Source organism: Pseudophryne corroboree, chromosome 5, assembly GCF_028390025.1.
Source record: "Pseudophryne corroboree isolate aPseCor3 chromosome 5, aPseCor3.hap2, whole genome shotgun sequence".
Lineage (NCBI taxonomy): Eukaryota > Metazoa > Chordata > Amphibia > Anura > Myobatrachidae > Pseudophryne > Pseudophryne corroboree.
Window position 1 is genome coordinate 352341652 of NC_086448.1, and position 1153433 is coordinate 353495084.

General features: G+C 43.8%; 1 protein-coding gene and 5 pseudogenes across 2 annotated transcripts; 2 read left to right on the forward strand and 4 right to left on the reverse strand.

Moving 5' to 3' along the window:
- Positions 1–17902: 17902 nt before the first annotated feature.
- On the reverse strand, positions 17903–943712 carry VWC2 (von Willebrand factor C domain containing 2). Of its 2 annotated transcripts, none has more exons than XM_063924899.1 (4): positions 942983–943712; positions 907397–908158; positions 440534–440663; positions 17903–18308 (listed from the first exon to the last, which is right to left on the reverse strand). In XM_063924899.1, the coding sequence occupies exons 2-4, from the start codon at positions 908093–908095 to the stop codon at positions 18157–18159; spliced, it is 981 nt and encodes a 326-aa protein (XP_063780969.1). In that variant the 5' UTR covers positions 908096–908158; positions 942983–943712; the 3' UTR covers positions 17903–18156. The 2 variants fall into 2 exon arrangements, with proteins under 2 accessions (XP_063780969.1, XP_063780970.1); XM_063924900.1 differs by having other exon boundaries at positions 942814–943712.
- LOC134931630 (5S ribosomal RNA) lies at positions 377644–377763 on the reverse strand (annotated as a pseudogene).
- On the reverse strand, positions 378002–378121 carry LOC134930143 (5S ribosomal RNA; annotated as a pseudogene).
- Positions 384539–384658, forward strand: LOC134931631 (5S ribosomal RNA; annotated as a pseudogene).
- Positions 943713–1128679: 184967 nt separating the features above from the next.
- Positions 1128680–1128798, reverse strand: LOC134931435 (5S ribosomal RNA; annotated as a pseudogene).
- A 7670-nt stretch (positions 1128799–1136468) lies between these two features.
- On the forward strand, positions 1136469–1136586 carry LOC134930231 (5S ribosomal RNA; annotated as a pseudogene).
- Positions 1136587–1153433: the final 16847 nt, after the last annotated feature.

Here is a 1153433-nt window from a genome sequence, read left to right on the forward strand (position 1 = left end):
AAATATCACCATGATTTCTATAGAATAAACTGGCCATAAAATGGTTACTATAGTTCCAGTCTTCCTGGGACATCTCTTGTGCAATGTATCCATCAAATGTAAACTCAGATATTCTTAATTCGGGAGATAGACAATCTTTGGTTATGAATATAGGGCCAGTTATTTCCCCACATCACCTCTTTCTAGTGTATCTTTGTAAAAAGAATCTCAAATGACCTGGCCAAACAAAATTGCCATTGAACAATTGCCAAACTGCCAGTTCTAAGCAAGTGCAAGTTGCCATCTCATGTGAAATCACACACAACTCTACTGCCCTTTTAAAAGTAGGAATGATACTTGCTCTCCTTAAAGGAGATGCTTTAGTCAGGGCCAGGGCCGGCACTTCCATTAGGCAGCTTTAGGCAGCTGCCTATCGGCGCCAGGACCTGAAGGGCGGCCCGCTGAGGCTGCCTGGGGGAAAAATGAAGGTCTTCTTCCAGACACCCGGTGATGGCAGACTGCACTCAGTCTGACAAATGTGCGCCCGCCCATGTCTTTTCCTATTTGCCAGAGGTGGTCAGCGTGTGTAGGTCAGGTGGTCGTGTCACTCCCCCCCCCCCCTCCCCAAGTACCTGGTACTCCTCCACTTCTGAGGGCAGGCTGGACAGCCACTTCCACCGACATGCCCCCTGCATGATGACCGCGCTGATGGGTCCCTGCAGCTCTTCGGCCAGCACGGCAGCAGGGGCACCGACAGGAGACCCGTGGATACATGGTGAGTCAGAGTGTGATTATGGCAGCGCCGGCGTATCTTCCCTGGAGCCTGGCCTTGCTCTGTAGTGCCAGCTTGTTGTGTATGTATGCAGGCCAAATTATAGGAAAGACAGGTCGGGGCGGTCATCCAGGGGACCCCACAATATGGCAGCAGGGGAATGCACTGTCGTGATTCGCGGGTGGAAAGGGGGCGCGGCCTAATTCTGTGACTTGCCTGCCCCCATCAGAGACATCCCCTGATGCCTAGCAAGGCTGGAACAGGTAGTGTGTCTTCCCTTATCCCTCTCTCTCTCCCCTCTCTCTCTCTCTCTCTCTCTCTCTCCCCCCTCTCCCCCTCTCTCTCTCCCCCCCTCTCTCTCTCTCCCCCCTCTCTCTCTCTCTCCCCCCCCTCCCTCTATCCATCTCCCTATCGCTCCCCCTCTCTATCTCCCACCTCTCCCTCTATCTCTCCGCTCTCTCTCCCTCTATCTCTCCGCTCTCTCTCCCTCTATCTCTCCCCACTCTCCCTCTATCTCTCCCCACTCTCCCTCTATATCTCCCCACTCTCCCTTTATATCTCCCCTATATGGCTCCCCTCTCTCTCCCTCTATGGCTCCCCTCTCTCTCCCTCTATGGCTCCCCTCTCTCTCCCTCCATGGCTCCCCTCTCTCTCCCTCTCTATCACTCTCCATCCTCTCTCTCTCCATCTCTCCCCTCTCTCTCTCTCTCTCTCTCTCCCTCCCCCTCTCTCTCTCCCCTCCATCTCTCTCTCTCCCCCTCCATCTCTCTTTCTCTCTCTCCCATCCTGCTCTTTCTCTCCCTGATGCGCACTCTCTCTGCCACTCACTACCCCACCCATCTCTTTTGCTCCCCCCTCTCTGTCTCCCTCCTTTCCTGACACCCTCTCTCTCCCACTTGCTCCCCCCCCTCTTTGTCTCTTTCTCCCTCTTTCTCTCGCTGACATGCTCTCTCTCCTTGACACCCTCTGTCTCTCACTCTAGCTCACTCGCCCCTCCCTCTCACTGGCTCTCCCCTTTCTCCCTGACACACGCTCTCTCTTGCTCCCCTCTCTCTCTCCCTGACACCCTCTGTCTCTCTCCCACTCACTCCCCCTCCCTTTCCCTCTCTCCCTGACACTGTCTCTCTCCCTCCTTTCTCTCCCCCTCACTCTCACTTCCCTCTTATCCCTCTTTCTCCATCACTCTTTCCCCTCTTTCTTTCCTTCTCTCTTCTCTAACACCCTGTCTCTCTCCACTCTCTTTCTCTCATTCCCTCATTCCCTCTCTCTCTCGACAGAAAAAAAAAAAAGAGAAAGAAACTCTTGTTGGGGCACTCTTGTCTATGAAAAAATGGATTTAGTTAACACGTAACTTTTATTAGTTCTAATTAGAATAGATATACAATAGCCTCTGAGATACATTTTTCATGGGGCATAACTCTAGAAAGACATTTCTAGTGTTGGCGAAAATATCAGGAATAATTTTAAGAAATTTGAGTCCAATTACTCAATTCAAAACAGGGCACGCTGCTAACTCGACTGCTCTTCATAGCTGCCCACTCTTCCTTCCTTCTATCTGGTCACAGCTGCGGCAGGACCCGCACACTGCTGTCCACTGTGACTATACATCACACACAGCAGGCAGCAGCGGCTCTCCAGAACCTCACCGGAACTTTGTTCTACCCCTCTCCAGCTCTATTCCTCTCCTCTGCCCACACCTCATCTCATCTCTCTACCTCTCCAATCCAAATTGCTGTCATTGGATCATGTGTCAGCAGTGTCCCTGCACTGAATTTAATTAAATTCATCATGGACAATCTGACTCTATTTTTCTAATAGCAGACATTCTATATACCACCGTCTCCTCTCTAGAGTGCCGGCTCTGCGGACACGGTCACTCTGTCATCACTGCGACCCTTTGCATGTGACAGAGCCGCAGCTGCCCTACAGAGCTCATACACCGTGAGACCTTCTTTTCTATCACCCCTGAGTGTACCCATGCAGGGTTTTATTGTGGTAGATACTGTACATCACTGAATCTAAACTAATCACTAATATTTTCACTACACAACTTATACATTGTACCCATCTATGCGGCAGACTTATACATTGTACCCATCTATGCGGCAGACTTATACATTGTACCCATCTATGCGGCAGACTTATACATTGTACCCATCTATGTGGCAGACTTATACATTGTACCCATCTATGCGGCAGACTTATACATTGTACCCATCTATGCGGCAGACTTATTTTGAACTGTACTTTCATGATTCTGATTTGTTTCTTTCATTACCCTTACACAGCAGTATTGTATCACATTAAGTTTTACATTGACACATTGTTAGCCAGTTCAGCAACACACTATTGTTTGTTACCATATAGAGGGAATCTGTTAGCCATTAACATCCAGGGTATTGAGATGGACTGCATATGCCACTCATGTATTTTGTGGCGGCATGCATATGTTACTAATTTATTTTGTGTGTGTGTGTGTGTGTGTGTGTGTGTGTGTGTGTAAATAGCTTTGGCCTAATATAGTGTCAGTCTGACCTATAATTGATGAAACTCCTTATATCGAAGCATCCGGCTTTTTAATATCTATATTTCAGGTTCTGGACAATTTTATAACAGTATCAGACTGTTATTATATTTATATAGGACTGCCTATATGTTTTGAATTGAGTCATTGAACTTCAATTCCTTAATATTATTCCTGATATTTTCGCCAACCCTAGAAATTTCTTTCTTGTGTTATACCCGATGTGAAATTTATCTGAGAGCTATCATATATCTATTCTAATTCTAACTAATAAAAGTTAAGTTTTAACTAATTCCATTTTTTCATAGACAAGAGTGCACAACAAAAGAGTTTCCTGCTGTCATTTTTCTGTTAATACTATATTTATTCTCTGGGCATACCTCCACCTGCTATATGAAATATACGCTAGTTATTTGATGTCTTTTTGATGTGGACTGTTCTTTGACCCCTCTCTAACTACTTTGACTTAAATTGCTGTGCTCGCTGACTGTTTCCCAAAACCTCCCCTCTCCTTGGTTGACACCCTCTCTCTCCCTGATACCCTCTCTCTCTCGCTCTTCGTTTCTCTCTCTCTCTCTCTCTCTCTCTCTCTCTCTCTCTCTCCCTGACACCCTTTCTCTCTCTATCTCTGACACCCTCTTTCACTATCTCACTGTTCTCTTTCTCCCTGATACAGTCTCTCTCACTCATCCCCCCTCTCTCTCCCTTGCTCCCCCTCTTTTTCTCTCTCCCTGAAACCCTCTTTTTCTCTCTCTCTCATCCCCGTTCTGTCTTACAACCAACCCTCACACACCGTGACTCACCCCTCTCACCTTTCCTAGATGGAAAGAGGGTTTTGGGAGGGGAGGGGAGGAGGGGAGGGGGCAGTAGGCAGAAGTTTTGCCTAGGGTGTTGAGAAACCTTGCACCGGCCCTGGTCAGGGCAATCCTCTGCTTGGAACAAGAAAATCTTATTTTGAATCAATAACCCTGATTTGACTCCATCAATTATAGATTCCACATGTGGGTTGATGATACATATTGCTACACCACCTCCAGACGACATCTGGTGCAAATGTGGGCAGTACGGATGGTGTAATGGTTAGCATTACTGCCTCACAGCACTGAGGTCATGGGTTTGATTCCCACAATGGCCCTAACTGTGTGGAGTTTGTATATTCTCCCCGTACTTGCCTGGGTTTCCTACGGGTACTCCGGTTTCCTCCCACAATCCAGAAATATACTGGTAGGTAAATTGGATCCTAACAAATAAAATTAACCCTAGTGTGTAAGTGTGTGCATGTACGGTAGGGAATATAGATTGTAAACTCCACTGGGTCAGGGACTGATGTGAATGGCCAAATATTCTTTGTAAAGAGCTGCAGAATATGTGTGTGCTATATAAATAGATGGTAATAAATAAATAAATGTATGCACTTGAATGACTGGAAGTGTTGGCATTGATAGACTGTATATGCTATACTAAAATGATTACACTAATAGAGATGATATAGGGGGTCATTCTGAGAAATGACATGCGGGGGGACGCCCAGCACAGGGCTAGTCCACCCCGCATGTCAGTGCCGCCCCCCCACCCGCAGAAGTGCAAAGGCATCACACAGCGGCGATGCCTTTGCACTTCAAGAGTAGGTCCTGACCTGCGCAGCTTTAGCGTGCTGGCCGGGAATCAACTCATCGCTCCCCGGCCCACATCAGCTGCATGTGATGTCACGCAGCCGCTGTGGCCTGCCCCCCATTTGGTCCGGCCATGCCTGCATTGGAAGGACTGCGCCCACGAAATGGTGGCCAAACGCCGCCGTTCTGCCCCCCCCCGCCCAGCGACCACCTCTGCCTGTCAATCAGGCAGAAACGATCGTAGTGGCCCGACGGTATTCGGCTGTCTGGCATGTGCCGGCGCACTGCGGCGCCGGCACATGCGCAGTTCTGACCCGATCGCACCGCTGCGATAAACTGCAGCATGCGATTGGGTCAGAGTGACCCCCATTTTCCCCTAGCTACAGGAACCTATTTTCCTTTCTACAGAATTCCAATGTCCTTGTGGAGGAAGAACCTATGCAAATAGATGGTGTTTATGTACTATTGACAATTAAAACAGACTATGTGACAGAACAACCTTTATATGTATGGTTCGAGTGTTAAAAAAATTCTTTGTAAATCTCCCCTTTGCAGCAAGTGTGTAAATGGGGTGAAAAAAATCCTGATCAGGTATCATGTAGGGGTGATTCCTGGGTTCTGTGAAATCTTTTCTTGAGTTGAACACTAGTTAGCATTCCCAGAGCACTTTTCCATAATCATGTTTCAAATGATCATACAGGTTGAGTATCCTTTATCCAGAATTCAATCTCCCACATTTTTGGGTCCCCTAAATGATTTTGAATTTTGGATAAGCGATACTCAACCTGTATTTCGAATTATCATTTGAGTCAAGGTTCACAAACATAATACATTTTATACGGTACTGGCCATTATTGACTCTGGATCCACAGATTCAGCTGAGTCCTGATCATACAGTATCTCTAATTTAGTGCACTCACCATCTGGCCATTATTGACTCTGGATCCACAGATACAACTGAGGTCCGGTCATATCTCTAATTTATTGCACTCATCATCTATTGATTCTGGATCCACAGATACGACTGAGGCCCAATCATATCTCTAATTTAGTGCACACACCATATTTTCTTGTTGTCCTTAGGTTACCCCTGCTGTCTCTCCACAACAAGAGTAGTATCTGAGAAAACTAACACATTTTTCCTATCAATAGTGTATGAGGAAGTTTATATTTCAGAAATACCTCCAGGATCCTTGCTGCTGCTTATTACTCCATGCTGCTTCTTCATTGGAATGTGCCAGTAGCTTTTCATTACGTAAAAGAGATATTTTCAATAAAAGTGCTGTAGGTCCTAGCAGTCACCATCTCACAGACATACGATTGACCAACTGAATATCAAATACTGTACCATTTGCCTACATTTATACCTTATCCAAATCTGAATTAAAATTTTAAGAGAGTATTTGGATGATAATCTGAAAAGGGTGATAATCTGGTACTCTACTTCCCATGCAGGAAACTATTCATTGTTATCGGTAAAACAGATGGAAATTTAAGGCACTGCAAAAATTATTATGCATTAAACCAGATAACTATTCAGAACTGCTATTCTCTTTTCCGCCCAGAGATACTAAAGTGTATACAAGCAAAAATCTTCACTTGCCCAGATATTAGAGGAGTCTGTAATTTAATTCTAAAAAGTCCAAGAGATGAAAGAAATATGGTTTTCTCCGGCAGGGTCCACAGGTTATCCACAGGATAACAATGGTATATGATGGAGCGACAGCGGATTGGCACCAAACGATCAAAAGCTTTCAGCCTCCCAGGATGCAACGGGCCCGTCCATATATCCCCACCCACTGGCTCAGGCTAATCAGTTTTTTGTTTGGTGCGGCAGGAGCCGGACCATGGTCAAAGGGCTGCTGTTCCTTTTAGCAGCCCTAAGCTTTCTTATGTTATTTTTTAGTCTTACTAAGTTTTTGAGTGATCTCTTCTAAACGGCGTCTTATATGCTTAGAAAGAGTCTCAACTCTCCGCCAGGTCGCGACAAGGCTTACCCACGAGTACAGTGCTGTTTCGGAGGGCGTCTGTGTCGGATATACTAGCAGGTCCAGCAGACGTTACCAGGCTGTGGCCGGAGCACGGAGAAAAGGTAAGGCATCGATTCCGCTTAGTAGATGGAATACGGACACAACCGCACTGTATTGGGAGGAGACTACCAAACAGTAGCTGACGCAGCTGCCACCGTGGGTGCACCAGCACTAGGCCTTAGGGATCTTAGGCACCAGGAATAGTATGAGGCCGAGATCCCTAGGGTTGATGTCAGCAGGGGGCGTTAGACGCTCTCCTGGTCGCCCCTCCCCCGGTTCATGACCAGTTTCCGCCAAGTCTCCCACCATGAACTGTTTCCTCGCTTCAGTACCAGACGCTACCACAAGGGGACTTGGTCACAGCATAGGCCGCTGCGTCTGTGTTCACTAAGCGCTACCGTGAGGAGACCCGGTAACAGCATGGCTATGTGACCGGTGTGTCTGTGTTGACTGAGCGTCTATGTTCACTATAGGTTCCCGGAGCGACAGTGTATACTAGTAGCGTCTGGATCCACTCAGCGTTCGCTAACGTATTGATCGATCCTGGATGCAAGGTGAGTCTCCCTGTATCCCACTCTACTGAGTACGGGCTATACAGCACTAAATTTCTATCTACTTGTTTAGTGTGAATAGTTAAGTGCCTATTGCATATGAGTCTGTGTACATTTACTGTGGTTTTCTTCGCAATGCGTCTGAATACGTTACATCTCTGTAAAACAGGATTCAGTAATATGTACTCCTACATACTTTAAAATATGTTTGTAGTTGATAAAATGCTCATATGACTAATATATAACATGTGACTGCTAGTGTGATTGCTGACTTTAATATATGTTTGTCAGTTGTTTCTTCTGATCCTCAATGCCGGTGCATGGGTAGGGTCAGATTGATATCACTTTAGAAGATTAAAGTGATTACAGTCACAAATTGTGTAGTACACTGTGAAAGTGCTGATTATTAATCATGTCTAAGAGCGGCAAAAGTGACAAAGGTACACTTACAGTGTACACTCATATCATGTTTGTCTTGCAAAACTGTATTATCCTCTCAGGATCTGGTTCAGGATGGTTTATATGCATATTGTTTTGCTTTTCAGCAAAATACAAGACAGATCCTGGTGCATCATCAGGTACGGATGGATCCACCTTGGGCTATGTTTGCACAGACCTTATCCAGTATAGCTGAATGGGTAATTCCTACAGCTTCTTTACCAGGAATGGGGTACACTATTAACCCATACATGCAGCTCCCTACCTACGGTATATCATTTCCCCCAGCAGCTTCTCATATGAAACAAGCTGATAAACCGATGGTAAGTAAACCTTCACATTCACAGGCTACACAAGATGACTTATTGGAAGAAAAAAATTAAATTTACTCTACTTCGGCATATGAAGAGAAGGAAGAGGGTCTCAGCTCAGTGGATATAGCTGAATTAATTAGAGCTATGAAGGCCATTTTAACCTTAGAGGATTCAGCAGTGCCTGTGTTAAAAACCAAGGCACTTTTATTTAAACGTCCCAAAACAGTTAAGACTGATTTTCCAGCTCATCTGACGGAAGTCATGGAAGAGGCTTGGGCTACACCCAATAAAAAATATAGAATTCCCAAAAAGTGGGATTCCAATTATCCTTTTCCAGCAGGGGACTGTTTAAAAAGGGAGGTGGCTCCTAAAGTACAGTAGATACACATGTAATTCGATTAGTGCGAAAATCTATATTGCCTTTACCGTCAACATCATTAAATTATGTCACGGATAGGAGAGTGGATGGTTTTCTAAAAACCGTATTTTCTCTATCTGAGGCAGTCATAAGGCTAGCCATGGCTTCAGCTTGGATGGCAAAGGCAGCGGCTCTCTGGGCTGATGCACTGGAAGAGGATGGTTTCTCAGCTTCTAGAGAACAAAAATCCTAAATAGCTCATATTAAACAGGCTGCAGTATTATTGGAAGAAGCAGCAATAGACATGGGTACTATTGCTTCTAGGGCATCAGCCTCAACAATAGCTGCTCACAGAGCACTTTGGTTACGTACGTGGAAAGCTGATTCAGAATCCAAAAATGTTTTGGAATCTTTGCCTTTTACTGGAAATATTCTTTTTGGTAAAGAATTGACAGACATTCTGGAGTCAGAAGCAAACTCCAAGAAGGTCAAGTTTCCTTCCACATATAATCCTAAACCTAAAGGTCCAGTTTTTCGACCCTTTCGGTCGCAAGGAAAAGCGAAGGGAAAAAGTGTTCGTAAGCAGCCCCAATACAATAAGTTTGGTAAATCAAAGAAGCATTGGGCTACCAGAGGGCCAGCTTCCAAACCAGAAGATAAGCAATCAGCCTGATGGTGCGGGCCTCCCCCTGGGGGAGCCCAGGGTAGGGGGCCGGCTTCTTCAGTTTGCACAGATTTGGCAGCAGTCTTCAACAGATGCCTGGGTGCAAGAAGCGGTATCTCTCGGTTATGTTTTCCCCTTCAAGAAGCATCCTCCTTGAAGGTTCTTCTGCACCTGCACATCTCGGGTTGAGGCAAAGGCAAGGGCCTTGCAAGAAGCAGTTCAGAAATTGCGTCAGTCAGGAGTAGTCATTCCAGAACCCCCTGCACAATGGGGACAGGGTTTTTACTCCAATCTGTTTTTGGTTCAGAAGCCAAATGGGTCGTTTTGACCCATTCTCAATCTCAAAATGCAAAACAAACACATTTGGGTACCAAAGTTCCACATGGAGATATTATGCTCCATAGTTTTGGCCATGGAGCCAGGGGATTATATGGTATCCCTGGATATTCAGGATGCATACCTACATGTTCCTACAGCACTGTCCCATCAGTGCTATCTCAGGTTTGCCATTCTCCAGCAGCATTTTCAGTTCCAGGCCCAGAGTTTTTACCAAGATCATGGTGGTTATGGCAGCTTATCTCCGCAAGCAGGGGATAAGAATTTTTCCATACCTTGACGACCTTTTAATCCTGGCACAATCACAGGAACTGCTCCTGTGCCATCTCCTACAGACAATAACATGTCTGCAGAGGCACGGGTGGCTCATAAATTGGGCAAAGTTGTCTCTGGTGCCGTCACAACGGATGACTCACTTGAGGGCTATACTGGATTCAAGTCTGCAGAAGTTATTTCTACCTCGGAACAAGATATCCAAGGTACAGTCAAAGATTCAGGAGTTGTTACACAGCCAACAGTATCAATTCACGCAGCATTGCGTGTAATGGGTTTGATGGTGTCAACATTCGACATGGTGGAGTATGCACAATTCCACTCAAGACCTCTGCAGCATCTGATTCTGGCCAGATGGAATGGAGTACATCAGATAATGAAGAAATAGATGATGGTACTTCCAGTAAAGGTAAGAAAGTCATTAGCCTGGTGGCTACAGACATCCCATCTAGACAAGGGGAGACCCTTTTGGATATCAGATTGGGAGATCCTGACAACAGATGCCAGTCTTCAGGGCTGGGGAGCAGTGTTCGGAAAATTATGGTTCCAGGGACAATGGACCTCAGAAGAAAGTTGCCTGCCAATAAACCTGTTAGAACTTTGGGCTATATGCATGACACTGATTCAGGCAAAGGACACTCTTCAAGTAAAACCAGTCCAGATCCGCTCGGACAATGCAACGGCAGTAGTGTACCTCAACCATCAGGGAGGAACTTGCAGCCAAACAGGAATGAAGGAGGTAAGTCACATTCTAAAGTGGGCAGAACTCCATCTCCCAGCCTTGTCCGCAGTATTCGTTCTGGGAGTCCTAAACTGGGAAGCGGACTTTCTCAGTCGACACATCATTCAGGCAAGCGAATAGGCTCTACACCATGAGGTCTTTCAGACTCTAGTAGACAAGTGGGGATTGCCAGAGATAGATCTCATGGCGTCCCGTCTAAACAACAAAGTGCCCACATACAGGTCAAGAACAAAGGATCCAAAAGCGATCTTTGTGGATGCCTTGTCAGTGAAATGGGACTTTCATCTGGCATATCTGTTTCCCCCGATCACCCTGTTACCCAGGGTGGTGAGGAAAATAAAGCAAGCAAAGGGTGCCGTGATTCTAATAGCTCCGACATGGCCCAGAAGGCATTGGTACACAGATCTGCAGAGAATGTTGATGAATGCTCCAATTCCTCTCCCTCAACGTCCAGATCTACTAATGCAGGGTCCTTGTTATCACAGGCATCTGGATCGGCTGTCTTTGACGGTGTGGCTCTTGAAAGCTCTATCCTGAAGTCAAGAGGATTTTCACAACAGGTAATTCAAACAATGCTCAGAGCAAGGAAACCCTCCTCAGCTCTATCACAGAATATGGCAGGCCTATATTCATTGGTGCAGTGAGAGACGTATGGACCCAAAATCCTTCAGAGTTTCCAGGGTCTTAGCTTTCCTTCAGGCAGGAATGGATAAAGGTTTGAAGGTGGCTTCCTTGAGAGTTCAAGTATCAGCATTGACTGTATGGTTCCACAAGAAAATTGCCAATTTACAGGATGTGCGTACTTTTTTCCAGGGAATGCTGCGCATTCAACCTCCTTTTGTTCCTCCTACAGCATCTTGGGACTTAAGTCTAGTCCTCAAAGCTTTGCAAGTTGCTCCGTTTGAACCACTCAATAAAGTAGATCTAAAATGGTTGACAGCTAAAGTTCTCTTTCTACTGACTATGGCATCAGCTAGAAGAGTCAGATTTAGGAGTGCTGTCATGTCGTTCCCCTTTTCTGATTTTTTTATCTAGATTAAAGCAGTTCTTATAACTAAGTCTGGGTATCTTCCTAAGGTGGTGTCTAAATTCCACTTTAATGAGGAAATTGTAGTCTCGGCTTTTCAGGTATCAGGACTTTTTGCGGGAGATGCGTCGCTGGACGTGGTCCGGGCATTAAGGATCTACGTGGATCGTACCAGTGCCATCAGAAAGACAGATTCTCTCTTCATTCTCTAAGGATTTCACAAGAGAGGATGGACTGCTACTAAACAGATGCTGGCAAGATGGCTTCAAATGACAATTTCAGAAGCATACTCTCAAGCTGATCTCCCTGTTCTGGCTAATGTCTCTGCTCACTCTACTCGTAAGGTAGGTCCTTCATGGGCAGCACAACATGGTGCTTCAGCAGAACAGATATGTAAGGCAGCCACATGGTCTTCCGTTAACACACTCATTAGACATTATGTCTTGGATACTTTTGCCTCTCATGACGCTGAATTCGGGCATAAGGTTCTCCTGTCTAATCAGAGTTTCCCCACCACTAAAAATTGCTTTGGGAAATCCCATTGTTATCCTGTGGATAACCTGTGGACCCTGCCGAGAGATATACGTTATGGTAAGAACTTACCATTGATAACTGTATTTCTCCTAAGTCCACAAGTTCCACAGGGATCCCACCCTGACGCACCTGATTTGAGGAGCCTTCTACTCACTAGCCTCTTCCTTCTTGTATGGATGGGTGTGCATGTGTGTTCTTCTCGCCTGATTAGGGCTCTACATGATGCTCCTGCCTAGTGCTTTGGAATACAACTGATTTGCCTGAGCCAGTGGGCGGGAATATATGGACGGGCCTGTTGCATCCTGGGAGGCCTGAAAGCTTTTGATCGTTTGGTGTCAATCCGCTATCGCTCCATCATATCCCATTGTTATCCTGTGGAACCTAAGTTCTTACCATAACGTATATTTTCACACCCAATATAGGGGGTAATTCAGAGTTGATCGCAGCAGCAAATTTGTTAGCAGTTGGGCAAAACCATGTGCACCGCAGGGGAGCAGATATAACATGTGCAGAGAGAGATAGATTTGGGTGCGGTGTGTTCAAACTGAAATCTAAATTGCAGTGTAAAAATAAAGTATCCAGTATTTACCAACAAAATAACCCACCCAAATCTAACTCTCTCTGCAAATGTTATATCTGCCCCCCCCCCCCCCCCCTGCAATGCACATGGTTTTGCCTAACTGCTAGCAAATTTGCTACTGCGATCAACTCTGAATTAGGCCCATGGTCAACTAAAATAATGTTGTATGTTATTTGGTCTGCGTAATAAAATTGTAAGTAAAATAAATACCCAGGAACCATCACTAAAGTGAATAGATGTCTAAGAATAGACACTTCATTTACATCAGAAAAATGTATCTACAGTATGTCTATTGGTGCTTTCGTAATGCCCTAACAGCTGGGCACTTAGGAGTAAAATTCTTGAGATAAAATACCAAGATTATCGGTAGTCTACAATGCAATAAACAGTTGAACAGTATATCAGAACTTGTTATACCTGTGGAGAAAAGAGGGGGTATACTGACCGCATTGGTCTGAAAATGGTGTAGATATCATAGAATCAGGTATGATGCCACTAAATTTTGATGGATCTTATTTTGGTTGTATGATACTTGTTGATATGTTTAGTGGTGGTGCTCCCTGAGAGTGAAACAATGTATTTTAGAAAAGGAAACCATGATAGCACGGCAGAGGACTCTCTTAGATGGAAGCACGCTTGTTAACCTGAGTGGAAATATATGGATATGGTAAGCATCACATAATCACTCCTAGAAATAAAACTTAACTTTAAATATATATTGAGATAAAATAGGATTTTTGGAGTCAACAAACTCACAATGTTGGGGTTAAAAGGCGAAATATAGACACAAAGAATAACATAGAAACATCTATTTAAAAATTACACACAGGTTTTCCAGTGCTGAAAAGATAACTGAAGAGTAAATCTCTGGATTTTAGGCAGACGTATGGTATTATGGTGGCATTAATAAGAAGGAAGGCAGGCACGGCTATAATGGTGTTTTGGGGATTCTGCTGCCCCGTATTTGCAGAAGCATTGGATACGGGGTGAGAGATCCTTATTCACACCAGCCAATGGAAAGGCAGAAAGAGGTCAGATTTAGGGTGCGTAAATCAGTTTCTGCTTTCGGTTGATAGCCATGTGTCAGTGCAGCCGATGAGAGAACTATTAGCGCACCACTGCGTCTGACCAAGAGAATACAAAAGGTCAAAAAAAGTTAGTCAATAAATACAATCTCTCTATAGAATAACTTGCTATACACAGTAAAATAATAATAGTACATTAAATATAAAATCTGATTTTTAAGTTCAAACATATTTAATTTTGTATAATCTGTAAAAATTAAGTATTTTATTTTTGATATTCTTTTTTTGATTGTCATTATTTTTTATTACTTTTAGTAAAACACCAATTCTTTCCTAATAAAGATGTGGGGTCAAAATTCAATAAACACACTGCATTTTAATTGTATTATCTATATAAAACATTTCTTTTTATGATCTTTAAGGATGTATAGATACATAGAAGTAAATAGAGACATTTAGCTGTCAGAGCATGAGCAGAACCTGATATATGCATTTTGGGTATTTTTGGCCGATCCTGAGTCAGATGGATCTTGGTTGGATCTCTTCTTGTGTAAAATAGGCATTTTAGGGTGGGCAATGGGCAGCGACATTGTGTTTATACAGAATTGTTCTGTTTTGTGAAAGTGTGTGCATATACTGTAGCTAGAGTTATGTGCGTATAGAGAAGAGAAGCCTGTTCTAGAAGGATCTCTTGCACCTAGCATGAAGCTGTTTAAAATTCTGATACTAATTATGATGGAAAGGCCAGATTAAGGCCCTTATGGCAGAGCTGGCATTAGGGCCTTATGGGCAGAGCTGGCCCGAGAGCCTTATGGGCAGAGCCAATATTTGGGGCTTCTGGAATGCCTAGGGCCAGTAGTGGATTTAGGCACAGGACAGCAGCGACTACCACAAACGAAGTTCAGTTCTGATTGGTCAGCGCAGTGGTAAGGATCAGCTCTATCAGTATTGATTACATGTAAAACAGCCATGGGAGGGCTGCTGGGTATGCAAAGCCACAGCAGTTCCTCCTATCAGCCTTTGTGGAGCTCCACTAGTCTGAAGTGCAGCTACAGCGTCCAGATACCATGGAGCCAAGAATAGCAGGGGCAGTTATGACTGCCTCTACCTCAGGATCTCAACTTAATAGTGACCATGATAAGCCTGTACTGAGACTGTGAGTGAGGGATGTTGCCTGACACTGTGCTGTGATGGCTGTCGTGCTGGGGGATGGGTGCTGGTAGAGGGGTACTGTGCTTGGAGAGGGGTAATGGAAGTTTTGCTGGGTGAGGGCTGCTGTGCTGGGGGAGGGGTGCTGGTAGAGGAGTACTGTGCTGGGAGAGGGGTGCTAGTAGAGGGGTGCTGTAAGCTGTGCTGGGAGTGGGGTTACTGTAGTGGGAGATGGGTGCTGGGATCTGTGGTTGTAGAAGGGTGCTGTGCTGGGAGGGAGTGATGGATGCTGTGCTGGGAGAGGGGTGATGAGTTCTGTGCTGGGAGAATGATAGTGATCTATGTTGTGCTCGGAGAGATGTGCTGGTAGAGGGGGGCTGTACTGAGAGAGGTGCTGGGTGATGGGTGCTATGATGGGAGAGGGGTAATAGGGGCTGTGATCTGTGATGATCTGGGAGAGGGGTGATGAATTTTGTGCTGGGAGAATGGTGATGGGTGCTGTGATATTTGAAATGCTGGGAGAGGGGTGCTATTAGAGGGGTGCTGTACTGAGAAAGAGGTGATGGGTGATGTGCTGGGAGAGGATTGATGGGTGCTGTGAGCTGTGTTGGGTGAGGGGTGCTGTGCTGGGAGTGGGGTGCTATGAGCTGGGCTGGGATGGGAGAGGGGTGATGGGTGCTATGAAGTGCTGGGAAAGAGGTGCTGGACTAAGAGAGGTGTGCTGGTGTTGTGCTGGGAGAGGGGTGACAAGTTCTGTTCTCGGAGAATGGTGATGGGTGCTGTTATATGTGCTGTGCTGGTAGAGAAGTGATGGGTGATGTGTTAGGAGAGGGCTGATGGGTGCTGTGCTGGGAGAGGGGTGATGAGTGCTATAATATGTGCTAGAAGAGCGGTGCTGTGAGGGAAGAGGCTGGGGTGCAGTGTTGTGGGGGGAGAATGTGCCCTATAGAATGTCAAACGCATTATACTAATGAGAATATATAGCAGAACGCTGAACGATTTAAGAGGAACACAGAGAGAGAGGAACATCAATAACCTGAAAAGGAGTGCCCTGGAAAATCTGGAAGAAGCACACAGTATAAGAAAAAAGGTAAGTATGTTATTATAAGTATTTTTACACAAGAAAGAAGATGCTGGGCTGGATAGACAAGAGGTGAAATGAGGCTGCATAGGATGGGAGCACAGCACAATGAGGGAAGAGGAGCACAGCAAGAACATACCCCCTTCCATAATGTCACATCACATTTCAGGATCCCACATGGGGAGTGGGGGGGGGGGAGGGGCACACCAGCCAAAATCTTGCCTAGGGCACTAATTTGGCTAGGGCTGGCTCAGCTTATTGGTCTGGGGTTGAAAATGTTCAATGCACTAGTATGAGAAGTGGAAGAAGTGAGGCCAGTGCCATGTGGGCATGTAAACCCCTGTACACGATCAACCCCAGTGTCTCCCTCAATATGTAAACAAATTGCATCATTTAGTATGGTAAATAGAAATGCAATTTTAATACTTGATTTATTGCCGACCGTGTGGCCAACTGGGCAGTTTAACATCATCATGCTGTCATTATGATGGCCCTCTTTTTATGTGGAGGCCTGGATCTGTTGCTCCATCTACTCCATTGTTACTTTGGCCCAGGCTGATGGGCAGACCGGTTTACCATTTGTAGCCTCACAGATCCTGGCATTAGCCCTATGGAACCTGCATTAGCATAATGTAGTAAATCTGGCTTCTGCTGCATCACACAGAAACATCCACTGCATCTGAATCCGCTGTATATGGAGGATACATCCAGTATTCCATACATCTTTACTGAAGCAAGCCAATCCTCCAACAAGACTCACATAAATTCCACCGCACAGCTATAATACATTGTGGAAAAGTGTACAAGTCAAAAGAGCTTTATAGGGATCCTTGAAGAAGCAAGGTAGTGTCAAGGTCTCCTGCTAATTCAGCCAGTTTCTCCAGATTCCATCTAATACTTGCAGGATATGTTCCATATGACAAATGGTGACCCAGGCAATCAGTTCAAACCTGTCATTTTTTCTTCTTCAAACACATGACAGTTAGGAGCTGATTGTCCGGAGCACCATTAATCATATGGAACGCGTTTTAAATAAGTAAAACTCATTCATAAATGGGCCCCAGAGTTTATATTTTTTGCTTTCTTCAGATTGTATCCAATATAGATTTGCATACTTTTCCATCTGCTTAATACTATTTTTCAATAATGCTTTTATATAATAAAGGGACTATTCTGAACACTCACAAAATGAATGTATTTTTTCCAGCAGTATTATTGTTGCTATTGATAGTCATGAAAAAAGTTAGTCAATAAATAAATACAATCTCTCTATAGAATTAAGGTGTGTACACACGGTGAGATTTTTTCTTGAGATTTTGACTATATAGTCAAAATCGCAAGAAAAGTTAGTGCAAATCGCAAGGTGAAAGTCACTTTGCGATCCCGATGCGCGGCCCCGCCAGGTCGGCATCGCAAGAAAAGATAGACTGTGCAGGCAAGTCAATCCTTGCTAGATCGGTGTACTATCTAGTTCATCTCACATGTCAATGACATCTCACATAAGCCAAAATCTCACATAAGCCAAAATCGTAAGCACACATAGTACAGATCTCAAGAAAAGTCAAAATCTGTCCTATCTGGGATCCAGGGAGTTCAAGGGAAATCGCAAGTAAAAATCGAACATAGCAAGGATCTCACCGTGTGTACACACCCTAACTTGCTATACACAGAGTAAAATAATAGTAGTACATTAAGTATAAAATCTGATTTTTAAATTTAAACATATTTAATTTTGTACAATCTGTAAAAATTAAGTATTTTATTTTTGATATTCTTTTTTTGATTGTCATTTTTTTTTTATTACTTTTAGTAAAACACTAAGTCTTTCCTAATAAAGATGTGGAGTCAAAATTCAATAAACATACTGCATTTTAATTGTATTATCTATATAAAACATTTATTTTTATGATCTTTAAGGATGTATAGATACATAGAATATTTAGTGTAATTAAGTAATTACTGTGAAAAATACACATTTATTCAGACAGAAATCTATATCAGAAAATTTTCAAAATTCAGATATTGTACAGTTTTTGAAAAAGAAATATAGTGGCAGGAACTGTTTTTTTTATTTCAATCATAACAGTTTCCCACGTTTTCCTTTCAGATTGTCCATTGCCATAAGTCCATTTATACCACTGAGGTATTGTTTTATTTATTTTACATTTATATCTGTTTGCATTCATGTCTAGTGCACAATGCTTGTCGCTCAATCCTCCAGGTGCCTTCTTCATAGGTACAGTGACATATAGTGCAATCATCAGTCTTTATTTCCCTTCCTGCTGGGATAACAACAGTCTCTGCAAAGCAGTTTGGCCCTAAAACAAAGAAAAAACAAAGTAGTTAGCACCCTGTTTAATTTTCTCCTTGGACCCAATAATAATATTGTGATATTTTAAAATATTCAGTCATGAAGATTCAGTTTTTACATGCTGTACAATTTGAAATTACAATCATTAATTTAAATAGGCAAATTAATTCAATTAAGGAATTACTATGATAGAAAGCATTGGCAATTTTCTAGTTTATTAAACCTTAAATATTCCATAAAACATTAAATCTTGATGATGTTTTACCTTAAGGAACCATCTCAATGTTCAATATCGTAAAAGATAATAAATGGGTAGTTTAGAACATTCTAAACTGGACTGCATTTAGTACATGATAAAATGGCAGATTAACAGCTAGCAGTTTAATATAATATTGGTGGTCATTCCGAGTGGTTTGCTCACTGCCAATTTTCGCAGTGCAGCGTTTAAGTGAAAAAACTGCAAAAATGCGCATGCGCATGGTATGCAGCGCGCATGTGCTAAGTACTTTCACTCAAAACTTTGTAGATTTACACAAGCTCGAGCTACGTTTTTTCATCGCTCGAGTGATCGTAGTGTGATTGACAGGAAGTGGGTGTTTCTGTGTGGAAACTGGCCATTTTCAGGGAGTGTGCTAAAAAACGCAGGCGTGCCAGGTAAAAACGCAGGAGTGGCTGGAAAAACGGGGGAGTCGCTGGCCGAAAGCAGGGCGTGTTTGTGACGTCAAACCAGGAACTAAACGGACAGAGGTGATCGCAGTCTAGGAGTAGGTCTGGAGCTACTCAGAAACTGCAGGGAATTATTTAGTAGCAGTTCTGCTAATCTTTCGTTCTCTATTCTGCTAAACTAAGATACACTCCTGGAGGGTGGCGGCTTAGCGTGTGCAATGCTGCTAAAAGCAGCCAGCGAGCGATCAACTCGAAATGAGGGCCATTATAAGCAATACCAGCATCTGAAAAAAACATTATCAATCATTTGACCTCCATTTTTGAAACGTTATACTGAGTACAAATTAGAATATACTGAAATGTGTAATAAGAAGACCTGGTTCAGCAAATCTAATGAACTAATAGGTCAGTGGTTGCTTAAGCATTCAGGGCTTGAACCTTTTTAGCATTGAGTACACACAGATTTTACAGTAAAGTTTTTCTTTTCCATACTGTCTAGAATTACATGATATTTTTAGATGTTACTCTCCCATTAGAATGTAATTAAATATTAAGCAATTCTGAATCTTAGATAAAAATGCATGAATATATTTCATACTATAAAAGTGGCTTCAGCCAATATAAAACAGCATTTTATAATAGTTTGTTCAGACTTGCAGGAAAAATATGCCATTCATCTCTGTGAGGCGAGACTTGGAGAAGCTATATTCTTTACAAATATGAGATCCCATCTTTTTCAATCTGTAGTCTTATTTTTCAATCTGACTCATTTTATTCAATCTAAACATTTTATTTTTATTTCATTTTTATATACATTTAGTAAAATATTTGGATCAATGTTATATAAAGAACAGTATTTTTTTCTAAGTATTTGTGATAATAAATGTGTGCAGCTGCACAATCCTAGACATTCATGAAATGAATGTGATGTAACCCATAATGACCAATCAGATGATAGCTTGTGTTTTTCAATGAGCAATAGAGATAAAAAGTATGTGTATTATTTGGAGGCAATGAAATTCCTAGTGATGACTGCAAAATGCCTCCAGGTTAAGGCACGTTGTGAGCTGTATCCTGTGCAAGGGAAAACTAACTAAGATTGTCTATCATAATAAAGTATCGTCTTCAGATGGACATCATGGTGTCCAGTGAAGCGTGCTATGGGTTGGTGGACTTTGCTGCCTCACAGCACTGTTGCCATTGGCTAAATTGTGACCAGGGCACTACTGTATACAGTATATGTGGCATTTATATATTTGTATGCCTCATGGTTTTCTGCAGACCAAAAAGCATATTAGTAATATCAATACGTCAAGAGGCTACTGACAAAAATTGGACATGTGTGTTTTGTAGGGTGGTAGAGAATTTAGACTGTGAGATCCAGTGGTGCAGGAGCTGCTGTAGATTACTAAGTATATTAAGTACAGTTCTGTATAATATGGTACCGAATATAATTAATAATAGATGAAAAAAATATTAATAATAATAATAATAAAATAGAAACAAATGCTACCTTCCACATTGAACAATAAGTTGATTACATTTTGATGTGATAGACTGGACCAACAATATAGTAAATACGGTCATTGTTGGGTTTTCAAGCTAACCACTGGATGACCAACTGATAAAGTGTATTTTTAGGGCAAAATGCATCAATGACAAATTGCAGTCAATCCTAACAAAATGCAATTTTTTGAGATATCACCACATTCCCCTATGCACAAAGCTCCAAAAAGCAGCTTGGACCTGATAGGCAAATCTACCTATATATGGCATTGCATAATAGAAGACTATGGTCATCTTTCTGAATTATACCCTGAGAGGGATCATACAGGATCCCTCCCAGTGTCCACTGCAGCTCAGCACGCACTGTCCAATGGGCGTGCATGACAGAAGGGCTCCCAGGTTATAACCCCTGGAAGCCACCACACCACAAAGTCCGCTCTAATCAGGAGAGCTGTTCTTTGCTTGAATCTACATGCATATAGAATTAATAAACGCTCCTATGCATGTGATCAGTGGCGGGATGCATTACATTGAAAATGTAATTCGTGATGCATCCAGCTCTTAGCCTGAAAAGACAACTGTGCTTGTACAGATGTCATTTTACCTGCAATGCATACACACCACTGTAAGGTGCTTTTGAAGAAGACCATTTAAGGTTCGAAACGCATTAAAAAAGGTGAAAAGTCGCTGCCGTTCACTGAATACATATGATGTGCTAGGTAATTTTTATTCAAAGTGAGTGTGCCCTAACATAATTTTCTACTTATTGCTGAAAACGATGTTACACTTTATATATTCTTTCTTTTTTAAGATACAAGTTCCAGTTGGAGTATTATGCGCAGAGCCTTTCTTGATTGGAACTTGATGTTCTGGAATTGGTTTCCATCAAAACTGAGGACTTTTTAAGGTAGCTATTTATTTATTTTAAATTAAGGAGTGTGTAAATCTAATTCTAGCGCCATTGGGGTTTGAATTTGTTTATTTTTCTAGAAAGTATTTGGAGGATTAGTGGAACCTCTATTTTCAAGGAATGGGCTGCTTTGGGTGACTCATTGTACATTTTTAGGTCATCACTTTTTAATAGTATGATGACTTAGAAGCAAAAAACATACCCTGGTCCACTTAGCAGACATGTGAGTAGAGAGTCCCACAGGTGATGGAGGATTTCACCCAGAGAGAGTATCAGACATGAAAAGGGAGAGAGATTGGACATATTGTTACAGTGTGTCCATATGGCTGTGAAGTAGAGAATTAAGAAAGTGATACTGTTCCTATCTGTTTAATAAGGTGCTGTGCAAGTAGTGTGTGACACGTAATTGCATGTGAATAAGGAGTAACAACAACACATTGTTGGATAGAACTAGAAATGAGCGGGTTCGGTTCTCCGAGATCCGAACCCCCCGAACTTCACCTATTTTACACGGTTCCGAGGCAGCCTCGGATCTTCCCGCCTTGCTTGGTTAACCCGAATGCACCCGAACATCATCATCACGCTGTCGGATACTCGCGAGATTCGTATTCTATAAAAAGAGCCGTGCGTCACCGCCATTTTCACTCATGCATTGGAGATTGAACGGAGAGGATGTGGCTGCGTTCTCTCCCTGAAAAGCTCCGTAATCTGTGCTCAGTGTGCTGCAAATATCTGTGCTCAGTGTGCTGCAAATATCTGTGCTCAGTGTGCTGAAAATATCTACATTCTCTGCCTGAAAACGCTCCATATCTGGGCTCAGTGTGCTGCAAATATCTGTGCTCAGTGTGCTGCATTGTGGGGACTGGGGACCAGTATATAATTATAGTACAGTACAGTACAGTAGGCCATTGCTGTATCTTGCAGCTCTGTGTCAAGTATACTATCTCTGTGCTGCATTATTGTGAGCAGTATACAGTAGGACAGTGCAGCATTTTGGTGACCATCAGTATACATATAGTACAGTACAGTAGGCCATTGCTGTATCTTGCAGCTCTGTGTCAAGTATACTATCTCTGTGCTGCATTATTGTGAGCAGTATATAGTGGGATAGTGCAGCATTTTGGTGACCAGCAGTATACATATAGTACAGTACAGTAGGCCATTGCTGTATCTTGCAGCTCTGTGTCAAGTATACTATCTCTGTGCTGCATTATTGTGAGCAGTATATAGTAGGACAGTGCAGCATTTTGGTGACCGGCAGTATACATATAGTACAGTACAGTAGGCCATTGCTGTATCTTGCTGCTCTGTGTCAAGTATACTATCTCTGTGCTGCATAATTGTGAGTAGTATATAGTAGGACAGTGCAGTATTTTGGTGACCAGCAGTATACATATAGTACAGTACAGTAGGCCATTTCTGTATCTTGCAGCTCTGTGTCAAGTATACTATCTCTGTGATGCATTATTGTGAGCAGTATATAGTAGGACAGTGCAGCATTTTGGTGACCGGCAGTTTATATATAGTACAGTGCAGTAGGCCATTGCTGTATCTTGCAGCTCTGTGTCAATTCTAGTGTCCTGATCAGTGCTCAATATCTGCTGCATTGTTGTGACCAGTATGTATACTGTACTGTGCGACGTGTGTTATACACCTGGTGATTTTATACATCCTGTAATTTGTACTGAGCGATGTGTGAGATACACCTGGGGATTATACACCCTGTATACTGTACTGTGCAACGTTTGTGATACACCTGGTGATTATACACCCTGTATACTGTACTGAGCGATGTGTGAGATACACCTGGGGATTATACACCATATATACTGTACTGTGCGATGTGTGTTATACACCTGGTTATTATACATCCTGTAATCTGTACTGAGCGATGTGTGAGATAAACCTGGGGATTATATACCCTATATACTGTACTGTGTGATGTGTGAGATACACCTGGGGATTATACACTCTATATTATTATTATTATTATTATCCTTTATTTATATGGTCCCACAAGGGTTCCGCAGCTCCCAATTACAGAATACATAAATAATCAAACAGGAAAACAGCAACTTACAGTTGATGACAGTATAGGACAAGTACACGGTAAATAAACATAGTTACATCAGCAGATGACATTGGAATAAGTATCAGTTGGCAGAAAACTGCTGAATGTGGTACAGTTGAAGATTATTAAAGTAAGACAAAGGATAAGCACATGAGGGAAGAGGGCCCTGCTCGTAAGATCTTACAATCTAAAGGGGAGGGGTAGACAGACATGGGTGACACAGATGGGGTACATAGAGAATGTGGAACAGAGGGTTAGGATGAGATTTGGCTGGGTTTGGTGAAGCAGTGGACCTCCAGAAGGCACAAGTCAATACTTAACATTGCAACATTTTAATGGGCTATGCAGGAGAAAATTAAAAATAGTGGAAAATAAAAATAAAAAAAGAATCGATAACTTCTACCGCTTTCAAAAAGGTCAATGGAAGCTGAAATAATGGACAACTACCTCATGGAAGCCAGATACAGTATACCAAACAGTACTTAGCAGAGTTAGGAATGAGTGCGTATGAAATACAGTAACATTTTGTCATAATATTTAAGAAACTGCATTGCTGGTCTCTTGCACTCTTTTGCTCTAATACACCACCTGCTTTAGGATTTATATTCAAAAACATCATATCTCCATAATCCCAAAAACGTCAGTCTTCTTGGAAAGTGGTTTGTTCCTTTGTAAGGGAAAGAGAACAAATGTTCTCAAACAACGGTTTCTCAATTTCTTTTTCCTCTGGGAAGGGATTGTAGATTCGCAGGAATATCTGAGCATTTCTGTAATCAGAAAGCAGCGACTTTCTACAAATGTTTACGAATAATTCCAGTGATTTTGTCATTTTCTTCCAGTGATTTGGACCAATAATACCATTGATTAGAATGAATAATTCTAGTGATTTTGTCATTTTCTTCCAGTGATTTGGACCAATAATACCATTGATTAGAACAAATAATTCCTGTGCTATTGAGGTGTTTGTGTCGCTTAGCTTAGCCGTCCAGCGACCACAGTGCACCTCTTTTTCTCTTTTTTTTGCATTATGTGCTGTTTGGGGCCAATTGTTTTAAGTGCCATCCTGTCTGACACTACAGTGCCACTCCTAGATGGGCCAGGTGTTTGTGCCGCCCTCTTGGGTCACTTTGCTTAGTCATCCAGTGACCTCGGTGCAAATTTTAGGACTAAAAATAGTATTGTGTGAGGTGTTCAGAATAGACTGGAAATGAGTGGAAATTGTCGTTATTGAGGTTAATAATACTATAGGTTCAAAATTACCCCCAAATTCTATGATTTAAGCTGTTTTTGAGGGGTATTTGAAAAAAAACACCCGAATCCAAAACACACCCGAATCCAACAAAAAATTTTCAGGGAGGCTATGCCAAAATGCGTCCGAATCCAAAACATGGCAGCGGAACCGAATCCAAAACCAAAACACAAAACCCGAAAAATTTCCGGTGAACATCTCTATATAGAACATGTGCACAATACAGGATGTACAAACAACTGAAGACATGAAGCATAGATGTTGTACATTTGAACAATCTTATTATATTACAGAAAATTTGTAGTTTAGGACATTCATTAATTTCAGGGCAACATGAATGGTGTAATGGTTAGCATTACTGCCTCACGGCACTGAGGTCATGAGTTTGATTCCCAAGACGGCCCTAACTGTGTGGAGTTTGTATACTCTCCCCGTGCTTGTGTGGGTTTCCTCTGGGTACTCCATTTTCCTCCCACATTCCAAAAATGTACTGGTAGGTTAAGTATGTGTGTGTGTGCATTTACATATGGTAGGGAGTATAGATTGTAAGCTCCACTGGGGCAGGGACTGATGTGAATGGGCAAAATATTCTCTGTAAAGTGCTGCGGAACATGTGTGCCCTATATAAATAAATGGTAATAAATAATTATCAATTTTTGTAGAAATACAATATTGTAACTCATTTTGTGCTACATATATGTGGGGTATTTATAAGCACAACGGGGATATACTGTATGCATACAGTATATAGTGTTACGCTACCAGAACGCAATTAGTCTGTATATTTGTATTAGCTTCTACACCTAATGTAATTAATGCTGCTGAATATCAGTTGTACAAATTGTGAGATTGATCCAGCTCAACATATGCAAAATTTACTTTTTTACATTCATCTGTTCCCTATGTACATTCTGAGCACATGTGGGTAAATCTCTAAATGAGTTCCTTTATATTGCTTTTATTATGAGTAATCACAAGAGGCAGCAGTTTTACTCAAATAGGGAGATAGCAAAACAGTAGTGATAGTGAAGGATCATTACAAGTAGGAAATTAAATCTTGGCTGCAAACATCTACTTTCAGCGTAGTGACACAGAGCAAGATTCAGCCTCAGGGCTTCTCTGCTTTTCACAAACAATCCAAAAGTCTAACATAAATAAAATAGAAAGATACACACTGTTGACACAAAACTATTGGTAACACTGCACACTTTGTTCCAAATAAAAAAAATTCTATTTTAAGAATAACATTGTTTATTTTACTTGGTAAAGTGTTATTATGTATGCAGTAAATGTGGACTGACAAAAAAATCATATTTTACTCATTCAGAATTCACTTTTACTATTATTCATCTTTTAGTAATTATAAATTGGAAGCCATTTTTCTGTCCACGATATAACACTATAAATCATTGGACATAATCAAACACATCTGGCATATATTGCGTATTTCTATGTATACTTAATATACAAATCTGCACCCAGATCAATTAATATTTTACACATAGTTGAACATGTTTCTTGTGCAATTTGTCTATTTTATCAGATGCAATTGTATAATTTCCTTATTTATATAATACAGAAATACAGACGTCTCAGACGTCGTGCGTTCCACGCATTCAGCGACGCCCGATGAGGATTCCCAATTTCATGTGTGAAAGTACAGCAAACAGCGCCCTGCCCCCTCCCCATTGGTGTTGGTTTATGCCTTAGGGGACTCGGACGCTCGCATTTGTAAAGCACGGTATTTCCCATCGTCTCCCCCTACCCCCATCGCCCTTCCCCCCTGGGAGCCTGCACAGATCATGCAGTGGACAGGGAGGGAATTCAGGTCCTGTGCAATACACAAACGCCGAAGATCTACAGTACTGTTTTGCTCACTCAGAATACACTCATTTCTACTCATTGCCGCTGGGTAGGGGCATTTAGCGTAAAGAATCGCTCCTGCAGATCTACTCTGTTTTATGTGAAACTTGTGTGCATCCTTCCATTGGATGTACAGTATTAGAGAGAAAAAAAAAATATTAAAGTGAATGTCACGGGAACACATAAAATATCACTCAGAATACACTAATTTCTACTCATTGCCGCTGGGTAGTGGCATTTAGCGTAAAGAATCGCTCCTGCAGATGTACTCTGATTTATATGTAACTTGTGTGCACCCTTCCATTGACTGTCTTACAATGAAAATAACATAATACAGTATATTATTACAATATAAAAAAAAAACATCCGGTCTCGAACCCTGGACCACCAGCGTGGGAGGTGGGAGCCTTCATCGATAGCCCACGACGCCCGATGAGGATTCCCAACTTCATGTGTGAAAGTACAGCAAACAGCGCCCTGCCCCCTCCCCATTGGTGTTGGTTTATGCCTTAGGGGACTCGGACGCTCGCATTTGTAAAGCACGGTATTTCCCATCGTCTCCCCCTACCCCCATCGCCCTTCCCCCCTGGGAGCCTGCACAGATCATGCAGTGGACAGGGAGGGAAATCAGGTCCTGTGCAATACACAAACGCCAAAGATCTACAGTACTGTTTTGCTCACTCAGAATACACTCATTTCTACTCATTGCCGCTGTGTAGTGGCATTTAGCGTAAAGAATCGCTCCTGCCGATCTACTCTGATTTATGTGAAACTTGTGTGCATCCTTCCAATGGATGTACAGTATTAGAGAGAAAAAAAAAATATTAAAGTGAATGTCACGGGAACACATAAACAAAAAAAAAGGTTTGTACTTCCTTCCCATTGGTGATGGTTTATGCCATAGGTGACTCGGACGCTCATATAATTGCATTTCAAAGCCACAGTATTTCCCATCGTCTCCCCCTACCCCCATCGCCCTTCCCCCCTGGGAGCCTGCACAGATCATGCAGTGGACAGGGAGGGAATTCAGGTCCTGTGCAATACACAAACGCCGAAGATCTACAGTACTGTTTTACTCACTCAGAATACACTAATTTCTACTCATTGACGCTGGGTAGTGGCATTTAGCGTAAAGAATCGCTCCTGCAGATGTACTCTGATTTATATGTAACTTGTGTGCACCCTTCCATTGACTGTCTTACAATGAAAATAACATAATACAGTATATTATTACAATATAAAAAAAAAACATCCGGTCTCGAACCCTGGACCCCCAGCGTGGGAGGTGGGAGCCTTCATCGATAGCCCACGACGCCCGATGAGGATTCCCAACTTCATGTGTGAAAGTACAGCAAATAGCGCCCTGCCCCCTCCCCATTGGTGTTCGTTTATGCCTTAGGGGACTCGGACGCTCGCATTTGTAAAGCACGGTATTTCCCATCGTCTCCCCCTACCCCCATCACCCTTCCCCCCTGGGAGCCTGCACAGATCATGCAGTGGACAGGGAGGGAAATCAGGTCCTGTGCAATACACAAACGCTGAAGATCTACAGTACTGTTTTGCTCACTCAGAATACACTCATTTCTACTCATTGCCGCTGTGTAGTTGCATTTAGCGTAAAGAATCGCTCCTGCAGATCTACTCTGATTTATGTGAAACTTGTGTGCATCCTTCCATTGGATGTACAGTATTAGAGAGGAAAAAAAATATTAAAGTGAATGTCACGGGAACACATAAAATAAAAAAAAAGGTTGGCACTTCCTTCCCATTGGTGATGGTTTATGCCGTAGGGGACTCGGACGCTCATATAATTGCATTTCAAAGCCACTGTATTTCCCATCGTCTCCCCCTACCCCCATCGCCATTCTCCCCTGGGAGCCTGCACAGACCATGCAGTGGACAGGGAGGGAAATCAGGTCCTGTGCAATACACAAACGCTGAAAATCTACAGTACTGTTTTGCTCAATTCATTGCCGCTGTGTAGTTGCATTTAGCGTAAATAATCGCTCCTGCAGATGTACTCTGATTTATATGTAACTTGTGTGCACCCTTCCATTGACTGTCTTACAATGAAAATAACATAATACAGTATACTATTATAATATATAAAAAAAAACATCCGGTCTCGAACCCTGGACCCCCAGCGTGGGAGGTGGGAGCCTTCATCGCTAGCCCACGACGCCCGATGAGGATTCCCAATTTCATGTGTGAAAGTACAGCAAACAGCGCCCTGTCCCCTCCCCATTGGTGTTGGTTTATGCCTTAGGGGACTCGGACGCTCGCATTTGTAAAGCACGGTATTTCCCATCGTCTCCCGCTAGCCCATACCCATTATGCCTTAGGGAACTCAGACGCTCATTTACTGTACATGTATTTTAAAAGCACGGTGTTTATACATTGTATTGTGTGTTTATACATTGTATTGTACATTCTTCCTTTTACACAATTATTGTAGTTGCGTCTCCATACAGTAGGTCACCATCTTTTTCCACCGCCTCCCGTTACGCCTACAGTATTGACATTACAGTCGTCACTGACCAATTGCCAGAGCTGTAGATCAATCCGACGCTATACTGTACGATCGAAAGTACTGGATTAGTGGAGCATTAGCCACCCAGTGGTGGAGATGTGTAATGCATGCTGAGTATCTAGATCGCCTCAACGCGTCTGCCTGCGATTAAAATCAGCTATCGCCCTAGCGTGACTAAACGGCCGTCTAGGTGGAGAATCGGTCAAGATGAAGGTGGCTACATCTGTATATATGCAAAGAATGACTACACATGAAACATACAGTATATGATTTAACATCACCCGTCTGTTGTCCATGGATGGGCAACTATCATCTTAATCCCCCACGGCTGTGAAATTTGTAGCAGCCACATGAGAGAAGAATATGACAAAGGCTATAAGAATAGAGCTTTATAATACAATGAGCAATTGCAGGTCACAACTAATATTGCTTCCTACACTTGACTCTGAAAATTCAGTTACCAGTATTTATTACTGTATGATGCTCTGGATACACATAGTGTATTGTATGGTCAAAGTTACTCCAAATACTTAAAAATGCTTTCTCATGTATGATGAGGCTGAATGGCTGGGAGGATTCTATTTGTCAGACAGTGGTTGGAACTGGCATAAACTCTAATACAACTAGCTGGGAGGATATTAAAAAACGTGGTGTGTTTCTGGATCAGAGTACACAGAATAGTGAGGAACAGCAAAAGGCCAAGGTCACAGGCATAGATTCATAAATATTACAAAGTTAAAGTCAGGGTCACATGTACAGATTAAGAAATTTTAGTACAGACAATGGTCATTAATAGATAGGCAGGATCAGATACAATAACAAAGGAATGAGACCTAATATTCTGCCATGGAATAATGCTCAGAATGAATTGTACATGTACATTGGTCTGGTCAGGAGACCGCCGGTCACAACACCTCCCCCTACATTCCAAAGCCTTACAAACCCGACAGTGGGCATGCTGACTAAAAGGGACTATTCTCACTTGTGGGTGTTCACGACATCCATAGAGTGGGAATAGAACCTGTGGTGAGCGTAGGCTTCATTGCGCTCGACCCCCCTCCAGCCAGCATTCTGCGGCCGGGATCCAAGTGTTGGGATGCTGGCTGCCGTGATCCTGGCCTCCAGTAAAACATACCTAGCCCGTATTCACACACTGGCTTCTCACAAATAATTTTTCCTAATAACTCTACACATTTTGAAACTGTTTAGTATATACAATTTTACACAAAATCTCACACAATTTGAGGTCATCAGATCAATATTTAATTGAAAAATACAATAACTAGGAACATACAGTATAAAAACACATTAAAACCTTCACAGCTTGCGTGAATATAGAGAACATTACCTTATAGTTTTTTTTACTACACATTCTAATACAGTCTCCTCACAATAACAGCAACTCATATCTGAGTTTAAATGTTGATAACTCTTGCAGAAAATGTATTTTATTAAATCATGAAACTGGGGATATGATTGCTAAAGCTATATTTTCATCTAGAAGTGTGAGTGTGATAGATGTGAACTTTCCCTCTCTCCAAGCAACAATATATATTTCATCATGTGCAACGCCTGTCAAGAGTGTTACCATTTGTTTATATTTATATATATATATATATATATATATATATATTTTTTTTTTTTTTTTTTTCTGGATTGTTGTAAAACCAGGAAGATTTCTAGGGAATGCTGATATTTGTAGATCTATAGAGGGATGCTTGTGCACTTGTCTCTGTCCTGTTATCTTTCTGAGATATTCATTATTATTATAAATGCTGTCACTTGATGATTTGTCCAGCCACTCTTACCTGGCTTATGAAAATGTAATAAGAATTCCGTGGGAGCTCTGCAAGTGCCATCCTATGCAAGCAGTATATGGCAGACAGGGCTTGCTAGCACCAGTATAAACATGCAATTGTCTCACTGGGCTTGTTTTTACACACAGATGCCAGCATAGAGAATTGTAATTTAGAGTTAGGTGCTTTTTACCTTTATAAAAGGAATAGGATTTTTTATTCTGTTTGAAACCACGTCTGTTCTATTCATAGACGTGCTCAGTGTGCTGGAGTTCAGTTTCCAGCTCTCTATTAATTCATTAATTATTGATTAAATATACCCAGGCACCTACAGTATCTTTGTTATTACTATCCGTCTCAGTCACAAGCTCTGGCTGCAGAATCTGCTCTTTTCTCTTACGACAAGTCAGCATATATTACTTTTTTTTAATCACTTTCAAAATCAAGAATAGATTCCTCCTACCCAGTGTTTTAATATGATTGTATGTTTTTGCAGCCACTTTAAGATTAGTACAGTTACTGTTTTAATACATTTAGAAAGCTGTGGTGACACTGTATCTAGATTTACAGTTGATGGGAAAGATGTGTTGTGACCGAAACTGCATCAGTCCAATGTTGTTGTTTGCAACACTGTTGGAAACTATTGCAATATACATCTTATTACTACTCAGGAATACATATTATTACTACTCACAGACAATACTGTATGTATTAAAACAATTTCAATGTAACAAGTTGGATAGGCATACAGTAATAGTCTTGTTAAAATGCAAAAAAAAAAACCTGATCAGGGCATATGTCACAATAGAGCTGAACACCCAGTTAATATATCAGTATATGCATAGCACACTTAAAAGACATTACCCTCAACCGAAACCCTAGAACAGGCAGGTTCCTTCTCCCCATTGGCAGGCCATACTATAACTGACCAGTGTACATAAAGGTACTGTATTTACTTTAACATGATTAGGCCAATAGTTATTAGATTACATGGTTTGCTGGATTTAGTACAGTAGTTTCAGTCCAACTGGAGTTCAACAGGTTATATAATATTGGTTTGCCTATAGATAATATGCATTAACCCTAATAGAAGGAAAATGTGCTACATGTAGGACATATATTACATGTCCTACATGTAATGCAACATACTCTTCATGCACAGGTATCCAAAAGTATGTGTATACCCCTCCCAAAGACCTATATGTGCTTATGGAATATCATATACCAAAACCATGGGTATTAATATGGAGCTGATACCCCATTTGTTGTTATAATGATGGCCTCTACTCTTATGGGAAGGTCTTCCAGTAGATTTTGGATATAGGGATTTGCATCTATTCAACCACAAGAGCATTAGTGAGGTTGGGTATCAATATTAAGGTCTGCATTTGTTGTTTCAGTTTGTTCCAAAGGTGTTTGATGGGTTTGAGGTTAGGGCATTGTATTTTCCAGTCAAGGTCTTTTACACCAAACTTGAAACACTATATCTTTGGTGGACCTTGCTTTGTGCATGGGGTCATTGTCCTGCTGAAAGAGGAAATGACATGCCACAAAGTTGAAAGTACACTATTCTCTAGAATGTCAAGTCATGGGCCCCAGGCCAAAATCATTAGAACACCAAACGTAACAGTTTGTAGTATATATTCAGGCAAGGAGCATTCTTCTGGAATATACACCCATATCCATCACAAGTGTTTTCACTGCTCCAGATTCCAATTGTGGTGAGCTTCACAGTACTCCAGATCACTTTTGCATGGAGGGCTGAGACTTATTTGCAGTTGCTTGGCAATGGAAATCCAATCCATAAAGCTCCCGAAAAAGAGTTCTTGTGCTGATGTTGCTTCCAGAAGCAGTTTGGAGAACAGGATCCGTGTGAACACAAAGCCCCCCTCCCAGCCAAGTAGGTCCCATTAGGCGGGACCCGCTTGGCTGCTATGTGTGGCTGTAGCCTAATACAGTTGGTATTGGTGCAGAAGATGTTAAATAAAGTTTCAATTTGCAAACTTGCAGTAGTTTGAGGCTAGGGTGTAAGTGCCAACGGTCCAACCAACCAGCTCCTAACTGCCATGTTACAGTCTGGGTTTAAATAATGACAAGAGCTGTTTGGTTGGTGCTCTATCTCTCTCCAAGGCTTAGCACATAAACCCCTTGATTTTAAATTCTGAAAGGAGCAGCTATTTGCTATTTTCTGATGTTCGGTTTACAGTGGGATTTTGGTCAACATTTTTTGCCTTTCTACGCATCCAGGGAGTGTAATCCATTTTCTTATATTGTACTCTTAGCATAGAAGAGACTTAATTAAAGTAGCACCTTTTTTCTTTATGTTTGTTGTGCCCAGAATTGCCCAGAACAAAATACTAGCAGGATGCATTGGATTAAGAACAGTCAGAGGGCCTATGCCAGCAGCGGTGATAACACTAGGTTAGGATTTTGACAAATCTCAGAGTTTATGCACTAACTCTGGATGCTGTGATAGCAGGTAATCCTCATCATAGAATATATAGAATGTATATCTGTAATAAGCTCACAGCAGTGATGTCCGGTGGGGTGAGGCAGAGCCATTCCTGTTATGCTCCAGTATACCCCAATGTTTTGACTATATAAAGAACATGAAAAATGCAAAGAATATATTCTAAATATTTTTTTTCGTATTATTCTAATCATTTTATAGTCAAAACTCGGAGTAAAAAGTCTATGACAGGGAGACACCGCCTATCTTTTACGGACATCTCTGATCAAAACTCACCAAGTTTACAGCAGTATATACAGTACTGCTTCATTTGTGTATAATGCCCACATGTACCATTGGGCTCATATATTGTGTGTAACTCTGGCTCCGGTACTAGCCAGTGCCTCCTGAGTTATTTACCTCACCGCACATCCCTGGCCCACAGTACTGGTACACATGCATACGTTAGTGTTTTCTCTTTCTAGGGTGTTTGTGCATTTTTAAAATACTATTTTCTCTACTGCAGCTTCTACAGTATCACACTTAAAAACAACATATGTAGAGGTTTTATGGCATTAATGTGATGCTTGCCTGTATGGGATCACTGGGATGTTCAATGTACTATATGACGGTCATTGGGATGTGACCAGGGGACCTACTGGAGTGGGTACTACTGGAGGTAAAGTATTCTACTCTATGTTCTCTTTAAACTATGTTTATTTTTAGAAAAAATTGTACCGGTTCTCATAAAAAAAGGTGTTATCCTCACTTGAAGTTGCAACTTGAAACAAAGTTTATAGTAGCTTCCATATTCTAGACTGATCTTCAGACACATTTTTTCTGATATTATATCACTGATTTCTTCCTGTTTCTTGAACTAATTGTATTTTTTTAAAAACTTGTACCGGAATAAAGGGGGGTTGGAACTATGTGCCATTGTGGGGTGGTCTTCAGGTTGCTGGCTGTCGGGATCCCGGCGCACAGTATACCGGCGCCGGAATCCCGACAGCCAGCATACCGACACTTTTTCTCCCTCGTGGGGGTCCATGACCCCACTGGAGGGAGATTAAATAGCGCGGTGCGCATAGCGCACCACCGTGCCCGCAGCGTGGTGAGCGCAGCGAGCCCGCAAGGGGCTCATTTGCACTTGCCACGCTGTCGGTATGCCAGCGGTCGGGCTTCCGGCGCCGGTATGCTGGTCGCCGGGAGAACGGCCGCCGGCATACCATACTACACCCGCCATTGGGTACCATGACAAAAAGTACTTACCTTTATGAATTAAGGGGGTTATACAGGTTGGTTGTTTAGCAAACCAAAAAAGTTAGCAAATGGGCAAAACCATGTTGCATTGGGTGGGTTATATAGTTTCTGTGCAGGGTAAATACTGTCTGCTTCATTTCTGCACTGCAATTAGACTTCAGTTTGAACACAACCCACCCAAATCTAAATCTCTCTGCACATGTCACATCTGCCCCACCTGCAGTGCAACATGGTTTTGCTCAATTGCTAACTTTTTGGGTTTGCTAACCAACCTGAATAACCCCCTAAATGCTTTCATTATTTAATTTTATTAAACTGTCTAAATTGTTTTAAATGCCAGTGGATATATACAAATAAAAGACTGATAATAAATTGGTACAAATACTAAGATTACGCAGTAGTCGAATATAGTATTGCTGTTCTTGCAGTTGTCTTTATAAATTATCACGCCTTTTATTGTTATATTCTTTTGTGCTGTTTTGTTTGATTTTTTAGAAAGCCTGGACAAGCGTTTACTTAATGCATTTAAATGTTCAGAAAAATAATTACCTTGCACATTGTAAATTATCATTATTTATGTTTCTGTATTAATATTTGTGAAAAATTAAACAGTTTTTCCTTTAAGTTCTGTCACGGTTTGTAAAGCTGATATGAGTGTTGCATTATGTAAAATTTTGGATGAAGAGTATTTGACCTACATTTTTCCTTTTCAATAAATTATTTACTTTAAATTCTTAACTGTGCCAGTTTCCCAATACTGATAATGAGTAATTAAAATGGTCATCTGCTGTACAGAACAAAATGACAGCAACTTTTATGAATAATGAAAAGAGGACATAGCGTCCTACACCTGTTATACTTCTTGTCACCTTCACATCTTAAAAGTCAATTACTCTCTTAAACTACCCATTTTGTACCCCACAGGAATATTTGACTCTTGCTGTGTTTAAAAGGTTTTCGAGATACCTTCTGTATAAAACTCACAGAGGAAATACAAGTAAAGATTTATTGGTATACATTGAAATGCTTTGAAGGCTCAATTACATTTATCATGGAATACTGAGAACAAGACTCAGTTTAACCATTATCTTTTTTTGTTTTTGCTTGACTTGTTTAACGCCTAAACAGAACGTAAACAGACTATCTAAAAAGAGAGTCTGTAAGATAAAATAAGAATGTTTGTAATAATGACATCATATAGGTTTACTCGCAATGCATTATAATGTAGGATTTTTAAAATTGACATAGATATGTTCAAACACATTTAAATAGTAAAAGCCATTTACACATTAGGAAATGTGGTTTAAAAACTGTCTTGCCACCCCCTTTTTTATGGATGATAGCAGCCACAACAGGTAGCAACAGGTAGCACCCCTGGTGTGTATGACCCCCACTTAGAAGGATCCAATTTGCAGAACTGATTGCAGTCGTACATATGGGGGGGTCAATCCGAGTTGATTGCTAGCTGCTGTTGTTCGCAGCGTTCAGGCTAATAATCGGCATTTCTGTGCATGCGTATGCACCGCATTGCACACGCGAGACGTACGGGTACAGAGGCCTTTGTGGTTTTGCACAGATTCTAGCGACGTTTTCATTTGCACTGGCGACTGCAAGATGATTGACAGGAGGAAGGCGGAACCGGGAGGCAACTCACCGTTTTCGGCAAGTGGTGAGTCCAACGCAGGTGTGACCAGGCGTTTGGAGGGTGGATGTCTGACGTCAAATCCGGAACCTGCATCGTTGGATCAATCGCACAGGGTAAGTAACTCTTACCCTGGTTTTCTTTTACAGGAAACTTTTTTTGCATAACAGGACTGCACAAGCGTTTGCAGCCCTGCTATGCAGAAATACACTCCCCTATAGGCGGCGTCTAGTTGATCGCACGGGCAGCAAAAAGTTGCTACGTGCGATCAACTCGGATTGACCTCCATTGTCCTTAATACAAGAATAAAAGTAGTTATCATATCATTTCACTACTTCTTAAGGATCTTTTTTCATGAACAAGTCTTCAAAAGTAAAATCTTCAGTGCTAAACTGTGGATTCATTCCCAGTTGTCAATGGCTCATCTTTGTTGCATTTCCTTTGCAAAGAGAACAAAGAAAAGTTCTATTGTATAAAGAATGCTAATGATTTCAGAAAATGTAGGTAATGTATACATGAGTTACGATACTTTTGACTTGATACAGTGTCTGTACTTCACTTTTTTATAGAAAACTTTTCTTTATCCCACATGTAAAGTGAATTTATGCTGACTTACTTGTCAATCTGGCGTTAAGATGTTGGCTATGTTACCTGTGATGTATGGCCAGGGATAGCAGGGGAGGCAGAGCCTCAACTGTCCTACTCTAGTATACTCCAGAGCAGTGTCGGACTGGGCCACGAAGGGCCTACCAGGGGGTATGCAGTGGTAAGGGCCCATGTGTAGGGGTTTGGCCAGTCTCTAGAGGGGGTGTGGCAAGCTGCCACAGAGGATTGGCTGACCATCAGAGAGTACATGATCTGGGCCTCTTCATAAATATACACAGCATAGTAAATACTGATAGGTCATGCATGATACAGGTTGAGTATCCCATATCCAAATATTCCGAAATACGTAATATTCCGAAATACAGAATTTTTTGAGTGAGAGTGACATAGTGAAACCTTTGTTTTCTGATGACTCAATGTACACAAACTTTGTTTAATTCGCAAAGTTATTAAAAAATATTGTATTAAATTACCTTCAGGCTGTGTGTATAAGGTGTATATGAAACATAAATGTATTCTGTGCTTAGACTTAGGTCCCATCGCCATGATATCTAATTATGGTATGCGATTATTCCAAAATACGGAAAATTACGATATCCAAAATACTTCTGATCTGAAGCATTTTGGATAAGGGATACTCAACCGGTAATGTATCAGAATAAAAACACCAATGCACTGTATAGAATACACCACAGCCCTATGCAGTAGAAGGTATCACATGTATAATGTATAATTCAAGTGCACAGTCTGTAACCTGATCCCTAGTGGAGAAGGTGGGCCCCCAGGCAGTATGGCCCACTAGGGCTTTCTCATGTACTCCTGTGGGCCAGTCCATCCCTGTTCCAGAGTTTTGACTATAAAAATTATAAGAATAATATTAAGATATTTTTACCTTATAAATGTCATCTTTATGTCATTCATATCATCTTTGCATTACTTTTCATTTTTATAGTCAAAACTCACCACCAAATTATATATGTGTGTGCAAATCTGGCTCTGATACTAGCCAGTGTCTCCACAGCCATTGACCTCACCGCACCACACTGAATGTTACATATACTGTATTGTCAGGGAGAGTTGTACAACAGTATTTATATAACTTAAGCATGTTTGTAGCCCTGAACACATTATCACAAAACAGAGCATAATACAGGTTGAGTCTCCCTTATCCAAAATGCTTGGGACCAGAGGTATTTTGGATATGGGATTTTTCCGTATTTTGGAATAATTGCATACCATAATGAGATAGCATGGTGATGGGACCTTAATCTAAGCACAGAATGCATTTATGTTACATATACACCTTATACAGACAGCCTGAAGGTAATTTTAGCAAATATTTTTTTATAACTTTTTGCATTAAACAAAGTGTGTGTACATTCACACAATTCATTTATGTTTCATATACAGCTTTTATACACACAGCCTGAAGGTCATTTAATACAATATTTTTAATAACTTTGTGTATTAAACAAAGTTTGTGTACATTGAGCCATCAGAAAACAAAGGTTTCACTATCTCACTCTCACTCAAAAAAGTCCGTATTTCGGAATATTCCGTATTTCGGAATATTTGGATATGGGATACTCAACCTGTATATGCATATACAATGCTACACAGCCCTGAAATTCACATAAATACACAATCAACTGTATTGACTGAAGTGCCCCTGTGCATATCTGCCACATATAGAGTATAAGTAGAAATAATACTTATTATATAAACAGGGGCAGTGGTGCATGCGGAGGGAAGGTGGTGGTGGTGGAGTTGTTTGTTTTGTTTTTTTTAATACCTAGAAATTCCCCCTCAATGGGCCAGAGGATTTTTTTTTTCTACAGATGATAATCTTATAGTGTGTATCCATCTGAAGACTAAAATTACATTTAAAATCCTTGTCAAAATTAACACTGGAAGTAGGGTTTTAAATTTTTTAAGAACAATTATGTGCTCTAGATATTTGCAGAAAATAAATATGACCTGCTGTGCAGGAAATACGATTGTGTATTGCACTTGTTTGTTCTAACAAACTTAAGGCATTAATTTGTATATGACATACAGAAGCATGATAAGTCAGACTCAGTATGTAACACATTCTCAGCCTACTGAGCCTAGATTACTAAACATATAGTTAAGTATGCAGACTTCTCACGGCAGCACCCCACACCATTCATCAAAACAATGGGCATGTCACCCCCATTTTAAAGGTGAGATGGGTCCAGGGTCTGTGTCATCAGACATGTGATGTTATTACATTAGAATGCTTAATGTTTGTAGACACTCCCTTACTAATATGTGTAAACCTGAATCTTCATTGACGGTCCTAGGACCATGGGGAATGCTGGGAAGTGGGTGTAGTCCAATGTGCAGTGTGTCTACAGTTTACAAATGGAATAAAAGAGCACAGCAGTGAACTCACACGCCTTGGTGTCCTAATGATTGCTATTACAAGTATATTAACAAAACAAGACACAGACTTCCTGGACCCCGTGTCCGGCTCCTTCAGCTTCAGTTTACACAGGTTGGCCAGTGCCTGTAAAAATTATTGCAATGTTCATGATGTTGATTTGAGACTGTGTCCTCAGGTGCAGCACTCGGATCCTCACTAATGCTAACAGCAGGCGTCTATCTCTCACAGATGACTCATGCGGCATTAGAATTTGAATTAGATGGGATTGCACAACCACTTCCTTGTATCTGTGCAAATCCATACAAACATGAATCGGGCCGTATATGCAGTATAAATGACAAGTAGTATAGTACACCTAGGCACATGTGGCAGACATGAATAATATATGAATGGTGCTATTTATTTAAAAGAAAAATATGTGAAGCTGTCCTTATCTGCAAAGTTATCTAGTGTTTTATAGGAAATGTGTAGTGCTATTATTTTCAAAATGAGTGTTGAAGAGATCACTTGGGACATACAGCCAGGCTGAAGGAGGAGTAGCCCCAGTGAGGATTGCTTGCCACAGCTAACTGATTTTGTCTAATTTGGTCAATTAACATTGACCACTCACTCAGTATAAAGTATACTTTTTAATGCAATAACATCTGATGGTGCTTCACTAATGGAACTATTATTTCCTTCAGTCGTGGAACAAAAGATTTTCTCAATCATGGAGCTTTCGAGTTGGCTCTGTATACACTTTCTGAGACTGCAGGCAGATAAAATGGCAACCTGCTGGGATGTTCCCATAAAAGTATGTTTAAGGTGTTATTAATACCTGAATTACTGTAAACAGGAGTTCTCTACTGAAACCGCTATCTGCCCCTCCCGATTCCCCTATCATGGACACATATTAATGCACCTTTCATCTATGTTAATTATAATGCACACAGCAGAGTAAGGGGTTGATGTATCAAACAGAGAAAAGAGTGGAGTAGTGGACCAGTGGAGACATTAACCAATGCAACCAATCCATTATAAGTATTTATCAAGTACATTCTATAAAATGAAAGGTAATAGATGATTGGTTGCTATGAGCATCATCTCCACTGGTCCACTTCTCCATTATTTCACTTTTTACTGCTTGATACTGTGCACCAACCCCTATATGCCATGGGACAGCCTACTAGTGGAACACATGGGGTTGAAAGTGGAACAGGACTGACATCAAATGAACCTCCAGTTAACCTTAGAATACTCCAATTTACATAATTCTACATTTGGTTTGGTCAACAAAAAGATCATAAGTTTGTGAGTTTTTTAAGGGAATTAGAGACGGAGAAGTAGGCACCTTGGAGACATTGTTTGGGATACTGTAGTTTAATAAAAGGAAAAAATAATCCATTGAACTGAAGGATAAACAGCACACAAGCAATAATAATACAGATAATTGCTAAAGACTAGTACAATATGCTTAATAGAGAAATTAGCTTAACTATTCATAGCAGAGCACAGTGACGGAATAATTCTAAAAATAAATGTTTTTCTTAGATTAAGACGTTAGTAGAGACTGTTCTGGGTCCAGAGTTCATTTTATCAACCAACTACAATGACTTCATACTGTTTTAACTTCCTGATATTCTATTCTATTGTGCTGTGCCTTGGTGATATAAAGCTTCATGAAAAATCTCATTCAAGTTTGAAAACAATTCTAGTTTCCAGCAAAAATCATGTGTAATTGAAGTTTAAGTGGATGGGATCTAATCTTCTTCTTGTTCAATTTCCCCCACTAAGCACATGGCAGATGTGTTGCCTGCTGCTTCATTTCTCTATTGCCTTTTAGGAAATTATTGACAGCATCTTATTGGTTGGTATGGGCAACATCACCAATTCTCTGTTTTAGAAGCTTTAGTAAATTTACACCCAATATGGGCAAGGTGGCTAAAACAATATCTAAATGGAATGTAGCTGCCAAGGTAACATTCCTTTACATTTGCAGCACTTAAGAAATGTAAAGATGGTGAGATGATACAGTACACATGTTTAATGTTCATAGATATTATTGGATCCCCCAAAAATTTAGGGCAATTTGATAAATTTTATGCACTACCAAATTACTGAAAATTTCATAACTTGAATTTAGTGTTTACAAATAATTGCTGCTATAAATCAATATATACGATAGTTTAGAATGTTTTTAAACATACACTGCTTTAGCTACTAGCTGTAAAAGTTAATGAGGCATTGATGGCATCGTTGTTGATGATTTAGTGCGCTCTTATGCAGTGCTATACATATTGTAGCCCCAAAATCACATATTTTAATTTGCACCCTATGGGGAGATATAATATAATATTAAGGAGCATATGTATCAAAGATTGGCGAGAGATAAAGTGGAGATAGATAATGTACTACCAACCAATCAGCTCCTAACTGTCATTTTTCTACATTATATAATTTTTTTCTTATAAATGCCAGAGTGGGCACTAGTCAGAGATCTGAAGAAAACAGTCCCGCGGTCTAACAAAGAAAATCTGCAGCACCTTCCAACATACAAAAAAAGAGAATTAGACTGCGCAGCTGTTATCAAGTGTAATTCTGGTCTCAAATAGTCACATTAAAGGAAACTTTTACTTTCATACAAGGCATAAGTACACAATATAATAAATATAAATATAGAAAAGATTCATAATTGATATATTTGGCATCTAAGGATTTATTGTGCCACTTGCCCGCTGAATTTTAAACGCCACTGACAATTTGCGGCATTTGGTGAACTGTCGCTCAGTATCACTTGACAAGACAAACTCACAGCAGTAAACTTACAGCATCTGCTGCATTATAAATGACTGATCCTAACTATTGATTTTTATATGCATTGGTTTGTGGTACAAAGGAATTAATGATCGAAACAAATACTTTGGGCGGTACTCAAATGATATATCACGCCCAATCTTCTTTCTAAAGTGATCCCCGATATTGCACATATCATGCCTATAGTAATCAGGTTTAGCTGCGTAAAGGTTTGGGCGCCCTCGCTACCCCGGGGGTAGCAAACTGAAATGATTATACCATGCCCATTATACCGCCCATTGAGTCATATCTTCAAACATGCAACAATTTAAATTTGAGCAAATTTACACTTTTAACCTGCATGTATCTATTCTATATGTATTTATTATATAGTGTACTTATACCTTGCTTTAGATGTGCACTGTACTGTAGATCATTAAATTTTTCCCTTCATGCAACTATTTGAGACCATAATTACCATTGATAACAACTGTGCATCCTAAATTCTCTTTTCTTGTCATTTTTCAAACACAGCCTGCAAAGTGACTGTTAGGAGCTAATTGGTTGGTACTTTATCTAGCTCCACTTTATCACTCTCCAAGCTTTGATACATATGCCCCTAAGTATGTTACTTTATAAAACATCTTGAACATGTGATGAATGAAACATATTGGTGTTTATATTATAAAGACCTGTTATTAGATTATGCAGAGATATTGAACCATTTTCAAAGTGAATAAAAATGCTGTTAGTTGCTGATGCTATTATTTTAGTAAAAGTGAGGAGAACTTAAATTATTGCTCACATTACCAGATTATTAGGACAAGGAACTTGCAAATAAAATACAGCTGCCCTTTTGCTGTACACTATTAAATTGTATCATAAAACCTAATAACCCAGATTTATTGTCTTATATTTAAATTAATATTAATGGACACTACAAGGGGAATCATTTTTATTTTGATGATATAATATACAGCACACAGTATTCATTTCCAGGGCCACATGAAGATGGTTACAGATGGTATAAATTACTGTTCATGGTATGGTAATAAGTTAATGACAAAAATAGCAAGTGCCTTGATTTACATATTCATGATTTCATGCTCATAGCATTAACATCACATTTGCCACAAAGATTAAAAACTAGGTGATTCATCGCACCCTATGGGTGCTCTTCACACCGTCGCAAGAGTCTATGCCCCCTTAACCCTTGCACGCCCTTGGGGTGTGCCGAGGGTGGGGGAAGGGCAGGTGCATCAACTACTCACCAGAAAGTAAAAGGATCATGGCCTGCATCCAGCCACCTCTCCTATATATTTGGGCAGATCTGTGACTCTATGACTCTGACTCCGCCCAGCATTGTGACTCCACCCAGCATTAGGAAATGAGTCACAGAGTCACAGATCTGGGCTAATATATAGGAGATTACATTTATTGTCTGCTAAACACTAGCACTGTTGCTGCTTTCAGGAAGTTGCTAATTACTGTAGAATAAAAAAATAACACTGATGAGGAATCACAATACATTCTCCTATATAGTAAGTGCAAATTTGCTATGTCGTTTATCTAGTTATTGAATTATTTACACTGTCCTGTGCCATTTTTAGCAATAGATCTAATACATTATTTTACAGTAGATATAAAGTATGACTATGGTATATCTTATCAGTGTGCTGGTTAAGCATAGTACAGTGATCTATAATCTATTTGCCAGTTACAGTAACCCTGGAGATAGTTATGTTACGATATGAATAACATTGCATGGCATCAACAGTGCTTCACAAAGTTTGTCAAGTAGTATGAACAGTCAACATTACAGGCCTAATCCATGCAATGTCAATGTTCATGTAACGGAGCATATTTTTTCTGCGCATGCATGAAACTTCCTAAAAACTCCTACAGAGTGTACACAAAAAAATATTGTTGCGATCAAGACTTGAATCACACTCTGGAGCAATTGAGGTATACCATCTTGAACCATGTACTCACAATGAACAGAGGAGGTGACCAGTCGAGAATCCTTTTGCAAAAAGAAACAAAGTTGATATATCTACTAAATAAATATATATATATATATATATATATATATATACATGGATAGAGACGGTGCGGCACTCCAATGATTTTCACACGACCACTGATTTACATCATGTGATGTAAATCAGTGGTCGTGTAAAAATCATTGGAGTGCCGCACCGTCTCTATCCATGTGTTTATCTACCTCGTGAGGGCACCCAGTGTCATTCTGCATTCAGTGGCTGTGCCGGACCCCTGCTTTGTGTATATATATATATATATACACACACACACACACACACACACACACACACACACACACACACACACACACACACACACACACGTGTGCATACAGTATGTGTGTATGATGTGTGGCTATAGCACAACAAGACTGTTGCACCTTCAGGTCTGCCAAGTCTGCCAAAATAACGCCCTTGAAATCAAAGAAAACAACATGACTTTGTATTTGGATTTGAGGTACTTTCTTTATTCTTGGTGACGATGGTTGCATTCTATTAATAAACTATTAGAGATGTGCACCGGAAATTTTTCGGGTTTTGTGTTTTGGTTTTGGGTTCGGTTCCGCGGCCGTGTTTTGGGTTCGAACGCGTTTTGGCAAAACCTCACCGAATTTTTTTTGTCGGATTCGGGTGTGTTTTGGATTCGGGTGTTTTTTTCAAAAAACCCTAAAAAACAGCTTAAATCATAGAATTTGGGGGTCATTTTGATCCCAAAGTATTATTAACCTCAATAACCATAATTTCCACTCATTTTCGGTCTATTCTGAACACCTCACACCTCACAGTATTATTTTTAGTCCTAAAATTTGCTGGATGACTAAGCTCAGCGACCCAAGTGGCCGACACAAACACCTGGCCCATCTAGGAGTGGCACTGCAGTGTCACGCAGGATGGCCCTTCCAAAAAACACTCCCCAAACAGCACATGACGCAAAGAAAAAAAGAGGCGCAATGAGGTAGCTGTGTGACTAAGCTCAGCGACCCAAGTGACCGACACAAACACCTGGCCCATCTAGGAGTAGCACTGCAGTGTCAGGCAGGATGGCCCTTCCAAAAAATACTCCCCAAACAGCACATGACACAAAGAAGAAAAAAAAGAGGCGCAATGAGGTAGCTGTGTGAGTAAGCTAAGCGACCCTAGTGGCCGACACAAACACCTGGCCCATCTAGGAGTGGCACTGCAGTGTCACGCAGGATGGCCCTTCCAAAAAACACTCCCCAAACAGCACATGACGCAAAGAAAAAAAGAGGCGCAATGAGGTAGCTGTGTGACTAAGCTCAGCGACCCAAGTGGCCGACACAAACACCTGGCCCATCTAGGAGTGGCACTGCAGTGTCAGGCAGGATGGCCCTTCCAAAAAATACTCCCCAAACAGCACATGACGCAAAGAAAAAAAGAGGCGCAATGAGGTAGCCGTGTGAGTAAGCTAAGCGACCCTAGTGGCTGACACAAACACCTGGCCCATCTAGGAGTGGCACTGCAGTGTCACGCAGGCTGGCCCTTCCAAATAACACTCCCCAAACAGCACATGACGCAAAGAAAAATGAAAGAAAAAAGAGGTGCAAGATGGAATTGTCCTTGGGCCCTCCCACCCACCCTTATGTTGTATAAACAGGACATGCACACTTTAACCAACCCATCATTTCAGTGACAGGGTCTGCCACACGACTGTGACTGAAATGACGGGTTGGTTTGGACCCCCACCAAAAAAGAAGCAATTAATCTCTCCTTGCACAAACTGGCTCTACAGAGGCAAGATGTCCACCTCATCATCATCCTCCGATATATCACCGTGTACATCCCCCTCCTCACAGATTATCAATTCGTCCCCACTGGAATCCACCATCTCAGCTCCCTGTGTACTTTGTGGAGGCAATTGCTGCTGGTGAATGTCTCCACGGAGGAATTGATTATAATTCATTTTAATGAACATCATCTTCTCCACATTTTCTGGATGTAACCTCGTACGCCGATTGCTGACAAGGTGAGCGGCGGCACTAAACACTCTTTCGGAGTACACACTTGTGGGAGGGCAACTTAGGTAGAATAAAGCCAGTTTGTGCAAGGGCCTCCAAATTGCCTCTTTTTCCTGCCAGTATAAGTACGGACTGTCTGACGTGCCTACTTGGATGCGGTCACTCATATAATCCTCCACCATTCTTTCAATGGGGAGAGAATCATATGCAGTGACAGTAGACGACATGTCCGTAATCGTTGGCAGGTCCTTCAGTCCGGACCAGATGTCAGCATCAGCAGTCGCTCCAGACTGCCCTGCATCACCGCCAGCGGGTGGGCTCGGAATTCTGAGCCTTTACCTCGCACCCCCAGTTGCGGGAGAATGTGAAGGAGGAGATGTTGACAGGTCGCGTTCCGCTTGACTTGACAATTTTCTCACCAGCAGTTCTTTGAATCCCTGCAGACTTGTGTCTGCCGGAAGAGAGATCCAAGGTAGGTTTTAAATCTAGGATCGAGCACAGTGGCCAAAATGTAGTGCTCTGATTTCAACAGATTGACCACCCGTGAATCCTTGTTAAGCGAATTAAGGGCTCCATCCACAAGTCCCACATGCCTAGCGGAATCGCTCTGTGTTAGCTCCTCCTTCAATGTCTCCAGCTTCTTCTGCAAAAGCCTGATGAGGGGAATGACCTGACTCAGGCTGGCAGTGTCTGAACTGACTTCACGTGTGGCAAGTTCAAAAGGTTGCAGAACCTTGCACAACGTTGAAATCATTCTCCACTGCGCTTGAGACAGGTGCATTCCACCTCCTATATCGTGCTCAGTTGTATAGGCTTGAATGGCCTTTTGCTGCTCCTCCAACCTCTGAAGCATATAGAGGGTTGAATTCCACCTCGTTACCACTTCTTGCTTCAGATGATGGCAGGGCAGGTTCAGGCGTTTTTGGTGTTGCTCCAGTCTTCTGTACGTGGTGCCTGTACGCCGAAAGTGTGCCGCAATTCTTCTGGCCACCGACAGCATCTCTTGCACGCCCCTCTCGTTTTTTAAATAATTCTGTACCACCAAATTCAAGGTATGTGCAAAACATGGGACGTGCTGGAATTTGCCCATATTTAATGCACACACAATATTGCTGGCGTTGTCCGATGCCACAAATCCACAGGAGAGTCCAATTGGGGTAAGCCATTCTGCGATGATCTTCCTCAGTTGCCGTAAGAGGTTTTCAGCTGTGTGCGTATTCTGGAAAGCGGTGATACAAAGCGTAGCCTGCCTAGGAAAGAGTTGGCGTTTGCGAGATGCTGCTACTGGTGCCGCCGCTGCTGTTCTTGCGGCGGGAGTCCATACATCTACCCAGTGGGCTGTCACAGTCATATAGTCCTGAGTCTGCCCTGCTCCACTTGTCCACACGTCCGTGGTTAAGTGGACATTGGGTACAACTGCATTTTTTAGGACACTGGTGAGTCTTTTTCTGAGGTCTGTGTACATTTTCGGTATCGCCTGCCTAGAGAAATGGAACCTAGATGGTATTTGGTACCAGGGACACAGTACCTCAAACAAGTCTATAGTTGGCTCTGCAGTAATGATGGATACCAGAACCACGTTTCTCACCGCCCAGGATGCCAAGGCCTCAGTTATCCGCTTTGCAGCAGGATGACTGCTGTGATATTTCATCTTCCTCGCAAAGGACTGTTGGACAGTCAATTGCTTGGTGGAAGTAGTAAAAGTGGTCTTACGACTTCCCCTCTGGGATGACCATCGACTCCCAGCAGCAACAACAGCAGCGCCAGCAGCAGTAGGCGTTACACGCAAGGATGCATCGGAGGAATCCCAGGCAGGAGAGGACTCATCAGAATTGCCAGTGACATGGCCTGCAGGACTATTGGCATTCCTGGGGAAGGAGGAAATTGACACTGAGGGAGTTGGTAGGGTGGTTTGCATTGAGCTTGGTTACAAGAGGAAGGGATTTACTGGTCAGTGGACTGCTTCCGCTGCCGCCCAAAGTTTTTGAACTTGTCACTGACTTATGATGAATGCGTTGCAGGTGACGTATAAGGGAGGATGTTCCGAGGTGGTTAACGTCCTTACCCCTACTTATTACAGCTTGACAAAGGCAACACACGGCTTGACAAATGCTGTCCGCATTTCTGTTGAAATACTTCCACACCGAAGAGCTGATTTTTTTGGTATTTTCACCAGGCATGTCAATGGCCATATTCCTCCCACGGACAACAGGTGTCTCCCCGGGTGCCTGACTTAAACAAACCACCTCACCATCAGAATCCTCCTGGTCAGGCATCGCAACCAACACAATTGGACTCTCCTCGGGGATTTGTGATTTAGAATGCACAGTTCTTTGCTGTGCTTTTGCCAGCTTCACTCTTTTCATTTTTGTAGCGAGAGGCTGAGTGCTTCCATCCTCATGTGAAGCTGAACCACTAGCCATGAACATAGGCCAGGGCCTCAGCCGTTCCTTGCCACTCCGTGTGGTAAATGGCATATTGGCAAGTTTACGCTTCTCCTCCGACGATTTTATTTTAGATTTTTGAGTCCTTTTTTTACTGATATTTGGTGTTTTGGATTTTACATGCTCTGTACTATGACATTGGGCATCGGCCTTGGCAGACGACGTTGATGGCATTTCATCATCTCGGCCATGACTAGTGGCAGCAGCTTCAGCACGAGGTGGAAGTCGATCTTGATCTTTCCCTATTTTTGGAACCTCAACATTTTTGTTCTCCATATTTTAATAGGCACAACTAAAAGGCACCTCAGGTAAACAATGGAGATGGATGGATACTAGTATACTTATGGATGACGAGTGACTGCCGACACAGAGGTAGCTACAGCCGTGGACTACTGTACTGCGTCTGCTAGTATAGGCTGGATGATAATGATATAAAAAATATATATATATAACTACTGCAGGACAGGTATATATTATATAATGACGGACCTGCTGGACACTGTCAGCAGACTCCTAAACTACTAGTATGAAGAAGATAGAAAAAAAAACCACCACAGGTAGGTATACAATTATGGACGAGCACTGCCGACACAGAGGTAGCTACAGCCGTGGACTACCGTACTGCGTCTGCTAGTATAGACTGGATGATAATGATATAAAATATATATATATATATCACTACTGCAGGACAGGTATATATTTTATAATGACGGACCTGCTGGACACTGTCAGCAGACTCCTAAACTACTAGTATGAAGAAGATAGAAAAAAAAAACCCACCACAGGTAGGTATACAATTATGGACGAGCGACTGCCGACACAGAGGTAGCTACAGCCGTGGACTACCGTACTGCGTCTGCTAGTATAGACTGTATGATAATGATATAAAAAAAATATATATATCACTACTGCAGGACAGGTATATATTATATAATGACGGACCTGCTGGATACTGTCAGCAGACTCCTAAACTACTAGTATGAAGAAGATAGAAAAAAAAAACCACCACAGGTAGGTATACAATTATGGACGAGCACTGCCGACACAGAGGTAGCTACAGCCGTGGACTACCGTACTGCATCTGCTAGTATAGACTGGATGATAATGATATAAAATATATATATATATATATATATATATCACTACTGCAGGACAGGTATATATTATATAATGACGGACCTGCTGGACACTGTCAGCAGACTCCTAAACTACTAGTATGAAGAAGATAGAAAAAAAAAAACCCACCATAGTTAGGTATACAATTATGGACGAGCACTGCCGACACAGAGGTAGCTACAGCCGTGGACTACCGTACTGCGTCTGCTAGTATAGACTGGATGATAATGATATAAAAAATATATATATATCACTACTGCAGGACAGGTATATATTATATAATGACGGACCTGCTGGACACTGTCAGCAGACTCCTAAACTACTAGTATGAAGAAGATAGAAAAAAAAAACCCACCACAGGTAGGTATTCAATTATGGACGAGCACTGCCGACACAGAGGTAGCTACAGCCGTGGACTACCGTACTGCGTCTGCTAGTATAGACTGGATGATAATGATATAAAAAATATATATATCACTACTGCAGGACAGGTATATATTATATAATGACGGACCTGCTGGACACTGTCAGCAGACTCCTAAACTACTAGTATGAAGAAGATAGAAAAAAAAAACCCCACCACAGGTAGGTATACAATTATGGACGAGCACTGCCGACACAGAGGTAGCTACAGCCGTGGACTACCGTACTGCGTCTGCTAGTATAGACTGGATGATAATGATATAAAAATATATATATATATCACTACTGCAGGTATATATTATAATATAATGAATGACGGACCTACTGGACACTGTCTGTCAGCAGAATGCGTTTATAGAATAAAATAAAAAAACACCACACGAGTGTTTAACTTTTTCAGGCAGACAATATACTGGTGGTCACTGGTCAGTCACACTGGCAGCAAAAGTGTGCACTGTTATGTACTCCTGCTATAACTGCTCCCCAGTCTCCCCCACAATTAAGCTGTGTGAGCAGTGAGCACTCAGCACAGTCAGATATACATAGATGATATTATCATGCAGCACACTGAGGCTGAGCACAGATATGGTATGTGACTGTGTATCGTTTTTTTTTCAGGCAGAGAACGGATTATATTAAATAATAAATAAAACTGGTGGTCACTAGTATAACTATCAGCAAAACTCTGCACTCTCTGAGTACTCCAGTCCTAATGCTCCCCAAAATTACTAAAATTAAATTACTAGTAAATCAAGTGTCTCACTCTCTATCTAAACGGAGAGGACGCTAGCCACGTCCTCTCCCTATCAATCTCAATGCACGTGTGAAAATGGCGGCGACGCGCGGCTCCTTATATAGAATCCGAGTCTCGCGATAGAATACGAGCCTTGCGAGAATCCGACAGCGGGATGATGACGTTCGGGCGCGCTCGGGTTAACCGAGCAAAGCGGGAAGATCCGAGTCTGCCTCGGACCCGTGTAAAAAGGCTGAAGTTCGGGGGGGTTCGGATTCCGAGGAACCGAACCCGCTCATCTCTATAAACTATAGTTTGCGTTATTTTGAATGTATTTTTTTATTCAGTGGACAATATTATAACAGTTGGTGTATGCTTCATATAAGCAAAGAGGGGAGGAAGATTGAGGTGGTTGAAGGTAGGTGAGAAGCTATGCCCTACATGGTGCTAATCATGTCCCACAGCACAGACCACACCCCCACATCATTGGCCATACCCTTATGTTAGTAGTCACACACCAACCATGCTGTCACACATCCTGCGGCGCCACACAATAGGCCCTTCATAAAAGTCAGCTGCAGGCCCATAAGAACCTTAATCTGGCACTGGATGCACCAGTTAGCATTCTGCATCTATGGAAAGTTGGCATCTCAGTCCTTGCACATTCAGATGCATGGATGTACACAAGGTGAGAAGTTTGTAGCAGCATTTGCATAAAGTTGCAGATGGGCGACTGTTACCAGTCGCTGTTGCATGACCGTCTGTGTGCGAATCAGGCCAAACTTATCGTATTTAGTGAATGTAATGCAGTTAGGTTGATTTGTTGTATGTCTGTAAATAAAACAAATTCACCATTTTTGTCTTTTTATGAAGATATCTTGTCAGTTTTCTTGTCTGAACATTTTCTGAAGTCATTAAATGTATTATTCATACGTACTGCACACTAGAAATATATTTCAACCTTAGCTCAGAAATGAGTATAAATATGCTTAGCACAATCTGAGTTTCTATGAATGTAAATACAGTATTTCATCACATGGCTTTTTAAGTTGAACCATTTCTAAAACATTGTTTAAATCAATTTCCATTAAACATTTGGCCTAAAAGGCTAGCCTTTTGCTCATTCTAAGTATATTACACAGCCCATATAAAAAACAAACAAAAAAAAAAACCCTGATTGTTTATTTGCCACAGGTATTTGAACAAATTTAGGGTACTTAAGGGAAATTAATGTGCCGTCATTTTTATCAGTTAGCTCTAGTACTTCACATAATGAATACCCTCATTTAATAGGGAATTTAGCCATAACGTGTAAATATGGGATTCCGCCAGAACATTCTAAAAGGTTAGATACGCAAATATTCTAGGTGTTCACTCCACGATCATTCTAGACTATTCCTCCTCCATATATAAGTGATCGGCCATTGTCAGTTGACAGTTTTGCATTGTCTATTGTGTTTTTCTTGTTTTTCATCCATTTATCTAAAATATTAAGGGATGTGGTCAATTTACCTACAATCAAAATTCCGATGGTCAAAATCTCGACAACCATTGACCGATGGTCAAAATCCCGACAAGGTCTAAATCCCGACATGTTCAAAATACCGACATTTAAAATACAGAGAAGGTCAAAATACCGACATTTAAAATGTCAAAAAGTCGACATGAGTTTTTAATGATTTTTTTTAATTGAAACTGACTTGTTCATACTGCACCATCCAAGTGGACCTGGAGGGGAATATAATAGCGTGCCCGAAGCATTGACTTTTTGCCCTGTCCTAATTTTAAATGTCGTTATTTTGACCTTGTTGGTATTTTAAATGTTGGTATTTTGACCTTGTCAGTATTTTGACCTTGTCGGGATTTTGACTGTCGGTCAATTGCTGTCGTGATTTTGACCTTCGGGATTTTGACTGTAGGTATTTCATACTGATCCCAATATTAGAGCCAATCTAGCAAAACTGTTGTAATTTTTCGAAATCAGCATCACAAAATTACCTCAATAAAATGAGTGTTGATCACTGTTACAATTTCTTTTTTTATGTAGAAACTGATAAATGAATGAAGACTACTGTATAAATAAATTCAATATACAGTAATGAGCACATACTCAGTGGATCTTTAGTCAAGTTGCTCATTTGTTGTAAATCAGTTAAATTAAAAAAGATGAGACATTAGAATTGTGAAACCTTACCAGGTTGAGTATCCCTTATCCAAAATGCTTGGGACCAGAGGTATTTTGGATATCGTATTTTTCCGTATATTGGAATAATTGCATACCATAATGAGATATCATGGTGATGGGACCTAAATCTAAGCACAGAATGCACCTTATACACACAGCCGGAAGGTAATTTTAGCCAATATTTTTTATAACTTTGTGCATTAAACAAAGTGTGTCTACATTCACACAATTCATTTATGTTTCATATACACCTTATTCACACAGCCTGAAGGCCATTTAATACAATATTTTTAATAACTTTGTGTATTAAACAAAGTTTGTGTACATTAAGCCATCAAAAAACAAAGGTTTCACTATCTTACTCTCACTCAAAAAAGTTCGTATTTCGGAATATTCCGTATTTCGGAATATTTGGATATGGGATACTCAACCTGTATTTGGATATAAGTAAAGATTTTCATCAACAACCGAATAAGGTTTCAGAATATGTTTAAAGTGTATATAATAAATAGAAATACATTTAGGGTATATATATATATATATACATACATACACACATCTCTATCTATCTATCTATCTATCTATCTATGTGTGTATATATATATATATATATATATGTATGTGTATATATATACTGTATATATATATATATATATTTAATAAAGGTAGCCCTGGCCAAGTTTTAGCGGGGTTGGGGTCTGGGTTTGACTTCACGGCGGAACTTTGACCCAGTGAGTCTGGTCTGGGCCTTCCATTGGATGGATTTGGAAGAAACCTTCACAGAGTGGTACAACTGGATCCCAGAAGATATACAATACTAGGTGGTTGGGGTCCCAGTTGGACCTCTCTTTGGTGTGTACTGGCCAGAACTTTGACCCAGAGAGCGTGTTCTGGGCCTGCTACTGGATGGATTTGGAAGAAAACTTCACAGAGTGGTAACATTGCATCCCAGAAGACATACTAAGGGGTTAAGATCAGTCGGCTCTCATGGCAAAATGCACTGACAAGAACTGTGACCCAGGGAACCTATTCTGGGAATTCTATAGGATGGATTTGAAAGAAAACTTGGTAACATTGCATCCCAGAAGACATACTAGGGAATTGGTGTATGCTGGCCAGAACTTTGATTTAGGCTGTTCTGGGCCTTCCTACTGGATAGATTTCGATGAAAACTTTAATAAACTGTAATAACTGACAGAAATTACCATAATTGAATGAACTGAATTAACTGACCATAAATCAATTAACCAACATAATTGACATACAGTAAATGGAGGTGGAAAGACAAAAAATGTTGTGTACCTAAAAGCCTTGGAATAGCAACATTGATAACAGAAGGAAAACCTTAAACCTATATCGCAATGGAAAAGTGATTATAAAACTGAATAGAAACAAACGCTGGGGATCAAGGCTACTAGCGACACTCTAAAAACAAAAATCTTCTGATAAAAAATTGGTTTCCCTAAATATTAGTTTTTATCATTATCTGCAAACTACCTAAAATAAAGATACTGTTTTATTTATTTTTTATGCAACTGTGTTACAATTCACATCCAAAGACTTGACTAAAGAAATGTTGTGTTAAAATCAGTCAAACAGAGAATAGCTTCTAGCATTACCTAACAAGTACAATTTATTGGTCTGTCTTTCGGTGTAACTGATGCTTTCCTAAGTTTTGTACAGCCTAAATTGCCTACATTACTGAACACATGGCAAAGGGAGATTGGGAAGAGTTTTATGACACTTACTGTAGTTAGCCTAGAGCAGAAGTTCTCAAATGTGGTCCTCAAGGCACCCCAAGAGTCCAGTTCTTAGGTATATCCATGGCTCAGCACAGACGGTTAAATCAAATTGACTGAGGTGCTAATTAAGTCAACTGTGGCCAAGCATAGATAAACTTAAAACCTGGATCATTGGGGTGCCTTGAGGACAGCATTTGAGAATCTCTGGCCTAGAGTTTTGTTTATAACCTTATACACTGCTTGACTCGTTCTAAGGGACCAATCTGCAGTATATAATAATCAACAAAAGTATGTTACATCTCCAACATATGCAATGGGTGTCATGGCTTGCTCCTACTGCAGTTACGGGATTTGACTAACCACTGTGCTGGGAGTAGGACAACTAATTGCACTGGAAATGGGTAAGTGTAGTGGGGAGGAACGAGGAGGGCAGGGTGGGGTGATGAAGAAGCGGGATGGGTAGGAGCAAGGGGTGAACTAAGGTCACCCATTGTAAGCAGGTACATTCACTAGTTTAATAATAATTGGTGTATTTAACTGAAATATAACATTCCTTATCGCCACATATCACAGCATTATGGAATGACTTTGGGGACAGATTGCTAAAGTGCCATTTCAGAAACATGGGCTCTGATAAGACGCTATCCAGTTTTGAGTAAAAAGTAAAGTTAGAGATAGTGCTAGTCTAATGGACTCGGCCGTACACCAAAAAAAAATAGGATAACAAACTTTTGTGTAATTTTTAAGCAGCAGGAACAAGAGGTCTTCTTTGCAAGAATAATATTTTGTAGAACAGAGAGGGGGTATATAACAGGCAACAAGTAACACAACCCTAATATATGCTGCTTCACTCTTAATAATACCACACTATGGCCCTCATTCCGAGTTGATCGCTCGCAAGGCGAATTTAGCAGAGTTGCTCAGGCTAAGCCTACGCCTACTGGGAGTGTATCTTAGCTTCTTAAAATTGCGACCGATGTATTCGCAATATTGCGATTACAAACTACTTAGCAGTTTCAGAGTAGCTTCAGACTTACTCGGCATCTGCGATCAGTTCAGTGCTTTTCGTTCCTGGTTTGACGTCATAAACACACCCAGCGTTCGCCCAGACACTCCCCCGTTTCTCCGGCCACTCCTGCGTTTTTTCCGGAAACGGTAGCGTTTTTATCCAAACGCCCCGAAAACGCCGTGTTTCCGCCCAGTAACACCCATTTCCTGTCAATCACACTACGATCGCCGGAGCGAAGAAAAAGCCGTGAGTAAAAATACTATCTTCATTGTAAAATTACTTGGCGCAGTCGCAGTGCGATTATTGCGCATGCGTACTAAGCGGAATTTCACTGCGATGCGATGAAAATTACCGAGCGAACGACTCGGAATGAGGGCCAATATTAATTATTTAATTCAATTATATAAACAAAGATGGTGACAAGCTTTTATTTACATTTTTAAACAGCAGGAACAAGTCATTTTTTTATGTACAAGATAGCGGGTACATAACATGCACCAATAACACAACCCTAATATACAGGGGTTAGGTCGACACAACTTAGGTTGATAGTCATTAGGTCGACAACTGAAGGTCAACATGGTCAATAGGTCGACATGGTCATTGGGTCGCCGTGTACTAGGTCGACAGGTCAAAAGGTCAACATGAGTTTTTCACATTTTTATTTACATTTTTGGACTTTTTAATACTTTACGATCCACATGGACTACAATTGGGAACAGTAACTTGTGCCGAGCGCAGCGGTAGTGCGCGAGGCACCTTCCCTGAAGCATGGTGAGCGAAGCGAGCTATGCGAGGGGACACGGTGCACTAATTGGGGTTCCCCGTCACTTTACGAAGACAATGACACCAAAAAAATTCCAAGAACCCATGTTGACCTTTGACCTGCCGACCCAGTACATGTCGACCTAATGACCATGTCGACCTATTGCCCCTGTTGACCTAATGCATGTTGACCTTCAATGGTCGACCTAATGACTGTCGACCTAAGTTGAGTTGACCCAACAACCCATACCCAATATACAGTATGCTGCTGTTCAACATAACACACACTTCTTGATGAATATACAATTTTTACAACTGCAGTTTAAAAAAACAGATAATAAATGCATTTTCTTTAATTGCATATTTTTTAAAATAGTCCAGAAAACACTCAAAAGATGACTTCTTGGGCTGCAGCTCAGACACAGCAAAGTGTTTTTGCCAGATAATCTAAAATGAACATTGGGGGTTCCAAGTTGATCGCAGCAGGAAATTTTTTAGCAGTTGGGCAAAACCATGTGCAGGGGGGGGGCAGATATAACATTTGCAGAGAGAGTTAGATTTGGGTGGGTTATTTTGTTTCTGTGCAGGGTAAATACTGGCTGCTTTATTTTTACACTGAAATTTAGATTGCAGATTGAAAACACCACACCCAAATCTAACTCTCTCTGCACATGTTAAATCTGCCTCCCATGCAGTGCACATGGTTTTGCCCAACTGCTAAAAAATTTCCTGCTGCGATCAACTCAGAATTACCCCCATTGTCTCTGTCGAGGCTCATACACAAGTGGAAATCAATACTGCAGAATAATTTCCTTTTGGGAAAAGTAATAAATGTGCAGGCTCACTTTAACAAACAAGAACTTTTTAAACTTCTTTTTGCAGCACAACACACAGTGGCCCTCATTCCGAGTTGTTCGCTCGGTAATTTTCTTCGCATTGCAGCGATTTTCCGCTAATTGCGCATGCGCAATGTTCGCACTGCGACTGCGCCAAGTAAATTTGCTAAGAAGTTTGGCATTTTACTCACGGCATTACGAGGTTTTTTCTTCGTTCTGGTGATCGTAGTGTGATTGACAGGAAGTGGGTGTTTCTGGGCGGAAACTGGCCGTTTTATGGGTGTGTGTGAGAAAACGCTGCCGTTTCTGGGAAAAACGCGGGAGTGGCTGGAGAAACGGGGGAGTGTCTGGGCGAACGCTGGGTGTGTTTGTGACTTCAAACCAGGAACGAAACTGACTGAACTGATTGCAGTGGCAGAGTAAGCATACCTCCCAACTGTCCCGATTTTCGCGGGACAGTCCCGTTTTTTGGGGTCTGTCCCGCTGTCCCACCCGCGGGCCGCAGTGTCCCGCGGTGGGGGGGGACAGTTGGGAGGCTCAGTCTCTCGCTGCCCTGCTTAGCAGAGCAGCGGTGAATAGACGCTGTGCGCATGCGCACAGCGTCTATTCATTGTAGACAGAGGGAGAGGGGGCATGCCAGCGGCTCACGGAGCGCTGGGCATGCCCCCTCAGTGATGAAATCGGGGGCGTGGCTCGCGATCGCGGGTCTTCCCGCGAAACCACGCCCACTTTTCATAGGCCACGCCCCCTTTTCGGGAGCGCGCCACGTGTGTCCCTCTTTCAAGGCAGCCAAAGTTGGGAGGTATGGAGTAAGTATCGAGCTACTCAGAAACTGCAAAGAAATTTCTAATCGCAAATTAGAGAATCTTTCGTTCGCAATTTTGCTAAGCTAAGATTCACTCCCAGTAGGCGGCGGCTTAGCGTGTGCAATGCTGCTAAAAGCAGCTTGCGAGCGAACAACTCGGAATGAGGGCCAGTTTGCATGTGTTTGCACATTGCACTGCAGAGTGTGTGTGACAAACACACTGATAGTGATGCCTGCAGCCAGTCAAGGTATCTGCACCTCTTATTACAGAAATAGGTACCTGCACCTCCAAGGTACAGTACCTGCACATCTTATTATAGAAATAAAACTATAAAGCTAAACTAACTTCTGAGTCCAAATAGCACCCTAATTGTGCCCTGAAGGCAGTGGCTATCTATAATGGGTGTAGTGTGTGCGATGCACACGGGCCCCTGGGGTTCAGGGGGGCCCACATCACACACCCATTTTTTAAATACTCCCCTTTCCGGAGTCCCTCGCCAACGGTAGCATCTCTCCTCAAATCTCCAGTAAATAGCACTGCAGCTATTTTTCCGGAGATTTGCGCATGCGCAGTAAGAAAATCTTTGGGAAAATGGCCACCACGCCATTTACCTGAAGATTTGCACATACGCAATAGAGTCTGTGCACCCTGAAGTCCTCAGTCTCTATTACGCAGGCAGGCGCCGGCTGTAGAGGAGGGGGCCCCGAAGGAGGAGGTTGAACATGGGCCTCCTCCTCTGTTAAGACGCCCGTGTCTTAAGGTGTGCTAATGGTGCAGGTTCATTTTTACACAGTGCTCCAGCCTCATCCCATACCCTCCAATCACCAGTGTGAAAAGGTTCTTGACCATGAAAGAGGGACTTTTATATAAAAATCCAGAACGCAGGAGATCTGATTTTGGGAAAATCCAAAACATGCAAGAGCGGACTCCAGAAAAATTATGTTTTGCCTTGTTCTGGGTTTAGTAGGAGGACCCGAGCCAGGACTCTCCTTTCTACCTGGAACTAACTGCCATGGTGGCTTCTCCAGCAGCAGAGGGGAAATGATGCACACAGTGGGAGATGTCGGATGTGGTCACCCTGTGGTCTTTATGTGGCCATTGTGTGCAGGAAGATGCAGTTGAGCCCTGAAGTCACTTCCCAGCCGGCCTCTCCCTGTAGCTCCCGGCCACCTGCATTTGCACATTCTTCCCAGCAGTGCATTGCGAGAGGGGTCAGTGGTAGAGGCCATGCCCTGAATTACATCTGGGACTCTGGAGACGGCTATGTTGAGTGGCTGCTGAGTGACTGAGCAAGCCACCTCCTCTACGCACATCCTCCATGGTGGCCGGGATAATAAGTATACCGATGCCACCCACTGTGAATTCCTATTCCTACTGATGGGACAGGGAAGAATCTTGGGTTTTAATGACATTTCCCAGGGAGACACTTCAACGATGGGATAGGGCAGGGAAGTTTGGTGTGGGGCCCCTAATGTGTGGGGGCCTGGGATGGCCACCCCCTGTTTCCCCTCCCTTAACCCGGCCCTGGTATAGAACTTTGATTTCCTTACTGTAATAAAGAAAAAAATCACACATAAAGTTATGGTCATACTGTATTACTGGCAACAATATACATACAGTGGAATGAATCATAATAGAGATAAGTATGGATAGTTGATGCATTGTTTTGCAAAGATAATGAATAGTCTGAATAAGAATGTGAACACATGGATAAGAAAGTGAGCTCAAACGCAATCAGAACATGCATTTTGACTGGTCTTAGCACTAAGATCTGACTCAGCTGTATTATATCTTTGAGACGTATTACAGAGCCTGTCAAAAACAGGTGAATGGAGAGATTTTTGGCAGGGGAAGGGATACATTTGGTTATAGGTGATAGGTGTAGTATAGAAGACAGTATTTAGGTCAACAGTAAAGAGTTGACATACATTAGGTCGACAAGCATAGAAAGGTCGACAGGTACAAAAGTTTGACAGATAAAAGGTCGATAGAGGTTATGGTTAACTGGTACAAAAGGTCTATAGGACAAAAGGTGGACATTACAAGTTTTTGGGTGGAATCTTGTATGTTTCATCATATGTAACCACCATCAGTAGAAACATATATGCTCGGGGCTTGCTTTGCTCTCTATGTTTCAGGCAAGGGGACTCGCTCCGCTATCACTGTGCTTGCCACAGGTTATTATTCCCAATCATAGTCCATGTTGATAGTAAATCAAGCAAATGTTAGGAAAACATGTAAAAAGCCCTCAAAAATGTGTCGACCATTGTCATGTCGACCTTTTGAACATGCTGACCTTTTGTACCTGTCGACCTTTTGTGTCTGTCAACCTAATGCATGTTGACCATATGGAGCTGACACTGTCTATATATCTTCCGGATACAATAAGTGAATAAGGGATCTTTGTCAAATAACGCTGTTTGGTGTAAAACAGACTTTCCCTCTTTATTCTTAAAATTTGCATTTTGTTGGTACCACTAAAGTGACAAATATACATTGCAAGCATACACTGGGACTGGACGTCTGTGTGGAAGAGGTTCCGATACAAACGGTCATCACATTTCATTATGTTTAATCTGTAACTTTACACACATTTTATACAAATTCCTGTACGACAAAAATAGTAACCTAGCATCCCTGGAACACTGTCAGAGGCTTTGATGCAACTAAGACACAATACTTAGGAAAAAGTACACTGCTACTTGTGGCGCTGTGTCTACGTCTCACCAAGCATCATGCGCCATATGGCGAAAAGTAAGTTATTTTCTAATAATAGTTTCTTTGTTTTAAATATTTATTTATTCTTCCACTGTTCTGTTTTGCCAAGAGGTCAGATAAAGAAATATGTTTATTTACAGTGTAGTCACTACGTCACAAGAAGAAACCTGCTTATAGAGAACCAACATATTTTCTGTTTCATAAATAGGAATGACAATCCAGCAAGTCATGAAGAATGTTCAGTCATATTTGTTATTACTCTTGTAATACAGTACCCAGAGGACTGTATTACCCTTGGCTGATTCATATGATGTTGTATGTTTTCAAAGAAGTCCAATTGATTAAAAATATGTAAATCAAAAATTCTATCTGAATGCAAAGCAAAAATAGACTACAGTAAGTGAATAAAAACTGAAAAATGCAGTAAATGTGAAACAAATATTGCATGTTGGCTATGTATACTGTATACTGTACATAGACAGACAGAGAGACAGACAGACAGACAGACAGTCAGACAGACAGACAGACAGACAGACAGACAGACAGACAGACAGATAGATAGATAGATAGATAGATAGATAGATAGATAGATAGATAGATAGATAGACAGATTGCTTGTCTGTAAAATAAACTATATGTATATATATATATATATATATATATATATATATATAAATCTTTATCATACAGAGAAGTAATCTACATTCTCCTCTACACTGGGATTGTTCGCAAGAGCAGGCTACAATGCCAATTTTTTTCTTCCGGCACAGCTGGATGGTAATTCATTGCTGAAGAATAACCAAGCAGTTGTGTTGTTCTGGACATTTTATCCTTCACAATTTAACATTTCAGAGACAAACAGAACATATTGCTAGGGAAGAAGGCAAGTACAAAAAATATATGAAAACATAAACTCATTTCAAAGTGCATGCTTTAAAATGAATGCTTAGAATAGATAAAATATAAACGGTATAGATAAATAGATAATGAAGCTAAGATCACCCTTTAGTTTCAGACTCATACTAAATGTGTTCATATCAGATATTTATTCTTAGTGCCTTAGTGTCTGACAACGGGGAAAAAAACACACATAAAGCAGGAATACAGTAGATAAAGTTGATAAAATATATGCAGATATGAGAATAAAGGATAAGCATTTAGGGTTTAACCAAGGGTTAAAGTGGGGAGGAATGGGTTGGTACTGAGTTCTGTCACCTGTAATGGTTTGGTGGAACTACAGTACTTCCACCTCCACCACAGCCCTGCACAGTAATTCCAAAAGAAAAGCCTACCCTGCCAACTAGTCAACAGATGATGTGTACAGCACTAGTGTCACTTACGAGCTGCAGCAACCTCCCCCTTTCTCAGCCCTTGGTGACTCCATGATCCTCCACCTGCGGCCCTCTCCTCCTGGTACTCCTATATGCTGTGTCTGTTGGACAGCATTCATCCCCTCCTCAGGTCCCAGTGGCTTCCTTTTACGGCACGGAATATGTGATTTCATGCCATCATTGAAACTGAACTAAGGAAGAGCCATAAAGAGGAGCAGGCTCTGTGCATGCTGAAGAAAAGGTGAGTGGGGGCAGGGGGGACACAGAGAGGCGGGGAAGTGCCTGGAGGGACACAAGGCTGGGAGCTGCTGGAGGGACACAGGAAGGATTGCTGCTGGAGTGACAGAGATGTGTATTAGGGATACTACTGTGGACATTTTGTGTATAAGGGGCACTACTACTGTGGTATTATGTGTATACTTGGTATTTTTGTGGGCATTATGTATATAAGTGGCAATACTGTGGGTATTCTCTGTATGGAGCACTACTATTGTGGGCATTATGTATAAGGGGCACTAATATTGTGGGCATTATGTGTAAGGGACACTATAACTGTGGGCAATATGTGTATAAGTGGCACTACTGTGGGCATTATGTGTAAGAGTCATTAATATTATGGGCATTATGTGTAAGCGGCATTAATACTGTGGGCATTATGTGTATAAGTGGCACTACTACTGTGGGCATTATGTGAAAGGGGCACTACAAATGTGGTCATCATGTATAAGGGACACTACTCAGTGATGCAATGTGAATAAGGGGAACTACTGTGTGTCGTAATGTGAATAAGGGGCACTACTATGTTGCGTAATATGAATCAGGCACTACGTGCAGTGTAATGTGGATAAGATTTTTCTACTGTGTGGTATAATTTGAATTGGGGTTACTATTGTTTGACAATGCACCTTAATTGTGAGACCACACAACTTTTTGCATCCAGGGTGGTGCCAAAAACCCTAGCATTGACCCTGGCTCTGCCTAATGGGAGACGGTAGGTGTTGAGGAAAATGAGTTCCACCACCTCTCCAGGACCACTTTAAGCCCTGGGTTTAACAGTAATACCTGTAACACTAGTATCTGATTTATATTTGTGTAGTGGGAGTGTGGTAAGATTAGAGATGAGCAGGCTGGTTTTCTGAAAACTGAGCCCACCAAAATTTCCTGGATCTGAGCTAATCCAAGCTGCGTTTGGGTTTCCTCACCAGCGTCAAATTCTGAATCAAGGCAAATGTCATCATCCAGGCATGTGATCTTGCGTGTGTTGGATTCAGTATAAGTCCCTTAATTTGTAAGTAGATCACTGATGATGGGACAGCTGTGCTAGTATTAGATCTTCGACCAATATCCACTATTAATGCAGCGGGTTTTAGACAATTAATTGAAGTCCTGTGTCCCATACATGTGACAAGCCCAGTTCACTGCACATCTCCAGGTCAGATACCCCCAACACAATTTTTCCTACTCAAAGTTGCACCCGATGTTTTCTATTTTTTTGTTTTTGTGTGTTTCTCTCATCTCACCCATCACATTATCTCTCATATTAGTTACTGCTCTATTCCATCTAGCCAGTCACCCACACAAACTCTCTCTTCCTCCCTTTGTCTCTTTCTCTGTCTCTCTGATCCTATCTGTCTGGCTCATTTACTCTTTATGTCTGCCTCTCTCTCTCTTTCTTTGTCCAGTTCTTTGTCACCCTCTCTGTCTCTCTCTGTCTGTCTGTCTGTCTCTCTCTCTCTCTCTCTCTCTCCCACCATTCTTGACTCTCTTTCTCATTCTGGGGTCTATTCATTATCACTTAATTTAAACAAAATCAACTGAAAATTGTAATATTTACCTACTTTTGTACAAATTAAGTTAAAGAGCAATTTATTAAATGTGTAACACAGGAGATATCACTGATCTGGCTACAATTCTCGCCCGATAATTTCCACAGTCCCCATACATTGGTATCTAGAAATTCAGTCATAGGAATTATGTCAGAATTCATAAATTGCAATGATATGCAGATTGGACTGAATATATAACTATAGGAAATATGGCAGAGCCTATGAACTACAAGAAAATGAAAACTGGATCATTATGAGATTTTGAGTGTTTTTTTAATGTTTACAAGTTCTGTAATGTGTTTATGTAAACTGTTTATGTATTGATATGTCTGTTCTTGTTATAAGTATTTGTATTAAGCTAAAATATTAATCAGGAAACTGGGAATATGTTTAATACTGATCATCCAATCCGCGGAAGGATGAGGGTATTTAATGCGGTCACATGGGATAAGGCACCACCACCTGACAAAGTGTAAGGATGATGAAGTGCGTTCGGCATTCCTATGGCCAGTGGCATATGGACAGTACTCCTGATACCAAATCAATGATTGTATCAGGTTCAGCTACCGAAGCCTAGTGGGAATGGGAAATGGACATATACGCAGCACAAGTGTGCAGTAAGACACAAACTACCTGAAAAGCACACTTTTCAGCATATTTTATCAAGATATACACATTATATATATATATATATATATCTCCTATATAATTGACCAGATCTGTGACTCTGTGCCTGTGTGTATAACGCTGAGCGTGGCTAGGAGCTCACATTGGGTTAGCAGCAGGTCTATCACACCCAGTCCACAGCTGATTGGGCGAGAAACGCCCTACCACACAGCTTACATCCAATGGAAGGCTCTGCCCTTTGGCTGCTGTGTGTTCCCAGAGCAGGATTAACAATGGGGCTGATGGAGCTGCAGCTCCAGGTCCACACCCCAAAATAGGCCCACTGCATCTGCAGCAACATAACCTCTAACAATTTACACAGAAAAATCGCTACAAATTCAAAAAGGGGCATGGCCACGGGTAAAGTGGCGTGGTCATGCCACTTTTCCTATACTTTCAATGGAAGTTTGCAGAGCCAAAAATCGTTACAGACCATAAAAAAGGTCCTGTACTTGCCAAAAAGCTACTGCATCTGCAGCAAGGCTCTGTGCTGTAGATAGGGGAAAAAAATACTTTTACTGCACCGTCCTATGTCGTGCGGCCATTCTGTCTGCCCCGTCCGGCTTCAATAATCCCCACTTCCTAGCCGCAGCGCAGGTGGAAAAAAAGCTGCTGTGGCCACTGGCATAGATGTGTATGAAAGCGGCACAGCGGAAGGCTCTCTGAGCCCCGGAGCCTCCTCTGCACGTGATGTCACTGAAGTGCCTCCCCGCCACTGAAGTGACTCCGCAACACAGCACCTGGCCTGCCGGCCTAGAAGCCCCGAGATGGCTAATGTAACGGATAGAGTGGGTGATATCGCGGAGGGTAATGTCTGGACATTGAATCAATGTAAAAGGTGACAGTGCTGCACAGTGCAGTGGGTGTGCAGTGTCACTGACACCACACAGCACTCTCACCTTTTACATTGACTCAGCGAGTCAGTCAGTTCTGCCAGCCAGTCACTATTGTTAGCCCCGGTGTCCCAACATGCCGCATTACAGGGAAGTAGACGCACTAAATAAACTACAGCTTCCAGCAGCCCTTAGCGGCAAAGCATTCCAGCGCTAAGGGCTGCTGGGACCTGTAGTTTATTGAGTGCAACTTCTTCCCTGTAATGTGGCGCATTTTGACACCGGCGCTAACAATAGTGACTAGCTGCTTGGCTGCTGTGCGAGTCTCTGGGAGAGTCACTGCCAAAGGGAGGACAGCAGCTTAGCTGCTTCCAGGAGGAGAAGCATTACCCACCACCCACCCATTCGCAGTACCTCCAGGCCCCATCCGTGGCACCCCCACACAACCCCTCCAGCACCCGTGGTGGCTCCGGACCCCCTCCCCCACCTGCAGCACTCTCGCACCCACCCCTCCCCCACCCACCGCTTACCGCCCCCTCCCACGGCACCCTTGCAACTGCTCCTCTCCCACCCACGGTGGCTCTGGACCCTCACCCATGGCACCACTGCAGCAGCCCCTCCCGCGGCACCCTTGCAACCGCTCTTCCACCACCCACGGTGGCTCTGGACCCTCACCCATGGCACCACTGCAGCAGTCCCTCCCCCACCTGCGGCACCCCTGCAACCGCCCCTCCCAAACCCACGGCATCCCTGGACCTCATCCACGTCTTCCCTGCACCGGCCAACCCCCCAACCATACACCTACTAGGTCATTCATCAGGCCCTGCATGCGCTGTTCACGCCGTTGCAAGGGGCTTCGACCCCTTAACCAACGCACGCCCTTTGTCCGTGCAATATTTGACCAGTCACACAATTATGATTGGAGGTAATACTCTAGATAAAAAAATATTGCATACCACAAGGACGTGCAAGGGTTAAGGGGGCGTAGCCCCTTACGACGGTGTGAAGAGCGCCCGTAGGGTGCGATGAATCACCTAGGATATATATGGGGGCATGGCCCCTCAGTGACGGAAAACATGGCGTGGCTTGCGTTCGTAGCACTCCCGTGAATTCATGACCCCTTTTCAATATGCCCTTTCTGACACGATATATATATATATATATATATATATATATAAATCTTATGTTGTTATGTTAACATATCTTATGTTGTTCTGAGATGGCGCATTGACCACATGTTGCCCTGCTGCTGCTAAAGTTATGCTTGACAAAGTTCTTTCTATGACCGAAACATTGCCAAACAACAAAATTGGACATCCTTTAACAGTGACATATTTCTATGATGCCATTGTCTGAGCAGGGCACATGTACCACATGAAAGGTCTGTTGTAATTACATTTAGCAAAATCCAAATAGATCACAGAAACTATGCCAGGATACATTATACAAATTATATTATAATAAAAGCTCATATGATCAGTTTGCTATGACTGCTCATTTCTGAAAAGTATACTAACTCTGTTTTCAGTAAATTAATTTCTTCTGATCATTTTTGCTTGTGTCCCTTCAGCTATCCGTAACTGATGAGCAGACGTAAAATGGAGTATACAGGCCCTCATTCCGAGTTGATCGGTCGCAAGGCGAATTTAGCAGAGTTACACACGCTAAGCCTACGCCTACTGGGAGTGTATCTTAGCTTCTTAAAATTGCGACCGATGTATTCGCAATATTGCGATTACAAACTACTTTGCAGTTTCTGAGTAACTTCAACCTTACTCTGCCTGTGCGATCAGTTCAGTGCTTGTCGTTCCTGGTTTGACGTCACAAACACACCCAGCGTTCGCTCAGACACTCCCCCGTTTCTCCAGCCACTCCTGCGTTTTTTCCGGAAACGGTAGCGTTTTCATCCACACGCCCATAAAACGCCGTGTTTCCGCCCAGTAACACCCATTTCCTGTCAATCACATTACGATCGCCGGAGCGATGAAAAAGCCGTGAGTAAAAATACTATCTTCATTGTTAAATTACTTGGCGCAGTCGCAGTGCGAATATTGTGCATGCGTACTAAGCGGATTTTCATTGCGATGCGATGAAAAATACCGAGCGAACGACTCGGAATGAGGGCCACAGTACAATACAGTACAATCCCAAATGACCAGAATACAGTGCAGCCACATGTGGAGTATAAAATATACAGTAACATCAACTAGAGAGCATACAAAGGAGCCCCCTCTGATTGGTATACAATGAAGTCCATGACTAATATACATTGCAACCTCATATGGCCAGCAATTATTGCAAGTCTCTATGATTATTACAAACAGAATACCATGTACTGTAGTCCATGGGAAAATATTGGGCAACACCTATACTTAAACTACTGTCCACTAAATTTAGCACTTTGGTGGTGCTCACTGCCATGGGATACCCAAATCAGGTGTGTAGTTTGTTTACTTGAATATGCAGTATAATGGCACTATACAACATATTTATATAACATTCTATCTGATGAGCAGCATGTAATCTCAAAAACCTTATTGCTAAACTGACTGCAGTGCCATGCATTAACATACCAAGCAGTGTCCCATAACACACTCAGTATGCAAGTCTGCATTTCCACAATAACACAGCATGCCAATCTGTGCCTACAGTACTCCCTACACAAACAGTATCAATACCCCACACATACAGTGTGGCTTATGTAGATTTGCATGCATTTTGCACCAAAATCACAAGTGTAAAATGTGCTTAAAATAAACAAAACATCTTGAGATTCGTCTAGCTCTACAAGGATAGCATATGCGTTAGTCTTAATCCAAGAGTAAACAGTAGACTATACACCAGGTTGATGGCAGTAGGAAACTGTCACCATTAGTATACAGTAGGTGCCTCATTTACAACTGAAGATGTGTTTTTACAGTATTGCTAGTGAATATTAAAGTTAATCATTAATAATATGTCCCTTTTAGTAATATGACACTTTTTCTGTCTGGACAGTGGGCCTAATTCAGACCTGATTGCAACAGCAATTTTAATAATAATAATAATAATAATAATTTTATTTATATAGCGCTCTTTCTCCAATAGGACTCAAGGCGCTTAACAGATACATAGCATAATATAGTACAGAAAATAATGAAGTACATTTTCATAAAATACAGAAGCATGAAGATACTAAAAGGGACACTATGGAAATGCTTTAGTAAACAGAAAAGTCTTGAGTCTACTTTTGAAGGATTCTATAGTTGGGGCCTCTCGCACTGTGCGGGGAAGTGAGTTCCATAGAGTCGGAGCCGCATGACTAAAAGCTCGACCCCCAGATGAATTACGGTAGATTCTAGGTACTGCTAAATGTCCTTCATCTACAGATCGCAGTAATCGAGTGGGGCAGTATGGGGTCAGAAGCTGTTTCAGGTACCTTGGGCCTTGGTCATGTAATGCTTTGAAACTCAGTAAGCCAATCTTGAAGATGATTCGCCATCTTACAGGCAGCCAGTGAAGGGAGTAGAGGATGGGTGTTATGTGGCTAGAACGGGGCTGGTTGGTTAATAGCCTGGCAGCTGTGTTTTGCACCAGCTGTAAGCGTTGCAATTCTTTTGCTGGTAGACCAAGGTAAAGGGCATTACAGTAGTCTAAACGAGATGATACAAATGCATGTATGACTTTTGGCATGTCATCTGAGGGAATTAAGTGCTTGATTCTGGCTATGTTCCTCAGGTGAAAGAATGAGGATTTGATTGTGGCTGATATCTGATGTTTAAGTGTCAAGCTACCATCCAGGACAACGCCAAGATTCCGCACACGATCACTGGTCTGTAATTCTGAATCCCCCAGTGTAAGTCCAGTTGGTTGGCTATGCTGCAGTCTTGTCCTTTGATGTTGCGGTCGTATCAAAAGGACCTCTGTTTTATCCGGGTTCAGTCGCAGCCAACTGGCGCTCATCCACTCCTGTAGTTCAGCTAGACAGCCATTTAGGGTTGCTATTGGGTTATCAGTGCCCAGGGCAAAGGACAAGTACAGTTGTGTATCATCTGCATAGCAGTGGTAGACCAGGCCATGGCGCCTGATTATTTCACCCAATGGGAGCATGTATACTGCAAAAAGCATGGGGGATAGTATAGAACCTTGTGGGACACCACATGGCAATGGCACTGGTGGTGATGAGTATAATCCAGATGATACTCTCTGTGACCTGCCTGTGAGAAATGCTTTGAACCAGCTTAGGACTGTGCCATCCAGACCACAGAAATGTATCAGTCGCTCAATCAGAAGCCCATGGTCCACGGTATCAAATGCTGCCGAGAGATCCAGAAGGATTAATATTGAACAGTCACCTCTGTCTTTTGCCATCAGAAGATCATTTAACACACATACCAGGGCTGTTTTAATGCTATGTCTTCTCCTGAATCCTGATTGAAATGGATCATAAATATCATGGGTTGTCAGGCGGGTTTCCAGTTGATTTGCAACGACTTTCTCCATTACCTTTCCTAGGAAAGGAAGGTTTGATACCGGTCTGTAGTTGGTCATGCAGTCGGGATCTAAATTAGGTTTTTTAAGAAGCGGTCTAACAATTGCTTCCTTTAGGGGTCCAGGAAAAATGCCTGTCTGCAAAGAGCATTGAACAATTTTTGTAAAGACAGGACCAATTATATCCATACAACCTATTAGAAGCTTGGTTGAGGCTGGGTCCAGATCACAGGTGGTGGGACGCAAAATTCGAGCATTTTCAGCAGTGTCCTTTACATCCACTGGGTCAAAGCTGGTCCATGAAGGCAGGTAGCTTATATTGGCAGGCTTTGTAGTTTGGCACTCCTTTGATGGCACTGTGGAGATTCCAGCCCGGATGGTGGATATTTTATCTGCAAAGAAGTTTGCAAACTCGTTGCATCTTGCCTGGGAGAGGGTCTCATCAGTCTGCAGGCATGCTGGCTTGCAAAGCATCTCCACTGTGCGGAAAAGCTGAGCTGGCCTATTGTTTGCTGCTGTGATCTCATTTGACAGGAACTGTGCCTTCTTACGAGTGATTGTCGATTGATATTCTTCGTTATGCTTTATTAGTTTTATTTTGTCATCCACTAGGTTAGTCTTCCTCCATCGTCTTTCCCGTCTACGCCCCCTTTTCTTGAGCTCACTAACACTGTTGTCGAACCATGGAGCTTGACGTTGTGGTTTACGAGGTCTTAAACGCACAGGGGCGATAACATCAATTGCAGCCATAACATCCCTATTATAATAACGGACTAGGGAACAGGGATCTTCACAGGCACCCAGTATAGCAGAGAGATCCATATTTGCTGCAAGAGCCTGGGGAGTCATACCCCTCCTTGGACGATACCAGGTCAACTCCACGGGCAGAGATCTTATTTGAGGGGTTGCAACTGAGAACCAGAGGGAGTAGTGGTCTGACCAGATGACTGGGTTTATTTTTAGGTCAGTGACTTTTAATCCAATCTGAAAGACAAGGTCGAGAGTGTGACCACTATTATGTGTGGCAGAGGGAACGACCTGTGTGAAGCCCAGACCATTCATTGTGCACAGGAGGTCTTGGCCAAGGCGTGAGAGCTCATCATCCACCCATGCATTGAAATCCCTGAGGATGAGCCATCTTTGATGTTCCAGAACCAGGCCAGCAACAGTGTCTGCAATTTCTTGTAGAAATTTCTTTCCATCTCCAGGAATCCTGTCGAACTCCGGGCAGCAATGCACTCGAATGAGCGAGTAGTTTCAAAAGGGTGGACCCTAAGTTTAAGTTCTTTTTTGAAGCAGATAGCCACCCCGCCACCCCTGCGGTCCAGTCTTGGGTTGTGGATGACAGAGTAGTTTGTTGGTACTGCAGCCTCCAATATAGGTGCTGCATTTTCATCTAGCCAGGTCTCTGTAATACAGGCTAGATCTGCAGATTCAATAAGGTCAGCAATTGTTGCAGTCTTGTTTCTTATAGATCTGGCATTACAAAGGACTGACCTGATTGGGCATACCAGAGGGCCTTCAGTTTTCTTTATGTTAAGTGCAGGAGCTCTGGGTATGGGGGTCACAAAGTGAGAGTTGACAGTTCTGTCCTTCCAAACACAGGGTCGTATTTTGGGTATCACTTCTATTTGATTGTTCTTTGAGTATGAGGATGAGCAGGTGGGCAAAGGACTTAGATGGTTACCGGGGGAAATACATTTCCGGCCTGCTCGCTTCCCACGAATGCGCCAGTGTTTTCTTTTTAAAATGCCAAGGGATTGGAGAATAGAAGCCTGTGATGGTGTGATAGGAACTGCAGAACGTGGTGGGCGGAGTGAAAGAATGAAGCTGGAGCAATACGTATACATTTGGTCATCAATGACAGATTACTATAAGTTTGAGCTGCATATGATGATGAGAGAGGGAGAGAAAGCAGTGTTTTGTTTTTTGTTTTTTTTTCCTTTTTGTGTTTTGTTTTCCCCCAATTCGGTATGTGATCCAAAATTATAATGGCATATGAACAAAGTTATTGCTATAACCTATTGGGTGTGTTTGAAGCAAGTGATAAATAAAATAACTGCTGATTTAGTCAATTATCCTAGGATAGGCAGTCTTTTGGAAGGTGTTAGAAACCAATTGCTACTGTGTAGGTGTGAAAAGTCTCAGTGTGAGAGGCCTTTGAAGTAGATTTTTTTGTGGGGGTAGTAGTAATAACGTGTCCTGGAAATGGATCCTGATTTTAAACAGTGAGCCTTCAGCAATTCAGAGCCTGAATATACTGATATTAGTAGATTAATGCAATAAGTCAGTTATTTGTTGCTCAGAGAACAGAGGTGGATGATGTCTAAGTGAGGGGCTGGATGTAGCCAAAGATAGGTTGTAATCCACAGTACCTTATCTGGGTAATGTCCAATGCAGAGTACAGCAGCTGCTAAACTGAAGGATTTCTCAGTGGAGATATGCAGAGGATTCAGTCCAGGATTCAATCCAGTGTGTATCTCAGCGCAGGAATGCAATCCGTTGGTTTTGATGAAATGTCCGCATAGAGTAGTACAAGTTAAAGGTAAGTCCATGGATATTTATGATGATTCATAGGTCAGTTGTGGTGAATTTAAGCTGTTTTATGGAGATGATCAGGAGCATACAAAAGGTGAGGCAGCCATCTTGGGCGCCAGTCAAATTTTGGGGGCAGATGTAACATGTGCAAGGAGAGTTATATTTGGGTGGGGTGTGTTCAAACTGAAATCTAAATTGCAGTGTAAAAAGAAAGCAGACAGTATTTACCCAGGGCCGGTTCTAGATCTTGTGGCGCCCAGGACGAAAGATTCCTTTGGCACCTTCCCCCCACCGACAGCTAAAACAGGGTTAGTGTGCACTGTAGTCGCGCGTCAAAAAAAGGGTCATGGCTTCATAGGGAAGGGGCGTGGTCACAGTTATGCCCCCTGTAGCTGTGCCCTCAGTAGTTGTTCCCCCAGTAGCTGTGCCCTCAGTAGTTGTGCACCCAGTAGTTTTGCCCCCTGTAGCTGTGCCCCCATTAGTTTTGCCCCCTGTAGCTATGCTCTCAGTAGCTGTGCCCCCAGTAGTTTTGCCCCCAGTACTGTGCCCTCAGTAGTTGTGCCCCCTGTTGTTTTGCCCCTGTAGCTGTGCCCCCAATACTGTGCCCTCAGTAGTTGTGCCCCCTGTAGCTGTGCCTTCAGTAGTTATGCCCCCCAGTAGTTGTGCCCTCAGTAGCTGTGCCCCCAGTAGTTTTGCCCCTAGTAGTACTGTGCCCTTAGTAGTTGTGCCCCCAGTAGCTGTGCCCTCATTAGCTGTGCCCCCAGTAGCTGTGCCCCAGTAGTTGTGCCCCTGTAGTTGTGCCCCCAGTAGTTTTGCCCCTTGTAGCTGTGCCCCCATTAGTTTTGCCCCCTGTAGCTGTGCCCTCAGTAGAGTTGTGCCTCCTGTAGCTGTTCCCCTGTATTTATGCCCCTAGTAGCGCTGTTTACAAAAAATAAATAAATAAATACTCACCAGCCCCGTTCCTGCTTCCCGACTGCTGCTGCCCTCCGCCTCCGACCGCCGGCGCTGCTCCTCGGATCTATGGGAGAGACGTTATGACGTCTCTCCCATAGCACCGCACAGACACGAGAGGTAAATTTTGACCTATACCATCTGTGGCTGCTCCCACAATGCCGTGCGGTATGCGATGACATCAGGCGCACCGCATGGCACCAGTAGCGGCTCTTGCCACGGTGGCGGCGGCGCCCTCGGGACAGCCGCGACCCGGGCAAAAAGCCTGCTTGCCCGTGGCAAGAGCCGCTACTGTATTTACCCTACACAGAAACATTATAACCCACCCAAATCTAACTCTAACTGCACATGTTATATTTTCTCCACCTGCAGTGCAACATGGTTTTGCCCATTAGAGGAAGATTTTGCTTTTGCGATCAGGTCTGAATTAGGCGCAGTGTTATTAATAAGTTTCAGAAAGCAAACCATCCATCGTTTTCCCTTTTTAGAAAATAAAATGGTCTTCTGCTTTTATGCTGCAGACCAATTACAAATATCAATGAAATAGATTGCAGCAGCATCACTAATAATAGTAATATATCAGTGCAAATGATGAAGAAGCACTCAAAAGCAACTGCTGATCGTCATCATAAGCAGTACATAATTATCACCAGACCAGAGGTCATGCGGCCACAAGTTACATGCCTGCTAACGGATACATATACAGTATGTCCCTGTTGTGCTCTGTATGAAATGTTTTTGCATGAACAACAGTTTGACACCTCCTCATTAACTTAGAGATGTGTGCGGACCCCCGTACTTTCGTTCTAATTCATAATCGTGTTTTGTTTTTTGCAAAACCACCTTCCGAGTGTCTTCGGATTAGGTTTTTGGTAGAGATGAGCGCCGGAAATTTTTCGGGTTTTGTGTTTTGGTTTTGGGTTCGGTTCCGCGGCCGTGTTTTGGGTTCGACCGCGTTTTGGCAAAACCTCACCGAATTTTTTTTGTCGGATTCGGGTGTGTTTTGGATTCGGGTGTTTTTTTAAAAAAACCCTAAAAAACAGCTTAAATCATAGAATTTGGGGGTAATTTTGATCCCAAAGTATTATTAACCTCAAAAAACATAATTTACACTCATTTTCAGCCTATTCTGAACACATCACACCTCACAATATTATTTTTAGTCCTAAAATTTGCACCGAGGTCGCTGTGTGAGTAAGATAAGCGACCCTAGTGGCCGACACAAACACCGGGCCCATCTAGGAGTGGCACTGCAGTGTCACGCAGGATGGCCCTTCCAAAAAACCCTCCCCAAACAGCACATGACGCAAAGAAAAAAAGAGGCGCAATGAGGTAGCTGACTGTGTGAGTAAGATTAGCGACCCTAGTGGCCGACACAAACACCGGGCACATCTAGGAGTGGCACTGCAGTGTCACGCAGGATGTCCCTTCCAAAAAACCCTCCCCAAACAGCACATGACGCAAAGAAAAAAAGAGGCGCAATGAGGTAGCTGTGTGAGTAAGATTAGCGACCCTAGTGGCCGACACAAACACCGGGCCCATCTAGGAGTGGCACTGCAGTGTCACGCAGGATGTCCCTTCCAAAAAACCCTCCCCAATCAGCACATGATGCAAAGAAAAAGAAAAGAAAAAAGAGGTGCAAGATGGAATTATCCTTGGGCCCTCCCACCCACCCTTATGTTGTATAAACAAAACAGGACATGCACACTTTAACCAACCCATCATTTCAGTGACAGGGTCTGCCACACGACTGTGACTGATATGACGGGTTGGTTTGGACCCCCCCCAAAAAAGAAGCAATTAATCTCTCCTTGCACAAACTGGCTCTACAGAGGCAAGATGTCCACCTCATCTTCACCCTCCGATATATCACCGTGTACATCCCCCTCCTCACAGATTATCAATTCGTCCCCACTGGAATCCACCATCTCAGCTCCCTGTGTACTTTGTGGAGGCAATTGCTGCTGGTCAATGTCTCCGCGGAGGAATTGATTATAATTCATTTTAATGAACATCATCTTCTCCACATTTTCTGGATGTAACCTCGTACGCCGATTGCTGACAAGGTGAGCGGCGGCACTAAACACTCTTTCGGAGTACACACTTGTGGGAGGGCAACTTAGGTAGAATAAAGCCAGTTTGTGCAAGGGCCTCCAAATTGCCTCTTTTTCCTGCCAGTATAAGTACGGACTGTGTGACGTGCCTACTTGGATGCGGTCACTCATATAATCCTCCACCATTCTATCAATGTTGAGAGAATCATATGCAGTGACAGTAGACGACATGTCCGTAATCGTTGTCAGGTCCTTCAGTCCGGACCAGATGTCAGCATCAGCAGTCGCTCCAGACTGCCCTGCATCACCGCCAGCGGGTGGGCTCGGAATTCTGAGCCTTTTCCTCGCACCCCCAGTTGCGGGAGAATGTGAAGGAGGAGATGTTGACAGGTCGCGTTCCGCTTGACTTGACAATTTTGTCACCAGCAGGTCTTTCAACCCCAGCAGACCTGTGTCTGCCGGAAAGAGAGATCCAAGGTAGGCTTTAAATCTAGGATCGAGCACGGTGGCCAAAATGTAGTGCTCTGATTTCAACAGATTGACCACCCGTGAATCCTTGTTAAGCGAATTAAGGGCTGCATCCACAAGTCCCACATGCCTAGCGGAATCGCTCCGTGTTAGCTCCTTCTTCAATGCCTCCAGCTTCTTCTGCAAAAGCCTGATGAGGGGAATGACCTGACTCAGGCTGGCAGTGTCTGAACTGACTTCACGTGTGGCAAGTTCAAAGGGCATCAGAACCTTGCACAACGTTGAAATCATTCTCCACTGCACTTGAGACAGGTGCATTCCACCTACTATATCGTGCTCAATTGTATAGGCTTGAATGGCCTTTTGCTGCTCCTCCAACCTCTGAAGCATATAGAGGGTTGAATTCCACCTCGTTACCACTTCTTGCTTCAGATGATGGCAGGGCAGGTTCAGTAGTTTTTGGTGGTGCTCCAGTTTTCTGTACGTGGTGCCTGTACGCCGAAAGTGTCCCGCAATTCTTCTGGCCACCGACAGCATCTCTTGCACGCCCCTGTCGTTTTTTAAAAAATTCTGCACCACCAAATTCAAGGTATGTGCAAAACATGGGACGTGCTGGAATTGGCCCAGATTTAATGCACACACAATATTGCTGGCGTTGTCCGATGCCACAAATCCACAGGAGAGTCCAATTGGGGTAAGCCATTCCGCGATGATCTTCCTCAGTTGCCGTAAGAGGTTTTCAGCTGTGTGCGTATTCTGGAAAGCGGTGATACAAAGCGTAGCCTGCCTAGGAAAGAGTTGGCGTTTGCGAGATGCTGCTACTGGTGCCGCCGCTGCTGTTCTTGCGGCGGGAGTCCATACATCTACCCAGTGGGCTGTCACAGTCATATAGTCCTGACCCTGCCCTGCTCCACTTGTCCACATGTCCGTGGTTAAGTGGACATTGGGTACAGCTGCATTTTTTAGGACACTGGTGACTCTTTTTCTGAGGTCTGTGTACATTTTCGGTATCGCCTGCCTAGAGAAATGGAACCTAGATGGTATTTGGTACCGGGGACACAGTACCTCCAACAAGTCTCTAGTTGGCTCTGCAGTAATGATGGATACCGGAACCACGTTTCTCACCACCCAGGATGCCAAGGCCTCAGTTATCCGCTTTGCAGTAGGATGACTGCTGTGATATTTCATCTTCCTCGCAAAGGACTGTTGAACAGTCAATTGCTTACTGGAAGTAGTACAAGTGGGCTTACGACTTCCCCTCTGGGATGACCATCGACTCCCAGCGGCAACAACAGCAGCGCCAGCAGCAGTAGGCGTTACACGCAAGGATGCATCGGAGGAATCCCAGGCAGGAGAGGACTCGTCAGACTTGCCAGTGACATGGCCTGCAGGACTATTGGCATTCCTGGGGAAGGAGGAAATTGACACTGAGGGAGTTGGTGGGGTGGTTTGCGTGAGCTTGGTTACAAGAGGAAGGGATTTACTGGTCAGTGGACTGCTTCCGCTGTCACCCAAAGTTTTTGAACTTGTCACTGACTTATTATGAATGCGCTGCAGGTGACGTATAAGGGAGGATGTTCCGAGGTGGTTAACGTCCTTACCCCTACTTATTACAGCTTGACAAAGGGAACACACGGCTTGACACCTGTTGTCCGCATTTCTGGTGAAATACCTCCACACCGAAGAGCTGATTTTTTTGGTATTTTCACCTGGCATGTCAACGGCCATATTCCTCCCACGGACAACAGGTGTCTCCCCGGGTGCCTGACTTAAACAAACCACCTCACCATCAGAATCCTCCTGGTCAATTTCCTCCCCAGCGCCAGCAACACCCATATCCTCCTCATCCTGGTGTACTTCAACACTGACATCTTCAATCTGACTATCAGGAACTGGACTGCGGGTGGTCCTTCCAGCACTTGCAGGGGGCATGCAAATAGTGGAAGGCGCATGCTCTTCACGTCCAGTGTTGGGAAGGTCAGGCATCGCAAACGACACAATTGGACTCTCCTTGTGGATTTGGGATTTCAAAGAACGCACAGTTCTTTGCGGTGCTTTTGCCAGCTTGAGTCTTTTCAGTTTTCTAGCGAGAGGCTGAGTGCTTCCATCCTCATGTGAAGCTGAACCACTAGCCATGAACATAGGCCAGGGCCTCAGCCGTTCCTTGCCACTCCGTGTGGTAAATGGCATATTGGCAAGTTTACGCTTCTCCTCCGACAATTTTATTTTAGGTTTTGGAGTCCTTTTTTTTCTGATATTTGGTGTTTTGGATTTGACATGCTCTGTACTATGACATTGGGCATCGGCCTTGGCAGACGACGTTGCTGGCATTTCATCGTCTCGGCCATGACTAGTGGCAGCAGCTTCAGCACGAGGTGGAAGTGGATCTTGATCTTTCCCTAATTTTGGAACCTCAACTTTTTTGTTCTCCATATTTTATAGGCAGAACTAAAAGGCACCTCAGGTAAACAATGGAGATGGATGGATTGGATACTAGTATACAATTATGGACGGACTGCCACGGTTAGGTGGTATAAAAAAACCACGGTTAGGTGGTATATATTATAATAATAATACAATTATGGATGGACGGACTGCCTGCCGACTGCCGACACAGAGGTAGCCACAGCCGTGAACTACCGCACTGTACACTGGTTGATAAAGAGATAGTAGTATACTCGTAACAACTAGTATGACACTATGACGACGGTATAAAGAATGAAAAAAAAACCACGGTTAGGTGGTATATATTATAATAATAATACAATTATGGATGGACGGACTGCCTGCCGACTGCCGACACAGAGGTAGCCACAGCCGTGAACTACCGCACTGTACACTGGTTGATAAAGAGATAGTAGTATACTCGTAACAACTAGTATGACACTATGACGACGGTATAAAGAATGAAAAAAAAACCACGGTTAGGTGGTATATATTATAATAATAATACAATTATGGATGGACGGACTGCCTGCCGACTGCCGACACAGAGGTAGCCACAGCCGTGAACTACCGCACTGTACACTGGTTGATAAAGAGATAGTAGTATACTCGTAACAACTAGTATGACACTATGACGACGGTATAAAGAATGAAAAAAAAACCACGGTTAGGTGGTATATATTATAATAATAATACAATTATGGATGGACGGACTGCCTGCCGACTGCCGACACAGAGGTAGCCACAGCCGTGAACTACCGCACTGTACACTGGTTGATAAAGAGATAGTAGTATACTCGTAACAACTAGTATGACACTATGACGACGGTATAAAGAATGAAAAAAAAACCACGGTTAGGTGGTATATATTATAATAATAATACAATTATGGATGGACGGACTGCCTGCCGACTGCCGACACAGAGGTAGCCACAGCCGTGAACTACCGCACTGTACACTGGTTGATAAAGAGATAGTAGTATACTCGTAACAACTAGTATGACACTATGACGACGGTATAAAGAATGAAAAAAAAACCACGGTTAGGTGGTATATATTATAATAATAATACAATTATGGATGGACGGACTGCCTGCCGACTGCCGACACAGAGGTAGCCACAGCCGTGAACTACCGCACTGTACACTGGTTGATAAAGAGATAGTAGTATACTCGTAACAACTAGTATGACACTATGACGGTATAAAGAATGAAAAAAAAACCACGGTTAGGTGGTATATATTATAATAATAATACAATTATGGATGGACGGACTGCCTGCCGACTGCCGACACAGAGGTAGCCACAGCCGTGAACTACCGCACTGTACACTGGTTGATAAAGAGATAGTAGTATACTCGTAACAATTAGGATGACACTATGACGGTATAAAGAATGAAAAAAAAACCACGGTTAGGTGGTAGGTATATAATAATAAATAATACAATTCTGGTCGGACGGACTGCCTGCCGTGTGCCGACACAGAGGTAGCCACAGCCGTGAACTACCGCACTGTACACTGGTTGATAAAGAGATAGTAGTATACTCGTAACAATTAGGATGACACTATGACGGTATAAAGAATGAAAAAAAAACCACGGTTAGGTGGTAGGTATATAATAATAAATAATACAATTCTGGTCGGACGGACTGCCTGCCGTGTGCCGACACAGAGGTAGCCACAGCCGTGAACTACCGCACTGTACACTGGTTGATAAAGAGATAGTAGTATACTCGTAACAATTAGGATGACACTATGACGGTATAAAGAATGAAAAAAAAACCACGGTTAGGTGGTAGGTATATAATAATAAATAATACAATTCTGGTCGGACGGACTGCCTGCCGTGTGCCGACACAGAGGTAGCCACAGCCGTGAACTACCGCACTGTACACTGGTTGATAAAGAGATAGTAGTATACTCGTAACAATTAGGATGACACTATGACGGTATAAAGAATGAAAAAAAAACCACGGTTAGGTGGTAGGTATATAATAATAAATAATACAATTCTGGTCGGACGGACTGCCTGCCGTGTGCCGACACAGAGGTAGCCACAGCCGTGAACTACCGCACTGTACTGTGTCTGCTGCTAATATAGACTGGTTGATATTTAAAGAGATATTAGTAGTATACAACAATACTATACTGGTGGTCAGGCACTGGTCACCACTCCTGCAGCAAAAGTGTGCACTGTTAATTAATATAATTGTACTCCTGGCTCCTGCTAACAACCTGCAGTGCTCCCCAGTCTCCCCCACAATTAATTATAAGCTTTTAATTTATACATTGATGACTGTGCAGCACACTGGGCTGAGCTGAGTGCACACAGACTGAGTCACACTGTGTGACTGACTGTGCTGTGTATCGTTTTTTTTTTCAGGCAGAGAACGGATATAGCAGAGAGAAGTGAACGGATATATTATATTAAATAAAAGTTAACTAGCTGCTGCACTGGTCACTGACTGTGGTAAACTAACTCTGTCTGCGACTCTGCACAATCTCTCTCTATCTAATCTATCTATCTCTATTCTAATGGAGAGGACGCCAGACACGTCCTCTCCCTATCAATCTCAATGCACGAGTGAAAATGGCGGCGACGCGCGGCTCCTTATATAGAATCCGAGTCTCGCGATAGAATCCGAGCCTCGCGAGAATCCGACAGCGTCATGATGACGTTCGGGCGCGCTCGGGTTAACCGAGCAAGGCGGGAAGATCCGAGTCGCTCGGACCCGTGGAAAAAAAAGTGAAGTTCGTGCGGGTTCGGATTCAAAGAAACCGAACCCGCTCATCTCTAGTTTTTGGTTGGGTTAAAAATCAATAAAATATCAACAATCATTGACAAAAATCAATAAAAACAGCTAAAATCATGTAAGTTTTGCAATCCAAACCCAAAATGCAAATTTAATATTCAAATTCCAAACCGTGTGAAGACCTGAACCGGGACTCGGTTCATATCAGATCTCCTCAGGAGATCAGTACCAGGTCTTGGTTCAGTTCGGATCTAGAGATGAGCGGGTTCGGTTCCTCGGAATCCGAACCCGCCCGAACTTCAGCTTTTTTTACACGGATCCGAGCGACTCGGATCTTCCCGCCTTGCTCGGTTAACCCGAGCGCGCCCGAACGTCATCATGACGCTGTCGGATTCTCGCGAGGCTCGGATTCTATCGCGAGACTCGGATTCTATATAAGGAGCCGCGCGTCGCCGCCATTTTCACACGTGCATTGAGATTGATAGGGAGAGGACGTGGCTGGCGTCCTCTCCATTTAGATTAGAAGAGAGAGAGTGAGATTGAGACAGAGACACTTGATTTACTGGAGCTTAGGAGTACTAGAGAGTGCAGAGTTTACTAGTGACTGACCACTGACCAGTGACCACCAGTGCAGTTTTATTTAATATAATCCGTTCTCTGCCTGAAAAAAACGATACACAGTGACTCAGTCACATACCATATCTGTGCTCAGCCCAGTGTGCTGCATCATCTATGTATAATATCTGACTGTGCTCACACAGCTTAATTGTGGGGGAGACTGGGGAGCAGTTATAGGTTATAGCAGGAGCCAGGAGAACATATTATTAAAATTAAACAGTGCATACTTTTGCTGCAGGCAGGAGTGCCACTGCCAGTGTGACTGACCAGTGACCTGACCACACTGACCACCAGTATAGTATACTATATTGTGATTGCCTGAAAAAGTTAAACACTCGTCGTGTGACTTGTGTGGTGTTTTTTTATTCTATAAAAAACTCATTCTGCTGACAGTGTCCAGCAGGTCCGTCATTATATAATATATACCTGTCCGGCTGCAGTAGTGATATATATATATTTTTTATATCATTATTTATCATCCAGTCGCAGCAGACACAGTACGGTAGTTCACGGCTGTAGCTACCTCTGTGTCGGCACTCGGCAGTCCATCCATAATTGTATACCACCTACCCGTGGTTTTTTTTTTCTTTCTTCTTTATACATACTACATCTCATTATCATCCAGTCTATATTAGCAGCAGACACAGTACAGTACGGTAGTCCACGGCTGTAGCTACCTCTGTGTCGGCACTCGGCAGTCCATCCATAATTGTATACCACCTACCCGTGGTTTTTTTTTTCTTCTTTATACATACTACATCTCATTATCATCCAGTCTATATTAGCAGCAGACACAGTACAGTACGGTAGTCCACGGCTGTAGCTACCTCTGTGTCGGCACTCGGCAGTCCATCCATAATTGTATACCACCTACCCGTGGTTTTTTTTTCTTTCTTCTTTATACATACTACATCTCATTATCAACCAGTCTATATTAGCAGCAGACACAGTACAGTACGGTAGTCCACGGCTGTAGCTACCTCTGTGTCGGCACTCGGCAGTCCGTCCATAATTGTATACCACCTACCCGTGGTTTTTTTTTCTTTCTTCTTTATACATACTACATCTCATTATCATCCAGTCTATATTAGCAGCAGACACAGTACAGTACGGTAGTCCACGGCTGTAGCTACCTCTGTGTCGGCACTCGGCAGTCCATCCATAATTGTATACCACCTACCCGTGGTTTTTTTTTTCTTCTTTATACATACTACATCTCATTATCATCCAGTCTATATTAGCAGCAGACACAGTACAGTACGGTAGTCCACGGCTGTAGCTACCTCTGTGTCGGCACTCGGCAGTCCATCCATAATTGTATACCACCTACCCGTGGTTTTTTTTTCTTTCTTCTTTATACATACTACATCTCATTATCAACCAGTCTATATTAGCAGCAGACACAGTACAGTACGGTAGTCCACGGCTGTAGCTACCTCTGTGTCGGCACTCGGCAGTCCGTCCATAATTGTATACCACCTACCCGTGGTTTTTTTTCTTTCTTCTTTATACATACTACATCTCATTATCATCCAGTCTATATTAGCAGCAGACACAGTACAGTACGGTAGTCCACGGCTGTAGCTACCTCTGTGTCGGCACTCGGCAGTCCATCCATAATTGTATACCACCTACCCGTGGTTTTTTTTTTCTTCTTTATACATACTACATCTCATTATCATCCAGTCTATATTAGCAGCAGACACAGTACAGTACGGTAGTCCACGGCTGTAGCTACCTCTGTGTCGGCACTCGGCAGTCCGTCCATAATTGTATACCACCTACCCGTGGTTTTTTTTTCTTTCTTCTTTATACATACATACTACATCTCATTATCAACCAGTCTATATTAGCAGCAGACACAGTACAGTACGGTAGTCCACGGCTGTAGCTACCTCTGTGTCGGCACTCGGCAGTCCATCCATAATTGTATACTAGTATCCATCCATCTCCATTGTTTACCTGAGGTGCCTTTTTGTTGTGCCTATTAAAATATGGAGAACAAAAATGTTGAGGTTCCAAAATTAGGGAAAGATCAAGATCCACTTCCACCTCGTGCTGAAGCTGCTGCCACTAGTCATGGCCGAGACGATGAAATGCCAGCAACGTCGTCTGCCAAGGCCGATGCCCAATGTCATAGTACAGAGCATGTCAAATCCAAAACACCAAATATCAGTAAAAAAAGGACTCCAAAACCTAAAATAAAATTGTCGGAGGAGAAGCGTAAACTTGCCAATATGCCATTTACCACACGGAGTGGCAAGGAACGGCTGAGGCCCTGGCCTATGTTCATGGCTAGTGGTTCAGCTTCACATGAGGATGGAAGCACTCAGCCTCTCGCTAGAAAAATGAAAAGACTCAAGCTGGAAAAAGCACAGCAAAGAACTGTGCGTTCTTCGAAATCCCAAATCCACAAGGAGAGTCCAATTGTGTCGGTTGCGATGCCTGACCTTCCCAACACTGGACGTGAAGAGCATGTGCCTTCCACCATTTGCACGCCCCCTGCAAGTGCTGGAAGGAGCACCCGCAGTCCAGTTCCTGATAGTCAGATTGAAGATGTCAGTGTTGAAGTACACCAGGATGAGGAGGATATGGGTGTTGCTGGCGCTGGGGAGGAAATTGACCAGGAGGATTCTGATGGTGAGGTGGTTTGTTTAAGTCAGGCACCCGGGGAGTCACCTGTTGTCCGTGGGAGGAATATGGCCGTTGACATGCCTGGTGAAAATACCAAAAAAATCAGCTCTTCGGTGTGGAAGTATTTCACCAGAAATGCGGACAACATTTGTCAAGCCGTGTGTTCCCTTTGTCAAGCTGTAATAAGTAGGGGTAAGGACGTTAACCACCTCGGAACATCCTTCCTTATACGTCACCTGCAGCGCATTCATAATAAGTCAGTGACAAGTTCAAAAACTTTGGCCGACAGCGGAAGCAGTCCACTGACCAGTAAATCCCATCCTCTTGTAACCAAGCTCACGCAAACCACCCCACCAACTCCCTCAGTGTCAATTTCCTCCTTCCCCAGGAATGCCAATAGTCCTGCAGGCCATGTCACTGGCAATTCTGATGATTCCTCTCCTGCCTGGGATTCCTCCGATGCATCCTTGTGTGTAACGCCTACTGCTGCTGGCGCTGCTGTTGTTGCTGCTGGGAGTCGATGGTCATCCCAGAGGGGAAGTCGTAAGCCCACTTGTACTACTTCCAGTAAGCAATTGACTGTTCAACAGTCCTTTGCGAGGAAGATGAAATATCACAGCAGTCATCCTGCTGCAAAGCGGATAACTGAGGCCTTGACAACTATGTTGGTGTTAGATGTGCGTCCGGTATCCGCCGTTAGTTCACAGGGAACTAGACAATTTATTGAGGCAGTGTGCCCCCGTTACCAAATACCATCTAGGTTCCACTTCTCTAGGCAGGCGATACCGAGAATGTACACGGACGTCAGAAAAAGACTCACCAGTGTCCTAAAAAATGCAGTTGTACCCAATGTCCACTTAACCACGGACATGTGGACAAGTGGAGCAGGGCAGGGTCAGGACTATATGACTGTGACAGCCCACTGGGTAGATGTATGGACTCCCGCCGCAAGAACAGCAGCGGCGGCACCAGTAGCAGCATCTCACAAACGCCAACTCTTTCCTAGGCAGGCTACGCTTTGTATCACCGGTTTCCAGAATACGCACACAGCTGAAAACCTCTTACGGCAACTGAGGAAGATCATCGCGGAATGGCTTACCCCAATTGGACTCTCCTGTGGATTTGTGGCATCGGACAACGCCAGCAATATTGTGTGTGCATTAAATATGGGCAAATTCCAGCACGTCCCATGTTTTGCACATACCTTGAATTTGGTGGTGCAGAATTTTTTTAAAAACGACAGGGGCGTGCAAGAGATGCTGTCGGTGGCCAGAAGAATTGCGGGACACTTTCGGCGTACAGGCACCACGTACAGAAGACTGGAGCACCACCAAAAACTACTGAACCTGCCCTGCCATCATCTGAAGCAAGAAGTGGTAACGAGGTGGAATTCAACCCTCTATATGCTTCAGAGGTTGGAGGAGCAGCAAAAGGCCATTCAAGCCTATACAATTGAGCACGATATAGGAGGTGGAATGCACCTGTCTCAAGCGCAGTGGAGAATGATTTCAACGTTGTGCAAGGTTCTGATGCCCTTTGAACTTGCCACACGTGAAGTCAGTTCAGACACTGCCAGCCTGAGTCAGGTCATTCCCCTCATCAGGCTTTTGCAGAAGAAGCTGGAGACATTGAAGGAGGAGCTAACACGGAGCGATTCCGCTAGGCATGTGGGACTTGTGGATGGAGCCCTTAATTTGCTTAACAAGGATTCACGGGTGGTCAATCTGTTGAAATCAGAGCACTACATTTTGGCCACCGTGCTCGATCCTAGATTTAAAGCCTACCTTGGATCTCTCTTTCCGGCAGACACAAGTCTGCTGGGGTTGAAAGACCTGCTGGTGAGAAAATTGTCAAGTCAAGCGGAACGCGACCTGTCAACATCTACTCCTTCACATTCTCCCGCAACTGGGGGTGCGAGGAAAAGGCTCAGAATTCCGAGCCCACCCGCTGGCGGTGATGCAGGGCAGTCTGGAGCGACTGCTGATGCTGACATCTGGTCCGGACTGAAGGACCTGACAACGATTACGGATACGGACATGTCGTCTACTGGCACTGCATATGATTCTCTCCCCATTGAAAGAATGGTGGAGGATTATATGAGTGACCGCATCCAAGTAGGCACGTCACACAGTCCGTACTTATACTGGCAGGAAAAAGAGGCAATTTGGAGGCCCTTGCACAAACTGGCTTTATTCTACCTAAGTTGCCCTCTCACAAGTGTGTACTCCGAAAGAGTGTTTAGTGCCGCCGCTCACCTTGTCAGCAATCGGCGTACGAGGTTACATCCAGAAAATGTGGAGAAGATGATGTTCATTAAAATGAATTATAATCAATTCCTCCGCGGAGACATTGACCAGCAGCAATTGCCTCCACAAAGTACACAGGGAGCTGAGATGGTGGATTCCAGTGGGGACGAATTGATTATCTGTGAGGAGGGGGATGTACACGGTGATATATCGGAGGATGATGATGAGGTGGACATCTTGCCTCTGTAGAGCCAGTTTGTGCAAGGAGAGATTAATTGCTTCTTTTTTGGGGGGGGTCCAAACCAACCCGTCATATCAGTCACAGTCGTGTGGCAGACCCTGTCACTGAAATGATGGGTTGGTTAAAGTGTGCATGTCCTGTTTTGTTTATACAACATAAGGGTGGGTGGGAGGGCCCAAGGACAATTCCATCTTGCACCTCTTTTTTCTTTTTTTTTTCTTTGCGTCATGTGCTGTTTGGGGAGGGTTTTTTGGAAGGGCCATCCTGCGTGACACTGCAGTGCCACTCCTAGATGGGCCCGGTGTTTGTGTCGGCCACTAGGGTCGCTTATCTTACTCACACAGTCAGCTACATCATTGCGCCTCTTTTTTTCTTTGCGTCATGTGCTGTTTGGGGAGGGTTTTTTGGAAGGGACATCCTGCGTGACACTGCAGTGCCACTCCTAGATGGGCCCGGTCTTTGTGTCGGCCACTAGGGTCGCTTATCTTACTCACACAGTCAGCTACCTCATTGCGCCTCTTTTTTTCTTTGCGTCATGTGCTGTTTGGGGAGGGTTTTTTGGAAGGGACATCCTGCGTGACACTGCAGTGCCACTCCTAGATGGGCCCGGTGTTTGTGTCGGCCACTAGGGTCGCTTATCTTACTCACACAGTCAGCTACCTCATTGCGCCTCTTTTTTTCTTTGCGTCATGTGCTGTTTGGGGAGGGTTTTTTGGAAGGGACATCCTGCGTGACACTGCAGTGCCACTCCTAGATGGGCCCGGTGTTTGTGTCGGCCACTAGGGTCGCTTATCTTACTCACACAGTCAGCTACCTCATTGCGCCTCTTTTTTTCTTTGCGTCATGTGCTGTTTGGGGAGGGTTTTTTGGAAGGGACATCCTGCGTGACACTGCAGTGCCACTCCTAGATGGGCCCGGTGTTTGTGTCGGCCACTAGGGTCGCTTATCTTACTCACACAGTCAGCTACCTCATTGCGCCTCTTTTTTTCTTTGCGTCATGTGCTGTTTGGGGAGGGTTTTTTGGAAGGGACATCCTGCGTGACACTGCAGTGCCACTCCTAGATGGGCCCGGTGTTTGTGTCGGCCACTAGGGTCGCTTATCTTACTCACACAGTCAGCTACCTCATTGCGCCTCTTTTTTTCTTTGCGTCATGTGCTGTTTGGGGAGGGTTTTTTGGAAGGGACATCCTGCGTGACACTGCAGTGCCACTCCTAGATGGGCCCGGTGTTTGTGTCGGCCACTAGGGTCGCTTATCTTACTCACACAGTCAGCTACCTCATTGCGCCTCTTTTTTTCTTTGCGTCATGTGCTGTTTGGGGAGGGTTTTTTGGAAGGGACATCCTGCGTGACACTGCAGTGCCACTCCAAGATGGGCCCGGTGTTTGTGTCGGCCACTAGGGTCGCTTATCTTACTCACACAGCGACCTCGGTGCAAATTTTAGGACTAAAAATAATATTGTGAGGTGTGAGGTATTCAGAATAGACTGAAAATGAGTGGAAATTATGGTTTTTGAGGTTAATAATACTTTGGGATCAAAATGACCCCCAAATTCTATGATTTAAGCTGTTTTTTAGGGTTTTTTGAAAAAAACACCCGAATCCAAAACACACCCGAATCCGACAAAAAAAATTCGGTGAGGTTTTGCCAAAACGCGGTCGAACCCAAAACACGGCCGCGGAACCGAACCCAAAACCAAAACACAAAACCCGAAAAATTTCCGGCGCTCATCTCTATTCGGATCCACAAAATTTGTGTGGATTTCTAGAGAACTGAACTGCACATCTTTACTCTAAAGTTAGAATACACACTAGAATGATCCTCCGACTGATATGTAGTTTCTGGCCAAATCAGAAAGACATATTGGCCAGATCGTTCAGTGTGTATACCCTATGTGCATGCTCCTGCAGTCACATGCAGTATTTTCCAGTCGACTGTGCTGCACGGCCAATCGGAATATTTTGCATGCGACCCAGTGCAGTGTAATGAAGGACGGAGCAAGGGATTGGTCCGTTGTTCATTACAGTGTTCTGTGTACCGTGGTTATGATATGTTGCCCTGTCAACCGATGTATTGGCCGGGTACACATCGTTCTGATGTGTAGCCGGCATAAATGTGGGAGCTTCTGAGCAATTCATTTTCAGTTTTGATTAGTTGTGTAGATTGTACAGAAGTGGAAGCCATAGCAAACAGGTTTTGCATTTATTACCCAGAAGACTATAGCAATACAGGAGTTAATCACATTTGCCAAATAACAATGGGTGTTTTAGTAAAAGGATGTCCACTAATGTGCAATATTGATGGGAGGGCTGAAATCATATAACTGGGGTTTTCCAAGACTGGAAAACACTTTTTATGTATTTTATATTTAAACAGTAGTAATGTGATTTTTTATTATACGATGTGCAGTGCCGCCGAGATTGGGGTGAGGTGGGCAGGTACTAATTACATGGGTCAGGACTTGTCAGATGGGCACGGCGGGAGCTTGGCTTCATCCAGCATCCCAGAGTATACTTACCTAGCTCCAGCAAGCAGGACTCCTCTGCGGCTCCATCTCCCCAGCGACAAGTGTTCAAGCAAGACTCTGGCACTGTGGTAGTGAGTTTTCACTCTAGGAGGATGGCGCCACCAGGGAGGAGAATCCTGCTTGTTGGAACAAACTAAGAAACTGAAAATTCTGTCCCTGGCTGAGGGGCACATGGTGCCAACCCTCCCATATACATTTATATTTTTTTGAGGGGGAAGGTGGATTGTGGCCATATCTTAGATTATGCCATGCCCTCCAAGCACGCAGTACCTAGGCCCGGCAAACCTCTCTGTGGCCCCGACTATGATGTATATGGACGTATTTTTAAATATTTATACTGAATTCCATCCTTTCACTCAATTCCATAGAAACTCCCTGTTGTTTACTTTCTTATTTTTGCCCTTCTGTCCTGTTAACTCTCACATTGTAAGGCTCTTTATCAACTGGCATCACATTGCATGATTTTCAGTGGTATTTGTTAATGTAAAAGCACTTTTATTGTGTTCAGAAGCTAATTTTTGGAAATTGCTTGCTCTGTTCAGTTGCGTAAACAGTATATAAATGTATTGGGGTCAAGGGTCTAACACTGTAGTACAAGAGCATGTCTTTACAGGAAATTATAAATGGTTTCACTGTATTTACTCCTTCAAAATTAATGTAATCTCCACATTCAAACAATGCTCTAGCTACAAAGAGAACCGCATCAAGAAAGCTACTAACCAAGTGGAGAAAATTGATAGGAGACACCTTTTGACTAAGAAATCCAAGCAAAAAGATGATTTGTCAACCTACAACTGGGCGTTTACAACCACCTATAATAGCCAATATAAACAGTTAGAGACTATCTTATCCAAACATTGGAAGATCTTGAAGAGAGACCCCATTATAGGGGAATTATTACCTAATAGACCAAAATGCATCTATAGAAGAGCACCCACCATAGGTTCGAAGGTGGTTAAGAGCTTGCTCCCTTCAGACAAAATCAAACCAGGTACGATAAATTCAAAGGGCTTCTATAGATGTGGATCCTGTATCGGTTGTAAAGAAGTCAAAGGGGACAACAAAAAACTGACGGAAGTTCAAATTAATGGTAGAACAGAAAAAATTAATGAGTTCATAACCTGTAATGTTAAGAACGTGGTTTATGGGATTGAATGAACTTGTGGTCTTTATTATATAGGACGAACCTCCAGGCCACTCAAAATTAGACTGTGGGAACACCTACGAAATATAAAGAAGGGCCTGCAAACCCATTCTTTATCTGAACACTTCAGATTAATACATAATAGCAAAACATCAGAGATCAGAAGGTTCTTTGGCCTAAAACATATATCAGGTCATCGTAGGCAAAGAGACCGGGCCACCCAATTGGCCAATGCAGAAATGAAGCTAATTTTTGAACTAGGGACCCTAAAGCCAGGAGGCCTTAATTTGGACTTCGAAGTCAAGTGGTTTTTATTAGTGATGTGCACCGGAAATTTGTCGCGTTTTGTGTTTTGGTTTTGGGTTCGGTTCCGCGGCCGTGTTTTGGATTCGGACGCGTTTTGGCAAAACCTCACCGAAAATTTTTTGTCGGATTCGGGTGTGTTTTGGATTCGGGTGTTTTTTTCAAAAAACCCTAAAAAACAGCTTAAATCATAGAATTTGGGGATCATTTTGATCCCATAGTCTTATTAACCTCAATAACCATAATTTCCACTCATTTCCAGTCTATTCTGAACACCTCACAATATTATTTTTAGTCCTAAAATTTGCACCGAGGTCGCTGGATGGCTAAGCTAAGCGACACAAGTGGCCGACACAAACACCTGGCCCATCTAGGAGTGGCACTGCAGTGTCAGGCAGGATGGCCTTTCAAAAAAATAGTCCCCAAACAGCACATGATGCAAAGAAAAAAAGAGGCGCACCAAGGTGGCTGTGTGACTAAGCTAAGCGACACAAGTGGCCGGCACAAACACCTGGCCCATCTAGGAGTGGCACTGCAGTGTCAGGCAGGATGGCCCTTCAAAAAAATACTCCCCAAACAGCACATGATGCAAAGAAAAAAAGAGGCGCACCAAGGTCGCTGTGTGACTAAGCTAAGCGACACAAGTGGCCGACACAAACACCTGGCCCATCTAGGAGTGGCACTGCAGTGTCAATCAAGACAGGATGGCCCTTCCAAACATTGTCCCCAAACAGCACATGATGCAAAGAAAAAAAGAGGCGCACCAAGGTGGCTGTGTGACTAAGCTAAGCGACACAAGTGGCCGACACAAACACCTGGCCCATCTAGGAGTGGCACTGCAGTGTCAATCAAGACAGGATGGCCCTTCCAAACATTGTCCCCAAACAGCACATGATGCAAAGAAAAAAAGAGGTGCACCAAGGTGGCTGTGTGACTAAGCTAAGCGACACAAGTGGCCGACACAAACACCTGGCCCATCTAGGAGTGGCACTGCAGTGTCAGACAGGATGGCCCTTCAAAAAAATAGTCCCCAAACAGCACATGATGCAAAGAAAAAAAGAGGCGCACCAAGGTGGCTGTGTGACTAAGCTAAGCGACACAAGTGTCCGACACAAACACCTGGCCCATCTAGGAGTGGCACTGCAGTGTCAATCAAGACAGGATGGCCCTTCCAAAAAATTGTCCCCAAACAGCACATGATGCAAAGAAAAAAAGAGGCGCACCAAGGTCCCTGTGTGACTAAGCTAAGCGACACAAGTGGCTGACACAAACACCTGGCCCATCTAGGAGTGGCACTGCAGTGTCAATCAAGACAGGATGGCCCTTCCAAAAAATTGTCCCCAAACAGCACATGATGCAAAGAAAAAAAGAGGCGCACCAAGGTGGCTGTGTGACTAAGCTAAGCGACACAAGTGGCCGACACAAACACCTGGCCCATCTAGGAGTGGCACTGCAGTGTCAGGCAGGATGGCCCTTCAAAAAAATTGTCCCCAAACAGCACATGATGCAAAGAAAAATGAAAGAAAAAAGAGGTGCAAGATGGAATTGTCCTTGGGCCCTCCCACCCACCCTTATGTTGTATAAACAGGACATGCACACTTTAACGAACCCATCATTTCAGTGACAGGGTCTGCCACACGACTGTGACTGAAATGACGGGTTGGTTTGGGCCCCCACCAAAAAAGAAGCAATCAATCTCTCCTTGCACAAACTGGCTCTACAGAGGCAAGATGTCCACCTCATCATCATCCTCCGATTCCTCACCCCTTTCACTGTGCACATCCCCCTCCTCACAGATTATTAATTCGTCCCCACTGGAATCCACCATCTCAGGTCCCCGTGTACTTTCTGGAGGCAAATGCTGCTGGTGAATGTCTCCACGGAGGAATTGATTATAATTAATTTTAATGAATATCATCTTCTCCACATTTTCTGGAAGTAACCTCGTACGCCGATTGCTGACAAGGTGAGCGGCTGCACTAAACACTCTTTCGGAGTACACACTGGAGGGAGGGCAACTTAGGTAGAATAAAGCCAGTTTGTGCAAGGGCCTCCAAATTGCCTCTTTTTCCTGCCAGTATACGTACGGACTGTCTGACGTGCCTACTTGGATGCGGTCACTTATATAATCCTCCACCATTCTTTCAATGGTGAGAGAATCATATGCAGTGACAGTAGACGACATGTCAGTAATCGTTGGCAGGTCCTTCAGTCCGGACCAGATATCAGCACTCGCTCCAGACTGCCCTGCATCACTGCCAGCGGGTGGGCTCGGAATTCTTAGCCTTTTCCTCGCACCCCCAGTTGCGGGAGAATGTGAAGGAGGAGATGTTGACAGGTCGCGTTCTGCTTGACTTGACAATTTTGTCACCAGCAGTTCTTTGAACCCCAGCAGACTTGTGTCTGCCGGAAAGAGAGATCCAAGGTAAGTTTTAAATCTAGGATCGAGCACGGTGGCCAAAATGTAGTGCTCTGATTTCAACAGACTGACCACCCGTGAATCCTGGTTAAGCGAATTAAGGGCTCCATCCACAAGTCCCACATGCCTAGCGGAATCGCTCTGTTTTAGCTCCTCCTTCAATGTCTCCAGCTTCTTCTGCAAAAGCCTGATGAGGGGAATGACCTGACTCAGGCTGGCAGTGTATGAACTGACTTCACGTGTGGCAAGTTCAAAGGGTTGCAGAACCTTGCACAACGTTGAAATCATTCTCCACTGCGCTTGAGTCAAGTGCAATCCACCTCCTTTGCCTATATCGTGGCCAGATGTATAGGCTTGAATGGCCTTTTGCTGGTCCTCCATTCTCTGAAGCATATAGAGGGTTGAATTCCACCTCGTTACCACCTCTTGCTTCAGATGATGGCAGGGCAGGTTCAGGAATGTTTGGTGGTGCTCCAGTCTTCTGTACGCGGTGCCTGAATGCCGAAAGTGGCCCGCAATTCTTCGGGCCACCGACAGCATCTCTTGCACGCCCCTGTCGTTTTTTAAATAATTCTGCACCACCAAATTCAAGGTATGTGCAAAACATGGGACGTGATGGAATTTGCCCAGATGTAATGCACGCACAATATTGCTGGCGTTGTCCAATGTCACAAATCCCCAGGAGAGTCAAATTGGGGTAAGCCATTCTGCGATGATCTTCCTCAGTTGCCATAAGAGGTTTTCAGCTGTGTGCCTATTCTGGAAAGCGGTGATACAAAGCGTAGCCTGCCTAGGAACGAGTTGGCGTTTGCGAGATGCTGCTACTGGTGCCGCCGCTGCTGTTCTTGCTGCGGGAGGCAATACATCTACCCAGTGGGCTGTCACAGTCATATAGTCCTGAGTCTGCCCTGCTCCACTTGTCCACATGTCCGTGGTTAAGTGGACATTGGGTACAACTGCATTTTTTAGGACACTGGTTAGTCTTTTTCTGAGGTCTGTGTACATTTTCGGTATCGCCTGCCTAGAGAAATGGAACCTAGATGGTATTTGGTACCGGGGACACAGTACCTCAATCAAGTCTCTAGTTGGCTCTGAATTAACGATGGATACCGGAACCACGTTTCTCACCGCCCAGGCTGCCAAGGCCTCAGTTATCCGCTTTGCAGCAGGATGACTGCTGTGATATTTCATCTTCCTCGCAAAGGACTGTTGGACAGTCAATTGCTTACTGGAAGTAGTACAAGTGGTCTTCCGACTTCCTCTCTGGGATGACGATCGACTACCAGCAGCAACAACAGCAGCACCAGCAGCAGTAGGCGTTACACTCAAGGATGCATCGGAGGAATCCCAGGCAGGAGAGGACTCGTCAGACTTGACAGTGACATGGCCTGCAGGACTATTGGCTTTCCTGGGTAAGGAGGAAATTGACACTGAGGGAGTTGGTGGTGTGGTTTGCGTGAGCTTGGTTACAAGAGGAAGGGATTTAGTGGTCAGTGGACTGCTTCCGCTGTCACCCAAAGTTTTTGAACTTGTCACTGACTTATGATGAATGCGCTGCAGGTGACGTATAAGGGAGGATGTTCCGAGGTGGTTAACGTCCTTACCCCTACTCTAGTGATGAGCGGGTTCGGTTTTACTCGGTTTTACTCGGTTTTACTCGGTTCTCAAAACGGCATCTTATTGGCTCACGGATGTCACGTGTTTTGGATAGCCAATAAGATGCCGTTTTGAGAACCGAGTAAAACCGAGTAAAACCGAGTAAAACCGAGTAAAACCGAACCTCGCTCATCTCTACTTATTACAGCTTGACAATGGCAACACACGGCTTGACACCTGTTGTCCGCATTTGTGTTGAAATAATTCCACACCGAATAGCTGATTTTTTTTGTATTTTGACCAGGCATGTCAAGGGCCATATTCCTCCCACGGACAACAGGTGTCTCCCTGGGTGCCTGACTTAAACAAACCACCTCACCATCAGAATCCTCCTTGTCAATTTCCTCCCCAGCGCCAGCAACACCCATATCCTCATCCTGGTGTACTTCAACAGTGACATCTTCAATTTGACTATCAGGAACTGGACTGCGGGTGCTCCTTCCAGCACTTGCAGGGGGCGTGCAAATGGTGGAAGGCGCAAGCTCTTCCCGTCCAGTGTTGGGAAGGTCAGGCATCGCAACCGACACAATTGGACTCTCCTTGGGGATTTGTGATTTTGAAGAACGCACAGTTCTTTGCTGTGCTTTTTCCAGCTTAAGTCTTTTCTTTTTTCTAGCGAGAGGATGAGTGCTTCCATCCTCATTTGAAGCTGAACCACTAGCCATGAACATAGGCCAGGGCCTCAGCCGTTCCTTGCCACTCCGTGTCGTAAATGGCATATTGGCAAGTTTACGCTTCTCCTCAGACACTTTTAATTTTGATTTTTGGGTCATTTTACTGAACTTTTGTGTTTTGGATTTTACATGCTCTCTACTATGACATTGGGCATCGGCCTTGGCAGACGACGTTGATGGCATTTCATCGTCTCGGCCATGACTAGTGGCAGCAGCTTCAGCACGAGGTGGAAGTGGATCTTGATCTTTCCCTTTAACCTCCACATTTTTGTTCTCCATTTTTTAATGTGTGGAATTATATGCCAGTATCAATAGCAATGGCCTACTACTATATTTACTGTGCAAAACTAAAATGCACCACAGGTATACAATGTAGATGGATAGTATACTTAATGGATGACGAGTGACGACACAGAGGTAGGTACACAGCAGTGGCCTATCGTACTGCTATATATAGTATACTGGTGGACACTGTCAGCAAACTGCAAAACTAAAATGCACCACAGGTATAGAATGTAGATGGAAAGTATACTCAATGGATGATGAGTGACGACACAGAGGTAGGTACACAGCAGTGGCCTACCGTACTGCTATATATAGTATACTGGTGGACACTGTCAGCAAACTGCAAAACTGTCTAAAATGCACCACAGGTATAGAATGTAGATGGATAGTATACTTAATGGATGATGAGTGACGACACAGAGGTAGGTACACAGCAGTGGCCTACCGTACTGCTATATATAGTATACTGGTGGACACTGACAGCAAACTGCAAAACTGTCTAAAATGCACCACAGGTATAGAATGTAGATGGATAGTATACTTAATGGATGACGAGTGACGACACAGAGGTAGGTACACAGCAGTGGCCTACCGTACTGCTATATATAGTATACTGGTGGACACTGTCAGCAAACTGCAAAACTGTCTAAAATGCACCACAGGTATAGAATGTAGATGGATAGTATACTTAATGGATGACGAGTGACGACACAGAGGTAGGTACACAGCAGTGGCCTACCGTACTGCTATATATAGTATACTGGTGGACACTGTCAGCAAACTGCAAAACTGTCTAAAATGCACCACAGGTATACAATGTAGATGGATAGTATACTTAATGGATGACGAGTGACGACACAGAGGTAGGTACACAGCAGTGGCCTACCGTACTGCTATTTATAGTATACTGGTAGACACTGTCAGCAAACTGCTAAACTAGTCTAAAAAAATGCACCACAGGTATACAATGTAGATGGATAGTATACTTAATGGATGACGAGTGACGACACAGAGGTAGGTACAGCAGTGGCCTACCGTACTGCTATATATAGTATACTGGTGGACACTGTCAGCAAACTGCTAAACTAGTCTAAAAAAATGCACCACAGGTATACAATGTAGATGGATAGTATACTTAATGGATGACGAGTGACGACACAGAGGTAGGTACAGCAGTGGCCTACCGTACTGCTATATATAGTATACTGGTGGACACTGTCAGCAAACTGCTAAACTAGTCTAAAATGCACCACAGGTATACAATGCAGATGGATAGTATACTTAATGGATGACGAGTGACGACACAGAGGTAGGTACAGCAGTGCACTCTGCACTGTACTACTCCTATATAATATTAATTATACTGGTGGTCCCCAGTCCCCACAATAAAGCAGCACACTGTGAGCACAGATATGGAGTGTTTTTCAGGCAGACAACGTATACTGGTGGTCACTGTCAGCAAAACTCTGCACTGTACTCCTGCTATAGCTGCTCCCCAGTCCCCACAATTAAGCAGTGTGAGCACTCAGCACAGATATATCATGCAGCACACTGAGCACAGATATGGTATGGAGCGTTTTTTTCAGGCAGAGAACGGATAAAAAAACTGGTGGTCACTTATCAGCAAAACTCTACACTGTACTCCTAACAGCTGCTCCCCAATCCTCCCCACAATTAAGCAATAAAAAACAAACAAGAATCAACTGTCTTCTACAATAAACGGAGAGGACGCCAGCCACGTCCTCTCCCTATCATCTCCAATGCACGAGTGAAAATGGCGGCGACGCACGGCTGCTTATATAGAATCCGAATATCGCGAGAATCCGACAGCGGGATGATGACGTTCGGGCGCGCTCGGGTTAGCCGAGCAAGGCGGGAAGGTTCGAACCTGCCTCGGACCCGTGTAAAATGGGTGAAGTTCAGGGGGGTTCGGTTTCTCGGAAACCGAACCTGCTCATCACTAGTTTTTATAGGAATTCACTGTGGTTCTTTTAATCAATTATTGTGTCCTCGATCAACTAGTTCCATTATTTTATATGCCACTCTTTGTACTGGGGATCTATAATATGTGTCTCTCTCGGCCAAATATTAGAGATGAGCGCATGAAATTTTTCGGGTTTTGTGTTTTGGTTTTGGGTTCGGTTCCGCGGCCGTGTTTTGGGTTCGAACGCGTTTTGGCAAAACCTCACCGAATTATTTTTGTCGGATTCGGGTGTGTTTTGGATTTGGGTGTTTTTTTCCAAAAACACTAAAAAACAGCTTAAATCATAGAATTTGGGGGTCATTTTGATCCCAAAGTATTATTAACCTCAAAAACCATAATTTACACTCATTTTCAGTCTATTCTGAATACCTCACACCTCACAATATTATTTTTAGTCCTAAAATTTGCACCGAGGTCGCTGTGTGAGTAAGATAAGCGACCCTAGTGGCCGACACAAACACCGGGCCCATCTAGGAGTGGCACTGCAGTGTCACGCAGGATGTCCCTTCCAAAAAACCCTCCCCAAACAGCACATGACGCAAAGAAAAAAAGAGGCGCAATGAGGTAGCTGTGTGAGTAAGATTAGCGACCCTAGTGGCCGACACAAACACCGGGCCCATCTAGGAGTGGCACTGCAGTGTCACGCAGGATGGCCCTTCCAAAAAACCCTCCCCAAACAGCACATGACGCAAAGAAAAAAAGAGGCGCAATGAGGTAGCTGACTGTGTGAGTAAGATTAGCGACCCTAGTGGCCGACACAAACACCGGGCACATCTAGGAGTGGCACTGCAGTGTCACGCAGGATGTCCCTTCCAAAAAACCCTCCCCAAACAGCACATGACGCAAAGAAAAAAAGAGGCGCAATGAGGTAGCTGTGTGAGTAAGATTAGCGACCCTAGTGGCCGACACAAACACCGGGCACATCTAGGAGTGGCACTGCAGTGTCACGCAGGATGTCCCTTCCAAAAAACCCTCCCCAAACAGCACATGACGCAAAGAAAAAAAGAGGCGCAATGAGGTAGCTGTGTGAGTAAGATTAGCGACCCTAGTGGCCGACACAAACACCGAGCCCATCTAGGAGTGGCACTGCAGTGTCACGCAGGATGTCCCTTCCAAAAAACCCTCCCCAATCAGCACATGATGCAAAGAAAAAGAAAAGAAAAAAGAGGTGCAAGATGGAATTATCCTTGGGCCCTCCCACCCACCCTTATGTTGTATAAACAAAACAGGACATGCACACTTTAACCAACCCATCATTTCAGTGACAGGGTCTGCCACACGACTGTGACTGATATGATGGGTTGGTTTGGACCCCCCCCAAAAAAGAAGCAATTAATCTCTCCTTGCACAAACTGGCTCTACAGAGGCAAGATGTCCACCTCATCTTCACCCTCCGATATATCACCGTGTACATCCCCCTCCTCACAGATTATCAATTCGTCCCCACTGGAATCCACCATCTCAGCTCCCTGTGTACTTTGTGGAGGCAATTGCTGCTGGTCAATGTCTCCGCGGAGGAATTGATTATAATTCATTTTAATGAACATCATCTTCTCCACATTTTCTGGATGTAACCTCGTACGCCGATTGCTGACAAGGTGAGCGGCGGCACTAAACACTCTTTCGGAGTACACACTTGTGGGAGGGCAACTTAGGTAGAATAAAGCCAGTTTGTGCAAGGGCCTCCAAATTGCCTCTTTTTCCTGCCAGTATAAGTACGGACTGTGTGACGTGCCTACTTGGATGCGGTCACTCATATAATCCTCCACCATTCTATCAATGTTGAGAGAATCATATGCAGTGACAGTAGACGACATGTCCGTAATCGTTGTCAGGTCCTTCAGTCCGGACCAGATGTCAGCATCAGCAGTCGCTCTAGACTGCCCTGCATCACCGCCAGCGGGTGGGCTCGGAATTCTGAGCCTTTTCCTCGCACCCCCAGTTGCGGGAGAATGTGAAGGAGGAGATGTTGACAGGTCGCGTTCCGCTTGACTTGACAATTTTGTCACCAGCAGGTCTTTCAACCCCAGCAGACCTGTGTCTGCCGGAAAGAGAGATCCAAGGTAGGCTTTAAATCTAGGATCGAGCACGGTGGCCAAAATGTAGTGCTCTGATTTCAACAGATTGACCACCCGTGAATCCTTGTTAAGCGAATTAAGGGCTGCATCCACAAGTCCCACATGCCTAGCGGAATCGCTCCGTGTTAGCTCCTTCTTCAATGCCTCCAGCTTCTTCTGCAAAAGCCTGATGAGGGGAATGACCTGACTCAGGCTGGCAGTGTCTGAACTGACTTCACGTGTGGCAAGTTCAAAGGGCATCAGAACCTTGCACAACGTTGAAATCATTCTCCACTGCACTTGAGACAGGTGCATTCCATCTCCTATATCGTGCTCAATTGTATAGGCTTGAATGGCCTTTTGCTGCTCCTCCAACCTCTGAAGCATATAGAGGGTTGAATTCCACCTCGTTACCACTTCTTGCTTCAGATGATGGCAGGGCAGGTTCAGTAGTTTTTGGTGGTGCTCCAGTCTTCTGTACGTGGTGCCTGTACGCCGAAAGTGTCCCGCAATTTTTCTGGCCACCGACAGCATCTCTTGCACGCCCCTGTCGTTTTTTAAAAAATTCTGCACCACCAAATTCAAGGTATGTGCAAAACATGGGACGTGCTGGAATTTGCCCATATTTAATGCACACACAATATTGCTGGCGTTGTCCGATGCCACAAATCCACAGGAGAGTCCAATTGGGGTAAGCCATTCCGCGATGATCTTCCTCAGTTGCCGTAAGAGGTTTTCAGCTGTGTGCGTATTCTGGAAAGCGGTGATACAAAGCGTAGCCTGCCTAGGAAAGAGTTGGCGTTTGCGAGATGCTGCTACTGGTGCCGCCGCTGCTGTTCTTGCGGCGGGAGTCCATACATCTACCCAGTGGGCTGTCACAGTCATATAGTCCTGACCCTGCCCTGCTCCACTTGTCCACATGTCCGTGGTTAAGTGGACATTGGGTACAACTGCATTTTTTAGGACACTGGTGAGTCTTTTTCTGACGTCCGTGTACATTCTCGGTATCGCCTGCCTAGAGAAGTGGAACCTAGATGGTATTTGGTAACGGGGGCACACTGCCTCAATAAATTGTCTAGTTCCCTGTGAACTAACGGCGGATACCGGACGCACGTCTAACACCAACATAGTTGTCAAGGACTCAGTTATCCGCTTTGCAGTAGGATGACTGCTGTGATATTTCATCTTCCTCGCAAAGGACTGTTGAACAGTCAATTGCTTACTGGAAGTAGTACAAGTGGGCTTACGACTTCCCCTCTGGGATGACCATCGACTCCCAGCGGCAACAACAGCAGCGCCAGCAGCAGTAGGCGTTACACGCAAGGATGCATCGGAGGAATCCCAGGCAGGAGAGGACTCGTCAGACTTGCCAGTGACATGGCCTGCAGGACTATTGGCATTCCTGGGGAAGGAGGAAATTGACACTGAGGGAGTTGGTGGGGTGGTTTGCGTGAGCTTGGTTACAAGAGGAAGGGATTTACTGGTCAGTGGACTGCTTCCGCTGTCACCCAAAGTTTTTGAACTTGTCACTGACTTATTATGAATGCGCTGCAGGTGACGTATAAGGGAGGATGTTCCGAGGTGGTTAACGTCCTTACCCCTACTTATTACAGCTTGACAAAGGGAACACACGGCTTGACACCTGTTGTCCGCATTTCTGGTGAAATACCTCCACACCGAAGAGCTGATTTTTTTGGTATTTTCACCTGGCATGTCAACGGCCATATTCCTCCCACGGACAACAGGTGTCTCCCCGGGTGCCTGACTTAAACAAACCACCTCACCATCAGAATCCTCCTGGTCAATTTCCTCCCCAGCGCCAGCAACACCCATATCCTCCTCATCCTGGTGTACTTCAACACTGACATCTTCAATCTGACTATCAGGAACTGGACTGCGGGTGCTCCTTCCAGCACTTGCAGGGGGCGTGCAAATGGTGGAAGGCGCATGCTCTTCACGTCCAGTGTTGGGAAGGTCAGGCATCGCAACCGACACAATTGGACTCTCCTTGTGGATTTGGGATTTCAAAGAACGCACAGTTCTTTGCGGTGCTTTTGCCAGCTTGAGTCTTTTCAGTTTTCTAGCGAGAGGCTGAGTGCTTCCATCCTCATGTGAAGCTGAACCACTAGCCATGAACATAGGCCAGGGCCTCAGCCGTTCCTTGCCACTCCGTGTGGTAAATGGCATATTGGCAAGTTTACGCTTCTCCTCCGACAATTTTATTTTAGGTTTTGGAGTCCTTTTTTTTCTAATATTTGGTGTTTTGGATTTGACATGCTCTGTACTATGACATTGGGCATCGGCCTTGGCAGACGACGTTGCTGGCATTTCATCGTCTCGGCCATGACTAGTGGCAGCAGCTTCAGCACGAGGTGGAAGTGGATCTTGATCTTTCCCTAATTTTGGAACCTCAACTTTTTTGTTCTCCATATTTTATAGGCAGAACTAAAAGGCACCTCAGGTAAACAATGGAGATGGATGGATTGGATACTAGTATACAATTATGGACGGACTGCCACGGTTAGGTGGTATAAAAAAACCACGGTTAGGTGGTATATAATACAATTATGGATGGACGGACTGCCTGCCGAGTGCCGACACAGAGGTAGCCACAGCCGTGAACTACCGCACTGTACACTGGTTGATAAAGAGATAGTAGTATACTCGTAACAACTAGTATGACGACGGTATAAAGAATGAAAAAAAAACCACGGTTAGGTGGTATATATTATAATACAATTATGGTTGGACGGACTGCCTGCCGAGTGCCGACACAGAGGTAGCCACAGCCGTGAACTACCGCACTGTACACTGGTTGATAAAGAGATAGTAGTATACTCGTAACAACTAGTATGACGACGGTATAAAGAATGAAAAAAAAACCACGGTTAGGTGGTATATATTATAATACAATTATGGTTGGACGGACTGCCTGCCGAGTGCCGACACAGAGGTAGCCACAGCCGTGAACTACCGCACTGTACACTGGTTGATAAAGAGATAGTAGTATACTCGTAACAACTAGTATGACGACGGTATAAAGAATGAAAAAAAAACCACGGTTAGGTGGTATATATTATAATACAATTATGGATGGACGGACTGCCTGCCGAGTGCCGACACAGAGGTAGCCACAGCCGTGAACTACCGCACTGTACACTGGTTGATAAAGAGATAGTAGTATACTCGTAACAACTAGTATGACGACGGTATAAAGAATGAAAAAAAAACCACGGTTAGGTGGTATATATTATAATACAATTATGGTTGGACGGACTGCCTGCCGAGTGCCGACACAGAGGTAGCCACAGCCGTGAACTACCGCACTGTACACTGGTTGATAAAGAGATAGTAGTATACTCGTAACAACTAGTATGACGACGGTATAAAGAATGAAAAAAAAACCACGGTTAGGTGGTATATAATACAATTATGGTTGGACGGACTGCCTGCCGAGTGCCGACACAGAGGTAGCCACAGCCGTGAACTACCGCACTGTACACTGGTTGATAAAGAGATAGTAGTATACTCGTAACAACTAGTATGACGACGGTATAAAGAATGAAAAAAAAACCACGGTTAGGTGGTATATATTATAATACAATTATGGTTGGACGGACTGCCTGCCGAGTGCCGACACAGAGGTAGCCACAGCCGTGAACTACCGCACTGTACACTGGTTGATAAAGAGATAGTAGTATACTTGTAACAACTAGTATGACGACGGTATAAAGAATGAAAAAAAAACCACGGTTAGGTGGTATATATTATAATACAATTATGGATGGACGGACTGCCTGCCGAGTGCCGACACAGAGGTAGCCACAGTCGTGAACTACCGCACTGTACACTGGTTGATAAAGAGATAGTAGTATACTCGTAACAACTAGTATGACGACGGTATAAAGAATGAAAAAAAAACCACGGTTAGGTGGTATATATTATAATACAATTATGGTTGGACGGACTGCCTGCCGAGTGCCGACACAGAGGTAGCCACAGCCGTGAACTACCGCACTGTACACTGGTTGATAAAGAGATAGTAGTATACTCGTAACAACTAGTATGACGACGGTATAAAGAATGAAAAAAAACCACGGTTAGGTGGTATATATTATAATACAATTATGGATGGACGGACTGCCTGCCGAGTGCCGACACAGAGGTAGCCACAGCCGTGAACTACCGCACTGTACTGTGTCTGCTGCTAATATAGACTGGTTGATAAAGAGATAGTATACAATACTACTAATATACTGGTGGTCAGGCACTGGTCACCACTAGTCACACTGGCAGTGGCACTCCTGCAGCAAAAGTGTGCACTGTTTAATTTTAATATAATATTATTTATCATGTACTCCTGGCTCCTGCTATAACAACCTGCAGTGCTCCCCAGTCTCCCCCACAATTATAAGCTTTATATACAATACATTGATGTGCAGCACACTGGGCTGAGCAGTGCACACAGACTGAGTCACTGTGTGACTGTGTATCGTTTTTTTCAGGCAGAGAACGGATATATTAAATAAAACAAACAACTGCACTGTCTCTGGTGGTCACTGGTCACTGTGGTCGTCAGTCACTAAACTCTGTCTGCACTCTCTTCTAATCTACAGTATCACAGCAATCTCTCTCTCTTTCTCTCTTCTAAATCTAATCTAAATGGAGAGGACGCCAGCCACGTCCTCTCCCTATCAATCTCAATGCACGTGTGAAAATGGCGGCGACGCGCGGCTCCTTATACAGAATCCGAGTCTCGCGATAGAATCCGAGCCTCGCGAGAATCCGACAGCGTCATGATGACGTTCGGGCGCGCTCGGGTTAACCGAGCAAGGCGGGAAGATCCGAGTCGCTCGGACCCGTGAAAAAAAAAGTGAAGTTCGTGCGGGTTCGGATTCAAAGAAACCGAACCCGCTCATCTCTACCAAATATTAGCACTTTTCTAGCATGGGCACTTTATTCTAGTCACTGTATCTTTAAACTATTGATTGTTCTTAGCATGTGTCTCCAAAGCGTTTTTAGATGTATTTTTTAGAAGCTATATCTATTGCAAGTTTTAATCCTATTTTTGAAATGGTTTGTTTAATTGTTGGGCAGTATAGGACCGCATCTCCATAATAACTGACGGAGGCCGGACGCTGGGCGGAGCCGTCTCCGGGGCAACAAAAGACATACACTGTGGAAGCCCCGGATGGAAATGACGCACTTAGTCGTCATGGCACGGACTATGAGGAGCATGGGAAATGAAGTCCGTCCAGACCCGCCGGCGGAAGTGACGTTGCGGTACCATGGCAACCCGCTGCGGTACGCAGCTGATGGAGAGATTGTAAATAAACGAGGGGAATAAACCGGAAGGTTGCTATTGGATAAGGGACATTTAAATATCAATGTTTGGCAGCTCCACATACGGACTCCTTGAAAAAGACCCCAGAACAGGGGTGGAAACGCGTCGGAGGGAACAGCAGAAGCCGCCCAGGACAGACGAATGACTGTGACACCGGGAGACTTATTACAGCCTATTTGACACCAAGGGTGCATGAGAGTCACCTGCATTGTGCTGTTTTTGAACTGTTCACTCAGTTCATAGGATTCCGGTAATTACATTCATTAGATCTGTGCTGGACGTTATGCTGTTTATATGTTCCATGTGGAGCTAATTATTTCATGTATATTTCATGTGTATTATGTAATTAAAGGCATTTTTACTGTACTTCACTATATGAACCCTTTCTCTCATATGCATATACTATCTGGGTGCAATTGTCAATCGCCCTAAGAGAGAGCCAGACCAGAATTATCTCTGTAGACCATCCTGTAAACAACAGCGCCGGATAAGTGATACCTATCTTTTTTTCTCTTGAATGCTCTTTTATTACCAATAATATTTACATCTATTCTTTCTTGCAACCAGATATACTGTAATGTACTGTATCTTGTATGTAGTACATACTGTACAGTATGTTAATAGATCGGTCAACAGGCAGCAGAGAAATGTTTGTTTTCTTTACTTTTTTGCCTTTAACTCTTCCATACGGTTGTATTTGCCAGCCATCCATTTCTTAAATTATAACTATGTACAAAAGAAGCCCTTGAGACTTCAAGATAAAATTAATTTGGTCAAATGAGTTCACCTTAACCATGGAAACACAAACTCAGTACAGTACTGCTAAAAACCTAAACGAGAGGACTCATACTCCAAAATTATTTAGATCTTTATGATAAACCTCTCAGCAAAGGCATTCAATTATTTAAGTAAATAGGTCTATTTAAAAAAATGGAAGTAAATAGGCTTAGTAAGTAATTAAATAAATAAAAAATAAAGTGAACCAGAAAATAAACAAAATGTAAAACATAATCTGTATCTGTAGTTACTAATTTCTTACATGTAACTTTATCACTTTGGGCCTGATTCTGAGTTAGAACTAAAGCAAAAAAGAGCAAGTAACTGCACTTGGGCAAACCATGTTACAATACACATGGTATTGGCAGAACTTATAGGTGTTGATATAGATGGCAGTGGTGTGTGCTCTATGGGCCTAATTCAGAGTTGATCTCAGCAGCAAATTTGTTAGAGGTTGGGCAAAACCATGCTGCACTGCAGGGGGGGGGGGGAACATGTGCAGAGAGAGAGTTTTGGGTGGGGTGTGTTAAAACTGAAATCTAAATTGCAGTGTAAAAATAAAGCAGCAAGTATTTACCCTGCACAGAAACTATATAACCCACCCAAATCTAACTCTCTCTGCAAATGTTATATCTGCCACACCTGCAGTGCACATGGGCCCTCATTCCGAGTTGTTCGCTCGGTAAAAATCTTCGCATCGCAGCGATTTTCCGCTTAATGCGCATGCGCAATGTCCGCACTGCGACTGCGCCAAGTAAATTTGCTATGCACTTAGTAATTTTACTCACGGCTTTTTCATCGGTCTGGCGATCGTAATGTGATTGACAGGAAATGGGTGTTACTGGGCGGAAACAGGCCGTTTTATGGGCGTGTGGGAAAAAACGCTACCGTTTCCGGAAAAAACGCAGAGTGGCCGGAGAAACGGAGGAGTGTCTGGGCGAACGCTGGGAGTGTTTGTGACGTCAAACCTGGAACGACAAGCACTGAACTGATCGCAGATGCCGAGTAAGTCTGAAGCTACTCAGAAACTGCTACAAGGTGTGTAATCGCAATATTGCGAATACTTCGTTCGCAATTTTAAGATGCTAAGATTCACTCCCAGTAGGCGGCGGCTTAGCGTGAGCAACTCTGCTAAAATCGCCTTGCGAGCGAACAACTCGGAATGACCTCCATGGTTTTCCTTAGCTGCTAACAAATTTGCTGCTGCGATCAACTCTGAATTACCCCCTATGTCAGTTAACATAATAAATAACTTAACCAGAGATTGGTTTTATTAACTAAGCAAAATGGGGTGCAGAATAACACAGGATTAATGCAGCAGGGATACAATGTATTATGTATGTAGCAGGTTCAACAGATCTAGCCAGGAACATGTAGGAATTAATACAGGTGGCGTGTTCTATAATTATTTAGTGCAACTAGCGGTGGTGACACAGTGGCACTTGCAGGATCTCTGTCGTTACTCTCGTCGTACAGGAATGACACACAAGGGCACTTCCTTACACAATGGAGTTGGAAGACACGTGGACATACCATATATGCGCTGTAGCACATTTTCATACCTCCCAACTGTCCCGATTTTGGTGGGACAGTCCCGTTTTTCACAGTCTGTCCCGCTGTCCCACCCACAGGTCGCAGTGTTCCACGGGTGGGAGGGCAGATGGGAGATTACCTCCTGTCACTCGCTGCTCTGAGCATAGCAGTGGTGAATAGATGCTGTGTGCATGTTCACAGCGTCTATTCCTCGACTACATACCGATTAGGTAGTTAAAATCTTGTAGCTCTAAACATGTGGAAACTGCTCTTGCCACACTGTGATACACATCCAATAGTCACGAGAGAACAGGGTGCATATGAGATAATATTAAAAGGAGAGAGCTCTGGATGGTTAGCCCAGTCAGATGGGGAAAGAACTGGGAGATTTTTATTTTTTTGCTTCACTCCCAACTCATAATCAAGTGGTTGGTTTGCTCTATCCCCTGTGCATTGTAAATCGCAACTGTGAAAAATATTTTCATTGCATGAAGACAGTTACATTTCTTTTTTCCTTTAAAATATGTACTATGCAGTCTGGTGAGCAAACATCACTGGTCCCTAACTATAAATAATGAAGGGGCCCCTGCATGCTCCCTTTTAATTTTATTCCCTATTTCTGAGAATACAAAGCAATGCAAAAACAATACAATATGATCTGTATTAATTTAGACAAATACTTAAACTCTGCACAGGCCAAAATGCAAACAACCCCTTCTGATCATTTCCACTTTGCTCCCTCTCACTAGACTCAATTACCCCAGTGGTCACCATGGCTTTTCTGGAGACTGACAACAAAGGGGAGACCTCCTGGACTACAAGAGGGGCAATTCTCCAGAATAATTCTTACCTACTGCAAGGTGAGTGGCTACATAACAAGTTGTATCATCCAAGCTTATTGTGAGGAATCCAGTCTTATGTTTCTATCTTTTTGTCCACTCACTGCTGTCCAGTAACCCTGAGGTTCCTCATGTGCTGCCTAAGGGCACTTGGTACCTCCAACAGTTCAGATTCACTTCAACTAGAAAAGTAGAAGTGTAATACAGATTCTGTAGCATTAAAATTAGAGATGAGCGGGTTCGGTTTCTCTGAAACCGAACCCGCACGAACTTCATGTTTTTTTCACGGGTCCGAGCAGACTCGGATCCTCCCGCCTTGCTCGGTTAACCCGAGCGCGCCCGAACGTCATCATGACGCTGTCGGATTCTCGCGAGACTCGGATTCTATATAAGGAGCCGCGCGTCGCCGCCATTTTCACACGTGCATTGAGATTGATAGGGAGAGGACGTGGCTGGCGTCCTCTCCATTAGAAATTAGATTAGAAGAGAGAGAGAGATTGTGCAGAGTCAGACAGAGTTTACCACAGTGACCAGTGCAGTTGTTGTTAGTTAACTTTTATTTATTTTAATATAATATATCCGTTCTCTGCTATATCCGTTCTCTGCCTGAAAAAAAACGATACACAGCAGCAGCCAGTCACACAGTGTGACTCAGTCTGTGTGCACTCAGCTCAGCCCAGTGTGCTGCACATCAATGTATAAAAGGCAAAGCTTATAATAATTGTGGGGGAGACTGGGGAGCACTGCAGGTTGTTATAGCAGGAGCCCCCAGGAGTACATAATATTATATTAATTTAAAATTAAACAGTGCACACTTTTGCTGCAGGAGTGCCACTGCCAGTGTGACTAGTGGTGACCAGTGCCTGACCACCAGTATAGTAGTATATTGTTGTATGTATTGTATACTATCTCTTTATCAACCAGTCTATATTAGCAGCAGACACAGTACAGTGCGGTAGTTCACGGCTGTGGCTACCTCTGTGTCGGCAGTCGGAACTCGGCAGGCAGTCCGTCCATCCATAATTGTATTACAATATATACCACCTAACCGTGGTATTTTTTTTTCTTTCTTTATACCGTCGTCATAGTGTCATACTAGTTGTTACGAGTATACTACTATCTCTTTATCAACCAGTGTACAGTGCGGTAGTTCACGGCTGTGGCTACCTCTGTGTCGGCAGTCGGCAGGCAGTCCGTCCATCCATAATTGTATTATTATTATAATATATACCACCTAACCGTGGTTTTTTTTTCATTCTTTATACCGTCGTCATAGTGTCATACTAGTTGTTACGAGTATACTACTATCTCTTTATCAACCAGTGTACAGTGCGGTAGTTCACGGCTGTGGCTACCTCTGTGTCGGCAGTCGGCAGGCAGTCCGTCCATCCATAATTGTATTATTATTATAATATATACCACCTAACCGTGGTTTTTTTTTCATTCTTTATACCGTCGTCATAGTGTCATACTAGTTGTTACGAGTATACTACTATCTCTTTATCAACCAGTGTACAGTGCGGTAGTTCACGGCTGTGGCTACCTCTGTGTCGGCAGTCGGCAGGCAGTCCGTCCATCCATAATTGTATTATTATTATAATATATACCACCTAACCGTGGTTTTTTTTTCATTCTTTATACCGTCGTCATAGTGTCATAACTTGTTACGAGTATACTACTATCTCTTTATCAACCAGTGTACAGTGCGGTAGTTCACGGCTGTGGCTACCTCTGTGTCGGCAGTCGGCAGGCAGTCCGTCCATCCATAATTGTATTATTATTATAATATATACCACCTAACCGTGGTTTTTTTTTCATTCTTTATACCGTCGTCATAGTGTCATACTAGTTGTTACGAGTATACTACTATCTCTTTATCAACCAGTGTACAGTGCGGTAGTTCACGGCTGTGGCTACCTCTGTGTCGGCAGTCGGCAGGCAGTCCGTCCATCCATAATTGTATTATTATTATAATATATACCACCTAACTGTGGTATTTTTTTTTCTTTCTTTATACCGTCGTCATAGTGTCATACTAGTTGTTACGAGTATACTACTATCTCTTTATCAACCAGTGTACAGTGCGGTAGTTCACGGCTGTGGCTACCTCTGTGTCGGCAGTCGGCAGGCAGTCCGTCCATCCATAATTGTATTATTATTATAATATATACCACCTAACCGTGGTTTTTTTTTCATTCTTTATACCGTCGTCATAGTGTCATACTAGTTGTTACGAGTATACTACTATCTCTTTATCAACCAGTGTACAGTGCGGTAGTTCACGGCTGTGGCTACCTCTGTGTCGGCAGTCGGCAGGCAGTCCGTCCATCCATAATTGTATTATTATTATAATATATACCACCTAACCGTGGTTTTTTTTTCATTCTTTATACCGTCGTCATAGTGTCATACTAGTTGTTACGAGTATACTACTATCTCTTTATCAACCAGTGTACAGTGTGGTAGTTCACGGCTGTGGCTACCTCTGTGTCGGCAGTCGGCAGGCAGTCCGTCCATCCATAATTGTATTATTATTATAATATATACCACCTAACCGTGTTTTTTTTTTCATTCTTTATACCGTCGTCATAGTGTCATACTAGTTGTTACGAGTATACTACTATCTCTTTATCAACCAGTGTACAGTGCGGTAGTTCACGGCTGTGGCTACCTCTGTGTCGGCAGTCGGCAGGCAGTCCGTCCATCCATAATTGTATTATTATTATAATATATACCACCTAACTGTGGTTTTTTTTTCATTCTTTATACCGTCGTCATAGTGTCATACTAGTTGTTACGAGTATACTACTATCTCTTTATCAACCAGTGTACAGTGCGGTAGTTCACGGCTGTGGCTACCTCTGTGTCGGCAGTCGGCAGGCAGTCCGTCCATCCATAATTGTATTATTATTATAATATATACCACCTAACCGTGGTTTTTTTTTCATTCTTTATACCGTCGTCATAGTGTCATACTAGTTGTTACGAGTATACTACTATCTCTTTATCAACCAGTGTACAGTGCGGTAGTTCACGGCTGTGGCTACCTCTGTGTCGGCAGTCGGCAGGCAGTCCGTCCATCCATAATTGTATTATTATTATAATATATACCACCTAACTGTGGTATTTTTTTTTCTTTCTTTATACCGTCGTCATAGTGTCATACTAGTTGTTACGAGTATACTACTATCTCTTTATCAACCAGTGTACAGTGCGGTAGTTCACGGCTGTGGCTACCTCTGTGTCGGCAGTCGGCAGGCAGTCCGTCCATCCATAATTGTATTATTATTATAATATATACCACCTAACCGTGGTTTTTTTTTCATTCTTTATACCGTCGTCATAGTGTCATACTAGTTGTTACGAGTATACTACTATCTCTTTATCAACCAGTGTACAGTGCGGTAGTTCACGGCTGTGGCTACCTCTGTGTCGGCAGTCGGCAGGCAGTCCGTCCATCCATAATTGTATTATTATTATAATATATACCACCTAACCGTGGTTTTTTTTTCATTCTTTATACCGTCGTCATAGTGTCATACTAGTTGTTACGAGTATACTACTATCTCTTTATCAACCAGTGTACAGTGCGGTAGTTCACGGCTGTGGCTACCTCTGTGTCGGCAGTCGGCAGGCAGTCCGTCCATCCATAATTGTATTATTATTATAATATATACCACCTAACCGTGGTTTTTTTTTCATTCTTTATACCGTCGTCATAGTGTCATACTAGTTGTTACGAGTATACTACTATCTCTTTATCAACCAGTGTACAGTGCGGTAGTTCACGGCTGTGGCTACCTCTGTGTCGGCAGTCGGCAGGCAGTCCGTCCATCCATAATTGTATTATTATTATAATATATACCACCTAACTGTGGTATTTTTTTTTTCTTTCTTTATACCGTCGTCATAGTGTCATACTAGTTGTTACGAGTATACTACTATCTCTTTATCAACCAGTGTACAGTGCGGTAGTTCACGGCTGTGGCTACCTCTGTGTCGGCAGTCGGCAGGCAGTCCGTCCATCCATAATTGTATTATTATTATAATATATACCACCTAACCGTGGTTTTTTTTTCATTCTTTATACCGTCGTCATAGTGTCATACTAGTTGTTACGAGTATACTACTATCTCTTTATCAACCAGTGTACAGTGCGGTAGTTCACGGCTGTGGCTACCTCTGTGTCGGCAGTCGGCAGGCAGTCCGTCCATCCATAATTGTATTATTATTATAATATATACCACCTAACCGTGGTTTTTTTTTCATTCTTTATACCGTCGTCATAGTGTCATACTAGTTGTTACGAGTATACTACTATCTCTTTATCAACCAGTGTACAGTGCGGTAGTTCACGGCTGTGGCTACCTCTGTGTCGGCAGTCGGCAGGCAGTCCGTCCATCCATAATTGTATTATTATTATAATATATACCACCTAACCGTGGTTTTTTTTTCATTCTTTATACCGTCGTCATAGTGTCATACTAGTTGTTACGAGTATACTACTATCTCTTTATCAACCAGTGTACAGTGCGGTAGTTCACGGCTGTGGCTACCTCTGTGTCGGCAGTCGGCAGGCAGTCCGTCCATCCATAATTGTATTATTATTATAATATATACCACCTAACTGTGGTATTTTTTTTTCTTTCTTTATACCGTCGTCATAGTGTCATACTAGTTGTTACGAGTATACTACTATCTCTTTATCAACCAGTGTACAGTGCGGTAGTTCACGGCTGTGGCTACCTCTGTGTCGGCAGTCGGCAGGCAGTCCGTCCATCCATAATTGTATTATTATTATAATATATACCACCTAACCGTGGTTTTTTTATACCACCTAACCGTGGCAGTCCGTCCATAATTGTATACTAGTATCCAATCCATCCATCTCCATTGTTTACCTGAGGTGCCTTTTAGTTCTGCCTATAAAATATGGAGAACAAAAAAGTTGAGGTTCCAAAATTAGGGAAAGATCAAGATCCACTTCCACCTCGTGCTGAAGCTGCTGCCACTAGTCATGGCCGAGACGATGAAATGCCAGCAACGTCGTCTGCCAAGGCCAATGCCCAATGTCATAGTACAGAGCATGTCAAATCCAAAACACCAAATATCAGAAAAAAAAGGACTCCAAAACCTAAAATAAAATTGTCGGAGGAGAAGCGTAAACTTGCCAATATGCCATTTACCACACGGAGTGGCAAGGAACGGCTGAGGCCCTGGCCTATGTTCATGGCTAGTGGTTCAGCTTCACATGAGGATGGAAGCACTCAGCCTCTCGCTAGAAAACTGAAAAGACTCAAGCTGGCAAAAGCACCGCAAAGAACTGTGCGTTCTTTGAAATCCCAAATCCACAAGGAGAGTCCAATTGTGTCGTTTGCGATGCCTGACCTTCCCAACACTGGACGTGAAGAGCATGCGCCTTCCACTATTTGCATGCCCCCTGCAAGTGCTGGAAGGAGCACCCGCAGTCCAGTTCCTGATAGTCAGATTGAAGATGTCAGTGTTGAAGTACACCAGGATGAGGAGGATATGGGTGTTGCTGGCGCTGGGGAGGAAATTGACCAGGAGGATTCTGATGGTGAGGTGGTTTGTTTAAGTCAGGCACCCGGGGAGACACCTGTTGTCCGTGGGAGGAATATGGCCGTTGACATGCCAGGTGAAAATACCAAAAAAATCAGCTCTTCGGTGTGGAGGTATTTCACCAGAAATGCGGACAACAGGTGTCAAGCCGTGTGTTCCCTTTGTCAAGCTGTAATAAGTAGGGGTAAGGACGTTAACCACCTCGGAACATCCTCCCTTATACGTCACCTGCAGCGCATTCATAATAAGTCAGTGACAAGTTCAAAAACTTTGGGTGACAGCGGAAGCAGTCCACTGACCAGTAAATCCCTTCCTCTTGTAACCAAGCTCACGCAAACCACCCCACCAACTCCCTCAGTGTCAATTTCCTCCTTCCCCAGGAATGCCAATAGTCCTGCAGGCCATGTCACTGGCAAGTCTGACGAGTCCTCTCCTGCCTGGGATTCCTCCGATGCATCCTTGCGTGTAACGCCTACTGCTGCTGGCGCTGCTGTTGTTGCCGCTGGGAGTCGATGGTCATCCCAGAGGGGAAGTCGTAAGCCCACTTGTACTACTTCCAGTAAGCAATTGACTGTTCAACAGTCCTTTGCGAGGAAGATGAAATATCACAGCAGTCATCCTACTGCAAAGCGGATAACTGAGTCCTTGACAACTATGTTGGTGTTAGACGTGCGTCCGGTATCCGCCGTTAGTTCACAGGGAACTAGACAATTTATTGAGGCAGTGTGCCCCCGTTACCAAATACCATCTAGGTTCCACTTCTCTAGGCAGGCGATACCGAGAATGTACACGGACGTCAGAAAAAGACTCACCAGTGTCCTAAAAAATGCAGTTGTACCCAATGTCCACTTAACCACGGACATGTGGACAAGTGGAGCAGGGCAGGGTCAGGACTATATGACTGTGACAGCCCACTGGGTAGATGTATGGACTCCCGCCGCAAGAACAGCAGCGGCGGCACCAGTAGCAGCATCTCGCAAACGCCAACTCTTTCCTAGGCAGGCTACGCTTTGTATCACCGCTTTCCAGAATACGCACACAGCTGAAAACCTCTTACGGCAACTGAGGAAGATCATCGCGGAATGGCTTACCCCAATTGGACTCTCCTGTGGATTTGTGGCATCGGACAACGCCAGCAATATTGTGTGTGCATTAAATATGGGCAAATTCCAGCACGTCCCATGTTTTGCACATACCTTGAATTTGGTGGTGCAGAATTTTTTAAAAAACGACAGGGGCGTGCAAGAGATGCTGTCGGTGGCCAGAAAAATTGCGGGACACTTTCGGCGTACAGGCACCACGTACAGAAGACTGGAGCACCACCAAAAACTACTGAACCTGCCCTGCCATCATCTGAAGCAAGAAGTGGTAACGAGGTGGAATTCAACCCTCTATATGCTTCAGAGGTTGGAGGAGCAGCAAAAGGCCATTCAAGCCTATACAATTGAGCACGATATAGGAGATGGAATGCACCTGTCTCAAGTGCAGTGGAGAATGATTTCAACGTTGTGCAAGGTTCTGATGCCCTTTGAACTTGCCACACGTGAAGTCAGTTCAGACACTGCCAGCCTGAGTCAGGTCATTCCCCTCATCAGGCTTTTGCAGAAGAAGCTGGAGGCATTGAAGAAGGAGCTAACACGGAGCGATTCCGCTAGGCATGTGGGACTTGTGGATGCAGCCCTTAATTCGCTTAACAAGGATTCACGGGTGGTCAATCTGTTGAAATCAGAGCACTACATTTTGGCCACCGTGCTCGATCCTAGATTTAAAGCCTACCTTGGATCTCTCTTTCCGGCAGACACAGGTCTGCTGGGGTTGAAAGACCTGCTGGTGACAAAATTGTCAAGTCAAGCGGAACGCGACCTGTCAACATCTCCTCCTTCACATTCTCCCGCAACTGGGGGTGCGAGGAAAAGGCTCAGAATTCCGAGCCCACCCGCTGGCGGTGATGCAGGGCAGTCTGGAGCGACTGCTGATGCTGACATCTGGTCCGGACTGAAGGACCTGACAACGATTACGGACATGTCGTCTACTGTCACTGCATATGATTCTCTCAACATTGATAGAATGGTGGAGGATTATATGAGTGACCGCATCCAAGTAGGCACGTCACACAGTCCGTACTTATACTGGCAGGAAAAAGAGGCAATTTGGAGGCCCTTGCACAAACTGGCTTTATTCTACCTAAGTTGCCCTCCCACAAGTGTGTACTCCGAAAGAGTGTTTAGTGCCGCCGCTCACCTTGTCAGCAATCGGCGTACGAGGTTACATCCAGAAAATGTGGAGAAGATGATGTTCATTAAAATGAATTATAATCAATTCCTCCGCGGAGACATTGACCAGCAGCAATTGCCTCCACAAAGTACACAGGGAGCTGAGATGGTGGATTCCAGTGGGGACGAATTGATAATCTGTGAGGAGGGGGATGTACACGGTGATATATCGGAGGGTGAAGATGAGGTGGACATCTTGCCTCTGTAGAGCCAGTTTGTGCAAGGAGAGATTAATTGCTTCTTTTTTGGGGGGGGTCCAAACCAACCCGTCATATCAGTCACAGTCGTGTGGCAGACCCTGTCACTGAAATGATGGGTTGGTTAAAGTGTGCATGTCCTGTTTTGTTTATACAACATAAGGGTGGGTGGGAGGGCCCAAGGATAATTCCATCTTGCACCTCTTTTTTCTTTTCTTTTTCTTTGCATCATGTGCTGATTGGGGAGGGTTTTTTGGAAGGGACATCCTGCGTGACACTGCAGTGCCACTCCTAGATGGGCCCGGTGTTTGTGTCGGCCACTAGGGTCGCTAATCTTACTCACACAGCTACCTCATTGCGCCTCTTTTTTTCTTTGCGTCATGTGCTGTTTGGGGAGGGTTTTTTGGAAGGGACATCCTGCGTGACACTGCAGTGCCACTCCTAGATGTGCCCGGTGTTTGTGTCGGCCACTAGGGTCGCTAATCTTACTCACACAGCAACCTCATTGCGCCTCTTTTTTTCTTTGCGTCATGTGCTGTTTGGGGAGGGTTTTTTGGAAGGGCCATCCTGCGTGACACTGCAGTGCCACTCCTAGATGGGCCCGGTGTTTGTGTCGGCCACTAGGGTCGCTAATCTTACTCACACAGCTACCTCATTGCGCCTCTTTTTTTCTTTGCGTCATGTGCTGTTTGGGGAGGGTTTTTTGGAAGGGACATCCTGCGTGACACTGCAGTGCCACTCCTAGATGGGCCCGGTGTTTGTGTCGGCCACTAGGGTCGCTTATCTTTCTCACACAGCTACCTCATTGCGCCTCTTTTTTTCTTTGCGTCATGTGCTGTTTGGGGAGGGTTTTTTGGAAGGGACATCCTGCGTGACACTGCAGTGCCACTCCTAGATGGGCCCGGTGTTTGTGTCGGCCACTAGGGTCGCTTATCTTTCTCACACAGTCAGCTACCTCATTGCGCCTCTTTTTTTCTTTGCGTCATGTGCTGTTTGGGGAGGGTTTTTTGGAAGGGACATCCTGCGTGACACTGCAGTGCCACTCCTAGATGGGCCCGGTGTTTGTGTCGGCCACTAGGGTCGCTTATCTTTCTCACACAGTCAGCTACCTCATTGCGCCTCTTTTTTTCTTTGCGTCATGTGCTGTTTGGGGAGGGTTTTTTGGAAGGGACATCCTGCGTGACACTGCAGTGCCACTCCTAGATGGGCCCGGTGTTTGTGTCGGCCACTAGGGTCGCTTATCTTTCTCACACAGTCAGCTACCTCATTGCGCCTCTTTTTTTCTTTGCGTCATGTGCTGTTTGGGGAGGGTTTTTTGGAAGGGACATCCTGCGTGACACTGCAGTGCCACTCCTAGATGGGCCCGGTGTTTGTGTCGGCCACTAGGGTCGCTAATCTTACTCACACAGCTACCTCATTGCGCCTCTTTTTTTCTTTGCGTCATGTGCTGTTTGGGGAGGGTTTTTTGGAAGGGACATCCTGCGTGACACTGCAGTGCCACTCCTAGATGGGCCCGGTGTTTGTGTCGGCCACTAGGGTCGCTTATCTTACTCACACAGCGACCTCGGTGCAAATTTTAGGACTAAAAATAATATTGTGAGGTGTGATGTGTTCAGAATAGGCTGAAAATGAGTGTAAATTATGTTTTTTGAGGTTAATAATACTTTGGGATCAAAATTACCCCCAAATTCTATGATTTAAGCTGTTTTTTAGGGTTTTTTGAAAAAAACACCCGAATCCAAAACACACCCGAATCCGACAAAAAAAATTCGGTGAGGTTTTGCCAAAACGCGGTCGAACCCAAAACACGGCCGCGGAACCGAACCCAAAACCAAAACACAAAACCCGAAAAATTTCCGGCGCTCATCTCTAATTAAAATTATCATAGTCACTGCACACAGCGCCTGATAGACAACCCTACTCAGGTATTACAATCACTGTATTCCATGGAGCACTGTCCTCTGAACTGTATTGTTCAGCTACAAAGTATACACTCTACCAACAGGGCAAGAAACAATGTCCTTCTGCCTTTGGCCCAATAACAAAGTAGTAAAGTGAACAGATACTTTGACATCCAATCACAGACACCATCCTAGACCAGTCTAACATGCACTGTAACCCATGTGTGTTATCCTGAAAAGGCAACTGTCCTGATAGGTGTTTTGAGCAGTCAATCATTCTAGTAAAGCTGTTTACCTGCACTAAGCCATCCAGTCATCATGACCTGGCCAATGGTCAAAGGATTTATAAGCAGCTCCTGCTTATACTATATGTTTCATGGAGTTCAAAATAAACAGATATTTTACCCAATAAGCAGGCTTTCACCATATGAATTTTGCCTTTTACTGTTGAACATCAATGGATCATCAACAGTTCGGATTCAAACACAAACTACATTAATTTACAACAAATATACAGTAAACGCAATGGTATTTTAGGACTCATGTTTAGAGCCAGATAAACATATATGCTAGAGATGTGCGGCGGCCACTTTTCATGTTTTGGTGGTCATTCCGAGTTGTTCGCTAGCTGCATTTGTTCGCTGTGCAGCGATGAGGCCAAAAAACGGCACTTATGCGCATGCGTATGCGGCGGAATGCGCACGTGCGATGTATTATTACAGTGTATAGCGAAGCTTTTCAGTCGCACTGGTGGCCGCAGAGTGATTGACATGAAGTGGGCATTTCTGGGTGTCAACTGACCGTTTTCAGGGAGTGTTCGAAAAAACTCAGGCATGCCAGGAAAAACGCAGGCGTGACTGGGTGAACGCAGGGCGTTTGTGACGTCAAAACAGGAACTGAACAGTCTGAAGTCATCGCAAGCGCTGAGTAGGTATTGAGCTACTCTAAAACTGCACAAATAAACTTTGCCACCGCTCTGCGATCCTTTCGTTCGCACTTCTGCTAAGCTAAAATACACTCCCAGTGGGAGGCGGCATAGCGTTTGCATGGCTGCTAAAAACTGCTAGCGAGCGAACAACTCGGAATGACCACCTTTGTGTTTTCGTTTTGGATCTGGTTTCCCGCTCGTGTCTTGGATCTGGATTGGTTTTGACAAAACCACCCTTTCGGGTTTTGGTTGTGGCTCTGGATGATTTTTAAAAAAAACCCCATAAAAACAGCTAAAATCACAGAATTTCGGGTTAATTTGATCCTACAGTATTAGTAACCTCAATAACATTCATATCCACTCATGTTCAGTCTATTCTGAACACCTCACACCTCACAATATTGTTTTGAGGCCAAAAGGTTGCACCAAGGTCGCTGGATGACTAAGCAAAGTAACATAAGTGGGCGGCACAAACACCTGGCCCATCTAGTAGTGGTATTACAGTGGCAGACAGGATTGCAGTTTTTAAAAACTAGGCCCCAAAGAGCTCATAATGCAAAGAAAAAAGGGGTACACCGAGGTTGCTGGATGACTAAGCTAAGCGACACAGGTGGGCAGCACAAACACCTGGCCAATCTAGGAGTGGCACTGCAGTGGCAGACAGGATGGCAGTTTTATAAACTAGGCCCCAAAGAGCACATAATGCAAAGAAAAAATAAGAGGTACAAGATGGAATTGTCCTTGGGCCCTCCCACCCACCCTTATGTTGTATAAACAGGACATGCACCCGTTAACAAACCAATCATTTCAGCGACAGGCTCTGCCACACTGTGGGTGAGATGGTTGGTTTGTTTGGGCCCCCACAAAAAAAGAAGCAATTAATCCCCCAACCAAAAAAGAAGCAATTAATCTCTCCTTGCACAAACTGGCTCTACAGAGGCAAGATGTCAACCTTATCCTCATCCTCTGATACCTCATCCCTTTCAATGTGTACATCCTCCTCCTCACAGAGTATTAATTCATCCCCACTGGAATCCACCATCACAGGTCCCTGTGTACTTTCTGGAGGCAATTGCTGGTAAAGGTCTTCCCGGAGGAATTTCTAATTTACTTTGATGAACATCATCTTTTCCACATTTTGTGGAAGTAACCTCCTACACCGATAGCTGACAAGGTTATCGGCTGCACTAAACACTCTTTTGGTACACACTGGAGGGGGGGGGGGCAACTTAGGTAAAATAAAGCCAGTTTGTGCAAGGGCATCCAAATTGCCTCTTTTTCCTGCCAGTATACATACGGACTGTCTGACATGCCTACTCGGATGTTGTCACCCATAGAATCCTCCACAATTCTTTCAATGGTGACAGCATCATATGCAGTGACAGTAGACATGTCAGTAATTGTTGGCAGCTCATTCAGTCCGGACCAGATGTCAACCTTGCTCCTGACTGCCCTGCATCACTGCCAGTGGATGGGCTTGGCAATTTTAAACTTTTTCCAAGCAGCCCCAGTTGCGGGAGAAACTGAAGGAGGTGCCTTTGACGTGTCACGTCCCGCTTGAGTTGACAATTTTCTCACCAGCAGGATTTTGAACCTCTGCAGACTTGTGTCCACCAGAAAAAGAGATACAATTTGGCTTTAAACCTAGGATCGAGCACGGTGGCCAAAATGTAGTGCTGTGATTTCAACAGATTGACCACTCTTGAATCCTGGCAAAGTGAATGAAGGGCTCCATCCACAAGTCCCACATACTTAGCGGAATCGCTATGTCTTAGCTCCTCCTTTAATTTCTCCAGCTGCTTCTGCAAAAGCCTGATGAGGAGAATGACCTGACACAAGCTGGCAGTGTCTGAACTGACATCACGTGTGGCAAGTTCGAAGGGTTGATGAACCTTGTACAAGACAGAAATCATTCTCCATTTTGTTTGAGTCAGGTGCATTCCCCATCCTTTGCCTATATTGTAGGTGGATGTATAGGCTTGAATGGCCTTTTTGCTGCTCCTCCATCCTCTGAAGCATATAGAGTGTTGAATTCCACCTCGTTTCCACCTCTTGCTTCAGGGGATGGTAGGGCAGGTTCAGGAGTGTTTGCTGGTGCTCCAGTCTTCGGCATGCAGTGACTGAATGTCGAAAGTGACCCGCAATTTTTGGGGTCTCCGACAGAATCTCCTACACGACCCTGTCATTTTTCAAAAAATTCTGCACCACCGAATTAATTGTATGGGTAAAACATGGGACATGCTGGAATTTGCCCAGATGTAATGCACACACAAGATTGGTGGTGTTGTCCAATATCACAAATCCCCAGGAGATACAATTAAATAAAAAATGTGGGCGCTGTAGTACAGTATATCTATATTATAAAAAGAAAGTTCTCCACGTTAGTAGTGCCCTTTTTTCTTCTCTAAGCTGCTCCCAAATGACTTGGCAGTCATAAAGATAATTAACATAAAAAATCGAGTAGTACAGGTTACTCAATTAGAGAGCGCTCATCAATTTATTAGTTAACACAATGGTTTAAAATAAAAACATAACAATAAAATCAATGATATTCTGTAGGCATACTCTTACCATCGACATTTGTGTTTAATATGCTTCCATCTCATATAATTTGTTTAGTCTCACAGGTATAATTGGTGTAAATATCCTTATTGCACCAGAGAGTTCTGTTGCAATCCATCTAGACAGAGGACGGAGATGAGTATTAGCCCCGGTCTCCCTCCCACTTTCAGGTCTTTGACAACATTAAGGACGTCTGACAGCACTACATACTTCCAAGTTTTGGCTCCGCAGTCAATGCACAAGACAGATATGGTGAGCTGTTACAATCTGGCACCTGAAGTAAAAATGCTGTGATCTATACCTTCAGCCATCTAGCCATTTAGAGTCAAGAAAGCAATCATTCCAGCTGATGCGGCTGCCAGATGCTAAGCGCCATAGTATTATAAGTGGGAGGTGGTAGCATACCGCTGGTAACAGAACTCTCTGGTGCAATAAGGATATCTACACCAATTATACCTGTGATACTAAACAAATTATATGAGATGGAAGCATATTAAACACAAATGTGGATGGTGAGAGTATGCCTACAAAATCCCCAGGAGAGTCTAAGAGAGGTAATCCATTGTGCGATGATGTCCCTCAGTTTCTGTAAGAGGTTGTCAGCGGTGTGCCTCTTACGAAAACCGATGATACACAGCGTTGCCTGCCTAGGAACTAGTTGGCATTTGTGAGATGCTGCTACTGGTTCCGCTGCTGTTGTTGCTGCGGGAAGCAATACATCTACCCAGTGGACTGTCACAGTCATGTATTCTTTAGTTTGCTCTGCTACACTTGTCCACATGTCTGTGGTTAAGTGGACAGTGGGTACAACTGCATTTTTCAGGACACTGAGGACACTTTTCTTAGTACCGGATACTGGATGCACATCTTACACTAGCTTAGTTGTAAGGGTCTCATTAAGCTGCTTTGCAACAAAGTGACTGCTGTCATCTTTCATCTTCCTCGCAAAGGACTGTTGGACAGTCAATTGCTTAGTTGAAGTAGTACAAGTGGTCTTCCGACTTTCCCTCTGGGATGACAATCGACTCCCAGCAGAAACAACAGCAGCGGCAGCAGCAGTAAGCGTACCACTCAAAGATCCTCTGGGGGAATCCCAGTTAGGAGAGGACTCGTCAGTCATGCCAGTGACATGACCTGCAGGACTACTTACGTTCCTGACTGAGGAGGAATTTGACGTTGAGGGAGTTGGTGGTGTGGCTTGCAGGAGCTCGGGTACAACAGGAAGAAGGGATTTAGGTGTCAGTGGACTGCTTACGCTCTTACCCAAAGTTTCTGAACTTGACAATGACTTCTGATGAATGCGCTGCAGGTGACGTATAAGGGAGGATGTTCCTAGGTATCTAAAATCCTTACCCCTACTTATTACAGATTGACAGAGGCACTGTTGTCCGGGTTTGTGGAGAAATAATTCCATAGCGAAAAGGTGGCTTTTTGTGTATTTTGCCCAGGCATGACAATATGCTTTCTCATCCCACGGACAACAGCTGTCTCCACTGGTGCCTTATTCAAACAAACCACATCACCATCAGAATTCTCATCAACAACTTGCTCCTCAGCACCAGCTACACCCATATCCTCATCCTGGTATACTTCTACATTGACATCCTTAATCTCAATATCAGCAACTGGAGTGGCGGTGCTCTTCCCTGCACTTGCAGGGGGTGTGCAAATGGTGGTAGTAGCCTCCTTTTTCCATACAGTCTTGGGAAGGTCAGGCCTAGACGTCGCAACTGTGGACACACTTGGACTCTCCTTGGGGATTTGTGATATCTCTGAATGCACAGTAGTGTTTTCCTCTGCTTTAACAAGCTTAATTTTTTGAGAGGGAGGAGGGCTTTTATCCTCATGAGAAGCTGAGCCACCAGTCATGAACATAGGCCAAGGCCTTAGCCTTTCCTTGCCACTTCATGTCGTGAATTCATATTGGGGTAATTCCAAGTTGATCGCAGCAGGAATTTTGTTAGCAGTTGGGCAAAACCATGTGCACTGCAGGGGAGGCAGATATAACATGTGCAGAGAGAGTTAGATTTGGGTGTGGTGTGTTCAATCTGCAATCTAATTTGCAGTGTAAAAATAAAGCAGCCAGTATTTACCCTGCACAGAAACAAAATAACCCACCCAAATCTAACTCTTTCTGCACATGTTATATCTGCCTCCCCTGCACTGCATATGGTTTTGCCCAACTGCTAACAAAATTCCTGCTACGATCAACTTGGAATTAGCCCCATTGCCAATTTTATGTTTCTCGTCAGATAATTTCTTTTTTTCTTTTGCTTCTTGTATTTTACATGCCCTCTATGACATTGGGCATCAGCCTTAGCAGATGACTTTGATGGAATTGCATCGTCAGTGTCATGACTGGTGGCAGCAGCTTCTGCCCTAGTAATAGGTACTGGAAGTGGTTCCTGATCTTGCACGATTGTTTTCCTCCAAATTGTTGTTCTCCATTTCACAAGACAGCACCCCTTTATTATAACAGCACACAGAACAGTGTCCCTTTATTTTCACAGCACCCCTGTATTCTTACAGCATATAGGACCAGTGTAATGTTATTTGAACAGCAGCTCCCCTATATTTTACAGCATACAGGAGCAGTATGCTTGTAATTTTTAACAACTGCACCCCTTAATTTTTACAACATACAGGGCCAGTGAAATGTTATTTGACCAGCAACACCATTATATTTTATAGCATACATGAGCAGTGTGCTTTTAATTTTTTTTATTTAAAAAAAAAAAAAAAAAATATTTGAGTTTTAAACATGTTAATGTACAAAAGCAATATCACAATTGCAATGTTAAGGAGATGCAAGATATTACAATTCAAAAACATATGACATTTTGTTGCTTACCGTAATAATTACAAAACTATCAATATTTTACATAATATAATTATATATGTATGCAAATAGAGAAAGGGAAAAGAACCTTTAAAATAAAAATTTTGAATAATAAAATTAGAAATATTGTATTGTTTTTAACAATCTTTCACAAAGAACATAGCTAAAAATAGAAAAAGAGAGTAGAAAAGGAATAAAATAGAGAGAGGAGAAGAAGCAGAGAAGAAGAAAGAAAATAAAGAGAATCGCCTGTAGCCCCATGATCACCCATATACTCCTATATAACACTGAGTCTCAGGTAAATTGTATTGGAGGATCAGATAAAAATATTTTAGTCTCATACCACAAGGTCGCTTTGAAACAATTATGGATTTGTGTTTTTAAAGAAATGTCTAAGGTATCAATAAAAGATTCCCAAACCTCAAAGAATTTTTCAATTCGTTGTTCTTTATGTAAAGAAGTCTCCATCCAATCCATTTTGAATACATAAAGTAGCTTTTCTCTGACCATTTGTAGTGAGGGAGGGGAAGGGAGTATCCATTGCTGAAGGATACATTTTTTTGCCACAGCCGAGAGAATCAGGAGTAGTTTGCGACATCCAGGTGATATCCTAGAAGTTGTTGTCAATATGCCAAAAATGGCCCATTCTGGAGACAGCGGCAAAAAATTAACTAATTCTGAGAGAGCAAATTGTTTAACCTGCATCCAGAACTTTTTAATATGAATGCAGTCCCATAAACAATGATACAAAGTAGCATCAAGCCTAGCACATTTTAAACAAATGGATGTAGGCGATAATCCTATCAAATGTCAGCGGGAAGGCGACAAATATCCCCTATAAAAATAAAAATAAACATTTCTTGATACATAATGGATGATAAAACGCGATTAGAATATAAAAGTGCTTTTAGAATGGTTGCTTCATTAAGATTGGGGAAGTGTTTCTGCCTTCGAGTTATGCCAGTTTCATAATGTCCCTTATAATATGGGGTACGCAATATTTTATAAAACATAGAGATGGCTCCTCTAGTGTTATGTGAGGACTGAAAAGCCAAATCCAACTGGTTCACCCAGTCCACAGGAGAAAGATAAGATATCACCTTAGATACATAATGTTGAGCTTGAAGAAAGGCTAAATTGTGAATTTGTAAAAAAGAGAATTGAGAGTGTGCCTGAGAAAAAGTGAGGGTACGACGTTCTTTATAATTTGTGAGATGGCGGATCTTAGTAAGACCCTTCATTGCCCACATATTAAAAGGGGAAGAGGACAGTCCTCTTTGAAAATTTACATTGCCCAATAGAGGGAGAAATAAAGAATGGGAAGCATTAAGATTCCATTTATTGCGGACCGTATGCCACACCGACCGTGCTGACACTAATAAAGGATTGTCTAACATTTCACCTGGGATTTCAGTTTTATGAAGATGTAGAAAACAAACTAAGTCCATATTGGTAAGAAAGGATTTTTCTATAGCATAATTAGAATATATTTCAGAGTGAGAGATCCAATCCTTAATATGTCTACAGACCGCTGCATAGTTATAGATTTCCATATTCGGGAAATTAATACCACCTTCAGATCTATTTCGCTGCAGTATTCGAAGACTTAAGCAAGGTTTCTGTTTTTTCCAAATAAATTGCCTAAAGGCCGTATCAAGTCGTTTAATGTCTGCCTTGGTTAATACTACTGGTAAAACCTGAATTGAATACAACAATTTTGGAAAAGTAATCATTTTTATGAGGTTTGCTCTACCTAAATAGGATAGTTGTAAGTGCTGCCAAGCATCTAGTTCCTTAATAGCGTAATCTATTGTTTGTTTAATATTTATATTATATAAATCATGTAAGTTTTTAGGCAGATGAATTCCTAAATAGGAGATAGCAGTGGTCTCCCACTTTAAATCAGCCACGGCAAACCTAGATCTAAAAAGGGAAGGACTTAAAGCCATTACCGTAGACTTAGAACGGTTTATGGTAAAACCAGAAATTTTACCAAAGTCCTCCAATTTGGAAAAAAGAGGTGATAAACAAGTATAGGGATTAGAAATTAAAAAAAGAAGGTCATCAGCAAAGGCTGCTATTTTGATTTCTATGTCATCACAAAATATACCCTGAAAAATAGACAAGGACTGTAAGACTCTTAATAAGGGATCTAAAGCAAGATTAAAAAGTAAATAGGATAATGGGCATCCCTGTCGCGTCCCTCGGGACATCTGAATGGGATCCCCTAGAAGCCCATTAATTAATAATCTTGTATGAGGCTTATTATAAAAATATTTAATCATTTTAATAAAAAAAGGACCAAACCCCCTCCTTTGTAAAACAGCATATAAATGGGCCCACAGAATTTTATCGAACGCCTTTTCGGCGTCTAAATTTAGCAGCATGTTAGAAGAATATCTTTGGGTTTTTGAGGAGTATAGAGCTGCTACCGCTAAACGAACATTACAAACTATATGTCTCCCATGGGTAAAACCCGACTGATGGGATGTTAATAAGGAAGGAAGAATAACTTGCAGACGGGTGGCTAAGATTTTTGACAGAATTTTATAATCCTGATTTAGAAGTGTAATGGGCCTGTAAGAGGAGACCAAATCCAGATTTTTATCAGGTTTTAATAGTAGAACAGTATATGCATCATTAAATGTAGGATATTCAAGGGCACCTTCTTGAATTTTCTTAAAAATGTGAGTAAGAGATGGAACGATGTCATCCTTCAATATCTTATAATAGTTTCCGTTGAGTCCATCAGGACCTGGTGCTTTATTAAGGCGTAAACTCTCAATAGCAAATCTCACATCCTCTTCTGTTATATCAGAGGAAAGAAAATCTCTCTGCTGGGACGATAAAGTCGGCAAACTGGCTTCATTGAGAAATGAATCTGACAAATTTAGATCTATAGGAGAGTCCATATAAAGTGAAGTAAAATAGGAATGAAATACCCTACCAATATCAGCAGATTCGGTAAGCATCTCATTGGAATTAGGATCTAATAATCTCATAATGAAGAGTTTTTTCTGTTGTCTACTCGCCATATATGCCAGAACTTTGCCCGATTTACCTCCCCAGCGGTAGTATTTATTTTTGGTATAATCTAATTTGACCTGAGCTTCTTTCAAAAGAAAAGTTTCCAAAACTTGCTTGTGATGAAGATAAATATTTTTGTTATTAGCTGTTGAAAATCTTAGATAATGACGATAGACCTCTTTCAATCTATTCTGTAAAGAGTGTAAATTAGCTTTGTGAGTGCGATTACGTTTAGCTATATAAGAAATCACATGTCCCCTCATCACCGCCTTCGAGGTCTCCCAAAACAAAACTGGATCATTCCAGTAAAAAAAAAAAAAGCCAAGAGTAGAGGACTGCGCTCGTATGCTTCTCCTAATCAACTAAAGCTGCTAGGGAGTATAAATGAGGATATCCACTATCCCCACAAAAATACTGATAGAGAGAATAGAATGTCTCCCAGCGCTATTGTTATCAGGTATATAATAGTTATTTAGTGGTAATATTGACTCAAGAATTGAAAGTATTCATAAAATCAATGTTAGTTAAAAGTATATAATGTTTTATTAACACAAGAAAAAATACTTTTCCAAGAATATCTTGTTCCCTAAAAGTGATCCTAATACCGGTATACACAAAACAGTCACATACAACATTTAACATATATAGACATACCAGTGATACGCTAAAATAGCGGTTTATTCACTAGGTAGGAGTTTAGTTTTCCTCAGGTAAATGCAGGCATTTATATGTGGTGGTTATCACAGTCCCTTATCGTGTATGGAATTAGTCCAAAAAGGTCTTGATCAATGCCTGCTGTTTGTTATAGATCCTTTTCCAGAATGGAAATCAGCACATGCGACCAAAAATCCTCAACTCCTTAATAGGAAATGTCCAAAGTTATTTAAGACACTTACTTCAAGGTCGCAGGATGGTTACTGGAACAGGTGTCTGCCGGCAGACATATCAGATAGCTCCACAATCTACTAGTTTCGCCTGACACCGCAGGCTTCCTCAGGATGGCCGAGCTATACCAAAAACCCCGTTCTTATAACCCATCCATCGTGTCCATTGTCATGGTAGCTAATTCTCCTCTCTTGCGCATGTGTCCATTGCCGGGGCTCCGTCTACGTCCTCCGTCCATTTGTTTCTTGTTGCTATGGAGACCGGACGTGCTGACGTGTATCATTCCGTCTTCTTCAACTCCATGGTGCGCGTCCGTTGTCAAGGCAACTATGTCTCCGTCCTCCTCTTTTGTTTATTTGTCTTCATGGAGACCGGACGTGTTGGTGTATATTGTTTAATTCTCCCCGTGTCCGCTCCTCATACAGCGGCTCTATTATCATAGAAATAGACACTGCACTAGGTTTTTAGTACTCTCTTTTGTATGGATATCTATATATATATATTGCATAGTGGGATTTAGTTTATTTATTTAATATATATATAAAATATTCCATATTGATCTACCTTGATTCTTTTTGTTCATATTTCACTAAGAGAGCACTTGCACACAATAAACTGCAAGTGTATGGTATATTATTATGCACTAATTAAATAGAAAAAATTAAACACAAAACAGGACATACATACACAGACAGTGATTTAGACCCCTAGAATTTTAATTAAAAATAATAAAAATAAAAGATAAAAGTAAAAATATAATAATCCATATACAGTTAATATCACCCTACGTCCCATAAAAATCGTCCCTTTGGTCTTAGTTCATTCTTTTAGGAAGGGTATAAGGTCCCATTCTATATTCAGACCGTTGGGTATTAAGGTTTCCAATTCAAAGATGGTTCTGGCTTCTTCTCTCAAGAGTGCATTATCCCAATTCCCTCCTCTCCATGATTTTTCTATTAGTTTAATTCCAATAAACTCTAATCCTGTAGGGTCACTGTTATGTATTTTCGTGAAATGTTCAGGGATGCTATGGTTTTCCTTATTCGTCCTGATGTTATTTAGATGCTCATTGATCCTAATATACAGACTACGGTAAGTTTTTCCTATATTTTGTAGCCCGCATGGGCACATCACCAAGTAAATCACACCTGAATACAGCATAAGAGACAAAATCACATGTAATTCAAAAGGTGTGATTTACTTGGTGACGTGCCCATGCGGGCTACAAAATATAGGAAAAACTTACCGTAGTCTGTATATTAGGATCAATGAGCATCTAAATAACATCAGGACGAATAAGGAAAACCATAGCATCCCTGAACATTTCACGAAAATACATAACAGTGACCCTACAGGATTAGAGTTTATTGGAATTAAACTAATAGAAAAATCATGGAGAGGAGGGAATTGGGATAATGCACTCTTGAGAGAAGAAGCCAGAACCATCTTTGAATTGGAAACCTTAATACCCAACGGTCTGAATATAGAATGGGACCTTATACCCTTCCTAAAAGAATGAACTAAGACCAAAGGGACGATTTTTATGGGACGTAGGGTGATATTAACTGTATATGGATTATTATATTTTTACTTTTATCTTTTATTTTTATTATTTTTAATTAAAATTCTAGGGGTCTAAATCACTGTCTGTGTATGTATGTCCTGTTTTGTGTTTAATTTTTTCTATTTAATTAGTGCATAATAATATACCATACACTTGCAGTTTATTGTGTGCAAGTGCTCTCTTAGTGAAATATGAACAAAAAGAATCAAGGTAGATCAATATGGAATATTTTATATATATATTAAATAAATAAACTAAATCCCACTATGCAATATATATATATAGATATCCATACAAAAGAGAGTACTAAAAACCTAGTGCAGTGTCTATTTCTATGATAATAGAGCCGCTGTATGAGGAGCGGACACGGGGAGAATTAAACAATATACACCAACACGTCCGGTCTCCATGACGACAAATGAACAAAAGAGGAGGACGAAGACATAGTTGCCTTGACAACGGACGCGCACCATGGAGTTGAAGAAGACGGAATGATACACGTCAGCACGTCCGGTCTCCATAGCAACAAGAAACAAATGGACGGAGGACGTAGACGGAGCCCCGGCAATGGACACATGCGCAAGAGAGGAGAATTAGCTACCATGACAACGGACATGCTGTATGGGTTATAAGAACGGGGTTTTTGGTATAGCTCGGCCATCCTGAGGAAGCCTGCGGTGTCAGGCGAAACTAGTAGATTGTGGAGCTATCTGATATGTCTGCCGGCAGACACCTGTTCCAGTAACCATCCTGCGACCTTGAAGTAAGTGTCTTAAATAACTTTGGACATTTCCTATTAAGGAGTTGAGGATTTTTGGTCGCATGTGCTGATTTCCATTCTGGAAAAGGATCTATAACAAACAGCAGGCATTGATCAAGACCTTTTTGGACTAATTCCATACACGATAAGGGACTGTGATAACCACCACATATAAATGCCACCATTTACCTGAGGAAAACTAAACTCCTACCTAGTGAATAAACCGCTATTTTAGCGTATCACTGGTATGTCTATATATGTTAAATGTTGTATGTGACTGTTTTGTGTATACCGGTATTAGGATCACTTTTAGGGAACAAGATATTCTTGGAAAAGTAATTTTTCTTGTGTTAATAAAACATTATATACTTTTAACTAACATTGATTTTATGAATACTTTCAATTCTTGAGTCAATATTACCACTAAATAACTATTATATACCTGATAACAATAGCGCTGGGAGACATTCTATTCTCTGGATCATTCCAGTGTTCTAAGTTATCATCCACATATTCTCTCCATCTATCCCTCAAATACATTTGAAAACAATCATTTTGAGATAAATAGGAAGGGAAGCGCCAAATGCGGGACGAGTGCCAAGGGTCCATTCTAGACAAATCAAAAAGTATGGGGGCGTGATCTGAGATAACAATCGATTCGATAACGGTGTTATGGACACGTGAAAATAAAGTATCAGCTACTAAAGCATAATCTATTCTAGTAAAAACTTTGTGAACTCGGGAAAGGAATGTAAAATCCCTACAGGAAGGATTACGCATCCGCCATTGATCAACTACATCATGATTAGAACATAAAAAATCTATTCCATTCACCCCACTAGAAGAGGATGTGGAATGTTCTAGGTGAGGATTGTGTAAACAATTAAAATCGCCTCCAATTATTAAATTAGGAGTATCGTGTTTCATAAGAAGATTGGAGATCTTTTTGTAGAAAGCCAAATTAGGCGCATTAGGGGCATAAATATTTAGTATAGTAAATTTCTCACCATGGACCGAAAGATGAACCAGCAAGAACCGACCCCCTTTATCCGCCACCACATTATTAATAGTATATTGGAGATGTTTGTTAAACAAAATTGCCACTCCACGCTTTTTTTTCTCAAAGGAAGCAGAAACACACTCCCCAATCCATGCCGCTTTGAGAGTAGCCTGTGGACCACGCAACCAATGCATTTCCTGTAACAGAACAATATCAGGGGCCAATCTTTTAATATGAGATAAGACTCGGCGTCTTTTGATTGCTGTGTTTAACCCGGCCACATTCCACGACAAGAAACGCACAGAACTCGAGGTCAATTGGGAAGTTAAACTAATGGGTCTATCGTGGGCAGTCATTGGATGTTATATGCAGGGAGTTGAAGCATAGGCAACATATCTACATTCATAATGCCCATCCCATCCCAGCAAGTGAAACAGGCAATAACCTTAGCAAAAATAATAGAATAGGTTGTACCATAGGGAAAGATACAAAAAGGGCCACAGGCGATCCAGAAAAAAGGAAGGAAGAAACAGAAAGAAAAGAGAATAGAAACAAGTAAATTACCATATGAAAATCGAAACCAAAACACAGTCATCATGTATAAAGTGAAACTATCAATTTTAGTACTACAATTTTGATACATTCCAACTAATTCGTATGACAAATAAGTTGTCATTGAAAATTTAGCTCCCTGTCATCAACAGGATGAATAGGGATTAGCTAATCTTAGTTACAGTAAATTCACACCTAAGAATGATACCTTAATTCATCCATTTGGAGGTGGATTTGTCGAGGAACCGTCCACTGAAATGTTTAATTGAGCTCTAGCTTGTTCAGGACTATCTAACATTAGAGATTTCCCATTAAGGAAAACCCGCAATTTGGCTGGATATAGGAGAGCAAATTTAATGTTATTGGTAAAGAGGTATTTGCAGATCGGAGTTGCTTTTAATTTTTAACAACTGCAGCCCAGAATATTGAGAACATACAGGGCCAGTGTAATGTTATTTAAACAGCAGCACCCCTATATTTTACAGCATACGTGAGCAGTGTGCTTGTAATTTTTAACAACTGCACCCCTGAATTTTTACAACATACAAGGCCTGTGTAATGTTATTTGAACAGTAGCACCCCTATATTTTACAGCATACAGGAGCAGTGTGCTGCACCCGGCTGTAACAGTACATGACACATCAGTGACAGCCAGGACAGCCAGGACACAGGAAAGCACCCCTAACACAGCACAGGTACACTATAGTGACTTCAGCAGCGCCCCTACAGAGCACACACCAACCCCACCCAACGCCACCAACCACAGAGAGACAGATGTCTGCCTCCCTCACTCTCCAAGTCCAGAGTGAAAATGGCAGTGACGTGCGGCTGTTTATATGGAATCCAAAACCCGCAAGACTCTGACAGTGGGATGATGACGTTTTGCCTCGTTCTGGTTTCTGAGTCTGGTGGGAAGTCCCGAGCCGAACTCGGATCTTGGCTCAGAACGGGATGTTTGGGGGATTCAGCTCTCTGGGATTCGAACCCACTCATCTCTAATATATGCAATAGGTTTCCTGTTGTACCAGGAATACACTTACCAAGGTAATTTCTATCTCCCTAACCTTAGTTGAAGATGCTTATTTACATATGACTTCCTATGCAAACATCCTACTATTAAATGTAATAAAAATACTATCATAACTTATTATATTAATATGTACATATTTTATTGGTAATGTAAACAGCATATATTCACAGTGGTGTGAAAAAGTACAATTTAAAAAAGTAAATGGAATATAAAAACATAAATAAAAAATTGGGAAAGAACTAGAATATAAAGTGCTTATAATACTCCAACATGAAAATATTTTGGGTATATGAAACGTAATGTGTCCTGCTGTGGTGACACATGTCACTGACCTCATTTCTACTTTCTAAGGCTATTGTGAGGGTCAGCTTGTTGTGGATAGGAGATAACCATGAGATGGATAATATGTTTCAAGGGAAGGATACAGTGGAAAACCAAAAATTATTCAATTAATATAATTGCTGATTTGATGCTGGCAAGTGTATGCTCAGGGCGACTGTAAAAGTTGTAAATTTAGCGAATAGTGGTGAATGGGAATTTATGTGCGGTCACTGTAAAACAGATTTGTGTGGCAGCACATCACTGGTGTTTTAAACCATTGCTTCGAAGGGTGGTAGTTTAGAATACTGTATGCCATGTACACATAATTTTTTACAAGGAAGCATACAGTATTAGTTAAATAAGAAATAAACATCATGGAGGCATGAAGTACCCTGCATTGTTTTTAAAGATTATTTAATTTTAGTGGGAAAAGAGATATATTTAATGTTCACATTTTAAATGAATCATTAGTTTTCATTTACAGTGTACAGTAGGTTCGAGATTTAAAAACCTGGGAGATAGCTGTCTCTTTTGGCAGTTCTCATTATTAGAGATGAGCGGGTTCGGTTCCTCGGAATCCGAACCCCCCCGAACTTCACGCTTTTTACACGGGTCCGAGGCAGACTCGGATCTTCCCGCCTTGCTCGGCTAACCCGAGCGCGCCCGAACGTCATCATCCCGCTGTCGGATTCTCGCGAGGCTCGTATTCTATCGCGAGACTCGGATTCTATATAAGGAGCCGCGCGTCGCCGCCATTTTCACACGTGCATTGAGATTGATAGGGAGAGGACGTGGCTGGCGTCCTCTCCGTTTAGATAGAGAGTGAGACACTTGATTTACTGGAGCATTAGGAGTACTCAGAGAGTGCAGAGTTTTGCTGATAGTTATACTAGTGGTGACCACCAGTTTTATTTATTATTTAATATAATCCGTTCTCTGCCTGAAAAAAAACGATACACAGTCACATACCATATCTGTGCTCAGCCTCAGTGTGCTGCATGATAATATCATCTATGTATATCTGACTGTGCTGAGTAGTGCTCACTGCTCACACAGCTTAATTGTGGGGGAGACTGGGGAGCAGTTATAGCAGGAGTACATATTTAACAGTGCACACTTTTGCTGCCAGAGTGCCAGTGTGACTGACCAGCAGTTACCACCAGTATATTGTCTGCCTGAAAAAGTTAAACACTCGTGTGGTGTTTTTTTTATTTTATTCTATAAACGCATTCTGCTGACAGTGTCCAGCAGGTCCGTCATTCATTATATTTCTATCTTCTTCATACTAGTAGTTTAGGAGTCTGCAGTGCTGACAGTGTCCAGCAGGTCCGTCATTATACAATATATACCTGTCCTGCAGTAGTGATATATATATATTTTTTATATCATTATCATCCAGTCTATACTAGCAGACGCAGTACGGTAGTCCACGGCTGTAGCTACCTCTGTGTCGGCAGTCGCTCGTCCATAATTGTATACCTACCTGTGGTGGTTTTATTTTTTTCTATCTTCTTCATACTAGTAGTTTAGGAGTCTGCAGTGCTGACAGTGTCCAGCAGGTCCGTCATTATACAATATATACCTGTCCTGCAGTAGTGATATATATATATATTTTTTATATCATTATCATCCAGTCTATACTAGCAGATGCAGTACGGTAGTCCACGGCTGTAGCTACCTCTGTGTCGGCAGTCGCTCGTCCATAATTGTATACCTACCTGTGGTGGTTTTTTTTTTCTATCTTCTTCATACTAGTAGTTTAGGAGTCTGCAGTGCTGACAGTGTCAGCAGGTCCGTCATTATACAATATATACCTGTCCTGCAGTAGTGATATATATATATATTTTTTATATCATTATCATCCAGTCTATACTAGCAGACGCAGTACGGTAGTACACGGCTGTAGCTACCTCTGTGTCGGCAGTCGCTCGTCCATAATTGTATACCTACCTGTGGTGGTTTTTTTTTTCTATCTTCTTCATACTAGTAGTTTAGGAGTCTGCAGTGCTGACAGTGTCCAGCAGGTCCGTCATTATACAATATATACCTGTCCTGCAGTAGTGATATATATATATTTTTTATATCATTATCATCCAGTCTATACTAGCAGACGCAGTACGGTAGTCCACGGCTGTAGCTACCTCTGTGTCGGCAGTCGCTCGTCCATAATTGTATACCTACCTGTGGTGGGTTTTTTTTTTCTATCTTCTTCATACTAGTAGTTTAGGAGTCTGCAGTGCTGACAGTGTCCAGCAGGTCCGTCATTATACAATATATACCTGTCCTGCAGAAGTGATATATATATATTATTTATATCATTATCATCCAGTCTATACTAGCAGACGCAGTACGGTAGTCCACGGCTGTAGCTACCTCTGTGTCGGCAGTCGCTCGTCATCCATAAGTATACTAGTATCCATCCATCTCCATTGTTTACCTGAGGTGCCTTTTAGTTGTGCCTATTAAAATATGGAGAACAAAAATGTTGAGGTTCCAAAAATAGGGAAAGATCAAGATCCACTTCCACCTTGTGCTGAAGCTGCTGCCACTAGTCATGGCCGAGACGATAAAATGCCATCAACGTCGTCTGCCAAGGCCGATGCCCAATGTCATAGTACAGAGCATGTAAAATCCAAAACACCAAATATCAGTAAAAAAAGGACTCAAAAATCTAAAATAAAATCGTCGGAGGAGAAGTGTAAACTTGCCAATATGCCATTTACCACACGGAGTGGCAAGGAACGGCTGAGGCCCTGGCCTATGTTCATGGCTAGTGGTTCAGCTTCACATGAGGATGGAAGCACTCAGCCTCTCGCTAGAAAAATGAAAAGACTTAAGCTGGCAAAAGCACAGCAAAGAACTGTGCGTTCTTCGAAATCACAAATCCACAAGGAGAGTCCAATTGTGTCGGTTGCGATGCCTGACCTTCCCAACACTGGACGTGAAGAGCATGCGCCTTCCACCATTTGCACGCCCCCTGCAAGTGCTGGAAGGAGCACCCGCAGTCCAGTTCCTGATAGTCAGATTGAAGATGTCAGTGTTGAAGTACACCAGGATGAGGAGGATATGGGTGTTGCTGGCGCTGGGGAGGAAATTGACCAGGAGGATTCTGATGGTGAGGTGGTTTGTTTAAGTCAGGCACCCGGGGAGACACCTGTTGTCCGTGGGAGGAATATGGCCATTGACATGCCTGGTGAAAATACCAAAAAAATCAGCTCTTCAGTGTGGAAGTATTTCAACAGAAATGCGGACAACATTTGTCAAGCCGTGTGTTGCCTTTGTCAAGCTGTAATAAGTAGGGGTAAGGACGTTAACCACCTCGGAACATCCTCCCTTATACGTCACCTGCAGCGCATTCATCATAAGTCAGTGACAAGTTCAAAAACTTTGGGCGACAGCGGAAGCAGTCCACTGACCAGTAAATCCCTTCCTCTTGTAACCAAGCTCACGCAAACCACCCCACCAACTCCCTCAGTGTCAATTTCCTCCTTCCCCAGGAATGCCAATAGTCCTGCAGGCCATGTCACTGGCAATTCTGACGAGTCCTCTCCTGCCTGGGATTCCTCCGATGCATCCTTGCGTGTAACGCCTACTGCTGCTGGCGCTGCTGTTGTTGCTGCTGGGAGTCGATGGTCATCCCAGAGGGGAAGTCGTAAGACCACTTTTACTACTTCCACCAAGCAATTGACTGTCCAACAGTCCTTTGCGAGGAAGATGAAATATCACAGCAGTCATCCTGCTGCAAAGCGGATAACTGAGGCCTTGGCATCCTGGGCGGTGAGAAATGTGGTTCCGGTATCCATCATTACTGCAGAGCCAACTAGAGACTTGTTGGAGGTACTGTGTCCCCGGTACCAAATACCATCTAGGTTCCATTTCTCTAGGCAGGCGATACCGAAAATGTACACAGACCTCAGAAAAAGACTCACCAGTGTCCTAAAAAATGCAGTTGTACCCAATGTCCACTTAACCACGGACATGTGGACAAGTGGAGCAGGGCAGACTCAGGACTATATGACTGTGACAGCCCACTGGGTAGATGTATGGACTCCCGCCGCAAGAACAGCAGCGGCGGCACCAGTAGCAGCATCTCGCAAACGCCAACTCTTTCCTAGGCAGGCTACGCTTTGTATCACCGCTTTCCAGAATACGCACACAGCTAAAAACCTCTTACGGCAACTGAGGAAGATCATCGCAGAATGGCTTACCCCAATTGGACTCTCCTGTGGATTTGTGGCATCGGACAACGCCAGCAATATTGTGTGTGCATTAAATATGGGCAAATTCCAGCACGTCCCATGTTTTGCACATACCTTGAATTTGGTGGTGCAGAATTATTTAAAAACGAGAGGGGCGTGCAAGAGATGCTGTCGGTGGCCAGAAGAATTGCGGGACACTTTCGGCGTACAGGCACCACGTACAGAAGACTGGAGCAACACCAAACACGCCTGAACCTGCCCTGCCATCATCTGAAGCTAGAAATGGTAACGAGGTGGAATTCAACCCTCTATATGCTTCAGAGGTTGGAGGAGCAGCAAAAGGCCATTCAAGCCTATACAACTGAGCACGATATAGGAGGTGGAATGCACCTGTCTCAAGCGCAGTGGAGAATGATTTCAACGTTGTGCAAGGTTCTGCAACCTTTTGAACTTGCCACACGTGAAGTCAGTTCAGACACTGCCAGCCTGAGTCAGGTCATTCCCCTCATCAGGCTTTTGCAGAAGAAGCTGGAGACATTGAAGGAGGAGCTAACACAGAGCGATTCCGCTAGGCATGTGGGACTTGTGGATGGAGCCCTTAATTCGCTTAACAAGGATTCACGGGTGGTCAATCTGTTGAAATCAGAGCACTACATTTTGGCCACCGTGCTCGATCCTAGATTTAAAACCTACCTTGGATCTCTCTTTCCGGCAGACACAAGTCTGCAGGGGTTCAAAGAACTGCTGGTGAGAAAATTGTCAAGTCAAGCGGAACGCGACCTGTCAACATCTCCTCCTTCACATTCTCCCGCAACTGGGGGTGCGAGGAAAATGCTCAGAATTCCGAGCCCACCCGCTGGCGGTGATGCAGGGCAGTCTGGAGCGACTGCTGATGCTGACATCTGGTCCGGACTGAAGGACCTGCCAACGATTACGGACATGTCGTCTACTGTCACTGCATATGATTCTCTCCCCATTGAAAGAATGGTGGAGGATTATATGAGTGACCGCATCCAAGTAGGCACGTCAGACAGTCCGTACGTATACTGGCAGGAAAAAGAGGCAATTTGGAGGCCCTTGCACAAACTGGCTTTATTCTACCTAAGTTGCCCTCCCACAAGTGTGTACTCCGAAAGAGTGTTTAGTGCCGCCGCTCACCTTGTCAGCAATCGGCGTACGAGGTTACTTCCAGAAAATGTGGAGAAGATGATGTTCATTAAAATGAATTTAATCAATTCCTCCATGGAGACATTCACCAGCAGCAATTGTCTCCACAAAGTACACAGGGAGCTGTGATGGTGGATTCCAGTGGGGACGAATTGATAATCTGTGAGGAGGGGGATGTACACGGTGATGAATCGGAGGATGATGATGAGGTGGACATCTTGCCTCTGTAGAGCCAGTTTGTGCAAGGAGAGATTAATTGCTTCTTTTTTGGTGGGGGTCCAAACCAACCCGTCATTTCAGTCACAGTCGTGTGGCAGACCCTGTCACTGAAATGATGGGTTGGTTAAAGTGTGCATGTCCTGTTTATACAACATAAGGGTGGGTGGGAGGGCCCAAGGACAATTCCATCTTGCACCTCTTTTTTCTTTCATATTTCTTTGCGTCATGTGCTGTTTGGGGAGTGTTTTTTGGAAGGGCCATCCTGCCTGACACTGCAGTGCCACTCCTAGATGGGCCAGGTGTTTGTGTCAGCCACTAGGGTCGCTGAGCTTACTCACACAGCTACCTCATTGCGCCTCTTTTTTTCTTTGCATCATGTGCTGTTTGGGGAGTGTTTTTTGGAAGGGCCATCCTGCCTGACACTGCAGTGCCACTCCTAGATGGGCCAGGTGTTTGTGTCGGCCACTTGGGTCGCTGAGCTTAGTCACACAGCTACCTCATTGCGCCTCTTTTTTTTCTTCTTTGCGTCATGTGCTGTTTGGGGAGTATTTTTTGGAAGGGCCATCCTGCCTGACACTGCAGTGCCACTCCTAGATGGGCCAGGTGTTTGTGTCGGCCACTTGGGTCGCTGAGCTTAGTCACACAGCTACCTCATTGCGCCTCTTTTTTTCTTTGCGTCATGTGCGGTTTGGGGAGTGTTTTTTGGAAGGGCCATCCTGCGTGACACTGCAGTGCCACTCCTAGATGGGCCAGGTGTTTGTGTCGGCCACTTGGGTCGCTGAGCTTAGTCATCCAGCGACCTCGGTGCAAATTTTAGGACTAAAAATAATATTGTGAGGTGTGAGGTGTTCAGAATAGACTGAAAATGAGTGGAAATTATGGTTATTGAGGTTAATAATACTTGGGATCAAAATGACCCCCAAATTCTATGATTTAAGCTGTTTTTTAGGGTTTTTTGAAAAAAACACCCGAATCCAAAACACACCCAAATCCGACAAAAAAAATTCGGTGAGGTTTTGCCAAAACGCGTTCGAACCCAAAACACGGCCACGGAACCGAACCCAAAACCAAAACACAAAACCCAAAAAATTTCCGGTGCACATCTCTAAAAAGTATAGCAGGTGCTTTTTGTATTTTAGGCATTTTATTACATTATTGCTGTTAACAAAAGCTAAAGCATTAAACATTTTTACTGTGAAAACACCACATTACTATTATTATTATTATTATTATTATTATTATTATTTTGAGTCAATTTACAGTACACAGATTTAATTTCAGAGTAATGAAGAAGTACATGAAACTGTTAAAACCATGGAGGTCATTCCGAGTTGTTCGCTCGCAAGGAGATTTTAGCAGTATTGCACACGCTAAGCCGCCGCCTACTGGGAGTGAATCTTAGCTTCTTAAAATTGCGAACGATGTATTCGCAATATTGCGATTACAAACTTCTTAGCAGTTTCAGAGTAGCTTCAGACTTACTCGGCATCTGCGATCAGTTCAGTGCTTGTCGTTCCTGGTTTGACGTCACAAACACACCCAGCGTTCGCCCAGACACTCCCCCGTTTCTCCAGCCACTCCCGCGTTTTTTCCGGAAACGGTAGCGTTTTTTCCCACACGCACTTAAAACGGCCTGTTTCCGCCCAGTAACACCCATTTCCTGTCAATCACACTACGATCGCCGGAGCGAAGAAAAAGCCGTGAGTAAAAATACTATCTTCATAGCAAAATTACTTGGCGCAGTCGCAGTGCGGATATTGCGCATGCGCACTAAGCGGAAAATCACTGCGATGCGACGAAATTTACAGAGCGAACGACTCGGAATGAGGGCCAATGTTCAGCTACTTCTCCACTTACAATGCAAAACTGGCAATGTGAAAGAATTAGGGAATTAAGAGCAGAGTGGATAGCATTGCTGCCTTAAAGTTCTGCAGCCATGTATTTGATAAAGACCAATCTTAAGCTGTGGAATGTGTTTGTGCTGTATAATAATCTTAATAATAACAATATTTAACTATTGTTCACTAAATAGTAAACTCACTTAGGGGTATATGCAATTCTGGCCGAATTGCGTCTTTTTTTCGTCCGTTTTAGGATTCGACTGTACTCGACAGCCGAACCCCTCCGCCCGGGACCATGAATTCGACATATGCAATACAAAACGCATTCGACACTCCCCTTGTCGAATAGCGGACCAATCGTCGAGTAGTGGGCGTCCTGGATTCGACTTCCCGCTGTTTTGAGCCCTTTAATAGGGCTTGTTTGCTGCGTGCTCAGCAGCCATTTTGTGACCCTGCAGAGTGGAGGTGAGGTGCTGCAGAGCTAGCAAATTGGTGTTGTTTGCTGTGGTATCGTTTGGACACCCAGCAGGCTTTAATCCAGGACGGACAGGAGGATACCTGTTACCCCAGAGGAGAGTCGTTTTTGGAGCGATTTCTACATTTCTAGGTAAGTACACATGTGGTCTGGCGTTGCATGTATGTGTTTGTGTAGTGGGGGGGGTTTCATGAGGTGTACATGTGGTGTTGCTTTGGGGTGTTTGGGGTATGTATATGTGTGCAGGTATGTGTATATAGCTCCTGCTTGTATTGCAACATGTTTTTTTGGAAGTTGTTTGTTTGGGGGTAGTTTTTCACGTTTTTTTTTTCCATAAGTGTTTTTTGGGTCATGCTTTTGCATTGGTGTACCTCCAGCATGTGCAGGAATGCTTTTTGGCTTGTTTGGGGTGATTTTAGAGTGTGTCGGTATCCAACATGTGGTCGACATGTGATATCGTTTGTTCCCAAAACATGTTTTTTTGCTCATATTTTAGCACTGGTGTATGCCTGCACATGCTGGAGGTACTTTTTGGCTTGTTTGGGCTGACTTTGACCGTGTCGGTTTCTGCCATGTGGCTGACATGTTGTGTAGTTTGTTTCCAAAACATGTTTTTTGCTCCTAGTTTAGCACTGCTTGACCTCCAGCATGTGCAGGGATGCTTTTTGGCTTGTTTGGGGTGATTTTAGAGTGTGTCGGTATCCAACATGTCGTCGACATGTGATGTAGTTTTTTTCCCAAAACATGTTTTTTTGCTCATATCTTATCACTGGTGTATGCCTGCACATGCTGGAGGTACTTTTTGGCTTGTTTGGGCTGACTTTGACCGTGTCGGTTTCTGCCATGTGACCGACATGTTGTGTAGTTTGTTTCCAAAACATGTTTTTTGCTCCTAGTTTAGCACTGCTTGACCTCCAGCATGTGCAGGGATGCTTTTTGGCTTGTTTGGGGTGATTTTAGAGTGTGTCGGTATCAAACATGTGGTCGACATGTGATGTCGTTTGTTTCCAAAACATGTTTTTTTGCTCATATTTTAGCACTGGTGCATGCCTGCACATGCTGGAGGTACTTTTTGGCTTGTTTGGGCTGACTTTGACCGTGTCGGTTTCTGCCATGTGGCCGACATGTTGTGTAGTTTGTTTCCAAAACATGTTTTTTGCTCCTAGTTTAGCACTGCTTGACCTCCAGCATGTGCAGGGATGCTTGTACGGGGGTTTTGGCTTGCTTGGCTGTGGTTTTTTTTCTAATTTTCAATTTTTGTTGTTGTTTGGTCCTGCTTGAGCACTGGGGTACCAGCAGCATAAAGTGTGGTTGCATGTAATTTTGTAATATGTGTTAAATTTGTAAAAATATTTTTTTTCTTTTTACAACAGAGATGTCCAGGGAAAAGCGGCGCCGATCCCCCCCTTCCCCCCACCCCTCAGAAGAACTTTCCCTGCACAGCAATGAGGAGTGGGAGCCGACCCAGGAGGAGGATATGACCGACCAGGCATGCAGTGACCAGCCGCGGTCGTCAAGGGACCAAAGGAAGAAGCAAAAGAAAAAGAAAAAGCCTAGAAAGGTAAATACTGACAACACCTGCAGACACAATAGCATCCAACTTGACATACCCTAGTTTGCGCACTGCCATGCACACCTACAGTTATCTTTGTGCACTGCCAGGGATACTGACACTCACAGGTACATACCGATCTTATTAAATGCATGTTTTTTTTTAAATCCCTAAAGGCAAGAAGCCAGCCAGAGGATCAGTCGGAGGAGGAAGCCTCTGGTGAAGACGCAGGACAGAAGAAGCCGCGTGGACCCAGATACACTGAGGCGGAAAACTGTGCCCTAGTGGATGGCGTCGACAGGTCCTATGACGTTCTGTATGGACAAAGGGCACAGACCACAGCAGCTAAGACCAAGCAAAACATCTGGGATGCCATCGCGAGACAAGTCACTGCAGTATCTGGAAACCGCCGGAGCACCAGAAACTGCATGAAGCGGTACAGTGATTGCCGCAGACAGACCAAGAAGAAGATGGGTATTCAGCGCCGACATGAGACAGCTACGGGAGGTGGTCCGGTTCTCAATCTGAAGTGGCTACCCTGGGAGGACGTTATTAAAAGGCGCATGAACCCTGTCATGGTCCAAGGAGTTCGCGGAGGTGTGGACTCCAGCCGTCCTGCTGGCTTTCCTGAGGAGGAAGAACCGCCCAGAAGACGGAAGACGGCGGGAGACAAGCAGTCCAAAAGGAGGCCTGATGGTAAGAATACTTTCAGATGAGCTGCACTAATCTTTTTTTTATTTTTTATTTGCTAATGTGTTTGTTCTTTTTCCCCAGACACGCCTGCCCAGAGGACATCACCTGCGCGCAGGACATCGGCAGCAGCGCGTGGACCATCACCTGCGCAGCAGGCATCGGCAGCAGCGCGCGGACCATCACCTGCGCAGCAAGCATCAGCAGCACGCAGATCATCACCTGCGCACCACACATCATCAGCGGGCAGAAAGTCACCTGCACGCCAGACATCGTCAGCGCGCAGACCATCATCTGCGCGCCAGACATCAGCGCACAGAACGTCACCTGTGCGCCAGACACCGTCGGCGACCACACCACCAGCTGGGCGCCTAAGTACATCTCCTGCGCGCAGGCCATCACCAGCTCATCATCTCTCCAGGAGCTCTGGGACTGTGACCGAAGAGCCTCAACAAGACACTACCCTTGTGGACCCATCACCCGAACTGTTTGAGTCTACAGGGTAAACGGACGAGACTTTTCTTGGGTTTGAAGACAGCCGTGCAGAAGTATCCAGCCAGACCCTTGAAAAGTCTACAGAATTGAGGACAAGTGAAGCTCCTGGAGCAGTGGCACCACCGGATTGAGAAGGTTTGTATTTTTTTTTGGGGTGGGGGATGGGAGGGGTGGGGGGGCACCATTTTTGTATAGTTTATTAACTTTATTTTTATTTCTTTTGCAAACAGAGGTGCCACGGACCAGCAACAGACTTGTGTCGGGGATTGGTTCCTTCTTCAGGCCGGATCTCCTACAGAATTCGTCGGACGATGAGGTGGAAGTGCAGCAGCCTGCTGTTTCTACATCCCTGTGTGAGTAAATATCGAATTGTGAGCCTTCAAACAAATGTATGAATGTGTATACTAATTTCTAATTTTCTTTTCAGCTGCACAAATGCAATTGGTGGCAGACGTACAGGAAGGGCAGGATCCCTCAAATGTTCAGAGGGTACACACCCTGGCAGCAAAGATGAATGTCAGCCAGGATAGTTTTCGGGTTGTCATTGGAACCAGACTGGACGCCATTGAGAGGACAATGGATAAGATGGCAAACGGTCTGCTTGAAATGCAAAAGGCTCATGCTGACAGCACGGCAGAAACGCAAAAGACCAGACGAGAAGATCACAGGGAGACTATGGACATCCTTCATGTTCTGGCCACTTCCATCAACCGGCTGGTGGAGAACACATCATGCCTGGCACACAGCGTTGACAACATGTCGGAGAGCCATTGACATTCCGCATCCAGCCAACAGACCATCGCAACCACACTGCAGATGATGTACGATAAGCTCCCAGAGCCAGCTCATCAACACGCTGGTGAACCACCACTTCCGCCATCACAAGCCACATGGACGCCTCCTTCCCTTCCTCCACCACCATCCTCGTATAGACGGTCACAGCTGTACCCAGGATATACAGGGATGTACCCCACCCACCAGATGCCTCCACCACCAACACCGGCCGCATCATCTACACCCGCACGGCCACCGAGGCCAAGTCAACACACTCCCCAGCCGCCCAGGGCATCGACGCCCCATCAGGAGGAAGAAGAGGATCCGGACGGACAACCACCATAAGCCCGGTCGTATTGTTTTATTATTTACTCTTATGTTTTTCATGTATTCCTTTCTCCCCCTCCCATTAGTTTTTTTTTTCTTAATAATGTTATGTTTGTGTTGGGCTCCCCCACTCTCGACCGGATACTACCAAGGAGCTTTCTGTCTAGGCATACATGCGCGGGCATGTATGCGGGCGCGTGTGGTAACGGATGAAAGCTCCTTGTGGCTACATGTATGATGGGCCAAAGAACTATTCTGATACCACCTTTTTTTTTTTTTACAAAAAAACTCCTTTTTGTATTGGTGTACAATAGGCTTTCACTGTTGTGTAAATTTACTATTCACTAGTGTTTATTTTTGGCTTATTCATAGGATTGGGTGGAAAATTGAAGTGGACGGCATAGTTCGTGTTGTGCGTACCAAGGTGAGTAAAGCCATGTTTCAATGTATATATTCAAGAAACTTTGGACCGCCTGCCCTTGTGGAACCATACAGCCCAGCAATGGGTCATGCTGGGCTGTATGGTTCCACAAGTGCAGGCGTGTCAAAGTGCTGACCACTGACACCACTATTCCACTTTGGACCGCCTGCCCTTGTGGAACCACACAGCCTAGCGATGGGTCATGCTGGGCTGTGTGGTTCCACAAGTGCGGGCGTGTCAAAGTGCTGACCACTGACACCACTATTCCACTTTGGACCGCCTGCCCTTGTGGAACCACACAGCCCAGCAATGGGTCATGCTGGGCTGTGTGGTTCCACAAGTGCAGGCGTGTCAAAGTGCTGACCACTGACACCACTATTCCACTTTGGACCGCCTGTCCTTGTGGAACCACACAGCCCAGCAATGGGTTATGCTGGGCTGTGTGGTTCCACAAGTGCAGACGTGTCAAAGTGCTGACGACTGACACCACTATTCCACTTTGGACCGCCTGCCCTTGTAGAACCACACAGCCCAGCAATGGCTCATGCTGGGCCGTGTGGTTCCACAAATGTTCTTTGGAAAGGAATGAACATGACATCATTAGTGTCTTTACTTAATATGGATTTTTTTTCCACAGATATCTAAAAGAATGTAAAGAAGAACAAACACTACTTTTTTTTGGTTTATTACATTTTATTTTTTATTCCAAAATAAAATACAATTATATTTCTTTAATAAATTTTTAAAATGAGAAGTTTTGTGTTTTCCTTTAAATTATTAGTAAATAAAATGTAATATATGAGATGCAGTGGTATTAGGTCGCCCATGGTACTGTCGTGTCCCTTTTCATCCATGATGATCCACGCCACTTGGGAAGGATACTCCGCAAGACCTGTGGAAGAGAATAGTATGAGGTTGCAGCCTTTGTCCCAAATGCAACCCATCGGCACTTGAGAAACTACGCATCCAAACATTCCCTGACACAGCATAAGCATTGCTGTCAGGGCATGATTGGATGTGCAGTTTTGCAAATGCCGGAGGGCTACACTTTGGACATGCCGGGGTGACTTGGACAGGAGGGAGTTTTGGGCAATACATCTCACCTGAGGGGGGTTGTCTGCTACATGGCGGAGGTCCAGGTCCACATCACAAGTAGGTCACCCATGGTACATCAGTGGAACTGTCGTGTCTCTTCACATCCACGCCACTTGGGAAGGATACTCCGCAAGACCTGTGGAAGAGAATAGTATGAGGTTCCAGATATTGGTAATAGAGTCACCCTTCTATGGAAAAGACAAGGTACAAGCAACACTTTGACACAAGCAGGTTACAGCAGCCTTTGTCCCAAATGCAACCCTCCGGCACTTGAGAAACTACACATCCAAACATTCCCTGACACAGCGTAAGCATTGGTGTATCAGGGCATGATTGGATGTGTAGTTTTGCAAATGCCGGAGGGCTGCACTTTGGACATGCCGGGGTGACTTGGACAGGAGGGAGTTTTGGGCAATACATCTCACCTGAGGGGGGTTGTCTGTTACATGGCGGAGGTCCAGGTCCACATCCCAAGTAGGTTGCCCATGGTAGAGTTGGATAAATGGGCCCAATATTTGCGGCAACCCAACAACAGGAAAAAAAAAGGGGGTAACAGGTCGTCAACAGGACGAAACTTGGAAAACAGGCCTGGGAAGCTGCGTCAACAGGACGTAAAACTCTGAAATACATAAATAAAGATTTTTTATTAGAATATTACAATCTCAGTTTACACAATAATAAACATTTTTACAATTATACTCACAGGCAGTGGAAAAAAAGCTTTGGATCAATGTCCGTCGGGAATCATCTCCTTCGTCCATACCCACCGGTAGAGCAGAAGAACGGTTCTCGTGTCGGAAAGCACTGCGACGAAGAGTCACCGGCAAACGGTTTGCGACACATATGTTGTGTAAAATGCAACATGCATTTACCATGCTGCAAACCTTTGCCGGTGAGTACAAAAGAGCACCACCGGAAGTGTCTAAACATCTAAACTGGCTTTTAAGTACACCGAAGGCATGCTCAATTACTTGCCTCGATGCTTTGTGTGTCTCTTGGTAATGTTTTTCTGCTCTACCAACAGGATTAGACAATGGGGTCAAGAGCCAAGATTTGTTGGGATAACCCGCATCGCCTATGGAAATGAAAAAAAAAATGGTGGGTAATATACAAAATAAAAATAAAAAATAAAATAAAATAAAATCAATTAAAATAAATACCTAACAGCCAGCTACCCGGCATGTTTCCTGTTTCGAAATTGTCAAACAGCGATGACTGACTTAGGATGAAGGAGTCGTGAGACGATCCAGGAAATCCCACAAAAATATTCAAAAATTTCATGTTGACATCACAGACCGCCTGTATATTCATGGAATGGAAATGTTTTCGGTTCCGAAAACATTCTTCCGAATTCTTTGGCGGTCTGATCTGCACGTGGGTACAGTCAATCGCGCCCAGAACATTGGTAAAATTGTATTTGGTAAAAAAGCCTAATTTGATCTTACGATATCCGCTGTCCGTATCTGGAAATGTGATGAACTGGATCGTCAATTTGCGGAAAGCCCTAATGACAGTGTCGACTGTGAAAAACCGCATGTTTGAGACAGCGTAGGCTGGAATGTGCCTGACGCCAAAAAATTTAACATAGCCAGCAGTTCTGGAAACCGCTGACTGCGCGATTGGTCCGTGCCCGAGGTTCCAGGTCGGCCTCCAACAGAGCGTACAGCGAATATATGTTGCGAGTCGATAAGCGATAATTTTGAATCACCCCGAACTCGCTGAGATCCTCCAGTTCACACCTAGTGTGATACTGGCGTGGACGTGGAAATGAAACACGCACTACTGACTCACCCAATGCAGACATTTGCTGACTTTGATCCTGATGTTCACCAGCCCTTTCTTCCTCCATGCTTGCAGCCAGCATGAACATCACAATCTGGTCAGAAAAAGGCTCCATTATTGTAGTCAGCACAAAAATAGGATTGTGTTTTAAAACGCAGGGATTGTCCTTAAAAAACGATTCCACAAGAGAGCTGACTGTAATGGCTCCTCTCCCATGAGTCTCAAACCCGGGAGTGAGGATAGAGGAGGGGCTTTGCAGAAGTGTATCCTGGGTAAAACTGTGGAATCATGGGTACATTTCCCTCAGCAGAGTGAAGAAAAAAATATTCTTTTAAAAAATCAATAAAATAATACTTGTGAGTCAAAAACAGACAAACCAAGTAGATAATCCCTTCAAATATAAATAGATATGCTATTAGCAATCCAAAAAGCAAAAAAAAAATACATTTTAAATTTTTTTTTATTAGGTTTCGCCAGCAAAGTGAGGCGGAAGGAAATTGACGAAATTGCTGTCGAAAAGCACTGTTGTCGAATCGACATTCTTCAGCCGCATTTTGACCATTGCAGACATGTCGAATTTTGAAAATGTCGATTTGAAAAAAGTCGAATCTGAAACGGAAGGAATTTTGACGAAAAGTACTGTATTGCATTGACGAATCCAATTCGACATGTTTTTTTTGTCGAAAATGTCCCGTTTTTCGACTTTTGCGGCAATTCGACCGCAATTGCATATACCCCTTAATGTTTGGTACTAAGATTCAGTTATCCTGAATTAATACTTTGTGAACCTTTAGTGGCCATTTTGTTTATTTTCTCTTGAAATGTATTTCTTAACTACCGTTTGTCCTTTAAACTACATAGGTCAAAAACAGTTGTTTAAAACAGTTATTTTGGCTGATACTGTGTCTACTAGAGAAGCAAACTGACCTTAGCATTTTTACCTCCATTATAAGATAGATAGATAGATAGATAGATAGATAGATAGATAGACTGTATGCCATGATTTCTACTACTGTGTCTGAAAACAAGTTTTGAAGTGTGTTCGGTTCAACGAAAAAGGGAAGTAATGCAATGTCAACAAAGTATCCGGAAAAAAAACCCAAACCAATATTAAGGAGCATATTCAATTGGGGGTAAAATATAACCGCCGGCTTTTTCCTATTCATTTGAAGAAGAGAAAATGAGCTGCAGTGATTGCTATAGAAATCACACATCTTTTTCTTGCAGCTTCAGACCAAGTCTAATTTTTCCTTAAACTGTTATTTTAAGGAAAAATTGTAGGGGACTTGCTCCAGAACCCCTTGGGCACCCTCGTAATGACTAATTAAGCAATTGGAATTTTCCAGTGAACTTTATGTAATTAGTCTATAATTACTTACCTTTTGCAGTGCTGTTCTCATTCTCTGCTTCCCCAGAAATGCTGGTCTTCCTCCTCTTCAGCAGTGTGTTGTATGTGATATTCATGTCATGTGTGAGTGTGTGTGTGTGTGTGTGTGTGTGTGTGTGTGTGTGTGTGTGTGTGTGTTACTCCAGTGTGTATGTGACCCTCTGTTTGTGTGTGTAACCCTCCCCCCCAGGCAGTGTCAGCTGGTGAGACTGCCTGATGGCACTTCTTATGTGTGAAATTATTTTTTTCCCCAAATCCTGACAATTATCAAGCATTATGCAACACTTATTAAGCCAATTGGTAGCTTAGTTTTGGGGGGCCCAAACAAACCGAGCACTTCAGCCACAAAAGTAGCAGTCCCTGTTGATGAAATGCTTGGTTTGTTTAACTGTGCATGTCCTTTTTAATATCCAAAATAATGATACACAGCAGGGCCTAAGGACAATTCCATCTTGCACCACTTTTCATTTCTGCCACTGCTGTGTGGCAATGTTTCATAGATATGCAATAAATTGCTGTGTGTTTGTGCTGCTGCTCTGTCACTTAGTAACCAACCAGCTTGCTGCAGCCTTTGGCCTAAACTGGATGAAAACAATATTGTGAGTTGTGAGTGGGTCCAGATTGCCATATTTACTAGAAATGACTGAAAATTAATGTTATTGAGGTTATTAATATTGTAGGAACAAAAAAGGACCAAATTATGTAACTAGGTTTTTTTAGTGACTTTTTGAAAAATACAAAAAAAAAACAACAACAAAAAAAAGCAAAACCAATCACAATGTTTAGGCAAAACCTAAACAAATTAGAACAAGAAACAAAATCAGCATATATACAGTTGCAAGAAAAAGTATCTGAACCCTTTGGAATTTCCTGGATTTGTGCATAAATTGGTCATAAAATGTGTTCTGATCTTCATCTAAGTCACAACAATAGACACTGTCTGCTGAAACTAATACCACACAAACAATTATATGTTCTCATGTTTTTATTAAACACACCATGTAAACATTCACAGTGCAGGGTGGACAAATTATGTGAACCCTTGAATTTAATAACTGGTTGACCCTCCTTTGGCAACAATAACCTCAACCAAACATATCCTATAGTTGCATATCAGACCTGCACAATGGTCAGGGGGAATTTTGGACCATTCCTCTTTACAAAACTGTTTCAGTTCAGCAATATTCTTGGGTTGTCTTGTGTGAATCGCTCTCTTGAGGTCATGCCACAGCATCTCAATCGGGTTGAGATCAGGACTCTAACTGGGCCACTCCAGAAGGCGTATTTTCATCTGTTGAAGCCATTCTGTTGTTGATCTACTTCTGTACTTTGGGTAGTTGTCCTGTTGCATCACCTATCTTCTGTTGAGCTTCAATTGGTGGACAGATGGCCTTAAGTTCTCCTGCAAAATGTCTTGATAAACTTGGGAATTGATTTTTCCGTCGATTATAGCAATCTGTCTAGGCCCTGAGGCAGCAAAGCAGCCCCAAACCATGATGCCCCCTCCACCATGCTTCACAGTTGGGATGAGGTTTTGATTAGAGATGAGCGCCGGAAATTTTTCGGGTTTTGTGTTTTGGTTTTGGGTTCGGTTCCGCGGCCGTGTTTTGGGTTCGACGCCGTTTTGGCAAAACCTCACCGAATTTTTTTGGTCGGATTCAGGTGTGTTTTGGATTCGGGTGTTTTTTTTAAAAACACTAAAAAACAGCTTAAATCATAGAATTTGGGGGTCATTTTGATCCCAAAGTATTATTAACCTCAAAAACCATAATTTACACTCATTTTCAGTCTATTCTGAATACCTCACACCTCACAATATTATTTTTAGTCCTAAAATTTGCACCTAGGTAGCTGGGTGACTAAGCTAAGCGACCCTAGTGGCCGACACAAACACCGGGCCCATCTAGGAGTGGCGCTGCAGTGTCACGCAGGATGTCCCTTCCAAAAAACCCTCCCCAAACAGCACATGAAGCAAAGAAAAAAAGAGGCGCAATGAGGTAGCTGTGTGAGTAAGATAAGCGACCCTAGTGGCCGACACAAACACCGGGCCCATCTAGGAGTGTCACTGCAGTGTCACGCAGGATGTCCCTTCCAAAAAACCCTCCCCAAACAGCACATGACGCAAAGAAAAAAAGAGGCGCAATGAGGTAGCTGTGTGAGTAAGATAAGCGACCCTAGTGGCCGACACAAACACCGGGCCCATCTAGGAGTGTCACTGCAGTGTCACGCAGGATGTCCCTTCCAAAAAACCCTCCCCAAACAGCACATGACGCAAAGAAAAAAAGAGGCGCAATGAGGTAGCTGTGTGAGTAAGATAAGCGACCCTAGTGGCCGACACAAACACCGGGCCCATCTAGGAGTGGCACTGCAGTGTCACGCAGGATGGCCCTTCCAAAAAACCCTCCCCAAACAGCACATGACGCAAAGAAAAAAGAGGCGCAATGAGGTAGCTGTGTGAGTAAGATAAGCGACCCTAGTGGCCGACACAAACACCGGGCCCATCTAGGAGTGGCACTGCAGTGTCACGCAGGATGTCCCTTCCAAAAAACCCTCCCCAAACAGCACATGACGCAAAAAAAAAAAGAGGCGCAATGAGGTAGCTGTGTGAGTAAGATAAGCGACCCTATTGGCCGACACAAACACCGGGCCCATCTAGGAGTGTCACTGCAGTGTCACGCAGGATGTCCCTTCCAAAAAACCCTCCCCAAACAGCACATGACGCAAAGAAAAATTAAAGAAAAAAGAGGTGCAAGATGGAATTGTCCTTGGGCCCTCCCACCCACCCTTATGTTGTATAAACAGGACATGCACACTTTAACCAACCCATCATTTCAGTGACAGGGTCTGCCACACGACTGTGACTGAAATGACATGTTGGTTTGGACCCCCACCAAAAAAGAAGCAATTAATCTCTCCTTGCACAAACTGGCTCTACAGAGGCAAGATGTCCACCTCATCATCATCCTCCGATATATCACCGTGTACATCCCCCTCCTCACAGATTATCAATTCGTCCCCACTGGAATCCACCATCTCAGCTCCCTGTGTACTTTGTGGAGGCAATTGCTGCTGGTCAATGTCTCCACGGAGGAATTGATTATAATTCATTTTAATGAACATCATCTTCTCCACATTTTCTGGATGTAACCTCGTACGCCGATTGCTGACAAGGTGAGCGGCGGCACTAAACACTCTTTCGGAGTACACACTTGTGAGAGGGCAACTTAGGTAGAATAAAGCCAGTTTGTGCAAGGGCCTCCAAATTGCCTCTTTTTCCTGCCAGTATAAGTACGGACTGTGTGACGTGCCTACTTGGATGCGGTCACTCATATAATCCTCCACCATTCTTTCAATGGTGAGAGAATCATATGCAGTGACAGTAGACGACATGTCCGTAATCGTTGTCAGGTCCTTCAGTCCGGACCAGATGTCAGCATCAGCAGTCGCTCCAGACTGCCCTGCATCACCGCCAGCGGGTGGGCTCGGAATTCTGAGCCTTTTCCTTGCACCCCCAGTTGCGGGAGAATGTGAAGGAGTAGATGTTGACAGGTCGCGTTCCGCTTGACTTGACAATTTTCTCACCAGCAGGTCTTTCAACCCCAGCAGACTTGTGTCTGCCGGAAAGAGAGATCCAAGGTAGGTTTTAAATTTAGGATCGAGCACGGTGGCCAAAATGTAGTGCTCTGATTTCAACAGATTGACCACCCGTGAATCCTTGTTAAGCGAATTAAGGGCTCCATCCACAAGTCCCACATGCCTAGCGGAATCGCTCCATGTTAGCTCCTCCTTCAATGTCTCCAGCTTCTTCTGCAAAAGCCTGATGAGGGGAATGACCTGACTCAGGCTGGCAGTGTCTGAACTGACTTCACGTGTGGCAAGTTCAAAGGGCATCAGAACCTTGCACAACGTTGAAATCATTCTCCACTGCACTTGAGACAGGTGCATTCCACCTCCTATATCGTGCTCAATTGTATAGGCTTGAATGGCCTTTTGCTGCTCCTCCAACCTCTGAAGCATATAGAGGGTTGAATTCCACCTCGTTACCACTTCTTGCTTCAGATGATGGCAGGGCAGGTTCAGTAGTTTTTGGTGGTGCTCCAGTCTTCTGTACGTGGTGCCTGTACGCCAAAAGTGTCCCGCAATTCTTCTGGCCACCGACAGCATCTCTTGCACGCCCCTGTCGTTTTTAAAAAAATTCTGCACCACCAAATTCAAGGTATGTGCAAAACATGGGACGTGCTGGAATTTGCCCATATTTAATGCACACACAATATTGCTGGCGTTGTCCGATGCCACAAATCCACAGGAGAGTCCAATTGGGGTAAGCCATTCCGCGATGATCTTCCTCAGTTGCCGTAAGAGGTTTTCAGCTGTGTGCGTATTCTGGAAAGCGGTGATACAAAGCGTAGCCTGCCTAGGAAAGAGTTGGCGTTTGCGAGATGCTGCTACTGGTGCCGCCGCTGCTGTTCTTGCGGTGGGAGTCCATACATCTACCCAGTGGGCTGTCACAGTCATATAGTCCTGACCCTGCCCTGCTCCACTTGTCCACATGTCCGTGGTTAAGTGGACATTGGGTACAACTGCATTTTTTAGGACACTGGTGAGTTTTTTTCTGACGTCCGTGTACATTCTCGGTATTACCTGCCTAGAGAAGTGGAACCTAGATGGTATTTGGTAATGGGGGCACACTGCCTCAATAAATTGTCTAGTTCCCTGTGAACTAACGGCGGATACCGGACGCACGTCTAACACCAACATAGTTGTCAAGGCCTCAGTTATCCGCTTTGCAGCAGGATGACTGCTGTGATATTTCATCTTCCTCGCAAAGGACTGTTGGACAGTCAATTGCTTACTGGAAGTAGTACAAGTGGGCTTACGACTTCCCCTCTGGGATGACCATCGACTCCCAGCAGCAACAACAGCAGCGCCAGCAGCAGTAGGCGTTACACGCAAGGATGCATCGGAGGAATCCCAGGCAGGAGAGGACTCGTCAGAATTGCCAGTGACATGGCCTGCAGGACTATTGGCATTCCTGGGGAAGGAGGAAATTGACACTGAGGGAGTTGGTGGGGTGGTTTGCGTGAGCTTGGTTACAAGAGGAAGGGATTTACTGGTCAGTGGACTGCTTCCGCTGTCGCCCAAAGTTTTTGAACTTGTCACTGACTTATTATGAATGCGCTGCAGGTGACGTATAAGGGAGGATGTTCCGAGGTGGTTAACGTCCTTACCCCTACTTATTACAGCTTGACAAAGGCAACACACGGCTTGACACCTGTTGTCCGCTTTTCTGTTGAAATACCTCCACACTGAAGAGCTGATTTTTTTGGTATTTTCACCAGGCATGTCAACGGCCATATTCCTCCCACGGACAACAGGTGTCTCCCCGGGTGCCTGACTTAAACAAACCACCTCACCATCAGAATCCTCCTGGTCAATTTCCTCCCCAGCGCCAGCAACACCCATATCCTCCTCATCCTGGTGTACTTCAACACTGACATCTTCAATCTGACTATCAGGAACTGGACTGCGGGTGCTCCTTCCAGCACTTGCAGGGGGCGTGCAAATGGTGGAAGGCGCATGCTCTTCACGTCCAGTGTTGGGAAGGTCAGGCATCGCAACCGACACAATTGGACTCTCCTTGTGGATTTGGGATTTCGAAGAACGCACAGTTCTTTGCGGTGCTTTTGCCAGCTTGAGTCTTTTCAGTTTTCTAGTGAGAGGCTGAGTGCTTCCATCCTCATGTGAAGCTGAACCACTAGCCATGAACATAGGCCAGGGCCTCAGCCGTTCCTTGCCACTCCGTGTGGTAAATGGCATATTGGCAAGTTTACGCTTCTCCTCCGACAATTTTATTTTAGGTTTTGGAGTCCTTTTTTTACTGATATTTGGTGTTTTGGATTTGACATGCTCTGTTCTATGACATTGGGCATCGGCCTTGGCAGACGACGTTGCTGGCATTTCATCGTCTCGGCCATGACTAGTGGCAGCAGCTTCAGCACGAGGTGGAAGTGGATCTTGATCTTTCCCTAATTTTGGAACCTCAACATTTTTGTTCTCCATATTTTAATAGGCACAACTAAAAGGCACCTCAGGTAAACAATGGAGATGGATGGATACTAGTATACTTATGGATGGACTGCCGAGTGCTAACACAGAGGTAGCTACAGCCGTGGACTACCGTACTGTACTGTGTCTGCTGCTAATATAGACTGGATGATAATGAAATGTAGTATGTATAAAGAAGAAAGAAAAAAAAAACCACGGGTAGGTGGTATACAATTATGGATGGACTGCTGAGTGCCGACACAGAGGTAGCTACAGCCGTGGACTACCGTACTGTATTGTGTCTGCTGCTAATATAGACTGGATGATAATGAGATGTAGTATGTATGTATAAAGAAGAAAGAAAAAAAAAAACCACGGGTAGGTGGTATACAATTATGGATGGACTGCCGAGTGCCGACACAGAGGTAGCTACAGCAGTGGACTACCGTACTGTACTGTGTCTGCTGCTAATATAGACTGGTTGATAATGAGATGTAGTATGTATAAAGAAGAAAGAAAAAAAAAAACCACGGGTAGGTGGTATACAATTATGGATGGACTGCCGAGTGCCGACACAGAGGTAGCTACAGCCGTGGACTACCGTACTGTACTGTGTCTGCTGCTAATATAGACTGGATGATAATGAGATGTAGTATGTATAAAGAAGAAAGAAAAAAAAAACCACGGGTAGGTGGTATACAATTATGGATGGACTGCCGAGTGCCGACACAGAGGTAGCTACAGCCGTGGACTACCGTACTGTACTGTGTCTGCTGCTAATATAGACTGGATGATAATGAGATGTAGTATGTATAAAGAAGAAAGAAAAAAAAAACCACGGGTAGGTGGTATACAATTATGGATGGACTGCCGAGTGCCGACACAGAGGTAGCTACAGCCGTGGACTACCGTACTGTACTGTGTCTGCTGCTAATATAGACTGGATGATAATGAGATGTAGTATGTATAAAGAAGAAAGAAAAAAAAAAACACGGGTAGGTGGTATACAATTATGGATGGACTGCCGAGTGCCGACACAGAGGTAGCTACAGCCATGGACTACCGTACTGTACTGTGTCTGCTGCTAATATAGACTGGTTGATAATGAGATGTAGTATGTATAAAGAAGAAAGAAAAAAAAACCACGGGTAGGTGGTATACAATTATGGATGGACTGCCGAGTGCCGACACAGAGGTAGCTACAGCCGTGGACTACCGTACTGTACTGTGTCTGCTGCTAATATAGACTGGATGATAATGAGATGTAGTATGTATAAAGAAGAAAGAAAAAAAAAACCACGGGTAGGTGGTATACAATTATGGATGGACTGCCGAGTGCCGACACAGAGGTAGCTACAGCCGTGGACTACCGTACTGTACTGTGTCTGCTGCTAATATAGACTGGATGATAATGAGATGTAGTATGTATAAAGAAGAAAGAAAAAAAAAACCACGGGTAGGTGGTATACAATTATGGATGGACTGCCGAGTGCCGACACAGAGGTAGCTACAGCCGTGGACTACCGTACTGTACTTTGTCTGCTGCTAATATAGACTGGATGATAATGAGATGTAGTATGTATAAAGAAGAAAGAAAAAAAACCACGGGTAGGTGGTATACAATTATGGATGGACTGCCGAGTGCCGACACAGAGGTAGCTACAGCCGTGGACTACCGTACTGTACTGTGTCTGCTGCTAATATAGACTGGTTGATAATGAGATGTAGTATGTATAAAGAAGAAAGAAAAAAAAAACCACGGGTAGGTGGTATACAATTATGGATGGACTGCCGAGTGCCGAGTGCCGACACAGAGGTAGCTACAGCCGTGGACTACCGTAATGTACTGTGTCTGCTGCTAATATAGACTGGATGATAATGAGATGTAGTATGTATAAAGAAGAAAGAAAAAAAAAACCCACGGGTAGGTGGTATACAATTATGGATGGACTGCCGAGTGCCGACACAGAGGTAGCTACAGCCGTGGACTACCATACTGTACTGTGTCTGCTGCTAATATAGACTGGTTGATAATGAGATGTAGTATGTATAAAGAAGAAAGAAAAAAAAACCCACGGGTAGGTGGTATACAATTATGGATGGACTGCCGAGTGCCGAGTGCCGACACAGAGGTAGCTACAGCCGTGGACTACCGTACTGTACTGTGTCTGCTGCTAATATAGACTGGATGATAATGAGATGTAGTATGTATAAAGAAGAAAGAAAAAAAAAACCACGGGTAGGTGGTATACAATTATGGATGGACTGCCGAGTGCCGACACAGAGGTAGCTACAGCCGTGGACTACCGTACTGTACTGTGTCTGCTGCTAATATAGACTGGATGATAATGAGATGTAGTATGTATGTATAAAGAAGAAAGAAAAAAAAACCACGGATAGGTGGTATACAATTATGGATGGACTGCCGAGTGCCGACACAGAGGTAGCTACAGCCGTGGACTACCGTACTGTACTGTGTCTGCTGCTAATATAGACTGGTTGATAATGAGATGTAGTATGTATAAAGAAGAAAGAAAAAAAAACCACGGGTAGGTGGTATACAATTATGGATGGACTGCCGAGTGCCGACACAGAGGTAGCTACAGCCGTGGACTACCGTACTGTACTGTGTCTGCTGCTAATATAGACTGGATGATAATGAGATGTAGTATGTATAAAGAAGAAAGAAAAAAAAAACCACGGGTAGGTGGTATACAATTATGGATGGACTGCCGAGTGCCGACACAGAGGTAGCTACAGCCGTGGACTACCGTACTGTACTGTGTCTGCTGCTAATATAGACTGGATGATAATGAGATGTAGTATGTATAAAGAAGAAAGAAAAAAAAACCACGGGTAGGTGGTATACAATTATGGATGGACTGCCGAGTGCCGACACAGAGGTAGCTACAGCCGTGGACTACCGTACTGTACTGTGTCTGCTGCTAATATAGACTGGATGATAATGAGATGTAGTATGTATAAAGAAGAAAGAAAAAAAAAACCACGGGTAGGTGGTATACAATTATGGATGGACTGCCGAGTGCCGACACAGAGGTAGCTACAGCCGTGGACTACCGTACTGTACTGTGTCTGCTGCTAATATAGACTGGATGATAATGAGATGTAGTATGTATAAAGAAGAAAGAAAAAAAAAACCACGGGTAGGTGGTATACAATTATGGATGGACTGCCGAGTGCCGACACAGAGGTAGCTACAGCCGTGGACTACCGTACTGTACTTTGTCTGCTGCTAATATAGACTGGATGATAATGAGATGTAGTATGTATAAAGAAGAAAGAAAAAAAAACACGGGTAGGTGGTATACAATTATGGATGGACTGCCGAGTGCCGACACAGAGGTAGCTACAGCCGTGGACTACCGTACTGTACTGTGTCTGCTGCTAATATAGACTGGTTGATAATGAGATGTAGTATGTATAAAGAAGAAAGAAAAAAAAAACCACGGGTAGGTGGTATACAATTATGGATGGACTGCCGAGTGCCGAGTGCCGACACAGAGGTAGCTACAGCCGTGGACTACCGTAATGTACTGTGTCTGCTGCTAATATAGACTGGATGATAATGAGATGTAGTATGTATAAAGAAGAAAGAAAAAAAAAAACCACGGGTAGGTGGTATACAATTATGGATGGACTGCCGAGTGCCGACACAGAGGTAGCTACAGCCGTGGACTACCGTACTGTACTGTGTCTGCTGCTAATATAGACTGGTTGATAATGAGATGTAGTATGTATAAAGAAGAAAGAAAAAAAAACCACGGGTAGGTGGTATACAATTATGGATGGACTGCCGAGTGCCGACACAGAGGTAGCTACAGCCGTGGACTACCGTACTGTACTGTGTCTGCTGCTAATATAGACTGGATGATAATGAGATGTAGTATGTATAAAGAAGAAAGAAAAAAAAACCACGGGTAGGTGGTATACAATTATGGATGGACTGCCGAGTGCCAACACAGAGGTAGCTACAGCCGTGGACTACCGTACTGTACTGTGTCTGCTGCTAATATAGACTGGATGATAATGAGATGTAGTATGTATAAAGAAGAAAGAAAAAAAAACACGGGTAGGTGGTATACAATTATGGATGGACTGCTGAGTGCCGACACAGAGGTAGCTACAGCCGTGGACTACCGTACTGTACTGTGTCTGCTGCTAATATAGACTGGATGATAATGAGATGTAGTATGTATAAAGAAGAAAGAAAAAAAAAACCACGGGTAGGTGGTATACAATTATGGATGGACTGCCGAGTGCCGACACAGAGGTAGCTACAGCCGTGGACTACCATACTGTACTGTGTCTGCTGCTAATATAGACTGGTTGATAATGAGATGTAGTATGTTTAAAGAAGAAAGAAAAAAAAACCCACGGGTAGGTGGTATACAATTATGGATGGACTGCCGAGTGCCGAGTGCCGACACAGAGGTAGCTACAGCCGTGGACTACCGTACTGTACTGTGTCTGCTGCTAATATAGACTGGATGATAATGAGATGTAGTATGTATAAAGAAGAAAGAAAAAAAAAACCACGGGTAGGTGGTATACAATTATGGATGGACTGCCGAGTGCCGACACAGAGGTAGCTACAGCCGTGGAATACCGTACTGTACTGTGTCTGCTGCTAATATAGACTGGATGATAATGAGATGTAGTATGTATAAAGAAGAAAGAAAAAAAAACCACGGGTAGGTGGTATACAATTATGGATGGACTGCCGAGTGCCGACACAGAGGTAGCTACAGCCGTGGACTACCGTACTGTACTGTGTCTGCTGCTAATATAGACTGGATGATAATGAGATGTAGTATGTATAAAGAAGAAAGAAAAAAAAACCCACGGGTAGGTGGTATACAATTATGGATGGACTGCCGAGTGCCGACACAGAGGTAGCTACAGCCGTGGACTACCATACTGTACTGTGTCTGCTGCTAATATAGACTGGTTGATAATGAGATGTAGTATGTATAAAGAAGAAAGAAAAAAAAACCCACGGGTAGGTGGTATACAATTATGGATGGACTGCCGAGTGCCGACACAGAGGTAGCTACAGCCGTGGACTACCGTACTGTACTGTGTCTGCTGCTAATATAGACTGGATGATAATGAGATGTAGTATGTATAAAGAAGAAAGAAAAAAAAAACCACGGGTAGGTGGTATACAATTATGGATGGACTGCCGAGTGCCGACACAGAGGTAGCTACAGCCGTGGACTACCGTACTGTACTGTGTCTGCTGCTAATATAGACTGGATGATAATGAGATGTAGTATGTATGTATAAAGAAGAAAGAAAAAAAAACCACGGGTAGGTGGTATACAATTATGGATGGACTGCCGAGTGCCGACACAGAGGTAGCTACAGCCGTGGACTACCGTACTGTACTGTGTCTGCTGCTAATATAGACTGGTTGATAATGAGATGTAGTATGTATAAAGAAGAAAGAAAAAAAAACCACGGGTAGGTGGTATACAATTATGGATGGACTGCCGAGTGCCGACACAGAGGTAGCTACAGCCGTGGACTACCGTACTGTACTGTGTCTGCTGCTAATATAGACTGGATGATAATGAGATGTAGTATGTATAAAGAAGAAAGAAAAAAAAAAACCACGGGTAGGTGGTATACAATTATGGATGGACTGCCGAGTGCCGACACAGAGGTAGCTACAGCCGTGGACTACCGTACTGTACTGTGTCTGCTGCTAATATAGACTGGATGATAATGAGATGTAGTATGTATAAAGAAGAAAGAAGAAAAAACCACGGGTAGGTGGTATACAATTATGGATGGACTGCCGAGTGCCGACACAGAGGTAGCTACAGCCGTGGACTACCGTACTGTACTGTGTCTGCTGCTAATATAGACTGGATGATAATGAGATGTAGTATGTATAAAGAAGAAAGAAAAAAAAAACCACGGGTAGGTGGTATACAATTATGGATGGACTGCCGAGTGCCGACACAGAGGTAGCTACAGCCGTTGACTACCGTACTGTACTGTGTCTGCTGCTAATATAGACTGGTTGATAATGAGATGTAGTATGTATAAAGAAGAAAGAAAAAAAAAACCACGGGTAGGTGGTATACAATTATGGATGGACTGCCGAGTGCCGACACAGAGGTAGCTACAGCCGTGGACTACCGTACTGTACTGTGTCTGCTGCTAATATAGACTGGATGATAATGAGATGTAGTATGTATAAAGAAGAAAGAAAAAAAAAACCACGGGTAGGTGGTATACAATTATGGATGGACTGCCGAGTGCCGACACAGAGGTAGCTACAGCTGTGGACTACCGTACTGTACTGTGTCTGCTGCTAATATAGACTGGATGATAATGAGATGTAGTATGTATAAAGAAGAAAGAAAAAAAAAACCACGGGTAGGTGGTATACAATTATGGATGGACTGCCGAGTGCCGACACAGAGGTAGCTACAGCCGTGGACTACCGTACTGTACTGTGTCTGCTGCTAATATAGACTGGATGATAATGAGATGTAGTATGTATAAAGAAGAAAGAAAAAAAACCACGGGTAGGTGGTATACAATTATGGATGGACTGCCGAGTGCCGACACAGAGGTAGCTACAGCCGTGGACTACCGTACTGTACTGTGTCTGCTGCTAATATAGACTGGATGATAATGAGATGTAGTATGTATAAAGAAGAAAGAAAAAAAAAACCACGGGTAGGTGGTATACAATTATGGATGGACTGCCGAGTGCCGACACAGAGGTAGCTACAGCCGTGGACTACCGTACTGTACTGTGTCTGCTGCTAATATAGACTGGATGATAATGAGATGTAGTATGTATAAAGAAGAAAGAAAAAAAAAAACCACGGGTAGGTGGTATACAATTATGGATGGACTGCCGAGTGCCGACACAGAGGTAGCTACAGCCGTGGACTACTGTACTGTACTGTGTCTGCTGCTAATATAGACTGGTTGATAATGAGATGTAGTATGTATAAAGAAGAAAGAAAAAAAAAACCACAGGTAGGTGGTATACAATTATGGATGGACTGCCGAGTGCCGACACAGAGGTAGCTACAGCTGTGGACTACCGTACTGTACTGTGTCTGCTGCTAATATAGACTGGATGATAATGAGATGTAGTATGTATAAAGAAGAAAGAAAAAAAAACCACGGGTAGGTGGTATACAATTATGGATGGACTGCCGAGTGCCGACACAGAGGTAGCTACAGCCGTGGACTACCGTACTGTACTGTGTCTGCTGCTAATATAGACTGGATGATAATGAGATGTAGTATGTATAAAGAAGAAAGAAAAAAAAAACCACGGGTAGGTGGTATACAATTATGGATGGACTGCCGAGTGCCGACACAGAGGTAGCTACAGCCGTGGACTACCGTACTGTACTGTGTCTGCTGCTAATATAGACTGGATGATAATGAGATGTAGTATGTATGTATAAAGAAGAAAGAAAAAAAAACCACGGGTAGGTGGTATACAATTATGGATGGACTGCCGAGTGCCGACACAGAGGTAGCTACAGCCGTGGACTACCGTACTGTACTGTGTCTGCTGCTAATATAGACTGGTTGATAATGAGATGTAGTATGTATAAAGAAGAAAGAAAAAAAAACCACGGGTAGGTGGTATACAATTATGGATGGACTGCCGAGTGCCGACACAGAGGTAGCTACAGCCATGGACTACCGTACTGTACTGTGTCTGCTGCTAATATAGACTGGATGATAATGAGATGTAGTATGTATAAAGAAGAAAGAAAAAAAAACCACGGGTAGGTGGTATACAATTATGGATGGACTGCCGAGTGCCGACACAGAGGTAGCTACAGCCGTGGACTACCGTACTGTACTGTGTCTGCTGCTAATATAGACTGGATGATAATGAGATGTAGTATGTATAAAGAAGAAAGAAAAAAAAAAACACGGGTAGGTGGTATACAATTATGGATGGACTGCCGAGTGCCGACACAGAGGTAGCTACAGCCGTGGACTACCGTACTGTACTGTGTCTGCTGCTAATATAGACTGGATGATAATGAGATGTAGTATGTATAAAGAAGAAAGAAAAAAAAAACCACGGGTAGGTGGTATACAATTATGGATGGACTGCCGAGTGCCGACACAGAGGTAGCTACAGCCGTGGACTACTGTACTGTACTGTGTCTGCTGCTAATATAGACTGGTTGATAATGAGATGTAGTATGTATAAAGAAGAAAGAAAAAAAAAACCACGGGTAGGTGGTATACAATTATGGATGGACTGCCGAGTGCCGAGTGCCGACACAGAGGTAGCTACAGCCGTGGACTACCGTACTGTACTGTGTCTGATGCTAATATAGACTGGATGATAATGAGATGTAGTATGTATAAAGAAGAAAGAAAAAAAAAAACCACGGGTAGGTGGTATACAATTATGGATGGGCTGCCGAGTGCCGACACAGAGGTAGCTACAGCCGTGGACTACCGTACTGTACTGTGTCTGCTGCTAATATAGACTGGATGATAATGAGATGTAGTATGTATGTATAAAGAAGAAAGAAAAAAAAACCACGGGTAGGTGGTATACAATTATGGATGGACTGCCGAGTGCCGACACAGAGGTAGCTACAGCCGTGAACTACCGTACTGTGTCTGCTGCTAATATAGACTGGTTGATAATGAGATGTAGTATGTATAAAGAAGAAAGAAAAAAAAAACACGGGTAGGTGGTATACAATTATGGATGGACTGCCGAGTGCCGACACAGAGGTAGCTACAGCCGTGGACTACCATACTATACTGTGTCTGCTGCTAATATAGACTGGATGATAATGAGATGTAGTATGTATAAAGAAGAAAGAAAAAAAAAAACCACGGGTAGGTGGTATACAATTATGGATGGACTGCCGAGTGCCGACACAGAGGTAGCTACAGCCGTGAACTACCGTACTGTGTCTGCTGCTAGTAGACTGGATGATAAATAATGATATAAAAAATATATATATATCACTACTGCAGCCGGACAGGTATATATTATATAATGACGGACCTGCTGGAGTGGACACTGTCTGTCAGCAGAATGAGTTTTTTAATTTTTATAGAATAAAAAAACACCACACAAGTCACACGACGAGTGTACTTTTTCAGGCAGACATTCAATCACAATATACTATACTGGTGGTCAGTGTGGTCAGGTCACTGGTCACAGTGGTCAGTGGTCAGTCACACTGGCAGTGGCACTCTGGCAGCAAAAGTGTGCACTGTTTAATATGTACTCCTGGCTCCTGCTATAACCTATAACTGCTCCCCAGTCTCCTTCACAATTAAGCTGTGTGAGCACAGTCAGATATTATACATAGATGATGCAGCACACTGGGCTGAGCACAGATATGGTATGTGAGTGTGACTGAGTCACTGTGTATCGTTTTTTTCAGGCAGAGAACAAGAACAGAACGGATTATTAAATAATAATAAATTATAAAACTGCACTGGTGGTCAGGTCACTGGTCATCAGTCACTAGTATAACTCCTCCTAAGCTCCAGTAAGTAAATGAAGTGTCTCACTCTCACTCTCCTATCTATTTTAATTTCTAAACGGAGAGGACGCCAGCCACGTCCTCTCCCTATCAATCTCAATGCACGTGTGAAAATGGCCGCGACGCGCGGCTCCTTATATAGAATCCGAGTCTCGCGATAGAATCCGAGCCTCGCGAGAATCCGACAGCGTGATGATGACGTTCGGGCGCGCTCGGGTTAACCGAGCAAGGCAGGAAGATCCGAGTCGCTCGGACCCGTGTAAAAAAACATGAAGTTCGGGCGGGTTCGGATTCAGAGAAACCGAACCCGCTCATCTCTAGTTTTGATGTTGGTGTGCTGCGCCTTTTTTTCTCCACACATAGTGTAGTGTGTTCCTTCCAAACAACTCAACTTTGGTTTCATCTGTCCACAGAATATTTTGCCAGTAGTGCTGTGGAACATTCAGGTGTTCTTTTGAAAAGCTTCAAACGTGCAGCAATGTTTTTTCTGGACAGCAGTGGCTTCCTCCATGGTATCCTCCCATGAACTCCATTCTTGTTCAGTGTTTTATGTATGGTAGATTTGTCAACAGAGATGTTAGCATGTGCCAGAGATTTCTGTAAGTCTTAGCTGTCACTCTAGGATTCTCCTTCACCTCATTGAGCATTCTGTGCTGTGCTCTTGCAGTCATCTTTAGAGGACACCCACCCCTAGGGAGAGTAGCAACAGTGCTGAACTTTCTTCATTTATAGACAATTTGTCTTACCATGGACTGATGAACATCAAGGCTTTTAGAGATACTTTTGTAACCCTTTCCAGCTTTATGCATGTCAACAATTCTTAATCGTTTCTGAGAGGCATGGTTCAAATCAGGCAATGCTTCTTGAGAATTGCAAACTAAAACTGGTGTGTGTTTTTTATAGGGCAGGGCAGCTTTAACCAACACCTCCAATCTCGTCTCATTGATCGGACTCCAGGTTGGCTGACTCCTGACTCAAATTAGCTCTTGGAGAAGTCATAAGCCTAGGGGTTCACATACTTTGTACACCCTGCACTGTGAATGTTTACATGATGTGTTCAATAAAAACATGAGAACATATAATTGTTTGTGTGGTATTAGTTTCAGCAGACTGTGTTTCTCTATTGTGACTTAGATGAAGATCAGAACATATTTTATGACCAATTTATGCAAAAATCCAGGAAATCCAAAGGGTTCACATACTTTTTCTTGCAACTGTATATATATATATCTATAAAGTTCTGGAAAAAGACAGCACTCAAAGCTATTGTAGATCATTGGCAAGGTGGTGGTGCAGGGTAAAAGGTAATAATAATTACACTCACTTTTTCAGCAATTTAGAAAAATAAATTACCAGCACTCACGGTTTAGATGAACATGAAAAGAGTTTTGTTCTTCAAGAAAAATCCATGTGAAGCACAATCTGGTAGCCGTGGCCCAACAGTTGTTTCAACCAAAACAGTTTTCCTCTGAGGCTCAGCACATTTTTTTTTTACAATTTGGCTGTAAACGTCTTTAGTATTTTTCCTTATTAACGTAAACATTATGCAATTATATACATTTATAAAATACTTTCAGGCAATTTTTTGTGGGTCAAGTAGACTCGGTACCCATTTTTCTTTTAAAGTTAGGGCTTTTTGAAAATTATGTTAGGATTCTGTCGGAAGATACTTTCTAAAACCATATCTTTTTGAGGAGATACGAATGTTTGGTGATCCTATTTACTGATTTGTTTCTCTTGACAATTGTATCTAGTTACACAGGGTATATTAATATTGGATTCCAGCCAGGGGCATAAGTTAATACCAGGTGCCCGGAGGCGAAATAGAAGATGGTGCCGCCCCTGGCTCCGACTTGCACATGTGCTGATGTTCCAGTGACTTGGCAATGATACATCTGGAAGAATAAAGATATCTTATTGCAGCTAATTGTGGCGATAAAGACTTTTTATTTTCAGGTGCTGGCCTCAAATGATAATAAGCAGAGCCCTGATGGGGGTTTTATCATTGCTCAGAGAGACATAAAATTGTGAGAGATAAAGTAACAGCCAATAAGCTTCTGCTTTACATTTTACAGGCTTTGTTTGAAAATGGACAGGAGCGGATTTTGTTGGTAGATTATCTATCACAATTTTATCTCTTTCTGAGCTTTGATTAAAGCCCCCTTAAAAGTTTTATTATAATAATTAGTGCATTTCCTTAAAACAACTTCCAATCTTCTTTCATTCCTCATTAAAGACACAACAGCAGAACTGTTGCTCACTATGCAGTACACACAGTACATTTGTTATCACACACATTCCAGAACTCTTCAGCTGAAGGGGCTGCAAAGGGAGTTTGTGAACTTGGACAGCTGTTAGCAGTGACTGTAGCAAATCACTATGAAATAGGTGAAGAGAGATCTGTCATAGTTCAGCAGACCCCTTTGTCTTTCTTTCTTGGTACCCAAAGGCTCCAATGTCTCTGGAAGTTACGGCACTGATTCCATCTTGTCTTTAAATTCCAGTAATTGGGATTTATTTTCTCCTGTGCTTTCTTTATTGATTCTTTAATTTATCCAGGTAACCTATTTCTTTGAACTGATGTTTATATAAATTAACTTGCTCTGAAAATATCCTGTCCTGGCTGTCATTTCTTATAAGCCAGCAAAACTGAAATAATGTGATACTGTCTTTCAATTTGCAGAAATGTTCGCTTTGATAGTAGGTAACTATAACTATTTACCTTTTTGATGTTTGCGAAGGAACTAATTGAATCGTCTTTTGTTTATAACACCAAGGCATACGCGCACGCAGGGGGTGTTTCCGAGTACCTGGAAACCCCCCCTGCCCGCCGATCCATCGCGCCGCTGACCGATATTTATTTATTTATTTTGACACAGAGGAGCTCCGCAGACTTTTTCTATCATGCGGCAGCTACCTCCTCCAATACACTGAGACGCTGGCTGAATGGACACTAGAGGGAGCAGCAGCGCAGAGCTCCTGTCAGCCTCAGGAAGCTGCTGTACCAACATGGAGCTTTGATGCAGAGAGCTGGCCGGGTGAGGCTCAACGGACTTTGCAGCAAGCCACCAGGTGTGTGTCTCACAAGTTGGGGGGTGCTGATGGGTCCCGAGGAGGAGGAGTGGAAGAGGGTCTGATGCTGGCCGGGTCAGTGCTCAGACACTGTATTCCACTGTGCAAAAGAGTGTACAGTATATTTAGAATCACAGGCCTGGGGATGTGGGCAGAGGTTTTCTGGGGGGGGGGTTACTTTACTAAAAAATGGTGGTTTATTTTCTATAAATGATGGTGGCTTTGTTTTTTTTTTAACCTTAATGTGAAAGAGGTGTGTGTATGTCTGTGTGTGTATAAATGTATATTCACTGCATATACTGTAACTGTGTGTGTATTTATGACATCCAGGTGTGCTATATAAAGCTATATGTGAGTGTGTTTGTGACGTGTGCTATATGTGTGTGTATATATATATATATATATATATATACACACACACAGCACTGGCAGCACTCCTTGGTCTGGAATCGTGGGGACATACAATATATATATATATATATATATATATAATGTATTTATATAGGAAACAGGGCCGGTTCGAGCCCTCTTTGCGCCCCAAGCAGGACATAGGGGCGTGGCTACATCCAGGGGGCATGGTCAGTTATGCCCCCTCTACAGTAGTAGCGCCGCTGAAATGCTGAGCGGTGCACAATGACGTCATCGCGCACCGCACAGCAAAGGTCCTCTCCACGAAGGGAAACTAGACGCGTAGCGTCTAGTTCCCTTCACAGGGGGACACAGCCGGGGGACACAGCGGGCAGCGGAGGGCACAGCAGTGGCGAATCTTGCCATGGTGTGGTGCCCTCCGGATGGCGCCGGAGCCCTCCGGAAGGCGGCGCCCCGGGCAAAAGTCCTGCTTGCCCGTGGCAAGATCCGCTACTGATAGGAAACCCCCCTGTAAAAATCCTGCGTTTGCCCCTGCAAGGCCATAACTTCTTCTTTTTTTCATTAAAAACATGTGTGAATTTTTAATTGGCATTAGTTTATCACTCATAAATTTTTTTAAATTCTAGGGTTGACCACTTCCATCCAATTAAAATATATATTTTTTGCCTAAAAAATGATAATTTAAGTCTCTTATTTCTATGTTTGCACTGAAAAGCACCATATTTTAAACTTTTTCACTTCACATTTTTCCTGAGTTACAATCAGATTTTCTCCAGCAGTTGATAGTCACCTCTTTTATGTACAGTATGCGGGAGTGCTAAAGACTGTATGGATTATCATAGATTTTACACATAAATTGATAAATTATTTGATTGGTTTATGAAGTATTACTGGTTTTGAAGGATTTGATAGAGAGAGAGAGAGAGAGAGCTAGAGAGAGAGAGAGAGCGCACAAATGGAGACTCAACCTCTACAAATCCTGTGTTTATACCCGCAGTCATCATATTGCATATTGTATACCCAGTGATTGCATTGATTCATGGGTGCAATCCTAATGTAATATATATGGCAGCATGGACTGTTCATTTGATGGTGAGGGTTTTTTATTTAATGGTTGATAGTAGGTATTCATTTATTGGTTGGGGCTATTTAATAGATAGTGGGGTCAGTGAGGTACCTATTAATCTTCAGTTGGGTTATTGTAATAGAAATTTAATGGGGGAGCAAGAATCGGCAAGTGCATACACACTTGACGATGCCAAGAGCGATGGAGCCTCAGTGGTAGCCATGCTGCATTCAGGCCAACAGAGGATTTCTGTGATATGCGCAGGAGCGCGCATCTTCAGCGACATAGTGGGTACACATTAGATGGTAGGTCCAATATGTTGGTCCAGCCCGACATACCTTCTAGTGTGTACCCAGCTTTATACTGTTAAGACAGTTACAGTTTGCATGAGTTGGACCACTGTTTCCTTTACACACCCACTCTTAGTGACTTTTACTGTACCATCTAACAGGACATGGATAATAGTATCTAATGACATACAGTATTCACAATTTACTTTTATCTTAGAATTACAGAGTTAATCACTACTAGTTACTAGTACTGTATATACACAACCAATGAATTATTCAAGTAATACCAGATACGGGAATTAAAGGATCTGTTCAGCAAACAACCCAAACCGGTTGTTTTCTCATTCATAATTATGTGTGTTCCACCCTATTGTAATAGAAAATAATATGTCAATGTATAAACATGAATATTTCCATGATTTTTATGTTTTTGTTGGTAATTGTCAGGAGATTTCTGTTTTTAATTATTTAATTGACCATATGACTACCTCCTTATGCACATGAACTAACTAATTGTCTGACAAAGTAAGCAGGTAACTGCAAAATGTGTTACAAGTGGTGCATGCTACTGGGACTCATTTCTAGTTTCCCAATCTACCCTGACACTGACTGTAATCTTGTGCTGCAGATCAAATATTACCGTACGTGGTCTCTTGAGCTACTTACTTTTAATCATCTACCAAATGTGAGTGGATCCATATTTTTGTATTAGAAAGTACTTGGGGCCTAATTCAGAGGCGCACTGCAGTTCTTTATGGAGTGCGCATGTGCAGCGACAGCATCTCACTTGTGCAAACAGGCAGAGGTGGTCGCGGTGCAGGAGGGGACATGCCAATAGTGTTAGAATTCTGTTGGGGGGGGTCACGGTCCGGACAACGCAATTGTTTCCAGACTGTTGCTGGGGCTGGCCGCGGTGACTGCGTGACGTCACACGCAGCCGATGTAACCCAAAAAATGGCGGGTAGCTGCCTGTAGCTAAGCTGTGCAGGCAGGAAGCTACTCAGCGGGTGCAAAAGAATCTCTGCCATGCAATGCTTTTGCACCTGTGCGGGGAGGGTAGAGCCTGACATGCGGGGCAGACTAGCCCTGTGCTGGGCATCCCCCCACATGTTAGAGAATCTGATTGTAGATGTGCTCATTTTAGCACATCTACGATCAGCTCTGAATCACCCCCTCAGTCATTACCATCTATCACAGTCCACAGACTGATTTACAGCTGTCGAATCAAAAGCCAAGCAGAAAGATCATCTCTGCAAGACTATAACCAGCATCTATACCAGGTGAGCATTATTAATCCAATGTTTAAGGTGCAAAATACAGTATGTACTGTATTATTATATCTGATGTTTTTCTCTTTTATTATGTTTTCTTTCCAATAGAAAAGAATTATCATTATCTGTCCATCAACTGTTATCCTAAGGTTTCTGCTGCCAGATTAAATAGACAGCAGAAAGGTAATTCTTGCAATGCTTTGATGATCACCTCTCAGTCCGCCCCTCGAATGGCAGATGGAGACCCGTCCTGACCCCCCCTTGAGTGGCAGAGAAATTATGATCCTAAAGATGGTATTAAATCTCACCTTCAGTGTTCTGTCATTCGTTGGAGATATAGAGAATTGGATGTTTAAGTCACTAGTAGCTTTCCACACATAGTGCATTTATGAATGCCAATATCGTTTCTGCCTGTATTTGTCGAGCTTTTCCAAAGCTGTAAATGTTCAATTACTGTACTTTTTTTTAAACCTGCTACTTTACTTAAACTATTTCTCAAAATCCTTCAGCAATGGTTTTGCTAACACCAAAAATACAAAAACTTATTGAATATTATAGTACAGGTTGAGTATCCCATATCCAAATATTCCAAAATACGGAATATTCCGAAATACAGACTTTTTTGAGTGAGAGTGAGATAGTGAAACTTTTGGCCCTCATTCCGAGTTGTTCGCTCGGTTATTTTCTTCACATCGCAGCGTTTTTCTGCTTAGTACGCATGCGCAATGTTCGCACTGCGACTGCGCCAAGTAATTTTGCTATGAAGATAGTTTTTTTACTCACAGCTTTTTCTTCGCTCCGGCGATCGTAGTGTGATTGACAGGAAATGGGTGTTACTGGGCGGAAACACAGCGTTTTATGGGCGTGTGGATAAAAACGCTACAGTTTCCGGAAAAAACGCGGGAGTGGCTGGAGAAACGGAGGAGTGTCTGGGCGAACGCTGGGTGTGTTTATGATGTCAAACCAGGAACGACAAGCAGTGAACTGATCGCAGATGCCGAGTAAGTCTGAAGCTACTCTGAAACTGCTAAGTAGTTTGTAATCGCAATATTGCGAATACATCGTTCGCAATTTTAAGAAGCTAAGATTCACTCCCAGTAGGCGGCGGCTTAGCGTGTGTAACTCTGCTAAAATCGCCTTGCGAGCGAACAACTCGGAATGAGGGCCCTTGTTTTTTGATGGCTCAATGTACACAAACTTTGTTTAATACACAAATTTATTAAAAATATTGTATTAAATGACCTACAGGCTGCGTGTATAAGGTGTATATGAAACATAAATGAATTGTGTGAATGTACACACACTTTGTTTAATGCACAAAATTATAAAAAATATTGTATTGGCTAAAATTACCTTCAGGCTGTGTGTATAAGGTGTATATGAAACATAAATGCATTCTGTGCTTAGATTTAGGTCTCATCACCATGATATCTCATTATGGTATGCAATTATTCCAAAATACGGAAAAATCCCATATCCAAAATACCTCTGGTCCCAAGCATTTTGGATAAGGGATACTCAACCTGTATTAGGAACTAGGTACTAGTAAAGACATTCTATAACTCTGTTGGTAATAGTTTAACAGATTAGAAGATTGAAATAGATTTTCAAACTGATCTACCAATTGTTTGTCATTTATAGGATGCATTACATTTTTCCCTATGTTTCAGCTCATTACATTCCAATTTTGTTGCACAATATAATTTAAAGATGATACATAAAAATCTAATTAAAGGAAACGTTAATAGAGAAAATACATATTAGAAAATATAATAATTACATTTCCAGCTACAAATATTTAGATTAAAGTAAATAAAGTGTATATAAACATAGTAAATAATTAGTATAGTAAAAAACAAACAAAACACATCCTAATCATTCCCATTTTAATTCTGTCCTAATTGTGAAAGCAATTTTAGCTATACAAAGAAAGAAACTCTTAAATAAGACTTACATTTGTATCTAAATACAATTTGTAATATTATAAAGCAGCCAAAGTATTTTATTCAAACAATGTTAATTATGTGCCATATTGTACTGCATATTATAAGTAGTGAAAGATAATAAAATCAAAGAGTGTGAGTAGTTGTTAATGTTTCTAAAAGCTGAAGATCTGCACTAAAACAATAGGAATCAAACAAGTTTTAGTCAAATCATTTCAGTTTAATCCACTTACAATACTTTCATTTTTTGACTGATAATGGAGCTAATTGATGGACAAGTTCTGCAATGTTGTCACACTGTTTTTGACATCATGTGCTATACCATTTTGTTTATATGGAATGCAGTGGCAAATCAGCTCCAGAGCAGCCTACAAAAGGGCCTACAATGTGCTCATAGAATCTGGCTGACAGGCAAAAGCCATCTATTGATGTCATTGCCTATAGAAGTCTATGGACTGTTATTGCAAAAGCACGGATCTTGTTGTGCATGCACATTAGGATTCCCGGATCACAAAACTGGAACTCACTTTTCTACCAGAACACATCTATATCAGCACAGCTCTCCTATTAACTATTCATATGGGATGCAGTCAAACTGCCGACTGTCAGGATCCTGGCAGTCAGGAGACCAACGCTGGAATCTAGACAGCCGCCATTTTACCGGTGACCAGACTACCGATACCAGCCCATAACTCCCACTCAGTTGGTGGGTCCACTCCACCAACCGAGTGGGAATTGAACTTTTGGCCAGCAAAGCTCGCCACCTGGCCTGATGCATGGCGAGCGCAGTGAGCACAAGAGGGGGCTTGCTGACTCGCTGTTGGTATTCCGGCAGGTGGGATGCTGCTATCGGGATTCTGACAGCCGACATCCCATCAACCGGATCCATACTGGCCTTATAAAATCCTGTGATCGGGGACATGATAGAAACTTTCAAATATATCAAGGGTTTTACCAAAGTCCAGGAGGGAAACATTCTTTAAATGAAGAGAAGTAATAGGACATGAGGACATGCACTGAGACTGGAGGGGGGGAGGTTCAGGGGAAACTTGAGGAAAAAATTACTTCACAGAAAGGGTAGTGGACAAGTGGAATAGCCTCCCATCAGAGGTGGTAGAGGCTAAGACAGTCGAGCTTTTCAAACATGCATGGGATAGACATAAGGATATGTAAGGATATCCTTACAAAGAAATAAGGATCAAACAAGGTTAGAGATAAAAATAATGTAAAAAAAAAGGGGCAGACTAGATTGACCAAGTGGTTCTTATCTGCTGTCAAATTCTATGTTTCTATGTTTCTATATACAAACTCCGCACAGTTAGGGTGATGTTTGGAATCAAACCTATGACCTCAGTGTTGTGAAGCAGTAATGCTAACAATTACAACATCCATACTACCCAAATATGGGGTGAATGTATCTCAAAGTATTTTGATATTACTGAGGGAAATAATTAGGGGGTTACAGAGTTACATAGTTGTTGAGGTTGGAAAAAAAAACAAATGTTCATTGAGTTCAACCTGTATTATAAATTTTATATTAATTAAGTGCTGTAACCTTGGATATTTCTTTCAGCTAGGAATTTATCTAATCCATTTTTTAGACTTATTGATTGAATCCACCATTACTGCCTTCTCTGGCAGAGAATTCCAAATCCTTACTGCTCTTACTGTGAAGAACCCCTTTCTCTGTTGTGTATTAATTTTTTTTCTTCTAACTTCAGGGGGTGTCTTCTTGTCCTATGTTGCATTTTTCTGATAAACAAATCATTTGATAAATCCTTGTATTGTCACTTTATGTATTTATGAATATTACTAATGTCACCTCTCAATCGCCCCTTTTCCAGTGTAAACAATTCTAACCTTTTGAGTCTTTCCTCATAATTCAGTGCCTCTAACCCCTTAACCAGTTTGATGGCTCACCTCTGAACCCATTCGAGTACCATGATATCTTTTTTATAGTGAGGTGCCCAGAACTGTACACAATATTCCAGGTGTAGCCGCACCAAAGATTTATACAGTGGCAGGATTACACTCTCATCCCTTGTCTCCATTCCCCGTTTTATGCATGCTAACACCTTATTTGCTTCAGTTGCTGCATTTTGACATTGCATACTGCTGCTAAGTTTATTATCAATGAGCACCCCCAAATCTTTTTTAACTACCGTTATCCCTAAATTTTCCCCATTTAGTTTATATGCTGCCCAATTGTTCTTAGTCCCAAAGTGCATTACCTTACATTTGTCTATATTGAACCTCATTCTCCATTTATCCGCCCAGATCTCAAGTCTAGATAAGTCATTCTGTAGAGACTCAACATCTTTGTCTGAATTAATTACCCTACATAGTTTAATATCGTCTGCAAAAAATTGCTACTTTGCTTTCTAGGCCCACTCCTAGGTCTTTAATGAATATGTTAAACAGCAATGGCCCGAGTACTGAACCCTGTGGTATTCCACTGAGCACTGAGGCCCATTCAGAGAACATCCCATTAATCCCCACTCGCTGTTCCCTGTTGTACAGCCAATTACTCACACGAGTACAAATAGTGTTTCCTACCCCAAGCTATGTTAGTTTGAAAATTAGTCTCTTATGTGGGACCTTGTCAAAGGCCTTAGCAAAGTCCAAAAATACAATGGGGGTCATTCCGAGTTGTTCGCTCGCAAGCTGCTTTTAGCAGCTTTGCACACGCTAAGCCGCCGCCTACTGGGAGTGAATCTTAGCTTATCAAAATTGCGAACAAAAGATTCGCAATATTGCGATAATACATCTCTGTGCAGTTTCTGAGTAACTCGAGACTTACTCGGCATCTGCGATCAGTTCAGTGCTTGTCGTTCCTGGTTTGACGTCACAAACACACCCAGCGTTTTCCCAGACACTCCTCCGTTTCTCCAGCCACTCCCGCGTTTTTCCCAGAAACGGTAGCGTTTTTTCACACACTCCCATAAAACGGCCAGTTTCCGCCCAGAAACACCCACTTCCTGTCAATCACATTACGATCACCAGAACGAGGAAAAAACCGTGAGTAAAATTCCTAACTGCATAGCAAATTTACTTGGCGCAGTCGCAGTGCGGACATTGCGCATGCGCACTAAGCGGAAAATCGCTGCGATGCGAAGAAATTTACCGAGCGAACAACTCGGAATGACCCCCAATATCCACAGCTTTACCCTGATCAATATTATCGCTCACTTTCTCGTAAAAACGTATTAAGTTAGTTTGACATAACCTGTCCTTCACAAATCCATGCTGATTTTTAATAATAACCTTGGAGGTATCCAAGTGCTCTACTATGCTATTCCTTAATATACCTTCCAATAATTTCCCCACTATAGATGTCAAACTTACCGGTCTATAGTTGCTCGGATGAGTTTTAATACCCTTTTTAAATATTGGGACTACCTCTGCTATACACCAGTCCTTTGGTATCATTCCTGATGTAATTGACTTGCTGAAGATCAAATATAACAAATAGTTAATATAATATAGTTAATATACATAAGTGATAATATACATAAGTGAAATTAGTTGATGATGTTTGGGCTAATTACTGTACTACTGGGTATTATGTATGTAATTATTGTAAAGGGCAGTACGGATGGTGTAATGGTTAGCATTACTGCATCACAGCACTGAGGTCATGGGTTTGATTCCCACCATGGCCCTAACTGTGCGGCGTTTATATATTCTCCCCGTACTTGCGTGGGTTTCCTCCGGGTACTCTGGTTTTCTCCCACAATCCAAAAATATACTGGTATGTTAATTGGCTCCCAACAAAATTAACCTTAGCGTGAATGTGTCTGTGTGTACATGTGATAGGGAATATAGATTGTAAGCTCCACTGGGGCTGGGACTGATGTAGAACGACAAAGGACAGAAAAAGGATTGTCTCTTCGTTGGCGCACTTAGAGAGAGGAAGAATTATATATTTAAAATGTAACTTTTATTAGTATTTAATAAATAAAAATTGCCTAGCAATTGAGAAACATATTGGTGCAAAAATGTAAATAAATTGTGCACTGTAAGTGATTAAATTATGTGCTTGAAAAAATAATAATGAATAAAAGCTGATTCACTGTGCTCTAAAGATTACTTCACTCAATTTCTTGTTCTGAATAAATGTCACTGGTTTCGTACGCATTTATTTATTAACACTATTTAATTTGATTATTTACTGTTCTTGGTACTTGTTATGCATCAATATGAATCAAGACAGCATAACTTGCACGTATTATGTGAAGGTAAGTAGTCCCAGCATGAAACAGACCTTAAGGTAAGTATTGAAATCAAAAGTGCTAGGACAAAATTAGTCCCTTATTATGCATCCAGATGTCATGGTATGAATTATTCATTCTATGGGATGGGATTATTGGCAGGGAAAAAGCGTGTCATCTATAGTTCCTATTAAAGGAATTCCATTGGCGCAAGACCCTGGTGTAAACACTGTTAATTAATCTTCCACGCACAATAAGATCATGTGCTGCAAATGATCCTGACACCCACCCACAAAGATGTCAAGTAACAAAATGAGAAATGGATTTTACGCTCCTAAATTGGTTTAATGATGAGTCTTTATGTATTGTCTCTCATAAAATCTTGTGGTGGTAACCGTGGGAACTTTTCTTTTTATCCTCAGAATAACCTCAGATAAAGAATAACCTCAGAAAAAGACAAAAAAGGACAAAGAACACTTCTCATAGTGTACATCAGATAATCTTGATATGATGTGTGTAAAACACAAAAAGCAGAAACGGGATTCACTTCATACCCTTTTTAGGCCTCCACTAGGCCAAATTTCACATATAGGACACACAATTCATCACATGGCTCCTTTTGAATTCACACCTGGTGGCCTTCACACACTGTGATGGATCTTGATGCAACCAATGCGAATCTCCCTAACGTATCATCGTTTCTCCTCAGGCAGACGGTGACTAGTGATCGTATCGTATGGTATATGCTAGAAAGGCTTGCACAGGATACAGGAAAATTTAGGACCCTACTAAGCAATACATAAAGACTCATCATTATCCCAATTTAAGAGCGCATAATCCATTTCTCATTTTGTTATAAGACTAAAAAAGCCACCTCTTGGGTATGGGATTATTTTTGCTCAAATCCTGGCAATATTTGTGAAGGCATCAGTTCCATTTGTTAGGCTAATGTTAGTAGAGGTAGGGACGGTAACCATCTAGGCACCTCCGCCATGTTACTGACAATGCCGTTTTATATGCAGGAATGAAAAGCTATACCTTCTATACACTCTAAACACACTTTAAACCTTTAGCAGCTGCGGCCGCTATACTTGGTACACACGCTACGTACTTTTTACGCTATTAGCGTACAGAGTCCCGTACGATGTACGGACTCTGTGTACAAACGCAGCGCTGACGGTACAATGCACCCGCAGCGCGTACGCACCCAATGAATACGCTTTAAACCTTATACAGCAATGCAATGCGTTACTAATACACTTTTAAACCTTAGCTGGGAAAGGAAGACACAACACCGATTTGAAGTTAAATCACTAGGTGCCGACACCACAGCGTAATATTGCTGAAAGGGGGTTACAATATATACAATACAATATAAGACAATATAACAGAATAATGGCTACAGTCAATGGTACATATGTGAGTATATTCGCGTGCGCTTCCCGGTCCGGTCCTCCGTAATCTAATAGATAACGTTGTGAGTCTTGTGTCAGACCAGGCCTGCAGCAGCTCTCTTTATACACTTCTTCCAAAAAGCAATACAATAGATACTGTAATCTCTTTGTCCATTGGACACAGGAATGCACATTTACAGTACAGGAGAGGTCATAGGTCTGTTTGAATAGGTGGGCGATGTCTATTTTCACTGCTCTTGTGGGTGGTCTCCTCTGGATTCCCGCCGCATACATAATGTACAGTAAATACAGTTTATATCTATATTCTGCTCCTGCACATAACTATCCGCAGGAACATGCAATCTTCCTCAAACCAACACCGGAATGTTTCCCTTAAAATACCCTACAGCTGGATACCAAACACCACCTTGTAACCTTGTTCTGTCCCCTCCTATCCTGTAAAGGTGATCCCTTTGTTCTGCAACCATTTAAACTGATGTTAATTTCTGATGTGGTGCAAGGAGACTATGTGTACATTGTGCACTATTTGGATTAAATATGTAATGTATTTTGATAGCCTTCCATGCGTTCACAAACTCTACCATAAATACTCATACCACGCGCTAATGCGCAGGACCGCGGGTGCGACCATATGCAAATTGCAAATATGTGCACGCACAGCAGAGCAAGTACGCGCATGAAGGCCATCTGTGTGTAGTTTGTACATGATGTGTGTACTGCATTATTTTTCGACTTTGACATTACGTACATCATTTGAGGCGAGTTCATTAGTGATCGGAGGTAGTCCTTCCAAAATCTTGATTAAGTCACTCAAAGGAACTCATTAGTCCTACAATTATTCTGAGGAGGTACATACAGTGCATCCCACTCATTCATTGCCTGCAGTCTCCACCCATTACACATCTGGGAGACACAGGGGTGGAAAGACACAAGTGTGTCCACCTTCTTCTTCTATCTATGCTGCTGCTGTATGTACAGGCATGGGGGGATGCATCACAGCACAGTCACGGGGATCCTAACCACTGTACTAGGCTGCTGCTAATAGGGGATTGTAGACTGCTCCCCCAATTCTGGCAGGTATTTCTGATATTTAAAGCACCCCCTCAGCAATGTATCCTCCCCGGATGGTATACACTGCACGTGTCCGCACTCACCAGCTCCAGCTCCTCCAGACCACGGTGGCGGGATCCTTTTAACAGTGCAGAGTGAGGTTGGCCTGCTACACCCACCGTGCAACTCTGTGAATGGGGTCTTGCTGTCTGCTGCCTGGCTAAGTCCCACCCCCCTGCAGGGGAAACTACCAGGACCTACCAGTGAATCCCCCGGAGCCTCAGCAGGCCAGTACAAGCCTGGGTGTGAGGTGGACCAAATTGACTGAAAATTACTGAAAATGAATGTTGTCAATATGAATAATAGCATAGGAATATGAGCATGATTGTAGCATTTAAAAAAATATATAAGACTTAAAACCAAAACCTGATCACAAATTAGAAACAAATCATGGGGGACATCACACATTTCTAATAAATGTGCCCCTTAGAGAGGCAAATCACTACCACAGTCTGCCTGAAGTGAAGTCACTAAACTTGGGATGTATTGTACCTGCCCTGCTATAGTAGGGATAACTCAAAGTGACTATTCACCTTCAGAAATTTAGCAAAACTGACAAGTCTAAGCATGACCAAGTAGTTATTGAGATAAAGGGGATGTATCAAAACTTTGAGAGTGATACAGTACAGTGGAGAACTACCAGATAAACCAATCAGCTTCTAGCTATAATTTATTTAGCACAGTGTATAACATGACCATTAGAAGCTGTTTGGTTGCTATGGGAAACATTTCTACTTTATCTCTGTCATGGCAGGTATGTAATAAGCATCGCTTCCGGGATGCTGTACATACCATCACTTACTGTGTATATACTAATCACATATTTACTTACATATGCGATTAGTATCACAAAGGACAGCTTTCCGGATAAAAGCTGTCCTTTGCGATGGTGAGACTTCCGGGTTTAGGGCCGCAGCTGCAGGTGGTGCTGGGAAGTATCCGATTGGATCCCTCTCAGGAGAAAATGTAGAAAGAAGCTCTCAAGGCTTATCTAGGGTAACACCAGCAAAGCTGACATTACCCATTACATCCAAGCCCCAGAATGCATTGCAATAGTACATTTGGGAAATGCTTCCAAATAGGAAATATGTAAATTTTCAGGGTTTTGCCCACATTTTCCCTTTAGTACAGTACATCCCACCCTCATAGCTTTGATACATCTCCTCCAAAGAGAGGTTATAAATTGAGAATCTTTGAAGTGATAGTTGCAGTGTTAATTTATAACCAACACATTTTTGCCAGGTGGCTGTGACTGCTAACATGTTATTATCACATATTCCATCATTTAATGAGTAATGCGGATAAAGCAATAGGGAGGAAGGGATTGAGGCTGTTACGCAGAAGCTATGTGGTATCCAATAATTATAATGGTATAGACACTGCTTGACTTCAGTAGTGACAACAATAATGATTTGAAATCAACCCACTCTAACTATGCCATAAATAGCTTTTATAAGCAGAGGTGCACCTACAGTAAGTAATAAGTTATTTAGTGTGTGTGAGTATATGTGTTGAATGTGATGCATGTAAGCATACTGTATTGGATAATTTAATTTCTTTTGTACTCATAGCTGGTTATAGGGAAGGGAGGGAATTCTGTCTACCACACCTACTGTACACAATAAGCCATAGGGGTCTCCATGAGCCAAACCCTTGTAGACTTCCTCTATCAAGACAGAAGAAGAGACTCCGGTGATCTATAGTCAAGAGTCAATACGTTTGTGGAGAAAACCACAATGATAGTATATTGTGGCCCTGTCACCTATACACTCAATACAGGTGAGCAAATGTTACACAAATTATAATTGTAGTACATAACCAACATATCACTGTATGTCACAACTTTATAATGTTATCCACCCCCTTTACCAGTAGACATTCCTAGCCTGCCCCTCCATATACAGTTTGTCACATTATGGTAAATATCATGCAGTAACTGATTGGGCAGGTGGTGTGTCCATCAAATCAAGTACAGTCTGTTATTTCAATTTATGTGTTGGATCTTGTCTACAATTCTTCAGTTAGCAATGACCAGAAAAGTGGATTCAAAGGGGGAACCATATCACACCAATAATAATGTATCACATAATCCATGTTACATTTAATATATTAAATATTCATATATTAATAATTCACTCAATAGTTCTTTATAAACCTTTATTGTCCTATTAAACATTATTTTTCAAGTAGGAAATGTGACAGGATAAAATAATAAAATATGCTCAGGCCACCAAGATATCAGGCAGGCCCCAGTGCATGTGTAGGGATGTGGCACAAAGCGGCAGTGTTGGGGCATTGCTACCCTGACATTTCCCTAAGACGCGCATGAGCCCAGGAAACCTATACTCACCCCATCCTCCTCCCTGAACATCTGAGTATGCTTATGTAAGCTACAACCATTTACTGTATGCATGGTCCATTATGTAAGCTACAACCAATTACTGTATGCATGGTCCATTATGTAAGCTACAACCAATTACTGTATGCATGGTCCATTATGTAAGCTACAACCAATTACCATATGCATGGTCCATTATGTAAGATACAACCAATTACCATATGCATGGTCCATTATGTAAGATACAACCAATTACCGTATGCATGGTCCATTAAGTAAGCTACAACCAATTACCGTATGCATGGTCCATTATGTAAGCTACAACCAATTACTGTATGCATGGTCCATTATGTAAGCTACAACCAATTACTGTATGCATGGTCCATTATGTAAGCTACAACCAATTACTGTATGCTGGTCCATTATGTAAGCTACATTCAATTACTGTATGCATGGTCCATTATGTAAGCCTCAACCAATTACCAAAGAGAAAAGATTGGCTGCGCTTATAATGTAGTAAAAAAAACCTTTGTTAATGGAGAGCTGACAAACGTAATAATAATGAATAAAAAATTTTTATTAAAATATTAGTATACCAATGGAATTATGAACACAATATTTTTTAAGAACTTATGCATATAAATCTGCTCTGAGCTGACCCTATGTATTGAGCAGCAATTAACAATGTTCACACAATAGATTAGTAATTAGTAATAGCATTAAAAATAACATAACATATGTGACATTCATATAACTATTCACTGAAATTGTATCATTCACAAGAGTATAAGACTGCACACTATCTAAAAGTACAGAGGCAGCATGTACTTTAGAATTCAGAAAAGTCCCAGCAGCAGGTGTTTTAATAGAGGAAGATAATGTAATTACCTCTCCTGGGCTGTTAATACCGGGCGTCCCCGGTATCATCCACTATAGCCCTTTCTGTACCATTGTTGCTCAATATCTTTCTAAATCCAATACACTATCTAAAGACTTACAAGAATTCATTCTGGCTTCCATTAAATTTATTTTGTCGCATAATTATTTTTTATTTAATCACCAATTTTATTTACAAATCCTTGGGACGGCCATGGGTACGAGGTTCGCGCCCAGCTTCGCCAACCTATACATGGGAGCGTTTGAAGACGCGCATGTTTGGGGGCGGAGCTTTGGCGCGGACCTTGTATACTATGACCGCTACATAGATGACCTTTTTTTCATTTTTGATGGAGATATTGACCTTTTCTCGGATTTCACTTCACTTTTAAATAATAATGAATTTAATTTGTCCTTCACTTGCACTGCGGATAGGTCTTCCATCTCCTTCCTCGATATCTCCCTCACCATAGTTGATGGAGTTATTTCGACGAAAACCTTCAGAAAAGAAGTAGACAAATATAATTTTTTACCTTATGATAGCTCACACCATAAACCTTGGATTAGGAACATTCCATATGGCCAGCTACGACGCATTAGGCGTAATTGTAGTGAGTATCATAATTATACAGTTCAGGCTGACGAACTATCTCAATCACTATGTGAAAAAGGCTATCCTCCAGAGCTGATTCAAGAAGCTCGTACACGTGTGAATCAGATTGAGAGGGAAGACTTACTACATTACAAACAGGATGATTGTAAATTTAAACAGGATCAACCGCATTTTTTTTTCACAATATAATAATTCTTCTTTAAAAATCAGAAATATTATCTCTAGCAATTTTCCGATTCTGTTAACTGATCCAATCTTAAAGACAGAAATCGGTCATAAACCATCAATTATCTTTAAACGATCTGCTAGTTTGCAACAGCAACTTGCCCCCAGCTTTTTTGTGGATAAAAGAACTATGGGACAACAAAATATCTCCCTGAATTCATCACAGTGGTTAATAAAAGTAAAAGGGTGTTACAAATGTGGTTCTAATCATTGCATAACCTGTGATTTTATACAGAATAAAACTAAAACTTTTTTTTCAACAGATAATATTTCTTTCAGTATTAACTCTTATATCAACTGTAATAGCATTTTTGTTATATATTTACTAACTTGTAGCTGTCAACTCATATATGTGGGGCGTACAACTCGTAAATTAAAAATTAGATTTCTGGAGCATAGGCGTAACATACTCAAGGGGCATCTCTTTCATAGTGTCTTCAGACACTTTGCTGAATTTCATCATAAAAACCCAAAAGACATTGAAGCTATCCCATCTACTCCAAGAGGGGGTGATAGGTGCAGGAAACTTTGTCAACGTGAAAATTTCTGGATCCATAAATTAAGGACCCTTGTCCCTAATGGTCTTAACGAAACCATAGAGTTTGATCCTTAACGCTAGGGTAGATTTACAATTGTCTGGGGGGACCTTTGTCCTCTGACCCGATGGCTCTATTCTTCTTTCTCCTCATGGGCACATTACCATTTAGTCCTTTATGTAATTTATTAGGTAGGGATACAAAAATAAGCTACTAATCTACTAATGAAACTAGTAATACCAGAAAATTTGGGTTAATAATCTAAATTTATCCGGTCTCACTTTAATCTTTCGTTCCCTTTGGTTAATATCTAATTTTTCTTATATGTAAACTATCAGTAAGGACACATATATGAAAATAAATTAATAATGAATCGGTTGAATATTACAGATTCTTAGGATAGTAATTCAAATCTATTTGGTCCCATTGTAATCACTTGCTTCTTTAAGATAGTACCTTGCTTTTCTCAGATAGTACTTATATATATTACAGATCTTGTATTATGTAACACTAGTAACTAACTACTGTGATTAGTTTACCTGTCAATTTGATTTTGCAGCTGATTCCAGTCTGCACTTTTATTTGTTATAATCTGTTTTCTTTTTTGTACCATTTCTATTTATTTATTTATGTTTCATCATTATTATTATATCACAGTCTATTCACCCATGTATTAAATTCTTTTTCTTTTTATTGATCCAAAAGATCACTTTTGGTCTGCATTTAGGAATAGCTGTATGGTTTAAGTTATGGAGAGCTGACTTCTGTTTTTTAATTAACTAATTATATGTTTGTTGTATATGAACTACACCTGGTTGCATGACCACTATAAAGGTAGAGAGATGCTAAGGAGGGGATATTCCTTTGAGAAAGTCACGTGATCGTGACGAAACGCATTAGGCTCCTCCCATCACTTCTCTGTTTGCTGACCCGTCTATACAGGGACTGCACGTATCCGCCGCGAACTGCTCCGGCTAGCGCTTCTCACTGAGCGCCTTCATTCTGCTGCTAGCGGTGGTTACCGCTTCCGGACGCTCCGGTTCTAGCAAGAGGACTTGCTTCAACACACCTGGAAAGTTTGGCTCACGCCGATGCACGGCGCCTACAGGTATCTTGTCAGCAGCATCAATAACGGCACTGGACGGCATACTCCTCCTTGCATGTGAGTGGGCATCTTTAAAGGATTTTACCAGCCCCCGGGAGAACCCAGGAAAAAGCCGGTCAATATACAGATACCCTTTATTATATGGGAACAGCCCCCATTAGAGCAACTTGCTCAAATTTATCTTCCTTTCACAGAAAGGGCTATAGTGGATGATACCGGGGACGCCCGGCATTAACAGCCCAGGAGAGGTAATTACATTATCTTCCTCTATTAAAACACCTGCTGCTGGGACTTTTCTGAATTCTAAAGTACATGCTGCCTCTGTACTTTTAGATAGTGTGCAGTCTTATACTCTTGTGAATGATACAATTTCAGTGAATAGTTATATGAATGTCACATATGTTATGTTATTTTTAATGCTATTACTAATTACTAATCTATTGTGTGAACATTGTTAATTGCTGCTCAATACATAGGGTCAGCTCAGAGCAGATTTATATGCATAAGTTCTTAAAAAATATTGTGTTCATAATTCCATTGGTATACTAATATTTTAATAAAAAATTTTTATTCATTATTATTACGTTTGTCAGCTCTCCATTAACAAAGGTTTTTTTTACTACATTATAAGCGCAGCCAATCTTTTCTCTTTGTTTTTTGGCATTTCTAAAGCATATATACGGTGCTTTTTTGGCAGCGCTTGTGATGTCGTTTTGAAAACTTTCTGATTAGGCGCTTATAGCAGATCTTGTGTAGCTTTGGTTACAACCAATTACCGTATGCATGGTCCATTATGTAAGCTACAACCAATTACTGTATGCATGGTCCATACTGTTTTTTTTTTACAATTTCATTTATAAAACATTTTCAATGTATAACTTTTAATTTTTCATTATTTCAAGAAGCTGAATTTACTGTGATGGATCAAATGAAAAAGTAAAACTGTTTTAGTTTTATAACTTTGTCCTCTGCATCAGACTGGCTTTACTGGAGAGTTGGCAGATCTCCTATTCCTTTATGGCTTTTCTAATAGTGTTATGACTTTCTTTTCTACTTTCCCTTATTTTCTGTCTCTTCTTTTCCGTATATCTCATTTTTCCTCCCTAGGCTCACCTTATCTTTATTGTTTCACACATTCGGGTTCTATTAGAGCAACATCAATTCACCTTTTCGTTCTCTCTTAAGGCTCCTGTGAGGTGCAAGTTCACAGTACAATTAAAGCTCAGTTTGTGGTTTGTGTCTGTCAACAAAGTCTGGTAAATAAATCATGATCCCAGCAAGCCTTATTCCTTTAAAGGAGATGGTAGAGAAAGAACTGATTTGTTTTGTAGCTCTAGCTATCACATTAACTTTCCACATTTTAGCACACTAAATTAGGTAAAATTAGTTTATACACAATTTGAGATTAAGAAGTTTACAAGCATTGTTTTAATCAATTTAACCAATAGCACTGTGTACCAGAATTTATTTGAATGTATCTATAAATACAAATAAAACTGCAGTAATCTTGAATTCCCTTAAACCCAATGATCATTTATCAGGTGTGTTATTGATTCTTGGAAGCTACCAGAGACACATTTTAATAAGCACTAACACAGCGCTAGTACAATATTGTGTTTTTAGGAACCTAGCCTTAAATGTAGAATGTTGATTGTCTTTCTCGGAGCTGTTCAGGATTACTGTAGCTAATTTGGTGAAATGAATCTACTCTACATCAGTATATAAACAATCTAAAAGTTAATATGTACCTGTCATCCAGGGACCTGCGGTGACGTAAATGGCTCAGGAGGCCATGGCTAGTATCAGAGCCATATTTACACACAATAATGTGGGCATTATACACAGGTGCAGCAGTAAATACAACTGGAAATGTGGTGAGTTTTGATTAGACACAAGGGCATAGCTACCATAGGTGCAGACAGTGCAGCTGCTATGGGGCCCAGAGCTGAGAGGGGCCCACATTCCCTGTCACAGTTACATGTGTTATATACATTTTTCACCATTGGGTGGTACGTAGGGGTCCTTTCAAACTTTTTCCTTGGGACCTGCAATATATCTAGGTATGCCCCTGGTATAAAATGAACTGAAGGGCATTTTAATGTTATAGTATATGAACAGGGGCACTGTAATGAGGCACAATATGAAAGGGGAGCACTATATATCATAATATGAATTGGGGTACTGTGCGGTATAATGTGTACGAGCAGTCCAGAAATGTGAAAAAGGGTGAACTTAAGCACTACTACGATTAAATAAGGAACTATTATGGTTCAGAAAATGAACAAGGGCTCTATTATAGGGCATAAAATTAACAACTACTGCAGAGAAGTGTCTCGCATTGGGACGGGGGCCCTTCAAAATGTTGCTATGGGGCCCACCAAGTTCTGGCTACGCCCCTGATTAGATATGTGTGGAAAAGATAAGCGGGAAGGGGAGGCTGGGGGGGGGCACTGCCTCATTTGGCATAGACATTTTATTATTTTATTTATTAACAGTTTCTTATATTGAAATAACAATAACAAACTGGGTGATAACAGTCATAGAGGTAGGAAGGCCCTGCTCGCAAGCTTACAATCTATAGGGAAATAGCACCTTTCCTTGTGTACATATGCCTATATATTGCATAGAATGAGAAGACATGTGAGAATATGTGTGGACTGTACAGAGTGGATACAATTTGATAGGAAGGTTTAGGAAAGTTATCTGGGCGGTTCTGGAATTTGATACACTTGCCTAAAGAGATGAGTTTTCAGGGAACGCTTGAAGGTTTGGAGACTAGAGGAGAGTCTTATTGTGCGTGGTAGGGCATTCCACAGAGTGGGTGCAGCTCGATGAAAGTCCTGCAGTCGTGAGTGGGAGCGAGTAATGAGTGTGGATGAGAGACGCAGGTCTTGTGAAGAGCGAAGAGGTCGGGTTGAGAGATATTTTGTGATAAGCGAAGTGATGTACGTTGGTGTCGTTTGGTTAATGGCCTTGTGTGTGAGTAAAAGTATTTTATATTGAATGCGGTAGAGTACAGGTAACCAATGGAGGGACTGACAGAGTGGATCTGCAGACGATGAACATCTAGCGAGGAAGATAAGCCTCGCCGCTGCATTCAGAATGGATTGTAGTGGTGAGAGTCTCGTTTTGGGAAGGCCAGTTAGGAGACTATTGCAATATTCAATGCGGGAGATAATGAGAGCGTGGATTAGAGTTTTAGCAGTGTCTTGTGTAAGGTATGGTCGTATTTTGGATATGTTTTTTAGATGCATGTAACATGATCTTGAGACAGAACAAAGGACAGATCAGAGTCAAGGATGACACCTAGGCAGCGAGCTTGTGGGGTAGGGTAGATAGTCGAGTTTTCAACAGTGATAGAGATATCAGGTTGGCACCTACTATTGGCCGGTGGAAATATAATTAACTGTCTTTGAAATATTCAGTTTGAGGTGGCGAGATGTCATCCAGGATGAAATGGCAGAAAGGCATTCAGTGACACGGTCCAGTACAGATAGGGACAAGTCAGGGGAGGATAGGTAGATTTGAGTATCATCTGCGTACAGATAATACTGAAAACCAAAAGAGCTGATTAGTTTACCAAGAGATGAGGTATAGACAGAGAAAAGCAGAGGACCCAAGACTGAGCCTTGCGGTACTCCAACTGAAAGAGGTAGCGAAGAGGAGGTAGATTCAGAGAAGCGAACACTGAAGGAGCGATTAGATAGGTACGATAGGAACCAAGAAAGGGCTGTGTCTTTAAGACCTAGGGATTGTAGTGTCTGTATGAGAAGAGAGTGGGCTACAGTGTCAAATGCAGCAGATAGATCTAGAAGAATAAGTAGTGAGTAGTGGCCTTTAGACTTCGTAGTGACCAAATCATTAACCACTTTAGTCAGTGCTGTCTCTGTGGAATGTTGTGAACGGAAGCCCGACTGAAGTGGGTCCAACAAAGTGTATGAGTTAAGAAAGTGTGTGAGTCGAGAGTAGGCAAGTCTCTCAAGTAGCTTAGAGAGACAAGGGAGCTGAGAGATAGGGCGGTAGTTTGAGAGAGCATTAGGGTCAGAATTTTGTTTTTTTTAAATGGGAGTAATCACTGCATGCTTGAAGAGCGAAGGAAAAATACCAGTAGAGAGAGAGAGATTACAGATGTTAGTTAAGGTAGGGATGAGACATATACTCATATACTTTATATAGTAAAAACTCTGGAGTGTACGATAGTATGACAGGAAAGGCTCTGCCTCACCTGCCTCACCCCACCACGTGCCACTGCTGTCATCTACATGCGGTGAAGTTAGAACCAAAATTCATGAAAATACAGGCTGTCAATTCACTGGGAGTCTGTGACATTCTGAGCCACAAGGCAGAATGTCCTTACAATAGTTGTTACTGCAGTGCCAGGAATATTAAACTTGCTTCTTTGTACATTACAGATGGAGCTGTGCTCATCTGAGGTGTCTCAATCGCATACAAGTGCTCCCAGTGTCACTAGGTGATCTGTCCGCCTAGTCACGCCGGGAGTGCACTGAGACACTCCCATTCTAATGAATGGGGCACGTCCGCTTCATAGACGTGCACGCTCCCCAGACCCGGCGATAGGCATGCGACAGACGTAGCCACGATTAGCGTGGCTTAATCTGTACATTCAGAACAGGAGGAGGATCAATGCAATGCAAATTATACACACCAATGTAAACAGTTGTATCTGCACAATTAATTAAGTTGCTTGTGATGTCACAATTGCTAAGGAGCATTGAAATTAAAGTTTCTGCCTGCTCATTCTATTAGTTCTAAGGGCATGACAGGGGCAACTGCAAGATTTTTAGGGATGGTTTCCAGATATGTAATGAGGCATGGAGAGAGATTGGGGGGGTAAGTGGAGAGAGATAGAGGCATGGGGAGGGAGGGGCATGAGGAGGGAGAGGTGGGACATTGGGAAAGATTGGGGGGTCATGGAGGGAGAGAGGCATAGATAAAGAGAGGCGGGACATGGGGAGAGAGGGGGCATGGAGAGAGAGAGGCATGGGCAGAGAGAGGGGGCATTGGGAGACAGAGAGAGAAGGGGGGGCATGGGGAGAGAGAGGCATGGGGAGAAATAAGGGGCATGGATAGAGAGAGGCATGGAGAGAGAGAGAAAGAGAGAGGGGGAGGGGACAAGTGGGGAGAGAAAAAGGGAGAGAGGTAGAGAGATATCAGCAACAGCACGATGAGGAGAGGTGCAAGGAGAGTGAGTACCTAGAGGTAAGGAGGAGGCCCCATGTCTATACAGCCAGGCACTCTGGGATGTGCAGTGCAAACTAGCAGGCTTCCCACAGCCTGGCAAGACATCAATCATGGGGTGATATCAGAGACGCGGGAGGAGGGAGGATGGGGGTAGGAAGAGATGTGGGAGGCAGAGTGGGAGAAGCAGTCTCTCACAGTTTGTAAGGATCTCTAGACATAGGAATAGTTTATTCCCCCAGGCTATCACTTTGTTAAATACTTGAGATAGTTAGTAAGGTCAGGGTATGTGGAATTATATTGTTTTTGTACATTTTTAGTAGGTATGATGTTTTCTTTGGTGTTAATTGTTTTTATTCTGTTAATGTAGATATGTTTTTTGTGTTTTTATGTGCTTTCTTATTTGTTTCTTTTGGAGATGTGAACTATCGGAAATGAATTCCTTGTATATTTTTGTACACTTGGTCAATAAAGTAGATTCTGATTCTGATAGGGCCTGTATCAGAGATGGGTGTAATGTTGATGTTGTACACTGTAGAGGGAATTTTTTGCCACTGCAAATGTATATAAGACCCACTGCACATGAGTGACAGGCAGGGGGCAGTTTGTAGGAGGTAATGGGTTAGTGTCCAATGAAATGCAAACATGTCACAACTGTTTTGGGGTGTGTCACAGCTTGACACTGCATTCCCTTACACAGTTACAATGCCTCTGGTGTCATACTTACTGAGGACAAGCTGTGCGATCATATCTTTACTCTCAACTTTGATTACTAACCAATGTGCGTCTGATGTCTGCGTCTTTGTACACAAGTGGTGGATCTCAGACACCTACAGTGGGCTTCTCAATACAAATCCTGGCAGCTTAGACATTTGCATATTTACATACATCTGCTGCATACTAAAATGTAGCTGCAAAGGCATTTTGCGTACATATCTGAATCAGGTCCATAGTTTGGTAATAAAGCATAGGGCATCCAAGCAGTCTAAGTTCATAAATGTGTGCAGACAGCACATGTAATAGATGGCTAAAGAGATTGGATCCATTACTGGATACAGCAATCAGTTATTAGGGTATGTTTTAATCATGATATTTTAAATACATTTATCAATAGTGACTTGAAACCTTTTAGCACTTCAATATGTTTCCCCCCCCCCCATACCTTACACAGGATATATAATTTAGCATATCAGTGCCCCATCCTGTTTGGATGAATAGATAAGACACCACACAACCAAAAACAGAACTAATACAGAGTTGAACACAAGTCAGTTGGGCAAAAGTGTCTTGTAGGTTTGGCACTATGCATGCTCTGGACAATACCAAGTAATATGCAACTCATTTGCTACTCCACATGGATAGGGGAGTGTAATGGGTATGGATTGATAGATCAACCAACAGTAACATAGTTCCCATCAATATTTTGAGACTCACCCATAGTATAAACAACCCACCCCCCATTCCCCTGAGGCTGTAGCTCTCTCTCTCTCTCTCTCTCTCTCTCTGACACTGTCTCTCCACTCTCTTCCTGACACACTCCTTCTCTCTTTCCTCTCTCCCTGACACTGTCTCTTTCCCTGACACTGTCTCTCTCCTTCTCTCTGACACTGTCTCTCTCTCTGACACTGTCTCTCTCCCTGACACTGTCTCTCTCCTTCTCTCTGACTCTGACTCTCTCTCACCCTGACACTGTCTCTTTCCCTCCCTCCCTGACAGTTTCTCTCTCCCTCTCTCTGACACTGTCTCTCTCTCCCCGACAGTGTCTCTCCATTTTTCTCTCCCTGACACTCTCTCTCTCACTCTCTCTCACTGACACTGTCACTCTCTTTCCCTGAGACTGCATCTCTCCCTCTCTCTCCTTGGCACTGTCTCTATCTCCCTGACAAACTCTCCCTCTATCTTACACTGTCTCTCTCTCTCCCTGACACCATCTCTCTCTCCCTAACTCTATCTCTCCCTGATACTCTCTCTTACTCTCTTGATCCCCTCTTTCTCTCCCCCTCCCTTGAACTCTCTGTCTCTCTCTCACTCCCCTACCTCTCTTGCTCCTCCCCTTCCCTCTCTCTGCAACACTCTCCTTCTCACTTATGCTGTCTCACTCTCTCTCCCTGATGCTGTCTCGCTCCCTCCCTCCCTCCCTCCCTCCTGACACTGTCTCTCTCTTCCTGACAGTATCTCTCAATTTATCTCTCTCCTTGATGCTCTCTCACGCTATCTTTCTCCATGATAGTCACTCTCTCTCACAGAGACTGTCTCTCTCTCCCCATGACACCATCTCTCTCTCTCTGACTTTCTTTCCCTGATACTCTCTCTTACTCTCTTGCTCCCCTCTTTCTCTCCCCCTCCCAGACACTCTCTATCTCTCTCACATTCCCTCTCACTTCCCTCCCTCTCTTGCTCCTTCCATTCTCTCTCTCCCTGACACTATCCCTCTCCCTGATGCTTTGTCTCTCTCTATCTCCCCCTGACACTGTCTCTCTCTCCCTGGCTCTCTCTCCCTGACACCCTCTCCATTTCAATCTCTATCTCTCTCCCTCTCTGTCTCTCCCTCTTTCTCTCCCTAACACTCTCTCTCACTCTCTCTTGCTCCCTTCTTTCTCTCTCCATCCCTAACACATGTGCTCTCTCACATCCTCTCGCTCCCCTCCCTCTCTTGCTCCTACCCCTTCTCTCTCTCTCTTTAATAAGAAATGGCCCTAAAAATGCATTCATTATGACAAAATGATAAATTAAGATAATATATTTAACCTGTATTCCTTATTCAATTAAATGTGCAAAGTGATATAAAAATAAAACAAAAAGCTAACCACAAAATCAAACAAGTTGATAACATTACAAAGACAGATCAATAACACTGGGCAACCTTTTATTTATAAATTGCAGTTGTTTTTGCGATTTGTAATTCCTGATTTGTGTGAATATCAATTAAACAAGTAAATCTAAAATTTGCTTCCATGTTTATAGATGTTATTTTCAAAAACATGAAAACTAAAGTAAAAAATAACTTATAACAGACTTTTACATAAACAACACTCATGCATTTTTTCAAATGTCTGAAGTTTTGTAAAAATACACAATTATTTAGATAAATATCAGCATGATCTCCAAAAGATTATATAATCAATTTTAGAGTAAATAATATTTAAGCAGGCAGTATATGTTGAAAGGTTCTGAAATTAATAATATTACCAGACATTATATTTATATGGTAGAACAACATGATTAAATGAGGAAACAATCATAAAACAAATAAATAAAAAAATAAAAAAATAATAATAATATTAAATCTTTAAGTTTCACATTGGCTGCAAATGTATTGGTTTAAAGAAGGCCAAACAATAATCAGACAATGGAATTTGCCTAACACATTTTTCTGTATTAAAATTCTCTATGGGATATGGACTTAGAAAAAAAAATGAACACATTAAATAACCATTTTCTGTAAAACTAAAAATTATATCAGCCAAAATTAAAAGCTCAATTTATGGTAGTAATTACATTTTCACATAATGTGTTCTCCCAGAGGGTATTCTGTTGTCTGTGATGAAAAATAAATATATGCAAATAATTTCCTAGCCACTTTTCTTTGCATTTTGTACAAATTGGAAAAAAGCTATTACGTGTCGTGTTACAATGATGCAAAAATACTTAACTATGCTTTAACCTAAAAATCTTTTATTCAATAATGACCAATTGCTTTCTATTTTAGTAATACTGAACCTTCCTATAAATGGAAAAAAATAAACAATTTTTCTCTGCAATAATTTGTTGCATAGTTCCGTAACAGTACTATGGAAGAAAGGAAAACTATTACTCAGATACAATTTTAATATGTTGTGCAAAATTAAATGTAGTTAAACTTTGCTATTTAGCCAAATGCTGAGAATTTATTAAATTTGTATTTCTTATTAAAGAATTTTTTGGCTTTAGAATTCTGGTTAGTTGATTTTAGATTTATTTATTTAAAACAGATAAACCAGATTTCTAAAGCAATGACATGTAGAGAGACAGTAGTAGTAAAGGAATATACTGCAAGATAGAAATGTATTTACCTTTAAACAGTTAAGCTGACTGGACAAGGAAATTTTATTTCTCTGACTCAGTCCTAATAATAATATATTTATTTTTTTACATATGGTTAAAACATATTACTTTCACCTACATGTCTCCAACAAATAAAAAGAAATATTTAATGACAGTGGACATGAGATAAATAACAACATAAAACAATAGTAGTCATTCTCAATCATATTACTGACTATTCAAATTTAATATTCTATTCCTTTTAAATTATAAAATCCGATTATAATAACTCAATTAACAAAATGGCTACTACAGAAAATCAAACTTGATTTGCAGCTTGAGTTTCTTAAATAGCTTCCTTATATTTGGTGTAATCATAAATCTGTATTTTTTAGTGATGTGCACCAGAAATTTTTCGGGTTTTGTGTTTTGGTTTTGGATTCGATTCCACGGCTGTGTTTTGGATTCGGACGCGTTTTGGCAAAACCTCCCTGAAAATTTTTTGTCGGATTCGGGTGTTTTGGATTCTGTTTTTTTTTTTACAAAAAAACCTCAAAAACAGCTTAAATCATAGAATTTGGGAGTCATTTTGATCCCATAGTATTATTAACCTCAATAAGCACAATTTCCACTCATTTCCAGTCTATTCTGAACACCTCACAATATTATTTTTAGTCCTAAAATTTGCACCGAGGTCGCTGGATGACTAAGCTAAGCGACCCAAGTGGCCGACACAAACACCTGGCCCATCTAGGAGTGGCACTGCAGTGTCAGACAGGATGGCCGATTTAAAAAATAGTCCCCAAACAGCACATAGTGCAAAGAAAAAAAGAGGTGCACCAAGGTCGCTGGATGGCTAAGCTAAGCGACCCAAGTGGCCGACACAAACACCTGGCCCACCTAGGAGTGGCACTGCAGTTTTCTAGCGAGAGGATGAGTGCTTCCATCCTCATGTGAATCTGAACCACTAGCCATGAACCACTCAGCTGTTCCTTGCCACTCCGTGTCGTAAATGGCATATTGGCAAGTTTACGCTTCTTGTCAGATGCTTTTAATTTAGATTTTTGGGTCATTTTCCTGAACTTTTGTAGTATACTTGACGACACAGAGGTAGAGCAATGGACTACTGTACCGTACTGCTATATATACTGGTGGGTGGTCAGCAAAATTCTGCACTCTATATAAGGAGTAGTGATGAGCGGGTTCGGTTCCTCAAAATCTGAACCCCCCGAATGAATACGAATCTCGCGAGAATCCGACAGCGGGATGATGACGTTCGGATGTGCTCGGGTTAACCAAGCAAGGCGGGAAGATCCGAGTCTGCCTCGGACCCGTGTAAAATGGGTGAAGTTCGGGGGGGTTCGGATTTCGAGGAACCGAACCCGCTCATCACTAGTATTTTTAATTTAAAAAAATACAGTATATTGTATGGGACATTTTCCAAAGAGCAATATGGCAATTTTTGCATCATTTTTATGATGATTTTGAAACCAAATACCGATTTTTTCTTTAAGTCAATATAGCTACCCTAAGCTCGCTATTTTGAAAGTCACCACATGACAAATTATGGTCTTGATTTTTTTTTAACAATCTCAATGCGAATCTACACAATTTGAAGCTGCTGTTTCTTAAACAGCAATCTAAATTGCCGAAAAACAGGCAGAAAAAGTGTCTAAATATAAAAGCTGTCTGTTAGAGGTGAGATTAGTAAAGGGGAGCATATTGGACAGGAAGCTCTAGATGTAGCAACATGGTGATCAATGAAAGTGAGTGGATGTATTTGTCCAGCAATGTCTTTACTGGGATTTGGAGGATAAAGATGCATTACAGGCCAATTATCTATAGGTTGAAGTTAACATTAGACTACCTTTCCGATCAGATGATAGCAAATGTGTCAGTTGAACTGCCGAAACATTCTGAATTTGTATGAGCAAGTCTGAGGTGACTTGAAGCCCTTGACATAACACTCAGTGTCTGGGCTGCACAAATTAGTTTGTGTTGTACACTTTATGGCTACAGTCTCCATACAATCTAGATAGGCAGGCATTATGCAGTCAACATTTTCAAGACACTTTACTCAAGTGATAAGTACACTAAAAAATCTGCATATATTGCTTTCACCAATAACCTTTCTACTTGTACTGGTAGTCTGCATTGCAAACATACATATCATCATACTTGCTGACTAATTTGTGCAGCTGCAGATGACCACTCAGAGGGTGAGGGTAGGCTGTTCACATCGTTAGGTTCCACCTCCAATGCTGCAAAATGTCATATAATGCTGTTCCACGGGGAAGGGGTGGGACTAAAATGACATGAATTGTGCAGTATTGGTCCCACCCTCTCTCTACAGACCCATTTTTGCTAGTATTATTTCCCCATCCTTCCCACTGTTGGAGATCCACCCACTCTACCATAGATCCAGGGGATAGTGCCCCCCGACAATCAGGACAGTTGGGTGGTATGTATTCTGTTGCTCTTTTCCATTTGGGATTAATATATTGTTCTATGCTTCCATTCACAGCATTTTCTCAAAGGCAATTCAGACAAATGCATACAGTAGCCGACACCTGGATCTGAATAGCAAATAGAAGATGTGGAGGTAGTCCACCTAAAGAGAAACATTTCTATACTGTTATGTACCATTCTTAATTTCCACCAAACATGTAAAAAAAAATTACACATATTTTACTTCCAATGAAAATACTTACATGTATTTTTGTTTTACAAGACCAGCCCACCAAACAATAAGCCAGCCATCCCAGCAGCAACATTATGAATGATGTGTGACTGCGCCTGAAGCATTACTACAGTATCACATAATATTTTGTCACCATAACACCTTCTAGTTGTTATGTTAGATGCTTCATCTGAATTCCGTCAAATGCAACAAGAATCATGGCATGGGGTAAATTTACTAAGGTAGGTGTTTTTTTTAGAACTGATGATGTTGCCCATAGCAACTAATCAGATTATACTTAACATTTATCTAGCTGCTTCTAGAAGATAATAGAATCTGAATCGTTGCTATGGGCAACATCACCTATTCTAAAAACTCCCTTAGTAAATGTACCCTCTAAAGTCAGCAAATGATTCTGATAAATCAATAGGATGCTGGACACTTCTCAACATTTGTAACAACAGAATGACCAGAATTGATTCAACTTTAAATAAATGTCTGAATTCTATCAATTGTTTTTAATATCTGGAAAACCACCACCTAACAAATAAACCCCCTTAAACCCAAAGCTTTCTAGATAACAAGTGAACTACTAGTATTTAGCGACACTATGGGTTTTTTTCTATTACTTTTAATAAAAGTAGGGTAAAAGCAACACAATCTAGTAAGTTAAGTAAATTTTTAACTAATAAGCGACAACATTCCTGATTCATTCCTTTAACTACAGTATAAAGCTTCACTAAAGAATCTTAGAAATAAGCTCCTAATGGCTAAACAAACTGGTTTACTCATTGGAATTTAAGTAAGTATATTACATGTAGTAAACATGGTACTTTATACTTTTCATTTGCTTAAAAATGTTGTCCAATATTACATATAGTAGCTCACTTAGAGTTAAACACATTATACTGTATGTGGGAAAAAAAATGAAGCCACAAAATGCAGCCAAAAGGAGAAAACAGTAGCATAAGCACTTCGTTTATGCAAGAAGTGACAAAAGCTTATACAGTACGTTACTTAAGGGTGTGGTATCCCGTCAGTGGAATGCCGGCGGTGGGAGGACTGAGCACAACAAGCACCTTGCTGGCTTGCTGCACTCACCATGCTGCGGGCTCGGTGGTGACCGGTGTCGTGGACACGATTGATAATAGTTCTTGTTGGTCGGCATGCCAACCGTCAGAATTGTGAGGAGGCGGGATGTAGGGTGAGGTATTGTGACCGGCGGTCTCCTGACCACCGATCACATAACTACATCCCTTACTTAACAGTATTAATAGAAAGTGCTCAATTTATACACAATGTAATACTGTGAAAAACTGTCAAAGCAGTATCAAAATTAAGGAGCCTATTTCTGGCATCTGTGACTTAGGGATCTATTTACTAAGCATTGGATGGAGATAAAGTCAATGGAGATAAAGTACCAGATAATCAGCTCCTAACTGCCATTTTTCAAACACAGCCTCTGAAATGTTAGATAGGAGCGGATTGGCTGGTACTTTATCTCCATCCAAGGCTTAGTAAATAGACCCCTTAATTCAATTGCCACTACAAAGCCCTTCCTTAGTGTATTTCCATGCGTCTGCATGTGTAAGACTGAGATGCCCACTTTCAGCATTTATAGATGGTGAATTTCCATCTGGTGCATATGTATACACCACCATCATCATCTGCAGCAGCGAAACTTGCACCATCAGATGCAGATTATCTGTCTGAATATGGCTACCTATGTGAGCGATTAAGCACCTGTGTATACAAACACATCAGCAACACGCCCACTACCCTCACACAACATACAAATAAGATGGACCATCTGTGTGCATCTAATTGCTACCTCCCAGTCATCACCCAGAAACTCCCAATACATACAGTACAGGGTCAAATGCAGGTTTTCTAGAGTAGGGTTTCCACATGCCATTCACAATCTGCCACTCTGCAGAACATTGGAGCAAATATGGGAGTATAGGGGAGCAGTAGAAGAACCAAATACCAACCCTAGACATAAATGTACACCTTTATGTTTTTATACACTGGATAGTGTATGTAATACAGTATTAATTAACACTATAGATGCAGAGGCGTCACTGGGTCTGGTGACACCCAGTACGTGTGTGGACGAATAGGGGGCATGGCCTACATTACAGGGGCGTTATTAAGGTGGGAATCCTGGTGTCATCACTCCGGGGGCAGCCAACCTTTCCTGGAGATGCTGGGCTGCCCCAGAGACCAATACCTGCAGTGTCAGCACCTCCTCTATGACAGGAGCCAGGTGCTGCAGGAGATTGTCACACTGCAGCAGCAGCATCCTGACACTGTGAATAATCCGGTATTTTTGTGTCACTTGCCCTGAGGGTGACACTCGGGTGCGGGACACACCCCTCTTCTGATGCCACTGATAGTGGGTTTATAGTATATGCTGTATGAAACATATTAAACTAATATAAATACCATATGCATATGTGGTCAGGAAAAGCTCAAACATCCCATAATAAATAAATAAATACACAAATATAATAGAACTAGTTTGAGACAGAACTGCACTTTGTAAGCACAAATTCTCCCACCTCATGATAAGGTATCTGTTTCTTATTCTTGGCAGCTGGTCTCTGGTCCAGCGCACTGACTGAGTGTTCAGCAGATCCTCACATACAGCTAACTTGGTCAAAGAAGCTGCTACACTGGGTTTGTGCAGCTTTGTCCCTTAAATTGCATGTTGTGGCAGCAGCTCTAGTCGAATTACATACGACTGTTTAGACACCCTGCACAATTGTCTTTGCGGTGTAATATATTTTCAATACACTTGTATGCATCTGAAATCACTACTGCGACTTTGTACAAACACAATCAGGACGCATGCGTTGTGCAACTTAGATGGATGTACAGTAAAAAATAAATAAACTCAGCATTGCATCCAAGTTAGAATCAGGCCCTTAATGTGAAAGTCATTTGTACCTTGTAAAATACAATTAAAAAGAAACACAATTTAATTAAGCACAAACATCCATTTGTGTACCATATGGTGTCTTCCCCCCTCAAACTGGAATATTAATACCTGTCATGGTTAGAAAACATATATTAATTAAGTGATTTCATATAATATATTGATTATAGTGATCAAATACTTGTGAGAGGGGTCCAGACACAATCAGCCAATAGAAAGCACCTGTTAATTGTCATCATCAGTGTGTATTTTGCACTAGGGTCCAGTCCTGCAAGAGATCCTCTTCATGACATATGCATATGTGTGCAAGGTCTACCTCTGTGAAATATGTGTGAACCCACCATTTCAGTACTCCCCCTACACTTGCCCGCCCCTTCCCAACTCCATTCCTCCTCTCTAAATGTAAGGAGTTGTAATAATAAGTTGTGATTTAGGGGATAATTCAGACCTGATTGCTAGCAGGTGATTTTTGAACTGCTGCAATCAGATAGTGACCGCCTACAGGGGGAGTGTATTCTAGCTGTGCAAGTGTGCGAACGCATGTGTAGCAGAGCTGTACAAACAGATCTTGTGCAGTGTCTGAGTAGCCCAGTACTTACTCAGCTGCTGCGATCGCTTCAGCCTGTTCAGGACCGGAATTGACGTCAGACACCCGCCCTGTAAACGCTTGGACACGCCTGTGTTTTTCCAAACACTCCCAGAAAATGGTCAATTGACACCCACAAATGCATTCATCCTTTCAATCTCCTTGCGAATGCCCATGCGAATGGATCCTTCGCACAAACCCATCACTGAGTGGCGATCCGCTTTGTACCCGTGCGACACGCCTGCGCATTGCGGTGCATACGCATGTGCAGTTTAGACCTGATCGCCCACTGTACGAAAATACAGCCTAGCGATCAGCTCTGAATTAGCCCCCTAATTGCTTATATGTGCAAGCATAAGTGTCTTTGCAGTGAGGTATAGGAATTTGTATCACAATAAATAAAAAAATTAATGAATACATAAATAAATAAATGCATAATTAAACATGCATATAAGTACATCTAGCTTTTACTGACCCCACTCATGTGATAGTGTCTTGCATGACTGCATTACAAAATTGTACAATAAAATGATCATTATAATAACTTGTTACTTTGCAACAGTGGTGCTAGCAGAAATTTTTTCTTAGTGGTACTGATAGTAAATATGGGCGTGGTCATGTGTCATAAGGGGGCATGGTCACATAAAACTAGGGGAGTGGCTACATGATAATAGGGGCATGGCCAAATTATGCCACACACCATAATGCCCCTTACACATTATGCCAAACATCATAATGTACACTACACATTATGCCACACACTGTAATGCCCATTATACATTATGCCACACACCGTAATACCCATTACACATTATACCACACACCGTAATGCTTATTACACATTATGCCACACACTGTAATGCCCATTATACATTATGCCACACACCGTAATACCCATTACACATTATGCCACACACCGTAATGCTTATTACACATTATGCCACACACCGTAATGCCCATTACACACTATGCCACACACCGTAAAGCCTATTACATATTATACCACACATCATACTGCCTATTACATATTATGCCACAGTTATACCCCTGACACCATTTTACAAAAATGCTGCTTTTAAATTATGCCCCAGCAGTGGGCTGGTGGTACTGCATACCAACATCAAATGTCTTAATGGCACTCCGTACCAACCTCTACCACCCTACTTTCAGCACTGCTTTGCAAATACTGTAATTACTGAATGATGGTAAAAAAGTTAGTATCCAAGCAGCTGAAAGCACAAATACAGAGCATAAAAGGGGGACTGTACTAAGTGTTATGACTGGATAAAAGGCACAATAAAACTTTTTCTATGTAACGAAAGGAAATAATGATGGTAAACGGTACTTGATCCACTAAGAGCTTAAGCATAATGTAAGTGCACTATTCAGGAAGTCAGAATCGTTATTTACCTCTTATTTGTTATTTCATGATCTTTGTGCGTATGCTTTAATGACGACTAGACAGAGGAGAAAAAAAGAGTACATTTTGTTTCTTCCTGCATTTATTTACAAAGGTAGAAATAGCTTTTTTTTATATAATAATAATAATAATAATAATAATAATAATAAGAATTATTATTATTATTATTATTATTATTATTATATTACTACTACTACTGCTACTACTACTACAACTATTGCTGCTGCTACTACTACTACTACTACTACAGGTTGAGTATCCCATATCCAAATATTCCGAAATACGGAATATTCCGAAATACAGACTTTTTTGAGTGAGAGTGAGATAATGAAACTTTTGTTTTTTGAGGACTCAATGTACACAAACTTTGTTTAATACACAAAGTTATTAAAAATATTGTATTAAATGAGCTTCAGGCTGTGTGTATAAGGTGTATATGAAACATAAATAAATTGTGTGAATGTACACACACTTTGTTTAATGCACAAAGTTATAAAAAATATTGGCTAAAATGACCTTCAGGCTGTGTGTATAAGGTGCATATAAAACATAAATGCATTCTGTGCTTATATTTAGGTCCCATCGCCAAGATATATCATTATGGTATGCAATTATTCCAAAATACGGAAAAATCCGATATCCAAAATACCTCTGGTCCCAAGCATTTTGGATAAGGGAGACTCAACCTGTACTACTACAATTTTTATAATTTTTACTATAGTAGAAAGCACACCTCATTTATACAATGTGAGTAGTTATAAAATGCTTCATCAATTAGGATCTAGTCAAGTATGGGAAAAATGAGTTTCTAATGGTTCTGAAAAAAGTTAAGTTGATTATGTATATGGAGTGAACCACAGTGTATACAGTATTTAATCCAGTAAAAAAGCTAAATTTATCTTTCTATTGGTATATATTGTTCCTTAGGGATGGTATTGGGATCTCGGCGCTTGGTATGCCGGCAGTCTGAAAACAGACAGCTGCAATCCGATGCTCAGGTTCCCGACACCTACTAGGTAAGTATGCTACTACTAATCCCTAACCCTGACCATAACAATTCCCCCCACGCAGCCTAACCCTAACCCTTCCCGAAGTGCCTAACCCTAACTCCTCCTTTCCACAGCCTAAACCTAACCCTCCCTCCCTCCTCTGCAGCCTAAGCCTCCCCGGTGGTGCCCAAGCCTCCCTCCCTGCAGCCTAATCCTAACCTCCCCCCGTAGCCTAAGCCTACCCCCCCACCCCCACACACAGACTAAAACTAACCTCCCCTTCCCTGCAGCTTACTTTTCAGCAGTTCCGCCATACTTACATTTGGGATCCTGGCATTCAGGATCCCGGTGTCGGTAATCAAAGCAGTGTCGGGATTCCTGTGTCAGGATCACGAATGACGTGATCCTGACTGGATCCCTGTTGCTTATTGATTTAAGTTAAATTAATGTTTAATGGATAACAAATATGAAACTACCCTTCGGTTTCAAAGCATTTTCAGTATACTTATGTTATAGTGTCTATTTTTTATTTTATTGGAATGATTCCTTCAAATATTTTTTAAAAAGACTTGAGACACAAAAGGCATGTCACAAACTATAGATACTACTGCTTGCAGGGGCATCTGTTCATACCAGGTACACTGAGGCGAAGTAGAATGTGGCTGCCCCCCTTGCTCCGACTTGCACATGTGTTGATGTCCCAGTGACTAGCCAATGGTACATCTGGGAGAATAAAGATTCCTCATTGCAGCTAATTGTGGCAAAACGGAATCTTTATTTTGGGTGCAGGCAGCAAATGATAATAAATAAAGCCATGAGCAGGGTTTTATCAAAGCTCGGAGAGACATAAAATTGTGAAAGATAAAGTATCAGCCAATTAGCTTCTGCATTACATTTTACAGGTTCCGGTATGAATGGTCGACCATGTTATGGTCGACAGTCATTAGGTCGACACTGACATGGTCGACATGGACACATGGTCGACACAAGAAAATGGTCGACACATGAAAGGTCGGCACATGAAAAGGTCGACATGAGTTTTTTTAACTTTTCTTGGTGTCGTTTTTTGCGTGACTGGGAACCCCAATTAGTGCACAGCGTCCCCTCGCATGGCTCGCTTCGCTCGCCATGCTTCGGGCATGGTGCCTTCGCTTCGCTCGGCACAGATTACCATTCCAATCGTAGTCCACGTGGATCGTAAAGTATGGAAAAGTTCTCCAAAAGAAAATAAAGTAAAAAAACTCATGTCGACCTTTTCAGGTGTTGACCTTTCATGTGTCGACCATTTTCATGTGTCGACCATGTGTCCATGTCGACCATGTCAATGTCGACCAATAGTGGTCGACCTAATGACTGTCGACCATAACATGGTCGACCATGTGAACGGATACCCATTTTACAGGCTGTGTTTGAAAAATGACAGGAGACAAATGATTGGTGCTTTATCGCTTACAATTTTATCTCTCTCCCAACTTTGATACAAACCTACTCAAAAGTTTTCTTATAATAATTAGTGCATTTCATTAATACAACTTCTGCTCTCCTTTCTTTTGTCATATAAGACACAACAGCTGAGCTGTAGCTCACTATACAGTACACACTTTGATCTGTTATCACACATATTATTCCAGGACTCTTCAGCTGAAGGGAGCTGCAAAGGGGGTTTGTGACCTTGGACAGCGGTCAGCAGTAACTGTAGCAAATCACTATGAAATGAGTGGAGAGAGATCTGTCATAGTTCTGCAGACTACTCTATCTTTTTTTCTTGGTGACCCTTTGACTGGTGGAGCCCGGTGGCCAGTACATCCAATGTCTCTGGGAGTTACGCCACTGACTTCCTGCTAGAAATGAAAGATTTAAGTAAAAAAATATTAAACATGAAAAGAATAGACCCTTTCTGGCCTATTATTCATACCTGAGATAAATGCCCTGAAACGTAAGGTTCCTTGATGCCTTATTTCTTTTAGTGGCAATTTCAGAATGGGCATCCTGTAGGAGTGGTGCTCTGATAAGCAGCATTTTAGTATGTTTTTGGGAGCTTAATTATTAATGTAAGGACCCAATTATTCACAAGTGTTATTTTGTGCAGAATTATCTGTATAAAAACTGCCTTTTTAAAGAGGTCTCGGTATAGAGACCAGCAAGGTGCTTTTGGTATGTGCATTCAGTGCAGCATTTACGATATCTGCCAGTTTACAGTGCTTTGTTTGTTTTAAACATAAATGTGCAATATAAATATGTGTGATGATTAGTATCAAAAGGGATACTGTGTGTTTTCATACCGTATGTCTGACTCTGATTTAATATGTAACAAATTAATAATAGACACTCCATAGCACTCTTTTCAGATTGTACTGTATTTAGATGACTTCCAGTGCATGGACGAGCATACTTTATCGCTGAGTCGCTGAGGAATATAAGAAAATAAAAGACAAGGAAAATTGGTGGTAAGGATAGTTCAGTGGGGAAGTAATTCAATTTGCCAGTTGTCGGTATCCCGGCTGTCAGGAGATCAGCGCTGGAATCCCGACACCAGGTGAAATAGCGGCGGTCAGAAGCCCGACCACCATCCGAAATCCCCACTCGGGCGGTGGTCTACGCCACCACCCAAGGGGGAATATAACCCTTTGGCGACATAAGGTCACCACCAGTCCCGAAGCATGGCAAGTGTAGTGAGCTGCGCTCGCCACCGGTACTCCGGCTGTCGGAATTTCATACTGATCCCTGCAGTGGAATGTTTAACAGCTGTTATATTTTACAGTATAGCTGGCATATAATTAAAGTTTTAAGGTGTAATTATAGGGAACCTGTATTATTTTCTTTCCATACCTCACAATTGTTTTTAGGCAGATCAGTTTTTATTTAGGGATACTTTCTACTATCCCAACAGTCAGGAATTTTTCCAGAGAACCTAGAAAACATTGGAAGGCTTGCCCCACCCACAACAGAGCACTCTACAACGTAAGGTTGTTTTTTGGGGTTGGGTACGGGTTCCCAGCGCTTAGAAGCTGACAACGGCATCCCATTGGCCAGGATCCCAACACTTTTAGGTTACGAACCTAACCTTCCCTCCCCCTCCCTTCCCACAGTCTAACCCTCCCCTCCCCCACACAGCCTTACCATAATCCTCCCCACTGCAGCCTAACACTAACCTCCCCCTGATACTCATGGGCAGAATTTCAACTGTTGGGATTCCGGATTTGGCATTCTGACAGTTTTCAGGATTCCAGCACTGTCCTTCACCGCCGGGATCCCATTTTTATGATATGGAAAGAGAAGGGTGATGGTGTAAGACTCAGAAGTAATAATTTGCCTCGGAAACAAGAATGCCATATTTATTATGCCATCTACAGTGACTATGCTTTTATTGTCAGATTCTCTTATTTCAGGTGTTCAGTAACATGTTTCATTTATATATTGTATAAATAGGTCAAAAACTAAATGGCATTTTATTTTAAAGCTAGCAAATTGCTTTATGAAAGTGCACTATGAATGTCTCCTGCAACACATAGGTTAATACTTCCTATAGTTTAGCTTGCATTGCTGTTTTATTAAGAGAGTGCATGGATTTATAGGCCAGAAACACAGAGTCTTGCCAAGGTGCAAAATCAGGCATCATCTATAGCGTCAATGGATTGACTTTCATTTCATACCTTACAGGTGCATTTAATACTGGACACTTTGGCCAGTATTTACTAAAAATCCGAGTTTGGCCGATTTGTGGTTTTTTTTCTAAGTCCCAATTCGGGAATTCACTAAGCACCAATCTCGGCAGTGTCTGGTCTATTCGCAATGGTTTGAATGACAACGTTCCGAAATACGAATGAATAGACCATCTGTCAAACGCGGCTGTTATTTCATAGAATACGGGCATTCACTATTCATTCGTATTTGGGTGTTAGTTTCTGAGTGCTCAAGTGCGGGTCTGTTTTTTTTCCGATTCATTAAAAAAAGTAGCAAAAAAATAGACCTGCTTTTTCCAGTCGAGTTTGGATAACCATGCACGGATCAGTGAGATCTGTGCATGGTTATCTATGGGAAAGGGTCTGTTTAGTGTAAAATCTGAAAAAAAAATTGCGTGGGGTCCCCCCTCCTAAGCATAACCAGCCTCGGGTCCTGGTTGAAAAAATATGGGGGAAAAAATGACAGGGGTTCCCCCATATTTAATCAACCAGCACCGGGCTCTGCGCCTGGTCCTGGTTCCAAAAATACGGGGGACAAAAAGCGTAGGGGTCCCACGTATTTTTGAAACCAGCACCGGGCTCCACTAGCCAGGTACATAATGCCACAGCCGGGGGACACTTTTATACTGGTCCCTGCGGCCCTGGCATTACATACCAAACTAGTCACCCCTGGCCGGGGTACCCTGGAGGAGTGGGGACCCCTTTAATCAAGGGGTCCCCCACTCCAGCCACCCAAGGTCCAGGGGGAAGCCCGAGGTCAGAGTTTGACCGAAAGTAACCTCACCGCTTACCGCAAAGTTCCCACCATTGGCTACAATGGAGCGCATAGGCGCTACATTGTATCTGTGCCGTGTGCTGCCTGACAGACACTACAGGAGCACACAGCCAATCAGGAGAGTGCCACGACGTCGGATTCTACCCTGGATTATGTGAGTATAATTTTTAACACAGGTACCCCTAGGATTCTACGTGGAGAAGAGGACCGAGCCTCGTGGGAACATAGGTAAGTATGTATGTATGGAGGTGTGCATGTATGTAATAAACTTATACTGTCACGGTGTGTGTGTCCTGGTTTTTTTGGGGTATTTTTTTAGTAGTAGTACTACAGGTACCAGCGGGCCCGGTTTTCCACCACATGCTGGTACTTGTGGTTCTCCAAGTACCAGCTTGCGGGCGAGGCTTGCTGGGACTTGTAGTACTGCTACTAAAAACAATATTCACATTTTTTCACAAGGCTATCAGCCCCCCATCCGCCGCCATTGGATGGGGGGACAGCCTCGGGCTTCACCCTGGACCTTGGGTGGCTGGAGGGGGGGACCCCTTGATTTAAGGGGTTCCCACTCCTCCAGGGTACCCCGGCCAGGGGTGACTAGTTGGGTATGTAATGCCAGGGCCGCAGGGACCAGTATAAAAGTGTCCCCCGGCTGTGGCATTATGTACCTGGCTAGTGGAGCCCGGTGCTGGTTTCAAAAATACGTGGGACCCCTACGCTTTTTGTCCCCTGTATTTTTGGAACCAGGACCAGGCGCAGAGCCCGGTGCTGGTTGAAGAAATATAGGGGAACCCCTGTAATTTTTCCCCCCATATTTTTTCTACCAGGACCGGCTCAAAGAGCCCGAGACTGGTTGTGCTTAGGAGGGGGGACCCCACACAATTTTTTTCAGATTTTTTAAGACTTTAAACAACTTTTTAAGGTACACAATGAAGCCCTGCATGAATCTCACAGATCCGGCCAGGTTTCCTTGTGTTTTGTCAGGCAGTGTTTTACTCATCACTCCCGTAAAACACTGCCTGATGTTACGAATCACATCGACATCGGAAAAAACGATTGTGCAAAACTCGGCAGCTTAGTGAATAACCGTATCAGGATTCAAAAGGTTGCAGTAAAATGCACCCGATACCATTCGAGTTCAAACACCCTTAAAAACGGCAAAAACACGAATATTAATAAATAAACCCCTTTATTTCTACTGTAGGTGCATCATGACCCTTCTTTGTACAGGCAGCACACTTCTAAGGAGCCTAGGCTTCACAGGGGGGCCCAGCAGGGCCAATGATCCCAATCGTCAGGCTGCAATTTGTGTTTATTATTTTGCTGAGGTCTTCACTCATTTTGAGTGGAGAACCAGTTTTACAGTTGCAGGAAGAACTTTGCAGGACCGGTCTAGGAGAGCTCTGAAGGACCTAGCATTGCTGTGCTTGCTTCATGTTCACGGAGGCTGGCAACTTCTTTGGGACCAGCCAACAATCAGCAGTTGTCTCCCTTGCTATTTCCACTCCTCTCCTCTGCTTTCTCTGGCCATGCCCCTTTTTTATTACACGTACTTAGGTTGGTGCTGCCCATAACTGCCTTCTTCATGCCTGCTTTATTTATACTTACTGTACCAAGCTGTTAATTTATTAAAGGAATCACATTCATTCATTCATGTGGACATTTGCATTGCCTGGAATACAGAGGGTGAGTCTATGTGAACAGAACACTACAGAAAAGTAAAATAACTGCAATACCTAAAAATGATTAAAATAAATGCTTTCTTCTTTTTTTATAAAGCATTTAAGATAAATATTATTATTTTTTTAAATCTATTTAAATATTTGTCATATGTAATGTGGCAAAGGGCAGATGTGGGGGCACGTGGTGAGATCTGCAAGACACAGCTATTCTTTGGTGGTGCTTTGCATGTGTAGGTATCCATTCTAAAGATCTACACTAAAAAGGTCGACAGGGTAGAAAGGTCAACAGGGAAAACATTTCTACAGAGTCAAAAATCAAAAGGTCGACAGGGTCAAAAGGTCGACAGGGTCTAAAGGGTGACAGTCGAAAGGTCAACAGGGTCAAAGGGTCGACCCATTTTTTAAAGTTTTTTTTTTATTTTTACAACTTTTGCTGCATTTACTATCCATGTCACTAATTACTACCTGTAGTACCTGTAGAACCTTGAGGTGAGCAAAGCGAGCCACTGTGCCCGAAGTGAGGTGAGTGAAGCGTGGCAAGCGAAACGAGCCCACGAGGGGATGCATTTCAACAAATTGGGGTAAAAAATGTTTAAAAACACAAAACAACACCCAAAAAAAATTTGTGTCGACCTTTTGACCTGGTCAACAGTTTGACTGTCGAACCTTTACTGTCGACCTAATGACTGTCTATCTTTTTAATATCTATCTTCTGTATCACAACCATGGTTGAGCAGGTAGGATGACCCTGGCCTTTTCATTTGTACTGGCCCCACAAGTGGAGCCCTTGTTTACCATACCATTGCAAAGTTGTGATTTTGTTTTTTGTTTTTTTAGAGAATGAGAGAAACTAAACAGAACACAACTATGCCCATATATTCTGTGTTCAGTTCCCTTTTTGGAACTGTAAATATTTCCCCTAATAAGGTTAGTATTCCAGAATTGACACAGCACAGAAGTTGGCATTTACACGACTCCTGCCTTGGGCAAGTCGCTTGAGGTTAGTGTGCCCTGGTTTTCGGTGGAAAATTGCAGTTTTGCTAAGTAATTTTGTTTTACATATATCCAAACAGATTGCATTGTTCAGGGGAAATAGCTCAATGACAGATTGTTCAGTAACGGCCAGATACTGTACATCTTACAATTTGTGACAAACACTATAAAACCCTTAGCAAGTATATTTACAGCTAGAGGCTCTCCATATCCCAGCAACAATAGACATCTAGAAACACTGGCACTCATACAGCTAAAGCAACCTCTGTAGCTGCAAATTAACACACTGACTCATTTAGAATTATTACGCTAAACGTTTCTGACATGTTGTGTCATTTTCTTCAGACATGAAGTCTTGGCAAATAAAACAAACCTACATCTGTAATTAAAAATTCATTTTTTTGCTATTGACAGTAATTAAAATGTATTAATTTAGACTAAAAAATCTTTTATGTTGACATGTGATGATTGACTGCAAGCATCAGCTGTCACTGATGAAAATGAGCCTTAAAATAGACTGTTATGCTCCGTTAATTTTCAAAGCTATTTATTCTGTATGGTTTTTATTTCTAAAATATAGAAAATACTAACTTATATTTTAACCTTTATTTGACCTAAGTAATGTATTTTTACAAACTTTAAGTAATTTGCCATACTTATAAACCATTGAAAAACTTTATTTTTAAGATTTATTGTTTACTGCCCACAGAAGGGCTGACAAGGAATGCTGATGTCCACATAAATTAGCAATTGTTTGAAACTGTGTGTGCATTTAAAGGTCTAAATAGTCTACAGCACGTGCGTCCCATGGTGACTATTGTATGTAAAGATTCACAGGACTAATTCAGTTGCACTTACATTGAAATGTATTGGGCATTCCTAGGTGGTTAATGAGAAGGCGCTAAAAGATATTCCGTCTCATGGGCGTGATATTGGAATGTCGTTTGTGTTTCATAGGATTGGTCGCGAACTCAGACACGTACACTCAGGGGCGGATTGGAAAACCAGGACACCATGACAGATTCGGATGGGCCGATCCCAAATCCCCCTCAGCCAGGCTGATTCACACTCAGGCTGGGCTGGCTCACACTGCTTCCAGTACTTGTGGTTCATTGGAACGCAATCGGGAAGTTAGGCTAGCGGGCACTTCCAGGTGCCGCTAGCCATGACAAGTGGTGAAGCTGTTCTACCAACAGGGGATCTTGAGAAAGTTAACCATCCCAGCAGCATCCTCTCCCTGGCCCCGGCCAAAGGTCTATTCAACGAGCCCGGCCCAGGAGCAGTAGCATAGTGATGGTCGGAGCCGGGTTCACTACACTCGCCGCCACCTTAGCTCCTGCACTCTCACTGGACTAGCCAGAGCAGTGACTGAGCACTGAAGGGGACCCGGCAGAGAGGTTATTTTTAATTACACTACTTGCATTATCATGTTGGTGTAAGGGTTAGGGCGTCCCCGGTCACAGTGTATGGTCTGGGGACTGGACAGGAGCAGGATGTACTGTGTTCTCAGGATGTCAGCTGACCAGGCAGCACTCACAGCCAGCCCTGGGACAATCTCTAAGGCAAAGTCCTTCTTCCCTATAACTGCCCAATCTCTGTCTATGATGATGGGCCTATTTATGTAATGCGGTGTCTATGTATGTAATGCGGTGTCTATGTATGTAGGGCCTAATTCAGAGTTGATCACAGCAGCAAATTTGTTAGCAGTTGGGAAATACCATGTGCACTGCAGGTGGAGCAGATGTAAGATGTGCAGAGAGAGTTAGATTTGGGTGGGGCGTGTTCAAACTAAAATCTAAATTGCAGTGTAAAAATAAAGCAGCCAGTATTTACCCTGCACAGAAACAATATAACCCACCCAAATCTAACTCTCTCTGCAAATGTTATATCTGCCCCACCTGCAGTGCACATGGTTTTGCCTAACTGCTAACAAATTTGCTGCTGCGAACAACTCTGAATTACCCCCCAAATGCGGTGTATACGTATGCAATGTGGTGTCTACATATGTAATGCGGTGGCTACGTATGTAATGTGGTGGCTATGTATGCAATGTGGTGCTATTCGTATAATGCGGTGCTATACCTGTAATGTGGTGCTATTCGTATAATGCGGTGCTATACGTGTAGTGCGATGCTATACCTGTAATGTGGTGCTATACCTGTAATGTGGTGCTATTCGTGTAAATAATGTGGTGGCTATGTATGTAATCAGGGGTGGATTGGTCACTGGGACAGATTCCGCTGCGCTGGTCCACTGTGTCTGTATTTCACTACTTGTGTGTGCTTCCACCTTGTACTGTGCTGTATGTAGTGTGTGCTTCCTCCCTGTACTGTGCTGTATGTAGTGTGTGTTCCCTCCCTGTACTGTGCTGTATGTAGTGTGTGCTCCCTCCCTGTACTGTGCTGTATGTAGCGTGTGTGCTCCCTCCCTGTACTGTGCTGTATGTAGTGTGTGCTCCCTCCCTGTACTGTGCTGTATGTAGTGTGTGCTTCCACCCTGTACTGTGCTGTATGTAGTGTGTGCTCTCCCTCCCTGTACTGTGCTGTATATAGTGTGTGCTCCCTCCCTGTACTGTGCTGTATGTAGTGTGTGCTCCCTCCCTGTACTGTGCTGTATGTAGTATATGCTCCCTACCTGTACTGTGCTGTATGTAGTGTGTGCTACTCCTCCCTGTACTGTGCTGTATGTAGTGTGTGCTCCCCCCTGTACTGTGCTGTATGTAGTGTGTGCCTCCTCCCTGTACTGTACTGTATGTAGTGTGTGCTCTCCCTCCCTGTACTGTGCTGTATATAGTGTGTGCTCCCTCCCTGTACTGTGCTGTATGTAGTGTGTGCTCCCTCCCTGTACTGTGCTGTATGTAGTGAGTGCTCCCTCCCTGTACTATGCCGTATGTAGTGTGTGCTCCCTCCCTGTACTGTGCTGTATGTAGTGTGTGCTCCCTCCCTGTACTGTGCTGTATGTAGTGTGTGCTCTCCCTCCCTGTACTGTGCTGTATGTAGTGTGTGTTCCCTCCCTGTACTGTGCTGTATGTAGTGTGTGCTCCCTCCCTGTACTGTGCTGTATGTAGTGTGTGCTCCCTCCCTGTACTGTGCTGTATGTAGTGTGTGCTCCCTCCCTGTACTGTGCTGTATGTAGTGTGTGCTTCCACCCTGTACTGTGCTGTATGTAGTGTGTGTTCCCTCCCTGTACTGTGCTGTATGTAGTGTGTGCTCCCTCCCTGTACTGTGCTGTATGTAGTGTGTGCTCCCTCCCTGTACTGTGCTGTATGTAGTGTGTGCTCCCTCCCTGTACTGTGCTGTATGCAGTGTGTGCTCTCCCTCCCTGTACTGTGCTGTATGTAGTGTGTGCTCCCTGTCGAAGTCAGAAAAATGTCTCAATGCACGTTGCCATATTTGCACCGCACACTGGTCCGTGCTGCGCATGCGTGCGCTCTCCCGTGGAGGCGCATACCCGCAATAGCGTGCACTCGCAGGCGCGGTATGCGTATTTACGGTAGAGTTTACGTAGTCGTAGCGTGCGACCCATTCGTTACAACTGTTCACAATTAATGTAGTTTATAGATCATGGTCCCTTTGATAGATTCTGAAAGTTTGGTTAAAATAGAATGTCCCTGAGCTGAGGAGTCCCTCTTTGCATCGTACGAAGGGTCTAACAGGAATCATACAGCAGTGTTTGGTACCCATCGGAAGAGTATTTAATTAGCAATATTCCGGTGTTGGTTTGGAGCGTATTAATTGCTCGTGCGAATAGTTATGGACATAAGAAGTTATGTCCATTTATTTATTATTATTTGTTCTTACTTAGTCATGCATCTGAACAGTTGGAGACAGGCATCAGTAGGTCTCAAATGTCTCTTTGACCTCAGAGATCCCCCAAACAATAGTTTGCATGTTAAGAGGGCCTCATATCTACACATGCATAAGGTAAACACAGGAATAGTAATTGAAGATCAATTGTACTCCAAATCAGTATCTTTCCCGCAGACGGAGTACAATAGCCTTTAATTACACTGAGCTTTTGAGACTCAATAAGGAGGGCCAACACCTGTGTTTACAAATGGGGCTGGATTTGTATACAGGAGAATGAGGGCTGAGATGTCATTGTCTCAACTGAAAGTGGACATCATGAATATAGAACAAAACCCAGACAGGACTCTGTTTTGTATTCGCCAAACAATAGCTTCTCACTAGACAGGAATGTGTTGGTCATCACCCATTGTGTTACATAACCAAGGCCACTGATGCAGCTGGCTCACATGCTGGGAGGGACACACACTTCCTGTGGTTGACACACCCCCACAGCTGGAATGCAGGTATGATATACCCACTGGAGATCACAGGGCTGACGGTCACTCAGAACTAAGCTAGCATCAAGCAGCATGGCGGCTACATCCCCAGGACAGAATTCCTTCCCAAAGGCTAAGTATAGAATCACATGGCTATAGAAGGAAATATAGACATATTGCTTTCTGGTTTAAATAGGATATTGTAACTTGGCTGTGATGATTGTTGGGTGTTAGTGTTGGTGCCCTGTGGAATCTGTGATGGTAGCTGGGATCTTGTTAATCATAAATACCACCATGCAGTACTTTTGAATATGTGCTGGTAGCAATGGCAGGCTGATACTTGTGAGTACCTGGTGGTCTGGTCTTGTGATAACTCATATGCTCTGGTTATAGAGATACTGTGTTTGCTTGAAATTGTGAAAGGTGATTTAGATTGTTTGGAATTGTAAAATCAGAACATATGCATTGTTTTGAGGCTTGGACATTTTGGAATAAAATGGAGTCTAGCTTCTGCCCCATGCGGCATTGTAGGGACGATTGTGTAGCTGGGTGTTGTGTATATAGGGACAGGCAGCATGGGTAAGCTCAATTACTTTCTAAACAAAGATTCTCAGCATTGATTAACTGCGCAGCGATTGTTCCTCACATGTGTAAGCTTCGCTGCAACCATATTGTCTTTTAATGTTATTGTGAGCCAATCTCTCTCAAATCTCTCTCTCTCTCTTGTCTTCTCATCTTCTCTTATTTCTCCTTAAACTTAACTGTATTGTATTGTAGTGTGTTTCCTGTATAGTTATCTGGTTAGGTGGTTTATGTTATACTGTAGTGTATCATTTGTACTGTGATTCCTTTTTGCAAGTATATTAGTTATAATACATAGTTAATAGGCTTTGGAACCTAAACCAGTATCTGTGTATTTTCTATAGTGTTAAGTGTTCACTTGAGCGTCGGTGACGCTCAAGCAGCTTTGTAGTTAGTCAGGTTACACAAGGTTGCACTTACACCCTGTACTCACATTAAGGTATTCAGTGTATTTCATTGGTATAAGGTTTTAACATAAAGGTATAGTGTTGTGAGCGTCTGCATCGCTGGTGACCTCCTCATGGTCTCGAGCGTAGGCTACGCTACAGCGAATCATTCCCCTAGACATAACCAATAACGTGTCCTGTGATCACTGGGCCGTGAGCGAACGTGACGCTTGAGCGTCTCGCCTACGGCTTAGCGATCGTTACGCAGATAGCGTACCCATACGGTATTTCTTAAGCAAACAGCGTACAGTGTTCTTAGCTTCATAAAGGGTTGTTTATACGACAAGGGAATTTGGCATTGTCAATTGGGAACTCGTCCTATACTTCTCACATCTGCACTAGGTAGATCAGCAGACATTATCCCCCAGCAAAGGGTGGGAGATTGTCTCATAGTGCTGGCGGGATAAGCGTCTGCTTCGCTTAGATAAAGAGTGCTGAAGGAACCCGGTAACCGGAAGTAAGAACAAAACGCTTGTGTCCTTTTAAAACTGTTTATTTTTCTTTTGTCTTGCGTACGCACGCATATATCTGCATTTCTGTTTCATTTTCGTATATCACTATTCCTGTTTGCCAATTTTATAGTTGATGGAAAGTGCTAAAAAGAGATTTGCTGTTATTTCATAGTAGAGGTAATAGTTAAAGTATAGAACAACACACGGTTTGTCTGAGATACAAGGCAGTCAGTGTGGATTGCGGTAGATGATCAGGGATCATTTACATTGATAAAAATATATTGTGTTACGGTGGATCCTTTGCATTGCGTACACGTGTCGCTAACAAAGACTAGCGTACGCAATCCAAAAGGCAGACGCACGCAGTGTACATTACGCAACGTAGCGTCCGGTTACGCCCACGTAGCTCAAGTTGTGATAAAGTGAAGTAACGCAAAGGCGATAATTAACGCACAGCGGTAGATAACGCGAAGCGGTAAATAACGCAAATCTATTTTTGGAAAATCTGAAATTTAGTTTAACAGATCCTGCTCCTAATTGGTAACACTTTTGGCCTAAAGACAATTTCTGCGCAGAAATAGATATAGAAACAAAAGTGTACATGTGTTGAGTGAGTGTGTTTTGTATACAAAAGTTTATATAACTGTAAGGTGGAACCAAAAGGAAAGCCGGGTACTCGTCAAGGGACATACGTGTAAGTGACATATACGGTGGCTAGGGAGGCATCCCTGGTTAAATAATATTTGAGCATTAGAGTATAGCGGACCATAAGGTAACAAGACCAGGAGGTCATAAGGTAACAGACCAGGAGGTCATAAGGTAACAGACCAGGAGGTCATAAGGTAACAGGTAAAATAGACAAAGAGGTCCGCTATAAAAGTCCAGTGGCACAACGCCTGGGGTGTTGGTGCAGAACCCATATAGGCCATACAAGCTCTTGCTGAAGGAATCGCGGCCGGAAACATCGATTCCATTGATCTTTCAGTACATGACAAGTAGTGCTCGTGTACTGAACGATTGGACCGCACTTAATTGTGTGCAGTAGTTAGTAATCTGACCTAATACCATTAGAGTAAAGTGGTCACAAACGCTATTTGTACATTCTGACGTGATTTGTGTAATTTTTTATTTTTGGAAGGGAAGTTCGCTGGTCACTCAGGAACTATCCAACAACCGATACTTGCTGGGGAACGCGCCCCAGTAAATAAAGGTTCACAGGGGCCCTGGGTTGGGTACAGCAGCTCTGGTTACAGTGATTGCAGCACAGGCCAACGTGGGCGAGAAGTAAGTGGGGTACTTGATAAACCACCACCGCCGGCCTGCCCAAGGACATCTTGGTTTGTTTGTAAGGGTTCGCTGAAAACCTTGAGATAAAGATCCAAGGAGGAATAAGCAACGCCTGCAGATTATGGGGGCCATTTGTTCAGGTAGGGGGCGATCAACCTCGGTTCGGGTTGATTCAGAGAACCGACCAGTTGGGTCGGCACGATATGTAATGTGTGAAAAATACGGTAGTCACACAGAGGTTTTATGTGATGAATGGGAGAGAATGACTGTACAAGACAGGGACAAATTCCCAAGAATAGGTAGCTTCAGTCCAGTAGTGTTACAAAATTTAAGGAGGAGGATAAGTCTCATTGAACCAACGAAGAGACAAAATAAACATTATGAATATTTACAGTTATGGCAACAGGAAAGTGAATTACAAAAAGAGTCTATTGACTTTTCTGACTCTTATCTTGAGAGGAGAGACAGTGGCATCAGGAGAGGGGTTGATTGCGGAGAGAAAGACACAAGGGTGAACAATAAAAACGCTCTTAGCAACTGTAATATAGATTATAAGAATAAGTGTAATAAATGTAACAATGATTATTGTAATACTGTTGAATGTACAACTATTAACCTGTGCAAGCTGCACCCCATGTCAAACCTCCCTCAGGAATACAAACAAGAAAGTGAGCCCAGAACGATGTCGGCACCTCTTCCAGAAGCCATCCTACAAGACATCCAGGTGGACACGACCAAATTGGTAAAGGCAATAATCAAACCCCCTAACGGAGGGTCAGGTGAGGTCGTGTCCACAGGTACGTACAATGTTTTATATCACGCACAAACAAATGTACCCCATATTATAAGACCAAAACAAGGTGATGTAATTGAGTTTAGTCCTGTCAGGGTGATCACAGTCCCCAATGGGAAGACTGACGATCAGGGAACCATTCCCGTCAAGGACAGTGCAATGCGCCATCCCTGGTCCCGGACAGAATTGAGATCAATCATGTCTGATTACCCAGATCCTAGGAAAGATCTAACTGTATGATCAAAGATTCACAGAAGGTATATCAACTCCCTAGACAACGACATAATCATGGTATCCAAGGAATCAGGTAGGTACAGGGAAAGCGGTTGATGGTGATGAGCATCCAAGCGTTTGAGGAGGCATCAAATCAACCAAAACCCCAGGCCATTGGCACATGGAGGAACTTAAGGATTTGTGATCTGTGCAAAAGAGAAGGGCATTGTGCTAGCAACTGTAATAACCCACATAAAGTTAGACCCCCTAGACCAAGAAATGAGCAAAATTACAATACACACCATTATAATCAAGGATCACATAGGCAGGAAAGGTGATTATTAGGAATGGAGGCAAGCCTGAAGTAACGGTTAATGAAGTGGGAGGTCATTCACTAAAGACACAGGAATGACCAGGTGAAAAGTTGTAAATGTATTTGTGAAAAATGTTTTTCTCTCCCTCTCTCTATCCCCATCTCTGACTAGTAGTGGTAAGAATTCACACATTGCATACCCACTTGGTCCTTGCAGAAGTCTACCAAACCCCAGCATGACCTCCGCCACAATGTATTTCTGGCCAGATACAGACAGTGGAGTAATGCAGGTGCTGGTGGGGAGGGACTGCTCAAGGAGACCAGTAGACACATAGATATGACAGCCTAATAAGTCTGACAATGTTTTTCTAATGCTAACAATGTTTTCTTACAATGTTTAAAAATGCTTTGTTTCTCTTTTCTTATTGATGGTTATTGTCGAGTTATGTAATGTATATATGCACATGAATTGTTCTCTATCTCTTTTGTTTTTTTTTATTTTCTCTCTCTTCTCACTCATGTTTCCATGGTTTAAAGATGCTATGTCACCCCTCAGTTGGACCAATGGTAATGCCAGATTTTTGCTCCTTACAGAAAGATCGTCGGTTAGGAAGGAATATTGAATCACCAGAATGATCGTTTTTGAAGACTGAGAGACAACACCTTTGAGAGGACAGCAGAACAAGAAGAACAACAAGACGAGAGAACTTATTATCGTAACGAGTTCTCTCCCCCTCAAACTGATTTTCTTATACCCCATTTACAAATTTCTTCTTTTCTCCTCCTGTAAGATGGACTTGCCCCAAGAGACTGTGATATGGATTTTTCCCGTTAACCATGATGTTGACCAGAGCAGTCTGTTTCGGTGAGAGTACCAGTGAGGTCGAGAAAGGATCCAGAAAGGTCCTGATGACTGAGACGGAGGTGTAAATTTCCAATAGCAACCCAATCACCAAGCAAAGGCGAGTACCGGGCACGATCTAACAACCATGTTATTTGTAAACCACTGTGAAGGAATGTTAGTTCAAAAAGAAAGTTGTATCTGTAGGCTCTGTAACAAAGAAATGCCAATCCAGTTTTAATATCCATATGGACCGGCATCCATTGAGTGACTATCACTCTCTAGTGGGTAACGTGTTAAACCAAACAGATTGTTGGGTATGCTCTCAAGTACCTCAGGGTCACAGCAAATCAGGGCTAGTACCATTTCCTTTAACGTTAGGGGAGGTACTTGAGCTAAGTGGTGGGAGACCGGTGGACCGGAGGTTTAATATCTCCAGCCCTCCTAGTTTGAAGCTCCACCAATACCATGTGGATAGGTCCCTCATATGTTTTAACATCTCCAATCCCAGAAAACCGGGAAATTGGGAAGTGTCATGGAGCAACCTTACCATGACCTTTTCACACAGAGCAGATAGAATGCCTATAGATACAGAGCTGGTACGCCACATAGCCAGTAGAGGAAAATCTTTCCGGTATCGATATACCTTAGGAAATAGGATTACTAGAGTTGGAGAGGTATCACCAGGATACTGTGCACATATCATACAAACTGATACGTGCATTAGGCAGATGGAAGAATTAGGGTCAGGAGATTTCACCTGGAAGGTTTGTAACATGGTCATGTCCTTCTCCGTCCCATATGTTCTCCCCGATGATGCATATTTCATATGCGGGAGAAAGGCGTACAAGTGGCTTGCCCCAAACTCTGAAGGATTGTGTTATATTGGAAAAGTATTGCCTGAAGTGATGACTGTTACACATGACAAAATGAAGGACATACACCGTGGTGCCCAAGCTCCTTATACTCACACTCATTACGAGCACCGAGTTAAAAGACAACTGTCAGAAAGGTTAGAGCATCCGGCCTCTGATCTTATCCATGAATCCACCGGGATTCAGGTTCTGGTAGCGTTAGATTTCACTCGTACCGCTCGAGGAGTGATGAATTATAGATACATTTCCGCACTCGCCAATTTGTTAGATAATATCACTGAAATGTATGATGACACGTTTAGATACACTGGAAGAGAACTTCAAGCTTACAAAACAGAACTAGTTCAGCATAGGATGGTTCTTAATTATCTTACAGCAGTAACAGGCGGATATTGTGTTACATTGGCAACACAGTACGGCATAAAGTGTTGCACGTATATCACAAATAGCACCGAGGATCCGGTAGAGGTCATAGACCAAAAGATGGACGATATTCTCCAATTGAAGTGGGAATTTCGTCGAAAACACAATCTCACCCTTGCTGCTGTAGGTAATGAGCTGACTAGTTGGGTGTCATGGTTGAACCCGCGAAATTGGTTCTCCGGTTTGGGAGAATGGGCTCAAGGAGTCATAAAGGATGTTGGAAAGTTTCTACTATGTATCTTGGGTGTCGTTATATCAATTGGATTGATATTTAGATGCGGGCAGGCTTTAATGAGGTGCAAACAAAGTACAAAAGTGATGAGCTTGAGGAGTGAGGAAACTGTAATTAACCTGGATTTGATTTATGACCCAATGATAGAAACCAGAATGTGATGAAAAATGCGATTATACGGTCCGTTTCTTTCACCTGTTTTTCTGCTTTTCTCCAAGATGCAAAGACCCCCTTGGACGTGGAAGTTGACAAGACGCTATACAGACAACAGACAAGCACCAAAGATGAAGTTTTGACAACCTATGATATGGACACTTGATGAACTTTGCCATGGATCCCCAGTTTCCCTAGTACTTTTAAACTCACGCTAGCCCAACATTTTTTGTAAATCTGATGGCTCAGACAAAGCTATTTGCTCATGCCTAAGGAGCAATACAGCGCAAAGAAGACGACTCTCAACAGATACCGAACACAACCTCAACGACAGATGTACATTTCCCTGACATAGAATATCATTGCATTCTCCATAAGTGTTCTTTATCTTCATCTCTACAACCCTCAGGTAATAACACACATAGTCGACAGGGAATACAGGCACAGATATCAGCAACCACATACCTCCCCCATTCATGTATCATCAACTAAAATGTGCATCCCCATTTTGTTACAACCATAGCCGAAATGAGCTCGGTAGAGTTTGACAGCCCATCCACAGACCCTTAGTACGGGATAAGAAGGAATTCAAATGTATACTTCGCAATACCTCGAAGCTTGATTTACCACACGTACGGCACGATGATACATGACCCTCCAAACATGGACTCATACACACATGCTTCTACTCTCTCACTAGGTCATACCCTTTTCACACCTACTCCTCTCTTCTTCCTTACCCCACCATGGAAATCAATTAACCCCTGACTTACATTTTTCTCCTTAAACGTTTTGTGGCAGTTATTATTGACTGCCAAAGGGTGGACTGTCGAAGTCAGAAAAATGTCTCAATGCACGTTGCCATATTTGCACCGCACACTGGTCCGTGCTGCGCATGCGTGCGCTCTCCCGTGGAGGCGCATACCCGCAATAGCGTGCACTCGCAGGCGCGGTATGCGTATTTACGGTAGAGTTTACGTAGTCGTAGCGTGCGACCCATTCGTTACAACTGTTCACAATTAATGTAGTTTATAGATCATGGTCCCTTTGATAGATTCTGAAAGTTTGGTTAAAATAGAATGTCCCTGAGCTGAGGAGTCCCTCTTTGCATCGTACGAAGGGTCTAACAGGAATCATACAGCAGTGTTTGGTACCCATCGGAAGAGTATTTAATTAGCAATATTCCGGTGTTGGTTTGGAGCGTATTAATTGCTCGTGCGAATAGTTATGGACATAAGAAGTTATGTCCATTTATTTATTATTATTTGTTCTTACTTAGTCATGCATCTGAACAGTTGGAGACAGGCATCAGTAGGTCTCAAATGTCTCTTTGACCTCAGAGATCCCCCAAACAATAGTTTGCATGTTAAGAGGGCCTCATATCTACACATGCATAAGGTAAACACAGGAATAGTAATTGAAGATCAATTGTACTCCAAATCAGTATCTTTCCCGCAGACGGAGTACAATAGCCTTTAATTACACTGAGCTTTTGAGACTCAATAAGGAGGGCCAACACCTGTGTTTACAAATGGGGCTGGATTTGTATACAGGAGAATGAGGGCTGAGATGTCATTGTCTCAACTGAAAGTGGACATCATGAATATAGAACAAAACCCAGACAGGACTCTGTTTTGTATTCGCCAAACAATAGCTTCTCACTAGACAGGAATGTGTTGGTCATCACCCATTGTGTTACATAACCATGGCCACTGATGCAGCTGGCTCACATGCTGTGAGGGACACACACTTCCTGTGGTTGACACACCCCCACAGCTGGAATGCAGGTATGATATACCCACTGGAGATCACAGGGCTGACGGTCACTCAGAACTAAGCTAGCATCAAGCAGCATGGCGGCTACATCCCCAGGACAGAATTCCTTCCCAAAGGCTAAGTATAGAATCACATGGCTATAGAAGGAAATATAGACATATTGCTTTCTGGTTTAAATAGGATATTGTAACTTGGCTGTGATGATTGTTGGGTGTTAGTGTTGGTGCCCTGTGGAATCTGTGATGGTAGCTGGGATCTTGTTAATCATAAATACCACCATGCAGTACTTTTGAATATGTGCTGGTAGCAATGGCAGGCTGATACTTGTGAGTACCTGGTGGTCTGGTCTTGTGATAACTCATATGCTCTGGTTATAGAGATACTGTGTTTGCTTGAAATTGTGAAAGGTGATTTAGATTGTTTGGAATTGTAAAATCAGAACATATGCATTGTTTTGAGGCTTGGACATTTTGGAATAAAATGGAGTCTAGCTTCTGCCCCATGCGGCATTGTAGGGACGATTGTGTAGCTGGGTGTTGTGTATATAGGGACAGGCAGCATGGGTAAGCTCAAGTACTTTCTAAACAAAGATTCTCAGCATTGATTAACTGCGCAGCGATTGTTCCTCACATGTGTAAGCTTCGCTGCAACCATATTGTCTTTTAATGTTATTGTGAGCCAATCTCTCTCAAATCTCTCTCTCTCTCTCTTGTCTTCTCATCTTCTCTTATTTCTCCTTAAACTTAACTGTATTGTATTGTAGTGTGTTTCCTGTATAGTTATCTGGTTAGGTGGTTTATGTTATACTGTAGTGTATCATTTGTACTGTGATTCCTTTTTGCAAGTATATTAGTTATAATACATAGTTAATAGGCTTTGGAACCTAAACCAGTATCTGTGTATTTTCTATAGTGTTAAGTGTTCACTTGAGCGTCGGTGACGCTCAAGCAGCTTTGTAGTTAGTCAGGTTACACAAGGTTGCACTTACACCCTGTACTCACATTAAGGTATTCAGTGTATTTCATTGGTATAAGGTTTTAACATAAAGGTATAGTGTTGTGAGCGTCTGCATCGCTGGTGACCTCCTCGTGGTCTCGAGCGTAGGCTACGCTACAGCGAATCATTCCCCTAGACATAACCAATAACGTGTCCTGTGATCACTGGGCCGTGAGCGAACGTGACGCTTGAGCGTCTCGCCTACGGCTTAGCGATCGTTACGCAGATAGCGTACCCATACGGTATTTCTTAAGCAAACAGCGTACAGTGTTCTTAGCTTCATAAAGGGTTGTTTATACGACAAGGGAATTTGGCATTGTCATCCCCCTCCCTGTACTGTGCTGTATGTAGTGAGTGCTCCCTCCCTGTACTGTATGTAGTGTGTGCTCCCTCCCTGTACTGTGCTGTATGTAGTGTGTGCTCCCTCCCTGTACTGTGCTGTATGTAGTGTGTGCTCCTCCTCCCTGTACTTTGAAACATATAAGGTTAAAAAAAGGGGGCTTGTAGAATGAAAAATCAATAAAATCAGAAGTAGATTAAAGGCATGACAGCAGTGTCAGTAGACACTGAAAGTGGGCATATCAGTCCTTGTATATTCAGACGTACAGATGTACATCAGGGAGAGGCATTGTAGCTGCATATGCATAAAGGGGCTAATTCAGACCTGTTCGCTCACTAGGGTATTTTTGCAGTCCTGCGTTCTCATAGTCGCCATCCATAGGGGAGTGTATTTTTGCTTTGCAAGTGTGCGAACGCATGTGTATCAGAGCTGTACAAACAGATTTTGTGCAGTCTCTGAGTAGCCCAGGATTTACTCAGCTGCTGCGATCACTTCAGCATGTCCGGGGCCGGAATTGACGTCAGACACCCGCCCTGCAAACGCTTGGACACATCTGCATTTTTCCAAACACTCCCAGAAAACGGTCAGATGACACCCACAAACACATTCTTCCAGTCAATCTCCTTGCGAACGCCCAAACACGCACAAACCCATTGCTGAGCGGCGATCTGCTGTGTACATATACAACGCGCCTGCGCATTGTGGTGCATTCAAATGCGTAGTTTAGACCCGCAGTTTTAGTTCAGGTCTGAATTAGGCCCAAAGTCGCAGGTAAACATTAGCATAACGTAAAGCAAAGGAGGCCCAAACTGTGTCTATCTCAGAATCAGGACTTCTGAGGAGTGACCCCCGCCCTCTTGACAGACCCCTCCCACTCAAAAGACTCCGCTCCCATTAGGGCTGCTTCCATAAATTTCCTGGCTGGTGTTTGATCCCAATCCACCCCTGTGTACAATGGAGGCCATACTCAGATAGAGATTCAGGCACTAGCATAGGAGGATACTTCTTATGGTTGCAACTGCAAATGCACTACCGCAAAAGAAATTAAAGTGGCCGCAGCAGCATGTGACTCAGAATCTTCATTATATATATGCAAATATGCAGATATTCCTAATTGTCCAAATTGAACACATTCACCTCAGTTTGGGTAGTGCCGAATGCCAATAGCTGTCACCAGCACAACCATTCTCATGTTTGCATGTCAAAATGGAAATGTGTGTGTTGGTAAAAATGTTGCCTGCTACAGGCTAGGTTTATCCTCTTAATCATACTTGCTTACTTTCAAATCGTTCTCTCTGGGAGGATGGTGAGATAGAGGCTGGGGGTGCAGGGTGTGTGATGTAGAAAATCGCTACATTCGGGCCCTGTCATTTTTGTAGAATGACGCAATGTTTGACATTGGAGAGTGTAACTTGTATTCAAGACTAAAGGCACATTACTGGGAAATTGTACTGCATCTGGGTGGCTGATGTATTTTCTCTGGAGTTTAAGGAGAGCTTCCTAAAAATTGGGCTTCTCCTAGACAGTCTGGCTGAGCATGCAAACATGGTCTTCCATTTATAACATTCCAAGTTTCACTTAAATGAAACTAGGATGAGTAGGATGTTATGTTTTAAATAAATCAATAGAAAGTGGATGTTCGGACCACCATGTGTCTGTTTGGGCCACCTGCTTCTTTACTGGTGGCCAGCAGTGCAGATGGTTCCTGTAGCCTGCAGGAGGCAAAGCCTATCACATCAGGGGGCAGGGATTCAGAGAGAGAGAGTGACTGAATGTTTAGAGACTTGTCCTGGAGTGACATGAGATTGGGACTGTCACTGACCACCGGATTTGCCACTGGTATTGAGCAGCATGTTCAACCAAAAATGAGAAAAGCTTTGGAGGGATCGTAGGAGGATGTGAGGAGCAGGTTCCACCCTACAGCTGCCACCACACAATTGCCTGCACCAAGCTCATGTAGCCTGACAGCACATCCTGGCACCCAGGAGATCTGCCCTCAGTATACTCTCCTGTCACCCTGTGTTTCATTATTACTTTTGCAAAGCTGTCATTGGTGTCCCTACTACTACCAGCACAGTCCCTCATTATCTATATCCTTGCTACTACTACCTCCACCCACCTCGGCTCGCATGTGTACCGACGAGTCTCCCCCATTTATCATTATATCAGTTTTTTTTTCAATCAATGGTTTGCTTGTTTTTCTTTTTTTATTGAGTTATTCTTTATTAAATTATTCAAATTTGACACATTTACAAAATATAGCATTTTTGGTACAAAAGCAGCTTATACCATACATTTCATATAGATGTTTACCATACATATACCCCGCCCAGACACTAAAGAAGAAAAAACAAAAAAGTAACTTCTACATACATATAAAAAACATACACGTTATAGTTCATCTCACAGATACCTGAGGAAAGAAATTTTCTGTCTCTTATAATATAGTGAGGTTCAGTGGATTATTTTAATTGCTTCCTACTTACCCAAACCTTCCTCCTCCCATATCATATATCCCTTTACAACACAATAACATGTATATAAAATAAAACATTAATAAATTATACTGCGTTGCAAAATATATTATACATATTGGTGTAACAATTTATCATATATTAAGTGCGACCATGAAGGATTAAGGTATAAGCAACGTAATTATACTGGTGGAGATTCAAATGTTTGAAAAGTCAGTTGGGAGCCTGTTTTTTCCTATCTAATAGACAGGGAAAAACAGACACCCAACCGACTTTTCAAACATTTGAATCTCCCCCAATATGTTTATGAAAATTGTAAAAAAAATCTCTGTACAGTATATGTATGATGTACACAGTATATGTATGATGTACACACATATATGTATGATGTACACAGTATATGTATGATGTACACAGTGAAATGTGTGCTAATATTTACATTGAATCAATAAAGTGCGTAAGTAGAACAATACATCAATTGAATATAATGTGAATAAAATATGTGACATTGCATTGCAGAGTGAATAAAACAAAAACAAAACACACTAAAGTGTATATTATGTGGAACTGTGTAACAGTAGAATACATTTTTGTTTTAACTGGGACTATAAAAAACTAAACTAAATAAAACCATAAGACAATGTGGGACCATATAACCATAGTCCTGTTCAAATTCAGATTGTACAATATACACCATTAATAATATCATCATACTGTTCCTTGTTATTACCTGGGATATAAATATTAAAAAATAAAAATTGAATAAATAAGTAGATAAAAAAAGTATCAATCAATCAATCAATCAATCAATCAATCAATCAATCCCTTAAGCATCCTTTAGTTATACATTCCTCATTACATTGTTCTCTTCTCCTTCCTTTCTTTCCCATTTTCTCCTTCCCTTCCCCCCTCCTTCCCACATCCTTCCGTATTCCTCCTAAACCATATATTATTAATAATTTTCAGGCGGATCCATATTATCTTCCTGTGTTGTACCAAGACTCGAGCTTCTCCATCTATTCCATTTCTTATGAAATTTACCCAAAGCATCTCGAGATGCATACATTTCTCTCTCACGCCTAATTGTATCGTTTACCAGAGCCCTCCACTTAGCTGGTTCCAGGGGATTTCATGACATCCATCCATGGGCTATAATAACTTTAGCCACAGCAATCAAACTAATTACATAGCTGTATATTGCATATGAATCAATATCCTTCACACCAAAGCCAAATATACATATTTACGGATTTAGGCCCGGTAGTGATGGAACTGTATACACTACATCTGTTGATACTTGCTCCCAAAAAGAACAGACTAATGGGCACTCCAACAACAGGTGCCAGAATCCAGCATTGTCTAATTTACACCTAGAACATAGGGAATTATCTCGCAAGCCCGCTCTGTACATAGATGAAGGCGTATGGTATACCCTGTGTAGCACATGTAAATGTACCTGTTGATATCTGACACATGCCGTGGCCTCCTTTATTAAACTTAAAGCACATATCCATTGTTCATCTGGAATCCAGCCTAGATCCACTTCCCACTTCAATTTAAGATGTCCCAGTAGCTCTAGCGATACTCTATCATTAGGACAACATACACAGATGACATCAGGCTCTTAGATCTGACCTTGGTCAGTAATATTTTAACCGGAGAGTTTGATATGATGGGCATTCTTTCCAAAAACTGGGCCTGTATGGCAAGGCGTAATTGCAAGTATCAAAAAAATGCATTCCTTGGGACATTAAATTCCTCCTGCAATTGTTGAAATGTTTAAAAAATACCATCTTTATATAATTGTCGATAGTATGAACTCTCCTTAAGACCCATATGTTGTCATGTGATATCTAACCAACTCTGAAAAAGTGTTGTTAAACCATATCGGAGTTTGTTCGTCTATGTCTTGCCATTCAAAAAACATATGTACATACCGCCAGACCATCAGTACCTGTCTCAGTAAATGAGACAAATATTTTACCGCTATACCTGAGAGCAAAAATATAGTCGGGAAATGATCTTACTTGTTCAGTCTAGTGACCTTGCATCGCTGAGCCCTTTGGATCGGACATCCATCCAGACAATTAGGCCAACTGTGCTACCATGTAATAGATCCGTAAATTGGGCATGCTCAACCATCCCAAGTTCTTATTCCTATATAGAGTTTTTAGTGCTACTTTGGCCGGCCTGCCCCCCCCAAATAAAAGATGACGCTATGCTCTCAATCAATGAAAACACCTTCTTGGGTACATACACCAGAGAGTGCTGCAATATATACCAATACCAATACTCATTTTGAAGAGATTTATCTGCCCCATTACTGACAAGGGCAATTTCCTCCATACATGAGCCTTAATCTTAAAATTAGCTGTAACTGGATCGATGTTTTGAGTTACAAAGTCTGTAACCTGTGGCGTAATCCACATGCCCAGGTATTTGATGCTTGTTTTTGTTTTTAAGAAAACAGCTATCCTAGTAATATTTTATTGCGGAGGAACGGGATCTTTTTTATCACTGAAATGCGCAGTGACTGCACAAAATCAGTTTCTGCAGCTCTGCTACACATCGATCAGATCTGAATGACCCCCTATCTTCTTTTGCATGTATCCCACAACTGCTGGACAGCTTTATTTTTACTCTGCAATTTAGATTTGAGTTTGGACACACCCCTATCACATCTAAATCTCTATGCACATTTTAAATCTTCCCCACATGCAGTGCAACATGATTTTGCCAAGATTCACAATTGCTTGCTCTTTTATGATTTACTCCCATCTAAGAATCAGTCCCTTGTTCTCATTACATCAGTACATTTGGTTACAAACTATTATTAGCAGAACACCTTGACTTTGTAATAAAGTACTAAAGAATCCACCCTGTGAATATTAAAATATCAGCAAATAACCAGATATCTAAAGTAACAAACCAGTATTGTGCACGTCTGTCCTACTATTAATCAGTAGCTTTAGGTATTGATAAGGGATGTGAGCTGGCCCACGTCATGAGTTTCAGTTTTGGTTTTGGATCTGTATGTTTTTGATTTGGATTTGGTTTTGCCAAAACCGCCCTTGCGTGTTTTGGTTTTGGATCTGTATTTTTTTTTTAAATCATAAAAACAGCTAAAATTACATAACTTGGGCCTGTTTATGTTCCTACAGTACATTAACCTCAATAACATTAATGTCCAGTCATTTCCAGCCAATTTTGACCATCTCACAGCTCACAATATTGTTTTACTCAGTTTTACAGTAGGTCAAAGGCTGCAGCGAGCTGACTGGTTAATAACCGAGAGAACAGCAGCACAAACAAATGGCAGTTTATAGCACATCTATGAAACAATGCCGCACAGCAGTGCAGAAATGAAAAGTGGAGTGTGATGGAATTGTCCTTAGGCTCTCCCACTCACACTTATGTGGGATATTACAAAGGATGTGCACTTCAGTGACAGGGACTGACGTTTTTGTGGCTGAAGTGCTTGTTTTATTTGGGGCCCCACAAAACAATTTTTTGGAAAGACTACCTCCAATCACTAATGAGGAGGTTGATGATGAGAGTGTATAATATTTCTAACAAATTTAAAAAAACTCGCCACAACTGACGTAACATGGAGGCGGTGTCTGGATGGCTACTAACTTTGGCCTCACAAATGGAGCAGATGCCTTCACAAACATTGTCAGGTTTTGAGTAAAAATAATCCAAAACCAAAGAGGTAGCTTTTTTGGTCTTATGCCCAGGCATCACAATGGCTTTGCTTTTTGTCACTGGCAAGAACTGCACTTATACAAACAACATCATCAACATTTTCAGTGTCAGATAGTAGTAGTAGTACACACATATCCCCCTCATCTTGTTCCACATCCACACATGAATCCACAATTTCTATTATGCCCTCATTGCCATCTTTACTTACACTGTTCCCCACATGTGCAGCTGATGCAGAAATGGTGGAAGGAGGTGAAAGAAGCTTCTCTATGAGGGCAGTGGGAGAAATGTCTCACACATAACTAACATGGAAATGCCTAAATGTTCTTTGCCACTGTGTGGTGAATGGCATGATGGCAATTTTATGTTTCTCCGCAGCTAACTTTTCTTTTGATTTTTTTTTTCATTACCACTGTAAAATTAATTGCTTTTTTGATTTTACATGCCCTGACTTAAGCCCTTTATGCCCTTAGCATTGTCCCTAGTAGATGACGTTGACTGACTATTGTCATGACTGGTGGCTGCAGCTGCAGCATGAGTATGTGGATCCTGCTCTCTTCTCAAATGATCATCCTCCATATAAACAAACACAAATGTAGTGGGGTACAGCACACACCACAATTTGTACAAAAAAATTGTTTTCTTTAAACTTTGTTCACAAATGACACTGTGGAGTCACATCATTTTTGTGAATGCACGGCGGTGCGACCTACAGTATCACAATATGTGCATGAATATTACACTGCGGTATCACCAACAGTGTCACAATACGTGCATGAATATTAAACTGCGGTACCAACTAAAGCATCACAATATGTGTATGAATTTTATACTGTGGTACCACCTACAGCGTCACAATACATGCATAAATATTACACTGCAGTACCACCTACAGTGTCACAATACATATTACACTGCAGTACCACTTACAGTGTCACAATACGTGCATGAATATTAAACTGCAGTACTACCTACAGCGTCACAATATGTGTGTGAATATTACACTGCAGTACCACCTACGGTGTCACAATATTTGGAAGAAATTGGGGTACCACCTACAGTGTCACAATACATGTATGAATATTACACTGCGGTACCACCTACAGTTTCACAATATGTGTATGAATATTACTCTGTGGTGCCACCTACAGTGTCACAATACTTGGATGAAATTGGGGTACCACCTACAGTGTCACAATACATGTATGAATATTACGCTGCAGTACCACCGACAGTGCCACAATACTTGGATGAAATTGAGGTACAACCTGCAGCGTCACAATATTTGTATGACTATTACACTGCAGTCTGACCGGCAATGTCACACTACTTGTATACAGTATGAAAAATAATACAGTAGTATAGTACACTGGGGTACAGCACAATATATACAGTGCATCCGGAAAGTATTCACAGTGCTTCACTTTTTCCACATTTTGTTATGTTACAGCCTTATTCCAAAATGGAATAAATTCATTTTTTCCCTTAAAATTCTACACACAATACCACATAATGACAGGTTGCATGTCCAGTGTGTAGAATTTAATAAACTACACAAATGTGAAAACATTCACACACTCACTCACTTACTGACTGACTCATCACTAATTCTCTTACTTGACGATAAGTTAGGAAGATGAAATTGAACATACTGTAGATATTCTGCAGGTGGGAAATAGGAAAACTTCTTAATTAGAATTTAAAAAACCTCCCCTAAGGGAATGAAAAGGGTGTTGATATAATGACATCATTACCGATGCGTGGCTTGCGCTGCGGGAATGATAATGCCCAAATGGACAATCGAATCAAAATTTGTATTGCACCTCCAGTGTGTAGAATTTAATAAACTACAAAAATGGTCCTGTCACTATTTACCGTATCTGCTATGGGTGCTCCTCAGGTAACGCCAAGAACCATGGATTAATTTTTACTTACCTTAAGACATCTCAAATTTATAGCTCTATAGATTTACCAAATTTTTAACACTCATTTATATTTACAACTGTGAAAATCAGAAACTCTGGTGCAAAGAACGGGTAGAACAGCTAGTACAGGGTGATTTAAAAGTCGCAGTACACCCTTGTCAAAGTCGCAGTACACCCTTTTGTTTCAAAAACTGTGCTGGAAATGGGAAAACTGACTGAGATTCAAGATGGCCAATTTCAAGATGGTGCCCATGTTCAGTACATACCCGGTACATACCCTAAAAAATCCTTGGAGTGCCGCCCGTTCTCTGTTGTTGTTATATATATATATATATATATATATATAGAATTCCAAAAAACGACAGCGGCACTCGAGGAATTTGAAAATGGAAAAAGTGTATTCAAAAATAATTACATGAAGCCGACGTTTCGGGGCTCTCTTGCCCCTTTGTCAAGGTGTGTAACGTTACACACCTTGACAAAGGGGCAAGAGAGCCCCGAAACGTCGGCTTCATGTAATTATTTTTGAATACACTTTTTCCATTTTCAAATTCCTCGAGTGCCGCTGTCGTTTTTTGGAATTCTGCATCTTCATCACAGAGGGCACTGAGGTCAGTGATTTAAGTCAGGAGAGTGCCAGTCCGTTTGGGATATATATATATATATATATATAGGTCCAGAAAAGAACGGCACTGGAGACAGCAATATGCAACAAAGACTTGTATTCAAGGCAACAGCCTTTTCAGGGCATCAGCCCCTTCCTCAGGCCCAATACAAAGTAATATAAACAAACATACATAGAACACTTACCCCCTGGTCGTAAAGACAGATATTTCATGTATGAAGGGTCTGGATGAGGTAAAAATTCAGAAAAAACCCCCGGGGTGTTACCGCTGCCCTAAATGTGCCACATGCAAACACATGGTTGCATGTAAAGATTTTAAACATCTGTATCGGGATGTAAGGTTCACTATTAGACAAGTGATTACATGCAGCACGTCATATGTGGTTTATGCGATAGTCTGCCCGTGTGGGCTTTATTACATTGGGCAGACTACGCGCAAACTTAGTGAGCGTATGGCGGCCCACCGTTCAGCTATAAAACTAACTTTGGAGGGCAAACTGGTAGATCAACCGGTGGCCCGACACTTTCATTCAGCTAAACATACCATTAATTCTTTAAAATATTTTGGTATAGAACATGTGCCGGCTACTTTGAGGGGAGGTGACAGGGCCAAGATGCTATTAGGAAAAGAGACCCGGTTGTTCATGAGGCTAGATACCTTCTATGATAAAATTAATTGGAATGTGTTTATATAGTATTCTTACAACCAGCGATATTACGATATTGTGTTCACTGTTCCACACAATAGAGGATGTTGTAGGTGATGATCCTTTTTAAAATGACCCATCTGAGTGCAGTTAACTATCTATGACAAATTATCTATGACAAATGACCTGCAGTTCTGGGAGCATAGTCTGTTGTTTCCACCTTACTATGGGTATTGTTTTTAAATTACATGTCTTAATGTTACTGTGTTAATGTTAGCAGTTTTATGTATTTGTGCTTGTCTGTTTCTTTTGCACAGGGGGCGCTTGAGCAGCCCACCTCCACACAGCGCCTGACAGCGGGGCAAGCGGCCTCTGACACCCAACTGATGTGCGGCTGGGCCTGGCTGACACGCAAGCGCCGGGTCTCCATGGCAACAGTGACGTGCCGGGCGGAAGTGAGGTGGCGGCTCGACACCCGGAAGCAGGGACGCGAGGAGGAGATGCAGCAGCTGGCGTGCCCGGGAGGTATATAGGGGGGTAAGTGTTCTATGTATGTTTGTTTATATTACTTTGTATTGGGCCTGAGGAAGGGGCTGATGCCCTGAAACGGCTGTTGCCTTGAATACAAGTATTTGTTGCATATTGCTGTCTCCAGTGCCGTTCTTTTCTGGACCTATGTGAATACTTTGTCCTGGCACGGAGCAAGTTGCTGATAAGAGCTGTGGAGTGCTGACTGCTTTGCAAGTATATATATATATATATAAAAATGTAAAATTATAATTTTATTTTTTATTTCTTTTACACTGGGGCAGAGCCCCTGGATGGATGGACAGACAGAGCACCCTTTCACGGACAGAGCAGCCCTGGAGGACACAGCAGCCACTTAATGGATGGACAGAGCACCACTGGACGGACACAGCAGCCACTCCATGGACAACACAGCAGAACCCCTGGATGGACAGCACAGCACCCCTGGATGGACACAGCGCGGGCACAGCTTCACTATACAAGCTCCACAGCCAGAGTGATAATGGCGCCAGCACCGGGTACCTTTTATAAAATCCAAAACCCATGAGAATCCAACAGTGGGAGGATGACATATTGTCTCGTTTTGGGATCCGAATCAGGTGGGAAATCCAGAGCCGGACTTGGATCTCCCTTTGGATCACAATGTTCGGGAAGATACAGTCCTCAGAGAATCGTACCTGCTCATCTCTACTATTATTGTGAAGTTATTGAAGACTCTTACCAGTCCTTCACAAATTAGTTCCTTTTTAAGGATACTGTGTTTGTAAACTGTACAAGTTGTTTTTTGTTTTTGTGTTTTTAATAAGGAGCATATCACTTATACTCCATTAGGGATTTGTGGGATGATCAGCAAACATCAATGTTAGTGCAAATGCAATAAAGATTCCATGAGGAAAATGCATAGGTAATGCAATTCGCATTCTACACTAACAATGCCAAACACACCTAACATTGGATTATGTGTAGAAAGGTGGCTAAAAAGTCTTGGCAAAAATTATCAACAAAGGGACAGACTTACAATAGATGGAAAAAACCTGCTCCAGTCCTAACTGAGAAAATTTGGGGCATTTGGAAAGATCTGAGTTACACAATTTAAAAGGAGAAGGGGATGCTTGATGCACAAGAAAAGTTGTAACAGTTTGTTCCTCTGAACAGCAAGCTATGAAGATCTGTCACTATTGCAGACGGTATATGCCAAAGCACATAACAACTCCAGTTTCTCATTGTTCTCCATGGTAAATTAATTATGTGTATTCATTTTAGTGTTTGGATTACATTTTTATTTGTCTGTAAAATGCACTTTCCATTATAAAAGATTGAAAGTGGCTAAGTGTTTATCACTTACAGCAAAGGAAGATATCTGATGACTTAATTTAATACCTTGCACTGAAACATGAAATCTAATAAAAACAATCACCTAAAAGGGAACTGGAGGCTAAGTTGAATATCTATGCAATAAATTCCAGGAAAGCTGTGAAGAAACATAAATAAACAAACCGTAAATGTTATCACTATGGGAACGAATTAGTTCAGATATTAGTAGCACAGATATATTAGAGAAGTCTCCACAAAGTGGGAATTCCCACTAACTCCTGCAACTTCAATAGAAATAAGTGGGAATTCTACAAAGTATATAAATCACTTTATAGAGCAAGGGCCTTAGGGGGTCATTCCGAGTTGATTGCTAGCTGAAAATGTTTGCTGCGCAGCGATGAGGCAAAAAAAGGCACTTCTGCGCATGCGTATGTGGCACAATGCGCATGCGCAAAGTAATATTACAACGAACGATGTCGTTTCACACAAGGTCTAACGAAGCTTTTCAGTCGCACTGCTGGCCGCAGAGTGATCAACATGGAGTTTCTGGGTGTCAACTGACCGTTTACAGAAACATTCATCCAGCAATGCAATCCCCTCAGCCTGCCAGAAAAGAACTTCAAGAAGTTTAACAATAAGAGGACATGGATGACTGCAAGGTTTCAGTGTTTTGGGCAACAGCTGTAATAATGGAATGGAAATGTCTGTATTGAGAAATAGTCCTCTCCACCCACAGAATCATTTCATATGCATCAAATACTTTTGTTTAACTTTAGGTGTTGTATGGATAATATGTTCCTGGGTAAAACCATCATTAAGATCATTTGTGGCCTATCCCCATTAAGTTATCATATCTTATGTTTTTGTTTCTGTTTTATATTAGCAGTCCCACAGAGAAGTTTTATTTTTCTTCAATAAAGCAAATAAAGTACTCTGTATGTAAGCATAAATCTTAGGGGAAGTCAGGGAAAGTGGACACAGTAAACACCGTGTCAGACTGGGGCATGAAAGGCCCACCGGAAAAATTCAATGTAAGGGGCCCATATTTAGGGGTGTGGCCAGTCTTCAGAGAGGGTCGTCAGTCGCCTCAGAGCTCGGCTAGCCATCAGAGAGCGCATGGTCTGGGTCCCTTAATAAATAAATAAATATATATAGTAAGTACTGATAGTGCATGCATGATAATGTTCCAGATAATTAACAGCAATGCACTGTAGAAAATTTTGAATAGCCCTGTGCAGTATAAGGTAACATATGTTAAATGTATAAATCAAGTGCACAGTCTGGTACCTGATCCCCAAAGGAGTACTTGGGCCCCTAGCCAGTGGGGCCCATCGAGGGGTTTCCCCTGTGCCCCTGTGGGCCAGTCCAACACTCAGTACACATTGTTATGCACACCAGTGCCTGCAGGAAAGTACTGGTGTCAGGACTGTTATGCAAAACAAATGGACTCACAGACAGACTAGGGAATATGACATAACGTACACAGAAGGTGGTAGGGTAACAAAATACACACAACGTGAACAGAGAAGCCCAGAGGCTAAGGAACTGGGTATCTCCCTTGTATTAGAACTGCTCAGATGTGAAAAGCAAGATGTTGTGTTTTAATACATAGAAAACCCGAAATGCTGTTGCTAAGGGCAACAGCAAAACCCTAAAGGGTTACCAACGGGTGTGGCAGTAAACTCCTTGGTCAGAGATGGAATGATAGACACAAGGAGATTCTCCACAATCCTAATTCTCACTTGCAGTGCACAGGTTCGGTTTACTGCCACTAAACTGACCCCTGACACCTAGCACAGTGAGACAGGATTAGACAGGCAAGTCTTAGAATACAGCCGCAAACTTGCTAAGTTCACAGAGTAGTAACAGAACTCCAGCAAGCTAAACGACTGACTCCAGTCTTACTGCTAGGTCTGGATTGGCAGAGTGTAATACCAAATCCCCAGGCCTATTTGCAGTAAGCAACAAACAAATACAAAGCTACACAGTACTGGCTAACTTTCAGAAACTGACTAACCAACAAAGATTCAGCAGCATCTGCTTACCCTGAAAAGAGGCCTTATAAAGCAGGTGCTGTCCACGCCCCACTCAGACCTCACAGACTGTGAGCACAAAAACCAGCACCGGATCCCCTGCCATGCACAGAGCCTATAACCACTGCACAGCAAAAGACCCGAACCGGAGTATCAGCTGCGCTCAGGTTACTCCGCTAGCACTTGTCTCCCGGTTGCCATGACGACGTGGCAGCACAGGGCAGGAGACCCTAACAGTACCCCCCCTCTGACGAGGGGTCAAAGAACCCCTACCACCGGGTTTATTGGGGAACTGCGAGAAGAAAGAGCGTATCAGTCTGGGGGCATGAAGATCACAACTGCGCACCCACGACCGCTCCTCCGGGCCATACCCCTTCCAGTGCACCAAAAATGACAGCCGACCCCGAACCACCTTGGAGTCAAGAATCCTTTCAACAACAAACTCCCTCTGGCCACGTATCAGAAGAGGGGAAGGTCTTCCACTGGAAGAAGGATTACTAATCGCCCGTTTTAAAAGGGAACAATGAAATGTTTTATTGATACCCAAAGAACGGGGCAGATCTAACTGAAATGCCACCGGATTGATAACCCTGGTGATCTTATAAGGGCCGATGAACCGGGGCCCTAACTTATGAGATGGCTGTCTCAACTTCAAATTCTTGGTAGACAACCAGACGAAGTCTCCTAATTTGAAGCTGCAGGGTCTTTTCCGCTTATCAAAAACCCTTTTGGTCACTAATGACACAGACACAAGGGCTTTCTTCACTTTCCGCCAAATACCTCTAAGGACCGAAACCACAGAGGAACCACCAGGCGTGGAGTCCAGGGGGTCAAAAGAATTGGCCTTAGGATGATGCCCATACACACAAAGGAAGGGAGAGATCCCTGTAGCAGAGTGAGCCGCGTTGTTATAGGCAAACTCCGCCATGGACAGATGAGCAACCCAGTCAGTCTGACACTTGGAGACATAACACCTGAGGAACTGCTCCAAGGACTGGTTCACCCTTTCAGTCTGCCCATTAGACTGCGGATGGTAGCCCGACGACAAGCTGACAGAAATCTGGAGATCGGAACAAAATGCCCTCCAGAATTTGGCCACAAACTGGGATCCGCGGTCAGAGACCACATCAAGTGGCAACCCGTGGAGACGCACAACATGCAGCATAAATAATTCAGACAGGCGTCTGGCCGATGGCAGCCCAACCAGTGGAACGAAGTGCGCCATCTTCGAAAACCTGTCAACGACAACCCAGATGGCTGTCATCCCCGAGGATTTGGGCAAGTCCACCACAAAATCCATTGAAATGTGGGTCCATGGCTTAGATGGGATAGAGAGTGGATGTAGTGGGCCAACAGGAACCCCTCTAGGAGTCTTATTTCGGGCACAGATGTCACATGCCCGAACCCACTGATCCACATCCTTAGCCACCGAGGGCCACCCCACCGCCCTAGATAGCAACTCCCGAGTTCTGGCAATACCCGGGTGACCTGCAGACTTCTTGGCATGGAATTCCAGGAACACTCGCTGTCTTAACCTAGGAGGCACAAACAAAAGACCTACCGGAAGGTCTGGAGGAGCCTGCTCCTGTGCTCTAAGGACTAATGATAAGAGGTCCTGGGTAATGCCCACTTTAATACATGATGGGGAAACAATGGGCAACGGCTCCTCGGTGGTCTCCTGGATTGGAGCAAAACTCTGCGAGAGCGCATCAGCCTTGATGTTTTTTGACCCAGGGCGATATGTTATCAAAAAATTAAAGCGAGCAAAAAACAAAGCCCATCGTGCCTGCCTGGCATTGAGACGCTTCGCTGACTCTAAATATGCCAGATTCTTATGGTCAGTGAGAATTGAGACCACAAACTTAGCCCCCTCAAGCCAGTGTCTCCACTCCTCGAGTGCATCCTTAATAGCCAACAATTCCCGGTTACCCACGTCATAATTCATCTCGGCAGGCGAAAATTTACGGGAAAAGTAAGCACAGGGATGAAGGCGATTATCTGACACTCCCATCTGAGAAAGCACTGCCCCAATACCCATCTCAGAGGCATCCACCTCCACCACAAAAGGACGCTCTGGATCTGGGTGTCGCAGCACCTTGGCCGAAACAAATGCCCTTTTGAGACGGGCAAAAGCCGCTTTAGCCTCACAAGACCAGTGAGCAACATCCGCCCCTTTCTTAGTGAGTGCCACCAAGGGCGCCACTATAGACGAAAATCCAGCGATAAATCGTCTATAAAAATTCGCAAAGCCCAGGAAACGCTGAAGCGCCTTCAAACTAGTGGGCTGCACCCAATCCAGGACTGCCTGTACCTTGGAACCCTCCATTTGGAAACCTTCTGGGGAAATAATATATCCTAGAAATGCGATTTGCTGAACTTCAAATTCGCACTTCTCCAGCTTCGCCCCAAGCCGGTGGTCTCTGAGTTTCTGGAGGACTAAGCGTACATGCTTCCGATGTTCCTCCAGGGAATGGGAGAAGATTAGGATGTCATCTAAGTATACAACTAAGAATCTATCCAAATATTCCCTGAGCACATCATTCATGAAATCCTGGAAGACTGCCGGGGCATTACAGAGCCCAAAAGGCATCACCAAATATTCATAATGCCCCGAGTGGGTATTAAAGGCAGTCTTCCATTCATCCCCCTCTCTTATTCGGATTAGATTGTACGCACCGCGTAGGTCAATCTTAGAAAAAATGGTGGCAGTACGAAGCTGGTCAAACAAGACCGAAATGAGAGGCAGTGGGTATGAGTTTTTAATCATGATACGGTTCAATTCCCTGAAGTCGATGCAGGGTCGCAACGAACCGTCCTTTTTACCCACGAAGAAGAACCCCGACCCAACTGGAGACTGTGAAGGTCTGATAAATCCCTTAGCCAAGTTCTCCTGAATGTACTCTGCCATAGCCTGAGTCTCAGGACGTGACAGGGAGTACAACCTGCTCTTGGGAAGCTTAGCATTTGGCAACAAATCAATGGCACAGTCATAGGAGCGATGGGGAGGTAGTACCTCTGCAATTTTTTTGGAGAACACGTCCGCAAAATCTGCATAACACCCTGGCAATCCTGGCAAACTTAGCTGCGAGAACCTGATTGGAAGGCTCAAGCAACTCCTGAAACAATCAGTACTCCAACTAAGAATCTCCCCAGAGACCCAGTCAAATTGAGGATTGTGGGCCCTTAACCAGGGTAACCCCAACACCAATGGGGCAAAAGTACAGACAGTCACATAAAAGGACAATTTTTCAGAGTGTGTGGCTCCAATAAACAAAGAAATCTGGCTAGTGCAAGAGGTAATTTTACCTTGGGATAATGGTTCCCCGTTTAACCCACAAATCTCAATTTCCGATGCCAAGGGTACTAAGGGAACAGAGTGTTTCAGGGCGAATTGGCGGTCCATAAAAACCCCGTCGGCCCCACTGTCCACAAAGGCCTCAGTCTTGACAGTTTGACCGAGGATCTTCAAAGTCACCGGAATGATAAAAGTCTTCTTGGGAAATTCTGACTTCTGGCCAGACAGGATATTTCCCATCACCCTCAGGCCCTGAAGTTTTCCGGCTTTTCTGGGCATGATACTACCACATGACCTTTATTCCCACAGTACAAACACCACCCCTGCTGTCTCCTCCGCATCTTCTCACGCGAGGAGAGGCGGGTAGCCCCAATCTGCATAGGCTCCTCAGAAAATTCCTCAGAGTCTGAGGTTCCCTTGGGAAGGAAGGAAATCTCAGTCTCCCTTTCAAGCCTACGCTCTCTCAGCCGTCTATCCACCCGGATGGATAACTGCATGAGCTGATCCAAGCTATCAGGCAAGGGATGTTGTACCAGTTGGTCCTTTATCTGGTTAGAAAGACCTCTTCGGTACTGGTGTCTCAGGGCTGGGTCATTCCACTGGGTATCATGGGCCAACCTCCGAAACTCCGTACAGTAAACCTCAACTGGCCTTCTCCCTTGCTTAAGGATCGAAATCTGAGCCTCGGCTGAGGCCGTCTTGTCAGGGTCATCATACAACATGCCCAGTGCCGTAAAAAAAGCATCAACACTTTTAAGCGATGGACAGTCAGGCTGCAACCCATATGCCCAGACCTGTGGGTCTCCTTGTAGCAAGGAAATCACTATGCCCACCCGCTGAATCTCCGACCCAGAAGACTGAGGCCTAAGCCGGAAGTATAGCTTGCAGCTCTCCTTGAAACAAAAGAACTGCGAGCGATCTCCAGAAAAACGATCCGGGAGATTTACTTTCGGCTCCTTAACCCCTGCAGGTGCTGCTGCTGCGGGAGCTCCGCCAGCAGCCTGGGAGGTGTGCATTTTAATGGACAAATCATTACATTTTTGAGTCAGGACCTGCACCTGATCAACCACATGTTGCAACGTATTTTGAGGGGTATGCTCCATATTCCCACAAAATTTCAACAGGAGTATTGGGCTGCTGAATATGTTATGCACACCAGTGCCTGCAGGAAAGTACTGGTGTCAGGACTGTTATGCAAAACAAATGGACTCACAGACAGACTAGGGAATATGACATAACGTACACAGAAGGTGGTAGGGTAACAAAATACACACAACGTGAACAGAGAAGCCCAGAGGCTAAGGAACTGGGTATCTCCCTTGTATTAGAACTGCTCAGATGTGAAAAGCAAGATGTTGTGTTTAATACATAGAAAACCCGAAATGCTGTTGCTAAGGGCAACAGCAAAACCCTAAAGGGTTACCAACGGGTGTGGCAGTAAACTCCTTGGTCAGAGATGGAATGATAGACACAAGGAGATTCTCCACAATCCTAATTCTCACTTGCAGTGCACAGGTTCGGTTTACTGCCACTAAACTGACCCCTGACACCTAGCACAGTGAGACAGGATTAGACAGGCAAGTCTTAGAATACAGCCGCAAACTTGCTAAGTTCACAGAGTAGTAACAGAACTCCAGCAAGCTAAACGACTGACTCCAGTCTTACTGCTAGGTCTGGATTGGCAGAGTGTAATACCAAATCCCCAGGCCTATTTGCAGTAAGCAACAAACAAATACAAAGCTACACAGTACTGGCTAACTTTCAGAAACTGACTAACCAACAAAGATTCAGCAGCATCTGCTTACCCTGAAAAGAGGCCTTATAAAGCAGGTGCTGTCCACGCCCCACTCAGACCTCACAGACTGTGAGCACAAAAACCAGCACCGGATCCCCTGCCATGCACAGAGCCTATAACCACTGCACAGCAAAAGACCCGAACCGGAGTATCAGCTGCGCTCAGGTTACTCCGCTAGCACTTGTCTCCCGGTTGCCATGACGACGTGGCAGCACAGGGCAGGAGACCCTAACACACATACAGTCACAAAACCATTTGGGGCTGGTGCAGAGCTGACTGTAGGCCCATTTGCAGAGCATGTCTAGCATGAGTTTGCACTGCTGGCGTATTCATAATGGATGCAGTGTGTGTGGTGCACATGGGCCCCCAGGGTCCAGAGGGGCCCACACTGCATTCCCTGCACACATTATTTGTAATACTTACCCTCCGGAGTCCCGGGACAGTTATGATTGTCAACATTGTTAATATGTTAAAATGTGTCTCTTATTCCTACAACCAAACATGTCTATATTAGAGATGAGTGGGTTCGGTTCTCAGAGAACCGGACCCACCCAAAACATAGGGGATCTCCCTGCCTTCCCCAAATCACAAATCGAGGCAAAACCTCAGGATCCCACTGTCAGATCCTCAGGTTTTGGCTCGTGTGCCAGACCCATTGAATACAATGCGCTGACCGCTGAGTGGATGAGAGCCGTCTGTCACGGCTCTCAGCCAATCAGCACACCATATTGTATACTACACTGTATCCGACTTACACTGTAAACTGCGCTGTATCTGACGCGCACTGTATGCAACCTGCACTGTAACATACACTGTATCCAACCCACCCTGTATCCAACCCGCACTCTGATCTACACTGTATCTGACACAAACTACTGTATAACTCACACCCATACTGTAACCTGCACTGTATCGGACCCACAGCCACACTGTATCCAAACAACACTACAACCAGTACTTAAAGTGGCCCTAGAGAGGTGGTGGAACTCCTCCTCCCCTGGCGCCCATGAAATAAAGGTATTGCGCACTGCCCAAAAAAGGGTCTGTGGTCTCAAAAAAGGAGTGTGATCACACAATAGTAATAATGCCCACAATAGTAGCACCCCTAATACACATAATGCCCACAGTAGTAGCACCCCATAATACACATAATGCCCACAGCAGTAGCGCCCCTTATACAATGCCCACAGTAGTAGTACTCCTTATGCAATATCCACTGTACTGGTAGTGCCCACAGTAGTAGTGCCCCTTATATAGAGCCCATAGTAGTGGTGCCCCTTATGCATTGCCCGCAGTAGTAGTGCCCCTTATGTCCCCAGGAGTGATGTCCCTTATGAAGTGCCCCCTTTACAATGCCCTCATTAGTAGTGCCCCCATTAGTAATGTCCTTAATGGCAATGCCCCTGTGTAGTATTTCCCCCAGTAGTAATGTTGCCTGTAGTAATGCCCCTAGTCATTTAACCCCAGTAGTTATGCCTCTGAACTTATGCCCCCAGTAGTTTAGCCCCCAGTGGTAAAGCCCCTGCAGTTATGACCCTAGTAGTTTTCCCCCATTTAGTTTAGCCTCCAAGTGCTAATGCCCCTAGTAGTTAAGCCCCTGTAGTTTAGCCCTCATGTAGTTTGCCCCATGTAGTTTAGCCCCAGTAGTAATGCCCCCTGCAGTTATGCCCACAGTAGTTTAGCCCCCCAGTAGTAATGCCCCCAGTAGTTTTGCCCTTGTAGTTTAGCCCACCTAGTTTGCACCCAGTAGTTGCCACTGTTAGTAATGCCCCCAGTAGTTTAGCCCCAAGTAGTAATGCCCGCAGTAGTTTAGCCCCTGTAGTTATGCCCCTAGTAGTTTAGCCCCCAGTAGTAATGCCCCCTGTAGTTTGCCTCCTTGTAGTTTGCCCCCTTGTAGTAATGCCCCCAGTAGTAATGCCCCATGTAGTTTGCCCCCTTGTAGTTTAGCCCCCAAGTAGTAATGCCCCCAGTAGTTTAGCCCCTGTAGTTATGCCCCTAGTAATTTATCCCCCTTTTAGTTTGCCCCCCTTGTAGTAATGCCCCCAGTAGTAATTCCCCCATCGTTTAACCCTCAAGTTGTAATTCCCCCAGTAGTTTAGCCAATGTAGTTAGCCCCCCTGTAGTTTTCCCTGTTGTAGTTTAGCCCCCTTTTAGTTTGCTCCCTTGTAGTAATGCCCCCAGTAGTAATTCCCCCCTGAAGTTTGCCCCCTGTAGTTTAGCCCCTGTAGTTATGCACCCAGTAGTTTAGCCCGTGTAGTTATGCCCCCAGTAGTTTAGCCCCCCTGTAGTTTGCCGTGTTGTAGTTTGCCAAGTAGTAATGCCCCAAGTAGTAATGCCCCCAGTAGTAATGTCCCCTGTAGTTTGCCCCAGTAGTTAGCCCCCTTGTAGTTTGCCCCTTTTAGTTTGCCCCAGTAGCTTTCCCCCTTGTAGTTTTTCCCCCAGTAGTAATGTGCCCAAGTAGTATAGCCCCCAAGTAGTAATGTAGTAATGCTCCCCTGTAGTTTGCCCCCAGTAGTTAGCCCCCTTGTAGTTTGCTCCCATATAGTGTGCCCCCAGTAGTAAAGTCCCCAAGTAGTAATGCCCCCCAGGTAGTAATGCCCCTGTAGTTATGCCCCCTGTAGTAATGTCCCCCTGTGGTTTGTCCCCTGTAGTTAGCCACCTTGTAGTTTGCCCCCAGTAGTTAGCCCCCTTGTAGTTTGCCCCCAGTAGCTTGTCCCCTTGTAGTTTGCCCCCTTATAGCTTGCTCCCAGTAGTTTGCCCCTAATAGAAGCACTCACACATATTAAAAAAAACAACAACACACCATACTCACCAAGCCCCGCTCCGGCGTCTTCCTGGTGTCCGCTCCTCAGCACTATGAAAGAGACATCATGACATCTCTCCCATAGTGCACTCTGACAGAGCCGGGAGCCAGAAGCTGGTGCTCAGTAGTGAGCTCCTGCTGCCGGCTTCCGCTGTGGAGAGGGAGCCGGGCGCCCGCTGGTAACACAATCTCAGCGAGCGCCCGGCATCTCCCTGCAGCGCCGGGCACACATCGAGTTAGGTAAGCTGGAGGAGGCAGAACACCCCGTTTCGGCTCAATTTAACCCCTGACTATAACCCACACTGTATCTGACCCCACATTATATACAACCCGCAATGAATTGCACCTACACTACTTCTAACCGGCCCTGTAACCTGGTCAGTATTTAACTGTGTGTCCCAAAGTTTTCTGCACTGTACTACGCAGATACAGAATGCTGTTTGTTGTGATTGGGGAGATTTTTGCGAGATGCTCAACAAAAAGGCTGATTGATCAGGGGCTTTACATGGGCACAGAGTGCCAGTCAGCAATGACCCAGGACCCCCAGGAGAGAGGTACATACTGGGCGCATTGAGAATATGCATGACCTGGGGGCATGCGCTCTTGTGTACGGGGCATCAATGCCTGCTGTTGTTATTTTACACATGGTTTCGGGGTTTTATTCTTTGCTGTTTGTTAACTACTTTAGATTACATGATTCTCAGGAAGTTTCTGCGTTGTATTGTTTTCTATTGATAATACTTGCGAGTTGGTTTGATTGGTTATTGATAATACATTACTAATTTGTAAAACATGTTTAAAAAGAAATAACTGCCGTGTGTTTGTGCCGCTGCTCTGTTGCTTGGTTTAGCCAGCCAGGCTTTGGCCTATGTTGGTGAACAATATTGTGAGCAGAGAGATATTCAAAATTGTATGGAAATGAGTGGATATTTTATTGAGGTTTATAATACTGTAGGAACAAAAACAGGCACAAATTCTGTAATTTTAGCTGTTTTTATGATTTTCTGAAAAAATACAGATCCAAAACCAAAACCTGCAGGGACAGCTTTGGAAAAACCAGTACAGATCCAAAATATGAGGGAGATACAGATCCAAAACCTTAACCCAAAACCCATGATTTGGGCCGGCGCACATGCGTAGTCAATATTCCCAGAATGTCGGCATGTAAAGTGGCAATATTTTAAAAATATCAACATTACGGATAGGCTGTGGGACGGGAGGTTTAGGGCCAGGCCCTATGGAGCACTTGGAGTTAGACTACAGATGGGGGATTAGGATTTCGCACTAGAGGGAGGCTTAGGGCTATGAACTGTTCTTACTGGAATGCTGGCGCATCACATGACTCCGCCGAACGGTACTGAATACGTCGGGAGTGGGCAAGTCACTGCTGGGCCACCAGAGATGATATGTTGACATTCTATTATGTTGACATTTCATTAGTGTCTACATGATAAATGTTAACATGGTAAACCATGTCAACATTCTCATGTCAACGATATGAATGTTAACATATCTTACCTAACCTTAACACATCTCATTTTGTTCATGGGATTGCTGTAGTACCTACTGAAGAATAGGTAAGCTTTTATTGAAATGGAATAAAGACCTGGACCACAAGTTGAATTTAAATTCTGAGGTGGAACAGTATATGCTGATGCTATAAAAGTACAGTATGTGTTAATAATAATAATAATAATAATAATTAATAATAATGATGATAATCTAAATAATGGAACCATTGCTGTATGACTGCCGAAGTAGAGATACTAGGTAGAACTAATGGAAATATCAATAATGGACCAACAGTATAAAGAAGGGTTTCCCAAACTCAGCCCGAAAGGAGCACTAACAGCCCATGTTTTAAGGATATCCATGCTTGTGCACAGATGGTATAATCAAACTTGCTGAGGTACTAATTATATATATACAGTATATATATATATATATATATATATATATATTTATATATTTATTTATTTATTTTTTCTATTTTTAAAACTTGCAGCTAAGTTCAAACTGTGTGGACCACAGGGTTTATAGAAGCACATTAACAAAGTGCACCAACCAATATAAATATATATATTTTTTCAATTTTTAAATTTGCAGCTCGGTTCAAACTATGTGAACCACAAGGCTTATAGATGCACATGAACAAAGCGCACCAAACAGTACAAACAATAGATATATTTTCTTATTTTTAAAATTTGCAGCTCAGTTCAATCTGTGTAGCTCATAGGGCTTATAGATGCACGTGAACAAATTGCACCAACCAGTACAAATTTGTACTGATTATGATATATATATATTAGAGATGAGTGGGTTCGGTTTTCCGAGAACCGAATTCCCCCGAACTTCACGTGTCAAACACGGGTCCGAGCCAGGCTCGGTTGTTCCCGCCTGACTAGGAAAACCCGAACGAGGCAAAATGTCATCATCTCGCTGTCGGGTTATTGCGAGATTCAGATTCGATATAAAGAGCCGCGCGTCGCCGCCATTTTCACTCGTGCACTGTAGCAGGTACAGAGAGGATGTGGCTACGTTCTCTCAGTGTCAAATCTCAGTATCAGTGCTCAGTATCAGTGCTTATTGCTGCTCAGTAATACTAGTACAGTGTCTCTCTTGTGCTGCATCTTGCTACTACATTACTAATACTAGTACAGTGTCTTGTCCTAATCATGCTGCTCAGTGTCAGTTCTCCGTAGTATCATCAGTGCTCAGTATCATCAGTGCTCGGTATCACTGCTCACTGTCTTGTGGTGCTCAGTAATACTACATTACTAATACTAGTACAGTGTCTTGTGCTAATCGTGCTGCTCAGTGTCAGTTCTCAGTAGTATCATCAGTGCTCAGTATCATCAGTGCTCAGTATCATCAGTGCTCAGAATCACTGCTCATTGTCTTGTGGTGCTCAGTAATACTACATTACAAATACTAGTACAGTGTCTTGTGCTAATCGTGCTGCTCAGTGTCAGTTCATAGTATCATCAGTGCTCAGTATCATCAGTGCTCAGAATCACTGCTCATTGTCTTGTGGTGCTCAGTAATACTACATTACTAATACTAGTACAGTGTCTTGTGCTAATCGTGCTGCTCAGTGTCAGTTCTCAGTAGTATCATCAGTGCTCAGTATCATCAGTGCTCAGTATCACTGCTCACTGTCTTGTGGTGCTCAGTAATACTACATTACTAATACTAGTACAGTGTCTTGTGCTAATCGTGCTGCTCAGTGTCAGTTCTCAGTAGTATCATCAGTGCTCAGTATCATCAGTGCTCAGTATCATCAGTGCTCAGAATCACTGCTCATTGTCTTGTGGTGCTCAGTAATACTACATTACAAATACTAGTACAGTGTCTTGTGCTAATCGTGTTGCTCAGTGTCAGTTCATAGTATCATCAGTGCTCAGTATCATCAGTGCTCAGAATCACTGCTCATTGTCTTGTGGTGCTCAGTAATACTACATTACTAATACTAGTACAGTGTCTTGTGCTAATCGTGCTGCTCAGTGTCAGTTCTCAGTAGTATCATCAGTGCTCAGTATCATCAGTGCTCAGTATCACTGCTCACTGTCTTGTGGTGCTCAGTAATACTACATTACTAATACTAGTACAGTGTCTTGTGCTAATCGTGCTGCTCAGTGTCAGTTCTCAGTAGTATCATCAGTGCTCAGTATCATCAGTGCTCAGTATCATCAGTGCTCAGAATCACTGCTCATTGTCTTGTGGTGCTCAGTAATACTACATTACTAATACTAGTACAGTGTCTTGTGCTAATCGTGCTGCTCAGTGTCAGTGCTCCGTAGTATCATCAGTGCTCAGTATCATCAGTGCTCAGTATCACTGCTCACTGTCTTGTGGTGCTCAGTAATACTACATTACTAATACTAGTACAGTGTCTTGTGCTAATCGTGCTGCTCAGTGTCAGTTCTCAGTAGCATCATCAGTGCTCAGTATCATCAGTGCTCAGTATCATCAGTGCTCAGAATCACTGCTCATTGTCTTGTGGTGCTCAGTAATACTACATGACTAATACTAGTACAGTGTCTTGTGCTAATCGTGTTGCTCAGTGTCAGTTCTCAGTAGTATCATTAGTGCTCAGTATCACTGCTCATTGTCTTGTGGTGCTCAGTAATACTACATTACTAATACTAGTACAGTGTCTTGTGCTGCAACGTGCTGCTCAGTATCAGTGCTCAGTAGTATCATCAGTGCTCAGTAGTATCATCAGTGCTCAGTATCACTGGTCAGTACTCAGTGTCTTGTGCTGCATCGTGCTGCTCAGTGTCTGCCATTTGATATAGTTCCTGTGATACTGGCTTTTAATTCTAGTGATTTTGTCATTTTCTTCCAGTGATTTGGACCAATAATACCATTGATTAGAATGAGTAAATTCCTGTGATACTGGCTTTTAATTCTAGTGATTTTGTCATTTTCTTCCAGTGATTTGGACCAATAATAGCATTGATTAGAATGAATAATTAATGTGATACTGGCTTTTAATTCTAGTGAATAAGGGGTACAATTACTAAGCAGTGATAAGAGCGGAGAAGTGAGCCAGTGGAGAAATTTCCCCATCAACCAATCAGCAGCTCTGTATAATCTTATAGTATTCAAATTATAGATGTTACTTCAGTGCTGATTGGTTGCCATGGGCAACTTCTCCACTGGCTCACTTTGCCGCTCTTATCACTGCTTAGTAAATGTACCCCTATGTCATTTTCTTCCAGTGATTTGGACCAATTAGAACGAATAATTCCAGTGATATTGCCTTATAATTCACATGATACTGGAGTCTAATTCTAGATGGGCCAGGTGTTTGAGTTGCTTAGCTTAGCCATCCAGCTACCACACTCCAGCGACCTTGGTGCACCTCTTTTTTTCTATGCATCATGTGGTGTTTTGGGACTATATTTTAAGTGCCATCCTGTCTGACACTGCAGTGCCACTCCTAGATGGGCCAGGTATTTTTGTCACCCACTTGGGTCGCTTAGCTTAGTCATCCAGCGACCTCGGTACAAATTTTAGGGCTAAAAATAATATTGTGAGGTGTGAGGTGTTCAGAATAGACTGGAAATGAGTGGAAATTATTGTTATGGAGGTTAATAATACTATAGGATCAAAATCACCCTCAAATTCTATGATTTTAGCTGTTTTTGAGGTTTTTTTTAAAATCACCCGAATCCAAAATAGCATCCGAGTCCAAAACACGAAAGGGTGGTTTTGCCAAAATGCGTCCGAATCCAAAACACGACCGCGGACCTGAATCCCAAAATCAAAACACAAAACCCGAAAAATGTCCTCTGCACATCTCTAATAGAGATGTGCACCGGACCTTTTTCGGGTTTTATGTTTTGGTTTTGGATTCGGTTCCGCGGCCGTGTTTTGGATTCGGACGCGTTTTGGCAAAACCTCCCTGAAAATTTTTTGTCGGATTCGGGTGTGTTTTGGATTCGGGTGTTTTTTTTCAAAAAAACCTCAAAAACAGCTTAAATCATAGAATTTGGGGGTAATTTTGATCCCATAGTATTATTAACCTCAATAACCATAATTTCCACTCATTTCCAGTCTATTCTGAACACCTCACACCTCACAATATTATTTTTAGTCCTAAAATTTGCACCGAGGTCGCTGGATGACTAAGCTAAGCGACCCAAGTGCTTGGCACAAACACCTGGCCCATCTAGGAGTGGCACTGCAGTGTCAGACAGGATGGCACTTAAAAAAATGGGTGGTATTCATGTGACCGCCGGTCAGCTGACCGACAGTCACATGACCTCTTCCGTGAGCCCGACGGCTCACTATCCCGATGGTCGGCATGCCGACCAACAGGGACTATTTCCACTCGTGGGTATCCACGACACCCATAGAGTGGGAATAGAACCCGGTCACCAGTACTACACCCAAAAAAATTTGCCCCAAACATCACATGATGCAGAGATAAATAAAATAAAAAAAAGAGTTGCAAAATGGAATTGTCCTTGGGCCCTCCCACCCAACCTTATGTTGTATAAACAGGAAATGCACACTTTAACAAACCCATCATTTCAGTGACAGGATCTGCCACACGACTGTGGCTGAAATGACTGGTTGGTTTGGGCCCCCACCAAAAAAGAAGCAATCAATCTCTCCTTGCACAAACTGGCTCTACAGAGGCAAGATGTCCACCTCCTCCTCATCATCCGATTCCTCACCCTTTTCACTGTGTACATCCCCCTCCTCACAGATTATTAATTTGTCCCCACTGGAATCCACCATCTCAGGTCCCTGTGTACTTTCTGGAGGCAATTGCTGGTGAATGTCTCCACGGAGGAATTGATCATAATTCATTTTGATGAACATCATCTTCTCCACATTTTCTGGAAGTAACCTCGTACGCCGATTGCTGACAAGGTGAGCGGCTGCACTAAACACTCTTTCGGAGTACACACTGGAGGGGGGGAAACTTAGGTAAAATAAAGCCAGTTTGTGCAAGGGCCTCCAAATTGCCTCTTTTTCCTGCCAGTATACGTACGTACATACGTACGTACGTACGTACGGACTGTCTGCCATGCCTCTTGGATGGGGTCACTCATATAATCCTCCACCATTCTTTCAATGGTGACAGAATCATATGCAGTGACAGTAGACGACATGTCAGTAATCGTTGGCAGGTCCTTCAGTCCGGACCAGATGTCAGCACTCGCTCCAGACTGCCCTGCATCACCGCCAGCGGGTGGGCTCGGAATTCTTAGCCTTTTCCTCGCACCCCCAGTTGCGGGAGAATGTGAAGGAGCAGCTGTTGACGGGTCACGTTCCGCTTGACTTGACAATTTTCTCACCAGCAGGTCTTTGAACCTCTGCAGACTTGTGTCTGCCGGAAAGAGAGATACAACGTAGGTGTTAAATCTAGGATCGAGCATGGTGGCCAAAATGTAGTGCTCTGATTTCAACAGATTGACCATCCGTGAATCCTGGTTAAGCGAATTAAGGGTTCCATCCACAAGTCCCACATGCCTAGCGGAATCGTTCCATTTTAGCTCCTGCTTCAATCTCTCCAGCTTCTTCTGCAAAAGCCTGATGAGGGGAATGACCTGACTCAGGCTGGCAGTGTCTGAACTGACTTCACGTGTGGCAAGTTCAAAGGGTTGCAGAACCTTGCACAACGTTGAAATCATTCTCCACTGTGTGTTAGGGTCTCCTGCCCTGTGCTGCCACGTCGTCATGGCAACCGGGAGACAAGTGCTAGTGGAGTAACCTGAGCGCAGCTGATACTCCGGTTCGGGTCTTTTGCTGTGCAGTGGTTATAGGCTCTGTGCACGGCAGGGGATCCGGTGCTGGTTTTTGTGCTCACAGTCTGTGAGGTCTGAGTGGGGCGTGGACAGCACCTGCTTTATACGGCCTCTTTTCAGGGTAAGCAGATGCTGCTGAATCTCTGTTGGTTAGTCAGTTCATGAAAGTTAGCCAGTACTGTGTAGCTTTGTATTTGTTTGTTGCTTACTGCAAATAGGCCTGGGGATTTGGTATTACACTCTGCCAATCCAGACCTAGCAGTAAGACTGGAGTCAGTCGTTTAGCTTGCTGGGGTTCTGTTATTACTCTGTGAACTTAGCAAGTTTGCGGCTATATTCTAACACTTGCCTGTCTAATCCTGTCTCACTGTGCTAGGTGTCAGGGGTCAGTTTAGTGGCAGTAAGCTTAAACCTGTGCACTGCAAGTGAGAATCAGGATTGTGGAGGCTCTCCTTGTGTCTATCATTCCATCTCTGACCAAGGAGTTTACTGCCACACCCGTTGGTAACCCTTTAGGGTTTTGCTGTTGCCCTTAGCAACAGCATTTCGGGTTCTCTACGTATTAAAACACAACATCTTGCTTTTTACATCTGAGCAGTTCTAATACAAGGGAGATACCCAGTTCCTTAGCCTCTGGGCTTCTCTGTTCACTGTGTGTGTATTTTGTTACCCTATCACCTTCTGTGTATGTTATGTCATATTCCCCAGTTTGTCTGTGAGTCCATTTGTTTTTGCATAACAGTTCAAACACCAGTACATTCCTGCAGACACTGGAGTGCATAACAGTTCTGACACTAGTACTTTCCTGCAGGCACTGGTGTGCATAACATATTCAGCAGCCTAATACTCCTGTTGAAATTTTGTGGGAATATGGAGCATACCCCTCAAAATACGTTGCAACAGGTGGTCGATCAGGTGCAGGTCCTGACTCGACAATTTAATGATTTGTCCATTAAAATGCACACCTCCCAGGCTGCTGGCGGAGCTCCCGCAGCAGCAGCACCTGCAGGGGTTAAGGAGCCGAAAGTAAATCTCCTGGATCGTTTTTCTGGAGATCGCTCGCAGTTCTTTTGTTTCAAGGAGAGCTGCAAGCTATACTTCCGGCTTAGGCCTCAGTCTTCTTGGTCGGAGATTCAGCGGGTGGGCATAGTGATTTCCTTGCTACAAGGAGACCCACAGGTCTGGGCATATGGGTTGCAGCCTGACTGTCCGTCGCTTAAAAGTGTTGATGCTTTTTTTACGGCACTGGGCATGTTGTATGATGACCCTGACAAGACGGCCTCAGCCGAGGCTCAGATTTCGATCCTTAAGCAAGGGCGAAGGCCAGTTGAGGTTTACTGTACGGAGTTTCGGAGGTTGGCCCATGATACCCAGTGGAATGACCCAGCCCTGAGACACCAGTACCGAAGAGGTCTTTCTAACCAGATAAAGGACCAACTGGTACAATATCCCTTGCCTGATAGCTTGGATCAGCTCATGCAGTTATCCATCCGGGTGGATAGACGGCTGAGAGAGCGTAGGCTTGAAAGGGAGACTGAGATTTCCTTCCTTCCCAAGGGAACCTCAGACTCTGAGGAATTTTCTGAGGAGCCTATGCAGATTGGGGCTTCCCGCCTCTCCTCGCGTGAGAAGACGCGGAGGAGACAGCAGGGGTTGTGTTTGTACTGTGGGAATAAAGGTCATGTGGTAGTATCATGCCCAGAAAAGCCGGAAAACTTCAGGGCCTGAGGGTGATGGGAAATATCCTGTCAGGCCAGAAGTCAGAATTTCCCAAGAAGACTTTTATCATTCCGGTGACCTTGAAGATCCTCGGTCAAACTGTCAAGACTGAGGCCTTTGTGGACAGTGGGGCCGACGGGGTTTTTATGGACCGCCAATTCGCCCTAAAACACTCTGTTTCCTTAGTACCCTTGGCATCGGAAATTGAGATTTGTGGGTTAAACGGGGAACCATTATCCCAAGGTAAAATTACCTCTTGCACTAGCCAGATTTCTTTGTTTATTGGAGCCACACACTCTGAAAAATTGTCCTTTTATGTGACTGTCTGTACTTTTGCCCCATTGGTGTTGGGGTTACCCTGGTTAAGGGCCCACAATCCTCAATTTGACTGGGTCTCTGGGGAGATTCTTAGTTGGGGTACTGATTGTTTCAGGAGTTGCTTGAGCCTTCCAGTCAGGCTCTCGCAGCTAAGTTTGCCAGGATTGCCAGGGTGTTATGCAGATTTTGCGGACGTGTTCTCCAAAAAAGTTGCAGAGGTACTACCTCCCCATCGCCCCTATGACTGTGCCATTGATTTGTTGCCAAATGCTAAGCTTCCCAAGAGCAGGTTGTACTCCCTGTCACGTCCTGAGACTCAGGCTATGGCAGAGTACATTCAGGAGAACTTGGCTAAGGGATTTATCAGACCTTCACAGTCTCCAGTTGGGTCGGGGTTCTTCTTCGTGGGTAAAAAGGACGGTTCGTTGCGACCCTGCATCGACTTCAGGGAATTGAACCGTATCACGATTAAAAACTCATACCCACTGCCTCTCATTTCGGTCTTGTTTGACCAGCTTCGTACTGCCACCATTTTTTCTAAGATTGACCTACGCGGTGCGTACAATCTAATCCGAATAAGAGAGGGGGATGAATGGAAGACTGCCTTTAATACCCACTCAGGGCATTATGAATATTTGGTGATGCCTTTTGGGCTCTGTAATGCCCCGGCAGTCTTCCAGGATTTCATGAATGATGTGCTCAGGGAATATTTGGATAGATTCTTAGTTGTATACTTAGATGACATCCTAATCTTCTCCCATTCCCTGGAGGAACATCGGAATCATGTACGCTTAGTCCTCCAGAAACTCAGAGACCACCGGCTTGGGGCGAAGCTGGAGAAGTGCGAATTTGAAGTTCAGCAAATTGCATTTCTAGGATATATTATCTCCCCAGAAGGTTTCCAAATGGAGGGTTCCAAGGTACAGGCAGTCCTGGATTGGGTGCAGCCCACTAGTTTGAAGGCGCTTCAGCGTTTCCTGGGCTTTGCGAATTTTTATAGACGATTTATCGCTGGATTTTCGTCTATAGTGGCGCCCTTGGTGGCACTCACTAAGAAAGGGGCGGATGTTGCTCACTGGTCTTGTGAGGCTAAAGCGGCTTTTGCCCGTCTCAAAAGGGCATTTGTTTCGGCCAAGGTGCTGCGACACCCAGATCCAGAGCGTCCTTTTGTGGTGGAGGTGGATGCCTCTGAGATGGGTATTGGGGCAGTGCTTTCTCAGATGGGAGTGTCTGATAATCGCCTTCTTCCCTGTGCTTACTTTTCCCATAAATTTTCGCCTGCCGAGATGAATTATGACGTGGGTAACCGGGAATTGTTGGCTATTAAGGATGCACTCGAGGAGTGGAGACACTGGCTTGAGGGGGCTAAGTTTGTGGTCTCAATTCTCACTGACCATAAGAATCTGGCATATTTAGAGTCAGCGAAGCGTCTCAATGCCAGGCAGGCACGATGGGCTTTGTTTTTTGCTCGCTTTAATTTTTTGATAACATATCGCCCTGGGTCAAAAAACATCAAGGCTGATGCGCTCTCGCAGAGTTTTGCTCCAATCCAGGAGACCACCGAGGAGCCGTTGCCCATTGTTTCCCCATCATGTATTAAAGTGGGCATTACCCAGGACCTCTTATCATTAGTCCTTAGAGCACAGGAGCAGGCTCCTCCAGACCTTCCGGTAGGTCTTTTGTTTGTGCCTCCTAGGTTAAGACAGCGAGTGTTCCTGGAATTTCATGCCAAGAAGTCGGCAGGTCACCCGGGTATTGCCAGAACTCGGGAGTTGCTATCTAGGGCGGTGTGGTGGCCCTCGGTGGCTAAGGATGTGGATCAGTGGGTTCGGGCATGTGACATCTGTGCCCGAAATAAGACTCCTAGAGGGGTTCCTGTTGGCCCATTACATCCACTCTCTATCCCATCTAAGCCATGGACCCACATTTCAATGGATTTTGTGGTGGACTTGCCCAAATCCTCGGGGATGACAGCCATCTGGGTTGTCGTTGACAGGTTTTCGAAGATGGCGCACTTCGTTCCACTGGTTGGGCTGCCATCAGCCAGACGCCTGTCTGAATTATTTATGCTGCATGTTGTGCGTCTCCACGGGTTGCCACTTGATGTGGTCTCTGACCGCGGATCCCAGTTTGAGCCAAATTCTGGAGGGCATTTTGTTCCGATCTCCAGATTTCTGTCAGCTTGTCGTCAGGCTACCATCCGCAGTCTAATGGGCAGACTGAAAGGGTGAACCAGTCCTTGGAGCAGTTCCTCAGGTGTTATGTCTCCAAGTGTCAGACTGACTGGGTTGCTCATCTGTCCATGGCGGAGTTTGCCTACAACAACGCGGCTCACTCTGCTACAGGGATCTCTCCCTTCCTTTGTGTGTATGGGCATCATCCTAAGGCCAATTCTTTTGACCCCCTGGACTCCACGCCTGGTGGTTCCTCTGTGGTTTCGGTCCTTAGAGGTATTTGGCGGAAAGTGAAGAAAGCCCTTGTGTCTGTGTCATTAGTGACCAAAAGGGTTTTTGATAAGCGGAAAAGACCCTGCAGCTTCAAATTAGGAGACTTCGTCTGGTTGTCTACCAAGAATTTGAAGTTGAGACAGCCATCTCATAAGTTAGGGCCCCGGTTCATCGGCCCTTATAAGATCACCAGGGTTATCAATCCGGTGGCATTTCAGTTAGATCTGCCCCGTTCTTTGGGTATCAATAAAACATTTCATTGTTCCCTTTTAAAACGGGCGATTAGTAATCCTTCTTCCAGTGGAAGACCTTCCCCTCTTCTGATACGTGGCCAGAGGGAGTTTGTTGTTGAAAGGATTCTTGACTCCAAGGTGGTTCGGGGTCGGCTGTCATTTTTGGTGCACTGGAAGGGGTATGGCCCGGAGGAGCGGTCGTGGGTGCGCAGTTGTGATCTTCATGCCCCCAGACTGATACGCTCTTTCTTCTCGCAGTTCCCCGATAAACCCGGTGGTAGGGGTTCTTTGACCCCTCGTCAGAGGGGGGGTACTGTTAGGGTCTCCTGCCCTGTGCTGCCACGTCGTCATGGCAACCGGGAGACAAGTGCTAGTGGAGTAACCTGAGCGCAGCTGATACTCCGGTTCGGGTCTTTTGCTGTGCAGTGGTTATAGGCTCTGTGCACGGCAGGGGATCCGGTGCTGGTTTTTGTGCTCACAGTCTGTGAGGTCTGAGTGGGGCGTGGACAGCACCTGCTTTATAAGGCCTCTTTTCAGGGTAAGCAGATGCTGCTGAATCTCTGTTGGTTAGTCAGTTCATGAAAGTTAGCCAGTACTGTGTAGCTTTGTATTTGTTTGTTGCTTACTGCAAATAGGCCTGGGGATTTGGTATTACACTCTGCCAATCCAGACCTAGCAGTAAGACTGGAGTCAGTCGTTTAGCTTGCTGGGGTTCTGTTATTACTCTGTGAACTTAGCAAGTTTGCGGCTGTATTCTAACACTTGCCTGTCTAATCCTGTCTCACTGTGCTAGGTGTCAGGGGTCAGTTTAGTGGCAGTAAGCTTAAACCTGTGCACTGCAAGTGAGAATCAGGATTGTGGAGGCTCTCCTTGTGTCTATCATTCCATCTCTGACCAAGGAGTTTACTGCCACACCCGTTGGTAACCCTTTAGGGTTTTGCTGTTGCCCTTAGCAACAGCATTTCGGGTTCTCTACGTATTAAAACACAACATCTTGCTTTTTACATCTGAGCAGTTCTAATACAAGGGAGATACCCAGTTCCTTAGCCTCTGGGCTTCTCTGTTCACTGTGTGTGTATTTTGTTACCCTATCACCTTCTGTGTACGTTATGTCATATTCCCCAGTTTGTCTGTGAGTCCATTTGTTTTTGCATAACAGTTCAAACACCAGTACATTCCTGCAGACACTGGAGTGCATAACAGTTCTGACACTAGTACTTTCCTGCAGGCACTGGTGTGCATAACACTGTGCTTGAGTCAGGTGCATTCCCCCTCCTTTGCCTATATTGTAGGCAGATGTATAGGCTTGAATGGCCTTTTGCTGCTCCTCCATCCTCTGAAGCATATAGAGGGTTGAATTCCACCTCGTTACCACCTCTTGCTTCAGATGATGGCGGGGCAGGTTCAGGAGTGTTTGCTGGTGCTCCAGTCTTCGGCACGCGGTGGCTGAATGCCGAAAGTGGCCTCAATTCTTTGGACCACCGACAGCATCTCTTGCACGCCCCTGTCGTCTTTAAAAAAATTCTGCACCACCAAATTCAATGTGCAAAACATGGTATGTGCTGGAATTTGCCCACATGTAATGCACGCACAATATTGGTGGCGTTGTCCGATGTCACAAATCCCCAGGAGATTCCAATTGGGGTGAGCCATTCTGCAATGATGTTCCTCAGTTTCCGTAAGAGGTTGTCAGCTGTGTGCCTCTTCTGGAAAGCGGTGATACAAAGTGTAGCCTGCCTAGGAACGAGTTGGCATTTGTGAAATGCTGCTACTGGTGCCGCCGCTGCTGTTCTTGCTGCGGGAGGCAATACATCTACCCAGCGGGCTGTCACAGTCATATAGTCCTGAGTCTGCCCTGCTCCACTTGTCCACATGTCCGTGGTTAAGTGTACATTAGGTACAATTGCATTTTTTAAGACACTGGTGACTCTTTTTCTGACGTCTGTGTACATTCTCGGTATCGCCTGTCTAGAGAAATGGAACCTAGATGGTATTTGGTACCGGGGACACAGTACCTCAATCAATTCTCTAATTCCCTGCGAATTAATGGTGGATACCGGACACACATTTAACACCACCGCAGCTGCCAAGACCTGAGTTATCTGCTTTGCAGCAGGATGACTGCTGTGATATTTCGTCTTCCTCGCAAAGGACTGTTGTACAGTCAATTGCTTACTGGAAGTAGTACAAGTGGTCTTCTGACTTCCCCTCTGTGATGACGATCGACTCCCAGCAGCAACAACAGCAGCGCCAGAAGCAGTAGGCGTTACACTCACGGATCCATCGGAGGAATCCCAGTTAGTAGAGGACTCGTCAGACTTGCCAGTGACATGACTTCAGATATTACCTGCTGTAAACTGATTGAGAACAGCTAATTACATTGAGATCACTAGTGAGGATAAACACTGACTCATAGCTGTACAAGCATATGATTGCACATAAGTGAGGGGTCACAGCGCCCAAACTGAAGGGGAGCTTTCTATTGGAATATTGCACTTTACAGTACCCTCAGTAAGCCTATCTAGTACAACTGATCAGTGACTTCAAAGCGCCATTGGGCACTCAGCCTAACAACACATATAATTTGATTCAAGGGTCATAGTACCTATAATATATTATATATGTGTAGCACTACACAGTTAGCACAGTGTGTGTTTTTATTCACACATATCACACTTTGTTTTGTCAATGTATATGTTTTTGGTTTTAATATTTCACAGCTACAGGTCTTTTTAACAAATATACTCTAATAAAAGTTACATTTTATGTATCAATTTAACGTTTAAGTGCGCCACTTCAAGTCCAATCCTTCTCTGTTTCTTTTTGTGCATTGCCAGTGACATGGCCTGCAGGACTATTGGCGTTCCTGTCTAAGGAGGAAATTGACACTGAGGGAGTTGGTGGTGTGGTTTACAGGAGCTTGGGTACAAGAGGAAGGGATTTAGTTGTCAGTGGACTGCTTCTGCTGTCACCCAAAGTTTTTGAACTTGTCAATGACTTCTGATGAATGCGCTCCAGGTGACGTATAAGGGAGGATGTTCCTAGGTGGTTAACGTCCTTACCCCTACTTATTACAGCTTGACAAAGGCAACACATGGCTTGACACCTGTTGTCCGCATTTCTGTTAAAATAATTCCACATAGAAGAGATGATTTTTTTGGTAATTTGACCAGGCATGTCAATGGCCATATTCGTCCCACGGACAACAGGTGTCTCCCCGAGTGCCTGACTTAAACAAACCACCTCACCATCAGAATCCTCCTTGTCAATTTCCTCCTCAGCGCCAGCAACACCCATATCCTCATCCTGGTGTACTTCAACAGTGACATCTTCAATTTGACTATCAGGAACTGGACTGCGGGTGCTCCTTCCAGCACTTGCAGGGGGCATGCAAATGGTGCAAGGCGCCACCTCTTCCCGTCCAGTGTTGGGAAGGTCAGGCATCGCAACCGACACAATTGGACTCTCCTTGGGCATTTGTGATTTAGAAGAATGTACAGTTCTTTGCTGTGCTTTTGCCAGCTTAAGTCTTTTCATTTTTCTAGCGGGAGGATGAGTGCTTCCATCCTCATGTGAAGCTGAACCACTAGCCATTAACATAGGCCAGGGCTTCAGCCGTTCCTTGCCACTCCGTGTCGTAAATGGCATATTGGCAAGTTTACGCTTCTCATCAGACGCTTTTAATTTTGATTTTTGGGTCATTTTACGGAACTTTTTTATTTTTTTTATTTTACATGCTCTCTACTATGACATTGGGCATCAGCCTTGGCAGACGACGTTGATGGCATTTCATCGTCTCGGCCATGACTAGTGACAGCAGCTTCAGCATGAGGTGGAAGTGGCTTCAGCCGTTCCTTGCCACTCCGTGTCGTAAATGGCATATTGGCAAGTTTACGCTTTTCATCATACGCTTTTAATTTTGATTTTTGGGTCATTTTACTGAACTTTTTTATTTTTTTTATTTTACATGCTCTCTACTATGACATTGGGCATCGGCCTTGGCAGACGATGTTGATGGCATTTCATCGTCTCGGCCATGACTAGTGGCAGCAGCTGCAGCATGAGGTGGAAGTGGATCTTGATCTTACCCTATTTTACCCTCCACATTTTTGTTCTCCATTTTTTAATGTGTGGAATTATATGCCAGTAATATATCAATAGCAATGGCCTACTGTACTGTACTATATATGTATACTGTTGGTCACCAAAATGCTGCACTGTAATACTAGAAGCTATAGAAAAGTATATATATTATTGTATATATCAGTACAGAGCGGTGTAACTGTGACCCATGTGTCCTGACAAGCAGTATAGAAGCTATAGAAAAGTATATATAATTATTGTTGTATATATCAGTACAGAGCAGTGTAACTATGACACATGTGTCCTGACAAGCAGTATAGAAGTAAGCTATAGAAAAGTATATATATTATTGTATATATCAGTACAGGGCAGTGTAACTGTGACACATGTGTCCTGACAAGCAGTATAGAAGTTATAGAAAAGTATATATATTATTGTATATATCAGTACAGAGCAGTGTAACTGTGACACGTGTCCTGACAAGCAGTATAGAAGCTATAGAAAATAAGAAAAGTATATATATTATTGTATATATCAGTACAGAGCGGTGTAACTGTGACCCATGTGTACTGACAAGCAGTATAGAAGCTATAGAAAGTATATATATTATTGTATATATCAGTATAGAGCAGTGTAACTTAGACACATGTGTCCTGACAAGCAGTATAGAAGCTATAGAAAATAAGAAAAGTATATATATTATTGTATACATCAGTACAGAGCGGTGTAACTGTGACCCATGTGTCCTGACAAACAGTATAGAAGCTATAGAAAAGTATATATATTATTGTATATATTAGTACAGAGCAGTGTAACTGTGACCCATGTGTCCTGACAAGCAGTATAGAAGCTATAGAAAAGTATATATATTATTGTATATATCAGTACAGAGCAGTGTAACTGTGACCATGTGTCCTGACAAGCAGTATAGAAGTTATAGAAAAGTATATATATTATTGTATATATCAGTAGAGAGCAGTGTAACTGTAACTGTGTGTCCTGACAAGAAGTACAGAAGCTATAGAAACGTATATATATTATTGTATATATCAGTACAGAGCGGTGTAACTGTGACCCATGTGTGTCCTGACAAGCAGTATAGAAGCTATAGAAAAGTATTTAAAATTATTGTATATATCAGTACAGAGCAGTGTAACTGTGACCATGTGTCCTGACAAGCAGTATAGAGGCTATAGAAAAGTATATATATTATTGTATATATCAGTACAGAGCGGTGTATCTGTGACCATGTGTCCTGACAAGCAGTATAGAAGCTATAGAAAAGTATATATATTATTGAATATATCAGTACAGAGCAGTGTAACTGTGACCATGTGTCCTGACAAGCAGTATAGAAGCTATAGAAAAGTATATATATTATTGTATATATCAGTACAGAGCAGTGTAACTGTGACCATGTGTCCTGACAAGCAGTATAGAAGTTATAGAAAAGTATATATATTATTGTATATATCAGTAGAGAGCAGTGTAACTGTAACTATGTGTCCTGACAAGGTGTACAGAAGCTATAGAAACGTATATATATTATTGTATATATCAGTACAGAGCGGTGTAACTGTGACCCATGTGTGTCCTGACAAGCAGTATAGAAGCTATAGAAAAGTATTTAAAATTATTGTATATATCAGTACAGAGCAGTGTAACTGTGACCATGTGTCCTGACAAGCAGTATAGAAGCTATAGAAAAGTCTATATATTATTGTATATCTCAGTACAGAGCAGTGTAACTGTGACCATGTGTCCTGACAAGCAGTATAGAGGCTATAGAAAAGTATATATATTATTGTATATATCAGTACAGAGCGGTGTATCTGTGACCATGTGTCCTGACAAGCAGTATAGAAGCTATAGAAAAGTATATATATTACTGTATATCAGTACAGAGCGGTGTAACTGTGACACATGTGTCCTGACAAGCAGTATATAAGCTATAGAAAAGTATATATATTATTGAATATATCAGTACAGAGCGGTGTAACTGTGACCATGTGTCCTGACAAGCAGTATAGAAACTATAGAAAAGTATATATTAGATTCTGGTGGTCCCCAGTCCCCACAATGCAGCACACTGATCAGATATTTGCAGCACACTGAGCACAGATATGGAGCGTTTTCAGGCAGAGAACGTAGATATTTTCAGCACACTGAGCACAGATTATTTGCAGCACACTGAGCACAGATATTTTCAGCACACTGAGCACAGATTACGGAGCTTTTCAGGGAGAGAACGCAGCCACGTTCTCTCCGTTCAATCTCCAAAGCACGAGTGAAAATGGCGGTGACGCGCGGCTCCTTATATAGAATACGAATCTCGCGAGAATCCGACAGCGGGATGATGACTTTCGGGCGCGTTCTAATTAACCGAGCAAGGCGGGAAGATCCGAGGCTGCCTTGGAACCGTATGAAATAGGTGAAGTTCGGGGGGGTTCGGATCCCGAGGAACCGAACCCGCTCATCTCTAATCTCTAATATATATATATATGTACTGGTTGATATATATATATATATATATATGAAAAAAATGAAGTAAAACAAGCGCCTAATAGTGTCGGTGAAATAAAATCTGTGTAGTCAGGTGCAGTTATTAAATTAAATAGCAACTTAACTTCAAATACTTTCAGGCAGATGACATTTGGAATCCGAACATGTAAAGAGAAAATGAAAGCAACATAGTGTGTGCTGTTTTAAGACACAATATTTTGCAGTGATATCAATGAATGAAGTCCACCTAATAGGACGAAACGCGTTGGGCCAGGAACCTGCTACTTACCCCTTGGACTCCCCACATGCGGACAGATAAGTGGTTTTATTATTTCAATCCTGTACGTGTGCTACCTGCATTTATGGACAGATGAACTGCCTATTTGTTTTAATTGTCCTGGACGTTTGCTACTTTTAAGCATGGCGGGATTGTGCCTATTAAATTATTATATTTTTTACCATGTTTGCTTAACATTGATTGGAATGAGCCACATTCCTAGTCTCTAAGCTGTTGTGAAATCTTTGTCTTTTATATATTCTAGTTTCCATTATCAGTTCTGCTTACTATAATAATTGGAATGAGCCACATTCCTAATTCTTGATATCACTGCAAAATATTGTGTCTTAAAACAGCACACACTATGTTGCTTTCATTTTCTCTTTACATGTTCGGATTCCAAATGTCATCTGCCTGAAAGTATTTGAAGTTAAGTTGCTATTTATTTTAATAACTGCACCTGACTACACAGATTTTATTTCACCGACACTATTAGGCGCTTGTTTTACTTCATTTTTTTTTCATATTTTATTCACATACTGTATAAAAGCTGCCACTCATTTATAGATGAGGTGTGTTGTGTAAAAAAAGAAAAAATTTGTTCCTTGACCTTGGTCTCTATTAGATATACCCAGGCGCTGTTCTCCACTGCTCTCATATATATATATATATATATATATATATATATATATATATACATATATATATATATATATATATGTACTGGTTGATATATATATGTGTGTGTGTGTGTGTGTGTGTGTGTGTTTTTCTTCCTATTCTCAGGGCTTATAGATGCACATGAGCAAAGTACACTAGAGTAAAGCGCATAAACCAGTACAAACAGTAGATACTGTATATCATTTTTTATTGTTCTAGTTTCAAAACGTGCAGCTCGGTTCAAACTGCATGGATCACAGAGCTTTATAGATGCACGTGAACTAATCCCACTAGGGTAAAGTGCACCAAACAGTACAATTTACAGCAGAGTACAGTGCAGCATAGAGCAGCGTTTCCCTTTAACACACAGTCACTATACAGAGCACAGCCACTTGTTAGACTGGAGTCTATGGACACAGCACAGCCAATACAGCAGAGTACAGCAGAACACACAGCAGCATGCAGTGTGCCACTTATACACAGTCACTATACTGCACAGCTATAATTAGTCTGGAGTCTCTGGATGGACACAGCCAGCCAAAACAGCAGAGAATAGCGCAACGTGCCCCTATATACAGTCTGTCAGGAATCGGCGTTCAGCTGCGTCTCACTTACCAGCTCGCTGGTGTGCAGGCCTCCGGAGGTCATGGCCCCAGTTGTGTCTGCATGGATGCGCTGACCGCGAGCGTCATCTCCAGTGTTGCTGAGTACCCCTGAGTCTGGTCCTGTGTGTATTCTGCTGTGTGCCGGCGTCCGGCCTGTATGAACGCTGCCATGACATCTGCACTCAGCTGATTCCGGCATCCAATCCAGCGCTGTGTTTCCAGCCAGAGTTCAGTGACCAATCACTGCAGAGCAAGGGGTATAAGTTCCAGTCCGTGGCTCACTCACTTCGCCTCGGACAACGAGTCACATACCGTGTGCCTTGTTCTCCTGGTTCCTGTGTTCCTGTTTCCAGCATTCCCCCGTGGTTATCTTCATTGTTCCAGTTACCATTTCTACACTTTTCCTGTTACTCTGGATTCCAGCTACATCCAGCCACAAACCCATCAGCAGTAAGAGACTCTCCTCAGTTGTTCCTTTCTGTGCATCTCAGCAGTTATACCAACTATTTGCTTAGAGACTGTCTCCTGCTTAAGCCTAGTGTGGCTATATGGACTTGTGCTATATAGAGACTGTGTGTTTCTCAAGTATACCGGAGTTCTGCTTTTCCAACAGTTGTCAGTTTATCTCATCTTGTGTTATACAGAGACTGTGTGCTTTCAAGTATTATTGGAGTTCTGTTCATATCATCTGCATTCATTATCAAGTTGTTTTACAGTTTACTGCAAGAGACTTTCAGTTGTTTGGATTCAGTTACCTATCATTGTTTTCTGCATTACCGGTTTTCAGTTTATACAGTGTTATACCATCTGCTCTGTGCTAATAAACATCAGCGCATATGCGCAGGACTTTTATATTGCCTCCCCGCTTTATACATCGCACCAACACTGACCCACTAGTGCCTCCGCCGGGGACAGACAAAACCAGAGACCTGACAGTTTGTCTGAGGCCCATGGACCTGGACGGTGGTCAGAGTGTGGGGTCAGGGACACTCCAAGGTTTAGTGTCACGACTGGATGGTCAAGAGGCTGCGCAGCAGCAGATTATACAATTCCTGCAAGAAATGTCATCCCGTTTAGATACTCTGCAACAATCATTTCCAACTTCAGCTCCTTCAGTGTCCTCTTTAGCTTCTGCTCCTGTTCCTAGTTCCTCAGTTTCTAGTGATCCAGTTGTCTCGCATTCATCTTCCTACACCAAGTAAATTTGATGGTAATCCTAAAATGTGTCGTGGATTTCTGAATCAGTGCGAAGTCCACTTTGAATTGCAACCACAGAACTTTCCAACACCCAGAGCAAAGGTTGCATACATTGTTTCTCTTCTAGCTGGCTCTGCTCTGAACTGGGTCTCTCCGCTGTGGAGGCGAGCAGATGCATTGCTGAATAATTATACAGAGTTTGTTGCCACATTCCGACGCATCTTTGACGAACCTGGACGCACGACTTCTGCTTCTTCAGACCTCCTTCAGATCCACCAGGGAACACGTACTGTTGGTCAGTATGTTATTCAGTTCCAGGAATAACCAGGCATTGGTTGCCGCCTTCTGGCATGGTCTGTCTGACCGCATAAAGGATGAGTTGACTACCCGAGACTTACCAGAGCAACTGGAAGCCCTAATTTCCCTATGTGTCAAGTTGGATCTACGTTTACGCGAACGAGCCGGTGAATGCTCTCGAGGTGATCTTCGCAAGCACCGTGTTATGCCTCCTGTACAGTCTCTACCTATTACTGCTGATGAACCCATGCAGGTAAACAAGTTTCGTTTAACACCTGAGGAGCGGTCCAGAGGATTAAAGGAAAGACTGTGTCTCTACTGTGCTGCTGCTGGTCACCTGACTGGTTCCTGCCCTACTCGGTTGGGAAACGCCAGGTCCTAACTTGTAAAGGAGGAGTCAAGTTAGGGACCTTGAATAAAGCTCCTTCATCTCAAGACCTTATATTGCCTGTCACTTTGGAAATGCCAGATGGACTCCAGTCTCTGTCCGCTTTAGTGGATTGTGGTGCTGCTGGGAATTTTATCACACAAGCTGCAGTGGATAGACTTCATCTCCCAGTGTCAAAGCTGTCTCGTCCAGTTTATCTCACTGCCGTGGATGGAAGCCGTATTGCTGAAGGTTCCATCATTCAGCAAACCAAGCCGGTGGTTCTGGGAGTAGGCTTCCTGCACTCTGAGCTCATTGAGTTCCTGGTCATATCAAAGGCTACCTATGAGATTGTACTGGGTATGCCTTGGCTCCAATTTCACAATCCGCAATTTGACTGGTCTACATTACAGTTAACGGCATGGAGTTCCTCCTGTCTTCAGTCATGTCTAGCACAAGTATTTCCAATAAAATCTACAAGTGTAAAATCTCAGTCTGGCTTTCCGGAGGCCTATCAGGAATTCACTGACGTCTTCAGTGAGAAAGCTGCGGATGTCTTGCCTCCCCATCGAAAGTGGTATTTTCCCATCGATTTGGTTCCAGGGATCAAGCCACCTAGAGGGCGTACATACCCTCTTTTAGTTCCAGAGACCCAAGCAATGAGTGAATATATAAAAGAAAATTTACAGAAGGGGTTTATCCGTCCATCCTCTTCCCCGGCCGGTGCGGGATTCTTCTTCGTTAAGAAGAAAGATGGAGGACTACGCCCCTGTATCGATTATCGGGGTTTAAATGACATCACAATTAAAAATAGCTACCCGTTACCTCTTATCACGGAATTGTTCGACAGAGTTAGAGGTGCTTCCATCTTCACAAAACTGGATCTTCGCGGGGCTTACAATCTTATCAGGATACGAAGTGGTGATGAGTGGAAAACCGCCTTCAATACTCGTGACAGCCACTATGAATACCTAGTGATGCCCTTCGGTTTGAGTAAGGCCCCGGCCGTGTTTCAAAACTTTGTCAACTAAGTATTCAGAGATCTCCTGTATAAGTGTGTGGTAGTTTACCTCAATGACATCTTGATATTCTCCCGTGATTTAGTTTCTCATCGCCAACAGGTAAAAGAGGTTCTTCGACGTCTTCGACAGAATCATCTGTATGGCAAACTGTCTAAATGCACATTTGAAGCTTCTTCAATATCTTTCCTGGGTTACATCATTTATGGAACAGACCTTCAAATGGACCCAGCTAAATTAGAAGCTATGGAGAACTGGTCTCTTCCAACAACACTCAAGTCAGTTCAACGTTTTATTGGCTTCGCTGATTACTACAGAAAGTTTATTAAGGGCTTTTCCACATTAATAGCTCCAATCACCTGCCTTACTCGGAAAGGGAGAAATCCTTCCCAATGGTCTGACGAAGCACTGTCTGCTTTTCATAAAATAAATCAGGCTTTTATTTCAGCTCCCGTGTTACAACAGCCAGATGTCAAAAAGGCATTTGTTTTGGAAGTAGACACCTCAACAGTTGGCATGGGCGCAGTCCTGTCCCAGGTGGGCGTTGATGGTAAGACTCACCCCTGTGGGTTTTTCTCTCATAGGTTCTTGCCCGCTGAAATTAACTATACCATCGGTGACCAGGAGCTGTTGGCAATCAAATTGGCCCTTGAAGAATGGAGGTATCTGCTGGAGGGTGCGAGATTCCCTATTACCATCTACACGGATCACAAGAACCTCCTCTACTTGAAGGCGGCGCAGTGCCTGAATCCTCGGCAAGCAAGGTGGGCCCTATTCTTTTCTCGTTTTGACTTTAAGTTAATGTTTAGACCTGGCTCACAAAATGTTAAGGCAGATGCATTGTCTCACTCTATGAGCTCAAATGAAGAATCATCAGAACAAGTGGCTCGACCAGTACTAAATCCTGTGGTATTCGCAGCTACAGGGGTGTCACAAGTGCCACCTCCAGGCAAGATGTTTGTCTCTGCTGAGCTTCGTCCAAACCTTCTGTCCTGGGCTCATACCTCCAAATTTACTGGTCACCCTGGAGTCCTAAAGACTTTCAAGTTCCTATCTCAAACTTATTGGTGGCCGCATATGAAAGTAGATATCCAAGAGTTTATAGCTTCATGTCCCAAATGTGCTCAGCATAAAGTTCCTCATCAGGCTCCCATGGGCCAATTGCTACCAAATTCCATTCCCAGGCGCCCCTGGTCTCATTTATCGATGGATTTTATTTCAGATCTTCCTCCCTCCAAAGGGTATGATACCATCTGGGTAGTGGTTGATAGGTTTTCAAAAATGGCGCATTTCATTCCACTCATGGGATTACCCTCTGCTCCAAAGTTGGCACAGTTGTTTCTTCGTGAAATATTTAGGTTACATGGACTTCCAACAGAAATCATATCTGACCGAGGTGTACAGTTTGTGGCCAAGTTTTGGAGGGCTCTGTGTTCTGCGCTGCAAGTGAAACTTAAATTCTCTACGGCCTATCACCCTCAAACAAATGGGCAGACAGAGAGGGTAAATCAAAAGCTTGAGACCTATTTGAGACTGTGTATTTCCGCTTCACAGGATGACTGGGTAGATTTATTGCCTTGGGCGGAGTTTGCCCATAATTTCTGTTATCATACTTCCACAGATACTGCTCCTTTTTTCGCAGTTTACGGTCAGCATCCTAGAGTACCGGATTGCCAAGATTTACCCATCATAGATGTGCCTGTGGCTGCTTCCGCTCTTCAGCGGTTCTCTCAAATTTGGAAGAAGATCCATTCATCTTATAAAAAAGTTTCTCAACGGTATAAAATGTTTGCTGACCGAAAGAGACGAGCAGTCCTGTCAAAGTCAAAAAATATTGTAATGCATATACCCTGTACTAACCCCATGCACATGCCCGCTGCGTGTGCACTCAGTCCGCCGTACGTGCACATATCCGCAATTTGCGTAGGCTCGCTCCTGCGATCATGCGCGTGGTATGGGTATTTACGGCGGAGTTTGTGAGCGCATAGAGGGTTATTAGAACATTACATATTTAACCCAAATAGAGCATTTTGTACACATAGTTCCCCTACACCACATCAGCCAGTATCAATAGTTTAAACAGTTCCAGGACTAAGGGATTCGCCTTTGCATGATAGGAAGGGTCAGATAAAGGTTGGAAGGTGATGTCTAGTATCCATCTGAGGGTATTTTAAGGGTAACATTCCGGTATTGGTTAGAGAAAGATCGCATGTTCCAGCGTATAGTTATGTGCAGAAGTAGAATATAGATATTAACTGTATTTACTGTATATTATGTATGCGGCGGGAATCCAGAGGATACCACCCACAAGAGCAGTTGGGGAAAGACATCGCCCACCTTTTCAAATCAACCTATGACCTCTCCTGTAATGAAAAGACACATCTCTGTGTCCAATGGACAATGAGATTACAGTGACCATTGTATTGTGTATGTAAGTTGTGTATAAAAAGACCGTTGTTGCCTGGCCGGTCAGAAGACTCTGACCGCTTTCTATCTGACTAGCGGAGGACCGGCCGGGTTGCGCTTGCGAACATTCTCACGTATGTACATTCTCTGTAGCCATTACTCTGTGTTAGATTTATCTTGTTAGCCTGTAGTGTATGATTTGTACTATGTTACCTTTTGAAATAATCCACGGTGGCCTTAGAACCCTGTGGTTTCAACTACAAATCGGTGTTGTGTCTTCACTTTCCTGCAAGGGTTTAAGAGCATATTTATCTGTATAAGGTTTATAAACATTGATAAGGTGTACGCATTGCGAGTACTTTAACCCGTCAGTGCTACTTAAGGTTTAAGTTATAACATCGTTGCAGTACTTTGCTGCTAAAAGGTTTAAAGTGTATTCTTACCATTGCATTGTATCACTAACAAGGTTTAAAGGTTATCAATTGTGTGTGCGTGCGCAGTGTGTACTCTGTACACTCAGCGCGGCGTGTGTACGCCAAGTACGTACCACGTACGGGACTCTGTACGCAAATAGTGTACAAAGAGCGTAGCACGTGTATTCAGTCTAGCGGCCATAGCGGCTCCACGGTAAAAGTGTATGTAGAGGTATAGCTTTACGGTTTAAGATAATATCGACATTATCAGTCCCTAGTTTAAAGCCGGGCGACAAAGTCTGGTTATCTACCCGAAATCTCAATCTCAGAATTCCTTCAATGAAATTTGCTCCATGGTTTATTGGGTCATTTCCAGTAGAAAGTGTTATTAATCTGGTGGTTTATAAGTTAAAACTGCCTTCGTATTTGAAAGTTCCCAACTCATTCCATATTTCTCTCCTCAGACCACTAATTCTCAATCGTTTCCAGAGAACGCTTCCAGCAGCTTCAAAGGTACAAACTCATCGGGGCGTGGAATACAAGGTGGAAAATATATGAAATGGCACCGAGTCCTGGCCGTGGCACATTATATGGAATCCAAATCCCATGAGAAGCAGACGCCAGGAAGATTACATTCAGCTTTGATGAGGGATCCAAGTCTGGAGGGAACACCTGAGCTCAGGTGGACTTGATCCCCAATGTTCGGAGCCGGACCGCTTATCTCTAATTAGATTGTGCACCTGCATTTTCTTTCTTATTTTCTGTATGGTACTAATTATGTCACTTGTGCTTAAGCATGGATATAACTAAAACCTAACCTGTTAGTGCTCCTTGAGGACTGAGGGGCAGATTTATTAAGCCTGGTGAAGTGGATGGTGATAAAGCACCAGCCAGTAATCTTCTAACTGTCATTTTTAAAACCCAGCCTGTAACATGGTAGTTCGGAGCTGATTGGCTGGGACCTTATCATCTTCCACTTTATCACTTCACCAAGATTAATAAATCTGCCCCTCAGTTTGGAAACCACTGGCATAGAACATATGTAGTACTTCAATGGTTACTTAAACTACTCTTCTTTCATGCACAACTGACTAAATGGAATGATTACCAACATTTATGTATGGCAAGCAGACTCCATATTGTGGCTTTGTTCAGAGTTTCACAAACTCCGTCATTATAGTCCAGGTTTTAAGGCTATCCATACTTTCCATACTTGTGTCCAGATGGTTAAATCAAATTGACTGAGGTAATAATTAAGTCATCTGTACTCAAGCATGGGCTGTAATGACAGAGTTTGGGAAACTCTGGCCTAGATTATAAAAAATTAGGGCCCAGATTTATCAATCCCTGGAGAATGATAACTTGCACAATGATAAAGTACCAGCCAATCAGCTCCTAACTTCCATTTTACAGGCTGCGTTTGAAAAATGTCAGGAGCTGATTGGTTGGTACTTCATCACCATGTAATTTATCACTCTCAAAATCTTGATAAATCTGGGCCTAAGGGTATAATTCAGATCTGATCGCAGCAGCAAATTTGTTAGCAATTGGGCAAAACCATGGGGGTAATTCTGAGTTGATCGCATCAGCAAGTTTGTTAGCAATTGAACAAAACCATGTGCACTGCAGGGGGGGGGGGGGCAGATATAACATTTGCAGAGAGAGTTAGATTTGGGTGGATTATTTCGTTTCTGTGCAGGGTAAATACTGGCTGCTTTATTTTTACACTGCAATTTAGATTTCAGTTTGAATACACCCCACCCAAATCTAACTCTCTCTGCATATGTTAAATGTGCCTTCCCTGCAGTGCACATGGTTTTGCCCAACTGCTAACAAAATTCCTGCTGCGATCAATTTGGAATTACCCCCCATGTGCACTGCAGGGGGGCAGATATAACATGTGCAGAGAGTGTTAGATTTGGGTGGGGTGTGTTCAAACTGAAATCTAAATTGCAGTGTAAAAATAATGCAGCCAGTATTTACCCTGCACAGAAACAAATAACCCTCCCAAATCTGCACATGGTTTTGTCCATTATCTAACAAATTTACTGCAGCAATCAGATCTGAATTAAGCCCTAAGTGTTATTTGACAAACTCTTTCAGTCACGTACCATAATTCTACTTCATAAATTATTCTTCATGTTGTTCAGTTTGAAATGTTTTGGGAATCAATATCGGTGGTACATTGGACCAGGTGTAATAGTACATTTGTACCATGTGTAATGTCATAGGATAACTCCTCAGTCAGCTCTTCTCTAGCTAATGTTTTCTGTCCTAAAATGTAATATTAAAAAAAAAAACAACAAACAATACAAACACCTGAAATGAAGATATCTGTGATGTTCCGTTTATATCATGAGAGTACTGTAATCCATAATTATGATGTCAACACAAAGCTCCATGTATTATAATAATGTATCTTGAGTAGTTTGCCCAGAAAAAGAAGCAATTGGATATTTTCTTTCTTTTTGTATATTATGCTTCTTATTAACTGATTAATGCCTTTTAAAATATTATCATTCAAAATAACAGTAATCTGCCAAATTACTTGCAATCCTAATAATGTTGTAGCTGTGTTTGCCTGTACAACATCTGGAAATATATATATATATATATATATATATATATATATATATATATATATATATAAATAGGATAGCAATCTGTACTGTTTTTTTTTTCTGGAAATATTCCCTAAAGACCTTAACTGTCAGTTTCTTTAAAAATGAATGCAAGTGATTTTTCATTTTATCATCCATTGCAACTCTAGAAATACAGAGTACAAGGAATTATCATGAAATAAGTAGGACACTATTCTTGACACATCTCTTTTCAACTGCATTATATCTCGCTGTGATAAAATATATTGCTTTTGTTGGTTTGTTACTATCTTTGCTTGTATTTCAAATTAACTTGTTTTCCCACTTATCACTAATTTATAACCTTCTTTATACTGTATTTTTTAGAATGTATAGCATTTTATAAGATTTTATGAAACTAGTAATGCTGAACTTCCATATGGTGCAACAAATATGTGGCGGGATATAATGCAGTCCGAGATCGGACTTATTTAAAAAAGAAATTTACCACCATTTCCACCATAACTTGCAAACACTCAGGTTCGGACTGGCCCACATGTTTTCAGGGGAAATCCCTGGTGGACCCCACTGATTGGGGGCCCCACCTCTTCCTCTGATGTCAGGTTCCAAAATGTCTAGTCATATTATACATTATTACTCTAATAGAGGGTCAATTTCATGGTTTCTAAAATATATATTTATATACATATAGTCATTTTTGGCTAGAGGTGCCTTCACACAGCGCACATCGAGTGTCAAGCATCTGCTTTTTTTCTTGGTTGCTCATCTCCCTGATGTTACAGTACATTGAGATTATACATACAGATGTGTCCACAATTACCAATAGGAAAAAAAGTGTCATGGCCTGCCATTCATGGCCCTAGATAATCCTTTCTGCCAAGACATATATGGCAGGCCATGTGTAAAGTGTCTGAAATATAGGGGATAATTCCAAGTTGATCGCAGCAGGAAATTTTTTAGCAGTTGGGCAAAACCATGTGCACTGCAGGGGAGGCAGATATAACATTTGCAGAGAGAGTTAGATTTGGGTGGGTTATTTTGTTTCTGTGCAGGGTAAATACTGCCTGCTTTATTTTTACACTGCAATTTAGATTGCAGATTGAACACACCACACCCAAATCTAACTCTCTCTGCACATGTTATATCTGCCACCCCTGCAGTGCAAATGGCTTTTGCCAACTGCTAAAAAATTTCCTGCTGCGATCAACTTGGAATTACCCCCATAGTGCAGTACCACTTTTGAGAGAGCAGGTGTCATTTTCACAAACTGTGTAAGCAGAAAGTCTGAGAGGAATAATCTGTCCAGTGATACTGCAGGCAGGCATATAAAATGGTTTGCAGACTTTACCTACACATACTGTACAGAAAAAGGTCATACTGTAACTGCTATCACCATCTGATACTAGCTATTGTTGAAAACTGTTTTCAGATTTTTAAATCTAATTGGAAAATGGTGAAGTGTCAGTCCAGTTTTATTATGTAGGAATGAAAAGACAATGGTTTTTCACCTACAGTTATTTGGTGTAGTGGTAAAGTCACTGCATATCATAAAAGCTGCTTGGAGTTCAAATCCAAGTATCTGTGTGTATTTTTTTTAAATTCAAGAATAGATTTATACAGTATATATTAATAATATCATAATTTTCTTGTAAACCATTTATTTCATACAGAATCACATATACCAATACTCGATCTGCACCCACTTTCATCTCCTTTTACAAGTTGACCCATTGCTTGACTCAACACACAGGGGTAACAAGGAATTCATTTGCAGAGACTTAACTCTTTCCACAGAGAGACAACTAGATGTACAATGTATAGGAAGACAGGAGATAGGTCGACACCATATGGTCATTATTACACGTTATATGTTACATGCCTTTTTGTCATATGTGTTGAGTCTGTACTTGCTTTCTAGAACATATTTTTTTATTTTTAAAGAAACATGAGGCCCGGGGCCTGATCAACCAATAGGCTGATCAGGCTGCAGCCTGAAGGGCTAAATCCTGGGGAAGGGGGGGGTGCAGTACCGGCACAATATATGCTTAGGCTCTACCTACTATTGGAATCCACAGCAGTGAGAGGGGGGGGGGGGGGTCTCTGCAGATTCTATGCAGATGTCATGGAAGAAGGCCCTTCAAAATGGAAGCTGCCTTCTAGGAGACAGGTGCTAGAGTTATTACTAGACCATTACCCAGCGCTACCCAGTATTAGCATGTAACCCCCAGACACTGAGCATGTAACCCCTATGTCAATGAGCATATGTAACCCCTGACAACAAGCATATGTAACCCCTATCAATGAGCATGTAACCCCTTGCAATGAGCATGTAACCCTGGCAATCAGCACGTAACCCATGGCAATGAGCATGTAGGTAAGAAAATTATAGTTAATGTATATGGGGTGGGTGGGAAGGGCGGTCACTTCTGTATTAGCCTAGGGTGACTGAACCCCTTAATCAAGCTCTGATGAGACCCTATCTTGTAGCATAAGGAGTTACAGGTGTGATTAACAAACAGTACCATTAGGTACTAATTATTACATGTTATATGTTACATGTGCTTTTGTAATTTGTGTTGAGTTTGTACTTGTTTTTGACAATATATTTTTTTTTGAGAAAATTAATAAAAGTTACATTTTATGCACAGTTTCGTCTAAATCAACAGACGGTAAGTGCCCCATAAAGAAAGTACATTATTTCCCTCCTTTGCTTACAATTTACTCTATATACTCTCCTGGGAGTACCCCAATAATCCAGTAAATAACATATCCCACTATTAGGGAACACATTCGCCACATTTATTTGGAGTAACCTACCTACAGTATTTCTCTACCACTCACTTGAGTTTTTGTTACCAATGCTCCAGTCTTTCCCCCTCTCCCATTCCTCCATTTATAATAAATCAGCAAAGATCAGCACAATCAGGGACAGTGACATAGAGCTGTGGCAAGGAAAGGCTCACTATCAGACACTCACCTAAAGGTAAAAAACACAACTCTTGATCGGAATTGGGTTAGTTATTGTATCTGGCAGGTCAAGACTCTGGCCTCCCAGAACAAGACACCCAAGAAGAGTCCTGAAGAACTTTTACTACACCAGTGGTTCCCAAGCTGTGTGCCTAGGCACTCTGGGGTGCCATGAGACACTTGCAGGGGTGCCTCAGGTTGGTGGTCCAGAACCAAAACACATTATTTATTGTCAAAGTGATAGGCAAAACCAGTGCTACTGGCTGCCAATTATAAATTATTGGGCAATTAGAACCACAACTATGACCACCACCACATATCTGAATTTAAGGGTGACAATTAAGCACAATTTACGTAATCTAATATAATTATGGGGCCTACACACATGCTGTAGCGATGTGTGCCAGTGACCTGAGCGATGCTAGATCGCTCAGCAAGATTGCTCAGCACACAGCGATACACCAGTGATATGTCTGCGATGTGTGCTGAGCGATCTGGCAGGGCCAGATATAGCACGTACACACTGCACGTACACACTGACATCACTGCCTTCATTCCCTGACATGGAGCTCAGTCCGACATTGACAAGTCGAGCTGCATGTCAGCTCAATATTGGTGATCGCTGAACGACGTGCAGGAGCGCACATTGGGGGTAATTCCAAGTTGATCGTAGCAGGATTTTTGATAGCAACTGGGCAAAACCATGTGCACTGCAGGGGAGGCAGATATAACATGTGCAGAAAGAGTTAGATTTGGGTGGATTATTTTATTTCTGTGCAGGGTAAATACTGGCTGCTTTATTTTTACACTGCAAATTAGATTGCACATATTATATCTGCCTCCCCTGCAGTGCACATGGTTTTGCCCAGTTGCTATCAAAAATCCTGCTGCGATCAACTTGGAATTACCCCCATTATTCATCGTTCACCAATATTACCCCATACACACTGGATGATATAAGCCTAAAAAATAAACGATAACGACATTTATGTTGTTATCGTTTATTTTTTAGGCTGAAATTGCCCAGTATGTACTCTGTTTGAGTTTATATATAGACAGAAACACATTTTCTATTGCTATGATACACAGTGATGGCAAATCTCTTCTGTAACCAGTGTTGATAAATAGACCACTTACTGTACCCTCTTATTGGCAAACATCTAAAAAAAACCTCTCCATGAAAAACCCTAACCTTGATATTGAATATTGATGACTATGACTTTGTTGACTATTATATATAGAGTTATTTAAAATTTGCAGAGGGAAAGTCCTAAAATTTGTTACTGTCACCCCTGGGACTAGAGACACTAAAATTGTTAACATCACATTTGTCAAAAAATGTCTTGTTGTCATCATTCTCCTATGGGAAGTTATTGTAACAAGTTTGCCCAAAGGCAGTTTAAAACCCAAACCACACAGAATTAATGGGTTTATGCATCTTGTATAACAGCAAGCAGCTCTGCCTGTAGTTCATCTATGTGGAAGGTTTTTCAACCACAGACCAATGTTTTTTAGCTAGGTATATTAGTATGGGCTAATAACGTACAGGAATACTTTCCTTCAGAGAGGCACCTTAGTTTCTCATTGTTTCCCAAGTAGTCACATGTTGTAATAATTGTACTTCTGCTGACATTTTTCCTTACTCTGAGAATTTCCTACTGGTTTAACTATTGACAAAACCAAGATTCAGTTAATGGATTTTTTTATTCAGAAAATCTGTCATTAGTGACATCAAATACAGCAAAAAATATATTAATTTAATCTAATAAATACAAAAGGCACATCACCTTTAATATCTCACCTAAGATGTATCACATCTAAATGTGTTGTGCACTTACTGTGTCACATCCCATATGTGGTGCATTTAATGCATAATCGCCAACTTTCTGACCGGGGAGCAGCCATGTTGCCTCAGATGGGGCGTTGAGGCAAAGAGGGGGGCATGTCTTGGTGTAGGGGGGTGATTTGGGGTCGTTAAGATGCTAAGGCGGCGTGGCTGTGCAATTGCGTCATCATGGCCATACCCTTACTAAACAATGCTGAGATTGCCAACACTATAATACAGGGGAGTGGCTATAAAGACACAATTCAGTGCCAATCTTGTCACAGCCTACTTGCTCCACACACTTCACTCATTAAGTGGGCGGCTGGGCAGAGGCTAGCTCCAGGAGAATTGCCACCCAATTTGTTGGGAACCTCCAGTCCATTCTGGGAGACTAGGCAAGTATGATTTAATATCACACCCCATGTGTTGTGCATTTACTATGTCACACACAATGTGTTGTGCATTTACTGTCTCATACACTACAGTGGCGGATGTCACCCCTGGCTCTCTCTAATTCCCACTGCCTCTCACTGTCATCCTCTTTGCCACCCACCGCTTCTCCCTGATATCACCCACTTCCTCCCCTGTCACCTATTCCCTGGAATCACCTACTATCTCCCCATTACCCTTCCTCTGCTGTCACCATCTGCATCTCCAAAGCATCACCCTCCACATCATATGGATACAGCATTCCCATTGAGGCCATGACCCTTGTTGTTGGGCCATGCCCACTTTTCTGGCTAGCACAAATAAACACCCCTTTCCTTTCTGCCTGCCATGGTGCCCCCATCATTTTGCCCTGGATCCGCTCCTGACACCACATGTGTTGTGCATTTACTGTGTCACATCCTATGTGTTGTGCACTTTTTATCTCATGTGTGACCCCCACACTTGCAAGAATACTCATCTAAACATGATTATTTTAACTCAATCAGTAATGATTTCACATTGGGTTGTTTGTACAGTATGTACAGTATTAGATTTTGCACATTACCAGAAGAGTCCATTCACTGTCATATGGGTTTTAGTAACTCTACTATACAGCAAAACCTAATTAGGACTTTATAGTCATCATTGTGAAATGAATCAGAAAGTTCTGCAACCCTGAAGGAATACTAAGACATATAATATACTCTCAGGACTCATAAAAATCAAATTAATTATTAGTTCTCTGCCCAAGAACCCCCTACAGTTGTAAAGTCTGTTTATTTGCTTTGTCAGAACATTTCCAGGAAAAATGCAGCAATATTTTTTTTAAAGCTTGCATTCTGCACATTAGAGTTTATTTATTGATTTGTTTTTCCTAATCCTAATGTGAGTTAATAAATAAAAGTACATTTATTACAGCAACCACGGTATTGGTAATAGGTTTTATAAGAATACAGTAGTCACACAAATCAGTAATTATGAGAAAAAGGAACAATAGTATGATTTTTTTTTATCCATTGTTATTTGGGTTCATTCCTATACACACTAATTACAATACTCAAATTTGTGATAATTTAAAGTCTGATCTATCAAAGGGCTTTTACCGATTAATAAATTCCCCTCTTTGTGCAGGCAAAATATTCAATGAGAAATTCCTGACCAGCAGTGTCATAGAACAGCAGACAGGAATCATAAAAAAAACTTTTTTTTCCTTAAAGCAATAAATAGTGCTGAGTATTTGTATTTTTTTTTTGCACATTTCTTTAATGCTTATAGCCCCTACACACTGGCCGACATCAGTCAAAGATATGAACGATCATAAATGAACGAGATACCGTTCATATCTTTGAGTGTGGAGGCTCCAGCGATGAACGATGCGCGGCCCCACGCTCGTTCATCACTGGTCCCCCGTCGGCTTTACATGCAGGCCAATATGGACGATCTCGGCCAATGTGTAGGGCCCATTAGTTTGTGAGTGAAAACCTCAACTGTAAAGCTGGGTACACACTTGTCCAATCCTAAGCAGGTCAGACTTCCTACTTCAGACCTGCTTGCAGATTCTACATCCACTCCTAAGTTGCTACACACTTGTCCTATCTGTGTCTACTGAAACAGTCTGCTGGAAAATTAAAAGTCATCTGTGGAGGAAGGGAAATTCAATAACAATTGTGAAGAGGGGGAAGTTGACAAGTAATAACATCAAAGGGGATGGAGGACAGGATTTAAATCTGTCAACTGGGGAGGCGGCAGCCTTTAAGCTCTTTTGGATGGCCGCTGCCCAGCTTGGACTTCCTCAGCATCTTCTATCCACAGGAACTCTTCCTGGCTTCTCCTCTGCCATTGAACTGGCTACTGCTGTCTGGTGCTGGCTTGTATTAGCTGGTACAAGGGTGCAGGGCGATGATGCGGCACGCCGCAAATGGCTCACCATAGCGATCTTGTTTTTAAAAAATTCAGCACCATTTATAAAAAAGGTAAATGCCACCTGCTACCAAATTCTGCCAGTAAGAGCTTCAGTCCCACCGCCACCTCCTGCCGCTGACTTCCGCCACTATGCCTGCATTGTCTGGCTACTAAGCCCCTCTCCACCACTGCCATGCCTTTCACCACCGCCATACCTGACGTGTACTACAACAGTGGTGGACAGTGCAATGATCCATCCAGACCCTGCACAAGCACCATGCTGGTAGTGTGTTGGGCTGCTGGGACTGAAGATCGGTGGACTGCTGCGGGCTCAGCAGCCTACACACTGTAAAATCGGTCACCTAGTTGGCAGTCAGGTCTCCAGGGTTTTAAGCATGTTTAAAACCAGGAGATGCAACAGGTGACCAGGATCGGGGGAAGGAGTCAGCAAGTCAGGGGTCAGATCTGATGAGGATTGGAAAAGTACAGTAAGTACCCATCTTAAGTACTGCTTATGCTCATACTTGGACATCACGCTTACAGCATTTAAGTTGGATTTTTCATTTTTGTAGTGATAGTTTCACATTTAATGTACGATTTAAATTAAACCAGATGCTACTTAGCAAATTAGCATGATGTAAGAGTTCTGCCGTTCTTCCATATTGGTCAAATCTTTAAATATGATGTCTTTTGTTTAGTGGGTATATTTCCAAACCTTACCTTATGATTTCATTAGAAAACTTTATAAATAAAAATAAGGTTTTATTTTTGTATTTTACAGTATGAGGCTCATTCTTCATAGAACAAACTGATTTGCACATTTAAAGAGGTAATGACCAGAATTATTTTTCAAACAATGGACCTGATTCAAACTTGTACAATATTGCACAGCCACAATACCATGCAGCTAATATACTAATGCAAACAGGAGGCATTTGGTGTAAATAGACGCCACTTGCCTGTTTCAGTGATCCGCTGTTGTGTCTGAAGATGCACCATAGGTTCACACTGGTCACCATTGGTCATCTGAGTAACCTTCAGGTTGCTCAGATTTCTATCTCAGGTCCACAGCCAAGGTCAGTAAATCTGCATTATCCGACACAGACACTGACTTTGGCTCCCCTACAAATTGCCTCCATTTTGAGGAACCCCTTCACCACCCCTTCACCACCCCTTCACTGCCCCCAAACACAATCTTCCTGTCAGTCAGCCTGGGGTTCAGGGGGCACTGTGTGCGAGGAAGCATGACTCGTTCTGCACATGCACGGTGTTCCCACCATTGGACTTGTATGCTAATCCTTGGATTAGCATAAAAGTCTGAATCAGCCCAAAGTTATCTTGTTGCATTAACTGTGCATGTTTGCATTTTAGTAATGTTAAGGACCTAGATCTTCTACCTAGCATCACACATTTCGTTAATAATGACATCCAAGTTAATATTAAATGCTGTGGTGATTACACAATGTAGAAGTGTTGGATTGCTATAAAAAAGATCTTGTATCACTATCATACTGTATAGTGAAGACTAGAAAGGACAATTGTCACTACTTGCTAACTCTTACAGTTAGGTAAAGTATTTATGGTGTCATTCTTGTATTTAGTACATAGGAATGAAGAAATACTGGCTGCTAATATTTTTGATAATCAGGAAATACAGTTAATAGTCAGAATGTGAATAGTCAGGAAATTGCTGCGACCTACAGTATACTAGTAAACTGAATTGCATTACACGCATTGTGCTCTCCGTCAGTAGGCAGGCTGCTCTGAGATTATCATTATACATGAATTCTACTTGTTTCATGTATTGATCTGTCCAGAAAAGAAAAGCTCAAAGCATGTATATATATATATATATATATATATATATATATATATACATATATATATATATATATATATATATATATACATAAATGTGCGGTGAGCTAAATAGCTCAGGAGGCATTGGCTAGCACCAGAGCCAGATTTAAATGCAATATATGAGCCAAAGGGTACATCTGGGCATTATACACAGGTGCAGCAGTATAAACTCTTGGAAATTTGGTGAGATTTGATTAGATATGTGTGGAAAAGATTCACAGGTGAGGCACTACCTCACCTGTCATAGACTTTTAACTCCAGAGTTTTGGCTATAAAAATGATTAGAATAATGCAAAGAAGATATTTCAAACATATTCTTTGTATTTTTCATATAACGTACTTTATACAGTCAAAACTCTGGCACAAACATTAGTATGACAGGGAAGGCTCTGCCTCACCTGCCTCACCCCACCGCACATCACTGGTAAATATTCATGCACTCTTTATAGATGCATTAAATGTCAGGTCAGATTTGATTTAAAAAATGAAAATCCCTACAAATTATAGTGCAAAGAAATTCTAAATTATGATAACAAAATCACATAGTAGATGCATAAGCAATGACATACCTATCAGCAGTGGGGGACTGCGGGGACTGTAGTCCTGGGTCCTTACAGAGAAAGGGGCCCACCCCTGGCTCCTACTGATGAAATTTCTTTGGGACAGGTTGCTTTGCAGAGATGTGCGATTTTGCCAATATAATATTTCAATTCTGCTTTTCCATTTTGCAAAGTATTTGTAAATTGCATTTTATTGTGTCTATGAATAGATATAGGATAATGGCTATTGGTGCATTATTCTATGTAGACTGACAGGATTGAGAGCACTTAAGGCAAAGGGTCTTTTGAGGGTAAATCCTATGGGAGAAACATATTTTTAAGAACAGCTTAGAAAATCTCACTCACCTCTGGTAGACTAGATGGGACCATTAAGTTAAAGGAAAAGGACATTACACAAACCTTTAATTCCTCTGTAATCACAAAATGTAACAGCATACAGTCTCTGTCTAGCAAGTAAGACCTTTTTCACACCGCCAATGCCGGATCCCACCAGGGAATTGGAAACAGGTCCTTCCCAGGTGGGATCTGGAATTGGACCCTAACAGCTAGCTTCCCAGCAATATGCTGGGCCGGTTGCCATAGCGGTGGGGGACAGAGCCGGCAGAGGCAGCGCTGGGAGATGAGCTCATCTCCATGCCGCCTCTCCATACTGTAGTGAACGGGTCCCAGGTCGCATTGACCCGGGAACCCATTCACTCTGCCACTGACACTACTTTATTCCTGGGTTGAATTACTAGGTCAGGTGAATCGGGAATTCGACCATGGCCCTTTCGTACCGCACCCCGACCCGTGTTGATACCGGGTTATTTGTGTGGTGTGAAAGGGGTATAACAAAAATGAAGTCAAGATTTGGGATGACAGTAGACATGTTAGCAAAATCTTACAATTGCTCAAGATTCTATTAAAAATTCTATTAAAAATTGTAATATTTTATTTAAAACTATTTTTTTAAATGGCATTATATGACATTTAGACATCATCATTTACTGTAGGCCTCAGTTCATTTGGTGCAGCACAGTGGCATAGCAGTGAAATCATAAGTTCAATGCCAAAACAGGGCCCTACAGTATGTGTGTAGAAGTTCTGTTGTCCTTATAATTCCTGGTACTCCAATTTCCTCCCACACAAATCATACTAGTACAGTGGTGGCCAACCAGTTAGAGGCAAAGAGCCAATAAAGATCTGAAGTCAAGAGCAAGAGCCACTATCATGCGAGCCATAGGCGCGCACACGCAAAAATGGGAGCGTGGCCTAGTTGTCACAAAGCCACACCCCATTTTTGTGCTCGCACCTTTTGGTATGACGTTTGTAGGAGTATGACCTTGTGTCATAACCCCATTTTTAGTCAGGTTGTACAGTGCCACATACATATAATGCATCAGTACAGTGCCACATACATATAACAATGCCCAAAAATGGGTGCCTCCACAGTGCCAGAAACATATACAGTGCCAGATACACATATGTCCCCACAGTGCCAGATACATATATGTCCACAGTGCCAGATACACATGCCCCCACAGTGCCAGATACACATGCCCCCAGTGCCAGACACACATGTCCCCAATGCCAGATACATATATGCCCCCAGTGCCAGATACACATGTCCCCACAGTGCCAGATACATATATGCCCCCAGTGCCGGATACACATGTCCCCACAGTGCCAGATACATATATGCCCCACAGTGCCAGGTACACATGTCCCCACAGTGCCAGATACATCTATACCCCTCAGTGCCAGATACATATATGCTCCACAGTGCCAAATACATATATGCCCCAGAATGCCAGATACATATATGCCCCACAGTACCAGATATACATGTCCCCACAGTGCCAGATATACATGCCACCACAGTGCCAGATATGCCCCCCATTCTTTACACATGTCCCCACAGTTCCGGATATGCCACCAGTGACAGATACACATCTCCCCACAGTGCCAGATATGCCCCCCAGTGCCAGATACACATGTCACCAGTGCCAGATACAGATATGCTCCCAGTGCCAGATACACATGTCCCTACAGTGCTAGCTATTCCCCCAGTGCCAGATACACATGTCCCCACAGCACCAGCTATGCCCCCAGTGCCAGATACACATGTCCCTGCAGTGCCATCTATGCCCCCAGTGCCAGGTACACATGTCCCCACAGTGCCAGCTATGCTCCCAGTGCTAGATACATATCACCACAGTGCTCGCCCCCCACCCCAAGTGCTGCTTGCTGCGCTGCTGCTGTGTATGAGGGGAGGAGAGTACAGCATGCACCTCTACTGCCCCTCACTCTCCGGTGAAGTCTCTCTTCAATTAGGCACCTGTCCATGAGCCAATCAAAGTTTGTGGTCCAACAGCCAATCAGGAGCCTTAGCTACCGGTTCACGAGCTCTGATTGGCTCACGGGCCTACGCCAAATTGAAGAGAGACACCGCCGCTGGAGAGGCATGTGTCTGGGGCTGTGTCGGGCAACGGTGGCCAGGAGCCGACCAAGCTGCATGCGGTGGATGAAAGAGCCACATGCAGCTCAAGAGCCGCCAGTTGGCCATCGTTGCACTAGTAGGTTAATAAATCAGCCGATGACTAAAAATTAGAGATGGGCTGATTGGTTTTGTTGAAAACAGAACACACTCGTACTTTGGGGTTTTAATAGCATGTAAGTCACTCCCTCCCTTCAGAGTAAAGGTGCCATGTCACACTGGAAATGGCTGGAAATGAAAGCTATTGATGTTAAAAATACTGTAGGAACAGCAATGGTTCCAAAAATTTCATAGTTTTAGCAGGGTTTTTTTTAAATCAATTTTAAATGTATGTAAAACCTGAAACAAAACCAAAACCTAACCAAAACACTTAAGGGTGAATTTACCAAAATCAAAACACAGGGGTATGCATACACCTACTAAAAATGTGCCATATGTGCTTGTGTGTATGGAGGCAAATCCCGGGACCGGGATCATCAGGATTCAATGCCAGGATTGGAGCTTCCAATCCTGCACTGCCCCGCATCTCACCTCCTCCCATCCAGATTAAGGTGAATGAGCTGGTCTTGGCAGGCATGTGTGTTTGTGTTTGTGTGTGTGTGTGTGTGTGTGTGTGTGTGTGTGTGTGTGTGTGTGTGTGTGTGTGGGGGGGGGGAGGTACCCATTGAAAAAACAACAATCCTAGGTATCCTGGGAATCCCAGGATTGTTACATTTTCAATCCCGATTCCTAGGATTGGCCACCCTACTTGTGTGTTAGATAATTTATACAGCAAAATCCAGTGGGGCAGAGACTAATGTGAATGGCAAATGTACAGCAACCCATAATTAATATCACCATATAAATAAACTATAATAAAGAATTAATTTTGAGGTCGATGATTTCTATCTGAACCAAAGATCCCCAAAACTATAATTTGCATCACTCATTCTAGATTTCAATACTCTCCAACAGCAGTGCTCAATTCATAAATCCAGCATAAGTGTACATTGCATTCTATTAATTTCTATTCTGTTCAATTTTAATGCAAAATTAACAGAAATGGAAAAAAGGGATCCAAATGTCAGGACCTGAATGAGATTATTTTCACAAAACAACAAATGCACCAAAATGAGTCTACATGTGTTTTGTCTCCTTGACCAAGCTTGAAATGTCACCTTGTCTTTTGTATTAGATTTTAATGATGTCTGTGGAAAACATAGTTTCATCAAGTGAACATACTGTACAGTCTCAAATCTCAACTGTCTTTAAATTCCACATGTCATTTTGATCCACTTATCATCAACAACAAGAAAATACAAATAAAAGGTAGTTGTTTACTACACGTCCTGATCAGGGTTTATAGCAAAAGACATCAATGTGAAAAAGGAATAATGTCAAAGTTAAGAAAAACTGCATATACAAGATTAATTAGAAAATTAAATAATCTGGTTAATTAAATAATGAGAAATGCCCTGTGAACATTTTTAGACATTAAAACCTCTAAGTATAATTAGTTACCTTTGTAATAGTTTTATAATTATCTATGTTACAAGATTAAGAAATATTGTAGCAGTAAAAGAATAGTAATCGGCTACGCATTACTTTCCCTAATAAGTTGACAAAACCAAAATGTAATGTTTTTATTTTGTCTTTTTAACTTTTAACTATCATATAGGAAATGTTTATTGAATTTACTATAAAAAAGATGTTAGTGGGGGCTCAAATATAAAGGCTTGATAATATTAAAGTGAAAATAAATCTCCAAAAATGTTCTACTGTATACAGTTTATCAAAGAATAGGTGTTACATAACCTAGTCATACATTTCAGAACACTTCTGAATTTTCTAAATAATTTTGATGTAGCTCCCTATTGGGCATGTTTATCAAATATATTTGCAGGATAAGGTTATGCTACAATGTTGGCTGGTTTCCTAAACTTACAATATGTACTTATTTTGCTCAATTCCCTTTATTTTCCCTAAAATATATATGAATAAATATCAGACTATTATGTCCACTTATATTTCAACACATCGTCCTCCAAAAATAGTATACTCAAGGATGATCTTGGCTAAACAATGGGGAGGTTGGACACCTAAATCTCTCTGTCCTACTTTCTCCATGATTCTTTTATCTACAAAAGCCTTGTTGAAGGGTTGGGACAGGATGTTATCTCACTTAAAATTTGTATCTCTCCCTACTACAAACCTTTCCTTTCTAGCCCTTTCTAAATTGATTACCAATTCACATGTGTCTGTTGGGACCTCCTGTGGTGTTACAACTTTGGGTAACCTTATGGAAGGGGGCTTTTGTTACTTACATTCTCCCACTTACAGGACCATTATTCTCTCCCACATACAGTGTTGTTTTAGTATTATCAGACCTGTTAGTGGTTCAGGAGTGTTACTAAGTACCTTGGGTCAGCGAGTATACTTACCATAGATCTAGTTTCACTCCTCTAGTAGAGGTTGAGGTCGCATTTATATTGGTATAAGCTTCGACTTCAACAGACCCAGTGCATTAAGTCCTCTTCACAGGTTCAGTGGGAGCGTGACTTGGGTCAACCTATTTCTGATGCCCATTGGGAACTGATTTATATTTCATCCTATCATATGTCTAAATCAGGGGTGGGGAACCTCCGGCCCGCGGGCCGTATAAGGCCCGCGAAGCCATTTGCTCCGGCCCACCCGCTTCTGTCAGTGAGACACGCTGCCGCTCAGTCCGGCGGCAGCGTGTCTCAGCTGCCAGGACAGGGAGGAGAGCGCGGCTATGTCGGGTGGCGGCGGCGGCGTGTAGGACTTCAAACGAGCCACCGCTTCATGAGCCAATCAGAGCTCGGGGACCGGCAGCCAATCAGGAGCCGTGGCTGCAGGTCCGCGAGCTCTGATTGGCTCTCGAACCCGCGGCTGGTTTGAAGTCCTAAACGCCGCCGCCCGACACCCACGCTCTCCTCCCTGTCCTGGCACATGAGAAACGCCGCCGAATGGAGCGGTAAGCAGCGCGGGGGGAGGGAGGGGCGGGGGCATTTGTATACCTGGCACTGTGGAGGGCATTTGTATACCTGGTACTGTGGGGGCATCTGTATACCTGGCACTGTGGGGGCATCTGTATACCTGGCACTGTGGGGGGCATCTGTATACCTGGCACTGTGGGGGCATCTGTATACCTGGCACTGTGGGGGCATCTGCATACCTGGCACTGTGGGGGGCATCTGTATACCTGGCACTGTGGGGGCATCTGTATACCTGGCACTGTGGGGGCATTTGTATACCTGGCACTGTGGGGACATCTGTATACCTGGCACTGTGGGGACATCTGTATACCTGGCACTGTTGGGGGCATTTGTATACCTGGCACTGTGGGGGGCATCTGTATACCTGGCACTGTGGGGGCATCTGTATACCTGGCACTGTGGGGGCATCTGTATACCTGGCACTGTGGGGACATCTGTATACCTGGCACTGTGGGGACATCTGTATACCTGGCACTGTGGGGGGCATTTGTATACCTGGCACTGTGGGGGGCATCTGTATACCTGGCACTGTGGGGGCATCTGTATACCTGGCACTGTGGGGGGCATTTGTATACCTGGCACTGTGGGGGGCATTTGTATACCTGGAACTGTGGGGACATCTGTATACCTGGCACTGTGGGGGGCATTTGTATACCTGGCACTGTGGGGGGCATTTGTATACCTGGCACTGTGGGGGCAATTGTGGATCTGGCACTGGACTATTGGGGACATATATGTATGATGTCCCATTTTAACTGGCCACACCCATTTTTTGGGCGCGCGCGCCTCCGGCGCGAACACACAGTACCTCTAAGGGGCAGACCTACTGGGGGGGCAGGGTCATTTTTTAAGTTGAGAATTTTTGTATGGCCCCTGAAGGATTTTATAAATATCCAAATGGCCCTCGGTAGAAAAAAGGTTCCCCACCCCTGGTCTAAATGCTTGAATCAGTCAGAAATGCATAAAAGTTGTTAGACAGATTATACCTCACTCCTGACTGCTTTCATACTATCTGGTCAGCACAAATGAAATACTGCGATGAAATTGTGGAGAGGCTGGCCATATTTATCATATTTTCTTGACACGCCCTACACATAAAAGCTTTGGGGAGGAGGCATTTTCTTTGATATATAAAGTGTTAGGGATCACTCTAACTCCTTCCACTGACCTGTTACTTCTACATTTGTATACTGCAATGGTACAACTATCTCTAAGATATGTGGTAGGCCAAATATGTGTAGCAGGACATGTTGCTTTAGCCCTCTCTACCCTCTCTGCGTAAAGTAATAAAATAGGTTCACTTTCACTATAAGTTGGAAACGACTTCTGTGCTCTACTTGGCCCTGGTCTTCTCTCCCCTTATGAAGTTGTGGCCATGGAATGAGTACATCACAGAAGGCAAAGGTGTGCAACTTGTTTACAAATTTTCATTATCTGATTCACCACAAATCAGTTTAAATTAGAAATGAGTAGTTCAGAAAACTCAGAATCCAAACCTCTCCGAACACGGAGATTCGAGACCACCAGAGCTGCAGCTGTTTTAGCTGTGCTGTCTCCAGAGACTCCAGAATCAATAGTTGCTCTGCATATTGACAGTGCATATAGCGGCATGCTGCTGTATGCTGCGCTGTACTCTACTGTAAGTTGTACTCTTTGGTGTGCTTTCCCTAGTTCACTTTGTTCATGTACATCTGTAAGCCCTGTGATCCACGCAGTTTGAACTGAGCTGCAAGTTAAAAAAACTGAAAAATATTAAAAAAATATATATATTGTTTATACTGTTTGGTGCGCTTTGTTCATGTGTATCTATAAACCCTGTGACTCCACACAGTGGTCTGCGAATTGAAAAATGAGTAACAATCAGTTCAAAGAAGAGCAATCAAATATTAGTGCAGCAGCTGCTGCCACCAGTCGTTATGACGAAGCTAATCCATAAACACCAAACTAAAGCTGCTGCTCAAGAGTATAGCAGGTCTAAATCAGGGCATCTAAAATGAAAACACCAATATACAGTGGTAAAGGAAAAAAAAACTCCTGTTATAAAAAGAAGGTTTGGTGCAGAAAAGCGTAAAATTGGCAAGATACCATTCACCACATGCTGTGGCAAGGAAAGGCTCAGGCCTTGGCCTTTATAAGTGATGGTTCTGCAACTACAGTATAAGTGAGGCATCTTCTTCAGCCTCTCATGGTGATGTAAGACCTTTTCACTCATAGTCTCTAAGAGGTGTAAAAAAATTTAAACCACTAAGGCAGTGGAACTGTTAGGGTACTCCAGCACTATTTGTGTGTGACCCCTAGAGTCGGTGAGAGGGTCTTCTGCCAGTAACATCCCTCCACTGTTAACTTAGTGTATGCCACTTACACTGGTACTTTGATTGCCACCTGGACTTAAACCTCTAGCAGCAGGGGCTCACATGATAGGCTGGAGACCACAGAATAAGGAGCTAGAATATAAGGGTTAATATAAACAACACAGGAGCATGGAGGGTTAAGGTCAGGGCTGAGCCAGGATCTCAGTGAGGGCACAGGAGGCACTGCAAGATGAATGCAGGCACTGTGCAGATGGTATAACTTGCAAGCTGAGCACAAAGAACACTGAGTAGGCAGACAAAAAATAACACACTCTGGAGCAGCATGTGGGTAAAGACAGGGCAAAGGCTAGATTTCAAACAGGCAGAGAGTCCACAGGATCTGGAGACATGTACCAGCAACTTACACTGAAGGGTGTAAGTTATAACTGGCACTAAAGAGTTTGGCTGACTGCCATGAATCAATGAGGAGAGACAGACTGGGAGTGTCATAATAATCAAAGATACAGTACAGCTGCAGCACTGCACATACAGCCACAGCATCCTGGTTACTAAGAGACAGCGGACCCAGCATTCCCAGCAGCAGTCCAGTGTCCTAGCACTATGATGTCTCAGGTGCTTAGCAATGACCATCATCTGGGGAAATGAGCCTTGGCGGCTCGTAAAACAAGAACAAACTGTGTGTTCAGAGCCGTCACACATCCCTGAGGAGAGTGTATGGGTGTACATGTTACCTGTGTGTGAGTCTGACATTTCTCACAGTAACCTCAGAGAGGCCTCTTTCACCTCCTTCCACCATTTCTGTACCATCAGCAAATGTGGGGAATAGTACAAGTAAAGATGGTGATGAAGACATAATAGAAATGTTTGTGTGGAAGTGGAACAGGATGAGGGAGATATATGTGTACTACTACTATCTGACACTGAGAATGAGGATGTTGATGATATTGTTTGTGTAAGTCAGCCACCAGTGGCTGCAGTTCTTGCCCATAGTAAAAAGAAAGCAATTTTGATGCCTGGGATAAGACCAAAAAAGTTACCTCCTTGGTGGGGAATTACTTTTATCCAAATCCTGACAACATTTGTGAAGGCATCTGATCCATTTGTGAGGCTGAAGTTAGTAGAGGTAGGGACGTGAGACATCTAGACACCTCTGCCATGTTACGTCATTTGTAGCGAGTTCATGAAATGTATTTTACAATATTATAATGTAAGTAACACCGTCATCATGAACCTCCTCATGACTGATCAGAGGTAGACCTTCCAAAATAATTTCCGTGCAGGTCCAAACAAACCAAGCATGTTGGTCACAGAAGTGGCAGTCCCTGTTGCTGAAGTGCTTTGTTTTGTTAAACGGTGTATGTTCTTTTTAATATTCAACATATGGATGGGTGGAAAAGTCCAAGGACAATTCCTTCTTGCACCACTTTTCATTTCTGCCACGACTGTGTGGCAATGTTTTATTCAGTAGATGTGCTATAAACTGCTGTGTGTTTTCGCCTCTGCTCTGTTGATTAGTAACCATCTAGCTAACTGTAGCCTTTGTCCAATATTGGCGAAAACAATATTGTGAGCTGTGGGTTGGTCAAAATTGACTGGGAATGACTGAAAATGAATGTTATTGGTTAATAATGCTCTAGGGAAAAAAATCAAAATCCAAAACCAGTCATGCCAGTTTGGCAAATCCAAAGTCGGATGCCGAATCAGAGCCAAATAGAAATCCAACAAAATTGGTCTGGCGAACATCTTTAGTTTAAATGAAGATTCTCATTCTTTATGTAATAATGACTGGACCTTATTCAGGTTGGTTAGAAAACCAAGTTAGCAATTGGGAAAAACCATGTTGCACTGCAGATGGGGTAGATGTAACATGTGCAAAGAGATTTAGATTTTGGTGGGGTGTGTTCAAACTGAAATCTAAATTGCAGTATAAAAATATAGCAGCCAGTATTTACCCTGCACAGAAACAATATAACCCCTCCAAAATCTAAATCTCTCTGCACACGTTACATCTGCCCCACCTGCAGTGCAACATGGTTTTGCCCAGTTGCTAACTTTTTTGGTTTGCTAACCAACCTAAATAACCCCCTGTATCTGCCTTGTGTTTTATATTTAGTTTATTCATTCTTTTTACATGGTATTCCTTTTATTTATTGTGCTCTATGTGCAGATTTACTGTATGCCCCCATTGATCTTCCCCTCACCTTTTTTCTTTTCTGTACCCTGTCATTTCTTTAAAACTCCAGTAAAAACTATTGATGGCAAACTATTTGCAGGACATCCCCTGAAGATACTAAGAATCCCCCGATTGCATGTACAGGGGCTGCAGCTGATATTGGCTATATCTGCTGCCATCCCCCATTTTCTACAGCAAAAGCAGCCCCATAGGTTTCTCTGGGTGCTCCTAAAATGCTGAGCTTGACCCCAGTAGCTATTCCACGCTGGAATTCCCATTGTAAGCATCTGCGGAGGTTAGGGTTAGGTTGCAGGGGAGGGAAAGGGTTAGGCTGTGGGGTGAGGGATGGTTAGGCAGCAGGAAAGGAAGTTGGGGTTAGGCTCTGGGGCAGGGCTACTACTAGGGTGGGGGCTAGGGAGTTGCATGACTTGGGTGCTGGATGCAAAGGTGTTGCAGAGATGGTCCTGAGCTCATACGTGCAGGGGGAGACAGAGCAGTGCACAGGCAGATGAACTATAGAGGCAGCCTGAGTGTATGTTGGGGTGCTGGCGGGGAGGAGGTGTGGGGGCTGTTTTTGTTTGTCTGCATTAATTTTTTTAAATGACAGAGGTCGGTATGTGTATGTGTGTTGTGTGCTATGTATGTGTGTGCAATGTGTGCGTGGTGTGCAATGTGTGCATGTGTGATGTACTATGTATGTATGTGCAGGGGCATAGGGAGGGTGGAACAAGTGGAGCTCGAGCTCCAGGCGCCGCTGGGGGCTGAAGGCACTGGCTCACTGCACAGCTAAGAGCCGGGATCTCGGGCAGGGGTAGGAGGAGATGACTAGAAGAGAGGGAAGGGGTGGCCACCACACTGCCTTCATGTTGCATATCACTGATTGCACAGTACAGAGAGTCCAGTGCAGTGCAGTGTGGTGTGTTGTTAGGGAAGAGGGGAGGTTTGGAGGCTTGTCAGTAGAATCTTCCTGGCTGTCAGGGATCTGTATTCAGTGATCTGGAAAATGCAGGCAGTGTGGTGGCCACCCCTTCCCTTTCCTCAGTCCTTTCCTTCTACCCATGAGGCCCAGCCTGTCAATCACATAGAAGATCCGTCCCTCCAGGCTGGAATGAGGAGCTACTCTGCTGCTGCCATCTTGGTGAGAATTCATGTGTGTATACTGTGTGTTTATGTCTGTGTATACTGTGTGTTTATGTGTATATGTCTGTGTTTGTGTGTAAATGTGTGTATATGTCTGTGTGCTAATGTGTATACATGTACCTGTGTTTTTATGTGTATATATATCTTTGTTTACAGTATGTGTGAGTATATGTGTGTGTTTATGTATGTCTGTGTGTATATGTGTATGTCTGTGTATATATGTGTGTGTATATTTGTGTGTTTATGTATGTCTGTGCCTAAATGTGTGTGAATCTATGTATGTATGTATGTATGTATGTATGTATGGTGGTGGGTGGGGGCGCCGTGACATGACCCTGCTCCGGGTGTCATGTCTCCACGCTATGCGTCTGTATATGTGGTGAGCTGTGTGTGTGTGATGTGATGTGCTATGTAGATGTGTGTGTACGTGTGATATACTATGTATGTGTGTGGTAAGCTGTGTATGTGATGTGGTATGTATGTGTATGCAGTGTGTACGGTGTGCTATGTATGTGGGTGCAATGTGTATGTGTGTGCTGTGTTAAATTATGAGTGCAATATGGAAACCTCCCCTGCCCCCCCCCCCCCTCACGTAAATCCTGCATTTGCCCCTGGTACATACTACCCTCCACATGCTGATGTGTAGGGAACCTCGGCCAGATCGGCGCTACTTTGTATGCAGGAGGCCAGACAGAATCTGATTTGTGATCAAGGACCACACATGCTTCCACGGTTAGGACCGGGAAAGAAAGTTATCAAGAAATGCAACCACAAGCCAGGTGAGTAAAACGCTGGGAGGCATATCACCCATCTGCCTGCACATCCTCCAAGTTACCCATGCTGCAGGATTTCACAGCGCACAAACTCTCCCATATATAGGCAAGTGTGAACATTGAGTCCAAATAGGGTTACCTTTCTCTGGCAATCTTTATTATTTTATATGTATCAAAAATCCTAGTCTCGGCCCTGGTGATGGGAAGTTAGGGTAGGTAGCAAGGAGGGAGGTTAGGTTTAGACTGTGTGGGGAGGGTTAAGGTGCCCATACACTAGATGACCTGTAAGGGATGATTTATCTTTAACGATTTCCCTTGAACTCCCCCGGCAGCTCCCTGGGCAAATGATATAGTACAATGCACATAAGATATATCTGTAAGATATATATTAAGGCTACATACAGTAGCATACTGTCGTTGACTATAGCCTCAGATCTTCCCTGCAGCAGGGAAGATCAGAAGCTCCGACCAACGACCAGCGGGGCCGAGCATCGTGATCGTTATCGTTCATTGACACTGAACGATCTTCACTATTATGAACGATTTGTCGTTCTGATCCGTCGAAAATGGCCAAATCGTTCATAATATCGTCTAGTATATGGGCACCTTTAGGCTAAAGGAAGGCATGTTAGGGTTAGGTTGCAGAGAGGAGGTTAGAGTTAGGCTACAGGGAAGGAGGGTTAGGGGGAGGGTTAACTACCGTTCTCACGTCCAGGGCCGTAACTACCTATGGACAAACAGTGCGCTACACATTGCGCAAAAGCACAGCCACTGCCATCTCTCTTTGCCGGCACTCGCCACTAAGATGAATGGTCCAAGCTGCGCTCCTGGCTTCAATACATTCTATCTCCAGTAAGGCAGTTCTATCCCCAGTAAGGCAGCATCAGGTGGCCGGGGATAGTGCTACTGTGTGCCCTCCTTTGTGTTCCCAGGGATAGCTATGATTGTCTCTGTACTAGCCTGCAGGTAGCAGAGTCCCCTCTGATTGGTGCCCATGGTAAGTTTATTGTTGTCCTGCTGGGCTAGTTGTCGGGCTGATGTGCTGCTCGGGGCTCAAGGAGAAGAGGCATGGAGGAGAGAGTGGCATGTGTGTATAGTGCCTGCAGCTCTATGTATGGTGCTATGTATGTATTAGAGATGAGCGGGTTCAGTTTCCTGAGAACCAAACCCCCCCAAACTTTACGCTCGGAGTCCAGATCCAAATCCGGCTCGGGTCGCGAAGTTCTGAGGGTACAGTCTTGTGCTGCATGAGTCCAGTAGTGGTGTCTTGTGCTGCATCAGTCCAGTCCAGTGGTGTCCTGTGCTGCCATAAGTCCAGTGCTGCTGTATAAGTCCAGTCCAGTGGTGCTGTCTTGTGCTGCATCAGTCCAGTGGTTGTGTCCTGTGCTGCCATAAATCCAGTGGTGGTGTCTTGTGCTGCCATAAGTCCAGTGCTGCTGCATAAGTCCAGTCCAGTGGTGCTGTCTTGTGCTGCATCAGTCCAGTGGTGTTGTCCTGTGCTGCCATAAGTACAGTGGTGCTGCTGTACAAGTCCAGTCCAGTGTTGCAGCCGTATAAGTCCAGTCCAGTGGTGCTGCTGTATAAGTCCAGCAGTACAGCCGTGTAAGTCCAGCGGTACTACCGCATAAGTCCACGGTAACTGCCGTATAAGTCCAGGGGTACTGCCGTATAAGTCATGGGGTACTGCCGTATAAGTCCAGCGGTACCGCCGTATAACTCCAGCGATACTGGAGTATAAATCCAGTGGTGCTGTACTGTGCTGTATATTATTTACTCCAAATAAAGGGGTTTTTAATATTTAATCCAAATAATTTTTACAGGGTTTGCCCTGTATGGTGTAGGGGTACACTCTCCTGTGCTGCATATTATTATAATAACTCCAAATAAAGGGGTTATTATTATCCAAATAATTTTTACAGGCTTTGCCGTGTGTGTGTGGTTTAGGGGTATGCTCTCCTGTGCTGCATATTATTATAATAACTCCAAATAAAAGGGTTACTAACCAAGTAATTTTTACAGGGTTTGCCCTGTGTAGTGTAAGGGTACGCTCTCTTGTGCTGCATATCATTATAATAGCTCCAAATAAAAGGGTTATTATCCAAATAATTTTTACAGGGTTTGCCCTGTGTGATGTAGGGGTACGCTCTCCTGTGCTGCATATTATTATAATAACTCAACATAAAAGGATTATTAGCCAAATAATTTTTACAGGGTTTGCCCTGTGTGGTGTAAGGGTACGCTCTCCTGTGCCGCATATTGGGGGTCATTCTGAGTTGTTCGCTCGTTGCGGATTTTCGCTATGCTGCGATTTGTTGCTAACTGCGCATGCGCATGGTACGCAGAGCACATGCGCTAAGTTATTTAACACACGTGGGTGATAACTGAGCGTTTTCCGGGAGTGTGCTAAAAAACGCAGGCGTTTCAGGGAAAAACGCGGGAGTGTCTGAGGAAACGGGGGAGTGGCTGGCCGAACGCAGGGCGTGTTTGTGACGTCAAACCAGGAACTAAACGGACTGAGCTGATCGCAATCTAGGAGTAGGTCTGGAGCTACTCAGAAACTGCAAGAAAATATATAGTAGCAATTCTGCTAATCTTTTGTTCGCTATTCTGCTAAACTAAGATACACTCCCAGAGGGCGGCGGCCTAGCGTATGCAATGCTGCTAAAAGCATCTAGCAAGCGAACAACTCGGAATGAGGGCCATTTTGTTATATATCTCCAGAAAAATAATGGAGAACAAATATTTGGAGTATAAAATAGGGAAAGATAAGGAACCACTTCCTCCTAGTGCTGAAGCTGCTGCCACTAGTCATGACATAGATGATGAAATGCCATCAACGTCGTCTGACAAGGTTGATGCCCAATGTCATAGTAGAGGGTATGTAAAATTAAAAAAAAAAAGTTCAGTAAAATAACCCCAAAAAATAAATTTATATAATCTGAGGAGAAACGTAAACTTGCCAATATGCCATTTACAACACGGAGTGGAAAGGAATGGCTAAGGCCCTGGCCTATGTTCATGACTAGTGGTTCAGCTTCACATGACAAAGGAAGCCCTCATCCTCCCGCTAAAAAAATGAAAAGAGTTAAGCTGGCAAAAGCACAGTAAAAAAACTGTGTGTTTTAAGATGGTATCACAAATCCCCAAGGAGATTCCTAGTGTGTCGGCGGTTGCGATACCTGACCTTCCCAACACTGGACAGGAAGGGTTGGCTCCTTCCACCATTTGCACGTTCCCTGCAAGTGCTGGAAGGAGCACCCACAGTCCAGTTTCTGATATTCAAATTGAAGATGTCACTGTTGAACTATACCAGGATGAGGATATGGGTGTTGCTGGCGCCGAGGAGGAAGTTGACGAGGAGGATTCTGATGGTGATGTGGTTTGTTTAAATCAGGCTCTGGGGGAGGCAGTTGTTGTCCATGGGATGAATAAGCCCATTGTCATGCCTGGGCAAAATACCAAAAAAGCCACCTCTTCGGTGTGGAATAATTTCTCCACAAATCTGGACAACAGGTGTCAAGCCATCTGTTGCCTTTGTCAATCCATATTAAGTAGGGGTAAGAACGTTAACCACCTTGGAACATCCTCCCTTATACATCACCTGCAGCACATTCATCATAAGTAATTTTCAAGTTCAGAAACTTTGGGTAATAGCGTAAGCAGTACACTGTTACTTAAGTGATGTGGATTTGTTTGTTTGAATATTATTTCTCTGTGAGGATGAGGTTGTAAACACTGAGGATGGGGGCGTGGAATCTGCGGTTGAGGATGACATCTTGCCACCATAGAGCCAGTTTGTGCAAGGAGAGATTAATTGCTCCTTTTATGGTTGGGGCTCAAACAAAGCAATCATTTCAGCCACAGTGGTGTGGCATACCCTGTCGCTGAAATGATTGGTTTGTTAAAGTGTGCATGTCCTGTTTATACAACATAAGGGTGGGTGGGAGGGCCCAAGGACAATTCCATCTTGCACCTCTTTTTTCTTTGCATTATTTGCTCTTTGGGGCCTAGTTTTTAAAACTGCCATCCTGTCTGACACTGCAATGCCACTCCTAGGTGGGCCAGGTGTTTGAACAGCCCACTTGTGTCGCTTAGCTTAGTCATCCAGCTACCTCGTTGCACCTCTTTTTTTTCTTTGCATTATGTGCTTTTTGGGGCCTAGTTTTTAAAACTGCCATCATATCTGACACTGCAGTTCCACTCATAGATGGGCCAGGTGTTTGTGCCACCCACTTGTGTTGCTTAGCTTAGTCATACAGCGACCTCGGTGCACCTCTTTATTTTCTTTGCATTATGTGCTCAATGGGGCCTAGTTTTTAAAACTTCCATCCTAACACTGCAGTGCCACTCCTAGATGAACCAGGTGTTTGTGACGCACACTTGTGTCGCTTAGCTTAGTCATCCAGCTACCTCTGTGCAACCTTTTGGCCTAAAAACAATATTGTGAGGTGTGAGGTGTTCAGAAAAGACTGGAAATGAGTGGAAATGAATGTTATTGAAGTTAATAATACCGTAGGATCAAAATTACCCCCAAATTCCTTGATTTTAGCTATTTTTATGTGTGTTTTTTTTTTAAATCATCCAGTACCAAAACCGAAAGAGTGGTTTTGGCAAAACAAATTCAGATCCAAAACACGAGTTGGGATCCAGATCCAAAACTAAAGCACAAACACGAAAAGTGTCTGCCGTACATCTCTAGTATGTATGTATCTGTGTGTATGTAAGTACATTGTCTATATACTATATTTACAGTATATGTATATGTACAGTTTATATGAATGTGTGCACATTATGTATGAATGTGTGTATATGTATGTATGTACAGTGTATGTACATTTTATATGTATGTTTAGTGTAGTGTATATGTATGTTTTTATAGTGTATATGTATGTGTGTATAGTGTATATGTATGTATGTACAGTTTGTACAGTGTATATGTATGTATGTATGTATGTACAATGTATATGTATATATGTACAGTGTGTGTATGTATATACAGTTTATATGTATGTGTGCATAGTGCATGTGTATGTACAGTGTATATGTACCTGTATGTATGTACAGTGTATATGTAAGTGTGTACAGTGTATGTGTGTATAGTGTATTTGTGTAAGTACATTGTCTATGTATATATGTACGTACGTACGTACGTACGTACGTACGTACAGTGTATGTGTATGTACAGTTTATATGTATGTACCATTTATATGTAGGTTTTTATAGTGTATGCATATTAGTGTATATGTATGTGTGTATAGTGTATATGTGTATGAACAGTGTCTACGTAAGTACGTACGTACAGTGTATATGTATGTGTGTACAGTGTACAGTGTATATGTGTATGCACAGTGTATATGTATGTAAATACAGAATGTGTGTACAGTGTGTACGTACGTATATACTGTATGTATAGTGTATATGTATGTATGTATGTATGTACAGTGTATATGTATGTGTGTATAGTGTATATGTGTACGTATAATGTGTATGTATGTATGTATGTATGTATGTATGTACATACAGTGTATATGTATGTGTGTACATTGTATGTACGTACGTACGTACGTACGTACATACGTACGTACAGTGTGTATGTATGTGTGTATAGTGTATATGTGTATGTACATTGTATATGCATTTACAGTGTGTATATATGTGTGTACAGCTGGGACATAGTTGCCTACCCTCCCACCTTCTGCGGTAGACTCTCAATTCACAGTGGAGACTCCAGTTACCCCAGATTTTACATCAATTTGCACCATCCTGAATCCGGATTGCACAAATGTGAGTCCGCATAAGACAGGGTGGGTCCTGGATGAGAGGATTGGACCATAAACTTTGACACCAGAAGCAAATCCTATCCATGAGCCTGCTGGTTCCCCACCCACCTCCTGACCAGAAAGCATCTGATAAGAGCCGTCGAGGAAGGACCCATCTGCCCCATTTAGATCACTGTTGCACCGGTAAGTACTGCTTATCACCTACACTTCCCCAACTCTGTGGGTCCCCACCTGCTTTACCAACCCTCCAGACTTAAACTAATGTTTAAAAGGGAGCTCTGTCTGCCGTAATGTGTAAAAGGTGGCTCTACCTGCCGTTATGTGAAAAAGGGAGCTCTGCCTGCCGTAATGTGAAAAAGGGGACTCTGCCTGCCGTAATGTGTAAATGGTAGCTCTGCCTGCTGTAATGTGTAAAAGGGAGCTCTGCCTGCAGTAATGTGTAAAAGGGTGCTCTGCCTGCGATAATGTGTGACAGGGGCTTTAACTGGCGTAATGTGTGACAGGGGCTTTACCTGTGTGTAAGTGGCACTTCTGTGCAGCCTAATTTGAATAGTGGAGACTACTGTGCAGCATAATATGAATTGGTATTATTTGTGGCCACTCCCGTTCCCGTGAAGCCATGCCCTATATTTTAAGCACGCGCCTGCAGCGCGCACTGGCCCTGTTTTAAATATTATGGAGGGGGGCGTCAATGCTGTTTCTTGCACACATCACTAAAGTGTCTAGTTATGGCACTGCTCACCTCTGGGATTTTGAGAGTTGGGATGCTTGGTCAGTATTCTCTGGATGTGAAAATTGGTAAATATCAGTGATCTTTAATTTCTTAACTATCGGAGTAGTTTCCCAAAAATTTGTAAATATGTCTCTATATATATATTTCTGGGAGATTTCATCGCACATTTAAAATAATTGTGTGAATCAACTACTGAAAATTGGTCCAATTAGTGCTAAAGTAGTGCTATACAATTAGAGATTTATGCATTTTTAAATGAAAGAAATATCAGTCGAGCGTTGCCATAATCATACATTTGCAGTTTTACCAATGCTATCAGAGGTGAGAATGGCATCCTCTATTCAGGAAAAAAATAGTTTGTAAAACTAATAATACAAGAAATTCATCTATCAGATAACTGTGCTTTTTAATAGCTTTATGAAATCATGTAATGTTACTACAAGCATGGCTGCAAGAGTAAGACAGCAACCTTAGGCCCCTTGTGAATGGGGGTAATTCAGACCTGATCGCAGGGCTGCGTTTTTTGCTGCCCTGCAATCAGATAGTCACTGCCTACAGCAGGAGGGGAAAATGCTGTGCAAGTGTGCGTAGGCTTCCTGAGCAAAGCTGCACAAACATCATTTTGTGCAGTCTCTGCTCAGCCCAGGATTTACTCTTCCTCTGTGATGTAATCCTGCTGATAGGGGCCAAAGCTGATGTCAGACACCCTCCCTGAAAACGGCTGAGCCCGCCTGCGTTTTTCCGGACACTCCAGTAAAACAGTCAGTTACCACCCACAAACGGCCTCTTCCTGTCAATCACATTGTGATTGCCCATGCGATCGTTTTTTTCTCACCATCCCGTCGTTAGGCACCGATGCCCGGTGCAGTCGTCCGATGCGCCGGTGCATTGTGGTGCATACACATGCGCAGTTCAGATCTGATCGCCCAGTGTGGGAAAATGCACAGCAGCGATCAGGTTTGAATTACCCCTATGTACCTTGGAATTCTAGTACACAGAGTGTTACATGTGCAGCCAAGGATGGGTGACTCCACCAATAATCCAGCTCAGATGGGGCTAAGTGAGTGCATTTCCTTGTGGCACCTATGAATGCAGACAACACAGAATAGTTACTAAAGTTAAATGTGGTGCAGCATTATCAATTAATATGATTGCAAATTTGTCTGCTTACCTCTTTCAAATTTCATACCTGAAAAAGCTACCCACTTAGATTAAATCAGTCACAGTGATCATGGGGAATAAAATAGTTTTAGAATGCTGTTTGCAACTTTGCATGCATATGTAGCCATACTACAGGTTGAGTATCCCATATCCAAATATTCCAAAATACGGAATATTACGAAATACGGAATTTTTTGAGTGAGAGTGAGATAGTGAAACCTTTGTTTTCTGATGGCTCAGTGTACACAAACTTTGTTTAATAGTTATTAAAAATATTGTATTAAACGACCTTCAGGCTGTGTGTATAAGGTGTATATGAAACATAAATGAATTGTGTGAATGTAAAAACACTTTGTTTAATGCACAAAGTTATTACAAATATTGACTAAAATGACCTCCAGGCTGTGTATATAAGGTGTATATGAAACATAAGTGCATTCTGTGCTTAGACATAGGTCCCATCACCATGATATCTCATTATTGTATGCAATTATTCCAAAATACGGAAAATCCGATATCCAAAATACCTCTGGTCCCAAGCATTTTGGATATGGGATGCTGAACCTGTATAGTGTCTTGCCATGGTTACTTTAAATTATATATAATAATGTTGTCATTAGATAGACAATAACATGGTTGACATTCATAATGTTGACAAAATAAAGTTGACAGTTATGATGCTGACATTGTCAACATGTCAACATAACCTTATAGAAATAAATTATTGTCAGAATGTCGACATTATGGTTGGGCTGCAGAACAGGAAGGCAATGGTTAGGCACTATGGGAGGCTAGGGGTAGGGTTGGAGATAGGGCAAATATACTTACTGGAGAGCAGATGACTTTTGCTTGGAAGCGACAGTCATATGACCGCTGGGACCCAGAAGATGCCCCTGGAGGCACTGCAGCTATCGGGAGCAGTAAGTCACTACTGGGCCACCGGGGATGAAATGTCAACATTTCATCACTGTTTACGTGATGGATGTTGGCATAGTCAATGTCGACATTATGACCTTATCAGCAGTATCATGTCAATATTATAAAGGTTGACATTATGGATGTCGACATATCATAGCAGACCCACTTATGTAGTTATTTAGTCACAGTTAAGTAAAAGCAACAGATAAAGTGCATACCTTTTTCAGTTGTTTTGTATATTTTAAGTTGTTTTGTTTGCATTTGGAATTGAACATTGAAAGTGATTATACAATCCTGTCTTAATAAGGAACCATTGCAGACTACAGAAATAAGGTCACAATTGGGTGCTGCAGTGGCACTTTGCAAAAGAATAGCTAGATCTCTAAATGAAGCAGAAGTAGTTTGTTTTTATCTTTGCCATGTGTTCCAATGTGTGTGTAAAGGGAGAGCATGGAATGATTGGATTGAAACAATAGAACAGTATATAGATTAAGGGTGGAGGAGAGAGCAGAAACATCTTAGAATAAGGGGGTTAATAAGGTTAATATCGTCCATCAATTGGTCAGCTCAAAACATGATTTTAAGATGTAATGTGGAAAGTTTAAATGGATATGAAATAACTGGCAATTGAATAACATGAGGTAAGATAGAAGATAACATGACTGAAGGTCAGATAGTCACATTCCTCAAAATCAAAATACATGAAGTAAGAGATTAAAATTGACAAGCTGTTTGGTCTCTTGTTTTCCCAATTTGTAACCTATAAGAAAAGTACGATTCTTAAAATAGACATCAAGAAGCATTGTGGTTTGGCCATGCATGTACTGTGTTTTAAAAATATTTGGTATACTTTAAGTGGCCAACATAAATTATATCAAGATTCAACACACTCCATATAATTTATTGCTTTACTGTACTGTATGCTAATTACAATTTATTCTGTTATATAATTTTTTGGTGTCCATATAATCAGTTGCACAGTTATTACAAGATATCACTCATTTACAGATGAAACAAATCACATCCAATAATTTGTTTCCCAATTATTATTTTTTTACTATATCACATGCCAATGTAACATACAGACAACGCTTATTATTGCTTACAGGCCGACTTATCATATCCTGAATTGTGGTGTGGATATTATAATAATTAATATTAATAAAATCATGCAAGTTTAGTAAAAGCGCTTGCCTGGAAACAAGCCCCTCTCTGCGGAATGCTGAAAGCAGGGTTATAGCTTATGCTAGTGCTGTGATACCGATTTGGACAACATGAGCATAATACACATGCACGGCTGTTGACCTATGCATGTATCATCAGGGGTGGATGGAGTGGGATCCGCAAGATCCCTGTCTGAAAGAGTATGCAACATAACAGACAATAGGCTATGATAGGCTAATGCCAACATCAGATGGCATTAGCGTGTGGGGACAAGCACTGGAACACTTTGTATTCCAGAGCATAGCAAATCTGACATCATAACAACCCATAGTTGCTTTGCAGATGGAAATAGAGCAACTGCAGCAGATATCAGAAATATCTGCCGGTATTGTATCCCCTGAATATGGCATTTTTTTGGGAAATATTCCACAAATGTGCTTTAATAAATATGCCCTTAAAGAGTAACTTCTGAACTAATTGCAGTAAAGTACATACATATTTCCAAAACAACCATATACTGTATAGTGTGGTAGAGCATTTAAAGCTTAGCATATTAGTTATACATATACATATTGTATAATCAGTCTACTTCCAAAAATGTTATACTTTTCAAGATACATCAAAATGTTTATTTATGACTTATGTGGCCTACACAATATATATATATATATATATATATATATAGGGGGTTGGGGATTATATCTTGGCAGTTTTAATGCATGCTGTCAGTATACCAGCTTGTCGGTCTCTTGTATGCCGGGATCCCGACCGCCAGTATTACAACTACATCCCATAAGAGGCATAGGAGTAGAGTCCATTAGCAATTAATTGTGTCTCAAAGATGGTTTTCCCTGGTAAAGTGGCCAAAGCAATTCAATTAGAAACCCTTGATCAATGTGCAAACAGCTGTGGCAGCAGTTAATACTTCACTGGAGGATTGAGCATAAAGAAAAACATTTTGACAGTTGCATCATTGCTATTCATGCATTGATTGGGCTGTCTCTAATTGAATAGCGCTGGCCATTTTACCCAGACTGCGTGACTCAACCCATGGGCTAATTGAATATGCCCATATAATTGCTCATTCTGTTATTGAGTTATTTGCTTACTCAGCAAATAATTTAATAGTAGGTATATTGTATTTAATTTTTCATAAAAATAGCTCAGCCAAAATCTTAACTTGTACATTAGTTGATTATTTCTCAACTGCCCATGGTTCAAGTACAGCTAAAAAACAGGTCTATGGCTTGTCAATGGGGGTATTTAAGAACTGATCATTGCTGTGCGTTTTCACACAGCGGGTGATCAGGCACAAACTGCGCAGGTGCGTCACACGGGTACAAAGCGGATCACCATTCAGCGATGGGTTTGTGCGACGGATCCGTTCGTATGGGTGATCGCAAGGAGATTGAAAGGAAGAGGGCGTTTGTGGGTGTCAACTGACCATTTTCAGGGAGGGTCTGGAAAAACACAGGCGTGTCCATGCGTTAGCAGGGAGGGTTCCTGACGTCAATTCTGGTCAGGCTGGTGTGATCGCAGCGGCAGATTAAGTCCTGGGCTGCACAAAATCTGTTTGTACAGCTCTGCTACACATGCGTTCGCACACTTGCACAGCTAAAATACACTCCCCCTGTAGGCAGCGATCACAGCAGTGCAAAAATCTCTTGCTAGCGATCAGGTTTGAATTAGGCTCAATATCTGCTATAATATAGATACCAGGTGAGTAACCTTTTCTTAGTTTCAAAGCTAGAGTCTGTCACTTGGTACTGGGGACTGGTGTATCTGTGAGACAGCACAATGAGTTCATTTGGGGATTTTTAGTGTACCTTTCAGAAGTAATAGACCAAAATATATTTGAGACTGTGTTTGAGTTATCCATGTGCCATGTAAAAAGAAAACAATCTGAAAAATAGATAACTTCTTTAGAAAGATTTTAAAACATTGGGATACTAATAATCACAATATTTCTATAAGTATATTGTTTTTTTTAATTACCCCTTTTGTGTGTCTTCCTGTGCCTGATATTCGTGGATTATACTTAACATTTTGTTTACCTGCCAAGTTGAGCCATACCACATGGGACACTGTTCTGATTCAATTTTTTACATTAATTTGGTTAAAAAAAAAAGTCAAATAAAAAAAATCTAGACTTTAATAAAAAATTGATGTTAAAGACACCATCCAACAAGAAAGAGGGTAAAACAATAGTGGATCTATACATCTTTGGTAAAATGGGTCATGTTGACAGGTACTTTTCTTCAGATTTATGCTTGTAGATTTAATTCTATATTCTGGCAATCCAGAGCATAGTCTGTATGAATGTCAAGGTAAAAATGACAGAAGCACTCAACTGTACACTCTTCCATTGCAAACTGTCACTACAAATGATCAGTATCATGTTCATTGTACACATACTATAGTTCAAAGCTGGATACTGTGTGACTAAAATGGACATAGACAATTTTAAAAGGGCCCTTATAAAATCATGTGCTGTATCTTATATGCTGTATACTGTAAGACAGACCTATGGCCAAATAGGAGACAGAAACCACAAATCACATTCAAGGCATTTCTTAAAGATGCATGAAAAGTGCTATGTAAATTTCACTTATATAAATTAAAAAATAATAGCGCTGAAGAAAGGGAGACATAATAAAGTCTCTGGTGAATCCTAAAGGTTTTAAAACCATATAATAATTCAAACATTTAATTATGGCTTTATAGCTATCTCCTACTTGGACATATTGGCATCCATAGGCTTTGATGAAGAAGATAATTACATAAATTTTCTGGATTTCTACTATAACAGTTGAATTCAATTAATTAGGAGAATAATTAAGGAAAGGTATATTTTTGTGCTTTGGTCTTTTTTTCTTCCTACATCATGGCCATAGTTTCATTTGTTTTTCACTTCTATAGTTATTTATAGTTATATTTGTATATAGGTGTAATTTTTAGTTTACAGGGGCAAATACGGAAATAGTCCTTATTTTGATTAATGTCTTATGTGTCTAAACTGAATTACTTAATTCTTTTCCCTAATATGTAAATTCAGCCACATCAGTGTTGCTCCTTTTTCACATGTGATACATGTAGGTGGTTGGTCTAAACCCCCTTGTATGACCAACCAAATTTTTCAAAGTGAACCTGTGACAGGGAGTCAATGTGGTATAAATACAGGGTAAGAAGAAAGAAGCTGAGCTTCTCTTACAGTACATTCTCTATGTCAATAATTTGGTTATGTCCCCTCTCCCTTGTGTGTATCTACTGTATTATGTTTCCTCTCTGTGACTTGTCTATAGTTCCCTCATATTTTATATAATCTCCTGAGTCTTCTCTACACTACCTGTCAAATGTTTAGTACACCCCCCTTTTCCAGCATTTATTGACATTTAAACTTAAGTCCTCTCTTTTCCACTAACTAATGTCTTTTCTCTGGTTCCACTCTCTCCCCTAAAGTGTCATACCTATGATCCACTTCCCTCTGCTTCCAGTGTCTTTTGTATGGACTGGGCTCACGAATAACATTCAATAATGACAATGTGACTAGCTTCACAAGAAGAACTGGAAGCTTCATGGATGTTTATTAAACTGTTGTGACAGAAGTATAAAGTGCATAACTCCTAAAATGGTTGTTGCATAACCCTACAACAAGAAACAGAAGAAGAATCTGCACTCTTAAAGATTTTTTATATAAAGCAATAAATTGGAGAGACCCCGGATATTGTATCTGGAAGAATCCAATAATTTTGATCGGGGGTGCTACCTATGACAACCATGAACAACACCTAATACACAAGAAAAAAATGGGGTTGTACTGTTAGGTGCACAAAATATGAATTAAAATTGAACTTTTATTATTCTGTTAAGAGACCGATAATCGGACAACATGCAAAATATAAGGTTAAAATTGGATAGAAAGTCCAAGAATGTGCTCTAAGATAGAAATGTGAAAAAAATAAAAATATGTCCGCTCCTTATGATTGCACTGGCACTCTTATAATGTATGAATTATTGTGCATATAATATCATTATATGTATTGTGTGCCACTGTTGAGATTTGCCTACTGTATATTGTGCTACTCGCACTTTGGGTAATTCCTGAAGTCCTCAATTATACGAGAGTCATCACTCCCTGCTGTCAACTTAATAAAAGATCAATATATATTCTCATGGTAGCACCATGTCCCTCTGAGTAAGTATAATATACTGTTATGCTGTATTTAGCTGAGTGAATAATTACACTATGTGTATTGATTTTCCGTATGTCCGATTAGATACCGGTATTTGTTACTACACTCCGCAGATATTCTCCTTTATCATATGAGAGCCGTCACCCCCTGCTGCCAACCTGGCAGAAAGGGAGTGTTCGTGGTGATACTGTGTTCAGCTAAATAAATGTTTTGCACATGTGCAATATGTGCTTGTTCCCCGTGAATCAAATGTAATACACAATTCTTGATGCTTAGCCTATAATCTCAAAATAAATATGAAAAATACTGGAAACACATATCTGTTTACTGTGCAGATATTGAACCACTCTGGTGTGTGGCTAGTTCTCTTTGATTCACGGAACTAGAGTTCCCGTATTTTCTGCACAATGACTAATAACCCCATGCATGCATAGTGCCCATGGGATGAGGTTGATAATACTGCTGGTTAATTGTATCCAAAGTGCCTGGGATCGTGACGGCTTAAGTGTTAATATATTTTTCGGGTATTCCCCAAGTGGCCATACGATACCAGGACCACCCGTGTTATGCACTATACAGTATGATACTGTGTTCAATTAAATGAGTGTTTTACACATATATGTGCTAATTCCACATGAATCAAATTTGTACATAGGTCTCAGTGCTTTACGTATGTCATCAAAATGGACATGGGATGCCCTATAAATGCATAACTATTTGCTGTGCAGTTAACCAGAGCCACACTGGTGTGCGGCTAATCCTTATTAATTCAAGGAGCAGGTGTTCCCCTGTTCTCTTCACAGTAACTGACAATCCTATGCAGGCATGATTATACCTATGGGTAGGATTAATGACACTGCTGGTTAACTATATCCAAAGTGCCTGAGATCATAACGGCTTGAATATAAGTTTAATTTAGCAGGTATTCCTCAGATGGTCATGCATTACCGAGACCACCCTAATTAAACACTATACGGTTACACAGGTGATCCGCATTGCTGTGAGAATATACAGCGTGCATTCAATTCTTATGCACGCCTTAGTGCTTCGCATTCAGTGTCAAGATAACCATGCAATGCACTACAGATAAAATTATTTATTATGCAGATAATAACACCACATTAGTGTGCGGCTGATACTTGTTGATTCACGGGACCGGTGTTCACCCTATATGCTATGCAGTAGATGGCAATCCTATGTTATACCAAAGGTGTTTGGAGTTGTAACGGCTTGAATATTAATTTAATTTTTAGGGTATTCCCCAGGTAGCCATACGATGCCAGGACACCCTAGCTGTATTCTATACAGTTACACCAGTGACAGCGTTGCAACAGTGTTTTAACTAATCAGCATTTGTCCGATTAGCGGGTATTCCCGTGCTCACTGTGCAACACCTGTCAACTGTCAGCATGTCCTCAATCCACAGTATAAATATCAGAGTTACTAATAGTTAGACACTTCAGGGTATCTCAACTGTATCGGCTTTTGATCGGCATTTGTCCGACCCACGGGTGTTCCCGCGTTCACCGTGCAGTATTTTGATAACACCAAGGCACACACAAATACACAATAATGGTCAGTGCAAGAGCATCTGGAGCGGATCAAAATGCCGATGCGCGCATTTCGCAACAAGCTTTATCGAGGCAGTCTATAGTGTGTATAAATTATAACGACATGACCATCTTAAATAAACATAGAGAATAGCATCATAATACAATATAGTGCAAAACTGCAATATTACTAAATTATATTTTATATAAAATACATCTAAAAGAATTTGACTATTAAACCTATGTATGTGTAATGTTACGTTATTAAAGGAAGAAAAGGAGCTAAATGTCCATAAAATAATTTTTACATTTTTGTTAAAATCTCTAACTTTAAACTTGACTAAAATTTGAGTAAAGTAAATAATTTTGACCAAATTTAAGCTAGTGAAAAAAAACATATTAGCTGACATTTTAGAATCTTTTAAATAATTTTGAATATAAACCAGTACTGTTTGCTGTGTAAACAAAACCACAAAATGCAAGCTTGAGGTTCACAGTTTGAAAGCAGGATGGTCTTACATATCGAATAAGGTCAAACCTCAACATGGCCAAACTTGATGAAAAACCAAATTTTTTTAGTATTTCATGTGTATTGCTATCTTCAGTATCTTTCCAGCTGTATACCTCCGACCAATTAGGGACGATATTATTCTGAGTAGGCACACATTTTTTTATTAGTGGTCCATACCCATGAGGAGCATTTCAACTGATGCAAGCTGAGAAGAACACCAAGAAGTGATGAGTTGGTGCTCTGCTTGTGTTAAACGCCCATACACAATTGACAAGAAAGTAAAATATGTCGCTCAGAAGGGCCAATCTGAGCGAGATCTTTTACAATCTCGTGAAGTATGTACACTCAATGTCGTTAATGATGCGCGCTCCCTCAAATCATTAATGACCCCCTCCCTTGTCTGAACATGTACAGATGAGGGAGGTCCTCGTTAATGACAGTCATGCTGCAGATGCCGAATGGGCGTCATTCCCCCCTCTGCCCTCATTGCCCCTGCCATCGGTCCCTTACCCACTGGCATCGGCAAATGTGTATGAACTTGCTGATGCCGGCACCCCGCCGGGTCCCTGCCACCACCGTAAATGGGGCTTTAATGTGAGTATGGGGCTTTAATGTCTGTAGTATATTTGTTTTCATGTGCACTGCTTCTGTATGTCATTAGCTGAGGTCTTTTGAGTTGTGATTTGGACTTTGGCACTGAGCAGAATTTGTAAAAAAATCCTTTTATTTCTGCTTATAATACAGTACCTCTATTTTTCAGTCATCTAGGGATAGAGGGAGAAGCAGCTAAACGTTCTCTGTAAAGCGCTGTGTAATATTAAGTACAACATAAATCAAAAATCAAAAGATGAATAATAATTTACTGGGGAATCTAGATATCTGTTTATAAATATATGCTCAATGAGAATAATGGCATCTCTTAAAACCTCATAACAAATACAAAATACATATAGGAAACGAGTTTATGATAAATATAAACTGGAAAAATGCAAAGTAAAATGCTTCACAAGAAGAAGTTTTCTCAAAAATGAGAATATGATATTATGGGGGTAATTTGGTTAGCTGCGAGGTTCTAGCCCTTTTCTTGCTAATGCAATGTAGTTTATCTGGACAGGAAAAGCTTGCTTGTTTTTGTACCCAGCTTATTGCCCTTAATCACGCTTAGTATTTGCAGTATGATAGAACTGATCAAAAGTTACACCACGAATGTATTTGCTGTGTTTTTCACTGACCCCAAAGACTTCTTTTTATATCATTTTCAGTCTCATGCAGATGGCAATTACTATGGTGCATTCATGTACACTCTGTAAGCAAATACAGGGGCAAACACAGAATTCAGAAGAGTATTTAAATAAGCCTATGTAGTATGTACTAAGCCTTGGAGAGAGATAAAGTGGACAGAGGTAAAGTACCAGCTAATCAGCTCCTAACAAAATGTGTTTGAAAAATGACAGGAGCCATATTCTTTCTCTCCAAGGCTTTGTACATAGACCCCACAACACACAATAAACTAAACATGTTAGATAATATTAACATAATTATATTACAGTATACTGTACTTATTAAAAATATTCATTTGTGAGAATTATCTTTTGCCTCGATCAGGGCCGGATTAAGCCTTGGGGGTGCCCGGGACACTTTAGACAGGGGGGCCTCAGCAGAAGGGGGGCAGCTGTGTATAAGAGTGTGCATACATCCCAACATGACCCATTCCAGGAGGGATAACATGCTCTTTACATGGACTTCCCTCTAATATATGATTGTAGTCACCTGTGTTAAACTATTTAATTGATTGCAATCATAACTTAAGAAGGAAGTCCAAGTAGAGAGCACTTTGTCCCTCCTGGAATGGGTCATGTTGGGTTGTATGGATTGTGTATATTAAATTTAGCCCAATGGTGTATATTAGGTTTAAAATAATAGTTTAATAATGCCTGGGTACTGTTTATAGATTTACCTAATTGAAAGACAACTATTTTATAAAATGTTCTTATAGTGGAACAAAGACAACTTAAACAACCTTAAAATATAAATAGAAAAATAAAATTTGTAATTTATCTTGTCACATGCAAAAATAGCAGTAGCCTCTGTACTACTTACACAGTGGGACAGGATTTAGGAGGACTGTGTGTGTGTGTGTGTGTGTGTGTGTGTGTGTCTCTCTTTAGACCGTCATTAGATAACATGTTACACAGGGCCCCCACTCAGGTGTGGAGAGAGCTCCACCCTCCTACCTTTCCTCTGGTTGGGAAGCTCTGTTGATAGTTCATGAAATCTGATACTCCTGTGTCTCTGCCTGCACTGCATACTGCCCTGCTTGCATTCTGGCTGTCTGGTTCTGCTGCTGCATAAGTGGGAAAGCTAATGATGTCAGTGTGCTCTGGCCAGGGGGCCAACTGACAGAGGGGGGCTAGGGGTACAGTATGCCCTGCATCCCCCCCCTTAATCTGGCTATGGCTTCGATATGACTACTCTGAGGGAACATTCTGTATATTCCTTGGAATATCAGTAGTTAAGAAAACTGTACTGTTGCTCACACATCATGTAAAGGGGGTCCTGGTATTCACAAAAGTGTGTTGCTATGACCTATACTGTATTATCATGCCCCTAGCAATAACACTGCCAGCAACTAGTTTATTCACCGTGCTGTGGCCATTGACTTATATGTGCGAATAAATTAAAGCTAATGCTTCAAGTGGATCTTAGCTAAATCTTAGCTTCTACTGGTGGGGGGATCCAGATTCTGGATACATATACAGGTCTGTCCGGAAAGTAATGAGACTAAATCCGGGAAAATTTTTGCATTAAACTTTCAGAAACATACGGTTAATAATCTTCAAAGTATGACCCTTGGGCATCGATACACCGTTGTCAGCATGTTTGCCAAGCTTGGTAAGCCTCCTGAAAGGTATTAACCGGGACGTCCTTGAGTGCCCTTGTTGTGGCTGTTTCCACTTTGTCTACGGTCTGAAAACGGTGTCTTTTCAGGCCGCGTTTGCTCCGGGGGAACAAAAAGAAGCCAGCCAGGGCCAGATCTGTACTGTAGAGTGATTCAGGCAGCGCTGTCACGTTGTGCTTGGCCAAAAACTCCCTCACTTGCAACGATGTGTGACTTGGTGCATTGTCAGGATGGAGGAATCAGGTAGTGGCAATCTCCTTGCTGATGTGGAGAACCCTGTTTCTCAACCGATTGAGCACTCGTGTAAAATGCACTGTTGACAGTTTGGCCAGTAGGTAGAAATTCCTTGTGGACCACACCCTTCGAGTCGAAAATGACAATGAGCACAGATTTGGTCTTTAATTTGCTCATTCGGCCCTTTTTGGGGCGAGGTGATGATGGTGTGTGCCACTCTGTGCTTTGCCTTTTGGTCTCCGGATCATACTCAAAGATCCACGTTTCGTCACCTGTTATCACTCTGTCATAAAAATTAGGCTCACTTTGCACACGCTCCAAAAGTTTGTGGGAAATCACCACACACTTGTCTTTTTGATTATGAGTCAAAACCTTGGGAACCAACCGGGCACATACTTTTCGCATCGCTAATTCGCTTGGGCAATATCTCTTGCACAGTAGTTTTTAGAAGTCCCAACCTGTCTGCTACCATTCTAACAGTCAAACGACAGCTAGTGGTCAAAACATTGCGCACTTTGTCCACATTTTGCTTATTTCGGCTTGTTTATGGTCGTCCAGAGCGTGGTTCATCCTTAAAGTCTTCTCTGCCCTCCTCAAAGAATTTAAACCAGCTGTAAACTAGCGCTTTGGACAAGGAATCCTCCCCGAAGGCCTTTTGAAGCATGGCAAGCATCTTGGTACCCGTTTTCCAGAGTTTAACACAAAACTTGATTGCATATTGTTGCTCGATGGTACACTCTATCTTGAACCTTGACATAGGTAAAAAAGGAAACTTCGTTTGCACCTCGATTCGTACACTGTAAAGGTTTGCAGGCAACTGACGCTGTCAGGAATGTGTAGCTGAGACACCCCTTCACCCATCCCGCCCTACGGTGCCGCCATGCACCTGTTCTGCGTGGCGTGAAAAAAATCAGTCTGATTACTTTCCCAACAGACCCTGTAATTCCCTACCAAGTGTATATATTAGTACGCTTTCTGAGAAACACTGGCTTCACTCTCACCAGTTGCAATATTACCTTAGGCACCTGGCTTAATTCAATGCAATGTAATAATTTCCCATGGGAGAAAATGTAGGAAAAAAAGGAGGTGACCCTAGCCCTATCTATCTATCTATCTATCTATCTATCTATCTATCTATCCAAAATTATACAAATATATTCATGACAAAGGCATGATATTTAAGCAGCCAAATGTTATAAGCCACTGCTGTGCCTTGCCTCTGGGAAGGATCCCGGTTGTTTGTTGTAGATTTTTCCAGCCAAATCATCCTGCCATCCTGGCTCTACAGACCTTACAAAATTGTGCTGGAGTTTCATAGCATCAACACCATAAAAAAACATCCTGTTTTTGAAAGAGAAATCATATACAGTATATAGAGTTGAATAATATACTACAATGTAGAAATTGTAAATAGTTTAATCGTCTTAATATAAAATTACTGATAAGCTCTTTTTTAAATCTGGAATTCCAATAAAAGCACTGTAAAATGATTTAGTAAATGTAATATTCCTTTTGTACACCTTGGCATCCTTGTTGAAGATGATTAAAATGGCAATTAAGTGTGGTTTGACATTTATAAGTGAGCAAAGTTTAAAATTAAAAAAATAAAGGTCAGTTAGATGTTTTCCTGGGACTTTCTTCCTTTCACATTGAAATGAATGCCATTGCTGTTAATAAAATAATATTGAAACAGTTCTGTGTACAGTGCAGTCTTGAAATTCTTGATTCAAATAGGATGTTTTTATTTACAATCAGTAGAGGCTCTTGCCATGGGCAAGCAGGCTTTTTGGCCGCTACTCCTGATCCCCGCTCTCCCCGGCTGCAGCAGGCGCCGTGGGCTGTGTGGGTGCCCGATGCAGCCGGCTCCAGTGACAGACACTAGCGGTCATAATTGACCTCTAGTGTTTGTGCAGCGCTGCTATGGGAGAGATGTCATGACGTCTCTCCCATAGAGAGGATCCGGCGGCAGGAAACGGAGGACAGCGCAGCAGCGGTCCGGAAGCAGGAGCGGGGCTTTTTTTGGGGTTTGCAAGCGGCGCTACTACAGGGGTCACAACTACTGTGGGCACTACTACAGAGGGCACTGCTACAGGGGGCATTGCTACAGGCGGCACAGCTACCAGGGACAAATCAACTGGGGGCACAGCTACAAGGGGCACAGCTACTGGGGGCAAATCAACTGGGAGCACAGCTACAAGGGGCACAGCTACAGGAGGCACAACTACAGGGGTCACAACTACTGGGGGCACTGCTACAAGTGGCAAAGCTACTGGGGGAAAATCTACTGGGGGCACAGCTACAGGGCACAGCTACTGGGGCAAAGCTAAACGGGGCACAGCTACAGTGTGCACAGCTACAGGGTGCACAGCTGCTGGGGGCACAGCTACTGGGGCAAATCTACTGGGGGCACAGCTAGGGGGCACTGTTACAGGGGGCACAGCTACAGGGGGCACAGCTACTGGGGAAAAATCTACTGGGGGCACAGCTACAGGATGCACAGCTGCTGGGGCACAGCTGTTGGGGGTGTAGCTACTGAGGGCACAGCTACAGGGGGGCACAAGTACAGGGGGATAACTGTGGCCATACCCCTTCCCTATGAGGAAGCCATGCCACTATTTTTGGGCACGCGCCTTCGGCGTGCACCAACTCTATTTTGCCTGGGTGGGGACGCCACAGGGAACTTTTGCCCTGGGCGCCACAAGGTCTAGAACCAGCCCTGTTTACAATTTACTAGTTTCTCATTGTCTTATTGTTGATGGATTTATTTTATATAGAAGGTCAACTCACCTATAAAATCAGCATACCTATGGCGGAATCCCTGCAGTAGTATCCCGGTGTGGTTAGGGGCGAGCACAACAAGCTTCTTACGGGCTCAGTGGAGAGCTGCACTTGCCGCAGGTTCTATTCCCACTCTATGGGTGTCGTGGACACCCACGATTGGGAATAGTCCCTGCTAGTCAGGATTCATAAGTGGTGGAGTGTAGGGGGAGGTATTGTGACCTAACTACATCCTATATATAGAGAACAATTTAGAGGGGGCACTCTCCAGACTGCTTGATGCCTGGGACTGTATTTGTTCTATTCTGATTGTTGTGCTGCTGCTGTGTAGTGCCTCCTGAGGAAGGCCCATTGTGGTCCGAAAGGGCTTAAGGATAATACGAGGATAATACCTTTTGTCACCATGTGGATTATGTAACGTATATTACAAATAAATGAACTTTTGCATATTGAAAAGTTGGAGAGTGCCCCCCCTAAATTGTTCTCTATAATCACAATACCTTGGTATGTGAGTGGACACCCCAGCTCTTGCTTACTATGAGGATGTGAGTGCGACCTTTTTGTATCTACATCCTAGATAGATAGATAGATAGATATAGATAGATAGATAGATAGATAGATATGCAATTGGTGTATATCCAGGGGCACCTGTATTCTTATTTATCACTTTGAACCGTAGTTATATCCTAAACAAAGTTAGTGTTTCGAAGACAACCAAATAGATAGTTGGAATATAAACGTTCAATTTATTTAAAACACATTTTTTCAAAAACTTTGAAACGTTAAAAGCATTACATCAGACTAATACATAGCATTTCTCAATTTGTAAGTAACACCCCAATTTGGGCTGAATCTCTTTGCTAGCTTCTGTGTTCTCAAATTGCATATCACGGTGATAACAGGCACCCCTGGAGATACACCAATTACATTTCTAGCCTAATAAGGTCCACTCTGGCAGAGGACCATTTTCAGGAAATTAGTTGCACAAGCTCCATAGAGGCGTTGCCTGGATAACCATGTACAGATGGAGCCGCACTCATCTAGTGCTACGCTTAAACTGGAAATACAGATGTGTCCACTTACATCTTTGCTTTTTTACAAATTTGGCACAACATGTAAAACACGGCTAAGCTGTTTTTCAAGAGTAGCGAGTGGATTAATTTTTTTATTTTTGTTTTCCATAATCGAATATGTATTCAGTAACATATTAAAGAAGCAAATTAAGAAAAATCACAAGGCATGGCTAAATCTTTGAGTCTATACCATGCAAAACTGTGCCATACATGGTGGGATATAGCAAAGATGTAAGATATTGTGGAGAGAGATAAAGAAACTGTCAATCAACTCTTAACTGTAATTTTACAAGCTGTATTTGAAAAATGACAGTTAGGATCTAGTTAAGAGACAGAACTACCATTGATGCAGCAGGTGTACCTAACTCACTGTAAGTATACTGCCGGGCTCCGAACCCGGCGCAGCAGCAGTGATCACAAATAAATATAAATAATAAATTATAGAGGGTGTAATGGGATTGCCTTCAGGGCCCCCACAAACCACCATCCATCTGTCTATGCCCCCTACTGTCTGTCTATAGTTCTATATGGTGCTTTATTCATCCATTTGTCTGACTATGCCCCCTTCTGTCCATCCGTTTATACCCCCATTTGGTGCTCTAGTGAGTCCCCTCCTGCCTGTCCTTCTATACCCCCATATGGTGCTCTGTCCATCTGTCCACCCATGCCCCATCCGTCAACACCCCTGTCCATCTATGCCTCCACCACCATCCTGTGCTGTAGTCAAGTCTGTCTTGCTCACTCCTTCTCCCACTCTCTCCCCCATCTCTCTCCCTAACACCCTCTCTCCCTGACAGTGTCTCTCTCCTTCTCACTCTTCCTCTTTAACTTGCTCCCCTCTCTCTCTCTCTCTCGCTCTCTCTCTGACACCCTCTTTCTCTCTGATACCCTTCTCTCTCCTACCCCTAAGGGACATTGTAGTAACAAAGACTGGGGGAGTCGGGGGGGGGGGGGGGGCTCTTAAGGTTTTGCAATGGGGCCCAAAAGTTCTAGTAAACCCCTTACCTGTTTCATTCCTTGCTCCTAGTATTTAATAATCACAGGCGGGTAGGTTATGATCACAGGTACAGTATTTTTTTGTCCAGGCAGTAGCTAAATGCAGAAAAATCCAGAGAGATGTCAATTGCAGGTACAAAGGTAGTTTTGGGATCTGGGCAGTTGACAACTGCAGGCATCATCTAGAAATTGTTCACATGGACAAAATGTTGACATACTGTACTGTATGACAAATTGACCTAGTGAGAATTCAGACTTTAGCAGTATAGAGTTATATTTAGGTTTAGGGTTAGGGTTAGCATTTTGTCAGGCCCCAGGGACATCACTTGTACAAGATTAAAGCTTAGCAAGACTTATTCAGAGGTGAATGCTTGTTGCAAATTTATTCTAATAAGGCAGCTGATGGCTGTCTACTGAGATGATCACCAGCTGCAGCTCTAATCCACTGCGGTGTGCAAATAGGGAGCTGCTAAGTTATCAGCTCCCTCAGGCACTGCTCATTCTGGCTCCGGGTGTACCACAGGCAGCGTCCTGGCTGACATCCTGTCTGCCTCTGTGGTAATCGCGACACCCCAAGCTGCTTTATGAACTCCCCACAACCCTTACTGCCATCTCCCCATACTGGACACTGCCATGTTGCCGCAGGTCAGCTGACTTCTGACCCACCAATCGTGGTCCTCAGTACACTCAGCTGACTCCAACACTTAATCGTTGCACAGCAAGGCGTAGATAAGGATTCCCAGCAGACCTAGCAAATTGTCCAGAACAATGTTGCTGTTTCAGGAGCATCAATGCTCCAAAATTCTGTGGTTAGTTTTCTTTCTATTCTAACCTGTATTGCTGCATTCAGTATTCACTGCTGTCCTTCTGATTCCTGTTCCACCGGTTCCAGTCCGATCAGTGCAAGTTATGCAAGTCAGTGCAAGTCTGACTCCTGTTCCTGTTTCGCACCAGTTCCAGTCCAGTAAGTTATACATAGTAACATAGTAACATTGTTTATGAGGTTGAAAAAAGACAGTTTGTCCATCGGGTTCAACCTACTAGTGATCTCCGATGCTGTATTACTTTTAGGACTAATTTTGTCTGTTGCTAATGTAGGCCGTTGTGTTTATTCCTCTTTTTTTATAATTATAGTGCATGACTACGCACCATAACCCTGTATATCTTTATCCTTTAGGAATTTATCTAGCCCATTCTTAAAAGTGTTGACAGAGTCCGCCATTACTACTCTCTCAGGCAGGGAATTCCAAACAATGGGGCACATGTATTAACCTGGAGAAGGCATAAGGAAGTGATAAACCAGTGATATGTGCAATGTGATACATGCACCAGCCAATCAGCTCCAATATGTAAATTAACAGTTAGGATCTGATTGGCTGCTGCCTTTATCACCTTGCACATATCACTTGTTTATCACTTCCTTATGCCTTCTCCAGATTAATACATCTGCCCCAATATTTGTAAATGTTGATCATGTCCCCTCTTAGTCTCCTCTTTTCCAGTGTGAACATGCCTAGCCTTGCAAGCCTTTCCTCATATTCCAGCATCTCCATCCCCTTAATTAGATTGGTCTCCTGCCTCTGAACCTTTTCTAGTTCCAGGCATCATTTTTGTAGTATGGTGGCCAAAATTGTGCACAGAATGCAAGATGTGGCCTCACTAGGGATTTATATATTGGGAGTATAACACTCTCATCCCTTGCATCAATTCCCCGCTTTATACATGCTAATATCTTGTTAGTGTTCTTTGCTGCAATCCTAATTTGGGTACTGCTGCTGAGTTTGCTATCTATGTGAACACCTAAGTCATTTTCCGTTTCACAGAATCTCCTAATTTTACCCCATTTAGTATGTAGGTGTTATTTTTGTTCTTGCTACCGAAGTGCATTACCTTACACATGTCTGTATTGAAGCTCATACTCCATTTTGCTGCCCATGCTTCCAGTTTATTCTGAAGAGACTCAGAATCTGCCTCCATATTTATAACCTCACACAATTTGGTATCGTCCGCAAAAAATGACACCAATCTCTCTAGATCTACTGCTAGATCGTTAATGAAAATATTGAACAACAGTGGTCCAAGTACAGACCCTTGTGGCACACCAATTAGTACTTCAGTCCAATTTGAAAAAGTTCTACAGCATTTACCACAATGCGCTGCTCCCTATTATCTAACTGATTTCTGACCCAAGTACAAATTGTGCTCCTTAGCCCTTGTTCTTGTAACTTATAGATAAGTCTCATGTGCGGTACTGTGTCGAAAGCTTTAGTAAAGTCTAAAAAGATTACATACACCTTTTTACCCTGATCAAGGTTTGCACTGTTGCATAAAAACCTAGCAAGTTTGTTTGACCTGATCTATCCTTCACAAATCCATGTTGGTTTCTATTAATAACATTATTGGCTTCAAGGAACTTCTTTATACTACCCTTAGAATACCTTCCAGTACTTTCCCCACTATAGAATATCAGCACTACTTCCGCTATACAGTCTTTGGGAACCGTGTCTGATGTGAGTCATTGAAGATCAATAATAGCGGCCTTGCTAGTTCAGAGTGAAGCTCCATGAAAACCCTTGGGTGAATTCCATCGGGACCAGGTGACTTATTTTTTTTTAATTGGTCACAGACTACCTGCTTACTTAAATAAGCACTTAGTGGGACATTATCTTTCTTGAGATTGTGTGTTAATCCCTGCATCTGGTCCTCTCTAGTGAAGACCGATGAGAAAAACTCATTTAATTTGTCTGCTATGTCATTATCATTTTTATTAAGACTCCCAGCTTGTCCTTAAAGGGCCTATACTCTCCTTATTTAATCTTTTGCTGTTGATATATATTTAAAAAAAAAATTGGCATTTGATTTGCTTTCCTTTGCTACTAGCTTTTCAGTTTCTACTTTAGCCGCTCAAATTTCTTTTTTGCATTTTTTGTTACAATCCTTATAGTGCTGGAATGACTCCGCATTCCCGTCTGATTTGTATTTTGTGAATGCTTGCCTTTTTTTTGCCCATTAGTTCCTTAATCTTTTTGTTAAGCCACATTGGTTTGGAATTTTTAGTCCTTTGTTTGCTGCCCATGGGAATAAATTTGCGAGTATTATTAACAAGCAGTGATTTTAATTCCTCCCATTTCTCCATAGTATTTTCATCTTGAAACAAAATTTCCCATTCAATGTCCCTTAAAGCTTCCCTCATCATGTCAAAGTTGGCTTTGTAAAAGTTTAGAGTCCTAGTTGAGCCAATATACAGTAGGACTGCTTATGAAAACTGATATTGAATGTGATCATATTGTGGTCGCTGTTTCCCATGGGCTCCCCTACTATAATATTTTATATCAATTCCCCATTGTTAGTAAATACCAGGTCTAAGATTGCATTGTACATAGTTGGTTCCTTGATAAGTTGAAGTAAGTAGTTATCATTCAGTATATTTAAAAACATATTACCCCTACCAATATCATATGAATCATTTGTCCAATTTATCTCCGGATAGTTAATTTGCTTCAGTAACATTTCCTCATCAGACACATTAATACCAGGTGGCTTGTAGCATAACCCCAATACTATCTTTTTTGTTCCCTTTCCCCCGCATGCAATTTCTACCCATAACATCTCAATAGTATTTACAGTCCCCTCATGAATATCTTCCCGTATATCAGGTTTTCAAAACGTCTTTACGTAAAGACACACCTCTCCACCCCGTTTATTTAATCTCTTTCTCCTGAAGAGCGTATAACCCTCTAGATTGACTGTCCAATCATGAGATTTGTCCCTATAAGTTTCAGTAATGTCTATAATATCATAATGTTTGATTGCAGCAAGGACTTCTAGTTCCCTATTTTTACATGTAAGGCTTCTAGCGTTTACATGCATAAGTATTTCCCCTAGTGATAGGGACATAATTTTTTATATGCAATAATGATGACCCATGATCGTCGTTAGTTAGTGATTTGGCAATACCTTTGGTAATACCCTTGTTAGTACCGATGTTAATACCCTTGTCCTTGCTGGCTGCTCTTTCCCTACACCCCCATTTTGTTCACTACCTCCATCCTTACTATTCTCACTGTATGACCTGTAGTTTCCCCCCCAGGCTCCTAGTTTAAAAACTCCTCCGACCTTCTAACCATTTTCCCCCGCAGCACTGCTGCCCCCTCATTCAGGTGCAATCCATCATGACAAAAAAGATGGTGCCTGACTGAGAAGTCCACCCAATGTTCCATGAACACATACCCCTCTTTCCTATACCAGTCTCTAAGCCACACATTTACCTTCCTAATCTCCCTCTGCCTCCCTGGGCTAGAACGTGACATGGGTAATATTTCGGAGAATATTACCTTAGATGTCCTTGCCTTTAATTTCTGGCCTAAGTCCATATAATCTTTCTTAAGGACATCCCACCTACCACTAACTTTGTTGTTAGTGCCAACGTTCACCAAGACTGCTGGGTCTTATCCAGCCCCTCCCAACCATCTTTCTACCTGGCCCGCGATGTGCCATACCCGAACACCCGGGAGACAACAGTTGTACACAATCATGGTCCCGGTAGCAGATTGCCCTATCTGTCTTCCTGATAATAGAATCCCCTACCACCACAATCTGACTATGTACCTCACTTTCTTTTCTCCCATCTGTGCCGAAGGGACCGCTCCTCCGGTTGCTAGAGGGAACAGTCTCCTCCAGCTCTGTCATTTCCTCATTACCATCCTCCTAATCTTCACCCAATCAGGCAAATTTATTGCGGTTTGGTAGTTCAGAGATGTCGTGCCTCCCCTCTTTTTCTTTCTTCTAACTGTGACCCAGCTGGTTACCTGGTTGTCCTCGTCTACCGGTGTGTCCCCCTGCAACTCCTCCATCATTCTATTTAAGCTTTGCTTGAGATTGTGAATATTTCTCTGTCGCATAATGGCTTGCTCTAGATCAGTTACCTGGGCTTCCAGGGCAGGGGGCACTCTCCTGCAGCACCACTTCACTACCTCCCTTCACCTTTCACCAATATCCTCTCCACTTGTAGTTGCTCCATCTCCCTGCACCTCTGTCCCACTTGCTGATGTGCACCCGGCTTCCGGCACTGTCAGCATCTCTGTCCAGCCAGCTTCTCTCTGTTCGGCTCCCCGGCTCCTCACTGTCCAGCTCTAAACCCTGGCTCCTGGCACCAGGCTCCAACTCCCCCGCTTGCAGCCCCTCCGCTTCCTGACTCCCGGCTGCCTCCTACCTCCTAAGTGTGCACGCTCGTCGCACACTCGTCACTTCCGCTTCCGGTTAGCGGACTTCCGGAAACTCTGTCAGCATGTCTCCTCTCCTTTCTGTCAGCATGTACATGTGTAGACATTCATGAAGTGCAAGTCTTACTCCTGTTCCTGCTCCCACCAGTTCCAGTCCAGTTGGTGCAAGTTATACAAGTCAGTTGGAAGTCTGACTCCTGTTCCAACCAGTTCCAGTGCGGTCAGCAAAAGTTGTAAACGTCAGTGCAAGTCTGACTTCTGATCCTGTTAGCACTGGTTCCAGTCTATTCAGTACAAAGCTTATACCAGACAGAGCTAGTCTGACTTTTGTTCTAATTTCACTGATTCCAGTCTGGCCAGCTCAAACTCTGTTCCAGTTTCCATATGCCATTCAATTCAGTTCAACTCCATTAGTGTCAGTTCCAGTGAGTTCTCTTCAGAACTTCCTTGTACTCATTTCACTGAGGGCTTCCCAGGGTCAATCCATTAATTCCACTATATCATGTGTGCTATCTCCTAGGGCCTTGATTACCTGATACACATAGTTATCTATGCTCAGCTAGCTTCCTGCATAACATACCCTCTACTGAGCCTGTGCCAGTATCTAACTGAAGTTCACAAGAAATCACAGACCTGACACATTCAGGTTAGCATTAGGGTTAACATTAGGCTTACCTGAAAACTAGACTGTTGACAATGTGACCGTGTTGACATGCTGAATATCGTCATGGTGAACCACAATACTATGAGCAGTCAAACCTCTGGTCCCCACATCGGTTTTCTATGTCCTCAGGGCTGTTCAATTAAGCCTACTTAGATATGATAGATATGGAGGATACCATTGCTTTCAGGAAGATTGAAAGGACAACTCAAAATTTAATAGCTTTAGAAATTATGATTTTACCACATTTACCTGTTCAATTTTGTGAGTGCATTTAAAACAGTATAACCATTGGTGTTTGGGACTATTATTCCATTGACTCAATTGTGGCTGACAGGTCCAGCACCTTATGCTATAACACATACACCTGCTAAGGAATTGTATCAGGACTAGTATCATCTTAGTCCTATCTAATTAAGAGAACGAGGATACTTATTATTTCTTTATTTTATTATAATTGAATAGTTTTATATTATGTATATGTATGGGTCAATGCGATTAATTTATTAAAGAATAATATATTTCTTATATATGTGACTTCACTCATTTCAAAGCCTAAGTAAAAATAACAATAGCGCAGAGTGACTTTGAATTTATTGTACATTCCAAGAAAAAAAATCCCTTTTTTTATTTTGCATAATTGATGAAGCATTCATTTTGTCCAACGGCAATGGATGATTACTGAGACAAATTTCTAAATACATTGACATCAATTTATAAACATACTGTACAACAAAAGACTTATTGGTTAAGGTTTATAATCTAAAGTTGGTACAAGGAATCAAGCAAAATATATGTTTGTGTTTTTTACAATGAAGAAGTAACTTCATACTTACTAACTTTCCAAAAAACACCTCTGAGAGAGTCCCAGAAGGAGAAACCATAACTGAGGTGTACATGGGGGGCATGGTGCAGTGATTGCATTATCATGGCATTGTACAGCAGGAAACAGTACCATGCTGACGCAATTCAATACATAATTACATAGTTAGTGAGGTTGAAAAAAGACAAGTTTTCCATCAAGTTCAAACTTTGTTTTGATCTTATACTGTTACGAATTTAACCAAAGTGTACCTGTAGTAGCTCAATACAGTCTTTTTAAATGTTATATCCCTGGATATCTTTATCAGTTAGAAATTTATCCAACCCATTTTTATACTCAGTTACTGAGTCCATCATTACTACCTTCTTTAGCAAGGTATTTCAGATCCTTACTGCCCTTATTGTAAAGAACCCCCTCCTTCGTTGGGTATTAATTTTTTTCTCTTCTAACCTCAGAGAATGTCAGCGTGTCCTTTGTACAGTATGAGTCTCCTAATAAACAAATCGCCTGACAACTCCATGTATTGTCCCTTTATGTATTTATATATATTGATAATGTCTCCTCTTAGACGCCTTTTTTCAAGTGTGAACATATTTAACCTGGTAAGCCTCTCCTCGTATTCCAGCATCTCTAATCTAATATAAATCCTGTTATCTAACCCTTGGATCACTCATTTCACTCAGGAAGTAGGTGGCATGCAGGAGACCAGCACACTCTCTTGGGAGAGCCACACAAAATTCTGCACTCTCCCAGACATTCAAGGAGAGTTGGAACGTCACATGCAGTATGTCCATAAACACTGACTTTAACAAGCATATGGTAATACAATATTAAACAGTCAGTCGATTTCATTGTAAAAACAGATGTAAATTGCAATGAGCAAAAAACAACTTTTCCCCCCTTATTTGTTTCTATTAATACTGTAGTTATATGAGTATAAACATTCAGAGTACTAAGAAAAAAATAATAATAGATTTTTGTGATACTGAACCAACACAAAACTGCTTTGTCTGTCAAATACCTTTCACAGAGCAGTTGTTAATTTCTTTGTGGTGTATTATAAAAGGTTGCATGTAGAACCCACTGTACATAAGCAATCTGTTATTTAAATGCCATTTGGAGTTTATGGCTTATGCATTTAACCTTCCTTATTATTTCACCTTTCTGCAATCAAATGTTCTTACATGAGCTAAATTTATACTGGACAGCAGTTCCATAATGATATTAATTCAATGTGACTGTTGCACAGTTTAAATGTACTGTATATGTCATATGGTACTACTGTACATTCACTGAAACAAATTAAAATGTACATTAAAGTGAAAATGACTTCACAATATAAAAAAATAGAGAGAAACAGATGTTTATTAAAGTAATGTGGCAGGAAATACCCCCAAAAATGCTGTTTTGGGAAGATAACAACAAAATGTAATCATCCCTAAGATATATGAATGGTGTTTTGCAGCTGATTTTGGAGATATCTGTCACAGTTCCTACATATCTGCTGCAGTCCCTACATTTTTTTTTATCACAAGGGCAGCCCAAGTTAAGATCTTTGCCCCAGTAGCTAATGCCATATAAAGCCTATAAGATAGTTACTATATTAATTTTTTTATGGAGGGGATGCTTATGCTCTGTCTACCAATGCAGATCCAAAGGCCATGCATGCTCATTTGGCTAATTTGGTCCATATGTGGCAATCAAGTGTTAGCAATCGCTATCACTTTGCTTCAAACTCTTCACTAGGAGGGGCTCCTATTGTAGCCAGTGTCCCAGCAAGAGAACTTTGGTGAATTCTTGTGAAAACATTCATTTTTGTATGCGGACTTACGCAATAATATCTTATCACCACCACATAAAAAATTAATAACAGCTAATGAAATGAAGCCTATAATCTTATTAATCTTATTATATACTAGCTGTTCTACCAGTTCTTCGCACGGAAGTTTCTGATTTTCATGGTTGTAAATATAAATGAGTGTTAAAAAATTGGTAAATCTATAGAGCTATAAATTTGAGATGTCTTAATGTAAGTAATTATTAATCCATGGATCTTGGCGTTACCTGAGGAGCACCCATAGCAGATACAGTAAATAGTAACAGGACCATTTTTGTAGTTTATTAAATTCTACACACTGGAGATGCAATAAAAATTTTGATTCGATTGTCCGCTTGGGCGTTATCATTCACACAGTGCAAGCCACGCATCGGTAATTACGTCATTATGTCAACCTCCTGTTCATCCCCTTAGTGGAGGTTTATTAGAATTCTAATTATGCAGTTTTCCTATTTCCCACCTGAAGAATACCTATGTTAAATTTCATTTTCCTAACATACTAGGAAGTAAGAGAAGACTGATGAGTGAGTGAGTGAGTGAGTGAGTGAGTGAGTGAGTGTTTTGTATCTATACACATACATATATATATTGGCATCACCTTTGAACCTGATTAAATTAAGTTGACTCAACAAGTGATCTCAGAGACTGATTTCGGCGAGAGTGCACCTTCCACTTCGGTGGTAATTGCGGTATATATATATATATATATATATATATATATATATATATACACAGTGGAGATGAACCGGCACTCAGCCTTCAGAAGCTGCAGATACCTGGGTGCCCTCTGTGGTAATTGTGTACAGCGTTGCAAGAATCAGCGACACTCCAAACATTTTTTAAAGTAAGACAATTGTATTAAAGCATAATGGTACAAGTCCATGACTGCGTCCACCAACGTTTCAGGGCATGGTGTACCCTTTTGTCAAGGTGGCAGTTGGACTAGTGGAATAAACATAAAAAAGACATAAGGGTATGTTTATTCCACTGGTCCGACTGCCACCTTGACAAGAAGGTACACCATGTCCTGAATCGTTGGTGACTAGGCGGACGGATAACCTAGACACGCCCATGCCGGGAGCTCTTGTGTGCAACCGAGCCACCTCAGATGAGCGCGGCTCCATCTGTATGTATGTATATATATATATATATATATAAAATGCATACATATTATATGTACAGTACCTGCATAACTTCTGTACACACTTGCAGCTACCCAAAAATTGTATTTAATCTCCAGGACTTCCTAGAGAATCTGGCAATCTCATTTATGTCGGTCAAACAGAGGAGTAGTAGGTATGACTAGAGTCATCATTCCCCACACACCACAGAGAAAACACTAGGTAGCAGAATAAGTAATACCAAATGTATATGCTGGAGAGCAGTCCAATTTTGTAGCACACCTCCACCTGGCAGGTAAACTGCATACCAGGCTGATGTGTGTTACAAGAAAATGTCTGCAACTCTCCAGCACACGGAAGAAGTCATTACTTATTCTTCCTAGTGTTTTCACACAATATCTGTGAGATATCTGCAGGTCAATGAGATTGTCCAGCAGATAGAATATAACAGTGAGATTCAGATACAGACTGTCAAAGTCAGAAAAATATCTCTATGCACACTACCATATTTGCACCTCACACAGGTCCGTGCTGCGCATGCGTACGCTCTCCCGTACGTGCGCATACTCACAGTCGCGGGCACCCGCAGGCGCACGGTATGCGTATTTACGGTAGAGTTTATGTGATCGTAGCGTGCGACTCAATCATTACATATTTTCACTATATAATGTATTTTTTAGATCATGGTCCCTTTGATAGATTCTGAAAGTTTGGTTAATATAGAATGTTCATGAACAGAGAAATCCCTCTTTGTTTGATACGAAGGGTCAGACAGGAGTAATACAGTGGTGTTTAGTATCCATCGGAAGAATATTTAATTAGAAATATTCCGGTGTTGGTTTGAAGCAGATCAATCGCTCGTGCGAATAGTTATGGACATAAGAAGTTTATGAACATTTACTTTATTTGCACTTTATTACCCATGCGGCGGGAAACCCAGTTTCCCTCCCACCTGAGCTGTTGGAAATAGTCACAGCCCACCTGTATGAATCAACCTATGACCTTTTGTTATAAAGCGAAGCCGAATTCCTGTGTCCAATGAACAATGAGATTGTAGGGACCATTGAATTGCATTGTGTGTGGGGCATAAATAGAAAGGCCGATCACATCCAGCTCTCACTCTTCAACGGTTATCATTGCTGAAAATCGGGAGCTGGATGTCCAGAGGCGCATGCGATCGTTTCCTTTGTGCGTAAGTTTTTCTCCGTAATCATACTGTTTCTCTCTTGTTATTATGGGCCATATCTTTCTCTCTCTTCTCTTTCTCTCATTTTTCTCTTAAACTTAATTGTATTGTATTTACTGTATAGTTACCTGGTTAGTTAGTCTATGTTATATTGTAGTGTATGATTTGTATTTGTATTAATTCTTTTGCAAGTATATCATTCAAAATATATATATATTAGGCGTTGGACCCTAAGCCTAGGTATCTGTGTATTTCTTATAGAGTTAAGTATTCTCAGAGCGTCGGTGACGCTCAAACTGCTTTTAAGCTAGTAAGGTTATACTGTGTTGCATTTACACCATATCACTACACAAAGGGTTTACTGCATAATACACTGTTTATGGTTTAGATATAAAGGTTTTACATTGTGAGCGTATGCGCCGCTGGTGATCTCCTCGTGGTCTCGAGCGGTCGCATCGCTATAGCGAATCATTACGGTAGTCGGCAGCCAATAGCGTGCCGGCCAGTGATCTCTTGGCCGTGAGCGAACGTAACGCTTGAGCGTCTCGACCACGGCTAAGCGATCGTTACGCAACGTGCGTACTCTTGCGGTACTTCATACGTAGTTAGCGTACGGTGTTCTTAGACCTCATAAAGGGTATTATATACGATAAATATTTAGCTTTATCAATTGCGGGCTCGTCCTGTCCTTCACATATCTACACTAGAGATGAGCGCCGGAAATTTTTCGGGTTTTGTGTTTTGGTTTTGGGTTCGGTTCCGCGGCCGTGTTTTGGGTTCGACCGCGTTTTGGCAAAACCTCACCGTATTTTTTTTGTCGGATTCGGGTGTGTTTTGGATTCGGGTGTTTTTTTCAAAAAACCCTAAAAAACAGCTTAAATCATAGAATTTGGGGGTCATTTTGATCCCAAAGTATTATTAACCTCAAAAACCATAATTTACACTCATTTTCAGTCTATTCTGAATACCTCACACCTCACAATATTATTTTTAGTCCTAAAATTTGCACCGAGGTCGCTGTGTGAGTAAGATAAGCGACCCTAGTGGCCGACACAAACACCGGGCCCATCTAGGAGTGGCACTGCAGTGTCACGCAGGATGTCCCTTCCAAAAAACCCTCCCCAAACAGCACATGACGCAAAGAAAAAAAGAGGCGCAATGAGGTAGCTGTGTGAGTAAGATAAGCGACCCTAGTGGCCGACACAAACACCGGGCCCATCTAGGAGTGGCACTGCAGTGTCACGCAGGATGTCCCTTCCAAAAAACCCTCCCCAAACAGCACATGACGCAAAGAGAAAAAGAGGCGCAATGAGGTAGCTGACTGTGTGAGTAAGATAAGCGACCCTAGTGGCCGACACAAACACCGGGCCCATCTAGGAGTGGCACTGCAGTGTCACGCAGGATGGCCCTTCCAAAAAACCCTCCCCAAACAGCACATGACGCAAAGAAAAAAAGAGGCGCAATGAGGTAGCTGACTGTGTGAGTAAGATAAGCGACCCTAGTGGCCGACACAAACACCGGGCCCATCTAGGAGTGGCACTGCAGTGTCACGCAGGATGGCCCTTCCAAAAAACCCTCCCCAAACAGCACATGACGCAAAGAAAAATAAAAGAAAAAAGAGGTGCAAGATGGAATTGTCCTTGGGCCCTCCCACCCACCCTTATGTTGTATAAACAGGACATGCACACTTTAACCAACCCATCATTTCAGTGACAGGGTCTGCCACACGACTGTGACTGATATGACGGGTTGGTTTGGACCCCCCCCAAAAAAGAAGCAATTAATCTCTCCTTGCACAAACTGGCTCTACAGAGGCAAGATGTCCACCTCATCATCATCCTCCGATATATCACCGTGTACATCCCCCTCCTCACAGATTATCAATTCGTCCCCACTGGAATCCACCATCTCAGCTCCCTGTGTACTTTGTGGAGGCAATTGCTGCTGGTCAATGTCTCCGCGGAGGAATTGATTATAATTCATTTTAATGAACATCATCTTCTCCACATTTTCTGGATGTAACCTCGTACGCCGATTGCTGACAAGGTGAGCGGCGGCACTAAACACTCTTTCGGAGTACACACTTGTGGGAGGGCAATTTAGGTAGAATAAAGCCAGTTTGTGCAAGGGCCTCCAAATTGCCTCTTTTTCCTGCCAGTATAAGTACGGACTGTGTGACGTGCCTACTTGGATGCGGTCACTCATATAATCCTCCACCATTCTTTCAATGTTGAGAGAATCATATGCAGTGACAGTAGACGACATGTCCGTAATCGTTGTCAGGTCCTTCAGTCCGGACCAGATGTCAGCATCAGCAGTCGCTCCAGACTGCCCTGCATCACCGCCAGCGGGTGGGCTCGGAATTCTGAGCCTTTTCCTCGCACCCCCAGTTGCGGGAGAATGTGAAGGAGGAGATGTTGACAGGTCGCGTTCCGCTTGACTTGACAATTTTCTCACCAGCAGGTCTTTCAACCCCAGCAGACTTGTGTCTGCCGGAAAGAGAGATCCAAGGTAGGTTTTAAATCTAGGATCGAGCACGGTGGCCAAAATGTAGTGCTCTGATTTCAACAGATTGACCACCCGTGAATCCTTGTTAAGCGAATTAAGGGCTCCATCCACAAGTCCCACATGCCTAGCGGAATCGCTCCGTGTTAGCTCCTCCTTCAATGTCTCCAGCTTCTTCTGCAAAAGCCTGATGAGGGGAATGACCTGACTCAGGCTGGCAGTGTCTGAACTGACTTCACGTGTGGCAAGTTCAAAGGGCATCAGAACCTTGCACAACGTTGAAATCATTCTCCACTGCACTTGAGACAGGTGCATTCCACCTCCTATATCGTGCTCAATTGTATAGGCGTGAATGGCCTTTTGCTGCTCCTCCAACCTCTGAAGCATATAGAGGGTTGAATTCCACCTCGTTACCACTTCTTGCTTCAGATGATGGCAGGGCAGGTTCAGTAGTTTTTGGTGGTGCTCCAGTCTTCTGTACGTGGTGCCTGTACGCCGAAAGTGTCCCGCAATTCTTCTGGCCACCGACAGCATCTCTTGCACGCCCCTGTCGTTTTTTAAAAAATTCTGCACCACCAAATTCAAGGTATGTGCAAAACATGGGACGTGCTGGAATTTGCCCATATTTAATGCACACACAATATTGCTGGCGTTGTCCGATGCCACAAATCCACAGGAGAGTCCAATTGGGGTAAGCCATTCTGCGATGATCTTCCTCAGTTGCCGTAAGAGGTTTTTAGCTGTGTGCGTATTCTGGAAAGCGGTGATACAAAGCGTAGCCTGCCTAGGAAAGAGTTGGCGTTTGCGAGATGCTGCTACTGGTGCCGCCGCTGCTGTTCTTGCGTCGGGAGTCCATACATCTACCCAGTGGGCTGTCACAGTCATATAGTCCTGACCCTGCCCTGCTCCACTTGTCCACATGTCCGTGGTTAAGTGGACATTGGGTACAACTGCATTTTTTAGGACACTGGTGAGTCTTTTTCTGACGTCCGTGTACATTCTCGGTATCGCCTGCCTACAGAAGTGGAACCTAGATGGTATTTGGTAACGGGGGCACACTGCCTCAATAAATTGTCTAGTTCCCTGTGAACTAACGGCGGATACCGGACGCACGTCTAACACCAACATAGTTGTCAAGGCCTCAGTTATCCGCTTTGCAGCAGGATGACTGCTGTGATATTTCATCTTCCTCGCAAAGGACTGTTGGACAGTCAATTTCTTACTGGAAGTAGTACAAGTGGGCTTACGACTTCCCCTCTGGGATGACCATCGACTCCCAGCAGCAACAACAGCAGCGCCAGCAGCAGTAGGCGTTACACGCAAGGATGCATCGGAGGAATCCCAGGCAGGAGAGGACTCGTCAGAATTGCCAGTGACATGGCCTGCAGGACTATTGGCATTCCTGGGGAAGGAGGAAATTGACACTGAGGGAGTTGGTGGGGTGGTTTGCGTGAGCTTGGTTACAAGAGGAAGGGATTTACTGGTCAGTGGACTGCTTCCGCTGTCGCCCAAAGTTTTTGAACTTGTCACTGACTTATTATGAATGCGCTGCAGGTGACGTATAAGGGAGGATGTTCCGAGGTGGTTAACGTCCTTACCCCTACTTATTACAGCTTGACAAAGGGAACACACGGCTTGACAAATGTTGTCCGCATTTCTGGTGAAATACTTCCACACCGAAGAGCTGATTTTTTTGGTATTTTCACCAGGCATGTCAACGGCCATATTCCTCCCACGGACAACAGGTGTCTCCCCGGGTGCCTGACTTAAACAAACCACCTCACCATCAGAATCCTCCTGGTCAATTTCCTCCCCAGCGCCAGCAACACCCATATCCTCCTCATCCTGGTGTACTTCAACACTGACATCTTCAATCTGACTATCAGGAACTGGACTGCGGGTGCTCCTTCCAGCACTTGCAGGGGGCGTGCAAATGGTGGAAGGCGCATGCTCTTCACGTCCAGTGTTGGGAAGGTCAGGCATCGCAACCGACACAATTGGACTCTCCTTGTGGATTTGGGATTTCGAAGAACGCACAGTTCTTTGCGGTGCTTTTGCCAGCTTGAGTCTTTTCAGTTTTCTAGCGAGAGGCTGAGTGCTTCCATCCTCATGTGAAGCTGAACCACTAGCCATGAACATAGGCCAGGGCCTCAGCCGTTCCTTGCCACTCCGTGTGGTAAATGGCATATTGGCAAGTTTACGCTTCTCCTCCGACAATTTTATTTTAGGTTTTGGAGTCCTTTTTTTACTGATATTTGGTGTTTTGGATTTGACATGCTCTGTACTATGACATTGGGCATCGTCCTTGGCAGACGACGTTGCTGGCATTTCATCGTCTCGGCCATGACTAGTGGCAGCAGCTTCAGCACGAGGTGGAAGTGGATCTTGATCTTTCCCTAATTTTGGAACCTCAACATTTTTGTTCTCCATATTTTAATAGGCACAACTAAAAGGCACCTCAGGTAAACAATGGAGATGGATGGATACTAGTATACAATTATGGATGGACTGCCGAGTGCCGACACAGAGGTAGCTACAGCCGTGGACTATTGTACTGTACTGTGTCTGCTGCTAATATAGACTGGATGATAATGAGATGTAGTATGTATGTATAAAGAAGAAAGAAAAAAAAACCACGGGTAGGTGGTATACAATTATGGATGGACTGCCGAGTGCCGACACAGAGGTAGCTACAGCCGTGGACTACTGTACTGTGTCTGCTGCTAATATAGACTGGTTGATAAAGAGATGTAGTATGTATGTATAAAGAAGAAAGAAAAAAAAAACCACGGGTAGGTGGTATACAATTATGGATGGACTGCCGAGTGCCGACACAGAGGTAGCTACAGCCGTGGACTACTGTACTGTGTCTGCTGCTAATATAGACTGGTTGATAAAGAGATGTAGTATGTATGTATAAAGAAGAAAGAAAAAAAAACCACGGGTAGGTGGTATACAATTATGGACGGACTGCCGAGTGCCGACACAGAGGTAGCTACAGCCGTGGACTACCGTACTGTACTGTGTCTGCTGCTAATATAGACTGGTTGATAAAGAGATGTAGTATGTATGTATAAAGAAGAAAGAAAAAAAAACCACGGGTAGGTGGTATACAATTATGGATGGACTGCCGAGTGCCGACACAGAGGTAGCTACAGCCGTGGACTACTGTACTGTGTCTGCTGCTAATATAGACTGGTTGATAAAGAGATGTAGTATGTATGTATAAAGAAGAAAGAAAAAAAAACCACGGGTAGGTGGTATACAATTATGGATGGACTGCCGAGTGCCGACACAGAGGTAGCCACAGCCGTGAACTACCGTACTGTGTCTGCTGCGACTGGATGATAAATAATGATATAAAACATATATATATATCACTACTGCAGCCGGACAGGTATATATTATATAATGACGGACCTGCTGGACACTGTCTGTCAGCAGAATGAGTTTTTTATAGAATAAAAAAAAAAAACACCACACAAGTTACACGACGAGTGTTTAACTTTTTCAGGCAATCACAATATAGTATACTACTAACTATACTGGTGGTCAGTGTGGTCAGGTCACTGGTCAGTCACACTGGCAGTGGCACTCCTGCAGCAAAAGTGTGCACTGTTTAATTTTAATAATATGTACTCCTGGCTCCTGCTATAACCTATAACTGGCACTGCTCCCCAGTCTCCCCCACAATTATAAGCTGTGTGAGCACAGTCAGATATATACATAGATGATGCAGCACACTGGGCTGAGCAGTGCACACAGATATGGTATGTGACTGAGTCACTGTGTATCGTTTTTTTCAGGCAGAGAACGGATTATATTAAATAAAACTGCACTGTCTGGTGGTCACTGTGGTCAGTCACTACTAAACTCTGCACTCTCTACAGTACTCCTAAGCTCCAGTAAATCAAGTGTCTCTGTCTCAAATCAATCTCACTCTCTCTCTTCTAATCTAAATGGAGAGGACGCCAGCCACGTCCTCTCCCTATCAATCTCAATGCACGTGTGAAAATGGCGGCGACGCGCGGCTCCTTATATAGAATCCGAGCCTCGCGAGAATCCGACAGCGTCATGATGACGTTCGGGCGCGCTCGGGTTAACCGAGCAAGGCGGGAAGATCCGAGTCGCTCGGACCCGTGAAAAAAAACATGAAGTTCGGGCGGGTTCGGATTCCGAGGAACCGAACCCGCTCATCTCTAATCTACACTAGGTAATTTCAGCAGACATTATCCAGCAGCAAAGGGCGGGAGATCATATTCCTCGTAGTGCTGTTTTGATAAGCGTCTGCTTCTCTTAGTAAAGGGTGCTGAAGGAATCCGGGAACCGGAGGTAAGAACAAAACAATAGTGTCTTTTTAAAACTGTTTATTTTTCTGTCTTGCGTACACACGCACGCACACATATATATCTGCATTTCCTTTTCATTGGTGTATTTTTCGTATGTCACTCTCCTGTTTGCCAGTTCTATAGTTGATAAACGTGCTTAGAGAGATTTGTCACTATTTCACAGTTTAAGAGTAAAGGTAACATAGTTAAAATATAGACAAACACACAGTTTTGCCTGGGAGATAAGGCGAAGTCAGTGTGGTGTGCGGTAGATGATCAAGGATCATCTACATTGATAAACATATAAATTGTGTTACGGTGGATCTTTATTTTGCGTACACGTGTCTCTAACAAGGACTGAGATTTGTGCACGCAAACCAAAGGCCGACGCACGCAGCGTATATTACGCAACGGAGCGTACGGGTACGCCCACGTAACTCAAATCACAAGTTAAATAACGCCAGGCGATAAATCGCACAAATTTATTTTAAATTCGAAATTTAAATTAATAGATCCTTCTCCTAATTTGTAACACATCTGGTCTAAAGAGAAATTTCTGCGCAGAAATAGAAATAGAAACAAAAGTGTATATGCGGTGAATGAGTGTTTGTTTTTACAATTTTAAAGGTTGAACCACAAGAAAAGTCGAGTTCTCGTGAGGTACATGCGTGTAAGTGACGTACATGGTGGCTAGGGAGGCATCCCTGGTTAAAACATACAATTTGTAGCAGACCAGGAGGTCATACTGTAACAGACCAGGAGGTCATAGCAGACCAGCAGGTTCAGGTACAGCAGACAAGGAAGTCCGCTATACAGTCCACAGGCACAACACCAAGAAAGGGTTGGTGCAACACCCATATAGGCCATACAAGCTCTTGCTGAAGGAATTCGCAGCCGCAATTTTCGATTCCACTGGTCTCTCCGTACATAAGATTAGTTGCTTATGTGCTGAACGATTGTACCGCACGTAATTGTGTACATTAGTAAACCTGACCGGTACTATTTGTGTACGAAGGTCATAAACGCTATTTGTACATTCTAACGTGATTTGTGTAATTTTTTTTATTTTAAGGGAAGTTCGCTGCTCACTCAGGAACTATCCAGCAACCAATAGTTACTGGAAAGAGTAAGTGTTCTTCGGATCACCCTCACAGGTTCCAGTAAATAGAGGTTCAGGTCGCAGGGGCCCTAGGTCGAGTACGCCAGCACCATATCGGTGTGATCAGGTCGTATTGGTCGGCGTGGGCGAGTGAGTGGGGTACTCGGTAAACCGCCACCGTCAGCCTATTTTGGACATTTGGTTTGCGTAAGGGTTGGCTGGATAAAGCAACACTTTCGAACTATGGGGGCCACTTGTTCAGGTAGGGGGCGATCAACCTCGGTTCGGGTTGATTCAGTGAACCGACCAATTGGGTCGGCAAGGTATGTAATGTGTGAGAAATACGGAAGTCACACAGAAGCTTTATGTGATGAATGGGAGAGAATGACAGTACATGACGGGGAGAAATTCCCAAGAGTAGGTAGCTTCAGCGCAGAAGTGTTAACGAATTTAAGGAGAAGGATATGTCTCATTAAATCAGCAAAGAGACGAATCAAGCATTATGATTATTTGCAGTTGTGGCAACAGGAGGGTGACATACAGAGAGGATTGGCTCAGGCGGCGGGATCTGGCTCAATCAGAAAACTGATAGCCACGGCCCCACCGCCACCATACATATCAGGAGAGAAATTGGTTGCGGAGAATGACGCACTAAGGTGTAACACACAAACACTTAGCAACTGTGTAAATGTTAAAGATAATGTTAACCAATTAACCAATGCAAGTATTAACCCGTGCAAGTTGTACCCTGTTTTGAACTTTCCTCAGGAGTGTGATCAAGAAGACGAATCGGCAACAATTTCAGCGCTCTCTCTAGCAGCCACCATAGCAGAGACCACAGTAGGCACAGCTCCACCCACGAGATTAGTAACAAGGGCCCCTAGCGGAGGGATAGGTGAGGTCGTATCTACAGGTAAGTACGGCACCATACACTATGCTGAAGCCATTTCACCACAGGCTGTAGAACCCACACAGAGTGATGTTGTTAGAGTTAATCCTGTTAAGGTAATAGCTGTTCCAAATGGGAAAACTGACACATCAGGAGTCACCCCTGTGAGGAACATTGCCATGTATAGCCCATTTTCCAGAATGGAATTAAGGACCATAGTGTCTGAATTCCCTGACCCTAGAAAAGACTTAGTTGCCAGTCAAAAATACATCAGAGACTTAGGTAACACTGTAGAGCCCAACAATAAAGACTGGCAGATATTGCTGAGAGCATGTTTACCCTCCAATGTTGACGCAACTCAATTTTTAGCTGATTGCGGATTAGATCAGGATGTACCTCTTACAGATGTGTACAACAAAGATAATGTAAAAAGAATAAGCTTACAGTTAAAGGAGTATTTCCCAGCCGTAGTTAAATGGAACAAAATATTCTCCATTAAACAGAAGGAGTCAGAGACAGCTGCAGAGTATTTTCACAGAGCATTATCAGAAATGGCAAAATACACAGGCATAGAGGACATTAAAACAAACATAAACCATCGAGAAGTAGCAGTATCGGTACTGATGGATGGTTTAAAAGAATCATTAAAGACTAGGGTACAGACCACACAACCATGTTGGCGAGGTCTGTCTGTGGCTACTTTGAGAGAGGCTGCTATTGATCACGATAGGAACATCACCAGACACAGGGAACAACAAAGTGATAAGTTAATGGCAGTAAGTATACAGGCCCTGACCACAAAACAGCCTGTGTTAACATCACCAAACCCTGTGGGTAAGTCAAATGTGGTAACATGTTATTTTTGTCACAAACAGGGACACTTTGCACGAGACTGTAGATCGAGAAATGTACAAAAATCTTATCAACCCCCTAGACAACGACACGACACACGACATTGGGAGCAGGGTCCGCAGAAACGGAGTTATGAGCCACATGCAGGGGAAACAAAAAGATACCCCCCAAACAGAGATTGGCAAGCCTCTGGTAGTTCCCAGCTAACTCCCTCACAAGTAGTTGCTGCCAGCGGGATTCAGGGAGGTCACCATACCCAATAGGGGTGTGGCCATACCTGTAATCTGCAGCCAGTAAAATTGATTGCAAGCCTTGGAAGTGAACCAGAAATTGCAATCAATGTAGCTGGTAAATCATTAAACTTTCTTGTAGACACAGGGGCGGCCAAATCAGTGATAAATTCGACAGTGGGCATGAGAACCACTGGTAAGACAATTCCAGCCATAGGGGTAACGGGAGTAGTCCAGCACTACCCTGTTAGCAAACCAGCCGAGATTACAGTAGGGCCGTTACATACCAAGCATTCCTTTTTGCTGGCTGCATCGGCACCGACCAATCTCCTGGGTAGAGACTTATTGTGTAAAATGGGGTGCGTCATTTATTGTACTCCTGAAGGTGTATTCTTGGACATACCTGAGAATCACGCTCAGGAAGTACGAGACATGTTAGACTCCCCGTCAAAATTAATGTCACATACCATTATGACAAATAGGACTCCCTCCCAAGTAGAAGAAATGACATCTCAGATACCAGAGTCACTTTGGACAAAAGATGGACAGGACACTGGATTAATGGCAAACGTAGCTCCGGTAGTTGTACAAGTAAAAGATGGTAGGATAGCTCCAAAAATCCCACAGTACCCTCTGAAGCCAGAGGTGGAGTTAGGAGTTTACCCAGTAATAGAGCGCTTGCTACAACAGGGCATTCTGGTAAGAACGTCCAGCACTGCTAATAGTCCCATCTTCCCTGTGAAAAAGAGTGGGGGGAGGGGTTACAGGCTAGTGCAGGATCTAAGGGGGGTTAACAAAATAGTTGAGAGTCAGTTCCCCATAGTGCCAAATCCAGCTGTCATCCTAATGCAAATCCCTCCCACTGCGAAATTTTTCACTGTTATTGACCTCTGCTCCGCTTTCTTTTCGGTACCTCTGCACCCTGACAGTCAATATTTGTTTGCATTTACATACAGAGGAGTCCAATACACATGGACTCGATTACCACAAGGATTCATAGATAGCCCAAGTATATTTTCTCAGGCTTTGCATGATTGTTTACAGTCTTTCCAACCAGTGAGTGGATCAGTATTAATACAGTACGTGGATGATCTACTACTGTGTTCTGATTCATTGGAAGCATCCCTGAAGGATACGAAACAGCTCCTGTTTCATCTTTCAGACACAGGACACAAGGTTTCCAAAGACAAGTTGCAATTATGCCAAACTAAGGTAAAATATTTGGGACACTGTTTAACACAAGGACTGAGACACCTGACCGCTGATAGAATTCAAGCAATTAGAGACATGACTCTGCCACAAACCCAGCAACAGATCAGAACATTTTTAGGAATGTGTGGGTATTGCCGTAACTGGATCCCAGGGTTTTCCATCTTAGCGTTACCCTTGCAGGAAATGGTCTCCTCAAACAAACCTGATCGGATTTCGCATACAGACGAGTCTGAGACAGCATTTGAGAGACTTAAACAGTGCCTAACGCAGGCACCAGCATTAGGTATGCCGGACTATGGGAAACCCTTTGAACTATACGGAACAGAAAGTGCTGGTTGCGCGGCAGGCGTACTAACCCAAAAGCACGGTGATGCCAGCAGGCCAGTAGCATATTACAGCGCTCAGCTAGACACGGTAGCGCGATCCCTCCCCACATGCTTGCGAAGCGTTGCTGCGATAGCATTGCTAGTAACGAAAAGCGAAGACGTCGTGCTAGGTCACAACCTCACAATTCATACACCACATGCAGTGTCAGCCTTGTTAAATTCTGCCCAAACCAGGCACGTCTCATCAGCGCGGTTTACAAGATGGGAATTGGCACTAATGGCCCCCGTAAACATCACCATAAGGAGATGCAGTGCATTAAATCCTGCAACATATCTCCCAGGTGTGTCTGGACAGGCACAAAGGGTGGAGGATGAGAGTGGTGGGGAAGGAGGATTTAATACAAAGGAAGACACTCATGATTGTATGGAATATTTGACCCAAAATTTTACCGCAAGGCCTGACATCAGTGACAACCCACTGGAAGACGTAGAACTTACGTTCTACACGGACGGTAGTTGTCATAGACAGTCAGACTCGGGAGACTTGTGTACTGGATACGCAGTCGTAGATGACCAAGGCACCATAGAAGCGGAACCGCTAGGCCCACCTCACTCAGCCCAGGTTGCTGAACTGGTTGCCCTAACCAGAGCATTCGAATTGGCTAAGGGAAAATCAGCTAATATCTACACCGATTCTAGATACGCATTCGGGGTAGTCCATGATTTCGGAGCCCTATGGCGCCTCTGAAATTTCATGACGGCAGCTGGTACACCGGTAGCGCATGCAGCTCACATAAAAAGGCTTCTAACAGCGATACAGGAACCCGACAGAGTGGCTGTTATCAAATGTAAAGCACATACATATAGCCAAGACCCAGTATCGCTTGGTAACAGCCGAGCAGACGAAGCTGCTAAATTAGCAGCTGCTACCCCCAGACAGACAGACACCACACAATTGATGGTATTTAATACCATCAACACACAGAAGTTGTGTGAAATGCAAAATTTGTGTTCCACACAGGAAAAGGCAGTCTGGAAGGCAAAGGGATATGGCCAGGAGTCCTCAGGACTCTGGACGGATGGACATGGTAAACCAGTGGCCCCCAGAGCATATCTTCCATGTTTGGCTGAAGCAGCTCACGGGCTGACTCATCTAGGCAAGGAAGGGATGTGCAAGTTGGTAAGAGCATATTGGTGTGCCCCAGGATTCTCCTCTCATGCGAGTAAAAGAGCCATGTCATGCCTTACCTGTTTGAGAAAGAATATTGGAAAGGCAATACCTACAGAACCATCCCATATCCCACCTGCCGGCGGCCCTTTCCAGGTAATACAGATTGACTTCATTCAATTACCCCCTTGTCGAAATTTGAAATATGTACTTGTTTGTATAGATGTTTTCTCAAATTGGGTCGAAGCATTTCCGGCGGCCACAAATACCGCTATGTTTACTGCTAAGAAAATTGTGCAGGAATTTGTATGTAGATATGGTATCCCTAGAATTATCGAAAGTGATAGGGGTACCCATTTTACAGGTGATGTCTTTCAAGGAATGTGTAAATTGATGGGAATTGATAGCAAGCTGCACACTCCATACCGTCCACAGGCGAGTGCGAAAGTGGAAAGAGTGAACAGCACTATTAAAAATAAACTGAGTAAAGTGATGGCAGAGACAGGATTGACATGGCCAGAAGCTTTACCCATTGTACTGTACAGCATCAGAACCACTCCCAGGTCCCCTCTTAATCTGTCTCCCTTTGAAATCTTGTTTGGTCGACAACCGCATGTCATGATTAACCCTCAGGATGATTTGAAATGTAACAATGAAGTGACTGTAAAATACTTGATTAACATGAGTAAACAGTTAAGGAATCAAAATGATAATCTGAAGTTAGTGATTCCTGATTTACCAGATAGTAATTGTCATGACATTGAACCTGGGGATTATGTAATGATACGGAATTTTCTACGCTCAGGTTGCCTTATTGACAGATGGGAAGGACCATACCAGGTCTTATTGACTAGCACTACAGCATTGAAGGTTGCTGAGAGAGAGACTTGGGTTCATTCGTCCCACTGTAAAAAGGTTGCTGATCCAGAGAGGTCCCGTGATAAGGAACAGACGGTAGAGGTTGTATCACTGGAGTGTCTGTTCCAGGAAGATTGAGGCGGCACCTGAGCATCGAGAACCACAAGATCAAAAGCAGTTGTCGATCCCCTGTTCCCTTTTATTGTTTTTCTCCACTTCCCATCCCCTCTCCCTCAAATTATTTTTCCCCCCTTCTCATTCTTCTTCGTCTCCTCCTAAGATGGACTTGCCTCAAGAGACTGTGATCCGGATTTTCCTGTTGACCATGATGTTGACCAGAGCAGTCTGTTCCGGCGAGAGTACCATGGAGGTCGAGAGAGGTTCTGGAATGGGTTCTGATGATAAAGATGGAGGCGTAGTTTTCCAAGAACAACATAATCAACAAGCAAAGGCGAGTATCAGAAAACGATCCGATAGCATTGACCATAGAAGGAATTGTGAAGGATTGTTAGCTGAAGAAAACTGTATCTGTCGGCTCTGTAACAATGTCATTGAGGATGGGTGCATTAAGAAATGCCAATCCAGTTTTAATATCCAAATGGACCGGCATCCATTGAGTGACTATCACTCTTTAGTGGGTAGTGTGTTAAATAAAACAGATTGTTGGGTATGCTCTCAAGTACCTCAAGGTCATAGCAAATCAGGGCTAGTACCATTTCCTTTAACGTTAGGGGAGGTACTTGAGTTAAGTGGTGGGAGACCGGTGGACAGGAGGTTTAATATCTCCAGCCCTCCTAGTTTGAAGCTCCACCAATACCATGTGGATAGGTCCCTATTATGTTTTAACATCTCCAATCCGCGAAAGCCGGGAAATTGGGAAGTGTCATGGAGTAACCAAACCATGACCTTTTCGCATAGAGCAGATAGAATGCCTACAGATACAGAGCTTGTACGCCACATAGCCAGTAGAGGAAAATCTTTCCGGTATAGGTATACCTTAGGAAATAGGATTACTAGAGTTGGAGAGGTATCACCAGGATACTGTGCACATATCATACAACCTGATACGTGTACTAAGCAGATGGAAGAATTAGGGTTAGGAGATTTCACATGGAAGGTGTGTAATATGGTTATGTCCTACTCCGTCCCATATGTTCTCCCCGATGATGCATATTTCATATGCGGGAGAAAGGCGTATAAGTGGCTTGCCCCAAACTCTGAAGGATTGTGTTATATTGGAAAAGTACTGCCTGAAGTAATGACTGTATCACATGACAAAATGAAAGACATACACCGTGGTGCCCAAGCTCCTTATACTCACACCCATTACGAGCACGTTGTTAAAAGGCACCTGATAGAGAAGACAGAGCATCCGGCCTCTGATCTGATAAGTGAATCCACCGGGATTCAATTCTTAATCGCGTTAGATTTCACCCGCACCGCTAGAGGAGTGCTGAATTATAAATACATTTCTGCGCTCGCTAATTTGTTAGATAATATCACTGAAATGTATGATGACACGTTTAGGTATACTGGAAGGGAACTTCAGGCTTACAAAACAGAACTAGTCCAGCATAGAATGGTTCTTAATTACCTCACAGCAGTGACAGGCGGATATTGTGTCACACTGGCAACACAATACGGCGTGAAATGTTGCACATATATTACGAATAGCACCGAGGACCCGGTCGAGGTCATAGACCAAAAGATGGACGATATTCTCCAACTGAAGTGGGAATTTCGCAGAAGACACAATCTCACCCTTGCTGCTGTGAGTAATGAGCTGACTGGTTGGGTGTCATGGTTGAACCCGCGAAATTGGTTCTCCGGTTTAGGAGAATGGGCCCAAGGAGTTATAATGGATGTTGGGAAGTTTCTCCTATGTATCTTAGGTGTTATCATAACGATTGGTTTGATATTTAGATGCGGTCAGGCTTTAATGAGGTGCAATCATCGTACTAGGGTAATGAGTTTGGGGAGTGAGGAAACTGTAATTCCAATGGACTTGATTTATGACCCAAATGTAGAAACAATGATGTGATGAAAATGCGATTTCTATGGTCCGTTTCTTTCACCTGTTTTTCCGTTTCCTCCAAGGTAAAAAGACCCACTTGGACGAGGAATTTGATGAGCCGATATACAGACAACAGGTGGATTAAAGAAGAAGTTTTGACAACCTGAAACACAGATTTTGATGAACTATGCCATGGATCCCCAGTTTCCCTAGAAATTTTAAAATTACGCTAGCCCAACACTTTTGTAAATCTATGGACATTGACAGCTTTTGCTCGCACCTTATGGGCAAAAGCACAAAGAAGACTGCATTCAACAGACACCAAACAAGACCTCAATCGACGAATGTACATTTACCTGACATAGAATACCACCGCATTTACCGTAATTATGTCTTTTCTTCATTTCTACAACCCTCAGGTAATGACACACATAGTCGATAGGGAATACAGGCACAGATATCAGCAATCACATATCTCCCCCATTCATGTATCATCAACTAAAATGTGCTCCCCCATTTTGTTACAACCAAAGCCGAAAAGAGCTCGGTAAAGTTTGACAGCCCATCCACAGACCCGTACCACGGGATAAGAAGGAATTCAAATGTATACTTCGCAATACCTCGAAGCTTGATTTAAAACACGTACGGCACGATGATACATGACCCCCAAGCACGGATTCATACACACATGCTTCTGCTATCTCACTAGGTCATACCCTTTTCCTACCATCTCCTCTCCTCCCTTACCCAACCATGTAAATGTATTAACCCCTAACATATATTTTTCTCTTTTTGAAATGTTTTCAGGAAGTGGCAGTTATTGTTGACTGCCAAAGGGTGGACTGTCAAAGTCAGAAAAATATCTCTATGCACACTACCATATTTGCACCTCACACAGGTCCGTGCTGCGCATGCGTACGCTCTCCCGTACGTGCGCATACTCACAGTCGCGGGCACCCGCAGGCGCACGGTATGCGTATTTACGGTAGAGTTTATGTGATCGTAGCGTGCGACTCAATCATTACATATTTTCACTATATAATGTATTTTTTAGATCATGGTCCCTTTGATAGATTCTGAAAGTTTGGTTAATATAGAATGTTCATGAACAGAGAAATCCCTCTTTGTTTGATACGAAGGGTCAGACAGGAGTAATACAGTGGTGTTTAGTATCCATCGGAAGAATATTTAATTAGAAATATTCCGGTGTTGGTTTGAAGCAGATCAATCGCTCGTGCGAATAGTTATGGACATAAGAAGTTTATGAACATTTACTTTATTTGCACTTTATTACCCATGCGGCGGGAAACCCAGTTTCCCTCCCACCTGAGCTGTTGGAAATAGTCACAGCCCACCTGTATGAATCAACCTATGACCTTTTGTTATAAAGCGAAGCCGAATTCCTGTGTCCAATGAACAATGAGATTGTAGGGACCATTGAACTGCATTGTGTGTGGGGCATAAATAGAAAGGCCGATCACATCCAGCTCTCACTCTTCAACGGTTATCATTGCTGAAAATCGGGAGCTGGATGTCCAGAGGCGCATGCGATCGTTTCCTTTGTGCGTAAGTTTTTCTCCGTAATCATACTGTTTCTCTCTTGTTATTATGGGCCATATCTTTCTCTCTCTTCTCTTTCTCTCATTTTTCTCTTAAACTTAATTGTATTGTATTTACTGTATAGTTACCTGGTTAGTTAGTCTATGTTATATTGTAGTGTATGATTTGTATTTGTATTAATTCTTTTGCAAGTATATCATTCAAAATATATATATATTAGGCGTTGGACCCTAAGCCTAGGTATCTGTGTATTTCTTATAGAGTTAAGTATTCTCAGAGCGTCGGTGACGCTCAAACTGCTTTTAAGCTAGTAAGCTTATACTGTGTTGCATTTACACCATATCACTACACAAAGGGTTTACTGCATAATACACTGTTTATGGTTTAGATATAAAGGTTTTACATTGTGAGCGTATGCGCCGCTGGTGATCTCCTCGTGGTCTCGAGCGGTCGCATCGCTATAGCGAATCATTACGGTAGTCGGCAGCCAATAGCGTGCCGGCCAGTGATCTCTTGGCCTTGAGCGAACGTAACGCTTGAGCGTCTCGACCACGGCTAAGCGATCGTTACGCAACGTGCGTACTCTTGCGGTACTTCATACGTAGTTAGCGTACGGTGTTCTTAGACCTCATAAAGGGTATTATATACGATAAATATTTAGCTTTATCAAGATCTACTTTATGCTGTATAAATGATATTCCCTTTCTAGATCTATTGATCTGGAACTGATTAACATTGTTATATTCTGTGTCATAGACAATTTCACTAGAGAGTTATCCTGAGGAGACCTACTTGACTTGTTAGAAGGCAATCTATACTCCCAAATTTAGGCTATGCCTCCCATAGTTATCTAAGTGTAGGGGAGTGTAAGCTAGAAAGAGAGACAAATGGGAAAGATGGGCTGAGAAATAGAAAGATGGGATGTGAGAAAGAGATTGGTGGAAGAGGGTGGGTAGGAAAGAAGGGAGGCAGTGGAGATAAAGGTTTTAAGAAAGAAGACGATAAAGAAAAGGGGTAGGGGTTCCTTGAAATGGTTTTTCAGAAGTAGTCAAGCACAATTTTTTTAATTAAGTACTCTTTATACATTTTTTCATATCATCAGAACACATTACATAACAAATACAATCACATAAAAACAAAACATTCACAAATAAGAAAGAGAAAAAAAAGAAAATGATAACACAAATATCACAAATATCTCCCATTGTGTAACATATTCTAGCTATACCACAAATATGTATCTGCATGAGCTGTATTTACATGTCACATACTAAACTAGCATTTCTCCAATAAATACCTGTACAACTCATCTAATGAGTGTGTGACAACTCAGAATCTATTTCCATAGCCCCTATGAAATACTCAGAAGCAAGCCATTTGGCTCATACTTTGTTGAATTTATTGTTCAGCTGTCTGGCTATGTATGCATATTTCTCATGAGCCACCGTGACATTAACAAGAGAAAACCACTGATTCATTATTGGACCCTTCAGGGCCAGCCACGTTTGAGCTATAAACATTTTTGCCAGACTACACATATCGAGGACATAATGTTTGATATACTGTATTTATGTAGTGCATACCGTATGTTTCAACTATTCCAAATAAAGTTATTGGTGTAAGTATACCTCTTGAAACACCTGTAGCCTATATAACCCTATTCACTAATTTCCAAAACATTAATACCTGGGGATACTCCCATAGCAAATGTAAAAAAGTTCCTTGAACACTACCACATTTGGGGCACTGTGATGTTGCCCTACTCCCAAAACTAAGTATATTGGCGTAAGGTATACTCTATGTAATAAAAATAACTATTTGTTGATAGCGAATAGAAATAGTTAAATCACAAAGACATTTTAATGCTAAACTCCACTCCTTGTCCCGTATGGGCCCAAAGTCTGCCTCACATTTAAGTCTAAGAGCTGTTCATTTTCCATGTCATAAGCTCCTTATAAAAATAGATACAATTTAGACAAATAGCAACATATCATCGGTATATAATGCCACTTTATCTATCCTAGGGCTCAACTCAAACCCCCTAATGCCTTAGTGCAGTGGTTTCCAAACTTTTTTGAATCACGGCGCCCTAGAATATCAGAATTTATTTCACAGCACCCCTAGGCCAAAAATTTCTTATTGAGAAATTTAGAAATAAATATTACATTAAGTAGATCGCATTTATATGTCATCCTTAGGGTCAGTTGTGTGGTGAGGGACAAGATTTGCTTCTGTTTGGCCACATATTTTATGACTGGCAGCCAACAGCACTGGTTTTGCCTTTTATATTGACCATGCATAATTTGAATTGGTCCTGGACCAGCAACCCAGGGCACCCCTGCAAGTGTCCCGAGGCACCCCAGGGAGCCACGGCACACAGTTTGGGAACCTCTGCCTTAGTGCAAATGTAATATACATGCCAAAGGCTGAATTACTAAGGCAAATAATGCTGGAGAGAGGGGACAACCTTGTTTTGTACCACGTAATAGAGGAAATGGAGAGGATATATATCCATTCACAGAAATCCGAGCAGAAATAACACTCTAAATAGAGTCTTAGCTAGGAGAGGATTATTCCACTCTTTTTGTGAGGCGAGCCTAGCTAACGTTGATGACTCATTCTTATATACTCCAATTCCAATTGTCTACAAGAAGTTTCAAGATCTAACTACTGATGCTTATGGAAATATTTAAGCTCCACTAATTGTTCTATCAGGGTTCCCCGTAGAAATTATTTAAAACCATCCGACACTAACTCCACCTCAGCCAATCCATTTTTAGAAGCAAAGTATCCCTACCACACCATTTCCAAATCTGAACAATCTCCAATTCATGTTAACCAAAATGGACATCAACTTACCACCTAATAAATGTGTTTCAGAGAGGCATACTATACCTGCTTTATATTGTTGAGCCTGCCAGAAGACCAATGACCCCTTGACATAGTCACTAAGCCCCCTGACATTCCAGCTCAGCACCTTAATCTGTGAAATAGCCATTCTGGATTAGACAAACAAATACTAGACCCAACATTCCCATACAGACACACATGTTTCATATATTCCAAACCAACAGAGGAAAACCAAGTAAAAAAAACGGATAGACAATCCCACCTCACAATAAAAATACATAAAATCCAAACACATACAACCTTCCCATACCCCCCTCCCTGTATACTTAACTACAACTTTGTCATACTGTACCTGGTTCTACCTATACACCTATAATCCTAACCTAAATATAATAGTAAGAAACAAACCATAAAAGGAAGAGATAATCTCCCTTTTCTCAGCTACAAAAAGGGGGAGCAAAAGGAATAAAGCGGCCACTAGGCAGGAGACACTGCCCATCCAAATTTACCCCCAAGGGCTACATACTAAAAATAAAACACACATCGGGGTCTATTCATGAAGCAGTGAAAAGAGTGGAGACATAAGCCAGTGGATAAGCTGCCCATGGCAACCAATCAGCATGGAAGTAACATTTATAATTTGCATACTATACAATTGTACGGAGCAGCTGATTGGTTGCCATGGGCAACTTCTCCACAGGCTCACTTCTCCACTCTTTTCACTGCTTCATGAATAGACCCCACAGTGTTTTATAACCCAACATCACAGGGATATTAAACAGTAAAACTCCCATCAAAATTGTAAATGTAACTAAATCTATGAAATCTTTAAACCAATGTTCTTCCATAGCAACTCCATATTAATGTATAATTACTGTCCTATAAATGTACTACAGCACACATGAATGTAAATAAAATAGTGCATAGTGCTACAGTGCTATCATATTAAAATAATATACTTTAAAAAATCCATACCTGGGTGTTTTTACACCATAAAATTGTAATCCAGTACGCATTAATATAGATGTGGTAGTGCATATTACTAAAGTACTTTCATAACTATTTCTCTACTTTATACACTTAAATTACTAAACCTGTATAGTGTTACAATTTATGTGATAACTTCTTTTTAACAATAAAAAAATAGTAAACAAAAGACTATAAACTGTGTAAAGTGATACCTTAAATACAACTAAGCATTGCGAGCGATGTTAGGAATAAATAATGTTAAAAGCAATGATCCTCAATTTAGATGAAATGAGCATAGCATATGGAATATTTAAGTCCCTCAACCGTTTACTGACCGGTAGTAAATGCGCTCTTTCTTTCTGTACCTCAATGACGAAGTTAGGAAACACAGAAACTCGACTACCACCTTGTTCCAGTAGGCCCTTGGTACAAGCTAGGTGAAGAAGTACAACACGATCACAATAATAAAGACATTTAGTGATGAGTGGCTGAGGAAGTGACCCTGGTGGCGCTGTTCTAGTAGGTATATGATGAGCTCTCTCTATAGAAAAATGTGAAGAAAAGGCATCACAGTCATAAATCTCCACCAGCCATTTTTTGAAAAACTCCTCTGGGCGAGTGCCTTCCTCTCTCTCTGGCAATCCTTTAAAACATACATTAGTGCGACGAAGGTGACCCTCCATATCAGTTAACTTCATCTGAACAACACCCATTTTAGAGTACAGAGCATCAATCTGTATTTTCATACGTACAACAGAGTTCTCTAATTTGGAGAGAGGTGTTTCTGTTTCACAAAAAGAGAACGTAGTGCTGGAAGCATACAGTGTTGGCTGATTAATGCAATTTACCAATCAAGAGTCCAGGGCTTATGGTTCAATACATGTGGCTGGCTTTTATCTTCACTTGCAGCACCTGGCATTAACTAGTGATCTCTCATCCAAGTACAAACCAAGCCAACACTGCACAGCAACCAAGATCACACACAATTGGACATATTCAGTTTGGTATAGCTTGATGCAAACTAGAATGTTTGGTGCCAGATTTCAAACAGACTGAGGCTAGTGGTACTCGGGCAGGCAACTGAGGCAAGTTTCCAAAAGTATACAAAACTATGTGTCAGACACTAATACCTATGAATATAGCTAATTGCAATATATGTCTGCTATTGTCCCAGATACATAGTCATTAGGCAGCAAATACAGAAACTGCTGGCAGTCTGCTCACCTTGACACAGGTGAAAGGAAAACACAGTGCTTTTTTTCAGTATACAGTATCTGCAAGTCACTGCATCAAAGCCCACGGAGGCTTACAAAGTTAGCCAATTAATGAAGTTCGCTCATAAAAAATCTCCCCTATCATCATGTCCCGACATAGCCAAATATATGGTTCAGTGCCCTGGGGTACTCTGCTGGGTGTTACAGAAGGATTGTTTTTAGCTGGAGAACTTAGATGGAGCACACTACTATATGCCTTCCTCCACACCTGCTTTGGCCATGCCCCCATCAAGTACAGTTTGTATCCACACTTGCAGTGAATATACAGGGTTCCAAGTCACTCAGGCATGGTGGTAGATGAAAAACCAACAGTGATTTATTGAACAGAATGGGTTACAAACAGTTCAGCACATATCTGTAATCCAATTCCACATGACAATTCCCACCACAAACTCTTGATCACTTCTTAGCCTAGAAGCAGAAAATCTTTTTCAGCAATACAGAGTCCCAGATAAATCCAATATGTATTAGGTTTTCCCTAGCAGAATATTACTTCTTAGCCTAGGGTTAAATAAATCTGCCTTCAGCTCTCTGGGTAGCTCTACTTAAACCCCAGAAGCTTCATATTGCAGGGGTGTGTTTTTCTTTCTTATTTGTATTAGGATCTTAAGGCATTGGAATATAATATACATTCTAAACAAGGTTAGGGACAATAGGGAGTACACAAAATGGACAATTGTCCCTTGAGTATCCACAGTGGTTTAAGTAAACAATAGAAAACTATAGCTACCATGAATATATTAGTACACAAGTGCATATATTACCAATATTAAGGCTGATTCAAACACAGTATGGGGGTGAACAGGGAAATGCTATGGGGAATGAATGAACGAACAAACAAACAAACAAACAAACAAACAGTATGTACAGTATAGGGCATGAAAAGTATATATTTGATGTGTGAAATGTGGCATAACTATATTAATTTAATTGTTACAGATCTCTCATTTCCTCACATTTACCTACTCTCCCGGAATAGCAGGGAGGCTCCCAAAACTCAGGTGGCACTCCCAATCACCCGGAAAAATGGGCAAATCTCCCACATCCTGCTCAACCCTGCCGGAACCTCTCTCCCCATTCACCCCCCACACCCTACACTCACAGTGGAAAATTGGGAGGATCAGTGATGTGATTCACGCTGAATGCATCATTGTATCCATGCCCCCACTCTTTACAGTGCCAGTAATGTGGGCTTTGTAAAGCAGGGGGTGGGGTCGCAATGATGCAATCACATATCCACGCACCTGGACCGCCCCCTATTCTGCAACCACGACCCCTGTTGTGCGACCTGGCTGCTCCCTCCCAGTGGGAGCAGCCATAAAGTCGGCAAGTATGTTTTTAACATGAGGTGCACTTGTCCAATGCAAAGAAAAAATATATTGGTACATAATAAATATGAGCATTTGCGATCTGAGGCTTACTATTTTGGTAAGGACACTTTAATATCCACCTAGTACATTCATAGGTGCATACCTACAGTACATTCAGTTAATGGAATCAATCTGTGTCTTCTTTTCATAGATTGTGGGTCTCACTGACACTGTTCATGGTGAAAAGAGTGACAACGATACTCCATAGGCCTACTGGTATCTTCATTAATTCCGACTTGTCACCTCTCCTAGAATGTTCAGTTTAGCCTGATTTATGTTTCAAATAAACATACAGTATATGCATTTTAATGATTTTATTACATTGTAATAAAAAATGTTCTCTTGCATCTAAAGTATATAAAGTGCAACTCCTCATTTTACTTTTGCATAGAGAATAATGTTCTGTGACAGTTTACTAAAATCACCTTCTTGACCCTTGGATCCCTCAAAACTATGGGCCTTATTCAGACCTGATCGTAGGAGCAAATTTGTTAGCAGATGGGCAAACCATGGTGGTCATTCCGAGTTGATCGCATGTAGCAACTTTTTGCTGCTCGTGCGATCAACTAGAGGCCGCCTATGGGGGAGTGTATTTTAGCATAGTAGGGCTGCGATCACTTGTGCAGCACTGCTATGCTGAAAAAGTTTCATGCAAAACAAGACCAGCCCTGCACCTACTTACCCAGTGCGACGGATCCAGCGATGAAGGTCCTGGCTGTGACATCAGACATCCGCCCTCCAAATGCCTGGACACACCTGTGTTCGCCTTATCATGCCTGGGAAACGGTGAGTAGATGTCTCGATCCTACTTCCCGCTGTCAATTCTCTTGCGATCGGGCCTGCGATCGCTTTCTTCGGTCCTGGCATCATTGCCTGGCGACTGCCATTGCTGGGCAATGACGCACGTGCGCAATGCGGGCGCCACGCAGCCGCAGTTATGACCCGTTCGCACCGCAGCGAAGAACCGCTGCATGCGAACGGGTCGGAATGACCCCCCCCCCATCTGCACTGCAGGGGGGGCAGATATAACATGTGCCGAAAGAGTTAGATTTAGGTGGGGTGTGTTAAAACTGAAATTTAAATTGCCATGTAAAAATATAGCAGCCAGTATTTACCCTGCACAGAAACAATATAACCCACGCAAATCTAAATCTCTCTGCACGTGTTATACCTGCCCCCCCTTGCAGTGCACATGGGGGGTAATTCCAAGTTGATCGCAGCAGGAATTTTTTTAGCAGTTGGGCAAAACCATGTGCACTGCAGGGGAGGCAGATTTAACATGTGCAGAGAGAGTTAGATTTGGGTGTGGTGTGTTCAATCTGCAATCTAATTTGCAGTGTAAAAATAAAGCAGCCAGTATTTACCCTGCACAGAAATAAAATAACCCACCCAAATCTAACTCTCTCTGCACATGTTATATCTGCCTCCCCTGCAGTACACATGGTTTTGCCCAACTGCTAAAAGAATTCCTGCTGCGATCAACTTGGAATTACCCCCATGGTTTTGCCCATCTGCTAACAAATTTGCTACTACGATCAGGTCTGAATTAGGCTCTATATCTCAGCAGGGGAGCAGTCAGTTTGTCAGCTGAATATATGTTGTCAAATTATATGTGGACAGGAGAATGCTGACATCATAATGCTGAATAGTTGAAATGTCAGTTAAAGCATTGTAACCATGCTAGCAGTACAATTTTAAACATGATGCTTTATGATCATGTTTAAGGTTGTACTGCCTGCACAGTTACAATGGTTTAACCAATGTTACAAACATGCTGACATTATGTTGTTGGAATTCTTCTGTCTGTAAACATATTGACTGTTGACCCACCATATGTATACCCACGGTAAGTGTATCAAAAAAGTTTTCACTCTTCAAAGGGTCGTTCCTGTTTACCTAATTCCTCCAATCAGAAGATGCAAAAAATGTGCACTATTGTGACCTACTGTAGACATCCGATTGGTGCTTTTACTCAAAAACATAGAGCAATGTGACAAAATGGCATATGTTCTGCACCCTACACTTTCCTAAATTATATTTATTGTCCTTTAAAACTAATAATTATTGTTCAAATGCCCTTACAGTATAAGCTCATGTGGTAGAAACAGTTCCACCTTAATGTTGACACAATTTCTATACAGAAAGATTCCTTTCATTTGAGTAACCGTATATGCTGCATTTCATAACATTGATGACTTGGACAGCATTTATCGTGACCTCCCTTTATCATGCTCTGAGAAGACCTGCTAATGTCACAGCAGCAGGGATTTGTACAGAGATGCCCACTTACAGCATATCTAATACGCTGCTTATATACAAAGACACAAAATTGGACACACATCTGTCGCACCATCAATCATCGGGATGTAGTTATGTGACCGGCGGTCAGGAGACCACCGGTCACAATACTGGCACCTACATCCCGCCCGCTCACAATCCTGCTGGTCGGCTTGCCGACCAACAGGGACTATTCCCACTCGTAGGTGTACAAGAGTGGGAATAGAACCTGTGGCGGGCACAGTGAACCACGGAGCCCGATACATGGCAATCGCAGTGAGCCCGCAAGTGGCTTCGTTACGCTCACACCTCCCCCCCCCGCCAGCAATCTCTCAACTGGGATCCCGCCGTTGGTATTGTGACCGGCGGTCTCCTGACCGTCAGTCACACAAACCCAACCCCAATCATCTGACCACAAATGCTCACTGACTATCACTAACTCTTTGTCCAAATCCTTACTGCTACCGCCATTAGTAATCAAACTTGGAACCTGCGTAGTGTGACTCTGATGCATACGTGATGCAGAAAAATTATTAAAGTCAGCAAAAATCAGCATATTCTCCACCTCAGAATCAGGCTTTTGCTTACAGTCTATACAAGAAATTCTGCACTATCTTTAATCTGCTGCATACATTTCTGTAAACTGCTAAATGGGTAGAAAGCCAAACTTGTGCATTTTCCAGAGTAATGAGCTATGTCCAGTAATGAGTTCTTTCTTGTAATCACTGTTCAGAGCAGCATCTAAATCTACAAGCTGCCACATAAATCACACAGCTTCTCAATTCTCTTCTCAAACACTAATTAATGAGTTTAAATTGACATTTTACAATGCAGCATACTGATAGGTTCTGGACTGATCACATGTCAGATCTTTCTATTAAGAAAAAAAAATGGTGATGGGAATAGCTAAGAGGGATAAGTAATTAGTCTAGTATTAAAATCAGTATATTAACCGTACTGAGTTGTCACTTTTAAGTTACACAAAACGCAGCTAATTATTTGATCAGCAAAACATAACATCTAACATTTCAAATCCTCGAACTGGAACAAGAAACATCCAGATGGTAACATGACTTTGTGCTGCTGGGAGAGTGACTTCCTGTGGTGGGTGTGGCCATGTTCCCAAGACATACTTTACACTCTTGACACGCCTTATAACTTTTCTACCACATTTAGGGGCAAATTCAGTAAGAATCGCAAGTAGCGATTCGTACGGAATTTTTGCTGCGGCGGTGTGGGCCCTACTGCGCATGCGCTCGCATTTTCTGCAGGGGGTTGCAGAAAATGCGATCGCCTTTGCCTGTCAATCAGGCAGAAGCGGTCGCGGGGCGGGAGGGGGGCGGCAACGCTACGTTTTCTGGGAGGAAACGGAGCGTTGCGGAGGTGTGCCAGCCGAAACGGTGGGCTGGTACGCGTGAATGGGGGCATGTCGAGGGTGCAGTCGCGGCAGCTGCGTGACATCACACGCAGCCGCTAGGACAGGAAAAATGGCGCCGGGACTCCTGCGGCCGCAGCTAAGCTGCGCCGGCAGGAGTCATCCTTAATTTCTGCTAACAAGCAGAAATTGCGTGCTGTTAGCAATTTCTGCTTGTTGAAGGGGGGAGGCGCCGTTCAGCATGATGGGCGGCCTTGCCCAGCGCTGGGCGGCCCCCAGCGTGCGTGCTAAAGGTTAGCAAGTTCTGCTGATTAGCAGAATTTGCTAACTTTACTGAATTGGCCCCTTAAACAGATGGTACTAGATGAATGGCACTAGGTATACAAAAGAAATTACAATACACCCCTGTCAGTTTCTGTAGATGGTTCTCCCAATAAGTAGTGACTTAGCAGTACATAAAAGGGGAAAAAAATAAACACAACACAAAATCGTGCAATACTGTTTGAACAATGTAAAAGACAATTTCCCAGTGTGTACAGATGTCGCCAAGCTCATGGTTGCTGCTGCTGCTGCTGCACCACACAGGTGTCCTAGTCGCACCATAGAAATAGTGTAGGTAGGCGAAGTAAGGCGTGATAAGGCACAAGAGCATCCACAGCATGCAATACACAGTTTCACCACTGGAGGGTGATTGTTCCACTAGTGAAAACTACAGTACAGTGCTGAGTAGCAGCGGATGGATATGACACTATGGAATACTGAACAATATGGTAAGCCCTGACAAGCGGGCCAGTGCACATTACATATAGTAGTTCTGTTTTAATACATTAATATTGTATGGTGGAGTACGAGATTATCAGTATGTCAGGCACCCAGGGACAAAATGTCTGACAACTGAAAGTTCCCCTAGTGCACTGTATAAAATGATCCCTACATTAAATAGAAATTTGAACACCGAAAAAAAATTGCTCAACGTCTCCAACGCACATAAAGAAAAGCACTTGTATTGTAGATTTGAGTAATAAATAGCACCTACTGTTTTTTTTCTAATTTTGACTGTATACCTGTGTGCATGTCTGAGACTGTATACAAGGTATGACAGGACTTGTTTTGGCAAAATTAGAAGAAAAAAATGTGGATGCCAATTTTTACTGATATACAATACAAGTGTGCCCTTTGCGGGATCGAACCCTAGCTCATGGGCATGGTAACCAATGGTGATACCACTATGCCAAGAGAGCTATGGAGCTATACAGATGACTGACACCTGAAGTGGTGTTGGGTATGCGTGACCATCGGCCGGGATCTCGGTGGTCAGCATACCAACGCTAGGACCACAGCTGCCAGAATGCCGGCAAGGGGGTAAGTGCAATGCTGCACTTGCCACAGGCTCTATTAACACTCTGAGTGTTGTGGATAACCATGAGTGGGAATAGTCCTGGGCCCTCTGTCGGCATTCAGGTGTATGGGATCCTGGCGTCCTGACCACCAGGATCCCGACCGCCGGGATGGTGACTACATCCCCTGCACTGACATAGTGATGTTGCTCAATGTCATTTTTTGTCACAGCAAGTTTCTGTTCATGTATGTGTATAAGGCAAACACTTATTGTACAGTATCTGAACACATCGCAGGCAAAGATGTATGAGGACACATCTGTTCTCTTAGTTAGTAATAATTTAGTGTTCAGTGTGAGATCTTTCCCTATACCGTCACGTGACATACAGATTACAGTATTGGCCTAATTTAGAGATGTATGATAATCACATAGCTGCTGCATCTTTGTATGCAGCAGATGTGCGATATGGGTATGGGTCGTTGGGTCGACTCAACTTACTGTAGGTCGACAGTCATTAGGTTGACCACTGAAGGTCGACATGCATTAGGTCGACATGGACACTAGGTCAACATGGTCATTAAGTCGACATGTACTAGTTTGACAGGTCAAAATGTCGACATGGGTTTTTGGACATTTTTGGTGTTGTTTTCTTCGTAAAGTGACGGGGAACCCCAATTAGTGCACCGTGTCCCCTCGCATGGCTCACTTCGCTAACCATGCTTCGGGCAAGGTGCTTCGCTCTGCTACCGCTGCACTTGGCACAGGTTACCGTTCCCAATTGTAGTCCACGTGGATCGTAAAGTATGTAAAAGACCAAAAATTTTAAAAAATATGAAAAATTCATGTCAACCTTTTGACATGTCGGCCTAGTACATGTCGACCCAATGACCATGTCGACCTAGAGTCCCTGTTGACCTAATGCATGTTGACCTTTAGTGGTCGACATAAGTTGTGTCGACCTAACAACCGTATCCTATGTGATATTATGCTAATACTACAGGAGACGTCTTCTGTAAATAGACACCTCCTTCCTTTATTCTCTGACCTGTTGGCTTCTCCGGAGATGCAGCATTGGATTATCTCAGTGAACATTGAGCATTTGAGTAAAAAAACCTACTGTAGGTCCAGTGGCGGAACTAGCGAGCGGTGGGCCCAGGTGCGACAAAATGCTTTGCCCCCCCCCCCACATCCCATCCAAGTCCACCCCCTCACCCCTGGAGAGGATCTGGTGAGGGGGACCTGCTCAGGGCCAGAGAAATGGATACCTACCAACAGTGCCGTAACTAGACATTTTAGCACTGTGTGCAAGAAACGTCATCCGAGCCCCACCCCTGCATGCAAAACAGGGGCAGTGCGAGATCTTTCCCTATACCGTCACGTGACATACAGATTACAGTATTGGCCTAATTTAGAGATGTATGATAATCACATAGCTGCTGCATCTTTGTATGCAGCAGATGTGCGATATGGGTATGGGTCGTTGGGTCGACTCAACTTACTGTAGGTCGACAGTCATTAGGTTGACCACTGAAGGTCGACATGCATTAGGTCGACATGGACACTAGGTCAACATGGTCATTAAGTCGACATGTACTAGTTTGACAGGTCAAAATGTCGACATGGGTTTTTGGACATTTTTGGTGTTGTTTTCTTCGTAAAGTGACGGGGAACCCCAATTAGTGCACCGTGTCCCCTCGCATGGCTCACTTCGCTAACCATGCTTCGGGCAAGGTGCTTCGCTCTGCTACCGCTGCACTTGGCACAGGTTACCGTTCCCAATTGTAGTCCACGTGGATCGTAAAGTATGTAAAAGACCAAAAATTTTAAAAAATATGAAAAATTCATGTCAACCTTTTGACATGTCGGCCTAGTACATGTCGACCCAATGACCATGTCGACCTAGAGTCCCTGTTGACCTAATGCATGTTGACCTTTAGTGGTCGACATAAGTTGTGTCGACCTAACAACCGTATCCTATGTGATATTATGCTAATACTACAGGAGACGTCTTCTGTAAATAGACACCTCCTTCCTTTATTCTCTGACCTGTTGGCTTCTCCGGAGATGCAGCATTGGATTATCTCAGTGAACATTGAGCATTTGAGTAAAAAGACCTACTGTAGGTCCAGTGGCGGAACTAGCGAGCGGTGGGCCCAGGTGCGACAAAATGCTTTGCCCCCCCCCCCACATCCCATCCAAGTCCACCCCCTCACCCCTGGAGAGGATCTGGTGAGGGGGACCTGCTCAGGGCCAGGGAAATGGATACCTACCAACAGTGCCGTAACTAGACATTTTAGCACTGTGTGCAAGAAACGTCATCCGAGCCCCACCCCTGCATGCAAAACAGGGGCAGTGCGCGCCGTAGGCGTGCGCAAAAATACATAGTGGTGTGGCTTCGTGGGGAAGGGGTGTGGCCACAAAATAATACCAATTCATAAAACGGTGCACAGTAGTCTCCATTCTTCAAATTACGCCGCACAGTAGCACCACTACACCAGATAGAGACCCTTTTACACCTTACAGCGGACAGATTCCTCTTTTTACACATTACGGCAGACAGCGTCCCCTTTTTACACATTACAGCAGACAGCTTCCCCCTTTTTACACATAACGGCAGATAGCGTCCCCCTTTTTACACATTACGACAGACAGCGTGCACTTTTTACACATAACGGCAGACAGCGTCCCCTTTTTACACATAACGGCAGACAGCGTGCCCTTGTTACACATAGCGGCAGACAGCGTACACTTTTTCCACATAACTGCAGACAGCGTGCCCTTGTTAAACATAGCGACAGACAGCGTACACTTTTTACACATAACGGCAGACAGCGTCCCCCTTTTTACACATTACGGCAGACAGCGTGCCCTTGTTAAACATAGCAGCAGACAGCGTACACTTTTTACACATAACGGCAGACAGCGTCCCCCTTTTTACACATTACGGCAGACAGCGTGCCCTTGTTACACATTACGGCAGACAGCGCCCCCCTTTTTACACATTACGGCAGGCAGATTCCCCCTTTTTACACATAGCGGCAGGCAGATTCGCCATTTTTACACATAGCGGCAGGCAGTCCCCCCTTTTTACACATTGCGGCAGGCAGTCCCCCGTTTTTATGCATTGCGGCAGGCAGATTCCCCATTTTTACACATTGCGGCAGGCAGTCCCCCATTTTTACACATTGCGGCAGGCAGATTCCCCATTTTTACACATTGCGGCAGGCAGATTCCCCCTTTTTACACATAGCGGCAGGCAGTCCCCCATTTTTACACATAGCGGCAGGCAGTCCCAACAAAGAAAGAAAGAAAGAAAGAAAGAAAGAAAGAGACAGAAAGAAAGAATAATTATACTTACCCTCTCCGCTGGCTCAGTCTCCTCGGTGCAGCGTCAGACAATTCCCGGGCTGGAGATAAGGAGGAGGAGGAGGGAGCCACAGCAGCGCTGTGTTATTGGTGGAGGCGCTGCTGCTGCTGCCCCTCTGCTTCACTATAGGCTGTTCTCGGAAGACAGCCTATAGTGAAGCAGAGGGGCAGCAGCGCCTCCACCAGTAGTAAAGCGCTGCTGCGGCTCCCTCCTTCACCTCCCTCCTCCTCCTTCCCCCGTACCGCTGCTCCTCTCCTCTCTCCGGGCGGCTGTGCGCTGCGGGCAGCGGTTGCCCGCAGCGCACAGCGGCATGTAATGAGCCAGTTTGACTCATTACATGCTTTGGGCCCCTGGACAGAAGCGGGCCCCAGTGCAACGCACTGGTTGCACTGGCGGTAGTTCCGCCTCTGTGTAGGTCATGCTTTGATAAATAATACACAGCTCAACTAATGACCAGTGGAGGCTGCTTAACTGTCTGACTGGGGAGCTGACCTCCCAGCTGCTGCAGTCCCTGGTGATTGATGATTGATTTCACCAGGAGGCAGGGCTTAGGTCCAATGAGAGCAGTGTGCGGTGCTTAGGGCATGATGGGACTTAGGATCCAAGCTGCTGAATAGGCTGGTTTCTATGGGCTACATCAACTGAAGCATATAGAAGCCAGAAAGTGCTGATAAATTAGCAGGGATGTGGCTTGGGAAGGGGTCCCTCTGCAATCACAGTCTGGTCTGGCAGTCTGCTCTTTAACTGCCTTATAGACGAAACGTTTTGGTTGATACGCTATTGGAGAACACAGAAACTAATAAAGAACTTGGGCCTAATTTGGGCACTATCTGTATATTAATGTGCAGTTTAAAAAAAAAAAGTCTAAATCATTTTAAAAGGATGTGTTTTAAATAAATTTAATTTATCTTTTCAATGTTATCTAGTTGTACTCGAGACCATTAGTCTATGTTAAGGCTGTCAAAGTCAGAAAAATATCACGCTACACATTGCCATATTTGCACCTCATGCGTGTCCCCGCTGCGAGTGCATGGGCTCTCCCGTGCGTGCGCATACTCGCTGTTGCGTGCACCCGCAGGCGCACGGTATGCGCATTTACGGTAGAGTTTATGTGCGTCTAGCGGGCGACTCAACCGTTACATATTTTAACCATATAATGTATTTTGTAGATTATGGTCCCTTTGATAGAATCTGAAAGTTTAGTTAATGTAGCATGTTCATAGACAAAGAGATCCCTCTTTGTTTGATACGAAGGGTCAGAAAGGGGTTATACAGTGGTGTTTGGTATCCATCGGAAGAGTATTTAATTAGCAATATTCCGGTGTTGGTTTGAAGTGGATTAAACGCTCGTGCGAATAGTTATGGACATAAGTTTATGGACATTTACTATTATTTGCACTTTATTATCCATGCGGCGGGAAACCTAGTTTCCCACCCACCTGAGCAGTTGGAAATAGTCACAGCCCACCTGTATGAATCAACCTATGACCTTTTGTTATAATGCGAAGACGAATTCCTGTGTCCAATGAACAATAAGAATATAGGGACCATTGTACTGTATTGTGTGTAGTGTATAAAAGGACAAGCCGATCTGGGCCAGCTCTCTATTCTCTTCAACGGTTCTCATTGCTGATAATCGGGAGCTGGATATCCAGAAGGCGCATGCGATTGTTTCCCTTTGTGCGTAAGCTTCTCTGCAAACATATTGTCTTTATTGTTATAAGCCATTCTCTCTCATTCTCTCTCGTTCTCTCTCACTCTCTCTCTCTCTCTCTCCTTCCCCCTTTAATAGTAATTGTACCTTTATTGTATTTTATGTGTAGTTACTTGGTTAGATATTCTATGTTATTTTGGTAGTGTATAACTTGTATTGTATTATTCTTTTTGAATGTTCATTCATTTCCTTAAAAGGCGTTAGACCCTTAGACCGGTATTTGACTGTTTATTATATTGCTAAGGGGTTCTCTGAGCGTCACATACGCTCATACTAACAAGGTTACACTGTGTTGCATTTACATCTTATCACTGCACAAGGGTTTACAGTATATGTGCATTGTTTATGGTATAGTTAAAAAGGTTTAACACTGTGAGCGTCAGCGCCGCTTGTGATCTCCTCGTGGTCCCAAGCATCCGCTACGCTGATAGCGTATCATTACGTTAGTCGGCAGCCTATAGCGTGCTTGCCTGTACGCTCTAAGCCGTGAGCGAACGTGCCGCTTGTGCGTCTCGACCACGGCTAAGCGTTAGATACGCAACGTGCGTACCCCTAAGGTATTCCATACGCCAATAGCGTACTGTGTTCTTTAACCTTTTAGAGGGTTTTCAGTAAGATAAATATTTGGCTTTATCAAGGCTTATTTGTCAACTGGTTTAATATTTGTACTAATTGTACTAACAACTAAAACTCAATACTACAGGCGCCCCTGTTGATACACCATTTCCATTTTGTTTAAGTCCACTCTGGCAGAGGACTATCTTCAGGGTTTTAGCGACCGAAGATTTTCTTATGTAGAAGTGTCCACCTAGGTGGAAATACATTGTGCCACATTAAGATTAAATATTAAAGTGCAGTATCGGTAACAAAACATTCATTTTATATATATATATATATATATATATATATATGAGAGCAGTGGAGAACAGCGCCTGGGTATATCTAATAGAGACCAAGGCCAAGAAAATAATTTTTTCTTTTTTACACAACACGGAGTGGCAGCTTTTATACAGTATGTGAATAAAATATGAAAAAAATTAAGTAAAACAAGCGCCTAATAGTGTCGGTGGAATAAAATCTGTGCAGTCAGGTGCAGTTATTAAAATAAATAACAACTTAACTTCAAATACTTTCAGGCAGATGACATTTGGAAGCCGAACATGTAAAGAGAAAATAGAAGCAACATAGTGTGTACTGTTTTAAGACACAATATTTTACGGTGATATCAAGAATTAGGAATGTGGCTCATTCCAATTATTAAAGTAAGCAGAACTGATAATGGAAACTAGAATATATAAAAGACAAAGATTTCACAACAGCTTAAAAACTAGGAATGTGGCTCATTCCAATCAATGTTAAGCAAACATGATAAAAAAAAAAAATTTAATAGGCACAATCCTGCCACGCTTAAAAGTAGCAAACGTACAGGACAATTAAAACATATAGGCAGTTCATCTGTCCATAAATGCAGGTAACACACGTACAGGATTGAAAAAATAAAACAGCTTATCTGTCCGCATGTAGGGAGTCCAAGGGGTAAGTAGCAGGTTCCTGTCCCAACGCGTTTCATCCTATTAGGTGAACTTCATCAAGGGGATAGTCATTATGGGCACAAACAGGATATCTATAGTGCTAGTGAGAGGTCACATGTTGAACATGTCACACCACATGACTATCCCCTTGATCTCTCTCTCTCTCTCTCTCTCTCTCTCTATAGATAGATATAGATACTGTAACAACTTTAGTCACATTGAGAAAGGCTAAAAGTCTACAGCACAGCTTAAACAGTGACTACCAGCACTTATAACAGGAATAAATCTCCTACACCACATGCTGCCCGAAACACTACTGTGTTTCACTAAAGCTAGGAAAAGTTACAATTAAGTTGTGCAATGAATGCTAACAATCAACAAACAAATATATAAAACCACTGTTTACTATGCTACATGGTAATTCATTAGGTGTGAATAAAATTAAATCAAACTGTTCTTATTAGTATGAATAAAATTAAATAAACCATTTGTATCACAAACAGCTTGTGTAGCTGAACTACTGTATACCTTATATACAATAGTATACAGTAGTAGTATTCCCTTTCAGAATCCAATTCAAACTTCTCACACTCACTTACAAAGCACTCACCCACTCCTCCCACATTTACATATCTGACCTTATCTCCCTTTATTCTCCCACCCATCCTCTTCGCTCTGCTAATGCACGCCGACTCTCCTGTCTTCTGATTACTTCCTGCCAGTCCTATCTCCTAAATTTTTCACGTGCTGCTCCCTTTCTCTGGAATTCTTTACCTCTCCCCCTCAGACTCTCCACCTCTTTACAGAACTTCAACGGGCTCTTAAGACCCACTTCTTTACCAAACCAACCCAAATCTCATCCTAACCCTCTGTGCTATGCTCGGTCTACCCCTGTCTGTCTGCCCCTCCCCTTTAGAATGTAAGCTCTCACGAGAAGGGCCTTCTTCCCTCATGCGCTTATCCTTTTCCATTGGTGTAAGTAAAAAAAATGTCTTATAGGTACTGTGTGCACAAAAATGGGTGTGGCCAAATGCCACATGGGGTGTGGCCAATGAAAATGCGGGCATGATACAGACATGGGCGGCCAGATACACAAATGCCCCCAATAGTGCCAGATACATAAATGCCCCCACTGTGCCAGATACACAAATGCCCCCACTGTGCCAGATACACAAATGCCCTCACTATGCCAAATGTACATTGCCCCCACTGTGCCAGATGTACATTGCCCCCACTGTGCCAGATATACATTGCCCCTCTGTGCCAGATATACATTGCCCCCACTGTGCCAGATATACATTGCCCCCACTGTGCCAGATTGCCCCCACTGTGCCCCCACTCACCGGTGCCTGTTATGCTGCTGTGTGAGGGGAGGATAGCGCAGCGCATGCCTCTCTTGCCCCTCAATGCTCGTGAAGTCCGGTGAGGTCTCCGGCGGTGGGTATCTCAAATGAGGCACCATTTTATTAGTCAATCAGGAGCCGCGGCTGCCAGTCAGCGAGCTCTGATTGGGTAGCAAACCGGTGCCTTATTGAGATCACCCCCCACCACCACAGCCGCCAGAGCGGAGGCCAACATCACAGAGAATTGAGAGGTAGGAGAGGCTGCGCTCTCCTCCCCTCACACAGACGCCAGCGGGATGCAGGTATGGTGGACGGCCCGGCGGTATGGCGCACCGGCTGGGAATTTCTTACCGGTACGCTGTATCGCCCCATACCATCATACTTGCAGCACTGTCCTTTTCTTACTTTAATAATCCTCAACTGCCCAATTCCTGCAGTTTTTGGTCACCTTGGAACTTATCTCTATGTCGTTTACTGGTGTAGTTACCCTGTACTTGTCCTATATTGTCTTCAACTGTAGTCACTGTTTTCCTGTTTTGATTATGTGCATATGTACTCTGTAACTGGCTGCTGCGGAACCCTGTTGGTGCCATATAAATAAAGAAGAAGAAGAATATTAATAATAATAATAATAATAAAATATGTTTTTTTCACAATAATAAGTCATTCTGTGAAATAAGTGCCGTACAACATACATAGTGACCCGGGATACATATAATTAGAATTAAGCTGTCACACTACATACTGTATTGCTTGCTTTACTACACTTAATTTTATTTTCTCTGAAACAATAAAACTATTATCTCATACTATACACAACATTGTACTGTATGTAATGTTTTGTCAACGCTCTGCCACAGGGGCATAAGTTAAACCCAGTCGCCTAGAGGAAAGTCTAAGTTTGGCAACTCTCCCTTTTCATTATGTGACAAATAGTCAAACAGCAAAATGGACAACACAATTTGTGTAGAAAGATTTAGGCTGGTATACAATTAGCCCCGATCATTTTTCTCCCCAGAAATATTGGTGCATTTTTGACCAATGGTCATTATGGGGCTACCTACTTAAAGCCTATTTTCTTTGGGAGAAAAATGTCCCATTTTCCTGCGATAACACATGGGTTACGGGATAAGTAACTGGACCCATGTGTTATTATGGCAATGAGGGCTGCTTATCAGGGATTATGCTTTGCGTTCCTGAGGCACAAGAAGCACAATCCCCAATAAGTGGTGGGTGTCAAACATTTTGGATAAAAGAATCCAAAGGAGGAATAATTAATGAAGTGACACTGGCAGACAACTTATTACATTTATTTTATAATCACTCAGTTGCACTCCTACTGAAAAAATGACATCTGTATATAGAGATAAAAAAGCAAACACATTGGAAGTCCTTAAAACCACCTATTAGAAGCATAAGTAACTCAATAAAGTGAGGTTTGATACAGGAACTAACACCCCCCTGCCCCCCTCCCCCCCCCCCACACACACACACAGACACAGGGAACTGTGAGCAAAGTTACAGAATGAGATCTGCACATGCATTGTGTGGCATCTGCAAATGCACATATCTCATACCATCAAAGATGTATAAAGACATTGGGTTTGTGTACATCTCTGCATTAGGCCCTATGGCAAATGTAAGCAAATATTTGTTGATACGTATGTCTACTCTTTTGTTTACAATATTACACCTTGCATGCATGATTGTGTAACTTCAATTTATTTAGCATTTATTACAGAACATACTTTGAAAATGCAAGAAATGAATAGTAAATCCGTTATGAGCCAGTGTGACACATAGTATCACATGCACCAGACAATATTTTCCATGTGTGCGGCTTCTCATTTCAGTATTCTAGTAATTGATATTATTAACTACACATGATTTAATTACTAGCTGACACATTGTAATAATGTAAAATTCCCTTCTATTAAATCATTGACCAAATTACATGCTGTTAAACTGCACTAATTGACACAAAACTTGGTCTGTGAACACTTACTACACAATTTTGTTCAGCGACTTTCCTCATGTTAAAATTAAGTGAATTGTCAACTTACCCCCCATTGTACATTTTATTTACTTCACAAATATTATTAATGAATATTTTTTATGCACTTTGATAATAGTCATTTAGAATTTTAATAACTACCTATACTGCAAAGTAACTGTTTCTAGGTAATTTACTGATTACATGCTTATATCTTTATTCTCAACACAGTTCTGATTTATACACTGTAAAACATTATGGTGAGAGCTATCCTTATATATTTTATTATTTAAAGTAAAAGGCCAAATGTTTCTATTGACTGGTCCATAAAACTCTGTGAATTTATGTCCTGTGGGTTTTTTTTCTTACCACTAGAGAATAGAAGATTAATTTATCCTTCTTTTACTAGGATACTCAATCTAATTAAAATTGGTCAATAAAAAATACTTGTTTAAATACCTTTTATTTATTTGTAAATAAAACTATTTAGTAATACTGAGCAACACAAACACCCCTACACTGGTGCAAGGTAAATATTAACAAAATATATCCGTTAAAAGTATTGTTAAAATGATTGCAAAGAAGGATAGAGATAGATAGACACAGAGGGGCTAATTCAGACCTGATAGAAGATGTTCTAAATTTAGCATAGCTATGATCAGTCACACTGACATGCGGGGGGGACGCCCAACACAGGTCTAGTCTGCCCCGCATGTCAGTCCCTGTCCCGTCATACAAGTACAAAAGCATCGTACAGCTGCTATGTTTTTGTACTTCAGGAGTAGCTCCCAGCCAGTGCAGCTCAAGCGCGCTGGCAGGGAGCTACTCATCGCTGCCCGGGTCACAGCAGCTGCTTGTGACGTCACGCAGCTGCCATGGCCCCCCCAATTGTTCGGACATGCCTGCATTGCCCGGACCATGCCCCCTAAACGGCGGCTAAATGCCGCCACCAGCGACCGCCTCTACCTGTCAATCAGGCAGAGGCAATTGCAGGGCTATGACAGATGTCGGCTGTCTGCCATGCCCCGGCGCACTGCGGTGCCGGCGCATGCACAGTTCAAATCTTATCGACAGCACCGATCAGGTCTGAATCAGCACCAGAGATAAAAGAGGAGTAAAAAAAATGAGCACAGAAAAGACACCTTAATCAAGCAAAAACAGATAAAGCAAAAAATTAATATATCCATGTATCTAGAATATCTATAATAAACCAATCAGAACTAATAAATCAAAACCACCTATGAAATCATATGCATATATAGATAAAAATTAACAGATAATGTGAAAAGCAAAATAATTAAAAACTATAGAATATTCAGACTCATTATAAAACTCTACTGGACATCCTCTGTAAAAGTAACCATTTTCCTCATGTGGTAAGTATTGGGCATAATTCAATCCGGCTTTACGCCTTTACTCTTTTATACCACACACCAATATAAACAACTCATCCAGGCTTGGCTGAATTGTGTTGGCCAGGACACTTGACCACTGCCATTGCAACTCTGGTCACCACTGCATACAGAAAAGCGACAAGATGTCCCCCGGGCTCACAGGGACCCTGGCATCTATTCAAGATCAGAACAGAATACAGGGCAAAGACAGAACGGAAGAGCTGGCTCAACATAGAACACCTGACCATCAGCGCAGGTGTAGTCAGTGCCACAAACAACATACTGGTAAGTGCACAAATGCAGGATACTGCTTTTTTGTACACACACCATTAGCTTTTCATATCTACCCTGACAACCACTGTGTCAAGGTGGGAAAAGATGTTTGACCCTGCTAGTCAGATGGATAGTAGCCCCATAGCAGGGGTCAGCTAAACTCCCAGCGTGGTCACCAACCACAGCTGCCATACTGTTAGTGTGGTGGGACATAGGATCATGTAAGCACTCAGTGATACCAAAGGTATTGTTGCTCGGGCAAGTTACACCAAATTCCCTAGAGCTACCACATTCCATCAAGTGACTGCACCATTGGTGTAGGGAGATGCACCAACTGCAACATCACCTAGGGTGTTACACCATAGGTGTTATAAGAGAGACTTATACACATCATGAAATATAGCAAAAAGCACTCTAAAGGAGCCGACTTACCATGCCAACAACCTACCTGCCAGCAGTCCGAATATGCAAGATTTTATTTAGAACAATCAGAACACTGTGCATTCTTGATTGTCCAATTAATAAATGGACACTCACAATTTTTACCTTTTCATGTCTCTCATTCCTTTATTTTATATGGACATGTAACATATGGAATATACACTTTACCCCAACTTCACACCTCCACTTACCCATATAGAGACACACAGCAGTATTTTCAATACTACAGGTGAGCGCTGGACACATATCCCCCATACCCCCTTTTCATACTGTCAGGGATATTCAATTACCCACACATACTATCGGGCAAAAAGTACTGACGGGGGGCTAATTAGCCTCAATATGCCGGCGCGTGCTGCGGCTTATCAGGGATTTTGTTTCACCTTCCTCCAGCAGGCGAAGCAAGATCCCACATAACAGACACGTTTTCAGTTGAAAACTGGGCTATTTCACCCAAAAACACACAGGTTTCACTGAACCTGTGTGTTTTTGGGTGAAAATGCACCGGATGATCAAATCGAATAGCTCGACCGCAAAACCCGAAGAAATATCGGGGTTTTTTACTCCCGATGTCTCTTTAATTGAATATCCCAGTATATTTCTTTCGAGACTGGACACTTTGAGTGCACGGCTTCTTTCGACAACTTACGTGCATGACACTGAGTGCTGGAATCACACCCATTATGTTACCACTTATTAGCTGTTATTCTAACGGGGGTGAATTCAATTGCTGGTGAATCCAGTTGCAGGCCTATTTCGCATAAAAGCGTTCACTGCCCTATAGGGTAGAGAGTACTTTTTTGTGAATTTGGCATTTGGCTGGCCAGGCAAAGGTTACAAGATGAGGTGCTTTTGCCAGAGTTATTGCGCCATGGCAATTTGCAACCTTTGGTCGGAATTGAATTCCCCCATAAGTATACAACCAATGTCAGATGGAATGCTCCTTACACTAGTTAGTCTATGTGTAGGGGAATAAGTGAAAGATACGGTGGGACCCAGCTCTACCTGAATGTAGTGAAGTCCACGTGAGATACAGTATGTATTTCACAGTGATGCCAGTTATGCAACCAGAAATCATAAAGTACCATCCTTCTTACACTTTTCTCTGCTTTAGTTTATCAGCAGCTTCCACTGAGAAAGTCAGCACACAGAAAGTAAACTGAGTTTTTACATGAGCCTTAGCCAAACAGAAAGAGATTAAATTCATGATGCACACCTGTTATAAATCCAGTTTCTTTTAAAATTACACATTTTGCTATGTGGCTGGATATCTTGTGTTACACCATTGTATATGCTTACTGTTACACAACAAGGAGTCAGGCTGGCTTTCACACATTTTATAGTATTAATTAAAACATTTCAAGATTTTCTACCATTTTAGTCTAGTGTAGTGAGTATAGTGGAGAAACAAAAATCTGTTTCATTGGATGCATATTTGTGTATTATTTAGATTGTTCTGTCTCACACCATGCGCACATCAAAGTTGAAAATGGGAAATGGAAAGATTATATGAATCTCTAAAGACCTTTTTTTCTTACAATTTGTCACTTTAAGTTTTCCTATGAGGGAAATTCAGCAATTTTGTTTAGAATAGAAGAATGCTTAACAAGGCAGGACTGCCATCTGTTTTTTTTTTTTAAATCTTCTTGCAAAATTATACTATAGAATATGAACAGACATTTAAACAGTTTTCACATATTTCAGAAGATTTGAAACTTAGCTTAGAATGGATCATACTTTGCAAACGTCCGCTTTCTATTACACTTCACTTGTTCAAGCAGAAATAAATTCACTTAGCCATTACTACACTGTTTTGGGATCTTTATCACATTTTAAAGCATAACTTTGAAAACACCATTATCCTATTTACATGATAGCTATAGATGAGTTGAATGCTTGTGTGCTTGGGTAAACAAATAAATAAATACTATTTGTAGTAGGAATTAAGTAGAAGTAACGACTGTGCATTCCTGCTGCAACTAATACATTTTAAGATTTATTATGAATAATACATGTTTCCAAGGTCATGTTTCATATGTTAACCACAAGCTATCCAAAACATTCATTCAGTGATAAATCATCTATAGTCTGATGTGAAATTGCATATTGCATAGATTTAATTGAAAGTGACAAAATAAAATAAAAACTAAAAAATAACAGCATTTCTTGTTTGTGGTATTTAAATGTACAGTCAAGATCAATAATAGAGCACTCAATGGAAAGCCTTCGGATCCTTCAAGGCAATTGCCATTTATCATAATAAACTAATTCTGTAATCCTAAAATGTTTTGTTCAGACATCCAGTAACAGAAATCATTTCGGATGATCAAAGTTATGAGAATAATAAGAATCAAAATTGGCACTGTGTTATTTAATACTGACTATTAATTAAAGGAAGCAATAGCAAATATCTACTATTTTATTCTAAACATAAGTCATTAATGTCTAATTAACTTAATAAAAGAAATACATTTAATAGCTTCTATAAACAAAACAAAATTCAAAAGTATATAATGGTGTGCTGGTCATGTTCCCTGCTTGATGCCTTTGTGTATCTAAGGATGGAAGCTATTACATATTATTTCTGCTGATCCTGCACCTGGATTTGACAGAAAAGATTAGTCGTGTGTGTGATTCGTTCACAGCTATATGTAAACCTGAATTTTGGTACTAAAGTTGCACCATAAAATTTCTATTTGATTTTTTTTTCCCAATGTAATATTAAGGGCGTTTCTGTCTGACTTGGAATCCGATATTGGAGATATCACAGGCACCAAGCGGGTTTTTTCTATAAAGATATGTCTTAAATTCATTTTGCTGGTACTGACCAACTTGCTTTTGATGCTGACATACCTGCAGAAATAAATGCAGATTTAACAAAAATAGGCAAAAGGCTAGTAGAATCAGAGCTGCATGGTTTAACACTGTCACAATACCATAAGGATGGTTTACTCCCGAGAGGGATACAGAAACAACCCACATCGGTGCGTAACAATAAGGAGCTCTGTAGACATTGTTTCTTCTTAGTTAACCAATGTAGCTTTGATTTAATGGTCTTAGTGGTTCAGCAGGTGAACTCCAATATCTAGTGTTTAGCAGTGGAGCTGAGAGTGAGGAGGGACCGGGTCGAATACCCCCTCAGTATACATGTAGTGTGGCCGGCGCCATCTTCCCACTGATCTCTTCTGAAAAATGGTGCCGCAAATAGAAAGCAAAGACTCTGTCATTGTGCCAGAGACTTTGCTCTCTAGTGACCAGCATTATCTTCTCAAATATCACTGTAAAGATGATGCTGGCCGGAGAAGAGGTACCTGCCTAATAAAGTAAGGTAGGAAGTGGTAGCCCCCCCCCCCCTGCACCCCCTGTGATAAAATTGCACCCCCGCAGAGCCACAATAATTATGTTCATATTTAAATAGTAAAGGGAGTTGTCACACCCCTATTTTAAGCCACACACCCTCCACCAGGCCCAACATGGCTTTCTGCAGCCCTGGTGTTGACTGAATTCAAGGCATTCGTAGTTTCTAGTTTAGTTGTATTGAAGCTCAAGGGCATAGCTACCATAGGTGCAGGGGATGCGGCTGCTATGGGGCCCTAGTCATCTCTGGGGCCCGAGCCCTCCCCTGGACCCAGCTGCTGAGCCTCGGTGCTGGCAGCTTTTTACATTACAATTGTGCTGCCGTACTGCATCCACATCTGCTCACCTGGCCAGTTCTGCCTCCCTGGGGTACTAACTAATGCTGTGAGGAGGCGTGGTCCGGGGATGTCCCTGCATACTTAACCACACCTCTTCCCAGCATTACTTAGTACCCAGGGGAGGCGGAGCCGGTTGGGTGAGCAGGTGTTTGTGAGGAGACAGGAGACGGAGACGGGCTGGCAGGAAAAGCAGAAGTAGCGGCAGTGCCACAGCACACTGGGGCACCAAAGGTGAGTGCTGCTGATAGGCCACTGGGGAAGGGGATCTTTAAGTAGTTGGGGTGAGGGAGTATCTTTAAGTAATCTACAGGGAGCACCCCTGTGCGGGTGGGTGGGGGGGGGACGACATGGAATTATGCTATGGGGCCCAAATTAGAAAGCTACGCCCCTGTTGAAGCAGATAGTAGCACAGATTTGCTGACCAGATTGGACGATACTATAACGGACAATATTGGATGAAAATATTAACAGTTTTAATGCGGTGCTACTGGCATTTAAAAGGACAAACATAGAAAACTAAAAGAAGATTTAAGTAATTTAGAGTGTTCCCTTGGCTTGTTAATTAGTCCACGAGGCATCCTTGAAAATCAGGACAAGGTAATTGTAAAAGGGCTAAAATACAATTTACAGATATTGAGTCACTTACTTTGCATAGTGATTCTGACTACTCAGCTAGCAGCAAGGGTCCTTTATGAGGAGAAAAAAATCTATACCTGGTGTAAAATAAAAGGGGCAAGAAATCCCGCAGGAGAGGGGGTTTTAGACACAGGATGTCATACAAAGAGGAACTGCAGGGGAAACAGGAGATAGCTGTGATTAATTTATCAGATTACACTGACTGAGTCATAGACCGCTGTTCTTTCTAGAGGTGTGTCATTTGTACAAACTTTTAAACAAAAGAGCTCTGATTGTGAAACAGAATTATATTTTTTTTAAAAATAGCTAAAAAAGATATGGATCAACCACCTTATCCATTTAAGGCTGTTAGTACCTTTGATACTCCATCTTCTAACACATCCATTGAAACATTTATACATTTGGTTAAGGCTGAATAATTACCATATGTGCAAAAAAGAAAAAAATACATAATTGAAATGTATCTACTGTAAGTCTGAATTTAAGACAGTCAAGGCTCAGTGCAGTACTGAATTTTGCAACTAGTGATCCGACCAACCAACAAAGACAGAGGTGTGGTAGTTTTTAATCATGCCAACTATGTGAGTGAGGAAATGCTTCAGTTATTGGAGAGCATATGTTATAAACAATTGAAGGTTGATCCAACGGATTGGTTTAAAAAGGAGATTGGTTATGCTAATAATTAAATACAGGTATATGAATAAACAGTAAATTTTTTAAACCCAATACTTTCCTTGAATTCCCCTGTCATACATACTTCTGAAAGTTTATGTCAGCCTTCTGGGAGACTGACTATATCCTTCAGGGGGTCACTCGGTCAAAGCTTGTCCCAGTATGTATATTTTTATCTGCAGCCCATGGTACAGAGCTCACCTTATTTTTTAAGGGACTTCTGATTTTCTTGAAAAAAATTGTCTGTCACCTATGAGTTACATACTAGTGACACTTATTGTCACTAGTCTCTATATGAATATTGAACATGAAGAAAGGATGCAGGCTGTAAGCAAGGTCATTGGGTCCAGTCTGCAGTATGCGGGCCCACCAGTTGAATTGTTGCTTTTGTTGATGGAAGTTTGATAATTATTTTTATTGAAAGAAAAATATTGGGAACCGCACAAGTCCTCGATCTGATAAATAGTAGCCTCTGAAAAACTGAATTATCCCTGAATTGCTTCTAGATATAGCAACTAGGGGTATATGGAAAATTAATCCTATTGCCAATAAATGTTGCTTTCAGTGGTGCTCCCAAGAGTCAAATTTAGACAGTCAGAAAAAAACAAAACAAAGAAGAGTTGGTAAGTAGACTCTTTTTCGGGAGCACTCTAATTCAGAGGATGGCAATGTAATTTGTTACTGATAAAACCATTTTTATTAGGTAACACGTAAAATAAGAATTAAGGAGTATCTGCGTTGAAAATTAAAAGCTTTGCGAAAATATGAAAAAAGATTATAAGTAATACGTGATATCCATATCACAATCTACCAGTTGCCGGAAATTATGGCTGTGGTAAAAAAATTCATTAATCATTGCACATTGTGACTCATATATTGTATGACCATCATTTATTCAGCAGATATCCATTGTGGATTGTGGTAAATGCAGAGAATTAAATCATAGGTCATATAGGAGTCCGGTACCCAATAGTATATGTATAGGTGACACTATATAGGGGAGTCAATTTATTGCAGTACCAGGGTGTTCAAAGGTGGTCTCCCATCCTAGTACTAGCCCGGCCTTTCACTGCTTAGCTTCCAAGGTCAGAAGAGATTGGGCATCTCCAGTGAGGTATGACCGCAAATGTTGTACTCACCCTATTGAGTCACCCAAGTGTGTGCAGCCAATTGGTTTAGTCACCTTGTGACATGGCAGCCACAGTGAAATATGAGCATGGGTGATGGCCTGTTTTGTGGAAAAAAGGCTTTTTAAAACCACGCAATATCCACAATTAGGACTTGCCTATCACCGTTGCAAACCAATTTTTTTGAAAATTCAAGTGCCCAGTATTTTAGGTGCAGATGACACTATAGGGGAATCAATTTGTTGCGGTACCAGGGTGTTCAGAGGTAGTCACCCATCCTATTACTAGCCCGGCCTTTCACTGCTTAGCTTCCAAGGTCAGAAGAGATTGGGCATTTCCAGTGAGGTATGACCGCAAATATTGTACTCACCCTTTTGAGTCATCCAGGTTCATGAGTTTGTAACTGACAAAATTGAGATTTGTATGTCTATATGGTACAATGGTCAAGAAACATAAAATGAGATAATGTGCAGCCACCAGGCTTAGTTACCCTGTGACATATCAACCACAGACAATATTATACATATGAGTGAAGGCCTATTATGTGGGTAAAATTCCTGTACACCACACAATGTCCACAATTAGGACTTGCCTTTCACTCCTAGAAACGCCCAGAGGGCACCAGACCGGCCGTACCAAATTATACCGCTATATAAGTGCAGGATATAATTATGCTGCACATCCTAAATGTGGCAGAGGGTTTTCAAAATAATAATTTGTGATAGTACACCCCTATGCACTTAACCAGATAATGGCTATAATATGCCTTATGCCTGGGACCTATAATAAGTACTTGTGTGATTATAGGAAAGCAGGCTGGGACTAGATGCTTGTAGATAATTAGCACAATTTCTTAGTTTGTTTGAGACTAATGAGCTTTAGGTTAATAGTATTTGCTGAAGTTTACCATTGATATATTTGTGAGTTTCAAAAGGAGAAACACAGTCATTGGTATGAATAAAGTTAGTGGTAGCTTGCTATTGATGTTTATAGCAAGTATGGATGATCCCAGCTTTGTATGCCTTATTGCTGAAGGAGGAAAAATAATAAATTCCTTATGATGTTGCTAGTTGGAACAGTTTATCCAGTAATGCTCTTACCACAATATAATAATGACCAAGTGGCTGGAAGTAAAATATCACTGTTTCAGTTGCAATTGTGCATGGTTGTTTGCCATGCATATATAGCTCTATGGATGCTGGTTGCTCAAGGAAATTGGATTAAATGTGCTAACAAGCTTAATAATTGAAGTGCAGTTCGCAAAATACAAAGTGCGGGGTATACGATACCAGCTCCGGTATTGCTGTCACTGTGAGACCCGCTTGTTGCTGTGCCCGTGCTTCAAGGGCTGCAGCGGCGTGTGGCCGGAGTCTCCTCATTCAGAAGACGGAGCTGTGCGGCCGTTGCCTGGTGACCATCCTAGGGATTCCGGCTAGTGCAGTCACGTGTGCGCATCACGTGATCGCAATACTTCCTCCTGACGTACGTTTCGCATTGTATGCTTGATCACAGGACGTGAGGTGTTAGCTGGGAGTTGCAGTTTTTAAACAGGAATACTGATGATTGATTGGACCTGATGATTGTTAAACATTGGGTCAGCCCTTATTAGGTCAGCCCTTATTAGGTCATTAAGTTGCATGGCTGAGGAACCTAGATATTTCATATTGTTTGTTATAGGACGAAATTGAAGATGTATTCTCAAATATTTCTTAAGTTTCAGTAGGAGAATGGTTGAAGAAGGTGGATTTAATGAATTAATGAAATCTTAAAATCATGATTAATTAAAGGCTTATTTAATTAATTTATTAAGGTAATTGTTATAAAAAATGACAAAAAATAATTATAAGATTTAATATGGAGCTTGTCTTGAGCATGTATGTATGTATAATTTATAGTAAAATTAGCAATGAATATGCAAAGATTGCTAAGATAATAATTATGTGATATAATAAATGTATATGTGATGAAAATTTCTAGTGATTGAAAATTAGAGAGGAGAAAATTGGGTAATATGGGAAAGAGTGTATTATGTTGAAGATTATCTAATAATAATTAATAGAAAAGGATGAATAATTGTGCAAATGAGAGAGGAGAGAATTAATTGGGAAAAGAGTGTGTTAGAATCATGGGGGTGAGAGGAAATGGTTGTATTGAATAAATAAGTGCACCTGGAACTGTGAAATATTTTTGTGTTGTGATAAATATTATGTGAGAAGTGAATGACTGTTAAAACATTATGAGGGCAAGGTTAGAAAGATTTGAAAAGCAATTACACGATGAGCCCACTGTGAAAATCGTGTGATTATTAAAGTAATAATTGTGCATGTTGCGTGAACAGTGTGGTGTATGTATAATGTAGACTAGTGATGCAATTGTTATGTTGTAGATTTTTTTATATTTGCAGTGACCTATTATATAATGTATGATGATGGTCCAAGGTCAGTGAGATGCTAGTTGTCGTGAATGCTGATGGGCATTAATTCAAAAATACTCCATAATTTATATTTTCATTCATCCCTGCTGGATATATGGATCCGAGCTTGAAGATCCACTCACTCTCTTTTCTAAGCAGACTTTCGGTGAGATTACCTCCTCGAATCCCCAGTCGTATCCTTTCCAAACCGAAGATTTTTAGTTCTTCCCACCTGCTTCCATGATACGTATAGAAATGGCGGGCTACAGATGTCAGTTGTTTCATCTTGACTTTATATGAGGCGGCATTACGGATAGATCCTATGTGCTCCAGAATGCGCTGTTTGAAGGGACGCGTTGTCATGCCTATATACTTTTGATTGCAGCTACATCTAAGGCAGTAGATGATCCCTTCAGTTAAACAGTTCATGTAATCAACAATCTGTATTGTATCCCCATATTTATCCTCTATTTCCTTGATAGAATCAATGTGTTTACAGGCTTTGCATCTTCCGCAGGGATATGTGCCTGTAACTACAGGTTGTTTAGTAGGAAATTTTTGAAAATTACTTCGTATGAATCTATCCCTCAGATTTTTTGATCTGCGCCAGCTCATGGAGACTTTAGGGCCCAGATTTTTAGACAGGGTTGGATCTGCATGTAAAATATGCCAATGTTTCTGTATAGCCTCCTGGACCTTTCTCCATTCCAGACAGAAATTCCCAACGAAGCGAATAGTTTTATCGGTGCTCTTGTCTTTAGGATCCTTTTTAAAGATGATATCCTCTCTTTTTATGGATTTGACTGTTTTGATGGCTTTTTTGGTTGAAGTTTTACTGTATCCTCTCTCACATAGTCTCTTAGTCAATTCCATACTTTGCACTTTGAATTCTTTGTCATCTGAGCAGTTTCTGCGAAGACGGAGAAATTCGCCTTTAGGTATAATCTCTATAGTGGGAGGGAAATGAGAGCTAGTCTGGTGTAACAGTGTATTTGTTGCTGTGCTCTTTCGATATAGATTTGTTGCAATCATCCCTTCTGGATTTTTATAGATCAATAGATCTAGAAAGGGTAATTCTGACTGACTTATAGTGTGCGTGAGATGGATATTGCAATTGTTATTATTGAGATGTTCAATAAATTGATGCAATAACAGCAAATCACCTTCCCAGATCATGAGGATATCGTCTATATAGCGGTTCCACATGATAACGTGAGTTGTAAAGATATTATTGGTATCCTTGAAGACGACTTCCCTCTCCCACCATCCGAGGAATATGTTGGCATATGTGGGTGCACAGGCTGCCCCCATAGCCGTGCCTCTTGTTTGGAGGTAGAATTGATCATTAAATGTGAAGAAGTTGTAATGTAGTACAAAGTGAAGAAGCTTAGTGAGAAAGAGATGAAAATCTTTCTTTCCTTCATTATGTAGAAAATATTCTACAGCTCTTACCCCATCTTGGTGACTTATAGAGGAATAAAGTGCCTCGACATCTAGTGATACCAGATATTGGTTGTCCTCTAGTTTTAGATCATGTACCTTCCTTAATATGTCAGTTGTATCCTGGACGTATGAAGGGAGATCTAAGACAAATTGCCGGAGGTGCAGATCAAGGAAAATACTAGCTCTTTCTGTTAAGCCCCCTATGCCAGACACGATGGGTCTTCCTGGTGGGTTATGGATATTTTTATGAATTTTGGGCAACATGTAGAACGTGGGAATTTTGGGATTCTGAGTTGATAAATAATCATGTTCCTGTTTGGTAATTGTACCTTGTGCTTGTGCTTGATTAATAATGTTGTCGTATATAGTTTTATAATTCTGAAGTGGGTTAAGTAAAATTCGTTTGTAGCAGTTAGTGGTTTCCAGTTGCCGTCTTGCTTCCTTGATATAATCCATTTGAGGCCAGATGACAATGTTACCCCCTTTATCTGAGGGCTTAATGACAACATCATGCCATGTTTGTATTTCTTTTATGGCAATTCTTTCTTGTCGGGTAAGGTTGGAGAGTCCCAGGTATTTATCTTTATTTATGTGAATTTAATCAAACTCTTTAGCTACCAATTTCATGAAAACCTGTACTTCAGGACAAATTTGCTCTTGGGGAAAATATGTGGACTTTTTCTTACAGGTTGGTCTGGTGTTGGGTTCCTCTTCTGTCTCTGCCATTTGTTCAAGTTCCAGTTCTTGTAATGCGAAAAGAGCTTCTTGTTCTATCTGAAATAGGCCCGGAGATAAAGCATCCGATGTTGCTGCATCATTGGCTTCTACTTCCAATTGAGCCAGTGGAAAGAGTGTCTCTTTGTTTGAATATAATTTGGTTAGCAGCAATTTTCTGCCAAATAGTTTAAGGTCTGTTTCTCCTTTGAATCGATCAAAATGTTGTGTAGGAGAAAAGGTCAAACCCTTTTGAAGTATGAATTCTTGTGCTTCTGTGAGTATGTGATCAGATAAATTAATAATCTGAAGTTTAAAGTCATTGTCTTCAGTGGTTGAGGTTACCACCGGTCCTGTTGACGTTGTCTCCTGTATGTATTGCGGGTCGTGGGGGGTGAGGAATCCCATTGTTGTGGTCCTTTTCTTCCTCTTGTTCCCCGACCTTGTCTTCCCCCTCTTTTTTCTGCCTCTTCCTCCTCGAGGATCGCCTAAAAAAGAAGAAGAAGTTGAGTTCTGAGGATTATTGGATGTATCGCTTCTAGTACTGGAGTATCTATCCGTGGTGTATTCAGGAGTCTCTGCTGCTCCAGATGTTTCAGTCTCGGATGACGAGTATTGGCTTGTGTGTCTAGGAGGTTCTCTTTTCCAAGATGACTTCTGCCATTTAAAGATTTTCCCAGATACAAAGTCTCTTTTGTCTCTGGCGTATTTGGTCTTCTTTCTCTCTATAATCGTCTGTTCGTAAGCTTGGAGTTCCAATTTATTTTTCTCAAAGCATCTCTGGAATTGAGAGTCCTTCTCCCAGCTCTCTAATTTCTTGCTTAAGTCCTCTAGGTTGTGTTCACACTCTTCCAGTACTAGGTTGTTATGTTTAATTAAAATGTTCATAAGTTCATTAGAACATTTTAATAAGGTATGTTCCCATTCCTTTTTCAGGTTCTCACTCACTAAATCAAATGTCGGAAAAACTCTTGGGCGCAGACCGCGTGGGGATATTTTGTTTTTGATATAATTTTCAAGAGTAGTCAAATCCCAATTCGTTCTAATTTGTTTACGTAATACAGAATTCAATTTTTGAAAGTCCTCTTCCCAGCTAATATGGGGTTCAGTATCAACTAGGTCACTCGGAAAAATATCATCTAGATTGTCTTTATTCTTACGTCTAGAGCAGAGTTCTTGTTTTAAACTGAAACTCATAATATAGTATAATTGAAAAACTCCAAAAAATAGAATTTACGTCTAGGGACAGGGTTTCCTAAGCGAAGGCAACACCTGTACCAAAGGAGTATGACTGTGCAGGTATCCCGAGAAAAGCTGAGTTATCAGCCAATATACAGTTATAGAAAGAAAAATATTGGGAACGGCACAAGTCCTCGATCTGATAAATAGTAGCCTCTGAAAAACTGAATTATCCCTGAATTGCTTCTAGATATAGCAACTAGGGGTATATGGAAAATTAATCCTATTCCCAATAAATGTTGCTTTCAGTGGTGCTCCCAAGAGTCAAATTTAGACAGTCAGAAAAAAACAAAACAAAGAAGTGTTGGTAAGTAGACTCTTTTTTGGGAGCACTCTAATTCAGAGGATGGCAATGTAATTTGTTACTGATAAAACCATTTTTATTAGGTAACACGTAAAATAAGAATTAAGGAGTATCTGCGTTGAAAATTAAAAGCTTTGCGAAAATATGAAAAAAGATTATAAGTAATACGTGATATCCATATCACAATCTACCAGTTGCCGGAAATTATGGCTGTGGTAACAAAATTCATTAATCATTGCACATTGTGACTCATATATTGTATGACCATCATTTATTCAGCAGATATCCATTGTGGATTGTGGTAAATGCAGAGAATTAAATCACTGGAAGTGCCCAATCTCTTCTGACCTTGGAAGCTAAGCAGTGAAAGGCCGGGCTAGTAATAGGATGGGTGACCACCTCTGAACATCCTGGTACCGCAACAAATTGATTCCCCTATAGTGTCATCTGCACCTAAAATACTGGGCACTTGAATTTTCAAAAAAATTGGTTTGCAACGGTGATAGGCAAGTCCTAATTGTGGATATTGCGTGGTTTTAAAAAAACTTTTTTCCACAAAACAGGCCATCACCCATGCTCATATTTCACTGTGGCTGCCATGTCACAAGGTGACTAAACCAATTGGCTGCACACACTTGGGTGACTCAATAGGGTGAGTACAACATTTGCGGTCATACCTCACTGGAGATGCCCAATCTCTTCTGACCTTGGAAGCTAAGCAGTGAAAGGCCGGGCTAGTACTAGGATGGGAGACCACCTTTGAACACCCTGGTACTGCAATAAATTGACTCCCCTATATAGTGTCACCTATACATATACTATTGGGTACCGGACTCCTATATGACCTATGATTTAATTCTCTGCATTTACCACAATCCACAATGGATATCTGCTGAATAAATGATGGTCATACAATATATGAGTCACAATGTGCAATGATTAATTAATTTTGTTACCACAGCCATAATTTCCGGCAACTGGTAGATTGTGATATGGATATCACGTATTACTTATAATCTTTTTTCATATTTTCGCAAAGCTTTTAATTTTCAACGCAGATACTCCTTAATTCTTATTTTACGTGTTACCTAATAAAAATGGTTTTATCAGTAACAAATTACATTGCCATCCTCTGAATTAGAGTGCTCCCAAAAAAGAGTCTACTTACCAACACTTCTTTGTTTTGTTTTTTTCTGACTGACTAATTATTTTTATTTGCAGCTAAAGTGGACCACAATGGGGTCAAATATGGCCAAATATTACACTAACCTGTACAACTATTATTATTTTTATAATTCCAGATATTTTTAATGTATTTCATTTTATGTAAGGTATATTGATTACCTTTTCATGCTGTGGACTGGAAGAAAAGTTTCTCTTAAGGAGTTTGTATGTGTTTTTAATCAACTGCTGTCGTCCATTAGGTTTACATGCACACATAGTTCAGACGTGATAGAATTTTTGAATGTACATATTAAAATTGATTAAGGACATTTTATAACTGAACTATTCAAGAACCTATGGATAAAGACGTTTTTTGACAGCAGCTAGTTTCCATCTGCAAGCCTTGAAACAGGATTTTCCTTTTTTGCAGCTGGTTTGTATGGTCCTTATTACATCGGACACTAAGGAGTTATCAGAAGCACTTAAACAGATGGGACAAAAGTTTATCAATAGAGGGTATAATCCCAATGAAGTTAAAGGGGACATACAAAAATGTTTGGGTCTCAAAAGTGAGGAACTGCTGACGCCCCATAATAGGATCAATGACAGTGCATGAATGGTGTTTGCAAGTATCTATTCCATTACATTTGTGATAATAAGAAAAGCTATTCATAAACATTGGCACATATTTCAGACTGATCCCATTCTTAAAGACTCTTGTAAAGAGTTTCCATTGTTTTGTTATAATAGGAGCCATCATTTGAAAAAACACGTTTCTTGTTCTGACATAAGCCCTAGAGTAAACCAGAACAATAGCTGGCATAATTTACATAAGGGTGCCTTTAAATGTATGGACCATGTCAACTGCCGGCAGATTGTGACTGGCAGTACAACTTGAGACATTGTATGTACTGTGAAACAAGTTGTGTTATCTATGTAATCATCTGTCCGTGCAAGAAACTGTATGTGGGGAAAATTATTTGCATGATCAAAGAGAGGATACTGATACGTTGTTCCTTGATTGAGAAAGGTGGCATCAACTTTGAAAACCACACAACACAAGTAGCCAAACATTGTATAACACATGGACATACATTAAGGGACTTTGTTTTCATGCCCATCGAGCATGTGCTGCCACTAAGAAGAGGTGGAGATAGACATAAGATACTATTGAAGTACAGTATGAATGCTGATGGATTTATCAGCTCAGGACCATGGCACTCACCTTTTCTACTTTTTTGTAAAAACTTGTTCCTCTTGGTAGGGTTGGACTTCAGTTTACAATATTTAGTTTGCCTCATCAAATTTTGTCTCATCAGTCCAGAGCACCTGCTGCCATTTCCCTGCATCCCAATTCCTATGTTTTCGTGCATAGTTGAGTTGAAACAAGACCAAGCAACTCAACTATGCATGAAAATATAGGAATTGGGTTGCAGGAAAATGGCAGCAGGTACTCTGTACTGATGAGTCAAATTTTAAAATATTTGTCTGTAACAGAAGGCAGTTTATTTGCCAAAGGGCTAGAGAACGGTACAATAATGAGTGTCTGCAGGCAATAGTGAAGCATGGTAGAGGTTCCTTGCAAAGTTTGGGGCTGAATTACTTCAAATGGACTTGGAGATATGGTCATCAGGCTTAATGGTGTCCTCAATGCTGGGAAATACAAGCAGGTACTGTACTTATCCAGCATGCAATACCATCAGGGAGCCATATCTAATGGCTCTAAATTTATTCTGCAGCAGGATAACAACTCCAAACATACAGCCAATGTCATTAAGAACTATCTTCCGTTTAAAGAAGAACAAGGAGTCCAGGAAGTGATGATATGGCCCCCACAGAATCCTGATCTCAGCATCATCGATGCTGTCAGGGATTACATCAAGAGATAGAAGGATTTGAGCAAGCCTTCATCCACAGAAGATCTGTGGTTAGTTCTTCAAAATGTTTGGAACAACCTATCTGCCTAGCCCTAGTTCCTTTAAACCTGTGCGCAAGTGTACCTAGAAGAATTTATGCTGTTTTGAAGGTAAAAGGTGAAAGAGTGGTCACACCAAATATTGATTTGTTTTAGATTTCTTCTCTGTTCATTCATTTTGCATTATAAAACTCCCATTTTTTTAAAGCATTCTTACTTTGCTGCATTTTTTCCACATCTGCCTAAAACTTTTGCATAGTACTTTATATATATATATATATATATATATATATATAATGTATAACATCTCAAGGCTTCTGTAGTGATGTTCAGAGGCAATAGGACAAATAAGAAAGAAATTACATAAGCACAATCTAATACAAACAATATATATATATATATATATATATATATATATACACACATCCAAATTGTGATATGATGTTTTTTTACATTTTTATGTGCCATGTTGGCAAATAGTTACATAAAGTTCTATGTGCCATGTTGGAAAATAATTGCATAAATTTGCACAGTTTAAAAGTAACTAAACTGGTGTGGTGTGTATTTTATTTACCTTTAAATACTGGTCCTGCAGCACCTTCACAATGGCCTTGCAGGTGTCAGGGATGATCCGACCCAAAGCATGGGGGAGATGAGGGTCCCAAACTCCATGTCCTCCAACGACCGCCCTGTATCCAGGAAACTCAGAGTAGCAGTCAGCCTCTCCTCAGCAGTGATGGCCCTCCGCATCTTGGTGTCCTGCCTCTCGATTTAGGGAGTCACAAGACCCAGCAACTCCTGGAAGGTAGCGTCATCCATTCGCAGGTAGTTCCGATAGTCCTCGGGGTTGTTCTTCCTAATCTCAGTCAGGAGCGACATGTGAGAGAGAGTCCCCCCCTTCATCAGCCACTCCTTGTCCCAAACAGATCTCTGCCTCTTCCATTTCAGATCCCTGTCACGTTTCAGCTTCAGATAGCCAGAGCCGGCCTTAGGCATAGGCAAACTAGGCAAATGCCTAGGGCATTTGGTATGCTTAGGGGCACCAGCAGCTTCTGCTGATTAAAATGATATGCGGCATGCCTATATTCTGTGTGTGACTGCGGCTGTATCTGCATACAAAATACTACATTGCAGTGCATTCCTGGAAATCACTGTAATGTAGCATTTTGTATGCAGATACAGCCACAGTCGCACACAGAATATAGACATACTGCATATCATTTTAATCAGCAGAAGCTGCTTGTGCATCCTAGCCATATAGTAATGCAAATAAGATGCATTTTCAGAAACAAAAGGCGCCAGACGTTAGCAGAGCTGCCAGATGACTCATGCCAGGCATCTCCTGCAGAACTAGTGGCGGTGCTAGGGGGCACCAGCCAAAATCTTGCCTAGGGCATCATATTGGTTATCTCTGCAGATAGCCATAGGCTAACGGAAGTTGATACCTGTAGGAATCCATCACATAACAGGATAAAGAGCACTTTGTTCAGAAAAAAACAAACAAAGCAAAGCACACTAGCAATGTGGAACGCTCGGAAGGTATAAACCAGCCTCACTAATCACAGAGCAGCAGTGTGCACATGGCTAAAATGGCTGCTGCTATTTATATGGCTATTTGGCCCAACCCCTAGCACCAATCCAGACAATCACATATTCTATAGCAGCAGTGTGCACAGGGCTAATGGCTGCTGCTATTTATATGACTATTTGGCCCAACCCCTAGCACCAATCCAGACAATCACATATTCTATAGCAGCAGTGTGCACAGGGTAATTGCTGCTGCTATTTATATGCCTATTTGGGTCAGCCCCCTAGCACTAGTCCAGCCAATCACATATTCTATAGCAGCAGTGTGCACAGGGTAATTGCTGCTGCTATTTATATGCCTATTTGGGTCAGCTCCCCTAGCACCCTAATCCAGCCCATCAGATATATCTTATGGTACATGTGTATGCATTGCGATAAATCGCCTGCGATATGTCACCGCGTGATATATAGCAGGCAATATATCGCATGCAAAAAAGTCACACGTACCAAATCATTTGGAATCGTATGGAACCACTCCCGGGAAGCTCCAGGGAGAGGTCAAGGGAAATCGCCTCCGACTTCAGCCTCAGACATATCGCTGTAGTGTACGGGGCCCTTAAGGCACACTTTTTTTTTACTGTACAACTGTTTAAGTCATACCTTATAAACCACTAAGAAATGCTTTTGTAATTTATTTTAATTTCCTGGAGATAAACTCCTTTTCCATATGTACATTATGAATTTCAACTGGACGTGATTTACTATTCTCCATAACCTATTTACCGTATGAAAGCTTTCAGAGATCTTAGCACCTTCACAACACAATTTCACTTTTGGTGACTAATAGTTTTAGTAGTTGTTTTGCTTGTGTACTACAGGCTGTTACCAGTTAATTTGAATTAAATCTTTTTATCCTTTTCACATAAAGATGAAGGTTAGATCTAGCTTCACATGGTTGCTGAGATGCAGCTGGGGCAAGAACACTTTTCACATTTCATTACAGGTAGTATTATTGCTTAAACCCTTCATGACAAGCAGTGCATTAGTTGTCATAACCAAATCAATTCAAAGCTTTTGCTGTGCTCAAAATACTTATTTAGTCTGATGGTTTTAAATTCATATGATTCTTGTTTTTGATGGGTATATTCTACCATACTGTATTATCACAATTGTTGATCCTCAGTTGAAGCACGTAATCTATCATTATTTACACATGCCCGGGTTTCTGGTGCTAATTCTTACTTTTGTATTGTAGTTTTGAATTTCTTAATTTCACTTATATTTCACTCACCTTCTCTGTTTCTTCTAGAAGTTGATAGATATATGATACGTAGAATCTGATTGGTTGCTATGGGCAACCTCTCCACTTATAAAAACCTGCACTATAGACTAGTAAATATACCCCTCAGTGACTTGTGAGAGCCCTTGCACTATCACATCCACATTGCTACAGTAGGTTTATCTTTAAATCACAGTTCCACCGCACTACACCTACTTTGTGTTTACTTACCTTGCAGTGTTAAGATTGTTTAACTCTTTTATGCTTAACCATGTTTGATTAAAAGTAAATTTTTAAGATAATTTTTGTACTGTATGTTTAGACCTTTAGAGTGTGCCCCTTTTGTGAGTTCTTTTTCGGTTTGCTTACTGATATACCCATTAATATGGGTGCATCTCTGGTTCTGATTCTTTCTTTACCTGGAAGCTTAATCAATTTCTTTCCCAATTAATGTACGCTAGTCTCTTATTATATTACTTCATAAAGAAAATCTAACTGCTGTTTTCTCCTTCAGTAATGTTGTATAAGGAAACAGAACATTATAAAACAGTATTCTGATTGTTGGAATATGTGTGCATAGGTGGCGGGGGTATGTCAGAGCGACTGTGCCAATGGGCAGTCCAGTTCTTCCCAGGTTATTAATTCAGCAGTAATGTGTAGTGCACAGCAGTGACATGTGGTGAGGTGAGGCAGGTGAGGCAGGTGAGGCAGAGCCTTTCCTGTCATACTAATGTATAAGGCAGAGTTTTGACTAAAGTACAGTATATAAAAAAATGCAAAGAATATGTTATAAATATCTTCTTTACATTATTGTAATCATTTTTATAGTTAAACTCTGGAGTAAAAAGTCTGTGTTGGTGAGGAAGTGCCTCCCCTGCACATCTCTAATCAAAACTCATCAAATTTCCAGCAGTATATACGGCTTCACGTATGTATAATGCCCACATGAACCCTTTGGCTCATATATCATTTGTAAGGGGTTTATTTACTAAGCCTTGGACAGAGATAAAGTGGACGGCAATAAAGTACTAGCCAATCAAATCCTAGCTGTCATTTTTCAAACACAGCCTGTGACATGACAGGATCTGATTGGCTGGTACTTTATATCTGTCCACTATATATCTATCTAAGGCTTAGTAAATAGACCCCTAAATCTGACTCTGGTACTAGCCAGTGCAAGTCATCCATTCGCCTCACCACACATACCTGGTATACAGTCGTACTCACAATTATGCATGCACAGACTCTTATGTCAGTCAGTGTAGGTTAAATACACAGAGGACATTGGTAGATGTATGACAGGTTGTTATGGGGAGAAGCAGTATCAGTGCTGTTATGTTCACTGATACCACTTCTTCCCATGTATGCGCCCCTGTCATTATTGGCCCTGCTGCCTCTTAGATAGCATGCCGATATGCAGGGCGATGTAAGAATGGTCAGCAACACTGACTGTTCCGACACCTGCAGCTATCGATTTAGAAGCTGCAGGTGTTGAAGCCTATCTCCACAGCAGAGACAGTGCTGTCCCTGGCTGTAGCAGGTGCAGGTTCAAACTGCAGAGGAGATGTCGCGAGACTTGCGAGATGAGATCTTGCACATGCCTAGTGAGCTGGCCGGGGGGAAGAGACTCATCGCATCAGCAGTATATACTAGAGATGTGCACCGGACATTTTTCGGGTTTTGTGTTTTGTTTTTGGATTCTGTTCCGCGGCTGTGATTTGGATTTGGATGCGTTTTGGCAAAACCTCCCTTGAAATTTTTTGTTGGATTCGGGTGTGTTTTGGATTTGGCTGGGTTTTTTTTTCAAAACCCCCTCAAAAACAGCTTAAATCATAGAATTTGGTGGTCATTTTGATCCTATAGCATTATTAACCTCAATAACCATAATTTCCACTCATTTCCAGTAGAGATGAGCGCCTGAAATTTTTCGGGTTTTGTGTTTTGGTTTTGGGTTCGGTTCCGCGGCCGTGTTTTGGGTTCGAACGCGTTTTGGCAAAACCTCACCGAATTTTTTTTGTCGGATTCGGGTGTGTTTTGGATTCGGGTGTTTTTTTCAAAAAACACTAAAAAACAGCTTAAATCATAGAATTTGGGGGTCATTTTGATCCCAAAGTATTATTAACCTCAAAAACCATAATTTACACTCATTTTCAGTCTATTCTGAATACCTCACACCTCACAATATTATTTTTAGTCCTAAAATTTGCACCGAGGTCGCTGTGTGAGTAAGATAAGCGACCCTAGTGGCCGACACAAACACCGGGCCCATCTAGGAGTGGCACTGCAGTGTCACGCAGGATGTCCCTTCCAAAAAACCCTCCCCAAACAGCACATGACGCAAAGAAAAAAAGAGGCGCAATGAGGTAGCTGTGTGAGTAAGATTAGCGACCCTAGTGGCCGACACAAACACCGGGCCCATCTAGGAGTGGCACTGCAGTGTCACGCAGGATGGCCCTTCCAAAAAACCCTCCCCAAACAGCACATGACGCAAAGAAAAAAAGAGGCGCAATGAGGTAGCTGTGTGAGTAAGATTAGCGACCCTAGTGGCCGACACAAACACCGGGCCCATCTAGGAGTGGCACTGCAGTGTCACGCAGGATGTCCCTTCCAAAAAACCCTCCCCAAACAGCACATGACGCAAAGAAAAAAAGAGGCGCAATGAGGTAGCTGACTGTGTGAGTAAGATTAGCGACCCTAGTGGCCGACACAAACACCGGGCCCATCTAGGAGTGGCACTGCAGTGTCACGCAGGATGTCCCTTCCAAAAAACCCTCCCCAATCAGCACATGATGCAAAGAAAAAGAAAAGAAAAAAGAGGTGCAAGATGGAATTGTCCTTGGGCCCTCCCACCCACCCTTATGTTGTATAAACAAAACAGGACATGCACACTTTAACCAACCCATCATTTCAGTGACAGGGTCTGCCACACGACTGTGACTGATATGACGGGTTGGTTTGGACCCCCCCCAAAAAAGAAGCAATTAATCTCTCCTTGCACAAACTGGCTCTACAGAGGCAAGATGTCCACCTCATCTTCACCCTCCGATATATCACCGTGTACATCCCCCTCCTCACAGATTATCAATTCGTCCCCACTGGAATCCACCATCTCAGCTCCCTGTGTACTTTGTGGAGGCAATTGCTGCTGGTCAATGTCTCCGCGGAGGAATTGATTATAATTCATTTTAATGAACATCATCTTCTCCACATTTTCTGGATGTAACCTCGTACGCCGATTGCTGACAAGGTGAGCGGCGGCACTAAACACTCTTTCGGAGTACACACTTGTGGGAGGGCAACTTAGGTAGAATAAAGCCAGTTTGTGCAAGGGCCTCCAAATTGCCTCTTTTTCCTGCCAGTATAAGTACGGACTGTGTGACGTGCCTACTTGGATGCGGTCACTCATATAATCCTCCACCATTCTATCAATGTTGAGAGAATCATATGCAGTGACAGTAGACGACATGTCCGTAATCGTTGTCAGGTCCTTCAGTCCGGACCAGATGTCAGCATCAGCAGTCGCTCCAGACTGCCCTGCATCACCGCCAGCGGGTGGGCTCGGAATTCTGAGCCTTTTCCTCGCACCCCCAGTTGCGGGAGAATGTGAAGGAGGAGATGTTGACAGGTCGCGTTCCGCTTGACTTGACAATTTTGTCACCAGCAGGTCTTTCAACCCCAGCAGACTTGTGTCTGCCGGAAAGAGAGATCCAAGGTAGGCTTTAAATCTAGGATCGAGCACGGTGGCCAAAATGTAGTGCTCTGATTTCAACAGATTGACCACCCGTGAATCCTTGTTAAGCGAATTAAGGGCTGCATCCACAAGTCCCACATGCCTAGCGGAATCGCTCCGTGTTAGCTCCTCCTTCAATGTCTCCAGCTTCTTCTGCAAAAGCCTGATGAGGGGAATGACCTGACTCAGGCTGGCAGTGTCTGAACTGACTTCACGTGTGGCAAGTTCAAAGGGCATCAGAACCTTGCACAACGTTGAAATCATTCTCCACTGCACTTGAGACAGGTGCATTCCACCTCCTATATCGTGCTCAATTGTATAGGCTTGAATGGCCTTTTGCTGCTCCTCCAACCTCTGAAGCATATAGAGGGTTGAATTCCACCTCGTTACCACTTCTTGCTTCAGATGATGGCAGGGCAGGTTCAGTAGTTTTTGGTGGTGCTCCAGTCTTCTGTACGTGGTGCCTGTACGCCGAAAGTGTCCCGCAATTTTTCTGGCCACCGACAGCATCTCTTGCACGCCCCTGTCGTTTTTTAAAAAATTCTGCACCACCAAATTCAAGGTATGTGCAAAACATGGGACGTGCTGGAATTTGCCCATATTTAATGCACACACAATATTGCTGGCGTTGTCCGATGCCACAAATCCACAGGAGAGTCCAATTGGGGTAAGCCATTCCGCGATGATCTTCCTCAGTTGCCGTAAGAGGTTTTCAGCTGTGTGCGTATTCTGGAAAGCGGTGATACAAAGCGTAGCCTGCCTAGGAAAGAGTTGGCGTTTGCGAGATGCTGCTACTGGTGCCGCCGCTGCTGTTCTTGCGGCGGGAGTCCATACATCTACCCAGTGGGCTGTCACAGTCATATAGTCCTGACCCTGCCCTGCTCCACTTGTCCACATGTCCGTGGTTAAGTGGACATTGGGTACAGCTGCATTTTTTAGGACACTGGTGACTCTTTTTCTGAGGTCTGTGTACATTTTCGGTATCGCCTGCCTAGAGAAATGGAACCTAGATGGTATTTGGTACCGGGGACACAGTACCTCCAACAAGTCTCTAGTTGGCTCTGCAGTAATGATGGATACCGGAACCACGTTTCTCACCACCCTGGATGCCAAGGCCTCAGTTATCCGCTTTGCAGTAGGATGACTGCTGTGATATTTCATCTTCCTCGCAAAGGACTGTTGAACAGTCAATTGCTTACTGGAAGTAGTACAAGTTGGCTTACGACTTCCCCTCTGGGATGACCATCGACTCCCAGCGGCAACAACAGCAGCGCCAGCAGCAGTAGGCGTTACACGCAAGGATGCATCGGAGGAATCCCAGGCAGGAGAGGACTCGTCAGAATTGCCAGTGACATGGCCTGCAGGACTATTGGCATTCCTGGGGAAGGAGGAAATTGACACTGAGGGAGTTGGTGGGGTAGTTTGCGTGAGCTTGGTTACAAGAGGAAGGGATTTACTGGTCAGTGGACTGCTTCCGCTGTCACCCAAAGTTTTTGAACTTGTCACTGACTTATTATGAATGCGCTGCAGGTGACGTATAAGGGAGGATGTTCCGAGGTGGTTAACGTCCTTACCCCTACTTATTACAGCTTGACAAAGGGAACACACGGCTTGACACCTGTTGTCCGCATTTCTGGTGAAATACCTCCACACCGAAGAGCTGATTTTTTTGGTATTTTCACCTGGCATGTCAACGGCCATATTCCTCCCACGGACAACAGGTGTCTCCCCGGGTGCCTGACTTAAACAAACCACCTCACCATCAGAATCCTCCTGGTCAATTTCCTCCCCAGCGCCAGCAACACCCATATCCTCCTCATCCTGGTGTACTTCAACACTGACATCTTCAATCTGACTATCAGGAACTGGACTGCGGGTGCTCCTTCCAGCACTTGCAGGGGGCGTGCAAATGGTGGAAGGCGCATGCTCTTCACGTCCAGTGTTGGGAAGGTCAGGCATCGCAACCGACACAATTGGACTCTCCTTGTGGATTTGGGATTTCGAAGAATGCACAGTTCTTTGCTGTGCTGCTTTTGCCAGCTTGAGTCTTTTCATTTTTCTAGCGAGAGGCTGAGTGCTTCCATCCTCATGTGAAGCTGAACCACTAGCCATGAACATAGGCCAGGGCCTCAGCCGTTCCTTGCCACTCCGTGTGGTAAATGGCATATTGGCAAGTTTACGCTTCTCCTCCGACAATTTTATTTTAGGTTTTGGAGTCCTTTTTTTTCTGATATTTGGTGTTTTGGATTTGACATGCTCTGTACTATGACATTGGGCATCGGCCTTGGCAGACGACGTTGCTGGCATTTCATCGTCTCGGCCATGACTAGTGGCAGCAGCTTCAGCACGAGGTGGAAGTGGATCTTTATCTTTCCCTAATTTTGGAACCTCAACATTTTTGTTCTCCATATTTTAATAGGCACAACTAAAAGGCACCTCAGGTAAACAATGGAGATGGATACTAGTATACAATTATGGACTGCCTGCCGACTGCAGACACAGAGGTAGCCACAGCCGTGAACTACCGTACTGTACTGTGTCTGCAGCTAATATAGACTGGTTGATAAAGAGAAGATGTCTATGTAACTATGTATGTATAAAGAAGACTGAAAAAAATCCACGGTTAGGTGGTATACAATTATGGACGGACTGCCTGCCGAGTGCAGACACAGAGGTAGCCACAGCCGTGAACTACCGTACTGTACTGTGTCTGCAGCTAATATAGACGGGTTGATAAAGAGAAGATGTCTATGTAACTATGTATGTATAAAGAAGAATGAAAAAAAACCACGGTTAGGTGGTATACAATTATGGACGGACTGCCTGCCGAGTGCAGACACAGAGGTAGCCACAGCCGTGAACTACCGTACTGTACTGTGTCTGCAGCTAATATAGACTGGTTGATAAAGAGAAGATGTCTATGTAACTATGTATGTATAAAGAAGAATGAAAAAAATCCATGGTTAGGTGGTATTACAATTATGGACGGACTGCCTGCCGAGTGCAGAGACACAGAGGTAGCCACAGCCGTGAACTACCGTACTGTGTCTGCTGCGACTGGATGATAAATGATATAAAAAATATATATATATCACTACTGCAGCCGGACAGGTATATATTATATATTATATAATGACGGACCTGCTGGACACTGTCTGTCAGCAGAATGAGTTTTATTTTTATAGAATAAAAAAAAAAAAACACACAAGTGAAGTCACACGACGAGTGTTTAACTTTTTCAGGCAATCACAATATAAGTATACTACTAACTATACTGGTGGTCAGTGTGGTCAGGTCACTGGTCAGTCACACTGGCAGTGGCACTCCTGCAGCAAAAGTGTGCACTGTTTAATTTTAATATAATATGTACTCCTGGCTCCTGCTATAACCTATAACTGGCACTGCAGTAGTGCTCCCCAGTCTCCCCCACAATTATAAGCTGTGTGAGCTGAGCAGTCAGACAGATATATAATATATATAGATGATGCAGCACACTGGCCTGAGCCTGAGCAGTGCACACAGATATGGTATGTGACTGACTGAGTCACTGTGTGTATCGCTTTTTTCAGGCAGAGAACGGATATATTAAATAAACTGCACTGTGTGTCTGGTGGTCACTCACTATATAATATATTATGTACTCCTGGCTCCTGCTATAACCTATAACTGGCACTGCAGTAGTGCTCCCCAGTCTCCCCCACAATTATAAGCTGTGTGAGCTGAGCAGTCAGACAGATATATATAATATTATATATAGATAATAGATGATGCAGCACACTGGCCTGAGCCTGAGCAGTGCACACAGATATGGTATGTGACTGACTGAGTCACTGTGTGTATCGCTTTTTTCAGGCAGAGAACGGATATATTAAATAAACTGCACTGTGTGTCTGGTGGTCACTCACTATATAATATATTATGTACTCCTGGCTCCTGCTATAACCTATAACTGGCACTGCAGTAGTGCTCCCCAGTCTCCCCCACAATTATAAGCTGTGTGAGCTGAGCAGTCAGACAGATATATATAATATTATATATAGATAATAGATGATGCAGCACACTGGCCTGAGCCTGAGCAGTGCACACAGATATGGTATGTGACTGAGTCACTGTGTGCTGTGTATCGCTTTTTTCAGGCAGAGAACGGATTATAAAGTAAACTGCACTGTCCTCACTAGTAAACTCTCTCCACTCAGTCTCTACACTTCTACAGTAACAGTACTCCTCCTAGTCAGCTCCAGTAAATCTCTCTCAGTCTCTTATAATCTAAATGGAGAGGACGCCAGCCACGTCCTCTCCCTATCAATCTCAATGCACGTGTGAAAATGGCGGCGACGCGCGGCTCCTTATATAGAATCCGAGTCTCGCGATAGAATCCGAGCCTCGCGAGAATCCGACAGCGTCATGATGACGTTCGGGCGCGCTCGGGTTAACCGAGCAAGGCGGGAAGATCCGAGTCGCTCGGACCCGTGAAAAAAAACATGAAGTTCTGGCGGGTTCGGATTCAGAGAAACCGAACCCGCTCATCTTTCCAGTCTATTCTGCACACCTCACACCTCATAATACTATTTTTAGTCCTAAAATTTGCACCGAGGTCGCTGGATGACTAAGCTAAGCGACCCAAGAGGATGGCACAAACAGCTGGCCCATCTAGGAGTGGCACTGCAGTGTCAGACAGGATGGCACTTTAAAAAATTGGCCCCAAACAGCACATGATGCAAAGAAAAGAGAAAAAGAGGTGCACTGCGGTCGCTGAACGGCTAAGCTAAGCGACACAAATGCCTCAATATCACAGGAATTATTTGTTCTAATCATTGGTATTATTGGTCCAAATCACTGGAAGAAAATGACAAAATCACTGGAATTATTCATTCTAATCAATGGTATTATTGGTCCAAATCACTGGAAGAAAATGACAAAATCACAGGAATTATTCGTTCTAATCAATGGTATTATTGGTCCAAATCACTGTAAGAAAATGACAAAATCACTGGAATTAAATGGCAGTAATGTCGGGAATTATATCAAATGGCAGTACCAACGGACATATACGGAAGTGTCAGACAGGATGGCACTTAAAAAAATAGTCCCCAAACAGCACATGATGCAAAGAAAAGAGAAAAAGAGGTGCACTGTGGTCGCTGGATGGCTAAGCTAAGCAACACAAACACCTCAATATCACATGAATTATTCATTCTAATCAATGGTATTATTGGTCCAAATCACTGAAAGAAAATGACAAAATCACTGGAATCATTTGGCAAGATCACTGTAATTAATAATTAATTATAAATCACTGATATTAATTGGTAAAATCTCGCTATCGCCTGCCTAGTGAAGTGGAATCTAGATGGGATTTTGTACCGGGGACACAATAACATCAATTGTCTAAATCCCAATGCACTAATGGCGGAAAACAGGCGCACGTCTAACAGCGCACTGATTATATTGAGAACTGATTATACTGATCAATCACTGATTATACTGAGCACTGATTTTACTAAGCACTGATGATACTACGAAGAACTGACACTGAGCAGCTAGAACAGCACTGGACTATTGTACTGTAGTATACTGGTCACCACAATGCTGCACTGTACTACTATATACTGCTCACAACAATGCAGCACAGATATGGATACTTGAAATGACACCGCAGAGCTGCAAGATACAGCAAGGGCCTACTGTACTGTACAACTATATACTGTTGGTCACCAAAATGCTCCACTGTACTACTATATATATATATATATATATATATCCTGCTCACAACAATGCAGACTAGGTTGTGATTCTCTGACTGACAAACCTAGTCTGTAAAGATACTCCCTGTCGAGCTCGCACCTTGCAAAAGGTGAGGGGATATCTAGATTCCACCTTACAAACGTGTTGGCTGTGTACTCTTTTGGTTGCATTTTATTGACACAATTTTATACTTTGAACTGTGTATACGTTCTTAAAATAACTTTTTACTAATTGGCCTGTTGGCCTCTTGTTTGGGTGACTATTTGGTGAGGGGTGTCTGTTACAGGTCCCCAGATTCAAATACCCTCCAGTCTACATTCCGACGAAAATAACGCTGGAAGAACTGTGTAATTACATTCCACTTTAGCGCACTTGGGAACTTGTGTTTATTCTTGTATGCTTTTGAGGTCTCCCAACAAAGATCTCTCCCGTGGTGCCGCTTCTAGGTTGGCGCGAGATAAAAATACTACTGTGTTTATATATAAATATATATATATATATATATATATATATACTGCTCACAACAATGCAGCATAGATATGGATACTTGAAGTGACACGGAGCTGCAAGATACAGCAATGGCCTACTGTACTGTACAACTATATACTGGTGGTCACCAAAATGCTGCACTGTACTACTATATATATATATATATATATAGTATATACTTGTCATACAACAATGCAGCAGATATTGAGCACTTATTAGGATACTGTCTAGAACTGAGTCTGACACGGAGCTGCAAGATACAGCAATGGCCTACTGTACTGTACTAATATAATATACTGGTGGTCCCCACAATGCAGCACACTGAGCACAGATATTTGCAGCACACTGAGCACAGATATGGAGCTTTTCAGGCAGAGAACGTAGCCACGTCCTCTCCGTTCAATCTCCAATGCACGAGTGAAAATTGCGGCGCACTCTGTTCTTTATATGGAATACGAATCTCGCGAGAATCCGACAGCGGGATGATGACGTTCGGCCTCGTTCGGGTTAACCGAGCAAGGCGGGAAGATCCGAGGCTGCCTCGGACCCATGTAAAATACGCGAAGTTCGGGGGGGTTCAGATCTCAACGAACCCGCTCATCTCTAGTATATACTAGGAAGTAAATATTTAGCTTTGTTTCTGTGTTTTTATTATGTTTTCATTATGTCACATAATAATTTCTTTATCACTGTCGTGTTCTTGCTATATTATGTGATGGTGTGTAAAAAGTGACCAAACATTTCTGTATTACTAAATAGAGTTATCTTGTTCCCACCACCCCCAACAACTGTTCTTCAATGATATTAATACATTTTTACAGTAATTAGTATATAAGGGGCCCATAATCCACAGAGGAATGGGTGGTACAAATGTAGCCACACTCATCGTGGCTTCGCTGCGGCAAAATGTGCAATACATTCCTAAGGGGCATGCATGCGGTCACGGCAAATGATGCGTGAATGTGCCTAGGTGAAGCCACGATGAGCGTGGCTACATCTGTATCCTAGGGTTAAAATTAAATAACATATCTGTGGTTAGTATTAATATAGTTTGGATTTCTTCAGCTGTACGATGTCCGGAGTACCACTGGCAGCTATGTGTGAGCTAACTTAGATTTCCTTGGCTCCCACTTCAATAGGAAATAGGTGCAAAGCAGTAGGCTAGGGCTATATTGTATTCAAAGTCTCCCACCACACATAGATTAGAACATTTCATATACTGTAGAATGGAAAAGTATATTTGTAGGTCATGCATATGGAAACTGGATGAATTTGCTATTGTATTGAAGTATACAGGATACTGTATTTCAAGAACACATTGAAATAAGAGTGCAGTACGGGTGGTGTAATGGTTAGCATTACTGCCTCACAGCACTGAGGAAATGAGTTCAATTCCCACCCTGGTCCTAACTGTGTGGAGTTTGTATATTCTCCCCATACTTGCATGGGTTTCCTCCTGGTACTCCGGTTTCCTCACACAATCAAAAAATATACTGGAAGGTGTATTGGACCTCAACAAAATTATCCCTAGCATGAATGTGTGTGCGTGTACATGTGTTAGGGAATATAGAGTGTAAGCTCCACAGGGGGAGGGACTGATGTGAATTGCCAAATATTCTCTGTAAAGCGCTGCGGAATATGTGTGCGCTATATAATAAATAACTGGTAATAAATAATAATATTTTTTTTAAATTTCCCCATGTAAAAGAACATTTTCACTGTGACACCTTTGAAACATTCAAGTGCAGTTTATGCAGCACAAAAATAAAAATAAAATAACAATAACAAAACAAGTGAAACATGTCATTCCCCTGGCAAAGTAAGGGACTGGTGCCTCCCATATTCAAAATAGGGAAGGCGCATGTGCAAAAAAAGGGGCATGATGTTGTGGGGAAGGGACATGATCGCACAATATTACTCCCAATTCAAATTACGTTACACAGTAGTAACCACTTATACACATTATGTCACACACCAGTGCCCCTTACACATCATGCCCACACAGTAATCCTTGTCACACTGTGGAGAAATCTGCAGTACCTGGCGCGGCCAAGAAGGGGCACCACCCGGTGATGCCACCTGCGGCCAGGGAGTATAATCAAATATTAATGGCAGTGGAAATGATTCTCTGTGCACTACCTAGTAGTGGTGATGTAGTGATGTATAAAGAAAAGCATTCTAGTATTTTTTTTGAGTTTCTTCACTGTGGTGCATTGCACCAGTGCCAACTCCTGGCTGCTGTGTGAACCACCAGCCCATGCACTGCCACTACTAAGTGATTCCACGCCCTGACCAAGAGTGGTACCACCAGGCAGCACCTCCGCTACTGCCAGTGCACCTGGTGAGTGCAATCCTGGCCAATGGGTAGATAACCTCCCATTCCCAGCACATAGCTGTAGTGCCCACCTCCTCCCAGCACATAGCCATAGTCCCCAGCTCCTCCCAGCACATAGCCATAGTCTCCATCCCCCTCCCAGGACATACAGTGGCCATAGTCTCCCCCAGCACATATCCATAGCCCCCATCCCAGCACATAGCCATAGTTCCTATCTCCCTCCCATCACATAGAAGTAGTACCCATCCCCCTCCCAGCATATATGTAGTCCCCACTTTCTCCAAGCACATATCTGTAGTTCCCACCTCCTCCAAGCACATAGCCGTAGTCCCCATTTCCCTCCCAGCACATAGCCGTAGTCACCATCCCCTCCCAGGACATAGCCATAGTCTCCCCCAGCACATAGCCATAGCCCCTGTCCCAATACACATAACCATAGTCCCAATCCCAGCACATAGCCATAGTCCTCATCTACCTCCCATCACATAGAAGTAGCCCCCATCCCCCTCCCATAGAAGTAGCCCCCATCCCCCTCCCAGCACATAGCCGTAGTCTCCATCCCCCTCTCAGCACATAGCCGTAGTCTCCATCCCCCTCCCAGCACACATACATAGTCTCCATCCCCCTCCCAGCACACATACATAGTCTCCATCCCCCTCCCAGCACACATACATAGTCTCCATCCCCCTCCCAGCACACATACATAGTCTCCATCCCCCTCCCAGCACATAGCCATAGTCTCCCCCCAGCACATAGCCATAGCCCCCATCCCAGCACATAGCCATAGTCTCCATCCCCCTCCAGGTCTCCCATCACATAGAAGTAGTCTCCATTCCCCTCGCAGCACATATACATAGTCCCCATCCCCTCCCAGCACATGATCTCTCCCCTCCCTGCATAGTGTCATCTCCACTCCCAGCACATAGTCTCTCCCTCGAAGCACATACTGTATCCGTAATATTTTGGACACCTAGTTTGATGAGCTGGGCATCGCCTGGGCTGGAGGATCGCACAGTAGGCAGGAACACCACACATTGGCACTGCACCACACTTCGTGCAGAAAGTGAAAATAGCATGGCTGCTGGGAGCTGTAGTTTATTTTCACTTCATTGTAGTGCCGAACACCGGCACCTGTTACTGCCTACTGTGTGATTCTCCAGCCCAGGCGATGCCACTACTGAGTCCACCCATTGGCTGAGGGTGGCGCCCCTGGTGAGTGCCATCCTGGCCAATAGGTAGATACGCCCTGCAACTGAGGCCCAAATGAACAAAAAGAGGATGTCCAAGACCATGAGATTCTCAGGCAGCTCTCTAAGCTGCAGGGTGACATTCTAGCCACCTGGCAAGACAGACACATGTGCCAGCAAAGCAGCAATAGCATTGCCTTATAGGCACGACTTGCACACCTCTAGTTATGGCCCTGCCCATCTCTCTTAGAAGACACATTACCATACCAGCAGTGTCTGCAGCTTCATTCTCCTTCTAAACCCATCCCCAAACTCCTGTGAAACTAGCAATTGGGAGTCTGAGGGCGGGCTTAGAAGCAGAGTGAAGCCTTATCCTGAGTCCTAGGTGTTATATACACACCGCTGCCCACAACCCCCATCCTGCACTGTGGTCAGTACTGCAGCCGCTGCTGATTAATTCTGATATATGTATATTGCAATGTGCACATTAAACTGTTTAACTCCACTATATTTTGCTTCACTATAACACAGTGATACCTCAACAGAGGTGCAGATAAGCAACCAGTCCAGAGATTTCCATGCTTCTGAGAGCCAGGTACCTTGAGTTATGTAGAACCTGTAAATCCCCAGGCAGACAAGTTTAGTTAAATAATATGAATCATTATGTGGGTGAAGTGAGGGTAGAATGAGTGTCTTTGTGGGTTGAAAAATTATTTAGGATTGAACACACCTTTACTAATTGTGCGCTAGACTGGAAAAGTTAGCCATATGGTTCAATCAGCTACAATCAGCACTGTCATTTGTCAAGAAAAAGGGCAACCTATGTTAATTACACAGCTAAATATTGCTCTGGTGTGTATAAATGCTTCTGGTGTGCCATTATAGCCTATAGCACAGCACTGCGACAAAACTAACAAGTCCCTGTAGTTTCGAAGAGGATTTGCAAATCCAATTACTGTACCTTCCTAAAACTGAACATTTAGTTAAATCATGCTAAAAACTTTCTTTGTCTTTGCAATGTCAAACTATAAAAGATGCAGTTATAGACTAGTTGAAAGCACACACATCCCTGCTTTGATACTGAAAATGTGAATATATAATTAATTTACCAAAAGGACAGTGTCTTCAAAATTGGCTTCTTTTTTAAAAGTAATGACAATATTATGAAATTATTTTCATTGTTGTATACAGTACATGACACATTTTCCTCCAGATGTGGCATAGAGTTTAATTACAGTATGTGACATATTGTACAATAAAACTGTTCCCACATTGCAAATTTAAATATCCTAGTTAGGAGGGGCATTGGTTTTACCAAAGGGGAGTCAGATGTCACACACAGGGAACCCAGGACTCTCAGCTGCCGTGGAACTGAAAGTTCCAGCCAGCCTCTGCCCTGGAGATATACAGTGTACCAGTGTGTAACTGCTGCTGGGAGAGGGAACAGAGCTCCTGCTGTCTCACACATCACCAACCCCTCCTACCTAGGATATATCGCTCCCATGAGGCATCCTCTGAGCACAATCACATAATTGAATGCTTGCCTCATGCCCCCCAAAAGGGGCATGGATTCATGGACTGTGGGAGTGATCTCACAGGAGCCCCGCTGATGTCACTAAAGGGGGCGTGGCTTCAGGGGAAGACCCCAAGCCCGATCACTGCACTCACTGAATTAGCAGAGTACTACAACGTGACTGGGTGCAGGGGAGCGGTGGGCCCTACATGCATCTTGGGCCCTATAGCAGCTGCATCCCCTGCACCTATGGTAGTTACACACTGTTCATTACTATCGCCTGGTGTGATGGCTGATTGGTACTGATTTATGCCTTAGAGTTAGCTATCATTAAGATCACACTCTGTAAATTGTTAATAGTGCTAAGAGTGGACTTATTTAGATAAATGTTTATTAGTTGATATGGTAGGGTCCTTGACAAAATCCAAACACATCTGAAAATATGATTTTATATATTTATTTAACTCTACACACACACACATATATATATATATATATATATATATATATATATATATATATATCACCACTCTGCCGAAGGACATCACTCTTGATCTGAGCAATACATTTGACAGACATACACAGTGCAATCCAGTTGTGGGATTAGAACACTAATATACACATAAACGCTCGTACAATATAAAAGAAAGACAGTTTTTCTGAAGCAATCAATTAGCAGGACTACCCAACGCTTTGTCAAGAAGGAGCTGTGTCTCTTCTCTCAGACTTCCTCAGGGGTAATGAGTGTCCTCTTGCACAGAACAGGCTTATAAAGGGCTCCTTTTTGGCATAATAAATTGATCATTACAAATTCAAAGTTGGCCAAAAATGGACTTCATGTATTCTGAAAGTGGTATATGCCCATAAATTTACCAAATCTTTTTATCAAGGACTTCTATTATATATTAGCTATACATATCATGTATATGGAACAAGTTCTTGCTCATAGATAGCATTTTTATCTAACGAAAAGTCCTAATTCATGAAATAGAGAATACTATAACAGGAATTACCCTGTAGCACCCGGAAGTGGTCATATATAATTTATCAATAGTGTGCAGTTCAATAAATTGTCCCCTTCAGGCACAGCTTCTAAACAAAGGTTCCATCATACCTAAATGTGATGAGACACCAAAAAGATGGCTGCCAGACAGGAAGTATTGGGCCAAAAACTGGAAGTGTGGCATATAAATGGCATATAAATGAATCCTCCATCCTAAGCCACAAGAAAGGTTCTTAGTAGGAAAACTAATAAGAGACTTATAACTATAGAGTATTAGATGAATCTACTGGCGACAATTTGCTTTGGAGCATACATCACGCAAACTTGTCAGGATCATATACTTCTATAAAAACATGGTGGATTAATGTGCATAATTTGTATCTACGTATAATCAATAACCACACATACTAAAAAATATATAAAAGCACACTTTTAAAAGGATGGAGAATACATATAAAAAATTCACAATATTACAGATTCATAAAAAGCAGATTCACAAAACACAGATTAATAAAAAGGGAGCAATCTTATAGTAATCATTAAACCCTTTGAGAGTGAACATGTCAAGTTGGAAAATTCAAACTACAGTATCTCCCATTGGGGGAGGAGAGAATCTACATTACCTCCTCCAGTCCCAATTTTTACATGTTCAATAGCTTGACAAACCAAACCTACAGGATTGGAATTATGTACTTCCCTGAAGTGTTTTGGAATGGAGTGATTGGTAATGTTGTGTTTAATTCCTCTTATATGCTTCTGCATCCTAATTTTAAAGGGTCTCTTGGTTTTACATATATAAATAAGGTTGCAGGGACATTTCAACATGTACACAACTGAACACGTGTTACAATTCATAAAACTCCTTATCGGGAACTTCTCCGTTTTAACTTTATTAAAAATCTTTTTCGTAGGTTTCACAATGTGTTTACAGATATTGCAATTCCCAAACTGATAACATCCTTGATAATCTATTACATTTTATTACATACTTCTTATCTAGTATCTCTCTAATTCTACTGGGGCTGGAACATTTTTTCAATTCTGTGACCTTCTAAACACAATGTCCAGCTGATCTGATAAAACTTCATTTAATATGGGATCTCGAATCAGGATTCCCCAATGTTTTTCCAAAGTATCTCTAATGTACTTCTCATGGCTATTATACCTGGGGGTATATTTACTAAGCTCCCGATTTTGACCGATTTGGTATTTTTTGATCAAAGTGTCATCTCGGGAATTTACTAAACTAAAATCTCGGCAGTGATTAGGCCATTCGTATTTTTTTGGTAGTCAAAGAAAAAAAATACGAATGAATACACCATCGGTCAAACGCAGCTGTTTAGGTATACAACTCGGTAATTTACTAAAAATTGTATTTCACAAACACTGCCGGCAATAGCCAAACACTGCCGTGAAAAAATAAAATGCGTAAAAAAAAAGCAGTTTTAAAAAAGACCTGCTTTTTTTTAACCGTGTTCTGATAGTCATGCACGGATCCATGAGATCCGTGCATGTTTATCAGTGGGAAGGGGTGGGAAACTGTTAAAAAAAAAAAAAAAAAATGCGTGGGGTCCCCCCTCCTAAGCAAAACCAGCCTCGGGCTCTTTGAGCCGGTCCTGGTTGTAAAAATATGGGGGAAAAAATGACTGGGGTTCCCGCATATTTCAACAACCAGCACCGGGCTCTGCGTCCTGTCCTGGTGCAAAAAAATACGGGGGACAAAAAACTTAGGGGTCCCCCGTATTTTTTGAACCAGCACCGGGCTCCACTAGTCAGAGAGATAATGCCACAGCCAGGGGACACTTTTATATTGGTCCCTGCGGCCCTGGCATTAAATCAATAACTAGTCACCCCTGGCCGGGGTACCCTGGAGGAGTGGCTAGTGGAGCCCGGTGCTGGTTCAAAAAATATGGGGGACCCCTACGTTTTTTGTCCCCCGTATTTTTTGCACCAGGACCGGACACAGAGCCCGGTGCTGGTTGTTTAAATATGGGGGAACCCCAGTCATTTTTCACCACATATTTTTACAACCAGGACCGGCTCAAAGAGCCCGAGGCTGGTTTTGCTTAGGAGGGGGGACCCTACGCATTTTTTTTAAAATTTTAACTCTTTAAACACTTTTTTAAGGTACACAATGAAGCCCTGCAAGATCCGGCCAAGATTCATTGTGTTGTCGGCAGTGTTTTACTAATCACTCACGTAAAACACTGCCCGACATTACCAATGACATCGACATCGGAAAAAACGAAAATGCAGAATACGACACCATAGTAAATGAGGCACATTCGATGGTTGAACTTTAACCTCATTCTGAAAAATACGAATTTTAGTAAATATACCCCCTGGTGAGAAACATCAATTTAGAATTTTTAGAGGCTACATCTGTTTTAGCCTTATAATTTAACAGTTCCTTCCTATGAAGGCTTAAGGTTTCTTTAGTTGCCTCCTCCACCAAGGCTTTGGGGAAACCACATTCCAAAAAATGTTCCCCATAGAACCGTATCTGCTCTTGGCACACATTCATATCACTACAATTTCTATTCAAAATTGGGATTTGGATATGTTTGTTTTCCATTTATCCAGGTGACCACTATTGTAATGCACATAGCTATTTGCATCTACTATTTAAAAAAACAAAAACAGCATGTGCTTACTCTATTTATACTTGTATCACCTTTTCAAATAAGGTTTAAAAAATTAATTGAATCCACCTGTATTTTTTGTAAATGTTAAATTAAAATCATTCTCATTCAAAAATTCCATAAAATCTGAAATACTCTTTAGAACCATCCCATTCCATAATAATATCATTTATATATCTTCTAAAAATCTTATATGGTGTTTAAAGGGATTGTTATTATATAAGACCTCATTCTCCCAGACTCCCATAAATATATTGTCAAAACTAGGTGCCATGATCATACTCATTGTGGTGCCACATAGCTGACTGTAAAACTTCCTCAAAAACTTAAAATAATTATGTTCAAGTATAAAATACATAAGCTCACAAATAAAATCGCTAAAACCAGTCTCCAGGGGCAGATTGTCCATAGGTTTCAACAGGAAGATTCATGGTAGGCCAATGTGTCTGTGTGGCTTGTTTTGTGTGTTGTCATGTGGCCCCACCCACATGACAGGCAGTCCACTACAATCAGTACACTGCATTGTCCCCATTCATTCTGTTATTACATCTATGCAGTACAGAATCTCTGCCATCCAGTGATGTTAACATGGCTACTTGGTATGCTATATTCTTGTGCTGCCCATGTTGGGCACGTCTACAAAATTTTATAGGGCAACTTTTAGTTCCCAATCTGCCCCTGGTCTCAGACACAACTGCAGCAAAAGATACAAGGGAGGCCACAATTGCATACAATCAGGTCCTGTGAGGAGGGATCCTGTCCCCCTCAACAGACTCCACCCCTTCATAAGACCGCATCCCCATTAGGACTGCTTCCATAAATTTCCTGGGCTGGTTTTCCATCCCAATCTGCCCCTGCCAGTCTTTAGAATCACACATAAGAAAAGTCTTCACAGCTTCAACACCTTTTTTGTGTTCAATAAATGTATAAAGGGCCTGGATATCAATGGTCACCCATTTACAGTGTAATGGGGTTCCAATACAAATTCTTTAAATAAATTAAGAACTGCTGTAGAATCCTTAATATAGGAAGGTAAATTGTGAACATATTTATTAATAAAAATCTCTACAAACTCTAACAGAGGGGCAGTTAATGAGTCTACTCCTGCAACTATAGGGCATCCAGGTGGGGTGGAAATTTTTTTTGTGGACCTTAGGCAGGTGATACAAAATAGGGATTTTTGGATATTTCTGTAATAAATACTCATATTCATCTTGTACCAAAAAACCTTCAATTTTAACCCTGTCAATGACAACTTGGAGGGTTATGATGAAGTGTAGGATCTCTTGTGATTTTCTTATAAGGCATAATATCATCAAGGAGCCTTTTAGCTTCATTGATATAATCCTACCTGTCCATAACAATCACTGCACCACCCATATCTGCTTGTTTTATGACAATTCCCTCATTATTCTTCAGATCTCTAAGTGTTTTATTGTCTGCAAGACTGAGGTTATGTGTCTTAGATTTGTATTCTCTATCACAAAGATAATTCTTAACTGCTTCATATAAAACATTTAAATAATTACCCTTTGACTCAAGGGGTATTGCTTAGAAGTTAGTGTAAGACCAGGCTTTTACATATTGGTATAATTATTAACAATGACAAGATCCTGGCATAAAAAATGTCTTTCTAGTGCTGTGTTTCTGATGAACTTATAAATATCTACTGAAGATATTATTCAAATTTGTTAGGGGGCTTTAAGGATGTGAAAGAAAGTCCTTTAGAGAGTAAGATATTTCAGTAGGTGTGAGAGCATTTTTATAAAGGTTCAAAACACTATTTTTATGGGATCTTTTTTTTTTTTTGGAGGGGGGGGTGTCTAGATGAAAGGCCACCTCTTCTCTCCCTTCATCTCAATATCTTCTTTTTAGAGGAGACGCAGTACTGGGGTTCTCTCTGTATCTCTGAAGACCTTTTCTTCATTTGTTTAACCATAAAAAATCACTCTCAACATCCCCATCTGTTTCACTGTTAAGTACTGAAAATCTATTTCTAAGAGGGACGTGAGTCCGTTGTTCTCTGTCCTTAAAATAGTGATTCCTCCTTTTGGGAACCTGTGTTCAAACTTTCTTTGTGTTATTTCTTACAATCTACTCCTTGATCTAAACTAATATCTATTCATGGGTGCTTATGTCCTACACCAATCCTTAACTGTATTGATTGCATAGTCAGTTTTATCTCTAATGAATTTCAGTTCTTTACTACTGTATGTATAACCTCCTTCTCAATTGTATCAATTTTGATTTCAGAACCAATTAATTTGCTTTAAACTCTTAATTTTCAGTATAAGCTTCCATACTTTTCTCTAAAAGGATAAACTGAGACTCAATGTGGGATAAAGTGTTCTTTTTCTGAAAAATAATGAGCCTCATCAAACTCTGGGAGCATTCCTCTAAAATTCTATCCCACTCTTTCATGAAATGGATATTATTTAAGCCAAAAGAGGGGGCTTTTGTAGCCTTCGGCCTCTAGGGACTCTATTGACTGTAAGATAATGTTACTGACCTGATACTGTATGTCCCACCATGCTTTGATCTCTGTGATATGTAATTTCTCAGTATCCCAACATAGATCATCTAGGCATCTCTCTCTCTCTCTCTCTCTCTCTCTCTCCATATATATATATATATATACATATATATATATATATTAGTATTTCTCTTTTGCTGTAATGTTTATTTCTATAACTGCAAGAAAAAGAAATGTATAAAGTAAATATTTCCAGAAATGAATAAAATATGCATTCAACACTTAGCTAGTTTGTAGATGTCTGAGAAATGGAGTTGGAACTACAGCTCCCAAATGCTTTGCATTGGAAAACTTGGCTATTTGAGGAGGAGGTGCGACTGGTTGCATTCTTTGTGGCCTTTTAGCATGAGTAAGAGAGAGACAATGGCACAAATGCTTCTAACTGGTGGGGTTGACAGCAACACTGCCCACTCTACCACTGTCTGTGCTATGTCACTGCTTCTTGCTGCAGTAGAAATAGTCATTATGTGGGGGTGGCAGGAATCAGGTCAGTGGATGGAGAGGCAGGTCTAATCTTCAGTATTGAAATAGAAGATAGTGAGACAGAAAGGAGAAATAAGAGGTCCATAAGAGGGAGCAGAATAAGTAATGGGAAGATACTGATAGAAAGAATGAGTTACAGAGAGACTGACATGCAAAGTTAGTAATATTAAGAGGCTTTTGAATTTTGGGGAGTCACCACAGACTCTGGGGAGAGTAAGTCAAACTACCACATTCCTCCACGTCTTAGTGAAATGGCCAGGGCGGAGGTGTAATGAGTCAATTCTCAGAGCGTTGGTGGCATCGTGCCAAGGGGGTCGGGGTTTAATGATGCAAGTGATGTTTCCGAGTCCACCGCAGTTATCTTTTCCAAATTGTCTCTAGGAACCCTGTCTCTATATATATTTAGATTTATTTGACGTCAACTTTCTTCTGTTTACAAAACACAAGCAAAACAAGTGCGCTGACCTGGGTGGAGTTCAGGTTAATTACTTATTAATCAATTTGTTAGTGTGTGCTGCTGCTTCCCCCTATTGAGGTAATTGCCAACCTCAAGGCAGTAAACTAAAAAATATTTTTTTGTGTTGGGGATGCGCTACACCACTAACAAAAAAATATAAAAATACTTATAGAGATGTATATATAATTCTATATATTATTGTATATAAAAAGGGTTTAATACTCATTACACAATTTCATAAACAAAAAATTATAATTTATTTTTAAAGAATTTCATATATAGACAGCTTATAAAAAATTCGTTAATATAGAAGCCTGTATTACTGAGCGGCTCTTCCCCTTTAAGATCACAAGTTTAAAACAAACCTTTTCTATAAAAAACACATGTAGAAATCGGTTGTATAGCTGAAATAGCTTTTTAAACAGTCCTAGGCTTTGAAACAATGTTGATCTGTGTATAAAGTCCTGTTTGAACTAATACATTGTAGCGAGCTTTGCTACAAATTAATCTTTGTTATTGTGTGGACAAAGTTCACTAAGTCACTGCTGTGCACAGCTTTTGTTGTTAATAATCTGCATGCATTCTGGATTGTTAAACCACTTGACCTTACATCCACGTTATTTTCCCCTGGTTCCAAATCTCACAGCTTGATCCCTCCAGACTTTTATTGCATCTATTCGGTTACCGTATTTGCGTTCTGCCGGGATTCAGGTGTTGCTGCTGGTTCCGATTTGGTTGGGGTTCGTTGTGTGTGTCTGAGGAAGCCGCTGATGTCAACGGAATAAGGCGGAGAAACGCGTTACACGTTCAAAGGAGCCCATTCATTATCACCACGGTGACAGCCACGGATCCCAACGAAATCGGAACCAGCAGCAACACCTGAATCTCGGCAGAACGCAAATACGGTAACCGAATAGATGCAATAAAAGTCTGGAGGGATCAAGCTGTGAGATTTAGAACCAGGGGAAAATAACGTGGATGTAAGGTCAAGTGGTTTAACAATCCAGAATGCATGCAGATTATTAACAACAAAAGCTGTGCACAGCAGTGACTTAGTGAACTTTGTCCACACAATAACAAAGATTAATTTGTAGCAAAGCTCGCTACAATGTATTAGTTCAAACAGGACTTTATACACAGATCAACATTGTTTCAAAGCCTAGGACTGTTTAAAAAGCTATTTCAGCTAAACAACCGATTTCTACATGTGTTTTTTATAGAAAAGGTTTGTTTTAAACTTGTGATCTTAAAGGGGAAGAGCCGCTCAGTAATACAGGCTTCTATATTAACTAATTTTTTTATAAGCTATCTATATATGAAATTCTTTAAAAATAAATTATAATTTTTTGTTTATGAAATTGTGTAATGAGTATTAAACCCTTTTTATATACAATAATATATAGAATTATATATACATCTCTATAAGTATTTTTATATTTTTTTGTTAGTGGTGTAGCGCATCCCCAACACAAAAAATTCTTTTTTAGTCTTCTGTTTACAGTATATATAACTAAATTACATTTTCTTCAATGGTACACTTGATTGTTGTTACATTGTCCATTTGTTTGTTTCTAAGTTTGTTTCTAAGTTGTGGGTGCACCTGTAGTAAATTTGCATTTGTTGATAAGGAAGTTCTTTTGAGATTATCTGATCAGGATTTGTTTAACTATGTAGCGGAATAAAATTGCAAGTTCAGAACATATATTATGAATTGTGAATTGAAGAAATAGAGTGGAGAGAAGGATTTTTTGTTAAAAAGTAATAGATGTCTGATCAACAACGTATTAAGCCTAACCCACTGTGGTTAGCTCTCTCGGATTGCAAAATAGCACTGTGTGAGATTGCAAACAAAGCATCTTTAAAATGGATTTTATTCCTCATGAAAGTGTTTGGTAGATACGTGAACATTAGTCTTTAAGATGTTGATGAATTATAACAAATACTGTAAGATTCTGTAAGCAGACAAAATGGTTGCTAAAATTAGACATTCAGGACTCCAAAATTAAAGTGGATCTAATAATTTTCAAAGAGGCGAAAGTTGAGAAGGTAGCTGCTTGCAAAAAAGAAAAAAAGTGTTTCCTGGTGGCTCTCTGGATTACCAGATACTCAAGCTAAATGAGTACTGTACCATAAATATAAACACTTATTAAAAATCCACATATACAGTTTACATAAGTTCAGGTAAATCTTTCTCTGAGTTGAAGAATAACAATTAAAATGATATCCTTACAGAATAACATATAGAAAAGTACCAGTGCTTCTTTAGTGAGGTACAGGGGTAGCAAGCATTAGAGGGACACTTGGAACAACCTGATGTCATACATGGAAAGTGCCTTGGTTCTTTAAGACAACACAAAATCTCATCAAGTATTAAAACTCAGTTGGCTTTTTTTAACATTACGTTATTTTTATTAAGTGAAAAACATTAGGTTAACAAGGCTGGGCTGGTTACAATATAACAATGAAAATCAAATTGTGAGCAACAGGATGTGGTTATGTGACAAGCGGTAGCATCCCAAACACTGACTAGCCTTCCGGTCGGCATGCTGACCAACAGGGACTATTCCCAGTTGTGGGTGTCCACGACACCCATAGGGTGGGAAGAGAACCTGTGGAGAGAGCAGCGAGCCTCCGAGCCTGCTGCATGGCAAGCACAGCAAGCCCTAAAGGGACTTCGTTGTACTTGCCTTCCTCCCCGATGGCTATCTGAAAGATGGGATCCTGGCTTCGGTATGGTGACCAGCGGTCTCTCAACCTCCAGTCAGCCGAACCCAACCCATGGGCAACTAGACCCAACATGTATCTTGCAAAGACTGCCACATTAGAAAGGATTGATGCTCTTCCCATCATCTTTGGGTAATTGATGCTGAGGTACTGTATTGAGTTTGGAGTACATACATCGGATTAGTACATACACCATCAGCTTTATATACTAACCTGATTCAGGCCCTTAATTCAGAAGAATAAACCTGATGTATTATAAAATGATAAATATTCATATTCAAATTTCAAGCATTTTCATTTAAATAAAAATATTCCCAGAAAGTACTTTTTTAATCTGTATTTTTTTCTAATCGTTCCCAAAGTGAGAGAAGGGGTACAGGAGTATAAAAAAGGAGGGAATGGATACCAGGAAAACATCATAATATAACTATTATCCAATACATTTAACTGACACATATACATATCACAATTACCATAAGTATACCCTAAAGTGTGAGATTAGTATGCCCTAAAGGGGAACCTGTTCCTCAGGGGATTCAATAAGATCAGTAGTGCTGTAGAATATGAATGTAAAAATCTAGCTGCTGATATACCAAACAACCTACAGTATAACCATCCATGATGTACTCATGACACTTAGACTACTTTGTTAGGAGTAAGGAGGCAGAAATTAAATACAGTAGATCTAAACTCTCAAATATAAATTGTATTTTAGATACAATTTTTTTGAACGTGAGGAAGTAAAGGATTTTTTTGAAAACTTGGCAAATGTCGAATTATAAGTAATTACAATATGTCAAACAGGTATTGGTCATATTCAGTGACAACAGTGTGGTAGAAATGGAGAAAGACAATCAGTGGGGTAAGAAGAACTGGATAAGAGAGAACTTTAGAAATTAAAGCAGCAATTTTTTACCCAAAGGGATTGAATATAGAGATAGGACCCCAAAAAAGTAATGAATCTCAAGAGAGGCAGCAAATGTGGATAGGCCACATTACACATAACATGACAGGGGTAAGGTACAAACGGCTCAACATTATAACAAGCATTTCAACGTGATTATATAATTTTAACATAATGTATGATGCATGGAGATAAAGGTAGTTTCCTTTTGTCAGGTAGAAAAGGTCATTACAATATCCACTCCCATTGCAATTGGACAGCTTAGTTAAAGGGGTACCAGGTTTTAGTGTAGTACCAAGATATTATACCACATTTTCTGCAACCAAAGAAATTTCTTGGGCGCTTACAATTAAGGTCCTGCAATATTCAATTACCACTGATCTAAGACTGCAGCTCTACCCAGAAGTCACTGTAACTTCAAAAAGAGATACTACAACCAGAAAAAATAAAATAAAGCGCTGTCCAGATCAGTTACAATTACAAACATACAACATTTAATAAATCACACAATACATAACCACACGGCCGGTGTATTAAAAAAATATAATTTAAAACCACATATTAATCTTAATCTCTCTATGATTAAATTAGTTCAGTTGAGCATTTAGTAGTCCCAATCAATTGAGCATAAGGGGAAAGGCTTAAAATAATCGATGCAATTTTTAGTAGCCAAGCAGAAATGGTTAATGACTGTAGTTAGCAACTAGTTCCAATTGTAATCAAATGGCAAGCCGAAACAGTTAATAACGTGTTTAGTGTCTGATTCCAGTTGTGACAATAAACAGCAAGCAAAACTGGTTTGTATGAAATTAACAACTGTTCTGATTAGCAAGCAGAAGCAGTAAATAATGTGCTTAGTGACTGTTTCCAGTTGTATCAATATGTAGCAAGCAGAACTGGTTGGTGTGAAATTAATAACTGTTTCCCATTATGGAGATTGTATCAAAGTATACTTAACAGTCCCGCGTGGCCACGCTCACTGAATGACTCCACTCCAGCGTGTCTTCAGACCTATATTTCCTGCATCTAAGGAGACGTCTCAACCTCAGTGCAGAAGGCAATGCAGAATGGTCCTCGCGCTCAGTAGCAACGAGTGGTGGCAAGACGGAGATCCCCAGCCGTGGGTCACACTCCTCTCTTACGCGTTTCTCTGCCTTTAAAAAACTCGGCGGCTTCCTCAGAAAGATGAATGCATAGTCACTTAGTTTCTTTATTTAAAGCCTGGCGCCATACTCCCGCTTCCGGTTTCGTCACCAGCACAAGCGCATTATGTGCGTTCCATTCCTGCCTTCCATTTCTCCATTCATTACTCGCACAGGCACACCATGTGCTTTCCATTTCTGCATTGACCTCACAGCAAATGTGCGCACTAGACACTACATTTCTAGTGCATGACATGTTTTCCGTGCTTTCATGGTATAGCTCATATTATTCAGCTCAATTGCCACTCTAATTCTAATTCTTGTATATAACGATGTGTAACGTGTAATTTATATTATATATCATAATAAAATATAAATATATAAAACAATATATTGCAGGACCTTCAAATCACAATCAATATAAAATCCTATTTTCCTATTATACTTGATTTCCACCTAGTATATCCTAATGACATATATACATAAATAAAGATTCATCATATTAGAATCTAACAAAATACGAAATTTTTCATATTTCATATATTATTTAATTCCACAGTATCATTTAGCCCTTGTGGTTTTAATGTGCATAATCTAAATATCCAGAAGGCTTCCCTCTAACAAAGCATATTGTAACGATCTCCCCCTCTATAAGTAGTTTTCATTTGTTCAATGCTAATAATTTTAATTTTATCTAGTGTGCCTTCTGGACAATTAGAAACATGATTCGAGAGGCAATGCATTTTGTTATTTTTCGTAATATTACGTTTATGCTCCATAAACCTAGTGTGTAACTTTCTCGTGGTGCGTCCCACGTATTGTTTACCGCACCCACAAGTTAATACATAGATTACATATAGTTACAATTAATGAATTCTCTAATAATATAACAATCATTTGTTATGAATGATGTAACATCCAGGATTTTCTTCTCCGTATGATTACAAGTCTCACATCTATCCCTACCACACCTATGAAAACAATTAGGTAATGTATTCGACAGCCAATTATGACCCTTAATTCCACCATTACCTTTCCTTATATCGTGACTCGGTGCTAACTTGCCTTTAATATTATCGGCATTCCGGAATATCACTCCTTTTTCTGGTTTTATAAGATTACCTACATAATTATCCATTTTCAATATCTCACTGTTCTTTCTTAGAATAGTTCTAATTTCTGAAGCATGTGAATTAAATTGGGTAATAAAATTAGTGCATCTATCATTATCTAGGACAGTATGTAAATTGTCCTTCTTGCTCCCAAGTAAAGATTCCCTATCCAAACTCTGTACTTCTATATAAGCTTTCTGTACAACCTCACGCGGATACCCTTGTTCAATAAATGATGAATAAAGTCTATGTGCTTGTTTCTCAAACCCCAATTGGGAAGAGCAGTTCCTCTTCATACGAATGAACTGCCCCTTGGGGATATTGTCACGCCATTTCCTTAAATGATTACTTCGATAATTGAGGAATTTATGTTGATCCACATCTTTGACATAAGTTTCTGTGATAATTTCATTCTTTATAACGGAGAGAGCAATATACAAATAAGAAATCCGATCAAAACTAAAAGTGCTAGTGAAAGTAAGACCAAATTTATTGGAATTAAAACTATTCAAAAAAGGTGCTAAAGGTGCTTGATTGTGATCCCAAATGAAAAATATATCATCTATGAACCGGCAATAGAGGACCAGGCTACATATTGATACAACCGTAAACAGTCACTAAGCACATTGTTTACTGCTTCTGCTTGCTAATCGGAACAGTTGTTAATTTCATACTAACCAGTTTTGCTTGCTGTTTATTGTTACAACTGGAATCAGATACTAAACACGTTATTAACTGTTTCGGCTTGCCATTTGATTACAATTGGAACTAGTTGCTAACTACAGTCATTAACCATTTCTGCTTGGCTACTAAAAATTGCATCGATTATTTTAAGCCTTTCCCCTTATGCTCAATTGATTGGGACTACTAAGCGCTCAACTGAACTAATTTAATCATAGAGAGATTAAGATTAATATGTGGTTTTAAATTATATTTTTTAATACACCGGCCGTGTGGTTATGTATTGTGTGATTTATTAAATGTTGTATGTTTGTAATTGTAACTGATCTGGACAGCGCTTTATTTTATTTTTTCTGCAACCACTAGTAAGTCTGGGGAACACTTAAGCAGGGGGAGCTGTAATACACCCTTAATCATGATTACAATACATTGGAAATCCAGAAAATGATTTGGAAATATCTGTAGACTCCACAGGGTGTTAAATTAAATTGGTTTAGGAGAAGTGGTAAACTACTGTAAACAAAGTGTTCACTGACAACAGGCTGGATATATTAGAGAGATCCAGAGCACACCATGAAGAGTGATTTAGATTGGGAATTAATTTAACTAATGCCTTCAGAGACCTTGTAGGCAGGGTAAAATCATCTTGAACTGCACCCATAGGTAGTCTAAAAAATCTCTAGCATATCTGCAGATACAGTAAGTGCCCCATCTTTGTCATTTTCCACATTGGGTATTTCAAAGGATAGTTCAAAAGCCAATTAACAGATCCATCCATCTGTAATTAAGCAAGCAAATACATAAGTTTGGATAAAACAATTTTTTTAAAGGTCACAGGGTGCACAGCCAAGGGCACTTAAAGTCAAGTCATCAGTTGTTTCACAAAGGGGGTATAATTAACATCATATAAAGACTGCAACCATGGAGGGGATGTAGTTGGAAACCCGATGATCGAGATGCCGGCAGTCAGAAGACCAGCGCCAGAATCCCGACACTGCCTATGAACAGTAAAATTCATCAAGACATCCATAAACAAGGAAGCGGCTCATAATTTCAGGACCAGAGGCTGTATGGCCAAAATAAACATGTGCAGAGCTAAGGAGCTTCCCTACGTGGACCCACATCAGATAGAGAAGGCTATTTGTTACGAAATACCCTTGCAGAAGGTTATTTATATACACAAAGATAGACTGATGTTTATCACCCTAAATGCTGGAGGGATTCATATGAATGCTGGAGGGACTCATAGGTGCCTGGGGGGAGGGTTTAGCTACAAACTATGGGTCAAGCAGTGAGAATAGTAAGGATTGAGGTAGTGCGCTGAATGTGGGTGGAGAAAGGGGGAGGGAAAGAACAGCCGGTAAGGGTATTACCAAGGGTATTACCAAAACACTAATTAACGATGAATACGGATTACCAATAATGCATATAGAAAATAATGTTCCAAGCAAATGAGGGAACACTTATCTTAATTGTATGTATGTAAACCCTAGAAGCCTTACAGGAAAAAAAAGGGAACTAGAAGTCCTTGCAGGAAATAAACAGTATGATATTATAGGTATTACTGAAACTTGGTGGGACGAATCTCATGATTGGACAGTTAATCTGGAGGGTTATACACTGTTCAGGAGAGACAGATTAAATAAATGGGGTAGAGGGGGTTGTCTTTATGTAAAGCTGTCTTTAAATCCTGATATACAGAAAGACATTCGTGAGGGTACTATAAACACTGTGGAGTCTAAATGGGTGGAAATTGCAAGTGGGGGAAAGGGAACTAAAAAGTTACTAATAGGGATATGCTACAAGCCACCTGATATTAATGTGTCTGATGAGGAATTGTTACTGAAGCCAATCAAAAAAGTGGCAGGATTAGGAGAATAGTGATGGGAGATTTTAACTATCCGGAGATTAATTGGACAAATGTTTCATGTGATATTGCTAGGGGTAATAGGTTTTTAAACACACAAAATGATCGTTACTTACTTCAACTAATCAAAGAATCAACTAGGTACAATGCAATCTTAGACTTATTAACAAGCAATAGGGATATGATCTCAAATATTGTAGTAGGAAAGCCCATGGGAAACAGCGACCACAATATGGTCACTTTCAATATCAGTTTTCACAAGCATAGGCTCTACTAGGACTCTAAACTTTAGCAAAGCCAACTTTGCCATGATGAGGGAAGCTTTAAGGGACATTGACTGGGACATTTTGTTTCTAGGCAAGAATACTACAGATAAATGGGAGGTATTAAAAGCATTGCTTGATAGTTATACTCGTAAATTCATTCCCATAGGCAGTAAACGAAGGAGTAATAATTACAAACCAATGTAACTTAACAAAATGATTATGGAACTTATTGCGAAAAAGAGGCGAGCATTCAAAAAGTATAAATCAGACGGGAAGGCAGAGTCATTCCAGTACTATAAGGATTGCACCAAAATATGCAAAAAAGAAATCAGACCGTCTAAAATAGTAACTGAAAAGCTAATAGCAAAAGAAAGTAAATCAAACCAAACACCAAAAAGTTTTTTAAATACATCAACAGCAAAAGATTAAAGAAGGAGTGTATAGGCCCTTTAAAAGGCAAGCTGGGCATCCTAATCAGAGACGATAATGACATAATTAAACAAGTTTTTCTCATCTATATTTACAAGAGAGGACCGGTTGGAGGGATTAATGCACAACCTCAGCAATGATAATGTCCCACTGCTAAATGCTTATTTAAGTGGGGAAGAAGTCTGTGACCGGTTAAAAAATATTAAGATTAATAAGTTACCTGGTCCCAACGGAATTCACCCAAGGGTTCTCATGGATCTACACTCTGAACTAGCAAGACCCCTATATTTGATTTTCAGTGACTCACTTACATCAGGCATGGTTCCCAAAGACTGGGGTATAGTGGAAGTAGTGCCGATATTCAAAAAGGGAAGTAAATCTGAACCAGGTAATTATAGACCAGTAAGTCTTACATCTATAGTGGGGAAAGGAAAGCACTGGAAGGTATTTTAAGGGATATAATATAGGAGTTCCTTGAAGCCAATAAGGTTATTAATAGGAACCAACATGGATTTGTGAAGGATAGATCATGTCAAACTAACTTAATAGGCTTTTATGAAACAGATAGTGCGAACCTAGATCAGGGAAAAGAGGTGGATGTATTCTTTTTAGACTTTGCTAAAGCTTTCGATACGGTACCTCACATGAGACTTATCTATAAATCGCTAGACTGGTGCTAGGAAGCACAATATGCACTTGGGTAAGAAATTGGTTGGATAATAGGGAAAAGTGAGTGGTTGTAAATGGAACTTTTTTGAAATGGACTGAAGTACTAAGTGGGGTGCCACAAGGGTCTGTACTTGGAACACTATTGTTCAACATTTTCATAAATGATCTAGAAGTAAGTCTAGAGAGCATGATGTCTATTTTTGCACACGGTAACAAAATGTGTAAGGTTATAAACTATTCAGAATTACTTATTTAAACTAGAAACATGGGCAGCAAAACGGAGAATGAGGTTCAATATAGACAAATGTAAGATAATACACTTCGGTAGCAAGAACAATAATATTACCTACATACTAAATAGGGAAAAACTAGGGGATTCTGTACTGGAAAAAGATTTAGGTGTTCATATAGATAACAAACTTAGCAGTAGTACCCAAACTAGGAATGCAGCAAATAAAGCAAACAAGGTATTAGCATGCATAAAGTGGTGAATTGATGCAAGGGATGAGAATGTTATACTCCCATTATATAAATCACTAGTGAGGCCACATCTTGAATACTGGCACAATTATGGGCACCATACTACAAAAAGGATATCCTGGACCTAGAAAAGGTTCAGAGGCGGGGGACCAAATTGATTAAGAGAATGGAGATGCTCGAATATGAGGAAAGGCTTGCTAGGCTAGGCATGTTTACACTGGAAAAAATGGGGAGATTAAGAGGGGACATGATTAACATTTACAAATATAAAAGGGGACAATATACAGAGCTAGCAGGGGATTTATTTTTGTTAAAATCAACACAAAGGACACATGGACACCCACTTAGGTTAGCGGTGAGGAGATTTCGCACACAGAGATGGAAAGGTTTCTTCACAGTAAGGACAATACGGATTTGGAATTCACTGCCTGAGAGAGTAGTAATGGTGGACTCGGTCATTGATTTTAAGAATGGGATAGATACATTTCTATCGCATAAGGATATACAGGGTTATGCTGGGTAAATCATGCACAAAAACGGCTAAACATTCACCACAGTTAAAAGTTAGTCTTTAAAATATTACAGTATAGGAGATCACTAACAGGTATAACTTGATGGACAAATTGTCTTTTTTCAACCTCAGAAACCATGTTACTATAAATAAGTTCAATAAAGATGATCAAATGCTTTCTCTGCATCAGAGGAGTGTAAAACCAAAGATTTCCATTGCTTATCTAAAAATAGCACTATATCTAGCATTTTACAGTTGTCAACCACATGTTTATCCTCAGTGAAGCTAATCTTGTCTGGATTAATCAAATGGGAAGTCAAGGGGCAAATCCTAATAGCAATTAATGTAGTGTAAATATTGATATCTGTAATGAGTAAAGCTCTGGTCCTATACATTTTACAAAGACTAAGAATGTATGGGGATTGTAACAAATTTGCCTCTAACATTTTAGAGGGGAACCATCCTTTTGCTGTAGCTGCATTAAAAGGGTAGAACATATGGGGTAATCTCAGTTTTAGAAGTGATATAGTAAATCTTAATAAAGCAATCCAGAACAGGAGCATTGTACTTCTGAAGGAGTTTAATCACCTCTCTGTTCTGATACTTTGACCATGCGGAATTCAGGGCAGATAACGAGTCTGAAACTAAAGAGGGGATATGGATGGGTCTTATTTGGTCTTCGGGAAGAAATAGAACCAATTGTGTCCTGAAAAAGTCACCATCTTCCATGAAATTATATAGATGGGCATAGTAGTACAAAAAAAGCATTGGCACTTTCTCCTGGGTTTTGAAGTGTTGTATCCCGATAGTCAAGTTTTCTACTTGGCAATCCTATTGGCCTTACTGCTTGCTACATAGAATGTATGGCACAATCAGCGGAGAGTCCCAGGAAAATGTTTTGGAGTTGGCCTCTAATACACAACAACTCCTTAAAAGCAACAGAGAGGTTGTGATGTTTCTGCACTTCCAATTGTTTGAATCTAGTTTCTAGTTACTACTGCTTCAAACATTGTTTCTTTAACCTAGAATTTGGTTGGATGGCCAATCCATAGAGAACTACCTTAAGGGCACACAATACAAATAGAGACTGTTAGTGCTACAATTTTGATAGTCTTGGCTATAGCACATTGACCTTGGGAGATGAGAGCAGGTACTTGGGGAATCTCCAAAGCCTATTGAGAATTTGTGAGCAGTGTCCCAACACCTGATCATTGGGCATGTTGCCACCATATAAAAGGTAAAATACATTACTGACAAATATACTACAAAGTCAATTTATTCAAGAGGATAAGATCAATTCAAGAATATGAATTGCTGATGTTATAAAAAAGTGTTTATTGTCAGAGGGGCTGTGGATACAGCGCACATAATGTAAATTGAATTCATATGGATTGAAAGATTGTAGCTTCCTTAAAGAGAGTGAAGCAAAGGGATTCTATGCAATCTAGGTTCTGTGAAAAGCTTAAAATCACCCAAAATAATGAGATAGTCAGAACGCATAGTCTGTATTTCAGAAAAACAGGTGGAAAACAGGGAATTTGATGAAAATTTGGAACATAATGGGGAATAATAGTGAAACTGTGCCCTCAAGGAGTTCAGTCAAAATAAAAAAAAATATGCTGTTCTATCTTTCAACCTAGAGTGTAAGTGATATGGATGTATGGAACAGAACAGCCACACCATTAGGTTTAAAAATGGGCCATTAGCAAAGAACCTAACAGGATCTCTACTATCAGTAAAGGCTGGGGGGATTAGAGAGCAAATGTTCCAAAGAATAACCACTTTCACGTAATAAAACAATGCTGGGTGTCAAATATGTTTAGCGTAATTGATAAATACTTTAGGTCTAAAAGGTATATATAGTAAAAGTAATCAATTTTATGCCACCATGTGAATTAAAAAAATTCTAAACATTATATAAATATATATATATATATATATATATATATATATATCCGAAGAATCCACACTCTCTGCTACAAAAATCACCATGGGCGGTGCTCCATAAAGGGCTTTCACAGTCCATAGATATCCATAGAAAAGTACAAGCACTCACCACATTCCAATTATATGCAAATTTATTGTACCTCACAGGTGCATCTCCAACTGAGATTTAAACAGAGATATATGACAGCATGTCAGCAATATGTCATATATATATATATATATATATATATATAAAAAAACAATAAATATACAGTACAACAACCATACATGAATGCTGATGTCACAATATAGTTAGGCTGCATACACACGATAAGATTTCAAGGGAAATACTATAGGATGTGTTGATATCCTACACTATTTCCCTTGAAATTCCCTGAGCGCCCCCACGAAATAGTGTATACACACGGTAAGATAAAGCATAAGATTTAGCACAATAGATTTAGCATAAGATATGGCTTCTCACTTTATTTGCACATGGGCAGGGATTAAGGGGGTGGGGGTGGGCAAGACTTTAGAGTGGACTGAGTGAGTGTGATGACGCAAATCAGATACAATATCGTATGTTACATACACATGGTATGATATACACTAGATAGTGTACTATCTAGCTAAAATTGAGCTGCATGTTAATCCAACATAAAACATAAGATACAACCTACGGGAGTGCGCACATACAACACTAGCCAGATAGTGTGGGCGATATTGAATTATTTTGAACATCCAATCTCCCGTCTAAAGTGATGGGAGATCGCGGCTCACAATTTGATTGTTTTTTTCACACTGATCACACCCATAGAGGTCAGGTTTAGCTGCTTAAAGCAGCTAAACCTGACATAAGTGCTAGCTGCGATCATGAAAAGTTCAGTTTGAGTGCCCAGATGGGTTGCATTTCAGCTCGCCACCCTGGGGATTCTCGCAGGGTTTGGATTCCATATAAGGAGCCGCGCATAGCCGCCATTTTCACTCCAGCATTGGAGAGTGTAGCGAGAGGACGTGTCTCTGTCCTCAGTGACCTGCATCAGTACAGTGGTAGTGTCTTGTGCTGCATGAGTCCAGTCACAGTGGTGATGTCCTCTGCTGCCATATGTCCAGTGCTGCTGTATAAGTTCAGTCCAGTGGTGTTGTGTTGTGCTGCATCAGTTCAGTGGTGGTGTCCCTGTGCTGCTGTATATGCCCAGTGGTACTGTCGTATATGTCCAGTGATACTGCCGTATATGTCCAGTGATACTGCCGTATATGTCCAGCGGTACTGCTGTATAAATCCAGTGGTACTGGCGTATATGTCAAGTGGTACTGCCATATACTTCAAGTGATACTGCCGTATATGTCCAGTGGTACTGCCATATAATTCCAGTGATACTGCCATATATGTCCAGTGGTACTGCCGTATAAATCCAGTGATACTGTTGTATATGTCCAGTGGAACTGCCATATAAATCCAGTGGTACTGGCATATAAATCCAGTGATACTGCCATATAGTTCCAGTGATACTGCCGTATAATTCCAGTGGTACTGGCGTATAAGTCCAGTGATACTGCCATATAAATCCAGTCCAGTGGTACTGCCATATAAGTCCAGTGATACTGCCGTATAATTCCAGTGATACTGCCGTATAATTCCATTGATACCGCAATCTGATTCCGGTGATACTGCAGTATAATTCCAGTGGTACTGGCATATAAGTACAGTGATACTGCCATATAAATCCAGTCCAGTGGTACTACCGTATAAGTCCAGTGGTACTGCCGTATAATTCCAGTGATACTGCCGTATAATACCAGTGATACAGCTGTATAATTCCAGTGATACTGCCGTATAATTCCAGTGGTACTGGCGTATAAATCCAGTGATACTGCCATAGAAATCCAGTCCAGTGGTACTGCCATATAAGTTCAGTGGTACTGCCATATAATTCCAGTGGTACTGGCGTATAAGTCCAGTGATACTGCAATATAAATCCAGTCCAGTGGTACTGCCATATAAGTCCAGTGATACTGCTGTATAATTCCAGTGGTACTGCCGTAGAAGTCCAGTCCAGTGGTGCTGCCATATAGGTTCAGTGGTGCTGTCCTGTGCTGTATATTATTTACTCCAAATAAAGGGGTTATTAATATTTAATCCAAATAATTTTCACAGGGTTTGCCCTGTGTGGTCTAGAGGTACGCTCTCCTGTACCGCATATTGTTATAGAACTCCAGAAAAATAATGGAGAACAAAAATTTGGAGGATAAAATAGGGAAAAATCAAGAACCACTTTCTCTTAGTGCTGAAGCTGCTGCCACTGGTCATGACATAGACGATGAAATGCCATCAACGTTGTCTGCCAAGGCCGATGCCCAATGTGATAGTAGAGGGCATGTAAGATCCAAAAAGCCAAAGTTCAGTAAAAAGACCCCCAAAAATAAATTGAAATGGTCTGAGGAGAAACATAAACTTGCCAATATGCCAGTTACGACATGGAGTGGCAAGGAATGGCTAAGGCCCTGGCCTATGTTCATGACTACTGGTTCAGCTTCACATGATGATGGAAGCCCTCATCTTCCTGATATACAAACGATAAGAGTTAAGCTGGCAAAAGCACAGCAAAGAACTGTGCATTCTAAGATGGTAACACAAATCCCCAAGGAGAGTCCAAGTGTGTCGGCGGTTGCGATGCCTAACCTTCACAACACTGGACTGGAAGAGGTGCCGCCTTCTACCTTTTGCACGCCCTCTGCAAGTGCTGGAAGGATCAACCACAGTCCAGTTTCTGATATTCAAATTGAAGATGTCACTGTTGAAGTACACCAGGATGAGGAAATGAGTGTTGCTGGCGCTGAGGAGGAAGTTGACGATGAGGATTCTGATGGTGATGTGGTTTGTTTAAATCAGGCACCGGGGGAGACAGTTGTTGTCCGTAGGATGAGTAAGCCCATTGTGATGCCTGAGCAAAATACCAAAAATACCACCTCTTCGGTGTGGAATTATTACTCCACAAATCCGGACAACAGGTGTCAAGCCGTGTGTTGCCTCTGTCAATCTATAATAAGTAGGGGTTAGGACGTTAACCACCTAGGAACATCCTCCCTTATATTTCACATGCTGCACATTAATCAGAGGTAAGTGTCAAGTTCTGAAACTTTGGGTAAGAGTGTAAGCAGTCCACTGACACCTAAATCCCTTCTCCTTCTTGTACCCAAGCTCCTGCAAGCCACACCACCAACTCCCTCAACGTCAACTTCCTCATCAGTCAGGAACGTCAGTAGTCCTGCAGGCCATGTCACTGACAAGACTGAGGAGTCCTCTCCTAACCGGGATTCCTCCGGAGGATCCTTGAGTTGTACGCCTGCTGCTGCTGCTGTTGCTGCCGCTGCTGTTGTTGCTGTTGGGAGTCGATCGTCATCCCAGAGGGGAAGTCGGAAGACCACTTGTACTACTTCAACTAAGCAGTTGACTGTCCAACAGTTCTTTGTGAAGAAGATGAAATATGACAGCAGTCATCCTGTTTAGAAGCAGATAACTGAGGCCCTGACAGCTATGCTGGTGTTAGACATGCATCCGGTATCCACCATTAGTTCAGTGGGACTTAGAGAATTGATGGAGGTAGTGTGTCCCCTGTACCAAATCCCATCTAGGTTCCACTTCACTAGTCAGGCGATACCGAGAATGTACAGAGACGTCAGAAAAAGTGTCTTTAGTGTCCTAAAAAATGCAGTTGTACCTATTGTCCACTTAACCACGGACATGTGGACAAGTGGAACAGGGCAGACTAAGGACTATATGACTGTGACAGCCCCATGCGTAGATGTAGTGCCTCCCGCAGCAACAACAGCAGCGGCAGCAGTAGCAGCATCTCACAAATGCCAACTCGTTCCTAGGCAGGCTACGCTATGTATCATCGCTTTCCGTAAGAGGCACATCGCTGACAACCTCTTACGGAAACTGAGGGACATCATCACACAATGGCTTACCCCACTTAGACTCTCCTGGGGTTTTGTGATATCGGACAATGCCACCAAATTGTGCATGCATTACATCTGGGCAAATTCCAGCACGTCCCATGTTTTGCACATACAATTAATTTGGTGGTGCCAAATTTTTTAAAAAATTACAGGGGCGTACAGGAGATGCTGTTGGTAGCCCGAAAAATTGTGTCCCGCTTTCGGCATTCAGCCACCGCTGAATGCTTCAGAGGATGGAGGAGCAGCAAAAGGCCATTCAAGCCTATACATCCACCTACGATATAGGAAAAGGAGGGGTAATGCACCTGACTCAAGCGCAGTGGAGAATGATTTCCATTTTGTGCAAGGTTCTCCAACCCTTCGAACTTGCCACACGTGAAGTCAGTTCAGACACTGGTCATTCCCCTCATCAGGCTTTTGCAGAAGCAGCTGCATAAATTGAAGGAGGAGCTAAGACGGAGCGATTCCACTAAATATGTGGGACTTGTGGATGGAGCCCTTCATTCGCTTTGCCAGGATTCAATGGTGGTCAATCTGTTGAAATCGGAGCACTATATTTTGGCTACCGTGCTCGATCCTAGGTTTAAAGCCTACATTGTATCTCTTTTTCCGGCAGACACAAGTCTGCAGAGGTTCAAATACCTGCTGGTGAGACAATTGTCAACTCAAGCAGAACGTGACCCGTCAACAGCTCCTCCATCATTTTCTCCCGCAACTGGGGCTGCAAGGAAAAGGATAACATTTCCTAGCCCACCCGCTGGCGGTGATGCAGGGCAGTCAGGAGCGAGTGCTGACATCTGGTCCAGACTGAAGGAGCTGCCAACGATTACTGACATGTCTACTGTCACTGCATATGATGCTGTCACCATTGAAAGAATAGTAGAGAATTATGGCCCTTATTCCGAGTTGTTCGCTTGCTGGATGCTTTTAGCAGCCGTGCAAACGCTAATCCGCCACCCTCTGGGAGTGTATCTTAGCTTAGCAGAAGAGCGAACGAAAGGATCGAGCGCTGCTACAAAAAAAGATTGTGCAGTTTCTGAGTAGCTCGAGACTTACGCCTAGCTAGCGATCACTTCAGACTGTTTAGTTCCTGTTTTGACGTCACGAACACGCCCTGCGTTCAGATAGCCAAGCCTGCGTTTTTCCTGGCACACCTGCGTTTGTATCTGACACGCCTGCGTTTTTACACACACTCCCCGAAAATGGTCAGTTACCACCCAGAAACACCCACTTCCTGTCAATCACTCTGCGGCCAGCAATGCGCCTGAAAAGCGTCGCTAGACCTTGTGTGAAACTGCATCGGCTTTTGTGAAAGTACGTCGCGCTTGCGCAGTGCGCACCATACGCATGCGCAGAAATGCCGATTTTTAGCCTGCTCGCTGCACTGCAAACAACAGCAGCTAGTGATCAAATCGGAATGAGGGCCTATATGGGTGACAGCATCCAAGTAGGCATGTCAGACAGTCCGTATGTACACTGGCAGGAAAAAGAGGCAATTTGGAGGCCCTTGCACAAACTGGCTTTATTCGACCTAACTTGCCCCCCCCCCCCCTCCTCCAGAGTGCACTCCGAAAGAGTGTTTAGTGCAGCCGGTAACCTCATCAGCGATCGGCCTAGGAGGTTACTTCCACAAAATGTGGAGAAGATGATGTTCATCAAAATTAATTGCCTTCAGAAAGTACACAGGGATGGTGGATTCCAGTGGGGACGAATTAATACTCTGTGAGGAGGAGGATGTACACACTGGGGTGTGAATCGGAGGATGAGGATGACATCTTGCCTCTGTAGAGCCAGTTTGTGCAAGGAGAGATGATTTGCTTCTTTTTTGGTGGGGGGATTAATTGCTCTTTTTTTGTGGGGCCTAATGAAACCAATCATTTCAGCCACAGACGTGTGGCAGACCATGTCCCTGAAATGATTGGTTTGTTAACGTGTGCATGTCCTGTTTATACAACATAAGGGTGGGTTGGAGGGTCCAAGGACAATTCCATCTTGCACCTCTTTTTTTTCTTTGCATTATGTGCTGTTTGGGGCCTAATTTTTAAAACTGCCATCCTGTCTGCCACTGCAGTGCCACTCCTAGATGGGCCAGGTGTTTGTGCCGCCCACTTGGGTTGCTTAGCTTAGTCATCGTTCGTGTGACTGGCCTTTGGGATCCCGACGGTCACCATACTGATGCCGAGATCCAAATCTTTTAGATTGCCGGCTCGCTGTGCTCTCCACGCAGCGCGCTAGGTACTATTCCCACTCTATGGGTATCGTGGACCCCCACAAGTGGGAATAGTCCGGATTTTAACCGAGCGGGATCCCGGCGGCGGTATAGTTTCTGGTGGTCACATAACTACATCCCAGTTTATAGGAATAGATGGATTTACAACAACAAGCTTCCAATCAAAAATGGGGCAAATGTATTCCAGACTTCAGACTATATTACATGGCCTTTCCCCATAACATACCTTAATGGGTTAACTTAGAAACAATCTTTTTTTATCTTCTATTCTCAGTATTACCTCTGAAAATAATCCTGCTTTATTACTTTGATGCATTCATACATTTTTCATGTCAGGAATATGATTACTGTAGACTCATTTCACACTCGCATTTCTTCTTTCACCTTTACCGCAGTATATGGGACAATGGAAGATACTGGACATCTGTCAGCAAATTCTAATCCATTTTAATAAGAGCAGCAGGTTTTTGGTGGTGGTAAATGGCATAGAATAAAACTCATGCTCATTACTAAGCATATTGCAGTAAAAGAAGCCTAAAATTGTTGTATACCTCAGGTATATTATCTACTCACTACAAAAATGTTGCATCATTTGAGTTGAAACCACTAGCAAAAGGCATGGTATCATATGTCTACAATCTGCTATCAGCAAAAGAACACTCTATTTTGAAACATGAGACCAACTAGGTGGATCTGGGGAAGCCACAGGAAGAAATCTTTTGTGCTAGCATTTGGGTGAGAATTTTGAAAGCATTTATTTCCAAACACATAAAAGCACACTTGAAAAAGATTACTACCAGTGGTACCTGGTACCCACTAAATAAAATATATGGTTCACCATACCCATTTTGTAGAGGAGAAGAGGTACTGTATGTTGATTCTGCTCTGCAAAGATCTATGCTATGACGTAGTATTTGTCTTTCTCAGTAATATAACTATGCTTCAAATCTCTAAAAACATGCCCTCTGAGGCTGACAATTGAAGGATTAGACAACCGCAAGCAAATTCCCTGTCCAGATACTTAATTCTGCCAAATGCCTGAAGGATGGTTATTGGAAAATCAAAGAGGTCCCTTCATAACAGCTACTGCACAGTAAAATCTGGCACCTACTGCAATTACCTGCTGAGTTTTGTGGATAGATTACAACTGTGTGATTGGCCTCATTGAAACTCAGTTAATAATCATCACTGGGGGTGGTCAAACAAAAGACCTATCTGGAATAGTTAAAATAACTGTCTGGCCTCTCAATAACAAAGTAAGAACAAATAATAGCAAATTTAGAACTTGAAAATATAGTCAGAGATTATTAAATGGGTTCAAATTTTATGGTAGAGAAATGAGAAAGCCTACCCACAATGTGGACATCATAAAGCTCATTGTCTTGGTTTATATTAAATGGGCTACCACATAAATTATCTCGTTGATCACTTCTTCCCAAATCATTCTTAACCTCAGTGACAATTTATTAAGTTACAAAGTCTTAAAATTGGCACCTTATGTTGCCTCATTTCAATGAATCAACAACTATGCACTGCAAATGTAAAGTACTGTATCAATGCTTAAATGATATCTGAGTTTAGGATTGTCATGCAAAGCCGGCAGACAGGATGCTGGTGGTCACAATACCGACGCTGGCATCCCAATGGTCACGATCCCAACAGGGGCGAGGTAAGCATTCAAATTCTCCCACTTTCCCCCTAACCCTCCCTTACTGGAGCCTAACCCTAACCTCCCTCACTAGTTCATAACCTTAACCTCCCCTCTTAGTGGCTAAATCTAACCCCCCCCAACTTTCTGCAGCCTAGCCCTACCCCCCCCCCCTTAGAGCCTAAACCTAACCCCCCTCTCAGTTGTTCCTAACCCTAACCCCCTCCCCACAGCTTAACCCTAACCACCACCCCACAGCCTAACACTAACCCCCCTGGGTGACAACTAAACCTAACCCCTCCATTCACCGCAGTCAGGATTCTGGCTGTCGGGATTCCAGTGTCGGGATCCTGACCTGTTCTGGATTACGGTACTGGTGTTCTGATGGGTGTCGGGATTCTGGTGTCACTATTTTGACTACTGGAATCCCGACAGCAGGTATCTGGAACGCATACCCTGAGTTCAGACCTGCAACAAACGTACTGTATCTCATATCAAATTGTACCTTACTTAGTGGTCCATTCTCTGCCAGTATCTTAAGTCCCATAATGAGTTCTCTTCTTGTGATAACTTGACTTACAGTCATTCTCCTGACACACCAATACAATGATCATCACAGCTCACACTTTTCATAGTAGAGATAAAACCTGCCACACATCCACAGACAACACTTGGGCATCCCAGTTTAGAAAAAGTTATATATTCCAATTGTTTCACCCATCAGGTTAATCCTGATAGATAAGCAGTGTACATTCATAAATCTACACAAAGCCAGCTCACTGACATTTTAAAATGCTTTTACACTCTTTTCTACAATGTAATAAAGTCAAGCAAGATATATCATTCTGGAAAGATGAATTACATGACAATAACCAAACACCGGTGTAAAGGAAACAACATTTTACAAACAACTCATGTCCTAAGTCTATTTCTCACATGTCTATTCTGCAAATGTCAATGTTAAAATACAATAATAATACACACGACAATTTCTCATATCATCCAAAAGTCCATCTTTAATGTGGATGGGCACAGCCTGATTCTAGAGCTAAACGTACATAGTATTGAAGTCACTGATGCGACCCTGTATGCACATGGGATAAAAATGTAAAATGTTATATTGAGAAAATACTTTAAGTTGACAAATGATGAATATATTGGCACATGTAGGCAAAAACTATATTTTTTTATTTAAACACTGACTTTGTAAAATAAATTAGTCTCATGAATGTTTGGAAAACATTAATTCCTGGAATAATAGAATCCTTTTTTTCTTACTTATTTCCTCAATAATCTTTTTAACGAATATATTATTTGTTTATGTCATAGTTTTTGAGGAGTTAATTGTTCCCTATCTAACTGTATGTCGCTTAAGATAGATCAGGCACAAATAACTTAAGCAGAGCACAAAGTAGTAATTAGATACAGTAGCTAAATAGTTAATGAATAATAATTATTCTTACCTTCAGTAAAATGCAAAGGTATAAAAATGACAGAATGAACTGCAAATCTCAGATGGGAATGTTCAAGTATACACAGAGGTCCTGATGCAGAGGAATAGATGCAGGGCCGTAACTAGTACAGTGAGGAGTGTGCTTTGCCCACAGCACATTTGCCCTGTGGATGCACCTGGCCACATTCCCCCACAATCCCCTTAGCATGCACCGCCACCCCTTCTGTGTACCTGGTGAAGCCTAGAATGGGAGACATGAGTAGGTACACCCTCTTTTACCTCGTTAGAACAGAAAAACAGGAGCAGCACCCTATCAGGAATCTCTCCCCCATAACCAGGAAGTGGAGAGCTGCATAGTAATGGTTATTCCGAGTTAATCGCTAGCTGCATTTGTTCGCAGCACAGCGATCAGGCTGAAAAATGGCAGTTCTGTGCATGCGTATGTGGTGCAATGCGCACACGCGACGTACGGCACAACGAACGATGTAGTTTTGCACAGGGTCTAGCGATGCATTTCAGTCGCACTGCTTGCCGCAGAGTGATTGACATGAAGTGGGTGTTTCCGGGTGGCAACTGATCGTTTTCAGGGAGTGTGCGGAAAAACGCAGGCGTGCCAGGAAAAAAAGCAGGGGTGGCTGGGTGAACGCTGTGCGGGTTTGTGACGTCAAATCCGGCACTGAATAGTATGAAGTGATCGCAAGCGCTGAGTAGGTTTTGAGCTACTCTGAAACCACACTAAATAATTTGTAGCCACTCTGCAGCACAACCGTTCGCACTTCTGCTAAGCTAAAATACACTCCCAGTGGGCGGCGGCCTAGCGTTTGCACTGCTGCTAAAAACTGCTAGCGAGCGATCAACTCGGAATGACCCCCAGTGTCTCCATACTCTCCTGACATTCATCGGGACCCACGAGGCTGAAGGAAAGACACACTGAGCTGCAGGAACTCTGGCAAGATAGGCCAGTCGCACACCCTGCTACAGTTACTGGGAACAGTCTGACATTAGGCTATAAACATCGTTAACCCTGCACTAACCACAGCACACAGTGAAGTAAGGAAAAGGGTTTTAAACTGCAGCTAACTGTCCAGTTATGTAATACACTACAAACAGTCTGGAGACTGTGTAAAAAATGAACACTGCTGATTAAAGGGTTTGGGATTGAAATGCCTGCGGTTGGGATGCCGGTGGTCAGAATACCGACCACGGCATCCCTATGATTAGAACCCCGACATGGTAAGGTAAGTATTCTTACCTTCCCCATTGGGACCCTAATCCTCTCTTCTAGCAGCATTAACCTAACCCTCACAGCCCCACAACCTAAGGGGCTCTGCTATCTGGTGTGTGGTGTAATGTGAATAATAGACACCTCTGTGCAATGTAATGTGAATTTGTGCTATTCTGTGGCCGTTCTCCTTCCTCACAAAGTTACAGCCCTGTTTTGAATATTGAGGGGGGTGGGGATGGGGGCACCAATTATATATCTGGCACAAGGCACCAAAATATCTAGTTATGGCACTGCATTGGTTATACATGACTCATACAATGAAAATAGGCATAAATATGCAACTGTATGAAGAGTTGAATACAAATAGAGAGGTGATCTCTTCTGTATGTACACGCAGTTATCTAATACAGTAGTCCTCACAAGTGAGCACTGGCAACAAATCTATACCAGGTGCAATATATAACTCCTGCGTACTTTTGCTTAAATCAAGCTCTGTGTAACCTCATGGACATGATTAAGAGATTGATACAGCATACACACAGGGCTGGTTCTAGACCTTGTGGTGCCCAGGGCGAAAATTTCCTTTGCCCCCCCCCGGCAGGCAAAGCATCATGGGAAAGGGGCTTGGCCACAGAATAGTACCGATTCACATTACACCACACAGTAGTGTCCGTCAGTCACATTTCCCAACACAGTAGTGTCCGTCAGTCACACTGCACCACACAGTAGTGTCCGTCAGTCACATTCCACCGCACAGTAGCGTCCGTCAGTCACATTACACCGCACAGTAGTGTCCGATAGTTACATTACACCACACAGTAGTGTCCGTCAGTCACATTACACCACCAGGTGTGCCCCCAGTAGTTGTGCCCCCTGTAGATTTACCCCCAGTAGTTGTGCCCCCTGTAGATTTACCCCCAGTAGATTTGCCTCCTGTAGATTTGTCCCCTGTAGATTTGCCTCTTGTAGTTGTGCCCCATGTAGATTTGTCCACCCCGGTAGATGTGCCCCCTGTAGATTTGCCCCCTGTAGATGTGCCCCCTGTAGTTGTTCCCCCTAGTAGCGCCGCTTACACACACAAAAACAAAAAACCACAATACTCACCAACCCCACTCCTGCTTCCCGACCGCTGCTGCAGCTCCTCGGATCTATGGGAGAGACGTCATGACGTCTCTCCCATAGCGCCCACACAGCCCACGGCAGGCATCAGTGCCCCAGGCACAGGCCCACCTTGTCTGCGCCTAGAACCGTTCCTGTGTACACAGCAGCTGCATCTCTGGATGCACCTGCTGTGTATAAATATGCAAATGCTGCAAGAGGCATCGCTCTAGGAAAACATCGGCCATCGAAGTGATCCTCAGGAAATGCAAGATGGCTGGTGATTTCATGCAGTTGGGCCAGGAAATATGCATTGGGAAATGCAGACATGCAGACATTGGCTAAGGCACGCCTATAAAACAGAGACCAGTTCCCGTCGCTGTCCCCTCAACCATCTAAACCACTACAGCATGTCAATCATGCCGCAGCTTGAGAGCACTGCTAGAGATAATGCAGAACCCGTTCTGCACATGCACATTAAACCATCATTAAAAGCAACCATAGGCACATTATGTTTATAAACCACTGAAAACACAGCATGATAATGTTAGGAATATATCACATTTCATTTCTGCCAGGGATGTCTCAGTATCATAGAAGCCCTTTTTTACTTTTCCCGTTTCTGAAATTACATTAGTGGATTTAATGATTATTGATATTCACAGGAGGAGAAGACCCCAAGCAAGATATCCCCTGTCACCTATGCTTCTTCCCTATGGTACCTTAGCCTCAGTCTAAAGCACTAAAACTCATGTGATCACCATCATTATCATCATTGTATACGTTGTTACAAAACTCTGTATAGCTATTTATAGATATAGATTGTAGGGGAGAACATCAGCTGGGCTTATTCATAGATGACTTACTGCTGACACTGGCCAGTCTCCTTAGTAATATTCATAGTGCACTAACAGTGATCAATGATTGTGGAAAAGCTCTGGGTTGATTGTAAATACTGTACTTCAAAACTGGAGTCACTTAGAGCATTTGTGCCTTCTTATACAACGCAAGTGCTACATTTTGATTAACTTTATATGGCATAAGTGAAATCCTCCATAAATTTTATTTTAATAAATCTGGTATTAAATCTTACTGACCCAAACCTTCTGCAAACGATTATTTCCTACTTTCAAGGTTATGACAATGATATAGACTTTAATCATGTTTATTAAAAGAATAGCTTCTGTCCAAAACTATTATACAAACTTAGAGCACTTACAGCACTACCAACTACTGTCTTGCATAACATCTTGAAGATGGTCCAAATGCATACATTTAGAATTCTATGGTCGTATAAAATACCTAGAATACAGTAGAAAGTCTTAGAGCCATTACATTTGCAGAAAAGCCAAAGATAAACCTTACAGTGTATATATATATATATATATATATATATATACACACACACAAATCTACATTTTCGGACATATGGGTATCTGTGTTATATGAATACTTCTGTATTATATACTATGGCTCCAACTCTTTCTAGTAAGGCAAAAGAATATTCTAATTTCGACAGCATATTTCCTAATTAATGAGCCATATAACAAGATTTGCAAAAAATTTGTGGAGATATATTTAGCATCAAGAGAGAAGACAAGAAATGGACCCATATGTTGGAACACACATATGTTGGAAGTACATAACTATTTGGCTCCTAACAAAATCATCATATTAGTAATAGCAGCTAGGGAGGTCAATCCCGGGACATTTTTTTCAATCCTGGGTATCGGGATTAAAAAATGGTAAATCCCGGGATCCCCGGGATACCCGGGATTCACTTTTTTAATGTGTCCGGCCATCCTCCACACCCTGCCTCTCCCCACCCGCCCCACCTCGCACCGCACCGCACACATAACTCACCAATATAGCGGGGCGGGTGGGTGGGAATCTTCCTCCACACTTGGCGGTGGGTGACGGCCGGCTTCCCATCAGGCGGCGCGGCGGGTGATGGGCTGGTGACTGCGCAGGATGACCTCAGAGTCATAGGTCACGCTGCACAGGGGGAGCCGAGAGAAGAGACCTGGGCAGCGTTGAGCGCCTTGAGGATGCTCAACGCTGGCTGGCATTAAAAGACCACCTGATCCCTCAATTCCCGGGATTGGAGCTTGCAATCCCGGGATTGAATCCGATTTTTTACCTAAATCTCGAGATCCCGCCTATCCTGATCCCAGGATTGGTCACCCTAATAGCAGCTGAAGTATGACAAATATAGTGTAACATTAATATGTAAATTAGATATGGTAGAATCTGAAACATGTGATAAACATAGGTTTTCAGAATTGCCTAAAACAGACTTTCCCAAACTCCGCCATTACAGTCCAGGTTTTATGTATATCCATGCTTGAGTCCAAATGGTTAAATAAAATTGACTGAGCTACTAATTAAGTCACCTCAGCTCAAGCATGGATGTCTTTAAAACCTGGATTGTACTTAAGGAGTTTGGGAGACTCTGCCCTAAAATGTATTTCCTAAAGCCATTATTAGCTGGTAAGTTATTCACGAAAAAGGAAACCAAAATAATAATGCAGATTTCAGTGTCTGCCTGCAAACATACTGTACTGTGAATGACTGGATGCAAAAATCTCTCTTACACTGTACTGTATATGGGAATTTCTAGATCCATTAACATGGAAAACAGGCTGTGCTTAGTACAATTAGGAGCAAGTTTGTGAAAGCGGGTTTGTTTCATAAAACTCGCATACAGTACAGTACGTCGCACGAATGCATGAGAAATGTGAGATTCAATTAGAAATGACAATTTGTGGTAGACGTGGCAAGTTTGCGTTACTTTTTTATAAAATGGTTCTTTAGAGAAGTGCATCAAAAAGGGGGGAAACCATCATGGACCCCAAAAAAGTGACACATGAGATAACAGGATCATATAGAAGGCTACTTGTTGTCATGAGGAAAATGCTGAAGGTTTTTCAATACAACACATCCAGGTACCTGACCCACATCATTTACACATTATGTAACTTTTTAGACAAACTCACCTGAAAACTGACATGTCTTTATTGGCCAAATTATTACTTAAACCTCTCTAAATGCATGATTCTTCATAAGGAGGGGTGTACAAGAGGTTCTGCACTGTGGGCCTAATTCAGACCTGATCGCTCCTCTGTGTTTTTACAGAGGTCTGAAAACAGATAGCCATTGCCCATGGAGAGTGAAAACCCGCCCCGTGCAAGTGTGCGAATGCATGCGTACTCCGTGCAAAATCTTGGCCAGACAGCGGACATCCGAAAATCACTTACCATCAAATGATTTTTCCATTCTGTGCAGTCTGTGCGTAGCTCAGGACTTATTCCTACAGTGTACACAAACAGGCTGATCGGGGCCGGAGCTGATGTCACACACCCGCCCTGAAAACGTTTGGGAATGCATGCGTTTCTCCTGAAACTCCCAGAAAATGGCAAGTTACCACCCAAAAATGTCCGCTTCCTCTCACCTTGCGTACGCCTAGCAATCAAAATTTTCGCACCATTCTGTGTTGTGTTTGGCCTTGCGCGTGCGCATTGTGGTGCATACACATGCGTAGTCATTCGATAATCGGCTGCTGTGCGATTTCACACATCAGCTATCAGGGGGTAAATTTACTAAGATGGGAGTTCTATTTAAGATGGGATGTTGCCCATAGCAACCAATCAGAATCCAGGTATTATCTTCTAGAAGGTGCTAGATAAATGAGAAGTAGAATCTGATTAGTTGCTATGGGTAACATCCCATCTTAAATAGAACTCCCATCTTAGTAAATTTACCCCCAGGTCTCAGTTAGGCCCTATGTCCTTACATTTGTACCTTAAAAAAAGATTTCCCCTACCTTTTCGCCTGCTCAGGGGTGTGGTGACAAAAAAAAATCTGTGAATTTCCTCTGGAAAAATCAATGCAAGTGTGGAATTGAATTGCAAATGTAATTCACAGTGCAAGCTCATCGTGAGAACAGTTCACAGGACTCAATCCATCTATCTATCTATCTATCTATCTATCTATCTATCTATCTATCTATCTATCTATCTATCTATCTATCTATCTATCTATCTATCTATCTCTATCACTGAACCAAAGATCAGTATTTTATTTCCGCTCTGATTGTTCCAACTAACACATTCTAATAAAAACATTTTACTAACATTTTATATTATATTACTTACAGTATATGTACATAATTCTATTCTCGACCGCATTGGAAAGCCAGTATTATATAGTATTTTACAGTACTTTGTACATGGTAACAGTGCAATCTGTAGAGTCTGACTTTCATATAACTGACAGAGCATAGATAAATATATACAAATATACACTGATTAATAGATGTCATTCTTTACCATTTTTGCAGATGGGGCAGCACTGATCTGGCTCATAGACTGGGTCCACACACTCAGTCTGAGGACATGCTGACACCGTGCACATAACTTCACCATTTGAGTCACAGCGACATTTCTCACAAGGAGAAACCTAAAACAGAAAGTTTTGTTCATGATAATCATGTCACGTTACTTATAAGGCATTATACATAGATCTTAATGTACAGTATCTAAAATAATATACTGTATGTTGTTCAGGCATTTTCTTTTAAATAGGGTCTAGTCTTGGAGTACATTTGTCATGTTTTTAAGGAGAATCACATTTACATTATTTTTTTAAAACAAAAAACGGTCACTTTTTATTACGGAGTATCTAAATATAAAAATATATATTAAAAAAACCCAATATATATATATTTAGGGTGTTTAAAACTGTAAATGTAAAAAAATATTATTTGCATTTAATTTATCACTATAACTGAAAGCATAAAATCTAAACATTAAAAACAAATAGGTGTAGGCACTTCATTTGCGACATAAAAATATGATATGACATACAGTAAACGAAATAGATGTAATCAGTATACTACAATGAAATAATAAAATTCCTACAGTATAATATCAGTCCTTTGTAGAGATGTGCAGTGGGCACTTTTCATGTTTTGTGTTTTGGTGTTTGGTTCTGGTTCCATCCTCGTGTTTTGGATCTGGATTGGTTTTGCCAAAACCACCCTTTTCGTGTTTTGGTTTTGGATCTGGATGATTTTTGAAAAAACATGAAAACAGCTATAATCACAGAATTTGGGGGTAATTTTGATCCTACAATATTATTAACCTCAATAACATTCATTTCCACTCATTTCCAGTCTACTCTGAACACCTCACACCTCTCAATATTGTTTTTAGGCCAAAAGGTTGCACCGAGGTGGCTGTATGAATAAGCTAAGCGACACAAGTGTGTGGCACAAACACCTGGCCCATCTAGGAGTGGCACTGCAGTGGCAGACAAGATGGCAGATTTAAAAAATAGGCCCCAAATAGTAGTGATGAGCACCGAAAATTTTTCGGGTTTTGTGTTTTGGTTTTGGGTTCGGTTCCGCGGCCGTGTTTTGGGTTCGAACGCGTTTTAGCAAAACCTCACCGAATTTTTTTTGTCGGATTAGGGTGTGTTTTGGATTCGGGTGTTTTTTTCAAAAAACCCTAAAAAACAGCTTAAATCATAGAATTTGGGGGTCATTTTGATCCCAAAGTATTATTAACCTCAATAACCATAATTTCCACTCATTTTCAGTCTATTCTGAACACCTCACACCTCACAATATTATTTTTAGTCCTAAAATTTGCACCGAGGTCGCTGGATGGCTAAGCTAAGCGACCCAAGTGGCCGACACAAACACCTGGCCCATCTAGGAGTGGCACTGCAGTGTCACGCAGGATGGCCCTTCCAAAAAACACTCCCCAAACAGCACATGACGCAAAGAAAAAAAGAGGCGCAATGAGGTAGCTGTGTGAGTAAGCTAAGCGACCCTTTTGGCCGACACAAACACCTGGCCCATCTAGGAGTGGCACTGCAGTGTCACGCAGGATGGCCCTTCCAAAAAACACTCCCCAAACAGCACATGACGCAAAGAAAAAAAGAGGCGCAATGAGGTAGCTGTGTGAGTAAGCTAAGCGACCCTAGTGGCCGACACAAACACCTGGCCCATCTAGGAGTGGCACTGCAGTGTCATGCAGGATGGCCCTTCCAAAAAACACCCCCCAAACAGCACATGACGCAAAGAAAAATGAAAGAAAAAAGAGGTGCAAGATGGAATTGTCCTTGGGCCCTCCCACCCACCCTTATGTTGTATAAACAGGACATGCACACTTTAACCAACCCATCATTTCAGTGACAGGGTCTGCCACACGACTGTGACTGAAATGACGGGTTGGTTTGGACCCCCACCAAAAAAGAAGCAATTAATCTCTCTTTGCACAAACTGGCTCTACAGAGGCAAGATGTCCACCTCATCATCATCCTCCGATATATCACCGTGTACATCCTCCTCCTCACAGATTATCAATTCGTCCCCACTGGAATCCACCATCTCAGCTCCCTGTGTACTACTTTGTGGAGGCAATTGCTGCTGGTCAATGTCTCCACGGAGGAATTGATTATAATTCATTTTAATGAACATCATCTTCTCCACATTTTCTGGATGTAACCTCGTACGCCGATTGCTGACAAGGTGAGCGGCGGCACTAAACACTCTTTCAGAGTAAACACTTGTGGGAGGGCAACTTAGGTAGAATAAAGCCAGTTTGTGCAAGGGCCTCCAAATTGCCTCTTTTTCCTGCCAGTATAAGTACGGACTGTCTGACGTGCCTACTTGGATGCGGTCACTCATATAATCCTCCACCATTCTTTCAATGGGGAGAGAATCATATGCAGTGACAGAAGACGACATGTCCGTAATCGTTGTCAGGTCCTTCAGTCCGGACCAGATGTCAGCATCAGCAGTCGCTCCAGACTGCCCTGCATCACCGCCAGCGGGTGGGCTCGGAATTCTGAGCCTTTTCCTCGCACCCCCAGTTGCGGGAGAATGTGAAGGAGGAGATGTTGACAGGTCGCGTTCCGCTTGACTTGACAATTTTGTCACCAGCAGTTCTTTGAACCCCAGCAGACTTGTGTCTGCCGGAAAGAGAGATCCAAGGTAGGTTTTAAATTTAGGATCGAGCACGGTGGCCAAAATGTAGTGCTCTGATTTCAACAGATTGACCACCCGTGAATCCTTGTTAAGCGAATTAAGGGCTCCATCCACAAGTCCCACATGCCTAGCGGAATCGCTCTGTGTTAGCTCCTCCTTCAATGTCTCCAGCTTCTTCTGCAAAAGCCTGATGAGGGGAATGACCTGACTCAGGCTGGCAGTGTCTGAACTGACTTCACGTGTGGCAAGTTCAAAAGGTTGCAGAACCTTGCACAACGTTGAAATCATTCTCCACTGCGCTTGAGACAGGTGCATTCCACCTCCTATATCGTGCTCAGTTGTATAGGCTTGAATGGCCTTTTGCTGCTCCTCCAACCTCTGAAGCATATAGAGGGTTGAATTCCACCTCGTTACCACTTCTTGCTTCAGATGATGGCAGGGCAGGTTCAGGCGTTTTTGGTGTTGCTCCAGTATTCTGTACGTGGTGCCTGTACGCCGAAAGTGTCCCGCAATTCTTCTGGCCACCGACAGCATCTCTTGCACGCCCCTCTCGTTTTTTAAATAATTCTGCACCACCAAATTCAAGGTATGTGCAAAACATGGGACGTGCTGGAATTTGCCCATATTTAATGCACACACAATATTGCTGGCGTTGTCCGATGCCACAAATCCACAGGAGAGTCCAATTGGGGTAAGCCATTCTGCGATGATCTTCCTCAGTTGCCGTAAGAGGTTTTTAGCTGTGTGCGTATTCTGGAAAGCGGTGATACAAAGCGTAGCCTGCCTAGGAAAGAGTTGGCGTTTGCGAGATGCTGCTACTGGTGCCGCCGCTGCTGTTCTTGCGGCGGGAGTCCATACATCTAACCAGTGGGCTGTCACAGTCATATAGTCCTGAGCCTTCCCTGCTCCACTTGTCCACATGTCCGTGGTTAAGTGGACATTGGGTACAACTGCATTTTTTAGGACACTGGTGAGTCTTTTTCTGAGGTCTGTGTACATTTTCGGTATCGCCTGCCTAGAGAAATGGAACTTAGATGGTATTTGGTACCGGGACACTGTACCTCCAACAAGTCTCTAGTTGCCTCTGCAGTAATGATGGATACCGGAACCACGTTTCTCACCGCCCAGGATGCCAAGGCCTCAGTTATCCGCTTTGCAGCAGGATGACTGCTGTGATATTTCATCTTCCTCGCAAAGGACTGTTGGACAGTCAATTGCTTGGTGGAAGTAGTAAAAGTGGTCTTACGAGTACGACTTCCCCTCTGGGATGACCATCGATTTCCAGCAGCAACAACAGCAGCGCCAGCAGCAGTAGGCGTTACACGCAAGGATGCATCGGAGGAATCCCAGGCAGGAGAGGACTCGTCATAATTGCCAGTGACATGGCCTGCAGGACTATTGGCATTCCTGGGGAAGGAGGAAATTGACACTGAGGGAGTTGGTGGGGTGGTTTGCGTGAGCTTGGTTACAAGATGAAGGGATTTACTGGTCAGTGGACTGCTTCCGCTGTCGCCCAAAGTTTTTGAACTTATGATGAATGCGCTGCAGGTGACGTATAAGGGAGGATGTTCCGAGGTGGTTAACGTCCTTACCCCTACTTATTACAGCTTGACAAAGGCAACACACGGCTTGACAAATGTTGTCCGCATTTCTGTTGAAATACTTTCACACCGAAGAGCTGATTTTTTTGGTATTTTCACCAGGCATGTCAATGGCCCTATTCCTCCCACGGACAACAGGTGTCTCCCCGGGTGCCTGACTTAAACAAACCACCTCACCATCAGAATCCTCCTGGTCAATTTCCTCCCCAGCGCCAGCAACACCCATATCCTCCTCATCCTGGTGTACTTCAACACTGACATCTTCAATCTGACTATCAGGAACTGGACTGCGAGTGCTCCTTCCAGCACTTGCAGGGGGCGTGCAAATGGTGGAAGGCGCATGCTCTTCACGTCCAGTGTTGGGAAGGTCAGGCATCGCAAACGACACAATTGGACTCTCCTTGTGGATTTGTGATTTCGAAGAACGCACAGTTCTTTGCTGTGCTTTTGCCAGCTTGAGTCTTTTCATTTTTCTAGCAAGAGGCTGAGTGCTTCCATCCTCATGTGAAGCTGAACCACTAGCCATGAACATAGGCCAGGGCCTCAGCCGTTCCTTGCCACTCCGTGTGGTAAATGGCATATTGGCAAGTTTACGCTTCTCCTCCGACAATTTTATTTTAGATTTTTGAGTCCTTTTTTTACTGATATTTGGTGTTTTGGATTTTACATGCTCTGTACTATGACATTGGGCATCGGCCTTGGCAGACGACGTTGCTGGCATTTCATCGTCTCGGCCATGACTAGTGGCAGCAGCTTCAGCACGAGGTGGAAATCGATCTTGATCTTTCCCTATTTTTGGAACCTCAACATTTTTGTTCTCCATATTTTAATAGGCACAACTAAAAGGCACCTCAGGTAAACAATGGAGATGGATGGATACTAGTATACTTATGGATTGACGAGCGACTGCCGACACAGAGGTAGCTACAGCCGTGGACTACCGTACTGCGTCTGCTGCTAATATAGACTGGATGATAATGATATTAAAAATATATATATATATATATCACTACTGCAGCCGGACAGGTATATATTATATAATGACGGACCTGCTGGACACTGTCAGCTCAGCACTGCAGACTCCTAAAGTAAGCTACTAGTAGTATCAAGAAGATAGAAAAAAAAAAAACACCACAGGTAGGTGGTATACAATTATGGATGGACTAGCGACTGCCGACACAGAGGTAGCTACAGCTGTGGACTACCGTACTGCGTCTGCTGCTAATATAGACTGGATGATAATGATATTAAAAATATATATATATATCACTACTGCAGCAGGACAGGTATATATTATATAATGACGGACCTGCTGGACACTGTCAGCTCAGCACTGCAGACTCCTAAAGTAAGCTACTAGTAGTATCAAGAAGATAGAAAGAAAAAAAACACCACAGGTAGGTGGTATACAATTATGGATGGACTAGCGACTGCCGACACAGAGGTAGCTACAGCCGTGGACTACCGTACTGCGTCTGCTGCTAATATAGACTGGATGATAATGATATAAAAAATATATATATATATCACTACTGCAGCAGGACAGGTATATATTATATAATGACGGACCTGCTGGACACTGTCAGCTCAGCACTGCAGACTCCTAAAGTAAGCTACTAGTAGTATCAAGAAGATAGAAAAAAAAAAACACCACAGGTAGGTGGTATACAATTATGGATGGACTAGCGACTGCCGACACAGAGGTAGCTACAGCCGTGGACTACCGTACTGCGTCTGCTGCTAATATAGACTGGATGATAATGATATAAAAAATATATATATTCATCACTACTGCAGCCGGACAGGTATATATTATATAATGACGGACCTGCTGGACACTGTCAGCTCAGCACTGCAGACTCCTAAAGTAAGCTACTAGTATCAAGAAGATAGAAAAAAAAAACACCACAGGTAGGTGGTATACAATTATGGATGGACTAGCGACTGCCTACACAGTGGTAGCTACAGCCGTGGACTACCGTACTGCGTCTGCTGCTAATATAGACTGGATGATAATGATATAAAAAATATATATATATCACTACTGCAGCCGGACAGGTATATATTATATACGTATATACTGGACACTGTCAGCAGAATGCGTTTATAGAATAAAAACACCACACGACGATCACAATATACTGGTGGTCAGTGGTCACTGGTCAGTCACACTGGCACTGGCAGTGGCACTCTGGCAGCAAAAGTGTGCACTGTTAAAATATGTACTCCTGCTATAACTGCTCCCCAGTCTCCCCCACAATTAAGCTGTGTGAGCAGTGAGCACTCAGCACAGTCAGATATACAGTATTACATAGATGATGCAGCACACTGAGGGCACACTGAGGCTGAGCACATATATGGTATGTGACTGTGTCATACTGTGTATCGTTTTTTTTCAGGCAGAGAACGGATTAATTAAACTGGTGGTCACTGGTCACACTATCAGCAAGTAGTAGTGGTCACTGGTCAGTCACACTGGCACTGGCAGTGGCACTCTGGCAGCAAAAGTGTGCACTGTTAAAATATGTACTCCTGCTATAACTGCTCCCCAGTCTCCCCCACAATTAAGCTGTGTGAGCAGTGAGCACTCAGCACAGTCAGATATACAGTATTACATAGATGATGAAGCACACTGAGAGCACACTGAGGCTGAGCACAGATATGGTATGTGACTGTGTCACACTGTGTATCGTTTTTTTTTCAGGCAGAGAACGGATTAATTAAACTGGTGGTCACTGGTCACACTATCAGCAAGTAGTACTCCGTCCTAATATGCTCCCCAAAATTAGTAAATCAAGTGTCTCTAGACTCTCTACTCTCTACTCTACTCTAAACGGAGAGGACGCCAGCCACGTCCTCTCCCTATGAATCTCAATGCACGTGTGAAAATGGCGGCGACGCGCGGCTCCTTATATAGAATCCGAGTCTCGCGATAGAATACGAGCCTCGCGAGAATCCGACAGCGGGATGATGACGTACGGGCGCGCTCGGGTTAGCCGAGCAAGGCGGGAAGATCCGAGTCTGCCTCGGACCCGTGTAAAAAGGCTGAAGTTCGGGGGGGTTCGGTTTCCGAGAAACCGAACCCGCTCATCTCTACCAAATAGCACATTATGCAAAGAAGTAAAAGAGGTGCAATGAGGTAGATGTATGACTAAGTTAAGCGACACAAGTGTGCGGTACAAACAACATGGGACGTGCTGGAATTTGCCCAGATGTAATACACGCATAATATTTGTGACACAGGAGAGCGTACCCCTAAACCACACACACACACACACACACACACACACACACACACACACACACACACACACACACGACAAAGCCTGTAAAATTAATTTGGATAATAATAACCCTTTTATTTGGAGCTATTATAATAATATGCAGCACAGGCGAGCGTACCCCTACACCACACAGGGCAAACCCTGCAAAAATTATATTTGGATTAAATGTTAATAACTCCTTTATTTGGAGTAAATAATATACAGCACAGGACACTACCACTGGTCTGATGCAGGACAACACAGCGACACTGTGATGGATAATACAGCAGCACTGGACATATAGCAGCAGAAGACACCACCACTGTGACTAGTCACTGGACTGACTGATGCAGCTAAGCATAGGCGTGTTGGCCATAGAGTTCACAGGGAAGATTCCCGGTGGGCCCACGCACCCGTAGGGCCTGTTTTGTTTGAGGACATGTGGTCCTTTTTATAGACATAATGAATAGGATGCAAAATGATTTGCATATATGAAAATTACTTTGCCACTTAGCCTGTGATTGCAGATGATCTAGTGTATGCTCTGTCTGCCTGCTTGGCTGACATATAAGATTGAGTGAATAGTGATTGGGATACGGTTGGTGTAATAAGCAAGAAAATATATCTTTCTAAATAATTATATACTTTCCTAAATTCTGAAGGTGTATCATATAATGTGCTCATAATATTTAATTTTATTTCTTCTTAACTTCCCCCTTGATGCTGGACATGCCCACTATCTGGAAAGTCTTGGGGGGAGGGTGCTGCTGCCATGGCCCATGGCTAGACCTTACACCTCTGGTGCTGCCCATGTGGGGCCACTAGTACAAATTTTTCCAGGGCCGCTTTTTGTTCCCAATCCGCCCCTGCAGCTAAGACACTACACTTTACTGAGCAGCACAAGACAGCACTATAATCGCCACTCTACTTTCCCACCCGCACAGACACTGAGGACGGAGACACGTCCCAGGGACGTGCGGTGAGGTAAATGGCTCAGGAGGCACTGGCTAACCCCGGAGCTAGATTTACATGCAATATAGGAGCCAAAGGGTACATCTGGGCATTATACACAGGTGCAGCAATATAAACTCCTGGAAGTTTGCTGAGTTTTGATCAGAGATGTGATGAAAAGATAGACAGGTGAGACACTGCCTCACCTGCCATAGACTTTTTACTGCAGAGTTTTGGCTATAAAAATACTTAGAATAATGCAAAGAAGATATTTCAAACAAATTATTTGTATTTTTCATATACTTTATCTAGTCAAAACTCTGGCACAAACGTTAGTATGACAGGAAAGGTTCTGCCTCACCTGCCTCACCTCACCGCACATCACTGACACGTCCTCTTACTACACTCTCCAGGACTGGAGTGAAAATGGCTGCGGTGCTTGGCTCCTTATATAGTGTCCAAACCCCGCGAGAATCCGACAGCGGGATGATGACGTTTTGCCTCGTTTTGGTTTCCGAGTCAGGTGGGAAAACCAGAGAAGGACTCGGATCCAGGCTCGGGTAGTGAAGTTCGGTAGGGTTCAGTTCTCTGAGATCCGATCCCGCTCATCTCTAGTCCTTAGTGTCACCCATTCCACCTCTGTAAATAATTGTTCCTTTTAAGACAATGGGGCCTATTTATCAGTAATATTTGCTTGGTATTCTCCTAAAATATTCAGAGTGTACCCGCAAATATTAAGGATGCCCCAGATGTACCATGGAGGGTATCTCCAATATCTGCAGCAGTCCCGACATTTCTGATTGCAAAGGAACGCCCATATATTTCTATGAGGGCTGCTTTGCAGTCCAATTTAGCAAGCTCTGGAATGCGAAGACAGGGGTTAGCTTATAGTAGTCTATGGGCTACTATAATGGGGATTTTTTTCAGAGAAGGATCCCCTCACATACTGTATGCATGTGCCAGCTGATGGCCACATCATGTGCAGTAAGCCCACAGACGCCAGACCAGGAAGCAAAGTGATACTGCACAGTAACTATCACTCTGCTTCCAGCTCTTCGCAGGATCCGCTTGGCTGGAAGGAGAGTGCACATGGGCACCTATGCTGGCACTCTCACATGTGCGGTAGTCCCGCCCCTGCCACATCTAACTGCATCATGCTGCATTTGGGCCAGACGGCAGGACGACGGGATTTCATTGTGAACACATACATTTCAAGTGTGAGTGTGTGTATATATCTGCATGTAATATGTGTGTATATGTGGACGCACTGTATTCCCCTATCACAGACACATAGCGTTCAGTTTCTGCGGCACCATGAGGGGGTTCAGTATGATATACGGTCGGCCGGGATGCTGTCCGTCAGTATACCGACAACAGCATCCCGACCGTCAGTATGCCAGCAGCAGGGTGAGTGCAAAGAGTCCGCTTACGGGCTCGATGCACTCGCCATGCTGCAGCCTCGGTGGCATGCTGCGCTTGCCACAGGTTCTATTCCCACTCTATGGGTGTTGTGGACACCCACAAGTGGGAATAGCCCGTTAGCTGGTATTCCGGCTGTCAGAAGTGTCAGTGATCGGGATCCCAGCGTCGGTATCCTGACTGTCGCCAACTTAACTGCATCCCCTATGAGGAGCCCTATTAACAATTGCAGGCTTTTCAGCCCACAGTATTATTAACAATGAGATATAGTGCCTATCTATAATATAAAACAACAGATTGTGGTACTGTATTATACTGTACCTTACCTGGTTTTGGGACTGGGTTCATTTTAACATGTCATTTATGCAATACTGTATATATCTAGTTTATCTTTTTCTGCTATTTGCACAGCCTCTAGATCACACCTCACACTTCACATCTTTATTAGAACTAATTTTCACTGATAGAGGGGGGCGTGGGGGGGGGGGGGGGGGGGGGCTGTAGGCTGACTTTTGCCTAGGGTGCCAAAAAACCTTGCACCGGCCCTGGTCTGTGCCAGGAGCAGACGTTGATGCCAAGGTGGGCCTGCATGCTTCAAATGCCAGGGCCTATTTTTAGTCCCAGTCTGGCCCTGGAACTACCCACACAGCAGTCTGAAGCACTGCACCCTGACCGCCCGAAGCTCTGCCCCCTAGTCATCCAAAGCTCCGCCTTTTGTGTCCCTCCGATGCCTGGAGCCCATTTACTGCACCCACCCCTTCCTCAACAACTGAGGTCATTTTGCAGCAGGGCACTAAAATGTTTTGAACATGTGATGTGGGTGGAACGTAAAGGCTGAGCTACCAAGGAGGAAAAGCAGCTGTCTCCAGCTGTGCAGAGAAACTAATAGGCATACTCAAAGTACAATATCTTCCTACAGGTGTTGCCCCTGTCTATATAATGTATGTTTATTTTTGTAAGTATAGGCACATAACAGGGTGTCAATGCACCCTATACAGCACCCACCCCTTAAGTGGCTCCCATAAATCTGCACCCAAAGGGGAGGGTGTTGGCGGCAGCGCCTTTCTCAAGTTTCTAGGGTGCTGCTGGGGGCATCCTTAGGATACTCCAGTTTGTTGTACAGATCCCACAGCACTTTAGGAGACATCATCATGACACAGTGCAGGAGCCGGGAGATGGAGCAGGGTTTGTGTTGCGGCGGCGGGTGTGTATGGCCGGTTTTGCACTGCCCCCTTTATGGCCCTGGTATCTACACATGTATATACAAGATATATATATATATATTAGTGATGAGCGGGTTCGGTTTCCGAGAAACCGAACCCCCCCGAACTTCAGCCTTTTTACACGGGTCCGAGCCATACTCGAATTCTCCCGTATGGCTCGGTTAACCCGAGCGCGCCCGAACGTCATCATCCCGCTGTCGGATTCTCGCGAGATTCGGATTCTATATAAGCAGCCGCGCGTCGCCGCCATTTTCACACGTGCATTGAGATTGATAGGGAGAGGACGTGGCTGGCGTCCTCTCCGTACACTACTAATACGAGACAGTTGATCTGAGACTGAGAGACTGATTGCTTGTTTAAATTTATTTTACTATAATTGTGGGGAGGATTGGGGAGCAGCTGTTAGGAGGAGTACAGTGCAGAGTTTTGCTGATAAGTAAAGTGACCACCATTTTTTTTTATCCGTTCTCTGCCTGAAAAAAACGCTCCATACCATATCTGTGCTACTGCTCAGTGTGCTGCATGATATATCTGTGCTGAGTGCTCACACTGCTTAATTGTGGGGACTGGGGAGCAGCTATAGCAGGAGTACAGTGCACAGTTTTGCTGACAGTGACCACCAGTATACGTTTGTCTGCCTGAAAAACACTCCAGTGGTGGCCTTTTTTTATACTAGTTTAGCAGTTTGCTGACAGTGTCCACCAGGTCCATTATACTGTATATAGCAGTACGGTAGGCCACTGCTGTACCTACAGTACCTCTGTGTCGTCACTCGTCATCCATAAGTAAACTATCCATCCATCTACATTGTATACCTGTGGTGGCTTATTTTCTTTATACTAGTTTAGCAGTTTGCTGACAGTGTCCACCAGGTCCATTTATTATACTGTATATAGCAGTACGGTAGGCCACTGCTGTACCTACCTCTGTGTCATCACTCGTCATCCATTAATAAGTATACTATCCATCCATCTACATTGTATACCTGTGGTGGCGTTTTTTCTTTATACTAGTTTAGCAGTTTGCTGACAGTGTCCACCAGGTCCATTTATTATACTGTATATAGCAGTACAGTAGGCCACTGCTGTACCTACCTCTGTGTCGTCACTCGTCATCCATAAAGTATACTATCCATCCATCTACATTGTATACCTGTGGTGGCTTTTTTTCTTTATACTAGTAGTACTAGTTTAGCAGTCTGCTGACAGTGTCCACCAGGTCAATTATACTGTATATAGCAGTACGGTAGGCCACTGCTGTACCTACCTCTGTGTCGTCACGCGTCATCCATAAAGTATACTATCCATCCATCTACATTGTATACCTGTGGTGGTTTTTTTTCTTTATACTAGTAGTACTAGTTTAGCAGTCTGCTAACAGTGTCCACCAGGTCCATTATACTGTATAAAGCAGTACGGTAGGCCACTGCTGTACCTACCTCTGTGTCGTCACTCGTCATCCATAAAGTATACTATCCATCCATCTACATTGTATACCTGTGGTGGCTTTTTTTCTTTATACTAGTAGTACTAGTTTAGCAGTCTACTGACAGTGTCCACCAGGTCCATTATACTGTATATAGCAGTACGGTAGGCCACTGCTGTACCTACCTCTGTGTCGTCACTTGTCATCCATAAAGTATACTATCCATCCATCAACATTGTATACCTGTGGTGGCTTTTTTTCTTTATACTAGTTTAGCAGTTTGCTGACAGTGTCCACAAGGTCCATTTATTATACTGTATATAGCAGTACAGTAGGCCACTGCTGTACCTACCTCTGTGTCGTCACTCGTCATCCATAAAGTATACTATCCATCCATCTACATTGTATACCTGTGGTGGCTTTTTTTCTTTATACTAGTAGTACTAGTTTAGCAGTCTGCTGACAGTGTCCACCAGATCAATTATACTGTATATAGCAGTACGGTAGGCCACTGCTGTACCTACCTCTGTGTCGTCACTCGTCATCCATAAAGTATACTATCCATCCATCTACATTGTATACCTGTGGTGGCTTTTTTTCTTTATACTAGTAGTACTAGTTTAGCAGTCTGCTGACAGTGTCCACCAGGTCCATTATACTGTATATAGCAGTACGGTAGGCCACTGCTGTACCTACCTCTGTGTCGTCACTGGTCATCCATAAAGTATACTATCCATCCATCTACATTGTATACCTGTGGTGGCTTTTTTTTTTTTATACTATTAGTACTAGTTTAGCAGTCTGCTGACAGTGTCCACCAGGTCCATTATACTGTATATAGCAGTACGGTAGTTCACTGCTGTACCTACGTCTGTGTCGTCACTCGTCATCCATAAAGTATACTATCCATCCATCAACATTGTATACCTGTGGTGGCTTTTTTTCTTTATACTAGTTTAGCAGTTTGCTGACAGTGTCCACCAGGTCCATTTATTATACTGTATATAGCAGTACGGTAGGCCACTGCTGTACCTACCTCTGGGTCATCACTCGTCATCCATAAAGTATACTATCCATCCATCTACATTGTATACCTGTGGTACCTTTTAGTTGTGCGCATTAAAAATATGGAGAACAAAAATGTGGAGGTTAAAAAAATAGGGAAAGATCACTATCCACTTCCACCTCGTGCTGAAGCTGCTGCCACTAGTCATGGCCGAGACGATGAAATGCCATCAACGTCGTCTGCCAAGGCCGATGCCCAATGTCATAGTACAGAGCATGTAAAATCCAAAACACAAAAGTTCAGTAAAATGACCCAAAAATCAAAATTAAAAGCGTCTGAGGAGAAGCGTAAACTTGCCAATATGCCATTTACGACACGGAGTGGCAAGGAACGGCTGAGGCCCTGGCCTATGTTCATGGCTAGTGGTTCAGCTTCACATGAGGATGGAAGCACTCATCCTCTCGCTAGAAAAAAGAAAAGACTTAAGCTGGCAAAAGCACAGCAAAGAACTGTGCGTTCTTCGAAATCACAAATCCCCAAGGAGAGTCCAATTGTGTTGGTTGCGATGCCTGACCTTCCCAACACTGGACGGGAAGAGCTTGCGCCTTCCACCATTTGCACGCCCCCTGCAAGTGCTGGAAGGAGCACCCGCAGTCCAGTTCCTGATAGTCAAATTGAAGATGTCAGTGTTGAAGTACACCAGGTTGAGGATATGGGTGTTGCTGGCGCTGTGGAGGAAATTGACAAGGAGGATTCTGATGGTGAGGTGGTTTGTTTAAGTCAGGCACCCGGGGAGACACCTGTTGTCCGTGGGAGGAATATGGCCATTGACATGCCTGGTCAAAATACAAAAAAAAATCAGCTCTTCGTGTGGAATTATTTCAACACAAATGCGGACAACAGGTGTCAAGCCGTGTGTTGCCTTTGTCAAGCTGTAATAAGTAGGGGTAAGGACGTTAACCACCTCGGAACATCCTCCCTTATACGTCACCTGCAGCGCATTCATCATAAGTCAGTGACAAGTTCAAAAACTTTGGGCGACAGCAGAAGCAGTCCACTGACCAGTAAACCCCTTCCTCTTGTAACCAAGCTCCAGCAAACCACACCACCAACTCCATCAGTGTCAATTTCCTCCTTACCCAGGAAAGCCAATAGTCCTGCAGGCCATGTCACTGGCAAGTGTGACGAGTCCTCTCCTGCCTGGGATTCCTCCGATGCATCCTTGAGTGTAACGCCTACTGCTGCTGGCGCTGCTGTTGTTGCTGCTGGGAGTCGATCGTCATCCCAGAGGGGAAGTCGGAAGACCACTTGTACTACTTCCAGTAAGCAATTGACTGTACAACAGGCCTTTGCGAGGAAGATGAAATATCACAGCAGTCATCCTGCTGCAAAGCGGATAACTGAGGCCTTGGCAGCTTGGGCGGTGAAAAACGTGGTTCCGGTATCCATCGTTAATTCAGAGCCAACTATAGACTTGATTGAGGTACTATGTCCCCGGTACCAAATACCATCTAGGTTCCATTTCTCTAGGCAGGCGATACCGAAAATGTACACAGACCTCAGAAAAAGACTCACCAGTGTCCTAAAAAATGCAGTTGTACCCAATGTCCACTTAACCACGGACATGTGGACAAGTGGAGCAGGGCAGACTCAGGACTATATGACTGTGACAGCCCACTGGGTAGATGTATTGACTCCCGCTGCAAGAACAGCAGCGACGGCACCAGTGGCAGCATCTCGCAAATGCCAACTCGTTCCTAGGCAGGCTATGCTTTGTATCACCGCTTTCCAGAATACGCACACAGCTAAAAACCTCTTACGGCAACTGAGGAAGATCATCGCAGAATGGCTTACCCCAATTGGACTCTCCTGGGGATTTGTGACATCGGACAATGCCAGCAATATTGTGCGTGCATTACAACTGGGCAAATTCCAGCACGTCCCATGTTTTGCACATACCTTGAATTTGGTTGTGCAGAATTATTTAAAAAACGACAGGGGCGTGCAAGAGATGCTGTCGGTGGCCAGAAGAATTGCGGGCCACTTTCGGCGTTCAGGCACCGCGTACAGAAGACTGGAGCACCACCAAAAATACCTGAACCTGCCCTGCCATCATCTGAAGCAAGAGGTGGTAACGAGGTGGAATTCAACCCTCTATATGCTTCAGAGGATGGAGGAGCAGCAAAAGGCCATTCAAGCCTATACATCTGGCCACGATATAGGCAATGGAGGTGGAATGCACCTGTCTCAAGCGCAGTGGAGAATGATTTCAACGTTGTGCAAGGTTCTGCAACCCTTTGAACTTGCCACACGTGAAGTCAGTTCAGACATTGCCAGCCTGAGTCAGGTCATTCCCCTCATCAGGCTTTTGCAGAAGAAGCTGGAGACATTGAAGGAGGAGCTAAAACAGAGCGATTCCGATAGGCATGTAGGACTTGTGGATGGAGCCCCTCATTCGCTTAACCAGGATTCACAGGTGGTCAATCTGTTGAAATCAGAGCACTACATTTTGGCCACCGTGCTCGATCCTAGATTTAAAACCTACGTTGCATCTCTCTTTCCAGCAGACACAAGTCTGCAGGGGTTCAAAGACCTGCTGGTGAGAAAATTGTCAAGTCAAGCGGAACGTGACCCGTCAACAGCTCCTCCTTCACATTCTCCCGCAACTGGTGGTGCGAGGAAAAGGCTAAGAATTCCGAGCCCACACGCTGGCGGTGATGCAGGGCAGTCTGGAACGAGTGCTGACATCTGGTCCGGACTGAAGGACCTGCCAACGATTACTGACATGTCGTCTACTGTCACTGCATATGATTCTCTCAACATTGAAAGAATGGTGGAGGATTATATGAGTGACCGCATCCAAGTAGGCACGTCAGACAGACCGTACGTATACTGGCAGGAAAAAGAGGCAATTTGGAGGCCCTTGCAGAAACTGGCTTTATTCTACCTAAGTTGCCCTCCCTCCAGTGTGTACTCCGAAAGAGTGTTTAGTGCCGCCGCTCACCTTGTCAGCAATCGGCGTACGAGGTTACTTCCAGAAAATGTGGAGAAGATGATGTTCATTAAAATGAATTATAATCAATTCCTCCGTGGAGACATTCACCAGCAGCAATTGCCTCCAGAAAGTGCATGGGGACCTGAGATGGTGGATTCCAGTGGGGACGAATTAATAATCTGTGAGGAGGGGGATGTACACAGTGAAAGGGGTGATGAATCGGATGATGATGATGAGGTGGGCATCTTGCCTCTGTAGAGCCAGTTTGTGCAAGGAGAGATTGATTGCTTCTTTTTTGGTGGGGGCCCAAACCAACCAGTCATTTCAGTCACAGTCGTGAGGCAGACCCTGTCACTGAAATGATGGATTCGTTAAAGTGTGCATGTCCTGTTTATACAACATAAGGGTGGGTGGGAGGGCCCAAGGACAGTTCCATCTTGCACCTCTTTTTTCTTTCATTTTTCTTTGCATCATGTGCTGTTTGGGGACAATTTTTTTGAAGTGCCATCCTGTCTGACACTGCAGTGCCACTCCTAGATGGGCCAGGTGTTTGTGTCGGCCACTTGGGTCGCTTATCTTAGTCACACAGCTACCTCATTGCGCCTCTTTTTTTCTTTGCATCGTGTGCTGTTTGGGGACAATTTTTTTGAAGTGCCATCCTGTCTGACACTGCAGTGCCACTCCTAGATGGGCCAGGTGTTTGTGTCGGCCACTTGGGTCGCTTATCTTAGTCACACAGCTACCTCATTGCGCCTCTTTTTTTCTTTGCATCTTGTGCTGTTTGGGGACAATTTTTTTGAAGTGCCATCCTGTCTGACACTGCAGTGCCACTCCTAGATGGGCCAGGTGTTTGTGTCGGCCACTTGGGTCGCTTATCTTAGTCACACAGCTACCTCATAGCGCCTCTTTTTTTCTTTGCATCATGTGCTGTTTGGGGACAATTTTTTTGAAGTGCCATCCTGTCTGACACTGCAGTGCCACTCCTAGATGGGCCAGGTGTTTGTGTCGGCCACTTGGGTCGCTTAGCTTAGCCATCCAGCGACCTCGGTGCAAATTTTAGGACTAAAAATAATATTGTGAGGTGTGAGGTGTTCAGAATAGACTGAAAATGAGTGGAAATTATGGTTATTGAGGTTAATAATACTTTGGGATCAAAATGACCCCCAAATTCTATGATTTAAGCTGTTTTTGAGGGTTTTTTGAAAAAAACACCCGAATCCAAAACACACCCGAATCCGATAAAAATTTTTCGGTGAGGTTTTGCCAAAACGCGTCAGAATCCAAAACACGGCCGCGGAACCGAACCCAAAACCAAAACACAAAACCCGAAAAATTTCCGGTGCACATCACTAATATATATATATATATATATACACACACACACACACACACACACACACACACACACACACACACACACACGTTTCAGGAACAAAAATATAGTATTATGGATTGTTTGGGGAAGTGGGTCCCCAAATCGATGTCTTGCTTAGGGTCCCATGAGGCTTAAATCCGCCTCTGGATAATGTTGCAACTCTTCAGACAGTGGGGGTGATTCAGACCTGATTGCTGTGCTGCTAATGTTGCTGACCTGCGATCGGACAGTCGCTGCCCAAGTGGGAGTGGAAATTCACCCCGTGCGAGTGTGCCTTCGCATGCAAATCTATTCGCACCTCACTCAGTGTGTGCAGTCTCTGCGCAGCCCAGGATTTACTCCTACAGTGCGATCACAGCAGGCTGATTGGGACCAGAGCTGACGTCAGACACCCTCCCTGAAAATGCTTAGGAACGCCTGTGTTTTTCCGGCCACTCCCAATAAACGGTCAGTTACCACCCACGAACAGCCTCTTCCTGTCAGTCACCTTGCGAACGCCCATGCAAATGAAATTTTCGCACCATCCTGTTGCTGACTGGCATTGCCCATTGTTGTTGTCCAATGCTCGTGCGCATTGCGGTGCATATACATGCGTAGCTATGACCTGATCGCCCGCTGTGCGAAAACACACAGCAGCAATCAGGTCTGAATCAGGCCCAGTGTTACAAATCAGGCAAAGTAAATATCTTGCAGAGCAGCATTATCAGCCTCTTTCATCCCTGAGTTAAAGTTAAGAAAAGCCTTCACCTACTACAGTATACATAAGAGATGGTCTAATCCATAGGTCCTCAAACTCGGTCCTCAGGACCCAACATAGTGCATGTTTTGCAGGTAACTCAGCATCTGTACCGGTGTATTAATTACTCACAGACACTTGCGATTCTGAGAGGAGACCGGCAAAACACGCACTGTGTAAGGTCCTGAGGACCAAGTTTGAGAACATGTAGTCTAATCCAACATCTACACACCTATCTACATCAAATCTCCCCAAATCCCCAATAAAGGATATGATGTAACAGTGCTTATTTAACTCACCAGGATTAAAATGTTTTACACTTATTTCCTCATCTTTAAGCGATTCAGTGATGCAACTACATGATAGTACAGATGGAGCATCCGTTATCTGTCCTTCTTCTGTGACTAGGCGCGCCCGCATGGGTGCACCTAGTCACTGTGAGCGTATCCGTCTGGACGGGTGCGCGTGCCTGGATGGAGATGGGCCCCATTCACTTGAATGGAGAGCGTCTCCGTCTGCGCGCCCAAACAGAGACGCTCTGAATGGGAGTGTCTCTGTGCACTCCCGCTGTGACTAGGCAGACGGATCGCCTAGTTACGCCGGGAGTGCACGACTGCGACTAGGCAGGCAAAGATGACGGAGGCTCCATCTGTATATATGCATATATATGAACCATTCGTTATGGCACTAGACCAGTGGTTCCCAACCTCGGTCCTCAGGTGTATTCATTACTCACTGACACATTTTAAAAGACCCACAGGTGGAGCTAATTATTTCACTTGCAATCCTGTGAGGAGACCTGAAAATATGAACTGTTAGGGGTACTTGAGGACCACGGTTGGGAACCACTGCACTAGACCCATACTTGCCTACCTGACCCTCTCCATGAGGGAGAAAATGCTCTGTTCCTGGACTTTCCTGGTAATGTATGATTGCCATCACCTGTGGTGAGCTGGGTAATTGATAAGAAAGGTGTTTCACCACAGGTGATGGTAATCTTACATTACCAGGAAAGTCCAGGAACAGAGCATTTCCTCCCTCATGGAGAGGGTCAGGTAGGCAAGTATGACTAGACCAAAGAGGATAAAAATACTTAACCTTTGCAGTTGTTTTTAGGATTGTTAAAGGATGCAAATTACTGTTGCCATAACTGGTTTTTATCCATCATCCTCAAAAGTATAGGAACTGAGCAATTGAACTGAGAATAACTACTTGTGTTGGCATTTTGTAGTAGATAGGAGATTGAGTTAGCACAAATTTAACAAATAGTGAAGATGTGATATGCACAGTGCTGTTTCTAGTGGGGTGCCTGCCGTGGCAATTTGTGGCTGCTATTCTGCTCCCCCTCCTCCCACTCGCAGGGAGGAGTTTCATGGAATGACGCAGTTGCGTCATGAAATGAGGATGCAACTACGTCATTCCACGAAACTATGCCCCCTCAGTGGAATAGTATGGTAGAGGGAGAAGGGGGAGCAGCATATCAGTGCTGGCAGGCTGGCACCTAACAGCGAATATACACCCTTAGCAATGAGCATTACCCTTGGATGCGAGCATTACCATTGGCAAAGAGCAAGGATCCCAGACCATGGAAACCCCTGGCAGTGAGTATGACACCCAGTGCATGAAACCCCTGGCAACGACCATGACACCCAATGCATGAAACCCCTGGCAACGAGCATGACACCCAGCACATGAAGCGCCTGGCAACAATCATGACACCCAGTGCTTGAAACCCCTGGCAATAAGCAGGTAATTTAAAAGTAATTAGAAGCTTTATTGTAGGTCATAATGTATCATGGGCATTGTGGTGTATGGCATAATATGGTTCAGGGGGCAAAATATGGTAAAAGGGGCATTACTGTGTGGGGCTTAATATGGTGGAATGTTTTGTTTTTTCCTGTCGTGGCTGAAGTGAGTTGTTGCAGGGTCAAAAACTGAGGTGTAAGGTAGTCTTTTCCTGTGAGGCCATGGCTAATTTAGTGAGGCCACACCCATTTGGTGAGACTACGCCTCCCTCGTGCAAAATAGTTTTTTTAATGTCTATGAGGGGGGTGGGGGGCATTTTTGACTTTCTATGGGGGAGGGGGGGATGCATTTTTGTAATGCTCACACTGGGAGACAAATTGTCTAGAAACAGCCCTGGGTGTACAACAGGTACATTATAAAACTCATTGGTGATCATTTTACAACTAATGTTTCTGTTCTGATAAATGTTGTGCCTACTCTGTATTTCACAGAATAACCCTTTATCCCCAGGATTGCATTCCCTGAAGCGTTACCATATTTGTAGTGGTACTGTGAAAAGTGCATATCTGATTATTTCCTTCCAATTAGTTTAAATTCCAGTGTTACTGAAAAATAACATAATTTATTTCTTGTTGGAGTGTATTATAAATGTAAATGTTTGATAATTAATTAATGTATTCTGAGTAGCTGTTATTGAAATTGTGGTTATCCAAACCTATAGGAAAAACTGTTTTATGAAATAAATAGAAAGCTATTAAAAAACCCTAGGTATTGCTCTTTGCCATCAAAAAAATCCTCTTTACCTCCCTGACATACCAAGAGGATAAAGAAGATCCGGTATAAAGTGAGCGAACTCTCTATGGGGGTATTATACGAGGGGTGATTGATAAGTACCCGTGTTTGAAGACAGATGGCGCCACTGACATCAAACCTGTTTATCATTGTTTAGTGTCATCTGTCAAACAACGACTGTCAGAATTTCAGATAAATTCATCATGTACATTCGTTTTGGTAGCTGTTGGAAGTGAGCAAGTTTGAGGAGTTTTTTTCTAACTATGGAGAAAGTGCAGCACCGATCGGTGATTAGATTCTTGTTTTTGGATGGAAAGATATGTGAGGAAATCAAAGAAAAGTTGGAAGCTGTTTATGGGGACCTTTCACCTTTGATGACAGCCATCAGATATTGGTTCAATGAATTCAAGCGTGGTCGTACATCCGTCCTCGATGAAGGTGAAGTATCAACACTCTTTTCAGCCTCCTACAACACTACTTCTCCTCTTGATCCTATACCCTCACAAGTCAGTAAAACTTTATCTCCTGTGCTTATCCCAACCTTAACTAAAATCTGTAATCTCTCTCTCTACTGTTATCTTTCCTTCTCTGTTTAAACATGCAGTGATTACTCCCATTCTAAAAAAACACAACTCTGACTCAAACACACTCTCTAACTACCATCCCATTTCTCAGCTACCATGTCCCTCCAAACTACTTGAGAGACTTGACTACACTTGCCTTACACACTTTCTTAACTCCCACAATTTATTGGACCCACTTCAGTCAGGCTTTCGTGCCCAACACTCCACAGAGACGGCACTGAACAAAGTAGTGAATGACGTAGTCACTCCTAGATCGAAAGGCCATTACACACTACTTATTCTTCTAGATCTCTCTGCTGCTTTTGACACTGTTGATCACTCTCTTCTGATACAAACACTACAATCCCTAGGTCTTCAGGACACAGCCCAAACTTGGTTCTCATCCTTCCAATCTAATCGCTCTTTCAGTGTTCACTTCTCTGATTCTAACTCTTCTTCTCTACCTCTATCAGTTGGAGTACCGCAAGGCTCAGTCTTGGGTCCTCTGTTGTTCTCAATCTATACCTCATCTCTTGGTAAACTAATCTGCTCCTTCGGATTTCAGTATCATTTGCACGCTGATGATACTCAAATCTACCTATCCTCCCCAGATTTTTCACCATCTGTATTGGCTCGTGTCACAGGATGCCTGTCTGCCATTTCATCTTGGATGTCATCTCGCAACCTTAAACTCAACATTATATCGCCATAACTGTTGCCAATGCCACTATCCACCCTACCCCACAAGCTCGCTGCCTAGGTGTCACCCTTGACTCTGAACTGCCCTTTGCTTCACACATTCAATCTGTCTCTAAATCATGTTACATGCACCTAAAAAACATACACAAAATATTCCCTTATCTTACACAAGACACTGCAAAAACTAATCCATGCGCTCATCATCTCCTGCATTGATTATTATAATAGTCTCCTTACTGGTCTTGGCAAACATAGGCTCTCACAACTACAATCCATTTTAAATGCAGATGCAAGGCTAATCTTCCTCGCTAGACGTTCTTTGTCTGCTGATCCGTTCTGTCAGTCCCTCCATTGTTTACCGATATTCTACCGTGTTAAATATAAAATACTTTCACTTACATACAAGGCTATTGATCAAACTGCAGCAACATACATCTCTTCACTCATCTCAAAATATCTCCCTACCAGACCTCTCCGCTCTGCACAAGATCTGCGTCTTGCATCCACATGTATTACTTGTTCACACTCAAAATTACAGGACTTTATCCGGGCTTCACCCACTCTGTGGAATGCCCTCCCATGCACAATAAGACTCTTCTCTAGTCACCAAACCTTTAAACGTTCCCTGAAAACTCATCTCTTCAGACAAGCCTACCAAATTCCAGACCCACCCACATAACCTTCAATGCATCCCTATCCAGTTACATCCTTTCTGTACAGTCCACATAACCTCACATATTTTGTCTTCCAACATTGCTGGGTGATCATATCATTAAGAACCTAGCAATCTGGTGAACCATTATGCAACAGGTAGCATCTGTCATTGTGTATCAATACCTATTTCCTTATAGATTGTAAGCTTGCAAGCAGGGCCTTCCTACCTCTATGTCTGTCTGTCTGCCCAGTTTTTTTCTATAACTGTTGTTCTAATTGTAAAGTGCAACGGAATATGCTGCACTATGTAAGAAACTGCTAATAAATAAATAAGAGCGTCCAGGTCGCCCAATTGAGGTGACTATGGATGAAATGGTCAACAAAATCCATGATATCGTATTGGCAGACCGGTGAGTGAAGATCAGAGAGATTGTTGAGATCATAGGCATCTCATTTGAACATGTGCAGAATATCCTACATGAACATTTGGGCATGACAAAGCTATCGGCAAGATGGGTGTCGCGTTTGCTCACTGTGAACAACAAGCGGAATTGAATGACCACTTTGATGAAGTGTATGAACCTGTTTAAGTGCAATCCAAAGGAGTTTCTGTACCGTTTTGTGACTGTTGATGAAACATGGATCCAGTGCTACATGCCAGAAATGAAGGAACAGTCAAAACAGTCGACTTCACTCAGAGAATGTGCACCAAAGAAGGCGAAGACGGTTCCATCGGCCAGAAAGGTCATGGCTACCGTTTTCTGGGATTCGAAAGGCATAATCTTCAACGACTATTTGGAAAAGGGAAGAATGATCACAGGGCAGTATTATGCTTAATTATTGGGCAGATTTGAAGATGCGTTGAAGAGAAAATGGCCTCAATTGGCAGAGAAAAAAGTGCTGATCCACCACGACAATGCTCCGGCACACTCGTTTCACGTCATCACAGCGAAATTTGAGGAATTGGGCTATGAATTGCTGCCGCATCTGCAGTATACTGCCATGTTATTCTGCATTTATTTCCTGCCTGTAGTGCCAACTTTCTGTTCCTCTATATATTTCACCGCACGGTGTTAGTGAGGCACCCGGCCACGTTGTATTACATTTGGTGCGAGTGCCGGTCACATTTTTTGAACTATATATATATATATATATATATATATATATCACTATATTCTTAAGGCACTTACTTTCTTTGTAGTATGTACCTAATATGTAATATTTTTATCGATCCCCCCTCACCTCCATGTGTCAAAAAATTGATGGTCTACGATGATTAGTGAGTGTTCTATGCAGCTGCCGTGTGTGGATGGAGGGTTCCACAGGGTTCCCTGATCACTGTGGCTAGCAGTGATCAAAACACACTGGGGGAGGAGCCAGTGTGTGTTTTTTACAGGTTGCATCAGACACAACCAAGTCAGGGAACACCCAGCCTGACGTGATCACATCTGATTTGACCACTCCAGGCAAGTGGTTAAGTTTCACTGAAATAAACTCTATTTTCAGGGCAGTACGGATGGTGTAATGGTTAGCATTACTGCCTCACAGCGCTCAGGTCATGGGATCGATTCCCACCATGGCCCTAACATAGTAACATAGTATTTGAGGTTAAATAGAGGCAAATTGCCCATTGTGTTCAACCTGTTTTAAGTTGTGATGATTCTACATACTTGCTAAATAATGTTTTATGACTAGTTAGCTACTATAACTCATGTTACCCCCGGATTAACCATGTTGATATTTTAAGTATTATAACCTTGGATAGCTTTTTCATTCAGAAATGTATCCATTCCTTTTTTAAATCCAATTACAGAGTCCGCCATTACCACTTTCCCTGGCAGGGAATTCCACATCCTGATTGCCCTAACAGTGAAGAACCCTTTCCTCCGTTGCGTTCGGAACTTTCTCTACTCCAGTCGCAGCAAGTGCCCACGTGTCCTAAACTGTGTTCTTTTAATAAATAATTCCTCTGATAACTCTTTGTGATGTCCCTTTACATATTTGAAGATATTAATAATATCTCCTCTTAGGCGCCTCTTTTCTAGTGTATACATTATCAGCCTAGTAAGTCTTTCCTTATAGTTCAGTCCTTCTAGGCCTTTAATCAATTTAGTAGCTCGCCTTTGAACACTTTCGAGTTCACTGATGTCTTTTTTATACAATGGTGCCCAAAACTGAACACAATATTCCAGGTGCGGACTAATCAATGCCTTATACAGCGGCATGATTACATCCGAGTCCCTTGTCTCAATTCCCCTTTTTATGCACGCTAGCACCTTACTTGCCTTCTTTACTGCGTTTTGACATTGTACACGGTTATTAAGCCTATTATCAATGAATACCCCCAATTATTTTTCCAACTCTGTTTCCCCTAGGCATTCCCCATTTAATATGTAGGATGCAAGTTTGTTTTTAGTCCCAAAATGCATAACCTTGCATTTGTCTGTATTGAACCTCATTTTCCATTTAGACGCCCAGAGTTCAAGTTTAGATAGATCATTCTGCAAGGACTCCACATCCAATTCTGAATTAATTACCTTACACAGTTTAGTATCATCTTCCAAGATTGACACTGTGCTTTCCAGGCCTATTTCTAGGTCATTGATAAATATGTTGAACAGTAGTGGTCCGAGTACGGACCCTTGTGGTATTCCGCTGACTACTGGGGATCAGGTTGAGGACTTCCCGTTGACCACTACTCGCTGTACCCTGCTATCCAACCAGCTGCTTATTCATGTGCAAATAGTTTTTCCTGGGCCAATCTCCTTTAGTTTGATCATCAGTCTCCTGTGAGGAACTGTATCGAAGGCTTTTGCAAAATCTAGAAAGACCACATCCACTGCTTTTCCTTGATCAAGATTATTGCTCACTTCCTCGTAGAAGCTAATTAAGTTAGTCTGACATGGCCTGTCCCTCACAAACCCATGCTGGTTCTTGCTAATAATCCTAGCGGACTTTAGAAACTCCTGTATGTGTACCATGCCTGATCTATGAACTATTGAAAATCAAGTATAGGGGTCGTGCTAGTTGTGAACTAAGCTCCATAAGAACCCTCGGGTGAAGTCCATCAGGACCAGGAGATTTATAAATCTTAATTTTGCTTAGTCTCTCCCGGACTACTTCTTTGCTTAAACAAGTATCTAACCATGAATCATTACTGTCACAATTGTTATTCTCTACTCCCACCATCAGTTCTTCACTGGTGAATACTGATGAAAAGAATTTGTTCAGTATTTCTGCTTTTATTTCGTCATCATTTATCAATTATCCTAATTCATTGTTTAATGGACCTATATTCTCCTTTTTTAACCTTTTACCGTTTATGTATTTAAAAAACTTTTTAGGATTGGTTTTACTCTATAGCGATTTGCTTTTCATTTTCCATTTTTGCTGCTCTTATTGCTTTTTTGCTTTTCTTATTAACCTTCTTGTAAAGCCACATCAGTTTGAGTTTAATACTCCTGCGTTTACTGCCCATGGGAATAAAGTTATGAATATTGCTATCCAGCAACCCTTTTAAAACATCCCACATTTTCGAAGTGTTCTTGTAATTAAACAGAACCTCCCACTCTATGTCGTTAAGTGCACATCTAATCATACTGAAATTAGCATTCCTTAAGTTAAAAGTTTTGGTGGAACCCCTGTAGCTATGTTTCCTAAAGCTGCTGTCAAATGTGATCATAAAGTGATCACTGTTACCCATAGTCTCCCCAACTTTAGTGTTTGATGTAATGTCCACATTATTAGTAATTACTTGATCCAGGGTAGTTTTACCCCTAGTTGGGTCCTCGACTAATTGAGACAAGTAGTGATCCCTAAACATATTTAAGAACCTGCTGCCCCTCGCTTTAGCACATGAATCGTTACTCCAGTTTATATCTGGGTAATTTAAATCCCCAATGACAAGGATGTTGCTCAATCCCGCAGTCATTTTGATTTGCTGCAATAATTGTTCTTCCTCATGTATGCTAATATCCGGCTGTTTGTAGCACGTGCCTAAGACTAGTTTTTTTGCATCAATTCCCCCACTTGAGATTTCTACCCATAGTGACTCCACATTATCGCCAGTCTCCTCATAGATAACCTCCTTTAGGTATGGTTTAAGTGATGGTTTAACATACAGAGATACACCTCCTCCTCTTTTGTTAGCCCTGTCCCTCCTAAAAAGAGAATACCCCTCCAAGTTAGCAACCCAGTCGTGTGTGTAGTTTGTATATTCTCCCCGTACTTGCGTGGGTTTCCTCTGGGTACTCCGGTTTCCTCCCACTATCCAAAAATATATTGGTAGGTTAATTGGCTCCCAACAAAATTAACCCTAGCGTGAATGTGTGTGCGTGTACATGTGATAGGGATATAGATTGTAAGCTCCACTGGGGCAGGGCCTGATGTGAATGAGCAAATATTCTCTGGAAAGCACTGCAGAATATGTGTGCGCTATATAAATAACTGGTAATAATTAAATAATAATAAAGTGGAAGTGTTACTTGCAAATGCTTTTATCTCCTTAGTAAAATGTAGTACTAGTTATAAATTAAAAATGTAAGTTAGCAACTCTTACTGCACAGATAAAAGTGATAGCTGTCTTTCCACCTGAGGGAAATGGGTGAAATAGAATTAATTACACCAAGGTAAAATTCAATCTGACTCACTGACATCGTAGTGTCTTTGTTAATAGAATGAAAGTCCTGTGACTTACAGTATAGTTTATGTGTGCTCTTTGAGAAGAATATGGAAGCTTCTCTTTTTAAATACCTCCTATGCATCAATTTGCAATGTATGATTTGAGTCTCTATACATTTGTGATAAGTTTGGAGAAGGTTTCCAGAGTATAATTTATTTATAAATTGTTAAACCTACCTGCTTTCTGTCTCTATAGCCGAGGTACACAGCGATATTGGCTGCGGAAGGGACCCGGGGGGGTGTCGGCATTGGCAAGTGCATACATACTTGCCGATGTCATCGTGAAAGGAGCGACGAAGGGAGGAGCAATGAAGTGAGCAGCAGACCAGCAATGAGTTATCCCCTGCCTGCTACCCTACCCCCCCCCCCCAACCCCCCACCCCCGCAGCTAAGTTTGGACAATGTTAGATGAATGGGCCAGTGCAGAGAGCATGGTGGGCCTCATTTCCTGAGGAACCTGCTCCTTACCTTGTGTGTGCTGGACTGATAGAGGAGTCCTGCCACCTATCAGCTACGATGATCACAGCCACTTCCTGTCTCTAATTAACAGACAGCTGTACATTATTCTGAATCACCACTGTGTGTGAATGCAGCTCACAACTGGTGTAACTGGCAATGTCTGCCCGACTGAGTGCCAAACTGAGGAAAGCAAAAAGGGCCAAGGTCCCTGTCACAGAGCAGAGGCCATTGTGTTTCTGCCCCCACTAATGTACATGCCCCTTTTTCTCCACACTGCACAGGACATTGTGCTTGTACCCCTGCCAACCTCTGCCTCCCTGCACCCTCTTTCTGTCACCCACTGCATCCTCCTGTCACCCTCTGCCTCCCCCTGCTTAACTCATCATCCTCTGACTCCCTTAGCCTTTCATTGTAACCTTCTTCCTCTGTCATCCTCTGCCTATCCCTTCCTTATGCTCAGTGGCATCAGAAGACAGAGATATATGTTAGCAAGCATGTACTGACTTATCTGAAAGGTCTTGCATTTTGTCTCTCAAAAAGCTAATGAATAAAACAGGATGAGACAAAACTCCTTGGGAACATTACACATAAAGTTAAGAGATTACAGTATAGCAGTTTCAAAGACACAAAATACTGTTCAGGAGATCATTGAGAATTTTGGAATGCAAGATACAAAATCATTATGCACTCACATGAAAACAAAGTATGAAAAAAGTAATTAACCAAATGATTACACTACCATATAATCATCAATTTAGAAACCGTACCACTGTCACTCAAAATTTGACATTACAACAGCAACTGGGATTTTATGTGGAAGCCAAGGCAAAAGTATTAGAATGCTATGAAAAAGGTTATGGGGTATATGCAATTGCGGTTGAATTGCCGCAAATGTCGAAAAACGGGGCATTTTCGACACACAAAAAAAAATCGACAATGCAATACAGTACTTTTCGACAAAAAAGGACATTTCAGATTCGACTTTTTGAAATTCGACAGTTGTTAAATTCGACATGTCTGCAATGGTAAAAATGCGGCTTTTCGACAAAAGTATATTCAATTGAAGAATGTCGATTCGACAACAGTGCTTTTCGACAGTCATTTCGTCAATTTCAGTCCGCCTCATTTTGCTGGCGGAATCTAATAAAAAAAATGTAAAAACATGTTTTTTGTTGTTGCTAATAGCATATCTATTTATATCAGAAGGGATTATCTACTTGGTTTGTCTATTAGGAGCCACAAGTATTATTTATATATTTTTTAAAAGAATATATATTTTTTTACTGACTAAAATAATATAGAGAGATCAGAGCATGTTTTTCAGTGGGAAGGGGTGGGAATGGGTTAAAAATCACACAAAAAATGCGTGGGGTCCCCCCTCCTAATCATAACCAGCCTCGGGCTCTTTGAGCCAGTCCTGGTTGTTAAAATACGGGGGAAAAATTGACAGGGGATCCCCCGTATTTTTACAACCAGCATCGGCCCCTGCATCCGGACCTGGTGCAAAAAATACGGGGGACAAAAAGCGTAGGTGTCCCCCGTATTTTTAACACCAGCACCGGGCTTCACTAGCTGGAGAGGTAATGCCACAGCTGGGGGACACTTTTATACCGGTCCCTGCGGCCGTGGCATTAAGTCCGCAGCTAGTCACACAGGGAAATTTATGTTAAGCCTTGTTCCTTGAGAGTGCTACAAGAACAATATCTTCTTGACATACAGTACAACACTATCCAATAGTGGACAAGATTGGAGACAACTCTACAAAGTCTCTACTTGGAAATATTTAAGAAAGTGTGTTGGAGATAATAGCTGCTGCAAGTTAAATATAACTTGAGGAGCAATACAGGAGGAACACAGTAGGAGGTGAAATATCTTAAATTGTCACTATGTAGTCTCAACTTTTATTGTGGACAACATCACTTTACAATGATCATTCAACATATAAATAATTACAATGGGACAGATTCAGATTTGGGAGTAAGGCAAAAAAAGCAAGTAACTTTGGACTAGGGAAAACCCATGAATCCTGAAGGATCTGCAGTGCATGCAGCAAAATACAGATGTCTGCTACTTTGTGCATGTGCCGGCCCCATACTGCGCATGTGTAGTATGGGTCTGTGATGGTGGACGGAGAATGGCTTCAGACTGTCAGGGGCAGAGATGGCCTCCGTTTTTCAAAATAGAGGCAAATCACTGCCGTTTCAGGGCAGAGATGAGGCCAGGATCTCCGTCAGAGGATGGAGATTTCCTGGCCTCTAGATAGGACTTGTTGCAGCCAGCTTGTGCAACCCTATGGAAAGAAAGTTCCGGAGGCAGAGAAGTGCAGAGTCTGGTGAGGCAGTGGTACAATGGAAGGAGCTGCTCTGCTGCTGACTGCGTGTGTCAGGGCGGCTGTGTGCGACTGTAAGTCAGTGTTCAACAGAAGAAAGCTACCTGCCTTTCATTGTGTGATCCCAGACCCTCAGTAAGAGAGGCTTATGAGCAGACAGGTGATTCCCCTCAGAGACTGACAGAAAAGGAGCTCCTGTGAGAGGCTTGATACCTCGATCAGTATGGAGGGAGCTTGCTGCTGATACCAGACCACCCAGGTAACCTCAGTACAACAACACTACAGACTGACACTGACAACAGGTCACATCAGAGTGCCTCAGAGCAGTTCTCCAGCACCCATGAGGACACATATATGCTGCTGTTCCTCAGATCCCTGTTTAATGCTGTCACATTGCATTTAGTAGCCAATCAGACTGTATGTATGATGTGTAATGGCTCTGCAGAAGGACAAGCGAGTAGCTCCAAAAGTCAGTCAAGAGGTACCCAACCCCACATCTGTAGGACAGACACCATCCCCTCACTGCTAGCAGGAATACATTCTTAGCTAATACGCTGCATGTCTTCCTTCACCTTTCTGGGGTAATAATAAACTGCTAACCCGCATGAGGTGATATTTGAGAGAGATCTGGATGAATGCTGATCACTGGATACGGAAATAACTGCCCTCATGACTATCTCTGGCAATAATCTACCATACAGCAGTTTCTCCACTAAACTAGGAGATTATCACCCACCTGCAGTATTCCAAGTCACCGCCTTGAGTATATTATTCCCCTCTATTCCAAGTATCTGCAAGTAATTTACTTCTAGAGACAGCGGCCACATTCCACACCCTCTGCTAGTACCTACAACTTTATACTGTAAAGTAAGTGTGCCAGCAGAAACTCCAAATAGGGCTGATTGTAAATGCACCACTGTGTATAATCTGATGCACCATAAGGATCAATCGAGCAATTATTTTCTAGAGGCAAATTCTTTACTACTGAATCTACAGTACTCTTCTTTGCAGTTTATTGAGGTTAAACATTTTGCAACTGGACTAAGTAATTATCCGTACAGTATGGTTACAGGTGTTTAGCTTCGTAGGAGAGCAAGCTAATTCAGTACAAGTGAGTGTGTAAGCTTAGAGATACGCTCACTTAGGAAGTACTTTTGAACTCCAAAGTGGTTTTTGTATATTGACACCTGAACAGATGTACAGTACCTTACGATTCATATTATCATAGGACTGCTGAAAATTATTGATAACATATAAATATTCACTACTGCTGTGAAACTGATTAATCTATGTTGCATAATAGAAAAAAACATATGCTGACATTATATCTTTAAAGTATCCTCACCTAGAAATGTGTATAGTGAATGCTTGCCTGTCGCTGTGTTTCTGAATCCGCTATAGGGTTCACTATAAACCAGGTTTAATATCCCTAAGGAGAGGATATTTCTAATATATTGATCTTAAGGTATCTACTTAGGGAATGCTTACATTTTGTCATGGCATGTATATGGGAAGTGGTAATGTTAAACTTAAATAACTTCTGCATCACCTAACACCAGAGCCATATGCTGTCTCCAAACGCAGCCTGATAAATAAATCAAAAATTATTTATATATGGTGGGTTTATTGTGTCTGGGTTTGGGAAATCCTTTACCTCTCTGCCAAGGAAGGGGATGGAGTGACTACCAGAGAGACCATCCTACCCGAACCACCGAGACCATTGGTGAGCGAGAGTATTACATATAAAATATATAAATGTGTCTTTCACTGACAGTGCTGCTCCAAACACAGCTCTTGGATCCTTCTGAGACATCACCAACAACTGCCTCTAACACCTCCTCTACTACTGCCCTGAGCTCCTTTCCCATTGCGGCTACTAGCACACCCCACACTAGCACATCCCATCAACACCAACATTTCCACAGTAAGCTTGCTCTGCCCTGACTTAACCAGTGTACAGTGTATTTTAACAAAGTGAAAAAGGTTCCCTGTATTATGAATGAATTTCTGTGTGTTGTACCAGAGTCACTGGGATGTTCCCTGTTTTTACTGAGCTCAGTAGAAGATTATTTGTATTGTACTGGGCTCACTGATAGGCTCTAGAGATGAGCGCCTGAAATTTTTCGGGTTTTGTGTTTTGGTTTTGGGTTCGGTTCCGCGGCCGTGTTTTGGGTTCGACCGCGTTTTGGCAAAACCTCACCGAATTTTTTTTGTCGGATTCGGGTGTGTTTTGGATTCGGGTGTTTTTTTTCAAAAAACCCTAAAAAACAGCTTAAATCATAGAATTTGGGGGTCATTTTGATCCCAAAGTATTATTAACCTCAAAAACCATAATTTACACTCATTTTCAGTCTATTCTGAATACCTCACACCTCACAATATTATTTTTAGTCCTAAAATTTGCACCGAGGTCGCTGTGTGAGTAAGATAAGCGACCCTAGTGGCCGACACAAACACCGGGCCCATCTAGGAGTGGCACTGCAGTGTCACGCAGGATGTCCCTTCCAAAAAACCCTCCCCAAACAGCACATGACGCAAAGAAAAAAAGAGGCGCAATGAGGTAGCTGACTGTGTGAGTAAGATAAGCGACCCTAGTGGCCGACACAAACACCGGGCCCATCTAGGAGTGGCACTGCAGTGTCACGCAGGATGTCCCTTCCAAAAAACCCTCCCCAAACAGCACATGACGCAAAGAAAAAAAGAGGCGCAATGAGGTAGCTGACTGTGTGAGTAAGATAAGCGACCCTAGTGGCCGACACAAACACCGGGCCCATCTAGGAGTGGCACTGCAGTGTCACGCAGGATGTCCCTTCCAAAAAACCCTCCCCAAACAGCACATGACGCAAAGAAAAAAAGAGGTGCAATGAGGTAGCTGACTGTGTGAGTAAGATAAGCGACCCTAGTGGCCGACACAAACACCGGGCCCATCTAGGAGTGGCACTGCAGTGTCACGCAGGATGGCCCTTCCAAAAAACCCTCCCCAAACAGCACATGACGCAAAGAAAAAGAAAAGAAAAAAGAGGTGCAAGATGGAATTGTCCTTGGGCCCTCCCACCCACCCTTATGTTGTATAAACAGGACATGCACACTTTAACCAACCCATAATTTCAGTGACAGGGTCTGCCACACGACTGTGACTGATATGACGGGTTGGTTTGGACCCCCCCCCCAAAAAGAAGCAATTAATCTCTCCTTGCACAAACTGGCTCTACAGAGGCAAGATGTCCACCTCATCATCATCCTCCGATATATCACCGTGTACATCCCCCTCTTCACAGATTATCAATTCGTCCCCACTGGAATCCACCATCTCAGCACCCTGTGTACTTTGTGGAGGCAATTGCTGCTGGTGAATGTCTCCACGGAGGAATTGATTTTAATTCATTTTAATGAACATCATCTTCTCCACATTTTCTGGATGTAACCTCGTACGCCGATTGCTGACAAGGTGAGCGGCGGCACTAAACACTCTTTCGGAGTACACACTTGTGGGAGGGCAACTTAGGTAGAATAAAGCCAGTTTGTGCAAGGGCCTCCAAATTGCCTCTTTTTCCTGCCAGTATAAGTACGGACTGTGTGACGTGCCTACTTGGATGCGGTCACTCATATAATCCTCCACCATTCTTTCAATGGTGAGAGAATCATATGCAGTGACAGTAGACGACATGTCCGTAATCGTTGTCAGGTCCTTCAGTCCGGACCAGATGTCAGCATCAGCAGTCGCTCCAGACTGCCCTGCATCACCGCCAGCGGGTGGGCTCGGAATTCTGAGCCTTTTCCTCGCACCCCCAGTTGCGGGAGAATGTGAAGGAGGAGATGTTGTTGACAGGTCGCGTTCCGCTTGACTTGACAATTTTCTCACCAGCAGGTCTTTCAACCCCAGCAGACTTGTGTCTGCCGGAAAGAGAGATCCAAGGTAGGCTTTAAATCTAGGATCGAGCACGGTGGCCAAAATGTAGTGCTCTGATTTCAACAGATTGACCACCCGTGAATCCTTGTTAAGCGAATTAAGGGCTCCATCCACAAGTCCCACATGCCTAGCGGAATCGCTCCGTGTTAGCTCCTCCTTCAATGTCTCCAGCTTCTTCTGCAAAAGCCTGATGAGGGGAATGACCTGACTCAGGCTGGCAGTGTCTGAACTGACTTCACGTGTGGCAAGTTCAAAGGGCATCAGAACCTTGCACAACATTGAAATCATTCTCCACTGCGCTTGAGACAGGTGCATTCCACCTCCTATATCGTGCTCAATTGTATAGGCTTGAATGGCCTTTTGCTGCTCCTCCAACCTCTGAAGCATATAGAGGGTTGAATTCCACCTCGTTACCACTTCTTGCTTCAGATGATGGCAGGGCTGGTTCAGTAGTTTTTGGTGGTGCTCCAGTTTTCTGTACGTGGTGCCTGTACGCCGAAAGTGTCCCGCAATTCTTCTGGCCACCGACAGCATCTCTTGCACGCCCCTGTCGTTTTTTAAAAAATTCTGCACCACCAAATTCAAGGTATGTGCAAAACATGGGACGTGCTGGAATTTGCCCAGATTTAATGCACACACAATATTGCTGGCGTTGTCCGATGCCACAAATCCACAGGAGAGTCCAATTGGGGTAAGCCATTCCGCGATGATCTTCCTCAGTTGCCGTAAGAGGTTTTCAGCTGTGTGCGTATTCTGGAAACCGGTGATACAAAGCGTAGCCTGCCTAGGAAAGAGTTGGCGTTTGCGAGATGCTGCTACTGGTGCCGCCGCTGCTGTTGTTGCGGCGGGAGTCCATACATCTACCCAGTGGGCTGTCACAGTCTTATAGTCCTGACCCTGCCCTGCTCCACTTGTCCACATGTCCGTGGTTAAGTGGACATTGGGTACAGCTGCATTTTTTAGGACACTGGTGACTCTTTTTCTGAGGTCTGTGTACATTTTCGGTATCGCCTGCCTAGAGAAATGGAACCTAGATGGTATTTGGTACCGGGGACACAGTACCTCCAACAAGTCTCTAGTTGGCTCTGCAGTAATGATGGATACCGGAACCACGTTTCTCACCACCCAGGATGTCAAGGCCTCAGTTATCCGCTTTGCAGTAGGATGACTGCTGTGATATTTCATCTTCCTCGCAAAGGACTGTTGGACAGTCAATTGCTTGGTGGAAGTAGTACAAGTGGTCTTACGACTTCCCCTCTGGGATGACCATCGACTCCCAGCAGCAACAACAGCAGCGCCAGCAGCAGTAGGCGTTACACGCAAGGATGCATCGGAGGAATCCCAGGCAGGAGAGGAATCATCAGAATTGCCAGTGACATGGCCTGCAGGACTATTGGCATTCCTGGGGAAGGAGGAAATTGACACTGAGGGAGTTGGTGGGGTGGTTTGCGTGAGCTTGGTTACAAGAGGAAGGGATTTACTGGTCAGTGGACTGCTTCCGCTGTCGGCCCAAGTTTTTTAACTTGTCACTGACTTATTATGAATGCGCTGCAGGTGACGTATAAGGGAGGATGTTCCGAGGTGGTTAACGTCCTTACCCTTACTTATTACAGCTTGACAAAGGGAACACACGGCTTGACACCTGTTGTCCGCATTTCTGGTAAAATACTTCCACACCGAAGAGCTGATTTTTTTGGTATTTTCACCAGGCATGTCAACGGCCATATTCCTCCCACGGACAACAGGTGTCTCCCCGGGTGCCTGACTTAAACAAACCACCTCACCATCAGAATCCTCCTGGTCAATTTCCTCCCCAGCGCCAGCAACACCCATATCCTCCTCATCCTGGTGTACTTCAACACTGACATCTTCAATCTGACTATCAGGAACTGGACTGCGGGTGCTCCTTCCATCACTTGCAGGGGGCGTGCAAATGGTGGAAGGCGCATGCTCTTCACGTCCAGTGTTGGGAAGGTCAGGCATCGCAACCGACACAATTGGAGTCGGACTCTCCTTGTGGATTTGGGATTTCGAAGAACGCACAGTTCTTTGCGGTGCTACTGCTTTTGCCAGCTTGAGTCTTCATTTTTCTAGCGAGAGGCTGAGTGCTTCCATCCTCATGTGAAGCTGAACCACTAGCCATGAACATAGGCCAGGGCCTCAGCCGTTCCTTGCCACTCCGTGTGGTAAATGGCATATTGGCAAGTTTACGCTTCTCCTCCGACAATTTTATTTTAGTTTTGGAGTCCTTTTTTTACTGATATTTGGTGTTTTGGATTTGACATGCTCTGTACTATGACATTGGGCATCGGCCTTGGCAGACGACGTTGCTGGCATTTCATCGTCTCGGCCATGACTAGTGGCAGCAGCTTCAGCACGAGGTGGAAGTGGATCTTGATCTTTCCCTAATTTTGGAACCTCAACATTTTTGTTCTCCATATTTTAATAGGCACAACTAAAAGGCACCTCAGGTAAACAATGGAGATGGATGGATACTAGTATACAATTATGGATGGACTGCCGAGTGCTGACACAGAGGTAGCTACAGCCGTGGACTACTGTACTGTGTCTGCTGCTAATATAGACTGGTTAATAAAGAGATGTAGTATGTATGTATAAAGAAGAAAGAAAAAAAAACCACGGGTAGGTGGTATACAATGATGGACGGACTGCCGAGTGCCGACACAGAGGTAGCTACAGCCGTGGACTACCGTACTGTACTGTGTCTGCTGCTAATATAGACTGGTTGATAAAGAGATGTAGTATGTATGTATAAAGAAGAAAGAAAAAAAAACCACGGGTAGGTGGTATACAATTATGGATGGACTGCCGAGTGCCGACACAGAGGTAGCTACAGCCGTGGACTACTGTACTGTGTCTGCTGCTAATATAGACTGGTTAATAAAGAGATGTAGTATGTATGTATAAAGAAGAAAGAAAAAAAAACCACGGGTAGGTGGTATACAATTATGGACGGACTGCCGAGTGCCGACACAGAGGTAGCTACAGCCGTGGACTACTGTACTGTGTCTGCTGCTAATATAGACTGGTTGATAATGAGATGTAGTATGTATGTATAAAGAAGAAAGAAAAAAAAACCACGGGTAGGTGGTATACAATTATGGATGGACTGCCGAGTGCCGACACAGAGGTAGCTACTGCCGTGGACTACTGTACTGTGTCTGCTGCTAATATAGACTGGTTAATAAAGAGATGTAGTATGTATGTATAAAGAAGAAAGAAAAAAAAACCACGGGTAGGTGGTATACAATTATGGACGGACTGCCGAGTGCCGACACAGAGGTAGCTACAGCCGTGGACTACCGTACTGTACTGTGTCTGCTGCTAATATAGACTGGTTGATAAAGAGATGTAGTATGTATGTATAAAGAAGAAGAAAAAAAAAACCACGGGTAGGTGGTATACAATGATGGACGGACTGCCGAGTGCCGACACAGAGGTAGCTACAGCCGTGGACTACCGTACTGTACTGTGTCTGCTGCTAATATAGACTGGTTGATAAAGAGATGTAGTATGTATGTATAAAGAAGAAAGAAAAAAAAACCACGGGTAGGTGGTATACAATTATGGACGGACTGCCGAGTGCCGACACAGAGGTAGCTACAGCTGTGGACTACCGTACTGTACTGTGTCTGCTGCTAATATAGACTGGTTGATAAAGAGATGTAGTATGTATGTATAAAGAAGAAAGAAAAAAAAACCACGGGTAGGTGGTATACAATTATGGACGGACTGCCGAGTGCCGACACAGAGGTAGCTACAGCCGTGGACTACCGTACTGTACTGTGTCTGCTGCTAATATAGACTGGTTGATAAAGAGATGTAGTATGTATGTATAAAGAAGAAAGAAAAAAAAACCACGGGTAGGTGGTATACAATTATGGATGTACTGCCGAGTGCCGACACAGAGGTAGCTACACCCGTGGACTACTGTACTGTGTCTGCTGCTAATATAGACTGGTTAATAAAGAGATGTAGTATGTATGTATAAAGAAGAAAGAAAAAAAAACCACGGGTAGGTGGTATACAATTATGGATGGACTGCCGAGTGCCGACACAGAGGTAGCTACAGCCGTGGACTACTGTACTGTGTCTGCTGCTAATATAGACTGGTTGATAAAGAGATGTAGTATGTATGTATAAAGAAGAAAGAAAAAAAAACCACGGGTAGGTGGTATACAATTATGGACGGACTGCCGAGTGCCGACACAGAGGTAGCTACAGCCGTGGACTACCGTACTGTACTGTGTCTGCTGCTAATATAGACTGGTTGATAAAGAGATGTAGTATGTATGTATAAAGAAGAAAGAAAAAAAAACCACGGGTAGGTGGTATACAATTATGGATGGACTGCCGAGTGCCGACACAGAGGTAGCTACAGCCGTGGACTACTGTACTGTGTCTGCTGCTAATATAGACTGGTTGATAAAGAGATGTAGTATGTATGTATAAAGAAGAAAGAAAAAAAAACCACGGGTAGGTGGTATACAATTATGGATGGACTGCCGAGTGCCGACACAGAGGTAGCTACAGCCGTGGACTACTGTACTGTGTCTGCTGCTAATATAGACTGGTTGATAAAGAGATGTAGTATGTATGTATAAAGAAGAAAGAAAAAAAAAAACACGGGTAGGTGGTATACAATTATGGATGGACTGCCGAGTGCCGACACAGAGGTAGCTACAGCCGTGGACTACTGTACTGTGTCTGCTGCTAATATAGACTGGTTGATAAAGAGATGTAGTATGTATGTATAAAGAAGAAAGAAAAAAAAACCACGGGTAGGTGGTATACAATTATGGATGGACTGCCGAGTGCCGACACAGAGGTAGCTACAGCCGTGGACTACTGTACTGTGTCTGCTGCTAATATAGACTGGTTGATAAAGAGATGTAGTATGTATGTATAAAGAAGAAAGAAAAAAAAACCACGGGTAGGTGGTATACAATTATGGATGGACTGCCGAGTGCCGACACAGAGGTAGCTACATCCGTGGACTACTGTACTGTGTCTGCTGATAATATAGACTGGTTGATAAAGAGATGTAGTATGTATGTATAAAGAAGAAAGAAAAAAAAACCACGGGTAGGTGGTATACAATTATGGACGGACTGCCGAGTGCCGACACAGAGGTAGCTACAGCCGTGGACTACCGTACTGTACTGTGTCTGCTGCTAATATAGACTGGTTGATAATGAGATGTAGTATGTATGTATAAAGAAGAAAGAAAAAAAAAACACGGGTAGGTGGTATACAATTATGGACGGACTGCCGAGTGCCGACACAGAGGTAGCTACAGCCGTGGACTACTGTACTGTGTCTGCTGCTAATATAGACTGGTTGATAATGAGATGTAGTATGTATGTATAAAGAAGAAAGTAAAAAAAACCACGGGTAGGTGGTATACAATTATGGATGGACTGCCGAGTGCCGACACAGAGGTAGCTACAGCCGTGAACTACCGTACTGTGTCTGCTGCGACTGGATGATAAATAATGATATAAAAAATATATATATATATATCACTACTGCAGCCGGACAGGTATATATTATATAATGACGGACCTGCTGGACACTGTCTGTCAGCAGAATGAGTTTTTTATAGAATAAAAAAAAAAACACCACACAAGTCACACGACGAGTGTTTAACTTTTTCAGGCAATCACAATATAGTATACTACTAACTATACTGGTGGTCAGGTCACTGGTCAGTCACACTGCAGCAAAAGTGTGCACTGTTTAATTTTAATAATATGTACTCCTGGCTCCTGCTATAACCTATAACTGGCACTGCTCCCCAGTCTCCCCCACAATTATAAGCTGTGTGAGCACAGTCAGATATATACATAGATGATGCAGCACACTGGGCTGAGCAGTGCACACAGATATGGTATGTGACTGAGTCACTGTGTATCGTTTTTTTCAGGCAGAGAACGGATTATATTAAATAAAACTGCACTGTCTGGTGGTCACTGTGGTCAGTCACTACTAAACTCTGCACTCTCTACAGTACTCCTAAGCTCCAGTAAATCAAGTGTCTCTGTCTCAAATCAATCTCACTCTCTCTCTTCTAATCTAAATGGAGAGGACGCCAGCCACGTCCTCTCCCTATCAATCTCAATGCACGTGTGAAAATGGCGGCGACGCGCGGCTCCTTATATAGAATCCGAGTCTCGCGATAGAATCCGAGCCTCGCGAGAATCCGACAGCGTCATGATGACGTTCGGGCGCGCTCGGGTTAACCGAGCAAGGCGGGAAGATCCGAGTCGCTCGGACCCGTGAAAAAAAACATGAAGTTCGGGCGGGTTCGGATTCCGAGGAACCGAACCCGCTCATCTCTAATAGGCTCACTGTAGTGTAACAAGATCCCTGGGAAGTTTCCTGTGTTGTGCCTGAGTCACTGGGAGTTTTTTTGTATTGTGCCTGCATCACTGTGATTTTTGCAGTATTGTACTTTGATCACTGGAAGATTCCATGCATTGCTCTGGGGTCACTTAGGGTACCTTGTATTGTGCCAGTGTCACTGGGAGGTTCCCTGTATTGTGTCTAGGCTACTGGAAGGTTCCCTGTATTGTGCCACAGTCACTAGGAGTTTCCCTGTATTCTTCTGCGGTCACTTAAAGCTTTCCTATATTTCACTAAGAGAGTCCATGTATTGTGAGTTATTAACTACCAAAACTGTTGGTTCAATACATAGTTATCTGAATTATTCTGGGAAGTTCTCTGTATTTTGACAGTATCATTGGAAGGCTTCCTCTACTATGCTGGGTCACTAGAAAACTCACTTTATTGCACCAGGGTCACTGGAAGGCTCTCTCAACTGTGATGGAAATACTGGAACGCTACCTGCATTGTGCTTGGGTCAATGGAAGATTCCCTGTTATTGTGAAATAGTAATTACAATACTCTGTGATTTGAGCAGGGGTTATTGCAAAGCTCTCTGTATTTTTCTGTGGTCAGTGAGGGTGCCCTGTATTTTGTTGAGGTGGTCACTGAAATTCTCTCTATATTTTGCTGAGATAACTGGAAGGCTTCCTACATTGTGTGGGGGTCATTGGAGGCTCTCTTAATTGGGTCATGGTTACTGGAAGTCTCTATATTATTCCTAAGATACTGATAGGCTTCCTGTATTTTGCTGCAGTAATTGAAAAAGTTCCCTGTATTGGGCAGTGGTGACTGGAAGATTTATTGCAGTTTGCTTTGTTTACTGGAAGATTTCCTGCATTGTGCCGTGGTCACTGGAAGGTACACTATAGTGTCCTGGGGCCATTGGAGAGCTACCTGTATTCTTCTGGGGTCACTGTCAACTGGTGGATATGGAGCAACATGCAATAATACTTGGTAGACAAGGGTTGCATGGTAAAGAAAAGTTTGTGGGTGGCAAGAGGCATATCAAATTCTATGGTTCTAAATTTGAAATCAGAAATATTTTAACTGTACAAAAAGCTATAACCTACAATAGACATAAAAAATAAGGTTTCTCAAACAGGGGGCCAGATGTAATGATGTCCGAGTTGGCCAGATGTGCTGGTTCCTCAGACGTTTATTTAAAGCGGCAATCATGTACAAGACAAAACCATGCCTTGAAATGATTGTCGCTTAAAAAAAAGTCCCAGTTTGGCCAGGAACCTGCAACTCTTGCCAACTCAGACTTCACTACATCCGGCCCATGATCTAAAATTTCAGAAAACTATTTAAATGCCACCACTCAAACTCCAAAAATAAATGAAATTGTAACCATTAAGGTGGTAGGCTTATTGAATATGTTCCTTGCACAATACCAACATGGTACAATATGCCACCACGTCCTGTGCTTATCTGCAGATTCAGCGCCATCATAGAATGAAATTGCTGTCACACACAAAATGGAGGGTTTGCTAATTTATAGCAAGTAAAGGTCTGAGCAGCTATATAGCGCAAAAGATCACAAATTCTCCACATTCATCACATCCAGTCCCTACATTTATTCCACTCAGTCCCCAGGTGGGATGGCATACCATAATGATATTGTTCAAGGAACATGTCAATTTTTTTATATGCCGTAATGGGCCTAATTCAGACCTGATCGCTAGCAGGCAATTTTTGCACTGTTGCAATCAGGTAGTCGCCACCTACTGTGGGAGTGTATTTTAGCTGTGCAAGTGTGTGAACACATGTGTAGCAGAGCTGTACAAACAGATCTTGTGCAGTCTATGCACAGCACAGTACTTACTCAGCCATTGCGATCACTTCAGCCTGTTTGGGACGGGAATTTACGTCCGGAACCCTCCCTGCAAACGATTGGACACGCCTGCGTTTTTCGAACCACTCCCTGAAAACAGTCAGTTGCCACCCACAAACGACCTCTTCCTGTCAATCTCCTTGTGATCATCCATGCAAATACATTCTTCGCAAAAAGCCATCGCTAAGCGGTAATCCTCTGACCCCTGACCCATGCGACGCACCTGTGCATTGCAGGCTGTTCAAAAACGCAGCCTAGTGATCAGGTCTGAATTACCCCCAATGTCATATTAAGTTTGGGTAAAGAATATACAATGTTTGTATTTATTGTGGAGAGGGGGCGGACAAACAGTCATCATCAAGCTATGACTGGCTTGGCAATTCATGCTGTCACAGAGAAAACCTCCAGTCATAATGTGACATAGCCCTTGTTTGCTCAACACGGGACTGAATTCCTTAGGAAGATTTTGCTCACAATTGTACCCTTCCTCTAGAAAATGGCAGCCCATCTTCACAGTAGTACTGAGGCTTCTCCCTACAGCCTTGCTGGTGTTTGTTCGAGTAATAAAGAGTGATTGCAAGACTGGTGACCATAACAAAAATTTAATTTTAAACACTACTGAGTTCAAAATTCATCATTTGAGGTTTTTATGTTTGTGATTCACTGTTCACCTGTTGTAATTAAAAAAGCCAAATGTATAACTTAGATTGAATCTGTTTAAGTAATGTTAGTACTGTATTGAGCACAGTATTCAGCATCTTGAATCTCACCAATTTTCTCTCAAATTCATTCTCATCTGCTCCTACTGTATCTAAACTGTCCCTCATATTCACCACAGTACTATCACACTGTACAAATGATGTTTCCACTGGGATCAGTAAGAAATACCTACAATCAAAATCCCGACGGTCAAAATCCCGACAATAATTGACTGACGGTCAAAATCCTGACTAGGTCAAAATCCCGACAAGGTCAATATCCAACATCTAAAATACCGACAAGGTCAAAATACCAACATTTAAAATGTCAACAGGTTAAAAGTTGACACAAGTTTTTCATTGTTTTTTGGTGTGTATGTTGACATAGGTTGATATGGACACCGTATAAGTGTACCACGTCCCCTCGCATGCCTTTGACCATCGGGATTTTGATTGTAGGTAAATTGACCGCATCCCGTTTTCACCTACCTGTTTATTTTTTCATCTAACAATCAACTGCACACTTATATTCCTATTACAGGTTGAGTATCCCTTATCCAAAATGCTTGGGACCAGAGGTATTTTGGATATCGGATTTTTCCGTAGTTTGGAATAATTTCATACCATAATGAGATATCATGGCGATGGGACCTAAGTGTAAGCACAGAATGCATTTATGTTTCATATACACCTTATACACACAGCCTGAAGGTAATTTTAGCCAATATTTTTAATAACTTTGTGCATTAAGCAAAGTGTGTCTACATTCACACAATTAATTTATGTTTCATATACACCTTATACACACAGCCTGAAGGTCATTTAATACAATATTTTTAATAACTTTGTGTATTAAACAAAGTTTATGTACATTGAGTCATCAGAAAACAAAGGTTTCACTATCTCACTCTCACTCAAAAAATTCCGTATTTCGGAATATTCCGTATTTCGGAATATTTGGATATGGGATACTCAACCTGTACATCTCTTCTACCTATTTCACACTCTCTCGCACTCTCTCAAAATACTTCTCTCATGCACTGATTTCTTGATTGGTATTCACTGGCAGAATAACCTAAAGGGTTTACATAAACCTTAATTCCTAATGGATGGGCTACAAGCCCTTACACAGATACTCAACAGACAGCACACAAAGCCAAAACTATTGCAGCATGTGTAGCTGACAATTTTGTTAGGTGTCTAAAAATGGAGTTTGTACAATGTGGTTGGCAATGAAGTTTGTACAAATTCACCAAAGCAATGGGACTTGAAATGGACTATGTACAAATGAGCCACTTAAATACAGTACAAAATATTGTGCAAATTACTCTGAACAATGTGGATGGCAATGGAACAGCACCCTGCAACCTGAATCGCAACTGCAGTGCCTGCTGAACATGCCCACTGTAGCTCTTATAGCATCACCACCTGTACATCCTGAGGATGCTATGAGTAGTGCTGTAATTGCAGGCACCGTGAGGCTCCAGCCCCTCCACATGACATCATGATATCATGTGATCAGGGAACGTTGCAGACTCAGGTTCAGTAGAGCTCTGTTACGGCACTGTCAATGGCTTCTGTGGACAACCTATGTCACGGTCGGCGGGACGGTCATACACATAGGCAGATACTGTATCTGTATATCTGCATGATATATCGGCATCAGGTGTGCTGCAGGGTCAACATGATATGTCTGTGAATTACGTTGTTCAAACATATCTGTACACATGTTCAGATGGATTATCCGATATATCACTTTTCTGCTGCGGGGTACACTGGGCTCCACAAGGAATGGACAATGGGGTGTAGAGTAGGATCTTGATCCGAGGCACCAACAGGCTCAAAGCTTTGACTGTTCCCAGAATGCATAGCGCCGCCTTCTATATCACCCCACCTCCCTGCACAGGATCTCAGTTTTGTAGTTGGTGCTGCAGTAAGCAGGCACATAACAGAGGGGCTGCTCCAGGCAGCCCTAAGAAGAGCTTTTTTTCTGAGGAAAAAAGTGAAGACTTCAAGGGCAGCAGCAGTGTTACATGTCAGTGGACATTCACGGCTGCAGCTCCGGCTCTCCCCAGCGGCGCTGTACACTCCCAAGCCCTGGTTGCCAGGTAACTACAGCAGGAGGCTCCGGTTTTCTTCTTGTCAGGCACACACGACGCGGGCTCTCTGGGATCACGTGGCCATGCTTCAGGAGGTGCTAAGTGGGTCCCGCTTGTGGGACCCGGTCTTTATCGCGATCCGGCGCGGTCAGTGGGAGGTGGGCCACGAGCGCTGGCGTTGAACACTGTGGCAGTACAGGTGATCCCACTAGATCACCAGGGCATGGGACAGGACAGGTTTTCTCTATAAACCATTTTATTAGAGCCCGCAGTACCCGGTGGTTTTGCCAGCAGGGGGATAGAGCTTTGACCTGAAGCCCCTCCCCCAGCCCCAGGGAGCCATTTTCTGCAAATGTTCCCGCCCTGGAGCTGCATATCTGTCTCTCCCTCACTCCCTGGCAGTGTCTGCGGCGCCATTATCCCACAGCTCACTGTTCCTGGGAAAGCTTGGGCAAATCCTCCTATGTAAAGCCACCTGGTTGTTAGTGCTGTGACTTTATAAGACACTTAAGTATTCTACCTGCCTTTTTTAGTCAGTGTTAGTTAAGAAACAGTGCACTTAGTCAGGGTTTCCTAGTACAATTACCCTGTGATATACATCCAGTTCTTACTGTGTACTGTTATATCTATTATTATATAGCTGTGTAAGCTAGTCCAGTGCAGTATTATTGTTAGTAATAACCTCTGCACTGTACAGACTGTGACTATTTGTGTGTGCATTTGATAGCTGACTGGTGTCCATTTCATGTCTTTCACTCAACTTGCTATCCCTATATTCTATAACCTGAGGGGGCTTGGTGCATCAGGTTTTATCTAATATAGGATTTTCACAAAGATATACTGTATTACGTATTTTTCTCTGTGATTTAGTCACCATATCTCTCCTTTATCTCTGCTCGTGCTGACTACACTGCACAGGGGTTTGGGCTAGAGGTATTGTGCTGCTGACAAATTGTACTGTGTTACCTGATACTGCAAGTTATATCATGTCTGCTTCTGAGGGTAACAGTTCAGGGGCTGAACACACTGCCGGTGTTGCTGAAGCCGCAGATACCTATGAGGAGAATATAGCAGCGTTGGGCTCTGGCTCTGGGACGGTGGAAACGGGGGCAAATAATGACCCTCCGTGGGCCGCTTTTTCCACGCTTCTGCATACGCTAGTTCATAAACTAACACCCCCTATGGGTCCCCCAATGCCGGTGCAACCGTTTGTGGTCCCTACAGCTAACCCGCTGTGGGCGGACGATTTATCTGCTCAAATAAAGAAGTTGAACCAGTCCCTGACTACTAAAAAGTCTGACCGTCACTCGCCTACGCCCAAGGGGTCCTCTAAGCGAGCGCCTGTCTCCTCACAATCCACTGCTGTCACTGACACCTCGTCGGATGAAGATGGCACTTACACTGACCCCACAGGTTCTGACTCAGATACGGCTGATGGGGAGGGTGGTGCACATGTGGATGTTCCTGATCTTTTGGAGGCTATTAAGTTAATTTTACAGATTACGGATGAACCCGAGCCATCCGTTCCTCCTAAGAAACCAGATAGGTTCAAGCGTCAGAAGGTGATTAAACAAGTTTTACCTCACTCTGACCACCTAATTGATATACGTCAGGAACCCTGGGAAAACCCGGGTACGAAGTTTGTGCCTCAAAAGAAGATGCTGGCTCGCTATCACCTCGCGCCGGAGCTGTCTAAGAATTGGGAAACGCCTCCTCCAGTGGACTCACATGTGGCTAGGATGGTGGTTTCCTCAGCTCTACCGGTCACCACCGTCACGTCTCTAAAAGAGCCTACAGATAAACGTGTTGAGGGTTGTCTGAAAGCAATTTACAGCCTCACGGGTGCTGCACGAAGGCCCACTATTGCAGCTACTTGGGCTGCAGAGGCTATTGAAGCATGGGCCTTGGAGTTGGATGCTGAAATCTCCTCTGACCATGCTAGACAATGCTTGTCTTATATTGTCACAGCTTTTTGTTATATTAAAGAGGCGGCTTCTGATGCCGGTATCCTGGCAGCCAAGGCCTCTACTACGTCAGTCCTAGCTCGCCAGATATTGTGGCTGAGATCCTGGTCTGTGGATCTGGACTCTAGAAAAACCCTGGAGGTACTCCCTTTTAAGGGAGATATTCTGTTTGGGAAGGATTTAAATAAGATAGTGGCTGACTTGGCTACTGCCAAAACTGCCTGTCTGCCAAGTACTGCTCCTTCTGTGTCGAAGGCCAAAGGTACTTCCTTTCGCCCCTTTCGTCCTTCAGGTAAAGCAAAAGGTCAGGCGTACAACAAGCAGGCCCGCACTTCCAAACCTGGTAAGCCTAAGCCCAAAAGAGCATGGGCGGCCCGTCAGCCAGCTTCCAAGACAGATAAGCCTGCCGCATGACGGGTCGGGCCTTCCTCTGGGGGATCCCAGGGTGGGGGCCGGCTTCTAGGGTATACCCAGGAATGGTTGAAGACCACTTCAGATGCCTGGGTACGGGAAGTCGTAACGTGAGGTTACGCCATAGCCTTCAAAAAAACGACCCCCTCATCGATTTTGCCAGACAGATGTCCCGTTCGACAAGACAAAGGCAAACACTCTACATTCGGTGGTACAGACCCTCCTGGATACAGGAGTCATAGTACAGGTGCCTCTTGCGCAGAGGGGCCGGGGGTACTATTCTCCGCTGTTTCTAGTCCCGAAACTGAATGGGTCCTCCTGGCCCATTCTCAACCTCAAGGCATTGAACAGGTTTGTGAAGGTTTCCAGGTTCCGGATGGAAACCCTTCGCTCTATAGTTCTGGCCTTGGAACCTGGGGACTTCATGGTCTCCCTGGATATACAGGATGCTTACCTGCATATTCCTATAGCAGTGTCTCATCAGCAATACCTGAGATTTGCGATTGGCAACTGCCATTACCAGTTTCGGGCGTTACCTTTTGGTTTAACAACGGCTCCGCGAGTCTTTACAAAAGTCATGGCGGTGATGACGGTGGTACTCCGCCGTCAAGGGGTCAGGATACTGCCGTATTTGGATGACTTGTTAATCCTGGCAAATTCCCCAGAACTTCTCATGCGTCATCTAGATGTGACGGCCCGCTTTCTGCAAGCCCACGGGTGGCTCGTCAACTGGAAGAAGTCATCCCTGATCCTTGCTCAGAGCATGGTGCATCTGGGAGCACTATTGGACACTCACAACCAGCGGCTGTTCCTGTCTCAGGAGAAAGTCCTGAAACTTCAGGACAGGATTCGTTGCTTCCTATCTCGTCCGCAAATGTCGATACATTCGGCAATGCAGGTGCTGGGCCTCATGGTGTCAGCATTCGACATGGTGGAGTACGGTCAATTTCACTCTCGCCCTCTCCAGAGGCTGATTCTAGACAAATGGGACAGCCTGCCTCACCAGATCAGGTCTCAAATGATCTCATTGACTCCGGAGGTCCATCAGTCGCTGCTCTGGCTGCTCTGGGACCAACAACTGTGCAGGGGCCGTCCTTTCTGGATATCTGACTGGGTCCTGTTGACAACAGATGCCAGTCTAAGAGGTTGAGGCGTGGTGCTGGAGCAACACTCCCCTCAGGGTTGGTGGACCAAGGAGGAGTCCCTCCTCTCCATCAATATTCTGGAGTTGCGGGCAGTTTTCAATGCCTTGAACCTAGCCCTGCATTAAATTCAGAACCGTCCTGTTCAAGTACAGTCGGACAACGCCACCACAGTGGCTTACATAAATCATCAATGCGGCACTCGAAGCCGCCTGGCAATAAAGGAAGTCTCAAGGATTCTACAGTGGGCAGAACGCCATCTACCGGCCATATCGGCAATATTCATTCCGGGAGTCCTGAATTGGGAAGCGGACTTTCTCAGTCGTCAGGACGTGCATGCCGGCGAGTGGGGCCTCCATTCAGAAGTGTTTCAACTCCTCGTGGAAAGGCGGGGCCTTCCAGACGTAGATCTGATGGCGTCTCAACACAATCACAAGGTTCCGGTCTTCGGAGCAAGGACAAGGGATCCTCAAGCAGCATTCGTGGATGCGCTGGCGGTACCGTGGAGGTTTCGGCTGCCGTACGTGTTCCCTCTGGTGTCACTCCTGCCCAGGGTAATTCGAAAGTTCAAGCAAGAAAAAGGAATTCTGCTTCTCATAGCTCCAGCGTGGCCCAGACGGCACTGGTTCTCAGACCTGCAAGGCCTATCGTCAGAGCGTCCAATTCTACTTCCACAATGCCCAGACCTCCTCGTTCAGGGCCCCTGTGTCTACCAGGACCTAGCCTGGCTGTCTTTGACGGCGTGGCTCTTGAAGCTTCCGTCTTAAGGGCTAAAGGGTTTTCTGAGGCAGTCATTCAAACTATGTTGCGGGCCCGGAAACCGGCTTCGGCTCGGATTTACTATAGGGTCTGGCATTCTTACTTTGTTTGGTTCGCATCTAACAATTATGATGCTTCCAAGTTTAGTATAGCCAAGTTGTTAGCTTTTCTTTAGCAGGGCCTGGACTTAGGCCTGCGTCTGGCCTCCCTCAAGGTTCAAATATCTGCCTTGTTGGTGTGGTTTCAGAGAAAAATTGCGACCTTACCTGATGTGCATACCTTTACTCAGGGCGTGTTGCGTATCTAACCTCCCTATGTCCTGCCTGTGGCTCCTTGGGACTTGTCGGTGGTTTTAGAGACGTTACAAGAGTCTCCATTTGAACCTCTTGGTTCAGCTGACCTTAAGTTGCTTTCCCTTAAGGTGGTGTTTCTGCTGGCTATTGCTTCAGCTAGAAGAGTGTCGGATTTGGGTGCCTTGTCCTGTAGTTTCCCATATCTGATATTTCACCGTGACCGGGCGGTTCTTAGGACTCGTCCCGGCTATCTACCTAAGGTGGTTTCTTCGTTCCACCTTAATCAGGAGATTGTAATTCCGGCACTTGTTTCTCCTGATCTGTCTCCCAAAGAGCGGTCTTTGGATGTGGTACGGGCTCTCCGTATCTATGTGAAGAGAATTGCTCCTATTAGGAAATCTGATTCTCTTTTTGTTTTGTTTGGGTTTCACAAACGGGGCTGGCCTGCTCACAAGCAAACTCTGGCCAGATGGATTAGAATGGTGATTGCACATGCTTATGTGAAGGCTGGTCTCTCTGCTCCTGATCACATGCAGGGAGGCGGGGTGATATAGGAGGCGGCGCTATGCATTCTGGGAACAGTCAAAGCTTTGAGCCTGTTGGTGCCTCGGATCAAGATCCTACTCTACACCCCATTGTCCATTCCTTGTGGAGCCCAGTGTACCTCGCAGAAAGAGTTTTAACAAAGGTAAGTACTTACCATAAAACTCGTTATCGGCTGTACGAACTAGCAGTTACCAACCTGATATTTCTATCACTGTTGAGAACTTTACAATCAACCCTATACCACAAGCTCGCTGCCTAGGTGTCATACTTGACTCAGAACGGTCCTTTGCTTCTCATGCATGATTACAGAACTTTCTTCGAGCTGCACCCACTCTGTGGAATGCCCTACCACGTACAATAGGACTCTCCTCTAGTCTTCAAACCTTCAAGCGTTCCCTGAAAACTCATCTATTCAGACAAGCTTATCAAATTCCAGAACCGCTCACATTACCTTCATAGCTTTCCTATCCAATTATATCCTCACAGTACAGTCCACACATATCATTTTTTCACTCTCCTTTCCTCCTGACCCTGGTTCATCACTGATGTGATGTGATATCATGCAACCCATCAAGAACCTTTACAATCTGGTGGACAACTAGGCAATAGATAGCACCTATCCTTGTGTATCAATGCCTATTTCCCCATAGATTGTATGCTTGCGAGCAGGGCCCTCCTACCTCTATGATTGTTTGTTTTTACTCAGTTTTGTCTTCTAATTGTGTCCAGTTGTAAAGCGCAACAGAATTTGCTGCATTATATAAGAAACTGTTAATAATAATAATAATAATAATAACAATAATAATAATAATAATAATAATAATAATAATAATATATAGCATAGTGTGTATTCATCCTTACAGACACTTGAACACAAACACACAAGGTCTTACACATTTCTTTGCATTTTTACAGTTTATGAACAAGTTAACATTCAATAATTTTTCTCTAGCACATAGTTGGAAGCATACATTTATCTCACTTCCATTATACTGTACCTTTTTTTCATTAAAAAAAATTATAAAACAATGTCATCCAAAAATTTCACAACTGAATTAGTAAAGACATTTATAAGCCAGTTCCATCACCAAAACCCACAAAACTAATTTCATGAAAGAATAAAAAAAGCCACCCTAGAACACATGCTTTCATGACATATTGCTATGCAATTACTGTACTTGCAAAACTCATTATCTCACAGTTACAGTGACAACTAAGAGTTGCATTCTAACTACGACAGAACCCAGGATACTAATGTAAGTTTACAGCGAGAGAAATGTAAATATGAATTAATGAGAATCAGAGTTTTCTTCCTATATTAACTAAAGTTGAAGTGCTAATTTATGTTACTAATGCAACTGAGAGAACTAACAATTTACTTCTCAGGTTTATCTAAAAGGCCATTTCCATGTAACTCATATATATTCAATTCACTTTTCTCATCATGCAAATTTTCATTGAAATGTTATTAGCTTTAGGGATATTATTTTATGTTCATTGAAAGTACTAAAGAATAAATATGTAAAACATTTTAATTTTTCTATTTTGTTTTTGGAAATGAAAAAGATAAATTCTCATTTTTGAAGTTTATTGTCAGCAATAGAGACTACCCAAAAGAAAACAAATGACAAAATTTAAGAAACATAATCACAGCAAAAAGTAATTGTAATCAATATTTGACACAGCAATGAAAAATAAAAAATGTATGGTGGCCGAGTAATACTATTCAGCTGGAACTTCTTTCTGCTCTACTGAGAGCCCTGAAATGTGCATGGAACCTGAAGTTCCAGTTTAATTGTTAGAATAATAAAAAATTACAAGGTGTGATTTTTTTTTATATCGACTTCTGATTCATTTTAATAGTCATTATATAGCCTGATATTAAAGTCACAAAATCTGTTGAATTGGTGAGCAAGATCATTTTAAAATTGAAATGTTTAAATGTAATTTTTTATTTTTTTTATAACCTAAAGTCTTGTCTGTTCCGCCTTTAAAAAAAATCATCAACTCCTGCCGCAATCTATTATTAAAATCTTGCGAAACCAGCTAACGACGCTCACTGCCTCAGTGATAATGGTTGGGAAACGAAATCCCTGATAAATGACTTTTTTTTCGCCAGTGATCGAAATATACAGTACACATGAATCCGGGGAAAAGCTCCTGGATCCCTGTATTTCTATGCAAAACAGTGTATTTACTAGAGATGTGCACCGGAAATTTATAGAGTTTTGTGTTTTGGTTATGGATTCGGTTCCGCGGCCGTGTTTTGGATTCAGACGCATTTTGGCAAAACCTCCCTTAAAATTTTTTGTCAGATTCGGGTGTGTTTTGGATTCGGGTGTTTTTTTCAAAACCCCCTCAAAAACAGCTTAAATCATAGAATTTGGGGGTAATTTTGATCCCATAGTATTATTAACCTCAATAACCATAATTTCCACTCATTTCCAGTCTATTCTGAACACCTCACACCTCACAATATTATTTTTAGTCCTAAAATTTGCACCGAGGTCGCTGGATGACTAAGCTAAGCGACCCAAGTGGGCGGCACAAACACCTGGCCCATCTAGGAGTGGCACTGCAGTGTCAGACAGGATGGCACTTAAAAAAATAGTCCCGAAACAGCACATGATGCAAAGAAAAGAGAAAAAGAGGTGCACTGTGGTCGCTGGATGGCTAAGCTAAGAAACACAAACACCTCAATATCACAGGAATTATTCATTCTAATCAATGGTATTATTGGTCCAAATCACTGGAAGAAAATGACAAAATAACAGGAATTATTCATTCTAATCAATGGTATTATTGGTCCAAATCACTGGAAGAAAATGACAAAATCACTGGAATTATTTGGCAAGATCACTGTAATTAATAATTATAAATCACTGATATTAATTGGTAAAATCTCGCTATCGCCTGCCTAGTGAAGTGGAATCTAGATGGGATTTTGTACCGGGGACACAATAACTTCATCAATGGTCTAAATCCCAATGCATTAATGGCAGAAATGGGTGCACGTCTAACAGCGCACTGATTATACTGAGAACTGATTATACTGATCACTGATTATACTGAGCACTGATTATACTGAGCACTGAGTTTACTGAGCACTGATTATACTGATCACTGATTTTACTGAGCACTGATGATACTACGGAGAACTGACACTGAGCAGCGAGAACAGCACTGGACTATTGTACTGTAGTATACTGATCACCACAATGCAGCACTGACACTGAGCACAGATATTAAGCACTGATCAGGATACTAGAAGTGACACGGTGCAGCAAGATACAGCAATGGCCTACTGTACTGTACTACTGTATACTGGTGGTCACCACAATGCAGCACTGTACTACTATATACTGGTCACAACAATGCAGCAGATATTGAGCACTGATCAGGATACTAGAACTGAGTCTGACACGGAGCTGCAAGATACAGCAATGGACTACTGTACTGTACTACTATATACTTGTGGTCACCACAATGCAGCACTGTACTACTATATACTGGTGGTCACCACAATGCAGCACAGATATTGAGCACTGATCAGGAGAATAGAAGTGACACAGAGCAGCAAGATACAGCAATGGCCTACTGTACTGTACTACTATATACTGGTGGTCACCATAATGCAGCACTGTACTACTATAAACTGGTCACAACAATGCAGCACAGATTGAGCACTGATCATGATACTAGAACTGAGTCTGACACGGAGCTGCAAGATACAGCAATGGCCTACTGTACTGTACTACTATATACTGGTGGTCACCACAATGCAGCACACTGAGCACAGATATTGAGTTTTTCAGGCAGAGAACGTAGCCATGTCCTCTCCGCTCAATCGACAATGCACAAGTGAAAATGGCGGCGATGCGCGGCTCTTTATATGGAATCCGAATCTCGCGAGAACCGACAGCGGGATGATGATGTCACGTCTAGCAGAGTTTGAGGATCCGGCAGCTGAGATTTGCCCGAGGAGGTAGCAGGCTGTGAATGAACCAGATGAGGGGGCTGGATATAGTTCCTTCGCATGGGACATGGAGCAATGAAGAACGTAGGTGGGGTTTGAGAGTCAATGGAAAGTATTTATTATGTACAGGGCTGAGATAGAGAACCGAGGCTGGAGCACAATGGTTTAGACGTGGCTGGAGGCAAAGAACTGTGGACTGTGATTTGAAAGACGAGACTGTAGATGATGAACTGTGGAACTGTGGATGATGGTTGAAGACGTGGCTGGAGACAAGGACTGTGGTTTGGAAAATGAGGCTGAAGATAATAATCTGCAGGCGTTGGTCGGTGGTACAAAGGCGTGGCTGGTGAAGGAGATCTGTGGAGTGTGGCTTTAAAGACGAGGCAGAAGACCCGGGGCCAACTGTGCCCAAAGAGTCTTACTGGACCGGGTTTTCCAGGGGTGCTTCCACAGGCAGTAGCAGGGTAGGAACGGCAGGGCTGCAGCAGCAACAGAGTACCGACCAAGCAGGATCAGGAGGAACCAGAATACAGCAGGAATCCTGGGAGCACAGGCTAAAGCACCTACAACAGGGTTGTAACTTGAAGCACTGGCATCCCTGTCCTAAACCAGCCCCCTTTTATAGGGAGAGCTTCCCCTGGATTGGCTGGAAGAGACAGGAAACAGGAACTATGCTCAAAACTTGGTCTCTAACATGGCGGCGCCCAGTATTGCAGACCTTTTTGCAAAGCCACATTGCTCACTGCCCCTGGTCTCCTAGCAATGGCTCAGCAAGAGCGACCCACTGTAGCGACGTCCCGCCACCACGAGCGGACCCCCTCACCACCGCTACTACTGCCCACGGATCTGATGCAGCAGCCCACCTCCGCTGCTGCCCGCACATCGCCATGGAAGCCAGCCCCGCGGCCCCAGAGTTCCAGTAACACTCCGGACGCTGACAGTACCCCCCTTTGCGGGTGGGCTCTGGACACCTATGTGGTTTAGTTGGAAACTTGGCATGAAATGTCCGAAGAAGTCTTGGAGCATGGACATCCTCTGCATCTACCCAAGATCTCTCCTCTGGCCCATACCCCTTCCAATCGACAAGGTACTGGATGCGACCATAACGTCTGCGAGAATCAAGGATCTTGTGAATCTCAAATTCATCTCCATGTGCTGATTGGATCTTGGGTGATTTAGGCAGAGCGGCTCTGAACCGATTAAGTACCAATGGTTTTAAGAGAGAAATATGAAACGCATTAGGAATTCTTAACTGCGGAGTTAATTTCACTTTGTAAGCCACAGGATTCAACACTTTTTTGATTGGGTAAGGCCCAATAAATCTGGGAGCAAACTTTTTTGTAGGGACCTTTAATCTTAGGTTACGTGTGGAAACCCAAATACGATTTCCTACCTTAAGGCTTGGTACAGCTTTTCGTTTCGGATCTGCATAGGTCTTATATCTCTTGGAAGTCTTGAGCAAAGTCTTGTGAACTTGTTTCCAGGCTTCAGTAAGTTGTCGAAGTGTTGACTCTGTGGCAGGAACCTCGAGCGTAGGCAGAAGTTGGAAGTCAGGAACTCTTGGATGGTAACCATAATTAATGAAGAATGGAGAAGATTTTGTGGCAGAGTGATAAAGATTGTTATGGGCAAATTCTGCGAATGGGAGGAAGTCCAGCCAGTTGTCCTGTGAGGAGGACATGAATAAACGCAGAAAAGTCTCCATATCCTGGTTCACTCTCTCTGTTTGACCATCCGTTTGGGGATGATAGCCTGAGTAGTTTAATTTCATGCCAAGAGCAGAACATAGGGAGCTCCAAAACTTGGCCACAAATTGAGGACCTCTATCAGACACAATTTCTTGTGGTAGACCATGGAGTCGAAAGATCTCTGCTATAAACAATTTTGCCAACTGGGATGCAGATGGAAGGTTAGCCAGAGGAACAAAGTGTGCCATTTTAGAGAATCGGTCAACTATGACCCTTACGGTGTTCCGCCCACCAGACATAGGTAAATCTGTAATAAAGTCCATATAAATATGCGTCCATGGTCTTAGTGGTACCGGTAAAGGATGGAGTAACCCGGCTGGTGGACCTTTGGGACTTTTATGCTGAGCACATTTTGGACAGACAGCCACGAATTCCTGAACGTCAGTCCTGAGATGAGGCCACCAGTAGGAGCGCTGAATGAATTTAAGTGTCTTATGACTGCCCGCATGGCCCATGAAGGAGGAGGAGTGAGCCCATGTGAGAGGTTTTTTGCGCAGATTTGGTGCAACGAAGATCTTCCCTGGAGGAGGATGTGGAGAGGTATTAGTTGCAGAAAAAGAGGTGGATTCCAGGATAAATTGCTCTTTTGAATGGTCAGAGGGTTCTTCTGAACTTAGGGAGCGAGATAAGGCATCTGCCTTTTTGTTGAGGGAACCTGGTCGGTAACTGAGTTTAAAATTAAAACGGATAAAGAAGAGTGCCCATCTTGCTTGGCGTAGGTTCAGACATCGGGCTGACTGTAGATACAGGAGGTTCTTGTGATCTGTGGTTACCGAAATTGGATGCTGAGCTCCCTCCAACAAATACCTCCACTCCTCAAAGGCCAACTTAATTGCCAGTAATTCCTGTTCCCCAATAGCATAATTCTGTTCAGCGGGGGAGAATCTTCGCGAGAAGAACGCACAGGGATGGACCTTCTTGTCCTCGAAAAGCTGGGATAATACTGCTCCCACTCCCACAGTAGAGGCATCAACCTCCACCAAGAACGGAAGGCTGAGATCGGGTTGTCGAAGAACTGGAGCAGTCGTGAAGGCCTCCTTTAAAGATGAAAAAGCTTCCAAAGCCTCAGGAGACCACTTGGCAGGATCGGCTCCCTTCCCAGTTAATGCGGTTATAGGAGCTATGACAGAAGAATAATTTTGAATGAATCTTTGGTAGAAGTTAGCAAACCCCAGGAAACGTTGAATTCCTTTAAGGGTAGCTGGAAGTGCCCATTCCTGAATCACCTGGACTTTAGCGGGGTCCATCTGTAACTTCTGCCCTGAAAGAATGTAACTGAGGAATGGAATTGTGGGTACTTCAAAGGTGCACTTCTCTAACTTACAGAATAACTGATTCTTTCGTAAACCGAGTTAACACTTCTTTGACTTGTTCCCAATGGGTCTTCAGATCCTTAGAAAAAATGAGGATGTCATCCAGATATACTACCAAGCAGTCATAGAGAAGATCTCTGAAGATTTCGTTAATAAACTCTTGAAAGACGGCTGGGGCATTACATAGGCCAAAAGGCATTACCAGGTATTCGTAATGGACGTCGCGGGTATTAAATGCCGTCTTCCATTCGTCCCCTGGGCGAATACGTATAAGATTGTAGGCCCCCCGTAAGTCCAACTTAGTAAATACAGTAGCTCCTTTAACACGGTCGAACAGTTCTGGAATCAGAGGTAACGGATATCTGTTCTTAACTGTTATGTCATTGAGACCTCTATAGTCAATACAGGACCGCAACCCCCCATCTTTCTTTTTGACAAAGAAAAACCCAGCTCCAGCCGGAGATGTAGAAGACCTGATGAACCCTTTCTCCAAGTTCTCCTGGATATACTCCGACATGGCCTGTGTCTCGGGAAGTGAGAGAGGGTAAATTCAACCTCAAGGAGGAGTTTTACCCGGTACTAGCTCAATGGGACAATCCCAAGTACGATGCGGAGGCAAGGTGTCCGTCCCTTGCTTACTAAAAACATCTTGAAAAGCTTGGTACTCCACAGGAAGGCTGGAAGGGCTGGAAGAACAGAGAGGTCTAACTGAAGGTAAACAGTTCTGAAAACAGTCTTGTCCCCAAGAGAGAACATCCATAGTTTGCCAATCTATGTGGTGATTGTGTCTGATTAACCATGGAAACCCTAGGATTAGTTCATGAGAGGCATTAGGAATTACAAGGAAAGAGATTTCTTCTGAATGGAGAACTCGGACCTTCATCTTGAGAGGAATAGTGCAAAAGGATATAATACCCTCAGGGATATAACTTCCATCCACTGCGGTAACAGAAATGGTACGATCCAGAGGAACTGTTTGTATTCCAGATCGTTTGACCAGAGCTGACGTAATGAAGCTTTCAGCGGCTCCGGAGTCGAGTAGTGCAGGGATGAGAAGAGAAGAAGAAGGGAGCTCCAATTGGGTTAACAGGACAGACTCTTTCTTGGTATGTAATTCTGAGAATTCTCCCAGCTTGACCTCTCCAGCACAAACTAGGAGCGGGCGTTTCCCGGACGTAGATTGCAAGTTTTAACAAAGTGATCAGATGCACCACAATACAGGCAGAGGTTCCCTTGTCGCCGTCTCTGACGTTCTTCATTGGAGAGGCGGGAACGATTAATCTGCATGGGTTCTTCCGCAGTTGGTGATGATGGTGTTGGTGGAAGAACAACTCTAGGCTTAGGACGATCTGACCGCAACCTCTCCATACAGCATTCTCTGTTCATCAGGTCTAACTTATTGCATGAAGAAATTAGTGTATCCAACTTATCAGGTACATCCTGAGTTGCGAGGTCATCTTTGATCTTTTCGGAGAGACCACTCCAGAAAGCTGCAATGAGAGCCTCCTCGTTCCAGTTCAGTTCCGAGGAAAGGGTGCGAAACTGGATCATGTACTGACTGACCGTACGCGTGCCCTGACGCAGACGCAGGATCTCCAACGAGGCAGCTGAAGTCCTGCCCGGTTCATTGAAGATTTTTCGGAAGGTGGCCACGAATTCTGGATAGTTAGATAAGATGGGATCCATCCTCTCCCACAAAGGTGAAGCCCATTCCAACGCTTGCCCGGTAAGTAAAGAAATTATATAGGCTACTTTGGTTCGTGCCGATGGGAAGTTGGTCGACTTTCGAACTGGATTTCGCACTGGTTAAGAAACCCACGGCATTGTTTAGGATTCTCATTGAATTTTTAGGATTCTCATTGAAGGAAGCGGGACCGGAGGTGCTAATGTGGGAGCAGCTGTAGATACTTGAGAGGCCGTCATGGCAACACAGAGAGAATCGAGACGTTCGGACATACTCTGCATGAACTGCACGATTTGAGATTGTGTGGCCTCCTGCTTACTTAAGCGAGACCAGATATCTGTAGTTGAATCCCCTCCTGAGGCCTGATCACCAGTCGAATCCATTGGGCCAGTGCTTACTGTCACGTCTAGCAGAGTTTGAGGATCCGGCAGCTGAGATTTGCCCGAGGAGGTAGCAGGCTGTGAATGAACCAGATGAGGGGGCTGGATATAGTTCCTTCGCATGGGACACGGAGCAATGAAGAACGTAGGCGGGGTTTGAGCGTCAATGGAAAGTATTTATTATGTACAGGGCTGAGGTAGAGAACCGAGGCTGAAGCACAATGGTTAAGACGTGGCTGGAGGCAAAGAACTGTGGACTGTGATTTGAAAGACGAGACTGTAGATGATGAACTGTGGAACTGTGGATTATGGTTGAAGACGTGGCTGGAGACAAGGACTGTGGACTGTGGTTTGGAAAACGAGGCTGAAGATAATAATCTGCAGGTGGTGGTCGGTGGTACAAAGGCGTGGCTGGTGAAGGAGATCTGTGGAGTGTAGCTTGAAAGACGAGGCAGAAGACCCGGGGCCAACTGTGCCCAAAGAGTCTTACTGGACCGGGTTTTCCAGGGGCGCTTCCACAAGCAGTAGCAGGGTAGGAACGGCAGGGCTGCAGCAGCAACAGAGAACCGACCAAGCAGGATCAGGAGGAACCAGAATACAGCAGGAATCCTGGGAGCACAGGCTAAAGCACCTGCAACAGGGTTGTAACTTGAAGCACTGGCATCCCTGTCCTAAACCAGCCCCCTTTTATAGGTAGAGCTTCCCCTGGATTGGCTGGAAGAGACAGGAAACAGGAACTATGCTCAAAACTTGGTCTCCAACATGGCGGCGCCCAGTAATGCAGACCTTTTTGCAAAGCCACATTGCTCACTGCCCCTGGTCTCCTAGCAATGGCTCAGCAAGAGCGACCCACTGTAGCGACGTCCCGCCACCACGAGCGGACCCCCTCACCGCTGCTACTACTGCCCATGGATCTGGCACAGCAGCCCACCTCCGCCGCTGCCCGCACATCGCCATGGAAGCCAGCCCCGCGGCCCCAGCGTACCGGTAAGACTACGGACGCTGACAGATGACGTTTTCCCCCGTTCGGGTTTTGCGTGTTAGGCGGCAATAACCGAGGCTGCCTCGGACCCGTGTAAACCACGTGAAGTTCGGGGGGGTTCGGATCTCGACAAACCGAACCCGCTCATCTCTAGTATGTACTGTGATTTTTTACCATGAAAACAGGTTCGCGGGTAATTACATTCGCCCCAAAGTGTGTTCAAAATAATAATATTATTGTTGCACAAAAATGGTCTTAGAAAGCATTTTATGTATCTATAAACAAATGCTATAGATCAGTGGTTGTCAATCAATTTCCACTTGGGTCCTTCCATAGAAGCCCAGATGTAGCCATGCTCATCTAACTGCTATGTGGCTTGCTGCATGGCATGCCTGACTGTGACTATGCTACATGCAACATGCTACATTGCAGCAAAGATTAGTATGGCTACATCTGTACCTTATTCGGATCCCAAAAATTTTAAAAGCAATACATTTTTTTTTTAAAATATGTTTATTGGGGAAAAAAAATAGGTGTATCACACACATTTTATACGATAACTGTATAGCAGCAACATTATCAATGACAACATCAGAGCTAAGGATGTGTAGGAATGCATAACATTACATCTGTACAAAAGCAGTCACATACAACGGTAGAGGAATGACATTAAAAGGATATTGTGGTTACCTCAAGACATTTAGCAGGAGACGGTCGTCTCGCGGTGCCGTTAACAGTATAAATAAGTTAATCAAAGAGGGTGTTCATGAAAACAATAAGGTTGAGGTTAGAAGGGTGGTGATCCCCTCGTAAGTATCTCTGTATTGTACCATGTAGTATATTTAACTACTTTACGCATGCTATCACGAATTGGTTGTGGCAGAGTTATCACGTAGGGCAGCCATATTGCAAAGAACTTGGAAGAGTTGGATTCTGCTCTAAGAGAGCATTCTATCCAGTCCATTTGGTATAAATACGTCAGTCTAGGGAGTAGAAGAGTTATGGGTAAAGGGGTTTTGTGTATCCACTGAGACAGTATGGTCTTTTTCGAAGCTGCCGCAATCCGTGCTAATAATGATTTATTACCTGGAGATACTGAACAGCAATCAGGATCACACTGATTCCAAAAAGCCCAGAGTAAAGTAGGTGTGAGAGGAATATTTAAAGTCATTGTAATGTAGTTACAAACATCTTTCCAAAATAGTTGTATTATAGGGCATGACCAAAGGCAATGGATGATGTCTGCATTAGGTGAGGAGCACTTGAAGCAATGGGAGTTATCAGAGATGCCTGTGAGATATCTGAGACGAGGAGTATAATATGCCCTGTGTAAAATTTTTAAATGCATTTCTGCATAGGAAGAAGACACCAAACATTTATTAAGTAATAAGTGCCAGTGTATTATGGTCTGTAGAGGGATGCCTGGTAAAGTGGTCGACCATTTAGCTATGCCTGTGGTTTGACAATCTAGATCAATCTGGCGTCTGGTGTGTGCATAAATAAAGGATGTAGGATAGGGAGACTGAGGATTTAAGCGCAGTTGGACGTCTAGGGAAAAGTTATAGTCTGCCGGCCGCAGGCGTGTTATCAATTGCGTTGCAAAACTGCGGGTTTGAAAATATGCGAATAGTGGTATGTGGAGGTTCGGAAATTTAAGTTTTAATTGAGACAAGGTGAGCACTTCGGTACAGGTGACATTCAAGAATTGATACACTAAACGTAAACCATGAGAATACCAAGTCTTGATAATTACATCGGCGTCCCCGCCTTGAAAGTCTGGGTTATGCAGGAGCGGTTGGAATAGGGAGCAGGTAGTAGTCAGCCCCATGCGTTTTCGAATATGTTGCCATGCTTTGCACGGAGCGAGTAGTAATGGGTTCGAACGGATGGACGTCAGTGTGGAGGGGTCTGGAAAATGTAATATGGTAGACAGAGTACCGTGGGGTAGCATAAGCTGTTCCAGAAATACATTAGCGTAGCTAGAGGAGCCCCTAACCCAGTCAAGGGCATATCTATAGTTAGCGGCTAAAGAGTAGTCTTCTGGACACGGTAAATTAACGCCACCCAATGAGGTCAGTTGTTTTAATTTAAAAAGGGCTATACGTGGACGCTTGTTTGTCCAAATGAAAGTATTAAGGGCCTTATTAATTGTTTGAACATCTTTTTTAGTCATAAGAAATGGGAGCATTTGGATCGGATATAGCAAACGTGGGAAGGAAATCATTTTGTACAAGTGGCATCTACCCAAATATGAGATTGGTAAGCTTTGCCAGCGTGTAAAATCATCAATCATTTTATTAATGGCGCGTGAAAAATTCAATGTATATAGTTCGGCTAGGGTAGGTAAAAAACGTAAGCCCAAGTAGGTTATAAAACCAGTCGCCCATTTAAAGGGGAACCCGGAGCCCCAATTTCGTGTGGCTTTGGGGCCAAGAGCCAAAGCTTCTGTTTTATCAAAATTGATTAAAAAGCCCAAGATTGAGTGGAAATCATGGAGCATGGCCAGTAAAGAAGGGAACGCCTTTATAGGATCATTAAAATATAATAGTAGGTCATCAGCAAATGCCGATACCTTCACTGGCTGTGGGCCAATTTTTATCCCGTCCCAGGCAACGTTTTGCACGCAAGTGCGTATTAGTGGGTCAAAAGCTAGGTTAAAAAGTAAGGGAGATAGGGGGCATCCCTGGCGCGTACCTCTATGTAAAGAGAAGGCAGGTGTGTTCAATCCATTAATAGTTAGGTATGCTTGTGGATTGGTATAAAGCATACGGAAGACTTTAGTGAACCCCTCTCCGAATTGTTGGGTGTGGAAAATTCTAAGTAGGTGCGCCCATGATACACGGTCAAACGCTTTGCAAGCGTCACAGCTGACCACAAGTGCTTTAGATGTTGTGGAGTTCTTGACACTATGTATTGCTGCTATCAGGGTTCGTACATTATGTACTGATGTTCTAGTTTTAACAAACCCCGTTTGGGCAGGGTGTAGGATGCGTATTAGTATCGGTTGGAGGCGAGTGGCCAATAATTTGGTGAATAGTTTCAGGTCCTGGTTGAGAAGGGATATGGGTCGATAGGACTGGACATATGAAGGGTCTTTACCCGGTTTAGGGAATACTACTATTCTAGGTTCTGTGAATCTCGGGGGAGGAGGGGATCCGTTCAGTAGTGAATTAAACAACATCAGTAAATATGATATTATGTGGGGAGCTAGCATTTTATAGTACACTGCCCCAAACCCATCCGGGCCCGGCGATTTCCCATTATGGAGTGACTTAATCAAAAACAGTAGCTCTGTGTCTGTTACGGGGCACGTTAAGGATTCTCGTTCTTCCTCTGTCAATGTGGGCAGGTCAGCTTTATCCAGAAACTTCATACCCTCTGTGGGGCTATCTAAAGGTGCCGCGTATAAGTTTGTATAATAGTGTAGGAAGGTGTCTGACATAGTTTGTGCGTCCATAGTTGAGGAAGTTGGGTCAGTATGTAAGCTAGTTATGCGAGAAGGGACAGTAGATGATCTCACTAAGTTGGCCAGTAGTTTACCCGACTTATTACCTCCTCGGAAGAATTTATTCCGTTGGACATCATAGGAGAAACTAGTTCGTTCAGTGTAAAGTGCGTCATAAAGATGTTTCGCATCAGTGTAATTTTGTCTGGTGCCTGGGGAATCATTTAATATCATTGCATTATACGCTGCAGTTAAATCCTTGCTCAGATCACACAACTGGGTGTTCAAGTGTTTGCGCTTTCTGGAAACGTATTCTAATATTTGTCCACGGACAACTGGTTTAGAAGCCGACCAAAACAAATTGATGTCGTTCTCATGAATCTTATTATCCTCTATATAGTTAAGGAAGGCTCCAGTAAGAAATTGACTGAAGTCCTCGGAGGTTTCCAGATAAGCGGGGAAACGCCAATTATAGGATCTAGGCAAGGGGGTATCTAGAGTGATTGATATCCAAATTGGGGTATGGTCCGAGAGTGAGATTGGTTCAATTTTAGCATCCACTATATGATGCAGAAGAGAATCAGTAATTAACCAATAGTCCAATCTAGAGGAGGAGTGGTGTGGGTGAGAGTAGAAGGTATATTCGCGAGTGTCTGGGTTGCGAATTCTCCAAGGGTCGGATAGTCGTAAAGAAGAGGTGAGTAGTGTGAGTGAGTGAGTGTGGAGTGGTAATTGCGGGTGTACCAGTCATAGATATTTTATCAAGACCAGCTGACTGTACACAATTAAAGTCTCCTCCCATGATAATTTCTCCCTCTGCCAAGCCTTGTAAATTCGCGTATATATCAGAGAAAAAAGGTGCGTTGGGGCCATTAGGGGCATATATATTGGCTACCGTATAAAGCGTATTTAATATTTTTAATTTCAAGAACAGGAATCTACCCTCTTGGTCGACTAAACTATCTAAGATAGTGGCAGGGAATGATCTATTGAGAATAGTTAGGACGCCTCTGCGTTTGGATGTGTAGGAGGCTGTTCTATACTCTCCCACCCACGTATCCCGTAGTACATTAGGATCTGAAATTCTCCAATGAGTTTCCTGCAATAATACTATATCAGGCTTTAGTCGTTTCAAATAGGTAAGGACCTTTTTCCGTTTGATAGGAGTATTAAGTCCATCTATGTTCCAGGACACTAACCGAAATTGTGACTGTACTATTGTGGGAGGGTCATGGGTCGACGGCATTCAGCCGATACAACCCTAGGCCAACATCGGGAAACAATATACCATAACTGTCGATCCCAGTCCGTCCCAGCAAGCGGACCGTTATGGATCAGTGATGAGAAATAATAAATGTAAAACATCAAGTACATTCCTATCACAATACGTGAACTATGTGTGTGTACAGCGTCAAAATTATGAACCAAGTTACAGAACCATTTTAACATTTTGCGAACCCATATGGGCGTCCTATTAAACAATGTTAACCTCCAAATGGAGAAAAATAAGACATATGGGGAGGGTATCCTCCAACCTGGTAACCAAGAACACCATATTCCAAAACAGTATGACAAAAGATGAGACAAGAGGGTGAGGGGAAGGGAAAACAATAAGAAAAAGAGTAAAAGAGGCAATTGCGGGGGGGGGGGGGAAATAAGCATAAAGAAAAAAACAGAAGAACATAACCAATATGGTACTGTCGCACCGCAGCCCTCTTCAAGCTCCAGCCGCGACAGCCAGCCATCTCCACAGTGCAGAGATATATTCTAATCAACTTATCAAACAGAAAAGTATTATTTGACTTAAACATGAATGGGTCAACCAAAGATGGCGATCAACCCACTTGAGAAGGATATATAGAGTCAATCAGCATCATCTGTACCCGAAAGGAGAGCTGCATCCAAAGAGTTCACGAAATTTCTGGCTTCTTGTGCGGTTTCAAAAAAGTGGGTTTTCCCAGCATAGGTGATTCTCAGCTTGGTCGGATACAACAACGCAAACCTGTGGCCTAGCTCGAAGAGACGTTTGCAAACAGGTGAGAACTCTCGTCTTCTCGCAGCAACCAGATATGAGAAGTCTTGAAACAGTAAAATCTTGGAGTCCTGATATCGTAGATCCGTGTATTTCCGATAGGCCTCCAGCAAACGGACTTTATCGGCAATGTTGAGAATTCTCATGATGACCGGTCTGGGTCTATCTCTGCCGGACTGACGATCAGGACCAATCCGATGGACACGTTCCACCAGGATGGAACCCGTGGCTGGGACGCATCCCAGCTCTCTAGGCAACCACTGGGAGATCAGGGCCATGAGTTCGGAAAATTTCACAGATTCTGGCAAGCCCACAAGACGTATATTATTTCTTCTATTCCGATTTTCCAAATCTTCTAATTTGTCTTGCAGAGACACCATTAACTTGTTGTGTTCCATCTGGGTTGTTTTAGCTGCAGATAGATCATCCTCTAGATCAGAAATTCTTTGCTCCGCCTCGGAGATACGTTGATCATGGGCCGTGAGTTGTGCAAGTGCCGAGTCTAGAGAGGTCTTTAGGGGTGCCAGTTTTTGATCCAGCAGAGATGAGAGTATATTCGTAATTTCACTCGTGGTGAAGGATTTGGATGGTTCCATAATTGGTGCGGGTTGGGATTGCCCCCTAGGACTAGAACCTTGACTATACGTCGGGGAAACCGGGGCACTGCTAGCGGGATTTTGTGCCTTTACCCGACTGAGCACCCCGTGGGTTACGTAATGATTTAGACATGAATTTGTCCATAGCAGTAACAGACTCAGGGAGATCTAGACAGCGGTCTAGAGGACTGCGATGGACAGCCCCGCAGGAATAGTGTCCCGATCTGGATCCGTCACAATCCGAGTACTGACTGGAGATATGTACAAGGATAGAATTGTGAGACAATTTACTAAGGAGGATCTTCGGGAAGCTAGAGTGTGGAGATATCGCTCACAGATGGAGACGTAGCGTCAAATAAGACCCACTGCTGGGGGTCGATGATTTGAGCTGTGGGAGTCAGTGTCTACCTAGTGTTCCTCCAGCCTTCACTCTAATCCGCACTTCCAGCCTGCAGACTGTAGGGGGTGTCAGGCCTATGCTTCCTCTGTTTACTCTTCTCCCCTTTTTGATGTATGAAGGTATGGGAATATATAGTAGCAGGGGGGGGTCATGTGGGGGAAGACAGATATTGTTGCTGGTGCTCCTGTGGCTGAGAAACCGGCAAACAAATAAGGTCCCAGGGTGAAAGGCCCTCCAGTGGGTAAAATACAGTCCCAGGTTGAGGCTCCGGCCACTGCTGTCCAGCCCACCCCCAACCCAGGGTACAGCCCTATGGTCGCCCTCCCCCGCTGGGGCCCCTCAGATTGCAGATCTGTAAGGTGTACTCACTCTGGGGCCCAGCGGGAGAGATGCAGCAGCAGGGAGCCATGGGAGCACAGTTAAGATGGCCGCCGGTCGTCTCGCGGCCTCGTCCAGCGTCGGAAGCTACGGTGTCCCCGGGCAGTAGAGGCAGACAGCGGGCAGCGAGGCGAGCTTCCCAGCCGCTTCCAGCGGCAGCGCGGGTGTCTGATGTCCGCGAAAGGTCCACGGCCTGGTCCGGAAGTCCCCGGAGCCACCGCCGGTACAGGGGATAAATCGAGGCCCCGGCTTATGGATGTCCCTTAGGCCGCAATCCGCGGGAGTAGTAAAAACCACTCCCCGATTCCGCGGCTCAGGCAGGGGCACTACAGGGGGGATAGGGGAGACAGGGGGGCTGCTAAGGACCATAGTGGAGCCCAAAGGTGGGCTATTTGCAGGTATAAGAGCCCCGTTTTGCAGGAGCTCTTGTTGAGAGTGTCTGTCTCCTTCAGCAGCCAGGCCACACTCCAAGCAATACATTTTTAATAAATTAAATTATTCATAGATAAAATAGGACCACAATATGTAAAAAACATAAAAGTGTAATGGACAAGATTTAAAAAAAGTATAGAATGAATTGTTCAAATACAGTACGTTTCTTACATTTTACAATTTAAGAAAAATATTTTTGCATTGTGACTATTTTCTTACAATTACAGATTCTGTATATAGGGATAGACTTTTTATTTTGAACTCTAATGATGACATGTTTTACAGCTTTAATATTCTGAATCGATTAGAAACTGGTAAAACATACAATATATTAGCACTAGAGATGTGCACCGGAAATTTTTCGGGTTCTGTGTTTTGGTTTTGGGTTCGGTTCCGCGGCCGTGTTTTGGGTTCGACCGCGTTTTGGCAAAACCTCACCGATTTTTTTTTGTCGGATTCGGGTGTGTTTTGGATTCGGGTGTTTTTTTCAAAAAACACTAAAAAACAGCTTAAATCATAGAATTTGGGGGTCATTTTGATCCCAAAGTATTATTAACCTCAAAAACCATAATTTACACTCATTTTCAGTCTATTCTGAATACCTCACACCTCACAATATTATTTTTAGTCCTAAAATTTGCACCGAGGTCGCTGGATGACTAAGCTAAGCGACCCTAGTGGCCGACACAAACACCTGGCCCATCTAGGAGTGGCACTGCAGTGTCACGCAGGATGTCCCTTCCAAAAAACCCTCCCCAAACAGCACATGACGCAAAGAAAAAAAGAGGCGCAATGAGGTAGCTGTGTGAGTAAGCTAAGCGACCCTAGTGGCCGACACAAACACCTGGCCCATCTAGGAGTGGCACTGCAGTGTCACGCAGGATGTCCCTTCCAAAAAACCCTCCCCAAACAGCACATGACGCAAAGAAAAAAAGAGGCGCAATGAGGTAGCTGTGTGAGTAAGATAAGCGACCCTAGTGGCCGACACAAACACCGGGCCCATCTAGGAGTGGCACTGCAGTGGCACGCAGGATGGCCCTTCCAAAAAACCCTCCCCAAACAGCACATGACGCAAAGAAAAAAAGAGGCGCAATGAGGTAGCTGTGTGAGTAAGATAAGCGACCCTAGTGGCCGACACAAACACCGGGCCCATCTAGGAGTGGCACTGCAGTGTCACGCAGGATGTCCCTTCCAAAAAACCCTCCCCAAACAGCACATGACGCAAAGAAAAAAAGAGGCGCAATGAGGTAGCTGTGTGAGTAAGCTAAGCGACCCTAGTGGCCGACACAAACACCGGGCCCATCTAGGAGTGGCACTGCAGTGTCACGCAGGATGTCCCTTCCAAAAAACCCTCCCCAAACAGCACATGACGCAAAGAAAAAAAGAGGCGCAATGAGGTAGCTGTGTGAGTAAGCTAAGCGACCCTAGTGGCCGACACAAACACCTGGCCCATCTAGGAGTGGCACTGCAGTGTCACGCAGGATGTCCCTTCCAAAAAACCCTCCCCAAACAGCACATGGCGCAAAGAAAAAAAGAGGCGCAATGAGGTAGCTGTGTGAGTAAGCTAAGCGACCCTAGTGGCCGACACAAACACCGGGCCCGTCTAGGAGTGGCACTGCAGTGTCACGCAGGATGTCCCTTCCAAAAAACCCTCCCCAAACAGCACATGACGCAAAGAAAAAAAGAGGCGCAATGAGGTAGCTGTGTGAGTAAGCTAAGCGACCCTAGTGGCCGACACAAACACCTGGCCCATCTAGGAGTGGCACTGCAGTGTCACGCAGGATGTCCCTTCCAAAAAACCCTCCCCAAACAGCACATGACGCAAAGAAAAAAAGAGGCGCAATGAGGTAGCTGTGTGAGTAAGATAAGCGACCCTAGTGGCCGACACAAACACCGGGCCCATCTAGGAGTGGCACTGCAGTGGCACACAGGATGGCCCTTCCAAAAAACCCTCCCCAAACAGCACATGACGCAAAAAATTAAATTAAGAAAAATTAATTAATTAATTAAATTAAGAAAAATTAAAGAAAAAAGAGTTGCAAGATGGAATTGTCCTTGGGCCCTCCCACCCACCCTTATGTTGTATAAACAGGACATGCACACTTTAACCAACCCATCATTTCAGTGACAGGGTCTGCCACACGACTGTGACTGAAATGACGGGTTGGTTTGGACCCCCACCAAAAAAGAAGCAATTAATCGCTGCTTGCACAAACTGGCTCTACAGAGGCACGATCTCCACCTCATCATCATCCTCCGATATATCACCATGTACATCCCCCTCCTCACAGATTATCAATTCGTCCCCACTGGAATCCACCATCTCAGCTCCCTGTGTACTTTGTGGAGGCAATTGCTGCTGGTGAATGTCTCCACGGAGGAATTGATTATAATTCATTTTAATGAACATCATCTTCTCCACATTTTCTGGATGTAACCTCGTACGCCGATTGCTGACAAGGTGAGCGGCGGCACTAAACACTCTTTCGGAGTACACACTTGTGGGAGGGCAACTTAGGTAGAATAAAGCCAGTTTGTGCAAGGGCCTCCAAATTGCCTCTTTTTCCTGCCAGTATAAGTACGGACTGTGTGACGTGCCTACTTGGATGCGGTCACTCATATAATCCTCCACCATTCTTTCAATGGTGAGAGAATCATATGCAGTGACAGTAGACGACATGTCCGTAATCGTTGTCAGGTCCTTCAGTCCGGACCAGATGTCAGCATCAGCAGTCGCTCCAGACTGCCCTGCATCACCGCCAGTGGGAGGGCTCGGAATTCTGAGCCTTTTCCTCGCACCCCCAGTTGCGGGAGAATGTGAAGGAGAAGATGTTGACAGGTCGCGTTCCGCTTGACTTGACAATTTTCTCACCAGCAGGTCTTTGAACCCCAGCAGACTTGTGTCTGCCGGAAAGAGAGATCCAAGGTAGGCTTTAAATCTAGGATCGAGCACGGTGGCCAAAATGTAGTGCTCTGATTTCAACAGATTGACCACCCGTGAATCCTTGTTAAGCGAATTAAGGGCTCCATCCACAAGTCCCACATACCTAGCGGAATCGCTCCGTGTTAGCTCCTCCTTCAATGTCTCCAGCTTCTTCTGCAAAAGCCTGATGAGGGGAATGACCTGACTCAGGCTGGCAGTGTCTGAACTGACTTCACGTGTGGCAAGTTCAAAGGGCATCAGAACCTTGCACAATGTTGAAATCATTCTCCACTGCGCTTGAGACAGGTGCATTCCACCTCCTATATCATGCTCAATTGTATAGGCTTGAATGGCCTTTTGCTGCTCCTCCAACCTCTGAAGCATATAGAGGGTTGAATTCCACCTCGTTACCACTTCTTGCTTCAGATGATGGCAGGGCAGGTTCAGTTGTTTTTGGTGGTGCTCCAGTCTTCTGTACGTGGTGCCTGTACGCCGAAAGTGTCCCGCAATTCTTCTGGCCACCGACAGCATCTCTTGCACGCCCCTGTCGTTTTTTTAAAAATTCTGCACCACCAAATTCAAGGTATGTGCAAAACATGGGACGTGCTGGAATTTGCCCATATTTAATGCACACACAATATTGCTGGCATTGTCCGATGCCACAAATCCACAGGAGAGTCCAATTGGGGTAAGCCATTCCGCGATGATCTTCCTCAGTTGCCGTAAGAGGTTTTCAGCTGTGTGCGTATTCTGGAAAGCGGTGATACAAAGCGTAGCCTGCCTAGGAAAGAGTTGGCGTTTGCGAGATGCTGCTACTGGTGCCGCCGCTGCTGTTCTTGCGGCGGGAGTCCATACATCTACCCAGTGGGCTGTCACAGTCATATAGTCCTGACCCTGCCCTGCTCCACTTGTCCACATGTCCGTGGTTAAGTGGACATTGGGTACAACTGCATTTTTTAGGACACTGGTGAGTCTTTTTCTGACGTCCGTGTACATTCTCGGTATCGCCTGCCTAGAGAAGTGGAACCTAGATGGTATTTGGTAACGGGGGCACACTACCTCAAGAAATTGTCTAGTTCCCTGTGAACTAACGGCGGATACCGGACGCACGTCTAACACCAACATAGTTGTCAAGGCCTCAGTTATCCGCTTTGCAGCAGGATGACTGCTGTGATATTTCATCTTCCTCGCAAAGGACTGTTGGACAGTCAATTGCTTACTGGAAGTAGTACAAGTGGGCTTACGACTTCCCCTCTGGGATGACCATCGACTCCCAGCAGCAACAACAGCAGCGCCAGCAGCAGTAGGCGTTACACGCAAGGATGCATCGGAGGAATCCCAGGCAGGAGAGGAATCGTCAGAATTGCCAGTGACATGGCCTGCAGGACTATTGGCATTCCTGGGGAAGGAGGAAATTGACACTGAGGGAGTTGGTGGGGTGGTTTGCGTGAGCTTGGTTACAAGAGGAAGGGATTTACTGGTCAGTGGACTGCTTCCGCTGTCACCCAAATTTTTTGAACTTGTCACTGACTTATTATGAATGCGCTGCAGGTGACGTATAAGGGAGGATGTTCCGAGGTGGTTAACGTCCTTACCCCTACTTATTACAGCTTGACAAAGGCAACACACGGCTTGACAAATGTTGTCCGCATTTCTGGTGAAATACTTCCACACCGAAGAGCTGATTTTTTTGGTATTTTGACCAGGCATGTCAATGGCCCTATTCCTCCCACGGACAACAGGTGTCTCCCCGGGTGCTTGACTTAAACAAACCACCTCACCATCAGAATCCTCCTGGTCAATTTCCTCCCCAGCGCCAGCAACACCCATATCCTCCTCATCCTGGTGTACTTCAACACTGACATCTTCAATCTGACTATCAGGAACTGGACTGCGGGTGCTCCTTCCAGCACTTGCAGGGGGCGTGCAAATGGTGGAAGGCGCATGCTCTTCACGTCCAGTGTTGGGAAGGTCAGGCATCGCAACCGACACAATTGGAGTCGGACTCTCCTTGTGGATTTGGGATTTCGAAGAACGCACAGTTCTTTGCGGTGCTACTGCTTTTGCCAGCTTGAGTCTTTTCATTTTTCTAGCGAGAGGCTGAGTGCTTCCATCCTCATGTGAAGCTGAACCACTAGCCATGAACATAGGCCAGGGCCTCAGCCGTTCCTTGCCACTACGTGTGGTAAATGGCATATTGGCAAGTTTACGCTTCTCCTCCGACAATTTTATTTTAGGTTTTGGAGTCCTTTTTTTACTGATATTTGGTGTTTTGGATTTTACATGCTCTGTACTATGACATTGGGCATCGGCCTTGGCAGACGACGTTGCTGGCATTTCATCGTCTCGGCCATGACTAGTGGCAGCAGCTTCAGCACGAGGTGGAAGTGGATCTTGATCTTTCCCTAATTTTGGAACCTCAACATTTTTGTTCTCCATATTTTAATAGGCACAACTAAAAGGCACCTCAGGTAAACAATGGAGATGGATGGATACTTGTATACTTATGGATGGACTGCCGAGTGCCGACACAGAGGTAGCTACAGCCGTGGACTACCGTACTGTGTCTGCTGCTAATATAGACTGGATGATAATGAGATGAAATCAATATAATATCACTAGTACTGCAGCCGGACAGGTATGTATATTTATTATGTAATGACTGATGACGGACCTGCTGGACACTGTCAGCTCAGCAGCACCGCAGACTGCTACAGTAAGCTACTATACTATAGTAGTATGTACAAAGAAGAAAGAAAAAAAAAACCACGGGGAGGTGGTATACAATTATGGATGGACTGCCGAGTGCCGACACAGAGGTAGCTACAGCCGTGGACTACCGTACTGTGTCTGCTGCTAATATAGACTGGATGATAATGAGATGAAATCAATATAATATCACTAGTACTGCAGCCGGACAGGTATGTATATTTATTATGTAATGACTGATGACGGACCTGCTGGACACTGTCAGCTCAGCAGCACTGCAGACTGCTACAGTAAGCTACTATACTATAGTAGTATGTACAAAGAAGAAAGAAAAAAAAAAACCACGGGGAGGTGGTATACAATTATGGATGGACTGCCGAGTGCCGACACAGAGGTAGCTACAGCCGTGGACTACCGTACTGTGTCTGCTGCTAATATAGACTGGATGATAATGAGATGAAATCAATATAATATCACTAGTACTGCAGCCGGACAGGTATGTATATTTATTATGTAATGACTGATGACGGACCTGCTGGACACTGTCAGCTCAGCAGCACCGCAGACTGCTACAGTAAGCTACTATACTATAGTAGTATGTACAAAGAAGAAAGAAAAAAAAAAAACCACGGGGAGGTGGTATACAATTATGGATGGACTGCCGAGTGCCGACACAGAGGTAGCTACAGCCGTGGACTACCGTACTGTGTCTGCTGCTAATATAGACTGGATGATAATGAGATGAAATCAATATAATATCACTAGTACTGCAGCCGGACAGGTATGTATATTTATTATGTAATGACTGATGACGGACCTGCTGGACACTGTCAGCTCAGCAGCACCGCAGACTGCTACAGTAAGCTACTATACTATAGTAGTATGTACAAAGAAGAAAGAAAAAAAAAAAACCACGGGGAGGTGGTATACAATTATGGATGGACTGCCGAGTGCCGACACAGAGGTAGCTACAGCCGTGGACTACCGTACTGTGTCTGCTGCTAATATAGACTGGATGATAATGAGATGAAATCAATATAATATCACTAGTACTGCAGCCGGACAGGTATGTATATTTATTATGTAATGACTGATGACGGACCTGCTGGACACTGTCAGCTCAGCAGCACCGCAGACTGCTACAGTAAGCTACTATACTATAGTAGTATGTACAAAGAAGAAAGAAAAGAAAAAAACCACGGGGAGGTGGTATACAATTATGGATGGACTGCCAAGTGCCGACACAGAGGTAGCTACAGCCGTGGACTACCGTACTGTGTCTGCTGCTAATATAGACTGGATGATAATGAGATGAAATCAATATAATATCACTAGTACTGCAGCCGGACAGGTATGTATATTTATTATGTAATGACTGATGACGGACCTGCTTGACACTGTCAGCTCAGCAGCACCGCAGACTGCTACAGTAAGCTACTATACTATAGTAGTATGTACAAAGAAGAAAGAAAAAAAAAAAAAAACACGGGGAGGTGGTATACAATTATGGATGGACTGCCGAGTGCCGACACAGAGGTAGCTACAGCCGTGGACTACCGTACTGTGTCTGCTGCTAATATAGACTGGATGATAATGAGATGAAATCAATATAATATCACTAGTACTGCAGCCGGACAGGTATGTATATTTATTATGTAATGACTGATGACGGACCTGCTGGACACTGTCAGCTCAGCAGCACCGCAGACTGCTACAGTAAGCTACTATACTATAGTAGTATGTACAAAGAAGAAAAAAAAAAACCACAGGGAGGTGGTATACAATTATGGATGGACTGCCGAGTGCCGACACAGAGGTAGCTACAGCCGTGGACTAACGTACTGTGTCTGCTGCTAATATAGACTGGATGATAATGAGATGAAATCAATATATATGTATATATAATATCACTAGTACTGCAGCCGGACAGGTATATATATTTATTATGTAATGACTGATGACGGACCTGCTGGACACTGTCAGCTCAGCAGCACCGCAGACTGCTACAGTAAGCTACTATAGTAGTATGTATAAAGAAGAATGAAAAAAAAAAAAACCACGGGTAGGTGGTATACAATATTATATATATATATATATATATATATATATATTATATACAATTATATATATATATATATATATATATTAAACTGGTGGTGATTGATTATTAAACTGGTGGTCAGGTCACTGGTCACACTATCAGCAACTTGCAAGTAGTACTCCTAAGCAGACAATCACAAAATATATTATACTGGTCTGGTGGTCAGTGTGGTCACAATGGCAGTGTGGCACTGACTCTGGCAGCAAAAGTGTGCACTGTACGTTATATGTACTCCTGAGTCCTGGTCTCAGACTCTAACTGCTCCCCACTGTCAGTGTCTCCCCCACAAGTCAGATAATTAATACAGTCACACTATCTAATCTATATCACTTCAGCAAGTAGTAGTAGTATAGTAGTACTCCTCCTAATAATGCTCCCCAAAATTACTACTACTGTGTCTCTCTCTACTGTCTCACTCTCTTCTCTAAACGGAGAGGACGCCAGCCACGTCCTCTCCCTATGAATCTCAATGCACGTGTGAAAATGGCGGCGACGCGCGGCTCCTTATATAGAATCCGAGTCTCGCGATAGAATCCGAGCCTCGCGAGAATCCGACAGCGGGATGATGACGTTCGGGCGCGCTCGGGTTAACCAAGCAAGGCGGGAAGATCCGAGTCGCTCGGACCCGTGTAAAAAAACCTGAAGTTCGGGCGGGTTCGGATTCCGAGGAACCGAACCCGCTCATCTCTAATTAGCACATAGGGCTGTTGTATCAGAAATTTTCTGGAATTCACTAAATCTCCAGATAATAGCTATTATGCATGAAACACCAGTAATCATGTCATTGTATTTCTTGCATATTATCAGGGTCCCACTGTGATGCATGGGGGTAGAGATCAAGAAAACACTGCTTTCCCCATGGATGTCATCACCTCCTACTCCTTCATTACAGAAACTTTTTATGTATCCCTAAAGGTTCCAGCGAGGTTGAGTATAATTTCATATTATTCCTGCCAGTATCAGATACAAAAAGTTAAATAAAAGTGCATTTTTAATCCAAGTAAAAATGGTTATCTTAAAATATAAACACCTGCACTATGAATGCTGACAAAGGGGAAGAAGAAGAGTAGTTAATAACTGAAATGAAACTGAGTACATCCTGGCATCCTGTACATCCTGTAGGCTGGGAGTACTTGTGGCTCGGGTAGAGGCCGGTACCGACATCCCCTTCCTTTTCCCCATAGCTAGCTGAAATGGCAGTGGCTGGGGACGGGTGGAGGAAGAAGTGCATATTTTATTTGTGCTGAGATAATCACTTTGACCATATGAACTGAGATCGTATTGCACAGACACCATCAGCCAGATGTACTAAGCTTGAAAAGTGATAAATATCACTGTGATAAAGCACCAGCCAATCGGCTCCTAACTGTCATTTTTCAAACACAGCCTGTGACATGGCAGTTAGGAGCCGATTGGCTGGTGCTTTATCACAGTGATATTTATCACTTTTCAAGCTTAGTACATCTGGCCCATTATAAGATATGATATAAACGATCATAAATATTCACACTTAAATGGCACATTTCATTGTGAGCCTTCAAGGCTTACTTTCTTTTTGTTGTTAGCCTGTGTGAACTTGTATTTATTACATGTAAGCTGCCTATCAGAAAGCCTATGGGCAGCATTAGCATATATATTAGATTACTATAACTTCAGCCATGAAAGTTGAAATTATTTTATCACATGAATTGGTTGGTAGTATGCAGTTAGGATTTCAATAGGGGAATATGAAAATATGTGCTCAGGGACTAGAGCATACTCAGCAGGAGTAAAATATAAAAGGGGAAATGTCTATTTTTGGTTTAGTGGCCTAATAAGAATCATAAACTATCAAATAAATACTTTGACGCTTTTGCAAAAAGGTGAAATTATTGTTAATCACTAAGATGAGCAAAACTGGAACTAAACATGAAAAAGTAACCAGAAGATGAATTATGATTTTGCATTGTATTAAATGTCAGAATAACTTTTGTTAGTTAATGAGTACAGTATATCTGGAAGGGACTCTGGCTACTCCTATCACTTTTCATTTGGTTGCTGATCCAACACAAGAGTTGTGCACATCTGATCTGACATAGAAAAAGAAAAGGATGATCGCAAATGAAATGTAGATACATGTAGTTAAGTTTCTAGTCTACAGAATTTGTGCCAGTTTATGATTATGTATAAAGTATTTACAGCTAAGAATACAGAGCTGTAGGGCCCGGTGCCAGCCACAGCCCCAGACCAATCATGATACAAAGGAGGTGGGGTCATAAATGTAATAAAATCATGAAGGGTGCTGGGCCACAGGTGCCAGGGACTGTAACATTGCCCAGAGTGTCCATAGGACACTAAGGGGGTTGCCAAGATTGCAGGGTGGCTGCTTGGAGCATCTAAAAGACGCCCCGGAACAGAAATACAGCAGTGATCCTGGCTGCAGGCACCCTGCTAACCAAATACAGGGGCTGTGGGGATGGAACAGTGCCACCATCAGTGCCCTGTGCTCAGTACATTGGCACTGCTCGCACACCCTTATTTACGGCCCTGTAAGAATAATATAGATATTGGCTGGAAATGTTCGTAGTAAATGCTAAGGTTGCATTAATCTATTTGTACACAATATAATAAAGAAATAAGTGTTACATATACAATAGAGAATACTGTTGTCATGGAAAATTAATAAATGCAACAGGGCCGGCTCCAGGCCTACTAGCACCCTGAGCAAGAAATTTTGAAGAACCCTCCGCCCCCTAATGCGCTTGCCACTTCTGGGAAAGTGGGCATGGCCTCGCAACTTTATATTATACAACTATAAATATATTTTCACACACCCCTCTACACACACAAATAGCAGCCTTACACATAACACCCACAGAAGGTTTCCTTATGTATAATGTCCCAGTATAGTGCCAGCTACACATATGCCCCCAGTAATGCCAGATACACATATACCCCCAGCAGTGCAGTGCTAGATGCACATATGCCCCAAATAGTGCCAGATACACATATGTCCCCAGTAGTGCATTGCCAGACACACATATGCCCCCAGTAGTGCAGTGCCAGATACACATGCCTGAAACAGTGCCAGATACACATATACCCCCAGCAGTAACAGACACACATATGCCCCAGTAGTGCAATGCCAGATACACATAATATGCCCCCACAGTGCAATGCCAAATACACATAATATGCCCCCACAGTGCCAGATACACATTATATGCCCCCACAGTGCCAGATACACATTATATACCTCCACAGTGCCAGATACACATTATATGCCCCCCACAGTGCCAGATAAACATTATATACCCCTACAGTACCAGAAACACATTGTATGTCCCCACAGTGCCAGATACACATTATATGCCTCCAGTGTTAGATACACATTATATGCCCTCATATACACATACACCCTCAGTGGCAGATACAGATATATGCCCCCAGTGCCAGATACACATATTCCCCCAGTGCCAGTTACACATATACCCCGAGTGCCAGTTACACATATGCTCCCAGTGCCAGATACACATATACCCCCAGTGCCAGTTACACATATGCCCCCAGTACCAGTTACACATATGTCACCAGTGGCAGATACTCACTGCTGCTCACCACTACCACCGGTTCGTGAGCCAAGCATAGCTTGTGGTCTGGCAGCCACTCAGGAGCCACCGTCGCTCCCTGAGGTGATTGGCTGATGAACCGGCGCCATTTTTGGCTAACTGACGGTCCGGCTGATGGCCACCCTTAGGATTCAGGCGCCCCATGCAGCCGCTCCTAAGGAACGTGCCAGCCCTGAAGTGCAAAATTTGCATTTTTTTATAAAAAGATATATTTATTTCAACATTTTTTATTTAACCTTTGGGAAAAAAAACACAAAAAAAGAGAAACAAAAATAATCTATCAGGCCTCAGGACTATGGGAATTAAAATCTCAAAGTAAGTACAGTATGTATCAATATAGATGATCACACAGAATGCATGTAGTCACTGCTATCCATCAGAAGAACTGAAATATACAGTATAACAATAAAGGGAAAGGAAAGCACAAACAGTTACGGGGTCTATTTACTAAGTCTTGAAGAACGATAAAGTGGACGGAGATATACTACAGTACTAAACAACTAATTCCTAACTGTCATTTTTCAAACACAGCCTGTATCATGACAATTAGGAGCTAATTATTATTTTTACATTATATATTTATATATATAAAAACAAAAGCCTTCACTGACTGACTGACTGACTGACTGACTGACTGACTGACTGACTGATCACTAATTCTCTTACTTCCCGATATATTAGGAAGCTGAAATGTAACATAGGTATTCTTCAGGTGGGAAATAGGAAAACTACATAATCAGATTTTTAATAAACCTCCCCTAAGTGGGTGAAAAGGGGGTTGACATAATGACGTAATTACTGATGCGTGGCTTGCGTTACATGAACAATAATGCCCAAATGGACAATCGGATAAAAATTTGGATTGCACGTCCAGTGTGTACAGTTTAATAAACTACAAAAATGCTCCTGTCACTTTTTACCATATTTGCTACGGGTGCTCCTCAGGTAACACCAAGAACCATGGATTAATATTTACTTACATTAAGACATCTAAAATGTAATACATCTCTATACATTTACCAAATTTTTAACACTCATATATATATATATATATGTACAACCATGAAAATCAGAAACTCATATGTGAAGAATAGGTAGAACAGCTAATATTATTATATTATTATTATTATTATTATTATTATTATTATCATCTCTGTCCACTTTATCGTCCTCATAGGCGTAGTCCATAGACCCCTATATCTTGTTTTGATAAAAGTTAAAAAATAATATTTGATTCAAACTGTTCCCATTAGTACAAAAACACAATTTTTAAATCAATTAGTAATGTTACAAAGAATACGAACATAAATACAATTATAACCAATTTCAGAATAGTTTACAGTATGCTCTCCAGTTACCTGATCATCAGGGATGCCTTACAAAGTGACACCGGTTTTCATATTTAACTATTTATTAAAAACAAAATCTCATTTCTGGACAAGCAGCAAAATAATATACATACTGTAGACTTGCAACTGGTATAGAAAGTTCTCATACCCCTACCTCTTCCCAAACAATTATTATTTTGTTTTTTTTTGCAAACTTTGGGACTGATTCAGATTGGTACGCAAATCTGATGGTTTATGTACAAATCCAATGTTTGTGGGTCTGCACAGATGCATGACCCATTTTGTGCATGTGCAGAATTGGTTCGCAATATCACTTGCTGCCCAGTCTTAGCCGCAGTATGATTGTCATGTAGCGGTGTTAGGAAGGCAGCATCCGATCCAACACCGTTCCTTAAAACTGGGGGCACATCACCCCATATTATTTGTGTGCCAGACCCAGGGTCTGCGTCGTAGGCTTACTGGATCCTAAGCTTCAACAAATAAGTTCACTGATGCAATGGTGATAAAATGCTGTGACCTCAATTGCATACAGGAGGCTTCTATCTCCTACAGACGCCTCCTGCTGCATTTTTTCATTTTTTTGTATGGAATTGCATAGCCACTTCCCTGTGGCTGTGCAATTCCATATCAGAATCAGGCTCCCTATCTGCACTGCACCTAGGCAGCAAGCCTGCACTAACTATCTAGTAGGAATTTAGTAGTGGACCAATGCAGTCACCCGTCAGACCATGTCAACACCCTGTTTGCAACATTCTGAATGTGGATGTTTTGAAAGTTCTCATGTAATACCACACAGTGGCAGCTCCAGATGATTGAAGTGGAGGGGGGGCTGGCCGGGACACACTGGCAGTTGGTGTGGCTACCCTATGTGGATTTTGAACTACTACGCCGCAGCACCACTTCTGGAGCTGGCTCTGCCACATACTATTAGAGTAAGCACCACCTGTCATGATATCTTAGCGAAAGACGTTTCTGCTACACATAACCCTATAAAACTTGTGTCATGCTGCAAGTATAGTCAATGGAGCATATGTCTGTATATTGTTAAATACTGTGCATGCGCAGGTCTCTGAGGGAAACGGTGCGGTGGCCATTTTCTTGTTGATTTTCCCCACTGTGCATGCGCAAAACACCTCATACCCTACACCAATTATAGATACGACACTAAAAGACAATTTGCTTTTTAAATTAATGCCACTTTAAGGGACATATTCGCCAGAACTGCACCAATATCTGCATCTCACAGGCTATTATATTTCCCCTTTAGTATCACTGGCGTATCTATAATGGGTGTGTGTAGTGCACACAGGCCCCGGGGGTCCAGAGGGGCCCACAATGCACACCTTGCATTAATTTTCCAATAGTTACCCTCCAGAGTCCCATGTTGGCAGCAGCAGCACTGCAGAAACCACTGGTAAAATGGTGCGGCGGCCATATTCCCTGCGTTTCGGGCAAGTACCTAGGGAAAATCATCTGGAAATTTGGCAGTGGCGCACCAGACTCTGGGACAGCGCTATGGTCTCCTAGTGTCCAGAGTCTATTGCTATGCTGGCTAGAGAGGAGGGGGCCAGATGTATCCATTGTTTTCTAGAGCAAATGACAAATTGAGTAATAGCATGTATACTGAGACTCTGGGGTAAATTTACTAAGATGGTAGTTCTATTTAAGATGGGATGTTGTCCATAGCAACCAATCAGATTCCAGGTACTATCATCTAGAAGGTGCTAGATAAATGAGAAGTAGAATCTGATTGGTTGCTATGGGCAACATCCCATCTTAAATAGAACTCCCATCTTAGTAAATTTACCCCTCTGAGGGCTTGCTTCATAGTTGTATGTTATGCCGATGTTTCACAGTTGAGCAGTTATTGGCCAACTGAGCGTGCGCCATGGTCACACTGTCAAATATCATTTATTGGCAGTTACTGGTGTCAAAAATGCAGGCGCGTCATGACTGATTTTGAAGGCGTGTCTCAGGCTTCAATTTTGATTCCGCATGCAGATAAAATGGCATTAGTGTCTTAGTTGCACCGGACATTCTGAGTGACCATAGTCTCACTCGGGGAGGTGATGTTTGCATGATCTACATCCAATGCTGCATTTGCGTATGCAGTTACAGGCAGCTGCAATGGCTCCGGTAGGCATCTCAATACATACCCCGGCTGCTGTTATATTAGCATATTTTCATAGAATTTGACGGCAGATAAGAACCATTTGGCCCATCTAGTCTGCCCCTTTCTTTTTTACCATATTTTTTCTCAAACCTTATTTGATCCTTATTTCTTTGTAAGGATATCCTTATGTCTATCCCATGCACACCTTCTGAGTCATACACTGCATCTGCAGCAGCATTAGCATACAACTGTTAATCAGGCCCTTAGTGCAGAACTTAGCTATACAAAGTGCTTCTCTTTAAATCCTGAACTGTGTAATTGTATCTTCACTAAACATAATGGCTAGTGGCACCCTTGGGTCAGTGTTACAGCAGAATTTGTTGCATACCGTAGTTGCCAATAGTCCCTGGAATTTGCAATAAAATTACTAGCAACAACAAAAATTAAATTTTCAATTACTCTTTATAAAAGAAGACATTCTTTTTGTTCCTGCACACAGTACATTATCTGTTAATACTTATGCAAGGTGAATATTTCAACTGCAAAAAGAAAAATTCTAGCTATGTTCAATGAGCATGAAAGGGATTGTTATGCTCTGAGACAGTTCTATGCCATGTTTAGATGCTCATGCCCAGCAGCAAAGTGTCTCTCCAAATGATATGAAAAGTTTGGTAACTATGCTTTTGTGAGCTGGAGCCTGTGTGCTAGAGTATAACATTGGTCATATCTACAGGTTTTCTTATAAAAATATATGCTGCAGACACTTTAACCAGGGCCGTAACTACGTGTGTGCCAAGTGGGCTTGGCACACAGCGCAGTTGCCCTGAGGGCGCAACGGCCAGCGGCATGTAATGAGTCAAATTGACTCATTACATGCCGCCTCTGGCTGCTGTGTGCGCCGTGCGCCGCGCTGGAGGGAGAAGAGACCAGCGCCGGGCAGCGTTCAAGGAGGAGGAGGGAGGGGGAGCAGGGAGCCGCAGCAGCGCTATTTGATTGGTAGTAAGCGCCGCTGCAGCATCCCCCTCTCCTTCTGTATTGGCTGCCCGGCGCTGCTATGGATGCTGGGATGCGGTTCTTTCATCCCAGCATCCACAGCAGCGCCAGGCAACCAATACGGAAGGAGAGGGGGATGCTGCAGCGGCGCTTACTACCAATCAAATAGCGCTGCTGCAGCTCCAATCCCCCTCCCTCCTCCTCCTTCTCACCTCACTGCCTGCACCGAGAGGGAGATGCCAGCACGAGGAGCCTGTCAGCGGGGAGAAGGTAAGTGTATCCCTCTCTCTCTCTCTCTCTCTCTCTCTCTCTCTCTCTCTCAGGGGGGCACCGTCTGCCGCAATGTGTAAAAAGGGGGCCTGGCTGCCGCAATGTGTAAAAAGGGGTCCTGGCTGCCGCAATGTGTAAAAAGGGGGCCTGGCTGCCGCAATGTGTAAAAAGGGGGACTGGCTGCCGCAATGTGTAAAAAGGGGTCCTGGCTGCCGCAATGTGTAAAAAGGGGGACTGGCTGCCGCAATGTGTAAAGAGGGGGCCTGGCTGCCGCTATGTGTAAAAAGGAGTCCTGGCTGCTGCAATGTGTAAAGAGGGGGCCTGGCTGCCGCAATGTGTAAAAAGGGGGCCTGGCTGCCGCAATGTATAAAAAGGGGGACTGGCTGCCGCAATGTGTAAAAAGGGGTCCTGGCTGCCGCAATGTGTAAAAAGGGGGACTGGCTGCCGCAATGTGTAAAGAGGGGGCCTGGCTGCCGCAATGTGTAAAAAGGGGTCCTGGCTGCTGCAATGTGTAAAGAGGGGGCCTGGCTGCCGCAATGTGTAAAAAGGGGGCCTGGCTGCCGTAATGTGTAAAAAGGGGGCCTGGCTGCCGCAATATGTAAAAAGGGAGACTGGCTGCCGCAATGTGTAAAGAGGGGGCCTGGCTGCCGCAATGTGTAAAAAGGGGGACTGGCTGCCGCAATGTGTAAAAAGGGGGACTGGCTGCTGTAATGTGTAAAAAGGGGGACGCTGTCTGCTGTAATGTATAAAAGGGGCTCTACCTGGTGTAGTGGCGCTACTGTGCAGCGTAATTTGAATAATGTAGACTACTGTGCACCGTAGTATGAATTGCTATTATTTTGTGGCCACGCCCCTTCCCCATGAAGCCACGCCCCTATAATTTTTTTGCAGGCCTACCGCGCGCACTGCCCCTGTCTTACATGGGGGGGGGGGCGCCACTGTCGTTTCTTGCACACAGCGCTAAAATGCCTAGTTACGGCACTGACTTTAACAACTGGTTAACATACATTATTAATTATCATTTATCTAGCACTCGCATATTATGTAGTGCTTTACAGAGAATGTTCAAATCAGTCCCTACCCCAGTGGAGTTTCTACTGCAGAGAAAACCTACAGTACATAAGCAATGGTAGAACAAACAAGCCATGCATATACAGGATCCCGAATAATATCAAGCCCTTGACCTTAGTTCTGTGAAGCAGTAATGATAACCATGCTTGCTGCTCATACATGCTATAATATCCTTTTACTCTGGGACACCTATGATTTATACAGATTCCGCAGCCGGATAAATTCAAACCTGTAATTCACCTGATTTTATTCAGCCACAGAACCTGTGTAAATCATAGGTGTCCTGGATTAACCACTTGCCTGACTTTGTCACATCAGATGCAACGACACCAGGCTGGGCTTTGCCTGATACAGTCACATCTGATGCGAACTGTCAGAAATGCCCATTGTGCAACTGCTACATGAGAACTTTCAGCAGCTACCATTCACAGAAGAACCTCCTGTCCACTCTGCTTCCTGTTTCCCTCCCCCCAGTATCTGCCATGCAGCCGATCACTGATGATTGGGCAGTTCAGCGATGGGTAAATGTAAAAAAGCAGAACTCATCTTCCATGTTAACACCCTACATCAGAGAGGGGCAGCCTCTTAAAAATATATAGTGTCACGTTGGTCCGATCATTGATAGTCTGATATATCACCTAATGCAGTGGCGTAACTAGAAATTTTTCTCCCCCAAGTCAAAAAATTCTCCGGCACCCCCTCCATCCCCCATAATTGGCACTAGTAAAGGGATGAACCTGCACGCGCCAAAGGCATGCGCGCCGCAAAAAGGGGCATGGCTTTGCTGAAATGGGCGTGGCTTCACATAAAGGGGCATGGCATTGCAGGAAAAGACTACCTTATACCCCAGTTTTGCAACCTGCACGCCCAGACGTTGGCCACCACAGGAAAGAAAAATAATCCTGATTCATGCCCCTTACATTATTTGCCATTTTTCCTCCTTATAGCAATGCCCAGTATACATTATGCCACATACTGCAATGGCCCTTAGACATTATGCCACACACAATAATGCACATGACACAATATGCACACACCATAATGCCCCCAACACATTATGCCACACACCGTAATGCCTGTGACACATTATGACAGGAATCGCAATACCCGTTATACATTATGCTACACACTGCAATGCCCCTTATACATTATAGCACATACAATGCCTGTGATACATTATGACACACACCGCAATGCCCCTGAGACATTATACCACATACCACAATGCCTGTGATATAGTATGCCACACACCGTAATGCCTGTGACACATTATGACACACACCGCAATGTCCGTGATACATTATGCCACACACCGCAATGTCCATTACACATTAAGTCCTACAGTAAGGCTTATAATTACTTTTAAATTACCTGCTCGTTGCCAGGGGTTTTATGCTCTTGGTTCCATGCATGGTGCCAGGGGTTTTCATGCTCAGGGTGTCATGGGTTTCATGCACTAGGTGTCATGCTCGTTGGTTCCATGCAGGGTGCCAGGGGTTTTCATGCTCAGGGTGTCATGCTCGTTGCCAGGGGTTTCATGCTCTTGGTTCCATGCACGGTGCCAGGGCTTTTCATGCTCAGGGTGTCATGCTCATTGCCAGGGTTTTCATGCACTGGGTGTCATGCTCGTTGCCAGGGGTTTCATGCACTGGGTGTCATGCTCGTTGCCAGGGGTTTCATGCACTTGGTTCCATGCACGGTGCCAGGGCTTTTCATGCTCAGGGTGTCATGCTCATTGCCAGGGTATTCATGCACTGGGTGCCATGCTCGTTGCCAGGGGTTTCATGCACTGGGTGTCATGCTCGTTGCCAGGGGTTTCATGCACTGGGTGTCATGCTCGTTGCTAGGGGGTAATGCTTGTTGCTAGGGCTGTGTTCCCAGTGCCATATATGCCCCCAGTGCCAGATATTCCCCCACAGTGCCAGGTACACACATGCCCCCAATGCCAAATATGCCCCCCCCCCAAGTGCCAGGTACACATATACCCCCCAGTGTCACATATGCCCCTTCAGTGCCACAAATGCCCCCCCAAGTGCCAAATATGCTCCCCCTCCCCCAGTGCCAGGTACAGCTCTCCCCGCTCCCCTGCTGTTTTGTGAAAGAGGGACACGGAGGGCACAGCGCGCTCCTCTCCTGTGTCCCTCCTGCGTCTCCGGCGTGACAGTTAAATTAAGTGCCGGTTCATGAGCCAATCAGAGCTCACGAACGGGCACTTCATTCAATAGACACGCCGGAGACGCAGGAGGGACACAGGAGAGGCGTGCGTTGTGCCCTCCGTGTCCCTCCTTCACAGCAGCGGCTAGGGAAGAAGGAAGACAGCAGATTGACATGCGGACGGCTCGTCCGCATGTCAATCTGCGCTAAATCAGTGGCGGCGCCCCCCGCAGCCCTGCACCTCCAAGCCACCGCGAGGGCTGCAGGGGCAGTAGTTACGCCACTGACCTAATGATATTTGTTAAGGTTTATAAAAAAGGTTTTCTTTTAATTTTTTTTTATAAAATTGCATTGGATGTGTTTTAAATAAATATTCTTAGCCTAATTCAATCATAGAAAAATTACAATTTCTGGACTTCCGGTTCCGGTTTCATGGAGTGAGGAGCTCTGTGTCTGAGCTCTGTCTCCTGCTCCCCTGCACTCACCGTTTACAAGGCCCATACGCCTCCCACCGGCTCCGGTGCCCTTTGCACTGCCTCCGACTCCACCAGTGCTCCTGATGGATCACTCCTCAGCCCCGCAAATGCCCCTCATACTGTCTCCCCAGCAGCCGCTGTAGCCTCCACGCCAGGGGAAAAGGCGCGCTGCGGAGACCATGACGCCAGACAATGCTGCAGAGAGTGCTCTCCCCCTACACAAAAAGCCAGCAGCAGAGGGATATTCTGCAGGAGGTCATGTGAGTCTGGGCTCTGATGCCCCAGTTACATACCAGGATGTGGTAGACGTCATTACAGCCACTATGTCCCCATTATTATCTAAAGCAGTGGCTGATATCACTGGCCAGCTGCAACAGCTAAATCACAGGGTCTCTGATAATGAGCAGCATATTGCTGTAGTCTCCCATGATGTTGATGACCTGCAGCACTCAGTCAACGCCTTAGCAATGAAAATTACCAGCTTTGGAACAAGATCGACGGTCGTAATAACATTAGACTGGTTGGTCTGCCTGAATCTATCAAGGGGACAGCCCTGTCCCATTTTGTCCGCAACACTCTCCCCTCGCTCTTAGGCATAGAGGCGGTGTGCCAGGACATGGTTATCGAGAGGGTCCATAGGGTGGGCCCAACACCATCCCCTAACAGGCTGAGACTACGTGTTACCCTGTTCCGCTGCCTGAACTATTTACATAAAATGGAAATTTGGTCAGCTTCCCACAAGGCGAAGTCTCTATCCTGGGAAGGTCACAAACTCCACATATTTCAAGACTATTCCGCTGAGCTGTCTAGGGCCAGAAAGTCCTTCTCCCCTATTTGCTCCCGTCTCATGGCTGAAGGGCGCAAATTTGGCATTTTGTATCCGGCCAGATTGCGTATATATGATGGTACATCTTTTAAGGATTTCTCCAACCCCTCTGATGCTATAGCGTTTCTCCAAGAACTTGCTCATGCTAAAGATTCTGATATCTCCGATGCCGCAGATTGATTTATATGGACTGCTCTGCATCCTTTCCTGGCTACTTTTTTTTATGCTAGTGCTATCACATGCTTGCTGAATATGTCCGCTGAATGATATAGTTACTTATTTACATTTTGTAATGGTATGGGCACCGTATCGGTGCCTTTCTATATTCATTGCCACATTTATACTGTTTTGAGATGTCATGTAGCTAAGTTTGTATACATATTTTTCTTCTTTTTATGTTTCCTTCATGTTAACAATGTGGAGGTCTCCAGGCCCCAGTTGCTCTAGATAAGTGCTCGGGAAATGGGAACGGTGCTATTGTTCTCCCCCCGGATGTTTATTGCTGTTATTTTCTTGATGTTTTTTGTGGGTCTAGGAAGTCTAGCAGCACTCCGCCGTGGGTGCCTGCTTTCTCTCCCATTGGTCTCTTAACCCCCCTCCTTTCCCTTTCCTGGTATCCTTACCTCCTCCCCCCCTCCACATTTGTGCACTGTCCCATGCTCTCCTGATGTTACTAATGTTGGTACAACGTGCTGGCTCTATGTTATAGCGGCCTACAGTACTTGCACTTTCCTCTCGTTCCTTGAATAATGCCTGGTCTATGCTGCGCCACTTGGAATGTTGGAGGAATCAACTCCCCGGCCAAGAGGAGAAAACTCTTGTTGTATTTACAGAAGAGCGGTGTAGATGTGGCATTTCTTCAAGAGACGCACCTGACTGGTCCGGAAACTGCTAAGCTGGGTATGTTTGGGTGGTCTGTTTTGGCTTCATGTTTTTACAATTCCAGAGCCAGTGGGGTAGCTATCTTAATGCGACGCTCCCTCTCCGTCAAAGTTACACACACTACTTCTGATCCCAATGGAAGATATGTCATAACATCCGCCACTATACTGGGTGAACACCTCACGTTAGCTAATATATATGCCCCCACTCCCTATTCTAGGTCCTACCTTCAGCGATTGTTGACTCTCCTGACTCCCTTCATGGGTGATAACTTAATTATTGGCGGAGACTTCAATCTGATCTCCTCTGCATTGCTAGATAAATTTATGGCACGCGGAACCCCTCCCACCCTTTCCAAGGTAGGCATACCATTCTTCTCTAAAACACTGCAGGTTGTGGATTTGTGGCATGCTATACACCCCACCGATAGAGATTATACCTGTCTCTCAGCGACTCATGGCACCCTCTCCCACATAGACTATCTCTTTGCCTCTCATGCTCTGTTCCCCCTCATCACTGATTGTACTATAGCCCCCATTTCTCTCTCTGACCATGCACTGGTCTCCACCACTATTCACTTCCCCGACGAGCACGGCTCCTCGAGACTATGGAAATTTCCCTCCAGACTCTGCCGCTCCTCCACGTCTAAATCCATGTTGGAGGCTGCATGGGATGATTTTAGTGCGTCCAACTCTGAGCACATTCAGGCTGACCCTTCTTTATTCTGGATGTCGGCAGAGGCTGTGCTCCGGGGGGTGATCATCTCGTTCACCGCAGCCTCTAACAAACAGTGGCCCTCATTCCGAGTTGATCGGTCGCAAGGCGATTTTAGCAGAGTTACACACGCTAAGCCGCCGCCTACTGGGAGTGAATCTTAGCTTCTTAAAATTGCGAACGATGTATTCGCAATATTGCGATAACAAACTTCTTAGCAGTTTCAGAGTAGCTTCAGACTTACTCGGCATCTGCGATCAGTTCAGTGCTTGTCGTTCCTGGTTTGACGTCACAAACACACCCAGCGTTCGCCCAGACACTCCCCCGTTTCTCCGGCCACTCCTGCGTTTTTTCCGGAAATGGTAGCGTTTTCATCCACACGCCCCTAAAACGCCGTGTTTCCGCCCAGTAACACCCATTTCCTGTCAATCACACTACGATCGCCGGAGCGATGAAAAAGCCGTGAGTAAAAATACTATCTTCATTGTAAAATTACTTGGCGCAGTCGCAGTGCGAATATTGCGCATGCGTACTAAGCGAATTTTCACTGCGATGCGATGAAAAATACCGAGCGAACGACTCGGAATGAGGGCCAGTATTCGGCCCACTATCTCTCACTACAAGATGCCTTATCTGAGGCATTCCAAACTTACAAACTAGCTCCTTCTACCTCCACAAAACAAGCCTACCTTTTAGCTAAAACTGACTTTGAGGAATATTTGACTGAAATGGGTGACAAATACCTCTTTTTGATCCATCACAAGTTTCACAGATACGGAAATAAAACGGGGCGCTTGCTCTCTAATCTACTGCGAGGTACTTACACCCCGGCTACTGTCCACCCCCTCCGCACCCCTCAGGGTCCATTGACTACCACCAATAAGCAAATTACACATATCATGCAAAATTTTTACAAGCTGCTTTATTCTCCAGCCTTTCCTGATGTCTCCATTCCCTCTTCTGGCCGGACTCCCACTCGTCCGTCTTCCCCTTCCTCTCACCCCTCTACTCCTTCTCCTACCCCTGGTTCTCATACTCTCCCTTCCTTCTGGAACGACCTCTCCTTCCCCACTCTCGAGACCGATATGATCTCGTCACTCCAAACCCCTATCACCTTATTAGAGGTTCAAAAAGCGATTACACAATTGAAATCCAACAAGGCACCAGGCCCTGATGGTTATAGTGGCGACTTCTACAAATTGCTGCTTCCCCGCATCGGTTCTATCCTTGTTGATGTATTTAACTCACTGCTGTCATCCAATTCCCCTCCTCCGCATTTTAACTCAGCCGTTATTAAAGTCCTCCCCAAACCAGGCAGGGATCTTTCACTCCCGGGCTCTTATCGCCCGATATCACTGCTCAATCTTGACTACAAACTTCTGGCCAAGATCCTTGCAGGACGTCTTAAGGTCCTACTTCCCCACATTGTCCACTCGGACCAAACTGGATTCATAACAGGCAGACACTCAGTGGTCAATTTGAGGAAGGTGATAGCGGCCCTTTATGCTTGCAAAACCCATACATCCCCTAATGGGAATGCTATAATCTCACTAGATGCAGAAAAGGCCTTTGACCTCGTCGAATGGCCTCACCTGTATGCCACCCTGCGTCGTTTCCTTTTCCCAGACTCCTTCATTCACGCCATCCAGGCCCTTTACTCGTCTCCTGCTTCCTATGTTTCCTGCAATGGCTTTCTCTCTGATGCCTTCCCCACAGGGAGGGGCACAAGACAGGGCTGCCCTCTCTCTCCTCTCCTCTTCGCCATAGCCCTTGAGCCACTAGCCCTGGCCCTCAGGCAAGTATACAGATGTGGATAAATCCACAGGGAACCAGCGCTCAAACCCTATTTGTAGTGGTGAATGATACGGTTATAAAGTGAAACTAAAATCAATAATGAAAAAGCCGGTAATATACTTAAGGTTGTTTATTCTAAGATGCTGAGATACTTTCTTTCCCAACAGGTATAAATTCGGTTTAAAAGTCAATCAGTGATTGGGGCACGCTCCTGGTTTGAGCTTAAATTCTGAAGTGCAAGGTTCAATTGAAAGAACAAATGCTGTAATCTTTGTAAAGTCGAGAAAAAGAAAAAGAAAAATGCCACAAAAAAAGATTAATGATAATATGTACTAAAGTCCAAACGGTTTACAAGTCTATACAGACAGCGGCGTCCCGCTAATCTGTGAGGAAGACCCTAACAGGTCGAAACGCGTTGGAGCTACCCATCTATACTACATTGGACTGAAGACGAATATTCACTACAAAGAAGGACAGTACTGCTAATCCTTTCCGCAAACCATCCGGTCACGTGATCCGGAGTTCCGGAAGCAACCGGTTGCCAGGCGACGGAAGAAGCCCGAGACAGCGGAGAGTGGAAGGCGGAGGGGAAGGGAGAAGGTAAGTCCCTGTAGGAGGAGGAGAGGTGCGGCCAGCCGCTCGGAGAGCTCCGGCCGGGTCCACTTCGCCTCTGTGACAGGCGCACACCCCAGGTCAGCGGCCCCACAGAGCGGGCCTGATTCGGGCGCTCTACTGTGGGACGTGCTGCAGGAGGAATAGCGCCAGTCCAGGGTCCTTATTCTCCACTCTAACCAAAGCATACACTACCGCTGTCAACTGTTCATCACTTCACAAGAGAATCCTTCACTTCAGAGCACAGATTAGCGGGACGCCACTGTCTGTATAGACTTGTAAACCGTTTGGACTTTAGTACATATTATCATTAATCTTTTTTTGTGGCATTTTTCTTTTTCTTTTTCTCGACTTTACAAAGATTACAGCATTTGTTCTTTCAATTGAACCTTGCACTTCAGAATTTAAGCTCAAACCAGGAGCGTGCCCCAATCACTGATTGACTTTTAAACCGAATTTATACCTGTTGGGAAAGAAAGTATCTCAGCATCTTAGAATAAACAACCTTAAGTATATTACCGGCTTTTTCATTATTGATTTTAGTTTCACTTTATAACCGTATCATTCACCACTACAAATAGGGTTTGAGCGCTGGTTCCCTGTGGATTTATCCACATCTGTATACTTACCATTTAAGGGGGGGTGGGACACCCCTCATTACCAGCAGCACACCCCGCCTCAGATTAACACCTCAGTGCGCAGAGAACCCATTTCTGTATACCTGGCCCTCAGGCAGTCTAAGATTTATAATGGCATTCATATTGGTGACATTGAGCTTAAGGTTGCTCTCTTTGTGGATGACATGTTGCTGTTTGTTTCTAATCCACTCTCCTCTATTCCTGAGATTATGCATCTGATCTCGGATTTGGGGGCGACGGCGGGCTACAGGATCAATGTCACTAAATCTGAAATATTCCCTCCCCTGTTCTTTCCTCTCTCACACTTGCTTCTCTTTTCAATTACCCAGTCACATTTTAAATATTTAGGTGTCAACATTCCCTGCGATTTATCTAAAATCTATGATCTTAATTTCTGTCCAGTGATTAAAGACACAATTACTAGAGGGATGGATCAACTTACCCCTATCATTGCTGGGCAGAGTTGCTGTCCTTAAGTCTGTAATCTTCCCGAAAATATTCTACATTATCCAATCCCTCCCGATATGCCTGCACGATTCGGACGGGCATAGATTGCGAAAGGCGATGACTCACATTTCATGGCAGGGGAAGAAACCTAATATAGCTTTCCCTAAGTTTGTGATGGATCGATCAGTTGGCGGAGCTGGCGTTCCCGATCTTGTTTCTTACTCATTAGTGGCGTTTCTCCGGTACGCTGCAGACTGGCTGTTCGGTAAAAGCACATACACTGACCTAGCCCTGGATTCTTCCATTTCCCCCCCCCCCCCCTTCTTCCCTTGCACACTGCTACATTTCAAACAATCCTTTATCCCCCCCCCCTTCATTTTGGAGCACCCTCTCTTCAGAGATACTTACCTTAGCTGGGTGAAGTTGCATAAAAAACTACACAGCGACCACACATCTTCCCCATACGTAACTTTGTGGGGGAACCCCTCTTTCACTCCATCCCTTCACAATGCTCTCTTCCTCCAATGGCGGGCCATACCTCTCAGTTTATCACGCTGAGAGACAGGTACTCCCTCCCCTCATTTCTTCATGTTTCTCCAAACTAGACATTATGTTTCTTCCTTGAAACTTGAGTCCTATGTTCCTATCCCCACTTCTCCTATGGCAAAAGTTCTTAAATATTGGGAATCTCACCCCTACAAACTTAAACCTATTTACACTCTCATAGATATACACTTTCTCTTGACAGTTGTATTGTTCAAGTATTGCCTTCAATATGCTGTGTCTGTTATCATGCTGTTACCCTCATCATGACGTTCATTAGTGTACACTCTCACTATGGAAGTGCCGTCCGTCCGTCCCCCCCCCTCCCCCCCCCCCTTTTTGCCCTTCCTTGTTCAATTTTGTTTCTGTCTTTTTGGTGACAGTTATTGTTGCACATTATTGTCCTAGGTCTGTTTATGTTCTTTATCATTGAGTATTCAATTATATCTGTTTGACCTTTATTGGCTGTCAGAATTACTGCACTGTCTGTTTATTTACCTTTATTGAAAAAACTATAATAAAACAGTTTTTGGAAAAAAAATTACCATTTCCGAGAGGTTTTTACTTAGCTAGTTCAATTTTTAAAGTGAGTTTATGGCAATCCTACATACATAGAGTTTGTCTTCATAAGTATGATTATGTAACAAATTCCCAATTCAATCTATGAGAATTTAGAATCCTTTATCACACCACACACTTCAAAAACAATACAGTTAATAATCTCAAGCTCCATATACTGTACTAGATGATTCATTGCGCCCTACGGGTGCTCTACACACCATTGTAAGAGGCTATGCCCCCTTAACCCTTGCTCGCCCTTGTGGCGTGCAATATTTTTATTATATGGAGTATTACCTGCAATCATAATTGTGTGAGTGGTTAAATATTGCATGGACAAAGGGCTTGCAATGGTTAAGGGGCCGCAGCCCCTTGCAACGGCGTGAACAGTGCAAGCAGGGCCTGATGAATCACCCAGTAGGTGCTGTGGTTGGGGGAGTGGTGGGTGCAGGGGAGATGAAGGTGGGAGCAGGTGTCCAGGGGAGATGCGGGTGGGGGAGTGGTGGTTTGTGGGGGTGCTGTGGGTGGGGGAGGGGGTGGTGCAGTGGGGCTGTGGGTGGGGGAGAGGGTCCGTAGCCACTGCAGGTGGGAGAAGAGTGTTTGCGGGGGTGCCACAAGTGGGGGAGGGGTGGGTGCGGTGGTGCCGCGGGTGGGGAGTGTGCAAGGGTGCTGTGGGTGGGGGAGGGGCTTTGGAGCCACCGCATGTTGTGGAGGGGGTGTGTGTGGGTGCCACAGATGGGGCCCGGAGGTACTGCGAATGGGGGAGGGGCGGGTAATGCTTCTCCTGCTTCTCCTCCTGGAAGCAGCTAAGCTGCTGTCCTACCTTTAACAGTAGCTCTCCCGAAGACTCGCACAGCAGCCAAGCAGCCAGTCAATATTGTTAGCGCCGGTGTCTCAATACACAGCATTACAGGGAAGAAGATGCACTCAATTAACTACAGCTCAATAAATTACAGCCAGTCACTATTGTTAGCGCCTGGTGTCCCAACGCGACGCAATTACAGGGAAGTAGACGCACTAAATAAACTACAGCGCCCAGCATAAGGGCTGCTGGGAGCTGTATTTTATTTAGTGCGTCTACTTCCCTGTAATGCGGCGCGTTGGGACACCGGCGCTAACAATAGTGACTGGCTGGCAGAACTGACTGACTGGCTGAATCAATGTAATAGGTGAGTGCTGTGCAGTGACACTACACACAAAATGCACTGCACAGCACTGTCTCCTTTTACATTGATTCAGCGTCCAGACATTACCCTCCATGATATCACCCACTCTATCCATTACATCAGCCATCTTAGGACTTCCAGGTCAGCAGCCCAGGTGCTGTGTTGCGGAGTCTGGGGATCTGGGCGCAGCAATGGTGGGGAGGCACTTCTGTGACATCACACGCAGAGGAGGCTCTGGGGCTGAGAGATTTTGTGGCTCAGGGAGGGCTATGAAAGCCTTCCGTTGCGCCGCTTTCATACACATCTATGCCGGTGGCCGCAGCAGTTTTTTTCCACCTGCGCCGCGGCTAGGGAGTGGGGATTGTTGATGCTGGAGGGGGCAGGCGGACTGGCAGCAGGACATAGGACGCTGCAGTAAAAAGATACTTTTTTTCTCTATCTACAGCGCAGAGACTTGCTGCAGATTCCACGTCCCCTTTTCGAATTTGTACTGATTTTTATGTGTAAAGTGTTGGAGGGTATGTTGCTGCAGATGCAGTGGGCCTATTTTGGGGTGTGGACCTGAAGCTGCAGCTCCATCAGCCCCATTGTTAATCCTGCTCTGGGAACACACAGCAGCCAAAGCGCAGAGCCTCCCATTGGATGTAACCTGTGTGGGAGGGTGTTTCTCGCCCAATCAGCTGTGGACTGGTTGTGATAGACTTGCTGCTAGCACAATGAGAGCTCCTAGGTACGCCCAGCGTTATACACACAGGCACAGAGTTACAGATCTGGGCTACTATATAGCAGATAATGATTAAAGCACAATGGTAACTGTAGGTCAGATTTATCAATTAAGTTGAAGTAATTTTTAATAACAGGCTTTGTTAAGCATTATGTATGCATAAATCAAATGGTTCTATTTATTTAAGCATACACAACATAAAGAAAAATTTAGCAAATAAAGATTTTATATTATTTAACGTAATTATTGAAAAGTGATGTCATATATATATATATGCTGCTAATTCTTGATTTAGCTTCATATTTTCCCTATAGAATGAGAAGAGACTTCTGTAGCGGAGTGAAAGCACAACTGACATTTTATGTAGGTCAATAGATAACGCTGATTCAGTCTGAAGGGCTTGAGGTCACTTAGAGGTGTAAGTTGCTCAGTTGTATCTTTCCCATACAGTATCTCTATCAATACATTTGACATGTCTAAGAATAATATGGATAATATTTACACTTTCATAATATCCATACAGAGGAATTATTTTAAATAAAGAAAAAGAAAAATCTAAAAAATGTAATATTCTCTCTTTATGTAAATATATGAAGATGGCGCACAGCACAGTGACAATCCTTCTTAATTGTGTGCTTTATTTATGCTACAGGGGCTTGCTGGCATCTTCTAGCCTGGGTGGCAAGTCCAGAGTAGAGCAATAAGTAGATATGAGCGGGTTCGGTTCATCGAGATCCGAACCCCCCCCCCCGAACTTCACATGATTTACACGGGTCCGAGGCAGCCCCGGTTCTTCCCACCTTACACGCAAAACCCGAACGGGGGAAAACGTCATCATCCCGCTGTCGGATTCTAGCAAAATTCGGATTCCATATAAAGAGCCGCGCGTCGCCGCCATTTTCACTTGTGCATTGTAGATTGAGCGTAGAGGACTTGGCTACGTTCTCTGCCTGAATAGCCCAATATCAGCTAAATATCAGCTCAATATCTGTGTTCAGTATCAGTGCTGCATTGTGGTGACCAGTATATAGTAGTACAGTACAATACAGTAGTCCATTGCTGTATTTTGCTGCTCTGTGTCAGTTCTGGAATCCTGAACAGTGCTCAATATCTGTGCTCATTATTATCATTGCTGCATTGTGGTGACCAGTATATAGTAGTACAGTACAGTAGTCCAGTGCTGTTCTCGCTGCCCAGTGTCAGTTCTAGTATCCTGAACAGTGCTCAATATCTGTGCTCAGTATCAGTGCTGCATTGTGGTGACCAGTATATAGTAGTACAGTACAGTAGTCCATTGCTGTATTTTGCTGCTCCATGTCAGTTCCAGTATCCTGAACAGTGCTCAATATCTGTGCTCATTATTATCATTGCTTCATTGTGGTGACCAGTATATAGTAGTACAGTACAGTAGTCCAGTGCTGTTCTCGCTGCCCAGTGTCACCTCTAGTATCCTTAACAGTGCTCAATATCTGTGCTCATTATTATCATTGCTGCATTGTGGTGACCAGTATATAGTAGTACAGTACAGTAGTCTATTGCTGTATTTTGCTGCTCCATGTCAGTTCCGGTATCCTGAACAGTGCTCAATATCTGTGCTCATTATTATCATTGCTGCATTGTGGTGACCAGTATATAGTAGTACAGTACAGTAGTCCATTGCTGTATTTTGATGCTCCATGTCAGTTCCAGTATCCTGAACAGTGATCAATATCTGTGCTCATTATTATCATTGCTGCATTGTGGTGACCAGTATATAGTAGTACAGTACAGTAGTCAATTGCTGTATTTTGCGGCTCTGTGTCAGTTCTGGAATCCTGAACAGTGCTCAATATCTGTGCTCATTATTATTATTGCTGCATTGTGGTGACCAGTATATAGTAGTACAGTAGTCCAGTGCTGTTTTTGCTGCCCAGTGTCAGTTCTAGTATCATGAACAGTGCTCAATATTATCATTGCTGCATTGTGGTGACCAGTATATAGTAGTACAGTACAGTAGTCCATTGCTGTATTTTGCGGCTCCATGAAAGTTCTAGTATCCTGAACAGTGCTCAATATCTGTGCTCAAAATTATCATTGCTGCATTGTGGTGACCAGTATATAGTAGTACAGTACAGTAGTCCAGTGCTGTTCTCGCTGCCCAGTGTCACTGCTAGTATCCTGGACAGTGCTCAATATATGTGCTCTTTATTATCATTGCTGCATTGTGGTGACCAGTATATAGTAGTACAGTACAGTAGTCAATTGCTGTATTTTGCTGCTCTGTGTCAGGTCTAGTATCCTGAACAGTGCTCAATATCTGTGCTCATTATTATCATTGCTGCATTGTGGTGACCAGTATATAGTAGTACAGTACAGTAGTCCAGTGCTGTTCTCGCTGCCCAGTGTCAGTTCTAGTATCCTGAACAGTGCTCAATATCTGTGCTCGGAATCAGTGCGGCATTGTGGTGACCAGTATATAGTAGTACAGTACAGTAGTCCAGTGCTGTTCTCGCTGCCCAGTGGCAGTTCTAGTATCCTCATCAGTGCTGAATATCTGTGCTCAGTATCAGTGCTGCATTGTGCTTACTAAAAGTCCAGTGTCTTGTGCTGCATCTTGCTGCTGTAGGGTTCTGTGGTAGTGTCCTGTCACTGTGCATAGGTCATCATCATTCCAGTCACAGTGGTATCTGGTATCTATCTAGTGGTATCTAATTCCAGACATTACTGCTGTCTAATTCCAGATATATTACTGGCATATAATTCCACACATTAAAAAATGGAGAACAAAAATGTGGAGGGTAAAATAGGAAAAGATCAAGATCCACTTCCACCTAGTGCTGAAGCTGCGGCCACTAGTCATGGCAGAGACAATGAAATGCCATCAACGTTGTCTGCCAAGGCCAATGCCCAATGTCATAGTAGAGAGCATGTAAAATCCAAAAAACAAAAGTTCAGTAAAATGACTAGAGATGAGCGGGTTCGGTTCCTCTGAATCCGAACCCGCCCGAACTTCATGTTTTTTAACACGGGTCCGAGCGACTCGGATCTTCCCGCCTTGCACGGTTAACCCGAGCGCGCCCGAACGTCATCATCACGCTGTCGGATTCTCGCGAGGCTCGGATTCTATTGCGAGACTCGGATTCTATATAAGGAGCCGCGCGTCGCCGCCATTTTCACACGTGCATTGAGATTGATAGGGAGAGGACGTGGCTGGCGTCCTCTCCGTTTAGAAATAGATAGGAGAGTGAGAGTGAGACACTTCATTTACTGGAGCTTAGGAGGAGTACTCAGAGAGTGCAGAATTTTGCTGATAGTAGTTAGTTAGTTATACTAGTGACTGACCAGTGAGACCACCAGTGCAGTTTTATTATTATTTAATATAATCCGTTCTCTGCCTGAAAAAAACGATACACAGTGACTCAGTCACATACCATATCTGTGCTCAGCCCAGTGTGCTGCATCATCTATGTATAATATCTGACTGTGCTCACACAGCTTAATTGTGGGGGAGACTGGGGAGCAGTTATAGGTTATAGCAGGAGCCAGGAGTACATATTAAACAGTGCACACTTTTGCTGCCAGAGTGCCACTGCCAGTGTGACTGACCAGTGACCTGACCACACTGACCACCAGTATATTGTGATTGTCTGCCTGAAAAAGTTAAACACTCGTCGTGTGACTTGTGTGGTGTTTTTTTATTCTATAAAAAACTCATTCTGCTGACAGACAGTGTCCAGCAGGTCCGTCATTATATAATATATACCTGTCCGGCTGCAGTAGTGATATATATATATTTTTTATATCATTATTTATCATCCAGTCTATACTAGCAGCAGACACAGTACGGTAGTTCACGGCTGTAGCTACCTCTGTGTCGGCACTCGGCAGTCCATCCATAATTGTATACCACCTACCCGTGGTTTTTTTTTCTTCCTTCTTTATACATACTACATCTCATTATCATCCAGTCTATATTAGCAGCAGACACAGTACAGTACGGTAGTCCACGGCTGTAGCTATCTCTGTGTTGGCACTCGGCAGTCCATCCATAATTGTATACCACCACCTACCCGTGGTTTTTTTTTTCTTTCTTCTTTATACATACTACATCTCATTATCATCCAGTCTATATTAGCAGCAGACACAGTACGGTAGTCCACGGCTGTAGCTACCTCTGTGTCGGCACTCGGCAGTCCATCCATAATTGTATACCACCTACCCGTGGTTTTTTTTTCTTTCTTCTTTATACATACTACATCTCATTATCAACCAGTCTATATTAGCAGCAGACACAGTACGGTAGTCCACGGCTGTAGCTACCTCTGTGTCGGCACTCGGCAGTCCATCCATAATTGTATACCACCTACCCGTGGTTTTTTCTTTCTTTCTTCTTTATACATACTACATCTCATTATCATCCAGTCTATATTAGCAGCAGACACAGTACGGTAGTCCACGGCTGTAGCTACCTCTGTGTCGGCACTCAGCAGTCCATCCATAATTGTATACCACCTACCCGTGGTTTTTTTTTCTTTCTTCTTTATACATACTACATCTCATTATCATCCAGTCTATATTAGCAGCAGACACAGTACAGTAGTCCACGGCTGTAGCTACCTCTGTGTCGGCACTCGGCAGTCCATCCATTATTGTATACCACCTACCCGTGGTTTTTTTTTCTTTCTTCTTTATACATACTACATCTCATTATCATCCAGTCTATATTAGCAGCAGACACAGTACGGTAGTCCACGGCTGTAGCTACCTCTGTGTCGGCACTCGGCAGTCCATCCATAATTGTATACCACCTACCCGTGGTTTTTTTTTTCTTTCTTCTTTATACATACTACATCTCATTATCAACCAGTCTATATTAGCAGCAGACACAGTACGGTAGTCCACGGCTGTAGCTACCTCTGTGTCGGCACTCGGCAGTCCATCCATAATTGTATACCACCTACCCGTGGTTTTTTTTTCTTTCTTCTTTATACATACTACATCTCATTATCATCCAGTCTATATTAGCATCAGACACAGTACGGTAGTCCACGGCTGTAGCTACCTCTGTGTCGGCACTCGGCAGTCCATCCATAATTGTATACCACCTACCCGTGGTTTTTTTTCTTTCTTCTTTATACATACTACATCTCATTATCATCCAGTCTATATTAGCAGCAGACACAGTACGGTAGTCCACGGCTGTAGCTACCTCTGTGTCGGCACTCTGCAGTCCATCCATAATTGTATACCACCTACCCGTGTTTTTTTTTCTTTCTTCTTTATACATACTACATCTCATTATCATCCAGTCTATATTAGCAGCAGACACAGTATGGTAGTCCACGGCTGTAGCTACCTCTGTGTCGGCACTCGGCAGTCCATCCATAATTGTATACCACCTACCCGTGGTTTTTTTTTCTTTCTTCTTTATACATACTACATCTCATTATCAACCAGTCTATATTAGCAGCAGACACAGTACGGTAGTCCACGGCTGTAGCTACCTCTGTGTCGGCACTCGGCAGTCCATCCATAATTGTATACCACCTACCCGTGGGTTTTTTTTTCTTTCTTCTTTATACATACTACATCTCATTATCAACCAGTCTATATTAGCAGCAGACACAGTATGGTAGTCCACGGCTGTAGCTACCTCTGTGTCGGCACTCGGCAGGTCATCCATAATTGTATACCACCTACCCGTGTTTTTTTTTTCTTTCTTCTTTATACATACTACATCTCATTATCAACCAGTCTATATTAGCAGCAGACACAGTACGGTAGTCCACGGCTGTAGCTACCTCTGTGTCGGCACTCGGCAGTCCATCCATAATTGTATACTAGTATCCATCCATCTCCATTGTTTACCTGAGGTGCCTTTTAGTTGTGCCTATTAAAATATGGAGAACAAAAATGTTGAGGTTCCAAAATTAGGGAAAGATCAAGATCCACTTCCACCTTGTGCTGAAGCTGCTGCCACTAGTCATTGCCGAGACGATGAAATGCCAGCAACATCGTCTGCCAAGGCCGATGCCCAATGTCATAGTACAGAGCATGTCAAATCCAAAACACCAAATATCAGTAAAAAAAGGACTCCAAAACCTAAAATAAAATTGTCGGAGGAGAAGCGTAAACTTGCCAATATGCCATTTACCACACGGAGTGGCAAGGAACGGCTGAGGCCCTGGCCTATGTTCATGGCTAGTGGTTCAGCTTCACATGAGGATGGAAGCACTCAGCCTCTCGCTAGAAAAATGAAAAGACTCAAGCTGGCAAAAGCAGTAGCACCGCAAAGAACTGTGCGTTCTTCGAAATCCCAAATCCACAAAGAGAGTCCAATTGTGTCGGTTGCGATGCCTGACCTTCCCAACACTGGACGTGAAGAGCATGCGCCTTCCACCATTTGCACGCCCCCTGCAAGTGCTGGAAGGAGCACCCGCAGTCCAGTTCCTGATAGTCAGATTGAAGATGTCAGTGTTGAAGTACACCAGGATGAGGAGGATATGGGTGTTGCTGGCGCTGGGGAGGAAATTGACCAGGAGGATTCTGATGGTGAGGTGGTTTGTTTAAGTCACCCGGGGAGACACCTGTTGTCCGTGGGAGGAATATGGCCACTGACATGCCTGGTGAAAATACCAAAAAAATCAGCTCTTCGGTGTGGAAGTATTTCAACAGAAATGCGGACAACAGGTGTCAAGCCATGTGTTGCCTTTGTCAAGCTGTAATAAGTAGGGGTAAGGACGTTAACCACCTCGGAACATCCTCCCTTATACGTCACCTGCAGCGCATTCATAATAAGTCAGTGACAAGTTCAAAAACTTTGGGCGACAGCGGAAGCAGTCCACTGACCAGTAAATCCCTTCCTCTTGTAACCAAGCTCACGCAAACCACCCCACCAACTCCCTCAGTGTCAATTTCCTCCTTCCCCAGGAATGCCAATAGTCCTGCAGGCCATGTCACTGGCAATTCTGATGATTCCTCTCCTGCCTGGGATTCCTCCGATGCATCCTTGCGTGTAACGCCTACTGCTGCTGGCGCTGCTGTTGTTGCTGCTGGGAGTCGATGGTCATCCCAGAGGGGAAGTCGTAAGCCCACTTGTACTACTTCCAGTAAGCAATTGACTGTTCAACAGTCCTTTGCGAGGAAGATGAAATATCACAGCAGTCATCCTGCTGCAAAGCGGATAACTGAGGCCTTGACAACTATGTTGGTGTTAGACGTGCGTCCGGTATCCGTCGTTAGTTCACAGGGAACTAGACAATTTATTGAGGCAGTGTGCCCCCGTTACCAAATACCATCTAGGTTCCACTTCTCTAGGCAGGCGATACCGAGAATGTACACGGACGTCAGAAAAAGACTCACCAGTGTCCTAAAAAATGCAGTTGTACCCAATGTCCACTTAACCACGGACATGTGGACAAGTGGAGCAGGGCAGGGTCAGGACTATATGACTGTGACAGCCCACTGGGTAGATGTATGGACTCCCGCCGCAAGAACAGCAGCGGCGGCACCAGTAGCAGCATCTCGCAAACACCAACTCTTTCCTAGTGTTAGGGTCTCCTGCCCTGTGCTGCCACGTCGTCATGGCAACCGGGAGACAAGTGCTAGTGGAGTAACCTGAGCGCAGCTGATACTCCGGTTCGGGTCTTTTGCTGTGCAGTGGTTATAGGCTCTGTGCACGGCAGGGGATCCGGTGCTGGTTTTTGTGCTCACAGTCTGTGAGGTCTGAGTGGGGCGTGGACAGCACCTGCTTTATAAGGCCTCTTTTCAGGGTAAGCAGATGCTGCTGAATCTCTGTTGGTTAGTCAGTTCATGAAAGTTAGCCAGTACTGTGTAGCTTTGTATTTGTTTGTTGCTTACTGCAAATAGGCCTGGGGATTTGGTATTACACTCTGCCAATCCAGACCTAGCAGTAAGACTGGAGTCAGTCGTTTAGCTTGCTGGGGTTCTGTTATTACTCTGTGAACTTAGCAAGTTTGCGGCTGTATTCTAACACTTGCCTGTCTAATCCTGTCTCACTGTGCTAGGTGTCAGGGGTCAGTTTAGTGGCAGTAAGCTTAAACCTGTGCACTGCAAGTGAGAATCAGGATTGTGGAGGCTCTCCTTGTGTCTATCATTCCATCTCTGACCAAGGAGTTTACTGCCACACCCGTTGGTAACCCTTTAGGGTTTTGCTGTTGCCCTTAGCAACAGCATTTCGGGTTCTCTACGTATTAAAACACAACATCTTGCTTTTTACATCTGAGCAGTTCTAATACAAGGGAGATACCCAGTTCCTTAGCCTCTGGGCTTCTCTGTTCACTGTGTGTGTATTTTGTTACCCTATCACCTTCTGTGTACGTTATGTCATATTCCCCAGTTTGTCTGTGAGTCCATTTGTTTTGCATAACAGTTCAAACACCAGTACATTCCAGCAGACACTGGAGTGCATAACAGTTCTGACACTAGTACTTTCCTGCAGGCACTGGTGTGCATAACATATTCAGCAGCCTAATACTCCTGTTGAAATTTTGTGGGAATATGGAGCATACCCCTCAAAATACGTTGCAACAGGTGGTCGATCAGGTGCAGGTCCTGACTCGACAATTTAATGATTTGTCCATTAAAATGCACACCTCCCAGGCTGCTGGCGGAGCTCCCGCAGCAGCAGCACCTGCAGGGGTTAAGGAGCCGAAAGTAAATCTCCCGGATCGTTTTTCTGGAGATCGCTCGCAGTTCTTTTGTTTCAAGGAGAGCTGCAAGCTATACTTCCGGCTTAGGCCTCAGTCTTCTGGGTCGGAGATTCAGCGGGTGGGCATAGTGATTTCCTTGCTACAAGGAGACCCACAGGTCTGGGCATATGGGTTGCAGCCTGACTGTCCGTCGCTTAAAAGTGTTGATGCTTTTTTTACGGCACTGGGCATGTTGTATGATGACCCTGACAAGACGGCCTCAGCCGAGGCTCAGATTTCGATCCTTAAGCAAGGGCGAAGGCCAGTTGAGGTTTACTGTACGGAGTTTCGGAGGTTGGCCCATGATACCCAGTGGAATGACCCAGCCCTGAGACACCAGTACCGAAGAGGTCTTTCTAACCAGATAAAGGACCAACTGGTACAATATCCCTTGCCTGATAGCTTGGATCAGCTCATGCAGTTATCCATCCGGGTGGATAGACGGCTGAGAGAGCGTAGGCTTGAAAGGGAGACTGAGATTTCCTTCCTTCCCAAGGGAACCTCAGACTCTGAGGAATTTTCTGAGGAGCCTATGCAGATTGGGGCTACCCGCCTCTCCTCGCGTGAGAAGACGCGGAGGAGACAGCAGGGGTTGTGTTTGTACTGTGGGAATAAAGGTCATGTGGTAGTATCATGCCCAGAAAAGCCGGAAAACTTCAGGGCCTGAGGGTGATGGGAAATATCCTGTCAGGCCAGAAGTCAGAATTTCCCAAGAAGACTTTTATCATTCCGGTGACCTTGAAGATCCTCGGTCAAACTGTCAAGACTGAGGCCTTTGTGGACAGTGGGGCCGACGGGGTTTTTATGGACCGCCAATTCGCCCTAAAACACTCTGTTCCCTTAGTACCCTTGGCATCGGAAATTGAGATTTGTGGGTAAAACGGGGAACCATTATCCCAAGGTAAAATTACCTCTTGCACTAGCCAGATTTCTTTGTTTATTGGAGCCACACACTCTGAAAAATTGTCCTTTTATGTGACTGTCTGTACTTTTGCCCCATTGGTGTTGGGGTTACCCTGGTTAAGGGCCCACAATCCTCAATTTGACTGGGTCTCTGGGGAGATTCTTAGTTGGGGTACTGATTGTTTCAGGAGTTGCTTGAGCCTTCCAGTCAGGCTCTCGCAGCTAAGTTTGCCAGGATTGCCAGGGTGTTATGCAGATTTTGCGGACGTGTTCTCCAAAAAAGTTGCAGAGGTACTACCTCCCCATCGCCCCTATGACTGTGCCATTGATTTGTTGCCAAATGCTAAGCTTCCCAAGAGCAGGTTGTACCCCCTGTCACGTCCTGAGACTCAGGCTATGGCAGAGTACATTCAGGAGAACTTGGCTAAGGGATTTATCAGACCTTCACAGTCTCCAGTTGGGTCGGGGTTCTTCTTCATGGGTAAAAAGGACGGTTCGTTGCGACCCTGCATCGACTTCAGGGAATTGAACCGTATCACGATTAAAAACTCATACCCACTGCCTCTCATTTCGGTCTTGTTTGACCAGCTTCGTACTGCCACCATTTTTTCTAAGATTGACCTACGCGGTGCGTACAATCTAATCCGAATAAGAGAGGGGGATGAATGGAAGACTGCCTTTAATACCCACTCAGGGCATTATGAATATTTGGTGATGCCTTTTGGGCTCTGTAATGCCCCGGCAGTCTTCCAGGATTTCATGAATGATGTGCTCAGGGAATATTTGGATAGATTCTTAGTTGTATACTTAGATGACATCCTAATCTTCTCCCATTCCCTGGAGGAACATCGGAAGCATGTACGCTTAGTCCTCCAGAAACTCAGAGACCACCGGCTTGGGGCGAAGCTGGAGAAGTGCGAATTTGAAGTTCAGCAAATCGCATTTCTAGGATATATTATCTCCCCAGAAGGTTTCCAAATGGAGGGTTCCAAGGTACAGGCAGTCCTGGATTGGGTGCAGCCCACTAGTTTGAAGGCGCTTCAGCGTTTCCTGGGCTTTGCGAATTTTTATAGACGATTTATCGCTGGATTTTCGTCTATAGTGGCGCCCTTGGTGGCACTCACTAAGAAAGGGGCGGATGTTGCTCACTGGTCTTGTGAGGCTAAAGCGGCTTTTGCCCGTCTCAAAAGGGCATTTGTTTCGGCCAAGGTGCTGCGACACCCAGATCCAGAGCGTCCTTTTGTGGTGGAGGTGGATGCCTCAGAGATGGGTATTGGGGCAGTGCTTTCTCAGATGGGAGTGTCTGATAATCGCCTTCATCCCTGTGCTTACTTTTCCCGTAAATTTTCGCCTGCCGAGATGAATTATGACGTGGGTAACCGGGAATTGTTGGCTATTAAGGATGCACTCGAGGAGTGGAGACACTGGCTTGAGGGGGCTAAGTTTGTGGTCTCAATTCTCACTGACCATAAGAATCTGGCATATTTAGAGTCAGCGAAGCGTCTCAATGCCAGGCAGGCACGATGGGCTTTGTTTTTTGCTCGCTTTAATTTTTTGATAACATATCGCCCTGGGTCAAAAAACATCAAGGCTGATGCGCTCTCGCGGAGTTTTGCTCCAATCCAGGAGACCACCGAGGAGCCGTTGCCCATTGTTTCCCCATCATGTATTAAAGTGGGCATTACCCAGGACCTCTTATCATTAGTCCTTAGAGCACAGGAGCAGGCTCCTCCAGACCTTCCGGTAGGTCTTTTGTTTGTGCCTCCTAGGTTAAGACAGCGAGTGTTCCTGGAATTCCATGCCAAGAAGTCGGCAGGTCACCCGGGTATTGCCAGAACTCGGGAGTTGCTATCTAGGGCGGTGTGGTGGCCCTCGGTTGCTAAGGATGTGGATCAGTGGGTTCGGGCATGTGACATCTGTGCCCGAAATAAGACTCCTAGAGGGGTTCCTGTTGGCCCATTACATCCACTCTCTATCCCATCTAAGCCATGGACCCACATTTCAATGGATTTTGTGGTGGACTTGCCCAAATCCTCGGGGATGACAGCCATCTGGGTTGTCGTTGACAGGTTTTCGAAGATGGCGCACTTCGTTCCACTGGTTGGGCTGCCATCGGCCAGACGCCTGTCTGAATTATTTATGCTGCATGTTGTGCGTCTCCACGGGTTGCCACTTGATGTGGTCTCTGACCGCGGATCCCAGTTTGTGGCCAAATTCTGGAGGGCATTTTGTTCCGATCTCCAGATTTCTGTCAGCTTGTCGTCAGGCTACCATCCGCAGTCTAATGGGCAGACTGAAAGGGTGAACCAGTCCTTGGAGCAGTTCCTCAGGTGTTATGTCTCCAAGTGTCAGACTGACTGGGTTGCTCATCTGTCCATGGCGGAGTTTGCCTATAACAACGCGGCTCACTCTGCTACAGGGATCTCTCCCTTCCTTTGTGTGTATGGGCATCATCCTAAGGCCAATTCTTTTGACCCCCTGGACTCCACGCCTGGTGGTTCCTCTGTGGTTTCGGTCCTTAGAGGTATTTGGCGGAAAGTGAAGAAAGCCCTTGTGTCTGTGTCATTAGTGACCAAAAGGGTTTTTGATAAGCGGAAAAGACCCTGCAGCTTTAAATTAGGAGACTTCGTCTGGTTGTCTACCAAGAATTTGAAGTTGAGACAGCCATCTCATAAGTTAGGGCCCCGGTTCATCGGCCCTTATAAGATCACCAGGGTTATCAATCCGGTGGCATTTCAGTTAGATCTGCCCCGTTCTTTGGGTATCAATAAAACATTTCATTGTTCCCTTTTAAAACGGGCGATTAGTAATCCTTCTTCCAGTGGAAGACCTTCCCCTCTTCTGATACGTGGCCAGAGGGAGTTTGTTGTTGAAAGGATTCTTGACTCCAAGGTGGTTCGGGGTCGGCTGTCATTTTTGGTGCACTGGAAGGGGTATGGCCCGGAGGAGCGGTCGTTGGTGCGCAGTTGTGATCTTCATGCCCCCAGACTGATACGCTCTTTCTTCTCGCAGTTCCCCGATAAACCCGGTGGTAGGGGTTCTTTGACCCCTCGTCAGAGGGGGGGTACTGTTAGGGTCTCCTGCCCTGTGCTGCCACGTCGTCATGGCAACCGGGAGACAAGTGCTAGTGGAGTAACCTGAGCGCAGCTGATACTCCGGTTCGGGTCTTTTGCTATGCAGTGGTTATAGGCTCTGTGCACGGCAGGGGATCAGGTGCTGGTTTTTGTGCTCACAGTCTGTGAGGTCTGAGTGGGGCGTGGACAGCACCTGCTTTATAAGGCCTCTTTTCAGGGTAAGCAGATGCTGCTGAATCTCTGTTGGTTAGTCAGTTCATGAAAGTTAGCCAGTACTGTGTAGCTTTGTATTTGTTTGTTGCTTACTGCAAATAGGCCTGGGGATTTGGTATTACACTCTGCCAATCCAGACCTAGCAGTAAGACTGGAGTCAGTCGTTTAGCTTGCTGGGGTTCTGTTATTACTCTGTGAACTTAGCAAGTTTGCGGCTGTATTCTAACACTTGCCTGTCTAATCCTGTCTCACTGTGCTAGGTGTCAGGGGTCAGTTTAGTGGCAGTAAGCTTAAACCTGTGCACTGCAAGTGAGAATCAGGATTGTGGAGGCTCTCCTTGTGTCTATCATTCCATCTCTGACCAAGGAGTTTACTGCCACACCCGTTGGTAACCCTTTAGGGTTTTGCTGTTGCCCTTAGCAACAGCATTTCGGGTTCTCTACGTATTAAAACACAACATCTTGCTTTTTACATCTGAGCAGTTCTAATACAAGGGAGATACCCAGTTCCTTAGCCTCTGGGCTTCTCTGTTCACTGTGTGTGTATTTTGTTACCCTATCACCTTCTGTGTACGTTATGTCATATTCCCCAGTTTGTCTGTGAGTCCATTTGTTTTGCATAACAGTTCAAACACCAGTACATTCCTGCAGACACTGGAGTGCATAACAGTTCTGACACTAGTACTTTCCTGCAGGCACTGGTGTGCATAACACCTAGGCAGGCTACGCTTTGTATCACCGGTTTCCAGAATACGCACACAGCTGAAAACCTCTTACGGCAACTGAGGAAGATCATCGCGGAATGGCTTACCCCAATTGGACTCTCCTGTGGATTTGTGGCATCGGACAACGCCAGCAATATTGTGTGTGCATTAAATATGGGCAAATTCCAGCACGTCCCATGTTTTGCACATACCTTGAATTTGGTGGTGCAGAATTTTTTAAAAAACGACAGGGGCGTGCAAGAGATGCTGTCGGTGGCCAGAAGAATTGCGGGACACTTTCGGCGTACAGGCACCACGTACAGAAGACTGGAGCACCACCAAAAACTACTGAACCTGCCCTGCCATCATCTGAAGCAAGAAGTGGTAACGAGGTGGAATTCAACCCTCTATATGCTTCAGAGGTTGGAGGAGCAGCAAAAGGCCATTCAAGCCTATACAATTGAGCACGATATAGGAGGTGGAATGCACCTGTCTCAAGCGCAGTGGAGAATGATTTCAACGTTGTGCAAGGTTCTGATGCCCTTTGAACTTGCCACACGTGAAGTCAGTTCAGACACTGCCAGCCTGAGTCAGGTCATTCCCCTCATCAGGTTTTTGCAGAAGAAGCTGGAGACATTGAAGGAGGAGCTAACATGGAGCGATTCCGCTAGGCATGTGGGACTTGTGGATGGAGCCCTTAATTCGCTTAACAAGGATTCACGGGTGGTCAATCTGTTGAAATCAGAGCACTACATTTTGGCCACCGTGCTCGATCCTAGATTTAAAGCCTACCTTGGATCTCTCTTTCCGGCAGACACAAGTCTGCTGGGGTTGAAAGTAGAGATGAGCGGGTTCGGTTTCTCTGAATCCGAATCCGCACGAACTTCATGTTTTTTTTCACGGGTCCGAGCGACTCGGATCTTCCCGCCTTGCTCGGTTAACCCGAGCGCGCCCGAACGTCATCATGACGCTGTCGGATTCTCGCGAGGCTCGGATTCTATCGCGAGACTCGGATTCTATATAAGGAGCCGCGCGTCGCCGCCATTTTCACACGTGCATTGAGATTGATAGGGAGAGGACGTGGCTGGCGTCCTCTCCGTTTAGAATAGATTAGAGAGACACTTGATTTACTAATTTTGGGGAGCATTAGGAGTACTCAGTACAGTGCAGAGTTTTGCTGATAGTGACCACCAGTTTTATTTATAATCCGTTCTCTGCCTGAAAAAAGCGATACACAGCACACAGTGACTCAGTCACATACCATATCTGTGTGCACTGCTCAGGCTCAGGCCAGTGTGCTGCATCATCTATTATCTATATATAATATTATATATATCTGATTATCTGTCTGACTGCTCAGCTCACACAGCTTATAATTGTGGGGGAGACTGGGGAGCACTACTGCAGTGCCAGTTATAGGTTATAGCAGGAGCCAGGAGTACATAATATATTATATAGTGAGTGACCACCAGACACACAGTGCAGTTTATTTAATATATCCGTTCTCTGCCTGAAAAAAGCGATACACACAGTGACTCAGTCAGTCACATACCATATCTGTGTGCACTGCTCAGGCTCAGGCCAGTGTGCTGCATCATCTATATATATTATATATCTGTCTGACTGCTCAGCTCACACAGCTTATAATTGTGGGGGAGACTGGGGAGCACTACTGCAGTGCCAGTTATAGGTTATAGCAGGAGCCAGGAGTACATAATATTATATTAAAACAGTGCACACTTTTGCTGCAGGAGTGCCACTGCCAGTGTGACTAGTGACCAGTGACCTGACCACCAGTATATATAATATTAGTAGTATACTATCTCTTTATCAACCAGTCTATATTAGCAGCAGACACAGTACAGTGCGGTAGTTCACGGCTGTGGCTACCTCTGTGTCGGCACTCGGCAGCCCGTCCATAATTGTATATACCACCTAACCGTGGTTTTTTTTTCTTTCTTTATACATACATACTAGTTACGAGTATACTATCTCTTTATCAACCAGTCTATATATTAGCAGCAGACACAGTACAGTGCGGTAGTTCACGGCTGTGGCTACCTCTGTGTCGGCACTCGGCAGCCCGTCCATAATTGTATATACCACCTAACCGTGGTTTTTTTTTCTTTCTTTATACATACATACTAGTTACGAGTATACTATCTCTTTATCAACCAGTCTATATATTAGCAGCAGACACAGTACAGTGCGGTAGTTCACGGCTGTGGCTACCTCTGTGTCGGCACTCGGCAGCCCGTCCATAATTGTATATACCACCTAACCGTGGTTTTTTTTTCTTTCTTTATACATACATACTAGTTACGAGTATACTATCTCTTTATCAACCAGTCTATATATTAGCAGCAGACACAGTACAGTGCGGTAGTTCACGGCTGTGGCTACCTCTGTGTCGGCACTCGGCAGCCCGTCCATAATTGTATATACCACCTAACCGTGGTTTTTTTTTCTTTCATTATACATACATACTAGTTACGAGTATACTATCTCTTTATCAACCAGTCTATATATTAGCAGCAGACACAGTACAGTGCGGTAGTTCACGGCTGTGGCTACCTCTGTGTCGGCACTCGGCAGCCCGTCCATAATTGTATATACCACCTAACCGTGGTTTTTTTTTCTTTCTTTATACATACATACTAGTTACGAGTATACTATCTCTTTATCAACCAGTCTATATATTAGCAGCAGACACAGTACAGTGCGGTAGTTCACGGCTGTGGCTACCTCTGTGTCGGCACTCGGCAGCCCGTCCATAATTGTATATACCACCTAACCGTGGTTTTTTTTTCTTTCTTTATACATACATACTAGTTACGAGTATACTATCTCTTTATCAACCAGTCTATATATTAGCAGCAGACACAGTACAGTGCAGTAGTTCACGGCTGTGGCTACCTCTGTGTCGGCACTCGGCAGCCCGTCCATAATTGTATACTAGTATCCAATCCATCCATCTCCATTGTTTACCTGAGGTACCTTTTAGTTGTGCCTATTAAAATATGGAGAACAAAAATGTTGAGGTTCCAAAATTAGGGAAAGATCAAGATCCACTTCCACCTCGTGCTGAAGCTGCTGCCACTAGTCATGGCCGAGACGATGAAATGCCAGCAACGTCGTCTGCCAAGGCCGATGCCCAATGGCATAGTACAGAGCATGTCAAAACCAAAACACCAAATATCAGTAAAAAAAGGACTCCAAAACCTAAAATAAAATTGTCGGAGGAGAAGCGTAAACTTGCCAATATGCCATTTACCACACGGAGTGGCAAGGAACGGCTGAGGCCCTGGCCTATGTTCATGGCTAGTGGTTCAGCTTCACATGAGGATGGAAGCACTCAGCCTCTCGCTAGAAAACTGAAAAGACTCAAGCTGGCAAAAGCACCGCAAAGAACTGTGCGTTCTTTGAAATCCCAAATCCACAAGGAGAGTCCAATTGTGTCGGTTGCGATGCCTGACCTTCCCAACACTGGACGTGAAGAGCATGCGCCTTCCACCATTTGCACGCCCCCTGCAAGTGCTGGAAGGAGCACCCGCAGTCCAGTTCCTGATAGTCAGATTGAAGATGTCAGTGTTGAAGTACACCAGGATGAGGAGGATATGGGTGTTGCTGGCGCTGGGGAGGAAATTGACCAGGAGGATTCTGATGGTGAGGTGGTTTGTTTAAGTCAGGCACCCGGGGAGACACCTGTTGTCCGTGGGAGGAATATGGCCGTTGACATGCCAGGTGAAAATACCAAAAAAATCAGCTCTTCGGTGTGGAGGTATTTCACCAGAAATGCGGACAACAGGTGTCAAGCCGTGTGTTCCCTTTGTCAAGCTGTAATAAGTAGGGGTAAGGACGTTAACCACCTCGGAACATCCTCCCTTATACGTCACCTGCAGCGCATTCATAATAAGTCAGTGACAAGTTCAAAAACTTTGGGTGACAGCGGAAGCAGTCCACTGACCAGTAAATCCCTTCCTCTTGTAACCAAGCTCACGCAAACCACCCCACCAACTCCCTCAGTGTCAATTTCCTCCTTCCCCAGGAATGCCAATAGTCCTGCAGGCCATGTCACTGGCAATTCTGACGAGTCCTCTCCTGCCTGGGATTCCTCCGATGCATCCTTGCGTGTAACGCCTACTGCTGCTGGCGCTGCTGTTGTTGCCGCTGGGAGTCGATGGTCATCCCAGAGGGGAAGTCGTAAGCCCACTTGTACTACTTCCAGTAAGCAATTGACTGTTCAACAGTCCTTTGCGAGGAAGATGAAATATCACAGCAGTCATCCTACTGCAAAGCGGATAACTGAGTCCTTGACAACTATGTTGGTGTTAGACGTGCGTCCGGTATCCGCCGTTAGTTCACAGGGAACTAGACAATTTATTGAGGCAGTGTGCCCCCGTTACCAAATACCATCTAGGTTCCACTTCTGTAGGCAGGCGATACCGAGAATGTACACGGACGTCAGAAAAAGACTCACCAGTGTCCTAAAAAATGCAGTTGTACCCAATGTCCACTTAACCACGGACATGTGGACAAGTGGAGCAGGGCAGGGTCAGGACTATATGACTGTGACAGCCCACTGGGTAGATGTATGGACTCCCGCCGCAAGAACAGCAGCGGCGGCACCAGTAGCAGCATCTCGCAAACGCCAACTCTTTCCTAGGCAGGCTACGCTTTGTATCACCGCTTTCCAGAATACGCACACAGCTGAAAACCTCTTACGGCAACTGAGGAAGATCATCGCGGAATGGCTTACCCCAATTGGACTCTCCTGTGGATTTGTGGCATCGGACAACGCCAGCAATATTGTGTGTGCATTAAATATGGGCAAATTCCAGCACGTCCCATGTTTTGCACATACCTTGAATTTGGTGGTGCAGAATTTTTTAAAAAACGACAGGGGCGTGCAAGAGATGCTGTCGGTGGCCAGAAAAATTGTGGGACACTTTCGGCGTACAGGCACCACGTACAGAAGACTGGAGCACCACCAAAAACTACTGAACCTGCCCTGCCATCATCTGAAGCAAGAAGTGGTAACGAGGTGGAATTCAACCCTCTATATGCTTCAGAGGTTGGAGGAGCAGCAAAAGGCCATTCAAGCCTATACAATTGAGCACGATATAGTAGGTGGAATGCACCTGTCTCAAGTGCAGTGGAGAATGATTTCAACGTTGTGCAAGGTTCTGATGCCCTTTGAACTTGCCACACGTGAAGTCAGTTCAGACACTGCCAGCCTGAGTCAGGTCATTCCCCTCATCAGGCTTTTGCAGAAGAAGCTGGAGGCATTGAAGAAGGAGCTAAAAGGGAGCGATTCCGCTAGGCATGTGGGACTTGTGGATGCAGCCCTTAATTCGCTTAACAAGGATTCACGGGTGGTCAATCTGTTGAAATCAGAGCACTACATTTTGGCCACCGTGCTCGATCCTAGATTTAAAGCCTACCTTGGATCTCTCTTTCCGGCAGACACAGGTCTGCTGGGGTTGAAAGACCTGCTGGTGACAAAATTGTCAAGTCAAGCGGAACGCGACCTGTCAACATCTCCTCCTTCACATTCTCCCGCAACTGGGGGTGCGAGGAAAAGGCTCAGAATTCCGAGCCCACCCGCTGGCGGTGATGCAGGGCAGTCTGGAGCGACTGCTGATGCTGACATCTGGTCCGGACTGAAGGACCTGACAACGATTACGGACATGTCGTCTACTGTCACTGCATATGATTCTCTCAACATTGATAGAATGGTGGAGGATTATATGAGTGACCGCATCCAAGTAGGCACGTCACACAGTCCGTACTTATACTGGCAGGAAAAAGAGGCAATTTGGAGGCCCTTGCACAAACTGGCTTTATTCTACCTAAGTTGCCCTCCCACAAGTGTGTACTCCGAAAGAGTGTTTAGTGCCGCCGCTCACCTTGTCAGCAATCGGCGTACGAGGTTACATCCAGAAAATGTGGAGAAGATGATGTTCATTAAAATGAATTATAATCAATTCCTCCGCGGAGACATTGACCAGCAGCAATTGCCTCCACAAAGTACACAGGGAGCTGAGATGGTGGATTCCAGTGGGGACGAATTGATAATCTGTGAGGAGGGGGATGTACACGGTGATATATCGGAGGGTGAAGATGAGGTGGACATCTTGCCTCTGTAGAGCCAGTTTGTGCAAGGAGAGATTAATTGCTTCTTTTTTGGGGGGGGTCCAAACCAACCCGTCATATCAGTCACAGTCGTGTGGCAGACCCTGTCACTGAAATGATGGGTTGGTTAAAGTGTGCATGTCCTGTTTTGTTTATACAACATAAGGGTGGGTGGGAGGGCCCAAGGACAATTCCATCTTGCACCTCTTTTTTCTTTTCTTTTTCTTTGCATCATGTGCTGATTGGGGAGGGTTTTTTGGAAGGGACATCCTGCGTGACACTGCAGTGCCACTCCTAGATGGGCCCGGTGTTTGTGTCGGCCACTAGGGTCGCTAATCTTACTCACACAGTCAGCTACCTCATTGCGCCTCTTTTTTTCTTTGCGTCATGTGCTGTTTGGGGAGGGTTTTTTGGAAGGGACATCCTGCGTGACACTGCAGTGCCACTCCTAGATGGGCCCGGTGTTTGTGTCGGCCACTAGGGTCGCTAATCTTACTCACACAGCTACCTCATTGCGCCTCTTTTTTTCTTTGCGTCATGTGCTGTTTGGGGAGGGTTTTTTGGAAGGGACATCCTGCGTGACACTGCAGTGCCACTCCTAGATGGGCCCGGTGTTTGTGTCGGCCACTAGGGTCGCTAATCTTACTCACACAGCTACCTCATTGCGCCTCTTTTTTTCTTTGCGTCATGTGCTGTTTGGGGAGGGTTTTTTGGAAGGGACATCCTGCGTGACACTGCAGTGCCACTCCTAGATGGGCCCGGTGTTTGTGTCGGCCACTAGGGTCGCTAATCTTACTCACACAGCTACCTCATTGCGCCTCTTTTTTTCTTTGCGTCATGTGCTGTTTGGGGAGGGTTTTTTGGAAGGGACATCCTGCGTGACACTGCAGTGCCACTCCTAGATGGGCCCGGTGTTTGTGTCGGCCACTAGGGTCGCTTATCTTACTCACACAGCGACCTCGGTGCAAATTTTAGGACTAAAAATAATATTGTGAGGTGTGAGGTATTCAGAATAGACTGAAAATGAGTGTAAATTATGGTTTTTGAGGTTAATAATACTTTGGGATCAAAATGACCCCCAAATTCTATGATTTAAGCTGTTTTTTAGTGTTTTTTGAAAAAAACACCCGAATCCAAAACACACCCGAATCCGACAAAAAAAATTCGGTGAGGTTTTGCCAAAACGCGTTCGAACCCAAAACACGGCCGCGGAACCGAACCCAAAACCAAAACACAAAACCCGAAAAATTTCAGGCGCTCATCTCTAGTTGAAAGACCTGCTGGTGAGAAAATTGTCAAGTCAAGCGGAACGCGACCTGTCAACATCTCCTCCTTCACATTATCCCGCAACTGGGGGTGCGAGGAAAAGGCTCAGAATTCCGAGCCCACCCGCTGGCGGTGATGCAGGGCAGTCTGGAGTGACTGCTGATGCTGACATCTGGTCCGGACTGAAGGACCTGACAACGATTACGGACATGGCGTCTACTGTCACTGCATATGATTCTCTCACCATTGAAAGAATGGTGGAGGATTATATGAGTGACCGCATCCAAGTAGGCACGTCACACAGTCCGTACTTATACTGGCAGGAAAAAGAGGCAATTTGGAGGCCCTTGCACAAACTGGCTTTATTCTACCTAAGTTGCCCTCCCACAAGTGTGTACTCCGAAAGAGTGTTTAGTGCCGCCGCTCACCTTGTCAGCAATCGGCGTACGAGTTTACATCCAGAAAATGTGGAGAAGATGATGTTCATTAAAATGAATTATAATCAATTCCTCCGCGGAGACATTGACCAGCAGCAATTGCCTCCACAAAGTACACAGGGAGCTGAGATGGTGGATTCCAGTGGGGACGAATTGATAATCTGTGAGGAGGGGGATGTACATGGTGACATTTTGGAGGATGATGATGAGGTGGACATCTTGCCTCTGTAGAGCCAGTTTGTGCAAGGAGAGATTAATTGCTTCTTTTTTGGTGGGGGTCCAAACCAACCCGTCATATCAGTCACAGTCGTGTGGCAGACCCTGTCACTGAAATGATGGGTTGGTTAAAGTGTGCATGTCCTGTTTATACAACATAAGGGTGGGTGGGAGGGCCCAAGGACAATTCCATCTTGCACCTCTTTTTTCTTTAATTTTTCTTTGCGTCATGTGCTGCTTGGGGAGTGTTTTTTGGAAGGGCCATCCTGCGTGACACTGCAGTGCCACTCCTAGATGGGCCCGGTGTTTGTGTCGGCCACTAGGGTCGCTTATCTTACTCACACAGCTACCTCACTGCGCCTCTTTTTTTCTTTACGTCATGTGCTGTTTGGGGAGGGTTTTTTGGAAGGGACATCCTGCGTGACACTGCAGTGCCACTCCTAGATGGGCCCGGTGTTTGTGTCGGCCACTAGGGTCGCTTATCTTACTCACACAGCTACCTCATTGCGCCTCTTTTTTTCTTTGCGTCATGTGCTGTTTGGGGAGGGTTTTTTGGAAGGGACATCCTGCGTGACACTGCAGTGCCACTCCTAGATGGGCCCGGTGTTTGTGTCGGCCACTAGGGTCGCTTATCTTACTCACACAGCTACCTCATTGCGCCTCTTTTTTTCTTTGCGTCATGTGCTGTTTGGGGAGGGTTTTTTGGAAGGGACATCCTGCGTGACACTGCAGTGCCACTCCTAGATGGGCCCGGTGTTTGTGTCGGCCACTAGGGTCGCTTATCTTACTCACACAGCTACCTCATTGCGCCTCTTTTTTTCTTTGCGTCATGTGTTGTTTGGGGAGGGCTTTTTGGAAGGGACATCCTGCGTGACACTGCAGTGCCACTCCTAGATGGGCCCGGTGTTTGTGTCGGCCACTAGGGTAGCTTATCTTACTCACACAGCTACCTCATTGCGCCTCTTTTTTTCTTTGCGTCATGTGCTGTTTGGGGAGGGTTTTTTGGAAGGGACATCCTGCGTGACACTGCAGTGCCACTCCTAGATGGGCCAGGTGTTTGTGTCGGCCACTAGGGTCGCTTAGCTTAGTCATCCAGCGACCTCGGTGCAAATTTTAGGACTAAAAATAATATTGTGAGGTGTGAGGTATTCAGAATAGACTGAAAATGAGTGGAAATGATGGTTTTTGAGGTTAATAATACTTTGGGATCAAAATGACCCCCAAATTCTATGATTTAAGCTGTGTTTTAGGTTTTTTGGAAAAAAACACCCGAATCCAAAACACACCCGAATCCGACAAAAAAAATTCGGTTAGGTTTTGCCAAAACGCGGTCGAACCCAAAACACGGCCGCGGAACCGAACCCAAAACCAAAACACAAAACCCGAAAAATTTCCGGCGCTCATCTCTAAAAATGACCCAAAAATCTAAATTAAAAGCATCTGAGGAGAAGCGTAAACTTGCCAATATGCCATTTACGACACGGAGTGGCAAGGACCGGCTAAGGCCCTCTCCTATGTTCCTCATGACTAGTAGGTCAGCTTCACTTGAGGATGGAAGCACTCATCCTCCCACTAGAAAAATGAATAGAGTTAAGCTGGCAAAAGCACAGCAAAGAACTGTGCGTTCTTCTAAATCACAAATCCCCAAGGAGAGTCCAATTGTGTCGGTTGCGATGCCTGACCTTCCCCACACTGGACGGGAAGAGGTGGCTGCTTCATTTTCTACCGCCACTGGAGCTGCCAGGAAAAGGATAACATTTCCAAAACCACCCGCTGGCGGTGATGCAGGGCAGTCAGGAGCGATAGCTGAAATCTGGTCTGGACTGAAGGACCTGCCAACGATTACTGACATGTCGTCTACTGTCACTGCATATGATTCTGTCACCATTGAAAGAATGGTGGAGGATTATATGAGTGACAGCATCCAAGTAGGCATGTCAGACAATCCGTACGTATACTTGCAGGAAAAAGAGCCAATTTGGAGGCCCTTGCACAAACTGGCTTTATTTTACCTAAGTTGCCCCCCCCTCCAGTGTGTACTTCGAAAGAGTGTTTAGTGCAGCGGGTAACCTTGTCAGCGATCGGTGTAGGAGATTACTTCCAGAAAATGTGGAAAATGAATTATAATCAATTCCTCCATGGAGACATTTACCAGCAATTGCCTCCAGAAAGTACACAGGGACGTGTGATGGTAGATTCCAGTGGGGACGAATTAATACTCTGTGAGGAGGGGGATGTACACAGTGAAAGGGGTGAGGAATGGGACGATGAGAAGGTGGACATCCTGCCTCTGTAGAGTCAGTTTGTGCAAGGAGAGATTGATTGCTTCTTTTTTGGTGGGGGCTCAAACCAACCAGTCATTTCAGCCACAGTTATGTGGCAGACACTGTCGCTGAAATTATGGGTTTGTTAAAGTGTGCATGTCCTGTTTATACAACATAAGGGTGGGTGGGAGGGCCCAAGGACAATTCCATCTTGCACCTCTTTTTTATTTTATTTATCTTTGCATCATGTGCTGTTTGGGGATTAATTTTTTAAGTGCCATCCTGTCTGACAAAGCAGTGCCACTCCTAGAGAGGCCAGGTGTTTGTGCCACCCACTTGGGTCGCTTAGCTTAGTCATCCAGCGACCTTGGTGCAAATTTTAGGACTAAAAATAATATTGTGAGGTGTTCAGAATAGACTGGAAATTAGTGGAAATGATGGTTATTGAGGTTAACAATACTATATATTTTTTAAAAAAAAACACCCGAATCCAAAACACACCCGAATCAGACAAAAATTCTTAAGGGTGGTTTTGCCAAAACGCGTCCGAATCCAGAACACGACAGCGGAACCGAATCCAAAACCAAGACACAAAACCCGAAAAATGCCCAGTGCACACCCCTACCAATAAGTAATGGCCAATCATTAAATTGTATGAAGATGGTCTAGCATGGCCACCACCACTGTACAGTACACGTGCTGGCAGGTAATCCTGCTTATATATGAAATACGATAAGCCACAAAAGTGTGCATACTGCTTTTTAGTAAGAGCTACATAATTTCCATCACCATACAATAGTATGATGATGGTGACATTGTTAGATGCTTGCAGATACCATAGAGAAAAGTGATTCACTTTACATTATCTGCTATCATACATACTGATGTTCAATGTAAGTGTTAAATAGCGCTGGTTATAGCGCATTTGACACTCATCACCTCATCACCTTGGCAGGGTTCCTGCCAAATCCAGCCCAAAGAATGAGACAACACTCAGGGTCTTGAGAAACATGAAGAATGTACTGTGATGCAATGTCATCAACACCAACAAAAGTACAGTTACATAGTAAACATAACACCTACTATAAACTCATACCACTAGTGGCGTCACAAGGGGGGTGCGGGGGGTGCGGCCCGCTCCCGGGTGTCACCCGCTGAGGGGTGAAACCAAAATGCAGGCTCCTGCACAGTGACAGGAGCCGAGTGCTGCACTGTTATATTATTTGCAGCACTCGGCTCCTGTCACTGTGTAGGAGCCAGCACTGCAGGGACAGCACCCCTGGGAGTCAGCCCTCACCTCCCCCACCACCCAGTGACAAAAAAAGCATAACAGATAGGGACGTTTTTCATCTTTATTTATTAATACATGAATACCAGCGATTCCAATACATTCATAGGCCATCTACATAAATATAGCCGCAGGGTAAGATAACATCACATAAAGTGCAGCACCAGACATTACACCAACCTGTGAGATGTTAAATAGATTTCATCAGTGGCAACTGTTGTGGCCTTGTGTTTCCCAGCCAGATACTTTCAGTAGCAAATTAGCCTCTGCGGCTTAATATCAAAATTTCAGTGCCCAGCTGTTAAGTTCTTACTTAATTGTCAAAGGAGAGGTGGAGGGTGAATGCACAGAGCTTTGGATGGTCGCAGGGGCGGGGCATTGTGCGGACATGGATGGGGGAGGCTTCAGTGAATGCAGATTGTGTGTGGGCCTCCGACATTTGGGGGAAATCCATGGGTACAGAGAGGTGATTTGGGCGTGGCTAAGGACGGCCAGGGTAAAGGAAGACCAGATCCATTGTTAATCCGGTAACAGAAATATCTGTGGGTGGTCCTGCGTGACATGGCCACAAGTGGAGAAGGTTCGCAAACCGACAAAGTTCACACCCCATACTCAATAATAATAATATTTCTAGCATTATATAATCTACTGGTATTTTTACCCATCATTGTATCACTAGCTATTGTGCCCAGCATTGCAGGCTTTGTTTTACTCTATCGTCTCCTCTTTCTCCTATTATCTATCCTCCCTGCTTCATTCATACCTCTCTCCTTTTCTTCCTCCCATCTCTATCTCCCACTCTTCCTCCTTTCTCTCTCTCCCCCTTTTACTCCTCTCTCTCTCTCATTCTCTTATACACACATACTGTATATATAGGATGATAATACCCATAGTAAAAGTAAAGCTTTACTCACTCATACTGTATACTGTACAAACTTAATAGGATGTTGTTACCTAAATGAACTGTTTATCTCCCCCATACACACATATATATGATGCTGAAACCTATTGTAGCCCTTCCTCTCTCTCATACACACATTTATATACATGCCACTGCATATAGGATGCTGTTATATGTCTGCCGTCTTTCTAGCCACACACATCATTGTCCCCTTGAATCCAGGGTTTCCACGGTAATGTGCTGGGATTAAGAGGGTGGCTGATGCTGTTTAGAGGTTGCCATGAACATGCATAGGATGAGGATACATTCCTGCTATAACCAAGAGTCCCTCAGTTTTCTTCCTGTCTGTCAGCCAGCAGAGGTAAGCCCTGTGCATCACCTGCTACCTGGGTACTCTCTTGATCTGCTATTACCAGAAGAGCAGCAGATTTGGGAGTGCACATCTGAGTCACATGCTGAAGCCATGCTCTCACTGTCTATATATAGCATGTTTCACATTTAAAATAGATCACAACATGATTAAGGAGGAAATGTATTTTGGACCAGTATAATGACACTGATAGATATGTGGACATGTCATATTATTGGAAACTTCTACCTTGTAGCTCTGACTCTCTGTATGTCTGAAGCTGGCTCCAGGCTGAGGGGTGGTATTTGCTGATTAGTGCTCTTGTGCTTTTGCTCCAGTGAGTAGTTGTTAGTTAAGTCTCTGCTCTGTGGGTTATTTATGATGGCTCAGCTGCAGCTCCAGTGATGCTGCAATTACTGCAGGAGGAAAATGCTGAGAAATGATGGACATAACCAAAATAGCAAAATACAGGTGAGAGGAGGAGGAGGGAGATCACAGTAACACTGCTTGACAAGGAGAGGGGATGATTAAGAATTGATTCCAATACTCAGTGTGTTTGTACATTCCTTTGGAGAGTTTGGGTGTGGGAGCTGCAAAGAGAGTATGGGGACATGTGCGACAGGAATGTGCCTCCATTCAGCTGTAGAGAGAGGAAGGAGAGAGAGAAAGAGAAAGAAAGAAAGAAAGAAAGAAAGAAAGAAAGAAAGAAAGAAAGAAAGAAAGAAAGAAAGAAAGAAAGAAAGAAAGAAAGAAAGAAAGAAAGAAAGAAAGAGAAAAAACAGGGTATAGAGACAAATGGGTAGGGAGGGATAGAGAGACAGAGAGAGAGAGGGAGAGGAAGAGATACAAGGGAGAAAGAGAGAGTGATGGAGAGACTGGGAAAGGCGGAGGAAGAGAAACAAGGGAGAAATAGAGAATGACGGAGAAACGCGGGGAAGAGGGGGATGAGGGATAGAGAAAAGCAGATAGGGCCAAAAAAAACACCCATGATGTCTCAGGAACAATAGCTAGCTACTTAACCAAGGACAGATTTGAAATACTAGTATGTCTATATAAGGACTGAAGCAATTAGATTTCTGAAGGACTTTTCCATTAATTAAACAGGAAACTGCAGTATTGATTGAGGCTTAAACAATGTTCATATTTAATATACTGTAATGAGGACTCTGAGGTTATGAAGGCAAATTCTGTGGTTTGTATATTCTAGTGATTGCCATTTAATTAATTGCAATTACTTTTAGATTATAATTGTATATTAATTTCAACTGATTGATTTAGTCTCCATTAGGAATTACTATGTAAATTAAATCATTAGATAATTAGATAATAATTAGGTAATTTAATAAGCCCTCTTTCACTAAAACTGTTCTAAATGTTCAAAGGCTATTACAAGGGTATGCAACATCCGACATGCCAGCTCCTGTGGAAATACACATCCCAGCATGCCCTGCCACAATTTTAGCATGCCCAAGCAGCAAGGAGTTTTGATCACAACCTGGAGTGTGGTTTTTCAATACTTATGCTACAGGTGTAGCCATGCTTACCTTACTGCTATGCGACATGTTGCATCACGGCACGTGCATGGCGTACCAGGTTGTGACTATTCGCAGCCGACGATCACTTCATTAGTTTAGGATTTAATGGAACGATTGCTGGTTGTATATAGTCGCAGCCTGGCATGTCATTCAGCAAGCCGTGTTGCAGCATGCTGCATGGCTATATCTGTATATACTAGAGAAGAGCGGGTTCGGTTTCTCTGAATCCGAACCCGCACGAACTTCATGTTTTTTTTCACGGGTCCGAGCGACTCGGATCTTCCCGCCTTGCTCGGTTAACCCGAGCGCGCCCGAACGTCATCATGACGCTGTCGGATTCTCGCGAGACTCGGATTCTATATAAGGAGCCGCGCGTCGCCGCCATTTTCACACGTGCATTGAGATTGATAGGGAGAGGACGTGGCTGGCGTCCTCTCCATTTAGATTAGGAGAGAGAGAGAGAGATTGACCTGAGGCTGATACTGTAGAAGAGAGTGCAGAGTTTAGTGACTGACCACAGTGACCACCAGCAGTGCAGTTGTTTTATTTAATATATCCGTTCTCTGCCTGAAAAAAACGGTACACACAGTGACTCAGTCACATACCATATCTGTGTGCACTGCTCAGCCCAGTGTGCTGCATGCCTGCATCATCTATGTATATATTATATATCTGACTGTGCTCAGCTCACACAGCTTATAATTGTGGGGGAGACTGGGGAGCACTGCAGTGCCAGTTATAGGTTATAGCAGGAGCCAGGAGTACAAGACAGTCACATACCATATCTGTGTGCACTGCTCAGCCCAGTGTGCTGCATCATCTATGTATATATTATATATCTGACTGTGCTCAGCTCACACAGCTTATAATTGTGGGGGAGACTGGGGAGCACTGCAGTGCCAGTTATAGGTTATAGCAGGAGCCAGGAGTACATATTATATTAAAATTAAACAGTGCACACTTTTGCTGCAGGAGTGCCACTGCCAGTGTGACTGACCAGTGACCTGACCACACTGACCACCAGTATAGTTAGTAGTATACTATATTGTGATTGCCTGAAAAAGTTAAACACTCGTCGTGTGACTTCACTTGTGTGGTGTTTTTTTTTATTCTATAAAAAACTCATTCTGCTGACAGACAGTGTCCAGCAGGTCCGTCATTATATAATATATATACCTGTCCGGCTGCAGTAGTGATATATATATATTTTTTATATCATTATTTATCATCCAGTCGCAGCAGACACAGTACGGTAGTTCACGGCTGTGGCTACCTCTGTGTCGGCACTCGGCAGTCCGTCCATAATTGTATACCACCTAAACGTGGTTTTTTTTTCTTTCTTCTTCATACATACATACTACGACATCTCTTTATCAACCAGTCTATATTAGCAGCAGACACAGTACGGTAGTTCATGGCTGTAGCTACCTCTGTGTCGGCACTCGGCAGTCCGTCCATAATTGTATACTAGTATCCATCCATCTCCATTGTTTACCTGAGGTGCCTTTTAGTTGTGCCTATTAAAATATGGAGAACAAAAATGTTGAGGTTCCAAAATTAGGGAAAGATCAAGATCCACTTCCACCTCGTGCTGAAGCTGCTGCCACTAGTCATGGCCGAGACGATGAAATGCCAGCAACGTCGTCTGCCAAGGCCGATGCCCAATGTCATAGTACAGAGCATGTCAAATCCAAAACACCAAATATCAGTAAAAAAAGGACTCCAAAACCTAAAATAAAATTGTCGGAGGAGAAGCGTAAACTTGCCAATATGCCATTTACCACACGGAGTGGCAAGGAACGGCTGAGGCCCTGGCCTATGTTCATGGCTAGTGGTTCAGCTTCACATGAGGATGGAGGCACTCAGCCTCTCGCTAGAAAAATGAAAAGACTCAAGCTGGCAAAAGCAGTAGCACCGCAAAGAACTGTGCGTTCTTCGAAATCCCAAATCCACAAGGAGAGTCCAATTGTGTCGGTTGCGATGCCTGACCTTCCCAACACTGGACGTGAAGAGCATGCGCCTTCCACCATTTGCACGCCCCCTGCAAGTGCTGGAAGGAGCACCCGCAGTCCAGTTCCTGATAGTCAGATTGAAGATGTCAGTGTTGAAGTACACCAGGATGAGGAGGATATGGGTGTTGCTGGCGCTGGGGAGGAAATTGACCAGGAGGATTCTGATGGTGAGGTGGTTTGTTTAAGTCAGGCACCCGGGGAAACACCTGTTGTCCGTGGGAGGAATATGGCCGTTGACATGCCTGGTGAAAATACCAAAAAAATCAGCTCTTCGGTGTGGAACTATTTCAACAGAAATGCGGACAACAGGTGTCAAGCCGTGTGTTCCCTTTGTCAAGCTGTAATAAGTAGGGGTAAGGACGTTAACCACCTCGGAACATCCTCCCTTATACGTCACCTGCAGCGCATTCATAATAAGTCAGTGACAAGTTCAAAAACTTTGGGTGACAGCGGAAGCAGTCCACTGACCAGTAAATCCCTTCCTCTTGTAACCAAGCTCACGCAAACCACCCCATCAACTCCCTCAGTGTCAATTTCCTCCTTCCCCAGGAATGCCAATAGTCCTGCAGGCAATGTCACTGGCAATTCTGACGAGTCCTCTCCTGCCTGGGATTCCTCCGATGCATCCTTGCGTGTAACGCCTACTGCTGCTGGCGCTGCTGTTGTTGCTGCTGGGAGTCGATGGTCATCCCAGAGGGGAAGTCGTAAGCCCACTTGTACTACTTCCAGTAAGCAATTGACTGTTCAACAGTCCTTTGCGAGGAAGATGAAATATCACAGCAGTCATCCTGCTGCAAAGCGGATAACTGAGGCCTTGACAACTATGTTGGTGTTAGACGTGCGTCCGGTATCCGCCGTTAGTTCACAGGGAACTAGACAATTTATTGAGGCAGTGTGCCCCCGTTACCAAATACCATCTAGGTTCCACTTCTCTAGGCTGGCGATACCGAGAATGTACACGGACGTCAGAAAAAGACTCACCAGTGTCCTAAAAAATGCAGTTGTACCCAATGTCCACTTAACCACGGACAAGTGGACAAGTGGAGCAGGGCAGGGTCAGGACTATATGACTGTGACAGCCCACTGGGTAGATGTATGGACTCCCGCCGCAAGAACAGCAGCGGCGGCACCAGTAGCAGCATCTCGCAAACGCCAACTCTTTCCTAGGCAGGCTACGCTTTGTATCACCGGTTTCCAGAATACGCACACAGCTGAAAACCTCTTACGGCAACTGAGGAAGATCATCGCGGAATGGCTTACCCCAATTGGACTCTCCTGTGGATTTGTGGCATCGGACAACGCCAGCAATATTGTGTGTGCATTAAATATGGGCAAATTCCAGCACGTCCCATGTTTTGCACATACCTTGAATTTGGTGGTGCAGAATTATTTAAAAAACGACAGGGGCGTGCAAGAGATGCTGTCGGTGGCCAGAAAAATTGCGGGACACTTTCGGCGTACAGGCACCATGTACAGAAGACTGGAGCACCACCAAAAACTACTGAACCTGCCCTGCCATCATCTGAAGCAAGAAGTGGTAACGAGGTGGAATTCAACCCTCTATATGCTTCAGAGGTTGGAGGAGCAGCAAAAGGCCATTCAAGCCTATACAATTGAGCACGATATAGGAGGTGGAATGCACCTGTCTCAAGCGCAGTGGAGAATGATTTCAACGTTGTGCAAGGTTCTGATGCCCTTTGAACTTGCCACACGTGAAGTCAGTTCAGACACTGCCAGCCTGAGTCAGGTCATTCCCCTCATCAGGCTTTTGCAGAAGAAGCTGGAGACATTGAAGGAGGAGCTAACACGGAGCGATTCCGCTAGGCATGTGGGACTTGTGGATGGAGCCCTTAATTCGCTTAACAAGGATTCACGGGTGGTCAATCTGCTGAAATCAGAGCACTACATTTTGGCCACCGTGCTCGATCCTAGATTTAAAGCCTACCTTGGATCTCTCTTTCCGGCAGACACAAGTCTGCTGGGGTTGAAAGACCTGCTGGTGACAAAATTGTCAAGTCAAGCGGAACGCGACCTGTCAACATCTCCTCCTTCACATTCTCCCGCAACTGGGGGTGCGAGGAAAAGGCTCAGAATTCCGAGCCCACCCGCTGGCGGTGATGCAGGGCAGTCTGGAGCGACTGCTGATGCTGACATCTGGTCCGGACTGAAGGACCTGACAACGATTACGGACATGTCGTCTACTGTCACTGCATATGATTCTCTCACCATTGAAAGAATGGTGGAGGATTATATGAGTGACCGCATCCAAGTAGGCACGTCACACAGTCCATACTTATACTGGCAGGAAAAAGAGGCAATTTGGAGGCCATTGCACAAACTGGCTTTATTCTACCTAAGTTGCCCTCCCACAAGTGTGTACTCCGAAAGAGTGTTTAGTGCCGCCGCTCACCTTGTCAGCAATCGGCGTACGAGGTTACATCCAGAAAATGTGGAGAAGATGATGTTCATTAAAATGAATTATAATCAATTCCTCCGCGGAGACATTGACCAGCAGCAATTGCCTCCACAAAGTACACAGGGAGCTGAGATGGTGGATTCCAGTGGGGACGAATTGATAATCTGTGAGGAGGGGGATGTACACGGTGATATATCGGAGGGTGATGATGAGGTGGACATCTTGCCTCTGTAGAGCCAGTTTGTGCAAGGAGAGATTAATTGCTTCTTTTTTGGGGGGGGTCCAAACCAACCCGTCATATCAGTCACAGTCGTGTGGCAGACCCTGTCACTGAAATGATGGGTTGGTTAAAGTGTGCATGTCCTGTTTTGTTTATACAACATAAGGGTGGGTGGGAGGGCCCAAGGACAATTCCATCTTGCACCTCTTTTTTCTTTTATTTTTCTTTGCGTCATGTGCTGTTTGGGGAGGGTTTTTTGGAAGGGACATCCTGCGTGACACTGCAGTGCCACTCCTAAATGGGCCCGGTGTTTGTGTCGGCCACTAGGGTCGCTAATCTTACTCACACAGTCAGCTACCTCATTGCGCCTCTTTTTTTCTTTGCGTCATGTGCTGATTGGGGAGGGTTTTTTGGAAGGGACATCCTGCGTGACACTGCAGTGCCACTCCTAAATGGGCCCGGTGTTTGTGTCGGCCACTAGGGTCGCTAATCTTACTCACACAGTCAGCTACCTCATTGCGCCTCTTTTTTTCTTTGCGTCATGTGCTGATTGGGGAGGGTTTTTTGGAAGGGACATCCTGCGTGACACTGCAGTGCCACTCCTAAATGGGCTTGGTGTTTCTGTCGGCCACTAGGGTCGCTAATCTTACTCACACAGTCAGCTACCTCATTGCGCCTCTTTTTTTCTTTGCGTCATGTGCTGATTGGGGAGGGTTTTTTGGAAGGGACATCCTGCGTGACACTGCAGTGCCACTCCTAAATGGGCCCGGTGTTTGTGTCGGCCACTAGGGTCGCTAATCTTACTCACACAGTCAGCTGCCTCATTGCGCCTCTTTTTTTCTTTGCGTCATGTGCTGATTGGGGAGGGTTTTTTGGAAGGGACATCCTGCGTGACACTGCAGTGCCACTCCTAAATGGGCCCGGTGTTTGTGTCGGCCACTAGGGTCGCTAATCTTACTCACACAGTCAGCTACATCATTGCGCCTCTTTTTTTCTTTGCGTCATGTACTGATTGGGGAGGGTTTTTTGGAAGGGACATCCTGCGTGACACTGCAGTGCCACTCCTAAATGGGCCCGGTGTTTGTGTCGGCCACTAGGGTCGCTAATCTTACTCACACAGTCAGCTACCTCATTGCGCCTCTTTTTTGCTTTGCATCATGTGCTGATTGGGGAGGGTTTTTTGGAAGGGACATCCTGCGTGACACTGCAGTGCCACTCCTAAATGGGCCCGGTGTTTGTGTCGGCCACTAGGGTCGCTAATCTTACTCACACAGTCAGCTACCTCATTGCGCCTCTTTTTTTCTTTGCGTCATGTGCTGATTGGGGAGGGTTTTTTGGAAGGGACATCCTGCGTGACACTGCAGTGCCACTCCTAAATGGGCCCGGTGTTTGTGTCGGCCACTAGGGTCGCTTATCTTACTCACACAGTCAGCTACCTCATTGCGCCTCTTTTTTTCTTTGCGTCATGTGCTGATTGGGGAGGGTTTTTTGGAAGGGACATCCTGCGTGACACTGCAGTGCCACTCCTAGATGGGCCAGGTGTTTGTGTCGGCCACTAGTGTCGCTTAGCTTAGTCATCCAGCGATCTTGGTGCAAATTTTAGGACTAAAAATAATATTGTGAGGTGTGAGGTATTCAGAATAGACTGAAAATGAGTGGAAATTATGGTTTTTGAGGTTAATAATAATATGGGATCAAAATGACCCCCAAATTCTATGATTTAAGCTGTTTTTTAGTGTTTTTTAAAAAAAACACCCGAATCCAAAACACACCCGAATCCGACAAAAAAAATTCGGTGAGGTTTTGCCAAAACGCGGTCGAACCCAAAACACGGCCGCGGAACCGAACCCAAAACCAAAACACAAAACCCGAAAAATTTCAGGCGCTCATCTATACCCGTTATATGTACAGTACTTATATATGTGACTCATTTATTTGTAGTGTGTGAGCAATGAAAGAGAACGGCACTGGATGGATTTGTGGTGTCATGTATCAGCTTCACATACAAATTACAGTGCCAGTGCTAGTATTTGGTTGGTACCATGTATTCAATTCTTATTTTACCTTTTTAATCTGCCTGGAAAACAAAAATGTAACACTATCACATATCACTTCTACAGTAATTACATTTCCACAGTAAATATTAAAACTTGAATTTAAATAAAAACTTTGCATGTGTTGAAAAATAAAATTGTATTTTTAAAATACGACATATTCTGTGATTATTTTAATTATCTCTTACACCGTTAATTAGAGACGTCTGACTCAGTCTTTATCTAGTGTCTTCTGCATTCCAAAAACTGCATATTTGATAGTTTCAGAAATTTTATTTTGGATAAAACATATGGTTTTACTACTGGATGAAAGACTAAATGAAAGACAAGATACAAAATAATAATATAAAATGTTTTTTTCTTTAAAAACCCATCATCATTCTGACGACTTTGAAGATTTGCAAGCGATAAGTATAGCAATACAGTAACAAAAAAAGATCTTAAGAAAATTCAGTTTAAGCTTTAAATCATTTGTTGCTTTCTTTTAACAGCTATGATAACATGCCCCTTTCTGTTAGGTATTAACATATTGAAATGTGGTTCATTCATTCTATATCTTTTCATTGGTATTCCGCTCACTGCCTGAAGCTGTATATCTATTATGACAAGAAGTAACAAGCCTTTGTCAAACTGAAATCCGGTATCCCATGAGAAAGGCGATCTAAGAATATGTAATGTCCCGCTAGAATTGATGTATTGATTATAATACTGATGTGAGGGTTTACAAATTCGACCCCATGTATTCATATATAAGTAAAGCTGTTAAGAATATCATCCACTCAGTTATGTTGATATACTTTCAAACTTCTATTGCAGATTGTCATTTTTGTTCCCATGTACATGTTTTGTAGTGATCTGGATCCTGCCTAAATAAAGCATTATATCAAAGAGGACAGGCAATATTTTGTAGGCTGAATACCAATGACCAAAGCTAAAGAAACTCAATGACCTTTGAAAAGAAGCTGCCATCATTTTTTTCCTTCTTGATGAAAAGAGCATTTATTCCTCAGTGCTTTCAGTCACATTTGCTTAAGATTTTACATTGTGATCTTTTTGTTTTTTACAGGTTTGGATTTTCTGACCCAAAATTGCTTTGACTATTGAGAAGATGAAAGCTTAGTAAGCTGTTTGTTGCTTATGATTACGCTCTGTGGCGGGTTACAGTATGTGACTGTCTAAGCAAAATTGCACATCTTTGTTACCAAATAAAACATTCCTAGATACAGTACAATCATAACCGTGTAAACAGACGTGCACATAATTTTAAAAGCAAGGGTAACATGTTCTTTATATGTAACAATGCTTTGTCTGATCGCTGTATACAGTAGCTGATCTGGGCCCCAGTGAGTAGCTTAAGTGAGTGCCAGCACTGCCATTGTGTGTTCTCTCTATCGGGATTCTCTGGCTGAGGCTGTCTAAGCCTAGTATACTTCAGACAGTTACCATTCCAGTAGCTTTTTGGAGTAATTGAAAAGTATTTATCTACATGGAGACTTTATGGATAGCAATAGTGGGACAGTGAGCAGTATTCAGGAGGCAAGCAGCTACTAATCCAACAGGGAGGCTCTTGGTGTCAGTGAGAGCTGTGTCATGCTATGATAATGGGGACGTGCTGTGACTAATAGTGCACTAAGAACTATTAACTGTTTTAAAGCTGCTGAGACTGGATGCCTAAGTAAAGAGACTTGAGCCCACATATCTGTAAGAGTCATGCCACCTGCATACAGATGTGTCCTCACTTACATGCTTACCAGAGATTCTCCGAGAGGAGTAAATTACCATATTTTTCTTTCAATTTCACATCTAAAACTGGCCATACACCTAAAGATGTATTGTCCATTCTGTCTGGTTGGAAAGAAAGTCATTTGATAGCAAATGACAAATGACCATTTGCTCCGAAATGCCAGAAAATTGCTAAAAACGGTTGTTCAGACAAATTGGTTCAATCACATAGGTTTAACCAATTTGTCTGATTGTCCATTTTTGTCTGTTTTTCAGTATTGTGGAGCAAATGGTAAATTTGCTCCCATACATTACCAGATTTTTGTTCCAACCAGCCAGATTGGACAATAAATCTTTAGGTGTATGGGCAGCTTTAGATATATCGCAGTGCTCATGGTGTACCAAAGAGGTGCGGCTGTGGCTTTAATGGCACATGATTTGGTTTTATAACCATACAAATTCACAAATGAGGCACACCAGATTTCAGCATGAGGAAAAGCTGTGGCTGATCTTTTTTAGACTCAGACTCAGGCACAGACAGATGTACAAATGTCGCACATCAAATTGATCAGGGTAAGCAAGCAATGTAGTTATGTCACTCACAGTTGTTTTATTTATGCAAATAAGATGCACATTTAAAGCAAGAAAGACACCAAATCACACAGCACCTGGTGCGCCAAGAGGGGCTATTTGGCGTGACTTACACAGTAGCAAGAATAGACCGACTGATAGAGAAAAAGATAATGCAACAACATAAAAAGTACCCCAAAATAAAGTGAGTGTCAGCTCTGAATCTTACTTACCATGAACTGTTTATTATGTTTGCTACCTTCAACTAAGTGATGGACTATATGAGCGAAGGAAGGCGTTTGATTCGGCACCCATTCATATATCATACTGTATATTCTGTAGTATTACACCTCTGTCACCAAGAGCCCTTTAGTACTTAAACTCCATAGACTATATGGGGGAAAGTACTGAGCTAACTGGAGACAATCTAGGGTCATGAATTGGTCCCTGTGCAAAACCACCAACACCACCTCAATGTAAAAAGAACTATATACAGTTGACATGGGTTTTTCAAAACATCTTTCAGTTATGTCTGTAAGTTAGATTTGTGACAAATGGCTCAGTTCCACATTACTAATGTACTTCAATGCTGTGTGCTTTGCAGCTTGCTCTACTTTAATGCATTAGCGCAGATTATCCCATTCATCATTAATGTGAACGGAGTTCTTCTTAATGCATCTAATGTACATTAAAAGTACTTGTAGAGTGTGACAATGTCTTTTTGTTGCGCTTTTGATGCACTTTTCAACAGTATAGATGCAAACTTACTATAGCTTTAATCTTAATTAGCAAACAAAACAACCTCTTATGCACTATAACAGCAAAAACTACACTATACAATATTGAAAAAACAGCTCCTCCTGCAAGATCCAAGTCAGGTAAATAAAAACCTCTTTGCCCCTCTAACTGAAATACATATAATTTCATTATAATTAAATTATCATTACTTTGGTTATTTTTTATGGGAGCATTATGAAAATGTTCTTAAATAGATGTAGTTGTATACACTTGCTTCCAGATCATGCACCAAGCAAAATATGCAGGATATACTCCACAAACTGACTGTCATTCGATTTTGTTCCAACCTTCATATTACTGCTTTCTGGAGAAATCCCCTGAATTTCTGTAGACTTTGGTACCAGAGGTGTAACTCCCAGAGGCAATGGAGTCTCCTGCCTGGCTATGTATTTAAATTATACACCTAGAACGTCTTGATTTAGATAGAATATCAGTGCATTTTATTTTTAGTTCCTCTTTTTTATGTGCAAAATACATTTTGTCAGAACATACATAGGTACTAAATAATGTTTTCTTTTGTTGATTTCGAATTACTAACATGGGGAATTGTTTAGGAGTATTGGGTGAATTTCAAAAGAGGCCCAAATTGCATTTTAACACTATTTTTTGTAACCATGGTCTATTCCATGCATTCTTGAGGTACTGGGAGCTAATAGACAGGCAAGCCCCTTGGCAATTTTTCCTGTATTGTTTTCTGATTTTTGCTTGCAGTGCTGTCACCATAGCAACAATAAAAAAAAGCACAAGCTTTTTTCAGTTTAGACTTGTGATGGAACCGTAAACAGAATGTAACCTACACTCAGTACTACTGAACAGAATGGCTATAGTGATAGTGAGATACATTTTTGGGGGGCACTGGTGACTGTCTATTTCTTTTATTGTGGTTTTGCTGCTAGGCCTCACCTCACAGAGACTATTTATTCATTCACATCAGTCACTTCCCTATAGTTGCCAACACCTAACACCATCAATCAATATTTTTGTTATTATTCTTATTTTACTGTTGACATAATAAATACAAGCGGGGTGATTTGCCGCTGAGTTGTCATTTGTGAAAAAAAAAAAAAAAAGAATTGCTATTTTTAATTGTACAACTTGTGTATGTTGAGTTCATCAGTATGGATAACGTGTACCATACAGTTGCCTGCCATAATCAATTCATCATTTTTTTTATTCTTCTTTTACTTTCTTTAGTTAGGCCTCACCTCACTGTCACTTTAGCTTACTCAGCCTGGTAGCTTGGTGCAGTCTTTTGGCCTAAACTGGATGAAAACAATATTGTGAGCTGTGAGATGGTTAAAATTTAGTAGAAATTACTGGAAATTAATGCTATTGAGGTTAATACACTAGGTACAAAAAAGGGCCAAATTGTGTGATTTTAGGTTTTTTGACAATTTTTTAATAAAATACAAAACCAAAACCGGACGATGACGAATTAGACCAAGACCAGCAAAAATGGTCAGGCGCACATCTCTAGTATAAATGCTGAAGAGACACAAATCTTACTTTCCTCCTTGCCCTTTCTCCCTCCATTTTCTATTTTGTTTATACATATGCTTTATACTTACAGTACTCTATTGTTAGCTGTTGTACTTTGTTTTTATGTTGTTAGTTTTCAATATTTTTCTTTAACTTTACCCTTGTACGACACTACAGAAACTTGGTGGTGCTGTATAAATAAACATAGTAATAACAATAATAGTAATGAAAAAAATACTCATCTAATGTTAATACAATCTGTTCAAATACTCAGATTGTTTCACATTAAATGCTTGTGCGTTAATTTTGTTTAATAAAAGTTTTTACCTCTGAGTGTGACAAGCCAGATAAATCAGAAAAGCTAAATTTTCCAAGGATTTTACCAACAGAGAAGTATACTTCTATATAATTTCTGGTACACAGTCACTGTTTGCTGTAGTTAACACAAAGGTTATACTGTAGGTTATGTGCTAAATAGTGTTAAGCTATGTTTATATTCTTATTTTATATATACCAGATAAGGATCAGTATATTAGGTCATGTTGACATGTTCCACATTTTGACATAATGGGGGGAATTCAAATGTTTGAAAAGTCAGTTGGGTATCTGTTTTTTTCACTGTCGATTAGATAGGAAAAAACAGACACCCAACTGACTTTTCAAACAATTGAATACCCCCTAAAGAATGTTGACATAAATCATATCAACACTGATAAAATTTCAACCTATTGACAAGCATTTCAAATGTAAACCTAACACTACTCTTAACCCTAACACTACTATATAACCCATTGCTAATTCTAACATTAATGAAAGCCATAACCATAATGCTACTATCGACTTTCTATCCATGTGAACATTTTAAATGTTGACATTTCAACCATGTCAACATGATAACATTGGAATCTGATATCAACATTATGAATAGCAACATAGTGAATGTCAACTTGCACCTGAATGCATAACCACCTGATATTTTGATCCGGATATAGAATAAATCCTGAAAACTGGAAAAAGACATTCGGATAAACTATAAATACTGTATAGGTTATATAAACACTGTGTATTATTAAATGGAGTCACTATAACAGGCATGTTTTATCCCATTTTGGATTTACTGAGATCTCCTGGGGCCCACAAATTTCACTTAAAGTAACCAACAGGATCATTACAGACCTATACAGACAAGATATTAAGTTTACCACATTCTTGGGATCCTGTTTACTGTCTAACAGTAATGGAATTGTACTTTAATCCTAATCGGCCATTGGGCAGTCACATGAATGGGTTTCACCAAGGTGCTGTGCTTAAACAGAGTGGGAGTGATTTTATTCTCATTTACACATGCTGTAACTTTTAATTGCAAATGTCTTTTAAATAGAGTCAAGTAGACTAGATTAATTCCAAAATCTCTTTCTTGAGCTTCATAAATATCTACCACAGTCATTGAAGATAATTGTAACCATGCAGCTAAATTGATTTACAATCAATGTAAATCTGTTTGGTCACTCCTGCTGGTTAATCTGCATTGACTGTCAATTGAGGATAAGATTGTCTTCAATCTCCTGAGTGCAGAAGATAATTCATTTTCTACAGAACATGCTAATGATGGATTATTTTCTGAAAATTCCAGAGGAGCATTTTATTTCACATTGAATCTTTTCAATTATGTTTTCTCCTATTTATGTGATTATTTAAAAAAGCTATCTAAAAATAATCCATTGGTTATATTCTGAGTGTGAAATATGACAGCCATGTTTTAAAAGAAAAATTATGCTGAACCATGACTTGGTTATACATTTATTTTACTTAATGAGGAGGATTTTTATTGATACATTTGAAGGATGATTCGCCAATTAAAGCTGTTATTATTAGATGGTATTGACTTGCTTAATTTAAAATTTATTATGAAAAAGTATCTGGCAAATTATTCATGGATCTTAAGAGAGGCAATTGTAAAATAGGACTGAGAAATTACAGTTTTATTTTTTTACGAAATCATTTTTTACATACCTACAGCACAAAATTTCAGTTCAAGTACAGTAAATGGGAATTCTGCAGATTGTACAAATTACGTATGGAGAATGGGAGAATTAGCATCCTGGTGGTCGGGATGCCGACGGTCATGTGACCAACGACAGAATCCCGACACCCCTCAGGAGACTGGCTCCAGGCAGTGGCGCCGAGAGAGGAGGGGAGAGGTTTCAAATTACCCTAGCCCAGGTCTGAAGGAGGGACCCAGAGGGGGCCCCGGGAATCCTCCTCCTTAACTGGAAGCAGCAGCTACAGCTCTTCTCCTAAGCCCAGAACATGCTGCTGACTCCTGGGCTGGAGTGTGGAAATGGCGGAACTTAAAATACAATTTATTTTTTCGGTATTTTTGAAAAGAGTGCATGACCATTGACCATGCCTCCTGTGAATAGGCCACAGCCCCTGAAATGTACTTGGGCCCAGCCAGACTCTCTACTGCCCTGTATGTGTGTGTGTAATATCTATCTATTTACAGTATGTGTGTGTGTGTGTGTGTGTGTGTGTGTGTGTGTGTGTGTGTGTGTGTGTGTGTGTGAATCTGTCTGTCTGTCTTTCTATCTATCTATAGCTGGCACTCTGTCCAAAATACTGCACAAATGCCTGGGTGCCCAGGGCTGGATTAAGCCTTGGGGGTGCCCCTGGCACTTAAGACGGGGGGGGGGGGTGTAAGGTGGGGAATGTATATTAGATTGTGCATACCTCCCAACATGTCCCATTTCAGGAGGGACACAATGCTCTCTACCTGGACTTTCCTCTTAATATATGATTGATGTCACCTGTGCTGAACTATTTAATTGATAAGAAAGGTGTTTCAACACAGGTGTTTGCAATCATAAATTAAGAAGGAAGCCCAGGTAGAAAGCATTTTGTCCCTCCTGGAATGGGTCATGGTGGTAGTTTTAAACTTATAGTTTAATAATACCTGGGTGACGTCCAGTTCCGAAAGTGTGGGGAGATGTCGGGAGGTGGATGTTACATTGACTAATATAAAGGTATGTGTCTGTAAATGGTTCTTTGTCCTAATGAAAGGCGCCAATAAAGAGCGCCTGAAACGTTGATGCTAAAGCTGCTGGAAGGTATGTCATGCTCCTGTGAGAGGGTACTTCTCATGTGCTAGACACGCCCCCAAAGTGGTGCAACTAACAGGTTGTGGCCACACTCTCTGCAGCAGGGTGGGGGGGCCTCGGAAGTTACTGTACCAGGCCCAGGATTTCTCTTGGCAGCCCTGGCTCCAGGACACAGTCAGCCGACATCCTGAAGGTATCAGGGTGGGGGTTAGGGTTAGGCACTAGGGAGGTTAGGGTTATGCACTGGAGGGGTAATGTTAGGCACTAGGGGGCAGCCATAGCCAACACCTCTGGAGGTTTAGCCATAACCAATACCCCTGGAGTGTTAGCCCTAGCTGAGACCCTCGGATAGTTAGGGGAGGGAAGAGAGGTAAAATACTCACGTCTGATTTTGAAATTCTCACTATCAGGATACCATGGTCAGTTATATGACCGCTAGCATCCCAACCACTGGCATTTCATACCCAACCCATGGAGAATGCCCATATACAGTATATTACCATAGGAAACCATATATAACCTTGGAAGCTGATTGTACCCTAAGATTTAATCATTTCAAAGATCTGGGTCCCACAGTAACCTTAGGTTGCTGCTTGCTATAATCCCCATTAATAGTGGTAACTACAACCTACAAGTCAAATAAAAGAGTTTAGGACTGTACAATATTTCGAGAGCTCTATGTGATTACATGATTGCACAGTGGTCAAGAAATGTTGTACTACATGAAATTCCCAGTATGGAAAACAGTGGGCTTGTATTTTTAAAATGCACTAACACTCCAAGACTGTGGATGTAGCATTCAGTAAAACAGCTTTAAACCTAACCACTAAGGAGTGTTTGTGAGTTGTGTCACAAGAATGGTGCTGCCCACTTAAACCAGTGGTAATCGTAAGGTGATCAGAGTCACACAAGGTGATTTATGGCAGTAGGATATCAAAAAAATATTGTATTTAATAGAAAAAAAAAATGGCATAAAAACAAGTTGTCACAAATATAATTCATTAAAAAACCTCTATTAAGGTTGCTCCTGGTCCTAGTAATGAGGGTTATTGGCAACCATCAATGAAAGAGTAGAGATTCAAGAAGATCTTAATCATGATCTTTCATCATAAAATAGCTACACTATTGCCCAGTTGTTGTTGTTGTACTTATTATTACTCCTTAATTGCTGCACATGTGGTTCCTAGTAATCTGTTACCTAATTAGAGAATTATTTGTGGGCCAACATGATAAGTTCTTATAGTGTGTGGAAGGGTGAGTGGGGGATGGCACACAGCAAGATCTGTTGTGGCTTGGGAGCAACAGGACTTAGTGGGAGCACATGTGGTTTTTTTGGCATGCATGTTTCGATTTAACTGCCATTACTCATATGTGCACGACCAGGGGACATCCGTGTGCAAGGTGTCCATTGCGCCTGAGTTAGAAGGACACCATACATGATTATATAATACTGTAGATATGGGAAAACAATATTTGCGATATGTAAATGTTTAATTTATTTTTAGAACTGAATATTCAGTACTATACGCTGCTTCTGAACTTGCAATTTCTTTTTAGCAATTCAGATCAGTGGCAGTGTTGAATTAAGACGCAAATTACTGCTAATTTGTCAATTAAATTAACTTGCACATCCATGTATGCAAATAACATTTTTCTGAGTATATTTATCTATGTATATTTATAATATACAGATTGATTTAAACTTGTTTCATGTTATTTATGTCAGACATTATATTTTCAACCACTAACTTAATCTCCAAAAATGTTCTCTGCTATTGACGTTACTGGACCATTATCTTAATTTGTACAATCTTTAGGTTTATTCATCTACTTTTTATTAGTTTCTAGTTAAAGCGTCAGAGGAAAAAGATGGTTTGAAAATTAAAAATAAATGTTTGTCAATAATCATATAAAAATAATCTAAATGATCACGATAAAATCAGATTTTACTGCAAATACTGAAGAATCAATTTACTGTACCGTATTGTATTGTATTGTATGTCATCAACTAACTTAGATCTAATAAATGTCCAATAAACTAGCTCGTGTTGTGTTTGTGGGTCGGACACTAGGACCCCTACAAATTAGATGTGATAATAAGTGCTAGGCTGGCTAGTTTTTATTTTGTTGTTGCTGCAACTTTGTAGATTGCTCACTGTCACTAGTGATGGAATCTGCTACTTGTTCCTGATAAAATAAATACACTTTACATTTATTTACAAACATTTTTATTTAAATATAAGCAATCATTTTTGACCAATCATTTACCGGATCGCTAGTGTAAATATGATCAATAGATTTGCTATAAATAATTATGAATAATAAATAATCAATTCTGGTCACCATGGCATGCAATCTTAACTGCATCATAGTAAACTACTATCTCATACTACCACTATTTTATTGTGTACTGTATACACATACTGTATTAATTTCACATATCCTGCGAATGTCACACTTAAATTCTAAAACAAAAACATTTAAAATACAGCCTCCTAGTGTAAGGGTTCATTTATTAGGAATCGAAGAACAATCAGGAGCACACCATAAACACTGCGGATAATAATGCCACTACTATAAATTATTAGTTGACCCAAAGAGGCTCCTTGGTGGATAACTGAATCTATAAACAACTCACAATAATGTGGGACCAACAGATATATAAAAAGGTATTCACATGTATAAAAAAAAGGAAAAGCAAAATCAAAAAAGAGCTATATAAAATTAATGACTTAATTGGTAAATTGTAATATGAAGATAAACCCACAATAAAGCTAAATTGTCAGATACTGTCTTTTGGAAAAACTAAAATCTTCAAACACTGAGAATAACTATAATTACAAATATTTCAGGAACAAATGTCCATTTCTCTTGACATATTTTCCAAATGAAACACAGGGCATGGGAGGTAATTCCAAGTTGATCGCAGCAGGAATTTTGTTAGCAAATGGGCAAAACCATGTGCACCGCAGGGGGGGCAGATATAACATCTGCAGAGAGAGTTAGATTTGGGTGGGGTGTGTTCAATCTGCAATCTAATTTGCAGTGTAAAAATAAAGCAGCCAGTATTTACCCTGCACAGAAATAAAATAACCCACCCACATCTAACTCTTTCTGCACATGTTATATCTGCCTCCCCTGCAGTGCACATGGTTTTGCCCAATTGCTAACAAACTTGCTGCTGCGATCAACTCAGAATTACCCCCATGATTCTGAGTTACATTTATTTATTTATTTATTTATTTATTTATTTACCAGTTATTTATAAAGCACACACATATTCCGCAGCACTTTACAGAGAATATTTGGCCATTCACATCAGTCCCTACCCCAGTGGAGTTTACAATCTATGGGGCAGATGTATGAACCTGGAGAAGGCATAAGGAAGTGATAAACCAGTGATAAGTGCAAGGTGATAAACGCACCAGCCAATCAGCTCCAACAGTTAGGAGCTGATTGGCTGGTGCGTTTATCACCCTGTACTTATCACTGCTTTATCACTTTCTTATTCCTTCTCCAGGTTAATACATCTGCCCCAGTATTCCCTATCACGTACACACACATTCACGCTAGGGTTAATTTTGTTGGGATCCAATTAACCTACCAGTAAATTTTTTCGATTGTGGGAGGAAACCGGAGTACCCAGAGGAAACCCACGTAAGTGGGGAGAAATATACAAACTCCACACAGTGAGAGCCATGGGGGGAACTGAACCCATGTCCTCAGTATTCTGAGGCAGTAATGCTAACCATTACACCATCCATACTGCCCACTTAGGCTGTATGCAGCCACATCCTTGGCTGCTGTGCAACTTTGCAAATGTAAGTTTCCCACACCTTGCATGGGATAGGTGCAATGATAATGATGAAGGCTGGTCTCGCGTATGGAAAAAGTTGAGCATCAGCATTAGTAATACATTTGCAATCAGAATGCTTTCTAGCCTGCACATAACTCATAATCAGGCCCATAGTCCATGTATATGGCACTAGTCACCAGGCCATTTTAATTTAGCAATATTCATTTTTAACAAATGTAAAATTATATTTCATAATATGATCTTTTCTGAAAAAGAGACAACCTATCAAAATTCTTTCAGAAATACAATAGCATAATTCTGAAAACATACCTGTTAAATACCATACAAACGACAGTCACCAACAAATGTAACAATTATCAAGCTCTTTAACCACTTAACTGGCTAATTTTTTTTCCAAAAAATGATCTGAAATTGTCAGATTTTTTTATGATTTAATTAGGACATATATACCCAATATGATTTTGTAAAATAAAATAAACCATCTAAAAATATACCGCATATATCTTTTTTTAAATAAACATCGATACAAACATCTATGGTAAGAACATAGTGACCATGGTGACTTCACATTTTCCCGCGCATGCTCCTCCCCGCAGGCTACAGGGGTCCAGAGGAAAGATGAGGGCTGCTTTTTAACACTTTCCCTGTGCCTGCTAATGTCTGCAGTCACCGGACGGGGAGACTGCTGGGCTGACCAAACACCAGTGATTGGCAGCACGACAGGCACTGGGGGGAGGGAACCAGAGGGTTCGTGAGGTCCTTCTGATTGCATCAGAAAGCTCAGTCCAAAAGCTCACTGTGCGTTTACAGGAAGCAGTGGCATAACTCCCGGAGGCAAGGGAGACTTTTGCCTCTGGGAGTTAGCCATCAAGGGGGCACAGAAGAGAAGGCACTGAGGTTATAGATGAATCCATAGATGAATCCATCTATAACCTCTGTGTGTTTAACCGGAACTGATCATGTAGTGCACCTGCCACTGCTGCTGCTGTCTCACAGCAGTGAATCATACCAAACCCACTGAAACTGTTGCTGTTCAGGCTTTTATCTGCAGGACAAGATTAACTAGCCTTTTTCACAATTGTAAAGCACTTTATAGTATTTGGGATGCAGTCTTAAGGTTGACATTGACAATGTCTATAATCATAATGTCAACACCACAATGCTGACATCCGCATAATATCAACATGTTCACAATGTTGATATCTGAAATGTTGGCATGTGAAAACCAGATATTAGGGTTAGGCAGCTGGACAGAAGTGTTAGAGTTAGGCTATGGGGGAGGTTAGGGTTAGGCACTAGTTAGAGGGTTAGGGATTCGGCATAGGGGAAGAATACAGTACTTACCGGAACTTCTGCTCCATCAGAGGTCTGTGCCAGAACTTCTCCACTCATGACCACTGGGACCTTGAAGACACTGCTAAAGATGCATTTGCTGCTGGGAGCATGTAAGTCACTGCTTGGCCACCAGGGATGGTTTGTCAACCTTTTATCATGTAGTGTCCACAAAGAATGGCATCATGGTGAATGCCAAGCATGTCAACATTTCGACAATGTTGGTATTTTCATATCAACATTATGAATGTCGCAATGAGGAATGTTGTACATATATATCACACACAACCCCTAAGGAGATAAATAATGTTGAAAAGATGAAAAAAAATTTAATTTAAGCAAAAGAGATCTATCTAAAGAGGAGGAAAATGTTTTAATGAAAGGTCTAAAGTATGCACCAAGCTCAAAAGCTGATCCTTTTGACACTTATATAGACTTGCAAAAGTACATCCGTAAATTGACTGTGAAGAAGTTCTTTTTAGGTAAAGGAGAAGGTGTAGACCCAGTAGAGGACCCAATGGAAGGTCCCTCTATATCTCAACACAAAAACAGATCTACATTTTATCCTACTTTCTGTAGAGGAAGTTTTATAGATTGCTTCAATAAAATTGTTAGTGAGGAATTAGACTCCATTACCACCGCACCAAAAAAACAACCTAGATGCAATTTAACTATGAAAGAATATGCTGCATTAAAAAGTCTACAGGATGACAAGAATTTAATAATAAAACCCGCAGATAAGGGGGGGAGTATTGTGCTAATGGATAAGGAGGCATATATGGCTGAAATTTACAGTCAGTTAAATCATGGGGATACATATAAAAAACTAAAAAATGACCCCACAGAGAAGGTTCTAAAAGGGTTAATGGAATTTACAAAAACTGCGGTAGAAGAGGGAATTATAACACAGAAAGAATATGAATTTATTAACATCCAAACTCCTAATACTCCTACAATATATGTTTTGCCTAAATTACATAAAAATCCAGTACACCCCCCAGGGCGACCAATAATTGCGGGGATTAATAGTGCCACCAGTAACCTGTCAGCAGTTATTGATAGCCACTTACAACCGTTAGTTAAACACACTCGAGCCTACTTAAAAGACACCAAGGATGTCCTGAATAAAATAAGTGATATGGTGTGGGATGATAAATTAATTCTATGTAGTGCAGATGTTAGCACTCTATATACGGTGATTGACTGTAAGAAAGGATTGGAGTCGGTGTCTTTTTTCCTTGATCAGAGTAATGCTGATGAAAAAACTGCAGCATTTATTTTGAAAGGAATAGAATTCATTTTGAAAAATAACTATTTCTTTTTTGACGGCTCTTATTATTTACAATCTGTTGGAACTGCCATGGGTACCAGGTTTGCCCCCAGTTATGCCAATCTTTTCATGTCCTACTGGGAAGAGCAATTCATTTGGCATGATGGCTCACTGGGGGCGGGCCTGGTATCCTGGCAAAGATTCATAGATGATATATTTTTCATTTGGAATGGAACAGAGGAGGATCTTCAGATTTTTTGTAACTCTTTGAATACTAACAATTGCAATATTTCTCTTACCTTTCAAACAAGTACAAGCGAAATAGTTTTTTTGGACTTGTTAATATATATAAAAAATGGAAAAATTGAGACAAAAAATTATCGCAAGCCCACTGACTGTAATAGTTATATATATAGGGATAGCCAACATCACGACAATTGGCTCAGTGGTATTCCCTTTGGGCAGTACAGTCGTATTAAGAGAAATTGCTCAGAACCTGAGATCTGTAAAGATCTTATTAATGAAACTAAAGGACGTTTTTTAGAAAAGGGATACACAATGGAAGAACTCAATAAGGCAGAAGATCGCCTTGAAAAAATAGAAAGGAGTGATCTTCTAAGGAACAAGTTGAAAGAATCAAATGAAAAGAGTTATACATGGGCCTTTGTCAGTAGATTTAGTTCTAATTCTAAAGAAATAGAAAAGTGTATTAAGAAAAATTGGTTCCTATTGCTTAAAGATCCTATAATCGGAAAGGTGCTTCCAGGTAAACCATCCTTTATATATAGGAAAGCCCCAAATTTAAAAAACAAACTAGTATGCAGTAGTATTGATGAAGTTAAACGAAGTAGCCTTAGAATACAAGGCTTTCATCGATGTGGATCCTGCCTAATGTGCAGGACCACGACAAAGAATAATCCATCTAAAATAAAAGAATTTGTGGTGAATGGTAAAACTTACCCCATAAAAGATTTCATAACATGTAACTCAAAAAATGTTGTCTATGTTATACAATGTACCTGCAATCTAATCTATGTAGGTAAAACAACAAGAAATCTGAAAGTCAGACTAGCTGAACATATATATAACATTAAAAAAGGCTTAGAGTTACATACATTATCGGCCCATTTCAAAGAGAAACATCAATCAAAAGAGTGTCATGTTAAATCTTTTTGGGGTATTCAATCAATACAATCAAATTGGAAAACAAGGGATCTGGATCTCAGACTCTCTAAGGCTGAAATGAAATGGATTTATTTATTAAAAACTCTGGTCCCTAGAGGTTTGAATGGGGACTTTGAGCTTAAGCACTTCCTCTAGATTGTAGCACCCTATAAATGTTTTTTAAGGATTTTATTAACAATATTTTTTTGTGTTTATTTTACAGTTTGTTGTGACCACTTTCACCCCTAGTGTTAGGCGCCGGGGTCCGCTCGTCGGTGCGGCCCGGCGCCTAGCAACCAGGGACGCCGTGCGCGTACAGCCGCCGGCTCCCTGGCAACGCTAGACGCCGGGCGCACGGAGCCGCTCTGACCCTAGCAACGGGGACGCCACGTTCGGGCTGCGTTCCCCGTTGCTGGGTCTGTTCTAATTATTTTATGGTGTGCTGGCCGTGCAGCTTGCAAGCTGCACGGCATTCATTGTGATTACCCAGTCTGGCTCCTGATTGGGGAGCTCTCTGTTATAAGCACCCTTTGGACTTCCCACAGACGCCGGTGATAGCTTCCTGTTTGCCTGTGTCAGTTGCAGAGAGTTCCAGTCTTGCTCAATCCGGTTGTTCCTGTCCTCAGTGGTCCTGTACTCGGAAAGTTGTCATCATTCCTGGAGTCTGACCGAGCACCTTTAACATCCTGTGGTGTTCGTGAGTCGCGGCGCAGCCGTGTGTTGCGGCTTGTCCGCTTACTGTTTATTATTTAGTATATTTGTGTTCTGGAGCTTTTGCGGAGGATTCCGCTCCCACAGATCCACTCTGGTATCCAGCGGTGCTGGATAGGAGTAACGGATCGGTGGATCCTTGGTTGTCCTTTTCCCTGGCGGCTAGTCCGCACATACCTTTGGTTTAAGTTAGTTAGCTTGTAACCCCTGGCCTGGTTGCTTAGTCAGAGGGCCCCTTGTTATCACCCTGTCTCGAATTTCCCTTTGTCTCCCATTAAGACCTGAGGGGGCATCGGGGTTGGGCAGACATAATCCGCCCTTCGAACGCGGCTGCCATGGGCTCAAGCAACCATAGTCTCGCAGGGGATTTCTGATAACACGGGCGAGACAACGGAGTTAGGGCGCCAGGGGTTACTAGGCTCTCCTGCTCCCACTACCAGCAGATCTTCCCTGTACTCAGACCTCTGCCATAAGATCTCCTCTGGTCTGGAGTTCGGGAATCATAACATTATCACCGGCCAGACAAAAAAATTTTTTTTAAAGGAGTTAATTTTTTTTCACTTATTCAGTTGGGAGATTTTGTCGGCCTCATGAATCCCACCGGTGTTGGGCCAAATCCTGGCCAACTTCTAGTTAGTCAGATTCAAGAACTTACTCAGATGGTTCAGGATCTGTCCCTCCGGGTGAGGTCACAGGAAGATCTGTTACGGACTTCCCCGAGGGTCATCCCTGAACCAAAAATGCATCTGCCTGACCGTTTTTCTGGGGATAGAAAACAGTTTTTTAATTTTAAAGAGTCTTGTAAACTTTATTTTTGTTTAAGACCAGTCTCCTCAGGTACGGAGGCTCAGCGGGTTGGAATTATTATTTCTCTGCTTCAGGGGGATCCTCAGACCTGGGCTTTTGGTTTAAAGACAGACGATCCGGCCTTATTGTCTGTAGACGCCTTTTTAAAATCTTTAGGGCTATTGTATGACGACCCTGATAGAGAGGCGTCCGCTGAGAGTCAGTTGCGTGCTCTCAGACAGGGTAGGAATCCCGCAGAGATTTATTGTATGGAGTTTCGCCGTTGGTCGAACGACTGTGGATGGAATGACCCAGCCTTACGCAGTCAGTTTCGCCTCGGCTTAGCTGAATCTATAAAAGACAGTCTCCTTCAGTATCCCGCTCCTGAGACTCTCGATAAACTCATGGAGCTCTCTATTAAGATAGATCGTCGGCTCAGAGAGCGGAGGGCTGAAAAAGGAGCATCTGTCGGATCTACTCCTTGTGTTTTTTCCATTCCTGTGGACATGGAGGAGCCTATGCAGATAGGTCTCTCCAAATTGTCTCCTGAAGAAAGAACCAGGAGGCAAAATTCTGGTCTTTGTTTATACTGTGGAGGTAAGGGACATTTTGCCCGTAGTTGTCCGAACAAGTCGGGAAACTTCCCGACCAAGTGAGTTGTGAGGGGGTTCACTTTGGTCTGCAGCTTATCTCCTCAAATAATTCACTGTTAGTTCCTGCTAAAGTTTCCTTTGGCAGCCTCTGTTCCTCGGTCTCTGCTTTTGTGGACAGTGGAGCTGCAGGGAACTTTATGGATTTAACATGGGCCAAGGCCTTAGGTATTCCTCAGTTAACCTTGGGTAGGTGTGTCACCATGCATGGTTTAGATGGGAGTCCCTTGTCCAATGGGGTTATTTCTCTCTGTACACCTCCTGTTTTACTTTCGGTAGGAGCTCTGCATTCTGAAAAGATTGAGTTTTTCCTTACCCATTGTCCAGCAGTTCCTGTGGTTCTGGGTCACCCTTGGCTGGCCTTTCATAATCCCATCATTGATTGGCAGTTGGGGGAGATCTTACAATGGGGTACCATCTGTAATAAAGAATGTATTACGCTTCCTATCCGAGTAGCTGCCGCCGTTCCCGCACCCATTCCTGTGGAATACCAGGATTTTGTTGATGTATTTTCCAAGGGCAATGCGGATATTCTGCCTCCCCATAGGCCTTATGATTGTGCCATTGAGCTAATTCCTGGTGCCACGTTGCCTAAAGGAAGGTTATATGCATTGTCTGGTCCTGAAACTGTGGCCATGAATGAGTATGTGAAAGAAAGCCTTGGGAAAGGATTTATCAGGCCATCTAAATCCCCTTTAAGTGCAGGTTTCTTCTTCGTAGAGAAGAAGGATGGTTCACTTAGACCCTGCATTGACTTTAGAGCTTTGAATAAAATCTCAGTAAAGAATACTTACCCTCTGCCGCTGATCTCTGTCCTCTTTGATCAGCTACGTTCGGCTGTGATTTTTTCTAAGATTGACCTGAGAGGAGCATATAACCTCATCAGAATCAAGTCAGGGGATGAGTGGAAAACGGCATTCAGTACTCAGTCAGGCCACTATGAGTATCTGGTTATGCCATTTGGCCTGTCTAACGCTCCGGCAGTTTTCCAGGATCTCATTAACGATGTGCTCCGTGAGTTTCTTGGAAGGTTCGTTGTAGTCTACTTAGACGATATTTTGATTTATTCTGACTCTGTAGAACAACATGTTACCCAGGTGCATCAGGTTCTAAAAAAATTACGTGAAAATCACCTATATGCCAAGCTTGAGAAGTGTGAATTTCATGTCACGGAGGTATCCTTTTTAGGGTACATTATTTCCCCTCGGGGATTCTGTATGGAACCAAAGAAGCTCCAAGCCATCCTTAGTTGGGCGCAACCCACCAACTTAAAAGCAATTCAGCGCTTTTTAGGGTTTGCGAACTACTATAGAAGATTTATTCACTCCTTCTCTGACCTAGTTGCTCCCATTGTGGCACTGACTAAGAAGGGAGCAGATCCTACCAATTGGTCACGTGAAGCTGAGTTATCTTTTCAGGCCTTGAAACAAGCCTTTGTCTCAGCCCCTGTCCTCAGACATCCCAACCCAGAATTGCCTTTCATTGTTGAGGTTGATGCCTCGGAGGTTGGAGTAGGGGCTATCCTATCTCAGAAGGATCCGGATTCCCTCGAATTACATCCTTGTGCCTTTATGTCCAGGAAATTCTCATCTGCAGAATCCAACTACGATGTTGGTAACCGGGAATTACTGGCTATTAAATGGGCTTTCGAGGAGTGGAGGCATTGGCTTGAAGGAGCGACTCATACCATTTCAGTTTTGACTGATCACAAAAATCTTCAATACATTGAATCAGCTAAACGACTGAATGCCCGGCAGGCTCGTTGGGCTTTATTTTTTACTCGTTTCAAATTTATTATCACCTTCAGGCCAGGTTCCAAGAATACTAAGGCAGATGCCCTGTCACGCAGTTTTCTTCCAGTTCAAGACAACAGTCCTGTTACTCCCATACTTCCGTCTTCAGTCATTCGGGCAGGCCTCACACAGGATGTATTTACCCAGTTAAAGCTGCTTCAACATCAAGCTCCTGGAAATACTCCTGCTGGTCGTCTTTTTGTCCCTGAGTTTTTGAGAGCAACTGTTTTGACGGAGTTTCATGATAGCAAAGTTGCCGGGCATCCGGGAATCGCTAAGACTTTGGAATTAGTCTCCCGCTCTGTATGGTGGCCTGGTCTTTCCAAAGACATTAAAGAGTTTGTTTTTTCGTGTCAGGTCTGTGCACAGCATAAAGTTCCTCGTTCTTTGCCTATCGGTCAACTTATGCCCTTGAATGTTCCTCTTAGGCCATGGTCGCATATCTCCATGGATTTTGTGGTGGACCTCCCTCTGTCAGCCGGATGCCGAGTCATATGGGTGGTAGTGGACCGTTTTAGCAAAATGGCCCATTTCATTGCTCTTCCCCGATTGCCATCTGCCCAGGGATTGGCAGTCTTGTTCCTCCGCCATGTTTTCAGACTCCATGGCTTACCCACGGATATTGTTTCTGATCGGGGTCCACAATTCATTGCACAATTTTGGAAGTCTTTTTGTGCTTCATTAAAGATGAAATTATCTTTAACGTCTGGCTATCATCCACAATCCAATGGGCAGACTGAGCGAGTTAATCAATCTCTAAAACAATATTTGCGTTTGTACTCGGCCAAACTCCAAAATGACTGGTCTGAGTTTCTTCCATTGGCGGAGTTTGCTTATAATAATGCCTGTCATTCTTCCACCAATGTGTCTCCATTTTTTGCAGTTTTTGGTTTTCACCCCAGGGCTAATTCATTTTTTCAACATTCCTCTGTCTCCTCACTGGCCCTGACCTCTCATCTTAGACTCATTTGGAGAAAAGTACACCTGGCTCTCAGAAAAGCGGCATTCCGGGAAAAAAGATTTTCTGACAGGCTCCGGCGGCCGTGCACTTTTAAAGTAGGAGATAGGGTGTGGTTGTCGACTCGCAACATTAAACTTCGACAAACCTCAGCCAGATTGGGTCCTAAATTTATTGGACCATTTCACATTATCAAAAAAGTCAATCCAGTTGCTTTCCGGTTACGTTTACCAAAAACTTTACGGATCGGAAATACCTTCCATTGCTCATTGCTGAAACCATATGTTTCGTCCAGTAGATTTCCTCGTAAAATATCTCAGGGGAGATCACCAATAAATGTACAGGGTCAGCAGGAGTTCCTGGTTGAGAAGGTTCTCGATTCCAAGTTTTCCCGGGGTCGGCTTTATTTTTTGGTACATTGGAGAGGTTATGGGCCAGAGGAAAGGTCTTGGGTCCTGGATGAGGATCTTCATGCCCCGAGGCTCAAAAGGGCATTTTTTCGAGAATTTCCTCAGAAACCTGGCTTTAGGGGTTCCTTGACCCCTCCTCAAGGGGGGGGGTACTGTTAGGCGCCGGGGTCCGCTCGTCGGTGCGGCCCGGCGCCTAGCAACCAGGGACGCCGTGCGCGTACAGCCGCCGGCTCCCTGGCAACGCTAGATGCCGGGCGCACGGAGCCGCTCTGACCCTAGCAACGGGGACGCCACGTTCGGGCTGCGTTCCCCGTTGCTGGGTCTGTTCTAATTATTTTATGGTGTGCTGGCCGTGCAGCTTGCAAGCTGCACGGCATTCATTGTGATTACCCAGTCTGGCTCCTGATTGGGGAGCTCTCTGTTATAAGCACCCTTTGGACTTCCCACAGACGCCGGTGATAGCTTCCTGTTTGCCTGTGTCAGTTGCAGAGAGTTCCAGTCTTGCTCAATCCGGTTGTTCCTGTCCTCAGTGGTCCTGTACTCGGAAAGTTGTCATCATTCCTGGAGTCTGACCGAGCACCTTTAACATCCTGTGGTGTTCGTGAGTCGCGGCGCAGCCGTGTGTTGCGGCTTGTCCGCTTACTGTTTATTATTTAGTATATTTGTGTTCTGGAGCTTTTGCGGAGGATTCCGCTCCCACAGATCCACTCTGGTATCCAGCGGTGCTGGATAGGAGTAACGGATCGGTGGATCCTTGGTTGTCCTTTTCCCTGGCGGCTAGTCCGCACATACCTTTGGTTTAAGTTAGTTAGCTTGTAACCCCTGGCCTGGTTGCTTAGTCAGAGGGCCCCTTGTTATCACCCTGTCTCGAATTTCCCTTTGTCTCCCATTAAGACCTGAGGGGGCATCGGGGTTGGGCAGACATAATCCGCCCTTCGAACGCGGCTGCCATGGGCTCAAGCAACCATAGTCTCGCAGGGGATTTCTGATAACACGGGCGAGACAACGGAGTTAGGGCGCCAGGGGTTACTAGGCTCTCCTGCTCCCACTACCAGCAGATCTTCCCTGTACTCAGACCTCTGCCATAAGATCTCCTCTGGTCTGGAGTTCGGGAATCATAACACCTAGAGAATGTGAGCCGCTGTTAAACGCTAATCGCGTCACTATGGAAACTACCACCGCTATGCCTCCAAATTAGAGCAAGGGGAGTGCACAGATAGAAGCGCTATGGAAAGCCGCAATGGAACGCGGTGGAACGCAAATATCACTTCCGGACGTTACCGGAAATGAACAGACGGAGCCTCCACGATTGAATGGAACGCAGTGGAATGCAAACTTCCGGTAATCGGAAGTTGTGCAATGTTAAACAACGGCTCCGTGTTCTATCCTATTGGCTGCTTTAAAGTTGGCGCCCATTCTCAGGTGGGGTGGGGGTGGTCCTAATTATGTTATTTGAATATAAACACCCAATTAGATTGTTATCCCACCATGCTTCTGACGAAGGACCTTTGAGTCCGAAACGCGTAAAGCAGGTGGATCTTGTGCTCTGGACTTTTGGACTTGCCTCTGGGAACATATTTGGGGACGGTGATACTTGTTTGGCGGTTGGACCGGCTGGTTCCGAATCTCGCTGTCGTGAGAGTCATCCCACCCTTTTTGAGGAGGTTCTATATGCTTTGTCTCTTTCAATCTATGTGAGTGTAACTTTGTAATAAATCTATCTTGTTTTTAACAAACAGTGTTGCACTAAATATATTTTTCTTCATTTGAGCGACATATATTGTGGAGAAGGATGAACAGACATGTGGAGGATGATGGGCATATATATCAATTTTAGAATGTGAGTGCGACACCATATATTTAATGTGTGTTGAATCTAGATACAACAGTGTTGCACTAAGAAATTCTGTTTTCTTCTACCTATTCGAGGCATTTATCTGGAGTGGATCTCTTGAGAGGAGGACGATATTTCTGGAGGAAATCTATCATCCCTATTAAGGGAAATAAAGAGGACTGTATTGTATTATTTGATATACCATATTTGCGCCACGGTGTCTCTCTCTTTTCCGTTGTACACACAACTAATGGACAATTTGACTTGTGTCTATATTGCACTGTGTAAATGGTTTATTGGCTTTATTTTAATTACCAGGCAAACATAAGGTCACTTATGTTGCTATGCTTGCTATGCTTATAAGAATAATATAATAATTCATTAATTTTAGATTATGCAATGATAGGATGCAATTCAGCTGATCTCTCTCAGGTCAGTGCCTTTGCCCCTCACTTTACGGCCAAAATTGCATCCATCCAGACATCACCTCCTAACAGATGCTCACCACCACACACTCTCCCTTCACCTCCAGACTCTTCCGATCCTTTACTTTGAACAAGCGCACCCTGTCTTTTTTTCATACTATGCATTTGAAGTTATGACCCTTATCTAGTCCTCCTACCTTCCACTCTACCTCTATATCCTAATCTCTCCTACCCCTCTGCTACCTCTATCCCACTGCATGTTCCCATCTTGCCTATGTTTGTCTCTCCAATTAAGCACCATCCCTTCTGTTTTCAAGCATGTTCTTGTCTCACGCACCAATGACGTTGACCTATGCTACTGATCCATATTATTTGCCTACAATCTCCTTGAACAGATTATATACCTTTGCCTCACCTCTTTGCTTTCCTCACATTTATATCATGAAAAATTTGGTCTGGCTTGGTCTAATATTGTCTACATCTTTTAGGCAACCAAAATAAATCCTTCAGATTAAAGGTGATTTATTTTTCCCATTTTTTTGTTTCATATTTTATTGCTTGTGTATGTTTATGTAACTGTTTTACCACATTTTCATTGTCATCTTTTCTGCAAAGCATTCTATATATTTTTGTTTGTTAACAAACCACATTAGCCTTTTAAATCTCTCCAGAACTCTCTGAGGAGAAAAAGACAGATTATGCTATTTATAATCTTATGTCAGTAAGACCATGTAATTATTAGTTGTGCAGAGATACTGACACAGTGTTGTGCCATTCTGTAATTAAGGCATAGGCTGCCCTCGCATTAGTGACCATTGAAACTCTTTCAGCCAAATCTAAGTGTCATTACTCTTTAGTCATCCACTGTTTACCCCCTCCCCCCACAGCAAAATATTTACTTCGTAGATCTTCATGATGTTGTGCACTCCTAGCCATCCTCCTACTTCTCTGAATGCTCTTTTTGTGTCTCTTCACATTATCCCACCTACTATATCTGCCTCTTCCACTACCTCTTGGCATTCCATGAAGCTCTTTCCCTGGCTCTCTATCTTTCCCTATAAGCTTCCTCCCTTGAGGAGCTCCTCGATTCTTTTAGCCTCCAAAACAATCTCTATGCTGATAACACATAGATCTACCAATCATCCTCTGACTTTTCCCTCCATCTACTCTCTTGTGTCTTGGGCTGTTTTTCTACTTCCTCTTTTTTAAACTAAACTACATGTCTAAGACTGAGCTACTAAGCCACTCATCTCTTCCATTTTCTCTAACTGCTGACACCACCTACTGTATATCACATGTAACACAAGTTTAATGCCTATGAGATATCCATCTTCTTTGCAACATTTAGTTTCTGGCAGGATTATCCATGATCAAAATACAGTATGTATTAGTACATCTTTGAATTTGTGAAGTGGCTCTCATGATACAGTCTGAGTCTCCCATATCTAAAATTCCAAAATACAGATTTTTTTGAGAGCAAATAAGACAGTGAAATCTTTGATTTCTGATGGCTTAATTTACACAAACTCAATGGAACCAAAAATATTGTATTAAATTGCCTTCAGGCTATGTGTATAAGGTATGTACAAAACATAAATTCATTTTTTGTATGTACACAAAACTATTAAAAATATTGTATAGCATTTCCTTCAGACTATGTGTAAAAGGTGTATATGAAACATAAATGCATTCTGTGTTTAGATGTTTAGACTTGGGTCCCATCCTCAAGACATATTGTTATGGTATGCAAATATTCCAAAATATTATAAAAAAATACTTCCTGTCCTAAGAATTTTGGATATGGGATATTCAACCTCTATATGCAAAACTGTAAATATATCATTGCAAAACTTGGTATTTGATAGTAAAATACAATATTTTATGATAAACTAGGTTTATTCTGGACACTGGATTAGTTTCTGCCAATATTTATATGTATCGCCATCTGGTACAAGTACTAGAGGGCACTTCATTCAGGCTTTCAACATTTTTGGCACAACTACTTGGATTACATAGCTCTTGAGTGGCTTGCTAAACCAATGCATGAATATGTCAAGATGCAATTAAAATATACAGTATCATTATGTAACATTCTGAAGCATAGCATACAGCATCTACTTTAGACATGTAGATCTACTTATATATAATACAGTCCCACACAATTTTATGGGCCTGATTCTGATTTGCACACAATAATATTTTCGCAAATATCCGATGTGCTGCTACTGAGCATGCATGAAAATCCTCAGAAACCCTTACTGCACACACGTGTACTGCATTCTATACTTAATTGCAAGCACATGAGAATACCATGGCTACATAGCCAGATTAAGGGGGGGATGCAGGGAATACTGTACCCCGGGCCCCCCCCCCTCTGTTAAGGGGCCCCCCAGCCAGAGCACACAGACATCACTAGCTCTCCCTCTTGTGCAGCAGCAGAACCAGGCTACCAGGTTGTGAGAAGGACAGTATGGATTGCAGGCAGAGATTCAGGCGTATCAGGTTTCATGAGATACCAACAGAGCTTCCTGACCAGAGGAGAGATAGCCGAGGGGAGTGAGCTGTAAGTGACCCAGGGATTTCAGCTTCTCCTCCTCCTGCCTGGGTGTCAGGGTCCTGTGTAACCGGTTATCTAATGAGAGCGTTCATGTCTCGAGAGACACACACAGAGCATCCTCCTGAGTCCTGTCCCAGTGTGTTAGTAGTACAGAGGCTGCTGCTATTGCATTTTTGTAAGATAAATTATAGATTTTCTTTTTCTATGTGTATTTTAAGGTTGTTTAACTTGTCTTTGTTCCACTACAGGAAAACATTACAAAATAGTTGTCTCTCTATTAGGTGGAGATGTAAACAGTACCTAAACTATTAGTTTACATGGAATATACACCATTGGTTTATATTTAATATATACAATCCATACCTCCCTACATGACCCATCGAGGAGGGACAACATGCTCTCTACCTTGACTTCCCTGTTAATTTATGATTGCATTCATTTTTGTTGAAATACCTTTTTTATCAATAAAATAGGTCAACATATGCGATGCCAATCATATATTAAAAGGGAAGTCTAGGTAGAGAAAATGTTGTCCCTCCCGGAATAGGTCATGTTGGGAAGTATACACAATCTATTATACACCCTCCCCCTCCACCAGTGCCCCCCTGTCTTAAGTGCCCCAGGCCCCCCCAAGGCTTAATCTGGCCCTGCATGGCTAGGCATTTGTAAATGTGGGTAGAGACTAGATGGTAGCCGAAAATAAATCTAAAAAGAGGCTGTGTTGTGGGTAGTTATGTAATGGCAGTGTCATGAGCATGCCTGTGCAGGCAACTGAGTAGCATATCTAGTCAGTGTTTCATAGCAAAAGGTACTGAATCATGTTTCACTTTAACTGGTGGAATGTTTTCCCTCCCAGCCCTTTGTAATTTCATCCACCATGTCATCTCCCAGAAAGGTCATCCCATGTAGCACCTATCAACCTATTCACTCATTAATACCCCCACTCAGCACCTAATAATTTCCCCCCGCCCCACACACACATACAGACTACAGTACAGATGTGTGCCGAACCCGTGTTTTGGTTTTTGATTCATTTTAACTTAGGGGGCATAGGGTGGCGGAGGACACTCAAGTGGGCACAGGTCAAGAGGCACAGGATGGGGTAGAGGAGCTAAGGGAGACACAGGGTAAGTGGGGGATGCTGAGGGGCCACAGTGTAAGGAGGAATGCTCATGGGGCACATGATGGGGGAGAGGAGTTCAGGGTGACACAGCGTACAGAGGAGATTCTCAGGAGGCATAGAGTAATGGGGCACACTCAGGGGGCATATGGTAAGGGGGGATGCTCAAGGGTCACAGGATGGGGAGGGGAGCTCAGAGTGGGGGAGACAGAACCCTCCTAATGGAATGTGGGGCCTTCTCGGCAGTCCCCTAGGTCCAGCAGTAAGCATCTGCCCCTACTGGGTGCCATTGTGAATGAGGTGCTCTGGCTGGTGACAGAGGAAAAAGACCACGTCCCCAGCATTCATGCCAGCACGTCTCCGCTCTCTTACCTCAGGCACAGTGGCTGGCTCTCCTCAGGTGGACAGGCTCGGAATCTCTGCAGAAGTTGAGAGAGCAGAGTGGATCGGCAGGGGCTTACTACCTCCCCCCAATAGTGCCGCATGGATGTCTGCCACAGCAGGTGGGGTGCAGTGACAGATCAGCACTTTTTCCCCCAGTAATGCACTTCTGTGACAGGTCCAATGCAGCCTATTACCAGGTTACCACTGGTTAGCCATTATCAGCCATGGTAACAGCCGCTGATTGGATCAGACAGGCAGAAATGAAACTCAGCTATCTGGACAAAAATACGGAGGTCAGATGCTGGGATCTCTGTGTTTTGCCTCATTTTCATATCTCAGCTTGGCAGGAAGCAGCTGCTTGGATCCTCTAATTTCAGGTGGGTTTGGTTTCCAGTCTCTAATGCAGACATACTGTATACACACATACACACATCAATTACCCCCCTGGAAGAATCCATTCAGCAGCAGCTCCTCATTTGTGCAGCTTGGAGGGGGCGGAGCTTCTTATGTGATTGAAAAGAAAGTGTAGTGTAAGAGCCATCTGCAAGAGGCTAAAAAGAAAGTTATGATGGCATTTCTAGCAGCCATGGGATACAAAGATGTAAACCAGTTGCCATTTTACAAACACATTGAAGAGGGTAATACAGAAGATGAAAATTCCTCTTTTGTTTATGATGACTGAATAATATTGCTTTCATTGTGCAGAGAAACGTGACCTTTCTTTTAACTAAAAAATAAACTACATAGAAGGGAATACTTGCTATTAAGTAACATAATAAATAGTGCAGTCAAGTATTCTTTGTAGTGTAATGGAAATATTTCTACATGTATTTTAAATTGAAGATGCATGTCAAAATATACCAAGGGGGGTTTTCAGAGTTGGTCTCAGAATTTGCTATTTTGGCAAAATCTGCGACCACTAAATTCACATGCTGAGGGTCGTCCAGCACAGGTTAAGGTTGCCCAGCATGTGTAGTGCCACCCAGCAATGCAATTGCAATTGAATTGGGATTACATTGTAAAAACCACCGCCGCCATGTTTCCAATCGCAGGAAAGGCATGCAATGTTATTAGCCAGCCCCGAAAAATGGCCATGACATGCCTGCGTTTCCTGATCCAGTCCCCTCCAATGTTGCGTCGCCGTCCCCGGATGCCCGCCACTTGTCCATCATGATGCGAATGCATCTTTCCAGGATGTGATCGCATCATGATATCATGCACGCTGCAGTCACTGCTGAAACTCGTTCATTTGCGATTTTTGGAACACTGCGTCCAGGTCTGAAATTATAGACTCTCACATCTGGGGTAATTCAGAGTTGATCGCAGCAGCAAGTTTGTTAGTAATTGGGCCAAACCATGTGCACTGCAGGGGGAGCAGATATAACATTATAACATTTGCAGAGAGAGTTAGATTTGGGTGGGTTATTTTGTTTCTGTGCAGGGTAAATACTGGCTGCTTTATTTTTACACAGCAAGTTAGATTGCAGATTGAACACACCCCACCCAAACCTAAAGGGGGGTACTCACGGGAGAGATGTGTGCTGAGCGATCTTAACACAGACCGCTCAGCACACATCTCTCACCCCGCTCAGCACAGCGCGATGTGCTGAGCGAGGGGGAAAGCCGACGGGGGGCCGCTCACTTCACACAACGGTGAAGTGAGCGACCCGCTAGATTGAGCCTGCATGCAGTCTCAATCTAGCACCGGCGATAGCGATGCGCGGGGCCGCGCATCGCTATCGCTGGGGGGCATACACACGGCAGATCCGTGCTTAAAATCTAAGCAATCTAGCAAGATTGCTTAGATTTTAAGCACGGATCTCTCCGTGTGTACCCCCCTTAACTCTCTCTGCACATGTTATATCTGCCCTCCTGCAGTGCACATGGTTTTGCCCAACTGCCAACAAAATTGCTGCTACGATCAACTCAGAATTAGGCCCATCCTCATTTGTTTTCAAAAGCTTTTAAATCCAAATCCAAATCCAAATTAAAACTCCATCCAAATTAAACTCTACAATAAAGGGAGACATATCTCTGAGATGTATGTAAATTTGATGATTGACATGGAAAGAATATATGAGCAAAGAATGACGAGGTCACTTAAATTGCATATCCTCAGCATTTTTTTGTATTGATGTAAAACTTGTTGGTGTGCATTTCTGTAGTGTAAGAGTTATTGCACTTTCTACATATCTGCAGCACTTTATGCAAACAGGCGTGCTAATTAGCTTATTTTTCACAATCTGCATTTCTGATTCAGTTGTGATAAGGCATAATGGGGCCCATTTATCAATGAGTTTTATCACATGCAACGAGTTTTAAAACTCGTTGCGTATGATAAATGGTGCTTTAGCCAATCAGCTCCTAACTGACATGTGTTTGAAAAATGACACTTGTGAGCTGATTGGCTGGAACACCATTTATTAAATGCAAAGAGTTTCAAAACTCGTTGCATATGATAAAACTCATTGATAAATGGGCCCCAATGGTTTAACCACTTCAGTGGCGAGTTTTCAATTTAAAAACACACCCGGGGATCGCCAGCCCCAGCGCTAATTCCCGACTGCCTTCTGGTGCCCGGGAATCAGCATAAGCCATTATACCGCTGACCCCGCCCCCCGGCCAATAGGAGTCCTAGGGCGGGGTTAAATCCATAATAGAGTATGCTGATTCCCGGCCGCTGCACTAGTTTCACCAGGAAATCAGCAGGTAGTATGCCTAGAAATCTTCAGGGGTTGCCAGCGCTGTCAGTGCTGGCTACCCCTGAAGATTTCCAGGCAAACCACCAAAAGGGTTAAAGCAGCGGTTCCCAAACTGTGTCCTCAAGGACCCCTAACAGTTAATGTTTTCCAGGTCACCAAGCAGGTGCACAGGTGTATTCATTACTCACTGATACATTTTAAACGATCCACAGGTGGACCTAATTATTTCACTTGGGATTCTGTGAAGAGACCTGGAAAACATGAGCTGTTGGGGGTCCTTGAGGACTGAATTTGGGAACCACTGGTTTAAAGTCACAAAGAGAAAATGAATGTTTTTACTCAAATTTTCTGTATTTTTCTTCCTGGGACAGGGGCTCTGGTAGTCCATCACAGTAAAGATCTGAAAGCAAAGTGATAGCTTAGGTCGGTGGTTCCCAAACACATTCTTTGACGCTCCCCAACAGTCCAGGTTTTAAGGATATCCATGCTTAGGTACAGGTGACTTAATTAGTACCTCAGTCAGTTTAATTATACTATCTGTGCACAAGCAGGAATACACCTAAAACTTGGACCTTTGGGACTGCATTTGGGAACCACTGGCTTATGTTATTACTTTGCTTCTGGGTAAGGACCCAGACGGTTCAATGCGCATGTGCAGCAAGGCTCCCTCTCTAAAAAAATCCACTGAAGCATCCCACAAACTTCTACGGGTTAATGAAATCTGAAGTTCGCAACTGGGGCCAATCTCAGAATTTAGCAACCCTCATAGAAATCTAATGAGGTTGATTTGAGGTAAAAATTGGTAACACAGCTGCTGCAATCCCCCCAGCCTCTTCCTTGATACATACTGGGATGTTTGAAATTTGCAAATATCTTATGAAAATGTTTGTTTAGGGTTTTAGGCACGCACAATTATTTTGATAAATATTCTCCAATATATTTGTTGGCTGAACATGATATCACCTGCTGGCTATTTCATTGTCTATTCTTCCAAGTCCAAGGCTTGCTTTCTTCCAGCATTACTTGTCTGTTTGTTGCATTGTTTGTTTTCTGGTCTAGTTTTTGGCCTGCCTTCAACTTTCACCTTGCCAACTGACCTGTGTCTTCTGACTTTATCACTTTATCTGAATTCTCAAATAATTCATATTCTTGGACTTACCGTTTATTATTCACAGTAAGTTGCTGTTATTTTGTTTTACTGTATTGTGCATGCTCCTAGCATAATGTTTTGCTCTGTGCCCCCTCTACTGCATATATTCTTATTTTGTTCAGACACTTATGGCCCGTACACACTACTTGATAAAATAAACTATGTCGCTCATTTTTACCCTTCCTGAGCTATGTAATTTACTATATCGACTAGTGTGTACGATGTAAACGACGAGCGATGCGTGGCCCGTGGGTCATTAACAACCCTTGGTCTCGGCCATGCATGCCACTCAATTTGGACTCATTGTTTAAAGCTGCATGCTCCGGTCGGCAGTGGCATGACATCACTGTGTGATATGCGTGTATGCCTGTTGTCGACATCGCCCACCTATACAATAAACATATGTTTGGATATTTTCAGTTGTATCAGACCTTGCAATAACATAAATATATTCTGTCCCACAAGTACGATGTAGAATTACAAGCATGTACAGTAAATACTGGTCTAGGTCAACATGGCCAAAGTACTGTGTAAATGCCTCAGAAGACATCTAAATCTTAGCTTAGATAGCTAATCAAGAACTTACTTGAGACTACATTAAATCTGAGTGAATGTTAAGAATTTTTTTAATGTAAAAAATAAAAGCATAATTAAAGTGAAAAAAAAACTATTGAAGAAGCAGTGAACTACAGGTATAAATATCTGTAAGGACTCACATAAAACAAATTGAACATGATAGTAAATTACATCATACACTGTATATCAAATAAATTCAGAAAGATTTATAAGACTACAACCATGATTACAAATATTGGAAAATGAAAACAGATTGGGTTATTGGGTTATGTCCCTGATAAAATATATCTGAAGGAATACTTCCTGGAGAACTCTACTTATATCAGAAACTCCAATAGACAGTCAGTATAAATGTTCTATTAGAGAACAAATCTCAATAGAAAAACTGGAAAATCATATAATATTTGACAAGATTGATAAAAAGAAAATGTAAGAAAGGAATAAAAACAATTAACTAAAATATGAGCTAATAACAAAATAGCCGATTTAAAACAATTATGACATTTATAACCACTGTTGCAATTTAGAACCACTGTTGCAATTAATTCTGTAGAGCAGAGAAAACCCCACATAAAACGGAATAATTAATTCAGAAAATGTCATAACTTCTCCCTGACTATTAAAACAATGGAGGATGAGATAATGAAGCTAAACACTAATACAATTAGTTAAATGTTTAAAGAAACACTTACCCAGGGTCAGCCTTAGCTATAGGCAATATAAACAATTGCCTGGGGCATTCTTGGAATGACTAGGGGCATTCAAGCATGTCTGCAGTAACTCATTCTGAGAGGGAGTAGGGGACAGTCTGCAAACTATTTCTGCTTTACCAACACTGTTGCTTACACTTGTGTACACTGTTGATTAGACTTGGCAAGTAGAGTGCAGACTGCCCCTTACTCTCAGCATGAGTGACTTGTGAGAGACAGAGAATGCACTTGTGCCCAGAAACAGCAATTCTTAGACCTCACTGTGACTTATTCACTGACTATGTAAGGTTATTACTGTAAAGCTCCATATGATATCACATGTGCATTTAAGCAGACTGTTCCAAATAATATTGACATCCCATATACTGCTTGCGCTTAAAGTGTGGACATGGGGGAGGGGGACCCTGTCATCCTGTGTGTGTCCCTTCTACCTGTGCAAACCCCGGGTGTCTGTAGGGACGTAATATGGGCAGTGTTCTCCCCACACTTTATTTCTCAGTCAGTCCATGCTGTAGAATTCCCCTGCCCCCAGCACTGTAACGTGGTCAATAAGTTGCGCTATGCGCTATTTCTATATGAAACGTTAGTGCAGCATGACTTTCAGATGTGCCAGACTGGAGGGAAGAGCATATCTCTCCCACAATATAAAATAAATGGCATACGGTTGCCAGGGGTAACAGACACCAGCAAACACACTAAACAGTGAAGAGAGTGGACAATTGCTACATTTGTTACTGGTCTTTTTGTGTATCCAGCAAGTATAGCAGTATCTGGACATTCCTGCCATCTGTGTCCATCCAGCAAGTTGGGTTGGCTTTCTGTGTCCAACCAGCATGAGCACAGTATCTGGGCAAATGTATCTGTGTTCAAAAAGTGAAAATAAAGGTTGAGACTTGCAAAGGATGCCATGCCCTTTGAGGCCACATCACTTGTACTAAGGACATGCCCCTTTAGTGGGTGCAAGCGCAAGCAGGCACCCACCTCACGAATACCATGAGTTGCATGCCATGATGCACAAGCTGACCACTCCCCCTTCCCCCTATCATGGTTCCCCCCCATAATTTTCTTCTAGATCTGACCCTGGGCGGAGGTCCTGCTTTGGGCTGGCTACCACAATTGGAGCTGTCAGCAGCGGGAGCTGATGGGCCATGAACAGTCAGTGAAGGCAACGGGTGGGGGGGGCATCAAATATGGCTGCAGAAGGAGGGTTGCTGCACATGGGCAACAGCAGCCCCTCCTCCCATGGGCCTTTGCAGAGACATTGTCTCCCTACAGCCATGGTGCCACCCAGCCTGCCACCACCAGGTTTTATAATGTGCTAAAGTTTTATAATGCTACTAGCATTACTAATGTGGGGCATTTGTGTAAGGTGCATTACTGTGTGGCAATTTTGTGTATTATGGGCATTACTAATGTGGAGCAAATGTGTAAGGAGCATTACTGTGTGGCATTATGTAGGGTTGCACTAGTCCACAGGGTAAACCCCCGGTGGGTCCCACTGCCTGAGGTGTGCTGGGTCAGATACGTAACTAGTGTCAATTCTAGGGGGCACCAGGCAAAATCTTGCCTAAGGCATCAAATTTGCTAGGGCCAGCTCTGCACTTACCATTAGACCTCCAACTAAACCTGTTCCAAGGATACAGCATTAGAGCAAGTTTCAGAAGCAAGCAATGATGTAAAGAGGTAAAAAAAAAGTGTACTGAAATAAATCCAGAGGTAAACTTTAGGCCAATTTTAGACAAAATGGACCTTACTTCATCACATACCTAAATGCCAAATAAAGGACTAAGGGGTCTATTTATTAACATTATTTTTACTAAAATAATGTGAAAAAAGGTGTTTTCACACCCTTTTCACATTATTTTAGTATCACCAGAATGTATTAAAGGGCATTTGGAGCAGTTTTCATGAAAAACTGCTCCAAACCCTTTAATTCACTTTTTTTTTTTAGTAATCCACATCGCATTCCCCATACTTATGATGGGAAATGTGATGTGGCCAAATTTACAAAAAAAAAAGTGAAAAAATATCGCAGTGTGCCCAGTGATAATCTCACCAGCTCAGGCTGGCAAGTTCACAGGGCTGCACTGCGATGTGCACCCTTTTGCCCTGCTTTCTCTGCCCCTGGAAAGCTGAGCGGGGACCCGGCAGAGTGATAAGCTATGTGTGTCTGATGAACACACAAGCTGATCACAAAAAAGTAAAAAAAAAAAATACTCACCTGTCCAGGGAGCCGGTGTCCGCTGCTCCGGTGAGCGCTGCCGGGCACCGGGTCCCCCATATGCTGCGCTGTGACCCCGGTGCAGTAAGGTGATGCTGCAAAATGGCAGCGCACTTTACAGCACCGGGGGTCACAGCGCAGGAGAAGGACCCGGCGCCCGGCAGCCTCCTGAAGCAGCACGGACCGGCTCCCTGGACAGGTGAGTATATTGATCTTCTGGGATGGGGTCCGCTGTGCGCGGGGGTAGTCGCGAAGGGGGGGTTGACCAGGCGGCGGTGGTAGTGGCAATGTCGGCAGGGGCGGCGCATGCGCAGAAAGATATCGGGGTATTTTTGCAAAAATACCCCGATGATGCTGCGAAGAGGCATCGCAGGGACAGAGCTTGACCGCAAGCTCTGTTCCTGCAGTGCGAGTTTGGGTGATTTTATCACCTGTCATCCGCATCCTTGATACGGATGGTGATCAATAGGCCCCTAAAACTTGCAATAATATGAACAAGACCAGTACATAGACTGACCTGCATAATTTTAATAGAAAAAAAAACAATAATTTCTTCATGAGGAACAAAAAAGTGTGGAAACTTCCACAAATTGAATATAAACATAACACGCTAAGATAAAAATCAAACTTCTACTCAACACATCTAAAAGTACAGATGAGTGCAGACTCTCATGGTTTGGTTTGGATTTTGGCAAAATTACCTTCAAGTGTTGTGGTTAAGATTCAGCTTAGTTTTAGATTTCTTGAAAATGTATTAAATCCACGTAGCAAATCACAGGCCACAAGAGTCAGGACAATACAAGAGATCCAAATGGTCTTGCGAGAGACAGAAGATCATCAACAATGCCCCCCCCCCAAAATGCAGTATTAAATAATTATTATTAGAATTTTGTATACACTGCCAGTCAAGCACATACAACAGAGGATGATGATAATTAAAAGAAGCATTAGCTTTTAAAGGATCGACTTGCGAAGACAGAAGATAATGATCCCAAAAAATACAGCCCATAATGAAAGAAAAGTGGTACACAATGGAATTGTATTTGCCCAACCACCCTTACGCTGTATATTAAAAATAACTACAATAGCACAGTTTAAAAATTCAAGCACATCAGCGACGGTATCTACCACAATTGTGGCTGAAGTGCTTGGTTTGTTTGGGCCCCCACAAAAGGTTTGGTTAAACCAAGCTACCAATAGGCTTAAGGTGGCTAACAGTGTTGTTATTCATAGTCACATTTGGAACATGTCAGATTCAACATCCTCCTTATCATCACCCTGCTCACTGTTGTTTTCAATAATGTCATCATCATCACCACACAATGGGGTAAACGTATGAAGCAGTGATAAGAGTGAAGAAGTGAGCCAGTGGAGAAGTTGCCCATGGCAACCAATCAGCATTGAAGTAACATTTATAATTTGCATACTATAAAATTATACAGAGCAGCTGATTGGTTGCCATGTGCAACTTCTCCACTGGCTCACTTCTCCAATCTTATCACTGCTTTATACATTTACCCCAATATTAGCTCACAGTGCTCTATTTTATTTTATTTTTTTGAGAGAGAGAAGGTGTTCAATACCAGGTTATAAAAGATGCCTGACTGTGTTTTTCCTTAGTTTTCGCAATAGGCATTTTATTGCATTAAACAGCAGTAGCAGGACCACAAATTACAAAGAAAGGTCATGGTCTGAGTATTTCCTTGCCACTGCATGTGGTGTATAGCATGTTGGCAAATTTAGCATTTTCCAACAGCAAATTTTTCTCTGATAGTTACTGTACTGTAGTTTTCCATTTCTTACACCTTCTTTCCCCACTGACCACCTTTAGTAGATGTTGAAGAAGTACTAAGGGGATCATTCCAACACGATCACACGCTGCAGTTGTTTGCAACGCAGTGGTCGGGTCGGAACTGCGCATGCACCGGGGCCGCAGTGCACCAATGCATGCCAGATGGCCGAAGGCTGTCGTTACCTAGCGATCGCCTGATTGACAGGCATAGGCGTTCGCTGGGTAGGAGGGGGCAGCATGGCGGCGTTTGTCCACCATTTTCAGGGCGCGGTCCGGCCAACACAGGCGTGGCTGTACCGTGTGGGGAGCGGGCCGCAGCGGCTGCGTGTGACGTCACACGCAGCCGCTGCGACCCGGGGCAGCGACAAGTAACTCCCGGCCAGCCGCAGGAGATGCGCTGGCCGGGAGTTACTCTTCAAGTACAAAAGCATCGCCGCTGTGCGATGCTTTTGTATTTGTGCGGGCGGATTGACATGCTGGGTTGAGTAGCCCTGTGCTGGGCGTCCCCCCGCATGTCTGGGAAGATGATCGTAGCTGTGCTAAATTTAACACAGCTACGATCAACTCGGAATGACCACCTAAGACTGGCAGCAGCCACAGCACTAGTACTGAGCTGCCCTTGATCTTCTATTTACTGATCCATGATTGGTTTTATTTTTTTAAAACCAGGACAAGTGTAAAGCTACTTTTGTTGAGATAGGGAAAGGAGTGAAGACTGTTACCTTTTCCATGCAGTATTATTAAAAGACTGGAGAAAAAAATAGCAAAAATCTGTCATTTTTTTTAACAAAAAAAGAAATGTATTATTTTTTTAGTTATATATTTTTTTATTTATAAACAGCCAGAGAAATGCTCAAAAGATTGCTTATTGGTGTGCAGCTCAGACAGATTATCTAATCGACACAGCGTCTCATGCAGAAGTGAGAAGCAATACTGCAGTATCATTTCCTTTAGGAAATATAAGAAACTTGTATATACAAACAAGAGCCTTTTAGAACTTTGTTTTCTACTTGTTTTTGCAGCATAACACATAGTTAGCATGTGTTTGCAATTTTCACTGCAGTGTGTGTGTGTTTGTGTGTGCGTATGTGTATTACACGTGCTTGTATCTCAGTTCTGCCCCCCACACCCACCCCTGGCTCCACGCCGGAGTCAACAGTGCAGCTGCAGGCACTACTGCCCGTTCCCCTGCACCCTTGTGGTTGAACTGTGCCACCTGCAGTATTTCCCAGCCCCCCACCCTCAGTAGCGTACAGCAGTGCCGGGTGCCTGGCTCCTCTGTGTTAGTTTGCAGATTGATCTGTGGCTGTGAGTGTGCTGCTCTGCCTGTGTAATCTGAGCTCCACCTCCTGTGGTGTGAAGGGAGTGACTGCCATCGGCTATAGCTGGGAATCCCTCCAGTGATTCAGCACATCAGATAAAGTCCGCAAAGCAAGCAGCACACCATGGGGGAAGGTGGGTAGGTACAGGGGCAAAGTCAGGATTTTTAGAGTGCGTTTCTATATATTATATATTTTATATATATATATATATATAGTACAGTGATCTTTATTTATGCTATGAAGTCTGCTGAGTGCCGCCTCTAGTATGTCTACTATATATATATATATATATATATATATATCTCAGGGCTGTAACTAGCAGTGTGCTAGCTGTGCCTTGCCCACAGCACAGATGCACAGTGGGTGCAGTGCCACCAGCAGCAACCGTACGACTGCGCTACTGCCGCTGCCGCTATCCCCACAACATCAAGAACCCATGACCTGGCCAGTCCTCTGCCTGGCAGGCCGCCTACCAGCCCTCCTACCTGTAAATCTGCTCACCCGCCTCTGCCAGAAAGCAAGGAAGGGCCCAGGTCCTGCTATCTGTCGGCTACTGCTCACTGCAGCAGCACAATAAAGTTTATTTGCAGCGCGCGTGATGTCACGACGTGCCCCTAGAAGAGAGAAGAGCTGGCACACCGGAGGAACATGCAGCCCCTTTCAGGAGAAGAAGGAAGAAGGGCAGGTAATGAAGTTTGCCGGCAGGCTGAGGTAGAAGAGGGCTTTTGTACATGGCTGCACAGTGAGTCTGTGTGTTTGTGCCTTTGTGCATGGTTGCAGAGTGTCAGTCTGCATGACTGCAGAGAGTGTGTGTGTGTGTTTGTGCTTAGCTGCAGACTCTGCCTGGTGCAATGTATAAAAGGAAAGATGGCTCTACCTGGTGCAGGGAGTAAAAGGGTGCTCTACCTGGTGCAGTAAGTTAAAGGGTGCTCTACCTGGTGCAGTTTGTAAAAGGGGGCTCTACCTAGTGCAGTGTGTGAAAGGGGTCTCTAACTGGTTCAGTGTGTAAAAGGGGGCTCTAACTGGTGCAGTGTGTAAAAGGGGGCTCTACCTGGCACAGTGTGTAAAAGGGGGCTCTACCTGGTGCAGTAAGTTAAAGGGGGCTCTACCTGGTGCAGTGTGTAAAAGGGGGCTCTACCTGGTGCAGTGTGTGAAAGGGGTCTCTAACTGGTTCAGTGTGTAAAAGGGGGCTCTAACTGGTGCAGTGTGTAAAAGAGGGCTCTACCTGGCACAGTGTGTAAAAGGGGGCTCTATCTGGTGCAGTGTGTAACAGGGGGCTCTGCCTGGCGCAGTGTGTAAAAAGGGTCTCTACCTGGCGCAGTGTGTAAAAGGGAGCTCTACCTGCCGTAATGAGTAAAAGTGGACTCTACCTGCCGTAATGTGTAAAAGGGGCTCTACCTGCCATAATGGTTAAAAGGGGACTCTACCTGCCATAAGGTGTAAAAGGGGACTCTACCTGGCATAATGTGTAATAGGGGCTCTACCTGGAGTAATGTGTAAAATGAGGCACCTGGAGTAATGTGTGACAGGGGCTCTACCTGGTGTAATGTGTGCAAGTGGCAGTACTGTGCGGCATAATTTGAATAATGGAAACTACTGTACAGTGTAAAATGAATTGGTATTATTTTGTGGTCACGCCCCTTCCCCTTGAAGCCATGCCCCTATATTTTTGGTGCGCACTTACCCTGTTTTAAATATGGGGGGGCGCAAATGCTGTTTCTTGCACACAGCGCTAAAATGTCTAGTTATGGCACTGGCTCATGTTAACACTTGTTTTAATCAGCAAAAGGTGATGCACATTGTGTAATGTAAATACCAAATATTAAATGTCTAGTTATGGCACTGGCTCATGTTAACACTTGTTTTAATCAGCAAAAGGTGATGCACATTGTGTAATGTAAATACCAAATATTAACTGCAGATATAAATATAATATTAGAAATTTAATGTTTTCAGATACATTTATTAGGAATCTAATAATGTAATGTTTACACTGTCCCTGGCCCTGAAACTTATTCCTCTCCTGATTCCAATGATACTGTAAAGGGGGGTACACACGGAGAGATCCGTGCTTAAAATCTAAGCAATCTTGCTAGATTGCTTAGATGTTAAGCACGGATCTGCCGTGTGTATGCCCCCCAGCGATAGCGATGCGCGGCCCCGCGCATCGCTATCGCCGGTGCTAGATTGAGCCTGCATGCAGGCTCAATCTAGCGAGTCGCTCACTTCACCGTTGTGTGAAGTGAGCGGCTCCCCGTCGGCTTTCCCCCTCGCTCAGCACATCGCGCTGTGCTGAGCGGGGAGAGAGATGTGTGCTGAGCGGTCTGTGTTAAGATCGCTCAGCACACATCTCTCCCGTGAGTATCCCCCTTAAGACAAAGCAGAGACAACATGAAATCAACATTACCCTCAGGCTTTATCAAGGTCCAGCCACTCAGACAAAGGGAAAGTTCCTGACCTATCCGATGCCGAGTATAAACAGATCCCTTGGCTGTAGCCAATGACTTTATTCCCCACGGAATATTTGACTGCTAGTTTATAAATTGTTCCCCTCTGGCTCTAAAGGTCAGAGCGTTCTGTATTGAAGCTTGGGGCAGTGCAGTCCATGCACATGTGTGTGCTATTGGTTACTTATACTATATATATATATGTTGCAAATAAATCGCTTTTATGCTTTTGAACCACAACGATCGGACTGGACTATCTTTTGAGGTGAAAGTATACGATCTTAAGAGCCAGGAATCAAAAACACTCAGATCCTCTAAGATCGGGGTGTTCAGATTTTTAAAAACTAAACAGCTCATCTCTAGTTAAAAGAAATCTAGAAAAGATTATCAATAAATTAAAAATAAGAGAACTAACTACTTTACCTACTGATTCCTATTTGACAGATCTATATACAAACCCCCCCCCCCAAAAAATATACCTATTTTTATCATCACACAATTCCAGTACTCTAGTCTTTGACTATATTATGAAAATCCAGTTTACCGAAAGTATCTGGTTTCCAGTCTATGACATATAACCTATCCAACTACATTAACCAATTCTTACAGCTTTTTTTTTTAAATAAGCCATTTGAAGGACTTCACACAACAGTACTGAATGGAAAGAAAGATACAATTTAGCATTTTACGATGTTACTCCATTATCAACATACTTAATATGTTATATGGGCTTCCAAAACGCACAAATAATTTTTTTGCCCAACAGATAAAGTTTAAACTTGCCCACAATTTCTTCTGATTTGTATAAATATTAAAGATAGGTTCGCTGAACAGCTATGGCGACTATATTTGCCCTGACATGTGTAAACGTAGGGAACAATAGAAAATAATGGAACAAAAGAAAATATTGGACCAACAATCTATTTTTTGTAACACATTTTTTCTCCAAAAAATTAAATAAATACAGATAATCCAGATTATAAAAAATAAACAGTGGAATTATGTTGTTCATGTATCAGCTTGCAGTTTTAAAAGGAGAAAAAAGTAGAGTTATGGTAGACTTACCATTGCTAACACTCTTTCTGCGAGGTACATTGGGTTCCATAGGGAAACATCGGAGTGTAGAGTGGATCTTGATCCAGAGGCACCAACAGGCTAAAGCTTTAGGTTGTCCCAGGATGCATTGTTGCCTCCTCTATAACCCCACCTCCAGGCACTGTGAGCTAAGTTTCATTAACCAGTCCAATGCAGGAGCAGGTAAGAGAGAAGGTAGATGTTAGTCACATAGAATCACATTCTCACGACAGAAGTAGGGACCAGTGGCTAATGCCATACAAATCCATGGCAGCTAGGTGCATCAGTTAACAATTATTAGTCTACCATAACTCTCCTTTTCTGCAGCAGGTTGCATTGGTTTCCACTGGGAAACATCAGGGATGTCCTAAAGCAGTTCCACAAGAGAGGGGACGTGCCTTAGCGGGTATGAGAACACAGCATCCAAAGGAAGCATCTGGGAGGCGGAAGTATCAAAGGCATAGAATCTATTAAACATGTTCACTGAGGACCACATAGCCACCTTGCACAATTGTTCTGCGGACGCGCCACGGCGAGCCACCCAAGAATGTCCAACAGACCGAGTAGAATGGGCATTAATAGCAGCAGGACCTGGGAGACCAGTCAAGCTTGTGCAATCACCATTCCAATCCATCTGGCCAAGGTTTGCTTATTCGCAGGCCAGCCAAAACAAGACAAAAAGGGAGTCTGACCTCCTGATTGAGGACGTCCTATCCACATATATAGAGCCCGTACCACATCCAAAAAACGATCTTTGGAGGCCAATCAGAAGCGATAAAGGCCGGAACCACAATCTTTTAGTTAAGGTGAAAAGATGAATACCACCTTAGGTAAATAACCTGGGCGAGTTCTAAGAACTGCACGGACACAATGAAATATTAGAAGATTACGGACATTGCTCTTGCATTTCTTTCTGCCCAGAGGAGTATCCTTGACACTTCTCGCATGCAGGCTCTGATTTTCATCCCCCCTTGCCGATTGATGTACGCCACTACTGTGGCATTTTCCGACTGTACTTGGATCGCGTGATCCTTGAGCAGAGAAGAGGCCCGAAGCAGAGCATTGTAGATTGCCCGAAGTTCCAGAATGTTGATTGGAAGGAGGCTTTGTGGGCTGACCACCTGCCCTGGAACTGTGTCCCTTGGGTGACAGCTCCCCATCCTCTTAAACTCGCATCCGTCATGAGGAGGGTCCAATCCTGAATCCCGAAACGCTGACCCTCCAGTAGATTGGAGGACTGCAGCCACCACAGGAGGGAAATCCGATGCATCTGTAGATGTGATCTGGACCACTTACTCAGTAGATCCAACTGAAATGTTCTGGCATGGAACCTCCCATATTGGATCGCCTCGTATGAGGCAACCATCTTTTCCAACAATCTTATGCAAAGATGGATGGACACTCGAGTAGGTCGGAGCACCATGCGGACCATCTACTGAAGTGTTCTTGCCTTGTCCTCTAGTAGGAACACCTTCTGGGCCACAGTATCCAGCAACATCCCTAGGAACAGGAGCCGCTGAGTTGGCTCCAGGTGGGACTTCTGTAAGTTGAGGATCCACCCATGGTGTGACAGGAGGTGGATAGTGTGGTCGATATGGAGCAATAAAAGCTCCCTAGATCTTGCTTTTTTCAGAAGTTTGTCCAGGTAAGGGACAACACTGACCCCCTGGACCCGGAGCTGGAACATCATCTCCTCCATCACCTTCATGAATACCCTCGGAGCTGTGGACAGGCCGAAGGACAGTGCCTGGAACTGGTAGTGATCATCCAGCAGGGTAAACCTCAAGTATGCCTGGTGAGGTGGCCAACTCAGAATATGAAAATGTTATGCACACCAGTGCCTGCAGGAATGTACTGGTGTCAGAACTGTTATGCACTCCAGTGCCTGCTGGAATGCACTGGTGTTTGAACTGTTATGCACACCAGTGCCTGCAGGAATGTACTGGTGTCTGAACGGATAGGTATGCAAAACAAATGAACTCACAGACAGACTGGGGAATATGACATTACGTACACAGAAGGTGATAGGGTAACAAAATACACACAAAGTGACCAGAGAAGCCCAGAGGCTAAGGAACTGGGTGTCTCCCTAGTATTAGTAATGCTCAGATGGGAAAAGCAAGATGTTGTGTTTTAATAGGTAGAGAACACGAAATGCTGTTGCTAAGGGCAACAGCAAAACCCTAAAGGGTTACCAACGGGTGTGGCAGTAAACTCCTTGGTCAGAGATGGAATGATAGACACAAGGAGAGTCTCCACAATCCTAATTCTCACTTGCAGTGTACAGGTTCAGCTTACTGCCACTAAACTGACACCTGACACCTTGCACAGTGAGACAGGATTTAGGCAGGCAAGTCTTAGAATACAGCCGCAAACTTGCTAAGTTCACAGAGTAGTAAAAGAACCCCAGCAAGCTAAACGACTGACTCCAGTCTTACTGCTAGGTCTGGATTGGCAGAGTGTAGTACCAAATCCCCAGGCCTATTTGCAGTAAGCAACAACAAATACAAAGCTACACAGTACTGGCTAACTTTCAGGAACTGACTAACCAACAAAGATTCAGCAGCATCTGCTTAACCTGAGAAGAGGCCTTATAAAGCAGGTGCTGTCCACGCCCCACTCAGACCTCACAGACTGTGAGCACAAAAACCAGCACCGGATCCCCTGCCGTGCACAGAGCCTGTAACCACTGCACAGCACAAGACCCGAACCGGAGTATCAGCTGCGCTCAGGTTACTCCGCTAGCACTTGTCTCCCGGTTGCCATGACGACGTGGCAGCACAGGGCAGGAGACCCTAACAGTACCCCCCCTCTGACGAGGGGTCAAAGAACCCCTACCACCGGGTTTATCGGGGAACTGCGAGAAGAAAGAGCGTATCAGTCTGGGGGCATGAAGATCACAACTGCGCACCCACGACCGCTCCTCCGGGCCATACCCCTTCCAGTGCACCAAAAATGACAGCCGACCCCGAACCATCTTGGAGTCAAGAATCCTTTCAACAACAAACTCCCTCTGGCCACGTATCAGAAGAGGGGAAGGTCTTCCACTGGAAGAAGGATTACTAATCGCCCGTTTTAAAAGGGAACAATGAAATGTTTTATTGATACCCAAAGAACGGGGCAGATCTAACTGAAATGCCACCGGATTGATAACCCTGGTGATCTTATAAGGGTCGATGAACCGGGGGCCTAACTTATGAGATGGCTGTCTCAACTTCAAATTCTTGGTAGACAACCAGACGAAGTCTCCTAATTTGAAGCTGCAGGGTCTTTTCCGCTTATCAAAAACCCTTTTGGTCACTAATGACACAGACACAAGGGCTTTCTTCACTTTCCGCCAAATACCTCTAAGGACCGAAACCACAGAGGAACCACCAGGCGTGGAGTCCAGGGGGTCAAAAGAATTGGCCTTAGGATGATGCCCATACACACAAAGGAAGGGAGAGATCCCTGTAGCAGAGTGAGCCGCGTTGTTATAGGCAAACTCCGCCATGGACAGATGAGCAACCCAGTCAGTCTGACACTTGGAGACATAACACCTGAGGAACTGCTCCAAGGACTGGTTCACCCTTTCAGTCTGCCCATTAGACTGCGGATGGTAGCCTGACGACAAGCTGACAGAAATCTGGAGATCGGAACAAAATGCCCTCCAGAATTTGGCCACAAACTGGGATCCGCGGTCAGAGACCACATCAAGTGGCAACCCGTGGAGACGCACAACATGCAGCATAAATAATTCAGACAGGCGTCTGGCCGATGGCAGCCCAACCAGTGGAACGAAGTGCGCCATCTTCGAAAACCTGTCAACGACAACCCAGATGGCTGTCATCCCCGAGGATTTGGGCAAGTCCACCACAAAATCCATTGAAATGTGGGTCCATGGCTTAGATGGGATAGAGAGTGGATGTAATGGGCCAACAGGAACCCCTCTAGGAGTCTTATTTCGGGCACAGATGTCACATGCCCGAACCCACTGATCCACATCATTAGCCACCGAGGGCCACCACACCGCCCTAGATAGCAACTCCCGAGTTCTGGCAATACCCGGGTGACCTGCCGACTTCTTGGCATGGAATTCCAGGAACACTCACTGTCTTAACCTAGGAGGCACAAACAAAAGACCTACCGGAAGGTCTGGAGGAGCCTGCTCCTGTGCTCTAAGGACTAATGATAAGAGGTCCTGGGTAATGCCCACTTTAATACATGATGGGGACACAATGGGCAACGGCTCCTCGGTGGTCTCCTGGATTGGAGCAAAACTCCGCGAGAGCGCATCAGCCTTGATGTTTTTTGACCCAGGGCGATATGTTATCAAAAAATTAAAGCGAGCAAAAAACAAAGCCCATCGTGCCTGCCTGGCATTGAGACGCTTCGCTGACTCTAAATATGCCAGATTCTTATGGTCGGTGAGAATTGAGACCACAAACTTAGCCCCCTCAAGCCAGTGTCTCCACTCCTCGAGTGCATCCTTAATAGCCAACAATTCCCGGTTACCCACGTCATAATTCATCTCGGCAGGCGAAAATTTACGGGAAAAGTAAGCACAGGGATGAAGGCGATTATCAGACACTCCCATCTGAGAAAGCGGCTTTTGCCCGTCTCAAAAGGGCATTTGTATCGGCCAAGGTGCTGCGACACCCATCTCAGAGGCATCCACCTCCACCACAAAAGGACGCTCTGGATCTGGGTGTCGCAGCACCTTGGCCGATACAAATGCCCTTTTGAGATGGGCAAAAGCCGCTTTAGCCTCACAAGACCAGTGAGCAACATCCGCCCCTTTCTTAGTGAGTGCCACCAAGGGCGCCACTATAGACGAAAATCCAGCGATAAATCATCTATAAAAATTCGCAAAGCCCAGGAAACGCTGAAGCGCCTTCAAACTAGTGGGCTGCATCCAATCCAGAACTGCCTGTACCTTGGAACCCTCCATTTGGAAACCTTCTGGGGAGATAATATATCCTAGAAATGCGATTTGCTGAACTTCAAATTCGCACTTCTCCAGCTTCGCCCCAAGCCGGTGGTCTCTGAGTTTCTGGAGGACTAAGCGTACATGCTTCCGATGTTCCTCCAGGGAATGGGAGAAGATTAGGATGTCATCTAAGTATACAACTAAGAATCTATCCAAATATTCCCTGAGCACATCATTCATGAAATCCTGGAAGACTGCCGGGGCATTACAGAGCCCAAAAGGCATCACCAAATATTCATAATGCCCTGAGTGGGTATTAAAGGCAGTCTTCCATTCATCCCCCTCTCTTATTCGGATTAGATTGTACGCACCGCGTAGGTCAATCTTAGAAAAAATGGTGGCAGTACAAAGCTGGTCAAACAAGACCGAAATGAGAGGCAGTGGGTATGAGTTTTTAATCGTGATACGGTTCAATTCCCTGAAGTCGATGCAGGGTCGCAACGAACCGTCCTTTTTACCCACGAAGAAGAACCCCGACCCAACTGGAGACTGTGAAGGTCTGATAAATCCCTTAGCCAAGTTCTCCTGAATGTACTCTGCCATAGCCTGAGTCTCAGGACGTGACAAGGAGTACAACCTGCTCTTGGGAAGCTTAGCATTTGGCAACAAATCAATGGCACAGTCATAGGGGCGATGGGGAGGTAGTACCTCTGCAACTTTTTTGGAGAACACGTCCGCAAAATCTGCATAACACCCTGGCAATCCTGGCAAACTTAGCTGCGAGAGCCTGACTGGAAGGCTCAAGCAACTCCTGAAACAATCAGTACCCCAACTAAGAATCTCCCCAGAGACCCAGTCAAATTGAGGATTGTGGGCCCTTAACCAGGGTAACCCCAACACCAATGGGGCAAAAGTACAGACAGTCACATAAAAGGACAATTTTTCAGAGTGTGTGGCTCCAATAAACAAATAAATCTGGCTAGTGCAAGAGGTAATTTTACCTTGGGATAATGGTTCCCCGTTTAACCCACAAATCTCAATTTCCGATGCCAAGGGTACTAAGGGAACAGAGTGTTTCAGGGCGAATTGGCGGTCCATAAAAACCCCGTCGGCCCGACTGTCCACAAAGGCCTCAGTCTTGACAGTTTGACCGAGGATCTTCAAGGTCACCGGAATGATAAAAGTCTTCTTGGGAAATTCTGACTTCTGGCCTGACAGGATATTTCCCATCACCCTCAGGCCCTGAAGTTTTCCGGCTTTTCTGGGCATGATACTACCACATGACCTTTATTCCCACAGTACAAACACAACCCCTGCTGTCTCCTCCGCGTCTTCTCATGCGAGGAGAGGCGGGTAGCCCCAATCTGCATAGGCTCCTCGGAAAATTCCTCAGAGTCTGAGGTTCCCTTGGGAAAGAAGGAAACCTCAGTCTCCCTTCCAAGCCTACGCTCTCTCAGCCGTCTATCCACCCGGATGGATAACTGCATGAGCTGATCCAAGCTATCAGGCAAGGGATATTGTACCAGTTGGTCCTTTATCTGGTTAGAAAGACCTCTTCGGTACTGGTGTCTCAGGGCTGGGTCATTCCACTGGGTATCATGGGCCAACCTCTGAAACTCCGTACAGTAAACCTCAACTGGCCTTCGCCCTTGCTTAAGGATCGAAATCTGAGCCTCGGCTGAGGCCGTCTTGTCAGGGTCATCATACAACATGCCCAGTGCCGTAAAAAAAAGCATCAACACTTTTAAGCGACGGACAGTCAGGCTGCAACCCATATGCCCAGACCTGTGGGTCTCCTTGTAGCAAGGAAATCACTATGCCCACCCGCTGAATCTCCGACCCAGAAGACTGAGGCCTAAGCCGGAAGTATAGCTTGCAGCTCTCCTTGAAACAAAAGAACTGCGAGCGATCTCCAGAAAAACGATCCGGGATATTTACTTTCGGCTCCTTAACCCCTGAAGGTGCTGCTGCTGCGGGAGCTCCACCAGCGGCCTGGGAGGTGTGCATTTTAATGGACAAATCATTAAATTGTCGAGTCAGGACCTGCACCTGATCGACCACCTGTTGCAACGTATTTTGAGGGGTATGCTCCATATTCCCACAAAATTTCAACAGGAGTATTAGGCTGCTGAATATGTTATGCACACCAGTGCCTGCAGGAATGTACTTGTGTCAGAACTGTTATGCACTCCAGTGCCTGCAGGAATGCACTGGTGTTTGAACTGTTATGCACACCAGTGCCTGCAGGAATGTACTGGTGTCTGAACAGATAGGTATGCAAAACAAATTAACTCACAGACAGACTGGGGAATATGACATTACGTACACAGAAGGTGATAGGGTAACAAAATACACACAAAGTGAACAGAGAAGCCCAGAGGCTAAGGAACTGGGTGTCTCCCTAGTATTAGTAATGCTCAGATGGGAAAAGCAAGATGTTGTGTTTTAATACGTAGAGAACCCGAAATGCTGTTGCTAAGGGCAACAGCAAAACCCTAAAGGGTTACCAACGGGTGTGGCAGTAAACTCCTTGGTCAGAGATGGAATGATAGACACAAGGAGAGTCTCCACAATCCTAATTCTCACTTGCAGTGCACAGGTTCAGTTTACTGCCACTAAACTGAAACCTGACACCTTGCACAGTGAGACAGGATTTAGGCAGGCAAGTCTTAGAATACAGCCGCAAACTTGCTAAGTTCACAGAGTAGTAAAAGAACCCCAGCAAGCTAAACGACTGACTCCAGTCTTACTGCTAGGTCTGGATTGGCAGAGTGTAGTACCAAATCCCCAGGCCTATTTGCAGTAAGCAACAACAAATACAAAGCTACACAGTACTGGCTAACTTTCAGGAACTGACTAACCAACAAAGATTCAGCAGCATCTGCTTAACCTGAGAAGAGGCCTTATAAAGCAGGTGCTGTCCACGCCCCACTCAGACCTCACAGACTGTGAGCACAAAAACCAGCACCGGATCTCCTGCCGTGCACAGAGCCTGTAACCACTGCACAGCACAAGACCCGAACCGGAGTATCAGCTGCGCTCAGGTTACTCCGCTAGCACTTGTCTCCCGGTTGCCATGACGACGTGGCAGCACAGGGCAGGAGACCCTAACAGTACCCCCCCTCTGACGAGGGGTCAAAGAACCCCTACCACCGGGTTTATCGGGGAACTGCGAGAAGAAAGAGCGTATCAGTCTGGGGGCATGAAGATCACAACTGCGCACCCACGACCGCTCCTCCGGGCCATACCCCTTCCAGTGCACCAAAAATGACAGCCGACCCCGAACCATCTTGGAGTCAAGAATCCTTTCAACCACAAACTCCCTCTGGCCACGTATCAGAAGAGGGGAAGGTCTTCCACTGGAAGAAGGATTACTAATCGCCCGTTTTAAAAGGGAACAATGAAATGTTTTATTGATACCCAAAGAACGGGGCAGATCTAACTGAAATGCCACCGGATTGATAACCCTGGTGATCTTATAAGGGCCGATGAACCGGGGGCCTAACTTATGAGATGGCTGTCTCAACTTCAAATTCTTGGTAGACAACCAGACGAAGTCTCCTAATTTGAAGCTGCAGGGTCTTTTCCGCTTATCAAAAACCCTTTTGGTCACTAATGACACAGACACAAGGGCTTTCTTCACTTTCCGCCAAATACCTCTAAGGACCGAAACCACAGAGGAACCACCAGGCGTGGAGTCCAGGGGGTCAAAAGAATTGGCCTTAGGATGATGCCCATACACACAAAGGAAGGGAGAGATCCCTGTAGCAGAGTGAGCCGCGTTGTTATAGGCAAACTCCGCCATGGACAGATGAGCAACCCAGTCAGTCTGACACTTGGAGACATAACACCTGAGGAACTGCTCCAAGGACTGGTTCACCCTTTCAGTCTGCCCATTAGACTGCGGATGGTAGCCTGACGACAATGCCCTCCAGAATTTGGCCACAAACTGGGATCCGCGGTCAGAGACCACATCAAGTGGCAACCCGTGGAGACGCACAACATGCAGCATAAATAATTCAGACAGGCGTCTGGCCGATGGCAGCCCAACCAGTGGAACGAAGTGCGCCATCTTCGAAAACCTGTCAACGACAACCCAGATGGCTGTCATCCCCGAGGATTTGGGCAAGTCCACCACAAAATCCATTGAAATGTGGGTCCATGGCTTAGATGGGATAGAGAGTGGATGTAATGGGCCAACAGGAACCCCTCTAGGAGTCTTATTTCGGGCACAGATGTCACATGCCCGAACCCACTGATCCACATCCTTAGCCACCGAGGGCCACCACACCGCCCTAGATAGCAACTCCCGAGTTCTGGCAATACCCGGGTGACCTGCCGACTTCTTGGCATGGAATTCCAGGAACACTCACTGTCTTAACCTAGGAGGCACAAACAAAAGACCTACCGGAAGGTCTGGAGGAGCCTGCTCCTGTGCTCTAAGGACTAATGATAAGAGGTCCTGGGTAATGCCCACTTTAATACATGATGGGGACACAATGGGCAACGGCTCCTCGGTGGTCTCCTGGATTGGAGCAAAACTCAGCGAGAGCGCATCAGCCTTGATGTTTTTTGACCCAGGGCAATATGTTATCAAAAAATTAAAGCGAGCAAAAAACAAAGCCCATCGTGCCTGCCTGGCATTGAGACGCTTCGCTGACTCTAAATATGCCAGATTCTTATGGTCGGTGAGAATTGAGACCACAAACTTAGCCCCCTCAAGCCAGTGTCTCCACTCCTCGAGTGCATCCTTAATAGCCAACAATTCCCGGTTACCCACGTCATAATTCATCTCGGCAGGCGAAAATTTACGGGAAAAGTAAGCACAGGGATGAAGGCGATTATCAGACACTCCCATCTGAGAAAGCGGCTTTTGCCCGTCTCAAAAGGGCATTTGTATCGGCCAAGGTGCTGCGACACCCATCTCAGAGGCATCCACCTCCACCACAAAAGGACGCTCTGGATCTGGGTGTCGCAGCACCTTGGCCGATACAAATGCCCTTTTGAGATGGGCAAAAGCCGCTTTAGCCTCACAAGACCAGTGAGCAACATCCGCCCCTTTCTTAGTGAGTGCCACCAAGGGCGCCACTATAGACGAAAATCCAGCGATAAATCATCTATAAAAATTCGCAAAGCCCAGGAAACGCTGAAGCGCCTTCAAACTAGGGGGCTGCACCCAATCCAGGACTGCCTGTACCTTGGAACCCTCCATTTGGAAACCTTCTGGGGAGATAATATATCCTAGAAATGCGATTTGCTGAACTTCAAATTCGCACTTCTCCAGCTACGCCCCAAGCCGGTGGTCTCTGAGTTTCTGGAGGACTAAGCGTACATGCTTCCGATGTTCCTCCAGGGAATGGGAGAAGATTAGGATGTCATCTAAGTATACAACTAAGAATCTATCCAAATATTCCCTGAGCACATCATTCATGAAATCCTGGAAGACTGCCGGGGCATTACAGAGCCCAAAAGGCATCACCAAATATTCATAATGCCCTGAGTGGGTATTAAAGGCAGTCTTCCATTCATCCCCCTCTCTTATTCGGATTAGATTGTACGCACCGCGTAGGTCAATCTTAGAAAAAATGGTGGCAGTACAAAGCTGGTCAAACAAGACCGAAATGAGAGGCAGTGGGTATGAGTTTTTAATCGTGATACGGTTCAATTCCCTGAAGTCGATGCAGGGTCGCAACGAACCGTCCTTTTTACCCACGAAGAAGAACCCCGACCCAACTGGAGACTGTGAAGGTCTGATAAATCCCTTAGCCAAGTTCTCCTGAATGTACTCTGCCATAGCCTGAGTCTCAGGACGTGACAAGGAGTACAACCTGCTCTTGGGAAGCTTAGCATTTGGCAACAAATCAATGGCACAGTCATAGGGGTGATGGGGAGGTAGTACCTCTGCAACTTTTTTGGAGAACACGTCCGCAAAATCTGCATAACACCCTGGCAATCCTGGCAAACTTAGCTGCGAGAGCCTGACAGGAAGGCTCAAGCAACTCCTGAAACAATCAGTACCCCAACTAAGAATCTCCCCAGAGACCCAGTCAAATTGAGGATTGTGGGCCCTTAACCAGGGTAACCCCAACACCAATGGGGCAAAAGTACAGACAGTCACATAAAAGGACAATTTTTCAGAGTGCGTGGCTCCAATAAACAAAGAAATCTGGCTAGTGCAAGAGGTAATTTTACCTTGGGATAATGGTTCCCCGTTTAACCCACAAATCTCAATTTCCGATGCCAAGGGTACTAAGGGAACAGAGTGTTTCAGGGCGAATTGGCGGTCCATAAAAACCCCGTCGGCCCCACTGTCCACAAAGGCCTCAGTCTTGACAGTTTGACCGAGGATCTTCAAGGTCACCGGAATGATAAAAGTCTTCTTGGGAAATTCTGACTTCTGGCCTGACAGGATATTTCCCATCACCCTCAGGCCCTGAAGTTTTCCGGCTTTTCTGGGCATGATACTACCACATGACCTTTATTCCCACAGTACAAACACAACCCCTGCTGTCTCCTCCGCGTCTTCTCATGCGAGGAGAGGCGGGTAGCCCCAATCTGCATAGGCTCCTCGGAAAATTCCTCAGAGTCTGAGGTTCCCTTGGGAAAGAAGGAAACCTCAGTCTCCCTTCCAAGCCTACGCTCTCTCAGCCGTCTATCCACCCGGATGGATAACTGCATGAGCTGATCCAAGCTATCAGGCAAGGGATATTGTACCAGTTGGTCCTTTATCTGGTTAGAAAGACCTCTTCGGTACTGGTGTCTCAGGGCTGGGTCATTCCACTGGGTATCATGGGCCAACCTCCGAAACTCCGTACAGTAAACCTCAACTGGCATTCGCCCTTGCTTAAGGATCGAAATCTGAGCCTCGGCTGAGGCCGTCTTGTCAGGGTCATCATACAACATGCCCAGTGCCGTAAAAAAAAGCATCAACACTTTTAAGCGACGGACAGTCAGGCTGCAACCCATATGCCCAGACCTGTGGGTCTCCTTGTAGCAAGGAAATCACTATGCCCACCCGCTGAATCTCCGACCCAGAAGACTGAGGCCTAAGCCGGAAGTTTAGCTTGCAGCTCTCCTTGAAACAAAAGAACTGCGAGCGATCTCCAGAAAAACGATCCGGGATATTTACTTTCGGCTCCTTAACCCCTGAAGGTGCTGCTGCTGCAGGAGCTCCACCAGCGGCCTGGGAGGTGTGCATTTTAATGGACAAATCATTAAATTGTCGAGTCAGGACCTGCACCTGATCGACCACCTGTTGCAACGTATTTTGAGGGGTATGCTCCATATTACCACAAAATTTCAACAGGAGTATTAGGCTGCTGAATATGTTATGCACACCAGTGCCTGCAGGAATGTACTGGTGTCAGAACTGTTATGCACTCCAGTGCCTGCAGGAATGCACTGGTGTTTGAACTGTTATGCACACCAGTGCCTGCAGGAATGTACTGGTGTCTGAACAGATAGGTATGCAAAACAAATGAACTCACAGACAGACTGGGGAATATGACATTACGTACACAGAAGGTGATAGGGTAACAAAATACACACAAAGTGAACAGAGAAGCCCAGAGGCTAAGGAACTGGGTGTATCCCTAGTATTAGTAATGCTCAGATGGGAAAAGCAAGATGTTGTGTTTTAATACGTAGAGAACCCGAAATGCTGTTGCTAAGGGCAACAGCAAAACCCTAAAGGGTTACCAACGGGTGTGGCAGTAAACTCCTTGGTCAGAGATGGAATGATAGACACAAGGAGAGTCTCCACAATCCTAATTCTCACTTGCAGTGCACAGGTTCAGCTTACTGCCACTAAACTGACACCTGACACCTTGCACAGTGAGACAGGATTTAGGCAGGCAAGTCTTAGAATACAGCCGCAAACTTGCTAAGCTCACAGAGTAGTAAAAGAACCCCAGCAAGCTAAACGACTGACTCCAGTCTTACTGCTAGGTCTGGATTGGCAGAGTGTAGTACCAAATCCCCAGGCCTATTTGCAGTAAGCAACAACAAATACAAAGCTACACAGTACTGGCTAACTTTCAGGAACTGACTAACCAACAAAGATTCAGCAGCATCTGCTTAACCTGAGAAGAGGCCTTATAAAGCAGGTGCTGTCCACGCCCCACTCAGACCTCACAGACTGTGAGCACAAAAACCAGCACCGGATCCCCTGCCGTGCACAGAGCCTGTAACCACTGCACAGCACAAGACCCGAACCGGAGTATCAGCTGCGCTCAGGTTACTCCGCTAGCACTTGTCTCCCGGTTGCCATGACGACGTGGCAGCACAGGGCAGGAGACCCTAACAGAAAGTAGGCATTCCTGATATCCAAGGAAACCATGATTTCCTGATCTTCCAGGCCCGCAATCACTGCTTGCATGGATTCCCTTTTGAACTTGAACACCTTCAAGTAAGGATTCAAGGACTTCAGATTCAAAATGGGTCTTACCTAACCGTCCAGTTTCGGTACCACAAACAGGTTTGAGTAGTAACCTTTGCATCATTGTGGTATTTGTACTGGAACAATGATGTGAGACTGGACCAACCTTTGGATGGCCTGTCACTATGTAACCTGCGGATCCGCCAAAGCTGGTAAGCTTGATTTGAAAAATTGTTCGGGAGGAGCACCGTCGAACTTCAGCTTGTAGCCCTGAGAAATGAGATCCTTGACCCAGGTATACTGGCAGGAAACCTCCCAGATGCGGCTGAAGTGATGCAGCCTAGCTCCCCCCTTAAGATCCCCTCGGGGTGGGTGAGCACCGTCATGCTGAGGCCTTAGTGGAAGCAGAACTGGTGGACTGTTCCTGGGAACCAGAGTTTGCAGGCTTTCTCGTCTTACCTCTGGTGCCTCTAGCTGCACTGTAGGAACCTCTGGCCCTAGATCAAAATCTGTAAAACCGAAAGGACTGAACAGACGGTCCCGGGTAGGAGCGTCTCGCCGGCGGGGCCCCAGATGGGAGAAATGTTGATTTCCCAGGAGTTACCTTGGAAAGCCATGTATCCAACTCAACCCCAAAGAGCCATTTACCAGAGGAGGGGAGGTATTCTACACTGCGCTTGGATTCTGCGTCCGTTATCCACAGACACAACCACAAGGCCCTGCGCGCTGACACTGTCATGGCAGAAGTCCTAGCATTAATATTCCCCATCTCCTTGAGCGAATCACACTGGATTTGTGTAGTGTCCTGAATTTGCCTTAGGAGGGTCACTGTAGTGACCAGAGGCATAACCCCAGAGAGGCCTTCCTGAATTTGAGTGGCCCATGAATGAATAGCATGGGTCATCCAGCAACCTGCTATGACCGGCCTTTGTGATACACCTACTGTCATGTAAATAGATTTGAGTGTAGCCTCTATTTTTCTGTCCCCTGGATCCTGTATAGTAAAGGAGCTCGGGGCAGGCAGCACTGCCTTTTTGGACAGTCGAGAAACCGATACATCAACCCCCAGGGGTTCTTACCAAAATTTCCTACCTTCAGGAGCAAATGGGAAAGTGCGCAAAAACTTTTTTGACACTTGGATTTTTTTGTCTGGATTTTTCCAGGCTAATTTGAATAAGTCATCTAACTCTGCAGTATCAGGGAAAGTGACATTAGGCTGTGATGCAGCGTCCTCTAGAGGGAGCTTTAACACGTCCCGTATAGCCAGTATGAGAGGTTCAATATCCTGATCAGAAATGGATTCCCCAATAACGGATCCAAGTCCTCCCATCCTCCTGTATTTCCTCAACTGAATCAGAGAGCAGAGTAGGCAAACCATGTTTCTGTGGTGCTGCATGGGGGAGTCAGTATAACATCTGCCCTAGCAGCTAAATCAGCAACAACCTGTTGAGGTAGCTGAGGTTTCTGTACATTTGCAGTGATCTGGGATGACATATCAGACATCATAGTTTTAAGGGACCCTAGCCAGGAGGGCTCTGGACCCTCTCCCCCAGCCACTTCACTGATTTGTGAAGATTGTCTGTATTGTTCACAAAAAAACAGAATCAGATGATACTGGAGAGAATCTAGTGTGACATACACTGCACAGCTTATGTTTACCCATGTTTCACAGTAAATACAAGAACATACACATACACACAGACAGTAATACTTTTCAAGCCTGCCCTTACTGTATGTGAGAGGAGACACACACAGAGAAAGAGACACCAGCACACCCATAGCTGCACAGTCCCAGTGAGGATGACAGCTAATTTTATCACAGTAACACTAATAATTTCTGTCCTGTAGAGGACCCAGATAGTGTACAATAGCCTCTCTCCCCCTGTGCTACACCCTGTACCAGTTTTCCAGCGTGTCTTGTGAGGCAAGAAGCGCTGTGTGTGCTGTCTGTGGCTGCATTAAGCAGAGGAAGGCACCAAAATGCCTCTGGTCCCGCTCTAAGGTAGCTCCGTGCCCTCCAATGGCGCCGGAGCTACAGTGATTTTTTTATGCTGGCAAAGTCTCCTGTTTGCTTAAAAACATCACACAAGTGCTAGTTCAAGCTATATGAAGCCAGTCTACATGGAAGGCTCTAGCGGGTCCCCCCCTGGAGGGTCCCAAATGCCACGCCCACGTTCAGCCGCACCTTGAACCGGGGGACACCCCTAGTGGGGCCCCCGGTTTGTATTCACCACAGTCGTCAATAGATTTTTAACCACCTTCTGCCGTTTGAACATATCAATCCTCATCATCAGTGAATTGTAGGATTTGCTTAATCGCAACCACAAGGGCAGGGACATGAATTTGTAATGGAGAATCCTCGTCAGAAAAATCTGATTCAGTGTTTGACAGGACAGTATGCTCCCCCTCCTCTTGAAATGAAACATCTGAGAGATTAGTGAATTGTGAGGAGGAAGCAGCCCGCTTAGATGACCCAGAGACACGAGCGTGACCTGGAGTAGATTTTTGCCTGACCAAGGAATTAGTTAATTGCTGCATTGGTTAGACAAATTTTCCGCCCAAGGTGGATTAACCATAGGGACAATTTGTGGCTGTAATGGCACAGTTGATCCCATAGGGGGTGTAAGGCATTCCACCTGAGTACCCAGTAGGTTTGTGATTGCAGCCCAGGGTGGCTCCTGATTGGTTACAGGAGCTGCGGACTGACAGGGAGATGTATCACACATAGTACATAGACCATCATACACAGCTTCCCCCTCTGGTAAATCTTTGGCGCATACTCTGCATGATGCAGGAGCGTCCACAGACTTACTGCCCTTCTTGTCAGACATTGTACACAAATGCAACAACAGAGCAATTTAGTGCGATAAAGCCAGACAGAGTACAATACGTATGATTAAAACCGTTAGTATGTGACTGTAGACACAGTACACAACACCAGCAATTAAATCTGGTATTATGTGACTGAGTACACAGTAGAAGACACATAATGGGTAAATACTGTGACACACTATATATGACCCTGACGCACCTAGTCCCTTAGGGTACATAATATAGAGATAGGTATATCTGGTAAACACTGAAAAGTGAAATCACACAGCAGATACAGGCACACACAGTCACTGACACCAACTGAAACTGAGCTCACAGTGCCTGGAGGCAGGGTTATAGAGGATGCCCCAGTGCATCCTGGGACAACCTTAAGCTTTAGCCTGTTGGTGCCTCTGGATCAAGATCCACTCCGATGTGGAAACCAATGTAACCTGCTGCAGAAAAATAGTTTTTAGCGTTTGATTTTATTGTTACGTATTTTAACAGCATCACATATATTTATTTTGCACATCATTTTAACAGTCAGTAATGTATTAATAATTTTGCAGTAGGCTGCTCATTTGCCATGTTTTGCTGTTAAAGCCCATATTTATCATATAAAATTATATTTTCTTATTTATATTTCATATTTTAGTATTGTTTTTAGTAGTTTAGTAATGTCAAATACAGTATTCTGAATTTGGGATAATTTGGTTTGGAGAGGATATAAAACCATAACTTATTCACAATAAGATTAAGTTACAGTATTTTGTCTTTATACATTCTAAGTCACAGTGAAGCTTTAGTTATACATAATAGACACATACAGAATATAGCTAGAGGCAATGTTAATTTGTATCTATTTTGATATTCTCTTTTACACTATATTTGCCATTTCTATTATCTATTTTTCCTATTTTGCACATTTACTCCAGTGAACTTTTTACATTATTTTCAGATGAATAGATAAGTATGTCTAGATGGAAATTTCTTCATAATTCAGAAAAATGTAAAGCTACAGTACTTGGAAATGTGTGTTTATTCAAATTTCCTTACAGCATATTGCACATATGGTGATTACATGAAATTGCAGAGATAGGGCCAATTTCCTTTAAAATACTAGTCTACTTTCTGCAGTTTGGAGCAACAAAAGTGGTTTATGTAGAAGGACAGAATATAACTGTATATGGATTTTTATTTTTATTTTTAACAGTGAATATTTTGTGAGGATATTTCATAAATGCTTTCACTTCAAATAATGCTATAATTAGAACATATACAGCAATAATGAAAACCTATGAGAAAATCAAAACTAGAATATACAGTATATGTATGACAAATTACAAGGAGTGTTTTCCCCCTGACATTATAAACTGTTCTGCAGCAGTGTTAGAGGAAAATTATACTGTACTGTACCTGTGATTTGCTTCAATGCCTTTTTTAAGGGCTTTACATTTCAATAAAATTTTATCTGTTAAATAAAGTTGTTGTCAGGGCTTGTTTTAGTGTGGAGCAGAGCATTTTAACTGGTATCTTGCAAAAATGTAAAGTTACAGGCCCAACATGTTATTTTCTGCCATATCACTACCCAAACCATATGTAAACATAAGTGGAGATCTACAGTGCACCCTTCCACAAAGTATTTCTTGGAAAAGTGCAAGCAGGATGTGAATGAAAGGTAAGTGCACAATGTCCAATATATAAGATGTAATATAAAATGATGGGCCCTTAACACATTTTGATCCTGTGCCCTCCTCCTAGACAGCGGAGTTTTATAAATCTTATAAGTTAATGCTTAAATAACACAACTCAGTTTTACAATCATTTTATTAGGGTGGGTAAAACAAACAAAGGCAACAACATGTTTTACACTGTGGTATCTAAACCTTGAATTTAGTTTTTCCAGTCACTACAGATGAGTTGTTAATTATAGATGATACTCTGGGGAGATATAAAGTAAAATGCCTTCAAGAGAGAGAAAGTGGGGATAAGGTACCAGCCAATCAGCTTCTAGCTGCCATGTTAGAGGCAAGGTTTGAAAAATTACAGTTAGGAACTGGTTGGTTGGTTGGTTGGTTGGTTACCTTTTCTCTCTCCACTTGATCACTCTCTATTAAGCTTAGTACATCTGGCAGTACTTTTACTGTACTGTAAACACTATATTTACTGGTACTACATTAAGTGGCAGAATTGTATATTGGTGGTATAATGGTGCAGTGATCTCTGTCACTTGAGAAATGGCAAAACTTTATGACACATGGAAGCCCTATGACCAGCACATAAACAACATAGAATACGACAGCAGATACGAACCACTTGGCCCATCTAGTCAACCCCTTTTCTTTTATCATTTTAGCAAGAGCGTAACTAGACCTTTGTGGACTCCATAGCAAAAATTTTAAAGCCTCCCCCCCCCCCCCCAGGTGGAAACTGAGCTTTACACAGAAGGCTGTTCATTCACTGATCTGCAACTGATGCTACATCTTTGTATGTAGTCGTTAGATGCAGTATTTGCATATTTTAGCCCAGTCACTGTGTACAGATTTGCAGATATAAATGCTTAGTGTACTCTTTGAATCAGGCCCTCTGTGCATAAGGGGCATAATCAGCATAATCATCAAAGATTATTAAATGGTTTCACATAGCATTTTACAACGGGGTACTGAAAAAGACGCCTGCAAACCTGGCTGTATGAGACCTCTATAAGGAGGAAATGAGGGAAGAATATTGGGCACTACTATATAGATAATGTAGGGATAAGTACCATTCTAATCTACCATCATAACTCTGAGTTAAAATTGGTAAAAAAATAAATTATAGCTTGAACTATAAAATTATTTAACTTGTGCAACAAAAAAATGCCGAAACGCCAGGTCACTGGAGACATAGTGCTCCATGAAGATTCCACCAATATCAGAAAGGATCCGTCATATCACACATAGCACATAGCAGATCCCCAACCCCCCAAATTTAAAAAACATACAAATATAAACAAAAGTGAAATTTAAGGACTAGGATCAAGTGATCAGAGTTATAGCCTACCACATACATACACTCATAACTCAGTCAACCCCATAGTTGATATCCTTGTGAATTTTAGAAGTCACAGAGTATTATACAGTATATGATTTTTTTTAAATGATAATAAAAATCTTTGGGAAGGATCACAAAATGTACATTCTTAAGGTTGTATCATATCAACTTAGGTTCTAGTATAGCATTCATAAATATATATTTTGAACCATATTAGAAAAAAGTGTGGGTAATGATACAATTAAATAAAACTATCCTAGTTAAATTGAGAACATAGAGAATATTGTTAGATCTCCTCAGGTACAATTTTGAATCTGTCTGCTACACTATGATATCCCAGTTTTTTTTAGATAATCAGGAGTCTGTTGGCATGCATCTGATCATTTTGGTCAAGGTTCTGTTGTGGCTGTGATGTATATTGTACTGCCTTCTGAGTCTCTGCTCTACTATATTGTTTTCTATACTGCATGTTCACTTCCTTTGTCACTTCAAAATACTGTATCAGTGGATTTCAATGTTACTTGGTGCTTGTTATTTGTCCAATATATTATCTTCATTCTTCATTATAAAATGACTACATATCTTGAATAGTCTTCAGTAAAAGTCACTATACGTATATACAAATCTATAACATTAGAACAGGTGAAGTGAATAACTTTATTATCTTGTTACAATTACACCTGTCGAGTGGTGAGATATATAAGGCAACAATTGAACAGTTTCTGAAGTTGATTTGTTGGAAGCAGAAAAATAGGCAAGAGTAAGGATCTGAGTGACTTTGACAAGGACCAAATTGTGATGACTAGACAATTGGGTCAAAGTTCTCCAAAAGGGCAGGGCTTGTGGGGTGTGCCCGGTATGCAGTGGTTAGTACCTACCAAAAGTGGTCTAAGGGAGGACAACTGGTTAACCAATGACAGGGTCATGGGTGCCCAAGGATCACAGATGCATGTGGGGATAGGTAAAACTAAGTTGGGATCACTTTTTACAAAGCATGCCTAATACGCACAGGCTGACAATGGAAGAAGGTTTAGGACACATTTAATACAGCAAGAAACTGAATGTGTCTATACTAGAAAAGGTGAATAAACAGGGCAAAAGACATAAAACAACCCTTACTATATACTCAGCAATGCAGAAATATTATAAAGATTTATACCCCATAGGCACAATATACTAATATTGAGTTGACTGTATACCTAAATACTGTAGCTTGACCATGCCAACTCCCGAGGATAGATATATTCATGATGCCCTTTTACCTCAGTGGAGATAGAGTTTGAAAATGCTGCCTTTCAAAATAGCAAGGTCTACTGTCTTAAGGGCTTCCATATTATTATTATTTTTAGATATAGTATGATATTTGTTCTTAACTTTTTGAAATATTCATTATGTAATATGATGATGGAAGCCTCCATCAATCCATGTTGGTGGCACTTATAATACAAATTCTTGTGTATCTTATTTATTTTTTACTATTTACTCATATACTGTGCAGTAGCACTAGTATACTCTATTGTGCTTTACAACTGGGAACACAACAGTAATAAAGCAAGACTAGGTAGTAACAGATAACACAGGTAAGAGGACCCTTCTCGCAAGCTTACAATCTATATTTCTTTTGTCAGCAGATATAAAGATCTTAGATTATGGTTCTATGGCTTAATATAGTTAGAATGGAAATAGTACACCAAGACCAGAGAGGTTTTATACCAGGCAAGTCCACTACCTTAAATTTAAGGCAGTTGTATACAGTACTCAAGTTGCAATTGGTATATGAGATGGATGAGGAAGCAGTGGTGGTGTCTCTCGATGCTGCCAATGAGTTTTATTCTGTGGAATGGGCACATCTCTGGGAGGCATTGTAATGCTTTTGGCTAGGCTGTAAATTAATCAATTGAGTTACATTTTCATAATCCACCATTACTGCACAAATATCTGTGGATGGTTATATACTGTAACTACAGTAGAAGCTTTCAACAGGGAGAGGAAATAACCCGAGATGTCCAGTATTTCCTCTCTCATTTGCACTTGCTATAAAACCACTAGCTAGTCACACTATAAACTACAGGAGGTGGAAAAGATATGGCAACAGTTGTGAAGATACACATACTGTAGCTGTATCTTTACCTGTAATACAGCTTGTTTATTTCTTGGAGTATACTAACATAAATTTGAAATAGTATATAGTTACATTTTATACCAATGAATAACATCTTCAAGTTGCTTGAGAGATGATGGAGGAAAGAATCTGCTTATCACTGTACTACTGTACCTAAAACTCACCAGAGTGGTTCAAAGATGATGATTGTGCTGGTCAGGAGAGATGCTGAAGTTCATCTTCAAGCTCCTCAAACCAAGAAGCAATACCTCTGCCTGTATGTATAGTCTCAAAGGCATACCTACCATAGGTGTAGGGAGTGCAGATGCTATGGGGCCCAGAGCTGAGGGGCCCACCTTTCCTGTCACATAGTTATATGTGTTATATACATTTTAGCATTGGGAGTAAATAGGGACCCTAACAACTTTTTCCTTGGGGCCTACAATATATCTAGGTATGCCTCTGTACCTGCTCATTGTAATGTGGTATAAAATGAAATGTAGGGCATAATCTGTTACATAATATGAACTGGGGCACTGTACTGTGTCACAGTATGACATGGAAGCACTATAATGTTACATAATATGGACTGGGAGCACTATGTCATAATGTTAATTGGGGGTACTGTGTTGCATAATGTATACTGGCAGCCCTACTATGTGACATAATGTGAACATGTGCACTACTATGTGTCATAATATTAATTAGGGCACTACTGTTGTTCAGAAAATGAACTAGAGCACTATTATGAGTATCAAATTAACAACTGATGCTGAGAGGTGTCTCTAGAAGAATTCCAACATGTTGCTCTTGGGCCAACAAAGTTCTAGCTATGTACCTGTATGGTGGCATTGTCATCTTAAAAATGCATTATTAGCAACATCTAGACTATGAAACACACCTGTTTGTCTAAAATATCCACTTAGTCACTGGAAGAAAGTCAGTCCTGGATAATAATTCTAGAGCCAGTGGAATACCAAGATATCTCTGCACATTCTATTACAGATTCACTTCAAGTTTTCTCCACATGTACTATAACTTTGGCCTGTGTAAGAAACAGTGTAATGGATGACTCATTGCACCATATTATGTGTTCCAAGCATCATACTGTATGTCCAGCTTGAACCATGTTCTTACTGTACTAAACCATTGGAATGTCCATTTCCTTCGCTCTACCCACTTTTCCATTCAGAAGAAAGGCAAATCTCTAAGAGCACATATGCCTACAGCTGTATTTCTGGGCATTAGCAAAAAAAAAAATTCTGTATTTTTCAAAAATAAATCCTAATAAAAAAAAAAATGAAAAGATCACTATGATGTAAGCTCATAGCAAATAACATATTACCCATGCTTAGAGTAGTTAAGGGCCATTTAAGATAATATTTGAATTTCTGAGTTCTACAGATTTTGTATAATTATCTTCACTCTGAAATCATGTAAATGCAGCATGATAATAAGTAAAATATGTTGTAATCCATATTTCATTATTTCTGACTTTATTTTTGATCACACATGTACTGTAGAAATGGTCCTAGTACTCTTCTTTCATTAGTAAATTCAATAGAATAACACTATTCTGTGCCCAAAGTAACACAAGACAGAAAGGACTTTGGTAACTTTCTAAAAACAACTTTCTAAAGATAACCTTTTCCTCAGAAATGCTATTACAAATGCTTAATTAAGCACGAGGACCCATAGAAACAGTAAAAAAACAGTAAATAGGAATTTGTTCAGTATTCAGTGATCATATAAAGCCTCACCAAGTATGAAAGAAAAACATAATTTGAGTTCTCTAATTTGCCTTATTCTCTTTACAGACACATTTTCATGTTTCCTGTTGCAGTTTACCAAGTGATTTAAGCAAGGAGTACTATACAGTGTGAGTGTGTGAGACAAAAGCACATTAAAGTGCAGAAGTATTGTTGAAGATACAGCCTTGTTCTGTTATGTGTATATATATATATATATATATATATATATATATATATATATGCAGCAACATGTGCAGATTAATGATCATCATTTCATTTTACTATACATCACCTACAATAATAAGTTATTCTTTTTCTGCATTACCTCTTTCATTGCTGAAATACAAGTGTTACAGAACATGAATTACCATCACAGAGCTGCTTTCTTTGAAGCCATTTATGAATGACCCAGTTCAATGCCAGTTGCAAAGATAATATTCAAGACATGATATTAGCATTAGTAATGTAAGTGTCAAACAAAAATATTATAAAAGAAGAATAGAGTAACCCTTAATTATATAAAAATACTCACATGGCTTTAAGTCAGGTACATTAACAGCAACATGCATGAAAAAACTATGTTATTGAGATTGAAATTATTGTAAATATTAAGAAATAAATCATTTTATGGTACAATTTATGGGAATGGAAAAAAATGCAAATAGTTGGTGGAGGATTAGTCAGAAATTGCATACAATATGCAAAAATAATAATACAAAACATAGTTAAACTAAATAATTGCAAATTATTAAATTGGTAACACCTTTATCATGTATGATCTGCAGAACATTGTCTTATTCCAAAAGCATTTTCAACAGCACATTAATACATTATCATACTTTATAAATTATGGGTTGGGTTCAAAATGACGGTGGTCGGGATGCCGGAGGTTAGAATACCGACCGCAGCATCCTGAGATTGAGAATCCTGGCCCCCAAACCCTCCCTTCCAGAAGCCTAACCCTAACCCTCTCTTGGGGTGCCCAAAATCCCCCCCCCCCTCCTCGCAGCCTAAACCTAACCCACCATCCTCGCAGCCTAACCATAACACTCCCACCAGCAGCTGAGGGAAAAAATATAGCTGCACCAGAGACTCAGTGATCTTTTTTTCTAGGTCCTTGTGGCACTAAGGTTGGAGCTGGCCTAGGATTCTGTGGATTCTGATAGGCTCATGGCAATGTTATTTTACAGAGGGCTGTCGAATAGTAGTGAAGGGTCCAGTGAAAGATACAATGCCTTAGCATATGCTGGCAGCATATGGTGTACACATTGGCGCATGCTGACCATCAGACACACTCTACTATGCTGGTAGAGGACACATCAGGTTAATCAGTCAGGATCAGCAAGTCACAAGTCCCATCGGACATAATATGACTTGTGAAGTAACCCAGTGGGAACTTCTTCAGCAGCATCACTCTTGGCAGGATCCCACTCAGCAGCCTCACAGCAATATTACCCCAGTCCTAGTAAGCTTGACAGGGAGCTGATCGCAAGCTCCATACTGATGGGGTCTCATTTAGGCAGTGGAAAGCCCTCAAAGTGTGACTAATAGTACTGCATATTTAGGGGTCTTAGAGGATCCACAGTCATTGAATAGACCCGATAGTGTATATACTGTACAGTAGTTGTAGTCACTGTTTATACATCACTGTATCGTGTGCTTTATAAAATAAAGATATCATTGTACCATTGTCTTTTCTGTGCAATCCGGGGACTCATAAAGTAAAAGGGATACAGTACATGTGGGAGATCATTTAGCTATACATTTTTAAGAACTAAGTAGACATTGTTTAGCGTTCCTGTGCAACATTTTCATGACCTTGTTTAATTTAGACTGGAACTAAATTTATAAGGGGGCGCTGCTAGTTTTTCGGCAAATGTACCTAACAAAGAGTACATTAAGGCAATGACCCAGACTTGGCTGTAAAATGCATGTACTATAAGTTACAGAAAAACATTTATTTCAAAAATAGCATACATATATATCTATATGCTGATATGCTGAGCCATATCATGCTCTTATTTTGACAGTAAATATATGTCAAAATAATCTAAAATGAGATAACAAGAAAGGTGACTCCACACCAAAGCTGTTTTCCGTACTAGTGCAATCAGCAGGTAGCTGCAGAAATTGGGGCTATGAATATCATAGGGTCCACCAAAGAATCCCACTACCAGCACTAAGTTATGACAGTCTGGGTTGGTGACAGTGGTGTAACTATAAATTAGGTGCCCCTGTCCAAAAAGTTCCTTATGCATCCCGCCCCCCATCCCTGCTTGTTGTTAGGGTATTCTCCACCCGCTGACTGCAGACTCATTGTCAAGGGTTCTGCTTGTTGTCAGAGGATCACCCCTCCATCCTTCTCTCTTGGATCTATGTTCCTGTCACGCCAGCCCTCATGAAAAATGTCCCTCCTGAAATGGCCACCACCTACCTTAGCATTCATAATAACGCCCATTTTGGGAATGACATTTTCAATGGAGGTAGATGCAATGGGACCGCAGAGAAGTCTCTCTAGGTGCAGGCATTTGTGTAGCAGTAGCTCCCGCAGACCCCCAGCCCCACAAGCCATCCAGCGCCTCCAAGCCACTGCAGGATCTGCGGGGGATATTGCTATGCCACTGGTTGGTGAGGCTATAACATCAAAACCTGCAGCATGCATTCTTACTGTTATAATGTCAATCAGACCTTACATGTTCTACATATGGCTGAAGTTTTATTTGGAATTGACCCTTCCCCAAAAAAATTTACTGAAAGCCCTTGGATCTTCCCACACCCCTGGTGTGTAGGTTTGAGGTAATACATTTGAAATGGATTAATGTGTACTTTTTTCTAGTACACTATTGGTCCCAGGAAACACTTAGGTTTGCTGGGATTTGTAACACTATGTAATACTATGAGCACCAACATTCCCTGGTATTCTGGGCCCATTAGGACCTGTGAAAAAATATACAATTAAACGCTGTCATAAATTTCTTTATTAAAAAAAAAAAACCTCCATCACACACACCCTTTTTTTTTTTTTTTTACTTTTTTTGCCACCTAAATCATTGGGAGGGGTCCTCTTTCTTCCAGCTAATAAAACCCTTTACCCTACTGTATGTTGCCACTAACAGATTAGACCATAAGCACATCATAGATGTCTAGCACTGTATGTAAGAAATGTTTACAGAGGCAGTAGAAAATTTATTATTCGGCTGCATACATAGCATTCATAATAGCTTTTATGCTACTTCATAAATTCTACATATTTTTCTTGCTAATTTTCTGTTAAATGTCATGCTTTAAATACAACCAAAATTGTTTGATTATTTTAAATAATACTTACATTATATCTATGTACCCCTTGAGAATGTGGACAGATGCTTGCTGACAAGCATAAATAAATCATATTTCCCTTTGTTTATCACAGATTCTTAGTTAAAGAAAGCAATGCATTTTGGACCTCTCTCATATATAATGCATCCTAAGAATTTAATTTAATCAACTTACCTTCAGCTACCACTAGTCATAAAAAAGTATATTTAATGCAATAAACACGTCATTTATTGGTAGAAAATAAATAAGAAATCATAATGGTGCTCCGTGCATAAGAACTCCACCATACTCCTTGCTCTGCGCAGATACAACTAGATTTCCATTAACAGAGACGGGCCACAGGAAACCCTTAGACTGCATAAGGTCCTCAAAACATTCGTCTGTGGAGAAAAAGTTTGAAGAAGCAGACTAGAGGGGGATTTGGTGTGCTTTGCCGACAGTTGGGATCCCAGCGGTCAAGAGAACGATGCCGAAATCCCGACAGTCAGAATCCTCAGCAGCGCATAAAGTCCCCTCATGGGGTCACTGAACTCACCGCACTCAGGGCCAGGTGAATCGCTTTGCTCGCCACACCAACAGTTGGACCCACCATCCGAGGGGGAATACAGAGCGTCTGCCGGGATTCCGACCGTCGGTATTTCATTGACTGTCAGGATTCCAGTGTCGGCCTCCTGACCATCGGGTTCCCAACCATTGGGAAATTAACTGTGATGCCTAGAGGGGTTAGGTGGAGTGAAGATGATTCTGTTGAAAGCACAAGAATGCACCTTGTTTTGTGTAGCACTTTGTATATGTAATCAGATTGGTAGCACAGTCTAAAGCAGCGGTTTCAATCTTGTATTTCTACAATGTTATATTTGGTGACATGATCCTGTTTATGTGAATTGCAGTTCTCTAAGCCAGACCAGTTGGGATGGGGAGCTGGATCTTCCTGGGTGCTTGTAGTGACATAAGAATCTGTCTGGAGTCTTTGGTGTTGAACAAAAATGGCACTGCACTATATGCCGAGCTCTTAGTAGGATTTTTGTCATCTGGGGCAAGGCAGTATTTTGCACCCTAATCCCCAGGTTTCTCTATAGCAGTCAGGGCACACCCCTTCTTTTGTGTGTCACTTTAGCAACCTGTGGCTTTCCCCTATAACTCTACAGCAGCAGCCTGTGTTTGTTTTATCCCGTCCCCACTTCATCAACTACAGATAGGTCTGGGGGACTCTGGCCATGGGGGTCCCCAGAGAGATGGGTGTCCAGGTGTACTCTGTGCAACCCCCCTTTCCACTTAATCCAGCCTCGGCCTACCATCTGAACCCTACCCCCACCATGGCATTCTTACGATCCATCACGGGTTTCCTGCTTTTTTTCTCTGACCATCTTGGCACCCCTCAAAGCTGGCACCTTGGGAATGTGCTCCCCTAATTGTGGCCCTGCTATATGGATGCAATTGCACACTTGGATGGATGTCACCTTCATCACCAAATTCCATTATGATTGGATGCTATTCTGATGCTATTTGTCTCTGGATTATCCTCCCAGCAACTACAACACACACTCTTTTTGCATTAGTGCTGCCATGTCCAAAGTTGCAGTGGGATAATAATAATAATAATAATAATAATAATTTTATTTATATAGCGCTCTTTCTCCAATAGGACTCAAGGCGCTTAACATGCAAATCCCGCTGCGACTGTGATTCTGTTCATAGTAGTTCAGTGAAAATATCCAAATGCCACAGACACTCATATATATATATAAACAGAGATACCCACTGGCAGCGTCTCTAATCCGCCATTTGTGTTCAAAGGGCCTGATTCAGACCTGATTGCTTAATTTTCCCATTTTAGCTTGGAATCTAGATTGTCTAGTCATTTTGGCATTCCTTTGTGTATTGCTACCATGTAGTGCTTGCACTTCCAGAGTCTAGTTGGGATGCCTTTTTAGGCTTGGAACATAACAGTTGATTTATTTTTGGGGTTGCCAGAGTTCTCTGAGCTCACCTGGTTGGCTATGGCTTTAGCAAAGGGACAGCCTTATAAATGAGCATGGTCATTATTGAATACCTAAATTAGCTGATGATCTACACTACAATATATATGATGGAAAAAGCCCTGTTTCATAAATTCTACCATGAGAGCTATTGCTACTTTTATAAATGTTTTTAGCAACATAAATTGGGTAAGTCAATGTAACTTGTAGTGCTTTTCCTCTACAGCAAAATGTAAAAACCGTTGATTCTCCATGGGGACATGCATATAAGTGTATTGGAGGTTTTTGGAGATTAGACAATTTCCACACCACAATTTGAACATTTTTTAAACTCCTTTAGTATTCAACTAAAGAGGTGAAGGAGGGTCTTCAATGTATCACTTCTGTCCTTTAGCATTTTTTCAGCCCCTTGACTTAGAATGCCAGCTAGCATAAGATTATTATTAACAGTAATATACTGTTGCTGCGAGGCAGAAGAGGCAAATATCAAATCTCTTCTGGTGGATCTACAGTTGCAGGGAAATTCCATGCAACTGAGGTTTCCTGCAAAACAGGCGATTTTTAATAGGTACAATGTCTGGTGATACATTCGCATTCAGCCTTTGCTGTGCCAGTTTCCAGAATGTTAAATAGTATAGTAGCTTTGGGGTGACAATGGTCAATATATACTTTGTATAGTAAGGTTAGCATACAGTATACAAATGAATTCAGTAGGGGATCCTGACGGTCGGAATCCCAGCGGTCACAAGACTGATGCCGGAATTACAACAGTCGGGATTCCGACAGTGAGCGCAGTTTGTCCCCTCACGAGCTCGCTGCACTCGCCATGGTTCGGATTCGGTGGTGAACTTTGCTTACCACACTAATTTTTTCCCCCTTGGGGAATGGCGTGGATCACCCCCCGAGTGGGGATTCCGGGGCCTGCTCGGGAGTCCAACTACCTGTCGTCCCTTGGCAGTCAGGATTCTGGCGTTGGTATCCTGACCGCCGAGATCCTGACAGATGGGAAACTAACTGCTTCCTATATAAACACTTCAATATAAATTCTGAAGATAAATGTGCAAAATTTAGAGACAAGTGTGGAATAAAGCAAATATTTTGCAGAATGGATTATAAAATGACACTCATCTCTAGCTAGTACTAGGAAATAATGGCAAAGGGTTTCCAGGGCAACCACAGTGTTGTACTAGTAGTTCTGCTTTTTGAAACATAGGGGCAGATTCTGTCAGTCGCAGATGTGGCTGCATCAGTGCCTTTTGCTGTAGTTGCATGTGAGTCTTTCTGCCAAATGGCACTACAAAATCCTTGCCTGTGGGAAATCCATGCATCCTAATGGTGTAAGAAGTGAGATGTGTCCGTAACAATACAGCCTGATGCATCTTTAGATGCACAATGTGTTGTACCAATAAAATTTGCACCAGACCTATGGCAAGTACAATTTCCCGGACTATGGTCTCAAATATGAGTGGTTCAGCATCTTTTTACGCCACCAACATTCCCGTAAGTTCTTATATTTAGCCAACACCCTGTTACCTCTTAGTCACCATCCAGGAATGCCTATCACATGTCAGCTACCATATATCTGAATCTGTACTGCGCTCTGGGCCTGATTCATAGGCATGCACAGTGGCATAACTACCACCCCCGCAGCCACTGCGGAGGCTTCTAGGTGCAGGGCTGTGGGGGTGCCGCCACTGATTCAGAGCAAATTGACATGCGGACTAGCTGTCCGCATGTAAATCTGCTAAATGTCCCTCCCAAAATGGCCGCTGCCATGGAGTAGACATGCTAGAGGTCATACTTGACCTCTAGCGTCAAGGAAGTGCCGGGACCCGTGGGAGCGCATAGTGCTGGCCGCTGCACCCTTGCACCCTACCATCCTGGCATCCCTGATAGTGAGCATGAAAATCCCTTGGCATCGAGCATCACCCCCAGGAAACATGCATGACACCCAGCTCATGAAATCTCTGGCAACAAGCTTTACCCCCTAGCAACGAGCATGACAACCAGTGCAGGATTCCCCTGGCAACAAGCATTACCCCCTAGCAATGAGCTTGACACCCTGCGCATGAAACCCCTGGCAACGAGCATAAAACCCAGCGCTTGAAACCCCTGGCAATGAGCATGACACCCTGAGCATGAAAACCCCTGGCACCGTGCATGGAACCAAGAGCATGAAATTCCTGGCAACCAGCAGGTAATTTAAAAGTAATTAGAAGCCTTACTGTAGGGCTTAATGTGTAATGGGCATTGCGGTGTGTGGCATAATGTATCACAGACATTGCAGTGTGTGGTATAATGTATCACGCACATTGTGTTGTGTGGCATAATGTATCATGGATATTGCGGTGTGTGGCATAATGTATATTGGGCAAAGCGATGTGTGGCATAATGTATCACGGGCATTGCGGTGTGTGGCATAAATGTATCACGGACATTGTGGTATGTGGTATAATGTCTCAGGGGCATTTCAATGTGTGGCATAATGTGTCACAGGCATGACGGTATACTGTATCACTGCCATTGTATGTGGTATAATGTCTCAGGGACATTGCAGTGTGTAGTAAAATGTATAACGGGCATTGCGATGCGTGGCTTAATGTGTCACAGGCATTACGGTGTGTCATAATGTGTCACAGGCAGTACAGTGTGTGGTATAATTTATAACGGCATTGCGGTGTGTGGCATAATGTGTCATGGGCATTATGGTGTGTGGCATATTGTGTAATGGGCATTATGGTGTGTGGCATAATGTCTAAGGGCCATTGAAGGTGTGGAATAATGTGTAAGGGGCATTACTATAAGGAGGAAAAATGACAAATAATGTAAGGGGCATAAATCAGGATTATTTCTTTTCCTGTGGTGGCCAATGTGCAGGTTGCAAAACTGGGGTATAAGGTAGTATTTTCCTGCAATGCCACACCCCTTTCAGTAAAGCCACACCCATTTTAGTGAAGTCACACCACTTTTTTGTGGCAAATTGATCACTTTTCTAGTGCCAATTATGGGGGGGTGGGCAATTTTTTGGCTTGGGGGAGAAAAATTTCTAGTTATGCCACTGTGCATGCAAATCCCGCTGCGACTGTGATTCTGTTCATAGTAGTTCTGTGAAAATATGCAAATGCCACAGACGCTCATATATATATATATATATATGTATATATATATATATGTATATGAACATGAAAGATAAAGCGCTGGATGATACAGTCTGGAGAATTAACGCATATGAAATATATATATATATATTAGTTCAAAGTGGAACCACAGCTGTTCAATGACCACTCAAAGGCTCTAGATCCTCCTGAGAAACTTCAGGACCGCTGCTCCCCTTTCAACCAATCCGAACTCCACCGGAGCAAATATCTGTTTTTAATTATCGGGCACATTGTAAACTGAGCGGCGGATCGTAGTATCTGATATACTTTTAGTAACTAAAAAATAACCAGCTTAAACATGAGACATTGAATATCTATATATATGTATGTGCATGTTTGTGCTAATTATGACCAGCATAATTGTTTCTGGTTTTAACCCGCCGCTGATATATTGTAAACTTAGCGGCGCATTATGGTTTTTAACATAGTTCATCTGTTGAATATCTAAAGGACAGTGATTAATAGGCACCGAATATTTACTTATATATGGGTATGCATGTGCTAATAATTATTATTAGCATGTTTGCTTTTAACTTCAACCTGCCGCTCGGGTGTAATGATTTAACACTTATGTAAATGAAGTGTGTGATCCTTTAAAATGGACCTGAACGTCACAGACTCCAGCCCTCTGACGAAGTCGATGACGAAACGCATTGGGATGGAGTCTAGTGATGTTGAGGATCACCTTGGCTGCTGAACGAGGAGTCACGGACGTGTGTGTTTCCTGCCCGTGAGTCCCAGGGAAATCAACTGCCGGCGGGTGGAGGTTTCCAGTGCGACTGACTGACACTTGTTCCAGCTGTCACCTGGTGATCATTTGTGGAATCATGTGGTAACCAGCCCACACTGGTTGCCGTCTGGTACGAATGTAATACATTTGTTTTAAGCACTCTGTGTTTTTAAAATTAAGGGTTATGCACTATGGAGCGCCCCATTTATATGTTCTATTAACATATATATATATATGGAGGTGGTGTGGACCCAATAATGCGCTATATATAAGCTGCAACCTTATGACGTACTCCCTGTTAGGTAGAGTACAGATAATGGAATACAAGAATACAGAATGTCAAAGGGAGCTGTATAATCTAATTTTGTGAACTATTCTTCCAGATTATGACCACAGGGTGATAAAATAACACTTAGTTTATTTATATATTGTCTATGTACAATAAAATTTGGTGAACATAGATAATCACATAAAAATCAAATAGTGTACACATTTAAAATACAAATTCCAATTTTGTTGAAGACATGATATATCAATATATTCCATCCAATGGTATTGTATACAGGATGTCTGATGTTCTCACAACAAGATCGTACCCGACGCGTTTCGTCCCAAAGGACTTCATCAGGGGTTCATGTCAATCAATATTGGAAGAGTTATGAGGAAAAGAAACCAATTTATATGGTAATGTCGTTTCCACAAGTAAATTCAAGAAATTAAAATCAAGATCACGCTGAGTGCACCAATGTTCACCATTAATCCAACCCTCATACACGTACAAACTGAAGGGTTGCGCTGTTGTGATCCCTATCAGCTACAAACACATTTATAGTGATCCAGCTGTGAGTAGTGACAGGCTCTCCTGAACTGCAGACTGCTGTTCAGGAGAGCCTGTCACTACTCACAGCTGGATCACTATAAATGTGTTTGTAGCTGATAGGGATCACAACAGCACAACCCTTCAGTTTGTATGTGTATGAGGGTTGGATTAATGGTGAACATTGGTGCACTCAGCGTGATCTTGATTTTAATTTCTTGAATTTACTTGTGGAAACGACATTACCATATAAATTGGTTTCTTTTCCTCATAACTCTTCCAATATTGATTGACATGAACCCCTGATGAAGTCCTTTGGGACGAAACGCGTCGGGTGCGATCTTGTTGTGAGAACATCAGACATCCTGTATACAATACCATTGGATGGAATATATTGATATATCATGTCTTCAACAAAATTGGAATTTGTATTTTAAATGTGTACACTATTTGATTTTTATGTGATTATCTATGTTCACCAAATTTTATTGTACATAGACAATATATAAATAAACTAAGTGTTATTTTATCACCCTGTGGTCATAATCTGGAAGAATAGTTCACAAAATTAGATTATACAGCTCCCTTTGACATTCTGTATTCATATATATATATATATATATATATATACAGAGATACCCACTGGCAGTGTCTCTAATCCGCCATTTGTGTTCAAAGGGCCTGATTCAGACCTAATTGCTGTTGCGTGAATTCGCACAGTGGCCATTATCGTTTGACTGCGAATGTTTATGCACCACAATGCGCAGGCGCATCGCCAAACAGCGACAAGATATATCAAGGGTTTTAACAAAGTCCAGGAGAGAAACATTCTTCAAATGAAGAGAAAGCAATAGGACACAAGGACATACACTGAGACTGGAGGGAGGTAGGTTCAGGGGAAATTTGAGTAAAACTTATTTCACAGAAAGTGTAGTGGACAAGTGAAAGCCTCCCATCAGAGGTGGTAGAGGCTAAGACGGTAAAGCAATTTAAACATGCATGGGATAGACATAAGGATATCCTTACAAAGAAATAAGGATCAAATAAGGTTTGTGTTAAAAAAATATGGTAAAAAAGGGGGCAGACTAAATTGGCCAAGTGGTTCTTATCTGCCGTCAAATTCTATGTTTCCATTATTCTAGATGGTGCAAAAATTTTGATCGCGAGGAGTTCGCATGGTGATTGACAGTAAGAGGACTTTTGTGGGTGGTAACTGCCCGTTTTCAGGGAGTGTCAGGAAAAACGTAGGCGTTCCAAAGCATTTTCAGGCAGGGTGTGTGACATCAGCTCTTGCCCTGAACAGCCTGTTTGTATCATACTGTAGGAGTAAGTCTTAGTCTACACACAGACTGCACAGACTTGAAAAATCATTCAATGGTGAGCGAGTTGTGAAAGGATTTGCAGCTGTCCACTGTCTGCCAAAATTTTCGCACGGCATACAGATGCATTCGCACACTTGCACGGGGCAGGTTTTCACTCTCCCTGGGCGGCGACTATCTGATCGCAGACCTCTGCAAATTTGCAGCACAGTGATTAGGTCTGAATTAGGCCCAAAGACACATCATTGGTCGCACATCAGCACACCATTGATCATCTGAGCAACTTTATAGTTGCTAAGCATGTCTGTCGGAACTATGGAGCTTGAACCATTACAAGTGCATGTGAAGTTGTAGCCGCAGGCCAAGACATGCCCCAAAATGGCTGCGCCATTCCTGTACTTGTCTCACCACCATCAATTATCTCCACACAAACCATCACTGACTGCCAGTCACTCTGGGGTATATTTACTAAAGTGCGGGTTTTTAGAATTGGAGACGTTTCCTATAGTAAACCAAACAGATTCTACTTATCATTTATCTAGCACCTTTTAGAAAATAATAGCTACAATCTGGTTGCCATGGGAAGCAACTCCACATCTAAAACCTGGCAATTTCGTAAATATATCCCTCTATGTCTAAATGCTCACTGCTTCTTGGTGTCTGCGCAGTGTGAGTAATATCTGCAAACATCGGCATTGCATCCCCCTCTGAATAAGGCCCCCTGTAAGTACAAAGGCCCTGATATAGAGATAGATGCAGTGTTGATATTGTACACTGTGGAGCGATTTTTTTGCCACTGTGCTTGTGTATAAGTAGCATTGCGCATGTGCCGCATTGGTCTTGCGACAGCGGTCATGGTGAAGATTTATTCACAAAGTGAGTGACAGGCAGGGTGTATTTGTAGGAGATAACAGAGAAGTGGTGACTCAAACACAGGCATTTTGTGACCATTGCGGGGAATGTCATAGATTGCTACTGCAATCCAATGTGCAATGGCTCTGGCGTTTTCATCCTGTGGTCATGCTATGCCACCATAGGGTTAGTCAGAATGTCAATTAATGACCGATGTGCACCTGATTTCTACGTGAACAAGCAGCTGATCTTAGATGCTTCCAGTGGGCCTCTCAATGACAATCCAGGAGGCTGCGTCATTTGTATGTTTCCACACTGCCAATGCTTCCTAAATCACAGTTGAAATGGTATGGGCTGAATCAGATGCATCCGAATGGTTTTGCACCACTGACTGTTTTTTTTTGCCCTCGGCAGCAGCTTTCTGTTACGTAGCAGACACCAGTCCTCTCATTTCATGGACATGCTGAATTTTAGATTAAAGGCAAAATGTAATGATAAAATCCCCTAAAACAGAAAACATATTGCTCTTCATCTGACAAAATAACTTATGCTGGATACACACGTAAAAGATTTATACCAGGACCTGCTGACGTGCCAACAGAGTGGCTGATTAGTGGCTGATTAGACTGGCTGACTGACCGATTTTTTGGGCCAGACATCACAACTGGACAGGCATTTAACTTTGCCCGTCCAGATGCAATGTCGGTGTCTGCATTTCCTGAAGCCAGTGTACAGGAGGTTGGTGGGTCTCCCGCAAACACATGCAGGTGCACTGATATAGCATTCAGAAAAATATCAACATCGACTATGCTGCAGGGCTGATCTGATACGTCTATAAACAACGTAGTTTACTTATTGGGTGTACACACCCGCCGATCCTTTTGCGGTCTGATAACGGACAATATATTGACCAGTGTGTACCAAGCATTACTGGCTCTCTTACACAGCACAATGTTTTACATAACTGTCACTGCACCTATGCATTGTATAAGGGCCCTACACTTATTTCCTGTTAGTAAGCAGGATCCATAAGTTATTTTATCAAGCCGGCATCAAGTCTTATATATTCTCTCTCTTTATAAGATTATCTTTCTATTTCTTCACCAGTGCAACATAAATTATGTTTTAAAAATTTACTAAATTGGGGCGTGGCCTGACTGGCTAATGGTGAGGTCCAACTATTATTGAGCTCCTGCTGCGGCGGCTCTAAAATTGTCCATCTCTATCTCTATATTATTGCTCTCCCAGCTCCCTCAACCAGCTGCCCCTTCTACCACTGAGAACACCATTCGCGGAGAAGTGGGACCCTTTTGCTGACCGCCGCGGGTAAGGGCCTACCTCTCCTGGCCGCTCCCAGTAGGGCTGCATGGCCAGCGCGGAGCTTCGGAGCTTGGCCGAATTCAGCAGCGGATGTGGGGACATGGGCTTCCGCCTTCCTCACACCCTGGTAGCCAGAGCCTGCCCCCTTCCTGACTGTCCACTGTTACAGTTCTGGGCACTCCGCGGGTTGTGGCCTACACGCCATATGAAACCGGGGACTAAATTTACAGGCAGAGATGGGCCGGACTTCCGGAAGCAACGGGGACACCCCACGGCACCTCCGGCTGGCTACGTCACCCTGCTACCACTTCCTGACCACCTCTGTGGATCCTCTAGGGCCAAAGCTCCCAGATACCTCTCCCTGTGACACACACCAGTCGGGTGAACAGAACCCAGTACCCTGCCTGAAGGGGATCTAGTTGCAGACAGTGGTCCTGATCTCAGTGCAGCTGGACTCCTGCTTCTCAGGGACTGTGACCCGACTCAAGATAGGACCAGGTTTGTCATCTCCTCTCAGTGGCAAACGCAGGATTTGCATGGGGGGGTTTCCAGAACTGGGCGGAGCCAATCACGGGGTGGGGACTGAGGTGACCCAGTATATGCTGGGTCCGTAAAACTAGTGTGTCTGTGTGTGTGTGTGTGTGTGTGTGTGTGTGTGTATATATATATATATATATATATATATATAAACATATATATATATATACATATATCTACACACACACATATATATATATATATACATACACACACACACATACATATACACGGGTGGTCTTCAGTATGCCGGCGGTCGGGCTCCCGGCGACCAGCATACCGGCGCCGGGAGCCTGACCGCCGGCATACCGACACTTATTCTACCTCGTGGTAGATCGTAGTGAACCCATATACACATATACATAGCATATTAAACATGCATACATATATATATATATATATATATATACACACACACACACATACAGTACACATATATATACACATGTATATATATCATATGTGTGTGTGTGTGTGTGTGTGTGTGTGTGTGTTTGTATGTATGTATGTATGTATGTATATACATGTGTATATATGTAGGCACATGGATATATATGTACTATAATTAAAATAAAGTAAACTTTTATTGCACTTGCAAGTGCCACCAGGAAGACAGCAGGCTGCAGAGGACGCTAGACAGTCATTAATAATACTCATGCAGCTAAAAAAAAAAAAAAAAAAAAATTTTTTTTTTTTTTTTTTTTAGTGGAGGGGGGTTTCTGGGTACTCGGAAACCCCCCCTGGGTGCGCCACTGCCTCTCCCTGGTGCTAATTCAGACACTCCTTGCCCTGCATCCCCATTGTTCAGGCTTACCAGAAGCAGCCAGATGAGCCAAGAGTTTGCTGATCTGTTGATCAGTACACAGTCCTTCTCCTCAGCACTGCACACAAGCACTCAAAGGGAACAGCAGTCAGAGTGGCCCAGAGTCTGGCAAGCATGGAACGGGGAGTCACTGACAATGAGGCATCACCCTCTCTCCTCCATACTCCCCATCTGCCTTTTGCAAGCAGTCTCTTGACACCTGAGAGCTACAACACTCTTATTGGCTCTCTTTTCACAACTAAATACTCACCCTGAATTGACGCTAACCTTTACTAAGGTACAAGATAGCTATATAATTGTTTCTCTACATTGAATTGTGATAAAATTTCCCTGCTTGGACTCTGATTATTCATTTTTGATACACAGACCCCCTTTAGTGGCCAGTTATAATTTTTCTTGTACAGCAGGATATTGCATTAAGGATTATTCACACTAAATGGCAGCCACCCATTCACCTGATTATTCAGACATTTGCTGAAGTTGAGTATCTCTGCAGTCAGTTGAGGTCATTATTTCTATTGGATCGCAATCGCTGCACTGATGCTCCCCTAGAGAAACATTTATCCCTCCAGTGGTACTTTTCTAGGCCTTTTCATCTTAAAATCTAAACATCATACTATACACCCACACTATTCCCCTCCGGTGACAGTAATTGCTGCCATCGTGTACAGGTCCAACACCAATGGCAGGAAACGAGCTGAAGGTGACATCGTTCAACATTTCTCCAAAAATGACAAATCCTCTGCTTCCTGTGATCTTCCGTCTCCTAACCATTCTCACCTGGACAAGAACAATCTACGTTTCCCCATTCCATCTACCAAGAAAGATATCATGGCGTTACGTTCTCTCATTGAGGACTTTAAAGAATCCTTGGAAACTAAGCTGGACAAGGCAGTCTTGTCTATCCGATATGGATCTCCCTATTATCCACTAGAACATCCAAACTAGAATCGCGCTAGGACACCTTCCACTAGGTTCAGAATGAGACGCTGAGGGACGTAGATCATATCATTCAAGACCTGGCTGATCTTCATTCTAAAAATGATGATTTGGACAATAGGAAAAGGAGAAATAAATTTCGGATTCATAACATACCTGAATCCATCACGCCGACGGAACTGGAGGCTTACCTACACAAATTGTTCCACCATGTTTTACCTAATCTGGGCTCTCGTCAGCTTTCCTTAGAAAGAGCTCATAGAGCCCTTCAGCCTAAACCTCGGGATGGCGACCCGAGAGACGTCATCATGCGCTTTCTTAGTTTCAAGGACAAGCAAATGGTTCTGGCCCCAATGTTAGGCAAACCTTACATTCTCTTTGATAATGTCAAACTACAGTTTTACCACGACTTGGCCCCTGTTACTATCGTTAAGAGGAGAGAACTCAGGGATCTAACAACTGCTCTTCATAATTGGAGGATCCGATACAGATGGGGATTCCCCTTTAAGCTGTTGGTGGACATCAATGGGAAAACTGTCGTCATCAGGGAACCCAGGGAAGGCAAACTTTCTCTCACATTTGGAAGACTTGAGTCCCGCCTCTGCATCCTCTCCTGATACTTGAAAAGCCTACTCTTCATAGGCTTGGTATAGCCCTTTTCCTGTTTATTGCCTCGAGTATCCGCTAGTAGACTTTATCATGGCTTATGCTGATATATTAACATGTGCTTGATAGTGAGCTCTTGTGCTTTTTTGATCTTTGTCCCCTCATAAGAGTCCTGGGTGCGCAATTTAATTTAGCTTCCTTGATTCAGTGGGTTGCAGTATCTGATATGCTCCCTTGAAATTCACTCTCGCTGCTCCTCTGGGACTCTCTGACGGGCACATGTATTATGGCTGTTATTTGTTTCTTTCATGTTCTTTTAATCTTTGCATACCATCTTTATCTTTTCTCTCTCCTTTTGTTCATTATTGTATTTTTATGTGGCTGTTAATGTTTAGTTTAGACATCTTCATGGTTCTATCCCCTATACCCCTTGAACTGTTCTCATGATGTTTGTACACTTGGTCACCTTCTTCACTTTGGCCAGTTTTGATATTTTTCTGTTAACAACCCACTGGAGGGAGGTGACCCTTCACATTGTTAGCTATCACCGCCCTTGTACTGCTCCAATTCCGCAGAATCAGATGTAATATTCTATTCTTCACCCACCCCAATTGCCTCTTGAGGTGATACGGTCTTCTACCTAAGTTATCTCTCTTTGGACTCGTTGGTCCTGAGCTCTGAGTGAGATTTCCTCTGCAGGTCGTGAGGTTCTCCCACCGATATCCATTTCCCTCTAACTCATTCCTCTAATCTGTCCTCACCCCCCTTCCCAGTAGTGAGCCGGGAACTTTATTGCCCTCTTCCATTGAAATGACAACATTTAGCCCTGAAATAATGTCTCTTATCATGGCCACTATGAATGTTAAGGGTCTGAACACCCCTCAAAAATGCTCCACATTGTTTCATTCTAGTCATCATATTAAGACTGGGATTATCCTGCTTCAAGAAACCCAATTCTCACCCGTCTCTCAGCTCTAAGCATTTCCCACTGTCTTTTATTCCTCTAGTCAAACCAAAAACAATGGGGTCGCATTTATGATTAGCAGTAAAATCCCTTACACTCTCCACTCAACCCACACGGACTCTGATGGTAGATACATTATCCTCGTGGGAACAATGGGTCACCTAGAATACACCATTGCTAACATTTATACACCTAACTCTGGTCCTTCTTTTTGTAGTTAAATAAAAGAAGAAAGGGCTATTTATTAGTACAGTAGGTGGAGATTTCAATGCCATTATGGATAACTCTATGGACAAAACACATTTCCTTACTCACAGGCAGCCCAATCCTCCATCTTGTTCACTGAACAAACACACTAGGGAATCAGGATTATTTGAGGTTTGGAGAACTCTTAACCCTTCCTCCAGGGACTATACCTTCTACTCAATGCCGCATCATTCCTACTATCATATCAACATGTTCTTCTGGTGTACTCTTGCCTCTAAACATATTTCTAGCTCATCCATAACTCTCAACACATGGTCTGATCATTCTATTCTAGCAGCCTCATTTGACTTTCTTGATACTCCAGTCTCTCGTCCGCCTTGGTGCCTAAATGAGACTTTATTAAAAATAACTCAATTCCAAGATAAAATAAACTCAGCCATTTTGGACTACTTCTCCCTCAATGTCAACGAATCCTCCTGCACACTTTAGGTTTGGGAGGCACATAAAGCTGTTATTAGAGGCCATATTATCAGTAAGGCATCCTATAGGAACAGGGAACATATACAAAAATTTACATCCTTAACAGATGAGGTTCACAGACTCGAAACGTAACATAAAACACACCCCTCTCATGTGCTATACGACCAACTCACCTCTGCTAGGGCCTCTCTGAATGCCTTGCTAGCAGAGAAAACTGAACAGTCTTTCCGCCGGCTTCAACAACGCTTCTATGAAAAAAGTAACAAGGCCGAAACTCTGTTAGCTAATAGACTAAAAGTCCGCAGGATCTTAATGGCTATTTCAGTCATTAAAGATGACACGGGTTCCCTGCAGTATAACCCGACTACTATTAACTCCCTCTTCAAATCTTACTATGAGTGCCTTTATAACCTTTTGTGCCCACCTACCTCAAAGCATTCAAGTTGCCTTTCAGCCAAAGAATTCTTATCCATATGTAATCTACCTAGCATAAATCAGGACACTTCATATGGTCTAAACAAACCTATCACAGAGGAAGAAATATTTGTTGGCGCTTAAAACGGAAAAAAAAAGTCCAAAGCACCAGAGCCAGAGGTATTCCCTATGTCATACCATAAAACTTTCCAAACCTTCTTAGTTCTTCACCTATCAAAGATGTTCAACCAAATCCTAAATGGTACCCCGTTTCACTCAGATACCGCGAAAGCCATGATCACAGTCATCCCAAAACCTGACAAAGACGTCCAGCTTGTTACTAACTATCGTCCCATCTCACTGCTCAATACGGACCTGAAAATTTTTGCTAAGGTTCTGTCCAACAGACTAAACCCAATACTCCCCTCCCTGGTCCACCCAGATCAAGTGGTTGTCATCCCATCCAGACAAGCGCTAGATAAGACAAGGTGTACCATCGACATTGTTTATTATATTAATGTGACTCGTCTTCCCTCACTGGTGCTTGCTCTGGACGTGGAAACGGCCTTTGATAGGGTCTCCTGGCCCTTCATGCTCCAAACATTGCAACAATTTGGCTTTTATGGGATATTCCTGCAGACTATACAAGCATTATACCATAGTCCTTCAGCTATGGTCCAAGCCAGCTGTCTTCTATCTGATCCCTTCCCTATCACAAAAAGTACCAGGCAAGGCTGCCATTTATCGCCCCTCATTTTCGCACTCATGATCGAACCACTTGCTTGTCGCATTCATGCCATGATATTCTCCTCACATTGACTAAACCTCTGATCTCGCTTCCAAACTTATACCTTGAACTCTCCACCTACAGGAATCTCTCGGTTATAAAATTAATAACACAAAATCCGAGGCTTTACAGCTTCATATCCCTGGTCACACTAAGAAACTACTGCAATTGAATTTCAATTTCAATTGGAGAAAACGATCACTAAAATACAGTATTTAGGGGTTCAGATTATGAGATTCTATAACTCTCTTTATCGTGCCAAGTACCCTCCTCTTTTTAGGTCAGTTCACATAGATATTCAACAATGGCAATCATATTTTCTTTCCTGGGGTGGTCATATCAATGCATTAAAAATGAAAACACTCCCAAAATTACTGTACTTCTTCCAAACCCTCCAAATACCAGTCCCTTCATCTACTCTTAATGCCCTCCAATCTGCGTTTTGAATATTTATTTGGCATTACAAATAACTGAGGGTACGACGAGGCATCCTGTTTCAATGATCCCAGATCTTGGGCTACCTAATCTCCAGCACTATTTCAACGCTGCCTGACTGAGTCAATTAATTGCCTGGCACTCCCCACAAACATCAAAAGATGGGTTGACCTAGAAAGCGATCTGGTAGGCATATCCTCAATTTCACACCTCCTATGGTATTGTGGACAACAGGGAATGTTTTACCATATTTGGTGTACCTGCCCTGTAATCGCCTGTTTTTGGAGACTAGTTGGCTCCTTTCTTTCATGGCTAATGGCTTTCCCCACTCCAAATGCCCCTAACAATTTACTTCTATGTGCCCCAGAGAACACATCTCCAAAGACTTTAACAAGCTGACCCTCCACATTTCTGGGGCAGCTAAAAAACAAAATAGCCTGCAATTGGAAAAATCCCTTGGCTCCCAGCCGTAGAGAACTGATGAATAGAATTTGGTTTATAGTTAAAATGGAATATATCACAAACCTCCAAAACAATATAGTAAAAAAATTGCACTCCATTTGGCTCCCTTGGTATTCCCAACATAATACCCCCCCCCCCTCCCGTATCTCCTCTGACCTCTGCTACGTCACCTATAGAGTGTCCAATTTTGACATTTGTTATTCCCGACTCACTGCTGGGCTTCCCTTTTTGCTTCTCTTCCCCACCCTCTCTTACTTCTTGCTTTTCCCCCTTGCCATCCATTACTTATAATACTTTAACACTTCTCTTTCTGACTCCTCTATTTCTATGACTATATATGACTCTTCCTGACTCTGTTATATCTAAAGATGTATAATCTTATTTGTTTTATTCTGATTCAGTCATTATCGATTTTATATTTTAAGTGTATGCGGACCTCTTGTATTGGAATTTAATGCTTATTGTTCCTCAGTCCGTTTTTCTGTCAACTTTATGTTCCCGTTCATTCAATAAAATATATGATTGAATTTTTTTTTTTTATAAATGTAATTTTGTATATTTGTAAATGAATATCCTTGGAATAGTGTATGGGGTAAACAAACTGCTCTTTGAGTGACTAATTATAACTGTAAATAACGGAGCTATAAAATCTATGATCTGTTAATATTTATTTCCTGGTTACACACTGTGAATGTGACACACATTATTATTACCTCACTGTAGTTTATATATAGTTCATAGTTGCTTACTGGCTTCTGGCATTGAAAACATTGTAGAATCCTTAGCTGACAGAAGGTGCAAGACAATGGGGAATACAGTTTGTCTGCTTATTCCCTGCAGCTATGTACGCTATGGCTAAATAGGCCAATATCATAGTGACACACATTACTTGAAATAAGTCATTGCCTCATAGTGATCATGAGAACATGGCTGAGGAAAGATTTTCTTCCTGGAATTTGAATCATATTCTTATTCAATAAAGATGTTAAATTCAAAACCATTACAAATATTGTTTATAAAAAAAAATGTTTTTATAATATATCCATGCATTACTGAAACTAATCTATTAATGGAACTGAAATGTTATCAACACCCTAGGTGCAGATTTCAGTCAGATACACTGTAGTGTAGCACATCCACAAAACTTAATATAAACTCATCTAAAATTAAAACAGGGATAACCATACTGTATGTGGCATCCAAAAAAAAAGTAAGATTTTTTTTCTTAAATCACATTTTATTGAGAGAATGAGAAACAATACTCAGATGACCTGCCAGAGGTCCAGAAAAACAAATGGTACAACAACAACAAGAAGCCAATACCACAGACAAGTTCAATGACTATCCACATGTACTTGAGTGAACTTCTCATTTATATTTTAAGTATACTGTATGGTAGAGTAAATATCATACAAGTAATGAAAGTAAGAGGGTAGGAGAAAAAAAGGAAGAAAAAAGATAGAGAGAGGGGAGAAACCTCTATACAAGTAAAAAGTCAAGATTTTTATTAAATAACATAAAGTATGGTGGTAAAGGGAAGGATGGGCAGTTAATCAATGACCACTCATCTTATGTACATTGAGATGTTGCAACAGTTTGCAAGGGCCTGTTTCTCTTTCACAACAGCAAGCAAGAGACAGTTCCTGCCTTCACCAGCACTACAAAGACCCAACTACACCCTAGTAACAATACAGGCACCCTAATGCTTGACACCTCTATATAACTAGTAAGCTTTAGCTTATAACTACCCTACAATTAATACTCAAAAACTAATCTAGGTGGCTAAAATGTGTCCCACTATTAAATGCCGACCGCAGAACCATAACTAGACATTTTGGTGCCCTGTTCCAGTAAGAGAATTAGTGATCCCTCACAATATTTAAAAGAAGGACCATGTGCACTGAAGGGGTGTGGCTTCATGGGGAAGGGGCATGGCCACAGATTAATACAATTTCACATTACACCACACATTATAGTTTTATGAGGTCACAAGGGGTCTGGACATTTTGGTAGCAGTGACACATGTATTCTTGTCCAACAGATATATTCTAAACATACTGTACACTAGTTGTTAATAGGAGGTTAAAGTGCTTCAGATGGGGGATGCTTCATTGCACACTATTAGCCTGTGTTTACCTACTGTGGAGCACAGAGAAGGAGCTGTCATACTGTGTTCATCAGAAATTTAGGGGCCCAGGACTGACAACCTAGGCAGCTCCCTTTCCTCTGGTTTTCAGTAGCATGCTGGGCACCCCAGTATGCTGTAAATAGGAAATACAATTATAACCCTTAAATTACATGTATATCTATATATATATAAAAAGCAAACACCACTGACTCATTACAAAATCTCCTGAAACATAAGGACTAGATATTTGAAATTTGGACAGTCACTTGCTTTAGTGATGTAGGCACCCACTAAGAAGCGATTTTTCACAATGCCACTCACATAGGGGTTAAAAGGGGTGAAATGATTATTGGGAATTCCCCCCTCACAGAGGAGAGTGAAGACAGCCCACCCATCCGGGGCTATAAAAAATGCATGGTGCCAGCGATATCAAGTCGCGTAGGGGGGAGGACACAATGCTGTGTTCCTGGACTTCCTTGCCAGTGACAGTTGCAGAGAACTCCATTATTGAAATAGCAGAGCCACATCAACTTCCACCCCTAAACACTGTCAAACATCGCTGAGTGTGGCTCCACTATTTGAATAATTGACTGCTCTGCATCTGTCACTGGCAAGGCAGTCCAGCCTTATAGTTCAGGAGATTTTGTGATGAGTCAGCGGTATTTGCCTTTTATATATATAGATTTCAGATATAAGTACTTAACCAACTTATTTCCAGTCAGGAGAGGACAGTGTCTCAGTTATCACAGGTTAACCTGTCACTTGAACTAAACATTGCAATAGGAGGAAAGGAGACATAGATACGGTATTTTGACTCTTAAATACATTAAAGGAAAGCTTGATAGACAGCAGCTGCTTATCTACTGTGTAAGGGGTTACACCAGCTCTCCCAGTCTCCCAGTGACCTTAAGTGTTGTGTGAAAATCTTTACCTTTTTACCTCAATGGAGGAGCACTAAGGAGAGCAAGAAGTTAAGCAAAGAGACCAAAGGCCCTTTGGAATAGAGTCAGCCTATCTTTGCAAACCTTACATATTTAACAAACAGCGGGTGGAGCTTGGCCTGTCGTCCCAGCATTTACAGCACTGAGCAGGGCAGCATCAAAGGCGGGACGGGGCAGAGAAGGAGGCGGGATATTCTCCTCAGAGCCAGCCTTTTGACAGCATCAATCCAGGGAATGGCCAGCCGGAGGTGCGGCCTGACAAAGATTGGCAGCCGCGGGCAGAGCATGTCCTGTTATAAGTCTAATTTCTGATCTTCTGTGATAAACTAACTAGTTAACTTTCCGTATATCCCGTCGTCCAGTATAAAGTATACAGTATATATATATATATATATATATATAGTGGTAAATCTCTGTGCCGTGGAAAACGAGTGATAAAGAACCACTCGTTTTCCACGGCACAGGGTTATTCTTACCTGATGAAAAGGCTGCTATTCCTTGAAACGTCGTAAGCAACCTGCATTGTTTTGTCATGAGCACATTTGTTCATTTTGTCACTATGATCTGAATATAAGTTTGTTACAAGTCCTTGGAGTGCCGCCTCTATTCCTTTGCTGCTAACACCTGAGCCACAGGTGGGGAAGGATTTACCACTGCATTATTACTAGGAGGGCACCCAAGCATTTACCCCCTTTTTACATAGAGTGCCGGATGTGTTTACAAATAAATATATATATATATATATATATATATATATACACTGCTCAAAAAAATAAAGGGCACACTAAAATAACACATCCTAGATCTGAATGAATGAAATATTCTTATTAAATACTTTGTTCTTTACATAGTTGAATGTGCTGACAACAAAATCACACAAAAATTATCAATGGAAATCAAATTTATTAACCCATGGAGGTCTGGATTTGGAGTCACCCTCAAAATTAAAGTGTAAGAACACACTACAGGCTGATCAAACTTTGATGTATTGTCCTTAAAACAAGTCAAAGTGAGGCTCAGTAGTGTGTGTTGCCTCCACGTGCCTGTATGACCTCCCTACAACCCACACAAGTGGCTCAGGTAGTGCAGCTCATCCAGGATGTCACATCAATGCGAGCTGTGGCAAGAAGGTTTGCTGTGTCTGTCAGTGTAGTGTCCAGAGCATGGAGGTGCTACCAGGAGACAGGCCAGTACATCAGGAGACGTGGAGGAGGCCGTAGGAGGGCAACAACCCAGCAGCAGGACCGCTACCTCTGCCTTTGTGCAAGGAGGAACAGGAGGAGCACTGCCAGAGCCCTGCAAAATGACCTCCAGCAAGCCACAAATGTGCATGTGTCTACTCAAACGATCAGAAACAGACTCCATGAGGGTGGTATGAGGGCCCGACGTCCACAGGTGGGGGTTGAGCTTACAGCCCAACACCGTGCAGGACGTTTGGCATTTTCCAGAGAACACCAAGATTGGCAAATTCGCCACTGGAGCCCTGTGCTCTTCACAGATGAAAGCAGGTTCTCACTGAGCACATTTGACAGACGTGACAGAGTCTGGAGACACCAAGGAGAACGTTCTGCTGCCTGCAACATCCTCCAGCATGACCGGTTTGGCAGTGGATCAGTAATGGTGTGGGGTGGCATTTCTTTGGGGGGCCGCACAGCCTCCATGTGCTCGCCAGAGGTAGCCTGACTGCCATTAGGTACCTAGATGAAATCCTCAGACCCCTTGTGAGACCATATGCTGGTGTGGTTGGCCCTGGGTTCCTCCTAATGCAAGACAATGCTAGACCTCATGTGGCTGGAGTGTGTCAGCAGTTCCTGCAAGATGAAGGCATTGATGCTATGGACTGGCCCGCCCATTCCCCAGACCTGAATCCAATTGAGCACATCTGGGACATCATGTCTCGCTCCATCCACCAACGCCACGTTGCAACACAGACTGTCCAGGAGTTGGCGGATGCTTTAGTCCAGGTCTGGGAGGAGATCCCTCAGGAGACCATCCGCCACCTCATTAGGAGCATGCCCAGGCGTTGTAGGGAGGTCATACAGGCACGTGGAGGCCACACACACTACTGAGCCTCATTTTGACTTGTTTTAAGGACATTACATCAAAGTTGGACCAGCCTGTAGTGTGTTTTTCAACTTTAATTTTGAGGGTGACTCCAAATCCAGACCTCCATGGGTTAATAAATTTGATTTCCATTGATAATTTTTGTATGATTTTGTTGTCAGCACACTCAACTATGTAAAGAACAAAGTATTTAATAAGAATATTTCATTCATTCAGATCTAGGATGTGTTATTTTAGTGTTCCCTTTATTTTTTTGAGCAGTGTATATTTTGTATAAGGGGTGCAAACAGCGCTAACCACCATGAACCAGTTGCTTAGTGCGGGAATTTAGACAGCAATTTAACAATATGAGTTACATACATAAGGTGCATACAAAGTAATACAGTGCATACAAAACACGTGAATTTTAAATAAATATATAACACCCCCCAAAGTTAGGTGTCGCGACCAGGTTTCAAAGCAGTCCAATTCCAAAATAGACCAGTTATCAAAAACGTTCTAGTAGTAAACCAGTCGCGCCTTCAGTGTTTAAACAATTGAATAAAGTGATGTTATCCTTGGATAATCAATCAAATATGCGTATCGGAAAACAGAGGGTAATTTGCTTTGTATAGAATATCTTTATGTCAGGAAACCTTGTATTCCTCCTCCTCTTTAGACTCGTCTCGGTATAGGTGTAGAGTTTATACGTGCAAAATATGCAAAAATTGTTTCAATTATTGCTCTTTGAAAGTGATATAGTGCTGGATACATGCAGTGTCACTAAAGTGACTGTGTGCAATGAAAAAGTGCAATAAAAAAGTGCTAGAGTGCTTTAAATAATTAATAAATAAATGATTAATTAATGTGCTGACCAAATTTTAGGTAATGTGCTTATTTACCCATTCATAGGGGTGCAACACCACATTTAAGTGAATAGAATTAATGTACATGATGAATGACCCTTGAGGAAGTCCCATTACCGAGCAAAGGGACGAAACGCGTTGGTCATACTGGGCACTTACTGGCTCCCCGCTCTATCCATGAGAGACTACAGATAAGCTCCATGTTTTTAAATTAATTGTACGAGTCCATCTATATGTTTTTTATTGTCATTTTGTCCTTAAAATTTGGTATTAACGGTACTACACTATCAGAGATTTTTTTCCCTTTTGGGAGCCCTGTTTTAATCTTTAAGGTACTTCACTATTGCTGAGTGAACAAGGGCATCTTCTAAACAGAGTGCAATGCAAATGTGAGTGCAACATATAATAAGTACATTAATTCTATTCACTTAAATGTGGTGTTGCACCCCTATGAATGGGTAAATAAGCACATTACCTAAAATTGGGTCAGCACATTAATTAATCATTTATTTATTATTTATTTAAAGCACTCTAGCACTTTTTTTATTGCACTTTTTCATTGCACACAGTCACTTCAGTGACACTGCATGCATCCAGCACTATATCACTTTCAAAGAGCAATAATTGAAACAATTTTTGCATATTTTGCACGTATAAACTCTACACCTATACCAAGACGAGTTTAAAGAGGAGGAGGAATACAAGGTTTCCTGACATAAAGATATTCTTTACAAAGCGAATGACCCTCTGTTTTCCGGTACGCACATTTGATTGATTATCCAAGGATAACATCACTTTATTCAATTGTTTAAACACTGAAGGCGCGACTGGTTTACTACTAGAACATACATATATATATATATATATATATATATATATATATTATGTACACACATACAGATGTAGCCATGCAAAAGTAAAGATGATGCCTGTCTAACAGAATGCATTTCAGAAGCCAGGAGTGCTGCACCTACCTGTATATATATTGATCCTTTGTGCGGGCACACGGCGCATTAATTCATATATCTAAAGAATAAAAATATTCCCTAATTTTGTGCTATAGGGTTATATCGAGCAACACCCTTAATTGTACCCCATTAGTGAGGGTACAGAAAAATAGCAAATATAGTACAATATAAGAGTGTGCTTCCTTAGGGGAACTATATGAGTTGATTACTAGTTTATTATTGATTGATCCTATCATTCAAATAGAATAATTAATTGCCCATATAGGGCTACTCATACCCAGTGGCAAACGCAGGATTTCCATGGGGGGGTTTCCGTACATGTATGTATTCATGTGTTTGTATACGTATATGTGTGGGTGGGTATACATGTAATGTGTATGAATATACTGTATATAATCCCAGTAAAAAAGGCAGGTGCACTCAGATTTTAGAAAAAAACTGTAATGATGCAAAGTCACAGCATATCAACATGTCAGGGCTACGGGCCCCCGAAACGTGTATATGCTGTGACTTTGCATCATTACAGTTTTTTGCTAAAATCTGAGTGCACCTGCCTTTTTTATCAGGATTACAATTATTTACAGAGGGCACCCAAGTATCATTTTGTATGTCAGAGGAGTACCGGACCGCCGTACATACACATACAGTAGCATACATACATACATACATACATACACACACACACACACACACACACACACACACACACACACACACACACACACACACACACACACACAGTATAAAGCACACATACACACTATACATGGACACAGCATACACACACTATACATGCACACAGCATACATACACACAAAATATACATGCACGCAGAGTACATACATACACACAGACTATACATGCACGCATCATACATACACACACTGTATACATACGCAGCATACATACACACAGTATATATGCATGCATACATACAAAGCATACACACACACTGTATACATACATACGCAGTATACATACGCTGAGCATACATACACACACATACATTCATAGTATATATGCACATAGCATGCATTGCATACACACACAATATACATGCCACACCATTATAAGGATGTACAGCCCCCCCTCACCAATCCACATGCTACTCACAAAGTTCTGTAGTAATAGGACTTACTCCAGGTAACTCTCCCAGCCAGCATATTTTATAACACACCACCAGCCTCTCCTTCAACCCCAACATATCTGGCATGCACCGTCAGTCAGTGAGAGTACCGGACAATCCGTTGCCTGCCCAGTGACCTCACCGTCACCAGCCTTTTTCTCTTTCACCGCACGTACTGCCAGCAGCCAGAGAGGAGCCGTGTGCTGTCACTGCAGCTCCCTCTACAGGCACCAAGCAGCAAGCTTCTCTGTGCAAGGATGGAGCTTCTGCAGCCGCGTGGGTGCAGCCTGACTGAGTTCCTCCTTACACTTTACACAAAAAAGAAAAATCGGTTAGCAGCGCTGATAGATCAGCGGCCAGGGGGGGTTTCTAGGTACTCGGAAACCCCCCCTGCGTGCGCATATGATACCAACTTAAAATTTGCATAAAATGTATTCAAGCAAACGCTTACCACTACTATGACAAGGGTTCACTACGATATGCCGGCGGCCGGGCTCCCGGCGACCAGCATACCGGCGCCGGGAGCCCGACTGCCGGCTTACCGACAGTGTGGCGAGCGCAAATGAGCCCCTTGCGGGCTTGCTGCGCTCGCCACGCTACGGGCATGGGTGCGCGCCTCACTATTTTATTCTCCCTCCAGGGGGGTCAAAGGACCCCCACGAGGGAGAATAAGTGTCGGTATGCCGGCTGTCGGTATGCCGGCTGTTGGGCTCCGGGCGCCGGTATACTGAGCACCGGGAGCCCGACCGCCGGCATACTGAAGACCACCCCTATGACAAAATGCACCGCTGTAATCTACGTGCTGCAGAGGGGTCTCGCATCCTTTATTAGTCCTTACTGCCTTGTTGGACTTACTGCATTAGTCCTTACTGCCGCTCAGCCCTTGCAATCTCTGCAGGTAGCTTTTACTCATACATGAGTCATGGATAGAAGTCTCTCACCCTTGCTGACACTGCAGGAGATGGGAGGGGGGGAGCACATGTGCAGGCATACTGGTGTCAGCTATTAATAATTAAAATAATTAAAGGTAAATAAGTTATCCTTACAGACATTGGGGTATCCAATTATCTGCAAAATATTATCGGGTGCAAAAAACTGGAGGTTTTAGCAACGCTTTTTCGGTAATATTTTGTTGAGCAATCCTTTTATGGCGCCCGATAAAAAATGAATTCTCATGTGACAACACACAGGTTCGGTGAAACCTGTGTGTTATCAGATTTGCGTCCACAAAAAGTCGACGCTTATGGGAGATTTTGTTTTGTGTGCCTGAGGCACATTAGCTGCGCCTCATAGTAAATTACTGTGGCTAGTTGGATACACCCCAAATAGCCTTCCAGCCTCCATTATAACAGTAATGTACAAAATTGCTTCTGTAGAAGAGTAACTAAAGATTCAGCCACAAAACAAATACCTATGGCGCGATTGAGTAATAATATATAGAATATACTAATAATATTGGCTCAATTGAAGCAGCCCCAAAACACCTATCTGCACAAGTCTCAATAAATATCTTAAGGGTATATTGAAAAAGGCTGCGCTATAGGGCCAATAGTATATATAGAAAAAATATATATAATTGCCGGTGGATCAAATTAAACGCATTTATTTTTCACATGTATATCAATGCATACTGATACACAAATATAAAAAGAAAATAAACACACCAGTACTGGATACAATTATCAATGGATAAAAAATTGCAATAAAAACTGGGTATAAAGTGTCAGCTACAAATGGGTGGAAGCATGTAGTATTCCTTTCAAATACCAATAGCTGGAAAACAATGAACGTAACTTTTGATGTTGTAGAAAAGCCGCTCAAGTCCGTATCACCGCTATAAAGTCAATGGTAAACTGTGTAATTCACTGAAGATTAAACTGAAGATTTTTAACACAGAGCCACACTATGATGGAGATTGCTGCTAAGAGCTAAAAAATCAGTTGTGTACTGTGTAATTTACTGATGGTTTTAACACAAAGCCACACTTAACGATGAGGCTGCTGCTTGGAGACGTTACTCACTGTATCCCTGCTGCCCGGGACCCCTTAGAAGGATGTGAGAAATCAGTGACCCGAGCGTCCTCGGGAAAAGTATCTGTAAACGGCAGCCGTGGATAATAGCAGCAGATAGCTCCGGCCAATTTTCGGCCGCAGAGGGAGCAAGCGGTGGCTTCCGTTTGTAGAAGACCAAATGCGGGAATAGTGGCACGGGCGGTGCGGATTGCAGCTGATAGTAATGTCCAGTTATCCAGCTGATACAGGGATCAGCTGATACTTTTTATCCATTGATAATTGTATCCAGTACTGGTGTGTTTGTTTTCTTTTTATATTTATGTATCAGTATGCATTGATATACATGTGAAAAATAAATGCGTTTAATTTAATCCACCGGCAATTATATATATATTTTCTATATATACTATTGGCCCTATAACTAAAGATTCAGACCTGATCGCTGTGCTGCTAATTTTGCTGTCCTGCATTCAGATAGTCACCGACCAAGGGGAGTGTAAATTTGCCCATGCAAGTGCGCGATCGCACGTGTACGCTGTGCAACAAAATGTCCCTCAGTCAGCGGACAGCAGCAAATCCATTTGCACCTCACTCACCATCAAATATTTTTACCAGTGTGTGCAGTCTGTGCACAGCCCAGGACTTACTCCCACAGTGCAATGAGAATGGGCTGATCGGATCCGGAGCCAATCTCACATACCTCCCTGAAAACGCTTGGGAAGGCCTGCGTTTTCCCTGACACTCCCAGAAAATGGTCAGTAACCACCCACAAACGGCCTCTTCCTGTCAATCAGCATGCGAATGGCTGTGCGAATGAAACTTTCACACCAGCGTGGCGCTGTTTGGCGATGACTGTTGTTGTTTGGTGATTTGCGTGCGCATTGCGGTACATACGCATGCGCAGTCTATCAATTATCACCCACTGTGTGAAAATGCACAGCAGCGACCAGGTCTGAATCAGGCCCTAATATTGGAGTCACTCACAGATATAAAACTCACTAGTCATCACTGGAATAACTAATATTTTATTGAAGCAGTTGCAAATTTTTAATGATACTTAATGAGTGGTGACATTTTCTAACATTCAGCAAACTGTTCAGCCCCTTACATAGCTGTCACTTACTGCTCTGACACTGAATTCACTAAATAAATGAACTCCTCCTCAGAGGCTTAAACTATCCACCAAGGGAATACATTGGTAGGGACCCATACTTAAGGGGTGTGGCTAGCACCACAGAGGCTTGGCCAACCATTAGAGAGGACATATCCTGCAGACTACATGGCTACTAAAGTGCATGTCTAGGAAAGAACCTATAAAATATACAGTACATACTGATAGTTCATGCAGTATAATATGCACTGTACTGAATACATCAAGGTCCTAGGAATCCTGTTTGATGTACAGATGTGTCCCTGTTTATCTTACTGGAAGTTGCTTGCTGCATGTGTACGCATCATGACAGCAATTTCCTGCAGCCTGCTGTGACTCGTCACTGCGTACATAAGCACCATGCATTCCTATGGAAGTGGATGTGTACGCATATGATATGCCCGCAGACATTCGTGGACACACTTTACATGGCAAACCAGTCGCAATTGATGCAAATAGTGTTAAAACTGAGTGTGAACACATCTGTAACATATGTATAATAATAAAGCACACAATAGTGGCCCTGCATATACTAGTGATGAGCGGGTTCGGTTCCTCGGAATCCGAACCCCCCCCCGAACTTCACCCATTTTACACGGTTCCGAGGCAGACTCGAATCTTCCCGCCTTGCTCGGTTAACCCGAGCGCGCCCGAACGTCATCATCCAGCTGTCGGATTCTCGAGAGATTCGTATTCTATATAAGGAGCCGCGTGTCACCGCCATTTTCACTCGTGCATTGGAGATGATAGGGAGAGGACGTGTGCATCGTTCTCTCAGTTGTGTTCAGTGTGCTGCAAATATCTATGCTCAGTGTGCTGCAAATATCTGTGCTCAGTGTGCTTGCAAATATCTGTGCTCAGTGTGCTGAAAATATCTACGTTCTCTGCCTGAAAAACGCTCCCTATCTGTGCTCAGTGTGCTGCAAATATCTGTGCTCAGTGTGCTTTATTGTGGGGACTGGGGACCACCAGTATTATATAGTAGGAGGACAGTGCAGAGTTTTGCTGACCAGTGACCACCAGTATTATACGTTCTCTGCCTGAAAAACGCTCCATATCTGTGCTGCATTGTAGTATATAGTAGGAGGACAGTGCAGAATTTTGCTGACCAGTGACCACCAGTATTAAATGAGTACGGTACAGTAGTCCACTGCTCTACCTACCTCTGTGTCGTCAAGTATACTATCCATCCATACCTGTGGTGCATTTAAGTTTTGCGCAGTATATATAGTAGGAAGACAGTGCATAATATTGCTGACCACCAGTATATAATATATAGGAGTACGGTACAGTAGGCCATTGCTATTGATATATTACTGGCATATAATTCCACACATTAAAAAATGGAGAACTGCTGAAGCTGCTGCCACTAGTCATGGCCGAGACGATGAAATGCCATCAACGTCGTCTGCCAAGGCCGATGCCCAATGTCATAGTAGAGAGCATGTAAAATCCAAAAAACAAAAGTTCAGTAAAATGACCCAAAAATCAAAATTGAAAGCTTCTGATGAGAAGCGTAAACTTGCCAATATGCCATTTACGACACGGAGTGGCAAGGCACGGCTGAGGCCCTGGCCTATGTTCATGGCTAGTGATTCAGATTCACATGAGGATGGAAGCACTCATCCTCTCGTTAGAAAACTGCAGTGCCACTCCTAGATGAGCCAGGTGTTTGTGTTGGCCACTTGGGTTGCTTAGCTTAGCCACACAGCTACCTCATTGCACCTCTTTTTTTCTTTGCATCATGTGCTGTTTGGGGACTATTTTTTAAATCTGCCATCCTGTCTGACACTGCAGTGCCACTCCTAGATGGGCCAGGTGTTTGTGTCGGCCACTTGGGTCGTTTAGCTTAGTCACACAGCGACCTTGGTGCACCTCTTTTTTTCTTTGCATCATGTGCTGTTTGGGGACTATTTTTTGAAGTGCCATCCTGTCTGACACTGCAGTGCCACTCCTAGATGGGCCAGGTGTTTGTGTCAGCCACTTGTGTCGCTTAGCTTAGTCACACAGCGACCTTGGTGCGCCTCTTTTTTTCTTTGCATCATGTGCTGTTTGGGGACAATTTTTTTGAAGTGCCATCCTGTCTGACACTGCAGTGCCACTCCTAGATGGGCCAGGTGTTTGTGTCGGCCACTTGTGTCGCTTAGCTTAGCCATCCAGCGAACTCGGTGTAAATTTTAGGACTAAAAGTAATATTGTGAGGTGTGAGGTGTTCAGAATAGACTGAAAATGAGTGTAAATTATGGTTATTGAGGTTAATAATACTACGGGATCAAAATGACCACCAAATTCTATGATTTAAGCTGTTTTTGAGTTTTTTTTGTAAAAAAAAACACCCGAATCCAAAACACACCCGAATCCGACAAAAAAAATTCAGGGAGGTTTTGCCAAAACGCGTCCGAATCCAAAACACGGCCGCGGACCCGAATCCAAAACCAAAACACAAAACCCGAAACATTTCCGGTGCACATCACTAATACAAATGCTCATGCACTTTTCCACATACTACTGACCTTGTCAAAAGTAGAATTACTGCATTATCAGAAACTCGCTGCTCTACCTGTTCTTCACACAGAAGTTTCTAATTTTCACAGTTGTACATATACATAAGTGTTAATAATTTGGTGCTGTAAATCTATAGAGATGTAAATATGAGACGTGTTAATGTAAGTAAATATTAATCCATGGTTCTCTGCGTTACCCGAGGAGCGCCAGTAGCAGATACAGTAAAAAAGTGACAGGGCCATTTTTGTAGTTTATTAAATTCTACGCACTGGAGGTGCAATCCAAATTTTGATCCTATTGTACATTTGGATGTTATCGTTCATGCAAGGCAAACCATGCATCGGTAATGATATCATTATGTCAACCCCTTTTAACCCCTTTAGGGGGTTTATTAGGTTTATTAAAATTCTAATTAGATAGTTTTCCTATTTCCCACCTGAAGAATATCTATGTTAAATTTCAACTTCCTAACATAACAGGAAGTAAGAGAATTAGGGGTCTATTTTCTAAGCCTCGGACGGAGATAAAGTGTCCAGAGATAAAGTACCAGCCAATCAACTCCTAACTGTCATTTTTTGAACCCATCCTGTGACATGGCAGTTAGGAGCTCATTGGCTGGTACTTTATCTCCGTCCACGTTATCTCCATCCAAGGCTTAGTAAATAGACCCCTTAGTGATGAGTCAGTCAGTGAGCGAGTGAGGACTTTCACACACACACACACACACACACACACACACACACACACACACACACACACACACACAAAATAATCAGAAAAATTGAGCTTTTGTTAATGAAAACCATAATGGCTGAGCATCATGTTGAATCCAGTAATGTTTGTTACAAATAGATATTTCTCTTTATTTCCAGACTACAGGCTAGCTGCATCATTGCTTGGAGAGAGATAAAATGGAAAATGATAAACTACCAGCCAACCAGCTCCTAAATGTCATTTTTTAAACAGGGTCTGTGACATGGAAGTTACTAGCTGATTGGCTGGTGCTTTTTCTCTCCCCATTTTATCACTTTCCAAGCGGTGAAACATCTAGTCCTGCATTTTTTAACCACCCAGTATTGACACCATATAATTACATAACACTGAAAATATAATTAATAATGTAATTAAACATTGGTTATACAGTTGTGCTCATAAGTTTACATACCCTAGCAGAATTTGTGATTTTCTGGCCATTTGTCAGAGAATATGAATGATAACTCACAAACTTTTCTTTCACTCATGGTTAGTGGTTGGGTGAAGCCATTTATTGTCAAACATCTGTGTTTACTCTTTTTAAATCATAATGACAACAGAAACTACCCAAATGACCATGATCAAATGTTTAAATACCCTGGAGATTTTGTCCTGATAACATGCACACAAGTTGACATCAACGGGTTTGAATGGCTACTAAAGGTAATCATCCTCACCTGTGATCTGTTTGCTTGTAATCAGTGTGTGTATATAAAAGGTCAGTGAGTTTCTGGACTCCTGAAAGACCCTTGCATCTTTCATCCAGTGCTGCACTGATGTGTCTGGATTCTGAGTCATGGGGAAAGCAAAATAATTGTCAAAGGATCTGTGGGAAAAGGTAATTGAACTGTATAAAACAGGAAAGGGATATAAAAAGATATCCAAGCAATTGAGAATGCCAATCAGCAGTGTTCAAACTCTAATTAAGAAGTGAAAAATGAGGGATTCTGTGGAAACCAAATCACGGTCAGGTAGACCAACAAAAATTTCAGCCACAACTGCCAGGAAAATTGTTCGGGATGCAAAGAAAAATCCACAACTTCAGCTGAAAACCAGGACTCTCTGAAAAAAAGTGGTGTGGTTGTTTCAAGATGCACAATAAGGAGGCATTTGAAGAAAAATGGGCTGCATGGTCGAGTTGTCAGAAGAAAGCCATTACTACACAAATGCCACAAAGCATCCCGCAAACAATACTCCAAACAGCACAGAGATAAGCCTCAAAACTTCTGGAACAACGTCATTTGGAGTGATGAGACCAAAATTGAACTTTTTGGCCACAACCATAAACGTTACATTTGGAGAGGAGTCAACAAGGCCTATGATGAAAGGTACACCATTCCTACTGTGAAACATGGAGGTGGATCGCTGATGTTTTGGGGATGTGTGAGTTACAAAGGCACTGGAAACTTGGTCATTGATGGCAAGATTAATGCAGCATGTTATCAGAAAATACTGGAGGAAAATTTGCACTCATCAGCCCAGAAGCTGCGCATGGGACGTTCCAACATGACAATGATCCAAAACACAAGGCCAAGTCGACCTGTCATTGGCTACAGCAGAATAAAGTGAAGGTTCTGGAGTGGCCATCTCAGTCTCCTGACCTCAATATCATTGAGCCACTCTGGGGAGATCTTAAACGTGCAGTTCATGCAAGACAGCCCAAGAATTTACAGGAACTGGAGGCTTTTTGCCAAGAAGAATGGGCAGCTTTACCATCTGAGAAAATAAAGAGCCTCATCCACAACTACCACAAAAGACTTCAAGCTGTCATTGATGTTAAAGGGGGCAATACACAGTATTAAGAACTGGGGAATGTAAACTTTTGATCAGGGTCATTTGGGTAGTTTCTGTTGTCATTATGATTTAAAAAAAATAAACACAGTTGTTTGACAATAAATGGCTTCACCCAACCACTAACCATGAGTGAAAGAAAAGTTTGTGAGTTATCATTCATATTCTCTGACAAATGGCCAGAAAATCACAAATTCTGCTAGGGTATGTAAACTAATGAGCACAAAGCTCAGCAATAACAGTCAAAACCTAGGGTATAATCCAATTCTATAAACCCCCCAAAAATATTATTGGAGGATATGAGATACCTGTAAAGGTTATCAGAAGCTGTGGTCATTTTTTTGAATTGAGTGTTAACTAGCTCATCTAGAAGGTTTGATTTTTCTATTTGAAAAGTAACTAATTGAGTGTGCAGTTAATTATCTGGGCTAGCCAATTGAATTAGCGGGGTTTGCCCCACACACTAAGCTACAGAGGTGTAATTCAGCTTCAGGAGCTGTGAGGGAATGTCCGCTATAAAAGGCACACTCTGGGGTTTAACGCAAAAAGAAACCCATTGATTCTGAATTTTTTATTCGGAGTCAATGGATTAATGCAATTTAGCCCAGGGTTTACCACAATGAGAAAGGACAGTTTTATTAAATAGTTTCGGGAGTTAAAACCAGATCTATTTCCTGTGTAGATAATTAGATTCTCCCCCTAGAATTTAATTGATTGCTTACTTTTTCTCTTCACAGGCACAGGCAAAAAAACTGTGTTTGTGAACTCTACCAAATTAAATCTTTTGCCATGAGGTGGTAAGAAATGATGCTTATTGGGGCAAAATATGGCCTATAATCAGTGGTGGCGGCTGCCTCTGACCTGCAGCACCAACACCTTGTGCAGGGGGGATCGCTAAGCACATATAAAAACATACATGTGTAGATGTATGTAATATATGTGCTGGCGTGTGTCCTGATTGGCAGCGGCGCTATATACCATGGCCGCCATGCAGAATCCAGGACTCAGCATTAGGATTCCCTCCCCTAAGCCAGCCCCTGACTCTCATTGACTTGTTTCAGAGGAGTCTGGGAATGGGCCTAGGAAAGGGAATTCTAATGCTGAGTCCTGGGTTCTGCACGACGGCTGGGGTATATAGCAACGCTGATGATCCCAGACACACAAAAGAATATATATACATCTACACCTGTATATTTATATGTGCTCAGCAGTCCTCACCTGCACAAGGTAGTTGGCGCTGCCACCGCTGCCTATAATACATTGGCCCCTAAGGCAAAATCTGTATTTGCATTACTTAGGTATCATTCTGCACTTCATAAAATACCTCCTGTATGAATATTCCACATAAGCAATGGATGAATTCATGTTATTAAATCAAATTTTGTCATGATGTGTACCAGGTGAAGCTAATATGACTAATGTAGCTAATGAGCCTGAAAAGAAAATCACACATGCATTTGTTCCACTAGCAGATATGAAAGCATATATGAATTGTCAACAGACGAGGAGAGTTGTATACAGATAACTACATTTAATGCTTGCTTAATGCAGTGAAGCAGTAATAATACAGCCTGAATCATACGTCCTTGGGCTTAATCTTATTAGAAATTTTGAATAGGGACAAAGATTTGTTAAATTAAACTGTATATGATATGCAAATGTGTAGTCAGTGTAAATGAATCTATATTAAACTTGATGAATTAAATTATTTCTCATGGTGTTATCTACAAACAGCACAAGAAACAAATTTTAATAAACCTCCCCTAAGGGGATGAAAAGGGGGTTGACATAATTACGTCATTACCAATGCGTGGCTTGCGTTGCGTAAACAATAACGCCCGAATGGTCAATCAGATCAAAATTTGGATTTCCCCTCCAGTATGTAGAATTTAATAAACTACAAAAATGGTCCTGTCACTTTTTACCGTAACTGCTATAGGTGCTCCTCTGGTAACGGCAAGAACCATGGATTAAGATTTACTTATATTAAGACATCTCAAATTTAAATCTCTGTAGATTTACCAAATTTTTAACACTCATTTATATTTATAACCGTAAAAATTAGAAACTGCTGTGCGAAGGACATGTAGAACAGCTAGTAAACTATAAAGGTGGAGCAAACAATATTGATGCCTACAAAGAAATAAAATTTGTTTATAGATAATTAAAAGCCTTTTTTTATTGGGTGGGGTTGCACATTGTAACTGGATAAAAGTCTGTTGTTCCTTTAAACCACTGACATAGTACCCTTTGTAAAGCGAAAACAGAATCACTAATGTCAGCAATTTATATGTCGCAAAACATATATACATTATTTTAGATTTCATAACTGAGCATATCACTATGTTAAAAAGCCATTTCTTATTTGTTAACTAGAAGCCTCTGCTCCATTTGAAGGAAAACTACAGCTACTGTATTTACAGCATCAAAAGTAGAAAATGTTAAATTATTTATTTATTATTTATTACCAGTTATTTATATTGCACACATATATTTCACAGCACTTTACAGAGAATATTTAGCCATTCACATCAGTTCCTGCCACAGTGGAGCTTACAATCTATATTTTCTACCACATGTACACACACATTCACGCTACGGTTAATTTTGTTGGGATCCAATAAACCTACCAGCATATTTTTGGATTGTGTGAGGAAACCGGAGTACCCCATGCAAATCCGGGGAGAATATAACTCCATACAGTTAGGGCCATTGCGGGAATTGAACCTACGACCTCAGTGCTATGAGGCAGAAATGATAACCATTACTCTAGCCGTAAAATGTGTTAATAAGTAATATTTTTGGAAATATTTGATGTCAGACCTAAAGGTCATCCCAGATATCCTTTTTTATTTATAACAGACACTTACGCAAAAACACCAAATTGCACTTCTCAAATGACACTGGACTGATATTGTCACTCACCAAAGGGATCTGTCACCAATTTTACTGAGGCCAATCCAGCAAGTGCCAAAGCACAAGTGGACCCTTTAACGGGATGTGATTAGCATACCGGTGTTCGGGATGAGATTACTGATGCCGGGATCCCAACATCGATCACAATAATCACCCAGGGAGATTATGGTTAGGCTGCGGGGAGGCGACGGGTTAGGATTAGGCTGCAGGGAGGGAGAGGTTAGGGGGGTAGGAGGTCACGAATAGCAAACTTACTTAGTAAGTGTCAAGATCCTGCTCATTGGCATTGCCAATTTGCCTTTATTACTAGCAATACCACTGTATGTATGACAAACAGGTGTGTTATGCGGTATCCCGGCAGTGGAATGCCGGCGGGGGCGAGTACAACAAGCCCCTTGCGGGCTCCATGGTGACCTCTATTCCCACTCTATGGGTGTTGTGGAATAGTCCCTGTTGGTCGGCATGCGGACCGTCGGAATTGTGAGGGGGCAGGATTTATGGGGAGGTATTGTGACCGCCGGTCACATAACTACATCCCTGACAAACATTACAGACCCCAGCTACATATTTTAATATGTGTTCTAGGTGATTACAATATGTCATAATCAGTCAAAATCTCATAACACACTATAACCATTTTCTTTTACTGACTCTAGGGTACACAACCAACTTGACAAATGTTGATCCCTAGGGATAACATTATAGAAATTGTTGGTTTCAACATAATTGTATGTGTTTATTTTCAAACCTAGGGGTATATTTGGTAATGTTTGTTTTGCAATTCAGTTTTATGTATCAATAAAATCAACTGTAATCCATTTTAATACAATTGCAAAATCCCTCATTTATTAATATTTGATTTTGCTTTTGCTTTTTAAAATCAAATTCGATTTTGGTTGATTTTAACAAGGGATTTTGGGTTCAGTTTTGAATACCTTTCCAAAAATGGAAATCAAACTCAACTTCCTCATTCCTATTGGGCCAAATGTATCACATGCACACTAATTGACAGGATAAGATGGAAACACTTGTGCACACTCTAGAAAACTGAAAGTGAAAGAGAGTCATTATTGTTTAATCTTAAATAAGCATATAAGTTTAAAATTATTATTTTTGGCCCATAAAAAATTAGAACATTACCAAAAAAATTGTCTGTACACTGTTTTATACATGAACACCTAACAGTAGAATACAGGTTGAGTATCCCTTATCCAAAATGCTTGGGACCAGAGGTATTTTGGATATCGGATTTTTCCGTATTTTGGAATAATTGTACACCATAATGAGATATCATGGCAATGGGACCTAAATCTAAGCACAGAATGCATTTATGTTTTATATGCACCTTATACACACAGCCTGAAGGTAATTTTAGCCAATATTTTTTATAACTTTGTGCATTAAACAAAGTGTGTGTACATTCACACAATTCATTTATGTTTCATATACACCTTATACACATAGCCTGAAGGTCATTTAATACAATATTTTTTATAACTTTGTGTATTAAACAAAGTTTGTGTACATTGAGCCATCAAAAAACAAAGGTTTCACTATATCACGCTCAATCAAAAAAGTCTGTATTTCAGAATATTCCGTATTTCGGAATATTTGGATATGGGATACTCAACCTGTATAATATTGTGTTAATTAATTGTAAAAAATAAAAATACAGCTGAAATTGTTGGCAATAAGTGTAGACCTAATCTGCCATCCACTTTCTGTGCTCACATAGTCAGTTGTTGGTAAAAAGAAAAAAAAAAAACCTTTGCGTGCCTGCCTACCAATAGAATGGTGTAGAAGCTCAAATCTAGGGGTACATTTACTGAAGTTTGGTTTTCAGTTTTGAGGGAGTTGACATTCGATTTCAAATTTGATTTCCATTCGATTTAGACTTTGGAGATTGACAAAAGGCAGAATCGAATGTAAAATCGAGGATAAAAGTGAATCCCACTCAAAATCGAATTTTCGCAAAACATTGATGATTTTCCATAGTCGAATACAGGATAAGAGACATTCAATTTAGCTTCTAAACACAATTGTACTGGTTGGAAATTGATTGCGATGCCTTTAAAAGTTTCCAAAAGTATGTGGGACAGTGTGGCTGTAGGAATTATGGCTGTCCAAGGCTATGATATGCTGTGCACCAACCTATGGCATGCAATTTATCACCTGAGAGAACCCAGGAGCATCAGAGCAATGTCAGCAGCTTCAGGAGGTACCCCACAACCTACACAGGCCTAGGTTCTTTCATTGTTGAAAAAACCTCAATGCATTGTGTGCTGGTGAGGTCATACAGATGTTCCACCTCTCATATTCCAACATAACAATGCTGTATGACCTCATCAAGAATCAGCTTAAGCGAGACACTGCATGGTCAAAATGCTGTATCAGGCTGCACAAGCTTCTGTGTGCTTTGCATTTTCTTTACTACTGACTCCTTTCAGTCAGTTCCAGGTAGAGTGCTAGGCATTATTTCCCAGCCTACCCTTAGTAGACACCTGACACAAGTAATGTGGGCACTGATCATCCTGTGCAACACCTACATCTGCTTTCCTAGCCAGGAATCACAGTGGTAATGATGCTTTCTATAGTCTCTCAGGCATGCCTAATGTTCTGGGAGCTGTAGATTGCACACGCATTGGACTGAGACCACCCAGGAATACTGCACAGGTGTATACTAATAGTCATCATACCTATTCCATGAATGTGCAGGTGGACTGTGATGCAAAAACTAAAAATTGTGAGTGCTGTGACTGGCCATCCTGGTTCGTGCCATGATGCCTACATTCTCAGTAATTCATCTCTCTCTGCAAAATTTGAGGCAGATCAAATGCCAGAAGGTGGTTGTTGGGTAATTTACCTGTATGTATTAATGAAGCAGCTAATAGTGCTTGTTTCTATATTGTTCTATCTCATCCCCAAAAAGGTGATTTAGGCTATGGTTGTTGCTCCTGGATTCTGACTCCACTGTCAGATCCACAAACTCAGGCACATATAGCCACGTCATCCATGATAGAACGCACCTTTGAGCTATTAAAAGCAAGTTTCAGGTGTATTGATAAATCGGAAGACATATTATTATATCATTAGGCAAATGTGCCCGGTTGCAGTCTATTGCATAATCTCTCATTAAATCAACCACTCCACTCCACTTATATATAAACTTAAACTATGCAATATACACTGAGAAAGCAGAGGTTTTGTTACCAACAACTAACTACAGATGTTGTCATGCTCATCTATCCTCTGTGTAAAGTATGAAAAACTAGTCGTATTACGTTTCCCTGTGCCTTGCGCAGCATGGCATATTCAGTCACAATGTAATAAATTGAGTATCCAGCAGGTGCAATACTGGTGTTAGTCCAACACGTCACTTTTTACAACCAATATTGCGCATGTGTGATGTCTCCATTGTAAAGAGAAACAATGCTTGTAGTTTAAGAACTACTTTTTTAAAATGCTTTTTTATTTTCATCTCAAATGCACCGAACACTATAAAGTAGCAAAAAAGTAGTAATTACCACACAGGTCACAGGTGCTCCAAATTCGTGAGTAATTTGTTTAGGAATACCCAAAGCGATATGACAGTGTTCAGGAATCACTTAAAAATGACATATAACACAAACACAGTGTAAAACTGTTATATATAACAAATATACTGGAAAGATTTAAAATGGACTTGTAGCCAGACTAATAGTCTACCTAAATGGTAGACATATAGCGCCTTGTGAGGGAGCGAGCCAACAGTGTGGTTTATCCCACTCCTTCCTGGTTTCTATAAATGAAGGATCTTCTCCAAATAATAGGCGTCTCCAGGAGTCGTCATAAGCAACCAATGCGTTTCGATAACCCAGTGTTATCTTTTTCAAGGTGTACACTTTTAAAAAGATAACACTGGGTTATCGAAACATGTTGGTGGAGGTTAAGGGAGGACACGTGGACTACCTACCTTGTTGCTTATGACGACTCCTGGGGATGCCTTTGCATGAACACTGTGAAGGTATTATTTGGAGAAGATCCTTCATTTATAGAAAACAGGAAGGATTGGGATAAACCACACTGTTGGCCCGCTCCCTCACAGGGCACTATATGTCTACCATTTAGGTAGACTATTAGTCTGGGTATGAGTCCATTTTAATTCCCCGACGTGCTTTTGGGAGCTTTTAAAGGCATTACAATCAATTTCCAACCAATAGAATGGTGTTTAGAAGCTCAAATCAAATGTCTCTCATTATTCTATTAATTAATTCTATTAATTTGGGGACTTGAAGTTAAAGCTTTAGTTCGATTTGCGTTCGATTTGCAAATCAAATGTTAGTAAATAAAGGGATCCTCTATTTGACTATGGCAAATGTTTGGCTGATATTCAATTAGTAGTGATATTTGATTTCTATTTTCAATTTCACATTTGATTTTGCCTTTAGTTAATCTCCATAATAAAAATTGAATCAAAATCGAATGGCAAATCGAACAGATTCTAAAATCGAATTTAGTAAATATACCCTGTGGTAGAGTTACAGTGCAACATACAGAGATTTCGATAAGGTAAGAAAATTTAATTAATCTATTAAAGTTTACTGACTGAGGTCTTATTCACAGCAAAAAGTTAATGGGTTATCTGTCTTTTAATATTGTCTTTACTGCTTGTTTAGTAAACAATATTTATATTATACTAGAGATGAGCTGGGCAGCTCATTGTTTTCCGCATTACTCAGATCCCAAATTGAGGCAAAACTTCATCATCCCGCTGTCGGATTCTCACGTGTTTTGTATTCTATAAAGGTCCACGGTAATCAGCGCCATTTTCACTTTGGGTGTTGAAAGTGTACTGAATGGACATTTTCATCTCAGTACTGTGTTTTCTGACTGGGGCTGGTGTATCTGAAAGGGGTGCTTTGCCTGCTGTATCAGTCCAGGGGTACTCAATCTGCTGTATCTGAAAGGGGTGCTCTGCCTGCTGTATCAGTCCAGGGGTGCTCTGTCTTCTGTATCTGAAAGGGATGCTCTGTCCATACATCCAGGGAGCTCTGCCCCAGTGTTAATTAAATTAACCCAGTATAACATACAGGGGCTGGTGCGTCCTATCAGTATCATTTCTGGTGTGCTCTATATGCTGTATCTGAAAGGAATGCTCAGTCCATACATCCAGTAGGCTCTGCCCCATTATTAATTAAATTAACCCAATTAAACATCCAGGGGCTGGTGTGCAGAGGCGTATGTACCCTTTGGCCAGGATGTCACTCGCCAGGTGTGCCAGCTGAGGAGGGGAGCCAACCGACAGTGCCACCCACGGCCAGGGGGTAGATACACTTCCTACCGGCAGCTAGCACCTTTGTTCCCCCTTCCCCTGTGTCTTGTGCTGCATCAGTCCAGTCACAGTGGTGGTGTCCTCTGCTGCCATATGTCCAGTGCTGCTGTATAAGTCCAGTCCAGTGGTGCTGTGCTGCATCAGTTCAGTGGTGGTGTCTTGTGCTGCTTCAGTCCAGTCACAGTGGTGGTGTCCTCTGCTGCCATATGTCCAGTGCTGCTGTATAAGTCCAGACCAGTGCTGCTGTGTTGTTCTGCATCACTTCAGTGGTGGCGTATTGTGCTGCATCAGTCCAGTCACAGTGGTGGTGTCCTCTGCTGCCATATGTCCAGTGCTGCTGTATAAGTCCAGTCCATTGCAGTGATGCTGTGTTATCCTGCATCAGTACAGTGGTGGTGTCTTGTGCTGCATCAGACCAGTCACAGTGGTGGTGTCCTCTGCTGCCATATGTCCAGTGCTGCTGTATAAGTCCAGTCCATTGCAGTGGTGCTGTGTTATCCTGCATCAGTCCAGTGGTGGTGTCCCTGTGCTGCTGTATATGTCCAGTGGTACTGCTGTATAATTCCAGCGGTACTGGCGTATAAATCCAGTCCAGTGATACTGCCGTATATGTCCAGTGGTACTGCTGTATAATTTTAGTGGTACTGCCATATAATTCCAGTGATACTGCCGTATCATTCCAGTGGTACTGGTGTATAATTCTAGCAGTATTGGCGTATAAGTACAGTGGTACTGCAGTATAATTCCAGTGATACTGCCGTATAAGTCCAGTCCAGTGGTGCTGCCATATAAGTTCAGTGGTGCTGTCCTGTGCTGTATATTATTTACTCAAAATAAAGGGGTTATTAATATTTAATCCAAATAATTTTCACAGGGTTTGCCCTGTACCACATATTGTTATATAACTCCAGAAAAATAATGGAGAACAAAAATTTGGTGGATAAAATAGGGAAAGATCAAGAACCACTTCCTCCTAGTGCTGAAGCTGCTGCCACTAGTCATGACATAGACAATTAAATGCCATCAACGTCTGCCAAGGCCAATGCCCAGTGTGATAGTAGAGGGCATGTAAAATCCAAAAAGCCAAAGTTGAGTAAAAAGACCCAAAAAATAAATTGAAATGATCTGAGGAGAAACGTAAACTTGCCAATATGCAATTTATGACATGGAGTGGTAAGGAATGGCTAAGGCCCTGGCCTATGTTGATGACTAGTGGTTCAGCTTCACATGACGATGGAAGCCATCACCCTCCCACTAGAAAAATGATAAGAGTTAAGCTGGCAAAAGCACAGCAAAGAACTGTGCATTCTAAGATGGTATCACAAATCCCAAAGAAGAAGAGTCCACGTGTGTCGGCGATTGTGATGCCTGACCTTCCCAACACTGGATGGGAAGAGGTGGATCCTTCCACCATTTGCACGCCCTCTGCAAGTGCTGGAAGTAGCACCCACAGACCAGTTTCTGATTCAAATTGAAGATGTCACTGTTGAAGTACACCAGGATGAGGATATGGATGTTGCTAGCGCTGAGGAGGAAGTTGATGATGAGGATTCTGATGGTGATGTGATTTGTTTAAATCAGGCATACCAAAAAAGCCACCTCTTTGGTGTGGAATTATTTCTCCACAAATCCGGACAACAGGTGTCAAGCCATGTGTTGCCTCTGTCAATCTATAATAAGTAGGGGTAAGGACGTTAACCACCTAGGAACATCCTCCCTTATATGTCAGCTGCTGCGCATTCTTCACAAGTCAGTGTCAAGTTGTGAAACTTTGGGTAAGAGCGTAAGCAGTCTACTGACACTTAAATCCCTTCTTCCTCCTGTACCCAAGCTCCTGCAAGCCACACCAACAACTCCCTCAACGTCAACTTCCTCCTCAGTCAGGAATGTCAGTAGTCCTGCAGGCCATGTAACTGGCAAGACTGAGGAGTCCTCTCCTAACCGGGATTCCTCCAGAGGATCCTTGAGTGGTACACCTACTGCTGCTGTTGCTGCTGTTGTTGCTGCTGGGAGTCGATCGTCATCCCAGAGGGGAAGGCGGAAGACCACTTGTATTACTTCCAGTAAGCAATTGACTGTCCAACAGTCCTTTGTGAGGAAGATGAAATATGACAGCAGTCATCCTGTTGCAAAGCGGATAACTGAGGCCTTGACAGCTATGTTGGTGTTAGACATGCATCCGGTATCCGCCATTTGTTCAGTGGGACTTAGAAAATTGATGGAGGTAGTGTCCCCCTGGTACCAAATCCCATGTGGACATGTGGACAAGCGGAACAGGGCAGACTAAGGACTATATGACTGTGACAGCCCACTGGGTAGATGTATTGCCTCCCACAGCAAAAACAGCAGCTACACCAGTAGCAGCATATCGCAAACGCCAACTTGTTCCTAGGTAGGCTACGCTATGTTTCACCGCTTTCCGTAAGAGGCCCACCACTGACAACCTCTTAAGGAAACTGAGGGACATCATCGCACAATGGATTGCCCCAATTAGACTCTCCTCGGGATTTGTGATATCGGACAACGCCACCAATATTGTGCGTACATTACATCTTGGCAAATTCCAGCACATCCCATGTTGTGCACATACAATTAATTTTGGGATGCAGAATTTTTTTTAAATGACAGTGGCATGTAGGAAATGCTGTCGGTGGCCCAAAAAATTGCAGGCCACTTTTGACATTCAGCCACCGCGTGCCGAAGACTGGAGCACCAGCAAACACTCCTGAACCTGCCCGCAATCAGCTGAAGCAAGAGGTGGTAACGAGGTGGAATTCAACTTCGAACTTGCAACAAGTTAAGTCAGTTCAGACACTGCCAGCTTAAGTCAGGTCATTCCCCTCATCAGGCTTTTGCAGAAGAAGCTGGAGAAATTGAAGGAGGAGCTAAGTCGGATCGATTCCGAAAATGTATGAGGGACTTGTGGATGGAGCCCTTCATTTGCTTTGCCAGTATTCAATGGTGGTCAATCTGTTAAAATCAGAGCACTACATTTTGGCCACTGTGCTCGATCTTAGGTTCAAAGCCTATGTTGTACAGTATCTCACTTTCTGGCAGACACAAGTCTGCAGAGGAAAAAAGACCTGCTGGTGAGAAAATTGTCAACTCAAGCGGAACGTGACCCGTCAACAGCTCCTCCTTCATTTTCTCCCACAAATGGGGCTCCGAGGAAAAGGATAAGATTTCCTAGCCCACCCGCTGGCGGTGATGCAGGGCAGTCAGGAGTGAGTGTTGACATCTGGTCCAGACTGAAGGACCTGTCAATGATCACTGACATGTCTACTGTCACTGCATATGATTCTGTCACCATTGAAAGAATGGTGGAGGATTATAAGAGTGACAGAATCCAAGTAGGCATGTCAGACAGTCCGTATGTATACTGACAGGAAAAAGGCAATTTGGATGCCCTTGCACAAACTGGCTTTATTTTACCTAAGTTGCCCCCCTCCAATGTGTACTCCGAAAGAGTGTTTAGTGCAGCCGGTAACCTTGTCAGCGGTTGACGTAGGAGGTTACTTCCACAAAATGTGGAGAAGATGATGTTCTTCTTAAAAATGAATGATAAATTCCTCCGGGAAGACCTTTACCAGCAATTGCCTCCAGAAAGTACACAGGGACCTGTGATGGTGGATTCCAGTAGGGACAAATTAATACTCTGTGAGTAGGAGGATGTACACACTGAAAGGGGTGAGGAATCGGAGGATGAGGATGAGGTCAACATCTTGCCTCTGTAGAGCTCATTTCTGCAAGGAGAGATTGATTGCTTCTTTTTTGGTGAGGGCCCAAACAAACCAGTCATTTCAGCCACAGTTGTGTGGCAAAACCTGTCGCTGAAATGATTGGTTTGTTAAAGTGTGCATGTCCTGTTTGCACAACATAAGGGTGGGTGGGAGGGCCCAAGGACAATTCCCTCTTGCACCTCTTTTGCTTCTTTGCATCATGTGCTGTTTGGGGACTATTTTTTTAAAGTGCCATCCTGTTTGACACTGCCGTACAATTCCAGCGGTACTGCCATATAAGTCCAGGGGTACTGCCGTATAAGTCCAGTCCAGTGGTGCTGTCTTGTGCTGCATCAGTCCAGTGGTGGTGTCTTGTGCTGCCATAACTCCAGTGGTGGTGTCCTGTGCTGTATATTAGTTACTCCAAATAAAAGGGTTATATACTGTACATTACTTATATTATTATCCAAATAATTTTTACAGGGTTTGCCCTGTGTGGTGTAGGGGTACGCTCGATTGTGCTGCATATTATTATAATAGCTCCAAATAAAAGGGTTATTATTATCCAAATTCATTTTACAGGCTTTGCCGTGTGTGTGTGTAGTTTAGGGGTACGCTCTCCTGTGCCACCAATATTTTGCGTGTATTACATCTGGGCAAATTCCAGCACGTCCCATGTTGTTTGTGCAGCACACTTGTGTCACTTAGCTTAGTCATACAGCTACCTCATTAAACCTCTTTTTCTTCTTTGCCTGATGTGCTGTTTGTGGACTAGTTTTTTTAAGTGCCATCCTGTCTGCAACTGCAGTGCCACTCCTAGATAGGCCAAGTGTTTGTGCCGCACACTTGTGTCGCTTAGCTTAGTCATACAGCTACCTCATTGCACCTCTTTTTCTTCTTTGCATGATGTGCTGTTTGGGGCCTAGTTTTTTAAGTGCCATCCTGTCTGCCACTGAAGTGCCACTCCTAGATGGGCCAGGTGTTTGTGCCGCACACTTGTGTCACTTAGCTTAGCCATCCAGCTACCTCATTGCACCTCTTTTTCTTCTTTGCATGACGTGCTGTTTGGGGCCTATTTTTTAAATCTGCCTTCCTGTCTGCAACTGCAGTGCCACTCCTAGATGGGCCAGGTGTTTGTGCCGCACACTTGTGTCACTTAGCTTAGTCATCCAGCCACCTCGGTGCAACCTTTTGGCCTAAAAACAATATTGTGAGGTGTGAGGTGTTCAGAATAGACTGGAAATGAGTGGAAATGAATGTTATTGAGGTTAATAATACAGTAGGATCAAAATTACCCCCAAATTATGTGATTTTAGCTGTTTTTATGTTTTTTTCAAATATCATCCAGATCCAAAACCAAATCCAAAACACGAAAGGGTGGTTTTGACAATAACCACGGCAGGCAGAATCGAAAGTAACTATAAGGCACTGGTGTCCGGTGCAGCACCATATTGCAATGAAGAAAATGCTTCATAAACTACAGCTCACAGCAGCTCTTCCAGCAGCAAAGGGCTTCAGGGAGCTTTAGTTTATGCAGCATTTCTTTATTGTAATGCGGTGCGGTGCCGGACTCCGGCGCCTTACAGCGGCTTCTGCTGCTGCCTGCCATGACTGTTGCTGGGGCGGGGGGGGAAACTGGCATGGGGAGGGGGGGAAAAGGTGCTGCCTCTACTAATATATATATATATACATTGTGGCAGTCCAGTCTGGATGCCAACCCAGGTGTTTGCTGGACAGGGCACAACAGTTTGGGTGCCCCAAGCTAAGGTGACCTGGGTTTAGGGCTGGACCAAGAGGAAGCCTAGGGAGGTGTTGGGACACAGCAGGTTGTCTCTTTAATGTTGTGTCAAAGATTATCTGGCAGTTGGAAATTATAGTATTGTATTGCTGTTGATACACAGAAATAGCCTGCAATTTCATACATGAGATCCCATCCATGCAGGTCCGTTCCAGGTATTGGAGCAAGCACTCCCAGCAATCAGGCACACCTGTGCCACACTTTTATAAAGCTTGTTAGGGCTCAGGGCTCCAAACATGGCTCTATCATTATTTATTCTGGCTACCCGTAACATCTGTGAATTCGGTCAGCCAGATTTAAGGGCAGTCGGATGGTGGCTGGAAAACCTCAATAAGGTGTTACGGTCTGTCGGTTTGGAATAAACTGAGGACATCAAACGTCCATCACAGTTGGTAAGTTTAACGTCTAAATATTCAATATCTTCAAAGCTGGTTTTATACGAGAACTTGATGGGACCTGGTAGAGCATTGATATAATCAATGGACCTACAGAACTCGTCTTGTGTACCAGACCAAAAGATGACCAAGTCATCAATATACCGCAAGAATAACTTCACATGTTGTGTAAAAGTGGGATTGCTGAAAAAAAGCTTCTTCTCTTGAATAAACATGAAGATGTTTGCATAGGTAGGTGAGACATTGGATCCCATTGAGCATCCGGCCTTTTGAATATAATACTGTCCATCGAATAAAAAATAATTACGATGAAAGACCAGTGAGAGTAATTTCAAAACAAACAATAAATCTGGTCCATTGTAGATGGTGCTTTCCTGTAAAAAAAGACTCCATTGCTTGAAGTCCCTCATCATGTGGGATAGACGTAAATAAACTATGTACATCTAACGTGCACATTAACAGGTTGAATGGTTCCTCTACAAACTGTCGGATAGCCATGAGAAATGCTGAAGTGTCCTAAAGGTATGTTCTCTCTTCAATAATGCATTGCTGGAACAGAGCATCTAAATATTGGGACACCGGCTGATATAGTGATCCTTTCACTGACACTATAGGACATCCCGGGGGACGAACTTGATCCTTGTGGATCTTGGGGATGGAGTACAACACAGGGGTGATAGGATACTTCTGAGATAATGCTTTGTGCACGTGAAATTAATGCATCATGTTTAGCTGGGGATAAGATCTCAAGTTCTCTCTTGAATTCCAAAGTTGGATCCCTCCGTAATTTTCTATACACATTAGTGTCACATAATTGAATCATCATTTCAGTGCGATAACCGGAGTATTCATGATGACAATTGCCCCGCCTTTATCTGCGGGCGAATCACAATGTCCACCGATTTGCCTAAACCTGTGAGTGCCAGTCGCTCGCCACCTGTGAGATTGAATTTATAAGTTCTATTTTCCATATTTTATTTCTGAATAGATTCATCCAGTAACCTGGTGAAACATTTAATAGAGGGATTATGTATCGATGGATCGAACGTAGACCTGATTTTTCCCCTGCAGAATTTTTTCAATCACATTGGTTTCCATCGGATCAGTGTTATTGGATGCAAAATGCTCACACATCCGTAGTTTCCTGAACAACCTACCGTATGTAGGTCCCAACTCCAATCAAAAGCCGAATGACTATTAGTTGGGACAAAAGCTAATCCCTTGCTCAGGACTGAAAATTCATCAGTGGTTAGGTCTCTGTCAGATAGATTAAATATTACTTGTTCCTCTTCCACGGGGGTTTTCCTACCCCTCTTTTTTTGGCCACCTCTCCTCGTGCGCTGACGCCTGGGCTTAAATTTCCAATGTGTGTTTGCATGCTTAAAGGGACCGCTTGTGATGATCCAGCATCCTCCCCTTCAGAAATAACAAAGTCACTGTCACTTCCCCGGATTGTCTCAACTTGCGTTGTCGTCTGAAATTGCGTGTATATTGCCGTGGGTTTTTGGAATGATTGCCACTGCTCCACTGATATACACGGTTATCATTGTAATCCTGTATAACTTTCAAGCGCTTCATTCTTTTAAATTTAATGAGATCTTGCCAGTATTTATTACACTGGGTTTGCAATTTAATGAGCCAGTCGGTTGAGATGTCGGTTTGTAACGTACTTAAATTGGTACTCTCGAACTCCACAATCTTTGTGGTAAGTGGCTTTGTGTTTTTGTCTCTGTCACATTTGTCCATATCTGTACATCCTGATGACGGTGCTGTGACACCGAAACGTCGATGCATATTTGAAAAGATTTTTACTTGATTACACATGCTATATATATATCTTGTGAGTGCCGTCCTCTTTCTTTGGATATACGTTTTCACGCTACACGTGTTTGGACCTGGAGCACCAAGGTATTTGTTTTTTACTTTACTGAGTGCCGATCTGCTTGGAATTTTATATATATATATATATATATATATATATATTGTCAAAGTCGAAAATATTTCAGTACACACATCACGTACAAACTACACACAGATGACCTCCGTGCGCATACTTGTTCTGCCGTGCGTGCACATATTCGCAAGTTGCGTATGACCGCTCACGCGGTCCTGCGTATTAGCGCGTGATATGAGTAATTACGGTAGCATTTGTGATCGCATAGGAAAAGCCATAAAGACACGTTTCATATTTAATACACATAGTGCACGATTTACACATAGTCAGCATGACCCACACCAGCGAGTTACACTTGCTTAAAGGGTATAATAACAAAGGGATTCACCTTTACAGGATATGAGGGGACAGAATTAGGTTAGTAGGTGGTGTTTGGTATCCAGCTGTAGGGTAATTTAAGAGCAATATTCCGGTGTTGGTTTGCGGAACATAGCACGCTCCTGCGAATAGATATGCACAGGAACAGAATATTAATATCAACTGTATTTACTGTACTTCTGATATTCGGCAAGAACCCAGTGGAGACCAACTGCAAGTGCACCTGGACCAGACATCGCCCACCTATTCAAACTGACCTATGACCTCTCCTGTACTGTAAATGACAATCCCAGTGACCAATAGATGAAGAGATTACAGTTTCCATTGTGTTAGGTTTTGGACAAATGTATAAAAAGCCAGCTGCAGGCCCGGTCACAGAAAATCTCTGAAGGTCATCTACCTTGATGACTGAGGACCGGGCCGGGAAGCGCAGGCGAACAAACATATGTACCATTGACTGTAGCCTTTTTCTCTTATTGTATTGTATTGTTGTTGTAACCCCCTGCTAGTAAAATAACAGTTGGTGGGTTGGACCCCAACATAGTTTTTGAAACACAATTGGTGTCGTGTCCCATTTTCTGCTAAAGGTTTAAGGTGTATTTCTATCACACGTGTATCTGCATTGTGCTAACAGCGTGTCTGTGTGTGTGTGTATGCACTGCATGTACTTTGTACGTCCGTTGCGGTGTGTGTACGCAAAGTGCGTACACGGTACGGGCTCTTGTACGCTAACTGTGTAAAAAGTACGTAGGGTAAGGATTACTTACAGTGTCCGCAGCGGCTCAAATTTAAGTGTATTAAGGTATTGCTTTCATCCTGTAAAATAATCAGCATTCACAATTGGGGGCTCGATCTGGTTTTTCACACACTCAAGGGCTAGCAGATCATAGCAGACTTTAATCTATCAGCAAAGGGTGGAAATACATCTTTAAGTTAAACCTTTTTCTGGTTGCTTGGATGTTTTAAAACCCTATTTGTGTGCTGTTAGATTGCGTCTGCTCTGTCTGGTCTGCAGAGGTGCTGAAAGAACCCGGAGAGATACAGGAAAAAAGGCTGTTTATTGTCTCAGTGTAATTTTTGGCGTGAAAAAGCGAACACAGGGCGTACCTATACTTTGCATACCCTCTCACATATTGTTGCCACAAGGTATAGATTGTTAAATCAGTTTAGATCTGTGTGACATCAGATACAGTGGTTTGCTATATAGATAAATTTGAATTAGTGTGTTAAGGGAGTAATTATAACAACACAAAATGCAGTTCTGGCCTGGTTGAAAAGGGTTACACAGAACAAGTGTGGGTTATGTTAAGTGAGCGATTATAGTTTGTATTGCTCACATTTATAGAGATTGTGTGGATTGTATTATTGCGGACGCACGTTTTGTACACGTGGGCCGGACAAAGTAAAGGACCGTGCACGCGGTGTAAAAGGCACGCACGGTTGCGTGTTTACGCAAGGTTGCATAAGAGTGTGGACGCTAAGTACAAATCATGCGATAGTTTGTTCAATTAAAAGGTGGGATAGTATACCTTAAATATAAATAGCACATAACTATCCGATTTCAAAAGCAGATAAGTGAAAGACTTTTGTCTAAATTGTAAGTGCCTCTGGGGTAAAGCTGGCAATCAGAAAGAGTGGAAATTTTTTGTACAGAAAAACGCTGTGTATTTGTGTGAGCTGAAAGTAGGAATGAGTGTATTGAACCCCGTGAATTCGGGATTCCGTCGTTGGTACACCAAGTAAGTGGAGGATTGGCGGCGTGAGGCGGCTGACTCATGCTGAATATAGATAGTGAAATACGCAAATCGTGAGATTTGCAGAGGAGCGTAATAGGGAATTGTGAAAGGTTTTTTGTTACGCTCCAGCTGAGGAGCGCAGCTTGTATATTCAACTCCAGTGGTCGTAGAGCGGATAGGTAACAAGTACCTATACGCTGTGTGATTGGACCGCGCGTTTGTGGGTGCGATACGTGACGCAACTTTATACCCTTGTGTGAACTTTTTGCGCAAAACTGCGGTATCATTAGCGCCTTATAGAGCATACGCAAGCGTGATTTGTGTATAAGTGCATAGGGAGTTTTCGCTGGTCTCTCTCAGGAAAATATCCAACGGTAGATATTCACTGGAAAAGGTAAGTCACTCCTAAAAACTTCCAGTGAATAGAAGCCAGTTAGGGGCCCTAAGTTGGGTACATCGCCTTCCACTATCAACAGTGTATCATAGTACTGGCCAACGTGGGTGAGAGCGGGTGAAGAGTGCTCTGAGAACTTTCACCGTCTGCTTGCATTGTGTATTTTGGTAGTGTTTGTGGGAAAAGGACCCACAATGGGAGCCATTTGCTCAAGTAAGAGACGTATGGTAGCCAGGGTTCAGGCTGAGGAATTGCGGCCGAGAGAATCAGTGAGGTTTATTATGTGTGGGAAATATGGTCCACATGCAGAGACTGTTTGTTCTGAATGGGTACATATGACTGCTGAAGATAGGGTATCATTCCCTAGGATGGGCAGCTTTGAGCCAGAGGTACTGCAGAATGTAGGTATTAGAATATGTCTGATCAAATCTAGAAAACAAAGGATCAGACATAACGATTGTTTAAATCTGTGGCAACAAGAGGGGAAGGTGCAAAGGGAACAAATCGTAACGAAAGTTCCAAACCTAGCAGGAATGAAGGCACGAACACACCACTACCGACACAAGTCGAAGGGGAGGAAGTGGCTACAATCAATGGTATATCTGTAAATGATAGAAAAATGCAGAATCAATGTGTTAACCTTAACCCTTGCAAGTTGTATTCTGTTTTGAACTCTCTCCAAGGTCATAGGTCAGAGGAAACTGATGCATCCATCCCACTATCAGCCCTCATCCAGGCAGTCACCTTACAGGAAATTCAGGTGGGCCCTGTCCAACCAGTAAGAGCAGTAACAGTGTCTCCCACTGAAAGGACTGGTGAGATCACAGACATCGGTAAGTGTGAGACTGTTCATTACACAGAGACACTAACACCTCACAGTGAGCAGATTAGAAATGGAATGGTAGGGTTATACCCTGTCTTGGAAATAGTAACTCCCAATGGGAGAACCGATAGTCAGGGAGTAACCCTCACCAGGAATAATGTAATGTATTACCCATGGTCCAGATCAGAGCTGCGGTCAATCATTTCAGAATTCCCCGATCCCCAGAAGCATTTAGCCAGATGTCAGAAGTATGTAAAGGATCTGGGTAATGCCTATGAACCTGCAAACAAAGATTGGCGGATACTTTTGAAAGCGTGCCTACCCCCTAATATTGACACCCAAAAATTTATAATGGAGTGTAAAATAGAGTCAGACGATCTTCTGACTGATGAATCCAATGTGGAACGAATTAACATGCAACTAGGATTGTATTTCCCCACTACTGTTAAGTGGAGAAATATTTTCTCCATAAAACAGAGAGAAAATGAAATGACATCTGAATATTTCCATAGGGCTTTGCAAATAATGGCTAGATACACTGGGGTATCGGATATAGGGAACAGTGCGAATTACAGGGAGGTGGGTGTCTCTGTGCTAATGGACGGGCTCAATAAGGCATTGAGGGACAGAGTGCAAACCTCTTTGACTAATTGGAGAGGGGTCACAGTAGCTTATCTTAGAGAATGCGTTATTGAACAACACAAGAACATTGCTAGGCGCAGAGAACAACAGGAGGAGAGGTTGAGGGTGGTAAGTATACAGACACATACAGGAAAGACTCATCAGCCAAAACCTCAGACCCCTAATGGTAAGTCAAGGTCAATAATATGTTACACTTGTAGGAAGGAAGGGCATTTTGCCAGAAATTGTAGGAGTAGTAGGACACATAGTCAATATAGACCCCTAGACAGAAAACACAAGCCACATTATTAAACACATAGACGGGACCAAGGGACATATAGTAAGGAATCACGAGCCATATAGAAAACACAGATTCGGTTAATGGGAAGAACGGAATATATGCAACATTACCCTTTGACAAAACTTGCTGGGGTTAAGATGGGGCCTCTAAACTTTTGCTTCTTCTTCTAGCAGAAATGGCCCCTGATTAACTTAACAGGAGCTTTGTTAGATATGATATACATATAATGTGCAAAGTATGTTAGTCACCCACAAAGACTAATGTTGCATTTCACTGATCTAGATTCATGTCCATCACAGGTAGAGAAAATTATCTCACAGATACCGGGTTCCCTATGAACTTAGGATGGACAGAACACTAGAATTTATTTTTAAGGGGAGTAGACCAAGTAGAAAAGTCATTCCCCATAGTGCCCAATTCAGTTGTCAAATTTTATAAAATCCTCTTTAACTCTACAAACTTATCTGTTACTAAACTCTATGTAATGTTTCTTCACAGTTTCCTCTTCATCTCTTACGTACTCCTACAGGAGGGTACAATACATGGACACAATCACAGCTCCAACACCACATGCCTACTCGGTCTTTCAGAGCGCTGCCCATACCCAGTATATCTCACCAGCACAATGACACCAGTATTACTGCAGTGTGCCTAGTCATGCACAAAGGGTGGAGAATGAGAATACTGGTGAAGGGACACTGTGTGCAGACACTGATAAGCATGATGGTGTGACAGCCTGATGGTGAACGCAAACCTGACAATTTTTTTTTATTATTTCCCCTCTTTTCGTTTTCCACAGATGTTCTACTTCACACAACTGATAACACACAACAATAAATTGAAATGCAAAATTTGTGTTCCCTACAGGAGAAGGACGTCTGGAAGGTGAAGGGGTATGGTCAGGAGTCCTCAGGACTTTGGACAGATGGAAACGGTAAGCCAGTGGCCCCCAGAGCATATCTTCCAAGTCTAGCTGAGGCGGCACACGGTCTGACTCATCTGGGCAAAGAGGGTATGTGCAAGTTGGTAAGAGCCTACTGGAGAGCTCCAGTATTCTCTTCTCATGCAGGTAAGAGAGCAATGACATGTTTTACTTGCTTGAGGAAGAATATTGGAAAGACAATACCAACAGAGCCATCCCATATCCCTCCTACAGACGGACCTTTTCAGGTAATACAAATGACTTCACACAGTTACCACCCTGTAGGAATTTGAAATATGTGTTAGTATGTACTGATGTGTTTTCCAACTGGGTAGAAGCATTCCCTGCTGCCACAAATACTGCTACATTCACTGCAAAGGAAATCGTGCAGGAATTTGTGTGCAGATATGGTATCCCTAGAATGATTGAAAGTGATAGGGGTACCCATTTTACAGGTGAAGTCTTTCAGGTCATGTGCAAACTGATGGGAATTAATAGCAAGCTGCATACTCCGTACCGACCACAGGCGAGTGCGAAGGTGGAGAGATGGAACAGCAATATTAAGAACAAGCTGAGCAAAGTGATGGCTGAAACTGGATTGCTGTGGCCAGAAGCTTTGCCACTAGTGTTGTACAGCATCAGAACCACTCCCAGGTCACCGCTTAACTTATCACCCTTTGAAATTCTTTTTGGTCGACAACCGCATGTAATGATAGACCCCCAGGATGATTTAAAATGCAATAATGAAATACCTGTGAAATATTTGGTTAGGATTATCCAGCAGCTGAGAAATCAACAAAGAAATCTAAAGCTGGTGATTCCTGACCTACCGAACAGTAATTGTCATGACATTGAACCTGGGGATTATGTGATGATACAAAATTTTCTATGCTCAGGTTGCCTCATAGATAGGTGGGAAGGACCATACCAAGTCTTGTTAACCAGTACAAAAGCATTAAAGGTCGCCGAAAGAGAGACTTGGGTCCACTCGTCCCACTGCAAGAAGGTCGCTGACCCGGATAAAACTCGTGACAAAGAGCAAGGTGAAGAAAACCTCATATCACTGGAGAGTCTATTCCGGGAAAGCTGGGATGCAGGACTGTTGAACGGCACCTGAGTGCGGAGAGCAACAAGATCAAGGATGGTTGTCGCACCATTTTCTTTTTTCACCCCCCCACTGCATTTTCCTTTCTTTTCTCCTCCTTATTTCCTCCTTTCCCCTAACGAAATGGATCTATCACAAGAGACTGCGTTTCGGGTTCTGCTAGTAATTCTGTTTTTGCTGAGGACAATTTGTTTTGGTGAGAGTCCCAGAGAAGTCGAGCAAGGATCTGGAATGGGTTCTGATGGCGAGTATGAATTTGTAGGATCTCAGGAGCAGCACATCACCCGAGTAAAGGCTGGTATCAGTAAGCGCTCTGGTAGTCATGGAGCTCGGAGGCAATGTGAGGAGTTATTGTCTGATGAATATTGTATTTTTAGGTATTGTGAGAACGGGATGTGGAGAACATAGTCGAAGATGGGTGCATCCAAAGATGTCAGTCCAACATTAATATCGACAAGGACCGACATCCGTTGAGTGATTACCACTCATTAGTGGGTAAGGTCTTATACCAGACAGAATGTTGGGTGTACTCCCAAGTACCTCAAGGACAGAGAAAGTCGGGATTAGTGCCATATCCTTTAATGTTAAATGAGGTACTCGAATTACGGGGTGGGAGACCGGTGGACAAGAAATTCAATATATCTAGGCCCCCTAGCTTGAAGCTCCACCAGTATCATGTAGATAGATCACTAATATGCTTTAATGTCTCCAATTTCCGAAAACCCGGAAATTGGGAAGTTACCTGGAACAACAAGACAATGACCTTCTCACACAGAGCTGATAGGATACCTATTGACTCTGAATTTGTACGGAAGATAACCAATAGTGGGAGGTATTTTCGGTATAGGTATACACGTGGGAGCAAGACCATGTGGGTTGTAAAAGTATCATCAGGGTATTGTGCCCACATCATCCAGCCTGATACTTGTACTGAGCAGATGAGAGAACTGGGGATTGGTTTCTTTACCTGGAAAATTTGCAATATGGTGTTGTTGCATTCTGTCCCCTATGTTCTCCCAGATGATGCCTATTTCATATGTGGGAGGAAAGCATACAAGTGGCTCACTCCGAGCTCTGAGGGATTGTGTTATATTGGAAGGGTACTACCAGAGGTCATGACCTTAGAGCACGATAAAATGAAAGACATTCACCACAACGCTCAGACTCCTTATGCTCATACTCACTATGAACACATCATCAAGAGACACATCATAGATAGGGCAGAGCACGCAGCCTCTGATTTGATCCATGAATCCACCGGGATTCAAATTCTTCTCGCACTAGACATCACCCGTACTGCCAGAGGAATTATACATTTTAAGTACATCCATGCGCTTGCGAACTTGATAGATAATATCACTGAGATGTATGATGACACCTTTAGGTATACGGGCAGGGAGTTACAAGCCTACAAGACGGAGTTGGTCCAGCACAGGATGGTCCTGAATTATGTCACGGCTGTGACAGGTGGATACTGTGTCACTTTGGCAACTCAATATGGTGTGAAGTGCTGTACGTACATTACGAACAGCACTGACGACCCCACGGAGATCATCGATCAAAGGATGGACGAGATCTTGCAGTTGAAGTGGGAGTTCCGGAGGAGACACAATCTTACCTTGACGGCTGTGGGTAATGAACTGACCGGCTAGGTCTCATGGTTAAACCCACTCAAATGGTTTTCTGGATTGGGAGAGTGGGTGCAGCATGTAATTGCAAGTGTAGGAAAGTTTCTCCTGAGTATACTGGTTGTCGTCATAATTATTGGCTTGATATTTAGGTGTGTTCGAATTCTGACGCAGCGCAAGCACAGCACAAATTTGATGAGTCTAAGGAGCAAGGGCGTTGTTACAGCAGCAGATTTAATTTATGATCCATCCATAGAGACAGTGTTATGGTAAGGATTGCAAATGAATTTCATGGCCTGTTTCTTTCACCATTTTTCTCTGTTTCCCCCTTTACCCAGAAACATCCAACCGGAAAAGACGTCAGCCCTACCCAATGTTTATGTGAATGTATTTTTATATATGTGTCTTATCTTCATCTCTGCAACCTTCAGTTAATGGCACACATAATCGACAGGTGTTATCCACATATAGTAGCATTCACATATGTTCCCCTCCATGTATCATCAACTAAATGTGCTCCCCATTTGTTGGTACTAGAAGCCGAAGAGGCGAGGTATTAAAATCCCTTGCCCGAACGAAGCTCGGTAGTATTTGTTTGCCCAAGTACAGACCCATAATATGGGATAAGAAGGATTTAATGTATACTTTGCAATACCTCGAAGCTTATTTAGAACATATACGGCACGATGATACATGCCCCTCAGACATTGATTCAAACATGCATGCTTTTTACTATCCCACTAGGCTATACATTTCCCACCTACAACTCTCCCCAGATCATACAAACTTGTATATATTACTTGTATATACAGTATTGTGTAGATAATATTTTCTGTTTAGTAGTCAAGTGTGGCAGTTATTTATGACTGCCAAAGGGTGGACTGTTGAAGTCGAAAATATTTCAGTACACACATCACGTACAAACTACACACAGATGGCCTCCGTGCGCGTACTTGTTCTGCCGTGAGTGCACATATTCGCAAGTTGTGTATGACCGCTCACGCGGTCCTGCATATTAGCGCGTGATATGAGTAAGTACAGTAACATTTGTGATCGCATGGAAAAGCCATAAAGGCACATTTCATATTTAATACACATAGTGCACGATTTGCACATAGTCAGCATGCACCACACCAGCGAGTTACACTTGCTTAAATGGTATAATAACAAAGGGATTCACCTTTACAGGATATGAGGGGATAGAATTAGGTTTGGAGGTGGTGTTTGGTATCCAGCTGTAGGGTAATTTAAGAGCAATATTCCAGTGTTGGTTTGCGGAAGGTAGCACGCTCCTGCGAATAGAAATGCGCAGGAGCAGAATATTAATATCAACTGTATTTACTGTACACCTGATATTCGGCAGGAACCCAGTGGAGACCAACTGCAAGTGCACCAGGACCCACCTATTCAAACCGACCTATGACCTCTCCTGTACTGTAAATGACCATCCCAGTGACCAATAGATGAAGAGATTACAGTTCCCATTGTGTTAGGTTTTGGACAAATGTATAAAAAGCCAGCTGCAGGCCCGGTCACAGACAATCTCTGAAGGTCATCTACCTTGATGACTGAGGACCGGACCGGTAAGCGCAGGCGAACAAACGTTTGTACCATTGACTGTAGCCTTTTTCTCTTATTGTATTGTATTGTTGTTGTAACCCCCTACTAGTAAAATAACCGTTGGTAGGTTGGACCCCAACATAGTTTTTGAAACAGAATTGGTGTCGTGTCCCATTTTCTGCTAAAGGTTTAAGGTGTATTTCTATCACACGTGTATCTGCATTGTGCTAACAGCGTGTCTGTGTGTGTGTATGCACTGCGTGTACTTTGTACGTCCGTCGCGGCGTGTGTACGCAAAGTGCGTACACAGTACGGGCTCTTGTACGCTAACTGTGTAAAAAGTACGTAGGGTAAGGATTACTTACAGCGGCCGCAGCGGCTCGAATTTAAGTGTATTAAGGTATTGCTTTCGTCCTGTAAAATAATCAGCATTCATAATATATATATATATATATATATATATATATTAGAGATGTGCACTTGAAATTTTTCGGGTTTTGTGTTTTGGTTTTGGGTTCGGTTCCGCAGCCGTGTTTTGGGTTCGACCGCGTTTTGGCAAAACCTCACCGAATTTTTTTTGTCGGATTCGGGTGTGTTTTGGATTCGGATGTTTTTTTCAAAAAACACTAAAAAACAGCTTAAATCATAGAATTTGGGGGTCATTTTGATCCCAAAGTATTATTAACCTCAAAAACCATAATTTCCACTCATTTTCAGTCTATTCTGAATACCTCACACCTCACAATATTATTTTTAGTCCTAAAATTTGCACCGAGGTCGCTGGATGACTAAGCTAAGCGACCCTAGTGGCCGACACAAACACCGGGCCCATCTAGGAGTGGCACTGCAGTGTCACGCAGGATGGCCCTTCCAAAAAACACTCCCCAAACAGCACATGACGCAAAGAAAAAAAGAGGCGCAATGAGGTAGCTGTGTGAGTAAGATAAGCGACCCTAGTGGCCGACAAAAACACCGGGCCCATCTAGGAGTGGCACTGCAGTGTCACGCAGGATGGCCCTTCCAAAAAACACTCCCCAAACAGCACATGACGCAAAGAAAAAAAGAGGCGCAATGAGGTAGCTGTGTGAGTAAGCTAAGCGACCCTAGTGGCCGACACAAACACCTGGCCCATCTAGGAGTGGCACTGCAGTGTCACGCAGGATGGCCCTTCCAAAAAACACTCCCCAAACAGCACATGACGCAAAGAAAAAAAGAGGCGCAATGAGGTAGCTGTGTGAGTAAGATAAGCGACCCTAGTGGCCGACACAAACACCGGGCCCATCTAGGAGTGGCACTGCAGTGTCACGCAGGATGGCCCTTCCAAAAAACACTCCCCAAACAGCACATGACGCAAAGAAAAAAAGAGGCGCAATGAGGTAGCTGTGTGAGTAAGATAAGCGACCCAAGTGGCCGACAAAAACACCGGGCCCATCTAGGAGTGGCACTGCAGTGTCACGCAGGATGGCCCTTCCAAAAAACACTCCCCAAACAGCACATGACGCAAAGAAAAAAAGAGGCGCAATGAGGTAGCTGTGTGAGTAAGATAAGCGACCCTAGTGGCCGACACAAACACCTGGCCCATCTAGGAGTGGCACTGCAGTGTCACGCAGGATGGCCCTTCCAAAAAACACTCCCCAAACAGCACATGACGCAAAGAAAAAAAGAGGCGCAATGAGGTAGCTGTGTGAGTAAGATAAGCGACCCTAGTGGCCGACACAAACACTGGGCCCATCTAGGAGTGGCACTGCAGTGTCACGCAGGATGGCCTTTCCAAAAAACACTCCCCAAACAGCACATGACGCAAAGAAAAAAAGAGGCGCAATGAGGTAGCTGTGTGAGTAAGATAAGCGACCCTAGTGGCCGACACAAACACCTGGCCCATCTAGGAGTGGCACTGCAGTGTCACGCAGGATGGCCCTTCCAAAAAACACTCCCCAAACAGCACATGACGCAAAGAAAAAAAGAGGCGCAATGAGGTAGCTGTGTGAGTAAGATAAGCGACCCTAGTGGCCGACACAAACACCTGGCCCATCTAGGAGTGGCACTGCAGTGTCACGCAGGATGGCCCTTCCAAAAAACACTCCCCAAACAGCACATGACGCAAAGAAAAAAAGAGGCGCAATGAGGTAGCTGTGTGAGTAAGATAAGCGACCCTAGTGGCCGACACAAACACCTGGCCCATCTAGGAGTGGCACTGCAGTGTCACGCAGGATGGCCCTTCCAAAAAACACTCCCCAAACAGCACATGACGCAAAGAAAAATTAAAGAAAAAAGAGGTGCAAGATGGAATTGTCCTTGGGCCCTCCCACCCACCCTTATGTTGTATAAACAGGACATGCACACTTTAACCAACCCATCATTTCAGTGACAGGGTCTGCCACACGACTGTGACTGAAATGACGGGTTGGTTTGGACCCCCACCAAAAAAGAAGTAATTAATCTCTCCTTGCACAAACTGGCTCTACAGAGGCAAGATGTCCACCTCATCATCATCCTCCGATATATCACCGTGTACATCCCCCTCCTCACAGATTATCAATTCGTCCCCACTGGAATCCACCATCTCAGCTCCCTGTGTACTTTGTGGAGGCAATTGCTGCTGGTCAATGTCTCCACGGAGGAATTGATTATAATTCATTTTAATGAACATCATCTTATCCACATTTTCTGGAAGTAACCTCGTACGCCGATTGCTGACAAGGTGAGCGGCGGCACTAAACACTCTTTCGGAGTACACACTTGTGGGAGGGCAACTTAGGTAGAATAAAGCCAGTTTGTGCAAGGGCCTCCAAATTGCCTCTTTTTCCTGCCAGTATAAGTACGGACTGTGTGACGTGCCTACTTGGATGCGGTCACTCATATAATCCTCCACCATTCTTTCAATGGGGAGAGAATCATATGCAGTGACAGTAGACGACATGTCCGTAATCGTTGACAGGTCCTTCAGTCCGGACCAGATGTCAGCATCAGCAGTCGCTCCAGACTGCCCTGCATCACCGCCAGCGGGTGGGCTCGGAATTCTGAGCCTTTTCCTCGCACCCCCAGTTGCGGGAGAATGTGAAGGAGGAGATGTTGACAGGTCGCGTTCCGCTTGACTTGACAATTTTGTCACCAGCAGGTCTTTGAACCCCAGCAGACTTGTGTCTGCCGGAAAGAGAGATCCAAGGTAGGTTTTAAATCTAGGATCGAGCACGGTGGCCAAAATGTAGTGCTCTGATTTCAACAGATTGACCACCCGTGAATCCTTGTTAAGCGAATTAAGGGCTCCATCCACAAGTCCCACATGCCTAGCGGAATCGCTCCGTGTTAGCTCCTCCTTCAATGTCTCCAGCTTCTTCTGCAAAAGCCTGATGAGGGGAATGACCTGACTCAGGCTGGCAGTGTTTGAACTGACTTCACGTGTGGCAAGTTCAAAGGGCAGCAGAACCTTGCACAACGTTGAAATCATTCTCCACTGCGCTTGAGACAGGTGCATTCCACCTCCTATATCGTGCTGAATTGTATAGGCTTGAATGGCCTTTTGCTGCTCCTCCAACCTCTGAAGCATATATAGGGTTGAATTCCACCTCGTTACCACTTCTTGCTTCAGATGATGGCAGGGCAGGTTCAGGCGTTTTTGGTGTTGCTCCAGTCTTCTGTACGTGGTGCCTGTACGCCGAAAGTGTCCCGCAATTCTTCTGGCCACCGACAGCATCTCTTGCACGCCCCTGTCGTTTTTTTTAAAATTCTGCACCACCAAATTCAAGGTATGTGCAAAACATGGGACGTGCTGGAATTTGCCCAGATTTAATGCACACACAATATTGCTGGCGTTGTCCGATGCCACAAATCCACAGGAGAGTCCAATTGGGGTAAGCCATTCCGCGATGATCTTCCTCAGTTGCCGTAAGAGGTTTTCAGCTGTGTGCGTATTCTGGAAACCGGTAATACAAAGCGTAGCCTGCCTAGGAAAGAGTTGGCGTTTGTGAGATGCTGCTACTGGTGCCGCCGCTGCTGTTCTTGCGGCGGGAGTCCATACATCTACCCAGTGGGCTGTCACAGTCATATAGTCCTGACCCTGCCCTGCTCCACTTGTCCACATGTCCGTGGTTAAGTGGACATTGGGTACAGCTGCATTTTTTAGGACACTGGTGACTCTTTTTCTGAGGTCTGTGTACATTTTCGGTATCGCCTGCCTAGAGAAATGGAACCTAGATGGTATTTGGTACCGGGGACACAGTACCTCCAACAAGTCTCTAGTTGGCTCTGCAGTAATGATGGATACCGGAACCACGTTTCTCACCACCCAGGATGCCAAGGCCTCAGTTATCCGCTTTGCAGCAGGATGACTGCTGTGATATTTCATCTTCCTCGCAAAGGACTGTTGGACAGTCAATTGCTTGGTGGAAGTAGTAAAAGTGGTCTTACGATTTCCCCTCAGGGATGACCATCGACTCCCAGCAGCAACAACAGCAGCGCCAGCAGCAGTAGGCGTTACACGCAAGGATGCATCGGAGGAATCCCAGGCAGGAGAGGAATCGTCAGAATTGCCAGTGACATGGCCTGCAGGACTATTGGCATTCCTGGGGAAGGAGGAAATTGACACTGAGGGAGTTGGTGGGGTGGTTTGCGTGAGCTTGGTTACAAGAGGAAGGGATTTACTGGTCAGTGGACTGCTTCCGCTGTCGCCCAAAGTTTTTGAACTTGTCACTGACTTATGATGAATGCGCTGCAGGTGACGTATAAGGGAGGATGTTCCGAGGTGGTTAACGTCCTTACCCCTACTTATTACAGCTTGACAAAGGCAACACACGGCTTGACAAATGTTGTCCGCATTTCTGTTGAAATACTTCCACACCGAAGAGCTGATTTTTTTGGTATTTTCACCAGGCATGTCAACGGCCATATTCCTCCCACGGACAACAGGTGTCTCCCCGGGTGCCTGACTTAAACAAACCACCTCACCATCAGAATCCTCCTTGTCAATTTCCTCCCCAGCGCCAGCAACACCCATATCCTCCTCATCCTGGTGTACTTCAACACTGACATCTTCAATCTGACTATCAGGAACTGGACTGCGGGTGCTCCTTCCAGCACTTGCAGGGGGCGTGCAAATGGTGGAAGGCGCATGCTCTTCACGTCCAGTGTTGGGAAGGTCAGGCTTCGCAACCGACACAATTGGACTCTCCTTGTGGATTTGGGATTTCGAAGAACGCACAGTTCTTTGCGGTGCTTTTGCCAGCTTGAGTCTTTTCATTTTTCTAGCGAGAGGCTGAGTGCTTCCATCCTCATGTGAAGCTGAACCACTAGCCATGAACATAGGCCAGGGCCTCAGCCGTTCCTTGCCACTCCGTGTGGTAAATGGCATATTGGCAAGTTTACGCTTCTCCTCCGACAATTTTATTTTAGATTTTGGAGTCCTTTTTTTACTGATATTTGGTGTTTTGGATTTGACATGCTCTGTACTATGACATTGGGCATCGGCCTTGGCAGACGACGTTGCTGGCATTTCATCGTCTCGGCCATGACTAGTGGCAGCAGCTTCAGCACGAGGTGGAAGTGGATCTTGATCTTTCCCTAATTTTGGAACCTCAACATTTTTGTTCTCCATATTTTAATAGGCACAACTAAAAGGCACCTCAGGTAAACAATGGAGATGGATGGATACTAGTATACTTATGGATGGACGAGCGACTGCCGACACAGAGGTAGCTACAGCTGTGGACTACCGTACTGTGTCTGCTGCTAATATAGACTGGATGATAATGAGATGAAATCAATATATATATATATAATATCACTAGTACTGCAGCCGGACAGGTATATATATTTATTATGTAATGATTGATGACGGACCTGCTGGACACTGTCAGCTCAGCAGCACCGCAGACTGCTACAGTAAGCTACTATAGTAGTATGTATAAAGAAGAAAGAAAAAAAAAACCACGGGTAGGTGGTATACAATTATGGATGGACGAGCGACTGCCGACACAGAGGTAGCTACAGCCGTGGACTACCGTACTGTGTCTGCTGCTAATATAGACTGGATGATAATGAGATGAAATCAATATATATATATATAATATCACACTAGTACTGCAGCCGGACAGGTAGATATATTTATTATGTAATGACTGATGACGGACCTGTTGGACACTGTCAGCTCAGCAGCACCGCAGACTGCTACAGTAAGCTACTATAGTAGTATGTATAAAGAAGAAAGAAAAAAAAAACCACGGGTAGGTGGTATACAATTATGGATGGACGAGCGACTGCCGACACAGAGGTAGCTACAGCCGTGGACTACCGTACTGTGTCTGCTGCTAATATAGACTGGATGATAATGAGATGAAATCAATATATATATATATAATATCACACTAGTACTGCAGCCGGACAGGTAGATATATTTATTATGTAATGACTGATGACGGACCTGCTGGACACTGTCAGCTCAGCAGCACCGCAGACTGCTACAGTAAGCTACTATAGTAGTATGTATAAAGAAGAAAAAAAAAAAACCACGGGTAGGTGGTATACAATTATGGATGGACGAGCGACTGCCGACACAGAGGTAGCTACAGCCGTGGACTACCGTACTGTGTCTGCTGCTAATATAGACTGGATGATAATGAGATGAAATCAATATATATATATATAATATCACACTAGTACTGCAGCCGGACAGGTAGATATATTTATTATGTAATGACTGATGACGGACCTGCTGGACACTGTCAGCTCAGCAGCACCGCAGACTGCTACAGTAAGCTACTATAGTAGTATGTATAAAGAAGAAAGAAAAAAAAAAACCACGGGTAGGTGGTATACAATTATGGATGGACGAGCGACTGCCGACACAGAGGTAGCTACAGCCATGGACTACCGTACTGTGTCTGCTGCTAATATAGACTGGATGATAATGAGATGAAATCAATATATATATATATAATATCACTAGTACTGCAGCCGGACAGGTATATATATTTATTATGTAATGACTGATGACGGACCTGCTGGACACTGTCAGCTCAGCAGCACCGCAGACTGCTACAGTAAGCTACTATAGTAGTATGTATAAAGAAGAAGAAAGAAGAAAAAAAACGGGTAGGTGGTATACAATATTATATATATATATATTATATACAATTATGTATATATATATATATATATATATATATATATATATTAAACTGGTGGTGATTATTAAACTGGTGGTCAGGTCACTGGTCACACTATCAGCAACTTGCAAGTAGTACTCCTAAGCAGACAATCACAATATATATTATACTGGTGGTCAGTGTGGTCACAATGGCAGTGTGGCACTCTGGCAGCAAAAGTGTGCACTGTACGTTATATGTACTCCTGAGTCCTGCTCTCAGACTCTAACTGCTCCCCACTTTCAGTGTCTCCCCCACAAGTCAGATATACATTATACAGTCACACTATCTATCTATCACTTCAGCAAGTAGTAGTACTCCTCCTAATGCTCCCTAAAATTACTACTGTGTCTCTCTCTACTCTAGTCTCACTCTCTTCTCTATAAACGGAGAGGACGCCAGCCACGTCCTCTCCCTATGAATCTCAATGCACGTGTGAAAATGGCGGCGACGCGCGGCTCCTTATATAGAATCCGAGTCTCGCGATAGAATCCGAGCCTCGCGAGAATCCGACAGCGGGATGATGACGTTCGGGCGCGCTCGGGTTAACCGAGCAAGGCGGGAAGATCCGAGTCGCTCGGACCCGTGTAAAAAAACATGAAGTTCGGGCGGGTTCGGATTCCGAGGAACCGAACCCGCTCATCTCTAATATATATATGTCTCTCCAATGCCAGTCATGAGTGTATATATATATATATATATATATATACATACATATATATATATATATATATATATACACAGCGAATAAGGGCGGCACTGGGAGACTTCGCAATGGCAGTGAAAAAAGTAAGTGCTTTTATTGAAGTAGCTACTTCAATAAAAGCACTTACTTTTTTCACTGCCATTGCGAAGTCTCCCAGTGCCGCACTTATTTGCTGTGTCTATGCTGGGCAAGATTGCCCTGAAGGAGAGGGCACGGGAGCACCTTTGTGAATGCTGGGGAGCGTGAGGAGTGCCGGGCCGCATTGGACTTTATTTATATATATATATATATATATATATATATATATACATGCAGTGCCCGAAGCTGGCCAGTAAACATTGGTATGGCATAACGGCACTTTGAGCACTGACTTAAGACCCCCGCTGCCACATCATTTCAAATCCGGCGCTATTCACACACCAATTGGAGTTCTCATACTGGTAGCCAATCAGCAGCCTGATTGGCTGCCAGTCCGCAGCAGATTTGGCAGTCATAGGTGGATCAGAGACGCACCGAAGGCCATCGCTGATCAATCTCCTCCCTCACTCCGCCGCCACCCACAGCCCTCACCTCCGCACCGCCACCGACCACAGCCTCCTCTTCCTCCACACAGCTGCCGCCGATCACAGCCTCCTCTGCACCACCGCTGCTGATTAGGTAATCTTACCCTGCTGCCTTTCTTTCTCCCTACTGTATGTCCTTGCTGTCCCTCTCTCTATCACTCTTCCTGTCCCTATGTACCTGCTTTCACTCTCACTGTCTCTATGTCCCTTTATCACTCTCTCTGTCCCTAAGTCCCTCTGTCACTCTCCCTGTCGCTATGTCCCTGTTATCACTCTCCCTGTCCCTGAATTTTGGCTCATTCCATGTGGCATAATGTGAATTTTGGCTCATACTGTGTTGCATAAAATGAATTTTGGCTCATTCCATGGGAATTTTGGCTTATACTGTGTGGCATAATGTGAATTTTGTCTCATTCCATGGGAATTTTGGCTCATACTGTGTGGCATAATGTGAATTTTGACACATTCTGTGGGAATTTTGGCTCATTCAGTGGGAATTTTGGCTCGTACTGTGTGACATAATGTAAAATTTGACTCATTCCATGGGAATTTTGGCTCATTCCATGTGGCATAATGTGTAAGGGGCACCAGTACTAGATAGTATAAGGGGTCCTACTATTGTGGTGCATAATGTGTATAAGGGGTATTTGGGGTAGTACAATACACTTAAGTACACGCTCCCTTTTGAGTGGGCACACACCCCTTTCCAGAAGCGCGCGCATAATAACCTTCAGCTTTCCATACAGCCACTTCAAAATTACCACAACCACTTTGTATATGTGTATATATAAATATACACACACACAGTTATATGCACCTTCCCTATTTCAAATATGGAGGGGGGCGCCAGTCCCATAGTTTGCCAGGGGTGCTCGGACCCCTAGATACACCCCTGCTGGTGTGTCCTATCAGTATCAGTCAGGGGTGCTCTGTCTGCTGTATCTGAAAGGGGTGCTCTGTCCATACATTCAGGGGGCTCTGCTCCAGTGTTAATTAAATTAACCCAGTTACATCCAGGGGCTGGTGTGTCTTATCAGTATCAGTCTAGGGGTGCTCTGTCTGCTGTACCTGAAAGGGGTGCGCTGTCTGCTATATCTGAATGGAGTGCTATGTCTGCTGTATCTGAAAGGGGTGATCTGTCCATCCCTCTATCCATCCAAGAGCTCCGCCCCAGTGTAAAATTAAAATAATAAAAGCTTAAAATAAAAAGCCTAAAAATATAATTATTAAAAAATATTTTTGTTTGTGCTGTACCCCAGTGTACTAGACAATTTTTATTTTCATAACTACTGTGACAATGCCAGTCCGACTGCAGTATATTATTATTTCATACTCATACACGTATTGCATACCTCCCAACATGACCCTCTCCAGGAGGGACAGAATGCTCGGTTTCTGGTCTTAGCTCTTATTTATGATTGCCATCACCTGTGCTGAAACACCTTTCTTATACATTAACCTGTTCAACACAGGTGCAGACAATCATAAATTAAGAGGAAAGCCCAGAAGCAGAGCATTCTGTCCCTCCTGGAGAGGGTCATGTTGGGAGGTATGGTATTGTGTGATGTTGTGAGTGAAGGTGGTACCACAGTAATATATTTTATTTGTTACTCACACACATATTGTGTGACACTGTAGGTGGAACTTTTTTTTAACAAATTGGGGTGTGTGCTGTACTCCACTTTGTGTTTGTTGATAGATATGGAGGACAATCATTTGAGAGGAGAGCAGGACCTCCTACACCGATCGCTGACAAGGTTCCCAGGTGTTCTGAAAACTTTCTGAGCACACACTGGAGGGTGGGCAAAGCCAATTTGTGCAAGGGCCTCCAAATTACTTTTTTTCCTGCCAGTATTGGAACAGACTGTCTGACATGCCTATTTGGATGCTATCACTAAAATAATAATCAACCATTTTTTGAATGGTTACCATATTATTTGCAGTCACAGTAGACATGTCAGTAATTGTAGGCAGTTCCTTCAGTCTGAACCTGAAGTCAAAAGTTTTTGCTAACTGATCTGCCACTGGGTCTCTTAGGGAAATTTAGTTTTTTCCTGGCAGCCGCAGTTGCCGGAGAAACTGAAGGAGGAGATGTTGCTGTGTCACGTTCCGCTTGAGCTGACAATTTTCTCACCAACAGCTCTTTGCATCTCTGCAGATTTGTGTCCGTTGGCAAGTAAGACACCTAGTATGACTTAAACCTATGTATGGTATGGTCACTCCTGCATAGTATCCGGTCTTTAGGTAGACCAGTTAGGTCGACAGTCATTAGGTCGACCACTATTGGTTGACATGCATTAGGTCGACATGGTCACTAGGTCGACATAGAAAAAAGGTCGACATGAGATTTTAACATTTTTTTCATTTTTTTACTTTTTCATATTTTACAATCCACGTGGACTACGATTGGAAATGGTAACCTGTGCCAAGCATAGCGAGGCACCTTGCCCGAAGCATGGTGAGTGAAGCGAGCCATGCGAGGGGACACAGTGCACAAATAGGGGTTCCCAGTCACTTTACAGAGAAAACAACACAAAAAAATGTAAAAAACTCATGTCGGCTTTTTTCCACGTCAACCTTATTCATGTCGACCTAATGAATGTGTCGACCTATTTCAGGTGTTGAAACACATTGCACAGTACAGTATATACGGTGTATAATCCCCAGGTGTATCTCATACATCGCTCATTACAGATTACAGGATGTATAATCACCAGGTGTATCTCACACATTGCTCAGTACAGTATATAGGGTGTATAATCCCAGGTGTATCTCACACATTGCTCAGTACAGATTACAGGATGTATAATCACCAGGTGTATAACACACGTTGCACAGTACAGTATACAAGGTGTATAATTAATTACCAGGTGTATCACACACATCGCACAGTACAGTATATAGGGTGTATAATCCCCAGGTGTATCTCACACATCACACAGTACAGTATTTAGGGTGTATAATCCCCAGGTGTATCTCACATATCGCTCAGTACAGTATACAGGGTGTATAATCACCAGGTGTATCACACGCCGCACAGTACAGTATACAGGATGTATAATCCCCAGGTGTATCTCACATATCACACAGTACAGATTACAGGATGTATAATCACCAGGTGTATCTCACACCTCGCTCAGTACAGTATGTAGGGTGTATAATCCCCAGGTGTATCTCACACATCACTCAGTACAGATTACAGGATGTATAATCACCAGGTGTATAACATACGTCGCACAGTATACAGGGTGTATAATTAATTACCAGGTATATCACACACATCGCACAGTACAGTATATAGGGTGTATAATCCCCAGGTGTATCTCACACATCGCTCAGTACAGTATATAGGGTGTATAATCCCCAGGTGTATCTCACACATCGCACAGTACAGTAATACAGGGTGTATAATCCCCAGGTGTATCTCACACATCGCTCAGTACAGTATATAGGGTGTATAATCCCCAGGTGTATCTCACACATCGCTCAGTACAGATTACAGGATGTATAATCACCAGGTGTATAACACACGTCGCACAGTACAGTATACAGGGTGTATAATTAATTACCAGGTGTATCACACACATCGCACAGTACAGTATATAGGGTGTATAATCCCCAGGTGTATCTCACACATCACACAGTACAGTATATAGGGTGTATAATCCCCAGGTGTATCTCACACATCGCTCAGTACAGTATACAGGGTGTATAATCACCAGGTGTATCACAAACGTTGCACAGTACAGTATAAAGGGTGTATAATCACCAGGTGTATCACACGCCGCACAGTACAGTATACAGGGTGTATAATCCCCAGGTGTATCTCACACATCGCTCAGTACAGATTACAGGATGTATAAAATCACCAGGTGTACAACACACGTCGCACAGTACAGTATACATACTGGTCACTACAATGCAGCAGATATTGAACACTGATCAGGATACTAGAAGTGACACAGAGCTGCAAGATACAGCAATGGCCTACTGTACTGTACTATATTTATACTGCTGGTCACCAAAATGCTGCACTGTCCTACTATATACTGCTCACAACAATGCAGCACAGATATGGATAGTATACTTGACATAGCTGCAAGATACAGCAATGGCCTACTGTACTGTACTACTATAATTATATACTGGTGGTCCCCACAATGTAGCACACTGAGCACAGATATTTGCAGCACACTGAGCACAGATATGGAGCGTTTTCAGGCAGAGAACGTAGATATTTTCAGCACACTGAGCACAGATATTTGCAGCACACTGAGCACAGATATTTGCAGAACACTGAGCACAGATACGGATCTTTTCAGGGAGAGAACGCAACCACGTCCTCTCCGTTCAATCTCCAATGCACGATTGAAAATGGCGGCGACGCGCGGCTCTTTATATAGAATACGAATCTCGCGAGAATCCGACAGCGGGATGATGACGTTCGGGCGCGTTCTGGTTAACCGAGCAAGGTTCGGAAGATCCGAGGCTGCCTCGGAACCGTGTAAAATAGGTGAAGTTCGGGGGGGTTCAGATCTCAACGAACCGAACCCGCTCATCTCTAATTACATCCCAATCTCTACTGTGCATTTGCAACAAAAAAGCCATTTCCCTTTTACCAGAATACCCTCTTTATAGCTTCTCAACTCCACTAATTGTCAGCCTCTGGCACTACAATGTCTATAATCTTCTATGGAAGCCATGGTTATCATATAAGACTGCGTAGAGCATATAATGTGACCGAGCAGCATAAATGCACCGTCTGGGCTTGTGGAGCGCCTCTCAACGCATCACCTTGGCTCGGAAGGGGTTAATGTTGTGTTGTGGGAGGAACGTAGGGAGAACATCCAGGAGCCTGATTGGCTGGATCGTGGATAGGGGCTGGCCTGTCATACATATAGGCAGCTGACCTAGGACTTCCTGCCTCTTTCCAGTTCTTCTCGTGAGGCTGCAAAGTACTACCTAATTTTATCACATACTTCAAGTTATATATTCCATTGCTATTTCTAACTCTCTCTCCTTTGTTCTTTCCCTACTTCTGCATCTCCCTCCACTCCCTGCTGTCTCCTATTCCCTCCTTTCTTATTCACTAATGTGCCCTTTATCTTATTCTTTACTGTGCCCCCTTTATCTTAATGGCCACCAGACTCAGACCCAACCGCAGCGCTGGCCTCCCTGCACGGCTCATGGACTCCTCTGATGTCCAGCCGGCCCGGGTAGACCTGCTGTGGCTGCCGTGTGGGAGACTCTGGGCGTGCGTGGCCGGGCTCGGCCGCCCGCCCATGCTCCCCCGCGTTTGCCCTCTTCATCTCCGCGGCGGTGGACGGAGCGCCGGGGGCCATGGACGTCTGAGGCACCCTGCAAGGGACGGTGTTCTGCCGCCACTGAACCCGCCACTCGTCGCGGCTGGCGGCCGCACAGGTCACATGGGGCCGGGACAGAGCTCCCGGCCTGTAGCTTGGTGGCTCTCCCCAGCCAGGGGGGGCAGCCCCTATGCTTCCGGTGGTGCCAGTGGGCGGGCGGGGGGTCGCGCGGCTGCCTAACGCGTGCAGTCTGGGCAGCGTGCGCATGCCATTTTTCAATCAGTCAGCAGGGGGGCCCAGATGAGGCCTACCCCCTCTGGTGCAAACACCTCTTTGGCCTTTCAAGCCCTCCCGCAACAGGGCGGGGCGTCGCCCCAGCTCTGTGGCTGCGGATGGGCCATTGCCCATTGCTGATAGTGCAGGGCCTGTCGGGCGGGGACGTGCCGCGTCCACCCATGGTGGGGCGGGCCACCTGGCCTCTCCTGCCGTGTATGGGCCCGGGGCGCCTGCCCCTTCCAGGTTGCCTCACATGGTGCTTAGTGCTGCTGCCACCCGTGGCCGTACGGCTCCTGCCGGGCACAGGCTGGGGTCTCAGCTGCCAGTCACTCACCCCATAAGGGGGCGGCATGTGCAGGCGGCTGCCGAACGATCTGCCCCTCCCCGCGTCCAGTTGTCTCCTGCCAATGCTGCTGCGGACAGCTTTCAGTCCGACATCGTGCTGCCTCCTTCTAGTAGTGACGGCTCTCCGGTTTCTCATCCTGAGGCCAATGCTCGGGATAGGAGGAGGTCGCGGCGCCGGCGGTTTGGGCGCAGTTTATCGCAGCAGGACAGATGTGCCGTGATACCCGACAGTGAGGGATCCTCCGGGTCCTTACTCCCGACGGGAAGTTTGCTTATCCTCCTGTGGGGCACGTTCCTCACGTGGTAGGTCTGATCTAACTACATCTGCCACTGCGGCTGCACCCTTGGTGGACGCCACCGTCTTGTCCGCCATTTGTGCCGCTGTTGTGTCGGCAGTGGCTCCCTTGTTATCCTCCGTACCCCGGGGACTGGGGCAGACCACTGCTTCTTTGGTGGATAGCATTGTGCAATCTCTTACCCCACTTCTGTCCTCTGGCAGGACGGTCCCCCCGCCTGCCCCGCTCCCGGCGGCTGCGTGTCCGGTGGGTGAGCAGGGGAACAATGTATCTTTTGTCTCCCCAGCCGCGGATGTCGGGTCAGGAATGGAGTCAGTCGGTGCATCCACAAGTCATCCGGTGGCCGCTGGGACGGAGTTCCCTCTCGTGCAGGTGAGTCTTCATCGGACCCTGACTGGTCCAGGGGGAGCGCGGTTACCCCCCGTAGCGGCTTGGGATTAGGTACTCACTCCAGCTCCTCTAGCTGGGGCATCAGTGCACGTAGGGTTTCCAGCAAGCGCAGTAGGCGCAGGCGTCGGGGCATGGATTCTTCCCTTGCCTCCACGTCCTCGGAGGGTCTGTCCTCCTCCGATGGCGGCTTGCACAGGGTCAAGCGTTGCAGACAGCGCGAGCGTCCGTATTCAACCTCGTCTGCCTCGCAAGTATCGGTGGAGTCGGACACTGTGCACTGCGCCAATACGTCTGTGCAACGTGGGCTCAGGCCCAGGGTCCGGGACCCGATCCGTAAGGGCCAATATGTCAATATTTTTGCTCTTACTAATGACGATCGAAAAGCATTGCTTTCAGCTAAGAAAAAGGGGCAGGGCAGCGAGGACTCTTTGCGCTCCTACCCGAACTGGGTTCGATGCATGTTGATCTTCGCGGCGTGTTACCTAGAGACGCGCCCGGACGAACACATGAACATTGTGCGATATCAATTCCTCATACACGTGCTGTACCATAAGTACAAAGATGTGGCGGAGGCCACGGGATTAAGGATTGCCCCAGTCCGGGGACCGGGGGTACTTCTGGCCCGCAGACCCAGCAGAGTTGCGCTCCCGCGGCCACCGGCGTTGGTCACAGCCCCCACCCCAATTAGACTTTGGGTGCTCATTCCCTGGCTGCGACAGTACCCACGGCCGGTGGACGCCCAATTCTTACACTCGGGTTTCGCGTCGGGCTTCCCCTTGCCCATACATGGACGGGTGGGTCCCGGGGCGGGTACGAACCTGCGTTCGGCTCGGGAGTTTCCGGGCGTGCTCCGGCAGAAGGTGGAGGCTGAGGTGTCGTTAGGGAGAATGATAGACACTTTCCCGGAACCCCCCTTGCCAGACTTGGTCTTGTACCAAAAAGACCGTGGGCAAATTTCGGCTCATCCAACATCTTTCCTGTCCTCTGGGGTCATCGGTTAATGATGCTATCCCTTATGATCAGTGTAGGGTTGTATACCTATCCTTTGATTCGGCCATAGACACCATCCGGTCTTTTGGTCCAGGGGCAGTTATGTGTAAATTGGACATCCAGTCAGCATTTCGTCTCCTCCCGCTGCACCCTTCCGCCTTTCGGTTTATGGGTTTTAATCTGGACGATGGCTATTACATTGATCGATGCCTCCCTATGGGTTGTACTATCTCCTGCGCATACTTCGAAAGATTCAGTTCCTTCCTCCACTGGTGTTTGGAGCAGGCGACGGGCGAGCGGGGAATTTCACACTACTTGGACGATTTTCTTTATCGGCCCATCGGATTATGATCACTGCGTCAACTTGCTGCAGAGGGCTTTGACCCTCTTCGCGCACTTCGGGGTTCCGGTTGCACCAGAAAGGACTCCTTGGTTTACCTCGGGATTCAGATTGATATGGTCGGTGGTCTCTGTAGGCTCCCGGAGGACAAGGTGTTGTGTCTACACGATGGTATCCTCTATGCGCTAGCTGCGGGCAAGCTCACTCTCAAGCAGGCTCAATCCTTATTGGGCCTGTTTAACTTTGCTTGCAAGGTTATCCCCATGGCTCGGGTTTTCTGTCGAATATTAGAATGAGCTACCATGGGGGTTAGACGTCTGCATCATTTTCCTTAGGTTGTCCCTCGAAATCCGATGGGATTTACGTATTTGGGACGACTTTTTAGTTCGTTTCAACGGCATCTGTATTTGGCAAGAGGCAGTCGTGTCTAGCTCGTCCCTGGAGCTCTTTACGAACGCCTCTGGCGCTTTCGGGTTCGGAACTTATTTCGCTGGCCGATGGTGCGCATCTCCTTGGCCGCGTTCCTGGCTTAGCAAGGGCCTCATGACGAACATGCTGTTACTGGAAATTTTTCCCATTCTGATCGCTTTGGAATTGTGGTGCGATGCCCTGCGTAACAAACAGGTTATCATCTGGTGCGACAATTTGGGCGTGGTTTTTGCCATCAACCGGCAGAAATCCACATCCTTACCGGTACTGCGGGTCATTGCGCAGATAGTCTTGCTGTGCTCTGGGAACAACATTATGTTGCGAGCCAATCATGTCCAGGGCATGCGTAACGAAATTGCTGATGCCCTTTCTCGCGGCGACTGGCAGCGGTTTAGGCGCTTGGCTCCTGCAGCACACCTCCAAGGGGAATCATGTCCTGCTTATGTGTGGCATGTTATCTGCCCGGATTGGAGGATTTAGCCCACAGGTCGTTGGCCTATCGGGCCGCCTGGGAGCGGTGGAGTCGCTTCCTCCTGGAGAGAGGCCAGAGTGGTAAGACCTCCCATGACTTACTCTTAGAATACATCTGGGTTTTGTACTCTGACGGGATTTTGCGGGCATCTGTTGGTAGGGTTCTGGCGGGTATATCATACTTTCTGCAGCTTCGGGGGGAAGTGGATTTTTACGAAGTCCTTTTTCCTCCGGCGGGTGTTGAAAGGTTGGGCTCGGGCAATCCTGTCCCGCCCGGATACTCGCCAGCCAAGCACTGGGTCTTTGCTGAGGCGGATTTTGGGATCCCTATGGAGTATTTGCTCTTCAGGATACGAGGTTCGCCTCTTTATGGCGGCCTTTACGATGGCCTTCCACGGTGCATTCAGGGTGGGTGAGCTGGTGTCCGTTTCTCTGACTTCTGCCTCGCCCATGCTGGCGGCCCACGTCGTCGTCCGCCCCGACGGTTTGTGGTGTAGGTTTCAGAGCTCCAAGACTGACGTAGTCGGCAGGGGCAGTGGGCTCGAATGGGTCGGGCTCGTGCGCGGGGCATTTGTCCACCACAGTGACGGTTCCCCGTTGACCAGATATCCATTCCGGTCGATTTTGGGGTGTTGTATTTTATACCTGGGTCTATCTCCGGCCGACTATGGGACTCACTCTTTCTGCATCTGCACTGCTTCAGCAGCCGCTGCGGTGGGTTGGTCCGAAGTCGAAGTCCAGGTACTGGGTAGGTGGAGGTCTGGTGCACTCAGACGCTATATCAGACCTTTTCCTCCCAGTGCGCCCATTTGAGGACTATCCACTCGTCACAGTTGCACTTTGCGATTGCGGGGACCTTGAGGAATTTTTGTTTTTTATCGTTGGTTTTAATTACGGCTTTTGCCAGCTAACAAAGTTAGGGACGTAGTTAGGTTACCCATTTACTCATACTACCTTTATTTCGTTTATTAACCTTCGTCACACCCTTCTTTTGCAGGACGGCGGTTAGGTCCGCACTTTATATGGTTTGTCGGCCATTCATACGTCTACTGGCTGTCCGTGTCGGCTCTGGCTTGCGACACAATCCGGTTTCTGGAGCTGCAGGCTGTGCACTGATTGGGGCGTAGAGGCCTCCGCTGGGACGGCCTGTGGGATTGGCTTCGGTCGGCAGTTGGCCGATTCGGTTACCCACTGTTTCTGGTCTTGCATCTGGGTGGCAATGATCTGGTGCGCCGTACTGGGCTCAACATTCGCCTCGAGATCAGACGTCAACTGTTGGAACTTATGGCAGACTGGCCATTTTGCCTGATCCTCTGGTCAGACATCGTCCCTCGGTGGTCTTGGCGCGGAGCCTTTAACCCCGGGGCTATTGACCTGGTTCGGAGGCGCATCAATTCGGTTGTCAGTTGTGCTGTCCTCCAGCATGGCGGGCTGGTCGTGATGCACGGTGGTATCTCCTTCCATGATCCGACGCAGTACTGGTCTGACGGGGTGCATTTGTAACCGGCGGGCATGCTGATCTTCTTGGAGGACATTATTCAGGTCCTTAGGTCCCTTTAGATAGGTTTCTCTTTTGTTTAGTCGAGTTTGGTTTCATTGCATTGGTTAGTGTTCTGCTTTCTTTATTTGAGTTGGGTTAGGTCTCTTTAGTTAGTTTTCTGCTTTGTTTCGTTGTGTGGGTTTTGAGTTTGGTGGCGGTGGCAGGTTGGTAACCTGGCAGTTGGCCGGTTTCTGAACGGTTACTTAATTTTAATTATGAGTTCAATGTGTACTTTTAGGTAAATGTTATAGTTTTATAATTCATTTACGGGCATCCCTTTACCAGGTGGGTCCATATGATAGATATAAACATATGTGGATGGCGGGGCCGGTGGCCCAATTTTTACCCTGTAGGGGCGGAGCGTACCTCCGTCCCTACAACTGCTGGTAGGCAGGGGTAGTGGCAGAAGGTCGACCCCTGTCCTTGGATTTTTGATTTTCGATGTCTGGGATGGAGGTAGGAGGCCAATCCCGGAACATCTGGGGCAGAAGGCTCCCTCACACATATGTTTTTTATTGCTTGTTTTTTCTGTATTATAATGTTGATCACCCATGTTACCGTTCTTCTCCCCGCCACCTTAGTTAGAGAGGGCAGTCTGCATTTTAGTTTTAGTATTTAATAGGCCTTCCTCTCAGTCAGAAAATAAAAGCTGACCCCTTTCACGCCAATTACAGTTGTTGTGTCTTTATTTTATAAGATAAGTGTGCTTGAGTGGCGCGCGGATGCATCTGACGTGTGAGGTTTATGTTACGTATATAACTCAGCAGTATACATTTCCCCTTCTTATGCCAGTGCAGTTAGTATTTTATGATAAAGTATTGTATTTATGGATGTCAAATGTGTGCCTCTCTAATTGTTCTGAAAGTTTATTTCTATCAGCAATAAAGGTTGTTTATACTAATAGCATCTTGATATGCAGTGTAGACATGCATTTTCTACATTTATCAGTGGTGACAGTGGAAACGTCTGGCTAGGCACTTCTCAAACAGCACAACGGCTTATAAAGCCTCACTGTCCATACAATTAGAAGTGATGAACAGCTCCTGTCAAGCTTGCACACCTCATGATAAAGGAAAGCCCTACTTATACTGTATATTAAAAAAAATGTTATTTAGGAATATATGAAATGTTAAATCAACTTATTTCACTTATACAGTATGTACAGTATGCAGAAATAAAAAGTCCATACAATGTATACTCCTTCACCATGCAGTAAAAAGTAGTCCTTTAGAATATTTTCTATAAAACAAGGTTATTAACATGAGAATATAAGTAATGAACCAGATTGATCAAAATATTTAATGTCTAAAAAGCAACTGTTTCTTAATAACTGTACTAGACATATGTTGATACTTAATCCTACCTGAGGCATGAGTTCTAGCTGTGACATTTAATCTGGCTGACCCAATAGATAGTGACTAATATGTCACTGTCTCATGAATGGGTCTGACAAAGTCTCATGCCAAGAAATAAAATGTATACCTGCAGAGGTAAATACCATCTTATCATGAATCACAGTATTTTTCAAAGTATGACGTGACATAATCATACCTTTTCTGTTAAGTATAACCTTCTCAAAATACTTCTTAAAACCTAACTGTTTTAACTGTTGATACAGTAGAACACAAAATATGTTGCAAAGGGTAGGTCAAAGCTTATTCATTTTCTTCTTACACTCACTGTCACTTTTAAAGCAGAAACATTTTTAAATGTCAACTTTCACAGAAAAATAAAGTTAATAACTGTTTTTCTCATATTTACAATTCTCAAAAGGGGGCAAATGTACTAAGCCTTGGAGAGAGATAAAGTGGACGGAGATAAAGTTCTAGCCAATCAGCTCCTAACTGCCATGTTACAGGCTGTGTTTGTAAAAATGACAGTTAGGAGCAGGTTGGATGGTACTTTATCTCCGTTCATTTTATCTGTCTCCAAGGCTTAGTAAATAAACCCCCAAGCACCTGCTAAAAATGAAAAATGACAGTTATTATTATTTCCACTGAGCTTTACAGATATTTTTGGCCATTCACATCAGTCACTGCCCTAGTGGAGCTTACATTCTATATTCCCTACCACATGCACATGCACACACCTTGACACTAGGGTTAATTTATGTTGGGAGCCAATTAACCTACAGATGGAGCCTCCGTTAACTTGGCTAGCTGAGGCGTTAGTCACGATTGGGCATACGCAGCATGCCTGAGCACAAGGAGGCGCGCCTAGTCATAGGGAGGCACAAAAAGCGTTTGGCGTTACCTTTGAGTGTAATACCTAAGATCATCCACCAGATGTCGCTTTTTAAAATCACCATTGCGCATGCGTGTGGTCTCCATTAAAATACAATACTGAACTACAGCGTAAGAACTACTTTATTGGTGCATCTCATTACGCTACATTATGCTACAGTATGTCATACAGTCTATAACAGTACATACAGTACAGACGCAAATAGTACAGCATATACAGATGAAAACACACGTGCTATAAGTACAGTATGATCTATTGATCTTAGGGATATGTGAGCGTCCAAATCCCATAGTATTAAGTATAATGGGGAGAGATAAAGCTCCTCCTAAGTTCCTGGATGCCAAATTACCGTGCTCAGCGTCTCTGTACAGAATTTTGTATTTGATTACTAAATATCATGAACAGCTTGTAACGTACAGTACTCTGCTGTAAAGGCTGCAGCGGCCAGTGTTATCTTTCTAAGTATAATGGGGAGAGATAGAAGCTCTTCCCGAAGTTCCTGGATGAAAATCATCGTGCCTAACATCTCTGTACAGTATTTTGTATTTGAGTACTAAATAGCACGAACAGCTTGTAACGTACAGCGGCAAGTGTTATCTTTCTAAGTATAATGGGGTGAGATAAAAGCTCCTCCCTAAGTTCCTGGATGTACTCTGCTGTATTGGCTAGAATTCTGTGCACTTCTATTGAATGTGAAGGTATATTACAATAGACAAAAAAAATGAATAAAGTGAGTGTCATAAAAAAATACACTTGCACTTTGGGAATCAAACCCGGGACTCTCAGCATGGGAGGCTGAAGACTTCACCGCCTCCCCACGCCACTTCATGGATGATACACAAGCTCATGTGTAAAAGTACTGTAAGCAGCGATTCCTTCCCACTGGTGTTTGTTTATGCCATTAAGAGATGTGGACGCTCATAATGCAGAACACGGTATTTAGCCATCACCTCCCCCCATCCCAATTCCCCCTCCCCCCGAGAGCCTGCACAGTTCATACAGTAGACAGGGAGGGAGGTCAGGTTACAATAAATGTACAACATAATAAATAATGTATTGTATATGAAAAACAGATAGAGAACTGCAGTGATGTGTAAATGGTACAGTAGCAGTGATCCCTTCTCATAAAGTACAACACAGATTCTCTAACGCTAACGATATAAAGTACTGTGCTGCTCGAACAGTTAGTTGCGTCAGAATACACTAATTTATATTAATTAGTATGTCTATGGGTTCTCATTGCTGATGTGTATTTTAGATAGCGGAATGAGTCTCTCCTACAGATTTACGTAAAACCTGTGTGTGCACTTCTATTGAATGTGAAGATATATTACAATAGATTAAAAAAAATTCATAAAGTGAGTGTCAGAAAAAAAAAATACACTTGCACTTTGGGAATCGAACCCGGGACTCTCAGCATGGGAGTTGGAAGACTTCCCCGCTTGCCCACACCGCTTCATGGAAGGTACAAAAGCTCATGTGTAAAAGTACTGTAAGCAGCGATTCCTTCCCATTGGTGTTTATGCCATTAAGGGATTTAGACGCTCATATTGTAGAAAACATACAGGATACTGTACATAATTTAACGTCAATGAACTACATTATTGCTTTCACACATTAGTTGCGTCTGCATACACTATATTAATTTTTACTGTATTTCTTTGTCTACGGGCAGTAAAACGTCAATTGACAAGTGTTTTAATACGTTCGTTTGCATCTGTATAAACTATATATATATTTTTAATTGACCCTCTCCATTTGACCACTGGTCTGTGTGTACATTAACATTACAGTCGTCACTGACCATTTGCCAGAGCTTGTACTGTAGATCATTCCGCTGCTATTCACTCTAAAATACTGGATTAGAGGAGCATTAGCCACCCAGTGGTGGAGATGTGTATTGCATGCTGAGTATGTAGTCGTGCCTCAACGCGCCTATCCGTGATTAAACTCTGCAACCTAAGCTATTGCTTATGTGCGGCTAAACCTCCGTTTAGTCAGAGAAACAGCCAAGATAATGAAGGCTCCATCTGTACCAATATATTTTTTAATTGTGGGAGGAAACCAGAGTACTCGGAGGAATCCCAGGCAAGTACGGGGAGAATATACAAACTCCACACAGTTATGGTGGGAAATGAACCCATGAGCTCAGTACAGTCAGGCAGTAATGCTAACCAATACTCCATACATTCTGCTATTACACCATCTGTACTGCCAGTTATGAGCTGATTGGCTGGTACTTTATCTCTTTCTACTTTAGCTCTCTCCAAGGCTTAGTACATCTGCCCCTAATTTTCCAAAAACAAGAGGCAAGATGAAAGTCAGGAACCGCAGATGCCAATTGTATCTCTGGCATGCACATGCGTAGTTCAGACCTGATCGCCCGCTTTTCGAAAACGCACAGCAGTGATCAGGTCTGAATTAGCCCCATGGACTCCATCTGCACAATCGCTGACAATTAGAAAAGCCTTAATATCTCCCTATTCTACGGACATGTGAGTATGCTCAATCACATTGGCTATATTTTACTCTCCTTGCAATAATACTTGAGACAGTGTGAAGGTACTGGAGGTCGAGCATAACTCTGATAGGAGCGGTTCTGCACCAAAATCTATTCATACCATGTTTATCTATTGGATGAGTGAACTCAGTTAAACACAAGGTTTAAAGTGAGCCGGAACGGGTCGTAACTGCATTCCGTCAGTTCCACTTGGAGACAGAACGCAGTTCCACCTCCTCCGGCTCATCTAACCTGCTGTGTGCCGCCGCCACAGGGAGATGCCGGGTGCCCACTGAGATTGTGTTACCAGCGGGCGCCCCCGGCTCTCTCTCCGCAGTGGCAGCCAGAGGCAGGAGCTCACTACTGAGCTCCGGCTTCCGGCTCTAACAGTGCGCATTATGGGAGAGACGTCACAACGTCTCTTAGTGCTCAGGAGCGGACGCCAGAAGGACCACAGTGATCAGACACGGGAGCAGGGCTTGGTGAGTATAGTCAGCTTTTATTTTTTTTTACATATGTTTGTGTATCTACTGAGGGCAAGCTGCAGGGGGACAAGCTACTGGGGGGCAAGCTACAAGGGGGCAAACTACTGGGGCTAACGACAAGGTGGCAAGCTACTGGGGGCAAGCTACTAGGGGGCTAACTGCTGGGGGCTAACTACTGGGGCTAACTATAAGGGGGCAAGCTACTGAGGAAAAACTACAAGGTGGCAAGCTACTGGGGGCAAACTACAAGGGGGCTAACTACTGGGGACAAACTACTGGGGCACATTACTACTGGGGCACATTAATACTGGGGCACATTACTTCTGGGGGCATTACTACAGGGGGGCATAACTACAGAGGTTAAACTACTGGGGGCATTACTACAGGGGGCATTACTACAGGGGGGCATTACTATTGGGGGCATAACTACTGGGGTTAAACTAATGGGGGCTAAACTACTGTGGGCTAAACTACAAGGGGCTAAACTACGGGGGCATAACTACAGGCGCTAAACTACTGGGGGCATTACTAGTGGGGGCTAAACTACAGGGGGCATTACCACTGGGGGCTAAACTACATTGGGCAAACTACATGAGAACTAAACTACAGGGGCTAAACTATTGGGGGCATTACCACTGGGAGGCTAAACTAAAGAGGGGGTAAACTACTGGGGTCATAACTGCAGGGGCATTACCACTGGGGGCATAACTACTGAGGCTAAACTACTGGTGGCTAAATGACTGGGGGCATTACTACAGGTGACATTACTACTGGGGGCAATACTACACAGGGGCATTACCATTAATGGGGGCACTACTAATTAGGGCATTGTAAAGGAGGCACTTCATAAGGGGCATCACTCCTGGGGACATAAGGGGCACTACTACTGGGGGCATTGCATAAGGGGCACCACTACTATGGGCTCTATATAAGGGGCACTACCACTGTGGGCACTACCAGTACAGTGGACATTGCATAAGGAGCAATACTACTGTGGGCATTGTATAAGGGGTGCTACTGCTGTGGGCATTATGTGTATTACGGGGTGCTACTACTGTGGGCATTATGTGTATTAGGGGTGCTACTACTGTGGGCATTATTACTATTGTGTGACCATGCCCCTTTCTTTTTGAGACAATACGCCGTGCAATACCTTTCTTGCATGGGCGTCGGGGAGGGGGGAGGGGGGGTAGTTCCACCACCTCTGTAGGACCACTTTAAGCACTGATTAAACATTATATATTGGGAATACCAACACCTGTGAGAAATCAGGGCACTCCTACCATTTATTCAACTTTAGGTGCTGCAAAACGACATTTAAAAGTCTCAGCTGGAGTGAGATTCATTACTTCTGCTTGCTGGGTGCACCTTTATATCCATATGATATCATGACATGTTAAATGTTAAGGACTGGATGTTTTAATTATCATTAGTAACTAACCACATTAGATTAAGCAATTTGATAGGTTATGCTGCTATTCTGATGAATATATATATATATATATTTATGTAATGTGAATATTTTTATTAAATGCTTAAATACAGTGCTCTCTTTGATTGGCTTGTTTTAGCTTTAATGTGTGTATAAACCTTGTGGGATAGTAGGAAAATAGTTTTTTGAAATTTTATGGAGTATCTAAATAGGCTACCTATGCAGTGTGAAAATAATCCTTTTTTTTACTATCCCCCAGTAATGCCCCTGGCACACATGACAGAAGAGGAGGACGTGAGCAGTAAAATGGGCATCAGACCATCATAAGGACTTGCCTGGCACCTCTGCAGGCAGTGGGTCATCTCTCCAGGCAGTTTGAAAGCTGGAGACAGTGCTACTGGACACCAACCATGCAGCCCCCATGGCCTTGCACTGACTGCACTACCCTCATAATATGGCTAGTGTAAATTCCTCAGTCTGGTTTACTGTATGTGGTCTTTACTTAATTTGATCTTGTATTGCTGTAATAGATAAGCTCAGTTGTGGGGCAAGTTGCTATGAAATGCATTCTGTACATTAGCTACTGTGTATATATATATATATATATATATATATATATATAAAGGCACTCGCTTTTCCAGCTCATTGGAAAAAGCAAAAGAAGCCAGCACTCACAGCTTAGATGAAAAAACGAAGAAGATTTATTCCATATCAAGGCGACAAGTGTACATACAGGCACAGCCCAACAGCTGTTTCAACCGATACAGGTCTTCCTCAGGGGCTATCTGAGCAGTGTCTAGCACAGGGATATAAACATAAATTGGCACCAAAACAGCAAAAAATCAACATCCAATGGGAGAAGAGGGAGGCGGGACAAGCCCTGTATTATTCTTTTTTTTAAATTATTATTATGAAGATTTATTCCATATCAAGGCGACAAGTGTACATACAGGCACAGCCCGCGGCTTCCCCGGCTCACCAGCTCCATCGTGTCATCACTAATGTAAACAAAGCTGGCGCTGTCCCTGGCAACGGCTCTGGTGCGCTGTGTGCGAGGAGGGGGACACCAGCACAGACAACACTGAGCCCGCACAGGGGACGGGGACATTTTAGGCTGCACACGGTATATAACAAGACATGGAACGTGGCATGACATAAAAAAGTGTAAAACATAGCGCTGAAAGAGAAAAAAAACATATACTACATAATCACACAATGCACAATGCATAAACAAAAAGAATAACTAATGCAAAATGCAAGATGCAAATAAGAGAATGCGCTCCGCTGGGTGTCGCTGATAAAAAGGTGTCAAACAATAGCCGTAAACTGTCCCGTATGGACAGATCCCTGAAGCAATAACGATCATTAAGGCACTGTAGGCATTAAATGGACCAATAGGTCTAACTCAATCATATATCAGAAATGACAGCGGCAGTTAATGGCACAAATGGTGGTGGATGACATTGGAAAGTGTCAATGGACAATATTCAGGTGCCCAGCAGAGCAAAAACTAAACAGCAGCAGAAGAACAGGAAAATTAAGGAAAATCCCATAGGGGCAAAGATGTGGCAGGACGCTATCAGCATCCCTGTGGATAGAGCACCTAAGTGAAATATAAAATGAAAGAAAAGAAATAGAATTAAGGTAGAGCCCACTGTGTGCAGATATTGGATGGATCGAAGGTAGTGCATTCAACGGAAGGGTAAATGATGCCAAGGGATAGGGGGTGTGAGCACAAGAACGCAGAATAAACAGAGATAACGAAAGGATGCCCATGCTATAGTCCGAGGCCATGAGTGGTCAAGTGATAAAAGTACAGCACCCAGTATTCCCAGAACTGGTACTGACTTGGCCCAACACTGCTTAGTTTCCAAGATCGGACGGAATTGGACGTCGTCCAGTGTGGTATGGCTGTAGAAAACACTAGAATTCCACATCAAGTGCCGGCAAATGCCTATCCGTAACAGATCAATGCTGGTGGTGATGGCAGAAAGGTGCCATAGCAGCAAAGTCACTCCCACAACCCATGAGGAATGCAAGATAAGTAATCGCATCAATACATCATGCACAATCACTGACACACGGCGGTGTCAAGGGGCTCAAGCAAAAAACTTAGTAGGTGAAAATGCATAATACTGGACACACGGTGGTGTCTAAAGAAATGAAACCAACAAAAGCAAGGGCTGGATTGCTTCACAAGAAACAACCCAACCTAAAGTCTTCATTAAGACCATTGGGAGTCAAAGTGTGTAGTCTGTGAATCCACTGGAGTTCTCTTTGTAGTAACAGCCTGTCTCGGTCACCTCCCCGCTGGAGTGGTGGTATCTGGTCTATAATGCAACATTTAAGTTGATTGACCGTATGCTGTGCCTCTTTGAAGTGTCTTGCAACTGGTAAGTTCGTGAAGTCTCTCGTGGAATCTGTGGATGCAAGACATTTCTTAATAGAGGAGCGATGTTGGCTGAGATGTTCTTTAAGCATTCTGCTGGTCTTGCCAACATACAGTCGATTGCATGGACATTTGAGAACATAGACAACAAAGCGGCTGTTGCAATCCAAACTCTGTTTAATCGAATACTCCTTATTGTCAGATGGATTGATGAAGCGGTTGCCCAATAACAGGAATGAACAGTTGGAGCATCCCGTGCATCTATAAACCCCAGGTTTTTTCATAAGCCAATTAGACGTTCTATTAGTCTTTCTTTGAGAAAAATCAGTCTTGACTAGAAGGTCCTTCAAATTAGGACCCCGTCTGTAGGCAAATCTGGGAATCAAGGAAAGGTCTTTGGTGAGTACTGGATCACTCGCAATCAAGTGCCAGTGTTCCCGAATTTTGTTGCGGATAAAGCCAGAGGCTGTGGTGAACATACTGCTGAAATTTAACCTGTCTTGCTCCATATAAGCAGGACGAACTTTTTTATGTAAAGCATCTTCTCTCTTAATCTGTCTGATCCTAGATAGAGCGTCATCTATCTCCTTCCTGAGATAGCCTCTGTCAAGAAATCGTTGACACATGGACTCCAATGCAGCCGGAATGGCCGTGGGATCCGAGGTAATGCGAATCACCCGCAGTAGTTGTGAAAAGGGTATCCCTCTTTTAAGGGGAGCCGGATGGAAGCTTGGATGTAACAGCAAAGTATTTCTATCTGATTCCTTGCTGTAAATGTACATCAAAAGTTTGTTGTTCTCCTTTTTGATGGAAACATCCAAGAAGTTGATGTGTGTTCTGCTGAAAGTCAGACTAAATCTTATTGTTCCTAGAATTGAATTAAGTTAATTGATGAATGCCAAAAGTTTCTCTTCGCTGCCTTGCCAAATGAAAAATAAGTCATCAATGTAGCGAACATAAAATGACAAAAATTGACCAAAACGAGGATTACCAAAGATATGCACCTGTTCATAGGCCGCCATGAATATATTGGCGTAAGATGGCGCCATATTCGAACCCATAGCGGTCCCTATTTCTGTAATTAAAAGCAATTTTCGAAGAGGAAATAATTCTTATTGAGAATAACATCAATGAGCAACAACAAAAAAGACACCGGTGGGCCGAAATAGGCATCATTGTCCGTAAGCAGTTCCCTGCATGCGCCCCTGTTTTAAAAATGAAGGGTCGAATGCTCCTTTCTCGGATTCCTCAAATGAGTGATGTTCAATTTGTGTGTCCCAATATGAAATATGAAAATAAAGGACATAAAAACCAATGTGTAGTATTTCACACAAAATTTGTTACAGTCTCAAGGTGTCAAAATACGTATAGATCCAGATCTGGCGTACCCCCACTCACTCATTCATAGATGGATATAAACATATCAAGGTGTGTTTTATGTGGTATCCTGACACATTCGAAGAAAAAACCCTCAAGGTGAACGGTACAGAATGCAAATGAATGGTTATTTAAATGTGGAGCGTACCCCGAAACTCACAAAAGAGAATGGTGTACGGGACACATCAAGGGATCTTTGAGGCATACAATTTCTCATATACAGCGTACCCAGACTCACACTTGATGGTGTAGGATAAATCCTATAAAGGTATCTTTAGTTGCTCTTCCTTTTCCATAGACATAAATCGTTAGATGGATCTCATATGACCTCAGTATGGTATGGGAAAAAAAACAAGACAAAAGGACCAATGTGTAGTATGTAAGACGTCCAACGTTTTGTTTAGGCTAAGCCTCACAAGAAGGGGTGATATATCAGAAACACCAAGAAATCCTTAAAGTATATGGTTCCACAGAAATAGCGTACCCCAATTCACACTTGATGATATAAGGTGAATCCTATAAAGGTATCTTTTGGTGGGCCCTTCTCCCCAGTGTAAAAGGAAACAACACACGTGGTAAATATTTCAAGATGTCTTTACAGAGGTATAGTAATCTCTATGTGTAGCGTACCCCAACTCACACTAAGTGATATAAGGTGAATCCTATAGAGGTATCTTTTGGTAAGCCCTTCTTCCCGATGTAAACGGAAACAACGCAGGTGGTAAGTAATTCAAGGCATCTTTACAGAGGTGTAGTAATCTCCATATATAGCGTACCCTGACTCACATATATAAGTGAGGTAATGTTCCCATCAAGGTATCTTTATACTGTATGTCGCAAACTTCAAATCCGCATCACAATTTTTCTTAAAAACAAGATTTTATTCGGCTATACAACACTTTCCATCAACTCCGCCGCGGAGTGTACAAAAATACAAAAAATACAAAATAAAAATTTATTAGCCCCAAAGGGAGTCCAATATGCAATATAAAAATCAAAACATAAAAACAGATCAGGAATTAATCCAAGTAAAAAGAAGATAGCTACTCACACTCCCAGAAGTATATTCAATCAACGCATTTCGGTCGTAAAGACCTTTATCAAGATGAACTGGAGTGTACTTGAGTGAGATACTTATGGTGCAGGTAGCCAATCGTGATGTACAGGAAGTGACATCATTCAATTAAATATAAATAGACAGGCAATGTTCAAAGCATTGTCTATTAGTTCTCAACATAAAAGGCCTGACAAAATATAACAGAACCTAACTGCATTCATATATTTTTTAACACAGATTGGTAATAGATACAGAAAGTCCGCCTCCGCTCCGTCAGATCGCGCTGACCGGAAGTTCCGGTCACTCGGGGGATGCCGGAAAATGTAGTTTCCTGCATGTTCTGTAGTTCAGTCGCTTGGTTTGCGCTGGTTGCCGGGAAATGTAGTCCTAATCGTCCGTAATTTGTAGTCCTATCCACCCGGTTCCCGGAAGTGACGTGCCGCATGATCGGCGGAGCTGGGGCATTAATAATGGAATTATGGGAACTGTAGTTTGATACTGAGAATAAACAAGAAACTTTCAGTGTGATCTATGCAAATAGAACATAGAACATATACAATATATACATATGCACTAGAACACAAATGCAGTTGATAATACTGATAGTTGTTATAGCACAGAAATACTTTGTATATAAACATAGTGATCCTACACATCATTTGCATGCAAATAAGAAAAGGTTTCATTGGATATAGTCGACAGACTTCAAAGGTTACAAGAACCACTTTAGTTCGAAGTCACAATTGAGGCCGTGTGGGTCCAAGGTGTTATAATTATAGATGCAACTCATTTCGGTCTTAGCCAGAGCACATGCTATATTTTTATTTCTTAATGACGCTTTGACATGTCTAATACCGAAAAAACATGTGATACCAGAAACCGAGCAATCATGTACATTCTTAAAGTGTAGAGACAATGAATGTGTATCAATTCCTTTCTTTATATTTCGGATAATTTTTTTCTCTTCAAGGACCAGTTTTTTATCCAAAAGATGGGCACTGCTATGGGCACCAAGTTCGCCCCGAGTTACGCCAACCTCTTTATGGGGTTGTGGGAGACTAAAACCATCTGGTCCAGCGGTGTACTCGGGGTGAACTTGGTGTCCTATACACGCTACATAGACAATATTTTCTTTGTATGGAGAGGGGACGAGATTACATTGAGAGATATCTGTACATCCCTCAATTCGAATGACAAAAACATCAAACTTACTTTTGATATGAGCCAAAAAACTATCAACTTTTTAGACATTACAGTCTATATTGAGGAACAACAAATCCATACAAAAACCTTTGCTAAGCCAACTGATTGTGGTGCATACATTGCAGCAACTAGCTGTCACCACGAGAATTGGCTCATTTCCATCCCCGTCAGTCAATTAAAAAGACTCAAGAGAAATTGTAGCAATGAAGCGACTTTTCAGTGCCAAGCCTCCGATCTAGTTCAAAAATTTGAAACTTGTGGGTACAGTAGAGAAAAAATTAAAGAGGCCACAGAAAAGACAAATAGGCTAGATAGAAAAGATCTTCTAGCAAATAGGACAAATCAAGTTGTGAAGAATGAGAAGTATGAATGGGCCTTTATCACAGAATTCACGTCTCAATATAGGTCCATAGAACATGTTTTTAAAAAACATTGGAGTCTTATAAAAAAGGACCCAATAATTGGTTCTCTTATACCGGAAAAAACGGTTCACATTTATCGGAGAGCCCCTAATCTGAAGAATAAACTAGTTGCTATGGCACTTCCTTCTTCTCTTTCCACAATAAAAACCATGTCAAAAGTCTTCTTCAGATGTAGAGGCTGTATTGGCTGTAAAAACATTAAGAATGAGGGTACTAGTAAAATTACTAGTATTTCTATCAATAATATTACCATTGATATTAGAGAGTTTATAACGTGCGACACCAAGAATGTGGTGTATGCCATTAGGTGTAAATGCAATTTGTTCTACATTGGAAGAACATCTCGTTCTCTTAAAATTAGAATAGGAGAGCATATCCGAAATATAAAGAAAGGAATTGATACACATTCATTGTCTCTACACTTTAAGAATGTACATGATTGCTCGGTTTCTGGTATCACAGGTTTTTTCGGTATTAGACATGTCAAAGCGTCATTAAGAAATAAAAATATAGCATGTGCTCTGGCTAAGACCGAAATGAGTTGCATCTATAATTATAACACCTTGGACCCACACGGCCTCAATTGTGACTTCGAACTAAAGTGGTTCTTGTAACCTTTGAAGTCTGTCGACTATATCCAATGAAACCTTTTCTTATTTGCATGCAAATGATGTGTAGGATCACTATGTTTATATACAAAGTATTTCTGTGCTATAACAACTATCAGTATTATCAACTGCATTTGTGTTCTGGTGCATATGTATATATTGTATATGTTCTATGTTCTATTTGCATAGATCACACTGACAGTTTCTTGTTTATTCTCAGTATCAAACTACAGTTCCCATAATTCCATTATTAATGCCCCAGCTCCGCAGATCATGCGACACGTCACTTCCGGAAACCGGGTGGATAGGACTACAAATTACGGACGATTAGGACTACATTTCCCGGCAACCAGCGCAAACCAAGCGACTGAACTACAGAACATGCAGGAAACTACATTTCCCGGCATCCCCCGAGTGACCGGAACTTCCGGTCAGCGCGATCTGATGGAGCGGAGGCGGACTTTCTGTTAGAGATGTGCACTTGAAATTTTTCGGGTTTTGTGTTTTGGTTTTGGGTTCGGTTCCGCGGCCGTGTTTTGGGTTCGGCCGCGTTTTGGCAAAACCTCACCAAATTTTTTTTGTCGGATTCGGGTGTGTTTTGGATTCGGGTGTTTTTTTCAAAAAACCCTAAAAAACAGCTTAAATCATAGAATTTGGGGGTCATTTTGATCCCAAAGTATTATTAACTAGAGATGAGCGCCTGAAATTTTTCGGGTTTTGTGTTTTGGTTTTGGGTTCGGTTCCGCGGCCGTGTTTTGGGTTCGAACGCGTTTTGGCAAAACCTCACCGAATTATTTTTGTCGGATTCGGGTGTGTTTTGGATTCGGGTGTTTTTTTCCAAAAACACTAAAAAACAGCTTAAATCATAGAATTTGGGGGTCATTTTGATCCCAAAGTATTATTAACCTCAAAAACCATAATTTACACTCATTTTCAGTAGAGATGAGCGGGTTCGGTTTCTTTGAATCCGAACCCGCACGAACTTCACTTTTTTTTCCACGGGTCCGAGCGACTCGGATCTTCCCGCCTTGCTCGGTTAACCCGAGCGCGCCCGAACGTCATCATGACGCTGTCGGATTCTCGCGAGGCTCGGATTCTATCGCGAGACTCGGATTCTATATAAGGAGCCGCGCGTCGCCGCCATTTTCACTCGTGCATTGAGATTGATAGGGAGAGGACGTGTCTGGCGTCCTCTCCATTAGAATAGAGATAGATAGATTAGATAGAGAGAGATTGTGCAGAGTCGCAGACAGAGTTAGTTTACCACAGTCAGTGACCAGTGCAGTTGCTAGTTAACTTTTATTTAATATAATATAATATCCGTTCACTTCTCTCTGCTATATCCGTTCTCTGCCTGAAAAAAAAAACGATACACAGCACAGTCAGTCACACAGTGTGACTCAGTCTGTGTGCACTCAGCTCAGCCCAGTGTGCTGCACAGTCATCAATGTATAAATTAAAAGCTTATAATTAATTGTGGGGGAGACTGGGGAGCACTGCAGGTTGTTAGCAGGAGCCAGGAGTACAATTATATTAATTAACAGTGCACACTTTTGCTGCAGGAGTGGTGACCAGTGCCTGACCACCAGTATAGTATTGTTGTATACTACTAATATCTCTTTAAATATCAACCAGTCTATATTAGCAGCAGACACAGTACAGTGCGGTAGTTCACGGCTGTGGCTACCTCTGTGTCGGCACACGGCAGGCAGTCCGTCCGACCAGAATTGTATTATTTATTATTATATACCTACCACCTAACCGTGGTTTTTTTTTCATTCTTTATACCGTCATAGTGTCATCCTAATTGTTACGAGTATACTACTATCTCTTTATCAACCAGTGTACAGTGCGGTAGTTCACGGCTGTGGCTACCTCTGTGTCGGCACACGGCAGGCAGTCCGTCCGACCAGAATTGTATTATTTATTATTATATACCTACCACCTAACCGTGGTTTTTTTTTCATTCTTTATACCGTCATAGTGTCATCCTAATTGTTACGAGTATACTACTATCTCTTTATCAACCAGTGTACAGTGCGGTAGTTCACGGCTGTGGCTACCTCTGTGTCGGCACACGGCAGGCAGTCCGTCCGACCAGAATTGTATTATTTATTATTATATACCTACCACCTAACCGTGGTTTTTTTTTCATTCTTTATACCGTCATAGTGTCATCCTAATTGTTACGAGTATACTACTATCTCTTTATCAACCAGTGTACAGTGCGGTAGTTCACGGCTGTGGCTACCTCTGTGTCGGCAGTCGGCAGGCAGTCCGTCCATCCATAATTGTATTATTATTATAATATATACCACCTAACCGTGGTTTTTTTTTCATTCTTTATACCGTCATAGTGTCATACTAGTTGTTACGAGTATACTACTATCTCTTTATCAACCAGTGTACAGTGCGGTAGTTCACGGCTGTGGCTACCTCTGTGTCGGCACACGGCAGGCAGTCCGTCCGACCAGAATTGTATTATTTATTATTATATACCTACCACCTAACCGTGGTTTTTTTTTCATTCTTTATACCGTCATAGTGTCATCCTAATTGTTACGAGTATACTACTATCTCTTTATCAACCAGTGTACAGTGCGGTAGTTCACGGCTGTGGCTACCTCTGTGTCGGCAGTCGGCAGGCAGTCCGTCCATCCATAATTGTATTATTATTATAATATATACCACCTAACCGTGGTTTTTTTTTCATTCTTTATACCGTCATAGTGTCATACTAGTTGTTACGAGTATACTACTATCTCTTTATCAACCAGTGTACAGTGCGGTAGTTCACGGCTGTGGCTACCTCTGTGTCGGCAGTCGGCAGGCAGTCCGTCCATCCATAATTGTATTATTATTATAATATATACCACCTAACTGTGGTTTTTTTTTCATTCTTTATACCGTCGTCATAGTGTCATACTAGTTGTTACGAGTATACTACTATCTCTTTATCAACCAGTGTACAGTGCGGTAGTTCACGGCTGTGGCTACCTCTGTGTCGGCACACGGCAGGCAGTCCGTCCGACCAGAATTGTATTATTTATTATTATATACCTACCACCTAACCGTGGTTTTTTTTTCATTCTTTATACCGTCATAGTGTCATCCTAATTGTTACGAGTATACTACTATCTCTTTATCAACCAGTGTACAGTGCGGTAGTTCACGGCTGTGGCTACCTCTGTGTCGGCAGTCGGCAGGCAGTCCGTCCATCCATAATTGTATTATTATTATAATATATACCACCTAACTGTGGTTTTTTTTTCATTCTTTATACCGTCGTCATAGTGTCATACTAGTTGTTACGAGTATACTACTATCTCTTTATCAACCAGTGTACAGTGCGGTAGTTCACGGCTGTGGCTACCTCTGTGTCGGCACACGGCAGGCAGTCCGTCCGACCAGAATTGTATTATTTATTATTATATACCTACCACCTAACCGTGGTTTTTTTTTCATTCTTTATACCGTCATAGTGTCATCCTAATTGTTACGAGTATACTACTATCTCTTTATCAACCAGTGTACAGTGCGGTAGTTCACGGCTGTGGCTACCTCTGTGTCGGCAGTCGGCAGGCAGTCCGTCCATCCATAATTGTATTATTATTATAATATATACCACCTAACCGTGGTTTTTTTTTCATTCTTTATACCGTCGTCATAGTGTCATACTAGTTGTTACGAGTATACTACTATCTCTTTATCAACCAGTGTACAGTGCGGTAGTTCACGGCTGTGGCTACCTCTGTGTCGGCAGTTGGCAGGCAGTCCGTCCATCCATAATTGTATTATTATTATAATATATACCACCTAACCGTGGTTTTTTTATACCACCTAACCGTGGCAGTCCGTCCATAATTGTATACTAGTATCCAATCCATCTATCTCCATTGTTTACCTGAGGTGCCTTTTAGTTCTGCCTATAAAATATGGAGAACAAAAAAGTTGAGGTTCCAAAATTAGGGAAAGATCAAGATCCACTTCCACCTCGTGCTGATGCTGCTGCCACTAGTCATGGCCGAGACGATGAAATGCCAGCAACGTCGTCTGCCAAGGCCGATGCCCAATGTCATAGTACAGAGCATGTCAAATCCAAAACACCAAATATCAGTAAAAAGCCTCTTTTTTTCTTTGCGTCATGTGCTGTTTGGGGAGGGTTTTTTGGAAGGGACATCCTGCGTGCCACTGCAGTGCCACTCCTAGATGGGCCCGGTGTTTGTGTCGGCCACTAGGGTCGCTAATCTTACTCACACAGTCAGCTACCTCATTGCGCCTCTTTTTTTCTTTGCGTCATGTGCTGTTTGGGGAGGGTTTTTTGGAAGGGCCATCCTGCGTGACACTGCAGTGCCACTCCTAGATGGGCCCGGTGTTTGTGTCGGCCACTAGGGTCGCTTATCTTACTCACACAGCGACCTCGGTGCAAATTTTAGGACTAAAAATAATATTGTGAGGTGTGATGTGTTCAGAATAGGCTGAAAATGAGTGTAAATTATGTTTTTTGAGGTTAATAATACTTTGGGATCAAAATTACCCCCAAATTCTATGATTTAAGCTGTTTTTTAGGGTTTTTTGAAAAAAACACCCGAATCCAAAACACACCCGAATCCGACAAAAAAAATTCGGTGAGGTTTTGCCAAAACGCGGTCGAACCCAAAACACGGCCGCGGAACCGAACCCAAAACCAAAACACAAAACCCGAAAAATTTCCGGCGCTCATCTCTAATTTTCAGTCTATTCTGAATACCTCACACCTCACAATATTATTTTTAGTCCTAAAATTTGCACCGAGGTCGCTGTGTGAGTAAGATAAGCGACCCTAGTGGCCGACACAAACACCGGGCCCATCTAGGAGTGGCACTGCAGTGTCACGCAGGATGTCCCTTCCAAAAAACCCTCCCCAAACAGCACATGACGCAAAGAAAAAAAGAGGCGCAATGAGGTAGCTGTGTGAGTAAGATTAGCGACCCTAGTGGCCGACACAAACACCAGGCCCATCTAGGAGTGGCACTGCAGTGTCACGCAGGATGGCCCTTCCAAAAAACCCTCCCCAAACAGCACATGACGCAAAGAAAAAAAGAGGCGCAATGAGGTAGCTGTGTGAGTAAGATTAGCGACCCTAGTGGCCGACACAAACACCGGGCCCATCTAGGAGTGGCACTGCAGTGTCACGCAGGATGTCCCTTCCAAAAAACCCTCCCCAAACAGCACATGACGCAAAGAAAAAAAGAGGCGCAATGAGGTAGCTGACTGTGTGAGTAAGATTAGCGACCCTAGTGGCCGACACAAACACCGGGCCCATTTAGGAGTGGCACTGCAGTGTCACGCAGGATGTCCCTTCCAAAAAACCCTCCCCAATCAGCACATGATGCAAAGAAAAAGAAAAGAAAAAAGAGGTGCAAGATGGAATTGTCCTTGGGCCCTCCCACCCACCCTTATGTTATATAAACAAAACAGGACATGCACACTTTAACCAACCCATCATTTCAGTGACAGGGTCTGCCACACGACTGTGACTGATATGACGGGTTGGTTTGGACCCTCCCCAAAAAAGAAGCAATTAATCTCTCCTTGCACAAACTGGCTCTACAGAGGCAAGATGTCCACCTCATCATCACCCTCCGATATATCACCGTGTACATCCCCCTCCTCACAGATTATCAATTCGTCCCCACTGGAATCCACCATCTCAGCTCCCTGTGTACTTTGTGGAGGCAATTGCTGCTGGTCAATGTCTCCGCGGAGGAATTGATTATAATTCATTTTAATGAACATCATCTTCTCCACATTTTCTGGATGTAACCTCGTACGCCGATTGCTGACAAGGTGAGCGGCGGCACTAAACACTCTTTCGGAGTACACACTTGTGGGAGGGCAACTTAGGTAGAATAAAGCCAGTTTGTGCAAGGGCCTCCAAATTGCCTCTTTTTCCTGCCAGTATAAGTACGGACTGTGTGACGTGCCTACTTGGATGCGGTCACTCATATAATCCTCCACCATTCTATCAATGTTGAGAGAATCATATGCAGTGACAGTAGACGACATGTCCGTAATCGTTGTCAGGTCCTTCAGTCCGGACCAGATGTCAGCATCAGCAGTCGCTCCAGACTGCCCTGCATCACCGCCAGCGGGTGGGCTCGGAATTCTGAGCCTTTTCCTCGCACCCCCAGTTGCGGGAGAATGTGAAGGAGGAGATGTTGACAGGTCGCGTTCCGCTTGACTTGACAATTTTGTCACCAGCAGGTCTTTCAACCCCAGCAGACCTGTGTCTGCCGGAAAGAGAGATCCAAGGTAGGCTTTAAATCTAGGATCGAGCACGGTGGCCAAAATGTAGTGCTCTGATTTCAACAGATTGACCACCCGTGAATCCTTGTTAAGCGAATTAAGGGCTGCATCCACAAGTCCCACATGCCTAGCGGAATCGCTCCGTGTTAGCTCCTTCTTCAATGCCTCCAGCTTCTTCTGCAAAAGCCTGATGAGGGGAATGACCTGACTCAGGCTGGCAGTGTCTGAACTGACTTCACGTGTGGCAAGTTCAAAGGGCATCAGAACCTTGCACAACGTTGAAATCATTCTCCACTGCACTTGAGACAGGTGCATTCCATCTCCTATATCGTGCTCAATTGTATAGGCTTGAATGGCCTTTTGCTGCTCCTCCAACCTCTGAAGCATATAGAGGGTTGAATTCCACCTCGTTACCACTTCTTGCTTCAGATGATGGCAGGGCAGGTTCAGTAGTTTTTGGTGGTGCTCCAGTCTTCTGTACGTGGTGCCTGTACGCCGAAAGTGTCCAGCAATTTTTCTGGCCACCGACAGCATCTCTTGCACGCCCCTGTCGTTTTTTAAAAAATTCTGCACCACCAAATTCAAGGTATGTGCAAAACATGGGACGTGCTGGAATTTGCCCATATTTAATGCACACACAATATTGCTGGCGTTGTCCGATGCCACAAATCCACAGGAGAGTCCAATTGGGGTAAGCCATTCCGCGATGATCTTCCTCAGTTGCCGTAAGAGGTTTTCAGCTGTGTGCGTATTCTGGAAAGCGGTGATACAAAGCGTAGCCTGCCTAGGAAAGAGTTGGCGTTTGCGAGATGCTGCTACTGGTGCCGCCGCTGCTGTTCTTGCGGCGGGAGTCCATACATCTACCCAGTGGGCTGTCACAGTCATATAGTCCTGACCCTGCCCTGCTCCACTTGTCCACATGTCCGTGGTTAAGTGGACATTGGGTACAACTGCATTTTTTAGGACACTGGTGAGTCTTTTTCTGACGTCCGTGTACATTCTCGGTATCGCCTGCCTAGAGAAGTGGAACCTAGATGGTATTTGGTAACGGGGGCACACTGCCTCAATAAATTGTCTAGTTCCCTGTGAACTAACGGCGGATACCGGACGCACGTCTAACACCAACATAGTTGTCAAGGACTCAGTTATCCGCTTTGCAGTAGGATGACTGCTGTGATATTTCATCTTCCTCGCAAAGGACTGTTGAACAGTCAATTGCTTACTGGAAGTAGTACAAGTGGGCTTACGACTTCCCCTCTGGGATGACCATCGACTCCCAGCGGCAACAACAACAGCGCCAGCAGCAGTAGGCGTTACACGCAAGGATGCATCGGAGTAATCCCAGGCAGGAGAGGACTCGTCAGACTTGCCAGTGACATGGCCTGCAGGACTATTGGCATTCCTGGGGAAGGAGGAAATTGACACTGAGGGAGTTGGTGGGGTGGTTTGCGTGAGCTTGGTTACAAGAGGAAGGGATTTACTGGTCAGTGGACTGCTTCCGCTGTCACCCAAAGTTTTTGAACTTGTCACTGACTTATTATGAATGCGCTGCAGGTGACGTATAAGGGAGGATGTTCCGAGGTGGTTAACGTCCTTACCCCTACTTATTACAGCTTGACAAAGGGAACACACGGCTTGACACCTGTTGTCCGCATTTCTGGTGAAATACCTCCACACCGAAGAGCTGATTTTTTTGGTATTTTCACCTGGCATGTCAACGGCCATATTCCTCCCACGGACAACAGGTGTCTCCCCGGGTGCCTGACTTAAACAAACCACCTCACCATCAGAATCCTTCTGGTCAATTTCCTCCCCAGCGCCAGCAACACCCATATCCTCCTCATCCTGGTGTACTTCAACACTGACATCTTCAATCTGACTATCAGGAACTGGACTGCGGGTGCTCCTTCCAGCACTTGCAGGGGGCATGCAAATAGTGGAAGGCGCATGCTCTTCACGTCCAGTGTTGGGAAGGTCAGGCATCGCAACCGACACAATTGGACTCTCCTTGTGGATTTGGGATTTCAAAGAACGCACAGTTCTTTGCGGTGCTTTTGCCAGCTTTAGTCTTTTCAGTTTTCTAGCGAGAGGCTGAGTGCTTCCATCCTCATGTGAAGCTGAACCACTAGCCATGAACATAGGCCAGGGCCTCAGCCGTTCCTTGCCACTCCGTGTGGTAAATGGCATATTGGCAAGTTTACGCTTCTCCTCCGACAATTTTATTTTAGGTTTTGGAGTCCTTTTTTTTCTGATATTTGGTGTTTTGGATTTGACATGCTCTGTACTATGACATTGGGCATCGGCCTTGGCAGACGACGTTGCTGGCATTTCATCGTCTCGGCCATGACTAGTGGCAGCAGCTTCAGCACGAGGTGGAAGTGGATCTTGATCTTTCCCTAATTTTGGAACCTCAACTTTTTTGTTCTCCATATTTTATAGGCAGAACTAAAAGGCACCTCAGGTAAACAATGGAGATGGATGGATTGGATACTAGTATACAATTATGGACGGACTGCCACGGTTAGGTGGTATAAAAAAACCACGGTTAGGTGGTATATATTGTAATACAATTATGGATGGACGGACTGCCTGCCGAGTGCCGACACAGAGGTAGCCACAGCCGTGAACTACCGCACTGTACACTGGTTGATAAAGAGATAGTAGTATACTCGTAACAACTAGTATGACTGACTATGACGGTATAAAGAATGAAAAAAAAACCACGGTTAGGTGGTATATATTGTAATACAATTATGGATGGACGGACTGCCTGCCGAGTTCCGACACAGAGGTAGCCACAGCCGTGAACTACCGCACTGTACACTGGTTGATAAAGAGATAGTAGTATACTCGTAACAACTAGTATGACTGACTATGACGGTATAAAGAATGAAAAAAAAACCACGGTTAGGTGGTATATATTGTAATACAATTATGGATGGACGGACTGCCTGCCGACTGCCGACACAGAGGTAGCCACAGCCGTGAACTACCGCACTGTACACTGGTTGATAAAGAGATAGTAGTATACTCGTAACAACTAGTATGACTGACTATGACGGTATAAAGAATGAAAAAAAAACCACGGTTAGGTGGTATATATTGTAATACAATTATGGATGGACGGACTGCCTGCCGAGTTCCGACACAGAGGTAGCCACAGCCGTGAACTACCGCACTGTACACTGGTTGATAAAGAGATAGTAGTATACTCGTAACAACTAGTATGACTGACTATGACGGTATAAAGAATGAAAAAAAAACCACGGTTAGGTGGTATATATTATAATACAATTATGGATGGACGGACTGCCTGCCGACTGCCGACACAGAGGTAGCCACAGCCGTGAACTACCGCACTGTACACTGGTTGATAAAGAGATAGTAGTATACTCGTAACAACTAGTATTACACTATGACGGTATAAAGAATGAAAAAAAAACCACGGTTAGGTGGTATATATTATAATAATACAATTATGGATGGACGGACTGCCTGCCGAGTTCCGACACAGAGGTAGCCACAGCCGTGAACTACCGCACTGTACACTGGTTGATAAAGAGATAGTAGTATACTCGTAACAACTAGTATGACTGACTATGACGGTATAAAGAATGAAAAAAAAACCACGGTTAGGTGGTATATATTATAATACAATTATGGATGGACGGACTGCCTGCCGACTGCCGACACAGAGGTAGCCACAGCCGTGAACTACCGCACTGTACACTGGTTGATAAAGAGATAGTAGTATACTCGTAACAACTAGTATGACACTATGACGGTATAAAGAATGAAAAAAAAACCACGGTTAGGTGGTATATATTATAATAATACAATTATGGATGGACGGACTGCCTGCCGAGTTCCGACACAGAGGTAGCCACAGCCGTGAACTACCGCACTGTACACTGGTTGATAAAGAGATAGTAGTATACTCGTAACAACTAGTATGACTGACTATGACGGTATAAAGAATGAAAAAAAAACCACGGTTAGGTGGTATATATTGTAATACAATTATGGATGGACGGACTGCCTGCCGACTGCCGACACAGAGGTAGCCACAGCCGTGAACTACCGCACTGTACACTGGTTGATAAAGAGATAGTAGTATACTCGTAACAACTAGTATGACTGACTATGACGGTATAAAGAATGAAAAAAAAACCACGGTTAGGTGGTATATATTATAATACAATTATGGATGGACGGACTGCCTGCCGACTGCCGACACAGAGGTAGCCACAGCCGTGAACTACCGCACTGTACACTGGTTGATAAAGAGATAGTAGTATACTCGTAACAACTAGTATGACACTATGACGGTATAAAGAATGAAAAAAAAACCACGGTTAGGTGGTATATATTATAATAATACAATTATGGATGGACGGACTGCCTGCCGAGTTCCGACACAGAGGTAGCCACAGCCGTGAACTACCGCACTGTACACTGGTTGATAAAGAGATAGTAGTATACTCGTAACAACTAGTATGACTGACTATGACGGTATAAAGAATGAAAAAAAAACCACGGTTAGGTGGTATATATTGTAATACAATTATGGATGGACGGACTGCCTGCCGAGTTCCGACACAGAGGTAGCCACAGCCGTGAACTACCGCACTGTACACTGGTTGATAAAGAGATAGTAGTATACTCGTAACAACTAGTATGACTGACTATGACGGTATAAAGAATGAAAAAAAAACCACGGTTAGGTGGTATATATTATAATACAATTATGGATGGACGGACTGCCTGCCGACTGCCGACACAGAGGTAGCCACAGCCGTGAACTACCGCACTGTACACTGGTTGATAAAGAGATAGTAGTATACTCGTAACAACTAGTATGACACTATGACGGTATAAAGAATGAAAAAAAAACCACGGTTAGGTGGTATATATTATAATACAATTATGGATGGACGGACTGCCTGCCGACACAGAGGTAGCCACAGCCGTGAACTACCGCACTGTACACTGGTTGATAAAGAGATAGTAGTATACTCGTAACAACTAGTATGACACTATGACGGTATAAAGAATGAAAAAAAAACCACGGTTAGGTGGTATATATTATAATACAATTATGGATGGACGGACTGCCTGCCGAGTGCCGACACAGAGGTAGCCACAGCCGTGAACTACCGCACTGTACACTGGTTGATAAAGAGATAGTAGTATACTCGTAACAACTAGTATGACTGACTATGACGGTATAAAGAATGAAAAAAAAACCACGGTTAGGTGGTATATATTATAATACAATTATGGATGGACGGACTGCCTGCCGACTGCCGACACAGAGGTAGCCACAGCCGTGAACTACCGCACTGTACACTGGTTGATAAAGAGATAGTAGTATACTCGTAACAACTAGTATGACACTATGACGGTATAAAGAATGAAAAAAAAACCACGGTTAGGTGGTATATATTATAATAATACAATTATGGATGGACGGACTGCCTGCCGACTGCCGACACAGAGGTAGCCACAGCCGTGAACTACCGCACTGTACACTGGTTGATAAAGAGATAGTAGTATACTCGTAACAACTAGTATGACTATGACGACGGTATAAAGAAAGAAAAAAAAATACCACGGTTATGTGGTATATAATTATACAATTATGGATGGACGGACTGCCTGCCGAGTGCCGACTGCCGACACAGAGGTAGCCACAGCCGTGAACTACCGCACTGTACTGTGTCTGCTGCTAATATAGACTGGTTGATAAAGAGATAGTATACAACAATATACTACTATACTGGTGGTCAGGCACTGGTCACCACTAGTCACACTGGCAGTGGCACTCCTGCAGCAAAAGTGTGCACTGTTTAATTTTAAATTAATATAATATTATGTACTCCTGGCTCCTGCTATAACAACCTGCAGTGCTCCCCAGTCTCCCCCACAATTATTATAAGCTTTTATACATTGATGTGCAGCACACTGGGCTGAGCTGAGTGCACACAGACTGAGTCACACTGTGTGACTGCTGTGTATCGTTTTTTTCAGGCAGAGAACGGATATAGCAGAGAACGGATATATTAAATAAAAGTTAACTTAACAACAACTGCACTGGTCACTGTGGTAAACTCTGTCTGCACAATCTCTCTCTCTTCTAATCTATTCTAATGGAGAGGACGCCAGCCACGTCCTCTCCCTATCAATCTCAATGCACGTGTGAAAATGGCGGCGACGCGCGGCTCCTTATATAGAATCCGAGTCTCGCGAGAATCCGACAGCGTCATGATGACGTTCGGGCGCGCTCGGGTTAACCGAGCAAGGCGGGAAGATCCGAGTCGCTCGGACCCGTGAAAAAAAAAGTGAAGTTCGTGCGGGTTCGGATTCAAAGAAACCGAACCCGCTCATCTCTATTATTAACCTCAAAAACCATAATTTCCACTCATTTTCAGTCTATTCTGAATACCTCACACCTCACAATATTATTTTTAGTCCTAAAATTTGCACCGAGGTCGCTGGATGACTAAGCTAAGCGACCCTAGTGGCCGACACAAACACCTGGCCCATCTAGGAGTGGCACTGCAGTGTCACGCAGGATGGCCCTTCCAAAAAACACTCCCCAAACAGCACATGACGCAAAGAAAAAAAGAGGCGCAATGAGGTAGCTGTGTGAGTAAGTTAAGCGACCCTAGTGGCCGACACAAACACCTGGCCCATCTAGGAGTGGCACTGCAGTATCACGCAGGATGGCCCTTCCAAAAAACACTCCCCAAACAGCACATGACGCAAAGAAAAAAAGAGGCGCAATGAGGTAGCTGTGTGAGTAAGCTAAGCGACCCTAGTGGCCGACACAAATACCTGGCCCATCTAGGAGTGGCACTGCAGTGTCACGCAGGATGGCCCTTCCAAAAAACACTCCCCAAACAGCACATGACGCAAAGAAAAAAAGAGGCGCAATGAGGTAGCTGTGTGAGTAAGATAAGCGACCCTAGTGGCCGACACAAACACCTGGCCCATCTAGGAGTGGCACTGCAGTGTCACGCAGGATAGCCCTTCCAAAAAACACTCCCCAAACAGCACATGACGCAATGAAAAAAAGAGGCGCAATGAGGAAGCTGTGTGAGTAAGATAAGCGACCCTAGTGGCCGACACAAACACCTGGCCCATCTAGGAGTGGCACTGCAGTGTCACGCAGGATGGCCCTTCCAAAAAACACTCCCCAAACAGCACATGACGCAAAGAAAAAAAGAGGCGCAATGAGGTAGCTGTGTGAGTAAGATAAGCGACCCTAGTGGCCGACACAAACACCTGGCCCATCTAGGAGTGGCACTGCAGTGTCACGCAGGATGGCCCTTCCAAAAAACACTCCCCAAACAGCACATGACGCAAAGAAAAAAAGAGGCGCAATGAGGTAGCTGTGTGAGTAAGATAAGCGACCCTAGTGGCCGACACAAACACCTGGCCCATCTAGGAGTGGCACTGCAGTGTTACGCAGGATGGCCCTTCCAAAAAACACTCCCCAAACAGCACATGACGCAAAGAAGAAAAAAAGAGGCGCAATGAGGTAGCTGTGTGAGTAAGCTAAGCGACCCTAGTGGCCGACACAAACACCTGGCCCATCTAGGAGTGGCACTGCAGTGTCACGCAGGATGGCCCTTCCAAAAAACACTCCCCAAACAGCACATGACGCAAATAAAAATGAAAGAAAAAAGAGGTGCAAGATGGAATTGTCCTTGGGCCCTCCCACCCACCCTTATGTTGTATAAACAGGACATGCACACTTTAACCAACCCATCATTTCAGGGACAGGGTCTGCCACACGACTGTGACTGAAATGACGGGTTGGTTTGGACCCCCACCGAAAAAGAAGCAATTAATCTCTCCTTGCACAAACTGGCTCTACAGAGGCAAGATGTCCACCTCATCATCATCCTCCGATATATCACCGTGTACATCCCGCTCCTCGCAGATTATCAATTCGTCCCCACTGGAATCCACCATCTCAGCTCCCTGTGTACTTTGTGGAGGCAATTGCTGCTGGTCAATGTCTCCACGGAGGAATTGATTATAATTCATTTTAATGAACATCATCTTCTCCACATTTTCTGGAAGTAACCTCGTACGCCGATTGCTGACAAGGTGAGCGGCGGCACTAAACACTCTTTCGGAGTACACACTTGTGGGAGGGCAACTTAGGTAGAATAAAGCCAGTTTGTGCAAGGGCCTCCAAATTGCCTCTTTTTCCTGCCAGTATAAGTACGGACTGTCTGACGTGCCTACTTGGATGCGGTCACTCATATAATCCTCCACCATTCTTTCAATGGTGACAGAATCATATGCAGTGACAGTAGACGACATGTCCGTAATCGTTATCAGGTCCTTCAGTCCGGACCAGATGTCAGCATCAGCAGTCGCTCCAGACTGCCCTGCATCACCGCCAGCGGGTGGGCTCGGAATTCTGAGCCTTTTCCTCGCAACCCCAGTTGCGGGAGAATGTGAAGGAGGAGATGTTGACAGGTCGCGTTCCGCTTGACTTGACAATTTTGTCATTAGCAGGTCTTTGAACCCCAGCAGACTTGTGTCTGCCGGAAAGAGAGATCCAAGGTAGGTTTTAAATCTAGGATCGAGCACGGTGGCCAAAATGTAGTGCTCTGATTTCAACAGATTGACCACCCGTGAATCCTTGTTAAGCGAATTAAGGGCTCCATCCACAAGTCCCACATGCCTAGCGGAATCGCTCCCTTTTAGCTCCTCCTTCAATGCCTCCAGCTTCTTCTGCAAAAGCCTGATGAGGGGAATGACCTGACTCAGGCTGGCAGTGTCTGAACTGACTTCACGTGTGGCAAGTTCAAAAGGTTGCAGAACCTTGCACAACGTTGAAATCATTCTCCACTGCGCTTGAGACAGGTACATTCCACCTCCTATATCGTGCTCAATTGTATAGGCTTGAATGGCCTTTTGCTGCTCCTCCAACATCTGAAGCATATATAGGGTTGAATTCCACCTCGTTACCACTTCTTGCTTCAGATGATGGCAGGGCAGGTTCAGGCGTTTTTGGTGGTGCTCCAGTCTTCTGTACATGGTGCCTGTACGCCGAAAGTGTCCCGCAATTCTTGTGGCCACCGACAGCATCTCTTGCACGCCCCTGTCGTTTTTGAAAAAATTCTGCACCACCAAATTCAAGGTATGTGCAAAACATGGGACGTGCTGGAATTTGCCCATATTTAATGCACACACAATATTGCTGGCGTTGTCCGATGCCACAAATCCACAGGAGAGTCCAATTGGGTAAGCCATTCCGCGATGATCTTCCTCAGTTGCCGTAAGAGGTTTTCAGCTGTGTGCGTATTCTGGAAACCGGTGATACAAAGCGTAGCCTGCCTAGGAAAGAGTTGGCGTTTGCGAGATGCTGCTACTGGTGCCGCCGCTGCTGTTCTTGCGGCGGGAGTCCATACATCTACCCAGTGGGCTGTCACAGTCATATAGTCCTGACTCTGCCCTGCTCCACTTGTCCACATGTCCGTGGTTAAGTGGACATTGGGTACAACTGCATTTTTTAGGACACTGGTGAGCCTTTTTCTGACGTCCGTGTACATTCTCGGTATCGCCTGCCTAGAGAAGTGGAACCTAGATGGTATTTGGTAACGGGGGCACACTACCTCAAGAAATTGTCTAGTTCCCTGTGAACTAACGGCGGATACCGGACGCACGTCTAACACCAACATAGTTGTCAAGGCCTCAGTTATCCGCTTTGCAACAGGATGACTGCTGTGATATTTCATCTTCCTCGCAAAGGACTGTTGGAAAGTCAATTGCTTGGTGGAAGTAGTAAAAGTGGGCTTACGACTTCCCCTCTGGGATGACCATCGACTCCCAGCAGCAACAACAGCAGCGCCAGCAGCAGTAGGCGTTACACGCAAGGATGCATCGGAGGAATCCCAGGCAGGAGAGAACTCGTCAGAATTGCCAGTGACATGGCCTGCAGGACTATTGGCATTCCTGGGGAAGGAGGAAATTGACACTGAGGGAGTTAGTGGGGTGGTTTGCGTGAGCTTGGTTACAAGAGGAAGGGATTTACTGGTCAGTGGACTGCTTCCGCTGTCACCCAAAGTTTTTGAACTTGTCACTGACTTATTATGAATGCGCTGCAGGTGACGTATAAGGGAGGATGTTCCGAGGTGGTTAACGTCCTTACCCCTACTTATTACAGCTTGACAAAGGCAACACACGGCTTGACAAATGTTGTCCGCATTTCTGTTGAAATACTTCCACACCGAAGAGCTGATTTTTTTGGTTTTCTCACCAGGCATGTCAACGGCCATATTCCTCCCACGGACAACAGGTGTCTCCCCGGGTGCCTGACTTAAACAAACCACCTCATCATCAGAATCCTCCTTGTCAATTTCCTCCCCAGCGCCAGCAACACCCATATCCTCCTCATCCTGGTGTACATCAACACTGACATCTTCAATCTGACTATCAGGAACTGGACTGCGGGTGCTCCTTCCAGCACTTGCAGGGGGCGTGCAAATGGTGGAAGGCGCATGCTCTTCACGTCCAGTGTTGGGAAGGTCAGGCATCGCAACCGACACAATTGGACTCTCCTTGTGGATTTGGGATTTCGAAGAACGCACAGTTCTTTGCGGTGCTTTTGCCAGCTTGAGTCTTTTCATTTTTCTAGCGAGAGGCTGAGTGCTTCCATCCTCATGTGAAGCTGAACCACTAGCCATGAACATAGGCCAGGGCCTCAGCCGTTCCTTGCCACTCCGTGTGGTAAATGGCATATTGGCAAGTTTACGCTTCTCCTCCGACAATTTTATTTTAGATTTTGGAGTCCTTTTTTTACTGATATTTGGTGTTTTGGATTTTACATGCTCTGTACTAAGACATTGGGAAACGGCCTTGGCAGACGACGTTGATGGCATTTCATTGTCTCGGCCATGACTAGTGGCAGCAGCTTTAGCACGAGGTGGAAGTGGATCTTGATCTTTCCCTATTTTTGGAACCTCAACATTTTTGTTCTCCATATTTTAATAGGCACAACTAAAAGGCACCTCAGGTAAACAATGGAGATGGATGGATACTAGTATACAATTATGGATGGACGAGCGACTGCCGACACAGAGGTAGCTACAGCCGTGGACTACCGTACTGTGTCTGCTGCTAATATAGACAGGATGATAATGAGATGAAATTAATATATATATATATAATATCACTAGTACTGCAGCCGGACAGGTATATATATATTTATTATGTAATGACGGACCTGCTGGACACTGTCAGCTCAGCACCGCAGACTGCTACAGTAAGCTACTATAGTAGTATGTATCAAGAAGAAAGAAAAAAAAAACCACAGGTTGGTGGTATACAATTATGGATGGACGAGCGACTGCCGACACAGAGGTAGCTACAGCCGTGGACTACCGTACTGTGTCTGCTGCTAATATAGACTGGATGATAATGAGATGAAATTAATATATATATATATAATATCACTAGTACTGCAGCCGGACAGGTATATATATTTATTATGTAATGACGGACCTGCTGGACACTGTCAGCTCAGCACCGCAGACTGCTACAGTAAGCTACTGTAGTAGTATGTATCAAGAAGAAAGAAAAAAAAAACACGGGTAGGTGGTATACAATTATGGATGGACGAGCGACTGCCGACACAGAGGTAGCTACAGCCGTGGACTACCGTACTGTGTCTGCTGCTAATATAGACTGGATGATAATGAGATTAAATTAATATATATATATATATATATAATATCACTAGTACTGCAGCCGGACAGGTATATATATTTATTATGTAATGACTGATGACGGACCTGCTGGACACTGTCAGCTCAGCACCGCAGACTGCTACAGTAAGCTACTATAGTAGTATGTATCAAGAAGAAAGAAAAAAAAAACCATGGGTAGGTGGTATACAATTATGAATGGACGAGCGACTGCCGACACAGAGGTAGCTACAGCCGTGGACTACCGTACTGTGTCTGCTGCTAATATAGACTGGATGATAATGAGATGAAATTAATATATATATATATAATATCACTAGTACTGCAGCCGGACAGGTATATATATTTATTATGTAATGACTGATGACGGACCTGCTGGACACTGTCAGCTCAGCACCGCAGACTGCTACAGTAAGCTACTATAGTAGTATGTATCAAGAAGAAAGAAAAAAAAAAAAACACGGGTAGGTGGTATACAATTATGGATGGACGAGCGACTGCCGACACAGAGGTAGCTACAGCCGTGGACTAACGTACTGTGTCTGCTGCTAATATAGACTGGATGATAATGAGATGAAATTAATATATATATATATATAATATCACTAGTACTGCAGCCGGACAGGTATATATATTTATTATGTAATGACTGATGACGGACCTGCTGGACACTGTCAGCTCAGCACCGCAGACTGCTACAGTAAGCTACTATAGTAGTATGTATCAAGAAGAAAGAAAAAAAAAACCATGGGTAGGTGGTATACAATTATGAATGGACGAGCGACTGCCGACACAGAGGTAGCTACAGCCGTGGACTACCGTACTGTGTCTGCTGCTAATATAGACTGGATGATAATGAGATGAAATTAATATATATATATATAATATCACTAGTACTGCAGCCGGACAGGTATATATATTTATTATGTAATGACTGATGACGGACCTGCTGGACACTGTCAGCTCAGCACCGCAGACTGCTACAGTAAGCTACTATAGTAGTATGTATCAAGAAGAAAGAAAAAAAAAAAAACACGGGTAGGTGGTATACAATTATGGATGGACGAGCGACTGCCGACACAGAGGTAGCTACAGCCGTGGACTAACGTACTGTGTCTGCTGCTAATATAGACTGGATGATAATGAGATGAAATTAATATATATATATATATAATATCACTAGTACTGCAGCCGGACAGGTATATATATTTATTATGTAATGACTGATGACGGACCTGCTGGACACTCTCAGCTCAGCACCGCAGACTGCTACAGTAAGCTACTATAGTAGTATGTATCAAGAAGAAAGAAAAAAAAAAAAACACGGGTAGGTGGTATACAATTATGGATGGACGAGCGACTGCCGACACAGAGGTAGCTACAGCCGTGGACTACCGTACTGTGTCTGCTGCTAATATAGACTGGATGATAATGAGATGAAATTAATATATATATATATATATATAATATCACTAGTACTGCAGCCGGACAGGTATATATATTAATTATGTAATGACTGATGACGGACCTGCTGGACACTGTCAGCACAGCACCGCAGACTGCTACAGTAAGCTACTATAGTAGTATGTATCAAGAAGAAAGAAAAAAAAAAAACCACGGGTAGGTGGTATACAATTATGGATGGACGAGCGACTGCCGACACAGAGGTAGCTACAGCCGTGGACTACCGTACTGTGTCTGCTGCTAATATAGACTGGATGATAATGAGATGAAATTAATATATATATATATATATAATATCACTAGTACTGCAGCCGGACAGGTATATATATTTATTATGTAATGACTGATGACGGACCTGCTGGACACTGTCAGCACAGCACCGCAGACTGCTACAGTAAGCTACTATAGTAGTATGTATCAAGAAGAAAGAAAAAAAAAAAACCACGGGTAGGTGGTATACAATTATGGATGGACGAGCGACTGCCGACACAGAGGTAGCTACAGCCGTGGACTACCGTACTGTGTCTGCTGCTAATATAGACTGGATGATAATGAGATGAAATTAATATATATATATATATATATATAATATCACTAGTACTGCAGCCGGACAGGTATATATATTTATTATGTAATGACGGACCTGCTGGACACTGTCAGCTCAGCACCGCAGACTGCTACAGTAAGCTACTATAGTAGTATGTATCAAGAAGAAAGAAAAAAAAAAACCACGGGTAGGTGGTATACAATTATGGATGGACGAGCGACTGCCGACACAGAGGTAGCTACAGCCGTGGACTACCGTACTGTGTCTGCTGCTAATATAGACTGGATGATAATGAGATGAAATTAATATATATATATATATATATATATATATAATATCACTAGTACTGCAGCCGGACAGGTATATATATTATTATGTAATGACTGATGACGGACCTGCTGGACACTGTCAGCTCAGCACCGCAGACTGCTACAGTAAGCTACTATAGTAGTATGTATCAAGAAGAAAGAAAAAAAAAAACCACGGGTAGGTGGTATACAATTATGTATGGACGAGCGACTGCCGACACAGAGGTAGCTACAGCCGTGGACTACCGTACTGTGTCTGCTGCTAATATAGACTGGATGATAATGAGATGAAATTAATATATATATATATATAATATCACTAGTACTGCAGCCGGACAGGTATATATATTTATTATGTAATGACTGATGACGGACCTGCTGGACACTGTCAGCTCAGCACCGCAGACTGCTACAGTAAGCTACTATAGTATGTATCAAGAAGAAAGAAAAAAAAAACACGGGTAGGTGGTATACAATTATATATATATACAATTATATATATATATTAAACTGGTGGTGATTAATTAAACTGGTGGTCAGGTCACTGGTCACACTATCAGCAACTTGCAAGTAGTACTCCTAAGCAGACAATCACAATATACTGGTGGTCAGTGTGGTCACAATGGCAGTGTGGCTGGCACTCTGGCAGCAAAAGTGTGCACTGTACGTTAAAATATGTACTCCTGCTCTCAGACTCTAACTGCTCCCCACTGTCTCCCCCACAAGTCAGATATACATATACAGTCACAATACACTTCAGCAAGTAGTAGTACTCCTAAAAATGCTCCCCAAAATTACTAAATACTGTGTCTCTCTCTACTCTAGTCTCTTCTCTATAAACAGAGAGGACGCCAGCCACGTCCTCTCCCTATCAATCTCAATGCACGTGTGAAAATGGCGGCGACGCGCGGCTCATTATATATAATCCGAGTCTCGCGATAGAATACGAGCCTCGCGAGAATCCGACAGCGGGATGATGACGTTCGGGCGCGCTCGGGTTAACCGAGCAAGGCGGGAGGATCCGAGTCGCTCGGACCCGTGAGAAAAAAGCTGAAGTTCGGGCGGGTTCGGATTCCGAGGAACCGAACCCGCTCATCTCTACTTTCTCTATCTATTACCAATCTGTGTTAAAAAATATATGAATGCAGTTAGGTTCTGTTATATTTTGTCAGGCCTTTTATGTTGAGCACTAATAGACAATGCTTTGAACATTACCTGTCTATTTATATTTAATTGAATGATGTCACTTCCTGTACATCACGATTGGCTACCTGCACCATAAATATCTCACTCCAGTACACTCCAGTTCATCTTGATAAAGGTCTTTACGACCAAAACGCGTTGATTGAATATACTTCTGGGAGTGTGAGTAGCTATCTTCTTTTTACTTGGATTAATTCCTGATCTGTTTTGATGTTTTGATTTTTATATTGCATATTGGACTCCCTCTGGGGCTAATAAATTTTTATTTTGTATTTTTTGTATTTTTGTACACTCCACGGCGGAGTTGATGGAAAGTGGGTTCAAGGTAAAAATCCTGCGCACTCTAATGCAGCCTTTAGTGGTGCCTTACCCTGATGTGTCACCACACACACCTGAAGAACATAAACAAGGCAAAACAATGGGATGGGAACCAACTGGTGGCGCAAAAAGAAAAACAAAGTGCATCAAACCAATGGATACAGATTACCTAGACACAGCTGAGACTATGCAATGTCCTTATAGGTCAAAAGTCCAGAGTCCAAAGGCTTCTCAAATTTGCTTCTCGTGAATTGTCTAAAACCAAATGGTAACATGTAAAAAAACACAAATGGTACACACTAGTTCAGAGAAAAATCCCAGATGTGAAATAGGGAATATGAATGTTTCTTCCCGGGTTCCTTGTACTGGGATGTCTATGGGAAGAGGTGTTCTAGCCGTACAGGTTCACCTCGGTGTGAAAGGTGTTATGGGCTCCTCACATGTGTGCTTACTTCAATATGATTCCAAACAAGCTCATAAAGGTTTCTTTGGATTCTTAACATATAGGCTTTATATGCTCCAATAGTGCTCCAATAGTGATTAATATCATATAATCTTTAAAATTGGCCGCTCACATTCAGGCTTACTTTAAAAGATGCCGTTCTTCCATGTAGCGGTTTCTTTATTGGTAAGTCGTCTTATCGTCCTCAAATGTCTCCTCACTTTGTATTGTGCTCGATAAAAAGCATACAAACGAGGGGACGTGTGAGGATACGTAATAAATTTATTATAAAAAAAAGGTAAAAAGTGTTTCCAAAGATAAAACAGAGATAGGATCCCCACAACAAAAACCAGTAATGAGGATCTTAATGCAGCCTAGTCCGACAGTAAGAAAAAGATATTACCCCGGGAAATCTCACCGCTTTCTGGCTGGAATAACTGGTTGCTGTGGTGATCCAACTTGTCACATGCTCCCACCAACGCGTTTCTACTAAAAGTCTTTGTCTTTAATGGAAAGTAGAGATGAGCGCCGGAAATTTTTCGGGTTTTGTGTTTTGGTTTTGGGTTCGGTTCCGCGGCCGTGTTTTGGGTTCGACCGCGTTTTGGCAAAACCTCACCGAATTTTTTTTGTCGGATTCGGGTGTGTTTTGGATTCGGGTGTTTTTTTCAAAAAACCCTAAAAAAACAGCTTAAATCATAGAATTTGGGGGTCATTTTGATCCCAAAGTATTATTAACCTCAAAAACCATAATTTACACTCATTTTCAGTCTATTCTGAATACCTCACACCTCACAATATTATGTTTAGTCCTAAAATTTGCACCGAGGTCGCTGTGTGAGTAAGATAAGCGACCCTAGTGGCCGACACAAACACCGGGCCCATCTAGGAGTGGCACTGCAGTGTCACGCAGGATGTCCCTTCCAAAAAACCCTCCCCAAACAGCACATGACGCAAAGAAAAAAAGAGGCGCAATGAGGTAGCTGACTGTGTGAGTAAGATAAGCGACCCTAGTGGCCGACACAAACACCGGGCCCATCTAGGAGTGGCACTGCAGTGTCACGCAGGATGTCCCTTCCAAAAAACCCTCCCCAAACAGCACATGACGCAAAGAAAAAAAGAGGCGCAATGAGGTAGCTGACTGTGTGAGTAAGATAAGCGACCCTAGTGGCCGACACAAACACCGGGCCCATCTAGGAGTGGCACTACAGTGTCACGCAGGATGGCCCTTCCAAAAAACCCTCCCCAAACAGCACATGACGCAAAGAAAAAAAGAGGCGCAATGAGGTAGCTGACTGTGTGAGTAAGATAAGCGACCCTAGTGGCCGACACAAACACCGGGCCCATCTAGGAGTGGCACTGCAGTGTCACGCAGGATGGCCCTTCCAAAAAACCCTCCCCAAACAGCACATGACGCAAAGAAAAAAAGAGGCGCAATGAGGTAGCTGACTGTGTGAGTAAGATAAGCGACCCTAGTGGCCGACACAAACACCGGGCCCATCTAGGAGTGGCACTGCAGTGTCACGCAGGATGGCCCTTCCAAAAAACCCTCCCCAAACAGCACATGACGCAAAGAAAAATAAAAGAAAAAAGAGGTGCAAGATGGAATTGTCCTTGGGCCCTCCCACCCACCCTTATGTTGTATAAACAGGACATGCACACTTTAACCAACCCATCATTTCAGTGACAGGGTCTGCCACACGACTGTGACTGATATGACGGGTTGGTTTGGACCCCCCCCAAAAAAGAAGCAATTAATCTCTCCTTGCACAAACTGGCTCTACAGAGGCAAGATGTCCACCTCATCATCATCCTCCGATATATCACCGTGTACATCCCCCTCCTCACAGATTATCAATTCGTCCCCACTGGAATCCACCATCTCAGCTCCCTGTGTACTTTGTGGAGGCAATTGCTGCTGGTCAATGTCTCCGCGGAGGAATTGATTATAATTCATTTTAATGAACATCATCTTCTCCACATTTTCTGGATGTAACCTCGTACGCCGATTGCTGACAAGGTGAGCGGCGGCACTAAACACTCTTTCGGAGTACACACTTGTGGGAGGGCAACTTAGGTAGAATAAAGCCAGTTTGTGCAAGGGCCTCCAAATTGCCTCTTTTTCCTGCCAGTATAAGTACGGACTGTGTGACGTGCCTACTTGGATGCGGTCACTCATATAATCCTCCACCATTCTTTCAATGTTGAGAGAATCATATGCAGTGACAGTAGACGACATGTCCGTAATCGTTGTCAGGTCCTTCAGTCTGGACCAGATGTCAGCATCAGCAGTCGCTCCAGACTGCCCTGCATCACCGCCAGCGGGTGGGCTCGGAATTCTGAGCCTTTTCCTCGCACCCCCAGTTGCGGGAGAATGTGAAGGAGGAGATGTTGACAGGTCGCGTTCCGCTTGACTTGACAATTTTCTCACCAGCAGGTCTTTCAACCCCAGCAGACTTGTGTCTGCCGGAAAGAGAGATCCAAGGTAGGTTTTAAATCTAGGATCGAGCACGGTGGCCAAAATGTAGTGCTCTGATTTCAACAGATTGACCACCCGTGAATCCTTGTTAAGCGAATTAAGGGCTCCATCCACAAGTCCCACATGCCTAGCGGAATCGCTCCGTGTTAGCTCCTCCTTCAATGTCTCCAGCTTCTTCTGCAAAAGCCTGATGAGGGGAATGACCTGACTCAGGCTGGCAGTGTCTGAACTGACTTCACGTGTGGCAAGTTCAAAGGGCATCAGAACCTTGCACAACGTTGAAATCATTCTCCACTGTACTTGAGACAGGTGCATTCCACCTCCTATATCGTGCTCAATTGTATAGGCTTGAATGGCCTTTTGCTGCTCCTCCAACCTCTGAAGCATATAGAGGGTTGAATTCCACCTCGTTACCACTTCTTGCTTCAGATGATGGCAGGGCAGGTTCAGTAGTTTTTGGTGGTGCTCCAGTCTTCTGTACGTGGTGCCTGTACGCCGAAAGTGTCCCGCAATTCTTCTGGCCACCGTCAGCATCTCTTGCTCGCCCCTGTCGTTTTTTAAAAAATTCTGCACCACCAAATTCAAGGTATGTGCAAAACATGGGACGTGCTGGAATTTGCCCATATTTAATGCACACACAATATTGCTGGCGTTGTCCGATGCCACAAATCCACAGGAGAGTCCAATTGGGGTAAGCCATTCTGCGATGATCTTCCTCAGTTGCCGTAAGAGGTTTTTAGCTGTGTGCGTATTCTGGAAAGCGGTGATACAAAGCGTAGCCTGCCTAGGAAAGAGTTGGCGTTTGCGAGATGCTGCTACTGGTGCCGCCGCTGCTGTTCTTGCGGCGGGAGTCCATACATCTACCCAGTGGGCTGTCACAGTCATATAGTCCTGACCCTGCCCTGCTCCACTTGTCCACATGTCCGTGGTTAAGTGGACATTGGGTACAACTGCATTTTTTAGGACACTGGTGAGTCTTTTTCTGACGTCCGTGTACATTCTCGGTATCGCCTGCCTACAGAAGTGGAACCTAGATGGTATTTGGTAACGGGGGCACACTGCCTCAATAAATTGTCTAGTTCCCTGTGAACTAACGGCGGATACCGGACGCACGTCTAACACCAACATAGTTGTCAAGGCCTCAGTTATCCGCTTTGCAGCAGGATGACTGCTGTGATATTTCATCTTCCTCGCAAAGGACTGTTGGACAGTCAATTGCTTACTGGAAGTAGTACAAGTGGGCTTACGACTTCCCCTCTGGGATGACCATCGACTCCCAGCAGCAACAACAGCAGCGCCAGCAGCAGTAGGCGTTACACGCAAGGATGCATCGGAGGAATCCCAGGCAGGAGAGGACTCGTCAGAATTGCCAGTGACATGGCCTGCAGGACTATTGGCATTCCTGGGGAAGGAGGAAATTGACACTGAGGGAGTTGGTGGGGTGGTTTGCGTGAGCTTGGTTACAAGAGGAAGGGATTTACTGGTCAGTGGACTGCTTCCGCTGTCGCCCAAAGTTTTTGAACTTGTCACTGACTTATTATGAATGCGCTGCAGGTGACGTATAAGGGAGGATGTTCCGAGGTGGTTAACGTCCTTACCCCTACTTATTACAGCTTGACAAAGGGAACACACGGCTTGACAAATGTTGTCCGCATTTCTGGTGAAATACTTCCACACCGAAGAGCTGATTTTTTTGGTATTTTCACCAGGCATGTCAACGGCCATATTCCTCCCACGGACAACAGGTGTCTCCCCGGGTGCCTGACTTAAACAAACCACCTCACCATCAGAATCCTCCTGGTCAATTTCCTCCCCAGCGCCAGCAACACCCATATCCTCCTCATCCTGGTGTACTTCAACACTGACATCTTCAATCTGACTATCAGGAACTGGACTGCGGGTGCTCCTTCCAGCACTTGCAGGGGGCGTGCAAATGGTGGAAGGCGCATGCTCTTCACGTCCAGTGTTGGGAAGGTCAGGCATCGCAACCGACACAATTGGACTCTCCTTGTGGATTTGGGATTTCGAAGAACGCACAGTTCTTTGCGGTGCTTTTGCCAGCTTGAGTCTTTTTAGTTTTCTAGCGAGAGGCTGAGTGCTTCCATCCTCATGTGAAGCTGAACCACTAGCCATGAACATAGGCCAGGGCCTCAGCCTTTCCTTGCCACTCCGTGTGGTAAATGGCATATTGGCAAGTTTACGCTTCTCCTCCGACAATTTTATTTTAGGTTTTGGAGTCCTTTTTTTACTGATATTTGGTGTTTTGGATTTGACATGCTCTGTACTATGACATTGGGCATCGGCCTTGGCAGACGACGTTGCTGGCATTTCATCGTCTCGGCCATGACTAGTGGCAGCAGCTTCAGCACGAGGTGGAAGTGGATCTTGATCTTTCCCTAATTTTGGAACCTCAACATTTTTGTTCTCCATATTTTAATAGGCACAACTAAAAGGCACCTCAGGTAAACAATGGAGATGGATGGATACTAGTATACAATTATGGATGGACTGCCGAGTGCCGACACAGAGGTAGCTACAGCCGTGGACTATTGTACTGTACTGTGTCTGCTGCTAATATAGACTGGATGATAATGAGATGTAGTATGTATGTATAAAGAAGAAAGAAAAAAAAAAAACCACGGGTAGGTGGTATACAATTATGGATGGACTGCCGAGTGCCGACACAGAGGTAGCTACAGCCGTGGACTACCGTACTGTGTCTGCTGCTAATATAGACTGGTTGATAATGAGATGTAGTATGTATAAAGAAGAAAGAAAAAAAAAACCACGGGTAGGTGGTATACAATTATGGACGGACTGCCGAGTGCCGACACAGAGGTAGCTACAGCCGTGGACTACCGTACTGTGTCTGCTGCTAATATAGACTGGTTGATAATGAGATGTAGTATGTATAAAGAAGAAAGAAAAAAAAAACCACGGGTAGGTGGTATACAATTATGGACGGACTGCCGAGTGCCGACACAGAGGTAGCTACAGCCGTGGACTACCGTACTGTACTGTGTCTGCTGCTAATATAGACTGGATGATAATGAGATGTAGTATGTATAAAGAAGAAAGAAAAAAAAACCACGGGTAGGTGGTATACAATTATGGACGGACTGCCGAGTGCCGACACAGAGGTAGCTACAGCCGTGGACTACCGTACTGTACTGTGTCTGCTGCTAATATAGACTGGTTGATAAAGAGATGTAGTATGTATGTATAAAGAAGAAAGAAAAAAAACCACGGGTAGGTGGTATACAATTATGGATGGACTGCCGAGTGCCGACACAGAGGTAGCTACAGCCGTGGACTACTGTACTGTGTCTGCTGCTAATATAGACTGGTTGATAAAGAGATGTAGTATGTATGTATAAAGAAGAAAGAAAAAAAAACCACGGGTAGGTGGTATACAATTATGGACGGACTGCCGAGTGCCGACACAGAGGTAGCTACAGCCGTGGACTACCGTACTGTACTGTGTCTGCTGCTAATATAGACTGGTTGATAAAGAGATGTAGTATGTATGTATAAAGAAGAAAGAAAAAAAAAACCACGGGTAGGTGGTATACAATTATGGATGGACTGCCGAGTGCCGACACAGAGGTAGCTACAGCCGTGGACTACTGTACTGTGTCTGCTGCTAATATAGACTGGTTGATAAAGAGATGTAGTATGTATGTATAAAGAAGAAAGAAAAAAAAACCACGGGTAGGTGGTATACAATTATGGACGGACTGCCGAGTGCCGACACAGAGGTAGCTACAGCCGTGGACTACCGTACTGTACTGTGTCTGCTGCTAATATAGACTGGTTGATAAAGAGATGTAGTATGTATGTATAAAGAAGAAAGAAAAAAAAACCACGGGTAGGTGGTATACAATTATGGATGGACTGCCGAGTGCCGACACAGAGGTAGCTACAGCCGTGGACTACTGTACTGTGTCTGCTGCTAATATAGACTGGTTGATAAAGAGATGTAGTATGTATGTATAAAGAAGAAAGAAAAAAAAACCACGGGTAGGTGGTATACAATTATGGATGGACTGCCGAGTGCCGACACAGAGGTAGCTACAGCCGTGGACTACTGTACTGTGTCTGCTGCTAATATAGACTGGTTGATAAAGAGATGTAGTATGTATGTATAAAGAAGAAAGAAAAAAAAAACACGGGTAGGTGGTATACAATTATGGATGGACTGCCGAGTGCCGACACAGAGGTAGCTACAGCCGTGAACTACCGTACTGTGTCTGCTGCGACTGGATGATAAATAATGATATAAAAAATATATATATATCACTACTGCAGCCGGACAGGTATATATTATATAATGACGGACCTGCTGGACACTGTCTGTCAGCAGAATGAGTTTTTTATAGAATAAAAAAAAAAACACCACACAAGTCACACGACGAGTGTTTAACTTTTTCAGGCAATCACAATATAGTATACTACTAACAATACTGGTGGTCAGTGTGGTCAGGTCACTGGTCAGTCACACTGGCAGTGGCACTCCTGCAGCAAAAGTGTGCACTGTTTAATTTTAATAATATGTACTCCTGGCTCCTGCTATAACCTATAACTGGCACTGCTCCCCAGTCTCCCCCACAATTATAAGCTGTGTGAGCACAGTCAGATATATACATAGATGATGCAGCACACTGGGCTGAGCAGTGCACACAGATATGGTATGTGACTGAGTCACTGTGTATCGTTTTTTTCAGGCAGAGAACGGATTATATTAAATAAAACTGCACTGTCTGGTGGTCACTGTGGTCAGTCACTACTAAACTCTGCACTCTCTACAGTACTCCTAAGCTCCGGTAAATCAAGTGTCTCTGTCTCAAATCAATCTCACTCTCTCTCTTCTAATCTAAATGGAGAGGACGCCAGCCACGTCCTCTCCCTATCAATCTCAATGCACGTGTGAAAATGGCGGCGACGCGCGGCTCCTTATATAGAATCCGAGTCTCGCGAGAATCCGACAGCGTCATGATGACGTTCGGGCGCGCTCGGGTTAACCGAGCAAGGCGGGAAGATCCGAGTCGCTCGGACCCGTGAAAAAAAACATGAAGTTCGGGCGGGTTCGGATTCCGAGGAACCGAACCCGCTCATCTCTAATGGAAAGTGTTGTATAGCCGAATAAAATCTTGTTTTTAAGAAAAATTGTGATGCGGATTTGAAGTTTGCGACATACAGTATAAAGATACCTTGATGGGAACATTACCTCACTTATATATGTGAGTCAGGGTACACTATATATGGAGATTACTACACCTCTGTAAAGATACCTTGAATTACTTACCACCTGCGTTGTTTCCTTTTACACCGGGAAGAAGGGCTTACCAAAAGATACCTCTATAGGATTCACCTTATATCACTTAGTGTGAGTTGGGGTACGCTACACATAGAGATTACTATACCTCTGTAAAGACATCTTGAAATATTTACCACGTGTGTTGTTTCCTAATACACTGGGGAGAAGGGCCCATCAAAAGATACCTTTATAGGATTCACCTTATATCATCAAGTGTAAATTGGGGTACGCTATTTATGTGGAACCATCTACTTTAAGGATTTCTTGGTGTGTCTGATATATCACCCCTTCTTGTGAGGCTTAGCCTAAACAAAACGTTGGACGTCTTACATACTACACATTGGTCCTTTTGTGTTGTTTTTTTTTCATACCATACTGAGGTCATATTAGATCCATCTAACGATTTATGTCTATGGAAAAGGAAGAGCAACTAAAGATACCTTTATAGGATTTATCCTACACCATCAAGTGTGAGTCTGGGTACGCTGTATATGAGAAATTGTATGCCTCAAAGATATCTTGATGTGTCCCGTACACCATTCTCTTTTGTGAGTTTCGGGGTACGCTCCACATTTAAATAAGCATTCATCTGCATTCTGTACTGTTCACCTTGAGGGTTTTTTCTTCGAATGTGTCAGGATACCACATAAAAGACACCTTGATATGTTTATATCCATCTATGAATGAGTGAGTGAGGGTACGCTAGATCTGGATCTATACGTATTTTGACACCTTGAGACTGTAACAAATTTTGTGTGAAACACTACACATTGGTTTTTGTGTCCTTTATTTTCATATTTCATATTGGGACACACAAATTGAACATCACTCATTTGAGGAATCCGAGAAAGGAGCATTCGACCCTACGTTTTCAAAACAGGGACGTATATGTTTTTTTTTTTCCTCCTTGTTATATGCTCTTGCGCTGAATGTACTAAGGAGGTTTATATTCTTTGTTTCGATTGTATATGTTAAATGTGGTGACATTTATTTCTAAACATTTAAGTACTACAGCAGCATTGCGCCATTTGGGTATACTATCCTTCCATTTCTTGATATCTTGTTAGTTCCCTGCATGCTCCCATTCCTTTTGAGTGCGCAATGTTTGTGTAGAGACTTGAGACATCAAGAGTCACCAACAGGGTGTCATCAGTAATATTACGTACTGTTTCAAGTTTCCGCAAGAAATCGGAGGTGTCTTCAATGAAGCTGGCTGTTTGCTTAACCAATGGCTGTAGGTAAAAATCAACTACTTGAGATAGAGGTTGACAGAGGGACCCCCTTGCTGATATAATTATATATATATATATTAATCCTGAGGTGCTGTCTTCATCATCCAGTGCAAAAACCATGCCGGCGGCATGGAACTTTGGGGGTCATTCCGAGTTGTTTGCTCGCTAGCTGCTTTTAGCAGCATTGCATACGCTAGGCCGCCGCCCTCTGGGAGTGTATCTTAGCATAGCAGAATTGCGAACGAAAGATTAGCAGAATTGCGAATAGAAAATTCTTAGCAGTTTCTGAGTAGCTCGAGACTTACTCCTACACTGCGATCAGATCAAGCCATTTCATTCCTGGTTTGACGTCACAAACACGCCCTGCATTCGCCCAGCCACTCCCCCGTTTCTCCAGACACTCCCGCTTTTTTCCCTGACACGCCTGCATTTTTTAGCCAACGCCGGGAAAATGCTGAGTTGCCGCCCAGAAACGCCCCTTTCCTGTCAATCATTTACCGAACACCAGTGCGACTGAAAAGCGCCGCAGAAGCATGCGCTCTGCGTACCTTGTGCATGTGCAGTAAGCGACTAATCGCAGTATAGCGAAAATCGGCAACGAGCGAACAACTCGGAATGACCCCCTTTGTACCCTTTCCAGAAGGAGAAGGGCCCAGTTACTCCTCATTTCCTCAGAGCCGAAAGGCCTCCTGAGGGAAAAAAATGGGTCTTTATGTCCCACCTTGCCGGAGCTCAGAGGGAGCCTTGAATCTATGACCATATGGGGCAATGATCTTCAGGCTTCGCTCTTCCTCATGGCTCAGGGTTTCCCCTTTCCCCCCAGGGTTGGCTGAAGCATTCCTCTCAGAAACAAAATCTTTAGCTCTCCCAAAAAAGAGAGAGCCTGAGCAACAAGGGGAGATATTGGCTCAAACGGGCCACACCAAAATCCCCACAAAAACGTGACACAACACACAAATAGTATATGTCACATACATACCTCCCAACATGACCGTCTCCAGGAGGGACAGAATGCTCTGCTCCTGGACTTCCCTCTTCATTTATGATTGAAATCACCTGTGCTGAAACACCTTTCTTATCCATTAACCTGTTCAACACAGGTGCAGGCAATCATACATTAAGAGAAAAGTCTAGAAGCAGAGCATGTTGTCCCTCCTGGAGAAAGTTATGTTGGGAGGTATGCACATATGCTCAGCATATCATGTGATTAACATACTATTTTATTTTGTTCTGTTGTTGAGAACATAATTAGTATTTTTTACTTATGTAACTAAGGGGATAATATATGAAGTAGTGAAAAGAGAGCCAGTGGAGTTGCCAATGGCAACCAATCAGGTGCACCCTATAATTTTATAGAATGCACTTGATAAATGTTACTTCAGAGCTGATTGGTTGCCATGGGCAACTACTCCACTGTGTCACTTCTCTACTCTTTTCACTGCTTCATACATCTCCCCCTATGTCTCTGCCCTGCTGTCCTTCACCACTGAGGGGCTGATTTATCATTCACTCTTCTTGGTGGTGATAGTCTTAGTAACAATAGTGGTAGTCACCTTCTGTTTCTCAGCAACAGCAGGCAAAGCAGGAGCAGCTTCATCTTCATGTTATGTGGAGTTTTAGTATATGTAACTCTACATACCATAAGCTAACTCAATAACCATGAACACAGTTGATGTTTACTTTTCATTACAACCCATTTTTTCTGATGCAAGTAAATTTCAAACAATAAATGTCTCATTATTTATGTAATTAGCATATTGTTTAGCATTGTGGCCCTCATTCCGAGTTGATCGCTCGCTAGCTACTTTTTGCAGCCATGCAACGCACAGAGTCGGATTAAGGGGGGGGGGGCGGGGATACGTACCCCCGGGCCCCCCTTTCCAAAAGAGCCCCCTGCCACCCCACAGATCGGATCTCTCTTCCGATCCAATCTGTGGTGCTGTAGAGATATGCCCTGTGTTCCAGGGCACATCAGAGCGGCAGGGTGCAGGGGATCTGCATCCCCTGCAGAGTACAGCGGTGACCTGTCAGTAAGCGGCGGGTGTCCGGTGCAGGGACCAGGTGTTTCTCTGCACCAGACTGGAAGTGGCGACGGGCAGCGGCGCTTCAAACTTGGCGCCATTTTGGCTGCCAATCTGAAGCGCTGGCGGCGGGAGTTCAAACCCGGCGCCGTCCGCGAACCAATCACGGATCGCGGGGTGCCGGCCATTCAGAAGATGGCGCGGCGAGCCAATCGGTGCTCGCCGCGTCATAGGCCCCGTCCCCGGCAACTGAAGTCAGACGCCGGGCGGGAGCCGAAGAAGATGACCGCGCGGAAGAGTGCAGAAGACACTGGGCGGGAGCCGAAGAGGGAGGTCGCGCTGAAGAGCAGTGAAGAGCCGGACGGAGGGAGAAGACGCCGTGCTCCTGATGGAAGATGACCCGGACCAGGTGAGGCTGATCTCACCCCGCCCCCATCCTTTCCTCCCTTTACCTTCAGGGATCGGGCACTAGGCCCGTAGGTACAGTCAGGCCCTCCCGGCCTGTGGGTATGTAGTCGGGCCCTCTCGGCCCGTGGCCATTTATAGTCAGGCCCTCCCGGCCCAAGGGCGCATGGTGGGCATTAGGCCCCGTTAATAGGTGTGCCCCCCACCCCTCCACCCCTCTCTTCAATAGGGGCCCCACTGTCTAAAGTACCCCAGGCCCCCCATGGTCTTAATCCGGCTCTGCAAACGCATAGTCTCCGCCCACGGGGGAGTGTATTTAAGCTTTGCAAGTGTGCGATCGCATGAGCATCCAAGCGGGATGAAAAAGTTTTTTGCAGTTTCTGAGTAGTTCTGACCTTACTCAGCCGCTGCGATCACTTCAGCTTGTCCGGTCCCGGAATTGACATCAGACACCCGCCCTGCAAACGCCTGGACACGCCTGCATTTTCCCTACCACTCCCAGAAAACGGTCACTTGACACCCACGAACGCCCTCTTCCTGCCAATCTCCTTGCGATCCGCTGTGGGAATGGATTTGTCGCTAAAAGCATTGCACAGTCAGCAACAATGCTGTTTGTACCCGTACAGCGTGCATGCGCATTGCGGTGCATACGCATGCGCATTGCGGTGCATACGCATGCGCAGTAGTAACCTGATCGCTGCGCTGCGAAAAACGGCAGCGAGTGATCAACTCGGAATGAGGGCCTGTACTAATAATATTTAATTATTGATGTCCATCCCATTGAATGTTAGACTCTTATTTTTAATTAACACACTGTGATCCAGTTTGTCAGCAGCCAATTAATTAAAAACAAATCTTTATGGGTTTTGGGAGCAAACCTGAGCACCCGAAGGGAACATCATACAAATATAGAGAATACACAGACTCCTAGCTTGAAATTGAATCCAAGCACTGTGAAACAACTAATCATTGCTCCACCTTTCTGCCACAATAATGACTTGCATGAACATTGTCATGCTCAGATATTTTGGCAAGGTAGCTTTGTAAAGAAAATTGCAAGAAAGCTTTTCTGCCTTTTTAAAAACATATAGGTATTTTTTTCCTTTACAAATTATAGCCACCTACTGTACATCTATGGAATGAACAGAAATAAATTCTTTACGTTTGACATTGCCCGGGTATTTTATGCTGGCTTCTGTGCTGTTGTTGAAATTAAATTTCTATCTTTTTGCCTGTCGAGATATTCAACTTCATAAATTTAATATTGAAGTTTATGTGAGCATTGCATGCTTGCAAATTGTCAGCAAGGACACAGCATCGTGAGACAGATATGTCAGATTATGCTGCCGTATCCTTTTAGTTTAAAATACCATATCAGCAATATACTGACATTGCATTTTAACCTTTATTCTGTGGGCCTATACTCTCTTTTTGCTAAGTTGCATTGATCAGTAATAGTGGGGGTGATTCAGAGTTGATTGCAGCAACAAATTTGTTAGCAGTTGGGCAAAACCTGGGGCCTAATTCAGATCTGTTCACTCGCTAGCGTTTTTCGCTGCGCAGCAATCAGGTAATTACTGCGCATGCGTATGCACTGCAATGCACAGGCGCGCCGTACTTTTACAAAACGGATCGTTGTTGTGCACTGGTTCTAGCAAAGAAACCATTTGCACAGCCATTCGCAAGGAGATTGACAGGAAGAGGGCGTTTGAGGTCAACTGACCGTTTTCTGAGAGTGGTTGGAAAAACGCAGGCGTGTCAAAGCGTTTGCAGGGCGGGTGTCTGACGTCAATTCCGGGCTCAAATAGGCTGAAGTGATCGCAGCGGCTGAGTAAGGTCAGAGCTACCTCAGAAACTGCACAAACTATTTTTGTACAGGGCGGCTACACACGCGTTCGCACACTTGTAAAGCTTAAACACACTCCCCTATAGGCGGCATCTATCTGTTTGCAGCGCTGCAAAAGAATAGCTAGCGAGCGAACAGATCTGAATTAGGCCCCATGTGCACTGCAGGTGGTGCAGACAGGGCCGTAACTACGTGTGTGCCAAGTGGGCTTGGCACACAGCGCAGTTGCCCTGAGGGCGCACGGCCAGCGGCATGTAATGAGTCAAATTGACTCATTACATGCCGCCTCTGCTGTGTGCGCCGTGCGCCGCGCTGGAGGGAGAAGAGACCAGCGCCGGGCAGCGGACAAGGAGGAGGAGGGAGGGGGAGCAGGGAGCCGCAGTAGCGCTATTTCATTGGTAGTAAGCGCCGCTGCAGCATGCCCCTCTCCTTCTGTATTGGCTGCCCGGCGCTGCTATGGATGCTGGGATGCGGTTCCTTCATCCCAGCATCCACAGCAGCGCCAGGCAGCCAATACGGAAGAAGAGGGGGATGTTGCAGCGGCACTTACTACCAATGAAATAGCGCTGCTGCGGCTCCCTGCTCCCCCTCCCTCCTCCTCCTCCTCACCTCACTGCCTGCACCGAGAGGGAGATGCCAGCACGAGGAGCCTGTCAGCGGGGATAAGGTAAGTATATCCCTCTCTCTCTTTCTCTCTCTCTCTCTCTCTCAGGGGGACACCGTCTGCCACAATGTGTAAAAAGGGGTCCTGGCTGCCGCAATGTGTAAAAAGGGGTCCTGGCTGCCGCAATGTGTAAAAAGGGGTCCTGGCTGCCGCAATGTGTAAAAAGTAGTGATGAGCGCCTGAAATTTTTCGGGTTTTGTGTTTTGGTTTTGGGTTCGGTTCCGCGGCCGTGTTTTGGGTTCGACCGTGTTTTGGCAAAACCTCACCGAATTTTTTTTGTCGGATTCGGGTGTGTTTTGGATTCGGGTGTTTTTTTTCAAAAAACCCTAAAAAACAGCTTAAATCATAGAATTTGGGGGTCATTTTGATCCCAAAGTATTATTAACCTCAAAAACCATAATTTCCACTCATTTTCAGTCTATTCTGAATACCTCACACCTCACAATATTATTTTTAGTCCTAAAATTTGCACCGAGGTCGCTGTGTGAGTAAGATAAGCGACCCTAGTGGCCGACACAAACACCGGGCCCATCTAGGAGTGGCACTGCAGTGTCACGCAGGATGTCCCTTCCAAAAAACCCTCCAGAAACAGCACATGACGCAAAGAAAAAAAGAGGCGCAATGAGGTAGCTGTGTGAGTAAGATTAGCGACCCTAGTGGCCGACACAAACACCGGGCCCATCTAGGAGTGGCACTGCAGTGTCACGCAGGATGTCCCTTCCAAAAAACCCTCCCCAAACAGCACATGACGCAAAGAAAAAAAGAGGCGCAATGAGGTAGCTGACTGTGTGAGTAAGATAAGCGACCCTAGTGGCCGACACAAACACCGGGCCCATCTAGGAGTGGCACTGCAGTGTCACGCAGGATGTCCCTTCCAAAAAACCCTCCCCAAACAGCACATGACGCAAAGAAAAAAAGAGGCGCAATGAGGTAGCTGTGTGAGTAAGATTAGCGACCCTAGTGGCCGACACAAACACCGGGCCCATCTAGGAGTGGCACTGCAGTGTCACGCAGGATGTCCCTTCCAAAAAACCCTCCCCAAACAGCACATGACGCAAAGAAAAAAAGAGGCGCAATGAGGTAGCTGACTGTGTGAGTAAGATAAGCGACCCTAGTGGCCGACACAAACACCGGGCCCATCTAGGAGTGGCACTGCAGTGTCACGCAGGATGGCCCTTCCAAAAAACCCTCCCCAAACAGCACATGACGCAAAGAAAAAAAGAGGCGCAATGAGGTAGCTGACTGTGTGAGTAAGATAAGCGACCCTAGTGGCCGACACAAACACCGGGCCCATCTAGGAGTGGCACTGCAGTGTCACGCAGGATGGCCCTTCCAAAAAACCCTCCCCAAACAGCACATGACGCAAAGAAAAAAAGAGGCGCAATGAGGTAGCTGACTGTGTGAGTAAGATAAGCGACCCTAGTGGCCGACACAAACACCGGGCCCATCTAGGAGTGGCACTGCAGTGTCACGCAGGATGTCCCTTCCAAAAAACCCTCCCCAAACAGCACATGACGCAAAGAAAAAAAGAGGCGCAATGAGGTAGCTGTGTGAGTAAGATTAGCGACCCTAGTGGCCGACACAAACACCGGGCCCATCTAGGAGTGGCACTGCAGTGTCACGCAGGATGTCCCTTCCAAAAAACCCTCCCCAAACAGCACATGACGCAAAGAAAAAAAGAGGCGCAATGAGGTAGCTGACTGTGTGAGTAAGATAAGCGACCCTAGTGGCCGACACAAACACCGGGCCCATCTAGGAGTGGCACTGCAGTGTCACGTAGGATGGCCCTTCCAAAAAACCCTCCCCAAACAGCACATGACGCAAAGAAAAAGAAAAGAAAAAAGAGGTGCAAGATGGAATTGTCCTTGGGCCCTCCCACCCACCCTTATGTTGTATAAACAAAACAGGACATGCACACTTTAACCAACCCATCATTTCAGTGACAGGGTCTGCCAAACGACTGTGACTGATATGACGGGTTGGTTTGGACCCCCCCAAAAAAAGAAGCAATTAATCTCTCCTTGCACAAACTGGCTCTACAGAGGCAAGATGTCCACCTCATCATCATCCTCCGATATATCACCGTGTACATCCCCCTCCTCACAGATTATCAATTCGTCTCCACTGGAATCCACCATCTCAGCTCCCTGTGTACTTTGTGGAGGCAATTGCTGCTGGTCAATGTCTCCGCGGAGGAATTGATTATAATTCATTTTAATGAACATCATCTTCTCCACATTTTCTGGATGTAACCTCGTACGCCGATTGCTGACAAGGTGAGCGGCGGCACTAAACACTCTTTCGGAGTACACACTTGTGGGAGGGCAACTTAGGTAGAATAAAGCCAGTTTGTGCAAGGGCCTCCAAATTGCCTCTTTTTCCTGCCAGTATAAGTACGGACTGTGTGACGTGCCTACTTGGATGCGGTCACTCATATAATCCTCCACCATTCTTTCAATGGGGAGAGAATCATATGCAGTGACAGTAGACGACATGTCCGTAATCGTTGTCAGGTCCTTCAGTCCGGACCAGATGTCAGCATCAGCAGTCGCTCCAGACTGCCCTGCATCACCGCCAGCGGGTGGGCTCGGAATTCTGAGCCTTTTCCTCGCACCCCCAGTTGCGGGAGAATGTGAAGGAGGAGATGTTGACAGGTCGCGTTCCGCTTGACTTGACAATTTTCTCACCAGCAGGTCTTTCAACCCCAGCAGACTTGTGTCTGCCGGAAAGAGAGATCCAAGGTAGGCTTTAAATCTAGGATCGAGCATGGTGGCCAAAATGTAGTGCTCTGATTTCAACAGATTGACCACCCGTGAATCCTTGTTAAGCGAATTAAGGGCTCCATCCACAAGTCCCACATGCCTAGCGGAATCGCTCCGTGTTAGCTCCTCCTTCAATGTCTCCAGCTTCTTCTGCAAAAGCCTGATGAGGGGAATGACCTGACTCAGGCTGGCAGTGTCTGAACTGACTTCACGTGTGGCAAGTTCAAAGGGCATCAGAACCTTGCACAACGTTGAAATCATTCTCCACTGCGCTTGAGACAGGTGCATTCCACCTCCTATATCGTGCTCAATTGTATAGGCTTGAATGGCCTTTTGCTGCTCCTCCAACCTCTGAAGCATATAGAGGGTTGAATTCCACCTCGTTACCACTTCTTGCTTCAGATGATGGCAGGGCAGGTTCAGTAGTTTTTGGTGGTGCTCCAGTCTTCTGTACGTGGTGCCTGTACGCCGAAAGTGTCCCGCAATTCTTCTGGCCACCGACAGCATCTCTTGCACGCCCCTGTCGTTTTTTAAATAATTCTGCACCACCAAATTCAAGGTATGTGCAAAACATGGGACGTGCTTGAATTTGCCCATATTTAATGCACACACAATATTGCTGGCGTTGTCCGATGCCACAAATCCACAGGAGAGTCCAATTGGGGTAAGCCATTCCGCGATGATCTTCCTCAGTTGCCGTAAGAGGTTTTCAGCTGTGTGCGTATTCTGGAAACCGGTGATACAAAGCGTAGCCTGCCTAGGAAAGAGTTGGCGTTTGCGAGATGCTGCTACTGGTGCCGCCGCTGCTGTTCTTGCGGCGGGAGTCCATACATCTACCCAGTGGGCTGTCACAGTCATATAGTCCTGACCCTGCCCTGCTCCACTTGTCCACATGTCCGTGGTTAAGTGGACATTGGGTACAGCTGCATTTTTTAGGACACTGGTGACTCTTTTTCTGAGGTCTGTGTACATTTTCGGTATCGCCTGCCTAGAGAAATGGAACCTAGATGGTATTTGGTACCGGGGACACAGTACCTCCAACAAGTCTCTAGTTGGCTCTGCAGTAATGATGGATACCGGAACCACGTTTCTCACCACCCAGGATGCCAAGGCCTCAGTTATCCGCTTTGCAGTAGGATGACTGCTGTGATATTTCATCTTCCTCGCAAAGGACTGTTGGACAGTCAATTGCTTGGTGGAAGTAGTAAAAGTGGTCTTACGACTTCCCCTCTGGGATGACCATCGACTCCCAGCAGCAACAACAGCAGCGCCAGCAGCAGTAGGCGTTACACGCAAGGATGCATCGGAGGAATCCCAGGCAGGAGAGGACTCGTCAGAATTGCCAGTGACATGGCCTGCAGGACTATTGGCATTCCTGGGGAAGGAGGAAATTGACACTGAGGGAGTTGGTGGGGTGGTTTGCGTGAGCTTGGTTACAAGAGGAAGGGATTTACTGGTCAGTGGACTGCTTCCGCTGTCACCCAAAGTTTTTGAACTTGTCACTGACTTATTATGAATGCGCTGCAGGTGACGTATAAGGGAGGATGTTCCGAGGTGGTTAACGTCCTTACCCCTACTTATTACAGCTTGACAAAGGGAACACACGGCTTGACACCTGTTGTCCGCATTTCTGTTGAAATAGTTCCACACCGAAGAGCTGATTTTTTTGGTATTTTCACCAGGCATGTCAACGGCCATATTCCTCCCACGGACAACAGGTGTCTCCCCGGGTGCCTGACTTAAACAAACCACCTCACCATCAGAATCCTCCTGGTCAATTTCCTCCCCAGCGCCAGCAACACCCATATCCTCCTCATCCTGGTGTACTTCAACACTGACATCTTCAATCTGACTATCAGGAACTGGACTGCGGGTGCTCCTTCCAGCACTTGCAGGGGGCGTGCAAATGGTGGAAGGCGCATGCTCTTCACGTCCAGTGTTGGGAAGGTCAGGCATCGCAACCGACACAATTGGACTCTCCTTGTGGATTTGGGATTTCGAAGAACGCACAGTTCTTTGCGGTGCTACTGCTTTTGCCAGCTTGAGTCTTTTCATTTTTCTAGCGAGAGGCTGAGTGCCTCCATCCTCATGTGAAGCTGAACCACTAGCCATGAACATAGGCCAGGGCCTCAGCCGTTCCTTGCCACTCCGTGTGGTAAATGGCATATTGGCAAGTTTACGCTTCTCCTCCGACAATTTTATTTTAGGTTTTGGAGTCCTTTTTTTACTGATATTTGGTGTTTTGGATTTGACATGCTCTGTACTATGACATTGGGCATCGGCCTTGGCAGACGACGTTGCTGGCATTTCATCGTCTCGGCCATGACTAGTGGCAGCAGCTTCAGCACGAGGTGGAAGTGGATCTTGATCTTTCCCTAATTTTGGAACCTCAACATTTTTGTTCTCCATATTTTGCGCACAACTAAAAGCCACCACAGGTATACAATGTAGATGGATGGATAGTATACTATTATTACTTATACTTATGGACGACGAGTGATGACACAGAGGTAGGTACAGCCGTGGCCTACCGTACTGCTGCTTAGTGCTTCTCCATATTTTAATAGGCACAACTAAAAGGCACCTCAGGTAAACAATGGAGATGGATGGATACTAGTATACAATTATGGACGGACTGCCGAGTGCCGACACAGAGGTAGCTACAGCCGTGGACTACCGTACTGTGTCTGCTGCTAATATAGACTGGTTGATAAAGAGATGTAGTATGTATGTATAAAGAAGAAAGAAAAAAAAAACACGGGTAGGTGGTATACAATTATGGACGGACTGCCGAGTGCCGACACAGAGGTAGCTACAGCCGTGGACTACCGTACTGTACTGTGTCTGCTGCTAATATAGACTGGTTGATAAAGAGATGTAGTATGTATGTATAAAGAAGAAAGAAAAAAAAACCACGGGTAGGTGGTATACAATTATGGATGGACTGCCGAGTGCCGACACAGAGGTAGCTACAGCCGTGGACTACTGTACTGTGTCTGCTGCTAATATAGACTGGTTGATAAAGAGATGTAGTATGTATGTATAAAGAAGAAAGAAAAAAAAACCACGGGTAGGTGGTATACAATTATGGACGGACTGCCGAGTGCCGACACAGAGGTAGCTACAGCCGTGGACTACCGTACTGTACTGTGTCTGCTGCTAATATAGACTGGATGATAATGAGATGTAGTATGTATAAAGAAGAAAGAAAAAAAAACCACGGGTAGGTGGTATACAATTATGGATGGACTGCCGAGTGCCGACACAGAGGTAGCTACAGCCGTGGACTACCGTACTGTACTGTGTCTGCTGCTAATATAGACTGGATGATAATGAGATGTAGTATGTATAAAGAAGAAAGAAAAAAAAACCACGGGTAGGTGGTATACAATTATGGATGGACTGCCGAGTGCCGACACAGAGGTAGCTACAGCCGTGGACTACCGTACTGTACTGTGTCTGCTGCTAATATAGACTGGTTGATAATGAGATGTAGTATGTATGTATAAAGAAGAAAGAAAAAAAAACCACGGGTAGGTGGTATACAATTATGGACGGACTGCCGAATGCCGACACAGAGGTAGCTACAGCCGTGGACTACCGTACTGTACTGTGTCTGCTGCTAATATAGACTGGTTGATAATGAAATGTAGTATGTATGTATAAAGAAGAAAGAAAAAAAAACCACGGGTAGGTGGTATACAATTATGGACGGACTGCCGAGTGCCGACACAGAGGTAGCTACAGCCGTGGACTACCGTACTGTACTGTGTCTGCTGCTAATATAGACTGGATGATAATGAGATGTAGTATGTATAAAGAAGAAAGAAAAAAAAACCACGGGTAGGTGGTATACAATTATGGATGGACTGCCGAGTGCCGACACAGAGGTAGCTACAGCCGTGAACTACCGTACTGTGTCTGCTGCGACTGGATGATAAATAATGATATAAAAAATATATATATATCACTACTGCAGCCGGACAGGTATATATTATATAATGACGGACCTGCTGGACACTGTCTGTCAGCAGAATGAGTTTTTTATAGAATAAAAAAAAAAAACACCACACAAGTCACACGACGAGTGTTTAACTTTTTCAGGCAATCACAATATAGTATACTACTAACTATACTGGTGGTCAGTGTGGTCAGGTCACTGGTCAGTCACACTGGCAGTGGCACTCCTGCAGCAAAAGTGTGCACTGTTTAATTTTAATAATATGTACTCCTGGCTCCTGCTATAACCTATAACTGGCACTGCTCCCCAGTCTCCCCCACAATTATAAGCTGTGTGAGCACAGTCAGATATATACATAGATGATGCAGCACACTGGGCTGAGCAGTGCACACAGATATGGTATGTGACTGAGTCACTGTGTATCGTTTTTTTCAGGCAGAGAACGGATTATATTAAATAAAACTGCACTGTCTGGTGGTCACTGTGGTCAGTCACTAGTAAACTCTGCACTCTCTACAGTACTCCTAAGCTCCAGTAAATCAAGTGTCTCTGTCTCAAATCAATCTCACTCTCTCTCTTCTAATCTAAATGGAGAGGACGCCAGCCACGTCCTCTCCCTATCAATCTCAATGCACGTGTGAAAATGGCGGCGACGCGCGGCTCCTTATATAGAATCCGAGTCTCGCAATAGAATCCGAGCCTCGCGAGAATCCGACAGCGTCATGATGACGTTCGGGCGCGCTCGGGTTAACCGAGCAAGGCGGGAAGATCCGAGTCACTCGGACCCGTGAGAAAAAACATGAAGTTCGGGCGGGTTCAGATTCAGAGGAACCGAACCCGCTCATCTCTAGTAAAAAGGGGTCCTGGCTGCCACAATGGGGGACTGGCTGCCGCAATGTGTAAAAAGGGGGCATGGCTGCCGCAATGTGTAAAAAGGGGGCCTGGCTGCCGCAATGTGTAAAAAGGGGTCCTGGCTGCCGCAATGTGTGAAAAGGAGGACCGGCTGCCGCAATGTGTAAAAAGGGGTCCCGGCTGCCGCAATGTGTAAAAAGGGGTCCTGGCTACCGCAATGTGTAAAAAGGGGTCCTGGCTGCCGCAATGTGTAAAAAGGGGTCCTGGCTGCCGCAATGTGTAAAAAGGGGTCCTGGCTACCGCAATGTGTAAAAAGGGGGACTGGCTGCCGCAATGTGTAAAAAGGGGGACTGGCTGCCGCAATGTGTAAAAAGGGGGAATGGCTGCCGCAATGTGTAAAAAGGGGGACTGGCTGCCGCAATGTGTAAAAAGGGGGACTGGCTGCCGCAATGTGTAAAGAGGGGGCCTGGCTGCCGCAATGTGTAAAAAGGGGAACTGGCTGCCGCAATGTGTGAAAAGGGGGCCTGGCTGCCGCAATGTGTAAAAAGGGGGACTGGCTGCCGCAATGTGTAAAAAGGGGGACTGTCTGCTGTAATGTGTAAAAAGGGGGACGCTGTCTGCTGTAATGTATAAAAGGGGCTCTACCTGGTGTAGTGGCGCTACTGTGCAGCGTAATTTGAATAATGTAGACTACTGTGTACCGTAGTATGATTTGCTATTATTTTGTGACCACGCCCCTTCCCCGTGAAGCCATGCCCCTATAATTTTTTGGCGTGCCTACGGCGCGCACAGTCCCTATCTTACATGGGGGGGGGGCGCCACTGTCGTTTCTTGCACACAGCGCTAAAAGGCCTAGTTACGGCACTGGGTGCAGATATACCAAATACCCAAATCTAACTCTTTGCACATGTTATATCTGCCCCCCCCTGCAGTGTACATTGGGGGGTCATTCTGACCTGATCACACGCTAGATTTTTTTCGCTGCACTACGATCATGTCAGAACTGCGCATGCATATGCACCGCAATGCGCAGGTGCGTTGTACGGGTGCAAAGCAAATCGCTGCTGTGTGATGGATTTAACGAAGAATCCATTCGCACAGCCGATCGCAAGGAGATTGACAGGAAGAGGGCGTTTGTGGGTGGCAACTGACCATTTTCAGGGAGTGGTTGGAAAAGCGCAGGCGTGTCCAAGCATTTGCAGGGTGGGTATCTGACGTCAATTCTGGGAACTGACAGGCTGAAGTGATCGCAGCGGCTGAGTAAGTTCTGGGCAACGCAGAAACTGCACAAAAATTTTTTGGAGTGCTTGGCTGCACATCCAATCGCACACTTGTAAAGCAAAAACACACTGCCCTATAGGCGGCGACTATCTGATCGCAGTACTGCAAAACACAGCTACAGTAGCGAGTGATTGGGTCTGAATTAGGCACATGGTTTTGCCCAACTGCTAAGAAATTTGCTGCTGCGATCAACTCTGAATTACCCCCAGTGTCAGCATCCATCGTCAGGGTCTACTCATATCCCAGAGCCAGACCAAGGCATAGGCAAACTAGGGCACAAGCAGCTTCTGCTGATTAAAATGATATGCAGCATGCCTATATTCTGTGTGGTACTGCAGCTGTATATGCATATGAAATGCAGGAGAGGATCCAACACTTCACTATTCTATTTGCGGGCATTTCCGACAGGTTTTTGCCCATTTTCGACAATGCCGATCCGACTTCTTTTAAAGTCGAATTGGCATTGTCGAAAACAGGACAAAAACCTATCGGAAACGCCCGCAAATTCAACAAAAAAAGTGGATCCGCGGCTAATCCGCCGATCCACGTGTTTTCCAACAAGTCGGAAAAAACTACACTGGAATTGAATAGGTTAAATCCAGATTCGACCTAAAAAAGTCGAAAAGTGCCATTTTTCCTAATTGTCAGAAATTCCGACACAAACAGAATAGACCCCATAGTCAGTGTGTAATAATGTCAGCAGAAAATAGTGGCGTCCCGCTAGTGGAGCTTACCAGTAAGCTTCTTCACTCTCTATCAGCTCCTCAAGGCTTGTCTCCCACTTCCTCTTCACACTGGTGCTGTCTTCCCAGTGTGAACTGGTCTAGTAATTAAAACCCCCCAATGCTGTCTACCTGTCAATCATCCCTTGCTTTTAGCACTATCGAAATTCAATTGCTACATGCGTGCAGTGTGGCTCAGATACATGAGCAATACAAAAACACTGACCGACTTGCGTACTTCGAGGATGATTCAGACCTGATTGCTGGGCTGCTAACTTTACTGTCCTGTGTTCAGATAATCGCCGCCCCCAGGGGGAGTGTAAATTTACAGTGCAAATGTGCGATCCCATATGTACGCTGAGCTGCAAAAATCCACTGTGTGCAATCTCTGCGCAGCCGAGGACTTACTCCTACAGTGCGATCAGAACAGGCTGATCGGGGACGGAGCTAACGTCAGACACCCTCCCTGAAAACGCTTTGGCACGCCTGTGTTTTTCCGGACACTCCAAGTAAATGGTCAGTTACTTACCACCCACAAATGGCCAGTCAATCACCTTGTGAAAGCACGTAGGATCGGAATTTTCTCACCATCTTGTTGCTGACCGGCGATGCCCGTTGTTGTTGTCCGAATTGCGGTGCATATGCATGTGCAGTTATGACCTGATCGCTCTCTGTGCGAAAACGCACAGCAGCGATCAGGTCTGTATCACCCCCTTCAACCGCTTTGCAACCACATCTAAATGATGCCCATTGTGCCACAGTCTCTTTGACGTTAAGGTTATCTAGGAAGTGAAGTTCAGTACAAACTGGTTGCTTTAGATTCATAATGCTGAGTCATACTAAAAATAAATTGACAATAAAGTAGATCATTTTTCCATTACGTCTTTAGTGTATTATCATTTGTGTTAGTGTATTTAAACTTAATAACTTAACAAAACATGCATACATTTCCCACATGCACACACAGAATATGTGTGTTATACAGTACAGACTTTCTTCTGAGTGGTTTTTTTCCTACCACTTTTCATGTAACTGAAGCTTAACCTGTCATAAAATGTAGCTTATTATTTTTCCCATTACCCTCTCTTACATTTACATTTTCAACTAGTGAGAGCTAAGAGGATGTCTAAATTTCAGTTTAATATTATTTTGCTCTACAGGATTTGAGGACAGGGGCGTAAATTCAAATAAGACACCGGGAGTCAAAATAAACAATGGTGTGTCCCCCAACCCTCCACTCAGCCACATATACACAGACAACCAAGTATATACACACACACACACACACACACACACACACACACACACGCGCGTACACGCACACAGACATAGCCATATATGCACACACATGCACAGCCGCAGGGAGGCGATCACGAGACCGGCTGTCGGGATTCCGGCAGTCACAATGCCGGCGCCGGAATCCCGACAGGCAGTAAAATCCTGCCGGCAGAATACAGGCGCTACAGGCAGCAATAGATCCTGGAGAGCGCAGCGAGCCCGCAAGGGTCTTTCTATTGCTCGCCCCGCTGCCAGCATACTGGTGGCCTGGTTCCATGACAGCCGGAATCTCAGCCGCCGGTAAAAGATATGCATACACAGACAGTGCCATATATGCACACACAACCACATACATACATATCCACATACAGTACACACACTCCCACATATGCACAGACAGCCACATTTAAATACACACACACACTTAGCCTCCTAATCAATAGCGCACATGAATTTAAGAAGGCAGCTTCCGTCCAAAACAGCATGAGCAGCTGCGGGAGAGGCGGCGGGGGGAGACGGCTGGTGCGGCGCAGGAGACAGGCAGCGGGGCTGTCAGGAGGCAGGCACATTGCCTGACAGTGTTGGCAAACCCCGCCTTCACTCCCCTCCGAGATTGTACTGTAGTTTAGAATGAGCATGCTGCTGTACGCTGCTGTGCTGATCACGTGCTCATGTCTCGCGCATAGAGAATGGACTCTGGAGCCCCCCCGCGGCAATGGAGAAGCAGGCTGCCCCCTTCAGAACTGGATTCCGGCTGCAAACAAATCCATTGCCTCTGGGAGTTCCGCTACTGGTTGAGGAATGTAACTACTCTCACAGAATATGTTTTGATTTGAATTTAGTCATTAGCGGAAACCAAAATTTAGACATACTGTAAATAATGGCGATAGTATAACAACCAACTATGTGAACCTCATTCTTTGCTCTAAAACCAACAGCTTTTTACATTTTCAGAGTATAGTTGGTTTCCTCCATTAACAAGTTTTGTGTATTTGTACAACTAACTTTTCTTATAGAAATTTAAACAGGTCTAATTTTTCTGAAACATAGGGGGTTATTCAACTAGTGCTATTTTTTACCCTAGTTGAAAAAACTGCACTTTTCACTATTTTTTAGGGTGAATTGGGATACGTCCTATTCACTAGCAAGGCCGTTTTTTCGCCTAGGTGAAAAATTCAGCAGGAGTAAAAAAAACATGTGAATCGACAAATCCATGTGTTTTCACACCTGCACCCGTGAAAATGTGGGCTGTTTTCACTAATGCCTTTTTGTAAGAAAAAAGAAGCGAAAAGGCATTGGCAAAAAAGCCTTAAAAATTAGCAAAAATGGCCCTCAATTGAATATGGGGGGGGGGGGGGGGGGGGTGAATTCAATAGCTTCAAAATTGTCAGAGCTAATAGAATACAGAATATTAACACAATAACATTGTGGTTATTTTACTCTTCGCACAGTACTAAGAATTCACCTACTGTATTGTGCATTGTGTAACATTGTGTTGGCATGTTGTTTAAGTGTGTTGCTGGAGGTGGCTGCTTGCAGAGATGCTGGGTGGCTCACATTGATTGGGGCCATGCTTCAACAGATGGTCTGCACAGGGTCGGTTCTAGACCTTGTGGCGCCCAAGGCGAAAGTTTCCCCCTGCAGCTGTGCCCCCATTAGTTGTGGCCCCAGTAGTTGTGCCCCCCTTAGTGTGCCCCCTACAGCTGTGCCCCCATTAGTTGTGGCCCCTGCAGCTGTGCCCCCATTAGTTGTGGCCCCAGTAGTTGTGCCCCCCTTAGTGTGCCCCCATTAGTTGTGCCCACAAGTAGCTGTGCACCTAGTAAAAAAAGTAAAAAAATACTTACCAGCCCCGTTCCTGTTCCCGACCACTGCACTCTGTCTCGCCGCCGGTGCCGCTCCTCTGATCTATGGGAGAGACGTCATGACGTCTCTCCCATAGCGCTGCACAGAAAGGTCCTTTCCGTGAAGGGAAACTAGACGCTACCTCACTGCGTGTCTAGATTCCCTTCGCGGAGAGGACCTTTTCAAAACCAGCGCCGCCGCCATCCTAGTTAGTAGCGGCTCTTGCACCGGTGGCAGCGCCCCCGGGACAGCGGCGCCCCGGGCAAAAGTACTGCTTGCCCGTGGCAAGAGCCACTACTGGGTCTGCACATACTGTACAGTGGGGCTGGTGTAAGTTTCGGTGGTGCAACTGATGGTGGCAACTAGGAACGTGCAGGGCATCTGTGGACAGCAGCATGTGGCTCTGTGTTGGGAGGGCTGATCACCCTCACTGGCGAATGCCTGCCCCACAAGAGAAAATTGGAAATTTTTCTATGACCCCCCGCCATAAGTTTAGTTACGCCCTTGCATGTGAGGTCGAGCTACTGACTGTCGACCTAATATTGTTCAACCTAATAATCCACACCGCTCATGGGACCCTATTCAGTATGGATTGCAAATTCTGCAATCTGTTCTTTCGCATGCTGCTGCCACCCACCAACTGTGACCTCACTGTAATTGCGATTGTGCCGCAATTAGTGTACGGTCGCAGAAACTAGGGAAGCCTCCTGCTGGTTCAGCCTGACTGCAATGGCAGGAGTCCCACTGCCATCTTTTCATTTGGATTGGCTGCGTGTGACGTCATGCAGCCACCCCGAAATCACAGCCGACCCGCCCCCTTTTTCCCAGCGCTATAAATGTGATGGTCCATCGTCGCCCCCCACCCGTCCTACTAACACCTCTGCCTGTCAATAAGTCAGAGGCGTTCACAGTTAATGCGACCCGACCACATTAACTGCAGGCGCATGTGCAAGACGGACCTGTTTGTGTGCGCTGCACCCCGAACACAGAAATTGCAGTCGCATTGCATTTGCGATACAACCTAATTAAAGCCTATTGTCAGTGAAAACATATTTTTATGAAAAACTGCAACATGTGTTTATGCTTTTTAATTTAAGAGCTGCTCTGTTTCACCCTTCCAGGATTGTGCTGCTATATTTCCCCCCGATCCTCATTACGAAGTCATTATACATTTCTCCTATTATTATCTTTTATATATATGATGCCACAAGTGTTCCATAGCGCCTAACAAAGTACATAAACAAATGGGCAAAACAAGAAAACAGCATCTTACAAGACAATGCAGAACGGGTACATGATATATAAACTTATTCACATCATCGGTCATGATACGGAGTGACAGAAACCGAGGGTTACAGTAGGTGCCTTTGCAGGGAATATAGAGTAGATGATAGACTAAGTAAGGGAAGAGGGCCCTGCTGGTGAGAGCTTACATTTTAAAGGGTAGGAGCAGATAGACAGGTGTGTCACAGATGTGGTAGAAAGTTATCATGGAAGAGAGGGTTAGGATGAGATTTGGCTGGATTTAATGAAGAATTGGGTCTGAGAGCCTGTTTGACATTTTGTAGAGATGTGGAGAGTCTGATAAGAAGAGGTAGAGAATTATAGTGATAGGGAGCAGCACATGCAAAATCCTGGAGGTGTGAGTGGGAGAAGGTAATTAGTAAGCAGGAGAGGTGGCGTGCATTAAGCATAGTTTGTAGAAAGAGGTACGACAGTCATAAAGATGTGTCCTGCAGCAATGACGTATAAGGCCCCATCCGTAGGTTATGGGAAAGGGTAACTTAAATTAGTGTATGGGTATAGGAACTAGAGATGAGCGGGTTCGGTTCCTCTGAATCCGAACCCGCCCGAACTTCAGGTTTTTTTACACGGGTCCGAGCAGGCTCGGATCTTCCCGCCTTGCTCGGCTAACCCGAGCGTGCCCGAACGTCATCATCACGCTGTCGGATTCTCGCGAGGCTCGGATTCTATCGCGAGACTTGGATTCTATATAAGGAGCCGCGCGTCGCCGCCATTTTCACACGTGCATTGAGAGTCATAGGGAGAGGACGTGGCTGGCGTCCTCTCCGTTTAGAGAAGAGAGAGACACAGTATTTTGGGGAGCATTATTAGGAGGAGTACTACTATACTGTATACTACTATACTACTTGCTGAAGTGATATTTATAGATTAGATAGTGTGACTGTAAGTGTATTATCTGACTTGTGGGGGAGACACTGTCAGTGGGGAGCAGTTAGAGTCTGAGAGCAGGACTCAGGAGTACATATAATGTACAGTGCACACTTTTGCTGCCAGAGTCAGTGCCACACTGCCATTGTTGTGACCACACTGACCACCAGTATAATAATATATTTTGTGATTGTCTGCTTAGGCCTCGGAGTACTAGTTGCAAGTTGCAACGTGACCTGAAGTGACCACCAGTTTAATAATCAATCACCACCAGTTTAATATATATATATATATATATATATATATAATTGTATATAATATATATATATATATATATATATATATATAATATTGTATACCACCTACCCGTGGTTTTTTTTTTTTTCATTCTTCTTTATACATACTACTATAGTAGCTTACTGTAGCAGTCTGCGGTGCTGTGCTGACCTGACAGTGTCCAGCAGGTCCGTCATCAGTCATTACATAATAAATATATATAGTACCTGTCCGGCTGCAGTACTAGTGATATTATATTGATTTCATCTCATTATCAATAATTTATCATCCAGTCTAGACTCTATATTAGCAGCAGACACAGTACATTAGTCCACGGCTGTAGCTACCTCTGTGTCGGCACTCGGCAGTCCATCCATAATTGTATACCACCTACCCGTGGTTTTTTTTTTTCTTTCTTCTTTGTACATACTACTATAGTATAGTAGCTTACTGTAGCAGTCTGCGGTGCTGCTGAGCTGACAGTGTCCAGCAGGTCCATCATCAGTCATCATTACCTAATAAATATATTATCTACCTGTCCGGCTGCAGTACTAGTGATATTATATATACATACATATATATATTGATTTCATCTCATTATCAATCATCCAGTCTATATTAGCAGCAGACACAGTACGTTAGTCCACGGCTGTAGCTACCTCTGTGTCGGCACTCGGCAGTCCATCCATAATTGTATACCACCTACCCGTGTTTTTTTTTTTCATTCTTCTTTGTACATACTACTATAGTATAGTAGCTTACTGTAGCAGTCTGCGGTGCTGCTGAGCTGACAGTGTCCAGCAGGTCCGTCATCAGTCATCATTACCTAATAAATATATTATCTACCTGTCCGGCTGCAGTACTAGTGATATTATATATACATACATATATATATTGATTTCATCTCATTATCAATCATCCAGTCTATATTAGCAGCAGACACAGTACGTTAGTCCACGGCTGTAGCTACCTCTGTGTCGGCACTCGGCAGTCCATCCATAATTGTATACCACCTACCCGTGGTTTTTTCTTTTTCTTTCTTCTTTGTACATACTACTATAGTATAGTAGCTTACTGTAGCAGTCTGCGGTGCTGCTGAGCTGACAGTGTCCAGCAGGTCCGTCATCAGTCATCATTACCTAATAAATATATTATCTACCTGTCCGGCTGCAGTACTAGTGATATTATATATATATACATATATATATATATTGATTTCATCTCATTATCAATCATCCAGTCTATATTAGCAGCAGACACAGTACGGTAGTCCACGGCTGTAGCTACCTCTGTGTCGGCACTCGGCAGTCCATCCATAATTGTATACCACCTACCCGTGGTTTTTTCTTTTTCTTTCTTCTTTGTACATACTACTATAGTATAGTAGCTTACTGTAGCAGTCTGCGGTGCTGCTGAGCTGACAGTGTCCAGCAGGTCCGTCATCAGTCATCATTACCTAATAAATATATTATCTACCTGTCCGGCTGCAGTACTAGTGATATTATATATACATACATATATATATTGATTTCATCTCATTATCAATCATCCAGTCTATATTAGCAGCAGACACAGTACGTTAGTCCACGGCTGTAGCTACCTCTGTGTCGGCACTCGGCAGTCCATCCATAATTGTATACCACCTACCCGTGTTTTTTTTCTTTTTTTCTTCTTTGTACATACTACTATAGTATAGTAGCTTACTGTAGCAGTCTGCGGTGCTGCTGAGCTGACAGTGTCCAGCAGGTCCGTCATCAGTCATCATTACCTAATAAATATATTATCTACCTGTCCGGCTGCAGTATTAGTGATATTATATATACATACATATATATATATTGATTTCATCTCATTATCATCCAGTCTATATTAGCAGCAGACACAGTACGGTAGTCCACGGCTGTAGCTACCTCTGTGTCGGCACTCGGCAGTCCATCCATAACTATACTAGTATCCATCCATCTCCATTGTTTACCTGAGGTGCCTTTTAGTTGTGCCTATTAAAATATGGAGAACAAAAATGTTGAGGTTCCAAAATTAGGGAAAGATCAAGATCCACTTCCACCTCGTGCTGAAGCTGCTGCCACTAGTCATGGCCGAGACGATGAAATGCCAGCAACGTCGTCTGCCAAGGCCGATGCCCAATTTCATAGTACAGAGCATGTCAAATCCAAAACACCAAATATCAGTAAAAAAAGTACTCCAAAACCTAAAATAAAATTGTCGGAGGAGAAGCGTAAACTTGCCAATATGCCATTTACCACACGGAGTGGCAAGGAACGGCTGAGGCCCTGGCCTATGTTCATGGCTAGTGGTTCAGCTTCACATGAGGATGGAAGCACTCAGCCTCTCGCTAGAAAACTGAAAAGACTCAAGCTGGCAAAAGCACCGCAAAGAACTGTGCGTTCTTCGAAATCCCAAATCCACAAGGAGAGTCCAATTGTGTCCGTTGCGATGCCTGACCTTCCCAACACTGGACGTGAAGAGCATGCGCCTTCCACCATTTGCACGCCCCCTGCAAGTGCTGGAAGGAGCACCCGCAGTCCAGTTCCTGATAGTCAGATTGAAGATGTCAGTGTTGAAGTACACCAGGATGAGGAGGATATGGGTGTTGCTGGCGCTGGGGAGGAAATTGACCAGGAGGATTCTGATGGTGAGGTGGTTTGTTTAAGTCAGGCACCCGGGGAGACACCTGTTGTCCGTGGGAGGAATATGGCCGTTGACATGCCTGGTGAAAATACCAAAAAAATCAGCTCTTCAGTGTGGAGGTATTTCAACAGAAAAGCGGACAACAGGTGTCAAGCCGTGTGTTGCCTTTGTCAAGCTGTAATAAGTAGGGGTAAGGACGTTAACCACCTCAGAACATCCTCCCTTATACGTCACCTGCAGCGCATTCATAATAAGTCAGTGACAAGTTCAAAAACTTTGGGTGACAGCGGAAGCAGTCCACTGACCAGTAAATCCCTTCCTCTTGTAACCAAGCTCACGCAAACCACCCCACCAACTCCCTCAGTGTCAATTTCCTCCTTCCCCAGGAATGCCAATAGTCCTGCAGGCCATGTCACTGGCAATTCTGACGATTCCTCTCCTGCCTGGGATTCCTCCGATGCATCCTTGCGTGTAACGCCTACTGCTGCTGGCGCTGCTGTTGTTGCTGCTGGGAGTCGATGGTCATCCCAGAGGGGAAGTCGGAAGACCACTTGTACTACTTCCAGTAAGCAATTGACTGTCCAACAGTCCTTTGCGAGGAAGATGAAATATCACAGCAGTCATCCTGCTGCAAAGCGGATAACTGAGGCCTTGACAACTATGTTGGTGTTAGACGTGCGTCCGGTATCCGCCGTTAGTTCACAGGGAACTACACAATTTCTTGAGGTAGTGTGCCCCCGTTACCAAATACCATCTAGGTTCCACTTCTCTAGGCAGGCGATACCGAAAATGTACACAGACCTCAGAAAAAGAGTCACCAGTGTCCTAAAAAATGCAGCTGTACCCAATGTCCACTTAACCACGGACATGTGGACAAGTGGAGCAGGGCAGGGTCAGGACTATATGACTGTGACAGCCCACTGGGTAGATGTATGGACTCCCGCCGCAAGAACAGCAGCGGCGGCACCAGTAGCAGCATCTCGCAAACGCCAACTCTTTCCTAGGCAGGCTACGCTTTGTATCACCGCTTTCCAGAATACGCACACAGCTGAAAACCTCTTACGGCAACTGAGGAAGATCATCGCGGAATGGCTTACCCCAATTTGACTCTCCTGTGGATTTGTGGCATCGGACAACGCCAGCAATATTGTGTGTGCATTAAATATGGGCAAATTCCAGCACGTCCCATGTTTTGCACATACCTTGAATTTGGTGGTGCAGAATTTTTTAAAAAGCGACAGGGGCGTGCAAGAGATGCTGTCGGTGGCCAGAAGAATTGCGGGACACTTTCGGCGTACAGGCACCACGTACAGAAGACTGGAGCACCACCAAAAACTACTGAACCTGCCCTGCCATCATCTGAAGCAAGAAGTGGTAACTGGTAACGAGGTGGAATTCAACCCTCTATATGCTTCAGAGGTTGGAGGAGCAGCAAAAGGCCATTCAAGCCTATACAATTGAGCACGATATAGGAGGTGGAATGCACCTGTCTCAAGCGCAGTGGAGAATGATTTCAACGTTGTGCAAGGTTCTGATGCCCTTTGAACTTGCCACACGTGAAGTCAGTTCAGACACTGCCAGCCTGAGTCAGGTCATTCCCCTCATCAGGCTTTTGCAGAAGAAGCTGGAGACATTGAAGGAGGAGCTAACACGGAGCGATTCCGCTAGGCATGTGGGACTTGTGGATGGAGCCCTTAATTCGCTTAACAAGAATTCACGGGTGGTCAATCTGTTGAAATCAGAGCACTACATTTTGGCCACCGTGCTCGATCCTAGATTTAAAGCCTACCTTGGATCTCTCTTTCCGGCAGACACAAGTCTGCTGGGGTTGAAAGACCTGCTGGTGAGAAAATTGTCAAGTCAAGCGGAACGCGACCTGGTAACATCTCCTCCTTCACATTCTCCCGCAACTGGGGGTGCGAGGAAAAGGCTCAGAATTCCGAGCCCACCCGCTGGCGGTGATGCAGGGCAGTCTGGAGCGACTGCTGATGCTGACATCTGGTCCGGACTGAAGGACCTGACAACGATTACGGACATGTCGTCTACTGTTACTGCATATGATTCTCTCACCATTGAAAGAATGGTGGAGGATTATTTGAGTGACCGCATCCAAGTAGGCACGTCACACAGTCCGTACTTATACTGGCAGGAAAAAGAGGCAATTTGGAGGCCCTTGCACAAACTAGCTTTATTCTACCTAAGTTGCCCTCCCACAAGTGTGTACTCCGAAAGAGTGTTTAGTGCCGCCGCTCACCTTGTCAGCAATCGGCGTACGAGGTTACATCCAGAAAATGTGGAGAAGATGATGTTCATTAAAATGAATTATAATCAATTCCTCCGTGGAGACATTGACCAGCAGCAATTGCCTCCACAAAGTACACAGGGAGCTGAGATGGTGGATTCCAGTGGGGACGAATTGATAATCTGTGAGGAGGGGGATGTACACGGTGATATATCGGAGGATGATGATGAGGTGGACATCTTGCCTCTGTAGAGCCAGTTTGTGCAAGGAGAGATTAATTGCTTCTTTTTTGGTGGGGGTCCAAACCAACCCGTCATTTCAGTCACAGTCGTGTGGCAGACCCTGTCACTGAAATGATGGGTTGGTTAAAGTGTGCATGTCCTGTTTATACAACATAAGGGTGGGTGGGAGGGCCCAAGGACAATTCCATCTTGCACCTCTTTTTTCTATAATTTTTCTTTGCTAGGAGTGGCACTGCAGTGCCACTCCTAGATGGGCCCGGTGTTTGTGTCGGCCACTAGGGTCGCTTATCTTACTCACACAGCTACCTCATTGCGCCTCTTTTTTTCTTTGCGTCATGTGCTGTTTGGGGAGGGTTTTTTGGAAGGGCCATCCTGCGTGACACTGCAGTGCCACTCCTAGATGGGCCCGGTGTTTGTGTCGGCCACTAGGGTCGCTTATCTTACTCACACAGCTACCTCATTGCGCCTCTTTTTTTCTTTGCGTCATGTGCTGTTTGGGGAGGGTTTTTTGGAAGGGCCATCCTGCGTGACACTGCAGTGACACTCCTAGATGGGCCCGGTGTTTGTGTCGGCCACTAGGGTCGCTTATCTTACTCACACAGCTACCTCATTGCGCCTCTTTTTTTCTTTGCGTCATGTGCTGTTTGGGGAGGGTTTTTTGGAAGGGCCATCCTGCGTGACACTGCAGTGCCACTCCTAGATGGGCCCGGTGTTTGTGTCGGCCACTAGGGTCGCTTATCTTACTCACACAGCTACCTCATTGCGCCTCTTTTTTTCTTTGCATCATGTGCTGTTTGGGGAGGGTTTTTTGGAAGGGCCATCCTGCGTGACACTGCAGTGCCACTCCTAGATGGGCACGGTGTTTGTGTCGGCCACTAGGGTCGCTTATCTTACTCACACAGCTACCTCATTGCGCCTCTTTTTTTCTTTGCGTCATGTGCTGTTTGGGGAGGGTTTTTTGGAAGGGCCATCCTGCGTGACACTGCAGTGCCACTCCTAGATGGGCCCGGTGTTTGTGTCGGCCACTAGGGTCGCTTATCTTACTCACACAGCTACCTCATTGCGCCTCTTTTTTTCTTTGCGTCATGTGCTGTTTGGGGAGTGTTTTTTGGAAGGGCCATCCTGCGTGACACTGCAGTGCCACTCCTAGATGGGCACGGTGTTTGTGTCGGCCACTAGGGTCGCTTAGCTTAGTCATCCAGCGACCCAGGTGCAAATTTTAGGACTAAAAATAATATTGTGAGGTGTGAGGTATTCAGAATAGACTGAAAATGAGTGGAAATTATGGTTTTTGAGGTTAATAATACTTTGGGATCAAAATGACCCCCAAATTCTATGATTTAAGCTGTTTTTTTAGTGTTTTTTTTTAAAAAACACCCGAATCCAAAACATTCGGTGAGGTTTTGCCAAAACGCGGTCGAACCCAAAACACGGCCGCGGAACCGAACCCAAAACCAAAACACAAAACCCGAAAAATTTCAAGTGCACATCTCTAATAGGAACATTATGTTTTTAAGGTTATAAAACCAGTAGTGAGATTTACTTATGGCATCAGTGACAATCTCATCCATTCAAGTAACTGCATATTGGGCCTCATTCAGACCCGATCACACGCTAGCTTTTTTTTGCAGCAGTGCGATCGTGTCTGAACTGATCATGCGTTTGCATCATAGTGCACAGGTGCGTCGGCCGCCGGTGATTGGGATCGCTGGACAGCGACGGATTTTACGAAGAAAGCGATCGCACCAGTGATCACAAGAAGATTGACAGGAAGAGGCCGCTTGAGGGTGACAACTGACCGTTTTTAAGGAGTGTCCGGGAGAACGCAGGCGTGCCCAGCCATTCGTAAGGAGGATTTCTGACGTCAGCATCAGTCCGGATCGTCGCAGCGGCTGAGTAAGTCCTGGGCTGTGCAGCTCTCTGCACATCCGTTCGCACCCCTGCACACCAATTACCCCCTCCACCTGTAGGCGGCGATTACCTGGTCTCAGCAGTGCAAAAATCGCCTGCTTGCGACCAGGTCTGAATGAGGGCCATAGAACAATTGTTCACAATTTCATGAACACTGCGTTGCTCACAAATGACAACAAATCTGTCATACTGTATGTATTCATGTTCACCTTTCTAATGTACCTTTAAAAAGCCTTAGAGAAGTTTAAGTGATGTATCCATTGGGCCTCTCAGTGTACAAACAATTTCCTTTGATCACCTTCTCTCCTCTATGCAGGCCCTTAATCAATAGTCAATCAGTGCTATTATGCCAGTGCTTCAAATCAGAAAACTGTTGTGCCACAGGTCAAGCTCAAAAATCCATGTCAATCCATGAGGCACCTATTTAGATCATGTGTAAACAATCCTTTCTTTTAATTATGCATTATTGTATATTTAGCTACTTTGCCCATGACCCATTTTGTGACTGAACAGTATTGTGAATTTGTGATTAGTCAGCAGAATCTCTTTTGCATGCATCTTTGTTTATGTGATATTTGTTGTAATGTCTATAATGTGAAACATTTTATATATTTTCAGTTTGTGCCTGTGTTTATAAATGGTTCTGACGTTGATTGTACTAGACAACCCGGGATTGCAAAGATTGATTGAAATAAGCATGTGGAGAGTAGTATATAAAAAAAAGCTTTCATTGCTGCCCCCCCCCCCCCCCCCCATACTGCACACTGCTACCACACAATGCCCCACAGCCCAACCCAGTGGCAAACGCTGGATTTCTAGACAGGGGTTTCCAACTGCTTGATTTTGGAGTACATGTGGACAGACCACAAAGAGGATATAATTAACATGAAGCAGCTATAACATGCATCATACAAAGTGCAATCTACTGTATGTCATAATTCCAACATATGCCAGCGATCACAGTAAGCCATTAGATGTGGCATTAGAAACATAGTAACTGAGCTGAATGCTTTATATCAGATGTGGGCACCAATCCAGAGCATTGGAGCAAGTCTGGAGGAGCGGCAGAAGAACCTAGAACCTGCCCCGGACATATATGTACAGATTACAGTATTAATAATCAACCCTATATATGGCAGAGCATCCCTAACAATGCATGTTTTACAGATATCCTAGTTGGTGCACACACATGTTTATTGATTACTGTCTGACACATTTTAAAAGATCCACTGGCGTTGCTAATTTATAATACTGAGGAGATATTTAAAAACATGCAGCTCTAGCAAAATTGTAAGATATACAATTGCTATAGTGGTCATGGTGTGGGCTAGAGAGGGGGGTTTCCAGTCAACCGGTCCCCCCCGCATTTGCCTATGTTATCTACAGTGGAAAAAATAAAAATAACATATAGCCGGCTATGCACAAGTGTAGATCAAGTTCAGCAAATCTCCAAATTCACTACACACGGTAATTAAGGGAGGATTTAGGCTGAAATAAAGATCATGACCCACTATAAGATAAAAAGATTTTAATAAAACAAAAGAATACAATAAAACAATAAATATATGCCTGTTGAAGGAAACAGTGCTTCTGTCTTTGAGCCAATAAAGACCATCTTTAACATTTATATTTTAATAATGATGCCCTACATATTTTAACACCACAAACAGCGACCCAATTCCTAAAAAGTTACATAACAAGATCAAGCTTCTCCTCCAAATTTGCTGTAAAATAATAAACATTAAAAAAAAATAGAAAGAATTTGCTGCTCATCTTAATTAGAGATGAGCAGGTTTAGTTCACAGAGATCTGAACTCCCCCGAACATCTCGTTCCGAGCCCGTATCTGAGTCCGGCTCGGGACTTCCCGCAAGACTCGGAAACCAGAGCGAGGCAAAACGTCATCATCCCGCTGTCAGATTCTCACGGTTTCAGATTCCACATAAACAGCCGTGCATTGCCGCCATTTTCACCCCGAACTTGGAGAGTGAGGGAGACAGACTCTCTGTGGGTGGTGGCATCGGGTGGGGTTAGTGTGTGCTCTGTAGTCGTGCTGCTGCAGTCACTGTGGTGTACCTGTGCTGTGTTATGGGTGCTGTCCTGGCTGTCACTGGTGTTTTATGTGCTGTTACGGGTGATGCAGCTGTACATGGGTGTAGCTGTCCTCCTGTATGCTGTAAAATATGGGGGTGCTGCTGTTAAAATAACATTACACTGGCCCTGTATGCTGTAAAAATTCAGGGTGCAGTTGTTAAAAATTAAAAGCATACTGATCCTGTATGCTGTAAAAATATAGGGATGCTGCTGTTGAAATAACATTACACTGGCCCTGTATGCTGTAAAAATTCAGGGGAGCAGTTGATAAAAATTAAAAGCACACTGGTCCTGTATGCTGTAAAAATATAGGGGTGCTGCTGTTAAAAAAATAATATTACACTGGCCCTTTTTGCTGTAAAAATTCAGGGGTGCTTCTGTTGTTCAAATAAAAACACACTGGTCCTGTATGCTGTAAAAATATAAGAGTGCTGCTGTTAAAATAACATTACACTAGTCCTGTATGCTGTAAAAATGATGGGGTGCAGTTGTTCAAATAAAAACACACTGGTCCCGTATGCTGTAAGAATACAGGGGTGCTGTGAAAATTAAGGGGAACTGTTCTGTGTGCTGTAATTATAAAGGGGTGCTGCTCTGTGAAAGGAAGAACAACAATTTGGAGGAAAAAATGGTGGAAGATGAGGAACCACTTCCAGTTCCTAGTATTAGTGCTGAAGCTGAAGCTGCTACTGCCACCAGTCATGACATTGATGATGTAATTCCATCAACGTCGTCTGCTAAGGCTGATGCCCAATGTCATAGAGGTCATGTAAAATCCAAGCAGCAAAAATTAATAATCAGAAAAAAAAAGAAATTATCTGACGAGAAACGTAAACTTGGCAATATGCCATTCACGACACGTAGTGGCAAGGAAAGGCTAAGGCCTTGCCCTATGTTCATGACTGGTGGCTCAGCTTCTCATGAGGATGGAAGCCCTCCTCCCTCTCGAAAAATTAAAAAAATTAAGCTTGTTAAAGCACAGGAAAAAACAACTGTGCGTTCAGAGATATCACAAATCCCCAAGTAGAGTCCAAGTGTGTCCGCGGTTGTGATGTCTAGGTGACCTTGCCAAGACTGTATGGAAAGAGGAGGCTCTACCACCATTTGCATGCCCCCTGCAAGTGCTGTGAAGAGCACCGCCAGTCCAGTTGCTGATATTGAGATTGAGGATGTCACTGTAGACGTACACCAGGATGAGGAGGATATTGGTGTAGCTGGTGCTGAGGACTCTTCAGGTGGAATTATTTCTCTACAAGGGTGTCAAGCCATGTGTTGTCTTTGTCAATACATAATAAGAAGATGTAAGGACATTAACCACCTAGGAACATCCTCCCTTATATGTCACCTGCAGCACATTCATCAGAAGTCATTGTCAAGTTCAGAAACTTTGGGTAAGAGGGTAAGCAGTCCACTGACACCTAAATCCCTTCTTCCTGTTGTACCCAAGCTCCTGCAAGCCACACCACCAACTCCGTCAACATTAATTTTTTCCTTAGTGAGGAATGTAAGTAGTCCTGCAGGCCATGTCACTGGCATGACTTATGTGTCCTCTCCTAATCAGGATTCCTCCAGAGAATCCTTGAGTGGTACGCTGTTGCAAAGCGGATTACTGAGGCCATAACAACTATGCTGGTGTTAGACGTGCATCCGGTATCTGCCATTAGTGCAGTGGGATTTAGACAGTTGATGGATACTGTGTCCCCGGTAACTAATCCCGTCTAGATTTCACTTCACTAGGAAAGCGATTCCCACACTGTACAGGTTGTACCCACTGTTCACTTAACCATGGACATGTGGACAAGTGGAGCAGGGCAAACTAAGGACTACATGACTGTGACAGCCCACTAGATGTATTGCCTCCCACAGCAACAACAGCAGCGGCACCAGTAGCAGCATCATGCAGGGCAGTCAGGAGCAAATGTTGGCATCTGTTCCGGACTGAAGGAGCTGCCAACAATTACTGACATGTCTACTGCCACTGCATATGATGCTGTCACAATTGAAAGAATGGTGGAGGATTATATGGGTGACAGCATCCAAGTAGGCATGTCAGACAGTCCATATGTATACTGGCAGGAAAAAGAGGCAATTTGGAGGACCTTGCACAAACTGGCTTTATTTTACCTAAATTGCCACCCTCAAGTGTGTACTCCGAAAGAGTGTTTAGTGCAGCTGGTAACCTTGTGAGTGATCAGCGTAGGAGGTTACTTCCACAAAATGTGGAGAAGATGATGTTCATTAAAATGAATTATAAATTCCTCCAGGAAGACATTTACCAGCAATTGCCTCCAGAAAGTACACAGGGACCTGGGATGGTGGATTCCAGTGGGGATGAATTAATACTCTGTGAAGAGGAGGATGTACACACTGAAAGGGGTGAGGAATCGTAGGATGAGTATGAGGACGACATCTTGCCTCTGTAGAGCCAGTTTGTGCAAGGAGAGATTAATTGCTTATTTTTTAGTGGGGTGATTAATTGCTTCTTTTTTTTGTGGGGGCCCAAACAAACCAATCATATCAGCCACAGCCATGTGGCAGACCCTGTCTTTGAAATGATTGATTTGTTAAAGTGTGCACTTCCTGTTTATACAACATAAGGGTGTGTGTGAGCGCCCAAGGACAATTCCATCTTGCACCTCTCTTTTTTTCTTTGCATTATGTGCTCTTTGGGGCCTAGTTTTTAAAACTGCAATCATGTCTGACACTGCAGTGCCACTCCTAGATGGGCCAGGTGTTTGTGCTGCCCACTTGTGTCGCTTAGCTTAGTCATCCAGCTACCTCACTGCAACCTTATGGCCTAAAAACAATACTGTGAGGTGTGAGGTGTTCAGAATAGACTGGAAATGAGTGGAAATGAATGTTATTGAAGTTAATAATACCGTAGGATCAAAATTACCCCCAGATTCTGTAATTTTAGCTGTTTTTTTTTTCTTCAAAAATCATCCAAATCCAAAACCAAAACCAAAACCCGAAAGGGTGGTTTTGGCAAAACCAATCCAGATCCAAAACACGCGCGGGGATCTAGATCCAAAAACAAAACACAAAGGGGGTCATTCCGAGTTGTTCGCTCGTTATTTTTTTTCCCGCAACGGAGCGATTAGTCGCTAATGCGCATGGGCAATGTCCGCAGTGCGACTGCGCCAAGTAAATTTGCTATGCAGTTAGGTATTTTACTCACGGCATTACGAGGTTTTTTCTTCGTTCTGGTGATCGTAATGTGATTGACAGGAAGTGGGTGTTTTCTGGGCGGAAACTGGGCGTTTTATGGGAGTGTTTGAAAAAACGCTACCGTTTCTGGGAAAAACGCGCGAGTGGCTGGAGAAACAGAGGAGTGCCTGGGCGAACGCTGGGTGTGTTTGTGATGTCAAACCAGGAACGACAAGCACTGAACTGATCGCACTGGAAGAGTAAGTCTCAAGCTACTCAGAAACTGCACAGAGAAGTCTTTTCGCAATATTGCGAATCTTTCGTTCGCAATTTTGATAAGCTAAGATTCACTCCCAGTAGGCGGCGGCTTAGCGTGTGCAAAGCTGCTAAAAGCAGCTTGCGAGCGAACAACTCGGAATGACCCCCAAAATCCGAAAAGTGTCCGCCGCACATTAATACAATTTATTCACCTGTAACCATGGTTGTCTGCCAACTAGTGATGTGCTCCGGCAATTTTTCGGGTTTTGTGGTTTGGTTTTGGGTTCGGTTCCGCGGCCGTGTTTTGGGTTCGAACGCGTTTTGGAAAAACCTCACCGAATTTTTTTGTCGGATTCGGGTGTGTTTTGGATTCGGGTGTTTTTTTCAAAAAACCCTAAAAAACAGCTTAAATCATTGAATTTGGGGGTCATTTTGATCCCATAGTATTATTAACCTCAATAACCATAATTTCCACTCATTTTCAGTCTATTCTGAACACCTCACACTTCACAATATTATTTTTAGTCCTAAAATTTGCATCGAGGTCGCTGGATGGCTAAGCTAAGCGACCCAAGTGGCCGACACAAACACTTGGCCCATCTAGGAGTGGCACTGCAGTGTCAGGCAGGATGGCCCTTCCAAAAAATACTCCCCAAACAGCACATGACGCAAAGAAGAAAAAAAAGAGGCGCAATGAGGTAGCTGTGTGAGTAAGCTAAGCGACCCTAGTGGCCGACACAAACACCTGGCCCATCTAGGAGTGGCACTGCAGTGTCACGCAGGATGGCCCTTCCAAAAAATACTCCCCAAACAGCACATGACGCAAAGAAAAATTAAAGAAAAAAGAGGTGCAAGATGGAATTGTCCTTGGGCCCTCCCACCCACCCTTATGTTGTATAAACAGGACATGCACACTTTAACCAACCCATCATTTCAGCGACAGGGTCTGCCACACGACTGTGACTGAAATGACTGGTTGGTTTGGGCCTCCACCAAAAAAGAAGCAATCAATCTCTCCTTGCACAAACTGGCTCTACAGAGGCAAGATGTCCACCTCATCATTATCGTCCGATTCATCACCCCTTTCACTGTGTACATCCCCCTCCTCACAGATTATTAATTCGTCCCCACTGGAATCCACCATCTCAGGTCCCTGTGTACTTTCTGGAGGCAATTGCTGCTGGTGAATGTCTCCATGGAGGAATTGATTATAATTCATTTTAATGAACATCATCTTCTCCACATTTTCTGGAAGTAACCTCGTACGCCGATTGCTGACAAGGTGAGCGGCGGCACTAAACACTCTTTCGGAGTACACACTGGAGGGAGGGCAATTTAGGTAGAATAAAGCCAGTTTGTGCAAGGGCCTCCAAATTGCCTCTTTTCCCTGCCAGTATACGTACGGACTGTCTGACGTGCCTACTTGGATGCGGTCACTCATATAATCCTCCACCATTCTTTCAATGGTGAGAGAATCATATGCAGTGACAGTAGACGACATGTCAGTAATTGTTGGCAGGTCCTTCAGTCCGGACCAGATGTCAGCATCAGCAGTCGCTCCAGACTGCCCTGCATCACCGCCAGCGGGTGGGCTCGGAATTCGTAGCCTTTTCCTCGCACCCCCAGTTGCAGGAGAATGTGAAGGAGGAGATGTTGACAGGTCGCGTTCCGCTTGACTTGACAATTTTCTCACCAGCAGTTCTTTGAACCCCTGCAGACTTGTGTCTGCCGGAAAGAGAGATCCAACGTAGGTTTTAAATCTAGGATAGAGCACGGTGGCCAAAATGTAGTGCTCTGATTTCAACAGATTGACCACACGTGAATCCTGGTTAAGCGAATGAAGGGCTCCATCCACAAGTCCCACATGCCTAACGGAATCGCTCTGTTTTAGCTCCTCCTTCAATGCCTCCAGCTTCTTCTGCAAAAGCCTGATGAGGGGAATGACCTGACTCAGGCTGGCAGTGTCTGAACTGACTTCACGTGTGGCAAGTTCAAAGGGCAGCAGAACCTTGCACAACGTTGAAATCATTCTCCACTGCGCTTGAGACAGGTGCATTCCACCTCCTTTGCCTATATCGTGGCCAGATGTATAGGCTTGAATGGCCTTTTGCTGCTCCTCCATCCTCTGAAGCATATAGAGGGTTGAATTCCACCTCGTTACCACCTCTTGCTTCAGATGATGGCAGGGCAGGTTCAGGTTTTTTTGGTGGTGTTCCAGTCTTCTGTACGCGGTGCCTGTACGCCGAAAGTGGACCGCAATTCGTCTGGCCACCTACAGCATCTCTTGCACGCCCCTGTGGTTTTTTTTAATAATTCTGCACCACCAAATTCAAGGTATGTGCAAAATATGGGACGTGCTGGAATTTGCCCAGATGTAATGCACGCACAATATTGCTGGCGTTGTCCGATGCCACAAATCCCCAGGAGAGTCCAATTGGGGTAAGCCATCCTGCGATGATCTTCCTCAGTTGCCGTAAGAGGTTTTCAGCTGTGTGCGTATTCTGGAAAGCGGTGATACAAAGCGTAGCCTGCCTAGGAACGAGTTGGCGTTTGCGAGATGCTGCTACTGGTGCCGCCGCTGCTGTTCTTGCAGCGGGAGGCAATACATCTACCCAGTGGGCTGTCACAGTCATGTAGTCCTGAGTCTGCCCTGCTCCACTTGTCCACATGTCCGTGGTTAAGTGGACATTGGGTACAACTGCATTTTTTAGGACACTGGTGAGTCTTTTTCTGACATCCGTGTACATTTTCGGTATCGCCTGCCTAGAGAAGTGGAACCTAGATGGTATTTGGTAACGGGGGCACACTACCTCAAGAAATTGTCTAGTTCCCTGTGAACTAACGGCGGATACCGGACGCACGTCTGACACCAACATAGTTGTCAAGGCCTCAGTTATCCGCTTTGCAACAGGATGACTGCTGTGATATTTCATCTTCCTCGCAAAGGACTGTTGGACAGTCAATTGCTTACTGGAAGTAGTACAAGTGGTCTTCCGACTTCCCCTCTGGGATGATGATCGACTCCCAGCAGCAACAACAGCAGCGCCAGCAGCAGTAGGCGTTACACTCAAGGATGCATCGGAGGAATCCCAGGCAGGAGAGGACTCGTCAGACTTGCCAGTGACATGGCCTGCAGGACTATTGGATTTCCTGGGTAAGGAGGAAATTGACACTGAGGGAGTTGGTGGTGTGGTTTGCGCGAGCTTGGTTACAAGAGGAAGGTATTTACTGGTCAGTGGACTGCTTCCGCTGTCGCCCAAAGTTTTTGAACTTGTCACTGACTTATTATGAATGCGCTGCAGGTGACGTATAAGGGAGGATGTTCCTAGGTGGTTAACGTCCTTACCCCTACTTATTACAGCTTGACAAAGGCAACACACGGCTTGACACCTGTTGTCCGCATTTCTGTTGAAATACTTCCACACTGAAGAGCTGATTTTTTTGGTATTTTCACCAGGCATGTCAATGGCCATATTCCTCCCACGGACAACCGGTGTCTCCCCGGGTGCCTGACTTAAACAAACCACCTCACCATCAGAATCCTCCTTGTCAATTTCCTCCCCAGCGCCAGCAACACCCATATCCTCATCCTGGTGTACTTCAACACTGACATCTTCAATTTCACTATCAGGAACTGGACTGCGGGTGCTCCTTTCAACACTTGCAGGGGGCGTGCAAATGGTGGAAGGCGCAAGCTCTTCCCGTCCAGTGTTGGGAAGGTCAGGCATCGCAACCGACACAATTGGACTCTCCTTTGGGATTTGTGATTTCGAAGAATGCACAGTTCTTTGCTGTGCTTTTGCCGCAAGTCTTTTCTTTTTTCTAGCGAGAGGATGAGTGCTTCCATCCTCATGTGAAGCTGAACCACTAGCCATGAACATAGGCCAGGGCCTCAGCCGTTCCTTGCCACTCCGTGTCGTAAATGGAATATTGGCAAGTTTACGCTTCTCCTCAGACGCTTTTAATTTTGATTTTTGGGTCATTTTTTTACTGATCTTTTGTGTTTTGGATTTTACATGCTCTGTACTATGACATTGGGCATCGGCCTTGGCAGACGACGTTGATGGCATTTCATCGTCTCGGCCATGACTAGTGGCAGCAGCTTCAGCACGAGGTGGAAGTGGATCTTGATCTTTCCCTATTTTTTTAACCTCCACATTTTTGTTCTCCATATTTTGCGCACAACTAAAAGCCACCACAGGTATACAATGTAGATGGATGGATAGTATACTATTATTACTTATACTTATGGACGACGAGTGATGACACAGAGGTAGGTACAGCCGTGGCCTACCGTACTGCTGCTTAGTGCTTATATATATAATATACTGTATAACGGACCTGGTGGACACTGTCAGCAGACTGCTAAACAAACTAGTATGAAGAAAGAAAAAAAAAACACCACAGGTATACAATGTAGATGGATGGATAGTATAGTATTACTTATACTTATGGACGACGAGTGCATTGACGACACAGAGGTAGGTACAGCCGTGGCCTACCGTACTGCTGCTTAGTGCTTATATATATAATATACTGTATAACGGACCTGGTGGACACTGTCAGCAGACTGCTAAACAAACTAATATGAAGAAAGAAAAAAAAAAACACCACAGGTATACAATGTAGATGGATGGATAGTATAGTATTACTTATACTTATGGACGACGAGTGCACTGACGACACAGAGGTAGGTACAGCCGTGGCCTACCGTACTGCTGCTTAGTGCTTATATATATAATATACTGTATAACGGACCTGGTGGACACTGTCAGCAGACTGCTAAACAAACTAGTATGAAGAAAGAAAAAAAAAACACCACAGGTATACAATGTAGATGGATGGATAGTATAGTATTACTTATACTTATGAACGACGAGTGCACTGATGACACAGAGGTAGGTACAGCCGTGGCCTACCGTACTGCTGCTTAGTGCTTATATATATAATACACTGTCAGCAGACTGCTAAACAAACTAGTATGAAGAAAGAAAAAAAAAACACCACAGGTATACAATGTAGATGGACGGATAGTATAGTATTACTTATACTTATGGACGACGAGTGCACTGACGACACAGAGGTAGGTACAGCCGTGGCCTACCGTACTGCTGCTTAGTGCTTATATATATATAATATACTGTATAATGGACCTGGTGGACACTGTCAGCAGACTGCTAAACAAACTAGCATGAAGAAAGAAAAAAAAAAACACCACAGTGTTTTTCAGGCAGACAAACGTATACTGGACTGGTGGTCACTGTCAGCAAAACTGTGCACTGTACTCCTGCTATAACTGCTCCCCAGTCCCCACAATTAGGCAGTGTAAGCAGTGCACTCAGCACAGATATATCATGCAGCAGTGCAGCACACTGAGTGAGCACAGATATGGTGGAGACTTTTTTTCAGGCAGAGAAACAAAGGATTAAACTAATCAAAACCCTGCACTGTACTCCCTAACAGCTGCTCCCCGTCCCCCCAATTATAACTAACTAAGTCACTCTGTGTTCTACTATAACGGAGAGGACGCCAGCCACGTCCTCTCCCTATCAATCTCAATGCACGTGTGAAAATGGCGGCGACGCGCGGCTCCCTTATATAGAATCCGAGTCTCGCGAGAATCCGACAGCGGGATGATGACGTTCGGGCGCGCTCGGGTTAACCGAGCAAGGCGGGAGGATCCGAGTCGCTCGGACCCGTGTAAAAAAAAGGTGAAGTTCGGGCGAGTTCGGATTCCGAGGAACCGAACCCGCTCATCACTACTGCCAACAATACATTCATGTATGCGAAGCAGTTAAAAAGACCAGCCACCAGAGAGGTGTAAAGTGCTTCCTTCCCAAAATGTAAAATTGCATTATTGCACAGATACCAATTATAGGAGTTGATGCAGGGGGATTTATATAAATAGAGTTAGTCTTAATATAAAAATGTATTCCATGTGAATTACGGAGAAGCAGATGGATTTCCTAGCTGAAAGACAGGGTTTAAAGTAGAGATGAGCGCCTGAAATTTTTCGGGTTTTGTGTTTTGGTTTTGGGTTCGGTTCCGCGGCCGTGTTTTGGGTTCGAACGCGTTTTGGCAAAACCTCACCGAATTATTTTTGTCGGATTCGGGTGTGTTTTGGATTCGGGTGTTTTTTTCCAAAAACACTAAAAAACAGCTTAAATCATAGAATTTGGGGGTCATTTTGATCCCAAAGTATTATTAACCTCAAAAACCATAATTTACACTCATTTTCAGTCTATTCTGAATACCTCACACCTCACAATATTATTTTTAGTCCTAAAATTTGCACCGAGGTCGCTGTGTGAGTAAGATAAGCGACCCTAGTGGCCGACACAAACACCGGGCCCATCTAGGAGTGGCACTGCAGTGTCACGCAGGATGTCCCTTTCAAAAAACCCTCCCCAAACAGCACATGACGCAAAGAAAAAAAGAGGCGCAATGAGGTAGCTGTGTGAGTAAGATTAGCGACCCTAGTGGCCGACACAAACACCGGGCCCATCTAGGAGTGGCACTGCAGTGTCACGCAGGATGTCCCTTCCAAAAAACCCTCCCCAAACAGCACATGACGCAAAGAAAAAAAGAGGCGCAATGAGGTAGCTGTGTGAGTAAGATTAGCGACCCTAGTGGCCGACACAAACACCGGGCCCATCTAGGAGTGGCACTGCAGTGTCACGCAGGATGGCCCTTCCAAAAAACCCTCCCCAAACAGCACATGACGCAAAGAAAAAAAGAGGCGCAATGAGGTAGCTGACTGTGTGAGTAAGATTAGCGACCCTAGTGGCCGACACAAACACCGGGCCCATCTAGGAGTGGCACTGCAGTGTCACGCAGGATGTCCCTTCCAAAAAACCCTCCCCAAACAGCACATGACGCAAAGAAAAAAAGAGGCGCAATGAGGTAGCTGTGTGAGTAAGATTAGCGACCCTAGTGGCCGACACAAACACCGGGCCCATCTAGGAGTGGCACTGCAGTGTCACGCAGGATGTCCCTTCCAAAAAACCCTCCCCAAACAGCACATGACGCAAAGAAAAAAAGAGGCGCAATGAGGTAGCTGACTGTGTGAGTAAGATTAGCGACCCTAGTGGCCGACACAAACACCGGGCCCATCTAGGAGTGGCACTGCAGTGTCACGCAGGATGTCCCTTCCAAAAAACCCTCCCCAATCAGCACATGATGCAAAGAAAAAGAAAAGAAAAAAGAGGTGCAAGATGGAATTGTCCTTGGGCCCTCCCACCCACCCTTATGTTGTATAAACAAAACAGGACATGCACACTTTAACCAACCCATCATTTCAGTGACAGGGTCTGCCACACGACTGTGACTGATATGACGGGTTGGTTTGGACCCCCCCCAAAAAAGAAGCAATTAATCTCTCCTTGCACAAACTGGCTCTACAGAGGCAAGATGTCCACCTCATCTTCACCCTCCGATATATCACCGTGTACATCCCCCTCCTCACAGATTATCAATTCGTCCCCACTGGAATCCACCATCTCAGCTCCCTGTGTACTTTGTGGAGGCAATTGCTGCTGGTCAATGTCTCCGCGGAGGAATTGATTATAATTCATTTTAATGAACATCATCTTCTCCACATTTTCTGGATGTAACCTCGTACGCCGATTGCTGACAAGGTGAGCGGCGGCACTAAACACTCTTTCGGAGTACACACTTGTGGGAGGGCAACTTAGGTAGAATAAAGCCAGTTTGTGCAAGGGCCTCCAAATTGCCTCTTTTTCCTGCCAGTATAAGTACGGACTGTGTGACGTGCCTACTTGGATGCGGTCACTCATATAATCCTCCACCATTCTATCAATGTTGAGAGAATCATATGCAGTGACAGTAGACGACATGTCCGTAATCGTTGTCAGGTCCTTCAGTCCGGACCAGATGTCAGCATCAGCAGTCGCTCCAGACTGCCCTGCATCACCGCCAGCGGGTGGGCTCGGAATTCTGAGCCTTTTCCTCGCACCCCCAGTTGCGGGAGAATGTGAAGGAGGAGATGTTGACAGGTCGCGTTCCGCTTGACTTGACAATTTTGTCACCAGCAGGTCTTTCAACCCCAGCAGACCTGTGTCTGCCGGAAAGAGAGATCCACGGTTAGGTGGTATATACAATTATGGACGGGCTGCCGAGTGCCGACACAGAGGTAGCCACAGCCGTGAACTACCGCACTGTTCTGTGTCTGCTGCTAATATATAGACTGGTTGATAAAGAGATAGTATACTCGTAACTAGTATGTATGTATAAAGAAAGAAAAAAAAACCACGGTTAGGTGGTATATACAATTATGGACGGGCTGCCGAGTGCCGACACAGAGGTAGCCACAGCCGTGAACTACCGCACTGTACTGTGTCTGCTGCTAATATATAGACTGGTTGATAAAGAGATAGTATACTCGTAACTAGTATGTATGTATAAAGAAAGAAAAAAAAACCACGGTTAGGTGGTATATACAATTATGGACGGGCTGCCGAGTGCCGACACAGAGGTAGCCACAGCCGTGAACTACCGCACTGTACTGTGTCTGCTGCTAATATATAGACTGGTTGATAAAGAGATAGTATACTCGTAACTAGTATGTATGTATAAAGAAAGAAAAAAAAACCACGGTTAGGTGGTATATACAATTATGGACGGGCTGCCGAGTGCCGACACAGAGGTAGCCACAGCCGTGAACTACCGCACTGTACTGTGTCTGCTGCTAATATATAGACTGGTTGATAAAGAGATAGTATACTCGTAACTAGTATGTATGTATAAAGAAAGAAAAAAAAACCACGGTTAGGTGGTATATACAATTATGGACGGGCTGCCGAGTGCCGACACAGAGGTAGCCACAGCCGTGAACTACCGCACTGTACTGTGTCTGCTGCTAATATATAGACTGGTTGATAAAGAGATAGTATACTCGTAACTAGTATGTATGTATAAAGAAAGAAAAAAAAACCACGGTTAGGTGGTATATACAATTATGGACGGGCTGCCGAGTGCCGACACAGAGGTAGCCACAGCCGTGAACTACCGCACTGTACTGTGTCTGCTGCTAATATATAGACTGGTTGATAAAGAGATAGTATACTCGTAACTAGTATGTATGTATAAAGAAAGAAAAAAAAACCACGGTTAGGTGGTATATACAATTATGGACGGGCTGCCGAGTGCCGACACAGAGGTAGCCACAGCCGTGAACTACCGCACTGTACTGTGTCTGCTGCTAATATATAGACTGGTTGATAAAGAGATAGTATACTCGTAACTAGTATGTATGTATAAAGAAAGAAAAAAAAACCACGGTTAGGTCACTGGTATATACAATTATGGACGGGCTGCCGAGTGCCGACACAGAGGTAGCCACAGCCGTGAACTACCGCACTGTACTGTGTCTGCTGCTAATATATAGACTGGTTGATAAAGAGATAGTATACTCGTAACTAGTATGTATGTATAAAGAAAGAAAAAAAAACCACGGTTAGGTCACTGGTATATACAATTATGGACGGGCTGCCGAGTGCCGACACAGAGGTAGCCACAGCCGTGAACTACCGCACTGTACTGTGTCTGCTGCTAATATAGACTGGTTGATAAAGAGATAGTATACTACTAATATTATATACTGGTGGTCAGGTCACTGGTCACTAGTCACACTGGCAGTGGCACTCCTGCAGCAAAAGTGTGCACTGTTTAATTTTAATATAATATTATGTACTCCTGGCTCCTGCTATAACCTATAACTGGCACTGCAGTAGTGCTCCCCAGTCTCCCCCACAATTATAAGCTGTGTGAGCTGAGCAGTCAGACAGATATATAATATATATAGATGATGCAGCACACTGGCCTGAGCCTGAGCAGTGCACACAGATATGGTATGTATGTGACTGAGTCACTGTGTGCTGTGTATCGCTTTTTTCAGGCAGAGAACGGATTATAAATAAAAGTGGTGGTCACTGGTCACTATCAGCAAAACTCTGCACTGTACACTACTGAGTACTCCTAATGCTCCCCAAAATTAGTAAATCAAGTGTCTCTCTAATCTATTCTAATTCTAAACGGAGAGGACGCCAGCCACGTCCTCTCCCTATCAATCTCAATGCACGTGTGAAAATGGCGGCGACGCGCGGCTCCTTATATAGAATCCGAGTCTCGCGATAGAATCCGAGCCTCGCGAGAATCCGACAGCGTCATGATGACGTTCGGGCGCGCTCGGGTTAACCGAGCAAGGCGGGAAGATCCGAGTCGCTCGGACCCGTGAAAAAAAACATGAAGTTCTGGCGGGTTCGGATTCAGAGAAACCGAACCCGCTCATCTCTAGTTTAAAGTAGAGATGAGCGGGTTCGGTTTCTCTGAATCCGAACCCGCCCGAACTTCATGTTTTTTTTCACGGGTCCGAGCGACTCGGATCTTCCCGCCTTGCTCGGTTAACCCGAGCGCGCCCGAACGTCATCATGACGCTGTCGGATTCTCGCGAGGCTCGGATTCTATCGCGAGACTCGGATTCTATATAAGGAGCCGCGCGTCGCCGCCATTTTCACACGTGCATTGAGATTGATAGGGAGAGGACGTGGCTGGCGTCCTCTCCATTTAGATTAGGGTTGAGAGAGAGAGAGAGAGATTGACCTGAGGCTGTGATACTGTAGAAGAGAGTGCAGAGTTTAGTGACTGACGACCACAGTGACCACCAGACAGTGCAGTTGTTTGTTTTATTTAATATATCCGTTCTCTGCCTGAAAAAAACGATACACACAGTGACTCAGTCACATACCATATCTGTGTGCACTGCTCAGCCCAGTGTGCTGCATCAATGTATATATATATCTGACTGTGCTCAGCTCACACAGCTTATAATTGTGGGGGAGACTGGGGAGCACTGCAGTGCCAGTTATAGGTTATAGCAGGAGCCAGGAGTACATAATATTATATTAAAATTAAACAGTGCACACTTTTGCTGCAGGAGTGCCACTGCCAGTGTGACTAGTGACCAGTGACCTGACCACCAGTATATATAATATTAGTAGTATACTATCTCTTTATCAACCAGTCTATATTAGCAGCAGACACAGTACAGTGCGGTAGTTCACGGCTGTGGCTACCTCTGTGTCGGCACTCGGCAGCCCGTCCATAATTGTATATACCACCTAACCGTGGTTTTTTTTTCTTTCTTTATACATACATACTAGTTACGAGTATACTATCTCTTTATCAACCAGTCTATATATTAGCAGCAGACACAGTACAGTGCGGTAGTTCACGGCTGTGGCTACCTCTGTGTCGGCACTCGGCAGCCCGTCCATAATTGTATATACCACCTAACCGTGGTTTTTTTTTCTTTCTTTATACATACATACTAGTTCCGAGTATACTATCTCTTTATCAACCAGTCTATATATTAGCAGCAGACACAGTACAGTGCGGTAGTTCACGGCTGTGGCTACCTCTGTGTCGGCACTCGGCAGCCCGTCCATAATTGTATATACCACCTAACCGTGGTTTTTTTTTCTTTCTTTATACATACATACTAGTTACGAGTATACTATCTCTTTATCAACCAGTCTATATATTAGCAGCAGACACAGTACAGTGCGGTAGTTCACGGCTGTGGCTACCTCTGTGTCGGCACTCGGCAGCCCGTCCATAATTGTATATACCACCTAACCGTGGTTTTTTTTTCTTTCTTTATACATACATACTAGTTACGAGTATACTATCTCTTTATCAACCAGTCTATATATTAGCAGCAGACACAGTACAGTGCGGTAGTTCATGGCTGTGGCTACCTCTGTGTCGGCACTCGGCAGCCCGTCCATAATTGTATATACCACCTAACCGTGGTTTTTTTTTCTTTCTTTATACATACATACTAGTTACGAGTATACTATCTCTTTATCAACCAGTCTATATATTAGCAGCAGACACAGTACAGTGCGGTAGTTCACGGCTGTGGCTACCTCTGTGTCGGCACTCGGCAGCCCGTCCATAATTGTATATACCACCTAACCGTGGTTTTTTTTTCTTTCTTTATACATACATACTAGTTACGAGTATACTATCTCTTTATCAACCAGTCTATATATTAGCAGCAGACACAGTACAGTGCGGTAGTTCACGGCTGTGGCTACCTCTGTGTCGGCACTCGGCAGCCCGTCCATAATTGTATATACCACCTAACCGTGGTTTTTTTTTCTTTCTTTATAGTCATACTAGTTACGAGTATACTATCTCTTTATCAACCAGTCTATATTAGCAGCAGACACAGTACAGTGCGGTAGTTCACGGCTGTGGCTACCTCTGTGTCGGCAGCCCGTCCATAATTGTATATACCACCTAACCGTGTTTTTTTTTTCTTTCTTTATACATACATACTAGTTACGAGTATACTATCTCTTTATCAACCAGTCTATATATTAGCAGCAGACACAGTACAGTGCGGTAGTTCATGGCTGTGGCTACCTCTGTGTCGGCACTCGGCAGGCAGTCCGTCCATAATTGTATACCACCTAACCGTGGTTTATTTTTCTTTCTTCTTTATACATACATAGTTACATAGACATCTCTTTATCAACCAGTCTATATTAGCAGCAGACACAGTACAGTACGGTAGTTCACGGCTGTGGCTACCTCTGTGTCTGCACTCGGCAGGCAGTCCATAATTGTATACTAGTATCCATCTCCATTGTTTACCTGAGGTGCCTTTTAGTTGTGCCTATTAAAATATGGAGAACAAAAATGTTGAGGTTCCAAAATTAGGGAAAGATCAAGATCCACTTCCACCTCGTGCTGAAGCTGCTGCCACTAGTCATGGCCGAGACGATGAAATGCCAGCAACGTCGTCTGCCAAGGCCGATGCCCAATGTCATAGTACAGAGCATGTCAAATCCAAAACACCAAATATCAGAAAAAAAAGGACTCCAAAACCTAAAATAAAATTGTTGGAGGAGAAGCGTAAACTTGCCAATATGCCATTTACGACACGGAGTGGCAAGGAACGGCTGAGGCCCTGACCTATGTTCATGGCTAGTGGTTCAGCTTCACATGAGGATGGAAGCACTCAGCCTCTCGCTAGAAAAATGAAAAGACTCAAGCTGGCAAAAGCAGCACAGCAAAGAACTGTGCATTCTTCGAAATCCCAAATCCACAAGGAGAGTCCAATTGTGTCGGTTGCGATGCCTGACCTTCCCAACACTGGACGTGAAGAGCATGCGCCTTCCACCATTTGCACGCCCCCTGCAAGTGCTGGAAGGAGCACCCGCAGTCCAGTTCCTGATAGTCAGATTGAAGATGTTAGTGTTGAAGTACACCAGGATGAGGAGGATATGGGTGTTGCTGGCGCTGGGGAGGAAATTGACCAGGAGGATTCTGATGGTGAGGTGGTTTGTTTAAGTCAGGCACCCGGGGAGACACCTGTTGTCCGTGGGAGGAATATGGCCGTTGACATGCCAGGTGAAAATACCAAAAAAATCAGCTCTTCGGTGTGGAGGTATTTCACCAGAAATGCGGACAACAGGTGTCAAGCCGTGTGTTCCCTTTGTCAAGCTGTAATAAGTAGGGGTAAGGACGTTAACGACCTCGGAACATCCTCCCTTATACGTCACCTGCAGCGCATTCATAATAAGTCAGTGACAAGTTCAAAAACTTTGGGCGACAGCGGAAGCAGTCCACTGACCAGTAAATCCCTTCCTCTTGTAACCAAGCTCACGCAAACCACCCCACCAACTCCCTCAGTGTCAATTTCCTCCTTCCCCAGGAATGCCAATAGTCCTGCAGGCCATGTCACTGGCAATTCTGACGAGTCCTCTCCTGCCTGGGATTCCTCCGATGCATCCTTGCGTGTAACGCCTACTGCTGCTGGCGCTGCTGTTGTTGCCGCTGGGAGTCGATGGTCATCCCAGAGGGTAAGTCGTAAGCCCACTTGTACTATTTCCAGTAAGCAATTGACTGTTCAACAGTCCTTTGCGAGGAAGATGAAATATCACAGCAGTCATCCTACTGCAAAGCGGATAACTGAGGCCTTGACAACTATGTTGGTGTTAGACGTGCGTCCGGTATCCGCCGTTAGTTCACAGGGAACTAGACAATTTATTGAGGCAGTGTGCCCCCGTTACCAAATACCATCTAGGTTCCACTTCTCTAGGCAGGCGATACCGAGAATGTATACGGACGTCAGAAAAAGACTCACCAGTGTCCTAAAAAATGCAGTTGTACCCAATGTCCACTTAACCACGGACATGTGGACAAGTGGAGCAGGGCAGGGTCAGGACTATATGACTGTGACAGCCCACTGGGTAGATGTATGGACTCCCGCCGCAAGAACAGCAGCGGCGGCACCAGTAGCAGCATCTCGCAAACGCCAACTCTTTCCTAGGCAGGCTACGCTTTGTATCACCGCTTTCCAGAATACGCACACAGCTGAAAACCTCTTACGGCAACTGAGGAAGATCATCGCGGAATGGCTTACCCCAATTGGACTCTCCTGTGGATTTGTGGCATCGGACAACGCCAGCAATATTGTGTGTGCATTAAATATGGGCAAATTCCAGCACGTCCCATGTTTTGCACATACCTTGAATTTGGTGGTGCAGAATTTTTTAAAAAACGACAGGGGCGTGCAAGAGATGCTGTCGGTGGCCAGAAGAATTGCGGGACACTTTCGGCATACAGGCACCACGTACAGAAGACTGGAGCACCACCAAAAACTACTGAACCTGCCCTGCCATCATCTGAAGCAAGAAGTGGTAACGAGGTGGAATTCAACCCTCTATATGCTTCAGAGGTTGGAGGAGCAGCAAAAGGCCATTCAAGCCTATACAATTGAGCACGATATAGTAGGTGGAATGCACCTGTCTCAAGCGCAGTGGAGAATGATTTCAACGTTGTGCAAGGTTCTGATGCCCTTTGAACTTGCCACACGTGAAGTCAGTTCAGACACTGCCAGCCTGAGTCAGGTCATTCCCCTCATCAGGCTTTTGCAGAAGAAGCTGGAGACATTGAAGGAGGAGCTAACACGGAGCGATTCCGCTAGGCATGTGGGACTTGTGGATGGAGCCCTTAATTCGCTTAACAAGGATTCACGGGTGGTCAATCTGTTGAAATCAGAGCACTACATTTTGGCCACCGTGCTCGATCCTAGATTTAAAGCCTACCTTGGATCTCTCTTTCCGGCAGACACAAGTCTGCTGGGGTTGAAAGACCTGCTGGTGACAAAATTGTCAAGTCAAGCGGAACGCGACCTGTCAACATCTCCTCCTTCACATTCTCCCGCAACTGGGGCTGCGAGGAAAAGGCTCAGAATTCCGAGCCCACCCGCTGGCGGTGATGCAGGGCAGTCTGGAGCGACTGCTGATGCTGACATCTGGTCCGGACTGAAGGACCTGACAACGATTACGGACATGTCGTCTACTGTCACTGCATATGATTCTCTCAACATTGATAGAATGGTGGAGGATTATATGAGTGACCGCATCCAAGTAGGCACGTCACACAGTCCGTACTTATACTGGCAGGAAAAAGAGGCAATTTGGAGGCCCTTGCACAAACTGGCTTTATTCTACCTAAGTTGCCCTCCCACAAGTGTGTACTCCGAAAGAGTGTTTAGTGCCGCCGCTCACCTTGTCAGCAATCGGCGTACGAGGTTACATCCAGAAAATGTGGAGAAGATGATGTTCATTAAAATGAATTATAATCAATTCCTCCGCGGAGACATTGACCAGCAGCAATTGCCTCCACAAAGTACACAGGGAGCTGAGATGGTGGATTCCAGTGGGGACGAATTGATAATCTGTGAGGAGGGGGATGTACACGGTGATATATCGGAGGGTGATGATGAGGTGGACATCTTGCCTCTGTAGAGCCAGTTTGTGCAAGGAGAGATTAATTGCTTCTTTTTTGGGGGGGGTCCAAACCAACCCATCATATCAGTCACAGTCGTGTGGCAGACCCTGTCACTGAAATGATGGGTTGGTTAAAGTGTGCATGTCCTGTTTTGTTTATACAACATAAGGGTGGGTGGGAGGGCCCAAGGACAATTCCATCTTGCACCTCTTTTTTCTTTTCTTTTTCTTTGCATCATGTGCTGATTGGGGAGGGTTTTTTGGAAGGGACATCCTGCGTGACACTGCAGTGCCACTCCTAAATGGGCCCGGTGTTTGTGTCGGCCACTAGGGTCGCTAATCTTACTCACACAGTCAGCTACCTCATTGCGCCTCTTTTTTTCTTTGCGTCATGTGCTGTTTGGGGAGGGTTTTTTGGAAGGGACATCCTGCGTGACACTGCAGTGCCACTCCTAGATGGGCCCGGTGTTTGTGTCGGCCACTAGGGTCGCTAATCTTACTCACACAGCTACCTCATTGCGCCTCTTTTTTTCTTTGCGTCATGTGCTGTTTGGGGAGGGTTTTTTGGAAGGGACATCCTGCGTGACACTGCAGTGCCACTCCTAGATGGGCCCGGTGTTTGTGTCGGCCACTAGGGTCGCTAATCTTACTCACACAGCTACCTCATTGCGCCTCTTTTTTTCTTTGCGTCATGTGCTGTTTGGGGAGGGTTTTTTGGAAGGGCCATCCTGCGTGACACTGCAGTGCCACTCCTAGATGGGCCCGGTGTTTGTGTCGGCCACTAGGGTCGCTAATCTTACTCACACAGCTACCTCATTGCGCCTCTTTTTTTCTTTGCGTCATGTGCTGTTTGGGGAGGGTTTTTTGGAAGGGACATCCTGCGTGACACTGCAGTGCCACTCCTAGATGGGCCCGGTGTTTGTGTCGGCCACTAGGGTCGCTTATCTTACTCACACAGCGACCTCGGTGCAAATTTTAGGACTAAAAATAATATTGTGAGGTGTGAGGTATTCAGAATAGACTGAAAATGAGTGTAAATTATGGTTTTTGAGGTTAATAATACTTTGGGATCAAAATGACCCCCAAATTCTATGATTTAAGCTGTTTTTTAGTGTTTTTTGAAAAAAACACCCGAATCCAAAACACACCCGAATCCGACAAAAAAAATTCGGTGAGGTTTTGCCAAAACGCGTTCGAACCCAAAACACGGCCGCGGAACCGAACCCAAAACCAAAACACAAAACCCGAAAAATTTCAGGCGCTCATCTCTAGTTTAAAGTGCATAACAATAAGGAGGACCTGATTCCAGATCATCTAGCCATTGACAAAATTACATATATAACATGTTGTCGGATTGGATCATGAAGCTGTCCTTAACAGGATCATCTGAAACAAATGGATGCATCTTATCATATGTATATGATATTTCTTAAGTACTTTAATGGCATAGTACTGTAGCATTCCTGTGTCAATCTAAATTAGTCTATCTCTAAAGTAATCGGCTGTAACCATGGCAATTTCCTAGAAGTCATACTGTACAGTTTAATTAGCTGAATGCTTATGATTGTATCTTGGAGAATTTACTAAAACACTGACACATATAGTAGGATATTCTTAAAAGTGGCAGCAAGGGATTTAATATGGTAAAACACAAAGCCTTTGTTATATATTATTATTATTATTATTATTATATAGAAAACATAATAATAATAATAATAATAATAATAATAATAATAATAGGAATTTAATACCTACCGGTAAATCCTTTTCTCCTAGTCCGTAGAGGATGCTGGGGACTCCAAAAGGACCATGGGGTATAACGGGGTCCGCAGGAGCTTGGGCACACTAAAAAGATTTTGACTGGGTGTGAACTGGCTCCTCCCTCTATGCCCCTCCTCCAGATCTCAGTTATAGGAACTGTGCCCAGGAAAGACGGACATTTCGAGGAAAGGATTTTTGTTAAACTAAGGGCGAGAAACACACCAGCCCACACCACAAACATACCGTACAACTGGAGTAGCATGAAACCAGATAACAGTATGAACTAACAACAGCAACAAGCTGAACATAACTGATACACAACCATGTGTAACCGAAAATAACCAGTATCAACCTAACTGCAAGGAACAGTCCGCACTCGGATGGGCGCCCAGCATCCTCTACGGACTAGGAGACAAGGATTTACCGGTAGGTATTAAAATCCTATTTTCTCTTACGTCCTAGAGGATGCTGGGGACTCCAAAAGGACCATGGGGTCTATACCAAAGCTCCAGAACGGGCGGGAGAGTGCGGACGACTCTGCAGCACCAATTGAGCAAACATGAGGTCCTCATCAGCCAGGGTATCAAACTTGTAAAACTTAGCAAAGGTGTTTGAACCCGACTACGTAGCTGCTCGGCAAAGCTGTAATGCCGAGACCCCTCGGGCAGCCGCCCAAGATGAGCCCACTTTCCTAGTAGAATGGGCCTTTACTGACTTCGGCAACGGTAGCCCAGCCGAAGAATGTGCTTGCTGAATCGTATTACAAATCCAGCGTGCAATAGATTGCTTAGAAGCAGGATTTCCAATCTTGTTGGAAGCATACAGGACAAACAAAGCCTCTGTTTTCCTGGTAAGAGCCATTCTGGCGACGTAAATTTTCAAAGCTCTTACAACATCAAGAGACTTTGGAACCGCCACAGCATCTGTAGCCACAGGCACCACAATAGGTTGCTTAATGTGAAACGAAGAAACCACTTTTGGCAGAAATTGTTGACGAGTCCTCAATTCCGCTCTATCCGAATGGAAGATCAAATATGGACTCTTGTGAGACAAGGCTGCCAACTCTGACACTCGCCTGGCAGACGCCAGAGCCAAAAGCATGACCACTTTCCAAGTGAGAAACTTTAACTCAACCTTACGCAAAGGTTCAAACCAGTGAGACATATGAAACTGCAACACCACTTCAAGATCCCACGGCGCCACAGGCGGCACAAATGGTGGATGGATATGCAGCACTCCCTTCACGAAAGTCTGAACCTCTGGAAGTACGCCAATTCTTTCTGAAAGAAAATAGATAAAGCCGAAATCTGGACTTTGATGGAACCCAATTTCAGGCCTGCATCGACGCCTGCCTGCAAAAAATGGAGAAACCGACCCAAGTGAAACTCCTCCGCAGGAGCTGCTTTGGTTTTACACCACGAAACATACTTCCTCCAAATACGGTGATAATGTTTCGCCGTAACCTCCTTCCTAGCCCTAAGGAGAGTGGGGATGACCTCCCCTGGAATACCTTTTCGAACTAAGATTTGTCGCTCAACTTCCACGCCGTCAAACGCAGCCGCGGTAAGTCTGGAAATATGCAGGGCCCCTGCAGTAACAGGTCCTCTCTTAGAGGAAGTGGCCAAGGATCTTCCACAAGTAATTCCCAAAGATCCGGATACCAGGCCCTGCATGGCCAATCTGGAACAACGAGAATTGCCTGAACCCTTGTTCGTCGTATGATCCCCAGCACCTTTGGAATGAGAGGAAGCGGAGGGAACACATACACCGACTGAAACACCCACGGAGTCACCAAGGCGTCCACTGCACTGGCTTGGGGGTCCCGTGACCTGGAACAATACCTCAGAAGCTTCTTGTTGAGGCGAGACGCAATCATGTCTATCAGAGGAATTCCCCAATGCCTTCTCACTTCTGCAAATACCTCTTGATGAAGAGCCCACTCTCCTGGATGGAGATCGTGTCTGCTGAGGAAGTCTGCTTCCCAGTTGTCCACGCCCGGGAGGAAGACTGCTGACAGAGCGCTCACGTGCTGTTCCGCCCAGTGAAGGATTCTTGTGGCCTCCGCCATAGCTACCCTGCTCCTTGTTCCGCCTTGGCGGTTTACGTACGCCACCGCTGTTATGTTGTCCGACTGGATCAGGACAGGACGACCCTGAAGAAAGCTCTTTTCTTGCAGCAGGCCATTGTAAATGGCTCTTAACTCGAGAACATTTATGTGGAGATAAGATTCCTGGTTTCACCATTTTCCCTGGTTTCACCATTTTCCCAGCCTCGGAGACTTGCATCTGTCGTCAGCAGGACCCAGTCCTGGATTCTGAATCGGCGTCCCTCTAGAAGGTGAGAGCTTTGCAGCCACCACAGTGAAGAAATCATGGCCCTGGAAGATAGACTTATTTTCCGGTGCATGTGCAGGTGAGACCTGGACCATTTGTTCAGGAGATCACACTGAAACACCCAGGTATGAAACCTGCCAAACGGAATGGCTTCGTAAGCCGCAACCATCTTCCCCAGAACCCGAGTGCACTGATTAATCGACACACTTGTCGGCCTCAGAAGCTCCCTAACCATTGTCTGTATTTCCAGAGCTTTGTCTTCCGGAAGAAACACTCTCTGTAACTCCATGTCTAGAATCATGCCCAGAAAGGTCAGCCGAGTGGCCGGGATCAACTGAGACTTCGGCAAATTTAGAACCCAACCGTGTTGTCGCAGAACCGACAGAGAAAGATCCACACTTCTTAACAACTGTTCCTTGTACCTCGCCTTTATCAGGAGATCGTCCAAGTATGGGATAATTGTAACCCCTTGCTTGCGAAGAAGAACCATCATTTCTGCCATGACCTTGGTGAAAACCCTCGGGGCCGTGGAAAGCCCAAATGGCAACGTCCGAAATTGGTAATGACAATCCTGCACTGCAAATCTCAGGAAGGCCTGATGCGGAGGATATATCGGGACGTGTAAGTAGGCATCCTTTATGTCGACTGACGCCATAAAATCCCTCCCTTCTAGGCTGGAGATCACAGCTCGAAGAGATTCCATCTTGAACTTGAAAGTTTTCAAGTATGGATTGAGGGATTTTAGGTTCAGAATCGGTCTGACCGAACCGTCCGGCTTCGGTACGACAAAGAGGCTCGAATAGAACCCCTCCCCCCGTTGGGACGGGGGAACGGGAACAATGACCCTCTGTTGACACAACTTTTGTATCGCAGCAATTACCACATCTCTTTCCAGAAGAGACACTGGCAAGGCCGAAATGAAAAAGCGGTGAGGGGGCATCTCCTGAAACACCAGCTTGTACCCTTGAGACACTATGTCTAAGACCCAAGGATCCAGGGCTGATTGAACCCAGACCTGACTGAAGATCCAGAGATGCCCCCCCCCCCACCGGCCCCGACTCCCGCTGGGGAGCCCCTGCATCATGCGGTGGACTTGGCAGAGGCGGGGGAGGACTTTTGGTCCTGGGAGCCTGATCGTGCAGGCGACTTCTTTCCCCTTCCTCTACCCTTTGTAGCGAGGAAGGACGAGCCTTTTCCTCGTTTGTATTTATTAGGTCGAATAGACTGCATCTGCTGATGGGGTGCCTTTTTCTGTTGTGTGGGAACATAAGGAAGAAAAGATGACTTACCTGCAGTCGCGGTAGACACCAGGTCAGCCAGGCCGTCACCAAACAAGACACTACCTTTGAAGGGGAGAGCTTCCATATTTTTCTTGGAGTCAGCATCAGCATTCCCTTGATGGATCCACAGCGCCCTCCTAGCCGAGACCGCCATGGCATTGGCTCTTGATCCGAAGAGGCCAACATCCCTCGCCGCATCCTTTAGGTAATCTGCAGCGTCCTTGATATAACCAAGAGTCAAAAGAATATTATCTTTATCAAGGGTATCCATATCAGAAGCTAAATTATCAGCCCATTTAGCAATAGCACTACTCACCCATACCAACGCCATAGCAGGTCTGAGCAATGCACCCATATTAATGAAAATGGCCTTCAAAGACGTTTCCAGCTTGCGATCCGCCGGGTCCCTGAGAGCAGCCGTGTCACGGGACGGAAGCCCCACCTTCTTGGACAAACGGGATAGAGCCTTGTCGACATTCGGAGTCGACTCCCATTTTTTCCTGTCATCAGAGGGGAAAGGATACACCATAAAAATTCTCTTGGGAATCTGCCACCTCTTGTCCGGCGACTCCCAAGCTTTTTCACAAAGAGCATTCATTTCATGAGAAGGGGGAAACTTCACCTCAGGTTTTTTCCCTTTAAATAGGCAAATCCTTGTTTCCTGAACCGCAGGTACATCAGAAATATGTAAAACATCTTTAATAGCCACAATCATGTACTGAATACTCTTAACTACCCTTGGTGTAAAGTAGCCTCATTAAAATCGACATCGGAATCTGAGTTCGTGACGGCATCTGTATCTACCATCTGGGTAAATTAACGTTTTTGTGACCCTGAAGGGGTCTGCACCTGAGCCAAAGCATCCTCCATGGATTTTCTCCATGTCTGTGTCTGAGAATCAGATTTATCCAACCTCTTTGACAACAAAGCAACATTAGCATTAAGTGTACTCAACATAACAACCCAATCAGTAGTCGACTACGTCGACAGAGCCATGTCCAGCTCCTTTTCTGCGCCCCCAGTAACTTCCTCCGGGGAGGAACACTCAGCCTCAGACATGCCGACACCAAGTACCGACACCCACACAAACACTGGCCAATAAAGGGGACAACCTGCAGGGAAGCCCAGAGAGAGAAACACAGAGGAAGTATGCCAGCTCACACCCCAGCGCCCATATATTACACCACACTAATATATGTCAGCAGCGCTGTACCAATAATGAGAAAAGCACCCAAAAATTTGTGCCCCCCCCCGTTTTGCTCTCTTTTACGTGTGAGGAGCCTGGAGGTCCAGGCCAGCGTTCTCTGCAGCGGCTGTGGAGAGAAGAAAATGGCGCTGGTGAGCTGTGCGGCTAAGCCCCGCCCCTTCCCGACGCGCTTCAGTCCCGCCTGAATTTGAATTTTTTTATACTGGCGGGGGTCCGCTATACGGTGCCCGGGCACCGAATATCACTTTTACCAGTCTCCAATACTTCAGTAACTGCTGCCCAGGGCGCCCCCCCCCCAGCGCCCTGCACCCTGTGAGTGCTGTTAGTGGTATGTGTGGGAGCATGGAGTGCAGCGCTACCGCTGCGCTGTACCTCCGTTACTGAAGTCTTCGGTTCTTCTCATACTCACCCGGCTTCTGTCTTCTGGCTTCTGTGAGGGGGGTGACGGAGCGGCTCCGGGAACAAGCAGCTAGACGAACCAAGTGATCGAACCCTCTTGAGCTAATGGTGTCCAGTAGCCTAAGAAGCAGAGCCCTTAACTAAGCAGAAGTAGGTCTGACTTCTCTCCCCTCAGTCCCTCGATGCAGGGAGCCTGTAGCCAGCAGGTCTCCCTGAAAATAAAAAACCTAACAAAAGTCTTTTTCCAGAGAAACTCAGTAGAGCTCCCCTAGTGTGTGTCCAGTCACTCCTGGGCACAAAGTCTAACTGAGGTCTGGAGGAGGGGCATAGAGGGAAGAGCCAGTTCATACCCAGTCAAATTCTTTTTAGTGTGCCCAAGCTCCTGCGGATCCCGTCTATACCCCATGGTCCTTTTGGAGTCCCCAGCATCCTCTAGGACGTAAGAGAAAATAATAATAATAATTATAATAATAATAATAATAATAATTATAATAATTCTATTTATATAGCACTCTTTCTCCCATAGGACTCAAGGTGCCAAAAACATAGCATATGGTACAAAGGATTCAGTATTACAGCAAGTAGAAAAATCACACAGAAAAAGAAAATAAAAAGAAACGCAGAGAGCCCAATAGGAACTGTATAATGCAGTGTTGGATCGGTCATTTTGGGTAATAACTTCCACGGATTATATATTCCACCCACAAAAGGTACCAGGTGAGTCAGCCGTGTGGGCGCACTATGCAGGATTACCCTCTGTGGACTAGGTTATGCCAAGAAGAGAGGACACAAAATGTGAGGTTACAGTGGGGGTAATTCCAAGTTGATCGCAGCAGGATTTTTGTTAGCAATTGGGCAAAACCATGTGCACTGCAGGTGGGGCAGATATAACATGTGCAGAGAGAGTTAGATTTGGGTGGGGTGTGTTCAATCTGCAATCTAATTTGCAGTGTAAAGATAAAGCAGCCGGTATTTACCCTGCACAGAAACAATATAACCCACCCAAATCTAACTCTCTCTGCACATGTTACATCTGCCTCCCCTGCAGTGCACATGGTTTTGCCCAATTGCTAAAAAAAATCCTGCTGCGATCAACTTGGAATTACCCCCAGTGTTCTAATGCTAAGGGTAATGTACCAACGCAACCGTCAGGTCCATGTGTTTTTTATCCCATCCACAAGCGTACCAGGTGAGGCAGCCATGTTGGGCGCACTGCAAAGGTTACACTGTGGGGAAGAAGCCATACAAGGACCCAGGAATATATGGGTATTACAGGATATGGGGGTCATAGTGGTGCAATGGTGTATTGTTCTTGTTCTTTAGCAAATGTCAGTGATTGAAAAAATGCCCAAACACTCGGGTTTGCCAACTCAGGCAAACACTGACTTTTGTACATTTACCCCTGACTATATATTGAGCACAAATGTACATTAGAAACATTTTAGAGATTGTGTGAAATTCTGTGCATAATTCTTTAATTAATATATTTTTTTATGTAATTGCATTTCTATTTTCTAAGAAATAATTTTCTTTGGGAGGAGTTGGGTAGATTATGCCACTGGAGGCCATGGAAAGTGATAACGTGGGCAGAGATAAACTACCAGCCAATCAGCTCCTGTCATTTTTCAAAAATAGCCTGTAACATGGCAGTTATGAGCTGACTGTCTGGTACTTTATCTCTGTCCACTTTATCACTCTCCAAGGCTTAGTACCACTACACATGAGAATGAAAATCTCATTTATTGTGCATTAACTGTTAGAATCCTTACAAGTGGAGCAAAAATATTGAATAAATGATATCAAATATATCTGACAAGTTCTGGGTATTTGGACCTTTAACAAAAGGGATGGATCTGAAAAGATCCCCCTTTATCCTGCATTCTCCGTAAATGGGCCTGCTAACACCATGATGGTGGAGGTGTTAGCATTGGAGATCAAACTGCATAATAAAATAAATGTCAGAGCTTGACAAACTCCAGTACACCATAGTCCCCACTGCGGACATGGGAAATGCTGCGTGCACATGGCCAGATACCCACTAGTTATGCAGGTGTTTTTTTTAGATATCTCCTGCAGTAGCTCTTCAATAGATTTGCATGAATCAAAATAACATGCATAAAAAGGAGGTTTGCATGTTTTTCAAAATACAGGTTGAAATACATTTATTAATGGATAAAATAAAGAAGACACTTCTGGATAGCAAATGCTAGTAATTTCTAATGGGATCCTGTCACAATGCCGAACCCCAGCCTGCACTCAGATATGCTAACCTGATGCAGGTGGGCGGTCGTGATGTGAGTTTCTCTCACGCTGCCACTACAAAGAGTATTGGAACAGCACTCTTGCGATCGTTAGACACTTAAATCATACTTAAAAATCTACAGTTATTACACAGATGTAGCATGGGCCTCTCCAGGCATGTGAATTCATAGAGCACAGAGGTAATGCTAATACATTTTTAGGATCTATTGTAGAGATGAGCGGGTTCGGTTCCCTCAGAAACGAAACCTACCGAACTTCACTACCCGAGCTCGAATTTGAGTCCGGCTCGGGTTTTCCCGCCTGACTCGGAAACCATAACGAGGCAAAACTTCAACATCCCGCTGTCGGATTCTCGTGGGGTTTGGATTCCATATAAGGAGCCGCGTATCGCCGCCATTTTCACTCCGACATTGGAGAGTGTAGAGAGAGGACGTGTCTCTGTCCCCAGTGTCCTGCATCAGTCCAGTGTTAGTGTCTTGTGCTGCATCAGTCCAGTCACAGTGGTTGTGTCCTCTGCTGCCATATGTCCAGTGCTGTCCAGTGGTGCTGTGTTGTGCTGCATCAGTCCAGTCACAGTGGTTGTGTCCTCTGCTGCCATATGTCCAGTGCTGCTGTATAAGTTCAGTCCAGTGGTGCTGTGTTGTGCTGCATCAGCCCAGTCGTGGTGTATTGTGCTGCATCAGTCCAGTCGCAGTGAAGGTGTCCTCTTCTGCCATAGGTCCAGTGCTGCTGTATAAGACTACACTGATCATACAGAATGAGAGAAGTGATACTGTGCAGGTGTCACATATAGATAGTAATAAGATGTATCTGCAGTATAATTACACTGATCATACAGAATAAGAGAAGTGATACTGTGCAGTGTCACATACATATAGGAACGTATGTTTGCAGTATAATTGCATTGATCATACAGAATAATAGAAGTGATACTGTGCATGTGTCGCATAGAGATAGTAGTAACATGTGGAAGTGATACTGTGCATGTGATACTGTGTATGTAGAAGTGATACTGTGCAGTGTCAAATACATATAGGAACGTATGTTTGCAGTATAATTGTATTGCTCATACAGAATGATAGAAGTGATACTCTGCATGTGTCACATACAGATAGTAGGAACATGTATCTGCGTATAATTACACTGATCATACAGAATGAGAGAAGTGATACTATGCAGCTCTCACATATATATAGTAAGAATGTGTATCTGCAGTATAATTACACTGATCATACAGAGGGGCAGATGTATTAACCTGGAGAAGGCATAAGGAAGTGATAAACCAGTGATATGTGCAAGGTGATAAAGGCACCAGCCAATCAGCTCCTATATGTAAATTAACTGTTAGGAGCTGATTGGCTGGTGCATTTATCACATTGCACATATCACTGGTTTATCACTTCCTTATGCCTTTTCCAGGTTAATACATTTGCCCCAGAATGAGAGAAGTGATACTGTGCAGGTGTCACATACAGATAGTAGGAAGTGTATCTGCAGTATAATTACACTATTCATACAGAATGAGAGAAGTGATACTGTGCAGGTGTCGCATACAAACAGTAGGCACATGTATCTGCAGTATAATTACAATGATTGTACAGAATGAGAGAAGTGATACTGTGGAGGTGTCACATACAGGTAGTAGGAACATGTATCTGCAGTATAATTACACTGATCGTACAGAATGAGAGAAGTGATACTGTGCAGGTGTCACATACAGATAGTAGGAACGTGTATCTGCAGTACCTCATTGCACCTCTTTTTCTTCTTTGCATCATGTGCTGTTTGGGGCATAGTTTTTAAATCTGCATCCTGTCTGACACTGCAGTGCCACTCCTAGATGGACCAGGTGTTTGTGCCGCCCACTTGTGTCGCTTAGCTTAGTCATACAGACACCTTGGTGCTGCCTTTTGGCCTAAAACAATATTGTGAGGTGTGAGGTGTTCAGAATAGACTGGAAATGAATGTAATTGAGGTTAATAATACCGTAGGATCAATATTACCCCCAAATTCTGTGATTTTAGCTGTTTTTATATTATTTTCAAAAATCATCTAGATCTAAAACCAAAACACGAAAGGGTGGTTTTGGCAAAACCAATCCAGATCCAAAACACGAGCATGGAACCAGAACCAAAACACAAAACACGAAAAGTGCCCGCTGCACATCTCTAATTTATTTAAAAAATATCTCCATGATTAAGGACAAAGAAAAACAGGTAAATAATCAAGACATATAGTTTTGAAATGCACAAACTGACTTTAAGTAAATACAAAAGCAATAAAAGTCAGAACCAGAGCCGGCCCTAACCAATATGATGCCCTAGGCAAGATTTTGGCTGGTGCCCCCTAGCACCGCCGCTAGTTCTGCAGGAGATGCCTGGCATGAGTCAGCTGGCAGCTCTGCTAACGTCGGGCGCCTTTTGTTTATGAAAATGCATCTTATTTGCATTACTATGTGGCTAGGATACACAAGCAGCTTCTGCTGATTAAAATAATATGCAGCATGCCTATATTCTGTGTGCGACTGCGGCTGTATCTGCATACGAAATGCTACATTTCAGTGATTTCTATGAATACACTGCAACGTAGCATTTTGTATGCAGATACAGCAGCAGTCACAAACAGAATATAGGCATGCTGCATATCATTTTAATCAGCAGAAGCTGCTGGTGCCCCTAAGCATACCAAATACCCTAGGCATTTGCCTAGTTTGCCTATGCCTAAGGCCGGCTCTGGTCAGAACCCTAACTTATCTTACTCTGAGGTTTAGGTGATCTGTGTTGGGGAGACCACATGAGGCAGAAGGCTGGACCACTCCTATCATGAAGTGACTCCCTTGTAAAGTGAACCCTGAGTAGTATGGGTTTCGGGTCCTTATAGTCTCACAACTCCTCTATCCCCAGCAGCCCCCACCTTTTCCTGGCTGAAATGGACTACTTGCTTTGTTCTCACAAGATCTGCGTAGATGCAAGTTAGGTTGTCTCCAGGGACAATAAATATCATCTATCTCTCTTGCCTAAGAAATGTATTTTGGGTATTTGGGAAGTTGGGCATATGGACCTCAAAGGGACATGGGGCTTAATAGTTACAGATGAGGGCGTGCGACGTGCCGCCGCAGAGCACATATAGACGCTCCCATTCACTTTGAATGGGGCACGTGAGCGTCTACGATGCATGTGCGCCCTGTTCGCTCCTGTCAGTCCGCCTCACCAGGTGCGTCTAGGCACAGACGGAGCATCGATTAGCATGGCTCCATCTGTATACTGTACATTTTGGTAGGATATTTGATCCCCATTGTGAATAGTATTTCATGGCAGGAAAGCTGAAAGACTAATAAGCTGACACTCTTCCAGTATGCTTGGCTGTGTCCAAGGGCTTGAACAAAGACAATCATGACACGTGACTTTGAGGAATTGCATTAACCCATGGCGACGGCCACAGATCTACTTATGATTACTACACTGAGGTCATTTCCTGGCTGGTTTGGAGAACAATGACAAGTATGTGGGGGGAATGGGTAATGTGTGGGGGCTTAGCTGGTAGTGTGCCCTTTGCACACAAACTGGTACAGTATGTGTAGTCACTGGTATTAGTATACAATGGCACAACTGGTATAAATTTTATGATAAATTATGCTAGTATACTGGGGGAGTGCTGGCCTACAGATTTGTCCTCATATACCTATTTTTTTTTGCATCATATGGCACAAGATGCCTGACGTGACTGGGTAGTGATTCCCTTGCTTGAGTACTTTTTCAAGAATTTAGCATCTAAATTCACTAACAGTGTACTAAGTAGCTAATAGGGTACTGTACTAAGGGGGTCATTCTGAGTTGTTCGCTCGTTATTTTTTTCTCACAACGGAGCGATTAGATGCTAATGCGCATGCGCAATGTCCGCAGTGCGACTGCGCCAAGTAAATTTGCTATGCAGTTAGGTATTTTACTCACGGCATTACGAGGTTTTTTTCTTCGTTCTGGTGATTGTAATGTGATTGACAGGAAGTGGGTGTTTCTGGGCGGAAACTGGCCGTTTTATAGGAGTGTGTGAAAAAATGCTACAGTTTCTGGGAAAAACGCGGGAGTGGCTGGAGAAACGGAGGAGTGTCTGGGCGAACGCTGGGTGTGTTTGTGACGTCAAACCAGGAACGACAAGCACTGAACTGATCGCACTGGCAGAGTAAGTCTCGAGCTACTCAGAAACTGCACAGAGAAGTCTTTTCGCAATATTGCGAATCTTTCGTTCGCAATTTTGATAAGCTAAGATTCACTCCCAGTAGGCGGCGGCTTAGCGTGTGCAAAGCTGCTAAAAGCAGCTTGCGAGCGAACAACTCGGAATGACCCCCTAAGTACTGTACTGTATCATCTAAATTCACTAATACTGTACTAAGTAGCTAATAGTGTACTGTACTAAGTACTGTACTGTATCATCAAAATTCACTAATAGTGTACTAAGTAGCTAATAGTGTACTGTACAAAGTACTGTACTGTATCATCTAAATTCACTAATAGTGTACTAAGTAGCTAATAGTGTAATGTACTAAGTACTGTAATGTATCATCTAAATTCACTAATAGTGTACTAAGTAGCTAATAGTGTACTGTACTAAGTACTGTATCATATAAATTCTCTAATAGTGTACTAAGTAGCTAATAGTGTACTGTACTAAGTAGCTAATAGTGTACTGTACTAAGTACTGTACTGTATCATCAAAATTCACTAATAGTGTACTAAGTAGCTAATAGTGTAATGTACTAAGTACTGTAATGTATCATCTAAATTCACTAATAGTGTACTAAGTAGCTAATAGTGTACTGTACTAAGTACTGTATCATATAAATTCTCTAATAGTGTACTAAGTAGCTAATAGAGTACTGTACTAAGTACTGTACTGTATAATCTAAATTCACTAATAGTGTACTTAGTAGCTAATAGTGTAATATACTAAGTACTGTTCTGTATCATCTAAATTCACTAATAGTGTACTAAGTAGCTAAAAGGGTACTGTACTAAGTACTGTACTGTATCATCTAAATTCACTAATAGTGTACTAAGTAGCTAATAGTGTACTGTACAAAGTACTGTACTGTATTATCTAAATTCACTAATAGTGTACTAAGTAGATAATAGTTTAATAAGTATTGTATTATCTAAATTAGCTAATAGTGTACTAAGTATCTAATAGTGCACTAAGGCCCATATTTATCAAACCTTGGAGAGTGATAAATTGCACGTTGATAAAATACCAACCAATCAGCTCCTAACTGACAATTTTCAAACCCAGCTTGTAACATGGTAGTTAGGAGCTGATTGGCTGGTACTTTATCTCCGTGCAATTTCTCCAAGATTTGATAAATCTGGTCATAAGTACAGTATTTAGGATTATATTTTTTTGTTAAAAGTAATTGGTATAAAGTAGCATATTAAAAGTAATGTGACGGGATCTTATATAGGCCCTCTGTCTTTTGCTGTCGTGCCCTATGTTCTTTTTCTAGAATTTTGTGTTTTAGGGCCTTATTCAGGTTTGAGGGGTCAGATTTAGGGGTCTATTTACTAAGCCTTGGAGAGAGATGAAGTGGACAGAGATAAAGTACCAGTCAACCAGCTCCTAACTGCCATGTCACAGGCTGTATTTGCATAATGACAGAAGCTGGTTGGCTGGTTCTTTATCTCCATCCAAGGCTTAGTAAATATACCCCTTAGATTTGGGTGGGGTGTGTTAAAACCTAAATCTAAATTGCAGTGTAAAAATAAAGCAGAAAGTATTTACCCTGCACAGAAACAATATAACCCACCCAAATCTAAATCTCTCTACATATAGTATGTTACATCTGCCCCACCTGCAGTGCAAAATGGTTCTGCTCATTAGTGTGCATTTTTTGTTTGCTAACAAACTTGTGTAACCCCCTTAATTCACTAATACAAAGTATTTAGGATTAGTATTTTTTCACAACAGAATCGTTAAAAAGTAACAGATTAAGAAGCATATTTTTAGAAAAGGTTGCAGAGTGTAGCGAAGTAGCAAAGTCCATGGCACGTCAAATGGGGTTATTTTGAGGATAGGTATATTGGACATATCTGTATTTGATTAGCCATGCAGGTTACCCTTATTCTTTTTTGCTGATGTACTGTGCCTTAGGGCTTAAGAGGGCACCGCAGCAAGTAAAATTCTATAACCAAGGGAGTGCCGGACAATTGGACTGTATATATATATATATATATATATATATATATAACAGGTGTGTTGGAGGATCAGCCGACCCCAACAGAGGGCACTCACCAGTCCATATAAATTTTAAAAAAAGCTTTATTGATACATTACAGTCACCAGTAGTGTGTCGACGTTTCGGCCCCTAGGGCCTTTCTCAAGACAGTCAGAAAGGACATCCAAACAGCATGTGTGTAACTGGCATGCTGTTTGGATGTCCTTTCTGACTGTCTTGAGAAAGGCCCTAGGGGCCGAAACGTCGACACACTACTGGTGACTGTAATGTATCAATAAAGCTTTTTTTAAATTTATATGGACTGGTGAGTGCCCTCTGTTGGGGTCGGCTGATCCTCCAACACACCTGTTATATGTGAAACCTTTTGGGGTTATCATGAGGAGCACCCCACGTTGATGGCTTATGGGACGTGAGTGCGGACATCTCTATGGAACTATATATATATATATATATATATATGTATATATATATATATATAGTGTGTGTGTATGTATGTATATATATATATATATATATATATATATACAGTATATATACACACACACACACACACACACAAATTGGGTGTTTTTAAACTGGCACTCCCCTAACTGCATACCTCCTGTTCCAAGTTCAACATTTCGGTGTTGCCACCTTTATTAAGAACAACTGGCTTGGTAGTCCTTTATTCATTCTGTATGAGGACCCGTGAGTGCCGCCTGATCTTTACAGATATATATATATATATGGTACGGGATCCTGGCAGTTGGGATGCCAACGGTTATAATACCAACCCCGGGAACCCGACTGTTTGAAATAACAACAGGGGTCCATTGGGCAACTAAGTCTAATCCTCTCCATCCCCCTAAATGTAACCCTCCCTTCCCACAGCCTAAACCTAACCCTTGATTTCTGCAGCCTAACCCTAACCTCCCCTCCCTACAGCCTAACCCTAATCCTCACTCCACGCAACCTAAACCTAACCCTCCCCCTGTAGTTCTAACCCTAACCTTCCTGGGATAATTACTTTGGGATCCTGTCTATCGGTATGCCAGTGTTCTTATTATGATAGGTGTCCTGATTACGGCGCCGGCATTCTGACTGGTGAGATCCCGAGCGCTGGGATTCCAACTACATCCTATGTCAGTCAGAGAATCACAACCTAGTCTGTAAAGATACTCCCTGTCGAGCTCGCACCTTGCAAAAGGTGAGGGGATTTCTAGATTCCACCTTACAAACGTGTTGGCTGTGTACTCTTTTAGTTGCATTTTATTGACACAATTTTATACTTTGAACTGTGTATACGTTATTAAAATAACTTTTTACTAATTGGCCTGTTGGCCTCTTGTTTGGGTGACTATTTGGTGAGGGGTGTCTGTTACAGGTCCCCAGATTTAAATACCCTCCAGTCTACATTCCGACGAAAATAACGCTGGAAGAACTGTGTAATTACATTCCACTTTAGCGCACTTGGGAATTTGTGTTTATATATATATATATATATATATATATATACAGTGGTGTCACAAGGCAGGTGCGGGGGGTGGGGCCCGCACCCGGGTGTGACGCCTGGATTGGGTGACACCAAACTGTGGGCTCCTCCGCAGTGACAAGATCCAGGTGCTGCAGTGTGAAAGTCTGCTACAGCACCCGGCTCTTGTCACAGAAAAGAAACTGACAGCACTGGAGAAAGTCTCCGGGGCAGCCCAGTACAAGCCAGCATCTCCGGAGTGACGATCCCATGAGGCCACACCCCCGTTATTTGCGGCCAAGCTCCCTTTTTGCCACGAGCATGCTCCCGGCATCGGAATATCAATGGTGCGCACCGAGTGTCACCACCATTTTTAGAATGGAGATTGCTCCATGACTATTATAAAATACATTTATCTATCTGTCTATCTATTATGTACTGTAGGTCTATCTATCAACAATAGTTTAACGGATATGGCATATACTGAGTCACCTCAGTCTCCACCGCTGTGCTTGGCTCCAACCCTCTTTGGAAACCCCTCTTTTGCATATCCTGCGTTTGCCCCTGCTACCATAGCCCATAACATAGTCAGTCAGGCAACATGTTCAAAATCTAAGACAGGTGTGTTGCTCTAAATAGTACGGTCCTCTAAATACCTCCCAAGATTGTGGAATCTTCAACAATGGGTCCAAAGCAATAGTAAATGGCAAGGGGGCAAAGACCACCCCTGCTGAGTGCCTCTAGTCATAGTAATCAGGGACCTATGAACACCATTAATAATCAGAGCAGTGGTGGAGGAAGTATATAAGTACATAAGTACCAAATAAATTGGCAGAGGGTTCGACTAAACATACACATTTCAAAGAACTTCAGCAAATGTCATCAGGACACCATATCAAATGCTCTCTCAGCATCCAAACTCAAAAACATTTCTGAATGTGAATTCCAAGAAATCTAAGAAATACAATAGATGCCAAAGTGATCCTAATCCCCAACAAATAGTCCTTCAAGAAAAAGATTTTAATACAGCAATTAGACCCCCTTATCTTAATTAGAGATGAGTGGGTTTGGTTCCTCGGAATCCGAACCCCCCCGAACTTCACCCATTTTACACGGGTCCGAGGCAGACTCGGATCTTCCCGCCTTGCTCGGTTAACCCGAGCGCGCCCGAACGTCATCATCCCGCCGTCGGATTCTCGCGAGATTCGTATTCTATATAAGGAGCCGCGCATCGCCGCCATATTTCACTCGTGCATTGGAGATTATAGTGAGAGGACGTGGCTGGTGTTCTCTCAGTTTCTGTGTTCAGTGTGCTGCAAATATCTGTGCTCAGTGTGCTGCAAATATCTGTGCTCAGTGTGCTGCAAATATCTGTGCTCAGTGTGCTTTATTGTGGGGACTGGGGACCACCAGTATTATATAGTAGGAGGACAGTGCAGAGTTTTGCTGACCAGTGACCACCAGTATTATACGTTCTCTGCCTGAAAAACGCTCCATATCTGTGCTGCATTGTAGTATATAGTAGGAGGACAGTGCATAATTTTGCTGACCAGTGACCACTAGTATATAATATATTGCAGTACGGTACAGTAGGCCACTGCTCTACCTACCTCTGTGTCGTCAAGTATACTATCCATCCATACCTGTGGTGCATTTAAGTTGTGTGCAGTATATATATAGTAGTAGGACAGTGCATAATTTTGCTGACCACCAGTATATAATATATAGCAGTACGGTACAGTAGGCCACTGCTCTACCCACCTCTGTGTCATCAAGTATACTATCCATCCATACCTGTGGTGCATTTAAGTTGTGCACAGTATATATAGAGTAGTAGGAAAGTGTATAATTTTGCTGACCACCAGTATATAATATATAGCAGTACGGTACAGTAGGCCACTGCTCTACCTACCTCTGTGTCATTAAGTATACTATCCATCCATATCTGTGGTGCATTTAAGTTGTGCGCAGTACATATATAGTAGTAGGACAGTGCATTATTTTGCTGACCACCAGTATATAATATATAGTAGTACGGTACAGTAGGCCACTGCTCTACCTACCTCTGTGTCGTCAAGTATACTATCCATCCATACCGGTGGTGCATTTAAGTTGTGCACAGTATATATAGTAGTAGGCCATTGCTATTGATATATTACTGGCATATAATTCCACACATTAAAAAACGGAGAACAAAAATGTGGAGGGTAAAATAGGGAAAGATCAAGATCCACTTCCACCTCGTGCTGAAGCTGCTGCCACTAGTCATGGCCGAGACGATGAAATGCCATCAACGTCGTCTGCCAAGGCCGATGCCCAATGTCATAGTAGAGAGCATGTAAAATCTAAAAAACTAAAGTTCAGTAAAATGACCCAAAAATCTAAATTAAAAGCGTCTGAGGAGAAGCGTAAACTTGCCAATATGCCATTTATGACACGGAGTGGCAAGGAACGGCTGAGGCCCTGGCCTATGTTCATGGCTAGTGGTTCAGCTTCACATGAGGATGGAAGCACTCATCCTCTCGCTAGAAAAATGAAAAGACTTAAGCTGGCAAAAGCACAGCAAAGAACTGTGCGTTCTTCTAAATCACAAATCCCCAAGGAGAGTCCAATTGTGTCGGTTGCGATGCATGACCTTCCCAACACTGGACAGGAAGAGGTGGTGCCTTCCACCATTTGCACGCCCCTGCAAGTGCTGGAAGGAGCACCCACAGTCCAGTTCCTGATAGTCAAATTGAAAATGTCACTGTTGAAGTACACCAGGATGAGGATATGGGTGTTGCTAGCGCTGAGGAGGAAATTGACAAGGAGGATTCTGATGGTGAGGTGGTTTGTTTAAGTCAGGCACCCGGGGAGACACCTGTTGTCTGTGGGACGAATATGGCCATTGACATGCCTGGTCAAATTACAAAAAAAATCACCTCTTCGGTGTGGAATTATTTTTACAGAAATGCGGACAACATTTGTCAAGCCGTGTGTTGCCTTTGTCAAGCTGTAATAAGTAGGCGTAAGGACATTAACCACCTAGGAACATCCTCCCTTATACGTCACCTGGAGCACATTCATCAGAAGTCAGTGACAAGTTCAAAAACTTTGGGTGACAGCGGAAGCAGTCCACTGCCAACTAAATCCCTTCCTCTTGTAACCAAGCTCCTGCAAACCACACCACTAACTCCCTCAGTGTCAATTTCCTCCTTAGACAGGAAAGCCAATAGTCAAGCAGGCCATGTCACTGTCAAGTCTGACGTGTCCTCTCCTGCCTGGGATTCCTCCGATGCATCCTTGAGTGTAACGCCTACTGCTGCTGGCGCTGCTGTTGTTGCTGCTGGGAGTCGATCGTCATCCCAGAGGGGAAGTTGGAAGACCACTTGTACTACTTCCAGTAAGCAATTGACTGTCCAACAGTCCTTTGCGAGGAAGATGAAATATCACAGCAGTCATCCTGCTGCAAAGCGGATAACTCAGGCCTTGGCAGCCTGGGTGGTGTCAAACGTGTTTCCGGTATCCACCGTTAATTCACAGGAAACTAGAGAATTGCTTGAGGTACTGTGTCCCCGGTACCAAATACCATCTAGGTTCCATTTCTCTAGGCAGGTGATACCGAGAATGTACACAGACGTCAGAAAAAGAGTCACCAGTGTCCTAAAAAATGCAGTTGTACCCAATGTCCACTTAACCACGGACATGTGGACAAGTGGAGCAGGGCAGACTAAGGACTATATGACTGTGACAGCCCACTGGGTAGATGAATTGCCTCCCGCAGCAAGAACAGCAGCGGCGGCATCAATAGCAGCAACTCGCAAATGCCAACTCATTCCTAGGCAGGCTACGCTTTGTATCACCGCTTTCCAGAAGAGGCACACAGTTGACAACCTCTTACGGCAACTGATGAACATCATCGCAGAATGGCTTACCCCAACTGGACTCTCCTGGGGATTTGTGACATCAGACAACGCCACCAATATTGTGCATGCATTACATGTGGGCAAATTCCAGCACGTCCCATGTTTTGCACATACATTGAATTTTGGTGGTGCAGAATTATTTAAAAAACGACAGGGGCATGCAAGAGAAGCTGTCGGTGGCCCAAAGAATTGCGGGCCACTTTCGGCATTCAGCCACCGCGTGCCGAAGACTGGAGCACCAGCAAACACTCCTGAACCTGCCCCGCCATCATCTGAAGCAAGAGGTGGTAACGAGGTGGAATTCAACCCTCTATATGCTTCAGAGGATGGAGGAGCAGCAAAAGGCCATTCAAGCCTATACAGCTACCTACGATATAGGCAAAGGAGGGGGAATGCACCTGACTCAAGCGCAGTGGAGAATGATTTCAACGTTGTGCAAGGTTCTGCAATCCTTTGAACTTGCCACACGTAAAGTCAGTTCAGACACTGCCCGCCTGAGTCAGGTCATTCCTCAGGCTTTTGCAGAAGAAGCTGGAGAGATTGAAGGAGGAGCTAAAACAGAGCGATTCTGATAGGCATGTGGGACTTGTGGATGGAGCCCTTAATTCGCTTAACCAGGATTCACGGGTGGTCAATCTGTTGAAATCAGAGCACTACATTTTGGCCACCGTGCTCGATCCTAGATTTAAAACCTATGTTGGATCTCTCTTTCCGGCAGACACAAGTCTGCAGAGGTTCAAAGACCTGCTGGTGAGAAAATTGTCAAGTCAAGCGGAACGTGACCCGTCAACAGCTCCTCCTTCACATTCTCCCGCAACTGGGGCTGCCAGGAAAAGGCTAAGAATTCCGAGCCCACCTGCTGGCGGTGATGCAGGGCAGTCTGGAGCAAGTGCTGACATCTGGTCCGGACTGAAGGACCTGCCAACGATTACTGACATGTCGTCTACTGTCACTGCATATGATTCTGTCACCATTGAAAGAATGGTGGAGGATTATATGAGTGACTGCATCCAAGTAGGCACGTCAGACAGTCCGTATGTATACTGGCAGGAAAAAGAGGCAATTTGGAGGCCCTTGCAGAAACTGGCTTTATTTTACCTAAGTTGCCCCCCCTCCAGTGTGTACTCCGAAAGAGTGTTTAGTGCAGCCGCTCACCTTGTCAGCAATCGGCGTACGAGGTTACTTCCAGAAAATGTGGAGAAGATGATGTTCATCAAAATGAATTATAATCAATTCCTCCGTGGAGACATTCACCAGCAATTGCCTCCAGAAAGTACACAGGGACCTGAGATGGTGGATTCCAGTGGGGACGAATTAATAATCTGTGAGGAAGGGGATGTACACAGTGAAAGGGGTGAGGAATCGGACGATGAGGAGGAGGTGGACATCTTGCCTCTGTAGAGCCAGTTTGTGCAAGGAGAGATTGAGTGCTTCTTTTTTGGTGGGGGCCCAAACCAACCAGTCATTTCAGTCACAGTCGTGTGGCAGACCCTGTCGCTGAAATGATGGGTTTGTTAAAGTGTGCATGTCCTGTTTAAACAACATAAGGGTGGGTGGGAGGGCCCAAGGACAATTCCATCTTGCACCTCTTTTTTCTTTCATTTTTCTTTGCATCATGTGCTGTTTGGGGACTATTTTTTGAAGTGCCATCCTGTCTGACACTGCAGTGCCACTCCTAGATGGTCCAGGTGTTTGTGTCGGCCACTTGGGTCGCTTAGCTTAGCCATCCAGCGACCTTGGTGCACCTCTTTTTTTCTTTGCATCATGTGCTGTTTGGGGACTATTTTTTGAAGTGCCATCCTGTCTGACACTGCAGTGCCACTCCTAGATGGGCCAGGTGTTTGTGTCGGCCACTTGGGTAGCTTAGCTTAGTCACACAGCGACCTCGGTGCAAATTTTAGGACTAAAAATAATATTGTGAGGTGTGAGGTGTTCAGAATAGACTGGAAATGAGTGGAAATTATGGTTATTGAGGTTAATAATACTATGGGATCAAAATGACCCCCAAATTCTATGATTTAAGCTGTTTTTGAGGGTTTATTGTAAAAAAACACCCGAATCCGACAAAAAAATTTCAGGGAGGTTTTGGCAAAATCCAAAACACGGCCGCGGATCCGAATCCAAAACCAAAACACAAAACCCAAAAAATGTCCGGTGCACATCTCTAAAATTACTATCATTAACTCTCTTAACCTTTGGGCACTTCTTACTCTTCCTGCCCTTCTATTAGGCTCCTTCAAAGCTCTTCTCTGGGGGGGTGATTCCGACTTGATCGTAGCTGTGCTAAATTTAGCACAGCTATGATCAGAAACACAGATATGCAGGGGGACACCCAGCACAGGGCTAGCCCGCCCCGCATGTCAGTCCGTGCCACATCGCTGAAGTACAAAAGCATCGCACAGCGGCGATACTGTTGTACTTCAGGAGTAGCTTCCGGCCAGGGCAGCTTTTGTGTGGCCGGACCGTGCGGGGGGCGGGCCACAGCGGCTGCGTGTGACCGCTGCGGCCCACCCCCCACACGGTCTGGCCATGCCTGCATTGGCTGGACTGCACCCACAAAATGGCGGGCTAGGCAGCGACAGCTGTTGGCTCTCATCCATGCGCAGTTCTGACCTGATCGTTGCGCTGCAAAGAACTGCAGTGAGCGTTCAGGTCAGAATGACCCCCTTAGCCATCTGCCTTTCTCACTTACACCTTTGCATCGCTTAGGGGCCAATTTATCACCATACGCACTCTGATGATGTGGACGTGGTATGATAAAATCGTCCAAAGGTGCAATGCGATAATTGAGTACATCGCATGGATGTATCAATTATCACATGCAGGGACAGAGCTTGCCTCTCCACAGCATTATCAGGGTATTTTTCATAAAAAATACCCTGAAGTCCTGCTGTCCGTCATTACAGCCACTGCTGGGAACCCTCCCTGTCAAAACTACCCCTGCGCCACAAAAAGAACCCCCCTGGATATTATACATACCAGTCCCATGAGCGGTGTCCTCTGTTCTAGGAGGCTGCTGGGCGCCGCATCCTGCAGCTGTGTGTGACCCCCGGTGCTGTAAAGTGAGCTGCCGCTTTGCAGCATCACTTTACTGCAAAAGGGTCACAACGTAGACATGGAGGACCTGGTGCACGGCAGCGCTCACCGGAGCACTGATCCCCGGCTCCCTGAACAGGTAAGTATGATTTGTTTGTTTTTTACTTCTTTTATTAACCAGTGATCAGCTTGTGAGCTGTTTACACTGGTCGTGTCCCGCACAGCTTTCTCTGCCAGAGGGCAGAGAAAGCTGTACAGAAGTAGGGATCTCCCAGTGCTGCCCTGTGAGTTCGCCAGCCTGAGCTGACGTAATTATCACAGGGCACACTGCTGAGGTTTTTTGCATTTTTTTTTTTTAGTAAATTCGGCCACATCACATTTCCCAATATAAGTATGGGAAATGCGATGTGGGTTTGGAGCAGGTTTACATAAAAACTGCTCCAAATGCCCTTTAATACATTGGAGTGATACTATATGCATACCTCCCATCTTCTGGCATACACACTTGCTGATGCTGGCGGGGAGGGAGCGATGAGGAGCGATGATGGGGGGGAGCACATCGCTAACGATGTTTATTGTACACACTAGATGAGATACTGTAGTTAAAGATATTGCTCAGAATGGCCCTTCTGAGCGATATCTTTTGCTTTCTTGTCTAGTTTGTATTTATTATAAGAGTTTGCTTAAACTTAGCCAGCCAATCTTGAGTGCCCTAATTCATTATCCCTTATTAAGAGTAGACTGGAAAAATTGGTTAGGCTTCCAGCTAAATTTTCGACAAAAAAATAAAAATAAAAATAAAAGTTTGCAAAAAAATTAAAAGGTTAATCAACCCAAATTTTCTTTGCTTGATTTTTTTATAGAATCAATAAGTGAATTTCAGTGGAACATGGACCACTGTGTGATTCTTCTTACATAGGTTTACTCATACTTTTCATGAGGAATCTTTCCTCTGGAAAATCCTTGTTATTAGCATTGCTGACAGTGTTAAAACATTTATTTATTTATCTTTATAAAATGGAAGCATTATGATTTTTTAGTTCATAAAAAGGACACTATAAGAGATTTCTTTAGACGTAGTGGTGCCGTTAACATTTTACAAAATTTACTAATTCCCTACAAAATATACAAGATTACAAAAAAGGGTCATGTGCTATTTTGCAGCTATGCTGCAGGTGCAGGGTTACAGAATACCAGGCATAGTGCTGCTCATCATTTGTTGTTTTACAAACGTATTAGATATTTCTTTCAGTTAATTTTGTTTATATTATACCCCAACATTGGTTATTACCGGGTTAATCCAGGTCACAGCTCAGTGAAACAGGATCCCCAAAAAATAACATGGGTCAAGTGTGAATGGTCCGACCCGGGTCGGCCACATATACACAGTACTGTGCAAAAGTTTTAGGCCAGTGTGGAAAAAATGCAGCAAAATATGTATGCTTTCAATTTGATAATAATGTTGGGGGAAAAAAAACAATAAAATATTATTTGCGAACAAAAAAAATTGTGTAATTAGTTTGTCAATTAACAAAATGCAAAGTGAATGACCAGTAAATTTTTTTACATCAAATCAATATTTGGTGTGACCACCCTTTGCTTTCAAAACAGCATCAATTATTTTAGGTACACTTGCACACAGTTTTTGAAAGACCTCTGCAGGGAGGTTGTTCAGAACATCTTGGAGAACTAACCCATAGTTACCGAGTTACTGACATTCTGGCTGCCCCCTGCAGGAGGGGTCAGCTATGTAGGTAAAACAGGGTGCATGGCCTCATTATGGGTGGGCGGTAAGGGGGCATGGACAAGTGATTACATCATCATGATCCCACCCCCCCCCGCTATTCAGTGCCCAGTTTACCGGCACTGAAAAGCAGACGGCGGGACTATGATGATCCGATTCAGCATGAAACGCGTCATCTGCCTCCCCAGACCTCCCACTTTGAAGGACAGTTGAGGTTGGTGCCGGTGGCTGTAATGGAAATGAGATGGCTTCTGAAGTCTTGACCACCCTTCTGGGGGATTGGGAGTGCCCTCGATTTACGGGAGCCTCCCGGATGATCCGGGAGAGTAGGCAAGTATGAACTAACCACGTATCTGTGGATGTATTCTTGCTAAAATCCTTCTGTCTCTTCATGTAATCCCAGACTCAATGATGTTCAGATCAGGGCTCTGTGGGGGGCCATATCATCACTTTCTGGACTCCTTGTTCTTTTTTACTCTGAAGATAGTTCTTAATGACATTGGCTGCATGTTTGGGGAAGTTATCCTGTTGCAGAATAAATTTGAAACCAATCAGATGCCTCCCTGATGATATTACATGATGGATAAGTACCTGCCTGTATTTCTCAGCACTGAAGACATCAATAATCCTGACAAAATCCCCAACTCCATTAGCTGAAATGCAGCCCCAGACTTGCATGGAACCTCCATCATGTTTCACTGTTGCCAGCAGACACTCATTATTGTACTGCTCTATGTGGTTGGGACACAAAAGTCTGATATATTATGTTGAGTCTGCATTCACCTTGTTGACCGCATGTTTTGATAACATGGATTTACTAGTGAAAAAAATGAGTAATGATATAATCAATTTTCAAACATAACATCCAGACTATTAGTAAATACAATGCTCTTCTATGCCAGTCTGATGACATGTTAGGCATAATTGCTGCCATCTCCACTTGCTCAGTCCTCCTATGCCAGCTGGCACTGTAGAGGACAAGCAATCAGATAACAACCTGTCTCATCGGATCAATGATGATAAAGCTGTGGAAGTTTACACAATTACGTAACTATGTGCTACCCGAATGCCTCTCAGAGCCTCACCTCATTGTCAGTGAAGTAAAAGCTGGGTAGCCTGTCATTACGTTTCAGTGAGGTACTGTAGACTGCCAGATGATACTCAGTGCCAGCATCTGTAGTAAGAGATGCCAAAATTTATGTGTAGAAGTTTATAATACTTCTGATCCAAAGTGACAAAAAGTGACATATGTCACTACAATGCTGATAGTAAATATGTCACAGAACCTGCAGTACTGGCATTATGAGAGTAATTTAGTATGCCCCGATATGGCACTAATATACAGATTATGGCAGACTTGGAAATACTTGTATGTTCTGTATATATAGAAAACAATAAAACTTTTCTCACTCAACATATGATCCAGGGAGACACTATACTGCAAAACAAGCAGGGTCATGCTGGATTTACATCAAACAATATAAGGCAGCGTTTGAACAAGAAGTAATACTAAACTCTATCACAGACTTTCTCTCTTGTAGAATTTGTAACTAGATCAATGGTGTATTTCCCTGGGCCAGTGGTGTTTTATGGTGTTTTTGCGCAAAACACCAGCCTTTGTACACCACATTACTATTGGTGCCCTGTGTATTGTATCCAGTCTCCTCAAATGGTGCATATATCTTTTGCTCATCAAGAAAATAAAACAAAATTGACTTTTTAAGGAACTACGTATATTTCACAATGTAATCAGTGACCAATGTGGCTTAGTGGCTCGTCCTCTCCCTTGAAAATTCATATGTATAAAACATTTCCCAAAATTCATGATGCTAACCTAAAATACTGTAAAAACACTTAATAACTGCACAGCCAATAAAGATTGCATTGCTTTCCATAACTGAAATATACAGTAAAGTTATCACTCCGGAGAGAGGAAATGAAAAAGATCAATGGATACAGTAAAAACTTGTATACTATCACCAAAATGTTTAATTGTACAATATATTTATTTTAAACTTTCTATATCTGAAATCTTGTGTACTTGTGTCAGCAATTTTAATTGATAAATGTCAACATTTTAAGCCTGTTTCAGACAGCTGCAATACCCAGAACAAGAGTGCTGATGAATTTCACTTAAGCTGACTTTGCATCTGAATTATTTAGAGATCATGTGTTAGTCGTGATGTATCTTAAATGAAGGCTTACATCTATGTAAAAATGAGAATCATAAAAGAACATCATCTGATATCTTTAACAAACCCTGAATTATGACCTATCTGCAAAGTCTGTAAAATAATGACTTCTATTACAAGCTGATTTCCTATTTAGAAAGATATTTGAAATAAATCAACTTTTTTGGGCGGAATAATATCATGGTACAATGTGTCAAATTCCTTGACCTGATACTGCCATTAGCCTCAACAACAATGCATGATATAACAATGGAATTTTATTTTATCATCTCTGTTCTTCATTTTTTATTGCAACAAAAGGGCCCTAGCTCTGCCATTCCTTAAAGGAAATGAAAGATTAATATATTGTGTAAGTGGTGAAACAGATGATGGACATGACATTTTCTGCAGAAATCAGATCTGTTGAGTCTTTAACTGCACAAATATTGTAGAGAAAAAATAACCTTGCTCTGGTTTAGTGCTGATGTATAGCAATAATGCATATTGTATAAACTTGTTAAACACAAATCATTTATGAGCTACATCATTGTTTTGCCTTTTCAAATGTAATATAAAAGCAAGGAAGACAAGTGATGTATCACTAGTACAGGGATCTCATACAACTAATATGTCTTTATATTCATCCTCTGTGTTACACATGCTTAACTTCTCAATCATCATCACCATCTTATTTTTATTGCATCTTGAATAAAAGCATCCACTATTAGAGCCAGATGTTCGTTTCTGTCTTGCAGGTCCGGCCCAACCATTATTCTGACTATGTTGGCACATAGAGCACCAGCCGGCAGAAGGTGTTGACCCACTAGAAACACTTGCTCCATACGGTCAGCAGCGCACTGGACTCTGAGGAGTCAGGACAGAGGAGGAAGATTCCCGGGGGCTTGGAACTGTAAGTGAGATGGTAGTACGGTACTGTGCTGACCAACTCTGAGGAGACTGAGACCAGGGTCCCTGTGCTAGCTCTGCCTCCTTCCACAGAGACCAAACCCCATCCTGTGAACTTCAGTGTCATTGTTGTGGAGCTATGCAGAGAGACACGCTCATCACATCCAAAGTGTGGTCCTCAGCTGCCATAGTGTGACCCCAGCTGTGCCACAGAATGAGTTCCCCCAGGACCCTGCTACTGAGCCATAGCTGCTTCTGCACCAGGTGAGTGACTGATACATTGTATCCACTCTGTATCCCGTCATTGATGGGGTACTGCTGCTCAGTATTTGAATGGGTAACTTAGGTGCCGAAACATGAGACTGGGTATTAGGTATTTAAAAGTACCAGGCTCCGATAAGATCAGAGAAGCAGGCCTTTAGGTAAATTCTACCCTCAGACAAAATGACCGACAACAGTATGTCTTCAAAATCAGATTATCAATTTATTAGAATAAATGAACAGCATAATAACAATAAAAACAGTCTATGTAATTAATAAACTTTAGAAAAAATGGTTCGGCAAATGTAGGTTACTGTGGTACTTCTAGTGCACCAGCTTAGGTTTAAGTAAAAGGTTTATGCAGAAAAAAAAACATCTCTGGAGACAGGTCAACACATGCAGTTCCCTGTAGTACTTGTAGTGCACCGGCTTAGGTTTAAGCAACAGTCTATGCAATTAATTTGATCTACTGAAAACAGTTCAGTACATGCAGTACTTGTAGTACATAGGGGGTAATTCCAAGTTGATCGCAGCAGGAAATTTTTTAGCAGTTGGGCAAAACCATGTGCACTGCAGGTGTGGCAGATATAACATTTGCAAAGAGAGTTAGATTTGGGTGGGTTATTTTATTTCTGTGCAGGGTAAAAACTGGCTGCTTTATTTTTACACTGCAAATTAGATTGCAGATTGAACACACCACACCCAAATCTAACTCTCTCTGCACATGTTATATCTGCCTCCCTTGCAGTGCACATGGTTTTGCCCAATTGCTAACAGAATTCCTGCTGCGATCAACTTGGAATTACCCCCTTAGTCTTAGTTTTAATCAACAGTCTTTGCAATTATTCAGCTTTAGTTAAAACAGTTCAACACATGCAGATCACTGTATTACTTGTAGTGCATCGGCTTAGGTTTAAGTAAACAGTGTATGCAATTAATTAGCTTTAATGAAAAAAGTTCAGTACAGTACATGCAGGTTACTGTGATACTAGTAGTGCATCGGCTTTGGTTTGAGCAAATAGTCTATACAGAGATGAAAACCATGCTGAAAAATACAGTTCTAGGTGTTCCCTCTTCTAAGGGTACAGGGCTTATTAAGCCCTTTTGCCTAACCCCGGCCTCGAGCCTAGCCTAAGCAGTGCCTAAGGGATCCTGTGGTGTCTTTTCTTTTATTGCCTGTATCCTCCTAAACTTCCAGCAGGGGTCCTCACAGCGGACCTCCCGGGGTACTCACTGTCCGGGTCGTCTGTGGGTCCTAGCACCGGCTTGATGCAGTCAGGATTCTGTCACTGTGGCAATGCTCTGTGCCGGTTCCACAGCCGCTGACCCCAGACCTTTCCTGCCATCTCCATCTCTCTGCCCTCCGGGCATCCCCTCTCTCCAGCCACACCGCACTGCACTCCTGGCTGCTACATGGTGAGACTGCTCCATGGTGAGTTACGACTAGAAAATGATTAGAATAATGCAAAGATTATATTTATAAGTTACAAAAGTCTTCTTTGCATTATTCTAATCATTTTTATTGTCAAAACTCTGGAGTATGAAAGTTGAGGCTTTGCTTACCCTGACTGCATGTGATGTCACAGACTCAAAGTTCTTCATATAGCGACTAGATCTATTTGCGGCAATAGTTTGGGAAAGGCCCTGTTTCAGCATGACATTGTCACTGTGCACAAAACTAGGTACTGTTCATAAAAAATGGTTTGCCGAGTTCAGTATGGCAGAACAATTCTCTGGGCTTTGGCCAACACTACCACTTCTCTGTTTTTGAAGCTTCAGTAATACCCCTTTCTCATCTCCAATGTGAGATCCCACGCGGGAATTGGAAAAGGGTCCTTCCCGGGTGGGATCCGGCATTGGAGCCTCTCTGCTGGCTTCCCAACCCAGCAATATGCCGGGTCGGTTGCCATAGCGACGGGGGGCGGAGCCGGCAGTGGAGTCGGGGGTGAAGGCCGCGCTGGTAGATGAGCTCATCTCTGCGCCGCCGCTCCCTATGTAGTAAATGGATCCTGGGTTGCCTCAATCTAGGAATCTGTTTACGCTGTCATTGACTTGGTATTCAACCCGGGAATAACCCTTCTTATTACCCGGGTTGAATTACCGGGTCAAGAGAACCGGGAATTCTCTAAGGCCCCTTTCACATCGCACACTGACCCGTGTCGACCCGGGATACTGGGTTATTTTTGCAATGTGAAAGGGGTATAACTCTACCCCTCAATGCCACCCCTTTTGGGATTACTTGGAATAGTGACGGCAAACCAGGCCTTACAGACATACAGTACATCAGTACCAAAATGATTCAGGAGGACAGATACATCTGAGTTAGTGATATTGGTGACGAACTGAACATTTCAGTGCATACTGTGCTCAACATCATTATTTGTATGAGCAACTGAGGTACAGGCACATGATACTGATTTCTTCAATACTGAGATAGATGCCTTTGTATACCATTGGAACAAATGCTTAGACGAGTATGGGGACTATGTGAAAAAATAATCTGTACAAATGCCATACTACTGATTACATCTATATGTACAAGATAAAAAAATTATGCAATGAGAGGTCTTATTACCTTAATAACTATTATTATTATTACATTTTATTTATAAGGCGCCACAATTGTTTCGCAGCGCCGTACAAAGGACAGTACAGGGAGACAAAACTTAGCATTACAGTAAATAAATAACAGAAATAGAGTACAGGTAACAAAGAGCACCACAATTCTCAAAACATAATACAGCTAAGATGTAGGTAGTGAGGGAGTGATCATCGTACTACTAGGGGCTGGTGGCCATCAATGGAGATGAGCCTTTACCAGCAGGAGAGAAAGCGGGTATAGATGGTCGCTGAGTAGGGGAGAGCTGCTACTGAAATGTGTCGAGAAGATGGCTTAGATAACAAGAGGAAAGAGGGCCCTGCTCTTAAGAGCTAACAATCTAGAGGGAAGGGTCGACAGACAGATGACATGAGGTGCAAGCAAGCGGGAGGTAGTCTGATGGCAGTATGTAAGCAAAGCTGAGACGTTCAAGGCATGAGGCAGGGGGATGGAGGAGCGGCCTCAGGGCTAGGTTATGCATCGGAAGGGAATGCTTTGATGAATAGGTGGGTTTTTAGTTCCCGTTTGAAGCTTTGCAAGGTTGGGGAGAGTCTAATGGAGCGGGGGAGTGCATTCCATTGAAGGGGTGCAGCACGGGCATAGTCTTGAACTCGAGCATTGGAAGCAGTGACCAGGTTGGGGGAGAGGTGACGGTCGTTGGTCGACCGTAGGGGGCGGGAGGGAGTATTAAGGGAGAGGATGTTGGAGATGTAGGGAGCAGTGGAATTAGAGTAATTAGAATAATCAAACCAACCTCGTATATCCCACCTGCGCTACTAAGGCTACAATTTGGTTAAAAACTTAATGAACATTAAGGCCAGCATAAGAAAATCTAGCAGTAAAAATAAGGAAAGTATTTTACTGTTCCTCTGAAAATTTAGCTTTAAAACATTCATGATATGGAACTATTTGATATCTGGTTTTTTTTTTACATTTTTCTTTAAAAACTAGTTTTTAAAGATACAAAAGTGATGTAAACAGGTAGAAAATCAATAAAATAACATTATACAAACATATTTTTCTTCCATTATGGGATTCATAAAATACATAAGGATGGGAAGGTAGGAGAAACAGGTTGGCATAGGTAAAGAAGGAGGGAATGGGGAATGTGTAGCTGTATACTGTATGTGGATTGTATCATTGCTATTCACTTGTCATACAGAAAGTGTTTGTTACACAGGAAGTTTTTGGTTATACAGAAAGTGCTGCTGCAGCCTCAGTTCATTATGACTTTCAGGTAGTAAAGCCACACTTCTGCAGTTCTCCAGAGTCCTTTGGTGATTTGCATACAGACCACTTTACAGAGTGTATTCCCCCAACATAGTTAGGAAATTATTTACAGAGCTAGATACATTTAAAAAAGTTTTATTCAATTACACAACGACAGTAAATATCAAATAAATGGGATTTAGATGAAGATATTTACACAGCACTAATCAGCAACTACTTACCATTTATAAAGTACATTCTATAAAATGATAGGTATACTAGAAGCTGATTGGGTGCTCTTCAGAAGGCTTGATGTCACAAAGAGATCAGCAAACAGAGACCTTTAGGCAATTAAGCAGGTTGATGGAGGAAAAGAAAGGGTTCCAAAATAAATTAGTCCATAGTTATGCACTTTTTTTTCCATAGATGCAATAAACCAGACCTTGATCAGGGGGGTCATTCCGAGTTGTTCGCTCGTTATTTTTTTTCCGCAACGGAGCGATTAGTCGCTAATGCGCATGCGCAATGTCCGCAGTGCGTCTGCGCCAAGTAAATTTGCTATGCAGTTAGGTATTTTACTCACGGCATTACGAGGTTTTTTCTTCGTTCTGGTGATCGTAATGTGATTGACAGGAAGTGGGTGTTTTCTGGGCGGAAACTGGCCGTTTTATGGGTGTGTGTGAAAAAACGCTACCGTTTCTGGGAAAAACGCGGGAGTGGATGGAGAAACGGAGGAGTGTCTGGGCGAACGCTGGGTGTGTTTGTGACGTCAAACCAGGAACGAAACTGACTGAACTGATCGCAGATGCCGAGTAAGTCTGGAGCTACTCAGAAACTGCTAAGAAGTGTCTATTCACAATTCTGCTAATCTTTCGTTCGCAATTTTGATAAGCTAAGATTCACTCCCAGTAGGCGGCGGCTTAGCGTGTGCAAAGCTGCTAAAAGCAGCTTGCGAGCGAACAACTCGGAATGACCCCCCAGGTTCCTAACCATCGATGGTTGAGGGCAATCCTTACCAGTGCCGTAACTAGACATTCTAGCGCTGTGTGCAAGAAATGGCATCGGCGCCCCTCCCCATGTAGGTGCACGTCAAAAATATAGGGGCGTGGCCACAAAATACCAATTCATATTACGCAGCACAGTAGTCTTCATTATTCAAATTACACCGCACAGTAGCACCACTGCACCAGGCGGAGCTCCTTTTACACATTACGGCAGGTAGTGTCCCGTTTTTACTCATTACGGCAGTGTCCCCTTTTTACACTTTACACAAATGACTGTACCTCAGAGGCGCAATCAGTAAGGATCATCAAATTCGCCGATGACACCACCGTCATCGGCCTCATCAAGGATGGGGACGAATCGGCCTATAGACAGGAAGTAGACCGGCTGGCCCAGTGGTGCATCCACAACAACCTTGACCTCAACCCCCTCAAAACTGTCGAGATGATAGTGGACTTCAGGAAGAAGTCATCTAGTGCACCTCCGCTAACGATTGCTGACAGTGTGGTATCGCTAGTGGACTCCTTCAAGTTTCTAGGGACCACAATCTCCAGGGACCTTAAATGGGGGTCCAACACTGACGCCACTGTTGGGAAAGCGCAGCAGAGGTTGTTCTTCCTCAGGCAACTAAGGAAGTTCAACATCCCACAGAAGCTCCTGCTCCTCTTCTACTCCGCGATTGTGGAGTCGGTACTGTGCTCCTCGATACTCGTATGGTACAGCTCCGCCAGCGCGAGGGACATATGCAGGCTCCAAAAGGTGGTCAGAACCGCAGAGAAGATCATCGGGGCCGACCTTTCCTCAGTCCAGGACCTGTACTTGTCCAGAGCTAAAAAGCGGGCAATGAAGATAGTAAAAGACCAGCTACACCCCGGCCACAGCATGTTTAACTTGCTTCCTTCAGGCAGGCGTTACAGGGCTGTCCCCGCCAGATCCACTAGAAGCCTCAAAAGTTTCTTTCCCCAAGCTGTCTGCCTGCTGAACTCCTGAACATTGACTGACTAGACGTACATGTAACTCACTTGTGTCCCTACGGTATACCTATCTGTGTAACTTTACTTGCCCCCCCCCCCACACACACACACACACACACACACACACCTGCTTACCTGTTACCTACTTGGCTGTTGTATAGCAAACCGAAGACAAATTCCTAGTATACGTAAGTATACCTGGCCAATAAAGCTGATTCAAATGATGAATGGATGTTACCTCAATACATTCATCATTTGAAAAGTCTCCTGAGTGCCGCCAGACTTCCTTCGTTATATTTGGATGTTTTCATCTTATGGAGGGCACCAGAGCAGTTGATACATCAGCAAGGGGAGTGCCGGCTTCATTGTTGCTATATATATACATATATATATAAAATTCTCCTCCAGCCGGCACTCCGCAGTTACCTCCGCTATACTGCGCCCGGTGCACATCCCGGCTAATGCATTTAGCCACGTACACTCCACTGTCTGGCGGCACTCCCTGGGCTGAAATAAATTCTCCACAACGTGTAATGCATCAATGTTTCAAAGTTTAACTTTGTCTTCAGGATACACATACAACAAATAAACCACAGTTATATAGCCAGTGCACCAGGTAACTCACTCCCCTTCACTTCTGGGAACACCTTTCTTAATTACACTAATAGCTTCATTATACAGCAGGTGTGTCAGTGTTAGAGATGTGCACCGGAAATTTTTCGGGTTTTGTGTTTTGGTTTTGGGTTCGGTTCCGCGGCCGTGTTTTGGGTTCGAACGCGTTTTGGCAAAACCTCACCGAATTTTTTTTGTCGGATTCGGGTGTGTTTTGGATTCGGGTGTTTTTTTCAAAAAACCCTAAAAAACAGTTTAAATCATAGAATTTGGGGGTCATTTTGATCCCAAAGTATTATTAACCTCAATAACCATAATTTCCACTCATTTTCAGTCTTTTCTGAACACCTCACAACTCACAATATTATTTTTAGTCCTAAAATTTGCACCGAGGTCGCTGGATGACTAAGCTCAGCGACCCAAGTGGCCGACACAAACACCTGGCCCATCTAGGAGTGGCACTGCAGTGTCACGCAGGATGGCCCTTCCAAAAAACACTCCCCAAACAGCACATGACGCAAAGAAAAAAAGAGGCGCAATGAGGTAGCTATGTGACTAAGCTCAGCGACCCAAGTGGCCGACACAAACACCTGGCCCATCTAGGAGTGGCACTGCAGTGTCACGCAGGATGGCCCTTCCAAAAAACACTCCCCAAACAGCACATGACGCAAAGAAAAAAAGAGGCGCAATGAGGTAGCTGTGTGACTAAGCTCAGCGACCCAAGTGGCCGACACAAACACCTGGCCCATCTAGGAGTGGCACTGCAGTGTCAGGCAGGATGGCCCTTCCAAAAAATACTCCCCAAACAGCACATGACGCAAAGAAAAAAAGAGGCGCAATGAGGTAGCTGTGTGAGTAAGCTAAGCGACCCTAGTGGCCGACACAAACACCTGGCCCATCTAGGAGTGGCACTGCAGTGTCACGCAGGCTGGCCCTTCCAAAAAACACTCCCCAAACAGCACATGACGCAAAGAAAAATGAAAGAAAAAAGAGGTGCAAGATGGAATTGTCCTTGGGCCCTCCCACCCACCCTTATGTTGTATAAACAGGACATGCACACTTTAACCAACCCATCATTTCAGTGACAGGGTCTGCCACACGACTGTGACTGAAATGACGGGTTGGTTTGGACCCCCACCAAAAAAGAAGCAATTAATCTCTCCTTGCACAAACTGGCTCTACAGAGGCAAGATGTCCACCTCATCATCATCCTCCGATATATCACCGTGTACATCCCCCTCCTCACAGATTATCAATTCGTCCCCACTGGAATCCACCATCTCAGCTCCCTGTGTACTTTGTGGAGGCAATTGCTGCTGGTCAATGTCTCCACGGAGGAATTGATTATAATTCATTTTAATGAACATCATCTTCTCCACATTTTCTGGATGTAACCTCGTACGCCGATTGCTGACAAGGTGAGCGGCGGCACTAAACACTCTTTCGGAGTACACACTTGTGGGAGGGCAACTTAGGTAGAATAAAGCCAGTTTGTGCAAGGGCCTCCAAATTGCCTCTTTTTCCTGCCAGTATAAGTACGGACTGTCTGACGTGCCTACTTGGATGCGGTCACTCATATAATCCTCCACCATTCTTTCAATGGGGAGAGAATCATATGCAGTGACAGTAGACGACATGTCCGTAATCGTTGGCAGGTCCTTCAGTCCGGACCAGATGTCAGCATCAGCAGTCGCTCCAGACTGCCCTGCATCACCGCCAGCGGGTGGGCTCGGAATTCTGAGCCTTTTCCTCGCACCCCCAGTTGCGGGAGAATGTGAAGGAGGAGATGTTGACAGGTCGCGTTCCGCTTGACTTGACAATTTTCTCACCAGCAGTTCTTTGAACCCCTGCAGACTTGTGTCTGCCGGAAAGAGAGATCCAAGGTAGGTTTTAAATCTAGGATCGAGCACGGTGGCCAAAATGTAGTGCTCTGATTTCAACAGATTGACCACCCGTGAATCCTTGTTAAGCGAATTAAGGGTTCGGTTCCGCGGCCGTGTTTTGGGTTCGAACGCGTTTTGGCAAAACCTCACCGAATTATTTTTGTCGGATTCGGGTGTGTTTTGGATTCGGGTGTTTTTTTCCAAAAACACTAAAAAACAGCTTAAATCATAGAATTTGGGGGTCATTTTGATCCCAAAGTATTATTAACCTCAAAAACCATAATTTACACTCATTTTCAGTCTATTCTGAATACCTCACACCTCACAATATTATTTTTAGTCCTAAAATTTGCACCGAGGTCGCTGTGTGAGTAAGATAAGCGACCCTAGTGGCCGACACAAACACCGGGCCCATCTAGGAGTGGCACTGCAGTGTCACGCAGGATGTCCCTTCCAAAAAACCCTCCCCAAACAGCACATGACGCAAAGAAAAAAAGAGGCGCAATGAGGTAGCTGTGTGAGTAAGATTAGCGACCCTAGTGGCCGACACAAACACCGGGCCCATCTAGGAGTGGCACTGCAGTGTCACGCAGGATGGCCCTTCCAAAAAACCCTCCCCAAACAGCACATGACGCAAAGAAAAAAAGAGGCGCAATGAGGTAGCTGACTGTGTGAGTAAGATTAGCGACCCTAGTGGCCGACACAAACACCGGGCCCATCTAGGAGTGGCACTGCAGTGTCACGCAGGATGGCCCTTCCAAAAAACCCTCCCCAAACAGCACATGACGCAAAGAAAAAAAGAGGCGCAATGAGGTAGCTGACTGTGTGAGTAAGATTAGCGACCCTAGTGGCCGACACAAACACCGGGCCCATCTAGGAGTGGCACTGCAGTGTCACGCAGGATGTCCCTTCCAAAAAACCCTCCCCAAACAGCACATGACGCAAAGAAAAAAAGAGGCGCAATGAGGTAGCTGTGTGAGTAAGATTAGCGACCCTAGTGGCCGACACAAACACCGGGCCCATCTAGGAGTGGCACTGCAGTGTCACGCAGGATGTCCCTTCCAAAAAACCCTCCCCAAACAGCACATGACGCAAAGAAAAAAAGAGGCGCAATGAGGTAGCTGTGTGAGTAAGATTAGCGACCCTAGTGGCCGACACAAACACCGGGCCCATCTAGGAGTGGCACTGCAGTGTCACGCAGGATGTCCCTTCCAAAAAACCCTCCCCAAACAGCACATGACGCAAAGAAAAAAAGAGGCGCAATGAGGTAGCTGACTGTGTGAGTAAGATTAGCGACCCTAGTGGCCAACACAAACACCGGGCCCATTTAGGAGTGGCACTGCAGTGTCACGCAGGATGTCCCTTCCAAAAAACCCTCCCCAATCAGCACATGATGCAAAGAAAAAGAAAAGAAAAAAGAGGTGCAAGATGGAATTATCCTTGGGCCCTCCCACCCACCCTTATGTTGTATAAACAAAACAGGACATGCACACTTTAACCAACCCATCATTTCAGTGACAGGGTCTGCCACACGACTGTGACTGATATGACGGGTTGGTTTGGACCCCCCCCAAAAAAGAAGCAATTAATCTCTCCTTGCACAAACTGGCTCTACAGAGGCAAGATGTCCACCTCATCTTCACCCTCCGATATATCACCGTGTACATCCCCCTCCTCACAGATTATCAATTCGTCCCCACTGGAATCCACCATCTCAGCTCCCTGTGTACTTTGTGGAGGCAATTGCTGCTGGTCAATGTCTCCGCGGAGGAATTGATTATAATTCATTTTAATGAACATCATCTTCTCCACATTTTCTGGATGTAACCTCGTACGCCGATTGCTGACAAGGTGAGCGGCGGCACTAAACACTCTTTCGGAGTACACACTTGTGGGAGGGCAACTTAGGTAGAATAAAGCCAGTTTGTGCAAGGGCCTCCAAATTGCCTCTTTTTCCTGCCAGTATAAGTACGGACTGTGTGACGTGCCTACTTGGATGCGGTCACTCATATAATCCTCCACCATTCTATCAATGTTGAGAGAATCATATGCAGTGACAGTAGACGACATGTCCGTAATCGTTGTCAGGTCCTTCAGTCCGGACCAGATGTCAGCATCAGCAGTCGCTCCAGACTGCCCTGCATCACCGCCAGCGGGTGGGCTCGGAATTCTGAGCCTTTTCCTCGCACCCCCAGTTGCGGGAGAATGTGAAGGAGGAGATGTTGACAGGTCGCGTTCCGCTTGACTTGACAATTTTGTCACCAGCAGGTCTTTCAACCCCAGCAGACCTGTGTCTGCCGGAAAGAGAGATCCAAGGTAGGCTTTAAATCTAGGATCGAGCACGGTGGCCAAAATGTAGTGCTCTGATTTCAACAGATTGACCACCCGTGAATCCTTGTTAAGCGAATTAAGGGCTGCATCCACAAGTCCCACATGCCTAGCGGAATCGCTCCCTTTTAGCTCCTTCTTCAATGCCTCCAGCTTCTTCTGCAAAAGCCTGATGAGGGGAATGACCTGACTCAGGCTGGCAGTGTCTGAACTGACTTCACGTGTGGCAAGTTCAAAGGGCATCAGAACCTTGCACAACGTTGAAATCATTCTCCACTGCACTTGAGACAGGTGCATTCCATCTCCTATATCGTGCTCAATTGTATAGGCTTGAATGGCCTTTTGCTGCTCCTCCAACCTCTGAAGCATATAGAGGGTTGAATTCCACCTCGTTACCACTTCTTGCTTCAGATGATGGCAGGGCAGGTTCAGTAGTTTTTGGTGGTGCTCCAGTCTTCTGTACGTGGTGCCTGTACGCCGAAAGTGTCCCGCAATTTTTCTGGCCACCGACAGCATCTCTTGCACGCCCCTGTCGTTTTTAAAAAAATTCTGCACCACCAAATTCAAGGTATGTGCAAAACATGGGACGTGCTGGAATTTGCCCATATTTAATGCACACACAATATTGCTGGCGTTGTCCGATGCCACAAATCCACAGGAGAGTCCAATTGGGGTAAGCCATTCCGCGATGATCTTCCTCAGTTGCCATAAGAGGTTTTCAGCTGTGTGCGTATTCTGGAAAGCGGTGATACAAAGCGTAGCCAGCCTAGGAAAGAGTTGGCGTTTGCGAGATGCTGCTACTGGTGCCGCCGCTGCTGTTCTTGCGGCGGGAGTCCATACATCTACCCAGTGGGCTGTCACAGTCATATAGTCCTGACCCTGCCCTGCTCCACTTGTCCACATGTCCGTGGTTAAGTGGACATTGGGTACAACTGCATTTTTTAGGAGACTGGTGAGTCTTTTTCTGACGTCCGTGTACATTCTCGGTATCGCCTGCCTAGAGAAGTGGAACCTAGATGGTATTTGGTAACGGGGGCACACTGCCTCAATAAATTGTCTAGTTCCCTGTGAACTAACGGCGGATACCGGACGCACGTCTAACACCAACATAGTTGTCAAGGACTCAGTTATCCGCTTTGCAGTAGGATGACTGCTGTGATATTTCATCTTCCTCGCAAAGGACTGTTGAACAGTCAATTGCTTACTGGAAGTAGTACAAGTGGGCTTACGACTTCCCCTCTGGGATGACCATCGACTCCCAGCGGCAACAACAGCAGCGCCAGCAGCAGTAGGCGTTACACGCAAGGATGCATCGGAGGAATCCCAGGCAGGAGAGGACTCGTCAGACTTGCCAGTGACATGGCCTGCAGGACTATTGGCATTCCTGGGGAAGGAGGAAATTGACACTGAGGGAGTTGGTGGGGTGGTTTGCGTGAGCTTGGTTACAAGAGGAAGGGATTTACTGGTCAGTGGACTGCTTCCGCTGTCACCCAAAGTTTTTGAACTTGTCACTGACTTATTATGAATGCGCTGCAGGTGACGTATAAGGGAGGATGTTCCGAGGTGGTTAACGTCCTTACCCCTACTTATTACAGCTTGACAAAGGGAACACACGGCTTGACACCTGTTGTCCGCATTTCTGGTGAAATACCTCCACACCGAAGAGCTGATTTTTTTGGTATTTTCACCTGGCATGTCAACGGCCATATTCCTCCCACGGACAACAGGTGTCTCCCCGGGTGCCTGACTTAAACAAACCACCTCACCATCAGAATCCTCCTGGTCAATTTCCTCCCCAGCGCCAGCAACACCCATATCCTCCTCATCCTGGTGTACTTCAACACTGACATCTTCAATCTGACTATCAGGAACTGGACTGCGGGTGCTCCTTCCAGCACTTGCAGGGGGCGTGCAAATGGTGGAAGGCGCATGCTCTTCACGTCCAGTGTTGGGAAGGTCAGGCATCGCAACCGACACAATTGGACTCTCCTTGTGGATTTGGGATTTCAAAGAACGCACAGTTCTTTGCGGTGCTTTTGCCAGCTTGAGTCTTTTCAGTTTTCTAGCGAGAGGCTGAGTGCTTCCATCCTCATGTGAAGCTGAACCACTAGCCATGAACATAGGCCAGTGCCTCAGCCGTTCCTTGCCACTCCGTGTGGTAAATGGCATATTGGCAAGTTTACGCTTCTCCTCCGACAATTTTATTTTAGGTTTTGGAGTCCTTTTTTTACTGATATTTGGTGTTTTGGTTTTGACATGCTCTGTACTATGCCATTGGGCATCGGCCTTGGCAGACGACGTTGCTGGCATTTCATCGTCTCGGCCATGACTAGTGGCAGCAGCTTCAGCACGAGGTGGAAGTGGATCTTGATCTTTCCCTAATTTTGGAACCTCAACATTTTTGTTCTCCATATTTTAATAGGCACAACTAAAAGGCACCTCAGGTAAACAATGCAGATGGATGGATTGGATACTAGTATACAATTATGGACGGGCTGCCGAGTGCCGACACAGAGGTAGCCACAGCCGTGAACTACCGCACTGTACTGTGTCTGCTGCTAATATATATACTGGTTGATAAAGAGATAGTATACTCGTAACTAGTATGTATGTATAAAGAAAGAAAAAAAAACCACGGTTAGGTCACTGGTATATACAATTATGGACGGGCTGCCGAGTGCCGACACAGAGGTAGCCACAGCTGTGAACTACCGCACTGTACTGTGTCTGCTGCTAATATATAGACTGGTTGATAAAGAGATAGTATACTCGTAACTAGTATGTATGTATAAAGAAAGAAAAAAAAACCACGGTTAGGTGGTATATACAATTATGGACGGGCTGCCGAGTGCCGACACAGAGGTAGCCACAGCCGTGAACTACCGCACTGTACTGTGTCTGCTGCTAATATATAGACTGGTTGATAAAGAGATAGTATACTCGTAACTAGTATGTATGTATAAAGAAAGAAAAAAAAACCACGGTTAGGTCACTGGTATATACAATTATGGACGGGCTGCCGAGTGCCGACACAGAGGTAGCCACAGCCGTGAACTACCGCACTGTACTGTGTCTGCTGCTAATATATAGACTGGTTGATAAAGAGATAGTATACTCGTAACTAGTATGTATGTATAAAGAAAGAAAAAAAAACCACGGTTAGGTCACTGGTATATACAATTATGGACGGGCTGCCGAGTGCCGACACAGAGGTAGCCACAGCCGTGAACTACCGCACTGTACTGTGTCTGCTGCTAATATATAGACTGGTTGATAAAGAGATAGTATACTCGTAACTAGTATGTATGTATAAAGAAAGAAAAAAAAACCACGGTTAGGTCACTGGTATATACAATTATGGACGGGCTGCCGAGTGCCGACACAGAGGTAGCCACAGCCGTGAACTACCGCACTGTACTGTGTCTGCTGCTAATATATAGACTGGTTGATAAAGAGATAGTATACTCGTAACTAGTATGTATGTATAAAGAAAGAAAAAAAAAACACGGTTAGGTCACTGGTATATACAATTATGGACGGGCTGCGGAGTGCCGACACAGAGGTAGCCACAGCCGTGAACTACCGCACTGTACTGTGTCTGCTGCTAATATATAGACTGGTTGATAAAGAGATAGTATACTCGTAACTAGTATGTATGTATAAAGAAAGAAAAAAAAACCACGGTTAGGTGGTATATACAATTATGGATGGGCTGCCGAGTGCCGACACAGAGGTAGCCACAGCCGTGAACTACCGCACTGTACTGTGTCTGCTGCTAATATATAGACTGGTTGATAAAGAGATAGTATACTCGTAACTAGTATGTATGTATAAAGAAAGAAAAAAAAACCACGGTTAGGTCACTGGTATATACAATTATGGACGGGCTGCCGAGTGCCGACACAGAGGTAGCCACAGCCGTGAACTACCGCACTGTACACTGGTTGATAAAGAGATAGTAGTATACTCGTAACAACTAGTATGACGACGGTATAAAGAATGAAAAAAAAACCACGGTTAGGTGGTATATAATACAATTATGGTTGGACGGACTGCCTGCCGAGTGCCGACACAGAGGTAGCCACAGCCGTGAACTACCGCACTGTACACTGGTTGATAAAGAGATAGTAGTATACTCGTAACAACTAGTATGACGACGGTATAAAGAATGAAAAAAAAACCACGGTTAGGTGGTATATAATACAATTATGGTTGGACGGACTGCCTGCCGAGTGCCGACACAGAGGTAGCCACAGCCGTGAACTACCGCACTGTACACTGGTTGATAAAGAGATAGTAGTATACTCGTAACAACTAGTATGACGACGGTATAAAGAACGAAAAAAAAACCACGGTTAGGTGGTATATATTATAATACAATTATGGATGGACGGACTGCCTGCCGAGTTCCGACACAGAGGTAGCCACAGCCGTGAACTACCGCACTGTACACTGGTTGATAAAGAGATAGTAGTATACTCGTAACAACTAGTATGACGACGGTATAAAGAACGAAAAAAAAACCACGGTTAGGTGGTATATATTATAATACAATTATGGATGGACGGACTGCCTGCCGAGTGCCGACACAGAGGTAGCCACAGCCGTGAACTACCGCACTGTACTGTGTCTGCTGCTAATATAGACTGGTTGATAAAGAGATAGTATACAATACTACTAATATACTGGTGGTCAGGCACTGGTCACCACTAGTCACACTGGCAGTGGCACTCCTGCAGCAAAAGTGTGCACTGTTTAATTTTAATATAATATTATTTATCATGTACTCCTGGCTCCTGCTATAACAACCTGCAGTGCTCCCCAGTCTCCCCCACAATTATAAGCTTTATATACAATACATTGATGTGCAGCACACTGGGCTGAGCAGTGCACACAGACTGAGTCACTGTGTGACTGTGTATCGTTTTTTTCAGGCAGAGAACGGATATATTAAATAAAACAAACAACTGCACTGTCTCTGGTGGTCACTGGTCACTGTGGTCGTCAGTCACTAAACTCTGTCTGCACTCTGCACTCTCTTATAATCTACAGTATCACAGCAATCTCTCTCTCTCTCTCTCTTCTAAATCTAATCTAAATGGAGAGGACGCCAGCCACGTCCTCTCCCTATCAATCTCAATGCACGTGTGAAAATGGCGGCGACGCGCGGCTCCTTATATAGAATCCGAGTCTCGCGAGAATCCGACAGCGTCATGATGACGTTCGGGCGCGCTCGGGTTAACCGAGCAAGGCGGGAAGATCCGAGTCGCTCGGACCCGTGAAAAAAAAAGTGAAGTTCGTGCGGGTTCGGATTCAAAGAAACCGAACCCGCTCATCTCTAGTTAATAGGTTAGTCTCTCTTAATCCTAGATCTTTATCAGCCCTGATTAATGGCCAATACTTCTTATAAATAGTATTAACCCTCTCACTGCCAGTTGTAAATGTCGTAACCCAGGGCATCACTTCTCTAGAATTTTTGTCCTTAGTTTTAGTGGACAAAAGAGTTTCCCTATCTATAGACATAACCTTTTCTTTGGCTTTCAATAGGAGATCTCTCGGATATCCCCTATCTAAGAAGCGGTCAATCATGTCATCTAATTGTGACACTGCTGTACCATAATCACTGTTGATTCGCCAGACCCTCAGTAACTGAGAGTATGGCAAACCTGCCTTCAGGGGTCTTGGATTGAAACTGTTGAATCTCAACAGATTATTACAATCTGTTGTTTTAGCAAATAATCTAATTTGAGAGATTTCCTAGTGAAGTCAGATGTTACGGAGGTGGTAAAGAAAAAATCATCACATTTTTTGAGAGCTAAAAATGGCTGTTTTGGTTGTGGCTGCACAACGTGTGGTTTTTTATTAAAAGGAGAAACCTTCCAGCATCCCCGCACGGGGAAGATATTTAAAATCAGACATCATCTAACGTGTACTACTAAATTTGTGGTGTACGAGATCATATGTCCGTGCGGGCTGGCGTATAAAGGGAAGACTGAGTGTAGTTTTAAAGAAAGGATGACAGCGCACCGCTCAGCAATAAGGAAGGCCATCAGCACTGGCTCAAGCCATCAGCCGGTGGCCCGTCATTTTGTAGAGGCTGCCCACAATTTGTCAACATTACGCTATCGTATGATAGATCATGTCCCTCCAAGTATTAGAGGGGGTGATCGGGGCAGTAAATTATTAAGATGTGAAAGTAAGTGGATTATGAGGTTGACGACGCTGGTACCAAAGGGGTTAAATGATAAACTGATTTTGAGCTGTTTTCAATGATCATATGTGTTCTACTGGTATAGACTGTGTCACTGCCCATTATATAATTCATAGCTGTGATATTGTATTGCCTGTCATTCAATGTCTGCTAGTGTTTTTTAAAAATGTTATCACATATATGGTGGTTCTGGGTGTTTCAGTAAGGGTAAAACACTGACACACCTGCTGTATAATGAAGCTATTAGTGTAATTAAGAAAGGTGTTCCCAGAAGTGAAGGGGAGTGAGTTACCGGGCGCACTGGCTATATAACTGTGGTTCATTTGTTGTATGTGTATCCTGAAGACAAAGTAAAACTTTGAAACGTTGATGTAATACACGTTGTGGAGAATTTATTTCAGCCCAGGGAGTGCCGCCAGACAGTGGAGTATATATATATATATATATATATATACACACACACACACACACACACACCAAGCCACACACACACACACACACACACACACACACACACACACACACACACACACACACGCAAACACACACACCCCAAGCCACATATACTGTATATATATACACACACACCAAGCCACACACACACACAGCCTCATATACACACCCGCCCAATATATATAAGCCAATATATAATTATATATATTAGTGATGAGCGGGCTCGGTTCCTCGGAATCCGAACCCCCCCGAACTTCAGCCTTTTTACACGGATCCGAGGCAGACTCGGATCTTCCCGCCTTGCTCGGCTAACCCGAGCGCGCCCGAACGTCATCATCCCGCTGTCGGATTCTCGCGAGGCTCGTATTCTATCGCGAGACTCGGATTCTATATAAGGAGCCGCGCGTCGCCGCCATTTTCACACGTGCATTGAGATTCATAGGGAGAGGACGTGGCTGGCGTCCTCTCCATTTAGATTAGAAGAGAGAGAGTGAGAGTGAGACACTTGATTTACTGGAGCTTAGGAGTACTCAGAGAGTGCAGAGTTTACTAGTGACTGACCAGTGACCACCAGTGCAGTTTTTTTATTATATTATTATTTAATATAATCCGTTCTCTGCCTGAAAAAAAACGATACACAGTGACACAGTAACAGTATACCATATCTGTGCTCAGCCTCAGTGTGCTGCATCATCTATGTATATCTGACTGTGCTGAGTGCTCAGTGCTCACACAACTTAATTGTGGGGGAGACTGGGGAGCAGTAGCAGGAGTACATATTATTTAACAGTGCACACTTTTGCTGCCAGAGTGCCACTGCCAGTGTGACTGACCAGTGACCACTGTCTGACCACCAGTATATTGTGATTGTCTTCCTGAAAAAGTTAAACACTCGTCGTGTGGTGTTTTTATTCTATAAACGCATTCTGCTGACAGTGTCCAGCAGGTCCGTCATTAATTATATAATATATACCTATCCGGCTGCAGTAGTGATATATATATATTTTTTATATCATTATCATCCAGTCTATATTAGCAGCAGACGCAGTACGGTAGTCCACGGCTGTAGCTACCTCTGTGTCGGCAGTCGCTCGTCCATCCATAATTGTATACCACCTACCTGTGGTGTTTTTTTTTTTCTATCTTCTTGATACTACTAGTAGCTTACTTTAGGAGTCTGCAGTGCTGCTGACAGTGTCCAGCAGGTCCGTCATTATATAATATATACCTGTCCGGCTGCAGTAGTGATATATATATATATTTTTTATATCATTATCATCCAGTCTATATTAGCAGCAGACGCAGTACGGTAGTCCACGGCTGTAGCTACCTCTGCGTCGGCAGTCGCTCGTCCATCCATAATTGTATACCACCTACCTGTGGTGTTTTTTTTTTTTCTATCTTCTTGATACTACTAGTAGCTTACTTTAGGAGTCTGCAGTGCTGCTGACAGTGTCCAGCAGGTCCGTCATTATATAATATATACCTGTCCGGCTGCAGTAGTGATATATATATATATTTTTTATATCATTATCATCCAGTCTATATTAGCAGCAGACGCAGTACGGTAGTCCACGGCTGTAGCTACCTCTGTGTCGGCAGTCGCTCGTCCATCCATAATTGTATACCACCTACCTGTGGTGTTTTTTTTTTTCTATCTTCTTGATACTACTAGTAGCTTACTTTAGGAGTCTGCAGTGCTGCTGACTGTGTCCAGCAGGTCTGTCATTATATAATATATACCTGTCCGGCTGCAGTAGTGATATATATATATATTTTTTATATCATTATCATCCAGTCTATATTAGCAGCAGACGCAGTACGGTAGTCCACGGCTGTAGCTACCTCTGTGTCGGCAGTCGCTCGTCCATCCATAATTGTATACCACCTACCTGTGGTGTTTTTTTTTTTCTATCTTCTTGATACTACTAGTAGCTTACTTTAGGAGTCTGCAGTGCTGCTGACAGTGTCCAGCAGGTCCGTCATTATATAATAAATACCTGTCCGGCTGCAGTAGTGATATATATATATATTTTTTTTATATCATTATCATCCAGTCTATATTAGCAGCAGACGCAGTACGGTAGTCCACGGCTGTAGCTACCTCTGTGTCGGCAGTCACTCGTCCATCCATAATTGTATACCACCTACCTGTGGTGGTTTTTTTTTTCTTCTATCTTCTTGATACTACTAGTAGCTTACTTTAGGAGTCTGCAGTGCTGCTGACAGTGTCCAGCAGGTCCGTCATTATATAATATATACCTGTCCGGCTGCAGTAGTGATATATATATATTTTATATCATTATCATCCAGTCTATATTAGCAGCAGACGCAGTACGGTAGTCCACGGCTGTAGCTACCTCTGTGTCGGCAGTTGCTCGTCCATCCATAATTGTATACCACCTACCTGTGGTGTTTTTTTTTTTCTATCTTCTTGATACAACTAGTAGCTTACTTTAGGAGTCTGCAGTGCTGCTGACAGTTGTCCAGCAGGTCCGTCATTATATAATATATACCTGTCCGGCTGCAGTAGTGATATATATATATATTTTTTATATCATTATCATCCAGTCTATATTAGCAGCAGACGCAGTACGGTAGTCCACGGCTGTAGCTACCTCTGTGTCGGCAGTCGCTCGTCCATCCATAAGTATACTAGTATCCATCCATCTCCATTGTTTACCTGAGGTGCCTTTTAGTTGTGCCTATTAAAATATGGAGAACAAAAATGTTGAGGTTCCAAAAATAGGGAAAGATCAAGATCGACTTCCACCTCGTGCTGAAGCTGCTGCCACTAGTCATGGCCGAGACGATGAAATGCCAGCAACGTCGTCTGCCAAGGCCGATGCCCAATGTCATAGTACAGAGCATGTAAAATCCAAAACACCAAATATCAGTAAAAAAAAGGACTCAAAAATCTAAAATAAAATTGTCAGAGGAGAAGCGTAAACTTGCCAATATGCCATTTACCACACGGAGTGGCAAGGAACGGCTGAGGCCCTGGCCTATGTTCATGGCTAGTGGTTCAGCTTCACATGAGGATGGAAGCACTCAGCCTCTCGCTAGAAAAATGAAAAGACTCAAGCTGGCAAAAGCACAGCAAAGAACTGTGCGTTCTTCGAAATCACAAATCCAAAAGGAGAGTCCAATTGTGTCGTTTGCGATGCCTGACCTTCCCAACACTGGACGTGAAGAGCATGCGCCTTCCACCATTTGCACGCCCCCTGCAAGTGCTGGAAGGAGCACCCGCAGTCCAGTTCCTGATAGTCAGATTGAAGATGTCAGTGTTGAAGTACACCAGGATGAGGAGGATATGGGTGTTGCTGGCGCTGGGGAGGAAATTGACCAGGAGGATTCTGATGGTGAGGTGGTTTGTTTAAGTCAGGCACCCGGGGAGACACCTGTTGTCCGTGGGAGGAATAGGGCCATTGACATGCCTTGTGAAAATACCAAAAAAATCAGCTCTTCGGTGTGGAAGTATTTCAACAGAAATGCGGACAACATTTGTCAAGCCGTGTGTTGCCTTTGTCAAGCTGTAATAAGTAGGGGTAAGGACGTTAACCACCTCGGAGCATCCTCCCTTATACGTCACCTGCAGCGCATTCATCATAAGTCAGTGACAAGTTCAAAAACTTTGGGCGACAGCGGAAGCAGTCCACTGACCAGTAAATCCCTTCCTCTTGTAACCAAGCTCACGCAAACCACCCCACCAACTCCCTCAGTGTCAATTTCCTCCTTCCCCAGGAATGCCAATAGTCCTGCAGGCCATGTCACTGCCACTGGCAATTCTGACGAGTCCTCTCCTGCCTGGGATACCTCCGATGCATCCTTGCGTGTAACGCCTACTGCTGCTGGCGCTGCTGTTGTTGCTGCTGGGAGTCGATGGTTATCCCAGAGGGGAAGTCGTACTCGTAAGACCACTTTTACTACTTCCACCAAGCAATTGACTGTCCAACAGTCCTTTGCGAGGAAGATGAAATATCACAGCAGTCATCCTGCTGCAAAGCGGATAACTGAGGCCTTGGCATCCTGGGCGGTGAGAAACGTGGTTCCGGTATCCATCATTACTGCAGAGGCAACTAGAGACTTGTTGGAGGTACTGTGTCCCCGGTACCAAATACCATCTAGGTTCCCTTTCTCTAGGCAGGCGATACCGAAAATGTACACAGACCTCAGAAAAAGACTCACCAGTGTCCTAAAAAATGCAGTTGTACCCAATGTCCACTTAACCACGGACATGTGGACAAGTGGATCAGGGCAGGCTCAGGACTATATGACTGTGACAGCCCACTGGGTAGATGTATGGACTCCCGCCGCAAGAACAGCAGCGGCGGCACCAGTAGCAGCATCTCGCAAACGCCAACTCTTTCCTAGGCAGGCTACGCTTTGTATCACCGCTTTCCAGAATACGCACACAGCTAAAAACCTCTTACGGCAACTGAGGAAGATCATCGCAGAATGGCTTACCCCAATTGGACTCTCCTGTGGATTTGTGGCATCGGACAACGCCAGCAATATTGTGTGTGCATTAAATATGGGCAAATTCCAGCACGTCCCATGTTTTGCACATACCTTGAATTTGGTGGTGCAGAATTATTTAAAAAACGAGAGGGGCGTGCAAGAGATGCTGTCGGTGGCCAGAAGAATTGCGGGACAATTTCGGCGTACAGGCACCACGTACAGAAGACTGGAGCACCACCAAAAACGCCTGAACCTGCCCTGCAATCATCTGAAGCAAGAAGTGGTAACGAGGTGGAATTCAACCCTCTATATGCTTCAGAGGTTGGAGGAGCAGCAAAAGGCCATTCAAGCCTATACAACTGAGCACGATATAGGAGGTGGAATGCACCTGTCTCAAGCGCAGTGGAGAATGATTTCAACGTTGTGCAAGGTTCTGCAACCTTTTGAACTTGCCACACGTGAAGTCAGTTCAGACACTGCCAGCCTGAGTCAGGTCATTCCCCTCATCAGGCTTTTGCAGAAGAAGCTGGAGACATTGAAGGAGGAGCTAACACAGAGCGATTCCGCTAGGCATGTGGGACTTGTGGATGGAGCCCTTAATTCGCTTAACAAGGATTCACGGGTGGTCAATCTGTTGAAATCAGAGCACTACATTTTGGCCACCGTGCTCGATCCTAGATTTAAAACCTACCTTGGATCTCTCTTTCCGGCAGACACAAGTCTGCTGGGGTTCAAAGAACTGCTGGTGACAAAATTGTCAAGTCAAGCGGAACGCGACCTGTCAACATCTCCTCCTTCACATTCTCCCGCAACTGTGGGTGCGAGGAAAAGGCTCAGAATTCCGAGCCCACCCGCTGGCGGTGATGCAGGGCAGTCTGGAGCGACTGCTGATGCTGACATCTGGTCCGGACTGAAGGACCTGACAACGATTACGGACATGTCGTCTACTGTCACTGCATATGATTCTCTCCCCATTGAAAGAATGGTGGAGGATTATATGAGTGACCGCATCCAAGTAGGCACGTCAGACAGTCCGTACTTATACTGGCAGGAAAAAGAGGCAATTTGGAGGCCCTTGCACAAACTGGCTTTATTCTACCTAAGTTGCCCTCCCACAAGTGTGTACTCCGAAAGAGTGTTTAGTGCCGCCGCTCACCTTGTCAGCAATCGGCGTACGAGGTTACATCCAGAAAATGTGGAGAAGATGATGTTCATTAAAATGAATTATAATCAATTCCTCCGTGGAGACATTGACCAGCAGCAATTGCCTCCACAAAGTACACAGGGAGCTGAGATGGTGGATTCCAGTGGGGACGAATTGATAATCTGTGAGGAGGGGGATGTACACGGTGATATATCGGAGGATGATGATGAGGTGGACATCTTGCCTCTGTAGAGCTAGTTTGTGCAAGGAGAGATTAATTGCTTCTTTTTTGGTGGGGGTCCAAACCAACCCGTCATTTCAGTCACAGTCATGTGGCAGACCCTGTCACTGAAATGATGGGTTGGTTAAAGTGTGCATGTCCTGTTTATACAACATAAGGGTGGGTGGGAGGGCCCAAGGACAATTCCATCTTGCACCTCTTTTTTCTTTCATTTTTCTTTGCGTCATGTGCTGTTTGGGGGGTGTTTTTTGGAAGGGCCATCCTGCGTGACACTGCAGTGCCACTCCTAGATGGGCCAGGTGTTTGTGTCGGCCACTAGGGTCGCTTAGCTTACTCACACAGCTACCTCATTGCGCCTCTTTTTTTTCTTTGCGTCATGTGCTGTTTGGGGAGTGTTTTTTGGAAGGGCCATCCTGCGTGACACTGCAGTGCCACTCCTAGATGGGCCAGGTGTTTGTGTCGGCCACTAGGGTCGCTTAGCTTACTCACACAGCTACCTCATTGCGCCTCTTTTTTTTCTTCTTTGCGTCATGTGCTGCTGTTTGGGGAGTGTTTTTTGGAAGGGCCATCCTGCGTGACACTGCAGTGCCACTCCTAGATGGGCCAGGTGTTTGTGTCGGCCACTAGGGTCGCTTAGCTTACTCACACAGCTACCTCATTGCGCCTCTTTTTTTCTTTGCGTCATGTGCTGTTTGGGGAGTGTTTTTTGGAAGGGCCATCCTGCGTGACACTGCAGTGCCACTCCTAGATGGGCCAGGTGTTTGTGTCGGCCACTTGGGTCGCTTAGCTTAGCCATCCAGCGACCTCGGTGCAAATTTTAGGACTAAAAATAATATTGTGAGGTGTGAGGTGTTCAGAATAGACTGAAAATGAGTGGAAATTATGGTTATTGAGGTTAATAATACTTTGGGATCAAAATGAACCCCAAATTCTATGATTTAAGCTGTTTTTTAGGGTTTTTTGAAAAAAACACCCGAATCCAAAACACACCCGAATCCGACAAAAAAAATTCGGTGAGGTTTTGCCAAAACGCGTTCGAACCCAAAACACGGCCGTGGAACCGAACCCAAAACCAAAACACAAAACCCGAAAAATTTCCGGTGCTCATCACTAATATATATACATATCTCTCTCTCCACTGTTAGTCCCCTCTCTGCTCACCTCCACTGCCGGACCTGCCTCTGTGTCTGCGGGAGCTCGATCCGTGCACCCGAGGGAGCTGGGCAGCCTGCCTCAGCATGTGGGAGCCGGGCAGCGGGGGTTAGGAGGCGGGAGCTGGCAGCCTGCCTGTGCATGTGGTAGGCGGAAGCCGGGCAGCGGGGGTCTGGAGGGAGAGCTGGCAGCCTGCCTCTGCATGCGGGAGTTGGGAGCCGGGCAGCGGAGGTTAGGAGGGGGGGAGCTGGGGCCGGGCAGCCTGCCTCTGCATGCGGGAGGTGGGAGCCGGGCAGCGGAGGTTAGAAGGGGGAGCTGGGGCCGGGCAGCCTGCCTCTGCATGCGGGACTCAGGAGCCGGCCAGCAGGGGTCAGGAGAGGGGAGCCGGCAGCCGGAGTGTGGGTGCGGGAGAGGATCTGGATCCGAGCACACATCACCATTCAGTGCTCGCTCCGGCGGCAGCACAGAGGCGGCTTGTAATGCCGCTGACTTTGGGCCCCCTTAATGAGGATGCGGGCAGTTGCGCCCTCAGGGTGACTGCGCTGTGTGCAAGGCACACCTGGCACACACGTAGTTACAGCCCTGATCCTTACTGTTTAGTCCACAATAGTCTGCTGCATTACTGTAAGGTTGCCTGTTAATACCCTGCAGCTACATACCAATCTCAATTTCACTACTTTCTCTATTCTGATGCAACCTTCTGCCAATCCAGGAAAATGAAAGTGCATTCACTTGGTTGGGCACATAAAGGGGCATGTAGAGGGTCTGATAGCATATACAGTAATGTGCCTGACAAAATAGTTGTAACTCTATGCCAATACTTGTCATGCCCCTTGCCACTCCATACGGATGGCACATCCGGGAATATAAACATAAATAGTTGTTCCAAGGAGGGGTCATGATTCTCTCATTACTCTGCTGAAAGCAATCTCTATTTTCTTTTTTTTCAATGCAGGTTCACTGTTTATTCTGTTACTCAAAACCTGGACACACTGTATAGTAGGAAATCATTTCTGAAAATATTGTAAAGAGAATAGTCCCTCAGTCAGTTTGTTTCTTATTCATTTTCAAATTAACATAGTGTACACCATCAAGGTCAGCAGTCAAAGCCAATTTTACCAGGGCGTCTAATGCAATGAGGTGCTGAACCAATTCATGTAATTCTGAAACCATGCCTAGGCACAGGATCAACAAATCATCGGTGTAGCAGCAGTGAAGTTGCATCTTGGAAAAACAGGGATTTAAAAAAGATTATTCAAAGCTAAATAAAATTGCATATTAATAAACGTGCAAATGCTGGGTGATATTAGAATTACAATAATCTGGACCTGCTGGCAGACAGTACCATCCCTGAGCAATGCCAACAAGCTAAGGTTATATGATGTGTGATAGTGGACAGATCTCCTCCTGCATGTACCTCACACATCTGCTTTGTGATACTGTATATACACACACACACACACACACACACACACACACACACACACACACACACACACACACAATGTCATAAGGCACATAGAAACTGCACTCACCTAATAGCCCAGAGATAATCAGATGCAATAATTACGTCACAATTAGATAACATCACCATTGTGAGGCCATGACCAAGGCAAGAGGAAAACAACTGAGATTACAAAAAAACAGCAATAGCCAATATACAAAATAAGATAGTGTGTACTTTTTGCATTATTGCCTGCAGTTTTTTTGTGAAATTAGGTCATTAACTACTTAACTGATTTTTCAAAAAAAAACACTCAGAAATTTTAGGGGTTTTTTAATAAGTGAATTAGGTGAAGAACATGAATTTAACCCTATGCAAAATTATTTTTAGTTAAAAAAAAAGAAAAAAATGTATTTTTTTAAATTTAAAAAAATAATAATATATATTTTTCAAACATCGAAACATCAGTTGGGAACATCGTGACCATCAGAACATCGTTAACATCATAATTTTACCTTATAGAGTCAGGACAGCCCGCAGGTACACAGGGGGGAGCTGGCGGTGGCTTGGGGGGGTTGTTGTACACACTTCCCCAGTGGCTGCTATTGTTTATAGCCGCTGGGGGGGGGGGGGGGAAATCCTGCCGTGCTGACCGATCGGCAGCACAGCAACACTGTGGAGAGAGTGCAGGGAGGCAGAGGGACCTGCCGGTTTTATATATACAGTATATATATATATATATATATATATATATATATAAAAATACTGTGCTGCCGGCTCTCCCATCAGCAATCGTCTGCGCCGGGTGCCCGCACAGTAGAGTGATAATCAAACTTCATGGAAGGTGCAGCACTCCAGACGACTTGAATAATGACCACACAAGACAGTATGTCAGCAACGTTTCAATGCAATTGTAGCATTTTCGTCAGGCTTCTGAGTCATCTGGTGTGCTGCACCTTCCATGAAGTTATAAATATACATATATATGTATATATATATATATATATATATATGCAGCCCAGTGTGTTCAATAGCCCAAGATATCTGAGCATGTTTGCATGCTCAGTGTATTACAACTATATAAAAAATGTCACCTGTTGTGATTAAAAAAATCTACGTGGAGATAATGTGGGAAACAAATACAGAATAGGAGGGGAAAAAATAATTCAGAATATGCTGCTTAATTTTCATTAAACATTTAACTGCATAGTCTCTCTGTGAATGATGGCATTGTTTGCACATGTATAGCGATACTGTGTGGCGTTGTGATGATGTTTTGCCCAAAATGGGAAGTAGTTCAGGTGTGTGGCACTGGGAGGTATGCGGCCATTGGGAAATAATCCATAGTCATGTGGTTTAGTGCGTCCAATCATATTAGTGGGATTTCTGTAATTTTAACACACCATTTTATACTGTAAGTAACAAATACACTACTCTTGGGTGTGCTGACATGATCTGATATACACCAGCCTTGATGTAATGCAAGACCTAAGGCCGAGATGGTTCAACCACTCAAGGTGCAGTGGCGTCACTGAGTTTGGTGATACCCAGTGCACCACATAAAATGTGTCGCACACACATGGAAAGAGGGAGAAGTCTCATGATGCACACCCATTTTTATCACTCTGTGGCTTGCCCAGAGACTCTGCCTGTAGAAGCGCTTTGAGTCCTATTGGAGAAAGAGCGCTATATAAATTAAATTATTATTATTATTATTATTATTATTATTATTACTACCTGCTTTCCCTCAGTGAAAGGCGTTTGACTCTGCATTATAATGTCAGAGAGCAGCATCCGGCTCCTGGTCACTGCAGAGGAGTCAGTATTTTGGTATCAACCCCTGGAATGTTGACACCTGGGTGTGGTCAGCACCACTATGATAGAGGGATTTCTGTTATTTTAACACACCATTCCAAATATATATAGCCAGTACTAGGCTGTTACAGGTTGTCTTGGTGACAATATAATAGGTAGATCCATAGTAGTAGATCATATTTCACATAGTTTAGCATGAGGCTGGATGCCCTAGGGAAAATGGGTGCAGGAAAAAAAGGATACCCCCGTCCCAAGGTGATGCGGATAATATACCGTATGTCAGGATCCCGATGTTCACAATACCAACACCAGAATCCCGACAGGTGAGGAAATGCCGGCGGTCGGAATCCCAACCTCAGCCCTGTGTTCCCACTCGGGTGCTGGGTCCACGCCACCACCCGAGTGGGAATATAACCTGTGGTGAGCAAAGCTCGCCACTGGTCCCAAAGCGTGGTGAGCGCAGCAAGCCCGCAAAGGGACTCCCTGCCTTGCTGACAGGATTCCGCTGTCAGTATAGTGACAGCAGCAGTAGCGGATCTTGCCACGGGCAAGCAGGACTTTTGCCCGGTGCGCCGCCTTCCGGAGGGCGCTGGCACCATCCGGAGGGCACCGCACCGTGGCAAGATCCGTCACTGCTGCCCGCTGTGTCCCCCGTCCGCCTCCGCTGCCCGCTGCCGTCCCCGTCCGCCTCCTGTGAAGGGAACTAGACGCTATGCGTCTAGTTTCCCTTCGTGGAGAGTAACTTTGCTGAGCGGTGCGCGATGACGTCATCGCGCACTGCACAGCAAAGGTCCTCTCCACGAAGGGAACTAGATGCATAGCGTCTAGTTTCCCTTCGTGGAGAGGACCTTTTGCTGTGCGGTGCGCGATGACGTCATCGCGCACCGCTCTGCATTCAAGCGGCGCTAGCAATGTACAGGGGGCGTAACTGACCACGCCCCCTGTATTAGGCCACGTCCCTTTTCCTGCGCGGGGCGCAGAGCGCCCTTGAACCGGCCCTGGACAGCAGGCATCCTGTCAACCAGTCACCCGTATGTATTCCATCCCAAGACACAGCCCAACGCTGAAGACTGTGACTGTTAAGGAAATGAAGATAGAAAGTATTTTAACCTAACCTGGTGGGGGGGGGGGGGGGGGGGAGTTTGATTGTTTTCAGTCCCACATATAGTAATCCAGTAGTATTTTATAATGATACAAACGGTGTTCAGTATAATATCTTCATTTCATTAGGGTGTTAGTGTTAACAGCCTGTGTTAATTCAATAAATTACTGTATATGGCATGCCAGATAGGAGATTTTGTGCAGTGTAAATCATGTTTCATACAAAGGTGGGGTTCCAGTGGAACTCATCCAGGATGTGCCATGGTAGAAAAACTCTATGATGATGACAGTCTCCAGCACTGGCAAGCTGATTGTAATTGCCACTGTGCAAATGCTCTATTGACACTACTGTAAATGCTGCTTTCATCTGCGCTTGGGCATGAATTATGGTTTTGTAAGTTTAAGCAGCTTTTCTTTTTTTCTTTTCTTTTTATATAAGCAAGTCAGGGAGTTGTTTCTGCTATATTGGGTATTATCGTTTTACAACAAAATGTACACCCAATTTGCAACCAACTCTGCATCACCCGCATGTATATAAAATAAATAATTGCATTCTGCAACTAATTAATTTAATATTTTTTATGATGGCAGCCATACGGTGCACAGGAAAAACTGGAAAATAATGAAACAAGCCTGCTGTCCCTACTTTTCTCTTGCTGTAAACCTATCTTATACCGTTATGCCCTATATACCTTTATGCCATTTTATAATTAATTTTATTCCATTTCATTGCAAGAAAAATTGTAACAAAAAACAAAGTTAGAATTTATTACCATTGCATTTGACTTAATCTGATCCCCCATGGTTTCACAATCAGAATTTTAATCATTTGGCCACACAATCAGATTAAGATTCAATAGAATATTATTTTTCACTTCAAATTTCTAATCAGAGTAATGTTGTTTTGCAGTGAAATGAATCTTGAATTCAGACATGTATGGTATATAGCAGTTTTTGCTTATAAAGTTTCAGAATAATCTTATTTATATACTGTTTATAAATATACATTATTAGGTATAAATTTCATTGTATTGGTTAATCCATTTCATAATGATATTTCTTGTATTTATGTTTTTACAAATGTAGTTATGATTGGTAATATTGGTGTTGTTATTTAACCCTTAACCACTTAACTGATGAATATTTCTTCCCAAAAACCGCTCAGAAATTGTCGTTTTTTTCCCCATTAGCAAATTGGGTCTAGAACGTGTATTTAACCTCATCTAAAATGATTTTAGTTAAAAATAATAATATTTTTTTTTTATATTTGAACATCAGTCATGACTATCGGAACATTGCGACCATCATTACTTTCATTTTAAAAGCCAGGACAGCCTCGAGGTACACTGGGGGGCTTGTTTTACACAAGGAGCTCCTTGTAGCTATAGATGCATTATGGGGTCTAATTTAGAGTTTTAAGCAATGCCGATATTTACGGATTTGACAGTACGGATGGTGTAATGGTCAACATTACTGCCTCACAGCACTAAGGACATGGGTTCGATTTCCACCATGGAAATGTGTAGAGTTTGTATATTCTCCCCGTACTTGCGTGGGTTTCCTCCGGGTACTCCAGTTTCTGCAGCAGGGTACATTGGTATTCCACAGGAAATAACATCGGGATGTTGAGTTGGATCTTGATCCGAGGCACCAACAGGCTAAAGCTTTGACTGTTCCCAGGATGCACTGCACTGTCTTCTCTATAGCCCCGCATTCAGGCACTGGAGCTCAGTTTGTAAGTTGGTGCCTGCAGTGCAGGCAGCTAACAGGGAGGGCTGCGCTAGGCAGCCCTAATAAGAGCTTTTATTGAGAAAAAAGACTTCAAAGGCCGCAGCATAGGCACTAGATGCTATATGTCATACTGACATATATCGTGCTGAGGCTCCATCACCTCCCCCAGCAGCGCTGTATACTCCCGCACCCTGGTTGCCGGGTACTTACAGTGGAGGCTCTCCGCTCTTCTCAGGCACACACAGACCTTCACTGCTCTCCTGGATCGCTTGGCCGCAAGCTAGGGAGGAGGTAAGTGGGTCCCCTAGGCGGGACCCGCCGAAATCGCGATCCAGTAGTGGTCCCCGGAGATGGATGGTGCCGCTGGCGTGGACACTGTGGCCATGCAGGGACCCCACTATATCCACCAGGGAGCACAGGTCGGATTTACTAAAATCCGTTTCATACAGGCTCCGTTGTACCCAGTGGTTAAGCCCAGCAGAGGGGATAAGGCGCTGACCTGTAGCCCCTCCCCCAGCCCCAGGCACTATGTACAGCAGATATTCCCGCCTGGAGCTGCATCTCTCTCTCTCCCTCACTCCCTGTCAGCGTTTGGGTGCCATTACATAGAGCTGCGCGGATTCTAGGACTGCTGGGCACTGTCTACTCTGTAAAGCCGGGATCCGGTCTGAAGATTGACAGTGTCTAGGTCAACAATGTTTAGGTCGACCACTATAGGTCGACAGTCACTAGGTCAACATGTTTTCAAGGTCGACAAGGTTTCTAGGTCGACATGATTTAGGTCAACAGGTCAAAAGGTCGACATGAGTTTTTCACATTTTTTTACTTTTTCATACTTAACGATCCACGTGGACAACAATTGGGAACGGTAACCATGCCATGCGAGGGGACAAGGTGCACTAATTTGGCTTCCCGGTCACTGTACGGAGAAAACGACACCAAAAAAACTTGAAAAACTCATGTCGACCTTTTGACCTGTCGACCTAGAACATGTCAACTTAGAAACCCTGTCGACCTTCAAACCCTGTCAACCTAGTGACTGTCGACCTATAGTGGTCGACCTAAATATTGTCGACCTAAGCACTGTTGATCTAATGATCCACACCCGTAAAGCCACCTGTATCATCAGCGCTGTGCATTTACAGGACACTTAAGTATTCTACATATCCTTTAGACAGCGTTAGTTAAGCACAAGTGCATAACTATATTAGAGATGAGCGGGTTCAGTTCTCAGAGAACCGAACCGTACCGAACTTCACGCTCTGAACCCGGTTCCGAGCCCGGCTCGGGTTTTCCCGCATGACTCGGAAACCTGAATGAGGCAAAACGTCATCATCCCGCTGTCGGATTATCGCGGGATTTGGATTCCATATAAGGAGCCGCGCATCCCCCCCATTTTCACTCCGGCATTGGAGAGTGTACAGAGAGAATGTGTCTCCATTCTCTCAGTGTTCTCAGTGTCCGTGGCTTGTGCTGAATCTGTCCAGTCACACAGTGCTTGTGTCCTCTGCTGCCATATGTCCAGTGCTGCTGTATAGGGTGCTCTGTTGCGCAGCATCAGTTCAGGGTGGTGTATTGTGCTGCATCAGTCCAGTCACAGTGGTGGTATCCTCTGCTACCATATGTCCAGTGCTGCTGTATAGGGTGCTCTGTTGCGCAGCATCAGTTCAGGGTGGTGTATTGTGCTGCATCAGTCCAGTCACAGTGGTGGTATCCTCTGCTACCATATGTCCAGTGCTGCTGTATAGGGTGCTCTGTTGCGCAGCATCAGTTCAGGGTGGTGTATTGTGCTGCATCAGTCCAGTCACAGTGGTGGTATCCTCTGCTACCATATGTCCAGTGCTGCTGTTTAATAAGTCCCTTACAGTGTTGCTGTGTTGTCCTGCATCAGACCAGTGGTAGTGTCCTGGCCATCAGTCATTCCAGTGACCATGCAGTCACAGTGGTATATGCTGCTGCTATATGTCCACTGCTGACATATAATAATATTAACAACAACAACAAGTCCCTCACAGTGTTGCTGTGTTGTGCTGCATCAGACCAGTGGTAGTGTCCTGGCCATCAGTCATTCCAGTGAACAGGCAGTCACAGTGGTATACGCTGCTGCTATATGTCCACTGCTGACGTATAATAATAATAACAACAACAACAAGTCCCTCACAGTGTTGCTGTGTTGTGTTGTGCTGCATCAGACCAGTGGTAGTGTCCTGGCCATCAGTCATTTTAGTGACCAGGCAGTCACAGTGGTATATGCTGCTGCAATATAGGAGAAAGCAGGTAACTGCCAGACATCGCATCTAAGGGTTGTTGGATATGTGAATTGAATGCCACTAGTCCAGTGCGCTGCCGTAAAAGCACAGTGTATATGCCTTTAATTCAAGAACAAGATAAATAAATAAAGAACGTCTGCGCAATGGACTTGGGAACAGAAATACAAATGGAGAGCTGACGTATATTAAAAACTGTATTAATATACAGAATGATTAAAAACATGTATATAATATACTTAAATACTGAATGATAATTAGCTGATATCACGACCAGTGCTGTGTAAATTATGAAGGGTTACCCAAGAATAAATAAATGGTTTGATATACAAGTTATTTGTGAAGCTACAGGAGCGGCAACAGTTGCAGTTTGTGGGAGTAGTAACTGTGAAACATTACAATATATCCTTTGTGTGGATACTTTTCATAGCCATAAATGAAACACTGTATGCAAGGGTGTGCATTGGGGGAGACATCTGTTGTCCGAGGGATGAAGAAGCCCATTGTGATGCCTGGGCAAACTACCAAAAAATCCACCTCTTCGGTGTGGAATTATTTCTCCACAAATCCGTACAACAGGTGTCAAGCCATCTGTTGCCTCTGTCTATCTGTAATAAATAGGGGTAAGGATGTTAACCACCTAGGAACATCGTCCCTTATACGTCACCTGCTGCGCATTCATCAGAAGTCAGTGTCAAGTTGTGAAACTTTGGTAAAGAGCGTAAGCAGTCTACTGACACCTAAATCCCTTCTTCCTCCTGTACCCAAGCTTCTGCAAGCCACACCACCAACTCCCTCAACGTCATCTTCCTCCTCAGTTAGGAACGTCAGTAGTACTGCAGGCCATGTCACTGTCAAGACTGAGGAGTCCTCTCCTAACCGGGATTCCTCCGTAGGATCCTTGAGTGGTACGCCTGCTATAGCTGCCGCTGGGAGTCGATAATCATCTCAGAGGGGAAGTCGGAAGACCACTTGTACTACTTCCAGTAAGCAACTGACTGTCCAACAGTCCTTTGTGAAGAAGATGAAATCTGACAGCAGTCATCCTTTTGCAACGTGGATAACTGAGGCCTTGACAGCTATGTTGGTGTTAGACGTGCATCCGGTATCTGCCATTAGTTCAGTTGTGCTTAGAGCATTGTTTGAGGTACTGTGTCCCCGATATCAAATCTCATCTAGGTACCACTTCTCTAGGCAGGCAATACTGAGAATGTACACAGACGTCAGAAAAAGAGTCACCAGTGTCCTACAAAATGCGGTTGTATCCAGTGTCCACTTAACCACGGACATGTGGACAAGTGGTACAGGGCAGTCTAAGGACTATATGACTGTAACAGCCCACTGGGTAGATGTATTGCCTCCCGCAGCAACAAAAGCAGCGGCGGCACCAGTAGCAGCATCTCGCAAACGACAACTAGTTCCTAGGCAAGCTACGCTATGTATCACCGCTTTCCTTAAGAGGCACACAGCTGACAACCTCTTATGTTAACTGAGGAACATCATTGCAGAATGGCTTACCCCAATTGGACTCTCCTGGGGATTTGTGATATCGGACAACGCCACCATATTGTGCGTGCATTACATCTGGGCAAATTCGAGCACGTCCCATGTTTTGCACATACAATTAATTTGGTGGTGCAGAATTTTTTTTTAAATGACAGGGGTTTGCAGGAGATGCTCGGTTGCGGGCCAATTTCGGCATTCAGCCACCGCGTGCCGAAGACTGGAGCGCCAGCAAACACCCCTGAACCTGCCCTGCCATCAACTGAAGCAAGAGGTGGTAACGAGGTGGAATTCAACACTCTATATGCTTCTGAGGATGGAGGAGCAGCAAAAGGCCATTCAAGCCTATACATCCACTTACGATATAGGCAAAGGAGGGGTAATGCACCTGACTCAAGCACAGTGGATAATTATTTCCGTCTTGTGCAAGGTTCTCCAACCCTTCGAACTTGCCACACGTGAAGTCAGTTCAGACACTGCCAGCTTGAGTCAGGTCATTCCCCTCATCAGGCTTTTGCAGAAGCAGCTGGAGAAATTGAAGGAGGAGCTAAGACGGAGTGATTCCGCAAAGTAAGTGAGACTTGTGGATGGAGCCCTTCATTCGCTTTGTCAAGGGTGGTCAATCTGTTGAAATCAGAGCACTACATTTTGTCCACCGTGCTCAACCCTAGGTTTAAAGCCTACGTTGTACCTGTTTTTACGGCAGACACAAGTGTGCAGAGGTGCAAAGACCTGCTGTTGAGTCAATTGTCAACTCAAGTGGAACATGACCCATCCACAGCTCGTCCTTCAATTTCTCCCGCCACTGGGGCTGTAAGGAAAAGGTTAAGATTTCCTAGCCCACCCGCTGGTGGTGATGCAGGGCAGTAAGGAGCGAAAGCTGACATCTGGTCCGGACTGAAGGACCTGCCAACGATTACTGACATGTTGTCTACTGTCACTGCATATGATTCTGCCACCATTGAAAGAATGGTGGAGGACTACATGAGTCACAGCATCCTTGTAGGCACAGGGGCGGATTGGGATCGAACACCAGCCCGGGAAATTTATGGAAGTAGCCCTAATGAGCGTGGAGTCTGTTGAGGGGGAGGGGCTATCAAGAGGGCGGGGTCACTCCTCAGAGGTCCTGATTCTGAGATAGACACAGTTGGGGCCTCCTTTGCTTTACGTTATGCTATTGTCTACCTGTGACTGTGGCCCCTGATCGCTCGCTAGCTACTTTTAGTAGCCGTGCAAACGCATTGTCGCCACCCACGGGGGAGTGTACTTTCATACCTCCCAACTTTGTCCTGGCTGGTAAAGGGGCCTGACCTATGAAAATAAAAGGGGTGTGGCTTCACAGAAGGACCCGCGATCGTGAGCCACACCCCGTTTTTGTCACTGAGGGGGCATGCCCAGCGCTCTGTGAGCCGCAGGCATGCCCCCTCTGACTCCAGTGAATAGACGCTGTGCGCATGGATTCATCGCTAAAAGCATTGCACAACAACGATGCTCTTTGTACCCATACGACGCATACGCATGCGCAGTTTTGCAGTTTTTTACCTGATTGCAGCGCTGCGAAAATCGGCAGCGAGCGATCAACTCGGCATAACCCCCGTTATGCATATGCTGCTACAATACCCTTCCCTGATGCACATCTGTACGTCTGAATATACAAGGACTGATATGCCCACTTTCAGTGTCTACTGACACTGCAGTCATGCCTTTAATCTACTTCTGATTTTATTGATTTTTTTATTCTGCAAACCCCTTTTTTAACCTTATATGTTTCAAAGTACAGGGAGGAGGAGCACACACTACATACAGCACAGTACAGGGAGGGAGCACACACAAGTAGTGAAACACAGACACAGGGGACCAGCGCAGCAGAATCTGTCCCAGTTGCCATTCCGCCCATGATTACATAAATAGCCACCATATTACATACATAGCCACCACATTATTACATGAATAGCACCACATTATACAAATAGGACTGCATTACACATATAGCACCACATTACACATATAGCACCACATTACACGTATAGCACTGCATTACATGTATAGCACTACACGTATAGCACTGCATTAAACAAATATCACCACATAACACGAATAGCACATTACAGGTATAGCACCGCACTACACGTAAAGCACCTCATTATACGACTAGCACCACATTACATACATAGCCACCGCATTACATAGAAACATAGAATTTGACGGCAGATAAGAACCACTTGGCCCATCTAGTCTGCCCCTTTTTTTTTTATCCTTTAGGCAATCTCAACCCTTTTTGAACCTTAATTCTTTATAAGGATATTCATATGCCTATCCCAAGCATGTTTAAATTGCTCTACAGTCTTAGCCTCTACCACCTCTGATGGGAGGCTATTCCACTTATCCACTGCCCTTTCTGTGAAGTAATTTTTCCTTAAATTTCCCCTGAACCTCCCCCCCTCAAGTCTCAGTGTATGTCCTCGAGTTTTAATACTTCTCTTCCTTTGAAGAATGTTTCCCTCCTGAACTTTGTTAAAACCTTTGATATATTTGAAAGTTTCTATCATGTCCCCCCTTTCCCTTCTCTCCTCCAAACTATACATGTTAAGATCTTTTAGCCTTTCCGGGTAAGTTTTGTGATGTAGGCCATGCACCATTTTAGTTGCCTTTCTTTGTACACTCTCTAATGTATTTACTGTATATCCTTCTGGAGATATGGTCTCCAGAACTGGACACAGTATTCCAGATGGGGCCGAACCAATGACCTGTACAGTGGCATTATCACTTCTTTTTTACTGCTACTGATTCCTCTCTCTATGCAACCAAGCATCTGACTTGCCTTTCTCATTGCTTTGTTGCATTGCTTTCCTGCCTTCAAGTCACTTGAAATAGTGACTCCTAAATCCCTTTCCTCCTCAGTAGTTTCCATTATAGTACCCTTGATACTATATTTAGCCGTTGGGTTTTTGAGACCCAAGTGCATGATTTAGCATTTTTTAGCATTAAACTGTAGTTGCCACGTTCTTGACCATTTCTCAAGCCTACCTAGGTCATCAATGATTTATTTAACCCCTCCCGGTGTGTCTACCCTGTTGCATATCTTTGTATCATCTGCAAAAAGGCATACCTTCCCTTCAATACCATCTGCAATGTCACCAACAAAGATTTTAAAGATAACTGGTCCAAGTACAGATCCCTGGGGTACTCCACTGGTAACATTTCCCTCCATAGATTGCACTCCATTAACTACAACTGTCTGTTTCCTATCCTGCAACGAGGTTCTTATCCATTTAACTGTTTTATTATCCACCCCCACGCTTTCAAGTTTATTTAGCAGTCTGCGATGTGGGACAGTGTCAAATGCCTTACTAAAGTCTAGATATGTTACATCTACAGCTCCCCCTTGATCTATTATTTTCATCACAGAGTCAAAAAAGTCAATAAGATTTGTTTGGCATGATATCCCACCAGTAAATCCATGCTGTTTTGGATCCTGTAAGTTGTTTGATTTAAGATATTCCACAACTCTTTATTTTAATAGTTTTTCCATTACTTTCCCTACTACTGATGTAAGGCTTACTGGTCTGTAGTTACTTGCTTCTTCCTTGCTTCCACTTTTGTGCAGTGGAACTACATTTGCTCTTTTCCAGTCCTCTGGAATAGCACCTGTATTTAGTGACTGGTTAAATAATTCTGTTAAAGGTGTAACCAGCACATATTTTAGCTCTTTGAGTATCCTTGGGTGTATCCTATCTGGTCCCATTGATTTATCCACTTTTAGTTTTGAAAGTTCTGTTAGGACCTTCTCCTCTGTAAATGTACTTTCATCTGCCTTATTTTTATGAATGTCCTTGCAACTTAACTGTGGCCCCATCCCTTCTTCTGTAGTAAATACTGAGCAAAAATAATTATTTAGGTGATCTGCTATTGCCTTGTCTCCCTCCACCAAATGCTCACTCTCTGTCTTAAGTCTTATTATTCCTCCATTTGATTTTCTCCTTTCACTTATATACTTCAAAAAAGTTTTGCCTCCTTTATCTACTGACTGGGCCATTTTCTCCTCAGCTTCTGCCTTTGCACGTCTGATCACTTTCTTAGCATCCTTCCGTCTGTCAAGATACACCTCTTTGTCATTATTATTTTGAGTCTGTTTGTATTTCCTAAAAGCCATCTTTTTTGCTTTCACACTAGTTGATACTTCTTTTGTGAACCACACTGGCTTCCTTTTCCTGGTGCTTTTCCTAACCCTTTTGATACAAAGGTCTGTTGCACTTAGTATTGCACTTTTCCATTTTTCCCACCTCTCCTGCACTCCTTCCAAGTTCCTCCAGTCCACCAATGAATTACTTAAACATCTCCCCATTTTTGCAAAGTCAACATTTCTAAAATCCAACACCTTTGTTTTTGTTTTGTTTTTGTGTGACAGAAGTTGGATCCTGTCTTTATACTAAACCATACTGCTTTACATACTGGATTACATATGTAGCCACCGCATTACATAGTGTACGTAGACACCGCATAAATAGGCCCATCTTCATGGACAGACATTGGGTAGCTATAGGGCTGAAGGACATAGCATTAGAGATTGTCCCAAGCAGGGGCGTAAGTTAATACCAAACGCCCGGAGGCGAAAAAGATCATATTGCCCCCCCACTCGGCCCAGTTCAGCTATACACACAAAGCCACATATACATGCATACACACACTTACATATATAAAAACACACACCCAGCCACAGTTACACACAGCCATATATACACACACACATTATACCACTTATACACACAGCCACACACACACACACACACACACACACACACACACACACACACACACACATACCCGCATATCTACATACTCACAGTCACACACACGCAGCCACATTTACACACACACACACACACACACACACTGTCCCCACACTGACACTCTCCTCCATCAGTTCCATCTTCTCACCAGTTGTGGTGTCAGCATGTGGGAGCCGGAGCCGGGTAGCTGCGCTGTGTGGCGGGAGCCGGCCATCTGTGGTCCGGAAGACTGAGCTGGGCAGCTGCGCTGTCAGGGGAGCGGGAGCTGAGCAGCTGTGGGGTGTCATGCGGGAGCCGAGCAGCCTGGCGTGTCAAGCTGAGCTTCAGCGCTGTCAGGGGTGCCGGCCAGCTGCAATGTGTGGCACGAGCTGGCCAGCCGTGGTCCGGAAGATGGAGCTGGGCAGATGCGCTGTCAGGGGGCGGGAGCTGGGCGTGTCATGCGGGTACAGGGGGTGTCATGCAGGAGCCGAGGGATCATTCGATAGCTGGGCAGCCGCACTGTCACCAGAGGCAATGCAGAAGGTGCCCCCTTCACTGCTGGAGCCCGGCGGCAACCGACTCCATTGCCTCCCGGACTTCCACCACTGGTCCCAGGGCTGGTTGTGAGTGCTGCCTGGTCAGCTGGCATCCTGAGAACAAAGTACATCCTTCTCCTGTCCAGTCCCCAAACCATACACTGTGACCGGGGAAGCCCTAACCCTTACACTAACATGATGATGCAAATAATGTAATTAAAAATAACCTCTCTGCCGGGTCCCCTTCAGAGCTCAGTCGCCACTCTGGCCAGTTCAGTGAGAGTGCGGGAGCTGGGGTGGCAGCGGGTGTAGTGAACCCGGCTCCGACCATCGCTTTGCTGCTGCTCCTGGGCCGGGCACGTTGAAGAGATCTTTGGCTAGGGCCAGGGAGAGGATGCTGCTGGGCTGCTTAACTTTCTCAAGGTCCCCCATTGGTAGAACAGCATCACAACTTTTCACGGCTAGTGGCACCTGGAAGTGCCCGCTAGCCTAACTTCCGGATTACATTCCAATGAACCACAAGTACTGGAAGCAGTTTGAGCAAGCCCAGCCTGAGTGTGAATCGGCCTGGCTGAGGGGGATATGGGACCGACCCATCGGAATCTGTCATGGTGTCCTGGTGGGCCAATCTGCCCCTACGTAGGCATGTCAGACAGTCCATATGTATACTGGCAGGAATGCCCTTGCACAAACTGGCTTTATTTTACCTAAGTTGCCGCCCCCACCCCTCCAGTGTGTACTCTGAAAGAGTGTTTAGTGCAGCCAGTAACCTTGTCAGCGATCAGCGTAGGAGGTTACTTCCACTAAATATGGAGAAGATGATGTTCATCAAAATGAATTATAAATTCCTCCGGGAAGACCTTTACCAGGAATTGCCTCCAGAAAGTACACAGGGACCTGAGATGGTGGATTCCAGTGGGGACGAATTAATAATCTGTGAGGAGGGGGATGTACACAGTGAAAGGGGTGAGGAATCGGAGGATGAGGTCGACATTTTGCCTCTGTTGAGCCAGTTTGTGCAAGGAGAGATTGATTGCTTCTTTTTTGGTGGGGGCCCAAACAAACCAGTCATTTCAGCCACAGTCGTGTGGCAGACCCTGTCGCTGAAATAATTGGTTTGTTAAAGTGTGCATTTCCCTATAGATTGTAAGCTTGCGAGCAGGGCCTTCCTACCTCTATGTCTGTCTGTTTTTACCCAGTTTTGTTCTATTACTGTTGTTCTAATTGTAAAGCGCAACGGAATATGCTGCGCTATATAAGAAACTGTTAATAAATAATAAATAAATAAATAAATGTCCAGTTAATACAACATAAGGGTGGGTGGGAGGGCCCAAGGACAATTCCATCTTGCACCTCTTTTTCTACTTTGCATCATGTGCTGTTTGGGGACTAGTTTTTTTAAATGCCATCCTGTCTGTAACAGCAGTGCCACTCCTAGATGAGCCAGGTGTTTGTGCAGCACACTTGTGTCGCTTAGCTTAGTGATTGTTATGCACACCAGTGCCAGCAGGAATGTACTGGTGTCTGAACGGAGAGGGATGCAAAACAATTGAACTCACAGACAGACTGGGGAATATGACATTACATACATAGAAGGTGATAGGGTAACAAAATAAACACAAAGTGAACAGAGAAGCCCAAAGGCTAAGAAACTGGGTGTCTCCCTAGTATTAGGAATGCTCAGATGGAAAGAAGCGAGATGTTGTGATTTAATACGTAGATAACCCGAAATGCTGTTGCTAAGGGCAACAGCAAAACCCTAAAGGGTTACCAATGGGTGTGGCAGTAAACTCCTTGGTCAGAGATGGAATAATAGACACAAGGAGAGTCTCCACAATCCTAGTCCTCACTTGCAGTGCACTGGTTCAGCTTACTGCCACTAAACTGACACCTGAACACCTTGCACAGTGAGAAAGGATTTTGGCAGGCAAGTCTGAGAATACAGCCGCAAACTTGCTAGGTTCACAGAGTAGCAAAAGAACCCCAGCAGGTTAAACGACTGACTCCAGTCTTACTGCTAGGTCTGGATTGGCAGAGTGTAATACCAAATCCCAAGGCCTATTTGCAGTAAGCAACAAATACAAAGTTTACACAGTACTAGCTAGCTTTCAGGAACTGACTAACCAACAAAGATTCAGCAGCATCTGCCTAACCTGAGAAGAGGGTTTATATAGCAGGTGCTGTCCACGCCCCACTCAGACCTCACAGACTGTGAGCACAAAAACCAGCACCGGATCCCCTGCCGTGCACAGAGCCTGTAACCACTGCACAGCAAAAGACCCGAACCGGAGTATCAGCTACGCTCAGGTTACTCCGCTAGCACTTGTCTCCCGGTTGCCATGACGACGTGGCAGCACAGAGCAGGAGACCCTAACAGTGATCCAGCTACCTCATTGCACCTCTTTTTCTTCTTTTGTTCATGTGCTTTTTGGGGCCTATTTTTTAAATCTGCCATGCTGTCTGCCACTGCAGTGCCACTCCTAGATGGGCCAGGTGTTTGTGCTGCACACTTGTGTCGCTTAGCCTAGTCATACAGCCATCTTGGTGCAACCTTTTGGCCTAAAAACAATATTGTGAGGTGTGAGGTGTTCAGAATAGACTGGAAATGAGTGGAAATGAATGTTATTGAGGTTAATAATACTGTAGGATCAAAATTAACCCCAAATTCTGTGATTTTAGCTGTTTTTATGTGTTTTTCAAAAATCATCCAGATCCAAAACCAAAACACGAAAGCGTGGTTTTGGCAACAGCAAGCCAAAACCAAAACACGAAAGTGGAATTAGAACCAAAACCAAAACACAAAACACGAAAAGTGCAAGGCGCAAATCTCTAAACTATATGAATTAAGGTTAAAAAAGGGTTGAGATTGCCTAAAGGATAAAATAAAAAAGGGGCAGACTAGATGGGCCAAGTGGTTCTTATCTGCCGTCAAATTCTATGTTTCTATGTTTCTATATTTAGTACAAGTATTCTGTGATATACATCCAGTGTTTACTGTGCATTGTTATATCTGTATACATACATAGCTCTATGTAGTATTACTAGTCCAGTGCAGTTTTATTGTTTTATGTAATAATTTCTGCATTGTACCTGTGACTGTTTGTGCATATAGCTGCTGTGTGGTTTTCATTCTGTGTATCCCCACATATTGCTATCACTATATTCTGTACTAGGGAGGCCAATCCCGGGATCGGGATCGGCGGGATCCCGGGATTTGGGCCCAAAAATGCCGGGATTTGAATCACGGGATTACACTGCGCATGTGCGGGAGGGAGTGTGTGTAAGTAATACTACTTATAATTAGGCGGGCGGCAGCCATAGACGAACGTTGAACGCGGCGGCACTTCAAATGTGGCCAATCAGAGCTGGCGGACCGGCAGCCAATCAGGGAAGCTGCCGCGGCAGCCAATCAGGAGCGACTGCTGCGGCCGCTTCCCTGATTGGCTGCTGGTCCGCCAGCTCTGGTTGGCTGGCGGCCGGCGCTTCATTTGAAATGCGTGTGTGTCCATTCAGTGTGTCCATTCAGTGTGTCCATGGCTGGTGCCCACCTAATAGTAAGTGGTACTTACACCCACCCTGCCTCCCGCGCCGCTACCAACCCTCCCCGCTACCTACTGTACACCCTCCCGCCCAGCTACCTACACCCTCCGCACCGCTACCTACACCCTCCCGCCCAGCTACCTACACCCTCCTGCATTGCTACCTACACCCTCCCTCCCTTCCCCTCCGCTACCTACACCCTCCCGCACCGCTACCTAACCTCCAGCGCTGCTCCCTACACCCTTCTTCACTGATCCCTACTGCAATCCCGGGATCCCGGGAATCCCGGGATTGATCGTTTTTCAATCCCGAATCCCGGGATTGGCCTCCCTATTCTGTACCCTAAGAAGGGCTAAGTGCATCAGGGTCTCATATATTATATAGTGTTCCACAGGATATACTATTTTGTATTTTTCACTGGGTGTTTCAGTCACCTCATACCGCTTAAATCCTCTGTTTGTGCTCTGCATTTGCAGTCACTTTACACAGGATTTGTTTGTGAGGTACTGTGTTTGTCTGGCTATATTGTACTGTTACGCCCTAAAGCTATGTTCCCAATAATGTCTGCTGTACAGGGCAGGAAATCCGTGGACGCTCCTGCATCATGCAGTGATGCTGCCACAGATTTACCTGAGGAAAATATTTCAGCAGAGGGTCCAGGTACTGGGTGTTCTGCTTTGCCCAGTCAGCCTGCAGCACCAGTGACACACCAAGACCCACCTTGGGCTGCTTTTTCTAATATGCTGACTATGCTTGTAACAAGACTTACGCCCCCTGTGGGATCTCCTGTGCAATTGCAGCCACATATCTTCCCTGTAGTTAATCCGCCATGGGTGGATAATCTATCAACTCAGTTACAACAATTAAATCAGTCCTTGGTTAAACAAAAGCCTAACCCTCACCCTCCTGGGACCAAAGGGTCATCTAAACAGGCCATTTCTTCCTCGCAATCCACTCATGTTTCGGATACTTCTTCCAATGAAGATGGTGAATATACTGATCCCTCAGACACTGATTCAGTTGCTTCTGATGTGGAATCCGCAACACAGGTTGATGTTCCTGACTTAGTGGAGGCTATCAAACTGATTCTTCAGATTGAGGATGAGATTGATTGTCCTGATACGTCTAAGAAACCTGATAAGTTCTAACATCAGAAGGTTACTAAATTAGTTTTACCACATTCTGTCCATTTAATTGACATACGTCAGGAATCCTGGGAGTCTCCAGGAAATAAATTTTCCATGTGTAAAAAGATGTTAGCTCATTATCCTATCTCGGCAGAGTTAAGTAACAAGTAGCCGTCTAGTGGTGTAATCTACTCTGCCCGTCACCACCGTCACCTCTCTGAAGGAACCGATGGATAAGCGTGTGGAAGGATGCTTGAAGTCTATTTACACTCTTGCAGGTGCTGTATATAGACCCACTATAGCAGCCTCTTGGGATGGAAAAGGTATTGAAGCATGGGTTCAAGCAGTAGAAGCAGAGCTACCTCTGAATTTTCCTGGTAATGCCAGACATTGTCTATCATATATTACCATAGCCTCCCATTACATTCAGGAGGTGGCCTCTGATGCTGGGGTTATGGCAGCCAAAGCGTCTACTACATTCATTCTGGCTCATCTTATTCTGTAGTTGCACTCCTGGTCGGTGGACCTGGATTCTAAAAAGACCTTGGAGGTGATCCCTTTTAAGGGAGATATACTATTGGGGAAAATCTGACCAAAATTGTGACTGACTTGGCTTCTGTCAAGACTGCATGGGGGAAATTTACTAAGCTCCCGATTTTGACCGAGATGCCGTTTTTTCATCAAAGTGTCATCTCGGTAATTTACTAAGCACTAATCACGGCAGTGATGAGGGCATTCGTAATTTTTTGCAAGTTCAGGTAAAAAATTACGAATGAATACACCATCGGTCAAAACGCGGCTGTTTAAGTATGAATCTCGGTCATTTACTAAGAAGTGCAAAGCAAAAAAACACAAAACACTGCCGTGAAAAATTACAACTCGTAAAAAAGTGCTAAAAAAAAACAGACCTGCTTTTTTTTTCCGTGATTTGATAGGCATGCAGGGATCCATGAGATCCGTGCATGTATATCAGTTGGAAGGGGTGGGAAAGTGCTTATTTTTACTAAAAAAATTGCGTGGGGTCCCCCCTCCTAAGCATAACCAGCCACGGGCTCTTTGAGCCGATCCTGGTTGCAGAAATATGGGAAAAAAAATGACAGGGGTTCCCCCATATTTAAGCAACCAGCATCGGGCTCTGCGCCTGGTCCTGGTCCCAAAAATACGGGGGACAAAAAGAGTAGGGGTCCCCCGTATTTTTAAAACCAGCACCGGGCTCCACTAGCTGGACAGATAATGCCACAGCCGGGGGTCACTTTTATATAGTGCCCTGCGGCCGTGGCATCAAAAATCCAACTAGTCACCCCTGGCCGGGGTACCCTGGGGGAGTGGGGACCCCTTCAACCCCCCCCCAGCCACCCAAGGGCCAGGGGTGAAGCCCGAGGCTGTCCCCCCCCATCCAATGGGCTGCGGATGGGGAGGCTGATAGCCTTTGTTGTAAAAGAAAAGATATTGTTTTTAGTAGCAGTACTACAAGGCCCAGCAAGCCTCCCCCGCATGCTGGTACTTGGAGAACCACAAGTACCAGCATGCGACGGAAAAACGGGCCCGCTGGTACCTGTAGTACTACTACTAAAAAAATACCCAAAAAAAGACAAGACACACACACCGTGAAAGTATAATTTTATTACATACATACACACATACATACATACTTACCTTAAGTTCCCACGCAGGTCGGTCCTCTTCTCCAGTAGAATCCAAGGGGTACCTGTTGAAGAAATTATACTCACGAGATCCAGGGGTCCAGGCTCCTCGGGAAATCCAGGGGTAATCCACGTACTTGACAAAAAAAACAAAACGGTGTCCCGACCACGAACTGAAAGGGGACCCATGTTTGCACATGGGTCACCTTTCCACGAATGCCAGAAACCCACTTTGACTTCTGTCTAAGTGGGTTTCTTCAGCCAATCAGGGAGCGCCACGTTGTAGCACTCTCCTGATCAGCTGTGTGGTCCTGTCCTCACTGACAGGCAGCACACGGCAGTGTTACAATGTAGCGCCTATGCGCTACATTGTAACCAATGATGGGAACTTTCAGCTCAGCGGTGACGTCACTTTAGGTCAACCGCAGGGCAGAAAGTTCCCATCATTGGTTACAATGTAGCGCATAGGCGCTACATTGTAACACTGCCGTGTGCTGCCTGTCAGTGAGGACAAGAGCACACAGCCGATCAGGAGAGTGCTACAACGTGGCACTCCCTGATTGGCTGAAGAAACCCACTTAGACATCAGTCAGAGTGGGTTTCTGGCATTCGTGGAAAGGAGTCCCATGTGAAAACATGGGGCCCCTTTCAGTTCGTGGCTCGGCTTTCCGTTTTCTTATTTTATGCAGTACGTGGATTACCCCTGGATTTCCCGAGGAGCCTGGTACCCTGGATCTGGTGAGTATAATTTATTCAACAGGTACCCCATGGATTCTACTGGAGAAGAGGACCGACCTGCGTGGGAACTTAAGGTAAGTATGTATGTATGTTTGTGTGGATGTATGTAATAAATCTTTACTTTCACGGTGTGTGTGTCTTGTCTTTTTTTGGGTATTTTTTTAGTAGTAGTACTACAGGTACCAGCGGGCCCGTTTTTCCGTCGCATGCTGGTACTTGTGGTTCTCCAAGTACCAGCATGCGGGGGAGGCTTGCTGGGCCTTGTAGTACTGCTACTAAAAACAATATCTTTTCTTTTACAACAAAGGCTATCAGCCTCCCCATCCGCAGCCCATTGGATGGGGGGGGACAGCCTCGGGCTTCACCCCTGGCCCTTGGGTGGCTGGGGGGGGGGACCCCTTGATTGAAGGGGTCCCCACTCCCCCAGGGTACCCCGGCCAGGGGTGACTAGTTGGATTTTTGATGCCACGGCCGCAGGGCACTATATAAAAGTGACCCCCGGCTGTGGCATTATCTGTCCAGCTAGTGGAGCCCGGTGCTAGTTTTAAAAATACGGGGGACCCCTACTCTTTTTGTCCCCCGTATTTTTGGGACCAGGACCAGGCGCAGAGCCCGATGCTGGTTGCTTAAATATGGGGGAACCCCTGTCATTTTTTTCCCCATATTTTTGCAACCAGGATCGGCTCAAAGAGCCCGAGGCTGGTTATGCTTAGGAGGGGGGACCCCACGCATTTTTTTTAATTATTTTACAGTGTTTAATTAAAAAAAAAAAAAAAATTAAACCCCAGCACGGATCACACAGATCCGGCCGAGATTGATTGTAAAAAAAGTCGGCAGTGTTTTGCTAATCACTACCGTAAAAATAGGTAAAAATCACGAATGACATCGGAAGAAAAGAAAAACCCGAATACGACAGCTTAGTAAATCCATCGTAATCAATTCAAAAAGTTGCAGTTTTACACTGTCGATGTCATTCGTGATTGAACTTTGACCTTTTTTCGGAAATTACGAATCTTAGTGAATTTACCCCCATGTCTCCCAAGTACTAATTCTTCAGTTCCGAAGCCCAAGAGTACCACCTTTCGTTCCTTTCAACCTACTGTACAGGTAAAGCAAAGGGTCATACGTGCCCAAAACAAGCTTGCGCTTCCAAAACCTCTAAGCTCAAACCTAAACGTTCTTGGGCCACCCGCCAGCCTGCTTCCAAATTAGACAAGCCTGCTGCATGATGGGACGGGCCTCCCCCGGGGGACCCCATGGTGGAAGGCCGACTTCTACAGTTCGCCCAGGTATGGTTACAGACCACTTCAGACTCCTGGGTGCAGGAAGTCGTCTCTCATGGATATGCTACCTCTTTCAAGAAACATCCCCCTCACCAGTTTTGCTTGACGATTATCCCTTCGGATCCATTAAAAGCATTTGGTTGTACAATCCCTCCTGGATACAGGAGTGATAGTGCCGGTGCTTTTATCTCAGAGAGGCAGGGGGTATTATTCGACCCTGTTTCTAGTTCCGAAGCCGAATGGATCCTCTCGGCCCATTCTCAACCTCAAATCTCTGAACAAATTTGTGAAGATATCCAAATTTCGTATGGAAACTCTTTGTTCTATTGTTCTGGCTTTGGAGCCCAAGGATTATATGGTATCCCTGGACATACAGGATGCTTACCTTTACATACCTATTGCCATGTCACATCAGCAGTATCTGCGGTTTGCTATTGGCAACCTACATTATAAATTCCAATCCTTGCCTTTTGGCCTGACTACAGCTCCTCTGATCTTCACCAAGCTCATGGCAGTCATGAAGGCCCTTCTCCATCTTCAAGGCATCAGTATCCTGCCGTATCTGGATAACTGGCTGATCCTCACAAACTCCCCAGAGGTTCTCATCTGTTATCTAGAACTGACGGTCCAATTCCTACAAGCCCACGGATGGCTTATCAATTGGAAAAAATCCTAGCTGGTCCCTGCTCAGAACATGGTGCACCGGAGGGCTTTCCTGGACACACACAACCAACATTTTATTCTTGTCTCCAGAGAAGGTCCTGAAACTCCAGTACAGGATAAGATGCTTCATTTCTCGTCCAAGAGTGTCGATACACTCAGCGATGCAAGTACTAGACCTCATGGTGTCGGCTTTCGCTCAATTTCATTCCCGCCCTCTGCAGAGGTTAATCCTTTCCAAGTGGGACGGCCTGTCTCAATGGATCAGATCTCACATGATCTCCTAGACTCCGGAGGTTCATCTGTCACTGAGCTGGTGGCTACAGGACCAACAATTGAGCAGAGGTCGACCCTTCTGGATCTCCAACTGGGTCCTCCTAATGATGGATGCCAGTCTGCAGGGTTGGGGCACTGTGTTGGAGCAAAACTCTCTCCAGGGTCGGTGGACCAGGGAGGATTCTCTCCTCCCGATAAATATTCTTGAGTTGCAGGCAGTGTTCAATGCTCCGAAGCTTGCCCTGCCTCTGGTACAGAACAGGCCTGTTCAAGTACAGTCGGACAACGCAACCATGGTGGCGTACATAAATCATCAAGGCGGCACTCGAAGCCGCATGGCAATGTTGGAGGTGTCAAAGATTCTTCAATTGGCGGAATGCCATCTCCAAGCCATATCGGCAGTGTTCATTCCGGGGGTCCTCAACTGGGAAGCGGACTTCCTCAGCTGTCAGGACGTACACGCCAGAGAGTGGAGCCTTCATCTGTAAGTCTTTCAACTCCTAGTGGACAAGTGGGGCCTACCAGATGTAGACCTGATGGCGTCTCAACACAATCACAAGGTTCCGGTATTCAGGGTAAGGACAAGATATCCTCAAGAAGTGTTTGTGGATGCACTAGCCATTCCATGGAACTTTCTGCTGCCATATGTGTTTTCTCCAGTGTCACTCCTGCCCAGGGTAATTCGGAAGTTCAAGCAAGAAGGAGGAATACTACTCCTAATCGCTCCAGCGTGGCCCAGCTGGCATTGGTTCTCAGACATGCAGGGTCTCTCGATAGAGCGTCCTCTTCTACTTCTTCAATGCCCAGACATCCTCGTTCAGGGCCCCTGTGTCTACCAGGACCTGGCTCGACTGGCTTTGATGGCGTGGCTCTTAAAGCTTCACTCCTGAGGGCCAAAGGATTCTATGAGGCGGTTATTCAAACTATGTTGAAGGCCCGTAAACTGGCATCAGCTAGGATTTATTATAGGGTCTGGAATTCCTACTTCACCTGGTGTGCTGCTAGGAATTGTGATGCTTGCAAGTTCAGCACTGCCAAACATTTGGCTTTTCTGCAACAAGGCCAGGACTTAGGCCTTTGTCTAGCCTACCTCAAGGTTCATATTTCTGCCTTGTCAGTTTGGTTTCAGAGAAAAATTGCGTCTCTTCCTGACATTCCTACATTCACTCAGGGTGTTTTATGGATTCAGCCTCCCTATGTCCCTCCTGTGGCTCCATGGGATCTGTCTGTTGTTCTGGATTCCCTACAAGGTGCTCCATTTGAACCTCTTAAGTCTGTGGACCTTAAATTCCATACACTTAAGGCCTTGTTTCTACTGGCTATTGCCTCTGCTAGGAGGGTGTTGGACTTAGGTGCTTTGTCCTGTCGTCCACCCTTTCTGATTTTTCACTGTGACCGGGCAGTTCTTAGAACCTGCCCTGGTTATCTACTTAAGGTGGTGTCATCTTTCCACCTAACAAAGAGATTGTGGTTCAGACCTTTATCTCTCCTGGTTTGTCCTCCAAAGAGCGGTCTTTGGATGTGGTACGGGCTCTCCGTATTTATGTGGAGAGAACTGCCTCTATCAGGAGGTCTGATTCTCTTTTCATACTTTTTGGTTTTCACAAACGTGGCTGGCCTGCGAACAAGCAGACTTTGGCCAGATGGATTAGAATGGTGATTACACAAGTTTATGCGCAGGCTGGGCTCCCAGCTCCTGCTGCTATCAAGGCCCATTATACTCGGTCTGCTGTACTTTCTTGCGCAGCCCGTCGTGGCGCATCCCCAGAACAATTGTGCAAGGTGGCTACATGGTCCTCAGTGAACACGTTCATCAGGTTCTATGCCTTTGATACTCTCGCCTCCCAGGATGCTTCCTTTTGATGCCGGGTTCTTGTGCCCGCTACAGTGCATCCCCTCCCATGAGGAACTGCTTTAGGACATCCCCGATGTTATTCCCTGTGGAATACCAGTGTACCCCGTTGCAGAAAGGAGATTTATGGTAAGACTTTCCATGGTTAAATCTCTTTCTGCGAGGTACACTGGATTCCACAGGGCGCCCACCCTGACGCACTTAGCTTCTTTGGGTTTGTATGGCATTAGCCGCTGGTACCTTCTCCTGTCGTGAGAATGTGGTTCTATGTGGCTAATGACTATCATCTCTCTTACCTGCTACTGCATTGGACTGGTTAACAAAATTGAGCTCCAGTGCCTGGAGGGGGGAGGGGGGGGGGCTATAGAGGAGGTGGTGCAGTGCATCCTGGAAATAGTCAAAGCTTTAGACTGTTGGTGCCTCTGATCAAGATCCAACTCTACACCCCAATGTTATTCCCTGTGGAATCCAGTGTACCTCGCAGAAATATATTTAACCATGGTAAGTCTTACCATAAATCTCCTTTTCCTCCCACAATCCAAAAATATACTGGTAGGTAAATTGGCTTCTGTCAAAATTAACCCTAGTATGAATGTGTGTGCATATGAATGTGCTAGGGCACAGGTTCTCAAACTCGGTCCTCAGGACCCCACACAGTGCATGTTTTGCAGGTCTCCTCATAGACTCGCAAGTGAAATAATTAGCTCCACCTGTGGACCTTTTAAAATGTGTCAGTGAGTAATTAATACACCTGTGCACCTGCTGGGTTACCTGCAAAACATGCACTGTGTGGGGTCCTGAGGACCGAGTTTGAGAACCCCTGTGCTAGGGAATATAGATTGTAAGCTCCACTGGGGCAAGGTCTGATGTGAATGGCCAAATAATCTCTGTAAAGCACTGCGGAAAACTTGTGCATTATATAAATAATTGGTAATAATAATAATTTGAGCAATTATCTTCTGACTGCGCATGCAGTGAATCACTAGCGATGATGGTCACATAGAGTATTTATTCACAAAGTGATTGACAGGGACTGTTTGTGGTACTGTAGGTAACTGGTAGTAATAAAGGTGTGTCACAAATCATTTTGGGAAGTGTCTCAGCCTGTTACTGTGATCCTGTACTAGAGGCGTAACTAGGGTTTTCGGATCCCAGGGCAAGATGAAGAGTGGCGCCCCCCACCCTAAAAAAAAAAGACCCTAAGAAAAAGTATGTGCGCGCCCAAAAAAATGGGCGTGGCCACACAGCAAAAGGGGCATGGTCACATACCAGAAGGGGTGTGACCACTTAAAATAGGGCATGTCAACATGACTATCACCTACCCCCTGTGTCATCTCTCAGCATACTATCACCTCCCCCTTGTGTCGTCTCTCGGCACACTGTCACCTCCCCCTTGTCATTCAATTTTTGCACATTACGGCAGTAGAGTCCCCTTTTTACACAGTACGCAGGCAGAGTCCCCTTTTTACACAGTACGCAGGCAGAGTCCCCTTTTTACACAGTATACAAGCAAAGTCCCCTTTTTACACAGTATGCCAGATACACATTGCCTCACAGTGCCAGATACACATTGCCTCACAGTGCCAGATACACATTACCCCACAGTGCCAGATACACATTGCCCCACAGTGCCAGATACACATTGCCCCACAGTGCCAGATACACATTGCCCCACAGTGCCAGATACACGTTGCCCCACAGTGCCAGATACATATTACCCCACAGTGCCGGATGCATATTACCTCAAAGTGCCAGATGCATATTACTACAACAGTGCCAGATGCACATTGCTCCACAGTGCCAGATACACATTGCCCCACAGTGGCAGATACACATTGCCCCACAGTGGCAGATATATTATACCCCACAGTGCCAGATACACATTGCCCCACAGTGCCAGATACATATTACCCCACAGAGATACACATTGTACCACACTGCCAGATATAGCCAGATACACATTGCCCCAGAGAGATACACATTGCCCCACAGATATACACATTGCCCCACAGAGATACACATTGCCAGATAGACATCCCCCCCTTCCCCTGCTCTCCCCCCACTCACCGCTCTCAACACTGGCGCCACTGCTATCTGCAATGTGAGGGAGAGGAGGGGAGTGCAGCACAGCGCCTCTCCTGCCCCTCAATGCACCATGATTAAGTCTGGTCTCCGGCTCCTGGCCACGGGTATCTTGGTGCGGCTTCGTTAACCAATCAGAGCTCGTGGACCGGCAGCCAATCAGGAGCCAGTCCGCAAGCTCTATCAAACCAAACCAAGGAAACTCGCCCCACCGCTGCCGGAGACCAGACACTGCACACTGAGGGGCAGGAGAGGCGCTGCGCTCTCCTCCCTTCACAAAGCAGCAGGATGGGGGACGGCACGGGGGCAGAGCTACCGTAGCAGGGGCGAGTGGGTATGATGCCCTGGCCGCCGGTGGCACCCCCATCTGCTGGACCTGCCCTGCCCGACCCCCCTTAGTTACACCTTTGTCCTGTACACTGAAAACATGGCACCAGCATCAAATACTGGTAGCTGAGACATTTGCATATTTTCACACAGTATCTGCTTACAGGATCGCAGCTGCAAATCCATTAGCGATAGGGCCCATGGTTGCTTCTGAGCTACGGGTCAATGCCTACGCCTGTATTTTGTATACATGTACATTTTTATGTTTTCTTCCAACTATATTTTTCCAATATGCACATTATAGGTGCCTCTATTTTTCTCCATATATTTCAACAGATTATAGCACTTGAGAAGTACCACAGGTATTTGGGAAGGTAATTAACCCTATACAATAAAGAAATGTACTGTATGTAGAAATAGAATTCTAAATAAATAAAAAGTGTTGTCCCTTTCTTTGTTAACATTTCATTAACTACGTAAAGGTTTGAAATAATTGGTTTTATTAGTAAGGCAACCAACGTTGAGCACCTACTGTCAATCAACGTTGAGCACCTACTGTCACTTGAGCACCTACTGTCACAGATATAATAATCTGTTGCTGAGTGCTAATAGGATGGATGGACAGCTCACATTATAAAATAGATAGACAGTTCGCGTCTACTGGAATGAAGTCTGATGATCCATAAGTTCATCCAACACTGCCTATAAAGCATTGCATAGCTACTGTATGATTCCATTAGCAGCTTGTTGCCTCAGATAATACTGTGATTACATCCGGTAATTATTCTAACCTAGATAATAGCACTAAATTGTTTTGTTTATAATCTAACAACTGCTAAATTATATGTAACGTTATTTGATGTCACAGATACTGAGTGATAATAACACTAAATTATTTTGTTTATGTAGTCTAAAAACAACTGTTACTTTATATCACACGTACGGTACTATTTATCAACTAATATTTGCAGAATATCCCCCCAAAACACTCATATTTTGGGGATAACCATATATATTTAGTATCCTCCAAATGTATAGGAGTGAACACAGCAGATACGGTATCTCCATAACTTCTGCTGTCCCTCCATTTCCAACAGTATGTGCAGCTCCCTTAGTTTCTATGGGGGCTGCGAAGCTGTAAGATATTTGGCCACGGGAGCTATCACCATCTGAAGATGGCATTATCCATTGTAGCCTATGGACTACAGATCACAAAAATCAATGGGAGAGGGTTCCTCCAGAACCCTCCTTGGCAATAGCCACCACACATACATGTCAGTGGACTGTGCCTGGGCAGAACCTAAAATATTGCTTATGTGATCATTTCACAATAGATGCAGTGTGTGCGGTGCACACAGACCCCTGAGTCCAGAGGGGGCCCCCACATGCTGCACCCATTTTTTTAATCCTTATACCTCCAGAAGTCCCGTGCCGACGTCAGCAGCACTGTGGAATCACAGTGAAAATGGCGCAGTGGCCATTTTCATAGTGCTCTGCGCATGCGCAGTAGAGAAATCACAGGGAAAATGGCCACTGCACCATTTTCCCAGTGATCTGTGCATGTGCAGTAGAGTCTGAGCCCTCTAGTGCTCAGACTATTCAGCATTGCCATCAGAGAGGTGGCCCAAACAGAGGAGGCAGCACACAGGCCTCGTCCTCTCTTAAAGCACCCCTGCATTACAGGGATGGCTCCTTTATGAGCCCCTATCCATGCATATGATTTAAGTACATTTTGGTAAATGTAATTTCTTTTGCTGCAAATACAGATGGGTGCTTGCTGATCTTAGATGTGATGGTTATGCATTGCAGTAAGAAAGTTGCGGTAAGTGTGCCCGCAAATGGGTGTACACTCACGTGACCCATTCGCTTACTGTTGGTCATTCCGAGTTGATCGCTAGCTGCATTCGTTCACTGTGCAGCGATGAGGCTAAAAAAAAGGCACTTCTGCGCATGCGATGTGGCGCAATGCGCACGTGCGATGTACTATTACAACAAATGATGTAGTTTCACACAGTGTCTAGCGAAGCTTTTCAGTCGCACTGCTGGCCGCAGAATGATTGACATGAAGTGGGCGTTTCTGGGTGGCAACTGACCGTTTTCAGGGAGTGTTCAAAAAAACACAGGCGTGCCAGGAAAAACGCAGGCGTGGCTGGGCGAACGCAGGGTGTGTTTGTGACATCAAAACAGGAACTGAACAGTCTGAAGTCATCGTAAGCGCTGAGTAGGTAATGAGCTACTCTAAAACTGCACACAAAAAAATTGCCGCTGCTCTGCAATCCTTTCGTTCGCACTTCTGCTAAGCTAAAATACACTCCCAGTGGGAGGCGGCATAGCATTTGCACGGCTGCTAAAAACTGCTAGCGAGCGAACAACTCGGAATGACCACCATAGTGGCTAAGTCACGGGTGTGAATAGCCACAGCTTGGCGCGACTAATTTTACACGCGATGCGTGTAAGATCAGCGAGGACACATCTGTAATTACTATGAGAAATTATTTTACAATTAAAATAAGATAATCAGTAAATGCTGTATGTCCCACAAAGTGATCCTAAATTGTTTTATTGATGGTGCTATATGTTTACTGTGGCATAAATACAAGCACCAGATTTTTGCAAACTGTAGAAATATTTGGAAAATTGTGCAACTACCTTTACTGAAACCAGTATTGGCATCTCTTATCTACAGATGGGTCTTGCACAACAAATCAAGTGCTTGTCAGCTTGAAATAAATGCTCTGTATTAAGCTGCCTCAGCTCCGCCCAATGACACATTGTTTGAGCGTTAGATATCGGTTAGTGGTAAAGGTTTATGTACAGTATCACATCGATGCTTTGTCTTCCCACAATCTTCTCATTGGGTATGTATCTATCTGCACATTGAAGATGCGACAATACTGTACTTACCTGATGTGCTTTGGCTCTTAATTTATGTTCAAGCAACCTGCATCCTTCATCTGCTTGTGATTAGTCTTCCCTCTCACACAGCCGCCTCTCTCACAGTTTTATTAATCAGTTTTTATTATTTTTCAAAGCACAGTATACAGAATAGGGAATAAAACATTCAAGTACAGGAAAAAAGAGGAAAGAGACACTGTAAGGGATAGGGATATGCAATTCCCACATAGGTGGTCATTCCGAGTTGTTAGCTCGCTAGCAGTTTTTAGCAGCCGTGCAAACGCTATGCCGCCGCCCACTGGGAGTGTAATTTAGCTTAGCAGAAGTGCGAACGAAAGGATCGCAGAGCGGCTACAAAGTTTTTTTGTGCAGTTTCTGAGCAGCTATAAACCTACTCAGCGCTTGCGATCACTTCAGACTGTTCAGTTCCTGTTTTGACATCACAAACACGCCCTGCGTTTTTCCTGGCACGCCTGCGTTTTTCCGAACACTCCCTGAAAACCGTCAGTTTACACCCAGAATCGCCCACTTCACGTCAATCACTCTGCGGCAGCCAGTGCGACTGAAAAGCATCGCATGACCCTGTGTGAAACTACATCGTTCGTTGTAATAGTAAGCCATGTGTGCACATTGCGCCGCATACGCATGCGCAGAAGTGCCTTTTTTTGCCTCTTCGCTGCACAGCGACCGAAAGCAGCTAGCGGTCAACTCGGAATGACCCCCATAGACAGTAGATACATGAGTGTACTGTACTGGTGAATCATAAGGGTTAGTATCGCGTGACCGGCGGTCACCATACCGACGCCGATCACCATGCCGATTCCGGTACTGAGATGCTGGTAGGGGTGAGCGCAACGAAGCAGGCTCGGTAGCGAGCTGTGCTTGCCCCAGGCTCTATTCCCACTCTATGGGTGTTATGGGCACCCACGAGTCTGAATAGTCCCTGTTAGTCGGCATGCCGACTGTAGGGATTGTTAGGGGTTGGAATGTAGGTGCCAGTATTGTGTAGAACGGCAGAACCTACTAGGAACTAGGAAGTAAATTAGGCAGACTGCATGCTCAATGGGCGTAATTCAGACCTGATCGCTGCTGTGCGTTTTTTCACAGTTGGCGATCAGGTCCAAACTGCACATGCGCATGCACCACAATGCGCAGGCATGTCGCACGGGTACAAAGTGGATTGCCGCTCAGCGATGGGTTTGTGCGACAGATCCGTTCGCAGAGGCGATCGCAAGGAGATTGACAGGAAGAAGGCGTTTGTGGGTGCCAACTGACCATTTTCAGGGAGTGTCTGGAAAAACGCAGGCATGTCCATGCATTTGCAGGGACGATTCCTGACGTCAATTCCGGTCCCGGACAGGCTGATGTGATTGCAGTGGCTTAGTAAGTCCTGGGCTGCGCAGAGACTACACAAAATCTGTTTGTACAGCTCTGCTACACATGCGTTCGCACACTTGCACACCTAAAATACACTCCCACTGTAGGTGATGACTATCTGATCGCAGCAGTGCAAAAATCGCTCACTAGTGATCAGGTCTGAATTAGGCCCTATGTGCCAAAAGCTATCACACTATTAACTTTTATACATACTATCCATAACATATCTGTGCCAAGAAAACCATGTCATTAATTTAGAAGTGGATGTGGAAAAGGTACAATCTGTTGTCTCCGTCACATAGTTTCTATGAATTTTGGAATTAACCACTATGTACTGTAGTAGGAGATAAACTCTGCTTCTAGAGCACTAATGAAATGAATGAGTGAACAGGTGAGTCTGTTTTTGAAAGTATTCATAGTGGAAGTCTCTGGAAATGTGTGAGGAAACAAGTTCCAGATATGTAGTGTAGTATATCTGTTCTCTACTATACCCGTTCTTCGCACAGGAGTTTCTGATTTTCACGGTTGTACATATAAATGAGTGTTAATAATTGGTAGATCTATAGAGCTGTACAGTAAATTTGAGACATTTTAATGTAAGTAAATATTTGGTTCTTGCCGTTACCTGAGGAGCACCAGTAGCAGATATGGTAAAAAGTGACAGGACCAATTTTGTAGTTTATTATATTCTACACACTGGAGGTGCAATGCAAATTTTGATCCAAATGTCCATTTGGGCGTTATCGTTCATGCAAGGGGAGGTTTATTAAAATTCTAATTACATACCTTTGTTAAATTTCAACTTCCTAAAATATCAGGAAAAAAGAGAAAATTAGTGATGAGTCAGTGAGTGAGTGAGGGCTCTCACATATATATATATATATATATATATATATATATATATATATAGCGACTACGGTGTCGATTAATAAATTATAAAATTGCCAATTATAAAAAACTATTTATTGACATAAAAGTTGCAAATAAAAGAAACATATATAAAAAATGGGACAACAATACAAACACAGCTGGACTAAAAGCACTTAAATGAAGAAGTCTTATGAGACGAAACGCGTTGGTCAAACCTACACCTACCTCATCTAAGATAAGGAAAATCCATTTTACTTGCTTTTATTGTAGTTTTTAAGATTTCATTTAAGTGATTTTAGTCCAGCTGTGTTTGTATTGTTGTCCCATTTTTTATATATGTTTCTTTTATGTGCAACTTTTATGTCAATAAATAGTTTTTTATAATTGGCAATTTTATAATTTATTAATCAGCACCGTATTTGCTATATATCCCTCATCCCCCTCTTTCTTCCACATTGTTTCAGGGACTTACCACCCCTGTATGTTTTGAGGGATTCAGCTGACGCCCCATTAGCAGTGTAGGGGAGTGTCTTATTAGTTTTCCGTTTGTACAACATATCTGTGTTATATCACAAGTAGCGCAGTATTAATCCTTGCTTCTACATATACATATATATATATATATATATATATATATTTATTTGCAGGTACATATATATATATATATATATATATATATATAATACATACTATTTACCAGTCGGCGGAATGCCAGCGGTCAAGATTCCGACATCGGCATCCCGCCCGCCAGAATGCGTGCAGTGGGCGAGTGTTATGAGTCCCCTTGCAGGCTTGCTGCACTTGCCAAGCTGCAGGCTCGTTGGCTCAATGTTCTTGCCACAGGTTCTATTCTCACTCTATATTGTTGTGGACGCCCATGAGGTTTGGCTTATATTATCAACGGGATTCTTTTTGCAACATCTAAGTGCAATTTATATGGGAAAGCACATTTGCAGGTACAGAGATAACAAATAAAATATACCAATGTAACCATAACAAATAACATATACTAATGTAACAGTCCGGACTCCCTCTTAGGGTGGGTATATACCAGGATGATGGGCAATCGATCTGATGGTCAAGCCGAATTACCTTCAGCCTGGAGCATGCCCAATTGCTTGTATGCACCAGGAAGATTAAATAAATGACAGAACGATCACTATTCCATTCTTCAGTAATATGCACCGGGTCACATGCGATATCTTCCAGTTGGCCGTGCAGCAGAGCATACGACCTGTGGGAGTGTGCAATCCAGGGTACACACTGCACCTCTAGACAATTGTCATGCCGATACAGAAAATAGTTTCATCGTGCTAGTGTGTACCAAACGTTACTTTGAAGACTTATTTAACACATGAATGGTGCTCCAACAATTTGTAGTTTAGAAGACATATTAAAAGGTTGCAACTAATTAATAGTGTGATCCAAAAGTTTCACTTTTTGCAGCATGTGCATTAGAGATGAGCGGGTTCGGTTCCTCGGAATCCGAACCCGCCCGAACTTCATTTTTTTTTACACGGGGCCGAGCGACTCGGATCTTCCCGCCTTGCTCGGTTAACCCGAGCGCGCCCGAACGTCATCATCCCGCTGTCGGATTCTCGCGAGGCTCGGATTCTATCGCGAGACTCGGATTCTATATAAGGAGCCGCGCGTCGCCGCCATTTTCACACGTGCATTGAGATTCATAGGGAGAGGACGTGGCTGGCGTCCTCTCCGTTTATAGAGAAGAGAGTGAGACTAGAGTAGAGAGAGACACAGTAGTAATTTTGGGGAGCATTAGGAGGAGTACTACTACTTGCTGAAGTGATAGATATATAGTGTGACTGTATAATGTATATCTGACTTGTGGGGGAGACACTGACAGTGGGGAGCAGTTAGAGTCTGAGAGCAGGACTCAGGAGTACATATAACGTACAGTGCACACTTTTGCTGCCAGAGTGCCACACTGCCATTGTGACCACACTGACCACCAGTATAATATATATTGTGATTGTCTGCTTAGGAGTACTACTTGCAAGTTGCTGATAGTGTGACCAGTGACCTGACCACCAGTTTAATAATCACCACCAGTTTAATATATATATATATATATATATATAATTGTATATAATATATATATAATATTGTATACCACCTACCCGTTTTTTTTTTCTTTCTTCTTCTTTATACATACTACTATAGTAGCTTACTGTAGCAGTCTGCGGTGCTGCTGAGCTGACAGTGTCCAGCAGGTCCGTCATCAGTCATTACATAATAAATATATATACCTGTCCGGCTGCAGTACTAGTGTGATATTATATATATATATATATTGATTTCATCTCATTATCATCCAGTCTATATTAGCAGCAGACACAGTACGGTAGTCCACGGCTGTAGCTACCTCTGTGTCGGCAGTCGCTCGTCCATCCATAATTGTATACCACCTACCCGTGGTTTTTTTTTTTCTTTCTTCTTTATACATACTACTATAGTAGCTTACTGTAGCAGTCTGCGGTGCTGCTGAGCTGACAGTGTCCAGCAGGTCCGTCATCAGTCATTACATAATAAATATATCTACCTGTCCGGCTGCAGTACTAGTGTGATATTATATATATATATATATATATATATATATATTGATTTCATCTCATTATCATCCAGTCTATATTAGCAGCAGACACAGTACGGTAGTCCACGGCTGTAGCTACCTCTGTGTCGGCAGTCGCTCGTCCATCCATAATTGTATACCACCTGCCCGTGGTTTTGTTTTTTTCTTCTTCTTTATACATACTACTATAGTAGCTTACTGTAGCAGTCTGCGGTGCTGCTGAGCTGACAGTGTCCAGCAGGTCCGTCATCAGTCATTACATAATAAATATATATACCTGTCCGGCTGCAGTACTAGTGATATTATATATATTGATTTCATCTCATTATCATCCAGTCTATATTAGCAGCAGACACAGTACGGTAGTCCACGGCTGTAGCTACCTCTGTGTCGGCAGTCGCTCGTCCATCCATAAGTATACTAGTATCCATCCATCTCCATTGTTTACCTGAGGTGCCTTTTAGTTGTGCCTATTAAAATATGGAGAACAAAAATGTTGAGGTTCCAAAATTAGGGAAAAATCAAGATCCACTTCCACCTCGTGCTGAAGCTGCTGCCACTAGTCATGGCCGAGACGATGAAATGCCAGCAACGTCGTCTGCCAAGGCCGATGCCCAATGTCATAGTACAGAGCATGTAAAATCCAAAACACCAAATATCAGTAAAAAAAGGACTCCAAAATCTAAAATAAAATTGTCGGAGGAGAAGCGTAAACTTGCCAATATGCCATTTACCACACGGAGTGGCAAGGAACGGCTGAGGCCCTGGCCTATGTTCATGGCTAGTGGTTCAGCTTCACATGAGGATGGAAGCACTCAGCCTCTCGCTAGAAAAATGAAAAGACAAGCTGGCAAAAGCACCGCAAAGAACTGTGCGTTCTTCGAAATCCCAAATCCACAAGGAGAGTCCAATTGTGTCGGTTGCGATGCCTGACCTTCCCAACACTGGACGTGAAGAGCATGCGCCTTCCACCATTTGCACGCCCCCTGCAAGTGCTGGAAGGAGCACCCGCAGTCCAGTTCCTGATAGTCAGATTGAAGATGTCAGTGTTGAAGTACACCAGGATGAGGAGGATATGGGTGTTGCTGGCGCTGGGGAGGAAATTGACAAGGAGGATTCTGATGGTGAGGTGGTTTGTTTAAGTCAGGCACCCGGGGAGACACCTGTTGTCCGTGGGAGGAATATGGCCGTTGACATGCCTGGTGAAAATACCAAAAAAATCAGCTCTTCGGTGTGGAAGTATTTCAACAGAAATGCGGACAACATTTGTCAAGCCGTGTGTTGCCTTTGTCAAGCTGTAATAAGTAGGGGTAAGGACGTTAACCACCTCGGAACATCCTCCCTTATACGTCACCTGCAGCGCATTCATAATAAGTCAGTGACAAGTTCAAAAACTTTGGGCGACAGCGGAAGCAGTCCACTGACCAGTAAATCCCTTCCTCTTGTAACCAAGCTCACGCAAACCACCCCACCAACTCCCTCAGTGTCAATTTCCTCCTTCCCCAGGAATGCCAATAGTCCTGCAGGCCATGTCACTGGCAATTCTGACGATTCCTCTCCTGCCTGGGATTCCTCCGATGCATCCTTGCGTGTAACGCCTACTGCTGCTGGCGCTGCTGTTGTTGCTGCTGGGAGTCGATGGTCATCCCAGAGGGGAAATCGTAAGACCACTTTTACTACTTCCACCAAGCAATTGACTGTCCAACAGTCCTTTGCGAGGAAGATGAAATATCACAGCAGTCATCCTGCTGCAAAGCGGATAACTGAGGCCTTGGCATCCTGGGTGGTGAGAAACGTGGTTCCGGTATCCATCATTACTGCAGAGCCAACTAGAGACTTGTTTGAGGTACTGTGTCCCCGGTACCAAATACCATCTAGGTTCCATTTCTCTAGGCAGGCGATACTGAAAATGTACACAGACCTCAGAAAAAGAGTCACCAGTTTCCTAAAAAATGCAGCTGTACCCAATGTCCACTTAACCACGGACATGTGGACAAGTGGAGCAGGGCAGGGTCAGGACTATATGACTGTGACAGCCCATTGGGTAGATGTATGGACTCCCGCCGCAAGAACAGCAGCGGCGGCACCAGTAGCAGCATCTCGCAAACGCCAACTCTTTCCTAGGCAGGCTACGCTTTGTATCACCGGTTTCCAGAATACGCACACAGCTGAAAACCTCTTACGGCAACTGAGGAAAATCATCGCGGAATGGCTTACCCCAATTGGACTCTCCTGTGGATTTGTGGCATCGGACAACGCCAGCAATATTGTGTGTGCATTAAATCTGGGCAAATTCCAGCACGTCCCATGTTTTGCACATACCTTGAATTTGGTGGTGCAGAATTTTTTTAAAAACGACAGGGGCGTGCAAGAGATGCTGTCGGTGGCCAGAAGAATTGCGGGACACTTTCGGCGTACAGGCACCACGTACAGAAGACTGGAGCAACACCAAAAACGCCTGAACCTGCCCTGCCATCATCTGAAGCAAGAAGTGGTAACGAGGTGGAATTCAACCCTATATATGCTTCAGAGGTTGGAGGAGCAGCAAAAGGCCATTCAAGCCTATACAATTCAGCACGATATAGGAGGTGGAATGCACCTGTCTCAAGCGCAGTGGAGAATGATTTCAACGTTGTGCAAGGTTCTGCTGCCCTTTGAACTTGCCACACGTGAAATCAGTTCAGACACTGCCAGCCTGAGTCAGGTCATTCCCCTCATCAGGCTTTTGCAGAAGAAGCTGGAGACATTGAAGGAGGAGCTAACACGGAGCGATTCCGCTAGGCATGTGGGACTTGTGGATGGAGCCCTTAATTCGCTTAACAAGGATTCACGGGTGGTCAATCTGTTGAAATCAGAGCACTACATTTTGGCCACCGTGCTCGATCCTAGATTTAAAACCTTCCTTGGATCTCTCTTTCCGGCAGACACAAGTCTGCTGGGGTTCAAAGACCTGCTGGTAAGAAAATTGTCAAGTCAAGCGGAACGCGACCTGTCAACATCTCCTCCTTCACATTCTCCCGCAACTGGGGGTGCGAGGAAAAGGCTCAGAATTCCGAGCCCACCCGCTGGCGGTGATGCAGGGCAGTCTGGAGCGACTGCTGATGCTGACATCTGGTCCGGACTGAAGGACCTGTCAACGATTACGGACATGTCGTCTACTGTCACTGCATATGATTATCTACCCATTGAAAGAATGGTGGAGGATTATATGAGTGACCGCATCCAAGTAGGCACGTCACACAGTCCGTACTTATACTGGCAGGAAAAAGAGGCAATTTGGAGGCCCTTGCACAAACTGGCTTTATTCTACCTAAGTTGCCCTCCCACAAGTGTGTACTCCGAAAGAGTGTTTAGTGCCGCCGCTCACCTTGTCAGCAATCGGCGTACGAGGTTACTTCCAGAAAATGTGGAGAAGATGATGTTCATTAAAATGAATTATAATCAATTCCTCCGTGGAGACATTGACCAGCAGCAATTGCCTCCACAAAGTACACAGGGAGCTGAGATGGTGGATTCCAGTGGGGACGAATTGATAATCTGTGAGGAGGGGGATGTACACGGTGATATATCGGAGGATGATGATGAGGTGGACATCTTGCCTCTGTAGAGCCAGTTTGTGCAAGGAGAGATTAATTGCTTCTTTTTTGGTGGGGGTCCAAACCAACCCGTCATTTCAGTCACAGTCGTGTGGCAGACCCTGTCACTGAAATTATGGGTTGGTTAAAGTGTGCATGTCCTGTTTATACAACATAAGGGTGGGTGGGAGGGCCCAAGGACAATTCCATCTTGCACCTCTTTTTTCTTTAATTTTTCTTTGCGTCATGTGCTGTTTGGGGAGTGTTTTTTGGAAGGGCCATCCTGCGTGACACTGCAGTGCCACTCCCAGATGGGCCCGGTGTTTGTGTCGGCCACTAGGGTCGCTTATCTTACTCACACAGCTACCTCATTGCGCCTCTTTTTTTCTTTGCGTCATGTGCTGTTTGGGGAGTGTTTTTTGGAAGGGCCATCCTGCGTGACACTGCAGTGCCACTCCTAGATGGGCCCGGTGTTTGTGTCGGCCACTAAGGTCGCTTATCTTACTCACACAGCTACCTCATTGCGCCTCTTTTTTTCTTTGCGTCATGTGCTGTTTGGGGAGTGTTTTTTGGAAGGGCCATCCTGCGTGACACTGCAGTGCCACTCCTAGATGGGCCCGGTGTTTGTGTCGGCCACTAGGGTCGCTTAGCTTAGTCATCCAGCGACCTCGGTGCAAATTTTAGGACTAAAAATAATATTGTGAGGTGTGAGGTATTCAGAATAGACTGAAAATGAGTGGAAATTATGGTTTTTGAGGTTAATAACACTTTGGGATCAAAATGACCCCCAAATTCTATGATTTAAGCTGTTTTTTAGTGTTTTTTGAAAAAAACACCCGAATCCAAAACACACCCGAATCCGACAAAAAAAATTCGGTGAGGTTTTGCCAAAACGCGGTCGAACCCAAAACACGGCCGCGGAACCGAACCCAAAACCAAAACACAAAACCCGAAAAATTTCAAGTGCACATCTCTAATGTGCATTAACATCTGTGCAGCCCTTCCCTTGTATGCATGCATTGCATGCAGGCACACCTAAAAGCAGAGAGTGGCCATACAATTTTGTAATCTCAAGACAGTACAAGTACAGTAGTAACAGAGAACATATTGCTAACTCTACTCCTTAGCAATTCATATTTTCAAACTCACTGTGCATCATTAATCATAGTTGAGTCCATATACAGTAACACAGTTGAAAATGGGTTCAGAAATATTTTTCATTTACAAATCACATTTTACACAGACACTGTTGCTAATACATAGTCATTATGGTTTTTTAGTTATATTTTTTCACCTATCACTGCTGTTTTTTTTAGACTATTTTTTGATTTTCAATTGTATTGATTTTATATTTTACAAAAAAATATTATATTCTATTTGTGCATGTCCAGACAAATGGGTACATGTATATGTGCTGTTACATGGTAAATCCTTATATCCGTTATAGATATATATTTATGATATTAACAATATATATTTTAATACATACAGAATTAAGCTCTGACTTTAGTACAGCGGAAAACTGGTTAAACAGGTTACACACACACACACACACACACACACACACACACACACACACACACTGAGGCCTGGTCTGTATAGCATTCAAAAAGCATGGCCATCTTACAGATACCTGTATTTGGAGACCATAGCCTCCACACACTTCCTGTGGAAGACACACCCACTAACAAACTGAATGTATAGCATTTGAAACCAGAGCTCACAGAGCCCAATCTGACTTCCTCTAACAGATGTAAATGGACACAGCTCACAGACTCACTCAGAATCTAACTGCCCCCCAGACTAGAATGGACCTCTCATCTTCAGGGCTTGGGAGTATCTCCTTATTATGGCTAAGTACTGAACACACATGGCTAGATAAGGAAATGTAGCATTACTGGCATAGAATAGTTAATCTGTAATACGGATGACTTTAAGGTTAATGGTGCTGGTTTAATTAGGATATTGTAACTTGTTTGTTGTAGATCTGGGAATCTGTAATGGTAGCTGGGACATACGCAACCTGTAGTAAAGCATTTGTGGTATTCATTTGAGGATGGTGATTTATAATAGATTGTAGTGGTTTTATATAGTGTATTACTAAAAAATGGAAGTCAACATGTATTTCCTTTTGTTACTGTGGTCATAAGCTTGTAGCAATGGCATGCCATGGGATTGGGAATTACTGATTACAATATGTTAAGATTGTTGTATAGCATAGCCAGCACACAATATACTGTGTTGGTCCTTGAAATGTACTGTACCTGAATAAATTAGTTGGTTCATACAAGATGGCTGCTGCCGTGTGTTTTCTCCACCCCCTTTGAACCATGGAATCATGGGAGCTTCCTTATTCCCAAAATGTAGACTAGCTTGTAGCCCATGTGGTCTACACAAGGGAAATGTGGTATGCTGCCCTCCCCCGCACATTCCCACACTGACTATATTCCTCTAGGCATAACTCTCTATCTCCTTTCTCTCTTTCTGTATTTCGTATTTCTCTTTAATCTCTCTCATGTCTTACATTGTATTTGACAAATCCTGTAATGACATATGTGAACTTTATGAGTATCAATTATTTATGGAAATACATTCTTGTGTTTTATTTTCTACATGCATGGCATGCATTATTCATAAATAGAATATTCCTAATGATTTAAAGGAGGTATATTTCTACGTACAGCCTTTTGCGAGTATCTTATTAAAACTTACATAATTAGTGGTTATTATAAATCACTAAATGGTTGAAATTATAAATTTGCTTAGAAAATATGAGTTTAGTAATATAATACAAAGAAATAGGAACAGAGGGAAAAAGCAACCTCTTATCATGTGCCTACCCAGATTTGTGATTCTGGTCATTTGGCCAGTCTGCATCTGCAAAGGCATGATAGGAAAGGTAGTAGGAATTCTAACGTTGGCCTGTACAGTGAGGGAGCAGTTCCGACACAGATGCATGTATGAGACACAGATGCATGTATGAAAGAGACTTGGAAAGCTGTTTTACTTGTGTGTTATTAAAGATAGGTGCAACAAAGACACTTAAAAAACACTTTGCAAAAACTGTATTGAAGCCGACTGGTGTTCTTTGTTCTCAAGCATATATTATGGTGTGTGTGTGTGTGTGTGTGTGTGTGTGTGTGTGTGTGTGTGTGTGTGTTTAAAAATGTTTTGTTTTTTTAAGTTGTGATAGGAAGTAGTTCCAGATGCACTAGAAATGTTTGTAGTTATAAAATTGCCTCATAGAGAATGTGTATTTTTGTAACAAAACAAGTGGTTATAAGGAGAATAAAAAACAAGCAAGTGGTTATAGATACAGTGTGCATATACTACTGGTGGAGCTTGCCATAGTTGTGGCTTTGCACCTGCATGAAATCGCAGCTTTTTACTTGAACACAAATGATGCCTGCATTGCTACTTAATGTGTAACATAGTTTATCCTGCTTTGAAATTTTTGTCAAAAGCAAACAGTGATCCAGCTTTAAGCATCTAAAACATTAATAACCAGCATATGTAAGCAGCACTGAGCACAATCATAACATCATATTATTAATATATTTATTAAATGTCAATGTTAGCTTCCCGTCAGTTTTTTTTTTTTTATACCAGGACACTGTAATAACTAGGATCCACTGAATATATACAGTAAAAAATAATATCTTTTGAATATGCAATATTACATGACTCATTGGGGGTATTCAATTGTTTGAAAAGTCAGTTGGAAGTCTGTTTTTTTCTATCTAAAGGGCCCCATACACTACAACAATATGTCCTGAGGCTGAAGTCGGAGGCGATTTCCCTTGAACTTTCCCGGGAGCTTCCCGGGAGTGGTTCCATATGATTCCATACGATTTGGTACATTTTGCATGCGATATATATCGTATGCAATCCCAGCCATGCTTGCGGGAAACGACATATCACGAGTGCAGTACTAACGATCTAGGAACAGAGCGGATCGGAAACACCTCCAAAATGCTCGATTTCACCCAATATATCGGCCTAAATGCCCGAAATTGGTTGAAATCGGGCATTATCATTCTAGTGTATGGGCCCTTAATAGACAGGAAAAAACACCTAACCGACTTTTCAAACAATTGAATTCCACCCATTGATTATTACCACTTTCTGCACTTGTTTTAACTGGGCATTATGGCATACATCTTCATTATGACTGTTTTGTTTTGTTATTAAAATGTAAAACTGATCTTTAATAAATAAAAATCTGACTCACCATAAATTCTTCCAAAGATTGATATGTTTTTCCTCGAAATTCACAGTAATTCTTTCTTTCTTTACACTGTGGGCAGCACTGGCTGTTATCGACTTGAATACAGCGTGGGTGAAGCCTAGGGCACTCTGGCTGAATGCAAAGGGGACCTTCTTCTGTGCAGCGGCAAGGGCAAGCTGACGGACCAGGTGAAAACTTTTCTCCAATAGCATAAACAAATCCACTCTCATCCACACAACCTTTTCCCCGGTAATCTGGATATGCATATTCCTCTGAAGCTTCTGGTGTGGTAACAGGATCTGGAATGAATTTTTCCTCCAGCGGCTGATCTTGTATAATATCTGATTGTATTTGTGTTACAGTCCCTGATTTACTGCTCTGAGTTTGATTACTCAGAGACTGTTTTTGTCTAGTCAAAAGTTCTTTGTTTAAAACAGTTTTGTTAGCTTTATTTTTCCAGTCTTTAATGGTTTCATCCTTCTCTGTTTTGCTTTTATTTACTTTACCCAATGTTGTCTGGTTTTGACTGTCATGAGCTGCATGATCCCTTTTTTCTTGGCTGTCTTTCAAATGTTCTTGATGTTGTGTCTGTGTGAGGTTTTGTACACGTATAGTTGGGTTACACAAGGCAACCATCAGACAACATGTTACAAGAAGAGAACTGGAGAGAGCTCCAATTGCCATTACAGTGGAGCTGGGCATTTCCTACTGCATCACCAGGTCTGGGTTCCTTCAATTTTGAACATAGACTCCAATCTGCAGTCCCTATGAGAAGAAAAAGATTATAGTTTATGTTTTTTAGTTATACCTCTGTATAACATCAATTCCAACAAATGATTAAATACTGTAACTTTAGTGTAACCACAATACTGTCCTTTACAATCCCCCTAACAATGTCCTTCTACATGTCAACTTGCCCTTTTTGGTCTGGAATACCACATAACTCTGTACAGCAACTAAATATGCATGTTATCCAGGATTATTGCACTACACGATGATATATATTACATTGACTACTATATCCATACTTATAGATGGTCAGGCATAGTGAGCTGGAATTAGTCTAATTGATGAAAATATCCCAGTTCACGCTAGTATAGGTCCTCTTACTCACGTATTGCTCATAGTATTGTGCAGTCTAACCGATACCTGTATCAAAGATGCCTACTCATGTCACCTAACTAAAAGAACATGGATTCTTTGTATTATTGGGGATTAAAGCCTATGGCCCTGATTCATGTTTGCAAGTAAAGCAGAAAAGCAAGCAACTGGGCAAAACCATGTTGCACTGCAGGTGGGGCAGATTTAACATTTGGGAGAGATTAAGATTTGGAAGGTGTGTTTAAACTGAAAACTAAATTGCAGCGTAAAAATAAAGTTGTCTAACATGTGTGGGATACTGCACATGCAAAAGAAGACAGTATTTAACTTGCACAGGAAAAATATAAATATATTTGCTCCCCTTGTGTGGCAATATGGTTTGTTTCAGACACAAAGTTACTTGCTTTTTTATTTTGCTAACAAACATGAGTACGGCCCTATAATGCAACACAAGTATGCCTTTCAGTGACCTTTCTCTACAGGACTGGTTGCAGTCTAATAGGCCCTACACACTGGCCGATTTTCTGAAAGATATGAACGATCTCGTTCATAAATGAACGAGAACTCGTTCATATCTTTCAGTGTGGAGACTCCAGCGATGAACGATGCGCGGCCCCGCGCTCGTTCATCGCTGGTCTCCCGTCGGCTGTGCATGCAGGCCAATATGGACGATCTCGTCCATATTTGCCTGCACTTCAATGCAGCCGCGTGACGGGGGGAGTGAAGAAACTTCACTCCCCCCGTCACTGCCCCCCCGCCGCCGGGTCGCTCGTCGGCCGTTTCGGCCGTCGGGCACCTCGGCGGCGCATCGTCAAATGAGTAGGGCCCCTGAGACTTAGCGTCTCAGAGCTGAAATGCTATATGTAATTCTTTTCAGTATTATATGAGTATAATATAATGAGTAATGGATATACCTGTACATCAGACACTCTATCTTATTATTAAGGACACAAAGTAGTGTACAGTTTGATTCATTCATTATTAAAAAAAAAAAATACTTAAAATCCAAAGAAAAAAATTCTTCAGTCATAACATGTTAATTAACATATTTAAAGATGCACCAAAAATATAGTTATAATAAGCAATAATGAGTGAGAAGTATTGGGTAAGAAAATAATTAAATATAGTTATTCCCTCCAACAGAGAACAAAATATCTAATATAATTTTTCTTCAGTAACAGGATCAGCACATTTTATTGGATCATACAGTAAGCACGTACTTACTGGGAATGGGCAGTGTGTAAAGAGTAATCATTTCTATAACCAGCCGTCTAGTCTGGGCTGATTGACATTACTAGTAAAACTGGAAAAAAAACAGCATCAGGTTTCCTTTTCAGCTGCAATAGTGACAAGGAATGTTTCATTAAGCAAAGGTATGATAGCATGAAATAATTAGCTACAATATGGTATATGCTGACCTGGGTAATATTGTAAGTAATAGGAACACCACCAATTAGCACATTTTTCTCCTTCAGTGTATCTGCATAAAGTAATTGACAGTCAATTGCCGGACGTTGAATGTATTTTTTTTTCTAAATGAAGTAATTAAAACTCTGCTGAAACATTATTCAGCAAGTGTATGTGGAAAGTTTGTGTTATTTGATTAAGCTTTGTTCTAAAAATGTGCATGTTTATCGATCTTGCTTGGGGTGAGCATAACTATCCTGGTTTCTGTGGAAGCAATTAAAATTGAACTATCTTGTCCCTTAAACAAAATAGCATGTGTACAGGTGGCAGTGGTATGGCACAGTGAGTGTACACACCAGGGGATGCCCTGACACAATGAACAGCTTAATTATGAAACCAGTGGGCAGGTTTATTGAAGTAATAATGTGATGGTACAGCTGTGCTCACACTAATGCATTCACTGGTTTCTCGCATGGACCCGAGCTTGTGTGGAGTGAAGCATGCATGTCACCAGTCAGTGACTGTGTGTGTAGCAGTGCAGAAGCAAGCAGTACCAGGCTCTGTAACAGTATTTGGCAGCCACTGTAGCATGTGAACGTGGTCTCTCCTGGAGCAAAGTACAAGCAGGGCCATATTATCTCATGGACAGGAACTTAGGATTTCAGCAATTTCTGGCCCCCAGCCCCCTAAGTATCCATCTCCATGTCAAATTCACAGGCAGATGTTTGGGAAGCATAGGTTATTCCATCATTTACACTTTCAGTATACATACGGACACCAATACCCAGTTGAAATAAAGTCTGCTCAACTGCTGGCACAATTGTTCTTCCTTTTTTTTCTCTCTTTTAAAATCCTGACTTGTACATGTTGGCTGACATTTGTTCTTTTTACATTTTATAAATAATAACTGTTTTGAAGGGCCCCTAGGCGTCAGCCTAGTCAGTCTTATGGATAATACTGCCCCGAGTGTAAAACGTCCATCTCCGACTGTGGTGATCTACCACAGTGACAAAATGGCACCATGCATGAGCAGTATAGGGTTTGGAAGCCATTTTGGTTAGGGAATGAAGACTGCCTGTAGGACACAATATAGAGTATGTGCAGTAGCGCTCTCCAACTTCAGCATTCCCCCCCTTCCCCTCACTGCAAGCGTAAAAAATTGAAGGTTAGACAAATAAGCAAACATCAACATTTCAAATGGTTTCTAGTCAACATTTCTTTAGGAATGTAGCGAGAGAGTGTGATGTAACTCCATTTGTGAGTACATCCGCAGGGTTCTCTTCACTGGTGATATAAACTGTATCAACAAATCCTTTCTCTACAAATTCCCGGATGAAACGATGTCTGATTCAATATGCTTGGACCTCCTGTAGTGTTTGGCACTGTGGGACAGGTTGACTGCGCCTCTATTATAACACTTTTGGGGGAAATCAATTGTTTGAAAAGTCAGTTGGGCAATTGGTTGTCTGTTTTTTTCCCCTATCTAATAAACAGACAGCCAAGTTACTTTTCAAACAATTGAATTCCACCCTTTATGTGGTTGATATCTTCCACATTCATGGATAGTTGCCGCCCATAGGGGAGTATTTTCGCTTTGCAAGTGTGCGAATGCATGTGTAGCAGAGCTGTATGAACAGATCTGTGGTCTCTGAGTAGTCCAGGACTTACTCATCCGCTGCGATCACTTTAGCCTGTCCGGGACCAGAATTGATGCCAGGAACCCTCCCTGCAAATGCTTGGACACGCCTGCGTTTTTCCAACCACTCCCTGAAAATGGCCAGTTGCCACCCACAAACGCCTTCTTCCTGTTAATCTCCTTGCAACCGCCCGTGCAAATGGATTCTTTGCACAAACCCATCGCTGAGCGGCGACCCACTTTGTACCTGTGCAATGCGCCTACGAATTGTGGTGCATACGCATGCGCAGTTTTGACCTGATCGCAGCACTGCAAAAAATGCTAGCAAGCGATCAGGTCTGAATTAGCCCCAAAAGTTTTGAGTTGTAAGGTCTCCTTGGCAGATGAGGATGTGCAACGCTCAGCTTGGACCATCTCACAAAAATTAAGGGGTACATTTACTAAGCAGTGATAAGAATAGAGAAGTAAGCCAGTGGAGAAATTTCCCCATCAACCAATCAGCAGCTCCATATCATTTTATAGTATGCAAATTATAGATGTTACTACAGTGCTGATTGGTTGCCATGGGCAACTTCTCCACTGGCTCACTTCTCCGCTCTTATCACTGCTTAGTAAATGTACCCCAAAGACCAGAAGGTACAGGAACCAGTGGGTGGGTAATTTTTATTCCTAATTTTTGACCACAACAGCTACAGTGTGGTGCACTGAATACACTGGAGCAACCTACAGACCTGAAAAAATGGTAGCAGGTAGCAGTTTTCAATGATGCAGCTTCTGTCTTTGAGTGATCCATCCTTTAAATGGTCATTGACTTAACTATAATGCTTTAAGAAAACCGCTCGCTGGAGAAGGTACTGAAAAACCTTAATTCCTAAATTGTTTGGAGTGAAAGAAAACTTTATGCGCTGTAACACCTGCGGCTCCGGCTCCTACTAGGTGGACACAACAATGGAGAAGTATGCCTGAGTACCCCCTGGACAAACACCTGAACATGGCTACACTTACTATGAGATCTAGTTAACTTCCTGAGGACAGTATGCTGCATATATATATATATATATATATATATATATATATATACACACATGTATATACACAGTATTTACATATATATATATATATATATATATATATATTAGTGATGAGCGGGTTCGGTTCCTCGGAATCCGAACCCCCCCTAACTTCACCCATTTTACACGGTTCCGAGGCAGACTCGGATCCTCCCGCCTTGCTCGGTTAACCCGAGCGCACCCTAACGTCATCATCCCGCTGTCGGATTCTCGCGAGATTCGTATTCTATATAAGGAGCCGCGCGTTGCCGCCATTTTCACTTGTGCATTGGAGATGATAGGGAGAGGACGTGCAGCGTTCTCTCAGGTGTGTTCAGTATGCTGCAAATATCTGTGCTCAGTGTGCTGCAAATATCTGTGCTCAGTGTGCTTGCAAATATCTGTGCTCAGTGTGCTGAAAATATCTACGTTCTCTTCCTGAAAAACGCTCCATATCTGTGCTCAGTGTGCTGCAAATATCTGTGCTCAGTGTGCTTTATTGTGGGGACTGGGGACCAGCAGTATTATATAGTAGGAGGACAGTGCAGAGTTTTGCTGACCAGTGACCACCAGTATTATACGTTCTCTGCCTGAAAAACACTCCATATCTGTGCTGCATTGTTGTATATAGTAGGAGGACAGTGCAGAATTTTGCTGTGACCACCAGTATATATATAGCAGTACAGTACAGTAGTCCACTGCTCTACCTCTGTGTCATCAAGTATACTATGCATCCATACCTGTGGTGCGTTTTAGTTGTGCGCAGTATATATAGTAAGAGGACAGTGCATAATTTTGCTAACCACCAGTATATAATATATAGCAGTACTGTACAGTAGGCCACTGCTCTACCTACCTCTGTGTCGTTAAGTATACTATCCATCCATACCTGTGGTGCATTTAAGTTGTGCGCAGTATATATAGTAGGAGGACAGTGCATAATTTTACTGACCACCAGTATATAATATATAGCAGTATGGTACAGTAGTCCACTGCTCTACCTACATCTGTGTCGTCAAGTATACTATCCATCCATACCTGTGGTGCATTTAAGTTGTGCGCAGTATATATAGTAGGAGGACAGTGCAGAGTTTTGCTGACCACCAGTATATAATATATAGCAGTACGGTACAGTAGTCCACTGCTCTACCTAAATCTGTGTCGTCAAGTATACTATCCATCCATACCTGTGGTGCATTTAAGTTGTGCGCAGTACATATAGTAGGAGGACAGTGCATAATTTTGCTGACCACCAGTATATATTATATAGCAGTACGGTACAGTAGTCCACTGCTCTACCTACCTCTATGTCGTCAAGTATACTATTCATCCATACCTGTGGTGCATTTAAGTTGTGCGCAGTATATATTGTAGGAGGACAGTGCATAATTGTGCTGACCACCAGTATATAATATATAGCAGTACGGTACAGCAGTCCACTGCTCTACCTACCTCTGTGTCGTCAAGTATACTATCCATCCATACCTGTGGTGCATTTTAGTTGTGCGCAGTATATATAGTAGGAGGACAGTGCATAATTTTGCTGACCACCAGTATATAATATATAGCAGTACAGGACAGTAGGCCATTGCTATTGATATATTACTGGCATATAATTCCACACATTAAAAAATGGAGAACATAAATGTGGAGGGTAAAATATGGAAAGATCAAGATCCACTTCCATCTCGTGCTGAAGCTGCTGCCACTAGTCATGGCCGAGACGATGAAATGCCATCAACGTCGTCTGCCAAGGCCGATGCCCAATGTCATAGTAGAGAGCATGTAAAATCCAAAAAACAAAAGTTCAGTGAAATGACCCAAAAATCAAAATTAAAAGCGTCTGATGAGAAGTGTAAACTTGCCAATATGCCATTTACGACACGGAGTGGCAAGGAACGGCTGAGGCCCTGGCCTATGTTCATGGCTAGTGGTTCAGATTCACATGAGGATGGAAGCACTCATCCTCTCGTTAGAAAGCTGCAGTGCCACTCCTAGGTGGGCCAGGTGTTTGTGTCGGCCACTTGGGTCGCTTAGCTTAGCCATCCAGCGACCTTGGTGCACCTCTTTTTTTCTTTGCATCATGTGCTGTTTGGGGACTATTTTTTAAATCGGCCATCCTGTCTGACACTGCAGTGCCACTCCTAGATGGGCCAGGTGTTTGTGTTGGCCACTTGGGTCGCTTAGCTTAGTCATCCAACGACCTTGGTGCAAATTTTAGGACTAAAAATAATATTGTGAGGTGTGAGGTGTTCAGAATAGACTGGAAATGAGTGGAAATTATGGTTATTGAGGTTAATAATACTATGGGATCAAAATCACCCCAAAATTCTATGATTTAAGCTGTTTTTGAGGGGTTTTTGAAAAAAAACACCCGAATCCAAAACACACCCGAATCCGCCAAAAATTTTGCAGGGAGAATTTGCCAAAACACGTCCGAATCCAAAACACGGCCGTGGAACTGAATCCAAAATTAAAACACAAAACCCGAAAAATATCCGGTGCACATCACTATATATATATATATATATATATATATATATATATACATTTATCATATAAATTGTTAGAGACATGACATATATAGTTATGTATAAGAGGATGCACTCACCAGACTTCTTAATAGTGAAAATATAGTTTTAATCCAACCTCACATCAATGATGACAGCATGTTCAGGGTCAACGTTTCGGTCCCCCACGGGACCTTTGTCAAGACCAATGTAACAGCAGGCAAAGTCACAATCAAGCTGCCTGTCCCTGTGGAACTACATATACCAGCCCCACTGGCACACACAGGGGGGTTTCCGAATACCCAGAAACCCCCCCTGATCAGCCAAATTCTTTTCAGAGACGGAGACAGCTGTGTCTCCATCTCACTACACACCACGATCGCGTATGCGATCACAGGTGCTGCAGGGAGCTCTTGTTAGCAGAGCCCTCTGCATAGAGCAGCGCTGTCAGATGTGCCGCCGCCCGCCTGAGATGCATGCCGCCCAAATGGGCTTAGGCACTGCAGTGGCAGTGCTCTTCTGCTGCCCGGCCCTGTGACCTACTGTATGGTGATGCGGTCATGCATGCTACGTCACTTGCCAGCTCGCCCGCCCTGTCCTGCTTCGTTCGTTGTGCTCTGCTCTGATGCCAGCCCTGGAGGGAATGCTCCGTGCTGCTCCTCACTGCTGTGATAGTGAGAGGGAAACTTGAGATGTATATTGAGGCTGGTGCCAGTGTTTTTTTTTTATTTGATTGATTTTATTTTATTTTGATCAGGGTCATTTGGGTAGTTTCTGTTGTCATTATGATTTAAAAAGAGTAAACACAGTTGATTGACAATAAATGGCTTCACCCAACCACTAACCATGAGTGAAAGAAAAGTTTGTGAGTTATCATTCATATTCTCTGACAAATGGCCAGAAAATCACAAATTCTGCTAGGGTATGTAAAGTTATGAGCACAACTGTATATATATATATATATATATATATATATATTTATATATAATCCTCCAAACCTGCGGCACTCCTTTCTCACTGGAATAACTGGTCCCGGTGCCAAAGTGCAAGATACAATACAGTCCTCCAAAGTGGCACAGCACTCACAGGGACACAGTTCAAAACTTTTGTTCAGGTGTCTACAAAGTCGATGCTTCGAGGCTTACGCCCCTTCCTCATACCCGTACGGACCCCCCCCCCAGTAAATCCTGCGTTTGCTTGAGCCCAGCCACGTCCCGTAATCAACCAACCACTAAACCAATATCACAAATACAGCATACCCAGTGTGAACAGTGCATTCACAACTGTCAGGCATGGTCACCGCTACATAGCCGACAGGTTGAAGTAGAGTACCTCACAAATACTTACATTTAAATTACAAAATGCATTAACAAGCGGTTGTGAACCACGAGTGGAACGCACGCCGCTGCGGCTGGGACGCACCCACTTCCACCAATGCGCGTCATTTCCTGTCAGCCAGTCCCGCTGTGGAACGCACGAAGGCGGAAGTAGTGTTAGCGTGACCTGCGCAATACGGAAATGACAGCCATGCAGATAGGAGCATATATATCCCACAACATAATATTTATGTTAAAATCCATGCTGAAATATATACAGTATTTAAGCATATTCTACGTTAAGGCTATATATTGCACTAATTCCACCGGAGATGCCGTTACACATAATAAACCATGCCGCGAAGGCTGACCTGGTACAGGCAGTTCCACACTGCCACTTCAACACAAGGTATCAATTATACATGAACACATACATAGTAGTGAACAAAACAAACACAACATACAAATATACACCCATGCGTGAAAAATACAATTCACGCATAGGACTGGATCAATGGGTGTACCACAGATGATGAGCCCAACAAACTAGAATCCCCCACACAAAAACAAAAACTAGAAACAAAAAAATTACAAAAAGATATTTAGAGGGTTCTGTTCGTTTGGTCCCTTTGGTGATAGTGTCCCAAGAAAATGAATCCAATAAGCTTCTAATAGGAGTGTACACCTATATCCCCCACGTTGCAACGGTGGAATCCAGTCAATAATCATACACCGCAGTGTAGACAGTTGATGTCTCATCTGCAGAAAATGTAGCGCAACAGGCTTGTCCGTCTTACCACTGGATGGAAGAGCGATGCTGGTTCATTCTTTCTCTAAACGTCCTGATCGTCTTGTCGACATATAGCTTACCACAAGGGCAAGTTAGATAATAAACAACATGATCAAGAAGGCAGGTCAGGTGGTGTCGTAATTGAATTTTCATTCCATACAGGGGATGGCAGAAATATTGACCACTTATCATCGATCTGCAGGTCGTACACTGGAGACACCTGAAACACCCATTATGTTTATTGAGCCACATGGTGTTTGAAGGGCTTTCAGGACTCATGGTCGGTCTCAACAGCATGTCTTTCAAACTACTCCCATGCCTTTTACTTAAGAGGAGAGGTTTCTTTTCAGCCTTCTTAAACCTGGAACCTGTTCTTATAATCGACAAGTTTTTCTTAATCGACTTATCCAGACTAACCTAGTGGATGACAAAATAAAACTAATAAAGCATAACGAAGAATATCAATCGACAATCACTCGTAAGAAAGCACAGTTCCTGTCAAATGAGATCACAGCAGCAAACAATAGGCTAGCTCAACTTTTCCGCACAGTGGAGATGCTTTGCAAGCCAGCATGCCTGCAGACTGATGAGACCCTCTCCCAGGCAAGGTGCAACGAGTTTGCAAACTTCTTTGCAGATAAAATATCCACCATCCGGGCTGGAATCTCCACAGTTCCATCAAAGGAGTGCCAAACTACAAAGCCTGCCAATATAAGCTACCTGCCTTCATGGACAAGCTTTGATCCAGTGGATGTAAAGGGCACTGCTGAAATTGCTCGGATTTTGCGTCCCACCACCTGTGATCTGGACCCAGCCTCAACCAAGCTTCTAATAGGTTGTATGGATATAATTGGTCCTGTCTTTACAAAAATTGTTCAATGCTCTTTGCAGACAGGCATTTTTTCCTGAACCCCTAAAGGAAGCAATTGTTAGACCACTTCTTAAAAAACCTAATTTAGATCCCGACTGCATGACCAACTACAGACCGGTATCAAACCTTCCTTTCCTAGAAAAGGTTATTGAGAAAGTCATTGCAAATCAACTGGAAACCCGCCTGACAACCCATGATATTTATGATCCATTTCAATCAGGATTCAGGAGAAGACATAGCACTGAAACAGCCCTGGTGTGTGTGTTAAATGATCTTCTGATGGCAAAAGACAGAGGTGACTGTTCAATATTAATCCTTGTGGATCTCTCGGCAGCATTTGATTCCGTGGACCATGGGCTTCTGATTGAGCGACTGATACATTTCTGTGGTCTGGATGGCACAGTCCTAAGCTGGTTCAAATCATTTCTCACAGGCAGGTCACAGAGAGTATCATCAGGATTATACTCATCACCACCATGATGGTGTCCCACAAGGTTCTATACTATCCCCCATGCTTTTTGCAGTATACATGCTCCCATTGGGTGAAATAATCAGGCGCCATGGCCTGGTCTACCACTGCTATGCAGATGATACACAACTGTACTTGTCCTTTGCTCCGGGCACTGAAAACCCAATAGCAACCCTAAATGGCTGTCTAGCTGAACTACAGGAGTGGATGAGCGCCAGTTGGCTGCGACTGAACCCGGATAAAACAGAGGTCCTTATGATATGACCGCAACATCAAAGGACAAGACTGCAGCATAGCCAACCAACTGGACTTACACTCGGGGATTCAGAATTACAGACCAGTGATCGTGTGCGGAATCTTGGCGTTGTCCTGGATGGTGGCTTGACACTTAAACATCAGATATCAGCCACAATCAAATCCTCATTCTTTCACCTGAGGAACATAGCCAGAATCAAGCACTTAATTCCCTCAGATGATATGCCAAAAATCATACATGCATTTGTATCATCTCGTTTAGACTACTGTAATGCCCTCTACCTTGGTCTACCAGCAAAAGAATTGCAGCGCTTACAGCTGGTGCAAAACACAGCTGCCAGGCTATTAACCAACCAGACCCGTTCTAGCCACATAACACCCATCCTCTACTCCTTTCACTGGCTGCCTGTACGATGGCGAATCATCTTCAAGATTGGCTTACTGAGTTTCAAAGCATTACATGACCAAGGCCCAAGGTACCTGAAACAGCTTCTGACCCCATACTGCCCCACTCGATTACTGCGATCTGTAGATGAAGGACTTTTAGCAGTACCTAGAATCTACCGTAATTCATCTGGGGGTCGAGCTTTTAGTCATGCGGCTCCGACTCTATGGAACTCACTTCCCCGCACAGTGCGAGAGGCCCCAACTATAGAATCCTTCAAAAGTAGACTCAAGACTTTTCTGTTTACTCAAGCATTTCCATAATGTCCCTTTTAGTATCTTCATGCTTCTGTATTTTCTGAAAATGTACTTCATTATTTTCTGTACTATATTATGCTATGTATATGTTAAGCGCCTTGAGTCCTATTGGAGAAAGAGCGCTATATAAATAAAATTATTATTATTATTATTATCCACAGTATTTAATTCAGTCTTAGATGATTCGATCCTGCATTTTGTTTGGTCACAAGAGGTGGATTATTGTACAATTTCTGTGCCTTCTGTAGACATCTGTTCACATCACTGTTCTTATAACCCCATTCCAAAAAGTGCATTCTGCATTCATCCAATTGATGTTCAGCCTCCTCGACACTGGAGTTGTTTCTCAAAACCCTTAAGAATTGTGAGACAGGCAAATTTGATTTAAATTTATCTGGATGGTGACTGGATGCCCATAATAATGTGTTGCGGTCCGTGAGTTTACGGAACAACGAGTACTCCAAAGTCGGGGAATTGTTAAAAATTGTAACATCCAAAAAATTGATGGATATACTGCTCACTGTAGCAGTAAACTTAGTGGGGCTATCGAGTCTGTTGAGATCATCAACCATCAAACTAAATGATTCAATCGGACCTCTCCATATCAGAAAGAGGTCATCTATAAATCTCTTGTACCATACCAAATGTTTAGCATATGGGGATGATGTATTCATTTTCATATTTGGCCATATATAGATTAGCGAACTCCAGGGCCAAATTAGAACCCATCACGGTCCCCGTGAGCTGCATAAAGTATTCATCCTGATACTGGAAGTGATTGTAGGTTAACACCAGCCTTATCAGCTGCAATATGAACTCATAAGGTCCTGCAATTAAAGCATCTCGTACCGCCGCAATCCCATCCTCATGTGGGATGATGGTATAGAGTGAACTCACATCTATAGTTGCCAATAGGCAATCGTCAGGCACGTCCCCGACCAGGGCAATAACCCTCAGGAAATCACCCGTGTCACAGACATAGATCCCCATGGCCTGTACTCAGGGCTGAAGGTAGTGGTCCACAAAGCGAGCCAAAGGCTGCAATAGTGATCCAAGTGCCGAGATAATGGGCCTCCCTGGTGGATCTGTTATTGATTTGTGCACTTTGGGAAGGGTGTAGATCACAGGGCAAATGGGAAATTTCACACTCAAAAAATCAAAAGTTTCATCATTAATCCATGATGGCCCAGACACCAGATCCAAGAAAGGCGGTGAGGCTATAGCCGGCCCACACCCACGGAGAAGGGGGGGGTTCAAAAACCCGTGGCAGGGGGGAAAAGGGCTCTTGAACCTAATATTCAATTTATCCAGCTACCCATTATCTCAAGCCGAAACATCGCTACCTGTTAAAGAGTTTATCCTTTGTTCCCACGAATAAGTTTAAACCTTTTCACTGGTCTATTGAGCATTATAAGATGGGGAGACAGCTTGGATTACGTTAATTTTTTGACAATAAACTAATGAACACAGGTCCCCGTGAGATGGCATTACTTAATTCATCTAGGATTTTTACAAATCCGAGCACATTTGATCCTATATCTAATAGAGATGAGCGGGTTCGGTTCGTCGAGATCCGAACCCCCCCGAACTTCACCTATTTTACACGTGTCCGAGGCAGCCTCGGATCTTCCTGCCTTGCTCGGTTAACCCGAACGCGGCCGAACGTCATCATCTCGCTGTCGGATTCTCGCGAGATTCGTATTCTATATTAAGAGCTGCTCATCGCCGCCATTTTCACTTGTGCATTGGAGATTGAACGGAGGGGACGTGGCTACGATCTCTGCCTGAAAAGCTCCATATCTGTGCTCAGTGTGCTGCAAATATCTACATTCTCTGCCTGAAAAGCTCCATATCCGTGCTCAGTGTGCTGCAAATATCTGTGCTCAGTGTGCTGCATTTTGGTGACCACCAGTATATAGTTGTACAGTACAGTAGGCCATTGCTGTATCTTGCAGCTCCGTGTCACTGCAAGTATCCATTCCATATCTGTGCTGCATTTTTCTGAGCAGTATATATAGTAGTACAGTGCAGCATTTTGGTGACTAACAGTATATAGTTGTACAGTACAGTAGGCCATTGCTGTATCTTGCAGCTCCGTGTCACTGCAAGTATCCATTCCATATCTGTGCTGCATTTTTGTGAACAGTATATATAGTAGTACAGTGCAGCATTTTGGTGACCAACAGTATATAGTTGTACAGTACAGTAGGCCATTGCTGTATCTTGCAGCTCTGTGTCACTGCAAGTATCCATATCTGTGCTGCATTGTTGTGAGCAGTATATAGTAGTACAGTGCAGCATTTTGGTGACCAACAGTATATAGTTGTACAGTACAGTAGGCCATTGCTGTATCTTGCAGCTCCATGTCACTTCAAGTATCCTTATATGTGCTGCATTGTTGTGAGCAGTATATAAAGTAGTACAGTGCAGCATTGTGGTGACCACTATATTACAGTACAATAGTCCAGTGCTGTTCTCGCTGCTCAGTGTCAGTTCTCCGTAGTATCATCAGTGCTCAGTAAAATCAGTGCTCAGTATAATCAGTGATTGATCAGTATAATCAGTTCTCAGTATAATCAGTGCGCTGTCACACGTGCGCCTGTTTTCTGCCATTAGTGCATTGGGATTTAGACAATTGATGAAGTTATTGTGTCCCCGGTACAAAATCCCATCTAGATTCCACTTCACTAGGCAGGCGATAGCGAGATTTTACCAATTAATATCAGTGATTCATAATTAATTATTAATTACAGTGATCTTGCCAAATGATTCCAGTGATTTTGTCATTTTCTACCAGTGATTTGGACCAATAATACCATTGATTAGAATGAATAATTCCTGTGATTTTGTCATTTTCTTCCAGTGATTTGGACCAATAATACCATTGATTAGAACGAATAGTTCCTGTGATTTTGTCATTTTCTTCTAGTGATTTGGACCAATAATACCATGGATTAGAATGAATAATTCCTGTGATTTTGTCATTTTCTTCCAGTGATTTGGACCAATAATACCATTGATTAGAACAAATAATTCCTGTGATATTGAGGTGTTTGTGTCGCTTAGCTTAGCCGTCCAGCGACCACAGTGCACCTCTTTTTCTCTTTTCTTTGCATCATGTGCTGTTTGGGGACTATTTTTTTAAGTGCCATCCTGTCTGACACTTCCGTTTATGTCCAGTGGTACTGCCATTTGATATAATTCCCGACATTACTGCCATTTAATTCCAGTGATTTTGTCATTTTCTTCCAGTGATTTGGACCAATAATACCATTGACTAGAACAAATAATTCCTGTGATTTTGTCATTTTCTTCCAGTGATTTGGACCAATAATACCATTGATTAGAACAAATAATTCCTGTGATTTTGTCATTTTCTTCCAGTGATTTGGACCAATAATACCATTAATTAGAACAAATAATTCCTGTGATATTGAGGTGTTTGTGTCGCTTAGCTTAGCCATCCAGCGACCACATTGCACCTCTTTTTCTCTTTTCTTTGCATCATGTGCTGTTTGGGGCCAATTTTTTTAAGTGCCATCCTGTCTGACACTGCAGTGCCACTCCTATATGGGCCATGTGTTTGTGCCGCCCACTTGGGTCGCTTAGCTTAGTCATCCAGCGACCTCGGTGCAAATTTTAGGACTAAAAATAATATTGTGAGGTGTTCAGAAAATACTGGAAATGAGTGGAAATTATGGTTATTGAGGTTAGTAATACTATAGGATCAAAATTACCCCCAAATTCTATGATTTAAGCTGTTTTTGAGGGGGTTTTGAAAAAAAACACCCGAATCCAAAACACACCCGAATCCGACCAAAAATTTTCAGGGAGGTTTTGCCAAAACACGTCCGAATCCAAAACACGGCCACGGAACCGAATCCAAAACCAAAACCCAAAACCAGAAAAATGTCCGGTGCACATCTCTAATATCTAATAAGTCTTAAGACTTTCCTGAGGTTCGTTGATTCTGAGGTGTCATGTGCCAATAATGATGTAAAGACACAATACCCCATTTTATCACGTGAGGAATGGAAGGCACTAAGGGATCTTAGGAACAACACCTCTCTGGTAATTAGAAATGTTGACAAGGGTGTGGCGGTGGTCCTTCAGGACTTCGCCAAGTATGATCATGAAATTAGAGCACAGTTGGGTGATGTGAATACATACCTGTGTGTTGAATTTAATCTCATTCCACGGATTAAAAAAGAGGTTGACTTAATATTGCAAGTTGCCCTGCAAAATGCATGGATTAACGCGCGTGACATCATGTCCATGCCAAGCCCCGCGTTTCAACATCTCTGCCCCTGTTTGGCCACCTCAGCAACGCTCAGTCTCCGCCTAGGAAACGGACCATTGCCGCGCCCCCCCCCCCCCCCCCTCGCCCCACGAATGCCTTTGCCTGATTGAATTCAGTGGCGTTTGCAATTTCAGAAAGTGCAGGAGCGTGCACATGATGGGCGAACGCAATAAATCCGGTTGGAACGCTAATTGCAATCAAACCTGAATTAGCCCCTTAGTTTGATTCAAATTCAATGTATGAGTATAATGTATCTTTCAAGGGAAGTATTATGCTTTATTAAAAATGCATTTGTGATTTTTATGTGTTGTAGGTGTATGTTGATTTGACAACGCTCCACTGCTTTTTTTTTTCATACAGTATGTGTTTAGCAGATCAAATCATGATTTTGCTCCCGTGTCTCCCTTTAGTAAACTGTCTTTAAACTAGAGATGTGCGGCGGGCACTTTTCGTGTTGTGTTTTTTGGTTTTGGTTTCAATTCCATTTTCGTGTTTTGGTTTTGGCTTGGTTTTGCCAAAACCACCCTTTCGTGTTTTGGTTTTGGATCTGGGTGTTTAAAAAAAACACACCATAAAAACAGCTAAAATCACAGAATTTGGGGGTAATTTTGCTCCTACAGTATTATTAACCTCAATAACAATCATTTTCACTCAATTCCAGTCTATTCTGAACACCTCACAATATATTGCACTGAGGTTACTGGATGACTAAGCTATGCGACACAAGTGGACAACACAAACACCTGGCCCATCTAGGAGTGGCACTGCAGTGTCAGACAGGAGGGCAGATATAAAAAAAGGCCCCCTAACAGCACATCATGCAAAGAAGAAAAAGAATTGCAATGAGGTAGTTGTATGACTAAGCCAAGCGACACAAACAATTGGCCCATCTAGGCGTGGCACTGCAGTGGCAGACAGGAGGGCAGATATAAAAAAAAGGCCCCAAACAGCACATCATACAAAGTAGAAAAAGAATTGCAAGGAGGTAGTTGCATGATTAAGCCAAGTAACACAAACAATTGGCCCATCTAGGCGTGGCATTGCAGTGGTAGACCGGAGGGCAGATATAAAAAAAAGGCCCCTAACAGCACATCATGCAAAAAAGAAAAAAAGGTGCACGAGGTTGCTGTAGGCCTAAGCTAAGCGACACAATCACCTGGCCCATCTAGTAGTGTCACGCAGTGGCTGAATGTCGAGAGTGGGCCGCAATTGTTCGGTCCACTGACAGCATCTCCAGCACGCTCCAGTCACTTTAAAAAAAATCTGCAATTGGTGGACTTATACAGCAGTACACCAGGACTAAAACAGCAGTACCCCTGGACTCATACGGCAGTGTCACACAGGATGGCACTTTTCAAAAACTAGGCCCAAAACAGCACCTCATGCAAAGATGTCAAAGAGGTGCAATGAGGTAGCTGTATGACTAAGCCAAGCGACACAAACAATTCCAACTGGAATTATACGTCCAAATCACTGGAATTAATTGGCAAGATCACTGTAATTAATAATTATAAATCACTGAAATTAATTAGCAAAATCACTGTATTATACGTCCAAATCACTGGAATTAAATGGCAAAATCTCGCTATCGCCTGCCTAGTAAAGTGGAATCTAGATGGGATTTGTTACCGGAGACACCATACTTCCATCAATTGTCTAAATCCCACTGCACTAATGGCGGATACAGGATGCACGTCTAACACCAACATAAGTGTCACGGCCTCAGTTATGAGGGCTTCCATCGTCATGTGAAGCTGAATCACTAGTCATGAACATAGGCCAGGTCCTCAGCCGTTCCTTGCCACTCCGTGTCATAAATGACATATTGGCAAGTTTACGTTTCTCCTCAGACGATATAAATTTCTGAAACGCTTGGGTGGCGGTTTCCTCAAAGGCGGCGAAACACGTCAGGTGACCCAAAAACATCAGGTGGAACGCAGCGGAAGCCGGAAGCTCCGAAAAACCCGGAAGTCGCGGCACGCGACCAAGCGCTCCCTGCCTCCCCGCACGCCTCTATCGTGTCACCGCTCAGCTGGAGATATCCACACGCCGTCAGTGTGTCATAGCCCAGCTGGAGACACTAAACCGCCACAGAGTGGAAGGGTAAGCTTTGCCCATATAAGTGTCATGCCAGGAAACAAGTGACCCCAAAGTCCACCAGCACTGCTTTCTACGATTAGTGTGAACACTCAATTTACACTGCTGCTTAAACGAAGCTGTACCACACTAACGAATACTGCAGTAACTAATAATACAGGACTGTGACCTTACCTGATATTTCCAATTGTCCACTTTATAACAGCTCAAAGACTAATACTGATGCAAAAAAACTCCTTGGAGGGAGAAAATTGATTTATTAATCTAATCAAGTTTGCATGAAAAGACTGCGCTTTGTTCAAATTAACTACTAACTGACCGGTATTGCATGCAAATTACTAATCTACTCAAAAATCTAACTGGCCAGAGCACGTATTTTATTTCTATTGTAATTTTTATTGTGATGGTTTTTTGGGTAATTTCTATCTAATTCATTGTTTTTTTTTTTTTTAAATAATAAAATATATTATCTTATTAAACCAGCAGCCTGTAATTCAAATTTTTTATATATTCTTGTGCGCTCACACTAAAAAAAATATAGGATAATAATACTGTATGAAAAATAAAAAGGCCTAAAATATAGTATATATACAGTACATCCAGAACCACATCTGAGAATTAGGTTTTTTTTGCCGTAATATCCAGTAATACTGATTGCAACCGCTGAACAATTGATGATGTATGCATTATATGTCACTGGGAGTGCTGTTCATTTAACATTAAATGGCTAGATGTGTGACAACTTAGCACTTTATAATGAAGTTAAGCTAAAAGTAATGTGCTCCATCTGTATTTAAACACGTTGAAAGAGTCACATAGAAATTGTAGTATTAGTATTGTGTAAACCAAACTCCATATACAAATACAGACATTGAAAAAATAGATTTCCGCTGAAAGCCATTAGTGAGTACCAGTATACCAGTGCCAGATTAAGGTCCACTTGGGCCTGGAGCTGAAATTTATAAAGGGCCTATTGCATGCTGTTGCAGCAGGTGAGACCAGCATGGTCGGGGGGGAATGGTCCGCACATGGGGTGGGGTGTGGCTAATGTCATGGTGGGCATAGCTACCCCCTACCCTCAATCACCTCAGTCTCTCAACCTCTTTTTGCTTATATAAAGCATGCCCCACCACCTGTTATATTACTAACCATTAAATAAAAATTTGTATTTATCAAAGAAAATACACACATATCTAACGTATAACTATCTATATCTGTTTGGATCAAGTTCAGAACATGGTACCCCCTGGGCTAGCAGTTTTACGATCCACGTGAACATCTACTGGAAGTAGTAACTTTTGTCGAGCAATGTGAGCCTACGACAGTACGCATTTTAATCTTCTGATCTTTGAACAAGTTTAATGATGCTGTGAAGCAGTTTAGTTATGCTATTCCAGGGGGTCTCATGTTCTGAACTTGTACCTATTTTCTCTCTCTCTCTCTCTCTCTCTCTCTCTGCACACACACGCAAAAAAAAAAAATGGGGTTACTGCTTCCATTCTACTGACCAATATGCAATCCTGGGTCCATTCTAGTGACCGATATACAATGCTGGGACTATTCTAAGGTATATGCTTAATCAATGTACTTAGTAATGTATCTGTAACTGTAATGCAGTCAGACCTGATATCATTTGAAATAAAAACACATATTTGCCTCCCATACTCAATTTTCAAACCATCCAATATTAACTCCCCCTGATTTTAAATTAGTCCCCAGATCTGAGACCCACATCACTTAATAAAAATCAGACTCTACATTTGATACCCACATCACTCCTCAGATCTGTAGCAGTGATACATATTGGGGGTTATTCAACAGCGGAAGCAAAGTGGCAGTTGTACACATAGCATCAATCTTTTCACACTGCGCATACATATGAGCCACAGTGCGTGCACACTGCTGGGATTCACGAGTTCAGTCACAGCAAGATTTTAGTCACAAAGTATGTGGCAGGAAGTCAACATTTGGGGGTGGTAACAGGAAGTGGTCATGCAAATGCAGGAGTGTCATGGGCGTTCATGGGCGTTCAGATGGCATTTTCTGGGCATGCATATTGTATATTAACAGCTGTGATCATGCTTGCTATTGGATATGCCTGTGCATCCTGGGAGAGCAGCTCAGCCTGCACGTCTACAGAGGTGCTCTGTGTGGCGACCCAATAGCGATGTTTCTGCAATAATGCGGCACCACATGCAAATGATGCAATCACAGTGGGTGTCCTTTTGCATGGGTTAGCTTCTGCCTATATTGGTATATAATCGCAGTTGTATACGGTAAAGCACTGCAACAGGAATAGGAAAGACAAGTGCACCTGAATGACCTCCACTGTGATAAGCATTGGTTTGCTGTAAAAAAAAAAGGCAAAATGTTTTAACTATTAGTAATGACCTACCCAAGGTCCTGCTTCTGGGCTGGTATTGAATTGAATTTGACTCACCTGTGCTCTCTGTTCACTTCTCTTGAATGAGTGGTCCTTTAGAGGAAAGCTGCATACATATGCCTAACAGCTAGATGGCTAACAGAGAATGCTGCCCAGCTTCTCTGACTGTGTTATGACCAGAGATTCTCTGAGAACCGAACCCCCCAAACTTCATGTCCCGAGCCCGGATCCGAGCCTGACTCGGGACTTCCCTGCCAGACTCGAAAACCAGAATGAAGCAAAATGTCATCATCCCGCTGTCGGATTCTCGCGGGTTTTGAATTCCATATAAGGAGCCGCGCGTCTCTGACATTTTCACTCCAGTCCTGGAGAGTGTAGCGAGAGGACGTGTCTCTCTCCTCAGTTTCTGTCTGTGCGGGAAAGTGGTGTGGCGACCTGCTCTGTCTTATGTGTCATTCCAGTGCTGTCTTGTGCTGCATCAGTCCAGTGGTGGTGTCTTGTGCTGCATCAGTCCAGTCACAGTGGTGGTGTCCTCTGCTGCAATATGTCCAATGCTGCTGTATAAGTCCAGTCCAGTGGTGCTGTGTTGTGCTGCGTCAGTCCAGTGGTGGTGTCTTGTGCTGCATCAGTCCAGTCACAGTGGAGGTGTCCTCTGCTGCCATATGTCCAGTGCTGCTGTATAAGTCCAGTCCATGCAGTGGTGCTATGTTGTCCTGCATCAGTCCAGTGGTGGTGTCCCTGTGCTGCCATAAGTCCAGTGGTACTGCCGTAGAAGTCCAGTCCAGTGGTACTGCCGTATAAGTCCAGTGGTACTGCCGTATAAGTACAGTCCAGTGGTACTGCCATATAAGTCCAGTTGTATTACTGCCATATAAACCCAGTGATACTGCCATATAAAGCCAGTGGTACTGCCGTATAAATCCAGTGGTACTGCCGTATAAGTCCAGTGATACTGCCGTAAAAGTCCAGTGATACTGCCATATAAGTCCAGTGGTACTGCTGTATAAGTCCAGTGGTACTGCTGTATAAGTCCAGTCCAGTGGTACTGCCGTTTAAGTCCAGTGGTATTATTGCCGTATAAGTCCATTGATACTGCCATATAAGTCCAGTGGTACTGCCGTATAAGTCCAGTGGTAATACTGCAGTATAAGTCCAGTAATAGTGCCGTATAAGACCAGTGGTACTGCCGTATAAGTCCAGTGGTATTACTGCCATATAAGTCCACTGATACTGCCATATATGTCCAGTGGTACTGCCATATAAGTCCACTGATACTGCCATATAAGTCATGTGATACTGCCGTATATGTCCAGTGATACTGCTGTATATGTCCAGTGGTACTGCCGTATAAGTCCAGTGATACTGCTGTATAAGTCCAGTGGTACTGCCATATAAGCCCAGTCCAGTGATACTGCCATATAAGTCCAGTGGTACTGCCGTATAAGTCCAGTGGTATTACTGCCATATAAGTCCAGTGGTACTGCCACATAAGTCTGGTGGTACTGCCGTATAAGTCCAGTGATACTGCAGTATAAGTCAAGTGATTCTGCCGTATAAGTCCAGTCCAGTGGTACAGCCGCATAAATTCAGGGGTACTGTCGTATAAGTTGAGTGATACTGCCGTATAAGTACAGTGGTACTGCCGTATAAGTCCTGTGGTACTGCCGTATAAGTCCAGTCCAGTGGTACAGCTGTATAAGTTCAGGGGTACTGCCGTATAAGTCCAGTGGTGCTGTCCTGTGCTGTATATTATTTACTCCAAATAAAGGGGTTATTAATATTTAATCCAAATAATTTTTAAAGGGCTTGCCCTATATGGTTTAGGGGTTTGCTCTTCTGTGTCGCATATTGGGGATCATTCCGACCTGGTCGTACGCTGCCATTTTTCGCAGCGCAGCAATCAGGTCATTACTGCGCATGCGTATGCACCACAATGTGCAGGCGCATCGTACGGGTACAAAGTGGATCGTTGTTGGACGATGGATTTAATAAAGGAATTGCAAGAAGATTAACAGGAAGAGGGCATTTATGGGTGTCATGGAAAATGCAGGCATGTCCAAGCATTTGCAGGGCGGGTGTCTGACGTTAATTCCGGGACGGACAGGCTGAAGTGATCGCAGCGGCTGAGTAAGTTCAGACCTACACAGAAACTGCACAAACTGTTTTTGTACTGCTCGGCTGCACAGGCGTTCGCACACTTGCAAAGCTAAAATCACTCCCCTGTGGACGGCAACTATGCGTTCGCACGGCTGCTAAAAACAGCTAGCAAGCGATCAACTTGGAATGACCCCCATTGTTATATAATAAAAGGGTTATTATTATCCAAATTATTTTTACAGGCTTTGCCGTGTGTGTGGTTTAGGGGTACACCCTCCTGTGCCACCAATATTGTGCATGTATTACATCTGGGTAAATTCCAGCACGTCCCATGTTTTGCACATACAATTCATTTGGTGGTGCAGAATTTTTTGAGAAATGACAGGGGTGTGCAGAAGATGCTGTCGGTGGCCCGAAAAATTGTGGCCCACTTTCGGCATTCAGCCACTACGTGCCACTCCTAGGTGGGCCAGGTGTTTGTACCGCACACTTGTGTCGCATAGCTTAGCCATCCAGCGACCTTGGTGCACTTTTTTTCTTTGCATCATGTGCTGTTTAGGGACCAGTTTTTTCAAGTGCCATCTTGTCTGCCACTGCAGTGCCACTCCTAGATGGGCCAGTTGTTTGTGCCTCACACTTGTGTCGCTTAGCTTAGTCATACAGCTACCTCATTGCACCTCTTTTACTTCTTTGCATGATGTGCTGTTTGGGGCCGTTTTTTTTAAGTGCCATCCTGTCTGCCACTGCAGTGCCACTCCTAGATGGGCCAGTTGTTTGTGCCTCACACTTGTGTCGCTTAGCTTAGTCATACAGCTACCTCATTGCACCTCTATTACTTCTTTGCATGATGTGCTGTTTGGGGCCTAGTTTTTTTAAGTGCCATCCTGTCTGCCACTGCAGTTCCACTCCTAGATGGGCGAGGTGTTTGTGCCGCCCACTTGTGTCGCTTAGCAAAGTCATCCAGCTACCTCAGTGCAACCTTTTGGCCTAAAAACAATATTTTAAGGTGTGAGGTGTTTAGATTAGACTGACAATGAGTGGAAATGAATGTTATTGAGATTAATAATATCGTAGGATCAAAATTACCCCCAAATTCTGTGATTTTAGCTGTTTTTGTGTTTTTTTCCAAATCATCCAGATCCAAAACCAAAAGGGTGGTTTTGGCAAAACCAATCCAGATCCAAAACACGAGCGAGGATCCAGATCCAAAACCAAAACACGAATAGTGCCCGCCGCACATCTCTAGTTATGACACAATCTTAATGACCTCTAAGCACTATCTGTCTCTGAACAAAAGTTTCAAAGCCACCTGAGCCCTTAGAATGCAGCTTAGTTACTACCCAGGAGCACCACCCTTTTACACAACAAAGACAAAATATGAGTGGTTCCACAAACAATATATTTTTGTACTGATGGTGATTCAATCTTCTAGCTCTGTTGCCTTTTCTGTTAGAGGTCCGTAATTTCACAGGGAGCCAGAGGCAAACAGAAGGATCTATTAATGCATTATAGAATACGGACTTCCTCCACAAACTTACCCAGCACCAATGAGATGTGTTCACATAAAGGTATCTTTGAGTGGTGTGGCTGCCCTGTATGCGGCTGGGTTGTGGGCAATGTATATCAGAGAGACTCCCTTTCACAGAAACACACTCACCTGGGAACAGGTGTAGTTGTTCTTCAAAAGGTATCTTTATCTATGATTCCACTACCACATCATAACCTTTTACCCAGACAATAAAGTCAATGTCAATATTCCAGCTAAATTCTTTCACATAAAAGATATTTATTCCAGGCAATAGATAAAAACATATAGAAGTATGGCTTGGGAATGTGTGACTGGTGGTCAGGAGACCGCCGGCCATAATACCGATGGCAGGATCCCAGTATTTAGGTGCCCAGTGAGGGGAGGTGGGGGGACTCAACCCTCTACAGGTTCTATTCCCACTCTATGGGTGTAGTGGAGACTCACAAGTGGGAATAGTCCCTGGTGGTTGGCATGCCGACCGTTGGGATAATGAGGGTTCATAGGTAGGTGCCACTATTGTGACCAGCGGTCTCCTGACCGCTGGTCACATAACATAATTACATCCCCAGAAGTACATAAGGAACTCTTCACAGGGGTGAATCAAATTACCCTTTTTCTCACTCGAAAATCTGGTGCTTTTTCTGGGTGAAGAAGATAGAAATTTGCTTTGATCATATTCTTCTTCATTGGCTTCTTGAAAATTGCACTAATTAATACTTACCTAACTCACATAACTTGCATAACCACTGTTTGAGTTAGGACTAAACCAAATTGATTCATCAAGTGTATTGTGAGCTGTTGATTGAAATAGTCTTTACTAAATGCCACAAAGTGATTTCATCTTCTTGATTGCCTTGATTTTGTGAACCAATTAAACTTTTTCCATCTAGCATTCACTGCGGTAAAATAAAGAGTATTCTCCATGGAGATTGCCGTGAAATTACCTTCCTGTTTACGTATCAATCTGTCCTGCCTCTCTGTACCACTCACAACAAGGGGCCTTTTTCAGTATGCAATGCACCTATGATGCGATCACATTATGCTGCATTATGCCATTCTGCACATGCGTGGGCATTCAAATGCGATGGCATTGCATTGATGCAAACACCTCTGCCTGATTGACAGAGAGAGACATTCGAGGGGCAGTCGGGGGCAGGAATGCGGTGTTGCAGCAACGCGTTGTTGCGGGGGTCGTGCGGCGAATACAGGGGCAGGTCTGGGCCATTCTGTAACGGAAAAAATAGCCAACTTGTGCTGCCTTCGCAGCTAGGCTGTGCAGACAGGGGGCTTCCCTTATTCAGCGATGTGATTGCAATTGAATCGTCGGTGGCCATTATGATGCTGGGCAGCATTGCCCTGTTCAGGACGGCTTCCAGCATGCCATCACAAGCAGTTGCAGTTTTGCTAATTGAATCAGGTTCAAGATATGGGTAAAACATCTTAGGGAAAGGGTCTATCGCCATGCCACTGAACCTGTGTTACCTATCTCTAACTACCTACACCAACCCAGGGATGTTACATATTCAAGCACAAAGTTCTAAAGTACTATTTAAGTTCATTTTTCACTGTACTTTTTAATCAAATATATTAACAGTGACAGTATTATTAAAAAATATATTCTCTATATTATAGGCACAGCTTTACTTCTTGTTATAACAAGGGGGAATTCTTGAAACAATGCATTTTAAAAATGAACAGGGACGTGCACTGTACAGTACTTACTAGTACCTGATGTTATATACTGTAGGCAACAGCTAGACAACTAGACTGTACTTTATATCAAGATAAAAGTCAAAGAAGATCTGACTGGTACTTGTCATAAATTTGCTATAACTTGTGAACCATGGTTTTCAGGCGGCACAAAGTCATTGTTCCATAAGGGTTTGTGTAAGTTGGTTTTAAAAGAGATTTTTTTAATCTTCTCTCTTGCTTCTCTGTCACATAACTCTAAGATTGTGCAATAAACAGCTATTTCCAGTATTTAATCATGTGACTTTTTCTATAGTTTATTATTTCTAATTTTGATCAAATATGATGTACAGAAAGCAATGTATAAGTGTTTTTTGTTTTTTTGCAGTGCCATTAACTGACTTTTATGTTTTGGCAATTAACCATCTTTGGTATGCGGTCAAAACATTGGCAGTCAGGATCCCGACAGCCAAAAGACATACAGGGGATCCTGTCAGAAGACAGCAGGATCCTGACAGTGGGATTCTGACAACCAGAATCCCATCATATTTGGGGGGGAGGGAAAAGGGGTCTGGGTTAGGGATAGGAACTAGGGGGTGGGTTAGACTGTGGAGATGGGGGAGGTAAGTGTCAGGCTGTGTGGGGGGGGACGGTTAGGGTTAGGCTGCGAGAGTGGTGGGTTAGGGTTAGGCTGTGGGAGTGGTGGGTTAGGGTTATGGATTGGAGTAAGGTTAAACTACTTACCGAGATGTGTTGGGGATTCTGGCAATATGGATCCTGATGTTGGTCTGTTTAGATTCCAGCTGCTGGCATTTCATACCAAACCCCTTATTAGGGTCTTTGGGTCTCAGCGCATCTCACAAAGTAAGGGATGGCCGCCTCCCATATTTTAAAAAGAAACAGCAAGCGCCTTCAGCGTGCATGGCTGAAAGGGTGTAGTTTTGTGGTGAAGGGACATGATCACATAATAGTACCCCCAATTCAAATTCAATTAAAATTATGCATCACAGTAGTGTCCCTTACTCACATAACACTGCATAGTAGTGTCCCTTGTTCACATTAGACCACATAGAAGTGTCTCACATTAGACCACACATTAGATCACTACTGATCCCTCTATACCTCACACTACATCATTGACCCCTTCTATACCCTACACTACATCACTAACCCATGGATGCACGTGTTGGGTGTGCGTACCGACGATAACCATACCGGTGGCGGGGGGGTAGGGGGTGAGCACAATAATCCCCTTGCAGGCTTGCTGCACTAGCCACGCTGCGGGCTCGCCGGTCACATAACTACATGCCGTATACACTACTGACCCCTCTATACCTTACACTACACTACTGACCCCTCTATTATGGTGAGCCCTCTATTATGGTAAGTGCGGCAGCTGAGTTGTGACTGTTGCGGCATCCTCCATACTGCTGCGTCCTGGGCGATAGCCTGTCTGGGCTGCTCCTACAACTGCCACTGACAGTACAGATGCACCTCGGCGCATATGTCACAGACACTTTAAGGCACATAAGTGTGCAGTGGTGTGCTGTGCTCTGGCCGTGGGCTCACTGAAAGGGGATTATTGTTGCAATACCACCTGGAGCATCCTGTGCCGCACTTCTCTGTGATGGCAGCCACACCCCTATCCTGGCACAGGGTGCACTGCCATCCTTTTACACTGCTTCTTTGTGGTATGGCTGGGGTGTAACACAGTAAGCAGGGTATCCAGTTAGCCCTGAAAAAATGTTGGGCCTGAAAAAAACAGGTGTTTTGGGGGAATTGTAAAAACTTTATCACCACTACTTCAAGTGATTTATTATTGTTGAAGTGCAGCAAAGAAGTACATAAAAATCAAACTTCACTCCAGATAAATCCACGGTTATCTTGTCTTATTTGCTGTGCCTAGGCACACCATGGTTTATTTACATTAACCCTTCATCTATTGTTCTCAGCTGCAATACAATACAGAGAACAATACAGCAGGGTATTAAGTCATCACAGCAGGAGATTAAATCCGATTGCCCAGTCTCATTTAATCCTATTAAATGACAAGATAAACATGGATCCATCTGTATGTCCCTATTTCATCAGAAACGCTTATGCTTCATGCTAGATTGCTGGTACAGGGAACCAGTGCCAGATTAAACCATGTGGAGGCTCCTAGGCAGTCGGGCTCCCCTTGCAAATTACTTCCTAATATGTTTTTAATTTTACCAACCAACAGTCTAGGATCTGGAAATAGTAATGTGAATCTGATGTCTATGGTTTATAGTACAATTAATACAGTATTAACTCTATAGAGTCTTTGAGTTGATTAAGTTGTTTCTATCTTTTGGAAATAATTTAAGAAAGCTTGATTGTAATTTTCTTTGAAGATCAAATTAATTTTATGTTGATTTATTGTCACAGATCCCCTAAAAGGCGCAGAGCCGTAGGCTAGTGCCTACTCTGCCTATTTGGTAACCAGGCACTGTGAAGGAACAGGGTTATGAGGTTTGGTGAATAGAAACTCAGGTGGCCTAAGGATCAGGAGTGTCCCTGCTGAAACCTATGACTATTATTGACCATATTGAAAGGATGTATATCTATGTCCTGTAAGATTACAGTAAGATGCTAATAAGCCACCCATAAGGGACTTGCCTAAGCTAATTAAAAAAAGATGAAGCTGGAGGTTAAAGATGGAACAGCTCTAAATTGTCCCAACTGGTTCCCAAATGTTTTATACAAATTCATGATTTTATGTAGATATTAATGTAAAGAAATAAACACAGTTTAGATGCATACTATTCTAGAATGCCTATACACCATTTTGATCCTAATGTACTAGTTAAAATTTAGCAACACCTTTACTTAAATGTCATACAGTATATGGTATGCAATTGAAGCAAACTAGCTTAATGGAATTCATGCACAATATTTTGTATAAAGAAATTCTATAGCGCACTAAAATAAGTCTTTCCTTGTAAACCGTTAATTTATGTACAATAATGTCTGGTCTCTGGTCATCTGTTTACAGCCAGCTGTTGAATGAGTGCAGAAAAACACTGCTAAGCTTAAAAAGTTCCACTGTATGCATGATACCACGTGGCCAGCTGACATTTACATAGCATCTCCAATATCAGAGCATGTTACTTAAAATTTTACTTTTTTTAACTGTACGTACAGTGAAACCCAGTGCATATTTCAAATGCTAACTACAGGGCCCAAAACCAATGAATGTCTCCTTGTCCTAACCACACTGTCAGTGAAAGCTGGAGGGAACCCAGTGCACACTACAGTGTAAGGTCACCTACAAAGTTACAGCGACCTTGGTTTCATGTGCCCACGGACTTCACTAGAAAACTATTGGAACCTTCATGATCATGAGTGTTGGTTCATAACTCAGGTAGCCAAGTTTACTCACAATTATATATTTATATGGCTTGCCATCTGGAAACAATTACCAACTTTTACAGTCATTTTTTTCTATTTTTAGAGGAACTTTCTTATTGAGATTATAACAATTATTATGTTCTAAAGTGTATGTCTTCATCAAATTTTTTTTTAAGTATAATTGACAAGGATGATACAGTAAATACTCTTTTTTTACATTATCCAGAAACACAAATTCTATAATTTTTCTCCTTAGGAAAGAAAATGACTTTTTGCCTAAATGCCAAAGTCCATGCAGAAAGTTGGGAGGCATTCATTCACTGCTATTCTGCTTTTACAATAGCATTTACAGTACTTTTATATGAGAGTCAAATTGACTATTTTAAACAAATATGCTTACCATTGGATTTCTGTGGGAAAATGTACTAAGGAACAAAACCAATGTGGATTACCGAATACATACAATCTTCATTTATAAGCTAGCAGAAATCCAGCAAGATTTGCACACTGTCAGCTAAATTGGCCAACACTGGAAATGAAAAGCAGGTTGCTAAAAAGAAAAAGATCATTGCATACCGTACTACTGTTTATGTACTGTATCTCAATAGTAAAAAGGCATTGACGTTACATGCTGGCCCACAACTATGAGAGAAAAGAGTTTTTGTTTTTTGCAGAGGCTACAAAGGAACAAGCTGTAATTGATAATAGTATAGTAATTCTACATACCGTATCACTGTGGCTGATAGAATTAGTAAACCAACAATACTTTATACAGTATGTAATTAGGAGGTACCCAGCACACAACTCTATGAGAAGGGAACTCCCCTCAAATATGTCTGTAGATACCTGGGAGTGTATTTACTAAAGGTCAATTTTCATATTTTTTTCTTATCAATTTTAAATACACAAAAATCTCTCTACAGTATATCAACATTGAGGCTCAGCAGCAACTATAAAACACATGTATAACAGATTTTTCAGATATTCATTTTGAAATGTTAGTACATGTGTGTTTCAGCCCATAAATGCAACATCAATTTTAAAAAATATGTATAGCTTTATAATCTATGAAAATCAATGGAAATCGACCTTTGGTTAATATACCTCTTGATCTGTGGAGGAAAGAGGGTAGGTTCTGTCAGTGACACTCTCTGACCAGTCAGCCTGTAATCTACTGAATCACTGTCAGTGCCATCAGAACCTGCTTGTGTCTCTGTAAGTTCTGTAAGTTTGTCTGTCTCTCTGACCTGTTAGCCTATGTTTCTGTCCTTGTAATCAGGGGCGCTTTAAGAGAGAAGAAGGCCCTGGTGCAGCCTCCTCTGTTCGGGCCCCCTCCTCTTTGCCGGCAGCGCTGAGAGTCTAAGCACTAGAGCGCTCAGACTCTACTGCGCATACGCAGATCTCCGGGAAAATGGTGCAGTGGCCATTTTCCCAGTGATTTTTGTACTGCGCATGTGCAGTACTTCGTGGAAATGGCCACTGCGCCATTTTCATGGCGTTTAACACTGGCGCGGACGTCTGCGCAGGACTCTGGAGGGGTGAGTATTTAAAAAATGGGTGCAGCATGTGCGGTGAGGGCCCCTTTCTGGATTCAGGGGCCCATTTGCACCGCACACACTGCATCCATTATAGATACGCCAGTGCTTGTAATGAGTTTGTGTCTCAGTCCTGTATGTATATGTTATAACAGGAACTGAAAGAGGGGGGAGCAGGTATTTATTTATCACCTGGGTCCAGGTCTGCCCCCACTTCTCACCTGTTAGCGGCAGCAGCTTCTCTCCTCAGCCCAGCAGACGCAGTTCTTTGCTGCGCTGTGGTTGGTCCAGGTAGGCTGTTTCCACTGAGCAGCAGTAGTCTCCTCTCCCTGCATGATGTGTGTGTGTGCGGGAGAATCACGCTAATCATCTCGCCCTCCCCCCATCTGTCCCCAGCAATAGTTCAGTCAGCAGTACCCTGCATGATATTACTATTCCAATATTAGCACTGTTATGTGAATATTTAGAGCTGTAACTTGAGATTTGTAATTTTGTGTATTATAGTATGTATAAGTAAGATATTGATCAATCACTTTTTCTAATCAACAGAGTCACAAAGATCACCCACATGCATACCATATATAATTTCAACCATATGGAAAATAGTACGCTTTTTGGACAAAGCTTACAGCAATACTGAAAGTGGTCTACCCATGTAACTTGGTCTCGTAGCAGAACTAAGCATTATCAAAAAAATAAAAATAAATACTTATTCCATAATACTTATTTTACTAGCACTGTGCAACTTGTGTACTCTTTGTGTAAGCCAGAATACTTACTAATAGCTAATGGTCTCTCCAAACTCACTCTTTTTGAGGAAAATAAATGTGTTGAAAACACGTGAAAGGAAAACACTTGAAAATGTTTCCTAATTGCTGACCTATATTTTATTAAATCTTGCAACAGTAAATTCAAATAATGTCAAGTCAGTTTAAGTATGATATGCAATATAATATTTTGGGGGTAAATTCCAAACAGATTCTGGCTGTTTATCACACATTGGGGCAGATGTACAGTATTAAGCCTGGAGAAGTGTTAAAGTAGTGATAAGCAGAAAGTGATAATGCACCAGCCAATCATTACACATATGAAAAATGACAAGAGCTGATTGGCTGGTACGTTATCACCTTCCACTTATCACTGCTTTATCACCTCTCCAGGCTTAATACATCTGCCCCAGTCTATTTTAGGGTGCTTTCCATAAAAGTTTAAAACACAATGTAATCCATCCAAATGGGAATACAAGTACTGTACATTACACTCTGGTACTGCAGATTTCTCCATGTTTACAATTTGAGTATGTTTTTGAACTGGAACAACTTATATAGAACACAGCATAACTAATCTGAAACATGTAAAATGTATGAGAACATTCTCTCATATGTGCCCTCAAGAACTATTAAGGTGCACCTTTGACATGCCTGCATACACAAGAATTATCTTCACCTGTTCTCCATGATTTCTTAGCTCTGAGAAACTGGAAGAAACTTTCACTAAAAGCATAAAAATATTTTTGTTAATGACTCTTACACTTATCAAAGGTAGTTTAGTCCATACCCTCTATAAACAAAATGTATGTAGAAGGACTATTTGGTGGTTACATTAAGGAGACAAACTGTTGAAGATCAAAATATAAAATAAAAACAGGTAAAATAAATTTCTAATTAAAGTCCTTTTTTTTTTGGTAGAAAAATGTCCAGTTTTTTGGCGATAACAAATAAATGGGATCCAGGATAAGTACCCAATCTCATTTGTTATCGCGGCTCAGAGGGCTTTTTATCACGGATTATGCTTCTGGGGCCTGAGGCAGTCCCGTATATTAGTATACCAGTGGGGGACAGGGGACAGGGTGCTGGCAGGACATGTAACCAAATCTAGGTAGTAGGGCACTGTATCAGGGAGGCAGGAGAGGAGGCAGATGCCAGCTCACTTGGATGCATTGCTGCAGACTGAGCCATCCTCCTACTTGTCCATCATGAGGGCAGGCTGGCCTCTGAAGTGGGATACAGATTGATATCCCCGTGGCTGAAGTGCTGAGCACATCCCAAAAACCTGCCCGCTACCACTATCCCAAATACCTTGGCTGGGCTCAGCTGCAGCATTGAGGGCTGCTAATCTGGGATTATGCTTCAGGTGTGTGAGGCACCCAAAGCATAATCTCCAATAAGTGCTGGTATTGGGACTAATTGGATAGCCCCTGGCAACTCCATTATCCGCAGTAAATTATCGAGGATAATTGGATACCTCCCCATGAGTTCACAGAGGGGAGATGCAGGTGGCAAAGTGGGTGAAAAGATTAATTGTATTGATATGGTGGCATCACGTTTAGGAGTGGGGGTAAAATGACGTGATTCTAATAGTCACTGGCCCACATGACCCATTTCACTAGCAAGTGGGAGTACACAGGTGTGTGACCTGTTCTTAATGCTGTTCCTATCGGAATCTGGGTTAGTAGGCAAGTATTGCCACATACCCACAAAGCACTGTAATAATTTGCCAATTTCGCCTCACAGAGTGCGCCATGTAGAAAGCTATTATACATAAAAGATGATCGATTAGTAAAAGGTTTGACTTTTATTAATTTAACACTTGCACATGCCACTAACAGAACTGCTAAAACAGGATATGAGTTCTAGAATAACTTGCCTGTCTGAAGAAATAGATGTGATCTACTCTTTTTGTGGGGGGAGTAGATAATTTGGGTATTTTGCAGTCACAAAAAAAAAATCACATCAATCTTTCATTGTCACAGCTTCTCTTAGTTTTACATTTTAGAAAATATTAATTTGCATTGTTGTATGTAAAGTTCAACTCATGTTTAAATGCAGGAAGTAAGCTGGTGTAGAGCTAACCCTTTCAGGCTAATTTGGCATTATTATAGTTATTGTTGAAACATTTGGGAATTATGATAATTGTATGGCATATACTGTATAAGGTCTTTTTGTAGGCAACATTCCAATAAAAAAAAAAGACAACTGGAAAAAGAACAACCCCTAAATTGCTGATGATTTTGATTGACTGGAATACAGTACTACAGTAGTTTGTAATCTTGCAAAGCTTTCAGGACCATGGACAGAGTATGGTCTTGTATGCATTGCTAATGACAGGTGGTAATAATAGTGTGATCTATTCAATTTACATTGTGCTAGGCTAAAGATAACGCAGTTGTGGGATCTTTTCCAAAAAGCATAAAAACACAAAATATAACCACATAATGACATCAGGAACCTAGAAATGTAACACCTTAGAGAACATACAATTCTAAATAAATATCCTGAATATAATTTTTGTTCATCCAACAAGAAAACCTGTTTTAAAACTTGGATTAACTAGAGACCTATCAAACCACTATTTTTCATACATGCAGTTAGCAATTGTATACAGTACTGATCCACATTAAAAAGATTATTTAATTAGCAACTCATTTGGTGCATTTTCTTTTTGTTTCTGAAAAACAGAATCAGTTTAACTTTCCAGTGTCAACATAGAAAAAAGTTAGTACAATGCAATGTCTGTGTCATTGTGGTATCAAATGTGCTAGCATCAGATGCTATTGTAATAATTCTGCTGAACACTTTCACAGTTTAATCAACAAGTGTCTGTGACACTATACTGTTTGAAATCATTAGTGGTAAGGTGTATATACTTTATTATATTAATTAAAGCCTGTGTAGTTCAATCTAATGACTAGATGGAAACAAACAGAAATTACTTTCATTGCTGAGTCATTTTATAACAAGTGCAAAACGTTAAAAAAAACATAGAAACTACTCATACATTTGCTTGAGCTGCCTATCTGTATTGCTTTTAAATGACAGTAAAGGAAGCACAGTTTAATTAAGCCATGGTATTTGATGACAAACATCCATCTTCATTTACGTGTCCAAAATAAATCTTGCTATCTACAGTATGTGTGGAAAGGCTTCATTGTGTAAGTCACATGCTGCCTGTGTGTGTTATCCTCACAGCATCCTATCAATTCTCATTATTGTACGCCTGCTTCATCCATCCAGCATTGCATTGGTGTAAGAGAGCATTAAACACCAGTCTAGCTACAGTATGAGCAACATGTTGTACGTATAATTCAAACTATACACAAGAGCCATAGCAAATTATAAATGACATTTTCTTGTATGCTGCGTTTAATAGCCTTTCATTCTATACTAAAGCATCTACTATACTCAGGAACCTTAACAAGAATATATGAATTAAAAGCCATGAAACGTGATACACCATTGACGTCATTCTCATACAGTATAATGGGTATAATAGCAGTGCCACAAATCACAGCACACCTCTTTCCAATTACTAACCAGTATTATTATGAAGCTCCCAATTCTGCTAATACACGTGGGTCTTCCAGTGGGTGTGATCAGTTTGAATTCTGGAGAAATAAAAACAGACAGGTCTCCTTTCTGCCTTCCCTTATACGGTGTCTGTATCAGCTTATGAGAAAGAGAAACTTTCAGAGGTCATCCTTACCATCACAATATGAGATCCTTATCACACTGACACGAGTTGATAGGAAAGATTGTTTTTTTTCCCATGTACCATTAAAACATAATCCTCTTAAGCTTGAGCTATCTCTGTCATCTTATCAGTGAAAGTGGATGCTCCCCAGAAGCTTTCTGCCATGATCTCTTCTCCCACAATCGTCAGCAGTGTCATATCACCGAGAGGATCAGCATCATCTCCAGGTCAGTCGGGGAAGCTGGTCTGCTCGCTGCATTCCTGGCTCTGCCTGCAATAGCCCATGATTTATGGTGTCCTTCCTGGGATGAAACTGTAGCTGGCTGTTCCTTGTCACCTCCCCTAGGTTCAGATGTTTGGCTTTCTGGATGACTGAAAAAGCCAGTGACCCGAGATGTAAAGTCCAGCAACTCACTAAAGAAGCAGGAGGTTCAGTCTGACACTGCCAGACAAGCTGCTAAGCGCTAAGCTGCCAACTCACTACATCCTGCAGGAAAAATCATTTAGCAGGGATTTTCCTTGTACAACAAATCTACCTACCATATCAGCTAGAAGATCCATTAGAAAGGGGGAGAAAAGTGTCTTCAGTACAGTCCTTTAAGAAATCCGACAGCATGAATTACAATTCAAAAATGCTCGCAATGAAAGTGTTTTGCATTTCATTTAAATGCATGAGCACAACTGAATCTATGCAGGGAACAACACATAAGATCTAGCTGTCTCTATTGAACTCTTATGAATCTGGAGCCCCGGCTGGGAGAGAATCAGGAGGAGGGAGATGGGAGGTGCTGAAAAGGGATTCTCTCTGCCTATGCATACAATAAGTCAAAAGACATCTTCTCTAAATTGGCATTTCAAAGCCTTTTTGAATCTCAAATTGTATAATTTCGCAGACCAGGGAGATTAAAAAAAAAAAAAAAAAACATAAAGAAAAACAAAAAAAAAAACAACGACGGAGGCTTAGAGGCCAGAAGGGGAAGACACTGATCCTTCTGTTGCAAACACCGAATCAGGTCAACACTTTACCTGCATACAGTCCTCCTATTCTATTTTCCAATTCAGACAGTGTCATTTCTTGACTGCTGCCTCTTTATAAAACCCACTAGCTTTAGAAACACTGCACTTTAGTAATATCAAATATTTCACTTTTCTAATTCTGCTTGTTAAGATATATCAAATAAAACACTAATTCTTATAATTATTTTTCTTATTAATAACTGTAAGGATAATGGCCCTCATTCCGAGTTGTTCGCTCGCTAGCTGCTTTTAGCAGCATTGCAAACGCTAAGCCGCCACCCTCTGGGAGTGTATCTTAGCTTAGCAGAATTGCAAACGAAAGATACTCAGAATTGCGAATAGAAATTTCTTAGCAGTTTCTGAGTAGCTCCAGACTTACTCAGCCATTGCGATCAGTTCAGTCAGTTTCGTTCCTGGTTTGATGTCACAAACACACCCAGCGTTCGCCCAGACACTCCCCCGTTTCTTCAGACACTCCCGCGTTTTTCCAAGAAACACGCCCAGAAAATGGCCAGTTTCCGCCCAGAAACACCCACTTCCTGTCAATCACACTACGATCACCAGAACGATGAAAAAGCTTCGTTATGCCGTGAGTAAAATACCTAACTTTTGTGTAAAATAACTAAGCGCATGTGCTCTGCAAACCTTGCGCATGCGCAGTAAGCGACTAATCGCAATATAGCGAAAATCGGCAATGACCACCAATATTATTAGCAGGACTAGTAGAAGTTGGAGTTTAAGTACTGTAGTAGTATTATGCATTGGTTTCAATTAATAAATATGTTTTGTCACGACTGTATGTTTTTTTTTATATATGTGTACAAAGACATATAAATATACCAAAGATTGGACATATATTTTTAAGACTACAATCACCAGTACAAGAGTCCCCACACTGATAAATAAAACTGCAAGCTTGAACAAGAAATCTAATATGTGCATGAAAACATTGCTGCTGTTGTGTGAACATATTCCTGGAGTCTAATATTTCCCCCTTTTAATATATATAAATATATATATATATATATATATTAGTGATGTGCACCGGACATTTTTCGGGTTTTGTGTTTGGGTTTTGGATTCGGACGCGTTTTGGCAAAACCTCCCTGAAAATTTTTTGTCGGAATCGGGTGTGTTTTGGATTCGGGTGTTTTTTTACAAAAACCCTCAAAAACAGCTTAAATCATAGAATTTTGGGGTAATTTTGATCCCATAGTATTAATAACCCCAATAACCATAATTTCCACTCATTTCCAGTCTATTCTGAACACAACAATATTATTTTTAGTCCTAAAATTTGCACCGAGGTCGCTGGATGACTAAGCTAAGCGACCCAAGTGGCCAACACAAACACCTGGCCCATCTAGGAGTGGCACTGCAGTGTCAGACAGGATGGCAGATGAAAAAAATTGTCCCCAAACAGCACATGATGCAAAGAAAAAAAGAGGCGCAATGAGGTAGCTGTGTGACTAAGCTAAGCGACCAAAGTGGCCGACACAAACACCTGGCCCATCTAGGAGTGGCACTGCAGTGTCAGACAGGATGGCACTTCAAAAAATAGACCCCAAACAGCACATGATGCAAAGAAAAATGAAAGAAAAAAAGAGGTGCAAGATGGAATTGTCCTTGGGCCCTCCCACCCACCCTTATGTTGTATAAACAGGACATGCACACTTTAACAAACCCATAATTTCAGCCACAGGGTCTGCCACACGACTGTGACTGAAATGACTGGTTGGTTTGGGCCCCTACCAAAAAAGAAGCAATCAATCTCTCCTTGCACAAACTGGCTCTACAGAGGCAAAATGTCCACCTCCTCCTCATCATCTGATTCCTCACCCCTTTCACTGTGTACATCCCCCTCCTCACAGATTATTAATTTGTCCTCACTGGAATCCACCATCTCAGGTCCCTGTGTACTTTCTGGAGGCAATTGCTGGTGAATGTCCCCACGGAGGAATTGATTATAATTCATTTTGATTAACATCATCTTCTCCACATGTTCTGTAAGTAACCTCGTATGCCGATTGCTGACAACGTGAGCGGCTGCACTAAACACTCTTTCGGAGGGGGGGCAACTTAGGTAAAATAAAGCCAGTTTGTGCAAGGGCCTCCAAATTGCCTCTTTTTCCTGCCAGTATACGTACGGACTGTCTGACGTGCCTACTTGGATGCGGTCACTCATAATATCCTCCACCATTCTTTCAATGGTGACAGAATCATATGCAGTGACAGTAGATGACATGTCAGTAATCGTTGGCAGGTCCTTCAGTCCGGACCAGATGTCAGCACTCGCTCCAGACTGCCCTGCATCACCGCCAGCGGGTGGGCTCGGAATTCTTAGCCTTTTCCTCGCACCCCCAGTTGCAGGAGAATGTGAAGGAGGAGCTGTTGATGGGTCACGTTCCGCTTGACTTGACAATTTTCTCACCAGCAGGTCTTTGAACCTCTGCAGACTTGTGTCTGCCGGAAAGAGAGTTACAACGTAGGTTTTAAATCTAGGATCGAGCACGGTGGCCAAAATGTAGTGCTCTGATTTCAACAGATTGACCACCTGTGAATCCTGGTTAAGCGAATGAAGGGCTCCATCCACAAGTCCCACATGCCTAGCGGAATCGCTCTGTTTTAGCTCCTCCTTCAATGTCTCCAGCTTCTTCTGCAAAAGCCTGATGAGGGGAATGACCTGACTCAGGCTGGCAGTGTCTGAACTGAATTCACGTGTGGCAAGTTCAAAGGGTTGCAGAACCTTGCACAACGTTGAAATCATTCTCCACTGCGCTTGAGTCAGGTGCATTCCCCCTCCTTTGCCTATATCGTAGGCAGATGCATATTCTTGAATGGCATTTTGCTGCTCCTCCATCCTCTGAAGCATATAGATGGATGAATTCCACCTCGTTACCACCTCTTGCTTCAGATGATGGCGGGGCAGGTTCAGGAGTGTTTGCTGGTGCTCCAGTCTTCGGCACGCGGTGGCTGAATGCCGAAAGTGGCCCGCAATTCTTCGGGCCACCGACAGCATCTCTTGCACGCCCCTGTCATTTTTTAAATAATTCTGCACCACCAAATTAAATGTATGTGCAAAAACATGGGACGTGCTGGAATTTGCCCAGATGTAATGCACGCACAATATTGGTGGTGTTGTCCGATGTCACAAATCCCCAGGAGAGTCCAATTGGGGTAAGCCATTCTGCGATGATGTTCCTCAGTTTCCGTAAGAGGTTGTCAGCTGTGTGCCTCTTATGGAAAGTTGTGATACAAAGTGTAGCCTGCCTCGGAACGAGTTGGCATTTGCGAGATGCTGCTACTGGTGCCGCCGCTGCTGTTCTTGCTGCGGGAGGCAATACATCTACCCAGTGGGCTGTCACAGTCATATAGTCCTGAGTCTGCCCTGCTCCACTTGTCCACATGTCCGTGGTTAAGTGGACTTTGGGTACAACTGCATTTTTTAGGACACTAGGGGACACTTTTTCTGACGTCTGTCTACATTTTCGGTATCGCCTGCCTATAGAAATGGAACCTAGATGGTATTTGGTACCGGGGACACAGTACCTCAATCAAGTCTCTAAATCCCTGTGAATTAACGGTGGAAACCGGAAACACGTTTCTCACCACCCAGGCTGCCAAGGCCTGAGTTATCCTCTTTGCAGCAGGATGACTGCTGTGATATTTCATCTTCCTCGCAAAGGACTGTTGGACAGTCAATTGCTTACTGGAAGTAGTACAAGTGGTCTTCCGACTTCCTCTCTGGGATGCCGATCGACTCCCAGCAGCAACAACAGCAGCGCCAGCAGCAGTAGGCGTTACACTCAAGGATGCATCGGAGGAATCCCAGGAAGGAGAGGTCTCGTCAGACTTGACAGTGACATGGCCTGCAGGACTATTGGCTTTCCAGTCTAAGGAGGAAATTGACACTGAGGGAGTTGGTGGTGTGGTTTGCAGGAGCTTGGTTACAAGAGGAAGGGATTTAGTGGTCAGTGGACTGCTTCCGCTGTCATCCAAAGTTTTTGAACTTGTCACTGACTTTTGATGAATGCGGTCCAGGTGACGTATAAGGGAGGATGTTCCTAGGTGGTTAACGTCCTTACCCCTACTTATTACAGCTTGACAAAGGCAACACATGGCTTGACACCAGTTGTCCGCATTTCTGTTGAAATAATTCCAAACCGAAGAAGTGATTTTTTTTTGTATTTTGACCAGGCATGTCAATGGCCATATTCGTTCCACGGACAACAAATGTCTCCCCGGGTGCCTGACTTAAACAAAGCACCTCACCATCAGAATCCTCCCTGTCAATTTCCTCCCCAGCGCCAGCAACACGCATATCCTCATCCTGGTGTACTTCAACAGTGACATCTTCAATTTGACTATCAGGAACTGGACTGCGGGTGCTCCTTCCAGCAATTGCAGGGGGCGTGCAAATGGTGGAAGGCGCAACCTCTTCCCGTCCAGTGTTGGGAAGGTCAGGCATCGCAACCGACACAATTGGACTCTCCTTGGGGATTTGTGATTTAGAAGAACGCACAGTTCTTTGCTGTGCTTTTGCCATCTTAACTCTTTTAAGTTTTCTAGCAGGAGGATGAGTGCTTCCATCCTCAGGTGAAGCTGAACCACTAGCCTTGAACATAGGCCAGGGCCTCAGCCATTCCTTGCCACTCCATGTCGTAAATGGCACATTGGCAAGTTTACGCTTCTCCTCAGACGATTTTGATTTAGACTTTTGGGTTTATTTTTTTGGATTTTACATGCTCTCTACAATGACATTGTGCATCGGCCTTGGTAGACGATGTTGATGGCATTTCATCATCTCGGCCATGACTAGTGGCAGTAGCTTCAGCACGAGGTGGAAGTGGATCTTGATCTTTCCCTATTTTAACCTCCACATTTTTGTTCTCCATTTTTTAATGTGTGGAATTATATGCCAGTATCAATAGCAATGGCCTACTACTATATATACTGCGCACAACTGAAATGCATCACAGGTATGGATGTATAGTATACTTGACGACACAGAGGTAGGTAGAGAAGTGGCCTTCTGTACCGTACTGCTATATATTATATACTGGTGGTCAGCAAACTGTGCAAAACTGAAATGCTCCACAGGTATGGATGGATAGTATAATTGACGACACAGAGGTAGGTAAAGCAGTGGCCTTCTGTACCGTACTGCTATATATTATATACTGGTGGTCAGCAAAATTATGCACTGTACTCCTACTATATACTACAATGCAGCACAGATATGGAGCGTTTTTTAGGCAGAGAACGTATAATACTGGTGGTCACTGGTCACTGGTCAGCAAAACTCTGCACTGTACTACTTCTATATAATACTGGTGGTCCCCAGTCCCCACAATAAAGCAGTGTGAGCAGAGATATATGCAGCACACTGAGCACAGATGTGGAGCGTTTTTCAGGCATAGAACATATAATACTGGTGGTCACTGGTCACTGGTCAGCAGAACTCTGCACTGTACTCCTCCTATATAATCCTGGTGGTCCCCAGTCCCCACAATAAAGCAGTGTGAGCACAGATATATGCAGCACACTGAGCACAGATATGGAGCATTTTTCAGGCAGAGAACGTATAATACTGGTGGTCACTGGTCAGCAAAACTCTGCACTGTACTCCTCCTATATAATACTGGTGGTCCCCAGTCCCCACAATAAAGCAGTGTGAGCACAGATATATGCAGCACACTAAGCACAGATATGGAGCATTTTTTTAGGCAGAGAACGTATAATACTGGTGGTCACTGGTCACTGGTCAGCAAAACTCTGCACTGTACTCCTCCTATATAATACTGGTGGTCCCCAGTCCCCACAATAAACCAGTGTGAGCACAGATATATGCAGCACACTGAGCACAGATATGGAGCGTTTTTAAGGCAGAGAACGTATAATACTGGTGGCCACTGGTCACTGGTCAGCAAAACTCTACACTGTACTCCTCCTATATAATACTGGTGGTCCCCAGTCCCCACAATAAAGCAGTGTGAGCACAGATATATGCAGCACACTGAGCACAGATATGGAGCGTTTTTCAGGCAGAGAACGTATAATACTGGCGGTCACTGGTCACTGGTCAGCAAAACTCTGCACTGTACTCCTCCTATATAATACTGGTGGTCCCCAGTCCCCACAATAAAGCAGTGTGAGCACAGATATATGCAGCACACTGAGCACAGATAAGGAGTGTTTTTCAGGCAGAGAACGTATAATACTGGTGGTCACTGGTCACTGGTCAGCAATACTCTGCACTGTACTCCTATATAATACTGCTGGTCACCAGTCCCCACAATAAAGCAGTGTGAGCACAGATATATGCAGCACACTGAGCACAGATATGGAGCGTTTTTCAGGCAGAGAACGTATAATACTGGTGGTCACTGGTCACTGGTCAGCAAAACTCTGCACTGTACTCCTCCTATATAATACTGGTGGTCCCCAGTCCCCACAATAAAGCAGTGTGAGCACAGATATATGCAGCACACTGAGCACAGATATGGAGCATTTTTCAGGCAGAGAACGTATAATACTGGTGGTCACTGGTCAGCAAAACTCTGCACTCTACTCCTCCTATATAATACTGGTGTTCCCCAGTCCCCACAATAAAGCAGTGTGAGCACAGATATATGCAGCACACTTAGCACAGATATGGAGCATTTTTCAGACAGAGAACGTATAATACTGGTGGTCACTGGTCACTTGTCAGCAAAACTCTGCACTGTACTCCTCCTATATAATACTGGTGGTCCCCAGTCCCCACAATAAAGCAGTGTGAGCACAGATATATGCAGCACACTGAGCACAGATATGGAGCATTTTTCAGGCAGAGAACGTATAATACTGGTGGTCACTGGTCACTAGTCAGCAAAACTCTGCACTGTACTCCTCCTATATAATACTGGTGGTCCCCTGTCCCCACAATAAAGCAGTGTGAGCACAGATATATGCAGCACACTGAGCACAGATAAGGAGCGTTTTTCAGGCAGAGAACGTATAATACTGGTGGTCACTGGTCAACAAAACTCTGCACTGTACTCCTCCTATATAATACTGGTGGTCCCCAGTCCCCACAATAAAGCAGTGTGAGCACAGATATATGCAGCACACTGAGCAGAGATATGGAGCGTTTTTCAGGCAGAGAACGTATAATACTGGTGGTCACTGGTCAGCAAAACTCTGCACTGTACTCCTCCTTTATAATACTGCTGGTCCCCAGTCCCCACAATAAAGCAGTGTGAGCACAGATATATGCAGCACACTGAGCACAGATATGGAGCGTTTTTCAGGCAGAGAACATATAATACTGGTGGTCACTGGTCACTGGTCAGCAGAACTCTGCACTGGACTCCTCCTATATAATACTGGTGGTCCCGAGTCCCCACAATAAAGCAGTGTGAGCACAGATATATGCAGCACACTGAGCAGAGATATGGAGCGTTTTTCAGGCAGAGAACGTATAATACTGGTGGTCACTGGTCACTGGTCAGCAAAACTCTGCACTGTACTCCTCCTATATAATACTGGTGGTCCCCAGTCCCCACAATAAAGCAGTGTAAGCACAGATATATGCAGCACACTGAGCACAGATATGGAGCATTTTTCAGGCAGAGAACGTATAATACTGGTGGTCACTGGTCACTGGTCAGCAAAACTCTGCACTGTACTCCTCCTATATAATACTGGTGGTCCCCAGTCCCCACAATAAAGCAGTGTGAGCACAGATATATGCAGCACACTGAGCACAGATATGGAGCATTTTTCAGGCAGAGAACGTATAATACTGGTGGTCACTGGTCAGCAAAACTCTGCACTGTATACTCCTCCTATATAATACTGGTGGTCCCCAGTCCCCACAATAAAGCAGTGTGAGCACAGATATATGCAGCACACTGAGCACAGATATGGAGCATTTTTCAGGCAGAGAACGTATAATACTGGTGGTCACTGGTCACTGGTCAGCAAAACTCTGCACTGTACTCCTCCTATATAATACTGGTGGTCCCCAGTCCCCACAATAAAGCAGTGTGAGCACAGATATATGCAGCACACTGAGCACAGATAAGGAGCGTTTTTCAAGCAGAGAACGTATAATACTGGTGGTCACTGGTCACTGGTCAGCAAAACTCTGCACTGTACTCCTATATAATACTGCTGGTCCACAGTCCCCACAATAAAGCAATGTGAGCACAGATATATGCAGCACACTGAGCACAGATATAGAGCGTTTTTCAGGCAGAGAACTTATAATACTGGTGGTCACTGGTCACTGGTCAGCAAAACTTTGCACTGTACTCCTCCTATATAATACTGGTGGTCCTTAGTCCCCACAATAAAGCAGTATGAGCACAGATATATGCAGCACACTGAGCACAGATATGGAGCGTTTTTCAGGCAGAGAACGTATAATACTGGTGGTCACTGGTCAGCAAAACTCTGCACTGTACTCCTCCTATATAATACTGGTGGTCTTCAGTCCCCACAATAAAGCAGTGTGAGCACAGATATATGCAGCACACTGAGCACAGATATGGAGCGTTTTTCAGGCAGAGAACGTATAATACTGGTGGTCACTGGTCAGCAAAACTCTGCACTGTATACTCCTCCTATATAATACTGGTGGTCCCCAGTCCCCACAATAAAGCAGTGTGAGCACAGATATATGCAGCACACTGAGCACAGATATGGAGCATTTTTCAGGCAGAGAACGTATAATACTGGTGGTCACTGGTCACTGGTCAGCAAAACTCTGCACTGTACTCCTCCTATATAATACTGGTGGTCCCCAGTCCCCACAATAAAGCAGTGTGAGCACAGATATATGCAGCACACTGAGCACAGATAAGGAGCGTTTTTCAAGCAGAGAACGTATAATACTGGTGGTCACTGGTCAGCAAAACTCTGCACTGTACTCCTATATAATACTGCTGGTCCCCAGTCCCCACAATAAAGCAATGTGAGCACAGATATATGCAGCACACTGAGCACAGATATGGAGCGTTTTTCAGGCAGAGAACTTATAATACTGGTGGTCACTGGTCACTGGTCAGCAAAACTTTGCACTGTACTCCTCCTATATAATACTGGTGGTCCCCAGTCCCCACAATAAAGCAATATGAGCACAGATATATGCAGCACACTGAGCACAGATATGGAGCGTTTTTCAGGCAGAGAACGTATAATACTGGTGGACACTGGTCAGCAAAACTCTGCACTGTACTCCTCCTATATAATACTGGTGTTCCCCAGTCCCCACAATAAAGCAGTGTGAGCACAGATATATGCAGCACACTGAGCACAGATATGGTGCGTTTTTCAGGCAGAGAACGTATAATACTGGTGGTCACTGGTCACTGGTCAGCAAAACTCTGCACTGTACTCCTCCTATATAATACTGGTGGTCCCCAGTCCCCACAATAAAGCAGTGTGAGCACAGATATATGCAGCACACTGAGCACAGATAAGGAGCATTTTTCAGGCAGAGAACGTATAATACTGGTGGTCACTGGTCACTGGTCAGCAAAACTCTGCACTGTATTCCTATATAATACAGCTGGTCCTTAGTCCCCACAATAAAGCAGTGTGAGCCCAGATATATGCAGCACACTGAGCACAGATATGGAGCGTTTTTCAGGCAGAGAACGTATAATACTGGTGGTCACTGGTCACTGGTCAGCAAAACTCTGCACTGTACTCCTCCTATATAATACTGCTGGTCCCCAGTCCCCACAATAAAGCAATGTGAGCACAGATATATGCAGCACACTGAGCACAGATATGGAGCATTTTTCAGGCAGAGAACTTATAATACTGGTGGTCACTGGTCACTGGTCAGCAAAACTCTGCACTGTACTCCTCCTATATAATACTGGTGGTCCCCAGTCCCCACAATAAAGCAGTGTGAGCACAGATATATGCAGCACACTGAGCACAGATATGGAGCGTTTTTCAGGCAGAGAACGTATAATACTGGTGGTCACTGGTCAGCAAAACTCTGCACTGTACTCCTATATAATACTGGTGTTCCCCAGTCCCCACAATAAAGCAGTGTGAGCACAGATATATGCAGCACACTGAACACAGATATGGAGCGTTTTTCAGGCAGAGAACGTATAATACTGGTGGTCACTGGTCACTGGTCAGCAAAACTCTGCACTGTACTCCTCCTTTATAATACTGGTGGTCCCCAGTCCCCACAATAAAGCAGTGTGAGCACAGATATATGCAGCACACTGAGCACAGATATGGAGCGTTTTTCAGGCAGAGAACATATAATACTGGTGGTCACTGGTCACTGGTCAGCAAAACTCTGCACTGTACTCCTCCTATATAATACTGGTGGTCCCCAGTCCCCACAATAAAGCAGTGTGAGCACAGATATATGCAGCACACTGAGCACAGATAAGGAGCGTTTTTCAGGCAGAGAACGTATAACACTGGTGGTCACTGGTCACTGGTCAGCAAAACTCTGCACTGTACTCCTATATAATACTGCTGATCCCCAGTCCCCACTATAAAGCAGTGTGAGCCCAGATATATGCAGCACACTGAGCACAGATATGGAGCGTTTTTCAGGCAGAGAACGTATAATACTGGTGGTCACTGGTCACTGGTCAGCAAAACTCTGCACTGTACTCCTCCTATATAATACTGGTGGTCCCCAGTCCCCACAATAAAGCAGTGAGCACAGATATATGCAGCACACTGAGCACAGATAAGGAGCGTTTTTCAAGCAGAGAACGTATAATACTGGTGGTCACTGGTCAGCAAAACTCTGCACTGTACTCCTATATAATACTGCTGGTCCCCAGTCCCCACAATAAAGCAATGTGAGCACAGATATATGCAGCACACTTAGCACAGATATGGAGCGTTTTTCAGGCAGAGAACGTATAATACTGGTGGTCACTGGTCACTGGTCAGCAAAACTCTGCACTGTACTCCTCCTTTATAATACTGGTGGTCCCCAGTCCCCACAATAAAGCAGTGTGAGCACAGATATATGCAGCACACTGAGCACAGATATGGAGCGTTTTTCAGACAGAGAACGTATAATACTGGTGGTCACTGGTCACTGGTCAGCAAAACTCTGCACTGTACTCCTCCTTTATAATACTGGTGGTCCCCAGTCCCCACAATAAAGCAGTGTGAGCACAGATATATGCAGCACACTGAGCACAGATAAGGAGCGTTTTTCAGGCAGAGAACGTATAATACTGGTGGTCACTGGTCACTGGTCAGCAAAACTCTGCACTGTACTCCTATATAATACTGCTGGTCCCCAGTCCCCACAATAAAGCAGTGTGAGCCCAGATATATGCAGCACACTGAGCACAGATATGGAGCGTTTTTCAGGCAGAGAACGTATAATACTGGTGGTCACTGGTCCCTGGTCAGCAAAACTCTGCACTGTACTCCTCCTATATAATACTGGTGGTCCCCAGTCCCCACAATAAAGCAGTGAGCACAGATATTTGCAGCCACCCGAATAAAACTGAGAGGACGCCAGCCACGTCCTCTCACTATCATTTCCAATGCACGAGTGAAAAATGGCGGCGACGCGCGGCTCCTTATATAGAATCCGAATCTCGCGAGAATCCGACAGCGGGATGATGACGCTCGGGCGCGCTCGGGATAACCGAGCAAGGCGGGAAGATTCAAATCTGCCTCGGAACTGTATAAAATGGGTGAAGTTCGGGGGGGTTCGGATACCGAGGAACCGAACCCGTTCATCACTAATATATATACATATATATATATATATATATATATATATATATATATATATATTCTAGCTGCTCTACCCGTTCTTCGCACAGGAGTTTCTAATTTTCACGGCTGTACATATAAATGAGTGTTAAAAATTTGGTAATTCTATAGAGATGTACATTTGAGACGTCTTAATGTATGTAAATATTAATCCTAGGTTCTTGGCGTTACCTGAGGAGCACCTGTAACAGATATGGTAAAAAGTGACATAACCATTTTTGTAGTTTATTAAATTGTACACACTGGAGGTGCAATCCAAAGTTTGATCCGATTTTCTATTTGGCCATCACACAACACAAGCCATGCATCAGTAATGACGTCATTATGTCAGCTCCCTTTTTATCCCCTTAAGTTTTCCTATTTCCCACCTGCAGAATACCTCTGTTAAGTTTCAGCTTCCTAACATATTGGGAAGAGAATTAGTGATGAGTCAGTGAGTGAATGAATGAGGGCTTTCATATTTATATATATGGATACACTGTATATATATGTATATATATATTAGTGATGAGCGGGTTCGGTTCCTCGGAAACCGAACCCCCCCAAACTTCACCCATTTTACACGGGTCTGAGGCATACTCGGATTCTCCCGTATGGCTAGGCCGAGCGCGCCCGAACGTCCTCATCCCGCTGTCGGATTCTCGCGAGATTCGGATTCTGTATAAGCAGTCGTGCGTCGCCGCCATTTTCACTCGTACATTGGAAATGTTAGGGAAAGGACGTGGCTGGCGTCCTCTCCGTTTAATAATCTTGATACAAAAATATTTGTGCTTATTCCTTAATTGTGGGGACTGGGGAGCAGCTGTATTATATAGGAGGAGTACAGTGCAGAGTTTTGCTGACAGTGACCACCAGTATACGTTCTCTGCCTGAAAAACACTCCATATCTGTGCTCAGTGTGCTGCATATATCTGTGCTCACACTGCTTAATTGTGGGGACTGGGGAGCAGCTGTATTATATAGGAGGAGTACAGTGCAGAGTTTTGCTGACAGTGACCACCAGTATACGTTGTCTGCCTGAAAAACACTCCATATCTGTGCTCAGTGTGCTGCATATATCTGTGCTCACACTGCTTTATTGTGGGGACTGGGGACCACCAGTATATTATATAGGAAGAGTACAGTGCAGAATTTTGCTGACCAGTGACCACCAGTATACGTTGTCTGCCTGAAAAACACTCCATATCTGTGCTTAGTGTGCTGCATATATCTGTGCTCACACTGCTTTATTGTGGGGACTGGGGACCACCAGTATTATATAGGAGGAGTACAGTGCAGAGTTTTGCTGACAGTGACCACCAGTATATATAGTAATACGGTACGGAAGGCCACTGCTCTACCTACCTCTGTGTCGTCAAGTATACTATCCATCTAGATTCTATACCTGTGGTGCATTTTAGTTTTGAAGTGTGCTGACAGTGACCACCAGTATATATAGCAGTACGGTACGGAAGGCCACTGCTCTACCTACCTCTGTGTCGTCAAGTATACTATCCATCCATACCTGTGGTGCATTTCAGTTGTGCGCAGTATATATAGTAGTAGGCCATTGCTATTGATACTGGCATATAATTCCACACATTAAAAAATGGAGAACAAAAGTGTGGAGGTTAAAATAGGGAAAGATCAAGATCCACTTCCACCTCGTGCTGAAGCTACTGCCACTAGTCATGGCCGAGACAATGAAATGCCATCAACGTCGTCTGCCAAGGCCAATGCCCAATGTCATAGTAGAGAGCATGTAAAATCTAAAAAACAAAAGTTCAGTAAAATTACCCAAAAATCAAAATTGAAAGCGTCTGATGAGAAGCGTAAACTTGCCAATATGCCATTTATGACACGGAGTGGCAAGGAACGGCTGAGGCCCTGGCCTATGTTCATGGCTAGTGGTTCCGATTCACATGAGGATGGAAGCACTCATCCTCTCCCTAGAAAAATGAAAAGACTTAAGCTGGCAAAAGCACAGCAAATAACTGTGCGTTCTTCTAAATCACAAATCCCCAAGGAGAGTCCAATTGTGTCGGTTGCGATGCCTGACCTACCCAACACTGGACGGGAAGAGGTTGCGCCTTCCACCATTTGCACGCCCCCTGCAATTGCTGGAAGGAGCACCCGCAGTCCAGTTCCTGATAGTCAAATTGAAGATGTCACTGTTGAAGTACACCAGGATGAGGATATGGGTGTTGCTGGCGCTGGGGAGGAAATTGACAAGGAGGATTCTGATGGTGAGGTGGTTTGTTTAAGTCAGGCACCCGGGGAGACACCTGTTGTCCGTGGGACGAATATGGCCATTGACATGCCTGGTCAAAATACAAAAAAAAATCACCTCTTCGGTGTGGAATTATTTCAACACAAATGCGGACAACAGGTGTCAAGCCATGTGTTGCCTTTGCCAAGCTGTAATAAGTAGGGGTAAGGACGTTAACCACCTAGGAACGTCCTCCCTTATACGTCACCTGGTCCGCATTCATCAGAAGTCAGTGACAAGTTCAAAAACTTTGGATGACAGCGGAAGCAGTCCACTGACCACCTAATCCCTTCCTCTTGTAACCAAGCTCCTGCAAACCACACCACCAACTCCCTCAGTGTCAATTTTATACCTTACACAGGAAAGCCAATAGTCCTGCAGGCCATGTCACTGGCAAGTCTGACGAGTCCTCTCCTGCCTGGGATTCCTCCGATGCATCCTTGAGTGTAACGCCTACTGCTGCTGGCGCTGCTGTTGTTGCTGCTGGGAGTCGATTGGCATCCCAGAGGGGAAGTCGGAAGACCACTTGTACTACTTCCAGTAAGCAATTGACTGTCCAACAGTCCTTTGCGAGGAATATGAAATATCACAGCAGTCATCCTGCTGCAAAGCGGATAACTCAGGTTTTGTCAGCCTGGGTGGTGAGAAACGTGGTTCCGGTATCCACCGTTAATTCACAGGCAACTAGAGACTTGATTGAGGTACTGTGTCCCCGGTACCAAATACCATCTAGGTTCCATTTCTCTAGGCAGGCGATACCGAAAATGTACACAGACCTCTGAAAAAGAGTCACCAGTGTCCTAAAAAATGCAGTTGTACCCAATGTCCACTTAACCACGGACATGTGGACAAGTGGAGTAGGGCAGACTCAGGACTATATGACTGTGACAGCCCACTGGGTAGATGTATTGCCTCCCGCAGCAAGAACAGCAGCGGCGGCACCAGTAGCAGCATCTCGCAAATGCCAACTCATTCCTAGGCAGACTACGCTTTGTATCACCGCTTTCCATAAGAGGCACACAGCTGACAACCTCTTACGGAAACTGAGGAACATCATCGCAGAATGGCTTACCCCAATTGGACTCTCCTGGGGATTTGTGACATCGGACAACACCACCAATATTGTGCGTGCATTACATCTGGGCAAATTCCAGCACGTCCCATGTTTTGCACATACATTGAATTTGGTGGTGCAGAATTATTTATAAAACGACAGGGGTGTGCAAGTGATGCTGTCGGTGGCCCGAAGAATTGCGGGCCACTTTCGGCATTCAGCCACCGCGTGCCGAAGACTGGAGCACCAGCAAACACTCCTGAACCTGCCCTGCCATCATCTGAAGCAAGAGGTGGTAACGAGGTGGAATTCAACCCTCTATATGCTTCAGAGGATGGAGGAGCAGCAAAAGGCCATTCAAGCCTATACATCTGCCCACGATATTGGCAAAGGAGGGGGAATGCACCTGACTCAAGCGCAGTGGAGAATGATTTCAACGTTGTGCAAGGTTCTGCAACCCTTTGAACTTACCACACATGAAGTCAGTTCAGACACTGCCAGCCTGAGTCAGGTCATTCCCCTCATCAGGCTTTTGCAGAAGAAGCTGGAGACATTGAAGGAGGAGCTAAAACAGAGCGATTCCGCTCGGCATGTGGGTCTTGTGGATGGAGCCCTTAATTAGCTTAACCAGGATTCACGGGTGGTCAGTCTGTTGAAATCAGAGCACTGCATTTTGGCCACCGTGCTCGATCCTAGATTTAAAACCTACGTTGTATCTCTCTTTCCGGCAGACACAAGTCTGCAGAGGTTCAAAAACCTGCTGGTGAGAAAATTGTCAAGTCAAGCGGAACGTGACCCGTCAACAGCTCCTCCTTCACATTCTCCCGCAATTGGAGGTGCGAGGAAAAGGCTAAGAATTCCGAGCCCACCCGCTGGCGGTGATGCAGGGCAGTCTGGAGCGAGTGCTGACATCTGGTCCGGACTGAAGGACCTGCCAACGATTACTTACATGTCGTCTACTGTCACTGCATATGATTCTCTCACCATTGAAAGAATGGTGGAGGATTATATGAGTGACCGCATCCAAGTAGGCACGTCAGACAGTCCGTACTTATACTGGCAGGAAAAAGAGGCAATTTGGAGGCCCTTGCACAAACTGGCTTTATTCTACCTAAGTTTCCCTCCCTCCAGTGTGTACTCCGAAAGAGTGTTTAGTGCAGCCGCTCACCTTGTCAGCAATCGGCGTACGAGGTTACTACCAGAAAATATGGAGAAGATGATGTTCATCAAAATGAATTATAATCAATTCCTCCGTGGAGACATTCACCAGCAATTGCCTCCAGAAAGTACACAGGGACCTGAGATGGTGGATTCCAGTGGGGACGAATTAATAATCTGTGAGGAGGGGGATGTGCACAGTGAAAGGGGTGAGGAATCGGAGGATGATGATGAGGTGGACATCTTGCCTCTGTAGAGCCAGTTTGTGCAAGGAGAGATTGATTGCTTCTTTTTTGGTGGGGGCCCAAACCAACCAGTCATTTCAGTCACAGTCGTGTGGCAGACCCTATCGCTGAAATGATGGGTTTGTTAAAGTGTGCATGTCCTGTTTATACAACATAAGGGTGGGTGGGAGGGCCCAAGGACAATTCCATCTTGCACCACTTTTTTCTTTCATTTTTCTTTGCATCATGTGCTGTTTGGGGACAATTTTTTTGAAGTGCCATCCTGCCTGACACTGCAGTGCCACTCCTAGATGGGCCAGGTGTTTGTGTCGGCCACTTTTGTCGCTTAGCTTAGTCACACAGCGACTTTGGTGCGCCTCTTTTTTTCTTTGCATCATGTGCTGTTTGGGGACTATTTTTTTGAAGTGCCATCCTGTCTGACACTGCAGTGCCACTCCTAGATGGGCCAGGTGTTTGTGTCGGCCACTTGTGTCGCTTAGCTTAGTCACACAGCGACCTTGGTGCGCCTCTTTTTTTCTTTGCATCATGTGCTGTTTGGGGACAATTTTTTTGAAGGGCCATCCTGCCTGACACTGCAGTGCCACTCCTAGATGGGCCAGGTGTTTGTGTTGGCCACTTGTGTCGCTTAGCTTAGCCATCCAGCGACCTCGGTGCAAATTTTAGGACTAAAAATAATATTGTGAGGTGTGAGGTGTTCAGAATAGACTGAAAATGAGTGGAAATTATGGTTATTGAGGTTAATAATACTATGGGTTCAAAGTGACCCCCAAATTCTAAGATTTAAGCTGTTTTTTAATTTTTTTTTTGTAAAAAACACCCGAATACGACAAAAAATTTTCAGGGAGGTTTTGCCAAAACGCGTCCGAATACAAAACACGGCCGCAGAACCGAATCCAAAACAAAAACACAAAACCCGAAAAAATTCCGGTGCACATCACTAATATATATATATATATATATATATATATATATATATATACACGCACGCACGCACACACACACACACACACACACACACACACACACACACACACACACACACACACACATACACAGTATATGTTAAAGGGGGAGGGGGGGGGATATCAGACTCCAGGAATATGTTCACACTACAGCAGCAATGTTTTCATACATATTAGGTTTCTTGTTCAAGCTTGCAGTTTTATTTATCAGTGTGGGGACTCTTGTACTGGTGATTGTAATCTTAAAGATAAGTGTCCAATCTTTGGTATATTTATATGTCCTTGTATATATTATTTATTTGCATGTGTGGTTTGCATGGGTTGTTACTTATTTTACCCGCTGTACTATACTGTATATTAGAGATGAACTTGCTTAATTTTCAGAAAACCGAACCACAACACCCATAGAGTGGAAATAGAACCTGCGTTGTGAGCGCAGCGAGCCCGCAAGGGTCTCGTTGTGCTCACCCCCGGCAGCGGAATAATGCCGGCGGGGGGTGGTGTTGGGGGGGGGGGGGTGGCAGGGCGGCCAGTGCATACCTCAACCCAGTACACACTGAAAACATTATAAATATAGTAGTGGTCCCCAATGCTCCGTTTGATTAACATTTTCGGAACTAAAAATTTTTTACCTATGAATCAATCCTTTCTTCCTTCTGATCTTGTTTTTAATTAATTAAAACATTGTGGGTTACTTTCTATGGGCTGATACGGTTTATTAAACTGCCATCCAGTCTGCCACCGCACTGCCACTCTGTTTCCTAAATGTGCCATGTTTGAAGTTGAACTGCCATGTGTTTGTGCCACCCTCTGCTGTCGCCTAGCTAAGGGCCTAATTCAGACCTGATTGCTGTTGTGCGAAATTGCAGAGCGGCTGATTATCGAATGACTGTGCATGTGTATACACCGCAATGTGCATGTGCATCGCCCAAACAGCATCAGAATGGTGTGAAAATTTTGATTGCACAGGCGTTTGCAAGATGATTGACAGAGGCCCTCATTCCGAGTTGTTCGCTCGGTATTTTTCATCGCATCGCAGTGAAAATCCGCTTAGTACGCATGCGCAATGTTCGCACTGCGACTGCGCCAAGTAACTTTACTATGAAGAAAGTATTTTTACTCACGGCTTTTTCTTCGCTCCGGCGAACGTAATGTGATTGACAGGAAATGGGTGTTACTGGGCGGAAACACGGCGTTTCAGGGGCGTGTGGCTGAAAACGCTACCGTTTCCGGAAAAAACGCAGGAGTGGCCGGGGAAACGGTGGGAGTGCCTGGGCGAACGCTGGGTGTGTTTGTGACGTCAACCAGGAACGACAAGCACTGAAATGATCGCACAGGCAGAGTAAGTCTGGAGCTACTCTGAAACTGCTAAGTAGTTAGTAATCGCATTATTGCGAATACATCGGTCGCAATTTTATGAAGCTAAGATTCACTCCCAGTAGGCGGCGGCTTAGCGTGTGTAACTCTGCTAAAATCGCCTTGCGACCGATCAACTCGGAATGAGGGCCAGAAAGCGGACATTTGCGGGTGGTAACTGACTGTTTTCAGGGAGTGTCAGGAAAAACGCAGGCATTCCCAATCGTTTTTAGGGTGGCCCTGATCAGCTTGTATGTATCACGCTGTAGTAGTAATTCTTGGGGTACGCACAGACTGCACAGACTGGAAAAATCATTAGATGGTGAGTGAGTTGCAAATGGATTTGCAGCTGTCCACTACCTGGTGGAATTTTCACACGGCGTACATATGCATTCGCACACTTGCACGAGGGCAGATTTTCACTCTCCCTGGGAGGCGACTATCTGATCGGAAACTGCTGCAAATTTGAAGAACAGCGATCAGGTCTGAATTAAACCCTAAGTCAAATTACGTTATTTTAGCAGCTTTTTTCATTTTTTTTTTTTAAAAAGTACAGATGCAAAACCAGTGAGGGTTGTTCTGGCAAAACCAAAACATGAAGCTAGTACAGATCCAAAACCAAAACATGGGGGTCGGCGTACATCTCTAATATTCAGTAACCCATCCTGGCTTACTCACCATATACATGTATATTACGGACAATTTAAGCTTTATTCCTTATTCTTTATAAATTGTGAATGTTTGTTTACATTTTTGCAACATTTGTTAAGGTGACCAATCTGACCAAAGTCTTCCTCATCTGGTCAGTACTACACTATCGCTCAGAATTATAAACATTGCAATTACTGTCTCTTTAGTGTTAAACATACTGTAAGACATGCTTCTTTGGTTTTAAACTCATCTGCACAAAGACCGGGATGTAGTAGGAGCCGATAATGTTGCCCGGAAAATGAATGCACCTCATCGGACATTACAAACGTGCATCTATTTCCCGGAAATCGGGCAATGTAATGGCGCTTATTTCCTGCTTTCAGTGTCTCTCATCCAAGGTGTCACGGTATTTAGACTAGAAAACGTCAGATATTTACAGACCAACAGAATTAAACGTATGTGCGTTATTTTCTTGTGTACTGGAATGTGTTTTTAGTGTAGAAGGTCCACAGTGTAAGAGAAAGTCACTCATTAGCCCCCAAAAGTCACATGATTGAAGTATCACACACCCTATATAAACCCCACCACCTCCATTTTGTCCTTTGAAAGGTTGTAGGCATTTTGGAGACCATGGCTGTGCACAGTGCAAGGTATTCATTTGAGGAGAACTGCGCTCTAGTCTATGCCATGGTGCAGGTGTACTCAATCCTTCTGGGTGAACAGGCGTACAGGACTCCTGCATCCCGATAGAAGGCCATGTGGAGGTTGATCCAGAACGCAGTCAAATCGGTCAGCTCCTGCTGTCGGAACCTGAAGAATGTGAAGAAGAGTTATGGAGACATCAAGAGGATCCTGAAGGGCAAGATGGCTGAGGAGTGCCACCAGAGTCTCAGTACAGGAGAAGGACGAGCCCCACTGGTCCACTACATGTCCTTCGAGGAGGAGTTCAAACATATCATCCTTTTAGAGGTCCTTCCAGGAGAGCATATAGTGGACACGGACCACCCAGCATCCCCACCTCATCCTGGTAAGTTAACCAAAACTGTTGTTTATCATAGGAATACCTTTTACACTTGATTAAAGATTTTTTTCCCTCCACAGGTGCTGTACGCAGGGCCAGATTAACAATGGAGCGGATGGAGCTGCAGCTCCAAGCCCCTCATCAAATAGGCCTATAGCATCTGCTGTGCTTATGGTAACAGGACATGTTTTTTTCCTGTTACAGCAGTGCAGCTTGCTGCCTAAGGCCCTGCTCGGTGCTCACAGAAACACCAAACTCTTCCCGTCCTCATCCCCCCACCCCTCTTTCCGCCTGGGGCAGCAGGAGTCTTTGTAAACTCTCCCTGTGCATCAGTTTCTGCCACTCCTGCACTGCTATGCCATGGAATCATAGTATGTCCCATGGAGTTGCATGACACAAGCCCGGCATACCCTTCCATCGTGCATGCATTACAGGGGCAGCAACCAAGCTCAGCTCATGTATGCTGGATGAGCGCGGCTGAGCTATGTGGCGGCTGCTGCTGTGATGAGGGGTGCACTGCCACACTGAAAATTTTACAAATGTTATTTTGTGACTTGGGGTGTGTGTATTATATATATATATATATATATATATATATACACTCAGCAATGTACCCGGCACTCCACCTTGAAGTAAGCTGGTTCTGGTGCCCTCATAAATAGAACATGTAAAATCAAAGATGCGGCACTCACGAACACTTTGTAAGAATCACAGACACCGGTAGAGGTAAATTCAACGTTTCAATCCTTTAAGGATTTCCGTCAGGAGCAAGCATAACACAAGTACAATAAAACTCACCTTATATCCCCACAAACATAAGTGACCCACAAATGGAAAGCTGCTCACTCCGGAGCGGGAATCCACCCCACGAGTGCTGACGCAGAATGGTGACGTCACCGCGCATCAGCGCGACGCACGTCGGGTGTTGTCATAGCAACCCGGCAGCTGTAGATAGTACAGAGAGAGGGATAACCATTAACACACTGACAGAGTAAAACTCAGCGCATGATCTACTGATGCTAATCATAATATCAAACTCACAATACACAAATGAGCATAATGTATTATGTAGCAAAAAGAAACAATAAGACACGAAGTTGCGACGCGCATCAAATGCTGCCATGGCAACCCGGCGGACAACCTAAACAATGATTGCTGTGAAAGCAGCATATAAACAATAAAGTATAATCAGGTGCAGCAAATACCAGTGCCATAGCAGCATTCAATAGTGCTGTCGCAAAAGCACTATTAGCCAAAAAAATATACATCCATATAATTACAAAAAAACAAAAAAAACAAAATAAACCAGAAACCAGCATAATGCATTAAGCAAATGTAGAGAAAATAATAGCATCATTCAGACCCCTTGGACTAATTACATCGAGGCGGAAAATCCATTCAGCCTCTCTTTTTAACAACAGAGCATTACGATCACCTCCCCTATAAATATATACTGTATATATATAAATATATATATATATATATATACACACAGAGTACGTATATAATAGTTTGACATAGGGCAGGTTACCTCATCTCTGCCCCTCTTTGCTATAGTCATCCCACCCTGTCGTGGCTTTAATCCCCCTCCTTCCTTACATCCCAATCCACCCCAATAGGTCGATCCCCCACATCCATCCCAACTCATTCCTGATCCCTCCCCCATCTTGGTTCTATCCAGTACCCTCCCTGGACCCCCAGCCATGCTCTAAAACTAACTGTGATGGCTGGTCATCCTCTCCTCAGGTGTCCCATCTCCTGTGTAGATAATGGGGTCATTTATAGAGAGGAGGAGGTCCATGTGTAGGATCCATCTGGGCCCCTTCCTCTCTAGCCAGCAGTACTGTAGTGCTGTCCTAGAGTCTTGAGCGATCAGGCTGCACTCATAGCCAGTCCTGGGACAATCTCTAATGCAATGTCCTTCAGCCCTATAGCTGCCCAATGTCTGTCCATGATGATGGGCCTATTTATGCGGTGTCTACGTATGTAATGCGGTGACTACGTATTTAGACCCTCATTCCAAGTTGTTCGCTCGCTACCTGCTTTTAGCAGCATTGCACACGCTAAGCCGCCGCCCTCTGGGAGTGTATCTTAGCTTAGCAGAATTGCGAACGAAAGATTAGCAGAATTGCGAATAGAAATTTCTTAGCAGTTTCTGAGTAGCTCGAGACTTACTCAGCCATTGCGATCAGTTCAGTCATTTTCGTTCCTGGTTTGACATCACAAACACACCCAGCGTTCGCCCAGACATTCCCCAGACACTCCCCCGTTTCTTCAGACACTCCCGCGTTTTTCCCAGAAACGCCAGCGTTTTTTCGCACACGCCTAAAAAATGGCAAGCTTTTGCCCAGAAACACCCACTTCCTGTCAATCACAGTACGATCACCAGAACGATGAAAAAACCTAAGCGCATGCGCTCTGCGAACCCTGCGCATGCGCAATATAGCGGAAATTGGCAATGAGCGAACAACTCGGAATGACCCCCTTAATGCAGTGGCTATGTATGTAATGTGGTGGTAGTCGTATAATGCGGTGCTATACGTGTAGTGCGGTGCTATACCTGTAATGTTGTGCTATTCGTGTTATGTGGTGCTATTTGTGTAATGCCATGCTGTACGTGTAGTGCTATACATGTATGCGGTGCTATATGTGTAATGTGGTGCTATACGTATAATGCAGTGCTATTTGAATAATGTGGTGCTATTCATGTAATAATGTGGTGGCTATGTATGTAATATGGTGGCTATAAATGTAATCAGGGGTGGATTGACCACTGGGACAGATTCCTCTGCGCTGGTCCCCTATGTCTGTGTTTCACTACTTGTGTGTGCTCCCTCCCTGTGAACTGTGCTGTATGTAGTGTGTGCTCCCTCCCTGTACTGTGCTGTATGTAGTGTGTGCTCCCTCCCTGTACTGTGCTATATGTAGTGTGTGCTCCCTCCCTGTACTGTGCTGTATGTAGTGTGTGCTCCTCCTCCCTGTACTGTGCTGTATGTAGTGTGTGCTCCCCCTCCCTGTACTGTGCTGTATGTAGTGTGTGCTTCCTCCCTGTACTGTGCTGTATGTAGTATGTGCTCCCCCTCCCTGTACTGTGCTGTATGTAGTGTGTGCTCCCTCCCTGTACTGTATGTATTGTGTGCTCCCTCCCTGTACTGTGCTGTATGTAGTGTGTGCTCCAGTGCCGTAACTAGACATTTTAGCGCTGTGTGCAAGAAACAGCATCGGCGCCCCCCCCCCCCTTTATGTAAATTGGAGGCAGCGTGCGCCGTAGGCGCGCGCCAAAAATGTAGAGGCGTGGCTTCACGGGGAAGGGGTGTGGCCACAAAATAATACCAATTCATATAACGGTGCACAGTAGTCTCCATTATTCAAATTACGCCGCACAGTAGCGCCACTACACCAGGTAGAGCCCCTTTTTCACATTACGGCGGACAGATTCCCCTTTTTACACATTACGGAAGACAGAGTCCCCTTTTTTACATATTACGGCAGAGTCCCCTTTTTACACATTACAGCAGACAGCGTCAGCTTTTTATACAGTACGGCAGACAGCGTCAGCTTTTTATACATTACGGCAGACAGCGTCCCCTTTTTACACATTACGGCAGACAGCGTCCCCCTATTTTACACATTACAGTAGCAGAGTCCACGCATTCCCCCCTGTTTTGCACGAGAGAGAGGGAGAGTGAATGAGTGAGTGAGTGTGTGTGTGTGTGTGTGTCTGCTCTGGAGTGAGTAAGTGTGTGTATGTGTGTGTTTTGTCAGTCACCTGGAGGTGGTTGCAGCATCCAGGCGCAGAGCCTCTCCTGGGGTCCGGGACACATGCTGCTACGAGCAGCATGAGAGCGGGTCCGGGAGCAACCTCCGACAGCGCTCCACAACCCGCCAGCAGCAGACAGCCAACAGGAGTCCCGTTATCCTGCACTCACAGCGGGACTCCTGGCGGCAGCGGGACACGGGGCAGCTGTTAGCTGATAGATGCGGCTACAGCTGCGTTCCTGCTCACATCACTTGCAGAGGCGGGAGGCAAGCGGCGGCGCCGGCGCCAGCCCGGGACTGTCACTACTGACAGTAGTACTGGCTGTACGGGTAGGTGTGCTGCCAGAGGGTGCGCCTTGCCCACATTTGCGCTGTGTGCAAGGCCCCCTCAGCACACACCTAGTTACGGCACTGTTGTGCTCCTTCCCTGTACTGTGCTGTATGTAGTGTGTGCTCCCCCTCCCTGTACTGTGCTGTATGTAGTGTGTTATGCCCTGATATTACACGATAAAGCTTAATGTCATGACATGCTGGAGCAGTTATGGCTCACATTATCTGATCCCCAGCTAAAAAGAGGTCACTTATATGTATGTTTATAAAATTAATACTGTCCTTCTAGATGACAAAGGACTTTTCTTTGTGTTTTTATTGTTATAATGATTTGTTGTCCTCAGGGAGGAAAAGGAACTTATAAACCCCTCATGGAGGGTAAATGAACCCGGCGAGTTGATAGAGTATCTGGCAGGAATATGGGCTCGTGGACCTGGGACTGGCTCATTGGCAGGGCTGTGGGGGAGTTCTGTGCACCCCTGGGGAGAGGGGGGCTAGTGCGTGAGGAGTGCAGGACAGATCCGGGAACCTGTCCGGAGCTGATTTAAGAGGAGACAGAGGACGGTTGGCGGCGCGTCTGAGGAGAGAAGCGGAGGGGGATGGTGTGCGGCTCGAGCGGCGGGACAGACAAGTAAAGAGAACCGCTGCCGGAAAACTGAGGAGTCAATAATACTGACCTGGGCTCCGTCTCCGGTGATCTCTGTGACATCCAGCAGGATTCCGGTATCTCTGACTGAAGAGGAGTGCTGTCGGGGCGGCTGAAGGTAAAAGAGTTCTTCCTCCAACACTGCGCTGCGGGAGGCAGCCGGGACCTTACCAGCCAACCGGATCGAGGAGGGAAGGACGTAGGAGCCGTGAGTGACAACACAGGGGAGGACAGTAGGCGGCTCCGGTACTCCATATAAGGCAAAGGGTGTACCCTCATTGTTAGTGTCAGGACAAGGGCCTCCAGCTGAAGGGCTTTTATAGCTACACGACACTACAGACACTGTAGATTAACAAGGGTCTCCAACTGAAGGGGAACTCAGGATAGCCCTCGCATGATATTACATCTGTATTTACTTTGACCTCCAAGCTGCATTTCAAGAGGTTATATATTATATTAGTGACAGAATTGACAAAGAACAGTATAAATTCTTGTAGCTAATTACTAGTGATGTGCACCGGAAATTTTTCGGGTTTTGTGTTTTGGTTTTGGGTTCGGTTCCGCGGCCGTGTTTTGGGTTCGGCCGCGTTTTGGCAAAACCTCACCGAATTTTTTTTGTCCGATTCGGGTGTGTTTTGGATTCGGGTGTTTTTTTCAAAAAAACCTATAAAACAGCTTAAATCATAGAATTTGGGGGTCATTTTGATCCCATAGTATTATTAACCTCAATAACCATAATTTCCACTCATTTTCAGTCTATTCTGAACACCTCACATCTCACAATATTATTTTTAGTCCTAAAATTTGCACCAAGGTCGCTGGATGGCTAAGCTAAGTGACCCAAGTGGCCGACACAAACACCTGGCCCATCTAGGAGTGGCACTGCAGTGTCAGACAGGATGGCCCTTCAAAAAAATTGTCCCCAAACAGCACATGATGCAAAGAAAAAAAGAGGCGCAATGAGGTAGTTGTGTGACTAAGATAAGCGACCCAAGTGGCCGACACAAACACCTGGCCCATCTAGGAGTGGCACTGCAGTGTCAGACAGGATGGCACTTCAAAAAAATTGTCCCCAAACAGCACATGATGCAAAGAAAAAAAGAGGCGCAATGAGGTAGCTGTGTGACTAAGATAAGCGACCCAAGTGGCCGACACAAACATTGGCCCATCTAGGAGTGGCACTGCAGTGTCACGCAGGATGGCCCTTCAAAAAAATACTCCCCAAACAGCACATGACGCAAAGAAAAAAAGAGGCGCAATGAGGTAGCTGTGTGACTAAGCTAAGCGACCCTAGTGGCCGACACAAACACCTGGCCCATCTAGGAGTGGCACTGCAGTGTCACGCAGGATGGCCCTTCAAAAAAATACTCCCCAAACAGCACATGACGCAAAGAAAAAAAGAGGCGCAATGAGGTAGCTGTGTGACTAAGCTAAGCGACCCTAGTGGCCGACACAAACACCTGGCCCATCTAGCAGTGGCACTGCAGTGTCACGCAGGATGGCCCTTCAAAAAAATACTCCCCAAACAGCACATGATGCAAAGAAAAATGAAAGAAAAAAGAGGTGCAAGATGGAATTGTCCTTGGGCCCTCCCACCCACCCTTATGTTGTATAAACAGGACATGCACACTTTAACGAACCCATCATTTCAGTGACAGGGTCTGCCACACGACTGTGACTGAAATGACTGGTTGGTTTGGGCCCCCACCAAAAAAGAAGCAATCAATCTCTCCTTACACAAACTGGCTCTACAGAGGCAAGATGTCCACCTCCTCCTCATCGTCCGATTCATCACCCCTTTCACTGTGTACATCCCCCTCCTCACAGATTATTTATTTGTCCCCACTGGAATCCACCATCTCAGGTCCCCGTGTACTTTCTGGAGGCAATTGCTGCTGGTGAATGTCTCCACGGAGGAATTGATTATAATTCATTTTAATGAACATCATCTTCTCCACATTTTCTGCAAGTAACCTCGTACACTGATTGCTGACAAGGTGAGCGGCTGCACTAAACACTCTTTCGGAGTACACACTGGAGGGAGGGCAACTTAGGTAGAATAAAGCCAGTTTCTGCAAGGGCCTCCAAATTGCCTCTTTTTCCTGCCAGTATACGTACGGACTGTCTGATGTGCCTACTTGGATGCGGTCACTCATATAATCCTCCACCATTCTTTCAATGGTGAGAGAATCATATGCAGTGACAGTAGACGACATGTCAGTAATCGTTGGCAGGTCCTTCAGTCCGGACCAGATGTCAGCACTCGCTCCAGACTGCCCTGCATCACCGCCAGCGGGTGGGCTAGGAATTCTTAGCCTTTTCCTCGCACCCCCAGTTGCAGGAGAATGTGAAGGAGGAGCTGTTGACGGGTCACGTTCCGCTTGACTTGACAATTTTCTCACCAGCAGGTCTTTGAACCTCTGCAGACTTGTGTCTGCCGGAAAGAGAGATACAACGTAGGTTTTAAATCTAGGATCGAGCACGGTGGCCAAAATGTAGTGCTCTGATTTCAACAGATTGACCACCCGTGAATCCTGGTTAAGCGAATGAAGGGCTCCATCCACAAGTCCCACATGCCTAGCGGAATCGCTCTGTTTTAGCTCCTCCTTCAATGTCTCCAGCTTCTTCTGCAAAAGCCTGATGAGGGGAATGACCTGACTCAGGCTGGCAGTGTCTGAACTGACTTCACGTGTGGCAAGTTCAAAGGGTTGCAGAACCTTGCACAACGTTGAAATCATTCTCCACTGCGCTTGAGACAGGTGCATTCCACCTCCTTTGCCTATATCGTGGCCAGATGTATAGGCTTGAATGGCCTTTTGCTGCTCCTCCATCCTCTGAAGCATATAGAGGATTGAATTCCACCTCGTTACCACCTCCTGCTTCAGATGATGGCAGGGCAGGTTCAGGTGTGTTTGTTGGTGCTCCAGTCTTCTGTACACGGTGCCTGAACGCCGAAAGTGGCCCGCAATTCTTCGGGCCACCGACAGCATCTCTTGCATGCCCCTGTCGTTTTTTAAATAATTCTGCACCACCAAATTTAAGGTATGTGCAAAACATGGGACGTGCTGGAATTTGCCCAGATGTAATGCACGCACAATATTGCTGGCGTTGTCCGATGTCACAAATCCCCAGGAGAGTCCAATTGGGGTAAGCCATTCTGCGATGATCTTCCTCAGTTGCCGTAAGAGGTTTTCAGCTGTGTGCGTATTCTGGAAAGCGGTGATACAAAGCGTAGCCTGCCTAGGAACGAGTTGGCGTTTGCGAGATGCTGCTACTGGTGCCGCCGCTGCTGTTCTTGCAGTGGGAGGCAATACATCTACCCAGTGGGCTGTCACAGTCATATAGTCCAGAGTCTGCCCTGCTTCACTTGTCCACATGTCCGTGGTTAAGTGGACATTGGGTACAACTGCATTTTTTAGGACACTGGTGAGTCTTTTTCTGAGGTCTGTGTACATTTTCGGTATCGCCTGCCTAGAGAAATGGAACCTAGATGGTATTTGGTACCGGGGACACAGTACCTCAATCAAGTATATAGTTGGCTCTGAATTAACGATGGATACCGGAACCACGTTTCTCACCGCCCAGGCTGCCAAGGCCTCAGTTATCCGCTTTGCAGCAGGATGACTGCTGTGATATTTCATCTTCCTCGCAAAGGACTGTTGGACAGTCAATTGCTTACTGGAAGTAGTACAAGTGGTCTTCCGACTTCCCCTCTGGGATGATGATCGACTCCCAGCAGCAACAACAGCAGCGCCAGCAGCAGTAGGCGTTACACTCAAGGATGCATCGGAGGAATCCCAGGCAGGAGAGGACTCGTCAGACTTGCCAGTGACATGGCCTGCAGGACTATTGGCTTTCCTGGGTAAGGAGGAAATTGACACTGAGGGAGTTTGTGGTGTGGTTTGCAGGAGCTTGGTTACAAGAGGAAGGGATTTACTGGTCAGTGGACTGCTTCCGCTGTCGCCCAAAGTTTTTGAACTTGTCACTGACTTATGATGAATGCGCTGCAGGTGACGTATAAGGGAGGATGTTCCGAGGTGGTTAACGTCCTTACCCCTACTTATTACAGCTTGACAAAGGCAACACACGGCTTGACACCTGTTGTCCGCATTTGTTTTGAAATAATTCCACACCGAAGAGCTGATTTTTTTTGTATTTTGACCAGGCATGTCAATGGCCATATTCCTCCCACGGACAACAGGCGTCTCCCCGGGTGCCTGACTTAAACAAACCACCTCACCATCCGAATCCTCCTTGTCAATTTCCTCCCCAGCGCCAGCAACACCCATATCCTCATCCTGGTGTACTTCAACACTGACATCTTCAATTTGACTATCAGGAACTGGACTGCGGGTGCTCCTTCCAGCACTTGCAGGGGGCGTGCAAATGGTGGAAGGCGCAAGCTCTTCCCGTCCAGTGTTGGGAAGGTCAGGCATCACAACCGACACAATTGGACTCTCCTTGGGGATTTGTGATTTCGAAGAACGCACAGTTCTTTGCTGTGCTTTTGCCAGCTTAAATCTTTTCTTTTTTCTAGCGAGAGGATGAGTGCTTCCATCCTCATGTGAAGCTGAACCACTAGCCATGAACATAGGCCAGGGCCTCAGCCGTTCCTTGCCACTCCGTGTCGTAAATGGTATATTGGCAAGTTTACGCTTCTCCTCAGACGCTTTTAATTTTGATTTTTGGGTAATTTTACTGATCTTTTGTGTTTTGGATTTTACATGCTCTGTACTGTGACATTGGGCATCGGCCTTGGCAGACGACGTTGATGGCATTTCATCGTCTCGGCCATGACTAGTGGCAGCAGCTTCAGCACGAGGTGGAAGTGGATCTTGATCTTTCCCTATTTTTTTAACCTCCACATTTTTGTTCTCCATATTTTAATGCGCACAACTAAAAGGCACCACAGGTATACAATGTAGATGGATGGATACTAGTATACTTATGGACGACGAGTGACGACACAGAGGTAGGTACAGCAGTGGCCTACCGTATTGCTATATACAGTATAATGGACCTGGTGGACACTGTCAGCAGACTGCATTTATGGTATAAAGAAAAAAAGACACCACAGGTATACAATGTAGATGGATGGATACTTAGAATACTTATGGATGACGAGTGATGACACAGAGGTAGGTACAGCAGTGGCCTACCTTACTGCTATATACAGTATAATGGACCTGGTGGACACTGTCAGCAGACTGCGTTTATAGTATAAAGAAAAAAAGACACCGCAGGTATACAATGTAGATGGATGGATACTTAGTAATATACTTATGGACGACGAGTGACGACACAGAGGTAGGTACAGCAGTGGTCTACCGTACTGCTATATATAGTATAATGGACCTGGTGGACACTGTCAGCAGACTGCGTTTATAGTATAAAGAAAAAAAGACACCACAGGTATACAATGTAGATGGATGGATACTTAGTATACTTATGGACAACGAGTGACGACACAGAGGTAGGTACAGCAGTGGCCTACCGTACTGCTATATACAGTATAATGGACCTGGTGGACACTGTCAGAAGACTGCGTTTATAGTATAAAGAAAAAAAGACACCACAGGTATACAATGTAGATGGATGGATACTTAGTATACTTATGGACAACGAGTGACGACACAGAGGTAAGTACAGCAGTGGCCTACCATACTGCTATATACAGTATAATGGACCTGGTGGACACTGTCAGCAGACTGCGTTTATAGTATAAAGAAAAAAAGACACCACAGGTATACAATGTAGATGGATGGATACTTAGTATACTTATGGACGACGAGTGACGACACAGAGGTAGGTACAGCAGTGGCCTACCGTACTGCTATATACAGTATAATGGACCTGGTGGACAATGTCTGCAGACTGCGTTTATAGTATAAAGAAAAAAAGACACCACAGGTATACAATGTAGATGGATGGATACTTAGTATACTTATGGACGACGAGTGACGACACAGAGGTAGGTACAGCAGTGGCCTACTGTACTGCTATATACAGTATAATGGACCTGGTGGACACTGTCAGCAGACTGCGTTTATAATTAGTATAAAGAAAAAAGACACCACAGGTATACAATGTAGATGGATGGATACTTAGTAATATACTTATGGATGACGAGTGACGACACAGAGGTAGGTACAGCAGTGGCCTACCGTACTGCTATATACAGTATAATGGACCTGGTGGACACTGTCAGCAGACTGCGTTTATAGTATAAAGAAAAAAAGACACCACAGGTATACAATGTAGATGGATGGATACTTAGAATACTTATGGACGACGAGTGACGACACAGAGGTAGGGACAGCAGTGGCCTACCTTACTGCTATATACAGTATAATGGACCTGGTGGACACTGTCAGCAGACTGCGTTTATAATTAGTATAAAGAAAAAAGACACCACAGGTATACAATGTAGATGGATGGATACTTAGTATACTTATGGACTACGAGTGACGACACAGAGGTAGGTACAGCAGTGGCCTCCCGTACTGCTATATACAGTATAATGGACCTGGTGGACACTGTCAGCAGACTGCATTTATAGTATAAAGAAAAAAAGACACCACAGGTATACAATGTAGATGGATGGATACTTAGTATACTTATGGACGACGAGTGACGATACAGAGGTAGGTACAGCAGTGGCCTACCGTACTGCTATATACAGTATAATGGACCTGGTGGACACTGTCAGCATACTGCGTTTATACTTAGTATAAAGAAAAAAAGACACCACAGGTATACAATGTAGATGGATGGATACTTAGTAATATACTTATGGATGACGAGTGACGACACAGAGGTAGGTACAGCAGTGGCCTACCGTACTGCTATATACAGTATAATGGACCTGGTGGACACTGTCAGCAGACTGCGTTTATAGTATAAAGAAAAAAAGACACCACAGGTATACAATGTAGATGGATGGATACTTAGTATACTTATGGACGATGAGTGACGACACAGAGGTAGGTACAGAAGTGGCCTACCGTACTGCTATATACAGTATAATGGACCTGGTGGACACTGTCAGCAGACTGCGTTTATAGTATAAAGAAAAAAAGACACCACAGGTATACAATGTAGATGGATGGATACTTAGTATACTTATGGACGACGAGTGACGACACAGAGGTAGGTACAGCAGTGGCCTACCGTACTGCTATATACAGTATAATGGACCTGGTGGACACTGTCAGCAGACTGCGTTTATAGTATAAAGAAAAAAAGACACCACAGGTATACAATGTAGATGGATGGATACTTAGTATACTTATGGACGACGAGTGACGACACAGAGGTAGGGACAGCAGTGGCCTACCGTACTGCTATATACAGTATAATGGACCTGGTGGACACTGTCAGCAGACTGCGTTTATACTTAGTATAAAGAAAAAAGACACCACAGGTATACAATGTAGATGGATGGATACTTAGTATACTTATGGACTACGAGTGACGACACAGAGGTAGGTACAGCAGTGGCCTCCCGTACTGCTATATACAGTATAATGGACCTGGTGGACACTGTCAGCAGACTGCATTTATAGTATAAAGAAAAAAAGACACCACAGGTATACAATGTAGATGGATGGATACTTAGTATACTTATGGACGACGAGTGATGACACAGAGGTAGGTACAGCAGTGGCCTACCGTATTGCTATATACAGTATAATGGACCTGGTGGACACTGTCAGCAGACTGCATTTATGGTATAAAGAAAAAAAGACACCACAGGTATACAATGTAGATGGATGGATACTTAGAATACTTATGGATGACGAGTGATGACACAGAGGTAGGTACAGCAGTGGCCTACCTTACTGCTATATACAGTATAATGGACCTGGTGGACACTGTCAGCAGACTGCGTTTATAGTATAAAGAAAAAAAGACACCGCAGGTATACAATGTAGATGGATGGATACTTAGTAATATACTTATGGACGACGAGTGACGACACAGAGGTAGGTACAGCAGTGGTCTACCGTACTGCTATATATAGTATAATGGACCTGGTGGACACTGTCAGCAGACTGCGTTTATAGTATAAAGAAAAAAAGACACCACAGGTATACAATGTAGATGGATGGATACTTAGTATACTTATGGACAACGAGTGACGACACAGAGGTAGGTACAGCAGTGGCCTACCGTACTGCTATATACAGTATAATGGACCTGGTGGACACTGTCAGAAGACTGCGTTTATAGTATAAAGAAAAAAAGACACCACAGGTATACAATGTAGATGGATGGATACTTAGTATACTTATGGACAACGAGTGACGACACAGAGGTAAGTACAGCAGTGGCCTACCATACTGCTATATACAGTATAATGGACCTGGTGGACACTGTCAGCAGACTGCGTTTATAGTATAAAGAAAAAAAGACACCACAGGTATACAATGTAGATGGATGGATACTTAGTATACTTATGGACGACGAGTGACGACACAGAGGTAGGTACAGCAGTGGCCTACCGTACTGCTATATACAGTATAATGGACCTGGTGGACAATGTCTGCAGACTGCGTTTATAGTATAAAGAAAAAAAGACACCACAGGTATACAATGTAGATGGATGGATACTTAGTATACTTATGGACGACGAGTGACGACACAGAGGTAGGTACAGCAGTGGCCTACTGTACTGCTATATACAGTATAATGGACCTGGTGGACACTGTCAGCAGACTGCGTTTATAATTAGTATAAAGAAAAAAGACACCACAGGTATACAATGTAGATGGATGGATACTTAGTAATATACTTATGGATGACGAGTGACGACACAGAGGTAGGTACAGCAGTGGCCTACCGTACTGCTATATACAGTATAATGGACCTGGTGGACACTGTCAGCAGACTGCGTTTATAATTAGTATAAAGAAAAAAGACACCACAGGTATACAATGTAGATGGATGGATACTTAGTATACTTATGGACTACGAGTGACGACACAGAGGTAGGTACAGCAGTGGCCTCCCGTACTGCTATATACAGTATAATGGACCTGGTGGACACTGTCAGCAGACTGCATTTATAGTATAAAGAAAAAAAGACACCACAGGTATACAATGTAGATGGATGGATACTTAGTATACTTATGGACGACGAGTGACGATACAGAGGTAGGTACAGCAGTGGCCTACCGTACTGCTATATACAGTATAATGGACCTGGTGGACACTGTCAGCATACTGCGTTTATACTTAGTATAAAGAAAAAAAGACACCACAGGTATACAATGTAGATGGATGGATACTTAGTAATATACTTATGGATGACGAGTGACGACACAGAGGTAGGTACAGCAGTGGCCTACCGTACTGCTATATACAGTATAATGGACCTGGTGGACACTGTCAGCAGACTGCGTTTATAGTATAAAGAAAAAAAGACACCACAGGTATACAATGTAGATGGATGGATACTTAGTATACTTATGGACGATGAGTGACGACACAGAGGTAGGTACAGAAGTGGCCTACCGTACTGCTATATACAGTATAATGGACCTGGTGGACACTGTCAGCAGACTGCGTTTATAGTATAAAGAAAAAAAGACACCACAGGTATACAATGTAGATGGATGGATACTTAGTATACTTATGGACGACGAGTGACGACACAGAGGTAGGTACAGCAGTGGCCTACCGTACTGCTATATACAGTATAATGGACCTGGTGGACACTGTCAGCATACTGCGTTTATACTTAGTATAAAGAAAAAAAGACACCACAGGTATACAATGTAGATGGATGGATACTTAGTAATATACTTATGGATGACGAGTGACGACACAGAGGTAGGTACAGCAGTGGCCTACCGTACTGCTATATACAGTATAATGGACCTGGTGGACACTGTCAGCAGACTGCGTTTATAGTATAAAGAAAAAAAGACACCACAGGTATACAATGTAGATGGATGGATACTTAGTATACTTATGGACGATGAGTGACGACACAGAGGTAGGTACAGAAGTGGCCTACCGTACTGCTATATACAGTATAATGGACCTGGTGGACACTGTCAGCAGACTGCGTTTATAGTATAAAGAAAAAAAGACACCACAGGTATACAATGTAGATGGATGGATACTTAGTATACTTATGGACGACGAGTGACGACACAGAGGTAGGTACAGCAGTGGCCTACCGTACTGCTATATACAGTATAATGGACCTGGTGGACACTGTCAGCAGACTGCGTTTATAGTATAAAGAAAAAAAGACACCACAGGTATACAATGTAGATGGATGGATACTTAGTATACTTATGGACGACGAGTGACGACACAGAGGTAGGGACAGCAGTGGCCTACCGTACTGCTATATACAGTATAATGGACCTGGTGGACACTGTCAGCAGACTGCGTTTATACTTAGTATAAAGAAAAAAGACACCACAGGTATACAATGTAGATGGATGGATACTTAGTATACTTATGGACTACGAGTGACGACACAGAGGTAGGTACAGCAGTGGCCTCCCGTACTGCTATATACAGTATAATGGACCTGGTGGACACTGTCAGCAGACTGCATTTATAGTATAAAGAAAAAAAGACACCACAGGTATACAATGTAGATGGATGGATACTTAGTATACTTATGGACGACGAGTGATGACACAGAGGTAGGTACAGCAGTGGCCTACCGTATTGCTATATACAGTATAATGGACCTGGTGGACACTGTCAGCAGACTGCATTTATGGTATAAAGAAAAAAAGACACCACAGGTATACAATGTAGATGGATGGATACTTAGAATACTTATGGATGACGAGTGATGACACAGAGGTAGGTACAGCAGTGGCCTACCTTACTGCTATATACAGTATAATGGACCTGGTGGACACTGTCAGCAGACTGCGTTTATAGTATAAAGAAAAAAAGACACCGCAGGTATACAATGTAGATGGATGGATACTTAGTAATATACTTATGGACGACGAGTGACGACACAGAGGTAGGTACAGCAGTGGTCTACCGTACTGCTATATATAGTATAATGGACCTGGTGGACACTGTCAGCAGACTGCGTTTATAGTATAAAGAAAAAAAGACACCACAGGTATACAATGTAGATGGATGGATACTTAGTATACTTATGGACAACGAGTGACGACACAGAGGTAGGTACAGCAGTGGCCTACCGTACTGCTATATACAGTATAATGGACCTGGTGGACACTGTCAGAAGACTGCGTTTATAGTATAAAGAAAAAAAGACACCACAGGTATACAATGTAGATGGATGGATACTTAGTATACTTATGGACAACGAGTGACGACACAGAGGTAAGTACAGCAGTGGCCTACCATACTGCTATATACAGTATAATGGACCTGGTGGACACTGTCAGCAGACTGCGTTTATAGTATAAAGAAAAAAAGACACCACAGGTATACAATGTAGATGGATGGATACTTAGTATACTTATGGACGACGAGTGACGACACAGAGGTAGGTACAGCAGTGGCCTACCGTACTGCTATATACAGTATAATGGACCTGGTGGACAATGTCTGCAGACTGCGTTTATAGTATAAAGAAAAAAAGACACCACAGGTATACAATGTAGATGGATGGATACTTAGTATACTTATGGACGACGAGTGACGACACAGAGGTAGGTACAGCAGTGGCCTACTGTACTGCTATATACAGTATAATGGACCTGGTGGACACTGTCAGCAGACTGCGTTTATAATTAGTATAAAGAAAAAAGACACCACAGGTATACAATGTAGATGGATGGATACTTAGTAATATACTTATGGATGACGAGTGACGACACAGAGGTAGGTACAGCAGTGGCCTACCGTACTGCTATATACAGTATAATGGACCTGGTGGACACTGTCAGCAGACTGCGTTTATAATTAGTATAAAGAAAAAAGACACCACAGGTATACAATGTAGATGGATGGATACTTAGTATACTTATGGACTACGAGTGACGACACAGAGGTAGGTACAGCAGTGGCCTCCCGTACTGCTATATACAGTATAATGGACCTGGTGGACACTGTCAGCAGACTGCATTTATAGTATAAAGAAAAAAAGACACCACAGGTATACAATGTAGATGGATGGATACTTAGTATACTTATGGACGACGAGTGACGATACAGAGGTAGGTACAGCAGTGGCCTACCGTACTGCTATATACAGTATAATGGACCTGGTGGACACTGTCAGCATACTGCGTTTATACTTAGTATAAAGAAAAAAAGACACCACAGGTATACAATGTAGATGGATGGATACTTAGTAATATACTTATGGATGACGAGTGACGACACAGAGGTAGGTACAGCAGTGGCCTACCGTACTGCTATATACAGTATAATGGACCTGGTGGACACTGTCAGCAGACTGCGTTTATAGTATAAAGAAAAAAAGACACCACAGGTATACAATGTAGATGGATGGATACTTAGTATACTTATGGACGACGAGTGACGACACAGAGGTAGGTACAGCAGTGGCCTACCGTACTGCTATATACAGTATAATGGACCTGGTGGACACTGTCAGCAGACTGCGTTTATAGTATAAAGAAAAAAAGACACCACAGGTATACAATGTAGATGGATGGATACTTAGTATACTTATGGACGACGAGTGACGACACAGAGGTAGGGACAGCAGTGGCCTACCGTACTGCTATATACAGTATAATGGACCTGGTGGACACTGTCAGCAGACTGCGTTTATACTTAGTATAAAGAAAAAAGACACCACAGGTATACAATGTAGATGGATGGATACTTAGTATACTTATGGACTACGAGTGACGACACAGAGGTAGGTACAGCAGTGGCCTCCCGTACTGCTATATACAGTATAATGGACCTGGTGGACACTGTCAGCAGACTGCATTTATAGTATAAAGAAAAAAAGACACCACAGGTATACAATGTAGATGGATGGATACTTAGTATACTTATGGACGACGAGTGACGACACAGAGGTAGGTACAGCAGTGGCCTACCGTACTGCTATATACAGTATAATGGACCTGGTGGACACTGTCAGCAGACTGCGTTTATACTTAGTATAAAGAAAAAAAGACACCACAGGTATACAATGTAGATGGATGGATACTTAGTAATATACTTATGGATGACGAGTGACGACACAGAGGTAGGTACAGCAGTGGCCTACGGTACTGCTATATACAGTATAATGGACCTGGTGGACACTGTCAGCAGACTGCTTTTATAGTATAAAGAAAAAAAGACACCACAGGTATACAATGTAGATGGATGGATACTTAGTATACTTATGGACGACGAGTGACGACACAGAGGTAGGTACAGCAGTGGCCTACCGTACTGCTATATACAGTATAATGGACCTGGTGGACACTGTCAGCAGACTGCGTTTATAGTATAAAGAAAAAAAGACACCACAGGTATACAATGTAGATGGATGGATACTTAGTATACTTATTGACGACGAGTGACGACACAGAGGTAGGGACAGCAGTGGCCTACCGTACTGCTATATACAGTATAATGGACCTGGTGGACACTGTCAGCAGACTGCGTTTATACTTAGTATAAAGAAAAAAGACACCACAGGTATACAATGTAGATGGATGGATACTTAGTATACTTATGGACTACGAGTGACGACACAGAGGTAGGTACAGCAGTGGCCTCCCGTACTGCTATATACAGTATAATGGACCTGGTGGACACTGTCAGAAGACTGCATTTATAGTATAAAGAAAATAAGACACCACAGGTATACAATGTAGATGGATGGATACTTAGTATACTTATGGACGACGAGTGACGACACAGAGGTAGGTACAGCAGTGGCCTACCGTACTGCTATATACAGTATAATGGACCTGGTGGACACTGTCAGCAGACTGCGTTTATACTTAGTATAAAGAAAAAAAGACACCACAGGTATACAATGTAGATGGATGGATACTTAGTAATATACTTATGGATGACGAGTGACGACACAGAGGTAGGTACAGCAGTGGCCTACCGTACTGCTATATACAGTATAATGGACCTGGTGGACACTGTCAGCAGACTGCGTTTATAGTATAAAGAAAAAAAGACACCACAGGTATACAATGTAGATGGATGGATACTTAGTATACTTATGGACGACGAGTGACGACACAGAGGTAGGTACAGCAGTGGCCTACCGTACTGCTATATACAGTATAATGGACCTGGTGGACACTGTCAGCAGACTGCGTTTATAGTATAAAGAAAAAAAGACACCACAGGTATACAATGTAGATGGATGGATACTTAGTATACTTATGGACGACGAGTGACGACACAGAGGTAGGTACAGCAGTGGCCTACCGTACTGCTATATACAGTATAATGGACCTGGTGGACACTGTCAGCAGACTGCGTTTATACTTAGTATAAAGAAAAAAAGACACCACAGGTATACAATGTAGATGGATGGATACTTAGTAATATACTTATGGATGACGAGTGACGACACAGAGGTAGGTACAGCAGTGGCCTACTGTACTGCTATATACAGTATAATGGACCTGGTGGACACTGTCAGCAGACTGCGTTTATACTTAGTATAAAGAAAAAAGACACCACAGGTATACAATGTAGATGGATGGATACTTAGTATACTTATGGACTACGAGTGACGACACAGAGGTAGGTACAGCAGTGGCCTCCCGTACTGCTATATACAGTATAATGGACCTGGTGGACACTGTCAGCAGACTGCATTTATAGTATAAAGAAAAAAAGACACCACAGGTATACAATGTAGATGGATGGATACTTAGTATACTTATGGACGACGAGTGACGACACAGAGGTAGGTACAGCAGTGGCCTACCGTACTGCTATATACAGTATAATGGACCTGGTGGACACTGTCAGCAGACTGCGTTTATAGTATAAAGAAAAAAAGACACCACAGGTATACAATGTAGATGGATGGATACTTAGTATACTTATGGACGACGAGTGACGACACAGAGGTAGGGACAGCAGTGGCCTACCGTACTGCTATATACAGTATAATGGACCTGGTGGACACTGTCAGCAGACTGCGTTTATACTTAGTATAAAGAAAAAAGACACCACAGGTATACAATGTAGATGGATGGATACTTAGTATACTTATGGACTACGAGTGACGACACAGAGGTAGGTACAGCAGTGGCCTCCCGTACTGCTATATACAGTATAATGGACCTGGAGGACACTGTCAGCAGACTGCATTTATAGTATAAAGAAAAAAAGACACCACAGGTATACAATGTAGATGGATGGATACTTAGTATACTTATGGACGACGAGTGACGACACAGAGGTAGGTACAGCAGTGGCCTACCGTACTGCTATATACAGTATAATGGACCTGGTGGACACTGTCAGCAGACTGCGTTTATACTTAGTATAAAGAAAAAAAGACACCACAGGTATACAATGTAGATGGATGGATACTTAGTAATATACTTATGGATGACGAGTGACGACACAGAGGTAGGTACAGCAGTGGCCTACCGTACTGCTATATACAGTATAATGGACCTGGTGGACACTGTCAGCAGACTGCGTTTATAGTATAAAGAAAAAAAGACACCACAGGTATACAATGTAGATGGATGGATACTTAGTATACTTATGGACGACGAGTGACGACAAAGAGGTAGGTACAGCAGTGGCCTACCGTACTGCTATATACAGTATAATGGACCTGGTGGACACTGTCAGCAGACTGCGTTTATAGTATAAAGAAAAAAAGACACCACAGGTATACAATGTAGATGGATGGATACTTAGTATACTTATGGACGACGAGTGACGACACAGAGGTAGGGACAGCAGTGGCCTACCGTACTGCTATATACAGTATAATGGACCTGGTGGACACTGTCAGCAGACTGCGTTTATACTTAGTATAAAGAAAAAAGACACCACAGGTATACAATGTAGATGGATGGATACTTAGTATACTTATGGACTACGAGTGACGACACAGAGGTAGGTACAGCAGTGGCCTCCCGTACTGCTATATACAGTATAATGGACCTGGTGGACACTGTCAGCAGACTGCATTTATAGTATAAAGAAAAAAAGACACCACAGGTATACAATGTAGATGGATGGATACTTAGTATACTTATGGACGATGAGTGACGACACAGAGGTAGGTACAGCAGTGGCCTACCGTACTGCTATATACAGTATAATGGACCTGGTGGACACTGTCAGCAGACTGCGTTTATACTTTATAGTATAAAAAAAAAGACACCACTGGAGTGTTTTTCAGGCAGACAAACGTATACTGGTGGTCACTGTCAGCAAAACTGTGCACTGTACTCCTGCTATAGCTGCTCCCCAGTCCCCACAATTAAGCAGTGTGAGCAGAGAGCACTCAGCACAGATATATCATGCAGCACTGCACACTGAGCACAGATATGGTATGGAGCGTTTTTTTCAGGCAGAGAACGGATAAAAAACTGGTGGTCACTATTAGCAAAACTCTGCACTGTACTCCTCCTAACAGCTGCTCCCCAATCCTCCCCACAATAAGCTAAGCAATCAGATCAACTGTGTACTGTGTAGTATATAACTAGTATATAAACGGAGAGGACGCCAGCCACGTCCTCTCCCTATCAATCTCAATGCAGGTGTGGAAAATGGCGGCGACGCGCGGCTGCTTATATAGAATCTGAATCTCGTGAGAATCCGACAGCGGGATGATGACGTTCGGGCGCGCTCGGGTTAGCCGAGCAAGGCGGGAGGATCCGAGTCTGCTCGGACCCATGTAAAAAAGGTAAAGCTCAGGTGGGATCGGTTTCTCGGAAACCAAACCCGGTCATCACTACTAATTACAAGGTAGTCAGTTATACAGCGGAGTGTGACTTTTTTCAAAAATTACCTCAGTCGCCACATAGACACAGTGATTAGTGCTGCCATCATCCATTACTCTGCCCCCCGTGAGTGTATAAATTCTGCTTTTCCAGCCTCCACTACCCTAAGGAGAAAAGAACAATTAACATCAGTTTTCCCGATATAGGGAGAGAGCATCAGTACAGTGCAGATTAATAAAGCTGATTGCTGATAATTGGAGACAGACGTCTGTAGTTACTTCCGTAATACTCCAGTTAACAGATTATACAGGATTTGGATGAACTGGTATTGAAAGGCACAGAACTTAATTGTAGTGCATCTACCAAAACGGATTACAAAGAATAGTTAGTCCATCTAAACTTTACAGGATAAAAAAAAAAGAAAGACAATTCACAGTATATCGTCTGTAAGGTATTGACACAACAGAAACTGTATGTGCACCAACGTAATGGCCATTAGTCCCTGCGCAGTATAGAGACATTAAGATATTTTTAAAAGTTGTTGCTGAGGAATGTATTGTATCCATTATATTGGTGGAAGGTAGATATATATATATATATATATATATACACCTATTTGATGTTTCCTGTCTATAATCCTGCTGCATGTAACCTCATTTCATTCCTATTAGCCAGAGTGTTGCTGAGACCGTCGGTTGCAGAAAAATAAACTATATTTATTCCGTGTGTTGCTAAATACTGTTATACATTTGTATTCTTATTAACGTCGAGATTAGTAATAATAAAGGCTTATTAAGGTTCCCTGAATCTCGTTGCTAAAAGAACTAAAGAGTTTGCGGTACATTCTTCTATCTCCCCTCTCTGTGAAGACAAAGAAGATCGGACAGTAGGATTGCATACATATTGGGAAATGCTTACCTTTTGAATACCCACCAGAAGTGCGAGTGGATTACATAGATTTGGCATCACGAACAGGATACGGATAGAAGATGTCAACAGATGAACAAGTGCCTGTGGTGCCAACAAGTTCACAGAGCTCTCAACCAATTACAGCTGATACGAACCCACAACCAACTATGTCTAATGTTAATCCCATCACTTTGCCATATTGTTTTGGGGCCCCATGGTTGCCCACGTATTCGGGAGAGGCAAAACGAAAAGATTCCAACACATTTATCGAGTTCAAAACTAAGATGCAATCAATGTTTAGACTGTACCCCTTAGCCAATCAACAACAGGTGGAGATCCTATTTGGACAACTGAAAGGATCAGCATTGCGAGAAGTATTATCTTGGCCATTGGAGGAGCGACAGACCGCGGAACAAGTGTTTCAAAGATTATCAACTACTTTTGATGTTAGCACCCTGTCAGAGTTGAAGTCACGATTCTATTCCAGGAAACAACAACCAGGAGAATCATTACGGGACTTTGCATTAAGTTTACAGGAAGCGTTGAGAGACATCAAAGAAATAGATGAGGCTGAAGTGAAAGAAGTGGACGAAGTCCTAGTGAATCAACTTCTAGATGGGACCATTTGTGAAAATAGCAAGGCTCAATTGAAACTGTTGAGATTACAGAAAAGAGGGGATTCCTTTTTAGATTTCAAGGAGGCAGCGATTAAAGTGATAGGATCAATCCAACAGAAAGAGATTTCCTTTCCCGAACTGCCTGGATATCAGGAATCATTGGAAAAAAAGGTTGATTCCTATAATACCTCCGGTGAAATAATAACATCAAAGAAAGTTACTCTTCAGGGTGCACAGGCTCCTACTTCTGATCCAGTCAAATTGTTAAAAGGACAAATGGAAGAAATCACGGTCGGAATGGCAGCCATGGGCAGGGAACTACAGAAGCTGAGTAAACACGCCCAGTTTGAAAGGAATGAGTCCAATTGGCGCACTGATCGACGGAGACCAAGAAGTGACTGGTGGGAGCCAGTACCGGGAAGAGGCCGTAGACCTACGGATCGGTTTGATTTACAAGGGCGCCCTATTTGTAGGAGATGTAATATCAGTGGATATGTGGAACGTGTTTGTCGCCAGGAAGAGCCTTTAAACACCAATACCCCGAGGCCAGAGACCAACCCTCGGGGAGAACAAACACAATAGGTCCTTCACCAGAAGAATGGTGCCCGCAATATGTAGGACAATGTCCTATCGTTAATATTCAGATTAATGGAATACAAGTACCAGCTATACTAGATACCGGTTCTCAAGTAACCACCATACAGATGGGAGTTTTCCAGCAACATTGGGGATTAACTGGAATCATGACACCCCCACCGACCTGGCTCAGGCTTCTGGCTAGTAACGGATTAAGTATATCTTGTCAGGGATATTGCGAGTTTGATTTTACAATAGGACAAGCCATTCTCCCAAAACAAGGATGTCTTATCACCAATGTAGACAATTCAACGGTTCCTTCTATTATTGTAGGGATGAATGTGCTACAGAATTGTCCAGAAGAATTAATTGCTGCTTTAAAGATGGAATTGTATAATACACCACTGCATTCTCAGCGAGCTTTACAGAGATCGATTCGACCCTTCAAGGACAACAGAGATTTGTAAATGCTTCAGGGGAAGTCGGAAAAGTAAAGATAGTCGATCGGCGACCAGTGATTTTACAACCCAACACGGAAACTATTGTGTGGGGAAGAACTCGATGCGGACCCCAGTGAAGGGATTATGATGCCATCATAGAGCCTTATAGTATAGCCCAGCATGGTGACATTGTAGTAGCAAGAGTTCTGGTTACCGTGAAAGGAGGGCGAGTGCCTTTAGGAATTCTTAACCCTCACAACTACCTTGTTAGGTTATGTCGAAACCAGACACTGGCTAAGTTAGTATGGGCGAATTTTCAAGACATTGTTGATGTGATTTCTAATTCTACCCAGACCAATGTCAATTCTGAAGCCGGCGGCGAGGATAAAGGCATGTCATCATGGTGGGAAGAAATACAAATAGGAGAAGAAGCTACTGCAGAGGAGCTCAAACAAGGAGTCCTAAAAGTTTTAAAGGAAAATTCTGGTACTTTCAGTAAACATCCAGCAGATTTCGGTTTAGTTGCTCAGGTTCAACATTACATTCCAACAGGGAATGTAACACCTATCAAAGAACGATATCGACCCCTGGCTCCAGCTTTATATCAACCGGTCAAACAAATGTTAGAAGAAATGAAAACCTCCGGGGTAATAAGAGAAAGTCACAGCCCATGGGCGGCACCGATAGTATTGGTCAGAAAGAAGGATGAGAGTTTACGCTTTTGCGTCGATTATAGAAAGCTAAATCAAGTAACACACAAAGACGCGTATCCCTTACCGAGAATTGAAGAATCCTTGACAGCTTTAAAATCAGCCACTTACTTCTCTACACTTGATTTGACCAGTGGCTACTGGCAAATTCAAATAGCGCCTGTGGATCAAGAAAAAACAGCCTTTACCACTCCTATGGGGTTACATGAGTTTGAAAGAATGCCGTTCAGGCTTTGTAACGCCCCGGGGACTTTCCAACGTGTTATGGAACATTGCCTCGGATCTAGAAATTTCGACATGGTGTTACTATATTTAGATGACATTATAGTCTTCTCCCGAAACTACCAAGAACACCTTCAACATCTCAACGAAGTCTTTCAACGATTAGCGGAGTATGGTCTCAAGGTCAAACCTTCCAAATGTCATCTCTTGAAGACTAGTGTGCAATATTTGGGACATGTTGTAAGTGCAGAAGGAGTAACCACAGATCTAGAGAAAATAGCTGCCGTACTTGATTGGTCTCAGCCCACCACCTTGAAGGGAGTGAGAAAGTTTTTAGGCTTTGTAGGATATTACCGTCGATTTGTGAAAAATGTTGCTCACATTGCAGCTCCATTGCACGAGTTACTTCGTGGAACCCCCAGAATTCAACAACATCGGAATCCACCGATAGTATGGACAGCTGTTCAACAAGATGCTTTTGACAAGCTGAAATCACTGCTCACTAAAACGCCCATATTAGCATACTCCGATTATAGCCAACCCTTCCAACTTTATACAGACGCTAGTTATCAAGGATTAGGAGCTGTCTTGTCGCAGAAGCAACAAGGAAAGGAACGAGTAATTGCTTATGCAAGTCAAAGTTTGAGAAAGACTGAACGAAATGACGCAAACTATAGCGCTTTCAAATTAGAGTTGCTGGCCTTGGTGTGGGCCGTTATGGAAAAATTCAAGAACTACCTAGCCGCCACTCCGTTCATAGCTTTTACTGACAATAATCCTCTTTCTCATTTGGCAATGGCTCACCTAGGAGCCTTAGAACAGCGATGGTGCTCCCAGTTAGCCAATTATCAGTTCACGGTCAAATATAGAAGTGGGAAAAGTAACGTTAATGCTGATGCCTTGTCACAGCTATCTGGTCCAGCTGAAAGTATAGATGAAGAAGACGGGTGGGAAGAGGTTGAAATGCCAAAATTTCAAACTCTGCTTGTTCAGCAAAGGTTTGTAACCACCAGTCTACAGTCAATTCCGTCACAGAGAAGTGGCGAAAAATACAGCAGGAAAGTGCAATCTTAACCAAGTTAAAAACTCTGTTACTTTCTGGGAAAATATTGAATAAACTGGAGCGACAATCGGCTGAATTAGAGCTGCTTAAGCTATGGCGTCAACGAGATTGTCTGAAAATAAAGAAAGGACTTCTTGTTCGCTGTGGAATCAATCCAAAAACTCATCGCCCCATTACGCAGATAGTGTTACCATGACAAGATAACGATGTTCTACTTCAAGCATATCATGATCACTCGGGGCATTTTGGAGTACAGAAATTGGAAGCTCAGCTACGCAAAAGATTCTTCTGGATCGGAATGTGAGATGACATAGAACAAGGGTGTGCTAACTGTTCAACTTGTATTTTACGCAAGCAAGCTTCAGCTAATCAGAAAGCCTCCCTTAGTCCCATAGTGACTACACATCCCTTAGAACTAGTGTTCATTGATCACGTCAAATTAGAGCCTAGCAGAACGGGATATCAATATGCCCTCACTATTATTGATCATTACTCAAATTTGCGGTGGCCCTTCCAATACGTGACTTATCAGCAAAAACCACTGCCGAATTGCTTTGGAGGGCATTTGTTCGTCTTTATGGGTACCCGGAAAACATATTGACTGATCAAGGGCCCGCTTTCGAGTCACTCCTGTTTCAAGAGTTATGTGTGTTATACGGATGCAAGAAGTTAAGAACTACATATCACCCTCAATGCAATGGGTTGTGTGAAAGAATGAATCAAACACTGATTAGTATGTTTACAACGATTCCATCACCAGAGCGTCAAGAGTGGCCGACGTTATTACCAGAAATCATCTTTATATGCAATAATTCAGAGCACAGCTCTACCGGATACACCCCATTTTATTTACTATTTGGTCGAGAAGGCAAGTTGCCTGTGGATTTGATACTGGATGTACCTCAGGATATTGCCCAAGAAATAATTCCTCACAACAATTGGGTAAAAGAGCATCAGCAACGTTTAAAAACGGCACAAACCATTGTTAATCAAAGAATGGACCAAGTACGGAAACGGCAAGCCAATTATTACGACAAGAATGCTTCGGCTGAGCCTCTGGAGATAGGAGATAGGGTTTTGAAGAGAAATAACCATCGCCACAGCAAATTAGATAGCCATTGGGAACCCATACCTTACCAAATAACGGGAATTCCACGACCTGAGGTTGCAGTCTATCAAATAACAAAAGACAATGGATATTACTCCCTAGTAGTACATCGTAACCAGTTGAAAAAATGCATGACTCTAACTTCTAGTGAGGAAAGGAATGAAGATGTAGAGGCAGAGAGGGTGAGCCCATTTACTGAATCCTTGTCCGAGAATCACATGATGAACTTGTTCTGGCCTGTTTTGGTCCCTGCATGTCCAGGAATAGCAACTGTTTCAGAAAGTGTATTCTCTTGTGATAGTGAGAAAGAAAGTTACAATGTGCATGATCCTAAGCTACTATTACCTGATATAACAGAATATAATGAATCCGATGCAAATGTTACAGAATTCATTCCTGTGCTGAGAAGGTCAGAGAGAAGTACACGGGGAGTCCTGAATTCTCGTTACAGATACTAAAAAGAAAATTTATAGGTATCTTTGTTCAAATGTTGTTTTAAAAAACAAGTTCTAGATAGTTTAAAGACATGCGTGCGGACACGCATAGTTAAAGCGGGGTAGTATGTAATGCCCTGATATTACACGATAAAGCTTAATGTCATTACCTGCTGGAGCAGTTATGGCTCACGTTATCTGATCCCCAGCTAAAGAGAGGTCACTTATATGTATGTTTATAAAATGAATACTGTCCTTCTAGATGACAAAGGACTTTTCTTTGTGTTTTTATTGTTATAATGATTTGTTGTCCTCACGGAGGAAAAGGAACTTATAAACCCCTCATGGAGGGTAAATGAACCCGGCGAGTTGATAGAGTATCTGGCAGGAATATGGGCTCGTGGACCTGGGACTGGCTCATTGGCAGGGCTGTGGGGGAGTTCTGTGCACCCCTGGTGAGAGGGGGGCTAGTGCGTGAGGAGTGCGGGACAGATCCAGGAACCTGTCCGGAGCTGATTTAAGAGGAGACAGGGGACGGTTGGTGGCGCGTCTGAGGAGAGAAGCGGAGGGGGATGGTGTGCGGCTCGAGCGGCGGGACGGACAAGTAAAGAGAACCGCTGCCGGAAAACTGAGGAGTCAATAATACTGACCTGGGCTCCATCTCCGGTGATCTCTTTGCCATCCAGCGGTATTCCGGTATCTCTGACTGAAGAGGAGTGCTGTCGGGGCGGCTAAAGGTAAAAGAGTTCTTCCTCCAACACCGCCCTGCGGGAGGCAGCCGGGACCTTACCAGCCAACCGGATCGAGGAGGGAAGGACGTAGGAGCCATGAGTGACAACACAGGAGAGGACAGTAGGTGGCTCCGGTACTCCATAAAAGGCAAAGGGTGTACCCTCATTGTTAGTGTCAGGACCAGGGCCTCCAGCTGAAGGGCTTTTATAGCTACACGACACTACAGACACTGTAGATTAACAAGGGTCTCCAACTGAACGGGAACTCAGGATAGCCCTCGCATGATATTACATCTGTATTTACTTTGACCTCTAAGCTGCATTTCAAGAGGTTATTTATTATAATATTGACAGAATTGACAAAGAACAGTATAAATTCTTGTAGCTAATTACAAGGTAGTCAGTTATACAGCGGAGTGTGACTTTATTCAAAAATTACCTCAGTCGCCACATAGACACAGTGATTAGTGCTGCCATCATCCATTACTCTGCCCCCGTGAGTGTATACATTCTGCTTTTCCAGCCTCCACTACCCTAAGGAGAAAAGAACAATTAACATCAGTTTTCCCGATATAGGGAGAGAGCATCAGTACAGTGCAGATTAATAAAGCTGATTGCTGATAATAGGAGACAGACGTCTGTAGTTACTTCCGTAATACTCCAGTTAACAGATTATACAGGATTTGGATGAACTGGTATTGAAAGGCACAGAACCTAATTGTAGTGCATCTACCAAAACGGATTACAAAGAATAGTTAGTCCATCTAAACTTTACAGGATAAAAAAAATAGAAAGACAATTCACAGTATATCGTCTGTAAGGTATTGACACAACAGAAACTGTATGTGCACCAACGTAATGGTCATTAGTCCCTGCGCAGTATAGAGACATTAAGATATTTTTAAAAGTTGTTGCTGAGGAATGTATTGTATCCATTATATTGGTGGAAGGTAGATATATATATATATATATATACCTATTTGATGTTTCCTGTCTATAATCCTGCTGCATAGAACCTAATTTCATTCCTATTAGCCAGAGTGTTGCTGAGACCGTCGGTTGCAAAAAAATAAACTATATTTATTCCGTGTGTTGCTAAATACTGTTATACATTTGTATTCTTATTAATGTCGAGATTAGTAATAATAAAGGCTTATTAAGGGTCCCTGAATCTCGTTGCTAAAAGAACTAAAGAGTTTGCGGTACATTCTTCTATCTCCCCTCTCTGTGAAGACAAAGAAGATCGGACAGTAGGATTGCATACATATTGGGAAATACTTACCTTTTGAATACCCACCAGAAGTGCGAGTGGATTACATAGATTTGGCGTCACGAACAGGATACGGATAGAAGATGTCAACAGATGAACAAGTGCCTGTGGTGCCAACAAGTTCACAGAGCTCTCAACCAATTACAGCCGGTACGAACCCACAACCAACTATGGCTAGTGTTAATCCCATCACTTTGCCATATTATTTTGGGGCCCCATGGTTGCCCACGTATTCGGGAGAGGCAAAACGAAAAGATTCCAACACATTTATCGAGTTCAAAACTAAGATGCAATCAATGTTTAGACTGTACCCCTTAGCCAATCAACAACAGGTGGAGATCCTATTTGGACAACTGAAAGGATCAGCATTGCGAGAAGTATTATCTTGGCCATTGGAGGAGCGACAGACCGCGGAACAAGTGTTTCAAAGATTATAAACTACTTTTGATGTTAGCACCCTGTCAGAGTTGAAGTCACGATTCTATTCCAGGAAACAACAACCAGGAGAATCATTACGGGACTTTGCATTAAGTTTACAGGAAGCGTTGAGAGACATCAAAGAAATAGATGCGGCTGAAGTGAAAGAAGTGGATGAAGTCCTAGTGAATCAACTTCTAGATGGGACCATTTGTGAAAATAGCAAGGCTCAATTGAAACTGTTGAGGTTACAGAAAAGAGGTGATTCCTTTTTAGATTTCAAGGAGGCAGCGATTAAAGTGATCGGATCAATCCAACAGAAAGAGATTTCCTTTCCCGAACTGCCTGGATATCAGGAATCATTGGAAAAAAAGGTTGATTCCTATAATACCTCCGGTGAAATAATAACATCAAAGAAAGTTACTCTTCATGGTGCACAGGCTCATACTTCTGATCCAGTCAAATTGTTAAAAGGACAAATGGAAGAAATCACGGTCGGAATGGCAGCCATGGGCAGGGAACTACAGAAGCTGAGTAAACACGCCCAGTTTGAAAGGAATGAGTCCAATTGGTGCACTGATCGACGGAGACCAAGAAGTGACTGGTGGGAGCCAGTACCGGGAAGAGGCCGTAGACCTACGGATCGGTTTGATTTACAAGGGCGCCCTATTTGTAGGAGATGTAATATCAGTGGATATGTGGAACGTGTTTGTCGCCAGGAAGAGCCTTCAAACGCCAATACCCCGAGGCCAGAGACCAACCCTCGGGGAGAACAAACACAATAGGTCCTACACCAGAAGAATGGTGCCCGCAATATGTAGGACAATGTCCTATCGTTAATATTCAGATTAATGGAATACAAGTACCAGCTTTACTAGATACCGTTCTCAAGTAACCACCATACAGATGGGAGTTTTCCAGCAACATTGGGGATTGACTGGAATCATGCCACCCCCACCGACCTGGTTTAGGCTTCTGGCTAGTAATGGATTAAGTATATCTTGTAAGGGATATTGCGAGTTTGATTTTACAATAGGACAAGCCATTCTCCCAAAACAAGGGTGTCTTATCACCATTGTAGATGATTTAACGGTTCCTTCTATTATTGTAGGGATGAATGTGCTACCGAATTGTCCAGAAGAATTAATTGCTGCTTTAAAGATGGAATTGTATAATACACCACTGCATTCTCAGCGAGCTTTACAGAGAACGATTCGGACCCTTCAAGGATAACAGAGATTTGTAAATGCTTCAGGGGAAGTCGGAAAAGTAAAGATAGTCGATCGGCGACCAGTGATTTTACAACCCAACACGGAAACTATTGTGTGGGGAAGAACTCGATGCGGACCCCAGGGAAGGGATTATGATGCCATCATAGAGCCTTATAGTATAGCCCAGCGTGGTGACATTGTAGTAGCAAGAGTTCTGGTTTCCATGAAAGCAGGGTGAGTGCCTTTACGAATTCTTAACCCTCACAACTACCTTGTTAGGTTATGTCGAAACCCTACACTGGCTAAGTTAGTATGGGCGAATTTTCAAGACATTGTTGATGTGATTTCTAATTGTACCCAGACCAATGTCAATTCTGAAGCCGGCGGCGAGGATAAAGACATGTCATCATGGTGGGAAGAAATACAAATAGGAGAAGAAGCTACTGCAGAGGAGCTCAAACAAGGAGTCCTAAAAGTTTTAAAGGAAAATTCTGGTACTTTCAGTAAACATCCAGCAGATTTCGGTTTAGTTGCTCAGGTTCAACATTACATTCCAACAGGGAATGTACCACCTATCAAAGAACGATATTGACCCCTGGCTCCGGCTTTATATCAACCGGTCAAACAAATGTTAGAAGAAATGAAAACCTCCGGGGTAATAAGAGAAAGTCACAGCCCATGGGCGGCACCGATAGTATTGGTCAGAAAGAAGGACGGGAGTTTACGCTTTTGCGTCGATTATAGAAAGCTAAATCAAGTAACACACAAAGACGCGTATCCCTTACCGAGCATTAAAGAATCCTTGACAGCTTTAAAATCAGCCACTTACTTCTCTACACTTGATTTGACCAGTGGCTACTGGCAAATTCAAATAGCGCCTGTGGATCAAGAAAAAACAGCCTGTACGACTCCTATGGGGTTATTTGAGTTTGAAAGAATGCCGTTCGGGCTTTGTAACGCCCCGGGGACTTTCCAACGTGTTATGGAACATTGCCTCGGATCTAGAAATTTCGACATGGTGTTACTATATTTAGATGACATTATAGTCTTCTCCTGAAACTACCAAGAACACCTTCAACATCTCAACGAAGTCTTTCAACAATTAGCGGAGTATGGTCTCAAGGTCAAACCTTCCAAATGTCATCTCTTGAAGACTAGTGTGCAATATTTGGGAAATGTTGTAAGTTCAGAAGGAGTAACCCCAGATCCAGAGAAAATAGCTGCCGTACTAGATTGGCCTCAGCCCACCACCTTGAAGGGAGTGAGAAAGTTTTTAGGCTTCGTAGGATATTACCGTCGATTTGTGAAAAATTTTGCTCACATTGCAGCTCCATTGCACGAGTTACTTCGTGGAACCCCCAGAATTCAACAACATCGGAATCCACCGATAGTATGGACAGCCGTTCAACAAGATGCTTTTGACAAGCTGAAATCACTGCTCACTAAAACGCCCATATTAGCATACCCCGATTATAGCCAACCCTTCCAACTTTATACAGACGCTAGTTATCAAGGATTAGGAGCTGTCTTGTCGCAGAAGCAACAAGGAAAGGAACGAGTAATTGCTTATGCAAGTCGAAGTTTGAGAAAGACTGAACGAAATGGCGCTTTCAAATTAGAGTTGCTGGCCTTGGTGTGGGCCGTTATGGAAAAATTCAAGAACTACCTAGCCGCCACTCCGTTCATAGCTTTTACTGACAATAATCCTCTTTCTCATTTGGCAATGGCTCACCTAGGAGCCTTAGAACAGCGATGGTGCTCCCAGTTAGCCAATTATCAGTTCACGGTCAAATATAGAAGTGGGAAAAGTAACGTTAATGCTGATGCCTTGTCACAGCTATCCGGTCCAGCTGAAAGTATAGATGAAGAAGACGGTTGGGAAGAGATTGAAATGCCAAAATTTCACACTCTGCTTGTTCAGCAAAGGTTTGTAACCACCAGTCTACAGTCAATTCCGTCACAGGACACTCTAAGTATACCGGAAATAGAACCCGAAGAGAAGTGGCGAAAAATACAGCAGGAAAGTGCAATCTTAACCAAGTTAAAAACTCTGTTACTTTCTGGGAAAATATTGAATAAACTGGAGCGACAATCGGCTGAATTAGAGCTGCTTAAGCTATGGCGTCAACGAGATCGTCTGAAAATAAAGAAAGGACTTCTTGTTCGCTGTGGAATCAATCCAAAAACTCATCGCCCCATTACGCAGATAGTGTTACCACGACAAGATAACGATGTTCTACTTCAAGCATATCATGATCACTCGGGGCATTTTGGAGTACAGAAATTGGAAGCTCAGCTACGCAAAAGATTCTTCTGGATCGGAATGCGAGATGACATAGAACAAGGGTGTGCGAACTGTTCAACTTGTATTTTACGCAAGCAAGCTTCAGCTAATCAGAAAGCCTCCCTTAGTCCCATAGTGACTACACATCCCTTAGAACTAGTGTTCATTGATCACGTCAAATTAGAGCCTAGCCGAACGGGATATCAATATGCCCTCACTATTATTGATCATTACTCAAAATTTGCAGTGGCCCTTCCAATACGTGACTTATCAGCAAAAACCACTGCCGAATTGCTTTGGAGGGCATTTGTTCATCTTTATGGGTACCCGGAAAACATATTGACTGATCAAGGGCCCGCTTTCGAGTCACACCTGTTTCAAGAGTTTATGTGTGTTATACGGATGCAAGAAGTTAAGAACTACATATCACCCTCAATGCAATGGGTTGTGTGAAAGAATGAATCAAACACTGATTAGTATGTTTACAACGATTCCATCACCAGAGCGTCAAGAGTGGCCGACGTTATTACCAGAAATCATCTTTATATACAATAATTCAGAGCACAGCTCTACCGGATACACCCCATTTTATTTACTATTTGGTCGAGAAGGCAAGTTGCCTGTGGATTTGATACTGGATGTACCTCAGGAAATTGCCCAAGAAATAATTCCTCACACCAATTGGGTAAAAGAGCATCAGCGACGTTTAAAAACGGCACAAACCATTGTTAATCAAAGAATGGACCAAGTATGGAAACGGCAAGCCAATTATTACGACAAGAATGCTTCGGCTGAGCCTCTGGAGATAGGAGATTGGGTTTTGAAGAGAAATAACCATCGCCACAGTAAATTAGATAGCCATTGGCAACCCATACCTTACCAAATAACGGGAATTCCACGACCTGAGGTTGCAGTCTATCAAATAACAAAAGACAATGGATATTACTCCCTAGTAGTACATCGTAACCAGTTGAAAAAATGCATGACTCTAACTTCTAGTGAGGAAAGGAATGAAGATGTAGAGGCAGAGAGGGTGAGCCCATTTACTGAATCCTTGTCCGAGAATCACATGATGAACTTGTTCTGGCCTGTTTTGGTCCCTGCATGTCCAGGAATAGCAACTGTTTCAGAAAGTGTATTCTCTTGTGATAGTGAGAAAGAAAGTTACAATATGCATGATCCTAAGCTACTATTACCTGATATAACAGAATATAATGAATCTGATGCAAATGTTACAGAATTCATTCCTGTGCATAGAAGGTCAGAGAGAAGTACACGGGGAGTCCTGAATTCTCGTTACAGATACTAAAAAGAAAATTTATAGGTATCTTTGTTCAAATGTTGTTTTAAAAAACAAGTTCTAGATAGTTTAAAGACATGCGTGCAGACACGCATAGTTAAAGCGGGGTAGTATGTAATGCCCTGATATTACACGATAAAGCTTAATGTCATTACCTGCTGGAGCAGTTATGGCTCACGTTATCTGATCCCCAGCTAAAGAGAGGTCACTTATATGTATGTTTATAAAATGAATACTGTCCTTCTAGATGACAAAGGACTTTTCTTTGTGTTTTTATTGTTATAATGATTTGTTATCCTCACGGAGGAAAAGGAACATATAAACCCCTCATGGAGGGTAAATGAACCCGGGGAGTTGTTAGAGTATCTGGCAGGAATATGGGCTTGTGGGCCTGGGACTGGCTCATTGGCAGGGCTGTGGGGGAGTTCTGTGCACCCCTGGGGAGAGGGGGGCTAGTGCGTGAGGAGAGCGGGACATATCCAGGAACCTGCCGGAGCTGATTTAAGAGGAGACAGAGGATGGTTGGCGGCGCATCGGAGGATAGAAGCGGAGGGGGATGGTGTGCGGCTCTAGCGGCGGGACAGACAAGTAAAGAGAACCGCTGCCAGAAAACTGAGGAGTCAATAATACTTACCTGGGCTCCATCTCCGGTGATCTCTGTGCCATCCAGCGGGATTCCGGTATCTCTTACTGAAGAGGAGTGCTGTCGGGGCGGCTGAAGGTAAAAGAGTTCTTCCTCCAACACCGCCCTGCGGGAGGCAGCCGGGACCTTACCAGCCAACCGAATCGAGGAGGGAAGGACGTAGGAGCCGTGAGTGACAACACAGGGGAGGACAGTAGGCGGCTCCGGTACTCCATAAAAGGCAAAGGGTGTACACTCATTGTTAGTGTCAGGACCAGGGCCTCCAGCTGAAGGGCTTTTATAGCTACACGCCACTACAGACACTGTAGATTAACATGGGTCTCCAACTGAAGGGGAACTCAGGATAGCACTTACATGATATTACATCTGTATTTACTTTGACCTCCAAGCTGCATTTCAAGAGGTTATTTATTATAATATTGACAGAATTGACAAAGAACAGTATAAATTCTTGTAGCTATTTACAAGGAAGCAGTTATACAACGGAGTGTGACTTTATTAAAAAATTACCTCAGTCGCCACAAAGACACAGTGATTAGTGCTGCCATCATCCATTACTCTGCCCCCGTGAGTGTATAAATTCTGCTTTTCCAGCCTCCACTACCCTAAGGAGAAAAGAACAATTAACATCAGTTTTCCCGATATAGGGAGAGAGCATCAGTACAGTGCAGATTAATAAAGCTGATTGCTGATAATTGGAGACAGACGTCTGTAGTTACTTCCGTAATACTCCAGTTAACAGATTATACAGGATTTGGATGAACTGGTATTGAAAGGCACAGAACCTAATTGTAGTGCATCTACCAAAACGGATTACAAAGAATAGTTAGTCCATCTAAACTTTACAGGATAAAAAAAGAAAGACAATTCACAGTATATCGTCTGTAAGGTATTGACACAACAGAAACTGTATGTGCACCAACGTAATGGCCATTAGTTCCTGCGCAGTATAGAGACATTAAGATATTTTTAAAAGTTGTTGCTGAGGAATGTATTGTATCCATTATATTGGTGGAAGGTAGATAGATAGATATATATATATATATATATATATATATATATATACCTATTTGATGTTTCCTGTCTATAATCCTGCTGCATATAACCTAATTTCATTCCTATTAGCCAGAGTGTTGCTGAGACCGTCGGTTGCAGAAAAATAAACTATATTTATTCCGTGTGTTGCTAAATACTGTTATACATTTGTATTCTTATTAACGTCGAGATTAGTAATAATAAAGGCTTATTAAGGGTCCCTGAATCTCTTTGCTAAAAGAACTAAAGAGTTTGCGGTACATTCTTCTATCTCCCCTCTCTGTGAAGACAAAGAAGAACGGACAGTAGGATTGCATACATATTGGGAAATACTTACCTTTTGAATACCCAAAAGAAGTGCGAGTGGATTACAAGTGTGTGCTCACTGCTCCCTCCCTGTACTGTGCTGTATGTAGTGTGTGCTCCTCCTCCCTGTACTGTGCTGTATGTAGTGTGTGCTCCCCCTCCCTGATTCTATGCTGTATGTAGTGTGTGCTCCTCCTCCCTGAACTGTGCTGTATGTAGTGTGTGCTCCCTCCCTGAACTGTGTTGTATGTAGTGTGTGCTCCTCCTCCATGTACTGTGCTGTATGTAGTGTGTGCTCCCCCTCCCTCTACTGTGCTGTATGTAGTGTGTGCTCCCTCCCTGTACTGTGCTGTATGTAGTGTGTGCTCCCCCTTCCTGTGTACTGTGCTGTATGTAGTGTGTGCTCGCTCCCTGTACTGTGCTGTATGTAGTGTGTGCTCCCTCCCTGTACTGTGCTGTATGTAGTGTGTGCTCCCCCAACCTGTACTGTGCTGTATGTAGTGTGTGCTCCCTCCCTGTACTGTGCTGTATGTAGTATGTGCTCCCCCTCCCTGTACTGTGCTGTATGTAGTGTGTGCTCCCTCCTTGTACTGTATGTAGTGTGTGCTCCCTCCCTGTACTGTGCTGTATGTAGTGTGTGCTCCCTCCCTGTACTGTGCTGTATGTAGTGTGTGCTCCCCCTCCCTGTACTATGCTGTATGTAGTGTGTGCTCCTTCTCCCTGTACTGTGCTGTATGTAGTGTGTGCTCCCTCCCTGAACTGTGCTGTATGTAGTGTGTGCTCCTCCTCCATGTACTGTGCTGTATGTAGTGTGTGCTCCCCCTCCCTGAACTGTGCTGTATGTAGTGTGTGCTCCCTCCCTGTACTGTGCTGTATGTAGTGTGTGCACCCCCTTCCTGTGTACTGTGCTGTATGTAGTGTGTGCTCTCTCCCTGTACTGTGCTGTATGTAGTGTGTGCTCCCTCCATGTACTGTGCTGTATGTAGTGTGTGCTCCCCCTCCCTGTACTGTGCTGTATGTAGTGTGTGCTCCCTCCCTGTACTGTGCTGTATGTAGTATGTGCTCCCCCTCCCTGTACTATGCTGTATGTAGTGTGTGCTCCCTCCCTGTACTGTATGTAGTGTGTGCTCCCTCCCTGTACTGTGCTGTATGTAGTGTGTGCTCTCCCTCCCTGTACTGTGCTGTATGTAGTGTGTGCTCACTGCTCCCTCCCTGTACTGTGCTGTATGTAGTGTGTGCTTCCCCTCCCTGTACTGTGCTGTATTTAGTGTGTGCTCCTCCTCCCTGTACTATGCTGTATGTAGTGTGTGCTCACTGCTCCCTCCCTGTACTGTGCTGTATATAGTGTGTGCTCCTCCTCCCTGTACTGTGCTGTATTTAGTGTGTGCTCGCCCTCCCTGTACTATGCTGTATGTAGTGTGTGCTCCTCCTCCCTGTACTGTGCTGTATGTAGTGTGTGCTCCATCCCTGAACTGTGCTGTATGTAGTGTGTGCTCCTCCTCCATGTACTGTGCTGTATGTAGTGTGTGCTCCCCCTCCCTGTACTGTGCTGTATGTAGTGTGTGCTCCCTCCCTGTACTGTGCTGTATGTAGTGTGTGCTCCCCCTCCCTGTGTACTGTGCTGTATGTAGTGTGTGCTCGCTCCCTGTACTGTGCTGTATGTAGTGTGTGCTCCCTCCCTGTACTGTGCTGTATGTAGTGTGTGCTCCCCCTCCCTGTACTGTGCTGTATGTAGTGTGTGCTCCTTCCCTGTACTGTGCTGTATGTAGTGTGTGCTCCCTCCCTGTACTGTGCTGTATGTAGTGTGTGCTCCCCCTCCCTGTGTACTGTGCTGTATGTAGTGTGTGCTCGCTCCCTGTACTGTACTATATGTAGTGTGTTCCCCCTCCCTGTACTGTGCTGTATGTAGTGTGTGCTCCCCCTCCCTGTACTGTGCTGTATGTAGTGTGTGCTCACTGCTCCCTCCCTGTACTGTGCTGTATGTAGTGTGTGCTCCTCCTTCCTGTACTGTGCTGTATGTAGTGTGTGCTCCCCATCCCTGTACTATGCTGTATGTAGTGTGTGCTCCTCCTCCCTGTACTGTGCTGTATGTAGTGTGTGCTCTATCCCTGAACTGTGCTGTATGTAGTGTGTGCTCCTCCTCCATGTACTGTGCTGTATGTAGTGTGTGCTCCCTCCCTGTACTGTGCTATATGTAGTGTGTGCTCCCTCCCTGTACTGTGCTGTATGTAGTGTGTGCTCCCCCTCCCTGTACTGTGCTGTATGTAGTGTGTGCTCCTTCCCTGTACTGTGCTGTATGTAGTGTGTGCTCCCTCTCTGTACTGTGCTATATGTAGTATATGCTCCCTCCCTGTACTGTGCTATATGTAGTGTGTGCTCGCTCCCTGTACTGTACTGTATGTAGTGTGTTCCCCCTCCCTGTACTGTGCTGTATGTTCTGTGTGCTCCTCCTCCCTGTACTTTGTAACATATAAGGTTAAAAAAAGGGGTTTGTAGAATGAAAAATTAATAAAATCAGAATTAAAGGCATGACTGCAGTGTCAGTAGACACTGAAAGTGGGCATATCAGTCCTTGTATATTCAGACGTACAGATGTGCATCAGGGAAGGGTATTGTAGCACCATATGCATAAAGGGGGTCATTCTGAGTTGATCGCCCGCTGCCGATTTTCGCAGCGCTGCGATCAGGTAAAAAAACTGCGAAACTGCACATGCGTATGTGCCGCAATGCACACATGCATTGTACGGGTACAAAGAGCATCGTTGTTGTGCAATGCTTTTAGCGACTAATCCATTTGCACAGCTGATTGCAAGGAGATTGACAGGAAGAGGGCGTTTGTGGGTGGCAACTGACCATTTTCTGGGAGTGTTTGGGAAAACGCAGGCGTGTCCAGGCGTTTGCAGGGCAGGTATTTGACGTCAATTCCAAAACCTCCGTCGCTAGAATCAGGATAAGTAACTACAGGGCTGGTCTATTTTGCACAAAATGTGTTCATGTTGCTCGGCTGCACATGCGATCGCATACTTGCAAAGCGAAAATATACTCCCCCGTGGGTGGCGACAATGCGTTTGCGCGGCTACTAAAATTAGCTAGTGAGCGATCAACTCGGAATAAGGGCCATAGTCACAGGTAAACATTAGCCAAGAAGGCCCCAACTGTGTCTATATCAGAATCAGGACCTCTGAGGAGTGACCCCGCCCTCTTGACAGGCCCCTCCCCCTCAACAGACTCCGCCCCCATTAGGGCTGCTTCCATAAATTTCCCGGGCTGGTGTTCGATTCCAATCCGCCCCTGAATACCACTACCAAATTTTCATTCCAACCAGCTAATTCTGGCAGATTATCTGCCAGATAATTGTTTAGTGTGTACCTAGGCTCATGGCTATTTTCAGAGTGTATTTTCAATGGCATCTAATTAGGTTACAGTGTTTGGCTGCAATACACTGTAGCATAACATTTTGTATGCAAATACAGTTGCTATTACACACAGAATATAGGAATACCGCATATAATTATAAACAGCAGGAGCTGCTTGGGCATCCTATTCACAACGCTTCATTTTAGAAGCAAAATTATGTGAATAGAACGCACAAGCAGCTCCTGCTGTTTAAAATTATATGCAGCATGCCTATATTCTGTGTGTAATAGCAACTGTATTTGCATACAAAATGTTATGCTACAGTGTATTGCAGCCAAACACTGTAACCTAATTAGATGCCATTGAAAATACACTCCGAAAATAGCCATGAGCCTAGGTACACACTGGACAATTATCTGGCAGATAATCTGCCAGATTTAGCTGGTTGGAATGAAAATTTGGTAGTGGTAACATAATTAGAAATCATTGCAAATACACTATGAATTTATCCATGACGCATATCATTTAAATCAGCATAAGCTGCTTGTCCTTGTGTGACTTAGCATGGGTTCATTACAATTACAACCCTTTACACTAGCATGCAGGAGGACACCCAGCACAGGGCAAGTAAGCCCCACATGCCGGGCCCTCCCCCCGGCTATCATTTGAATGCTTTGCTTAGCAGCGAATCGCTTGCATAAGGATAGCCCACTGCCTGCGCCACCTAGCTGTGAAGTCAAACGGCTGCCCGCCATCTTTTGGGTCGCAGCAGCAACGTGCAACATCATGCAGGCACCGCAGACCGCCCCGTATATGGTCCGGACATGCCTGCATTGTCAAGACTGCACCACTCCAATGCCGCAATGCCACCACTGAAATGGTGACGCAATGCCCTCTACCGCCCCATGAACGCCTCTGTCTGTCAATCAGGCAGAGATGTTCACATATGTGAGATGCCATTGCAGCTGCTATGGGGTACAAGCTGCTTCCAGGGCCTGCTGCTCCCCCTGCACCGAGACATTGACTGCCTCCAAGGCCTGTTGATCCCCCTTCACCCCCACCCACTGTGAGAACAGCTGCCGCAGCCGATAGCATCCCCCTCCCCAGCAGGGTGCAGTTTACGCGGAGGATGTAGAGGGGGTGTGCGGGACCCTTCCTGCCCAGCTCCCAATCCCGGCTGCCAGTGCTGTGATTCGTAGACATTTAGAGAGCAGAGCATAATTCCGTGAAGTGCCCGCCCCATCAGAGACCTCTGCTGAGTTCAGGAGGGACAGGTAATGTATCTCCTGCTTGTTCCCCCCTCCTTCTCTCTGACGCTCTCTCACTCTCTCTCTGAGACTGTCTCTCCTTGATACTGTCCCTCTCTAACACTGTCGCTGTCTCCCTGACAGTCTCTCTCTCTGACACTGGGGGTCATTCCGAGTTGTTCGCTCAGTAATTTTCTTCGCATCGCAGCGTTTTTCAGCTAACTGCGCATGCGCAATGTTCACACTGCGACTGCGCCAAGTAAATTTGCTATGCAGTTAGGTATTTTACTCACGGCATTACGAGGTTTTTTCTTCGTTCTGGTGATCGTAATGTGATTGACAGGAAGTGGGTGTTTCTGGGCGGAAACTGGCCGTTTTATGGGAGTGTGTGTAAAAACGCTACCGTTTCTGGGAAAAACGCGGGAGTGGCTGGAGAAACGGAGGAGTGTCTGGCCGAACGCTGGGTGTGTTTGTGACGTCAAACCAGGAACGACAAGCACTGAACTGATCGCACTGGCAGAGTAAGTCTCGAGCTACTCAGAAACTGCACAGAGAAGTCTTTTCGCAATTTTGCTAATCTTTCGTTCGCAATTTTGATAAGCTAAGATTCACTCCCAGTAGGCGGCGGCTTAGCGTGTGCAAAGCTGCTAAAAGCAGCTTGCGAGCGAACAACTCGGAATGACCCCCACTGTGTCTCCCTCTCTTCCCCTGATACTGCCCTTCTCTCTCTCTTCCTGACACTTTCTCTTTCTCTGACACTCTCTCCCTCTCTCTCCAATACTGTACCCCCCTCGTTCTCTGACACTGCCTCTCTCTCTCCCTGACACTTTCTCTATCTCTCTCTGACACTGTGTGTGTCTCTCTCCCTGACACTATTACTCTCCCTCCCTCTCTGACACTGTCTTTCTCTCTCTGACACCCACTCTCTCTCGTTCTCTCTCCCTTTTTTTCTCTCCCTGACACTCTCATTCTTTTTCTCCCCTCTTTCTCTCTCCCTCCCTGACACTCTCACTTGCTCCCCTCCCTCTCTCTATTCCTCCTTCCCATTCTCTCTATCTCTATCTCTCTCTGACATCCTCTCTCTATGCTCTTGTCTCTTTTTCCTATTCCCTCTTTTTCCATGAAACTCTCTCACCCTGTCCGTCCTCCCTCTCTTTCCCTCTCTTTCTCACTCCTCTCTCTTTCTCTGTTAAGATTATGCTATGTGGCCCCCAAAGTTCTATTTACACCCCTGCATCACACTGAATGCACACACGGAGTGCGGCTTCTGTGCATGCACACACTGTAAAAGGGCTTCAGCTGAATTGGGCCCTTAGTACATTTATTTGTGTCTATAATGCATTTGTGTGTTTAAAAAAACAAAAAACAAAACAAGTACAGTTCGTGGAGTATTTGGAAATTACGCACAGAATATAGGCATGCCACATATCAATGGATTCTTCTGTAATTGCTTGTTTGACTTAGCACATTTATATGACTCTAGTACACATTCCCCAGGGAAAATAATGTAAAAATTACATGTACAGTATGTGGAGCATTTTTATAGATCAAAGTAATTTTTTCTTTTTTTTTAAGTGTCAAAATGTATTGAAAAGTGTTTATTTATTGCATGTGTGCCTGAAAAGTGTACTTATAATTAGGGATGAGCGGGTTCGGTTCTCTGAGAACCGAACCCTACCGGACTTCACGCTCTGATCCCGGTTTCGAGTCAGGATCGTGTTTTTCTGCCTGACTCGGAAACCCAGACGAGGCAAAACGTCATCATCCCGCTGTCGGATTCTTGCGGGATTTGGATTCCATATAAGGAGCCGCACGTCGCGGCCATTTTCACTCCAGTCTCGGAGAGTGTAGTGAGAGGACGTGTCTCCATCCTCAGTGTCTGTGTGGGGGCGGGAAAGTGGGGTGGCGAGTCTAGTGCTGTCTTGTGCTGCTCAGTCCAGTCCAGTATAGTCAGTATCTAATGCTGCATCAGTCCAGCCAGTCACAGTGTTGGTGTCCTCAGCTGCTATGTCCCCAGTGCTGTTGGCTGCTGTATAAGTCCCTTGCATTTTTGCTGTGTTGTCTTGCATCAGACCAGGGGTAGTGTTTTGTGCAGCATCAGTCCAGTAACCAGTCACAGTGGTGGTGTCCTCTGCTGCCATATATCCAGCGTTACTGCCGTATAATTCCTATGATACTGGCGTATAATTCCCCTGATACTCCCATATAATTCTCGGAATACTGGCGTATAATTCCTGTGATACTGGTGTATAATTCCTTTGATATTGCCATATAATTCTCGGAATACTGGCGTATAATTCCTGTGATACTGCCATATAATTCCGGTGATACTGGCGTATAATTCCTGTGACATAGCCGTATAATTCCTGTGATATTGCCATATAATTATTGGAATACTGGTGTATAATTCCTGTGATACTGGCATGTAATTCCTGTGATATTGCCGTATAATTCCTGTGATACTGCCATATAATTCCAGTTATCCTGCCGTATAATTCTATATAAATCCATATAATCCATATAAATCCAGTCCAGTCAGTGGTGCTGCCATATAAGTTCAGTGGTGCTGTCCTGTGCTGTATATTATTTACTCCAAATAAAGGAATTATTAATATTTAATCCAAATAATTTTTTCAGGGTTTGCCTTGTGAGGTGTAGGGGTACGCTCTCTTGTGCCGTATATTGGTGGTCATTCCGAGTTGTTCGCTCATTGCCGATTTTCGCTATGCTGCGATTTGTTGCTAAATGCGCATGCGTATGGTACGCAGCGCACATGCGCTAAGTTATTTTATACAAAACTTAGTAGATTTGCTGTGCATCCTGTGGCGCTTTTCAGTCGCACTGCTGATCGGTGAGTGATTAACAGGAAAGGGGCGTTTCTGGATGGTAACTGAGCGTTTTCCGGGAGTGTGCTAAAAAATGCAGGCGTGTCAGGGAAAAATGCGGGAGTGTCTGGAGAAACGGGGGAGTGGCTGGCCGAATGCAGGGCGTGTTTGTGATGTCAAACCAGGAACTAAACGGACCGAGCTGATCGCAATCTAGGAGTAGGTCTGGAGCTACTCAGAAACTTTAAGAAAATATTTAGTAGCAATTCTGCTAATCTTTTGTTCGCTATTCTGCTAAGCTAAGATACACTCCCAGAAAGTGGCGGCCTAGCATGTGCAATGCTGCTAAAAGCAGCTAGCGAGCGAACAACTCGGAATGAGGGCCATTGTGTTATATAACTCCAGAAAAATAATGCAGAACAAACATTTGGAGGATAAAATAGGGGAAGATCAAGAACCACTTCCTCCTACTGCTGAAGCTACTGCCACTAGCCGTGACATAGACAATGAAATGCCATCAACGTCGTCTGCCAAGGCCGATGTCCATTGTAATAGTAGAGGGCATGTAAAATCCAAAAAGCCAAAGTTCAGTAAAAAGACCCAAAAAAAGAAATTTAAATGGTCTGAGGAGAAACGTAAACTTGCCAATATGCCATTTACGACACGGAGTGGCAAGTAACGACTGAGGCCCTGGCCTATGTTCATGACTAGTGGTTCAGCTTCACATGACGATGGAAGCCCTCATAACTTAGGCCTTGACACTTACTGTATGTTGGTGTTAGACGTGCGTCCTGTATCCAACATTAGTGCAGTGGGATTTAGACAATTGATGGAGGTATTGTGTCCCCGGGTACCAAATCCCATCTAGATTCCACTTCACTAGGCAGACGATACTGAGATTTTGCCATTTAATTCCAGTGATTTGGACGTATAATTATTAATTACAGTGATTTTGCCAATTATTTCCAGTGATTTGGACATATAATTATTAATTACAGTGATTTTGTCAATTAATTCCAGTGATTTGGACGTATAATTACAGTGATTTTGCAGTATAATTCCAGTGATTTGGACATATAATTAAAATTACAATGATTTTGCCAATTATTTCCAGTGATTTGGATGTATAATTACAGTTATTTTACAGTATAATTCCAGTGATTTGGACGTATAATTATTAATTACAGTGATTTTGCCAATTAATTCCAGTGATTTGGATGTATAAGTATTAATTACCGTGATTTTGCCAATTAATTCCAGTGATTTGGACGTATAATTATTAATTACAGTGATTTTGCCAATTAATTCCAGTGATTTGGACGTATGATTACAGTGATTTTGCAGTATAATCCCAGTGATTTGGACGTATAATTCCAGTGGGAATTGTTTGTGTCGCTTGATTTAGTCATACAGCTACCTCATTGCACCTCTTCGACATCTTTGCATGAGCTGCTGTTTGGGGACTAGTTTTTGAAAAGTGCCATCCTGTCTGACACTGCCGTATGAGTCCAGGCATGGTCTTCAGTATGCCGAATGTCGGGATCCTGGCGCACAGTATACCGGCACCGGAATCCCGATACCCGGCATATCGACATATATTCTCCCTCATGGGGGTCCACAACCCCCCTGGAGGGAGAATAAAATAGCGTGGCGAGTGCAGCAAGCACGCAAGGGGCTCCTTTGCGCTCGCCACGGTGTCGGTATGCCGGCGGTCGGGCACCGGTATGCTGGTCGCCGGGAGCCTGGCCGCCGGCATACCATACTACACCCGAGTCCAGGGGTACTGCTGTATTAGTCCTGGGGTACTGCCGTATAAGTCCACCTATTGCAGATTTTTTTACAAATAACATGGTGGAGATGCTGTCAGAACAATTGCGGCCCACTCTCGACATTCAGCCACTGTGTGACAGTACTAGATGGGCCAGGTGGTTGTGTCGCTTAGCTTAGTCATACAGCAACCTCAGTGTATCTTTTTTTCTTCTTTGCATCATGTGCTGTTTGGGGCCTTTTTTGATATCTGCCCTCCTGTCTGCCACTGCAGTGCCACTCCTAGATGGGCCAATTGTTTGTGTCGCTTGGCTTAGTCATACAGCTACCTCATTGCACCTCTTCTACATCTTTGCATGAGGTGCTGTTTGGGGCCTAGTTTTTGAAAAGTGCCATCCTGTCTGCCACTGCCATGCCACTCCTAGATGGGCCAGGTGTTTGTGCCGCACACTTGTGTCGCTTGGCTTAGTCATACAGCAGCCTCGGTGCACCTCTTTTTCTTCTTTGCATCATGTGCTGTTTGGGGACTAATTTTTGAATAGTGCCATCTTGTCTGCAACTGCAGTGCCACTCCTAGATGGGCCAGGTGTTTGTGCTGCACACTTGTGTCGCTTAGCTTGGTCATACAGCCACCTTGGTGCAACTTTTAGGCCTAAAAACAATATTGTGAGGTGTAAGGTGTTCAGAATAGACTGGAAATGAGTGGAAATGAATGTTATTGAGGTTAATAATACCGTAGGAGCAAAATTACCCCCAAATTCTGTGATTTTAGCTGTTTTTATGTTTTTTTCCAAAAATCATCCAGATCTAAAAACAAAAACAAAACACGAAAGGGTGGTTTTGGCAAAACCAAGCCAAAACCAAAACACGAAAGTGGAATTAGAACCAAAACCAAAACACAAAACACGAAAAGTGCCCGCCGCACATCTCTACTTATAATTGATTTCTATGATTTTCAAAACAAAATCGCCCGGAAAAACACCTCTAAATTCTTTAAGAGTTTTAGAACTATTTTGTGTCTGACTTGCAATATCAGATTTCATTACATCGGCCGAGTTGTATACTTAACATTGCCGAAAAGGCCGCTTTGCGGGCTCTAATACATTGGCCGACTTTGCAAAATGACCGATGTTTGCGGCAATAGCCGCAATCATCGGACATTTTGCCATTATCGGATCCCATTACATCCCGTCCTTAGACTTTTAAAGATAAGACTTCCACCAAGCATATAGGCTTTTATACACCTAGGAAAGTACCTGACACAACCTGTAACACTAAAGGTGGGTACACACTAATAGATATATCTGCAGATCAATTGATCTGCAGATATATCTACGGACGGATCGGGCAGTGTGCTGTGCATATACACACTACCCGATCCGTCGGGGACTGATGTTATGAACTGGGCGGGCATGTACACACGCCCTCCCAGTTCAGCTGTCAATCACCGCCGGCCACCGCAGCATGTGTACGGGCGGTCGACTGACCGCCCCGTACACACACAGCGACGCGCCAATATATCGGTAGATATATTGGCCGTCGGCTGTGCTGCGCGGCCGACGCGATATGTCTGTGAACGACGGAGTTCACAGACGTATCGGCCGTACACAATGGCCGACGGTGCCGCGATATATCGGCCGTTCAAGAGAACGGCCGATATATCGACCAGTGTGTATGGGCCTTAAGGTGCATGAGAAGATGTGATCACAAAAAGATTAATTAAAAAGAGAATCAAATAAACAAAAGGTTTTAATCCACTGCATATCTGTGGTGAATGTAGTTTGTAGTATGTGACCACATAAAAAAAATCATACCCCTTTCACACCGCACAAATAACCCGGTATCGACTCGGGTCAGTGTGCGGTGTGAAAGGGCCACCATGGAATTCCCGGGTCGCCTGACCCGGTAATTCATCCCAGGAATAAAGCAGTGTTATTCCCGGGTTCAATACCGGGTCAGTGGCAGCGTGAACGGGTCTCCGGGTAGATGCAACCCGGGACCTGTTCACTACAATAGGGAAAGGCGGCGCAGAGGTGAGCTCATCTCAAAGCACCACCTCCTCTTCCCGCTGCCAGGTCTGTTAGCCTGCTGTTAGGGTCCAATGCCGGATCCCACCCGTGAAGGACCCATTTCCAATTTATTCATTTATTCATTCATTATTCATATATATTTATTCATTTATTTCTTAACAGTTTCTTATATAGCGCAGCAAATTCCATGCACTTTACAATTGGAAACAGTAATAACATAAAACAAAACAATTGAAAACAGTACAAAAACAAGACTGGGTAATAACAGATAGTCAGACAATAAGTTTACAATCTATAGGAAGGGAGGCATTGATAAACAAGGATATGTGTTAACTACTTTATAAAGGTCCACCAGATTGCAAAGGTTCTTGGTGGGCTGTATGATATGGTCACACAGCGATGTTGACCTGGGGTTAGGAGGATGGGAAAATAAAGAACGGGAAAATATGAGAGGATATGAGTGGGCTCTACAGTGGGGAAGTACTTGGATAGGAAAGTTTATCAAACTTATATAGGCAGTTCTGGAATTTGATAAACTTTCCTGAAAAGGTGAATTTCAGAGAACGCTTGAAGGTTTGGAGACTAGGGGGGTGATTCTGGCCTAATCACACACTACCATTCTTCACAGCGCAGCGGTCAGGTCGGAAGTGCGTATGCGCCGGCACATGGCTGACAGTTGCCTAGTGATCGCCTCTGCCTTAATTGACAGGCAAAGGCAGTCGCTGGGCAGGAGGGGGCGGCATGGCGGCGTTTGGACGCCATTTTGTGGGTGCAGTCCGGCCAATGCAGGCGTAGCCGGATTGTGCGTGGGGCGGGCCGCAGCGGCTGTATGACGTCACACGCAGCCGCTGCGACCCGGGCAGCGACGATTAGCTCCCGGCAAGCAAGCAAAAGCTGCGCTGGCTGGAAACTACTCCTGAAGTGTCAAAAGCATCGCCACCGTGCAATGCTTTTGTACTTCTGCGGGGGAAGGGAGGGAGTGGGTTGCGGGCCTGACATGTGGGGTGGACTAGCCCTGTGCTGGGTGTCCCCCCGCATGTCAGTGTGCCTGATCGTAGCCCTGCAAAATTTTGCAGGACTACAATTAGGACTGAATTAGGCCCTAGAGGAGAGTCTTATTGTGCGTGGCACGGCATTCCAAAGATTGGTGCAGCCTGAAAAAAGTCCTGCAATAGTGAAAGTGAGCAAAGAATGAGTGTGGATGAGAGATGCAGGGCTATTTCTAGACAATTTGATTCAAAGTGTGAGCATTAAAAAAATATGTCCCCCACAGACATTTAAAAATACGCTCTCCCATAGACATAAAAAAAAACTATTTTGCACGCGCTGAAGGCACGCACGCTCCCATGGGGGAGTGTGGTCTCACTAAAATTGTCATGGCCTCACAGGAAAAGACTACCTTGCAGACTATTTTTTGTCCCTGCAACAACAGACCTCAGCCACCACAGGAAAAAACAAAACCAAACATTCCACCATATTAAGCCCCTCACAGTAATGCCCCTTGCACCATATTATGCTCCAAGCACCATATTATGCCATACACCGGAATGCCTGTGACACATTATGCCCTACAGTAAAGCTTCTAATTAAATTTAAATTACCTGCTCATTTCCAGGGGTTTCATGCACTGGGTGTCATGCTTGTTGCCAGTGGTTTCATGCGCAGGGCGTCATGCTTGTTGCCAGGGATTTCATACGCTGGGTGTCATGCTTGTTGCCAGTGGTTTCATACGCTGGGTGTCATGCTTGTTGCTAGGGATTTCATACGCTGGGTGTCATTCTTGTTGACAGGGGTTTAACATGCTGGGTGTCATGCTTGTTGCCAGGGGTTTCATACGCTGAGTGTCATGTTCGTTGCCAGGGGTTTTATGCACTGGGTGTCATGGTCGTTGCCAGGGCTATCATGCTCTGGGTGTCATGCTCGTTGCCAGGGTTTCATGCTCTGGGATCCATGCTTGTTGCCAAGGGTTATGCTTGTTTTCAAGGATAATGTTTGTTGCCAAGGGTGTATACTCACTGGTGGGCACTAGCCCGCAAGCACTGATATCCTGACCCCCTCCTCCCTCTTTCAAAGTACTCCACTCAGGGGGTCAGAGTTTCTCAAAATGATGCAGTTGTGTCATGACACAACCACGTCATTCTGTGAAACTCCGCCCTTGAGCAGAGTACTATGGAAGAGGGAGGAGGGGGAGCAGAATAGGAGTCACAAAGTACCACGGCGAGCCTCCCATGTGATCGCAAGGCTCGCCAGCTGCTAGAATCGGCACTGAAAAGAAGTAGCTCTTGAGATAAGCAAAGAGGTTAGGTTGGGAGATATTTTGAGATAAGCGAGGATATGTATGTTGATGTAGTATGGTTAATGGCCTTGTGTGTAAGTAAAAGTATTTTATATTTAATAAGATAGAATATAGGCAACCAATGGAGGTATTGACAGAGCGGCTACGCGAGGAAGATAAGCCTTGCAGCAGCATTCAGAATGGATTGTAGTGGTGAGAGTCTCTTTTTGGTTAGAAGACTATTTCAATAATCATTGCGGGAGAAAATGAGAACATGGATTAGGGTTTTTGCAGATGCTTGTGTAATATATGGTCATATTTTGCATACAGTGACGCGGCAGGAAGTGACGTACTGTGGACCGGAAGTGATGTGAAGCGAGGAGACGGGCAAATCGAGTGTGGAGAGCGTTGTGCGGTGAACGGGGGGAGAGCGGTGTGCGGTGAACGGGGAGAGTGGTGTGCGGTGAACGAGGAGAGTGGTGTGCAGTGAACGGGGAGAGCGGGGAGCGGTGATTGGCAAACAGGATGCAAGGTGAGCGGGGAGAGCGGTGAACAGGGAGAGCAGAGAGTGGCAAACGGGGTGAACAGTGAGCAGGGAAAGCGGTGAGTGGGGAATACAGTGAGAGTGATGGAGAACGAGTAATTGGGAGAGTAGCAAGTGTGGCATACAGCATTTGAGAGAGTTGCCATGGTGACCTCAGCAGCTGAATGAGCAATATATTAAAGTAAGAGAAGTGAGCCGGGGGCAGGCTGGTGCTGAGTGGTGCAGACTGTAAATTAAGTACTGCTGTGTTGCTCAGGGGAGAACCTCTGAGGTAGAGTGTGACAGAGTGCTGAGGAGCTGAACCAGCAAGCTGTGCTGTACCAAGGAGGAGTGCATCCAAGGCGGTGACCAGAGCTGTAGAAGGCCCTGTAAACATCTGGACACGCAAGTATTTTCACCAAATAAACACTGACACCAATAGCATACATAGATTATAGATTATCTGCATTTTAGAGGGAGGTAAATGAGTAGGAACGAGGTTGGTATTCTCACCCGGTGCATATCTTGTGAGATGTATGTATACCTGGAGCAACTGCTCCGGGTTGAATACCTCTGCACAAGATGTGAGCGGATGGTCGCTTTGGAAGCCCAGGTAACTGATCTAAAGCAGACCATCGCAACATTGAGGGAGATTGCCAATCTTGAGCAGAGTCTGCAGCTCACTGTGGGTGGACTGAGGGAACAGGATTGGTCTGACAATGCGGAAGAGGAACAGGTAGGTAGCTGGGTTACAGTTAGAAGGGGTAGATGTATTGCCTCCCGCAGCAACAACAGCGGCGGCACCAGTAGCAGCATCTCACAAACGCCAACTCGTTCCTAGGCAGGCTACGCTTTGTATCACCGCTTTCCATAAGAGGCACAGAGCTGACAACCTCTTACGGAAACTGAGGAACATCATCGCAGATTGGCTTACCCCAATTGGTCTCTCCTGGGGATTTGTGATATCGGACAACGCCTCCAATATTGTGCGTGCATTACATATGGGCAAATTCCAATACGTCCCATGTTTTGCACATACAATTAATTTGTTGGTGTACAATTTTTAAAAAAACGACAGGGGCGTGCAAGAGATGCTGTCGGTGGCCCGAAAAATTGCAGTCCACTTTCGGCATTCAACCACCACGTGCCGAAGACTGGAGCGCCAGCAAACCCTCATGAACATGCCCTGCCATCAGCTGAAGCAAGAGGTGGTAACAAGGTGGAATTCAACACTCTATATGCTTCAGAGGATGGGGGAGCAGCAAAAGGCCATTCAAGCCTATACATCTGCCTACAATATAGGCAAAGGAGGGGGAATGCACCTGACTCAAGCACAGTGGAGAATGATTTCCATGTTGTGCAAGGTTCTCCAACCCTTTGAACTTGCCACACGTGAAGTCAGTTCAGACACTGTCAGCCTAAGCCAGGTCATTCCCCTCATCAGGCTTTTGCAGAAGCAGCTGGAGAGATTGAAGGAGAAGCTAAAACGGAGCGATTCTGCTAGGCATGTGGGACTCGTGGATGGAGCCCTTCATTCGCTTAACCAGGATTCACGGGTGGTCAATCTGTTGAAATCAGAGCACTACATTTTGGCCACCGTGCTCAATCCAAGGCTTAAAGCCTACGTTGTATCTCTCTTTCCGGCAGACACAAGTCTGCAGATGTTCAAAGACCTGTTGGTGAGAAAATTGTCAAGCGGAACGTGACCAGCCAACAGCTCCTCCTTCATTTTCTACCACCACTGGAGCTGCCAGGAAAACGATAACATTTCCAAAAACACCTGCTGGCGGTGATGCAGGGCAGTCAGGAGCAAGTGCTGACATCTGGTCCAGACTGAAGGACCTGCCAACGATTACTGACATGTCATCTACTGGCACTGCATATGATTCTGTCACCATTGAAAGAATGGTGGAGGATTATATGAGTGACAGCATCACTGTAGGCATGTCGGACAGTCCGTATGTATACTGGCAGGAAAAAGAGGCAATTTGGAGGCCCTTGCACAAACTGGCTTTATTTTACCTAAGTTGCCCCCCCTCCAGTGTGTACTCTGAAAGAGTGTTTAGTGCAGCCGGTCACCTTGTCAGCGATCGGCGTAGGAGGTTACTTCCAGAAAATGTGGAGAAGATGATGTTCATCAAAATGAATTACAAATTCCTCCGTGGAGACATTTACCAGCAATTGCCTCCAGAAAGTACACAGGGACCGGTGATAGTGGATTCCAGTGGGGACGAATTAATACTCTGTGAGGAGGAGGATGTACACAGTGAAAGGGGTGAGGAATCGGACGATGAGGTGGACATCTTGCCTCTGTAGAGACAGTTTGTGCAAGGAGAGATTGATCGCTTCTTTTTTGGTGGGGGCCAAAACCAACCAGTCATTTCAGCCACAGTCGTGTGGCAGACCCTGTCGCTGAAATGATGGGTTTGTTAAAGTGTGCATGTCCTGTTTATACAACATAAGGGTGGGTGGGAGGAAGGGCCCAAGGACAATTCCATCTTGCACCTCTTTTTTTATTTATCTTTGCATCATGTGCTATTTTGGGACTGTTTTTTTAAGTGCCATCCCGTCTAACACTGCATTGCTACTCCTAGATGGGCCAGGTGTTTGTGCCGCCCACTTGGGTCGCTTAGCTTAGGACTAAAAATAGTATTGTGAGGTGTGAGGTGTGAGGTGTTCAGAATAGACTGGAAATTAGTGGAAATTATGGTTATTGAGGTTAATAATACTATAGGATCAAAATTACCCCCAAATTCTATGTTTTAAGCTGTTTTTGAGGGTTTTTTTTTTTAAAAAAAAAACACCCAAATCCAAAACGCATCCGATTCCGACAAAAATCCGAAAGGGTGGTTTTGCCAAAACGCGTCCAAATACAAAACATGACCGCGGAACCAAATCCAAAACACAAAACACGAAAAATGCCCACATCTCTAGTAAATATACAAAGAAACTACTAATAGGTGCATGCTATAAACCACTAGATATTAGTGTGGATGTGGAATCGCAACTCCACCAGCAAATTGTAAAGTCAGCAGCAAATGGTGATATGTTGGTTATGGGGGACTTTAATTATCCTAACATAAATTGGTCATTGGAGTCATGTAGTACAGCTAGGGGTAATAGGTTTTTAAACTACTAAAAGATAACTATTTGTCCCAAATGATTAAGGAACGTACTAGGTATAACAACACACTTGACCTGGTGATAACAAATAATGTGGATGCAATATCTAACATTAAAGTAAGGGAACCGTTGGCAAATATCGATCATAATATGGTCACATTCAAACTGTGTTACCGTAAACAGCATTATATGGGTTTGACTAAAACATTTAATTTTAGGAAAGCAAATTTTATTACGCTCATGCAATCTATAAGGGTATAGATTGGGACCAAATCTTTAACGGTAAGAACACTGCAGAAATGTGGGATACCAAAATATTACTGCACAAGCTCATGCATGAGTACATTCCCTTGGCCAGCAAAAGCAAGAGGAGCAATTTTAAACCAATGTGGCTAAATAACAAGGTTAAGTTATTAATGGGCAGAAAAAGGTGAGCATTTAAAGATTTTAAATCTGTTGGGAGTAAGATGAGCTTCCGCTACTACAAAGAATGTAATAAATTGTGCAAAAAGGAAATTAGAGCAGCTAAAATAGAAAATGAAAAACTAATTGCGAAGGAAAGTAAAACTAACCCAATTTTTTTTCAAGTTTATCAATGGTAAAAGGATAAAAAAAGACACCATAGGACCACTTAAAAACGTCCTAGGAGTATTGTTAACTAGTGACAATGGAAAGGCAGAGATATTGAACACAACCTTCTCTGCAGATTTCACTAGAGAAGTAAATATGGAAGAAATTGAACAAGTTAGTGCAAGTATAATTACCAAAATTATTTAACGTGTTTAAGTGAAGCAGAAATCAAAAAGCAATTGCAAAATATTAAGATTAATAAATCTCCTGAACCGGATGGACTGCACCCAAGAGTTCTTATGGAGCTAAGCTCAGAGTTAGCTAGGCCATTATACTTAATCTTTAATGCTTCAATAACAACTGGCATATTTCCCAGGGACTGGCATATTGCAGATGTTGTACCACTATTTAAGAAGGGAATGAAATCTAATCCTAGAAATTATAGACCGGTAAGGCTGACTTCTGTAGTAGGGAAAATATTGGAAGGCATATTAAGGGATAGCATTCAGGAGTATCTGGGATGCTCAAACATAATGTGTAAGAAATAAAAAACAAACTGGAACTGTGCTTAACATCCAATTATAGACATTTATTCACTATCACAATCATTAAAAATATTTATACAATCACCAGCCGGATTTCATATATTGCACAAACAATAAATATACTAATAAGGACCTTCAATGCCTCTATAACACATAATTAGCATACATAAATCCCTCTAAAAACGAAAATTAAGAACTCAGTGCACACATAGTCGTTTCACTGACTATAAAACTGCTCATAGGTGACTCCTATAACTTTGCAGGCGTCCCTGCAATGTATAGTATTTTGTCTGATGTCCGCAAAATATATTTTTATAGCAGCAAAGGGATAATAAAATATTCTTATGATGCCCCTATGTCTGTGGGGTTAAACTGAATACCAGTCATTGATTAATAACCGTCCCATGAGCCGTAAGTCAGCAAATCAATGTTAATGATGCGGTTATGGCTAGTTTGTGAATGTCCTTCCCTTTAGCACTAGGGTATCGAGGCTGTCTCTGAATGAAAGCATGGCTACAATAATACTCTGGTCCAAGAGCGCACTCCCTATTCCCCCTTAGCACTGGGGTCCGGATGTCCAGGTGCCGAGTTGGTTAGTTGGTTAATGAGCCGTCATACAGAGTATGCCTATCAGTCGCTTTGTAAATAACTTAGCCGGCCGGCTATAAACTCACTTATCCACTCCTCCACATACGCATTTCACTGCCTCGATATGCCATCAGCGGCTTCCTCAGTGTGTATGGAGCTTCTCCATGGTTTCCCGGCTTAAATACCGGGTTCGTATTTCTGTTCCTCTCTCTTAAAATGTATTCTTACCCTGAAAATGGCTGACAACCAATTTTGATCTCAGATTTTCAGCCCTTCTAAAGATTACCGTACTTCTAGGATCTATGTCTGCTTTTAATAGATTTTCCGCGTTCCCTGTGAAATGAAAACAAGGCTTGGAGCGCGGCGCATGACGTGTGTGTGGGCAAGAGAGAGGAACGGAAATACGAACCCGGTATTTAAGCCGGGAAACCATGGAGAAGCTACATACACACTGAGGAAGCCGCCGACGGCATATCGAGGAGGTGAAACGCGTATGTGGAGGCGTTGTTAAGTGAGTTTATAGCCGGCCGGCTAAGTTATTTACAAAGCGACTGATAGGCATACTCTGTATGACGCCTCACTAACCAACTAACCAACTCGGCACCCGGACATCCGGACCCCAGTGCTAAGGGGGAATAGGGAGTGCGCTCCCGGACCAGAGTATTATTGTAGCCATACTTTCATTCAGAGAAAGCCTCGATACCCTAGTGCTAAAGGGAAGGACATTCACAAACTAGCCATAACCGCATCATTAACATCGCTTTGCTGACTTACGGCTCATGGGACGGTTATTAATCAATGACTGGTATTCAGTTTAACCCCACAGACATAGGGGCATCATAAGAATATTTTATTATCTCTTTGCTGCTATAAAAATATATTTTGCGGACATCAGACAAAATACTATACATTGTAGGGACGCCTGCAAAGTTATAGGAGTCACCTATGAGCAGTTTTATAGTCAGTGAAACGACTATGTGTGCACTGAGTTCTTAATTTTCATTTTTAGAGGGATTTATGTATGCTAATTATGTGTTATAGAGGCATTGAAGGTCCTTATTAGTATATTTATTGTTTGTGCAATATATGAAATCCAGCCGGTGATTGTATAAATATTTTTAATGATTGTGATAGTGAATAAATGTCTATAATTGGATGTTAAGCGCAGTTCCAGTTTGTTTTTTATTTCTTGTTCTATTAAAGTGGTGGCAGAGGAGCCAAGCCCCAGGAACATGCGGCTAATGTCCGATTTAAACACTAGCGCCCAATTTTGTGTTTTCTTTCTTGTACTAATAATGTGTAAGAACCAGCATGGCTTTGTAAGAAATAGGTTGTGTCAGACTAACTTAACTAGTATAGATGTTGTAATGGTTAGCATTACTGCCTCACAGCACTAAGGTCATGGGTTCGATTCCCACCATGGCACTAACTGTGTGGAGTTTGTATATTCTCCCCGTACTTGCGTGGGTTGCCTCCGGGTACTCCGGTTTCCTCCCACAATCCAAAAATATACTGGTAGGTTAATTGGCTCCCAACAAAATTAACCCTAGCGTGAATGTGTCTCTGTGTACATGTGGTAGGGAATATAGATTGTAAGCTCCAGTTCCTCACATGAGGTTGTGTCTTAAATTAAGGGAACTTGGGCTTGGTGATAATATTTATACTTGGATCAAAAATCGGTTGACCAATAGGGAGCAGCGAGTGGTAGTCAATGGAACAATTTCAGGTTGGACTGAGATATTAAGTGGTGTACCTCAAGGATCTGTGCTGGGCCCTTTACTGTTTAACATATTTATAAATGACATAGTAAATGGTATCTAGAGTAAGGTATACATTTTTGCAGATGATACTAAGCGCTGTAGGTTAATTAGATCAGATCAGGATGTTGTCTCTCTTCAAAGCGACTTAACTAAACTGGGGGTTTGGGCAGCCAAGTGGAGTATGAAGTTTAATATAGAGAAATGCAAAGTAATGCATTTCGGGATCAGAAATGAACAGGCAAACTATACATTGAATGGGGTAATTCTTGGAAAGTCAGTAATGGAGAAGGATTTGGGGGTGATCATAGATAATAGACTTAGCAGTAGTGCCCAATGTCAGGATGCTGCAGTAAAGGCAAATCGGGTATTAGCATGCAAAATACAGGGAATAGAGATGTCACAGAAATTTGGACCCCTTATATTGGGACTGAATGCTTATAGGGGTAAACTAGGTGTATCAATGTAATTCTGGGTGCAGGAATCATATATTCTGAACAGTATATAAAAGTGTTCATCTCTCCCTGCACCTGTTTTTCTACCAATTATGCTTTCTGTGCATGACTTGCTAAAAAGGTTCTTATTCCGTCATTAGGGGGGCTGAGAGTGGTGGATAGTGCTTTATTACTAAGTCGTTGCCCCTAAGTGACTGCCCAAGGGTCTTTTCATGCTCATAATTAAGAATAAGTATCGTATTTGGATGACAGTAATAAAGATGGATTGTGTTCTCTGTCATGTAGCCATTTCTGATGTAATGTGTATTGTATACTATATAAACTGTGAGCCCTGTAACCCAAATTGTCTCACTGAGCCACCATGCTCTCTGACACCCATCTGGGCCTAGATGCGAGTAAACCATATATGCTTTTTAATCTGATCCTGGTGTATCTCCTTCATATATTGCTACGACATTAACTAGAGATGGAAGAGTAATCCTGCCATTGTATAAGTCATTGGTGCGGCCCCATCTGGAATACTGTGCACAGTTCTGGGCTCCTTCTTATAAAAAAGACATAGTAGAACTAGAAAAGGTGCTTTTTAAAGTCCTTGGAATATCATGGTAAGGTTAATTAAGTTGGGAATGTTTACACTAGAGAAAAGGCATCTCAGAGGGGATATGATTAATATCTTCAAGTACATGAAGGGACATTATAGGGGTCTTTCGGGAGATTTACTTATCGAGAGATCTGTACACAGGACACAAGGTCACCCTTTAAAGTTGGTGGAGAGGGAGTTCAACACCAAATGAAGGAAGGGTTTCTTTACTGTACGGGCGGTTAGATTATGGAACACACTGCCGGAGAAAGTGGTAATGTCTGAATCTATCGCAATGTTCAAAAAAGGTTTAGAAACATTTTTAGCCGAAAATGGCATCCAAAGAGATCATCTGTAAACAAAGTCAAGTTGGTAGAATAGCACTATAGGTTGAACTCAATGGACAATGGTCTTTTTCAACCTTAACAACTAAGTAACTATGTAAAAATCCAAAAGAGCTAATTAGTTTATAAAGAGATGAGGAGGCTTTCCCGTGGTGCTTTAGGGATGTCACTGTGGCATTGGGGGGGGGGGGGGGGGTTGCAAACAAAGCGGGCATCTCCGGACCATTTGCAAGGTGGGCCGCGGTGGCTGCGTGACATCACTCGCAGCCGCTGCGACCCAAAAGATGGCAGGTTGCCATCTGCCTTAGCAGCTAGGCATGTGTAAGTAGAGGGTAACCCTAAACATGTGAAAACATTGCTGTTGAGAGAGAGAGAGAGAGAGAGAGGGAGGAAAGATTACAACTTTGAGTTAGGCTTGGGATGAGCACAGGACACAGAGCTTTACTTATTTGTGAGGCTATAGGATCAAGAGAGGTAATAGAGTAGCAGGAAAAGAAGAGTGTTGATACTTAATCTTAATTTGTGGGATCACATGAAGAGAAAGTGCCAGAGTTCAGGTAGGGAATTAAGCAGATCAGTGCCTGAGGAAAAGCATAACATTTCTCAGATCTCATCAATCTTGTCCTTGATGTAGGAAGCAAGATCTTGCACTGATAGTGGCTGGTGGGTTGGGTAAGGGAGGATTGAGAAGTGATTTAAATGTATATTAGCTGTACTCTGTATACTTTAGAAATAGAGAATGTTAATTTTAATTGTTACAACATTTATTAAACTGACCAGTTGCGCCAAAGTTTTCCCAAACTGGTGAGTCCAACTCTATCACTCGGAACTGTAAACTTGCCAATTGCTATCAAATTTAGTGTTAAACATAAGACGTGCTTCCTGGTTTGAGGTTGTGTGTGCCATTAATCAATTAATCATGCGTATGCATGGCATTTAACAATCCTGTGGAGGGAAGCATAAGGATCGTCCCCAGCCATTTAGTTAACTCCTATATTGTCACTAGGTTATAAATGTCTTTATTGTTGTACAGTAACTGGAGATCAATTATCAGGTGCTGCCAAAATATGTAATATGCAGGCATTTGCAGTATTGCATAATATCTAATCTGACTTATTGGTGGATGTAACAAGATATGTCAAATAAAAGTTCAATACATGATTTACTTTTGAAGACATTTCTTTTCACAGTTGTCATTACAGTTTCCTGCTTTAAAATTATAAGAATCCTTATGATGTTACATTTCAAAGTGACTGAATTGTCTAGTGAGAGCATCTGAAATGAGCATTCAGAGTGTAAAAGGTATTAACTTTACTGCAAAGCCAGCAGTTATAATGGTGGGTATCCGACTGATAGGTCAACCTTAACTACTAGTGGAAAGCATGCATTAGTCCGACATGGACAAAAGGTTGACGTGGTCATTATGTCAACATGCAAAAGGTAGACAGTGCATATGGTTGACAGGTTCACAGTAGCGGATCTTGCCACGGGCAAGCAGGACTTTTGCCCGGGGCGCCGCCTTCTGGAGTGCGCCGGCGCCATCCGGAGGGCACCGCACCAAGGCAAGATCCGCTGCGGCTGTGCCCCCCGCTGCCTGCTGTGTCCCGCTGCCCGCTGTGAAGGGAAACTAGACTATACGCGTCTAGTTTCCATTCGTGGAGAGGACCTTTGCTGTGCGGTGCGCGATGACGTCATCGCGCACCGCACTTCATTTCAGTGGCGCTACTACTGTACAGGGGGTGTAACTGACCACGCCCCATGTATGAAGCCACGCCCCTGTTGCCGCCCGGGCCGCAAAAAGCCCCTGAACCGGCCCTGCAGGTTCATAAGGTCAACAGGTGTAAATAGTCAACACACATATGGCTGACACAAATATGGTAGACACGGGTTTTGTTTTTCTTTTTTTCTACTTTTTCATACTTTACCCCCCGTGGATTATGATCGAGAATAGTAACCTGTGCAGTGGTAGCAGAGTGGGGATACTGTACACTAATTGGGGTTCTATTTGCTGTGATGGTGAAAACGACACCAGAAAATATGAAATAAGTTGCATCTACCCTTTTTTGTGTGTCGACAATTTGCCATGTCGACCTTTTCCATTGTCGACATTTTATCCGTTTACTTTTCCAGTGTTGACCTTTTGATCATGTTGACCTTTTTTATCATGTCGACATTTGCCATGTTGACCAACAATGGTCAACCTAATGACTGTCGACCTTATTATGGTCTGCCCTCTGATCCATACCCATAATGGTGTCGTGTGCTTTCTTTAAAAAAAAAAAAGAAAAACCTTTCATAATTCTACCAGTGAGTGCTGAATGCAAGAAGCTAATAGAAGTGCAGCTGCACTCAAAAATAGATAAGCACAGTAAGTACCATAGATATTTTCAAGAAACAATACTTAATATGCAAAAAATCTTTATATATACATGAGTATGAAACTATCAATCTGTCCCATATTGTACCATGTGAAATACATTCAGTTTATCTAACAAGGAATTACCACTGTATGTGGATTATTCAGGTGCCCTAGCAAAGTGGATATTGGGGGTTATTCCGAGTTGTTCACTCTGTATTTTTTTCTCGCAACGGAGCGATTAGTCGCTAATGCGCATGCGCAATGTTCGCAGTGCGACTGCGCCAAGTAAATTTGCTATACAGTTAGGTATTTTACTCACGGCATTACAAGGTTTTTTCTTCGTTCTGGTGATCGTGGTGTGATTGACAGGAAGTGGGTGTTTCTGGGCGGAAACTGGCCGTTTTATGGGTGTGTGTGTAAAAACGCTACCGTTTCTGGGAAAAACGCGGGAGTGGCTGGAGAAACGGAGGAGTGTCTGGGCGAACACTGGGTGTGTTTGTGACGTCAAACCAGGAACGAAACTGACTGAACTGATCGCAGATGCCGAGTAAGTCTGGAGCTACTCAGAAACTGCTAAGAAGTGTCTATTCGCAATTTAGAGAATCTTTCGTTCGCAATTTTGATAAGCTAAGATTCACTCCCAGTAGGCGGCGGCTTAGCGTGTGCAAAGCTGCTAAAAGCAGCTTGCGAGCGAACAACTCGGAATGACCCCCATTGGGCCTAATTCAGAGATGATCACAGCAGCAAATTTGTCAGCAGTTGGGCAAAACCATGTGCACGGCAGGGGGGGCAGATATAACATGTGCAGAGAGAGTTAGATTTGGGTGGGGTGTGTTCAAACTGAAATCTAAATTGCAGTGTAAAAATAAAGCAGCCGGTATTTACCCTGCACAGAAACAAAATAACTCACCCAAATCTAACTCTCACTGCACATGTTATATCTGCCACACCTGCAGTGTACATGGTTTTGCCCAACTGCTAACAAATTTGCTACTGCGATCAACTCTGAATTACCCACATCGGTTGATGTTTTCTTACTGTGCATGTATATGAGCCGCAGTTATTAATTGCAAACATCTATTAAAAACAATAGACAAACAGCTATTAAAAACAACAAAGTATAAATCTATGTGCCATCCCACATCTTTCATGGTATACATAACACTACCAGGATCAGAGGCTAAACTTAGGCAAGTAACCCTAGTACAGAGGTGACTGACACCATAGGAATCAGACACTGCAGTGATGGATGGATGCAATAAATCCCCAAACAGTGGCATTAGGAGAACGAATTGACAGAATAGGAGAGGAGTGGGTTAAACCTCAGCTAGTCTGGGGGGCAGGACGGTAAGGCATTATGGGAGTTTCTTGTTAGCCAATGGAAATGAATGTTGGGGGTAGGTGGAAAGGGTTTTTAAGCCTGGTAAAGGGGCTGGGTCAGCCTCTTCTGCTGTAATCGTGGTAGGAGTGAGTGCTCTTCACCCCCCCCTTTTGCTCCTGTGTTTTGTGCTGCTTGCCCTTATTGCTGTGTTAATCACACTGCCTGGCCTGGGTGCACTCTATATTTGTGCCACATTGCATCCCCTCTCTGTGCCCATTACCTCCTGGTTGCATGGTTCTGGCCGCCATGTCCTGTCCCCACCGCTCCCCTGGTGCCCCTGCACGGTATTCTCCTGCTGCCCCTTCTTCCTCTCATGCCCCGGGCCTGAGCTCTGCACTCACGGCCAAGGCTCAGTCTCCGGACGCTGCTGCGGGTGCCCGTCCACGGGCGCGCACGGCGGCGCGTGCATCCGCTTTCGCGCTGGCTGTGCAGCGGGCGCCGGGGGATTCTCCCGGCGCAGCGGTGGCTAGTGTAGGACGGGGCGCCGGGCGGTGGAGGACGCGATCGAGCAGTCGGAGGGGGGAGCCAGCGGGGGTGCCCGCTGGCGGTAATCCTTCTCCGGCTGCGGCGGCACGGGGACGCGCGTCCCCGCACCCTCCACCGCTGAGAGTCGTTCACGGATCCCCATTTGATGAGGGGGTTTTGTTCAGGGCTGCGGCCAGTGGCTCGTCCACTGGCCGCCCCTGCCAGGCGGCTTCTGGTTCGCAGGCGCATACGCGATTGGCACGGGCTCTCCCCACTCCAGCGGGGGGGGCTCCCCGGATTCTGCTGCTGTCACTGTGGGGGCCAGGGTGGAGTGGTGCGGTCTGGGAGCGGTGGCCATCTAGTTCTCCCGGTGGGCGGGGGCAGTGGGGGCTGTGGCAGTGTTGGGGCGGCTGGTGCTTCACACAGGAATGCGGGTGCACGGAGGCCGTCTGGCGCTGGTCCCAGTCGGGGCCACCCGGGTCGGCGTGGTGGCCACGCGAGAGCCATCCCTGCTGCGGACCCGGGGAGCGGGGGGACCGTTGGGGCTGCGGCTGCGGCTCAAGATCCCTCTGCCATTGTGGTGGCAATGTCGGCAATAACTGCGGCATTTGCGCCGTTTTTGTCGGCGTTGTCCCCGGGTGGCATTTCCGTGGCTCCCGCTTCGGTCGACGTGGCCATTCTCCCTGGTGTTTCTGGCCCAGCTATGGCGCAGTTTCTCCAAGCGTATCGCACTATGGGCTCTGCCGCTTCGCTGCTGGGTGGCGCTGCCTTGTCGCCCGCAGGGGCGCCTGCTTTCATCCCCGCCGGGGGGGCTTCGGCACCCGTGGCGGCTTTCCCTTCTTTTTCAGATTCGGATGCGGGTGACGATCGGGAAGAGGAGCCGGTCGTGGCAGACGTTTCACCTTCAGGAAGCGGGCCGACCGGTGAGTGGGACACCGATACAGTTGCTGTATCACGTGGGTCTTCTTCTTCCTCGTCCGGCAGTAGGTCCAGTAGATCTTCTTCCTCTTCTTCTTCGTTGCAGTCGGCAGCTAGTAGCACCACGAAGGCTAAGAAGAGGGCTTACAAGTAGGCACGGTGTGAGGCACGGCACCGGGATAAGCGGTCTAGGAAGAGTAGTAGTAGTTCCCGTAGGGAAAGGAGGCGGCGTTATTTGCCGGGTGTAGTTCGCTGCGAGTACACGGTAGTGTTGCGAGGGTTGCGTGAGAGTTGCAGGAAGAAGATTAGATGGGGGGAATACGTCAACCTTTTCACGTTGACGGAGGACACCAAGAGGGAAGGTAAGGAAGCAATTGCGAAAGGCGGTATTGGGACGGAGGCCTTTCTCTTGTATTACTATTGGTAGGCGAGTTTCTGCGTCTTTGCGGCGTGCTACTTGGAGGATCGCCCTGATGAACACATCAACGTCATCAGGTACATTCACCTCGTGCGTGACATGCAGCGTCAGTCTAAGGACGATTCGTGGCTGCATTATGATAAGCAGTTCCGTCAGAAGCACGATTGCCTGCACATCATTGACTTCGGATGCAAAGATGTGGAGGTATGGCTTCGGGTCACACGAGCGCAGGATATAAAATGGTGGCTAAAGGGGCGTCAGTGGCTCAGACCACGGTGGCGAGTCAGTCTCGGCCCACAGTTGAAGCTCCGCTGCGCCGCCCTTGGAACGGTGCCAGCGAAGGGGAAGTGTTTCGCGTTCAACAATTCCGCGTGCCCCCTCGGTCAACGGTGTCATTTTTGACACCTTTGCTTACGATGTAATGGATCCCACCCGGCTTCCAATTGCTTCCGCGCAGGGCGACCGAGAGCTAAGGTGGCCGGGGGCGCGGCCGGAAAAACAACTGGGGGGCTTGCCGCTAGTTAGGGCGCCGACCCTGGTTCGTTTGGGGGCCATGCTCAAATGGTTGGGGTGGTACCCAAACAGAGACGACGCTAAATTTCTGTGGGTTGGTTTTGCGTCGGGTTTTCGTTTGCCGGTGGAGGGGAAGGTTTTAGTTCGGGCCGCCAGGAACCTGCAGTCTGCTCGGGATTTCCCCGACGTACTTTGGGAAAAGGTCGAGCAGGAGGTTCGCCACCTGTCGAGGATTTGATTATTTCCCCTGTAGGGGTCGTGCCCAAAAAAGTTCTGGCTCATTCACCATTTGTCTTATCCATCTGGGTCCTCGGTTAACAATGCAATTCCACCGGAATGTTGTTCGGTGGTGTATCAGTCTTTCGAGGATGCTCTGGGCATGGTTCGGGGCTGCGGCCCTGGGGCCCTAATGGCTAAGCTGGATGTTGAATCGGCCTTTCGCTTGCTCCCTTTGCACCCGGAGTCGTTTCGATTCATGGGTTTCCACGTCGGGGAGGAATACTTTGTAGACAAGTGTCTGCCTATGGGGTGTTCCATTTCGTGGGCCTTTTTTTCGAAAAGTTCAGCACCTTTTTACATTGGTGTGTGGAGTTTTCTTGCAGAGGTAGCGGGATCGCGCATTACCTTGACGACTTTTTGTGTATGGGGCCCGCGCATTCTCCTCGCTGTGGTCTCCTGTTGTTTTCGCTGCGTGCCTTGTTGGGGCATTTTGGCGTGCCTGTGGCCGAGGACAAGACGGAGGGGCCTCTCTCCTGTTTGTCCTTTTTGGGTATCGAGATCGATACAGTCGCAGGGGCTTGCCGGCTGCCTCGGGACAAGGTTGCAAAGCTTCAGGAGTCCATAGCGCGGTGCTTAGAGCGGCGTAAGGTGACGTTGCGGGAGGCTCAATCCCTCCTAGGACTGTTGAACTTTGCCTGTCGGGTGATTCCCATGGGCATGGTTTTTTGTCGAAAGTTGGAACGGTCCATGGCTGGGGTGTCCAGGCCACACCATTTTGTCCATTTCTCAGCTGAGATTAGGCGAGACCTCTCTGTGTGGGTTTCGTTTCTGGCGGATTTCAATGGTGTGCTGATCTGGATGGCCCGCTCGTTGACAATTTCGACCTGCAGTTGTTTACGGACGCGGCGGGCTCGTCGGGGTTCGGTTGTTGTCTAGACGAGGGTGGTGCGCGGCTTCATGGCCCGAGTCTTGGTCACGGGAGGGGCGACCAGCAACCTGTTGTTGCTGGACATTTTTCCCATCATGGTGGCCTTGGAGGATGGGGGGGGAGCACCTTTTGCGATCGCAGTATTATTTTTCGCTGCGATAACTTTGGGGTCATGCACGCGGTTAACAACCAAAGGGCTAAGGCCCTCCGAGTCCTCCGGGTGTTGTCGCTGCTCGTGCTGACTTGTATGCGCTGCAATATTCTGTTTCGTGCTCAGCATGTCCCCGGGGTTGAAAATGGGATCGCCGATGCATTGTCCAGGGGGCAGTGGGATAGGTTCCGTTTGTTGGCCCCGGAGGCTGATTCAGCGGGTTTGCCCTGCCCTTCTTATGTTTGGCAGGTCACCATGGTGGATTGGAAGGGCTAGCAGAGCTATCTTTGGCTCCGTCCACTCTTACAGGATACCGTCAGGCCTGGAAGGAATGGGAAGACTTTTCCCGTGACCAAGGGCCAAGAGGTAAGAGGAGTCAGAGATTGTTTCTGGACTTCGTTTGGCAACTCTTCATAACGGGAAGATCGAAGGCTGTGGTGTCTCAATACCTCGCTGGGATATCCTTTTATTCAAAGTTGAAGGGTATGCCAGATTTTACAAAGAGTTTCCTGCTGACGAAGGTGCTTAAAGGTTGGGCGCGCTCGGTGTCGGTGCCTCCTGATAGTCGGCGCCCTATTGATGCGTCCCTGCTTTCTTCCCTCTTGGGGGCGGTGGCGGCGGACTCCCATTTTGAAATGCTTCTGTTTCAGTTGGCTTTTTCCATGGCTTTTCATGGTGCGTTTAGAGTCTCTGAGTTGTTTGCGGCTTCAAAAAAGTTGGAGGCCATTATGCGGCACGCGGATGTTGTCGTGGGTGTGGGGTACGTGCTGTGCAGACTGCGCTGCTCCAAAACTGATCAGATGGGTAGAGGTCATTGGATCACTATGGCACCATCAGGTAATAGGGACTGTTGTCCGGTGGCATTGGTTAGTTGGTATGCGGAGGTCAGGCCCTTGTCAGAAGGGTCTTGGCTTCTGCATTATGAAGGGTTGCCATTGACGAAATACCAATTTACTTGGATGATGCGGCGCTGCCTGTCCAGTTTGGGCCTCTCCCCTCGAGACTTTGGTTCGCATTCATTTAGAATTGGGGCCGCCACTTCCGCAGCATCTGCAGGGCGCGCCGTGGGCGAAATTAAGGCTTTGGGCCGCTGGAAGTCGGCGGCTTATAAGCGTTACATTCGGCCTGTTGTTGCGTAAGCGAGTTGTTGTTTCTACTAATATTTTGTTCGTTTACTGTTTATACGTTTCAGTTCAGTTTGTTCGTTCTGTATTGTTTGTCTCCCCTGTCCTCCCTACTCGGATGGCTAGCTACTCGCCACTGCTGGCAGTGGGGGTCTGGAGTGCTTTGTGATTTTTTGCCTGAACTGACGAACTGATTTGGCTTAATTCATTCAATTCAGCTAATTGACATCTAATTACAAGTTCCTCAGCAGGTTTTTACGTTTCACCTCAAGCCGAGTTATTCTGTGTGACCCCAAACCCCCCCCCATTCCCTAACCTCCCCATTCCCCTTTTCTTATTTTGATTTTTCCTTCCGTTTCTTTTTGTTGCTTCGATTGGCCTAAAGCTTGTCCGAGAGGAAATTCAAAGTCCTCTATTCAATTTTTCTTTTTGGCAGATCCTCGTTCTAGTAGTTGGTTCCTGTTCTGGTCTGGGTTTTTTGCTTCACTTTGTATATTCACAATTGTCTGTTTTGTTTTTCCTTTATAGGTTGGCGGGAGGATGAGTTTAGTGTTTGGGTGATTGGTCCCTCCTATGTTTTTTGGGCAGCCGAGTTGGTGGCTTCGGAGGGGGCTCCTGGCTTTGTTGGGTCGGATAACGTGAGGTGGATAGGAGTTAGGGGGATGTTGTGGCAGGATCTGAAGGTTACCCTTTTGGAGCAGGTTAAGCGTTTTGGGCTGCCCAAATTGTTGGTGATTCATTTAGGTGGCAACGACCTGGGTAAGAGAAAGGCAGTGAATCTTAGATTGGCAATTGTTCATGACTTACAGGTGATTGCGGGTGCTTGGCCGGGCTGTAGACTTATCTGGTCCTGTATAGTGCCGCGGTTGTGTTGGCGTGGAGTTGCGGACTGTAGGGCGATCGATGCCTCTCGGCGGAAGGTCAATTTCGCAGTTGCTAAGTTTGTGGTGGCTCTTGGCGGTGCGGTGGTGTGGCACCAGTGGATCAAGTTTCGGTTCTTCTACTTGTTTAGACCGGATGGGGTTCATTTGACTAGGCAGGTACTTTCTATTTTCCTTGAGGATCTGTTTTCGGTGGTTGGTTCTTTTGGTTAGGGGTATGGTGGCGGTGCGGAGTTGCTGTTGAGCAGAACTTCGCTGTTGGCGGGAAAGAACAGCAAGTTAACTTTTGTTGTATTAAAGGAGTTGATTGGAGGTCATTTGGTGGTTGATTTTTAGATGCGCTCTCCTTCGTTGACTGGTATTACATCTGCTGGACCGCATTCACAGGGGCAGCCTCATCACCTTCACGGGTGGGTAGTCAAGATGGAGGTTGAGCAGATACCTATTGTTTGTTGGAAGGTTTACGTCAGTTTTTTATAAGATTGGTTTTTGTTTATGGGATAGGTTTGTTTTAGCCGTTCTTTCTGGCCACTATACTTTAGTTTAATTATTCATCAGTTAATGGTTCACTTAAATAAATAGCTAACATTTTCTGCCAAATTCAAGTCTCCGTGTCTTTATTTATTATAGTTAAGTGTTAAGATGTTATGGTTTAGGTTACGGACAATCCTCAGACTATGGGGGTCATTCCGAGTTGTTCATTCGTTGCCGATTTTCGCTATACTGCGATTAGTCGCTTACTGCGCATGCGCAAGGTTCGCAGAGCACATGCGCTTAGTTATTTTACACAAAAGTTAGCTATTTTACGCACGGCATAATGAAGATTTTTCATCGCTGTGCTGATCGGAGTGTAAGTGACAGGAAGTGGGTGTTTCTGGGCGGAAACTGGCCGTTTTATGGGAGTATGCGGAAAAAAGCTGGCGTTTCTGTGAAAAACGCGGGAGTGTCTGAAGAAACGGGGGAGTGTCTGGGCGAACGATGGGTGTGTTTGTGACGTCAAACCAGGAACGAAAAGGACTGAGCTGGTCGCAATGGCTGAGTAAGTCTGGAGCTACTCAGAAACTGCTAAGAAATTTCTATTCGCAATTCTGCTAATCTTTCGTTCGCAATTCTGCTAAACTAAGATACACTCCCAGAGGGCGGCGGCTTAGCGTGTGCAATGCTGCTAAAAGCAGCTAGCGAGCGAACAACTCGGAATCACCCCCTATATGAGGTTTAGGAGAACGAATTGACAGAATAGGAGAGAACTGGGGAGAGGAGTGGGTTAAACCTCAGCTAATCTGGGGGGCAGGACGGTAAGGCATTATGGGAGTTTCTTGTTAGCCAATGGGAATGAATGTTGGGGGTAGGTGGAAAGGGTTTTTAAGCCTGGTAAAGAGGCTGGGTCAGCCTTTTCTGCTGTAATCGTCCCACCCTCCCTCACTACTGGTGGTGTTTGTTTCTTATGCTGTGTGCGTTGGCTATTTCCGTGATATGGGTTGTCACGGTTTGGTTGTGGCGGGAAAGAACGGCAAGTTAACTTTTGATGTATTAAAGGAGTTGATTGGAGGTCGTTTGGTGGTTGATTTTTAGGTGCGCTCTCCTTCGTTGACTGGTATTACATCTGCTGGAATGCCTTCACAGGGGCAGCCTCATCACCTTCACGGGTGGGTAGTCAAGATGGAGGTTGAGCGGATACCTATTGTTTTGTTGGAAGGTTTACGTCAGTTTTTTATAAGATAGGTTTTTGTTCATGGGAAAGGTTTGTTTTAGCCGTTCTTTCTGGCCACAATACTTTAGTTTAATTATTCATCAGTTAATGGTTCACTTAAATAAATAGCTAACATTTTCTGCCAAATTCAAGTCTCCGTGTCTTTATTTATTACAGTTAAGTGTTAAGATGTTATGGTTTAGGTTACGGACAATCCTCAGACTATATGAGATTTATAGCATAGTGGTGTCACAGAAGGCTGGTGCCATGTAAAAGGCTCTGCCCCAGCCAGGGAGTACTGTTTGCCCACTTTGCCCCTTACCTTTAATCTGACTCTCATAGTCTGCTGTTCGGTCCCTTATTGGCTTTCTGTGGGATGCCATCCTATACCTAATACCTGCTTCACTGTCATATCACTGCCATTGCCACCTCCTTACATCCATAGGCTCAGTTCACCAGGGAGCAATGTTTTCTCCCTGATGAACTGAGCTGTGGCTGGGTGACGGGGTGTGCAATGTAGGAAAGAAGTTACAGCTCCGGACACCTACTCCTTAATCTCCCAATCACCTTATGTGCCCAGGAGTGCCAAGGCTACTGCTGTGCCAGCTGCAAGCTGCAGGCAGTGTGTGATGTAGTATGCTCCCTGATACTATGGTGCTACATGCAGTGCAGCCAGTGCCCGGGGGATGCGCTGCCAGTGCCCAGGGAAGGAGTAGTCAGTCCTGGCAGTGTGCAATGCAGTATGATTCCTAATACTATGGTGCTACCTGGTAAGGAGTCCTGTGTTGTTGGTCCATATTTCAGTGTGTTTAGAGGAACACACACCAACAACTGGCATGGCCCTGCAGTGCTTCCTGGGAAATGTGACTTCTGGGTTGCTGGCATCATTAGATAATGTGGTCACTCAGCCACAGTAGTCCTGGGTGCTATGTACTCAGCTCTGTCGGATGAAGAGGAGACAAGGTGGTGCGGTGATGGGAGAAGTAGCTGCAGGGCCGGCTCCAGGCATGTTTCAATAGAGCGGCCGCGCAGAGCCCCACCCTTAATGGGTGCCGCACGCTGGCACCACCATATTGGAGCCTGAAGCCTGGTCTTGTGTCTGCCTCCAGGCTCCAGCAGCATCCGTCTGTCCCCGGCCCGCCTCCGAGTCCCACTCCCAGCGAGCAGCAGTGGCTGCCTCTGTGCTGTGGGCAGGACTATGTAAAACGTCTCAATGCATGCGCGCTGTGTGGCATCAGACATTGGTGCCACACAGCGCGCATAGTGCGCACTGAGTTACGAGTACTAGTTGCCCCACCCGCCGGAGAATGAGGGGAAGGAGAGGCACACGCTGCGCTCTCCTCCCCATCCTCAAACAAACCAGAAGCAGGAGCAGCACTTGGGGGGGCACTGTGTGGGGACATGTGTATCTGGGACTGGGGGCATATCTGGCACTGTGGGGCAGGTTTATCTGGCACTATGGGGGATGTGTATATAGCAATGGGGGGCATATCTGGCACTGTGGGGGATGTGTATCTGGCACTGGGGGGCATATCTGGCACTATGGGGGATGTGTATCTTGCACTGGGGGGCATATCTGGCACTGTGGGGGATGTGTGTCTGGCACTGTGGGGGATGTGTATCTGGCACTGTGGGGGATGTGTATCTGGCACTGGGGGCATATCTGGGACTGTGGGACATATCTGGCACTGTGGGGCAGGTGTATCTGGCACTGGGGGCATATCTGGCACTGGGGGGCAGGTGTATCTGGCACTGGGGGCATATCTGGCACTGTGGGGGATGTGTATCTGGCACTGTGGGGCATATCTGGCACTGTGGGGCATATCTGGCACTGGGGGCATATTTGTCACTGTGGGCAGGTGTATCTGGCACTGGGGGCATATCTGGCACTGTGGGGGATGTGTATCTGGCACTGTGGGGCATATCTGGCACTGTGGGCATGTGTATCTGGCACTGGGGGCATATCTGGCACTGTGGGGCAGGTGTATCTGGCACTGGGGGCATATCTGGCACTTTGGGGGATGTGTTTCTGGCACTGGGGGGCATATCTGGCACTGGGGGGCAGGTGTATACAGCACAGGGGGCATATCTGGCACTGTGGGGGATGTGTATCTGGCACTGGGGGCATATCTGGCACTGTGGGGGATGTGTATCTGGCACTGGGGGCATATCTGGCACTGTGGGGCATATCTGGCACTGGGGGCATATCTGGCACTGTGGCCATATCTGGCACTGTGGGCAGGTGTATCTGGCACTGGGGGCATATCTGGCACTGTGAGGGATGTGTATCTGGCACTGGGGGGCATATCTGGCACTGTGGGGCATATCTGGCACTGTGGATAGGTGTATCTGGCACTTGGGGGGGCACTGTGTGGGGACATGTGTATCTGGGACTGGGGGCATATCTGGCACTGTGGGGCAGGTGTCTCTGGCACTATGGGGGATGTGTATCTGGCACTGGGGGGTATATCTGGCACTGTGAGGGATGTGTATCTGGCACTGGGGGGCATATCTGGCACTGTGGGGGATGCGTATCTGGCACTGGGGGGCATATCTGGCACTGTGGGGCATGTGTATCTGGCACTGTGGGGCATATCTGGCACTGTGGGGCATATCTAGCACTGGGGGCACATCTGGCACCGTGGGCAGGTGTATCTGGCACTGGGTGCATATCTGGCACTGTTGGGGATGTGTATCTGGCACTGGGGGCATATCTGGCACTGTGGGGCATATCTGGCACTGTGGGCAGGTGTGTCTGGCACTGGGGGCATATCTGGCACTGTGGAGGATGTGTATCTGGCACTGTGGGGCATATCTGGCACTGTGGGGCATATCTGGCACTGTGGGGCATGTGTATCTGGCATTGGGGGCATATCTGGCACTGTGGGGCATATTTGGCACTGTGGGGCAGGTGTATCTGGCACTGGGGGTATACCTGGCAATGTGAGGGATGTGTTTCTTGCACTGGGGGGCAGGTGTATCTGGCACTGGGGGCACATCTGGCACTGTGGGGGATGTGTATCTGGCACTGGGGGCATATCTTGCACTGTGGGGCATATCTGGCACTGGGGGCAGGTGTATCTGACACTGGGGGCATATCTGGCACTGTGGGCAGGTGTATCTGACACTGGGGGCATATCTGGCACTGTGGGGCATATCTGGCACTGGGGGCATATCTGGCACTGTGGGCAGGAGTATCTGGCACTGGGGGCATATCTGGCACTGTGGGGGATATGTATCTGGCACTGTGGGGGATATGTATCTGGCACTGTGGGGCATATCTGGCACTGTGGGGCATATCTGGCACTTTGGGCAGGTGTATCTGGCACTGGGGGCATATCTGGCACTGTGGGGGATGTGTATCTGGCACTGGGGGCATATCTGGCACTGTGGGGCATATCAGGCACTGCGGGCAGGTGTATCTGACACTGGGGGCATATCTGGCACTGTGGGGCATATCTGGCACTGGGGGCATATCTGGCACTGTGGGCAGGTGTATCTGGCACTGGGGGCATATCTGGCACTGTGGGGGATATGTATCTGGCACTGTGGGGCATATCTGGCACTGGGGGCATATCTGGCACTGTGGGGCATATCTGGCACTTTGGGCAGGTGTATCTGGCACTGGGGGCATATCTGGCACTGTGGGGGATGTGTACCGGGCCTGCTACGGGGCATATCATGTGTAGCTGGTACTGCTGCGGTGCATATCATGTGTAGCTGGCACTGCTGCAGGGCATATCATGTGTAGCTGGCACTGCTTGGGGGGATATCAGGTGTAGCTGGCACTGCTGGGGGGCATATCAGGTGTAGCTGGCACTGCTGGGGGGCATGTCATATGTAGCTGGCACTGCTGCGGGGCATGTCATGTGTAGCTGGCACTGCTGCGGGGCATGTCATGTGTAGCTGGCACTGCTGGGGGGCATGTCATGTGTAGCTGGCACTGCTGGGGGGCATGTCATGTGTAGCTGGCACTGCTGCGGGGCATGTCATGTGTAGCTAGCACTGCTGGGGGGCATGTCATGTGTAGCTGGCACTGCTGCTGGGCATGTCATGTATAGCTGGCACTGCTGGGGGGCATGTCATGTGTAGCTGGCACTGCTGGGGGGCATGTCATGTGTAGCTGGCACTGCTGCTGGGCATGTCATGTGTAGCTGACACTGCTGGGGGGGCATGTCATGTGTAGCTGGCACTGCTGCGGGGCATGTCATGTGTAGCTGGCACTGCTGGATGGCATGTCATGTGTAGCTGGCACTGCTGGGGGGCATGTCATGTCTATCTGGCACTGCTGGGGGGCATGTCATGTCTATCTGGCACTGCTGGGGGACATATCATGTCTATCTGGCACTGCACTACTGTAGACATTGTGTATCTGGCACTATACTGGAGACATTGTGTGTAAGGAACACTACTGTAGCTGTTATGTGTAATGCTGCTAATTGTGTGCATAGAGGGGGTGTGAAAATATATTTATTTATAGTGGGATAATATGAGGTTGTGAGGCCACACCCACTTTTCCAGGAGGCCACGCCCACGTTCCCAGGAGCACGAGCGCCTTTGGCGCGTGCATAGGGGGGTGGGGGCGCTTTGACACTTTCTCGCTCAGGGTGCTAGTAGGCATGGAGCCGGCCCTGAGTAGCTGGATATCTGTGGTGTGTCTCCAATGCATATCGGCCACTCTGTACCCATCTTTGTGCCCTCACAAATCCAGTGCCCGGGTACACGCCTCCCTATCCCCTCTAGTTGCAGCCCTGACTACAGCCCCCGCAGCCACTGCGGGGGCATGGTAGCACCAGGCTTGGGGTGAGCTGCGCAGCAGATTCCCAGGCGAACTAGCCATCCACATGTAAATCTGCTAATGTCCCTCCAAAAATGTCCATCGTTGTGAAGGAGACAGATGCTAGAGGTCATACTTGACCATTAGCGTCCGACTCCCATATCCCTGCACAGTGCTGCAGCATTACCCAGAAGTGTCAGTAGTGTTCAGTGCTGGCGGTGGTGACAGCCTGGGGCGAATCTATTCCTTGGCCAGGATGGCAGTCGCCAGGGGCTCTGGCCAAAGGGGAATGCTGCCATCCATGTCCAGGAGTTACATTCATGCCCAGATGCAGAACGGACATCTAAGAAGATGCAGCATCCACTAATAAAAATAGCCACGATCGCTACCGTGTATAGAATACATGCCGCCCAGCTGCAGCAGCAGCTCCTTTCGGCCTCAAAGCAGCTTCCAGACTGGTTCCTGTTGAACTGGTCAGGGTGCTGTCTGATTTTCGTATATACAGTATACACTATATTTCTGTTTTTTTAATATTTATTATGATGTAATTATATGTTGTTGGGGTATGTGTGAAGATTGCCTTTGAGTTTTATTTTGTTCACTATGTAATCCTTGCTCCTTTTTATCCACCTATATAGTTTATCTATAGAACAGCAGCTCATTGCCACTTGCTATAGATTTTCCCCTATTAACCTTGCTGTTAACACTCCTGAGCACACTGGCAGTGTATGTTAAGTTAATGATTTAATTGTTTGTTTGTTTGATTGGATTGTGTTCTATTTATAGTACTTGTGATTTGGTTTGATTGGTTATTGCTAATACACAGTAGCGGGCAGGACTTTTGCCCGGGGTGCCGCCATCCGGAGGGCGCCGCACCATGGCAACATCCGCCACGGTGCCCCCCGATGCCGCTGTGTCCCCCGCTGGTCCCCCCGCAGTGAAAGGAACTAGACACTATCCGTCTAGTTTCCCTTCGTGGAGAGGACCTTTGCTGTGCAGTGCGCAATGACGTCATCGCGCACCGCACAGCATTGTGGGACTGGCACAGTGGCGGATTTAGCAGGGGGCGATTAGGGCGAACGCCCCCCCTAGATATACCGCCACCGGGATGGACGAGGAGAGAGAGAGCGTCCTCACGCGCGTACAGCAGCTTCTGTTCTGACCACGCCCCCTCCTCCCTGTACGCGCGTTAGGACGCTCTCTCTCTCCTCGTCCCCCGCCGCGCTGCACCGCTCTCCACCAGTTCCCAATAACGCGGCAGGACCCGGCCTCCAGTGTGTGCCATCTATGAGTAGGTGTCTCGTGTGTGTGTGTGTGTGTGTGTGTGTGTGTGTGTCTGTGTGGTGGTGGGGGGGGAAGGTGTCCCCTGTGTCCCCTGTGTCCCATTTCTCCCCCCTCTTCTCCCTGCATTATGTCCCTGCATTATTTTGCCTAATTCAGTGTGCTATATTGTGAATTTTGGCTCATTCTGCTTGCTATATTGTGAATTTTGGCTTATTCAGCATTCTATAATGTGAATTTTGGCTCATTCTGCTTGCTATATTGTGAATTTTGGCTCATTCAGCGTTCTATAATGTGAATTTTGTCTCATTCTGCTTGCTATATTGTTAATTTTGGCTCATTCAGCGTTCTATAATGTGAATTTTGGCTCATTCTGCTTGCTATAATGTGAATTTCGGCTCATTCAGCGTGCTATAATGTGAATTTTGGCTCATTCTGCTTGCTATATTGTGAATTTTGGCTCATTCAGCGTGCTATAATGTGAATTTTGGCTCATTCTGCGTGCTATAATGTGAATTTTGGCTCATTCAGTGTGCTATAATGTGAATTTCGGCTTATTCAGCGTGCTATAATGTGAATTTTGGCTCATTCTGCTTGCTATAATGTGAATTTTGGCTCATTCAGTGTGCTACGATGTGAATTTCGGCTCATTCAGTGTGCTACAATGTGAATTTCAGCTCATTCAGTGAGCTACAATGTGAATTTTAGCTCATTCAGTGTGCTACGATGTGAATTTCGGCTCATTCAGTGTGCTATGATGTGAATTTCGGCTCATTCACTGTGCTATAATGTGAATTTCGGCTCATTTAGTGTGCTATAATGTGAATTACGGCTCATTCAGTGTGCTATAATGTGAATTACGGCTCATTCAGTGTGCTATAATGTGAATTACGGCTCATTCAGTGTGCTATAATGTGAATTTCGGCTCAATCTGTGTGCTGTTGAAACAGTATTTGTCGGCAGATAAGAACGACTTGGCCCATCTAGTCTGCCCCTTTTTTTTTTTTTACATTATTTTTATCTCTAACCTTATGTGATCCTTATTTCTTTGTAAGAATATCCTTATGTCTATCCCATGCATATTTAAATTGCTCTAGTGTCTTAGCCTCTACCACCTCTGATGGAAGGATTGGCGATTCGCCAGTCTGTATCACCAGTGCGCAGGGTTCTCTCCACTAACTGGCAACATTTTATTAGTAATGGCAACAATAGGAAATTTTAGAAGCGAACGGGAAGGGTATTACTAAGTGGGATGGGCTATGATTAGGGGGAGGAGTTATAATTCTTAAACCGCCCCCCCTAAAAGTTAAGTCTAGATCCGCCACTGGACTGGCACAGACGCTAGGGGTCATGATTGACCTCTAGTGTCTATGCTGTGCTATGGGAGAAACGTCATGAAGTCTCTCCCATAGATCCGAGGAGAGGAGCGGCGGCGGAGGTCTGCAACGGCCGGGACTCAGGAGCGGGGATTGTAAGTATGCTTTTTTTTTTTTTAAGCAAAGCCACTGGGGGCACAAATGGCGCTACTGGGGGCACAAATGGGGGCACAACTCTACAGGGGGCGTAACTGACCACGCCCCTGTATGAAGCCACGCCCCTATTTTCCGCCCGGGGCGCCACAAGGGCTAGAACCGGCCCTGCTAATACATTACTAATTTCTAAAACATTTTTAAACAGAAATAACTGCTTTGTGTTTTTGCCACTTCTCTGTTGCTTAGTTAGCCAGTCAGGCGTGTTGGTGAATAATATTGTGAGCTGTGAGGTGGTCAAAACTGACTGGAAATGAGTGGAAATGAATGTTATTGAGGTTAATAATACAGTAGGAACAAAAACAGGACAACATTCTGTGATTTTAGTTGTTTTTATGATTTAAAAAAAAAATACAGATCCAAAACATGCAAGGGAGGTTTTGGCAAAACCAATACAGATCCAAAACACAAAGGATACAGATCCAAAACCAAAACACAAAACCCGAGAAAAGGCTACTAGAGATGAGCGAGTTCGGTTCCCGAGGAACCAAACCCCCCCAAACTTTGAGTTCCGAATCCGGCTCGGGACTTCCCTCCTTCCTCGGATCCCAAAACGAGGCAAAACATCATCATCCTGCTGACGGATTCTCTTGGGTTTTGGATTCTATATAAGTCCCCAGTGATCGGCGCTATCTTCAGAGTGTACTAGACAACCGTGTCCTTCTCCAGTACTGTGTCTGGTGTGGGGCAGGTGCTCTGCTGTATCTGAAAGGGGTGCTTCTGTATCTGAAAGGGGTGCTCGGTCTGTTGTAAATAAAAGGGGTGCACTCTCTGCTGTTGCCCTGTCTGCTGTATCTGAAAAAGGGGTGTCCTGTCTGTCGTATCTGAAAGGGGTGCTCTCTCTGTCTGCTGTATCTGAAAGGGGTGCTCTCTCGGTCTGCTGTATCTGAAAGGGGTGCTCTCTCTTTCTGCTGTATCTGAAAGGGGTGCTCTCTCTTTCTGCTGTATCTGAAAAAGGGGTGCTCTCTCTGCCTGCTCTATCTGAAAAAGGGGTGCTCTCTCTGCCTGCTCTATCTGAAAGGGGTGATCTGTCTGTCCATCTAGGGGCTCTTCCCCAGTGTAAAATTAAAATAATAAAAGCTAAAAATAAATAGCCTAAAATTATAATTATAAAAAAGATATATTTTATTTGTTTGTACTGTTCCCCAGTGTACTATACATTTTTTTATTTATTTTTATAAGTACTGTGACACTGCCGGTCAGACTACAGTGAATTATTTCCTACTCATAAACGCATTGTGCAATGCTGTCGATGAAGTCAACCACAGTGTGTAAATATTATATATATTTCTGATTCATTTGTGCGATACTGTAACTGCCGGTGTGTGATACTGTATAAAAAATACTTCCACATATTTTTGACTCATTTGTGCTGTGCGATGCTGTCGGTAAAGTCAACTGTATTGTGTAATTATTACAGTGCATCCAGAAAGTATTCACAGCACTTCACTTTTTCCACATTTTGTTATGTTACTGCCTTATTCCAAAATGGAATAAATTAATTTTTCCCTCAAAATTCTGCACACAATACCCCATAATGACAACGTGAAAAAAGTTTTTTTAGATTTTTGAAAATGTATTCAAAATAAAAAAACTAAGAATTCACATGTACATAAGTATTCACAGCCTTTGCCATGAATCTCAAAATTGAGCTCAGGTGCATCCTGTTTCCACTGATCATCCTTAAGATGTTCCTACAGCTTAATTTGAGTCCACCTGTGGTAAATTCAGTTGATTGGACATGATTTGAAAAAGCACACACCTGTCTATATGGGTGGTCTTCAGTATGCCGACTGTCGGGATCCCGGTGCACAGTATACCGGCGCCAGAATCCCGACAGCTGGCATACCGACACTTTTTCTCCCTCGTGGGGCTCCACGACCCCCCTGGAGGGAGAATAAAATAGCGTGGCGTGCATAGCGCGCCACCGTGCCCGCAGCGTGGTGAGTGCAGCGAGCCCGCAAGGGGCTCATTTGCGCTCACCGCGCTGTCAATATGCCAGCGGTCGGGCTCCCAGCGCTGGTATGCTGGTCGCCGGGAGCCCGGCCGCCGGCATACCATACTAAACCTGTCTATATAAGGTCCCAAACTTGACAGTGCATGTCGGAGCACAAACCAATCATGAAGTCAATGGAATTGTCTTTAGACCTCCAAGACAGGATTATCTTGAGGCACACATCTGGGGAAGGGTACAGAAAAATATCTCCTGCTTTGAAGGTCCCAATGAGCAAAGTGGTCTCCATCATCAGTAAATAGAAGAAGTTCAGAACCACCAGGACTCTTCCTAGAGCTGGTCGGCCATCTAATCTGAGTGATCGGGGGAGAAGGGCCCTAGTCAGTGAGGTGAGCAAGAACCCGATGGTCACTTTGTCAGAGCTGAAACATTCTTCTGTGGAGAGAGGAGAACCTTCCAGAAGGACAACCACCTCTGCAGCCGTCCGCCAATCAGGCCTGTATGGTAGAGTGGCCAGACGGAAGCAACTCCTTAGTAAAAAGCACATGACAGCCCGCCTGGAGTTTGCCAAAATGCACCTGAAGGACTCAGACCATGAGAAACAAAATTGTCTGGTCTTTGGCATGAATGCAAGGCATCATGTTTGGAGGAAACCAGGCAACGCTTATCACCAGGTCAATACCATCCCTACATTAAAACATGGTGGTGGCAGCATTATGCTGTGGGGATGTTTTTCAGTGGCAGGAACTGGGAGACTAGTCAGGATAGGAAGGATGAATGCAGCAATGTACAGAGACATCCTGGATGAAAACCTGCTCCAGAGCACTCTTGACCTCAGACTGGGGCGACAATTCATCATTCAGCAGGACAGCGACCCTAAGCACACAGCCAAGATATCAAAGGAGTGGCTTCAGGACAACTCTGTGAATGTCCTTGAGTGCCCAGCCAGAGCCCAGACTTAAATCCGATTGAACATCTCTGGAGAGATCTGAAACTGTATCTGCACCAACTATTCCAATCCAACCTGATGGAGTTTGAGAGTTGCTGCAAAGAGGAATGGGCTAAATTGCCCAAAGATAGGTGTGCCAAGCTTGTGGCATCATTTTCAAAAAGACTTGAGGCTGTAATTGCTGCCAAAAGTTCATCAACAAAGTATTGTACAAAGGCTGTGAATACTTATGTACGTGTGATTTCTTAGTTTCTTACTTTTAATAAATTTGCAAAAATCTCCAAAACACCCTTTTTCATGTTGTCATTATGGGGTATTGTGTTTCGAATTTGGAGGGAAAAAACATTTTATTCCATTTTGTTTAAGGCTGTAACATAACAAAATGTGGAAAAAGTGAAGCGCTGGGAATACTTTCTGGATGCACTGTATACACTCATTTGATGTCGGTGTATACACTCATTTGATGCACTCATTTGTGCGATGCTGTCGGTAAAGTCCACCACAGTGTGTAATTGAAATTATATATGTTTTTGAATCATTTGTGCAACGCTGTTGGTGAAGTCAACTGCAATGTGTAATTATTATATATATTTCTGTTTATTTGTATGACACAATAATCTCCAGTGTGTGATATAAAAAATACTTCTACATATTTCTGACTCATTTGTGTGACACTGTCGGGGAAGTCAACCACAGTATGTAATTATTATATATATTTCTAACTCATTTGTTCAATGCTGTCGGTGAAGTCAACTGCAGTGTGTGAATATATTATATACATTTCTGACTCATTTGTCTGATGCTGTTGGTGAAGTCAACTGTAGTGTGTAATTATATTATATACATTTCTGACTCATTTGTGCAACACTGTCGGTGATGTCAACAGCAGTGTGTAATTATAATATATATTTCTGACTAATTTGTGCGACGCTGTCGGTGAAGTCAACCACAGTGTGTACTTATTATATATATTTCTGACATATTTGTGCAACACTGTTGCTGTACCCCCCTTTGTGTTGATATACATGGAAGACAAACAATTGAAAGATCAGGAACCACTTCCTGCTACTAGTGCTGAAGCAGCTGCCACTAGTCATGACATTGACAATGCAAGTCCATCAACGTCATCTGCTAAGGCCGATGCCCAGTCGTGCAGAGGGCATGTAAAATCAAAGACTCAATATTTTACGGTGATAAATGAAAAAAAAAGTAAAGTTAAGCGACGAGAAACATAAAATTGGCAATATGCCATTCACTACTTGAAGTGGCAAGGAAAGGCTAAGGCCTTGGCCTGTTTTTGTGACTGGTGTTTCTGCATCTCATAATGATGACGTAAGCCCTCCTCCCTGTAGAATAGTTAAAAATGAAACTTTTTAAGGCACAGGAACCAACTGTGCATTCAAAAATATCACCAAGGAGAGTCCAAGTGTGTCCGCGGTTGTGATGTATAAGCCTGACCTTTCCAATACTGTACAGGAAGAGGAGGATCCTACCACCATTTGCACGCTCTCTGCAAGTGTTGGGTGGAGCAGCGCCAGTCACACATGTTGACAATGAGATTGAGGATATCACTGTAGAATTACACCAGGAGGAGGATATTGGTGTAGCTGGCTCTTATGAGAATGTTGACATTGAGGATTTTGATGATGGGGATGTGGTTTGTTTAAATAAGGCTCCAGTGGGGACAGTTGTTGCCCATGGTATGAAAAAGCCCATTGTCATTCCTGGGCAAAAGAAAAAAAATCCACCTCTTCTGTGTGAAATTATTTCTCCACACATCAGTACAATTACTTTGTAGCCATCTGTAGCCTTTGTAAAGCCGTTATAAGTAGAGGTAGGGACCGTAACCACCTAACCACCTAGGAACTTTCTCCCTGTTACGCCACTTGCAGCACATACATTACAAGTTGTTGAAACTTTCAGAAACTTCGGTTAAATAGTAACCAATCCAGTGACACCTAGCTCCCTTTTCTCTGTTGGATCCAAGCACCTGCAATACCCAGCACCAACACCCTCATTGTCAATTTCCTCCTCTGTCAGGATCGGAAGCAGTCCTATTTCCAATTTCTCTGGAGGATTCTTGAGTGCTACACAAACTGCTGCTGCTATTGCAGCTTGGAGTCGATCTTCATCACAGAAGGGGACCAGGAAGACTACTTGTAGTTTAACAAAACAATTGACTGTTCAACAATCCTTTGCAAGGAAGATGAATTTTGACAGCAGTCACCCAGTTGCAATGCAGATTACTGAGGTCATAACAACTATTCCGGATGTTAGACATGCGTCCAGTATCCGCCATTAATGCAGTGGGATTTAGACAGTTGATTGACATACTGTGTCACTGGTACCAAATTCCATCTAGATTCCACTTCACTAGACAAACAATTCCCAGCCACACAAGGGCATTAACAAAAGTACAAGGACTTTAAAAAAAAGTGTTATTACTGTCTTCAGAAATGCCATTGTTTTTTAAAAAATGACGGGGGTGTAAAGGAGATGCAGTCGGTGGCCCAAAAAATTTGTGGCCATTTTCAACATTCATAAACTACATGTCAAAGATTTGAGCACCAGCAAAAACACCCTTGAACTTGCCCTGCCATTATCTGAAGCAAGAGGAAATAAGGTGGAATTCTACCCTTTATATGCTTAGCAGGCGGAGGAGCAGCAAAAGGCCATTTAAGCCTACACATCCACCTATGACATAGGGAAAGGAGCAGGAATGCACCTGAGTCAAGTGCAGTGAAGAATAATTTCCATATTGTGCAAGGTTCTCAAACCCTTTGAAGTTGCCACATGTGAAGTTGGTTCGGGCACTGCCAGCTTGAGTCAGGTCATTCCCCTCATCAGACTTTTGCAAAAATGGCTGGAGAAAGTGAAGGAGGAGCTGAAACAGAGTGATTCCACTAAGTATGTCGGACTTGTAGATTAAACCCTTCATTCACTTTGCCAGGATTCAGGGGTCATCAATCTCTTGAAATCAGATCAATATATTTTGGCGACCGTACTTGATCCTAGATTTAAGTCATACGTTGTGTCTTTCTTTCCAGCAGGCACACATTTGCAGAGATGCAAAGAGCTATTGGTAAGAAAATTCTCAACTCAAGCAGAACGTGACATGGCAACATCTCCTCCTTCATTTTCACTGGCAACTGCGGCTGTCAGGAAAAAGCTAAATTTTCTTAAGAGACCCGCTGGCGGTGATGTAGATCTGGTCCAGATTGAAGGAGCTGCCTACAATTACTGACATGTCTACTGTCACTGCATATGATGATTAAAAGAATGGTTGATGACTATTTCAGTGATAGCATCCAAATAGGTATGTCAGACAGTCCATTTTAAATCTGTCAGGAAAAAGAGGAAATTTGTAGGCCCTTGCTTTGTTTTACTTAAGTTGCCAACCCTCCAGTGTGTACTCAGAAAGAGTTTTTAGTGCAGCGGGGAACCTTATCAGCGATCGGCATAGTAGGTTACTTTCCCAAAATGTGGAAAAGAAGATATTCATTAAAATGAATTACAAATACCACAAGAAAGACCTTTACCAGCAATTACCTAAAAAAGTAGAGAGTGACATGTGATGGTGGATTCCAGTGAGGACAAATTAATAGTATGTGAAGAAGAGAATGTACACACTGATGGGGATGAGGAATTGGATGCTGATGACGATATAATTCCTATTTAAAGTACTAAAGCCAGTTTGTGCATTGCCCATTGCCAGTCTGTTTTGTGGGGTCAAAACAAACCAATCATTTCAGCCACAAGTGACAGTCCCTGTTGATGAAATGATTGGTTTGTTAAACTTTGTATGTCCTGTTTAATATACAGGGTCTGTCTGGAAAGTAATGAGACTAAATCCGGGAAAAATTTTAATTGAACTTTCAGATACATAGGGATAATAATCTTCAAAATATGACCCTTGAACATTGATACACCATTGCCAGCATGTCTGCCAATCTTGGTACACCTCCTGGAAGGCTTTAATCAGAATGTCCTTTGGTTACCTTGTCGCAGCCGCTTTCCCTTTTGTTTACGTTCTGAAAACAGTGTCCTTTCAGGCCGTTTTGCAAAGTTCCAAAAATGGAGAGATTAAATTCCCACCACCTCTGGAGAATAACCCGCAACAGGATAAAGGATAGCGCTATTGCAACCAAAAAGTTGGGGTACCTTCCTAATTATTTGTAATATATCTAGGTACCCGTTTTCCAGAGTTTAAAACAAAACTTGATCCCATATCATTGCTCAATAGTATGCTCCATCTCGAACCTCGACCTAGGAAAAAAAATAAACATTGTTTACAGTTAATTCGTACACTGTAAAGGTTCACAGGCAACTGCTGCTGCCGGGAATGTGTAGCTGAGACACCCCTCCATCCATCCCGCCCTACAGCGCCGTCATGCACCTGTTCTGAGTGGTGTGAAAAAATCAGTCTCATTACTTTCCGGACAGACCCCGTACAACATAAGGATGGGTGGGAGGACCCAAGGACAATTCCATCTTGCACCTCTTTTCTTTGCATAAGTGCTCTTTGGAGCATTTTTTTGGCATAGTTTATAAAACTACTATCCTGTCTGCCACTACAGTGCCACTCCTAGATGTGCCACATGTTTGTGCCGCCCACTTCTGTCGCTTAGCTTAGTCATCCAACTACCTAGGGAGCAACCATTTGGCCTGAACTGGATAAAAACAATATTGTGAGCTGTGAGGTGGTCCAAATTGACTGGAAATGACTAGAAATTAATGATATTGAGGTTAATAAAACCGTAAGAACAAAAACAGGCCAACATTCTGTGATTTTAGCGGTTTATATGATTTCTGTAAAAGAAATACCCACAATACTGATCCAAAACACGAAGGAGATACGGTACAAAACATTTTTTATACATATATATATATATATATATATATATATATATACGTTTTACCGGCACTACACGTTGTAGCTTGCTTTTTTTACTCTGCTGGTTGCCCTCACAGGATAGAATAGAGACTGTCTGTAGGTGCGGCACTCCAGTCGCAAAGAAATCCAGTACAACCAAGTTAAATGGAAAGCAACGTTTCAATGCCTTTAAAACGGCATTTTCATCAGGCTTATTACAAACATAACATAAAATCTCACCTTATATCCCCTCACCCATTAGTGAATGGCGCCATTCCATCAGCGGGACCACTCACCCGACCCGGCGGCCCCAAATGATGACGTCATCGCGTGTTGCGCTCAGCGCGGTGCATCCGATGACACGTCACCCAGTTGTCATAGTTACTGTGAAACAAATACAAATAAAACCACAATGTGTTTACATAACATATACACGCTACGTAACCACTATAAATACTTTGTCCTGACCGGAGCATGAACTAAGGATCTGGAATCTACTAAAGACAACCTATTTTACCTGCATGTACATCCAATAACATAAAGCGTAATCATGCAGTAACAATATATACCCTCTGTACCTTGAGAATGAGTACTACAGTAAAGTGCATTAGTTAACTGCTACAAAATGGAAACACATATATGTTTTATATATATGTATATATACTAGATAATTCAAGCTGGTAAACCTTAATAGTGTAAGCAACTATAACTGGGCACCTGAAATAGTCTATAGATGATTATTAAGACCCACATAAATGTGTAAATTAGTGTTAAAGCTAGCAGACCTTTCCTATGGTAGTATACTCTGTGAAAGTATACTACCATGGGTAAATAGATACAATCAAGCTAGCCCTAGCATCACCACAAAAGTAAAAAAAATGATGGTCCATTATACAATCTGACCCTGAGTTGCCACTAGCCACTACTAGAATTATGTCTTGCTATACTAGGGGAAGAAGCCTCCAGGATATATTGGTTAAAGCAGATATCTCTTTGATCCAGGGATCTGAAGTGCTTAGTGTGGTACGGCAAAAATTGGGATGTATACGGTGTACGTGTACTACTTGCCAATTTATGCTTGCTGGTAGTACATTCAATCATCCTCTATCAGGAATAAAATATAACATCCGTTACCAACTTACGTGTAACACGAAATTTACGGTATACCAAACTATTTGTCCCTGTGGTAAATCCTATATCGGGAAAACTGAACGCAGCTTCAAGGAAAGGATGACTGCACATAGATCTGCCATTAGGAAAGCGTTGTCCACAGGTAATAGTGAACAACCTGTTGCAAGACACTTTGTAGCTGCTAGGCATAATTTGGCGTCTATCAGATATAGGATGATAGACAACGTACCCCCGAATATACGGGGCGGTAACAGAGGTTTGATGCTCCTGCAAATGGAATCCCGGTGGATCCACCGTATGGGTACCTTAACACCTAGGGGCCTCAATGACCATTTGTGCCTTAATAATTTCCTATAGCTTTATTCAGGTGTCTAGTTATAGTTGCTTATATAATATATACCTAAGGTCTGCTAGCTTTAACACTAATTTACACACTTATGTGGGTCTTAATAATCATCTATAGACTATTTCAGGTGCCTAGTTATAGTTGCTTACACTATTAAGGTTTACCAGCTTGAATTATCTAGTATATATACATATATATAAAAAATATATGTGTTTCCATTTTGTAGCAGTTAACTAATGCACTTTACTGTAGTACTCATTCTCAAGGTACAGAGGGTATATATTGTTACTGCATAATTACACTTTATGTTATTGGATGTACATGCAGGTAAAATAGGTTGTCTTTAGTAGATTCCAGATCCTTAGTTCATGCTCAGGTCAGGACAAAGTATTTATAGTGTTTACTTAGCGTGTATATGTTATGTAAACACATTGTGGTTTTATTTGTATTTGTTTTACAGTAACTATGACAACTGGGTGACGTGTCATCAGATACGCCGCGCTAAGTGCAAGACGCAATGATGTCATCATTTGGAGCCGCTGGGTCGGGTGCGTGGTCCCGCTGCCGGAATGGCGCCATTCACTCATAGGTGAGGGGATATTAGGTGAGATTTTATGTTATGTTTGTAATAAGCCTGATGAAAATGCCGTATTAAAGGCATTGAAACGTTGCTTTCCATTTAACTTGGTTGTACTGGATTTCTTTTCGACTGGAGTGCCACACCTACAGACAGAGTATATATATATATATATATATATATACACCTGTATATATAAATCCCGACACTCAGCAAATATGTGAAATTGGCTGGAGTGTCCTATACAGTTCCTAGCATGCCAGTTAGTGCGTATACATAAGGAGAAACAATGGTCATCACTCAACGATTTGAAAGTGAAAATATATTCTTAACAAGGTCACAAAATGTTCTGACTTTGTTTACACTATATTTTTTTACTTTAAAAGTCCTTGAGTGTTTTCTCTTTTCACTGTAAATGTATAATGATTCAATTCACCCCAGCCCCTCTCATGGCCATCTGCATCTCCCCTCCAAGAGGTGGTGGGTATTGCAGGTTAGGGTGCGCTGATGCTTTTCCTAGACAGACATTGCACCGGTCCTGCTTGCCATGGTCCACAATATGACACAAGTACATTAGGCAGCTCAGTACCACAGCAATTAATATCTCAAATTATAATGAAACAATTGGAAACTCAAGACATATGGTAGGACTTAGGATGTTGAACAAATGTAATGATGGTGGATGATCCATTGCATACTATAAGAATTCCATTTGATAGTAAAGATACAAATGTGAACATTTGAGACACCTTATCAGGCACACATTTCTACAATAAACTGATAGACAGCAAATGCAGAGCTGTATAGTCCATCTTAGACAATAAAGTTGCATTTCTTACAGTTGCTACGGGCAAGCAGGATTTTTGCCTGGGGTGCTGTGTAGATGCGGTGCTGTGTGGTGCACGATTAATTCATTGCGCACCGCAGTGCATTGTGGGAGCAGCACACAGATGCTAGAGGTCATAATTGACCTCTAGTGTCTATGCGGTGCTATGGGAGAGACGTCATGACGTCTCTCCCATAGATCTGAGGAGTGGCGCCGGTGGCCGGAGACGGAGGGAAGCAGGAGTAGGGATTGTGAGTATTAATTTTTTTTTGTAAGCGGCGCTACTAGGGGGCACAACTCTACAGGGGGCACAGTATTGGGGGCAATACTACTGGGGGCACAACTCTACAGTAGGCACAGTACTGGGGCCAATACTATTGGGGGCACAACTCTACAGGTGGCACAAATCTACAGGGGGCACAGTACTGGGGGCACAACTACTGAGGGCACAACTACAGGGGGCATAAATGACCACGCCCCTTCTCCATGAAGCCACTCCCCTATTTTTTTTACCCTGTGCACCACAAGGTCTAGATCCGGCCCTGATTTCTTACTGCAGGTTTATATATAAACAAGGTAATATAACGCTGCAGATGTACTGTATAATATACAGGGAAAACAAGGTTTTCCCATTACAGTGGCAAAAATAATAAGCTACAGTATAGAATAACCCTAAGTATGAATTAATTAACCAGCAATAATTTGTCACAAAACAATAGTTCCTGGGTTAGAGGAATTAAGACGGTAATAGGCAGGGGTTTAATTAGGGGTCAGGCCGCCCCTACACCCCTAGGCACATTATTGGGTGCAGTCTCGCTTCCCAGTTATGTCATTGCCCCCTTCCTTTTGGGGCCAGTCCGGATGCCTTGAGACCGCCAAAGCAGACCCAACCTCACTCTACTACCACCTCAATAGTTGTAATGACAAAAAAAAAGAATCATCAGCCTGATGTGCCACCACGCAGCAAGTGCCAACCCTAGGCACGTGCCTCACATGCCTTACAATGAATATACAGGATGGCATACATCCCATGGTTCCTGATGAGTAGATAAGCAATACAAGCAGGGGCGTAAATGTAGGAGAAAATAGAAGTGTCTCTGGGCGCCTGCCCTGAAGGGGACACAATGACCTCCACCTTTGCTTTAGTTTTTACTTTATATACCCCAGAGCAGGAATAAGCAGGGAGCTCGGGGCCATGTGCCACAGACCTCTCCCCCCCATGTCTGTCTGCTGCTGGGGTGGTAAATGTGAATTTGGGGGGTAAATGTGATCTGCATGATGCAGGACCCTCCTACAGCATCTGAAACCTACTGGGAGAGCCTTCATCTTAAGTACACACTCCCCCAACTCTAATATCTCCTCATGTACAGGGGGCACAGGCAGCCACACAGGAGGAATCTTAGCAGGTTACCTAGGCTGGTACCTGCTAAAAAGCAGAAGCCCAGGTAATTAGTACCCCATTTCGGCACCCCTAGAGAGAGTGTGTGGCTGGGTACTGCTGGGACGGGGTGTAAGCAGTGAATGCAAGCGGGGGGCACCAACAAATATCTCACCTCCAGGCTCCCAGTACAAACTTACTCTCCTGAATACAAGCATTGCATCCCAAAAGAGAAGTCTTTACTATTTTCTACTAGCTGTTTTATCTGTTATTTACTGTTTACCCCCTAAATCCCACAAAGCAGGCAGGCTGGTGCCATCCAGTCCTACCTGAAAATAACAAACAGATAAATAAATGCAGAAAAATCTTCAGGAGTTTCCATAATCATAACCGGCTCCTCCTGGCACATTTCCTAAACCAAGTCTGGTAGGAGGGGCATAGAGGGAGAAGCCAGCCCACACTATCAAATTCTTAAAGTGCCTATTGCTCCTAGTGAACCCGTCTATACTCCATGGTACTAAATGGAACCCCAGTATCCTGTATGGACTACGAGAAAAGGATTTACCAGTAGGTAATTAAAATACTGTTTTTTCAAGCATATCAAATCCAGTGAGTGAGCTCAAATGGTACAAATGTAAGATGTAAATTGCTCAAAGTTATGAAAACCAAAAAAACTGTTTAGTTTACCAAAAAATAAATACTTTTTAAATTCATAAAAACATAACGGATTAACAATTTACAGCTGTTTAACAGCAACGGAAGTAGAATAAATCCTGACAGCCTGACAGTTGATGCAAACAATTCCTACATGTGTTCCAACTTCCAAACTTTCTTTCTGTATAAAGGCACTGTTAGAGCACTCTTTTATTACACCATGAGAAGCATCATTTGAACAATATTGCCCTGCAGGAAGTAGTATATTGCTGCCATTATGGAGAGAAAAAAGGCACTTAACAAAGGAAGTGAGATAAATGGTACCTGGAAACTGGTAGAAACTCTGATAAGCAAAGGCCAACAGTTTGCATAATAGGTAGCTAACATGACAACAGCTTCAAACACAGGTAAACACTAGTCAGAGTAAGCAAATCTCAACTGTGAAGTAAAGTCTTTGAGCAGTTGGTTTGACATAGCAAAGTGGCAATAAGAAAGCCATTGTTAAGATGGCAAATAAGAGAAAGAGGCTTGCCTTAGTCATGAGGCACTGTCTGGGAATTGTTCAAAACTGGAAGAAGGTCTTGTGGATCAAGGAATCACAGTTTTACATATTTCCATCATGTAAGGTGTGTACACCATTGAGTAGATGAATAAATGGTTCTTTAGTTTATGACACCAACTTTTTTCTAGGACTATTTTGCTGGATGCCAAGTTGTTTACTTGGTCAAATTGGCAACAAGAGATTTACTCAAAAGTACATTCAGGCTATGTCAGAGCTACCTGTGAGGAAAATAACAAAACAGTAGGCTTCAAATCATGAAATGCCCAGCACAGTCACCAGATTTAAACTTCATAGATCTGGTTTGGGATGAACTGGACAGAAGGGTGAAAGTAAAGCAATCTACAAGTACAACACATTTGTGGGAACTGCAGTAGTTTTAGGAAGACCTTCCCAAACAATATTTTATTTCAATTCTAGGAAGAATGCAAGAAGTGTGATTAGCGGTTATAACTGCAAAAGGTGGCAGATTTAAGCAGTTAAAATTTTAAATTAAATCTTGCTAGACAACATATTCTATGATTTATTTTTTCATCACCAACTGTGTATTTGTTATGTGCCTTAATCTATCTATAAAACATAATGGTTTTGTTTTGTTTATTTTTTTGCCTATGGCCAATCAACCCCTGCTCCCTAATCAATTAAAGTACATTGTCCTGTCATGCTGTAGATCCTAATGGTGCTTGTAGTTTTATAATAGAGATGAGCGGGTTCGGATCCCTGAGAACCGAAACCCCCCCCCCCCCCCCCCCCGAACTTCACTACCCGAGCCCGGATCCAGAACGAGGCAAAACATCATCATCCCGCTGTCGGATTCTCGCAGGGTTTGGATTCCATTTAAGGAGCTGCGTTTCGCCGACATTTTCACTCCGGTATTGTAGAGTGTAGAGAGAGGACGTGTCTCCGTCCTCAGTGTTCTGCATCAGTTCAGTGGTAGTGTCTTGTGCTGCATCAGTCCAGTCACAGTGGTTGTGTCCTCTGCTGTCATATGTCCAGTGCTGCTTTATAAATCCAGTCCAGTGGTGCTGTGTTGTGCTGCATCAGTTCAGTGGGGGGTGTATTGTGCTGCATCAGTCCAGTCACAGTGGTGGTGTCCTCTGCTGCCATATGACCAGTGCTGCTGTATTAGTCCAGTCCATTGCAGTGGTGCTGTGTTGTCCTGCATCAGTACATTAGTAGTGTCTTGTGCTGCATCAGTCCAGTCACAGTGGTTGTGTCCTCAGTGTCCTGCATCAGTTCAGTGGTAGTGTCTTGTGCTGCATCAGTCCAGTCACAGTGGTTGTGTCCTCTGCTGTCATATGTCCAGTGCTGCTGTATAAGTCCAGTCCAGTGGTGCTGTGTTGTGCTGCATCAGTTCAGTGGGGGTGTATTGTGCTGCATCAGTCCAGTCACAGTGGTGGTGTCCTCTGCTGCCATATGACCAGTGCTGCTGTATTAGTCCAGTCCATTGCAGTGGTGCTGTGTTGTCCTGCATCAGTACATTAGTAGTGTCTTGTGCTGCATCAGTCCAGTCACAGTGGTTGTGTCCTCTGCTGCCACATGTCCAGTGCTGCTGTATAAGTCCAGTCCATTGCAGTGGTGCTGTGTTATCCTGCATCAGTCCAGTGGTGATGTCCCTGTGCTGCTGTATATGTCTAGTGGTACTGCTGTATATGTCCAGCGGTACTGACACATAAATCCAGTGATACTGCCATATAATTTGAGTGTTCTTGCCGTATAATTCCAGCGGTACTGGCGTATAAATCCAGTCCAGCGGTACTGGCGTATAAATCCAGTCCAGTGATACTGCTGTATAAATTCAGTGATACTGCCGTATTTGTCCAGCGGTAATGCCGTATAAATCCAGTGATACTGCCATATAATTCCAGTGGTAATGGCATATAATTCCAGCGGTACTGGCGTATAAATCCAGTCCAGTGATACTGCTGTATATGTCCAGTGGTACTGCCATATAAATTCAGCGATACTGCCGTATATGTCCAGTGGTACTGCCATATAATTCCAGTGATACTGCCATATAATTCCAGTGATCCTGCTGTATAATTCCAGTGGTACTGGCGTATAAATACAGTGATACTGCCATATAATTCCAGTGTACTGCCGTATAAGTCCAGTCCAGTGGTGCTGCCATATAACTTCAGTGGTGCTGTCCTGTGCTGTATATTATTTACTCCAAATAAAGGGGTTATTAATATTTAATCCAAATAATTTTCACAGGTTTTGCCTTGTGTGGTGTAGAGGCACGCTCCCTGTACCGCATATTGGCCCTCATTCCGAGTCGTTCGCTCTGTATTTTTCATCGCATCGCAGTGAAAATTCGCTTAGTATGCATGCGCAATATTCGCACTGCGACTGCGCCAAGTAATTTTACAATGAAGATAGTATTTTTACTCACGGCTTTTTCATCGCTCCGGCGATCGTAGTGTGATTGACAGGAAATGGGTGTTACTGGGCGGAAACACGGCGTTTTAGGGGCGTGTGGATGAAAACGCTACCGTTTCCGGAAAAAACGCAGGAGTGGCTGGAGAAACGGAGGAGTGTATGGGCGAACGCTGGGTGTGTTTGTGACGTCAAACCAGGAACGACAAGCACTGAACTGATCGCAGATGCCGAGTAAGTCTGAAGCTACTCTGAAACTGCTAAGAAGTTTGTTATCGCAATATTGCGAATACATCGTTCGCAATTTTAAGAAGCTAAGATTCACTCCCAGTAGGCGGCGGCTTAGCGTGTGTAACTCTGCTAAAATCGCCTTGCGACCGATCAACTCGGAATGAGGGCCATTGTTATATAACTTCAGAAAAATAATGGATAACAAAAATATGGAGGATAAAATAGGGAAAGATCAAGAACCGCTTCCTCCTAGTGCTGAAGCTGCTGCCACTAGTCATGACATAGATGATGAAATGCCATCAACATCGTCTGCCAAGCCGATGCCCAATGTGATAGTAGAGGGCATGTCAAATCAAAAAAGCAAAAGTTCAGCAAAATGACCCCAAAAAATACATTTAAATTGTGTGAGGAGAAACGTAAACTTTCCAATATGCCATTTACAACACAGAGTGGTAAGGAACGGCTAAGGCTCTGGCCTATGTTCATGACTAGTGGTTCAGCTTCACATGACGATGGAAGCCCTCATACTCCCGCTAGAAAAATGAAAAGAGTTAAGCTGTCAAAAGCACAGAAAAACTGTGCTTTGTAAGATGGTATCACAAATCTCCAAGAAGAGTCCAAGTGTGTTGGCGGTTTGCGATGCCTGACCTTCCCAAACAGTGGATGGGAAGAGGTGGCTCCTTCCACCATTTATCGATTGTTTCAAATATACACATTGGATTATTGGAGCAGCAATAGCAATAACTATGTTCATGAACCCAGTATAATTTTTGGATCACGTACCGAATTTGGGGGGGGGGGGGGGGGGGGGGGGGAGTAAAATATAATAATAATAATAATAATATATATATATATATATATATATATATATATATATATACATACATACAGCTTTCTCTCCCTCTCTCATCATCATATGCAGCTTGGGTGTGGTATGGAAGGTAGATAGTAACTAGGTCGACAGTGTCTAGGTCGACCACTATTGGTCGACAGTAACTAGGTTGACAGGGTTTCTAGGTCGACAGGGTCTCTAGGTCGACATGTTCTAGGTTGACAGGTCAAAAGGTCAAAAGGAGACATCTAAACATCACAGCGCTCTCCCCCGTGGACACACATGCATATGTGGTTATAAGAAACTGGGTCACAGAGACTATATCATTTGGATGCCAAATATATCCTCATGAGAAGTTGATATAGACTTACCTCAGTACATATATGGATGGATTTATATAAAAATCTTAACGGACATTTATATTGAGTCAGAGGCACAGGATTTAAGTAATTCTTATATTTATTTTAAATGTGGTCATATATGTGGATTATATTTTAATAAAGCTGTACAAAATATATTTTTTATATCTGGTTTCAGCGCTCCTTGTTTGTTTATTGTATAAGAGACAGAGGTGACTGTTCAATATTAATCCTTCTGGATCTCTCTGCAGCATTTGATACCATGGACCATGGGCATCTGATTGAGCGACTGATACATTTCTGTGGTCTGGATGGCACAGTCCTAAGCTGGTTCAAATAATTTCTCACAGGCAGGTCACAGAGAGTATCATCTGGATTATACTCATCACCACCAGTGCCATTGCCATGTCCCACAAGGTTCTATACTATCCCCCATGCTTTTTGCAGTATACATGCTCCCACTGGGTGAAATAATCAGGCACCATGGACTAGTCTACCACTACTATGCAGATGTTACACAACTGTACTTATCCTTGCACTGATAACCCAATAGCAACTCTAAATGGCTGTCTAGCTTAACTCCAAGAGTGTATGAGTGCCAGTTGGCTATGACTGAAACCGTATAAAACAGAGGTCCTTATGATAGGACCGCAACATCAAAGGACAAGACTGCAGCATAGCCAACCAACTGGACTTACACTCTGAGATTCAGAATTACAAACAACTGATCGTGTGCGGAATCTTGGCGTTGTCCTGGATGGTGGCTTGACACTTAAACATCAGATATTAGCCACAATCATATCCTCATTCTTTCACCTGAGGAACATAGACAGAATCAAGCACTTAATTCCCTCAGATGATCAGCCAAAAGTCATCCACGCATTTGTATCATCTCGATTAGACTACTGTAATGCTCCCTACCTTGGTCTCCCAGCAATAGAATTGCACCGCTTAGAGCTGGTGCAAAACACAGCTGCCAGGCTGTTAACCGAAAAGCCCCATTCTAGCCACATAACACCCATCCTATACTCCCTTCACTGGCTGCCTGTAAGATGGCGAATCATCTTCAAGATTGGCTTACTGAGTTTTAAAGCATTACATGACCAGGGCCCAAGGTACCTGAAGCAGCTTCTGACCCCATACTGCCCCACTCGATTTCTGCGATCTGTAGATGAAGGACTATTAGCAGTACCTAGAATCTCCCGTAATTCATCTGGGGGTCGAGCTTTTAGTCATGCGGCTCCGACTCCATGGAACTCACTTCCCCGCACAGTGCGAGAGGCCCCAACTACAGAATCCTTCAAAAGTAGACTAAAAACTTTCCTGTTTACTCAAGCATTCCCATAATGGCCCTCATTCTGAGTTGATCGCTAGCTGCTTTCGGTTGCAGCGCGGTGATTAGGTGAAAAAGCAGCATTTCTGCGCATGCGTACGGGCCGCAGTACGCACGCGCGAAGTACTTTCACACAAAACTATGCAGTTTTACACAAGGTCGAGCAACGCTTTTCTGTCAGTCTGTTGATCGGTGAGTAATTGACAGGAAGTGGGTGTTCCTGGGTGGTAACTGGCCGTTTTCAGGGAGTGTGCTAAAAAATGCAGGCGTGACAGGTAAAAACGCATGCGTGCCTGGGGAAATGGGGGAGTGGCTGGCCGAACGCAGAGCGTGTTTATGACGTCAAAGCAGGAACTAAACTAAAAGTGAAGTGATCGCAAGGTAGGAGTAGGTTTGGAGCTGCTCAGAAACTGCATGAAAATTTTTACGAGCAGTTCTGCTAACCTTTCATTCCGCACTTCTGCTAAGCTAAGATACACTCCCAGAGGGTGGCGGCCTAGCGTGTGCACTGCTGCTAAAAGCAGCTAGCGAGCGATCAACTCGGAATGAGGGCCAATGTCCCTTTAGTATCTACATGCTTTTGTATTTTATGAAAAGCTTTTTTGTACTTCATTATTTTCTGTACTATATTATGCTCTGTATCTCTTAAGCGCCTTGAGTCCTATTGGAGAAAGAGCGCTATATAAATAAAATTATTATTATTATTATTATTATTATTATTTGCACGCCCTCTGCAAGTGCTGGAAGGAGCACCCACAATCCAGTTTCTGATTCAAATTTAAGATGTCACTGTTGAAATAAACCAGAATGAGGATATGGGTGTTGCTAGCGCTGAGGAGAAAGTTGACGAGGAGGATCACAATGGTTATGTGGTTTGTTTAACTCAGGCACCGGGGGAGACACCTGTTGTCCATGGGATTAATAAGCCCATTGTGATGCCTGGGCAAAATACCAAAAAAGCCACCTCTTCAGTGTGGAATTATTTCTCCACAAACCCGGACAACAGGTGTCAAGCCGGTGTTGCCTCTGTCAATCTGTAATAAATAGGGGTAAGGACGTTAACCACCTAGGTACATCCTCCCTTATACGTCACCTGCAGCGCATTCATCAGATGTCAGTGTCAAGTTGTGAAACTTTGGGTAAGAGCGTAAGCAGTCCACTGAAACTAAATCTCTTCTTCCTCTTGTACCCAAGCTCCTGCAAGCCACACTACCAACTCCCTCAACGTCATCTTCCTCCTCAGTCAGGAACGTCAGTAGTCCTGCAGGCCATGTCACTGGCAAGACTGTGGAGTCCTCTCCTAACCAGGATTCCTCCGGAGGATCCTTGAGTGGTACGCCTACTGCTGCTGTTGCTGCCGCTGCCATTGTTGCTGCTGGGAGTCGATCATCATCCCAGAGGGGAAGTCGGAAGACCACTTGTACTACTTAAACTAATCAATTGACTTTCCAACAGTTATTTGTGAGGAAGATTAAATATGACAGCAGTCATCCTGTTGCAAAGCAGATAACTGAGGCCTTGACAGCTATGTTGGTGTTAGACGTGCGTCCGGTATCTGCCATTAGTTCAGTGGGACTTAGAGACTCGTTTGAGGTACTGTGTCCCCGGTACCAAATCCCATCTAGGATCCACTTCACTAGGCAGGCAATACCAAGAATGTGCAGAGACATCAAAAAAGGGTCCTCAGTGTCCTACAAAATGCAGTTGTACTCACTGTCCCCTTAACCACAGACAAGTGAACAAGTGGAAAAAGGCAGACTAAGGACTATATGACTGTGAAAGTCCACTGGGTATATGTATTGCCTCCCGCAGCAACAACAACATCAGCGGCACCAGTAGCAGCATCTCGCAAACGCCAACTCCTAGGTAGGCTACGCTATGTATCACCGATTTCCATAAGAGGCACACAGCTGACAACCTCTTACAGAAACTGAGGGACATCATCGTACAATGGCTTACCCCAATTAGACTCTCCTGGGGATTTGTGATATCGGACAATGGCCCTCATTCCGAGTTGTTCGCTCGCAAGCTGCTTTTAGCAGCATTGCACACGCTAAGCCGCCGCCTACTGGGAGTGAATCTTAGCTTAGCAGAATTGCGAACGAAAGATTCTCAAAATTGTGAATAGAAATTTGTAAGCAGTTTCTGAGTAGCTCGACACTTACTCTGCCACTGCGATCAGTTCAGTCAGTTTCGTTCCTGGTTTGACGTCACAAACACACCCAGCATACGCCCAGACACTCCCCCATTTCTCCAGCCACTCCCGCGTTTTTCCCAGAAACGGCAGCGTTGTTTCACACACTCCCAGAAAACGGCCAGTTTCCGCCCAGAAACACCCACTTCCTGTCAATCACACTCCGATCACCAGAACGAAGAAAAAACCTCGTAATGCCGTGAGTAAAATACCAAATTTCTTAGCAAATTTACTTGGCGCGGCCGCAGTGCGAACATTGCGCATGCGCAGTTTGCGGAAAATCGCTGCGATGCGATGAAAAATAATGAGCGAACAACTCGGAATGAGGGCCAATGCCACCAATATTGTGTGTGCATTGCATCTGGGCAAATTACAGCACGACCCATGTCTTGCACATACAATTCAATTCATTTGGTGGTGCAGAATTTTTTGAAAAAGGACAGGGGCGTGCAGGAAATGCTGTCGGTGGCACGAAAAATTGCGGGCCACTTTCGACATTCAGCCATCATGTGCCGAAGACTGGAATGCCAGCAAACAGTCCTGAATCTGCCCTGCCATCACCTGAAGCAAAAGGTGATAATGAGGTGGAATCCATGACTCTATATGCTTCAGAGGATGGAGGAGCAGCAAAAGGCCATTCAAGCCTATACATCCACCTACGATATAGGCAAAGGAGGGGAAATGCACATGACTCAAGCGCAGTGGAGAATGATTTCCATGCTGTGCAAGGTTCTCCAACCCTTCGAAATTGCCACACGTAAAGTCAGTTCAGACACTGCCAGCTTGAGTCAGGTCATTCCCATCATCAGGCTTTTGCAGAAGCAGCTGGAGAAATTGAAGGAGGAGCGAAGATGGAGCAATTCTGCAAAGTATGTGGGACCTGTGGATTGAGCCCTTCATTCACTTTGCCCGTGTTCAAGGGTGGTCAATCTGTTGAAATTAGAGCACTACATTTTGGCCACCGTGCTCGATCCTAGGTTTAAAGACTACGTTGTATCTCTCTTTCTGGCAGACACAAGTCTGCAGAGGTTCAAAGACCTGCTGGTGAGAAAATTATCAATTCAAGCGGAACGTGGCCCATCAACAGCTCCTCCTTTACTTTCTCCCGCAAATGGGGCTGCAAGGAAAAGAATAAGTTTTCCTTGCCCACCTGCTGGCGGTGATGCAGGCAATCCAGGAGCGAGTGCTGACATCTGGTCCGGACTGAAGGACCTGCCAACAATTACTGACATATCTACTGTCACTGCATATGATTCTGTCACCTTTGAAAGAATGGTGGAGGATCATATGAGTGACAGCATCCAAGTAGGCATATCAGACAGTCCATACATATACTGGCTGGAAAAAGAGGCAATTTGGATGCCCTTGCACAAACTGGCTTTATTTTACTTAAATTGCCCCCCCCCCCCCCTCCAGTGTGTACTCCAAAAGAGTGTTTAGTGCGGCCGGTAACCTTGTCAGCGATCGGCATAGTAGGTTACTTCCACAAAATGTGGAGTAGATGATGTTCATCAAAATTAATTATAAATTCCTCCGGGAAGACTAACAGGAAGTACACAGGGACTTGTGATGGTGGATTCCAGTGGGGACGAATTAATACTCTGTGAGGAGGAGAATGTACACACTGAAAGGGATGAGGAATCAGAGGACGAGGATGAGGTCGACATCTTGCCTCTGTAAAGCCAGTTTGTGCAAGGAGAGATTGATTGCTTCTTTTTTAGTGGGGGCCAAAACAAATTAGTCATTTCAGCCACAGTCATGTGGCAGACCCTGTTGCTGAAATGATTGATTTGTTAAAGTGTGCATGTCCTGTTTATACAACATATGGGTGGTTGAGAGGGCCCAAGGACAATTCCATCTTGCACCTCTTTTTCTTCTTTGCATCATGTGCTGTAAGCAGAATAGTTTTTTAAAGTGCCATCCTATCTGACACTGCCATACAACTCAAGGAGTACTGCCGTATAAGTCCAGGGGTACTGCTGTATAAGTCCAGTCCAGTGGTGCTGCCTTGTGCTGCATCCATCCAGTGGTGGTGTCTTGTGCTGCCATAAGTCCAGTGGTGGTGTTTTGTGCTGTATATTATTTACTCCAAATAAAAGGGTTATATACATTACTTATATTTAGTGATGTGCACCGGAAAATTTTTGGGTTTTGTGTTTTGGTTTTGGATTCGGTTCTGCGGCCGTGTTTTGGATTCGGACGCGTTTTGGTAAAACCTTCCTGAAAATTTTTTGTTGGATTCGGGTGTATTTTGGATTCGGGTGTTTTTTTACAAAAAACCCTCAAAAACAGCTTAAATCATAGAATTGGGGGGTCATTTTGATCCCATAGTATTATTAACCTCAATAACCATAATTTCCATTCATTTCCAGTCTATTCTGAACACCTCACACCTCACAATATTATTTTTAGTCCTAAAATTTGCACTGAGGTCGCTGTATGACTAAGCTAAGTGACCCAAGTGGCCGACACAAACACCTGGTCCATCTAGGAGTGGCACTGCAGTGTCAGACAGGATGGCAGATTTAAAAAATAGTCCCCAAACAGCACATGATGCAAAGAAAAAAAGAGGTGCACCAAGGTCACTGGATGGCTAAGCTAAGCGACACAAGTGGCCGACACAAACACCTGGCCCATCTAGGAGTGGCACTGCAGTGTCAGACAGGATGTCAGATTTAAAAAATAGTCCCCAAACAGCACATGATGCAAAGAAAAAAAAGAGGTGCACGAAGGTCGCTGGATGGCTAAGCTAAGCGACCCAAGTGGCCAACACAAACACCTGGCCCATCTAGGAGTGGCACTGCAGTGTCAGACAGGATGGCAGATTTAAAAAATAGTCCCCAAACAGCACATGATGCAAAGAAAAAAAGAGGTACACCAAGGTCGCTGGTTGGCTAAGCTAAGCGACCCAAGTGGCCGACACAAACACCTGGTCCATCTAGGAGTGGCACTGCAGTGTCAGACAGGATGGCACTTAAAAAAAATAGTCCCCAAACAGCACATGCAGCACACATATGGATAGTATACTTGACGACACAGAGGTAGAGCGATGGACTACTGTACCGTACTGCTATATATATACTGGTGGTCAGCAAAATTCTGCACTGTCCTCCTACTATATGATGCGCACAACTAAAATGCAGCACAGGTATGGATGGATAGTATACTTGACGACACAGAGGTAGAGCAATGGACTACTGTACCGTACTGCTATATATATACTGGTGGTCAGCAAAATTCTGCACTGTCCTCCTACTATATGATGCGCACAACTAAAATGCAGCACAGGTATGGATGGATAGTATACTTGACGACACAGAGGTAGAGCAATGGACTACTGTACTGTACTGCTATATATATACTGGTGGTCAGCAAAATTCTGCACTGTCCTCCTACTATATACTGCGCACAACTAAAATGCAGCACAGGTATGGATGGATAGTATACTTGATGACACAGAGGTAGAGCAATGGACTACTGTACCGTACTGATATATAAATACTGGTGGTTAGCAAAATTCTGCACTGTCCTCCTACTATATACTGCGCACAACTAAAATGCAGCACAGGTATGGATGGATAGTATACTTGACGACACAGAGGTAGAGCAATGGACTACTGTACCGTACTGCTATATATATACTGGTGGTCAGCAAAATTCTGCACTGTCCTCCTACTATATACTGCGCACAACTAAAATGCAGCACAGGTATGGATGGATAGTATACTTGATGACACAGAGGTAGAGCAATGGACTACTGTACCGTATTGATATATAAATACTGGTGGTTAGCAAAATTCTGCACTGTCCTCCTACTATATACTGCGCACAACTAAAATGCAGCACAGGTATGGATGGATAGTATACTTGACGACACAGAGGTAGAGCAATGGACTACTGTACCATACTGCTATATATATATATATATATATATACTGGTGGTCAGCAAAATTCTGCACTGTCCTACTATATACTGCGCACAACTAAAATGCAGTACAGGTATGGATGGATAGTATACTTGACAACACAGAGGTAGAGCAATGGACTACTGTACTGTACTGCTATATATATACTGGTGGTCAGCATAATTCGGCACTGTTCTCCTACTATATACTGCGCACAACTACAATGCAGCACACATATGGATTGTATACTTGATGACACAGAGGTAGAGCAATGGACTACTGTACTGTACTGCTATATATATACTGGTGGTCAGCAAAATTCTGCACTGTCCTCCTACTATATACTACAATGCAGCACAGATATGGAGTGTTTTTCAGGCAGAGAACGTAGATATTTTCAGCACACTGTGCACAGATATTTGCAGCACACTGAGCAAAGATATTTGCAGCACACTGAACACAGAAACTGAGAGAACGCAGCCACGTCCTCTCGCTATCATCTCCAATGCACGAGTGAAAATGGCAGCGATGCGCGGCTCCTTATATAGAATACCAATCTCGCGAGACTCCGACAACGGGATGATGACGTTCGGGCGCGCTCGGGTTAACCGAGCAAGGTGGGAGGATCCGAGGCTGCCTCGGAACCGTGTAAAATGGGTGAAGTTCGGATCCCGAGGAACCGAACCCGCTGATCTCTACTTATATTATCTAAATCATTTTTACATGGTTTGCCCTGTGTGGTGTAGGGGTACGCTCACCTGTGTTGCATATCATTAATCTAGCTCCAAATAAAAGGTTTATTATTATCCTTATAATTTTACAGGCTTTGCCGTGTGTGTGTGTGTGTGTGTGTGCGTGCGTGTGTGTGTGTGTGTGTGTGTGTGTGTGTGTGTGTGTGTGTGTGTGATTTAGGGGTATGCTCTCATGTGCCACCAATATTGTGCGTGTATAACATCTGGGCAAATTCCAGCACGTCCCATGTTGTTTGTGTCGCACACTTGTGTCGCTTAGCTTAGTCATACAGCTACCTCATTGCACCTCTTTTTATTCTTTGCATGATGTGCTGTTTGGGGCCTAGTTTTTTTAAGTGCTATCCTGTCTACCATTGCAGTGCCACTCCTAGATGGGCCAGGTGTTTGTGCCGCACACTTGTGTTGCTTAGCTTAACCATCCAGCTTCCTAATTGCACCTCTTTTTCTTCTTTGCATCATGTGCTGTTTGGGGCTTTTAAGTGCCATGCTGTCTGCCACTGCAGTGCCACTCCTAGATGGGCTAGGTGTTTGTGCTGCACACCTTTTGGCCTAAAAACAATATTGTGAGGTGTGAGGTTTTTAGAATAGACTGGAAATGAGTGGAAATTAATGTTATTGAGGTTAATAATACTGTAATATCAAAATTACCCCAAAATTATGTGATTTTAGCTGTTTTTATGTTTTTTTCAAAAGTCATCCAGAATCAAAACCAAAACACAAAAGAGTGGTTTTGGCAAAACCAATCCAGATTCAAAACATGGGCATGGAACAAGAACCAAAACACAAAACACGAAAAGTGCCCGCCGCACATCTCTATTTTATAAGCACCAGCTTTCTCTGGCACCCATAGATATAATAATACTTTTAGGTCTACAAAAGGGGTAATAGCCAAACAGTCTATGACTGTATATGTTTGCCAGTGCTGGGACCAGGTGTGACAGAAAAAAATTGAGGTTTTTCAACATTTGAAACATTTATTAACCCAACCCTCATTGGCATGAAAGTTGAGAGGAGCTGTTGTGCCTGCTAGGGTAGGGTTTACAGCGGAGCCGTAACTAGACATTTTGGTGCTCTGTGCAAGAAAGAGAATTGGTCCCTCCTCCTATTTAAAAAAGGGACAATGCGCACCAAAGTCATGTGCCAAAGATATAGGGGCATGTTAATATGGGTAAGTGGTGTGGCCACAGAATAGTACCAATTTACATTACACCACACAGTAGTGTCCGCAATTCACATAACACCACACAGTAGTACTCATTATAGATGTTATACCATGGTAGAGCTCTTTACACACATTATGCCAGGTAGAGCCCCTTGCAAACATTATGTTAGGTAGAGCCCATTCCACGCATTACACCAGGTAGAGCCCCTTGCACACATTAAGCCAGGTAGAGCATTTTACACACATTACGCCAGGTAGAGCCCCTTATACACATTATGCAAGGGAAGGGTTGGGGAGTGTGGCATATGTGGGGTGTATGTTTGTTATCGACCATAAACAGCCACTCCGCACTCAGCACAGTGCTCCACAAATAGCGCTCTGCACTTGGAACTCTCCAATTGACCCCTGAACCCAGAACTCCCCATCACGCACTGCAAGACAGACAAGGGGAGTGAACCACACGGGAGATGCTAATCTCTCTACCCAGTGCTGCCTACTGTCATATAGACAGTGGACAGTGCTGCAGCTATCATTGGCACAGCATACAAAGCTGATCTATAAGGGCACTTGCAGATAGTGCACCCGCCGCAAATAATGTGTGGTGCACAAGGCAGTGGTACCATCCGCACTACCCTATTTATAGCACTGGTTTACAGTATTTCATAATTTCAGGTTTGCAAGTGATTCCATAATTTAATGTGCTATAATTATGTTAACAATCCCATACCAGAATTGTCCTATTTTTGCACACTTGTCCTGCCTCTTTGTGCATACACAGTACTAAGATGTGCCTGAGTCTTCAGTTTCTGTTCATGCAATTTAAACAATATATGCAAGCCTCAGACTGAGATATGTTATATACTGCTAGACCAAAATTGTGGCTTTATCATACAGCGATTATGTTGTGATGATCATGTAAATTCTACAATTTTTCAATAAAAAATATAGTATTACATTATAAGTATTCAATAAAATGTATTTTTTTAATTGAAAAAGAGTATTCAATCTAATGTCTTTGAAGTATTTCAGGACAAAATTATGAGACCAATGTTTAATATAAAAGAGTAAACGGACATGCAAAAAATACTGAAGAAGAATTACCCAAAGGTAGTATACTCCAGCACTAGATGGAGAGGTTCAACACAGCTGCTGGTTAAGAGGTTGGTCAGACCTCACAAAAGATGTACATGCAAAACAGTAAATTTACAGCACTACAAAGATCATGGATGAGATGAGATGGTCGGTGTAATACACATAATTTATAAAAACATTGAAAGACAAATAACAGCATTGGTAAACATTAGGTTAAAAAATAATGAGCACAATGTCTGTATATAAAAAACCCTCTATGGCTCTTATTGCTCAAGAATATTTGAGTTGGACACAAAGTGGACTGAGTGGGTCCTGTGGCCTGTTCCATTATTAAAAGTCTCCTAAATCCTCTTTAGACCTCAGCATATAGTAAATTGTAGCGTGTTTATAGTTACCACGGATGACTTAAGGGTAATTAGCGGTTAGGCATCACGCATTTGGAGAATAGTCCCTTGTTGTATGCAGCCCTGTGGGTTTCCAATGGATGGAGGTCTCTCTCAGAGTATTATTATTATTATTACATTTTATTTATAAGGCGCCACAAGTGTTTCACAGCGCCGTACAAAGGACAGTACAGGGAGACAAAACTTAGCATTACAGTAAATAAATAACAAATAGAGTAAAGGTAACAAAGAGCACCACAATTCTCAAGACATAATACAGCTAAGATGTAAGTAGTGAGGGTGTGATCATCGTACTACTAGGGGCTGGTGGCCATCAATGGAGATGAACCTTTACCAGCAGGAGAGAAAGCGGGTATAGATGGTCGCTGAGTATGGGAGAGCTACTAGTGAAATGTGTTGAGAAGAGGGCTTAGATAACAAGAGGAAAGAGAGCCCTACTCTGAAGAGCTAACAATCTAGTGGGAAGGGTCGACAGATGACATGAGATGCAAGCAAGCGGGAGGTGGCCTGATGGCAGTTTGTAAGCAAAGCTGAGATGTACAAGGCATGAGGCAGGGGGATGGAGGAGTGGCCTCAGGACTAGATTATGCATCGGGAGGGTATGCTTTGATGAATAGGTGGGTTTTTAGTGCCTGTTTGAAGCTTTGCAAGGTCGGGGAGAGTCTAATGGAGTGGGCGAGTGCATTCCACTGAAGGGGTGCAGCACGGGCATAGTCTTGAACTCGAGCATGGAAAGCAGTGACCAGGGTGGTGGAGAGGCGTCATTTGTCGACCGTAGGGAGCGGGAGGGAGTATTAAGGGAGAGGAGGTTGGAGATGTAGTGAGCAGTGGAATTAGATATGGCCTTGTATGTGAGGGTGAGGAGTTTGAAGAGGATTCTGTAGGGGAATAGGAGCCAGTGTAGATTTTGTCGAAGGGGAGTGGCCGATGTGGAGCGGCGGTAGAGGAAGATAAGCCTAGCTGCGGAGTTCAGGACAGATTGGAGGGGAACAATAGTGAGAAAGAAAAAGGAAAGGCTGTATTGTTGATGCACAAGAAGAGGGGTGATTTGGTTGTCACAACCCTCTATGGAAATTACTAAAATGTAACTTTTATTAATGACATTAACAAAAGTTAAATTTTAGTAATTTCCATAGAGGGTTGTGACAACCAAATCACCCCTCTTCTTGTGCATCAACAATACAGCCTTTCCTTTTTCTTTCTCACTATTGACTAACTTTAGCTGTAGTTGGTAGCACCCCCAAAAGCAATGGTAAATACCTGCAATCAATAGGGGCCACTTTGGAGCTTTGTGTTCCAGAATTTGTATTAATAAATTGTGTGTGTGCAGATACAACTCCATTTTCCAGATTGTAGGGGAGCAAGATGGAAGCAAGCGAGGCCAGTGATGAGAACATTGCAGTAGTCGAGTCGTGAGATGACCAGTGAGTGGATGATAAGTTTAGTTGCACTCTGGGAGAGAAATGGCCTGATACGAGCAATGTTGCATAGCTGGAACAGGATTGTGCTAGAGCTTGGATGTGGGAGAGGGAGGAGTCAAGAGTGACGCCCAAGCAGCAGAGTTGGGGAACAGGGGAGATGGTGGTGTTGTCAGAGTAGCAGTCCGGGTTTCTCTGTGGAGGGAAGGGGACCTGGTCAAGGTCTCTCTGGTTTGAATTCCATAGTGTCCGTAGGAGCAATTTAACTCATTTCGTTGCATTCACGCAACTTTTTCAAGGTGCTTGCTGTGCTACAGACAGGGGTTTATATACCATAAACAATATGGCTGCATATTTGCACATGTGATTGCTCACAACCATCTCATCTCATACCACGACCAAATAACAACAGACAATAATATAGACAATATTCTAAACCATATTATGGAAATAATTACATAGAGCTAATAATAAAATTCCAAGTTTTTAAAAAGTATCTTAATCATTTTTCCCTTCGGTAACATGACCACAGATTAAGTCAACACATCAATTTGTGTAAGTCTGAAAACCCGGAACAGTATCCCTCCAGAGTAGTATAAATAAGTTTAATGGAGATTGTAGGTCCAAACCATATGTTAGAACGGACCTGTGTAGATGTGACACCTCTCTTCATTACAGGTGTACTAGACCTGGACAGATCCTGCCACAAATGGGGTGCAAAGTGCATCCGTTGCGTCACTACATCGCACCGATGCGCAGATAGAGTGACGCGGCGTGATGAGTACTACCATGCAGTGAGTCATCCCCATTGCTAGGTCGGTGCGTGACCGTGTACGTCACCTCCGTCTACTGGTTCCTCTCAGTTGGCAGCTGGATGCCATGGAAACACGCCATCTGGGACGCTCGGCGGACATCTCCACGTAGTACTCCCGTGTTATCACTACATCAAGCTGCCAACCATTATGCCAACCACAGTGATAGTAATCAATTATACATATACATAAAAATAGAATGAACACTAAAGCCTTCATAAACGGATTTGTCAATCAAACATCTCTTTGAGCTAATAATGGGGGTAATTCCAAGTTGATCGCAGCAGGATTTTTGATAGCAATTGGGCAAAACCATGTGCACTGCAGGGGAGACAGATATAACATTTGCTGAGAGAGTTAGATTTGGGTGGGTTATTTTATTCCTGTGTAGGGTAAATACTGTCTGCTTTATTTTTACACTGCAAATTAGATTGCAGATTGAACACACCCCACCCAAATCTATCTCTGTCTGCACATGTTATATCTGCCTCCCCTGCAGTGCACATGGTTTTGCCCAATTGCTAACAAGAATCCTGCTGCGATCAACTTGGAATTACCCCCAATATACCTTATTCTGATGTAGATAATCTATATACTTTATGAATAGTGGTATCCATATACATAAACCAAAAACAAAATGCAGAAGGAAATCGGGAAAGTGGGAGATTTAGGGACACTTCACACTATTACGTTATTGGGTATGTATAATTATATTAGCACGGCTAAAAGTATTTAGAGAACTGAATTGAGTTCAACTGCTTCATTCAAGCCTAAGGAATATATAGTGTTTCATCTGAACATCCAATATAGTTCTTGTCTGCACAATATCTTATACCGGTCACCACCTCTTTTGGTGACCTCAATACGTTCAATGGCTGTCAGGTGGAGGGAACTTGGATCACCTCCATGTGCATCCCTAAAGCAAATAATACTGCTGCCTGAGAAAATCAAGGGGAGCACATGAATAATTTTAAATGCAACAAATGAGTGGTATAAGGATTAGAGATGTGCACTTGAAATTTTTCGGGTTTTGTGTTTTGGTTTTGGGTTCGGTTCCGCGGCCGTGTTTTGGGTTCGACCGCGTTTTGGCAAGACCTCACCGAATTTTTTTTGTCGGATTCGGGTGTGTTTTGGATTCGGGTGTTTTTTTCAAAAAACACTAAAAAACAGCTTAAATCATAGAATTTGGGGGTCATTTTGATCCCAAAGTATTATTAACCTCAAAACCCATAATTTCCACTCATTTTCAGTCTATTCTGAATACCTCACACCTCACAATATTATTTTTAGTCCTAAAATTTGCACCGAGGTCGCTGGATGACTAAGCTAAGCGACCCTAGTGGCCGACACAAACACCTGGCCCATCTTGGAGTGGCACTGCAGTGTCACGCAGGATGGCCCTTCCAAAAAACACTCCCCAAACAGCACATGACGCAAAGAAGAAAAAAAGAGGCGAAATGAGGTAGCTGTGTGAGTAAGCTAAGCGACCCTAGTGGCCGACACAAACACCTGGCCCATCTAGGAGTGGCACTGCAGTGTCACGCAGGATGGCCCTTCCAAAAAACACTCCCCAAATAGCACATGACGCAAAGAAGAAAAAAAGAGGCGCAATGAGGTAGCTGTGTGAGTAAGCTAAGCGACCCTAGTGGCCGACACAAACACCTGGCCCATCTAGGAGTGGCACTGCAGTGTCACGCAGGATGGCCCTTCCAAAAAACACTCCCCAAACAGCACATGACGCAAAGAAGAAAAAAAGAGGCGCAATGAGGTAGCTGTGTGAGTAAGCTAAGCGACCCTAGTGGCCGACACAAACACCTGGCCCATCTAGCAGTGGCACTGCAGTGTCACGCAGGATGGCCCTTCCAAAAAACACTCCCCAAACAGCACATGACGCAAAGAAGAAAAAAAGAGGCGCAATAAGGTAGCTGTGTGAGTAAGCTAAGCGACCCTAGTGGCCGACACAAACACCTGGCCCATCTAGGAGTGGCACTGCAGTGTCACGCAGGATGGCCCTTCCAAAAAACACTCCCCAAACAGCACATGACGCAAAGAAGAAAAAAAGAGGCGCAATGAGGTAGCTGTGTGAGTAAGCTAAGCGACCCTAGCGGCCAACACAAACACCTGGCCCATCTAGGAGTGGCACTGCAGTGTCATGCAGGATGGCCCTTCCAAAAAACACTCCCCAAACAGCACATGACGCAAAGAAGAAAAAAAGAGGCGCAATGAGGTAGCTGTGTGAGTAAGCTAAGCGACCCTAGTGGCCGACACAAAAACCTGGCCCATCTAGGAGTGGCACTGCAGTGTCACGCAGGATGGCCCTTCCAAAAAACACTCCCCAAACAGCACATGACGCAAAGAAGAAAAAAAGAGGCGCAATGAGGTAGCTGTGTGAGTAAGCTAAGCGACCCTAGTGGCCGACACAAACACCTGGCACATCTAGGAGTGGCACTGCAGTGTCACGCAGGATGGCCCTTCCAAAAAACACTCCCCAAACAGCACATGACGCAAAGAAGAAAAAAAGAGGCGCAATGAGGTAGCTGTGTGAGTAAGCTAAGCGACCCTAGTGGCCGACACAAACACCTGGCCCATCTAGGAGTGGCACTGCAGTGTCACGCAGGATGGCCCTTCCAAAAAACACTCCCCAAACAGCACATGACGCAAAGAAGAAAAAAAGAGGCGCAATGAGGTAGCTGTGTGAGTAAGCTAAGCGACCCTAGTGGCCGACACAAACACCTGGCCCATCTAGGAGAGGCACTGCAGTGTCACGCAGGATGGCCCTTCCAAAAAACACTCCCCAAACAGCACATGACGCAAAGAAGAAAAAAAGAGGCGCAATGAGGTAGCTGTGTGAGTAAGCTAAGCGACCCTAGTGGCCGACACAAACACCTGGCCCATCTTGGAGTGGCACTGCAGTGTCACGCAGGATGGCCCTTCCAAAAAACACTCCCCAAACAGCACATGACGCAAATAAAAATGAAAGAAAAAAGAGGTGCAAGATGGAATTGTCCTTGGGCCCTCCCACCCACCCTTATGTTGTATAAACAGGACATGCACACTTTAACCAACCCATCATTTCAGTGACAGGGTCTGCCACACGACTGTGACTGAAATGACGGGTTGGTTTGGACCCCCACCGAAAAAGAAGCAATTAATCTCTCCTTGCACAAACTGGCTCTACAGATGCAAGATGTCCACCTCATCATCATCCTCCGATATATCACCGTGTACATCCCGCTCCTCACAGATTATCAATTCATCCCCACTGGAATCCACCATCTCAGCTCCCTGTGTACTTTGTGGAGGCAATTGCTGCTGGTCAATGTCTCCACGGAGGAATTGATTATAATTCATTTTAATGAACATCATCTTCTCCACATTTTCTGGAAGTAACCTCGTACGCCGATTGCTGACAAGGTGAGCGGCGGCACTAAACACTCTTTCGGAGTACACACTTGTGGGAGGGCAACTTAGGTAGAATAAAGCCAGTTTGTGCAAGGGCCTCCAAATTGCCTCTTTTTCCTGCCAGTATAAGTACGGACTGTCTGACGTGCCTACTTGGATGCGGTCACTCATATAATCCTCCACCATTCTTTCAATGGGGAGAGAATCATATGCAGTGACAGTAGACGACATGTCCGTAATCGTTGTCAGGTCCTTCAGTCCGGACCAGATGTCAGCATCAGCAGTCGCTCCAGACTGCCCTGCATCACCGCCAGCGGGTGGGCTCGGAATTCTGAGCCTTTTCCTAGCACCCCCAGTTGCGGGAGAATGTGAAGGAGGAGATGTTGACAGGTCGCGTTCCGCTTGACTTAACAATTTTCTCACCAGCAGGTCTTTGAACCCCAGCAGACTTGTGTCTGCCGGAAAGAGAGATCCAAGGTAGGTTTTAAATCTAGGATCGAGCACGGTGGCCAAAATGTAGTGCTCTGATTTCAACAGATTGACCACCCGTGAATCCTTGTTAAGCGAATTAAGGGCTCCATCCACAAGTCCCACATGCCTTGCGGAATCGCTCCCTTTTAGCTCCTCCTTCAATGCCTCCAGCTTCTTCTGCAAAAGCCTGATGAGGGGAATGACCTGACTCAGGCTGGCAGTGTCTGAACTGACTTCACGTGTGGCAAGTTCAAAAGGTTGCAGAACCTTGCACAACGTTGAAATCATTCTCCACTGCGCTTGAGACAGGTACATTCCACCTCCTATATCGTGCTCAATTGTATAGGCTTGAATGGCCTTTTGCTGCTCCTCCAACCTCTGAAGCATATATAGGGTTGAATTCCACCTCGTTACCACTTCTTGCTTCAGATGATGGCAGGGCAGGTTCAGGCGGTTTTGGTGGTGCTCCAGTCTTCTGTACGTGGTGCCTGTACGCCGAAAGTGTCCCGCAATTCTTCTGGCCACCGACAGCATCTCTTGCACGCCCCTGTTGTTTTTAAAAAAATTCTGCACCACCAAATTCAAGGTATGTGCAAAACATGGGACGTGCTGGAATTTGCCCATATTTAATGCACACACAATATTGCTGGCGTTGTCCGATGCCACAAATCCACAGGAGAGTCAAATTGGGGTAAGCCATTCCGCGATGATCTTCCTCAGTTGCCGTAAGAGGTTTTCAGCTGTGTGCGTATTCTGGAAACCGGTGATACAAAGCGTAGCCTGCCTAGGAAAGAGTTGGCGTTTGCGAGATGCTGCTACTGGTGCCGCCGCTGCTGTTCTTGCGGCGGGAGTCCATACATCTACCCAGTGGGCTGTCACAGTCATATAGTCCTGACCCTGCCCTGCTCCACTTGTCCACATGTCCGTGGTTAAGTGGACATTGGGTACAACTGCATTTTTTAGGACACTGGTGAGTCTTTTTCTGACGTCCGTGTACATTCTCGGTATCGCCTGCCTAGAGAAGTGGAACCTAGATGGTATTTGGTAACGGGGCACACTACCTCAAGAAATTGTCTAGTTCCCTGTGAACTAACGACGGATACCGGACGCACGTCTAACACCAACATAGTTGTCAAGGCCTCAGTTATCCGCTTTGCAACAGGATGACTGCTGTGATATTTCATCTTCCTCGCAAAGGACTGTTGGACAGTCAATTGCTTGGTGGAAGTAGTAAAAGTGGGCTTACGACTTCCCCTCTGGGATGACCATCGACTCCCAGCAGCAACAACAGCAGCGCCAGCAGCAGTAGGCGTTACACGCAAGGATGCATCGGAGGAATCCCAGGCAGGAGAGGACTCGTCAGAATTGCCAGTGACATGGCCTGCCGGACTATTGGCATTCCTGGGGAAGGAGGAAATTGACACTGAGGGAGTTGGTGGGGTGGTTTGCATGAGCTTGGTTACAAGAGGAAGGGATTTACTGGTCAGTGGACTGCTTCCGCTGTCGCCCAAAGTTTTTGAACTTGTCACTGACTTATTATGAATGCGCTGCAGGTGACGTATAAGGGAGGATGTTCCGAGGTGGTTAACGTCCTTACCCCTACTTATTACAGCTTGACAAAGGCAACACACGGCTTGACAAATGTTGTCCGCATTTCTGTTGAAATACTTCCACACCGAAGAGCTGATTTTTTTGGTATTTTCACCAGGCATGTCAACGGCCATATTCCTCCCACGGACAACAGGTGTCTCCCCGGGTGCCTGACTTAAACAAACCACCTCACCATCAGAATCCTCCTTGTCAATTTCCTCCCCAGCGCCAGCAACACCCATATCCTCCTCATCCTGGTGTACTTCAACACTGACATCTTCAATCTGACTATCAGGAACTGGACTGCGGGTGCTCCTTCCAGCACTTGCAGGGGGCGTGCAAATGGTGGAAGGCGCATGCTCTTCACGTCCAGTGTTGGGAAGGTCAGGCATCGCAACCGACACAATTGGACTCTCCTTGTGGATTTGGGATTTCGAAGAACGCACAGTTCTTTGCGGTGCTTTTGCCAGCTTGAGTCTTTTCATTTTTCTAGCGAGAGGCTGAGTGCTTCCATCCTCATGTGAAGCTGAACCACTAGCCATGAACATAGGCCAGGGCCTCAGCCGTTCCTTGCCACTCCGTGTGGTAAATGGCATATTGGCAAGTTTACGCTTCTCCTCCGACAATTTTATTTTAGATTTTGGAGTCCTTTTTTTACTGATATTTGGTGTTTTGGATTTTACATGCTCTGTACTAAGACATTGGGCATCGGCCTTGGCAGACGACGTTGATGGCATTTCATCATCTCGGCCATGACTAGTGGCAGCAGCTTCAGCACGAGGTGGAAGTGGATCTTGATCTTTCCCTATTTTTGGAACCTCAACATTTTTGTTCTCCATATTTTAATAGGCACAACTAAAAGGCACCTCAGGTAAACAATGGAGATGGATGGATACTAGTATACAATTATGGATGGACGAGCGACTGCCGACACAGAGGTAGCTACAGCCGTGGACTACCGTACTGTGTCTGCTGCTAATATAGACTGGATGATAATGAGATGAAATTAATATATATATATATATATATAATATCACTAGTACTGCAGCCGGACAGGTATATATATTTATTATGTAATGACGGACCTGCTGGACACTGTCAGCTCAGCACCGCAGACTGCTACAGTAAGCTACTATAGTAGTATGTATCAAGAAGAAAGAAAAAAAAACCCACGGGTAGGTGGTATACAATTATGGATGGACGAGCGACTGCCGACACAGAGGTAGCTACAGCCGTGGACTACCGTACTGTGTCTGCTGCTAATATAGACTGGATGATAATGAGATGAAATTAATATATATATATATATATATATATAATATCACTAGTACTGCAGCCGGACAGGTATATATATTTATTATGTAATGACTGATGACGGACCTGCTGGACACTGTCAGCTCAGCACCGCAGACTGCTACAGTAAGCTACTATAGTAGTATGTATCAAGAAGAAAGAAAGAAAAAAAACACGGGTAGGTGGTATACAATTATGGATGGACGAGCGACTGCCGACACAGAGGTAGCTACAGCCGTGGACTACCGTACTGTGTCTGCTGCTAATATTGACTGGATGATAATGAGATGAAATTAATATATATATATATATATATATAATATCACTAGTACTGCAGCCGGACAGGTATATATATGTATTATGTAATGACTGATGACGGACCTGATGGACACTGTCAGCTCAGCACCGCAGACTGCTACAGTAAGCTACTATAGTATGTATCAAGAAGAAAGAAAAAAAAAAAAAACACGGGTAGGTGGTATACAATTATATATATATATACAATTATATATATATATTAAACTGGTGGTGATTAATGAAACTGGTGGTCAGGTCACTGGTCACACTATCAGCAACTTGCAAGTAGTACTCCTAAGCAGACAATCACAATATACTGGTGGTCAGTGTGGTCACAATGGCAGTGTGGCTGGCACTCTGGCAGCAAAAGTGTGCACTGTACGTTAAAATATGTACTCCTGCTCTCAGACTCTAACTGCTCCCCACTGTCTCCCCCACAAGTCAGATATACATATACAGTCACACTACACTTCAGCAAGTAGTAGTACTCCTAAAAATGCTCCCCAAAATTACTAAATACTGTGTCTCTCTCTACTCTAGTCTCTTCTCTATAAACGGAGAGGACGCCTGCCACGTCCTCTCCCTATCAATCTCAATGCACGTGTGAAAATGGCGGCGACGCGCGGCTCCTTATATAGAATCCGAGTCTCGCAAGAATCCGACAGCGGGATGATGACGTTCGGGCGCGCTCGGGTTTACCGAGCAAGGCGGGAGGATCCGAGTCGCTCGGACCCGTGAGAAAAAAGCTGAAGTTCGGGCGGGTTCGGATTCCGAGGAACCGAACCCGCTCATCTCTAATAAGGATCATAAATGAGTTTAGAAAACTGCAAGTGACTGCTGCATTCAGTGATTGGCTATGCATTACAGGAAAGATGTGGCAATCTATAAACACATAGCAGTATAAATAATGGAAATTACATGCAAATACTGTCAAATAGTGGAAATAAGACAGAAAATGTGGAAACCTCAGTGATATGTTAAGTAGTGCTACGATGAAGATGCATTTGTAGCATATAATGATTACATTTAAGTTGTACAGTTATTCAATAAAAATAGTACAGATAATTAAAATGTATTTGAACAATTTTAGGCCAAAGGAATAAGACCAGTGTTTATCATTTAAAGGTTAAACTGAAATGCAGATAATACTGATGCCAAGTATATTTAAGTAGTTGTAACAGTTATTATTAAATGGAATAACTTAGTGGTACCTGATGCATGAATGAAATTAGAATAACAAATAGAAAACTGTGAGTGACTGAAAATGTTGTCATGGATAAAAGCAGAAGCATAATTAAAATGTAAGTAGAAAAAAACATAAATATATAAAAATAGAATAAATAAAAAAATAAATAAATGAAAATGCTAATGGATGAAAAGTAACAGCAAAAAGGAATATAATGAATAAAAACTGACTGTAAAATGCAATATAATGGATGAAAGTAACTATAAAAATGGCATTAAAAAATGAAAATGTCCAGCGATTGTAAATGTAACCACTTGCACAATCAATCATTCTCATTTCCTTCTGTTTTTTACTCTTTCATTTGTTTCTATTTCTACTTGTTTCACTCCAGTTATTTCAGTTAATAAACATGCAACTGTCAACACTTAGATTTGTTCATGCTTGTCTTCTACATTCATTCATCAGCATTTTAACACAAGAAAACTTATATTAACCTTCAAATTCACATTTACATTACTATAGTCAACATGTTGTATGTCTTTACTTATTTACAAGAATATATTCGTTTTAGATTTATTGTTATGCACACATTGCATTTATCTTCACACCTGACCACTGTCAAATGTATTATACTCATTATTAAGGTATTAATACTGTGTAGTGCCAGTATATTCTGTAACACTTAACAATTGATGTGTAAACTAGCAATAGTATGTATTGTGCAACAACCACACTAATCTGTTAACAGTTGATTTCCTAAACTTAATCTAATTACAACAATTTGCCAATTATCTCACTCCAATCTACAACCACTTCATACACTATTGCCAAGAGCAACCAATAAGGACGTGTGTTTCTATTCAATGACACATGTTGGGACATTTAAACTTTGAATATGTGCCAGCTCTGCATATGAGCTAGTATTACACCAGGAGTAAATGGTGCTATATTCACAATGTTGCAATGAGTGGTACTGTATCTGCACAAAATAAATCTCTGTCACATGTCTCATCATTAAATCACTTGAAAAAGAGAAACAATGGCCCTCCTTTTAGTACAACACAAACATTCTACTGGCATTATTAAAAGTAGATCTAATATTAAGATGGAGATTTATTCTACAGTATTACCAGATTTAGAAAACTAAAATGACTAACATTAAAAATGTAACCGATTACATAAATAATACTTTCATAGCTACAGATATAACAGTGGAAAACAATTATACATGAACTACTGTACAATAGTTGCTAGGTATGAAAATCACCAAAGGCCTTGAAGTCCCCGTTTTTACTATTTTTTTAAAGGTATTAAAGGGGGTGTTGTATGGTATGCCAGCGGCCAGGCTCTCAGCAGCCAGCATACCGGCGCCATCATACCGACAGCTGGGCGAGCGCAAATGAGCCCCTTGCGGGCTCACTGCATTTGCCATGCTGCGCTCGCCACGCTGCAGGCACAGTGGCGCGATACGCGCGCCAAGCTATTTATTCTCCCTCCGGGGGGTCGTGGACCCCCAAGAGGGAGAAAAGTTGCCGGTATGCTGGGTGTCAGGATTCCGGCACCGGTATACTGTGCGCCAGGATCCCAAAAGCCAGCAAACTGAATACCACCTGTTAAAGGAACAACCTTCCTGACTAATGAGCCATCAAGAGCTGTGATGGGCCTGGGTACTTAGGTGGTCGTGGCCAGGCCCCCCTTCTGAAAAATATCTCCATCTAGGGACACGGTTACTTGCTTCGGAGGGTCTTTGTCACTGTCAATGTCCAACATAACCTTGACCATGCGGTCCTTGATAGTGTGGGTGACATTGCTGTCGAAGAGGGTAAGGCCAACCAACTCCTCGGACAAGTAATAGAGGTGGGCAGCCAATTTTCGTGACGTTGCTTTGGAGATTCCAGCATGGATGGTTTTGTACACCACGAGGGTTTAAAGACAACACAGGTTGTCCTGAGGCGCTCTGACGGAAAGAGGGACTGTCTAAGCCTTAACGTAGACTCTTGCAAAGAAGACACAAAGTTCAAGAAGGCCTTTCTGCTCATGCAACATTAAGAGAAACTGCAAACGAAACATCCAAACCTTTAAGGTATAAATAATCTTGGACATCTATCGGGCTTTATGCATTGCAGCAGGTGCAAGAAATCATGTGCCGTGAGCCAGTGGGGTGCCAAGAAAGAGCAAGGTCAGCTCAAGTAGTTTGCAGTAATCATCGTGTGGCTGGATGTCCTTTAATACATTCTTAATGAAAGCTACCATGTTTTCTTTGATGTTGGCAACCGCATCGGCGGCCAGCTTGTCAGTGGAGACATCTTCAAATGATTTCTGATCTATGGACAGCCACTGCACTTTAAATCGCTTGAAGAGGAGGATTTCCAGAGCTGAGGTAAACCCCATTACTTCGGTGAATGCTGCTTCAGCTACAAGTTCCAGGATGTGGTGCCAACATGTGAGGTACTGAAGGTCGGACCCGATTAACTGTCTGAGTATAACTCATGCTCCCTTATTTCGACCAGTGTTGGAACTCGTGTGTCAAAACTTATTCCTACTACTTTGTCATCAATCTTCCATTCATTCAAAACCTTGAACATGGCTTAGGCTTGTGCCTTTCCAGTGCCTGCGGAAATTTTTGGTATAGCAAGTAGTTTAGATTCATCCAACGATGTGACAAGTATGGTGAGGTGATCCATCTTCTCATTTCCAGTTAGATCAGGAAGGAGCTTGCCATCCCAATGAATGACTAGTGGCACATCCGGGTCAAAGTTTTCATGAATGTTGGCGGCGATGGCCTTTTGATGTCTCTTCCGTTGCCTCCAGATACTACTACTGTTAAGGGCCAGTGAGCTGACGTCATGACCCAAACTTCTGGCTGTCTCTCTGATTATCATCAGTGCTGCTCTATCAGACACTTTATTGCGGTCCAATACTGCTGTGAGAGCTGGAGCTCTTTTTGTGCAGTCTTTGGAATCTGGGTGGGTGGAGTTAGGAAGCTTGAACCAGGGTCTGGACCTTCAGATTAGTCCAATGTCAAAGTAGAGCTGCAGCTTCCTAGAGGGACTATTTAGATGTTCAACAAATGCATACATAGGGGTAAATTTACTAAGATGGGAGTTCTATTTAACATGGGATGTTGCCCATAGCAACCAATCAGATTCCAGGTATTATCTTCTAGAAGGTGCTAGATGAATGAGAAGTAGAATCTGATTGGTTGCTATGGGCAACATCCCATCTTAAATAGAACTCCCGTTAGTAAATTTACCCCATACAGTACATTATAAAGTGTAGAACACATGAACACTTGAACGAACAGCTCCTCCTGCTGTCCTCTCAGTATAACTGCTCATCTCTGATAGAGTCGTCTGTTGTCATATCGCAACAGTATCATCAAATTAAGAATTTAAATTAAATTAATGAATATTGCACAATGTCAAATTTAGAATGTACATTTATTTTACACATGTCGTATAGTAAAACTTTGACCTCATTGAGCCACCTGTAAATATTCAAATATTTTTTAGAAATTTTGCATATGATGTTTTTTAACCAAATACAAGCTTTTGGGATGGTCAGACATAAAATGTAACTTTTATAAATAAGGAACACCATAGAGTCCCCTGCAGCCCCCCCACCCCCTTCTCCCCCTTAATCTGGCTCTGCCAATATGTTAGGAATGATACTAAACTCAAAAAGTAAAAATTACTTTTATAATCCCAATTTCTTACAAAATGTACATAATAAAATTTACTGTAGCAGCAAAAACACTAACAATGTATAATAATCGGTTAAAACTCTAGTATAATCATGAGCATGTGTAGTAAGTACTGTTAGCACAGGTGTCAGTTAAAATCGAAAATCCAAGGCATGTGTCTGAACTGCTTTATAAGTCTTAAATACTTCTGATTAGTATGCATAAATGTGGCACATTTCTCATAGTGAATAAGAAGCGCTCTGGTCCCAAAAGCTCCCCAGTCATTTCTTGAATTGCATGGGGATATATGAGCTTCTCTTCTTGCTTTGAGTGATCATGCAGAACTGTAGTTCACTGTACAGCATACTTGCCTACTTTTGAAAAAGCATTTCTGGGAGATGTGAAAGTCACACCTATCAGCGTAGACGTGTACTTCTACATCTGAGAGGTGTATCATAAAAATGACTTACTGTACATCCAAATGTAAATAAGCCCCAAAGTTAGTAAGATCTACTTGTTGAAGAAAAGACACTGATGTTTTTCAGGATTTGTTTGTGTATTGTGTTTTACAAGAGGGTCCATATACTGTAAGTGGCCACGGGAAACCTTATTTAAAATGCAGATAGCTATAGGGATCATTGTGCCTTATAACCAATGCAAGGAAATGGCTAATAATCCCACTTGAATGTGTGTAGCTCTGCTTCCCCCCCCCCCCGAATGTAACAGCTGCATAATAGGGATACAGTGCAATCAGGGAGATTGATGGACTATTCAGGGAGTCAGGGAGATTGCTACTATTTCAAGGAGTCTCCTGCAGGATGAGGGAGGGTAGGCAACTACGCTGTACAGTAAGTGGTACAGCACCCGCTGGATGAAGTTGCAGAGCTAATACTGAAAGCTCAACGCCATCCAATATGTATCAATCAGCTATCCTGTGATAGTGGGTATGCGGATGGTCTCAGCTGTATTAAGGCATAAGAGACAGTTAATGTATATAGAGCTCAGAAGGGCTCACAAATTATTTCTCCTTGTGTGATCATCAGAGCCTTAAGCTGTCTCAGTCACAGGATTGCTGCAGTAGGCAGATGGTATACAGAGATGAAAGTTTCCAGAGGATAGCTCAAACTTAATGAGCATGCAGTAGTATGCTCATACAGAGTATCCACTCACTATAATTCAGCATTACTCAATAAGTGATCACCGGTATCATAATTTATGTAGAGTCTTTTAGCAATGGTAATGCATAACACAGTGTCAGTGCAAATATGCACATTAATTGCATTCATTGCATTTGTTCAAAGCTTTATTTTCAGGTTCTGAATGGAGCTTGTTATACAATACATATTCATACACATACATAAATATATATATACACATACATATGTATACACATACGCACTCAAATAAAAAAAAAATCAAAGAAATGATATATAAAATATGTTTATATTATAAAAAATACACAAGTGGACAATAATGAACAAATGTGTTTTATTTGTTAAGTCTCTTTGATTGAAATATGGAGAATTCAAAGGTATTTTGGAGATGATCTAAAGGTATTCAAGGCACGCAAGGAAAGGGGTGACTCAGCTATATCAGTTTATATCAGTTTACTAGGTGATTCATCGCGCCCTAAGGGTGCTCTTCACACCATCGGAAGAGGCTATGCCCCTTTATCCCATGCACGTCCTTGGGGCGTGCAACATTGTTATTATATGGAGTATTAGCGTCAATCATAATTAAGTGAGAGGTGAAATATTGCACGGACAAAGGGCGTGCGATGGGTAAGGGGCCATAGCCCCTTGCGATGGCATGAACAGCGCATGCAGGGCACGATGAATCAACTAGTAGGTGCTGTGGTTAGGGAAGAGGCGGATGTGGGGGAGACGTGAATGGGGTCGGGGGGTTCCACGGGTGGGGGAGGGGCGATTGCGGGGTTGTCGTGGGTGGGGGAGGGATGGGGGTGCCGCTGATGGGAGAGTGTGTCCGGAGGTGCTATGGTTGGGGGAGGTGCATATGGGGGGAGGTGCTACGGGTGGGATAGGGTTGGGGAAGTGGGGGCCGTGAATGGGGGAAAGGGTCTGGAGGTGCTGCAGGTGGGGTAGGGGCAGCCGTGACATGTGTGGGAGGGGCAGGTGCGGGGCTGCGATGGATGGGGGAGGGGTTCCGGAGGTGCTGCAGGTGAGGAAGTGGTGGGTGTGCCTTGGGTGTGGTAGGGGGCCTGGAGGCACCGCGGGTGGGGGTGTGGCAGGTAGGGGGTGCTGCGGATGGAGGAGGGTGTGCGGAGGTGCTGCGGGTGTGTGTCGCAGGAGGGGTAGGGGGCCAGGAGGCAACACGGGTGGTGGAGGGGCGGGTCCAGGGTTTTCGTGGATGGGGGAGGGGTTCCGGGGGCTCTGTGGGTGGTGGAGGGGCGGGTGCGAGGTTCCTGCGGGTGGTGGAGGGGTGGATGCGATGTTGCTGCGGGAGGGGGAGAAGCACTGTATATACAGCCAACCACTCACACATGATACACTGTCCACATACCCCATGCATACACTATACCCAATACAGCACACACACACAATCTCCAGGAGCAGCAGCAGTGCTGTAGTAAACTCTATTTATTATTTATCTAGTTATTACGTCTCTCCCATAGAACAGCATAGACACTAGAGGTCAATTATGACCCCTAGTGTCTGTGCCACTATGCTGTGCGGTGCGCGATGACGTCATCGCGCATCGCACAGCAAAGGTCCTCTACATGAAGGTAAACTAGATCGTAGTGTCTAGTTTCCCTTCATGGAGAGGACCTTTGCTGTGCGGTGCGCGATGACGTCATCGCGCACCGCACAACTAAGGTCTTCTCAATGAAGGGAAACTAGACGCTACGCGTCTGGTTCCCTTCATAGCGGGGGGGCACAGCAGGGCACTGCGGGGGGCACAGTGGCGGATCTTGCCCTGGTGCGGCGCCCTCCGGATGGCGCCGGCGCCCTCCAGAAGGCGGCGCCCCGGGCAAAAGTACCGCTTGCCCGTGGCAAGAACCGCCACTGCTAATGATGCAAATAAAGAGTTAACATATACATCTTATAATGCAATGCACATTGTATGTATGCTACCATAATACTGTAAATATACTTCATAATATGAGAGACAGTGACTCTTTTGATAAGAAAACCATAGTGCAAATGTCCCACCCATGACAAAAGAGTGCCCCAACTGTGTATGTGAAAGATTGGGATAGTTACATTCCAACCCCACCTCCTGTAATTTTACCAGGCCTGGATATGTGTGTCTGATTGTTTGAGCCATGCTTCTGTTATAGCTAGCAGGTTGAGTTTTTTCATGAAAAGGTCATGAATAGATGTTAGTTTGTTGCAAACTAGTGATGTGCACCGGAAATTTTTTGGGTTTTGTGTTTTGGTTTTGGATTCGGTTCCGCGGCTGTGTTTTGGATTCGGACGCATTTTGTCAAAACCTCCCTGAAAATTTTTTGTCGGATTCGGGTGTGTTTTGGATTAATTTTTTTTTTTACAAAAATCCCTCAAAAACAAATTAAATCATAGAATTTGGGGGTCATTTTGATCCCATAGTATTATTAACCTCAATAACCATCATTTCCACTCATTTCCAGTCTATTCTGAACACCTCACACCTCACAATATTATTTTTAGTACTAAAATTTGCACCGAGGTCGCTGGATGACTAAGCTAAGCGACCCAAGTGGCCGGCACAAACCCCTGGCCCATCTAGAAGTGGCACTGCAGTGTCAGACAGGATGGCAGATTTAAAAAAATAGTCCCCAAACAGCACATGATGCAAAGTAAAAAAAGAGGTGCCCCAAGGTTGCTGGATGGCTAAGCTAAGCGACCCAAGTGGCCGACACAAACACCTGGCCCATCTAGGAGTGGCACTGCAGTGTCAGACAGGATGGCCGATTAAAAAAATAGTCCCCAAACAGCACATGATGCAAAGAAAAAAAGAGGTCTACCAAAGTCACTGGATGGCTAAGCTAAGCGACCCAAGTGGCCGACACAAACACCTGGCCCATCTAGGAGTGGCACTGCAGTGTCAGACAGGATGGCACTTCAAAAAATAGTCCCCAAACAGCACATGATGCAAAGAAAAAAAGAGGTGCACCGAGGTCGCTGGATGACTAAGCTAAGCGACCCAGTGGCCGACACAAACACCTGGCCCATCTAGGAGTGGCACTGCAGTTTTCTAGCGAGAGGATGAGTGCTTCCATCCTCATGTGAATCTGAACCACTAACCATGAACACAGGCCAGGGCCTCAGCCGTTCCTTGCCACTCCGTGTCGTAAATGGCATATTGGCAAGTTTACGCTTCTCATCAGATGCTTTTAATTTTGATTTTTGAGTCATTTTACTGAACTTTTGTAGTATACTTGATGACACAGAGGTAGAGCAATGGACTACTGTACCGTACTGCTATATATATACTGGTGGTCAGCAAAATTCTGCACTGCCCTCCTACTATATAATACTGCGCACAACTAAAATGCAGCACAGGTATGGATGGATAGTATACTTGACGACACAGAGGTAGGTAGAGCAGTGGACTACTGTACCGTACTGCTATATATATACTGGTGGTCAGCAAAATTCTGCACTGTCCTCCTACTATATAATACTGCGCACAACTAAAATGCAGCACAGGTATGGATGGATAGTATACCTGACGACACAGAGGTAGGTAGAGCAGTGGCCTACTGTACTGTACTGCTATATATTATATACTGGTGGACAGGAAAATTCTGCACTGTCCTCCTACTATATATACTGCGCACAACTAAAATGCACCACAGGTATGGATGGATAGTATACTTGACGACAAAGAGGTAGGTAAAGCAGTGGCCTACTGTACTGTACTGCTATATATTATAAACTGGTGGTCAGCAAAATTCTGCACTGTCCTCCTACTATATATACTGCGCACAACTCAAATGCAACACAGGTATGGATGGATAGTATACTTGACGACACAGAGGAAGGTAGAGCAGTGGACTAATGTACCGTACTGCTATATATTATATACTGGTGGTCAGCAAAATTCTGCGCTGTCCTCCTACTATATATACAGCGCACAACTAAAATGCACCACAGGTATGGATGGATAGTATACCTGACGACACAGAGGTAGGTAGAGCAGTGGCCTACTGTACTGTACTGCTATATATTATATACTGGTGGTCAGCAAAATTCTGCACTGTCCTCCTACTATATATACTGCGCACAACTGAAATGCCCTACAGGTATGGATGGATAGTATACTTGACGACACAGAGGTAGGTAGAGCAGTGGCCTACTGTACTGTACTGCTATATATTATATACTGGTGGTCAGCAAAATTCTGCACTGTCCTCCTACTATATATACAGCGCACAACTAAAATGCACCACAGGTATGGATGGATAGTATACTTGACAACACAGAGGTAGGTAGAGCAGTGGCCTACTGTACCGTACTGCTATATATTATATACTGGTGGTCAGCAAAATTCTGCACTGTGCTCCTACTATATATACTGCGCACAACTAAAATGCACCACAGGTATGGATGGATAGTATACTTGATGACACAGAGGTAGGTAGAGCAGTGGACTACTGTACCGTACTGCTATATAATACTGGTGGTCATCAAAATTCTGCACTGTCCTCCTACTATATACTACAATGCAGCACAGATATGGAGCGTTTTTCAGGCAGAGAACGTAGATATTTTAAGCACACTGTGCACAGATATTTGCAAGCACACTGTCACGATCCGGGTATCTGGACGCCATTACTTACCCTTCAGATGCCTCCTAAGGCTGGCTCAGCGTTCCAGGACCGGATCCCGCTGTTCCTGAGTTTCCACCTCCGCTGTGCCCGTGTGGTTAAATGTGCGCTTGTCAGTCTGGCGTCTCCTGTGGCCGGCGTCGCCATTACTGTTTCAATTCTCACATGGATTACAAACCAAACTTCCCTCCAAGTGTCTGCATGGGCGCAGCCATCTTGGATTTTGTCATCTGATTATTTCCACCAATCTGCTGTCTGTATTGTTGATTTGCATAATTGCCTAGCCAACCCCTTCCTTGCTGCAGGTATAAGTATGCTGTGCCTGAGCAAGGAAGGCGTCAGTGCTTTGGTTGTCTAACCTAGTTCCAGTTTGTCTCTCTCCTGTGGTTGTCTTCCAGGTTCCAGCTCCTGTCTCCAGACTTCTGCTATAGAGACCCGCACCAGCATTCCATCTGCGGTGTAGCCTGACTCTCCGATCCATTCTGGACTCACCTGTTTCCAGCTACAACAATCACCTGCTTCCAGCCCAGCTTCCAGCAGTGTATAGCTTCTCTTAAAGGGCCGGTGTCCTTTTCTGCAGTTTACCACTCTCCACCGGTATTATTATTTCACCGCTCTCAAACAATCACCTGCTTCCAGCCCAGCTTCCAGCAGTGTATAGCTTCTCTTAAAGGGCCGGTGTCCTTTTCTGCAGTTTACCACTCTCCACCGGTATCATTATTTCACCGCTCTCAAACTCCAAACTTCATTATTATTTCATCGCTCTCAAGTTCGTTTATTATTTAACTGGTTCCAGCCAGTATCCACTCCGTACCAACAACAGTCTGGTTCCAGCCAGTATCCACAGCAGCCGTTTTACCTTCAGCAGCCCAGCCTTTCCTGGAACATCAGCTGGTACGATCCTGGGTTCTCTCCATTGCTACAGTCAGGCCTGGTAAGGACTTTCCAACTAGAAGATTATAAGAACTGTCTCACACTACCAGTGCCTGTGGCCCTTGCCACCCTGTAGTACCCAGGAATTGTATTTATTCTCTGTTGACTTTTATGTTTCCTTTTACTGCTGCTGTGTTACGGAGTTTGTCATAATAAACATCATTGACTTTTATCCTGGTTGTCGTGGTCACGCCTTCGGGCAGTTATTCTACATGTTACTTACATGTCTAGGGGTCTGATACAACCTCCCAGGTTCCGTTACATCTCAGCCCCTACAACTGAGGCTGCCTCCCGTCAGCTCAGGCCCTCAGTTGTGACAGTAAGCACTGACCAAATGAATCCAGCCGGAGACCAGGATCAAGCGGCCAGGCCGATGCAAGAACTGGCAGCCCGACTTGAACATCAGGAGGCTGCACAGGGCCACATCATCCGCTGTCTCCAGGATCTCTCTACACGGCTGGATGGGATTCAAACGACCCTCCGTGGACCTGGCACGTCCGGTGCGTCCACTACAGTAACACCAGCTGTAACCCCACCCACCTTACCCATTTCCAGTCCACATCTTCATCTTCCAACGCCAGCAAAATTTGATGGATCTCCAAGGTTCTGCAGGGGATTTCTCAATCAATGTGAAATCCACTTTGAGCTTCTACCTGGCAATTTCTTCAGTGACCGTACCAAAATTGCCTATATCATCTCCCTTCTCAGTGGCTCAGCCCTTGACTGGGCATCACCTTTATGGGAGAAGTCTGATCCCCTGCTATCCTCCTATACTGACTTTGTAGCTACATTCAGGCGCATCTTCGACGAGCCAGGCCGGATAACATCTGCTTCATCTGAGATTCTCCGTTTACGCCAGGGAACACGTACTGTGGGACAGTATCTTATACAGTTTAAAATCCTGGCATCCGAACTGGCATGGAACGACGAGGCCCTGTATGCTGCATTCTGGCATGGCTTATCAGAACGCATCAAGGATGAGTTAGCTACCAGAGACTTGCCCTCTAAGTTGGATGAGCTAATTTCTCTTTGCACGAAGGTTGATCTACGTTTCAGAGAGAGAGCAACCGAGCGAGGAAGATCATCTACTCCTAAATCTTCTGCTCCTCCTCCTCGTCAACCTTCTCCATCCAAGGATGAGCCTATGCAAATTAGTCGTTCCCGTCTATCTCCCGCTGAGCGCCGAAGACGTCTCTCTGAGTCTCTCTGTCTCTACTGTGCAGCTCCGTCGCACACTATCAATGCCTGTCCCAAACGTCCGGGAAACTCCAGATCCTAGCTCGCCAAGGAGAGGGCCGGCTAGGAGTAATGATCTCCTCTCCATCTCCTCATGACTGTAACCTCCCAGTGTCGCTCCAAATTGCTCAACGTTACAGGAACGTCATTGCCCTCCTTGATTCCGGAGCAGCTGGGAATTTCATAACCGAAGCTTATGTTAAACGGTGGTCCCTACCCACCGAGAGACTGTCCTCGTCCATCTCTTTGACTGCCGTGGATGGCAGCAAGATTTTTGACGCAGTCATTTCCTTAAGGACTCTTCCAGTTCGTCTGAGAGTGGGAGTTCTTCATTCTGAGTATATTTCTTTTTTAGTGATTCCAAGAGCCACACATCCAGTGGTTTTAGGCCTTCCATGGCTCCGTCTCCACAACCCATCAATTGACTGGACGACTACGCAAATACTGGCATGGGGTCCCTCCTGTGCTGAGACTTGTTTAGCCAAAGTTCTTCCTGTTTGTTCTTCCTTCCCCAGGTCATCTGATGTTCCGCCTCCTCCATATCAAGACTTCACGGACGTGTTCAGTAAAGCCTCTGCTGATATCCTTCCTCCTCATAGAGAATGGGACTGCCCAATCGACCTCATTCCAGGGAAGGTTCCACCGCGAGGCCGAACTTATCCGTTGTCTCTGCCTGAGACACACTCCATGGAAGAGTACATCAAAGAGAACCTGGCGAAGGGTTTCATCCGACCATCTTCTTCTCCAGCCGGCGCAGGCTTCTTCTTCGTTAAGAAGAAAGACGGTGGTCTGCGTCCATGCATCGACTACAGAGGTCTGAACGACATTACCGTCAAGAACCGATACCCTTTACCCCTGATTACCGAGCTCTTTGATAGAGTTAGTGGTGCAACTATTTTCACAAAGCTGGACTTGAGGGGTGCCTACAATCTCATCCGAATCCGTGAGGGTGACGAGTGGAAGACCGCCTTTAACACCCGTGACGGACATTATGAGTACCTCGTCATGCCCTTCGGATTGAGCAACGCTCCAGCAGTCTTCCAGCACTTCGTGAATGAGATTTTCAGGGACATCTTGTACCGCCATGTCGTGGTTTATCTAGACGACATCCTCATCTTTGCTAATAATCTCGAAGATCATCGTTTCTGGGTAAAAGAGGTTCTTTCCCGTCTCCGTGTCAATCACCTCTATTGTAAATTGGAGAAGTGTGTGTTTGAAGTTAAAACCATTCCGTTTCTAGGTTACATTGTGTCCGGTTCCGGACTAGAGATGGATCCTGAGAAACTCCAAGCAATCCAGAATTGGCCTATACCCTTAAGCCTCAAAGGGGTCCAGAGGTTCTTAGGGTTCGCCAATTATTATAGAAAATTTATACGAGACTTTTCCACCATCGTGGCGCCTATCACTGCATTAACCAAGAAAGGTGCTAATCCGTCCAAGTGGTCCGAGGAAGCTACACAGGCCTTTCACCTTCTGAAGCAACGGTTCATCTCTGCACCAGTTCTGAAACAGCCCGACACCGACTCTCCTTTTATCTTAGAGGTAGATGCCTCCTCCGTTGGAGTAGGAGCAGTGTTATCCCAGAGGGCCAAAGATGGACATCTACATCCTTGCAGTTTCTTCTCCCGGAAGTTCTCCCCAGCTGAGCGCAACTATGCCATTGGCGATCAGGAGTTGCTAGCCATCAAGCTCGCTCTGGAGGAGTGGAGATACCTGTTGGAGGGAGCTTCCCACTCAATCACCATACTTACCGACCACAAAAATCTTTTATATCTCAAAGGCGCACAATGTCTGAATCCTCGTCAGGCCAGATGGGCACTTTTCTTCTCTAGGTTTGACTTTAAACTCCAGTTCTGTCCGGGTTCTCAGAATCGTAAGGCCGATGCCCTTTCCCGCTCATGGGAGCAAGAAAATGAGTCCGAGTCTGCAGACAAGCATCCTATTATTAATCCGTTGGCATTCTCCACGGTAGGGATGGACTCTACGCCTCCACCAGGGAAAAGTTTTGTTAAGCCAGTTCTAAGGAAGAAGCTCATGCATTGGGCCCATGCTTCCCGTTTTGCTGGACATACAGGCATTCTGAAAACCCTTGAATTTATTTCTAGGTCCTACTGGTGGCCAACTCTGAAGAAGGACGTTATGGAATTTATTGCCTCCTGCCCAAAGTGTGCCCAACACAAAGTCTCCCGCCAGTCGCCTGCGGGGCAACTGGTTCCATTATCTGTTCCCCGTCGACCTTGGACCCATTTGTCGATGGACTTTGTTTCCGATCTACCTATCTGCAACAAGTTTAATACCATCTGGGTGGTAGTTGACCGGTTCACCAAGATGGCACATTTCATCCCTCTCACCGGTCTTCCGTCAGCTTCCAAGTTGGCTCAAGTGTTTATACAAGAGATCTTCCGACTTCACGGTCTTCCTGAAGAGATCATCTCGGATCGTGGAGTACAATTTGTAGCCAAATTTTGGCGAAGTTTGTGTCAAGCACTCCAAGTCAAGTTAAAGTTTTCCACGGCTTACCATCCTCAGACCAATGGTCAAACCGAGAGGGTGAATCAGGACTTGGAGGCCTTCCTCCGTATATATGTGTCTTCCTCTCAAGATGACTGGGTTCCACTTCTTCCTTGGGCCGAGTTCAGCCACAACAATCAATACCATTCCTCATCTTCTTCTACACCATTCTTCACTAATTATGGATTCCACCCTAAAGTCCCAGAATTCCAACCGCTTCCCGCAACTTCTGTTCCAGCAGTGGATGTCACCTTGCGTCAGTTTTCAAATAACTGGAGGAACGTCCGCGCAGCCCTGCTTAAAGCCTCATTCAGGTATAAGAAGTTTGCCGATAGGAAGCGTAGAGCGGTTCCTGCTCTCAAGGTGGGTGATCGTGTGTGGCTGTCCACGAAGAATTTGAGGTTGAGAGTTCCCAGCATGAAATTTGCACCTCGCTACATCGGACCCTTCAAGATTGAACAAGTCATCAATCCTGTTGCCTACAGGTTACAGTTACCATCCTTCTTGAAAATACCCAGGACATTTCATGTTTCTTTGTTGAAACCGCTGATCCTGAATCGGTTTCATTCCGCACTTCCTCCAGCTCCCAAAGTTCAGACTCAACGGGGAGTCGAGTACGAGGTGGCCAAGATTTTGGACTCACGTTTCCGTTACGGTCAGTTACAATACCTCATTGACTGGAAGGGCTATGGTCCTGAAGAACGCTCTTGGACCAATGCCTCAGACGTCCATGCTCCTGCCTTGGTCCGAAATTTCCACGCAAAGTTTCCTTTAAAGCCTAAGAAGTGTCCTGGGGCCACTCCTAAAGGGGGGGGTGCTGTCACGATCCGGGTATCTGGACGCCATTACTTACCCTTCAGATGCCTCCTAAGGCTGGCTCAGCGTTCCAGGACCGGATCCCGCTGTTCCTGAGTTTCCACCTCCGCTGTGCCCGTGTGGTTAAATGTGCGCTTGTCAGTCTGGCGTCTCCTGTGGCCGGCGTCGCCATTACTGTTTCAATTCTCACATGGATTACAAACCAAACTTCCCTCCAAGTGTCTGCATGGGCGCAGCCATCTTGGATTTTGTCATCTGATTATTTCCACCAATCTGCTGTCTGTATTGTTGATTTGCATAATTGCCTAGCCAACCCCTTCCTTGCTGCAGGTATAAGTATGCTGTGCCTGAGCAAGGAAGGCGTCAGTGCTTTGGTTGTCTAACCTAGTTCCAGTTTGTCTCTCTCCTGTGGTTGTCTTCCAGGTTCCAGCTCCTGTCTCCAGACTTCTGCTATAGAGACCCGCACCAGCATTCCATCTGCGGTGTAGCCTGACTCTCCGATCCATTCTGGACTCACCTGTTTCCAGCTACAACAATCACCTGCTTCCAGCCCAGCTTCCAGCAGTGTATAGCTTCTCTTAAAGGGCCGGTGTCCTTTTCTGCAGTTTACCACTCTCCACCGGTATCATTATTTCACCGCTCTCAAACTCCAAACTTCATTATTATTTCATCGCTCTCAAGTTCGTTTATTATTTAACTGGTTCCAGCCAGTATCCACTCCGTACCAACAACAGTCTGGTTCCAGCCAGTATCCACAGCAGCCGTTTTACCTTCAGCAGCCCAGCCTTTCCTGGAACATCAGCTGGTACGATCCTGGGTTCTCTCCATTGCTACAGTCAGGCCTGGTAAGGACTTTCCAACTAGAAGATTATAAGAACTGTCTCACACTACCAGTGCCTGTGGCCCTTGCCACCCTGTAGTACCCAGGAATTGTATTTATTCTCTGTTGACTTTTATGTTTCCTTTTACTGCTGCTGTGTTACGGAGTTTGTCATAATAAACATCATTGACTTTTATCCTGGTTGTCGTGGTCACGCCTTCGGGCAGTTATTCTACATGTTACTTACATGTCTAGGGGTCTGATACAACCTCCCAGGTTCCGTTACATCTCAGCCCCTACAACTGAGGCTGCCTCCCGTCAGCTCAGGCCCTCAGTTGTGACACACACTGAGCACAGATATTTGCAGCACACTGAGCACAGATATTTGCAGCACACTGAACACAGAAACTGAGAGAACGCTGCATGTCCTCTCCCTATCATCTCCAATGCACGAGTGAAAATGGCGGCGACGTGTGGCTCCTTATATAGAATACGAATCTCGCGAGAATCCGACAGCGGGATGATGACGTTCGGGCGTGCTCGGGTTAACCGAGCAAGGAGGGAGGATCCGAGTCTGCCTCGGAACCTTGTAAAATGGGTGAAGTTCGGGGGGGTTCGGATCTCGAGGAACCGAACCCGCTCATCACTATTGCAAACAAAGCGTGCATTCCATAAGACACATAGGCCAATATTTACTAAAAAATTGAGTTTGTCCGATTTGTGTTTTTTTTTCAAAGTCCCAATCCGGGAATTCACTAAGCACAAATCTCGGCAGTGTCTATTCTATTCGTAATGGATTTAACGGCAAAGTTCTGAAATACGAATGAATAGACCATCAGTCAAACGCGGCTGTTATTTCATAGAACACGGGTATTCACTATTCATTCGTATTTAGGTGTTAGTCTCTGAGTGCTCAATTGTGGGTCTATTTTTTTGCGAATCGTTAAAAAAAGCAGCAAAAAAATAGACCTGCTTTTTCCAGTCGAGTTTGGATAACCATGCACGGATCAATGAGATCTGTGCATGGTTATCTATGGGAAAGGGTGTGTTTAGTGTAAAAACAAAAAAAATAATGCATGGGGTCCCCCCTCCTAAGCACAACCAGCCTCGGGCTCTTTGAGCCGGTCATGGTTGACAAAATATGGGGGGGAAAATGACTGGGGTTCCCCCATATTTCATCAACCAGCACCGGGCTCTGCGCCTGGTCCTGGTTAAAAAAATACGGGGGACAAAAAGCGTAGGGGTCCCCCATATTTCTTAAACCAGCACCGGGCTTCACTAGCCAGGTACATAATGCCACAGCCGGGCCCACTTTTATTGTGGTCCCGGCGGCCCTGGCATTACATACCCAACTAGTCACCCCTGGCCGGGGTACCCTGGAGGAGTGGGAACCCCTTAAATCAAGGGGTCTCCCCCTCCAGCCACCCAAGGGCCAGGGGTGAAGCCCGAGGCTGTCCCCCCCATCCAAGGGCGGCGGATGGGGGGCTGATAGCCTTGTGTAAAAATTAGAATATTGTTTTTAGTAGCGGTACTACAAGTCCCAGCAAGCCTCCCCCACAAGCTGGTACTTGGAGAACCACAAGTACCAGCATGCGGTGGAAAACCGGGCCCGCTGGTACCTGTAGTACTATACTAAAAAAATACCCAACAAAAAACAGGACACACACCGTGACAGTATAAGTTTATTACATACATGCACACCTCCAAACATACATACTTACCTATGTTCACATGAGGCTCGGTCCTCTTCTCCATGTAGAATCCTCGGGGTACCTGTCAAAAATATTATACTCACATAATCCAGTGTTGCTTGTCTTCTTTGTATAATCCACGTACTTGGCAAAACAAAAAAACGGAAACCCGACCACGCACTGAAAGGGGTCCCATGTTAACACATGGGACCCCTTTCCCCGACTGCCAGGAACCCCCCTGACTACTGTCAAAGAGGGTCCCTTCAGCCAATCAGGGAGCGCAATGTCGTGGCACTCTTCTGATTGGCTGTGTGCTCCTGTAGTGTCTGTGAGGCTGCACACGGCAGAGATACAATGGAGCGCCTATGCGCTCCATTGTATCCAATGGTGGGAACTTTGCGGTCAGCGGTTGACCGAAAGTAACCTCACCGCTGACCGCAAAGTTCCCACCATTGGATACAATGGAGCGCATAGGCGCTACATTGTATCTCTGCCGTGTGCAGCCTCACAGACACTACAGGAGCACACAGCCAATCAGGAGAGTGCCACGACGTGGCGCTCCCTGATTGGCTGAAGGGACCCTCTTTGACAGGAGACAGGGGGGGTTCTGGCAGTCGGGGAAAGGGGTTCCATGTGTAAACATGGGACCCCTTTCAGTGCGTGGTCGGGTTTCCGTTTTTTTGTTTTGCCAAGTACGTGGATTATACAAAGAAGACAAGCAACACTGGATTATGGCCCTCATTCCAAGTTGTTCGCTCGCAAGCTGCTTTTAGCAGCATTGCACATGCTAAGCCGCCGCCTACTGGGAGTGAATCTTAGCTTAGCAGAATTGCGAACGAAAGATTCTCAAAATTGCGAATAGAAATTTCTTAGCAGTTTCTGAGTAGCTCGACACTTACTCTGCCACTGCGATCAGTTCAGTCAGTTTCGTTCCTGGTTTGACGTCACAAACACACCCAGCGTTCGCCCAGACACTCCCCCGTTTCTCCAGCCACTCCCGCGTTTTTCCCAGAAACGGCAGCGTTTTTTCACACACACCCATAAAACGGTCAGTTTCCACCCAGAAACACCCACTTCCTGTCAATCACGCTCCGATCACCAGAACGAAGAAAAAACCTCGTAATGCCGTGAGTAAAATACCAAACTTCTTAGCAAATTTACTTGACGCAGCCGCAGTGCGAACATTGCGCATGCGCAGTTAGCGGAAAATCGCACCAATGCGAAAAAAATAATGAGCGAACAACTCGGAATGAGGGCCTGTGTGAGTATAATTTTTTTCACAGGTACCCCGAGGATTCTACATGGAGAAGAGGACCGAGCCTCATGTGAACATAGGTAAGTATGTATGTTTGGAGGTGTGCATGTATGTAATAAACTTATACTGTCATGGTGTGTGTGTCCTGTTTTTTGTTGGGTATTTTTTTAGTAGTAGTACTACAGGTACCAGCGGGCCCGGTTTTCCACCGCATGCTGGTACTTGTGGTTCTCCAAGTACCAGCTTGCGGGGGAGGCTTGCTGGGACTTATAGTACTGCTACTAAAAACAATATTCTCATTTTTTACACAAGGCTATCAGCCCCCCATCCGCCGCCCTTGGATGGGGGGGACAGCCTCGGGCTTCACCCCTGGCCCTTGGGTGGCTGGAGGGGGGACCCCTTGATTTAGGGGGTTCCCACTCCTCCAGGGTACCCTGGCCAGGGGTGACTAGTTGGGTATGTAATGCCAGGGTTGCCAGGACCACAATAAAAGTGTCCCCCGGCTGTGGCATTATGTACCTGGCTAGTGGAGCCCGGTGCTGGTTTAAGAAATATGGGGGACCCCTACGCTTTTTGTCCCCCGTATTTTTTTAACCAGGACCAGGCGCAGAGCCCGGTGCTGGTTGATGAAATATGGGGGAACCCCTGTCATTTTTTTCCCCATATTTTGTCAACCAGGACCGGCTCAAAGAGCCCGAGACTGGTTGTGCGTAGGAGGGGGGACCCCACGCAATTTTTTTCTGATTTTTTAACACTTTAAACACCTTCTTAAGGTACACAATGAAGCCCTGCATGGATCTCACAGATCCGGCCGGGATTCCTTGTGTTTTGTCAGGCAGTGTTTTACTCATCACTCCCGTAAAACACTGCCTGACATTGCGAATCACATCGACATCGGAAAATACGAATTTGGAAAAATCGGCAGCTTAGTGAATGATCGTATCAGAATTCAAAAAGTAGCAGTAAAATGCACCTGATACCATTCGAGTTCAAACACCCTTAAAAACGTCAAAAACACGAATCTTTGTAAATATACCCCATAGTGACTTGAAGGGAGTTGGGAGACATGTGCTGTTTATAAGGTTTGTTGGATTTACATTTCATTGTGAATCAGCTGAATGTGAGTGGGGTGTGTAGATGGGACCTAGATTTTGTGATCTGTCACCAGCTAGTAGAAGCAAAAAGAGAGAGAGATAAGTATAGTTGTAGGAGGTGTGTGGTAGTTATTTATGATGACAGGTTGAAAATGTTACAGTCAGTGTATATAGATAAGTTAATAGCTCATAAGAGGAGAGTGGATTAATGAGGCTGCAATGTGCACAGATAGATGAGTTTCAGTGATAGTGAAGGATGTTACTGCTTTAGAGAGGATACAGTGACGTGTTATTATAAAAAGCAGTTTGTGGTATATGGTGTTTTTGGGAAAGATGTACAGATATTTAGGTTTTTTATTTATTATTAGCCTTTATTTATATGGTGCCACAAGGGATCCGCAGCAACCAATTACAGAGTACTTAAACAAATAATCAAAACAGGAAACCAGCAACTTACAGTTGACGACAATATAGGACAAGTACAGGGTAAATAAATATAGCTACATCAGCAGATGACACTGAAATAAGTATCAGGTGGCAAAAGACTGCTGGATTTGGTGCAGTTGAAGATTATTAAAGAAAAAGGATAAGCACATGAGGGAATAGGACTCTGCTCGTGAGAGCTTACATTCTAAAGGGGAGGGGTAGACAGGCAGTGGTGACACAGATGGGGTACATAGAGAGCGTGGAGCAGAGGGTTAGGATGAGATTTGGCTGGGTTTGGTGAAGAAGTGGGTTTTGAGAGCCCATTTGAAGTTTTGTAGAGAGGTGGAGAGTCTGAGGGGGAGAGGTAGGGTATTCCAGAGAAGTGGTGCAGCACGTGAAAAATCTTGGAGGTAGGAGTGGGAGGAAGTAATCCATAGGCAGGAGAGTCAGCGTGCATTAGCCGAGCGAAGAGGATGGGTGGAATGTAAAGGGATATAAGGTCAGAGATGTAGATGAGAGAGGAGTGGCTGAGGGCTTTGTAAGTGAGTGTGAGAAGCTTGAAATGGATTCTGAAAGTGAAGGGAAGCCATTGAAGGTCTTGTGGGAGAGGAGAGGTGGATGTAGTGCGTTTAGCCGGGCAGCGACATTGAGGATAGATTGGAGTGGAGAGAGGTATTTGTCAGGAATGCCAGTCAGGAGGAGATTACAGTAGTCCAGTCTTGAGATGACCAGTGAGTGGATAAGAGTCTTAGTAGTATCCCGGGTCAGAAAGGGTCTGATCCTGGAAATATTTTTTAGATGAAAATGGCAGGTTTGTGAAAGGTGTTGAATGTGTGGTTTGAAGGAGAGGGAGGAGTCAAGGATTACTCCAAGACAGCGCACTTGGTGGCTAGAGGAGATAGTAGTGCCATCAATAGATAATGAGATTGTAGGAGGTGAGGTTATGCTGGAGGGAGTTAATATGATCAGCTCAGTCTTAGACATGTTAAGTTTAAGAAAGCGCTGGGACATCCAAACAGAGATAGCAGAGAGACAGTTGGAGATATGAGTGAGGAGAGCAGGGGAGAGGTCTGGAGAGGAAAGATAGATTTGAGTGTCATCAGCATAGAGATGATATTGGAAACCAAAAGAACTAATGAGCTTACCTAGTGAGGACGTATAGAGAGAGAGAAGAAGAGGACCAAGGACAGAACCTTGGGGTACACCTACAGTTAGTGTAAGTGAGGGGGAGGTGGAGTCATAAGAGGAGACAGAGAATGAATGGTCAGAGAGGTAGGAAGACAGCCAAGAGAGGGCAGTATCATGTAGACCAGTGGAGTGAAGGCTTTGCAGTAGTAGAGGATGGTCCACAGTGTCAAAAGCAGCAGAGAGATCAAGAAGAATAAGTAGAGAGTAGTGTCCCTTAGATTTGGCAGCATGGAGGTCATTGCATACTTTTGTAAGAGCAGTTTCAGTAGAGTGGAGATGACGGAAGCCAGACTGGAATGGGTCAAGCAGTGAGTGTGAGGAAAGAAAGGAAGTAAGGCTTTTGTAGACAATACGCTAAAGGAGTTTGGAGGCAAAAGGGAGGAGAGAGATGGGGCAGTAGTTGGAGAGAGTGTTTGGATCAAGGGTAGGTTTTTTAAGAATAGGAGAGATGAGTGCATGCTTGAAGGCAGAGGGGACAGTGCCTGATGAGAGGGAGAGATTGAGAAGGTGGGAAAGATGGGAACAGGCAGAAGGAGAGAGGTAGCGGAGGAGGCGGGAGGGGAGAGGGTCAAGTGGGGAGGTGGTGAGTGGACAGGAACGAATGAGGGCCATTACTTCCTCTGCAGATGCATGGGAGAAAGATGTCAGAGTTGGTGGGAGGGATGGGGAGGGGTGGGAAGGGATGGGAGGAGGCTGGTTACTGATGGTCTGGTGTGATGTGATATCCTGACATATGGAGTCAATTTTGGCTGTGAAGTAAGTGGCAAAGTCAAGAGCAGAGAGTGAGGAGACGAGACGAGGTGGAGGTGGGCAGAGGAGTGAGTTGAGAGTGGCAAAGAGGCGCCGGGGGTTGGAAGACTGGGAGGAGATGAGGTTCTTGAAGTATGACTGTTTAGCAAGAGAAAGGGCAGCACTGAAGGATGAGAGCGTAAGTTTGAAATGGAGTACGTCTGCCTTAGAGCGTGATTTCCTCCAGTGTCGTTCAGCAGTACGTGAGCATTTTTGCAGATATCTGGTGCATTTGGTGTGCCAGTTGGGCATGACTCTTTCACCCTGCAGAGTCTTACTGTAACAGTGCTGGGAAGGCTTTGCTGAAGCCAGAAAGGCTACGCTGATTCACCATTGCTGGTAATGGGTACTGTATCGCTCACACCATCTATGCTAAAGGAGTTATGTAAATGGTTCCCTTAATGGCCTAGCTGAATAAGTGAAAGGAGAATGAATGAATAGCAATCACATAAATAACATGTGTATATGATGGAAAAATGTGCCAAAAATGAATGAATGGTGACTAACAATAGATAAAGGAAGGGGGGAGGAGGGGAACACCAAGATGGCACCATATGCATTTAGAAGAATTCTAGATTCTAATTGAGCCTTTCTGGATGGAGAGTGTGCCTCTAGCATGCTCAGACTTGTGAATCCATATCCCCCTCTCTTGGTACATTTAAAATGTTCTAATACCCATCATTTAAGTCCAGTGTGATCTCCTTTATGTGTGATAAAACCTTATTTTATTGCATCAGTGTTCAAAGAAATGCTGTTTCAGTGGGTGGGTGGTGCAACCCACATATTGAAATCCACAATCATATTGTAGTAGATATTATATTCCACAAATGTTGTTTCACAATTTATAAATGTTTTAAAGTAATGAATTTCTTTTGTCACTGCAGAGGTACAGGTTTTTGCCCTGCTTTGCATAAAGTTACATATAAGTCACCTAGTATGATTACAACAAAACTTGTAACATGGTTTTTCACTGTAACCATAATGAGGTGTATGTAGTGAGAAAAAAAAGACTTTGCTGGGGCAAATCATAATGTTACTGTATGCCAGGGGATGGCTGGCAACTTTCAGCCTGGGGGGCAAACACAAGTCTGTGGACCTGGATTTTCTAACAGCAAACTGCATTGGAAAAATTAGTGTAACAAAAATTTAGCAGGAGTGGTTTATCTAGGACGCGTAAAACAAACAGCGGGTAGCCTTACAGTCTAAAATTAGGAAGCCAGAGATGCAGACACTAATAATATGGAAATATTTATAAAAAATATGAATTACTCAAACCAGTATATCAATTATTATTATTATTATTATTATTATTATTATTATTATAAGTTTGCCTAGCACAGATGCATAAAAATCATATAAAACAGTCTGATAAAGTCAAACATCACCAGCATCTCAAAAGTTCCTATCGAAACATATCACACTTGATCAATTGGTTTATATCCTGCAATAATCCATCTTGGATACTCAGGATAACAATATTATTGGATCAGAGCTGTAACTAGACATCTTGGTGCTGTATTCCAAATAGAGAAATGATGACCACTTCCTCCCCCCACATAAAAATGTATAGAATGCATACCATAGGTATGTTGCTTCATGGGGAAAGGGTGTGGCTACATTATAGTACCAATTCACATTACACTGCACAATTGTGTCCGTTAATCCCATTACACAGCACAGTAGTGCTCGTTATTCACATTACACAGCACAGTAGTGTTCGTTATTCACACTACACTACACAGTAATACCCATTATTCACATTACACTGCATAGTAGCATCTGTTATTCACATTACACAGTAGCATACATTATTCACTTTGCACTGCATAGTAGTGTCCATTATACATGTTATGCCACACAGTAGAGCCCCTAAGACATTTTACACCACAGTAGAGCACCTTATACACATTATGCCAATGGTAGAGCCCCTTAAACACATTATGCCCATGGCAGGGCACCTTTACACATTATGCCCATGGTAGACCATCTTAAAAACATTATGCCATAGTAGAGCCCCCATATACATTATTCCTATTGTAGTGCTCCTCTACCTCATTCCTCCTCCTCCTTCTCCCTTGAAGCATCTGTACTGCTTACCTTTGTTGCTGTGCATAGAAAACCTGTGCCCAACAGAAGAGAGTCCAGCACTGGGTGCACACATGCTGACTGTGAGCAGGAAGCAAGCAGTGGGGTATGCTAGTGTCAAAGTCAGAAAAATATCTCTATGCACACTACCATATTTGCACCTCACACAGGTCCGTGCTGCGCATGCGTACGCTCTCCCGTACGTGCGCATACTCACAGTCGCGGGCACCCGCAGGCGCACGGTATGCGTATTTACGGTAGAGTTTATGTGATCGTAGCGTGCGACTCAATCGTTACATATTTTCACTATATAATGTATTTTGTAGATCATGGTCCCTTTGATAGATTCTGAAAGTTTGGTTAATGTAGAATGTTCATGAACAGAGAAAGCCCTCTTTGTTTAATACGAAGGGACAGACAGGAGTAATACAGTGGTGTTTAGTACCCATCGGAAGAGTATTTAATTAGCAATATTCCGGTGTTGGTTTGAAGCGGATTAATCGCTCGTGCGAATAGTTATGGACATAAGAAGTTTATGAACATTTACTGTATTTGCACTTACTTATCCATGCGGCGGGAAACCCAGTTTCCCTCCCACCTGAGCTGTTGAAAATAGTCACGGCCCACCTGTATGAATCAACCTATGACCTTTTGTTATAATGCGAGGAGGAATTCCTGTGTCCAATGAACAATGAGATTGTAGGGACCACTGAATTGTATTGTGTGTGGGGCATAAATAGACAAGCCGATCACATCCAGATCTCACTCTTCAACGGTTATCATTGCTGAAAATCGGGAGCTGGATGTCCAGAGGCGCATGCGATCGTTTCCCCTTGTGCGTAAGTGTTTCTCCGCAACCATATTGTTCTTACTGTTATTGTTGGCCATTTCTCTCTCTCTCTCTCTCTCTCTCTCTCTCTCTTCTCCTCTTTCTCTCTTATTTTCCCTTAAAACGTAATTGTATTGTATTGTATTTCCTGTGTAGTTATCTGGTTAGGTAGTCTATGTTATATTGTAGTGTATGACTTGTATTGTGTTAATTCTTTTGCAAGTATATCATTCATAATATATATTTATTAGGCGTTGGACCCTAAGCCCAGGTATCTGTGTATTTCTTATAGTGTTTAGTATTCTCAGAACGTCGGTGACGCTCGAACAGCATTTGGGTTAATAAGGTTACACTAGGTTGCATCTACACCCTATTTCTACACTAAGGTTTTACTGCATAATATACTGTTTATGGTTTAGATATAAAGGTTTAACATTGTGAGCGTCAGCGCCGCTGGTGATCTCCTCGTGGTCCCGAGCGTCCGCTACGCTATAGCGAATCATTACGTTAGACGGCAGCCAATAGCGTGCCTGCCTGTGATCTCGTGGCCGTGAGCGAACGTGACGCTTGAGCGTCTCGACTACGGCTAAGCGATTGCTACGCAACGAGCGTACCCTTACGGTACTCCATACGTGAATAGCGTACAGTGTTCTTAGACCTCACAAAGGGTTTTATATAAGATAAATATCTAGCTTTAACAATTGGCGGCTCGCCCGTCCTTCACATATCTGCACTAGGTAATTTCAGCAGACATTATCCAGCAGCAAAGGGCGGGAGGTCATATTCCTCGTAGTGCTGTTTGGATAAGCGTCTGCTTCGCTTAGTAAAGGGTGCTGAAGGAATCCGGGACCGGAGGTAAGAACAAAACGATAGTGTCTTTTTAAAACTGTTTATTTCTGTCTTGCGTACACACGCACGCATATCTGCATTTCTTTTTCATTTGTGTATTTTCGTATATCACTCTCCTGTTTGCCAGTTTTATAGTTGATAAACGTACTAAGAGAGATTTGCCGCTATTCCATAGTTAAAAGAGTAAAGGTAATACAGTTAAGGTATAGAAATACACACAGCTCTACCTAAAGGTAAAAGGAGAGATTGGTGTGGTGTGCGGTAGATGATCGAGGATCATCTACATTGATAAAACGTGTTAGTTGTGTTACGGTAGACAAAGACTGGTGTACACGTGTCTCTAACTAAGGGAGACTCGCGTACGCAATGGCCGACGCACGCAGCGTAAATTACGCAACGGAGCGTCTGGGTACGCCCACGTAACTCAAGTCACACGATAGTGTTGATTTTTAAGTAACGCAACAGGCGATAAATAGCGCAAATCTATTTTAAATTCAAAATTTAAATTAATAGATCCTTCTCCTAATTTGTAACACATCTGGTCTAAAGAGAAATTTCTGCGCAGAAATAGAAATAGAAACAAAAGTGTACATGTGGTGAGTGAGTGTTTTTTACATACAATTTTGAGGTTGAACCAAAAGAAATCATCGAGTTCTCGTGAGGTACATACGTGTAAGTGACATGCACGGTGGCTAGGGAGGCATCCTTGGTTAAACATAAAATTTGAGCATTAGAGTATAGCAGACCAGGAGGTCATACTGTAACAGACCAGGAGGTCATAGCAGACCAGCAGGTTCAGGTACAGCAGACAAGGAAGTCCGCTATACAGTCCACAGGCACAACACCAAAAAAGGGTTGGTGCAACACCCATATAGGCCATACAAGCTCTTGCTGAAGGAATTCGCAGCCGCAATTTTCGATTCCGCTGGTCGCTCCGTACATAAGATTAGTTGCTTATGTGCTGAACGATTGTACCGCACGTAATTGTGTGCATTAGTAAACCTGACCGGTACTATTTGTGTACGAAGGTCATAAACGCTATTTGTACATTCTGACGTGATTTGTGTAATTTTTTATTTTTACAAAGGGAAGTTCGCTGGTCACTCAGGAATTATCCAACAACCTCACCTTTACTGGAAAGAGTAAGTGTTCTGCGGATATCCCTCGCATGTTCCAGTAAACATAGGTTAATAGGTGCCCTGGGTCGAGTACGCCAGCACCATATCGGTGTGATCAGGTCGTATTGGTCGGCGTGGGCAGAGTGAGTAAGGTGCTCGGTAAACCTTACCGTCAACCTATCGTGAATATCTTGGTTTTTTGTAAGGGTCCGTAACACCTGCAAATTATGGGGGCCAGTTGTTCAGGAAGGGGGCGATCAACCTCGGTTCGGGTTGATTCCATAAACCGACCAGTCGGGTCGGCAAGGTACGTAATGTGTGAAAAGTACGGAAGTCACACAAAAGCTTTATGTGATGAATGGGAGAGAATGACAGTACATGACGGGGAGAAATTCCCAAGAGTAGGTAGCTTCAGCACAGAAGTGTTAACGAATTTAAGGAGAAGGATATGTCTCATTAAATCAGCAAAGAGACGAATCAAGCATTATGATTATTTGCAGTTGTGGCAACAGGAGGGTGACATACAGAGAGGATTGGCTCAGGCGGCGGGATCTGGCTCGATCAGGAAACTGATAGCCACGGCCCCACCGCCACCATACATATCAGGAGAGAAATTGGTTGCGGAGAATGACGCACTAAGGTGTAACAAACAAACACTTAGCAACTGTGTAAATGTTAAAGATAATGTTAACCAATTAACCAATGCAAGTATTAACCCGTGCAAGTTGTACCCTGTTTTGAACTTTCCTCAGGAGTGTGATCAAGAGGACGAATCGGCAACAATTTCAGCGCTCTCTCTAGCAGCCACCATAGCAGAGACCACAGTAGGCACAGCTCCACCCCCGAGATTAGTAACAAAGGCCCCTAGCGGAGGGATAGGTGAGGTCGTATCAACGGGTAAGTACGGCACCATACACTATGCTGAAACTATTTCACCACAGCCTGTAGAATCTACACAGAATGAGGTTGTTAGAGTTAATCCTGTTAAGGTAATAGTAGTTCCAAATGGGAAAACAGACACTTCAGGAGTCACTCCTGTTAGGAACATTGCCATGTATAGCCCATTTTCCCGAATGGAATTAAGGACCATAGTGTCTGAATTCCCTGACCCTAGAAAAGACTTAGTTGCCAGCCAAAAATACATCAGAGACCTAGGTAACACGTTAGAGCCCAACAACAAAGACTGGCAGATATTGCTGAGAGCATGTTTACCCTCCAATGTTGACGCAACTCAATTTTTAGCTGACTGTGGATTAGATCAGGATGTACCTCTTACAGAAGTGTACAACAAAGACAATGTAAAAAGAATAAGCTTACAGTTAAAAGAGTATTTCCCAGCGGTAGTTAAATGGAACAAGATATTCTCCATTAAACAAAAGGAGTCAGAAACAGCTACAGAGTATTTTCACAGAGCATTATTAGAGATGGCAAAATACACAGGCATAGAGGACATTAAAACAAACATAAACCATCGAGAGGTAGCAGTATCGGTACTGATGGATGGTTTAAAAGAGTCATTAAAGACTAGGGTACAGACCACACAACCATGTTGGCGAGGTCTGTCTGTGGCTACTTTGAGAGAGGCTGCTATTGATCACGATAGGAACATCTCCAGACACAGGGAACAACAAGGTAATAAGTTAATGGCAGTAAGTATACAGGCCTTGACCACAAAACAGCCTGTGTTAATATCACCAAACCCTGTGGGTAAGTCAAATGTGGTAACATGTTATTTTTGTCACAAACAGGGACACTTTGCACGAGACTGTAGATCGAGAAATATACAAAAATCTTATCAACCCCCTAGACAACGACACGACACACGACATTGGGATCAGGGTCCGCAGAAACGGAGTTATGAGCCACATGCAGGGGAAACAAAAAGATATCCCCCGAACAGAGACTGGCACGCCTCTGGTAGTTCCCAGCTAACTCCATCACAAGTAGTTGCTGCCAGCGGGATTCAGGGAGGTCACCATACCCAATAGGGGTGTGGCCATACCTGTAATCTGCAGCCAGTAAAATTGATTGCAAGTCTTGGGAGTGAACCAGAAATTGCAATCAATGTAGCTGGTAACTCATTAAACTTTCTTGTAGATACAGGGGCGGCCAAATCAGTGATAAATTCGACAGTGGGCATGAGAACCACTGGTAGGACAATTCCAGCCATGGGAGTAACAGGAGTAGTCCAGCATTACCCTGTTAGCAAACCAGCTGAGATTACAATAGGGCCTTTACATACCAAGCATTCCTTTTTGCTGGCTGCATCGGCACCGACTAATCTCCTGGGAAGAGACTTACTGTGTAAAATGGGGTGCGTCATTTATTGTACTCCTGAAGGTGTATTCTTGGGCATACCTGAGAATCACGCTCAGGAAGTGCGAGACATGTTAGACTCCCCATCAAAATTAATGTCACATACCATTATGACAAATAGGACTCCATCCCAAGTAGAAGAAATGACATCTCAGATACCAGAGTCACTTTGGACTAAAGATGGACAGGACACTGGATTAATGGCAAACGTAGCTCCGGTAGTTGTACAAGTAAAAGATGGTAGGATAGCTCCAAAAATCCCACAGTACCCTCTGAAGCCAGAGGTGGAGTTAGGAGTTTACCCAGTAATAGAGCGCTTGCTACAACAGGGCATTCTGGTAAGAACGTCCAGCACTGCCAATAGTCCCATCTTCCCTGTTAAAAAGAGTGGGGGGAGGGGTTACCGGCTAGTGCAGGATCTAAGGGGGATTAACAAAATAGTTGAGAGTCAGTTCCCCGTAGTGCCAAATCCAGCTGTCATCCTAATGCAAATCCCTCCCACTGCGAAATTTTTCACTGTTATTGACCTCTGCTCCGCTTTCTTTTCGGTACCTCTGCACCCTGACAGTCAATATTTGTTTGCATTCACATACAGAGGAGTCCAATACACATGGACTCGATTACCACAAGGATTCATAGATAGTCCAAGTATATTTTCCCAGGCTTTGCATGATTGTTTACAGTCTTTCCAACCAGAGAGTGGATCAGTATTAATACAGTACGTGGATGATCTACTACTGTGTTCTGATTCATTGGAAGCATCCCTGAAGGATACGAAACAGCTCCTGTTTCATCTTTCAGACACAGGACACAAGGTTTCCAAAGACAAGTTGCAATTATGCCAAACTAAGGTAAAATATTTGGGACACTGTCTAACACAAGGACTGAGACACCCGACCGCTGATAGAATTCAAGCAATTAGAGACATGACTCTGCCACAAACCCAGCAACAGATCAGAACATTTTTAGGAATGTGTGGGTATTGCCGTAATTGGATCCCAGGGTTTTCCATTCTAGCGTTACCCTTGCAGGAGATGGTCTCCTCAAACAAACCTGATCGGATTTCGCATACAGACGAGTCTGAGACAGCATTTGAGAGACTTAAACAGTGCCTAACGCAGGCACCAGCATTAGGTATGCCAGACTATGGGAAACCCTTTGAACTATACGGAACAGAAAGTGCTAGTTGCGCGGCAGGCATACTAACCCAAAAGCACGGTGATGCCAGCAGGCCAGTAGCATATTACAGCGCTCAGCTAGACACGGTAGCGCGATCCCTCCCCACATGCTTGCGAAGCGTTGCTGCGATAGCATTGCTAGTAACGAAAAGCAAAGATGTAGTGCTAGGTCACAACCTCACAATTCATACACCACATGCAGTGTCAGCCTTGCTGAATTCTGCCCAAACCAGGCACGTCTCATCAGCGCGGTTTACAAGATGGGAATTGGCACTAATGGCCCCCGTAAACATCACCATAAGGAGATGCAGTGCATTAAATCCTGCAACATATCTCCCAGGTGTGCCTGGACAGGCACAAAGGGTGGAGGATGAGAGTGGTGGGGAAGGAGGATTTAATACAAAGGAAGACACACATGATTGTATGGAATATTTGACCCAAAATTTTACCGCAAGGCCTGACATCAGTGACAACCCATTGGAAGATGTAGAACTTACGTTCTACACGGACGGTAGTTGTCATAGACAGTCAGACTCGGGAGACTTGTGTACTGGATACGCAGTCGTAGATGACCAAGGCACCATAGAAGCGGAACCGCTAGGCCCACCTCACTCAGCCCAGGTTGCTGAACTGGTCGCCCTAACCAGAGCATGTGAATTGGCTAAGGGCAAATCAGCCAATATCTACACCGATTCTAGATACGCATTCGGGGTAGTCCATGATTTCGGAGCCCTATGGCGCCTCAGAAACTTCATGACAGCAGCTGGTACACCGGTAGCGCATGCAGCTCTCATAAAAAGGCTTCTAACAGCGATACAGGAACCCGACAGAGTGGCTGTTATCAAATGTAAAGCACACACATATAGCCAAGACCCAGCATCACTTGGTAACAGCCGAGCAGACGAAGCTGCTAAGTTAGCAGCTGCTACCCCCAGACAGACAGACACCACACAACTGATGGTATTTAATACCATCAACACACAGAAGTTGTGTGAGATGCAAAATTTGTGTTCCACACAGGAAAAGGCAGTCTGGAAGGCAAAAGGATATGGCCAGGAGTCCTCAGGACTCTGGACGGATGGACACGGTAAACCAGTGGCCCCCTGAGCATACCTTCCATGTTTAGCTGAGGCAGCTCACGGGCTGACTCATCTGGGCAGGGAAGGGATGTGCAAGTTGGTAAGAGCATATTGGTGTGCCCCAGGATTTTCATCTCATGCGAGTAAAAGAGCAATGTCATGCCTTACCTGTTTGAGAAAGAACATCGGAAAGGCAATACCTACAGAACCATCTCATATCCCACCTGCCGGCGGCCCTTTCCAGGTAATACAGATTGACTTTATACAATTACCCCCTTGTCGAAATTTGAAATATGTACTTGTTTGTATAGATGTTTTCTCAAATTGGGTCGAAGCATTTCCGGCGGCCACAAATACCGCTATGTTTACTGCTAAGAAAATTGTGCAGGAATTTGTATGTAGATATGGTATCCCTAGAATTATCGAAAGTGATAGGGGTACCCATTTTACAGGTGATGTCTTTCAAGGAATGTGTAAATTGATGGGAATTGATAGCAAGCTGCACACTCCATACCGTCCACAGGCGAGTGCGAAAGTGGAAAGAGTGAACAGCACTATTAAAAATAAACTGAGTAAAGTGATGGCAGAGACAGGATTGACATGGCCAGAAGCTTTACCCATTGTACTGTACAGCATCAGAACCACTCCCAGGTCCCCTCTTAATCTGTCTCCCTTTGAAATCTTGTTTGGTCGACAACCGCATGTTATGATTAACCCTCAGGATGATTTGAAGTGTAACAATGAAGTGACTGTAAAATACTTGATTAACATGAGTAAACAGTTAAGGAATCAAAATAATAATCTGAAGCTAGTGATTCCTGATTTACCAGATAGTAATTGTCATGACATTGAACCTGGGGATTATGTAATGATACGGAATTTTCTACGCTCAGGTTGCCTTATTGACAGATGGGAAGGACCATACCAGGTCTTATTGACTAGCACTACAGCATTGAAGGTTGCTGAGAGAGAGACTTGGGTTCATTCATCCCACTGTAAGAAGGTTGCTGATCCAGAGAGGTCCCGTGATAAGGAACAGACGGTAGAGGTTGTATCACTGGAGTGTCTGTTCCAGGAGGATTGAGGCGGCACCTGAGCATTGAAAATCACAAGACCAAAAGCAGTTGTCGATCCCCTGTTCCCTTTTATTGTTTATCTCCAACTTCCCATCCCCTCTCCCTCAAATTATTTTTTCCCCCTTCTCATTCTTCTCCGTTTCCTCCTACAAGATGGACTTGCCCCAAGAGACTGTGATCCGGATTTTCCTGTTGACCATGATGTTGACCAGAGCAGTCTGTTCCGGCGAGAGTACCATGGAGGTCGAGAGAGGTTCTGGAATGAGTTCTGATGATAAAGATGGAGGCGTAGTTTTCCAAGAACAACTTAACCAACAAGTAAAGGCGAGTATCAGAAAACGATCCGATAGCATTGACCATAGAAGGAATTGTGAAGGATTGTTAGCTGAAGAAAACTGTATCTGTCGGCTCTGTAACAATGTCATTGAGGATGGGTGCATAAAGAAATGCCAATCCAGTTTTAATATCCATATGGACCGGCATCCATTGAGTGACTATCACTCCTTAGTGGGTAGTGTGTTAAATAAAACAGATTGTTGGGTATGCTCTCAAGTACCTCAAGGTCATAGCAAATCAGGGCTAGTACCATTTCCTTTAACGTTAGGGGAGGTACTTGAGTTAAGTGGTGGGAGACCGGTGGACAGGAGGTTTAATATCTCCAGCCCTCCTAGTTTGAAGCTCCACCAATACCATGTGGATAGGTCCCTATTATGTTTTAACATCTCCAATCCCCGAAAGCCGGGAAATTGGGAAGTGTCATGGAGTAATCAAACCGTGACCTTTTCGCATAGAGCAGATAGAATGCCTACAGATACAGAGCTTATACGCCACATAGCCAGTAGAGGAAAATCTTTCCGATATAGGTATACCTTAGGAAATAGGATTACGAGAGTTGGAGAGGTATCACCAGGATACTGTGCACATATCGTACAACCTGATACGTGTACTAAGCAGATGGAAGAATTAGGGTTAGGAGATTTCACATGGAAGGTGTGTAATATGGTTATGTCCTACTCCGTCCCATATGTTCTCCCCGATGATGCATATTTCATATGCGGGAAAAAGGCGTATAAGTGGCTTGCCCCAAACTCTGAAGGATTGTGTTATATTGGAAAAGTACTGCCTGAAGTAATGACTGTATCACATGACAAAATGAAAGACATACACCGTGTTGCCCAAACTCCTTATACTCACACCCATTACGAGCACGTAGTTAAACGGCACCTGATAGAAAGAACAGAGCATCCGGCCTCTGACATGATCCATGAATCCACCGGGATTCAGTTTCTAATCGCGTTAGACATCACTCGCACCGCCAGAGGAGTGTTGAATTATAAATACATATCTGCGCTTGCAAATTTGTTAGATAATATCACTGAAATGTATGATGACACGTTTAGGTATACTGGAAGAGAACTTCAAGCATATAAAACAGAACTGGTACAGCATAGAATGGTTCTTAATTACCTCACAGCAGTGACAGGCGGATATTGTGTCACACTGGCAACACAATACGGCGTGAAATGTTGCACATATATTACGAATAGCACCGAGGACCCGGTCGAGGTCATAGACCAAAAGATGGACGATATTCTCCAACTGAAGTGGGAATTTCGCAGGAGACACAATCTCACTCTTGCTGCTGTAGGTAATGAGCTGACTGGTTGGGTGTCATGGTTGAACCCGCGAAATTGGTTCTCTGGTTTAGGAGACTGGGCTCAAGGAGTCATAATGGATGTTGGGAAGTTTCTCCTATGTATCTTAGGTATTATCATAACGATTGGCTTGATATTTAGATGCGGTCAGGCTTTAACGAAGTGTAAACGAAGTACCAGGGTGATGAGTTTAAGGAGTGAGGAAACTGTAATTCCAATGGATTTGATTTATGACCCAAATGTAGAAACAATGATGTGATGAAAATGCGATTTCTACGGTCCGTTTCTTTCACCTGTTTTTCCGTTTCCTCCAAGGTAAAAAGACCCACTTGGACGAGGAATTTGATGAGCCGATATACAGACAACAGATGGATTAAAGAAGAAGTTTTGACAACCTGATACACAGATTTTTGATGAACTTTGCCATAGATCCCCAGTTTCCCTAGAAATTTTAAAATTACGCTAGCCCAACACTTTTGTAAATCTATGGACATTGACAAAGCTTTTGCTCGCACCTTATGGGCAAAAGCACAAAGAAGACTGCATTCAACAGACACCAAACAAGACCTCAATCGACGAATGTACATTTACCTGACATAGAATACCACCGCATTTACCGTAATTATGTCTTTTCTTCATTTCTACAACCCTCAGGTAATGACACACATAGTCGATAGGGAATACAGGCACAGATATCAGCAATCACATATCTCCCCCATTCATGTATCATCAACTAAAATGTGCTCCCCCATTTTGTTACAACCAAAGCCGAAAAGAGCTCGGTAAAGTTTGACAGCCCATCCACAGACCCGTACCACGGGATAAGAAGGAATTCAAATGTATACTTCGCAATGCCTCGAAGCTTGATGTACAACACGTACGGCACGATGATACATGACCCCCCCAAACATGGATTCATACACACATGCTTCTACTATCTCACTAGGTCATACCCTCTTCACACCTTCTCCACTCTCCTCCCTTACCCAACCATGGAAATGTATTAACCCCTGACATATATTTTTCTCTTTTTGAAATGTTTTAGAAGGTGGCAGTTATTGTTGACTGCCAAAGGGTGGACTGTCAAAGTCAGAAAAATATCTCTATGCACACTACCATATTTGCACCTCACACAGGTCCGTGCTGCGCATGCGTACGCTCTCCCGTACGTGCGCATACTCACAGTCGCGGGCACCCGCAGGCGCACGGTATGCGTATTTACGGTAGAGTTTATGTGATCGTAGCGTGCGACTCAATCGTTACATATTTTCACTATATAATGTATTTTGTAGATCATGGTCCCTTTGATAGATTCTGAAAGTTTGGTTAATGTAGAATGTTCATGAACAGAGAAAGCCCTCTTTGTTTAATACGAAGGGACAGACAGGAGTAATACAGTGGTGTTTAGTACCCATCGGAAGAGTATTTAATTAGCAATATTCCGGTGTTGGTTTGAAGCGGATTAATCGCTCGTGCGAATAGTTATGGACATAAGAAGTTTATGAACATTTACTGTATTTGCACTTACTTATCCATGCGGTGGGAAACCCAGTTTCCCTCCCACCTGAGCTGTTGAAAATAGTCACGGCCCACCTGTATGAATCAACCTATGACCTTTTGTTATAATGCGAGGAGGAATTCCTGTGTCCAATGAACAATGAGATTGTAGGGACCACTGAATTGTATTGTGTGTGGGGCATAAATAGACAAGCCGATCACATCCAGCTCTCACTCTTCAACGGTTATCATTGCTGAAAATCGGGAGCTGGATGTCCAGAGGCGCATGCGATCGTTTCCCCTTGTGCGTAAGTGTTTCTCCGCAACCATATTGTTCTTACTGTTATTGTGGGCCATTTCTCTCTCTCTCTCTCTCTTCTCCTCTTTCTCTCTTATTTTCCCTTAAAACGTAATTGTATTGTATTGTATTTCCTGTGTAGTTATCTGGTTAGGTAGTCTATGTTATATTGTAGTGTATGACTTGTATTGTGTTAATTCTTTTGCAAGTATATCATTCATAATATATATTTATTAGGCGTTGGACCCTAAGCCCAGGTATCTGTGTATTTCTTATAGTGTTTAGTATTCTCAGAACGTCGGTGACGCTCAAACAGCATTTGGGTTAATAAGGTTACACTAGGTTGCATCTACACCCTATTTCTACACTAAGGTTTTACTGCATAATATACTGTTTATGGTTTAGATATAAAGGTTTAACATTGTGAGCGTCAGCGCCGCTGGTGATCTCCTCGTGGTCCCGAGCGTCCGCTACGCTATAGCGAATCATTACGTTAGACGGCAGCCAATAGCGTGCCTGCCTGTGATCTCGTGGCCGTGAGCGAACGTGACGCTTGAGCGTCTCGACTACGGCTAAGCGATTGCTACGCAACGAGCGTACCCTTACGGTACTCCATACGTGAATAGCGTACAGTGTTCTTAGACCTCACAAAGGGTTTTATATAAGATAAATATCTAGCTTTAACACTAGAGTTGTAGAGGGAGCCAGCCGGTAAAGCACGAGTAATGTTATCGGCACCGGCCCCCGAAATGGGATTCCCAAACACCACTCAATGCAACCCAACTGGTGGCACTGGCATTTGCAATGGCAACTCGAGGACAGGTGGCCAGGACACAGATGGAAGATACTGGCCGGCCACTTAATAAACTGGAGCATGTGGGAAACCTTTTCAGCTTGTTACCTAGCCAACAGGCATGTGCCCCCCCCCAGCCCAGCACGCGAGTGCCATATGCCATCTTGAATAGAGTGTAAATGGGTAGAAAAGGCACATACAACCGCGGTAAGCTGTTCTATTTAGTAGATACAGTATGTATACACTACATACACTAATTAAAAATACAAAAATGTCATAGTTGCATTTTTATTAATCTATGAAATTGTCTATCATCAAATGACAGCTTATAAAAAATCAATGAAAATAATACAATTTGGCAAGGGGTAGGGAAAAAGGCCATTACTATTGTGCGTAGGGGTGCCCTCACACCTAAATCCGCCCCTAGTGACATATGTCACTGTATGTTGTCCAAATAGGTTAGCCTTGCTAGGTCGGGATATAAACCCCAATAGTAAATATGTGAGAGATAGGTGCAATTAACCTTTGCTACCCTACTACTAAGAACAGTGAACAGATGGGTGAGAGTGCAGAGGGTAGGGGCAGATTTCATCGAAATAATATGCAATGTATAGGATTTGATTTTGTGAGTACGGCCTGACTGCTAATCCTGTTGGTAGTCCAGTGCAGAAAGTACACCCAGACCACCACACAATGAGAGTTCCATAGAAATAGGAAAATATGTACAAAGAGTATATGAAGATGTAGTAAGTACTATATATGTTTACACAGTAAATTTATATTTATTAAAGCACATTGGTAATATTGTATTGTTTATTCCTACTTCTCATTTATCATCTACAGCATTTACTAATTCCCCACTCAGACTAACACTTTATACTATTATTCAACCCCATGCACCTTCCAAAAGTTATATATACATCCACACCACCAGATTTAGCAAGTCACTTTTCACCTTTTACTAGTATATTCCTCACTTCTCTCTGGTTCTTTATTCACCATCTCACATTTTACTCCAGTTAAGAATATACATATTTAACTATACACTATCTATCTATCTATCTATCTATCTATCTATCTATCTATCTATCTATCTATCTATCTGTCTGTCTGTCTGTCTGTCTGTCTGTCTGTCTGTCTGTCTGTCTGTCTCTATCTATCTATCTATCTATCTATCTATCTATCTATCTATCTATCTATCTATCTACAATACGTTACTAGATGCATACAGATTATAGCAATTTTTCCTAAACCTCTATCAGGTTGAACCTTCTACACTATAAAATAAAGACACCACATTGCACTACCCTCTTCATGCTCTTCCCATAAACTACAACAGCAACCACATTTTAGTTTTACAAGCTTTTATTTTTTATAATATTTTTCCTCTCATATAATTAAAACTCATAAACCTGTATAATCTAACTTCAAGTATTGATGCTCAGTGACCTAGTAACCAGGTTGCAACACCTGGTGAGGCACCTTACTAATTTCACACATGCAGGTCTGTCAGGTAGCTTCTTAGCTGCAGTATGTAACACATGGCCTGCATGAAGTACGGTGACAATACTCCACGTCTAGCAACATGATGCATCATACAATGCATCATAGTATCACATGATGTGGAAGACTGCATTAAATACATGCACAATGATGGGTGTTGCTTAGTAACAAGATGCATCAGGTGAGGCTTCACATCATCATGTGATGTGGAAACTGGGCAATGATTTGCCCCAATTCACCATTTTACTAGATCTGTAGTGTCCCAGGTAGAGGTTGTTTAGCAACAGGACCAAGCGCATCTTATGCACGATGAGCAGCCCTGGCCACATTGGGCATGCAGTACACTGGGTAGGACAGCCTACACAGTTGCACAGTCAGGCAGAAGATGTCCTACATCCATCCCCGCAGCCACTGTGTCCCATCCCCATAGTTCTCTTCCCCCATATCCCTTGCAGCCATGCCCTCAGCCTATTAAACCCCATACTTAAGTTCCAGCAGCCATCCTGCAGACCTGAGTCCTTTTCAGCCAGTTTCTGTCCCTGCAACCATTCCCCTGCAGCCACTGCATTGTGTCTCCATAGCCCTTCCTCTTTCAACCAGTGTGTCCCATCAGCGCAGCCCTCAACGCCCTGCAGCCGTTACATGAATGACCGGGTCTCTGCACCACGGACTTCAGTTTCAGGTAAGTAATTTGTGGGAAGGGTGGGTCATAAAGGGTTGCATGTGCTGCCAGTGGGGGTGGCAGGGTCAAATGTTTTGGGTGTTGTGGGTGGGGTTGGGGGTGTTTTTGTGAGTTGCAGGTGCCACCAGTGGGGGTGGTGGGCAGTGTCGCTAGTTGCTGGTGCTGCCGACAGAGGGGTGGTGGGTGGGTCAGGGTCATGAGGTTGCACTGGAAGCTGCAGACAGAGAAGACACAGCAGGGAGGGATCTAAAAGATTCCTCTGCTGCATGTAAATGGCAGTTTGTAAAGAGTATTGGGTGGTGTACATGCACAGAGTACCATTATAAGGACCCATAGGGTGGCAGCAGGGACATTATCTAGGACAGCAGCTTTGGCACCACATTTCACCCATTGCCTTTCATGTCAACCACTATTACTGTTAAGCATAATGTATATGGAGCATTACTGTATACCATAATGTATAAGTGGCATTACTATGTAGCATAATGTATAAAAGGAGCTCTACCTGACATAACATGTATAAGGGCTCTACCTGCCATAACATGTTTTAAAGGGTCTCTACCTGGTGTAACGTATAAGAAAGGGGCTCTACCTGGCCTAATATGTATAAAAGGGGCTGTACCTGGTGTAATGTGAATAAAGGGGCTCTACCTGGTATAACATGTAAAAAAGGGACTCTACCTGGTGTAACATGTATAAGGGGCTCTACATGTATAAGGGGCTCTACCTGGCATAATATGTATAAGGGGCTCTACCTGACATAACATTTATAAAAGAGACTCTACCTGGTGTAATGTGTATAAGGGGCTTTACCTGGCATAATGTACATTAGGGGCTCTACCTGGTGTAATATGAATAAAGGGCTTTACCTGACATAATGTATATAAGGGGCTCTGCTGTGGTGTAATGTGTATGAGGGTTCTTACATGACATAATGTGTGTAAGGGGTACTACTGTGTTCTGTAATGTGACTGATGGACACTACTGTGTTATGTAATGTGAATTGGTACTATTCTGTGGCCATGCCCCTTCCCCATGAAGTCACACCCTTATATTTTTATGCACTGTCCCTATTTTGAATCTTTGCTGGGGGGGGCACCAAATGAAACTTTGTCCTGGGTGCCACAAAGTGTACAACTGGCCCTGTCCCCCAGCAAGCTGTTTCAGAAGGTCCAGGATTGGTCCATTATGGAGAGAACTGTTTCAATATCTTTTTGATAAATGGAAGAAATATCTGTTTTTAATGTATTTCAATAAACATTAACATCTTAATAAAATTATGATTTATAAGAGTTACCCAGCAAAAAGAGTTTACTTCTTTTCTCCCTATATACAGTATGTCATAGCATGTGACTCTTGGGAGCACCATCAACCTCATTATTTAACTGATTTCACTAAGCATTATATTGGCTAATATGTTGGTCTAAGATATCCACAATATATAGATCCTGGTGAATTAGGTCTGTGCAGCATCTATTCCTGCAAGAACCATAATGAAGTTAGTTTGGTGTGAGATTCAAAAGCACTTGGAGCTAAAAGATTTTGTAGAAATGAACGATGGTTTGATCTTAAGGCATACAGTACTTTCAAAAGAGGGTCTAATAGAAGCAGGGGATAATTATCTTTAATGATCATAGCCACTGCTTGTGCTGAATTATGGAATTTAGAAACAAAAGCTACTGAAGAATGAAAATGTGTGTTTTATTCTCCTTTTTAGATGCAGAGGAGGTATGTCTAGAGTCTTCAGTCAGCATAGCTATAAGAGAATCTCTAATGATTGTATTTTAGACAGAGCTTTTGTTATTGTTGACACAGGATATACCTTATCCACAAAAGCCTGGCAGAGATCCCTAGGTTGTTCTTCAAATTCACTCAGCCTTTAAATACTATGCTCATTAAGCTTGACCTTTTTTGTCTGATGAAACTTTTCACGAGAAAGAGAAACTAGTCAAGGGTCATGGTCACACACGAACAGTCTCTCTACTCCATCTGACTATTACAACATTCCTGAGACAGTTTAAGGCTCTAATGATCACATGGGAAGCAGTTCTTTGTGAGGTTTTCTGAGCTGGATAGAAGATAACTGCCTCTCATGCCTAAATACCACTGAGACCACTCTGCATCCTTACCTTCATGGGACAGCTGATTGATACATAGTGGATGGCATTGAGCTTCAAGAATTAGCATTGCACAGAGTGGCATTTACTGTGAACTACTGCATGGCCAAACAGAGCAGCAGCTCATATATCTCCAGGTACTGTAATTCAAGAAATGACTGGGGCTGGTGAGAACCTGGGAACAGAGCTTTTCTTGGGGGTAATTCTGAGTTGATTGCAGCAGCAAATTTGTTAGCAGTTGGGCAAAACCATGCGCACTGCAGGTGGGGCAGATATAACATGTGCAGAGAGAAAATGAAACCATTTATCAAGCAACTGTACTTCATACATACTACTACTCCTCCATCCTGCAACTTTACCTGGTAACTGCCCATTATTGCGTAACGTTGTGTAGTAGTATTATTACTACTACTACTACTAATATTGCAGTCTGTCCTCACTCATTTTGTAGTTTAAACTTTGTTAACAGTCTGATGTTTCCAAGTACTTCTGACTGCAATATTCTGTCTGCTTTCCATATCCCTCCAAACTACACTATCATGGTCCCCTTCCAACTTTTTTTTACCATATCTCTCCTGTCATCTTCTGGGTGCCTGGGCCCTTTCATGTTTCTGATTTGTTTATCTTTCTGTTCTGTGATTCGTTGTTGTTGTTGTTGTTGTTGTTGTTGTTGTTGTTGTTGTTGTTATTATTAATATTATTATTATTATTATTATTATTATTATTATTTTCTCCTCACATTTCTGGTCATGTCAAAGTATTTTAATTGACAATTTTATGCAAACTTTAAGCTAAATTATTAAGATTGTAAGATAACATACTGTAGATACAGCATAACATGGAAAAATACCAGCACCTATTCTCTTTCACACATTAATGTATTCTCTTATTCCTGAATCCTCTTTCAAGAAAGGCTATTAACAAATTAGTCTCTTGAACTGCAAAATGGAAATTGCACACATTTTCAGCATGGAATGCAACAAATAGGCCTTTAGGTAGGAATAGTATAGGCCTTTAGGTAGGAATAAGACATCTGTAGAATTGCTAGCTGTAACTGTATAGGCTACAAATAAACATATATAGTTCAATTCTTCCATACTGTATCTATAAATAGAAGATTGTTCGTAGAGAAGAAAAATGTATATTGTACTAGAGTAAATTCCTCTCTATAGTTAAGGATCACAAAATCTTATACATAGGAATATCTGAGACACAAACTTTATTCCATTCACATAGTCATATTTTACATCATGAGAAACATTAAACCATCTGTTAAAAGATCTCTATCTACAATTGTACATAACCAAAAAGTAAAGTCACAGATGTACATAACCAAAAATCAAATTGGCTTTTAGAACAATAAGAACAAAAAGAAATAATAATAATAGCATATCCCTCCCCTTTTCATCATGTGTGGAATCAACTAGTGTGTTTTAACATTCTCTCTCAGATCTTTCAGATATATTTCTCCTGCTAAAATGCCAAATCTTCAACTGATGATCTTAATTACATAATTATTTATTTATTTATTTATTTATTTAAAAACCTAGCGTACTCAAATCCCTTAATGTGTGCTTCATACATGAACACATTTATAGACATTGGGGCAGACGTATTAAGCCCGGAGAAGTGATAAAGCAGTGATAAAGAAGTGATAAGTGGAAGGTGATAATGCACCAGCCAATCATTACGGGTTTGAAAAATAACAGTTAGGAGATGATTAGCTGGTGCGTTATCACCTTCTACTTATCACTGTTTTATCACTTCTCTAGGCTTAATACATCTGCCCCATTGTTACTTTGTTTATAGTTCTGTGAAAACTCAGGAATGCATTTCTTATTCAATACTTCGATAGCAGTTACTATAGTAAATAGTATGTGTATTCCCATCGAATTTTGTCAACACATTCTGAAAGAACAAATATTAGTATTGATTCTTACGAAACAATACACGTTTTCATAAGTTTAAACTTACTCATTAAAGTTTCTGTTCTAATGTCTCCTTTATTTGTCATTGTACTGATAATGACTTAAGAAAGAGACATATATTCTTAATTTAGTGTCCAATTTGACAGTATTATTTTGTCTCTCTATTTTTAAGTATCAAATCCACACAATCTACCATTCCAGCAAAGTAATTGTGACAGGTTACATCAGTGGCGTCACAAGCTGGGTGGGGGGGGGGGGGGGGGTGGTGCTCCCCACACCCGAGTGTTATCACTGGAAGCGGTGACACCAAAGTTCTGGCTCTTCTGCAGTGACAGGAGCTGGGTGCTGCAGTGTGATATTCTCCTGCAGCACTCGGCTCCTGTCACACATGAAGAGCCGGCACTGCACTCAGCCCAATCTCCGGGGGACAGCCAGCATCGCTGGGGATGATGGACATGCCCCCAGAGTGAAGAATCAAAGATTCCTGCAAGACCACACCTCGAATGTGTTAGGCCACCCCCATTTTTAGGCTGGTGCACCTTTAGCACGGGAGGTTATAGTGCAGAGTGCACACCGGGTGTCACCACACCTGGTGAAGCCTCTGAGTAGTCCCATCAGTGGATAATGGCCGCTATGTGGGCGAGCAGTGTCAGTAATAAGAGGTATGGATTTGTGACCATATTCAAAAGAATTGGCAAAGTGTGGGCTGTGAGGGTGGGTATTATTATAACATGTCAATCTATCATAGAATATATGACACTACAAATACAGAAATACAGGAGAGAAAATTCACACACACATACAGAGACCCAGCCTGTGCCTCATACGCACGCACACACACACACACACACACACACACACACACACACACACACACACACACACACACACAACAGTGACAACCAGCCTGTGCCTCACTCATCCTGACAGTAACACCCAGCCTGTACCTCGGGTCCCTGGGTATCTGAGACGGGCACTGACAGAGAGCAGGGTCTGAGAGCAGGGAGAGGAAGCAGCAGAGCACACCAAGATGATGAGGGGAGAAGGAGGAGACTTAGGACAACTGCTATCAGAAACCCCTATCCTTCCTGCACAGCAGATGCCAGGACATGACCATGCAGTGTTTGAATCAAGCTTGATACAGCATAATTACAGTATGTTGTAGCTATTAGTGCAGAACATTATGTTTACCAGCTCTACCTTGGCTAGTAATTATTTGAACAGCATCTCCGAGCGCTCTCTACTGGTCATCTGTGGTTGGCATACACTTACAAATTGGCAATAACTAAGGAGCTATTATACCATATTTGTTTAGTTGTTTTGCACTTATCATTGCGACTTATTACCCCTTTTACATTACAGCACCTTTAGTCTGTGGAATTATCTTTGAAAACCAATACTGTACTTCTGTGGTAAGTCCATTGCTAATTATTAGCTGCTATCAGACACACTGTTTCAATTGCAATACTTTTTTTCCTCTACAGGACTATAGTAACAATTTATGTTCTGAGATTGATTAGGACTATATTTCATCTAAGATAGTATTTAACTTTGAATGACATCTACAGTACTGCTGTTTATTCAATTACTGACATTTTTTATGTGCAGTATTATTAAATTGTTATATGTTATAGGTGAGCTAATCTGATTTAAGAATTTTTCATATAAAATGTAGTTTTTAATTTGAGAAGTAAGTCACCTGGAGGCAAATCAAGATTCTTCCATTTGATACTACAAGAATAAGCATACCCTCCAGCTACTAATCCCACATATACTTCTCATTACAGTGATACAGAGAATGGTAGTTGCTCAAATCGACTTATAGACCCAGTAGTGGTGCCTGTAAGAGATTGGTTAACCTAGGTAAGAAAAACAAAGTTACTATCACACTGCAATAGGCTTGTAAAAGAGATTTACATCCTATAGTACTATACAGTACTAGAAATGGCAAAACCACCGTCACATATATTTTTGTTTTGTATCTATATTTCTTAGAAAATATCTAGAAACAGGTAAAATAATGTAACGTGGATGCTAGTATATAATGTAGTATTGCACTACAGCCCACACCTCTCCATACACTCTGCTGTGTGAAATGGTGCCTCAAATCACGATGGAGTTACTTACATGCAATCCAAAATGCACGAAATCCATTTTTGAGATCTGAACTTGGTGTGAAGATCCAAGCTGAGACTCAGTTCTATTTGGAACTCGGGACTCTGTTCAACCTGGAACCCCAAAGTTTGGGTGTGTACGGTTTCAGCAAAACCTGACTCATATTTAATGACAATAGCACCTTACTTTGAGTCATACTGTATGTTTATGAATTTCTAAATTCAGAGCAAATACCTGGAAGGTGTTCGAGTCAACTGAGTGGTTCTCATTATGACAGGTTGCTTATTGCATCTGTCCACATACCTTGTACTTCCTCTTGGGCAGGGGTGCTCAACAAGCAGCCTTACAGCTATTGTGGGACTATATATCCCAGCATGCCCTGCAACAGTTTTGCTATAAGGTAATGCTAAAACTGTGCAGTGCATGCTGGGATGTCTAGTTCTAGAACAGCTGGAAGGCCACATGTTGAGCTGTGTTTTATTTTAGATTAGTTTGTCATTTTGTAAACATTTTCTCTGTTTGCTTAGTATGACAATACAGAATACGTGTACAACTTTGTTTTCTTATAATGCTTATTGTTTTTTGTTTTGTACTCTTTTGTTGTACAGTCAGAGATATAATAAAATGTTTTAGTGCCCTGTAGCCAAGTAGTAGCATTAATGATGACTAGTTGCTGGCTAACATGATTGATGTCATTTCAGATAGAATGCAGCACAATTAAACATATGAGAAAGCAGATCCTTTTTATGCAGAAAGACTGTAAGCCTCTTCTCTTGTTATGATACAATTACAGTTTTATTTTTTACTCCAAGAAAGCTTTCCTGACCTTAAGAGACTTAACAGTCTCTATATTTTGTAAAAATCTCCTTTCTTGTGAGAATAACAGCATGATGCAATTATGAATTATTAATATGCAATGGGGGGCATTAAATATAATAAAGAGCCCATTACATTAATTAAACAAAGGGGCATTATTTGTATCATTATAAAGTGGGTTACCCATTATAATTATTATTATAAAGAGTGCACAGATAATATTTACCTTTTTCTCTGGTACAGAGTCCCCTCCCCCATTACCTCAGATGGTTGCAGTTTTCTAGGCTTTAGAAACTGCCTCACTTAAGTGCCTCACAGGTGATTTGGGTTTTAATGAGCGGAATTGGCAATGATGTTCTGCTGTTTCTACCCACTCCCAGAAAATACAGCATTTTCTAAATTCACCTTTATTCTCTAAAGGTACTCAATGTCTTAACTATTCCTTTTCATTTTTTAAACGCATGAATCCTGACAGAAGACCAACAACGGGATCCCAATGGGCAGAATCCTGACACTTCAAGGTAAGTATTTCTACCCTACCCCTAATCCTAAACCTAGCCCACCCCTCCTCAGCCTAACCTTAACCTCCCCCTCCCGCAGCCTAACCCTAACTGTCCCCTCCAGCAGCCTAACCCTAAACTCACCTGGCCCTGCAGCCTATCCCTAACCCTCCCCCAGTACCTAACCCTAATCCCAATCACAGTATTTAGCTCAGAATGTGTCAGGTTTCTGACCATCAGGATACCACATATTTTTCACTCAAGGGGGTGTATTTACTAAAGCTTCTAAAACACATAAGTGGTGGTGTTGTCCAAAGCAACCAGATTTTTTTCTACCTTTTATAGAATACTATAGACAAATAATAGATACAATCTGATTGGTTGCTATTGGCAACACCACAACTGTCTGTTTTAGAAGCTTTTAAAACCTACCCCAAGAAGTAACTACCTTCCTTCAGATGCAGGGATTTCTACTATTCTGAAAAACATAAATTCTGACCCTAACTCTCTCTCAAACTACCATGTTATCTCTCAACTTCTATGCCTCTCCAAGCTACTTGAGAGACTTGCCTACACATGTTCTTAACTCACACAACTTATTGGATCCACTTCAGTCAGGCTTTCGTTCTCAACACTCCACATATACATCACTGACTGCTATGTCTAAAGGCCATTTCTCACTTCTTATTCTCCTAGATCTCTCTGCTGCCTTTGACACTGTTGACCACTCTCTTCTTGTACAAACACTGTTATGCCTAGGACTTCAGGACACACCACTTTTTTGGTCTTCATTCTACCTATCTAATCACTCTTTGTTTCTCTGAATCTACCCCATTGCCACTAGCTCTATCAGTTGAAGTACTGCAAAAATCTTAGGGCCTAATTTAGACCTGATCGCAGCAGCAAATTGTTAGCTAATGGGCACTGCGGGGATGGGGGAGGGTCTGGGGGGCAGATATACCATTTGCAGAGAGAGTTAAATATGGGTGGGTTATATTGTTTCTGTGCAGGGTTAATACTGGCTGCTTTATTTTTACACTGCAATTTAGATTTCAGTTTGAATACACCCCACCCAAATCTAACTCTCTCTGAATATGTTATATCTGCCCCACCTGCAGTGCACATGGTTTTGCCCATTAGCTAACACATTTGCTGCTGCAATCAGGTCTAAATTAGGCCCCTAGTCCCTCTGGTTTTCTCAATCTAAACCACATATCTTGGCAAAGTAATTAGCTTTTTTGAATCTCAGCATCATCTGTATAATACACGTTAAAAATATCGGAGAAACCACAGTGATAATTAATGCTATGCGTATTAGCTTACAGAAACCAAAATTAAGCAAATATGAGTAAAAAAAAAATCCTAATAGATGTTTATATTGGTGGTGCACCCTGAGTCAATGTTATACTAGACAAAAAAAGGAGAGAAAAAGGGTATAGGTAGTCACACCCAAACTGGGTCGCTATTATATACTGTAGACTCACGGGTATGCTCAAAGAATAGTGTTTAAATCTCAAATGTTATATTTCAGATTAGATGAGCACTAGTCAAAAAAATAACCTGCAAAAGAATTCACACCTTAATTCCATGAACAATTGACATAGCAATGAAGAACTTGCCACCAGGAGAACTGAGAAGAATGAAAGTACACAATTGTTCAGAAAAAGTAGTGAATTTGCTGTCAGCATTAGGCACAAAGTATGTCAATCACTCCAGATTCTACTAAACTAGGTCTTCCTAGGAGGTATCCCATCCAAGTACTAACTAAGCCCAACACTGCTTAGCTTCCAAGATTGGACAAAATTGGGCATTTACAGTGTGGTATGATAGAAGAAATGTAAACACACTTTCTAATCTGGAATCACCGATGAGAGTTCACATAATATAAAGATATGAAGTAATTTAGAATTAGAAAAGGTTGGAAATATATAGGTGGACCTGCTACCAGCATTAGGCAAAGGTAAGTATATGGTGCAATCCCAGATCTCTACCATATACCAATGAATTGTTGGTAAGTGTCCAGAAAAATAGCAAGAAATGGAGATATCAATACTGCTGAATAGTTAACAAGTCCTATGCAGAAATTGATCCAAGGCAATTCTATTCTATTTTTCAAGAAACAATTACTGGGTTATGACGTATATTTGCCCAGATATGTAATACGCAGGAAGGAAAAGTGTAATCCAACAGAACAATAAATGCAGTTCTATAGGTCCTGTGTATCACAATAGAAAAAAAGGCTGAATTCAGTTTAGCTTAACAAGGCAACAAATGTAACTATTGACTGTGGGGAGATGATAGATGTAATAAAGTCACAAAACACAGTATCAGGTCCAATGTATGAGTTCCAGAATTTTGCAGTGCATATATTCCTCTAAGCACAATCACAATTGACTCGGGATGCACCACCAACATAAACATCAATTAGGAATTTTTTCAAACTACGGAAACTGCTATCAGGGCATCTTGTGCCCTCACCTACGCCAATCTATTCCTTGGTTGGTGGGAACAGTTAATGGTGTTCAATGAAAATAATCAAGGACACACTCAACACATTATGAGCTAGTTATGTTATATCGATGACATATCGTAATTTGGAATGGTGAAGAAAAACTGATGCTCGATTTCATTAACATACTCAACACTAACAATTTAAATTTTTAACTCACACATACCATTAGTAAGGAGAGAGTGTCCTTTTTGGATCTGAGCATCTATAAGACAAAGGATGAGGCACTGGCCATGGAACTCTTCCTGACCAGTTCCCACTTCCTACCTACAATTGAAAACATCCCCAAAGCAGAATTCCTTAGACTTAGGCACAACTGCATGGAAGACAAGTTCTTTAAACAAAAGAGTCAGGAACTGTCTGAACGCTTAGCAGCACGTGGATATAGCAATCACTCCTTAAAACAGGCACAACACTCTGTCCTACAATGAAAAGGGAACTTCTGATTTTCCAGGACAAACCCAAAATTAAGGACAATAACAATAAGATCAGATTTGTAAGCACATTTTTCCCCGAATGGAGATCCCTAAGGGACGCAATTCAGAAACATATGCTAATCCTACACCTGTATATGGATCTCTCTACTCTACTAGACTCCAAACTCCAGATGAGCTGGCGTAGATCTAGAAACATGAAGGATCTGCTGGATCAAGCCCTAGGTACAGGCAAAATGCATCTGCGGCCAGCCCTGCTGCCGTCAGCTCTGTCATCCCTTGATCTGGACCACGGGTAAATGCTAACAAGGCCATTTGCTAACTGCCCTACACCAACCAAGGGCGTGCATATAGGTTCTATACCAAATTCTCGCTTTTTGACTGTTAAATGGTGCACCAATTTATGTACTGCACGCATAATTCAGACTCTGTGACGGCTCACACAGGAACCACCCATGATACATTTAATAGCGCATTAAGAATATTGATCCGGCTGCTTTCATATGGATATATATGGTTTAGAACCATGAAAATATACTATTGAAATTGATATTGCACCTCTATTGTTGCTTTATATGTTGTCTCCCCTCAGTCATCTGTTACTACAGGAGATAACTTAGAGAGTAACCATTATTAAAATTATTGTTTTTTATTGTGTCAATCCTGTATTAAGCTGCTTACCCGCTTGTTTAATTGTATGCACTGCAGCATTTTGGAACTTATACATTGAACCTGATACTGTGTTTTGTAACTTTGTTACATCTATCATCTCCCCACGGTCAATAGTTACATTTGTTGCCTTGTTTTTAAGCTACACTGAATTCTGCCTTTTTTCTATTGTGATACACAGGTCCTATAGAACTGCTACCAGCAATCTTTTGCATTTATTGTTCTGTTGGATTACACTTTTCCTTCCTATGTATTACATACCTGGACGAATATACGTTATAACCCAGTAATTGTTTCTTGAAAAATATAATATAGAATAGAGTTGCCTTGGATCAATTTCTGCAGAGTACTTGCTAACTATTCAGCAGTACTGATATCTCCATTTCTCTTACGTCCTAGAGGATGTTGGGGTCCAATTTAGTACCATGGGGTATAGACGGGTCCACTAGGAGCCACTGGCACTTTAAGAGTTTAATAGTGTGGGCTGGCACCACCCTCTATGCCCCTCCTACCAGACTCAGTTTAGAAAATGTGCCCGGAGAAGCCGGTCACAGCTAGGGGAGCTCCTAGGAGTTTTCTTAGTTTTATTATTTTTTAATTAAAGTTAGAGTTTGTTGTTTTACAGGAAGGCTGCTGGCAACAGCCTCCCTGCTTCATGGGACTTAGGGGGTAGTAGGAACCAACTTCCTGAAGAGTTAAAGGTTCTCTACTCCGCTGACAGGACACTGAGCTCCTGAGGGTGCTGATCGCAAGCCAAACGAGGCAAGCGCTCACTCCCGCAGCACGGCCGCCACCCCTCAAACAGAGCCAGAAGATAGAAGAGTGGTGAGTACAGCTCCAGCATCCCGGTTAGCGGGTCGCCGGTGGGTATGGCAGCACAAGTGTTGGAGCGCAGCTTTGACAAGCTGCGCTCCTGGAGGCTCAGCAACATCACACATGTAAATGCTGGAGGTTCATCCTGAGCCAGCGCAATTAACCCTACACTGGTCACATTGTTAACAGGGGCTAATCCCACTGTGAACACACAAAACCTCAGGCCAGTATAAATAATAAGTGCGAGAAGCTGTGCGCCATTTCAGGGGGCGGGCCTTCCTCTCAGAGCGGATCCAGCACTCACCAGCGCCATTTTCTCCCTGCAGATCATACAGACAGAGATGCTGACAGGGAGCGCTGCCCTCCACATGACTCCACAAGTACTCTGCGGTACCAGGGTGTTATAGACAGGGGGTGGGGGGAGTGTGATTATAGTACTGATTACCCTATTAAGGATAGTTAGTAAGCGCCGGGCTTTTATCACAATAACTGCCTACAGGGGCGCAGTGGGGCTGGCTCCTTATACTCTGTGACTCTCTGAAGGTGCTCTGGGGGAAACTGTATCTGACATTTTCCTGTGTGTGTGTAAGTGTGTATATTCCACATTACCATGTCTAAGGATTCTGTGTCCTGCGCTGCAGAATGTTTATCTTCTCCTGAGGAGTCTATTCCATGTACCCAAGACTGCCATATCCTTTCTCAGCCTTCCGAATCTGCATGGGTGGATTCTTTAAGGGGAATGATATCACGGATTTCTACAAGGATGTCACATAATGAGAAAGAGACACAGTTTTTGAGGAAATCTGTGGAGGGTTTTTACAGTGTTTGGCCCCCACTACTTCGTCAAAAACCCCACCTACATACCCACAAAAGCGTACTCTTGCCCAGATAATGCAAGCTGACACTGATACCGACTCAGACACTGGGGACAGTGAGGGGGATATGCAGGGGGGGGATGCATCCCTTGCTAAAGGGGTGCAATTAATGATTGAAGCATTTAGGGATATATTGCACATTACTGAGAAGGCACCTGGGCAGGAAGAGGAATCTTATTTTACTGTAAATAAAAAATCCTCGCTTACCTTCCCTGCTTCTAAAGGGTTAAACTCCTTGTTTGAAAAATCCTGGGAAAACCCAGAGAAAAAATTCCAGATCCCTAAGAGAATTTTCATTGCTTTTCCGTCCCCTGAAGAGGACAGAAAAAAGTGGGAAAACCCACCTATAGTATACGCTTCTGGATCTAGGTTGTCTAAAAAGGTGGTTTTACCTGTCCCGGTACAACCGCCTTAAAGGAGCCGGCTGACCGCAAGATTGAGACTATGCTTAAATCAGTATACACTGCTACAGGCGTGGCTTTGAGGCCCACTATTGCGTGTGAGGCTACTTCCACGGCAGTCTCGGCACTTAGAGATCTCTGGCTACGCCAATGGACTGCAGAATCCAAGAAAAGTGTGGAGAACCTACACTTCACAGGTCAGGCCCTAATTGGGGAAGCACTGGATGCATGGATCTCCACGGCAACTGTGGGTAAGTTTACTTTTATTTCCTCTGCAGTTGCACCGGCTCCGAAATCTTATCCTACGCATCCACTGCAGTCCTTTCGGACCGCAAAATTTAAAAAATCGAAAGGCCTACCCTCCTTCTTTAGAGTAGGTCGGGGAAAATCCAGAAAACCTGCACCAGCAGGTTCCCAGGAACAGAAACAAGGTTCTGCTTCCTCAAAATCTTCAGCATGACGGTGGACATCCCAGCCTGGAGATCAGGCAGATGGGAGCGAGATTAAAAGATTTCAGTCACGTCTGGGCGTCATCGTGCCTAGACTCCGGGGTAAAAGATATTGTTGCCCAGGGGTACAGACTGGAGTTTCAGGAACTCCCACCTCACAGATTCTTCAAATCAGGCTTACCAGCTTTGCTGACAGAAAGAACTATCCTACAGGATGCCATTCAAAAGTTGGTATGAACAAATGTCATTGTTCCAGTTCCACCTCACCTAACACACAAGGGTTATTACTCCACCCTATTTGTGGTTCCGAAACCGGAAGGGTCGTAAAGACCAATATTGAACCTAAAATCATTGAACCCTTACTTAAAGGTATTCATATTCAAGATGGAGTCGCTGAGAGCGGTGATCTCAGGTCTGGAGGAGGGGGAATTCCTGGTATCCCTGGATATCAAGGATGCATACCTTCACATTCCGATCTGGCCACCTCATCAGGCTTACTTACGGTTTGCACTACAGGACTGTCACTATCTGTTCCAGACATTGCAATTTGACCACTACACCAAGGGTGTTCACCAAGGTCATGGCGGAGATGATGTTCCTCCTTTGCAAGCAGGGAGTGGACATAATTCCATATCTGGATGATTTACTGATAAAGGCATCTTCCAGGGAGAGACTTTTACAGAGTATTGCTCTCTCAACTCAACTACTTCAGGATCACGGGTGGATCCTGAACCTTCCAAAGTCACATTTGGTTCCGACAAGGAGACTGCCCTTCCTGGGGATGATTCTCGACATGGAAGTGCAGAGGGTCTTTCTACCGGAGGAGAAAGCGTTGGTGATCCAATCAATGGTCCGGGATGTCTTGTGGCCAGCTTGTGTATCGGTTCATCAGTGCATTCGCCTTCTGGGAAAGATGGTAGCCTCCTGTGAGGCTCTGCAGTACGGAAGATTCCATGCACGGTTCTTCCAGCTGGATCTCCTGGACAAGTGGTCGGTATCGCATCTCCACATGCACCAGCGGATACACCTGTCGCAAAAAGCCAGAATTTTACTCCTCTGGTGGCTCTAAATACCTCTCCTTCTCGAGGGATGCAGGTTCGGGATTCAGAATTGGATTCTTCTAACCATGGATGCAAGTCTCAGAGATTGGGGAGCAGTCACCCGGGGGAAAACTTTCAAGGAAGGTGGTCAAGTCAGGAGTCTCTCCTTCCAATAAATGTTCTGAAACTGAGGGCCATATACAACAGCCTTCTACAAGCGGCACATCTTCTGAAAGATCAAGCCATTCAAGTTCAGTTGGACAACGTCACAGCAGTGTCCTACATAAACAGGCAGGGCGGAACGATGAGCAGAGCTGCAATGTCAGAGGTAACAAAAATCCTTCTCTGGGCAGAAAGACATACAGTGGCATTGTCAGCGATCTTCATTCCGGGAGTGGACAACTGGGAAGCAGACTTCCTCAGCAGACACGATCTCCATCCAAGAGAATGAGGCCTCCACCCGGAGGTACTCGCAGAGGTAACAAGCCGATGGGGCGTACCTCAGAAAGACATGATGGCCTCTTGCCTGAGCAAAAAGATTTGGAGGTACTGCTCCAGGTCACGAGACCTGCAAGCAGTGGTGGTGGACGCCTTGGTAACTCCATGGGTGTTCCAGTCCGTGTAAGTGTTCCCTCCTCTTCCACTCATCCCAAGGATTCTAAAACTAATAAAAAGAACGAGAGTTCAAGCAATCCTCATTGCTCCGGATTGGCTAAGACGGGCTTGGTACGCGGATGTTCTGGAATTGCTGTTGGAGGATCCGAGGCCCCTTCCTCTTCGCGAGGACCTTCTCCTACAGGCGCCGTTTGCCTATCAAGACTTACCGCAGCTACGTTTGACGGCATGGAGGTTGAACGCCAGTTCTTAGCTCAGAAGGGCTTTCCAAACAAGGTCAGTCCTACTCTGATCCAAGCTAGGAAGGGAGTAATGTCTAAGCATTACCATCGGATTTGGAAGAAGTATGTGTCTTGGTGTGAATCCAAGAAGTTTCCAATGGTGGAATTTTAATTGGGATGTTTTCTCCTCTTTCTGCAAGCGGGTGTAGATGTGGGCCTACGCTTGGGCTCCATAAAAGTCCAGATTTCGGCCTTGTACATTTTTTTCCAGAAACAATTGACTGCTCTTCCTGAGGTTCAGACATTCTTGAAAGGAGTTCTGCACATCCAGCCCCCCTTTGTGCCTCCTACAGCACCTTGGGATCTTAATGGGGTGCTGCAGTTCCTGCAATCGGATTGGTTTGAACCTTTGCTGGAGGTAGACGTGAAGTTTCCTACTTGGAAGGCGGTCACACTGTTGGCATTGGCATCTGCAAGATGTGTGTCAGAATTGGGGACATTGTCGCACAAGAGCCCCTACTAGATTTTCCATGAGGATAGAGCTGAGCTCAGAACGCGTCAGCAATTTCTTCCAAAGGTTGTATCGGCTTTCCATATCAACCAACCTATTGTGGTGCCAGTGACTACTGACACCTCTATTACCTCAAAGTCATTGACTGTTGTGCGGGCTTTGAAGATATATGTGAAGCGAACAGCTCATCACAGGAAGTCGGACGCACTATTTGTCATTTTTATGATCCCAACAAGATTGGGTGTCCTGCTTATAAGCAGACAATTTCTCGCTGGATCAGGCTTACTATCCAGCATGCTTATTCTACGACTGGATTGCCGATTCCAAAATCGGCTCAGGCCCACTCTACCCGTAAAGTGGGTTCTTCCTGGGTGGCTGCCCGGGGTGTCTCGGCTCTTCAGCTTTGCCGAGCAGCTTCTTGGTCAGGATTGAACATGTTTGCTAAGTTCTACAATTTTGATACTTTTGCCTCTGAGGACCTAAAGTTTGGTCAATCTGTTCTGCAGAAACCTCAGCACTCTCCCTCCCATACTGGGAGCTTTAGTACATCCCCATGGTACTAAATTGGACCCCAGCATCCTGGGCACAGTTTCTAGACTGAGTCTGGTAGGAGGGGCATAGAGGGAGAGGCCAGCCCACACTAATAAACTCTTAAAGTGCCATTGGCTCCTAGTGGACCCGTCTATACCCATGGTCTTTAATTGGACCCCAGCATCCTATATGGACTACGAGAAAAGGATTTACCAGTAGGTCATTAAAATACTATTTTCTTGCTATTTTTCTGGACTCTCACCAGCAATTTATTGGTATACTGTAGAGATCTGGAATTACACCATACCTTACCTTTGCCTAATGCTGGCAGCAGATCCACCTATATATTTCCAACCTTTTCTAATTTTAAATTACTTCATATCTATATATTATGTGATCTCTCATCAGTGATCCCAGAGTAGAAAGTGTATTTACATCTCTGCTATCATAATACACTGTAAATGCAGATTCCGTCCGATCTTGGAAGCTAAGCAGTGTTGGGCTTGGTAAGTACTTGGATGGGAGACCTCCTAGGAAGTCCTAGTTTAGTAGAGTCTCGAGTGATTGGCATACTCTGTGCCTAACGCTGACAGCAAATTCACTACTTTTTCTGAACAATTGTGTACTTTCATTCTTCTCAGTTCTCCTGGTGCCAAGTTCTTCATTGCTATGTCAATTGTTCATGCAATTAAGGTATGAATTCTTTTGCAGGTTATTTTTGTGACATTAGTGCTCATCTAATCTAAAGAATAACATTTAAGATTTAAATACTATTCTTTGAGCATACCTGTGAGTCGATATAGTATCAACCCAGTTTGGGTCTTGACTACCTATACCCTTACATCTGGGCCTCTTAATATGGATTTACCTTATGAATCATTTAGAAGTGAGAGACCATTGATGTCAAGTTTTAACTTTTATGTATGTTGTTTATATGTTTGTTTAGGATACACCAAATGTTTAATTCTTAATAACAGATCAATAAAATATAATATGTTTTAACTTTCCAATATTCTAGTCTTCTTCTGACTAAATTTAAGAGTGCACCCAAAAAAGAGTATTTTTTTTGTCTCCTATGTTTTGTCAGTATAATACTCAAATCTTCCTATCCTCCCCAGATTTGTCAACATCTGTGTTGTTCAGCTTCACAGAATGCCTTTCTGTCACGTAACTTGGATGTTATCTCCCCACCACAAACATTATATTTCCAATATAGAATTAATACTATTTCCACTGGCCAATAGTAGTTACCAACCTGATATCTCTATCACTGTTGACAACCTTACAAGCTCACTGCCTAGGTGTCATCCTTCACTCTGAGCTGTTCTTTGTTCCCCATATTCAATCTTTCTCCAAATCATATTACATACATCTAAACCAATATATTCAGAATACAACCATATCTTACATAAGACACAGCAAAAACTCTAATCCATGCACTTATTACAGTATCTCCCATATTGATAATTGCACTTGGCTCCTTAGGGGTCTTCGCAAATATTCTCGCCACTACAATCCATTTTGTATGCAGCTGTGAGGTTGATCTTACTTTGCTAAAGGTTCATTGTCTTCTGCTCTGTCAGTCCCTCCATTGTCTTCATGTATTCTACCCTATTCATTATAAGATACATTTACTCACTTTATGGCTTACTACACAAAATATCTCACAACAGGGATGGACTGGGGCCGCTTTTTCATTCCTGTCATTTTGCACACATGAAAGAGGGCAAAGACACTGCTCATCGGGGTTTGCGACAAGTCAGGGGGGGGGGGAAGAAAGATGGGGGCGTGGTGCAACGCCCCCATCTTTCTTTAAAACAGGCATTTTTATGTGGGCGCAAAACAGAGAGCAAGAAGCTGTGCTGTGTTTGGCCTTCCCAGCTAACTGTGTGACCAGACCGGCCCACCAGACCATTGGCCCTTCTGGCATATGCCAGAAGTGCCAAATGGGCAGTCTGGTCCTGTCTCACAACCTGACCTCTCCTCTTTGCATAAGATCTGCATCTCACCTCAAGAAGAATTACTTGCTTCCATTCACGATTACAGGACTTTTTTTTTTATTGCACCCACTCCGTGGAATGCCCTCCTTTTCACAATAAGACTCTATCATAGGATTAACAGAGGATCTCTTGCCCCAGATGTGGCTCTCAAAGGGCTGATTTAATGCATTGTCTTTGGGACTGCCAAGTGATATGGAGATTCTGGATTCAGGTATGGGGTTATGTTACCTATCATTTAGTTACTACCCCACCCCTATCCTCCAAATGGGAAATTTTTGGTATTTTGTATACTGTATTTTACATACTGTAAAAGAAATAATATATATATATATATATACAGTAGATATATAAAATTCTTTTTTTAACAGTATGTTAAACACATTGTGATAAATGTAGTAAGGCATGAGAAGTTGAAGGTGTGGGAGTTTGTGTGAGAATACCCATATTTTTAAAGCGGCAATCATTTACAAGGCAAAACCAAACTGTTTTGAAAAATGAAAACTTCTGTAACTGTCATGAGCCACCGCTGTGGCTCATTCCTGTTTGCATTCTGTTAATGTTCGCATTCCAGGTTTTCTCCAGGTTTTCTATTTACCTGTTTAGGCCATTATGTGGTGAGTCTGTGTAACTACAGCCTGTCTCCTGTTTGTGTGGCCTGTACAGTCTCACCTGTAAGACAATTAGGCTATTATGTGGTGAGTCTGTGTAATTGCAGCCTGTCTCCTGTATTTGTGGCCTGTGCAGTCTCACCTGTCAGATAATTAGGCAATTACCTTGTGTCTGACTTCCAGCCATCCTGTTTGGGTCTTGCTTTCTTTTTTATCCAGCTTGCCCTTCACCTGACACCGGTGATAGATACATGTTCCTGCTTGTACTTGTGTCCGGGCCCTCTCCTATGGTGGAATATTGAACCTGTGCAATCGGTACTGTAATACTACTTGTGATATCCTGTCCAGTTGGAATCCTGTGTACCCTGTCATGACAGAATCCAGAGTTCATTACCCATCACCTGAGTTTCTGCTTCAATTAGAACCTGTCAGCTCGTATGAGATCCTGTCTGCCTGTTTTGGACCCATGATCCAGAGACCTTGTCAGATTGGTACCTAATCAGAACCAGCTGTCCTTGTATTCAGGTTTTTGAGGAGTTTCCACACAGACACTGATTGCCTGCATTTCTGTATTGTGACACCTTTGAGCATTGTTGCTTTCACAGTTTATTTAGTAGCTTATATCACCTTTGAGCATAGTTGCTTTCCCAGTTTATTAAGTTGCTTATAACACCTTTGTGCGTTGTTGATTTCACAGTCTTAGTTTGGGTTTCTTCTTGTTCACTCTGGGTCTTGGTTGGTGCCTTGTTATCTCGTAAGACCTGGGGGCATTGGAGTCTGGGCGGACCTAATTCGCCCATTCAAACACGGCTGCTATAGGAGAAGACTAGCTTTGCAGGCATCAACCGACCACTGCGGGAATAACAGAGTCAGAGGCTAGAGTAGATACTCAAATAGTAACAGTAACATGTTTCTCTTTTTTCTTTTTGTACTACTATTTTGAAAATGTAATCCTCTGCTCTATGTTCTTACAACTTGTAAAGCACCTTGAGCGCTATATAAATAAAATTATTATTATTATTACTTTTCCTTCTCTATGACTAGATGAAGTAAACCGTGGTAAGATATTTGCTGGAAAATTCAGCAGTCTTTAAGGAATAGGCAAAAATCTCTATAACCAGTGCCTTAATTGCAGATATTTATAGAAATCTTTAGCTGGGATACCATATGTCGACTGCATCTGTGAGAATTGAAGTAGCCCACTACCTTATATAACATCTCCCAAGGTGAAAGACCATTGCTGGCCCAGGACTCTAACTGGAGGCCAGGTATCAAAGTAGCGATACCTGACAGAGATAGCGCTGGACAGTAAAGATGTATCATCAGTGATGGAAACCAACTGGTACCAAGCTACCAAGGTGGCAAGGACTGGTTTAGAGAATCCCAGACTGTGGGTTTAATAAAGTCAGGTAACCATAATAAATCTGTTAGACCAAATGGGTGCACTAAATCATTTTCAGTTTCAACATAAAGTTTTTGGAGAGGTCACACTGAACCAGTCTGCCCTAAATTCACAAACATGCTGACCGATATTTTTCCAGGTCTGGAAATGCTAAACCTCCTGCTAACTTGGGTACTGAGAGCGTGTTCCTCACACTTCTCAGCTTACTGTCCTTCCAAATATATTTTAAAAGCACCAAATAAAATGTGTTACACAAAGACTATGGAAGCTGTCTAGGGATAGTGCAAAATAAGTATAAGCTTTTGGAAGCAGATCTAATTTAACTGCAGCATGTCCACCCAACTAGAACACTTCATGCAACATCCAGTCCTTAACATAACATCAAATACAGTACAAATAAAATGTTGATCACTCAGCTGGCACTGCACTTTATAGCTGCACAGATCAATTCACCAACTCACACATAAACCATACCACAACAAATAGTGATCATGGACTGGAAGTAATGACGCCCGAGTTCAGCGGCCATGCCTTGTAAGTAGAGATGTGTGCCAGCCCAAATCTTAGGTTTTGGGTTTTGGTTTTGTATCTGTATCTCCTTTGTGTTTTGGAACTGTATTGGTTTTGCCCCAACCATCCTTGTGGGTTTTGATTTTGGATCTGTTTTTTTTTTATTTAAAAATAGCTAAAATCACATAATTTTATAGCATATTTATGAAACATACGGCAGTTTATAGCACATCTATGAAACAATGCCACACATCAGTGCAAAAATTAAAAGTGATGCAAGATGGAATTGTCCTTGGGCCCTCCCTCCCATCTTTATGTTTGATATTATAAAGAACATGCACAGTGTAACAAACCAAGCACTTCAGTGACAGGTAATGACACTTTGTGGCTGAAGTGATTGCTTTGTTTGGGCCCTGCAAAAGTTTTTTGGAAGTACTTCTGCTGATCAATAATGAGGAGGCAGGTGATGAGAGTGTTAATTACATTATAATCTTGTAAAATAAATTTCATGAATTTTCCACAAATTTTATAACTAGGAGGAGGTGCCTAGATGGCTAACATCCCTACCTCTACTAACTTTGGCCTCACAAATGGAGCAGATGCCTTCACAATCATATTCAGGATTTGTGGAAAAAATAATTCCACATCCAAGAGGTGGCTTTTTTGGTCTTCTGACCAGGCATCACAATGGCTTTTATTTTATCATGGGCAAGAACTGCAGCCACTGGGGCTGAGTTATACACACATCATCAACATCCTCAGTATCAGATAGTAGTAGACTACACATATACCCCTTATCCTGTTCCTCTTCCACACATGAATCCTCAATTTCTATTATGCCCTTATCCCCACCTTTACCGGTACTGCTCCCCACTTCTGCAGATGGTGGAAGGAGGTTAAAGAGGCTTCTCTAAGAGGATAGTGTGAGAAATGTCAGACTCACACATAGCTAACATGGACACTCCTATATGTTCCTCAGGAATGTGTGGCAGTTCTGAATGCACCAGTTGTTCTATTGCTTATGTCTTTCCTTGTCACTTTGTGTGGTGAATGCCATATTGCCAATTTTATGTTTCTCTGCAGCTAACTTCCCTTTTTATGTTTTTTTCATTACCACTGAAAATTATATTGCTTCTTTGATTTTACATGCCCTGACTTAAGCCCTCTATGCCCTTGGGCATCGTCCTTAGTAGATGATGTTGACGGACTTGTATTGTCATGACTGATGACAGTAGCTGCACTAGTATGTGTTTCCTGTTCTCCTCTCAATTGTTCATCCTCCATATCTGTCCACAAACATGAACAAAGTGGGGTGCAGTGCACACCACAATTTGTACAAAAAGTGTACCACAAAGAGTAACACAGTACATGTGTGAGTCAGAAATATTACTCAAACACTGCTGTTTAATTTTACCAACAATACATGTTTGAGATGAGTCCGAAAAATATATTACTGTGGTACCACCTTCAAAAGCAGTGTCGCACAATACGTGTATGAGTCAGAAATAGTAATCAAACACTGCGGTTTAATATTACTAACAGTGTCGCACAATACCTGTATGAGATGAGAAAATATATTACTGTGGTACCACCTTCACCAACAGTGTCGCACAATACGTGTATGAGTACGAAATAATAATATACTGTACTTTGACTGACTGGCAGTGTCACAGTACTTATGAAAATAAAATAAAAATTGTATAGTACACTGGGGTACAGCACAACAAAAAAATAAAATATATTTTTCTATAATTATATTTTAGGCTTTTTAGCTTTTATTATTTTAATTTTACACTGGGGTGGAGCCCCAAGATGGATGGACACATTACCCCTAGGTGGACAGAGCACCCCTTGTCACATACACCACCAGACGACAGACAGAGCACCCCTGGATTGATACTCATAAGAGTCAGACACACCAGCCGCTGGATGTACAAACAGTATACTGTGGGGGGGTTTTAACACTGGGGCAGAGCCCCTGGATGTATATAGACAGATCACCCCATGTAAGATACACCACCAGATGACAGACATAGCTCTCCTGAACTGATACTGATACATAGGACACACCAGCAGCTTGATGTACTCACAGTATTCTGTTTGTTTGTTTTTTCAAATATGTTTATTGACAGGAAAAGTACATAACTCAACATAAAGTTACATTGTATGGGCCCATATGGATAACATATGTAAGAAAAAGACACAACATGTACAAAAATAAAGACAATATACAGGTTCAGTAAAAGAGATACAGTATTACCAACACATAACTAGAGTAAGTGGCATGAAATAACCTTAGAGAGCGTCCGGTATGACAACAAATAATGAACGAAGAATTCAGAGCTGAATGACCATACAGGTATGCTCAAATAGTGGAAATGGCTACATCAAAAATTCACAAAAAAAGTGAAAATATAAGGAATCTGAGAAATTAATTAAACAGGAGGGCACTTATCGACCACCGCTAAGTTATACCAGGAAGTGTCTCGAAAGCTATTACGCAAAGCATCCTTCATGACAGTAGTAGTTAATACATAGGGGAACCAAATATCATAAAACTTCTCTGTCCATTTCTCTTTACATAAAGAAGCTTCTGCCCATAGAGAACAAAAAGGCAATTCTAGGGTGAACTAGAGTGATAGGGACCTGATCAGAAGATACCGACTGCGACAAAATAGCCTTCTTGGTAGCTGCGGCTAATTTTAAAAGCAGTGAGCAATCACCCTTGGACAATCTATCCATATCTGGTTTAGAGAAAATCCCCCAAAAAGACCACGTTTTATCAAACGTAAAGCTCAATTGTAAATGAGTGGATATGTATCTCTGGAGGTCAAGCCATAAAGATTGTACTTGTGGACATTCCCAAAGGCAATGTACTTAATCTGCATTTGCGCTACCACAGTTATAGCAGTCAGTGGAAGGAGCCTCACCAATAAGGAATTTTAGCTGAAATATGAGTAATGTAGTATTATTTGATGCATCTCAAAGTAACACATAGAAGTCAATTGTTTGTTCAGAGTCAAATTAACATTGAGAATAGCTTTCATAGACATCGAGGGAAAAACAGATACCCATTTCAGTAGGTCCACCATGCCCCCATCAATATTTAACAAAGGACAGGAATAGGCGTGGATAATAAAGGTAGAGAGGAGATTCCCCAGGAATAGACACAAATCCTTGTCCATAGAACATGCCTTATAAAATTCAGTTAAGTGAGATAACACATCCTGGATGTAACTGGATGCTTGTAAGTAAGGAAATATATTGGGTAATTTTTCATGTAGCTGAGACATAGTGAGCATGGTTCTAGAGTCTACATGTAAAAATTGGTGGCTCAAACTAAGCCTCTCCATATGCCAAAATGTAAATATAGGTGACGTTTTCTGCAGAGCAAAATTAGGGTTACTCCATAATGGTAAAAGCACAGATACAGACTGAGACACTCTCAATGTGCAGCGAAATGCTCTCCACACCATACAAGTAGAATTAACAATATATTATCACTGACCAATGGAGGAAGTGATTGGGTGTGAGGATGTAAAAGCACTGATTCCAATCCAGAAGGAAAGCCTGTTCTAAGTGACGTAATGTAAATGTATTGAAGCCAGTTATCCAGTCTAAAGCAATCCTGTAGTTAGCCGCCAAAGAATAGGTAACTAAACAGCGGAGGTTAACACCACCTAGATCCCTAGGTTGCTGGAGTTTGAAAAGAGAAATCTGTGATCTCTTACCAGCCCAAATAAATATAGATAAAGCCTTATCAAACAGAGACAGGGCTCATTTAGGAGGAATTATAGGGAGCATTAGCAAAACATAAAGAAAACAAGAGAAGTAAATCATTTTATACAAATAGCATCTACCCGTATAGGACAACGGTAAATTAGCCCACCTCGTCATATCCACCAGGGTCCTGGAGAACAAGGGGTCATAATTCAGTTTATATAACTTAGAAAAATTAGAAGGAATTTTTATGCCCAAATAAGTGATGCAGTTAGTTGGCGCCCACTGAAAGGGAAAGCCCCACCCCATCTTGGCCTGTGGAAAAAAGGCTAAAGCCTCCATCTTTGAATCATTTATTTTGAAACCCGCTACCAGTTCGAAATCATCTAATAGAGAGGTCAGGAGAGGGATTGCTTGTTTAGGATTGATATGGTTGATAGTACAGGGTATTAAAAACATGTATAAACTCCGAGCCAAAGCATTGATACGAAAATATTCTATTTAAAGAAGCCCAAGAGACTCTATTGAATGCCTTGTCTGTGTCACAACTAAGCACAATATTATATATTTCCTTCCCCTGGTGTGTCTTAAACAATACGGCCAGCAATGAGTGAACATTACGAACTGAATGGCTGTTTTCAAAAACTCAGTTTGGACAGGTCCAAGCAGCTTAGACAGGATTGACTGAAGACGGGTAGCTAGGAGCTTAGTAAAGATCTTAAAATCTTGATTTAATGAGGTCACCAGAGTAGGTTCCTTATTTGGCTTAAAAAGCATAATCATCCTAGCCGCATTGAAATCTGACGGGGCCTGATTACCACTGAGAATGTGATTATACAATTTAGTGAGGTAAGGGGTGACATTAGGTGAAAGAAGTTTATAATATTCTGGGTTTTTTTTAACACTGGGGCAGAGCCCCTAGATGTATATGGTTTGTGGGCAGATCACCCCTTGCCAGACTTGCCAGATTACCACTTATTGACTGACAGAGCACCCATGGACTGATACACCAGCCCTAGAACAGCCAGCAGCCCCACGCCACACAATCCCAACACTGAGATGGACACATCCGTACGGTGCACTCTCCACAGCAGCGGTGAAAATGGTGCCGATCAATGGGAGCTTTAAAGAATGAAAAACCCTGCGAATCTGACAACAAAGTGATGATGTTTTGCCTCATTTTGGTATCTGAGTCTGGCGGGGAACCCTGAGCCGGACTTGGATTGGAAAGTTTGGGTGGAACCGGACCCAAGCATCTCTACTTGTAAGAGATTGTCCCTTTAAAAATATCCGAGTTCATCTGGCATCCCGTATGGCCGATGAACTCAGGCATCATTACATCCGGCACCATATGATTGTCTCAAATGGGTGAATCTTGTCTTGATGTTGAAATCATATGTAAGCAAAAGAAAATAAAAAGTCATATGAGTACACCAATAAAGTCCAAACAATGTGATTTTGACACCCCACACGAGACGCAGTATGACAAAATTTTGGTGGTAGAGTCCATCCAGATTGAAGTAGTCCCACAATATACTTTATGGCACCCACATGTGATGACACACTTGTATAATGCTGTAACGCTAGCAAGTATGCTTACTTCATAATATAGGGCCTAATTCAGACCTGATTGCTATGCTGCAAATTTGCAGAGGTCTGCAATCAGATAGTCGCCGGCCTGGGAGAGTGTAAACCCGCCTCATACAAGTGCGCTAATGCATGTGTATGCCGTGCGAAAATTCCGCCAAACACTGGACAGCTGCAAACCCATTCGCAACTCACTCACCATCTAATGATTTTCCAGTCTGTGTATAGCCCAGGACTCACTCTTACAGGGCAATAAAATCAGGCTATCCAGGCCAGAGCTGCTGTCACCCCCCCCCCCATTCCTGATACTCCCTGAAAACGACCAATTACCACCCCAAACTTCCTCTTCCTGTCAATCACCTTGCAATCATAATTTTTGCACCATCCTGTCACTGTTTGGTGATGCGCCTGTGCATTGCGGTACATATGCATGCACAGTCATACGATAGTCAGCTGCTGTGCGAATTCGGACAACAGCCATCAAGTCTGAATTGGGCCCATAGTTCGCAGGCACAAAAAGGTATCTTTATTGTCTTGATTTTCTATATAATATTCTCCATATAATGGAAATGTATCTCTCTGAACAAATAAAAACAATACTGTTAATAAGGTAATAAAATAAAAATAAATATCTACATATTGATATAAACAAGGAGCAACTATCTATACCACAAGATGTTAAATGTCAACAAATAGCAGTTGCAACCTGGGTATCCCTTTTATATGACGGAGACAGACAAGTGGACAGAATATTTGACCCTGGAAAGTAATTTCACTCCCATGGCTTCTTTGTCAAATGGAGTGAATTTCGCAATCTATAGTTTAATTCACATTTGCCCAGCTACAATTGCCTGGGTGTATTATGTTGTCTCTCTAGTAAAAGTGTAACAAGTATGTTGACCTTCTTGATGCTGAAATGTGGCAAATTTATATTTGGTTTGGGTCCTCCTTGGCCCAAGAGGTCCCAGGCAGATCAGCCCTGAAGCTTCTAGTTTATTTCTTTTCAGCATAGTGCTGGCTCCTGGATTTGGTAGTATATGAGTGCTTGATTAACATTGTGAGCCTCCTTTATTATTTTTTACATTTGATAAAATTTGTATTTATTTTGCTACTTGTGAAACTGAACTGTTGTCCGTGTGTTTCATTATTTGGCTAAGGTTATGTCAGACAAAACTTAGCTGGATCTGTCTTTCCATGAAATAGGTAATTTTTGAGTGGAAACTGGGCAGTGGCAAAAAAGATTGCATGTAACCACCCTAATCTGTGGGAGTGTCATGGGAATGTATGAAAAGCTTTGTGTTTTGTGTATGGGATAGGGAAGCCTGTTTCTAATGGATCACTTGTAAATGGTAAATCCCTTTGACTAAACAAAGGAATACTATTAATTTAAATTTGTCACACACATAGATAAAACTCTGGGGTGTTCCAGGGGTGCACTTGACCAAAGACATCACCGGGTGTGGTGACACCCGATGCGCACCCTTGATATGCCAAAGCACCGGAGGTGCACTCGCGGCACAAAAGGGGCATGGCCTAATGAGATCGTCACTCTGGGGGCATGCCCAGCATCTCTGGAGATGCTGGGCTATACTGGGCTGCTCCGGGAGACTGTCTGCAGTGCTGTCGGCAGGGTCGGCAACAGAAATCTCTGGGCCCGGTACACTTCTGTCTCTGGGCCCCCCCCTGTACCCTACCCCCCTAGCTTTGAACTTTTACCCAGGAAAGATGTGGTATACACACACACACACACACACACACACATATATATTTTATTATTTTTATATAAATATATATATATATATATATATATATATATATACAGTATATGTCAATTAAATGATCTAATTGTACATGTACAGTACCAGACAGTCATCTGTCTGTTCCAGTTGATCCTGTGCAGTTGCAGCTGCCTCCAATGGTGGGGCACAGAGTGGTCAGACAGTGCTGCTGCAGCTTGCTACACTGAGCTTGCAGCAAGCTAGGTTATCTTTCTGTAGTAGGGAGGCAGAGAATAATGCTGAAGAGCTGGCACGGGAACAGTGCCGGCAGCGTCATGCATTGTTACACCAGGTGACAGTGTTGCCGGGGAGGTGTTTGCTGGGGGAGAAGGGGTCGTCGGGAGAGAGAAAGTCGCCGGAGGTAGAGGTTTTACCTTCAGTGGTGTGCCTGGCGGGAGGTCTGGCGCAGCATCATACATTAGCAGCACAGGACCGGACCAAGTCAGGAGGCGGGAAGCAAGTTATTTCTACTTAATTGATGGGTGGGCGGGCAGAGTGGACACTGTAACAAGTATTATCAGGCACTCCACCACCCGTTTTTTGTTGCTCTCTGCCTCGGGGCCCCTCTGAACCACAAGGCCCGGTATAGCTGTCCCCTTTGACCCCCCCTGTTGCCGGGCCTGGCTGTCGGCTCCTCTACTATGACAGGAGCCGGGTGCTGTAGCAGACTTTCAGTAGCATGAAGAAAAGGATTGTCTCTTGGTTGGCGCACTATAGAAAGAGAGTAGATCTAAAATATAACTTTTATTTAAATTAATTAAAATTCCTCGCGATGTGAATTTTTTTTAACAAAAAATAATTAAATAAAGATATCTATATCAATAAAATTAAACTCACTGTGTATCATTCAATTAAAAATTATGATTGCTTTCATATGTGTATATACCCTATCAAGTATTAGATGGGACCAGGTACTCGATAAACAGTTATCTGTAAATATTACCAATGAATTATTCACTATAATTGATGGAATGGGTGTTCTTTAGGAAATCATACTCCAATTGCACAGTATAGATATAAGGGAATGATGCCTGCTATATTTATAACATTGGTTTCGCAGTGTGTGACCTAATAGGGACAGTGCCGTGCTGCATCTATTTAGCATTGTATTTAAATTAAATTAAAGCTCTATATGCCAAATAATGGGAAGATATGTTATATCTGTATTGCAGACAGCTAATACTAAACTCTATTTCTGAGTGGGTACTATTAGCAGTGAGTAATTGGTCCCTAATCCTGGGACCGTATATATTTACATATAAGTAAGGAAAAAGGCCATCATTCCGAGTTGATCGCTCGCTGACGTTTTTTGCAGCGCAGCGATCAGGTTACTACTGCGCATGCGTATGCAACGCAATGGTCACGCGCATTGTATGAGTACAAACAGCAATGCTTCTAGCTATGAATCCATTTGCACAACCAATTGCAAGGAGATTGACAGGAAGAAGGCGTTTATGGGTGTCAACTGACCGTTTTCTGGGAGGTAGGAAAAACGCAGGCGTGTCCAGGCGTTTCAGGGCTGGTGTCTGACATCAATTCCGGGACCGGACAAGCTGAAGTGATCGCAAGGGCTGAGTAAGTTCAGACCTACTCAGAAACTGCAAAAAACTTTTTCATCCCGCTCGGCTGTACATGCAATCGCACACTTGCAAAGCAAAAATACACTCCCCCGTGGGCGGCGACTATACGTTTGCTCGACTGCAAAAAGTAGGTAGTGAGCAATCAACTCGGAATGAGGGCCAAATCCGCTGTGCAATTCATTTATGAGCTGCACAGTATATAGTTAAACTGTGAATAAAAGCTTATCAGGCTTTATAGATCATCACAGTATGCTGCTGTAATGCTGGTTAATCTCCCTCAGCATTAATTGGATTGTTGCTGTCTGTTTATAATAATATTCCCGAATAATCTGCACACTGCAGTTTTGGGCATGAATTCATTCAATATAAATATTCATCCCTAAACGTATTGTATCCACTGTAAGTTTCCCTGTCACTGGAAAGGCTCACTGATGATCAGATTAACTGAAATTTATATCTAAAGTTAATCTCTTTGTGACTAGATCACCAAGAGCATATACTTTTTATAGTTGTTACTAATTTGTAACATAGATGACCATACTGTAGCACGATATCTTAAACAATGTTGCTATTAAATGCTCAGCCAGTGTTTCATGTGCTTTCGCTATTGAAATGCATCTATTCACCTTGTCATTCATTGGTGTTCACCACAAACAATGCCTTGTAACATTTGTTCTATTAGTCTATTATCACTAGCAGCTATTGAAGCCCCAATAATCTAATATGTGTAGAGAAAAAAGTTTGATGCATATTATAATGTATCCAGCAAACCAGCGACTATATGCCTGATCGAGTCAGCTCTGGTATATGGGTATTCATAATGGTCAGTAAAATTGTATTAGCTGATCCATATGAAAAACCATTCTCATTCCTCTAATTATAACATTGTTCAGTTGCTTGGTATGCACTTGTCCTTAAATTATTGGGATTCTGTGGTCACATGTACAGTTGGCAGTGAGATCCTGATACGGCGAGTGTTTCCCTAATTCGACTGTGCTACAGGCGTGCTGTTTTATCAGTAACTGTCCCTTTTATTCATCCCGTATTACTGGTTAATTAATTAATTAATTAATAATAATTAATAATAATAATTAATTAATAATCAACCATTATTCAGTGTGTACATTATAAATTGTGAATCAGTACATAGATTGCTCCACACATATTTTCATATTGCAGCATTCAGCATAATTAACACAGTGAGTGAGCGGGCATGCTTGCGCCACTATGAAATGCCAATGAGTGGTAAAAGAAGGATTTATAAACAGTAAATTCTTGGGAGGACACAATTAAGTAGTGCCTTCCATTTGCGCAAGTTCTGGCGAGGGGTTGGAACTGGGACCACCTATTATCAAATGTCTAGTTTCACCTATGGTCACACATCCTAAATAATAAAAGGCTAATGCTTGTCCTCATCTCTCTGTGGGGAATTCAAGTGTTTTGCATGCTGGCAGTCACAAGATTGTGCCTGATGGAGCAATTCAAGTGTTGCTCTATTTGGGTGCACATAGCCGTTGGTGTTGACATCACTGTTATGTTGTTCTGGGGAAAGGGGAAATACAAGTAGTGTAAGTTCAATGATGTTGGACGTGAACATGTGTGTAGATGGTGATACTACTGTATTTAATGACCATTGTGAATATCTGAGGTATTGATACAATGCAAATTTGTTGAGATATTGTTTCTTTTTCAGGTGGAATCATGGGTCATACTTGTGACGTGACTAACTGTCAAAAGAGAGCCACTATTTTTGGCCAAGAGCATGGCCATAACCTGTAGGACGTGGCATCGTTTGTTAGTGTGCTCTCAAAGACAGTGAGTAGTATTCATCTAAAGTGGAGGAAACATGGACACCAATAATCTCAGTGGTGGAACAGTGGCCAAATGTTGATCGTGACAAATCGGGGTCTGCAGGCATTTAGGATGCCTAGCAACCACCAATTGGTTCTAAACTCATCAGGAACTGTTCCAACAGCACAATGCTGGATCCAGACAAACAGTTCCAAAGTTCCAAATCTTGCAAACTGGAGTACCACGTGAGATGTGGCATATCAGTCTGATGCTCTGCTATACAATCCAAGCCTTTCATTCACTGTTCCGCTGTTGTCTTTCCACATTCCATATTATTTTGTCCACTGTGTTTATCTTTGCAAATACACTGTATGTAACCGAGAGCTCTGAATTTTCTATTACCATACTCCTTGGTGTGCTTGGTGCCCCCATGTGTTTGTTTCATGTCTAGAATAACACCACCTTTTCAGCACCTGGGGGGTATTACTGGATTTATTGAGCAACTACCATTCTATTTTGCAGTTCATGGAGGCACAGATAGGACCAGCATTTGGAGAGCATGCTGGTTACTGTAGTGCCATTTGGAGGATCATGGGATGACTCCAGGGGCAATATTTACTAATATTCGTGTTTGAGTCGGTTTGTGTAGTGTTTAAACTCATTTTGTATCGGGTGCATTTTCATGCAACTTTTTGAATCCATATACGCAAAGTTACGAAGCAGTCGACTTTATGGTTGTCGTGTTTTCCGATGTCGATGGCAGTTGTTGTTTTTTGGCACATTTACGGCCGTCATTTTCGTTTGCGTACGTGTTTTTGTTGTATTTGCTGTTTTTTTTCCTAAGTTAAACGCGGCAGGGTTTTTTTCCCCCCCGCGGCCGCATTTTCACTTTCAGTTTCTATTTTCATCCCCGTTCGTGATTGGTTGTGTTTCAGATGGTAGGAGTGTCTGTGCGCAACCATATAAATAAGCCCCAAACCGTCCGCACCTCGTGGGTTTAGTTAGTGGGGAGGAGGAGGGAGGTTGTGCTGTGGAGGTAGGTGAATTTGTGGTTTGGTGAGGAGTGTTGGTAGCGATTTCTGAGTGTGGTATTGTGTTTGAAAGTCGTCTTGTCATTCTTGTTGTCTTGTATTTTGTGGTTTTGTCTCATTTTAGTCCAAGTTATTTTTCTTTAGAGTCCCTTGTCAGTGTTTGGGTGTGTGTGTGTGTGAGTTGTGTAGTGGTAGTGGAGGAGTGTGTTGTTGTTTTTTTTTATGTGTGACTCAGAGGTGGGTGAGGTGGAGGGTGTGAGTGAGGGGGAGGAGGTTGGTCAGGTGGAGGAGGTGAGTGTTAGTGAGGTTAGTGAGGTGGAGGAGGTGGGTGAGGTTGCTGCAGCAGCCTCAAGTGATAGTGACAGTCAGAGTGATCCGCAGCCACGCACCACTACTAAGACTGGGCGGAATGTAAAGTTTAGTTTTGCTGAAAATGTGGCATTGGTGCGTGAGCTGATGAAGTATCAGAGGCAGCTATTTGGCCCTGAGTCCGCCAAGGTGCCAACACGGAGGAAGACGGTGTTGTCGGCGAAAGTTGTTGCTGCTGTCAATAGTGAGGGGGTGGTCAAGCGGACGGAGGACATGTGCCGCAAACGGTACTATGACATAAAGCGACGTGTCAAGTCCAAAATGGCCAAGGAGGCCAAGTCGGCTCGGAAAACTGGTGGTAGGCAGCCCTATATTGCAAGATATCTGGAGTATGAGGAGCCCATGCGGAGTGTAATACCTCCAGAAGTTGTCTCTGCAACCCATGTCCGGGATTCAAATAGGCCCAGGAAGAATGGTGAGCATGTGTATTTGCATTTACATTCTATGTTTTTTTTTGTTTTGTTTTTAAATGTGTGTCATGTGACGTTGCATATTACTCCCATCTTCAAGTGTGTGTCAGCAAATACATTGTTTTGGTTAATGGGGGTCATTCCGAGTTGTTCGCTCGCAAGCTGCTTTTAGCAGCTTTGCACACGCTAAGCCGCCGCCTACTAGGAGTGAATCTTAGCTTATCAAAATTGCGAACGAAAGATTAGCAGAATTGCGAATAGACACTTCTTAGCAGTTTCTGAGTAGCTCCAGACTTACTCGGCATCTGCGATCAGTTTAGTCAGTTTCGATCCTGGTTTGACGTCACAAACACACCCAGCGTTCGCCCAGACACTCCTCCGTTTCTCCAGCAACTCCCGCGTTTTCCCAGAAACGGTAGCGTTTTTTCGCACACACCCATAAAACGGCCAGTTTCCGCCCAGAAACACCCACTTCCTGTCAATCACATTACGATCACCAGAACGAAGAAAAAACCTCGTAATGCCGTGAGTAAAATTCCTAACTGCATAGCAAATTTACTTGGCGCAGTCGCACTGCGGACATTGTGCATGCGCATTAGCGACTAATCGCTCCGTT

What these genes read in the sequence shown, in the direction of transcription:
- VWC2 (XM_063924899.1), bottom strand. Translation starts at nt 908,095, where the DNA reads ATGCCCAGCTCCACTGTAATGGCAATTGGAGCTCTCTCCAGTTCTCTT. An exon ending in AATCTTTGGAAGAATTTATG is followed by an intron (nt 440,664 to 907,396) that starts GTGAGTCAGATT and finishes TTTCTGTTTTAG; the next exon opens with GTTTCTCCTTGTGAGAAATG. An exon ending in CTGCCCCATCTGCAAAAATG is followed by an intron (nt 18,309 to 440,533) that starts GTAAAGAATGAC and finishes TCTTTGTTTTAG; the next exon opens with GGCCAAACTGCTTTGCAGAG.